This window comes from Heterodontus francisci, chromosome 6 (genome assembly GCF_036365525.1).
Source record: "Heterodontus francisci isolate sHetFra1 chromosome 6, sHetFra1.hap1, whole genome shotgun sequence".
Lineage (NCBI taxonomy): Eukaryota > Metazoa > Chordata > Chondrichthyes > Heterodontiformes > Heterodontidae > Heterodontus > Heterodontus francisci.
Genome location: NC_090376.1, coordinates 42,173,871 through 43,273,012, shown reverse-complemented (window position 1 = coordinate 43,273,012; position 1,099,142 = coordinate 42,173,871). Strand labels below are relative to the sequence as shown.

Here is a 1,099,142-nt window from a genome sequence, read left to right as displayed (position 1 = left end):
TTTAAATCTGTGCCCTCTCATTCTTGATCCTTTCACGAGTAGGAACAGTTTCTCTCTATCTACTCTGTCCAGACCCCTCATGATTTTGAATACCTGTCTCAAATCACCTCTCAGCCTTCTCTTCCCCAAGGAAAACAGTCCTATCTTCTCCTATCTATCTTCATAACTGAAGTTCCTCATCCCTGAAACCATTCTTGTGAATCTTTTCTGCACTCTCTCCAATGCCCTCACGTCTTTCCTAAAGTGCAACACCCAGAACTGGATACAATAGTCCAGCTGAGGCTGAACTATTGTCTTATACAAGTTCGACATAACTTCCTTGCTCTTGTACTTTATGACCCTATTAATAAAGCTCAGGATACTGTATGCTTTATTAACCACTCTCTCAACCTGTCCTGCCACCTTCAATGACTTATGCACATAAACACCCAGATCCCTCTGCTCCTGTACCCCCTTTAGAATTGTACCCTTTAGTCTATATTGTCTCTCCACATTCTTCCTACCAAAATGAATCACTTCATACTTCTCTGCATTAAATTTCATCTGCCACCTGTCTGCCCATTCCACCAACCTGTCTATGTCCTTTTGAAGTTCTACACAATCCTCCTCAGTTTACAATGCTTCCAAGTTTTGTATCACCACAAATTTTGAAATTGTACCCTGTACACCAAGGTCTAGGTCATCAATATATATCAGGAAGAGCTAGGGTCCCAACACTGACCCCTGCGGAACTCCACTACAAACCTTCCTCCAGTCTGAAAAACATTCATTAACCACAACTCTCTGTTTCCTGTCAGTCAGCCAATTTCGCATCCATGTTGCTACTGTCCCTTTTATTCCATGAGCTATAACTTTGCTCATGAATCTGTTGTGTGGCACTTTATCAAATGCTTTTAGGGAGTCCATGTACACCACATCAACAGCATTACCCTTATCAACCCTCTCTGTTAGCTCTTCAAAAAACTCCAGCAAATAACACAATTTTTCCTTAACAAATCCATGCTGACTTCCATAATTAACCCGCATTTGTCCAAGTGACTATTATAGAAGCTTCCCCACCACCAAGGTTAAACTGACTGGCGTGTAGTTGCCAGGTTTATCATTACACCCTTTTTTGAACAAGGGTGTAACATTTGCAATTCTCCAGTCCTCTGGCACAACCCCTGAGTCTAAGGAAGACTGGAAAATTATGGTCAGTGCCTCTGCAATTACCACTCCCACTTCCCTCAGTATCCCTGGATATATCTCATCCGGTCCTGGTGCTTTATCAACTGTAAGTACAGACAGCCTATCCAATACCACCTCCTTATCAATTTTAAACCCTTCAAGTGTCTGAATTACCTCCTCTTTCACCATGACCTACACAGTATTTTCTTCCTTGGTAAAGACAGATGCAAAGTATTCATTTCATACCTCATTTATGACCCTGCTCCATGTATAAATCTCCTTTTTGGTACATAATTGGCCCCTCTCCTCCTTTTACCAACTTTTTACTATATAGATGCCTACAGAAGACTTTTGGATTCCCTTTTATGTTAGCTGCCAGTCTCTTTTCACTAATTGAGGTGGGACAGCAGAAGCCAGGTCATTAATTCGATGCGCCACTGTGTTGTTTGATAATGGCACCAACTGAATTAATTTTTAGGCCTTCTCTCCAAGCATAGTGTTTACCATGTTATAGCCATAGGTACTATTAGTTCCTCTGCTATGGTGTGAGGTTTCCCTGACTTTGCAACTCTGTAATTCACTAAGTATGAGGCTCCAAAGGCCTTAATATTATCAGCAGCAGCAGAGCGCAGAAATGTCTTGCCTGCTTGAAAAATTTTATTAATGTTTTGTTTCCAAGTGTCTGCATAGAAGGGATGGTTTTAGGCTGTTATTTGACAGGATTTCACCACATAACACACACTGCAGCTGAGGGTATTCAACAGCTCCAGTCCAAGTAAATCCTATTTCAATACACTGTTTATCAGGTGTGGTTTGGTTAGTAACACTCTTGCCTCTGAGTCAAAAGGTTTTGGGTTCAAGTTCCACTCCACAGTTTCAGCACAAAAATTAAAGCTAACACTCCAGTGCAGTACTGAGGGAGTGCTACACTTTTGGAGATGCTGTCTTTTAGATGGGATAGAGTCATAGAGTCGTACAGCATAGAAACAGGCCCTTCGGCCCACCGCATCCATGCCGACCATAATGCCTATCTATACTAATCCCACCTGCCTGCATTAATTCCATATCCCTCTATGCCTTGCTCATTCAAGTACCTGTCCAGATGCCTCTTAAATGTTGCTACTGTTCCTGCCTCCACCACCTCCTCTGGCAGCTCATTCCAGATATTCCAGGGATATTAAACTGAGGCCCTATCTGCCCTCTCAGAGGGTGTAAAAGATCCTATGGTACTATTTTGAAGAAGAACACCAGTGTCCTGGCCAATATTTATCCCTCAATCAACATCAAAAAAACAGATTATCTAGTGATTAGCATATTGCTTTTTGTGGGAGTTTGCTGGGTGCATGCTGGCTGCCACCCTTCCTGCATTACAACAGTGAATACACTTCAAAAGTACTTAATTGACTGTAAAGCACTTTGTGATGGCTGGTGGTCATGAAAGGCGCTATATAAATGCAAGTCTTTCTTTTCATATTTACATTTCTTTGATATAGATCCTGTTCTGTGCCTGGTGTCAGCATTTTGCTTCACAGGCATGTTGAGTCAGTAGTTATTGTCTTAACTGCAATTTCAGCAAGTGCACTAGTATTGGCAAGTCAAATTTCATTACTTCACCTCTCATTACTGAAACTTTGTGTGTTCTTCTTAACACTCACTACCTGTCTTTAACCATTTGTCCATTTTCACTGTTAGTTCCTGGCAGATATAGTTATAGTGCGATGTATACACTGAAGAAAATCTGACTTAGTTCTAAACTCAGTTACACTGGACGGTTGCCGGGCAGATGAATCGACACTGTAGTATACGGTGATTGGGGGTGATGACGCTGTATGTCATCATCTCTGTTGTATCTGTCTTCTCATTGGTACACCTAGAAGAAAATTAACTCGTTTATATAATAAATCTTTACAGTTTTAAAGCTTCGACTGAGTAGCTTATTATAAAAATGCAATAAATAAAATAAACAAAGTCCACTTTAGACAATTTCTGGAGTATCCCCCAGCGATGTCTCACGTACATATAGTTTAGGAATTGCTCTTATAAGTATAAAAATAAATTATTGGCCTTTCATAGTTTTCAGAAGTGGTTCCTTCCTTAAGGTTCTCTACCTCTGTAGCTCTCCTCCCTTAAGGGTGCTACTTAAAAATCTACCTCTTCGAGCAAGCTTTTGATCACCTGTCCTAATATCTCCGTGTCTATTTTTGTCTGATTACACTTCTATGACACACCTTAGGACGTTTTAACTATGTTGCCTATGCTATATAAATGCAAAATGTTGTTGAGTTATCAAAATGGGTAATTTTGGAACCAAAATGAGTGACATCTCACTTGGCTGGTCTCATTTTTTATCAGGGGCTTTTTTTTGGGAATATTTTGGTTCTTGGAATGATACGTTTATGTTTAAACCGCACTGGATTTTGTACTTGAAAGTCATTCCGCCGCTTCTGTTCCTTTGCTTGACTCAGGGTGCCAGTCACCAATAACCAACCGCCGCCCGACCGGAAGTGGCGCGATGGGGCAGTCACGAGGCCGGAAGTTGTTGCTGAGCGGTGGCTGAGGGAGAAAATCCGGTGGTGGAGATGGTAAGAAGTAAAGTCAATGGCTGAGCTATACTGTAATTTAATGTGCTTGGGGGTGGAAGGGGAAAGGATCGTCTGCAGCTGGCGGAAGAGATGGCGCCTGATGGACGCGGGGTTCGTGTTGGGTTTAAGTTTGATTAGTCACCGGGCCGGATGCAGGCTTGGGGCCTGGTCACTGTCAGTGTTCCGGTAACCCAGGCACCGAGCCACAGGCAGACAAGGTTTCAGTGGCCTCGAGAAAGGTTCAAAGTTTAGGCGCTGGCTTCGGGATGGATTTCTGTGACTAGTCTGGAGTTTAGTTTACGATTCCTTCTGGAGCCGCGAGAGCGCCTCCGAAAGCGAGACATTTGTTCGCAGTCCTATGCCCCAGTTTTTATTAACTAGCACATTAAAGTGGTGTGTGTCTCGCGAGCAAAGCATTTTATTTTACTTCAGTAGTACTCCTCTGTAAAGGCCTGCTCAAGTCACAAAAAAACCCGACGGAACCACATCGGACCCGTGCCCGACTCGGCCTGGGTCCCTCCATTTCGCCCCAGCCCCACCACCGGAATGTTCCCTTTACTTAACTTGCGACTCCCAATCTTCCGGAAGCTGCGGCATGAGCGTGATGACATAATAGACGTTCACACGTTCACTGCGCAGACTCCGTTTCTCTGCTTGACGTCCAGGACTGGCAGCTCAGGTAAGTTTTTAACTTTTAACGCTTACCTGCAATTCTTGCTGTGTGTGTCCGACCCCCACTCGGACCCAGCCCGACCCGGAAGAGCGACCCGACCCAAACCCGACACATGCCGGGTACTCCGGTTTCCTCCCACCACCAAAAGACTTGCAGGTTGGTAGATAAATTGGCCATTATAAATTGCCCCTAGTATAGGTAGGTGGTAGGGGAATATAGGGACAGGTGGGGATGTGGTAGGAATATGGGATTAGTGTAGGGTTAGTGTAGATGGGTAGTTGATGGTCGGCACAGACTCGGTGGGTCGAAGGGCCTGTTTCAGTGCTGTAACTCTAAATAAATAAATAAATGTCAGGTTTCGTTGGATACGGGTCGAATAGTAGGTTTAGTTTAGAGATACAGCACTGAAACCTTTACTCCTCTGCCCTGTTCGCATTGGGTGTGAGATAGAAGCCCGACATGTTTTCTTTTCACTTATCTATTGTTGAGAGAAGCTAATGTTAGTAAAAGAAAAATACTTGCATTTACATAGCTCCTTTCAGGACTTTGGGATGATTCACATAGCTTTATAACCAATTAAGTACTTTTGAAGTGTAGGCACTATTGTAATGCAAGAAACGCAGTGTTATGCACAATCCCACAAACTGTAATAGGATAATGACCAGAATTTTCTTTTGTAGTGCTGTTGGTTGAGGAATAAATGTTGGCAAGGACTATTCTTAAAATTAGTGCCGTGGGATTTTTTTTTTTACATTCGTCTGAGAGGACAGAAGGGACCTTGGTTTAATGTCTCCTTGAAAAGATGGCACTTTTTTATTTGTTCATGGGCTTTGGGCATCACTGGCACATTTATTGCCCATCCTCATTGCCCTTGACAGTGTAGTATTCCTTCATTAGATTATCAGTCTAGATTTTTTGTGCTTACATTTTCTGCTTCAGAGGTGAGATTGCTCCCCAAAGCTAGAGATATATGATTCTACAGTACTTACAATATGACTTGGGATATCTGATGGACAAAGTGTCTGAAATTCTCTTTGGAGAATTAGACTCTGTTATTGGAGGGAGAAGGGAGGGGTGCTAAGTACAGTTATGAGAATTGTGATATAAAAGATTTACAATGGTATGACCTTCCCTCCATCATAAGGTCAGATCTGGGAATGTTTGCTACGGATGACTGCACAATGTTCACCATTCATGACCACTCCGATACTAAAGCAGTCCGTGTCCATATGCAGAAAGACCTGGACAACATTCAAGCTTGAGTTAATAAGTGGCAAGTTACATTCGTGCCACACAAGTGCCAGGCAATGAAGCACTGCAGCCTCACAGCTCCAGGGACCCGGGTTCAATTTTGGGTAATGCCTGTGTGGAGTTTGCAAGTTCTCCCTGTGACCGCGTGGGTTTTCGCCGGGTGCTCTGGTTTCCTCCCACAGCCAAAGACTTGCAGGTGATAGGTAAATTGGCCATTGTAAATTGCCCCTAGTGTAGGTAGGTGGTAGGGAATATGGGATTACTGTAGGGTTAGTATAAATGGGTGGTTGTTGATCGGCACAGACTCAGTGGACCGAAGGGCCTGTTTCAGTGCTGTATTTCTAAATAAAAAATAAATAAATAGAGAATCCAGCCATCTCCCCTTGATCAATGGCATTATCATCAACATTCTGGCAGATGCCATTGACCAGAAACTGAAATGCATCAGCCATATATGTACTGTGGCTACAAGAACCGGTCAGAGGCTGGAAATTCTGTGCCAAGTAACTCATCTCTTGACTCCGCAAAGCCTGTCCACCATCTACAAGGCACAAGTCAGGAGTGTGATGGAATACTCTCCACTTGCCTGGATGAGTACAGCTCCAACAACACTCAAGCGCGACACCATCCAGGACAAAGCAGCCCGCTTGATCGGCATCCCACCACCACCTTCCACATTCACTCCATCTGCCACTGACGCACAGTGGCAGCAGTGTGTACCATCTACAGGATGCACTGCAGCAACTCACCAAGGCTCCTTTGACCGCACCTTCCAAACCCACTACCTAGAAGGACAAGGGCAGCAGATGTATGGGAACGCCACCACCTGCAAGTTCCCCTCCAAGCCACCCACCATCCTGACTTGGAACTATATCACCGTTCCTTCACTGTCACTGGGTCAAAATCCTGGAGCTCCCTTCCTAACAGCACTGTTGGTGTACCTACCCATGGACTGCAGCAGTTCAAAAAGGTAGTTCACCACCACCTTCTCGAGGGCAATTAGGGATGGGTAATAAATGCTGGCCTAGCCAGCAATGCACAGATCCCGTGAAAGAATAAAAAAAATATGGATATGTCACTAACTGTTCTCAGTGTGTTCGTACGACAGCATCTCTAATGGCATTTATAATGAAGAAAATACATATTTTAAAAGGCCTCCTTTTAAGGTAAAAGAATCAAGTTTGTAAGTATATTTGAATTGTCAATCTACTGTCAGCCTGCTCAATCTTTCATGATCTACTGCCTATGACATTGGTGTCCCTTAAGACATCCCATGGGTTGCGGCACGAATAGATGTAATATGCTTTGCTTTGTGCCAAGTAATGGGTATTGCTGGCTGCACTTGGTACATCAAGGACCATGTTTGATTTATTTATGCCCTAAGATTAGTGCTTAGCAACACATTTAGTCTGTTAGAAATGGAGTGCTTCACTGGAAGACTGAACAGTATTTGTAGTCACATAGTATTTTATTGTTTCTGCTGTAAGCTTATATTTGCAAATATAGCCCACATTTTAGGCATTTATAATATTGTTTGTTACAGTATACCAGAGGACTTAAATTCCAGCTAAAGGACAGTGTTCCTGTTGGTGAACTTGCTCCTCATGCAGGACCCTATGGTGTGCATGATACATTGCGACGAGGGTAAGTACTGTATATCTTGTATAGATACTGATTTGCTGAAATTATTGCTCAATGATACTGAAGTTGCTCAGAATTGAATTATCACATAGTTGTGTTTTTGAGAGAAGTAAATTAGTGGGAATGTAGCCCATTTGTTAAATATCTAAACTAGTTTGTTTGTCTAGATAGTTTTTTTTTTCAAGTTGACATCATTACTGTATTGTTTGTGTTGCTGTTCTCTACTCTTCGGCTCTGTATTCTGTCTTTATTATTCTGTAAGAATCTAGCGACAAAGTGTTATTCTTTGTGATGAGCACAGAGTTCACTGATCATAACTGATTTGTGCTTTAGTTTATACTACTGTTATAAAATGTCTGAATTGATATGAGTACACTATTTGTATCGGGGAATGTTGCTGGAACTGGGGGATTCCACCTGCTTTGCAGTCCCAAACCAGTCTACTCCTTAGTGTTCGAAATGCAATTTATTTGCCCTCTAGGTTTATACTATCTTGATGTGATGTATTCTGGTGCACCTTTTTTCAGCAGTGGGTATCAGACTTTGAGAGAATTGTATTATATAGCAGGAGAAAAATTGGGATTTGATTAGCGTAACATTTTATGGGCAGTACTATCATTACTGTCGGTGTGTTGTGACTCGTCTGTCATTTCTTTGGTGGTCTTGTGCTTTTTCATGTGATTAATGCATTGTAAGTTTACTACCTTCCAGTAACTATAAACTGGTCTAGAAGTCACTCATGTTAGCCAAATGGGAAATATACACTCATACAAAGTGTTTATAGTTAAGACAATACATTAAGTCCTTTTTAAAAAATTAATCTATACAGCAAAAAATTGTTTTAAAACAATTTTGGCATTGGGTGCTGCTGGAAAGGTTGACTTTTTTTTTAATTCACTATTCCTAGTTGCCCTAGAAAATGGTGGTGATCCGCTGCCTTGAACCACTAGTCTGTGCTCCCATAATGCTGTTCAGTAGGATTTTGACCCAGTGATGAAGGAATGGCGATATATGCCCTAGTCAGGAGTGTGTGTAACTTGGAGGGATGCGGAACCTGGGGGCAGTGGTGTTCCCATGCACCTCCGCCCTTTTCCTTCTAGGTGTTGGAGGTCACAGGTTTGGAAGGTGTTGCAGAAGAAGTCTTGGCAAGTTGCTCTAGTACATCTTGTACATAGTAAACACTGCAGCAATGGTATGTTGATGGAGGGGTGAATATTTAGGCTAATGGATCAAGCAGATTGCTTTTTCCTGGATGGTGTCAAGCCTTTTGAGTACTGCAGCTGCACTGATCTGGGCAAGAATTCCATAGCACCCCTGACTTGTTCCATTCTCCTTTGAATGGCACTTTGATATCAAGGGCAGATGCTCTTTTCTCTCCTCTGGAATTTGAGTGTTGCGTCCATTTTTGGATGAATGCTATAATGAGTTCTAGATCTAAGTAGGATGACAGTGACTAGGTTATTGGTGAATAAGTGCTGCTTGCATGGAACTGTTGAGGACTCCTATCATCTTGCTTGTTTGGATGAGGCTAATATGCTGGTAATTTGCTGGGTTGAAGTTATCCTTTTTTTTGTGGACAGGACGTAACTGAGCAATTTTCCACATTATCACGTCTGTGTCACTGTTGTGGATGTAGTACAGCAGCTTAGCTACGGACATGGCAAGTTCTGGAGCACAGATCTTCACTACAGCCGGGAGGTTGTTGGGGCCTGTAGCCTTTGCTGAGTCCATTGCATTCATCTGCTTCTTGATGTGTAATAAGAGTGATTGAGCTGGCTGAAAATTAGCACCTGTGTTGGTGGGGATCTCAGGGAGGCCAAGAAGGATCATACGCTTAGCACTTCTGGCTGAAGATGGTTGCAAAGGCTGCAGCCTTGTCCTTTGCATATGTTGGTCTTTATCATGACTGAAAATTGGGATATTCATGAACCTCCTCCCACTAGTTCTATTCACAACTATAGGGGTGCAGACATTTGACCTGATCTTTGATTGTGATTGCTTAGCTCTGTCTATAGTATTTTCATTGTTTAGTTCTGAGTTGCAGCTTCACTGGGTTGTCATCTCATTTTCAGATAGGCCTGGTGCTGCTCCTAGAATGCTCTTCTACATTCATTAAACTGGATGGTCATTTGGCTTGATGTTGATGGAAGAGTGAGCAATCCTAACAGTTTAAACCTTTTAAGTCCTGATAACAACAACTTGTATTTATATAGCGCCTTTAATCTAATAAAATGACCCAGGACACTTCACGGGTGCATTATAAAACAAAATATGACACTAAGCCACATGAGATATTCAATTAAATGATTTGGTCAAAGAGGTAGGTTTTTAGGAGTGTCTTAAAGCAGGAAAGTGAGGTGCAGAGGTGTAGGGAGGGAATTCCAGAGCTTAGGTCCTAAGTAACTGAAGACATGGTCACTAGTGGTGGAGCAGTTAAAATTGGGGATGCACAAGAGGCCAGAATTAAACGAGCGCAGATATCTTGGAGGGTTATGGGGCTGCAGGAGATTACAAAGATATAGGGAGGGGTGAGGCAATGGAGGTATTTGAAATCAAGGATGAGAATCTTAAAATCAAGACATTGCTTAACTGGAGCCAGTGTAGGTCAGCAAGCACAGAGTGATAGGTGAACAGGACTTGGTACAAGTTAAATTATGGGCATCAGCGTTTTAGATGACCTCACGTTTACGAAGGGTTGAATATGGGAGAACAGCCAGGAGTGCATTGGAATAGTAAAGTCTAGAGATAACAAGGACATGAATGAGAGTTTCTGCAGAAGATGAGCTGACTTGGACAAACTGTCTCATTGATACGGAGGTGGAAATAGGCGGTCTTGGTGCGAATATGTGGACAGAAGCTCATTTTTGACATCAAGAATGCAAACGTACTGGCTTAATCTCAGACTGTTGCCAGGGAGAGGGATGGAGTTGGTAACTAAGGAATGGAGTTTGGAGCAGGTACAGAAAACCATCGCTTCAGTCTTCCCAGTACTTAATTGGAGAAAGTTTCGGCTCATCCAATCCTGGATGTCAGATAAGCAGTCTGATACTTTAGCAACAGTGAAGGAGTGAAGTTGAGAGAGGTGGTGGTGAGGTCGAGCTGAGTGTTGTTAGCGTACATGTGAAAACTCGTGCTGTGCTTTTGGATGGTGTCGCCAAGGGGTAGTATGTAGATGAGAAATAGGAGGAGCCAAGGATAGATCCTTGGGGGACATCAGAGGTAATGTGGGAGCAGGAAGAAAAGCCAGTGGAAGTGATACACTGGCTATGATTGGATATGTAAGAATGAAACGAGGTGAGAGCAGTCCCACCTAGCTGAACGACAGTGGAGGACCATGGTGTGGTCAGCTGTGTCAAAGGCTGCAGACAGGTCAAGAAGGGTGAGGAGGGATAGTTTACCCTTGTCACAGTCACGTAGGATGTCATTTGTGACTGCTGTTTCGGTGCTGTGGCAGGGGTGGAAACCTGATTTGGAGGGATTCAAACATGGAATTCTGGGAATGGAGGGCACCGATTTGGGAGGCGACAACATGTTCAGGGACTTTGGAGAGGGATGGGCAGGTTGGAGATGGGGCAGTAGTTTGCAAGGACGGTAGGCGCGAGGGTTGTTTTTTTTGGGGGGGGAGGGGTGGGGGGAGAGGGTTCGTGATGGCAGATTGAAATGAGAGAGGAACAGCACCTGAAGAGAGAGAACTGTGATGGAAAAGTGAGGAGTCCTAACAATTTAAACCTTTAAGTCCTGGTATCATACTCGCAAATCTGTGCTGTCCCTATACCAAGACCAGTATCTTTCCTGTGTTTTGGAGACCATTGGAATAGTCAAGTCTGGAAATGACAAAGGTATGGAATCAAGTTTCACGAGCAGGTGGGCTGAGACCAGGGCAGAGTTTGGCGATGTTAGTGATTATCAGTGCTCTTTGTGATGGTGGGGATATAGAGTCTGAAGCTGAGCTTGGGGTTGCATATCATACTGAGGTTGCAAACAATGTGATTCAACCGGAGTCAGTGACTAGGAGGGAAAAAGATTGAGTGGTAAGGATAGAGTTTGTGGCAAGAGCTGGGGACAATGGCTTTGGTCTTTCCAATATTTCACTAGTGAAGATTGTGGCCATCGAAGATTGAATGTCATACAAGTAGTCTGACAGCACAGAACCAGTGGTGGGGTTGGATTTCATTAATATAAATTGTGGAAGCTAACCTCATCTCTTCAGATGATGTCACCAAATGGCAGCATGTTGAGGAGGGGGCCAACAACAGATCCTTGTGGTAATGGTGTGGGGGCAGGAATGTGCTGTGGCTATAAAGTAGGTAAGAGTGGAACTAAACAAGCATTATCCTACTGAGTTTAACAGTGAAGAAAAGTTATCGGAAGAGGGTGGTGGGTCAAAGGCTGCAGAAAGGACAAGAGTGGAAAATGAACCACTGTCAGTCACAGAGGATGATTTTTGATTATAGCCATTTTAGTGGTGTGACACCAAAACCTGATTTGAGTTCAGTTGCTGCAAGTACTAAATTTAGAGTCTTTTTTTAAAACTTGCAGATCCATTCTCTAGCTGCGATATAATTCAAGCTGCTAGGAATTATTATATATTAATTTTAGTACTCATTAGAATTGTTGAAAGGTTTAATATTTAAACCTGCAAAGAATGATTTTTAAAAAAAATAGTGACTTAACTACCCATAGACATTTATTTGTTCTTGGGATATAGGTGATACCGGCAAAACCACATTTTTTTGCCCATCCTTGAGTTTGATTACACTGAATGCATGCAAGGAGCTCCATGTGACAATATGGAGTACTTTGTCAATTATGTATTTTTCTTTAGTATTTTAGGACTAAGATTCTTTTAAAATAATTCCACGTGCAGTCACATTTCATTAACCTAGTGTATTTGTTAATAGTCAAATCTACTGCAGACTGCAGTAAGTGATAGCTCTTAATCTGTTTTAATTGCAACCTAGTTCATCTAATTAGTTCTATGAATGATCAGTTGAGTCAAAACATTTTGAAACTTGGTGAAAAATAGATTTTTGCATACATAACAAATAGGTCATTCAGCCAATTTCGTCCAATTTTCTCTTCATTCTTCACATGAGCAGTAGTCCTAATCCTGTGTGTCTGCTAAGGATATCCAATCCACAAGCTACAAAAGAAGCTTTCATTTGGAGCAATTTAGGCCTGAATTACTGTTTATAAATAATTAAGGGAAAATTAGTTAATTTTTTTTGCTGCTTTTCAGGAAAATATAGGTAGATGGAGTATTAATATGGTTCTTAATGTTTGAAAAAATCTATTTGAAACAGTATGTTGGAATGAATATATAATGCACTAATCCTTAAGTTTATAATGTTATAGTTCTGTATGTAATTTATACCTTACAGATCTTGTGTAGGCCTAAAAAGCATTTTTGCTTTAAAGAAATGCATGTGTATATATAGCGCAAGTTTCAAATGCATCAGAAATGGGATCAGAAAGACAGTAATTTGGGATTTCTTTTAATATGTCACCATTGTTGTGTCTATGTAAAGCACTGTAATATTTTAATATCTTGCCTTAGTTTTACAAAAACACCAATTTGGTTAAATGTTTGTAATTCTGTAAAACAACTAAGTGGAAATAAAAAGCAGTATTTTCATTTTTGAATGTGAAACTACCTTGTTATTCAAAGAACTTGTCTTTCCTGGTTGTGGAGCCAAAAACGTCAGTTCTGTAGAAAAAAACAATGAAAGGTTATTCTGGAAAATTAATTAGTGGTTTCTGGAAATGGAATATGTCAATATCTATTTATAGTTGCATTTTAAGTGGTGAAGTACTGATTACTTGGAAATGTAGGTTTTAAACTTTTGACATGATAGCTTAAACAATTCTGCTGTTCTGGATTGCTAGTTTGTGCCTCCGGGGCCAGTATATCATTCCTGAGGTTCACTCTCCAAAACTGAACGTAGCACTCCAGGTGAAGTCTAATTAAGGCTCTGCACAACACTATTAATTAATAGTGATTCAGCTCTGTTTGACAAAGCCTACGGATTTTTGCATATTATGAACCATACAGACATTGTTCCTCCACTTAGGAGGCAGAACATAGATATAAAATTGATCAAGAACAGAGGTGAAAAATGTGAGCTACAGTTTCTTTCGGGCTGGATAAGCAGGAAATACTCTGAAGCACAAGAATATTTTTAATGTTCTCCTAATATTTTAATATGAAAACTGGTGACCTTTCTTGCACTAATATAGTATCGCATTCTACACTGGTTTTGGAGAGGCGGAAAAGTTTCTTGCACTTTGCAGTGTTGTCTTATGGGTGCAGTCAGTACAGCAGTCACTACAACTGCAATTGGCAGTTAGGAGCTGACTATTGGGTGATTTACAGTCCATTTTGTGTTCTCCTTGATAGCTATATTTAAAAGTATAGTTTGCATTCATTCTTTGGTTTGCTAAGATCAAAAGACTGGTTGTGTCGAATGGACTGTTTGCGTTATAATGTTTGTCTGTTGGGGCAGTGTAGAGAATCATTGGTTGCCTCATCTCTTATGTAGAGATGGGTGCCAGAAGGCTATCCTAGGTGCAATAGTATAGGGAGTTATGAAGGGTTGTGTTCAAGGGATTAAACAAATTAAATACTCCATCATAAAATAAAATATTTTATATTCTTTTGTCACTGTTCAATTTTTAACAAAGTCAGCGTAGTTAGTATCCCTAAATAGCATCATCTGTTCATTCTTCCATCTGAAAGAAAAACAGGAAGTACCTACCATGAATACCAGTAGGTAAAGGCTACAGTCAAATAGATGGTTTTAGATTGGTGGAATGTGAATAGTGCTGTCCTCCAGGGATCTATAATGGGATCTCTTTTTCATTTATATAAATAAGTTGGACATAGACACAAGAGGAAGATACTGAGGTTTGATAATGCCAAGCTAGGGAGCATGGCAGGCTGTAAAAAGAAAATGGCAAAAGACAGGAACAGATAGGTGGTAGATGTAGTTAAATAAAGTGAAACAGGAATAGACATTTGGGCAATGGAAACAAAACACCTCCAGGAGAGTGGGTTAGGAACCATATAAACAAGGGAAGTTTGGAGACTTAAAGATTTGGAACACAGCCTTCTACTAAGTCATAATAAAGTATTGAGTACCATGTAAATTGTAATGAATATTATTTTTGAAATAAGTTCCATATTTTCTTGTCTTTAAGATTCTCCAATGTAAAGTCTGAACTTATGCCAAGTCATCCGCTGGAAGTTTTGGAAAACAATGTAAGTCCAGAAACTGAGTTTTACTTAAACATATACTGCATTGAAATATATTTTATTTTCCTCAATGGTTTAGTAAGCAAAGGCTCAGTGCAGTGTGAGATAAGGCCACACTGATTACCAGCTCCATGTGTTGCTTTATATTGAGTTTGCTGATCAGTCGGGGCAGCAGTTGGGGTACTTTGTTTACCTTCGATGTATATGGGCTTGAAAGGAAAAAGGTCGCGATTCCTGTTCCTGCTTTTTATTGTTATGATTCGTGTTTGAAAGTGCATGCATAAGAATCTCATGAGGACAGGGTCAACAGTTCAATGAGAAGAAACGAGAACAATGATTTCCACTTGTTATTTAGGCATGTAAGACATTTAAATGTTACAGGGTCATAATTCCTCATGGTCAAATAACCCAAGGCCAAGGTTCACACATGTAGAATGGCCACCTATTGACTATTGGTCTTCACGTTCAAAGATGAAAGCAGAAAACAAGAAAATTCCAAAGATTCCCAAAGCTTTGGAGAAATTTCTCCTCATCACAGTCCTAAGTGGCCGATTCCTTATTTTGAAACTGCGACTTTGTATTCTAGATTCCTTTGCCACAAGAAACATTTTCCCAGCATCTACCCTGTCAAGCCCCTTAAGAATTTTATATGTTTCAATGAGACCACCTCTCATTGTTCTTAACTCCTAGGAATACAGGTCTAGTCTACTCGCTCTCACCTTATAGGACAATATCTTCATCTCAGGAACCAGTCTACTGAACCTTTGCACTCCCTCTAGGGCATGTATGTCTTTCCTTGAGGAGACCAAAACTGCACATGGTACTGCAGGTGTGGCTTCACCATTGCCCTGTATATTTGTAAGACGACTTTACTTGTAAGCTCCACTCCCTTTGTAGCAAAAGCCAACATACCACTGCTGTCGCAATGGCTTGCTGTACCTGCATGTTAACTTCCTGTGATTCATGTACAAGCACACCCAGGTTTCTCTGAATGCAAACATTTCTCAGTCTTTCACCGTTCAAAAAATATTTTTTATTTTTCCTACAAAAGTTGGCAAGTGAACTCTGGTAGAGGTGTTGCCATGGAGAATGCACCAGTTTACGGTGACTGACAGTTAACTGCCAAGCTTTGTTTGAAATTTAAACGGACCAGCGCAATGTTTGTACATTGTTTGTGCTTTCTGTCTGCAAAGAACAGGGCTCTGTGTATTAATATATTTAGCTTCAAGTACGCACAAATGCACCACACTACGAACCCTACTGACAATCTTAAATTGGTTGTCAGCTTAATTCTTAGCACACTGAGGATTATTTAGCAAACGTTGTCCAATCGCAGAATCACATCTAATGTTGGATACTGTGTTTTGAGTTTTGCAAGCACAGGCTGGTTGGGTACAGCCTGTACCTTCAGTTTTTCTGTTCTTTCTACCAAAGTGAATAACTTCATTTCCCCACATTATATCTGCCACCTTCCTGCCTACTCATTGAACATATCTATATCCCTTTGCAGACTCTATGTCCTCACAGTTCCCTTTTCCATCTAGCTTTGTATTGTCAGCACACTTGGAAACATTGCTCTCAGTCCCCTCATCTAACTTATTAAACGAGATTGTAAATAGTTGAGGCTATTTGGATTAGTTACCTCTACAGTATTGCCACAGAATCTGGTAGCTGTAAAAATTATCCAAGCATCTCCCCATCTTTTGAAAGCAGGTCTATGCCTGGCAGAGGATAACCGGTTATATTTCACCCAACTGAGCAAAAATGAAAAACTTATTGGGGCGCAAAGATAAGCTCCCTCTTCTCATCTCCTGTGTCTCTGCCTCCTCACCTTTGTGGCCTCCCCCCTGCCATTGCCCCCTCACACATTGGGGTTCTAACTTTCCTTAACCTGAATACCACACTTGATCTTCACTGCCCATGTACGATGGGATGGGAGATCGACCGGTGTGTATGTATGTTATATATGTGAATAACCCTAAACAAAATGTAGATATGATCAAGACAAAGTCATATTTGATGCAAACGGGAAGAAAATTAGATGAATGCCATGATTCAAGCGTTTTGATTTCACAACAGTTTCATAGAAATTAATATGCATTTTATGTATTCAGTTTCAGCTCAATCAAAATAAAATGAATTTTGCTACATTGAGAAATATTCAAGGACTGCATGCTCCACTAAAGTTGCAAATGGAATACAAAGCAGTAAAACAGGTAAAATAAAAGCAAAATGCTGCTGATGTTGGAAATCTGAAATAAAAACAAGAAATGCTGGAAATACTCAGCAGGTCTGGCAGCATCTGTGGAGAGAGAAACAGAGTTAACATTAATTCTGCTTCTCTCTCCACAGATGCTGCCAGACCTGCTGAATGTTTCCAGCATTTTCTTGTTTTTATTTCAGTAAAACAGGTAAGCTGGTTTATTTGGATACTTGCAGTAATAAAAATGCATTGAAAAATGTTTATAATGTATGTGAACAGTAGGTGGAGAGGCTAATACTTGTATACTTTCTGAAACCATGCACATTGAAAACTTACTATAATACTGGGCCTGTGCAAATTCAGCTGCATGTCCATTGCTAATTGTTGAGACAAGCTGCAGGCCTGTTTTTACTAACTCTTCATGTTTCTCTGCAAGGCTCCTATAACTGCCCATCTTAACAACAAATATTTGGTAACTGGTAGATCTTCTTGGCATTACCCTGGAAAATTGGCATAGAGTGAATTTCCAACCTTGCATTAATTAAGTTACGGGGATCTGTAGTTTCTGGAGCTTTTGAAACTTTGGCTGGTGCTCTGTGTGTGTGTGTGTCTCAAATGAGAAGTGTGAGATATACATAGCAAATTTAATTCACATTCATGTGGAACAAATAGAGAAAATACAGAAACACTCAGCAGGTTAGTCAGCATCTGTGAAGAGAACAGTAGAGTTGATGTTTTGGATGTGAAACCGTCGTCTAATCTGGTAGAAATACAGAAGAATACCACTTTAAGAAGGGTGGAAAAATAGTGTTTCTGTGGAAAATAACAGATGATTAAATGATTGAAATAATATTGACAAGACAATAAAAAGCATAATGAGAGAAATGAAAGACATTACAAGACCTGTGAATAGTTGACGGGGATGGGGTGGAGAAAGGAAGCTAGAAATAAAGTCATCAAAAACAGACTTCAATATATTCTTGAATATGTATTTCTCGTAGAAGACTGCAAATTATTGTTTTGAAGCTATTAATCGAGGGAAGAATATTTGGGGTTAAAAGTAGGACAACGGGCATTTTATACTTTGGCTGTATCCTCCATCTGGTTCTCTCAACAACTTTGCTAAAGGCAATGAACCCAGCAGCATGTGTTCCAATTTATTCTCATCAACTGCTGTCAGATACACAAACAAGAAATGCTGGAAATACTCAGCAGGTCTGGCAGCATCTGTGGAGAGAGAAGCAGAGTTAACGTGTCAGATGTTGCTCTTTTCTTTTCAGCACTGATTTTTAAATGGCACTTTTTTTTTCTCCTGACTTTAGTCCAGGTTCCCACTGCTGGTTTAAAATCAAACAGTTCACAGATAATATACGGGGTAATGTTTCTGATTTTTCTGGGGATGTAGGGCTGACCCATTCCTAGGTGCACTGTGGACATTGAGTCTACCATGTAGTGTGGACCTAGATTCCTATCTATGTCAGACTGGATAGGAGGTTCCCTTCATGAACCAGTTGAGTTTTTATGATACTGCCATCCTGTAAATCATCAGATTTTTTGAATTCAGTTTCATGATTTACTCTTGAGTTACTACGTTGCGGGTTTGCCATGGTAGAATTTGAACTTTCAAACTCTGGGTTGCTAGTTCAGTATCATAACCACCAAGATGCTGTACCCATGATCATAAGGGATTTAAATTAAGTCTGAAACCTAGGGAATAATTTTGAGTAATCTATGGATAGGAGATTGCAGACAATATGTCCATAATTTTCCAATATGTGCTGGTGTCAGGTGACGTTCGCTACTCAAGTAAATAATCAGAACGTCCTCCCAACTCCTTGTCAGCTTGGTTCAGTACTCTCACCACAATCAGAAGTTGTGGGTTTAAGCTTCACTCCAGTACTTGAGCACATGAAACTATGCTGATGTTCCACTGCAGTACTGGGAGCACACTGTGCTTTAGAAATATCATACTTTGGATGAATCATTAAACCAAAGCCCCTATTGCCTTCTCAGACATGAGCTAAAGATCGCATGGCACTACTTGTAAAAAAAAAAAAAATCAAGGGAGTTCTTCCAAACTTGGCCAACATTCTTTTCTCTATTAATAGCACCGAAACAACAAATGAACTGGTTGTTCACCTCATTGCTGTTTGCAGGACATTGCTTTGCACAAAATGGCTGCCATATTTGCTGACATAAGTGACAGTACGTCAAAGGCAATTGCATATGAAATGCCTTACGATGTTCTATGTGGCATGGTAACGTATTATATGAATGCAAGTTTTTTAGCCTTATTTCTGAATGGTTAACAGCTATCAGAATGATGTTTCAAAATATCATAAGATAACTCTGCTGTTTTAAATTAGGCACAGCGTTTACCCTTCCTCATGAGCTCGAACATTGCACTAGAAACTCTTCAAGGAAATGATGAATGTATTGGATTTGAAGACATATTGAATGGTAAATGGTTTGATCAAGCTTGGTATATTCTCTTGTATTACTTGGTATCCAAATTCATCGCTGTGCAGCAAATAAAATTATTTATCATTAAGTTTGAATTAATTTCCTGGATTTTATATTTAAAAAATTGGTGTAAAAATAGTCATGTTTTGAACAGAAAAGCAAATTGTATGTCTGAAAGTTGATACTGTTGTAGCTTGTGTAATAGTAAAATTAGTCTGACCAGTTTGTGCAGAACAGGGTTGTCCAACCTTTTCACGTGGGGGGCCACATTACAATTTTTGTCTCACATAAGGGTCCAATCAGACACTTTTCCCTTTTCTCCCTCCCCCCCCCTCCTCCTCCTCTTCCCTTCCTTCCCCCCCCACTCCTCCTCCTCTTCCCTTCCTTCCCCCCCCACTCCTCCTCCTCTTCCCTTCCTTCCCCCCCACTCCTCCTCCTCTTCCCTTCCTTCCCCCCCCCCCCTCCTCCTCTTCCCTTCCTTCCCCTCCTCCTCCTCTTCCCTTCCTTCTCTCCCCCCCCCCTCCTCTTCCCTTCCTTCTCCCTCCCCCTCCTCCTCTTCCCTTCCTTCTCTTCCCCCCCCCTTCCCTTCCTTCTCTTCCTCCCCCCCTCCTCCTCTTCCCTTCCTTCTCTTCCCCCCCCCCTCTTCTTCCTTCTCTTTCCCCCCCCCTCCTCTTCCCTTCCTTCTCTTCCCCCCCTCCTCTTCCCTTCCTTCTCTTCCCCCCCCCCCCCCCTCCTCTTCCCTTCCTTCTCTTCCCCCCCCCCCTCCTCTTCCCTTCCTTCTCTTCCCCCCCCCCCTCCTCTTCCCTTCCTTCTCTTCCCCCCCCCCCTCCTCTTCCCTTCCTTCTCCCCCCCCCTCCTCTTCCCTTCCTTCTCCCCCCCCCCCTCCTCTTCCCTTCCTTCTCTCCCCCCCCCTCCTCTTCCCTTCCTTCTCTCCCCCCCCCTCCTCTTCCCTTCCTTCTCTCCCCCCCCCCTTCCTCTTCCCTTCCTTCCCTCCCCCCCCCCTTCCCTTCCTTCTCTCCCCCCCCCCTTCCCTTCCTTCTCTCCCCCCCCCCTCTTCCCTTTCTCCTCCCCCCCCCCTCCTCTTCCCTTTCTCCTCCCCCCCCCCCTCCTCTTCCCTTTCTCCTCCCCCCCCCCTCCTCTTCCCTTTCTCCTCCCCCCCCCCTCCTCTTCCCTTTCTCCTCCCCCCCCCCTCCTCTTCCCTTTCTCCTCCCCCCCCCTCCTCTTCCCTTTCTCCTCCCCCCCCCCTCCTCTTCCCTTTCTCCTCCCCCCCCCCCTCCTCTTCCCTTTCTCCTCCCCCCCCCCTCCTCTTCCCTTTCTCCTCCCCCCCCCTCCTCTTCCCTTTCTCCTCCCCCCCCCCTCCTCTTCCCTTTCTCCTCCCCCCCCCCCTCCTCTTCCCTTTCTCCTCCCCCCCCCTCCTCTTCCCTTTCTCCTCCCCCCCCCCTCCTCTTCCCTTTCTCCTCCCCCCCCCCTCCTCTTCCCTTTCTCCTCCCCCCCCCTCCTCTTCCCTTTCTCCTCCCCCCCCCTCCTCTTCCCTTTCTCCTCCCCCCCCCCCTCCTCTTCCCTTTCTCCTCCCCCCCCCCCTCCTCTTCCCTTTCTCCTCCCCCCCCCCCCCTCTTCCCTTTCTCCTCCCCCCCCCCTCCTCTTCCCTTTCTCCTCCCCCCCCCCTCCTCTTCCCTTTCTCCTCCCCCCCCCCCCCCTCCTCTTCCCTTTCTCCTCCCCCCCCCCTCCTCTTCCCTTTCTCCTCCCCCCCCCCCTCCTCTTCCCTTCCTTCCCCCCCCCCCCCCCCCCAATCCTCATCCCTTCCTTCCCCCCCCTCCTCCTCTTCCCTTCCTTCCTCCTCCTCTTGGATCCTGGCCTGCGGGCCTTATGTTGGACAACCCTGGTATAGAAATATCCTTATTGTACTTTATCTTAATATGACAATCTTCCTTTTTTTAGATCCAACCCAGAGTGAAGTTATGGGAGAACCACATCTTATGATGGAGTACAAACTTGGCTTACTGTAATCAGCTGGCATTCATGGGAATTTTTAAGAGACAAGTATTGCTTCCTGTTGCTCTGCATGGGCTGTTCTGAATGTTTGGGGAACATCTAAAGTACAGACCCTTCTAGCAAGTCACTGGCCCAAATGGAGAGTAATTTAACACTTATGGGATTTCAACTTTAGAAGAAAGAGCAAATGTTAGTAGTTAAACAAAGATGATTGCCAACAAAGCCCAAGTTCTTCCAGTATAACTAGTCTGCTAAGTTCACTTAAACCCCAGTTGCATGTATAAGAACATAGCAATGTATTAAGTTGCCCACTCTTTAAAATGCCTTGCCATATATGATGTGAAAAATGCACAATTATGACCATCACTTATTTCAAATGTGGATTGATTTTGTCCATAAAGCATTTAATATCCATTAGGATTGCAGTACTATTATTCAGTCACTTTTACAGAAGATCAGAGATTTTTTACCAAAATAAGTGCGAAATGCTTTAGTCTTGGAATATGATGCAAATATTTCTTGAAAACTGAGGTAGCTGTGCATTTTAATCAATGTCAACATTATTGCCTATTGAACAGCAAAGGTTGTACCATTGTTAAGTGGTTTAATGTATCCAGATTTTTGGATACTTCATAATTGTTTACTTGGCACCGCTTATGAAGAAATATGTTGTGATTTCTCAGTTCAACCTTTTTCAGATTGAGAATATGTTGTCTCCTTAAAACTTAACTGTATTGAAAGTTCATCTGCAAAGGTTGTTTTTGACAAGTTTGAATAGTGAAAAACACAGTACCAGAATTTCGCTATGCATTTTGCTTTCTCTCCTTTCCCACTCTTTCCACCATTTCTAATTTTCTTAGATATACGAATGTTATGTATAGTCCAGAAGATAAACTGAAGCCTTTAGTTTGTTTCACAAATGACAGAATTTGTTAGGCTTGCAATCTTGTCACTTTGAGCGGTAATGTCGTTCATTCTGTATTTTAAAAAAATTCATATAATAAAAATGGGTATAATATTTGAGTTTGAATTTGACTTATTTGCTAGCTTATCACTGTTTAGATGGTTAATCATTATAAGGAATTATGGTACGAAGCAGTTAATAACCCAGCATATTTCACAAATGGAAGCTTGGGTTGTGAGATAATTTTGTTCAATGTTTTATTATACATTTTTATTAAAATTGGATACTTTAAATGTAAATATAATTGTCCTGTCATATAAGATGCTTTCTAGAGATGACAAATGTATGTTCTGGAAAAACCATAATGGTGACCATTTTAACTTGTAACTACTTGAGCTAATTTTTGCTTTGAAAATTCATTTTGTAGAGAAAGTTCAAAGATTAAAACATTCAATACAAGACATGGCACAACAATGCCCTGATTTGATTAAGCCCCATCTGGAAGAGATTTTTAAACTTTGTTTTTTGTTTCATGCAGTAAACCTGTTTTCATTCTGGGTCGTCTGTACTCATTTCTTAGACTGCAGCCACCACAGCATGCTACCTTCACACTTTGGGAATTCCATTTGTAGTGGTCATCATTGCTGATGGCAATGTCATCATCCTTGAATTTGGACTCCTATTGTGACTTTTTTTTAACCTTGGCCAATTGGCTTTAACTCCATTTCCCTGCATTCTGAAGGTCTATAATCGTGTTTTTATTCTCTGCCCCCACCCCCAGGATAGCAAATCCTTCAGATTAACTATCTGCACTTTGGTCACTAAAAGGAAACAAAATAGCATGGTGCCAAAAGCTTAAACTTATTAGATTGTGAAATTGTGCTCTACAATTGTCTCTGTACTTCTGTACTTAAATCATCAGTTATTGTTACAAATTTTTGACATTTAATGGCCCTGATGTATTTGAAATAGTTTATGGCTGGAGGTCAAAATGAATAAATACTGTTCTAATTACGTGGAATTGACTATACGGAAACGGTCCATTTGCCCAACTGTCATGGAATCATACAGCATTAAAGGAGGACCATTGTACCAATGTCAGCTCTTTGAAAGAGCAGTGATTCCCCTTCCCCTGCTGTCTCCCCATAGCCCTGCATTTTTCCCCCCTTCAATTATTTATCTGATTCCTTTTTGAAAAGTTACTATTGAATCTGATTCCACCACCCTTCCAGGCAGTGCATTCCAGACAATACCAATTTGCTGTATAAAAGGAAAGAAGATAATGACTCTGGTTCTTGCCAACTGTCTTAAATCTGTCCTTAAATTACCAATCCTAACATTGGAAACAGCTCCCTATTTACCAAAACCCTTAAAGATTTTGAATACCTACTAATTCTCCCCTTAACTTTCTCTGCTCTAAGAACAACTACTCCAGTTTCTCTAGTCTCTCCACAGAACTGAAGTCCCACATTCATGATATTCACCCTCCAAGTGAGAAGTCAACTGAACCTAGTGTATCTGCTCTATTCCTATATCTTTTTATTTCCTCTTTTTCAACAGCATTATCTAACCTATTCCTAAATGGGCCTGAATTTATTTTTGAGGCGGTAGGGGTGCAGCTGCCCCGGCCGAAAGCAGAGGGTGACCCTAATTAACAGGCGGCTGGACCTGGGATGTGCCGCCAGGGCTGCTGGCCAATTAAGGATGGCGGCCTGCCCCCAAGAGCTGCTGGCCCTATCATAGGGCCGGCAGCTCAGCAGCGATAGAAAGAGCAGTTGCCACTGCTGGGGCTGCACCTGGCAGATGAGGGCCATCAATGGACATGCACCCTCAAAGTAAGGTAAGTGAAGTCTGGAGGTGCTGGGGCTGGTCAGGCAGGACCCAGCGAGGGGTGTTCTTGAGGGCGGGTGGCGCCAATGCTGCTTGGGCCGCCACTGCAACCGGGGGACTCCTTTGTGGGCCAAAGAGTGCCCAAAAAGGAAGCCCTCACAGTTTGTGGGGAGGCCGCCAGAGTTTACTTGGTAGAGGAGCCCCCTGTTGCTGGTAAAAATGCCAGCAGAAGTGTAAAAGGCCTTTAATTGGCTACTTCAGTGGTTCAATTGGGCTCTGAGTGAGTGAACTGTCTGCCACCTTTCCCACCACTGGTAAAATTGCATGGCAGTGGGAAGGTGTTGGGCATTTCTCTGAGCCTGTCCCTTATGGCCATGTTAAATTCTGACCTTGGTCTCCTCTTCAGTCACAAATTTTGGTCCTCACCACAAACTGTTACTTAGCCACTGACTCCAGCCCTCTCCCTGGCAACTATCTAAAGCTGAACCAGACTGTTTGCAAACTTGGTGTTATATTTGACCTCAATGAGCTCTGGCAGCATTTCTGCACCATCAATGAGACCACCATTTCCACCTCCGTAACATCACCCGACTCAGCTTATCTGCTGTTGAAACCCTTGTCCATCCCTTTAACTTCTAAGTTTGAATATTCCAATGTACTCCTGCTGACCTCCCATGTTCTGCCTGCTATAAACTTATCATCCAAAACTCTCTTGCCCGTGTCCTAAGACTGATTAAGTCATGCTCATCTGCTGCCCCTGTGCTCACCTACATTGGCTCCTAGTTAAGCATTGCCTTGATTTTTAAATTTCATCCTTGTTTTTAAATCCCTCCATGCACTGCCCCTCATCTCTAATCTCCTGCAGCCCTAAAACGCTCCAAAATATCTGCGCTTCTCCAATTCTGGCCTGTTAAGCATCCTGATTTTAATTGTTCCACTGTTGGTGGCTATGCTTTCAACTGCCAAGGACCTAAGCTCTGGAATTCTCTCCCTAAATCTCTACCCCTCTCCTCTTTAAAACCTGCCTCTTTGACGAAGCTTAAGGTCACCTTCCCTAATATCTCATTTTGTAGTTCCTTATTGGATTTTATTTGATAAAGGCTTCTGTGAAGTGGCTTGGGATGTTTTGGTACATTAAAGGTGCTATAAAAATACTAGTTGCTGTAGGGCATTCCACAGCCTCATGGTTCACTATTTTTTCTAAAATAAAAGTTCTTCCTCTGTTCTAAATCTCCTGCATTTAATCATGTATCCATGTCCCCTTGTTCTAAACACCTCAATTACAGGACACAATCTGTCCTGTCCCTTTAATAAAAAAAAAAGCCTCATCAATTGCCCCTTAATCTGTTCTAACTTAAACAGCCCCAATTTTTTAAATCTTCCTTTGCATTTCTATATCTAATACCAGACAGCATCCCAACGAATCTGCTGTACCCTCTCTATTGCTGCAATATCTATAATGCTTTCCAAACCGTATACAGTAACTCAACTGGTTTTACCCCAGGTTTTACATAGATTCTTCATTACATCTTTGCTTTTATATTCTGTACTACTTGACATAAAACCCAGAATTCAATTAGATTTTTTTTTTATAGCCTTAACTACCTGAGGGCCTGCTTCTGTTGTGAGCCTGCACACCCAAATTCCTCTAGTCTTTCACATCACTTCCTTCCCCCGATGATTGCAAAAATAGTCAGGCATTCCAATCGTGGCAATTCTGCATTTTTCCTGAATTATTTCCTTGTAATAGGTCATCATTGTATCGAATTATGCAGGCAATGACTTGCATACGGTGATGTCAAAGGAAAGGTTTGCAATTGACAATCTTTATACATGATTTATTTGATGCAAAAGAATTGTGCTAACTAGAGGTCTTCATTTGGAGTTTTTTTGTCACAAAGAATGACTGGGATTTTGTGGTGATGATTGATAGTGAAATTATCACCATTCACCATCATTGTTGCTCTGTAGCAGCAACTTTTGGAGTACACACGTGCAGTTAAACGTGGAAATCCAGAAGCACAAAAGGAGGCTCTTTGCCCATTGAGTCAGCACTGGTTCTTTCAAAGAGCAATCCAGTTAGTCTTACTCCCACACACTTCCCCGTATCCGTACAATTTTTTCTCCAAGTATTTATCCAATTCCCTTTTGAAGGGAATCTACTATTGAATCTATATCCACGATCCTCTCAGACAGTGCTTTCCAAATCCTAGCCACTTGCCACGGTAATTATATCCCTCATTTTGCCTCTGCTTCCTTTGCCAATAACCTTAAGTTTGTGCCCTCAGGTTCTATTATCAATAACCAATCACTTCAGAAAGCTGTGCTTAACCAAACTAAACATGAAGACTAAAGTTATACTGTTAATCAATATTTTATTGATTACTGGAGCAGCAATGATTGCCCACAAAGTGGCTACCTTTCTCCCTTGAGCTATTCTCTATCCCTTGGCCAAAGGGCTGAAAAGGCAGTATGCTCCTAAACATCTATCAATACAGTAGAGTAACTGACCATAGAGATTGAGGTGAGAGTGATTTACCATGATAATACACTGTTTGGTACCATTCCTATGGCCCAGTGATCTCATTTTTTTTTATGTGCAATTAATTCAGAGTCATTCCTGGCTACTCTGGAAGATGGCACATTGCCAAATGTTAAAATCTAAAATCAAAACTGCACAATTTGGAGTTAAGATGTACAGATTAGGAAGACTCCATATTCAATCTCTAGTCTGAGCTGAGTTACCTAATTCTAGCCAGGATGTCAGTGGATTTAAGGAGGAGAAAAAAGCCAAGTTTTGCTTCTGAGTTATCCCATATCTCCTGCTGAAAACTGGCATACATCTGGATATTGATCAGAGGACCAAGCCCAACTCTGATTCCTCCTTTAAGGGGAGATGGTACATCGTGGTAATATCACTGACCTAGTAATCCTGAGGCCCAGGCTAATGCCCTTGGGCCACAGGTTCAAATCCCATCTCAGCAGCTGGTAGAAATTAAATTCATAAAAATCTGGAAATGAAAGCTATTCTCAGTAATAATGCCATGAAACTATCATCGATTGTCATAAAAACCCATCTGGTTCACTAATGTCCTTTAGGGAAGGAAATCTGCTGTCCTTACCTGGTCTGGCCTACAGCACAGCAATGTGGTTGACTCTTAACTGCCGTCTGAAATGGCCTAAGAAGCCACTCAGGTGTCAAGGGCAATTAGGGATGGGCAACAAATGCTGGCCTTGTCCGTAATGCCACATCCCATAAAATTAAAAAAAGTTGAATAATTTTGCTTTATCTGGAAAGATACAAGAAAAATAGTCACCTGGGTGAGGTAAGGGGATGATGTGCAACCTAACCCAGTGAGCAGTATCTCAGCATGTATCAAATGTCTCAGGAAAGAAAGTGGTGGAATATTGAAATTAAGGTTTGATGATCCAGCTGACAATGACTGATGCTTAAACTTCTATAGGCTTAGTGAGTCAGAGTGACGAGAAGACAAAGCCAACAAGTGCATCACAAATATAAAAATACTCAAAACCTACATGCATATTGGAATGTCACCACTGACTGCCTGTCCATTCTACAAAGTTACAACTACTGGCCACAGTACTGGCAAAGGCAGAAAAATGTCACATCAGTTCGGCTGCAACAAGCCCAAAAATTATGTGCCTGTGGCCTCTTTTACCTAGTTTCCAGTGGGTGGCACTATAAGTCAACCAATCTCACATGAAGTGGAATAAAAGTAATAATGCTGGAAACATTCACAGAGAAAGAGACAGACCCAACGCCCCAGGTCACGACCCACCAGAACCAGGAGCACACAGACATGCAACAACCCTCAAGCCAGTGTGGAGGTAAGGAAAGAACAAAAGAGAAGGTCTGCAACAGGGTGAAAGGCAGGAGAAACCAAATGACAAAAGGGATAAATCCAGAAGTTGCTGTCAGTTATTCTACTCTTCCGCACCGGGTGCACTGTTGAGGTCCCTGCAGATTGCAATCAATTAGAGATCACTGGACTGATGTAAACATACCATTTACACTATTAGTCTTGTTGTAAAAATCCTTGAATGAGGTGTAACTGGGTTTTCAATGGCATATTAATTTTATAATTACTGCTGAACAGCCGCACTGTCCCTGAAAAACTAATTTTATATTTGGAATGTCAAATTTCTCCATTATGATTACTAAAATTCTCATTTTTAAAATAACTATTTTAAAAGTCTATGATATTTCAGCTTCTACCTCAATCCCATATGCATGTTCCAATCATTTATTTCACTCTTTGTAAAATTTTATTTAAAAGTGATAATCTCAAGGTTTGCTGTCTGTGAGAATACTTGAAAGGCTTCGTTGGCTGTTTAATGGCATCACTGTTTGTTGGATACCTGGAGATACCCTTGACTTGACGCGAAATTCAAGCTGCTGTTGGGAAAGAGGAAATCCATGCCACAGAGTTCGCTGGTCTTTGTGGACAGTTTTCTTCAGGGTCAATGGCAAACGCCATCACTTGGCTCCTGATGGCAAAATCTGGACCAGTGACACAGCCTTATGTTTTGCATTACTTTTCATGAGATATTGGGGAAAAATACTCTATGTAACTAGCTTTGAGGAAAATTTGGGACAATACTGTATTCATTTTTTAAAAATTCTTTCATGGGATGTGAGCGTCACTGGCAAGGCCAGCATTTGTTGCCCATATCTAATTGCCCTTGAGAAAGTGGTGGTGAACCACCTTATTGAACTGCTGCTGTCCATCTGATGTGGGTACTATGCTATCAGGAAGGGAGTTTCAGGTTTTTGACCCAGCAACTGGAGCGGCAATATAGTTCCAAGTCAGGATTGTGTGTGACTTGAAGGGGAACTTGCAGGTGGTGGTGTTCCCATGCGTCAGCTGCCTTTGTTCCTCTAGGTGGTAGAGGTCGTGGTTTGGAAGGTGCTGTCGACGGGCCTTGGCGGGTTGCTGCAGTGCATCTTGTTGATGGTACACACTGCTGTCACTGTGTGCTGGTGGTGGAGGGAGTGAATATTTAAGGTAGTGGATGGGGTGCACTCATCCAGTTGTGTGGAGAGTATTCCACCACACTCCTGACTTGTACCTTGGAGATTGTGGACAGGCTTTGGGGAGTCCAGAGGTGAGTTACCAAAAAATATTCAGCCTCTGAGATACTCTTGTATGCATTGTATTTGTATGGCTGGTCCAGCTAAATTCCTGGTCAATGGTAACCCCCAGGATGTTGATAGAGGGGGATTCAGCGATGGTAATGTTGTTGATTTTTAAGGGGATATGGTTAGATTCTCTCTTGTTGGAGATGGTCATTTCTTGATACTTGTGTAGTGCGAATGTTACTTGGCACTTTATTAGCCCAAGGCTGAATGTTTTCCAGGTGTTGCTGCATATGGACACTGACTGCACCAATATCTGAGGAGTCGCGATTTATTGAACACAATGCAATCACCAGTGAACAACCCCACTTCTGCCCTTATGACGGAGGGTCAGTCATTGATGAAACTGATGAATATAATTGGGCCAAGGACACTGACCTGAGGAACTCCTGAAGCAATGTCCTACAGCTGAGATGATTGGCCTCCAACAATCACAACCATCATCATTTGTGCTAGGTATGACTCCAAACAGTGGAGAATTTTCCCCCAATTCCCATTGACTTCAATTTTGCCAGGTTTGCTTCATGCCACACTCGGTCAAATGCTGCCTTGATGTCAAGGGCAGTCACTGTCACCACACATCTTAAATTCAGCTCTTTTGTCCATGTCTGGACCAAGACTGTAATAAGGTCAGAAGCTTAGTGGCCCTAGCAGTACGCAAATAAAGTTTCAGTAAGCACCTTACTGCTGTGTATGTGCCGTTTGATAGCACTGTCAACAACACTTTCCATCACTTTACTGATGATTGAGAGTGGATTGTTGGGCATCAATTGGCCAGACTGGATTTGTCCTACTTTTTGTTCACACGATATACCTGGGCAATTTTCCACATTGTCATGTAGATGCCAGTGTTGTAGCTGTACTGGAACAGTTTGGCTAGGGGCGTGGCTAATTCTGGAGCACAAGTCTTCAGTACTACTGCCAGAATCATGTCAGGGCCCATAGCCTTTGCTGTATCCGGCGCCTTCAGCCATTTCTTGATATCATGTGGAGCGAATCGAATTTGCTGAAGACTGACATCTGTAATGCTGGGCACTTCAGGAGGAGGCCAAGCTGGATCATCCATTCAGCACTTCCGGCTGAAGATGGTTGCAAATGCCTCTGCCTTGTCTTTTGAACTGACGTGCTGGGCTCCCCAACATTGAGGATGGAGATGTTTGTGAAGCCTTCTCCTCCAGTTAGTTGTTTAATTGTCCACCACCATTTATGACTGGATGTGGCAGAACTGCAGAGCTTTGATCTGATCTATTGGCTGTAGGATCACTTATCTATCGCATGCTGCTTCTGCTGTTTAGCATGCATGTAGTCCTGTGTTGTGGCTTCACCAGGTTGGCACCACATTTTAGGTATGCCTGGTGCTGCTCCTGGCATTTCTCATTGAACCAGTGTTGGTCCCCTGGCTTGATTGTAATGGTAGAGCGGGGAATATGCCAGGCCATGGGGTTATAGATTGTGGTTGAATACAATTCTGCTGCTGCTAATGGCCCACAGTCCTTCATGGATGCCCAGTTTTGAGTTGCTAGATCTGTTCTGAATCTATCCTATTTAGCACATTGGTGGTGCCACACAACACAATGGATGGTATCCTCAGTGTGTAGATAGGACTTTGTCTCCACAAGGACAGTGCGGTAATCGCTCCTACCACACTGTCATGGACAGATGCATCTGCGACGGGTAGCTTGGTGAGGATGAGGTCAAGTAGGTTTTTCCCTCTAGTCGGTTCTCTCACCACCTACCGCAGACCCAGTTTGGCAGATTATGTCCTTCAGGACTCAACCAGATTGGTCAGTAGTGATGCTACCGAGCAACTCTTGGTGATGGACATTGAAGTCCCCCACCAGAGCACATTCTGTGTCATTGCCACCCTCACTGTTTCTTCCAAGTGGTGTTGAAAATGCAGGAGTAATGACTCATCAGCTGAGGGAGGGCGGTAAGTGTTAATCAGCAGGATGCCCATGTTTGACCTGATGCCATGAAACTTCATGGGGTTCAAAATCAATGTTGAGGACTCCCAGGGCAATCCTTCCCAACTGTATGTATACTACTATGCTGCCGCCTCTGGTGGGTCTGTCTTGCTGGTGGGACATGACATACTCAGAGATGGTAGTGGAGGAGTCTGGGACATTGGCTCTAGGTTTTATTCGGTGACTAGGACTATGTCAGGCTGTTGCTTGACCAGTCTATGGGACAGCTCTCCCAATTTTGCCACAAGCCCCAGATGTTAGTAAGTAGCACTTTGCTGGGTCCAATGGGCGGGGTGTGTCATTGTTGTTTCCAATGCCTCGGTCGATGCCGGATGGTTTGTCCAGTTTTATTCCTTTTTGACTTTTCTGTAGTACTTTACCATTATTGACACTAGCTTTTAATTCCAGATTTATTAATTAAATTTAAATTCCACCAGCTGCTGTGGTGCGATTTGAACTTGTGTCTCCAGAGCATTAACGGGCCTCTGGGTTACTAGTTCAGTAAAGTTTCCACTAATGCCATCTTCCTCATTAATATAATGCTATAACACGACCGTTCAAGACAAAGCCCCCAATCAAAATATATAATTCTGATTGTGGTGGGAGCAATGCACTGTCAATTCAGTCCTGTTACTCCACAGATTGCCTAACATATCACTTTAAACTTTCCAAATTAAAGAAAACCACAGCCGAATTGAACCATCTATTATCCCCTGAATGAGACAAACCAAACCAGGTGTCTTTAGGTCAACAAATTAATTGTTTATTAGAAAAACTAAATTCTTAAACACTACTAAGATAAAAACATTTAAAAATGGAAAAAATTAGAGTCCTTTCAGATTTACACTTCCCGAAGAACAATCCTCTGATTCAAAGTCCAGTCGCAATCTTTCAGGATCTGATGAGGAAATGAAAACTGTTCTAGTCCACTCGCAATCTTCCAGGGTCCGATGAGGAAAGGAAAACAGTCCCACATCCGAAGCTTTAAACTTCTCTTTCTTCCAGCGATGACCACAGCAGATAAACAACTTGCAGCCACTTTCAATAGAATCAATCTGGCTTTAGAATTTTGAGGGTCAAAAAAAATAGTCACAGTTTAAATTCTTCCTTCAGTTTAAATTAACAGAAATTTCTGTTCAGTTCATGCTGGTCCAGCTGTCTGTGTCTGTTGGAACAGTCTATCTCAACAAAAAGCCAGTTTAAAAGTTAATTGCAACATTGCATATCCTGTCCTTGGTCTCTGACTGGATGTATCCAAGGCAACCAGGATGCACCTTTTGAAGCTGGCTGGTTATCCCTCTCTGTATGGTTGTATCCAACGGCAACCCAAATGCATCTTCTCAGTAACTCCTGAGGCTTGCTTGTTCATAAAGCAGTACTGATCAAAGAACAGTACAGCACAGGAGCAGGCCATTCGGCCCTCCAAGCCTGTGCCGATCTTGATGCCTGCCTAAACTAACACCTTCTGCACTTCCGGGGCCCATATCCCTCTATTCCCTTCCTATTCAAGTATTTGTCAAGATGTCTCTTAAACATCGCTATCGTATCTGCTTCTACCACCTCCCCTGGCAGCAAGTTCCAAACACTCACCACCCTCTGTGTAAAAAACATGCCTCGCACATCCCCTCTAAACTTTTCCCCTCACACCTTAAACCTATGTCCCCTAGTAACTGACTCTTCCACCCTTGGAAAAAGCTTCTGACTATCCACTCTGTCCATGCCGCTCATAACTTTGTAAACCTCTATCATGTCGCCCCTCCACCTCCGTCGTTTCAGTGTAAACAATCCGAGTTTTTCCAACCTCTCCTCATAGCTAATGCCCTCCAGACCAGGCAACATCCTGGTAAACCTCCTCTGTACCATCTCCAAAGCCTCCACGTCCTTCTGGTAGTGTGGCGACCAGAATTGCACGCAATATTCTAAGTGTGGCCTGACTAAGGTTCTGTACAGCTGCAACATGACTTGCCAATTTTTATACTCTATGCCCCGACCAATGAAGGCAAGCATGCCGTATGCCTTCTTGACTACCTTATCCACCTGCGTTGCCACTTTCAGTGACCTGTGGACCTGTACGCCCAGATCTCTCTGCCTGCCAATACTCCTCAGGGTTCTGCCATTTACTGTATACCTCTCTCCTGCATTAGACCTTCCAAAATGCATTACCTCACATTTGTCCGGATTAAACTCCATCTGCCATTTCTCCACCCAAGTCTCCAACCGATCTATATCCTGCTGTATCCTCTGACAATCCTCATCACTGTCCGCAACTCCACCAACCTTTGTGTCGTCCGCAAACTTACTGATCAGACCAGCTACATTTTCCTCCAAATCATTTATATATACTACAAACAGCAAAGGTCCCAGCATTGATCCCTGCGGAACATCACTAGTCACATCCCTCCATTCAGAAAAACACCCATCCACTGATACCTTCTGTCTTCTATGACCGAGCCAGTTCTGTATCCATCTTGCCAGCTCACCTCTGATCCCGTGTGACTTCACCTTTGCTGTCTTAAAGACACACTGCATATTCCGCCCCCCACCTCCCCAAAAAAATAGTATCATGACAATGGTTATTAATGTTTGGAGAAACCTGGCGCAGTGGTTAGCACCGCAGCCTCACAGCTCCAGGGACCCGGGTTCAATTCTGGGTATTGTCTGTGTGGAGTTTGCAAGTTCTCCCTGTGTCTGTGTGGGTTTCCTCCGGGTGCTTCGGTTTCCTCCCACCGCCAAAAGACTTGCAGGTGATAGGTAAATTGGCTGTTACAAATTGCCCCTAGTGTAGATAGGTGGTAGGGCATATGGGATTACTGTAGGGTTAGTATAAATGGGTGGTTGTTGGTCGGCACAGACTCGGTGGGCTGAAGGGCCTGTTTCAGTGCTGTATCTCTAAATAAAAAAATAAATGGTATATCTGATGTGCTAATTCTTAATGAACTCACAATGTTTGATTTCTATCTTGCTGATCATTATGTAGGTCTAATGTTTATTGACATATTTTCTACTTGGAAATACACTTGGAATTCCATAAAACAGGCTACAGGTTATAGGTGTAATACTGTAAAGTGAGACAGAAAAGGCAGTCGGTTTGGATTTCTTTTCACATGAAACCATTTTGCTATTGTGTAAAGCACTATAATAATTTAGTGTCATGTCTTGGTTTTGCCAAAAAGCAATAAACATTTATTCTGGAAAGCAATTACAGTGGTTCCCAGAAGTGGAATTTGCAGTAAATATCTCTTCATAGTTTCATGTTAAGCGGTGAAGTACTGATTGCAAAATAAATCAATTAGAAATAGGCAATCTTAGCTGTGAATAATTTGCTGTAGCCAGACATTTTACAGCGTGCACCATTAGTTAGATGTTTTTCCTCACCCTGCAGCTCAAAAATGTTTTACCCCCTAAGTTGCTGCAAATGTGAACTAATATCAGCACAGCAAGCGCATTGGGGCATCTGGGACTTTGGCGAACAACAGGGCCAACAGTCTTAACCAATGAGATTTAAGGATTCAGAAAGAAATGGGAACAATAGAGAAGGATTTGGCATAGATTGAGAACTGGTTAACGGAAAGAAAACAGAGAGTAGGAATAAACGTTCATTCTCAGGTTGGCAGGCTGTGACTAGTGGGCTTGGGCCCCAGTTATTCACAATATATATCAATAATTTGGATGTGAGGACCATATGTAGTATATACTGGTTTGCTGATGACACAAAACTAGGTGGGATTGTGGATTGTGAGGAGGATGCAAAGAGGCTTCAGGGGAATTTAGACAGGTTAAGTGAGTGGGCAAGAACCATGGCAGATAGAATATAATGTGTAAAAATGCGAAGTTATCCACTTTAGGAGGAAAAACAGAAATGCAGGGTATTTCTTAAATGATTAGAGTTGGGAAGTGTTGATGTCCAAAAGGAACTGGGTGTCCTTGTTCGTAAATCACTGAAAGTTAACATGCAGGTGCAATAAGCAATTAGGAAGGCAAATGGTATGTTGGCCTTTATTGCAAGAGGATTTTAGTACAGGAGTAAAGAAGTCTTGCTGCAATTGTACAGAGCCATGGTGAGACAGCATCTGGAGTATTGTGTGCAGTTTTGATCTCCTTACCTAAAGAACGATATACTTGCCATCGAGGGAGTGGAACGAAGGTTCATCAAACTAATTCCTGGGATGGCAGGATTATCCTCTGAGGAGAGACTGAGGAGACTGGGCCTATATTCTCTAGAGTTTAGAAGAATGATAGGTGATCTCATTGAAGCATACAAAATTCTTACAGGGCTCGACAGGGTAGATGCAAGAAGGATGTTTCCCCTGGCTGGGGGTCTAGAACCAGGGGATACAGTGTCAGAATAAGAGATAGGCAATTTAGGACTAAGATGAGGAGAAATTTCTTCACTAAGAGGGTGGTAAATCTGTGGAATTCTCTACCCCAGAGGGCTATGGAGGCTCAGTCATTGAGTATGTTCAAGACAGAGATCGATAAATTTCTAGTTATTAAAGATATCAAGGGATATGGGGATAGTGTGGGAAAGTGGCATTGAGGTAGATGATCAGCCATGATCTAGCTGAATGGTAGAGCAGGCTCAAGGGGCCGAATGGCCTACTCCTGCTTCTATTTCCTATGTTCCTAAGGAGGGTGAATTAGAGTCCAATCAGGTACAGAAAGAAATAAAGGGAAAGAAAGATTGGATTAAGAGAGAGAATAGAGACAAAGGAATATTAAGAAAAAATGTAACATTTTAAAAAGCTGTTAATTTTACTACCTGTAGGAATGATACGCCACAGTTTAAACGGGGTATCTCTTCCTCACCATAATTTGCTGAACAACTTACTGTTATGACCTCAGTGAGACTGTTGACGTTAAAACACGAGATATGAACTCCCTACACCAATTTAAAAAGTTACATGACAAGATTTCACGTTTTAAGACTTTCATTATGACAACTAAACTAAAAGAAATCCCCATTAACTAAATAGTACTTTGTAAGTAGCTGAAACCCCAAATTACAAAGAAAGGTATTTTCTTATTAAAACACTTGAAAACCTCACACCACACTTATACGTTATACAGTCCTCCTTGATGGCAAAATCTTTGTGGTTAAAAGTCCCAATCCTCATTGCAATTGGTTGGATCTCTTTGTGAGTCCTCTTCGCTCAATTCTTCCCAGCACATTCAACCTGGACTTCCATGAATAAGGTGATCCCTGGTGATCCTGTTCGTATTTTCCTTCTCCACAAACTTCACCTTTCAAAACATGTTCAAGTCTTCATAGTCTTTTGCTGTATCAGTCTTCTGAAAGAAGGTGTTTCCTCTCTCTCTCCCTTCTGGTCTTCTTCCTTACAGCCTTCTCTGAGGCTGCCTACCTTCTGGAAATCTGTTGAATTTATCCAGAATCAAAAGTCAATAGCCAATTGTCTCTTCCAATATGCAAAGTCCACAAGTTTGGCTACAGCAGAGCCAGCTGGGCTTTCCATTGTTTCCAGGTGTTAGCAATGGCAATTCATATTTACATTCTAGAGTCACTGATTCCTTGTTTACGATCTGATAGTCTGGAGGGCGAAACCCATTATTCTTCAGGTGTTATACCCCTGCAGTCTCTGCTTTTCAAAAAGGTATTTGATCTGTGATCTTAGTTATCCTGGCAACCAAGATCCTTGTCTTGCCTTTCAGCAGAGTTGATGTGAGGTCACCTGACTTCTCTGACTCAATTTTAAACTACATTAAAAATTACAGTTTTTAGAACATAATAATGTTACAAAGTCCAACATTCATAGCACTCGCACATTAATAAAAGCGAGCACCATTAAACTGTCTGTTATTTTGGCAGCCAACTCTGTGTTGTAGTGTTTCTCTCAATGTATTTTTCTTGTGCTCTGTGAATGACAATTATTGCATAGGAATTCCAGATTGCTCCATTGTGCTATTTTACCCGACTGGAAAGCGTAAGAATGTGTTTTGTTGCTCATTGTTCCAAATTAGAACATTTTCTAGCAATTATATTTCTGTTATCATTCATTGGTTCTACTGAAATAAAAGTCGAAAATACTGAAGAACACTCAGCGAGTCTGACAGCATCTGTGGAGAGAGAAAAGCAGAGTTAATGTTTCAGGTCAATGAACTTTCATCAGAACGGTTCAGTTTTTTTCACCTCTGTTGAGGGTGATTGGCTATTGACATGACAGTTTAATTGGCTTTGCGATGGAAGTTTGTGTTTTAATTATTAGTAGTGATTCAGCTCCTTGCTGTTTGTTTGAAGAAGCCTATAGATTGTTGGATTATTACCAAACATACAGACATTACCTCCTCCAGTGTAACCTGCATTGAACAGAAGATGAGGGACAGAGCGAAAGAATGTGAGCCACTGTTTGCTTTTGGTCTGGATAAGAAGAAAATACTCCTAATAAGTCCAAAATTATTTTTATACTCCTGTATTGTTTTACTTATCTATTAGTATCAAATTCCACTCACTCACTGAGTCAGATACTTAACAGTTTGTATTCTACAGATCAGTACAACAGCCATTATAGCTGCAATTGGCCTTTGCATTGATAATTTTCTATTGGTGAAAGCAGCCACATGCTAAAAAATGATAAATTAAGCAAGAAAATTTTTAAAATGGAATGAATCTGAAAATATGTGAAGAAATAAGTGGTTATAATCACAAATATGATGCAGTTATCTGGTGACTATCTAGACTAATATACTGGTTTGGTAGTTTGTTTTAACATGCAAGTAGCTCAAAATCAAATATTATCCAAATAGTGTGCATTCTATTTCAGCCTAAATGGCATATCTTATTGTCTCCTCTCTATTTCCCTTTCATTAGTAGGACATGTCTATCCAAATCTTGTTATGCGACCACACCTATGTAATTTGATTTTCCCTCTGTCTGCATTTTGACTGCCACTCTGGATCCAAGCCTATCATTTCAATGCCACTCCCTCCAATTTCTCATCCTTTTTTATTTACCTCTTTTAGGCCGCTCTCTCCTGTTGTCATGCCTCATTGGATTTCCCCCCCTCACAATCCCTACTCCAACCCTTCCCACTCTTCAACCTTCCTACTCTCATGTTGCTGTCCCAGGCTTGATACCCTCTTAGACAAGGCAACATTCTTTCTCTTACTTCACATTTAAAATCCTCTTGAGATCGATTTTTTTTTTGCTTAATGCCTCGGCTCAGTGTTGGCATTCTCTCTCTGAATCTGAAGGTTGTAGCTTCAAGTCCCACTCCAGAGAGTTGAGCACAAAATCTAGGCTGTCACTCCATGTGGTAGTGAGGGAGTTCTGCACTGTCAAAGGTGGCATCTCGCAGATGAGACATTAAACTAAATCCGGTCTGCCCTCTCAGGTGGACATAAAAGATCCCATAACACTATTTCAAAGAGCAAAGGCATTCTCAGTATACTGGCCAACAATTATCCCTCAGCCAACATCACTAAAAACAGAGCATCTGGCCATTATCACATTGCTTTTTGTGGAGCTTGCTGTGCATAAATTGGCTGCCGCATTTCCTAAATTACAACATTGACTTCAGCTCAAAAAGTACTTTCTTGGCTTCAAAGTACTTTAGAAAGTCTCGAGGTTGTGAAAGCTGCCATATAAATGCAAGTCTTTCTTTCATTCACAGCAGTTCCCAAAGCATTAGGCAGAGGAAATATGAGCAACACCCAGAATGCATACAAACCAGACCAGATCCATCAGTAACAACTTGCACTTGTACAGCGTATTTAAAATAGTAAAATGTCCTGAGGTATATCATAGGGGGCCTTACCCTTCCCTTTTCAATCTACTGTCATCACACTCCTCCTCAAAAAATCTACTCCTGACTCTGCCCTATCTCCAACCTCCCTTTCCTCTCTAAAGTTCTTTGAAGTGTTGTCATCTTCTAACTTTGTACCCACCTTTTCCATTACTTCATGTTTGTACCTCTCCAATCAGATTTCTGCTTCTGCCAGAGCACTGAAATTTAATTATATCCTACGTGATTATGACCATGGTGCACAATCCTTTCTCATCCTTCTCGACCCATCTGCAGCCTTTGACATGGTTGACCACACCTTCCTCCTCTAATGCCTTTCTAACAGCTCCTGGGTGTGCTTGGCATATGTGAGAAATCACTGCTTGAAATAGTCTGGGGCATTTAAATTGTATATAAATGAAACTTGTAACATCATAATGGTTCCATGTCATTTTACAGTGATTCTACCCCAAAGACTATCCGAAGAAACTGGAAGGTTGATGACTGCTCCCTCTAGGATTGTCCAGGAATCAATATTAACCTCCTGGGCACAGATATAAGCAACTCAGGCTGAAAAAGCATATGTGCATTAAAAGAATATGTTATTATTTTCATTTCTTTGAACACTTTTGTTTATTAGGTCTAATAGTAATGGCCCAGATTTGGCAGTCAGTAATGAAGGAACAGTGCTTGCCATTTGGCTTGCTAACATAACGAATCTACAAAGGAATTTAGATAGGTTAAGTAAGTGGGCAAAAATTTGGCAGATGGAATATAATGTGGGAAAATATGAACTTGTTCAATTTGGCAGGAAGAATAGAAAAACAGTATATTATTTGAATGGAGAGACTGCAGAACTCTACGGTACAGAGGAATCTGGGTGTCCTCGTACATGAATCACAAAAAGGTAGCATGCAAGTACAACAAGTGACGAAGATAGCAAATGATATATTGGCATTTATTGCAAGGGGAACCGAGTATAAAAGTAGGGAAGTGGTACAGTTACAGTTGTACAGGACCTTAGTTAGACCACACCTGGGGTACTGTGTACAGTTTTGGTCTCCTTACTTAAGGAAGAATATAATTGCATTGGAAACAGCTCAGAGAAGGTTCACTTGACTGATTCCTGGAATGAAGGGGTTTTCTTATGAGGAAAGGTTGAGCAGATTAGGCCTGTACTCATTGGAGTTCAGAAGAAAGAGAGATGATTTTATTGAAACATGTAAGATCCTGAGGAGACTTGACAGGGTAGATGCTGAGAAGATGTTTCCCCTTGTGGGAGAATCTAGAACTAAGGGACACAGTTTTAAAAATAGGGGTCTCCCATTTAAGACTGAGATGAGAATTTTTTTCTCTCAGAGGGTTGTTAGTCTGTGGCATTCTCTTGCCCAGAGAACAGCAGAGGCTGCATCATTGAATATATTCAAGGCTGAGTTTGATAGATTTTTGATCGACAAGGGAGTCAAGGGTTATGGGGGGGCCGACAGGAAAGTGGAGTTGTGGCCACAATCAGAGCAGCTATGATCTTATTGAATGGCGGAGCAGGCTCGACGGGCCAAATGGCCTACTCCTGCTCCTAACTCTTGGTGTTCTTTGTGTTCTTGTGACAGGTGCCCACAAAGTTTTTGAGGGGACAGTTGATCTAATCCGGCGTCTGAACCAGTGTGTCAGCCTCTTTGGGGTAACAGTAGAATCTGTGAGCGGGGCAAGAAACAGCGAGGCTCTTCAACCAATCAAGTTGAAAAATCCTCCCTGAGCCACACAGGGGTGAATTTTAACTGTCACTTGTCACTGGAAGCACATTGGGAACCCCAAAGTTTCAGCAGCGTGTTTGTCAGTGGCTTTTTAACTCAACCATGACATTCGCATCTGACTTCCAGGTTTCCCAACCAATTAGAGAGGGCGGGCGTGATGATGACCCACAGCAGTCTCTTCAGTTCCACTATTTAAAGGGACCCTGCAAGGGTTAGAATAGAAGGATTGTCGAAGTGGTATAACAGAGCCAGGACAGATGAAGTCTCAATGTGGCAAGGCAGCAGCACGTTTCTCAGATGCATCCCTGGACATCACGCTGTGGCTGTAAAGGACGATAAGAAGGCAGCCTCACAGAACAAGCAAACGTGGTTGGAAGTGGCTGGGGAAGTCTGCCTGGGGTGCCTCGCTCCTGGTTAGAGTATCACAAGAGGTTTGATGACCAGATTAGGCCTCAAAAGGTGAGTGGCAGACCATTCAAATACAAACCCTTCTCACTCTGCCTTCCCCAGCCTTCTCCTGCACCTCGCTCCTCAGACCAACAAACCTTGCAGGTGCACCCATCCTTCTCTGTCAAGGGACCTCCTCATATCCCCATATGATCAGCCACCACAGATACTCACCCTCATCTTATGGCAATGTCACATCCATTCCTCACAGCAACCCTATACATATGTTGTCTTTCCAACCTCTCAAAGCATTCCACTTCTCACATTCATAGGTCTTTTTTATCTTTCCTTGAAAAAAGAGAGAACACAGAACAGCAGGGAGGGGCAGAGAAGCTGAGCTGACCCTGGAGTCAATGCCACCTTGGTAGCTGTGGATGAGGAGATGCTGGAGATTAGCTGAGTCTCAACATGTCTGGCCATTGACGATGGAGATATGGGGGTCTCCCAGCTATCTGGCGACAGAATTAAACATAACACACCACATGGCATCCAATATTTGCTGTCTGCAATCACTAAAACATGATAATGTGTTCAATGATGACTTAGAACCCTCTCACCTTGTCAGTTCTAATTCATCTCCCACAGGTCCTACAAGTGTCCCATGGAGGTGCCAGAGGAAGATGAAGATTCCTCAGAAGAGGTCACTCATTCTGAGGATGCACTGTAATATGACTCATGCTCACCCCCAGATAAACACATCTCCAAGACAGGTAGTTGGGTCATCACATGCTGAAGCACACATCACAAGTGAGAAGGAGCAGGTAGTGGAGACAGGGACAGCAGTGGAGAGTTCCCATTGCAGGGTGTAGGATCCTCCAAATTCTGCTCAGCTGAAAACAGATGCTGAAGTTCAGGGGTCATCAATTCTGGAGCAGCAGTAGAAATGTATGAGGTTCTGTCAGCATTTCCAGAAGCACTGTGGCACTATTGAAGGAGTCAATCTCTAGCTTGAGTATCATGATGTCTCAGGCTTTCATGCTAATGTCTATGTCCATGGAAAGAGTAACCACCTGTATGAAGCAGCAGATGCGACAGGCAACCAAGTGCATGCTAACATGTTTAGACTGCCACCTTTAGCAGGACTGAGGCAAATCAAGCCTTACCTGTTCAGCACCTCACTAAATACAACGAAGTGCTCTCCAGCTGTTGGCTAGCAGGGAACTGGGGGTGGACTATGAGAAGAAAGATGGAGAAAGGGCACATGGAAATGGGGACTCTGCTCAAAGCACTTCCACTCCTGACTTCTTACTTGCAGCCCCTCACCACCCCTGCTAGAGTCTTCAGTCTCAATGGCTGAGTCTGCCCCTGCACAGGTGCAGGCATGGCAGTTTTTGGTGGGGCCCTCACAGGCTCCAAAATCCAGAGGACGTTAGCCAAGATCATCTAAGCAGTCAGAGCAGGAATATGAGCATAAACAAGAAATGCTGGAATCACTCAGCAGGTCTGGCAGCATCTGTGGAAAGAGAAGCAGAGTTAACGTTTCGGGTCAGTGACCCTTCCTCGGAACTTCTTGTTTTTGTTTCAGATTTCCAGCATCTGCAGTATTTTGCTTTTATTATAGGAATATGAGCATCTAGCTCTGAAAAAGTCACCCTGTAGGAATACTAGTAAAAGGTAGAGAAAGGATTTGTAGTTGCACAAGGGTATTCACTAAGGTGTTTAACACTGTTAAATTGTCATATTTCTGTTTAATGTTTTTCAGCCATAAACTTTATTTCAAAGCTCCATTGTCCTGTCCGCCCCATTTTTACCTGATACCTGCCAAGTAGTCTTCTTGTGGTGGATTATAATCCCACCCACTTTTTGGGGCTATCCCAGATCAGGCATACTTCTCAGATGATCACTCTCAACTTAAGGTTGAGAAAGACAGATCCTAAAGACACTGAATGGGTCTGAAGGACTGATCTAACTCTCCCTAAAAGAAAGGAACCAGCTGACAATATTACTGTCCTCCAGATAGCCATTTTAACAAGTTTCAGCCAGATTATAATAACCCACATATTATGAAGGTCCAGGACTTTCTCCTCAGTAATGTACCTCCCTACCAAAGAGTTCATAAGTTAGTGATACAAAAGACTGTGAGACAATATAAATTCTAAATTATATAAAAGTTTATTGAAGAACCAAACATGCAATTCACAGTTGGTGAGACAGTCAATTGCAACGTTAATAGTTCTGGGGAAAGATAGAACATACAATCTTATTTCTAGTAGAAAATCCAATTTTTAAATCCAAATATTGTTACAGTAAAATATTTAAAGTAGGATATCCATCAATTATTACAGTAACATTTACGTTAAAAACCCGAGTAGAAGACTACAGAGTTAACAAGAATTATCATCGCCTTAGTCCAATAGTCGTACATTTACTGTGAGAGATGCTGGAGCGAGTCCAACGAATCTAAAATTCCAATGTGTGCTTCCAATTGTTAGACTGTTTTTCAAGTTGTGTAACTAATTTCTTACATGTGGGATGTTGCCTTAATTGTAAATAAGTTCATCCCCCTTTATTTCCCAAATAAGGCTGGATGACTGTCAATTTCTGGATAAGAGCTGTCCTCTTTGATTTCTAAGAAAGCCAAGCTTGAGATGATAAATTTTTTATTAGTTAACAGTGTTTCAAGATTATAATCCAGTTTTTTGGGTTTGGTTTGCTTTGACTGTGGTTTCGGGCTATCAGCACAAAACCATCTTATCAAATATTACACTGTGCTAACTTTTGTAACAGCACAGTGGCGCAATAGTTAGCACCACAGCTCCAGTGACTCGGGTTCAGTTCTGGGTACTGCCTGTGTGGAGTTTGCAAGTTCTCCCCGTGACTGTGTGGGTTTCTGCTGGGCGCTCCAGTTTCCTCCCACAGCCAAAGACTTGCAGGTTGATAGGTATATTGGCCATTGTAAATTGCCCCTAGGAGAATGGTGGGGATGTGGTAGGGAATATGGGATTAATGTAGGATTAGTATCAATGGGTGGTTGTTGGTTGGCACAGACTCAGTGGGCCGAAAGGCCTGTTTCAGTGCTGTATCTCTAAAAAAAAATAAAAACTACGTGATCTATGTTTTACTGTGTGGTGAGGTTTGTGACTTTGGGAGCGAATCCCTCTTGTCAGAAGTTGCCTCTCATGGTTTTAAGATGAGGCTCGTGTCCATTTAGTATTATAGAGATGAACTTTTTAAACCTTTTTGGAAGATTAACCCTTTTAAAATTTTTCAATTCCTCATTCATAGGAAAATAATTCTTTTAACTATAAAACCCCTCATTATGGCCTTATTGCTTCACATTCTGTCTTGTAAAGATTTTTTATTCTTTCGGGGTTAGGTCAACATTTATTGCCCATCCCTAATTGACCTTGAGAAGGTGGTGGTGAGCTGCCTTCTGGAACTGCTGCAGTCCATGTGGGGTAGGTACACCCACAGTGCTGTTAGGAAGGGAGTTTCATGATTTTGATCCAGCGACAGTGAAGTAACGGCAATATATTTCCAAGTCAGGATGGTGTGTAGCTTGGAGGGGAACTTGCAGGTGGCATCTGCTGCCCTTGTCCTTCTAGGTGGTAGAGGTCGCGGGTTTGGAAGGTGCTGTCTAAGGAGCCTTGGTGCATGGCTGCAGTGCATCTTGTAGATGGTACACACTGCTGTCACTGTACGTCGGTGGTGGAGGGAGTGAATGTTTGTGGATGGGGTGCCAATCAAGTGGGCTGCTTTGTCCTGGATGGTGCCGAGCTTCTTGAGTGTTGTTGGAGCAGCAATCATCCAGGCAAGTGGAGATTATTCCATCACACTCCTGACTTGTGTAGATAGTGGACAGGCTTTGGGGAGTCAGGTGGTGAGTTACTCCTCATAGGATTCCTAGCCTCTGACCTGCTGTTGTAGCCATGGTATTTATATGGCTACTCTAGTTCAGTTACTGGTCAATGGTAACCCCCAGGATGTTGACAGTGGGGGAATCAGTGATCATAATGCCATTGAATGTCAAGGGGAGATGGTTAGATTCTCTCTTGTTTGAGGTAGTCATTGCCTGGCACTTGTGTGGCGCGAATCTTACCTTGCCACTTATCATCCCATATTGTCCAATTTTTGCTGTATTTCTACATGGACTGCTCCAGTATCTGAGGAGTCGCAAATGGTGCTGAACATTGTGCAACCATCAGCGAGCATCCCCACTTCTGACTTTATGATTAAAGGAAGGTCATTGATGAAGCAGCTGAAGATGGTTGGGCCTAGGACACTACCCTGAGGAACTCCTGCAGTGATGACCTGAAGCTCAGATGATTCCTCTCCAACAACTACAACCATCTTCCATTGCTTGGTATAACTCCAACCAGCGGAGGGGTTTCCCCCTAATTCCCATTGATTCCAGTTTTGCTCGGGCTCCTTGATGCCATACCTGGTCAAATGTTGCCTTGATATCAAGGGAAGTCACTCTCACCTCACCTCAGTATGGTATGTCAGGAGTTAGAGATGAGCAATAAGTGTCTGTAAGAGGGGTGAATTGTTGACTGTGGAACTACTTTGTGCTGGAGGCTGGGGGTGGACACAATGGATTCAGCATTGGTGTGCAGATGGCTGCACTGCCTCAGATTAACCAAAATGCACCAAAATATAAGTCAGTCCTGGGGCATCACTGGCAGTTATGTGTGCAGCTGCAGGTGCCCTCGCCATATCAGGCTCCTCCATCTCCTCCTGTTGCTCCTCTTCCTCCGTCTCCTCTGAAGATGCAGTGAACTCATCACCTTCCTCCTCCTACAGCTCCAGTCCTCAATGCTGCATTATGTTGTGCAAGGCTCCTGAGGCACCCATATACCCTGAGTTGGGGGTATTGCCTTCTGCAAGATGGATATCTGTGCTCATCTCCTCTGTCCTGTGGAGTGAAAAGTGGCTGCTCCTGCTGGTAGTGCTGCTATTGCTGCTGCTGCTGAGATCTAAGATAGAGGGAAAGTGGCTCCCATACTGCTCATCAGATATACTCATCAGTAAATTCTGACAGTTGGAAAGCACAGATCAGAGGCAAAAAAACCCTCCAAGGTAGCAGAAATGACCAAAGTATTGGAAATCACCTCCAAAACAGTGAAAGCACATTCTCAGAACAAGTCCTTTGAGCAAAAGCCTTTCACTTAGGCAAGGAAACAGCTGTTTTAGTTCAGTATTTAAGGCCTTTCTTGCCGAAGAATTGCTCAATCCCATCAATCCCCACTGTCCTCTTGTCTCGTTTTATCTGATGAGCTCCAGGAAGCCCAGAAAACTTATGCACTCAGAATCCTGTGTTAAAACTGCACTTAATTGCCATTCTATATATTTAAATCTCAGACCCACCTGCCCCACATGGGTTTCCTGCATGCCAGCAAATATACTTGGTTAAATGTGAGTCACCTGCCAGCTTCCCGACATGCCGACAGTTTCTGGTCTTTTAACCTGCTGCCTGCACTGAAATTCGCCCACCCTGGCGAATTTCCCCCCACAGAATCTAAACCTGGAGGTATAAAGCAGGAAGTATAAATTAAATTTAAATCATTTAGGGGATGTATTTGGTGACACCTCAAGAAATACATTCAAGCAGAGTTAGCAAGACTCTAGAGCTCTTTGAAAGTATGAAGGGGTTCAATAGGATGGATGTGGAGAAACGGTTCCACTTGTATGAAAGTCCACAGAAAAGGGACATAAATATAAGATAGAATCCAGCTAGTTCTACTCTTTCCCCATTGCCCTGCAAATTTTTCCTTTCAAGTATTTATCCAATTCCCTTTTGAAAATTACTGTGGTATCTGTTTATACCACCCTTTCAGGCAGTACATTCCAGATCACAACAACTCACTGTTTAAAACAAGTTTCCTCGTGTCGCCTCTGGTTCTTTTACCAATCACCTTAAGTTTGTGTCCCCAGGTTACTGACTATTCTACCAGTTTCTCTGATTTTTTTCTTTGGCCTCCTTATCTCGAGAGACAATGGGTAAGCGCCTGGAGGTGGTCAGTGGTTTGTGAAGCAGCGCCTGGAGTGGCTATAAAGGCCAATTCTAGAGTGACAGGCTCTTCCACAGGTGCTGCAGAGAAATTTGTTTGTTGGGGCTGTTACACAGTTGGCTCTCCCCTTGTGCCTCTGTCTTTTTTCCTGCCAACTACTAAGTCTCTTCGAATCGCCACACTTTAGCCCCGTCTTTATGGCTGCCCGCCAGCTCTGGCGAACGCTGGCAACTGACTCCCACGACTTGTGATCAATGTCACAGGATTTCATGTCGCGTTTGCAGACGTCTTTAAAGCGGAGACATGGACGGCCGATGGGTCTGATACCAGTGGCGAGCTCGCTGTACAATGTGTCTTTGGGGATCCTGCCATCTTCCATGCGGCTCACATGGCCAAGCCATCTCAAGCGCCGCTGACGCAGTAGTGTGTATAAGCTGGGGATGTTGGCCGCCTCGAGGACTTCTGTGTTGGAGATACGGTCCTGCCACCTGATGCCAAGGATTCTCCGGAGGCAGCGAAGATGGAATGAATTGAGACGTCGCTCTTGGCTGACATACGTTGTCCAGGCCTCGCTGCCATAGAGCAAGGTACTGAGGACACAGGCCTGATACACTCGGACTTTTGTGTTCCGTGTCAGTGCGCCATTTTCCTACACTCTCTTGGCCAGTCTGGACATAGCAGTGGAAGCCTTTCCCATGCGCTTGTTGATTTCTGCATCAAGAGACAGGTTACTGGTGATAGTTGAGCCTAGGTAGGTGAACTCTTGAACCACTTCCAGAGCGTGGTTGCCAATATTGATGGATGGAGCATTTCTGACGTCCTGCCCCATGATGTTCGTTTTCTTGAGGCTGATGGTTAGGCCAAATTCATTGCAGGCAGCCGCAAACCTGTCGATGAGACTCTGCAGGCACTCTTCAGTGTGAGATGTTAAAGCAGCATCGTCAGCAAAGAGGAGTTCCCTGATGAGGACTTTCCGTACTTTGGACTTCGCTCTTAGACGAGCAAAGTTGAACAACCTGCCCCCTGATCTTGTGTGGAGGAAAATTCCTTCTTCAGAGGATTTGAATGCATGTGAAAGCAGCAGGGAGAAGAAAATCCCAAAGAGCGTGGGTGCGAGAACACAGCCCTGTTTCACGCCACTCAGGATAGGAAAGGGCTCTGATGAGGAGCCACCATGTTGAATTGTGCCTTTCATATTGTCATGGAATGAGGTGATGATACTTAGTAGCTTTGGTGGGCATCCAATCTTTTCTAGTAGTCTGAAGAGACCACGTCTGCTGACGAGGTCAAAGGCTTTGGGTGAGATCAATGAAAGCAATGTAGAGGGGCATCTGTTGTTCACGGCATTTCTCCTGTATCTAACGAAGGGAGAACAGTATGTCAACGGTTTCTCTGATTTACTCTATCGAAATCATTCATGATTTTGAACACCTCTATCAAATCTCTTCTTAACTTTCTCTGCTCTAAGGGGAACAAACCCAGCTTCTCCATTCTATCCATGTAATTGAAGTCCTTTACTGGTACCATTCTAGTAAATCTCCTTTGCATCCTCTCTAGATCTTGACATCCTTTCTGAAGTGTGATGCCCAGAATTCAACACAATGCCCCAATTGAGGTCTATTCAGTGTTTCATAAAGGTTGAGAAAACCTTGATGCTTTCGTACTCTATGCCGAAAACCAAGGATCCCAGATGCTTTTTTAACAACCTTCTCAATTTGTCCTGTCACCTTTAACGATTTGTGTATATACACCTCCAGGTGTCACTGTTCCTGCACCCCTTTTAGAATTGTATCATTTAGTTTATGTTGCCTCTCCTCATTCTTTCTCCCAAAATGTATCGCCTCACACTTCTTAAATTTCATCTGCCACATGTCCACCCATTTCACCAGTCTATGTCCTCCTGAAGATTGTTTTTTTATTCATTCTGGGGATGTGGGCATCGCTGGCTAGGTTAGTATTTATTGCCCATCCCTAATTGCCTTTGAGAAGATGGTGGTGAGCTGCCTTCTTGAACTGCTGCAGTCCCTGGGGTGTAGATACACCAACAGTGCTGTTAGGAAGGGAATTCCAGGATTTTGACCCCATGTTACTTTACTCTTTATTGTTTGCTACATTTCCAGGTTTTATGTCATCTAAAACCTTTGAAATTATGTTCTGTATATCGAAGACAAGTCATTAAATTAGCCATTAACAGATCAAATAAAGAATTTAGGAGGATTTTTTTGACAAATGAATGGGAAACTTGTTGCCACATGGGTAGGTTGGGCCAGATAGTGTTGATGCATTTATGGAGAGGCTTGATGCATACATGAAGAAGAAAGGAATAGAGGGATATGGGAACTGGGTTGGAAGAAGTTATTAGAGCTGGAGGAGGCTTGTGTGGAATATAGAAACCAGCAGAGTCCAGCTGGGTTGAATGGTTGCACAGTGGGGGATTTAGGAGATCGAAGGCCAGGATGGGAGTTGGAGGCCTGGGCTGGAGGAGGGGGGGGGGGGGTTAGAGATCGCAGTCGTGAGGGGGGGGGGGAGGAGGGAATGGGGGTGTCAGGGACTGGGGAAAGGGGGTCAGAGATCAGCCAGAGGGATTGGAAACCAGGGGGAGGGGTGGGAGGGGATATGGAGGCCAAGGAAAGGGGGCCGGAGATTGGAGACCAGAGGAGATGGAGACCGAGGGGAGGGTATCAGCAGTCAGAGGCTGGAGGGGAGGTCAGTTGGAGGCCAGGGGTGGAGGGTGGGAAATTAGATGCCTAAGGGGTGAGATCAGAGGCATGGGGAGTGTGATTTGAGGCCTCGTGGGGGAGGTCAGGAGTGGGGGAATCAGGAGGATCGGGGGTGGGGGGTAGGGAGGGGAGTCTGATTTTAGTAAGTTGGTGAGGCAGGCAAGCAGAATCCAGTAGGCAATTGGAAAGGCACTTAGTCATGGACCTAGCAGTCTTCACCTTCCTTTGGCCACTGGCTTTCTGGGAAGCCTGGCCTGCCAGAGTTAAATTTAAAACAGTGATCAATGCGCTGCCAACCTCATTATAATATTGGAATTCCTAAAATGCCTGGGAGCCGGTTGGCTGCCTGTCCCAGTCCTGCCTCCGTTAAAACCAGAAATGGGAGTTTTGGAGATGGATTGGGGTTTGGTTTCAGATTTTTAACACTTTAACCTTCTATCCTGACCCAAACCCACCTGATTTTTGGGTTAAAATTCCTCTTATGTAATTTCATGTAATAATGGCTGCTTTTCAATTAATATATCATGTTTTACTTACATAATGAGCTGTGGGAAATGATCTGCTGCAGGTGAGTAATGTTTGGGACTACAAATGGTATATAGATCTTACCCCACATAATCTGACCTCATATATTGTTTATGCCATGTTATGCAAATATGAACCTTAACTATGTCAGCAAACTATTCCACTATAGATGCATCACAGTTGAACCTGATCCCTTCCTTACCTATTTCAAGGCATGCAAGCTTTCAGCAGGGTTTTCTGGATCAAAAGTGTGAACTGTGTCCCAATTTTCATTCCTAACACAAAATCATTGAGGTGACCCCACTGTTGCCCATGTAAGATTCGCTAACTCAGCACAGGCTGGTGATCAGAAATGGATCTTCCATGTCTATATGGCAAGTCTACTTATTGAATAAACTCAGAGGTTGCTTTATGAAAATGCCTTCAATGCAGACAAGGCTTTCTAGTTCTTTTTTCTAATGGAATGTAGTTTATTTAAATTGGTTCTAATTACCCAACAAAGGACCAACTGTGGCTAAAGTGAATTGCAAGATTTTACGCTCAGCTTCTTCAAAACCAAGTATACAAAGTTTCTTACTTTAAAATTATTTGCTTGTCATGTGATCTCCACAGCTACACTCATCCTGAGGATAATACTGTAAAACCGCTTAAGTAATCAAGTTAAGGAAACCAATCCCACAGTGGTTTGCACCATTTCAGTGCACAAATTATTCCAAATAGCTTATGCCATCTGTTCATAAAGTGCAAATCATGCAGATGTAGACTCCCTTCATGCAGATAAATTGAGCTTGTTAATGCTGGCTGGAGTGAGTCTGTACTGCCCAAGATGACATAAAAATGGGAACTAAATAACAGAGCAAGCAGCTCAAATACGGGAGAGATGTGTTTAGATTTAGGGTGGGTGGGTGGGGGGGAGGGGGAGCTGAAAAGTGGCAAATACCACTTAATGGAACCAATGCAAGGTGATAAGATGGAGGAGGGAAATAACTGTCTATATATTCAATAACTAGTGGATAGCCATTACAAATATTGTGATAGCGTGCAACAGTCAGAAAGGGGACAAAGAAGTTCATAAGATCATTACAGATGAGGAAAACCATTCGGCCTGTTGGAATGCCAACAAAAAAGGTTTTAAATAAACCATTTTATGTTGAATACTCCATTTTGAAGATAAAAGACAGTTTTTGCAGAATCTGTTGAAACAGGCACCATCTGTAGAATATTGGCAAATCACCAAGTCTGTACTGTTGTCAAAAACAAAATCAACTTGTGTCATTCTAATCTAGATACATTTATCTGTTTGATAACTTTATGGTTTACCTTTCCTGTACAAGTAAGGACAGATTTTGTTGAGACGCACTTTTGGGAACCCTGAGTTGAAATAGGTTATTGCAAAGCCAAGAGTGAAAGTCATGGTGGTGTGATATATTAGCCTTTTAACTGAGTTTAAGCGTGATCATGATGAGGAAGTTAGGAAAGACCCAGAGGCAGCGGAAGGGTGATGATAGCCCTGTGCCCAATTCCGCAATGTGAGGTCTTTCATAGCCTGTTCATTAGCACGTGTCTTGTCTGTATTATTATCTCTAAAAAATGTGATAAACTAATACTCAGCATTTAGAACTTTACTTCCTGGCACAAAGCCAAAAGCTCCAAGCTGGTCTCTGTAGCAAAATCAATCAACACAGCCCATGCTAGTTTATCCAGATGTACCCTGCAGTCCCACTTGTTTCTTAACGACATCCAGGATTTTCACTTCCACCACTCTATCTGGAAGTCTATACCAAGTGTTGATCAATCTCAGCAGCAAAAACATCCAGATATCAGCCCTGAAGTTACCGTTTATCGGAATGAACACATGGTAGCGAATTTCTGCATGTCAACCTTCTTCCCAGGTTGGAAAATTACAGTTTATTTTATTTATTTAGAGATACAGCACTGAAACAGGCCCTTTGGCCCACCGAGTCTGTGCCGACCATCAACCACCCATTTATACTAATCCTACATTAATCCCATATTCCTACCACATCCCCACCTTCCTTCAATTCCCCTACCACCTACCTATACTAGGGGCAATTTATAATGGCCAATTTACCTATCAACCTGCAAGTCTTTGGCTGTGGGAGGAAACCGGAGCACCCGGCAAAAACCCACGCAATCACAGGGAGAACTTGCAAACTCCGCACAGGCAGTACCCAGAACTGAACCCGGGTCGCTGGAGCTGTGAGGCTACGGCTTCAAAATGGAGCAGTGAAGAAAAAAATTCTTTAAATTTAATCCTTCCACCTCAAAATTATGAAACCCATATGTAAAGTATGTCCTCTCTTCAAATTATTACAATCAAATCAATCCATCCCTGGTCAGTTTGAGAGAAAAAAGTAGTCTTAAGAGGCTTCAGACATGACCATCTGTATCTCAAACCTCTGACACCAGGGATCAGCATTGTGGCTCTCTGTGTCTCCCTTGTGTCTTGACAATCATAACTGGACTCAGTACTCAACAAGCAGTTTGACCAGAGCACTGTAGTTTGATCATGAATTCCTCTTAGTGATATTATAAATATTGGCCCAGAAGTTCCTGGAGACTTGCACCATTGTAATGGTGCATCTATGACCCAAATTTTGCCACCTACCTGCAAGTCTCTCCACCGGGGCCGACCCTTCTTCGGCCGGTGGTGGGACCTGGGTAGCCCATTGTTGCCAGAGCCAATTAAGAGGCCACTGCTGGGGCTGCCATCCAAGTAATTACTGTGGCCCGCTCCAAGAGCTGTCAGTCCAATCAGAGGGCTGACAGCTCAGCAGCGCCACCACTAGCCATGGCCATTACTGAAGCTGCAGCTCCAGGGAGAGGGCACCTCAATGGCAGGGCACCCTCAAACACAGGTGAGATGGGTTGGGGGAAGCTGGGGCCAGGCAGGCAGCCCCTGGTGATTGGTGGGGGGGGGGGGGGGGGGGTGAGAGGTCATGGTGCACTGGCAGTGCCATGACCACCAGGGCAGTCATTGCTGCTGGGGGAGGCGGGGGGCTCTCTGTGGGCCATGGGGGTTCCCATAGAGGGACACCCCGGAACCCACTGGGAGGCTGCCAGGTTTCACCTGGCAGGCTCCTCACGTCGTGGCAGGCCCTCCTGACATAGGCAGAAATGTCTGTTGCAGTGGAAAGTGGCCCTTAATTGGCCACTTAAGTGGCTCAATTAGCTGCCAGGTAGGCAGCTTAACCACCATGTTTCCTACTGCTGATAATATTGCATGACGATGGGAAGACGTTGGGCTCCCTTACCAATGCCTCCTCCCTATATTTTGCCAGTCCTCCCGCCTCCCAGCCTGCTGTCAATGGGCAAGAAAAATTCAGCCCTACATCACAGGATACATCTTATGGCGCAAAAGTCCTAGGAAATCAGTCACTTATGTCATTGCTGACTCCACACCAAAATTTCTTGGGGCTTTTGTGTTGTTTCCCTCACCAAAACAGTTAATTATCTTGGTCAGTCCCCCATAATATCAATGGCAATCAAGAATTTGCACTTCTTCCCACTACCCTCCTCCTGCCTTTATTCAAGCTGCTCCTGGTGACTCTTGCCTTCCTTGCTGCTACAACTCATCCTCCAACCCCAATGGCCGACCTACTGGACCATCCATCATGGCAAACCGTTTTGTAGGCAGACAAAAACAGTGCAGCACCAGCAAGATCTTCTTCTCAGCAGTCCAAATTGTTGCCCCAGTCAGAAAACAGACCAAAAATACACCCAAATATTAACCAGCAGTAAGTAGTGGATAAGCCCTCTAAAATGCACTGCTGAAAGGTTCTTCCTTACCATTAGCACAAGTTGTTGTGTTTATTTCGTGGCAAGTCCACTGCTGGGGCACCCCCATATCAGAAAAGGAGCCTACAAGCGTGAGACCCAAATCTGAATATTTTATTAATTGTTTTATATAGTTCTGATGTGCGTTGGAAGATGACAGAGCTACTCAATCCAACATGGTGAATAGCACACTTCCAGCTTAAAATTAGCATTATACCCTGCCCTTAGGATGCTTAGGCTCCGAATAAAAGTTGAGTATGTTCATCTTTAATTGCTGTCACCCACAAGGCAAGAAAACTTAACATGAGCATTGTTTAAAAATACTGCAGTCTAGCAATGTCTTAGCTTTCAGGAGGAAGGGGTGGGGATAAAAGATCCTCCTTGCACCATGACTTCATTGTTACAAAAAAAATGCAAAATATATTTTACATGGTTTTATTAATCTATAAGCAATTAACATAGCATTTTCTGCCCCAAATTGATACAGGGTTAAATAGGTAAAGAGTTCAATACACAAGTAACACACATCAATATCACATTCTCATGAGCATTGATTATAACAACACATTATCTTATTTTTGTAGGTCACACTTATTGAATATGCATTAATCATACAAAAGGCTTCTAAAGTTGAATTTATGATTATGAAGTAAAAATGTTTTTGAAGTTACCATTAGTTACTTGTTAAGGTGCCATACACTGTAAACTTGAAAATAAATGTTTTATGGTCTGAATAGTGTTTATGCTTGTACATGTCCAAAAATTATTCATGATTTTGTAGTTTAATTGTCCATATTATGAACAAGGAGTAATGTGAAAACAAGAAATGTTTTAAATTTGCAGAATAAGGTTCTTTCTTGTGAACTTCTTAAAAATGAGTAAAGCAGAAACATGATTTTACACGAGTTAATTGGTTTGAGGAAGTGGAAAGAGTTCAGCAAGTTTTGTGGAACTTAACAAAGAGGTTACATTTTATTACTTCAGAACTCTCGATTGAGAGACATTGGCCGGAATTTTACAGTGGGCAGACGGGAGCTGGACTCCGACGTAAATGTCGGTGACGAACCCGCTTCTGCCTAGCCCGGGAATCTGTCCCATATTTATCGGGTCCCCGGGCTTTAATTGTCCCGAGGCAGGACTTCCACCCACTTGAGGGAGGAGGTCCCGCCTCAGTGAGCTGCCAGCCAATCAGTGGGCCGGCAGCTCTTAGTCTCAGCAGCACCACCGGGAGCGGTGGCCACTGTTGGGGCTACGGCCCAACTGACGCCATGGACCCGAGAGAGTGGCTAAGTTTGGGTTGCCTCACCAGGGGGATTGGTCGTGCCCTGGTGAGGCTAGGGTGGTCGTTCGGGGGGAGGGGGCGTCTTGGATCCCAGGGGTGGCCCTCAGTCGGGCACCCTGTGCCTGACTACCATGCCCCCACCTCGGGGCGCGGAAAGGCCGGCAGCTATCACTGGCGGCCTTTCACGTCCCCAGCACATCCGCTTGCCATGGGTAAAATACCCGCGGAGACGGGCGAGGGCCCTTAAGTGGCCGTTAAGTGGCCACTTAAGGGTCTTGATTGGTCTCGGGAGGGCAGGCCATTTCCCACCCCCTGCCTGACCTCTGTAAACTTGTCCGGAGGCGGAATCGGGGCGGGTAGGCCTCCTGGAGCCTGCCACTCAATTTTACGCCACCCCCAAGCCACCATCTGATCCGCTGGGGCATCGTAAAATTCTGGCCATTACCTCAGTGCAGTGATAAAGGTTCTCTTATCTCAAAAAAAACCTCTTGAATTTTACATGTAGTATCAAAGGAACAGCACAGAACAGAACAGATGGGTTTATCCTGCAGTACACAAGTACTCAAGAGCAAATGGTGTGTTTATGCTAAAACTTTATAAAACAATAGCTCGGCCCCAGCGGAATATTGCATCCAATTCAGGGCACCACACTGTAGGAAGGAGGTGAAGACTTTGGAGTGGTTCAGAATTGATTTATTAGAATGGTTCCAGGAATGAAGGATTAGAGTTACATGGATAGACTGGAGAAGCTAGAACTAACCTTCTCAGAGCAGAGAAGGACAAGAGAAGATTTGATAGAGGTGTTTAAAATCATGAAGGGTTTAAATAGAGTACATAAAGAGAAACCATTTCCAATGGCCAGAGGGAAGAAGAGGCAACACAAGGGAAAACTATTTTATGCAACGAGTGGTTAGGATTTGGAATGCACAATCTGATAGTGGAAGCAGATTTCATAGTAGCCTTCAATTATTTATCCAATTCCCTTCTGAAGGAGAAAAAAATTGTAGGGATATGGCAGAAGAGCAGGGGAGTGGGACTAACCAGACTGCTGTTTGAAAGCACCAGCGCAGTCTTGATGAACCAAATGGCCTCCTTCTGTGTTGTACTATTCTATGATTCTCAGGTCTGAATAGTGCTGCGTTGGGGTCTGAAAGCATTTACATCTTTACAAAAATAAAAAGTATTGCACTAAAGTTTTAACTGTCTAAGCCAATGATAGCTGGACTGGCAGGTAAGCAGCCAAACACCTGACCAATGTTCCTTGTAAAATTTTGTTGTGCATAGCCAGTTTTTTCAATGAGTGGAACCTTTAATTTTTTTGCGCAGCATTTCACAGATGACAAGGCGCTCACGGTCTTCCAGGCTGCTGCACAGCCATACACATGAACAGCTTAGTAGAAACATTGCATCTGACACTGAAAGGCATCATAAGCATTCTTGTGAAAATTATTCTTTGTGACAACTGTCTTATCTAGAAATGAGTAGCCATATTGCAAATTCATAACTATATATTACTGTGGTTAGTGATATATATTCAAAAACGTGACACATTAAGCATTTTATGGTTGGAAATTATCTATAGAAATACTTGCCTGTACATAACACCTCAAAGAATGACCAATTAATCTATTTTTGTTGTATTGGTTGAGGGCAGAATGTGCGCCAGAAAACCAGAACCCAATCTTAAAGTGCTGTTGGATCTTTAATGTCCATCTAATTTGGCAGATAGTGGGCTGGATATTAGCCCAGAGGCACGTTCAGTATGGAGTGCAGCTGCTTTGAGTTCAGGAAACCCAGAAGTATGAGTTCCCCAAACATTCTAGTGTTTAACTGAAAGATGTCTTTAAATTCTTTTCTATCAGTTGCATTGGCTGGTTACATTGATACATGAAGGGGACTCCACTGTGTTAAGAGTTAAAGGACATGTGGAGACAGAGTAGACAGAGCTTTGCTCTGTATCTAACTGTATTACACACGACCAGAGAGTGGTTCATGTTGACAATGGCTGCCTGAAATGGGACTGTGTTCCTTTATTAACATGATGGGCAAGGAAATACATGTATATACTTGGATTTTCAGACTAAGGTCCAGTACTACGTGCTGAGGGACGCACTAAAGCTTGGGGCAGCCGCGGCAAAGGCTCAATGGGGAAAGACCACAGTGTAAGGTCCCCCCACCAAGCTGAACTGAGGGGCTGGATCCATGGGAAACCCCTCGAACTGCATCGGGAAAATTTTCATTTGCTGTAAAATGTAAAAATGTAATTGGCATGACAAATATGAAATGGAAGGGTTGTGAGGCAACTCATGATTGTAATGAAGCAAACGGACCTCCTTTGCACTGTTTGAATTTTTTGACTTGATGCTGTTTTAAACTGTTTGGGAATGTATTTTTTTTTTTTTTTACAGATTTTTATGAATAAAGTATATTTTGGAAATAAAAAAAAATACTTAGATTTTCAGAATTCTTTTGACGGATGCACATTGCTGATTAATGGGTGAGTTAAAGAGGAACAGGACAAGAATTAAGGGGTGGCATCAATTGGCTTATTGATTCAATTATTAATTGGCATTGGCTTAAAACAGAAAAGAGAGTAGGAATAAATAGGAACCTTTGAACTTGAAAGAGGTTACAAGTGTTGGGACTATTGCTATTTTTAACTATTTATTAATGACTTGACAAGGGTATAATACGTAAAACTTTGAGTTTGGAAACAATATCAAATAGGAGGCAGAACAAATAGCGAAGGACATTGCAACCAGATTATGAAGGATTTATCTTTTAGATTAATGGCCCAATTGATGGCAGATACAATTCAATGTTAACAAATCACACTTGCAAAGATGTGTGTGTGAAATTTTGGAGCAATTTGTTCATTTAAAATCTCATTCCATCGCAGAAAATTGAAATTTCAGCCCCTGGGCTTCAATTAATGCAGATGTGGATCGTTTTCTGCTGTAGGACTGAGTTAAAACTACAAAAATTAAGTTGACGTCGAACCCACCAGAGAGAGAGAGAGAGCGAGCTTTCAATCCTATCAGTCAGGACAGTGAAAGAGTAGTATTCTAAGATTCTGCACCACCCAGTCCTCCTAACAAGAACTTAATGCAGAAAATTTCTTCACACCTATATAAAAATGGGCAAAACAGTTCTGGTTTCAGATTTTCAGCATCTGCAGTGATTTGCTTGTTGCCCACATTTTATCATGGGCCGGGATTTTACGTTGGGGGGCTGGGATTTTACGTTGGGCGGACGGGAGCAGGCCACATAAAAGTCGGTGGTGGACCCACTTTCGCCGCGTCTGGGGACCGGTTCCGTATTTTACAGGTTCCCAGACTATAACTGTCCCTCAAGCAGGTGGAAGCCCTGCCTCATTGAGCTGCCAGCCAATCGGCGGGCTGGCAGCTCTTAGTCCCAGCAGCGCCAACGGGAGCGATGGCCATTGCTGGGACTGCAGCCCAGTGGAAGATCGAAGAGGACATGGAGCCGGGAGGAAAGGGAAGTTTTGGTTGCCTTGCTGCGGGACAGGCCCGGCGAAGCAAGGGTGGTCGGTTGGAAGGGGAAGGGGGGTTGTGTTGGGTGTTGGGCGTGATTGGCGTTGCGGGGGCGGCCCTCCATCGGATACCCTGTGCTCGGTGATCAGGGCACCCTCCGGGACAATCAACAGCCGCCTGGGTTTTCCACGCAGCTTCTCACAGGTCTTGGATGCCCGCTTGCCATGCGTAAAAATCCTTGAATGGCCTGGGGCGGGTGGGCCGTTTCTTGCCCCTGCTGCCCTACATAAAGCCCAACACCATCCCGCTCGCTGAAGTTGCGTAAAATTCCGGCCTTGGTGTCTCAGGAAGTTCATGAGCTCTGTGAAAGGGTTAATTACTTAATGAATCAGAAATGCCTATCTGATACTGATGGTATTGTTCCAACCATCAGTTTTTTTTAACTGCATATGGAACTGTGCAAACATCCGATACCATGAATAAACAGATACATTAGCTCATAATGAGGCTTTGAAAGTGGCCAAACAAGATAATTTCATTACAATCATAAGTGAAAGCTTGTGTTAAAAACTAACTGCACTCTTCATTGATGATCAGTCCAGCGTAATCTTCTTCTTGAGGTTTCCACCACAGCAAGAAGCTGAAAGAACAGATAACATAAGAACATACAGTTCGTCAGTAAAACAATTTCATAATATCACACAAAATGTGGAAATTAGAAATAATGGGGTAGAGTTTCTGCTTTGAGTACAATTGTTGTTCCAGCACAAATTGCATCCATTTTGTAAAGTGTTTTTTTCTCCCCGATTGTCCACTGCAGCTTATTTGCATATCAGCAAACCCAAAATCTGCATGAACTAGCATAATAGTGCAGCATTTTAAAATGTAATTTTTTTAAAAATGAGCATTTATCACAGTTCAATCCACCACCGAAGAGTAGCCCAATTTTAAATTACTGAAAATTACTTTTTCAAAAAATACAAATTATTTTCTAATTAAATTGGGGTAGTGAGTTCCTTAGTAAATTTTTAAGAATTATTCAAACAATTTTCAAAATGTACCTAGTAGTGTCCTTGGGCCTAAAAGTTCGAACTTATTTTTTGTAGCCTCCTTGAAGGCCTACAAACAGGCACAATTAGTGGATACTCCCAATGTTGATTAATTCAACCTAGGGTTATAGCCAGTTTTGGGATTGGGACTGACTTCTAGTGCAATGTTTTAAAAAACTAGCACAAAAGATCGCAGGACCTCAGGTTGCGTTGAATACAATTTGCGCTTAAAATTCCTTGAACTTTTGAACTGGTTACTCTGATATCAGAAGAATTTCACCAAAAAGAATAGTGCAATTAAAAAAAAACTCCAGGCTACTGTTTTTTAGAGGCACATACTTCAGCCAAGATGTTTTATATATGCATCTTTTGAAGAAGACTTTCTGCTTCAATCCTACCAACCAATCAATATCCTTGACATTCCCAGTACCAGTCTCTCAATCTGCAAGGCAGACCATTCTGCAAAGCACATGTTCCCTAGTCAACATAAATGAAATTGTAGAGAAAAACAGCAAATACAAAACAGACCTATCTTTTTGTTTGCAAGCACCTTTTTCATGTCAACGACTGCTTTAACATTCACTCCCTGGAGCGGCACACATGGCGACAGTGTGTACTATCCACAGGATGCATTGCAGCAACACTTTTTTTTCCCCAAAATTATAATTTATTCATAAAAATGCATTACAAAACAGTTCAAAACAGCACCAAGTTGACATTCCAAAAAGTGCAAAGGAAATCAGTTTTCTTTGATAGAGGAGTGAGTTGCCTCACAACCCTTCCATTCCACTTTACATGCCATGTACATTTTACTGTAAACCCATATTTGGTGTATACAGCCCGAGGAGTTTCCTATGGATCCAGCCCCTCAGTTCACTTTGGTGGGAGGACCTTACACAGTGGTCTTTCCCCATTGAGCCTTTGCAGCGGCTGCCCCAAGCTTTAGTGCATCCCTCAGCACTTAGTCCTGGACCTTGGAATGTGCCAGTCTGCAACACCCGGTTGTGGACAACTCTTTTCGCTGGAAGACCAGCAAGTTTCGGGCAGACCAAAGAGCATCTTTCACCGAATTGATGTCCTCCAGCAGCAGTTGATGTTTATCTCAGTGTGCATCCTTGGGAACAGCCCATAGAGCACAGACTCCTGTGTTACAGAGCTGCTTGGGATGAACCTCAACAAACACCACTGCAGCTCTTTCCACACCATCTGCAGCTCCTCCCAAGCCCCTGACTTCCACCACCTAGAAGGGCAAAGGCTGCAGGTGCATGGGAACACTACCACCTTTAAGTCACGTAGCACCTTGATTGGGACATATATCTCTGCTCCTTCATTGTCACTGGGTCAAAATCCTGGAACTCGGGCCCCCACCTTGAATAATTTCCATGTGGTAGAAAGTGGTCAAGGCCAGGTTGGAACTCAGGCATGGAACTGCAACAGCCTGAGGCAGGGCCATCTAGTGCCCATACTGATGAAGGTCCTGAGCCACTGTAATCCTAGAAATCCTTCACAGAAACTCAGGTGCTAGCTACCTCAAAGGGTGCAGATACAGGGATAGCAATTCATAAAAGCAGTAAAGCACTGCTACACTACAAAGACTATAATACAGAATAATTTTATTTTATACTCATTTTCGGGATGTGGATATTGCTGACAAAGCTGACATTTATTGCCCATTCCTAGATCCCCACGAAAAGATGATGGGTAATCCTTCTTTAACCAGTACACCAGCCACACTTAAAAATGAGATGCCAACCTGGTGAAGCGACAACACAGGACTACAACCATGTTATACAGTAGATCCCACAACCAACGATCAGATCAAAGCTCTGCAGTCATGCCACGTCCAGCCATGAATGATGAACAATTAAACAACTAATGGGAGGAGGAGGGTTAACGAACATTCCCATCCTCAATGATGGTGGAGCCCAGCACATCAGTGCAAAAGACAAGACTGAAGTCTCTGCAACCACATTCAGCCAAAAGTGCTGAATGGATGATCCATCTCAGCCTTCTCCTGATGTCACAGCATCACAGATGCCAGTCTTCAACCAATTCAATTCACTGTGATATCAAGAAATGGCAGAAGACACTGGATACAGCAAATGTCAAGGACCCTGACAACATCCCAGCAGTAGTACTGAAACTCCAGAACTTCACCCCCCAGCCAAGCTGTTCCAGAACAGCAGGAGGCAGTGGCGTAGTGGTATTGTCACTGGACTAGTAACCCAGAGACCCAGGGTATTGCTCTTGGGACATGGGTTCAAATCCCACCACAGCAGAAGGTGGAACTTGAATTCAATTAATAAATCTGGAATTAAAAAGCTAGTCTAATGATGGCCATGAAACCATTGTCGATTGTTGTAAAAACCCATCTGGTTCACTAATGTCCTTTAGGGAAGGAAATCTGCTGTCCTTACCTGGTCTGGCCTACATGTGACTGCAGATCCACAGCAATGTGGTTGACTCTTACATGCCCTCTGAAATGGCCTAGTAAGCCACTCAGTTAGGGCAATTAGGGATGGGCAATAAATGCTGGCCTGGCCAGCGACACCCACATCCCATGAATGAAATAAAAAAAAAAGAACAGCTATAACACTGGCAACTACCTGACAATGGGGAAAATTGCCCTTGGAATATCCTGTCAATAAAAAGCAGGACAAATCCAATCCAGCCAATTACTGCCACCTCAGATACTGAAGCAGCCCATGCCCATATGCAGCAAGACCTGGACAACATGCAGGCTTGGGCTGATAACTGGCAAGTAACATTCGCGTGTCACAAGTGCCAGGCAATGACCATCTCCAACAACAGAGAATCTAACCATCTCCCCTTGATGTTCAATGGCATTACCATTGCTGAATTCCCCACTATCAACATCCTGGGGGTCATCATTGACCAGAAACTGAACTGGACCAGGCACATAAATGCTGTGGCTACAAGAGCAGGTTAGAGGCTGGGAATTCTGCGGTAACTCACCTCCGGACTCCCCAATGCCTGTCTACCCACTGCAAGGTACAACTCAGCAGTGTGATGGAATACTCTCCACTTGCCTGGATGGGTGCAGCTCCAACAACACTCAAGAATCTCGACACCGTCCAGCAGAAAGCAGCCGGCTTGATCTGTTTCCCAATATTCACTCCCTTCACCACCAGTGGACAGCGGCAGCAGTGTATAACAACTACAAGATGCACTGCAGCAACTCACCAAGGCTCCTTTGACAGCACCTTCCAAACCTGTGACCTCTACCACCTAGAAGGACAAGGGCAGCTGATGCATAGGAACACCACCACCTGCAAGTTCCCCTCAAGTCACACACCATCCAGGCTTGGAACTATATCACTGTTCCTTCACTGTCACTCCATCTCTAACAGCACTATGGGTGTACCTACACTACATGGACTTCAGTGGGTCAAGGAGGCAGATCACCACTGTCACATCTCAGGCTGAAATGAATCACACTTGAAGTCACAGATCTAACTTTAACAAAGATTTAACAAGTGTTTAATAAAAAGACTTCTGTAGAGTTCTGTTCACTGTGCTGCATAGCCTATCTGAACTTACAACAACCCCCAGGTCAGGCACTTTCCTCAAAGAACAAAGTTACTTTCAGTTTCCCTTCCAAGTACCATATATCCTCTAATACTCAAGCCCTCATATACAAATCATGTCATTCCTCCCTTATCAGACTAAAACATGTCCATGATTTTTTTTAAACATAATCACAACGCAAAATCTTCATATCGCTTTGGTGGTCTCCTCTCGTACCATGGTCTTCCTGTTGTCTAAGGAACTCTGGTCACAACATTAGGATTAGGAAGTGTTGTTGGCCCCTCTGGAACTAATGTTTGTCCCTCTGGATAGCAAACTGTCCTCCTGCAACAGCATCACTGGCTTGCTCATCTGAATTGCTGAATGTTAGCTTCGCCTCAGCTCCTACATCTGGTTCATCTGCTGTTATGTCTTTGTCACCATGATACTTTTCAATGCATGAAGAATTTCTGTCATATAGTACTCCTTCTGGCGACTACACAGAATATTTCCCTAATATAATAATAAAAGCAACACAATTTCTCTTCTTGACAATAACAGTGTGCGGCTTGGGATAAAATGGTCTATCCATCTTACTCGGACTCTCCCGTACCAGCAATACCTCATCACCTCGCATCATATCAGACTGTCTAGCTCTCCTTCTGTGGTCTGCATAAAACTTTGCAGCACCCTTTTCTCACTGTCATGATCTCGAACCTCCTGATCTACTCTAATGTCCCTCAGCTCTGATATCTTGGTGCGTATTTTGCAAGTTACAACTCAGTTGGGCTCTTTCCCATCACTGTGCGTATAGTTGCTCTTTACATGGCCACATATGACACCAACACCTGCTTACAGTCTTTATCCTCAGCTTGAGCAATCCTCATCCGTTTCTCAAAGGATTGGTTTTGTCTTTCCACTTCCCCATTTGTCTGTGGCCATTTAGGTGTTACTCTGTGATACTGAATACCTGTGACTTGCATATCATCTGCAAAGGTCTGTGAAATGAATTGTGGTCCATTGTCTGAATACAAAGTGAATGGTAGACCAAGCCTTGCAAATATTTCAGTCAATGCAAACTCCGTTTTCTCTGCCACTGTAGACTTCATTACCACATACTCAGAATAACGGCTGTAATAGTCAAACACTAGTATGGACTCTCCTGATGGAAATGGGCCTAAGAAGTCAACTGCTACATCCTCCCATGGTCCAGTCGGTAACAGTGTGCTGCGTACTGGTTTAGTTTAGTTTAGAGATACTACCACATCCCCACCTGTCCCTATATTTCCCTACCACCTACCTATACTAGGGGCAATTTATAAAGGCCAATTAACCTATCAACCAGCAAGTCTTTGGCATGTGGGAGGAAACCGGAGCACCCGGAGGAAACCCACGCGGACACAGGGAGAACTTGCAAACTCCACACAGGCAGTACCCAGAATTGAACCCGGGTCGCTGGAGCTGTGAGGCTGTGATGCTAACCACTGCGCCGCCCCGTTCTGGTGGATTGGGTCTACTGACAAGTTGAAATCCATGATATGTTTTGACAAACTGCTCCACATCTTTCTCCATCCCCGGTCACCATACTTTGGTTCAGAGGTTTTGCTTAGTGCTAACCACTCCCAAGTGACCCTCATGAGCTAGCATCGCCAGTCTAGGCCTAAGCTTTTGTGGCACAATAAGTCTGTTACCTCTGAGAATATCCACTTCCCAATTGTGCACAGTTCATCTCGTATAACAATGTACTCTCTGAATGGGCAATTCTCCCAATTTCCAGCTTGGATTCTCTGATGTCATTCAATTCTGGATCTTGTGTTTGACTCTTTCAATCTCTCCAGTTGTCATTGCTCTGAGTGTAACATGAACTGCCACAAACCACACAAATAATTCAACTTCCTTTTCTAGTGAAGATCTGTGTGTTTGATCCTCCCTCAGTAGTTGTGACAGCAAGTAAGCAATGTTCATCTTTCCAGCAAGATGACTCATTCACGGTGTTGGTCCTTCAACTGGTTCTATGATGTCTTGGTCAACCAGTTCCTTGATCTTTGCCTCAACTTTCCCTCTCAGACCAAAAGATGCTCTGAGAACAGGCTGGGCTACAGGCTTCATGTTCTCATCAATTGTTAATCTCATTTGGTGGTTGTGCAACTTCCCAATTCCTTGAAACACTGGTCCAAACTCCTCTCGAAGCTCTGCATAGGATTTCACAGTATTCACTTTCAATCCAATGTGTAGCACCCCCCAAGGCTTGGCCAGTTTCTCTACTCAGAAGAGGCTCACCATCCTCCTCAACCACTACAAATTCTGCCTCCACACTCTGATCTCCAGCTCTCACACTTGCAGTGGAGCACCCAACAGTTTGAAGTGGGGTTTTAGATGAGTAAGGATAAAGCTTTTTGACACATTTGAGATGTGCACTTGATACTCTTTGTCTTCAGTTCCTCCCACAATGCTCTGCTGATGACATTATTGTCACTGCCTGAATCTACAATAATGTTCTCTTCAACACCAGCAACAATCACTGGAACTTCCTCTTCATTGCTTCCATTGACAGAAAACATGTGCCCACGATTGCTATTCATGTCCTCATTCACTGCATCTTCTTCAACTCATCCCACAGTTGTACAAATTTAATTTCTCTTTGCATGGTTTGCCAGGCTTCCCACTCTGTTCAACTTTGCTTCTGCACTTGTTGGAAAAATGGTTTGTGCCCCCAAATTTTCTGTATATCTTTCTCTTGGCAGGGCAAATCATCTTTTCCATAGTGCCCCAACTCGCCACAAATCTGTAACACTCTCTCACTGACACACTCGCATTGAACAGCAATAAGGCACTGTGTTTTCTGCACCTCCGTCGCCCCGTCCAAAAACAAACTGCGACTTAAAGGCCTGCTCAGGTCAGGAAAAAAAAACCCACAGCGAACTCGACAGAACCACATCAGACCCGGACCCCAGCCCAAGTCCCTCCATTTTTTTCCCGCGCCCGAGCCAACCACCAGAATATTCACTTTACCTACCTTCCGATTCCAAATCTGCAGGAAGCTGCAGCATGAACGCGATGACGTCATAGAGACGCTCACTCACTCACTGTGCAGACTCACAGTTTCCCTCCTTGATGTCCCGGACTCCCAACTCAGGTAGGCTTTTCAACTTTTGACTTACGAAACTCAACTTCCCAGCAGAGCAAAATGCAATACTTACTGCGTGTGCCCGACCCAGACCCGGAAGAGTGACCCAACCCGAACCCGACACACGTCGTCGGGTTCGGGTCGGGTAGTAGGCCTTTACCGCGACTGTCAGCATATACTTCGTACTCCTCTAGCCACACTTTCCATTTCACACTGATGGTACTGGCATCACCCATCGGATCAAACAGCACAATTCCCCGAACTGCAGACATATCAGCTCCAGCAAATGCCATGGCACAATCCTAAATAACTTCGAATTTACCTAGTTTTCAATGTCACATCTCAGGCTGAAATTAATCAAACTTGAAGTCACAGATCTAACTTTAACAAAGATTTCATAAGTGTTTAATAAAATGACTTCGGTAGAGTTCTGTTCATTGTGCTGCATAGCCTTACAATAACCCCCAGGTCAGGTGTTTTCCCCAAAGCTACTTTCAGTTTCCCTTCCAAGTACCATACATTCTTCAATACTCAAGCCCACTCATACAATCATGACAACCACCTTCTCAAGGACAATTAGAGATGGTCAATAAATGCTGGCCTTGCCAGCAATGCTCTAATCCCATGCATGAATAAAAAAGCCAATTTCCATTATAAATATTGACATAGGAATAATGGAATAAGTTGGCAAGAAATGCAGAAGTCATTTCTACTTGGGCTGTTTCCACTGGCAGGTAAGTAGGTAAACACAGGAGACAGATTTAAGATAATTGGTAAAGAGGGGAGATGAGGAGAACAAAAAAAAACACAGCAAGTTGTTATGATTTGGAATTTACAGCCTGAAAGGATGGTGGAAGCAGATACAATAGAAACTTTCAAAAGGGAATTCATTAGATACTTGAAGGGGAAACAGGAAAGGGGCAAGGGAATGGGACTAATTGGATAGCTCTTTTAAAGAGCTGGCAAAGGCATGATGGCCGAATGGCTTCCTTCTGTGCTATAAGATTCTGTAATTGAGACTTATCATACTACGACTTACCACAAAATACAAAATGGAATGAGGCATAAACATGCTGCTAGCAAAAAGCTGAAGCCTGTAAATTGATTGACGGTAGCAGCATAGACACTGTTGAAAATTGTAGAGGAAATGGTACCACTTAAATTTTCAAGACAGGCAACACAGGCAAAGAGAGCACCTGCAAAAGAACAAAGAACAATTAAATAATTTTACTTATGTACAGAGCAACAACCTCTTGAACATCATACTATCAAACAGATTACTTTTTCAACAAAAAACAACTTTAGTACAAGATGGAAAGAGGGAGGAGGTTCATGTGGAGTATAAAAACTGGCGTAGCCCATTTAAACTAGTTGGCTTGTTTCTGTGCTGTGGATTCTATGTGAAAAAAAAACTAAAAGTTTCTACACTGGATCATTGTGTAGATGGGGTAATATGAGATTCACCATGGATTCAATACCGTAATTAACCGACCGTTCCCCCAAAAAGGTGGTAATTTTACAAAATTGTGCTCCTAGCAAGGAGATTCACTTAGTGGGAAGGCACATTAGGAATGCCTGTGATTTTCTACTGATTAATGAATGAAAGATTGTAATCAGCACGTGCCTAAACCCCGAATATGCAATCCCAATGCTCAAAGATGTATGTTAGAATGAGGCTATCCTTCATGAAGCCTATCACCATTAGGTCAAAGAGGAAATCTTGTCAAACATGTAACAACTAAAGATAAAGGCACATACATATTTTTTTGATGAAACTGTAGCATATGTTCTTATAATATCATTTACAAAAGAGTACATTGATGGCATAGTTGAACATATTTGTACACAGATAGGTTATACAGACATACAGGAGCATCGTACCTCGTCTATAGGTTTTGTTAGGTTACATCACTTAGTGATCTAGGAAGGTGATGCTGTGTTCCCACTTTCCACCTGGCATCAATCTGTCCTTGCCTATAAAAAGCTGTATGATAGGGTTTTTGAGTGGGGATTTGTGTGCACCTCCCCGCAGAAGGCAGTTCACAGAATCGTTACAGTGCAGAAGAAGGCCATTCAGCCCATCATGTCTGCACTGGCTCTCCAAAAGAGCAATTCATTCAGTCCATTCCCCTGCCTTCTCCCCGTAACTCTGCAAATTCTTCCCTTTCGTATAACAGTCCAACTCCCTTTGAATGCTTCAATTGAATCTGCCTCCACCACACTCTCAGGCAGTGCTTTCCAGACCTTAACCACTCGCTGCGTGAAAAGGTTTTTCCTCATGTCACTTTTTCTTCTCTTCCCAAATACTTTAAATCTGTGCCCTCCTGTTCTCGATCCTTACACGAGTGGGAACAGTTTCTCTCTATCTACTGTGCCCAGACCCCTTATGATTTTGAATACCTCTATCAAATCACCTCTCAGCCTTCTCTTCTCCAAGGAAAACAATCCTAACTTCTCCAATCTATCTTCATAACTGAAGTTCCTAATTCCTGGAACCATCCTCATGAATCTTTTCTGCACTTTGTCCAATGCCCTCACATCTTTCCTAAAGTGCAGCGCCCAGAATTGGACGCACTACTCCATCTGAGGCCGAACTAGTGTCTTATACAAGTTTAACATAACTTCCTTGCTCTTGTACTCTATGCCCCTATTAATAAAGCCCAAGATACTGTATGCTTTACTAACTGTTCTCTCAACCTGTCCTGCCACCTTCAATGACTTATGCACATATAAACCCAGGTCCATCTGCTCCTGCATCCCCTTTAGAATTGTACCCTTAAATTGTATATTGTCTGTCCGTGTTCTTCCTACCAAAATGAACCACTTCACATTTCTCTCCATTGAACTTCATCTGCCACCTGTCTGCCCATTCCACCAATTTGTCTATGTCCTTTTGGAGTTCTACACTATCCTCCTCACAGTTCACAATGCTTCCAAATTTCATATCATCTGCAAACTTTGAAATTGTGCCCTGTACACCAAGGTCTAGGTCATTAATATATATCAGGAAAAGCAAAGATCCCAACACTGACCCCTGCAGAACTCCACTACTAACCTTCCTCCAGCCTGAAAAACATCCATTAACCACTACTCTTTGTTTCCTGTCACTCTGTCTCCATGTTGGTACCTTCCCTGTCATTCCATGAGTTATAACCTTGCTCACAAGTCTGTTGTGTGGCACTATATCAAATGCCTTTTGAAAGTCCATGTACACCACATCAACTGCATTGCCCTCATCAACCCTTTCTGTTACCTCCTCAAAAAACTTCAGCAAGTTAGTTAAACATGATTTTCCCTTAAGAAATCCATGCTGGCTTTCTTTAATTAACCGCATTTGTCCATGTGACAATTAATTTTGCCCCGAATTATTCTTTCTAGAAGTTGCCCCACCACCGAAGTTAAACTGGCTGTCCTGTAGTTGCTGCGTTTATCTTTACACCCTTTTTTGAACAAGGGTGTAAAATGTGTAGTTCTCCAATCCTCGGCACCACCCCCGAGTCTGAGGAAAAGTGAATAATTATGGCCAGTGCCTCTGCGATTTCCACCCTCACTTCCCTCAGTATCCTTGGATGCATCTCATCCGGTACTGATGCGTTATCCACTTTTAAGTACAGACAGCCTATCTAATACATCCTATGTAAAAATTTTAAACCCTTCCCATGTCTGAATTAGCTCCTCTTTCACCATTACGAAGGAAGATGATGCAACCCAGGCAAAGACAGATGCGAAGTAGTCATTTAATGCCTCAGCTATGCCCTCTGCCTCAATGTGTAATTCTACTTTATGGTCCCTAATCGGCCCCACTCCTCCTTTTACCATCCTTTTGCTACTTATAGATCTATAGAAAACTTTGGGATTCCTTTTATGGTTAGCTGTCAGTCTCTTTTCATGCTCTCTCTTCGCTTCTCTTATTTGCTTTTTCACTTCCCCTCTGGACCTTCTATATTCAGCCTGGTTCTCAATAGTATTTTCTACCTGGCATCTGTCATAAGCACACTTTTTTTTTGTTATCTTAATCTCTACCTCTTTTGTCATCCAGGGAGCTCTGGATTTGTTTACCCTACCTTTCCTCTTTGAGGGTACATTCTTGACTGTGCCCAATCTATCTCTTCTTTGAAGGTAGCCCATTGTTCAGCTACCATTTTTCCTGCTAACATTGGACGCCAATTTATTTGTTTCAGCTCCAATCTTACCCCATTGAAGTTAGCTTTCCTCTACTTAATTATTCTTACTCTGGATTGTTCTTTGTCCTTTTCCACAGTCAGCCTATACCTTATGATACAATGACCACTGTCCCTAAATACTCTTTTACTGGTACTTGATCCACTTGGCCTACCTCATTCCCAAGAACCAGGTCTAGCAGTGCCTCCTTTCTCGTGGGACTAGAAACATGCTGTAGAAAATTTTCCTGAACACACTCTAAGAACTTTTGCCCCTCACTGCCCTTTACACTACTACTAACCCAGACTATGTTTGATAATTAAAGTCCCCCATTATAACTACCCTATAATTTTTGCACCTCTCTGTAATTTCCTTGCAAATTTATTCCTCCATGTCCTTCCCACTAGTTGGTGCCCGATAGACAACACCGAGCAATGTAATTGTACCTCTGTTGTTCCTTAGCTCTAGCCAAATTGATTCTGTCCTTGACCCCTCTGGAACATCCTTTTTCTCCAGCACTGCAATGCTCTCCATAATCAATACTGTCACCCCATCCCCTTTTCTCCCTTTCCTAAACACCTTGTATCCAGGAATATTTAACACCCAGTCCTACCCTTCTTGGAACCTGGTCTCTGTTATAGCCACAACATCATATTTCCACATGGCAATCTGCACCTATGCCTCATTCATCGTATTAACGACACTCGGTGCATTCACATACATTCACATTAACCCGGATTTAGACTTTAGTACTTTCTCCCTTAATCTGACCCCACCTAATAACTTACTACTCCAGTGCTATCTATCCATCTCAGTATTCTGTGTATGTTGGTATTCCTCTCTGATATTTCCTCCTGGTTCCAACACCTCTGACAAGTTACCAGTTTTGTTTCCCTCGAATCTGAGCTCCCTCGCAGGTTCCCACCCCCCTGTCAATCTAGTCTAAACCTTCCCCAATAGCACGAGCAAATCTCCCTGCAAGGATATTAGTCCTAGTCCCGCTAAGATTCAATACAGGTCCCACCTGCCCCAGAACCAGTTCCAATGTCTCAGAAATCTGATGTCCTCCCTCCTACACCAGTTCTCCAGCCACGTGTTCAATCACTCATGGGACTGGGAGTAATCCTGAGATTACCACTTGGGGTACTGCTTTTTAATCTCCTTCCTGGCTCCCTAAAATCTGCTTTCAGGACCTCATTCCCCTTCCTACCTATGTCGTTGGTGCCAACATGGACCACGACCTCTGGCTGTTCACCCTCCCCCAGAAGAATGTCCTGTAGTCACTCTGTGACATCCTTGACCCTGGCACCAGGGAGGCAACATACCATCCTGGAGTCACGTCTACAGCCACAGAAACGCCTGTCTCTTCCCCTAACTAATGAATCCCCCATCACTACTGCTCTTTCACTCCTCTTCCTCCCCCTCCTGTGCAGCTCAGCCACCTGTGGTGCCACAAACTGCATTCCTCTGAGGAACCATTGCCCTCACCAGTATTCAAAATTGAAAACCGATTAGTGAGCGAGATCGTCTCAGGGGACTCCTGCACTACCTTCCCGGTTCTCTTAGACTGCCTGGTGGTCACCCATTCCCTATCTACCTACATGCTCCTAACCTGCTGTGTGACCATCTCCCTAAATGTGCTATCCACGTAGTTCTCTGCCTCGCGGATGCACCAGTGACTCCAGCCGCTGCTCGATTCCTAAACCCGGAGCTAAAGCTTGTGCAGCTGGTGACACTTCCTGCAGATGAGTTTGTCTAGGACGCATAGTGCATCCATGACTTCCCACATGTCACAGGCTGTACATTCCACTCGACCAAGATGCCCTGTCATGCCTTAACTTTACAAACTATTTATTTTAAGTAGACTAGCTTACCAGTTACTCACCAACCAGCTCCTTCCACTGCACCAAAGAAAGAACCCAATACTGGAGTGTTAAAAAAGTAGAGAAAAGGAGCATCTCCTTCCCCCTTCACCGAACACCAACTTGTATTTCCACACTCTGCTTACAATCGCAACTCCGTTTGCAAGCTGCACCCAGACCTCTGTATTTATACCATATCTGAAGCTGAAACTGCAGCAATCAGATTGGACTGGTTGGCTACGTAACTAATCAGCTACTCTGCAGTAGAACTTGTTCATCCCTGCCTATGACTGGAAGAAACGTACTTTACTTTGTTAACTTACTTTACTTTATTTAGAAAGTAAATACTGGTTAAATGCTAACTGCAGACCAGATTTTTAGAAAGATTTGACACTTTAAAATTCCCCACTCACCAAACTCATATCTCTACACTCTGCTTACAATCTGCACTCAATTTGCAAGCCGCACCCAGACCTCTATATTTATTCTACTAGTTGACGGCTTGGTATCTTCCCATATCTAGTAGGAGGCTGTAATTTAAACGATTCAACTGACATATGTGCTCGACCCAGATGTTATTGGTGGAGTGTGTATCACTTTGCTATAGTACAGGGTGCATTTGCTCGCTCTTAACTGAAAATGGCATTTATCTGAACAATTCAAGCAGCTATAGAGCCAGGGAACAGGCCCTGTGAGGAGAGTTTAGTTGAGCGAATGTCATGTATGCTCATGGCTTTTGTCATGTCAGGTCACGTCTGAGGGCGTGACCAGAAAAACTGGAACAATTCACTTGATCAGCACTTCTGCCAATGGACTCAATATCCACTCCCACCATGCTCAGTGACAACATGCTTTGTAAAGTGGAGGCATCGGAGAATTACTCCTCCAAAAATTCAGGTAGGAGCAGTGTTTCCTGAAGATCCACTGTGAGTATACCTCCTGTGCAGTGCCCTCCTCCTCCCTCATCTGTGAGCTGCTCCTGTTCTCTCCTGTCTTCCTTGATTCTCCTCCTCCTTCCAACCTTGTAGGTAGCTCTATGAGACCACCTATGACTGCAGTGCAACTGTTTAGAAGGCAACCAAAAGCAGTCCAATACCTGCAAAATCATCTTCGCAGCAGTCAGAATTACATTTTCACAGTCAGAAAACAGTTTAAAAAACAAACCTGGCAGTAACCTGCAAGTAGTGGAGGAGCTTGCTAAATAGTGCCATTTCCTGCCTATAGTGTGACAAGTTGCTGGTGACCTAATCTCGTTGCAAGTCTGGCACTGGGGCAGACCAATATCAGAAAAGGATTCTATTCATAATTTTAAATAGTTCTGGTGTACGACATGGATGCCTACAGAACAGCTCAATCCAATATAATGGGCAGTGCTCTTCTGACCATGCATATCGTTGAAATGGGCTGAACACCCATTTTGTGCCTGAGAAATTTATGTGGCAACATTGAATTTCTGGGTCTGTTTGACTCGGCATTACTTAAACATATCCCACTGGCTAACGTAGAATTGGTTTACTAGCTGCTGTAACATGAAGACCTCTTGATTTGAAAAAGCTGGCCCAACCTGGTGATGCTTTCCAAAACTATGCTCAGAAATCCACTTGTGCCATGTAAAGCTAGGAATCTTTGGTTGTGTCAGATTTGAAGAGGAGCTAACAGAGCACAGGCCACTTTTCAGATTTAAAATATTTGTGCATTCTGAAAGATGTTTTAACCATAGACCAGGTAACAGCAACCAAGTTTTTGACCACCTATAGCTGGGGCACTCCCGTGCTCTTCTTCGAAAGGTGCCATGGGATCTTTTACATAGATCAGAGAGTGGTCTCAGGCTAATATTACATCTGAAAGATGGCACCTCTGACAGTGTACCCTCAATGATGTATTGAAGTTTTAGCCTAGAATATGTTCTCATGTCTCTCGAGTGGAGCTTGAACCAATCACCTTCTGGCTTAGAAACAAGAGTGCTACCAATGAGCCACAGCTGACACAAAAAACACTGAAGGCAAATCTAAAAGTTTCATTAGAATGTTTAAGAAAATTAATATTTAACTATCCACTCAGCAAAGATATTTCACAACAGGAAAGAAAAACAACTGAAACAGGATTTCACCATTTGGTTAAAGATTTAAAACTTAAGTGTTTTGTGGGGGGGGGGGGGGGCGGGCGTGGAGGGAAAGGGAATATAGTTAATGTAATTGTTATGGGGTGGGTGGGAAAGGGGTGTTAGAAAATTATTAAATAAATTTGGGGGGGGGATGTCACTTTAAAAATTCATATTAATGGGCAGGGCTGGCTGCCGTTTAAAAATGGCACCAGCGCCTGTGCACAGGCAGCTAACGCCATTGCCAGGTACGGACAGCCCGCCCCTTCCACGTGATTGGGGGGAGGGGGGGGGGTGGGGGTGGCAGACGGCACCGGCTTTTTAAATGAGCCACCATGTGCAAAATCGCGGCGGCTCTTTGACATACAGTCCGCATGTGCTGGCTGCCATTTTTTTAGCGCGCCACCAAGATCGGCGGCAGCTCTTAAAATCCAGCCCATAGCTTTGGGATCTAGAGAAAAAGGGGCTGGATTTTCAAAACAGGGTCAGAACCCAAGCCTAGATGATTTCCGGGCCCTGACTCCATGCCACAGCTGTGTTGCCAATGCAACACAATCATCAAATGGTAATGCCCTAAATTGCACCTTGGAGTCACTAGCTGGTGAAAGAGGGAAATGGCAACACATCCTGTGGACTGGTGTTCACAACCACTATGATCAACTGCTACTGCAGCTTGGCAACAGGCACCAACATCAAAGACAACAACTCATAGCATCACTTGCCAGCTTCACGTGCAACACTTGTGGCAGAAACTCCCTCTCAAGGACTGGCCATCAGCAAAGGTGCATCTAAATGGACTGTTTGTTGCGTGTCCATCATCTTTCGTAGCTGGAAGGATGCTGACCACCAATTGTGCAGAAGGCAAGCTTGGTGCCCAATTAGTGGTGCCAAGCATCTGCAAGAGGCTGTAGCTGCCTAATGCCAGAGACAAAGGCAAGCGGCAGCCATGAGGGGCCTGCGGCTGCCTTGCCAAGGAGAGCCAAGTAAGAAGGACAGCAGAATGAATTAACAGGTGAGGCAACAGTTCCATAATGGAAAAAAAGTCCTGCACTGGGCCCGGCACAAGATCGCCATGGGCTGAAAAGATTTCTTGCTCAAGCAACAAGGTTAGCCCCCTGCCCGCTTCGAGCCCAACAGCTGTTCTCTTTGAAAATTACTGTGCAGACCGACCACTCCCCTCGCTCCATTAATGAGCTCCCAAAGGAAAATAATGGCCCCTTAATTGGAGGCAAGCGGCTCCCGCATTCCCTCCTCTCCGGCCTCGCATTAAAATTGCAGGCTGCCCCGGAGGTGTAGGTTTTGGAGACGACCTCCGGGACCGCGATTTTTTAATATCGCATTCACATCAGCTCCCAACCCCATGGCCCTTTCAAACTCTAGCCCAAGATTTCAAGTCAATTGAACCATATTGCCATTTAGAACCAGGTTCTACCTCTTTCTCATCAAAGCATGTTACTTCTATTGCGTCACTGCCCTGAAAAATACTTAGACTTTCTGCGCCTAATTTCTTTAGCTTTATGACTGAAGTAACAATATTTATTCTGTCCCAATGCTGTCGTCACCTTTCTACGCCTTACAGTACAAGCTGCCAATAATTATGTTCTGCTCTGAATATCAATTAGTGCTTCATGAAGTTCCTTGGTGCAATATAATTTTCTGGTCTTGTTGAACTGAGTAAGGCTGTGCAAGTGATTGTCACAGCTACTTAATGTGTCAGAAGCAACAATGAATGGTGTTTCTATCGCTCTTTCACCAGTGAGCTGCTTTATAATCATAATGGTTTGTGCTGACCTGAATTCAATTGCATGCATAAAAGAATGGAAGTTTACACTCCCTCAATAATGCACTGGAGTCTCAGCTGAGAATTTTGTGCTCAAGTCTCTGGAGTGAGACTTGAACACACAGCCTACTGACTCAGAGGCGAGAATGCTACGAACTGAGCCATGACGGAGACAAATAAAAACAAATATTGCGGATGCTGGAAATCTCAAATAAAAACAGAAAGTGCTCTTGAGATGGTGCAGGAGGGAGGGGTTCAGATTTTTGGGACATTGGGACCGGTTCTGGGGGAGGTGGGACTATTACAAATTGGACGGTCTACACCTGGGCCGGACTGCAACCAATGTCCTTGGGGGTGCTTTTGCTAACGCTGTTGGGGAGGGTTTAAACTAATGTGGCAGGGGGATGGGAACCAAATGAGGTCAGTAGAGAGTAAGGATGTAGCAACTAAAGCCTGTAAGGAACTAGATAATGAAGTCAGCATGACTAAGGGAAAGAGTAGGCAGGGAGCAGATGATGAAAGCAAAGGGACTGGTGGTCTGAGGTGTATTTGTTTTAATGCAAGAAGTGTAGTAGGTAAGTCAGATGAACTTAGGGCTTGGATTAGTACCTGGGAGTATGATGTTATTGCTATTACTGAGACTTGGTTAAGGGAAGGGCATGATTGGCAACTACATATCCCAGGATAGCGATGATTCAGGCGGGATAGAGAGGGAGGTAAAAGGGGTGGAGGAGTTGCATTACTGGTCAAAGAGGATATCACAGCTGTGCTGAAGGAAGGCACTATGGAGGACTCGATCTGTGAGGCAATATGGGCAGAACTCAGAAATAGGAAGGGTGCGGTAACAATGTTGGGGCTATACTACAGGCCTCCCAACAGCGAGCGTGAGATAGAGGTACAAATATGTAAACAGATTATGGAAAGCTGTGGGAGCAACAGGGTGGTGGTGATGGGAGATTTTAATTTTCCCAACATTGACTGGGATTCACTTAGTGTTAGAGGTCTAGATGGAGCGGAATTTGTAAGGAGCATACAGGAGGGTTTTCTAGAGCAGTATGTAAATAGTCCAACTCAGGAAGGGGCCATACTGGACCTGGTGTTGGGAAATGAGCCGGGCCAGGTGGTTGACGTTTCAGTAGGGAACTACTTTGGGAATAGTGATCACAATTCCGTAAGTTTTAGAATACTCGTGGACAAAGACGAGAGTGGTCCTAAAGGAAGAGTGCTAAATTGGGGGAAGGCCAACTATACCAAAATTCGGCAGGAGCTGGGGAATGTAGATTGGGAGCAGCTGTTTGAAGGTAAATCCACATTTGATATGTGGGAGGCTTTTAAAGAGAGGTTGATTAGCGTGCAGGAGAAACATGTTCCTGTGAAAATGAGGGGTAGAAATGGCAAGATTAGGGAACCATGGATGACAGGTGAAATTGTGAGACTAGCTAAGAGGAAAAAGGAAGCATACATAAGGTCTAGGCGGCTGCAGAAAGACGAAGCTTTGAAAGAATATCGGGATTGTAGGCACAATCTGAAATGAGGAATTAAGAGGGCTAAAAGGGGTCATGAAATACCTTTAGCAAACAGGGTTAAGGAAAATCCCAAAGCCTTTTATTCATATATAAGGAGCAAGAGAGTAACTAGAGAAAGGATTGGCCCACTCAAGGACAAAGGAGGAAAGTTATGCGTGGAGTCAGAGAAAATGGGTGAGATTCTAAACGAGTACTTTGCATTGGTATTCACCGAGGAGAGGGACATGACAGATGTTGAGGTTAGGGACAGATGTTTGATTACTCTAGGTCAAGTCGGCATAAGGAGGGAGGAAGTGTTGGGTATTCTAAAAGGCATTAAGGTGGACAAGTCCCCAGGTCCGGATGGAATCTATCCCAGGTTACTGTGGGAAGCGAGAGAGGAAATAGTTGGGGCCTTAACAGATATCTTTGCAACATCCTTAAACATGGGTGAGGTCCCGGAGGACTGGAGAATTGCTAATGTTGTCCCCTTGTTTAAGAAGGGTAGCAGGGATAATCCAGGTAATTATAGACCGGTGAGCCTGACGTCAGTGGTAGGGAAGCTGCTGGAGAAGATACTGAGGGATAGGATCTATTCCCATTTGGAAGAAAATGGGCTTATCAGTGATAGGCAACATGGTTTTGTGCAGGGAAGGCCATGTCTTACCAACTTAATAGAATTCTTTGAGGAAGTGACAAAGTTGATTGATGAGGGAAGGGCTGTAGATGTCATATACATGGACTTCAGTAAGGCATTTGATAAGGTTCCCCATGGTAGGCTGATGGAGAAAGTGAAGGCGCATGGGGTCCAAGGTGTACTAGCTAGATGGATAAAGAACTGGCTGGGCAACAGGAGACAGAGAGTAGCAGTGGAAGGGAGTTTCTCAAAATGGAGACGCGTGACCAGTGGTGTTCCACAGGGATCCGTGCTGGGACCACTGTTGTTTGTGATATACATAAATGATTTGGAGGAAAGTATAGGTAGTCTGATTAGCAAGTTTGCAGACGACACTAAGATTGGTGGAGTAGCAGATAGTGAAGGGGACTGTCAGAGAATACAGCAGAATATAGATAGACTGGAGAGTTGGGCAGAGAAATGGCAGATGGAGTTCAATCAGGGCAAATGCGAGGTGATGCATTTTGGAAGATCCAATTCAAGAGTGAACTATACAGTAAATGGAAAAGTCCTGGGGAAAATTGATGTACAGAGAGATTTGGGTGTTCAGGTCCATTGTTCCCTGAAGGTGGCAACGCAGGTCAATAGAGTGGTCAAGAAGGCATACGGCATGCTTTCCTTCATCGGACGGGGTATTGAGTACAAGAGTTGGCAGGTCATGTTACAGTTGTATAGGACTTTGGTTCGGCCACATTTGGAACACTGCGTGCAGTTCTGGTCGCCACATTACCAAAAGGATGTGGATGCTTTGGAGAGGGTGCAGAGGAGATTCACCAGGATGTTGCCTGGTATGGAGGGCGCTAGCTATGAAGAGAGGTTGAGTAGATTAGGATTATTTTCATTAGAAAGACGGAGGTTGAGGGGGGACCTGATTGAGGTGTACAAAATCATGAGAGGTATCGACAGGGTGGATAGCAAGAAGCTTTTTCCCCAGAGTGGGGGATTCAATTACAAGGGGACACGAGTTCAAAGTGAAAGGGGAAAAGTTTAGGGGGGATATGCGTGGAAATTTCTTTACGCAGAGGGTGGTGGGTGCATGGAACGCTTTGCCAGCGGAGGTGGTAGACGCGGGCACGATAGCGTCTTTTAAGATGTATCTAGACAGATACATGAATGGGCAGGAAGTAAAGAGATACAGACCCTTAGAAAATAGGCGACAGGTTTAGATAGAGGATTTGGATCGGCGTAGGCTTGGAGGGCCGAAGGGCCTGTTCCTGTGCTGTAATTTTCTTTGTTCTTTGAAATACTCAGCCGGTCTGTCAGCATTCGTGGAGAGAAAAACAGAGTTAACATTTCAGGTCTGTGACCTTTCATGACTGAGACAAATTTGCCTAGGGTTTAATAGAGAGTTTTGTTAATCTTCTATTGTTGACAGCAGGCAGATCAGCGTTGCTGTCTCCTTGCTGTACCTAGGTGTCGTCTTCTTCTGGGACTCATTGATAATGCCTCTTTACAAGGCGAAGTTAAACAGTACACAGCAGCAATTTCTAATAAGAACATAAGGAGCAGGAGTAGACAATTCAGCCCCTCAAGCCTGCTCCGCCATTCAATACGATCATGGCTGATCTTATCTTGGCCTCAACTCCACTTTCCTGTCCGTTCTCCATAACCCTTCAACCCATTACTAATTAAAAATCTGTCTATCCCCTCCTTAAATTTACTCAATGTCCTGGCATCCACCGCACTCTGGGGTAGTGAATTCCACAGACTCATGACCCTTTGAGAGAAGTAATTTCTCCTCACCTCTGTTTTAAATCTGCTACCCCTTATCCTAAAACTGTGACCTCTCGTTCTAGATTTCCCTAAAAGAGGAAACATCCTCTCTACGTCTACTTTGTCAATCCCCTTAATCACCTTAGAAACCTCAATTAGATCTCCTCTCATTCTTCTAAACTCCAGAGAGTAAAGGCCTAAACTGCTCAATCTCTCTTCATAAGACAAACCCTCCATCTCTGGAATCAATCTAACTGTAGCTAATACAGTTCTGCTGTGTACCATCATTACACTCAACTAACTCAAAGCAGTGTTCGATGCTAGATAGAACATCCGCAATTACATTATTCTTTCCCGCAACGTGGATAATCTTTAAGTGATAAGGTTGCAATAGTGAACTCCATCGGAATAGTCTGGCATTCTGGTTTTTAAATTTTTCCACAAAGGCTAGGGGGTTATGATCAGTATATAACAGTGTCTCTCTGTAGTTGTGGCAGATATAGAATTCAAAATGCTTAAGAGCTAGTAATAAGCCAAAGGTTTCGTTTTCCACTGTTGAATATCTTTTTTGGTATCAATTTAGCTTTTTGGAAAAGTATCCCACTGGTCTTTCTATCCCTGATTCATCGTCTTGTAACAGGACTGCACCGACCCCCAGGTCACTGACATCAATTGCTACCTTGAAGGGCTTAGTGAAATTTGGAGCAGCCAACATTGGTTCATTGATCAAAATGGCTTTCAGCCTCTCAAAAGATGCTTGGCACTCCCTTGACCACACTACCCTGGTTTACATTTTTGTAACAGATCTGTCAGCGGAGCAGCTATAGTACTAAAATTTGTTGCAAACTTGTGGTAGAAACCACACATCCCCAAAAACCTCAATTTCTCACTTAGTCTCAGGGGTAGGGAACTCCACCAATGCTTGTACTTTCACGGTTCTTGGCAACACTTGTCCTTACCCTACTATATGTCCGAGGTAGGTTGTCTTTGCTTTTGCAAATTCACTTTTGGCGTGGTATATCCACTAAATCAGTTGATTGTAATGTTCTAAACAGAGCTTCCAGTTGTTTCAAGTGGTCCTTCTAAATGTCACTGTATACTATCACATCATCAAGGTAAATGACAGAGTTAGGGACACTCTACCTCTTGTTTCAGCAGTCTCTGAAAAGCTGCCGCAGCATTTTTCTTTTAGTCCAAATGGCATCACTCAGCATTGGAAAAGACCATTTGGCGTGACAAAGGCCAATATTTCTTTAGTTCGGGGTGTCAAAGGAATCTGCCAGTATCCCTTTAACAAATCTATTTTTGTAAGAAACATGGCACTGCCCATTCTGTCAATACGGTCTTCCAAGCAAGGAATTGGGTAGGAGTCTGCTTTTGTTACTGCATTAACCTTTCTGTAGTCTATGCAGAATCCAGTTGAACAGTCAGGTTTAGACACGAACACTATTGGGGAACTCCAGCTGCTTTGACTGTTTTCAATTAGGTGGCTTTCCAGCATGCATTAGATTTCTGCTTTCACCTGGGCCTGTTTCTCTGGACCTAAGCAATAAGAATGCTATTTTATAGGAAAGGATTCCCCTACATCCACATCATGAGTGGCTGGCATGAGGAGCCTTGTTAGGTCTTCTCGTTGTTCTGCATCTCAATGTGAAAGCATAGTGTCCAATCTTCATAACAATTCAGTATTAGCGAACTGGATAGTAGGACGTTAAATTTGAGAATTGTCAAGGCCGCCATCTGCCTCATCCTCACTATCCCTTTCATCCTTCACTATCCCTGCTAACTGACATACTTGTGCTTGTTTATCCTCTTCCTGGTGATGATACTGTTTCAACATATTGATATGACACAGCCGATTCTTTTTCCTGCGATCTGGGGTTTCAATCAAAGAATTTACTTTAACAATTCTTTTGACCACTTTATATGGACCACTGAACCCGTGCTTTCAGCAGTTCATCCTGTAACTGCAGTAATACTAACACCTCATTCCCTGGTTGAAATGTTCGGGTCTTGGCATGCTTGACTGCTCATTTCTTCATGGTTGTTTGGGAAGCATTAAGGTGTTCCTGAGCCACTTTGCAGGCTCTCGTGAGCCACTCCCGGAACACAGACACATAACATAACACAGAAGATTCGTCCCTCTGTTCTAAAAACCTTTCTTTAATTAGTTTTAGAGACCACTTATCTCATGTCCATAAACAATTTCAAAAGGCCTAAAATCACAAGGTGATTAGGTGAACCCCTGGCGGCAAACAAAAGAAATTCGAGCCCTTTATCCCAATCATGGGAATATTCATGACAGTATGCCCTGATCATCGTTTTGAAGGTCTGATGGTACCTTTCTAAAGCCCCTTGTGTCAGTGGGTGGTATGCTGAAGACTTTAACTGTGTTACACCCAAATTACCCATAACTTCCTGAAAATTTTCAGGTGTAAAATTGGAACCTTGATCTGACTGAATCTCAATCGGTAATCCATATCTAGTGAAGAACTGGGTTAACTTCTCTACCACTACTTTGGCAGAAATTGTTTTCAAGGAATGGCCTCTGGGAACCGAGTAGCCATATCCACGATAGTGAGTATATATTGGTGTCCCACTTTTGTTTCAGGTAAAGGTCCTACACAGTCTACCAACACCCTGCTAAATAGTTTCCCCAAAACTGGCATGGGAATTAGAGGTGCCGGTTTTATGGCAGGTTGCAGTTTTCCCATAATCTGGCATGTTTTACAAAATTGTACCACGTCCTTGAAAAGACCTGGCCAGAAAAAATGTCGACCTATATGTGATCTGGTCTTCAGGATTCCCACATATCCCGCTATAGTAATTTCATGCACTATCCTTAATATTTCCCGGCAATACGTGGGCAGTCCCACTGTCTGGTGAACAACCATCCATTCTTCAGCCGCAGGTCTGTGACGAGATCTCCACTTCCTCATCAGAATCCCATTTTTAATATAGTAGCTTTCCACAACTCCCTTTGCTTCGGCTTCTGTCAGAGCCGATTGTGCCACTTTATTTGACTCTGGATTGGCTTGCTGAGCCTTGATCAAAGAAGATTTATTGAACATTCCCTTCGGATTATCCAAATCCCCAAAGAAAATTTCAGATATTCGACTATCTAACTGTAGTGCCAATTTTACCTCTAACAATGGAACTTGTTTAACCATTGCTCGGGTCACTACACATGAAGGAAAAGTTCCTGGAACTTTTTCCTGCAACTGTTCTGTCTCTTTGACGTCACATGGTCTTTCTTTGACTACTGGAAAAGCTACTACCTTCCCTCCGGCCAAATCATTCCCCAAGGTAGGTCAACTCCGTCTATAGGCAAACTATGTACAACTCCTATGGTTACCATTCTAGACATTAGGTCACACTCTAGGTACACCTGATACAAAGGTACGGGTATATACTTACTGCCAATACCATTCACTAAAACATTGGGATTTAGTGCACTCTCTGGTGGAAAAGTTATGCCTTTTCCCAGTAAAAGAGTTTGGGTGGCTCCTGTATCGTTAGTATAACTATAGGTTTACCTACCTCACTTGAGGGATAAGGAGTTACTTTTCCATGGAGCTATGGAGGGGCAAAGGGATTTGGATGCCCATGTACACAAATCACTAAAAGCTAGTACACAGGGACAAAAAATAATCAAAATGCAACAGAAATTTTCACCTTTATCTCAAAGGGATGGAATACAAAAGTAGGAACTGACCACAACTGGCAAGTGTGCCTATTAAAGCCACAATCACAAACTTGGAATGGATGCAAAATGTGAGGAGATATGACACAATGGCACTCGCCGCTGACCTTGAAGAAAGTTACCCAGAAGGATCTAGTGATTTCCATGGTGTGGATTTCCCCTTTCCTGACAGCAGTTTGGATCTGGCACCAAGTCAAGGAAATCTCCAGGCGCCCAGCAATAGTGATATCATCAAGCAGGGTAAGCAACCAATCATACTGGAATATTCTCACAGACAGCAAACCAGGAAGTAAAAACCACTGAAACTCCACTTTTAATTTTTAAATGTTATAAATTGTTAAATAAATGACTGAGACATGCACATGGAATTAAGATAGAAGCTAAAATATCACAAACAAACTTTAAAATAATTAAGAAATGCTGGAACCACTCAGCAGGTCTGGCAGCGTCTGTGGAAAGAGAAGCTGAGTTAACGTTTCGGGTCAGTGACCCTTCTTCGGAAGTAGCAAATTTGCTACTTCCGAAGAAGGGTCACTGACCCGAAACATTAATTTTGCTTCTCTTTCCACAGATGTTGCCAGACCTGCTGAGTGGTTCCAGCATTTCTTGTTTTTATTTCAGATTTCCAGAATCCGCAGTATTTTGCTTTTATTTAAAATAATTAAATTGGAGAATATCTTCTAGTGGAGAAATTTGACATTGAACAAATATAAAATTACTTGTTCAGGGTCAGCGAGGTTGTTTAGTATCAAGTATGAACTTAGTACACCTTTAAAAACCCAGATACATTTTTTTAAAAAGGTGTAACTTTTTCAAGGGTTTTTATAGTGAGACTAAGAGCTTTAAGAGTGGAAATTCTCATCAGTTCAATGGTTTCCCGTTGACTACAGTTTGGGGGGACTGCAATAGCCCACCCTCTGGAGAAGTGTATGGAATCACTGACAGCAACTTCCAGATTTCTGTGTTTAACTGCACATGTGCAGACTTCAGAAGTTGCTGCCAGTTTCAAAGACGTAATGATGGTGAACGCTGACAGTTTTGGCATCATTACTACTAGAATATCCAGGCTTTAAAGGATCTAACCCAACTTTCTGAATGGAAGCCAACATGTTACACAAATCTAGGAATAGAAAACACAAACACCTGATGCAAAAAGTATTTTAAATAACTGACCTTGATCCTTAGGCGAGACAGACTTTGACATCATTGATCGTAGGACAGGGAATGGCACGGCAGCAAAAAGAGAAACCAGTCTCACTGTTTAAAACAAGGGCAAAATTGATCAGTCATAAGTATAAAACAAAAGCCAGATTACATTCATTGTGGAGTCTCAAACACCACAATCTTACTTCTCCCCAATTATACACATCTGTTGTGATTTATTTGAAAATTTGAAGTTTATTTGACTATTCTAGACTTGACTATTCCATTGCATTCCTGGCTGGCCTCCCATGTTCTACTTTCCATAAACTTAAGGTCATCTAAAACTCTGCTGCCTGTTTCCTAATTTGAACCAAGTCCCATTGCTCCACCGCTCCTGTGCCATTACCGCCGGGGTGGGGGGGGGCCCTCCATGGCCCACAAAGTGCTCCAACAGGAGGGCTCCCCCCCCACCTCCCCCGAGCCTGCAGGGAGGCCGCCAAGGTTTACCTGCCGTTGTCCCCACATGGTGAAGGACCCACCCGTCGCTGGTAAAAATGCCAGTTGTGGCAGGAAGTGGCCTTTAATTGGCCACTTAAGGACTTCAATTAGCCTCTGAATGGGAGGGCTGTCCACCACCTTCCCCACTGCAGGCAAAATGCCATAGTGGTGGGAAGGCAATAGGCACGCCACCCTCCCCCAAACTGCACCCCCTCCTTGTTATTCACTCCCATTCCCTCCTCCCAGCCCATTCCTTGAGGCCCTGTAAAATCCCAGCCACTGTTTCTATTTCTGGTCCAGGCAGCATTCAGGCATATCTGTTCGTGTTAGGAATGATGAAGCTTATAAGATCATAGAAGAAGTAGTACATTTGGCACCTCATCTTTCAATTAGGGCCAATGAAGCATTGAGTGAAGGGGACTCACTTTTAATCAACAATAACTTTTAATTTATTTGCACATTATGTGTGTATCTGTCCATCTGTGCTAAAGCTAGCTTCTCTAATCCTACTTCCCTGGCCTTTCATCATATCCTTTTTTTTTCTTTTTACAAATGCTTCCCCAATTGCCTTTTAAATAATTTTGTTAGTCTCTGCATCAATAATCAAATATTTTTAAAATTCTATTTTCCAATAACCCTCTGTAAAAAAAAATCTAACTTGCCCCTTTATTCTTCTAGTGAAACTTGATGTTTATCACAATCTCTGTTCTCTACATCATTTAACAAATTTTCAAGTTGTGACTTCTACCTGTTCCAAAACCATTTGTTTTGAAATATATGGATACCATAATGCTGTAGCATTTACTTACTTAACATTCAATTTGCAATGAATAACACTCTAGAGCGTTGCAATAACACTTATACCATCATAGATTTGTTTAAAATCCAGATGTATAATTCACAAACAGTTACATTATAATGGGATGATGATAGAACTGGGACTATTTTAATTAAGTTTTGAAATTTGGCCCTTTTTGTCTGACCCCCAAGTTGAATTTAATTATGTAGATTCTTAAATCCAGAACATTTCATTCTATGACTAAAGTTTAACATACCCAAAAACATTAGCAGAGTAGTATTGGCAAAGACAGCCATGATCATTCCTCCAACAAAGGACAATATCCCAATAAGAACTATGAAAGGATCTTGAAGATAGTGGGAAAACAGAGTCACTCCCAGAAAACTCGTCAGAAATGTAACTAGTCCAGCTGCAGAGCCATATCCAATAAGGATTTCATTCCAACAAAGAGGTGTATTTAATTCATAAAGAGTAAAAAGTCCTGCAGCACCAAAATTAACAAGTCCAAAGATTGAAAAAGCAAGAAGCAACATACTGAGGTGGACACGTTTTCTAAAATTAGAATTAGTATAAAGAGTTAAAATTCCAGACAGTATTTCTCTGAATTTGTCACAGCCTGATTCTTGGTCTTGTTCATTTCTTGATCTCTGGACACTCTCTTCAAGGAAAAAGATGATATACACAACATTGGCAAAATTAATCAATGAGATGGTCAGGATTGGCCAATTAAAGCCTACTGCCCTTAAGAAGTATCCAGATGATAGCGCTCCTATGCCACCCATTATGCCAACAATCATGTCAAGCAACGCCATGCGCATATTTTTCTGCTTGCTAGAACTCACATCCGCTACATAAGCAAATGCTCCCCCAAATAAAGTTGTGAAGCCACCAAAACATGCACTAAATGTCATGGGTATAAAAATAACATAAATGGGCCACGAAAAATAGGTCACTGCTAAAATGGCCAGGCTGGTAATCAGAGCCCCTATAGTAGGAAGGAGAAGAGATAGTCTGCGTCCATAATGATCGCTGTATGCGCCCAATATGAAGGTAGCAATTAGGCTGGGAATGAATTGAATCAAAGTCAAGTACATAAAGAAGTGAGAAGATATTTCCTGGACCACCTAAAAAAAAAGTAAACAAAGAATTAAATAAAATCACAGCTTGAACCTTTTTAAAACAATGAGATATTTCAATAGAATTAAGCAACTGTCTCCAGTCACTGTTCTTGGTACTAATTTGTGAACTAAATATATAGTCATTGACACTCAACTTCAGTAATTGTTAAAATAACTCAAATATACAAATATAAAAATATTCCGAAATAAATGTTTCTCACATTAATTAATGCAAAGAACTGTTTCTCTTTGAAGGTCTAGCAACTTACATTTATATAATGTGGTTAATGTAGAAAGGTGCTATCTAAATGCAGTTCTTTTCTTATATAATAAACTGATCAAATCTGTTAGTTTGCTTTTGCTTCAGTTTAATTTTACTTCTTCCTAAGGTTGATATGTAATATGTATAATGAAATGTATAATTTATCACAGTGTTATCTGTTGATCAGTCAGAGTTATCAGGAACTTAGAGGCAATCCACATTATTTCTAGTGAGTATATCATCAGTAAAAGTATATATTGTTCACCCTGTGATTTCTATACTCAAGATAACTTTATCTATGAGGTCACGTTTTGGTTACGAGCTGGGACAACATCCAGGCTTGGGCTGATAAGTGACAAGTAACATTCACTCCACATAAGTGCCAGTCAATAATCAGTTCCAACAGAGATCTGGACCACCTACTCTTGCCATTCAATAGCAGTACTATCACTAATGGCCCTAACATCAACATCCTGGGAGTCACCATTGATCAGAGCCTCAACAGAACCAGCCACATAAATGCGGTGATTACTAGAACTGCTGAAAAGCTGTGAATGGCTCACCTCCCGATTCTCCCAAGCCTCTTCACCATTTACAAGGAACAAGTCAGGAGTGTGAGCTAATATTCTCCATTTGCCTGAATAGGTGCAGCTGATAACTCAAGAAACTGAACACCTTACGGGACAAAGCAGTATGATCGGCACTCCATCCACTCTCTCCACCACTGAGATACCGTGGCTACAATGTGTACTATCAACTGGGTGTGACACAGCCAATAGTCAAGGCTTGTCCTGCAGCACCACTGACGTCCCACTGCCACTCTGACCTCCGTCCTCCTACACTGTTCCAATGAAGCTCAATGGAAGCTTGAGGAGCAGCATCTCTTCCTTCGATTATGCATTTCATAATCCTCTGGACTCAAATCTGAGTTCAACAATTTCAGATCCTAAAATGTTGTTGTTATGCACAGCCAGTTTTTTCAATGCACAGTACCTTTAAATTTTCCTGTGCAGCCATGCAGGTACAGTAACAGAACAAAGTCTGTGTCGTACTTTCCAGGCTGCTGCATGGCTGTGCATGCATGCAGTTTAGTGGAAATTGTGAACTACTACCATTTTTTTGGGAAGGATATTCTGGTAACAATTCGGCTGTCAGTAAATTGCTCCTGTCTTTCACCCTATCAGAGAATTTCCCTTTGGTTCTTTCCTGCCCTCCCTTCCCTTTTCCTCCACCTGTAATTGCTTCAAACCGGTTATATCTGTAATGTTTTGCAGATCTGATGAAAGGTCACAGATGTGAAATATTGACTGGAATTTTACGCCCCCCCCCCCAAAGAGCAGGAAGGGGGGTGTAAAATGGAGCGGGAGGCACGGGGGGCCCTTCCCGACCTGCTCTGCCACCACTTTACGCAGGGCGGCGGCGGCGATAAAACGGCCCACTTGCCCCAGGCCAATCAAGGCCCGTAAGTGGCTATTTAATGGACACTTAAGGGACTCTGCCCACCGCACGGGGATTTTACCCATGGCAGGTTGGGCAGCCCAGGCCCGGGAGAAGCCGCCTGACAAAAGCAAGCTACTTTCTGATGGCCTTGGGGGGGCTCTCATGCTCAGGCACCCTGTGCCCAACAGAGGGCCGCCCCTGCTGCCCGAATCACCCCCAACACCAAACACACTCCCCCCATCCCCCAATCGACCACCCTTGCCTCGCAAGGGCCCAACTGATCACCCCCGGCGAGGCACCAAAAACGTACCTTCGTTCCGCGGCTCCCCAACATCATCTTTCCAATGGCTGGGTTGCAGTCTCAGCAGTGGCCACCGCTTCCGGTGGCGCTGCTGGGACTAAGAGCTGCCAGCCCGCTGATTGGCCGGCAGCTCTATTAGGCTGGATTACCTGCCTCAATGAGGTGGAAGTCCCGCCTCAGACAAATTAAAGGCCTAGAGATCGCAAAATGCGGTCCGGATCCCTAGGCCAGTTGGAGGCGAGTTCGCCACCGACTTTTCAGTCAGTGAATGGCTCCATCTGCCGAGGGAAAATTTCCGGCTATTATGTTTCTCTCTCTACACATGCTCACAAGCTGAGTGCTTCCAGTGTTTTCTGTTCATATTTCAGCATCTGTCGTATTTTGCCTTTTGTAATAGCTCTTTATTTGCTTGGTGTCAAATTTTGATTGATACCCCTTCTGTGAAGTGCCTTGGGACATTTTACTGCATTAAAAGCACTGTATAAATGCAAGCTGCTGTTATATGTTAGGTACCTGTTTGTGGCACAGGCTCAATTTGTTTTTATTTTACAAATTCCCCAGTTTGTAATCAAAGATAGATTGCTTAATCCAAACTAAAATAGTGATCGTTTTAAAAAAAATAATTAAAAGGCTGATGCCACTTATTGGAATGATAATTAAAACAGCTTTTATTACAGAAAGTGATTTACAATTGCACTTTAAAATGCAGTTTAGTAGGACATCAGCTGTGGATACTGACCTGTTGTTTCATGTACACAGGATTGCTGTGGTTCTGGAAGCACTGTGAACTATTATCATTATCAATGTAACTGCTGTTAGTCTCCCTCTCCCATATCCTGCGATAAATATACTGCTGAATTATGAGATAAACTACGATATTAGGCAAGGTGTAAAGGGCGACAACAGGTTCAACAAGAAATAGCCGTGCCATTGTTCTTGGGAAACAGGGCCCTGTGTATAAAACAAAAATCAAAGAAGACCATTGTTAGCAAAATAGTGTGGACTTGAAAGGAAAACTAAACCTAAATTAAGACTAATCAAGTGGAACACAAACAAAATCAGTGTGGCTAACTTCAGTTTTGTTTATAGCACGTCCAGTTAAATAATTACTGCTGACATAAGACAACATGTAATTTGCCTACATTTTGTATCCAATGGGATAATCATCCTCTTTCTTTCTGTCAGATAATGCCATCTTTCAATGCTGCATTGAGGGCCGTTATTCAACATTAAAATAGTTGAATCAATCACATTTTAATACTGCTAATGAATCTCTTGTGCTGCTGATGGACAGGCAGAGGATACAGTATTTTATAAAGAAGTGGAAATGGTATGATGTTGATGAATAAGAGGATATGAGAAGGAACGTTGATTGTATGATGAGTTGGAATGTGGCATGGGAGTAGTTTGTGGGTTGGGTAAGTGAGATGTATTGTGGAATAACAATCATTTTTGTATGACTAAAGAGAACTGCAACAAATTACAAGACGACACTAACAAACTAGCAGAAAGGTCATATAATTGGCAAATTAATTTCGATAGAGACAAGTGAGAGGTATTACATTCTGGTTAAGAAAAATAAGGAGGTCACATATACTTGGAAAATAAAAATCTAAGTGGGGTAGAACAGCAAAGGGATCTGGGAGTGCAAAAATACAAGTAACTAAAAGTAGCAGCACAACTTATTAAGAACATTAACAAAAGCAACCCAAGCACTCGGATTTATTTCTAGAGGGATACAATTGAACAGTATAGAGGTTATGCTAAGCTTATATCAAACCTTGAATAGACCGCACTTGGAGTACAACATACAGTTCCGGTTGCCGCACTATAAAAATGATAGAAGAGCTGAAGAAGGTGTAAAAAGATTTACAAGGATGATACCAGAAATGCATCAGGAAAGGATGAACAGGCTGGGTCTCTATTCTCTTGAAAAGAGAAGGCTGAGGAGTGACCTAATAGAAGTCTTTAAAATTATTAAAGGTTTTGATAGAGTAGACAGAGAGAGAATGTTTCCAGTCGTGGGAAAGAGCAAAACTAGAGGCCATCAATATAAGCTAGTCACCAAGAAATCAAATCGGGAATTCAGAAGAAACCTCTTTACCCAAAGAGTGATGAGAATGTGGAAGTTGCTACCAGTGGGAGTGGTTGAGGCAAATAGTATAGATGCATTTAAGGGGAGACTAGATACGCATATGAGGGAGAAGTGAATCAAGGGTTATGATGATAGATAAGGAAGGACGGAAGGAGGCTTGACTGGAGCATGGACTGATTGGGCTGAATGGCTGATTTCTGTGTTGTATATTCTATGTAATTCAATATAAGTTGGTTGAGGAAGGAAATGAGAAATAAAAGGAAACTTGAGATACAGCACTGAGCAGTAAGCAGTGGTTAGTAAGTAATAAAGCACAAGGCAGTATGTGAGTTGTGAGTTTTTTGGGGATTGGAGTAGGAAAAGGCATGCTTGCCTTCATCGGTCGGGGCATAGAGTATAAAAATTGGCAAGTCATGTTGCAGCTGTACAGAACCTTAGTCAGGCCACACTTAGAATATTGCGTGCAATTCTGGTCGCCACACTACCAGAAGGACATGCAGGCTTTGGAGAGGGTACAGAGGAGGTTTACCAGGATGTTGCCTGGTCTGGAGGGCATTAGCTATGAGGAGAGGTTGGAAAAACTCGGATTGTTTTCACTGGAACGACGGAGGTGGAGGGGCGACATGATAGAGGTTTACAAAGTTATGAGCGGCATGGACAGAGTGGATAGTCAGAAGCTTTTTCCCAGGGTGGAAGAGTCAGTTACTAGGGGACATAGGTTTAAGGTGCGAGGGGCAAAGTTTAGAGGTGATGTGCGAGGCAAGTTTTTTTTTTTTACACAGAGGGTGGTGAGTGCCTGGAACTTGCTGCCAGGGCAGGTGGTGGAAGCAGATACGATAGCGATGTTTAAGAGACATCTTGACAAATACATGAATAGGAAGGGAATAGAGGGATATGGGCCCCAGAAGTGCAGAAGGTGTTAGTTTAGGAAGGCATCAAGATCGGCGCAGGCTTGGAGGGCCGAATGGCCTGCTCCTGTGCTGTACTGTTCTTTGTTCTTGAAAATCTTGGATTTCATACACTCAGCCACATATAAAATGAATTTGCAAGATTTCATTAACTTTGTGACAATTATAAATGAAATGGATTCCACGGATTAACACAAAATAGAATTGACTGGTTTTCTCAATTCCAGTCACTCAGCCATATAGAATAATTTTGTACATTCCATTAACTTTGTTCATTTCACCCTGAGCTTCATAGCTGCATGTATTTGGTGTCCTTTCTATTCTACTGACCTTTCTTGCTTTGCTTCTCTATAGCGGACATCTAATCTGTGCCTCAGTGAATGGAATGAAATGAGATTTGGATTGCTGACTACATTCTCCCTAAATATTCATCACATCCACAATACACCATCTCCCTCAACTACTCACCACAACTCTGATACTCCTTCATTACTCAGCATCTCAAATATCTGTCCACTCTGATCCTCCATTTTCTCCTTTGTCAACTAATTTCTACTCTCCAAAAACCATTTACTAGCCAATAATACATCTCACTTCCTCAGTTATCTAAACTAATGCTACACACAAAATCCCATCCTGATCACCTTCCCATTATGATGCCTAGTTCTGAGAACTTTGGTCCTTCAGGTTCCTCCACCTTGGCCATAACAACTTTCAATTGGAGACTAAAGTACTGAACCAGACCAGCCACTTTTTCCAATACACATTTACAGTTAGCAGAGGAACCCACAAGAGTCAAGTGTCAACTAAACAGACCATGTTCTACCCTTCCAAAGAAATCTCGTCACCACAGCTGGTGAGTTCCACTTCCTTTATCGGCAAACTTCTTCTGTTTTCAACCGTCTTGCTCCAACTGCTAAACACAACACCAGAAGTGTGTCTAGTCTCAACATAAAGGATTCAAAATAGAATGTTGGAACTAGCCCACATATCAGTGGAAATGAAACTGCTCCAAGTCCGAGCCTAATCTAGCAAGAGATAACCCAGTTTGAACAAATATGCTGTGGGGAGCATTTAAATGATGGTGGCGGGTGGGGAAAGTCCAGCGAGATAGAGACAGGATCAATAAAGTTGTTGGAACAGAAGCAGATGATTTAGCTAAATTATGAGAAAATATTATCAGAGGAGAAAGGGAAAACAGAGAATAGAAAAAGAAAATGAGGAGTCAAAGAATTGTGAACTGGTGAAAGCAGATTTTGGTAAAATAAGGAGGAGTTTGGTCAGCATTCAAAATAGGTTGCAGGTTGGCAGTGGAAAACATTCAAATTTAAAATGTTCTTTTCCCCAGCACTAATATCCCTCACTTTAGAAAGAATCAACTTTCATTTAAATAGCACCTTTCATGATCTCAGGACATCCTAAAGTATTTCACAGCCAATTAAGTACTTTTATGGTGTAGTCACTACAGAAGTAAGAAAACATGCGAGCTAATTTGCACACAGCAAGGTCCCACAAATAGCAATGAGACAATTTACCAAATAATCTGTTTCTTTGGTGGTGCTAGTTGAGGGATAAATGTCGGTCAGAATACGGGGCTTCTTCAAATTATGCCATGGAATCTTTTACATTCACCTGAGATGGCAGATATGTTCTCATTTAATGTCTCAACTGAAAGATAGAACCTCGGACAGTGTTGCACACCCTCAGTACTGCAGTGAAGTGTCAGATTATATTATATGCTGAACCCTCTTAAAGGGGGTTGAACCCAGGGCTTCCTAATTCAGAGGAGAAAGTGCTACCACTGAGCTAAGTTAAATATAATCACCCTCTCACACACATTACTACATTTCAATATGTGGTTTATGTGGAAATTACTAGCTGGCGAAAGAGGGAAATGGCAACACAGCCTGTGGACTGGTGTGCACTACCAAGATGACCAGTTGCTACAGCAGTTTGGAAACTGGCACCAACGTCAAAAACAACAACTCACAGGCCGGGATTTCATGGTGCCCCAACGAGCGGGCTGGTGGCCAGGCGTAAAATTGAGTGGGAGGCGGAGGGGTCATTCCCAACTCCCTCCCACCCCCGCTGCAATTTTACGCGGGGTGGCAGGAAACGGCCCGCCCACCCCAGGTCAATCAAGTCCCTTAAATGGCCAATTAACTGCCACTTAAGGGCCTCTTCCCACCGCCATGGGTATTTCACCCTCGGCGGCCTAATGGCAAAGGCCCCAAGAACCCCGCCTGGTAAAACCAGGCAGCCTTCTTGCAGGCTGGGGGAGGGGCTCTCCTGATCAGGCACCCTGTGCCCCACGGAGCCCCAACCGCCCCCAACACACTACACTCCCCCCCCCCCCCATCTTGCGTCACCAAGGCCCGGTTGATTTTTTAGGGCCTCACCGGGAACATTTACCATCCTTCCTGTTGCCTTCGATGGCTGGGTGTAGTCCCAGCAGTGGCCACTGCTCCCAGTGGGGCTGCTGGGACTAAGAGATGCCGGCCGATTGGCAGCAGCTCCATTAGGCGGGACTTCCTGCCTCAAGGAGGTGGAGGTCCTGTCCAAGACCAATTAAGGGCCTGGGCAGCAAAAAATCCCGTCCTGGCTCCCCAGGCCCAGCGGATGCAGGCTCGCCGCTGACTTTACGGCCAGTGGGTGGGAGGACTTAAAATTCCGGCCACAGTGTTACTTGGCAGCTTCACATGTGGCACTCGTGTCAGAACCTGCCTTTCATAGATTCCCCTTCACAGCCATCAGCAAAGGTGCACCAAGAGAAGACACCCCACCTAAATGGATTGTTTGCTGCATGTCCATCATGTTTCATAGATGGAAGGATGCCAACCAACCATTTACTTCAGAAATCTCTAGAGATCAGCAGTTTGAATAAAACCACGAATGCAATTTTTTATACTGTATCGTTTTCTTTAATAAACTATTTAGTTCTTTGCCTCTGCACAATCCTTACAAGTTTATAATGTTCATAGAATGTTTGTAAATTTGTTCCCGCATGAAAACAGCAGTTACTCTGCACAATAACATGGTGTCAGAACAAATATAGCAAATTCCACTTAATAGTCAACTAATGTAAGACCTAAAAATGTGTCATATATTTTCCTGTCCATTAATCCTAAATAGGGAACACTAATAAAAACAGAAAATTTTGAAAATACATTGCAGGCCAATGAGAATCTGTAAAGAGAAAAGAAAGATCACGAGTTGTCAAGTACGTCCAATTCATCGGTGTTATGATGAAAAATACACTCCTGAAACATCATTAATTTATGGAACCATCAAAGTTTACAGGATTGAAATCAGGCCCTTCAGCCATCAGGGTGATTTTCAGCTGGTGGTTTCTTGCATGAAAACTAGCATCGGGCAGTGAAAAATCCTAGTGGAGACCTTAGACATATATTTTCCCACCTGATTCAATTTTCAGGCATGCCTTTAAATCCTGGACAAAAGAGACAGAAACTGGTTTAAAAATGAAAATCCTACTGTCCTACTCCCTCTCTATAGCGCTGTACCTTACTCTAGTTAAAATTCTTTCCCTTTACAGATGCTAATTGAACTGCTGTATATTTCCTATATTTTTAGTTTTTATTTCAGATTTACAATATTTGGAGTTGTTCCTCCTTTTGTTTATATAGGTACATGAAGTAATTAGAAGTTACGTAAAATCCATATGCGCTCATCATACAATCACGGAATGGGTATAGCACAGAAGAAAGGCCATTCAGCCTGTTGAGTCCATGCCTGCTCTATGTAAAAGCAATTTAGCATGTCCCACTCCCCCACCCTTTCCCCGTAGCCCTGCAATTTTTTTCTCTTCAGATAATTATCCAATGCCATTTTGAAAGCCACAATTGAATCTACCTCCACCACATTCCCAGGCAATGCATTCCAAATCCTAATCACTCGCTGCAAAAAAAAGTTTTTCCTTAGGTTGCCTTTGGTTCTTTTGCCAATCACCTTAAATCTGTGTTCTCTGGTTTTTGACACTTCCTCCAATGGGAACAATTTCTCTCTATCTACTCTGTCTAGACCTCTAATGATTTTGAGCACCTCTATCAAAGCTCCTCTCAACCCTTTTTTTCTCTAAGGAGAACAACCCCAGCTTCTTCAATCTGTCCACCTGACCAAAGTCCCTCATTTCTGGAATCATTCTCGTAAACCTTTTCTGCACCCTCTCTAAAGCCTTGACATCCTTCCTAACATCAGTGCCCAGAATTGGACACAATTCTCCAGATGAGGCCAAACCAGTGTGAAATAAAGATTCATCATAACTGCCTGGTTTTTACTCTATTCCTCTAATTATGAAGCTCAGGATCCCATTTGCCTTTTTAACCACTTTCTCAACCTGCCCTGCCACCTTCGACGATTTGTGTACATATACCCGCAGATCCCTCTGTTCGTGCACCTCCTTGACATTTGTAGCCTTTAGTTTATATTGCCTCTCCTTGTTCTTCCGACCAAAATGTCTCACTTCCCATTTATTTGCATCAAATTTTATCTGCCACGTCTTCTTGAAATCTATTACTATCTTCCTCACAGTTCGCTAAACTTTCAAATTTTGTGTCATCTGCAAATTTTGAAACACCCAAGTCTGAGTCATTAATATCTATCACGAAAAGCCATGGTACTGAAGCCCTGCCTCTTATTTTAAAAAAAATAAAATGCACTTGCATTGTGACCATTAAAATAATGCATAAAACCGAAATAAGTGACGTTTATTCTTCGCTTCGACGTTTCCTAATTTGTTTACCTCTAGATAATGGTGACAAGTAACCCACCTGCAGAGAACACAGCGCAACGTCTTCACAACAAAGCTTCACCACGGCTTGGAAATCATTCCATGTACAGGATCAGCGCTGCTCATTGGGCAAATGTTTGTACATTGCCTGAATGGCATCAACGTACAGGTTCTAACGCAGCTAACTGATACGACCGCCATTCTCATCCCGCCCCTCCTGCACCGTGTTCAATTGGTCCGTTTACACGTCAATCAACTGAGAGGGGTGGGGGTGGGCTCAGCTTAACGGCTGCGCACTTGGCTTTGTTTACTCAATTAATCAGGCCTGTAATCAGATATTTGTTTCAGCACGCCGGTGACCTCTACTGATAGAACATAAAAATAAGCCTGTAGAAATAAGGAACTTTTTAACACAGAAGATTGTGTCAGGCTGCCAACCTTCCGTGATGTCTTGGAGTGACAGGAATTAAATATTAATCTGTTGGACGCTCCTGTGAGCAACCCAGGAGAAATATTTTATATAGTCATATTTCTATCTCCCCTCACTCTGAAGCCCCCTGTGGTGAGTAAGATTTTAGAAACAATAATCAGTTTGAGTTAAATAGGGAAAACCAGCACAGATTTGTAAAAAGCAGATCATGATTGACTAATTGATTTTTTCGATGAAGTAACAGAGAAGATGGATGAAGGGTAAGCAATGGATGTGGTCTAAATTGATTTTAAGAAAGCAGTTGACAAAGTATCACATAAAGGCTGGTTAACAAAATTGAGGCTCATGGAATAGGAGGGTTAGTGTTAGCTTCGATAAAGAATTGGTTTAAGGACAGAAAGCACTGAGTCGTGGTAAGTGGTTGTTTCTCAGACTGGTAGATGGGGTGTTCCCCAAGATTCAGTGCTAGGACCATTGCTTTCTTGATATACGTACACGATTTGGATATTGGAATACAGAGCAACATTTCAAAATTTGCTGATGCTACCCAACTTGAAAGTGTGGCAGACAGTGAAGATGCCAATCAACTGCAACAGTGTATAGGTAGGCTAGCAGAATGGGCAGACAAATGACAGATGGAACCTGCGGGTTCTTGTGCATAGATTTTTGAAGGTAGCAGGATATGTTGAGAGAGTAGTTAGCAAACACATAGGGTTCTTGGGCTTCGCAAATAGACGAGTACAAAAGCAGGGAAGTTATACTGAACCTTTATATAAACATAGAAAATAGGAGCAGGAGTAGGCATTCGGCCCTTTGGGCCTGCTCCGCCATTCAAAAAAGATCATGGCTGATCGGTTAATTCAGTACCCTGTTCCCACTTTCTCCCCATATCCCTTGATCCCTTTGACATTAAGAAATATATCTATCTCCTTCTTGAATATATTTAATGACTTGGCCTCCACTGCCTTCTGCGGTAGAGAATTTCACTGGTTCTTTACCCTCTGAGTGAAGAACTTTCTCCTCATCTTGGTTCTAAATGGCATACCCCATATCCTGAGACTGTGACCCCTGGTTCTGATTTCCCCAGCCATCGGGAACATTCTTCCTGCATCTAGCCTGTCTAGTCCTGTTAGAATTTTATAGGCTACTAGGAGATCCCCTCTCATTCTTCTAAACTATAGTGAATATAGGCCTAGTCGACCCAATCTCTCCTCATACGTCAATCCTGCCATCCCAGCCTAGTAAATCTTCTTTGCAATCCCTCCATGGCAAGAACATCCTTCCTCAGATAAGGAGATCAAAACTGCACACAATATTCCAGATGTGATTTCACCAAGGCCCTGTATAACTGCTGTAAGACATCCTTGCTCCTGTACTCAAATCCTCTTGCAATGAAGGCCAACATACCATTTGCCTTCCTAATTGCTTGCTGCACCTGAATGCTTTCAGCAACTGGTGTACAGTTGGCACAGTGGCGCAGTGGTTAGCACCGCAGCCTCACAGCTCCAGGGACCCGGGTTCGATTCTGGGTACTGCCTGTGCGGAGTTTGCAAGTTCTCCCTGTGTCTGCGTGGGTTTCCTCCGGGTGCTCCGGTTTCCTCCCACATGCCAAAGACTTGCAGGTTGATAGGTTAATTGGCCATTATAAATTGCCCCAGTATAGGTAGGTGGTAGGGAAATATATAGGGACAGGTGGGGATGTGATAGGAATATGGGATTAGTGTAGGATTAGTATAAATGTGTGGTTGATGGTCGGCACAGACTCGGTGGGCCGAAGGGCCTGTTTCAGTGCTGTATCTCTAAACTAAACTAAACTAAACTACAAGGACGCCCAGGTCTTGTTGTACTTCCCCGTTTCCCAATCTATCACCATTCAGATAATAATCTGCCTTTCTCTTTTTGCAACCAAAGTGGATAACCTCACATTTTTCCACATTATACTGCATCTGCCAGACATTTGCCCACTCACCCAACTTATCCAAATCACATTGGAGCCTCTTTGCATCCTCCTCACAGCTCACAATCCCCCCAGCTTTGTGTCAGCTGCAAACTTGGAAATGTTACATTTAATTCCCTCACTCAAGTCATTATTACATATTGTGAATAGCTGGGGCCCTAGCACTGATCCCTGCAGTACTCCACTAGTCACTGCCTGCCACCCAGAAAAAGACCCGTTTATTCCTACACTCTGTTTCCTGTCTGTCAACCAATTCTCAATCCATGCCAGTATATTACCCCCAATCCCATGTGCTTTAATTTTGCACACTAACCTCTTGTATGGGACCTTATCAAACGCCTTCTGAAAATCCAAATACACCACATCCACTGGTTCTCCCTTACCTATTCTACTAGCTACGTCCTCAAAAAAACTCCAGTAGATTTGTTAAGCATGATTTCCCTTTCGTTAACCCATGCTGACTTTGCCCAATCCCGTTTATGCTTTCCAGGTGTTCTGCTATCACATCCTTTATAATAGACAATAGCATTTTCACCCGCTACTGATGTAAGGCTAACTGGTTTGTAATTCCCTGTTTCTTCTCTCCTTTTTTAAATAGTGGGGTTACATTTGCCACCCTCCAATCTGTAGGAACTGCTCCAGAGTCTATAGAATTTTGCAAGATGACCACCAATGCATCCACTATTTCCAGGGCCACTTCCTTTAGTACTCTGGGATGTAGATTATCAGGCCCTAAGGATTTGTCAGTCTTTAACCCCATTAATTTCCCTAGCCCTATTTTTTTACTAATACTGATTTCCTTCCGTTCCTCCCTCTCATTAGACCCTTGGTTCCCTGACATTTCTGGGAGGTTATTTGTGTCCTCCTTTTTGAAGACAGAACCAAAGTATGTGTTGAATTGTTCTGCCATTTCTTTCTTCCCCATTATAATTTCCTCTGTTTCTGACTGTAAGGGATCTACATTTGTCTGCACTAATCTTTTTCTCTTCACATATTTGAAGAAGCTTTTACAGTCAGTTTTTATGTTCCCCGCAAGTTTACTCTCATACTCAATTTTTCCCCGCTTAATCAACCTCTTTGTCCTCCTTGGCTGAATTCTAAACTGCTCCCAATCCTCAGACTTGCTGCTTTTTTCTGGCAATTTTATATGCCTCCTCTTTGGATCTAATACTATCCTTAATTTCTTTTGTAAGCCACAGTTGAGCCACCTTTCCGGTTTTATTTTTGTACCAGTCAGGAATGAACAATTGTTGTAATTCATGCACACGTTCTTTAAATATTATAAATTGCCTATCCACTGTCAACCCTTTTAGTAAAGTTCCCCAATCTACCATAGCCAACTCACACCTCATACCATCGTAGTTTCTTTTATTTAGATTCAGGACCCTAGTTTCATATTCAACTACTTCACTCTCCATCTTAATGAAGAATTCCATCATGTTATGGTCGCTCCTCCCCAAGGGACCCCACACAATTTGATTGTTAATTAATCCTTTCTCATTCCACAATACCCAGTCTAGGATAGCCTGTTCTCTAGTTGGTTCCCCAACGTATTGGTCTAAAAGACTGTCACATACTCACTCCAGGAAATCTTCCTCCACTGTATTATTGCTAACTTGGTTTGACCAATCTATATGTAGATGAAAGTCACCCATGATTACAGTTGTACTCTTATTGCGTGCATCTCTAATTTCCTGTCTAATGCCATCCCTTACATCTCCACTACTGTTTGGGGGCCGTTAGACAATCCTCACCAAAGTTTTCTGCCCCTTGGTGTTTCTTAGCTCCACCCATACAGATTCCACATCATGATTTTCCAAGCCAATATCCTTCCTCACTATTGTATTGATTTCCTCCTTTACTAATAATGCTACCCCACCTCCTTTCCCTTTTTGCCAGTCCTTCCTAAATTTTGAATACCCCTGGATGTTCAGTTCCCATCCTTGGTCACCCTGCAGACATGTCTCCGTAATCACAACGATATCATAATCATTTATATCTATTTGCATTGTTAATTCATCTACCTTATTGCGAATGTTCCGCACATTAAGACACAATGCCTTTAGAGTTGTCTTTTTAACATTGTTAGTCACCTTAGCTCTATTTTGAACGATGGCCCCATTTGTTCCTTGCACTTGTTTTCTCTGCCTTCTACTTTTGCTTCTTACCTTTCTGTCTTTCATTTCTATCCTTGTTTCCCCCTCCTCTGTCTCCCTGCTCAGATTCTCATTCCCCCTGCCATTCTAGTTTAAACCCTCCCCGACAGCACTGGCAAACACCACCCCCCCCTCCCCTGAGGAAATTGGTCCTGGTCCTGCTCAGATGCAACCCATCCAGCTTGTACTGGTCCTACTTTCCCCAGAACCGGTCCCAATGTCCCAGGAATCTGAATCCTTTGCCCCTACACCATTTCTCCAGCTACGTATTCATTTGATATATCCTGCTACTTCTGCTCTCGCTAGCACTTGGCACTGGTAGTAATCCTGAGATTACTATCTTTGAGGTCCTACTTTTTAATTCACATCCTAAATTTATATTCAGCTTGTAGGACCTCATCCCTTTTTTTACCTATGTCGTTGGTACCGATATGTACCACAACAACTGGCTGCTCACCCTCAGAGACACCCTTGACTTTATTAAGCTCTGGTTAGGTATTGCATCCAGTTCTGGTCACTGCATTTTGGAAGGATGTGAGAATCCTTGACAGGATGCAGAGGAAATTTACTAGAATGGTTCTAGGGATGAGGGATTTTAGCTACAAGGTTAGGTTAGAGAAGCTGGGGTTGTTCTCCTTGGAGCAAAGGAGATTGAGGGGAGATTTGATCATTACAGGTTTGGATAGGGTAGACAAAGAAAAGCTATTCCCATTTGCTGAAGGTACAAGGACTAGGGGACACAGATTTAAGGTTTTGGGTAAGAGATGCGGGGGGATGTGATGAAGAACTTTTTTACGCAGGGAGTGGTAATGACCTGGAACTCACTGCCCATGAAGTGGAGATGATGAATGATTTCAAAAGGAAATTGGATGGGCAATTCAGGGAAATAAACTTACGGGGATACGGGATATTGCCGGGAATGGGACTGATTGGATTGTTCTGCAGGGAACTGGCATGGATCTGATGGGCTGAATGGTCTCCTTCTGTGCCATTATTAATCTATGACATGCCCTTTTATCTCCTCCCTTCTCACTGTCCAAGGCCCCAAATACTCCTTCCAGTAAAACAGCGATTTACTTGTACTTCTTTCAATTTAATATACAGTATTCACTGCTCGATATGATCTCCTCTACATAGGGGAGATTAAACCAAGAATGGGTGACCGCTTTGTGGAGCGCCTCCATTCAGTTTGCAAGCATAACCCGAGCTTGCAGCCACCTGATGTTCTAATTCTCCACCCTGCTCCTGCTCTGACATCGGCCTCCTACTGTATTCCAATGAAGCTCAATGTAAGCTCAAGGAACAGCACGTCACCTTTTGATTAGGCACTTTACAGCTTTCTGGACTTAACACTGAATTCAACAATTTCACATCATAACCTCTGCTCCCTTTTTTTTGTTTGTTTATTTTTGGATGGCAGCTGTTGGTAATGTTCTGAATTTTCCCATTAACATCTCCTCGAGACACATCTTTTCTTGTCCCATTACCACCCCCGTTTTGCCTTGCACTCTTTTGTCATTTAATCTCTACTGTCTTCCACCCTGTCACCCCTTTGCTCCCCTGCCCCCGCTTTCGCTGCCTCTGTATTTTTTAAACTTGTTCTATCCCTAACTTTTTCCAGTTCTGAACAAAGGTCATTGACCTGAAACGGTGGGCTGAATTTTCAGATCTTGGAAGTGGGCATAGGTTGAAAATATCAGCACTGAAAGATGTCCTGGTTTCCCAATGCCGTTCCCAGCGCTAGTGAGTTTCACCAGAGTGGGAGAGGGCGGTCCCTTCCCCCCCCCCGCCCGCTCACTCTCTCCCCCCACTGCCCACTCGCTCTCTTCCCCCCCCCCCCCCCACCTGCTCGCTCTCTTCCCCTCAGTAATTCAGTAATATTTCAATATTTAAAGGTGCCGTTGAGCTTAGAAAATTAATAAACTTTTACTTTAACATTGAATTCCCCCTCCCAGCCCCCACTGAATCCTAAACACATAAATTGACCTATCCCCTCAAAAATACACTTTATGAAATTCTGAACTTTCCCCCCCGAACTTCAGTATCTTTGACCCCTCCCCACCATCTCCACAACCAATAGGAATAGTTTTTCCCACTTCCACCCCCCCTCCGCCCTGATAATTTGATTCCTCCCCTCTCCCCACCAGTGTCTTGCCTCGGAACTCCGATGGTGGGGGGGGGGCACACTAAGGCCTCGCTGCCACCGCTAATATCCAGCAGGGCCTTCTGGATGTCGTGGGCCAAGGCAGGCCGCTCCCACTAGCATTTTACGGGCCTCCCCGCCACGACCCACGGCGTCGAGGGGCTGATAAAATTCAGCCCTAGGGATCTACTGGTGACATCTGCAGGATATCGCAATCTGCTGCCTGTAAGTACATCTCCCAGGTGACTGGTGCCTTGTTTACCAAGGCCACCATTTATATTGACTTTGACACTAATGAAGCCAGTTAGACACAGAGGACTGTCGGTTTTGCTGCAATAACTGGATTCCCACAGGTATACAGATTCATTGACTGCAGACATGTAGCAATCAAGGGGCCCTCAGATCAGCCCAGAGTATTCATCAATTGGTAGGGATTCCACTCCTTCTATGTTCAGCTTATTTGTGATCACCAGAAAGTTATTGCATATCCACACAAGATATCCCGGAAGCTGCCATGATTCATTCATTCTGTGGCTGACACATCTCCCACAGGTTTTCGCATCTCCATGTGGTGTACACTCCTTGGAGACAAGGGCTACCCTCTGAGGACCTGGCTGATGATTCCTGTAAGGAATGCTACCACTGATGCAGAAGAGAGGTACAACAGGGTGCCATGACAGATTGGTTGTACCCTACAGTATCACCAATCAAGGGTCTCCAGAATGATTGTGGTCTGCTGTGCCTTGCACAACATTGTGTTGCAGAGAGAAGTGGAGCTGCTGGAAGAAGAAGGTGCAGACCGATTGGCATCCTCTGATGAGGAGGAGGAGGAGGAAGAGGAGCTAGATGTGGGCATGGTGCTTGCAGCCGCTCAGCTGCCTGCCACAGAAGTCTGTGGCAGCCTCATACAGCCATAGTTCAGCCAATCTTAGTGCATGAGGCCATATGACGGTGCAGTCAAAAACCCTGTGCCCCATCAGCCGCAAAACACAAATCATTCCCCCAATCCAAAATCCAAATGTTACATTCACACCCTTTTCAAGTCTTCTAACCTGGTCATACCACTTACCTGACGGCTACTCTCCAAGTGGAATTTGGGATGCAACAAACTAGAAGCCATTAGAATGAGTTCAAATAAAATGTTTCAGTCATTTAAATAAACATTAACATAACGCCATGAATGTTATACACGTCCAACTGAATCCCCTTGAGCAACTATTAAGTCTTTCTCATATGTTTCCTAATATTCTTATGTGGCGCAACCCCTAGCAGGCAAGCTGCTAGTTTCCCTGCTCTGACAGATAAGATGCCCATAGCAGATGTCCTCTGTGTTTTGGAGCCCTTGAGGGCCCTGCCAAAGAAAGCCCCATGTGCATCTGTGCAGGAGGTAGCATGTGGGGCTTTCTCAGAGGTGGTGGGAGGAAAGAGATGAGAAATGGGATTGCCTTGAGAAGAGTTCCCACTGCCATATGCCTTTTCTCCATCTTCCCTCTCATGGCCCACCTACACTTCCCTGCTAGCCAAGAGCTGGAGAGTACTTGGCTGCATTTCAGTGAGGTATTGAGCTACCAAAATGAGTCTTTCCTCCATCCTGTGTGAAGACTGAGTGTGCAGGCCATTGGACTGGGCCAGCATGCATTCGGTTGCCTGTCACCATGCAGGTGACCACTCTTTCCATGGAGGTGGACATCAGTGCAAATGCCTGGGACATCATGACTCCTATGCTAAAGATGAACACCTCCAATCTCTCTCCAAGGGTGCACACCTCCTCTGGAGATACTGACAGAACCACACACATTACCCATTGCTGCTCTAGAAGTTCCCTTTTCATGGGTAACCCCAAGGCACAGCATCTACATCCAGCTGAGCATTGCTTGGAGCGTTCTGCACTCTCTGATGGGAATTCTGCACTGCTGTCCTTATCTCCAGCGCCAGCTCCTGCTCAGGTGTGATGTGCGCCTCACCATGTGACAACCTGACTATCTCTAATGCAGTACGCACCAAGATATGTGTATCTACGTTGGTGGAGGATGTGCATGAGTCATGTGATGTTGCATCCTCTGAGATTTCCTTGGCCTCCTCCCATTGCTGCTCCTCCATCATCCTTGAAGGACCTGTGGGAGATGAAGGACATGATTTAGTGCTGACCTAGGGAAAAGGTTCAAACTCTGCATTGTGCATATCATGACATTTCAGTTAGTGTTGACATCAATTCAGTATGTGCTAAGTGGCAGTTTTATATCTAAAGGTGATCCCCATCTCTCCATCACCTAAGCCCAGGAACTGTGCCACCCTGCTGATATCCAGAGCTTGTTCCTCCACAACCTCTCCAACTAAGCAGGCATGGATGGAAGTGACTGAGGAAGTCAACAGCCCTCCAACCTGGAGACAGTGCACCAAGAGGATCCAGGATCTTAGTCGGGTGGGAAAGGTAAGTGGCATAACAATTTCAAGAGTCAAGCGCCACACTCTGACTTTCTCAGCATTTTCCAGAACAGCACTCGCCAGACCAACACACCTTGTAGCTCTGCTCATTTCTCTCTCTTCAGGAACCTTACATCTCTAGCTGAACAGCCAACACTTTCACTCATCTTATTGGCCTCTCACACCCATGCCTCACAGTCACCCTCCACCAATGTCCTTCCCTGCTCTCCACACAAGCCATTACTAACAATCATAACTCTGCTTTCTTTCCTTGCGCACAATCTTGGGAGAGGCAGAGTTGGATGCGTTGGTGGCAGTGGCCCTCCAGTTACAGGCACCTTGATAGCCACTGGCAATGCATGACTACCTGACCCATTGGGAAGGAGGTCATTCCAGTATGCTGCAGATGTCAACACCAAACTGCTGTGAAAACCTGAGCCTCCTGAGGCACTAGTACTCACCCATGTTGAGAGAGCTGATCCTCTGCCTGTAGAAGCTGTGTTGGGAATCTTGGCTCCTTGGAGCTGGATCTAGGTGTCCATTCCCTCTGCCCTCTGGAGCAGCCTGTGTCTGAGGAAAAGGCAGCCAGTGCTGGTGGTCATGCTGCTGTTGGTATTAGTGTTGCTAATCCTCTTGCTCTTAGAGGTGCAAAGAAGAACTGCATAAGCTGCTCCAATGCCATGCTAAAGGCTAGCAATTGGGAAGTGAAGCTGAAGGTGAGTGAAATGCAAGACAAGTGAACTGACTTCCAAGAAGTTGGCAATCACCTGACAAGCACTTAGCACTCTCTGAGAAGAGGTCCATGGAAGAGCAGCCTCTCACCTGGTCATGGATGATGCTCTTCAGTTTTACTAATCGAAGGCAATAGGTGCGCTGCTTGTTAAAGCCAGAATCCTTGGTTAAAACACAACTTAATGACACATTTGAATATTTAAATGGATTACCTGATAGCTGCAAGGGGGTTCCCTGGTCGCCTTCAAATCTGCCTGGGTGAAACCCAGAAGATGGCTGGATAATGTTGGGATCCTGACCCAACATCACTTGTAGGGGAATTAACTCCCTGCATGCACCAAACACATCTCCCCTTGCCTGTAAAGATTTTGCCCATGGTGTTGGATGTGTTTCTAGTGCTGTTCAGTATGTGGGAAGTTGTCACCCTAAATTGGACCTTTGTGCCATCATTTACTGCCTGGAAAATGTGCACAAAGATCAAAGGGACACAACATATAAAACAGCTATTAACAGATCAAATAAAGAATTTAGGAGAAATTTCTTTATACATTGAGTAGTGAGAATGTGCAACTCACTGTGACATGGAAAGATTGGAGTAGATAGCAGATAGCATTGATGCATTTAATGGAAGACTTGAGGGAGAAGGGAATAGAGATTTGGGGATGGTGTAGGAAGATTGGGCAGATGCTCCTGTGGAGTATAAACATCAGCATAGAATATTTAGGCTGAATGGTGTCTTTCTGTGCTTCAAATTCAGTGTAATTCTATGTAAAAGGTCTTCCAGCTCATAGCCAAGCAATATTTTTTGCTTATAATAAAAACAAGAAATGCTGGAACCACTCAGCAGGTCTGGCAGCATCGGAACGGTTCCGAAGAAGGGTCACCGACCCGAAATGTTAACTCTGCTTCTCTTTCCACAGATGCTGCCAGACCTGCTGAGTGGTTCCAGCATTTCTTGTTTTTATTTCAGATTTCCAGCATCCGCAGTATTTTGCTTTTATTTTAATATTTTTTGCTTTCTGGTTGGTGCAGAGTTTTAAGTACTATTCTTTTGATCTTATTACTAATTTTGTACATTATGCTGTACTTTGCTCCCCGTATCCTAACTTGCATCAAGTTCCATTTACCCATCACCCCTGTGCTTGCTGACTTACACTGGCTCTGGTCTGGCACTGCCTTGATTTTAAAATCCTTGTTTTCAAATCCCTCCATGGCCATGCCCTTTCCTATTTATGTAACCTTCTCCAGCTCTACAATCCTCCAAGAACTCTGCACTCCTTTAATTCTGGCCCATTGTGCATCCCCAATTTTTATCATTCCGCCATTTGTGGCCTTGCCTTCTGCTGCCTCAGCCTTAAGCTCTGGAATTCCCTCCCTAAACCTCTCTGTCTTGTTACCTCTCTCCTCCTATAAGACACTCCTTAAAATCTACATCTTTGACCAAGCTTTTGATCACCAGTCTGAATATTTCCTCATATGGCTTGGTGCCAAACTTTGTCTGATAATGCTTCTGTGAAATGCCTTGGGACATTTTACCACTCTAAAAGTGCTATATAAATGCAAGTTGTTATTGTGGAGCTCCAGGTTCTTCTTTCTACACACAGTTATTGATAATTATGTGAGAAACCAGTGATGTTTAATTAACACAGGTACATGGATCAAGTGGCTATTTAATGTTCACTGCATTAGAGATTGATATTGTAGTTTTAAAAAATTAATTAACTTGAAGCATGTTGCCTTTATCAGATCAGTAAAATGGTTATTTCCAGGATATGGCAAAACAAATGGATGCAGTTTAGTCGTGGGGGCTTTGCAGTATTAATAAATATTTGTAGATGGGATGGGCCAACAGATTGGCACGCTAACACTTTGTGCTATGGAGTAATGGGCTGTAGGCTTGCGATTTACTGTTTGCCAGCGCCATTATCATCAGTCTGTTAGAAGTCCAAAATAGAGCAGCATAAGCAAAGTTGATGGAGCAAAATACTTGCCTGTGTCTTAGTCAGATGTGAAGTGATAAAAATAAAATGCGTATGCTGCCAGGTGAGAAATGGTATAACCTCCTTTCTTCTGTCTAGGCAAACATTGTTACATGCTATCACTTAAAATTTGAGAATAACTGTGCAATTTGAATTTCAAAGATTAACATGCAACCTTTGAATTAAAACTAAGAATAAATTCACACCAATCTCATCGAATAAAATAGTTTTTTTGGCTAACTATTCATAAAGTGTTAGCTACTTAGTAAAACCAGATTTTTCTCTATTTGTTTCCTGCATTTTTTTTACAGTTTATATGTCCAGTATTGAAACTCTGACCTGGAATAGTTATTGAGGGTGTTCTGAGAACCTTATGATTCATTATGTTATGGCCAGGTGGTTAATGGCATGGCTTGTTCCCACTGTTCACCTCCCAACTGACCAATGTAAGTGTTTTTGTTACGAGTATTTTAACCCCTTGTGTTTTATTTGTCAAATAAATAGACAGGTTTTCTCATAGGTAAAAAAAAACTATTTTTTTTTTACAAATCCTGAAATGATCGCAACACCACTCAAGCCCACGTTCACTCTCACACACATTCCCAAGAGAAGTTTGATAGAAAAGTACAGGGTCAGAGGTTTTCAGAGTTCAGGTTGTAAAAGTCTGTTGTTTCAGGAATAACTTGTGGCATCCCCCTTGGAAGGTGAATTTTTAAAGTTGCAGGCCTGTTAGCTGTGTGATGGAATATAGGTATAATAGGGTTAATTAGGTAGAATTTAGATATAGTTAATATATTATACCTTTTAGAATTAAAGATTTAATAAATGGTCAGTTTTTAAGACTCACTGACCTTCCCCTTTAAGAATTAAAAATGTCAAGGTCTTTCAAGGTCCCTGTTACAATAGAATGTGTTGTAGGGTATTCCCAAGCGCAGAGGCACATGCAGTAAATATCATACTGTTTAAATGTTATTTGAGTAACCAGTAACGTATAATCTTAGTGAACAATGAAGAGGTTTCAAGGCATCATGGGGCTTAGCCAACTTAACCACATTCCACACAGGAGCTGAGTAATATAAATTCAAACAAAGACTCATTAAATGGAAAGCAGAGGTCCTTGTGGAATGCTGACAAAGGTACCAGCCTGTGACGAGGTCAAGATAAGATGGTACGCGTACATGAGAACGAAGGATAATGGATAAGAGGGAATGGAAAACATCATGAGTAATCCCCTATCTGTCTATGGGCCGGTTGTGCAGTCCCTCCATGCCTAGTAACCACTTCTATTGACTCTAATAATCAATGTATATGATCTATAATCGTTGTGATTGGACCATGTCCAGCCAGGATAGGCTGAGTAACTGTTTGAAAATGTATAAGTATTGATGATTTTCCTTTGTTCGGTGGAGAGGCATCTGGACAGCCCAGTGACCTGCTCCCTGCTGGCGTAACTAAATAAACTGTTTGACATTGGAGCAGACCTGAGTGTCGAGTGATTCTTCTAGATTCATTCCCGCTAACAATTGGCGTAGTCGGCAGGATCAGGTGTAAGTCAACTCTTCTGTGACCCCGATATTCCAATCACCCAGCCTGAGCCTGAATTAAGAGGACCTAGTCCCACGTGATGGCCTGGATCAAGTGGGCAAGGGGAACAAAGGGGCCAAGGGGGAGTTGGCTGGAGCCTGATCCCGAACTTGAGAACAGGATTCGGCGGTCGCTTGATGCCATCAGGAATACCGGGTGAGTATCTTTAAAGCTTATCCCGGGGCCGGGTGGTGTTTCGCAACCGACGAATGCCAAGTTTGTGACAGGATCTGACCAATGGACAAACGGTGGTAGGTAGTTCGTTAAGATACGTAGGTACTGTCGAGAAGGGTTTGGAATATATGTATGCGTATATATATCATAAGCTTGTTGTGTGAAATACTGACAGACTTGTGACCCGACAGTAGGCCAGGAGACGGTCTACTACAAGTTGCGCTAGGTTAAAAGCGGACCTCTGAGAGTAGATTCTAACGGTTCTAATCCTACCCAAGTATGGCCAGTGAAAAGATAGAGCTCGAGTGGGGACCAGAGGGGTCCATTACCTGCCAACTGGCAGAGAAACACAAAAAGTTAATAGGAAAGATGATTGACTCAGTTTGGAATGCCCACGACCCTGCCGCAACACAAAGGGAGTGGTGACAAAAAGAAGAAAAGCATTCACTAAGTTTATGGCAGAGTGACATAAATGACTATGTTTTAGAGTAAAAACAAGTTACTGTGTCTTTGATTCGAATGTGTGAATGTTGGAAGCGTCCACGAATGAATTGAATGTCTGGGATGTACAGCTTGTGTTCTGTAGTTGACTGTCGTTAACTCTTTGTTGTCTGGCTTTAATGTTGAAAGCATGAGTCTATTAAGTTGTTTGGAATTGAATGAGTGTGAAAAGTGATTGTTGAGTGTGTTCATTTCGATTTCAGATTGTGCGCCCAGGAATGGGATATAAACTTGAATTATATTTTAAGTTAAAGTTTTTTTTTAAGTTGGTTTTGCAACTGTGAAAAGGCAATGAACAATTTTCTAAGAGATAAACTTCAGATTCTGAAGATGTCTGGCAGAAATCCAATTTGAAGTTTAAAACATTGCTTTAACTGGAAATTCTGCTATCGCTTTATTTTGCAGTCTAAACTTGAAGACATGTTTTACTGACTGTTTTTAAGTAGCAAATGTCAAAAGATTGAATATTGTTTTAAGGGAGAGAAGGATAAGCAAAGGAGATAATGGGAAAGATTAAAGTTTGTGTAAGGAGCTGGTGTTAAGTCTTTTGTGAGAATGTTAAATAACTTTTTCTTTAGTTTTTGGTTTTATTACAGTCATTTGAAAAGGCGCCTGAAGAAAAGAAAAATGACGTAACTTACCTATCTTTAAAAAAAAGGACGTGCTATTCTGTTCTCTGTGTAGTTAATACGTATTATAAGTTAATAAGTCTGAATTAAATTAATACTGTTAAGGTTAACTAACCTGTTAAGTTGAGGAAAACTTCAAATGCTCATTGACGTGAACTGGAATTTGGAATCATCTTGGTCGTATAAAATCCTTGGACTAGAAATCTCTTACAAAAGATGCTAAAAGTTTGGAAACAATTGGAGTTTAATCTAAAGTGCTGTCTTTCCTGATGGAGATGGTTTCCTTTGAAGTTGATAATGTTACTAAAGATTTTGTTGTTTGAAAATCCTAAGGATACCAAAAAAACATTTAAAATGGAGTTTAGTTCTTTTCGATAAGGAAAAAAAGGGTTACGTAAAGCGACGCAGCGGAGAATGCTTTGCTCCGCCCCCTTGGAGACAAGCAAAGAAATTAACCTTGCTGCAGCTATCTTTATCAATGAGACAAAGTGCTTGAGAAGGAGAAATAGTTGCAAGCACTTCTATCTTTAAAAAAAAATGCAATATCACCAAGTCTGGGCATAAGAAATTGGAATCGATAAACAAACCAGAAACACCTTTCAAGTTGGGAAATCTATTTCAGTGTTTCTGTTGCCAGGGACTTAGAGGATAAACACACATTGAAATATCCTGTGTGACATCAGGAAGAGGTAAAAATAAACTTAATTAGTAGTGTTAGTTGGTGATGTAGACAGATTGGCTCAAAAGGTTGTTACAAGCTACCATAAAAGACAATTATAGATAACAAAATAATAAATTAGAAAAGTGCTTACAAAAACAGATGTCAAGTAATAAATAAAAACAAGAAATGCTGGAAATACTCAGCAGGTCTGACAGCATCTGTGGAGAGAGAAGCAGAGTTAATGTTTCAGGTCAGTGACGCTTCTTCAGAACTGGCAAATATAATGTCAAGTAAAGCCAATTATAAACATTTTGACCAGATAAATGCTCACAACTTCAAGAACAGGGGGTTTCCAGCAAAACATTAAGTGGAGATGTTAGTTAATGATATTCCCATATAGGGATCTTGAAAGCAAGAAAAACCCACACAGAAAGGTAACATCTAGATGCTAAAAGGTCAGATGATACCTTAGAAACAGTATAAACATGAGAGGTTCTGAAGCAAAAATTAGAAGTGTTAGAACCCTAACCCTAACCCTATGGCTTACTCAGGGAATTTAAGGTAAAGGTTTGCTTTAAATTTTGATGGATATTTTTTTGCTGTAACATTAGCAAGGTTAAACTTTTGGATTCTATTTTGGAAATAAGATTATGTATTACATCTCTTAGTAATATTTGATATTGTGATATACTTGTCTACTTAAAAGTGTATTGCATGTTAAATTCTTTAATAAATACATAGAAGTTAATAAATCGTCTCATGTAGCATTCTGTATACAACTACAAAAAACCCCTCTCTGTGACTCTTTAAGTGGAGAGATACGTATTGAAGAGAGTTTCCCAGACCTTTATAATATCTGGGATATTTATGACTTAGCCATAATTATTTTTAAAAATAGGCTATCCAAAAGATGGTAATATTCTTTGTTAGTTTTCTTTCTTTGAGGGAAAACTAGTTCAATTCTTTGGACACAAATAAGCGTCTATAAGAATTTGTCTGGTTTGAACTTAATTAAAAAAGATTCATAGGGATGCACTTCTGATTTGGTTTAGTCCCTATAAGGGGTTAAAGTCGTAAATCACTTCAGCTGGTGTTGTGGTATTTATTGGGCTGTTGCAGTCTCCTGGTGGCTCATCTTGGATTGAAGACAGTGCTGATGTATCACCGGTAGAAAAGTCATTTTTGCAAAGACACTCTCTTGTCTCTGCTGTAGCTAGCTTCCAACTTGTTTCAGCAGGAATCAACTGTATTAGCTGGAATCAATCTCTCTCTCTCTCTTAATCTTGCTGAAATTCAAAGGCTGGAATTTTACGCTGGACGGACAGGAGCCGGACTCCGACGTAAATGTCGGTGCTGAACCTGCTTCTGCCCGGCCTGGGGATCCGTCCCGTATTTTACGGATCCCCAGGCTTTAATTGGCCCGAGGTGGGACTTCCACGCACTTGAGGGAGGAGGTCCCGCCTCAGTGAGCTGCCGGCCAATCAGCGGGCCCTGTGCCCGATTGCCAGGCCCCCCGAGGTGCGGAAAGGCCGGCAGCTATAGCTGGGCGGCCTTTCGCGTCCCCGGCACACCCACTTCCCACGGGGAAAATACCCATGGAGGCAGGCAAGGGCCCTGAAGTGGCCGTTAAATGGCCACTTAAGGGTGTTGATTGGCCTCGGGCGGGCGGGCCGCTTCTCACCCCCCCCCCCCCCCCCCCCCCCCCCCGAACCTCCGTAAACTTGGTCGGAGGCGGAATTGGGGCGGTTAGGCCTCCCGGAGCCTGCCGCTCAATTTTACGCCACCCCCACGCCACCAGCTGACCCACTGGGGCGGCGTAAAATTCCGGCCAAAATGTTTTTTTTGTTGTTGTGCTGTGAGAGCTGAGGACAGACTGGACTGATGTTGTTGCCTCTAGTCCTGTCCTGAAAAGACTCCCACTTTGTTTCTCAAAACGATTATCTTTTAAGGTGAATTTTGCAAGGGTTGGCTTCGCCCATGTGACATCAGGTTTCAGTCCTAGCTGGGCTGTATAATGGCCCCACTCTGAGGATATGAGAGTAGTTCATACTCCATTGTAATGGAGGTTATTTGGAGCTGAGAAGTCTGAGAAAGGTCTTGTGTCTGAGCTCACATCCAGATGTTGCATTTCCATGCAGATGGGGCTTAATTGGTTTTCAGTCTTAGTAGACACGGATGTGGATTTAAGTGCAAGAGATGTTGAGGGTTATGTGTCTTGTCCTCCATTTTGTTGACCAGTCTCTTTAAAATTGTTGCAATTTTTTAAATAACGCTTCAGTTTGGTTCTGAATTTTCATCGCAGCACATAAGCGTGACAATTGCAAATGACCAAAACAGTACTCCAGAAAGGAACGGGATCATACAAAGCCCAAAAGTATAAGACTGCAACCCAAATGCTGAAAATTAGTGACTAGCAAAAAAAAGAAAGTGTTGGATTTATATTGCACCTCTCATTCCCATGGGACATCTCAAAGCGCTTTATAGCCAATGAAATACTTTTGAAGTGTAGTCACTATTGTAATGTAGGAAACGTGGCAGCCAGTTTGCACACAGCAAATTTCTACAAACAGCAATGTGATAATGACCAGAAAATCTGCTTTTGTGATGTTGATTGAGGAATAAATATTGACCAGGACACTGGGGAGAACTCCCCAGCTCTTCTTTAAATAGGGCCATGGAATCTTCTATGTCCAACTGAGAGGGCAGATGGGCCTCGGTTTAATGTCTCATCTAAAAGACAGCACCTCCAACAGTGCAGCACTCCCTCAATACCGCACTGGAGTGTCAGCCTTGATTTTTGTGCTCAAATCCTGGAGTGGGACTTGAAATCCACAACCTTCTGACTCAGAAGTGAGAGTGCTACAAACTGAGTCACAGCTGACACCATCAATGGAATCATCAATTATTAAAAGAATGAAACAATATTATTCATGTTTCAGAATCTTACCCCTAGCCACTGCAGTTTACAACTGTGATGCTACATCAAGTTAAATTTTAAATCAAAATAGTTAAACCCAAGGGTTCATTATAATGGTACTACTTCTAAGGCAAGATTTGAGCCTAAAAATGTTATTTTATATGAATTAATAATCCCATTAAAATAATGTTTTTATTTTAGAGATACAGCACTGAAACAGGCCCTTCAGCCCACTGAGTCTGTGCTGACCATTTATACTAATCCTAAATTAATCCCATATTCCTACCATATCCCCTCAATTCCCCTACCTATACTCGAGGCAATTTACAATGGCCAATTTACCTATCAGCCTGCAAGTCTTTGGCTGTGGGAGGAAACTGAGGCACCTGGTAGAAACCCATGCAGTCACAGGGAGAACTTGCAAACTCCACACAGGCAGTACCTAGAATTGAACCCGGGTCACTGGAGCTGTGAGGGTGCGGTGCTAACCACTGTGCTGCCCCTTGTTGATAGAGTAATGTCACACAAATGTTACTATTGTAAACAGTTATTACTAAGCTTTAACTTCTACAAGTAGAAGTAAAAAGAAAACCAGAACAGCTAGAAATCTAAAATAAAAGCAGAAAGTTCTGGACTTTTGCAGTATGTCGACCAATATCTCAAAGAGGAAAAGCAGATTATCTTTATCAAATCAGTGTTGTACATCGAAGTTTTTCCTATCTTTTCTCTTTCAGATGATGATTGACCTGATGTGCATTTCCAGCATATTCTGTTTTTATTTTTTAAATTCTCACAGTGCACATGAGCATTAACACTAACACTGAGAACTTTTTTCAGTCCCAGGGAGTATGCTTTACTTGGGTTTTAACATTCAGAAGTCTATAATTCTTCGTAATGTCCTAATGGCGGATTACCACCCATGATTCTGGATATAAAAACAGCTATCAACACCATTCACAATGCGACTTCAAGTGGTTTTCTCCATTTGCAATGATATATGGGCCTCTGGCTATTGTTGGATATTGAGGCTCGTGCTTTGTAGTTGTAAAAACTCACATTGTGTTAGTTCTTTCTGTGCATTTCTATTGGAGAAGCTGAATTTTTAATCTTTCAAAATAAAGTTCATTCAACAGTTTCCTTAACTTATCTGAGCTATACAAAAGTATTCATTTAAGTGCGATATTTATAGAACATGGAACATAGAATAGTACAGCACAGTACAGGCCCTTCGGCCCCTATGTTGTGCTGAACCTTTAACCTACTCTAGAATCAAACTACCGACATACCCTTCATTTTACTATCATCCATGTACCTATCCAAGAGTCACTTAAATGTCCCCAATGTATCTGCTTCTACTACCACCGCTGGCAGTGCATTCCACGCACCCACCACTCTCTGTGTAAAGAACCTACCTCTGACATCTCCCCGTAACCTTCCTCCAATCACCTTAAAATTATGCCCCCTGGTGATAGCCCTTTCCACCCTGGGAAAAAGTCTCTGGCTATCCACTCTATCTATGCTTCTCATCATCTTGTACCCCTCTATCAAGTCACCTCTCATCCTTCTTCACTCCAATGAGAAAAGCCCTAGCTCCCTCAACCCTTCTTCGTAAGACATGCCCTCCAGTCCAGGCAGCATCCTGGTAAATCTTCTCTGCACCCTCTCTAAAGCTTCCACATCCTTCCTATAATGAGGCGACCAGAACTGAACACAATATTCCAAGTGTGGTCTAACAAGGGCTTTATAGAGCTGCAGCATAACCTCGCGGCTCTTAAACTCAGTCCCCCTGTTAATGAAAGCCAACACACCATACGCTTTCTTAACAACCCTATCAACTTGGGTGGCAACTTTGAGCGATCTATGGACATGGACCCCAAGATCCCTCTGTTCCTCCACACTACCAAGAATCCTGTCTTTAAGCCTGTATTCTGCATTCAAATTCGACCTTCCAAAATGAATCACTTCACACTTTTCCAGGTTGAACTCCATCTGCCACTTCTCAGCCCAGCTCTGCATCCTGTCAATGTCCCATTACAACCTACAACAGCCTTCCACACTATCCACAACTCCAGCAACCTTCGTGTCATCGGCAAACTTGCTAACCCAGCCTTCCACTTCCTCATCCAAGTCATTTATAAAAATCACAAAGAGCAGAGGTCCCAGAACAGATCCTTGCGGAATGCCACTGGTCACCGAGCTCCAGGCTGAATACTTTCCATCTACTACCACCCTCTGTCTTTTATGGGCCAGCCAATTCTGTATCATTTATGATAAAGACAGTTGAAATGCAGAAGTTAAATATCACCAAAGCTGTTATCACATATCGCATATGATGAGAAGCATGGTATGTAAAGCATGAAGACAATTCAGCCAAATTGGATAAACATGCAACAATAACAGAGTTATTATAGTATTAGATTTTACTTTTCTAAGAACAGATTGTTAGGGAGAATGGTTATGCTGAGAAAGTGGCATTTTTTTACAAGAAAGAAAACACAAGGGAGCTAATTAGGAGCACCAGTGAGAGCGGACAGACCACGTTCAAATCAAGAGTTTGAAGAAACAGGAGGGGATCAAAGTGTGACATCACAGGAAAGCAGGCAAGTGAATATTTATTTTTTTCTCTATAAACTAGATCATTGGTTTAAACTAAGAGCTGGGAAATTAAAATTTTCAATCAGTGTAAGTAAAACAGTAAGTGAATTAATAATAAGGATACTAGTACAGAGCAGCTTCACCTGAGTGCAGATTTCACCAGCGTGCAAGGGAATTTGGTGAGTGTGGGAATTCGGTGAGGTAGGGGGTAAGAGGTGCTACTTGATGTATAAAAATAAATATTAGCAAATAGGGTTAAATGAGGACAGTAGGCTATGTTACAGTAAAGACCTAAAGCATATAACAAAATTTAATAAATTAAACAAGGTTATTACCTAGAATAAAAACTATAAACAAACAATTGAGTGATATTTCAAAACTTGAAAACCTAATTAGTCAAATAAAGTACAACAGCGATAGAAGGCAGGTGTTTTGTTACAGCTGTGGCATGTGGGAGCTGGTGGACACCAGTGTGTTCCACAACAACCACATCTGCAGTAAGTGTCTGCAGCTCGAGGAACATCGGCTTAGAGTTGTTGAGCTGGGATCTGAGCTTCGGACACTGTGGTGCATCAGGGAGGGAAAAAGTCACCTGGAGACTTTGTTCCAGGAGGCAGTCACACCCTTTAGGCTAAGTACTTCAGATTTGGTCTATGGTAAAGAACAGGAGGGTGTGACTACAAGTTAGGCAGGTATGGGGATCTCGAAGGCAGCATTGGAGGAGCCTCAGTCTTTGCACTTGTCCAACAGGTACAAGGTTCTTGCAGCCTGTGTGGATGAGAGCAGGGACTGCAGGGAGGATGAGCAAACTGACCACAGCACTGTGGTACAGGGGGCCATTCAAGTTGGGGGAGTAAAAAGGAATGTATTAGTGGTCGAAAACAGTATTCTTCTCTGCAGCCAAGAGCATGAATCCCGAAGGCTGTGTTGCCTGCCTGGTGCCAGGGTTAAAGGACATCTTCTTGGGCTGGAGAGGAACTTAGAGAGGGAGGGGAAAGATCCAGTTGTCCTGGTCCACATAGATATCAATGACATACATAGGACCAAGAAAGAGATACTGCTGAGGGAGTATGAGCAGCTAGGGGCTAAATTAAAAGCAGAACCATTAAGTAATAATCTCTGGATTACTACCTGAGCCACGAGCTAATTGGCATAGGGTCAATCAGATCAGAGAGTTTAATGCATGGTTCAAAGATTGGTGTGGGAGAAATGTGTTTCAATTCATGGGGCACTGGCACGAGTACTGGTCAAAAAGTGAACTGTTCTATTGGGATGGGCTTCACATGAACTGTAATGGGACCATTGTCCATGCGAATCAAATAACTAAGGCTGTAGATTGGGCTTTGAATTAAATAGTGAGGGGCCGGGGAAGTTCAAGTAAGAGGAAATTTAGTGAAATGACAAGGCAATAGTGCAGGGTAATGATGTGGATAATGATAACCAGCGTGTGACAGGAAGGGACAGAGTGTACTAACATCGGGGGGCTTGTGCCAAAGTTGGGAGGCTGTCCCACAGACTAGTCAGGCAGCAGCCTGACATAGTCATACTCACGGAATAATATCTTACTGACAATATCCCAAACCTTGCCATCACCATTCCCAGGTATGTCCTGTCCCACCGGCAAGACAGACCCAGCAGAGGTGGCGGCACAGCAATATACAGTCGAGAAGGAGTTGCCCTGGGAGTCCTCAACATCGACTCTGGACCCCATGAAGTCTCATGGCATCAGGTCAAACATGGGCAAGGAACCCCCCTGCTGATTACCACCTACCGTCCCACCTCAGCTGATGAATCAGTACTCCTCCATGTTGAACACCACTTGGAGGAAGCACTGAGGGTGGCATGGGCACAGAATGTACTCTGGGTAGGGGACTTCAATGTCCACCACCAAGAGTGGCTCGTTCGCACCATTACTGAATGAGCTGGCTGAGTCCTAAAGGACATAGCTGCTGGACTGGATCTGCGGCAGGTGGTGACGGAGCCAACAAGGGGGAAAAACATACTTGACCTTGTCTTCACTAATCTGCCTGTCGCAGATAGTATTGGTAGTAGTGACCACCGCACAGTCCTTGTGGAGACGAAGTCCTGCCTTCACATTGAGGATACCCTCCATCAGATTGTGTGGCACTACCACCATGCTATATGGGATAGATTTTGAACAGATCTAGCAACTCAAAACTGATCATCCATGAGGCACTGTGGGCCATCAGTAGCAGCAGAATTGTACTCAACCACAATCTGTAACCTCATGGCCTGGCATATCCCCCACTCTACCATTACCATCAAGCCGGGGGATTAACCCTGGTTCAATGAAGAGTGCAGGAGGGCATGCCAGGAGCAGCACCAGGCATACCTCAAAATGAGGTGTCAACCTGGTGAAGCTACAACCCAGGACTACTTGCGTGCCAGACAGCGTAAGCAGCATGCGATATACAGAGCTAAGCAATCCCAGAACCAACGGATCTGATCTATGCTCTGCAGTCCTGCCACAGCCAGTCGTGAATGGTGGTGGACAATTAAACAACTGACAAGGGGAGGTGACTCCACAAATATCCCCATCCTCAATGATGGGGGAGCCCAGAACATTAGTGCAAAAGATAAGGCTGAAGCATTTGCAACAATCTTCAGACAGAAGTGTCGAGTGGATGATCCATCTCAGCCTCCTCTTGAAGTCCCCAGCATCACAGATGCCAGTCTTCAGCCAATTCGATTCACTCCGCGTGATATCAAGAAACGACTGAAATCACTGTATACTGAAAAGGCTATGGGCCCTAACAACATTCCAGCAATAGTACTGAAGACCTGTGCTCCAGAACTTGCTGCGGCCCTAGCCAAGCTGTTCCAGTACAGCTACAACACTGGCATCTACCCTGCAATGTGGAAAATTGCCCCGGTATGTCAGTACAGAAAAAGCAGGACAAATCCAACCTGGCCAATTACTGCCCCATCAGTTTACTCTCCGTCATCAGCAAGTAGCACTTGCTTAGCAATAATCTGCTCAGTGATGCTCAGTTTGGGTTCCGCCAGGGCCACTCAGCTCCTGATCTCATTACAGCCTTGGTTCAAAAATGGACAAAAGAGCTGAACTTGAGAGGTGAGGTGAGAGTGACTGCCCTTGACATCAAGGCAGCATTTGACCGAGTATGGCATCAAGGAGCCCTCTCAAAACTGAGGTCAATGGGAATCAGGGGGAAAACCCTCCACTGGCTAGAGTCATACCTAGCACAAAGGAAGATGGTTGTGGTTGTTGGAGGTCAATCACCTGAGCTCCAGGACATCACTGCAGGAGTTCCTCAGGTTAGTGTCCTAGGCCCAACTATCTTCAGCTGCTTCATTAATGACCTTCCTTCAATCATAAGGTCAGAAGTGGGGATGTTCGCTGATGATTGCACAATGTTCAGCATCATTCGTGACTCCTCAGATACTGAAGCAGTCTATGTTGAAATGCAGCAGATCTGGACAATATCCAGGCTTGCACTGATAAGTGGCAAGTAGCATTCCTGTCACATAAGTGACAAGCAATGACTATCTCAAACAAAAGAGAATCTAACCATCTCCCCTTGACATTCAATGGCATTACGATCACTGAATCCCCCACTATCAACATCCTGGGGGTTACCATTGACCAGAAACTGAACTTGAGTAGCCATATAAATGCCATGGCTACAAGAGCAGGTCAGAGGCTGGGAATCCTTTTGTGGGTACCTCACCTCCTGACTCCCCAAAGCCTGTCCACCATCTACAAAGCACAAGTCAGGCGTGTGATAGAATACTCTCCACTTGCCTGGATGGGTGCAGCTCCAACAACACTCAAGAAGCTTGACACCATCCAGGACAAAGCAGCACACTCCATCCACAAACATTCACTCCCTCCACCACCGATGCACAGTGGCAGCAATGCGTACCATCTACAAGATGCACTGCAGCAATGCACCAAGGCTCCTTAAACAGCACATTCCAAACCCACGGCCTCTACCACCTAGAACGACAAGGGCAGCTGTTGCATGTGAACACCACCACCTGCAAGTTCCCCTTCAAGCCATACACCATCCTGACTTGGAACTATATTGGGGTGTACCTACCCCACATGGACTGCAGTGGTTCAAGAAGGCAGCTCACCACCACCTTCTGAAGGGCAATGAGGGATGGGCAATAAATGCTGGCATATCCAGCAATGCCCGCATCCCAAGAATGAATGAAAAAAACATAAGAATGCACCAGCAAATAGGGTCCAAGTAGGGAAAAATGGTAAAAAGATAAAGGCTCTTTATCTGAATGCACACATCATTCATAACAAGATAGATGAATTGATGTCACAAATAGAAATAAATGGGGAATGATCCGAAAGCCATTGCAGAGATATGGTTGCAAGGTGACCAAGGCTGGGAACTGAATTTTTGAAGTTACTTGATATTTTGGAAGGATGGGTAGAAACAAAAATGAGGTGGGGTAGCTCTGTTAATAAAGGATGAGATCAGTACAGTAGTGAGAAATGATCTTGGCTCGGAAGATCAAGTTGTAGAATCTGTTTGGGTGAAGATAAGAAATAGCAAGGAAAGGAAGTCAAAGGGAGTAGCCTTTAGGCCCCCTCGCAGTAGCTACACTGTAGGACAGGGTAAAAATCAAGAAATAATGGGGGCTTGTAAGAAAGGCACTGCAACAATTGTGGTGATTTTAATCTTCATATCAATTGGTGGAATCAAATTGGGAAAGGTAGCCTAGAGAATGGGTTTGTAGAGTGTATTCAGGAAGTTTCTTAGATCAATACATTGTAGAACCAACTGGGAACAGGCTATTTTAGATCTGGTAATGAGACAGGATTAATTTATGACCTCATACTAAAGGATCCTCTGGGGAAGAGTGATCATAACATGATAGAATTTCACATTTAGTTTGAGGGGGGGACACTTGGGTCTGAAACTTAAACAAAAAAAATTATAAAGATGTGAAGACAGAGTTGAAAATAGATTAAAAGGTAATAGTAGAAAAGCAATGGCAGACATTTCAGGAGATATTTCATAACTCTCAACAAGGGTTTCTGTAAGAAGGATGAACCATCTGTGGCTAACTAGGGAAGTTACAGATGGTATCAAATTGAAAGAAAAGGCATACAATGTTGTTAAGATTAGTGATTAGTCAGAAAGTTTTAGAAACAGCAAAAGATGACTTAAAAAAGGTGTAAAGTAGAATATGAGAGTAAATGAACAGGAAATATAAAAGCAGTAAGAGCTGCTACAAGTATATAAAAAGGAGGAGAATAGGTAAAGTAAATGTTGATTCCTTCGAGAATGAGATTGGGAAATTAATAATGGGAAACAAGGAATGGCTGAGACTTTGAAAACATATTTTGCATCTGTCTTCATGGTAGAATACGCTAAAAGCATCTCAGTAATCGTAGAAAATCAAAAGGCAAAAGGGAGAGAGAGGAACTTAAAACAATCACTATCACTGTAGAAAAAGCACTAGCAAACTAATGGTACTAAAGGCTGACAGGTTCCCTGGACCTGATGGTCTGCAATCTATGGCCTTAAAAGAAGTGGCTGTAGAAATAGTGGAAGCATTGGATGTAATTTTCCAAAATTCCCGAAATTCTGGACAAATCCTAGCAGATTGTAAATCTGCAAATATAACACCTCTATTCAAGAAAGGAGGGAAACAGAAAGCAGGAAGCTTTAGGCCAGTTAGCCTAATATCTGTAATTGGGAAAATGCTGGAATCCATTATTAAGGAAGTAGTAGCAGGACATTTAGTCAAAGGGAATAAAGTTCGGGGGGGAAAGTTCGGGATATGAATAACAGTTTTTTCTGGCAGCGAGCTTTCAAAATCCAGCCTGTAGTGTATTTGGATTTTTAAAAGGCATTCGAAAAGGTGATAAGAGCTCATGGTGTTGGGAATAATATATTAGCATGGATAGAGGATTGGCTAGTTACCAGAAACACTGAGCCAGGATAAATGGGTCATTTTCAGGTTGGCAAACTGTAAATAGTGGGGTGCCACAGGGATCAGTACTGGGACCTGAACTATTTACAATCTATATTAATGACTTGGATGAAAGGACCAAGTATATTGTAACCAAATTTGCTCAGTATACAAAAATAGGTGTGAATGCAATTTTAAGGAGATAAAGGAATATAGATATGTTAAGTGAGTGGGAAAAAAATTGGCAGATGGAGTATGATGTGAGAAAATGTGAATGACCACTTTGGTCAGAAGAACAGAAAAGCAAAATATGTGATGTGGTAATAACGGAAATGTGGCTTTAAAATGGTGAGGACTGGACACTTCATATACAAGGATATAAAGGGCTGGATTCTACAGCCCCCCTGACGTCAGGGGTCGTGGTGGGAGCGGGGGGGAGTGGAAAATGCCTCTGGCAAAGGCCCGCCATGGGACTCAACGCCGGGAAGGCCCAGCCCGATATTGCTGGTGGCAGCAAGGTCTCATGGCTGCCCCCCTCCCCACCACCGCTCGGTGACGGGAGCCCCATTTAAATATTTAAATTTAATTAAATAAACAAATTGATTCCCTTTCCATTCCCGCTGTCCATCCCGGAACTTATTGGTGCCGGTGACCGGCACTCCCATGCCTTCGGATCCCCGATTGGGGTTCCGAAGCAGAGCACTGGTGGGCAGGGAGGAGCAGGTAAGTTTAGCAGAGCTTTGCTGGGAGCAGCATCCGATTCATTTCATTGGTCTAGGGGATGGTGGGAAGGGGTAATGTTTGAAGTTCATGAACTTTGTGGGGGGGGGGTGCGAGAGGTCAGGTGCACAAGGTAGGTGTTTTGCGGGGGGAGAGGGCAGGTAATTAATTCTTTGGTTATTGGGGGGGGTAGTGGGAGGGAGTCAGGATCAACTTATTTTATTTGTTAAAAACACTGTCTCTTTAAATAATTAAATCGTATGTTAGGGCTCGAAGACCTTTAAAAATGGTGTCAGCGCCTGCGCAAAGCCTGTTGGCATCATTGCCGGGGACAGACGGCCCACCCCCTCCACATCATCTGGGGTGAAGCAGTCTACCCAGCTATTTAAATGAGCCGCCGCGCTTAATAGCACGGCGGCTCCACAAAGTGCAATCTGCGCGGGTGGATTGCCATTGTTTACGTCCGCCGCCAGTTTTGGCGGCAGGTATGTAAAATGCAGCCCAAAGTGTTCAGAAAATATAAAAGGAAGTTTGAGTGGCAGTACTGATTAGGGAAGACATTGTAGTGTTGGAAAGAGGGGGCAAGGACAGAATCCATTTGGTTAGAGTTGAATAGCAAAAAGGGTATGATCATGCTACTGGGGGTATTCTATAGGCCTCCAAATAGTGGGAGAGAGATAGAGGAGCAAATCTGTAGGGAACTCACAGAGATGTGCAAGAACTGTAGGGTGGTGATATTGAGGGACTTTAATTACCCAAATCGATTGGGATAATTTTAGAGTAAAAGGAAAGGAATTTCTGGATTGTGTTCAGGAGAGCTTCCTTGATCAATATGTTCTCAGCCCAACCGGAAAGGAGGCATTGCTGGATCTGGTGCTGGTAAATGAGTGGGGGGGGGGGGGGGGCAAGTGGATCAAGTATCTGTGGGGGAGCACTTGTGTAAGTGTGATAATCGTATCATAAGGTTTAGACTCGTAATGCAGAAAAACAAGGAACGATATGAGACAGAAGAGATAGATTGGAATAGGGCTAATTTCAATGTGATTAGAAGGCATCCAGCTAGGATAAAATCGAACCAAAGACTGACAGACAAACTGTAATGGAACACTGGGTTATATATAAGGAAGAGATGCTTCAGGTATGGGCTAGGTACATTCCAACAAGGACAGAAGGTAGGGGAACCAAAAACAGGGCTCCTTGGATGAGTAGGGAGATAGAGATTATGATGAAACAAAAAAAAGAGGGTGTATGATGCATGTCAGGTGAATTTTTCAAGTGAGAACCAAGCCAAATACAATAAGTTGAGAAGGGAGGTGAAGAGGAAAATAAGATTGGCAAAGAGAGAATATGAGAATAGAATGGCAGCCAACATAAAAGGAAATCCAAAAATCTTCTACCGGCATATAAATAGTAAGCAGGTAGTAAGAGGTGGGGTGAGGCTATTAGGGACAAAGAGGGTAATGTATGCTTCGAGGCACAGGGCAATACTTAATGAGTACTTTGTATCAATTTTTAATAAGGAAATGGAATCTGACAAAGTATCAGTAGAAGCGGAGAGAGTAGAGGCAATGGATAGGGTAAAAATTGAGACTGAGAAGGTACTGGAGAGGCTGGCTATGCTTAGGGTAGATAAGTCACCTAGTCCCAATGGCTTGCGTCCCAGATTGCTGAAGGAAGTGGGGGTGGAGATAGCGGAAAGGTTTGCCATAAACATCCAATCTTCCCTCGATACAGGAGATGTGCCAGAGGATTGGAGAGTGGCAAATGTGACACCCACTATTCAAGAAAGGGTGTAAGAGTCCTGGCAACTACAGTCCATTTAACATCAGTGATGGGTAAGGTTTTAGAAACAATAATCTTGGAAAAATCAACAGGCACTTGGAGAGGTTTGAGTTAATTAAGGATAGCCAGCATGCTTTGACTAATTTAATTTAATTTTTTGATGAAGCAACAAAGAAGGTTGATGAAGGGAATGCGGTGGATATTGTGTACATGGATTTTAAGAAAACATTTGATAAAGTACCACATAAAGGGCTGGTTAACAAAATTGAGGCTCATGGAATCGGAGGGCCAGTGTCCAATTGAATAAAAAATGGGCTCAAGGACAGAAAACAGTGAGTCATGGTAAATGGTTGTTTTCAGACTGGAGGATGGTAGACAGTGGTGTTCCCCAAGGGTCAGTGCTAGGACCACTGCTTTTTTTGCTATATATAAATGACTGAGATCTTGTAATACAGAGTACAATTTCAAAATTTGTTGATGATACCAAACGTGGAGGAGTGGCAAACAATGAGGATGATATGAATCAACTGCAATGGGATATAGATAGGCTAGCAGAATGGACAGACAAGTAGCAGATGGAATTTAATACAGACAAGTGTGAGGTGATGCATTTTGGCAAATGGGATAGGGTGAGGCAATATAGACTTAATGACATAGTTCTAAAGAGTGACCAGGAACAGAGGGACATGGGGTGAAATGTGCATCAATCTTGGGATTCATAAATAGAGGCATAGAGTACAAAAGCAGGGAAGTTATGCTGAACCTTTATAAAGCTTCGGTTAGGCCCCAACTAGAGTATTGCACCTGGCTTTGGTCACCACACTTTAGGAAAGATGTGAGGGTCCTTGAGAGGGTGCCGAAAGATTCACCAGAATGATTCCAGGGATGGGGGATTTTAGTTACAAGGTTATGTTGGAAAAGCTGGGTTTTTCATGCTGGAGCAAAGGCGATTGAGAGGAGATTTGATAGAGGTGTACCGATTATGACCGGCTGAGCTCACTTAGACAAGACAAAACTATTCCCATTAAGGAGGGATATGTTTGCATTGGAAGCTGTTCAGGGAAGATTTTCTGGGTTGATTACTGGTATGAAGGGATTATCTCATGAGCAAAGTTTGAACAAGTTTCCAAATGGAATTTGGAAGAATGAGAGGTGATCTTATTGAAACATATAAGATTCTGAGGAGACTTGACAGGGCATATACTGAGAGGATGTTCCCCTTGTGGGGAATCTAGAACTAGGGGGGGCATAGCTTCAGAATAAGGGGTCGCTCATTTAAGTGAGAGATGAGGAGGAAGTTCCTCGAGGGTTGTCAATCTTTGAATTTTCTACCTTAGAGAACTGTGCAGGCTAAGTCATTGAATTTATTCAAGGCTGAGGTCGACAGGTTGTTGAACTATAAGGGAATCAAGGTTTATGGGGACAGGGCAGGAAAGTGGAGCTGAGGGCAAGATCAGATCAGCCATGATCTTATTGAATGGTGGAGCAGGCTCGAGAGGCCATGTGGCTTACTCCTGGTCCTATTTCTTACGTTCTTATATTCACCACTTGACCTGACATTACTGGCAGGATTGCAGCCTGCATGTTTTTGAGGCTATGCTACTTTTTGTGTCAAAAATTACTTCATGAACTTTAAAAGTTGAAAATGCTAGAAACAGACAGGAAATCAATCAGCATCTGTGGAGAGTACAGACAATGCAAAGAACTGAAAAATGAAAAAGTGAGCGAGTATTTTGCTCTCCTTTGGTTTGATTCCATTTAATTGGTAACTCATTTATTTCTTCTGGTGAAGAGGTAAACCCGTAACATTAACTTGTCTATTCGCTCCTCAAATGCTGACTGACCTGCTGTGTATTTCCATCGTTTTCTGCAGTTGCTTCAGATTTTCAGAATTTGCAGTTTTTTACTTTTTATTAAGACTGATAATTGGCTCAGGAAGAAAGAAAGTCTTGCATTTATATATCACCTTTCACAACCTAATGACATCTCAAACTGCTTCCAGCCAATTAAGTGCTTTTGAAGTATAGTGACAGTAGTCAGAAGTCCTACTTCTGAGTCAGAAGGGTTGGGTTCAAGTGCCATTCCAAAGGTTATTAACAATCTATTCCTGTCCTGATTAAAGGGCTACAAAATTGCTTGGTTTCCATGTTTTTATGTTTGTTCAACTTTTCATTTGCTTGTGACTCATTTAATGATAACATCACTGATCTATTTCAAACTCTCCCTCCTCTCCCACACAGTATGCTATTTCACAAAAATATTCTTCTTTCTTCCTGCTTCCCTTCCTCCATGTTCACATTTTCACATCATTAATCTGCACATATGCTGTTAAAACTGGCATTGCCAGTTCTATGATTTTTTTTCACAGTTTTATTTTGTCCTTTCACATCAGCACTACTATAATCGAAAAAGTAAAGTCGGTCAGGAAGTAAAGTAAAGAGCCCTTTCCTATCCTGAGTGGTGTGAAACAGGGCTGTGTTCTCGCACCCACACTTTTTGGGATTTTCTTCTCCCTGCTGCTTTCACATGCGTTCAAATCCTCTGAAGAAGGAATTTTCCTCCACACAAGATCAGGGGGCAGGTTGTTCAACCTTGCCCGTCTAAGAGCGAAGTCCAAAGTACGGAAAGTCCTCATCAGAGAACTCCTCTTTGCTGACGATGCTGCTTTAACATCTCACACTGAAGAATGCCTGCAGAGTCTCATCGACAGGTTTGCGTCTGCCTGCAATGAATTTGGCCTAACCATCAGCCTCAAGAAAACGAACATCATGGGGCAGGATGTCAGAAATGCTCCATCCATCAATATTGGCGACCACGCTCTGGAAGTGGTTCAAGAGTTCACCTACCTAGGCTCAACTATCACCAGTAACCTGTCTCTAGATGCAGAAATCAACAAGCGCATGGGTAAGGCTTCCACTGCTATGTCCAGACTGGCCAAGAGAGTGTGGGAAAATGGCGCACTGACACGGAACACAAAAGTCCGAGTGTATCAGGCCTGTGTCCTCAGTACCTTGCTCTACGGCAGCGAGGCCTGGACAACGTATGCCAGCCAAGAGCGATGTCTCAATTCATTCCATCTTCGCTGCCTTCGGAGAATACTTGGCATCAGGTGGCAGGACTATATCTCCAACACAGAAGTCCTTGAAGCGGCCAACATCCCCAGCTTATACACACTACTGAGTCAGCGGCGCTTGAGATGGCTTGGCCATGTGAGCCGCATGGAAGATGGCAGGATCCCCAAAGACACATTGTACAGCGAGCTCGCCACTGGTATCAGACCCACCGGCCGTCCATGTCTCCGTTATAAAGACGTCTGCAAACGCGACATGAAATCGTGTGACATTGATCACAAGTCGTGGGAGTCAGTTGCCAGCATTCGCCAGAGCTGGTGGGCAGCCATAAAGACAGGGCTAAATTGTGGCGAGTCGAAGAGACTTAGTAGTTGGCAGGAAAAAAGACAGAGGCGCAAGGGGAGAGCCAACTGTGCAACAGCCCCAACAAACAAATTTCTCTGCAGCACCTGTGGAAGAGCCTGTCACTCCAGAATTGGCCTTTATAGCCACTCCAGGCGCTGCTTCACAAACCACTGACCACCTCCAGGCGCGTATCCATTGTCTCTCGAGATAAGGAGGCCCAAAAGAAAGAAAAAGAAAGAAAGTCGGTCAGTGAATGCTAATCAATAAACTCAGATAGTCTGGTAAAATTACTAGATTTTTTTAAAGCTCACCACAGGTCTTACAGTGTTGTTATTGTTGTTGCCTGCAGGAAAAGCATTCAATAGGGTTAATTGGGATTAAATCTTTACAAAGTCGAATATTTGGCTTTAGTCCAAATCTTATTAGCTGGATTATACAGATCATGTGTACCTCTCCTGATGCATTTATTGAGCAGCCCTGCTTCGATAGAGGTTTAAAGTGGTGCTTAGTAGAATTCCCAGTGTCTCCATTAATATTTATTTAAAGCTGGAACCATCGGTACTTTCAGGTGAATGTACAAGCCTATAAAGGGGTATTTCCATTGAGGCATTCTGTTCAGGAATGTTGTCAACTTCCTGTAAAAAAAATGTAAAAATTACAATTAGTGCTGCTTTCACATACATGCTTAGCAGGCTTTGATCAAATTCCTCTGTGTTTCATTAATGCTTACGTTGAAAGAAGGCTGAGAGAAATTATCCATCTCCATGTAATTAATCTACAGAAGAAAGACATTTCAGATACCTAAGAAAAAACAGTTTAGAGATTAGGCATTGCAGAAATAACTATTCAGTAGACCTGGGAGGATACTACCTTTAGGATTAACACTAATAGCAACTGAGAAAACTAAGGGGGTAGTGTATTGCGATGGATAGAAAATTGGTTGGCAGACAGGAAACAAAGAGTAGGAATAAACGGTGAAATAAAAGCAAAATACTACAGATGCTGGAAATCTGAAATAAAAACAAGAAATGCTGGAAATACTCAGCAGGTCTGGCAGCATCTGTGGAGAGAGAAGCAGGGTTAACGTTTCGGGTCTGTGACCCTTCTTCGGAACAGTTCTTGTTTTTATTATAGTAGGAATAAACGGGTCTTTTTCCAAATGGCAGGCAGTGACTGGTGGGGTACCGTAGGGATTGGTGCTAGGATCCCAGCTATTCACAATATATATTAATGATATAGATGAGGGAACTAAATGTAATATCTCCAAATTTGAAGATGACACAAAACTGGGTGGGAGGGTGAGATGTGAGGAGGAAGCAGAGAGGTTTCAGGGTGATTTGGACAAATTGAGTGAGCGGGCAAATGCATGGCAGATGCAGTATAATGTGGATAAATGTGAGGTTATCCACTTTGGTAGCAAAAACCAGAAGGCAGATTATTATCTGAATGGCTATAAACTGAGAGAGGGGAATATGCAACGTGACCTGGGTGTTCTCGTACACCAGTTACTGAAGGTAAGCATGCAGGTGCAACAGGTGGTAAAAAAGGCAAATGGTATGTTGGCCTTCATAGCGAGAGGATTCGAGTACAGAAGCAGGGATGTCTTGCTGCAATTATACAGGGTGAAGCCACACCTGGAATATTGTGTGCAGTTTTGGTCTCCTTATCTGAGGAAGGATGCTCTTGCTATAGAGGGAGTGCAGTGAAGGTTTACCAGACGGATTCCTGGGATGGCGGGACTAACGTATGAGGAGAGATTGAGTCGGTTAGGATTATATTCGCTGGAGTTCAGAAGAGTGAGAGGGGGATCTCATAGTAACCTATAAAATTCTAACAGGACTTGACAGGGTAGATGCAGGAAGGATGTTCCTGATGGTGGGGGAGTCCAGAACCAGGGATCATAGTCTAAAAATACGGGGTGAACCTTTCAAGACTGAGATGAGGAGAAATTACTTCACCCAGAGAGTGGTGAGCCTGTGGAATTCGTTACCACAGAAAGTAGTTGAGGCCAAAACATTGTATGTTTTCAAGAAGGAGTTAGATATAGCTCTTGGGGCGAAAGGGATCAAAGGATATAGGGGGAAAGCGGGAACAGGTTACTGAGTTGGATGATCAGCCATGATCATAATGAATGGCAGAGCAGGCTCGAAGGGCCAAATGGTCTACTCCTGCTCCTATTTTCTATGTTTCTATGTTTCTAAGCTCAGGTACGATAATAAGAATTGGCTGGATTGTTAAATACATCACTGTAACCATGAACTATTTTGTAAAATGTAATTGTTCTAGGAAGCATAAAGCAAAACATGATTTCACAGGAGCAACACCAGCCCAAGAGGAGGTAATCATAATATCTGTTAATCAAGAAAAAATAATAATGGATCTTCCAGAATGTCTTACGTTGGGCTGAGGATAAAAAGCTAATTAATGCACAAGGCATCTCATCTCATTTTAGGACTATACAGTTTAACCTGAAATACTGCCCTCTCTAAGCTGAACAGACAATTTGATTCAACTATTCTGTCGACGAATAGAGCTTTAGAAAGGTATGTAAAATATATTGTAGACATAGTTGGTTTATTTCTGTTCATCCTGAAACGTGTAATTGTCAGCTGGGTTATTACTCTGAAAATTGAAAATACTATGATTCAATGAGTGATACAATGTATTAACTTGTCACCAATTGTTTGGACGGTTCATGTAAATATCTAAAAAGTACATTTTGTATTTTTTAGCTCGGAAGTGGAAGGTAGTGGTGGGGAGGGTAAATTAGAGCACAGTGGAAGAGAGTAAAGTAGTAGAGCATAGTGGAGGATAGGAAGGGTGGGCAGCTGGAAGATTGACAAGCGCATGGTTACTGGTGAATTCTGGGAATTGTAATTCACCAGTGTGACATGCAAAGTGACACTGAGATATACTGAGGACCTATTTTGTTGATCTCCTTCACTGAGGCATCTGGGATTTCAGCAAATCAAAGCCCCATGCTTCTGAGAGAGGGACAGAACTCCAAATTAAAATGTTCATGGAGACATTTGAAACACACAAAAGGCAACTCTATAAACCTGCTGAGTATTTCCAGCATTTTATGTTTCTTTATCTATAGTCTGAATGTTATTCCTGGTGTGGAGCCTCACTCACCATGAAATGCATGTCAGGAAATCACAGTCATGTTCCCCACAGTTTTCCAACCGCTATTGATATATTTAATCATAGTGTTGTGAATTAGTGTGTTATATGTTTATTATGTGGGAAATGATAGGACTGATTTTATGAACGGGATGCAGTGATGGTGCACAGTGTGTGCACAATTTGTGTCAGATGTGTATGGTGCATACCTTGTGAGATTTGGCAAGGCCTGCTAATTTAAAGAATCATCCCACACTCCGGGCTGAATTTTATTGGGGCACTGCTCATGTCGGTTCCTATGGAGCAGACAGCATTTGTCTGATAAGCCACTTACGTACGACCCTACCTCACTGCTAACCCTGTGTGCAGAGCCTAGGTGCAATCTGCCCTCCCATGCGTCTTTCATATTGTAGGTCCTCAGCGTCCTCATAGCCCGAGGAGGAATCCTGTTGACATCTCTCCTCATCATGCCAGGTTTATTGGGTGCGTAGTTGTGCAGAGCAGCAAAGAAAGGAGCTGGTCTTTTCGGCCTGTAGTACAGGGCATCACCCTATCCATACAGGCATTGGAGGCGCTCTTTCAGCATGCCGATCTCCTGCTCAATGGTGACTCATGTAGCTCAGTGGCTGGCGTTGTATCTCTCCTCTGCAGCGGTGGTGGAGTCTCTCACCAGTGTCTGGAGACTTGTCTTCAAAGAATAGCCCTTCTCGCCAAGAAGCCACCCCTCCTTCTAAGCCAGTTCAGTGAACAGCGGTGGCAGCCGGGACAGGCATAAGACCCAGGTGTCATGGCAGCTGCCTGAGAAGCGGTCACAGATTTGCTGCAAGCATCTGCGATGTTCACATACCAGCTTCACCGAGATTGAAAGGGCTCCTTTAATGGTGACGTCTGCAGGTGGTAGCCAGGCAGTAGGCCTGATGGCCACATGAGTTCAGTCTAGGAACATTAAAACCTATGGTTCTCCGGCAATGGTGCCAGAACCAATGGCCCTCTAGGCCTGGCTGTGAGAGTCTGTCCTGAAGCGGACATCCTCACTGGCCCTCCAGTGCAGGGCATTGGTGACCTCCCTGATGCAGTGGTGCACTGCTGACAGTGTGACCCCACAAAGGTCCCTGGTGGGCCCCTAAAAGGCTGCAGAGGCGTCAGGCTTGAGAACCGCTGCCACTATGAGGAACAAAGATATGGGATGTCCAACGGAGCCAATGGGCTGCAGGTCATCCTTGAGCAGGGCACAGAGACGTGTCACCATCCTCCCTATATGTGCAGTCTCCTCTGACACTGGTGCTCTGAAATCCAATGGCATGTCATCTGGGGCCTGTAGATGCACAGCAACCGTAATGGCAGGCTCCCCTTGGGGGCTGCTACTCACGACTGGGGGCCTCTACATGGATCACACCTGCCTGTTGATCTTGCCTGTGACACATACAGATCCTCACGTGCTGAGGATCACACAATGAAGAATGAGCCATACTTATTTCCATGTGATAAAGTTGAACCCTGAATGTATTTGAAGGTCCTAATAGGGCATGAATTGGTGTTGACAGTTTACATCAGCTGCTTTCCTGGATCAACGATGTGGCATGCCATGGCATTGCCCATCTTGGCCAACACTCAGAGTGGCACAACATGACCACATCAAGATCCTACCAGCTGAATTGATTGCCCCCATCATCCATAAAACCTTAATGCTCCTGCTCTTTCTGGCACCCTCCCCACACACAGAGTGCCTAGTGTGCCATTGCCCCCTCACAAACACAGAGCGTACACTGTTAACAGAGGGATGGTACATGGTACCTCCCTTCAGTAGCCGACATTTTTGCTTTTACTTTATTCCTGTTATTGTTTCATACACTTGAACAATCGTTTACACTTGCTCACTGTCATGCATGGAAGGAGCCATGATAAAATAAACAATTAAATGGGTGAGTATGAAGTTAAGAAGTCAACTGTTAAAACTAAATCACAAGAACTGTGAAACGTGAAGCAGTCAAAATGGAGTAGCGGCCAAGTGACCACCTCCTGTACTGGAAATACACAAACCCATCTGAAAAGATGAGGCTCGTAAACCTCATCTGAAACAGCTCTAGGGAGAATCCCTTTGTAATTGAAAGGAGCTATTGCATATTAGTGACTCTGATCGTCCTGAATGACCTGACAGAGGATGCAGGAGACTCACAGGCAAACCAAGATGAATAAGGAGTGAAGCAACAACATCATAACAGAATGATTCCCATCCAAACATCAAACGATGGCCATGGTTATCATCCTGGCCCATTATGTGGTTACAACAGGGGACAGGGCCATGAATCTCCTCATGGGAACTCCAATGTGATAAATTTTGATCTTAAAAAGGTAGCTTTCAGGAGAGAGAGGGGGGAGATCAAGCCAACATCACAGAAAGCCTGTGAGAAGGATCCAGCAGGCAAGAGAAGAACCCTGTGTTAAATTCCAGAAAGTTTGTTGTGGAAGGATAGTGCTGGGCCTATCTTTACTCAGTTTCATATTTATTGTACAGAGTGAAAGGATTACAAACATGTAGCTCCTCACTCAAAACCCTCCACCAGTCTCAGAGTCTCCTTATAAGTGTTCATGTAAGACCCCAGTTAAACCCTCCACCTGCAAATAATTAAACAATTGATCCACAATTAACAGATTCCCTTCTTTCTTTTATAATAAAACTTAGATTAATATTCTCAAACAGCATTTCAAAATAAATTCCATGTTATGTATAACGTATTACATTGCGAGATACCCCTCCTCTACCCCTAACAATTTCTTTCCACTAGCATTTCATTTTGTGAAACAATTGGATAGCTGATGACTTGTATCTACCCATTTAGGTTTGGAGATTTCCTTTCCCTCCAGCATTTGTTTCAATCCAGAAAGGTCAATATGTAGTCTTTTCTCACTCATACCTTTTGAAGAGTGTACATTGTCCCACAAAGTACAATAATCCACATAACATTCAATGGGTAGCCTATCTTCTGTATGTCCCTTGTTCGGAAATTCACCAAAAATACTTGACAAATAGAACCCCATATCCACTGCTTCCACAAAACCATGTCTTTCCGCAGCTAAAGTGCTTTTATTGATCCGTTTTATTTTCTTAGCTTCCCAGCCAAAGGACAACACTTCCCATTTGCACCCATCAGAAATATTATGAAACCAGCTGCACTCGAATACCCATCAGGAATATTAGCATGTGAAGCGTCATTAAAAATGATTAGCTTCATGTTCTTTAGGTCACTTAAGGATGGAAACTTCAGTGCACATTTCTCCAGATTTAATTTTTGTTAATGTTTTACTTGGCCTTAAAGCGTTGCAACTTTTGAGTGTTTCATCATCGTACTTAGCTCCAGCACATCAAAACTAGCATCTGCTCTAGTCTGAGTGCACAACCAATTTAATTGACCAATCAAGCTTTGCAATTGTTCAGTCTCTGCTTTAGATCTGCGATGATCTAGCACAAGTAACCGGGGTGGGAGTAACACTGTCTAACTAGGATTGTTGAATAAAGCTATTGCATAATTAGTCTGCTTAATATCTAAACCAATATATTTAAAGGCCCCACAATCTTGACTCCCAATCTTAAATTCTGCCCTAATCTTATTAATAACATATTTCTCAAAATCCGCAGTATGACCGCATAAGAAATCATCAACGTGCATCATGAAGCTGCCTGCATGTTTCCCTTTATGATACCAATAAAACATGACAGGATCTGCTTTTAGTTGAACACAACCAATTTTCAACAAAATAGATCTTAAGGCTGCAGATGCATTTGTTCAGTTTCCGTAGTTTTCCTTCTCCATCTGCTGCCTCTTTAGGTGGTTTCAGAAACACTTCTCTCTTAAAAGCATCACCCTGCAGAAATGTGGCTTTTATGTCAATGGATCTACGCTCCCGTGAATATGTGTGGATGAGCAAACTGACCATGGCACTATGGTACAGGAAGCCATTCAAGTGGGGAGAGTAAAAAGGGTGGTAGTAGGGGACAGTATAGTGACGGGATTGACACTGTTCTCTACAGCAAAGAGCGAGAGTCCAGAAGGCTGTGTTGTCTGCCTGGTGCAGGGTTCAGGACATCTCCTCAGGGCTGGAAAGGAACTTACAGTGGGAGGGGGAGGATCCAGTCGTCATGGTCCATGTAGGCAGGACAAGAAAAGAGGTTCTGCATAGTCAGTATGAGGAGCTAGGCACCAAATTAAAAGAAGCAGAAGCTCAAAGGTAATAATCTCTGGATTATTACCTGAGCCACTTGCAAATTGGGGTAGGGCAAATAAGATTAGAGAAATTAATGCGTGGCTCAATGACTGGTATGGTACAAGTGGGTTCCGGCTCATGGGGCACTGGCATCAGTACTGGGAAAAGTGGGGGCTGTACCATTGGGACGGTCTACACCCCAACCCTGCTGGGACCAGTGTTCTAGTGAGCTCCATAACTTGTGAGGTAGAGAGGGTTTTAAACTAAATAGTGGGGCAAGGGATCAAATTTGGGAAGATATTGAAAATCAAAGAGTAGAGACAAGGTGAGAAAGGTATTAATATGAGAAAAGATAAACAGACTGTGACAGGAAAAGACAGTGAGTACAAATCTAAGAGTAAATCAGCAGACAAGGCTAGAGATTACAAAAATAATAAAAGGACAAAAACTTAAGGCGCTGTATCTGAATGCACATCGCATTCGAAACAAAACAGATTAACTGAAAGTGCAAATAGAAATAAATAAGTATGATCTAATAGCCATTACAGAGATGTGACTGCAGGATGACATAGATTAGGACCTGAATATTGAAGGGTACATGACATTTAGGAAGGACAGGAAGCTGAGAGGGGTGGCTCTGTTAATTAATGATAGTATTAGCACAATAGAGAGGGATGACCTAAGTTCAGGAAACCAGAATGTTGAAGCGGTTTGGGTCGAGATGAAAAATGCTAAAGGCAAGAAATCACTTGTGGAGTTGTGTACAGGCCCCTAACAGTAACCACACGGTAGGGTGAGGTATAAAGGAAGAAATAGTGGGTGCTTGTCAGAAAGGTACAGCGATAATCATGGGGGATTTTAATCTACATATAAACTGGAAAAATTAGATGGGCAAAGGTAGCCTAGATGAGGAGTTCATAGAACGTTTTCAGGATAGTTTCTTAGAACAGCACATTCTGGAGCCAACCAGGCTATACTAGACTAGTTATTGTGCAATGAGATAGGATTAATTCATGACCTCATAGTGAAGGCGCCCTTGGCAGCAGCAATCATAATATAATTGAATTTTACATTCTGTTTGAGGGAGGGAAGAATAGGTGGAAGACTGATATTTTAAAATTAAATAAGGGCAATTATGAGGGCATGAAAGCCGAGCTAGCAAAAGTGAACTGGCAAAGTAGGTTAAGGGATAGTTCAATAGAGACGTAGTAGCAGACATTTAAGGGGGTATTTCAGAATACACAGAATAGATACATTCCAATGAGAAAGAAAAATTCCAAGGAGAGGACCCACCATCTGTGGTTAACTAAAACAGTTAAAGATAGTATCAAACTTAAAGAAAAGGCATATAATTGCGCAAAGGTTGGTGACAGGTCAGAAGATTGGACAGAATATAAAAAACAGCAAAGAATGACTAAAAGATTAATAAGGAGGTAAAAATTAGAGTAGGAGAGAAAGCTGGCGAGAAATATAAAAACAGATAGTAAGAGTTTCTATTGATATTTAAAAGAAGAAAAGAGTTAACAAAGGGAGAGTTGGTTGTATAGTAAATGAATTCGGAAAATCAATAAGGGAAAATAAGGAGATGGCAAGTGAATTGAATAGGTATTTTGCATCGGTCTTCAACATAGAAGATACAAGTAACATCCCAGATATAGCTGTAAGTCACGAAATGAAAGGGAGGGAGGAACTCAAGAAAATTACAATTACCAGGGAAGTAGTACTGAGCAAATTGTTGGAGCTTCAGGCTGACAAATCCCTGGATCCTGATGGACTTCATCCTAGGGTCTTAAAAGAAGTGGCTAGTGAGATAGATGATGTGATACTTTTAATTTTCCAAAATTCTCTAGATTTCGGGAAAGTTCCATTAGATTGGAAAACAGACAGTGTAATTCCTTTATTCAAAAAGGGAGGGGGACAGAAAGTAGGAAATTACAGGCTTAACATCTGTCATAGGGAAAATGTTAGAAGCTATTATTACAGACGTTATAGCAGAGCACTTAGAAAATTTCAAGGTAATCAGGCAGAGTCAACATGGTTTTGTGAAAGGAAAATCATGTTTAACCAATTTATTGGAGTTCTTTGAAGAAGTAACGTGCTGTGGATAAAGGGGAACCGGTGGATGTACTGTACTTGAATGTCCAGAAGGCTTTTGATAAGGTGCCACATCAAAGGTTATTGCAGAAAATAAAAGCTCATGGTGTAGGGGTAACATTTTGGCATGGATAGAAGATAGGCTAGCTAGCAGGAAACAGAGAGTAGGCATAAATGGGTCATTTTCTGGTTGGCAAGATGGAACAAGTGGTGTGCCGCAGGGATCAGTGCTGCGGCCTCAACTTTCTACAATTTATATAAAGGAACTGGATGAAGGGACCGTAGGTCTGGTTGCTAAATTTGCTGATGACATAAAGATAAGTAGGAAAATAAGTTGTGAAGAGTACATAGGGATATAGATAGGTTAAGTGAGTGGGCAAAGATCTGGCAAATGGAGCATAATGTGGAAATGTGAGATTGCAGAGCATTGAGTGGCAGAGGGATCTGGGTGTCCTAGTGTATGAATCACAAAAGGTTCGTATGCAGGTATAGCATGAAATTAGGAAAGCTCAAAGAATGTTATTGTTTATTGCGAGGGGAATTTAATACAAAAGTAGGGAAGTTTTGCTTCAGTTATACAGGGCATTGGTGAGACCACATCTGGAGTACGGTGTATAGTATTGGTCTCCTTATTTAAGGAAGAATGTAAATGCGTTGGAAACAGTTCAGAGAAGGTTTACTAGACTCATACCTGGAATGGGTGGGTTCTCTTATGAGGAAAGTTTGGACAGACTAGGCATGTATCCGTTAAAGTTCAGAAGAGTAAGAGGATACTTGATTGTAACATATATGATTCTGAGAGGTCTTGACAGAGTGGATGTGGAAAGGATGTTTCCTCTTGTGGGAGAATCTAGAACTAGGGGTCACTGTTTAAAAATAAGGGGTTGCCCATTTAAGACAGAGATGAGGAGAAATTTTTTCTCTCAGAAGGTCGTGAGTCTTTGGAACTCTCTTTCTCAAAAGGTGGTGGAAGCAGAGTCTTTGAATATTTTTAAGACAGAGGTAGATAGATTCTTGATAAGCAAGTGGATGAAAGGTTATCGGGGGTAGGCAGGAATGTGGATTTGAGGTTACAATCAGATCAGCCATGATCTTGTTGTATGGCAGAGCAGGCTCGAGGGGCCGAGTGGCCTACTCCTGCTCCTAATTCATATGTTCGGATGCGGCCTAAAGGGCTAAACGGATTTTCAAGATTATATTTCCAGCTGTGGGAGAGTCCACTCTGACATTGGTATCACCCAATTGTTCTTCAAAACCCCTCACAACTAGCCTCACTTTACCCTTATAAGTCCCATCGGGAACAACTTTTTCAATACAAATCCATCTATGTGGCAAGGCTGGCTGTTACCTATCTGGTACCTCAGAATAAACACTAAACTCTCTCCAACTCTCTAATTCCTTGTATTTTGCTTCTGTTGTTAGTTTATCCTCAAGTTTATTGGCAGCCACTAAAACGTCACAGTCATGAGGACTTCTGCTTCTAGTTCTATTCCGAGACTGCTCTCTAGCCTTGGTTTCATTGTGGAATCTGTTGAAACTACAGCCTGTATTAGCACTGTGATGTCTTTTGGGACTACTGCTATAATATCTTCCTTGCACACTATGGTGGCTCTTTCTCCAGTATGGGATCATTTCCTGACACAAGAGTCACTTTCAGATCTACTATTCGAACTTGTGCTGCACTTTCTTACTCTTCACTCTTACATCTCATTCTGCCAGTCCATGGACCTTGCTTCTTGGCCATCATCTTGAACATTCAACCAATATTTAAACTTGCCTGTTGATTTTTCTGTTTGTCCACAATTGTTGCATCCCTCCATTTATTAGACCCCTCTGAAATATCTGTTACCCGAGTACCTGCTTGGGGCAATTGTCCTTTGGATGCAATAGCTCTTTCTTGAGCGTCATGATCACTCACATTGTTATACAACCCTTGATCTACCTCATTTTCTTCCTCAGAACCTTCATCACAAAACACATGATCATTTGAGGTACAAGGTGCCTCATTTCCCTCTATCAACTGCTCAGTTTCGGAAATTTTGTAATCAACCCTGATTACTCATGAGGAATGATTCTTAACAGTTTGATTTCCATGCTTGATAACTACTGTCTTACCATCAGAACCTATTACCTTACCAGGGCACTTCCATTCCCTCTTTTATAATACATCAAATCTCCTGAATTAAATTCCATCTCAGATGGCCTTATACGATGCTTCAGAGCTCTCTGAATTTTCTCAGAGACCTCAGCCTTGATGAAAGCCCATCTCCTTGCATGTAAAGCCTTCAAATATGTAGAAAAATTGAACTAATTGTTGTACCTTCTAGAGCAGGAGGACTGTCGCACAGTAAAGAAGGCAGTTTGGGATTCCGCCCATAGACCAATTGATAGGGACTATAATCCCCCAACTATCTGAAACAAATTCTTTGCGTGACCTGCCCATGCCAGGGTGGTTGTCAACTTGCAGTTTGGTTGGTTAGCTAAGATTTTATGCAGCATTTCATCAATCACTGCGTGATTCCTGTCGCAGAGCACATTGCTGAAAGGACTTTCAACTGCAGTATTCATAACCATAATGTTCATGTTTTCACACATGACTCTGAACTCGTCAATGACAAATTCCCCTCCATTATCAGCCAGAAACTTCGCTGGTGCCCAAGTCCAGTCCTTATCCATTTCTCCATGATTTTATCTATAATCACCCTTTTGTCCTTGTTATTTATTATTGCAGAAAGACTAAATATACTTGCTAGGTCTATAAAATGTAGAATGAAAATATTCTTGTCTTTGTTTCATAACTTTAAATCCATGGCAACTACCCCATAAAGTCATGTGCCAATGGAAGGCTTACAAAAGGACATGATGGTGTCCGATACTTGTTACAAATTTCATACTTTTCAATAATCTCTTCTATTATCCTCGTATACTCTTCATCAATCACACCTGCAACCTTTAGCAAGGTTTTAAATCTTTGACAAGAAGGCTGCACAAAAGGTCTGTGTAACTATAAGACATTTTCCTTTCTATCGCTCTGATTCTTATCACCTGATCCCATTAATACTTATTTAACACTCTGACGAGAAACATCAGGTTTTGTTAAGTTCATAATGCCCTGACTGGGTAAACTGACATTCACTGGGCTGGATTTTAAGAGCCCACCACCGATCTCAGTGGTGAGCTCAAAATGGTGGCCTGCACGTGCAGGCTGCACACCAAAAAGCCGCTGCGATCTCACATGTGGCGGCTCATTTAAATAGCCGGGGCGGCCTGCCCCTTCAATCACGTGGAGGGTGCGGGCTGTCCGCCCCCTGCAATGGCGTCAGCTGCCTGTGCACAGGTGCTGGTGCCATTTTTAAAGGGCAGCCAGCCCTGCCAGTCAATTTGAAATTTTAAAGATACACCCCCAAAAATGTCTAAGGCCCGTTTCCCACCCCCCAATAACAATTACATTAACTATTTGTCCTTTCCACCCCCCCCCCAAAACACTTACCTTTCAAATCTGACCTTCCCCCCCACCCCCATAGACTGCACAAAGTTTGGAGTTCACCCCTTCCCACCATCCCCTACACCCATTACGTTTATTTGACCTTATCCCCCCACCTCCCGCACTGAAAATATTAACTCCTCCACCCTCCCCACCAGTGTCACGCCGACTTTCCCCGGATGGGAATTGAAGGCGCGGAATTGCCGGCTGCCAGGCCGAAGATCATGGCAGGCCCGGAAGATGGAAGGTAAGTCCATTTAAATTTATGCATGTAATTAATTTAAGTATTGAAATCCAGGTCCCGTTGTCCAACGGCAGGGGGGCCTCCACAGAGCCTTGCTGCTGCCAGGAGGATAAGGCTGGGCCCTCTCGACATTGAGCTCCATGGCGGACCGCTGCTGGCCCCATCTTTTGGCCACCCCGCCAAGCAGCTCGAAGTCGAGGGCGTGGTAAAATCCAGCCCACTGACTTTCCAAAAACAATTGCCTTATCATGCTCCATATCAAGTTGCATTTGTGCCTTTTTCATTGAAAGTTTACTCAACAGTAAAGGTATCTCACTAGAGACTACATCAGTACTGATAAAGTGGTTTACTCCAGCTATTTTACGTGGAATTACAACTCTCTTCAGTGACTTCAATGAACATACGAACTTACATATGAAAATATGAATTAGGAGCAGAAGTAGGCCATTTGGCTCCTTGAGCCTGCTCTGGCATTCAATAAGCTCATGGCTGATCTGTTTGCATTTCAAATTGCACACTCCTATCTACCCCCAATAACCTTTGATTCCCTTGCCTAACAAGAATCTATCTACATCCGCCTTAAAAATATTCAATGACCCGCCTCCACTACCTTCTGAGGCAGAGAGTTCCAAAGTCGCACATCCCTGTGAGAGAAAAAATTTCTCCTCATCTCTGTCCTAAAAGGGTGACCACTAATTTTAAAACAGTGCCCCCCTATTTCTGGACTCACCCACAACAGGAAACATCCTTTCCACATCTTATATACTTCAATCAAGTCTCCCCTCACTCTTCTAAACTCCAGTGTAAACAAGCCCAGTCTGTCAAATCTTTTCTCATAAAACAATCCACTCAATCCAGGTATCAATTTAGTAAACCTCCTCTGAACCACCTCCAAAGCATTTACATCTAATTTACATTTAATGCGTTGTCATTGCCAAACCTAAAGCCAGTAGTACTTTTATATGCCTTAACATTGCGTCAATCCCCAATACTGAGTGAATCCAGGTAATGGTGTAACCAATCTGTTCTATATACTGTTGATGTGCAAGTACTACCTAGTCCAGCACAATTGAATGAAGCTGCAACTAACACATTCATCACAGGTCTAAAACCCCTTGTGACTAGTACAATTTGTTCAGATTCATCAGTATCTTCCTCTTCTGTCTCAGAATTCTCTGGTCTGAATCTTCTGTGCCCACCGCCGATGTCAGCGGCAGGCGAAGAAAACAGTGGCCTGCCTGCATGGGCTGCATGTTACGGAGCCGCCGCAATTTTCCGAGTGGCGGCTCATTTAAATAGCCGGGGTGGGCATCCCCCCACCAATTATGTAGAGGGGACAGGCTGTCTGTCCCCGGCAATGGCATCAACTGGCTGTGCGTAGGCGTTGATGCCATTTTTAGAGGGCTGTTAGCCCTACCGGGAAATTTAAATATTTAAAGATAAAGAAAATAAAACTAAAAAAGACATTTCTTCTGCCCCTCTCCCACAGGAAGAAAAGAGATACAGAACCTTAGAAAATAGGCGACATGTTTAGAGAGAGGATCTGGATCGGCGCAGGCTTGGAGGGCCGAAGGGCCTGTTCCTGTGCTGTAATTATCTTTGTTCTTTGTTCTTTGTTCACCCCCCCCCAATAACAATTAAGTTAATTAGTTACCCTCTCCCCGCAAAACACTTACCTTGTCCATATGACCTTCCTCCTGCCAAACTGCATAAACTTTAAACTCAAACCCTTCCCACCACTCCCTGCACCCATGATGTTACTTTGACCCCATTTTCCCCCCCTCCTCACTGATAAATTTATCTTCTTCCCCCCTCCCCACCAATGTGGCACCTTGTTTCCCTGGATGGGGATCCGAAGGCACAGGAGTGCCGGCCACTGGGCCGAAGATCGCAACGGGGCATGAGACGGTGGCATAAGTATCATTTATTCATTCATTTTAATTTACTTAAATATTCAAATGGGGGTCTTGTTACCAGCGGCGGGGGGAAGGCCGATAATATCGGGCCAGGTCCTCCTGGCGTCAGAGTGCGTGGCAGCCCTCTGCCGGAGGCATCAACAGGTCCCCTGCCACGGACCCCGACATCTGGGGGAGAACAAAATCCAGCCATCTGTGTCGTGTGTTATTTTGAGGACTCTAGCCCTCCACTTTAGGCAGTTCATTGCATAATGATACTTTGAGTCACACCTGCAGCACCTATTAACTGTTCCTTGGGCATTCCTGGGATTCATTCGCCTATGATTGCTGTTCCAATTCTGTCTTCCACTGTAATAGTCAGACCTGCGAAAGGTGCTTTCATCCTCATTCCTGCTGTCTTTAACTCTTCCATTGTACTTATGTATTTATCCAGTATCTGGACCATTGTGAAATCTAGTAAACATTGAGTCTTCCATTCTTTGTGTCATTGCAGAATGCCGTTTTTTCTAGCAGGGCTGTAGGAAATGACTGTTTCCTCAGGAATTTCTTTAAGGCAGCAGATATCTGATCTCACAGGGAGTCCAGATAGAACCCCAGATAGAACCAAGAGCCTATCCATATGCGCCACTCAAGCACAATCCAGCAATTTAGCACTGAGCAGGGATCTCCAAATTGAATTTCCTCAATCTTCTATACCGTCTGTTAAAGTCCATGATATATTCCTCCATTGAATAACCATCTGTTTTCCAAAATCTATCAAAGTCTGACCATGCCTCAATTGCGTTCAATAGGCCATCTTTCTTGTCAATTTCATCCAAAAATTCGAATAGAAGATCCAACCCTTCATCAGTATCCAACTGACAAGTATCCAGTTCACAAAACACGGCCAGGATTTTACCGAGCTCCCTACGTCGGGCTCTGTGGCGGGGGTGCGGGGACGTTTGGGGGGGTTAGTGGGGTCAGAAGATCGTTCCGGCAGCAGCCCGCCACGGAGCTCGGCGCTGGAAGGGTCGGGCCCAATCCTCCCGGCAACGGCAAGGCTCCGTGGCAGCCCCCCCCCACCGCTGCTGGGCGATGGGACCCGGATTTAAATATTCAAATTACCACAATGCACACATTAGAATAGAATTATAAAATTGACTCCAATCTTACCATTGGGCTGCAATCTTCTGAGCGGTGACCGGCACTCAGGCGCCTTGGCTTTCCTGTCCAGGGAAAGCCTGTGTCACAGTGGTGGGGAAGGGGGGAACTTATGATTTTTAGTGCTGGCGGAGGGGGAACAGGGTCAGATTTTCATCATTAATGTAGGGGATGTGGGAATGGGTGACCGGTACACTTTGTTTAGTTTGGGGGTGGGAGAAGGTCAAGTGTGGAAGTTAAGTGTTTTGGGGGGAGGGGGAGAGGGAAAAAAATGAACTTTATTGTTATTGGGGGTGGGAAAGGGACGGAAAATTTTTGATTGGAACAGCAGGGGCATAACCTTAAAAATATAAATCAGCCGCTGACCTTGAAATATGATGCCAGCACGTGCGCCCAGGCAGCTGACGCCATTGCTAGCATTGGAAAGCCCGCCCCCTCCACATGATTGGTTGGGGGAGGGCATGTGGGTGGCCCGACTGGGTCATTAGGATGGGCCACCACGAGGAAGATCGCGGTGGCATGGCGACACGGCCGCTAGTTTTTTCCACCCGCCGCCATTCCCTGGGCAGATGCTTAAAATCCAGCCCCACTTTACTTCTGATTTTACCTTTGGTAGGAAGTGACAACGCCAGGGCCATACCTTGTTTCCTTTTTGGTAGGGACGTAACCCTTGTACACAAAGAACAAAGAACAAAGAACAAAGATAATTACAGCACAGGAACAGGCCCTTCGGCCCTCCAAGCCTGCGCCGATCCAGATCCTCTCTCTAAACATGTCGCCTATTTTCTAAGGTTCTGTATCTCTTTTCTTCCTGCCCATTCATGTATCTGTCTAGATACATCTTGAAAGACGCCATCGTGCCCGCATCTACCACCTCCGCTGGCAACGCGTTCCAGGCACCCACCACCCTCTGCGTAAAGAACTTTCCACACATATCCACTTCATTCTTCCACTGGTCGTATGGTTTAGACTCAGAGAACATTGGAGGATAATCACACCGTGACAATTTACATTTGCTTTCTGCCATATTTTCCACAATAGCCAGTGAGATTTTAGTTTTCTATGTAAAAAAAAGTCCTAGGGCTGAATTTTACCAGTCCCTCGACGCCGCGGGTCACGCCGCGGGGACCAGTAAAATGCTGCGGGGAGAGGCCCGCAATGTTCAGAAGGGCCCACCGCATAGTACCAATGGCGGTGAGACCTAGGTGCAGTACCCCGCCACCAGGCGGTGGGCCCTTCATCTCCATAATAAAATGAGCCTTAATGACATTCAAATGAACTTACCTGCAGGTGGCGGCCATCCCACTCCGATATTATGGCCGCCGTCCATGCTTTGCGCACCTTCGGAACTCCGCACGGAGTTCCAGGTGAGAACCTGGTGGGGAGGGGGGAGCAATAGAATTTTGAGGGTGGGAGGGGTGGAGGAGTGGGGAAATCAATTTTAATTGGATGTGAGGATGGTGGGAAGGGGTTGAAGGGCAAAAGATTGAAGGTTGGGGGGAATGTTCAGGTCTTTGTAAAAATCAATGGATGGTCATTTCGGACAATGAAATGACCTTTTGGGGGGGGGGGTTGGGGAAGGGCCTCCATTTCCTAATTATTTATTAAAAGCATATTAAGTGCAATCCATCTTTAAACATTTAAATGTGTGTTAAGGATTTAAAGCCCTTTAAAAATGGCGCCGGCACCTGCACAGTGGGACCGGATGCTGTTGCTGGGGATGCGGCAGCTGCCCCCTTACGTCATTGGGGGCTGCCGTTCCGCCCCCTCTATTTAAATGAGCCCCTGTGCATAATATCGCGGGGTCTCAGGGACGGCGCATCCGCATGGGATGCACGCTGTTTTTAGAGTGCACACCATGAATTGCAGCACACTCATAAAATTCAGCCTCTAGTTTCCAACCTCCAGCTTTAGGCAACCATCCTCTGCCTCCATGTTAGATTCCAGAAAGTCCCAGATATACCCTGCTGACCAAGAAGAGCCACCACAGCAGAGACATCATAAAGTGACTTTGAGACGAACCATCTGTGGAGGTAACAAGCTACACACTACGAGCTTTGGGCTGTATTATAACCACTAGAGCTCTACAATATCTCCGCAATTCAAGACTGCGAATAATCAGGCCTGCAACTTTTCAAAAAAAAGACTCTTCATCCCAAGAAGACTCAATAATCTTCTGTAAATAAGAAACACTTACCTCACTAGTGACTTTAAACTACCTTTTACCCTTTCTCTCTATCTATTCTTGTGTATGTATATGTCGGTGAATGTGTGTGTGAGGTTGCGATCATTTTGGGAATTATTTAAAAATAAATAGCTCTTATTTAACCTACAGAAAAACCTGTTATTTCTCTGTTTATTTGACCTTAAAGACACTCAGGGGTTAAAGCATAATTTTAACAAAATATGATTGTGGTCAGTTGGGGGCAAATAGTGGGAACCACCCACACCCCTTTGCCACCTGTTCGTAACACTCACATTAAATTTCATCCAAAAGGTTATACGATGAGATCCAATAATTTAGTAAAACATTTCCCCCCTCTTCTGCCTGTGTTACTATTGCATTCAACAGCCCACCATGGGATAGTTAATGATAGGAGCCAGAATGCGACCATACTCTGGATGTAGAAGCAAGGGTTGGCAACATATCCATACACAATTGGTTAACAGTTTTGGGGCTCGTGACTGGTAATTTCAGGGATGAGAAATTTCCCATTGACTTCTTCTTTCTAACCAGATCAGCTTTAAAAAAAAAATCGCAGCCATTAGTTTCACAGCTGTCAGGCGCTTAGAGCAGAACTTCGACAAGTTTGTGGTTTTCTGGTGGATTCCGATGTTTTTTAAAAGCCCACTGGAAAACCACGAAACTCCTCCAAAGTTCAGAAGCGCTGTCTCTGCTCATAGCACCTGAATGCTGTGAAACTGATGGCTGTGAATTTTTTACAAAATGGACCAACCACAAAGCTGCTCAGTGGAGGGTTCCTGTTCGTTACAACTGTCAGAGCGAGATGGGGTTGGGGGCGGGTTGCAGAAAGAGAGAAGGGGGCAGAGAGAGAGGGGGAGAGATAGTAAGAGAGAGGGGACAGAGAGAGAGAGGTACAGAGAGAGAGGGAGAGAGAGAGGGAGGGAGAGAGGAGGACAGGGAAAGGGGGGGACAGAGAGAGAGAAAGAGGGGGAGAGAGAGAGAGAGAGGGGGACAGAGAAAGGGAGAGGGGGAGAGCACGAGAGAGAGAAGGGGACACAGAGAGAGAGAGGGGGACAGAAAGAGAGGGGGGGGGGGGACAGAGAGAGAGAGAGAGAAGAGGAGAGTACGAGAGAGAGGAGACAGAGAGAGAGGAGGGGACAGAGAGAGAGGGGAACAGAGAGAGACCGTGGGCAGAGTGAGAGAGAGAGGAGAGAGGGGTTATAGAGAGAGAGGGACAAACAGAGAGAAAGGTGGGAGAGAGAGAAGGAGAGAGAGAGAGGGTGGGCAGAGAGAGAGAGAGGTGAGAGAGAGGGGCTAATAGAGAGAGGGACAGAGAGAGAGAGGTGGGAGAGAGAAGGGGAAGAGAGAGAGGGGGACAGAAAGAGAGAGAGTGGGGGGACAGAGAGAGAGGTGGCAGGAGAGAGGGAGAGAGAGAGGAAGGGAGTGAGAGCGGTGAGAGAGAGACGGGGGACAAAGAGAGAAAGAGAGGGGGGACATAAAGAGAGAAAGGAGGACAGACAGAGAGGGACAGAAAGAGAGGGAGAGAGAGGGGAGGGAACAGAGGGGTAGAGAGAGGGGGGGGGCAGGAGAGAGTGGGCACAAAGGGAGAGAAGGTGTGAGAGAGAGATGGGACAAAGGGAGAGGGGGGAACAGAGAGAAAGAGGGGGGTAGAGAGAGTGAGAGGTGGGAGAGAGAGAGAGGGTGAGAGAGAGGGGGAGAGAGAAAGGGGGCAGAAAGAGAGAGAGCGGGGGACAGAGAGAGTGGGGCGACAGAGAGAAAGGGGCAGGAGAGAAGGGGGCAGAGAGGGAGAGAGAGAGAAGGGTGAGAGAGAGAAGGGGGACAAAGAGAGAGGAGGACAGAGGGGATGCAGACAGAGAGGGGGGAACAGAGAGAGAGATGGCCAGAGAGAGAGAGAGGGGACAGAGAGAGAGGGGATCAGAGAGAGGGGGGAGAGAGAGGTGGGGGGCAGAATGAGAGGGAGGGAGACAGTGAGAGTGGGAGAACAGAGAGAAGGGGGACAGAGAGAGAGAGGGGTGACATAAAGAGAGAAAGGGTCAGAGAGAGGGGGACAGAGAGAGAGAGGCAGGAGAGAGAGGAGAAAGACAGATGCAGAGAGGGAGAGAGGGGGACAGAGAGAGTTGGAGGACAGACAGAGAGAGAGGACAGAGAGAGAGAGAGAGAGAAAGAAAGAGCGCAGCGCAGCGCAGAGCGAGAGCGTGGGGACAGAGTGAGAGGGGGACAGAGAGAGAGGGGGTCAGAGAGAGGGAGGGGGGACAGAGAGAGAGGGAGAGAGAGGGGAGGACACAGAGAGAGAGAGGGGACAGAAAGAGGGGAGAGAGACAGGAGAGTGAGGGGCGACAGGAAGAGGGGGGACAGAGAGAGGGGGACAGAGAGAGAGGGCAGTGCGGGAGAGGGTGCACAGAAAAGGAGCGAGGGGGAAACAGAGAGAGGGGGACAGAGACGGGCACAGAGAAAGAGGGGGGACAGAGAGAGGGAGAGGAGGGGACAGAGAGAGAGCGAGGGGGACAGAGAGAGGGGGACAAAGAGAGGGAGGAAGGAGGACAGAGAGAGGGGAGAAACTGAGAGGGGGGAAGAGAGAGGGGGAGACAAAGGCGGGGGACATAGAGAGGGAGGTGATATGGGGAGAGAACAACACAAAGAGGAGGAACACAGAGAGGGGGCACAGAGACGGAGGGGGAGAGAGAGACAGAGAGAGAGAGACAGACAGATCGACAGAGGGGAGGGCGAGAGAGCAATCAAAATCACTCCTAACAGCTGGACGCCTATCCGGAATACTCTGCATCACTACAAGAAGTGTGTGGGCAAACATTGACTACTTGTGCAAGCAAAAAAGTGCCAGGTATCTCACTAAATCAGTGTCAAACATAGTGATGAGAAAGTAAGTCAATAAATTAGTCTTCTCATTTAAAGCTTCTTCACAAAAATGCACATTTGCTGTTGTTTTGATAAATAGGAAGATACATTTTTAAAGCCTTTATCTTTCTGAAATTGTTTCACTGGCCCCCTATGTAAGACAAAAATTGTAATGTGACCCCAAGTGAAAAGGTTGGACACCCCTCCTTCAAGCCTTTAATCTTGTGTTTTAAAATAATCTAGCAGCTATTTTAAACCACAAGTTTTTAAAGGTTTGTGTTAAAGCCTGACTCGGGTATAAAATTAAAACCCGACCCGGGCCCAACCCGACAACAGCCAACTCAAACCCGACCCAGGCCCGAGTCCTTTAATTTTTTTTAATTCCCGACCCAACCCGAACCTGACACATGTTTGGTTGGGTAGCCAGGCTATACTGCAGAGTGCGGATTCCAGACTGCATGTTTCCCACCTTGACATCCTGAATTTTCATTTGAAGTTTACTTCCCGGAGCAAGGCAGCAAAGTCCATGTCCAGTCCGACCCAACCTGAGCCCGAATACTGGACCCGGAAGAGAGACCCAACCGGACCCAAACCCGACACATGTTGTCGGCTCTGTTCAGGTTCAGGTCGGGTAGCCACGCTTTAGTTTGTGTTATGTAAACTCTTTTTAAAATGGCAAAAGTCACTTTGGGAATGTTTCAATTTCTACACTCTTGCATGCATTACTTTCACCTGGGACACAAGCTCAGTGACCTATTGAAAGTTGCTGGACGTTTACTTCCATATAAATGTTGCAATTCCACTGCTATCCGTTTGGAATCACATTGTTCCAGAACTTGTATTGAGGGGAAAACAGGCAAGAAAATCCAAGGAATCTCCATAAGCCAGCATTGTAATTCCTCATGAATACAACAGTATGGTGTAATGGGGCTGAGTAATATTGGCAAAAACAGGTTGATGCGGACCCATATACAATAGTTAGTAAAAACAATGTAATGCATAGTTTTAATAAACTTTAATCTATGATGAACGGTCTATGATTTCTTAATAAAATCTATGCTGCATTTGCAGTTTTAAAAGACATAGTAAAATTTTATTATGTTTCAATGAACATGTTAGTAAGTTATTAACTGATTTTTGTTTGTTGTGAATTGGATTAATGGACAAGTTTTACAAGTATGTCAAAGATCAGTAACTGCAATGTGCATCATTTACTATCCAGTTTGAAGGTAGATAACCTGAGTGGCCAATGTAATTTGAACGTTGTCTGTATCATATAATTACATTACCTTAAAAGTGCACCTTTGCTAACAGGTAATAGATTTGGCTTGGACATAAATTGGTTAGTCTGGAGTACAATCTTACCGTTAATCTCTTTGTCCCTTCCAGTCCCACTCTGCTTTTACTGTTTTGCATTACTCTTCTGAAGTACTATCTGCTTCACCTTATAAAATTCTCCTGATTTGGAGAACACTGCCCCTTTGTTGGCTGCCTTGTCTTCAGACACATATTACAAGCAGGTGAAGAAGTTGCACAAACAGAGGGTTTGATTGTAACATGGGTTAAATTGTCTTGTAACAACAGCAGTGTGAGAAATGGTCTGTCTTCCTATTGCTTATTTTTCTATTGCCTCACCTCAATAAGCATAATAACAATCCTCTCCTTGAGTTTCGTGGTTTATTGGATGAACTCCTGACACAGTGTGAATCCACAGAGGTTATCCGATAAGGTCCATCTATCACATTGTGTAGCTAGCTCTATTCTGTCAACAAAAGTAATTTGCATTGGCGTTGCATACTATTTTGCTTGCTAGCTCGCTAATCCAGTTGTGTTGCTCTCCATTGATGTTTGTATGCTTAGCCACTTTATTTATAGGGAGAAATGTGTTTGAAATCGGACGGTGTTTTGATGGCTTTAGATTGGCTATATACTTTATATACAGATTCATTGCTCCCATGTCCATGGCTGAGTCAATAATTTTGTCAAATGTCCATGGTGCAACATGTCGGTGCCTATCCCTGGGTAGAAGGCCAGGTAATAGTCTCATTTCTTTCAATCTGGTTCTTGATGTCTACTTGCTAAAGGCCCTGGTCTCAGTTGAAGCCATCAGTGGGACATTCTGACCTTTGGGCCTTTTCTTCCCTTTTCCATGTCCTACGTTGGCTCTTCTGATGCTACAGTGGTGTCCCCCTGTGGCATTGTCAAAATTCTCCTCTTTGTACTTGGCGGAGAAAAACTATGGGGAGCTCCCAGTATATCTTTGATGACCCCCCCAACCCATGAAGATGGGTTACAGTTAGGGTGGATTAAGAAATGAGTAGAAATTATCCCTCACCAGAAATCTGCTCAGAATTTCCAGCGCTAATTGGGAGACTGGATTAAAATTTTGTTTCAGACCTAGTTAATATTATTTGGGCAACCTGTCACGCCGACATAAGTAGCTCAAGGTACATCCTGGGGGTGGGTGGGGGTGGGGGGGGGGAATGAGAATGGAAGTGGCAATTGTGGGGAGTCAAGAGGAGCACTCCTGCTCTTCCTGGCTCCAGATCAAACCTAAAAAAAAGTCACCTTTTTTTGTGGCAGCTGCTTTCTGGACTGTATTCATGCCAGGATTCTGTACCTCTTGATCATTTCCCTTTTCCTAAGGAAAATAAGATCCTTCCTATCCACTGTATCTAGGCACCTCATAACTTTATACACCTCAAATAAAGTTCTTTTCGAAATCAGGTTCACTGCATCATAGGGTTTTCCAGTCCACTTGGTTTGTCAATTCCTCAGAGTCATAGAGTTATACAGCACAGAAACAGACCCTTTGGCCCATCGTGTGTGTCGGCCATCAAGCACCTAACTATTCTAATCCCATTTTCTAGCACTTGGCCCGTAGCCTTGTATGCTATGGCGTTTCAAGTGCTCATCTAAATGCTCCTAAAATGTTGTGAGGGTTCCTGCCTCTACCATCCCCTCTGGCAGTGCATTCTGGATTCCAACCACCCTCTAGGTGAAAAGGTTTTTCCTCAAATCCCCTCTAAACCTCCTGCCCCTTACTGTAGATCTATGCCCCCTGGTTATTGATACCTCTGCTAAGGGAAAAAGTCTCTTCCTATCTACCCTGTCTATGCCCCTCATAATTTTGTTTACTCCATTCAGGTCCCCCCTCAGTCTTCTCTGCTCTAAGGAAAACAACCCTAGCCTATCCAGTCTCTCTTCATAGCTGAAATGCTCCAGCCCAGGCAACATCCTGGTGAATCTCTTCTGCATCCTCTCCAGTGCAATTACATCCTTCCTATAGTGTGGTGACCAGAACTGTACACAGTACTCCGAAATAGCATTTTGTACAACTCCATCATAACTTCCCTGCTCTCATATTCTTTGCCTCAGCTAATAAAGGCAAGTATCCCATATGCCTTCCTAAGCACCTTATCTACCTGTGCTGCTGCCTTCAGTGATCTATGGACAAGTACACCAAGGTCCCTCTGACCCTCTGTACTTCCTAGGGTCCTACCATCCATTGTATATTCCCTTGCCTTGTTAGTCCTCCCAAAATGCATCATCTCATACTGCTCAGGATTAAATTCCATTTGCCACTGCTCTGCCCATCTTACCAGCCCATCTATATCGTCCTGCAATCTAAGGCTTTCCTCCTCACTATTTACGACATCACCAATTTTCATGTTGTCTGTGAACTTACTGATCATACCTCCTATATGCATGTCTAAATCATTAATGTACACTATAAACAGCAAGTGTCCCAGCACTGATCCCTGCGGTACAACACTGGTCACATGCTTCTAATCGCAAAAACAACACTCGACCATCACCCTCTGCCTCCTGCCACTAAGCCAATTTTGGATCCAATTTGCCAAATTGACTGGATCTCCCATGCGGAATCTTATCAAAAGTCTTACTGAAGTCCATTTGGACTACATCAACTGCTGCACCCTCATTTATGCACCTAGTCACTTCCTCAAAAAATTCAATCTAATTTGTTAGACATCATCTCCCCCTGAAAAGCCATGTTGACTATCCTTGATTAATCCCTGCCTCTCCAAGTGGAGATTAATCCTGTTCCTCAGAATTTTTTCCAATAGTTTCCCTGCCACTGATGTTAGACTCACTGGCCTGTAATTATCTGGTTTATCCCTACTACCCTTCTTGAATAATGGTACCATATTTGCTGTCCTCCAGTCCTCTGGCATTGGGGATGCTACTAATGATATTATGGAGTTCCTCGTAGAACTGGTCTTTAGCTTCATGTGGGGAGCAGAGTGTTGGAGCATAGATGCTGAGTAGGTGTACTGGACCAGAGGCGGTGAGCAGTCGGATGGACAGTATGCATTCCGAGCCATTTGAAGGGTGGCTCTATCATGCTGAGCAAAGAGTTTCTGATGGCGAAGCCCACTCCATGCTGTCTTGGTTCTTCAGGATCCCTACCCTGCCAGAAGAAGGTGTAGTCTTGCTCTCTTAGAGATCTGCTCTCAGGGAGGCATGTCTCCTGAAGTGCTGCAATGTCCACATTGAGTCTACTGAGCTCGTTGTTAATGATGGCGGTCTTCTGAGAATCGTTGATTTGTGTAAGGTCTTCCGACAGGCCAGGACACATAGTTCTCACGTTCCAGCTTGCAAAACGAAGGGCTGGTATATTCTTTCCTTTTTTTTGTCGTGCTGTTTGGTGCGGTGTTTCAGTCCACTTTTCGGGCAATGACCCTGAGCTCCAAGCACCCGTTGAAGCAGGTGGACTATGGCGGGACAGAACCTTACTGACCGGTGTCTGCCCGGTTTGAGGCGGGCAGTAGCTGTCCAGTGAGATGCGATGACCTCTCCCGCCGACAAAGGCAACCCGTGGCGCCCAATCTCTACGCCAATTGAGCTGGACTTATAACCCGTAACTGCTGCCTTCCGTGTTTTTTTGGTCTCTGTGAGGCGACTATGCAGTGACCTCTCCATGGCGCATGCCTGGGCGGATGTATGGAGGTTGTGAGTTGCCCAAGCATCAAAACCCCCCTCTCAGCCTTCCTGGTGGGGTCTAAAGGAGTGCAGAGCACGACGTCTGGCACCATTATGTCTGCAGGAACAGCCGGAAATATGCCAAAGGTGACACATGACTACCTTCGGGGTTCCGCTCCGGATTTTCTGTTAAGGTTTACTCCCTTAGCCTTGGTCTCTCCCGAGACGCCCACAAGGCAGTGGGGTTGTTAGGGCCCCTGCTCAGGGATAGGTGGATGCTGGTGGGAGGAGGTGGGGGGAAGGTGATGTGGGGGGGACGGGGGTGCGGGGGGGGACCTGCTGGGGGACTTTACTACCAGGGTTGGGGCCGACCATGACTCATGGCCCTCCTGCCTTGGGCGCTTTGGCATTGGAAGGATGAATGAGAATGGACAGAGACTGCGTGAGTTGTGTACCTATCATAAACTCTGCATCATCAACTCGTTCTTTCATACGAAACCCTGTCACCAGGATTGTTGGGGGCATCCAAGATCACGTCGTTGGCACCAGCTGGACCTCATCGTCACAAGGCGAGCCTCTTTAAACAGCGTTCAAATCACACGCAGCTTCCACAGTGCGGACTGCGACACCGACCACTTCCTGGTGTGCAGCAAGTTTAGACTCAAACCAAAGAAGCTGCATCACTCCAAGCAGAAGGGCTGCCCGCGTATCAACACTAGCAGAATTTCTTATCCACAGCTGCTACATAAGTTTCTAAATTCACTTGAAAAAGTCCTTCAAAACACTCCTACAGGGGATGCAGAGACCAAGTGGGCCCACATCAGAGACGCCATCTATGACTCAGCAATGACCACCTATGGAAAACGTGTGAAGCAGAATGCAGACTGGTTTCAATCTCACTTTGAAGAGCTGGAAACTGTCATAGCCACATTGCACTGTTGAACTACAAGAAAGCCCCCAGCGAGTTAACATCCGTAGCACTTAAAGCAGCCGGAAGCACTGCACAAAGAACAGCCAGGCGCTGTACAAATGACTACTGGCAACACCTATGCAGTCATTTTGAGCTGGCCTCCGACACCGGAAACATCAGAGCAATGTATGATGGCATTAAGAGAGCTTTTGGGCCAACCATCAAGAAGATCTCCCCCCTCAAATCTAAATCAGGGGACACAATCACTGACCAACGCAAGCAAATGGACCGCAGGGTGGAGCACTACCTAGAACTGTACTCCAGAGAAAATGTCCTCACTGAGACTGCCCTCAATGCAGCCCAGTATCTGCCAGTCATGATGAGCTGGACGTACAGCCAACAAAATCAGAACTCAGTCTTGCCATTGATTCTCTAGCCAGCGGAAAAGCCCCTGGGAAGGACGGCATTATCCCTGAAATAATCAAGTGCCAAGCCTGCTATACTTTCAGCACTCTACGAACTGCTTTGCCTGTGCTGGGACGAGGGAGCAGTGTAACAGGACAGGCACGATGCCAATATCATCACCCTCTAAAAGAACAAAGGTGACCGCGGTGACTGCAACAACTACCGTGGAATCTCCCTGCTCAGCATAGTGGGGAAACTCTTCGCTCGAGTCGCTTTAAACAGGCTCCAGAAGCTGGCTGAGCGTGTCTACCCTGAGGCACAGTGTGGCTTTCGAGCAGAGAGATCCACCATTGACATGTTGTTCTCCCTTCGCCAGCTACAGGAGAAATGCCGCAAACAACAGATGCCCCTCTACGTTGCTTTCATTGATCTCACCAAAGCCTTTGACCTCGTCAGTAGACGTGGTCTCTTCAGACTACTAGAAAAGATCGGATGTCCACCAAAGCTACTAAGTATCATCACCTCATTCCATGACAATATGATAGGCACAATTCAGCATAGCGGCGCCTCATCAAACCCCTTTCCTATCCTGAGTGGCGTGCAACAGGGCTGTGTTCTCACACCCACACTGTTTGGGATCTTCTTCTCCCTGCTGCTCTCACATGCGTTCAAGTCTTCAGAAGAAGGAATTTTCCTCCACACAAGATCAGGTGGCAGGTTATTCAACCTTGCCCGTCTTAGAGCGAAGACCAAAGTACGGAAAGTACTCATCAGGGAACTCCTCTTTGCTGACGATGCTGCTTTAACATCTCACACTGAAGAGTGCCTGCAGAGACTCATCGACAGGATTGCGGCTGCCTGCAACGAATTTGGCCTAACCATCAGCCTCAAGAAAACGAACATCATGGGACAGGACGTCAGAAATGCTCCATCCATTAATATCGGCGACCACGATGTGGAAGTGGTTCAAGAGTTCACCTACCTAGGCTCAACTATCACCAGTAACCTGTCTCTAGATGCAGAAATCAACAAGCACATGGGAAAGGCTTCCACTGCTATGTCCAGACTGGCCAAGAGAGTGTGGGAAAATGGCGCACTGACACGGAACACAAAAGTCCGAGTGTATCAAGCCTGTGTCCTCAGTACCTTGCTCTGCGGCAGCGAGGCCTGGACAACTTATGTCAGCCAAGAGCGACGTCTCAATTCATTCCATCTTCGCTGCCTCCGGAGAATCCTTGGCATCAGGTGGCAGGACTGTATCTCCAACACAGAAGTCCTCGAGGCGGCCAATGTCCCCAGCATATACACCCTACTGAGCCAGCGGCGCTTGAGATAACTTGGCCATGTGAGCCGCATGGAAGATGGCAGGATCCCCAAGGGCACATTGCACAGCGAACTCGTGACTGGTATCAGACCCACCGGCCGTCCAAGTCTCCGCTTTAAAGACATCTGCAAACGCGACATGAAGTCCTGTGACATTGATCACAAGTCGTGGGAGTCAGTTGCCAGTGATCGCCAGAGCAGGCGGGCAGCCATAAAGGCAGGGCTAAAGTGTGGCGAGTCGAAGAGACTTAGCAGTTGGCAGGAAAAAAGACAGAAGCGCAATTGGAGACCCAACTGTGTAACAGCCCCAACCAATTTTATCTGTAGTACCTGTGGAAGAGTCTGTCATTCTAGAATTGGCCAACCACTGACCACCTCCAGGCGCTTACCCATTGTCTCTCGAGACAAGGAGGCCAAAGAAGAAGAAGAAATCCTCTGGCACTTCCCCTGTGGCCAGACAGGATTTAAAAATTTATGTCAGAGCCCCTGCAATCTCCTCCCTTGCCTTACATAACAGCCTGGGATACATCTCATCTGGACCTGGGGATTTATCGACATCTAAGCCCGCTAAAACCGCTAATAACTCCTCCCTTTCAATGCAAATATGTTCAAGTATATCACAATCCCCCTCCCTGATCTATACACCTACATTGTCCTTCTCCATAGTGAAGACAGATGAAAAGTAATCATTTAATACCTCACCTACGTCCTCCTGCCCCACACACAGATTGCCACTTTGGTCCTTAATGGGCCCTACTCGTTCCCTGGTTATCCTTGCCCTTAATATACTTAAAATGCCTTGCAATTTTCCTTTATCTTGCCCACCAGTGTTTTATCATGCCCCCTCTTTGCCCTCCTAATTACTTTTTTAAGTACCCCCCTACACTTTCATCTTGGGCCTTCGCTGTTTTTATCCCTCTGAATCTGCCATAAGCCTCCTATTTTTTTCTTATCCAATCCTCTATAGCCCTTGACATCCAGGGTTCACTGGACTTATTGGTCCTACCCTTCACCTTTACAGGAACATGTTGGCCCTGAACTCTCACTATTTCCTTTTGAATGACTCCCACTGGTCCGATGTAGACTTTCCTACAAGTAGTTGCTCCCAGTCCACTTTGGCCAGATCCTGTTTTATCATATTGAAATCGGCCTTCCCCCAGTTCAGTACCTTTATTTCTGGTCCACCTTTGTCCTTTTCCATAACTACCTTACATCTTACAGAGTTGTGGTCACAGTCCCCGAAATGCTCCCCCATTGACACTTCTACCACTTGTCTGGCCTCATTTCCTAATATTAGGTCCCGTACAGCCCCTTCTCTTGTAGGACTTTCTACGAGCTGGCTCAAAAAGCTCTTCTGGATGCACTTTAAGAACTTAGCCCCATTTAAACCTTTTGCACTGAGACTATCCCAGTTAATATTGGGGAAGTTGAAATCCCCGACTATTATTACCCTATTATTTTTACACCTCTCTGAGATTTGCCTACATATCTGCTCCTCGATCTTTCCTTAACTGTTTGGAGGCCTGTACTACACTTCCAGCAAAGTGATTGCCCCCTTTTTGTTTTTAACTTCTACCCACATGGCCTCATTTGAGGAACCTTCTAAGATATCATCCCTCCTTACTGCAGTAATTGACTCTTTGATCAATTGTGCAATGTCACCTCCTCTTTCAGAACCCCCCACCACTCCCCCCTGCCCCCCCCCCTCCCCCACCGTCATGCCTGAAGATTCTATACCCTGGAATATTGAGTTGTCAGTCCTGCCCTTCCCTCAACCATGTCTCTGTGATAGCAATAATATCATATTCCCATGTGTTAATCAATGCCCTTAATTCATCTGCCTTACTTGTAAGACTCCTTGTGTTAAAATAGATGCAATCCAGACTTGCATTATTCGCTTGTGCTTTAACAGATCTATATTTGCTCTGCCTTCCAGAAGGTGACAAGGTTGGTCAGGTAAGATCTTCTTCTTCTGATTCTATGTTGACTACTGTTTACTCGATTGTTATTGTACAGATAACCCTCATGTTAAGACTTGATAATTGATTCTGTTATCCTTCATAGAATGGAAGTAAAACTGACTTTGTAGTTGCTTGTACCTGTTTTGTCACGAATTTTGAATATGGGCACCATGTTAATCTCTTTCAAGTCTACTGCGACCTCACCAGTTGTCCACTGACTCCCTCATAATGATTGTCATGACTTGTAAATCTCCCTTTCTCAGAATTCTTGGATGACTATCATTTTCCCCATGGATTCATTTATTTTGAAGCCTTTTAAGGATTTCTAACTTATTTATAACAAAGTAATTGATTTTATTTGGGATATCTTTAGTAGCGAATTCTTGCTTCAATTGTATAGAACCTTGGTTAGACCGCACCTGGAGTACTGTGTGCAGTTTTGGTCCCCTTACCTTAGTAAGGATATTATTGCCATAGAGGGAGTGCAACAAAGGTTCACCAGACTTGTTCCCTGGATGGCAGGACTGTCCTATGAAGGGAGATTGGGGAAACTGGGCCTGCATTATCTAGAGTTTCGGAAAATGAGAGGTGATCTCATTGAAATCTACAAAATACTTAAAGGGCTAGACAGGGTAGATGCAGGTAAGATGTTTCCCCTGGTTGGGGAGTCTAGAATGAGGAGACACCATTTCAAAACAAGGGGGAAGCCACTTAGGACCGAGATGAGGAGAAATTTCTTCACTCAGAGGGTTGTAAATCTTTGGAATTCTCTACCCCAGAGAGCTGTGGAAGCTGAGTCATTGAGTATGTTTAAAGCAGAGATTAGAACATAGAACAGTACAGTACAGTACAGGCCCTTCGGCCCACGATGTTGTGCCGAACCTTTAACCTACTCTAAGATCAAACTAACTACCTACCCTTCATTCTACTATCATCCATGTACCTATCCAAGAGTCGCTTAAAAATCCCTAATGTATCTGCTTCTACTACCACCGCTGGCAGCGCATTCCACGCACCCACCACTCTCTCTGTAAAGAACCTACCTCTGACATCTCCCCGAAACCTTCCTCCAATCACCTTAAAATTATGCCCCCTGGTGATAGTCCTTTCCACCCTGGGAAAAAGTCTCTGACTATCCACTCTATCTATGCCTCTCATCATCTTGTACCCCTCTATCAAGTCACCTCTCATCCTTCTTCGCTCCAATGAGAAAAGCCCTAGCTCCCACAATCTTTCTTCGTAGGACATGCCCTCCAGTCCAGGCAGCATCCTGGTAAATCTCCTCGGCACCCTCTCTAAAGCTTCCACATCCTTCCTATAATGAGGCGACCAGAACTGAACACAATATTCCAAGTGTGGTCGAACCAGGGCCTTTTCGAGCTGCAGCATAACCTCGCGGCTCTTAAACTCAATCCCCCTGTTAATGAAAGCCAACACACCATACGCCTTCTTAACGACCCTATCAACTTGGGTGGCAACTTTGAGCGATCTATGGACATGGACCCCAAGATCCCTCTGTTCCTCCACACTACCAAGAATCCTGTCTTTAAGCCTGTATTCCGCATTCAAATTCGACCTTCCAAAATGAATCACTTCACACTTTTCCAGGTTGAACTCCATCTGCCACTTCTCAGCCCAGCTCTGCATCCTGTCAATGTCCCGTTGCAACCTACAACAGCCTTCCACACTATCCACAACTCCAGCAACCTTCGTGTCATCAGCAAACTTGCTAACCCAGCCTTCCACTTCCTCATCCAAGTCATTTATAAAAATCACAAAGAGCAGAGGTCCCAGAACAGATCCTTGTGGAACACCACTGGTCACCGAGCTCCATGCTGAATACTTTCCATCTACTACCACCCTCTGACTTCTATGGGCCAGCCAATTTTGTATCCAGACAGCCAACTTTCCCTGAATCCCATGCCTCCTTACTTTCTGAATGAGCCTACCATGGGGAACCTTATCAAACGCCTTGCTAAAATCCATATACACCACATCCACTGCTCTTCCTTCATCAATGTGTTTTGTCACATCTTCAAAGAATTCAATAAGGCTTGTGAGGCATGACCTGCCCCTCACAAAGCCATGCTGACTGTCTCTAATCAAACCATGCTTTTCCAAATAATCATAAATCCTGTCTCTCAGAATCCTCTCCAATAATTTGCCCACTACCGACGTAAGACTGACTGGTCTACAATTCCCAGGGTTATCCTTATTCCCTTTCTTGAACAAGGGAACAACATTTGCCACCCTCCAATCATCCGGCACTATTCCAGTGGACAGTGAAGACGCAAAGATCATCGCCAAAGGCGCAGCAATCTCTTCCCTCGCTTCCCGTAATATCCTTGGGTATATCCCATCTGACCCCGGGGACTTATCTGTCCTCATATCATTCAAAATTTCCAGCACATCCTCCCTCTTAACCTCAACCTGTTCGAGCATATCAGCCTGTTCCACGCTGTCCTCACAAACGACCAGGTCCCTCTCACTAGTGAATACTGAAGCAAAGTATTCATTTAGGACCTCCCCTACCTCCTCCGACTCCAGGCACAAGTTTCCTCCACTATCCCTGATCGGCCCTACCCTCACTCTGGCCATCCTCTTGTTCCTCACATAAGTGTAGAACGCCTTGGGATTTTCCTTAATCCTACCCGCCAAGACTTTTTCATGTCCCTTTCTAGCTCTCCTAAGTCCATTCTTCAGTTCCTTCCTGGCTACCTTGTAACCCTCTAGAGCCCTGTCTGATCCTTGCTTCCTCAACCTTAAGTAAGCTTCCTTCTTCCTCTTGACTAGCTGTTCCACATCTCTTGTCATCCAAGGTTCCTTCACCCTACCATCCCTTCCCTGCCTCATCGGGACAAACCTATCCAGCAGTCGCAGCGTGCTCCCTAAACAACCTCCACATTTCTGTCATGCATTTCCCTGAGAACATCTGTTCCCAATTTATGCTCCCCAGTTCCTGCCTAATAGCATTGTAATTCCCCCTCCCCCAATTAAATATTTTCCCATCCCGTCTGCTCCTGTCACTCTCCAGGACTATAGTAAAGGTCAGGGAGTTGTGATCACCATCACCGAAATGCTCTCCCACCGAGAGATCTGCCACCTGGCCTGGTTTGTTGCCAAGCACCAAGTCCAACATAGTCTCCCCTCTAGTCGGCCTATCTACATATTGAGTCAGGAAACCTTCCTGGACACACCTGACAAAAACTGCTCCATCCAAACTATTTGCACTAAGGAGGTTCCAATCAATATTAGGGAAGTTGACAGATTTCTAAATACTAATGACATAAAGGGATATGGGGATAGTGTGAGAAAAGGGCTTTGAAGTGGATGATCAGCCATGATCATATTGAATGGTAGAGCAAGCTCGATGGGCTGAATGGCCTACTCCTGCTCCTATGTTCCTATCTTCAGAGAGGGCATGTTGCTCATGTTTTCCCTTGTGAATACTTGGAGGAAGTAATCATTCAGAATACTTACTATTCTGTGTCTATCCTCAGTTTCAAACTATTTTCATCTGTTATGCCTTTCACCTCTTGTCTGATTGCTCTCTTAGTTCTCCATTTAATACGTGTCTGCATACTCATCACAGTAAGCCCTTCTCCTTTATCTTAATGCGATTTGTCCGGGCCCTTTTCCCTCCTTATCCCACTTTTAATTTGTTTGTTAATCCATTTGGAATCGTGTTTATTTAGTCCGAGCTGTTTCCTTTTTTAAATAAGCGTGGAAGTATTTTTAGGCACTAAAAGTACCTCTATCTTTTTCAAATATTATTGATAGTTTTCCTGCCTTGTTGTAGCCATTCAGAAAAAAATCCTCTAATCGCTGGTCAAGCACGAGTCTTACCATTTTCCTCGCCATTTCCTTATTCTTTAATAATAACTGAAGTTGCAAACTAAATATCCTAATATCAATTTACATTCATGTTCAGCGGATTGTTAAAATGCAATGTTGCTGGCGCCCTGTGTGAGTCAGTAGGAGACGCTGTTGTTTGCAGCCAGCGTTGCTGTATTTGTTGGAAGGTGGGGGATTGGCGCGGACTGGGAGGATACGAACTGCTGCAGGCTTGTTGATTACACAAGGGGACGCCGATCCGATATAGTCCGGTCCGGTCTTTCCTGACTGGTCTTCTCAGTGCCAGTCAAGCAACCACTGTGATGTGAGTGTGGCTGCTCGGCACCGGAGCGCAGGTAGCGGCACTTCACACTGATCTCAGCTAATCTGCGAGGGAAGGTATGACCACGGTGTATTGTTGATGCACGAAAGGAAGCCAGAGTCGGGCAGCAAGCACTGATTTGCGGGAAAGGAATCAAAGGTTGCAGTCTGAGCAGGGGCAACATCTGCAGAAACACCACAGCTGTCAGCTGGAATGCTTTGTGGGCAGATGTGCGAAGTACAATAACTACGCTTTCCCTGTGTTATTTCTTGCGGAAAAGCGGCAATTTGCTTTCAGTTGTGTTTACATAGCTAAAAGAGGCGAATTGTGGCTGATCTTTAAATCTAAAATTTCCAGGAGGGAACCACATTCTCAAAATCGCAGTTGATTTTCTCCTAATATTGAAAAGTTGTGTGGGTTTCGAGAGGGAGAAACAATAGCACCGAGAAAAGCCTGAAGAAAAATCTATTTGAGATTATCATTTTGGTTGGATATTGGAGGGAAACTATCAGTAACAGGCTCGTTAATAAATACAGTTTATTTATTGTATAAATTCATCAATTTCATTGCACAACTTTTTGGAGTTTGACCAACAGCTTCCACTACAATAACATATTCTCTTTTGTTACAGGAGTATAACGTTGTTTTAAGATCTTGAGGGTGTTTTTCGCCAATAAACATCCTTTCTACTATTTATGGTAAGTTTCTTGTCGCTCAACTGTGGAACTATTTGTACATTAACTGCGTCTTGTAATTCACGTGAAACTAAGGTGTCGTATTTGAGATATAAAAGGGTCAAATTATTGAATGCTTTGATGGGCAACTCTTACCTGACGCTCCTGGTTTGGTACAGCTCCCAATTTCAGTATAGTATAGCTTTCATTCTGCTAAATGTCTGTCATGGTCTATTTGATGTATTCTGTAGCTTCGAACATAACGACCTAGTTATTTAATCTATTCGTTCTGCTCCAAGTAATGGTAAGATAAGTAATAAGGGAGTTATTTTGGCAAGGCAATGCTGTTACAGTTTTATCACTTGAGGGTGAGGGTAAATGTCAACATGCTTAATTTTAGTGTTTTAAGATGTTAAATATAGAAATGCTAAATCCTTAACTGTGTAGCTGTAGTGAAACAATGAAATGTTGAAATGAAATTTTCAAGTGAGATAATTTCCCAGGTACATTAAAGGGCTAGCCATTGTCTAGTTCAGGAGATGTGTATATTACAACATAAATATTTAACATGTGCTTTTCTGACTTGCTAATCTCTTTAGTTGAACACCAGTATTGATACAGCCTTAATTGAAGCTGTTGAATGTCATAGACAATACAATTGTGCATTTTTTCTTCCAGGAGAATTATTTTCCTAACATTCTCATACGTGGCCTCCACCTTTAGTGCCTGCATCCAATGATCAAAATTAATTTGATTTACCCTCTCAAATTCTATGTAAGTCTGCCCAGGCTGTCTCTGGAGGTTCCAAAATCACTGCCTGTGTGCTTCAGGGACAAACTCATAAGCAGCAAGAATAGCCTTTTTTACCATCTCATAATTTGCAGAAGCCTCCTCAGAAAGCATAGCATAAACTTCAGGAGCTCTGACAATAACTTGCTTTGCATAAGCAGTGTCCAGTTTTCTTTCAGCCACTTCATCGGTTTAGCTAGCTTTTCAAAAGAAATGAAAAATGCCTCTACGTCCCTTTCCTCGAACCCCAGGAGGGCTTGCACAACTTTAAACAGCTCTCCACTGGGTCCTGGGCTGGAGTCAGATCTTTCCTCCTCAGAACTTTCACTGGAATCAAAGCCAGCGTTTTGTTTTAGTTCCAACTTTTTAAATTTGAACTCCTTTTCTTCTCTTTCTCTTTGAAATACTCTCTCTTTTGCCCTTTCCTCTAAGTCAAGTTCAAGTTTTTTCATTGTCAAATCTCTTTCCTGTTCAAGCTTATGTTTTTCCAATTGCAACTGAATAATAGCTAATTCAACTGCACTACCATCTGGTTTGCCTTTTTCTTCTTCCAATTTCAAATGGTGTGCTATTACCTCAGTTATATCTGCTTTCTTAGCTCCTGGCTTTAACTGCAACACCAACTTTTATGCCAATTCCTTTAGCCTAACTATGGTTAAATTTCTCAAATCACTCAGGGATACATCCTCCTTCCCCAGAAAAGTTGTAACAACTGACAAAGACATTCCGGTAGAGTACTTTACTCTAATACACAAGAACCCTGTTTTTCTTTACTTTTCCTCTTTTCAATTAGCATTAACCCACTTACAATTACACGTCGTCAGCTTTGGGTATCCCAGAGGATGAACCCCCAGTTATATGTTACAACCGAGGCAGGAGGATTGCATTGTCTTTTCTAGTTCCACTTCTCCACAGGTCACAACATATATTTAAATGTTTACCCTGTTACTGATACAGCCAATCATATACTCTATTTTTTATCCCAGAATAAAATACACCAGCCAGGTTTCTTTAATAAACAACAAAATTATCAGTTTATTATGAAACAAGACTTAACCAATAACAAAGCAAAGCATTAACACACAGATTGAAATATGAAAGTTCCCTTTTTAAGTTCCCCAATTACACACTGGAAAAAATACAGAAATTCTCCCAGCAGCGATCTGTTACATGTCCCTTTTTTGGTCTGGCATCCGGGTATACGGAGACAGATCACTGGGATCGTTTCAGAAGCAGTCCGTTCTGGAGATGTCGAAAATTATTCTTGTAGGCTTTCTAGGAGAAATATGGCATCAGGGTTTTCCACCAGCATACACTTGAATCGCAGGATTTTTTTCCAGCTTCTCAGGAGCTAGGCAACAGTAGGGATTTTAGCTCTTCCACGCTGGATCTTTGCAGGATTTCTTCAAACAGGCAGAGAAAGAGGTGAGCTGGTGGGTTTCTTTTTCCTTAGCAAGTAAAAACACCAACTGTCTTCAAACAGGCCACAACCAACTAAACTGAAAACAATATCCAAACCACAGAGAGTCAACCTCCTGACCTCCATAAACCTTGGCATGTGGCTTCTTTGTAACTATTTTTCCCCCAGGTCACCAAGGGTTCTGTTGTTTACTGAGCCCAAAGCACATAACTTTCAGCACAGGTGGTTTCTAAACAACATCTCAAGTGTCCTTTCGGTGAATTTGGTAAAAAAAAACACATCCATGGAATCTTTTCGGTTTTAACAAAAGTCCTCAAAAAATAAAATATTTTTAAAAATGGAAGCACTTTCATAACACCTGTTATGTGAGATGTGACTAAATGACATATCTTTCTTTAAACTTCTGTCGAGATTCTGTTCACTAACACCAGCACATGAGCCAAGGTAAATGCAAATAAAAAGTAATTTATTTTATGAAACTATCTTATTGACTTCTGAGAGGAGCTTGCAGTGTCCTTTCAAAAGGATTTCAGATTCATTTATATGTGGGATGCACAGTGGCTCAAAATGTTGAAACTCCAATGGTCCATGCTACAGAGTGACACAATGCAGTTTATGCCTGTCTTTTTCCCACAGAAATGGCAAGAAATCAGCAGGTGAGTCACTCTGGGCACTCACATGCACACCTTAGCACTTAGATGCAAGAAAGCATTGACAAGGGCCAGGAGCAATTCATCTGCCCACCCACTTGGCTGGCTGATACATTGAATATAGTGGGAGATTCAGACAAGGAAGCAAATTCTTTTGAAAAGAAAGACTTACATTTCTATAGCACTTTTCATGACCACCGGACATCTCAAAGTGCTTTACAGCAAACAAAGTACTGTTGAGGTATAGTCACTGTTGCAAATTAGGAGTTGCGGCAGCCAATTTGCACATAGCAAACCCCACAAACAGCATTGTGATAATGACCAGATAATCTGTTTTTTGTGCTGTTGATTGAACGATAAGTATTGCCATGATACCTAGCCCCTGCTCTTTTTCAAGATACTGCCATGGGATCTTTTACATCTACCCAAGCAGGCCAACAGGGCCTCAGTTTAATGTCTCACCTGAAAGACAGCACCTCCAACTGTGCAGCACTCCCTCAGTGCTTCACTGGAGCACCAGCCTTGATTTTTGTACTCAAGCCCTGTGAACCCAGACCTTTATAACTCAGAGGTGAGAGTACTACCCACTGAGCCACAGCTGACACTAGGAATATCTAAAAATTATTTTTTGCACTGGTCAAGGCATGGCTCCTTCAATTCCACCACCATCACCTCTAACAAGTGTAAGGAACTCATACACTTCATTGTCAGCAAAGAACCATATGTTCAGCTGTTGATGCCCCCTTCCCCTCCCTACCAAGGCAAACCTCCCATGCGGCCTCTCAACCTAGCCTAAATCCCCTTTTCTCTCTAGTTTAACTCCCATCTCCAGATTTGCCTTCTTCGAGCTTATCTCATCCATGAGCCCCACCTCCTGCTCCTTCAATCCCATTCATATTCAACTGTTGACCACCCAGCTTTCTTTTCTAACCCCATGCTAGCTGAAATTATGAATAGGCCTCTCTCCTCAAGTATTGATTCCCTTCCTTTCAAAGCTGCTGTCATTATCCTGCTTCTTCAAAAAATCCACTCTCATCTCATCTGTCTTTGCAACTATCACCCCACCTGAAATCTGTATTTCCTTTCCAAAGACCTTAAACGTGCTGTTGCCTCTCAGATCCATGCCTATGTCTTCCGTAACTCTCTGTTTGAATCTCACAAACAAATTTATGCTTCCCTCCCACCGTCCCATAATGTGTCTGTTTTGTATGACATCTGCTAGTAATTAGACAGAAATTACTGACAAATAATTATGAAAGTTGCTTATTTTATGAGTTCTGGTATTCGTCATTAGTCAGGAATGCTGTTTAGTGATAACAGAGATTTCCAATGAAACCTGCACTTTTAAAAAATGAATGCACATTATGATGCTCTGGTATGGGCATTTTGTAAATAGATTTGATGGTGTGGTGAGAGCGTAATTTTTTGTTGCTTTTTTATTGGTTATTCATATAAGTTAGAAGGATATTAAAAAGTCAAACCAAAACACAGCTTACTCCAACTCATATTAATCAGAGCACAGTAAAACAAGAATATATCTTGTATTTTAACTAACCTGAAGCAATGGAGGGAAGACCTGTTAATTCTCTTTTTTTTTAAAAGGCCCGTTTTGAAAAAAATCATCTTCCGTTGAACTGGACCCCAACTGCACTCAATTAATAAATGAGAATCAGAGTCTGCAATCTTTTGAAATTCATATAACCTCAAACTAAACCTATGATTACTTGATTATTCTAGATGCAAAGTAAACATCGGAAGCACCTTTAAGTCTGTGCGTGCTGCCTCTCACCAGGCATCAATGAACTAAGCAGCCAGATTGGCTGTCAAGGAGAAATACCTTTCAGATGTGCTAGCTGTAGGAATACTCTTAGAACCTTCTCCTAGACTGACAGATTCCAATAATACAAGTTGAAATTCATTGAAGGATTGGTTCCTAAACTGTATTCAAATTGAGTCTTGGCCTCAGACATGGGTAGCTATCTCTGTTAACAAGCTAGCAGTTGTTAATGTACTTTGAACATAAATGTATTTTCATGTCATCATTTAGAACTGTCCCTCGTATGCAGAAGGTCAGATGAAGAATTAATCATTACTTGATGAACCAGCATTGTACCAGTATGCATTAGACTTTTGAAAACTTGTAATTTACCCACTGGTACTTTCAGTACAATGTCTCCAAATTAGTTTGGAACCGCTATTGTAAATTTGTGATTTATCTGTCTTTGTTGTCTCCATTGGCACACCATTTTTATATTATCTACATAATGTACTCAAAATTTAGTGCTGCATGTACTTTCTGTCTATGAAACCTTACTTCCTGTTGTTTTGTTTTGCATACTTGAGTGTAAACTTTTTCTGTTATAAATTTCTATGAGCATATTTGTGATGCAAACTGCCTATGTAAACTATTTGTGCTGTAATTGCACCCTCCCACCAGAGGTGATGCTGTAGTACCTTTTGCATCACCCAGTCCTCAACTAGTTCTGCAGAGCTATGCTGACCAACTCATTTTCTCCGCTTCCCAAAATTACAATTGTTTTTGCAATTTAACTCCAGATAATATACGGTCAATGTGCCATGTAAAAATAAGGATAGAATGTCCGGTTCCACGTATTCCCTGTCACAGCCTGTGATGCACATAATATTCCCTATTTTCTAATCATATCCTCTGGTTGCACATAGAAACATAGAAAATCGGAGCAGAGGTAGGCCATTCGGCGCTTTGGGACTGCTCCGCCATTCAAAAAAGATCATGGCTGATCATCTAATTCAGTACCCTGTTCCCACTTTCTCCCCATATCCCTTGATCCCTTTGGCATTAAGAAATATATCTATCTCCTTCTTGAATATATTTAATGACTTGGCCTCTACTGCCTTCTGCGGTAGAGAATTCCACAGGTTCACCACCCTCTGAGTGAAGAAATTTCTCCTCATCTCGGTTCTAAATGGCATACCCCATATCCTGAGACTGTGACCCCTGGTTCTGGACTCCCCAGCTATTGGGAACATCCTCCCTGCATCTAGCCTGTCTTGTCCTGTTAAAATTCTATAGGTTTCTATGAGATCCTCTCTCATTCTTTTAAACTCGAATGAATATAGGCCTAGTCAACCCAATCTCTCCTCATACGTCAATCCTGCCATCCCAGGAATCAGCCTATTAAATCTTCTTTGCAATCCATCCTTGATAAGAACATCCTTCCTCAGATAAGGAGACCAAAACTGCACACAATACTCCAGATGTGGTCTCACCAAGGCCCTGTATAACTGCAGTAAGACATCCTTGCTCCTGTACTCAAATCCTCTTGCAATGAAGGCCAACATACCATTCGCCTTCCTAACTGCTTGCTGCACCTGAATGCTTACTTTCAGCGACTGGTGTACAAGGACACCCAAGTCTTGTTTCACCACCCTTTTTCCAATCTTTCACCATTTAGATAATAATCTGCCTTTCTGTTTTTACAATCTAAGTGGATAACCCCATATTTATCCACATTATATTGCATCTGCCATGCATTTGCCCACTCACCCAACTTGTCCAAATCACATTGAAGCCTCTTTACATCCTCCTCACACCTCACATTCCCCCCCAGCTTTGTGTCGTCTGCAAACTTGGAAATGTCACATTTAGTTCCCTCATCCAAGTCATTACAATATATTGTGAATAGCTGGGGCCCAAGCACTGATCCCCGCAGTACCCCACTAGTCACCGCCTGCCACCTGAAAAAAGACCTGTTTATTCCTACTCTCTGTTTCCTGTCTGTCCGCCAATTCTCAATTCATGCCAGTATATTACCCCCAATCCCATGTTCTTTAATTTTGCACACTAACCTCTTATGTGGGACCTTATCAAAAGCCTTCTAAAAATCCAAATTCACCGCATCCACTGGTTCTCCCTTATCTATTCTACTAGTTACATCCTCAAAAAACTCCAGTAGATTTGTTAATGCATGATTTCCCTTTCGTAAACCCATGCTGACTTTGCCCAATCCCGTTTATGCTTTCCAGGTGTTCTGCTATCACATCCTTTATAATAGACTCTAGCATTTTCCCCACTACTGATGTAAGCCTAACTGGTCTGTAAATCCCTGTTTTTTCTCTCCCTCCTTTTTTAAATAGTGGGGTTAGATTTGCCACCCTCCAATCTGTCGGTACTGCTCCAGAGTCTATAGAATTTTGGAAGATGACCACCAATGCATCCACGATTTCATGTGCCACTTCCTTTAGTACTCTGGGATGTAGATTATCAGGCCCTGGGCATTTGTCAGCCTTTAACCCCATTAATTTCCCTAGCCCTATTTTTTTTACTAATTCTGATTTCCTTCAGTTCCTCCCTCTCATTAGACCCTTGGTTCCCTAACATTTCTGGGAGGTTATTTGTGTCGTCCTTTGTGGCCACTGGGTTCCAATTATTTTGTTTTCATTTGCCATTTTCTTCTGCTTTGTAACTAAAAGGTCTAATGTTCAGAATAAGCGTTTAAACTACACAGAAATTCACAGGCTCACGTAATTCAAAATAACAGTATTACATTTATCCACTGAATTGCCTTTTATGGCTTTTAGTGCCTTTACTTAAGTTTTTATTTGCAGGCCCTCAGACTCTCTTTTAAGTCTGGATTTGGAGGTGATTTTGTTGCCCAGAAATAGAACAAAGAACAAAGAAAATTACAACACAGGAACAGGCCCTTCGGCCCTCCAAGCCTGCGCCGATCCAGATCCTCTACCTAAACATGTCGCCTATTTTCTAAGGGTCTGTATCTCTTTGCTTCCTGCCCATTCATGTATCTGTCTAGATACATCTTAAAAGACGCTATCGTGTTTGCATCTACCACCTCCGCTGGCAACGCGTTCCAGGCACCCACCACCCTCTGCGTAAAGAACTTTCCACGCATATCCCCCCTAAACTTTTCTCCTCTCACTTTGAACTCGTGACCCCTAGTATTTGAATCCCCCACTCTGGGAAAAAGCTTCTTGCTATCCACCCTGTCTATACCTCTCATGATTTTGTACACCTCAATCAGGTCCCCCCTCAACCTCCACCTTTCTAATGAAAATAATCCTAATCTACTCAACCTCTCTTCCTAGCTAGCGCCCTCCATACCAGGCAACATCCTGGTCAACCTCCTCTGCACCCTCTCCAAAGCATCCACATCCTTTTGGTAATGTGGCGACCAGAACTGCACGCAGTATTCCAAATGTGGCCGAACCAAAGTCCTATACAACTGTAACATGACCTGCCAACTCTTGTACTCAATACCCCGTCCGATGAAGGAAAGCATGCCGTATGCCTTCTTGACCACTCTATTTACCTGCGTTGCCACCTTCAGGGAACAATGGACCTGAACACCCAAATCTCTCTGTACATCAATTTTCCCCAGGACTTTTCCATTTGTGATACTATTTTGCTGTCTGAACCTGTGCATTGTACCTAAATTCCTAGGATGCATAAATATGGTTCAGTCAGCTGAACTGATAGAATATTCTAGTAGCTTTTGCTCAAATGTTTCTCAAAATTATTTGAAGAAATGGTAGAGGATAAACTTCAAAATCTTTATCCAGGTAAATTTGCCTTTTTACCAGGTGCATGTGTCAGAAAAAGTATGCTGTACCAATTTAGACCTGTTATAGCTTTTGTTTTGTGTTCTATAAACTAGAGAGAATAGTTGAAACTGATAGATAAAGAGAGACAGAGAGACTAGGATGAGCGAGAGAGACTGGAGTTACAGAGAGTGCTGAAAGTAAGGGAGTAGAGATAGAAAGTGTGTCTTTCTTCACTCTAATGGTTCAATTATGAAAAACAAACTTGAGTTTTGGTCAATTTAATGATCTTATGTGTTTTGTCCACAGTTAGGAAATGTTATTGCTAATAGTTTATACCTCTAAGGCAGAGAGAGAGGCAGTCTTTCCTTTTTCTAATCTGAATTTTTTTCAAAATGCGGTTGAATTTTGTGAGCAAATTGAAGGAATTAGAAAGGGAGAGGAGGGAAATGGGTTAAAGGTGAGAGAGCCTTTGGCCTCACACCACCTGCATTTGATGGGAGTGAGTAGCAGTGGGAGGAATCAGTGGAGGGTTAAAAGCAAAATGAAAGACAGTAGAGCAAGTGTAAGGAACATACAGAGCAGTTTGAAGGGGAAGAAATGGGTGTCATGATGAGAGAGAGGGCTGGAGTAGTGGGAAGGTGAAATAATAGGAGACATGATGGGAGAGTGGTTTCACACCACAAGCTGTTGTGTGACAAGTTCCAAGAATCAGGAGGCCAATCACAAACAGGGAAAAAGGGGAAACCAAAGGCAGGGAAGTGGGGAAACTGAGGGTAGGGAAGAGGGGAAATCAAAGAACCTCCCCCATTTCAGAGACTCACCCATTTCATAGACCCTCCTCATTTCAGAGACTGACCTCAATAAGTAATTGAATGAGGGGTTGGGAAGGGAGCTTCTGATGGCTACATGTTTTTCACAACCTTCACTTCAACTGCAGCTTGCAGCTTATTAGTAGCTCATTTCTATGCCACCCAGGCAAAAGCAGAAAACAAGAAAAAGGCAGTCTGAAGCAAATAGAAGAGCTATGGAAGGAGAAGCAGAAATGAAGGTAAGGGGAGCAGAAGTGGAGAGTCAAAGAGAAACAGCAAAAAAAAAGGGTCAGATGAAAGAGCACCCATATTCCCAGATTTACCATGTGCAACACAGGGGAGATTGACTAGTATCTATGTATATAAATATTGAAGCTCTGATTTTTGGAGGCTTTTCCAAACAGCTTAGCGCTGCTCTGATATTGAGTGCAGATCATTATATCTGACCCATGACTAGCGTTGCCAACTCTGGTTGCAGGTATTCCTGGAGGTTTGATCATGTGACATTCTGGCCACATGACATAACCATGTGACACCTGATTCACATGATATATGACCATGTGAGGTCTAATCATGTGTTATCTGATCACATAACTTCTACAAATGTTATTGCATTTAAAGGTCAGGTACCCAGTCATTGTGTATTTTTACTTGTGTGACAGGTTCCAAGAAGTAGGAGGCCAGCCATGAACAGGGAAGAAGGGAAACTGAGGAACCCCTTCCTCATTTCAGAGAGCCCCATTTTACAGGATTCCCCTTTGATTTCCAAGAATCCCTAAATGCTGACAGCCCCCATTCCCGACTCTCCAGCCCCCTCGCAACTGCACGCCACGTGGTCGCAGCTCTCTCCAGGTGATGTCACCAAACAGTGGCGAAGGGGATGGGTTGTCGGGTGCTGCATTGTGGCAGGAAATTTAAATTGCTGATCTCCTGGGCTGCTAGGGGTATTGCGCAGGGGAGGAACACCTGATTCCAGGAATCTCCTGGTCATTCTGGGATGGATGGGAGGCCTGCTCCTGACCCCACATGCCCAATTCATGCCATGCCCAATTTTCATAACTGCCAATTTCAAATAAGAAAATGTGGCTATGTTATCAGCATGCATGTGTTGCCTTTCAGCTTTTAAGTGATTATTAAAAAAGGAAGCTACTCGTGAAATCTCCCAACTTGGGGCAAGGCTCTGTCAACAATATATATCATATCCATATAACATGGACATGTTGGGAGTCCTGGGACATGTCCTGCTCAAGTTAGGCTTCTTAAAGGGAAAGTGTGGTTTTTGTTGATGGTAAAAGTTTATATTTTCAACCTTTCAAATACAATTTGCTGCATTTTGCTCCATGGTTTTACTGAGTATTCTGCCTTTCTTTTGTTTTTATGATTGATTTTCCTGCTGATACTTTCATTAGTTGCTGCTGCCATTTAAATTGTACAGTAGAAAATGGAAAGGGAACCTGCCATCCCTAGCTGGTCTCGCCTACATGTGACCTTTGTCCCACGTTACGTGATTGATTCTTAATGTGCTCGGCAACCTAGGAGGGACAATAAATATTAGTCACAGGGCGTCACAGTGGCACAGTGGTTAGCACCGCAGCCTCACAGCTCCAGGCACCCGGGTTTGATTCCAGGTACTGCCTGTGTGGAGTTTGCAAGTTCTCCCTGTGTCTGTGTGGGTTTTCTCCGGGTGCTCCGGTTTCCTCCCACAAGCCAAAAGACTTGCAGGTTGATAGGTAAATTGACCATTATAAATTGTCACTAGTGTAGGTAGGTAGGTGGTAGGGAAATATAGGGACAGGTGGGGATGTTTGGTAGGAATATGGGATTAGTGTAGTATTAGTATAAATGGGTGGTTGATGTTCGGCACAGACTCGGTGGGCCGAAGGGCCTGTTTCAGTGCTGTATCTCTAATCTAAATCTAGTTTGCCAGTTTCACCCTCATCCCAAGTACAAATGGAATAAAAACATCACCATCTTGGGATCTGAATTTATAGATCCCGCCACTTCAATCTGTCATGTCAACAAAGTCTTATTTTCAGTCATATATAAAAAATAATTGTTTAGCATTCAACAAAAATGGTACAGTGGTTATTTAGTATACAGATGAGAGTTGTAGCATCTGCTAGTGGATAATTATCACAACATGAGAGTTACATGCCACAGTATCCTTCCAATCCACCAAGCAGTCTGCAGCACAGACCAGTATCAAACAAGTGGCAAATCTTATTTTGATAGGGTGTGATGCCGTCATCACTTCCCTTGCGAAAAGGAGGTATTAACCAATTAACCAATCAGTGGGTGTGACAGTTCCCTTGAGTGCAGGCTTCCTTATGGGCATCAGAGCTCTTTGTCTCAACTCCATTCACAACATAAAGAGACAATATTACTGTGCTGATGGTATTTGACCTCATAAAAATTATTATTCAGTAGCTATCATGAAGGGAGCATTCATGATGCCTTTGTTGTGTGGCAACCTACAGTGCCCATATTATTTGTAGGAGGGGTTCTTGGTTCTTTGGAGAACATGACTGTCTTTCATCCACTGTTGTTGGCCCCACTGCAAAATTTTTAGCGGCAGTGAACCATCTTAGTCCTTACATTTCAGTACGTGATTACTGTTCCTTAGCTGTACCTTCTATTTTCGAGAATACAGTGCCACGCAGCTTAGATCACGCTGAAAGAAAATGTGTAATGGGGCAATGGTCATGTACAGTAATTGAAATGGTACCCAGCCAAAGGGCATGGGAGGTCCGGAATTAGGTTTGTGCCATGGTTAATGAGCCCTGCAAAAAATGTGAACAAAATCATGGCGAACAGCTTTTCTTCTAATAATAGCAAATTTATTCTTCATTTGTAACCAGTTATGGGGGAATTAAGATTACTGCACTAACTCAGTAGCTGATCTCAATTCATGCAGCTTGCACCTGTGCTTCTTGACTGGATGGTAGTTTACATTGAAATGATTCATCACCACCAGCACATACCCCCATAAATTATAAAGCTCAAGTGTATAACATCAAACATATATTTTCTACAACCAGTCAAGTAATAGAACTCAATCAGATGACACAATGTTTTATATTGAGAGATTTAATAACATGACAATCCTCTCGTAAAACGCAAAAAAGTATATTTTCCAGACCTTGCAATCATAATGGCCACAATAGGTAGAATAGAATCTTCAGAGCACTGTAGAAAATTCAATACTTCTCCAGAATTCCTGCAGTGATGTCCTGGGACTGAGATGATTGACTTCCAATAACCACAACTGTCCTCCTTTGTGCTAGGTATGACTCCAACCAGCAGAGAGTTTTCCCCCTGATTCCCCTTGACTTCAGTTTTGCTAGGGCTCCTTGATGCCATACTCAGTCAAATACTGCCTTGATGTCAAGGGCAGTCACTCTCACCTCACTTGCTGGTCTAATTGTAACGGCGGTGACATGAAGACCTTAATTAGACATTAATTGCCCACTTAAAGGATTTAATTGGCAGCGGGGCAGGAAGGCCGTCCCTGCCTGGGAATTTTGGCAGAGGTGATTACATGCTCTCCCTGCCTCCAAACCCAGCATGGAGGAGAGCATAAAATTCGCCCCAATGGGCTGGATTTTGTTCCCAGCCCGCGTCGGGTTCTGTGGTGAGTGGGGGAAGGGGTTGCAGGGGTGTGGAGAATCGGAGCGGCAGCAGCCATCCTGGAACCCAGCGCCGGGATTGCCGGACCCAATCTCGCCGAGGGTGGAATAGGCCGAAGCCGGCCTTGCCACCCAGAGGCCAGTTGAAGCCCTAAAGTGGCTATTGATGGCCAATTAAGGGCCTCTTCCTGCTGCTGCTGGGATCTTACTAGTGGTGGGGGGTCTCCGCCGTGTGAGGAGGATGCTTTGGAAAACGAGATACCCTCCCTGTGGGCTTGGAGTGTCCCTCCTTCATGGGCAACTCGTGACCCATGGAGGACCCCTTCCAGGAACCACTGTACCCCCCCGGGGACTCCCCTGCCACGGGACCAAATGCCCCCCCCCACCCCACTCGTCGGGGCCTTCCGGACCGACCCCAGCGACCCTGCCTCACCTACCTCAGGCCTCTGTAGTACTGGCAGTGGCCATGGCTGCCAGTGCCACTGCCGATACTGTTGAGCTACTGGCCCTGTGATTAGCCAGCAGCTCTTGGGGGCGGGTTCCTAATCCCTGTTAAGTGTTTAAAGGGACAGGGATCCCGCCTTCTTCAACTTTGATGGCCAAAGATTGGAGGATTGCTCCGGGGGCCTGAAAAGTGCAGAGGCGGGGTTCCCCTGACTTTCGGTCCAGTGACGGGACTCCCACCTCCAATCCACCTCAATGTCTTTGCAAATCAGATGGGTTTTTTTGCAGCATGAAAATCACAGCAGATTTTTCTTTTGCCATTTTTGTTCTTAAGCTTCTGGGGAGATTATGCTGGCTGAATTTAGTGAGCCCTCTATGGATCCTGGCAACAAACCTGTAAATGGGTGCCATTCCCATTTGTCACATGGGCAACTGCCCCACTGCAATCATGTGGCTGGTGCCCATTTTGCATAATAGAGGCGTGGGGCCCATCCAATCATGTGGTGGGGGCGGGAGACGTGACACCAAATAGTAGGTCAGATGACTCCAGAGCAGGTGCTGGCGCCATATTTAAAGCCCTGCCCGTGATGCTTGCATTGCTTTCTGCATTTGTTTGTTGCTAGCTTCTCAAAACTGTGACCCATTTTGCACTGACTCTGAAGTCCCCAAGGCAGACCCCGCAAGATGGCAGAGCCAAGACACAAGGTGGCCCTCCCGGTTTAGTGATGTCTCCCTCCAGATTCTCCTCCAGGCTGCAAGGGAAAGACGGGAGGGCCTCTTCCCCAGTGATGGCCTGGATTGAAATCACTGAGCAGGTCAGTGGCCTTGGGGTCACCCCCGGACATGGGTACAATGCTGCAAGAGGATCAATGACCTCCAATGTTCTGTCAAAGTGAGTGCTGCTCACCTCTCCTTTTTAGTGATTGCAAGTGGCTACAGAGGAGGAAGTGGGACATGGAGAGGTTGGCATTACCACGGTGATGGCAGAGGGAGTTAGGCATCACCTCGTCCTAACAGATGCATGGCTGTATCTCAACCACAGGCCACCTTCTTTCATAGATCACCCCCCTTTAATTCCACTGAGAGTGGATGGCAACATGAGCTACATGTGAAAGCCTGGTAGAGGACGAGGGGATGACACTAGCAGAACTGTCATGTTGATCTTTCTGTGAAGTATGACTATCTTCACCTTTCCACTTGCAGGACATGAGGGCCCATAACAGGAGGGAGACAGCCTGAACAGGCGGAGGCATCCCAGACCTTTGGCCCTCACCACAGCCAAGGAAGAGGCATTAGAATTGGCATAGTCACAGGGTGGCCGCGCCATATTCGATGCTGAATATCCACGCAAGAGAGTGATGATTGGCTTCCATTGACATACAGTTCACTTCTGGAGACCCACGACACATGTGGTTGGTGTGATGAGATCTGTACAGCCTAACCCACACATGTTTGTGTTCTCTCATGCAGGTCGGTGTCCGCAGGAGACTACAGCCACAGAGGGACAGCCATTCACTTCAGAGGAGGAGGAGCACTCATAGGATGCATTGTCCCATGACTCTCCTGCACCTTCCACCAGCGCAGATACTTGCACCTTGGTGGGATTCCACTCGACTTTAGAATCAGGGTCATCAGCTGGTGAGAGCACCACACATGGGCCCGAGCAGCTGGCTGAGGCTGAGACAGCCAAGGCCTTTGACAGTCGGAGAAGTGTGGGTGGTCAGGCCCATGGTGAGCCCCAGGCTCATGATGAGCCTCTGATGTCAACAGCACAGGGCTTGCTGGAGTTACAGGTAAGGGAATATCTGGTGGAGAAGCCAGAGGCCAAGCGCAGCCATGAGCAGACATCATCCGTTCATGCCATGAGTGCTGCCATGTCTTAAGCATGTGAGTGCATAGCTTCCTCCATCGAGAGATTGGCGACTCTCATGGAGAGACTGATCCCACAGATGCACGCAGACCTGCACACCATTGCCTCGGCGCATGATTGGCAAGGCGAGAGAAGGACGAGACACCTGAAGTCTTCTCCAGCTCCTCGTCCTTCTCAGATGAGCAGAGAGGTTCAAGTGAGCCTTGAAAGGGAGGAGGAGAGGCTGACTTCCACAGCTGAGGGCTCCCCTCAGGACACTCCGAGTTGGACAGTAGCTCCTCAGCCCCTCTGCCAGCTCCAGCAGCTGCAATGCTTGTGGAGAGTGCTGCATCTGTGCAGGAAACCCTCAGACAGCCGGGATCCTCCAGACCTCAGGCAACCAGAGGACGGCTGCTGAAGTCATCACAGGCCAAGAGGCAGCCTGATCAGTAGCCTCCCTCCAGCCTAGCAGCAAGCCCAGGGGTTACACCGCATAGAAGCACTCGTAAACGTATAAAGAGAAGCACCGAGAGACACTTGCAGGTTCACGGGCATTTGAAATTTGACATGTGGTGCTTCATATAAAGTTCTTTTGTTCAAGCCATTAGCATTCATTGTGTAAAAGTGATTATTTTATCATTCCCTAATTGTGAACTGCTGACTTCCCCTTTCCCCTTTAGTGGATTGCCAATGTAAGCACAGCCCTCATTTGAATGTGATCTCCCGTGGGTAATAGCGCGTGTTTGAGCTGGGCACTAAGCACGGAAACATAAGTGGGAAGGAGTCGACAGACGACATGCATTGAGATGAGTCTTTATTGGTTTCTCTGCAAGTGGACATCAGAGTGGTTGGAAGTGGGTTATTATGAGATTGTATCTTTCCTCCTTGGCATGTCGCTCAATCTGCTTGGAAAGGGCTTCAATATCCAGTGCTGCCTGCTCATCTCCCTTTTCTGTAACCTCCCCGTCAGTGGAGGAGTGTCACTCAGGCATCTCATCATCATGCAAGGCGTCCCCCTTCTGCAGTCTTAGATTGTGAAGAGCGCAGCAGACCACCACGATGCACGAGACCTTCGCTGGGGCAAACTGCAGGGCTCCACTGGATCGATCAAGGCAGTGGAATCTCATCTTCAGCAGCCCAATGGCCTGCTCAATGGGTGATGCATGGGTGGAGCCATGGCAATTGTTGTAGCTCTCCTCGCTGTATTGCGAGGGTTCCTCACAGGCGTCAGTAGCCAAGTCTTCTTTTCTCTGGGAATCCAGCCCTGAAGGCGAGCGGGATGCCAGAAAAGCTGCAGTACCTGGGACTGTTGAACTATGTAGGTGTCATGGCTGCTTCCTGGGAAGCGGGCACATACCTGCAGGAAACACTTTCGGTGGTCGCAGTCCAGTTGAACGTTGATGGAATGGAAACCCTTCCTGTTGATGAATGCAGCTGGCTGGTCCGTTATAGCCTTGATGGCCACATGTGTGCAATCTATCACACCTTGGATCCAGGGAAATCCAGCGAAAGCCCCAAAAATGCGATGGCCTTCTCAGCCTAACTGTCATGGTCAGTCCTGTAGTGCACATAGTTGCTGGCCCTCTTGAACAGGGCATTGGACACCTCCTTAAAGCAGTGGTGGGCTTCTGCCTACGAAACCCCACACATTACCCCGGTGGATCCTTGGAATGATCCAGATGCATGAAGGTTTAGTGCCACGGTGATCTTCAGGGCCACTGGCAAAGAGTGACCCCCAAATCCCAGAGGTTGCAACTCATCCTGCAGCAGGGCGCACAAGTCAGTGACAGCCTCCCCAGAGAAGCATAGTCTTCAACCCAAGGTCCGCCTTGCAGATCCCCTAGACCCCAGCCCCCCCTTGCAGAGCCTCCAAAACCCTGCCTCCCCCCTTGCAAAGCCCCCGAGATCCTGACCCCCCCCACCCCCCTTGCAGAGTGTAGAGCACTACAGTCTAACAATGGCCTCTGAACCTCCCTCTTCCCTATGGAGCACTGTTCATGGCTGCTTATCCGTCGCAGCACTGAAGCCTCGTCTCGGTGCCATCAGCTTTTAACGGCTGTTGAGTACTGCCCACTGTCCACTTAATCCCAAGCCCTCATTGAATCGCAACGAATTAGATGGAAATGCATTGAAATTAACTGCTCAGCAAATTAAAATACATTCCCGTCACGTCGGGGTGGCGACTCCACCTTGGTGCTTTCCTGTCACTGACTAAATCCGAACCAACATCACAAAGGCAGATTTTGGGGCAGACACTTCAGACTTGAATCCTCGGCCCCCCACGCCATCATTCCCCCTTCAACCGGCCACACAATATTCTGCTCACAACATACAATGTCCAGAGGTTATCAAAGCTCTGATGCTATGTGTTTTTACTCCTTTCTGGAGAAGCAGAAACATTGTACTCATAACACAATACATGACACCTCTAAATGTTTTTGTGTGTGTGTGTTTGTCTGTGTGTATGTGTAAATGTTTCTACTCCCTTAACAGGTAGGTGATCAGTGATGCATACAATATTAATATGCTGATTATAGTAAATGCCATGGTATCATACATGGCCATTTAATGCATTGCTATGACGAGGTGAGAAAGAGATCTAGGGTTCCCTTTTAGCCTTCACCTGGTCTTACTGTAACAGGGTTTTATTTTTAAACACACTGTTTTTAGCTCCACCTTGGTGAATCCTTGTTCGCCGCTTTCCAATTATAAGGCAAAGGAACCAGCACAAACGCAGGTTTTCTTAGGTTTAAAGAAGGAAGATTGAAATTTATTAAACTTAAACTCTAATTCAGTTAACATCTACGGATACATGATGCGCTCACACTAGCATGCATACGTGATACACACATGCAGATAGGGACAGAAAAGAACAGAAGAAATAAAGTGGAAAAGTTTGAGGCAATAGCTGAAGACTTTTTGTTATAGGTCTTCAAACTCACTGTAGAGTCCTTGTTTGTAGGTAGAGCTTGTTTTTTGTTGGGGCCCACTATTCTTCTTAATCCTTGTTCACTGTAGGATACTTTTCTCCCTTGGGGTTCATGTGTCTTCAGTGGATTCAGAAGCTGGTGAGAAAGAGATGGGAACTGGCAGACAGACAGGAGGTCTTCTTCAGTCCAGGAGCATTCTGCTTTCTGCTAGTTCAAACACTGTCTCTCCAATTTAAAACTCTCAGTTCAAACTCTGCAACAGCCAGTTAGTCATGTGACTAACTGATCTGACCACTTCTGTTTGTGGATTGAATTGGAGCAGGGAATAACTCCTTTGCCTACAAGCACTGTCTGTTAATATGTAAATGTGCCTTTCCAGCCAGGGGCCTGGCAACCCCTTGTCACAGGCCTTCTCTTCTTCCCAGCAACAATTTGAAATGTAATGTCCATGTGGCGAAATTAATGTGCGTCATTCTTGGCAGGTGGGGGCCTGCATGACAGCATGTAGACATGAATAATTAATAATTAATCATAAACAACACATTTATATAGCGCCTTTAATGTAGTAAAAACACTCCAATGCAAGAGTGTTATCAAACAAAATTGACACCGAGGCAAATGAAGAGATGTTGGGATGAATTTTAAATTGCAGGAGCAGGTGGGCAGTTAAAAGCACTGAAATTGATAGCTGTCATACTCTCAGTTAGGGCCCCTTTCTCTGCATTGGCCTTATGTACCCCAGTAAGTACCATGGATTTACCCTGCAACGTCCAGCATTCTGCACGAAGGTGTCCCACCTTGTGGCAATGGAAACACTTAGGCTTTCGGACCTCACCTCCACCCTCAGCCTCTTCCTTTCTGGCCTGAGGAGGAAATCCTGGGATGTTCCCAGCTGTCCCTTCTTGTCCCCGGCTACCTGCCTTCCTTTCACCCTCCCACCTTCTATCTCTCTCAGGTTTGTGGGGATAATGGACAAAGGGTTTGGGCTTGTAAATAAGCTTGTAATCATCAGTGATGTCAGCTGCCTGTCTGACTGTTGAAACCTTCTGGTTCTCTACATGGGTTCTTACTAACGGAGGGAGTGAATTTTTAAAAATTCTTCCAGGAGAGTTATTTCCCTAAGGATCTCATACGTGGCCTCTGCCTTTAGTGCCCACATCCAATGATCAAAGATAATTTGCTTTACCCTCTCAAATTATATATATGTCTGCTCAGGCTGTTTCCAGAGGTTCTGAAATTTCTGCCTGTAAACTTCAGGGATTAACTCATAAGCAGCAAGAATAGCCTTTTTAACCATCTCATAATCTGCAGAAGCCTCCTCAGAAAGCATGGCAAAAACTTCATCAACCTGCTTTGCTTAAGCAGTGTCCAGCTTTCCTTCGACCACTTCATCTGTTTGGCTATCTTTTCAAAAGAAATTAAAAATGCCTCTACATCCCTTTCCTCAAACTTCGGAAAGGCTTGCACAAATTTAAACAGGTTTCCATTGGGTTCTGGGCTGAAGTCAGCTCTTTCCTCACCAGAATTTTCACTGGTGTCAAAGCCACCCTTTTGTTTTAGTTCCAGCTTTTTAAATTTGAATTCCCTTTCTTGCTCCCTTTCTCTATCCTGTCTGCCTTCTCTTTCCTTTTGAAATTGTAGTTCAAGTTTTTTCATTTCTTTGTCCTGTTCAAGCTGATTTGGAGGTTGTGAAAATTATCTCTCAAGTACTGTAAATGAAGCCTTTAACACAGGCAAGAAAACAGTTGTGAGGTTTCAGTATTTATTGGCATATTTCCCTGTCAAGTCTTCAGCCCCCTCAAATACTTTTGTGTTCTTATCTTGCTTTCACCAGCAAGTTCCAGGAAACCTGGGAAACCTGTAAACGCACAGTTAAATATCCAAAGCTATATTAATACTGCAGTAATTGAACAACTAACACATTGAATTTGCCAAAATGCCTCTCACAAGGGAGTTGCTTGCACGCAGTTTAACACACTGCTGTTAAATGTGGAAATCATTGGGTTGGACCCAGATTCCCGGTGCACTGTGTTATAAAAGTGCTTCTATTTTTTAATATTCTTTTGAGGACTCATGGTTGAAGATTGTGGAAATGGATTCATTTGGGACTGAAGTGATTCCTTAAATGCTGGACTATTTTTAAAAAGATAGGTCATTGGAAGGACTTGAGCTTTCTGTTTAAAACAACATTTACTGGATGTCACATGTCTTAAACTAAATAAACAACAGAAGCCTTGGTGACTAGGGGAAGTTGTTTACAGAGAAGTGACATGTCAAGATTTATGGTGGTCAAAAGTTGGTTTCATTTTTGAATAATGTTTTGAGTCAGTTGGGTTTGTAGCCTGCTGAGAGAAACACCCAGCTCATCTTTTCTCCACCTCACTGAGAAACCCTGCAAAATCCAGTGTGTGATAGCTGAAATGCCTGATGCTGCATTTCTCCTAGAAAGCCTGCCAGACTAATCCTCAACATCGCCTGAAGAGAACTGCTCCAAAAAGATCCCAGTGACAGACGTCTACTTTTATTTGGTACAACGGAATAAAGGAGCAACTGATATCATTCCATATCTTCTCCTTCAAGAATTAACAAATTTGGCCAAAGTTTTGTCTGTTTTATAAAAAGATCTCTGCAGAGAAAACTTCTTTATTTTGGCCAAAGCCATTTCCACCCATTCCCCCAACACAAACTGACCTGCAAACAACCAAGCATCCCTTTCACAGCCTGTCATCCCTCAGCATCAATTCTTGTCTTACCATTCATCACAAGTGAAAAGGCCACTTGCTAAGCAGAAACCAAAAATAGGCGGCACAAGGAAGTGGCGGAAACTAATTTTTGAACCACATAAATATTATTTAGCGGCAACTTACCAATCTAGCATTATGTAATATATCCTTGTGCAACTACAAATCTTTACTCTTCCTTTTCCTACCACTTCTACATTGTGCAACCCCTGTGGCTTCAGCAAAGGTCGAGTCAGGCTGCTCAGATCCTTGCTCTGACTGCTGAGATGCTCTTGGTTGATGGTCTCTTTGTTTTGGAGTCCATAGAGGCCCTGCCAAAAACTGCTTCATCCACGTCTGTTCCGGAGCAGACTGGGCCATGAGGACACAAGGCATCATGTGGGGTACTGAGGGCACTCGTTTGATTGTCACGTTTGATGCTCCATGCCGGTGGCCATCCATCCATCCATGAAGACATCATTAAAAAGGCCTGCGGCATCAGGCCACCCATGCTTGACATGAACTCTTCCAATTTCTCTGCAAACGTGCATAGTGCAGCTGGAAAGCCTGCCATGTATATCGCACATTCTTTGCTGTGCTCCAGAAGTATCCTCTTTGTTGACAGCCCCCAAGGCTCAGCATCTGCCTCCAGTTGAAAAGAGCATGGAGTGTCCTTTGGCCTCCGACACTGGACTCATTATTATTCTTGTCTCCACCATCTGCTGTTGCTCAATTGTGATTCACAAGGTGAAAACCCAACTACCTCTATTACTGCTCCCACCGAAGTGTGAGTATCTGAGCTGGTGCATGGTCTACTTGAGTCCTGTAATGGTGCACCCTCAGGGAGAGTGACCTCCTCTGAGGAGTTGTGTCAAGTGAGATGCTTAAAGGTCTTATGCTCCCCATTCTGTAACTTCATTCCTACCAACTCCAGAATCCATCAAATTTCATGTTTGCAACACCCATTTAAGAACTGGAGTTGAAATCAACTCATATGGGTCATTATCATGCCTGCTCAACCTAAATGGTCGGGAAACCTGTAAATAATATTTTAATGAAGTGACTGGGTTAAAAAGCCCCTGGCAAATGCGCTGAATTTACTTCTGGGTTTCCTGTGAACAGTCAGGCACTTGCAGTTCCCTTCCTCCACTCGCAGTTTGTTGGCAAATTAAAATCCATCCATTCGGACAGGTGACCAAAAGCTTGGTCAAAGAGGTAGGTTTTAAGGAGTGACTTAAGGAGAAGAAAGAGGTGGTGAAATTTAGGGAGGGAATTCTAGAACTTGGGGCCTAGACAACTAAAGGCTGGGTGCCAATGATGGAACTCTGAAAATCAGGGTTGTCCAATAGGCCAGAATTGGAGGAGGGCAGAGATTTCAGCAGGTGGTAGGGCTTGAGGAGGTTACAGAAATAGGAAGGGGTGAGGCCATGGAGGAATTTGAACACAAGGATGGGAATTTTAAAATTGAGTGTTGCCGGACAGGTGCCAATGTAGGTTAGTGAGCACAGGGACGGTGGGGGAATGAGGAGGATATCCAACTCTCAGAATGGCTGATGGGAGACCAAGGATCTGAAAACTGTATGGATTTCACAGAATACTGCTGAGCGTAATTCGAAGCATTGGATATAAAATCATAAAGCTGGCTGTTACATCTACTTTTAGAATGTTGAAACAGAAATGCAGATCTCTTGATCATTTTCCCTGCTGCTTATTTTATGGCCCAATAAAGTTCTGAAACATTTTTGTAGATTAATGAATGCTGCATAATCTTGCAACACAGAAGTGATCGCAGCTACAAATTAACAAGAGACATATGCATGTAGTGCAATTCAAGCCATAGAACTTCAGCAGCCTGCTCCAGAGGATAATATCATGGTACTAGCTAGGGAAATATGTAACCCAATTCCAGAAACCTACTTTAGTGGTGCATATTAATTCAATAAAGGCAATAAACTACCCTTTGCAAGCACATATTGTTACCGATATATGGTGATATTAGGTAAGTATTTCTTACAATATATTTATTTTGAATTATATGGAATAACCACATAATATGTCAATCATATCAACATCAGTACAATGTCCAAATAACCTGCATAACAAAGCAATTATTTCATTTATTTCATGTGGTATGCGTATTCTGTAGCGATGATGAAGAAAATATGAGAAATTAAGTGCTAAATCACATTTAGAGATATATAAAATGTATGTGTGCCTGTTCTTTGTATGAAACTATTTTCCCAGTAAACTTAGCACTATTATTAGCAAGTGCCCACAGTAAAGGATGTGATTCTGAATAACCCCTGTCATATCAGCACCACCTGAAGAATGAACAATGTTAACTGGTGGATGTCTAGTTTGTGAGCTGTGCATAATGGATACAACAGCAGCAATGGATTGATGTTTGGACATTAGGATAATGGATGTTTTCAACCGTCTGTATGGAGGCCTGAGTCTTTGATTTTATGCTTCCATGAATATAATGCATGAGTTAACCATTGCTGGCGACAAATGGTTCATGACAATTTCATCATTCTGCCTGTAAAATCCCACTATTTTTTTCATTTTTCCAAACTTCGTTTGAATGGCATCTTTAATTCCTGCAAAACCTTTCCTTATTGTTCACTGCCAGCAAAGCCTTCTAGAGTTGATGCTAAATCGCTCACTAGATGATGATGATGATGACAGAGAACTCTACAGAAGCTATTATGTTCCATGAATTATCATTTATAATGGATTTCACTAAGGCATTTTTGGAGGCTCATACTTCATTCAGACCTTCCAAACTTCTGCAAATATCTTAGTGGTGCAATATTAGTCTTGTTTTTGAAGAATACTTACCAACATCTGTATGCACATTCTCCTGATCTTGTACAGACTTTCTATGCTGCGGGTGATTGTAATTCACCTCCTCCAGCTGGTGGTGCCAATTCTTCTGTGTCAGTTAAATGCTCACATTTAGAAGCTCTAATCAGTATTTGTGGGGGAGGTGAAATTGTCTGGCTCACTTGAGCAATGCCATGTGAGATCTCATAGTATATAAATAAAAGTCTTGGCCCAGGAATTCAATATGGCGAATTACACCAGATTTGTACTAGTGAGTTGGGACTTGCACTTGCTAATGCCCTGCAGAGCTTAATTGCCAGGATTTGCAAGATAAGCTTGTTTAAATATCCACTGGCAATTCTCTAGTGAAAATTCAACATTAAATGGGAATGCTTTGCTCAGGGTTCTTGTAAATTCGTCTGCAGCCTTTAAGAAGCTAAGTCTGTTTGAAATTTGCAAAACTAAGCTGGGGGGCAGGAAAAGTAGGTAATTGGGGAAATATTTGGCTCAGTGAGCTGACTGTCAGGTGAGCGCACTGAATTTGGTCTCACTTTCCACAAACATTTTCCACTGGAGGGTCTGGCAGAAGCAGCCAAAGAAGGACCAGAGCCTTGCAGCAAATAGCATACAATTTAAGTGAGATGGACTTCCAAATGCTCTTGATGAGTTCAGCAAAAGAGACAATGAATGTTCATGGGAGGAAACCATAAAAATAAATGCCATGTATAGGAAGGTGGTACTGGCACTAAGTGCCAATTCTCCCAGCCCCAGAATTGTAGACTAATATGGGAAGAATTCAATGACCTGACAAGGTCAGTCAAGGATTACAGCAGCTACTCTCTCTTTTCTTCCATGCCACCCAGCATATTTCACCCTCAAAAATTAAGAACTGCACAAACAAACCTTCATACTGCAATCTGGATTAGGGAAACATACTTTGAAATCTTATGTATTACCATCTCCTGCATGCAGAACCCCAAAACCCTGTTTCTATTTGAATAAGCTGATCGTACCAGAGCTCTTACACCATATGTCCATTGCCACCTGGGAGACCATCTTAAATGCCACTCTTGACTTAACCTTCTTGTAAGAGAAATTCATGCACAATGCCTGTGCGAGGCAGGGAACTAGAGTGAGGCAATCAACCTCATGGACCATGATAATGATGATGCATGGAGTTTGATGATAATGCTGAGGGAGAGAATGTAAAGGTAAGTTCACCGAGACCCTGGACTTAGTTTAAGCCCCATGTTCCTCTGTCAGCATTAAAAACAACAACCTGCATTTATATAGCATCTTTAACGTAATGAAATATCCACAGGCACTTCAGACAAAATTTGACACTGAGCCACATATTAGGGCAGGTGACCAAAAGCTTAGTCAAAGAGATGGTTTTAAGGAGCTGCTTAAAAGAGAAGAGAGAGGTGTAGAGGTTTAGGGATGGAATTCAGAGCCTAGGGCTTAGGCAGCTGAAGGTACAGCTGCCAATGGTGGAGTGATGAAAATTGGAGATGCGCAAAGGCCAGAAAAAGTGCAGAGATCTTGGAAGGTTGCAGGTCTGGAGGAGCTACAGAGATAGGAAAGGACAAGGCCATGGAGCAATTTGACCAAAAGGATGAGCATTTTAAAATTGAGACTTTGCCGGACCGGGAATCGGTGTAGGTTAGCAAGCACAGGGTTGAAAGGATATGAGAGAGGATAGAAGTGGGAGGCTGGGCAGAAGAGCTTTGGAATAGTCAAGTCCTGAGGTAACAAAGGGCTGGATGAGGGTCTCAGCAACAGATGAAATAAGGCAGTCTTTCTCTTTTCCATGCGTCAGCTCGTAACATGGGTTGGGTAGAATTATGTAGTGCTAGTGAGGATGTGGCACCAGGTGAATCACAGAGCACAGTGTGAAAAGGCTGCCCACAGCTTCAGAGTTGTGAAAGCCATAACTCATGGTACTTGCCTGAAAAGAAGAATAGTTGAGAACTCACAGAGAGCCAGCACAGACACGCGGGGCCGAATGGCCTCCTTTTGTGCTGTAACCATTCTATGATTCTATAACATATCTGTGTTCAGGCTCTGATCTCAGTATTTGAGGACATGTAGCCTTTGTGGCTCTGAAACTTACAGCTCTTATTTGGAGCAACATCAATTTTTTGTTCCTAGCAGATATTAATGGAGCATATGACAGCTTAACTGGAATCCAGAACAGTCTCTGTCCTAAGAATCACACTGGGACCTGTCAGTGACATCTCTTCCACAGAACCACAGACTGCAATAGGAGATTGGTTTCTGCACCCTGGGAAGCAGGATGCAGCCTGTCATTTCTCAAGACTTTCAAGATCTGATTGCTTCCATTAGCTAAGTCATCCTGAAGATCAGTGGGGGCACAGATCCAGGGCCCAGTGGAACGGGGGTGGGGGGTGGGGGTGGGCTGGTGTGTGGGGGGGCTGAAAATGAGCTGTATGAGGCTGCACCTTTTCAGAACAGCAGCACATTTGTCCAGTGAAACATTGAAGACATTGGGCTGGATTTTAAGAAGTCCTCAATGTCATGATCCGTGGCAGGTGGGGTTGAAAATGGCTCTGGATGAGGCCCATCACGGCCCTTGACCTGGCAGGGCCCAGCCCAATCCTCCCCGCAGCGGTGAGGGTCTGTGGCAACCCCCCAGGCCACTGGGTGATGGGACCACAATTTGAATATTCAAATCAATAAAATAAATTAATTTACATAGACTTACCTTAGACCTTGAGGGCCCACCACAATTTTTGGCACGGCAGCCGGCACTCCCGTGCCTTCAGATCCCCGTCCGGGGAAACGAGGCGTGACACTTGTGGGGAGGTGGGGTGGGGCCAAATACATGTAATGGGTGAAAGGAATGGTGGAAAGGGTTGAACTTTAACCTTTATGTAGTTTGGTGGGGGGGGGGAGGTGTGGAAGATCAGATGTAAAAGGTAAGTGTTTTGGAGGGAAGGGCAAATAGTTATCGTAATTGTTATTGGGCGGGTGCGAAAGGGGCAAAAGAAATGTATTCATTTAATTCTGATGTATATTTCTTCAAATATTTAAATAAGCCAGCAGGGCTGACTGCCCTTTTAAAATGGTGCCTGCACACAAGCAGCTGATGCCACTGCTGGGGACGGACAATCCACCCCCTCCATGTGATTAGCGGGGGAGGGGTTGGGCCCGGGGCGGGGGTGGGGGTGGGGGTTGTGGGTGGGCATGCCCCAGCTATTTAAATGACCCACCATGCTAAGGTCACGGTGGCTGTTTGGTGTGTCGCCTGCACGGGCAGGCCACCATTTTTTGAGCTCGCCGCCGAAATCGGCGGGAGGTCATAGAATCCAGTCCATTATGTTTGGCCTACTGCCACAAGCTCCGTACCTTTGTATCTGATTCCGTCCAGACTACAGTCTAGGATGCTGTCACTGTCAATCTAGTACTTCTCCCAGGTGCAGCCTGAGGCATGAGATGAGCTTCCAATCCCATATTCTTTCTATTACAAAGACTGCCTACTTTCACCACTGTAACATTGCCTGCCTCCACCCAAACCTCAGCCCAGCTGCTGCTGAAAGTGTCATGCATGCTTTTGTCCGCTCCAGATATGACTGTTCCGATGCTCTTCTGGCTGGCCTCCCATCCTCCACCTGGAATAAACTTCAGCTTATCCAAAATTCTGCCTGTATCCTATCTCTTATCAAGTCCCTATCACCCCTGTCTATAATGATCTGTATTTGCTCCTGATTTCCCCACTGCCTCCAAATTAGAACTCTGATCTTTGTATTTAAATCCCTTCATGGCCTTGCCCCACTTATCTCTGTAAACTTTCAGCTCAACAACTTTCCCAGAACTCCTTCTTCTTCCAATTCTGACCTCGTGTGCATCCACTCAAGGATCCAAACCCTGGAATTTCCTCCCTAACCCTTTGGTCTCTACACCTACTTTTCCCTTGTTCAAATCCTCCTAAAACTCATGTCTTTGACCAACTTTTTCGTCACCCCTCCTAACATCTTACTTCTTGATGCAGTGTCCATTTTTGTTTGCACCTTTGTGAAAAGCCTTGTAAATTTTTTCTGCTATGTCAATGCAAGTTATTGTTGTTTTAGTAAGATCTTTCTTAAGTCACAGATGATCCCTATTTATTTAATTTATTAATTACCAGGATCCATCTCCGTACTATTTCATTTCAGCTAGTTCTCTGCTAATTTATAACTCTGACCTGTTTATTGTTTGTTGATTTCTGTACCCACTTTATTCAATTCACTTCACATGACTCAATCTTAATTCACAAAGTTCACATTAATTCATTTATTTCATATGTAGATACATAAATACAAAATAAAAAGGTAATTTGTCTGTGGTTTCAATGGAATAAGTCACAAAAGTCAATCCTCAAAATGCTACTAAAAGTCCTACCTTTCGGCTTAATTAAAAATGTGATTTCAGTTCTTCAGTACTATTAACCAGTGGTCTGAATATCACATTGTACATCACAAGGGAGCAGCAAGTTCGAGGACCATACTTGCTCTTAGAGGGAAATGGTAGGTTTTTAATAAAGTTCTATTTTTCTTTACATTTCTGTGCACTCCTTGCTGCACTTTTGTGCATGCCTTATTTTTGCTGGATAATCATATATTTTAAAATCTTTGGGTCTTTTACTTCTAGCATATCTTTCTCATACTCCTCAACCGCTTTCTGTTTATCTGTTCGCTCAGTAAAAGTACTGCCCCAAGAAAATATTGAAACATAATGTACGAAATTTGATATTTTTCTCTTGCCCCCCCCAAGCTTCCAGTTTCTTTCGCCTTGTCATTTAAATGAGGTTACTAGCCCTTAGGAAAGATTCCAACTTAATAGGAAATATAGGTTGTCATCTGTGGCTAGTCGATAGTCATGCAGCTTCATATAATGATTTAATTTAAAGTGCTTGTTAATGAGAATTTATTTAACTTGATTATGCAAATTAGGTGCTAGGCTTGAGGTAGCAGAAATATATTAGCTGTTGAAGGATTAACAACTGAACAATTTATCTACTTTCAACGAAACCGTTGTAGCATTTTACATCTATGATTTCCCACAATATCTGTGACCAGATAATTCCACTGTAACAAATGGTTAATGCAATGTGTGACATCAAACAGACTAAACAAAGAATTCAAATCTCACTCCTCTTTGATGTGGAATTGCACATTTCCCCTATAGTATAGCGGGGAAAATATTGCAAAGATAGCAAAAAGCTTAGTTTATGCATATTAATATTACACAAAAGCACAAGAGTAGTAATGGTATCACTTTAAGTAAAATCTTCTTGATTAAAAGAACAGACTACATTATCCACTTTAGAAAAAATGGCATTTTAAATTATTATTTTCATTTCACTCTTATTACAGATTGTTTTTAATTTAAAAAATATGCAACATTGCCATATTTAATTGCATCTATTTTCTGCTACTACAGTATAAAGGTTATGCTTGCTCGGGATCGTTTCTATTCTGCTCTGAGCAGTTCAATTTTTAATGAACAGTGCTGTTTAGTGCCTGTTTCTTGGTGGCCAGGATGCTAATTAGGAGGGGAGATGTTTGGTGGTTACACCACAGGGGACCTCTGTGCACCACTCCCCAATTTTAACAAACAATGGAAGCTAGTATAATTATTGTTGTCTGGGATTGCAATCTGTTTTCGTGTAATATTCAAGGATACAATCATTAGCATATTAGCACAGGCCCCCTGCTATAAATTAATGCTTACTTTGAGTGTTGGATGCTTAGGAAGGCTCTTTGCTGATCTAAAGGTATAGATCCTGTTTCAAATAATCCAGTGAAATAGGAAGCTTGGAGCTCATGGTTGACATGTATATTTTTTGCAGTTTATTGAACTCTATTGGTATGTTTTGTTAGAGTTTTTTTTCTTCAAAAATTATTTTTACTAGTCATATAGTAATGCGAATTAAATGTTAAAACAAGGTTATAGGAATTACTTTGGGACAGTGTTTAATGTTCTCAATTTTATTTGATATATCAGGGCAGTGAGATTTAAAAGGGATCATTTAAAAGGACCATATTGGTGATTCTTAGATGATTTTGGTCAGTAGCTTGTGCAATTTCTCATGCTATGTTGATGATTATTGGTGTAAAGGTAGGCATAATGCTCCCTGTTGTTCTTTTAGGATTTGATTTGTTTATCTAAAATGATATAATAATTCACTGTTCAGCTTGCTGAGTGAGGGATACAATAGGATTTGTGAAATGATTATGTTAAAGATGCTTCATATACTGTAGGAAGTATGTTAGCATTTGTTTGCTGTAAAACCCTTTCTTTTGCATGCCAGAACCCTGCCGAGATCATATTCAAGAGTTGATAAATTTTTAAAGAGGTAAGAAGCGTATGAGGATAGTTGAAAAAGTACAGTTTGTCAGGCTGGTCATATGACAACATGAATTGAGTGGAATCACTTTCATATTAAATCTCTCCAAATGCAGAACCTATATTACCATAAAATGATTATAGCAACTGTTTTGCAAATATATGTATTTCATTTTATATTTCTTTAATTTATGGATAGCTATGATTATTTATATACTGCCATATAGACAAAATAACAGAATTGGTGGATAGTTTATTTTACAGTTAGACAGCCTTGTCTCTGCCAAGGTTGCTGTATTGAACAATTGGTAGTTTCTGCATATTATATTTGACATGTATTGCCATTGCAATATTGCATGATGATTAATGCAAATTATAACTGGTTTAGCTAGCAGTCTCCTGGTACAATGCCAGCTCTAGCTACACAGCAGGTATAATAAAATATGGTGAATAGATTGAATCTAGAATTGCTGATTACTTGTGCAGGATAGTGCCAGTAAATTCAGCAATATATATCCAGTAGAAACCATTGCAACAGAGAAACTCCTGGTAATATTTGTTAACGTACATGCAGTTAGGTGTGGTGTAAAACACTAGTATTCAATGGAATGTGAAAAAGACTAATATAATGAAAGCCACTCATAAAACTGTGCTCTGAGTACAAGGCATGATATTTTCCCGTCAAATAATAGTCAAATAAAATTTTATAATTTTAAAAATTACTTGGGTTGATCATGAAGTCCAGTTGCAGTTGTGTTTTATCCATATGGTTTGAGACATCTGTGAAATTGACATTCAACGCTTTACTGCCTGAATTTCTTCATCAGGCAAGCATTTTTTTTACATGCTATAAAATTGCTTTCAAAGGAGTAACTCAGTTTTGGTCCATCTTGACAGATGCTGCCATTTATCAGTTATTCAACACAGCCCATCAGGATCCCAACTGTCCATACTCCAGTTAACACCTTCACTATTATCTGCCAGAGGCTCTAGCAGGGTGAAATATCATTTAACCCATGACAAAAGAGGTCCATCCTCCAAATTAGGCTTCTGGGTGAACTGTGTTTCGAGTTATTGTGAACTAGCTGTAGTTTATTCTGTTACTTTGACATTTTAACCAATGCATTTTGAGAAGTTGGGATCAGGACAATTGCTTGTCTTGAAATACATTTACCCTAACCTGGAAATCTGTTATTTTTGTTCTCCACTTTTTATTCTAGCAAACCCTATAACCAGGGAAGTAGAGAGGGCTTTAAACTAAACAAGGGGTGGGGGGTGGGTTGAGGAATCAAGCTTGAGTAGATGTAGCAAATCAAGGGGTAGAGTCAAGGCAGAAGAGCAGAATAGTAATATGGGAAATGAAGGTCAGAGAGTGGCAGGAAGGGACAGAGAGAAAAAAACCGAATAACACATAGTCGAGACTAGATGTTACAAAGATAACAAAAAGACAAAATTAAAGGCTCTGTATCTGAATGCACATAGCACATTGTTGGAGTTCTTTGATGGAGTGACATGTGCTGTGGATAAAGGGGAACCCGTTGATGTACTTCTTCTTGGATTTCCAGAAGATATTTGACAAGGTGCCACATAAAAGGTCATTGTGCAAAGTAGGAGCTCATGGTGTAGGGAGTAACATATTAGCATGGATAGGAGATTGGTTGGCTGGCAGAAAACAGAGAGTATGCATAATTGGGTCCTTTTCTGATTGGCAGGATGTGACGAGTGGAGTCGTACTGGGGCCTCAACTTTTTACAATTTATATCAATGACATAGATGAGGGGAGCAATGGCATAGTAGCTAAATTTGTAGATGGCACAAAGATAGGAAGGAAAGTATGTTATAAGGAGGTTGCAGACTGATATCGATAGGTTGAGTGATTGGGAAAAAATCTGGCAGATGGAGTATAATGTGGGAAAATGTGAAGTTGATCACTTTGGCAGGAAGAATAAAAAAGCAGAGTATTACTTAAACGGAGAACGGCTGCAGAATTCCGAGGTGCAGAGGGATCTAGGTGTTCTAGTACATGAGTCACAATAAGTTAATAAGCAGGTACAGCAGGTAATAAAGAAGGCTAATTGAATGCTATCATTTATTATGAGAGGAATTTTAAAAAAAATTAAGGATGTTATGCTTCACTTATACAGGGCATTGGTGAGACCACATCTCGAATACCGTGTGCAGTTTTGGTCTCCTTATTTAAGGAAGGATGTAAATGCATTGGAGGCGGTTTAGAGGAGGTTTACTAGATTGATACCTGGAATGAGTGGGTTATCATATGAGGAAGGGTTGGACAGACTGGGCTTGTTTTCACTGGAGCTTAGAAGAGTGAGGGGAGATTTGATTGGAGTTTATAAAATCCTGAACGATCTTGACAAGGTGAATGTGGAGAGGATGTTTCCTCTTGTGGGTGAGTCCAGAACTAGGGGGCACTGTTTTAAAATTAGGGGTCGCCCTTTTAGGGCAGAGATGAGGAGAAATTTTTTCTCTCAGCGGATTGTGTGACTTTGGAACTCTCTGCCTCAGAAGGTGGTGGAGGCGGGGTCATTGAATATTTTTAAGGCAGAGGTCGATAGATTCTTGTTAGACAAGGGGATCAAGGATTATCGGGGGTAGATGGGAGTGCGGAATTCGAAACAGAAACAGATCAGCCATAATCTTATTGAATGGCAGAGCAGGCTCGAGGGGCCGAATGGCCTACTTCTGCTCCTCGTTTGTATGTTTGTATGTTGGTATTTAAAGATACTCTGACAATTTATGTTATGGAAATGGCTTTTATGTGTCACATTCACTTACACAGAAGTTGATACTTTAGGAATGGAGCTGGGAAAAGTTGAGGAAGCTGGATGATGAAGTGTAGTCAGGCAACACCATGTGCTTGGTTTTATGCTTAATACTGACTTTTTCACCCCTCATGTTATTCTGACTTGGGCCCCTCCAGAATCACACTCAGCAAGTCCAAAAACTGACCTTGATGTAAATAAACAAAACAATTCCATAGGACATAGGGCTGAATTTTACCAGTCCCCCGACGTCGGGGCATGTGGTGGGAGGGCCCAGAAAATGGCTCCAGGAGAGGCCCACCATGGGCCACGACACTGGGAAGGCGCGCCCCATATTGCCGGCGGCGGCGAGGCCTCATGGCGACCCCTCCGTCACCAAGCAACGGGGCCAAAGTTTAAACATTTAAATGTATGAAAATGATTGAAGTAAATACTTAGCCGCTCCCGCCATCCGTTCCATTGCCATATTTGTGGCTCTGGCCATCACTCCCGCGCTGTCGGATCTCTGTTCGGAGATCTTATGCGGGACAGTGATAGGGAGGGGGGAGCCTGGTAATTATATCAGTGTGGGAGGGGGGAGCGGGGAAAACGATTGCAATTGGTGGAGGGGATGGTGGGAAGGGTTGAAGATAAAAGTTACTGAATTTTGGCGGGGGAAGGTCAGGTACTCAAGTTAAGTATTTTGGGGGGGTGGATGAGAGGGCAAGGAATGAAGCAAATGGATATTGGGGGAGTGGGAGAGGGGATGGAAACATTTCTTTCATTGTTCAAATAAATGTTAACATGCCTGTTCCTTTAAATATTGAAATTCAATGTTAGGGCTGGAAGCCCTTTAAAAATGGCGCCGGCACCTGCACGGTGGCACCAAATGTCATTGCCAGGGACGGATTTCCTGCCCCCTCCCACGTCATCGGGGGGGGGGTCTGGTCCGCCCCGGCCATGTAATGAGCTGCCATGTATAATGTCACAGTGCCTCCACGCAATAAATCCCGCAGATGCGCCCCGCCATCTTGAAGCCTATAGGGAGAATTGTATGCTAGCCCCCGTGGTGGATTTGGAGGCGGGAGAGCATATAATCGGGTGGGATGGTGACAGAGTACCCCCCCCCCCCCACCACCAACTCACCTCCATCAAAATTAAGTCCGGGGTGGGAACGCCTGTGAATGGCCTTCCTGCCCCTCCGACCCTGTCACCGCATGGGAAGCACAGCAGGAGAAGCCATGCGGGCTGCTTAATGGCCCCGTGGTGGGATGTGGGGGGTGGTTCCCTCATTAAAAGGCACAGTGCCTGAACAAGAGACCTGGCGTCAGGAAGTGGGGGGCCCGCTGAGAGCTACCCCGCTGTCCTTGCTACCGAACCCCCTGTACTCCCCTACGACCCCAACTCCATGAAACCCCTCCCGCCCTGACCTACATGTGGCCTGGGTCCAGCATCGCTTCTGGGCCTCGGGTGGGTGCGCCACTGGCAGCAGCTACTGTCTCTGTGGTGGCGCTGCTCACTTAAAGAGCTGCCAGCCTCTGATTGGCCAGCAGCTCTCAGAGGGCGGGTCTTCCATCGCCAGGGTCCTTGATCCCGTGGAAGGCCCACTGCTGTCCAGTTAAGTGCCTAATTGATTTGGCAGGCCTCCCACAGAAGAGACAGCGCGGGGTTCACGGCATCGCTTTTGCCAGAGTTCGAGACCCCCATCGCCTGGGTGAAATCCTGGCCGTATTGTTGATGTGTCTCCAGATATAAAATCTAAAAAGGTAGATCAATGGAGAGTGAATTATTTACAAAATTGGAGTTACTTCCACATTTTTATTTTTTTCAAATACTTGTGAGAATAGGGTGAATACCTTGAATTGAAACTACTAATTAAGGCATTCCTTTCTGTTTAACAGTAACTTAAATTAGAATTAAATCGTGCCCAGACACAGAATCAATTTACATTTTAAGAATGTTTGTTGATGAACATATACTCATTTTGGCAATTGTTGCTCTATAATAGTAGCAAAGTAACAGGAGAAAGGGATGGAGGATGAACAGTGTCTGCCTAAGAATATATCAGCAAAGCACCAATTATCTCACTTTTTCAGGTTTAGAGTCGGTGGAGATTTTAAGTCAGCAAATGAGTTCTCACTGACCTCTGTCAGGGACTGCAGAATGATTTAACCATCGTCAAATGCATTAGTCTTTCCAGTAGCATTGAAGGTCACAACTACCATGAACATCTTTCCAGGTTCTCAGTTGTGATTATTTAGGGATCTGTAGGTCAAACATGTCAAATTGCATACAAAATGTCACTGCTCAGGAGGGCATCCCAGTACAAATACTTTCCTAAAGCAATGAAAAGCTGCAAAACTTTACAGCTTTTCTGAGTTCCTATGTAGTAATCAGTTTATTAATATAACAGGTGTTGTGTACTGTTTCTAGTATTTGGCAATTTTCCCCATGATGACTATATACTTCTATGTGTGCTTGGTTCATTTGTCATCACTTTGGACATCTCCAAAGCCTTTGCTAGGGCCTGGCAAAGTACACTTCTGAATAAGTTACCATCATATGGCCCTATTTCAAAGCAATAGTTTCCTCTTTCAAGACAGTTCTTTTTCCCCTCAGGGAAGCACTTGCTTTTCGAGATTTGTGTTGAACACCCAAATCTCGTTGCTCCTCACAATTTATAATCTCTAGCCATTAAGGAAATAAAGTGATGATGTTTGCATGCAGTGTGCGTGATTATATCATGAGTGTGATATTCCAGGACTGACTTTCAATACCAGTTTCTGGAGGTGAAGCCATTTTAGATTTGTTCACTTGATTTTAATACTGTTATATTGCATTAAGGGATTGACTGGTCAGGGCAGAATATGCCCAAATACAAACTCATGTATGCCCTGAATTTTTGTTTAATTCAAAAGTTTTAATTTGATGCTCATTCCTAAATATCATAATCATTTATTACCTAGGACGTTCAAATACTTTTGTTTACGTTTGGAGTTTCTTAATTTGTGCGTGGGCAGAAGAGAGGTCTAAATTTTTCTGACAATGATTCCACTTCCTAATAAAATATGTGTGGTGTTTCTGGCTGTTGTGCACCTTTATCAGATTTTATGGTCGGGATTTTACGATCCCCGCCGAGGTGGGATCAGAGGCGGGGGTGGGGGGGGTTGGTGGTGGGGTGGTGTGTGGTGACATGGAGAATTGCAATGGGTGGCAGGGCGGAGGGCCTGTCGCCTCCCAGTCACCCAATGATCTTCCCAGGGGCAGGATAGGCCAACGACGGCCTCCCTGTCCAGAGGCAAATTGAGGCCCTTAAGTGGCCTATTAAGGGCCTCTTCCCGCTGCTGCTAGGATCTTACCAGTGGCACGGGGTGGGGGGGGGCGCTGCCACGTCGGGAGGACACCTTGTAAAATGAGGCACCCACCCTGCGGACTGTGGAGGGGGGGTCCCTCCTTTGTAGGCAATTTGTGGCGCACAGAGGACTCCCATTGGGAACATCTTTACCTACCCCACCCCCCCCCAAGGATCCCTCTCCCCCTGGACTGAACGACCACCTCCCTACCCCACCTCTGGTCTGGCCCCACAATCCCACTTCACCTAGCTCCGGTCCGGGGTTCCAATGTGCGCCTGGGTCCAAGGCCTCTGCAGTACTGGCAGTGGCCACCGCTCCAGGTGACGCTGCGATGCTCTGAGCTGCCAGCCCTGCGATTGACCGGCAGCTCTTGGAGGCGGGATCTCCGTCCCTTTATAGGGCTATATTTTACCAAGCCCACGATGTGGGGCTCCGTGGCGGAAGGGGGCCGTAAGATGGGTCTGGCGGAGGCCCACCATGCTGGGTGTTGGGACCTCAATTTCCATATTTAATTCAATGAAACAAAATCATTTAAATCTTCTGGACCATCACTCCCGCGCCTTCAATTCCCCATCTGGGGAAAGCAGGCATGACACTGGTGGAGAGGGGCACAAATAAGCATCATCAGTGTCAACTTTCAACTTTGTGCAGTCTGAGGGGCGGGGTGGGGGCAGGTCAGAATTCAAAGGGAAGTATTTTGAGGGGAGAAAGAGAAGAAACTTAGCGTAATTTTTTTGGGGGGGGGTTCGAAAAGGGCATTACAATTTTATTTTGTAAATTTTGGGGAGGGGGGTTCACTTTAAAAATTCAAGTTTGCTGGCAGGGCTGGCTGCTGTTTTTTGAGCTCACTGCCGGGAGCGACAGCGGACTCTTAAAATCCAGCCCCAAATTAATTTCATTAATTAGGTTGTTATGGTACTGATGGGATATCGTTCTAGAGGATAAAAGCTTAAATGACCAGATCATGTGGTATAGATCAAGGGTTAGAGATAAGATTCTTCGACAGTGTTCGTAGAAGTAGGGAGGGAGGAGCATAGAAGAATTTCATCTCAGAGCAGGTAAGAGACCAAGGGGTAGAAATTTGTCTTGGGCGGTGTGCAAAACAGGCTGTATCAGATCAGCTGCCTGTTATCTGTAGCACCTAATATTCAGTTCCATTGACTGCAATTTAATTTCTATCCCCAATTCCTTTAACTATCTTAAACTAATTTGCTGGATGGAGATATGGACCTCTCTAGGTCAGCATTATTCTTGGCAGGGGGCAGGTGAATATTGTTGTGGTATGTAAAAGTGATGTCTGTGAATTGTGTAAATTATTGGTCGCTGTCCTTTAGCTTAACTATAATTAGTTAGGCCCAGAAGAAACATAACAGGCAAATTGTTGTGTTGTGCTTGTCATTAGAAATTTTTTTTTAGGGCAATTAAAGAGTATTGAAGCTATAAAAATGTTCATTAGTTTTGAGTAACTGTTCTAATTTCCTCCCATACAACACTGAGCACAGTTTTATTGTTTTTCTTTTCAAAATCAAATCCTGCTTGAGTACTTAAACAGGGAAGAGTTGAAATTCTTGTGTTGGAGAAGACAGTAATAGGGAGTTACACTTGCCATGGTAGGGACAGGAATTTAAGATGCCCTAATCTGCTAGGTTCCACTCCAGGAGCACTAAATCGGGCAAGGGTGAGACATTGGTTGGGGTCCCCACATTTGTAGTAGATTTATAGATGTTCTTCAGATAACTAGTAATTCTCGTTAGACCTAGCAGAAGCTTAAACGCAGGCACAGGTTCTGTGTGGGTAAGAAGGCATCAAATATCAGAAGGAGGAAAGATTTTTTTAGAATCCAATCTTCAGCCTGTTAATGGTCACACACTCCTTTCAATGGAGCAGCAGGTTTGCACTCAGATTTTCCACTACTTCCAGCTGTTGCACCCCTATATGTGTAGCTTGTCCATCTCAAATATTAAAATGACCTTTTCTTGAGATTCAGAATGGAGTCAATGCCTTCAAGAGTTGACAATGGTACCTTGAAATTTAAGGCTAGGGGCTCATGGAAACTGGATGTTGGAGTACAGTAGAATATTGTTCTATCAACTCTGTGACCTAGACTGATAACCAATGTCCACGTTTCCCCTTCTTACAATTCAGGACTTATTACTTTTTTCATTGAGCACAAGTAAAAACTAATAAGGTCCTGTAGCTAAGCTTGCGCTTACTATCAACTGAAATTTGAATTATGCTTAAAGTATGTTGGAGATACATACCGGGTATTCAATAGCACAGCCTATTCACTGTGTCCCCTAGGTCTCTCTGTATAAGCATAAAATACCACAATGACACCATGCTTATGCCAAAAATTACTAATCCAGTATGAAAGAAGTAAATTACACAGAAGCAAGAATCTATCAGTGACTAAACAGACATAATACTTAATCCCATCTGTTCCAAAGTTCTGAAGTGTTATCAGTTCTCTCCAGTAACTTTGAACAGGAATCAGTGATGAGATAAATGAACCTCACAGAAGCTCTTGATGTGCCAACTTGTATAGTGGCAGAGAGAAATAAGAAATTGCTTCAATGTGGAGCATCAACCTGATTATATGTATCTTTTTGTTTGGATGCCTGAGATAGAACAAAGGAAGATAAGAACATTATCCTCCCCTGAACTGACCCCTTTAAATCATTTGCCAAGTGGCAGAGCAGAGACTAAGGAATCCACAGGTGTAAACAATTTCAACTAGCACTAAACCTCACCAAACAAAATTTGATTTAATTCATTTGTGTTTTAGAAGGTTTGTTTGTGCATTACCTCGAAGGACTGAGGCATCAACTTTTGTAAAAATAGTTATGAAGGACATTATATATATATATATATATATATAATCAATTTGTCTGCTAGCTTACAAGGTGATAAAAGCGTTCGTAATTACAGCAACAGTCACTTCCAGTTTAAATATTCTAGTACCTAGACCAACCTGCAAGTTCATAAAAAAAGGAAAGAAATTGGATAAGGCCCAGTAACATGCGAGGGGTTCGCAATGCCTGTTTGTTGTGATGCCGGCAGCACACATACTTTGCGCTGCCTGCTAATTTAAACGATAGTAGCGTGCAGCCTAGCACTAAATACACTGCTGAGTGACAACACGCTTCAGCAGGGAGCCCAAGTTTGTGCAAGGATAGCACCACTTAGAGGTAGCCTGCAATACTTAAAGCCAGCCTACACCATTTAAAGGAGGAGTGCAGCATGTGCTGGAAATGGTTGGGGAAGGCAGTCTGACCTGCAAGGAGATTGGAAATGGCACAGCAGGGCAGAGATTATGCTCCTCCTGGAATGTGTCTTTGCAAAGCAGGTGTGGAAAGAGATGCAGTGGTTTTTTGTCGAGGTTCATCCCAAGCAGCTCTGTAACATAGGAGTCTGTGCTCTACGGGCTGTTCCCAGGGACGCACACTGAGATAAACATCAACTGCTGCTGGAGGACAATCAATTTGGTGAAAAACACTCTTTGGTCTGCACAAAACTTGATGGTCTTCCAGCACAAAGTGTTGTCCATGACCGAGTGTTGCAGACTGGCACATTCCAAGGTCCAGGACTACGTGCGGAGGGACGCACTAAAGCTTGGGGCAGCCACTGCAAAGGCTCAATGGAGAAAGCCCACTGTGTAAGGTCCTCCTACCTTAGTGAACTGAGAGGCTGGACCCATGGGAAACCCCTCGGGCTGTATACACCAAATATGTGTTTGCTGTAAAATATACATGGCATGTAAAATGGAATGGAGAGTTGTGAGGCAACTCACTCCTGTATTGAAGAAAACGGATTTCCTTTGCACTTCTTGGAATGTCAGCTTGGTGCTGTTTTGAACTGTTTTGTAATGCATTTTTTATAGATTTTTATGAATAAAGTATATTTTTGGGAAAAAAATTATGCTCCAGGGTTCTCTGACACTCACTGGATGCCTTGTTATAGGAGGTGGACAGGAGCAAAGAGGTCCTCTATGCACAGGGTGCCAGGAGGCTTTGTTTTACTGTCAACCGCCTCACATGGCAGAGGCCCCTCCCGCCGCTGATTAAATCCCAGCGGTGGCAGGAAGAGACCCTTAATTGGTTGGTAATAGGCCACTTAAGGGCCTTAATTGGCCTCTGGGCAGGAAGGCCATTGTCAGCCTATCCTGCCCCAAACTAAATTCCAGTGCAACGGGAAGGCAGTGGGCCCTCCGCCTCCCACCTCCCATCACAATTCTATGGCTCCCGCACCTCCGACCCTGATATAAGCAGGTTTTGTCAGCAGAAAAATATTTCAGCACTAAAGACATCTTAAACTAATCTAAAGGCTAGTATCACATTTGATGTATCCGTTGATACTTTCAATCTTTTCAAAGGTCTCACTGTTCAAGATTGTGCCTCATTCATTGTAGGTATATGTGCAGATGGTCTGGATGATTAAATGATAATGCGGTAGTTTAATCAGTAAACATTTATTGTGACCCGTTCAGTCACATGTCACAGAAAGTAACAGTTCCACAGATAAAAATGATCAACATCTGCCACCACTGAATAAAATGTATCTGTGACGGCCATCAGTCTTACCCTGCCGCTGAGATTTGCAGCTTCAGATCTCTTTGCGTTTGGCCTTAAATTTGAGTTTAGTTCATATTTAGTGCCTTCTTTATTGTATATTTCACATTTACTTTGGAATAGAATCAAAAAAAAGTATAAACTGATTTGCCACCACAAGTTGGAAAATCCACTGAAATATAACAGTGAAAGAACTATCCATTGCTGAAACTTGTTAACCTTTGCCAGATGCGTAGTTAGTCAATACAGTCTGAGGCGTTTAAATGTACAACCCTATTTACAAAACTTGGCAATACCTTTCATGAAAAGTAACCACAATGAGGATCTTATTTTATTTAGGGCAGCTTATGAAACGACTGATAGTGCTGCTGTGTTTAAATATGTTTATTGTTCCTCCCAGAAGCTCGTTTAGCAGTACAACTAGAGTATGTTTTGTTAGGTTTTAACAAGTCTAAAAACTCTACAAAATCCTTCATAAATGTGTTCAGCTTATCTTTTTATATAATGACCAATAGAAGGAGTAGGGGAGGATTATCTAGTTTACAAAGAAGTGCTATTGGTGACTGTGTTTGCAATGGATGAAAGCTTATGTTCTATTTCAATTTTCTCCACCCCCTTCCCTACTTGATGAGAGCCCTGTTTTAACTCGACCAGATGAACATTCTAAATGTGCAATCCCAGGCAGCGATTATTGGTAGCCTTTGCAACACGTAGTTGGTGTGGGGGCACCAGAGTGGAGCCTGATCCTGGTCTCACGTGCCATTCAGTTTTGAGTTGGGATCACTGGAGTGATCACAAGAGGTTCTGACTGATCAAACTTACATCTCTTGATCTAATTTGGTTCAGTGCCACACCATTTAACCACTGAGGGAGTTTCAGTTGATAGAAACGACATATATTCACTGGAATGCAAAACACTGAATAATACGCACTAATATAAAAACAGAAAGTGCTGGAAATATTCAGCAGGTCAGGCAGCATCTGTGCAGAGAGAAGCAGAGTTAACATTTCAGGGCTGTGATCTTTCATCAGAACTTTTATTATATTACTTTTAATATTTAATATTATTATCATATTGCTTTTATTATATTAGAATAATGTGCACTGTTTGACCATTTACTTTCACGAGAAAATGGTTGTATTCTTGGCGAAAATATAATCATGAGGATGGGAAAGGAAAGGTCCAAAAAATGTATTATTAAAACCAGAGGATCTGTTTAATAAAAAATACCACATTGTGTTTTTCTATTCATAAAAACAAAAACTGCTGGAACTGCCACAGCAAATCTGTCAGCTTCTGCAAAGAAGATAGGCTAGTGTTTTGGGTGGAGACTTAAATCTATAAATTCCAGGGTTCTGGGGGTGGCTGGGATGGGTGGGGGAGAGGGGGTGGAGGCTGGTGGTGGCGTGCAGAGTAATCCAATGCAGTAGGAACAGAGACTTTTGTCTGGAGGTGGCCAGTAGAAGCGGAAGGGTAGGCAAGATTGGATAGAAATAAACGGGGTGGGTTGGGGGTTTAGTCTCCAGGCCTGCCTGTCAAAACTTCACTTCTGCACTGGCACAGACCATTAACTTTACATCCTGTTTCCCACGGTTGTTCGCAGCAGTGCCCAGGAGATCTATCCTCAATTCTGGATACTGCCAGAGAATAGTGAGAGTTGGAAACCCTAACCTGTCCTCTCTCATTGTTCACAATGAAGGAGTCATCGGATGTCAATCAGGAATGGGAACTCTGGTTCCTTTTTTTCCCTTCCTACCCTGCGGCACTGAGACTAAGTGTAACACTGGCCACCCATCCTGAAGTCATTAATGCAGGACAGACCAGGAATTAAATCTGGCATTTCTCATGGGATTTTTTTGCTCCAGTGGTATCCCAGTGTACATTTGGTGGGGCAGCTTTGTGCCTGCCTCATGTCAATGTTCCTGATCAGGAGAGTTTAAATTCTCACCCCCATGGTGGAGGCTGTCTCTGGAGAGGATGAAAAGTAACTGCAGCAGACCTCAGGATTTTGCTGTAGCATAGCATGGCCGGTTGGCCAAAATTTGTTTTTTAGGATTTTGGAGAGGTGGATGTTTATCTTGACCAATGCACTAGATTATTCGACTCATTCTATTTTAACCTCACCCCCATCCCCCATTGTCCCCTTAGCAACCCAGGATGCCAGAATGGAGTGATACCTAGCATTACTATAGCACCAATGCTGAAAGAACATTGTATAACATCTGCCCATCATTTGTGTAATTTTTTATTGCGCCAGCCATATTAGGGTGGACCTGCTCTTGCTTTCTCTGTCACCTGTGGAAAGTTCTGGAAGTGGTTGAATCCATGAGGAGAATGAAGGGTAGGTAGGTAGTTTGATCTTCGAGTAGGTTAAAGGTTCGGCACAACATCGTGGGCCGAAGAGTCTGTACTGTGCTGTACTGTTCTATGTTCTATGTTCAACTTTCCACCCTCCGCCCAGTGTGCCCAATTTCATGTTTGCACGGCTGAGTACAGTGAATGTGGTGCATTTTTCCTTTGGGCAATTGGATCCTCAAGTTATTCTAGTTACTCTGCTCAATAATTAACTGAAGTTCGGTGTCAGGATTTTGTTATTGTTCCTAATCTGATCATGCTTTGGTTGTCATCATCAGAGCCTGCACTGAATCACATTTTATCTCACTGTTTGATATCATCCATTATGTCGGGCATTAAAATGAACAGTAATGATAGTGAAAGAGAAAAAAAAGGGAGAAATGTATTTCCTTTTATTTGTTGCTGAACATTTGATCCAGGCTGTCTAGTTTATATTTTAATCCCTGCAGCAGCTCATACTTATTGTGCTTATATGGTGGTGTATGACTGGCAAATGGTCATTAATATGACTTGGCTAGCAGTGCCAATGGTGTTCTGTTTCTTCAGCTCACAAGCATCAGTCATGATGGTGCCATAAATATCACCTCTGAGATGATGTATCAATTTTCGTGTGTTACTGGCATATAGACAATTGAGGAATTAACGTTGGCCCTTGATGGGAAAAGCTTCAGAGTAGCCTGGTACTGTTATCTTCCATATAACCTTTCTCAATATTTTGTTACAACTCATTTAATCTGGAGGAGAGAAGATGAATGGCTGCCTTAACTGCTATCATTGGGTGCAGCTGCCTTTTCCTGGTGCTTCTGTGGCTTTCACATCAAATTAAGATTGCAAACCCTCCAAGGATGATCCTGGAGTCCCCAGGAATTAAAGATTAGTCACCAGGACACTGCTGCAAACAATGGCCAAAAAAATCACAGGGGCATTAAAATGTGCATTTTCTTTGAACTCTTGTTTATTAGTTATAAAAATAGTGGAGATGGGAAAAAGGCAGGAGCGTGCGAACACAAGCATTGGCAGGTGTGTGGGGGCAGGGCATTTGGAGTCGGGAGGTCATGTGATGAATCCTTCTGAAATTTGTCCAAGCTGAGTTGGCAACGCTACATCAAACATGTGAAAGAACATTTTAAAGCAGAATGTAAAAAGGCAGCCAACACTAAAATGCACATAGTGCTGCCATATCGAATGCATTGATAGCACAGCACTGCACAGTACCATGAACAATTGTGTTAACACTCCCAGTAATAATGAAATCTTATTCATTATACTGTAATGCCACAATTAAGTATTGTTTGTATCTACAAATACTACCTGAATCTACACCAAGGCGTCAGAAGAGGATTGGTGAAATAGCTAGAGTTAGCACAATGCTGATGGTCCTTAGATGTATTGTGATTCCTGTTAAACAGCTCTACACCTCACATATTGCTGATCATGATCCTTTCTACAACTGCATGTTGAAACCATCCATTTACTTGCATGTCAACTGTTTTGCAGGGAATGGTAAACGTTGAAAGAAATAATGTGGAAATAATACTGGTAATCCTGGTAATGCATTATGATAGATCCTTAATAGCACATTTAACAAGGAATAGCTAAGCTCTTTTCAAATACAAAATGCCAGTGCCTGGCTGTGCTGAAATAGTAATCCAAGCTTTTAAATATGATTGACTTAATAAGCACAGGGGTAGGTGCCAAATTGTCTGGCCTGTAGTACAGATATTTTCATTAGAAGTGGTACAGTTCTAAGCATTAAACTACATTTGAGTGTACAGTGATGGTGTAATTACAACAAGGAGTATCTATTTTGATTGAAAAGTATGATGTAATAGTTGAGTTTGCATGAGGAAAGAATGCAAAATAAGGTGATAGATATCAAGCAGTGGTTTGGTCCACATTTTATGAGTAGTGACACAATGGAGAGTGTTTTAAAGTAAAAACAATGGGGCTGCCATTCCTTAATGAAAAAGTAGACATGAGTGAAGGGTAGTGGAATGGTGAGAGAAAGCACCAAAAGGGACTTGGAGTTTCCGCAAATGTTGCTGTTTTTTCAGTGTACGTTAAATGCAAATAGAGTTTCTGCAATCTTCCTTGTTGTTTGTCAAAACATTGTTCTGGAAGCTGGCCCACCCACTAAACTGGCCACACCCACAGATCAGATTAATCACCATGGCGAATTTCTGTTAATTGCAATTGTGCCCATTTATGGGCCTTTGAGGAGCTTCTTAAAATTAAGTTTCTTTTTAGGCTCAAGGTCACAAATAGGCAAATTTTAAAAGCCTTTCAATAATAAAAAATATTTAATTTACTAAGAAACTGACTACTGTACTCCAATGAAATTAATAAATGGTTCTGTATAGTTTTTTAAAGACAATTTCAGTATTTAATCCACAGGTGGTGGATTATTTAGCTTGTTTTTTGTGATAAATCCAGTTTTAGGTGTATTAATAGAACTGCACCATGTTGCCACTCCTTAATATAAGGAGGAAGTTTATATTGCAAAAAAAACCAAACACAACTACATTCTAAAGTGCTGCCTCATGGCGCTGGTTCATGGATGATTTTGCATTTGGTGATATGCAAATGAGTTTGAGTGGAAACTTGAGCAAGAATTTCTCTTTGGAGAACTAGAGCAATTTTGGGCTGCATTTTACCAGGCCTATGACGTCAGGCTCTGTGGTGGGGGGTGGGGGGAGGGGGGTGGTGTTGGGGGCGGTGCCGGAATATGGGTCCAGCAGTGGGCTGCCACAGAGGCCGATGCTGGGAGGGCCCGGCCCGATCCACCTGGCGGTGGCAAGGCTCTATGGCGGCCTCCCCGCCGCTGGGTGACGGGACCAGAATTTCAATATTTAAATCAATAAAATTGTTACAACCAGGTGAGAAAGAGGTCTAGGGTTCCCTTTCAGCCTTCGTCTGGTCTTACTGTAACAAGGTTTAATTTTAAACACTCCGTGTTTTTAGCTCTCCTTTGGTGAATCCTTGTTCACCACTTTCCAATTATAAGGCAAAGAAACCAGCACCACAGGTTTTCTCAGGTTGAAAGAAGAAAAGTGAAATTTATTAAACTTAAACTTAATCTCAAATTCAGTTAACACCTACGGATACACGACGCACCCATACTAGCATGCACACGCAATACACACATGCAGATAGGAACAGAAAGAGCAGAAGAAAAATAAGGTGGAAAAATTCCGAAGCAATCTCTGAAGAGGGTTTTTTGGTGCTGTGCTTCGAGCTCACTGTAGAGTCCTTGATTGTAGGTAGATCTTGCTTTTCGTTGGGGCCCAGTATTCTTCTTAAACCTTGTTCACTGCAGGAAACCTTTCTCCCTTGGGGTTCATGTGTCTTCAGTGGGTTTTGGTGTTCCGTGAGAAAGAGATGGGAGCGGACAGGAGAGGAGGTCTGCTTTAGTCCAGGAGCATTCTGCTTTCTGCAGGCTCTCAGTTCAAACTCTACAATTCAGAAAAAACCCAGACTACCAAGCTGGTTCGTCATGTGACTAACTGTTTGACCATGTCTGTTTGTGGATTGTATCGGAGCAGGGGATAGCTCCTTTGTTCCGAATACTGTGCGTTAATATGCAAAAATGTCTTTGCAGCCAAGGGCCTGGCAAACCCCTTGTCACAGGCCTTCTCCTCTTCCCAGCAACAATTTTAAATTTAATGTCCATGTGGCGAAATTAATGCTCCTCAGTCTTGGCAGGTGGGGGGCTGCTTGACAAAATAAATACATTTAAATAAACTTACCTTCCATCTTCCAGGCCCGCATGATCCTCAGTGCGTTGGCCGTCACTCCTGCGCCTTCAATACCCGTCTAGGGAAAGCCGACGTGACACAGGTAGGGAGGGGGGGACGAGGTAAGATTTCAGAGCAGGGTGGGGGGGCAGGGTCAAATAAAGGTAATGGGTGTAGGGGATGTTTGGGAAGGGGTGAACATTGAACTGTGTGCAGTTTGTGGGGGAAGGTCAGATTTAAAAGGTAAGTGTTTCGGGGGGAAGGGCAAATAGTTCATGTAATTGTTATTGGGGGTGGTAAAGGGGCATTAGAAATTTATTGGATAAATTTTGGGGGGATACTGCTTTAAAATTCAAATTGACTGGCAGTGCTGGCTGTCCTTTATAAATGCGCACAGGCAGCTGACGCTATTGCCGGAGACGGACAGCCTGCCCCTTCTAAGTAATTGGGGGTGGGGGGGGCAGGTCGCCCCAGCTATTTAAATGAGCCGTTGCGCATGAGATTGTGACGGCTCTGTCGCGTGTGGCCCGCATGTGCTGGCTGCCATTTTTTGAGCTCACCACTGAGATGGCAGGCTCTTAAAATCCAGCCCATTGAGTGCAACTTGCGCCCAGATTGCCAATTGTGGCCAAAGCGGAAACTCTACCCCGAATTATTTGTGCTTAGGTCTACTGCTCAAAACAGGTGTTAAAAATGCACTGAAAAGGTTCAAAATGGCCAATTTAACTTTAAAGGCCTTTTAAAAAAATACATAAACTAGGAACTTGTGCAGCATTCAACAGCTGCAAGGCACATTGAAAATTGAATACATTAGAACAGTGATTACACTTCAAAAAGTACTTAGTTAACTGTAAAGTGTGATGGGATGTCCTGAGGTCATGAAAGGACCATATATATTCAAGTTCTAACACTCATTCAAGAAGCCTCAGATCATATCCCAGTTTCAGCTAAGTTTCAAGTCTCCCTCATCTTCTGTGAAGAAGTCTCACTGACCTATTGGTTCATTGTGTTGTAGTGGAAAGCTTCTATCGAGTGGAGCAAAACCTGACAGGGACAGTTTTGCAGCAGTGCACCTCTTATTGGTTCATAAAAGACAGCATGCAAATCCAGATCTCTGGTCATCCTTCCCCAAAATATCAAATGCCCTGGATTGTACAGGACATATAGGGCTGCATTTTACATTGCCGCCACCGATTAAACTATGGCAGCCCAACTTCACAGTAGTGCGGCAGCTCATTTAAATAGCCGGGGCAGACTGCCCACCCCGAAGACGTGGAGGGAGCGGGTAGTCTGTCCCCGGCAATGGCGTCAGCGGCCTTTCCATTTAATTTAAATATTTAAAGATAGATGTTGCAAAACATTTTAACAACATTTAATTTGCCCCTCTCCCACTCCCCAATAACCATGCAATGCATTACTTGCCCTCTCCCCACCCAAAACACTTCCCCTGACCTTCCCTCCCCCAAGGTTCATAAACTATAAACTTTACTCCTTCCCACCATCCCCTCCACCAATGAAATTACCTTAATGCCACTCACTGCCCCACCCCCACCCCAACCCCCAGCACTGAAAAACTTACCTGCTTCCCCCTCCGCACCAGTGTCCTGCCTCGAATCCCCGGACAGGTTTCCGAAGGAGCAGGAGTGCCGGCCACCGGCACCAATATTGCCCCGTAACAGATGGCGGGAGCGGGTAGGTCATTTATTCATTCGTTTAAATTAATTAACATATGTAAATTTGGCTTCCATCGCGAGCGGCAGGGGTCCGCCACAAGGCCTCAACACCACCGGCAATATTGGGCCATGCCTTCCCGGTGTCGAGGCCTATGGTGGGCCTCTGCCGGAGGAATTTTCTGGCCCCCCAAGCCGCGACGCCTGATGTCAGGGGGTCTGTAAAATTCAGCCCACAGTTTCAAAACTGAGAAAATAATTGCCACAGCAGTTGTCATAGGAGACCCCATCCTCTGTGCCTATATTCCTTAACCTATGTAATTAATGTTTCTCCTTTACCATTTTTACCTAAGAACTGCTGTTCTTTCTGACTCTCATACTCATACTTTTGGATTCAGGAAACTGTATTCATGATGAATACAAGACTGTCTCTCTTCTGATAAAGAACAAAGAACTTGCATTTATGTAACACCTTTCACAACCTCAGGATTTCCCAAAGTACTTCGAAGCACAGTCACTGTTATAATATAGGGAAAAGTGGCACACAGAGCAAGCACATACAAACAACAATGAAATAAATGAGCAGATAATCAGATTTGGTGGTGATGTTTGAGGGGTAAATATTATCCAGGATACCAGAAGAACTTTCCTGCTGTTCTTTGAATAGTGCTGTGTTCTTTTATATTTGCCTGAAAGGGTAGAGGGGACTTCGGTTTAACATCTCATCCAAAATAGCAGTCCTTCCTCAGTACTGCACTGAAGTGTTAGCCTAGATTGTGAGCTTAAGTTTCTGAAGTGGGGCTTAAGCCTTTTAACTCAGACAAGATTGCTACCACTGTGCAAAGCCAGGACCTTTTAATGAGAATGATCTTCCCTGAATTGTTTATTATGAAAGGGAGAACAAGATGCAATGGTGATACTTTACCCATTCACATTAAGCTACAGGGGCAGAAAGAAAAGTGAAAACTTGGATTTATATGGGAAAAGATTCTGAAGTAAATCTAGTAAATGGACAGAAGGGTTTGTGTGAGGTATACCAAGGAATGAGGTGCCTGTCCCAAGATGGAAGGGATGAAGGAAAAGGCACAGGAGCTATCTTTTTAGGTTGCCTAGTTTAAAAATGCAGCTTAAAACCATTGGTTTCTGATAACAACCAGTATTTAGGTCACTGAAGTCACATCAACGACATGAATGTATTTGCATTTAGTAAAAATAGTTCCAGAAAGTTGAATACTGCTATTGTAATCAAGTTAATTTATTCCTTAAATACATACAGAGCATGGTTATAATAAATGAAGGAAGCATTTGAACAACTGCTAAATGCAATTCCATTTCAGATTTACTGCCTCCGCTGAGAGACACCCAAAATAATGACTTGATGGCAACCACAACAATTCTATGGAAAAATATTCCAAAGCATTTCCCAGAGGTGAGAGTAGAAACAGATAAAAAGCCAAATAAGTAATGATTTGGAGGGGTGACCAAAAGCTTGGTCAAAGCAATATTTTGTAAGGAGGGCTTTAAGGGAAGAGAGGGAAGTGCAAAAGTGAAGGGGTTTAGGGATGAAATTGCAAATAAAGAAGCCAAGTTGACTGAAAGCAAGGTCACCAATTGAGTGGTAAAGATAGGTAGGAATGAATAAGAGACAAGAGTCAGAAGAATGGGGAATCTGTGGAGAGCATTGCACAGCTGGTAGAGATTTCAGGGATAGGGATGAGGCAAGGAAATAAATGTTTTTAAACACCAGGAACATAATTTTAAATTTGAGATATGGGGGGAGAGGATGCCTTGTGCAGTTTAGTGAGGAGGGATGTGATGGGTGAACAGGACTTGGAATAGAATATTGCAACAGCATTTTGGATGAAGTTTATGGATGATGGGAAATAGGTGGCCAGCCAAGGGAACAGATTGACTGAAGTTAGGAGCAGAGGAAGGCAATGCTGTTAAGATGGCCTTTATGATGTAGAGGAGGTGGGTTCTTAAGCTCAGCTGGGATTGAACAGGGTGGCAAGGTTGCAAACAGTCTAATAAAATAAAAGCAAAATACTGCGGCTGCTGGAAATGAAAAGTCACAGACCTGAAATGTTGGCCGGAATTTTATGCTCCCCCAAAGGAGTGGGCTGGTGGCGGGGGGAGGGCCGTAAAATTGAGTGTGAGGCGGGGGTGCCATTCCTGACGTCTTCCTGCACCCCCCCAACTGCAATTTTACAAGGGGCGGCGGCGACGTGAAATGGCCTGCCCACCCAAGGCCAATCAAAGCCCTTAAGTGGCCAATTAACTGCCACTTAAAGGCCTCCTCCAGCCGCCGCTGGCATTTTACCAGAGGCAGGCAACAAAGGCACCCAGAAAGCCGCCAGGTAAAACCTTGCAGCCTCCTTGCAGACTGTGGTGGGGGGGGGGGCCCTCCTGATCAAGCACCCTGTGCCCCATGGAGGGCCCCCGACTCCCCAACTGCCCCCACTGAAATAAAGCCGCCACCCCCCCCCTTCCCCCAGATCTTTCGGGGCCTTCGTCCCTCTTGCTACTATGGTTGGGCGTAGTCCCAACAATGGCCACAGCTCCCAGTGGTGATGCTGGGACTGAGAGCTGCTGGCCCGCTGATTAGCTGGCAACTCCATGAGGCGGACCTCCTGCCTCAGAGAGGTGGAAGTCCCGCCTAAGGCCAATTGAGTGCCTGGGGTGCTTTAAATCCCAGCCTCCCGCCCAGCATAAAATTACGGCCATCAACTCTGTTTCTCTCTCCACAGATGCTGCCATAACTGCAGAGTATTTCCAGTACTTTCTGTTTTTATTGCAAATAGTCTGGTTCAGCCTGAGACAGTGGGCAAGGAGGAGCATGGAGTTTATGACAAGGGTATAAAGAAAAGATCTTCTGTCTTTCCAATAGATAGCTGAATGGATTTATGACATGATCAAGACTGAATATAATTATGCAGTCTGAAAACACAGATGCAGTGGAGGGGGTTGAACCAGATGATGGAGAATTAAAGCTAGGTATCATCAGAATACATGTGGAAGCTAATTTGCATCTGTGTTGCCAAGGGGAATAAGAGGGCAAGGTGAGCTGAGATAGAGATTGAAGAAGAGGATAGGACTATGGGAACGGCAGTGTAGGGTGGGTACATAGCATCCACTAAGACTGTGACCATAGTGCACTTTCCATCTCCTTCTTCTTGACCTCTGCAGCCTTTGAAACAGTTGACTACATCACCTTCCTCCAACCTGTTTTCCATTGTCCAGCTCAGTGGCAATGCCTTTACTTGGTTCCATTTTACCTCTCCAATTGTAGCCAGAGTACCTCCAGCACTGTTACCTCGGGAGTTCGGCAAGCATCTATCTTTGTCTGTCTTTTTCTCATCTCAATGCTATACCTTGGTGATGTTATCTGCAGACATGGAGTCAGCTTCCAAATGTACACTGATAACATCCAGCTCCACCTCTCCACACCTCTGTTCACCCCACATATGCCCATGTTGTGAAAAGAGCTGCACCTTCCTTCAGCTAAAAACTGGGACGACTGAAGTCTTTATCTTCAGCCATTGCCACACATTTCATAGCCGTGTCACCAGTTTCATTCCTGTCCCTGGCCATTGGCTGTACCAGATTGTTCGCAGGATCATTGTCCTATTTGACCCCAAGCTGAGCTTCCAACCCCTTATCTTCTCCGTCACCTCCATAATATCGCCTGACTCGACTCCTGCCTCAGCCCTTCTGCTACTGAAACTCTCATCTAAGTATAAGTCCTGATGAAAGATCAGCAACATGAAATGTTAACTTATATATATTATATAGATATACACACAGTCAGTTGAAACAACTTCAGTCGCATTTACTTTTAAAAACATATCCAGGAATTTTTTTTGGTATGGCATTTTCTGCTTTGCATTTGCTCAACTTTTCCATTTTTGAACTTTCCTGCTGTGCTTTTTCTCTGTGGCATCAGGTGTGAGAAGCAGATGTCCTACATAGGAAAATAAATGTGAGAATGTATGTATAACCAACATGACTGAAGGGCCCAATTTACTAAAATAATGTGGTTTACCTGGATATTTATATCCTTTATATATTTAAAATAAGCCTTCACCTGTTTATTGACTGCTTTAGGCTGCATTAAAAACTATTATACCTTGGTAGCCTGCTGGTATAATGTGGTAGTTGTTTTTCTTGTCTGAGATAATTGTTGGCATGTGTTACAAATATAGCTTGTAAGCATAATTCATAATTGCGCATTTGGGAAATAGAGTGTGATTTTGCTGCACCCATGTGTTGACCATCAAAGTGACTTGGGTGTGGAAATAATTTTATGATTCAGTAATAATAATATTATGAAACATTTGTGCAACATTTAATCCATTGCTATTCCAACTGTAACACAAAACTATGATGCAAGTTTTTGGTTTGGCAAATTAGTAAGTTAAAAAGATCTTCACTATACAGACAAGACCAGTTTCATACTTAATGCATTTCAAGTTAGAATTTGCAATACTGTAAGCTCATCATCTGCTAGAGAGTGTATAGGGGACAGCTGACCCCTGCTACATTCCTGTCACTGATATGAATGTATCAATGAATTATCTACTTAATGCATCTACTGAAGGAGTTCTATAATGTGCTGAGGTTGTCAGTGCTGGAATCTGTCCCATTTATTCTGTAGGGTAGAGTTCATAGTGCTTGTGGCAAGAAGGAAGCAACTGCATGTACAGAAGTCTGCAAAGGTGCAGTTGTTCTGGCGGCCAACTTTCCCAATTGATGGTGGAATGGATTTCGCTGAGTGGCCATCCAAAAACATGCCATTCTTGGCCTGTACAGGGCTATGCACAGCCTGCAGTGCCTAGCTTCTTTGGCAGTATCATTTACTTCTGCCACCTATGGCACAGCAAAACTTAACCTCCATTGGTGGACCTTTGTTGTTGGAGGCAATAGCATTGCTCATTTGCATTAACTCCACAGCAGATTGCACTATTAGAAGAAAAAATAGAATGAGTTGCAGATAAACAAAGCTGCATTTATATTATAGCCCTGCCACTTGAGAGAGTCTTTATTCCTGTTATAGTGTTTTGAGATAAATACAATGTTGTTCATCCATATCAGAGCTCTCAATCGACTTGCCCTCAGACCTCTGATAATTGGGCTGTTCTCATAAAATGATTGTATTACCATACCTGTTAGTGATTTATTTATTCAGCACTTTTCAGTCAAAGTATTTCCTCAAACACTGCAATCTAGCATCCATAGCACCTATTCTGACATCTTTGGGGTGCTCTGAAATGCATGTTATTATTTGGCTATGCAGATGATCGGTTGACTAATTTTATTTTAAGTGACCTTCCCATTTATATCTGTATTTAAGGAGACTTTCTAATAGTGCCAATGAGAAAAAGATAAGGAATTTAATCTGTGCAGAATGCCAGGATTGCAAACCTACAAGTTGTTAATATATCCCGGTGTAATAGGGATCCAACACACAGGTTCACCTCCAATTTTCACCTTGTCTTTTAATTGGTGCTAAGGGTAGACTAAGTAAATGGAAGCAAAATCTGAGTGAACTAATCTCTTTCACCTGAATATTACATATTTTTAATAAAGTATGGACATTCTGCAGTTTCATTTCATTTATTTTGGGAAGGGAGGGAAACAGGAATTTGATCAGGAGACTAATTGGTTAGATAGATTCTAAGCTTGTATTTGGCTTGATGGGCCAATGGTCTTTTCTTGTAACTTATTTTCTAAAGAACAGTACTTACAATACTATTTATAGCTAACTAAATTCCCATGAGATACTGACTGAAAGAAAGTTGAATGCAGTTATTTAAAGCAGGTTACGTAGATGATATAGCTGTTCTGCAAGGAACTGATTTAGTAAAGTGCAGAGTATCTAACATTATAGGCACACAGTCACATGGCATTTTGAAGCTCATTCACTGGGGAATGTAAGAACATAAAATAAAGCAAGAGTTCATAGCTGTGTACTTGCAGCAGTAACAGTGAATTCCAGTTTTCTGGACAATGTTACAATTTGTACGTCAGTTATAACACGGACTCAGCTTCAACATTTGTTGAACAGTCAGATTAATTCTTGAAAGGTGTGATCTGCTGCCAAGTAGGCAATGATGACCAATTTCTAAGAATGTCCTTATGTGTAATTTATTTTCTTCTGCTATGTCATGTTTTTACCATTCTTGTCTTAAGACTTATCTTTCAATTGAATGTTTAAGTCTTTACATATTGTTAGTTTCCGTTTTTCTGTCATGAAATGGTTTGTGGATACATTTATTTAGAAAACCCAACCATTTGTTATCTTATTGCAACTGTCAAATGTTATCATATTTATACAGTGGCAGTGGCTTTCAGAGCACTGTGATAACCCATGTGATGTCATTTTCTCATAGGACTACTTATAGTTGTCTTAAGCTGTACTGTGTGACCAGGTTTCTCACTGCTGTTATCACTCTGCTGCAAAGTCTAAAAATTATACTTAGCATTTAAGGAGGCTGTCGATGCAGCCACATTGTCGCTACTATGAGAAACAGTGATATCTGTGACCACTCCTTGCAGCCACACATGCTGAGCACAGGCTAATCGTATCCATGAGAGCACCTCAATAGTCCTAATTAAGTCCTGAAAGTCCTGAGTTAGGGTTTCCTTCAGCCCATCTATGAAAATAGTCATGGTAACCACTCCAGAAGCAGTAACTGCCCTTAGGATCTCTTCCAAACATTCTGGTGCTACAGTAATCTTCTAGACTACCACACTCACCAGGGTGTTTCATGTCATGCCATACTTTGTGTATTGTATTGGATATGTGATTCCTTCAATTTGTTCACAAATTGCAACACGAATTGTCATGGTCCTGTAGTTTATTTTTCTCCTGGGAATATGGGGGGTGTCTTTAAGTCTGGAAAAGGAACCGTACTGCTTTAAGAACCAGCAAGCCTCAGGAGTTAGAGAAAATGCATTTTGGTTGCCGTTGGATACCACCATATGGAGAGGGAACCGACCAGCTTTAGAGAATGCATCCTGGTTACCCGGCAACAGCCATTCAGGGACCCAGGACTGGTTACAATTCAATTTTGAACTGACTTTTTAGTTGAAGACAGTCTGTTCTAACAGAAACACAGACATACAGCTGGTGTTAGCACCTGAAAGAAGAGCTCTCTGCCATTTAAATTGAAGGAAAAGAATCTTGTCTGTTTAATTATTATCTCTCAAAATTCTAAAAAAAAAAGTCAAGCCAAAACAGAGATCTCTGGTAATTTAAACTGAAGGAAGGGAAGTTAGACTGTGGCAATCTTTTATCCCTCAAAATCTCTAAAGTCAGATTGATTCTATTGAAAGTGTTTGCAAGTTGTTAATTGTTGAAATCCATCGCTGAAGGAAGGAAAGCATCACTTACTGCTGGAATTAGACTACGGACTGTTTTACTGTGGAAAAACCTTTTTCCCCCATCGGACGGCCGTGAGGACTTCAAGCAACATTGGACTGTAAATTTGCAAGGACTCTATTTTTTTCTATTTTAAATGTTGTTTATATCTTCATAGTGTTTAAGAATTTAGTTTTTCTAATTAAACAGTTAATTTGTTGATTTAAAAACACCTGGTTTGGTTAGCCTCATTCAGGGGTTAATAGATAGTACAATTTGGCTGGATCTTTCTTTAATTTGGAAAGTTTAAAATGATATGTTAGGCAATCTGTGGAGAGACAGGATTGAATTAACAGTGCGTTTCTCCCACCACAATCAGAATTGTATATTTTGATTGGGGGCTTTGACTGGAGCGTAACAGAGTGAAAACCGACCATCTCCACTGCTTGTACATGCGATCGATATTCTTGAATCCTTGGCCCCTGAAATATTGATCCTTGTGCTGCTCAGCTGAGGGAAGTTGTTTCTGCAGCCCCCACCCCAGAAAGAAACAGTTGTTTCTTCATCACTTCCTGCTCTATGATTCACATTCTGATATACCCACTGTCTCATTATTTACTTATTTCTGAGTGGATGTAGCTGGAACAAGTAAGGTGCCATGATAGAGTTAGTTGAATTGGTGGATCAGGTAAATGTGTCCTGTGAAGCTACCAGCTGTTTGTCAAATGTTTCTTTCTATATACGTTCAGCACCTGTGAGGGACACAGGAGACATTCCTTTTTGTAGGGTGCTCTCTGGATTGTGTGTCAGAAAATGTGATGAAGCAGTAATAGGAGGCCTTTCAAGTAATCAGAATGTCCGAAGCCTACAAAAATTCACAGTACCATAACCAACCTGAACCTGACAGCTTTCATCCAACTTTCCCATTTTCCATTCCCTCCCCAGTGTCTAAGTACCAAGGTTTAAAGAGCTTCCTCCTCATGCCTACTCAGGAATCTGATGCTTGCCGTTCCTCAAACCTTTGACACTCCTTTGCATCTGGTTGTGTGCATACTTCTCCTTTGCAAAGAAGATAACGTTTTAATCATGCTATAAACTAGTTAACACAAAGCTATAAATTATACCTCAAGCTTTTTCTCTTCCTCTCTCCCATCACTCCCTTCTCCTTCCCTCTCATCTTTGATCCCATTCATTCTCCTCTTCTATTTATCTTATTTTCTCTCACTCTCATGCATAGCTGGTTTAGCTATCCACCACCAGATCTGGTTGGATCAAATCAAGCACTATCAGGTCTCACTTCCACTGTCAAAACCACCCACTACTCTTGGATCATCCCAGAGAGCAAAGATAACCCACAACTTCTTTTCTCCACTGCCAACTGGCTCCATCACTAAGATTGAACCATTGATTAGCTGTTTCTATTGCATCCTCCCCATTCCCCTAGCCCTGAACTCATGTCTTTCTCTTGTTTCTCCCCCATTTCCTCATATGTCTTCTCTGAACTCACCTTGTCCATGGGACACCCCTCCACCCCTGCTCCCATCTCCAATTCCCGCTAAGCTGCAGATCACTCAACTTTCCTTCCGAGCCCCCATGCTAGCAGGCATTGTAAATGGCTTCTGTCAGAAACTGCTTCCTCCCATTCAAAAACCATCGTCATCACCTCCTCCCCAAAAAATTCACATTCAACTCTTCTGTTCATTCAAATTACTGTCCAATCTCTAATTTACTTTGCCATTCCAAAGTCCTTGAACGTGTAGTCACCTCTCAATCCTATGCCCAACTTTCCCACAACTCCGTGTGTGAATCTTTCCGATCGGGTTCCATCTGACCACAACATTGAAATGGCTCTTATCAAATGGCAGTAATCGAGATCTTCTGACTATATAATAAACTTCACTTCTCACTGTACTGTAATAATTGTGCTTGTCTCAATGTATTTCAGCATCAGTTGAGTAAACTATGTTTCCTCAGCAATGAAATTTAAATAAGCACCCCCGTCATATCCTTTTTTGTGAATTTCTCCCTGCCACACCTTTGCGCCTGATGTTCTTCACTGCTCATATGCACTTTTTATTTGTATTATAGCTATCTATAATAACCGCGTTAGGGAACTGGAGCTGGAGCTGGAGCTGGATGAACTTCGGATCATTCGGGAGGCGGAGGGGGTTATTGAGAGGAGTTATGGGGAGGTAGTCACACCTCAGGTAAAAGAAGTAGGTAGATGGGTTACCGTCAGGGGAAGGAGAGGGAACCAGCAGGCAGTGCAGGGATCCCCTGTGGTCGTTTCCCTCAACAACAGGTATACCGTTTTGGATACTGTTGCGGGGGACGACTTACCAGGGGTAAGCAATGGGGTACAGGTCTCTGGCACAGAGTCTGTCCCTGTTGCTCAGAAGGGAAGGGGGAAGAGGAGCAGAGCATTAGTCATTGGGGACTCCATAGTTAGGGGAACAGATAGGAGGTTCTGTGGGAACGAGAGAGACTCACGGTTGGTGTGTTGCCTCCCAGGTGCCGGGGTTCGTGATGTCTCGGATCGTGTTTTTGGGATCCTTAAGAGGGAGGGGGAGCAGCCCCAAGTCGTGGTCCACATAGGCACCAACGACATAGGTAGGAAGAGAGATGGGGATTTAAGGCAGAAATTCAGGGAGCTAGGGTGGAAGCTTAGAGCGAGAACAAACAGAGTTGTTATCTCTGGGTTGTTGCCCGTGCCACGTGCTAGCGAAGCAAGGAATAGGGAGAGAGAGGAGTTGAACACGTGGCTGCAGGGATGGTGTAGGAGGGAGGGTTTTGGTTTCCTGGATAATTGGGGCTCTTTCTGGGGTAGGTGGGACCTCTACAAACAGGATGGTCTTCACCTGAACCAGAGGGGTACCAATATCCTGGGGGGGAGATTTGCTAGTGCTCTTCGGGGGGGTTTAAACTAATTCAGCAGGGGAATGGGAACCTAAATTGTAGTTCCAGTGTAAAGGATGTTGAGAGTAGTGAGGTCAGGGATAAGGTTACAAGGACGCAAGAGGGCACTGGCAAGCAAGAACTTGGTTTAAAGTGTGTCTACTTCAACGCCAGGAGCATCCGGAATAAGGTGGGTGAGCTTGCAGCATGGGTTGGTACCTGGGATCTCGATGTTGTGGCCATTTCGGAGACATGGGTAGAGCAGGGGCAGGAATGGATGTTGCAGGTTCTGGGATTTAGATGTTTCAGTAAGAACAGAGAAGATGGTAAAAGAGGGGGTGGGTGTGGCATTGTTAATCAAGGAGAGTATTACGGTGGCAGAAAGGACGTTTGAGGACTCGTCTACTGAGGTAGTATGGGCCGAGGTTAGAAACAGGAGAGGAGAGGTCACCCTGTTGGGAGTTTTCTATAGACCTCCGAATAGTTCCAGAGATGTAGAGGAAAGGATAGCGAAGATGATTCTCGACAGGAGCGAGAGTAACAGGGTAGTTGTTATGGGGGACTTTAACTTTCCAAATATCGACTGGAAATACTATAGTTCGAGTACGTTAGATGGGTCAGTTTTTGTCCAGTGTGTGCAGGAGGGTTTTCTGACACAGTATGTAGACAGGCCAACCAGGGGCGATGCCACATTGGATTTGGTACTGGGTAATGAACACGGCCAGGTGTTGGATTTAGATGTAGGTGAGCACTTTGGTGATAGTGATCACAATTCGGTTAGGTTTACCTTAGCGATGGGCAGGGACAGGTATATACCGCAGGGCAAGAATTATAGCTGGGGGAAAGAAAATTATGATGCGATTAGGCAAGATTTAGGATGCGTAGGATGGGGAAGGAAACTGCAGGGGATGGGCACAATCGAAATGTGGAGCTTATTCAAGGAGCAGCTACTGCGTGTCCTTGATAAGTATGTACTTGTCAGGCAGGGAGGAAGTTGTCGAGCGAGGGAGTCGTGGTTTACTAAAGAAGTTGAAGCGCTTGTCAAGAGGAAGAAGAAGGCTTATGTTAGGATGAGACGTGAAGGCTCAGTTAGGGCGCTTGAGAGTTACAAGCTAGCCAGGAAGGATCTAAAGGGAGAGCTGAGAAGAGCAAGGAGAGGACACGAGAAGTCATTGGCGGATAGGATCAAGGAAAACCCTAAGGCTTTCTATAGGTATATCAGGAATAAAAGAATGATAAGAGTTAGATTAGGGCCAATCAAGGATAGTAGTGGGAAGTTGTGTGTGGAATCAGAGGAGATAGGGGAAGCGTTAAATGAATATTTTTCGTCAGTATTTACAGTAGAGAAAGAAAATGTTGTCGAGGAGAATACTGAGATTCAGACTACTAGGCTAGATGGGATTGAGGTTCACAAGGAGGAGGTGTTAGCAATTTTGGAAAGTGTGAAAATAGATAAGTCCCCTGGGCCAGATGGGATTTATCCTAGGATTCTCTGGGAAGCCAGGGAGGAGATTGCAGAGCCTTTGTCCTTGATCTTTATGTCGTCATTGTCGACAGGAATAGTGCCGGAAGACTGGAAGATAGCAAATGTTGTCCCCTTGTTCAAGAAGGGGAGTAGAGACAGCCCTGGTAATTATAGACCTGTGAGCCTTACTTCGGTTGTGGGTAAAATGTTGGAAAAGGTTATAAGAGATAGGATTTATAATCATCTTGAAAAGAATAAGTTCATTAGCGATAGTCAGCACGGTTTTGTGAAGGGTAGGTCGTGCCTCACAAACCTTATTGAGTTTTTCGAGAAGGTGACCAAACAGGTGGATGAGGGTAAAGCAGTGGATGTGGTGTATATGGATTTCAGTAAGGCGTTTGATAAGGTTCCCCATGGTAGGCTATTGCAGAAAATATGGAAGTATGGGGTTGAAGATGATTTAGAGCTTTGGATCAGAAATTGGCTAGCTGAAAGAAGACAGAGGGTGGTGGTTGATGGCAAATATTCATCCTGGAGTTTAGTTACTAGTGGTGTACCGCAAGGATCTGTTTTGGGGCCACTGCTGTTTGTCATTTTTATAAATGACCTGGAAGAGGGTGTAGAAGGGTGGGTTAGTAAATTTGCGGATGACACTAAGGTCGGTGGAGTTGTGGATAGTTCCGAAGGATGTTGTAGGGTACAGAGGGACATAGATAGGCTGCAGAGCTGGGCTGAGAGATGGCAAATGGAGTTTAATGCGGAAAAGTGTGAGGTGATTCACTTTGGAAGGAGTAACAGGAATGCAGAGTACTGGGCTAATGGGAAGATTCTTGGTAGTGTAGATGAGCAGAGAGATCTTGGTGTCCAGGTACATAAATCCCTGAAAGTTGCTACCCAGGTTAATAGGGCTGTTAAGAAGGCATAGGGTGTGTTAGCTTTTATTAGTAGGGGGATCGAGTTTCGGAGCCACAAGGTCATGCTGCAGCTGTGCAAAACTCTGGTGAGACCGCACCTGGAGTATTGCGTGCAGTTCTGGTCACCGCATTATAGGAAGGATGTGGAAGCTTTAGAAAGGGTGCAGAGGAGATTTACTAGGATGTTGCCTGGTATGGAGGGAAGGTCTTACAAGGAAAGGCTGAGGGACTTGAGGTTGTTTTCGTTGGAGAGAAGGAGGAGGAGAGGTGACTTAATAGAGACATATAAGATAATCAGAGGGTTAGATAGGGTGGATAGTGAGAGTCTTTTTCCTCGGATGGTGATGGCAAACACGAGGGGACATAGCTTTAAGTTGAGGGGTGATAGATATAGGACAGATGTTAGAGGTAGTTTCTTTACTCAGAGAGTAGTAGGGGCGTGGAACGCCCTGCCTGCAACAGTAGTAGACTCGCCAACTTTAAGGGCATTTAAGTGGTCATTGGATAGACATATGGATGAAAATGGAATAGTGTAGGTCAGATGGTTTCACAGGTGAGCAACATCGAGGGCCGAAGGGCCTGTACTGCGCTGTAATGTTCTAATTCTAATTCCTGTCCCAGCCACCAACCTACCTGTTTTCATGTACATATGATCACAAGTGTGGGCTTATGTTCAAATTATGCTCATGTTTTAACCTACAGTATTCCTGCTGTGGTTTCAACATAAAGGAACAATCCATAGTGAGCATTAGCATTTATTCTGACAGGATCCTAGGGTGAAAGTTAATTAGCTTGTGTCATAGCACAGACAGAAGAAATAGATTAGTTGAATGTTGTGATGACTTTACCCACCATACATGACTTCACACTTCGGAAATAAAACCAAGGGAGTCTCATATTTTAGAAGAAATGTCTTTCACTGCAAGTTTATTATCAACAGCAGGATCAAAATGACAGTTTTAATGTTATTCTGTTCTTTCCTTCTATTCTGACATTTAATGGTGCTTAATAAATTCAATCTTGGCAGTGAGGGAGAAGCTATCTGAAAGAAAGATTTATTAGTTTAGCAGCTTCTGCTCTGATTTGAAGTAGAGGGTTTCGAATCAAGTTTTTATGTTACCCTGGTGAGATCCCCATGGCTTTCAGTAGCAAGTTAGTCAATAAATGGCAAAGTGCATGTTACTAAATTCCAGTAAGCTTCAATCGACTTCAATGGATGTATGACTAATTACCATTTTAACTCTTTTTTTTAAGGAAACCTGAAGATATTATTCCTGTCTGAGTACGGCTAAACATTTTTACTGTTAAATAGTCAAATCTTTAATTTTAAAGTTTTTAATTTTCTGGCTAACTTTTATTCTGACAAATCTATTTTCTTTCAAATTAAGCTATTCAATTTAAAGCTACATAAAATTAACATTTGACAACTCGAGCAAAAAGGATAGAAATGAATCTGTTTTTACTGATGCATATGGTCTGTTTTTACAAGTCCTTTCAAGGCCCAGAGGCAGCATAGCTATTCACATAATAACCTGAGTTGATAGTAAATTGATGATGCACATTGAAATGTAATGAGTTCTAAGTTAACTCTGTTCCTATAAAGCACTATACTTCCCTGTTGGTGACCTATGAATGAGATAGTGGGTTAAAAGAATTTCCCGAGTTTAATGTTTTTTTACGGCACATCCAGCTTTTTTTCCAATGGTGGTGCTGTGAGTATGTTACATGGCGGACAGGGCCACCTAAAGAAAAAAGTTTTAGCTATGATGAGAAATGCAGTGGATGTGGTGTTTGTGGTTATTCAGAAAGTCTTTGTCAAGGTATTTTATTCAGAAACTATTGAAGACAATTAAACGCTATGGAATTAGGGGAAGGGAGCGAAGAGCAAATTGGATTAAAAATGGTTCAGAAGGGAGGAAACAGTAGAATTTAAGGGCAGTTGCTTTTAATAGTTGCAAGTGGGCAGTGGTGTCCCTCACAGTTCTGATCTGGGGTTGCTTCTGTTCACTGTATATATAAATTTGGATTTAGGGCGATAGGGAGTGGTGTTCAAATGTATAGATGATATTGAAATAGGACTGATAATAATTCTGAGGGCCAGAGGGAGATGCAAAGGGATAGTGATAAGATGGTGAACGAGGCAAAAAAGTGGCAGTGGAATTTAATATCAGTCAGTGTTTAGTGGTACATTGTAGTTGTGATCAATGTAATTATTATACTTTGAATGGGGGAAAACTGGATGACGTGGATAAGCAAAGAGATTTGGGTTTCATGTTCATAAGATATTAAAAACAGGATCTTGAGTGAATAAGGTCATAAAAATACCTCATGGAATACTGGATCTTCTGGCAAGAAATGTAGAACATAAAAATCAAGATCTACTGGTGAATCTTTGTAAAATCTTAGGAAGATTACAATGGTCACCACATTACAGGAAGGACATAAAATGCTCTGGAGAGAGTACAGCGGAGATTTACAAGAATGTTGCCAGGGCTTGAAAGTTGCAGTTATGAGAAAATATTGGATAGGCTAGGGTTGTTTTCCTTAAAACAGAAGAGGCTCAGGGGTGACTTAATTGAGGTGTACAAAGTTATGAGGGGCCTAGATAGAGTAGTCAGGAAGGACCCCTGGCGGAGAGGTCAATTACTGGGGGCACATTTAAGGTGATTGGCAGAAGGATTAGAGGGGACATGAGGAAAAACTTTTTCACCCAGCGGGTGGTGTGTGTCTGGAATTCACTGCCAGGAATGGTGGTGGAGACAGAAACCCTCAATTCTTTTAAAAGGTGCCTGGACAAGCACCTGAAGTGTTGTAACCTGCAAGGCAATGGACGAAGTGCTGGAAGGTGGGATTGGGCGGCTAGTTTTTTCGGCGGGCATGGACACGAGGGGCTGAATGACCTCCTTCTGTGGTGTTTGTGGTTCTATGGAGTACTATGTAATAAAAGCAAAATACTGCAGATGCTGGAAACATGAAATTCTGATGAAAGATCACAGACCTAAAACGTTAACTCTGCTTCTCTCTCTACAGATGCTGCCTAACCTGCTGAGTATTCCCTGCACTTTCTGTTTTTATTGGAGTACTATGTAGTTTTGGGCTCCACCGGTGCCCAAAAGGAATGTTGTTAAGGCAATAGAGAGAGTACAGCCAAGTTCACTAAGATACTGCCTGCTATGAGGAAATGGAAATACACAGAAAGACTTGATTTAATAAATTTTAAAATTATGAAGGGGTGGGACATAGTAAATAGAACCAGACTGTTTTCAGTCACTAAGGGGTCTGGAACAAGTGATTTTGAATGTAAATTTATAAGTTAGAGATTTAAAACAGAGAGTAGGAGGCAACTGTTTTGCAGATTAGGATTGTGAGGCCATGGAAGGCATAAACAGTAATTTGGCTTACACATAAATGGAGCAGTAAACTCTGGATGCTAGAAAGATAGAAAGAAGTTGCGCAAAAGAAGTTGCAGAAAATTGTAGGACCACACAAGATTGTGCAGCACCCTACTCGTAAGGTATGAAGCACCCAATGCATACAGGGCAGGTAAAAGATTTTAAAAAACTACACATACACAAGTACTGAAAATTCAGGAAATGAAGCAGAAGAGAATGGTGAAAGAAAAGTTGGAACTCAAGGCAGAATGCAGAAGTTCAACAAAACAGCAAATGTGAAGTATTTAGATGAACACTTGAAATGCCACAGCATATGAGGCTTCGGGTCAAGTGCTGGAAAATGGGATTAGAATAGATAGGCTTGATGGCAGGCGCGGACACGGTGGGCCAAAGGGTCTGTTTCTGTGCTGTATAACTCTATGACTCTATGACTACGTCCCCCATCCCCACTCGGAACATAGCTCCCTCCCATGCTCACAACTCAGACATAAATCTCACCAAAACCACCCCCCAAGATTAGGCATATATAAGAACATGACAACCTAAAGGGAAAATCAAGCAGCATCAAACCACATCACCCTCTGCTCACACACTGAAGCAAAAATTCATCAAGATAACCCCCGTCCTGGAGACAGAAATCTAAGAATGGCAACACCCCCATGGCTCTCTGCAGTGAGACCATCTGTTCAAAGAAAATTAATTCCTTTTATTCAGAGATTGTTCATACAGAAGATGAGATAGGAAAATAAAGGTAGAATTATATAGTCCTTTTCAAGTCCCACAAAATAAACAATGACATAGTTAACCAGATAATCTATTTTAGTGGGCTTAGTTGAGGGGCAAATAGTGACCAGGACACCGCCCCTGCTTCATTTAGTGTCATATCAACTTGAAAAGGCAGAGCTATCACTATTTTACCTGAGAGGTAGCACTTCTGACAATGCAGCACATCTTCAGTAATGCATTGAAGCATCAGTTTAAACTATATGCTTATTTTTTGTGTGGGTCTTTGGCTAATACAAAGGCAGAAATGCTGTCATTGAGCCAAAGCTGACACTAATCCTAGGGTAGCCTTTTTCTGGTTTACTAAATGGGTAAATCCGTAAAATAACTTCAAGTCCTGTCTCTTTGACCATAAATTCAATCCCCTAGTTCTCCTATTATTGCTTTGTGTCCGTTTTTCATCTATGAAGTTCCTTGGTATATAATACAATGTTTATGTGCTGTGCAATTACAAATTGTTGTCAATTCACTAATGAAACGCTCAATTTACAAAATTTATCTTAGTGGCAAGTCACTTGAGAAACGTAGAACTTAATTCCCCGTATGGATTGTGAACATTAAAAAACTTTGTAGAATGCAGTATTCATGACTAAATTGTGAATGTTGGTGATACAAATGACATTTCCATACTCCCACTAGCATAGGAACCATACAGTAATTGATCATTGAAGTATTTACTTACTCTATTAATTTTTAGTCTCATTCTTGCTCAGATATTCATCTAACTCACATTTTAAGGAATGAATCAATGTAATATTAACTGAGTGCAAATTCTCCCAGTCGCAGGTAGAATTAATCAAGATAAAAGGCCATTTCTTCCAACTTAGTTAAGCCATTCAAAAAAGCCTAAGGTCCTCCTGTCACAGCATCTAATTGTCTCAAGTTTCTTCAATGTTTTTGGCTCCAAGCAGTGACAATCCTTTACTATGCTGAAAGGAAAATGCAGATATTGGAGGCAGGATTACAGGTAGGCTGGCCCAGAAATACCCACCATTGGCTGGCATGCTGATTCCCTGGCATGGTCCAGACACCTGGCTATTTCCAGGAGGCCAGGTTGAGTCCAGAACAGCTAACTGCCTGCAATCAGTGAGTAGGCCCCTCTCCCGCAGCAACTGGAAGTTTCCAATCAGTACGTAGGCCTCCTGCAGTGGCCAAAAGACGGCCAGCGAAATGACCTGGTTTGGGGGTGAGGGGGCGGTAAAACCAATGCTCCAGATTGTCTCTATGTTAAGGCACCCTCTCTCTATCTGACCAACATTGGCAGGCTGCAACACTTTCACTGCTCGAGGGCCTCCTATTGGCCCTCCAGCATCAGGGAGCCTGCCCACCGTCCGTAATTGGATGGTGAGCATGTCCTCTGGCCATTACTTAGCCAATCCTACAAAAATCGTGTTGGCTGACTATTTCCAACACGTTGGGACAGTTGATCCTGTTGTCGGAGTCCTGACCCCAAAAAGAAAATCCAGTTCCTTGTTTCTCCACTGTTTATTGTGTTGTGTTGATGTATTGTACATTCAACAGGAATGTCTGACTCACCATGAATTGTAAAATATCTTTTCTTTGGCAAAATTCCCTTGTAATAAAACAGGTTCACAAATTAACCTGTTAATAAAGGTCATGTTCTGTAAAGTGGGATAATACTTGCTTGAAGGACGTATTGTATAATTGCTTCTGTTTACAGATACTCATTTTAGGACATCAATTAAAGTGCCACTTATTCTACTTGTTCCTAATTTTCATATCAATAGTTATACCAATTAGTATAGATGAACTGTGGTTGTGGGTGGAGGGGGAGAAAATAATTGCAGTAGAAATTTCAGTTCAGTTTATAGGTGAAAAAGCTCTTCAGATTTAAATGCTCCCAGCATCCATTGTTTGCAGCTGATAAAATAACTGGAAAGCCGACACGAGTGAAAACCTCCCACATGAGCATACTATTTCCATATTTACTTTTGTCTCCTCTGTACCTGATAAGGGAATTGCAGATTTTCCCACGGATGCAAGTTATACCTTTTCATCCATTGAGTGCAGGTGTTTTGAAAGCGTAAATGAAGGTTTGTTATTTTTAAATTTTGTAAAATATCTGTAAAGTTTGCATGAATCTTTGTGTGGTAGTGATCCCATACAACAGAGACACGTATATATTTTTTCTTTTTTTGGGCCTGTATTCTGGGCTTTTTATTCTGGAAGTATTCCATTGCAAATTAAATTAAGCTGTCAGAACTGCGACTACTAGGATGGTAGAAAGAAAACCAGATGGACCTTGGTCTTTTTTCAGCTAATTCCTATGTTCCTTTGTCCCTATGTTCCCCATTTATATTCTCTTTAGCCAACAGAAGATAGTCCAATTCACACATCTCCATGGAGTTAATATGCTTCTCAGACATCCTATCAGAAGGCAAGTTTGAGTGTTCTGAGAAGTAATTTCTTACTTGTTACAGCTCAGCATGTTGGGTAGTACTGCACTCTTGCTCTAAGAGTCATGGGTTCAAGTCCCAGACAGTGAAGGATAGAACACTGGAGCCTAGTCTTTATACCCTTATAAGCTTTTATTTACAGTGTGACAGAAACCACACCGGCCAAATGGAAACATATTAATTCTGTCATATGGAACGCAGCTTGAACCCTTTTTACTGGACATTGAACATAACTTGTTTAAAAGGACCACAGAGCTGAACAGCTAAAACATGTTGCTCATTTGCATTCCAAGAGACAGTTGCATCGGGAGACAATGGGAGTGCTCACTGATTCCATTAGTGAGATGAGTTTTGCCAATAGTTGTGATCAAAAGACATTGAGAGCCACTGACTTCATAAGAGACAAACCTCTACCCCCTCACTGAGTTTGACTGGAGAACTTTTGAAATCAACAATCCTCACAGACAATGCTATTTCAAACAAAAACCTGGTCACATGACTAATCAGCTAGCCAACCTGAGGACTTTTTGAATTGTTCTACACAGAAAGGGCAGACTGCAGTTTGAAGACAAAAGAGAAGGAAGCTATCTCCCTGTCTTTCTCTCTCTCTCAAGCAACATCCCAGGGACCCAAGGAAGCAGCTTAAGCCTCATGACAGAGGGCCTCTTTAGCTCCCTGGTACCAGTGAAACAAGTTTGAAAGTGTGCGCTGGACCCCAGCGAGAACAGCAGTGACTTAACTCCAATCAAGGACTTTACATCCAAACTAAAGACAGTAACTGAATTCCATCTACTACTCCAAACACTCCCCCTTTAACTCTTTCTCCTCTTCTATCTATTTGTGTGTGTGTTTATCTCGTATGCATGCTCGTGGGGTTGCATCGTGTATTTTTGGTAATTTTAACTGAGAGTGATAAGTTTAATAAACTTACACCTTTTTTGTTTAAACTTAAGAAAACCTGTCTGGTTGGTTCATTTACAATTACAATTAGAGAACGGTGAGCAAGGACTCACTGAGGTGAAGCTAAAAACACTGTGGTTTAAAAGTTAAACCCTGTTATGGCCAAACCAGGAAAGGGGCCAGAGGGGAGCCTGAGGCCCCTTCCTCACCCGGTCGTAACAATAGAGACACAAATTGCATATCTCCACCTTCAACCGACAACCGCTCTTTCAGTCGGCTCCTATATATACGAGTACAGGTGTGTCCCCAATTAATATCCACCACCTGAATACAATTAACACCCAATTGAGATATACAATTAACAATTAATGCTTGAATGCAGTACCAAAGGTCACGGACCTTAAACGTTAAAACTGTTTCTCTCTCCATAGATGCTGCCAGACTTGCTGTGTACTTCCAGCACTTTCTGTTTTTATTAACACCAAAGGAAAACATGGTCATTCATTTCACTTGATGTATGTGGGACCTAACTGTACATAACTGGCTGCTGTGTTTCTTGGTATAACAGTGACTGCACTTGTATTGCTTGTGCTTTGAGATTCCTTAGGATGTGATAAGGTGCTATATGAATGCCTTTTTCCTACTTCCCACAGATAACTCTGACATGATTTATTGTTTTTATTCAATGTTGCTGTAACCACCTGAGGAATAAAATGTGAAAAAAATTATAAGTCTTCTGGTTCATGCACTCTGTCAACATCAAACATTCCCTGGTTAGGAAAGGATGGGGGAGGTGGAGAGTTGGCGTTATGGATTAGCTCAGGTAAAGCTCTTGCTGTACAGTCACAACATTGATTCTTTCAACACTCACTGTATAAATGTATCATACTAGGATGCATGTAACTAGGGTATGTAAATGAGAGGGTTAACCCTGACTTCAGAAGAGCTCATTCCCTGCTTCAAAACTGTGAAGTTATCTATTTGCTACTCCACTCCAGGCAGAGACAGATTTTTGGCCTCTCTGAGTGAGCTTACCTAATTAGACCTGAATTATGGTCTGCTTTATATTGCGGACTTTTGTCCACTGGGAGCTGAATTGAAACTGCCCAGACTGATTTAAATTTAACTGATCAGATGTCAGAGCATGAAGACTTAACCCAGTCCATGTGAACTGGATTCACATCCAAGTCTATGAAGCTATAGAATGATATTCTAATGTGCAGTTGCACTTTGTCCATCAAGACTTATTTATTTGAGATTCTTTACATCTGTTATTGAAGGCAAGCTTCACCCATCACTAGTCTCAGAAGTACATTTGAATGGGGATAGATCATTAGGTGAAGGGTGGATTGTGATTTAAACCATAATACTATCAAAACACCCACACAAAAAAATTATGATTTTGACCATCTGTTGACGATGATTGTCATCAGTTTCTTTATTGTGTTTGTGCCCTTCTTACACTTCTAGATCCGGTGGAGCAAAAATACATTAATCAGTGCCACCACATTTAAGCAAGCCCATTACAATGTTGACTCATAGAGATATCATGTGAAAGTGCCTTTTTTTTTTGCACACTGGTGATTTGCAGGCAATCAGAGCAACTCATTTCATTCTGATATAAACGCCTTAAATAAACTATAGGAATAGGGTGGAGAGAAGAGGCCCATGGCCTAGTGAGTAGATAACGGGATCAGTGCAAATTGTGACATCACAATGTTCATTAACTCTTGAGCCGTTTTCTGCTCCATCTGTTACACTAAAATTGAACTTCATTGCTGTGTATTTTCTGCATAAAAATCCTAGTACAATGCAAAGCTAATTATGGAAATCTGAAAGTTGGTGATTTAAACCATAATAGCATTATGAATTAATAATTATACTAAACAGACAGTGAGGGTTGCTGTTTGACAGTTCAGGGACATGATAGCTTGTGCCTAATACTGTTCTCATTCAATATCCAGGGCTAAAACTTTGATAGGACCCAATAACGGGCACGAGGATTGCAATGTGTGATTAACCAGTGCCTGTTAAAGGTACTGCAGGCAGTGGGCAAACCTTGTGCTGCCCTCTCATTTCCATGATTGTGGCATGCTGCCCAGGGCTAAATGCGCTGTTGGGTGGCTGCACGCTCAGCAGGATGCTCATGTTCACTGTCCAGGAGCATGGAGGGGTTCGGCTCCAACTAGGCATAGGGCTTTGCACAGAGTCCATTCTTTCCAGCATGGAGGTGGTGGCGAACTCTGTGAGATCATTTGTGAGCCCAGCTGTGATGCAACATCCAACAGCAAATATCTCAGCTTCCATTACAACTCTGGCAGAAGCTGCGCAACGTCTGATGCTCCAAGCTCCTGAGATCTCTACTTGTTGCCATGCAAGCCCAGCTGGGAGCCCTGCAGTCTCAGACTGCTGCCAGGCTCCCACAGCAGTCCATCTGAAGTGATTTATGACTTGAACCCGTTATAGGGACTAAACCAAATCAGGAGTACGTCCCTATGAATCTCCTTTAATCAAGTTCAAACCAGACAAATTCTCAGACACTTATTTGGGTCCAAAGAATTGTACTAGCTTTCCCTCAAAGAAAGAAAACCAACAGAGAATATTACCATCTTTCAGAGAAACTATTTTTAATATTATGGCTAAGTCATAAATATCCCAGATATCAAAAGGGTCTGGGAAACTCTCTTCAATATGTATCTCTCCACTTAAAGAGACATAGAAAGGGGGTTCCTGCAGTTGTGTACAGAATGCTACATGAGACGATTTATTAACTTCTATAGATTTATTAAAGAATTTAACATGCAATAAACTTCTTAAGTGGATAAGTATATCACAGTATCAAATATCACTGAGAAATGTAACACATATTCTTATTTCTAACATGGAATCGAAAAGTTTAACCTTGCTAATGTTCCAGCAAAATTATCTTAGAATATCCAGAATATCCATCAAAATTTAAAGTAAACTTTTTACCTTAAATGCCCCTTAGTTGAGAAGCATTGTTTGAGGATTTAATGCCTCTAAGTGTTTGCTTCAGAACCTTTCATGTGTATACTATTTCTAAGGTGTGTGTGTTTTTATTGTTTTCAAACTCCATATTTGGTAGTATCATGAACTAACTTTCCATTTAATGTTTTACTGGAAACCCCCTGTTTTCTTTTGAAGTTGTGAGCATTTATCTGGTCAAAATGTTTATAATTGTGTTTACTTGACCTCTTGTTCCTGTAAATCCATTTTCATTTATTGTTAATTGCCCTTTCCATGGTACCCCACAACAACCTCCGGAGCCAACCTGTCTGCACAAGCCAATTAAATATGTTGCTACCTCTTACTGATGTCACACAGGATATTTCAATGTGTGTGTTTATCTTCCAATTCCCTGGCAACAGAAATTCTATTCTAACTGGGACCTTGAATCTTTCTAACTTCTTAAACGGGAATGTCAGTGAGTTCGAAAAACTGACCATTTATTCAATCTTTAAAGACTTAGTAGTTGGCAGGAAAAAAGACAGAGGCGCAAGGGGAGAGCCAACTGTGCAACAGCCCCAACAAACAAATTTCTCTGCAGCACCTGTGGAAGAGCCTGTCACTCCAGAATTGGCCTTTATAGCCACTCCAGGCACTGCTTCACAAACCACTGACCACCTCCAGGCGCGTATCCATTGTCTCTCGAGATAAGGAGGCCCAAAAGAAAGAAAGAAAGAAGAAAAATTCTAAAAGGTATATTATAGCCTATTATACCTATATTCCATCACACACTGCTCCAGCAGATTACTAGGATTGCTGAGGTGCCAATGCAAGACAGACACTAGGGGAATGCACAAGGGTTACAAGGGTAGGCAGTGGTGTAGTGGTATTATCACTGGACTAGTAACCCAGAGACCCAGGGTATTCCTCTGGGGACATGGGTTCGAATGCCACCACAGCAGAAGGTGGAATTTGAATTTAATTAATAAATCTGGAATTAAAAACTAGTCTAATGATGGCCATGAAACCATTGTCGATTGTTGTAAAAACCCATCTGGTTCAGTAATGTCCTTTAGGGAAGGAAATCTGCTGTCCTTACCTGGTCTGGCCTACATGTGACTCCAGGCCCACAGCAATGTGGTTAACTCTTACATGCCCTCTGAAATGGCCTAGCAAGCCACTCAGTTGTATCTAACCGCTACAAAGTCTATAAAAAGGAATGAAACCGGACGGACCACCCAGCATCGACCTAGGCACCGGAAACGACAATGGAAAACCAGCCCTGTCGACCCTGCAAAGTCCTCCTTACTAACGTCTGGGGGCTTGTGCCAAAGTTGGGAGAGCTGTCCCACAGACTAGTCAAGCAACAGCCTGACAGAGTCAATCTCACAGAATCATACCTGACAGACAATGTCCCAGACACTGCCATCACCATCCCTGGGTACGTCCTGTCCCACCGGCAGAACAGACCCAGCAGAGGTGGTGGCACAGTGGTATACAGTAGGGAGGGAGTTGCCCTGGGAGTCCTCAATATCAACTCCGGACCCCATGAAGTCTCATGGCATCAGGTCAAACATGGGCAAGGTAAACTCCTACTGATTACCACCTACCGCTCTCCCTCAGCTGATGACTCAGTACTCCTCCACGTTGAACACCACTTGGAGGAAGCTCTGAGGGTGGCAAGGGCACAAAATGTACTCTGGGCAGGGGACTTCAATGTCCATCACCAAGAGTGGCTCGGTAGCACCACTACTGACCGAGCTGGCCGAGTCCTTAAGGACATGGCTGCTAGACTGGATCTGCAGCAGGTGGTGGGGGAACCAACACGAGGGAAGAACATACTCGACCTCGTCCTCACCAATCTGCCTGCTGCAGATTCATCTGTCCATGACAGTATTGGTAGGAGTGAACACTGCACAGTCCTCGTGGAGACGAAGTCCCGCCTTCACATTGAGGATACCGTCCATCGTGTTGTGTGGCACTATCACCGTGCTGAATGGGATAGATTTCGAACAGATCTAGCAATGCAAAACTGGGCATCCATGAGGCGCAGTGGGCCATCAGCAGCAGCAGAATTGTACTCAACCACAATCTGTAACCTCATGGCCCGGCATATCCCCCACTCTACCATTACCATCAAGCCAGGAGACCAACCCTGGTTCAATGAAGAGTGTAGGAGGGCTTGCCAGGAACAGCACAGGCATACCTCAAAATGAGGTGTCAACCTAGTGAAGCAACAACCCAGGACTACTTGCATGCCAAACTGCTTAAGCAGCATGTGATAGACAGAGCTAAGCGATCCCATAACGAACGGATCAGATCTAAGCTCTGCAGTCCTGCCACATCCAGCCGAGAATGGTGGTGGACAATTAAACAACTAACTGGAGGAGATGGCTCCACAAATATTCCCATCCTCAATGATGGGGGAGCCCAGCACATCAGTGCGAAAGATAAGGCAGAAGCATTTGCAACAATCTTCAGACAGAAGTGCCGAGTTGATGATCCAACTCAGCCTCCTCCTGAAGTCCCCAGCATCACAGATGCCAGACTTCAGCCAAATCAATTCACTCCACGTGAAATGAAATGACTGAAGGCACTGGATAGTGCAAAAGCTACGGGCTCTGACAATATTCCGGCAATAGTACTGAAGACCTGTGCTCCAGTACTTGCTGCGCCCCTCGCCAAGCTGTTCCAGTACAGCTACAACACTGGCATCTACCCTGCAATGTGGAAAATTGCCCAGGTATGTCCTGTACACAAAAAGCAGGACAAATCCAACCGGGCCAACTACCGCCCCATTAGCCTACTCTCAATCATCAGTAAAGTGATGGAAGGTGTCATCAATAGTGCCATCAAGTGGCACTTGCTTAGCAACAACCTGCTCAGTGACGCTCAGTTTGGGTTCCACCAGGGCCACTCAGCTCCTGACCTCATTACAGCCTTGGTTCAAACATGGACAAAAGAGATGAACTCAAGAGGTGAGGTGAGAGTGACTGCCCTTGACATCAAGGCAGCATTTGACCGAGTATGGCATCAAGGAGCCCTCTCAAAACTGAGGTCAATGGGAATCAGGGGGAAAACCCTCCACTGGCTAGAGTCATACCTAGCACAAAGGAAGATGGTTGTGGTTGTTGGAGGTCAATCATCTGAGCTCCAGGACATCACTGCAGGAGTTCCTCAGGGTAGTGTCCTAGGCCCAACCATCTTCAGCTGCTTCATCAATGACCTTCCTTCAATCATAAGGTCAGAAGTGGGGATGTTCACTGATGATTGCACAATGTTCAGCACCATTCATGACTCCTCAGATACTGAAGCAGTCCATGTAGAAATGCAGCAAGACCTGGGCAATATCCAGGCTTGGGCTGATAAGTGGCAAGTAACATTCGCGCCACACAAGTGCCAGGCAATGACCATCTCCAACAAGAGAGAATCTAACCATCTCCTCTTGACATTCAACGGCATTACCATCGCTGAATCCCTCACTATCAAATTCCTAGGGGCTACCATTGACCAGAAACTGGAGTAGCCATATAAATACTGTGGCTACAAGAGCAGGTCAGAGGCTAGGAATCCTGCGGCGAGTAACTCACCTCCTGACTCCCCAAAGCCCGTCCACCATCTACAAGGCACAAGTCAGGAGTGTGATGGAATACTCTCCACTTGCCTGGATGGGTGCAGCTCCAACAACACTCAAGAAGCTCGACACCATTCAGGACAAAGCAGCCCGCTTGATTGGCACCCCATCTACAAACATACATTCACTCCCTCCAGCACCGACGCACAGTAGCAGCAGTGTGTACCATCTACAAGATGCACTGCAGCAATACACCAAGGCTCCTTAGACAGCACCTTCCAAACCCACGACCTCTACCAACTAGAAGGATAAGGGCAGCAAATACATGGGAACACCACCACCTGCAAGTTCCCCTGCAAGTCACACACCGGCCTGACTTGGAACTATATCGCCGTTCCTTCACTGTCGCTGGGTCAAAATCCTGGAACTCCCTTCCTAACAGCACTGTGGGTATACCTACACCACATGGACTGCAGCGGTTCAAGAAGGCATCTCACCACCACCTTCTCAAGGGCAATTAGGGATGGGCAATAAATGCTGGCCTAGCCAGTGACACCCACATCCCATGAATGAATAAAAAAAAAGTTGAGTATTGTGTTGTTGGATAAATTTGGTATGGAGCGGTGGCTTTCTAGTGTCTTTATTTGAGGATTGTGGTCAAGAGGATGCTGTGATGCCCGGTAACAGGGATGGTAAGGTGAGGAAGTGTTGAGCAACAGGGATCTGTAGATTTATTCAGGGGAATCCAAGTCTAATGAGGCACTCATGGACAGCCTGGCTGGACCGCTGATGTGGCGGCTACCTCCTCCCTTCCTCCTCCTCTTCCTCCTTGTCCTTCTCTTCCTGAGTCGGTTGGCAAAGCCCTGTGGCAAGGGCTGTGCTCTCATAAATTACCAGGTTGTGGAGGATGAATCGGGAGGCTCACTCCTGTGAGTATTGGAGGGCTCCCCCATGACCTGTCCAGGCAACAGATCCATTACTGCAGGACGCTGATGATTTTCTCCATGACGTTCCTGTTTGCAACATGGCTCTTATTATAGGAGCACTGGCCAAGTGTTGTGGGGTTGTGTAGGGGAGTCATTAGCCACTTGTACAGGGGGCAGTCCTTGTCGTCGAGTAGCCACCCTCTGGTTCAATGTGATGGTTTGAAGATGGCTGGAATGGCAGACTGGCATATGATGAAAGCATCATGACTGCTTCCAGGATAGAGGAAATTCATCAACATGATGGTCTGAGCGTTGTTGAGTTGGTGGTATCTCTTGAATTTTTGGTACATCTCCCCACTGTTTTGCAGCACCTGCATGGCCATGTGTGTAGTGCATAGTCAAAAGCACCTCTCCTGCAAGTTGAATGGTTATACATTTAAATATTGCTGTTGGTGGGGGGTGTGCAGCTGAACACATGTTCTGTGGGTATTTAAGAGAGGACATTAACAGGAGTGGTTACCAGGACTAACCACAATTTGCCCACACTGTATACTTCTGACAGATGTTTTTATTTTATTTATTTATTTAGAGATACAGCACTGAAACAGGCCCTTCGGCCCACCGAGTCTGTGCCGACCAACAACCACCCATTTATACTAATCCTACATTAATCCCATATTCCCTCCCACATCCCCACCATTCTCCTACCACCTACCTACACTAGGGGCAATTTACAACGGCCAATTTACCCATCAACCTGCAAATCTTTGGCTGTGGGAGGAAACTGGAGCACCCGGTGGAAACCCACGCGGTCACAGGGAGAACTTGCAAACACCGCACAGACAGTACGCAGAACTGAACCCAGGTCATTGGAGCTGTGAGGCTGTGGTGCTAACCACTGCGCTACAGTGTTGCACGATCACTTCAAGAGTGTTGTTCCTTTAAGAACTCAGCATGCTAATGACCTAAGTACCAGGATGTAGTCATGTGACTAGAGACCATAGTCACGCTGCAACTGTAACACCCTAGACAAGGATTCTGTATATAGTTTGCTGTGTATGATATATAATAATTTAGCGGTTAATAAATGTGTTAGAGATCTTCAAGGCACTGGAATCCACGTACTGTGTTGCTTAAGATAACACAAAGAACATGGTAGGATGCACTTAACACCCGCGCTAATACCCTTTGCACCCTGGCAATCAGCGTGAGCCATGCCTGAAGTTGTCAGGAGCAGATCCCCTGCTTGTTTTTCCTCAACCAGCTCCTGTAGCATTTGAATGATCAGAACTATGGAACCCAATTTTGTTTCCCCAGTTTCCAGCCATTCTGTCCACCTTAATATATCGACCTTGAGAAACTTAAGATCACATATCACAGCATCCAACCTGATCCGTGTTCATGAAACACTCCGTAGCTTCATTCCAGTCTATCCCAAAACTGATAGAGAGCTGGACATTATGGAGCTCTATATCCATTCTGAATACTCAGATTCTTCTGACTTCAACCTTTTGTCATCCGTCTTCACTTCCGATAATGATTGATAGTAGGACCTTCACTTGCACCCACTCTCCAAAACTCTCTCCTTAAACTTCTCTATCTCTCCACTTTTAAAATTTTTAATTCAGCATTCCTTTGGACTCCCAGATTCTTATTCTTGGCTTGAGATAATTTAAAATTTTTGCTGTTTTTCTTAACATTGTCATTTTAATTGTGTTGATTAATTTGAATTACTGAATATTTTGTGCAAAAACACCTTCAAGTTATCAGGATTAGCTTCTTCTCTTCTGTGCTTAGTGTCTTCTGTTGCTTTTATATTCAGCAGTTTATGCTGCGAGTTGTTTCTTATTATGTGGCGAGGTCATTAGCTTGACCAAGGGAATCAGCTAGATGTAATGGCAGAGTGTTGATCGCCACTCTCCATCAAACAGAAGAACCCTCCTAGATATGAACCCAGTACTCAAAGACCAAAATTTTTACCTCTACTTGGCAGGGCTTTCTGAGTTATCTGTATATTAACTGGGTGTTTAATTGTATTCAGGCGCTAGCATTAATTGGGGACTCATCTGTGCTCATATATATGGAGCAGGCTGAAACAGTTATTGTTGGGTTGGAGGAGTTGCATAATATGTAATGGTGTCTCTGTAAATAGAAGCTTGTAAGTTTACAAAGACTTGGTTTCAGTATTCTATCCTTCATTGCCTGGCTATCTGAGTTATCATAGTCCTGGGTGGGGCTTGAAACCATTATTTCCTGACTTAGAGGTGGGGAAGTATCACTGAACCAAGACTCACTCCACTATTAGGTGTAGTGTGTATATAAATATGTTGTTTATAATAATTGACTACAAAATTCTTTACCCTTGACCCACCTATAAAGAAATCCATTTAAAATTGTAATCACTCTTTACAAGAAGAACTTCCTGAAATTAATTCAAAATTTGTCTTTTTATCTGTGTCCTTTGTCCTACTTTCACTTTGAAGTGATGCTCCATGTTACCTTTTATACATTATTCAATACACTTTTCAAACAAATATTTTTTGTGACGTAGGTAAGGTGGTATTTATTTCCCATCCCTTGTTGTCCCAAGAATATTAGTCAACCGTATGGTGTGGGTCTGAACTCACACATATAGATCAGAAGGATATTAGTTAGGTTTTGTGACAATCTGGATGCTCGTCCAGAAATGATCAGCTTTTAATTATCAGTGCTGTACTGTATAAGGTACCCCTTCAGTTGCCATATTTCAAGCTGAATAGCAATGTTTATATCCAAGGATGTTATGGGAAGCAAGGGATGAAATTGCAGAGCCGCTGGCAATGATCTTTTCATCTTCTCTGCTGACGGGGGTGGTACCAGGTGATTGGAGGGTGGCAAATGTTGTGCCCCTGTTCAAGAAAGGGAATAGGAACAACCCTGGGAATTACAGGCCAGTTAGTCTTACTTCGGTGGTAGGCAAGTTGATGGAAAAGGTGCTGAGGGATAGGATTTCTGAGCATCTGGAAAGACACTGCTTGATTCGGGACAGTCAGCACGGTTTTGTGAGGGGTAGGTCTTGCCTCACAAGCCTGATTGAATTCTTTGAGCAGGTGACCAAGCAAGTGGATGAGGGTAAACCAGTGGATGTGGTGTACATGGATTTTAGTAAGGCATTTGATAAGGTCCCCCATGGTAGACTTATGGAGAAAGTCAGGAGGCATGGGATAGTGGGGAATGTGGCCAGTTGGATTAAGAATTGGCTAACTGATAGAAGGCAGAGAGTGGTCTTAGATGGTAAATACTCAGCCTGGAGCCCAGTTACCAGTGGCGTGCCGCAGGGATCAGTTCTGGGTCCTCTCCTGTTTGTGATTTTTATTAACGACTTGGATGAGGAAGTCGAAGGGTGGGTCAGTAAATTTGCAGATGATACAAAGGTTGGTGGAGTTGTGGATACCGAGGAGGGCTATTGTCGTCTGCAAAGGGACTTGGATAGGTTGCAGTGCTGGGCTGAAAAGTGGCAGATGGAGTTTAACCCTGAAAAGTGTGAGGTCGTCCATTTTGGAAGGACAAACATGAATGCAAAATACTGGGTTAACGGTAGGGTTCTTGGGCATGTGGAGGAGCAGAGAGACCTTGGGGTCTATGTGCATAGATCATTGAAAGTTGCAACTCAAGTGGATAGGGCTGTGAAGAAGGCATATGGGGTGTTAGCGTTCATTAGCAGAGGGATTGAATTTAAGAGCCGTGAGGTGATGATGCAGCTGTACAGGACCTTGGTAAGGCCTCATTTGGAGTACTGTGTGCAGTTCTGGTCGCCTCATTTTAGGAAGGATGTGGAAGCCTTGGAGAGGGTGCAGAGGAGATTTACCAGGATGTTGCCTGGAATGGAGAATAAGTCTTACGAGGAAAGACTGAACATTCTAGGCCTCTTCTCATTAGAAAGGAGAAGGATGAGGGGTGACATGATAGAGGTTTATAAGATGATCAGGGGAATAGATAGGGTAGACAGTCAGAAACTTTTTCCCCGGGTGGAGCAAAGCGTTACAAGGGGTCATAAATTTAAGGTGAAGGGTGGGAGATATAAGGGGGATGTCAGGGGAAGGTTCTTTACCCAGAGAGTGGTCGAGGCATGGAATGCCTTGCCCGGGGAAGTTGTTGAGTCAGAAACTTTAGGGACTTTCAAAAGGCTTTTGGATAGGTATATGGATAAAGGAGAATGATGGGGTATAGATTAAATTGTCCTTGACAGAGGACAAAGGATCGGCACAACATTGTGGGCCGAAGGGCCTGTTCTGTGCTGTATGTTCTATGTTCTATGTTCTATGTTCTATGTTTCTGCTGTCTTCCCTCGGGACCATTCTTGGGGGTCTCTGAACCACCAATAAAGTGGCACCATCTAAAGTTGTATTTTCTTTCATATGGTGGGTTATTATCATACAGATACTTCTAAAGTTTAATCGATTTCATTATTTTACCATTTATTGATGTAGACTAATTAATCTATATTTGTCTGGTCAGTTTTATTATCACTCCACTGGGAACTCCCCAGTGTTCCCTCAGCTCTTTGCAAATTCCATTTGTGTCTCTTAGAATCCTGGGATAAATATCATTTATCCCTTTGGATTTGATTCTTTCAAGCTATTTATACTGCCATCCTGTCGTCGTTGAAGTTACTAAGCCTATAGGTTATTCCTGATAGTGGAGAGTATGACTATTATTTTCTTTAGTGGATACTGCAGAAACATACTGAGTGAGTTTGTTAAACTTTTTTTTCTCAGTCACAGTTTCAGCCCCATTAGCATCCTTTAGGGTTCTTGCCTCTTGCCTGAAAGCCCTCCTACGGTTATAGTATTGAAGGAATTTCTTGCTTTCATGCTACTCTACAACTATACTTATTGTAGTTTCCCTCTTGTCTGTCGGACTATTTCCCCTTTGCTTGTCTGACTACTTCGAACATGTTCATGTATTCTTCCCAGTTGTTTCCCCTCACCTTTCACTATGCAGATCTTGTAAATGTATTTCCCTTTCTTATTTCATATCCCATTGCCCTGTTGAAGCATTTAAAATCCTGCTTGTGTATTCTTTGTTTGCTGATCCTTGCCGTATAGATATCCTGCATGGCCAGCAGTGTGCTCGTAAATGTATTCAATTTTTCTGCAACAATCAAGATATGGTTAAACATTTACCTCCAGTCTATATGTTTAAACTCTTTTCTCAATTGCTCAAATTTTGTCAAATTGTAAAGCTGGGCATTGGTCTTCAGCAGCATCCAATCTCAGATCATATCAAACTTAATTGTGTTATGATCATTCTCAGTCAAAGGTTAGATTAGTCTGATTGTCCCTTCTGGCTCTATATATCTCAGAGCATGGATTTATATGACCTGCTAATCTGCAGAGGTGACTTGTACACTGGTTAACTCACTATACTTCCAGATGAACAGCCATCCTTCACAACAACAGCTATACATGCAGGTAAAAAGCAAAATGCTGCAAATGCTAGAAATCTGAAACAAAAGCAGAAAAAGATGCAAGTCAGTCAGCAACTGTGGAGTGAACAGACAGTCAATATTTTGGATTTGTATCTTTGTTCGTTTTTGTTTCAGTTATATTATTCACTGTCCTAAGCATCATTTGGCAGTTGGTGTGCTAATGTTGATGTGTTGAACATACTTTTTAAACAGTTTATGCAATGGTGCAGAAATCTATTAAAGACATTTTTAACAAACCTAGGGGGTATAATTGGATTAGGCTGGAGAAAGGGCATAGAGATTGCGATGCGTGACGTTTGTAGCGATGCAGGCAGCATGCAAACTTCATGCTGCCTGCAAATTTAAATTATAGTGGTGTGCAGCCCAGCGCTAAGAACACTGCTGAATGGCTGCACACCACGCCAGGGGGCCCAAGTTCATGTGACCCACCGCTTAAAGCTAGCCTGCAATACTTAAAGTTATTCTGCACCTCTTAAAGGCAAGGTGAATTCTGGCTGCAGCAGGTGTTGGAACTGGTTACAGAAGCGTCCCTGTGCAAAAGGAAGAGTAGAAATGGCACAACAAGCCCAAAGGTGTGCTCCAAGGTTCTCTAATGTCGCGTGGGGCCTTGGTGCAGGAAGTAGACAGGAAGAGAGAGGTCCTCTTCCTTGAAGGGGCAAGGCAGCCCTCTGGACAGACATTGAGAAGGCAGTGGGAGCAAGTAGCCATCACAGTCAATGCCAGCAGTCCAACCCCGAGGGCCACATTACCACCACCTTCTCAAGGGTAATTACTATGAGAAATAAATGCTGGCTATGCCAGTGGCACTCACATCCCATGAACAAATTAAAAAAACAAAGAGGCTTGTAGGGTTTCACAGCAGTCCAGCAATCTGTGTTCCTAGTGCATGCATGACACAAATATACCCATAGTGTCAAAACGGAGCCTAATTTTGCAGTCATGTACTTCAGATTCTGATTGCTGTTCACACTTTGTTCAGAAGGAAAGTGAAAGGTTTACATCTTTAGGGCTTCTAGCACAGACCTCTGCTTGCCAGGAATTTGTCATACAAATTCTGGTGTGTGCCTGATTTGCAGACCACAATTTTGCATTTATTCATTTGAATGTGCTCTCCCAGTTCATGAAGATCTGGGCCAGGAGCGCTAAAGATCACAATTTACTTGACGTCCTTTTAAATAGTTGTGCTCAATTATTTCCTTGCTTGAATCTCAAACATGTCTGGGCTCAGGTACAAGGACTTCTTTGTTTCCTTTTTTTCAAAATCCACAGCCTGCAACTTGGAAATGTTTCTCAAGCCATCTGCAGCCACAGTGCTTTTTAAACTATGGTTGTTGTTGGTCCTAGACATGAGCGTAAACTGCTCACTCAATCCCCTTCATGGTAACAGGGAAGTGTGTTGTATGCAAAATAGTATGGCCATACTTATGAAGGCTAATTTGCACATGTATAAATGGATTTTCAGGCTTGGAGTTAAGAGGAGGCAGTCTACCTGTCATATCCAACTTTAGATCACAGCTGGTTCCAATTTTGATTCATTGCTCACCCTCAGTATAAACAGTCTGATTTCAATTCTGGCATTTCTTCACATCTGTGACATTAATCAGTGAATGCCTCAGATTGTAATTTGATATTATCCAATTTATGTTTGGTTTCCTGACTCTTTAACTTCCTAATCACCACTAAAGATAGTGGTGACAAAATTAGTTGATAGAAGTTAGAAATCCTACCTTCTATAATTCCTCAAATCAGCAATGTTGGCCTTCATTCCTGAGGTAACCTAGGATGTTCAGTCCTTGTTAATCTACTCTGAGGACAGAATTATTTTAAATCAGGAATTTATGCTTAGTGCGAAAATTGATTTTTTTGGTCTCGAAAGTAGGTTGACAGTTGTGGACAAAATAAGTTGTGTGTTGATTGATTATTTTTGAAGATTCATCTGTTGAGATGGGGGTCTTGTTTAAACATTCTCCTCCAATCAAAAATGTAAAAGGGCTTATGTTGTTCAAGCACACGCACTGTAGTTAATTGGCTTTTGCAACTTATATAAAGTAAAATTGGAAATGTTGAAAGCAAAAATAAAGTGATGAATTGCATTCCTACTATTAGTATCATCTTAATCTTAATATAGCACTACTTTAGTGATCTGCCACATGCCACTGCGGCTGGCACCAGGGAGGAATTAGTATAAAATTTGAACGTCATCTCTACTTAAAGCAATGATTTGCTCATTCTGTCTGGTAACTACATGACTATCACTGGGGTCGTGTTTCCTGATGCGTTTTATTTGTGGATGGCAAAACACTGAAAGGGCAACATAGCAGCACTGTTCCATCACTTCCAAGGTGACCCAAAGATTATTGCAGATCAGTCCTCTGTGGAAGGTCAAAAATATAAAATCCTGTTGGCAGCATTTGGCATGCTGCATCAAAGAGAATGTGTCTTCCCTACCATCTATTTTTATATGTTATAGAAAATCTATCCCACCGTTAAAGGGAGGAGGGAAATCTCTGTTTATATGCTGTTAAGCAACGCAAGACACTACATCTCATGGTACTAAATTATTTTAAGAGCATTGAAACTGAAGCAAAATTCTGCCCACTGTACCTAACTTATCTTGGTGATCACTGAGTGCTAACCCCTGCATTGGTTGCTGTCTATATATCTTTTGAATTGTTCTAGTTTGACAGATAAACTTTAGGATAAAACTGTTCCATGTCTCAGAAATCAGTGACTGAATTAATTGATGTGCTGTACTTCTGGGAAGTGTGGTAACATTAACTCTTCGTACACCAAGGGTCTTTCAGCTATGTACGTACATGCTGCTCCACGACAGCTGTAAACATAATTTTGTAAAGATTTCTCTTTGGGATATCTGACAAATTGAATTAGAGATCTACTAGTTATATTTTTTAGTTGAGTATCTAATACATGTCACTTATGATAACTGCAGCTGGATGGTTATATTCATGTGCTGTTGAATGCAGACACAGTGGAATTTATATTCATGTGCATAATAATAGTGCCACAAAAACCATAGGGCATGTCTTAATTCTTGGAATAAACTCCAGAATTATAATCTTGTTTTAATTTAACTGACTAAATGGTTGTCTTCAAAGTGCATACTTCTTTAAGAACAACTTCTGACCACCAGAGTCGCTCAGCATCAAACCTCATTAAAGCTTGGTCTGAACATGGACAAAAGAGCTGGATTCAAGAGGTGATGTGAGAGCAACTGCCCTTGACATCAAGGTAGCATTTGACTGAGTATGGCATCAAGGAGCCCTAGCAAAACTGAAGTCAATGGGAAATAGGGGGAAAACTCTCCACTCGTTGGGTTCATACCCAGCACTTGTGGTTGTGGGAGGCCAATTATCTCAGCCCCAGGACATCGCTGCAGGAGTTCCTCAGGGTAGCGCCCTATGTGCAATCAGCTTCACCTGCTTCATCAATGGCCTTACTTCCAACATAAGGTCAGAAGTCGGGATGTTTGCTGATGATTGCACTGTTTACAATATCACTCGCAACTCCTCAGATTTTGAAGCAGTCTATGCCCACATGCAGCAAGACCTGGACAACATTCAGGCTGGGGCTGATAAGTGGCAAGTAACATTTGTGCCACACAAGTGCCAGGCAATAACCATCTCTAATAAGAGAGAATCTAACCATCTCCCCTTGGCATTCAATGGCATTACCGTTGCTGAATGCCCCACCATCAACACCGTGGAGATTGCCATTGACCAGAAGCTTAACCAGACCGGCCATGTAAAAACTGTGGCTACCAGAGCGGTTTAGAGGCTGGGAATTCTTTGGCGAGTAACTTACCACCTGACTCCCCAAAGCCTGTCCACCAGCTACAAGGCACAAGTCAGGAGTGTGGATGGAATACTCTCCACTTGCCTAGATGAGTGCGGCTCCAACAACACTCAAGAAGCTTGACACCGTCCAGGTCAAAGCAGCCAGCTTGATTGGCACCCCATCCACAATTTTAAACATGCACTTCCTCCACCACTAACGCACAGTGGCAGCAGTGTGTACCATCTACAAGATGCACTGTAGCAACTCACCAAGCCTCCTTTGACAGCATCTTCCAAACTGCGACCTCTCTACTACCTGGAAGAACAAGGGCAGCAGATGCATGGGAACACCACCACCTGCAAGTTCCCCTCCAAGTCACACATCATTCTGACTTGGAACTGTATCGCCATTTCTTTACTGTCACTGGGTCAAAAACCTGGAACACCCTCCCTAACAGTACTGTGGATGTATCAAACCAGATGGACAGTAGCGGGTCAAGAAGGTGGCTCATCACCACTTTCTCAAGGGCAATTAGGGAAGGACAACAAGTGCTGGTCTTGCCAGTGACTCTCACACCCCCATGAATGAATTAGACAAACAATAATTTATTTATGTCTGTTTCCATTTGATTGTGTTATATTGTTATCCCAGGATACCCCTGTTTCCGATCACCATTTTTCCTTTATTAGCTGGGTAATGTAAGTTAATCTAATGAATGAGCGTCGTTAATAAGGAGTTTCACCTCCCAGGGAACATTTGTGAAAACTGAAAGATGTGTTTTAAAATTTAAAAAATGGTTGCTGATACAAAAAAAATAAGGTGCCAGCCTGGCTCTGCTGGCAGTATTCTTGCCCTTGAGGCAGAAGGTTACATCAGGACATAAGCATGTAATCTAGGCTGGTGTGCCAATGCAGTACTGAGGAAGTACTATCAGAAGTGTCACTTTTTGGGTGAGATTTTAAACTGAGACCCCACCTGCCAATGTGGGTGAAAGCAAACTATTCCAAGGCACTACTTGATGAAGGGCAGCAGAATTATCCGGGTGTTTTGGCCAATATTCCCCTCTTAGTCAACAGCATTAAAAAGCAGTTAACTGGAGATTTGTTTTGTTTGCTGTTTGTGGGCCATTTGCTGTCTAAAATTAGTTGCGACATTTGCCTACACACTTCTTTAAGATCTGGCAAAGTGATCCTTGTGAAGTGTTTTGTTTTGTTTTGAAGTTTGCTTAGAGTCCAGTTCCATACATGACAGGAAGGCACAGACAAATTGTTAAAATATCTTAGTGGCCAGTAGGAAAGTCATACTTTGAAAGATGGAAGGTGCACTGTGTGAAACTGGTCTACTTTTGCTTTCCATATTGTCTTTTATTTTCAAATTTAACCAGATACAGTCCAACCCTGTTACAACTGACTTTAAGCGATCATGCTGCAAAGTGTAACTGGATATGAACACATTGAAGGGGGCAATTGTGTTTGTGTGAATTCCACATGTGTTCCTAGTTGTGAGAATCTACACCAGGATGGTCTATTCATTAAATTTGTCTTTGCACTCACTGGTGGTGGACAGCCAACTATCGGCCAGAAAATAGCACCTTTATTATGAACTCGCTGGAGCTTTCAGACCTCACTATCCACTGATAGTGCTCTCTTTCACACAGAATGATGAAAAACAAAGAAGGGAGATAAGATGGCAGCAGAAGCAGACTGACTGCAGTAACCATATCAACAGGCCAAGTCACAACTACCTGGCAACAATGGAAGAGAACTGCCTCCACAGGCTCTGGTTCAGTAGGGAGGCAATAACAGAACACTGCCATCTGTTGTGTGGAGACCTGCAGCCAATCTCTATCACAAGGACAACAGTGCCAGTAAAAAGTGATTGTGGCCCTCTAATGTTATGCCTCTGCCATAAGGGGAGATTGAGATATCAGCCAATTTGCTGTCCAAAGATATATCAAACAGATGATAGCTGCATTATTCAATACTCTCATTTCCATTCCCACTGAACTTTGACAGCAGCATGATAGGGCTGCCCAATTTGACCATACTGCTGTACAGTTGTATTTCACAAGGGGCTGCAGTAAAAGACATAAGCTGCAAAATCAGGCTGTTTAGGACAAGTAATTTTGGTGCTACGTTTTGGTTCCAAAATGGTGTCCGCACCGTGCGCACATATTCTAGCATGGCCCGCGGTGGATGCCATTTTGGGGAGATCAGTAGCATGGGTGTTAGGAGCATATGCCAGATCATGATGCCAGTCAGTGTATAACACTGATTTGACACCAGAACTGCCATTTTTGACCACCCTGCTCCAGATAATGCCCACTCATAAACATCCACAGCAGACCTTGTGTTCAGCAGCAGGAAGAGCTCCCGCACCCCACTCCCCCATCAGAGCTATTTAAAGGAATCTTCTACCTCTCTCAGGTTAGTTGTTGATTAATTTTTACTGGCTCTGTTTGTGTTTGTAGAAGTGGTTTCCAGAGTTGTTTAAAGTCGGTGAAGTCGACAGGGAATGTTTCTGCATGTGGAAAAATCCTTGGTTTTGACTTCAAGCGTTCTGGTCAGACCACTTGCTCCCAGTTATGGCTGCTATAGTTACCATCCACCTTGGCCTGTGCATGAGAGGGATACGAACATATGAATTAAGAGCAGGAGTAAGCCACTCGGCCTCTTGAGCCTGCTCCGCCATTCAACAAGGTCATTGCTGATCTGATTGTAACCTCAAATCCACATTCCTGCCTACACCTGATGACCTTTTACCGCCTTGTTTATCACGAATTTATCTATCTCTTCCTTAGAAATATTCAAAGACTCTGCTTCCACCCCTTTTTGAGAAAGGGAGTTCCATTGACTCATGACCCTCTGAGAGAAAAAATTTCTCCTCATCTCTTTCTTAAATGGGCGACCCCTTGTTTTTAAACAGTGACCTCTAGTTCTAGATTTTCCCACAAGGGGAAACAACCTTTCCACATCCACCCTGCCAAGACCCCTCAGGATCTTATATGTTTCAATCAAGTCGCCTCTTGCTAGTCTAAACTCCAGACGATACAAGCCTAGCCTGGACAAACTTTCCTCATAAGACAACCCGCCCATTCCTGGTATTAGTCCAGCAAACCTTCTCATGAAAGGATCGAGAATGAGAAAGCACAGATTTAAAGTGATTGGCAAAAGAAACAAATGTGACATGAGGAAAAACTTCATGCAGCGAGTGGTTAGGATCTGGAATGCACTGCCTGAGAGTGTGATGGAGGCAGGTTCAATCGAGGCATTTGAAAGGGAATTAGACTGTTATCTAAAAAAGGAAGAATGTACAAGGTTATGGGGAGAAGGCGGAGGAATGGCATTGGATGAATTGCTCATTCGGAGAGCTGGTGCAGACACAATGGGCCGAATGGCCTCCTTCTGCACTCTAACAATTCTGTGATTCTGTGAGGCCTTGGACCCAGGTCCAGGGGAGACAGTGGGGCAGTGGTAATGTCATTGAACTAGTAATCCAGAGCCCTAGGCTAATGCCCTGGGGACATGGGTTCAAATCCCACCATGCCAGCTGGTGGAATTTCAATTCAATTAATTAATAAAAAGGAAAATCTGGAATTGAAAGCTGGTCTCAGTCATGGTAACTATCATCGATTGTTGTAAAAATCCATCTGGTTCACTAATGGAAGGAAATCTGCCATCATTACCTGATTTGACCTACATGTGACTCCAGACCCACGGCAAGGTGGTTATCACAGCGAGGGGCAAAATGGCCTACTTCTGCTCTTAATTTGTATGTTCGTATGTAATTTGTATGTTCGACTCTCAACTGCCCTCTGAAATGGCCTAGCAAGCCACTCGGTTGTCAAGGGTTATAAGGGATGGGTAACAAATGCTGGCCTTGCCAGCAATGCCCACATCCCATGAAAGAATAAATAAAAATCCCCAGACCTCAGTTAAGGCCCTGGTAAGAGCAGATGGGAGGGTGGGCGTGTAGTACGGGGGGATGGGGTTCCAGGGAGGTGGTTTGTTTGATGGCGGAGACACTCCATAGGCCACAGAAAGAATGCTGTCGCTGTCAAGGAGCATGGAAGGAGTTAGGACATAGGACATAGGAAGATAGGAACAGGAGTAGGCCATTCAGCCCCTCGAGCCTGTCCCACCATTCAATAAGATCATGGCTGATCCGCGGCATAACTCCATATACCTGCCTTTGGCCCATATCCCTTAATATCTTTGCTTAACAAAAATCTATCTATCTCAGATTTAAAATTAACAACTGTTCTAGCTTCAATTGCTGTTTGTGGGAGTGAGTTCCAAACCTCTACCACCCTTTGTGTGAAGAAGTGCTTCCTAACATCTCTCCTGAACGGTCTTCTCCTAATTTTTAGACTATGCCCCCTAGTTTTAGAATCTCCAACCAGTGGGAATAGTTTATCTTTATCTAGCCTGTCTTTTCCTGTTAATATCTTGAAGACTTCGATCAGATCACCCCTTAACCTTCTAAATTCTAGCGAAAACAGGCCTAATTTGTATAATCTCTCCTCGTAACTTAACCCCTGTAGTCCAGGTATCATTCTTGTAAACCTACGTTGCACTCCCTCCAAGGCCAATATATCCTTCCTAAGGTGTGGTGCCCAGAACTGCTCACAGTACTCCAAGTGGGGTCCAACCAGGGTTTTGTATAGCTGCAGCATAACCTCTGTGTCTTTATACTCCAAGCCTCTAGATATAAAGGCTAACATTCCATTAGCCTTTTTGATTATTTTCTGCACTTGCTTGTGGCATTTTAAAGATCTATGCACCTGAACCCCAAGTCTCTTTGAACATCCACTGTACTTAACCTCTTCCCATTTAGAAAATACCCTGCTCTATCCTTTTTTGGTCCAAAATGGATAATCTCACACTTTCCTGCATTGAAATCCATCTGCCAGTTTTGCCCACTCACCTAGTCTGTCAATATCTCTTTGCAATTTTTTGTTATCATCTAAACTGTCTACAATGCCACCTTTGTATCATCAGCAAATTTGGATATATGACTTACTATGCCATCATCCAAGTCGTTAATGAATAATGTGAATATTTGAGGCCCCAACACAGATCCCTGCGGGCCACCACTAGTCACATCCTGCCAATTGGAGTACTTACCCATTATCCCCACTCTCTGTTGCCTACCACTCAACCAACTTCCTAACCATGTCAATATTTGCCCTCAACTCCATGTGCTTCTACCTTAGTTAACAGTCTCTTATGTGGGACTTTATCAAATGCCTTCTGGAAGTCCATATAAATAACATCCATAGACATTCCCCTGTCCACTACCTTAGTCACCTCTTCAAAAAATTCAATGAGATTTGTCAGGCCAGAATTTCCCTTTATGTAACTATAAAATTTCTTCTTATTGATTTTGATGTCCCTTGCAAGTTTCCTTTCATAATCCCTTTTAGTAGCTCTTATAAGCTGCTTTGTGACCCTTTGCTGGTCTTTGTATCGATCCCATTCGGCCGGATCTGTGCTGCGTTTTGCATTTTTGTAAGCCATTTCTTTTTGTTTTATGTTATCCCTCATCTCTTTAGTTGTCCATGGCTGTTTTTTCTGTGAAGTGGAGCTTTTTCCTCTCAGGGGTATATATTCGCTCTGTATTTCGTTAAATGTTTCTTTAAATATTCTCCACTGTTCTTCAGTTGTTTGACCCATTAACAGATCTACCCAGTTTCCCGTGGACAGTCTCTGTCTCATCCCGATAAAGTCAGCCTTACCCAAGTCTAAAATTCCAGTCGCTGATTTGTGCTTTTCACTTTCAAACGCTACCTTGAATTCGATCATGTTGTGATCACTATTTGATAAATGTTCACACACAGTTAGGCTACTAATTAAATTTGGCTCATTACTCATAACTAAGTCTAATATTGCCTGTCCCCTTGTTACATCTAAGACATATTGCTGGAGGAAACTATCCCGGACACGTTCCAGAAATTCACTACCTTTCTGACAGGTGCTAGTCTGCCTCTCCCAATCTATGTGCAAGTTAAAATCCCCTATTAATACTACTCTGCCTTTGTTACACACTTGCCTAATTTGTGCATTTATACAATCTAACACCTCAGAACTGCTACCAGGGGGTCTATACACAACACCCATTATAGTTTTAGATCCTTTTCTGTTCCTCAATTCCACCCATAAGGTCTCCACTGGATGCTTTCCCCTCATTATATCCTCCCTCACCAATGAGGTGATATTATTTCTAATCAGTAAGGCTACTTCATCCCCTGTGCCATTTTTCCCGTCCCTCCTGTAAACTTTATAACCAGGTATATTTAGCTCCCAGTCCCGACCATCCTGCAGCCACGTCTCCGCAATGGCCACCACATCATAATCTTCCATTTGAATTTGCGCCTGCAGCTCATCTAGTTTATTGCTTACACTCCATGCATTTGTATATAGAACTCTTATTTGGGCTTCACCCCCTAAACTGTCCCTCAGCACTGATACTTTATTCACCTGTTTATTATTTCTCTCTTCTGGTTTAGCCAGTATACTTCTTACAATTTGGTAACAATCAGCCTCACCACTAACCTGCACTCCTACCTTCTCCTTTAACTTCCTGTTTTTCCATGCAACTGAACACTCTCCCCCACTATTTAGTTTAAAGCCCTATCTACAGCCCTAGTTATGTGATTCGCCAGGACTCTGGTCCCAGCATGATTCAGGTAGAGCCCGTCCCATCGGAACAGCTTCCTCCTTCCCCAGTACTGGTGCCAATGTCCCATGAATTCGAACCCATTTCTCCCACACCAATCTTTGAGCCACGCATTTACCTCTTTAATCTTATTGACCCTTTGCCAATTTGCTTGTGGCTCAGGTAGTAATCCGGAGATTATTACCTTTTTGGTTCTGCTTTTTAATTTATCCCTTAGCTGCTCATATTCCCTCAGCAGAACCTCTAATCCCATTCTACCTATATCGTTGGTACCTACGTGGACCACGACAACTGGATCTTTCCCCTCCCACTCCAAGTTCCTCTGCAGCCCAGATGAGATATCCTGAACCCTGGCACCAGTTGGGCAACAGAGCCTTCGGGACTCTTGATCCTGGCCACAGAGAACAGTGTCTATGCCCCTAACTATACTATCCCCGATTATGACTATTTTTCTCTTTTCTCCCCCCACTTGAATGGCTCCCTGTACCACGGTGCTGTGGTCAGTTTGCTCATCCTCCATACAGTCCCTGCTCTCGTCCACACAAGGAGCAAGAATCTCGAACCTGTTGGTAAAGTTCTTTGCCTAGAGCATGAAACACATTCTTTCCAGCGCAGAAGTGGTGGCAAACTCCATAATAGCATTTGCGGATCCGATCACAATGCAATGTCTGATGGCCAATGTCTCAGCTTGCATTGCAGCATAAGTAGAAGCCACCCAACGGTTGAGTGCTGCAGTGGAAGCTGAGAATAAGGTCATGAAATATCGGTTTGTTGCCATGCAGGCTCAGACTGCTGCCACCATGGCTGTGGATACCAGTGCTCAAAGGGGCTTGCAGGTTCTCGCACCTTTCTTTAACAGCACCTTCCAAACCTGCAACCTCTACTGCCTAAAAGAACAAGGACTGCAGACACATCCAAACACAACCACTTGCAAATTCCCCTCCCAGTCACACCATCCCAACTTGGAAATATATCGCCGTTCCTTCATTGTCGCTCGGTCAAAATCCTAGAACTCCCTACCTAACAGTACTGTGGGTGGACCTACACCACAAAGACTGCAGCAGTTCACAAAGATGGCTCACCATCACCTTCCCGGGGCAATTAGGGATGGGCAATAAATACTGACCTTGCCAATGACACCCATATCTCATGAATGAATAAAAATGCAGTCCAGCAATCTGTCCTCCAACAGATTACTAGGATTGCTGAGGCACTCCCCTGGGCCAGTGGCAGTGACTCTGTTGGGTATAAACCTGCTGTCCTCTCTCAGGAGGACAGTATACATCCTCCCACTATGGCCACTCCATCAATGCCTTTGCTGTTGCCCATGAGCCAGCCAGCACAGACTGCTGCCGCCCATGCTGAGATGTGTTGGTGGGTGTGCTGTAATGTGTTTGGGTGATATGCTTGTCATAGTTGAACAGCTGGTAGTGTGTGAAAGCTGCAGATGTGAGTGTGAGGCTTGCTAAGTGTGTGAAGGTGAGATGGGACTATGAATGTGAATTATGAGACGTGCTTGATAGAGAATGCCGGTAGGTGAGTGAAGAAAGTGTGGTGAATGTAGCAGTGTGTGAGGCTAGTTGTTCACTTGTAAAAGAATGGCATTCGAAGATACATTTGCTCACCATGACCACTTATATGAGGTCATTAAACCTCTGCCTACAGTTCATTCAGGTGGTTGGGGCTAGACTGCTTGCATTGACCGTGAGGACTATCTACTTTCACTGCCTTCTCAGTGTCTGTCTGGAGGACCTCCTGGCCCCCTGTGGATAGAAGACCTCTCTCCTCCTGTCCACCTCCTGCACCAGTGCTGCATTAGAGAACCTTGGACCACACTCTCTGTCCTGTTGTGCCATTTGTACTGTTCTTTCTGTTCAGAGACTCTTCCCCAGCCACTTGCAGCAGGTGCTGCAGCCAGAATGCACCTCCCCTTTAAAAAGGTGTAGGTTAGCTTTAAGTCGTGCAAGCTAGCTTTAAATGGTGCTAGCCTGGCATGAACTTAGGCCCCTGATGAGGCGTGCAGCCACTCAACAGCACATTGAAATTAGCAGGCAGTATGAAGTTTGCATGCTGGCTGCATCACAACAAACAGGCACAGGTTAATCACGCAATGCAATCCCTGTGCCCACTTTTGGGCCTTATCCAATCTTTTCCCCCAACTGGTTACGCAGAAACACTTGGTAGCTCGCATGCTTAAAGAAGAAGAGAGACAGAACTTGCATTTATACTGTGACAGAAACCACACTTGCCAGATGGAAATATATTAATTGTGTCATATGGAACATTATTTGAACGCTTACTGGACATTGAACATAACTTGACAGTGGCTGAAAACATGGCTGCACATTTGCATTCTAAAAGACAGTTGCATGGAGAGACAATGGGAGTGCTCCCGGATTCAATTAGCCAGATGGGTTTTGTCAATAGTGATGATCAAAAGACATTGAGAGTTATTGACTGTGTAAGAGCCAGTATTCCACCCCACCCCCACTTAGAGTGTTTGGTAAGATTGGAGGAATCCACAAACCTCGCAGGAGTGGCTGTTTCAAACAGGGAACTAGTCACATGACTAACCTGCTGTCCAACCTGGTGCTTTTTGAATTGTGCCACACAGAAAGAGACTGCAATTGAACTTCAAGGAGGAAGGTCTCCCTCTGTCTGTCTCTCTCCCTCTCATGCAAAGTTCCAGGGACCCACGGAAGTAACTAAAGCCTCAAGACAGAAGAACAGTAAAACAAGTTTGAAAGTGTGCACTGAGCCCCAACGAGAACTGCAAGACTTAACTTCAATCAAAGACTTTACATTCAACCCAAAACCAGTAACTGAGCTCCATCTATTACGTCAAACCTTTCCCCTTTAATTCTTTCTCCTCCTCTGTCTCTATTTGTGTGTGTGTTTATTGTGTATGCATGCTAGCGTGGTTGTGTTGCGTATTTCTTAGTAGTTTTAACTGAGTTAGAGTTTTAAGGTTACAATTTTCTTGTTTAAATCTGAGAAAACCTGTCTGGTTGATTTCTTTACAATTACAATTAGAGAGCAGAGAGCAAGGATTCACTGAGAGGAAGCTAAAAACACTGTATTTTAAAAGTTAAACCCTGTTACAGTCAAACCAGGAAAAGGCTGAGAGGGGAGCCCTAGACTCCTTCCTCACCTGGTCTCAACAATACAGTGCCTTTCATAATTTCAGGATGCCCAAAGTGTTTCATCATGAACAAAGTACTTTTGAAGTGTAGTCACTGTTGTAATGTAGGGACTGTTTATGTCTTGGCTAGTTACTTGGAGAAAAGTGTTGGTAACCTGAGTTAGGCAGCTTTCTTCAAATGTGCCATCTTCTTATTCACACTCTGCCCACTATTTTCATTGGAAAGGTCTCTTTGCCTCACTTCTCAAAACATGAGCTCAAATGCTTCTTCTGCGTGCTGTCTAGAACTCACCATTTCGTTGCAGTCATTTACCTGAGATGCAGGTCAGCAGAAAATGCAGCCCTATATGTGGCTGTTGCAGCCCTTTGCAATTTTCTGGCAACTTTGCGTCTGCTCAGACAAGCAGCTCATTGTGTGGGTAAAAGCTCATCTTGAATAAGTAATTAGGTTTAAACCTAGAAATTCTGGATCGCCTTGCCTGCAATTTGGCAGGACCTCCCACCATAGACAGCAGTGAACACAAAACAGGAATCTTCACGAAAATTGTATGTTAAACAGGGATACCACCGTTATTTGAATAATTGGTGTAATATGCTCTGAACTTCTGATTCACCATATTAAAAAAGTTTCAATTCATGAAAGAGTTGTGAACCAGCCATTAAAATTTTCACTTACAGATGTGTGGTGCTACTGACTGCACTTTTGCTTTTCATTTTTAGCTGAGTATCACAGCAGGAGAAAAGTGTAATGCTGACAGAGAAAACTGAACATGTGTAACTATATATAGCAATATCTGTGCTTAGCATAAAATGACAGCTTTTTTTATATAGTAAGTAGAGCAGTGTAAAATGATTAAAGAACCTCCCCGTGCTCAGTATTAAAGTGGTTTGATATATAAGAAATTAAAACCCAAGTAGTCCAAAGCTTATGCGCACGCAGGATAAACAGTCTGAAATCTCTTATAAGGCACGGGGGTTGATGTGATAATCCACAGTGTAAAGTGAGGGCAGTTTTGTAAACATCATCTCCTCACTGCTATCTTTATTTCACACTATGAGAATGATCTTAAACGATCTGAAAAAGTCATAACATAGGTTTTATCTGATCCTGTAAGCAGACATCTGTATGAAAGCTCATGCCACCTGATCTGTACTGAGCAGGGTGGGTGGGCGAGGGCGAAGTGGTGTTTCATTAAATTCCTCCTGCTTGGAGATAAGTGACGCTTCCCTGCTTTGTTTTCAGTTAGTCCTCATGGGCTGAATTTTGTTCTCAGCCCAACGTCGGGTTTCGTGGCGGGGGTAGGGGGGGGGGCCAAAGAATTGGAGCAGCGGCGGCCGCTACGGAGCCCAATGTTGGGATTGCTGGGCCCGATCTTCCCAATGGTGACGAGGCTCCGTGACGGCACCTCCTCCACTCTGCAACAGGACCCTACTTTAAATATTTAAAATATCTCTCTGCATAAACTTAAATTTAATTTGCCGCGATCTTACCTTCAGTTCCCAATCTTGAGCTCGTTGTGCAGCACTCACACGCCTTCCCGTCCAGAAGCTGGCACCACCGAGGTAGGGAAGGGGTCAACTCTGCATGATTTGTATGGGTAAGGGGGGCGGAGCGGGTGAACTCTGCATTATGTTGAACTGTTTGCAAGGCTGGCAGCCTTTTAAAAATGGCACCAGCACCTGCTCCTGCATCGCCACTGCTGCCATTGCCACATGATTGGTGGGGGTGGGGGGGGGAGGGGGAGGGGGAGGGGGGGGGTGGCGCCCCCGCCACCGTCATCAATATGTTAAGTGGCTGCCCGCCGCATAGTCGTGCAGGATGGCCACCATTTGCTGCACCCACCGGGAGCAACAGCGGGACAACAAAATCAAGCCCGTGGGCTGCCTAGTTTGAGATGCTGTGGTCAGAGCAGATTATATATTTGCTCCAGCTGAACCAGGAAAATCTCTGAAGATCTGCACCTTTTTTTTGGACATTGCTCATCAAGCTGAATTTATCCACAGGAGGCCAATACTCAACAACTTCTCGTGTATATTGCCATTAATGTTGCAAAAATATCCAAAGTTCTTCACACGAAGAACAGAGCAAGAATCAGGAGAACTGTTAAAGGAGGTGACCAAAAGTGAGGGTGAAGAAGTAGGTTCTGAAAAGGCTTTTAAAAATCTGGAGATATGGAGCAAGGCAGATGGGTTTAAGTCGTGAATTCAGCAATGTAGGGCCATGATAGCTAGAGGCTCTGTCGCAAGTGGTGAAACAGATGGAAGGGGATGCACAGTGGGCTAGACTCAGAACAGCAAGGGAGCAACAGAGATGTTGCACTGGAGGAGTTGGGGAATGAAGGTCTAACAAAGCCGTTTGTAGATGAAAACAGAAACTGAAATCCATTTTTTTGAGAAGGGGAACCAGTTAATGCTCAACCTTCACTATTTGTCTGAGATCCAATAGTCTGCTCCCTTAAGTTTTTGTAGCCAAGCGCATTTATTACAGTAGCTAATGACACTAATTATTATTGCTTTGAAAAATCTACCCTGATCAACATATTTAAATTCTGTTCTGAGTTTATTTTTTTCACGGTTGTTCAGTAGTGACAATATTTTACAAACTGTACGTCGTCTTTGCTTTCTGTGTTTCTAAGTAACCACAAAGCTGTCCAAAGTAATTTTAAACAAAAAGAAATTCAAACCATTTCTGATATTGTAAAGAAAGTGGACATGGGTGAGCGCGTATATGTATGATTAAATTTAACAAAAATTAAGGCTGGTAGGTGTGAATTGTATTAAAAATGTACTATGCCATGCTGCAATAGGACACAGATTTAAACCTGTGGTTTCCTGGATGGTGAATTCTTAATCTCAAGTTCATGCAGGGAAGAAAATTCAGAAGGCCATTCAGCCCAATGGATACTTGCTTGTGATCAACTGAAATGCAACATTGCCAGAGCCTGAAAGCAGGCTGGGAAAATCAACATAACAGAGACTTTGGAAAAGGAAAATAAAATAAATTGAATTTCAATAAAATTGGTTTTGTTAAGAAGTAAAACTCAGAGTGCAGCACAAATTGAGGCTAACTTGATGACCTTCAAACAGCATTTTCAGAGCAGTTTGAAGTCCAAAATCAGCTCATTTAAGAACTCATTCAAAATGAGGAGGTACTAAATGAAAAATACTGGGTCTCTAACCTCCCTATACCAAGTTATTTAATATTGACAAAATGTTCTAAAATCTTCATTCGGAAAGATGAACAGAGCTTAAAAATGTTCTAATTATGTTCAGGGCCCCTACACCATGTACCACTCTCTGCCTCAGACAAGCTAACAATATGCTCTAAGCCTCTGTCAATGCCCTTCTTGAAAAAAGCAAATCAGTACACTCGCTGGATACTAGGTGAATATGCAAGCTGATTCTGCATGCTTCGTTTGTTACTTCGATTTTTTTTCTTTCTTCCTGTGGGAAAACTCCTCGCAGGCGTGCTTCCTGATGATAAGATATGTGGCGAATAAGAGGAATGTGGAAGGATTAGATTGCAAGGGAAGAAGTGTTTTTAAAGAATCTTTCCTCTCTACAGTGCACTGCATCAGTGTAACACCATAACAGCTTACTTAAAATATATGACCAAGTGTAGAAACTGAGCTTAAAAACACTGATTTGCAAGCCCGTGTAATACATCTCCAAATGGTAAAATGTGCATAATGATAGTGTAGAGATGGTGTTAGACAGCTAGGGAACAGGTAAAATGGTTAGAAGAAGTGAGTGACAGGATGGAAAATAGAAATGCCATTTAGAGGTGTTCAGATCAAGGAAGGAATTTAAGTTATCACTCTTGTCTGGCAGCATCGTACAAGGCAATGAACCACTCCAGCACTGATTAAATCAAAGCAGCAGAACCATTTGTTACTGAGGAACTGCAGACACAGTGTGTTTGGGTCTCAGCCTGATGACACTAATAATGCCACCTCAGGAGGAATGCACTGGTCCATTTTTTTCAAAGCTGTCAAAGTAGCTGTATTATCCGAAGGACTCCAATCACTAACAGGGCAGTGATATATTTTTCATTTTGCAAAGATGTTTAAAATGATTTAATCTTTTGACTAATAAGGAGATGGAATATTGTTAGGTATATGATACTATGAGATGTACAATATATAGTTACGTAAAGGGAAATTTGTGTGCAAGATACCTTCAAAATTCCACCCCTAAATTCCACCTCAAACAATCCATTCGATGAAGGCTAATATTACAATAAAAAGATGTAAATAAAGACTTGGATTTATATAGCACCTTTCATGATCCTGGGATGTCACAATGTGCATAATAGCTAATGAAGTATTTTTGAAGTACAGTCGCTGTTGTAATGTAGGAAATACAGCAGGCAAAATGCGCACAGCACCACAAACAGCAATGCAATAATTACTAGATAATCTGTTTTTTAAGTATTGGTTCAGAGATAAATATTGACCAGGACACTGGGGAGAACTCCCCACCTCTTCTTTGAAATAGTGCTCTGGATCTTTTATCTTCACCTGAGACAGCAGATAGGGCCTCATTTTAACATCTCCTCTGAAAGACAGCACCTCCAGACAGTACAGCATTCCCTTACTACTGCACTGGAACATCAGCCTAAGTTTTGTGCTTCATTCTCTGGAGTGGGACACAAACCTACAACCATCTGACTTAGAGGCAAGAGTGCAATCCACTGAAGCACAACTGTACTCAGTTTGCTCATCAGTCTGAATTCAGTGCTGAAATCTATTGGAAGTCTTATAGGATTAGTTTATTAGCCTTGTTAAACTAATAAACAAGGGTGAGCCTTGGCTTAATCGTAGCACTCTCACCTCTGAGTCAGAAAGTTATGGGTTCAACCCCTTGTCCATAGATTTAGCCACATAATCTGGGCTGGCACTTCAATTCAGTACTGATGGCGTGCTGCACTGTCAGAGGTGTTGTCTTTTGGTGAGACATTAAACTGAAGCCCGATCTGCCCTCAGCTGCATGTAAAAGATCCTGTGGCAGTATGAGAGGAAGAGCAGGGGAGTTCTCCCGTTGTCCTAGTCTACATTTATTCTTCAACCAACAGCTAAAAACAAATGATCTGGTCATTTATTTCATTGCTGTTTGTGAGACCTTGCTCTGTGCAATTAGTAATGATTCCTACATTACAACAGGGGTGACACTTCAAAAGTATTTAGTTAGCTGTGAAGCACTTTGGGATGTGATTTCTTTTCTTTCTTTCTTTTTCTCTTCTTTTATTTCTTTTCCTCCATCACGGTTTCCCAACCTTGTTAGTTCAATTTGTATAGCAGCAGCAATTGCAAAGGCTTCAGGAAAGTGTGCTTTAATAGACAGAAAGCTTCAGTAAAAAGGCAGAAATATGCAAGATGTTCAATGTACAAGTGGAGAAATGTTCCCTGCAACAAAAATAACTATGACTTCAAGTTACTGAAAAATTAGCAACCTTGCTTTAAGAAGCACTGTAAATTAGGCCAGACCCATTTAGCTATTATCAGCAATTTTATCTGGGCAAAGTGCATGCTGGGAGCAGAGCTTCATCTGAATTCATAAATAGATTTGATTGGCTTACATTTTCAGTTTAAACAAGGCCCATGCACAGCTTCAGGATCACATCCTTGCACCAAACTTGGCTGTTGGAAAATTGAGTGATGTGTGAATCAGGCATGCAAGTTTGAAGGCCTGATTTTCTGACATCTGCCACCTGCACTCTTGGTGCAGTGTTGTAAAACTTATGTTAGTCTTTTTTCTGTCAGATTTCATTCCATAATTTGAAGCTGTTGCCTTGTGTTAAGGATTGTAAGTTGACTGCTGCCCTTGCTGACTGTCCTGATGTTGTGGCTGATGTTCTTTCTGTATTCACTACACAATCTGCACCTGAAACACATTAAGCAAGGAGCCACAAAATCACTAGAAGAGCTGAATTTTACCTTGGGCTTCAGGACCCCGACATGAGGACCAAATGGGGTCCTGAGCCCGCACGTGCCAGCAGTGGGTTTGGCTCCGCAGTTTTACTAAAGGAGGCCTCCTAATTGGCTGCCTCTGAGCCCGCAGTCCAATTCAGGATGAGGGCTGTCACCCGCTGTTGCCAGCCAAATCAGAGGACCTACATATCTGATGCCTCAGCAGCCTCACCGGGAGAGGTGGGCACTGCTGAGACAGGTCAGAGACTTCGAGGTTGTCTCAAAATGGAGGCACCCTTGGACAGATAAGTAGACATAATAAATTCAGCATGGCTGAGGGCTAAAGGCCCCACGATCAGAGAGGAAAGCCCTCCAGAGGGATCAGTGGGGTGGGGGGCTGCCCCACCACCAGTAAAGTTTTCACAGTCCTGCTTAATAGCCCCTAACAGGGGCCTTAATTCTTCAAATCGGCTGCACTTCTCCGTGGAGCGGGTAGCTGATCCACAGCCTGGCCTGCCACTGGGAATCTTCCAGGACAGCATTGGGGAGCTGTTCCGACACAGCTCCCCGCTATTTTACCAGCTACCCCACCTCTGTTCCCGCCACCCAGGGGCTAGTTAATTTCAAGCCAAAGAGTCAGCACAAAGAGTACTCAGCCTGCACAGGGGATACACTAAGTGAGTCTCTAACTGCAATAAAGAGAAATCAAATTTGCAACACCACTACTCTCTTGCCAAATGCAGGAATATGCAACACTGAATTTTGTGGATCTTTACTGCAATAATCGTTTGAAACCAACTTCTTTGTTTGGTTGTCATTGATTGCACTGCATTATTTCCATTAATAGTTAAAAGCAGAATCTGTACAAAAATGTTGACATACATCTGGGGAGCCACCTCGATGAACATTGTGACACATTCAAAGTACTTGAATTATTAGAGGAGCTTTTTTAAAAAGTTCATATAGTTATTTAAGGAGAGTGCAAAAAATATGTACTGTAATGTCAGTAAATTATCCTTTTGACTTCCCTTTCAATTACCTTTCCACTGATTATATGTACAGTAGTACCTGTGACGAGTATTCTATAATATAACTGTTGTATATTCACCAGATCAGTATAGTTTTTGTTGAGATCAGTATAAAGACGGTCTAATTTTGAAACTATTTTAGATCAAAGGTGCATAGTTGTGGTCATTACTCAAAACTTTCACAATTGCCTGCTTATTTCAATATGTATTGTTTTCAGTATTATCTATGTTTTAGTCCAATTTGGTGATCAGTAATCTTTGAATTATTTTTCTATATTAGTGGATCTTTTGTGGCTTTGCTCATTGCAAGTTACCAGTTATGCTGTTGTAAGCCCGTCTCCCTTTCTCACACATAATTAGGCAGCATTTGGGTATGATTAAACAACAGTTTTTATTTAGTCACAGAGATGTTTTCATTAAGGTTAGACCATCATTGCAAGGTACAATATTAAATCAAAAAATTAAAAAATATATATTTATCTTACCTATATTAATAAAAATAATGTGTACTTATTTACTGTCTTTAATGAGGAAAAACATCCCATGACATTTCACAGTAGCATAATCAAATAAATATTGACACATAGCCAAAGAAATATTTAGAAAGGAAGATTAACAGCTCCGTTAGAGATAGGTTAAGGTCGTAGACAGGTTGAGAGGCGGAGATGTTTAGGGAAGAAATTCCAGAGCTTAGGGCCTAGAAGGTTGAAGGCAAGGCTGCCAATAGTGGGGCAAAATGTGTGGGGATGCTTAAGAGGCCAATGATGGACGAATGCAGAGTTCTCAGAAGTTTGTAAGGCTAAAGGAGGTTATAGAGATAAGGAGGAGTGAAGCCATAGGGAGATTTGAACACAAGGATGATATTAAAATTGGAGGCATGGGTGAACTGGGTACTAATGTAGGTCAGCAAGGACAGGGGTGTGTGTGTGGATTAGGATCCAAGCAGCAGAGTTTTGGATGAGCTCAAGTTTGTAGACTGTGGAGGATGGGAGGCCAGCCAGGATAGAACCGGAATAGTTGAGTCTTTGTTTTGGTCTGAGACAAAAACAGAACCATAGAAAAGTTATGGCACCATCATGTCTGCGCTGGTTGAAAAATCTAGCTGCCCAATCTAATCCCACCTTCCAGTATCTGGTCCATAGCCTTGCAGGTTACAGCACTTCAGGTGCATGTCCAGGTACCTTTTAAATGAGTTGAGGGTTTCTGCCTCCACCACCGATCTGGGCAGCGAATTCCAGACACCCACCACTCTCTAGGTGAAAAAGTTTTTCCTCATGTCGCCTCTAATCCTTCTACCAATCACATTAAATCTGTGCCCCCTGGTAATTGACCTCTCCGCAAGGGGAAACAGGTCCTTCCTGTCTACTCTATCTAGGCCCCTCATAATTTTGTACACCTCAATTAAGTCACCCCTCAGCCTCCTCTGTTCTAAGGGAAAATTGGATGAGGGGTTCAGCAGCAGATGGGCTGAGGCAAGGGCAGAGATAGCCAATGTCATAGATGTGAAAGTAGGGGGCTTTGTGACAGCGAGGTTCCGATGTTTGTACCTCACTTCAGGTTAAAACAGGATGCAGAAGTCAATTTGTGGTCAATTTGGTTCTGCCTGAGACTGTGGTTGAAGAGGAGGTTGGAATCAGTAGCAAAGGAGTTTGTGGAGGATGAATGATGGTGGATGGACACAAAGACAATGGTTTGTTCTTCTCAGTGTTTGATTGTAGGAAATTTTGTCTCATCCAGAACTGTATGGTGGTCAAGCAATCTTGACATCACAGAGGCAATGGGTGGGGGGGGGGGGGGGTTCAAGGAGTGGTGCTGAGGTGGAGCTGGGTGTCGCCAGCGTACATTGGAACCTGACCCCATGTCTCGGAGGATGTCACCAAGCGGCAGCATGGAGATTAGAAATAGAAGAGATCCAAAGGTAATAGTGTGGGAGCGGCAAGAGAAACCATGGCAGGAGATTCTGTCTGTGATTAGATAGGTAAGATTGGAACCAAGTGAGGTCAGTCCTACTCAGCTAAGAACAGAGGACATCTGTAGCAAAAGGATGAGCTGGCTGACAGTGCTGCAGTGATTTCGAAAAGGATGAGGGTAGATAATGCCCCACAGTTGCAGAGGGTGTGATTTGTTAGTTTTATAAAGGCCATATTAATGCTGTGGCAGGGACAGAAATCTGATTGGAGATGTAGAAAAGATGGGCACGGATTTGGTAAGTTACAACACATTCAAGGACTTTGGAGAGGCAATGGAGGTTTGGATGTGATAGAAACATTCAAAATTGTGAGGTGTTTTTATATTGTAAATAGGGTAAAACTATTTCCATAGGTTAGTGAATTTACTTAGAATGCACCAACGCTTCTTCGACAGCATCTTCTAAATCCACGACCTCTATCACCTATAAGGACAAGGGCAGCAGATGCATGGTAACACCACCACCTGCAAGTTCCCCTCCATGCCACACATTATCCTGACTTGGAACTATATCGCCATTCCTTCACTGTTGCTGGGTCAAACTCCTTTCCTAACAGCACTGGAGGTGTACCTACCCCTCTGCAGTGGCTCAAGAAGGCAGCTCACCACCACCTAGAGGCCTGCTTTCGGTCGGGAAAAAGAACGCGACCCGAACCCAACTGAACTGCATCAGACTCGAGCCCGACCCGGCCCGAGTCCCTCCGATTTTGCCCCGAGCCCGACCCGACCCGAACCCGCCACTACTCGGCCCAACCTGAGCCCGACCCGACCATCCCTTTACTTACCTTCCAACTGGGAAGCTCCATGAAGCTGCAGCGCATGCGCGATGACGTCATAATGATGTCATTCACTCACTGCGCAGACTCAGTTTCGTCCCGGACTCCCAGCTCAGGTAAGTTTTCTATTTTTATTACTTACCAGCAGAGCACTTACCGTGTGTGTCCAGCCCGACCCGACCCAACGTGACCTGGACTCGGCTCGACCCGACCCAAGCCCGAAAGCCAGCCCCGGAAGATGGGCCCGACCCGACCCGAGTCCGACAAATGTCGTCGGGTCCCATCGGGTTCGGGTCGGGTAGCAGGCCTCTACCACCACCTTCTCAAGGGCAATTAGGGATGGGCAATAAATGCTGGCCTAGTCAGCGCCGCCCACATCCCATGAACGAATAAAAAAAATTAATATACTGCGTCACAAATTTAAGTTCCATCATCAAAAGAATGGAGGGAACAATCAAGAGAATTTCTTTTCAATATTTTAAGACATGAACTGTCCTACTAGAACCAGTGGTAGAACCAGGATCCACAATAATAGCTTTTAAAAGGGATGCTGATAAATATTTGAAGAAGAAAAACTGAAAAGGGTATGGAGAAAGGGCATGAATCATCGAAAGTTACAGCACAGAAGGAGGCCATTCAGTCCATTGTGTCCATGCTGGCTCTCAACAAGAGTAAGTCAGCAAATCCCACTTCCTCGCCCTTTCCTGTAACCCTGTAAATCTTTTCTCTTCAGGTGCTTATCCAATTCTCTTTTGAAAGGCCTGATTGTATCTGCCTCCACCACACACTCAGGCAGTGCATTCAGATCCTAACCACTTGCTACGTAAAAATGTTTTTCCTTATGTCGCCTTTGGTTCTTTGCCAACCACCTTAAATCGGTGTCCTTTGGTTTTCAACCCTTCTGCCAATGGAAACAGTTTCTCTCTAAGTATGCTGTCTAGACCCCTCATGATTTTAAACAGTTCTATCAAATCTCCTCTCAACCTGCTCTTCTCTAAGGAGAACACCTCCAGCTTCTCCAACCTATCCAATTGAAGTTCCTCATCCCAGGAATTTTTTTTTTTTGCATCCTCCCTAATCCTTTACATCCTTCCGAAAGTGCAGTTCCCGGAACTGGACACAATACGCCACTTGAGGCCAAACCAGAGAATGGAACAAAGTGGATAGCTTTTTCAGAGCGGGTGCAATGATTTCCCTGGGCTGTGAAATGTTTAAGATTCTTAATAAGTTTATATTGCGCTAATACTTTGACTGTTCATCAGTAATCAGAACCACATACATTTCCTTTTCTTCTTTGTCAAATAGGATCTTTAGTGCTCCAATTTGCATTTCTTCACATTTACCTAATTTAACACACAGCCTGAACTCACCTGCTAAACTGTTTTGGCTCCCTTTAAATACTGTCTTCCATCCACTTGTCACCTATTTACATAGATAGATGTCGTCAAATGATTATTAGTTTCTTGGAAACTCCCTCTTCAATATCATTATGTAATAGAGTGAACACAGGAGGCTTGAAATAAATCTTTACAGAATTTTATTCTCCATATCAAGAGCTATAATTCATTTACCATGACCTTCTGCTTTCTATTACTATGTTTCCAAATGTCAACTAATTTACCATTAATTCCATGAATCTTAATCGCCTCTAAAACTGCTAGCTTGGAGGGACTTTCAAATGCATGCAAATACATTGAACAAGTGCAAATTGCCTCATTATTGTGGGGAGTATTAAAGCAATCTCAAATGCTTAGAATTTTAACTCTAATTAAAGTATGCTGCTTTAATTGTTATAAAGTATGCTACTGGTAGTTGCAGCGTATATTTTAATCTCACTTGATGAAGACTTTCCTCTTTCATTCATCGATGTATTATTTCTTTTATCATCAAACTTCCAGTCACTTGGTCTTGGTGCTCCACAAATCCCTTATAGCCATGTTGATATTTAAGGTCACTTCTTCATCTATTTCACAAAAGCAGAGGGAAAAGTCATATCCAAAACTTTGAAAAAAGTCCAGTTGAAATTTCTACTTTCTTAATTTCAGTCAGTTGGAAGATAATCATAATTATAGCTGTTCTTTATAATTAGCTTAGTTTTCACGGGATGTGGGCGTTGCTAGTAAGGCTGCTATTTATTGCCCTGAGGAGGTGATAGTGGATTACCTTTGTGAACTGCTGCATTGTAATGGTTTGATACAAATGAGTGTCATGCTGGGCCACTCTAGCGAGCACTTAAGAGTCAAACATATTGGTCGAACTGGAGTCACATATAGGCCAGGCTGGGTAAGAATATGAGTTTCCTTCCCTAAAGGAGATTAGTGAACCAATTGGGTTTTTACAATAATATGACTGCTTCATGGTCTCTTTCACTGACACCACCTCTTTTTAAAAACTTTTTAAAAATTGAATTCAAATTCTCAAAGTCCCAAGGTAGGATTTAAGATTCTCTTCCCTGGCTTATTAGTCCAGGATTCTGGATTACTCATCCATTAAATAACCAGTACAATACATTATTAAATATATAATGATACAGGAGTATTTTTCTGTATGCTATTTCCTGGCACAAACACTATCAGATGACATGACACTATAGGAATTCAGTTCTCATGCCAGCACTCTGCCATGCAAACCAATGTGACTGCAGATGTCCAATGAGAACACAGACTGTGCAGATCCTTGGTCTGCCAGCATGGGGTGTTCTCGACCTGCCAGGCAGCTGTGAAGGAGAGAACTTTTTGTCCTTAGACTATGAAGGTGGTGTTATCTGTTTAGCAATAGTCTTCCCACAAAGCAGATGGCTATGATCTCTGACAGCTCACCTCACACATGAATGCTTATTGAGCCAGTGGACATTTGACTCATGACGATAAAAGTGAGATGCTATACTATTGAGTATTGAGCCATTATTTCAAGCTGTGTTATTTTCTTCCTCTGCTTTTTGCACTGAAAAACCAAAACAAAATTAGAAATTGTTACAGTGATGCAGGTTATAATATGGGAGTTTTTGTCTACACATTAGAATAGCCATGGCTAGAATTTTATGCCCCCTCCCCGCCCCAAAGAGCTGACCGGAGGTAGGGTAGGGGTGGGGGGCCTTTCCGTCAACTACCTGCCCCCATTGACATTTTACGAGCAGCGGGAGAGGTTGAAAACTGCCTATCCACCTCAGGCCAATTGAGGCCCTTAATAGGACAATTAATTGCCAATTAAGGGCCTCCTCCTGCCACCACTGGTATCTTACCAGCAGCCGCCGGACACTTTGCCACCTGGGGAGGCCGCCCAGTAAAACCTGGCAGCCTCCTTGCGGGCTGGGTGTGGCCCTCCTGATCATAGACCCTGTGCCCCACGGAGGGCCCCCCCCCCCACCATGGCACAAGCTGCCCCTGCTGAAGCACCTCCCCCTACCCTCCTAATCAAACCCCCCCTCCCCTCACCAGGACCCGGATGATTTTCCCCAGCGAGGCCTGAAACCCCACTCATCTTTTGGTGCCGCCATCCATGCTGCTCTTATGCCTGGGTGCAGTCCCAGCAGTGGTCACCATTCCCAGTGGCTTCCTGCATGGTTTCCAGGCCCAGCAGAGGCGGATTCGCCTCTGACTTTTCAGACGGTGGGCGGGGCCTCGTCTGCCATGTAACATTCCGGCCCATATTTCTTAAGAACTTCACATCATAAAAACATAGAAAATAGGAGCAGGAGTAGGCCATTTGGCCCTTCGAGCCTGCTCCGCCATTCGTTATAATCATGGCTGATCATCCAACTCAGTAACCAGTTCCCGCTTTCATCTCATATCCTTTGATCCCTTTAAACTCAACTCAACTCAACTCTGACTCCTTCTTGAAAACTCAACTCTGACTCCTTCTTGGCCTCAACTGCTTTCTGTGGTAGTGAATTCCACAGGTTCACCACTCTCTTGGTGAAGAAATTTCTCCTCATCTCAGTCCTGAATGGTTTACCCCGTATCCTTAGACTATTACCCCCGGTTCTGGACTCCCTCACCATCGGGAACATCCTTCCTGCCTCTACCCTGTTAAGTTCTGTTAGAATTTTGTAGGTTTCTATGAGATCCCCCCTCACTCTTTTGAACTCCAGCGAATATAATCCTAACCGACTCAATCTCTCCTCATACGTCAGTCCCGCCATCCCAGGAATCAGTCTGGTAAACCTTCCTCTATAGCAAGAACATCCTTCCTCAGATAAAGAGACTAAAACTGCACACAATATTCCAGGTGTGGCCTCACCAAGGCCCTGTATAATTGCAGCAAGACATCCCTGCTTCTGTACTTGAATCCTCTCGTTATGAAGACCAACATACCATTTGCCTTTTCAATCACCTGTTGGACCTGCATGTTTACCTTCAGTGACTGGTGTACGAGAACACCCAGGTCTGGTTGCATATTCCCCTCTCTCAGTTTATAGTCGTTCAGATAATAATCTGCCTTCCTGTTTTTGCTACCAAAGTGGATGACCTCCCATTTATCCACATTATACTGCATCTGCCATGCATTTGCCCACTCACTCAACTTGTCCAAATCACCCTGAAGCCTCTCTGCATCTTCCTCACAACTCACCCTCCCACTCAGTTTTGTATCATCAAAACAGAAAGGTCGAGAACCAGAGGACACAGATTGAAAGTGATTGGGAAAAGAACCAGAGGCGAATGGTTAGGATCTAGAATGCACTGCCTGAGAGCTTGGTGGAGGCAGATTCAATCGTGGCCTGCAAAAGGAAATTGGATAATTATCTGAAAAGATTTGCAGGGCTGCGGGGAAAAGGTGGGGGAGTGGTACTGGCTGAGTTGCCCTTGCAGAGAGTTGGCATAGACACAATGGACCAAATGGCCTCCTTCTGTGCTGTAACCATTCTATGATTCATGTAAACATTCTCTATTCGCTACTTGAATATCTCAGGATGTCCATGGGGTAGAATGAGACGTATGTGATGTCATGTCAGGGTTTTCTGGGTGTAACACCCCCTCTCCAGGATGTTGTTAGATCTTTTTCCAGTATGAAGTGTAGTAACTGAACAAAATAACAACTGATTTCCAAAATGTGGAGTCTTCAAGCAGGGCTAAGACCACTAGAAATATTGGGGTTGAATTTCCGGAGGGTTCCTCCCACTTGAGAGAGCTATACACCAACCGAGAGAGTTTTACATCAATTGGAAATTATAGAGCTACACACTGCCCAGGAGACAACTACATACTGAGAGAGAGTGCTATTTACAGATGGAGAGAGAGAGAGTGCCACAAACCAACACGTTGGGAGAGAACTACATACAAACTGTCCGAGACAGAGTGAGAGAGCTATACACCAACTGGGAGAGAGAGCTAAACATTAAGAATTAAATACCAACTGAGGTGCCATTACCTACTGAACCTATAGAAGGAGGCTCACTTGTGTTATGGACAGATAGGAAGTGGTGTGGGTGACTTCCACTTTTCACCTATCAACTGACTGCAGATAGTGTTTTTAAAGTAGCATTTTAGTCCCTGAGTGTTTTAAGGCTCAAATAAATAGACAAACAACATGTGTTCTCATAGTTAAAAAAAGAAAGATATATATTTACTTTTACACAATAACCGAAAAATATTTGCGACTTCACCCACTCACACATTCACACACACATGGCGCACACACACTCACAAGAAAAGATAGAGAGTAGAGTGTTAGATGTAATTAGAGTCCAATTGTTGTAAAAGAGTTTGTTGTTTTAAAAAAAAACTTTAGAAGCTTTTCGGGAGGAAATCTTTCAGCAGTGTAGGCCTGAATGTTTGTTGTCTTGAAAGGGATGATGTGTTGTAGGCTCCTTGTGGTTAAGCCTCAATCCAAAGTCGATGAAGGGAAGTTCAGGTTCACTTTCGCAGATGGTGACTTCCAAAGTCACCTTGCAATTTCTCTGCTGCAGTAGCTAAAAGATGTTGTCAGCAGGGCTCCTGCTTAGCTGCAACTGTCTCATAGCTGTTCTAGTTGGAAAAGATATTCTCTGGCTGTTCTGCCTGTGTTCTGCCTCTCTCTCTCCAGAGAGATACCTTTTTAAGGTCGAAATGTGTCTGGTTGGGGTTTCAGTCAGGTAATCAAGGGCTCTTTCCCCTGGGGTGATTCACACAATGTTTCAGGATATGGGAACCATTGTTACACGATGGCTTCTCAATGTGGTCTATTCTGATAGATAGGTGTTATTTCACCTATTATTTTGGCCTTGGCTTCGGAGTCAGTCTGTCTATAAAAGTCTTTGTTAGTTTCATTCCTGTGGATAGGAGATATTAGCATGGAATGGGCTGTTTTTCATTTTAATGTGGTTTCTGCAAAGCTAATTCAGACATGGATACTGGGTTTCATCTTCACAGACAAACATGTTTATTGACAGTACAGCAGTACTGACCTCTAACCATTTTGTCTGTGGCACAAATGTGTCCACTTTTTTGTCATTCAGTTCAACAGTTTACTTTTATTTCATAATTCTTCCAGTTCATTTCATATTTCGTCACTGTTCCCTCTGGGAGCGTGACACTTAACAAAGATAACTGTTGAATTTTATGTACCTTACTTGTTGCACAAGTGTTTAGTAAGGTTGTTGATTTCAGTAGGTTTTGAACATGTGGGCTAACAGTGAATTAGATATTGTAACTTTTTTTGTAATATTAAGGTACTGAGTGTACCAAAGGTAACTATTTCCAATTGATTCAATACAAGGCAGCTGAAGTAAGGGGGAAGGTACTCTGTTTACGACCATGGCATATTTCCCCTAGTCTGTGACATGCCTATGTAACCTTAATTCCTATGTGCCCATTCCGTCACCCAATCATGCAATGCTTAATTTCTGCTCTCTCGAGTACTTTGTTCCCCCCATGGCTACGCCAACCCTTCACTACTCCTCTGCCTTTCTACTCTCCTGCCACCATTGCCACTTTGAATAAACCCACAGCTACCCTCCGTGCCTCCATCAGTATTGTTCAAAGGGCCCATTGAGTCATTGCCTCCTTATGAACAGCAACCTAAACTGCTCCATTCTTCTCTCTTGCTGACGTTTTCACCTTGCATCCCACCTGGCTGCTAACTTTGCCAACCTTCTGACTGCTCTGCTCATCCCATCTACCACAGCCACCTTGGACTCTGCCAGTGTACCAACAATAACCACCCATCTTGACATAGGCCTCCAGAATGCTCATTTATTTGCAAACAAGACCTTTGTCATCCATAACCTTATTGTAGATGATAATATTGGCATCCTGGATTTGACGGAAACTTGGCTTATAGGTGATGACAACTTGTCCCTATTGAAACCTCCCTGTCTACTGTATTTTCCATCATCTAGCCCAACCAAGAAGCCATGGTGGTGGTGTATCCCTTATCACCAATTCATACATTGTACCCCTAGTCCTCTGATACTTTCACTTTATTTAACACCTCACCTTGTTTCACCATTCTTGTCTCGCCCTTGAAATATCCTCATTGTTTTCCGCCCTCCTCAGTCTCCTCCGAGTTTCTCACCTCCTTTTCCCTTCATCCCCTAAACTGAGTGACTCCTCATTCTGAATGATTTCAATCTTCATCACTTACCCTTTCTCCTCTTAATTCACAGGTCTCTTATGCTCCCAGGTCTCTCCCTCCATAAACTCTTCATTATAATAGTTCCCTAACTTCAGGTATTAGTGTTCATCCTTTCCAAGTCTGAAAGGAAGGTCCCTTCTCATAAAACTCATCTTTGACCCCTCTGCCTTCGAAAACTGCCATCCTATCTCCCAACCTCCTATTCTTCTACGAAATTCTTGAATGTGTTATCCCTTCCCAAATCAATGGCAATCTTGCCTGTAATTAAATGTTTGAATCTCTTCAACCAAGTTTCCAGTTCTGCCACTGTACCAAAATGGCTCGACTTAGAAAAACAAATTACTGTGGTATATTAGCTCTTGCCTTCTCTACAGCCTTTGGATGGTCCACCACACCATCCTCCTTCATTGCCTTTCCTCTATTGTCCAGTTGAGTGGAATTGGTTTCATATTTACAGATCCAATCACAGCCAGCAGTGGCTTCTTTACTGATCCCAATGTTGTTAGCAAGAGATCACCAAGGATATATCCTTGACCGTCTCCTCTTCCTCTACATGCTGCTGTTGGGTGACATCATTCACAGACATGGGATCAGTTTACACATGTACACTGGCAGCATCCACCTCTACCTGTCCACCACCTATGTCAGTCCCTTCATTGCTTCTGTGCTATCATACGGGTTGTCCAATATGCAGTCTTGGATGAGTGCTGATTTCTTCCAGGTAAGCATCGGAAAGGCAGAAGACATTGAATTTGGCCCTGCCATAAATTCTGTATGCTTGCAACTGATTTCATCCCCCTCCCTAGTCACTATCTCAGGCTGAACCAAACTGTTTGAAATCTCAGCATCCTAGTCAACGCCTCTTCCCATCTGCCGCTAAAACCCTCAAATGCCTTTTGTCAAATCCAGACTTGACTGTTCCAAAGCTCTCCTGGCCATCTTCTTCCCTCTGTGAACTTCAGCTCATCCAAAACTCTGCTGTGCTATCCTATCCCTCACCAGATCCTACTCACCTATCCTCCTTCTTAGGTAGTCCCGCGGGATTGAGGATGACTTGCTTCCACTCCGGATCAATGGGTTCTGAGATGGCTGATAAGTTCAATGCGTGATCTGTAGACACTGCCACATGAGGGACAGGTGGTGCTTGAAGGGTCAGGTGGATGAGTAGTTTGGAGGTTTGTGCGCTCTCTCCGACACCTCGATCTTGCCCCTGCATGTTCCTGATGACATTCCTTGAGATGTACGATGTCTTTCCAAATGAGTTTTCTGCATCTAGGATGGTCACAAGCCAGGGACTCTCACTAGTCGATGGGGATGTTTGATCTCTTCAGGGATGCTCTGAGGACAGCATTTCCGCTGTCCTCCTAGGAGTCTCCTGCCACAACCAAGTTCTGAGTAGAACAGCTGCTTTGGGAGTCTGGTGTGAGACATGTGAACAACATATCCCGCCCAACGGAGCTGGTTTTAGGTGATTAGTGCCCCGATACTGGGAAGGTAGGCTTGGGAAAGGACGCAGCTGTTGGATCACCTTTCTTGCCACCGGATTTGGAGGATTTTATAGAGGCACCTCTGATGGTACTTCTCCAGTGCTTTGAGGTGCCTGCTATAGGTTGGGGTAACCACCACAGACTCTATCTCAGTCAAGACAGGGGTAACCATCTTTCACCCATGTCCTTGCTGTGTTACATTGGGTTGCCGTCCCCTAATGCCTCCAATTTAAAATTCCTATTCTCATATTTAAATCCTTTCATGGTTTTGTAGCTCAATTTCTCTTGAACCTTCTGTAGTTCTATAACCTCTCCCCCTCCTTCACCTATGCCAAAATCTCTGTTGCTCTGACTCTGGTCTTTTGTCCTCAGTCCTGAGAAAGGGTCTTAGATCTGAAGTGCCAACTGACTGACTTCTATTTCTCCACACAAGCTGTCTGACATGCCTGAGTATTTCCAATTTTGTCTGAAAGCATGAATGCCATTAAAACAATTTGGGAACCAACTACAACAATTCACAGGAATCAAGAAATGAGTCTGACTTTGCTCACAAGAACATCGCAATGCCCGTGGTGTTGAGAGGTTCTCAGTGCAGGAAATAGGTAGATCCTGAATTAGTCAATCAGATGATAATGAAATGGACCACTCAGTGCACAGTGGTGCTACGAATTGTAACAACAATTTAGTTAAAGCTTTTGCTGCTGATAAGCATGATCTTGCTAGGGCTTTTTTGGCATTAGGTCATGTAACCTTGCAACATTTGTTTATTCCTCATTAGTGCTGAGTTCATTGATTGCAAACCATGATTGAGAGTTCTGCAATTCATTTAGTTCATGAATATTAGAACTGAATCCAGCTGACAGCTTTCTAGTGAAATGTTTGTGGACATCTCTATAAGCTCCTGGCTTACGTCAAATGTCTCATTGCTAATGTGATATCTGCCTGGGTTTAACCTTCTCACAACAGAAACAGAGTGGATGAACAGTTAAAATCAGGGAAATCCTTACTTCCCCATTCCCATTCTGAAGTTGCCAGTACTGATGTTAACAGCTGACTCAGTAGGAAATATATCAATGAGATTATAATGAGACTGTAATAGATAAAATACCCCAAGTCTGCTTTTGCTGAGTTTCAACTGAAATGAAAATCACTTCCCCAAACTGACCAAGAGTTAAAATTGAGGCCATATTCTTAACAAGAGGCTGTTGTCGCAGATGTGCAGTGACAGAAATGTGGAAACAAAGACATGAGGCATATCTATAGAGATCCGAAGTGGAACACTGGTGGGGAGGGCGAAGCAGGTAAATTTCTCTGTGCGGGAGTTGGGGGAGTGGCGTCAGAGTAATTTGATTGGTCTAGGAGATGGTGGGACGGGGTAACATTTAAAGTATATGAACTTTGGGGGTGGGGGGGGGGGAAGGTCAGGTGCACCAGGTAAGTGTTTTGGTCGGGGGGAGTGGGCAGGTACTTAATTCTATGGTTATTGGAGGGTGGTGGGATAGGGTCAGGATCAAGTTTTTTTTTAATTTTTAAAATTAGATTTTAAATTGCAATGTAGGGCTCGAAGCCCTTTAAAAATGGTGTCAGCACCTGCGCAGTGGCACCTGACGCCATTGCCGGGGATAGACTGCCTGCCATCTCCATGTCATCGTCGAGGCGGGCAGTCCACCCCGGCCATTTAAATGAGATACTGCTTTAATATTGCAGCGGCTCCGCAACATGCGGCCTGCACGGGCGGACCGCCATTGTTCATATTTGCCGTCGACATAAATTTCAACATTATGTCAGGTAACTGGTATGATCTAGAGAATACAGATTGTATAATGCAAGTTTTGTTTGACCCACTACTTCCACACACCATTTCCAGAGATCAGTCAGTCAATCTGTTCCCAGACACTAGTTTAGGCTGTTTTTAAAGTCAGCCACTAGGAATAGTGTAAAGGTAACTTTTGCGTTGAGTTTTCTCCCTTATGTGGAAATATCTTCTGTCAGATTGTCATAGCTGGCCTGTCTGAGATCAATAAAGAATGCCAGACTCACTCCATGAGAGAGCAAGATCTAATAACTTATGTGCAATAACGTTATGATAGTTATATATAGAACAATAGATATCTGAGAATGAGGGCATGGCTGTAACCTAATTGAGAGTCTCTTATGAGATCATAAACCATAAAAAGGGAGTTAAACTGTTTACAATTCTCATCTGAACCTTGAGATTACATTACACCCTTGTCATCACTCTGAGATACACAATATATATGGTTTTAATTGTCATGTGTGTAGTCTGCCTTGGTCAATTCTAATGCTATCAACATCTGATAGTGCGGGTACCAACTGGCTGTGTGTGTACCATATCCTTGATGTGGTGCTCAAAGACAAGTAAATGAGCTATTTATCAGGAAATAATCTACAGTTAATTACCTGGGAAATTCTACATTTGATTTATATGAAGGTTTTTCTCTCAACCAAAACAAACTGGGTATACCATCATTCTTGCTAAACATTTGGTTTATACAGAAGCAAAAATGCAGAACGTGTTTAAGATTCACTACATGGTCATCTTTAACAACTAAAAGTTAAAGTACCAAAGGCAACTCAGCTGCTTTTGATGTCATATGAAATGGTTTGATGTCAGAGTATTTAGTGTAACATCATAAACAATGTATCATAGTGTCAGAGAGTCATAGAGAGATACAGCACTGAAACAGGCCCTTCAGCCCACCGAGTCTGTGCCGACCATCAACCACCCATTTATACTAATCCTACATTAATCCCATATTACCTACCACATCCCCACAATTCTCCTACCACCTACCTACACTAGGGGCAATTTACAATGGCCAATTTACCTATCAACCTGCAAGTCTTTGGCTGTGGGAGGAAACCGGAGCACCCGGCGGAAACCCACGCGGTCACATGAGATCTTGCAAACTCCACACAGGCAGTGCCCAGAATTGAACCTGGGTCGCTGGAGCTGTGAGGCTGCGGTGCTATCAATTTATTTAGCATAAATGGCTTTTTTTAATACTAGGATAATCCAGTTTACTGAAGGGGGAATGACTGAAAGTGTCCCAATATGTTCCAATATACATCAGAACATTGGGAAAGGGGAAAGTTCTACACATGACTTTCCCTCCTGCGTCCTTTAGATATGGTGCCATCATGATTGTTCTCAGCTTTTTTCTGTTGCCTCTGTAGCTCATCCACACCGATCTCAATCATCAGGCTTTTTGAGTTCTACTTGATTTTCTTTCATTGAACTAGTACACAGTAGTGTAGAGTTTGGTACCAGACCAGTCGTCTTCTTTGGCCTCCCTGTCTCGAGAGACAATGGGTAAGCGCCTAGAGGTGGTCAGTGGTTTGTGAAGCAGCGCCTGGAGTGGCTATGAAGGCCAATTCTACCAGACCAATAATCCAGAGTGAAAACTGAAAATGCTGGAAATACTCACACATGCAAATTTCTGTCATACTTGAAAAGTATACATAAAAAGAAAGGTAGTAATTTTATGCTGATTTCTTCTGATCTTCAAATTTTGTCACCAAAAGTAATTATCTTCCAATTAACTTCAGATATGCCTACACATAACAATTTGATGGTGTGGCCTTAAGGGGACAGGCTAGATTAAAACACACTTGGACTTAATAACTGAATAATCTGTTGTGCATTACACATTATGAACTATTGTTAGTACAGAATAGGATAATCACCCTACTTACTCTGAGATTCATTAATTCAGTAAGATAATTGGCTGATATTTTCTTGATGGTGACCAAGTATCATTTTTAGTTGACTCCCTAGCATCGTCATCTGAATAAACTACATTTTCTTTTTCACCAAACACTTTTTTTATTACCAAAACTAACTAGTTCTCTGTGGCACTCAAATGGAGTTCATGTGGTGGAAAAAGATATTGAATATACTCTCTGCAGATCCTGAGATTTGGCCCATTGACAACCTGCAGCATCATTGCCATCTGTGGACAGAACTTCTGTACCAGCTGATGTTATTTTTTGTTGAATGTTAAAGAAAAAAAAACCCTTTCGAGCCAACAGTGCTTTCAAGTTGAAGAAGCAGGATTTTATTCAGAACTGAGTTTGATCTCTGCAGACTTTTATTCATCATGTGGATCGAGTGCCCAAGAAACCTTGACAAACATCTGTTATCACAAATTATTTTCAACATCAAATGGGAGTAAATTTCAATGAACCAGCAGCGACATATTTTTATAGGATTTGCAATATGGTGAAAATGAAAGATGACAAAAGCATCTTTTATGCTTAGTGCAATTTGTCAAGTCAGTTTCTTTCCAGAACCACTGTTATTGTTTGTTGACTTTGATTCTTAACATTGATCACTAGAGGCAAATGAATGAGAAAGTTTGCAATAATAATGGAAAAACCAATGATTTCACATCTACCAAGTTACAAGATTTCTATATGATTACAGTGATTAAAGTGATGTTGTGACAATGAGCAGAAATTGGTACTTCAAACATTTTTAAAATTGATAAATGAAGATGAATGCCGAAAGTCCATAGTGCAGGACAACACCAAGGCTGAAAACATAAATGATTAAATGACTTTGGGCTTTAAAAGCATGAAGGCTATTAACAATATGAACAACTGAGGAAGTTCAGGAGTGCCACAGTTTTGGGAACATTAGAAATAGGAGTAGGCCATTCAGCCCCTTGAGCCTGCTCCGCCATTCAGTTAGATCTTGTCTGATCTGCACCTCAACTCCATTTTCCAGTATTTTCTCCATATTCCTTGATAGCTTTACCAGACATAATCTCTCAGTCCTGAAAACTCCAATTATCCTAGTACAGGGGTGTCCAACCTTTTCGCATGCGGCGATGGGTGGGGGAGGGGGAGGCTACATTACAATTTTTGTCCTACACAGGGAGAAAATTTCAGAAAGATAAAGGCATTAAAATTTATTTTACTATCAAAACAACAAACATGCATTTTTATGAAGAAGCTTTGAATGAGAAAAATAATTTATTGACTTATTTCTTCGTCACTATGTTGAACACCGATTAAGTGACATACCTGGCATTGTTTTTCTTGCATAAGTAGTTAATCTCTGCCCGCACAGTTGATGTAGCGATGCAGAGTATTCCAGATAGATGTCCATCTGTCAGGAGAGATCTTGATCTCTTTCTCTTACCTCTCTCGCTCCCTCCCTCTCCTCTCTGTATCTCTTCACCCCCCCTCTCTCTCTCCCCCACCCTCCCCTCTCTCTCTCTTCCCCCTTTCTCCCCCTCCCTCCCTTTCTTTCTCCCCCTCCCTCTCTCTCTTCCCCTTCCCTCTCTGTCACTCTCTCCCCCCCTCTGTCATTCTCTCCCCTTCACTGTCACTCTCTCTGCCTCTTTCTGTCTGTCGTTACCCCTCTCTCTGTCTCTCTCTCCCCCCACTCTTTCCCTGTCTCTCTCTCCCGCCCTCTCTCTGTCTCTCTCTCTCTCACCCTCTCCTTCTCTGTCTGTCTCTTGCCCCCCTCTCTTTGTCTCTCTCTCCCTCTCTCCCCCCCCCTTTGTCTCTCTGTCTGTCTCTCTCTCCCCCCCCCACTTTGTCTCTCTCTGCCCCTCTCTTTCTCTTAACCCCCCCACCCCCACCTCTCTCTCTCTCCCTGATCGTTGAGAAAATCGGAACCCGCCGGAAAACCGCAAAGCTGTCCTGACAGGTGCTCCAAGTAGGAACAGCGGTTTCCGAACTTCAGACAGTTCCAATTTTTTTAAAAGCCCACCAGAAAATCACAAATCTGTCTGAAGTTCAGAAACTACTATTCCCGCTCTCAGCAACTGTCAGCTGTGAATATGGAAAGGAGTGTTAATGAGCAAAAGATCTGAGCTTAGAAATTCCAAATCAGCTGTGAAACGGACAGCACATTTTTTCTTAACACCAATCTGGTTAGAACAAAGAAGCCAATGGGAAATTTCTTATCCCTGAAATTATCAGTAACACACCTCAAAATTTGTTCCCATTACAGACACTTTGCCACCCCTTGGTGAGGATGACGACCGGCCAGGTACAGTTCACATCCACGGGCTGGATAGAAACCTTTAGCGGGCTGGATCCTGGCCCATAGGCCGTATGTTGGACAACCCTGTCCTCGCATCTACAGTTTTTAGTAGAGAGTTACGGATTTATACTGCCCTCTGTGTGAAAAGGTGCTTTCTGATTTTACTCCTGAATAGCCTAGCTCTAATTCTAACATTGGGGGGAGTTTTACGCTCTTGCCCCACCGCGAGTTTGGAAGTGGGGAGAGCATAAAATCGGGTGGGATGGTTGTAGGAGAGTTCCCGCCACCATTCCGCCTCCACCTGCGTGGTGGCACTGCAGCTGTCGGCCTCTGATTAGCCGGCAGCTCTTCAAGGGCGGGACTTCCGGCAACGGCATCCTAGATCCTATGGCAGGCCCTCTGCTGTCCACTTAAGTGCCTGTTTGGCACTAAATTCAGCGGGCCTTCCAGAAAAGAGGCGACACAGGGATCTTGGCATCGGTTTCTCCGGATGCCAAGATACCCAATGTCAGGATAAAATTCTCTCATTGTGTCCCCTTGTTTTTGATTCCCCCACTAAAGGAAGTACTTTTTCTTTACATTTTAAACACCTCAATCAGTTAACCCCCTCAATCCTCTATACTCAAACAAAAATAAGCATCGTTCACACAATCTGTCTTCGGTAGCATTCAGGTGAACGTGTGATGTCCCTCCTCCAATGCCAATATATCCTATTTGAAGTGCGATACTCAAAAATAGGTGCTGTGCTCCAGATGGGGTCTAACCAAGGCTCTATCCAACCGCAGCATAACTTTCTCTCCTATCCTTTATATTCCAGCCACCTTGAGATATCGCCCAACATTCCATTAGCCATTTTGATTGCTTTCTGTATCTGTCTACTAGCTTTTAATGAATTGTGTCCTTGGAATCCCATGACTTTGTGAAGTAATATTCAATGCAGTATTCAATTTTTATTTGTTTTCAAAAGCCATTGCTGCCACATGGCAACTTAAATTATTTTCATTTAGAATAATCATAAAAATTAAACAACCATAGGATGCAGGATTTTTAATAGATGAGCATTTTCATGTTGATGTTTGTACAAATATCGCTATGAACTGCCTTAATCTTGATGGGGGCATGCTGGAATAGCTATAAACTCTGCTAGGTTCCAGATACACCAAGTCTTGAAATTGCATGGGGTTTCTGCTTACAAGTGGACCGGTATCAGTAGAGGAAGGGCTGAGGGCATGGACTCCTTCACCTATGTTAGAAATTCTGTATTCTCAATCTCACAGGAACCTGGCATAAGAGATAAGAGAAGTGTACCAGCCTGCTGAAGGATACATGTAGACTCCACATGAGGGTCCAGGCTTCTATCATTGAAGAATCTTGAGGACATTTTTTTTATTAAATGGGGAGCTGTTGGGTTTTTTTCTGGAGTGGTGGGGGGGGGGGCGGTGGGCAGCCTGCCAACCCCATACAACTTAGGTTCCCCCTCCTTAGACCCCATATTTCCTGGCTGAGTCAGCATTGGAGGACAGCCCCCAGGTGCAATTCTACCATAAGTGACAGGATCGCAGCTCCTGAAACTTTGGGACTCAATCTCTCTGACAAATGCAATATGTGTTTTACTTCTGATATTGAGAGACCCAATCTGTTAATAAAAATTAAAACTAATTTTAGCTATTTAATTGAACTTCATTTACATGATTCACTGTAGATTGGCCTAAAATGTTTTCCCTAATGTATTATTTGTGGGATTTTAAAAAGTATTTCTTTACCTTTTGTGATCTTAAGAAAAGTTGTGTAACAAAGCTTTCTTTCTTTACCGTTTTAATTTTTCTTCAAGATCATAGTTCTGGCTGGATACTCAGTTGTATCAAACAGCTTCTATGGGCTGCAGGTTCAAGAAGAAGGTCCACCAGTACCTTCTCAGTGCTAGTAATGGGCAATAAATGTTGGCTCGCCAGTGACATCTACATCCCGAAAATGCAAAGAAAAATAATCTTTGATAATATCCCTTCTATCTCATTCTGCAACTGTGGCCTTAGTAACAATATCACTCCTTCCTTTTGCTCTATTTATTTAACTTGCATTACTGGCCCAGCTGAAGCCAAGGTTCTGCCAAAACTACATCACCATGCCACAATATAGTGGCACAAAACAATAATGAGGAATGCAGTCAAGCCAGCTGACAGTCGACTGACTGAGACAAGCACTGTTTCTTTTAAAAAAAAAAGCAAAATGCAGCGGATGCTGGAAATCTGAAATCAAAACAAGAAATGCTGGAAATACTCAGCAGGTCTGGCAGCATCTGTGGAGGGAGAAGCGGAGTTAATATTTCAGGTCAGTGACCCTTCTTCAGAACTGGCAAATATTAGAAATGTGAAACGTTATAAGCAAGTAAAGAGCGGGTGGGGAAAGAGATAACAAAGGAGAAGGTGTAGATAGGACAAGGTCACAGAATAGCTGACCAGAAGGTCATGGAGCAAAGGCAAACAATATGTTAATTGCATTTGTACAGATAAGGTGTTAACGGACTGAAAATTGAACAGCTGCAAGAACAAACATGAAAACAAACAGTGGGTAAGCAAACTGAACAAACTAAGATGAAATAAAATAAAATAAACACAAAAAAATAGAAAAAAGAAAAAATAACTAACAATAAAAGTAAAATGGGGGGCCTGTCATGCTCTGAAAGTATTGAACTCAATGTTTAGTCTGGCAGGCTCTTGTGTGCCTAATCGGTAAATGAGATGCTGTTCCTCAAGGTTGCGTTGATGTTCACTGGAACACTGCAGCAAGCCCAGGACAGCACTGTTTCTTACTTAGCTGCTGCTCTACCAACCCCCGCTGCAATCACATGATTCATGAAAAGCAAGACTGGCTTTTTAAAAGCTGCACTCTAATTTCTGTGCACCCAGGACAAACCTGTTTTACACACGTTTTATTGCAATCACTACTCCAATGAATATTCAAAATCATAGGAAATTCTCAAATAAATACCTCTCCACACCATCAGTAGGTGAAACTCTTCTTCAAAGCAGTGCAATTCACCACATGGAAATTCAGGGCATGTTATGTTTTAACAGGAGTGCACGTTTTACAGTTCTGTAGTCACTAGTGGTATAGTTCGTATGTTGGAAAATATGTTACTTGTCTTTAGTTATATTCTGCACCTTCACTAACAAATATATATAATGCAGATAATATATATCATTCACAGTGCAGCATGAATCAGACCTTGACATGAATACACAACTTGTGCTTTCTGAGAAACTGGACCTCCTTTGCTTCTTGTACTGAATTCAGGCAGAGTCTGCTTTACATGGAAACCTGATGGTGGTGTAATGAGTCTTAAAATGTTTACGGCGACTTAATATTTCAAAACCAATCCATTTTCCATGTTATGGTGGCAACCAGATGCTTATGACTTGGGAGAAATGCAAATAATGAAAGAATTGGACTGATCTATCATGCTGCCATGTGGGAACTATATAAGTTATATAATCACATTCAAGTCTACATAATGTTTTTTTGTGGAATGAGCAATGGCAATATTAATCTTGAAGGATTACTTTTCAACAAATTGCATTTTGATGTTGTTTAAAATAACTAGTTTAGAGTTGATTATTGGTCAAATGAAAGATAATTAGAAAGCCATCTTTACAAAACCTGTTTTGTATTTTTTTGATTTATTGTTTAGTGGTGGAATTTTTGCCACAACATCTGCAACACTCCTGAAAAGATGTCTAGCCAGTGCAATGGTACATATACATCAGAACAAAAAAGTGGCAAAATAGTGATGGTTCAGGTTATTCAAACAAGGATGTCACAAAGATGGATTTGGTGGCTTGGAATGTAACTGCACCAATTTATTTTGTCAAAGAATGGTGGGAAATTGGTTTGCACTCATCGTTTTCCCACGTGTTGTTGATGAAAGATGACAAACACAGGACTGGCATTTCATATAGGGAGAGACAGGACCTTGAAGGAGAGTGGCCCTAAGACATCCTCATGCACATCTTAAAGGCCAGATTATAAATGGATCAACAGAAAATGTGAAGGAACTGTCTGTTGATTTCTTTAAAGAATAGAGCACGTAACAGGGACAGTCATGGAATGGTTACAGCACAGGAGGAGGCTGTTCAGCCCATCTTGTTCATGCCACCGCTATGTAAGAATTATTCAGCTAGTCCCACTCCCCTGCCTTTTCCCCGTAGCCCTGCTATTTTTCTCTTTTGACAATTATCCAATTCCCTTTTGAAAGCCATTATTGTATCTGCCTCCACCACCCTCTCAGGCAGTGCATTCCGGATCCTAACCACTTGCTGCGTAAAATACTTTTCCCTCATGTCGCCTCTGGTTCATTTGCCATTTACCTTAAATCTGTGCCTCTGCTTCTCGACCCTTCTGCCAATATGAACAATTTCTCCTTATCTACACTGTCCAGACCCCCTCATGACTTTGAGTATCTCTATCAAATCTCCTTTCAGCCTCCTCTTTCCAAAGAGAGCAGCCCCAGCTTCGCTACTCTATCCTCGTAATTGAAGTCTCTCATCCCCAGAACTATTCTTGTAAATCTTTTCTGCACCCTCTCCAGTGCCTTCACCTGGGCTGGAATTTTACGTTGCAGTGGTGGCCCCATCCACTGGCTGAAAGGTCGGGGGCAGGCGCTCCTCCGCCGGGCCTGGAAGCCATGCAGCAATTTTATGTGGCCCAGGTCCTTAATTGGTCTCGGTCGGGATATCCACCCCTCTGAGGCAGGAAGTCCTGCCTCCAAGAGCTACTGGCCAATCAGAGGGCTGGCAGCTCCTCAGTCCCAGCAGTACCACTGGGAGCGGTGGCCACTGCTGGGACTGCACCCAGTGAGAGTTGCCACTATGGATGCTGGCCTGGAAACAGGTAAGTGGGGACCACAGCGATGTCAGACTTACCTCTGTTCTACTCTTCAGCTGCCTTTCCACCCAACACTCAACCGGATTGTCTATCTGGCTGGCTGGGAAACCTGTTGAAAAAATTTTAAAAGGATCCTGCTTCCCAGCCACAAACCCTTCACCTTGCTCTCTTCCTGCCTTGCAGTTATTATCAGGGCTAATTTTATGTTTTTCGTGCTTGTTTTTGATACCACAATCTAGTTTGTTCCTGTGACTTTAAGTTATAACCTCTGTCATATTTAGTAACACTTGCTTTTGTTATTTTTAATAGGTAACACTGTAATATTGCTTCAACATTGTTGGCATTGTGGTGTGAGTCACCCAGCTATTCCATTCCCCCGCCTCATCATATTTTCTATTTATCCCATTAAAAACCCAGCTAAGAGACATGCTAGGGCAGATATTCCTTTATTGTACTTGGGTGTATTGGATTGCCTGCGGACAGCACATGGACAGGGAGAAGCACACATCTGTGTGAACCCACTCAATTTTCTGACCATATTCCCTAATGTAATCACTAATCTACACGGGCTCCCTGTTCACCAATACATTGAGTATAAAATCCTTGATAAACCCCTTCCACCCATCCGCAACCTCTGCATTCTTTGACAGTCTTATTATACTCACTCCCATATTCTTCAGTTCTCTATGGCCTATTATGCATTCTCTCCTCCCTTGGCCCACGATTGGTGGCAGTGCCTTTAGCTGCCACAGCTCTACCCTGGGGAATTCCCTCTTAAACCCCTCCACTGATCTTCTACATCTGTAATGATCTTATAATCTTGTGATGTTAGGTGCTTTACCAATAATTATGTGCAGAGTTGATTGGCACTGCATTTATTATTCAATGAACCCATGTAAAAAGTAATATAGAGACACTGGTTACAAAAATAAACTTGGTAGTCAGCATAGATGCCAGCGAAAGATCTTTTTTTTATTGGTTTCATGGGATATGGGCGTCACTAGCAAGGCCAGCATTTGTTGCCTACTAATGGTAAAATATCATTCTTTTGCAATGTTTTGCAGCTGATGTAAAAATTAAAATCATCCAATTACATACCTGAAATTCCTTCTTGCACTATCAGTAAAGCCAAAAATTATTTTGAGCTTTTAGTTCACCAACCATATTGCAAAACATTACAGTGCAATTGAGAAGAAATGTTGAATCACAAAGTGATGATATTAATTCATGTTTCAAAATTTTACAGAAAATATTGCAGACACGCAGCATAATTGATTTTAGTGGAAGGTCTACATTTTGAAATAAAAGCTTTTGATCATCATTTTAAACACTCTAATTAATAAAAACCATTACTCAAAAGATGGAAAGAGTATACAATAAAGAATATGTGTTTCCAAAGCTGCAAAAGGACATTTGGGAACTCAGGAGTTAATATAAAAAATTATATAATATTGAATTTTTGTTGCAAGATGTAATGTACATTCATTACTCAAGGATTATAGCTACCCTCGGGGTAGAATAAGCAATTATTTCAGGCCTCAGCAATTATCAAAAATAGGATGCCAATCACAAGGTTATGAATGATATGACATGTTAACAAAAGATCAGGAGAACAGGTGGAATGAAAGGAATGCTGTGGATGTTCTGTAAGTTATTAGGAATAACTGCTGCATATGAAAAAACAGAAGTTATTCTTAGTCTTTCTTATTCCAAATATTTGACATTTTTCAAATACTGATTTTTTTTAACATATAGAAACAATTCTTTGCCCTCCTCATCTTTAATGTATATTTCTTCCCACAAGCGCAACCCAGGGTAAACCCCTACTCCTTTCACCCCCATCAAAGTTGACAGATGTCCGACGTTGGTGGCTGTGCTTTCAGCTGCCTTGGCCCTATGCTCAGGATGCCTCTCCCTAAACAACTTCACCTCTCTACCCCTCTCTCCTCCTTTAAGACGCTCCTTTAAACCTAACTCTTTGACCAAGCTTTTGGTCATCTTTCTTGATATCTCCTTCTGTGGCTCAGTGTCAAATTTTTATTGATACCGTTTTGGATAAACTGAAGTTTACGGAGGTTGGAGGACGGGAGGCTGACCAGGAGATCATTGAAATGGTCGAGTCCGGAGGTAACAATAGCATTGATGAAGGTTTCATCAGCAGATAAGCTGAGACAGGAGCAGAGACAAGTGATGGAATTGGCAGTCTTGGTGATGGAGAGGATGTAGGGTTGGAAGCTCATCTCAAGTCAAATAGGATGATGAGGTCACGAACAGTATGATTTAGCCTCAGGCGTTGGCTAAGAAGGTGAATAGAATCAGTGGCTAGGGAACTGAGTTCGAGGCATGATTTCTAGCAAATAATTTTCAACGTTCTGGACATTAAATGGCAGAATTTTAGCCACTTTGCACTTTCTGCCCAATATTAAAAACAGACAGTAATTGTTATGTCAGAATCATTTATTGAGACTTAATTAAAAAATCAAGAAAGTACTATATAATAGAAAAGAATTCAGTACTTCCAGAGATAATTTTCAAGGCCAAATGTTTGTGATGTGCATTAATGGCATCAACAGTTCTTAGGAACTGCACAGAGAAAGAGGGAACATTTATGTTCCTTTGACATATTCAAGTCTCCAATTACTTACACTGACGCTCCAAAGACAATGGAACAGGCCAAATAGCAAATGTGTAAAGCATACTCACAGTCCTATTACTTTCAAAGTTTATGCGATTTGTTTGATGAATGTTTAAAAAGACTTGTTCTTGTTAGGCATGATTTGATTGGATTAGATGTACATGGACTCATTGGCATCATTGAATATAACTGAATAGGTTTCCAGGTCTGATTTCTCGTAAATAATTTTCAACATTGTAGACCTAGATTTTCAATTAGCATCAACATGTTTAGTACATCTAATGGCAGGATATAGCCACTTTGCACTTCTTGCCCAGTGTTAAATAACAGACAGTATATATAACTTATAAATGTAAGTTGTAGTTGTTTCTGATTTATTTTGGTACCACAAGCAAGTCCTAACTGAGACAAGTTCAACATCACCACAAATATGATCAAGTTATTGGCCACCAAAGTTTTACTCACACAAAAATGCCAGTCCCAATTGCTGCCTGCCTGGAGTCCACCTCACTCTAATTCGTGCCCCTTATCTGACCACAGGAAACAATGCCACTGCTTAACTGGTGGCTTGAGCAACAGAGTGGTATCCTTGAGGTGGTTACCACATAGAGAAGGCCATTTTGCAAAAGTACTTCCATGTGTAATTTTTACTGGGACAGCAATTTTTGTCTCTGTGGAGATATGGGACGTGAAATTGCATTGTGTAGTGCCTTGCGCTGCTTGACCTGTCTGGCCCGTACCACCAACCATTTCCCACGTGGCCTGTGCGATGTTGCTGGATAAGAAGAGTGCATTCAAGGGTGTTTTATGTGCCGGAAGACCTTGAATGAACACTACCCTGACGTCAAACAACCCAACCAGCTGATGTGACACCAGAATTCCAAATTTAGTCAACGAAAGTGCAGGCAGCTTCTTCGTTGTTCATTCTGCAAATGACAAGTGTGTAGCTGTAAGATGGGTACTGAGCCAGCATTGTTCAAGAGTCAGGCACCCAACTTGCAAATACAGTAATTTTTTGGAACTTTTGCTTGTCCCCCATGAGTGCATGCAAGTACTCTGGAGTGTTTTTGCAGGAGTTTTGGTGAATTCCTGCATTTGCCTGAGAGTGTTGCCGTATCCTCTTGGGGGGTGCGGGTGTAGTGTGCTGGTCAGAGGAGTGGGTGACCTGTGCACACAAAGACTGCAACAGGTATGGGGCAGCAGTGGCAATGCCTCTGGGTCTGCAGGACCACAGTGAGGTGGAGTAGAGGCTCTGGAGAGGGTAAGCCAGACTCCTTCATGCTCCTTGACAGTGAAAGGAGACCGACTGGCAGGTCGGTCAACGCACCCACCATTTTGTGGTGTGCATGCCCATCGGCACCTTTCTGTATGCTGCCCCATCAAGGTCCTCATCTGAGTCCTCTGCAGCAGAACTTGTCTACAACCTCCCCCTCTGGTGAGCTAGCAAATGAACCATCCTTTACCTCCAGCCTGGCTGCAGGCCACCTGTGCCCGTTTGACTCAGCATATGCCAATGCCAGTTCCATACTAGCCTTCGAGGTATGCGCAGTGCCAGCATCTGAGCCGGTGGCTGCGAGTGACAGATCAAGTGACAAGGCCTCTTTATTTGTGCTGTGCTGTTGATCTCTTTCCTTCTACTGGGGCTGCTCTGGTTGTACAGGTGGCAGTTTCTGCTTTCAGACACCTCAGGTGGGGAAGGTTGGTGAGGGAAGTTGGGTAGGGTGAGAAGCAAGAGGTTCATGGTCACACCACCTGCAGCTTTCTCCTCATACCAGATAGTGAGCTGGGAGTTAAAAAGGGCGTAAGGCATAGTGTCATCCTCCATACTCTCAGTGATGCCAGATGCCACAGGCCTCATTGCAGCCAACCCCATGATGCAGGTAACTATCTCCTCCTTAGGGCTCAGGAGGTACAGGCGTCCTTGTCCCCCACGAATTCTGCTCTGCTTTGATTGTGTGCCACCTTATCCTGCAAAGAAGAGGGCAGAATGTCAGTGGTTGTGTAGCACTGTGTTTGGGTGATGTGCCTGCCATAGCTGAATAGCTGGAGGTATGTGGGGCCAGCGAGAGTTGGGTGTGATACTGGCAGCATTGATACGTGTACAAGGGTGTGGTGGAATATGTGAATGTTAGGCATGGGTGCCAGGGAGTGCTGCTAGATGATTGATGGGGATATGATGCATTGAGCAGCATGAGAGGTTAGTGGTGTGGTGGGTCAGAGATATCATGCGAAGATGCATTCACTAACGTTGACCACCCATATTGAGGTCATTAGACTTCTTGTGGCACTGCGACCAGGTCTTTAGTTCCAGACTCTGGGAGTTTACCTGCCTGGCCAGCTGCTGTTCTCCCTACTGAGGGTGGTCCTTGAGGGCCTGCTGGCCTCCCGCAGAACCATGGCATCTCTCCTCCTACCACATGCACTACTAATGCTTCCAGCACCATATCCACCACTATTGGACCCTCTCTCTGCCTTGGTGTTCACTTTGCAATAATTTACATTGCAGCAATATTGTTGTGCAGCTGTACCACATGGTCTTCAAACAATGCTGCTGGCACCCCTGCTGAGCGCACAGGTCACAGATGCTTGGAACTGCAGGCAGCAGCACAGGACCCCCTCGGTCCTCCACTGCAATCTTGCAAATTAGGTGCATACACCAAATCACAGAATCACAGAATTGTTACAGCGCAGAAGGAGGCCATTTGGCCCATCATGTCCACACCAGCTCTCTGAAAGGGCAACTCCCTCAGTTCCTTGTTGCCCAGCTCTATCTGCAGCAAACAGGGCTTTCCAATTTCTAGTCCATGGAGCTTCACTGTAGAATTCTGCCATTTGGGAGTACTGGACAAATTGGACAAGAGAGACTGAGTTCTCCGTGGGGATCCCTCTCTTTGTGTTATGAAGATATCAAAGAGGCTAGATTGGAGAAACTTAAAGTGAAGCATCACAGAAGATGTTTCCAGCATGTTGATACCCACTGCACGGAGGTCTTGCATAGATTTCTCAAGCTATCAATTATGCAGAAGGCTGCCCTTTCCTCCAGAGACTTATGGGGAGGTATCCCATCTGTTCACTGAAGACCTACAGCCCATCCCCAACAGGAGCACATCATTATGTGTAGTAATCAAAGTAAAGACTGCCTTGAATTATTTTGTCACAGGATTGTTCCTGGCAACCACAGATGATCTTTGTGACATTAGTCAGGCAGCCACTCACTACTATGTGAAGAAGTCATTGATGCTGTATTCATGCAGTCCTCTCAAAACAAAGAGTCAGTGATCTAGATTAGTAGGGTTCCCAGAGCTGCAGGGATCAACTGATGGCACACATGTGGCCTTGAACGTCTCTACGGCAAGCCCCTCAATTTCATTAATAGGAAGGGATTTAATTCCTTTAGCACACAGCTAATGTGTAATGTCAGTACCTTATCCTACACATTAATGCTCACTATCCAGGAAGCTGTCCTGATGCCATGATGTCACGATGCATCAAGATTATGTATCAGGATGATTTCTCCATAATCAGGGATATCCCCTAGTGTCAGCAATCTGAGATATGAGGAAAGGCTGGGAAGATTTGGGCTTTTCAGCTGCAAACAAGGGATCTGAGGTGATCTTATAGAGTTATATAAAATAGTAAATGGTATAGAAAAGGTTAATTCAGTATTCTATTTTAAAATAAATGGTGGGAGTAGGACATGAGGCAAAGGTTCATACTAGTAAATGTTAACTTTGGGACAGATATCTTAATATGCAGAGAGTGAGCAACACTTGAAATATACCTCTAGGCCCAGAGGTGTAGGCAAAACCCATGGAATCACTTAAGAAATAATTAGATGCTGCAACGAGTGGAAAGTAGGGTTGTTTTGGATGAATAAATGAAAATGTGGGGAACAGTCTTCCTGATCCAAAAGTATCTTGTGATCTTATGATCTTGTAAATGCAGACTAAATGCAGAGTCAAAGCCTGACCAGACACCAGGGGTTGAGTTTTCAGGCCCCACCGATGTCAGGAACGGAGGTGGGCGGGCTCCAAAAATACAAGGCCGGCTGGCGTGTCGGCTTCCCGATCCAGTTCCCAACGTCGGCCATTTTGGTCAACACGTCATGAGGTGGGCAGGCAGTTAGGTTCATTAAGAGCCTTGTTAACCAGGTATTAAGGAGGCTGACTGGGATTTTCCAGTCAGCTTCCAATTTCCTAACGTGACAGCAGGCAGATCAACTGCCTGCAGGCGGGCACCTAGTGGCAGGCTGGGGTGCCAGCACTCCAGGCAGAGCTACAGGCCCTCCCTGCCTGCCTGGATGGGGGTGCAGACAAAATCCACCCTGTAGAGGGCTACCCCACACCCACCTAGCATCCCCCCACCCCTGCTGCTAAACAGTGGTGGCCTGGCTGCTTTTTGTTTAATTTTATTAAAATTTTTATAAAGTGATTGCGAGGCCCCATTTTTGAAGCACCCTCCCAGTTACTTACCTTGTACTGCAGCCCATTGCTCCTCTGAAGCTGGAAGGCCTCTGATTGGCTTCCAGCCTCGACAGTCCACCCATTGCCCTTAATTGGACAGGGAACCTGTCTTCATGCTAGTTAAGGCAGCGTCCCAGTCAAAATTCCATGCCAGTGACTGTTTACCACCTCCACAGCCCCCCTTGGGGGCAGATTGGCTACCTGGAAACAGCCCTGGCTCCTATTTCTCGCCCCCAGTGCAAAAATTCAGCCACAGAGCTCTGGAGGAGGCAGTCTCACTCCACTTCATTCTGGGTTTGATACCTGATTTACATTCCAGAAATTTAGCTTTGCACCAACGCTAACCCTGCAGTGTGAATTCACCATAGTTCACCTTTCTCACAAGGTTTTGCACCAGTTGCTCTTATATCACAATCAATCCACATTTTTCCTATTCGTAAAACTACCTGTTCAAGGTGAACTCTGATGGTTGGGGGAAAACAATTATTGTGGCAACTATCAAGAAAGTGACTTGTTTGCTCAAATCATAACTGAAGAAAATCGGTGATTTGGCGCAGCCACAACAGCATGAGGAAACAAACTCAGAGTTATGCTTGGACAGGCTGCCTCCTGCAACCTGTGTGTTGAAGGGAGGCAGCTTTCCAATTAGGATATGCAGTTAAGTTGCAGGCAATGTCTAAAGCTTGCCCATTATTGATAGCTCTGGTGCAATGCAGCTCAAGGTATCCCTTGTTTGCTTGATTACTAATGAAATGACATCTGAAGCTTGTCCTATTTGACCAGCTGTATTGTAGATAGGAACTGATGCATTTTGTTTTCACCCATCATTGAGACCAATAAAAAATTGCAATTTTATTGTGCATCTACAGTGACCTATAAGAGCCGACATTTCTAGATGTTCAAGAAAGCTGAAGGTAATCGCTTGCCAATTGGGTTAATTAGACTCCATGCCATCCTTGGTAGGAGATAATAGGAATAGAACACAGTGCTTTGTGTAGCAGCAGTGACCATTAGAAGTTTTCACTTTAAATAAATGCCATAGATTAAGTACTATTAGTACAATCCATACTCATGAACTGACTGACAAAATAAATTCTACTCATTTATCTGGTAAAAAATGTACCTACCTTCTCGCCAGTATGCTGAGGAAGTAAAATATTTACTATTTGTCTAGTGACTATTTGAACAGTGAAGCTGAGAAACAGTGGCGATTTGTATACAGTAGCTCATTCACAGCAAAACTGGATGAATAGTTCCTTCGTTTCAGACTGTCAAATGCTGCTGAGAAATTTAATGTTCTATTGCGTGGTTCATGTTTTACATGTTCCAGGATTTTGGGTAGCCATTTGTTATCATTAAATTTATAGAACAATCTGCTGTAAATAATTTTTTTTTAAAATCGTGTACTTCTTATAATTGTTGTGCATGCACATGGTACTGTGCAATAAGCCATTAAGTAATAAATGAAAATATATAGTAGGAAATGTTCTAGACTCACCAATCTCTGTAAATTGTCTCTTTCTATCGACTCTGTCCCATCCCTTCATTATTTTAAAAACCTCTTTCCACTCACCCTGTCAGCTCCTCTGTTCTGATGAAAATAGTGACAGTTTTTCAAGTCTTTTTTGTATTTGTATTTTTTCATAAAAGGCAGCATTCTAGTGAATCTATGCTGTACTCTCCCTTTGCCTCAACATCCTTATTATAGTGTGCAACCCAAAACTGCACACAGTACTTATGGAATCATGCAGTATACAAAGATGCCATTGGGTATAGTCTGTGCCGGCTCTTTGAAAGAGCTATCCAATTAGTCTCACTTCCCTGCTTTATCCCTGTGACCCTGAAAAATTTTCTTTTTCATCTATACTCCAACAGTAGTCTCACTAAAGTTTTATATAGATTCAGTTATTTAACAGAACTGCAATCTCAGCATGGAGCATTTGACAACTACAGTGTCCACTGCTGCTGAGCCCCTAATGACAAAGGCCCTAAGTCCAGTCAGGGAATCTTTTACTAATGCGCAGCCCATTATAATAGTCTGATCATTTACTGTCTTTTTTGCTGCCCAAAGGTCAGTTCCTGTGCTTTTTAATGGACATTCTGAGACACTATCCAGCAATTAAGGCATAGCTAAAGCAGGCACAGCGAGGCTGCTGCCTCTCAGGGCATTACTAGAACTGGCCCTTTCAATTGCCCCCCAAAAAAACACATGTGGCATAAAACATACAGGACCAGACAGTCAACACTGCATTGCAAGTAGTGGAAGCAGCTGCAGAACCACCTGATGACCCAGCACAAGAACTGGAGAAATTGAGTATTGCTGAAAATAGAGACATATTGTCGAAGCCTTTCGTCTTGCACTCATCAGGACATTCCGCAAAAATAACCAATGTAAGGGAAAACAACAACATATACTGCATAATGGAGTGCTGATTGGTTGGCAAGTGAACCCTGATTGGTAGCGGTGTTGCCATGGAGAATGCACCAGTTTACGGTGGCTGACAGTTAACTGCCAAGCTTCGTTTGAAGTTTATACCAGGCAGCTTGACTCTGATTGGTCAAGGCATTGCCCTGAGGAATGAACCAGCGAATGGCTGTCACTTATTTTGTTCAGCTGAAACAGGTGCAATGATTGTACATATTCTTTCTGTCTACACAGGGCCCTGTTCTTTGCAAGCAGAAAGAATATGTACAAACATTACACCTGTCTCAGCTGAATGAAATAAGTGACGGCCATTTGCTGGTTCATTCCTCAGGGCAATGCCTTGACCAATCAGAGTCAAGCTGCCTAGTTTAAATTTTAAACAAAGCTTGGCAGTTAACTGTCAGTCACCATAAATGGTACATTCCCCATGGCAACGCCTATCCCAACCAAAGTTCACTTGCCAACCAATCAGCACTCTGCGATTATGCAGTATAAGTTGTTGTTTTCCCTTACATTGGTTATTCTTGCTGAATGTCCTGATGAGCGCAAGACGAAAAGCTTCAACAACATGTCTCTATTTTCAGCAATACTCACGTTCTGTACTACTAAACGACTAACTGGAGAAATGTTAGAATCTCAAGATGTTTCCACTGACACTCTCCAGCCAGTTACCTCACTCACTGCTACTTAGGGAGCTGCTAGAAGTTTTCTATCAATCAAAATAGACGCTGTGACCAAGAGAAATCATTGAAGCACCAAGCATTATACACATACAAATCATTAATTGGGTATTGAATTTGGTTGTACTTCATTTTAACTGTGCTTAGTGTTTTTTGGGGATGGGCTAGAATAAGGTAATAGCAAATTAAAAGAAGTGAAGGAGTGATGCTTTGTGGTTCATGAAGCACATAATATGGTGCGTAGGGCCCCAGTGTCCAGGTACGTGCCATCAGTGGTGTCCTTGAGAAATCTGATATTTGAAAAAATTGCAGAGCCTTCTTATTCCCATGAAGAAAGAGATGAACATATTTGCTTTGGTGAAATGCATTAAGTTGCCTGCTTGATACATCTGTAAACTGAAGATTAATTGATACTGCTGGTGTTCTCTGTGGGACCTTGGAATGAGCCATATGAGCATAAAAGTTCAGGGCTGCGGTGACCTTGACAGGTAGTGATGGAGGTGACTGGAGGTTGGATTCTAAAAGGCGGCACAACTTCTGTCAATGCCTCCCTAGTGAAATGGAGCCTCCAAATGCTGTTTTCCCTCCAGCATCCCAAAGATGGTGCATCTCTGCCTATTGATACAGCTTCATGGGCAAGAGCTGATGCATGGTTGCTGTGCTGGGATGCAGTTAAGTGCTGGTTGCTGTTCTTGTATGTTGCCATGGTGACATGGAACAGATTAGTGCAATTGCACTGGTATATTCTGAGCATGTGAAGTTTGAATGGCTTCCAGTGTTGGGGTAATTTATCATGGATGCTACATCAGCTGATTTATTGTGTGCTTTGATGTTGAAAAATTGTACCAATTTTTCAAAAACATTATTGCCTTATTGTCTACAGTTGTGAAAACATTCATAACGCAAATAATGCTTGCTGCTGTAGTATGATGCAGTTATTTAGTTTTGTGTTTTAATAGTTTGAATCAAACACTACAAAACATTGAGGTACTCTTGATAATCACAAACATTGATGGCTACTTTTTCCATCTTATTGATTCCTTAATCCCTCACAGATTCCAGGAATACTACTGGGCCAGAGTAAAAAAAACTCAAAAGATTAGTGTTTGTTTATTACAAAAAAAACTAAAAGTATTAATTAGAATATCTTACAGGCTAATTCCCTGATTAGGTGCTCCTGGCAAGGAGCGGCGATGTCAGGAAATCATTAATATTGAGTCCCTGATTTTGTCTCTGTTTATTTGAATGCATAAGGAATAATGGACTTCAGGCCAGTGATTTGGTCCTTATTGGGAGCGTCCAATTAGGGAATCAGCACTTATATCTGAACTATTACAAATTAACAGAAGGACAAAATTTGTAATATATATTTTAAAAAGGGAAGAGGTATTTGCCAACTGCTTGGACAAATACCATGGGCTGAATTTTATGGACACCCTCCACCCCCCCCCCCCCCCCACCACCACCCGCCTCTGAACCTGCCTCAAGGGGGCCCATAGGATTGCAATGGGAGGTGGGGGGGGCAGGGCGGTGGGCCCGTCATCGCCCTGTCGCTAAACGATTTTGCCAGAGGCATGATAGGCCACTTAAGGGTCTGTTGCCGCTGCTGCTGGGATCTAACCAGCAGTGAGGGGTGCCTCCGCAACACGGGGAGGATGCCTTGTAAAATGACGTGCCCTCCCTGCGGGCTTGTTGCGGGGGTGGGGAGGGGTCGCTCCTTCATGGGCAATCTGTGGCCCATGGAGGACCCCTGCCAGCAAAATCTACAACTCCATGGCCCCACCTTCACACCCACCCTCCCACTCCCCCCACGCCAAGGCCTTCCATACTTGCCTCGGCAACCCTGCCTCACTTACCTAAGGTCCAGGGTTCCAGCGCTGGGCCTGGGTCCAAGGCCTCTGCAGTCACGGCAATGGTCACCGTTAGCAGTGGCGCTGCTGATACTGCTGAGCTGCTGGCCCTATAATTGGTCAGCAGTTCCTGGAGGCGGAATCCCCATCTTTAAAGGGACAGGGATCCTGGCGCAGGACACTTAGGCAGCAAAGCAACGGAGGATCGCTCTGGGGGCTGGTTAGGGGGCCTGTAAAGGCCAATCTCCACCTTTTTGGCCTGGCCCCAGGAGCCCCGCTTCCTCCATAAAATCCAGTTCCATGTCTGATGAGTGCACTGATGCTTACCGCCCTATAGCATAAGGACTGGCAAGACTCTTTTACTCGCAAAGAAGCATCAGCAAGTAATTTCTAGAGTTTCTTTTGAAATTGTGCATTTAAGCAGTCTATCCTGATCATACCATTGGGAAAATGGTTTGGAGGAGTTATTGAGGCCAACTGTGGGAAATTAGGTAGCCTACACAGAGTCAAGCTGAACCACCCTTATGGCATTTTATGTCACAAAAGTGCTTCCAAGGTGAATGGCTTGTATAAAATCAATTGGTGCTATAGGGTCTAAGGGATAGAAGTAGGCCATTCAGTCCCTCGAGCCTGCTCTGCCATTCAGTTACACCTTGACTGACATGTACCTCAACTACATTTACCCACATCCCATAATACCTAGCTATCTATTTCCGTCTTGAGCAGTCCAATTATCCTAGCATCCACAGCCTTTTGGGTGAGAGTGTTCCAGATTTCTACTACCTTTTTTGTGAAAAAGTGCTTTCTGATTTTGCTCCTGAATGACCTAGCTCTAATTTTAAGATTATGTCCCCTTGTTCTTGACTCCCCCACTAGATGATGTACTTTCATTTTATCTACATTTTAAACACCTTGTTCAGATCACCCCTCAATCTTCAATATTCAAGCCAAGATTGTGCAACCTGTCCTCATAATTTAACCACAGTTTAAGAGATTTCCATATTACCTTAAAACAGGCGGGTGCTTTGAACACCAGGAACGTGCTGGGTCCCTTTCAAAATGGAGCTGGCTGCATTGCCAGTGTTACTGACCTTATTTTGAGGCCATTACCGCCCCATTCAGGCAAAGTCAGTCAAAATCATCTCCTGTGTTTTTGGACACAGACCATTCCTGCTGGATAGATTTACATACGATCATACGAACATACGAATTAGGAGCAGAAGTAGGCCATTCAGCCCCTCTAGCCTGCTCCGCCATTCAATAAGATCATGGCTGATCTGTTTGTGTCTCGAATTCCACACTCCCATCTACCCCCGATAACCTTTGATTCCCTTGCCTTAAAAATATTCAATGACCCCGCCTTCACCACCTTCTGAGGCAGAGAGTTCCAAAGTCGCACAACCCTCTGAGAGAAAAGATTTCTCCTCATCTCTGTCCTAAAAGGGTGACTCTTAATTTTAAAACCATGCCCCCTTGTTCTGGACTCCCCAACAAGAGGAAACATCCTTTCCAAATCCACCTTGTCAAGACCGTTCAGGATCTTATATACGTCAATCAAGTCTCCCCTCATTCTTCTAAACTCCAGTGAATACAAGCCCAGATTGTCCAACCTTTCCTCATAAGACAACCCACTCATTCCAGGTATCAATCTAGTAAATCTCCTCTGAACTACCTTCAACGCATTCACATCCTTCCTTAAATAAGGAGACCAAAACTACACACAATATTTGAGATGTGGTGTCACCAATGCCCTGCATAATTGCAGCATAACATCCTTACTTTTATTTTCAATTCCTCTTGTAATAAAGGACAGCATTCCATTAGCCTTCTTTATTACTTGCTGTACCTGCATACTAACTTATTGTGACTCATGCACTGGAACACCTAGATCCCTCTGCACCTCGGAGTTCTAGTCATTCTCCGTTTAAGTAATACCCTGCTTTTTTATTCTTCCTGCCAATGTGAACAGCTTCACATTTTCCCACATTATACTTCATCTGCCATATTTTTGCCCAATCACTCAACCTATCTATATTGGTCTGCAAGCTCCTTATGTCCTCCTCACAACATATTTTCCTACCTATCTTTGTGTCATCTGCAAATTTAGCTACCATGCTATTGCTCCCCTCATCAAAGTCATTGATATAAATTGTAAAAAGTTGAGGCCCCAGCACAGACCCCTATGGGACTCCACTTGTTACATCCTGCCAATCAGAAAAGGACCCATTTATGTGTACTCTCTGTTTTCTGCCAGCCAGCCAATCTATTAACCATGCTAATATGTTACCCCCTACACCATGAGCTCCTACTTTGCGCAATAACCTTTTATGTCGTACCTTGTCAAATGCCTTCTGGAAATCCAAGTACAGTATGTCAGCTGGCTCCCCTTTATCCACGGCGCATGTTAATCCTTCAAAGAACTCCAATAAATTGGTTAAACATGATCTTCCTTTCACAAAGGATTTACAAGCCAGCTATGCAGAAATGGCATTACTTGCCTGTATGGATGAACTTGGAGCTTGAACCTGTTACCAGAGCAAAATGACAACCAAAACCGTCCAACGTTTCCTCTGCAGCTGTTTGTTGTCTCTGGTGGTATTTTGTCTCCAGTTGTTCCATGGAAGCTCATCTGGAAGCAGTGCTTTAAATCAAAATAAAGTATTTATTATATCAACTGATATTTTAATGTTGGAATCATTAAATCTTCTCAGGCCATATCCTAATGGGTATCATCAGGGATTCTTGTTTAAACAGTATTATTAGAAAAAATAAAGAGATCAATAGAAAAAAGTCAACCAGATGTTAATTTTTAAGTTTGTTCTTGAAAACAAACACTGCAGCTGCAGTTGGTTTCAAACATGAAGTTTCAACGCCAATTGATTACAGCTTCTAGCTCTGCTATGCATCTAAAATGTATGACAGGATGCACACGGCATATTCTTGGATGTAGTATATAATTTGTGCCCACTCAGTAGTTTGCAAAAATTCTTCAGTATGTCTTTTCTGTGAAATAGCAAGCGCTAAATTTGTGCCTCAAAGAAATGTTTGATAATTTTTTAATACCTGGCAGATGGCCAAAAATGTTGAAGAAATGAAGGAGCCAGAATTATGAGCATTGAAAGGACCTCCAATTTGCAAAGGAAGCAGCCAATGAGTGATAAGCAAAGGAGGGATAGAAAAAGAAGTAAATTTTTCTGATGTGCTGTCTGGTTATAGAATTTTAATTAAATGTTTGTGGGCTTGTCTTATAAAAAAAAAATGCATTCCACTGGCAGTAGCTGATAATTCCCTTCCTCTGCCCCCCCCCCCCCCCACCGCCCCCCACCACTCCGGACGCATTCATGTAGACACCCACCCATGAACACAGACACTCTTTATTACCTTGAAACGTCCTCCCAAGAGATTGCTCGGCATTCAGTTAAAAGTCTTCACAATAGGAAAAGGGCAGAGCTGACCTGTTTTTTTCCTACTGAATTTTCTTCCGCCACTGAAATCATGGTAGATTTATTCTTAGAGTAAGGAAGTGACGTAAATTTGAAACAAAAAATATTTGCTCCATTGAGGAAGAATGCTTTCTTTTCTTAAAAGAAAATTATTCAAATCTGATCAGAAGCTTTCTTGCCAGTGTCTATTTTGAGTTGCATTCTTTCCTTGAATTGATTTTGAACTTTTAGAGAAGGCAATAAATATGTGTTGCAGTGCCAGTGTATCTTGTGATTTAGTAATCACCGTGGATGCAATGTGTCTTGCATTTACATTGCAGGTAAGTGGGTCTACATAAGAAACAAAGGAAAATAAATGTCCCTACTGTGAAATGTGATTCTTAGAAACATTTATTGATGAAAATGTTTAGAATGTTTTATTCATTTTGAAGGATAACTTAATTACCCTATTTTGTTGAAGGGAATTTGTCATTTTGTGCTTATAACTGGAAAATAAAGCATTTTGCCACAGTCTGTTATCCAGGCAAAAAGAAAATGGTAATTACACCTGATGACTGAGACGATTATAATGCTTTGATCTTATGCCAAATGTATCGTTATAACGATCGGTACATTAAGAGCAAATTCAAAAGTGTTTTTGCATTCAGTGCAGTTTCAGACGAAAATAATTCTTGCACTCAGATTATTAAATAAGTTTTGTTTAGTAATATTCAAAGGAGGGACACGCCTTATATGCCTAGGCAGAAGGGCTATAAACAAGTACTTGAAATGTGACAAGACCTTTACAAGTAATGTTTTGGTCCAGAGCATTATGTGGCCTAAAATGGTGATTACAGTGAATATTTTAGGACCAGGTTTGTGTTCCCACATTTCCATTGGGGAGTGACATTTATAGAGAGTGCACTGGCAGAAATCACAGGTATAGAGCCCATGTTTTTTGTCCATATGACAGTCATTAAAGGCCCTTTCACTGTTTAAAATGGTCATTGGATAGAGTAAGTCAGAACATTAGAAATAGGAGCAGGAGTAGACCATTCGGCTGCACAAGCCTGCTCCGCCATTCAATACGATCATGGCTAATCTTCTGCCTCAACTCCACTTTCCGGCCCGCTCCCCACATCTTTCGATTTCCTGAGAGATCAAAAATCTAATTATCTCAGCCTTGAAAATACTCAACGATGTAGCATCCACAACCCTCTGGGGGACAATATTCCATAGATTCACAACCCTCTGAGTGAAGAAATTTCTCAGCTCAGTGCTAAATGATCCACCCCCGTATCCTGAGACTGTGGGCTGAATTTTACAGACCCCCCCCTGATGCAGGGGTCGTGGCAGTAGGGTGCTGTAAAATGCTTCTGGGAGAGGTCCGCCACACACCCCGACGCCGTGAGGGCCCGGCCCGATATTGCCGGCAGCGGCAAGGCCTTGTGGCGGCCGCACCCCCCCCCTCCACCATTTGGCAATGGGTCCGCCATTCACATAGATAAATAAAGTGTAATTAATTAATTACTTAATTACATTTACGTTCCCACCATCTGTCCCGGTGTGATCTTCGTGCCGCTGGCCAGCACTCCCGCGCTTTCAGATCCCCGTCTGGGGAACCGAGGCAGAACGCTGGTGGGGAGGGAGAGGAGGTAAGTTTCTCAGTGCGGGTGGGGGGGGCAGTGGGGTGGTGGCAGGGAGGGGAGAGCAGGGTCAAAATCATATCATTAGTGTAGGGGATGGTGGGATGGGTTATAGTGCAAAGTTTATGCACTTTGGGGGGGAAGGTCTGGTGGACAAGGTAAGTGTTTTGGGGGGGTGAGGGAAGTAATTAATTCTATGGTTATTGGGATCATGGGAGAGGGGCAAGATAAATGTATTTAAATTTTTTAAATCAATGTATCTTTAAATATTTAAATTGAATGGTAAGGCTCAAAGCCCTTTAAAAATGGCATCAGCGCCTGCGCACAGGCAGCTGACACCATTGCCAGGGACAGACAGCCCACCCACTCCACATTATCAGGGGGGCAGTCCACCCTGGCTATTTGATGAGTCACTGCTCTTAATATCGCAGCAGCTCCACAACGTGTGGCCTGCGTGGGAGGGCCGCCATTGTTTTTGTCTGCCGCCGATTTCGGCAGTGGGAGTATAAATTTCAGCCCTGTACTCCTACGTTCTAGATTCCTCGGCCAGCAGAAACAACCTCTCAGTGTCTACCCTATCAAGCCCCTTCAGAATCTTGTATGTTTCAATGAGATCACGTCTCATTGTTCTACACTCCAGTGAGTATAGATACAATTTACTCAGCCTTTTTCTAATTCATTCATTGGATGTGGGCGTTGCTGGTTAGGCCAGCATTTGTTGCCCAAACCTAATTGCCCTTGAGAAGGTGGTGGTGAGCTGCCTTCTTGAACCACTGCTGTCCATGTGAGGTAGGTACACCCACAGTGCTGTTAGGGAGTTCTGGGATTTTGACCCAGCAACAGTGAAGGAACGGCGATATAGTTCCAAGTCAGGATGGTGTGTGACTTGCAGGGGAACTTGCAGGTGGTGGTGTTCCCATGCATTTGCTGCCCTTATCCTTCTAGTTGGTAGAGGTCGCGGGTTTGGAAGGTGCTGTCTAAGGAGCCTTAGTGCGTAGCTGCAGTGCATCTTGTTGATGGTACACACTGCTGCCACTGTGCGTCGGTAGTGGAGGGAGTGAATGTTTGTAGATGGGGTGCCAATCAAGCGGGCTGCTTTGTCCTGGATGGTGTCGAGCTTCTTGAGTGTTGTTGGAGCTGCATCCATCCAGGCAAGTGGAGAGTATTCCATCACATTCCTGACTTGTGCCTTGTAGATGGTGGACAGGCTTTGGGGAGTCAGGAGGTGAGTTACTTGCTGCAGGATTCCAAGCCTCTGACCTGCTCTTGTAGCCTTGGTATTTATATGGCTACTCCAATTCAGTTTCTGGTCAATGGTAGCCCCTCGGCTGTTGATAGTGGGGGATTCAGCGATGGTAATGCCATTGAATGTCATGGGGAGATGGTTAGATTCTCTCTTGTTGGTGATGGTCTTTGCCTGGCACTTGTGTGGCATGAATGTTACTTGCCACTTATCAGCCCAAGCCTAGATATTGTCCAAGTCTTGCTGCATTTCTACACGGACTGCTTCAGTATCTGAGGAGTCGCAAATGGTGCTGAACATTGTGCAATAATCAGCGAACATCCCACTTCTGACCTTATGATTGAAGGAAGGTCATTGATGAAGCAGCTGAAGATGGTTGGGCCTAGGACACTACCCTGAGGAAATCCTGCAGTGATGTCCTGGAGCTCAGATGATTGACCTCCAACAACCACAACCATCTTTCTTTGCGCTAGGTATGACTACAACCAACGGAGAGTTTTCCCCCTGATTCCCATTGACTTCAGTTTTGCTAGGGCTCCTTGATGCCATACTTGATCAAATGCTGCCTTGATGTCAAGGGCAGTCACTCTCACCTCACCTCTTGAGTTCAGCTCTTTCGTCCATTTTTGAACCTCTCATCATAGGGCAACCCTCTCATCCCAGGAACCAATCGAGTGAACTAGGCCAGGAGAGATCATTCCATTACAAGTGGATTACCTTTTATAAAGCTATTCCAGAATCAAGAGTAGCTTTATGACAGTTGTACTAGTCATAAATAACAAAAATATACACAAAAACAGACTCACTGGTGGATCGTGGCCTCTGAAGGCACCTAGCTAAGTACAGTAGTACCTTTCCAGGCTTAACAATGGGCCAGACATTAAGCAGGGACTAACTTCTCTCTGCCTATGATCTTGTCCCAAAAGTCAGGTTGGGAATTATTTAAATATTCAGGGAGCGCACCTTGTGTCTGTAGAGGTGCAACAGGAGCCTACTTCCCTGTATTGATGCTGCAAACCTGGCGTGGCACCATGCCATTTAGAAAGTGGAAGCATGAGGCACAGATTGGGCCACAAAGGAAGATACACAATTATTTTTATTTTTCCAGATGGCGTTGTAGGCTCTCCATCTGGAAAAATTGAAACACTTGTAATAGTCTGGGGTTGGTTCACTAGGCCTAGAATTGATCTAAGCAGGTATAGGTACCACTGGGCCTATCTGATGCTTCTGCCCAAATTCTTGGGGTAGCCCTGGAATGTTATCGGAATTGTCCCAAGTGCTGCCACAATAGCATGAAGGTGAGGTGAGCAGAAGAAGTGCTTATTCCCTCACTCCTCCCATTGGAACTTGCTTGATCCAGGCTCTGCCCCAAATTGCAACACTCCCAACACAACTGCACTGGGATTCCACAACACCTGGGGACAACATTTTCTCCCCGACTGAAAGGATCAGAGCAACAAGTTTTAAGAAAGAATTAAAACTAAGTTCTGATGGGATATTTTATTTTTTCACTACTGGCAGAATCTTTACTCTTGTTAAAATACTCAGCAGACTTTTATCACCTAGCATTTTCCAAAATATGGCCATTTTCTGCCCTTCAACTGGGAGAATGCAACTATAGATTTTCCAGTGTTGAATAAATTTATTGTTAGTTTTATCTGAGGCAGTGACATTTTCAGGGTTACAGTACAGCTCAAGAATTGTAGCTGCATTTAATTATTTATCCATTGTGGCACCTGCTATATATTTTTTATCAACAGAGTTGCTCTTTGACATTCTAGAGCTGTTTTTACTGTGTTCAGAAATGTCCTGCATTAAAAAACAACAGCAACTAAGGAAACAACCTAATGCCGCAACAAAAATGACTTAAAATAATTTGAATTCTAGTACTAAGTAAATGATAATTTCATTTTACTAATATTTTGTCAAAAATGCAGAAGGTTTAATCTTGCCGTGATCAGAGGTGAGTCAGTGATCCACAAATATCTGAGGAATGGTTTCTGTTATTGTACTAGGGTTTACATTAAATACTTGTTTTCTTGGCTGCTGTTGGCCTTTTAGGCTGGGTGTTGGAGCATGAAATTAAAGCTGGTCTGTACCTGTAGTGTTAAATTCCATAGGGTGTATCAGATATTTTGTTGCAAGCTGCTGGTCAAATATAGTTTGTGCATTTGGCTAATGCTCTGAATGTTTCTGTACATTATTTTTACAGGTTCAACAAACCATCTCTCCACTATTTAAAAGAATCCAAGAAAATCTGCAACTGCATCGAGGACTAAAGAACTGCAGGGACATGGATAAAGAAGCTGGTTTATTGGAGTACAAGATTAGGATTTAAGGGGTGATAAAGTGAATAAATGAATGTGAAAGAAAAGAATGATGCATGAGTGAAAAATTCTACAGTGAAAAAGAGTTAAACACTTGTAATCCTCTAAATTAGCCGAGGAAAGAACATTTTAGTACATTCTGTCTCAAGATGTTCTTTTACTAACAAGTCATCAAAGATATAAGAACATTGCTAAAGTGAAGCTTATGTTTCTTTCCATTTTAAAGCAAACAAAAACACATTTGACATTTATTCATCACTAACAATTCTTTAAATGACCTTCTATTGAAATAACCAATAATATAAAGGTAAAAGGGAAAGGACAGAAAATGACTTCTTCAGTTCAGAACAGCACATACTGCACTGACAAGGAGGGCAACAAAAAGGAAATAAAGAATAACAATGAACAACCAGTAGGAACAGATGGAGACACCAATGCAAATGAAATACTATCCCAGACTTGTATAGCAGAACAAAAGGAAGAAAGACATAAGCTAACAGCTGGCATTGTGAATGAGGATCTCCACCTGCCACAGAATGTAATGCTGCTGAAAGAAGTTCTGGATGATCCTGTGAACCAAGGTGGGGAGTCTCAACCAGGTGAGGTCAGAAATCAATTGTACAGAAGCAGAAATCTGGAGTTTTCAGACCATCACATGCCTAATAAAATTGAAACTATAGAACTGGAAACTGCAGAGTATACGAAACACCATGAAAAAGGTTGCAGTTTGCAGTATCCTGACAAGGAAGATCGGAAATTTGGTACAAGTAAAAATGTCAGTGTTCCTCAAATTCAAAAGGAATGGTACTCCCTAAAAAGGCATACTTATTCTGCTGAGGCTGCTGTGGAGCATCAATGGCCAAAAATTAATGTGACAGATGAAAAGGAAAAAATACATTTCATGCACTCATCGTACAAGGACTCTTCATCTTCCAATACATTGGAGAAAGGTGAGAAAAAAGATGTAGCAGTGGAGACCCCTGGTGCATCCAGAGAAGATGGTATTGGGTGTTTACCAGATAATATCTCGATGACTGACTGTTGTACCGGACTATTGGATTTTCAAGAATTCTGCATGGATGTCATTGGTAACACACATAATTCACAGAGGGCATTAGAAGATATGCCCAAAGTCATCTCTGCATCTGATCCATCCAACTTAACCTCAATTGAAATGATTGTATTTCATTCTAACTCATCTACCTCAGAAAATAAGAAATCAGTCCCAGAGCTACAAATGAATGTAGAAAGGCCACTTGACCTTGTCAATGTAAGCACATCACATTGTGAAAATAAAGTATCTACCTTGGGTTCAGATGGAGAACTACTGGTGGCTATCAATAAACCAGAAGCCCAGGTAAACCTGAATGCATTAACTGACCAATGTGAAGTAATTGATGCACACAATCGCCCCACTATGATTGACTGGCAGGGGACTGGTGAATCTTTGCCTGAAGTACCAAGAGTTCAAAGCAGGAGAAATATTTTTGAAATAAAGGAGGAAATGGAGCCTTGTGATGTTAGCCAACAATCACCCACCATACTTCGTGAAGAGACAGCTAAAACAGTACAGCATCTGCCAGATAGTATAAAAGAACAGCATCTTAAAAGCCTCAATTTTGAAGAAGACCGATTCTTAGGCCGACAAGTGGAAACTTATGCAGAAGGCAGTTCAGTATCTGAAAACACTTCTTCCGTATTAATGAGGCAGGATTGCAAAAATAGAATCTTCAGTCTGATACATACTGAATTTAGCACCCAGCATCCCATAGAACCAGCTGAACATCTTGGAAGCTCTTTTTCAAATGCTACTAATGAAGTGCCCAGTGTGGAATTTACTATTTCTGGAGTTCCAAACACTAGCCATGAGGCAGATAACTACACTGAAAATGATAAAGTGCCATGTACAGGAACTGATGAACTTTCTAAGCAAGAACCTGATGGCCTTCATGATGCCTTTGAAATCACTGGGGACAGAAAAGAAGACGCAAGGCAACCTTTTGTGAGTGACAGTAGTTTATTAGAAAATGAAGCAGATCAAGTGAAAAGCATTTCTAAAATGACAGAAAAGGAAGGTTCTGAAGTCCTTAGCATCACACACTCAGAGCTATCAAAGAAATATCTTTCTGAGCTAGGTGCAATTACAGGCAAGGATCCATTGCCAGGGCCAGGAGTTAGTCATGATCAGTACAGTGATGAATGTTCTGTCAAAAAGACAGAGAGCTTTTTACAAAAGGAAACAAATGAAATAAACAGTAATGTGATGATAATTGGAGAAAAACATCTCACAAAGGTTTCTGAAGAGCTTCAGCACTGCGAGAGCTCTGTAGTTTCACAGGTTGCAAATCCTGCATTTACTACTTGTGCAGAGGTTCAGAAGGTAAACAAGAAAATTATTGATAAGTTCTCAGATTCTGCTTTTAAGGAACCCACGCTGCTTCATACTGGGATATTGTCAAAATCATTGTTCCTACCTCCATTAGGGGACATGCAGACATTGAACTCATTCTCCAAAGCCCCTGATAAAGCTGTTTGTAACAGTGGAATCCCAAAACCGATACTGCAGCATCCAAGGACTGTTCTAACAGACAAAGGAGAAGCCGAAACAAATTACCAGCCCAAGCCTGATGGAAAGACAGAAGCTAAACCCATTCCTAAACCCAAGTATGTAAGACCGAAAATTATAACATACATTCGTAAACCACTTCAGGTAAAACCACTTGATGCTTTACACGATGCCCTGGGACTATCTCCAAAACTTTCAACGTGGACTGAGTCCATTTCTAAATCCTGTATTTCAAAAGAGCACAAGACCTCTACCTGTGAAAATAAACCCCTCTCTGTGCTCAGTGTTCCTGGTTCCGCCCATGACCGATATAGACCAGAATTGAAAAGAACCAAGATTTATACAACTGGACTGATGGTATCTGGAATCAAACCTCCTGCTCAGCAGACTTTTCCCAGGATGATGGGAAAACCATTTCCTTCTTCCAGTGATGTCACATCAAAGAAAGTTACTGAAGCGTTTAAACAGGAGAGCATTGCTGAGGTAAGATTTTAAGATTTTAAGATTTTAGATTATGGGTATTTGTGCTCTCATAAAGTCAAATTTGAATTGGTTCGCACACTATTTCACTATGTGCAGGTTGTCTTATTTCTGAGACGATGGATGTTATTTACCTGAATTTTTAAAAGTGTTTAGCCCTGCCCCATGTAGAAGACTACTGCACAAGCTTCAGTTGCATGAGATAGCCAGATGGAAATGTGTTGAAAAGCAAAATGCTGGAAATCTGAAATAAAAACAGAAAAAAGCGGCATCTGTGGAGAAAGAAACAGAGTAAATGTTTCAGAACAAAAGGTCATCGACCTGAAATGTTAACTTTGTAACTCACTCCACAGATGCTGCCTGACCTGCTGAGTATTTTCAGCCTTTTCTGGTTTTATTGGAAATGTATTAAAGTGAATTTTTAAAAAAATGGTTAGATGAAAGGAAGAAAGTAGCAAATGAAAAGCCATCTGGCTGCTCGTCAGTTGCTAGTGCTATACCAGAGGGATCGAATAGACCGGAATCAATTCAAAGGTGTCTTAAACTTTGCAGAAAATATCAAGATGGGAGAAATGACAAATAATGAGAACCAGTGTACACGAATTCAGGAGAAATTGGAGATGGTGAGTTTGTATGCAACAAATGGCAGATGAAATATAATGCAGGAAAATCTAAAATGATGAGATTAATCAAAAGAAGTGGTAATGTGGACTATGTACTTAATGACAATGTGTGAGAGCAGGAGAGAGGCCTTGGGAATATTATTGCTCAAGTTAACATGAGCTCAATGTTTCGAGAGAATAAAGAAGGCAAACAAACGTTTGGGTTTCATAGCAATTGTCTGGATATTTAAGCTGAAAGAGGTAATTTTAAGATTGCACAAGGCCTTAGCGAGACCAAGGGTAGAACTTCTGATCGATAAAGTTCATGGGCGAATGCTCATCACAGGTGCCAACATATTTATTTTGCTTTTATGGACTATGTAACAATATTGCATACAAAATTGCTGGTACAAGCATGTTAAACTTTTGTATGTGAACTTCATAAATCAGAAGTTCCTATCCTCCTATCCGGAATATTGCGTAGACTTAGCCCCCTACTAATAGCTTATATTTGTTTTTTTAAAGTCATTTTCAGTTATTTAAAATAAGGTTATTCACAGGTGGTGGACTCAGACACTTTGATTAAGAATACTTATAATTTGTGATGAACCATATTCAGCTGTATTATTAAAACTGCACCAGGTTACCACTCTGAAATATATCAAGAAAATATTTCTAAAGCAAGAAAACAAAAAACATAAGTTCTAAAACACTATCCAATTGCGCTGGTTGATGGCAGATTTTGGGTCGGATTTTTAAAGCCCACTGAGTGCGAGTATGAAGGCGAGCCCGATTTGAATATCGCATTCACGGAGGTCGGCACTGGGACCCTCTGCCTCTGGAACGTGATGCCGTTTTTAAAGGGACGCCAGCAGTAGGAAACAGGTCAGGTGCACACTTCCAATTAATCGTCCGTTGAGCCCATTGAAGAGTTCATTAACAGGCTTATCAGCAGCGGGTCTAATTTTTTAAAGGCTGGCAATGTGGAGGATGCCACGGGGGGAACACGACAGGGTGTTCACTGCGGGGGTTGGGGGGGCCCATGAGAGCTATGGGAAGGGCTGATTACAAGACTGCAGAGGCTCAAAAAAAAAAGCACAGTGGCCATTGCTGCAGTGTGCTTTTCTCAGTGGTGAGTGGCAGGAAACTGGAGAGGGATGTGAGGCTGTTGGCATCATTTGGGCAGCTGGGGTTGGCAGGGGAAGGCCTGGTGAATGCACAAAGCCCTCTGAGGGAGTTCAGATGGGAATAGACTACTCCGACATTGGACAGAGCAGCCAGGATGAGTTGCCACAGATGCAGTCTCCTGGACAGCAGGAGACCAGAAGAGCACAGCAGTGGGGGGGGGGTACAAGGGGAGGAGGGCGCTACCCAAGACATTGGGTGCACAGCCCAAGAGTCAGCTACCTGCAAATGACAGAGCGCTAGTGCTGTAGGAGGCTGCGCCTATCCAGGCAGATGGTCTCGGACCTGTGTGCTCTGCTCCACAGTGACCTGAGGCCTCAACGCCCCCATAGCAGTTCCCTGCCTGCATCTGTCAAGGTCTGATAGTATGATTAGAAACATAGAAAATAGGTGCAGGAGTAGGTCATTCAGCGCTTCAGGCCTGCTCCGCCATTTAAAAAAGATCATTGCTGATCGTCTAATTCAGTACCCTGTTCCTGGTTTTTCCCCATATCCCTTTGGCATTAAGAAATATATCGATCTCCTTCTTGAATATATTTAATGATTTGGCCTCCAAAGCCCTCTACAGTAGAGAATTCCACAGGTTCACCACCCTCTGAGTGAAGAAATTTCTCCTCATCTTGGTTCTAAATGGCATACCCCATATCCTGAGATTGTGACCACTGGTTCTGGACTCCCCAGTCATCGGAAACATCCTCCCTGCATTTAGCCTGTCTATTCCTGTTAGAATTTTATAGGTTTCTATGAGATCCCCTCTCATTCTTCTAAACTCTAGTGAATAAAGGTCTAGTCGACCCAATCTCTCCTCATACGTCAATCTTGCCATCCCAGGAATCAGCCGAGTCAATCTTCCTTGTAGTCCCTCCTTGGCAAGAACATCCTTCCTCAAATAAGGAGACCAAAACTGCACACAATACTCCAGATGCGGTCTCACCAAGGCCCTGTATAACTGCAGTAAGACATCCTTGCTCCTGTGCTCAATTCCTCTTGCAATGAAGGCCAACATACCATTCGCCTTCCTAACTGCTTGTTGCACCTTAATGCTTGCTTTCAGCGACAGGTGTACAAGAACACCCAGGTCTCGTTGCACCTCCCCCTTTTCCAATCTATTACCATTCAGATAATAATCTGCCTTTCTATTTTCGCAACCAAAGTGGATAACCTCACATTTATACACGTTATACTGCATCTGCCATACATTTGCCCACTCACCCAACTTGTCCAAATCACTTTGGAGCCTCTTTGCATCCTCCTCACAGCTCACATTATACCCCAGCTTTGTGTCGTCTGCAAACTTGGAACTGTTACATTTAGTTCCCTCATCCAAGTCATTAATATATATTGTGAATAGCTGGGGCCCAAGCACTGATCCCTGCGGTACCCCACTATACACTGCCTGCCACCCGGAAAAAGACCCGTTTATTCCTACTCTCTGTTTCCTGTCTGTCAACCAATTCTCAATCCATGCCAGTATATTACCCCAATCCCATTGTGCTTTAATTTTGCACACTAATCTCATGTTATGTAGAACAAGTCAGCATGGTTTTACTAAAGGGAGATCCTGTTTGACAAGTTTATTAGAGTTTTTTGAGGATGTAACTAGTAGGGTAGATAAAGGGGAACCAGTAGATGTAGTATACCTGGATTTTCAAAAGGCTTTTGATAAGGTGCCACATAAAAGATTAATAGGTAAGATAAGGCTCATGCTGTTGGTGGTAATATATTCACATCGCTAGAGGATTGGTTAACAGACAGGAAACAGAGAGTGGGCATAAATGGGGCATTTTCAAGTTGGCAGGCAGTGAATAGTGGAGTGCTGCAAGGATCAGTGCTGGGGCCTCAGCTATTTACACTCTATATTAATGACTTGGATAAAGAGACAGAGAGCAATGTATCTAAGTTTGCTGATGATACAAAACTCAGTGGAAAAGTAAACTGCAGGGAGGATGTAGAGAGGCTGCACAGAGATATAGACAGGTTAAGTGAGTGGGCAACAAGATGATAGATGGAGTATAATGCAGGGAAGTGTGAAGTTGTTCACTTTGGTCGTAAAAATAGAAAAGCAGAACATTTTTTAAAAGGTGTGAAACTGGTAAGTGTTGATGTTCAGAGAGACTTGGGGGTACTCGTACAAGGGACACACAAAATTAACATGCAGGTGCAGCAGACTATTGGGAAGGCAAATGGCATGTTGGATTTTATTGCAAGGGGATTGGAGTACACAAATAAAGAAGTCTTACTAAAATTGTACAGGGCTTTGGTGAGACTACACCTGGAGTACTGTATGCCGTTTTGGTCTCCGCATTTAAGAGAAAGGATATACTTGCACTGGAGGCAGTGCAGAGAAGATTTACAGATTTGGTCCCTGGGATGAGAGGCTGAGTACATTAGGCCTATATTCTCTGGAGTTTAGAACAATGAGAGGCGATCTAATTGAGACGTACAAGATTCTGAAAGGGCTTGATAGGGTAGAAGCTGAGAGATTGTTCCCACTGGCCAGGGAATCTAGAATGTGGGGACACAGACTCAGGATAAGGGGTCAAACATTCAGGACTGAGATGAGGAGAAATTACTTCACTCAAAGTGTTGTGAATCTTTGGAATTCTCGACCCCAGAGGGTTGAATACATTTAAGGCTGGGATAGATAGATTCTTGGCCTCGCAGGAAATCAAGGGATATGGGGAACGGGTAGGAAAATGGCATTGAAGTCCAAGATCAGCCATGATTGTATTGGATGGTGGAGCAGGCTCGATTGGTCATATGGTCTACTTCTGCTCCTAAATATTGTGTTCTTGTGTCTCCATTGCCTGAAATGTCTATGCAACTGGGTCATTCCAGGGACCAGCTGTGGACCTAGGTGGCATCTCACAGTTGGTAGCACATCAGGCCATCAGGCTGGTCATGGAAGCCTTTTTCAGGAGGGCAGGGCTACACCCACTTAGATACAGATGGGCCTGCGCAGGCACAGAGGACATTGGGTTCAGCCTCCATTGCTGGATTCCTCAAGGTGCAGGGCATCGTCACTTGCTCCCATGTTGTTGTGGGACGGCCTTAAGAGGACCACCTTAAGAAGCCGTAAGTGAAAGTCACTGGAAGAAGTGATGTCGCATCACACATGATCAGGGAGTTGTAGGTGTAGCCTGACAGAATGAGATCTGTGTTGGTGTGGCTTGTATAGTATATATTGTTACGGACAGATGGGAGGTATTGTGGGTGACTTCTACTTTTCACCTCTCAACTGGCCTCATATATTGTTTTTAAAAATAGTGTTTTAGTCCCTGAGTGTTTCAAGGGTAAAATAAATAGACAAAGGACAGGTTTTCCTCGTAGGCTAAAAAAGAAATATTTTTTCTACATAATCGAAAATTGTTTGTGACCTCACCCACTCACGCATTCATCCACACACACAGAAGAACTGGTAGAGAGAGTAGAGTGGTAGCATGCAGTTAGAGTCCAATTGTGGGAAGAGAGTTTGTAGTTTTAAGAACACCTTTAGAATCTTTTTGGGAGGAAATTATTTTTTTATTCATTCATGGGATGTGGGCGTCGCTGGCCAGGCCAGCATTTGTTGCCCATCCTTAATTGCCCTTGAGAAGGTGGTGGTGAGCTGCTTTCTTGAACCGCTGCAGTCCATTTGGGGTAGGTATACCCACAGTGCTGTTAGGAAGGGAGTTCCCGGATTTTGACCCAGCAACAGTGAAGGAACGGCGATATAGTTTCAAGTCAGGATGGTGTGTGACTTGGAGGGGAACTTGCAGGTGGTGGTGTTCCCATGCATTTGCTGCCCTTGTCCTTCTAGTTGGTAGAAGTTGCGGGTTTGGAAGGTGCTGTCTAAGGAGCCTTGGTGCGTTGCTGCAGTGCATCTTGTAGATGGTACACACTGCTGCTACAGTGCGTCGGTGGTGGAGGGAGTGAATGTTTGTTGATGGGGTGCCAATCAAGCAGGCTGCTTGGTCCTGGATGGTGTCGAGCTTCTGGAGTGTTGTTGGAGCTGCACCCATCCAGGCAAGTGGAGAGTATTCCATCACACTCCTAACTTGTGCCTTATAGATGGTGGACAGGCTTTGGGGAGTCACGAGGTGAGTTACTCTCCTCAGGATTCCAAGCCTCTGACCTGCTCTTGTAGCCTTGGTATTTATATGGCTACTCCAGTTCAGTTTCTGGTCAATGGTAGCCCCTAGGATGTTGATAGTGGGGGATTCAGCGATGGTAATGCCGTTGAATGTCAAGGGCAGATGGTTAGATTCTCTCTTGTTGGAGATGGTCATTGCCTGGCACTTGTGTGGTGCAAATGTTACTTGCCACTTATCAGCCCAAGCCTGGATATTGTCCAGGTCTTGTTGCATTTCTACACGGACTGCTTCAGTATTTGAGGAGTCACGAATGGTGCTGAACATTGTGCAATCATCAGTGAACATCCCCACTTCTGATCTTATGATTGAAGGAAGGTCATTGATGAAGCAGCTGAAGATGGTTGGGCCTAGGACACTACCCTGAGGAACTCCTGCAGTGATGTCCTGGAGCTCAGATGATTGACCTCCAACAACCACAACCATCTTCCTTTCCGCTAGGTATGACTCCAGCCAGCGGAGGGTTTTCCCCCTGATTCCCATTGACCTCAGTTTTGCTAGGGCTCCTTGATGCCATGCTCGGTCAAATGCTGCCATGATGTCAAGGGCAGTCACTCTCACCTCACCTCTTGATTTCAGCTCTTTTGTCCATGTTTGAACCAAGGCTGTAATGAGGTCAGGAACTGAGTGGCCCTGGTGGAACCCAAACTGAGCGTCACTGAGCAGGTTATTACTAAGCAAGTGCCGCTTGATGGCACTGTTGATGACACCTTCCATCACCTTACTGAGGATTGAGAGTAGGCTGATGGGGCGGTAATTGGCCGGGTTGGACTTGTCCTGCTTTTTGTGTACAGGACATACCTGGGCAATTTTCCACATTGCAGGGTAGATGCCAGTGTTGTAGCTGTACTGGAACAGCTTGGCTAGGGGCGCGGCAAGTTCTGGAGCACAGGTCTTCAGTACTATTGCCGGAATATTGTCCGGGCCCATAGCTTTTGCAGTATCCAGTGCCTTCTGTCGTTTCTTGATATAACGCGGAGTGAATCGAATTGGCTGAAGTCTGGCATCTGTGATGCTGGGGACTTCAGGAGGAGGCCGAGATGGATCATCAACTCGGCACTTCTGGCTGAAGATTGTTGCAAATGCTTCAGCCTTATCTTTCGCACTGATGTGCTGGGCTTCCCCATCATTGAGGATGGGGATATTTGTGGAGCCACCTCCTCCAGTTAGTTGTTTAATTGTCCACCACCATTCATGGCTGGATGTGGCAGGATTGCAGAGCTTAGTTCTGATCCGTTGGTTATGGGATCGCTTAGCTCTGTCTATCATGTGCTGCTTAAGCAGTTTGGCATGCAGATAGTCTTGTGTTGTAGCTTCACCAGGTTGACAGCTCAGTTTGAGGCATGCCCTCCTGCACTCTTCATTGAACCAGGGTTGGTCTGCTGGCTTGATGGTAATGGTAGAGTGGGGAATATGCCGGGCCATGAGGTTACAGATTGTGGTTGAGTACAATTCTGCTGCTGCTGATGGCCCACTGCGCCTCATGGATGCCCAGTTTTGCATTGCTAGATCTGTTCGAAATCTATCCCATTTAGCACAGTGGTCGTGCCACACAGCACGATGGACGGTATCCTGAATGTGAAGGCGGGACTTCGTCTCCACAAGGACTGTGCCGTGGTCACTCCTACCAATACAGCCATGGACAGAAGCATCTGCGGCAGGCAGATTGGTGAGGACGAGGTCAAGTATGTTTTCCCCTCTTGTTGGTTCCCTCACCACCTGCCGCATACCCAGTCTAGCAGCTATGTCCTTTACGACTCGGCCAGCTTGGTCAGTAGTGGTGCTACCGAGCCACTCTTGGTGATGGACATTGAAGTCCCCCACCCAGAGTACATTTTGTCCCCTCGCCACCCTCAGTGCTTCCTCCAAGTGCTGTTCAACATGGTGGAGTACTGAGTCATCAGCTGAGGGAGGGCGGTAGGTTGTAATCAGCAAGAGGTTTCCTTGTCCATGTTTGATCTGATGCCATGAGACTTCATGGGGTCCAGAGTCGATGTTGAGGACTCCCAGGGCAACTCCCTCCCTGCTGTATACCACTGTGCCACCACCTCTGGTGGGTCTGTCCTGCCGGTGGGATAGGACATACCCGGGGATGGTGATGGCAGTGTCTGGGACATTGTCTGTAAGGTATGATTCCGTGAGTATGACTATGTCAGGCTGTTGCTTGACTAGTCTGTGGGACAGCTCTCCCAACATTGGCACAAGGTCCCAGATGTTAGTAAGGAGGAATTTGCAGGGTCGACAGGGCTGGGTTTGCCGTTGTCATTTCTGGTGCCTAGGTTGATGCCGGGTGGGGTCCGTGCGGTTTCATTCCTTTTTATTGACTTTGTAGCGGTTAGATACAACTGAGTGGCTTGCTAGGCCATTTCAGAGGGCATGTAAGAGTTAACCACATTGCTGTGGGTCTGGAGTCACATGGAGGCCAGACCAGGTAAGGACAGCAGATTTCCTTCCCTGAAGGACATTAGTGAACCAGATGGGTTTTTACAACAATCGACAATGGTTTCATGGCCGTCATTAGACTAGCTTTTAATTCCAGATTTTTATTAATTGAATTCAAATTCCACCTTCTGCTGTGGTGGGATTTGAACCCATGTCCCCAGAGCAATACCCTGGGTCTCTGGGTTACTAGTCCAGTGACAATACCACAACACCACTGCCTCCCCTATTTCAACTGTTCCAAATATTCCTGCCCGTTCCCCATATCCCTTGAAAGTTCTTCATCTTGAAAAGGTGGTTAAACCTTAATCCAAAGTCAATGGTGGAAATCTTGGTTCACTTTCGCAGGTGGGGGAATTCCAAAGTCACCTTGCAATTTCTCTGCTGCAGTAGTTAAAAGATGCTGTCAGCAGGGCTCCTGCATAGCTGGAACTTTCTCACAGCTGTTCCAGCTGGAAAACACCTCTGGCTGTTCTGCTTTTCTCTCTCTCTCCAGAGTGATATCTTTCAAGGTAGAAACTTGTCAGGTTGGGGTATCGGTCAGGTGACTAAAGGTTCTCTCTCCCCTGGGGTGATTCATACAATGTTCCAGGATATGGGAATCATTATTCCATGATGGCATCTGAATGTGGTCCATTCTGATGAATAGGTGCTACTTCACACCAATTATTTTAGTCTTGGCTGTGGAGTCACTCTGTCTGCAACAGACTTTGTTCCTAAGGATAGGAGTTGTTTGCAAGGGATGGGCTGTTTTACATTTCATTGTCTTTTCCCCAAAGCTAATTCAGATGTGGATAATGTGTTTTGTCTTCGACAGACAGATCTATTTATTGACAGTACAGGATGGGTCACCTGACCTCTACTCCATTTTGCCTGTGGCACAAATGTGTCCATGTTTTTGTGTTTCAGATCAAGAGTTAACTTTTATTTCATAATTCCACCATTTCATTTAATATTTCCTCACTGTTCCTTTCATTAACTGGAACATCTCTCTCTCTCTCTCTCTCTCTCTCTCTCTCTCTATATATATATATATATATATATATATATATATATGATATATCTATGTATATATGGTCATGCTAAGTTATAATAAAAAAACACATATTCTTTGTTATTACTTGGAGTCCGGTGTGTTGCAATGGTTCACACACCAAAGGAAAAAGTAATATTACATGGTGGCAAACATTTGGGATTTATTTTTTCTGAAGACCACCAAATAGTACATCTTGGCAACATTTGATATTTTTCTGACGAACACATCAAGAGAGATTAAGGAACAGCTGATTGCCTTCCTGACTGGTTGAAGCTTCAGCAGAGAGCACAGACAGGACCTTGACAGGTGTTGAAACTCTCTTAGTACAGTTGGCAATTAGCCAAGAGATCAGAGAACGAAGAACAAAGGACAGTACAGCACAGGAACAGGCCATTCGGCCCTCCAAGCCTGCGCCGATCTTGATGCCTGCCGAAACTAAAACCTTCTGCATTTCCGGGGCCCATATCCCTCCATTCCCTTCCTATTCATATATTTATCAAGATGTCTCTTAAATGTCGCTATCGTATCTGCTTCCACCACCTCCCCTGGCAGCAAGTTCCAGGCACTCACCAACCTCTGTGTAAAAAACTTGCCTCGCACATCCCCTCTAAACTTTGCCCCTCTCACCTTAAACCTATGTACCCTAGTAACTGACTCTTCCACGCTGGGAAAAAGCTTCTGACTATCCACTCTGTCCATGCCGCTCATAACTTTGTAAACCTCTATCATGTCGCCCCTCCAACTCTGTCGTTCCAGTGAAAACAATCCGAGTCTATCCAACCTCTCCTCATAGCTCATACCCACTAGACCAGGCAACATCCTGGTAAACCTCCTCTGTACCCTCTCCAAAGCCTCCACGTCCTTCTGGTAGTGTGGCGACCAGAATTGCACGCAATATTCAAAGTGTGGCCTAACTAAGGTTCTGTACAGCTGCAACATGACTTGCCAATTTTTATACTCTATGTCCCGACCGATGAAGGCAAGCATGCCGTATGCCTTCTTGACTACCTTATCCACCTGCGTTGCCACTTTCAGTGACCTGTGGACCTGTACGCCCAGATCTCTCTGCCTGTCAATACTCCTAAGGGTTCTGCCATTTACTGTATACCTCCCACCTGCATTAGACCTTCCAAAATGCATTACCTCACATTTGTCCGGATTAAACTCCATCTGCCATTTCTCCGCCCAAGTCTCCAACCGATCTATATCCTGCTGTATCCTCTGACAATCCTCATCATTATCCGCAACTCCACCAACCTTTGTGTCGTCCGCAAACTTACTAATCAGACCAGCTACATTTTCCTCCAAATCATTTATATGTACTACAAACAGCAAAGGTCCCAGCACTGATCCCTGCAGAACACCACTAGTCACATCCCTCCATTCAGAAAAACACCCATCCACTGTTACCCTCTGTCTTCTGTGACTGAGCCAGTTCTGTATCCACCTTGCCAGCTCACCTCTGATCCCGTGTGACTTCACCTTTTGCACCAGTCTGCCATGCGGGACCTTGTCAAAGGCTTTACTAAAGTCCATATAGACAACATCCACCGCCCTTCCCTCATCAATCATCTTCGTCATTTCCTCAAAAAACTCAATCAAATTAGTAAGACATGACCTCCCCTTCACAAAACCATGCTGTCTCTCGCTAATAAGTTTGTTTGTTTCCAAATGGGAGTAAATCCTGTCCCGAATAATCCTCTAATAGTTTCCCTACCACTGACGTAAGGCTCACCGGCCTATAATTTCCTGGATTATCCTTACCACCCTTCTTAAACAAAGGAACAACATTGGCTATTCTCCAGTCCTCTGGGACCTCACCTGTAGCCAATGAGGATGCAAAGATTTCTGTCAAGGCCCCAGCAATTTCTTCCCTTGCCTCCCTCAGTATTCTAGGGTAGATCCCATCAGGCCCTAGGGACTTATCTACCTTAATGCTTTGCAAGACACCCAACACCTCCTCCTTTTTGATAATGAGATGACTGAGACTATCTGCACTCCCTTCCCTAGGCTCATCATCCACCAAGTCCTTCTCGTTGGTGAATACTGATGCAAAGTACTCATTTAGCACCTCACCCATTTCCTCTGGCTCCACGCATAGATTCCCATCTCTGTCCTTGAGTGGGCCAACCCTTTCCCTGGTTACCCTCTTGCTCTTTATAGACGTATAAAAAGCCTTGGGATTTTCCTTAATCCTGTTTGCCAATGACTTTTCATGACCCCTTTTAGCCCTCCTAACGCCTTGCTTAAGTTCCTTCTCACTGTCTTTATATTCCTCAAGTGCTTCTTCTGTTCCTAGCCTTCCAGCCCTTACAAATGCTTCCTTTCTCTTTTTCACTAGGCTCACAATATCCCGCGTTATCCAAGCTTCCCGAAACTTGCCAAACTTGTCTTTCTTCCTCACAGGAACATGCTGGTCCTGGATTCGAATCAGCTGACGTTTGAAAGACTCCCACATGTCAGATGTTGATTTACCCTCAAACAGCCGCCCCCAATCTAAATTCTTCAGTTCCTGCCTAATATTGTTATAATTAGCCTTCCCCCAATTTAGCACCTTCACCCGAGGACTACTCTTATCCTTATCCACAAGTACCTTAAAACTTATGGAATTATGGTCACTGCTCCCGAAATGATCCCCCACTGAAACTTAGACCACCTGCTCATTCCCCAATACCAGGTCCAGAATGGCCACATCCCTAGTTGGACTATCTACATACTGTTTCAAGAAGCCCTCCTGGATGTTCCTCACAAATTCTGCCCCATCCAAGCCCCTAGCACTAAGTGAGTCCCAGTCAATATTGGGGAAGTTAAAATCACCCACCACTACAACCCTGTTACCTTTACATCTTTCCAAAATCTGTCTACATATCTGCTCCTCTACCTCCCGCTGGCTGTTGGGAGGCCTGTAGTAAACCCCCAACATCATGACTGCACCCTTCCTATTCCTGATTTCCACCCATATTGCCTCGCTGCATGACCCCTCCGAGGTGTCCTCCCACAGTACAGCTGTGATATTCTCCTTAACCAGTAATGCAACTCCCCCACCCCTTTTACATCCCCCTCTATCCCACCTGAAGCTTCTAAAGCCTGGAACATTTAGCTGCCAATCCTGCCCTTCCCTCAACCAAGTCTCTGTAATAGCAACAACATCATATTTCCAAGTACTAATCCAAGCTCTAAGTTCATCTGCCTTACCTGTTATACTTCTCGCATTGAAACAAATGCACTTCAGACCACCAGTCCCACTGAGCTCAGCAACATCTCCCTGCCTGCTCTTCCTCTTAGTCCTACTGGCCTTATTTACTAGTTCCTCCTCATTTACTTCACTAGCTGTCCTACTGCTCTGGTTCCCACCCCTAGTTTAAACCCTCCCGAGTGACGCTAGCAAACCTTGCAAAAAGGATATTAGTGCCCTTCCAGTTTAGATGCAACCCGTCCTTCTTGGTCAGGTCCCATCTGTCCCTGAAGAGAGCCCAATGATCCAGATATCTGAAACCCTCCCTTCTACACCAGCTGCTCAGCCATGTATTTAGCTGCACTATCTTCCTATTTCTAGCCTCACTGGCACGTGGCACAGGGAGTAATCCAGAGATTACAACCCTAGAGGTCCTGTTTTTTAACTTACTACCTAACTCCCTAAACTCCCCCTGCAGGACCTCATCACTCTTCCTGCCTATGTCATTGGTACCGATGTGTACCACAACCTCTGGCTGTTCACCCTCCCCCTTCAGAATGCCCTCTGTCCGTTCAGAGACATACTTGACCCTGGCACCAGGGAGGCAACATACCTTCCTGGAGTCTCTTTCACGTCCACAGATGCGCCTATCTGTGCCCCTGACTATAGAGTCCCCTATAACTATTGCTGTTCTGCGCTTTGTCCCTCCCTGCTGAACAACAGTGCCAGCTGTGGTGCCACTGCTCTGGCTGCTGCTGTTTTCCCCTGATAGGCCATCCCCCCCCCCAACAGTATCCAAAACGGTATACTTGTTAGAGAGGGGGATAGCCACAGGGGATTCCTGCACTGACTGCCTGCCCCTTCTTGCGGTCACCCATCTATCTGCCTGCACCTTGGGTGTAACCACTTCTCTAAAACTCCTGTCTATGACGCTTTCCGCCACCTGCATGCTCCTAAGTGCATCCAGTTGCCACTCCAACCGATCCATGCGGTCTGTGAGGAGCTGCAACTGGGTACACTTCCTGCAGATGTAGTCGCTCGGAACGCTGGAAGCGTCACGGACTTCCCACATCTCACAGGTGAAGCACTTCACCCCTCTAACTGACATTTCTATCACTAATTAGTTAATTGATATAAAATAAATAAATGCTTATTAAATCCTTACTAAATTATGATACACTTCACTATGTGGTCTCTAGTGCTAGATTTCTGCAATAAATATTAAATGCTGTCTAAATACAGTAATCTCCTCCCTCTGGTTTAATTACTCTACTTATTAATTAGTTAATTAGTGTTTTAATCAATTTTTATCAGTTTTATTTTCAAATTCGGTACAGATTCCCTACCAGCCAATCAGGTCACAGCTTTCCTGTAACGTCACTTTTTCAGTTTTTTTTCCACCCGAGGTAACTTACTGTGTATACTCACCACTCCGGTGAGTACCAGCAAAGAGCTTTCAACTAATCTGGCAGTGGGTTGAAAAATTTGAAAATAAATAGTTCAGTCACGACTGCTTTAGTTTTCTCATTTTTTTTGCTTTGTGGGTGGGGCCTGAGGCAAAAAGAGTGGGAAGAGCACAACAGCGCCACTGGAAGTATAGCACAAATTAAAAGACTGTTTGGCAGCTGCTAGTACTGCAAGCTGCAACCCTCTTCAAAAAAGAAAACTACTCTCTTGAGTTTAAAATAATCAAATAAGCTGTGTCAACAAAGAGTTGCTCTCTTGGTTTTAAAAAATCCAAGCTGTGTAAACAAAAGCTGCTCTTGGCTCACTTTTAAAAGGGTAGACCTGCAAAAACGGACCTGTCTAAAAAGGAAACAGAAAGCTGTACCTGTAAAGCAGAGAGCCCATAAAAGGAGTGTGCCTGTGTAAAAGAAAACCTGTAAGAAGTCCTATATTTATAAAAAAAAAAGCAGGATCATCCAGAAAATGGCTTTCAGGTATCCAGTGATGGATTGGAAGGCGTCAGACATAGTACCTGAATTTATACTGTTTCGACAATAGTTGGAACTGTGTTTCCTGGATCAAGAAGTGAACGAACCAGCAAAACAAGCTGGGCAACGAGGGCCTGCAAAGGATCAATACATCAGTATTGTCAGCTGAGGATCAGTAAGGTCCTTGCAAGCTATGGGCATTTCTTGAAGAGCAACTGTAGGTCAATTTCTGAGTACATAGGCTTGAGCTTATGATCTACCAGCAAAGGCAAGATGAGTTCATTGACCAATTTGATGCAAGGTGCCAAGACAAAGCTCAAGAATGTGACTCCGCAGATATTGAATTGTCAGAACCAATTATAGAGCTAGTAATTGTGTTTAACCCACTAGAGGCCTTTCGAAAAGATCTGTTGGAAAAGAAGAAAGGGCACATCATCGATGCACTACTCAATGATGGAAAGAAATTTAAAGCCATCATGGCTTGGCGCCAACAGTTAGAGCATAGGGATGGCTGCAACAATTGGTATGGTAACCAAGGTTCAGAAGTCTTTTAAGCCTTGTGGCAAATGTGGCCTAACTCACCCAATTCTCAATTGTCTGTCGTACCAAGACCAGTGCAAAACTTGTGGCATGCAAGGACATTGGGCAAGGCAGTGCAGAAAGCTGAGCTCAGATACTGCACACAGGAATGGTGGCAGATCACATGCAAAAAGAATGTCTGCAAGACAGGATGGCAAATGCAACAACAGGTATGCCAACATACAACAAAAGCTCAAAGTTTTCTATATGTATCTTATAGTTAAATTATAATAAAAATCCACATATTCTTTGGATATTACTTGGAGTCCTTCGAATCTTACAATAGCTCGCATACCAAAGGAACATGTAACATTATATATGTGACCATCAAGGCATCCAGCGACTGGTCAGTGAGATCCATCAACAGGAAGGGCTTCCACTCCCTCAACATCCAACTGGTCCGCAGCCACAAGAAGAACTTCCTCCATGTGTGTGCTCACTTTCTTGGCAGCTGCCATGACTCTTTCTTCCTCCGCCAGTCCAGGCTGCCTCCATCCTTCTCTCCATCCCCCAAGATGCATGGATGGATCCAAAGGACAAGGGAAAGCCCTTGAAGAGATGGCTGCTGACCCATTGACAGGAGCCCGAGACAGAGGCACAGAGGTGAAACAACCAATGCCACCTGCTCAGCAGGCCAACAATTGAGCAGGCCATCAAGTTTCTGAAGATGCAATTCTGGTGCCTGGATTTGTTGGGTGGTGCCCTCCAATATCCTTCCGCAAGGATCTCGGTCATTGTGGTGGTCTGCTGTACTCTGCATAACATGACCCTCCAGAGGTGCAGACCTTGAGGACAGTGAGGCCCTGGAAGGAGACAGCTCATCGGGCGAGGAGCAGGAGGTAAGAGAGGAGGAGGGGGATAACACTGAACAGAGAGGAGCACCTGCTGCATGACGAAGTGGCCTTCTCCTGCCAACCTCAGGGAAGAGGACCTCCCTCCTTTCCCTGATGGCCTCTAGCATTAAGATCAGGTGGACATCGATGAAGTGAGGTTCTTCCCTGCCCCTAGTGCCAGGCCTGCAGCTCCCCTGTGACATCTCACTTCCCTCTGATGCTGTTGAAGGCAGATCTCTCGTTCAGGACAAAAGCAGCCTCAGCAGTGGCTGCCATAGGTGTCTACAAGAGCTCCACACTTGATCTGACCCACTGCCATTTTCAAATCCCACTGGCTCTAAGTGGACAGGAAACCTGTCTCCATAATAATTAAGGGCTTACCCATATGAAAATTGCAATCTGATTCAGCCTCACAGAGAAGGCAGGTTTCTAACTGAAAATCACACCTGGTTCCTGTTGCCCATCTCCATAGTGAAAGTCCAGCCCTTTATGTTAATAAGAGCAAAATACTGCGGAAACTGGAACTCTGAAATGAAAACAGAAAGTGCTGGACTGATATGTTAATGAGTTTTAGCAAGAACCGGAGAAAAAAATTCACTTCAGAAAACCAGCACAATTTTGAACACAACTTGTGCACAGTTTGCCAGTTGTGGCCAAAGTGGAACTTTACCCTATCTTTGACTTTACACTATCTTTGACTTTACACTATGGCTGGAATTTTACCTCCCCTCCCTTGCTGCTATTTTATCAATTGGCCCACCCCAGGCCAATTGAGGCCAGTTGAGGCCCTTAAGTGACCAATTTATTGCCACTCAAGGACCTCCTCCTGTTGCTGGATGGGCAGTTCAGCACCTGAGGAGACCGCCCAGTAATAGCTGGCAGCCTCCTTGTGGGCTGGAGGGGTGCCCTCCTTATCAGGCACCTTGTACCACACCAAAGGCCTCCCCCCATCGGCACAAGCCACCCTCGCTGGAACACCTCCCGTTCCCCTCTCAATCGATACCCCAGCCTTGCCGGGGCCCAGCTGATTGTCCCTCGCGAGGCCCGATTCCCACTTACCTTTTCCGGGGCCTCCTCCATTGTTGCTGCACCTGGTTTTGCAGTTCCAGTCATGGCCACTGCTGCCAGTGGCACTGCTGGGACTGAAGAGTTGCCGGCCCTCTGAATGGCTGGCAGCTCTTTTAGGCGAGACCTCTTGCCTCAGATGGGTGGAAGTCCTGGTCGAGGCCAATTAAAGGCCTGGGCCATCCAAAATTGCTTGCTTCTAGACCCCGTGGAAATGGGCTTGCTGCTGACTTTTTAGCTAGTGGGCGGGGCCACTGCCGCAATGTAAAATTCTGGCCTATGAATCTGGTATATTCTAATAGATATTCTGCGTTGTGTTTCAGCATCATATTCCCTTCTTGACCTGTTATCTCACTTTCTCACTTGCTGTTGCATGTTAGAGGAACAAAAGAGATGTTCTGAACAAATTTCATAGAAATTCTAATACATTTTTGTGGCACAACAATCAAACTTGAGCTTACTTACAAAAACTGAACAAAGGAACATTCTTTGGGCTAGAGATTGTTTTTTATATGAGCTATTAATGCCCCAAAACTCAAGAATATCCCAAATCTCAAAAATTGTCAAACTAACTGGCAGCTTCTAAACCACAGTTTCAGCAACAGGGCTTGCTGCTATTAGAGAGCACCCTGTTCATGCACCATATCTAAAAGGAGCACTTCTTGTACCAGGCCTCCCATTACTTCAATGATGGTACATTCCCTCCTTAACCGTTTGTCTGCTGCTCTTGTTTTTGTGCTTTTTTTTCTCAGATGCACGTGAATACTCATGAATGAAAGTGATTTAACCACTCCAAAAATAATATTACGAAGTGCGGAGTTTCACTTAACTTGTTAGTGTCTCATAAATAAGTTTAAGAAAGGTTGCTAATACTATCTTAGAGAGGAAACCACAGCCCCGTAATTATTATTATGTAAACAATTATAGCATGACACCAATTGCAATATAATAAAATACTGTAGATCCTGGAAATCTGAGGCTGAATTTTCAAAACGGGGTCAGGAACCCGAAGCCTGGGTGATTTCCGGGTCCTGACCTGTGCGTGACGCTATTTTTATATGTTAATGCCCTAATTAGTGGTGCTGAGCGTCTGCAGGAGGCAGGAGCTGCCTGCAGAGCATGAATGGCAAAGGCAGATGGCGGCCATGATGGGGCCTGCTGCTGCCTTGCGGAACAGAGCCTCCTGGGCCAGCAGCATAAAAGAGGAGGACGTTGTTGAAAGGTCCAAATCAAAGGTAATGCCCATGAGCCAGTGCAAAACCCCTGAGGACCCCATAATTTTAAATCTTATATAAAAAATTTTACCCTTCGCCCCGCGGTGAACCTGATAGCTGTGCACTTATGTGCACCAGACTATTTGGGTTCACCGAAATCCAGATTGCAATTGGCAGTCCTGACCTCCCCGGCCCCTTAACAAGCTCCTCTAGGAGCTTAATGGGCCGTTAATTAGAGGCGAGCAGCTTCCCCGTTCCCTCACCGCTCCACCCTCACTTTAAAAATTGGAGTGTGGGGAGGGAACGGGGAGTGGGGATCCAGAGACACCCTCCGGGACTGCAATTGTTAAATCGTGTCCACACCCGGTCCCAATCCTGCCGGCATTTGAAAATCCAGCCCCTGGAAACAGTCAGCAAGTCAAGCAGCATCGGAAGGAAAATAAAACATTTCACACATAGCTCTTATCAACTCCATCCTATTCTGGTGAAGGGCTTCGCCTGATGTGTTATATTTTCCTTTCTCATGCTGTCTGAATTCTGAATGTTTTTGGCATTTTCTGTGTTTTTTTTAACCAATTAGAAAGCCTTCAATTAAGAAAATGTAATTATTAATTTTTAAGTATGTCTACCTAACTATTTATTGGATAAAGTAAATTATTAATCCACTCTTTGTCAGATCTCTGCGGAATGGTTTTAAAGGAATGTTTTAATTTTTGGACCTGCTGAAGCCTGAACTCGGGCCAAATAGATTTTACTGATGCCTAACGAAAAAACTGTATGATGGAATAAAAAGAAAACAAAAACTACAAAAGCTGGAAATTAGAAATAAAAGCAGAAAGTTGTAGATATTCAGTTTTATCCTCATACATAAGGGGAGAGGATAGGTTTAACATTTTGAATATAAGACTCCCCCCGATGAACGCTGTCACTTTTGGAACTAGACTTCTCTTTTGGTAGAGTATGTGAAACACTCTGAGGTGGAAAGTGCATAGTGCTGGCCTGCTAGCGCAAGCTGGGTGCAAGGAACATTCCCTGCATCTGAAGTTGGAGGCCCGAGAATCGTAAGAAACTGGTCCTCGATCACTTACCTAAATATTCAGGGCGAGCTGCGTCTCGACGAGTAGTTCACCCAATGGAAGCTTGCAATTGTGAGCCAAACTGCCTCACCAGCAAATACCCTCAGATAAGTCTCGGAGGGTGAAAGAACAGCAGGAGGAAGACTGAGAATCCACAGAAATTTAAAAAGAAATGTTTTTACTTAACTTTATGGTAATTGCTGCTGGCTAGTATCCTTCCATATCGCAAGTATATAAACAGAGCAGGACCAAGACTCAAGGCAGCCTAATTTCTTCTAAAACTCTTTAATCAGGCTTTAGGTCCCTCACTATTATAAGCAAGTAATTAATTAATTCAGGGTATAAATCAATATTTCCTGTAATGTCATATAACAGATGCCAGAAGTCATTCCTGTCCTGTATGTGACAGAATGTTAATGCTGGCCCTTTGTATTGTTACAACCGAACGCTGCAGTCAAAACCCCCAATCAAAATATACGACTCTAATTGTGGTGGGAGAAATGCACTGTTAATTCAATCCCGTCCCTCCACAGATCGCCTATTATTTTAAACTTTCCAAATTAAAGAAAGACCCAGCCAAATTGTACCATCTATTAACGCCCGAATGAGGCTAACCAAACCAGGTGTCTTTAAATCAACAAATTAACTGTTTAATTAAAAAAACTAAATTCTTAAACACTATGAAGATATAAACAACATTTAAAATAGAAAAAAATTAGAGTCCTTGCAACTTTACAGTCCAATGTTGCTCGAAGTCCTCACAGCCGACCGATGGGGAAAATGGTTCTTCCACGGTAGAATGGTCCGTAGTCTAATTCCAGCAGTAAGTGATGCTTTCCTTCCTTCAGTGATGAATTTCAACAATTAACAACTTGCAAACACTTTCAATAGAATCAATCTGACTTTAGAGTTTTTGAGGCATAAAAGATTGTCGTAGTCTAACTTCCCTTCCTTCAGTTTAAATTATCAGATCTCTGTTTTGGCTTGACTTTTTTAGAATTTAGAGAGATAATAATAATTAAACAGACTAAATTCCTTCAGTTTAAATGGCAGAGAGCTCTTCTTTCAGGTGCTGACACCAGCTGTCTGTCTGTATTTCTGTTAGAACAGACTGTCTTCAACTAAAAAGCCAGTTCAAAATTGAACTGTAACAAATGTAACGCTTGATGCTCAGTCCAAGTGGCCGTATCCAAGGTAACGAGAATGCACCCTTTGAATCGCAGTCTCCAAATGACTGTATCCAACGGTAGCCAAAATGCATTTTCTCTTTAACTCCTGAGGCTTGCTGGTTCTTAAAGCAGTACTGATCCTTTGCAAGCCTTAAAGGCACACCGCATATTTCCGGGGAAAAAAAACTACAGGATCATAACAGTATTACTTTGAGGTTAAAATGAGAGCGATTTATTCAGGGTGAGGGTTAAATTATTATTTAATTCTCCAAGAAGGAGCAAGAGGCGTTTCGCTCTTAAAGATATGCTAAAGAAATCACGCAGCTGAGGACGGCATCAGGCAAATAAAGGCTTATATACACATGTACCTCCTCATGGTACTCACTGAGCTTAGTATTTGCTCAGAGATTAGAACGGTTGGATTCCTCTACATTGTTGGAAAATGTCTCTTCGGCTCCGAGTAGGAAGGCAAAATTTTAGGTCCAGATTTCTTGGAATTAACATCACTGCTTTTAAATGTAGCTCTAGCCATCCTTCTTACTGATCTTCTCTTCACATCTAATCGGATACTAAAGTCTCCTTTCTCTTTTAAAAAATAGGGTAGTGCACAAGAAATGCTGTACCTACACAGAAATGCTCTATGAGTTATCTGGTCTCCATGAAGCCATATATATTTTGCTACAAAACACTTAAAATCTTTGATAGGAATTTAACATGCAAACAGTAAGCCTTCAGCTTTAGTTATATGAAAAACTGGCAGAATTACGAATATTAAAATAATAAATATCTCAATTCTTTTCAAACCATCACACAAGAATTCAATTTTATTTGAACAAATGATTCTTTATGCATTGCTTGGTCCTAGGAGATGTACAGTCACTTACACCTAAAGATAACAAGCATGATTACAAAATGGAGGACGTCACTGTAATCTTTTTGAAGACTGGTCGAGAAAGCACTTAGTCACGTGAGCTCAGATACAAACCACATCAGCTGCTTTATTTCACACCAGGTGAACATACCGAACAAGTTATGATCCGTATTCTCACTTAGTACACACCACAGACTCACTTAGCACAACAGCTAAAACTTCTCTTTGTTTTTTATTAAATAAACATGCTATGTTACCACAGGTCAGTCTTGCATGTCTTAAAATAACCTTCAACTACCCTTATGCCTTATAACCTTCTGAACCTGGTGAAAACTTACCCTCATAACTTCTTGTTTTTCAAAAAATTGACCAACTGTCTCGTCTTTTATCTTCCTTGGTTCACAACCAAAGAGGGCCTATGTCAGAAAAACCTTGCTGAGTACCCGGGTCCAAGGATCTCCCAGCAGAATGGGTGTGAGATATTTATCAATTTACCAAGATGGGCAAAACAAATATTTCATTTTCTACAGATTTGGGGAACTGTGGGTTTCAAAGCCAAGTTCATTATGATTTTAGCTAGTTTTTATTTCAGTGGCTTTGTTTTTTTAACTTGTGTGAAAATAGCTTGCTTTAAAAGGGAACTCTTAAATGTAACTCTTCATTCCAAAATTTTTATTTGGAAAAGTGATCCAAAATCCCAAAACGTAACATTAAAGTTTTAGGCAAGAAATTTTGACTTATTGTAAAGTTCATAAATATGATTTCTGTGAGGCCTCGGCTTCAGGAAGTGCTGACTCAGTGAGTGCTGATTCAGTGAGTGCTGACTAGGCAAATTCTGATACAATGTATAATGTATGATAAGCGGTGATTAGATTAGATTAGATTAGAGATACAGCACTGAAACAGGCCCTTCGGCCCACCGAGTCTGTGCCGAACATCAACCACCCATTTATACTAATCCTACACTAATCCCATATTCCAACCAAACATCCCCACCTGTCCCTATATTTCCCTACCACCTACCTATACTAGTGACAATTTATCATGGCCAATTAACCTATCAACCTGCAAGTCTTTTGGCTTGTGGGAGGAAACCGGAGCACCCGGAGAAAACCCACGCAGACACAGGGAGAACTTGCAAACTCCACACAGGCAGTACCCGGAATCGAACCCGGGTCCCTGGAGCTGTGAGGCTGCGGTGCTAACCACTGCGCCACTGTGCTGGTGAATGAAGGCTCAATGAATGCTGGTTCTATGCATCTTTACTCCATGGATACTCATTCAGTGAATGCTGACTCAATAAACAATGAGTCAGTGAAATAGTATGATTGGCTGCTGACTCAGCTGAAGCTGACTTAGTGAATGATGATTCATTGCAAACTGTCCCAGTAGATGCTCAGTCAGTGAATACTGCCAGTGAACACTGACTCAGTAGATTCTGGCTCAGTGAATGATGACACAGTGGCACTATCCCTAGTTTATCTCCTGGCACAAGCACTCTGCATGCCCCAAGGAAAACTATAGAGAACTTGAAGCAATGTAAAGTGGGTGGAAACTTGATGCCATGTGTCTCTGCCCATGGGTAATAAGCAATCCCTGGGTGTAAAACACTGGAATTGTGAATGCTAACTCTCAATTATATCTCAATTGATGCTGACTCAATGAATAATGACACAGTCAATGCTAATTCTGTGAAACAAAAACAAGAAATGCTGGAATCACTCAGCAGGTCTGGCAGCATCTGTGGAAAGAGAAGCAGAGTTAACGTTTCGGGTCAGTGACCCTTCTTCGGAACTGACAAATATTAGAAAAGTCACAGATTATAAACAAGTGAGGTGGGGGTGGGGCAAGAGATAACAAAGGAGAAGGTGCAGATTGGACCAGGCCACATAGCTGACCAAAAGGTCACGGAGAAAAGGCAAACAATATGTTAATGGTGTGTTGAAAGACAAAGCATTAGCACAGATTAGGTGTGAATACACTGAATATTGAACAGCAGCAAGTGCAAACCTGAAGAAAAACAACCTGAAAAAAACAGTGGGTAAGCAAACTGAACAAACTAAGATGAAATGAAATAAATGCATGCCCCTAATTCTGTGGATGCTGACTCAGTCAAAACATTCAAAAAGGAACTGAAAAGTTTCCTAAGACCAAGGGAAGTAATGGAATATGGAAGAAAGGGGAGAAAGGATGGTTAGTGTCTCTCCTGATTGAGGACTCAGATGGATGGATTGATCACATCCTCTTTTCTCTTTATACCGCACTCCCCCGTTATTCTTGCAAGTATTTATACTAACTTGGCTAGAAAATAAAGTTTCAGTTTATTTCAGATGAACACTAAACGTTGCCAGCAACATTAATGCCTTGGAGCTGGGAGCTTTTTTTTCTACATGTCTTTCTTTTTGAGTTTCAAACACCTGTTATTAGTTGTATTTTATATTGCAATTGGGATCAAACTGCAGGAGCTGATAATAGTTCTGGGTTGAACCAGCAAGATTGATATTTTGTGATTTTATAAAACAAAGTTCATCATTTAAAAACATAGCCTCCATCAACTACATAATACTAAGCCTAACGATTGTCACACAGAAATATTTGCTGAGCCCGTAGTTTCAGAATCAGCTTTTGGATGCAAGAATAATGACACCATAATTCTCAACAATTATGAAACATTAATTTGACAGACTCCAACTAATAACCATCTAATTGGGGAAAGAAATTGGTTCATTAGCAACTGCTTTTTGGGAGTTATGAATGCCCTTAGAGCTCCAAAATGACTTCAGTGGTGCATGCCCGCACTTGTGAGGCCAATTGCACTAGGCACTACATTGATGAGGGCGTTAGCACATGTGCAGTGAACATCCACTGGAAGTAAGCAGAGCAGGAAGGTCATGACGTGAATGTGGATGCAATGCTAATTTGACGCCAGCAGTGCCTTTTTGGAGCTCACAACTCCAGTCAATGCCCTCCCTTAACCTTATACAGCTGCACATGCATTCAGCAACAGGAAGAACCCACACACTTGTCTGCACTTCAGTAAGGATGACTTCGCTGAGATCTGCCATCTGCTGCAGAGACAACTCCAACCACAGTGCAGAGCAGTGACTACAGTGCCACTGGCAGTCAAGGTGACCAGGGCAATGAACTATTAGCATCTGGCTCCCTCCAGGCTGGAGCTGGAGATATTTGCAACATTTCGCAGTTGCTGTTCACTGTGACATAAAGGAGGTGACTGAAACTCTTTTTTCCAATGAAACCTAACTATATTTTAGTCTTGCTTTCTAGAGACTTTCTAGAGAAAAAATTTGCAGAGCTATGGGGAAAGGCAGGGGAGTGGGACTAGGTGCATTGCTCTTGCAGAGAGCCGGCATGGACACAACAGGCCAAATGGCCTCCTTCTACGCTGTAACAATTTTATGATTCTATGAAAAGTCAACTAATTACCCTTGTGAATTCCCTTTGTACCTGTCCTCTGTGTGCTTTTGCCTGTCTTAGTGCTCCGATGCAGTGCTACCCCAGTGGCTGCAGCATAGCTGGAGGAAGGCTGCTGACTTTCAGTGGAGGAGACCGCAGATGGTCTTGGAGGACGACTTTGAGCAGCTCTGGGCCTAGAAGGCCCAGTTTTGGACTATACCAGCTCGGCATGGGTAGTAGCAGTCTGGACTGGCTGACTAACAGGCAAAGCAAGGACACTGGCAGGGTGGCAGTGGTGGGTGGACGAATGCTGTCTTCCTGAGATGTTTGTGCTTCATGGAGCCACTGCCTCTCTGCCTGGATGGAGCCGCAGAAATCCCAGTAATCTGTTGGAGAACATCTTGCTGTACTGCTTTAACACCCTGCAAGCCCCATTGCACACTAGAGTCATAGAGTTATACAGCACAGAAACAGGCCCTTCCGCCCATCGTTCTGTGCCGGCCATCAAACACCTATCTGTTCTAATCCCATTTTCCAGCACTTGGCCCATAGCCTTGTATGCTATGGCGTTTCAAGTGCTCATGTAAATATTTCTTAAATGTTGTGAGGGTTCCTGCCTCTACCACCCCTTCAGATAGTGTGTTCCAGATTCCAACCACCCTCTGGGTGAAACATTTTTTCCTCAAATCCCCTCGAAACCTCCTGCCCCTTCCTTACCTTAAATCTATGCCCCCTGGTTATTGATCCCTCTGCTAAGGGGTAATGGCAGCAGTCTGAGCTTAATTCCAGTGCAGTGCTCAGAAAGACTGATGTTGGGTGGATCCTGCTTGTGCTGCAGCAGAAGCTGCAACATTGGCGCTGCATCATGGTTAGGTCCATAAGTGTGTGAATGGAATTGGCCACCACTTCCATGCTGGAAAGGATGCACTTCAAGCTCTGTGCAAAGCCCTGTGCCAAGTTGATGCTGGACTCCTCTATGCTCCTTGACATTGACCGCAGGCCTTATGGCAGGCTTCCCAATGCAACAGGCATTTCGTTGTGCATACCTATCAGTATTCTTCTGTAGGCTGCCCCATTGAAGTGCTGATCTGAGCCCTCTGCAATGGATCTCCTCCTCTTACGAGCTGGTACCTATGCTATCCTTGCCCCTGCCCTGGCTGCAGCCCACTCATGCCCAGTATCTCACCACATGCAGATCCTGCCTCTGATCTATCCTGTAAGATACTTGCAGTGTCAGTATCTGAACTGATGCCTGCAGATTTGAGATCAAGTGTTGGTGCTGTGTATTTATTATCACTCTCTTCTTGATGGTCCTCCACTGCCTGGTCAAGTTGCTCCTCTTGGATATCTGAAAGGAAAAACATCCGAGGGTAAGGTTGTGGTGAGGTGGAGGGGGGGGAGGGGAGGTGTGGGGGGAGAAAGTAAGAGGTGAAAGGAAATAATCAAAAGAGAATGTGGGATGAGGGGTAAGTGTGATGTAAGAAGCAGGATTAGGTATGAGGATACTGTCATCTTTGATAGTATAATTTCTGCTGCTGGCCACAGCCTCAGCAATGGACATCCCAATAATGGCCTGCACCGTCTCCTCCTTGGGGGGGGGTTAGGACATGCAGCTGTACCTGTCCCCCTCCAGTTAGCTCCTGCTACCTCCGGTTGTGCATCACCTTGTCCGGCAGGGGAGAGGGAGGTGTTTGGCTGATATGACAATCATAGTTGAATAGCTTGCAGTGTGTGCAAGCTATGCGATATGGGTGTGAGGCTTGTAGCAGTGCAAAGTGTGTGAGGGTGAGGTGAGGCATGTGAATGTTAAGTATGAATCGTGATTGATAGAGAGTGACTGTAAGTGATGGGGATGTGGCGAATTGAGTCTGAATTGAGTGGGACAGTGGTAGGATATGGCATTTGCAGATGCAGTCACTGACCTTGACTACTTGTGTGAGATCATTGATTTCCTTGCGGCACTGCATCCAGGTCCTCATGGCTTGACTCCTGGCCCTGACCTCCACAGTTATCTGCCCCCACTGCCCTTTGGCTGTGTGTCTGGAGAGCCTCCAGGCCCCCTGTAGGTACAGGGCATCTCTCCTACTTTCAACCTCCTCCACCATGGCCTCCAGTGCAGCATCCAAAAACCTTGGAGCTGCGTTCTCCCATGTTGTGCCATTCTCCACTGTTTGCCAGGTCAGATTCAGTTCCTGGATGACTGCTTGTACTTGCTCCAGCTACAGTGTACTTCCCCTTTAAGAGCTGAAGGCCAGCTTTAAGTGGTGCTCACAATTTACAAATTTGGGCCCCTGCTGATGCGTGCAGCCAAAGTGCAGCGTGATTCGCTCTGGCTGCACGCATCAATCATTCAAATGAGCAGACAGCACAAAGTTGCCCTGTGTCCTATATTACATTGAACAGGCACGGGTTAATCGTGCATCGCGATCCCTGCATTCACTTTTGGGGGCTATCTAATTTACCCCCTGTCTATTTTTAACCCAAACTCAGACAAGCAATTTAATATATCAAAGGATTGACAACATTGTGCTTTATGTGTAGCTCGGTAGTATCCTGCTGTTGCAATTTTCTCCGTTTAAATTAGTTAAAATACTATTTAATGTTTTTAGTTACCCAAAAATGTATTGAATACTGAAGGTGAGTGTTGTGATATTGCCTTAACTGCTTGAGTATTAGTTAGCATATCTTTGAACATGTAAATAGTTCAGTATACATCATCACAGGAAGTGATGTAAGCCGACATGTGATATAGCAGTTAGAACAGTGTTAGTCAACAGTTAACACGTGTATCTTAGAGCTCTCCTGTAAGTCTGTTATTTTGTAATAAAGAACTTACCATTCAGCTTTGGATTGTTTGGTACGTTTGTGTTGAGAAATCAATAACACAACACTGAGTTGGTTACTCAAAAAAAATAAAAGCAGAAAATGCTAAAAATGAACAGAGAAACATTTTTTCTTTCAGATTTACAGCATGTACAGTTTTTTTAAGTCAGTCTCTACAGTTGAATGATATGATCTCATTTCAGTTCTAGATTTGAGTTTCAATCTAACTCAGGTTGATGGAATGAAAGTTTCTGTTCTCTAAGGATTCCAGGCGTAACGTGTTGTGAATCTCAAATTAAATCCTAGAGGATCCAGGTACATAGTGCATCGCTTCTCACTGTTTGTCAGAAATTCGTAATCTCACTAGTGACTGAGTATAAATTGGATCCAAAAATCAAAGTATGAAGTTGTGACTCCTCAGTGGCACTCACCTCAGGTGCTAGTCTGGCATTACCAGTACAACAGTTGTTTCGTTTCCGCTATAACAGCTTGAGCTGACAAAATACCCCAGATTCTAGTGTGTAAAGTAATGCCACACATTAAAATTCAGTACTTATCCTCATGAGCCCATACCCTCGGGCTGGATGACAGTGAAGATATAATGCATTTACAACCAAATTATATTTGCTGCATTCAGTGAGTACTTTTTTTTGCTGCAATTCAGAGAACCACAATGCATGAGCAGACACTCACACGGTGTGTTACAGTTTTTACAGCGTATTAGGAGTGGTGCTTTGTGTTTCAAAAGAAATCAGAGCCCACAATGTATAGCATAAGCTTGTGCAAATGTAGCTGGTTTATATAATGTTTGTCTCTATCAGGTCAGCCAGATAGATATAACAGCAGCACAAGGAGAGCCATAAGCAGCTATTGTTGGAAGGGCAAGAATTCAGGTTGGCACAGTAATGACTGTTTCTCTGTAATCGAGATTGTAACTTATTGATAGAAGGAGCATCATTTTGCAGTCTAACATGATTTTGAAGCTTCTATCAATATTCCTTAGCCTGAGTTCCAAAGAACCACTCATTACTGTACCAATATGATTTTTTTCTCACATCCCACACTAGCTTATGATCTCTCTTATGGAGTTGCTATATCTATCTGACAGACCAGACAGGGTCTCATTAAATAAGCAGTTTCTCTGCATCTGACTCCTTCCTCCCCTTACTTTCTGTTTGCTTTCCGAAATGAGGTTTTGTTTCCTGTCAATATTCATCTTTTTTTTAAAAAAAAGAAACCAAATTAGAATGAGGAAAGAAACTGTTTGACTTGTGTGGCTCAGTGGCTAGCAGTCGTGCCTGTAGGTTACAGAGCTCTGGGTTTAAGTCCCATTCCAGGATTTCAGCACAAAAATCAAGGCTGAAACCTCAGTGCTACATTGTCTGATGAGATGTTAAACTGATGCCCCATCTGCCTGCTTTGGTGGATGTAAAAGATCCCCTGGCATTATTTCAAAGAAGAGCAGAGAAATTATCCCTGGTGTCCTGGTTAATATTTGTCCATCATTCAACATCACAAAAATAGATTATTTGGTCATTATTACCTTGCTGTTTATGAGAGTTTCCTGGACACAAACTTGGCTGCCATGTTTCCTACACTGCAACAGTAATTGTTCTTTATTGGCTACAAAGCGCTTTGAGACATCCAGTGGACATGAAAAGCACTATGTAAATGCAGGTCTTTTTATTTGTGTCTTTCTTTCTCTCTGTTTCTCTTTGTCTGTCTTTTAGGTGTTAGCAATGAGAATATTGGTGTGAGCCTTGCCAACTGTTGACAAAACACAACTGGCTTCAAACTACAACCATTGTTATTCGTTTCAAAAATTAAGGAATTACACACTTATTCTCGTCATCATCCCTTTTTCTCACTCCCCCTTTTCTCTCTCTGTCCCGGGTCTCTGTCATTCTCACACTTCCCTCTCTTATTCTCTCTCCCTCTAATCCCAGTCTCTCTCTCTTTCCCTCTTTCAAATGCACACACAAACACACTCACACATACACACACTCACAGAGTGGGGATAGTTTTCCCAGCCAAGTGGGGGTGAGTTGCGTGCATGTGGGGCGTTAAATCCGCTGAAATTGATGATAGCTTGGAATCCTGATGTCTTCTGCCTGCTTTCAGGTTTCTGCGGGGCAGGATTGAAGGCGAGCAGGAAACCTCTTTGGATCTGTCGGATAAGTAATTAAGGTAGTTAAGAAGTCAATTAAGCACTATTTTAACCCTCAGTTCTGGATTTCCTAGCCAAGGTACCTGTTTCCCAAGCTGTCAGCAACTCGCCAGGGTCACTGAGTTCACAGTGGGAAGAGTTTCTTCATTGAAACTGACAAGCTGGGATGGCTTTGATCAGCGATACTGAAGAACAGCAGACTTGGCCAGGTGAAAGGCAGTGTTCAATACATTTTTTCTCTCAGAGGGTGTTCTCAATGATTGACAGGTGATTGCCAACTTCTTGGAAGCCACTTCACCTGTCTGGCACTTCACTCACCTGCAGCTGCACTTCCCTGCTACCAACTTTCACCATGGCATTGGACCAGCTTCTGCATCTGCATCTTCCACCTCTGATGAGGGGCAAGGGCATAAGAAACACAACCACCATGAGCACCAGGAGCAGACCAGCAGCAGCACCAGATGCCTTCTCCTCAGCCACATGTCCCTCCAAAGGGCAGATGGGATGGACACTGAGATCCAGCTGGAAAGAGATGAGACCCCAAACACAGGGACTACAGGCAGAGGATCAGCTCTCGCGACATGTCTGAGCACCAGTGCCTCAGGATGATCAGGCTCTCATGGAACATCGTTGCTAACATTTGCAGCCTCCGGGAACAAGACCTTGTGCAGTGGAGCAGATGAGAATGCATTGCCAGTGACTGATAAGCTGCCTGTCACTGAAGGGCCACCCATACCTCCACCCCCCTCCCCCCTGGATTTTTGCCTCTGTCCAAGTTATGTGCTCTCCTCCTGCAAGGAGAGAAAGCAGAGAGGTGTGAGTGTTCCTAATGGCTTGTGTGGAGAGGAGGAAAGGACTACATTTGTGGAGATGACGGTGAGACATGGATGTGACAGGGCAATGTAATGAGGGTACGTCTGAGTGTTGTCTGCTCAGCTGGAGATGTGAGGTGCCCTGGAGAGACAGGAATGAATGGAACTGCAAGGTTTGTTCTTCTGAGGAGTGCTGTGCAGGAGAAACCTTCTGGGAGAGCAGTGGAGAGAAGCGGATCTGCAGGAAGAAAACGGAGTGGGGAGTGGATAAATAGAGCCCGAGGATCGTGGCCTAGAGCACTTACTTTCTGGGAGAGAAGCGGATCTGCGGGAAGAACACAGAGTGGGGAGCTGATAATTAGAACCCAAGCATTGTGGCCTAGAGCACTTACCTTCTGGGAGAGAAGTGAACCTGCGGGAAGAACACGAAGTGGGGAGCCGATAAATAGAGCCCAAGGATTGTGACCTACAGCACTTACCTTCCGGGAGAGAAGCGGACCTGCGGGAAGAACACGGAGTGGGGAGCCAATAAATAGAGCCCAAGGACGGCGGCCTACAGCACTTACCTTCCAGGAGAGCAGCAGACCTGCGGGAAGAACACGGAGTGGGGAGCCAATAAATAGAGCCCAAGGACGGCGGCCTACAGCATTTACCTTCCGGGAGAGCAGCAAAGAGGAGTCCAGGCACACCGGAGTTTGAAAGCAAAGTGAGCAGTGACGTCACAGGAAAGCTGCAAGGTGATTGGTTGGTGAGTAACTGCTGTTAGGGAATAACTCTAAATAGCTGCGTTAGTACACTACTGTTAGGGTGCAGGTGTAAATAGCTGAATAATAAGGAACAATTGAGTAGCTAGTATTTCTTTTTAGTAAGGTATAACTAGTGAACTGTATTGATTTTTAGTAGGATTTATCAGTACTAGTAAGGTTTTATTCATAATTCTAAGGTGTTGTAGTATTGGTAAGGTTTTTTTTGGCAGAAGCAAAAGGTCAACTAATAAATAAAGGAATGGCAGGAGTGCTTCAACCTCAAGAGGGCACCTCCTGTGCTATGTTGGAGCTTCAGGATGCTTTCTCCATCCTGGAGCACCATTTGTGCAGGAAGTATTGTCAATTGAGGCAGCTTGAGCTCTGGGTTTTGGAGCTCCAGCGACAGCTGGCGACACTGCGGTGCATTCATGATGATGAGAGCTACATGGATAGCATGTTTATAGATGTGGTCACCCCACAGCTTAACAGTGTGCAGGGAGAGAGGGAATTGGTGACCACCAGGCAGTCAAAAAGAATCAGGCAGGTAGTGCAGGGGACCCCTGAGTGCATCTCACTCTCCAACAGGTATTCAGTTCTGCATACTGAGGAAAATGTTGCTTCACCTGGGAGTGCAGCCAGAGCCAAGTCCATGTCACCATGGATGGCTCAGCTGCACGGGGGGGCTGGGGGTTGGGGGATACAGGGAAGACTTGAAGAGCCATAGTGATAAGTGGTTCAATAGTCAGGGGAACACTCAGGCGTTTCTGTGGCCGTAGACGTGAATCCAGGATGGTGTGTTGCCTCTATGGTGCCAGGTTCAAGGATGTCACTGAGCGGCTGCAGAGCATCCTGAAGGGGGAGGGTGAACAACCACCAGTTGTGGTCCACATCGGAACCAACGACATAGGTAGAAAGAGGGATGCGGTCTACTCCCAGTGCCAGGCGCAAGTGAGTACAGAAATAGAAGGATGACAGATGAATGCGTGTCTGGCAAATGGTGCAGGAGGGAGGGCTTCAGATTCCTGGGACATTGGGACCAGCTCTGGGGGAGATGGGACCTGTAAAGGCCGGACGGGTTGCACCTGAACAGAGCCGGGACTGAGTTCTTTGCGGGATGTTTTGCTATTGCTGTTGGGGAGGGTTTTAAATAGTTTGGCAGGGGGATGGGGACCTGAGGGTAGACTCAGCTGGGACAAAATCAGAAATTAAAATGGAAGGTGTAAAATTAATGGATGAGTCTGGAAGACAGAAGAAACAAAGGTTAGAAAATAAAAGCTAGAGTTTGGCAGTGCTCAAGGGTATTTATTTCAATGCAAGGAGTATAGCAAATAAAGCAGATGAGCTGAGGGCACAGATAGACATGTGGCAGTATGATATCATAGCTATTATAGAAACATGGCTTAAGGAGGGACAGGAATGGCAGCTCAATGTTCCTGGTTACAGGGTTTTCAGACACAATAGGGAGGGGGAGTGGCAATTTTTGTCAAGGAAACTATTACAGCTGTGAGGAGGGATGATATAGAGAGATACAGCACTGAAACAGGCCCTTCAGCCCATCAAGTCTGTGCCAACTATCAACCACCCATTTATACTAATCCTACATTAATCCCATATTCGCTACCACATCCCCACCTTCCCTCAATTCTCCTACCACCTACCTACACCAGGGGCAATTTACAATGGCTAATTTACCTATCAACCAGCAAGTCTCTAGCTGTGGGAGGAAACTGGAGCACTTGGCAGAAACCCACGTGGTCACAGGGGAAACTTGCAAACTCCGCACAGTCAGTACCCAGAACTAAACCCGGGTCACTGGAGCTGTGAGGTGACAGTGCTAACCACTGTGCCACTGTGCCGCCCAATATGTTGGAAGGTTCATCAAATGAGGCCATATGGATTAAGCGTTGGAACAAAAAAAGGAGCAATCACACTGCTGGGAGTGTACTATAGACCCCCAAACAGTCAGAGGGAGATAGAAGAGCAGATACGTAGGCAAATCTCTGAGAAGTGCAAGAATAATAGGGCAGTAATAGTAGGGTATTTTAACCAACCCAATATTAACTGGGATAGTTTTAGTGTGAAAGGAATTGAGGGAGCAGAATTCATGAGGTGCATTCAGGAGAACTTTTTTGCCCAGTATGTAGCAAGGCCAACAGGAGAAGGTGCAGTTTTAGACTTAGTTTTAGGAAGTGAAGATGGGCAAATGGAAGGAGTGGCAGTGGGAGAGCATTTTGGTGGTAGTGATCATAATTCAGTCAGTTTTAACTTAATTGTGGAAAAGGACAGAGATAGAACAGGAGTTAGAGTTCTCAATTGGGGCAAGGCTAATTTTACTAAACTGGGAGTGATTTAGCAAAAGTGGACTGGAAATAGCTACTTGAAGGTAAATCACTGTCAGAGCAGTGGGAGGCATTCAAAAGGGAGAATCAAGGGGTTCAAAGTTGGGCGGCACAGTGGCATAGTAGTTAGCACGGCAGCCTCACAGCTCCAGCGACCCGGGTTCAGTTCTGGGTACTGCCTGTGTGGAGTTTGCAAGTTCTCCCTGTGACCGTGTGGGTTTCTGCCAGGTGCTCTGGTTTTCTCCCACAGCCAAAGACTTGCAGGTTGATAGATAAATTGGACATTGTAAATTGCTCCTAGTGTAGGTGGTAGGAGAATGGTAGGGAATATGGGGTTAATGTAGGATTAGTATAAATGGGTGGTTGTTGGTCGGGACAGACTTGGTGGGCTGAAGGGCCTGTTTCAGTGCTGTATCTCAAAATAAAAAAAAGTAAACATGTTCCCACAAAGAAAAAGGGTGAGGTGGCCAAATCAAGAGCCCCATGGATGTCAAGAAGCTTACAGGGTAAGAAAAGGAAAGCTTATGTCCAACACCGAGAACTCAATACTACAGAAAGCCAAGAGGAGAATAGAAAGTGGAGGGGTGAAAGGAAATTAGGAAAGCAAAGAGAGAGCATGAAAGAATTTTGGCAAGCAAAATCAAGGTGAACCCAAAGATGTTTCATCAATACTTTAAGAGTAAGAGGATAACTAAGGAGAGGGTAAGGCCCATAAAAGACCAAAAAGGTCACCGATGGGTAGGATGGAAGATATTGGTATGGTTCTGAATGAATACTTTGCGTCTGTCTTCACAAAAGAGGGGGATGATGCAGATATTGTAGTTAAAGAGGAAGAGTGTGAAGTATTGGAAGTGATAAACATAGGGAGAGAGGAAGTATTAATGGGATTAGCATCCTTGAAAGTTGATAAATCGCCAGGGCCAGATGAAATGTATTCCAGGTTGTTAAAAGAAGCAAGAGAGGAAATAGCCGAGGGTCTGACCATTATTTTCCAGTCCTCACTGGGTACAGGTGTGGTGCCGGAGGATTGGAGAATTGATAATGTTGTACCTCTGTTTAAAAAGGGAGCGAAGGATAGCCTGAATAATTACAGGCCAGTCAGTCTAATCTCAGTAATGGGCAAATTATTGGAATCAATTCTGAGAGACAGGTTAATCAAGGATAGTCAGCATAGATTTGTTAAGGGAAGATCTTGTTGACCAACTTGATCGAATTTTTTAAAATAAGTAACAAGGAAGATAGATGAGGGTAGTGCAATTGACGTGGGTCTACATGGATTTTAGCAAGGCTTTTGATAAGGTCCCACATGGCAGACTGGTTAAAAAAATAAAATCCCATGGGATCCCGGGAAATGCAGCAAGTGGATACAAAATTGGCTCAGTGGCAGGAAACAAAGTGTAATTGTTGGCGGCTGTTGTAGCGACTGGAGGGCTGTTTCCTGTGGCATTCTGCAGGGCTCAGTACTGGGTCCCCTGCTTTTTGTGGTGTATATTAACGATTTGGACATAAATGTAGGGGGCATGATCAAGAGGTTTGCGGACAACACGAAGATTGGCCCTGTGGTAGATAGTAAGGAGGATAGCTGTAGGCTGCAGGAAGATATTGATGGTCTGGCCAGATGGGCAGAAAAGTGGCAAATGAACTTCAACTTGGAGAAGTGTGAGGTGATGCATTTGGGGAGGTCAAACAAAGCAAAGGAATACACGATTAATGGGAAAACACTGAGAAGTGTAGAGGAAGTGAGGGACCTTGGAGTGAATGTCCACCGATCCCTGAAGTTAGCAGGACAGGTCGATAAGGTGGTTAAGAAGGCATATAGAATCCTTTCCTTTATTAGCCAAAGTATAGAATACAAGAACAGGGAGGTTATGCTGGATATGTATAACTCATTGGTTAGGCCACAACTTGAGTCCTGTGTGCAGTTCTGGTCACCTCATTACAGAAAGGATGTAATTGCACTAGAGAGGGTACAGAGGAGATTTGAAAGGATGTTTCCAGGACTGGATAGTGTGGAGGTGAAGGGTCTATTCACCTTAGCAGAGAGGTCAGTGACGAGGCGGCATAGATTTAAAGTGATTGGTAGAAAAATTAGAGGTGAGATGAGGAAAGGCTTTTTCATCCAGAGGGTGGTGATGGTCTGGAACTCACTGCCTGAAAGGGTAGTTGAGGCACAGACCCTCAACTCATTCAAAAGGAGTCTGGATACGCATCTCAAGTCCCGTAAGATGCAGGGCTACGGACCTAATGCTGGAAGGTGGGATTAAGAATAGGTGGATCATTTTTCAGCTGGCACAGACATGATGGGCCAAGTGGCCTCTTTCTGTGCCTTAAACTTTCTATGATTCTATGCTGCGAAAGTCAGAGTGTGGGGTTTAGCACCTGAAAGTGTTACGTCACTCACCTTTCCTGCCTTCCTGAGGTTCCGAATCCTCTTGATGCACTGTCTCCAGGTTGGAGTGACTACATTTCTGCTGCTGACTTCCTCAGTCACTTCTATCTATGCCTGCTTGGTTGGAGAGGTTGTCCTCTTCCTCCTTCCTTGGGAGAGCTCACTTCACTGCAGCCACTCAGATCCCACAGCAGGACCTCCAGGTAAGAGAGAGACTGGGGGAGCAGCCTTCCCAGGTCTCTTCCACATTCCTGTGGTTACTGCACTCTTAAAAGTCCATGTGCTGGTGAGCCAAGGTAATCCATGTCGTGGTCCCTTAATGACAGGGAACCCAGAGGCAGGATGCTATTCTGGTTCCTGACCTGCAAATGCTTCTGCCTTTCTGCAGGGACTAAGTGCAGAAGATTCTGCCCATCCTTGATGTTTTAAAAAAAAAAGCTCAATATGAATTTTACATTAGTAAAGCTTTTGAAATTTCTCCCTTTGATTTTCTTCAAATAATTTTGCAAAATCTTTGAGTGGAAACTACTAGAAAATATATTCCTCAGTATAACTGACTTAATGGTACTAATGTATCCTGAAACAGTAGGTGCAAGACGCACGTGCAGACTGCTCAATCCAAATATCAACTCCAAGCCCATGTTTTTGAGATAGGAGAAGGCCTTTAATTAAAAAGTTTAATGAAGACATTAAAAGATGCAACAAAAAAAAATCAAAATCAGTGAATAAATTTAATCTAATTACTGTGAAATATTTAACTTTTAGTTTGGTTACACTGTTACTTTTGAAGTGGAAATTTCAATTACTGAGGAAAGAGTGGCAGATAGAAAAAATTCCAAAAGGACTGCAGAGCTGGATAGCACAATTAGCTTGATGAGTTCACATAGTTGATGCAATGAGGGCAAAGAAGTTTATAATGGCAAAGTTGCCCTGGAAATTGTGACATTGTGACAACAGGCTTACGTTGTTTACTTTCCATCCTATCCCTGGTGATGGAGTTATTTTCAGAGTATTCTTTGCATTGTGTATGGGTCTTCCAACCATTTTGAGCAGTTTAAAATATGAGCAAAACCACTCTCCTGTTACTAAAAGCTTCAATACATAAAGTACACAACTTTAAAAACAAGTAGAAGAAAGATTTTTTTTTCCAGTGCCAATTTTATATTGTCTTCATCAATCACTGCTTCTGATATTGATGGAAAACTGAAGAGTAGTGTTGACTGCCCTTGCTGAGAAATGTTTTATCAATAGCAGAATGCTTGCTGTAACCAATGAAATACACTACTGAGTATCTTAAAACTTGAAAGGAATGATACTAATTCATGTGGAATGTCAGGACCTGGACATATATTAGCTCATTATCCAAACAATGGTTGTTGCCAGATACGTGAGTCATAAATCACTCAGCTTAACAAATGGTTACCAAATGCAGAAGAGTGTTTAAAAATAGGATATTTTGGAAAAACAGCGATATTTATTAATGCTGAGTTATTGACTGATCCCCTGCTTATTAAACAGAAACAAAGGCCTGGATTTTAACTATCAGCTGGTCACTTTCCTGTCTGCCTATGGCAGAACAAGACCAGGTCAATTTTATCGGCTGGGGCTTGTTTAAATCCCACCAGATAACTTCCCACATTCTGGATTAGGAAGTGGGAAAGAAGTGGTGAAAAATTGCATGCTCACTGAGAGCAGCTAAGTAGCAGGATTGGTTACTCGGGCCGTCCTGTTGGGATTTGGTGATAAGGAGGTTGGGGGTGGGGGGGATCGTGTGGGCGCAGGGGTGGTGCTAGCAGTGGAGGGGACATGAACCCATGGCAGGGGAGGCCTTGGGTTTCCTTGAGAGGCACGGAGCAGAATTCCTGCTCCACCTGGCCCCACAAGGCAAGGAAAAGAGAAAGGGCCTCAATCCTCTTCTTTTCACTTGGTCTGGCAAGAAACTCTCTCCGGCTTCCTGCTTAGGCCGCCAAGTTAAATTGCAGTCAGCTGCCAATGCTGTCATCTGGGCCCGATAAGCATATTTAAGAAAAGACCTGCTGACTTAGGGTGGATGTCCTTGCTGCCTGCTTGGTTGAACAGGTTAAAATCTCAAATAGTCAGCCCCGACATCTCTAATGCAGGTAAGTAACCTGGGCGTTTTAACTTCTCACCTGCTCAGATTCTGTAAACCTTCCACAAAGTGCTCATAAATATGGATACTGGTAGATGAAAAAATAAAATGTATGTAAAATTATGTGAAATGAAGTCACTTAGTATAAAAATATGTTATTTAAACAATTACTTTGTCTATGGTTTGTGTGTTTCAGGAGCATTATTTGATAGTCTGTTCATTCTGTTAAGTGGTGATATATTTGGATGTGTTTGTCACACAATATATTCCAAACCAATTTGCTTGTTTACTTAAACTGATATCATTATAGAAATTATGTGCCATTGGGTTAATTAAAACTTTATTTTTTGCTTGTTTTCAGACTGAGACCCCTGTTCCTGGTCTAATTGCTTCTGAACAGAATGTGGCTTCAGTTACTGAAGAGTGCTTGAATCCTGCACTGCATACTGGTGCTTCTAGGTTACCTAAGACTCTCAGGCCACCATTAGGTCTAGGTGCTATCTCGAGGCTTCCTGCTGCAAAAAGCAGGCTTGCATTCCAGAGCCAGAGGACATCGGTAAATTCCACTGCACATCAAATTCAAGGACAAGTTGGCCAAGAAATTGCAGGTAACTAACCAGTAATTGTAGCATTAGATCTGCAAAATAATTGGATATGAAGATCCATGCCTGCATCTATTTTTGTACACAAAGTTATTGCTGCACTTTATGCCTTAACACCCCAAGTTGGCAGCTGCATTACGTAGAATTTACAGTGCATAAATATGATTGAGTTCTTTGATGAAGTATTGGAGAGGGTTGATGAGATTAGAACAGTTAATATGCGTATCTGAACTTTCAAAATGTGTTTGATAAAGTACCACATAATAGACTTGTTTGCAAAATTGAAGCTCATTATATTAAAGGGGCAATGACTGTATAGATACAAAACCAGCTAACAGACAGAAAATAGAGTACTGGTGATTGCTTGTTTTTCAGACTCGAGGGAAGTATGCAGTGGTAACCCCCAGGGATCACTATTGTTTTTGATATGTATTTGCAAACTGGATGTGGGTGTACTGGGCGTAATTTCAAAGTTTACAGATGACATGAAACTCAGAAATGTAGTAAATGGTGAGGAGTGAAGTGGACAAGAGGATAGTAACAGACTTCAGGAGGATATAGAAAGACTGGTGAATAGAGCAGACACATGGCAGATGAAATTTAACACAGGGAAGCGTGAAATGATTCATTTTAGTAGGAAGAATGAGAAGAGGCAATATAAACTGAACATTTTAATGGGGTTACAGGAGCAGGGATACCTGGGGATTATACCTGGGGATTAAATCTTTGAAGGTGGCAGGACAAGTTGATGAATATAATAAAAAACACGTGGGATCCTTGGCTTTGTAAATAAAGGCATAGGCCACAAAATACATCTATGCAATGCCAAAACTAGTGCTACGGGTATTGTTTTGGTCTTAAAATCGCATCCACACTACGTGGCGTGGATCGCGCCAGACATCATTGTGGGGAAGTCAGTAACATGGAGTGTGTGCTGGAAGTATTTAGAGTAGGTAGATTGTGACATCAGTCGGCGTGTATTGCTTATTTAATGCCAGCACTGTCATTTTCGACCTTGCCACTCCAGCTAACACCGTCTCTTAATCACGTACAGCTGAACATCCGTTCAGCAGCAGGAAGGATCCCCCCTACCAGCGGTATTTAAAGAGATCATCAGTTAATGATTAATTTCTACTGGCTTTTCTGAGTTTGTAGAAGTGCTTTGTAGTTTGCAGAATTGTTTAAAGTTGGTGAAGTCGACAGGGAGTGGTGCTGCACATGGAAAAAGCCTTGGTTTTGACATCAAGGGTTCTGGCCAGATCACTTGCTCCCAGTCATGGGTGCTATAGTAACCATCATCCTTGAGCTGCAGCATGAGAGGGAGATGGAGCAGAGGCAGCTCAGAAGCGGACGAGCTGCTTGCAGAGGGAGAAGGAGGAGGGTTCTCATCAACAGCCCTTATCTACCCAGGGTCTTCCAGGAGCATTTCGCTTATCTCAACCTGAGCCAGGAGCAGTGTGTGTGTGTCGACTCTGTTTTACGAAGGAGGTGCTCACTGAAATCTGCCACTTCTTGCAGGCCGACCTGCAGCCTCAGAGCAGGGTAGGGACGGATCTGCCAGTGGCTGTGAAGGTGATCGTGGCCGTGAATTTCTTTGCGACACGATCTTCCAGGCGGGAGCAGGCGATATCTGTAACTTCTCCCAATTTACCGTCCACTACTGAAGAAGGGAGGTTACAGATGCTCTTCCTACCAGGAGAGGGAAATTCATTGTGTTTTCTCTGACAAGATAGAAGAAGGCAGAGTGTGCATGTGGCTTCACCAGGGTAGCGGGCTTCCCCCTGGTGCAGAGTGCCATTGAATGCAGGTGCTGCATCTAATTGCAGAGGTTTATCGCAACCGCACAGGGTTCCACTCCCTGAATGTGCAGTTGGTGTACAACCATGCTCAGCACATCATGCTGGTGAATGCCCCATATTCTGGCAGCAGTCACAATGCATTTATTTTAGTCCAACTGTTCCCTCAGAATTTGGGTCACCACATCAAACCAGAGGGTAGCTGCTGGGCAACAAAGGCTACCCACTTAACACCTGGCTCGTGACTGTGTGGTGCAATCCAACCAGACGTGGCCAGCATGCATGTAATGAGAGCTGTGCCGTCACACAAAGCTTAAGCACCCCAATGGTCTGCTCTTGATGCAACGGTTCCACCACCTGGACCTCTCTGGAAGAGCCTGAATAACTCACTGTGTCCTGATTCAGTGTTGTTTGCTGTGCCCTACATAACCTTGCCATCATGAAGGCACAGCCCTTGCCACTAGAGACATGCAGGCAGTACAGGAGAAAGAGGGGGACAAGCAGGAGGAGGGAGCAACAGTCTGACCAAAAATGGGCTGTCTAGGTCACCTCCTTCCTTCCTCCTATTCCTCCTGCTCCTCCCTCACCTCATGCTTCACCTCCTCCTCATTGTATGCATGCTATAACACCAACAGCAAAGACAACCTGTACTTAAATAGTGCCTTTAATGTCATAAAACGCCCCAAAGTGCTTCACGGGAGCATTATCAAATAAAATATGACACCGAGCCAAATAAGGAGATATTAGGGCAGATGACCAAAAGCTTAGTCAAAGAGGTAGGTTTTAAGGACGTCTGAAAGGAGGAAAGAGTGGAAGAGAGGCGGAGAGGTTTAGGTAGTGACTAGCCTAGGCAGCTGAAGGCATGGCTGCCAATGGTGGAGAAATTAAAATCGGAGATGCTCAGGAGCACAGATATCTCGGAGGGTGTGGGGCTAGAGGAGATTACAGAGATAGGGAGTGGTCATGGAGGGATTTGAAAACAAAGATGAACATTTTTTAATTGAGTTGTTTAACTGGGAACTAATGTTGGTCAGCGAGCACAGGGTTGATGGGTGAATGGGACTTGGTATAAGTTAGGACGCGGGCAGCAGAGTTTTGGATGACCTCAGGTTTACGGAGGGTAGAAGATGGGAGACCAGCTAGGAGTGCATTGGTACAGTCAAGTCTAGAAGCAACAAAGGCATGGATTTCAGCAGCAGATGAGCTGAGGCAGGGGCAGAGTCAGGCGACGATAGGGAGGTGGAAATAGATGGCCTTCGTGATGGTGTAGATATGTGGTCAAACTCATCTCGGGATCAAATATGACATCAAGGTTGCAAACAGTCTGGTTCAGGCTCAGAAAGTTACCAGGGAGAGGGATGGAGTTAGTGGTTGGGGAATGGAGTTTGTCATGGGACTAAAGACAGTGGCTTTGGTCTTCTCAATATTTAGTTGGAGGAAATTTCTGCTCATCTAATACTGGGCGTTGAACAAGTCGTCTGACAATTTAGAGACAGTGAAGGGTTTGAGAAAGGTGGGGATGAGGTCGAGTTGAATGTTATATAGAACAGACACTTTTTTCAGATGATGTTGCCAAGGGGCAGCATGTATATGAGAACTAGGCGGGGGCTAAGGAAACATCCTTGGGGGTCACCAGAGGCAATAGTGCAGGAGCGGGTAGTATAGCCATTGCAGGTTACGACTGGATAGATAAGAACAGAACCAGGTGAGTGTAGTCCTACCTAGCTGGACAGCAGTGGAGAGGCATTGGAGGAGGATGGTGTGGTAAATGGGGGGCAAATGGATAGATAGTTGGGACTCTGAAAGTGCAGTTGTCAATGAGTTGGGAGAGAGGTTTTTTCCGGAGCAGACGCAGAAGAAAGTAGGGTTTGGAGGAGAAAGGGCGCTCTGGGTGGAGAGCGATAGAAGGAAGTGATCAGAGATGGCCTTAACTGTGATTGACATGATGGGAATAGTGAGGCCACGTGAGCTGGCAAGGTCAAGGGGGTAATGGTGAATATGGGTTGGGGAGTTTACATGGAGGAAAAGATTAAGGGAGAGTAGGAGGGCAGTCAACTCAAGAGAAGAGAGAGGATGATGAATTGAGATGGAGATTTATGAGAAGTCACTCAGTGCAGAGGCTAAGGGAAGAAAGTTGTGTGTACCATGTACATGTAGATGGGTTGTGCACTGAAGTCATCAGCCATGTTGTCAGCGGATAGCACCTGTCGCTGAGTAGTCACCCGTTAGTTTGCTTCGGTGGCTCAAATACAGCTGTGGAGTGCCACAGAATTATGGCATCATTACTGCTGCCAGGACACCAAGCATCAACCTGCATAATTCGCTGCATATAGTCACACACCAGTTGGTTCTTGAGGGAGTGGAATCCAGTGTAGGGCAGAGTTGACATGCAGTGTCCACAAAGTGCTGTGTGTGCAGCCAATGGCACTTTGCACCTTGGGGAAGCCTGCTATCCTAGTGAAGCTGGATGCTGCCTCGTTTGTTTCTCTCTGGCAAGAGAGAGTGAAATACAGTTTGCTATCATTGAGTAGAGAGCCTCAGTGACCTCCCTTATGCAACAGTGGTCAGTAAATTGAGAGGTGTTGCAAATATCTCCAGCTTCTGCCTGGAAGGAACCAGATGCCTTGATCACCTTCACAACCATTGGAAATGCGATCCTTGCCCTGCTCTGAGGTTGCAGTTGTGACTACAGCAGGTGCCAGATTTCAGTGAGGATGTCTTTATTGAAGCATAGATGTCTCACACATTGTTTCTCACTGAGGTTTAGGTTAGAGAATAGCTCCCTAAACACCCTGGACAGATATGGCCTCCTGCTAAGAGCCCTTTACCCCCTCCTCCTGCTCCCTCTTCCAGTTGCTTGTCCTGATCTGCGTGGCCTCTGATCATTCTCCGAGTTATGCTGAATTTAAAGGGAAATGTCTACGAGTGCACCCATGTCTGGAAGTTACTGATTTGTGCAGAAGCCTTGAAGTCAGCAAACACTCCGTCAGTACCTGCCATACCACTCTGTGTGGACTTTTGCAACTTTAAGCAGCCATAGAAATCACCAAACACCTGTGGAATCAAAGTGAACAGCCAAAAGAAATCAATCAGCAACTCGCCTGTAGGTAGATGAAATAGCACTGGTGTGGGGCTCCTTCTTGCTGCTGAACACATGTTCAGCTGTGCGAGGTTAAGAGAGGGTGTTAGCTGAAGAGTTGAGCTGCAAAATGACACTGCTGGTGTCGAATCACATTGGCGTCATGATCTGTCTGCTCTGCACATTTCCACCAGACATTTAATCTGTATGTGTACTAACGCCCTCACCAATATGGCATCCACGCGATTCACCCCACAAGCGTGTGTGCCACGGCCACCACTTTAGACCTTTTAAGGGCACTCGAGGCACCCAGTACATAGCCGCAAACAATCCCAATTTCTTGCCGTATCAAATCCCTTGTAATTTAAAAACATGTATCCAGAGAAAAGAGACTCGGCTTGCTTAATCATTCCTGATTATTGCACCCTTCAATCCTGGTAACATCCTGATAATTATTTTCTATACTTTCTCCAATGCTTCAATATCCTTTTTGTACTATGGACACCAGAACTGCACATGGTACTCCAATTATGGTGTAACCAAGTTTCGATATAAATTTAACATTGCCTCCCTAGTTCCTTGAGGTATCCACAGGTGCAATTTATCTTGATCTGGGATCTTGTCCTCCTTAAGTATGTCTAGTTTGTCTAATATCTCTGTCCTTTTTTGTCTTAACTGCTGTAATATTTCCCTTCTTCCACTTTGGTATTTCCTACTTGTTAGTCTCTTCAGTGAAAGCAAAGGCAAAGGTTTAAAAGTTGACTCCCTGTACCTGCAGTTAAAATGACTTACCAACTCATTTCCTGCCCAGATCTGATCAACTGCAATTGCAGGTGGAAAGAACACCTGCCCCAAGGTGATTCCGTCTCCTTTAAGTTTGCACATTGGGCTCCAATGTCGTAATTGGGACTCGATCTGTGATTTTAACCCGAGTTGTGAGTGGGGTGCCGTGGTAGCTTCCCTGCCAGGCAAAATCTGTTCCCTGGCGGCTTCCTCTGACCAACACGATTTTAATGGTTGGGCAGCTGCTTCTTGTCAACTTCCCAGCCATTTTGGTCAGGAAGTCAGCAAGCAGTAAGCAATCGAGGACAAGCTGTTCAAATTGGTGGGACCTGCCTGTTGCTGGTTCTGATGGACATTACACTCGCTTTGCTGCATTCCTGCTTGGGAGTAAAGATTCTGGGCAAAGTATCTGTTCGGTATCCCTGCTATTTCAGTACCACTTCCTGTGAGATTATCTTGTTCATCCTTTAGTGGCCCGATCTCTTTTTTTTCTCCTTTTGTTAATTCTGTGCTTATGAAATATTTTACTTTCTTCTGTGTTCTTTGATATTTTCATTTCATATATCTCTATTTTTCATGTTAGTCTCTAACATCTCAATGTTCTTCACCTTTTTTCCTTTCTTTCCCCAGTTTTCTTTGTGCCTTCTCTCCTGAAGGATTTGGCTCTTTATTGGGGTAAGGTTCCATGGTACCAAGCACCCTCTAGTTTCTAGGTTTAATGACCATTACCAAGTGGTCATTGTTCATCTATGAGTCTTGGCATATTATTAGCAGAAGGTTCGTCTATCGGGGCATTACAATCAAGCTGTTCCTGCTGTTACATAATATTGTGAGACGAATACACAGATAAACAGACACATACACACTCACGGATACACACACACTCACAGATACACACACAAGGATGCACACACAGACAAAGATACGCATACACATACACACACACACAGAACAGACATAGATACACATACAAATAAACAGACACAATACACAGAGATACACATACGCGCACAGATACACACATACACACACTTGCAGATGCACACACACATGGATACACACAAACACAACTATATACACACAAGGATACACACCCACATACAGACAGACATGCGAAAATAAACACAGACACATACATACACAGGCACACAGACAGACACAATTGTTTAAAGTAAAGTAAATAGCTCCTGTTGAAGAGCTAGCACCAGCGCAGTGAGCTGAACAACCACTTTCTGTGCTGTAATTTCTATCAGTTTAACATATTCACACAGCTAAACTCAGCTAAATCAGCATAGACTGGAGGATTGAACCTAGAAACTTCCTGCTTGGTATTGCTAAGAAACACATTGGATTAACTTGCTTAGCTAACAGAGGTCTAATATCAAATAAAAACAGAAAATGCTGGAAATATTCAGCAGGTCTGGCAGCATCTGTGGAGAGAGAAACTGAGTTAATGAGTGCAATCTTACCACCTCTAAAAATTTCTCCGCTGTCGGGACAAAAAATGGGTGCCGACTGCGATGTTGTCAGCTGGACACATAGCGTTGCAATTATACGGGAGGTGGCCAATTAATAGGCCCCATTCACGTTTGCCGTCCAATTAAGGGTGGCAGGTAGGTTCCCGAAGTGGGAGGTGCAATCAGAAGGCCAAAAGCTGGGGATGGCCAGCAGCCCCACCGGGAGAGGTGGGCGCTGCTGATGCAGGCAGGAGACAAAATGGAGCCGCGTCTGAAGCCTTCTGCAATAATAATAAAAATGCTAATGGCCACAGTTGCCAGGTTATCATTGTGGAGGACGGAGGAGCCCTTCCACAATATTGCTTGTAGCCATGGCCCCTGGGCCTGCCACTGGGAGGCCACCTCCAGGTACCTGCTGGGCTTCAGTCTCAATGAGGGGGCCCATCCGACCTCGGGAAGACCCTTGCAGCAGCAGCATCTTGCCCCTCATTGGTCCCGTAAGTGGCCTAACTGGCTACTTGTCACTGCCAGGTGGATAGCCGCTGCTGCACTTATCCTGCCTCCAGCAAGATCACTCGGAGGTGGGAAGGCATGGGGATGCTGACTCCTGGTCCTGCCTCCAACCTCACCTCCGCAGGACCAGGTAGATTCCATACAATGTTTCAGGTCAGTGATCCTTCATCAGACCTGGGAATACAGAGTAAAGAAACAAAAGATGTGTCTAGAGGAGGTGTAAATGGGAAAGCAGTATCATTACCTATAGCTGCTGTCTGGAAAAAAAAAGTGGCAGAGGTTATAATCTGAAATTGTTAAACTCAGTGTTGAGTCCGGTAGGCTGTAAAGTGCCAAATTGAAAGATGAGGTGCTGTTCCTCAAGCTTATGTTGAGCTTCATTGGAACAGTGTAGGAGGCTGAGGACAGAGAGGTCAGAGCGGGAGTGGAGAAGAGAACTAAAATGGCAGGTGACCAGAAGATCACTGTCACGATTGTGAACTGAATGGAGGTGTTCTGCAAATCGATCACCTAACCTATATTTGGTCTCCCCAATGTAGAGGAGGCCACATTGTGAGCAATGAATACAGTATTCGAAATTGAAGGAAGTACAAGTAAATCACGTTGTAACCCAAAAGGAATGTTTGGGGCCTTGGACGGTGAGAAGGGAGGAGTTAGAAGGCAGGTATTACATCTCCTGAGCTTGCAAGGGAAGGTACATCGGGCTTCCAGTCACCTGCCATTTTAATTCTCCACACCACTCCCAACTGACCTCTCTGTCCTCAGCCTCCGACACTGTTCCAATGAAGATCAAGGAACAGCACCTCATCTTTCACCTAGGCACTTTACAGTCTTACACACTCAACATTGAGTTCAACAATTTCAGATCATAACCTCTCCTGATTTTTTTTCAGATAGCAGCTGTTGGTGGTGATTCTGCTTTCCCATTCACACCTCCTTTTGTTTCTTTACTTGTCCCATTGCCATCTCCTTTTGTCCTTCATTATTATCCCTTTTGTCATTTAATCTCTCCTGCCTTCCACCTTATCACAGACCTTCCTGTTTGCTCCTTCCTCCCCTCCTCCCTTTCCCTGCAGGCTTAAAAACTGTTCGATCTCTGAGCATTTCCAGGTCTGATGAAGGGTCATCAACCTGAAACGTTAACTCTGTTTCGTTCTCCACAGATGCTGCCAGACCTGCTGAATATTTCCAGCATTTTCTCTTTATTTTGGATTTCCAGCATCCGCACTACTTTGCTGTAGGGGTCTAATGTTTCTGTTTCTAACCCTGTTTGGCAAGATGATATTGTGCTGTTTCCTGTGAGCTGCCACAACTGCTTGGCATTGCTAAAGCAGGTGCATAACATTGGTTGCTGATTAAATAGTGTGACCACTTACACATAACAATACTTTCATTACACTTCCACCTGCAGGTACTATCATCCAAACACTCTTTGATTATGATAATGTGACTTTCCCTCTTTTTTGTTTAAAGATTCTGAACTGTGCACATAGTGCGGTATTTTGAATGCTCTTACTTTAGCTCTTTGCAACAACAATGACTTGTATTTATATAGTGCTTTTAATGTAATATAATATCCCAAGGTGCTTCACAGAAGCAGTATAAAGGAATATTTGACACTGAGCCACATAAGGAGATACTAGGGCAGATGGCCAAAAGTTTGGTCAAAGAGGTAGGTTTTAAGGAGCTTTTTATAAGACAGAAGAGAGGTGGCGAGGCAGAGAGGTTTAGGGCTCAGGCAGCTGAAGGCACGGCCACCAATAGCGGAGCAATTAAAATCAGGGATGCTGAAGAAGCCAGAAATAGATGAGTGCAGATATTGCAGTTGTTTGTGGGGCTGGAGGAGATTATAGAGATAGGGAGGGTCGAGGTCATGGAGGGATTTGAAAACAAGGTTAAGAACTTCAAAATTGAGGTGTTGCTTAACCAGAAGCCAATATAGGTCAGTGAGTATAGCGGGTGATAGGTGAAGGGGACTTGGTGCAAATTAGGACCTGGACAGCAGAGTTTTGAATGACCTCAAGTTTACAGAAGGTAGAATGTGGGAGCAGGGCCAGGAATGTATTGGAATAATCAAGTCTAGAGGTAACAAAAGCATGGATGAGGGTTTTAACAGCAGATGAGCTGAGCTGGGGCAGAGTCAGGTGATGTTATGGAGGGGGAAATCGGCGGTCTTAGTGATGGCGTGCTTATGTGGTCAGAAGCTCATCTTGACGCCAAATTTGACAGCAAGGTTGTGAACAGTCTAGTTCAACCTCAGACAGTTGCTGGGGAGAGGGATGGAGTCGGCAGCTAGGCAATGGAGTTTGTACTGGGGACCAAAGACAATTGCTTTGATCTTCCTAACATTTAATTGCAAGAAGTTTCTGCTCATCCAGTATTGGATGTTGTGCAAGCTGTCTGATATTTTAGCGACACCTTGCAAATCGCTTCCCGACTTAAAAACAGTGACTGCCCGTCAAAAATAGCGGTAACACACTTTGAAATCTTGAAAACATGAAATAATATAAATCCTTGTTCTTTCTTTAACATTGGCAAGGGCTGGTTTCAGAGACTGGAAGCAAATAAGGTCCAATTGTATGGTAACATGCTAAGCAACTTGATCAGCACAATCAGATAGCTCTGGGTCTATGGTGTGAAGTGGTGTGTGCTGGCTATATGATGCCAGAGAAGGGATATTCATGTGGATTTAATGCCGTTTCCAACAGCTTCTCTGCTGAAATTAAGACTGAGGCAATTAAAGCACAAGGTGATAGCTGAGGATTAATTTACTCAGATCCCACACATTCATGTATTATTACAGGCTAGTTTTTCAGATTGTATGTTTTATGGTAGTATTGATTTTGTAATTAGTATGATCCACTGGGCTGAGAGCCAACCTTAATAAAAATAATAGATTTCACTTTTGCTTATTAATCAATGGACAAAGATGTGAACAAAAGCCTTGCAAAATAAATCCTTTCCTTCAGTTTCTTCTTCTTGACCATTAACCATAAGATCAAGTCACTGTTGTGCAGAGGTTACAATATGTTTTCTTGTGGTTTAAAGAATATAACAAAGAAATTACATTCCTGTATCAGTTGAAGAGAAATTCAAAATTACATTTGTGTTAAGTTTTCATCTGATTACTTAAGAGTTTTTCTAATGTTATGTAGATGTGGAGAGGTAAGAAACTACCCTACAGATAATAGAATTGTGGGTTAAATCAACCAAATGGTGGTGGGGATCAGTGGTTCAAATGGCTTTATTCTGGCTGTAATTACTTTTGTTTCAATGGGACAGATACACTACTGTTTGCGATTTGTAGTGAAATTATAAATGTGTGTGCAAATAATGTGTTTATTATTTAGCTATAAATAATGAACAGTAGAAATATTCCTCCAAAATTATCTACAGCCACATCTTTCACAGGTTTCTGCACCAAATATGACCATAATATACTTTGATCTAGATTGCAGAGTGGGCTCTGGCACAAATGGTCATCATTAACAATTGTAATAGGCTGCACATTGACACGCAGCAAATTGACTGGGTTATCTATGAATTCAACTACTTTCAAACACAGAGAGTCTTCTATCATTCTCCTTTCAAACTACTGAATATGTGGCAAACTCTTAAACGTACCATAGTAAAAATCAGAAGATCATAGAATATGAGCATTGCTGAAGGCGGGTATTGTACTTTTGAGGACGATGGGGAGTCAGCCTTTGAAGATGCTAATATTGTAATACATGATTTATAGGCTTATGAAAATTGGAAGCATAAATGAAAGAAACATGGACATATTGCTATGTGACTTTCCTTTCTTGCTCATTACATTTCATGTCAAGTGTTGTGTGAGCCCTGGAGCTTTTTTCAAGACACAGGGTACAAGGGAGAGAATTCTGACTGGTGCTAAGCTGGTGGTATACTGTAGATTCTGCCTTGAAAAAATGACAGATACACAATAACAGATTACAAAATATTGTTATTTAACTTTCTTATACCACAGTGAGACTTTAAACTCAATATGTTGGTTGATGTTCCTTCCATTTTACAGACAGAAAACAGAGAATAGGGCTTCTAAATTGGCAGGCAGTGTGTGCATTCCAACCTGGCAGATAAAGAGGCATGCAAGGCCCGCACCTGTAACAGGCGTTAAGCCCTTTGTGTATGCAAGTAAGGGGCCTAAAGCCTGTTTGAGGCCTCCTTTGCAAAATTGATCTGCTCACCTGGCTCCTCCCACTTCCAAGTGGGATGTTGCACTGCAGTCTCTCAATGGGGACCCTATGACTTGGCTGCAACAAATGCCCAGTTTTTGCTTGATCTTTAGATGGCCTTGATGCCTGTACTGCTTACTTGCTGCTATCTCATACTCTCCCTTTCTACAATCCTCATTAAGGAGGCAGATGGGTTATTATCCCGTTAGGTGAAGTCCACATTTATTTCTGCTCCTGCCATACCTTAGTGACTAGCTATCCCTTGCAAATAACCAAGAACTTGTGTTGGGATAGATTTTTGGTTGGAACTAAAGAGCTCGAAGCCTACAATCAAAGTGTTCCCAAGGTGGACCAGGAATAAGAGCATTCTGTAAGTTGGAACACAGTAATGACAGAAATAGTCCTAGGGTGCAAAACTGCATTAGTACTTGGATCGTTGGTCTTTGGAAGCTCCCATGGTAGGACACCCGGAGTTGCCATTTGCTCCACGGAGCTGTGAAGGTTCCTGATTATCTATGTTGGAGCACAACTATTGTATGATGTCCAACTTTTCATCCAGGAAGCTCTGACGATTCTAAAAGACTAGACAAAGAGCTTCTTCTGATTAAAGAGTGCAGCTAGTTATGTTGTCCCATGAGTTCTGTATGGCTCTGACACTCCCTTTCTTTTGTTGCTGCTGATGGTTATGTGCAGCCTTCTCCTATGAAAGGATAACAAAGAAACCATTTGAGCATTAAAGAAAGAAAGACTTGTATTTTGGAGATAATATGGGAGGCACCCAAGGCATTTTGTACCTGATTGGTTTTATTCACTCATGGGATGTCAGTGTCCCTGGCAAGGACGGCATTTATTGCCCTTGAGAAGGTGCTGGTGAACCGTCTTCTTGAACCGCTGTAGCTCATGTTGGGTAGGTACACCCACAGTGCTGTTAGGGAGGGAGTTCCAGGATTTTGACCCAGCGCCAGTGAAGGAACAGCGATATAGTTCCAAGTCAGGATGGTGTGTGGCTTGGAGGGGAACTTGCAGGTGGTGGTGTTCCCATGCATCTGCTGCCCTTGTCCTTCTAGGTGGTAGAGATGGCGAGCTTGGAAGGTGTCAAAGGAGGCTTGGCGAGTTGCAGCAGTTTATCTTGTATATGGTAAACTTCTTGAATTCAACTTTTTTGTCCATGTTTGGACCAACGCTGTAATGAGGTGTGGAGCCCAGTGGCCCTGGCTGAACCCAAACTGAGTGTCGATGAACAGCTTATTACTGAGTAAGTGCCTCTTGATAGCACTGTCAACGATAACTTCCATCACTTTGCATATGATTGAGAGTAGAATGATGGGGTGGTAATTGGCCAGATTGGATTTGTCCTAGTTTTTATGAACAGGGCATACCCGGGCAATTTTCCACAGTATCTGGTAGATGCCAGTGTTGTAGCTGTACTGGAATAGCTTGGCTAGGGATACAGCTAGTTCTGGAACACAAGTCTTCAGTACTACTGCTGGAATGTTGTCAGGGCCCATGGCCTTTGCTGTATCCAGTGCATTCAGCTGTTTCTTGACATCACGTGGAATGAATCGAATCGGCTGAAGACTGGCATCTATGATGCTGGGGACTTCCGGAAGAGGCCGAGATGGATCATCGACTTGGCACGTCTGGCTGAAGATGGTTGCAAATGCTTCAGCCTTGTCTTTTGCACTGATGTGCTGGGCTCTGCCATAATTGTGGATGGAGATGTTTGTGGCTCTTCTTTCTCCTGTTATTGTTAAACTGTCCACCACCATTTATGACTGGCTGTGGCAGGAGTGCAAAGCTTTGATCTGATCCACTGATTCCAGGATCACTTAGCATGCTGCTTCCATTATAATAAAAGCAAAATACTGCGGATGCTGGAAATCTGAAATAAAAACAAGAAATACTGGAAATACTCAGCAGGTCTGGCAGCATCTGTGGAGAGAGAAGCAGAATTAACGTTTCAGGTCAGTGACCCTTCTTCAGAACTGGCAAATATTAGAAATGTAAAAGGTTATATGATCATAATTTGGGGCGGCACAGTGGCGCAGTGGTTAGCACCGCAGCCTCACAGCTCCAGGGACCCGGGTTCAATTCTGGGTCCTGCCTGTGTGGAGTTTGCAAGTTCTCCCTGTGTCTGCGTGGGTTTTCTCCGGGTGCTCCGGTTTCCTCCCACAAGCCAAAAGACTTGCAGGTTGATAGGTAAATTGGCCATTATAAATTGTCACTAGTATAGGTAGGTGGTAGGGAAATATAGGGACAGGTGGGGATGTTTGTTGGGAATATGGGATTAGTGTAGGATTAGTATAAAATGGGTGGTTGATGTTCGGCACAGACTCGGTGGGCCGAAGGGCCTGTTTCAGTGCTGTATCTCTAATCTAATCTAATCTAATCTAATCTAATCTTATAAGCAAGTAAAGTGGGGGTGGGGCAAGAGATAACAAAGGAGAAGGTGTAAATAGGACAAGGTTACAGAATAGCTGACCAGAAGGCTGTGGAGCAAAGGCAAACAATATGTTAATGGTGTGTTGAAAGACAAAGCATTATAACAGATAGGGTGTTAATGGACTGAAAATTGAACAGCCGTAAGTACAAACATGAAAAAAAAAACAGTGGGTAAGCAAACTGAACAAACTAAGATGAAATAAAATAAAATAAACAAAAAAAAAAAAATAAGAAAAAAAAACTAAAAATAAAAGTAAAATGGGGGCCCGTCATGGTCTGAAATTATTGAACTCAATGTTCAGTCCGGCAGGCTGTAGTGTGCCTAATCGGTAAATGAGATGCTGTTCCTCGAGCTTGCGTTGATGTTCACTGGAACACTGCAGCAATCCCAGGACAGAGATGTGAGCATGAGAGCAGGGAGGAGTGTTTAAATGGCAAGCAACCGGAAGCTCGGGGTCCTGCTTGCGGACTGAGCGGAGGTGTTCCGCAAAGTGGTCACCCAGTCTGCGTTTGGTCTCCCCAATGTAGAGGAGACCACATTGTGAGCAGTGAATACAGTATACTACATTGAAAGAAGTACAAGTAAATAGCTGCTTCACCTGAAAGGAGTGTTTGGGGCCTGTGTTAGTGAGGAGAGAGGAGGTAAATGGGCAGGTATTACACCTCCTGCGATTGCAGGGGAAGGTGCCATGGGAAGGGGACGAGGTGGTGGGGGTAATGGAGGAGTGGACCAGGGTGTCACGGAGGGCATGATCCCTTCAGAATGCTGACAGGGGAAGGGAGGGGAAGATGCGTTTGGTAGTGGCATCACGCTGGAGGTGGTGGAAATGGCGGAGGATGATCCTTTGGATATGGAGGCTGATGGGGTGGAAAGTGAGGACAAGGGGAACCCTGTCGAGGTTCTGGGAGGGAGGGGAAGGGGGTGAGGGTAGAGGTGCGGGAAATGGGCCGGACACGGTTGAGGGCCCTGTCAACCACAGTGGGGGGGAATCCGCGGTTGAGGAAAAAGGAAGAAATATTGTAGCATTGTCTAGCATGCAAGTAGTTCTGTGTTACAGTTTCACCAGGTTGGCCTTTCATTTTTAGATGTGCCTGGTGCTGCTCCTGGCATGCTCTCCTATACTCCTCATTAAACCAGGGTTGGTGCCCCAGCTTGATGGTAATGATAGAGTGAGGGGTATGCTGGGCCATGAGGTAACAGATTGTGTTTCTGCCTATGACCCACAGCACCGCATGGATGCCCAGTTTTGAGCTGCTAGATCTGTTCTGAATCTGTCCCATTTAGCACTGTGGTAGTGCCACACAGCACATGAAGGGTGCCCTCAGTGTGAAGACAGGACTTAGTCTGCAGAAGAACTGTGCGGTGGTCACTCCTACCAAAACGGTCATGGAAAGATGTGTCTGCAACAGGTAGATTGGTGAGGACGAGGTCAAGCAGGATTTTCCTTCTTGTTAGTTCTCTCACCACCTGCCGTAGGCCTAGTCTGACAGATATATCCTTCTGGACTCGGCCAGCAGTGATGCTACCAAGTCACTGTTGGTGATGGACATTGAAGTCCCCCACCCAGAGTACATTCTGCGCACTTGCAACCCTCAGTGCTTTATCGAAGTGGTGTTCAACATGGAGGAGTACTGATTCATCAGCTGAGGGAGGGCAATAAGTGGCAGTCAACAGGAGGTTTCCTTGCGCATGCTTGACCTGATGCCATGAGACTTCATGGTGTCTCGAGTCAATTTTGGGTTGCCCAGGGCTACTGCATCCCGCCAGTGTACCACTGTGTTGCCACCTCTGGTGGGGCTGTCCTGCCGGTGGGATGGGGACAGAGGAGTCTGGGACATTGGCTGTGAGGTATTATTTGGTGAGTATGACTATGTCAGACTGTTGCTTGACTAGTCTATGGTACAGAACTCTCAATTTTGGCACAAGTCCCCAGATGTTATTGAGCAGGACTTTGCAGGGTTGACTGGGCAGGGTATGCCTTTCCGTCCAGTTTTATTCTTCTTTGACTTTTCTGTCGAGGTTTGATGCAACTGAGTGGCTTGCTAGGCCATTTCAGAGGGCAGTTAAGAGTCAATTACATTGCTGGGGGCCTGGAGTCACATAGAAGCCAGACTAGGTAAGCAAGGCAGATATCCTTCCCTGCAGGGCATTCATGAACCAGATAGGTTTTTATGACAATCCAGTAGTTTTGTGTTCATTATTAATGAGACTAGCTTTCTAATTCCAGATTTATTAATTAATTGGATTGAAATTCCACCACCTGCTGTGGAGCATTAATCAGGCCTCTGGATTATTAGTCCAGTAACATTATCACTATACTACTGTTCCCAGTAATGCAACATGTTGAGCGGACAGCATGCCACAAGTTCTAGAAGCCATACAGTGCATTGCTGAGTAGAAGGAACGCCATCTCTGCGGCAGCCACCCACTTGGAGGTGCAACTTCACATAATCAGGAGATTAAAGCAGTTAGAGGTAGAGTCTCTGGTTTGCAGATTGCTTTATAGATGTCACAGCATATCGTGTGTTGCGTGCTTATTGCATGCATAGTAGAGTCATCTACTTGCTTTTAGTGGGCACCTGCCATTGTCCCTTACCTTGACACTCTTCCTTCATCTAGAGAATTCTTTCTCATTTGTTCCCATGAACAATGTGCTGAGGAGACAGCATTCACCCAGTTGGCTACCACCTGCCATGATTTCTGTACACTGGTTATCATTGGGCGATTTCCTTTGTGCATTCCTCAGGGCCACCCCCTCCAATAAAAGTATCAGGCTCTTTTTGCCAAAAGGAGCAGTTCTAGGAGCTGCTCAAGCCATTCTGTCCTGTTAGTCAGCTTCCAAAAAAATTCTACCTCCCTTTCAGAGTACAGCATCCCCAATTCCCCACTTGCAAATTCACGGAACTCTCCCTGCATATGGGAAAATCACACAGGCGGATTATTTATATTATCCTTATTAACCAACCCTGTGGAATTTGGTGGGGGTTGGTGTGCCACTCAATAGCATAGGTGTGTCTTATATTGCTGGAAATGTGGGACATTTTATGGCTTAACTGTAGAATTGTCCCTATGGTCCCAAGTCACTTTGAATATCCATTGCAGTTGGGAGAGGAGGGGGTGGGGTTTGTATTCAAGTAAACAATGTTATCGGATCTTAAATAGAAGTTTATTTTAGGACTCACTAAAACTGAAGGATTTTTAGAATGTTAACAGATAACACGAAGGATAAAAAGAGAAAGCTACAAGCTGTTTGACAGGAACTCCAGATAATGACATAAACTGTAAGAGCGCAGCTTGAACAGTTTAAAAGGTCAAATAACCATGAGATTATCATAACTCACTCCTAATGTTCTCTTTTTAAGCTGCTTCTATCTTTTGAAGATATTCTTTTTCTAGTTTCTCTCCTCATGTCTCTCTGGCTCATGCACCATTACGCCAGCTAGGAGAACAGGCAGGCCAAATGTTGCAGGTTTACTCTGTGCCAGTTGTGAGTTGACTGCAATGAGATTTAGTAGAACAGCCTTTGGTGACTCACCATCTTGTTTTTTACTTTATGTGGGAAAATGCCTGGTCTCTACTTCATGCCTCCTGCTGACAGCACAGCTTAAGTCAGGAATTTGCTACATGCGGATTTGTGGCTTGCGATACGTAACCTGTAAGTTCATAGCACAGTGTGTTAACATGTTGCACCCTGCATCTTTATTTTCTATAACATTTCAATTCTCACTTATAAATATTTATTATTTATAACTTACTGTATTGTTGAGAGTGACAATTGACTGTAGTCTAAATCTGTGTCAGCGTGAGTAGATGGTTTCTTCATGTATTGTGACGTTCTTACTGGAACAACACCTCCAGCTCACTGCTCTATCGGAATGGTGACCGTGACTCTGTACCCCAGGTGGAACAACTACTTTCCTTCTCCAATGAATAGAACAAAGCAGGACAAGAAAACATAGAGATTTGTCTGCATTGCAAGCTTTCCCACAGTGCAAGGTGTCATAGACTGCACCCACATTGCCTTGCATGCTCCCCAACACCATCCTGACATCTTTCTAAATAGAAAGGGATTCCAATCACTCAACGTCCAGCATGTTTGTGACCACAGATGAAGGAGTGCCTTTTACCTGAATCGTAAGGGATATATCTCAATATCCAGACAGTGTGCAGTCTATAACACAACGTAATGCAGGTCAATGACAGGTTCTCTGACAGCTTGCACTGAGCCATCATCCGATGCCAAACTCAGCATTCTCCCTTTGTTTGAGAAAAGGGTAGAATCTGACCTAGGCTACCGACTGTTGCTGTGGCTGATGACACCTCTGCATTAACCATCTAATGAAGCTGAACAAAGCTGCAATTGTGTTCATGTTTCTGCCAGAATAACTGGGGAGAAAGTGATAGACTAAAGCAGAGATTCCACTGCTTTGTTTACTCAAGTTCACACTAAAATGAGTGACTGGATGCACTAGGTTGTTGCCATATGGCTCACAACCAATTTTGTATCTTTGTAAATGTTCACACTTAATTGCCCCCTCCTGGTGAGGTCATTTAACTCTTTATGGCATTACATCCAGGTTCTTGGCATAGTGCTTTTTTGCTATGTTCTGCACTCCTCTGCCTTCGGGATCATCTTTCCATGAGTTGGAAACAGAATATTCCTCCTCTGTTGTACATCGTGCCACAGCTGTTCAATGACCTTGTCATCAAATCAGGGTGCCATTCTATGACCAGTCCTCCTTGCTGGCTTGCTAATGGATTGCAATGTGTTTTTAACTACTGCCATGAAATCGTACCCCTTGGTACTGCCATGTTAAAAATGATCTGCTGGCAGAAATAACTTCTTAGAAGTACTCAAGGATATTTGGCAGCAAGTCACAGACTTGTATACTTTTACTCAGGCTTCCCTGGTTCCTCCACAGGGTCTCTCTCCCAGCGCACCAAGATGCACAAACCCCTTTAAACAACCACAGGCCTTTTAAGGACTGCAGCAGCACTACATTTTCTCATGCTCTCATGACTGTGCCCAATAGCAGGTCTCAGCATCCACTGACATATGGCCCACGCAACACCCTGGCGTGCTAGTTAGTCCAGATAGGAAATCAGAGTGCAGAGAAGTTATGTCAGTTGTACTGCTATTCCAGTGTGGTGCCCACATACCACAAATTTTTATCGGCTCCCAGAAAATTTCTCTACTGTCTCTTGATTATGTAAGTTTATGTGAAGAGACCTGTGCTGTGCATTTTCCATGAAGTAATCATGGTGGGAAAGAAATCGGAAGACAGGGCTGTTGCAATCTTGGTGCTAACTTTACTCTGACACAGTGGTTGCTATTGCTGTGCATAAAACCATAAGGAAAAACAGGATGAACAAGCCCATTTGGTCCATTGAAGCTCATCCTCCTAGGACCTTATTCTCCCATAAGAACATCCAACTGTATTTTGAAGAACATGATATTTATGCCTTTACTGGTAGATGACTTTAGACATGTATCATGCTTTGCAAAATTAAATCCTCTGATAACTTATTTAAATTTGCCTTTTATATATTTCTATTTATGTCCGCTCAGTCGTTAAAGGAGGAAACCTTTAAACACCACTGACAGCGAAGAGAGACTACTTGAATCCAGTTTTCTTGTCACAAACAGTAAGAACAGTTTGTAGTCTAAATTCAATAGCACCTGAAAACAGATGAGGGGATTCTGACGCACCATTAATCCATGCCTGTTGATTATAATGCAGGCAGCATGACAACTTTGTGCTGCCTGCTCATTTCAATGATTTCAGCATTCAATAGCACTAACTCTCTTGTTGACTAGTTGGATGCTTGAGCGGGAGGCCAATATCGTGAATGAGGGACATCACTTAACACTAGCCTGCACTGCTTAAAGAGCAGGTGCATTATGGCTGAAACAGGTGCTGGGAGTCATACAGGAAGTCAGTCTGGCCTGGGTAACATTGAAGAATGGCACAACAGGGCGAGACTGGACTGTAAGATTTTCTGAGACTGCACTGGAGGCCTCAGTGGAGGAGGTGAAAAAGAGTAGAGATATTCTGTATCGGCAGGGGGGCCAGGAGGCCCTCCAGATGCATACTCAGTAGGCAGTGGGAACAGATAGCCGTGGAGGTCAATGCCAATCAAGTGTCAAATCCGAGGACCTAGATGTCGTATCGCAAGAAGATCAATGACCTCACATGAGTTGTCAAGGTCAGTGAATGTTTCTTCAAATACCTTTTCCTTTCCTTTTTGGCCTCCTTGTCTCGAGAGACAATGGGTAAGCACCTAGAGGTGGTCAGTGGTTTGAGGAGCAGTGCCTGGAGTGGCTACAAAGGCCAATTCTAGAGTGACAGACTCTTCCACAGGCGCTACAGGTAAAGCTGGTTGTCAGGGCTGTTACACAGTTGGCTCTCTCCTTACACTGCTGTCTCTTTTCCTGTCAACTGCTAAGTCTCTTCGACTCGCCTCTCTTCAGCCCTGCTTTTATGGCTGACGCCAGCTCTGGCGATCACTGGCAACTGACTCCCACGACTTGTGGTCTATGTCGCAAAACTTCATTTTGCGTATGCAAACGTCTTTAAAGCGGAGACATGGACAGCTGGTGGGTCTGATACCAGTGATGAGCTCACTGTACAATGTGTCCTTGGAGATCCTGCCATCTTCCATGCGGCTCACATGGCCAAGCCATTTCAAGCCGCTGGCTTAGTAGGGCATACATGCTGGGGATGTTGGCTGCCTCGAGGACTTCTGTGTTGGAGATACGGTCCTGCCACCTGATGCCAAGGATTCTCTGGAGACAATGACGATGGAATGTGTTGAGACGTCGCTCTTGGCTGACATACATTGTTCAGGCCTCGCTGCCATAGAGCAAGGTATTGAGGACACAGGCTTGAAATACTCAGAATTTTGTGTTCCGTGTCAGTGCGCCATTTTCCCACACCCTTTTGGCCAGTCAGGACATAGCAGCAGGCGCCTTTCCCATGCGCTTGTTGATTTCTGCATCGAGAGACAGGTTACTGGTAATGGTTGAGCCCAGGTAGGTGAACTCTTGACCCACTTCCAGAGCGTGGTCACCGATATTGATGGATTGAGTATTTCTGATGCCCTGTCCCATGATGTTTGTTTTCTTGAAACTGATGGTTAGGCCAAATTCCTTGCCGCAAGCCTGTCGATGAGTTCTGCAGGCACTTTTCCGTGTGGGATGTGAATGCGGCATTATCAGCAAATACCATATCTTACCAATTGCACCAGTAGTCTCAGCCACTGCTCAACTCACACCCCCCCCCACCCCGCCCCCGTAACTCTTCTACCAAAAAGCTCCATTAATCAGGCCTCCTATCAATATCAGTAGACTGGTCAGGTGGGCAGAAAAGTGGCACTTGGAATTCAATTCAGAGAAGTGTGAGGTAATGCATTTGGGGAGGGCAAACAAGGCAAGGGAATACACAATAAATGGTAGGATACTGAAAAATGTAGAGGAACAAAGGGACTTTGGAGTGCATGTTCACAGATCCCTGTAACAGGACAGGTAGATAAAGTGGTTAAGAAGTCATGCAGGATACTTTCCTTTATGGGCCAAGGCCGAGAGTATCAGAGCAGGGAGATTATGCTGGAACAGAATAAAACACTAGTTAGAACGCAGCTAGAGTACTGCGTACAGTTTTGGTCACCACATCACAGGAAGGATGTGATGGCGCTCAACAGAGTACAGAGGAAATTAACAAGGATGTTGCCAGGAACGGAGAATTTTAGCTATGAGGAATGATTGCATTCTGCAGCTAGGGCAAGCGACAAGGGTGTTGCAGGTGCCAGTTTGCCAGTGGGTTCCAGTGAGGATGCGATGAACACTTTGATGAGGTAGGATATAGAAAAAGGCTGTTGGGTAGGCACAACAAAATGCTTAGTGTATTGGGAAGCCTGACATAAAGTCTGTGGTCAATATCAAGGAGCAGGGAGGAGTCTGGCACTGCCTGGCACAGGGCTTTGTGCAGAGCTTGGAGCCCATCCTTGCTAGCATATAAATGGTGGCTAAATTTGTTCACACACTTGCAGACCCAACCATGATGCCGAGTTTGACAGTCAATGTCTCAGCTTCCATTGCAGCACAAGCAGCAGCCATCCAGCATCTGAGTGCTGCAGTGGAAGCTCAGACTGCTGTCATGTAAGGTCAGCTTGCTGGTATGCAAGCTCAGACTGCTGTCGTCATGGCAGTGGCTTACAGGGCTGAATCTAATGGATCCCCCGGAGATGGACTAGGAGGTGGGGGCGCCCAGAGGGAGACGAGGGGAGATGGACAGAGGACCCATCGCCTTCCCGTCGCACCGAAATTTATTCGGGGGCAGGATAGGCTGAATCTGGCCTTCCCATCCAGAGGCCAGTTAAGGCCCTTAAGAGGCTTTTTGTCAGCCACTTAAGGGACTCTTGCCACCACTGGTGGAATTAAGGGGGGAGAGCATCCTCCACGCAGGGAGGTTACCCATTAAAATGAGGTGACCTCTCTGCAGGCTTGGGAGGGCGCCCCTCCACTGTGGACAATCTGTGGCCCCTGCAGGGCCCCAGCAGAAAAACACCCACTTCCCTGAACGCCCCCCCCTCCCCCTGCACTTAATGCCCATCTTACCTCCCTTGATCACCAGGGCGGATTGGCCCCAGCGACCCCGCCTCACTTATCTCGGGTCTGGGTCACAGTGCTGGACCTGGGTCCAAGGCCTCTTGTAGTACCGGCAGTAGCCACTGCTCCCAGTGGCACTGCTGGCCCTCTGATTGGCTGGCAGCTCTTGGAGCCGGGATCCCTGTCTTCAAAGGGATGGGGATCCCAGTGCTGGGCACTTAAGTGCCTAAGCATCGTTAAATAGAGTCAAGGAGACTCCAAATAACCGAGGCGGGGTTCCCACCGCATTTTGGGTCAAGTGCCGGGAACTGCGTTGACTCCCTAAATCCTGTCCGTGGTAGTCCAGCAATCTGTCCTCTAAAGATTACTAGGATTGCTGAGGTGCCTCCCTGGGGCAGTGACAATGCCTCCATGGAGTATGAACCTGCTGCCCTCTCTGAGGATGACGGCATTCAGCCTCCCACCACTGCCACTCTGCCAGTGCCCTTGCTGTTGCTCATCAGCCAGGCAGCCTGGGCTGCTGCCGCCCATGCTGAGTAGGTGCAGCCTGCAGCCGGGTGTTCTAGGACCAGAGCTGCATGAGGTCGTTCTCCAAGGACATCTGCAGTCTCCTCCACTGAAAATCAGCAGCCTTCCTCCAGTCATGCAGCCACTGGGATAAGCACTGCAAAGGAGCAATAGGACCTGCAAAGGCACATGGAAGACAGGCAGTAAGGGAATGCATAAGGGTGGTTCTTGACTTTTTTTATGCAATATGACATGATTTCATTTTCAGATTTGGTTTGCAATGTTTATTTTGTGGTGACTTTTATTTTTGCGTTGTGGCCCAGAGGAATGTTGTCATGGTCAGTGACTGAGGGAAGGTAAGATATAGGACTGTTGCTGAATGCAGAATTGGGGTTGTCGATATTAGAACTGCACTCTGGTAAGTTCTACATGGACAGTTTGGGGCAGAACCTAGGTTTCCTCCTCTATCTTCTCCTCCTCATGCTCCTGCTCCTCAACGCCTCGTCATGTAGCTGGTGGCCTGGCCTGTCCCCTCATGATGACGAGGTTGTGCAGGGTGCTGTAGGCAACCTCAAATTTTGACATCTGCTCTGCCAAGTACTACAGGGCTCCTTCAGCGCAGTCCAGGCAGTGGAAGCGTTGTTTCAGTTGCCAGTGGTCTGCTCCAGCACCTTCTTTGCGGCAGCATAGCTTTGATTGTATGCATGCTGCACATGTGTGCCTGGTTATGCACCGAAGTCATCAGCCACGTAGTCAGTGGATAGCCCTCCTGCTGAGAACTCTTCTCCCCCCCTCCCCTCCACTCCTCCTCCTCACTGTTCCAGCATTTTGCCCTGCTCCGCATGGCCTCTGTTCATTCTCCAAGGCATACTGTTTTCCAAGGGGAATAGTGAACACATGTCTGGAAGCAACTGGTTTGTCCAGAAGCCTTGAAATCAACAAAAACTCCTTCAGCACCTGCCACACCACTCCCTGTGTACTTTAAGCAACTATAGAAAGCACCAAACACTTGTAGAATCATTGAAAAATCCAGAAGAAATCAACCAGAAAATAACTGTAAGTAGTTGATGACCCCTTTAAATAGTAGTAGGTTACTACTATTTAAGGAGGTTGGGGAGGTGGTCCTTTCTGTTCCTTTGTATTCAGTATTGCATGCTGATTGATGTCATGATTTGCCTGCTCTGCATAGTTCCAGTGGCTGTTTGCTGCATGAAGGTGCTGATCTCCTCACCAATATGGTGTCTCGCAAGACTCACCTAAAAGTTTGTGCCCATGTCACTGGCATCTGTTTGGAGGTCACAAACGGGCACAAACGATCTCGCGCACTGTGTCTGTGATGAGAAACTGATCGTAAATTTTGTTGTTCTGTCTGTACTGATTAAAGTCAAAGGTAGATGTTCAGCTCAATTATTTGTTGGTACACAACCTCTGTTCTTTTAGAATGATTGAGGAAATATTTTCTGTAAAGAATATTTAAAATGAAAGAATTCATAAATATTTCGAACACTGATCAATGTATTATGCACATTTTTTTCAGTGATGCGAGTCAGCAAGCTACGAGTTGAACACATGTTTACATAACATTTTAATCTCAAGAGATTTTTCTGTGTGTGTCACTGCTTGCTGTTAAAGAATACATTGATCTGTTTTTATTCCATGACTGAAATTCATGTTGAATTAAAGGGGGTGGGATTATCTTGCAGCAGTAACTTTTTTTTTATTCGGATGTAAAGTTGATGGAGGGATGGAGTTTGTGACAGGGGCCGAAGACAATGGACTTGGTCTCCCCAATGTTTAGCTGGAGAAAATTGCAGTTTGTTTGATGTTGGATAAGCAGCTTGATGAGGTTTCAGCTATGGCTCAATGGTGACACTCTCGCCTCTGAGTCAGAGGACTGGATTTTGCCAAATGAATGAAAATCCCAACACTGAGGTCATATGTGGGTTGCACGGCCTCACGGGCAGGTGGCGGGACTTCCTTGGCAACCTTCTCATCTGGCCAGCAGGGGAGCCAGACAATAATGGATGGTGGGAGGTAGTGCTAGCAGGTCGATGGAAGGTGCCATTTTTAAAGGCCAATCCAGAGCCTTTATACAAGCTACCCATTTGGAGGACATTAGAAGGGGTGCAGAATAAGGGAGGCTGTGGAGGAATGGCTGGAGTCAGAGGAAGTGATGCCACCTTGGAGGTGCTCCTGCAGGCAGTGAGGGAACGGAGAGTGGTGCTGTTCCCAGTGAATGGAAGGAGGAGACCAGCAAGCCTGACAAAGAAGGCATGGCTGGAAGTGGCCGAGGAAGTCAACAGCAGCAGAGTCGCACGAACACTGGTGCGGTGCTGGAAGCATTTCAATTGCGCACTGGCAAGGTGAGTGGCATTCATAACTGCAAGTTTGCATCCCTGCATGTCTTCAATGGCACCTATGAGATGTGAGACGAGGTGGCCGACCCATGCATCGGACATGACCAGGGATCATCATCCACATTGAGATGCAGAGTTGCTTCACACCGGAGGCCCATGGTCAGTCAGAGGTGTTTGCTGCATTGACAAGGCTGAATGGCTGCTTGTAGCGGGCCTCCCAGTCGCATGATGCTGGACATATGATGTGGCACAGACTGATGAGCACAACTGCACTATGAGACAAGAATGACACTGTGTATGCATGTGGTTACAGGAGAAACGTGCTCATAATTCGAGGAACGCAGAAGAACAGGAGGTGGTATGCCATTAATAGCTACAGTGACGCCGATGGAGCAGGAGGCAGTGGAGGTGGGATGGGTTGCAGCAGGGCAGCTTGTCGCTGAGGGTGAGGTGAGTGTGGAGCCCATAGTGAGTGAGTAACATGACGGTCTTGGGCATCAAACCTTCTGATGAGTATTAGCTGTGGTGTCTCTGTGGGCCATGAAGCTCCAGATTAAGGACAGGCTGCAGGAGTTGCTTGAAAGCTTAATTCATTAGTATCATTCTTGCCTCTCCCATGGGCGGATGATGGACCGACGATGGCTCTGGGACCACATGAGGCCTCATACAGGAGGATCTGCCACCTGAGGAGACAGCGCACATCAGTCCAGTGCACCCTCTACAGTGCAGATACTCTCACGTTGGTGGGCATTGATGCACGTTTAGAAAGGGTGGTACCAGCTGGTGAGCAGGGCACAGATGCACATGAGCAGGTAATGGAGGCAGTGATAGCAGTGGCCATTGCCTATTGGAGGATTGAGCAAAGGTGCAGCGATGCTCAGCTTCCTGCAGATGGTGAGCCTTGGAAGTTATCAGCAAAGTGGCAGATGCTGGAGCAGCAGTTTGATATGTGTAGATATCTGTCAGAGCTCCTAAAGGCTGTACACTCCCATGCGCATACGATGGAGCGGTTCATTCATACTATGAGTGACTCCATTTCTCTGGCGTGTGAGCTTACGGCCTCCTCCATTGAGAGAGAGATGTCCCTCATGGAGAGTCACACACAGCATACAACTGTGGATACAGGAGATGTACACTGAACTCCACAGTATGGCCTCATCCATGAGCTGTGATGTAATATGTAGGTGAGCGGGCCCTGAGATGCATGGACAAATGATCAATCACTCTAGGCAAGCAGGGAAGTGCAGGTGGGCCTTGAAAGGGTCAAGGAGAGGCTGCCTGAAACCTATGAGGGCTCTTCCCAAGGCTCTCCTGGTGTTTACTGCAGATCCTCGGGCCCTTTGACAGTGACACAAACACTGCATGAAGCACCGATGTCAAGGCGGCTACTACACAGATGCAGGTGACCTCGAATGTGCTGAGCCCTTTTCTGTCTCAGGCACCCAGAGGCCGTCCACTGCAGCCATCTCGTGCACTGGAGCAGAAAAGGTGACAGTCTGCCTCCACATCAACTGCAGGCGCTGGGAGAACACAACAGAGGAGCATCCGGAAGCATTTGCGTAAATGCATCTAGTAGCACTTGGAGTCTCATTGGATGATATTTATTTGCTGAATGTTGCAGTGTTAGAACTTTGTGAAACTTTAAAATACTTGTAATGCATACTTAACGGTTTGTCGGTTCATTTCTGTACCAGTGGCCTGTTGCCAGATGTTGAGCCGTAGAGATGGAAGGCATGAAAAGGTGTGCGCCATCAGCATCGTGGAGGTTACCATTGACCTGAAAACTAATTGGACCAGCCATATAAATACTGTGGCTACAAGAGCAGGTCAGAGGCTGGGAATTGTGCAGTGAGTAACTCACTCCTGACTCTCCAAAGCCTGTCCACTACCTTCAACGTACAAGCCATCAGTGTGGTGGAATACTCTCCACTTGCCTGGATGAGTGCAGCTCCAACAACACTGAAGAAGCTGAACATCATCTGGGACAAAACAGCCCGCTTGATCGGCACCCCATCCATCAGCTTCAACTTTCATTCCACCACCGACGCATAGTGGCAGCAGTGTGTACCATCTACAAGATGCACTGCAGCAACTCGCCAAGCCTCCTTCGACAGCATCTTCCAAACCTGTGACCTGTACCACCTAGAAGGACATGGACAACAGACGCATGGGAACACTACCACCTGCAAGTTCCCCTCCAAGCCACGCACCATCCTGACTTGGAACGATATCGCCATTCCTTCAATGTCACTGGATCAAAATCCTGGGACTCCCTTGCTAACAGCACTACATGAACTGCAGTGGTTCTAGAAGGCAGCTAACCACCACCTTCTCAAGGGCAATTAGGGATGGGCAACAAATGCTGGCCTTGCCAGCGACACTCACATCCCATGAACAAATGAAAAAAGAATGAGGGCCAATGGTGAATGTAGCCCCTGAAATGATATAATTATAGGGCCAGTGAGATGGTAAGGACATTTAATGAAAGGCCACGAAGGCTATCTCAGGGAGAAGACTGAACTGTTTCCAGGAAAGTTTAACGGAATCTCAGGGGAAACGTGTACTTAAGAGTGAGTCGCTGTGTCTCCTTGGCACACATGTCAAAGCCTGTTGACGTTGGATCCATGGGTGCATTTTCATTGGCCACCTGGTCTTGAAGTGCCTCTACCTCATCCTCCTCAGAGGTGGAGGCGGCGCGTGCTCACTGTGGTCACCTGAATCCAATGCATCTTCCTTCTGGAGTGCCAAGTTATGCAGAATGCAGCATACCAGCACAGTATGTGAGACCCTTGATGGGGCATATTGCAGGGCTCCCCCAGATCTATCTAGGTATCTGAGCCTCATTTTCAGAAGACCAATGGCCTGTTCAATAGCTACGCTTATAATGACATAGCAGCAGTTCTTGGTATCATCTGGCTCAGTGGTGGGGTTCCACACAGGTGTAAGCAGCTATGTCTTTCGTGCAATACCCCTTGTCACCCAATATCCATCTATGAAGACATTTTGGTGGCCTGAACAGCTGAGGTACCTGGGACTGTCTCAGGATGTATGAGTCATGACAGCTTCCCAGCAAGCTCGCACAGACTTGCACGATCCTTTTGTTGTAGTTGCAGACTATCGGAACATTCAATGAGTGGAACCCCTTCTTGTTCATGAAGGTGCTTGGCCGCTCTGAGGGAGCCTTGATGGCCACATGCATGCAGTTATTACCTCATGCACCTGAGGGAATGCAGGGATGGCCCCAAATTCTGTCGCCCTCTTGGCTTGACTGGTCTGAATAGTGCAATACCTGATGTATTGCCCTACCCTCTGGTTCATGGCATCCATCGCTTGATGCAGCGATGGACTGCGGAATGGGAGATCCCACAGTTGTCCGCAGAGAATCCCTGGAATGAGCCTGAGGTGAGAAAGTTGACCTCCACAGTCATTGTCACTGTCACAGACAATGGGTGGTAACCACATCCAAATGACCTCGGCTCCTCATCCAGCATTCCACACAGCTTCGCTACCACCTGCCTGGACAGACGCAGTCTTTGGAGACACTGGTGCTGTGACATTTCCATGAAGCTAAATCTTTGTAAATCCTTTCAGCTGGGTAACGCCTTCTGTGAACATTAGCCTGCATTATTGCCATAAGCACCCTCTTTGTCTGCATCCCATCGCACCCTTGTAACACTGGTGCTCCTCTGGCCGTTACGACCGTGCTCCATGTGGCTGAACCTGTCTCTCTCTCCCACTCTCCTCCTCATTAGAGGAGTCAAACTCAAAATATAGAGCACTCATTGAGGTTTGTAGCTCTCACAGCTCAGTGTCTCTCAGCCCCCTGCCTGCACTTGCTGCAGTGGACGTGGGAGCTGCCCTCCGATATGGGCTCATACACGGCAATCCCTCCCAATGTACAAACCTTTGCTTATCTGAACTTCAACCTGCCAGATTGACAATGTAGCTGTACACAATGGCTGCCTTTTCCGGCCAACGTTTACCTGCCCCTGAGCTCACACCTTCTTTGAACAGGAGAGCCGCTGACACTCTGTGGAACCTGTGCACCTCATGGAAAAGATAAAAAGCATTGCAAAATTGCCTGCTGGCTGCTGTCCTGCGCATTCCCGATCCTGCTGCCCGACCATCCCTGGGAAATTTGCCCGGTGGTGAAAATTGTCTCTGGGCTGACTGAGGGAGTGCTGCACTGTCTGAGGTGTCAACTTCTGAATGGGACTTTAAATCGAGATCCTGTCTGCTCTCTCAGATGGATGTAAAAGATTTCATGGCACTATTTTGAAGAAGAGCAGGGGTGTTTTCATTGGTGCCCTGCTGAACATTTATCCTTCAACCAATATCACTACAACAGATTATCTGGTCATTAACTCCTGGTGTTTGTGGAACTTTGCTGTGCACAAGTTGACAACCCCGTTTCCTACCTTACAACAGTGACTTCATTCCAAAAGTACTTAATTGGTTGTAAAGCAGTTTGGGATGACCTGAGGTCATGAAAGTTGCTGTATAAATGTAAATTCTTTCTTTGATAGTACAGCTTTAGCAGAGGAATCAAGAGAAGTGCTGGAGAGGCAGAACTGAACCTCATCAGTGTATATATGGAAGCTAACCCCTGTGTCTGATGATGAAGATGAAAAGGGGATGAGGAAGCGAAGGTAGCAAGGGTAGATACTAGAAAACTCTGGATGCTACGGTGCAGAGGTGGAAAGACAAATCATTACTAGAGATGCTCTGGTTATTATCGGATAGGTAGAATTAGAGCCAAGTGAAGGCAATTCCACAAACCTGAGTGATAGAATATGTAGTGATTATACAGGAGCAGTGACACTATTCAGCTCCTGGCATCCTATGGAAGACTGAATGAGCTGTGGGAACTAAGCCATTTTAATTTCTGCTACTCATTTCCATGCTGAACTTAATGAACTGATTTACTTTTATATAGCTAGGCATCCATGGTGAAAAGAAGATGATAGAACCTGTAGAATATGAAATTGTTGAAGCAACAGAGGGAATGTGAAGAATCCAAAATATCAGTGGGTAAGGAAAAGATGAGAATAGATAAGCCCTGGATTCTGGGGTAGAAAAGATGATTCCTATTGGGAAGGCTAAGAATTTGGGACAGGACCCAGTTTTGCCAAGATTCCACCACATTTACACTGTTTAAATTCAGTGGGGAGGGCAGCATGAGTGGTTTTACGCCTCCCCTGAATGTCAAATGGTTATGCCTAGCTGGATTCCCTGGCTATCCTAGGTCTCAGAAGGCCTCAGCTGACAGCTGACAGCGGCTGTGGACACTGTGGAGCATCTGCGAGGCGGAGAGTATCGTGGATAGTACGTATAGAGAGGTGGTCACACTGCAGGCTCAGACTCCACAGGCAGGACGGGAATGGGTGACCACCAGGCAGAGCAAGAGGACTAGGCAGGCAGTGCAGGAATCTCCTGTGGCTATTCCCTTGCAAAACAGATATACTGCTTTGGATACTGTTGGGGGGAGTGGCCTCTCAGGGGAAAGCAGCAACAGCCCAATTCATTGCACCACGGTTGGCTCTGCTGCACAGGGGAGGGGTAAAAAGTATGGGAATGCAATCGTTATAGCAGATTCAATTGTAAGGGGAATAGATAGGTGTTTCTGTGGCCGCAAACGAGACTCTAGGACGGTATGTTGCCTCCCTGGTGCTAGGGTCAAGGATGACTCAGAGCGGTTACAGGACATTCTGAAGGGGGAGGGTGAACAGCCGGTGGTCGTGGTACACATTGGTACAAACAACATAGGTGAAAAAAAGGATGAGGTCCTAAAAGCAGAATATAGGGAGTTGGGAAGTAAGTTGAAAAGTAGGACCTCAAAGGTAGTGATCTCAGGATTACTACCAGTGCCATGTACTAGTCAGAGTAGAAATAGCAGGATATATCGGATGAATACGTGGCTGAAGAGGTGGTGTAAGGGGGAGGGTTTTAGCTTCCTGGGACGTTGGGACCGGTTCTGGGAGAGGTGAGACCAGTACAAACTGGACGGGTTACACCTGGGTAGGACCAGGACTGATGTCCTAGGGGGAGTATTTACTAGAGTGGTTGGGGAGGGTTTAAACTAAAATGGCAGGAGGATGGGAACCTTTGCAAGGAGTCAGAGGAGGGGGGATCAAAGACAGGAACAAAAGACAATAAATGGAATAAGAAAAGCGATAGGCAGAGAAATCAAGGGCGAGAATCAAACAGGGCCAGAGTGAAAAATAGTGGGAAGGGAACAAGTAATGTTAAAAAGACAAGACTTTGTGCCTTAACGCGCGGAGCATTCGCAATAGAGTGGATGAATTAATCGCGCAAATCGATGTAAACGGGTATGATATAGTCGGGATTACGGAGACATGGCTGCAGGGATGGGAAATGAACATCCGGGGTATTCAGTATTTATGAAGGACAGACAAAAATTAAAAGGCAGTGGAGTTGCATTGCTGGTTAAAGAGGAAATTAACGCAATAGTGAGGAAGGATATTAGCTCTGACGATGTAGAATGTGTATGGGTAGAGCTGAGAAAAACTAAGGGGCAAAAAACATTAGTGGGGGTTGTATATAGACCCCCAAACTGTAGTGGTGATGTTGGAAATGGCATTAAACAGGAAATTAGAAACGCATGCGATAAAGGAACATCTGTAATTATGGGTGACATTAATCTGCATATAGATTGGGCAAATCAAATTAGTCACAATACTGTAGAGGAGGAATTCATGGAGTGTATACGGGATGGTTTTCTGGACCAATATGTTGAAGAACCAACTACAGAACAGACCATCCTAGACTGGGTATTGCATAATGAGAGACGAATAATTGACAATATAGTTGCGCGAGACCCCTTGGGGATGAGCGACCATAACATGATAGAATTCTTCATCAAGATGGAGAGTGACGTAGTTGATTGTGAGACTAGGGTCCTGAATCTTAATAAAGGAAACTACGAAGGTATGAGGCGTGAGTTGGCTATGATGGATTGGGGAACATTACTTAAAGGGTTGACCGTGGATAGGCAATGGCAGACATTCAAAGTGCGCGTGGATGAACTGCAACAATGGTTTATTCCTGTCTGGCGCAAAAGTAAAACGGGAAAGGTAGCCAAACCATGGCTTACAAGGGAAATTAGAGATAACATTGGATCCAAGGGAGAGGCATACAAATTCGCTGGAAAAAACAACAGACCTGAGGATTGGGAACAGTTTAGAATTCAGAAAAGGAGGACCAAGGGATTGGTTAAGAGGGGGAAAATGGAGTACATGAGTAAGCTTAAGGGGAACATGAAAGCTGACTGTAAAAGCTTCTATAGGTATGTGAAGAGAAAAAGATTGGCGAAGATAAATGTAGGTCCCTTACAGTCAGAAACAGGGGAATTTATTATGGGGAACAAAGAAATTGCTGACCAACTAAATGCTTACTTTGGTTCTGTCTTCACAAAGGAGACACAAATATCATACCAGAAATGTTGGGGAACACAGGGTTTAACGAGAGGGAGGAACTGAAGGAATCAGTATTAGTAGAGAAATGGTCTTAGGGAAATTGATGGAATTGAAGGCCAATAAATCCCCAGGGCCTGATGATATGCATCCCAGAGTTCTTAAGGAAGTGGCCCTAGAAATAGAGGATGCATTGGTGGTCATCTTCCAAGATTCTATAGATTCTGGAATAGTTCCTACAGATTGTAGGGTAGCTAATGTAACCTCACTATTTAAAAAGGGAAGTAGAGAGAAAGCAGGGAATTATAGATCAGTCAGCTTGACATTGGTAGTGGGGAAAATTCGTTGGCAGCGAGGAAACAAAGAGTAGGGATAAATGAGTCTTTTTCCGAATGGCAGGCAGTGACTAATTGGGTACCGCAGAGATTGGTACTAAGACCCCAGCTATTCACAATGTATATTAATGATTTAGATGAGGGAACTAAATGCAATATCTCCAAATTTGCAGATGACACAAAACTGGGTGGGAGGATGAGTTGTGAGGAGGATGCAGAGAGGCTTCAGGGTGATTTGGACAGGTTGAGTGAGTGGGCAATTGCATGGCAAATGCAGTATAATGTGGATAAATGCGAGGTTATCCACTTTGGTAGCAAAAACATGAAGGAGATTATTATCTGAAAGGCTATAAACTGAGAGAGGGGAATATGCAACCAGACCTGGCTGTTCTCGTACACCAGTCACTGAAGGTCAGCATGCAGGTGCAACAGGCGGTAAAAAAGGCAAATGGTATGTTGGCCTTCATAGCGAGAGGATTCGAGTACAGGAGCAGCGATATCTTGCTGCAATTATACAGGGCCTTGGTGAGGCCACACCTGGAATATCTTCTGCAGTGTTGGTCTCCTTATCTGAAGAAGGATTTTCTTGCTGTAGAGGGAGGGCAGCGAAGGTTTACCAGACTGATTTCTGGGATGGCGAGACTGATGTATGAGGAGAGATTGAGTCGGTTAGGATTATATTCGCTGGAGATCAGAAGAGTGAAGGGGGGATCTCATAGAAACCTATAAAATTCTAACAGAACTTGACAGGGTAGATGCAGGAAAGATATTCTCGATGGTGGGGGAGTCCAGAACCAGGGGCCATAGTCTAAAGATATGGGGTAAACCTTTCCGGACTGAGATGAGGAGAAATTTCTTCACCCAGAGAGTGGTGAGCCTGTGGAATTCACCACCACAGAAAGCAGTTGATGCCAAAACATTGTATGTTTTCAAGAAGGAGTTAGATATAGCTCTTGGGGCGAAAGGAATCAAAGGATATGCGGGAAAAGGTTACTGAGTTGGATGATCGGCCATGATCATAATGAATGGCGGAGCATGCTTGAAGAGCCGAATGGCCTACTCCTGCTCCTATTTTCTCTATTTCTATTATTACTGATGAGGCTTTTTGAAAGACCTACATCCACATAGCAGCCAAAGATAATTGATCCTGGAGGGCATTGAATACCTTTAAATGAAATGCTTGCTGGTTTCATTGGGAACTGAAGATGAAGAAAACCTACCAGTTCATGCGTTACCATATGTTCAATTTATTATTAAAAGCCAATTCATAATTACAACATCCTTTGTGATTGTGATCATGCTACATCATCCCTCCTTGTTCTTTTTGACTTCTCTGCAAAACTTGACACAGTGCGTCACAGCATCTTCCTCCAGAATCATTGCTCTGTTTCCCAGCTCTGTGGGACTGCCCTCACAAACGTAGCAAGTGCACCTCCAGAAATGGCCTCTCTTTACTCCCTCACACTGTTGTCTTTGGAATCCCCCAAGGATCGATGCTTGGCTCGCTCTTTTTCTTATTAAAATTCTAACTCTGTAGTAACACCATCCACAGGTACAGTGCCAACTTTTGGATGTTAACTGATGACACCCAGCTATTTCTCTCCACCATCTCTCTGAATTCCTCAACTGCCTCCGTGCTAGTGGAAAGCTTGTCTGACATCCAATCCTGATGAGTTATAACAACCTGCAGATCAACATTGGGAAGATCGAGGTTGTTTCAGCATCCGCCACAGACTCTGCTCCCTTGCCATTGTTTTGATCCCTCTCCCAGTCACTATCTTGGGTTGAACCAGATTGTTTGCACCTTCAACATTGCAGCACTCACTCAGGTGCTTCTACTGTGTCAACTGAGATGATATGCTCAGGTTCCTGGAGTTGAACTTGAACCCACAAATGTCTGATTCTGAAGCAAGTGTGCCACCAACTGAACCAAGCTGACACAACCTCTGTTCTGCAGTTTTTCTCCTGCAGCTGTGCATTGTGTGATAGGAAGCTTATAAAAAGAAGTTTAATTACACCATTCCAGAGTGTAATAGTATCAGTTGATGGGAGAAATGTTTCACTGAAAATGAGTGCACGTCCAAGTGAGGCTCTAATTCTGTAGATATTGTAGAATGCTGCACATGAGTTCATCTTGCTTATGGGACTAGCTTATATCTTTGTATTAATAATCATATAACCCTTGTTAATTTTGAGTTAATATTCAGTGTCTTATCATTATTGATAGAGAAATATTGAGCTCAAAATGAAATAATACCCTAGAATATTATATTTTGCAAATTCTGAATAAACGTGGATATGGGAACAGGGATGGATTCTAGCGATATAAGAGGCAGTAATTGAAATTTTTTTGAACTTGAAGAGCATTAAAGAATGCCCGAATAATCAAAAAAGCTGCCATGAGTGGTAAGTAAAATTTCATCATGACTTTAAGTAAGTGAGTAGCTTGCGCTTTATCTGGGTTCCCTTCGGGCCAGAGACTGCTCCATTTAAGATATCCTTTCATGTGCAGGCCAATTAACATTCTGAGGTGTCTGTGTAATTTTTTTTGACAGTAGAGCTGAAAGTGTAATATTAATAGGGATCACTGAGGCCTTTGAAAACATTATTATCGGCTTAACAGTTCTGTTGGCCATGAAAACAACAGGATTTACAGTAAGTAATGGCATAGACTTGCTCCTAGTAACTTATATTTTAATTATGTCAACATTAAACCTGTTATCACATAAGACTTGATATGAATAAGCTTAGATTTCCTCTTAACTTTCTATGTTCCAGTGAAAAAGCCTAATTATGGAGCCTTTCTTGGTAACGATAACATCTCATACCTGGGATCATTCTACTGAATCTTCACTATACGCTTCCCATGGCTGTAATACCTTTCAAAATAATGGGGTGTCCAGAACTATACACAATTTACAACTCTGGCCCAACCAGTATCTTGTAAAAAATTAACATTACTTCCTTGCTTTTATGTCTAATACGCCTTGTATAAAACCTTCTTTGCATCTTCTCAGTGGCATTTTCTACCTGTACTTCCAGTTTTAAAGATTTAAATATCTGCATGTCTAGCTTTCACTTTTTTAAGCATCTTTCAGTTTGAAGTATACAACATAATGGGGCTGATTCCCTGTTCCCCAATTGAACTTTGGGCAGTCAGCATTTTGCACAGACTCAATTTGAACTTCGATGAATCTGGCCTATTTCCGTGGTTAGCTGTTTTACATGTAATGGACGAGCCCCAGGTTGGACTACTGTCTTGCATTTGGTGCCTCCTCAAAAAAGGGAGTGGGATGTTGTGTGTTGCTGCAGGGTTAAGGGAATTTAGTAACAATGCTTGCTGTTTGCAGAAGCAGATAAATCCCCAAACCACTCAGTGCAGAATTATTGCAGCAAAGAATTTGTCCCTTGATGTCTGAACAGCTAAATAAAATTAAAGAAAAAGTTGCTGACTACCACTTTAAGGTTATTTCATCTGAAGACATAGATTAGTAATGCTTGGCCCTGATATTAATGCAGATGTGGGTTCTGAGTGGGTGGAGGAGAGAGAGGTGGAGAGTTTTAGGGAGGGAATTCCAGAGCGTAGGGACTAGACAGTTGGAGGCATGGCCGCCAATGGTGGCACAGTGAATATTGGGAATGCGCAAAAGGCCAGAATTGGAGGAGCACAGATATCTTGAAGGATTCTAGGGCTGGAGAAGTTTACGGAGGTGGGGAGGAAGTTGAAAACAAGGATGAAAATTTTAAAATTGAGGCATTGCTGGCCAGGGAGCCTTTGTAGGTCAGTGAGCACAGGGATGATGGGTAAATGGAATGTGGTGCGAGTTAGAATATGGCCAGCAGAGCTTTGAATGAACTCAAGTTTAAAGAGGTGCAGAGTGGGAGGCCAGTCAGGAGAATGTTGGAATAGTCAAGTCTAGTGTAGCAAATGCATGGATGAGAGTTTCAGCAGTTTGGGGGCATATCTGGGAATCCCTAGGCTAATGTGGAATTCCACCCAGCTCCCCCTGTTAGGCTAAGTAAATTCCATGCCTGCTGGGAACAGATATGTTGTGGGCCTTAAGTGTAACCGAGAGCGATGAAGGCATTGGTGAGAGAGAAGTTCATTTGCCTTGAGCAGTGCTACGCAGATGTACATTGATTCTCCAGGAGCAGGTAGCCCTGGAGTCTGCTGCCTGCATGGCAATGTTCATCATCGAAGAAACCTGTGTGGGCTGCGCAGCTAGCGGCTGGCATGCTGTCTGCCCTGAGGAATCGATGTAGCCTGTGTAGCACCACTTGAAGGGGCGCTACGCGGACAAATGTTTCCTCCTTGGTGTTTAATCTCAGAAGGATAAATTGCTTCCAAGACACCCTCTTCTGTACTCAGTGAAGGTTTTGACATTTTTTGGAGCCTTGTCATTAGCCTGACGAGGGCCTCTGTCTTCATCTTTCAGAGTGGCACGGTGTGGTCCATTTGTCTGTCAGTATCTTGGGGCTAGTGGCTCCAATGCACTTCTACAGATGTCATCTGAATATTACGTAGCAAACTGGTGGGATGAAGTGCTGTCTCGCCACACTTCTGCTCTCCGGATTTTGGACTCTTGGGGCTGGATTTTCAACGCCCACTGAGTGCGGATACAGCGGTGAGCGTGATATCAATATCGCATTCATGAAGGTCGGCACTGGAAGCTGTCACCTACGGAACACAACGCTATTTTCAAAGGGGCAATGGGAAGGAGGGAATAGGTCAGGTGCACACTACCATTTAATTGCCTGTTATTAACAGGCATGTCAGCAGCAGGGTGTTCAAGACGTGAACACTGTGGGGGGCCGTGAAGGCAATGTGAAGGGATGACTAAAAGACTGCAGAGGCCCCCCCTAAAAGAGCTCAGCTGCTTCAAAGAGTGCCACAGAGTGGCCACTGCTGCAGTAGCAAGATGTGCTTTCCTCAGTGGTGAGTGGCAGGAAACCGGAGAGGGACGTGAGACTGCTGGCATCAGTTGGGCACCTGGGGTTGGCAGGGGAAGGCCTGGTGAATGCACAAAGCCCTCTGAGGGAGTTCAGATGGAAATAGATTACTCTGAAATTGGACTGAGCAGCCAGGATGAGCTGCAGCAGATGCAACCTCCTAAGCAGCAGGAAGCTAGAGGTGCACAGCAGGGGGGTGGGGGGGGGCTCCAAGGGGAGGAAGGCGCTACCCACGACATTGGGTGCACAGCCCAAGAGTCAGCAACCTGCAAATGGCAGAGCGCTGGTGCTGTAGGAAGCTATGCCTATCTAGGCAGTTGGTCTCAGTCCTGTGCACTCTGATCCACATTGACCGGAGGCCTCACGGCCCCCATGGCAGTTGCTTACCTGCAGCCATCAAGGTCTCCATCGCCCTGAATTACTATGCTACCGGGTCTTCCCAGGAACCTCGGTGGCATCTTGCAGTCAGCAGCTCATCAGGCCATCAGGTAGGTCATAGATACCATTTTCAGGAGGGCAGATGACTACACCCACTTTGACACAGCTGGGCCTGCACAGGCACAGAGGGCATTGGGTTCAGCCTCCATCGCTGGAGTCCCCCAGCTGCAGGGCATCATCCCTTGTGCCCAAGTGGTCATCAAGGCACCCAGCAACCAGCCAGTGAGATCCATCAACATGAAGGGCTTGCGCTCCCTCAACATCCAAGCACAACAAGTGCTTCCTCCATGTATGCGCTTGCATCCCTGGCAACTGCCATGACTCCTTCATACTCTGCCAGTCCAGGCTCCCTTGATACTTCACTCCATCCCCCAAAGTGCATGGATGGATTCAAGGGGACAAGGGAAATCCCTTGAAGAGATGGCTACTGACCCCTCTATGAGAGCTCCAATGTCCCCTGCTCAGCAGATCAACCATTGAGCAGGCCATCGGGTTTCTGAAGAGGCGATTCCGGTGCCTGGATCGCTTGGGTGGCATCCTCCAATACCCTCCTGCAAGGATCTTGGTCATGTTAGTGGTCTCCTGCGCTCTCTTTAACATAGCCCTCCAGAGAGATGTGGACCTTGAGGACGGTGAGGCCTTGGAAGGAGCAGGAGTTAGGAGGAGGGGGCGGAGGGGCATAACACCGAACTGAGAAGTGCCCCTGCTGCACAACGAGGTTGGCCTCCTACTGCCACCCTTTGGGCAGAGGACCTCCCTCCTCTCTATCGAGGTCGGCATTGATGAAGTGACGGTCTGCCCTGCTCCTAGTGCCAGTCCTCGAGCTCCCCTGTGCTACTGTGGAAGCCAGATCTATCTCTCAGGATAACAAGCGGCCTCAGTGATGGTTGCCATAGGAGTCTACATTAGCCCCACACTTGATCTAATCCACTGTCATTTTTAATCCCACTGACTCTAAGAGGACAGGAAACCCATCTTCATACCAATTAAGGGCTTACCCATGTGAAAATTGCAATCTGTATCAGCTTCCCATAGGAGTCAGGTTTCTAACTGAAAACCAGACCTGGTTCCTGTTTCCCGCCTCCATAATGAAAATCCAGCCCTTGGCATTTAGGAATTTTTACGGGAAGACAGCATCTGTATATTTTCTTCTCCATTGAAGTGCTTGAAAAGTCACACAGAAAGCCACCATCAAGGCTGTATACTACATTTTGAAATCAGCCTTTACAATGTACTGTCCATGTAGTGTTTACAGGCAGTAGTTGATTTCCTCATATTACACATCAACATATGAAGAACCAGCGTGATTTGCTTTAATTAAAAATGTATTATCAAAGCACAACACACCATGCAGAGTATCACATTAGCCAGTGGACAGTCTTCTATAGAAACAATTATAATGCATTGAAATTATGGATGATATATAATGTATAAATAGATTGGCGATTTGATATGATACACTTGCACATGCCAAAACTAAAGCTGATATTTGGAATGCGTGATCTCAGTGGAACACTTAAGTCGGTTCTACATTATGAGAATTCTATTTAAAGAAAATTACTTTCATCTTAGTTTTTCCTGCCATCATCAACATAAACTGCATGGCAAATAGACAGAACATAGTCAACTCTTTATGAAACTACATAATACATCTTTTTAATTTCAAACATAGCCTTTTATTTGACTACAGAGTTGCTGTTCGTATGAAGCTTTTAACTGATGTTTTCTTTCACAATCAAAACATAATATTGGTTAGTAAGTGAGACACAGCAATAGTGCCCAATTACTGCTTGTATGCCACATGTCTTTATAGCACTTATTTAAATCAAAGAAGGTGATTGATATAATAAAGACAAATATTGATGTTCTTCCATTAGATGTCACTAGTGCAACCAACAAAAACTATCAGGTTTTTGATATATGAGATTTGTGATGTATTAACTGTCGGCCTTGGATCAGTAGTAGCCTTCTTGCCTCTGACTGAGAAAGTTGTTGGTTCAAGTACCACTCCAGAAACATGAACACATAATTTTAGGCATTTTCTTTCAGGTCTTTGATTCAGTTCTATTCCACTTTGAACTGAAGTGCCTGTGGCTAATTGTGAGCTATCCTCAATAATAGTCCAAGGTTTGATTCAGAGAAAATAGGAACTAGGAAAGTACTCAGGCGATAAGGACTCTGCCAACCATTTGTTCAGTTCCAAAAATTAATATCTATCAATAGCCCACTCCCTCAAATTCCATTCAGTTATCCAAAAACCGTTTCTGTCATATTCCCAAAGTAGTGGGGTCACTTACTGCTGCCTTGTGCCCAACCTGCAAACTCAGCAATGTGTGAAGCCTTTGTAAGATGCTAGTGTAGTAAGGCTTTCAGTTGTACCTTCTAACTTGTCTGTGTCCCTGCTGGAATAAGAGTATGTATAGTAAAATGGAGCAGCTATAAAGCTCTGTGAGGGCTTGGTATGGGCAAGCAGTAAATATACAAGAGATTGGTAAGCGACACTTTGTGGAATTCTGGGCCGTTAACCTGGTTATATAGTACTGTTAAGTAGTCTAACTTTTCTAGGTTTCTTAAAATGTGCCATCTTCTCCCACATTTGCTCCCATGTCCTACAGGTACTGTAGATAGTGTTCAGCCTGATTGCCATCGCATGCTAAGCATGGCACGCTTCATCCTCTGACATGCCAAATGGGACACCCTTCTCACACCCACCTCATGCAGCAGAATATCCGCTTCACCAGCAATCAAGTGGGGATTGGGGGCAGTATTTCCCTATTTTTTACCCTTTGTACCTCCATGTTGGGTAGTGCCAACTTGTGGCTTTACCATTAGATCTTCCACATAATACCGCCCTTGCAAACAGGATTTAGGTCTCATGCAACTGGGGTTTTTAGCCAATAAGACCTATCTTTTTTTAATGTGGATGAATTCTAATTGAGCTGAAACAAAAATTGCAGTGTAAGGTGTCAGTATGAGTAATTTGGTTAGCCCACTATGGAGAGCCAGAAATTCTTTACCCCAGCACTTAAGTCTTGTGCAGAATGCTTGATCTTGAGAGAGCAATAGATTACTTTAGGGTGAGAGGTTGAAAGGCCAGCCATTTGATGACGAAGGCCTGTATCTTGCTACAAATTGTTTTCTGCTGTAATCCGTCACCAGTATCTGGCATCTATTAAAGGAAAATTGTAGTAGGTTTTTCTATTTGTCTTTTCTGAGGTTTTGTGAAGAGAAGCAGCCAGCTGACCATTTTATCACCTTTTTCCTACTCCAACTCCATAAGTCCAATTCCATTTTTGTGAAATCATGAATCGATTTTTATGGTTGTTATTTTTATTGTCGATATGAGTTCTTACTTTCTGACAGCTCTAGAAATGGAAAAGTAATTCTTTAATTGGGGTTTTGCTTATGAATTCTGAGTTTATAATCATACCCTCTTGTACTCCTAATGGTTTTGGCGAGAATATCGCTCTACATCCAACTTATTGATTTCTTTCATTATTTTAAAAGTTGAATTGCCTCCTCCCAGAAAAATCCATTTTTCCACTGAGAACAGATTCAACATGCATAGCCATAGACATTCTTTCTAAACCTCTTAATTATTTTTGTTGTCCTTCTCGAAATCCTGTCCCCTGTCTCTATTGCTTCACAAGTGCAGTGAGCAGAGCAGGGGAATATAAACAGGTGTGGTACTCTCTGATGCTTATTGGGGATAATTTTAACCCTCCAAAAACAGGTAGATGTGGTCAGGTGGGATGTTAAAATTTAAAAGTCTCAAATCCAAACTCAAGCCACCCCCTTCTGGTTGTAAAGGAGGAGGCAGGTCGCTCATTTAAGTATTTTACTGAAGGCTGCGTGCCTCAGTTCTATCTTTCTTCCAGCTTGATGCTGGCCGGCTGGGTTTCCTGGGCCTTGGGAAACTGGTAGCTGAAGGGAGACATGGACTGCTGCATTGAAAAGCCTTTCCAACACTGCTTGTGAGCCAGGAGGAGCAAGAGTGCTTGCCCCGGCCCCCCAGAAAACCTGCTTTGCTTTGCCTGCAATCACACTCCCCACTGTGATTGGTCCCTCTCCCATGATTAGGCTGTTCCTGCAATCGGACTCTCCCTGCAATTGAATCCCTCCCTGCGATCAGAGCCACCCTGCGACTGGATCCCTCCTCAAGGATCGGATCCTCCCTGCGATCACCGACTTTCGCGCCGCCCCTCCCGCCACAATCACCAAACTGCTGACCCTCCATCTCTGCTGCGGACCTCTCTCCCACCCTCCGAACCATGCTGTATCCACCACCCCACTGAATTACACGATAGTCTGGAACTAGATCTGCAGCCAAGCAGCGGACACAGCACTCTGCTACAAATAGCAGTAAATATAGCAATGGCAATGAGCAGCTCCACCTCAGGGGTCCATTACTCTGGAGACTTGGCAAAGATCAGACAGTTTGTGATTCACCTCTGCATTATCAAGGTCATAGACGACCTGTTTCGAAATGCTGGTGACTATACTACAGAATTCCATACAGCATGAGATTCATATAGGTTTTTATGACGGACATTGCATTCCCCAGGGTACAGGGGCTTCATTAGTGACATTGGTGCTGGTTATTCAAGCATCTGTGTGGTATTCATCAACAGAAAAGGATATTACTCTATAAATGTCTAAATGTTTTGTGACACTGCCAAGGAATTTATTATGTCATTGCACTATTTCCAAGGAGTAATCATGATTTCCCAAGGTGACAGTCAATAGAATGGTTGGCCCCTCAAAGATATGGGTTACCTGCTTCACACTTGGCTTGTGATACTGCTACACAATGCTTGTAGCCCTCAGCAAAGAATTAACTGTGAAGCAAATAAGAGAGGCAGAAAGTCACCCAGCTGGAACTTCCAATGTTTGGGCCATAGCTAGAATGCTGTACAAAATATCCTGGTGAACATTGATACAATGGTAGTGGTGTGCTGCATGCTGCATAATAAAGCCATGGAAAAAGGTCTTCTAGTCCTGGATGAACTGAAATTTACTCCCATTAAACTTTGAGAACACTGTGGTGGGGCCATTGTTAATGGCTCCACCACAAATTTCATTCTGTAGCCACCGATTCCATCTCCTTCCTTGGCCACTGTCTGAGGCTGAACCAGACTATTCACATCTATATGTCCTATTTGACCCTGAGCTGAGCTTCCAACACCATATCCTCTCCATCATAAAGACTGCCTACTTCCACCTCCATAATATTGCTAGTCTCTGCATCAGACCATCTGCTGCTGCAATCCTCATCCAAGCTTTTGTTACCTTCAGACTTGACTATTCCAGTGCTCTCCCTGTGCATGCTCTCATCTTCCACCCTCTGTAAACTTCACTAATTGAAAACTCTGTTGTCCAAGTACAAGGCTGATGCCAGAGACTTGAGTATTTAATCTAGGACACTTCTATGTAGTACAGTGGGGGTGCTGTCTTTTGAATAAGATGTTAAACACATCCATCTTTTATGGATGTAAAAGGTCCCATGGCACAATTTAGAGATGAACAGGGGAGTTCTCTGGGTGTCCCAGCCAACATTTATCCCTCAATCAACCCCATCAAAACAAATTTGTCGTATTGCTTTTTGTGGGACATAGCACATAGGAACATAGGACTTAGTAGCAGGAGTAGACCATTTGGCCCTTCGAGCCTGCTCCGTCATTTGATAAGATCATGGCTGATCTGGTTGTGGTCTCAACTCCACTTTGCTGTCTGTCCCCGCATAGCCTTTGATTCCCTTGTCTATCAAAAATCTATCTAACTCAGCCTTGAATAAGAGGCTGCTTTCTGGGGAAGAGAATTCCACAGACTAACAACCCTTTGAGAAAAAAATTTCTCCTCATCTCCTGCTTAAAATGGAGACCTCTTATTCTTAAACTGTGTCTCCTAGTTCTAGCCTGCCCCACAAGAGGAAACATCCTCCCAGTATCCACCCCATCAAGCTCCCTCAGGATCTTATATATTTCAATAAGATCACCTCTCATTCTTCTTAACTCCATGGGGTATAGGGACCTTTGTGCAAATTGACTGCTGTATTTTCCTGCATTACAATAGTGACTACACTTCAAAAGTATTTATTGGCTGTGAAGTGCTTTGGGTTGGCCTGAGGACATGAAATACACTTTCCAGATTTTATGAAACCTACGGTGGATGTGGAATGCGATATGTCTGTATTCATAATGAAGATACATTGAGGCATATGGTGATTATTTATTTGCTTGGCTGTGCATGGGTTTTGTGAAAACCTGGGAATACCATTTAATTCCTAGTTACATACAATCATTCGTATTCAACTAGTGTTGAATTTTATTGGCATGTAATTACTAGCATTATAAAGTGATCATGGAACTGTTTCAGTTATGTCATGTTTTCATAAATTCATGGTTTATTTATTCAAGTGATTATGACAAGATTATGACAGGCTTAGATAAGTTAGACAAGGAAAAGTTGTTTCCATTAACAAATGGTACAAGAACTAGGGGACACAGATTGAAGGTTTTGGGCAAAAGATGCAGGGGGAATATGAGGAAGCATTTCTTTACGCAGTGGGTGGTAATGACCTGGAACCCGCTGCCCACAAGGGTGGTGGAAGCAGAGACAATCAATGACTTCAAGAGGAAGTTGGATGGCCACCTGAGAGAAATAGACTTTCAGGGCTATGGGGATTGAGTTTGGGAATGGGACAGACTGCATAGCTCCATGGAGAGCCAGCATGGACCCGATGGGCCGTAAATGACTCTATGACTCTACTCAAATAATGAATAGCTTTGAACAAAATGACTGACAAACTTCACGTGACTACAATAAGCAGTTACATTCTAGAAGTATCCAATGTATGGATTTCTGTTATTAGATACTTTTATTGATGAGTTAGTTATGTGGGTTCATAGTTCAAAAACATTATCGGTTTCTTTTTCCTACACTTTAGTGGAACAGAAGAAAAACACTATTCCAATTGTCCAAAGATCAAATCTACCCAAACCTGGACATTCTGGACTTCGTCCTCCTGGTTACTCTCGATTGCCAGCAGCTAAACTTGTGGCTTTTGGATTTGTCAGGAGTTCAAGTGTATCATCAGTCTCAAGTAACCAATCGAATGACAGCGTTCATAGTGACCACAGCAAGGCTGCAAATCGTAAGCCATAATTTATTGATTTCTTATTTGATGCAGGAAAGTTTCCCCTATTTCATTCGTCATCTTTTACTTAAAACCTTTAAGAAATCACAATAGCTAATATGAACTTTAGTGGGGAAATGTTATACATAGAGGTGATGACATTAAATTGAATTACTACAGGGTATACAACCCCAGTGTTTAACATTTTTATCACAACACATTTAAAAGAAAACATTCCCTATCCTCACTGTAACATAGCCTTTTGGAGACAATCATTTTAGATGAATGTTCAGGCTATACTAAGTATTTTAAAACATTTAAGGTGTTGAAGACAGCGTTCAATAGCTTTATAATAGACAGTATTAAAACTAGGACTCTTCGGCTGCAGTTACACTACATCTCCAGTCTCAGGCTAATATCTACCTGGTGCATGGTGTGGACACAAGAGTTAAATTATACTGCTGATTGTGCACTCCTGAATAACGTGCTGAATCTAGCCATGAAGGAACTCTGCTCCCAGGGTGAATAATCTTTAATGAGTCTAGGCAGGTAAAAATGTTTAAAATTAAATCAAATTTAAAAGTAAAATGCAACTTTACAATGGGCTGGTTTATATTTCACCTGCTGTGAATTCAAACCAATGTGAGACAGCTTCACAAATTAAGCTCCCATGGTTGCATGAATGCTCACTCAAAACTGCTTTGATGAAATTTAATAGCAATTTAACTGCATCTTCAGAATAAATACATACATGCCTGATGTAAACAAGAGAATAAATTGAGGAAAGATCATTTTTTTTCATTTCCTACATACCCTTGATCTATAAAAGCCGACTGTGAACTCCATATGTAAATGATTTTTAATCTCTAATTTATTATAGAAAAGTGTAATGTTTGGAGCTGGAGAACTGGTGCTGGTGATCAATGTACCTCTCTAGCCCTACCTTCAACCTTGCTCCCACCACTTTATTATAGAGTTGCAGTGCACAAAGTAGACTCACATAAATTAAGTTGTTTTTATTGGACAAAAGAAAGTTGGAAGGGGTGTGATGCAAGATTTTTAAAGAGCGAAGGGAATGGATAATTAGGATGCAGGAACTGTAAACACCAAATAAGAAATTAAAGTATAATTATGAGCTTTAAATTTAGGATTAGAAGGAATATTTTTCCCTACAGTATGGTAAAGGTGTGGAATAGATTACCAAAATACGCAGTTAATGCAATGTTCAATAAATCCTTAAAAAAGCTGATTGTATATTTGGTAATGATGGTATAGAGGGTTGGGAGGATAAGTATAGATATATAGGATGAATAATGTAAAATCTAAGGTTAAATATTCTGAATTTTGGGAAGAAAATGTGCTTCAGGAAAATAAGTGATTTAGGCCCCTCATAATTTTATACACCACAATTAAATCTTCCCTCATGCTCCTCTGTTCCACAAACAACAATGAGATGAAATGAACAACCAATTAATTTGTTCTTGGTGTTGGTCAAGGAAGAAATGCTGACTAGAGCACCAGCAGAACTTCCTTCCCTTTTGTTATTGATATTGATCTTTCACCTCCACCTGAATAGAGAGACAGCCTCATTTCTCAACTGGACACCAACATTCCCAGCAATGTGGCACTGTGTCAGTACTGCAGTAAAGTGCCAGCTTACATTATATGTAATAGCCTTAGTGTGAGGAATGAATCCATAACTTCTGCCCTCATAGGGAGAAGTGCTACCAGCTGAGCCAAACTGACTCTCTATTGGAAGCTCTATTAAAAATATTTCTTATTTATATTAATCCTCCTGTACTTGTGGTAAAAATCACTATAATGGTACTTTACATTGCAAGAGAGGCATGTTACAGGAGAGGACTCTTGTAATGGTTAATGTAAAAATAGGCATTTAAATGCAGTAACTTTTCTGGCTCTTAACAGGAAGAACTATATTACTTGTAAAGTGCACAAATGAGCTGCCGCATTTTCCTTAATATCAACCATGACTGTGATTCAGAAAATAATGAATCGGCCAAGAAGCATTTGGGACATCATGAGTATATGAAAGGTTCTAGATAAATGCAAGTTCTTTCTTGAAATACACAGCCCAGTTATTTCTGACTGTTCCCTTTCGTGAGCTGCTTTATTGTGTAGCATGGTGAGTATGTCATTGACTCTGCTAATGTAGAATGCCACCTAGTGGCAGCACAAACATTGAAGAAATTACAGCAAAGCGATCTTACAAGGACTTGCATGGTGCACCTGGGGTGTTATAAGTATTGGCAGTCTGATACTCAGCCCATGGACATGGGTGTGAGTTTTAGCATTGTCATCTTAGCTCTCAATCTGAGCTGCTTTAGCAGGAAGGTACCGCACGGAGGGCGTGGAGAATACCAGCAGAGGCTTTTGTGATTCTTGGCTACTGGGTGAGTGGGGAGGAAAGGATGTGGTGATTTAGATTTGGCAGTTTCTGGGGCCATCTGGCAACCATTTGAAAAGTGCATTGAAACAGCCTATGAGGGAATTTACACAGGTTCTGTTTCTAGCCTCATAGAAACCTAAGAACAGTAATAGGCCATTTGGTCCATTGAGTCTGTTCCATCATTTTGTTAGTCGTGATAGCTCTATCTTTTTGATACCAATTCCTTGCCTTTTCTCCAGCATTCTTAATATTTTTACCTATATCTCCCGTTTAAACACCTCAGTTGATTTTGCATCTAGGGTCTTCTGGGCAGTTTGTTCCACGTACTCAGAAGATGTTTTTTTTTCCTAGATTTAATTTCAATCAGTTTAGTTTTAGGGAAGAATTGTTCCTTATTTACTAATTCCCTTACTTTACCTGCCTATTATCATCAAGAGTTTAAATATCTTGATCAGCTCACTCCTTAACCACTCTGTGTCTGGGCAATATAATGCAAATTTTCCCAAGGCCTGTATAACTCTCCTAAGAGGGTCACCCAGGACTGAACACGATGCCAAATAAGACCTAATCATCGCCTGTTACAATTCTAGTAAAGTTTTTATATTCCTTTGAATTTCTGCTGGGATTCCATGATCTAGCACTGAATTTATTGCAGGAAATCGGGAACGCCTATATATCTCATTATGATGAAGCCAGCAACACATGAGCCTTTTTTGATCCTTTTTCTACCTACGAGTTAGCTTTGAATCCCTTATGTACCTAGACAATAAATCTTTGTTCATCAAGCCCCTCATGTTCCCCCATTTAGATTGTACTCCCATCTGCCATTCTTACATCCAAAGTGCACTACTTTATATTTTGTTACATTAAATTGCATTTGCCATTGCCTGTCCACTCACTTAATCTTTAATTTCCTTTTGCAGTTTTCTCTAGGCTTCCAGCATTAGGCAATTCAGGCAAAGAAAAAGAGATGAGAATATAAAACAATGTGAAATGTACCCAAAGTACCCTCAAAAAAGTTAAAATATAATGCACTATCCGTTTAAAGGAAGTATATCTTTTTAAGCTATAATTTTTCTCATGCTTTTTGAGGCTTTGTAAAGAAAACAGGGGATTTTGACCTTACACTCCTATCATAAACGGGGCTGGTATTAAAATCCACAAGCTCACTGATCTGCTAGAAAAATCTCCCTGGATCCCACAGTTTTCAATTTTAATGAATGCTTCTGGACAAGCAGCTATGCTACCCACTCAAAGCCACCAGGGTCCTAATTCACATATACAAATCAGGGTCCAAAAACGTCAAAAAGCCCTGACAGCAAGTTTAACTTGAACTGAGTGAGGAAGCCACTCACACGTAAAGGCTAGCATACGGAAGATTGGAAAACTGAAAAGGTGCTCCTTGGAAATGATTTTCTTTGCATTGTGGGGACTGGAGGAGGGCCTGGAAGGGCAGGGGTGTTCCTCCTGGCCTGATGAGAAAAGTTGGACCTGGACGTTTCTTCCCCCCTCTTTCCTGCTAATGCATAGCCTGGAATCCCCAGCAGCTTCGGGATGTGGGCCAACAGTATGTTAGTGAAGCCTGTTAGTTAAAATCAGCATGGCTTCATACACTTTTGTAGGAGGGCAGGAAACAAAATGAAACCAACAGTTTCCTGCCAGGAACCCGCTGGCAGTTAAAATCCTGACCAGAAAGTACAAGTCATGTATGTATTTGATTTTGTTGAAACCTTTGGATGTTTGAATTTGTACCGAGGTCTATCATTTATATATCTCTATTTGAGTGCAGTAAATATCAAAAAATACATTAAAATGTTTCAGTGAATGGTTAACATGAATTTATACATTCAAAGATCTCCTAGGCCCTCTTTCAGATGCTCAGCGTGAGGCCTGGAGATTCTTTTTGTGAAAGATCCTTCATGAGGCATTATTCTAAAAGGCTAAAAGATGGAATTGTAGAATATAGACACTGAGATTTTATGCTAATACACCATAACTTGTAAGGTCATAGTATTAGAACGTATATATTTTTAACCCACGTGTATCACTGACAATATTTTACCTCGTCCAAATTCATATCCTCTGATACTCAGGTTAAACGTTTTTTTATCTTTTTGTGTGAAATTGATGTAATTTTCGTTTTAATTTCAACACTTACACTGAGAATGGGTACCAGTGTATGTTTTTTGTCACATTTGATTGGTAACTGCTAGTTTATAATAGAACCCAGTGGGTTTACCACAAATGTAAGAACATAAAGTAAGGATGAATTTGTTATTTTACAGCATGCATTCAGCTGTGGGGACTGAGTTTATTTTGTACAGTTCCTGCAGTCCCTTAGCTTACATATTCATTGTTCCATAAACCATCTTGCATGATTTGACACAAAGCTAATTTAAATTTCAAACTCTGGAAGTCTGTGTATATTAAAACAATGCATTATGGTATCACAGTATTCCAAAATACACAGACATAACTTCTATGTCTCTATGTATGTACTCAGAGCTGGAAAGTGAGATTAGGTTGGATAGTTCTTTCTCGGCCAGCACAGACACATTGCTCCAAATGGCGTCCTTCTGTGCTGTAATTTTTCTATGTTTCTATGATTTGCACTTACAATGTCTGTAAGTCAGTAGTTTTAACATCTTGCATCGTTTTAAAATAGTTTCATGCTCAATGTATTATAGAGCTCTAAATAAAAGCTAGGGCTGCAAAATTTAGCTCCATAGCACTGGTAGATTGGGCGTCTGAGTGCCGGTTTGGAAGAAAAATGGCATGCGCGGGCTTCCATCCACATCCAGCAGAGCCCACGCCGAAAGCCATCTTAGTGAGGGCGTAAGAAGTATGTGCCAGAAATATGTAGAGTAGACAGATCATGTGTCAGTCCGCGCCTAATGCTGATTTGACACCAGCGCTACCACTTTTGGTCTTGCTGCTCGAGTTAGTGTATTCTCTTAAACAGAGCGGAACATGTGCTCAGCAGCATGAAGGATCCTCCAGCAGTGGTATTTAAAGACATTGTCAGCAACTTGCAGATTAGTTGCTTATTACTTTCTACTGGGTCTGTTTGAGTTTGTGGAAATCGTGGGTGTTTGGAGGAGTTGCTTAACATTGGTGAAGACTGCAGGGAGTGATGCTGTGTTTGGGAAAGGCATTGGTTTCTACTGCAAAGGCACTGGGTACAATTCTTGCTACCAGTCATTGGTGCCATAGTAGCAGTTCCCCTTGGGCTGCAGCATGGAGGGTTTTGGTTCAGAGGCAGCAAAGAAGACAAGCAGCCCACAGGGGAAGAGGAGAGGAGGGGGAGAAGGCCATGTCTTCCAGGAGCACTTTTCTTGCCTTCATCTAAGCCAGGGGCAATGTGTTCGGTGACTGTGATTCATGAAGGAGGTGCTTGCCGGACTCTGCCACCTCTTGAACTGGACCTGCACCCTCAGAACCATGCAAGGATGGTACTGTCAATGGATAGCCAAGGTGAGTATGGCTTTCAATTTCTATGCTTTAGGATCTTTTCAGGCTGGAATGGGCATCATAGCAATCATCGCACAGTTTGTCAACCATTGCTGCAGCTGGGAGGTGACAGACGCTCTGTACATCATGACAGTGGTGTTCATTGTGCTCTTCCTGAACAGAGAGAAGCAGACAGAACCTGCAAGAGGCTTTGCCAGGATAGTTGGATTCCCAATGGTGCAGGTTGCCATTGAATGCACACCCTTGGCTTTGTGGGAGCCACATCTCAATGCTGACATGTACTAGAGAAGCAAAGATTGCCATTCACTCAATGTACAGTTCGTGTATGACCCACACCCAGCACATCATGCTGCTAAGTGCCCATTAAGCTGGCAGCCCTCATCATGCATTTATCCTGCACCAGTACACTGTTCCGGCAATCTTTAGCCACCATACTGGACTACAATGACTACCCATTCTACACCTGGCTCATGACTCCCCTCTGCAACCTACCACTTGTGGCGGGCGCTCATATATTGCAACCCTTGCTGCCACAAGAAACATCATCAAGCAGACAATTGGGGGTCTGAAGCAAGGGTTCTGCTGCCTTTATCACTTTGGCGGAGCCCTCCAGTACTTGCTGGAGTGGGTGTCCCGAGTAGTGGTATTGTGCTGCATTCTCCAAAACCTGGCAATCATGAGGGCCCTTGCCACCAACTTAATTTAACAAAACATCCAATAGTCTATGGAAAACTGAACGAAACACACTTGTGCATTTGCCTCATGCCTGCATTGCGGCTGGCTTTGCCTTGCCTAGTATCACCTGCTGTGCTACTCCAGTGGCTCCAGAATGCCTGTTGGAAGGCTGTTGACTTTCAGTGGGGGAGACCATAGATGGCCTTGCAGGACGCCCTCGAGCTGCTCTGGGCCTAGAAGGCCCAATTTCGGACTACACCATCTCAGCATGCGTGGCAGCAGCCTGGGCTGGCTAGCTGACGGACAATAGCAAAGGCACTGGCTGAGTGGCAGTGGTGGAAGCACGAATGCTGTCATCCTGAGAGAGGACAACAGGTTCGGGCTCCACAGAGCCACCGTCACTAGCCCTGGGGTGGCATCTTAGCAATTCTAGTAATCTGTTGGAGGACAGATTGTTGGACTGCTGTGAGACCGTGCAAACTCCTTTGAACTCTGGCATCTGCAGCCACGATGGCAACAGTCTGAGGTTGCATGGCAGCAAGCTGACCCTGCATAATTTCAGCCTGAGCTTCCACTGCAGCACTCAGACATTGGGTGGCTCCTGTTTTGTACTGCAATGGAAGCTGAGACATTGGTCATCAGACGCTGCATCATGATTGGCTCCGCAAGTGCTGTCATGGAGCGGGCTGCCACTACCAGGCTGGAAAGAATCGGCTCTGAACTCTGTCCAAAGCCCTGTCCCAAGTTAGAGCGGTACTTCCTGCTCCTTGACAGTGACAGCAGCTTTCTGGTAGGCCTGCCAATGCACTAAGCACTAAGCATTTCATTTTGCATACCTCTATACACCAGCTCATCGAAGCCCTCATCTAAGTCCTCTGAAGCAGAGCGTGTGTGCAACCTTGTGCTCTGGGGAGCTGGTACACATGCTACCTTTTCCCTCTGCTCTGGCTGCAATCCACTCATGCTCAGTGACTCACTACATGCAGATCCCACCTCTATGATCTCTAAAGTATGTGCATTGCCAGTATCTGCACTGGTGACAGCGATTGTCAGATCAAGTGATGGTGATTCTTCCTCATCAGTCTGATTTCCCTCCAGGCCTTCAGCCTTCTGCACCACTGGCTGGCCAGGTGGCAGCTGTTGGATGTCTGTAAACATTAAGGCATAAGGGCAGGATTGGGATAAGGGAGGAGGGAGAAGCAAGAAGTGCATGGTCATACCATCTGCAGATTGTAAATCATAACAGATTGTGGGATGAGGGTGAAGTGGGATATTAGAAGGTGAAGGTAGGAAAATACCGTCATCCACAATGGTTTCAGCTGCAATCCTAGCCACTGCCCCAGTGATGGCCGTTCCAATGATTTCTAGCACCGTCTCCTCTATGGGGATGAACACATGCAGCTGTTAGCTGCTGCTGCTGCCTACTATGGGCCACCTTGTCCTGCAAGGTGACATTTGTCAGTGAGTTGTGGTGCAGTGTGATGTGCCTGCCACAGTCGAATAGCTGGCAGTGTGTGCAAGCTTTGAGATGCGAGTGTGTGGCTTGCAGCAGTCCTAAGTGTGTGATGGTGAGCTGAGGCTTTGAATGTGAGGTATCAGTCGAGGTTGACAGGGATTGTTGGTAGGTGAGTGAAGGGTATGTGATGAATGGAGCAGTCTGTGAGGCTAGTGGTGCAGTTACAGTAGGATATGGCATATGAAGATGCAATCACTGAACTAGACCACTCATGTGAGGTCATTAAATTTCTTTCAGCACTCCATCGGAGCTAGACCTAGACTGGTTCACTAATGTCCTTTAGGGGAGGAAATCTGCCGTCCTTACTTGGTCTGGCCTACATGTGACTCCAGACTCACAGCAATGTGTGACTCTTAAATGCCCCTGAAATAGCCTAGTGAGCCACTCAGTTGTACCAAACCACTAGAGAAAAGTCTAAAATGAAACCGGACGGACCACCCGGCATCGACCTAGGCACTGGAAACGACAATGGCAAACCCAGCCCTGTCAACCCTGCAAAGTCCTCTTTACTAACATCTGGGGGCTTGTGCCAAAATTGAGAGAGCTGTCCCACAGACTAGTCAAGCAACAGCCTGACATAGTCATACTCACCAAATCATATCTGACAGACTATGACCCAGACACCATCCCTGGGCATATTCTGTCCCACCGACAGGACAGACCCAGCAGAGGTGGTGGCACAGTGGTATACAGTCGGGAGGGATTTGCTCTGGGAGTCCTCAACATTGACTCCGGACCCCATGAAGTCTCATGGCATCAGGTCAAACGTGGGCACGGAAACCTCCTGCTGATTGCCATCTACCGCCCTTCCTTAGTTTATGAATCATTGGTTCTCCATGTTGATCACCACTTGGAGGAAGCACTGAGGGTAGCAAGGGCACAGAATTTACTCTGAGTGGGGGACTTCAATGTCCATCATCAAGAATAGCTCGGTATCACCACTACTGACCGAGCTGGCTGAGTCCTAAAGGACATCGCTCCTAGACTGGGTCTGCAGCAGGTAGTGAGGGAACCAACAAGAGGGGAAAACCTATTTGATCTCATCCTCTCAATCTGTCTGTCGCAGATGCTTCTGTCCATGACAGTATTGGTAGGAGTGACCACCGCACAGTCCTTGTGGAGATGAAGTCCCACCTTCACATTGAGGATACCCTGCATCGTGTTGTGCGACACTACCACTGTGCTAAATGGGATAGATTTCAAACAGATCTAGAAACTCAAAACTGGGCATCCATGAGGCGCTGTGGACCATCAGAAGCAGCAAAATTGTGTTCAACCACAATCTGTAACCTCATGGCCCGGCATATCCCCCACTTTACCATTACCATCAAGCCGGGAGATCAACCCTGGTTCAATGAAGAGTGCAGGAGGGCATGCCAGGAGCAGCACCAAGAATACCTAAAAATGAGGTGTCAACCTGGTGAAGCTACAAAACAGGACTACTTGCATGCCAAACAGTGGAAGCAGCATGCGATAGACAGAGCTAAGTGATCCCACAACCAACGGATCAGATGTAAACTCTGCAGTTCTGCCACATCCAGTCGTGAATGGTGGTGGACAATTAAACAACTAAGAGGAGGAGGAAGCTCCACAAATATCTCCATCCTCAATGATGGGGGAGCCCGGCACATCATGCAAAAGATTAGGCTGTGAGGTCCCCAGCATCACAGATGCCAGTCTTCAGCCAATTCGATTTATTTCACGTGATATCAAGAAACGACTGAATACACTGGATACTGCAATGAATATGGGCCCTGACAACATTCCGGCACTAATACTGAAGACTGTGCTCCAGAACTGACTGCGCCCCTAGCCAAGCTGTTCAAGTACAGCTACAACACTGGCATCTACCCGACAATTTGGTAAATTGCCCAGGTATACAAAAAGCAGGACAAATCCAACCCAGCCAATTAACGCCCCATCAGTCTATTTTCGATCATCAGCAAAGTGATGGAATGAGTCGTCGACAGTGCTATCAAGTGGCACCTACTCAGCAATAAACTGCTCAGTGACGCTCAGTTTGGGTTCCCCCAGGGCCACTCAGCTCCTGATCTCATTACAGCCTTGGTCCAAATATGGACAAAAGAGCTGAACTCAAGAGGTGAGGTGAGAGTGACTGCATTTAACATCAAGGCAGCATTTGACCGAGTGTGGCATCAAGGAGCCCTAGCAAAACGGAAGTCAATGGGAAGAGGAAAGTTCTCTACTGATTGGAGTCATATCTAACACAAAGGAAGATGGTTGTGGTTGTGGAGGTCAATCACCTTAGCGCCAGGACATCACTGCAGGAGTTCCTCAGGGTAGTGTTCTAGGCCCAGCCATCTTCAGCTGCTTCATCAATAACCTTCCCTCCATCATAAAATCAGAAGTGGGAATGTTCACTGATGATTGCACAATGTTCAGCACCATTCGTGACTCCTCAGTTACTGAGGCAGTCAGTGTCCATATGCAGCAAGACTTGGACGATATTCAGGCTTGGGCTGATAAGTGGCAAGTTAGATTTACGCCACACAAGTGCCAGGCAATGACCATCTCTGACAAGAGAGAATCTAACCATCTTGCCTTGACATTCAATGGCATTACCATCACTGAATCTCCCCACTATCAACATCCTGGGAGTTACTATTGACCAGAAGCTAAACTGGAACGGCCATAGAAGTACTGTGGCTGCAAAAGCAGATCAGAGGCTGGGGATTCTGTAGCGATTCTCACCTCCTGACTCCCCAATGCCTGTCCACCATCTACAAGGCACAAGTCAGGAGTATGATGGAATACTCTCCACTTTCCTGGTTGAGAGCTGGTCCAACAACACTCAAGAAGCTTGGCACCAGCCAGGACAAAGCAGCCCGCTTGATTGGCACCTGATCCATCACCTTCAACATTCACTCCCTCCACCACCAACACACAGTGGCAGCAGTGTGTACCATCGACAAGATGCACCGCAGCAACTCACCGCGCCTCCTTCGACAGCACCTTCCAAACCTGCGACCTCTACCACCTAGAAGGACAAGGTCAGCAGACGTATGGGAACGCCACCACATGCAGGTTCCCCTCCAAGCCACACACCATCCTGACTTGGAACTATTTCACCGTTCCTTCACCGTAACTGGGTCAAAATCCTGGAACTCCCTTCCTAACAGCACTTTGGCTGTACCTACCCCACATGGACTGCAGTGGTTCAAGAAGACAGCTCACCACCACCTTCTCGAGGGCAATTAGGGATGGGCAACAAATGCTAGCCTAGCCAGCGATGCCCACATCCCATGGAAGAATAAAAAATAAGACAGCTGGCATTGACCACAGCAGGTACCTGCTCCCACTGCCTTCTCCGTATCTGTCTAGAGGACCTTCTGGCCCACTGTGGGAAGAGGACCTCTCTCTTCCTTGGCACCTCCTGCACTAAGGCCTCCAGTGCAGTATCCGAGAACCGTATGGTCCGCTCTCTGGCCTGTTGCACCATTTCTGTATGTTCTTGTGGTCTTTAACTCTTCTGTCACCACTTCCAGCCCTGCTGCTGCCAGAATGCACTTTGCCTTTAAGAGGTGTCATGTGGCTTTAGCTAAAGCAGGCCAGCTAATTTCATTGGCTGTAAAGCACTTTGAGACGTCCGGTGGTTATGAAAAGTATCATATAAATGTAAGTCTTTCTTTCAAGTGGTGCTAGCTTTGCATGAGCTTGGATCCCCTGCTGAGGCATGCAGCCACTGAGCAGTGCATTCAGTGCTGGGCTGTATGCCGCAATCATTATAATTAACCGGCACAATGGGTTTGTGTGCTGCCTTCAATACTTTGAACAGACATAGAATGTCATGATCCCTGTGCATGATTTTGGGGGCATATCCAATTTAGCCTCCTAGGGAAGAAATACAAAAACAACTAGCATCTTTAATGTAGAAAAATATCTCAAGGTGCTTCCCAGAGGCAAAATCAGAAATAAATGGATACTGAGCCAAAGAAAGACAAATTAGCGGGGGTGGTCAGAGTGGTGAATTTTAAGGAGGGTCTTAAAGTAGGAGAGGGAGGTGTAGAGATTCAGGGCTTAGGGTGGAAACTCCAGAGCTTCGGGCCTATTTGGCTGAAGGCACAACTGCCAATATTGGGCTGGGTGGGTGTGTGGTGAATGGACAACGGCTTGTAGTCAGAGGAAGAGAGAATCATAAAAAAAATAAAAACAACACAAAAAATGTTTTAAAAATTATCTGTTTTAACTGCACTTTTACTCTAACTGTTACAACTGCACTTTGAAAATCCCAACAGTCTCGCCTTTGGCCCACTGTTCACCACATCATTTCTTCAGCAACTGATTTGCTTAGCGTCATCTTCACCTCCACCTTTGATGCCCTCATCCCATTAAAAAGATCAGTCTCTCTCCCCTGGCCATTCTCCCAGTACGGCCCTCATCTCTGCTCTCTTAAGTCCAAAGAACACAGACTTGAAAGGATATGGACAACTGGTTTAGCCATCCACTGCCAGATCTGGCTGGACTAGTTAAAATACTATCGGGTCCTGTTGTCGTCTGCTAAAACTGCTCACTATTTCAGGATCATCCTGGAATGCAAAGGTAACCCCCCACTTCTTTTCTCTATTGCAAACCATCTTCTTAAACCCATTTCTCCTGTTCTCTCCACTCTCACCTCCAACAATAAGTGCGAAGAGCTCATGGACCTCTTTGTCACTAAGATCAAGACCATCTGATCAGCTGCCTTTGCCACGTCCCTCCCTTCAACTTGCTCACTGGGCCAGACTGCCTCTAAAGTTTCCTGTTGTCCTAGCCCTGAACTTGCATCTTTCTGTAGTTTCTCTCCTACCTCCCCTCATGCCTTCTCTGAGCTCATCATATCCATTAGGCCCACCTCCTGCTCTCTCGATCCTATTCCCACTAAACTGTTGACTGCCCAACTTCCCTCCTGGTCCCCACATGAACTGATATTGTAACGGGTCCTCTCTCTTCAGGTGTTGTTCCTCTCTCCTTTATATTTGCTGTCATAACCCCCTCCTCAAAAAACAACTCTTGACCCCACCATCTTTGCAGACTACTGTTCCATCTCCAACCGCCCTTTCCTCGCCAAAGTCATTGAACATGTTATCAACTCCCAAAGCCATTTCCATCTTTATTGGAACTCCATGTTTGGATCCCTTCAATCAGGTTTCCGCTCCGCCACAGTACCGAAACAGCTCTCATCAAAGTCACAAACAGCATCCTATGTGACTGTGACAAAGGTGAATTTTCCCTCCTCATCCTTCTCGACTTGTCTGCTGCCGTTGACATAGTTGACCACACCATCCTCCTCCAATGCCTCTCCACTGTTGTCCAGCTGGGTGGGACTGCTCTCACCTGGTTCCATTCTTATTTATCTATAATCAGAGCCAGAGAATCACTTGCAATAGCTTCTTTTCCTCCTTCCGCATCATTATCTTTGGTGTCCTCAAAGGATCTGTCCTTGGCCCTCTCCTATTTCTCACCTGCATGCTGCCCCTTGGCGACATCATCCGAAAACACAGTGTTAGTTTTCACATTTGTGCTGATGACACTCAGCTGTACCTCACCACCACTTCTCTCAACTCCTTCACTGTTGCTAAATTTTCAGACGGCTTATCTGACATTCTGTACTGGATGAGCAGGAATTTCCTCCAATTAACTATTGGGAAGACTAAAGACATTATTTTCGGTCCCCACTGCAAACTCTGTTCCCTAGCTACCAATTCCATTCCTCTCCCTGGCAACTGTCTGAGATTAAGCCAGTCTGTTCATAATCTTGGTGTCACATTTGACCCCGAGATTAGCTTCCGGTGTCATATTTGTGCCATCACTAAGACCGCCTATTTCCACCTCTGTAACATCACCTGACTTCGCCCCTATTTCAGCTCATCTGCTGCTAAAACCCTCATTCTTGCCTTTGTTACTTCTGGACTTGACTATTCCAATGCAGCCCTGGCTGGTCTCTCATATTCTACTCTGCGTAAACTTGAGATCATCCAAAACTCTGCTGCCCATATCTTAACTCGCACCAAGTCCTGTTCCCCTATCACCCCTCTGCTCACTGACCTACATTGGCTCCTGGTCAAACAATGTCTTGATTTTAAAATTCTCATCCTTGTTTCCAAATCCCTCCATGGCCTTGCCCCTCCCTATCTCTGTAATCTCCACCAGCCCAACAACCCTCCAAGATATCGGCGCTCCTCTAATTCTGGCCTCTTGTGCATTCCTAATTTGAATTGCTCCACCATTGGTGGCCGTGCCTTCAATTGCCTCAGCCCCAAGTGCTGGAATTCCCTCCCTACACCTCTCCACCTCGCTTTCAGCCTTTAAGGCACTCCTTAAAACCTACCTCTTTGACCAAGCTTTTGGTCACCTGACCTAATATCTCCTTTTGTGGCTCTGTGTCATACTTTGTTTTATAATGCTTCTGCAAAGTGCCTTGAGACATTTTATTATGTTAAAGGTGCTATATAAATATAAGTTCTTGTTGGTTGAGGGATAAATATTGGCCAGGAAATCAGGAGAATCATAGAATCATGGACCTTGCAAAATCCTCCTCACTAGCATCTTAGGGGGTGGAAGGTTATCGGGGGTAGGTGGAAATGTGGAGTAATCAGCTCAGCCATGAACTTATTGAATGGCAGAGCAGGTTCGAAGGGCCGAGTGGCCTACTCCTGCTCCTAATTTGTATGTTTGTATGTTCGGAGGACTTCCAAAATTGGGAGAGCTGTCGCACAGACTAGTTAAGCAACAACCTGACATAGTCACGCTCACCAAATCATACCTTACAGCCAATGTCCCAAATTCCTCCATCACCATCCCTGGGTATGTCCTGTCCCACTGGCAGGACACACTCACCAGAAGTGGCAGCAGAGTGGTGGGAGTGGCCCTGCGAGTCCTCAACATTGACTCCGGACCCCATGAAATCTCATGGCATCAGGTCAAATAGGGACGAGGAAACCTCCTACCTACCGCCCTCCTTCAGCTGATGAGTCAGTACTCCTGCATGTTGAACACCACTTGGAAGAAGCACTGAGTGTAGCAAGGGCACAGAATTTACTCTGGGTGGGGGACCTCAATGTTCATCACCAAGAGTGGCTTAGTTGCACCACTACTGACTGAGCTGGTCGAGTCCTAAAGGACATTCCTGTCAGACTGGGCCTGCGGCAGGTGTTGAGGGAACCAGCAAGAGGGAAAAACCTACTTGACCTCTTCCTCACCAATCTGCCTGCCGCAGATGCATCTGCCCATGACAGTATTGGTAGGAGTGACCACCGCACAGTCCTTGTGGAGACGAAGTCCCACCTTCACATTGAGGATACCCTGCATTGTGTTGTGCGAAACTACTATCGTGCTCAATGTGATGGATTCAGAACAGATCTAGCAACTCAAAACTGGGCATCCATGAGGCGCTGTGGACCATCAGCAGCAGCAGAATTGTATTCAACCACAATCTGTAACCTCATGGCTTGGCATATCCCCCACTCTACCATTACCATGAAGCTGGGGCATTAACCATGGTTCAATGAAGAGTGCTGGAGGGCATGCCAGGAGCAGCACCAGGCATACCTCAAAATGAGATTCCAATCTGGTGAAGCTACAACACAGGACTGTTTGCATGCAGAACAGCAGAAGCAGCATGCAATAGACAGAGCTAAGCAATCCCACAACCAACGGATCACACCAAGGTCTGCAGTCCTGACCATCCAGTCATGAATGGTGGTGGACAATTAACAGGCTGCACAAATAGCCCCATCCTCAACGATGGGGGAGCCCAGTACATCAGTGCAAAAGACAAGGCTGAAGCATTTGTACCCATGTTCATCCAGAAGTGCCGAGTGGATGACCCATCTCTGCCTCCTCCTGAGATCCCCAGCACCACAGATGCCAGTCTTCAGCCAATGCAATTCACCCCACATGATATCAAGAAACATTATGGGGTTACCATTTACCAGAAACTTAACTGGACCAGCCCTATAAATACTGTGGTTACAAGAGCAGGTCAGAGGCTGGGAATTTTGCGACGTGTAACTCATCTCCTGACTCCCCAAAGCTTCTCTGCCATCTGCATTGCACAATTGGGAGTATGATGGAATACTCTGCTTACCTGGATGAGTGCAGCTCCAACAACACTCAGGAAGATTGACAGCATCCAGGACTAGGCAGCCAACTTGATCAGCATCCCATCCACCACCTTAAACATTCACTCTCTCCACCACTGCCGCACAGTGGCATAGGTGTGTACCCTACACAAGACGCCTGCAGCAATTCACCAATCCTCCTTCGACAGCACCTTCCAAACCCGCAACCTCCACCACCTTAAAGGACAAGGGCAGCAGACTCATGGGAGTTTCCTTGCAAGCCACTCACCATTCTGATGCGGAACTATATCGCCATTCCTTCACTGTCGCTGGGTCAAAATCCTGGAACTCCCTCCCTAACAGCACTGTGGGTGTACCTACACCACAAGGACTATGTGGTTCAAGAAGGTGGTTCACCACCACCTTCTGAAGGGCAATGTGGGATTGGCAATAAATCCTGGCCTAGCCAGTGATGCTCACATCCCATGAACGAATAAAAAAGAATGGTCTGTTGGCTCTCTGCAAAACCAACTCAACCACTCCCACTCCCCACTCTTTCCCCGTAGCCCTGCAAATTTTCTCTCTTCAGATGCTTATCCGATTCCCATTTGAAAGTCACAATTGAATCTGCTTCCATCAGACTCTTAGGCAGTGGATTCCAGATCCTAACCACTCACTGCATAAAATTCAGAACTCCCCTGCTTGACTTCAAATAGTGCTGTGGGATCTTTAACATCCACGTGAGTCAGCAGAGGAGGCATTGATTTAATATGTTATCAGAAAGACAGCACCTCCAACAGTGCAACACTCCCTGCACTGGAAATGTCAGCCTAGATTATGTGCTTAAATCTCTAGAGTAGGACAGACTCCTGACTCAGAGGTGATAATGCTACCATTTAGCCAGCAGGTGATTATACAACAAAAGCAATTCACTGTGAACAAAGGTTATCATTCAGTTATAGTCTGGATACCTGCTGTGCTGCAGATCAGTCAGGTGTACCATACCAGAAATATCAGAATAAAGCACACAATTAAGTCTATTTTAGTAGCTTGCACTTAGTAAAATTCAACAAGATTCAATTGAGTAAAATACTTTTCATCTCTTAAAGTGCCTCGAGTTACTGGTATTCATGTTTCTTTAGTATTAAAAAGATACATGTTTAGTTTCAATCTTTGTCTTTTGGGCCTCCTTATCTCGAGAGACAATGGATACGCGCCTGGAGGTGGCCAGTGGTTTGTGAAGCAGCGCCTGGAGTGGCTATAAAGGCCAATTCTGGAGTGACAGGCTCTTCCACAGGTGCTGCAGAGAAATTTGTTTGTTGGGGCTGTTGCACAGTTGGCTCTCCCCTTGCGCCTCTGTCTTTTTTCCTGCCAACTACTAAGTCTCTTCGACTCGCCACAATTTAGCCCTGTCTTTATGGCTGCCCGCCAGCTCTGGCGAATGCTGGCAACTGACTCCCACGACTTGTGATCAATGTCACACGATTTCATGTCGCGTTTGCAGACGTCTTTATAACGGAGACATGGACGGCCGGTGGGTCTGATACCAGTGGCGAGCTCGCTGTACAATGTGTCTTTGGGGATCCTGCCATCTTCCATGCGGCTCACATGGCCAAGCCATCTCAAGCGCCGCTGACTCAGTAGTGTGTATAAGCTGGGGATGTTGGCCGCTTCAAGGACTTCTGTGTTGGAGATATAGTCCTGCCACCTGATGCCAAGTATTCTCCGAAGGCAGCGAAGATGGAATGAATTGAGACGTCGCTCTTGGCTGGCATACGTTGTCCAGGCCTCGCTGCCGTAGAGCAAGGTACTGAGGACACAGGCCTGATACACTCGGACTTTTGTGTTCCGTGTCAGTGCGCCATTTTCCCACACTCTCTTGGCCAGTCTGAACATAGCAGTGGAAGCCTTACCCATGCGCTTGTTGATTTCTGCATCTAGAGACAGGTTACTGGTGATAGTTGAGCCTAGGTAGGTGAACTCTTGAACCACTTCCAGAGCGTGGTCGCCAATATTGATGGATGGAGCATTTCTGACATCCTGCCCCATGATGTTCGTTTTCTTGAGGCTGATGGTTAGGCCAAATTCATTGCAGGCAGACGCAAACCTGTCGATGAGACTCTGCAGGCATTCTTCAGTGTGAGATGTTAAAGCAGCATCGTCAGCAAAGAGGAGTTCTCTGATGAGGACTTTCCGTACTTTGGACTTCGCTGTTAGACGGGCAAGGTTGAACAACCTGCCCCCTGATCTTGTGTGGAGGAAAATTCCTTCTTCAGAGGATTTGAACGCATGTGAAAGCAGCAGGGAGAAGAAAATCCCAAAAAGTGTGGGTGCGAGAACACAGCCCTGTTTCACACCACTCAGGATAGGAAAGTTTCAATAGTTCAATACGCTTCCTGAAACTATATCCTCAAGCCACCAAGTTCTGTTTATAAAAGCAAAATACTGTGGATGCTGGAAATCTGAAACAAAAACAAGAAATGCTGGAATCACTCAGCAGGGTCTGGCAGCATCTGTGGAAAGAGAAGCAGAGTTAACGTTTCGGGTCAGCGACCCTTCTTCGGAACTTCGGATGCAGGGTGTGATAGACTACAGGCATATGGCATGAAGGTTCCTACAGGCCAGCCAGCGGCCTTTATTAACAGGAAGGGATTCCATTTCATCAGGGTGCAACTGGTCTGTGACCACCGCTAGTGGAACCTGCAGGCGTGTGCTCGGTACTCTGGGGGTAGCCAAGACTCCTACATACTCATGCACTCCCAGGTTTTCACTACGTGTGCTTTTCACTACCCTCCACCCCCCCATGTGCCTTCAAGGCTGGATTCTTGGTGACAAGGGCTATCCATTAAAGAGGTGGCTACTGACTTCAGTGAGGAACCCAAGGACTGAGGCAAAGGAGAGGTACAACACCAGCCACACAGTGACCCGAGCCACCATCGAGCAGACTATAAGTCTGTTGCAGATAAATTCAGGTGCCTGGATCTCTCTGGTGGAGCAATTCAGTATGTCCCAGCAAGGGACTCCCGGATCGTGGTGGTCTGCTGTGCTCTACACAACTGGGCGCTAGGGACGGGGAGGCCCTGGCCAATGAGGATTTGGTGGAGCACAAGGCATCCTCAGATGAGGAGAATGATGAGGAAGCTGCAGTACCCAGAAGACATGAGGGGCTGCATGGAGGACACATTGACTCTTCCCACATCATCCTTCCAGCCAAATAAAGTTCCACCTTCGACCTCCACTGTTGCCATTCGCCTCAGTTGCAAGCCTAGCCTTGGCTAGTGCCACCTGGTACTTCTGGATGGTTCAAAAGATGACCACACACGCCATGGCCCCTCCCAAACTGCCCTTGGGGCAAGCCATGGTACTCCTGCCCTTCTAGAGTGCCCCCTGCACAATAGATAGAAATGTAGAGAAAATAAATTACATCTTTATTGCAAACATTATCATACACAAGCAGTATCACCTTAAAGATCTATTCACCCGTGAAGCCCAAGTGCAGCTGGTGTGTTTTCTTAATTCTTTTACGTGTGCTCCTACATGGCGCACCCCCTTCATTGCCAGCTACATTGGAGGCAGGCTGCTGTCCTGCAGCTTGGGATGACCTTGGCGACCGTCCTCTGGTTGCCCAAGGCCTGGCAGGAGCCTTCTCTGTTGTCATGGTAATTTAAGGCAGTGCTGTCACTGGCAGAAGGGCTGAGGAGCTGCTGTCCACACTAGGAGCGCCCTGAGTGGATCCCCCAGATGGAGAAGGCAGCTGCTCCCCCTGCATCACAAGGCACACTCGTACCTTCCTGTTCACCTGAGATGGCCGAGGAGCGGGGGCAGACTCCAGGTGCCATGCCCTGCTCTCACCTTGCTAGATAGTACTCATGGACAAGCCAATGGCATGCAGGTCTGCGCACATCTCCGACAGCCACTGGTTGGTCTGCTGGATGTGGCTCTCCAATGTTCAGCACCATTCGCGACTCCTCAAATACTGAAGCTGTCCGTGTAGAAATGCAGCAAGACTTGGACAATATCCAGGCTTGGGCTGACAAGTGGCAAGTAACATTTGCGCCACGCAAGTGCCAGGCAATGACCATCTCCAACAAGAGAGAATCTAACCATCTCCCCTTGACATTCAACAGCATTACCATCGCTGAATCCCCCACTATCAACATCCTAGAGGCTACCATTGACCAGAAATTGAACTGGAGTAGCCATATAAATACCGTGGCTACAAGAGCAGGTCAGAGGCTAGGAATCCTGCGGCGAGTAACTCACCTCCTGACTCCCCAAAGCCTGTCCACCATCTACAAGGCACAAGTCAGGGGTGTGATGGAATACTCTCCACTTGCTTGGATGGGTGCAGCTCCAACAACACTTAAGAAGCTTGACACCATCCAGGACAAAGCAGCCCACTTGATTGGCACACCATCCACAAACATTCACTCCCTCCACCACCGACACACAGTGGCAGCAGTGTGTACCATCTACAAGATGCACTGCAGCAACGCACCAAGGCTCCTTAGACAGCACCTTCCAAACCCGCGACCTCTACCACCTCGAAGGACAAGAGCAGCAGATGCATGGGAACATCACCACCTGCAAGTTCCCGTCCAAGTCACACACTATCCTGACTTGGAACTATATCGCCGTTCCTTCACTGTCGCTGAGTCAAAATCCTGGAACTCCCTTCCTAACAGCACCTACTGTACCTACCTTATATGGACTGCAGCGGTTCAAGAAGGAGCTCACTACCACCTTCTCAAGGGCAATTAGGGATGGGCAATAAATGATGGCCTAGCCAGTGACGCCCACATCCCATGAAAGAATAATTAAAAAAAGAGAGTCACTAATCTCTCAATGGAGGCCATGCATGCAGATGAGAGGGAAATCGCAGCAATCATGGCCTGGATGGACTCCTCTACTCTCTGAGCCAGGGTGCGCTCACCCTCTGGAATCTCCACCTGCTCGTTGGGCACCTCACGTTGAACTTCCGTCACTTGCCATCTTATTGACAGCTCCAGAGGCACATCATCAGCCTGGGGTTCAGCATGGGTCTGGCCTTCCACGTTCCTCCGAGTGTCAGTGGCCTTGGCTGTCACAGTCTCTGACAGCTGGTGAGGCGTATGTGTGGTGCTGTCACCGGGTGGTGAACCCGAATCTACTTGCAAATGCATATCCACTGACGTGAACGTATTTGCACTGGTGGAGGGTATGGAGGAATGACGTGATGCTGCAATCTCTGAGGTCCCCATCTCCTCCTCAGAGGTGGATGACTGTCACCCGGAGACAGAAACTCTTTGTTCTTGTAGATGACCTGCTTGAGAGAACAGAAAGATCAAAGGGTTTTTCCCTTCAAAACACAAGCCTCCAGAATTGGCTGGTGTTCACATCGATGTGTGTAAAGTGGAGGACACAGGAGCACCATCCCTCATGTTCACCGAAGGTTACTCATCCTCCTGCGACTGCACTCATACGTCATGGTATGCGATGGAACAGCCGCCATGCTGCCCTGCCAATTCTAGAGCCCCCTCTTCCATGGATGCCAGAACAGCTAGCAGTGGGACCACGCCACCAGTCTGGACCCTTACCTTGGCATTGTGGGCCCTCTTCTTCTGTGGGAGCATGGAAGATGAATGTTAATCACCCCACAACAACAGGCACCCTGCCTAAATGGCTGGTACTGTAGCTGCTGACTTTGAGGCCACTGGCATGCATGTGAAATGGGACCACTCTGGAGCAACCTTGCGAGGGTTGCCACTGTCTGACTTGTGTCCCTTGACAGAGCCGCATCACAGGAGATGTGGCCTCACCCTATTGCTGCCGACATAGTGGGCTGTTCCTTCCCAGCAGCCGCAGCCTCACACTTACCCAGTTGCTAACCCCTAAGGGAACAGAGATGTGGTATTCACTTTTGTGGAGCTGAGAAGGTCATTGGCGTGCTTGCAGCACTACAGCCAGGTTCTCCGGATGACCCCATGGCTGCTGACCTCCTTTGCAATCTCCATCCAGTCTTGCTTAGTCAGGGAGGTTTCCTCATCCTGTCCCTGGGGAAGATGACCTCCCGCCTTGTCCGAGTAGTCTGAAGGAGAACCTGCAGGGTGTCTTCACTGAACGGTAGTGTGATGGTTCCTGCATGCTGACAAGCACCTAGTTCTTCAGGCCCTGACTCTGCCTGCCTTGCTGACCTCTTGGCCTTCTCCCAATGGCAGGACTGCACTGCTGTCTGGAGGTCTTTAAGGGGGAGGTCTGAGGCAGGTGTGGAAGCAAGTTTGAGGCAGGTGGGTAAGGAGGCCTGAAGCAACCTGGCAACCCTTTAAAAATGGCGCCATCACATCCAAACCCATCAGCTGACAACGCAGCCACCACCTCAGTTCATCGGCCGGTGAATGATCAGCACCCATGCCTGCCGGCTGTTAATTCGCCAGCCGGCATGAAATTCCAAAGTGATCAGGGATCAGAGCAGAAGCACCAGCACCATCTGCCTCTGGCCCCACCTTCCCCTCCACGCCGATTTACAGGGTATCCCAGCCATATAGATTTCGTATTTACATTCTATCTAGGCTATTCGATAGCAAATTATCTGTGGCCCTAGGTTCAAGTCCTGGGTCAGATATTACTAATTACTCTTATGTTATTAGGGATAACTGAACTGTAGGATTTAACAACACTGTAAAGTGCAGTCAACTTCCAGCACAGTACAGTTTTCCTCACATCTGAAAATGGCTAAAGCTCATTTATTAGATGTAGAATAACAGATTGTATGTGCAGACTTACAAGGCAGTAATCTGATCGAGGGACTTGGCTGATGGAATGAACCACAAGAAATAAACGTAAGTGAACATCATTTGAACTTCATAATGGAATTACTGCTTTAACTCACATCACACACACTTAATTTAATCACTTTACTTTCTTATCAGGAAGCAGGGTTGTTACTGGAGATTAATGTGTGGTAATTTTGGTAACCTCAAGATGAGAGCTGTGCAGACTTGACCTGGATTTAAACATATCTGATTTTCGAGCTGAAGAATCACAGCAAATGACAAGTTCTGAGTATAACGCATGTAGAGGGGAGAGGTTTTCTATATTAATGTTGCACAAAAGAAATCTTTGCCCATAATGGCTATGCTGAATTCCTTTAACAGCGAAATAAAATCTGATAACACAGCTGTTTAAAAAAGATGCCTTACAGAAAGGATAAAACCCACCAACACAAACTCTGCATGTCCATATAGTATAAATAAAAAATACAGTGACATGACATTTCAGGTTTCAAATGGTTTTGATAAACCAAGCTCTGGCAATTGCTAACATTATTTTGAACTCATTGACATACTGCTGTCACATTACACATCTCTAGGAAATAACATACAGTGTAGTATGTGTCTTACATTGATTGTCAATGCTTTATGTAAAATCAAGATTGAGCGTTTTTTTTAATTGAAAGTCACTTTTGGACACTTTGTGAGATGACTGATATAAAAACAAAGCATATGATATTCATCAAATAATCTTATTAATATACTGGGGAAGGCGAGCAACCTGTTGTATGGTACATTTTTCTGACATGGATGCTTGTACCTTGCATGGGATTGTTGAACTTCTTTGCAGAATTGAAAAAAGACAACTGTATGCATTTGAATAAATGTTTCAGAAAAATAATCTGAAAATAATAAGATGGTAAAGTGATTAACTGTGTCCTAGTGAGAAACCATGAAACAATAGATTACCAGCATTTGAGCAGGTTAGTAGCATTAATCAACATAAGTTACCATAGCAGATAGCAAATGACTGAAAAAGGAAAATACTAAAACTGATGAAGACTATGATGCAGGATGTGAGACGGGAATAGCCTGGGAAGAGCCATAAGAGTATATTCTGTAGTGGAGCCAAGGGTCAGCAACATGTCTGTACACAGACACCAGTGTCTGTGGTAAAAATTTTGAGGTCTGTGACTGATAATTTAAGGGATGAGAAATTTCACATTGGCTTCTTCTTCCAGACCGGTCCCACTTTAAAGAAATCGCAGCCATCAGTTTCACAGCTGTCTGGTACAAAAGCGGGAATAGCGGTTTCTGAACTTCGGACAAGCTCGTGGTTTCCCGGCGGGTTCTGATTTTTTTTTTTAAAAGCCTGCCGGAAATCCACGAACTTGTCCCAAGTTCAGAACCGCTGTTCCCGATGTCAGCACCTGTCAGCTGTGAAACAGACGGCTGCGATTTGTTTAAAAACTGAACTGACCAACCACAAAGCTGAGAGTTCCCGCTTTTTGCTACTGTCAGAGAGCGAGGTGGGGGAGAGAGAGAGAGGTGGGGAGAGAGAGAGGGGGGAAAGAGTGGGGAGAGAAAGAGGAAGAGAAAGAGGGGGGAGAGAGTGGAGAGAGAGAGGAGGGTGAGAGAGTGAGGGGGGGGGGGAGAGTGGGGGAGAGAGAGGGAGGGGTGAGAGAGAGAGAGGAGGGTTTGAGAGAGGAGGGTTTGAGAGAGAGGGTGGGAAAGAGAGAGGGGCTGTAAGAGAGAGTGGGGGAGAGAGAAAGGGGGAGAGAGGGGGAGAGAGAGGGGGAAGAGCAAGAGAGTGGGGGCAGAGTAAGAGAGGGGGGGTGTAAGAGAGTGGAGGGGAGAGAAAAAGGGGAAAGAGAGGGAGAAAGAGAGAGGGGGAGCAAGAGAGGGAGAGAGGAGGCGAGAGAGAGGGGGAGAGAGAGAGGGGTGAGAGAGAGGGGAAAGGGGGGGGTGAGAGAGAGGTGGGTGCGAGAGAGGAGGGGGGAGAGAGAGAAGTGGGGAGAGAGAGATGGGTTGAGAGAGAAAGAGGGGGAGAGAGATGAGGGAGAGTGAGGAGGGAGAGAGAGAAGGGGGATGAGAGAGAGGGAGAACAGAGAGAGAGGGATAGAGAGAGAGATGGAATAGAGGAGGTGAGAGAGAGAGGATAGAGAGAGGGAGAGGGGAGAGAGAGATGGGGGAAAAAAAGGGGGAGAGAGAGGGGGGTCTGGGAGAGAGAGGGCGGGAAAGAGAGAGGGTGGAAGTGAGAGAGGGGTGAGACAGAGAGGGGGAGAGAGAGAGGGGGAGAGAGAGAGAGAGGGGAGAAAGAGAGATGGAAGAGAGAGAGAGGAGAGGAGGGGGAGAGAGATGGGGAAGAGAGAAGGGGAGGGAGAGAGAGAGAGGGAAATTGAAAGGGGGAGAGGGAGGAGAGAAAGAGAGGGGAGAGAGAGAGTGGGGGGGCTGAGAGAGAGAGAGGTTGGAGAGAGAGAGGGTAGAGAGAGGGGGAGAGAGGGGAGGGGGAGAGAGAGGGCGGGAGAGAGAGAGGTGATAGAGAGAGGGAGAGAGAGAGAGATGGAAGAGAGGGAGTGGTGTGTGAGAGCGAGGGTGGAGAGAAAAGGGGAGAGAGAGTGAGGGGGTGAGAGAGAGCGGGGGTAGTGATAGAAGGGGGATAGAGAGAGAGAAGGAGAGAGAGGGGTGTGAGAGAGCGAGGGTGGAAAGAAAAGGGGAGAGAGAGTGAGGGTGGAGAGAGCGGGGTAGTGATAGAAGGGGGAGAGAGAGAGAGAAGGAGGAGAGAGAGCGTGAGAGGGATGGACACAGGAGAGAGGGAGAGAGGGAGATGGACATAGAGAGGGCATAAGGATAGAGTCAGCAAAGGAGAGAGCGAGAGGGGAGGGAAAGAGATCAAGATCACACCTGACAGATGGACATGTATCCGGATTCTCCACATGTCTACATCAAGTGTGCAGGCCAACATTGATTACTTGCGCAAGCAAAAACAATGCCAGGTATGTCATTAAATAGGGAGAAATGCGTTTTAAATCGGTGTGTGTTTTGATGCCATTCGATTGGCTATACATTTTATATACAGATTGAGTGCCCCCATGACCGTGGCTAAGTCAATAATTTTGTCAGATATCTGTGTTGCAACATGTTGGTGCCTATCCCTGATTGGAACGGGTGATATGGCCTCAAAAATCAGGCACAGATCAACTCCACTTTCATGCCAAATTTGATCTTCCGGTCAGCCTTCAGAACTGTCACCTAAAAGTGGGTGAGAAATTCATTTAATTACTATAATCAATTTAAATTAAGTGCAGCACAATTTGCCATCTGCTTAAGACAAGATTGTATTGTGCCGATTTGCATTGGGCATAAGGAACATCTTTTAGCCATTTACTTCTGTGCTAGTTTTACATTACACTTTTTTGTGCTTTTTGTATTAATTCTTTTTAGTATTTTTGGGCAACATTCTTTCATCTATGTTTTGTTGGGGCTCCATATCGGAAGAATCTTGAAACCATACAGAGAGTAATACGCAGATTGACTGGTATGAGGAAACATAACACAAAGAAAGACTTGGAAAATATGTTTTTTTTATTATTCATTCTTGGTATCTGGGTGTCCCTGGAGAATCCAGACAGATGTCCATCTGTCAGGAGTGATCTTGATCTCTTTCCCTCCCCTCTCGCTCTCTCTCCTTCTCTGTCTCAATCCTTATGCCTGCTCAATGTTCATCTCTCTTCCCTCTCTTCCCTCTGTGTCCATCTCTCTCTCTCTTCCCTCTGTGTCCATCCTTCTCTTTCTCTCCCCACTCACTCTTCCCTCTATGTCCATCCCCCTCCTGGCCAGCATTTATTGTCCCATTAAGAGTTGCCCTGAAGCTGGTTACAGCTGAATGGCTTGGTAGGCTACTTCAGAGGGCATTTAAGAGACAGTTGCATTGGTGTGGAATTAGAGTCACATGCAGGCTAGATTGGGTAAGGATGGCAGGGTCTTTCCATAAAGGACATTAATGAATTAGTTGGCTGCTTTCATTCACATGGAGGAGCTTATGGGATGATGAAATAGAAGTGTTTATAATTATGCAAGGATGGGGCAGAGTAGATTGAAACAGACTGTTTCCAGTTGTGGGATCGAGAATGAGGAGGCAAAGATATAAAACTAAACTGAAGAGATTTAGGACAAGGAGCAGGAGAAACATTTTAATACGGAGGGCTGTGAGGCTATGAAATGCGCTACTGGAGTTAATGATTGAAAAAGAATTCTTCTTCTTTGGCCTCCTTGTCTCGAGAGGTGGTCAGTGGTTTGTGGAGCAGCGCCTGGAGTGGCTATAAAGGCCAATATTAGAGTGAGAGACTCTTCCACAGGTGCTGCAGAAGAAATTGTTTGTCGGGGCTGTTACACAGTTGGCTCTCCCCTTGCGCCTCTGTCTTTTTTCCTGCCAACTGCTAAATCTCTTCGACTCGCCACACTTTAGCCCGGTCTTTATGGCTGCCCGCCAGCTCTGGCGAACGCTGGCAACTGACTCCCACGACTTGTGATCAGTGTCACAGGACTTCATGTCGCGTTTGCAGATGTCTTTAAAGCGGAGACATGGACGGCCAGTGGGTCTGATACCAGTGGCGAGCTCGCTGTACAATGTGTCTTTGGGGATCCTGCCATCTTCCATGCAGCTCACATGGCCAAGCCATCTCAAGCGCCGCTGACTCAGTAGTGTGTATAAGCTGGGGATGTTGGCCGCCTCGAGGACTTCTGTGTTGGAGATACGGTCCTGCCACCTGATGCCAAGTATTCTCCGGAGGCAGCGAAGATGGAATGAATTGAGACATCGCTCTTGGCTGACATACGTTGTCCAGGCCTCGCTGCCATAGAGCAAGATACTGAGGACACAGGCTTGATACACTCGGACTTTTGTGTTCCGTGTCAGTGCGCCATTTTCCCACACTCTCTTGGCCAATCTGGACATAGCAGTGGAAGCCTTTCCCATGCGCTTGTTGATTTCTGCATCGAGAGACAGGTTACTGGTGATAGTTGAGCCTAGGTAGGTGAACTCTTGAACCACTTCCACAGCATGGTCGCCGATATTGATGGATGGAGGATTTCTGACGTCCTGTCCCATGATGTTCGTTTTCTTGAGGCTGATGGTTAGGCCAAATTCATTGCAGGCAGCCGCAAACCTGTCGATGAGACTCTGCAGGCACTCTTCAGTGTGAGATGTTAAAGCAGCATCGTCAGCAAAGAGGAATTCCCTGATGAGGACTTTCCGTACTTTGGTCTTCGCTCTAAGACGGGCAAGGTTGAACAACCTGCCCCCTGATCTTGTGTGGAGGAAAATTCCTTCTTCTGAGGACTTGAATGCATGTGAGAGCAGCAGGGAGAAGAAGATCCCAAACAGTGTGGGTGCGAGAACACAGCCCTGTTCCACGCCACTCAGGATAGGAAAGGTGTCTGATGAGGTGCCGCTATGCTGAATTTTTCCTTTCATATTGTCATGGAATGAGGTGATGATACTTAGTAGCTTTGGTTGACATCCAATCTTTTCTAGTAGTCTGAAGAGACCACGTCTACTGACGAGGTCAAAGGCTTTGGTGAGATCAATGAAAGCAACGTAGAGGGGCATCTGTTGTTCGCGGCATTTCTCCTGTATCTGACGAAGGGAGAACAGCATGTCAATGGTCGATCTCTCTGCACGAAAGCCACACTGTGCCTCAGGGTATATGCGCTCGGCCAGCTTCTGGAGCCTGTTTAAAGCGACTTGAGCAAAGATTTTCCCCACTATGCTGAGCAGGGAGATTCCACGGTAGTTGTTGAAGTCACTGTGGTCACCTTTGTTTTTAAAGAGGGTGATGATATTGGCATCGCGCATGTCATGAGGTACTGCTCCCTCGTCCCAGCACAGGCAAAGCAGTTCTTGGAGTGCTGAAAGTATTGCAGGCTTGGCACTCTTGATTATTTCAGGGGTAATGCCGTCCTTTCCAGGGGCTTTTCTGCTGGTTAGAGAATCAATGGCATCACTGAGTTCCGGTTTTGTTGACTGTACGTCCAGCTCATCCATGACTGGTAGAGGCTGGGCTGCATTGAGGGCGGTCTCAATGACAACATTCTCCCTGGAGTACAGTTATAGGTAGTGCTCAACCCAGCGGTCCATTTGCTTGCGATGGTCAGTGATTGTGTCCCCTGATTTAGATTTTAGGAGGGCGATCTTCTTGATGGTTGTCCCAAAAGCTCTCTTAATGCCATCATACATTCCTGTGAAAAAGAAATCATGTCAACATTTAAGAATAGGTTAGATATAACAGTTTAGATAGATGAAGGAAGGAATAAGAAGATAAGGGAACAGAGTGGGCACATGGCATTAGGATGACTGCTTGTATGAGGGATAAACACCAACATAGGTTGGTCGGGCTGAACTGCTCATTTCTGCGTTGCAATTCTATGTAATTCTTTATGAACTGCTGCGTCCAATACCCTGCTTGTTGAGTCCTACTGCATCAGACGCTGTGTTAATATGTTAATAACCTGCCATTGCCTTATGAGATAAAACTACAGCACAGCATTTGAAGATCAATGATCCCAGCACCAATCCCCCCTGATATTTGGACCAAGTTGCAGAACCTCCACCATAACTTTCCCTTGCTGGTAGTATGAATGATTGTATTATTATGAATGTATTATTCCTTCTAAATATAAATAATAAATGCACCACACATCCAAAGCACAATTGTAGGTCTCTTTCTGAGAAGCAGACTACAAAATGTATAATTTTTGAGAAACTAGAATATTTATGTCTCGAACTTTAAATGATAAAAGAACAGAACTGTGCATACATTACCTTTTGATCTCAAACATATTGCTTCTTCATTGAGTATGACATGTGGATCATTAGCCTGGCAGAATAAATATCAAGCCTGAATATTCATACTGAAAGCTTATGAAATCCTTGATGCCAAGCTCAAGCTGTACTCAGACTTCCCTTCAGTTGATAATTGACACCTTCTGATCTGAGGTAGGAAAAAGAAAATATTTTGATTGGCTCATGCATATTCCTCTTCTAGTGCTGGTAGTCATAATGGGGCTTTAATAGTTCATAAGATGTTATTGGTTTGTGTGTCAGAGACTAAAAGGGGAGAAACAAGCAAAAGTTATAACGTAGGTTTTCTTCGTTGTCGTCTGCACATTAAGCATCAGCTGGGTGGAGCACAGAAAGGAAAATCTGTTGGGGAGGATTGCATGGCACATATAGAGCTGTTGGATTTTTGTGGCTCAGGTGGTAGCACTCTTGCTTTTCCAGCCAGGAAAGTTGTTGGTTCAAGTCTCACACTAAAAAGTTAAATGCAAAATTTAGGCTGACACTCCAGTGCAATATTGAGTGAGTGCTGCACTGTTAGAGGTGCCAGCTTTAGGACTGAGTGTTAAACTTGCCCTTTCAGGTAGACTTAAAAGACCTCTTAGCACTGTTTGAAGAAGAATATGGGAGTTCTCCCTGGTGTCCTGGCCAATATGTATCCCTCAACTAAAAACAAATTGTCTGATCGTTATCTCGTTGGTGTTTGTGGGTCCTTGTTGTGTGCAAATTTGCTGTTAAGTTTTCTACATTACAATAGTGACTATACTTCAAAAGTACTTGGCTGTAAAATGCTTTGAGAAATTCTGAGGTTGTGAAATGTGCTGTATAAATGCAAGACTTTCCAGTGGGATCTTTCATCGACATGCACTCTTCCCAACCAGATTTTTCTTTCTCTACAACACTCACATGAAATGGTGGAGATGAAATGGAAAATAATTATCAAAGACATCAAACTGAGTTCAGTAGCTGAATTAATTCTAAACTTCTTGGTCCATTTTACACTGTTTATTCCCAATGGGCTGGATTACTGCATGAGAATACTTTTAACAAATTGGAGTGTAGTTTTAACTCCACTTTTAGTAATGTACTAATTAGCAGGAGAAAAGAAGTACTGCACAGGAAGAACCCATTAGTGAATAACTACTAGTTGAAAATACACCCTATGGGAAAGTAAATCATAGAACGCCTGATTTTTCCTTGGCTGAATAAAAATTCTTTCAAAATTAAATTGGGAGAGTTGGGATGAACATTTGGGGAGTAGATTGGGGATGTTCATCTACCCTTGAAATTTCAACGTTTTTTTAATTGGTTACTTGATAGAATACAGAACAACAGTATTTCAGAGCTAATCAGTTCCACAGTTCAATGAGTGAAAGCTGATTAGTTGGTCTTGCACTTCTAAATGTTCACAGGATATTTTTGTGATTTTGTAGCAAAGTTATGATAACCTGGTGAATCATGACCAGCATTTGGACTTCAAATCTTCCCTGGCTTCAGTAGTGATTCCCTAATTTTAAGGCAATTCTCCGTGCCTGGATGATTTGAAGGAGAAGGCAGGCTGGAAGGGGAACTCCGAGCTGCCAAAAGCTGTTCTCTTTAGCTATGAGCCAGGATACTTCCGTGAGCACAACTGCATGCATTTATATAGTGCCTTTAACATAATAAAATATCCGATGGTGCTTCACAGCAAATTTTGACACCTAGCCGCATAAATAGATATTCAAGCAAATGACCAAAAACTTGGACAAAGAGGTAGATTTTAAGGAGCATCTTAAAGGAGGAAAGCAAGGCAGATAGGTGAAGAGGTTTGGGAAAGGAATTCCAGAGCATAGGGCCTAGGCAGCTGAAGGCACGGCAGCGAATGGTGGAGCAATTAAAATCAGGCTGCTCAAGAGGCCAGAATTGGAGGAGCAGAGATATCTCGGAGAGTTGTGGAGAAGGAGGAGATTACAGAGATAGGGAGGGATGAGGCCGTGGAGGGATTTGAAAACAAGGATGAGAATTTTAAAACCGAGGCATTGCATAACCAGGATCTATTGTAGGTCAGTGAGTACAGGGGTGATATAAAAAGACTTGCATTTACATAGCGCTTTTGTTGACCACTCAAAGTGCTTTACAGTCAATGAAGTACTTTTGAAGTGTAGTCATTGTTGTAATGTAGGAAACGCAGCAGCCAATTTTCACCCAGCAAACTCCCACAGACAGCAATATGATAATGACCAGATAATCTGTTTTTATGATGTTGATTGAGGGGTAAATATTGGCCAGGACATAACTCCCCTGCTCATCTTTGAATTGTGCCATCGGATCTTTTATATCCACCCAAGCAGGCAGATTAACATCTCATCTGAATGACAGCACAGTACTCCCTCAGTACTACACTGGAGCATCAGCCTTGATTTTTGTACTCAAGCCCAGAGTGAAACTTGAACCTAGAAACTAGTGATTTAGAGATAAGCATGCTATAGCCGAGCCACAGTTGAATAGGAACTACTGTGAGTTAGGACATGGGCAAGAGTTTTCAATGAACCCCAAGTTTTAAGAGGGTGAAATATGGGAGGCCACCAGGATTACAGTCAAGTCTAGAGATAACAAAGGTACAGAGGAGAGTTTCAGCAGCAGATGAGGCAAGGGCAGCGTCAGGCAATGTTGTGGAGGTGGAAATAGCTGGTCTTAGTGGTGGCGCGAACATGTAGTCAGAAGCACACAGAATCACAGAATTGTTATAGCACAGAAAGAGGCCATTTGACCCATCGTGTCTGCACCAAATCCCCAAATGAGTAATTCACTAGTGCCATTCCCCTGCCTTCTCCCCGTAACCCTGCACATTCTTCCTTTTCAGATAAGAATTCAATTCCCTTTTGAAGGCCTCGATTGAACCTGCCTCCACCACACTCTCTGTCAGTGCATTCCAGATCCTAACCACTCGCTGCGTGAAGACGTTTTTCCTCACGTCACCATTGTTTCTTTTTCCAATTACCTTAAATCTGTGCCCTCTCGTTCTTGATCCTTTCAAAAGTGAGAAGTTTTTCCCTATCCACTCTGTCAAGACCCCTCTTGATTTTGAATACCTCCATCAAATCTCCTCTCAGCCTTCTCTTCTCCAAGGAAAACAGTACCAACTTCTCCAATCTATCTTTGTAAATGAAGTTCTTCATCCCTGCAACCATTCTCATGAATCTTTTCTGCACTCTCTCCAATGCCTTCACATCACTGGGCGGCGCAGTGGCGCAGTGGTTAGCACTGCAGCCTCACAGCTCCAGTGACCCGGGTTCAGTTCTGGGTATTTCCTGTGTGGAGTTTGCAAGTTCTCCCTGGGGCCTGTGTGGGTTTCCTCTAGGTGCTCTGGTTTCCTCCCACATGCCGAAGACTTGCAGGTTGATAGGTAAATTGGCCATTGTAAGTTCCCCTAGTGTAGGTAGGTGGTAGGAGAATTGAGGGAAGTTAGGGATGTGAGAGGGAAATGGGATTAATGTAGGAATAGTATAAATGGGTGGTTGATGGTTGGCACAGACTTGATGGGCTGAAGGGCCTGTTTCAGTGCTGTATGACTCTATCTTTCCTAAAGTACAATGCCCAGAACTAAATGCAATACTCCAGTTGAGGCTGAACCAGTGTTTTATGCAAGTTTAACATAACCTCCTTCTCTTGTACTCTATGCCCTTATTAATAAAGCCTAGGATAACTAGTTTCCAGCCAGCGGAATGGAGTTGGTAGCTAGGGAATGGAATTTGCAGCAGGGACCAAAGACAACGGCTTTGGTTTTCCCAATATTAAACTGGAGGAAATTTCTGCTCATCCAGTACTGGATATTAAACAAGCAGTCTGTCAATTTAATGATGGTGGAGGGGTTGAGAGAGGTGATGGTTATGTAGAGCTGAGTATCGTCAACACACATGTGGAAACTGCGCTGTGTTTTCAGATAATGTTGCCAAAGGGCAGCATGTAGATAAGAAATAGGAGGGGGCTCAATGATAGATCCAGAGATAATGGGGTAGGAGCAGGAATAGGAAGAGGAACCATTGCAGGTGATTCTATAGCTATAGCTGGATTGATAAGAATAGAACCAGGTGAGTGCAATTCCACCTGGCTAGATGACAGTGGAGAGGCATTAGAGGAGGATGGTGTGGTAAACCATGCCAGTGGCTGCAGGCAGATCAAGAAGGACAAGGAGAAATAGATTATAACTGTCACAGTCACGTAGGATGTCATTTGTGACTTTGATAACAGCCATTTCAGAAACTTGATTGGAGGAATTCCAAAATGATGTTCCAGGAAAGATGGGCATGGATTTGGGAGGTGACAACACTTTGGAGAGGAAAGGGAGATTAGAGATGGGGCGGTAGCTTGCAAGAATGGAGTGCTCAAGGGTTGCTTTTTTGACAAGAGGGGAGATGATGGTAGATTTGAAGGAGGGGAGAACAGAGGCTGAAGAGATGAAACTGTTAACACTATCAGTTAACTTGGAGCCCAGGAAGGGAAGTTAGGTGGTCAACTGTTTAGTGGGAACAAAGGGAACAGGAGGTCTGCCTCATGGAGAAGATGAGCTCACAGAGGGCATGAGGGGAGATAAGAGAGAAACTAGAGAAAGATGCAAAGTTCAGGGCTAGGGCTGGCGGGGGGTGGGGTGGGGGGAGCCTTAGAAGAAGTTTGGCCCGGACGGCTAGCAGAAGGGAGGGAAATGGTTGACGCAGCTGATCAGATGGTCTCAATCTTAGTAACAAAGAAGCCCATGAGTTCCTGCACTTGGAGGTGAGGATGGAGGAGACGGGGAGGAGGTTTTAAGAAGATGGTTTCCAGTAGAAAAAAGAAGCCTGGGTCATCTTTGCATTCCAGGATGATGCTGGAATAGTGAGCAGTTTTGACAGGCGAGAACAGGACCTGATAGTGCTTTATATGGTCCAGCCAGATCTGGTGGTGAATGGCTAAACCAGTTGTCCACCATATCCATTCAAGTCTGTGTCCTTTGGATTTAAGGGAGCTGAGCTGAGGGCAGTACCAGGTTAAATGGCCTGGGTGAGAAGTTTTACTAGGGCCTAGGGCAACAAAGGTGGAGGTGAGGGTGTGGTTAAACAGATTGGTAACTGCAGAAATGTTGTGGTGAATGGAAAACCAAATGCCTGACAGATTTTGAAAGTGCAGTTGTAAATGAATTGGAAGAGAGCTTTCTCTGGGGAAGAAAATAAGGTTGGGAGAGGGAAGGGGTTTGTGAGTGCAGAGCAATACAAGGAAGTGATTTGTGATGACCTTATTGTGATTGACATGATGGGAGTAAAGAGGCCATGTGAGATGGCAAGGTCAAGGGGCTGACCATGAATATGGGTAAGAAAGTTTATTTGGAAGGAGAAATTAAGGGAGGATAGGAGGACAGTGAACTCAAAGGAGAGACAGCATAATGAATTGAGACAAAGGTTATTAAAATCACGCAGGATAAGAAGTCGTTTGGTGCAGAGGCTGAGGGAGGAAATCAATGAAGATATCTTAATGAGATAATTTTTATGGTACTTGGGTGGGTTGTAGAGAATGAAGATTTTAAATAGGAGGAGGAGAAGGTGCCGGAGGAGTAGCAGGACAGACCAAGGAGAGTCACACCATCATCAGGGCAGTATGGGTGGGGCAGTGGTGGAAGGTATAGCCAGGTGGGGAGGCTTCATTCAAGGGAAGTTGTTGTCATCCTTCAGCCAGGTTTCTGTCAAAACCATGATGCGCACAATCATCCACAAAGACTCATGGATTGCAAGGGCCTTGTTCACAAGTAAATGGACATTCTGGAGGGAGATTTGGAGAGATAGTGGCAGTGATAGTTTATCCAGTGGCAAAATTCACAGGGTCAGTATTGGGACGGGGTAAGTGAGACAGGAAGGGGATAGGAACGATTAGCTATCAGCCGGCATGCTACCAGTAATAGGATGGGGCAGTTGGGGTACATGCTTGTGAGGAGACAGCAACGAGTGCACCAGTTGGCCATTCAGAGGATTCCAGGAGAGGCACAGAGGAAGCTGTGCGATTATCTAAGAGGGAGTCAAGTCAGTCATGGCAGCAGGAGAGTAGGAAAGTTGAGCTGAATGGTTGGGATAGGAATTTGGGAAGGCAGAGTACCTGAGAGGGGAGAAAGGAAAGGAGGCATGACGACAGGAGAAAGAGCTCTAGGAGGGGTAAAGAGAAAAGAAGTAAAAAGGGTGGAGTGAAAAGATGAAATAGAGGGCTTGGGTCCAGAGCGGCAGCCAAAACGTGAAAGTGATTGGAAACAGGGAAAACATAAGGTAGATAGGCCTAGTTATGTAGCAACGTTAGGATACATACATCCTGGTAGCAAACAGGGAACACAGAGAATACGATAGGAGGAGTCCAGAGTTAAAATCAGAGGTCCCATGGTGAGGTAAAATTGACTTACGTAGGATACAGTTGGCTTGGAGCATTGGCAAACTGTTGGCCAACTTCGGAAACTGGTTTGATGGGCGAGTGAAGTCTGGAAGCTATTTGAAGGGTAGACTATTAGAGGACGCACTGCTGGAGGTATTTCCATGGGAATGACGATCCAAGAATGTGCAGAATAGGTTTCAGGGCAGAAAAAACAGAGGAAAAGTTGGAGGTCACCATTAGATCAGAAGTGGTGGAGAAATGTACTTTGGCCCATGAGAGTGAATCTCTGGCCAGGAGCCAGACAGTAGGTGAAGCTGAAAAACCAGTAGGCCAGTCACAGGCTCAGCAGGGAACAGCAGTGGTGGGCGAAGGGCTGTAAGCTGATCAGTTACTTGAAAATTTATGCAGTAGAGCAGCAGATCAGAGACACAGCAGCTGAGTCTTATGGGCTGACGTAATACATTGCAGAAGCGTAATCTTGATGTCCAGAAATGTTCAGGAATTTGAAAGCCAAATTTGAGAAAAGACCCAACACTTGCTGGGGAAAACAAAGAGCAGGCACAGTTAGGGATGGGCAGTTTAAACGAGCACTTAACTTGAACTTAGGGCTAAAATGCACCCACTATTAGAGCCAGAGGAACTTAAACAGTGGAAGAGAGGAAAATAGGTGGGGGGGCGGGGGTGGCAGGGGAAAAGCAAAGGATGGCAGTGGATGGCGAAGAATATCGTAATATGATAAAATTCTTCATCAAGATGGAGAGTGACGCAGTTGATTCTGAGACAAGGGTCCTGAATCTTAGTAAAGGAAACTACGAAGATATGAGGCGCGAGTTGGCCATGACCGATTGGGAAACGTTACTTAAAGGGATGACGGTGGATAGGCAATGGCAAACGTTTCGAGAGCGCATGGATGAACTGCAACAATTGTTTATCCCTGTCTGGCGCAAAAGTAAAACAGGAAAGGTAGCCAAACCATGGCTTACAAGTGAAATTAGAGTTAGCATTAGATCCAAGGAAGAGGCATACAAATTTGCCAGGATTGGGAGCAGTTTAGAATTCAGCAAAGGAGGACCAAGGGATTGATTAAGAAGGGGAAAATAGAGTACGAGAGCAAGCTTGCGGGGAACATAAAAACTGACTGTAAAAGTTTCTATAGGTATGTGAAGAGAAAAAGATAGGTGAAGACAAATGTAGTCAGTCAGAAACAGGGGAATTTATTATGGGGAATAAAGAAATGGCTGACCAACTAAATGCTTACTTTGGTTCTGTCTTCACAAAGGAGGACACAAATATACCAGAAATGTTGGGGAACACAGGGCTTAGTGACAGAGAGGAACGGAAAGAAATCGGTATTAGTAGAGAAATGGTGTGGGGGAAATTGATGGGATTGAAGGCCGATAATTCCCCAGGGCCTGATGGTATGCATCCCAGAGTACTTAAGGAAGTGGCCCTAGAAATAGTGGATGCATTGGTGGTCATCTTCCAAGATTCTATAGACTCTGGAACAGTTCCTACAGATTGGAGGGTAGCTGATGTAACCTCACTATTAAAAAAGGGCGGTAGAGAGAAAGCAGGGAATTATAGACCAGTCAGCCAGACGTCGGTTGTGGGGAAAATTCTAAAGTCCATTATCAAAGATTTTATAGCAGAGCAATTACAGAACAGTGGTAGAATCGGGCAGAGTCAGCATGGATTTACGAAAGGAAAATCATGCTTGACAAATCTACTAGAATTCTTTGAGGATGGAACTAGTAAAGTTGATGAGGTGGAGCCAGTGGATGCGGTTTATTTGGACTTTCAGAAGGCTTTCGACAAAGTCGAAGAGATTAGCATGTAAAATTAAAGCACATGGGATTGGGGGTAGTGTATTGCAATGGATAGAAAATTGGTTGGCGGACAGGAAACAAAGAGTAGGGATAAATGGGTCTTTTTCCGAATGGCAGGCAGTGACTAGTGGGGTACCGCAGGAATCTGTGCTAGGACCCCAGCTATTCACACAATATATATTAATGATTTAGATGAGGGAACTAAATGTAATATCTCCAAATTTGCAGACGACACAAAACTGGGTGGGAGGGTGAGTTGTGAGGAGAATGCAGCGAGTCTTCAGGGTGATTTGGACACGTTGAGTGAGTGAGCTAATGCATGGCAGATGCAGTATAATGTGGATAAATGTGAGGTTATCCACTTTGGTAGCAAAAACAGGAAGGCAGATTATTATCTGAATGGCTATAAACTGAGAGAGGGGAATATGCAGCAAGACCTGGGTGTTCTTGTACACCAGTCACTGAAGGTAAGCATGCAGGTGCAACAGGTGGTAAAAAAGGCAAATGGTATTTTGGCCTTCATAGTGAGAGGGTTAGAGTACAGGAGCAGCGATGTCTTGCTGCAATTATACAGGGCCTTTGTGAAGCCACACCTGGAATATTGTGTGCAGTTTTGTTCTCCTTATCTGAGGAAGGATGTTCTGCTATAGAGGGAGAGCAGCGAAGGTTTACCAGACTGATTCCTGGGATGGTGGAACTGACGTATGAGGAGAGATTGAGTCGGTTAGGATTATATTCGCTGGAGTTCAGAAGAGTGAAGGGGGATCTCATAGAAACCTATAAAATTCTAACAGGACTTGGCAGGGTAGATGCAGGAAGGATGTTCCCGATGGTGGGGGTGTCCAGAACCAGAGATCATAGTCTAAGGATACGGGGTAAACCTTTCAGGACTGAGACGTTTAAGAGACATCTTGACAAATATATGAATAGGAAGGGAATAGAGGGATGTGGGCCCCGGAAGTGCAGAAGGTGTTAGTTTCGGCAGGCATCAAGATCGGCGCAGGCTTGGAGGGCCGAATGGCCTGTTCCTGTGCTGTACTGTTCTTTGTTCTTTGTTCAGAGAGTGGTGAGTCTGTGGAATTCGCTACCACAGCAAGCAGTTGAGGCCAAAACATTGTATGTTTTCAAGAAGGAGTTAGATATAGCTCTTGGGTCTAAAGGAATCAAAGAGTATGGGGTGAAAGCAGGAACAGGCTTCTGAGTGGGATGATCAGCCATGATCATAATGAATGGCGGAGAAGGCTCGAAGAGCCGAATGGCCTACTCCTGCTCCTATTTTCTATGTTAATAGAGGTGCATAGTAAGGAGCTTCCTAGGGAGCTACTTGTCCAGGCGTCATCTTGAATTTTTGCAGATACAATGACATGCATGCAGCCATGTTACCGAGATTACTGCAGACATCTTGACGCAGTTTTCTCAATGCCTGGGCATATCAGAGGATGGCAGACCCATCAGGCTCTCCAAGATCATTATTGTTTAGGTACAGGGTACATTTGTGGGCCCTCAAATTGGGTGCATGCCTAAATTCACAAAATTTGCTGCACCCTGCATGTTATGGTGGTGTAGTGGTAATGTCACTGGGCTAGAAATCTAGGTGCCTAGGCTAATGCCATTGGGTCATTTGTTCAAATCCACAATAGCAGCTGTTAGAATCTAAATTCCGTTAGTTAATAAAAATCTAGCATTGAAAGTTAGTTTCAGTAATGGTGCTATAAAACTATCTTTGTTGTAAAAACCCATCTGCTTTGCTAATGTCCTTTAGGGAAGAAAATCTGCTGTTTTTACCTGGTCTGTCCTACATGTGACTCCAGACCACAGCAATGTGGTTGACTCTTAACTGTCCTCTGAAATGGCCCAGCAAGCCACTCACTTCAAGGGCAATTAGGGATGGGCAATAAATGTTGGCCTTGCCAGTGGCACCCATGTTGCAGAAAAGAATTTAATAAATCATTAACACTAATTACATTTATCCTAACTTTGCCATCATGGTAGAAAGCTGCTTAACTGAGGAACAGTATGCCAACAATGACCCTGAATGTATTCCTGCAGCAGTAAGAGTTATATGCCAGGCTCTCACAAGCAAGAGCTAAATAACTGAACTGTCCAGTACATTAATATTTATGTGCACATTAGGACTACGCAAAAGCCCAATACACCTTCATCTAATGAAGTGAGAACCCAGGTCCACTCACTTGATATCCTAAATCTAAGGAATCACAAGGTCACCTCGTCAAATATACTTAAGAGAGAAATGTTTTGAGGCCATCCTGTGCAGGATTGCTCTCTCCTTTTGGGTGCTGTTATCCTGCAAGCTGAGAAACAGTCTTGAGACATTTGAGAATATGAAGGCTTCAATAGCACAAATACAGTGATCCCCAAGTGCCCATCTTCCATCCCAATATGCCAGTGAATACATCATACAGTTAAGCTATATTAGAAGCTTGCTTTGTAGACGCAATTTACAGATCTTAGTGCGGTATTAGTTTAAATTTGAAGTTTCAGCATGGATGGGAGCTCTGCCATAATATGGACCAACATGTAAAACTCAGAAAGCTGTAAGTAAGGATGATTATTTTGCCCTTGGCTTCAGTCAAAATGGGACAAGTTGAAAGGAAACTCTTTCTCAAGTGCATACCTTACACATCAACTTTGCAGAAAAAGACTTGTGCCTTCACGTTATTGTTGTTTTGTCGGCAATTTTGCATATACAAGGTCCCACAAACTTCTTTGGCCTCCTTATCTCGAGAGACAATGGGTAAGCGCCTGGAGGTGGTCAGTAGTGTGTGAAGCAGCGCCTGGAGTGGTTATAAAGGCCAATTCTAGAGTGACAGGCTCTTCCACAGGTGCTGCAGAAAAATTTGTTTGTCGGGGCTGTTACATAGTTGGCTCTCCCCTTGCGCTTCTGTCTTTTTTCCTGCCAACTGCTAAGTCTCTTTGACTCGCCACACTTTAGCCCCGCCTTTATGGCTGCCCACCAGCTCTGGCAAACGCAGGCAACTGACTCCCATGACTTGTGATCAATGTCACAGGACTGCATGTCGCGTTTGCAGACGTCTTTAAAGCGGAGAAATGGACGGCCGATGGGTCTGATACCAGTGGCGAGCTCGCTGTACAATGTGTCTTTGGGGATCCTGCCATCTTCCATGCAGCTCACATGGCCATGCCATCTCAAGCGCTGCTGACTCAGTAGTGTGTATAAGCTGGGGATGTTGGCTGCCTCGAGGACTTCTGTGTTGGAGATACGGTCCTGCCACCTGATGCCAAGTATTCTCCGGAGGCAGTGAAGATGGAATGAATTGAGACGTCGCTCTTGGCTGACATACGTTGTCCAGGCCTCGCTGCCATAGAGCAAGGTACTGAGGACACAGGCTTGATACACTCGGACTTTTGTGTTCCGAGTCAGCGCGCCATTTTCCCACACTCTCTTGGCCAATCTGGACATAGCAGTGGAAGCCTTTCCCATGCGCTTGTTGATTTCTGCAACTAGAGACAGGTTACTGGTGATAGTTGAGCCTAGGTAGGTGAACTCTTGAACCACTTCCAGAGCGTGGTCGCCAGTATTGATGGATGGAGCATTTCTGACATCCTGCCCCATGATGTTCGTTTTCTTGAGGCTGATGGTTAGGCCAAATTCATTGCAGGCAGCCGCAAACCTGTCAATGAGACTCTGCAGGCACTCTTCAGTGTGAGATGTTAAAGCAGCATCGTCAGCAAAGAGGAGTTCCCTGATGAGGACTTTCCGTACTTTGGACTTCGCTCTTAGATGGGCAAGGTTGAACAACCTGCCCCCTGATCTTGTGTGGAGTAAAATTCCTTCTTCAGAGGACTTGAACTACACATGGGAAAATGATCAATTGATCTGTTTTTTGTTAGTGTTGTAAGGGATAAGTGCTGGCCATGGGATCCAGGGCAATTTGGCAAATTGGATCCAAAACTGGCTTGGTGGCAGGAAACAGAGGGTAATGGTCGAGGGTTGTTTTTGCGAATGGAAGCCTGTGACCAGTGGTGTACCACAGGGATCGGTGCTGGGACCCTTGCTGTTTGTTGCGTACATTAATGATTTAGACATGAATATAGGAGGTATGATAAGTAAGTTTGCAGATGAGATGAAAATTGGTGGTGTCGTAAATAGTGAGGAAGAAAGCCTTAGATTACAGGACGATATAGATGGGCTGGTAAGATGGGCGGAGCTGTGGCAAATGGAATTTAATCCTGAGAAGTGTGAGGTGATGCATTTTGGGAGGACTAACAAGTCAAGGGAATATACAATGGGTGGTAGGACCCTAGGAAGTACAGAAGGTCAGAGGGAACTTGGTGTACTTGTCCATAGATCACTGAAGGCAGCAACACAAGTCGATAAGGTGGTTAGGAAGGCATATGGGATACTTGCCTTTATTAGCCAAGGCATAGAATATAAGAGCAGGGAGGTTATGATGGAGCTGTATAAAGCGCTAGTTAGGCCACAGCTAGAATACTGTGTACAGTTCTGGACACCCCACTATAGGAAGGATGTGATTGCACTGGAGAGGGTGCAAAGGAGATTCACCAGGATGTTGCCTGGGCTGGAGCATTTCAGCTATGAAGAGAGACTGAAAGGCTAGGGTTGTTTTCCTTAGAACAGAGAAGGATGAGGGGGGACATGATTAAGGTATACAAAATTATGAGGGGCATTGATAGGTTAGATAGGAAGAGACTTTTTCACTTAGCAGAGGGGCCAATAACTGGGGGGGCATAGATTTAAGGTAAGGGGCAGGAGATTTAGAGAGGATTTGAGGAAAAATGTTTTCACCCAGAGGGTGGTTGGAATTTGGAATGCACTGCCTGAAGGGGTGGTAGAGGCAGGAGCTCCCACAACATTTAAGAAGTATTTAGATGAGCACTTGAAGCACCGTAGCATACAAGGCTACGGGCCAAGTGCTGGAAAAAGGGACTAGAATAGTTAGGTGCTTGATGGCTGGCACAGACGTGATGGGCCGAAGGGCCTGTTTCTGTGCTGTATAACTCTATAACTCTAAAGTATCAACTTAGATTATGCACTCAAATCTGTTGCAGGTCATAAACCCGCAAGTGTCTGACTCAGATGTGAGAGTGCTACCAGTTGATCGTTTGTAAAGGAAAATGGTGGTTAGTATTATTGTTGGTATCCTTCCATCTACAAAAGATGGTTTGAGACTTACTCAGTTGAGATGATATCAGTCATTGATACATAAATCAAAGCCTACATGATGCACAACATAAACCCAACAGCTAAGGCACTGCACGATCTGAAAGTAGCCAAGATCGCCATGCAAAAGACAGGGAGATACTGCATTAACAAACACTGGATCAACTTATGTCAAGAAATCCAAACTGCATGTGACAAAGGAAATCTACGAGCTATGTACGAAGGGAGCAAGAGGGAGCTTGGCCCTGCCATCACCAAAGTTGCTCCCTTGAAATCGGCAGATTGTGAAGTCCTCACCAGCAGAAGTAAACAGTTGTCCCACTGGACTGAACACTACTGTAAGCTGTACTCCTGAGAGTCAGACATTTCCCAGTCATGCTTGATGTTCTCCCACAACTTTTTGTCATGGATAAGTTAGATGAAGAACCGTCATCACTGGATGTCAAGAAGGCCATAGACCACCTAGCAAACAGAAGGGCACCTGCAAGGACTGAATCCCAGCCGAACTGCTGAATCATGGAACGTCCCATCTATTGCCACACCTTTATGACCTTCTTCTCTGCTGAAAGGTAGACTTTGTTCCACAGGAGATGCGTGATGCCAAAATCATCACACTGTACAAAAACAAAGGCCTTTGTTAGGGTCATACTTAAAAGACTCCATTTACTTGCAGACCAGATGCACCCGGAAACACAGTGCGGTTTCCGTGCCAGCAAATCTACTGTAGATATAATCTTTTCCATGCGTCAGCTACAAGAGAAATGTAGGGAACAGAATATGCCCCTTCACCTTACTTTCATAGATCTCACGAAGGCATTCGACACCATCAGCAGAGCAGGGCTCTACAAGATTTGGGGGAAAATTGGCTGTCCACCAAAGCTCCTCAGTCTCATCCACTTCTTCCATGACAACATGCACTGCACTGTACTGTTCGATGGCTCCACTTCCGATAGTTTCGGAGTGAAGAATGGAATGAAACAGATTTGTGTCCCAGTCTCCAATCTGTTTAGTACCTTCTTCTCCATGCTCCTGACCTTCACCTTCCCTGCTGATATGGAAGGAGTCGACTTGCACACTACGTCAGATAGCAAGCTCTACAATCTATTAAGGCTGAAAGGGAAGACAAAAACACATTGTGTCCTGATCAGAGAACTCCTCTACGCTGATGATGCTGCGCTAGTTGCTCAGACAGAAACTCAGCTACAAAGACTCATAGACAGTCTCTCCCATGTCTGACTTGTTCTCCTTCACTATAAGCTTCAAGAAAACTGTGGCCATGGGACATGGTGATGCACCTCCGCCCCGATCACACTAAATAACACCCCACTGGATGTGGTTAGCAAACTCTGCTACCTTGGGTCCACGGTGACAGACAATCTGTCCCTTGATGCAGAGCTTGATATGCGTATAGGGAAAGCAACTAGCACCTTTGGCCAACACGAAACGCACATGGGATAACACCAAGCTGACCCTTAGGATCAAGCTAACGGTTTATAAGGCCTGTGTTCTCAGTACCTTGCTGTATGGCTGTGAAACATAGGCGAATTACAGCTACCAGGAAAAGAAGTTCAATAATTTCCATCTTCGCTGGCTGCGGTGCATTATGGGTATATCCTGGCAGGACAAAATCACAAATGCGGCAGTCCTCTCAAAGCCAGAGATCCCAAGTGTGCTGGCGCTAATCAAACAGAGGCGGCTTCGGTGGATCGGACACGTCTGCAGGATGGAAGATGGTTGCATACCCAAGGACCTTCTGTACGTTGAGGTAGCTGGGGCCCGACAACTAGTGGGGCACCAAAGCTCCGCTTCAAGGATGCTTGCAAGTGTGACATGAAAGTGCTAAATGTCGACTATCGCACCTGTGAGTCACTAGCTGCCGAACAGAGGAAATGGCGACACATTCTGTGGACTGGTGTGCACTACCACGACAACCAGTTGCTACAGCAGCTTGGCAACAAGCGCCAACGCTGAAAACAACTCACAGCTTCACTTGGTAGCTTCACGTGCAGCACTTGTGGCAGAACCTGCCTCTCAAGGATTGGCCTTCACAGCCATCAGCAAAGGTGCACCAAGAGAAGACACCCCACCTAAATGGATTGTTTGCTGCCTGTCCATCATCTTTCATAGATGGGTAGTATTAGTTCGGCTGATTTTCTGAGGTGGGTATGTTTCTTTCACATCTACGATAGGTCCTTAAAGTGAGACACCACACTGATCTTTTGGGATACCTCCCCCAGTGCAGTCCATTTGGCTGTCCTTGGGGAGAGGGTCGTTCAGTGCCAGATATAGCAACACTGAAGGAGCAGCTGTGTTATTGAATCCTGGGTTTCATAGCCATGATTAGATGCATTATATGATGAATGACTGTCCTCCTTAGCCATATGTATCAAATGGGGTCATTTTAGTTTGAACTGGCTCCAAAGTGACAAGCATGGCAATGGAAAATCAGAACTGAACCAGTCTTCTGTGGCAAACCCATTTGCCAGAAAATGACTGATGATGTCCTATCTGCGCGGCTATATAGATATTTTGAAATGATATTCAAATGGTGGGACAATGTCACCTGATGTATTTTCTGCCAACAGATCTATAGCAATGCTGGACGCAGGAGGCATCAATTGATGCCTGGCATCTAACAATATGATGACAATGGAGGCAGATTTCAAATTTGAAATATAGAAAGCTTGTGCAGACTGAACAACTATGGCACCAGATTTAAAATCTTTAAAACTTTTTCTTTAGCTTCACAGGCAGCTTGGAGGCTGCAGGAAACAATACAAAGCCTGTGCAGTAAATCTCTACCCTCACTATTGGTGAAGTTCTTAGTGAAGCTGGAGAGCATGCCAAAAATATTTAAATAACCCCAAAGCTGCAAAATTGGCCAGGGCTAAGGGTGTGTTTTTATGGCGGGCTGATGTCCCACCACATTGAAGATGTGCCTCGATTCTGCAAAGTTGGATGATCTGGGCCATTATATCTGATTTTGAACTAAACAGGTCCACAACACTGCAATAAAAGCAAAATACTGCGGATGCTGGAAATCTGAAATAAAAAGAAGAAATGTTGGAACCACTCAGCAGGTCTGGCAACATCTGTGGAAAGAGAAACAGAGTTAACGTTTCGGGTCAGTGACCCTTCTTCGGAAATGGCAAATATTAGAAATGTCAAATGTTATAAGCAAGTGAGGCCGAAGAAGGGTCACTGACCCGAAACGTTAACTCTGTTTCTCTCCAGTTCCGAAGAAGGGTCACTGACCCGAAACGTTAACTCTGCTTCTCTCTCCACAGATGCTGCCAGACCTGCTGAGTGTTTCCAGCATTTCTTATAAATAAAGAGTAACTTGGTGTAGGTAGAGAATGGAAACATTGGCAATTATTTTGAAAAAGGACACCTTTAATTTTTTTATTCAAAAACTATTCAAGTCATGCTTGATCGTTAGACTGGCACTGTAGTTGGGTAGTACTATTTCTGGTTTAAGTTTTGGCAATTTTGTCATAGGAATACCTATCCAACTGAGGAAGATCTGTCATCAAATATGCTTCTCTTTATCACATAGCAAGTGATGCAACAAAATTATGGCTCTACTTTAAAATAGTTCAGAAAACAGGGTTATATAGAATCATAGAATGGTTACAACACAGAAGGAGGCCATTCGGCCCATTGTGTCCATGCTAGCTCACTGCAACCCTCGCCTTTTCCCCGTAGCTCTGCAAATGTTTTCTCTTCAGCTAAATGTCCAATTCTCTTTTGAAAGCCACGGTTGAATCTGCCAAAATATGCCGTGTATAAAAGTTACCAGGTGTTTAATGGTTAACACGGCAAAAACACATTTCTTTAGCACACTACCTTATTGTAGCATTTAGAACAAGTGAACTCTTAAAAAAGAGTTTATATTTAATGTTTTCCTTAACTTTCATTGTGGAAAAACTTGTCTGTGGGGGTTTCTTTAGATGACTATCGCTGCCTTCTTTACATAGCATACGTGTATACTAAGTATTTAAAACTAATTTAGATATGGGAAAACTTCTTCACGGATTATGTAACGTGGAATGCATCTTTAAAGCTTACATGTATAGTATCATTTATGCCAATCTACTGCACTGATTAACTGATTAACACAAATTCATTGGGGTTCATTTTACTTGAGCAGGCTTTGGATGGGCGGGAGTGAAGCAAGTGGAAAATCCCTCGCTCGCCCAAGTTTCTGTCCTCGGGTATTTTAACCTCATTCAAATGCCTCCAGCCCACTTCCTGCTCGGAACAGGCAGGGAGAAGATGCAGAGTGGCTGCTAATAGGGTGGCCCTTGGCCAGCTGCTGACTTGCAGGTAAGTGGCAAGTAGAGGTTTTTTAGGAGGGTCTTGCAGGAGGGAGGGTGGGTGTCCGGGGTAGGAGAAGCCAAGAATTTCCTTGTGGGGCAGGAGCACCCATGCTCTGCTCTTCCAGCATCCACAAAGGAAATTTTTTGACTATTCTGCAGCACCATTTCATCCTTCCCACCAACTGCCAAGCTGCTGCAACCTGACAGGACAGTTGTGGTGGTTTACCTACTTAGGCCCTAACTAAAATGCCATAGATGTAATAGGACCCCATTTTGCATAAAATCATTAAGTTCCCATCTACTTTAGGCAGGCACCTCATTTGCATATTAATATTTCAGATGGTGAGTAAATAATCTGCTTGTTTTCACTGCCCACAGAGTTAAAATTGGCCCCATTATTCTTGTTACCTATGAAAAATAATATTCTTTTCACTTCTATAACTGGACCTACATGTTGCACTGCCTGATAAAAATATAAATTGTAAAGTGGATAAATCCCCAGGCCCAGATGAGATATATCCCAGGCTGCTATGTGAGGCAAGGGGGGCGATTGCAGGGGGCTCTGACACAAATTTTCAAATCTTCTCTGGCCACAGGAGAAGTGCCAGAGGACTGGAGGACAGCAAATGTGGTACCATTATTCAGGAAGGGTAGCAGGGATAAACCAGGCAATTACAGGCCAGTGAGTCTAACATCAGTGGTAGGGAAACTATTGAAAAAATTTCTGAGGGACAGGATTAATCTCCACTTGGAGAGGCAGGGATTAAGCAAGGATAGTCAGGGGGAAATCATGTCTAACAAATTTGATTGAATTTTTCGAGGAGGTGACTAGATATGTAGATGAGGGTAAAGCAGTTGATGTAGTCTACATGGACTCCAGTAAGGCTTTTGATAAGGTCCCACATGGGAAATTGATTAAGAAGGTAAGAAGGGATCCAGGGCAATTTGGCAAATTGGATCCAAAATTGGCTTAGTGGCAGGAGGCAGAGGGTGATGGTCGAGGGTTATTTTTGTGATTGGACGCCTGTGAACAGTGGTGTAACATAGGGATCGGTGCTGGGACGCTTGATGTTTATAGTGTACATTAATGATTTAGATGTGAATATAGGAGGTATGATAAGTAAGTTTGCAGATGACACGAAAATAGGTGGTGTCGTAAATAGTGAGGAGGAAAGCCTTAGATTACAGGACGATATAGATGGGCTGGTAAGATGGGCGGAGCAGTGGCAAATGGAATTTAATCCTGAGAAGTGTGAGGTGATGCATTTTGGGAGGACTAACAAGGCAAGGGAATATACAATGGATGGTAGGACCCTAGGAAGTACAGAAGGTCAGAGGGACTTTGGTGTACTTGTCCATAGATCACTGAAGGCAGCAGCACAGGTAGATAAGGTGGTTAGGAAGGCATATGGGATACTTGCCTTTATAATCCGAGGCATAGAATATAAGAGCAGGGAGGTTATGGTGGAGCTTTATAAACTGCTAGCTAGGCCACAGCTGGAATACTGTGTACAGTTCTGGTCGCCACACTATAGGAAGGATGTGATTGCACTGGAGTGGGTGCAGAGGAGATTCACCAAGATGTTGCCTGGGCTGGAGCATTTCAGCTATGAAGAGAGACTGAATAGGCTAGGGTTGTTTTCCTTAGAGCAGAGAAGCCTGAGGGGGGACCTGATTGAGGTATACAAAATTATGAGGGGCATAGATAGGGTAGATAGGAAGAAACTTTTTCTCTTAGCGGAGGTGTCAATAACCATGGGACATAGATTTAAGGTAAGGAGCAGGAGGTTTAGAGGGGATTTGAGGAAAAAAATTTTCATCCAGAGGGTGGTTGGAATCTGGAACACGCTACCTAAAGGGGTGGTAGAGGCAGGAACCCTCACAACATTTAAGAAGTATTTAGATGAGCACTTGAAACGCCATAGCATACAAGGCTACAGGCCAAGTGCTGGAAAATGGGATAAGAATAGATAGACTTGATGGCCGGCGCGGACACGGTGGGCCAAAGGGCCTGTTTCTGTGCTGTATAACTCTATGACGCTATAATATGGATAGTTACAGCGCCTCTCAAGAAACAAAAACTTTCTAAATGTGGGAAGGCATTTTTATTGTGTACCATGGCAGTTTTCCAAGTAAACCTTTTTTGTCTCTTCAGTGGCTTATAATATTGCCTTGTAAAAGGTATACTACCAGCCCACAGTAATATTTGGTTCAGTTGTTCCTGATGTCTTTTTTAGAACTCAATGGCCTTCAAGCCCAAGCAAAGTCAAAAAGTAAATGAAAATTGCTGTTGCATGACGATCAAGTGGAATTACTAATGTAAGAATGCTACCATTAATAACCTGTAAATGGAACTATTAGGAATATTTATTAAAAGCTGAAATTTTGCATGTTAACAAAGCAAAGCAGCTTGACCTGTCCCCCTTCCAGTTTCATTATCTTGGTCCTAAGCTAGTGAAGTAAATACTAAGTCATACACACACTTTATCTGCAGTGAGACCCAGTTTCCCTGGCAACACAAGGTACAGGGATAGATTCACAGGCTCACAATAGCATCTGTTCCTTTACTTTCTCTCTTACTTTCATGAAGACATCAAGCTATATTTTCCATTTGGATTCATTTGATTTATGGGTGCAAATTGTGTGATCCCAGTCAAAAGATTGAAGCTTCTTAATGCCAGGACTTCATTCTCTTTGTGAACTGTGTACATTTTTTGCCTAAAACATTATAATATTTAAATAGATTTAGGCAGTGTATTTTTGCTATATATCTCATTTTCTAATGCTCCAGTGTGTATTACTCTGTTTTAGAATATTCTGTTTTAGGAAGCCGGTCCCTCATCTAAGTGCCTTTTAACGAGGGACCGCCCCGGAGTCGACAAACAACCCGGACGGTTTTTCTTGCCATGCTTCCTGTGCAGAGACAGGCCCACCTGCCACTGGGCTAATTGTGGCAGCGGCGGGAGGAGGCCCTTAATTGGGCATTAATTGCTCACTTAAGGGCCTCAATTGGCAGTGGGGTGGAAAGACCGTTCACAGACTTTCCCGCCCTGGACTTAATTTTGGTGGAGTCGGGAAGGTGCTGGGTCCGCCCCCCCCACCATCATCCCGATTATATGCTCTCCCTGCCTCCAAAGCTGCCACGGGGGAGAGCATAAAACTCCCCCATAGGTGCACATACCTCACTTTGTCACAAGAATAATGCATATGGAGACTCCGATTCCTAAAAGAAGCCGTGGCAGATCCGATTAACAAATACAATATTTGAAGCTCTGATTAACCTTAATTGTGGATGGTTAGTTGGAAACACCTCAATCACAGTATGCCATTCTTTATGTATTACAGCATTGCAGCCTGAGCAAGAGCCATCAGGTCTGACTGACATGGCCACCATGATGCCACCAACCACAGCTGGTACACATGTCTTGCATTGAGCTTTCACAGGTTCCTGGTCAACAGAGAACCAGATGTAGAATAGTGCCTTCTGCTGCAAGGACACTGTAGCAAGCATGCAGCTTAAACCTTGCATCGTTAATGGTAAAGGTCAGTTGTGGCCACAAACAGCCTCCACCTCATTGTGGGCATGCTGACCTATGGAGATGGTATCCTGGAGTGGCAAACAAGGCCATCCTTCTTGCAGCCACCTCATGTAATACCATCTTCACTTCAGCAGCTATCAAACAGGGGTTGGGTGCTGAGCTGCTCAGTTACTTGCCTACAGATTCCATTTTTGTCTGGCGCTTATTAACCCACTCTCCTTTTGACTTTAGCTAAAGACTGCCAATGGGTCGTAATGTCTTTTTAGCTGTTCTAAAAGCTGTAAGAATTTTAGACCACCTTTTCTGAACTCTCTTTAAGTGCCTGCATCCCTTTAAATCTTACCTGAATTTTAATTTTCCAGTCTCAACATTAGGCAACCTCCCTGCACATGACCAAAGTTATACCTGGAGCTATGAATAATTTTAAGAATGCACTGATCATGGAAAATTGTCTGCAATCAGTACAGTATACTTCAGGCGACCTCTGTACTCATTTCTAGCCATTCATGACCAAATGGCACCTGAACCAGAAAATCTAGGCTATTGACTTCTTGCTGGACATTACGTCTTGGATGCTGAGCATCCTCCACTCTCTTCCGAAGTGGCCAACCTTTAATTTTGAACATCACTATTGAGTATTGACTCTACCCATTATGATCAGGTGAGGAGCAGTCAAAGGGCACCCCTCTTTTTCCCTCTTCTTGTTTGACCGCAACAGGGTTTATTTCTTTTCAAAAGTGAATGTACTTACCGATTCAGTGAGTGTTTCACTATTTACGTGCTATGATCATAAAAGAACCAATCGGACAGGTTTTCTTGAGTTTAACAAAGAAGGAGGTTAGCTTTATTGTACCTAAACCAGTCTAAGTAAAATAATAGACTACGCTCCATCTTTCATACACACACACCCATGTACACACACACACACACACACACACACTCACTCGAGGGTCACACATACACAAATAAGTTACAGATTGGGGAAGGATAGATTGGTTGGATTAGAGTCTGCAGCAATAGAACGGGGTATACAGTCTGTGGAGTTTGGTAACTCAGTTGTCTTCCAGCTAAACACGGTGGTCCTGAGGTTACCTGGAAAATAGCGATGTGGATGAGTTCCTTCACGGGGTTTCTGTCTGCTGCAGTGATGCTTAAGCAGTTACGGCCAGCAGGCAGGGTTCAAAACTTGCCAGGTGGATTGGAGAGAGAGAGAGAGGCACCCCCACATGGGTCTTTTCTGATCAGTGTCAGTTGCTTGTCTGCTGTAGAGAGAGAAAAGCTAGCCTAGAACACACAGATGGTGAGCCTGTCACATGTTGGCTCAATGTATATTTCCTCTTGCAACTTAATTAGTTCATGTCTAGCATTTCCCTTCTCTCCATCAGGGTCCCATTGTTCAAATGATCACCTTTGAGTGGTCTGTCTCCACCAGTTTAATGTCCCAAGATTGCCTTTAATGTCTTGTTCATGGAGACTGGCCAGGTGAGGCACTCCAAACTTCCCAAGTCAATGTTCTGGAAGGGCTTTGGCCAGACAATTTGACTCCTACTCAATGCAGTGGAATACAAGGGATTTTGATGCAAATTTCAGTGGCCATTTTAGCTGCTAGCAGCCACCTGTTTTAAATATTTAATTCAGGTTTCCAGCCGATGGATTAAAAAAATCACAATTCGGCATTCCACGTGTTCGTGACAACCTATTAGGTGACATCACAGCAGGCTCAATCTTTACACACCTGATATCTCTGCCTATGTACTTTCCAGCTAGAATCAATGTATAGCATTTAGGTGCTGATTTTTGGGGTATTAAGATCAATAACAGTATTGCTATTATTTCCCTCGTTGAGATTTGCTAAGCCAGCACACACTAGGCATCAAACATGGGACCTTCCTGGCTGGTATTTATCAATTGCATACTCATTTACTGGATTCTGGACTACCATAGAAATGAAAAAACATTTGCCACTTGAGCTTGTACTCTGTTAAATAAATCTTTTAATTTAATCCCTTTTGCTCCCAAAAAGAAAACCGGCAGGTGTTGAAAGCAAGCCTTCAAATAATTTAAAGAGTTATGTAAGTAGCTCTTTATTTTTACAACATTATGGCACTTGAAAGGAACGGATCCCAGTTGGACTGAATGGTAAAGTGTCCATTAACTTTAACAAGAAATTTCCCAGTCCATGTAACTGCATGTTAGAATATAATGCATGTGAAATAGCTCCACGCTTTTTCCCTAGTCACATGTAATTATAAAAGCTTGTCCTTTTAGCCCTTGAAGTAAAGTAACATGCACTTTTCAGTTTTTTTTCTCAGGATAATACTGAATACAAAAGATGGCACTTAAAGGAGAAGGGAAGCACAGCTGCACGTTATTAGTTTAAAATTAGTACTTCATCCTCCCATATATAATTGTTTTTAAAATAAACAACATTTTCAGCGATATTGGAAAATTCTACCATTCCTTTAACTCTCTGTGGACATTCATCATTCCTCTCATAGCAGGAGCCACTTCAATGATGTCAGTTCTTTCTTGGAGTAGCCCACATGTTTTAGTTTAGTTTAGAGATACAGCACTGAAACAGGCCCTTCGGCCCACCGAGTCTGTGCCGACCATCAACCACCCATTTATACTAATCGTACACTCATTCCATATTCCTACCACATCCCCACCTGTCCCTATATTTCCCTACCACCTACCTATACTAAGGGCAATTTATAATGGCCAATCTACCTATCAACCTGCAAGTCTTTTGGTCATGTGGGAGGAAACCGGTGCACCCGGAGGAAACCCACGCAGACACAGGGAGAACTTGCAAACTCCACACATGTTGTTACTTGGGACTTGCCTAAATGTTGATCCAGGAAGGCAGGAAACTGTGTAAACAGATGTCCAATTTCTGTTGTTTATTTGTGGTACATGGCTAGTTGGATCCTTGTACAAGTATAGTTTGTTGCAAGAGCCTTGTGCACAACAATATTATAAGAGAGCTGTTTTGCTAAAAAGTACTTGCACCAAATCCAACTAGTTACATTATTTTTTTTAAATTTAATTTCTTTCTTTCTATACATTGTAACTATCCATTGAGGTTCCTGTGATTGCTGGGTTTTTCTATTTATTCTTTTATGCTGTAGGACGTACCTTCAGATTAAGCTGCTGAATGTATGGTTATAACTGTCCTTGGGACTTGCGTGTTTCTCTGAGTTGGACTTGCTTTTAGAATAGCTATAGTTTTTCCATGTTCGTATGTGTCCACTTGATACAGCTGAACAATCTGGCATCGTTTAGTGGCTGAAAGTAGTGATAAATGGGCTATTTTTGTGCATCTGTAATGTGGCCATGGAACAATTAAAATTCCTGAAATAGTTCTGCATGTGAGATCATCTAAAGAGTGTGAAGTAGTTACCCTGTTAAAACCTGTCACCTTGAACCATTTTTATTTATAAGTAATGTGAATGTATACATTGTGCAATAAAAGATCATTTATTGTCATTCAGGCCTGTGTACAGTACCAAGCATGAAATTCTTTCACAAAAGCATTACTGTAGGAAATCTTAAAATCTGAACAATGACTATGTGGATTTAAATTCTAATTCAATCCGAGTATATCATAGATCTATAGTATCATGAGTAGGATCAGCTGCATATGATCCTGTTTTCCAGTCACTGCAAAGTGTTTTACAGTGGAAGAAGAACTCTACTTCAGTAATCTTTTCTAGTTGGTATTAGTGGCATTAGACATCATTTTTAGGGATGCCATCCAGACAACCATTACAGCTAGTTTCTCACTAGAATACTGTAAGAGTAGACCTAATCACACTGATGCTTGGCACAGAGGACTTTCCTCTACAGTGAGACATCTTTGAGATGCAATGTACTTAGTAGTGGGCTAAAAATAGATCCATTTCTGTTACTTTCTCTGTGTGACACTGGCAAATCTCCATGTCAGTTACTGAACATGTAGGCTGGCGTGGGCTACTTCCTTCTCAGAGGAGTTGTGAATGGAGCTGAATATTATAGAATCAGCAGCACCTCTGGCCTTATAACAGAAGAAAAGCTAATGATAAAACAGATAAAGATGTTTGCAACAGTCTTCTTGGCCTGTGGTGATTGGCCACTGAGAACCATAGAACCAAGATTATCATCCTGTATGTTCAGGTATGATTTCAGTCACTGGCGGGGTTTTCCATTGACCTTAGTTTCACTAGGATTCCTTGATGCCGTCTGATGCCATCAAACTTCCTAGGGTCTGGAATCAATGTTGAGTGAATTCCTAGGGCCATGTCCATCCAACTGAAAAGCACTATGCCCTCTGTCTGTTGAGTCTATCTTATTGGTGGGACAGGATGTATCCAGGGTTGGTGGTAGAGAAATCTGAGATGTTAGATAAAAGATACGACTCTAAGAGTAGAACAATCCCAGCTTCTTGCTTGACTAATCTGTAGGACAGCTTTCTCAATTTGAGAACCAGTCCCCAGATGTTGCTGAGGAAAGCTTTGTAGGAATTGCCTGAGACTTGTCCTAATCTAATGCTAATATCAAATAAATATCTAATAAAGTAAGTCATTGCAGATATTTCTATCTGATACTTCTCTTTGTTTTTCTGTTTTGTAGCAGTTGTTTTATAATTGCCATGCCACTTCAGAGTGCATTATTGTGGGATAGAAGTTGAAAACCTCCCCCAAGATATTAGCATGAAATTTTATTGCATTTTAGCGAAGGTGTTAACCCGTTTTAAGTAACCCATTTAAGAAATGGAATAATGTCTAAATTAAAATAGCAAACAGAGGAATGTCATACAGGCATGCTGATAATTGTTTCCTAATATCAGCAACAGTTGTATCTGCTTAATAATTCTAGAGGTTAGTTAAGAACGCCACAGAAACCAAGAAACCTTTATGCTGATACAGTGGACTGAATTTTTCCACTAAAGAGGTCCTGCTGCCGGGACTGAAAGCAGAAGCGGGACACTGGGGTGGTATTTTACTGGTGGCGGCCTCTTAATTGGCTGCCATCAGGACCGCCATACAATTGAGGACAGTGGCCCGCCTCCCAGAGCTGCCGGCCTAATCAGAGGGCCGGCGGCTCAGCAGCCTCGACAGTGCCACCGCTGAGGCTACAAGATGATGGTGAGGCACCCTCGAAGACTAGGTAAGTTTTTTTTCAGCAAACCGGGGCCAGGCAGGCAGGCCCCCGGTGATTGGGGTGGTGGGGGGGGGCATTTTCAAGTGGTGGTGCCGTAGCTGCGGGGTTGGCCATTGCCACTGGGCGAGCGGGTGGGCCCCCTCTGTGGGCTATTGAATCGCCATAAAAGAGGCCCCCCTCCCCAGGAACCTACTGTCTCTCCACGTGGTGGGGGTCTCTCCCGACGCCGGTAAAATGTTGGCGGGGGCAGAAGGTGTCTCTTAATTGGGTAATTAATTGCCACAATTTGCTGCTCAGTGGGCAGCTGCGGCACTGCGGTTCCCACTGCTGGTAATACCTGGCTGTCTCCAGAGGGCTGGTAAAATTCAGCCCAGTGCCAAGTCTCAATTGTGATTTTATCCCAACATTTATTCCCATATTGCACACTTTCCAATAGGAACATAGGAACAGGAGTAGGCCATTCAGCCCATTGAGCCTGCCCTGCCATTCAATATGATCATGGCTGATCATCGACTTCAATGCCTTTTTCCCACACTATCCTCATATCTCCTTATGTCACTTGTATTTAGAAATCTGTCAATCTCTGCTTTAAACATACTCAATGAATGAGCTTCCACAGCCCTCTGGGGTAGAGAATTCCAAAGATTCACAACCCTCTGAGTAAAGAAATTTCTCCTCATCTCAGTCCTAAGTGGCTTCCCCCTTATTTTGAAATGGTGTCCCCTGGTTCTAGACTCCCCAACCAGGGGAAACATCTTAACTGCATCTACCCTGTCTATCCCTTTAAGTATTTTGTAGGTTTCAATGAGATCACCTCTCATTCTTCGAAACTCTAGATAATACAGGCCTAGTTTCCCCAATCTCTCTTCATAGGACAATTCCGCCATCCTGGAAACAAGTCTGGTGAACCTTCATTGCACTCCCTCTGTGGCAATAATATCCTTCCTAAGGTAAAGGGACCAAAACTGCACACAGTACTCCAGGTGCAGTCTAACCAAGATTATGTACAATTGAAGCAAGACTTCACTACTCCTGTACTCAAATCCTCTTGTGATAAAGGCTAACATACCATTAGCCTTCCTAATTGCTTGCTGCTCCTACATGTTTCCTTTCAGTGACTAATTGACAAGGACACCCAGGACCCATTGTACATCTGCACTTTATAATCTCTTACCATTTAAGAAATTCTCTGCACATCTGTTCCTCCTGCCAAAGTGGATAACCTCACATTTTTCCACATTATATTCCATCTGCCACATTCTCGCCCACTCACTGGCTGGAATTTTACACTGCCCCAGCGGGTCGGATGGTGGTGTGGGGCGGCATAAAATTGAACGGCAGGCTCCGGGAGGCCTACCCGCCCCAATTCCGCCTCCGGACAAGTTTACGGAGGTCAGGCAGAGGGGCGGGGGGTTGGAAATGGCCCAGCTGCCCGAGGCCAATCAAGACCCTTAAGTGGCCACTTAACGGTCACTTAAGGGCCGTCGCCTGCCTCCACGGGTATTTTACCCGTGGCAAGCGGGGGTGCTGGGGATGTGAAAGACCGCCCAGCGAAAGCCGCCGGCCTTTCCCTGACACGGGGCGGAGGTTGTGGGGGGGCATGGTAGTCGGGCACAGGGTGCCCGATTGAGGGCTGCCCCTGCCTCCCAATCCACCCCCGGGATCCAAGACGGCCCCCTCCCCCCAAATGACCACACTAGCCTCACCAGGGCATGACCAATCCCCCTGGTGAGGCAACCCAAACTTACTCACTCGGGTCCATGGTGTTGACTGGGCTGTAGTCCCAGCAGTGGCCACCGCACCCGGTGGTGCTGCTGAGACTAAGAGCTACTGGCCTACTGATTGGCCGGCAGCTTACTGAGGTGGGACCTCCTCCCTCAAGTGGGTGGAAATCCCGCCTCAGGCCAATTAAAGCCCGGGAATCCGTAGAATATGGGACGGATCCCCAGGCTAGGCGGAAGCGGGTTTGTCACCGACATTTACGTCGGAGTCTGGCTCCCGTCCGCCCACTGTAAAATTCCGGCCACTAAGTCTGTCCAAATCCCCTTCAAGCCTCTTTGCATCTTCCTCACAACACACATTCCCACCTAGTTTTATGTCATCCGGGAACCTGGAAATACTATATTTGGTCCCTACATCCAAATCATTGATATATATTGTGAACAGCTGGGGCCCAAATACTAATCCCTGCAGTACCCACTAGTCACAGCCTGTCAATGCGAGACTGACCTGTTTATTCCTACTCTCTGCTTTCTGCCTGTTAACCAATCCTTAATCCATACCAGTATATTACCTCCTATCCCATGTGCTTTAATTTTGCCAACCAACCTCCTGTGGGGGACTTTATCAAATGCCTTCCAAAAATCCAAGTATACCACGTCCACCTACTCCCCTTTATAAATTCTGTTAGTAACATTCTCAAAAATGCCAACAGGTTTGTCAAACATGATTTCCCATTCTTAAATCCATGTTGACTATGCCAATCAGATCATTATTTTCCAAGTGTCCATTTATCACATCCTTTAGAATAGATTCTAACTTTTTCCCTACTACTGATGTAACGCTAACAGGTCTGTAGTTCCCTGTTTTCTCTCTCCCTCTCTTAAATAGTGGGGTGACATTTGCGACCTTCCAATCTGCAGGAATCGCTCCAGAATCTATAGAATTTTGGAAGATGATCACCAATGCATCCCCTATCTCCATAGCTACCTCTTTCAACATTCTGGGATGTAGAATATCAGGTCCTGGGGACTTATCAACCTTCAGCCCCATTAATTTCTCCAATATGACCTTCTTAATAATACTAATTTCCTTCAATTCTTCATTCCCCCTAATCCCTTGGATCTCTGATTCTGAGAGACTTCTTTTTCTTCCTCAGTGAAGACAGACACAAAGTAATCATTTAGCTTCTCTGCCATTTCTCTACTCCCCATTATAAATTCTCCTGATTCGGCCTATTAATGGACCCACATTTGTCTTAATAAATGGCATAAATGGGTAATTTTCTGGTTGGCAAGATGCAACAAGTGGTGTGCCACAGGGATCTGTGCTGGTGCCTCAACGTTTTACAATTTACAGAAATGACAGATGAAGGGACCAAAGGTTTCGTTGCTAAATTTGCTGATGACACAAAGATAGGTAGGAAAGTAACTTGTGAAGAGGACATAAGGGGGCTACAAAGGGATATAGATAGGTTAAGTGAGTGGGCAAAGACCTGGCATGTGGGAAAGTGGGAAATTGTCCACTTTGGCAGGAAGAATAAAAAAGAAGCATTTTATCTGAATGGTGAGAGATTGCAGAGCTCTGAGATGCAGAGGGATCTGGGCGTCCAAGTGCATGAATTGCAAAAGGTTAGTATGCAGGTACAGCACGTAATTAGGAAAGCTAATAGAATGTTATCGTTTATCGTGAGGGGAATTGAATACAAAAGTAGGGAGGTTATGCTTCAGCTATAGAGGGCATTAGTGAGACCACATCTGGAGTACTGTGTACGGTATCGGTCTCTTTATTTAAGGAAGGATGTAAATGCATTGGAGGCAGTACAGAGAAGGTTTACTAGACTAATACCTGGAATGGGTAGGCTGCCTTACAAGGAAAGATTGGGCAGGCTAGGCTTTTATCCACTGGAATTTAGAAGAGTAAGAGGCAACTTGATTGAAACATATAAGATCCTGAGGGGCCTTGACAGGGTGGATGTGGAAAGGATGTTTCCTCTTGTGGGGGAATCTAGAACTAGGGGTCACTGTTTAAAAATAAGAGGTTGCCCATTTAAGACAGAGATGAAGAGAAATTTTTTCTCTCAGAGGGTCGTGAGTCTTTGGAATTCTCTTCCTCAAAGGCGGGGGAAGCAGAGTCTTTGAATATTTTTAAGGCAGAGGTAGATAGGTTCTTGCTATGAAGAGAGGTTGAGTAGATTAGGATTATTTTCATTAGAAAGACAGAGGTTGAGGGGGGACCTGATTGAGGTGTACAAAATCATGAGAGGTATAGACAGGGTGGATAGCAAGAAGCTTTTTCCCAGAGTGGGGGATTCAATTACTAGGGGTCACGAGTTCAAAGTGAGAGGGGAAAAGTTTAGGGGGGATATGCATGGAAAGTTCTTTACGCAGAGGGTGGTAGATGCCTGGAACGCGTTGCCAGCGGAGGTGGTAGACGCAGGCTCGATAGCATCTTTTAAGATGTATCTAGACAGATACATGAATGGGCAGGAAGCAAAGAGATACAGACCCTTAGAAAATAGGCGACAGGTTTAGATAGAGGATCTGGATCGGCGCAGGCTTGGAGGGCCAAAGGGCCTGTTCCTGTGCTGTAATTTTCTTTGTTCTTTGTTCTTTGATAAGCAAGGGGGTGAAAGGTTATTGGGGGTAGGTGGAAATGTGGAGTGATCAGTTCAGCCATGAACTTATTGAATGGCAAAGCAGGCTCGAAGGGCCGAGTGGCCTACTCCTGCTCCTAACTTGTATGTTCGTATGTTCACCAAACGTTTCCTTTTTACATACCTGTAGCAGCTTTTACAGCCCGTTTTCATATTTTTGCTAGCTTACATTCATATACTATTCTCCCTTTCTTTATCAGTTTCTTTGTCCTCCTTCTGAATTCTGAAATCCTCCCAAACCTCAGGTTTACTACTATTTCATGCAATTTTGTAGACCTTTTCTTTTAATCTTATACAATCCTTAACTTCCTTTGTTATCCACGGTTGACTGCCTTTACGTTTGGGTTTTTTGTGCCTTGAAGGAATGTATGGTTGCTGTAAACTATGTAATATTTCTTCAAAGATTATTCATTGCCTATGTACTGTCATACCTTATAATGTATTTTCCCAATCCACCTCAGCCAATTTGTCCCTCATACCTTCATAATTTCCTTTGTTCAAATTTAACACCCTGGCTTCAGATTGAACTACCTCACTTTCTAGCATAATGTAAAATTCTATCATATTATGGTCACTCATCCCGAAAGGTTCTTTTCCAACAAGATTATTAATTATCCCTTTTTCATTACAGAAAACTCTATCTAAAATAGCTAGTTCTCTAGTCGCTTCCTCAACATACTGCTCTAGAAAAGCATCCCTAACACACTCCAAAAACTCGTCCTCCACAGCATTAGTGCTCATTAGCTTTACCCAGTCTATATGCAGATTGAAGTCACCCATGATTATTGTATTACCCATGCCACATGCTTCTCTAATCTCCTGATTAATGCCATGCCCCACACTACCAATACTGTTTGGTGGCCTATAAACAACTCCTACCAATGTTTGCTGCCCCTTGCTGTTTCTTAGCTCTACCCAAACAGATTCCACATTTTGTTCTTCCGATCCGAGATCCTCCCTTACTAATGTACTGATCCCATCCCTTATTATCAAGCAACACCACCTCCTTTTCCTTTTGCCTGTCCTTCCTAAATGTCGAATATCCCTGAATATAAAGAAGTGATCTGTCATTTTACATATTAGTAGGATCTTAGACAATTTGATATATATGCATGAAACAGAACAACAGTTTTAGGGTCATATCTGTCTAGCATTCATTTGAAATTGTTTCTGCAAAATGAATGTTAATCATAAGATACTTACTAAATATCTGCTCATGAAACAAGTGTGAAAATAATGTGATATGGGAATTTGATACTTTTAGGATTTAGAAGCAGTAAATAAAAATGCACTTTCTGCACATATTTTCCGCCTGCTAATATTGCCCACAGCTGAGCCTCTGTTTGGATTTAAAATTCTAACTTGATTTTGTGTTTTTACATCTGGTAGGGTTATTCACTGTCGGCTGATACATGGCCTTTTCAGATATGACCTATGTGCCTTGCTCAATTCTACTTGATTCCCAGGGATCTTCATGACAAAACCAACTAAAGCACAATATTCCTAACCTGCCACAGATATGTTGTACAACAGCTGCCTTAAGAGCTTTAAGACTTGCCTTGTCATTAGCTCTCTGTGTTTCCCTATTTATAACTCCTGTATATGGAAAATACAGCGAACTTATTAGGTTACTAGAGGATCAGCCTCCTGCTGGAGAGTTTGTTTAGAAGCCTGTTATTTTCATTCGTCAACTTGAACTGGTTGTCATGCTGAACACTTCCTGGCTCCATGGTGTGCACACAAAAATGTAACCAACAGATGTGGCAGGTACCAAGCAATTGGCAGTCACTTCAGTGTTAACAGCTTATGAAGGAGTTCAGTAAGAAAGATTAGACTATAATGTTTGCCACTAATGCCTCCACCAATTCCTTTTTGCATGAAATACTAGGCATCCTGATTTATACAATATTTTGTTATGGTGTGTCCTTCCTTTCAATGGTTTATGGAAGAGTTTTTTCTGGAAGTGAAAAGCTTCAGATTGAAAAATGTAAGTGTCAAATGTTTCACTGTTGCTAGTAAGTGACTATTGTAGCTTCTTGTATAAGACTAAAGTTTTGTTCCCTTTGTATTATTGACCATAATGTGTTGGATACACTTTTGTGTTTGGTGGCTATTTTTTAATTAAACTGTTATGCTCTATGTCAGTACTTGTATAAATGGTGGCGAACAGGTTTAAAATGTAGCTTGTTCAGTTATAATGCTGACTACTGCTATAGATTGTTTTTGCTTGATTTTGTGAAATGTTTGTAGTGTAGAAAATCAGTTTAATGATTAAAGGTATGTGTAAAAACTTTTCCAGTATGCTGTTGCTTGAAAATAACACTGCTGCCCGTGACTTAAAATTGAACAGTCATAACTTTTAAAAGTACTACAATCTCCACCTCTTAAGAAGTCTCTGAATGAAAGTATCTAATTATTCTCCCCTCCAATGTACTTTTTAACATTTCAGTTTCCTCATCTCTCATGTTACAGCCACGTGGTGCGATGTGGGTGGTTCCCTCAGCTCGACTCCCCACCTGACTGCAACAAGTGTTATTAAGGTCTAACCACTTGGTGTTTTATTTATCAAATAAACGGACAGAGGCAGGTTTTCTTGTTTAAAAAAACAGAAAATCTATTGCTTATTATCAATACACCTTATCCCTGAAATATCACAGCTGGTTCTACTTATACATTTGCTCGCACACACACACAAGAGACAGATAGAGAGGGGAAAAAGGGAAAGTGATTTTTAGTTGTCGGGCGTGGGTGGGGGGGGGGAAGGTCACGATAAATCTGTTGAATTCTTTTGGAAATCACCTTCTTGATAGGTGCAGGCCTAAGATAATTGTGAGTTTCTCTCTTGATTAAAAGGTCAGTTGAAGACAGTGGATCACTTCTTGTTCACTGCCTTCTGTCTTGCTGGAAAACAAGCTGCTGGATGTTGCTTCTCCTCTCTTGCTCTCTCTCTCTCTCTCTCTGTGGAGTCTCTCTCTCTCTAGACTGTCTTTTTTAAAGTTACTTTGTTACTTCTCACCTCCCGGTAGGAGACACTCTGGTCTCTTTCCCACAGTGATCGTACGATGGCCCAAGACCTGGCTACTTCACACCTTCTTTGTTTCAGAAATTCTGGAATGTTTTAGCATGGGTGCAATTGACACCTCTTACCTTTGAAGATTTTTCTTTGTCCCTGTCAGACCGTTTGAATACACAAAGGCCAAGCTTTTTTCTTCAGCAGCCATTTTGGACCATTGCTCACTTTTTAAAATAAAGGTTCATTTTTAAAAGACAAAGTCTGTTTTTTATAACTCTGCTGAGTTAGTCCATGATTTGTAACAACACACTTTCTGCATGCGTGACACTCATTATGTAAGGTACTATTCTAGACCATATACCAAACTGGAGTCCCAGGATTCCAGGGGTCCAAAAGGTCAATTAGGTGTCTATCATTCTGTTTTGTTAACTTAATGGCACATTATTTCTGTTGCTGTATAGTAATCAACCACTTAGGCAACTGTAGCACAACTGTTCCTTTGGTAGGCAACACTGTATTTTGAAAGTTAGAGATATCCCAGGAGTGTGTCAATACTTGGAGCAATATCTCCACAGAAAAGTTTGAAAACCACAGTGAAGAAATTGGACCCCATTGTACAGCTTTTTCGGGCACAAAATAGGGGGAAAAAGCACCAATTTCCTGTGCTGTCTCCCATGCCTCAAGGGTACCTGGAATACATCCAAAGTTATGTTGGGTTGAGCAATATACAGGCAACACAGGCAGCCGCCTAAAACTAGCATTCGGCCTCTTATATATTTAATGAGGGGCCTAATGCTTGTTTTAGGGACTCTGCCAGAAATTTATTTGAACTGAGCATATAATCTACTCTGGTTTTTTTGGTCCTTTAGCAGCCAAACCAGTGGTCCTTAAAGGAATCGCTGGAGGCCACCATCAAAAGGTAAGTATTTTTGTTTAAATGTAGCTTCATGTAAAGCCAGGAGAGCAAGAGGGCTCCTCCTGGTTCCACAGCACTATTGCAGACTGCATTAGCACCGCCTACCCCATCCCCCGGAACGTAGCTGAGGATCGCTGCTGGCATAGCATCCAGCCCATATTGGGCCTCTTCAAGCTGGTAAGCTGGCACAGAATGCCCGATTGACATCCACAACGCACAAAAAATATACTAAAATGGACTGGGTCCTAATTACTTCTGGTACAGGATTCCAGAGCACTGACTTTACTGCACTCAAAAATGAGGCGAAACTAATTTCTTAGACCACTCTTCTAGACCACAGTTAGTGGGATACCAGTCACTAGGAAGTGCACGTGAGCAGCTAGACTTGATCTGCTCTCTTAAGTAAGAGGAACTACCTGGTCCCTCCATTTGCCAATACTACCAAAGCACAGTCAAAGTTGAGAGATTGTGTGCACAGAATCATGACACAAGGAATGTGACAAATGAGAAGTTTCCTCTCATTTTGAATCGTAACAAAGTGAATATATATTTTAATATCTATTCTGAGCAGAGTTGGCCACTTTACATTTATAGAACTGAAAGCTTTTGTTAGCTGACATAAGTATGGCTAGAAGTTGCAGGGCAAGGAAATTCAGGTCCATAGACAATCCACATACACAACTGCACAACACCAGTTGGCCTTGATATATTAATATCTTTTTAATTACAAAGCCATTAGTGTCAATCAGACCAGGAACACTTCTTACTACCTGTCTCCTTAATTGTCAAACTATTCAATATGGTTTATTGTTAGCTTGCTACCTTGGTTAGCTGGAAATAGACAAACTGACAAACTAGCTTTGCAGCTTTGAACCCCCAGGCTTTTTATTATTTTTTTCTTGGGATGTGAGCGTTTCTGGCAAGGCCAGCATTTATTGCCCATCCCTAATTGCCCATGAGAAGGTGGTGGTGAGCTGTCTTCTTTAACTACTGCAGTCTCTGTGGTGTAGGTACACCCACAGTGCTGTTAGAGAGGGAGTTCCAGAATTTTGACTGAGCGACAGTGAAGTATCGGATATAGTTCCAAGTCAGGGTTGTGTGGAGGGGACCTTGCAGCCAATGGTGTTCCCATGTGTCTACTGCCCTTGTCCTTCTGGGTGGTCGAGGTCACGGGTTTAGAAGATGCTATTGAAGGAGGCTTGGTGAGTTCCTGCCGTGCATCTTGTATATGGCACATTCTACTGCCACAGTGCACAGGTGCTGGAGGGAGTGGATGTTTATGGTGGTGGATGGTGTGCCATAGCAGCCTGCTTTATCCTGGATGGTTGAGCTTCTTGAGTGTTGTTGGAGCCATCCAGGCAAGTGGTGAGTATTCCATCATGCTCCTGACTTGTGCCTTGTAGATGGTGGACAGGCTTTGGGAAGTCAGGAGGTGAGTTATTTGCTGCAGAATTCCTAGCCTTTGACCTTTTCGTGTAGCCACAGTATTTATGTGGCTGGTTCTGTTCAGTTTCTGGTCAATGGTGACTCACCAGGATGTTGCTGGTGGGGGACTCAGTGATGGTAATGCCATTTAAATTAAATACACTATCAGGGATTTCTGCTTGACCTCTATGTAACATTACCAGATATTGTGCATGCATAGGGGTAGACATCTAACTTACCTCATTGTACTGCTATGTAGTCATGTCAAACACAGCCATTGAATGTCAAAGGGAGATGGTTAGATTCTGTCTTGTTGGAGTTGGCATTTGTATGACGTGCATGTTACTTACCACTTATCAGTCCAAGCCTGAATGTTGTCTAGGTCTTGCTACATACAGGCATGGACTGCTTCAGTATCTGTGGAGTTGCGAATGGTACTGTGCACAGTGTGATTATCAGCAAACATCCCCACTTTTAACCTTATGATGGAGGGAAGGTCGTTAATGAAACAGCTGAAGATGGTTGAGTCTAAGACACTACCCTGAGAAACTCCTGCAGGAATGTCCTGGGGATGAGATAATTGGCCTCCAACAACCACAACCATCTTCCTTTGTGCTAGGTATGACTCCAATCAATTGAGAGTTTTCCCTGATTCCCACTGACTTCAATTTTGCTGGAGCCCCTTGATGCCATACTCGGCCAAATGCTACCTCGATGTCAAGGGCAGTCACTCTCACCTCACCTCTGGAATTTAGCTCTTTTTTCCACATTTGGACCAAGGCTGTAAAGCTTATATGTTTGCATAAAGACAACTTTGATTCCTTTGTCCTGTGAATAGATGAAAGACTTGAACTCAAATTACCTAGTTATCACGGCAGGGGAATAATTGATGACTTCATGCCACCTCTCTTCGTTTCCTAGTTCCGTATCCTATCATATTGCAGCTCACATGGAGCTAATTCTCATGGAGCTAATTCTCATGGAGCTGATTCTCATGGAGCTCTTTAGGCCATTACAAATACAAAGATGTATGAGTGGTCACAATAGGGACATCATGGCAGGTTTAGTATTTTCAGTGCAGTGCCATATCTTTTGTTATTTTTGCAGAGGAAGGCTTATGAGTGAAAAGTTTTTTTTTAAAGTTCAAGTGACGTATTATCTATTGCTACTGCTAACTGGTTTTAATAAACTTGATTTGTAGTGTATAGCCTACTCCACTGTCTGAAAGAATGTTTATTCTTCCACTGTTCAAAGTCTAGATGATCACAAGAGAGCACATGGCAGAACCATTTAAATACAGGGATTTCTGCTTGACCTCTATGTAACATTACCAGATATTGTGCATGCATAGGGGTAGTCATCTAACTTACCTCACTGTACTGCTATGTAGTCATGTCAAACACAGCCAACCTGCATTTATTCCTCGGGTTGAACTTTTGTGTTCCCTGTTTACTTTTTCAAAGATCATCTAGCAAACATAAAACCTTATTTGGCTGAATAATGACTGGTGAATAATTTGTAGACTCCAGTAATACTTTCCCAGTCATTATTTTTATGGTGCAGCTTTCAGTGTTAAAATGTAAGACAATTAAGCTATGCTGAAAAGATTCCATTTCCAACAAGACCTTTGCTGTTAATAGAAGTTAAAATCTGTGCCAGAAAATAAACACATAGGAAATTGGCATTTATAATTTGTCAAAGTTCATAAAATGTCAGCATTACCAAGCTCTGCCAGTGTGTAAGCAACTTGTCTTCCTCCTCCCAGATTTTAAAATCACGGTATTGCTTATTTTATTTTTAAGATTTTTCCTATATTTGGAAGTATGAGGCATTTTTTGCTTAATTATCAGCATGAAGATGACCTGCTCTGAGGCCTCTGCTGATATCTTTCTGCAGCTAACCACTAAGGGGGCATCAGAACAGCCTGGGTTTCTCCCTTGCAAATATACTTCTCTAGCTGGGGAAAAGGGCTTAGTGCCTGCTGGACATCTCTCCATAGTGACACTGCTAATATTAACAAGCCAGTGTGTGAAGACTCATTGGCACAAACCCATCTGCCACCACTGCATTGTGCTGCTTGCTCATGTGCCTGCCAGGATTCTGAAATAAAGACACTAATAAGAATATTAAATCCTCAGAAAAAGCCATTTAAATCATCCATGTACAGGACACATTCAGACTATTTGTATCTGCCTAATATCTCATTAGACCTTGATGTTTCCATAATGTAGAGTCAGATACCTCACTATCCAGTGCCTATATAATTTTCTGCATTATCTGCTCATACTTGGCATGGTGGTGCTCCACATTTCGGGACATCAATAATGTCAAATTGCATCGTAAATATCTTTGGCATTTACAACATCTCCTCTATTTAATGAAATGAGTGCAGCTTTACTGATAAGCATAAATTCAGCAGTATGTTTTTGTATACCCTATAACTTTTTTTTATCAGCAGCCTGTGTTGTCCACATGCATGTATTCTGCTGGAGTCTTTTAATACCAGTTACAAAGTTTTTACTGATCTTTTTTCCCTTCAAACCTGCCTTTTTCCAAAGAATTTGGGACCTGACAATCCCTGGGCCACAATCCCAGCATAATCAGGCCGGTGCCCTTCAGAATGATCTCACTGTAGTTTGCGGGCTCAGTGGGAGGAGGCCTCATTTGAATGGAGCCAGAGGGCGCTGAACCATTATGTGAGAAAATCCAGTGCCCGCCTACCCGATATGACTGGAAGGTCTACTGACTGTCAATCAATGGGGGAGGGTGGTGTGTAGCTCCCCTCACTGAGTCCATGGGCTTGATTTTAAGGCCCTAACGGGGCTGGGATTGGAGTGGGCGGCTGCTAAAAATAGCGCTGTTGGCCTGCATACCGGTTCCCTGGCTCCATCCCGCTCTGGGCCATTTTTAGGAATGCGGGATTGGAGGGGTGGGCGGTGGCAGGTCCACCTGCCCACACGCGGTGAGTAGCCAACATGGCTCGTTAAGGACCATTTAAGGCCAATTAAAGGAAGCCGACTGGGATTCTCCAGTTGGCCTCCAGGTCCCCACAGGCAGCAGGTGTCAGTTTAACTGCTTGGAGGCAGCCTCCCGGTGGCAGACCTGGGGGCCAGCACTCCAGGAAGGCCTAGAGGTCCTGCAGGCTGCCCTGTAGAGGGGTTTCCCCCCACCTCTAGTGGTGACCCAGCTGAAAAAGTTATTTTTTAATTTAAATTTTAAAAAGTTGGAGAGACGGCATCTCCATTTTGAAGTGCCCTCTCCCTTATTTACCTTTCATTGCAGCCTGCTGCTGCTTTCAAGCTGGAAGGTCTCTGATTGGCCCTCCAGCTTTGAGAGCCCACCACGGTGAGCCCACCGTCTGGCCATTACCACAAATGAGTAACTGTTTCTCACAGTGGCTGGGATTTTACTGAGCTCCCGATGTCGGTCTCCGAGGATGGGCAGAGCAGAAGATCATTCTGGCAGCGGCTTGCCATGGAGCCCAACACCAGGAATGCCAGGCCCAATCTACCTGGCAGCGGTGAGGCTCTGTGGCGGCCCCCCCTGCCGCTGGGCGACAGGACCCAGATTAATATATTTAAATTAATGAAATGAATGCATTTAAATAAAATCAACAGTGATCTTACCTTTGGGCCGCGATCTTCCTAGCGGCGGCCGACACTCACGTGCCCTCACTTTCCCGTCCAGGGAAAGCAGATGCCACAGTGGTTGGGAAGGGGCAAAACTTATAATTTTTAGTGCAGTGGAGTGGGGGGGATACAGGCTCTAATGCAAATTGCTAGTGTAGGGGAGGATGGGAAGGGGCAACATTCGCACTTTGATCGGTTGGGGGGGGGAAGGATAAATATTGAAGGTAAGCGTTTTGGTGGGGGGGAGAGGGCAAATGTTGAATTTAATTGTTATTGGTGGGGGAAGGGGTGATAGTTTTATCAGTGGTACATTCGGGGTGAGGTAGCCCTTTAAAATGTTAAATGACCCGACAGGGCTGGCTGCTTTTTAAAAATGGTGCCAGTGCCTGCACGTGTTTGAGGTGATGAGGGTGGGGGGGGGGGGGGGGGTGGACCGAACCTGCTCATTATCCTGGGCCGCCATGAGGACGATCAGGGCAGCATGGCGGCACGCAGCCTACATATGCTGGCTGCCATTTTTTTTCACCCACTGCCGGTCCCAGAGGCGGGAGAAGAAAATCCAGCCCATTGTGGGCTTCTGTCCCACGTTTCAGCCTGACGGCAGGGTTCAGAAGCCCGCTGGGAAAACCCTGCCCCACATCGATTTCTTCTTCATTCCTCCGTGTAAGGGAGCCAATACAGATTTTGACATTTTTAAATCCAGGTTCCAGGCTGCTCATTTTGCATGGACCGCCTGGTGGGGCCTATTTACGTCCACCTGGAGATGATTTGCCTTACCTCTCTTGATGCACCGATCTCCAGTACCATACTGGGTCCCTTCAGAGCTCGGGAAGTGGGAATTCTTGGCATAGGGATTCTATACTCCTGGTTCAAACCCCTGGGTGTTATTGTGCTTATTACTTGGCGAGTCGAAGAGACTTAGCAGTTGGCAGGAAAAAAGACAGAAGCACAAGGAGAGAGCCAACTGTGTAACAGCCCCGACAACCAATTTTTTCTGCAGCACCTGTGGAAGAGTCTGTCACTCTAGTATTGGCCTTTATAGCCACTCCAGGCGCTGCTCCACAAACCACTGACCACCTCCAGGCGCTTACCCATTGTCTCCTGAGACAAGGAGGCCAAAGAAGAGGAGAAGACTTGTCTATGGAAGTTGCATTCTTTGCAGGGCTGACGGAAAACTCCTAGAGCTGGCGGGGGTCCCTGCTTCTTTCCGGTGGGTTCTGCTGAACCCCTACTTGAATTACAGTGGGAATCCAGGAGAACCCTTGAGTAAATTTGGGGACTTAATTTGTATGATCGTTAAAATCAAGATGATCTCTAATGCTTTTATTAATTTATAAATGAACTACATATTGACTAATGTATCTATAAATATGTGCACACATGCATCAGTCAGTTGCTCGAAAAGAAATATTTTTTATGACTCATTCAAATATAACTTGTGTTCTTTGTTTCCTCAGTTTAAACTGACTAGTTTTTTTTTCAATGCTGTCATGTTGCACTTTCTGCATTGGTGATAAACTAAGATTTTTACCATGCTGGTACCAAAATTACAGTATATTATTACCAGTACCAGATTATTTTGGCATAAGCTAGACTACCTCCAAGAAGCCGTATTCAATACTTTATGAGGAATCTGGAATTCCCTTCCTCAACCTTTCACCCTCTTTTCTCCTTTAAGACACACTGTCCTATGTTATTCTGAACCAATAAGACAAATAAAATCCCAAGTTTACACCTCAGTTTGTGCTTTGTTGGCTTCTCTCTGTAATTCTGACATTTTATGTACCTAATAAAAGCAGTACATTCACTGCTGTTGTTTCATCTAAATTATACCTCAACCCAAAATCAAGAAATATCTGTGTAAAATTTTCATGGCATTTTGGAGCACTTTTGTTTCAGATAACACACAGCAATATATTGTCACATATGTTATTGCTTGAGAGAGACATGCCAACAACTCATTTAATAAATGCAACCAGAAAAAACATGGTTATAATACGATATAAGAATGAAATATCACTGTAGATGGAAAAATTAATGAGTTGACTGACAAGATAGATTACCAAATATGCCATGCTGCAGCACTACGAATATTTTAATTGACATTCCCAGTGTAATACCAGCTAAGAGCATCTGTTAGTAACATACACATATTATGTATTTTCATTTTGATATTCGACATACTATGATATTGATCTGTTGGATGAGGTTATTATCTTGAGAAATGGGCTTGTTAATATGGGAGGATGCTCTGTAAGAAAAATCTGTTCCCGCATTTAAAGTAGAAATAAAGGTTTTGCTTAAATCTGGACATGACAGTATCTAATCTCACAATGCCCTCCTTCCTGTACAGATACAGAGGAGCTTTGTACTAATTTTCATCATCAATGCAGACCAGTAATCTTCCATTGTTTTCATTAACAGCACTTACACTTTTATAGAACTGACATTGAAGTTCAGCTGATGGGTTTTATCATGGGGCTCCAGGTAGGAGATTACTTTTGATTCTGATGTCCTGCCTCAGTGCTTAAAAACCAGGTGGGTGGCAGATAAAAATGCACAGAGGCCATATGTCTAGCCACAGAACACCAACTACTTTCTTAAATACAAAAGGTTAGAATTTTCCAGTTGACCATGAAGAGAGGTAAAATGCAGCCTTAATGAGACAGAGACATATGGTGCATTTATTAGTTTATAGAAAGAAAAAGAAATGACTAAGAGATTTGGTTGTTGAGGAAAACAATTTACAATTTTTCATAGTGAAATCAATTGTCAATTGAAAATGAACAGCTTACTTTACACAGTGTACAGTTCCATCTGTCCGTAGTGAAGTGTAAACCTGACCTCTGCACATTGTCTGATAATAAGTTAATGATTTTGTTTTGTAAAAACTGCAGGCAATTGAAAAAGTGTCTTGTATTTATGGACAGTAGAACCATTTTTAATGCTGCACGTTTCAGGATTTTGTCCTGCAGTGTGACAGTCCCGTATGTTTTGGAGATTGCAGGGTCGTATGTTATGAAAAAAACCCAGGGTACATTAAAAGGAAAGAATGGGAATCATCATGTAATGAAGTGCACCTATGTGTGGAATTCTCATTTTGGTCTTGTCTAACCAAGTGTGCACTATTAACGAGCCAATTTTAAATATTGAAGCCATTACTTTTATGATATGACTGCAGTAGTCTTTAATGTGATGCATGCTCAAGATGGATACAAACATCAGCCGGTTAGGCAAGATTGTCGCAGCTTGTTATAAAATTCTTGTTTTTAAGAATTGTTGTTGGGTTCAGTAATTGAGACTTTGTTTCACAGAAATTCAGCTGCAATTGCATTGTGCACAGTTTAAACCTACAACCAGGACTGGAGTTCAACAGAGTTAGTATTTCCTGACATCAAAGGGAGGATTTTCTGAGGTTGCTCTCATTGCATATGCACAGCATCCTTCTTTGTGCGCCCTGAAAAAAAATTCTCCAATTCACTTACAAGCACAACTTTCAAAATCCCAACTGTCTGGCCTTTGGCCATAATTTCTGCAGCGACTGGTTTGTTCACCCGCATCCTCCCCTCCATTTCTGATGCCATAGTGCCCACTAAAACCAGTGCTCACTTTCACCCTGGCTGTTCCCCCAGTCTGGCTCTCACCTCCACTCCCTTAAGTCCAAGGGACACAAACTTGAAAGGATATGGCCGACAACAGGTTGAGTCATTCACCACCAGATCTGGCTGGACCACCTAAAGTGCTTTCGCGGCCTGTTCTTGTCTGCTAAACGTTCTCATTATTGCAGAATCATTCTTGAGTTCAAAGATAACCTCCGGCTTCTTTTCTCTACCGCAAACCGTCTTCTTAAACCAATCTGTCCTGTTTCCACCACCCTCACCTCCAACAATTAGTGCAAGGAGCTCATGGACTTCTTTGTCACTAAGGTTGAGACCATCTGATCAACTGCCTCTGTCAGTTCCCTTCCTTCCCCAGCCCACTGGGCCAAACTTCCTCTGCAGCTCCTCGCAACCCTAGCCCTGAACTTGCACCTTTTTCCAGTTTCTCTCCTAACTCCCCTCATGCCCTCTCCGAGCTCATTTTCTTCATGAGCCCCACTTCCTGCTTCCTCGACCCTATTCCCAATAAACTGATCAACACCTAACTTCCCTCCCTGGTCCCCATGTTACCTGATATTGATAATGGTTCCCTCTTCAGGTACTGTCCCCCTCTCCTTCAAATCTGCCATCATCTCCCATCTCCTTCAAAAAACAAATCCTTGGCCTCATTGTCCTTGCAAATACTACCCCATCTCCCTTTCTTCTCCAAAGTTCTTGTACGTATCATAGAATTGTTACAACACAGAAAGAGCCCATTCGGTCCATTGTGTTCGTGCCGGCTCTCTGCGAAAGCAACTCAGCTAGCCCCATTCTCTGCCTTTTCCCCTCTGCCTTTTCCCTGTAGCCCTGCAAATCTTTTCTCTTCAGGTAAGTATCCAATAGCCTTTGAAAGCCACAACTGAATCTGCCTCCACCACACTCCCAGGCAATGATTTCCAGATCCTAACCACTCATTGCATAAAAAAAGTTTTCCCTCATGTTGCCTTTGGTTCTTTTGTCAATCACTTTAAATTGGTGTCCTCTGGTTCTCGACCCTTCCACCGATGGGAATAGTTTTTCCCTATCTACTCAGTCCAGACCCCTCAGGATTTTGAACACCTTTCTCAAATCTTCTCTCAACTTTCTCTTCTTTAAGAACAGTCCCAGGTTCTCCAGTCTATCTATGAAACTGAAATCCCTCATCCTCGAATCATTCTCGTAAATCTTTTCTGCACCCTTTCCAGTGCCTTCACATCCTTCCCAGAGTGTGGTGCCCTGAATTGGACACAATTCTCCAGTTGAGGCTAAACAAGTGTTTAATAAAGGCTCATATAAATTCCTTGCTTTTGTACTCTATGCCTCTATTTATAAAACCTGGGATCCCATATCCCTTGTTAACTGTTTTCTCAAACTGCCCAAGCCACCTTCTACGATTTGTGCACATACACCCACAGGTCCCTCTGCTCCTACTCCCCCTTTAGAATTGTATCCTTTATTTTATATCGCTTTTCCTCATACTTCCTACCAAAGTATATCACTTCACAGTTCTCTGCATTAAATTTCATTTGCCACATGTGCACCCACTCCACCAGCCTGTTTATGTCCTCTTGAAGTCTACGACTATTCTCCTCACAGTTCACAATACTTCCAAGTTGTCATCCTCAAATTTTGAAATTGTGCTTTGCATACCAAGTCTAGTTCATTAATATAGATCAAGAAAAGTCTAATACAAACACCAGGAAACCCCACTATATACCTTCCTCCATTCCAGAATACAACTATTTGCCACTACTCTCTGTTTCCTGTCACTCAGCCAACTTTGTATCTATGTCTTTTTTATACCATGGGCTTCAACTTTGCTGACAAGCCTGTTGTGTGGCACCTGATCAAACACCTTTTAGATGCCCATGTACACCACATCAACCGCATTACCCTCATCAACACTCTCTGTTACTTCAGCAAAAAACTCAATCAACTTAGTTCAACACGATTTCCCCTTAACAAATCCATGCTGGCATTCCTGAATTAATCCACATTTGTCAAAAGTGACTGTTAATTTTGTCCTGGATCATCGTTTCTCAAAGCTTTCCCACCACCATGGTCAAACTGACTGGCCTGGTAGTTGCTGGGCTTATCCTTACACCCTTTTTTAAACAAAGGTGTAACATTTGCAATTCTCCAGTCCTTTGGCACTACATACGAACATTCAAATTAGGAGGAGTAGGAGTAGGCCACTCAGCCCCTCAAGTGTGCTCCACCATTCAACAAGATTATGGCTGATCTGATTGTAACCTTAACTCCACGTTCCTGCTTATCCCCGATAACCTTTCACCCCTTTCTTATCAAGAATCTATCTATCTCTGCCTTAAAAATATTCAAAGGCTCTGCTTCCCCCGCCTTTGAGGAAGAGTGTTCCAAAGACACACGACCCTCTGAGAGAAAAAAATTTCTCCTCATCTCTGTCTTAAATGGGCGACCCCTTGTTTTTAAACAGTGACCCCTAGTTCTAGATTCCCCCACAAGGGGAAACATCCTTTCCACGTCCACCCTGTCAAGACCCCTCAGGATCTTATGTTTCAATCAAGTTGCCTCTTACTCTTCTAAACTCCAGCGGATACAAGCCTAGCCTGTCCAACCTTTCCTCATAAGACAACCCACCCATTCCAGGTATTAGTCTAGTAAACCTTCTCTGAACTGCTTCCAATGCATTTACATCCTTCCTTAAATAAGGAGACCAATACTGTACACAGTACTCCAGATATGGTCTCACCATATGGCTCCCTACTTTTGTATTCAATTCCCCTCGCAATAAACGATAACTTTCTATTAACTTTCCTAGTTATGTGCTGTACCTGTATACTAACCTTTTGCGATTCATGCACTAGGACACCCAGATCTCTCTGCATCTCAGAGCTCTGCAATCTCTCATCATTTAGATAATATGGGTCTTCTGTATTTAAGCATAATTGGAAGGTTATGGCCACTGCATCCGCAATTTCACCGTACTTCCCTCAGTATCCTCAAATGCATCTGATCCGGTCCTCGTAACTTATCAATTTTAAGTACAGCCAGTCTTTCTAACACCTCTTTATCAATTTTTAGCCCATCCAGTATCTCACCTACACTTCGCTATGTCTTTGGCAGCATCTTCTTCCTTGGTAAAGACCAGTGCAAAGTACTCATTTAGTACCTCAGCCATGCCCTCTGCCTCCTTGAGTAAATCTGCTTTTTGGTCCCTAATTGGTCCTACTCCTCCTTTTGCCACCCTTTTACTATTTATATGCCTACTGAAGACTTTGGGGTTCCTTTTTATGTGGGCTGCCAGTCTCTTCTCATACTCTCTCTTTGCTGCACTTCTTTTTTCATTTCCTCTCTGAATTTTCTATATTCCGCCGGGTTCTCACTTGTATTATTAACCTGACATCTGTCATATGCACCCTTTGTCTTCTTCATTTTACTGTCTATCTCATTCGTTATTCAGAATGTCGTGGTTGCTCCAATGTTGAATATATTTAAGGCTGAGATAGACAGATTTTTGGTCTCTCAGGGAATCAAGGGATATGGGGAGTGGTCAGGAAAGTGGAGTTGAGGCCGAGGATCACCCATAATCGTATTGAATGGTGGAACAGGCTCGAGGGGCCCTATGGTCTACTCCTGATCCTATTTCCTATGTTCTTAGTTTTCCATAGCTAATCTAAACCTTATGATACTATGATCATTGTCCCTTAAATGTTTCCCTACTGACACTTGATCCACTTGTCCCACCTCATTTCCCAGAACTAGATCCAGCAATGCCTCCTTCCTCATTGGACTGGAAACAAACTGATATAGAAAATTCTCCTCAACACACTTTAGAAACTTTCCCCCCTCTCTTCCCTTTACATTATTACTATCCCAGTCTATATTCGGATAACTAAAGTCCCCAACTACTCTATCGTTTTTGCACCTCTGTAATTTCCTTGCAAATTTGTTCCTCTGGGGCAGATCAGCCATGAATTTATTGAATGGCGGGGCAGGCTTGAGTGGCCGAATGGCCTACTCCTGCTCCTATTTCTTATGTTCTTAAATCTTTTCCACTAGTTGGTGGCCTATAGAATACACCAAGTAGTGTAATGGAGTAAGGTTTGATCAGGGGTAACGGATTAAAGAGTTGAGGAGCCACAAGTGGTTTAGTGTAAAGGTTTAAAGTGGTTTATTGAGAAGGGACAGTTCAAATGCAACACAGGATCAGAATAGACTGAGTAGGCATACGACCCGTGACAGGTGAGGAGGTTTACTGGTCCCGGATCAGATGGGTGAAATGGCCTGATTTCTGCTGCCTGCCATAACAATCTCTTCCAGGCCTTTGGGCTGATCAGGGTGTTAAGCTGAAGCTCAGAACCCTAAAGAACCTTCTCTCTTTGTCCGTGCTTTCTCCTTCTTGACTGCCCGTTTATATATCTTATTTCTAGGGAGCTTGTGGATGTCACATGCCAATCACTCATCCAGTCATATCTTCCCGTTCAAATGTCCAAACAACTAAAAGACTGATACCGAAAGGCGACCCCTCCTTTTCCAACCTCCTCTTGCCCTAGAGATCATCTTATTGCTAAACTCTTGTAAGAATATCTGATTCATCTAATGGGCACAAGGCTCCATCTTATCAGGCCCAGGAATGTCTACATTAAAGCTTGTGCCTGACGGAGCAATGTGACCTAGATAACACCCTTCTGGAGCACAATGGACAACTGACTGTGCTGTGTCTTTGTTATCTTCCAAACCTGGGACAGAGTGAGAAATTTTATTACAAAGAAACCACAACTTCAGTTTTTTTCTAAAAGTATTATTTCTAGCATTTTTATAATATTCTCAGAACTACTCTTTCTTATAACTATTATTAAACTACAATTTTCTTATAATGTTACCTCTATTGTTTCTTAACTGTAACCAAATAGATTCTAACCTTGACCCTTTAGGACATCTCTCTCCAGCACTGTATTATTATCCTTAATCAATACTGGCACCCCTCCTTCTACCCTATCTTTCCTGAACATCTTGTATCCAGGAATATTTAGTACCAGCCCTGTCCTCCTGTACTTTTTTTGAGCCAGGTCTATGTTATTGCCCCGATATATTCCCATGTGGCGACATGCGCCTGTCGCTCACCAACCTTATTTACCACAGACTGCGCATTTGTATACATACACAGTAAACCTAATTTAGACAGTATTGCATTCCCTCTTATTCTGATCTTACCTAATACCTTAATATTTCTTAATTTAATGCTATCTGTCTCTCCCAATTCTTTGTACACCCTGATTTTCCTCTCTAATGTTACCTCCTGGTTCCCAGCCTTCTGCCAAGTTAGTTTAAACCCTCTCCAATAGCACTAGCAAACTGCCCTGCAAGGACATTGGTCCCATCTGTGTTTAGGTGCAACCCGTCCAGCCGGTGTACATCCCATCTGCCCTAGAACTGATCCCAATCTTCCAGGAATCCAAAGCCCTCCCTCCTGCACCATCTCTCCAGGCATGCATTCATCTGCTCTATCCTCCTATTTGTATACTCGCTGGCGCGTGGCACCAGGAGTAATCTGGAGATTACTACCTTTGAGGTTCTGCTTGCTAGTTTCTTTCCTAGCTCTCTCAAATCTTCCTGCAGGACCTCATCCCTCTTTCTGCCTATGTTGTTGGTACCAACAATATGGACCATGACTGCTGGCTGTTTAACCTCTCCCCTCAGAGTGCTTTGCAGCTGCTCTGTGACATCCCTGACCCTAGCACCAGGGAGGCAACATTCTATCCTAGATTCATGTCCGCAGCCACACCACAGAAACGCCTGTCTGCTTCCCTAACTTTTGAATCCCCTACCACAATTGCTTTCCCAATCTTCCTCCTGCCCTCCTGTACAGCTGAGCCTGCTGTGTTGTCATCTCCAAAATCCATGTCCATCTTTCCCAGAACTCCATGTTTGAATCCCTCCAATCAGTCTCCGCTCCTGCCACACTACTGAAATGGCTCTTGTCAAAGTCAGAAATGACATCCAATGTGACTGTGTCAAAGGTAACCTATCTCTCCTCGTCCTTCTTAACCTGTCTGCAGCCTTCAATGTGGTTGACAACATCATCATCCTCCAAAGCCTCTCCACCATTGTCCAGCTGGGTGGGACTGCACTTGCCTGCTTCCATTCTTATCATCTAATCGTAGCCTGAGTATCACCTCTAATAGCTTCTCTTCCTGCTCCTGCATCATTCCCTCTGGTGTTCCCCAAGGATCTACAAATTGCAAGGAAATTACAGAGAGAGGGCAAGAACTATAGACTAGTCATAATAGGGGACATTAATTTTCCTAATATACACTGGGATATTAATAGTGTAAAGGGTAGCGAGGGAGAAGAGTTTCTAAAGTGCGTTCAGGAGAATTTTCAAGATCAGTATGTTTATGGCCCAATGAGGAAGAATCATTGCTGGATCTGGTTCAGGGTAATGAGGTGGGACAAGTGGATCAATTGTCATAGAGTCATAGAGTCGTACAGCATAGAAACAGGCCCTTCGGCCCACCGCGTCCATACTGAACAGAATGCCTATCTATACTAATCCCACCTGCCTGCATTAATTCCATATCCCTCTATGCCTTCCTCATTCAAGTACCTGTCCAGATGCCTCTTAAATGTCGCTACTGTTCCTGCCTCCACCACCTCCTCTGGCAGCTGATTCCAGATACCCACTATTCTTTGTGTGAAAAATTTACCCCTTTGATACCCTTTAAACCTCCTCCCTCTCACCTTAAATCTATGCCCTCTAGTTTTAGTCACCCCTACCATGGGAAACAGACTCTGGCTATCTACCCTATCTATACCTCTCATAATTTTATATACCTCTATCATGTTCCCTCTCAGCCTCCTTCGCTCCAGGGAAAACAGACCCAGCCTATCCAGTCTCTCTTTATAACTCAAGCTCTCCAAACCAGGCAACATCCTTGTGAATCAATTCTGCACCTTGTCTAGCTTAATCACACCCTTTCTGTGGTGCAGCGACCAGAACTGTACACAGTACTCCAAATGCGGCCTAACCAACCTTATGTACAACTGTAACATGACGTCCCAACCCTTGTACTCAATGCCTCGGCCGAGGAAGGCAAGCATGCCATATGCCTTCTTCACCACCCTGTCTACCTGTGTTGCCACTTTCAGGGAACTATGTACTTGCACCTCAAGGTCTCTCTGCTCAACAACACTCCCCAGGGCCCTGCCATTCACTGTATATGTCCTGCCCTTCACTGTATATGTCCTGCCCTGGTTTAACTTCCCAAAATGCATCACTTCACACTTATCTGCATTAAATTCCATTTGCCAATCCCTTGCCCACTTTCCCAGTTGACCTATATCCTGTTGTAACCTTAGACAACCTTCTTCACTGTCCACTATACCACCAATTTTGGTGTCATCTGCAAATTTATTAATCATGCCCCCTACATTCACATCCAAGTCATTAATATATATGACAAACAACGGAGGGCCCAGCACCGATCCCTGCGGCACACCACTGGTCACCGGCCTCCAATCTGAAAAACAACTCTCCACTACCACCCTTTGCCTCCTATCACCAAGCCAATTTTGTATCCAATTTGCTAGCTCACCCTGGATCCCATGTGTTCGAACCTTCTGGACGAGCCTACCATGCGGGACCTTGTCAAAGGCCTTGCTAAAGTCCATGTAGACAACGTCCATCGCCCTTCCCTCGTCAATCCTCTTGGTCACCTCCTCGAAAAACTCAATCAAATTCGTGAGACATGATTTCCCACGCACAAAGCCATGCTGACTATCCCTAATCAGACCATGCCTTTCCAAATGCATATAAATCCTGTCTCTCAGAATCCCTTCCAATAACTTTCCCACCACTGATGTAAGGCTCACCGACCTGTAGTTCCCTAGCTTATCCCTGCTGCCCTTCTTAAATAAAGGCACAACATTAGCTATCCTCCAGTCTTCCGGTACCTCACCCATGGCTAACGATGATACAAAAATCTCTGCCAGGGCTCCAGAAATCTCCTCCCTTGCTTCCCATAGCATCCTCGGATACACCTGATCAGGCCCTGGGGATTTATCCACCTTAATGCACTTCAAAACCTCCAACACCTCCTCCTTTGTAATCTTGATATGCTCCAGAATATCGCTGTTCCCTCCCTTGAACTCACTAGCTTCCATGACCTTCTACAAGGTAAGTACAGACGAGCAATATTCATTTAAGACCTCGCCCATTTCCCGTGGCTCCACACATAGATTGCCACACTGATCCTTAAGGGGACCAACTCTCTCCCTAGCTACCCTTTTACTCTTAATATACTTATAGAATCTTTTAGGATTCTCCTTTATCTTATCTGCCAGGGAAATCTCATGGCCCCTTTTTGCTCTCCAAATTTCCTTCTTAAGTGTAGTCCTACATCCCCTATACTCCTCGAGGGACTCGCTTGATTCCAGCTGCCTATATCTGACATATGCCTCCTCTTTGTCCTGACCAGACCCTCAATATCCCTCGTCAACCAAGGTTCCCTAAACTTGCCAGCCTTGCCCTTCCACCTAACAGGAACATGCTGGCCCTGAACTCTTCCTATCTAACTTTTAAAAGCCTCCCACTTGCCAGACGTCCCTTTACTTGTAAACAGTCTCTCCCATTCAACTTTTGAGAGTTCCTGTCTGATGCCATCGAAATTAGCCTTCCCCCAATTTAGGACTTCAACTTGAGGACCAGTCCTATCCTTTTCCATAACTATCTTGAAGCTAATAGAGTTATGGTCACTGGTCCCAAAGTGCTCCCCCACTGACACATCAACCACCTGCCCATCCTCATTTCCTAAGAGGAGGTTGAGTGTAGCCCCTTCTCTAGTACGGCCATCCACATACTGCTTCAGAAAACTATCCTGGACACACTTAACAAATTCTTCCCCATCTGATCCCTTAGCACTAAGGCAGTCCCAGTCAGCTTTAGGGAAGTTAAAATTACCTACTATTACAACCCTATAATTCCTACACCTATCTGTGATTTCCCTACATATATGCTCCTCCACTTCCCTCTGACTATTGGGGGGCCGATAGTATAATCCCATCAAAGTGATCACCCCTTTCTTATTTCTAAGTTCTACCCATATGGCCTCGCTGGACATTCTCCCTGGGATATCCTCTCTAGGTACTGCCGTGATGTCCTGCCTAATCAATAGTGCAATTCCTCCTCCTCTCTTACCTCCACCTCTGTCATGCCGGAAGAATCGGTACCCTGGAACATTGAGCTGCCAGTCCTGCCCATTCCTCAACCACGTTTCCGTAATAGCTATAATATCACAATCCCATGTACCGATCCATGCTCTGAGTTCATCTGCCTTACCTGTAAGGCTTCTTGCATTAAAGTAAATGCAGTTTAGCCTATCAGACCTTCCACGCTCCCTGTCCTGCCCCTGCCTGGCCTGCCTACTGGACTTGCTTCCTTTAACCTCTACATTTGCCTCAACTATCTCATCGGAGAGACTACAACTTTGGGTCCCACCCCCCTGCAAGACTAGTTTAAACCCTCCCGAGTAGTACCAGCAAACCTCCCTGCAAGGATATTGCTCCCCTTCCAGTTTAGATGCAACCCGTCCTTCTTGTACAGGTCACCTCTGCACCAGAAGAGATCCCAATGATGCAAGTAGCTGGAGCCCTCCCGCCTACACCAGCTCTTCAGCCACGCATTCATTTGCCTTATCCTCCTATTCCTACCCTCACTAGCATGTGGCACAGGGAGTAATCCTGAGATTACAACCCTAGAGATCCTGCTTTTTAACCTTCTGCCTAACTCCCTATATTCACTTTGCAGGATCTCATCTCTCTTCCTGCCTATGTCGTTAGTACCAATATGGACAGGACCTCTGGCTGCTCACCCTCCCCTTTCAGAATGTCCTGCAGCCGCTCTGAGACATTCTTTACCCTAGCACCAGGGAAGCAGCATACCATCCTGGAGTCTCGTTTGTGGCCACCGAAATGCCTATCTGCACCCCTTACGATAGAATCCCCTATCACTATAGCTGTTGCAACCCTTTTCCTCCCCTGCTGTGCAGCAGAGCCCTCAGTGGTGCCACAAACTTGGCTGTTGCTGCTTTCCCCTGGGAGGCCATCCCCCCCAACAGTATCCAAAGCGGTATATCTGTTTGAGAGGGGGATGGCCACTGCGGACTCCTGCACTACCTGCCTGCACCTACTACTCCATCTGGTGGTCACCCATCTCTTTTCTGCCTGTGCAGCCGTTACCTGCGGTGTGACCACCTCACTAAACGTGCTATCCACGACGTCCTCAGCATCGTGGATGCTCCACAGTGAATCCACCCGCAGCTCCAGCTCCGTAATGCGGGTAGCCAGTAGCGTCCCTGGAAGCGTCCCTGATTTCCCACATTGCACAGGAAGAGCATATCACGGGGCTGAGCTCTCCTGTCATGACTTACCCTTAGGTTAATTAGTTACTCCCTTAATTAAAAAATACTAATTACACGCAACAGCCCCAACAAACAAATTTCTCTGCAGCACCTGTGGAAGAGCCTGTCACTCCAGAATTGGCCTTTATAGCCACTCCAGGCGCTGCTTCACAAACCACTGACCACCTCCAGGCGCGTATCCATTGTCTCTCGAGATAAGGAGGCCCAAAAGAAGAAAAAGAATTACACGAGGGGCCTTGTTCTACCCAATCCAATCTAAAGTCCTTAAAAATAAAACACTTTAGTAGTACTCACCTTATTACCAGAGGTTTTACAAAAAAAACTTTCCCTTTTTTTAAAGATATTCTAACAGCTGCTACTCACCAACCCCCAATCACCTTGCAGCTCTCCTCTGACGTCACTGTTGGTTTTTTTTTCAAAACTCCGGCGCGCTGCAAGAGCTCCTCTCCGCTCCCGGAAGGTAAGAGGATAGTCAGTAGGGAAACATTTAGGGGGCACTGATCACAGTATCATAAGGTTTAGGTTAGCTATGGAAAAGGAAAAGGAGCAATCCAGAGTAATAATAATTAATTGGGGAGGGCCAATTTCAATGGCGTGAGAACAGATCTGGCCCAGGTAAGCTGGAAACAAAGATTTGCAGGCAAAACCGTAATGGAACAAGGGACTGCCTTTAACGAGGAGTTAGTTTGGGTACAGTTGAGGTACATTCCCATGAGCAGGAAAGGTAGGACAATCAAAGCCAGAGTTACCAGGATAAAGAAAGAGATGGAGAGTAAGATGAAACAGAAAAAGGGTACCTATAACAGATGTCAGGTTGATAATACAAGTGAGAACCAGGCTGAATACTGTAAGTTCAGAGGGGAACTGAAAAATGGAAATAAGAGACTGGCAGCTAATATGAACGGGAATCCAGAAGTCTTCTATCGGCAAATAAATAGGAAAAGGGTGGTAAAAGGAGGAGTGGGACCAAAAAAGGGATTTACGCATGGAGGCAAAGAGCAAGGCTGAGGTACTAAATGAGTACTTTGCATCTGTCAATCTCGGATCACTTTTGAGTTTACTGATCACAGCTGGAGTAGCAATGGGTGTGTGACAACATACCATCTAGGTTCACACCTGCCATCTTGCGCGGGTTACCAATAGGCAGCATTAAATAGTACCCAGCAACTCACCAATCATCTCAGTCCCAGGACATCACTGTAGGAGTTCCTGAAGGTAGTGTCCTAGGCCCAACCATCTTCAGCTGTTTCATCAATGACCTTCCCTCCATCATAAGGTCAGAAGTGGGGATGTTCGCTGATGATTGCGGACAATGTTCAGCACCATTCGTAACTCCTTAGATGTTGAAGCAGCTGATGTCCATATGCAGCAAGACTTGGACAACATTCAGGCTTGGGCTGATCAGTGGCAAGTAACATTCACACCACACAAGTGCCAGGCAATGACCATCTCCAGCAAGAGAGAATCTAACCGTCTCCCCTTGATGTTCAGTGGCATTACCATCACTGAATCCCCCACTATCAACATCCTGGGGGTTACCATTGACCAGAAGTGAACTGGACCAGCCATATAAATGCTATGGCTATAAGGGCAGGTCAGAGGCTGGGAATTCTGCGATGAATAACTCACCTCCTGACTCCCCAATATCTGTCTATCATCTACAAGGCACAAGTCAGGAGTGCGATGGAATACTCTCCACTTGCCTGGATGGGTGCAGCTCCAACAACACTCAAGAAGCTCAACTCCATACAGGACAAAGCAGCCCGCTTGATTGGCATCCACTACTTTCAACATTCACTCCCTCCACCACCGACGCACAGCGGCAGCAGTGTGTACCATCTACAAGATGCACTGCAGCAATGAACCAAGGCTCCTTCAACTGCACCTTTGAAACCTACGACCTCTACCATCTAGAAGGACAAGGGCAGCAGATGCATGGGAACACCACCACCTGCAAGTCCCCTCCAAGCCACACACCATCCTGACTTGGAACTATATCGCCGTTCCTTCACTGTCGCTGGGTCAAAATCCTGGAACTCCCGTCCTAACAACACTGTAGGTGTACCTACAACCCAAGGACTGCAGCAGTTCAAGAAGGCAGCTCACCACCACCTTCTCAAGGGCAATTAGGGATGGGCAATAAATGCTAGCCAGTGGCACCCACATCCCATGAACAAATAAAAAAAAGCCTTCAAGAAAGTCGAGCAACAAAGGGGAGGTAATTGGGAGACAGAAATCCTCAGCATTGTGCCATGATACAATGAACTAGTGTTTTTTTCTGTTTTAAGATATCATTTTAAAACTCTTTAGATGCTGTAAATCCTTTTACCAAGTGCAAGTCCAGTGAATTTCTGTTTTTTTGGGCACTCCAAGAGGATTTAGTAAAACCTTCTCATAGCCTCTGGGAAATGCAGTTTTCTGCTTTAAATCTTTCACCATCACTCGTGACTTCCCAGCTAAAGTTTCACTCATAGTATGTGCCTAATTAAACTACACCTAGCTACAGTATCCAGTAAATCTACTGCTAGCAGCAATGCAAGTCAGCGTACAATTTTAAATTTTTATCAGTTGCATTTGGATCTCCTATCACAGCATCACCAGCCATCATCCAAACAGAATTTTTTTTGTGGTAAATAAACAAGTGGATCGAAATTAATGAACAATGAAAGGGGAGATCAAAGTCCCCTCTGATCCTTTTTTAAAAGACATTTTATGTTCCCATATGTTTTTGAATATTAGTTTTAGAATGGCAGGTGACAATCATTCTGTGAATGACATAGTAAGTAGGTGAAGGGCATATTCCCAAGAAGATAGAAGTATAATCCTATAGCCAACCAATAGCAGATAAATCAATGAGTTGCTCCAGTTGTGAAATAAAAACAAAATCCCTCTCTATCGGCTCAACTGAAATTAAAACCCTGTCATCTGAAGAGTTTCATGCATGACTCTGTATCCTGTCACTGTGGCTCAGCACAATGGTATGCCACAATGTTCCATCAAAGACAGAATCGTTGATAATTACAGTTTTTTAGTTATGAAGTACAGATTTTGCAAATATAAAACACATACTGGGCTGGATTTTAAGAGCCTGCTGCCATTCTTGACAGCGGGTGAAAAGAATGGTGGCCCGCGCAGAGCCGCCGCGATCTCCTGTGTGGCGGCTCATTTAAATAGCCGGGGCGGCCCAGAACTCAGTTCTGAAGAAGGGTCACTGACCTGAAACGTTAACTCTGCTTCTCTCTCCACAGATGCTGCCAGACCTGCTGAGAATTTCCAGCATTTCTTGTTTTTATTTCAGATTTCCAGCATCTGCAGTATTTTGCTTTTATTTAAGTAGTTTTGAAGTGTAGTCAATGTTGCCAGTTGGAATAAAATCAAAATACTGTGGATGCTGAAAATCTGAAATAGAAACAGAAAGTGCTGGAAATATTCAGCAGGTCTGGCAGCATCTGTGGAGAGAGAAACAGAGTTAACGTTTCAGGTATGTGACCTTAAATGTAGAAAGCTTGGCAGCCAATTTGTGCACAGCATGCCGCTATAAACTGCAATGTGATCATCTGTTTTTGTGATGTTGATTGAGGGATAAATATTGGCCACGGCACTGATGATAACTCCCTCGCTTTTCTTAAAAGCATCACCATGAAGTCTACCTGAGAGGACAGGCAAGGCCTAAGTTTAACATCACATCCAAAAGACAATATTGCATTGGAATGTCAGCCTTAACTTTTATTGCAATCATTCTGGAGTGGGATTTGAACCCACAACTCTGACTCAGCAATAAGAATGCTACACACTGAGCAACAGCTGACACAAGTAACATGGTATGTGCATTGTATAGGCATTGCTTTCCTTGCACTCAGAGCATTTCTAAAGCCTGATTTGACACTCTTCTTCAGTTCCAAGAGCTATCTACACATTTGTTCCCAAGACACATGGACCTATGGGAGACTGTGTTCATTTACATGTTCAGCCATGCCTGATACACGGCATCAGAATTTTGAGGGTTCTCCCTGGCCACTTCCTGCAGCAAACCACTGACCTTTTTTAAGTGAAGGATGCATTTGGTGTACCTCCAATTATCTTTAGTAATAGCAGTCTGCCTCCCAAAAAAGTCGCTTTAATAGCAGCTGCACTCAGGATTACTCACATCCCCAGGTGTAACTGCACTCCCTGCGCTCATTAAAAATGCACATGAGATTAAACAACTTGCTTCAATGAGCCAACTCCCAAGGAGTCTAGCAGGGTCAACCCACTGTGCAACCAGGGTAGTGCACAGAGAAACATTGGGAGTGCACACCATCAGCCCTTTAGTATATTACGCTGCAGAAAAAATAATTGGTGGCTGAGATTTTGTTTACTCTCTGTCTGTTCCAGTAAATGATGTCCTGTATTTCATTTACTGGAACAGTATGAGTAACTAGTAGAGTGATTTGGCAGCTGGTGGTGAAGTATCAATCAAGAGCTGTCAAGAGTTCTTTAGTAAACAGTCTGTACTGATTGGATTTACTTGTAATTTCTTCTGAGTATTATTTAAAGTGACACAAAAGTTGGACATATTCCTTTCAGTGAATGCTTTCTGCTAACATATTTCCACATATTGGTTGTAGGCGATAATAAAAACTGGGAAATATATCCCTTGCTATGGCTCAGGTGGTTAATGAAGTGGCACTGAACAGAATAAATTATGGGTGTCCCAGCATTGATCTCTGGTCTAAGCTGAATTAGTCCGTAATGAGAGTGCCACAACAGGCCTCAAGGGGCCCAAAACCTGTGGGCTTGGCATCCCAGAGTAAGTCCCATGAATATGCCATCTGTCACCCCTCAGCCTAGTCCCCTCCTAAGTTCATGGGGTCATGGGGCGATTAATTCATTTAAATAAAGTAGCTGGGTCCCCTCATTGCTTGGGGTATATCTTGGGCATTGACCTGCAAGAGCAGGATGCAAACTGCAATGAGCATTGTTGGGGCGCTTATTTAAATTCAGGATTCTTCTTTCATTGGCATACCAGATTGCATCCCAGGTCATGACCTGTCCTATGCTACTGGGCTTATTTGGAACAATGGAAGCTCCAACATTATAAAGTCCCATGGAAGCTCCTTGGAAAAGCATATTTGGAGCCTAATTAGTGATCCTTTTGTGTTATGGGGGAGTTTGTATTGAGACAGCCACTGATTATCAGCTCCATGGTATCTCGGTTAATGCTGAAAAACAATGCTACTTATTCTCTGGCAATTCCTGCTTGCAGTGCAGGTATATAGTGCTGAATGAGGGTAGGGCCAGACTCTGCGTCAGTGCTTCCTTCCTGACAGTATGCATGGCCAGGCCCCATACATGAAGAATGGTCACTTGTGCAAAATAACCAAGAGCACCAATGGAACCATCCCCACCATCAGTTGTTGCCTTCAGGGCAAGAAATAGGGGAGAAAATTGGAAAGCAAAATTGCTGGGAAACAACGTCACAACAATTTATATTTACATAGTGCCTTTAACTTAATGAGATGTCCCAAGGTGCTTCACGGAGCATTATAAAGCAAAATTAGATACCTAGCCACATAAAGAGATACTAAGGCAGATGGTCAAAAACTTGTCAAAGAGGTCGGTTTTAAGGAGTATTTTGAAAGAAGAAAGAGAGACAGAGAGGCGGAGAGATTTCGGGAGGGAATTCCAAAGATTAGAGCCTAATCAGCTGAAGGCATGGACACCAACGGTGGAACAGTTAAAATCGGGGATGCTGAAGAGGACAGAATTAGGTATGAGCCAGAGATCTCGGAGGGTTGTGGGCCTGGAGGAGGTTTCAGAGATAGGGAGGTGCAAGGCCATGGTGGGCTTTGAAAACAAGTATGAGATTTTAAAATCAGGACATTTCCATGACTGGGAGCCAGTGTAGGTCAGCGAGCATAGGGGTGAAAGGTGAATGGCACTCGGTGCGAGTTAAGACAAGGGCAGCAGATGTTTGGATGTTGTCAAGTTTATGGAGGGTAGAATGTGGGAGGCCAGACAGGAGTGTGTTGGAATAAATACATTAATATTTTTAAACATTTATTTTACATACAATGAACTGGATTTTGTTCCCAGTCCAATGTCGGGGTGGGAGGAAGCTGGAGAATCAGAGTAGCAGCGGCCCGCCACGGAACCCGACGCCGGGATTGCCGGGCCTGATCTTCCTGGTGACGGGGGAGGGCCACTCTGCGACGGGACCCTGGTTTAAATATTTAAATTACATGTTTGCATTAATTAAAATCTAATCTGCAGCAGTCTTACCTTCAGTTCCGGATCTTCAGCGCCACATGCAGCACTCACACGCCTTCACTTTCCCGTCTGAGAAAGTTGGCGCCACTGAGGTGGGGAAGGGGTAACCCCTGATGGGTATGCGGGGAGGGAGGAAAGGGTGAACTCTGCACCTTATGTATAGGGAAAGTGGTCAACTCTGCACCTTGTTGAACTGTCTGCAGGGCATGCAGCCTTTTAGATTAGATTAGAGATACAGCACTGAAACAGGCCCTTCGGCCCACCGAGTCTGCGCCGAACATCAACCACCCATTTATACTAATCCTATACCAATCCCATATTCCTACCAAACATCCCCACCTGTCCCTATATTTCCCTACCACCTACCTATACGAGTGACAATTTATAATGGCCAATTTACCTATCAACCTGCAAGTCTTTTGGCTTGTGGGAGGAAACCGGAGTACCCGGAGGAAACCCACGCAGACACAGGGAGAACTTGCAAACTCCACACAGGCAGTACCCGGAATCGAACCCGGGTCCCTGGAGCTGTGAGGCTGCGGTGCTAACCACTGCGCCACTGTGCCGCCCAGCACAGTGGCACAGCCCAGCAAACTGGCGCCAGCACTTGCTTCTGCATTGGTGACGCCACGTGATTTGGGGGGGGGAGGACGCAGGTAGCTGGCGGCTGCCGTGAATATGTAAAATGGCCACCTGCTGCGTGTGAAAATGTTTTTAGCACGGTTATACAAGTGTCCATGAAACAATAGCATAAATAAATAAAAATGTAAGATCTGTATTCTATGGTAACTCACTGTGACCATGGACAATATTATACATGTTAAAGAGCTGGCACAGGCACAATGGTCTGAATGTCCTCCTTCTGTGCTGTAAGATTCTATGATTCTTCTTCTTTGGCCTCCTTATCTCGAGAGACAATGGATAAGCACCTGGAGGTGGTCAGTGGTTTGTGAAGCAGCGCCTGGAGTGGCTATAAAGGCCAATTCTTGAGTGACAGGCTCTTCCACAGGTGCTGCAGAGAAATTTGTTTGTCGGGGCTGTTACACAGTTGGCTCTCCCCTTGCGCCTCTGTCTTTTTTCCTGCCAACTACTAAGTCTCTTCGACTCGCCACACTTTAGCCCCGTCTTTATGGCTGCCCGCCAGCTCTGGCGAACGCTGGCAACTGACTCCCACGACTTGTGATCAATGTCACAGGATTTCATGTCGCGTTTGCAGACGTCTTTAAAGCGGAGACATGGACGGCCGGTGGGTCTGATACCAGTGACGAGCTCGCTGTACAATGTGTCTTTGGGGATCCTGCCATCTTCCATGCGGCTCACATGGCCAAGCCATCTCAAGCGCCGCTGACTCAGTAGTGTGTATAAGCTGGGGATGTTGGCCGCCTCGAGGACTTCTGTGTTGGAGATACGGTCCTGCCACCTGATGCCAAGTATTCTCCAGAGGCAGCGAAGATGGAATGAATTGAGACGTCGCTCTTGGCTGACATACGTTGTCCAGGCCTCGCTGCCAGAGAGCAAGGTACTGAGGACACAGGCCTGATACACTCGGACTTTTGTGTTCCGTGTCAGTGCGCCATTTTCCCACACTCTCTTGGCCAGTCTGGACATAGCAGTGGAAGCCTTTCCCATGCGCTTGTTGATTTCTGCATCAAGAGACAGATTACTGGTGATAGTTGAGCCTAGGTAGGTGAACTCTTGAACCACTTCCAGAGGGTGGTCGCCAATATTGATGGATGGAGCATTTCTGACGTCCTGCCCCATGATGTTCGTTTTTTGAGGCTGATGGTTAGGCCAAATTCATTGCAGGCAGCCGCAAACCTGTCGATGAGACTCTGCAGGCACTCTTCAGTGTGAGATGTTAAAGCAGCATCGTCAGCAAAGAGGAGTTCCCTGATGAGGACTTTCCGTACTTTGGACTTCGCTCTAAGACGGGCAAGGTTGAACAACCTGCCCCCTGATCTTGTGTGAAGGAAAATTCCTTCTTCAGAGGACTTGAACGCATGTGAAAGCAGCAGGGAGAAGAAAATCCCAAAAAGTGTGGGTGCGAGAACACAGCCCCGTTTCACGCCACTCAGGATAGGATTATGATTATATGTGATATATTGAACTAGTTATGCATCCAACATTTACTAGAATATGCTAGGAGGTTAACCAATTTGTTCATGTATAGCCAGATATAAGGTGGTTTAAAATAATAATTTAACAATGCTATGAAAAGCCAACCTATAGTAAAGAGTGGCTCACTGGGGTAGATGAATAGAGAGATATTTAGCCTAGTGAAAGGCTTGCATTTCTCACGGATTTTTTATTATTAGGGTCAATTCCTCAGGCCCTCTTGCCCACGTGGGAAGGCCACCAGCTTCATGGAGGTGGCCTCGCTGCGGCCGTCTGAGAGGCAATTGGAGCTGGAGGCTCCATGCCCCAAAGAGGGAGAGTGGGCAGGAAAGGCCGCTCCCACGGCCCCTGTGGGCCATCCTGAGGGCCCTGCCTACTTGTACCTTGTGATTTTTCGTTTTTCACTTACCTCTGCGAACGCTCAATCCCGAGCTGCCTCAACAGCGCCCACCTCTCCCGGTGGGGCTGTCGAGGCTCTAGAACTGCTGACCCTCTGTTTGGGCCGGCAGCATCAGGAGCCTGCCCACCGTCCTTAATTGGCCAGTGTGCTCAAAGGTGGCCAGTTAGGAGGCCATCTCCAGTAACATTGCTGATGCGGTCCACTGCCGGCAAGTGTGGGCTCGGGCCCCGCATTTGGTCTCGGTGTCAGGTCCTGAGGCCCGCGATAAATCCTGCCCTTGTGTTCTCTTAAGGGAGCTGAATAACCATAGGTGAAGGAGGCAGCACTGTGAAATTTCTCCCTAATCCATCAGTCTAATCAAGAAAACAACATGCAAAAATCAGTCAAACTTTACAGTCCTAGCCACAAGTGCTCCGTAAGTGATATTTCCGTCGTTACAGCAGCACCATAATATCCATAAGAATAGTTGGCCATCTGCAAACAATTTTACATTGAAGGAATGTTGTCTATGTCAGGCATGCAGTACTTGCACTGTCAGTGGCATTCTCTAATATAAAGCAGGGAACTTCCATAATCTCGCCATTGTGGCCATGCAGATTTTTTTGCAAGCTGCTGTCAGGTTTTGATTTAAAACCAAACATTTGGAGCTGGATTTCCTTCCATTTATTCATCAATCATATAGATCTCTGGTCTCTTGCTTTTGAGCAGCAGCAGGGAAGATAAATAAGAGTGGCACACAGGGTACATGGGTCTACATTTGAGCACTGCTCACCTGTGTTCCCAATTTAACTATAAAGTGCCTTACATTTATACTTATCCTAATAATTTTCAATTCAGTAACTACTTGTTCACATAATTCTTTTTTTTAGCACAGTTAATCAAAACAGCAATAACAATATTTTTAGGATATGTCCGTTGTGGGAAAAAGATCCAAGGCTGATTTTCCTCTTGTGGCCTGCTGTGGGGCCCCAGTTAAGCATGGCGTACTGAGGAGAGCAGTGGTCATGATTTTCCAGCCTGGGCCATTTGCATGGTCTGGGCACGCTCTTGGCATCAGCCTGCTCCTAGCAGGGATCGGGGGAGCATACCTACAGGCTTGACTGCTGGCGCTGATGACTTCTGGCTTGGAGTCTGAAGGTGCCGAAACTCCCAGGTTATCTGGTAGGCGGGAGGGGGATGTCTGATTCCTGTAGATCCTAGATTGCTGTAGATCCTACAAAAATTGAAATCACCTTTTTTGAGCCAGCTTCATGTTACCTTTGGGACCCCTGCTCACCAGTTAGTCTGTGATGGATCCCAATGCAATTCCCACTCCCAGATTTCTTTGGGATCCCTTCTCCTGCGTTGCACCATGGGCCAACAAACAGGAAAGTGAGACAGGAGGCCAGGAAAGTCCATTCCCAATGCATTACAATGCTCATGCTGGGTCTGGACCTACAGGAGCTGCAGGACCCTGTTGTGTGATTTTGGGATAGAACAATATTGTGGGAGCAAACACCTGACATTAATAGGTCTCCATTCTCATTTCCTCTTCACTGTGGCTGGGAACTGAGTGCTTTCTAGGTGCAATGAAAAGGATCTCCCCTCAAGTTTCTAGTCTCACTGAAGGGTTGCTAATTCCTACTATATCCTCTAACACTCCGAATAACTATTCAGTGCCTGAGTACATCTGTTCGGAGTAGGTTGTAGTTTTTTGACATCGCACTGCCAGCAAGGAACTTCATCCACCAGGATTGCAGAATGGAAATTTGGGGTACATAGCATGTGGTTTTCCAATTACTAATTAAATGATTGGAAAATCAATGGCAGAACAGGTTTTTTTTGGTTGTTATTTTGTATATTCTTCCCTTCATTTCTTTTCAAGTCACTTCTCAGGATATAACTGTTCCCATTTCTCCGCTGTGTTTTTCTATTAATGACCTCTGGGATTTACGTGTGAGTGTCTGGAAGTGATTGCCCCTGCAGTTTTTGCACCTGCCTCCCCGTCTTGGTACCTCTTTCAATGACACAGCTGAGATCAGCTGCAACCCTTTGTCTGGTATGTTTCGCTCTCTGCACAACAGTATGATGGGCCCCATTGTGCTAATTGACTCTATTATCACTCAGTCTGAAGGAGCGCCTTAATGGTGACCCAGTCTTTCTCTTAATAATATAAAACATGTCAAAAGAAAAATGTGAGAACTTATTCTGTCCCAAAAAGTAAAATGGAGACTAAAGATATTTAGAGCTGCTTAGGCTTCTTAGCTTCTGCTAATTTGTTCTATATATTGTTAACAAGTGGTGCAGCAACTGTCATATAGTAACATTACATCTCTTTGTTCATGTTATTTTGAATCATCTGCAATGCTAATTATGATTGTTCTTTAGCTAATTTCATTGCTGGGAGTTATAGAAAACATCACTTACAGTAATAGAAAAGCAAAATGAGTGTGAAATTGAGCTCTGTAGCACCGCTGGTGTTGGCGTTACAGAAGCCAAAAGCAAGAAAATGGCATTGCTCACGCTTCTGGCCATTTTTCTCGTATGGCCTGCGTAGGACTCTGTGAAGGGAAGGGTGTAGCGTGGGTTTGCTGTTCATGCGCTGGAAGTGTTTGGAATGGTGCTGTCATGTTCAGGGTGATTTGACATTACTTGAGAAACTTTGTTTGCGTGTGCTGTGAACGGCTGTGCTGATCACTCCAAGATGAACAAGTATTCTGCAGCATGAGGAACCCCCAAAAGCAATAATTAAAGGTCCAGACACCAACTTGCAGTTGAAATGCTTTTGGTTTATTTCTGCTTAGACTGAGTTTGTGGAACTACTGTGCTATATTTTTGGAGGGAGGACACAGGATTTGATGACTGTGAAACGGGGCTGGGGTTGCAGTGCCTCTTAATCTGCGACATGACCATGAAATGTCAGAAGCTGCAGAGAGGAGAAACTCTGTAAAGAGGGAAAGGAGGAGGACTCCCCACAGAAGGCCCTACCTACCAAGGGTTTTTGACAGTATATGCAAACATACGAATATACGAATTAGGAGCAGGAGTAGGCCACTCAGCCCCTTGAGCCTGTTCCGCCATTCAATAAGGTCATGGCTGATCTGATTGTAATTTCAACTCCACATTCCCACCTACCCCCAATAACCTTTCACCTCCTTGCTTATCAAGAATCTATCTACTTCTGCCTTAAACATATTCAAAGACTCTGCTTCCGCCGCCTTTTCAGAAAAAGAATTCCAAAGACTCACAACCCTCTGAGAGAAAAAAAATTCTCCTCATCTCTGTCTTAAATGGGCAACCCCTTATTTTTAAACAGTGACCCCTAGTTCTAGATTCTCCCACAAGAGGAAACATCCCTTCCACATCCACCCTATCAAGATACCTCAGGATCTTATATGTTTCAATCAAGTCGTCTCTCACTCTCCTAAACTACAGTGAATACAAGTCTAGCCTGTCCAACCTTTCCACATAAGACAACCCGCCCATTCCAGGTATTAAATTAGTATACCGTCTCTGAACTGTTTCCAATGCATTAACATCCTTCCTTCAATAAGGAGGCCAATACTGTACACAGTACTCCAGATGTGGTCTCACCAATGCCCTCTATAGTTGAAGCATAATCTCCCTACTTTTGTATTCAATTCCCCTCGCAATAAATGATAACTTTTTATTTTTTAGAGATACAGCACTGAAACAGGCCCTTCGGCCCACCGAGTCTGTGCCGACCATCAACCACCCATTTATACTAATCCTACACTAATTCCATATTCCTACCACATCCCCACCTGTCCCTATATTTCCCTACCACCTACCTATACTAGGGGCAATTTATAATGGCCAATTTACCTATCAACCTGCAAGTCTTTGGCATGTGGGAGGAAACCGGAGCACCCGGAGGAAACCCACGCAGACACAGGGAGAACTTGCAAACTCCACACAGGCAGTACCCAGAATTGAACCCGGGTCGCTGGAGCTGTGAGGCTGCGGTGCTAACCACTGCGCCACTGTGCCGCCCAAACTTTCCATTAGCTTTCCTAATTGCTTGCTGTACCTGCACACTAACCTTTTGTGATTCATGTACTAGGACACCCAGATCCCTCTGCATCTCAGAGCTCTGCAATTGTTCACCATTTAGATAATATGGACGGGTTGCATCTTAGCAGGACTGCGACTAATATGCTCGCAGGGAGATTTGCTAGTTCTGTTGGGGAGGGTTCAAATTAAATTGTTAGGGGGATGGGAACCTGAGAGGGAGCTCAGATTGGAGGGAAGCAAAACTGGTAACTTGTCAGGGTTGTGGAAACCAGGAGCAAGTATCAGAGAGGAATACCAAGGTGCACGGAATACTGGGGGAGATAGATAGCACAAGAGTAGGGAATAGTAAGTTATTAGGTGGGGTCAGAGTAAGGGAGAAAGTAATAAAGTCTGAATCATGGTTAATGTGCATGTATGTGAATCCACGGAGTGTGGTTAATAAGTTTGGCGAGGTACAGGCGCAGATTGCCATGTGGAAATATGATGTTTTGGCTATAACAGAGACCTGGCTCAAAGAAGTGCAGGATTGGGTGTTAAATATTTCTGGATACAAGGTGTTCAGGAAAGATAGGAAAGGGAAAAACGGGGGAGGGGTGGCGGTATTGATTAAAGAGAGTGTTGCGGTGCTGGAAAAAAAGGATGTCTGAGATGGGTCGAGGACAGAATCAATTTGGCTGGAGCTAAGGAACAAAAAAGGTGCAGTTACATTGCTTGGTGTTGTCTATAGGCCACCAGCTAGTGGAAAGGAAGTGGAGGAACAAATTTGCAAGGAAATTACAGAGAGGTGCAAAAATTATAGGGTAGTTATAATGGGGGACTTCAATTATGCAGACGTTGACTGGGATACTAGTGGTGTACAGGGCAGTGATGGGCAAGAGTTCCTAGAGTATGTTCAGGAAATTTTCTACAACAGTATGTTGCTAGTCCAATGAGAAAGGAGGCACTGCTAGACCCGGTTCTTGGGAATGAGGTGGGCCAAGTGGATCCATTATCAGTAGGAGAGCATTTAGGGGATAGTGATCATTGTATCATAAAGTTTAGGCTGACTACGGAAAAGGACATAGAGCAATCCAGGGTAAGATTAATTAACTGGCGGAAGGCCAATTTCAATGGGGTAGGAATGGAGCTGGGGCGAATAAATTGGAGCCAAAAGCTGGCAGGGAAACCAGTAGATAAACAATGGCTACCTTCAAAGAAGAGATAGTTCGGGCACAGTCAAGGTATGTTCCCTCGAAGGGGAAAAGTAGGGCAAACTAATTCAAAGCTCCCTGGATGGCAAAAGAGGTAGAGATTAAGATAAAGAAGAACAAGTATGCTTATGACAGATGCCAGGTGGAAAATACTATTGAGAACCAGGCTGAATATAGAAGATCCAGAGGGGAAGTGAAAAATCAAATAAGAGAAGCAAAGAGAGGGCATGAAAAGAGACTGGCAGCTAGCATTGAACGAAATCCCAAGGTTTTCTATAGGCATATAAATAGTAAAAGGGTTGTAAAAGGAGTAGTGGGGCCGATTAGGGACCATAAAGGGAATTTACACACGGAGGTGGAGGGCATAGCTGAGGTATTAAAAGAATACTTTGCATCTGTCTTTACCAAGGAAGAAGATGCAACCCAGGCAATGTTGAAAGAGGAGGTAAGTCAGACACTAGAGGGGTTTAAAATTGATAAAGAGGAAGTATTAGATAGGCTGTTTTTACTTAAAGTGGATAAAGCACCAGGACTGAATGAGATGCATCCAAGGATACTGAGGAAAGTGCGGGTGGAAATCGCAGAGACACTGGCCATAATTTTTCAGTCTTCCTTAGACTCGGGGGTAATGCCAGAGGACTGGAGAATTGCAAACGTTACACCCTTGTTGAAAAAAAGAGTGAAATTACAGGCCAGTCAGTTTAACTTTGGTGGTGGGAAAACTTCCAGAAAAAATAATTCGGGACAAAATTAATAGTCACATGGACAAATGCGAGTTAATTAAAGAAAGCCGGCATGGATTTCTTAAGCGAAAATCATGATAAACTAACTTGCTGGAGTTTTTTGAGGAGGTAACAGAGAGGGTTGATGAGGGCAATGCTGTTGATGTGGTGTACATGGACTTTCAAAAGGCATTTGATACAGTGCCACATAACAGACTTGTGAGCAAACTTGTAGCTCATGGAATAAAAGGGACGGTAGCAACATGGATATGAAATTGGCTGAGTGACAGGGAACAAAGAGTAGTGGTTAATGGATGTTTTTTGGGCTGGAGGAAGATTTGTAGTGAAGTTCCCCAGGGATCAGTGTTGGGACCCTTGCTTTTCCTGATATATATTAATGACTTAGACCTTGGTGTACAGGGCACAATTTCAAAGATTGCAAATGATACAAAACTTGGAAGCATTGTGAACTGTGAGAAGGATAGTGTAGAACTTCAAAAGGACATAGACAAGTTGGTGGAATGGGCAGACAGGTGACAGATGAAGTTCAATGCAGGGAAATGTGAAGTTATTCATTTAGGTAGGAAGAACATAGAGAGACAATATAAAATAAAGTATACAATTCTAAAGGGGGTGCAGGAGCAGAGGGACCTGGGTGTATATGTGCATAAGTCATTGAAGGTGGCAGGAGAGGTTGAGAGAGCAGTTAATAAAGCCTACAGTATCCTGGTCTTTATTAATAGGCCATAGAGTACAAGAGCAAGGAGTTACGTTAAACTTGTACAAGACACTAGTTTGGCCTCAGCTGGAGTATTGCATCCAGTTCTGGGTGCCACACTTTAGCAAAGAGGTGAGGGCATTTGAGAGAGTACAGAAAAGATTCATGAGAATGGTTCCAGGGATGAGGAATTTCAGTTATGAAGATAGACTGGAGAAGAGAAGTCTGAGAAGTGATTTGAGAGAGGTATTCAAAATCATGAGGGTCTGGACAGAGTAGATAGAGAGAAACAGTTCCCACTCGTGAAAGGATCGAGAACGAGAAGGCACAGATTTAAAGTATTTGGTACAAGAAGCAAAAGTGACATGAGGAAAAACTTTTTCATGAGCGAGTGGTTGAGGTCTGGAATGCACTGCCTGAGAACATAGTGGAGGCAGGTTCAATTGAAGCATTCAAAAGGGAATTAGACAGTTATATGAAAAGGAAGAATGTGCAGGGTTATGGGGAGAAGGCAGGGGAATGGAACTGAGGGAATTGCTCTTTCAGAGAGACAGTGTGGACACGATGGGCTGAATGGCCTCCTTCTGCACTGTAACGATTCTGTGATTCTTTGCTGCTCTTTATACTCTGCCCAATCTTCTGACCTGCCTCCCATCTTTGCGCAATTATATGCTTTTTCTTTAAGTTTGATACTATCTTTAACTTTTTTAGTCAACCACGGATGGTGGGTCCTCCCTATGTATTTTTTTTTTTCTCATTGGAATGTATCTATTCTGTGTATTCTGAAATATCCCCTTAAATGTCTGCCACTGCATCTCTATTGACCTATCCCTTAACCTACTTTACCAGTTCACTTTTGCTAACTCTGCTTTCATGCCTATATAATTGCCTATTTAAGTTTAAAATACTAGTGTTAGACCCATTGTTCTCTCCCTCAAACTGAATGTAAAATTCAATCATATTATGATCACTGCTGCCTAGGGGGCGCCTTCACTATGAGGTCATGAATTAATCCTATCTCATTGCACAATACCAGGTCTAGTGCAGTCCGCTCTCTGGTTGGCTCCAGAACGTGCTGTTCTTAGAAACTATCCTGAAAACATTCTATGAACTCGTCATCCAGGCTACCTTTGCCCATCTTATTTTTCCAATCCATATGTAGATTAAAATCCCCATGGTTATCGCCGTACCTTTCTGACAAGCTCCCATTATTTATTTCTTTATACCCCGTCCTACCATGTGGCTGCTGTTAGGGGGCCTGTACACCACTCCACAAGTGACTTCTTGCCTTTATCATTTCTGATCTCGACCCAAACCACACCTACATCCTGGTTTCCTGAACTTAGGTCATCCCTCTCTATTGTGCTAATACCATCATTAATTAACAGAGCCATCCCTCCACCTTTTCCCAGCTTCCTGTTCTTTCTAAATGTCATGTACCTTTCAATATTCGGGTCCCAATCTATGCCATCCCACAGCCATGTCTCTGTAATGGCTGTCAGATCGTACTTATTTATTTCTATTTGCGCTATCAGTTCATCTGTTTTGTTTCGAATGCTACGTGCATTCAGGTACAGAGCCTTTAGTTTTGTCCTTTTATTATTTTTGTAACCTCTAGCCTTGTCTGCTGATTTACTCTTAGATTGACACTAAGATGAGTGGCAGAGCAAAGTGTGCAGATGACTGTGAAACTTTGCAGAGGAACATAGATACATTGAGTGAGTGGGCAAAGGTCTGGCAGATGGAATACAGTGTTAATAAATGTGAAGTCATTCATTTCGGTAGGAGTAACAGTAAAAAGGAGTCCACAAAAAGATCAGCCATGATCTTATTGAATGGCGGAGCAGGCTCGAGGGGCCGGACGGCCTACTCCTGCTCCTAGTTCTTATTATGATCTTATTTGTAATCACTGTCCCTATCATGGTCTGTTTATCTTTTCTCATATTAATATCATTCTCTCTTGCCTTGTTTCTATGCTTTGATTTATCATATCTTCCCAAATTTGATCCCTTGCCCCCACTATTTAGTTTAAAACCCTCTCTACTTCCCTAGTTATGCGACTCGCTAGAACATCAGTCGCAGCACGGTTCAGGTGTAGACCGTCCCAACAGTACAGCCCCCACTTTCCCCAGTACTGGTGCCAGTGCCCCACGAACCGGAACCCACTTCTACTACACCAGTCTTTGAGCCACGTATTCATTTCTCTAATCTCTTTTGCCCTATGCCAATTTACATGTGTATCAGATAATAATCCAGAAATTATTACCTTTGAGGTTCTGCTTTTTAATTTGGTGCCTAGCTCCTCATACTGACTATGCAGAACCTCTTTCCTTGTCTTGCCTATGTCATTGGTGCCTACATGGACCACGAAGACTGGATCCTCGCCCTCCCACTGTAAGTTTCTCTCCAGCCCTGTGCAGATGTCCCAAACAGTGGCACCGGGCAGGCAACACAGCCTTCTGGACTCTCGCTCTTTGCTGCAGAGATCAGTGTCAATGCCCCTCACTATATTGTCCCCTACTACCACTACATTCCTTTTTGCTTCCCCCACTTGAATGACTTCCTGTACTACAGTGCCATGGTCAGTCTGCTCATCCACACTACAGCCCTCGCTCTTGGCCATACAAGCTGCAAGAACCTCGAACTTGTTGCTCAATTGCAAAGGCTGAGGCTCCTCCACTCCCGCCTTCTCGATCCCCTTTCCTGCCTGACTCTCAGTCACACCCTCCTGTCCCTGACCACTGACCAAAACAGATGACCTTGCCCTACATACCACAGCCATGCCACACCACCTGTCCTGCCATCTTTATTGTGTTAATTTAATTAAATTTATTTTCTCTTAATTCATTTATAGTTCCCCTCCTTACTGAACTCCCTCACTTACCAAACTCCCTTCTTCAAGCTCTGTGCCCTCCAGCAGCACTCATTGCAGATAAGTAGCACTGAGAGTCCCTTGAATTTATATTCTCTGAAAACAATGATGTGTCAGCTTTGCTAGAGCTCTGCTGGAGCTCAGAAACCAGTTTAAGCTAGCTGCCTCATTAACTAGCTACAGCTACTCTGAGAGAGCTTGTATACCCCTGTCTAAAACTAACTGTAAGAAACCTAACTTGCCTCTTAATATAAACATTAATTTCAGTTAATTGCTAAATGTAAACAAAACAAAAACTAGTCATTCGAGAGATTAACCCTTAAAATCCACTCACTTCCCAAACTCCCTTCTTCACACTCAGTGCAGACAGTGCAGTACTTCTCCAACCTCCACCTGACGCAAGAGCAATGCCTGAGGTGACTCAGTTTCAACAAGGAGGTGGTTACTGAACTGTGCTACCTCTTAAAACCCGACCTGGAGCCTGCGATGGACGGCACTGCGATGGCAATAAAGATCAATTGAATCCATAATTTCAAATTTCAGAGAACGTTGTCACGTTATGAAACCCTTGCCTACTTCTGATGATGGTACGGAACATGAAAGCAACATAAAAATAAACTGCTGGATTTCAAAAGGTTTTTATTTAATTCTGGATTCATATTTTCACTGGATGCAAGTGCATTATTTATCTGCATTGAAATGATTGACAACAACAACATAATATCTTTCTATCAGAAAAATAAAATTAAAAAACTCGGTGGGTCTATCCACGCAGTCTATATTACTATCATGTGGTTCAAATGTAGCAAAGAGTAGATAATACACATAAGCCTTTATTTTAACTTGGGGCATGAGTATGGCATATGGGGGCCAGGGCAGGGGGAAAAATGTCCTTGTTGGCAGCAGCATGAGCCCCAGGACCTTTTAACTCACAGGCCTCATAAAATTATCAAAAGTTGACTTCTGCCCAAACCCGGCAAGAATGATGAATAGGCCGGTAAGCCGAAGCTGGATTTTGGGTGGCAGAAGGCTACTGACAAAGACCTGAGGGAATGGTCCCCGACATCAGGTATGTTGATCAGGTGAAGTTGGGGGAGGGGGGTTAGTCTGGAGATTGGGGAGGGCAAAGTAAGCAAGAGGCAGGGGAGGAGCAATGCTCTCCTGTAGGATCCGGAGTAGCTCTCCTGATCCTCCTTTTCCACAGCAAACCTTCAAGAAATTAAGAAAAACTTAGCTGATTGGTGCCTCTTCTGGCTATGATCCTGCTTACCAGTAGCACTCATTGGCAACTTTGGCACTGGGCATCACTGCCACAATCGGCAGTAAAAATTGTGTTGGGGTCTGATTTACATCATTGGACCTGATATTTAAATATTGATGAGGCTCCTGCCTGCCTTCCCACATCCTGGGGTAGGGTTGAAATGGCATAGGCCCAAAACATCGACAGCACTGTGGGAAGTGCCTTTCTGCCATTTTAATAACTTGCCTGCACTGTTCCGCCAGTTGGGCACAGTTAAAATTGCCAGTCTATATAAAGAGAAAAATATTCATCTGATTTGATACACAATCCTGAACGATATGAAGCAAATTACACAATACTGTCCTTCAGTCCTTGCTTTCTTTCAGCGTGGTTATGCTTTCAGATGCAGATTGCAAGATCTTTTATGCCGAATCCTCCCCAATGATATCAGCAAATTACACTCTAGTGACTGCATACAAGATTCTTGTTAAGCATACTGAGATCTATCCCTCTACAAATTGCATTCCCTTTTAATTAAATTTATTGTATATACTGGGTGGCACAACAACAGGATGCAACCAGAGACCAATTGTAACAAAGACAGACAACTTATGAATTTGACCTTAGCAGTTGTTGATATTTTGTATAGAAGTTCCCAATTACAGGGAGACTGAAACTTTTTTGCTGGGATTCTCTATAGACATTTTGGATTCATATTGAATGTTGAGCATAACTGCAACAACACTTGGTTAAAAGATTGAAGACCTGACAAACAGAAGTAACTCCTCATTTTGAACAGGTTTGACTACTTAGCCATATTTTTCCAATTTTGTAAAGCATACACTCTGGAAAGGAGTGGACCATCGTCAGTTGCAAAATAGGTCTGTATAGTGTTAATTGTAGTGCATCCAGGAGCAGTCTGCCAGTCAGGGCTACAATATCCATTATTGGGTGGGTACAAATTTTATAGATAGGTAAACAGAGGAGATGACAGAAGACACAATCAAAGAGGTAAACATATGAGCCAAGTGTTGAAGGAGGGGAAAATGTAGCAAGGTGAAAAAGTTTAGGAAGAGAATTCCATAGTATAAATGTGTGGTATCTGAGGCTGTATACCAGTGATGGGGTGGAGCAATAGACAAGGTCAAAATAGGAAAGGGGAATAGAACCATAGAACAATTATGGCACAGAAGGAGGTCATTCAGCCCATCCCGTCCATGCTGGCCAAAAAAACTAGCAGCCCAATCTAATCCCACCTTCCAGCACCTGGTCCATAGCCTTATAGGTTACAGCACTTCAGGTACATGTACAGGTACCTTTTAAAAGCATTGAGGGTTTCTGCCTCCACCACCATTCCTGGCAATGAATTCCAGATATCCACCACCCTCTGGGTGAAAAAGTTTTTCCTCATGTCCCCTCTAATCCTTTTACCAATCACCTTAAACCTGTGACCCTGATAACTGACCTCCTAGCCAGGGGAACAGGTCCTTCCTATCTATCTAGGTCCCTCATAATTTGTATACCTCAATTAAGTCACCCTTCAGCCTCCTCAGTTCCAAGGACAACAACTCTAGCCTATCCAGCTTTCCTCATAGCTGCAACTTTCAAGCCCTGGCAACATTCTTGTAAATCTCGTCTGTACTCTCTCCAGAGCAATTATGTCCTTTCAGTAATGTGGTGACCAGAATTGTACGCAATACTCCAGCTGTGGCCTATCCAATGTTTTATACAGTTCCAGCATCACATCCCTGCTTTTGTATTTTATACCTCGGCTAATAAAGGAAAGCAATCCATATGCCTTCTTCACCACTTTATGTACCTATCCTGCCACCTTCAGGGACCTGTGGACATGCACTCCATGGTCTCTCACTTCTTCTATCCCTCTCAATATCCTCCTGTTTATTGTGTATTCCCTTGCTTTATTTGTCTTCCCCAAATGCATTACCCCACACTTCTCTGGATTTAGTTTAGTTTAGTTTAGAGATACAGCACTGAAACAGGCCCTTCGGCCCACCGAGTCTGTGCCGACCATCAACCACCCATTTATACTAATCCTACACTAATCCCATATTCCTACCACATCCCCACCTGTCCCTATATTTCCCTACCACCTACCTATACTAGGGGCAATTTATAATGGCCAATTAACCTATCAACCTGAATTCCATTTGCCATGTTCCTGCCCTCTCAACCAAACTATTGATATAATTCTGGAATCTATGGCTATCCTCTTCACAAATAACTACATGGCCAATTTTTGTGTCATCAGCAAATTTCCCAATCATGCCTCCCACATTTAAGCCCAAATCATTAATATATACCACAAAAAGCAAGGGACCCAACACTGAGCCATGTGGAATGCCACTGGAAACAGCTTTCAATTCGCAATAACATTCATCGACTACTACCCTTTGCTTCCTGTCCCTGAGCCAATTCTGGATCCAACCTGCCACATTTCCCTGTATCCCGTGGGCTTTCATTTTACTGACCAGTCTGCCATGCGGATCTTGTCAAATGCCTATCCCTTGTCAAATCCATGTAGACCACACTCACTGCACTACCCTCATCAATCCTCCCTGTCACTTCCTCAAAAAACTCAATCAAGTTAGTAAGACATGACCTTTCCCTAACAAATCCATGCTGACAATCCCTGATTGATCTGTGCCTCTCTAACTGGGATGTTAGTCTGGAAAAGGTTGCAGAGGTGGGTAGAGCAAGACCATAGAATAACAGAGGTATTGAAAGAGGCATTTAGCTGATTGTGCCTGTTCCGCTGCTAGTTCCTGTACTAAAATTGAGTACTCTACTCCCATTTCCCTACTCTTTCCCCATCATACATAACATTTTTAGGCTCTAAGTGTTTATCTGATTCCCTTAAAATGTTGTGATTGGCTCAATTATAATGGCCACTTGTGATAATGCATTCTATATCCTACTCTTTTCTTTTTTTTTTCTTTCTTTTGGGCCTCCTTATCTCGAGAGACAATGGATACACGCCTGGAGGTGGTCAGTGGTTTGTGAAGCAGCGCCTGGAGTGGCTATAAAGGCCAATTCTGGAGTGACAGGCTCTTCCACAGGTGCTGCAGAGAAATTTGTTTGTTGGGGCTGTTGCACAGTTGGCTCTCCCCTTGTGCCTCTGTCTTTTTTCCTGCCAACTACTAAGTCTCTTCGACTCGCCACAATTTAGCCCTGTCTTTATGGCTGCCCGCCAGCTCTGGCGAATGCTGGCAACTGACTCCCACGACTTGTGATCAATGTCACACGATTTCATGTCGCGTTTGCAGACGTCTTTATAACGGAGACATGGACGGCCGGTGGGTCTGATACCAGTGGCGAGCTCGCTGTACAATGTGTCTTTGGGGATCCTGCCATCTTCCATGCGGCTCACATGGCCGAGCCATCTCAAGCGCCGCTGACTCAGTAGTGTGTATAAGCTGGGGGTGTTGGCCGCTTCAAGGACTTCTGTGTTGGAGATATAGTCCTGCCACCTGATGCCAAGTATTCTCCGAAGGCAGCGAAGATGGAATGAATTGAGACGTCGCTCTTGGCTGGCATACGTTGTCCAGGCCTCGCTGCCGTAGAGCAAGGTACTGAGGACACAGGCCTGATACACTCGGACTTTTGTGTTCCGTGTCAGTGCGCCATTTTCCCACACTCTCTTGGCCAGTCTGGACATAGCAGTGGAAGCCTTACCCATGCGCTTGTTGATTTCTGCATCTAGAGACAGGTTACTGGTGATAGTTGAGCCTAGGTAGGTGAACTCTTGAACCACTTCCAGAGCGTGGTCGCCAATATTGATGGATGGAGCATTTCTGACATCCTGCCCCATGATGTTCGTTTTCTTGAGGCTGATGGTTAGGCCAAATTCATTGCAGGCAGACGCAAACCTGTCGATGAGACTCTGCAGGCATTCTTCAGTGTGAGATGTTAAAGCAGCATCGTCAGCAAAGAGGAGTTCTCTGATGAGGACTTTCCGTACTTTGGACTTCGCTCTTAGACGGGCAAGGTTGAACAACCTGCCCCCTGATCTTGTGTGGAGGAAAATTCCTTCTTCAGAGGATTTGAACGCATGTGAAAGCAGCAGGGAGAAGAAAATCCCAAAAAGTGTGGGTGCGAGAACACAGCCCTGTTTCACACCACTCAGGATAGGAAAGGGCTCTGATGAGGAGCCACCATGTTGAATTGTGCCTTTCATATTGTCATGGAATGAGGTGATGATACTTAGTAGCTTTGGTGGACATCCGATCTTTTCTAGTAGTCTGAAGAGACCACGTCTGCTGACGAGGTCAAAGGCTTTGGTGAGATCAATGAAAGCAATGTAGAGGGGCATCTGTTGTTCACGGCATTTCTCCTGTATCTGACGAAGGGAGAACAGCATGTCAATAGTCGATCTCTCTGCACGAAAGCCACACTGTGCCTCAGGGTAGACGCGCTCGGCCAGCTTCTGGAGCCTGTTCAGAGCGACTCGAGCAAAGACTTTCCCCACTATGCTGAGCAGGGAGATTCCACGGTTATATCCTAGGTTAGTATCCTACTAATACTTTACATAAATATTTCTTCAAAAAAAAAGGAAAATGCTTGTATTTATATCATGCCTTTCATGACCAAAGCATCGCACAGCCAATTTAGTAATTGAAGTGTTATAATGTAGGAAAATGCAGCAGCTTATTTTCACACAGCAAGGTCCCACAAACAGTAAGATGATGACTAGATAATCTGTTTTTGATGGTGTTAGTTGAGGGATACATATTGGCAAGGACATTGGGAGAAATCTGCTACTCTTTAAATCGTGCCACGGGATCTTGTATATCCACATAAGAAGGCAGACAGGACTTGAGTTTAACGTGCCATCTGAAAGACTGCACTTCCTATGTATTGCATTCAAGTTCGAGCCTAGATCATGTGCTCAAGTCTTTTGAAAGGGGCTGGAACCCATGACCTCCTGACCCAGAGCTGCAAATGCGACCACTGAGCCAAGGCTAATATTTCTAACCTCTCTTTATACTTTTAGTGGCAATTTTGAGCTTCTATCCCCTTGTTAACAATTCACCAACCAGTAGAAATAAACACTTCTATTAAAACACCCCTTAACCTTCGGTGCACCATTGGTCACAGCTATGCTTTTTCTCTCACTATAATTACATCCTCTGATCCTTGTCTTATCCAAATGAACTTATGTTATAATATTTCCATGATTTCAGGAACCTTGTCCTGTGCAGATTTATCATCAGCTCCTGACCACTGCCCTATGCATAAAACACAGAATTCCCTTTTACTGACTTTGAGAGATCTGTTTATCTGTGTCCCCAGAGCTTTCCATTCCTGTTCTCCATTGTGAATTTTACTTTTTTGGGTATATTTCCATTCTCATCCTTTTCCCCAAAATGTACAACTTTAAATTTATCTGTATTGAACTATAATTTAAGAGAAATAACGAGTTTTCCCAGTGCCATCGTCAACAATATTCACTCAACTAACACCACCAACAGGAGATTAATGGATCTTTCACATAATTGCTGGTTAAGGAAGCTTATGTGCCCAAAGTGGTTGCTGCATTTATCTGCATGCCAACAACACTGATTTGTACATTTATATATATATATATATATATATATATATATATATATATATATAGATCAAACTATCTTAGTTCCACAGTCACCAGTAGGATGTATCTGATACAGAGTAGGGAAAATCTTAACTATGGTGGAGGAGTTATGGAAATTTGCTGTGGTAGTTAATTGTTGCAATGTTATTAATATGTTCATGAAGATTCCTTCTGGTCTCTATTTCTCACAAAATTGTAATCCTGTTCAAAAAGAATGGGTTTATGATATTTCAAGATGATCTGACCAAAGGAAAGTGTCATGAATGATTTAATTTCGCTACACATAGCAACCTGAGCAATCCTTCCCCAAGAATGTCTTAAGTATATCTAGATTGTAGACACTGTGTATGTGTATGTGAAACAAACATTTTGTTTACTAGTGCTGTTACCAGTTGGCAGTGGTTGGTATTCCACTGTTGTAACATCGCCATAAAACCTACGCTAAGACAGATCTTGTTTGTGCTGTTGCTGATTTTGAACCAGTCACTTTGGTAATGTATGGTCTTAACATTACAAACTAAGTGCAGTTTTATACCAAATCCACCAGCATTTTACAGCATCTCCCCTACAGGAACTGAAAATTAGCACAACAGGCAATAGTAAATCTCTGTTTACTGTTAACAGATCATTTAGAACAAAAGTAAAATTATAGCGCAGAAGGAGGCCATTCAGCCCATCATGTCCGTGCCAGCTGAAAAAAAACAGCCGCCCAATCTAATTCCACCTCCCAGCACCTGGTCCATAGCCTTGCAGGTTACAGCACTTCAGGTTTTCTTATCCGGCATTTCTTTATCCAGCAGTTCTTATTCTTACAGTAGAAATTGAAAAAGGCCTGAAGAACTTTCTGTTAATTGAGTAATAACAGAGTCCAGTCATAGCCAGTTGGAGATAGAGAGCTCAATTTTGAAAAAAAATTGATGTGTCTCCCTAATAATTGAACAAACCATGACCTTTTCGAGACCTGCAAGTATGTTCATAATCACTGCTAGAAGAAATCTAAAATCAGATCTACTGCAAGCCATTGTAAAATTGCATTTCTCAGGTTTGCTATTGTTATGAGGGGTATGGTACTGTTGTTAAAAGAACATTGTTCAATTTGGGAACTCTAAGCAGGCTTGGTACACTGGATCAGCCCACTCAAGCTGAATTTATATTAGTGTTAGAGCACAGCTCAAGAGCTGTTTCTTTGCACCAACAGCAATGATGGGCAAACAGAAGCAGTTCTGATGAAGGGTCACTGACCTGAAACGTTAACTCTGCTTCTCTCTCCACAGATGCTGCCTGACCTGCTGAGTATTTCCAGCATTTCTTGTTTTTATTTCAGATGTCCAGCATCTGCAGTATTTTGCTTTTATTTTAGAAACAATTGGTTTAAGATTTCTGCTGCCGTACAGGCCAGCAATACGGTCTTTGCACTGATGATCTGGCGCCAACCTTCCCCTCAGATCAAAGAAACTCTGGAATCAGCAATGCAAAAATCATGACCTGAATTTTATTCGGGCGCCGCCACCGGCGTGCCCGCATTCAGCAGCCGCCAGACAGCCCCTGCATTTAAATAGAGAGGGTGGAGTGGCTGCCCCTGATAACATAGTGGGGCAGCCGCTGCATCCCCGACAACGGCGTCTGGCGCCACCGCTCAGGCGCCGGTGCCATGTTTAAAGGGCTTTAAGCCCTTACGATTAATTTTAATTTTTAAAGGTATATCATGTTAAAATTTTATTAAATAAAAACTTCTGTGATGGAAACCCTTCCCCAACACCCCCAGTGGTCATTTGGCCTGAAATGACCAACAATTGGCTTTTTCAAATACCCGAACTTTCTCCCCCAACCTTCAGTCTTTTGCCCTTCAACCCCTTCCCACCATCCCCACCTCCAATCAAAATTGTTTTGCCTGCTCCTCCGCCCTTCCTGCCCTGAAAATTTTATTCCTCCCCACTCCCCACCAGGTTCTCACCTCGGAACTCCGTGCGGAATTCCGAAAGTGCGCAAAGACCAAACAGAGGACTTAAAATCGGCGTGGGATGGCTGCTGCCAGCAGGTCAGTTTATTTGCATATCATTTAGGTTCATATTAATATGCTGATGAAGGGCCCGCTGCTGGTGGCGGTGGCGGGGGGGGGGAGCTGCACCAAGGTCTCCCTGCCGCTGGTAATATGCGGCAGGCCCTTCTTGACGTCATGGGTCAAGGCGGGCCTCTCCCCGCAGAATATTACCGGCCCCCGCACCGCGACCCATGGCATCAAGGGGCCAGTAAAATTGAGCCCCATGACTGAGAATTTTCAGCAACTGTATATATATGCAGTCTACCACATTCACGGTTGTTTTACTGGTGTTGTCAGTGTTTTGAAATCTGCTTTATAATGTAGACATGACAGATTCTGGAGTACCATAATCTAATTGGGCCTTGGGAAACTGTGGAGAAAGACAGAAGTAGGCGCCATTAAAAATTACTGTTGTGATATTAATATGTAAATGCTTAATTCATTTGTGTAACATTCCTCCCTCCACCGTTTTAATGGAAATATTAGCCTATTTATTTTGGCTAATTGTTCTATTAAAATAGTGGATGGAAGAATTCCATATGGATGTGATTAGCATTCATGCATTAATATTGCAAATGTTATTAATACTTTTATGTGTGATAATTGAAGTGAATTCTAACAGCTGACGAATATGCTGCCAGTTCAGGTATTATAAGAACTGTTAAATAACTGAGGAAAATTCTTTCCCTTATTTCAGTGAAAAGCAAAGGTGTTTAATCAGCTTTAAGCAGTTTTCTGTGAGAAAATTGGGTGTGTTTTAGTGCTGATTTATTTACAGAATGTCCATTCTAATTCAAAATATCGTTGAAGTGTGACATAGTTAGAACCGTCCAAATTTTGAAATGGAATGCAAATCCCAGAACATAAGTTATTAAAAACAAGTTCAGTGAAGTATCCCTGTGATTGTAATGTGAAATTTTGCTGGTGCATAGTGCTACGGACTGAATGGATACAGGTTTTAACGTACTGTCCCGTCTTGCCATCATCCAGGCAGATGACATGCAGAGGCAGTGCACTTTCTTGAAGGAACAGAGTGGATCAGTGGGAAGAATTTTATGCTCTTCCCCTGCAGCGAGTTTGGAGGTGGGGAGAGCCTTTAATCAGGCGGGATGGTGGCAGGGTGGGGTGGGGGGGGGGTGGAGCCCAACCACCTTCCTGCCTCCACCCCAATTAAGTCCGTGGCGGGAAGACCTGTGGACTGGCCCCGGCAACACCGTCTCACCTACCTCTGTTCCGGGGTTCCAGCTGAGTTCCCAGCGGTGCTGCCAATACTGCTGAACTGCCAGCCCTCTGATTGGCCGGCAGCTCTTGGAGGCAGGATCCCCATCCCTTTAAAGACTTTAAAGGGACGGGGATCCCGCCTCCTGAAACTTTGATTCAAAAATACCAGAGGATTGCTCCGGGGGCATGAAAAGGCAGAGATGGGTTTCCCCTGCCCGGCTTTGGGAGCCCCGCCTCCAGCACAAAATCCAGCCCCACATGGGGAAGTTTGGACTAGAGGGTGGAATGCACCATACCAGCTGGACAGGATAAAATCATGTAAAAGTGAAGGAGAGAATAATTGGGATTTCTAAAAATATAGTTGTACTGAAATGTCCAAGTCCAAATGGTTTTGTGTGAAGTGGTTCAATATAACAAGTCAGAACATCTTCAGAGTTCAAAAAACTGAGGCTTTCTCGTGAATTAGGTATGAGTACTATTTTAGGTGTTAAATATTCAAACTGGATTTGTGTCATCAGTTTTAACAAAGTGTAAAGTAAAATCCATTAGGACAGGCTAAGTGCGAGTGGCAGGGCTGTAACGTGAAACTATCTGCTCTGATAAAATGATATCAAACTAACCCTTTCATGTCATGCTTTTTTACAAAAAAAAATGTTTATTTTTGAGGTCAGTGTTTTATCCAGTGGGTATCATGACAGTGGAATTGTTTTTTTTTTTGCAATCTTGGTATCATTCTGACTTTCCTGAGTAGCATTTCTGTTACCAGTTTCTAAAATTAAAGTTTCAAAAATTCAAAATGTATGTAGTGAATTTGCTCCTCATTATTGCCATCTTATATTAAAGAGTTAACAGCTATGCTGCATTATTGATTTGAACTGCGCTGTATATAAATATCCTTCTTAAAAAACCAACAGCTGAACTAATGAAGCGCTCAACCACCACTTCTATGAAATATAAATGTCGGCACAGTTGGTTCAAATAGCTTTCAATATTTCAGACAAACTGAATTGCATATAATGAAAAATGTTTTTTCCCTGGAACTTGATTAGAGCTGCTAACATAAGTGGCTGTAAGAAAATGACATTGATCAGTAGAATGTAATGTGGAATCAAGTCATCTTCCTGTTATGTCAAAACGTTATTTTTCATCAAATAATAGCATTTATATTTTAGTTGGAATAACTATTTAGGAGACGAACAGTGAATGTTAAGGAACATATTTGAGATACATTCTAACACTGACAAATACATTTAATTATTTAAGTACATTGGGCTGGATTTGCATTCCACAGGCCGGACCCCAATGCCCGGATAATTTCCGGGTCCCAATCCCACTGACGCAACACTATCTTCAAATTTAAATGATCTGATCGTGCCGGGGGCAAGTGTGGTGCACAAATAGCGCCGTCAGGACCAGCGTGGAGGTGGGACGTGGCTCCAGACTACAATGATGTAAGGCAGGTGGCAACCATGAAAGGGCTTGCTGTTGCCTTGCAGAATGGTGTAGGCAGTAGATCAGAGGGCCAGCAGTGTTAAATTGCAAACAAGTGGCCAAACGGTGAACAGGAAAGCAGGTGAAGCACTATGTTGCAATCACGTGTTTTTTTTTTGGTTTCTTTGAATAATTATCAACATCAAACAATGTCAAACCACATTGCTCCCAACAGCTAATCACTTACATGCACTGGACTGTTTGCTCCTCCCACTCTACTCTTTGAAAATTCCCTTCTGGCCCACCCCAGCTCATTAACAAGCTCCTCAAGGAGCTTAACAGGCCGTTAACCGGAGGCGAGTGGGTTCCCGGCTCCCCATCCCCCACCCTCTGTTTGAAGATTGCAGTGCGTTCCAGAGGCATTGGGATCCAGAGATGGCTTCTAGGAATGCAATCTTCAATTTGCACCTGCACCCATGCTCGCCCCAAAACGCTTTGAAAATCCAGCCCATTACGTATATTATTCCCAGGAATAAACTCAGTAATCAGTTGATGTGCATGCTATACGGCACTTGTCTGGGAATAAATAAACAAAGGCTGGTGACCTAATGGATGTGATACATCTTCAGTCATTGGACCCAATGGAATAACATCTGAGGTTTAACTATTTGGGTACATTTGGGAAATTTCACATAGAATTGAATCAAAAGCAAGAAATTAACATACTGTTTTTGACACAACAAAAAAAATTGCATTTGATTTTCTTAAGATCTTTAAATCAGTGGGAGCTGTGAAGCGTACAGTGTGCACAATTTTTGTTGTACAGTATTTAAATTTAGATTTGTAATCAATAATGTCTTTCAATTAGACAGCAGAAGCTGCACACTGTACCGCAGCTGCCGAGTCAGTAATTACACTCCTTTCCACAACACTGATTCTGCTTAAACCTGGGTGCAACAGAGCTACAACTTCATTCCCTAGAACAACATTTTTCGGAAGTCTATCCAGGTCCATTTGATTCCTATTTTCATATTTTATCAGTATCATAAAATGTCAAAAGGGTGGGACGTTTGCCAAAGTAAAAACTTTTCTAGTTTTATAAACAAGAGTGGGAATTGATGCTCAGTTTTTTTATTTATGTTCCATTTCTGCTAAAGTCTGTCTGATACAAATCAGCATACTCAATTGGTTTATTTGGACAATCACTGCAAAACAGAAAGAATGTTAATTAAAATAAAATAGTAAAATTTCTCCTTATCTTGGAGTAATCCTAGGCCTCCTTGTTCTGTTGAGTGAAGTGTCTATGGTGGACACTCTGCACAGTATGGCATAAAATGGCTTTTGATTTAAATATATTCATGTATTCTAGGCATTTGTCAGGTAATTGACAACTTTTTAGGTAGTTGAAGAATTCTTCCAATTTGGCATGACAGCAAGGTACCAACCTATACAGCTTTATAATTTTTTCCCAAAAATATACTTTATTCATCAAATTTGTAAAAATACATTACATAACAATCCAAATTTGACATTGCATAAAATGTAATACAAATCAGTTTATTTCAATACAGTACATGTATAGCCTCACTACACTTCCCACTGCATGTTATTTTTACAATGTATATTTACATTCCATGTCAAACATTCTCTGGTGCATACAGCCCAAGGAGTTTTACACAGTTTCCAGCCCCTCAGTTCACTATGGTGGGAGAGCCTTACACAGTGGCCTTTCCCTATTGAGCCTTTGCAGTGGCTGCCCCAAGCTTTACTGCGCTTCTCAGCACGCAGTCCTGGACCTTCAAATATGCCAGTCTACAACACTCAGTCATCGACAGCTTTTTGCACTGCAAGACCAACAAGTTTTGGGTAGACCAAAGAGCTTCTTTCACTGAGTTGATGGTCCTCCAGCAGCAGTTGATGTTTATCTTGGTGTGCGTCCCTGGGAATAGCCCGTAGAGCACTGAGTCTTCCTTCAAGGAGCTGCTCGGGCTCGACCAAAAACCACTGCATCTCTTTCTAGACCCACTTTGTGAAGACACATTCCAGAAGGAGGTGGGCAACGGTCTATTCCCCACCGCAGTTGCCTAGAGGGCAGCGTGCGGAGGTGATGAGACTCTAGGTGTGCAGGAGAATCTGATGGGGAGGACTCTTCTAACCACGAGCCAAGCTATGTCTTGATGCCTGTTTGAAAGTTCTGGCGATGAGGCATTCTGCCAATGAGTTTGATAGTCTACTCAGGGAACCATCTGACAGGATCCATCATCTCCTTTTCCCACAAAGCCTTGTGAATGTTATATGCGGACTACTGCCTGATAGACTTGTGGTCAGAGGTGTTTTTCTGTACAAACCTTTCCATAAGGGACAGGTGGTACGGCATAGTCCAACTGAAGGGAGCGTTCCGCAGCAATGAGGCCAGACCCATCCTTCGCAACACCAAGGACCAATAGAACTTCAGCATGTAGTGACACTTGGGGCGGAATTTATGCTCTCCCACTGGCGAGTTTGGAGGCGGGGAGGGCATTTGATTGGATGGGATGCTGGTAGGTGGGGACATTGCCACTTTCCCATCTCAACCCCGATTAGGTCCACAGCGGGAAGGCCTGTAGACAGCCTTCCCGCCCTGCCGTCAATTGACACCCTTAAATGGGCAATTAATGCTCAATTAAGAGCACCTTCTGGTTGTCGCTGGTATTAACCCAGCGGCAGGTGGGCCTGTCACCATGCGGGGAGCATGACATGCAAGCCTGTGCGGGTTGCTTTTGGTCTCCTGGGAGGGGGAGGGGGGGTCCCTCATTCACAGGCATTCAGTACTTGATCGTGGCACCTGGCGTCAGGAAGGAGGGGGGCCCACTGAGAGCCACCCCCTGCCCTTGCTGCCAAACCCCCTACACCCCTTCCCCCGTGTCCGCACCATGTGAAACCCCTCTTTCCATCACTCGCCAGTGGCCTGGATCATTCTGCGATCCTGGGCCTCCAGTGGGAATATTTCCAGCAGCAGCCACTGCCTATCCAGTGGCGCTGCTGAGCAGATGAGCTGCTGGCCTCCAAATGGCTGACAGCTCTCGATGGACGGACTTCTTGCTTCCAGGGTCCTGATCCCGTGAATGCCTGCCGGTGGCATGTTAATTGCCTGATTGGCTCGTAATACAGTGGGCATTCCCAGAAGGAGGCAGCATGGATCTCTCGCTGGCTCTCCAGCCAGTGACCAAGATCCCCATCGCATCCATAAAATTTCCCCCTTGGTGTTTGTGTACTGAGGGGGAACACACAGCTTGATGCAGCTGCTCACAAAGGTGACCATCAGGATAAGGGCGAGGTTGGATACTTTTCCACTTTATCTAGAAGTTTGTACTTTGTTTCCGAGCGGACACGGTCCATTTTCAATCTTCATTTAAAGCTGAAGGTGGCGCGGGTGACTGCCACGACGCAGTAGCAGGGTGTGGGCTAGCCCTACGCCCCATGGAGCAACACTGACAGTGCCTCGCACCTGATGATTAGGTTCTTACTCGTAATGGAGAGGGAGTGCCGCTCCCACATGCCCAGTTTCTGTTTCACCATGGCTATGTGCTCCTTCCAGTTTTTAGTGCTGCCCCCACCCCTACGAACCATATCCCCAGCACCTTTAGATAGTTTTTTCTCCTGACAGTGAAGGGGGACAAAGGATTGGTCGGCTCAGTTCCCAAAGACCATGGCCTTGCTCTTACTGAGATTTACTTTGCCTCCCGAGGCCAATTTGAACTGGTTGCAGGTGCTCATCAGTCTGCAAACCAACAGCGGCTCCGAGCAGAGGACAGTGACATCGTCCATGTACAGGAGGCTTTGACCTGAGTGCCTCTGCTGCCTGGAATTGCAACTCCTCTTATGCCCGCATCTTTCCTGATGGATTCAACAAAATGTTCGATACAGCTGTCATGCAGGCCCCCACTTGCCAAGAATGAGGCACATTAATTTCGCCACATGGACATTAAATTTCAAATTGTTGCTGGGAAGAAGAGAAGGACTGTGACAAGAGGTTGCCAGGCCCCTGGCTGGAAAGACATTTTTGCATATTAACAGACTGCTTGGACTGAAGGAGCTATCCCCTGCTCCAGCACAATCCACAAACAGACGTGGTCAGACCAGTTAGTCACATGACTAACTGGCTGTTGCAGAGTTTGAAATGAGAGTTTTAAATTGGAGAGACAGTTTTTGAACTGGGAGAAAGCTTTTTGCTCCTGGACTGAGAAGAACTCTCCTGGCTGGCTCACCACAGCCTCTCCAGCCTGTCTGTCTGCTCCCATCTCTTTCTCATGGAATTTCAAAAACTCACTGAAGAAACATGAACTCCAAGAGAGAAAAGTCTCCTACAGTGAACAAGGTTTAAGAAGAATACTGGGCCCCAACGAAAAGCAAGATCGACCTACAAGCAAGGACTCTACAGTGAGGTCGAAGACCCATAACAACTCTTCAGATATTGCCTCAAACTTCTCCACTTTATTTCTTCTGCTCTTTTCTGTTCCTTTTTGCATGTGCGTATTGCATATGCATGCTAGTGTGGGTGTGCTGTGTATCTGTAGGTGTTAACCACCTTAGAGTTTATGTTTAAATTTAATAAAATTTCACCTTCGTTAAACCTAAGAAAGCCTATTTGTGCTTGTTTCTTTGCTTTATAAGCGGAAAGCAGTGAACAAGGATTCACCAAGGGGCAGCTAAAAATACAATATGTTTAAAAATAAAACCCTGTTACAGTAAGACCAGGTAAAGGCTGAAAGGGAATCCTAGACCTCTTTCTCACCTGTCATAACAGAAATTTGGGTCTAGCGTCCGGAATTAACCCACACACAAACGAGAGAAATTGGAAGTGGGAAGCCAAATTGTTCCCTATCAAAAAGAGCAAGATTTTAGTTTAGAGATACAGCACTGAAACAGGCCCTTCGGCCCACCGAGTCTGTGCCGACCATCAACCACCCATTTATACTAATCCTACACTAATTCCATATTCCTACCACATCCCCCACCTGTCCCTATATTTCCCTACCTATACTAGGGGCAATTTATAATGGCCAATTAACCTATCAACCAGCAAGTCTTTGGCATGTGGGAGGAAACCGGTGCACCCGGAGGAAACCCACGCAGACACAGGGAGAACTTGCAAACTCCACACAGGCAGTACCCAGAATTGAACCCAGGTCACTGGAGCTGTGAGGCTGTGGTGCTAACCACTGCGCCACATTTTAATACAGGTTTTCTTGTGGTTGTGTGTGATTGAATGCGAACATGTCTGCAACTGAAGCTAGTAGCTCTCCAAGCCAGGATGAAGTAACTTGGGATAAGTTAAAAGCACTGTCTATGGAGGAGTTGAGGAAAATGGCTGAACAGTGTGGGATCACTGTACATGGCAAGGCTAGGAAGTCTGAACTCCTAAGGCTAGTGGCCAACCATTTTTCCCTTGAATCTGAAGAAGCAGAAGCAGTGTTAGAAATAGACCCAGACAGGGTACTGCTATCAAAGATACAATTGGAACAAAGGAAACTTGAATTAGAAGAACAAGAAAGAGAGAGGCAGGAGAGGGAGAAAGAGAGAGCCTTCCAGAAGGAATGTGAAGAAAATGAAAGGCAGGAGAGGGGGAGAGAAAGAACATTCCAGAAAGAATGTGAAGAAAGAGAGTTGAAGTAGCTTGATTTAACTAGGGGGCGACAGAGTAATCCCAGTGAAAGCATGGTCAATATGGCGGAGCATAATTCAGGGCTGGGTACAAAATTGTTAAAACTAGCCCAACTAATCCCAAAATTCAATGAGGAAGATGTGGAGGCATTATTTGTGTCCTTTGAGAAACTGACAAGGCAGCTAAAATGACCAGCTGAGACCTGGCCTGTTTTACTACAAAGTAGGCTAACTGGAAAAGCCTATGAGGTTTATTCCCAGTTGCCGGATGAGAGTTCATCAAATTATGAACTCACCAAAAATGCTATCCTCGGGGTATATGAATTAGTACCCAAAGCCTATCGCCAAAAGACCCATGTAGAGGAGCAGCGGGTCTAGAGAGGCCGGCAATTGGCCATTTTAGCTGATGAGTTTGCTTTAATTTATAAGTCGGTTTCCCAGAGGAGAACCTTTCCTAATCACCCCCACAAATCCGAAAAGGACCGAGGATAGAAGGCTGATAGGAGCCCAGGCAGACCTGGGAGAGAAAGGAAAGCAGGTGACCCAGGGGCCCTCCTCCAACCAAAAGGAAGGTGCTGTGAGCAAGAGGGAGACCCAGAGACATGTGTGCTTCCATTGTAATAAAGCAAGACATTTAAAAGCTGACTGCTGGAAACTAAAGGGAAAACCGGTAGGGTTGATCAGGGCACACCCGCTCAGTGAAGAAGAGACTGTGATGGAAAGCACAGCAGAACAAGCTGTGGCTTTAACTGCAGTAAGAGTGACACCCAGGAAGCTTACTACTGCAAGTGCAGAAAAATTTACTAGGATTCCTGAAGGTGATCAGGGTTTTGTGTTTGAAGGGAAAGTAACTCCATACCCCTTGAGTGGGGCCAGCAAGCCCATAATGATTCTCAGGGACACAGGGGCCACTAGATCCTTTTTTCTGGGAAAAGGCCTGACCTTTCCCCCGGAGAGTGCAGTGAACACCAGAATGGTGGTGTATGGTATTGGAGGGCAGTGTAAGCCTGTACCTGTACCTGGAGCGCGACCTCGTTTCGGGATCAGTGACTGTAGGGATTGTCCCTAGTTTGTCTGTGGACGGGGTTGACCTGCTCCTAGGTAATGATCTGGCATGCATGAAGGTGGTAGCCCGCCCTAATGGTGAAATAAAGACCGCAGGAGGTCGGAGAGACAGAGCCATGGCAGGAGACAGACCCCTGCAGTTTCCCTGAATGTGTAGTGAATCAGGCCATGATCAAATCAGCTCCCCCAGAGGAGACTGAATTGGCACTGCAGGCAGATGGCCGTGAGGTCTGCCTGTCCGACAGGGAATAAATTAAATGGATTTTTCCTAGCTGAGGCTCAGCGAGCCGACCCAGTATTGTGAGAGTTAGCACAGGCTGCCCAGTCTGAAAGTGAAGCAGAGGGAGTTCCTGATTGCTACTATTTAAAGAATGAGGTACTGATGAGGAAATGGAGTTCTCCTCATAGACCTGAGAGCAAATGTGGGCAGTAGTTCACCAGTTAGTGGTGTCGCAGAGGTACCAGGGAGAAATATTAAGAAGGGCCCGCGAGAGTACAGTGGCTGTACATGCCGGTATATGAAAGACCAAAGCCCGCATAAGACAGTAGTTTGACTGGCCAAAACTCCACAAAGATGTGTGGAGTACTGCAGGCGTTGCCACATGTGCCAGGTTGAGGGAAAGCCCCAACCTAGAGTGAAACCTGCATCCCTAAATCCTGTACCCTCCAGCAGAGGGCTGGTGAACTGTAAGGTATACTCGCCGAGAACAAAAGGGGACAGGCAGGCACACGGCTGGCAAAAGGTTGGACAGGGAAGGGGAAAAAGTGACCAAGAGGGCAGGTTAAAGGAAGTCCGGGAGGAATCCCGGATGAAAACACCTACTGTCCAGTCAGCCAACCCCGAAAAATGTGAAAAGTTAGACCCACATCCTCCTTCAGTGCCCCCTTGATGGTTCTCTTTTTTTAAAGAAACTGGCCCAACATTTATTCAGTTTAACTATAAATTCCTTTAAAAATATTTTTAACAAAAACAGATTCACTTTCATAACACAAGGGGCATCAGTACTCAACTTATCAATAAAGTGTTCTCATCTGTTTAACACAATCTACCTTTGTCACCACACTCATTACTTCTCCTTGGCCTTCTAAAATGCAAAATTCTCAAAACCAGTACCCATCCGATAACATAATAATTATCTCTTTGGTTCTACATGATCATGCAAGTCTAAATAATGTGTTTAAGTAGTGAGCATGAAATAAGTGCACCGTTTTCTGTGTGATTAAACCCTCCGCCATGAATAACAAAGCACAAAAGAAGCCCAATTTCTCCTTCAGTAAACGGAACTCAAAATTGACCATAAACCACCCTACTCTTTCCTCTCACCCTGCTCACCCCAGTTATCTAAATATGCCTTTCTTTTTTCTGTTCTGGTGCTTCTTCTGGGTGCAGACTGAGAGTCAGTATCACAAGTGTTCTTAGCTACTCCTGTGGGATTAAACACTCAGGGAATTGAGGTGGTCCTCATCTCATGCTTGCTCCTAGGAATAAACCTCTGGCGGTTGCTTCTCTGGACTGTTTATCTGGGCTTCCAGAGTGCCAAATGCATCACTCTCAATGGGATCCACATGTCTGGATCAGTATTGCTGTCCTGAGAAATAGCAACATCATGCAGGTCCAATGCTGCTGTCTCCGTTCTACATTTTTTTCATTCTTTCATGGGATGTGGGCATCACTGGCAAGGCCAGCATTTGTTACCCATTCCTAATTGCCCTTGACAACTGAGTGACTTGCTAGGCCATTTCAAAGGGCAATTAAAAGTCAACCACATTGCTGTGGGTCAGGAGTCGCATGTAGGCTGGACCAGGTAGGGACAGCCAATTTCCTTCCCTAAAAGACATTAGTGAACCAGATGGGTTTTAACGACAGTCGATGATATTTTCATTTCACCATTACTGAGACGAGCTTTCAATTCCAGGGCATTAGCCTGGGCCTCTGGATTACTAGTCCAATGACATTACCACTATGCCACCTTCTCCCTACTGGATCCTGGATCTGTGTCCCCACTAACTAATGGGCTGGATTCTTTTTATTTTCTTGTTTGCAATGTTACCACCAGGTGAGAAAGGGATCTAGGGGTTCCCGCTCAGCCTTTGCCTGGTTTAAGCTTAACAGGGTTCAATTTTAAATCACCATGTTTTTAGCTCTCCCTCAGTGAATCCTTGTTCACTGCTTTCCAATTGTAAGGCAAAGCAATCTGACAGGTTTTCTTAGATTTAAACAAGAAAGGTGGAAGTTTATTAATCTTTAACTCTAATTCGGTTAACGACTACAAGTACGGGATGCAACCACGCTAGCATTCATACGTGAGGAACACACATGCAGATAGATAGAAGTAGAAAGGATAAAGGGGAAAAGTTTGAGGCAATAGCTGGGATTCTATTTACAGCCCTTTGAGTTCGATGTAGAGTCTTTGGTTGCTGGTAAGTCTTGCCATTTCGTTGGGGCCCAGTGCACGTTTTAAAACTTGTTTCGATGTAAGAGTCTTTTCTCTTTTGAGGTTTAAGTGATTTCAGTGGATCCGGAGATTAGTGAGAGCGAGAGAGAGAGAGCTAGCCAGGAGAAAGGCTCTCTTCTTCCAAGTTTGTAATGTTACGACCAGGTGAGAAAGGGTCTAGGGGTTCCCTCTCAGCCTTTGCCTGGTTTAACTGTAATGGGATTTAATTTTTAAAAATACCATATTTTTAGCTCCCCCTCAGTGAATCCTTGATCACTGCTTTCCATTTGTAAGGCAAGGAAATCAACAGTTGCAATCTGCAGTCTGATCCAAGCTGTCCTGTGAACAGTTCAAAACCAGATCTGGGCCAGCAGGTTAGTCATATGACTTGCTTTTTTAACAAACTCCTGTGTTTGTGGACTCCAAAGCTCTCGGTGTGGCGGGGGGTGGGGGGGTGGGGTGGTGTGGGGGAGGTGCTGTTGTGATGGTGCTGTGGTGGTGGGTGAAGTGCTGTCTCTTACACCGACAAGATGTGGATCACCATTGCCCACACCAATCTCTGTTAATTGAATCAGTGAGCAGTTCCCATTGTCTTTTCCAGGTGACTGTCTCTTAGAATGCAAATTTTTTGCCAGCCACTGCTGATCTCTTTAAACAAGTCATCTCTCCACTCCAGCAACAGTTTAAAATTAATATTCATGTGTCGAAATTAATATGCCTCATTCTTGGCAGGTGGGGGACTTCATGACAGTAATTGTAATGGAGGAGGAGATGTAGTACGGGTTGGATCTTGGCTGCAGATCTTCATGGAGTAGCTGTCATCACTCCACTATTGTTTTCTTGGTGAAACTCATTGTTCTCATGCAGAAAGTCCAGGAAAGACTTTTAAGGTTCTGCATGCAAATAATTGCTTTTAGGGTAGATGGTGATACTTTATAAGATACAGAGTTGGTAAACTTTTTAACCACAGTGTAGTGTAATGGATTAATTATGCAGCTATTAACTTTAAACGGTGCCCAGGAAGTAAAAAAAGAAAGACTTGCATTTATGTAGTGCCTTTCATGACTGCAGGACATCTGAAAGTGCTTTATAGCCAATGAAGTACTTTTGACGTGTTTCACTGTTGTAATGTAAGAAATGCAGTAGCTAATTTGCACACAGCAATCTTCAACAAACAGCAGTGTGATAATGACCAGATAATCTGTTTTTGTGATGTTGCTTGAGGGATAAATGTTGGCCAGGACTCTGGGGATAACTCCCATGCTCTTCTTCAAAATTGCCCCATGGGATTTTTTACACCCCGTTGAGGGCAAACGGTGCCTTGGCTTACATTCTCATCCAAAAGACAGCACCTCCAACAGTGCAGCACTCCCTTCCTGTACTGGAGATTTTTGTGCTCAAGTCCTGGAGCAGGACTTGACCCAACAACCTTTTGACTCAGAGGTGAGAGTGCTGACACCTGACACAAGAAAAGGCGATTGTGTTACCTTGCCTGCCTTTATTAAGTCATTAAACTTTTTCCTGGCACTGATCTATAGTTGTGGGGATGAGAGAGGTGGCACACTGCCAGCTCCTTCTACATGGAACACAAGACATTTTTCTGAGATTTCCTCCCACTGACTTCCAACAGTCTTTCTTTCCTTTGCTTTCATCCTGGTGTATTTGAAGGATGATTTCAAAAAATGATGTGCTCCTCTTTTCTTCCTCTTTCCAGTTCACTGCTCCTTTCTTTGGACATGTCAGCTGTTCTCCTACTTGTAGATATACATTATAAATGTCACAAAGTCTTACATTACCCATCTGTAATCTTCAGTTATCTTAGGCTATTCAAAAGCCTAAAACTGAAGTTTCCATTGTCACCAGTGCAGTATTCTTCTGTTATGTAGGAGTTGCTTTCAACGAATACCCAGTAAATATCTAAGTGAGCTATTCCAGCAGTTTATGACAGGATTAGCGATGCTTTCAATTGTCGGATGGAAGTGTTGCCTCCACATCAATGGCCTTGTGGAGTTTCAAGATCAATTTCTATTTTCCCTTATTGTCTGTGTTACTTCCATTGTTGTCCAAATTGTTTCCTTTCCCTTCAATTCCATCTCTTTCTTAAAGGTATGAATGTTTTCTGGATTGTATTTCTAAATGCTTTTTTTTCATATTTTACTTCTGTCAGAAGGCAGTGCACTCCATCTTCTTTGATTCATCTCTCATCTTTGATGTGACAAATACAGAGGTTTCCAGGGGCCAAATCACTGGCCCATTTGTTCATTTGTTTGCAAAACCCAGAATTGCAATCTTTCCAAAGTGCCCATAATACCATTGCAATAAGGGAAATGAGATTAGAGATGCAGAGCAACATGGAAAATCCAGTATAGTGCATCTGAAGGAATGATCCATGTGTGTATACTTCTAGAACACCTGCTGAGACTTTGTTAAGTGCTGTTGTAATCATTTAAAAAAAACTACTGTTCCTAAAGGTCAGAAAAATGCCTTATGAAGTCAGGCAGCTGGCAGCCAGTATTCCACTTGGTACTATTATATATAACAATTAATGAATGAGTAAGCACAGCTTACTGGTACCAGGAGGATACTTTTGGCACAGATCTCAAGAAGCTCATCAACAAAAAAGCAGTTTAAATCAGCATTTTCTGTAACATGAAGTTTCGTTAAAAAAAAAAATTCCCTAATTGTCACCTTTTTTCTGAACCCTTGCTTGGGTTTGATTCCACCATCAGCAGTCTCCCAACAATACCTCACCCAAGTGATTATTCTTTATGCCTAGATCCAGACAGTAGGTATTGGCTGGCTACCTCACCATGGTGGGAATCACAACTAAGCTTAAATTTGTCCCTACCTGATGTCCACACACATTCCAGCAGGGTCATTGGATAGCTATCAGAAACAAAACCCTGGCAGTTTCCCCTCAAAAGCCCAGGACACAGATAATTGCAATACTAGTGCTGCCATCCTAACTATGATTAGTTATCCTAGGACTGGGAATTGTACCTGAAATCTTGTGATATGGCTCAGATACAAATTGGTTAAATCCCATCACATCTTAGTTGAGACGAGAGTTCCACCTGTCTTGATCCCAGCCGATCTTTTTTTCCAAGGTCAGGGTCACTTGCAATTATTTTAGCAGCCTTCCAGCAGGATTCTTGTTTCTGTCAGAGATGCTGCTGGGTGAGGCAGGGGGTGGGCGGGGAGGTAAATGGCTGCAGCAAACCTCAGCTTAGAGTGACCAATGGCTTCTATGCTAGCCAACGTTTTTAATTTATTTTTCCAAAAGGGCCTTTGTCTGTCCAGTCAATCACCCTGAAATTGATGACATGGCTGAGGCGACCTTTTAATGGTTAAAACCTGACATTGCTATAGCTACCTGAATGTGAAGAAGGAACAAATGTTCCTAGAAGCCAGCATTGCTACGGTGAGAGTAATGGGAAATTTGTTGGATGACTTCTTCCTATCATTTACATGCAGTTACAATGCATGTGCCTATATTTGGGCAGACATATTGGCGGAAAATCCGAGAAGTGGTGCGGAAAAACAGGGAGCTGGCAGAGTGGCTCCTGGTCTGTTGGAGTTACGATGGAGAAACTCTGGCTATTGCCTTGATCCACTAAACCAAAGAGGCAGCTTTTGTAAACTTTGATTGTAAAGCAGTAATTGAGATATATTTAAAAATTATAGGGACTTGGGATGGGAGAGGGCACAACTCAGGCAATTCAGAAATGTGTAGGAATTTTGGGTGGTATTTAGATCTGCCTGGATTTCTACCACAGTAAGGCTCCTTCCTAAATTTGGATTGGACCACCTTCCCCACTACTTCGCAGTCAGCTTTGGGGGCAATTCTGGAGACTATTCCAGGCTTTATGGTACACCCTCCTTCGGCCCTGTGGAAACCACTTCTGCAACCCCAAGGCTTCAAATATTCTGAAACAGAGGGCTACCTGTTTTATTCCCTGCAAAAATAAAACCTTTTCTCACATCATCTTCAGTGCATTAAGAGCCTGTGACTTTCCCCCATGAAAGCAGCACAGTGTTGACCAAAATTATAGGCCAGATACTTGGGACAGGTGCCTCCAGGTTGCCCTGCTCATCCCTGGGATTTGAGACCACATCAACATCCTGTCCAGCAGAATGCCAAGAGTCCTGCACTGCCACATGTTTGGCGGTGGAGCAGGAACCCTGGAATTTTGGGCCCTATGTTACAATGAGGGGTTCATTCTAATTGACAGACACTAAAATCCGAGAATGTGAGGTGCAGTTCAGCATTTTTTGTTCCAAGTAATGCAGTTTCATGGGCCCAGGGATATTCAGTACGCTCCTTATTGTAGGGAAAAGCACTGCATTAGAAATGGTTTAATAGGCCTTTCATTATCATACATTTGTTTCAGGAAGTGGCTCCATTTATTCACTTTACTTTTTGAAGCTAAAATTAAGCCCGATACTATATTAAAGATTTATGCACAGAGGAAATGGAGTTGGTAGATCAATACACTTCATCTATGTTACAACTGAAATCTTGCAAGCCAAGTACTTTACAGACTGTATTCAAGAATGTGCACCAATGAATGTTCTACAGCTGGACATAAAATATAACTAGAAACGTCATTAACAGGTGCCCAGTAGCTTACAAGCAAATGGAACTGGGAATGTTACCACACGGTGATGAAACGGAGTTTTTTTTGTTGCTTTCAACTTTATGAACCACAACAATTGGAATTTAGTTTTTCAAAATGCAAATTGGGAAGCCTCTTTTATTTGTTAATATTTCACTTATATGTAAATTTATCTTTAACCAGCTATATTGTTTTGATTGAATGATAAAGTTCATGTTAAGTTGTTGTGAAATTATAGTGAAGTTATAATTATTATAATGGTGGAATGTTTGCAGGTTCCAACAATGGAAGTGAGGAGAAAATCAGTTCAAAAACAGGAGCCTCTGCTAATGATGTTTCCAAAAGGGTTGGCAAAATTGGACTGCAGCCTCCGAGCAGCACAGCAGCAAATTGCTGGAGTCTGCTTCCTGCACCTAAATCCACCATAGCAGGCAGTGAGTATTAACATAGTTAATATAAAATGTCTAAAATTGTCTACATGCAGTTTGTGTTCTTAAATATTCCAGGCCTGAAAATGACCCGTAAGAATCAAGTCCCACAGAATCTGCTTTGAGCACCAAGTGTTCAATAAATTAAATTGAAGTGACAGGAAGGTACATCAGATAGGGATGTATTTAGTAAATATGCACAGTCGTAAATATTTAGTAGTAAAAATGCTTCCCAAAATGTTGCATCATATACTGATGTAAAAAAATTTGAAGATTAGTTGATTTCAGTCCTAACAGCGTAAGTGGAGATACCTCTGTACAGCACTAGGTGTTCAAGACTTAAACTTCACTGTTAATGGCATTCTAGGATCAGCACAAAGGCCGAGACTTTTTCAAATTTCTTGTAGCGCTTCAAGATTTCATTGTCTGAAAGTGCTTCCCCAGTGCCCCAGTAGAGAAGTGAATCATCATAACTGTGAGTGTAGAGTCAATGCCCTGGAGCTTAAGGCTGGTATCTTCAATACATCTGATTCAGAAGCTGGTGATATGGCTAACAGACCAAATATTGTTGAGTTTAGCCTGTTATTAACTAATCAATTGTTTTCCATGCTAGTCCAATGTGTAAAGTTTTATTAACATACTGTTTTATCACTAGTATTCAATAAAATCTAATCAAAGCACTGGAAAAATAATCTATTTTTGTAAAAATAAATGTTGTGAATTCAGGTATCAATGACATTTATGAGATCCTGAGGTAAAAATGTGCAGAAAAAGTTCACAATCTGTGACAGTTAGAGGTGCTCACTGACTGGTGCTGTCGTCAATGCCAATTCTATTCCGGAGATCCAAAGTGATCTTTCTTCAACTAGAGAGGAAATTACTTTAAATTATAATTTCATACTCCAGGGAAACATGGATATTTTGAAAAGAAAATGCATGATGAGGTGGGACACTTTAATTTGAAAATACTTCCGCCAAACCTTATCTTCTACTATAAATCAATTCTTACATTATGAGCTTTCTTTACCTACTCACTTTTCTGCCAGATTACACAGTGAATGCATCCCAGCCTTGGGGCCATTGTCTTTTCTAAAAGTTTCATCGTTTAACTCATTTTTCTTCCATGTAAACTAAGGCCAGAAAACATGTGACTAACAAGTACTTTGGAATCTACCTATCTTTGTCACCAAAGTTCACCTAAAAGGATTAGGACAACAGGCATACTTATAGCATTGAGATAAGGTAGAAACTAGTTATCATTCAGAAAAGAACGATAAGAGAAGCAATAGCCAGTTTGGGGCTGAAAAGTGTTTCTTTTTTACCATTTGCTGTTAGTTATATTGTCAACTGACCTCCTGGCTGTAAAACTGAAAATTGAAATGTAAGTCAGGCCGTTTCTATAATGGGCAGCCAGTTCACAATGACAGGGAGTAAATTGAAAATGTACCCTATTTATTCCAAAAACAGTGTGCTGTACTGGTATTATCAATTAGAGGTCACAAGGGCTTTCTACATTTTTATGAAAAGAGTATCACACCCTAATATCTTCAAATTATTTTTGGTTCTGGATCCTCCTTCATCACCTCACTTTCATTGTCTAGCTCCTTGAGGCTATCCTTGCATGGTTCCACTCTGGTCCATTGGAACAAAATTAACACATCTTCAGCAATGGCTTCTCTTCCCTGACCCCCCTCCCCCCACAGGGTCTCCCAAGGTTCTATCTCTGATCCTCTAAACTTCTTTTTTTCATCTGCATACTTCCTTTTGATGACATTGTCCAAAGATATGAAATCAGCTTCTCTGTGTATGCTAATGTCATTCAGCTCTACCTGCCCATTACCTCTCTTAATTCCATGGTCCCTCAGTGATATCAGACTGCATGACAAACATCGAATCATGAATGAGCAACAGCTTCCTCCAACTTAACACCGGGAAACCAAAGCCATCGTTTTTGTCCCCCTCCATAAACTTGAGCCCCTTTTACTGATTCTATTCCCATCACCAGCCAGTGGTTCAAGTTGAATGAGACTGTGTGACGTCTTGACGTACTGTTTGACCCTGAGGTGAGCATCAAATGCCACATCCTGGTCATCCATACTACCATCACTGAATTCCCCAGCATCAAAATCCTGGGGGTTACCATTGGCCAGAAACTTAACTGGACCAGCCATATAAATCCTGTGGTTAAAAGAGCAAGTCAGAGACTGGGAACTCACCTCCTGACTCACCAAATCCTCTCTGCAAGGTACAAGTCAGGAGTGTGATGGAATACTCTCCACTTGCCTGAACGAGTGCAGCTCCAACAATACTGAAGAAGCTTGAAACCATCCAGGACAAAACAGCCCATTTGCTTGGCACCCTATCCACCATCTTCAACATTCACTCCCTCCATCACTGGTGCACAGTAGCAGCAGTGTATATCATTCACAAGATGCACCTTAGCAACTCACCAAGGCGCCTTTGAAAGTACCTTCCAACCCATGACTTCTACCACCTAGAAGGAAAAGTGCAGCAGTTGCATGGGAACACCACCACCTGCAAGTTCCCCTCCAAGCCACACACAATCCTGACTTGGAACTATATCGCTGCTGCTGCACTTTCACTGGGTTAAAATCCTGGAAATCCCTCCCCAACAACACTGTGGATGCACCTACACCACATGGACTGCAACGTTTCAAGAAGGCTGTTCACCACCACCTTCTCAAGGGCAATTCAGGATGGGCAATAAATTTTGGCAATGCTCACATCCCATGAACAAATGGAAAAAAATCAAGACCACCTATTTCCACCAGCACAACATTGCCATGTCTACCTCAGCCCCGGTGTTGCTGAATCCCATGCTTTCTCACTTTCAGTCTTGATTATTCCAATGTCTTCCTTCCTGGCATATCATCTTCCAAAAACCTCAATATGTTCAAAACGCAGCAACTCATCTCCAGTCTTGTATTAAGTGTTGCTCATTCATCACTTTTGTCATTACTGGTCCAAATTAGCTCACTGTTGTCAAAACACATTAAATTCAAAATCCTCATCTTCAAATCCTTTCTCAACCTTGCCTCACCCTAGCTCTGCAACATCCTCTAGTCATAAATCTATTCCCTCACCCTTCACCAACAAACAATATAACTTGTATATGAATAACACTCTTAATGGAGGAAAACACCTCTAGGTGCTTCACAGGAACTTAGTGTCCAGACAGCTGAAAGTATGGCCATGAATTGTAGGCTGAAGGGACTGAAAGATGCATAATTCTCTGACTTTGGCCACTGTGGATTGTTTAGGACTGCCCTTTCCTTGCTAGTTGATCTGCTGTGAGCTAAAAATAAAAGTTTAGCATAAAATTATTATGAAATAAAAGTAGATAAATTGTGTTGACATGAATAAGAAATGGTGTGGTGTTTGGGAATTCTATGATTGTAAACAGCCGATATAAAACAATTTTATTATACCTCTATTGATTTACATTTATAATTTGCCCCAATATGTTTATTATTATAAATATCTCATGTTATCAAGTCTGCTGTGAAATGTATCTCTTCATCCCACTGCACTGTCCAGAATCACATTAAAGCCAGCACTTCTATAGGAATTGCTAAAATCATTGCTGTTTGAAGTGCTAAATCAATTGTCCATGACGAGTGAAGGTAATTAGCTGCTTCACTATTGACTCTACTACCTTTACATCTGTTTGCACTAGAGAGATAGCTGCCACAATCATTATCTTTGTGTATCAACAGTATCAAAGGATACCTCAACAGTGAGAGCAAATCCTTTCCTTGTCATTTTAGTGCTGATAACATCATAATTCTGTAAATTACTTCAGAGGATAAGACTTTTTAGACCCTACCACTCCATTACGAATCAGAGCAGTCTCAACAAGACAACTTATTTCAAAAGTGCTAGCAGGTCATTTGATCATGGAATGTATGGCAGCTGAGCCTGCTTCTCCCTTTATGCAATATCCACACCAGCCAAGCCAACTCTTGTGAAATTATTGCAAAGAGACGTGATTTCTCAGTAAAATTAAGCTTCTCCTGTGGCCTCACAAGACAGCTCTGATATGCTGGAATTTTTCACAGGCATTCTAAAATTGGAGTGATTTCTTGTATCATTGCACCTAGATTTTTAAAGCATCATCGTTTCAACAGACAAGTTACTGGTAGAAAACAAAAGCAAGATACTGCGCATTATGTCAGAAAGGAGAACACAGCCCTGTAATACAGAAAGTAAATATGCCAGCCACCCACCCACCACACCCCCCCCCCCCCACTACCCCTGCCCACCCCCTGCCATTCTCTCTTTGCGTGTGTGTGTGTGTCTCTCTCTCTCTGTGTCTCTCTATCTCTGCGTCTCTCTTTCTGGGCCTGATTTTCCTTCTGGGGCTGGGAAATGGGCATTGGGACTGTTTCTGGGTCCCAATCCCAGTCCAGGGGGGAATGAGGCACCGGCCCCAATTTTCACGGGGGCAGCCTATTGATTGGCTGGAGTGCGGGTTGGACGGCCAATTAGCAGCAACAGGGTCAGGAACAGAGGCGGGTCTGAAAGAGTGCAGACCTGATTTAAACAGACCACAGCGGCCATTACCGTGGCTGCTTTTAGTGCATCAATTGTTGTATTACTAATGGAACAGGAAAGGCAGAGGGCTAGAATCTGGGGCAGCTCTGTCCCTCCATTTGCTAATGCAGACCTGGAGGTCTTCCTGGAGGCAGTGAGGGAGAGAAGGGATGTCCTCTTTCTGGAGGATGGCAGCAGAAGGCCACCCTCCCTGACTGTTCTATGTGGTGCATAAAATGGCCACTGCCAAAGCTTTTATTTACATATCATGATGTCAGAGGAAACGTGTACGCCAAGTCAAAGAGTACAAGAGTATTTATCCAAACATCCCCCTTTTCATTAAAAAAATCTGTTCTTACTTGTTCTTTTAAATTTGACTGTCCTGCCACATGCATTTCACACATAATCTTTAAAGCGTTCATGTCATTCTATGGTACATGTACAGGTTGTTGTTGGCTGTTGTTCTGGTGTCTGCTGGTTCCTTGGGTGATGTTGCTGTTGTTGTTCTCTGGGGAATGTTGTTGCTCTGGTGATTGTTGCTGCTCTGGTGATTGTTGTTGCTATGGTGAGTGTTGCTACTCATCTGTTGCGCTGGTTGGAGTACGGTTGATCTCTGGGACTGATGGTCAAACTCAGATCTGTCTCATCAGGCTTTTGTGGTTGAGTGTAGATGTCTGTGGTTGTGATGATAAATTTAGTTGTTCACTTTCACCTGGTATGATCGAGGTGACGACTTCTTCATGCAAGTCCCAAGTTGCCAAGTGGGTTCGTTTTTCTTGAGTGCATTGAATATTTGCACTCTGACTGGCTATCCAACTCTCAGCTCTGGCAGCGATTTTGCAGTTTTATCAAAGAGACATTTGATTTTCTATCGTTTCACTATGATCTTGTCTCTCACACTTGTTACTACTTCTGGTTTCAGTAGTTTCTTAGCTGTTGGAAGAGTCGTCTGGGTGCGGGTGACATCATTCGCTGGACTGGACTACATCACTTGTCTTCAGTAGGTGTGTTTCTCCACTCTAAGATTGCCTTGTACACATTTGTGCCGGATCTAGTAGATTTTTTAATGATCCTTTTGGCCATTTTCACCACTGCCTCAGCCTTTCCACTTGACTGGGAATAGTGTGGAGATGATGTGTAGTGCTGAATTTCCCAATCGTTCATGAAGCTTCTGAATTCTTCACTCATGAACTGAGGGGCATTGTCGCTCGTCATAATGTTGGGTAGGCCATGAGGTCCTTTGGATCTAAACACACTCTCAACTTTCCAGGTTATTTCACTGCTACCATGCTGCGAATACAGTCTGTAGGAGTTGTCACTTTCTTGATTACTCCCATCTTTTCAAGCTCCTCTATTTTGTCTTTCAGACTGAAGCTGAGGGCAACTGGAATCTCATCTCAAGATTTTGAGTTGGCCTCACACTCTGATCTACAACTCGAAATGATATTCAGCAGGAAGGCAAACAAGACCTGTGAAACATCTTTGTAATCTGTCAGGATTTGTTCAGCAGTCAATGGCTTGGTGTCATGCGAAACACTGCAAATCTCTTCTGGTACGTGGAGGGTTACCAGTCCAAGCTTTTAACTTGTTCGAGCCGAGATGAGGGGAGTTTGCTTGGTGTCCACTATCTGGAACTGAAGATCTTCTTTCTTCTCGTTGTATTGGACTCTCAGCTTGGTTTATCCTCTTGGGGTGAGCATCGTTCCATCATGGAGCCTCAACTTTACCTTCGATGGCTTCATACTTGGGTCACCATCTTGAGCAATTTTACACAATTCTGCAAAGCTCATGATGTTGCACATAGAACCAGTGTCTATCTGACACCTCACATCAGCTTGATGCCTTCCTTCTGCAGTCATAATTTCAACAGTCACAAACCACTTTCTACCTCGAGACTTGACAGCACCAACATGTTCTATGGTGTAGAGTTATTCATCAGAATCATCGCCCGACATCTCTCTGTCAACCATCTTTACAGGCTTGTTTTTCTTCTTTCCAGCAAAACATTTGTGTGCAAAGTGGTTCAGATTCCTGCAGTTAGAGCACTGCTTTCCCACTCCTTCTTATGGTGACCCACACAGTATTTACATCCAGTCCTCTGGCCTTGACCTTTCTGCTGGCCCTTCTGAAAGTTGACCTTCCTTTTCATCACTGACTTGTTCTTGGAAGACTTGGACTGTCCTCATCATAGTGCACAGCCTCATCGGTTCCCCCATCAATAATTTTCAGCCACCTCCGAGCTTCTGCACATGACAATAGTTTTCCTGAGAGTAAGCTTCTCCTCTCAGCAGACATGCTCTCAAAGCAGGGTCTCTCATTCCTAAGACAATCTTATCTCTGATGAGATCATCCTTCACTTGCTCAAACTCACAAGACTCAGCTAGACGTCTCAGTACAGTCACATATTGATCAATATTCTCCACTTCTTCCTGGATGTAGTGTTAAACACATAGCATTCATAAATAACATTACTAGAAGGTTCAGAGTGGGACTTCAAAACCTCCAAAATCGCTCAAGTCTTGCTTTTCCTTAGTATGATCTTGAGTGCAATACAACTTGTAACACTCCTTCCCCATCAATAACAACAGAGTTGCTATGCTTATCTGTCCGGTTTCTTGTCCAACTCAGTGGCAATCTCATAATTCAGCCATTGAGACTGGAAGAATTGCCAATTCCCTTTCAAATCTCCCTTCATGTCCATAGGAACAGGGACTAGAAAATTCGAAGCCATAATGACTTATCTAGCTATCGATGTCCTGTGCAATGTTGCAGACAGGAATTTTTGTTAAACTAAAACTTTCCCTGCTGGAACTCCACGGGACGTATTTATTCTCTGATGCTTTGCACATTTGCCGGCTGTCTTACAGCTAACAAAATTCTCTCGAATTCCGGCTACTCACCTCTGACACCATATTCCATGGGATGCATAAAATGGCTACTGTTCAAAACCTTTATTTACATATCATAATATCAGAGGTCACATGTATACACCAAACCAAAGTGTACAAAGGTATTTATCCAAACATAGACCGAGCAGGCCTGGATCGAGGTCGCCGAGATCATGAGCAGATGGAGTGTGGTCTGAAGGAGCTGGGTCTAGTGCAGGAAACGGTTCAATGGCCTTCTTCACTCTGCCAAGGTGAGTGCAATGCCAGACCTGCAAGACAGGCTTCTGTGTAGTCAACCTGCAGCAGATATTTCAGCTGAGGAGCTGAGGGTGCTCCTGAGCATGGGAACATTGTGTGCCCAGGGAACTTACTGACTCCTCAGCAAGGCTCAGAGCCATAGTGCTGTTGAGGACTTGCCAGCACTGATGCATGCAGCTTCCTATCTCACTAGACCACTGGCATTGTCCATAGAGGCCAGCAGAGCCATATCTCTCTCTATTTTGTCCACATAGGAGAAACAGACACATATTGCCCATGAAAAGGCACTGAAGGGAGGAGAGATTCCCACACTACACATTGTCACGGTGATGGAAAAGGGGACTGTGGAGATCGCCAAGGTCGCTGACCACAAGCATGTCAGGGAAGGCGAGATGGGAATTCATGGTGGAAAGGGTGAATAGAAACTGCAATGCATAAATGAAGGGGGTGCAGTGCATTAAACCCATCTGACAGTATGCCGAAGACTCAAGTGCATTGGGAAGCCTCAGCACTGCAAAGGTTTCTGCCCTCCAAGGCCAGTTCTCATGATCTCTTGTGTCTCCCACAGGTTCAGACATCGAGGCGCAAAGACAAATTCCTGTGTCTGCACCTGGCTAAGCGCTGCCAGAAGACATCTCAGAACAAGCAGTGTCACGCCTTTTAAGCGCACCCTCCATCAGCTCAGATACAGTCACCTCAGTGGGTCCTCACGCGTGCATAGATGGGGTGGCACTGGGTGAGGAGCACATCCTGAGGCAGTGCAGGGTTATGCGTTGAGAATGGAGGAGTCTATTCAGTTCATATGCACCACCATGGCTCAGGCTTTGAACACATGAGCTCTTCCATTGAGAGAGTAGCATTGAGAGTGGAGAGCCATATGTAGCAGCACTCGGAGTGCAAAAACTGTGCACTCAAAGAATGCATGCCATGCTATATAGCATTGACTAGTCAGTGACCTGTGGTGCAGATATGTTTGGAGAGGATGCCAGTTGCGCCCAGCTGGTGTTCCCCTCCAGCCATCCAGAGCACGAGTCAAGGGCTGAGACAGTCACCGAGGAAGATGAGTGTGCCAACCCTCATGGGGTACCATCGTCATCAGTGGCCTCCTTGGCTCCTCTGACTGAGGGAATATCTGTGCAGCAAGGTCCAATGATGGAGGCTGCCCCTACATTGACATCAGTGCGGCAGCCTCTGGAGGTACGCTTCCCCCAACCCTCTCAGCACTTCCACAGCATGGATGATTGCCATGTGCATCTCACACATGAGCAGAGACAAGTGAGCAGGCTGCCTCCACCTCCTCTGAAGCCACAAGTGGAGCAGTGCATAGAAGTGACCAAGAGCAGAGGCCACCATGTCAGGCAGAACTGAGTGTTTCACTGGGGTTTGTTTAACATTTAACTGAGTCCTTTTCCTATTGCAGAACTGATGAAAGGTCACACAGACCTGAAACGTTAACTCTGTTTTTCTCTTCATAGATGCTGCCTGACCTGCTAAGTACGTTCAAGGCCACAGTGACTTTGATGGCTACTGGCAGGGCATGGTGAGCAGTGCTGCAAGGTATGAGGTCTTCCACGAAGAGGACACAAATCTCTGTGACCATCTGCCTGGATAGTCACAGTCTCCTGCTGCTCTGGTTCTCTGGCATCTCCAGGTAGCTCTGTCTTCAAGATTACGGCTCCTTTTACTTCCTGCTCCTCGTCCATTTCCGCTGCCCTCCTCAGGCCTGGGACTCTGCCCTTCCTGCAGAGGATGTTGTTCCTCATCGCCACTGGACCCGAAATCTGAGTGTTGCATTCCTATTGCCAGCTGCTGCCTTCCTTAGGCTCAGGTGGCCTCCCAAATGTGTCTGGATGCCTTGCCCTCTCCTTATGCTCCCGCGATGCCAGGAAGATGACAACCTGCTGCCCGAGCGTGTGTAGAACAGTCTCCCTGCAACCTGTACAGACCTGATGTGTGCCAATGGATGAGTCACCCTTTGAGGCGTTCTCCCTTCTATGTGCCCACCTAATTCTCTGGGGTGGCCATGACTGGTTCCTCACTGTGTTGCCGCCTGGATGCAGCTGGTCTGCCTGTGACCCAGCGTGCAGCCTGTGCACTTCCACCAATATCTCAGCTTGTCACTCAACGAGCTCTCAATGAGCTCTTCGGCAACCTTAATTGGACTCATCAGCAAATCAGGTGGGTTCTTGGGGCCAGTCAGATGAAAGTTCTGATGAAAGGTCATCAACCTGAAAAATTAACTCTATTTCTCTCTCCACAGATGCTGCCTGACCTGCTGAGTATTTCCTGCACTTTCTGTTTTTATTTCAGATTTCCAGCATCTGCAGTATTTTGCTTTTATTTCAGTCTTTATAATAACTAAGCTAGTGGCCAAGAGTTTACTGTTTGGGTGCAATCGGTGATCCAGGGGCAAATTGTGGCTAAAATTTTGAGAAGTTTTTTTTCCTCAAGTTTTTGCTCAAACTAATTTGCATACTTGTCAAATAAACCAGTGCAATTGGGCAGTGTTTTAAGATAATTTTTGTTTTTCTAAATTGGCTTCAAAATATATTTCTCAATATGTTTAACTTGATGCAGCTGGTTTAATACAGCTGAAAATGGTGTATCGCAAAAAAAAGCATTCCCTGGTAGTGTCCTAGTGCCAGAAGAACCAGTTTAATTTTTAGAGTCTCCTTGATGGCTCGCAAACGAGCACAATTAACGGAAACTCCCAATGGTGATTGAGTCATCCTGGGCTCATGGCCAGATTTGTGACCTAGTCTGACTTGGAGTACAATGTTTATAAACTAGCACAACAGATCACAGAAAACAGATTTGCACTCGCCGCACTTAAAATTACACGACCTTTGACGCTGTTTGTGTTAATTTCAGATGAATTATGCCAAAAAAACAGCGGAACTGAGTGGAAACTGTACTCCAATATGTTTTGTAATGTTTCTTTATTAGGTAATGGCATTAGGCTGTCTTTTTAAACAATACTGAGAGCACAAAGGGGTCTTCTTTCCATTTGGCGACAAGAATAAACACAAACAAACCATTGGTGGCACATTTAGTGCACCCAAGCTTCACCTCAGGAATATTGCCTTCATGTATACACATACATATATAATTGGGACATATACAAGGACATGTTGTAAAGAGGGTGAATTATATGCATTCTGTAATAGTGAACAAGTCATAAACTGCATCGTATATTAAAGCAAAGCTATTTATTTAATTTATATGCATGTAATATTTTATATTTTATAATGTATCTATTTATATGTATATTTACAATGGAACTAACAGTGAAAGCCCTGGAATTTTGCACACCTCAAGGCCAATTTCTGTGGTAACGCCATCCAGATTCTGAGAGATTGGAATGTAGATTTTGCAACAATCTATCCACAATTTGGAGACATTTCAAATTGAACATTAAACATATTAACCCAGAAATTGTGCAATTTTGGGAGAGGAATTCTGAGGCATTTCGAGTGGGGGTGTTCTGGGTAGATTTGAAAATGGGGCAGAACTCAGATCTGCTATATTTCCTCCCCATTTGTAAGTGTATAAAAAATTGCGATCATTGGTGCTTGAAGCGTGATGTCTTCTGCCTACTCTCCACAACATTCTGGGCGTGACCGTGACTGGGGGTGTTCCTGGGCTACCACCAGATGCGCTTCTGATCAACCCAGCAGGATATTCATCTGCGGGGAGCAGGTAAAGGGTGCGTTCTGGACTTAGTGAAGGCCCCATCACTTGGTCCATTGGTGTTAGAGTGCCTCTTCTGTTCACACGAGAAAGGAAGTGAAAGTTTCTTACTTGGTCTGATCCAAGACTCTAAGCTCCCCACTCGGAGTGAGTGGATACTGTTCTGAGTTTCTTGTGGCAACCTGTGTGGGTGCCTCTGTTATGCTGCTGTCGGCATGGACAGCCGCCCCATTATTCAAGTGACTCTGTCCCTGGGTGAAAGCAAGGGGTGGAAGTTCTCCTTTAAATGTTGGATTTTTCTGGAGAAATAATGTGCATTTTAAACTGTTTAAAAACAGCATACTGTGCTTAGTTTCTGCAGTTTGCATGCAATGCTCAGTAGTTTAAAGGTGTAATGGCTACCACTTACTGCTTTGTGGTCTCCTGTGACTTTTCATGTAGTTAAGGAGAGCCAGCCAAGTGTTAAGTGGCAGATGAGTATTACATAGGTGGTGACCAATACCTGATGTTCTGAATGTAAGGGTGTCTGCTGATACCAATCTTCCAATTCCCAATTGATTTGCAGAATGTTTATCCACATGCCTTTCATAGTTTGTATACATAACTAATTAAGGAGCTGAGATCAGTGGGGTTACAAAATCATAATACATTTCACACTTTTGACACGTCATCTCCTCTCTGTAACCCTCCACGATGCTGCATGGTGTCTGCAGTGTGTAATATCGAAAGCAGGGGTGTCCAACCTTTTTGCATGACGGCCACATTTCAAATGTTGTCCAACATAGGGGCCAGTGAGCAAATTTCAGAAGGATAAAGACATTAAAAATTTTCTTTACTATTAATCAAAACAACAAAAAAATGTACATTTTTGTGAACAAGCTTTAAATGAGAAGACTAATTTATTAATTTACTATGTTAAACACTGATTTAGTGAGCTAACTGGCATTATTTTTTCTTGCACAAGTAGACAATGTCTGCCTGCACACTTGATGTAGCGATGCAGAGTATTCTAGATAGATCTCCATCTGTCAGGAGAGATTGTGCTTGCTCTCAATCTCCCCCGCTTTGTGTCCGTCTGTCTGTCGCTCTTTCTCTCTCGGTGTCTGTCTCCCTCTTTCCTTCCCTTCCACCCGGCCTAGGCCACAAGCCTCGGGCTCAGCTTCACTTTACTCAGCATGCTGTCGGTTCCTCAGGCTGACCACAACTACTGTCTATGTTGTGACCTGCTCCTCTCGTTAACATCCGGGGTCACGCCACTGGGCCACCGCCAATCGCCGTGCAGACACGCGGTGCTCTGGGAGTTGTAGTCCTGGTATACGGTTCTATTCATCGGGACCGAGGAGCAGGGGGACTATATTTCCCAGCAGGCGCTCACTCACCGAAAACAGCAGGGGCAGCTGATTGTAATAGAAATCTTTGGCGGTCTGGAAGAAATTTCACATCACTGAAACTGAGGTGCAAAACCACTACAAGGAGGAGGAATGGCCGAGTACGGTTTTCATCTGCGGGCCGGATAGAATACCTTGGTGGGCCAAACTCTGGTCCGCGGGCCATATGTTGGACAACCCTGATCTAAAGGTTGCCTGCAGCAAATTAGCATCCTGACTTGGAGATGTATTGGCATTACTTCATCATTGAAATCCTGGAACTCCCTTATTGTGTGAGCACCTGCACCACATGGACTGCAGCACTTCAAGAAGAAGGCCCACCAGCACCACCTTCTCCGATGAACTAAGAATGGAAATAATCCTTGCCTTGCCAGTGATATCTACAGCCACATTAAAAAGAAAATCCACAAGGTGCGAATGCATGAGATTTAGGCAGTTGCAGTGGAGATTATAAATAGTGTCAGATTCACACTCTTTGAATTCAGAACATCAAGTTTTGGTATTGGTGCATTCAGCTTTGGTTCCAATATAGTGACAATCAACAGAACTGCATAAGGAAAATAAAAGGAAAACATTTTTGTGGAGAAATTCTCCTGTGGGCACTAAATTCCATGGCAATTTCCATGGCCACGGAATTGCAGAGTATTAGGAGTCTTGTTTATAGCGAACTGTGATGTAGTTTGATTTTATAGGAAAAGGACGCTGTGTGTTGGTTCAATTACAATGCAAATGAATGAGAATCCTGTTTTAGGAAAATTACTTTGTGCTTATCGTAAATGTTGGTGCAACAATCCTTTATTGTCGGGCCTATAAGAATTAGTGAAGCATATCGCATAGATTAATGGAAATCAGCACTTCTGGTCATATATAATTAAAGGCAGAAAATTACGCTACACAATAATGAATCCCTTTTTCAGTTATTTTATTAAAGAGGGTAACACAATTATTTTAAATCTTCTAATGCCTCTGTTAAATTTATGGCAAAGAAATTTGAAACAGCAAGTTCCGCAATATTCCAAACTCTAATATCTAAATGTACGTTAGCTGATTATCACACTTTCACCTCAATTCAGACTTACTGTTGCTTTGTCTAGATTTCCCTGTGCTCTGTAGCATCCTCTGACCCAGCAGGTGACAGTGATCTGCTGCCAGGAACCTATGATAAGCTTGTTGGTATGAGGTGTATGAACATCCGAGAGTTGACTCTCACTGAGATTTGCATTTCATTTAGCAGTGATGAAGTACCCATTCAGTTTGCTTTGGGATAGTGTGACTTAAATCAGAAATGTGCCTCTATAGGAGATTGTGGATTTTAAACGCACTCATTTAAGTTTAGTTACTGCAAATAGTCCTTCTTGGAATCACAGTTATTTTCACAATGTACCATTAGTTTCAAGTCAGGACAACACCTCAATGAATTATAGCACTTTGTGTTAGTGAGTGTGAATCACTTTTTGAATCCATCTCAAGTGCCCTTGCAATAAAATGGAGACTCTAGTGTTCCCAATCCTGTGTCTGTCGGTGTCTCGATAAAAATATAACATATAAATTTTTATATATCAAGTAACTGTTTTCCTATTCTTCCTTAATTTTATGCTGCTACCTGCTTGTAAAAGGTGATACTTATCTACCAGCTCCATACTTTCTCTGTTGGAACTGACAAATTGGGGGAGATTTAACGTTCTTGATCTGGTGGGAGCTGGGTTGGGAGTTGACCCAGGTAGAGTACGAGAAACCAGGAAGTCGTTTTAACTCCATGGTGTGCATGTGACGTTACTGACAGGTTCCCTGCCCACAAGCCAGCCTGATTGATGGGTTTGACCTCCAGTCGGGCTGGGAGCAGTCCAAAGGAGGCCGCAGGACCAGGTAGGTCTGCACCTGGTCTGTAGATCAATATGGGGTGGGGAGGGGCAGGTTCTAACAGAGGCCTAAGGAATCAGAGGCATGGGGTGGGGTGATGGGAGTGTTGTTGGTGGTGATGGTGGGAGGCAGATCAAAGCCTTGGGAGATCAGAGGCCTGGGGGGGAGCTCGGTGACCTGTGGCAGAGGGAGATTGGAGGCCTTAGGGTGGGGAAAGAGGTCGGAGGCCTTGGTGGGGAGGGAGATGGGAGGTCTCTGGTGGGAGGAGCCATAGGTCAGTGGGCTGAGGGGAGGTCAGTGGGCTGAGGGGAGGTTGGAGGCCTGGAAGTGGAAGTCGGCCTAGATGTGGTGGAGGGGGGGGGGGGGGGGAAGATCAGTTTGGGAGGTCGGGGGGGGGGTGGGGGGAGATCAGACAGGTCAGGAAAGGGTGTCTGACAACAAAGGGTGTTGGCCAGGCAGGCACGCTGCATAATATTCAGCCTCAACATAATATTTAAAATGCCAACCTGCCTCCTGGGAGTGAGATGGCTGCCTGACACTGCCCCCTCGCCTCCTGCCCCATTCCGCCTCCTTCAAAACCAGAAGTGGCTGGGTTGGAAGCAGGTTGGGGTTGGAATTCAGGCTTTTAACACTCTAACCAACTCTTCCACCCGTTTTCTGGGGTTAAAAAATTCTCTCCATTGTGTCCAATGTGGCCAACCAACTTCAACTGACAAAGTTGAAAATAAGTCTTTCTGATCCTCCAGTAAGGAACTCCCTATTCTGCTACCACAGCTACAAGCCTATCCACTTATTAAGAAACCTTCAGCACTGTCTGCAGAACCTAACACTTCCAACGTTCAAATTTAATCGGGTTCCTCACATCTGGGACTGAGAAAGCTCGACAGACTTAAATTGTACTAATCAAAAGCTGTCTGAGCTTGTTTCGCCCTAATTTAATTTTCTGAAATCTAACATGGGATTCTAGAAGTAAACAGCAATGTCTGAAATCATTGTTTTAACTCTCTTCAAAGTACTGTAGATATAGTTCATCAGTTGCTACCACTATCAGGACTAGAGGCTGGACTTTCAAATGCCGGCAGGGTCAGGATTGGGTGTGGACACAATTTAAAAATCATGGTCCTGGAGGATGTCGCTGGTCCTGATAACTCCAGTTTTTAAAGTGAGGGATGGGGGTTGCGGGAACGGTAACCCATTCACCTCCAAGTAATGGCCCATTAAACCCCTAGAGGAGCATGTTACGGAGCTGGGGAGGTTGGGACTGTAAACTTCAAATGGGATTGCTTGAACCCGGACAGCCTGGTACACAGCTGTCGGGTTCACACCGGGACGAAGGGAAACTTTTTTTTTGAGGTTGAAAATTGTGAGGCCCTTGGGGATCTTGCGCCAAATCATGCACATTACCCTCAGTTTGGATGCTTGAAGACCCTGTTATTTTTTTATGCTGCTGGCCCTCTAAGAAGCTGCCTGCTCTGTTCAGCAAGGCAGCAGCAGGCCCCATCATAGCTGCCGTCTACCTTTGCCGCTCTTGCTCTGCATGCAGCTCCCACCTCCTGGAGACGCTCGGCACCGTTAATTGTGCGCTGAGCTCACCTTCTGCCCAATTAGGGCATTTACACTTCAAGATAGTGTTGTGTGAGCAATGCAGTTGAGATTTGGGGTCGGGACCCAGAAATTATCTGGGCGTCAGGTTCCCAACCCTGTTTTGAAAAACCGGCCCGAGGTATTTCTAATGATAACAACTTTGTTTCTTAACCATGCTTTTTTTAAAGGAACAAAAAGCTACAGACTTTTATTATCTTTAATTCTATGAAATGCAGTGTATGAATTTTATCCTGAAAGGAATCATATCATGTATTTCATATTCAAAATTTTCTATGAACTTTTAACATTATTCTGTGAATCTGGCTTGGCTGAGTGCTAAAATGCCTTCTGCAAAAGCAGAAGATTGGATGATTGCATCCAGTGGCTGTCTGTTACTGTGACTCGAAAGCAATGCCACCGCGAACTGCTCTATTTTGAGAATGAAAAGACTGTGATGATAACAATATCCATTTGATAGCTTATAATGGAGCAGAACTGGCCAAAAATATTACAAAGCCAATGGATTAGATCACCCTTCCTGTAGACTGGAAATAATGTTTTAAGTCTCTATGGCGAAAAATAAATCTTACAGACTGTGTAACCTTACAAAATGGTAATATTTGCATGAAAATATGGGTTTGGAAGTTCATCATAATTTCTCTGATAACTTATCATTTTTAATAATTTCAAAGTTACAGTACAATTTAGATCTCAGAAACTGTTGAAAACATTGCTTTGAGGCTTTGGAGACATGTCCATAAGTTGTCACCTTCAAATGGGACAAGTGTTTATTTAGCATGAATTACTGTCTTGCAAAGCTTTGCAATTCCATTAAACATATTGTTAACCACTCTTTGAGAAAATGAGTTGACATTGGCTTGTAAAAGATTTTTGCATATGATTGGCTTGAGTTACCAAATGTGTAGAAACAATATTATCTAATAAATTGTTAAACTTCCAAAACAGCAATGAAGAAGGAAGTACAAAAAGATCATGATATTCCAAAAGCTGTGACTTCATCACCCAAAAGGCTTGTCACTCCTGCAAGCAAACTTCACCCACCAGGTATGTGTTTGTAGTTTATGTTGTGCAACATATGAAACCATAACAGGAAATCTGGCAGACTTGCGGTACATGTTTAGCACTTGAGTTCAGCAAGTTTTTTGAGGTTTAAAATGTTTAGTTGTAAAAACTAAAACATTTTGTTAACAAAGGCACATGCCTAGCAGGTATAGTAATTTAATTTTCTTGAGTTTTGTTGTAGAAACATTGTAAGCATAGGTGAATTAAACACAATCACTGTAAGTTTCTCATGTAAATCTGTATGTTTACACTTGCCTGTTCATCAAATTAGCATTTTTAATTTCCCAACAGCTGTCCAATTATCTATATCATTGGCGCTGTTGATGTCTTCCCACCCGATACATCTCATATCTCATTAAAATACATCTAATTTCAAAAATGTGATTCTCTCCCAGCTGATTATCCAATTACACTTTTCATTTCATGGCTTCTCACTGTGGAGAATCAGAGACATATTTTGGTGGGTATCAGGTTACAACAGCCACTGAATATTCTGCCAGTTACTTGGATTGCCGCCAACTGAATGCAGAGCTCATTTGGGAAACAGAACTCAACCTCATCATTAGAAATAGTGGTAGATACTCAAGTGACCTGTTTGTGCACCAGAATTTTTGCCTTCTTATTCAGGGTCATGAATTCTTGATAAGGGAAGGATGAAACAACTAGGTCGTTTTATCTAGCTAAAGAACCACTGCAACTCTGCCAATGATACAAGCTATCCTCATAACTCAGCTGCATAATAAGGCACTGCAAGACGTCCTCATTGAAAGTATAATACAACTCAACAAATATCTTTTCACCACAAAGCTGATCTCATCTTCCAAAGAAACCCCTGTCAGACTATTTTGTCACAGCAAACCTGTTCATGTCGTCTGTTCAAAGCACAATAATAGCAGAACCATCTATTTCCACTTAGCTAGGGAGCTCCTTTGTACTTTTCCTTTGATCAGCCTCCAGGGAAAAGGGAGAATAAGTAGAGGTATTGACTGGAATTCTACGCCCCCCCAAAGAAAGGGCAGGTGGAGGGGGTGTAAAATGGAGTGGGAGGCTTGGGGGGCACTTCCTGACCTGCTTCCGCCTCTGCCGCTATTTTATGCGGGGCGGTGGCAGCGAGAAATGGCCCATCCGCCCTAGGTCAATTAATGACCACATAAGGGCCTCCCTCCGCTGCCACAGGGATTTTACGGTTGGCAGGCAGGCGGCCTAGGCCTCAGAAAAGCCGGCTGATAAAAATAGGCGGCCTTCTGACGGCCTGGGGGGGGTGTGGGGTGCGCCCTCCTGATTGATGGAGGGCCGCTCCTGATGCCAAAACCGCCCCCAACACCCAACAGGTCCCCCACCCCCTTTGTCTTGCTGGGGCCCAACTGATCCCGCCCAGCGAGGCCCCAAAAACTTACCCATTCTCCAGGGCTCCCAGACATCTTCAGTCGGGTTGCAGTCCCAGAAGTGGCCATTGCTGTTGGTGGCGCTGCTGGAACTAAGAACTGCCAGCCTGCTGATTGGCCAGCAATTCCATTAGGCGGGACTTCCTGCCTCAATAAGGGACTGTAAAATCCAGTCTGGATCCCCAGGCCTGGCGGAGGCAGGATCGCTACCGACTTTTCGGTTGGTGGACGGCTCGGCTCCCCTCTGGCCACCGTAAAATTCCAGCCATTATTGCTAAAGAGCACCTACCAACCAACTCAGTATCAACATTGGAAGAGGCCTGGACATTTGTTCAATTTCTTGACTGCAGCAGGTGTACACCATAATTGAGGGGAGGTGGTGACATAATTCAAAGTATTTCCAGCACTTCAGATTTCCAGCATCTGCAGTATTTTGCTTTTATTTTAGTGTTTAATTCACTGCCACTTCTCTTCCAGGAATGCCTACCTTGAAGAAGTTCTGCTCTTCTCTCCGATGGGATTTTTGTTTGTCTATTTTGCCTTGTTCACCTTCATTGCTTTCTATTTCCTTCCTGGTGTTTGATAAAGTGTCTACTAAAACTCGTTTTCACAGCCACATCTCCTTTCTCAGTGACTGTCTCCAGCTCCGACTTATTCTACCTGGATTCCAACTGAAGTTTCATCCTTCATGTTTTGAATCCACCCAGGATTACAGGTATCTCCGAGAAATACAACGTTCCCTGGACTGCTGCTCTCGCTGCATCCTGAGATCTACACTCAGTGCCATGCGTCGCCAAATGTACACACTGGACCTCTCTCTCCAGAAGCACCGCCTCACCTTATCTCAAAGCTGTTCTACTCTGCAGTTTCATTCCGTCCTTCATCTTATCCGACGCATTAACAAAAAACTTTTTTTCTTCCTTTCACGTGTTAAAGAACGCAAGCTCCAGCAGCTGATGGGGACTAATGCCTCTCCAGATCCTTCTCTTCCCCTTCACTTCCCTCTGAGCCCATCCCTTCTGAACTGACCACTTGCTGTGTATTCACTATACTCTCTGACGCTAAGGATTCAGTTTTATCCCCCTATGCCCCCACCTGAAGAATTTCATGCTTGGCATGACATTGAGCTCTTCTTCTGTCGCCTTCGCCTCCGGGCTCACTTCTTTGACCAGCAGTCTTCCCCCAACCAGCAGACCCCATTCACCCGCCTCCAGCATTCTCCCTCCACCTGGACCCTTCCCTCTGGGCTCTTACCCACTCTTGATCTTTTCATTGAGAACTGTCGACGAGATATCGGCCGTCTCAATTTCTCTGCTCCCCTCATTCTAACCTGTCTCCCTCTGAACTTGCTGCACTCCGTTCTCTCAGGTCTAACCCTGACATTGTGATCAAAGCTGCAGACAAGGGTGGTGCTGTTGTTGTCTGGCGTTCCGAACTCTACCTTGTAGAAGCTGAGCGCCAACTCACGGACACTTCTTCCTACTTCCCCCTGGACCATGACCTCACCACTGGATAACAAGCTACTGGCCACAGGACTGTCACTGACCTCATCTCCTCTGGAGATCTTTCCTCTACAGCTTCCAATCTCATAGTCCCGCAACCACAGCCAGCCCGCTTCTACCTCCTTTCTAGAATTCACAAACAGGACTGTCCTGGCAGACCCATCGTTTCCTGTTCCTGCCCCACTGAACTTATTTCTTCCTATCTTGACTCTATCTTTTCTCCGCTGGTCCAATCTCTTCCCACCTACATCCATGACTCTTTTGACACCCTACCTCGTTTTGACAAATTCCAGTTTCCTGGCTCTAACCGCCTCCTCTTCACAATGGACATCCAATCTCTCTACACCTCCATCCCCCACCAGGACGGTTTGAGGGCTCTCCGCTTCTTCCTTGAACAGAGGCCCAACTAGTCCCCATCCACCACCACCCTCCTCCATCTGGCTGAACTTGTTCTCACATTGAACAACTTCTCCTTCAACTCCACTCACTTCCTTCAAGCAAAAGGTGTAGCTATAGGTACCTTTTTGGGTCCTAGTTACGCCTGTCTTTTTGTGGGATTTGTCAAACATTCCTTGTTCCAATCCTACTCAGGCCCCTTCCCCCAACTCTTTTTCTGGTACATGGATGACTGTATCAGTGCCGTTTCTTGCTCCCACCCCGAACTGGAAAACTTTATATCGAACTGGAAAACGTTATATAAAACTTTATTTCCGAAGAAGGGTCACTGACCTGAAACGTTAACTCTGTTTCTCTTTCCACAGATGCTGCCAGACCTGCTGAGTGGTTCCAGCATTTCTTGTTTTTATTTCAGATTTCCAGCATCTGCAGTATTTTGCTTTTATTTTAAACTTTATATCAACTTTGCTTCCAATTTCCACCCTTCTCTCATCTTTACATGGTCCATCTCCGACACTTCCTTCCCTCCCTCGATTTCTCTGTCTCCATCTCTGGGAATAGGCTGTCTACTAATATTCATTATAAGCCCACCGTCTCCCACAGCTACCTGGACTACACTTCTGCACACCCTGCCTCCTGTAAGGACTCCATCCCATTCTCCCAGTTTCTCCGTCTCCAAGGCATCTGCTCTGATGTTGCACCCTTTCGTGAGAGCGCTTCTGATATGTCTTCCTTTTTCCTCAACCTAGGAGTTCCCCCCACTGTGGTTGACAGAGCCCTCAACCGTGTCCAGCCCATTTCCCGCACTTCTGCCCTCATCCCTTCCCCTCCTTCCCAGAACCGTGACAGGATTTTTCTTGTCCTCACTTTCCACCCCACCGGCCTCCACATCCAGGGGATCATCCTCCACCATTTCCGCCACCTCCAGCGGGATGCCACGACCAAATGCATCTTCCCCACCCCTTTCAGTATTTTGAAGGGATCGTTCCCTCCGCGACACCCTGGTCCACTCCTCCATTAACCCCCGACACCGCGTCCCCTTCCCATGACACCTTCCCGTGCAATCGCAGGAGGTGTAATACCTGCCCTTTTACCTCCTCTCTCCTCACAATCCAAAGTCCCAAAAACTCCATTCAGGTAAAGCAGTGATTTATTTGTACTTAGAACATAAGAACTAGGAGCAGGAGTAGGCAATTCAACCCCTCGAGCCTGCTCCGCCATTCAATACGATCATGGCTGATCTCATCTCGGCTTCACCTCCACTTTCCTGCCCGTTCTCCAGAACCCTTCAACCCATTACTAATTAAAAATCTGTCTATCTCCTCTTTAAATTTACTCAATGTCCCGGCATCCACCGCACTCTGGGGTAGTGAATTCCACAGACTCACGACCCTTTGAGAGAAGTAATTTCTCCTTACCTCTGTTTTACGTCTGCTGCCCCTTATCCTAAAACAATGACCTCACGTTCTAGATTGCCCCACAAGAGGAAACATCCTCTCTACATCTACTTTGTCAATCCCCTTAATCATCTTGCATATCTCAATTAGATCTCCTCTCATTCTTCTAAACTATAGAGAGTAAAGGCCTAAACTGCTCAATCTCTCTTCATAAGACAAACCCCTCATCTCTGGAATCAATCTAGTGATCCTCCTCTGAATTGCCTCCAATGCAACTACATCCCTCCTCAAATAAGAGGACCAAAACTGTACTCCATACTCCAGATGCGGTCTCACTAATGCCTTGTACAGTTGTAGCAACACTTCCCTACTTTTATACTCTATTCCTTTCACAATAAATGCGAAAATTCCATTTTCCTTCCTTATTACCTGTTGTACCTGCATAATAGTTTTCTGCGATTCATGCACGAGGACACCCAGATCCCTCTGCACCGAAGCACTCTGAAGTTTCTCTCCATTTAGATAATAATTTGCCTTTCTATTCTTCTGATCAAACCTCACACTTATCCACGTTAAACTCCATCTGCCAAATTTTGGCCCATTCACCTAACCTATCCATATCCATTTGTAAATTTCTTATTTCTTTATTGCAACTTACTATCCCACCTATTTTAGTGTCATCTGCAAATTTGGCTATAATACCTTCTATCGCTGCATCCAAGTCATTAATATAAATTATAAATAGTTGGGGCCCGAGGACCAAACCCTGCCAACCAGAAAAAGACCTATTTATCCCGACTCTCTGATTTCTGTTGGTTAACCAATCCTCTATCCAAGCTAATAAATTGCCCCTAACCCCATGTGATCTTACCTTGTGTGCGGCACCTTATCAAATGCCTTCTGGAATTCCAGATATACTACATCTACAGGATCCCCATTATCCACTTTACTTGTTACATCTTCGAAGAACTCTAGCAAATTAGTCAAACACGATTTACTCTTCATAAAACCATGCTGACTCTGGTGGAATGCATTTTGACTTTCTAAATGTCCTGTTATTACTTCCTTAATAATGTATTCTAACAATTTCCCAATGACAGATGTTAAACTAACTGGTCTATAGTTTCCTACTTTCTGCCTTCCTCCCTTTTTGAATAAGGGCATTAAGTTAGCATTTTTCCAATCCACTGGAACCTTTCCCGCATCCAGGGAACTTTGGAATATTATATCCAATGGATCCACTGTCTCCGCTGCCACTTCCTTTAAGACCCTAGGATGTAGGCCATCAGGCCCTGGGGACTTGTCTGCCTTCAATCCCAATAGTTTGCTCTGTACTTTTTTCCTAGTGATGATGATTGTTCTAAGTTCCTCCCTTTCTATAACCTCTGCATTACCTGTTACTATTGGGATGGTACTAGTGTCCTCCACCGTGAAGACTGAGGCAAAATACTGATTTAGTGTCTCCGCCATTTCTGTGTTCCCCACTATTAACTCCCCAGTCTCATCCTCCAAGGGACCAACATTCACTTTAGCTACTCTCTTCCATTTTATATGCTTATAGAAGCTTTTGCTATCTGATTTTATATTTTGCGCTAGGTTTCTGTCATAATTTACCTTTGCTCTTTTTATTACTTTTTTAGTAACCCTTTGTTGACCTTTAAAAATTTCCCAATCTTCCAGCTTGCCACAGTCCTTTGCGATATGGTATGCCTTAGTTTTTATCTTTATGTTATCCTTATCTTGCTTGCTTAGCCATGGATGTTTCCCCCACCCCCCCAATCTTTCTTCCTCTCTGGAATATATTTTAGTTGGGAGGAATTGAACATCTCCATAAACATCTGCCACTGCTCATCAACTGTCCTACCTTTTAGTCTTCCTGCCCAGTCCACTGGGGCCAAATCTGTCCTCATGCCTATGTAATTGCCATTGTTCAACTCCAGAACGCGAGAGTGGGACTCCAATTTCTCGCCCTCAAACTGAATTTGAAATTCTAGTATGCTATGATCAGTCTTCCCTAGAGGATCCTTAACTATGAGAGCATTAACTAATCCCACCTCATTACTTCTTTCAATTTAGTATACTGCATTCGCTGCTCACAATGTGGTCTCCTCTATATTAGGGAGACCAAACACAGATTGGGTGACCGCATTGCGGAACACTTCCACTCAGTCCGAAAGCATGACCCCGAGCTTCCGGTTGCTTGCCATTTCAAAACTACCCCCTGCTCTCATGCCAACATTTCTGTCTTTGGTCTGCTCCAGTGTTCCAGTGAACATCAACACAAGCTTGAGAAGCAGCAACTGATCTTTTGATTAGGCACTCTACAGCCTTGCGGACTGAACATTGAGTTCAATAACTTCAGAGCATGACTGGCCTTTTTTTAATATTTTATTTTTTAACTATGTGCTTGATTTTCATGTAGTCAGAGCTGCTCATTATTCAGCTCTCTCTGGACTAATGCTTTGTCTTTCACCACAAGCATTATCACACTCTTTGCCTTTGCCCAGGACAGCTTTGTTATTTAATCTCACCTGGCCTCTGCCCTATCAGACACCTTCCCCTTAGTTCTCTCCCCCACCCCTTCACCTGCTTAAAACTTAATACTTTTCTAACCTTTGCCCATTCTGATGAAAGGTCACAGACCTGAAAGATTAACTTTGCTTCTCTCTCCACAGATGCTGCCAGACCTGCTGCGTATTTCCAGCACTTTTTGTTTTTATTTTAGTAATCCAAAGGCCCTGCCAATGTCCTGCAACCATGGTTCAAATCCCACATGGCAGCTGGTGAAATTTAAATTCAATTGGTAAATAAAAAAATCTGCAGTTGAAAGCGAGTCTCAGTAATAGTGCCATGAATCTATCATTGATTGCCATAAAAACCCATCTGGTTCACTTTAGGGAAGAAAATTTGCTATCCTTACCTGGTCTGGCCTACATGTGACTCCAGACCCACACCAATGTGGCTGACTCTTACATGCCCTCTGAAATAGCCAAACAAAGTACTATGTTTCACCTCTAGACGGGCAGAATTGAAAAGCAGAGCAGTTCTGTTAAACTTGTACAGAACCTTGTTTAGACTGCACTTGGAGAACAGTGAACGGTTCTGGTCTCCGTATTCTAAAGAGGAGATAGAGGCAATGGAGAAGTTGCAAAAAAGATTTACGAGAATATTACCAGAACTGAAGGTTATACTTATCTGTAAAGATTGAACAGGCTAGGGCTCTTCAAGAAAAGAAGAGGCAGAGTCGTGACCGGATAGAGCTCTTTAAGATTATGAAAGGGTTTGACAGGGTAGACATTGAAAAGATATTTCCACTTACAGGAGAGACCAGAACTAGGGGCCATACATATAAGATAGTCACTAATAAATCCAATAGTGAATTCAAGAGAAACTTCTTTACCACAGAGTGATTAAAATGTGGAACTCACTACCACAGTTAGGGTGAATAGTATAGATGCATTTAAGGAAAAGCTAGATAAGCACATGAGGGAGAAAAGAATAGAAGGATATGTTGATGGAGTTAGATGAAGTAGGGTGGGTGGAGGCTCGTGTGGAGCATAACTACCAGCGTGAACTTATTGGACGAATAGCCTGTTTCTGCGCTGTAAATACTTTTTAACACTAGGATGAAACTACTAAATAATGGGCACACGGAATACTTAAAAACAGCTCTAATGTGTAATGCTAACTCTTCTTACAATATCTTTCTCAGCTACTTGCTGGTTGCTCACTGTCTGGACAATTATGTTTTTCATCTCTGCACCTTTCACAAAACTTTCATTGTACCTAAGCTACAGTGATATATGCTCAAGACACAAATTTGAGTGGAGTGAGCAGCTTTAAGTTGTATGTTTTAATGGTATAATATCAACTATGGCTCTGTTGGTAGTACTCTCACCTCTGAGTTACAATATTACAATATTTATCCCTCGATCAACATCACAAAAAGAATCTTCACATTACTGTTTGTGGGAGCTAGCTGTGCGCATACTGGCTGCCATGTTTCCTGCATTACAACAGTGACAACACTTCAAAAAGTACTTCATTGGCTGTAAAGCATTTTGAGATGTCTGGTGGTTGTGAAAGGCACTATATAAATGCAGGTCTTTTACCTTCTTTTGGTAATGAAAGAAAATGATTTTTAAAAAATACATTTCACAGGAATACTATTTATGGTATATACTGTTAAATGAGAACAACTATATTAGACAATTAGATTCAATGTTTAATCTAAAAGGTTGCTTTAAATTGGCAAGTTATGTTTCCTTCCAGGAATTTGATAAATGAGCATACCAGTTTCCCTTTGCAGTTTTGTAAAAACAAAAGGCTATTATGGACAATGAGTTGGTGCATTCATGCTCAACAATGAAAGTTTTGAATTCCTTGACTGTGTTGTGTAGAAATTAAAACCATTATCTATTGTTCTTGCGCCAAGGATGAAGTCATGATGCTCTGCGAAGTTTGTACTCCGCTGTATCCGAAATTAGGCCGTTACTTCTGGACAAGCTATGTGGGAGACAGTTCAACATGAGCTTTCACAGAAATACACATTACAAAGCTTGAATTCATAATAGAAACTACAAAAGATCATTGTAAAAGAAAACATTGATTTTGTTGTAAATGTGTCTGTTACCTAGAAAACCCCAACTTAGTTACAGATTACAGTAAGTGCTGCTAAGGTACTATTCTCAAGTACTCCTCTTGCTCTCACAAAGCACATTCATCTTTTGATGTGTATCTATTACTATGTGTAAGTAAGGAAGGTTTGAATTGATTGCAGTCATCTAAACAGTTTTTCACCATAATGCCAGTGACATTTCCACAGATTGCATGGAAAGAGAGGGAGAATCAAGTTTGGAGGCAAGAAAAGGAGAAACTGAAGAAAATTCCATTACTAATTTGCTTGTTTATTGCATCCAGTTAGAGTCCAGAATGAAACTGTCATTGCAAGGCTGGAATCAGGACTGATTTTTCAGAGTCTCATGGAGTAAAGATTGACAGTAAACAAGCAACAGGAAGAAACTGAGGCTTTTGAGTTGGGGATATCCAGAAGGACAGTTGTGTTTTGGGATCAAGCTTCCCACTTCTTGTTAACTAAATGTTCAGCTTTTTAGAGGTTCAGATTTCTGAAACATTGATGGCAGCTGTTTGGATCAACCACTTCAATTTAATTTTGAGATATAGCACTGAAACAGGCCCTCCGGCCCACTGAGTCTGTGCTGACCAACAACCACCCATTTATACTAATCCTATATTCCCTACCATTCTCCTACCACCTACCTACACTACAGGCAGTTTACAATGGCCAATTTACCTATCAACCTGCAAGTCTTTGGCTATGGGAGGAAACCAGAGCACCTGGTGGAAACCCATGCAGTCACAGGGAGAACTTGCAAACTCTGCACAGGCAGTACCCAGAACTGAACCTGATTGCTGGAGCTGTCAGGCTGCAGTGCTAACCACTGCGCCACTGTGCTGCCCAAGTTATAATGAAGTTCATTAGAAGATAATACGTCTGGTCAGAAAAGGATCAACTATTATTCTGCAGTTTAGCAACATGCCACAGATGTACAATCTGGCCCCACAGGAGGCCACTTGCACCATAATTATATTTTCATTAAACACCAACACTTGTACTGAGATTATTTAACCTTTGACAAAACACAAAAAAGTTAAATATGCACAGCATATTAAAATATTTTTACCCTCATGGAAAGGGCAACAGAAGTCAATGAAAAGAAGTAATGCAGTGTATGGGTCCTATGTCATAATCACTTATGATCATTGCCATGATAACTCAGGAACAACATGAATGGAGCATAAACCATGAATAAGAGGGGAAACCTAACTCCAGTCAGTGTAAGGGCATTAGGATAGATTTTTAATCTGTATGCAGTTTACACCACATTGGTTTGAAACGGGATTTACATTTCGCTGAAATGGCCTGTGTTTGCATACAATTTATGTGTCCAACATATAACTAAAGAAGGAACTTGCATTTATATAGAACCTTTCATATCCTCTGGACACGCTAAAGCAGTCCACAACCAATGAATTAGATCTTAAGTGTAGTAGCTGTTGTTACACAGACAGACATAGGAAAGAGTCAGTTTGGGCACAGTAGAATTTCACAAAATATAATATGATAAGTGACCAGTTAATCTATTTTTGATGGTGTTGGTCAAGGGATTAATGTAGGCCAGAACACCAATAGAAAGCTGTTTCTCTTCTTCAAATTGTGCCATGAGGTGGTTTACAGATGGGGTTTCGGTTTCACATTTTCATTCCGGGATCAGGAACCCAATGCCGGAATATTTCTGGGTCCCCACTCCGCTGCGTCAGCATTGCTGACGTGGTGCTATTTTTAAATGCAAATGTTCTAATTGGCCAGAGGGCGAGTGTGGCGCCCTGTTAGCGGTACTGGGACTTGGAAAGAAGGGTCCTTTGAAAATGGCAGCCATGGCTGGGCTTGCCATTTGCTGAAAAGATGGATCCACTAGGCACTGAAAGGGCCAGTGCTGTCATGAGCAGGCATCCTGCCTCCCTTGAGGCATTAACTGAGGCAGTTAGGGTTAGGCGACATGTTTTCCCAGCATCTGGGAAAAGAACCCCTCCAAGAGATACAAAGAGGACCTGGATGGAGGTGGCGACGGAGGTCCCCTGAGGGAATCCATCGATGGCAGCAAATCTGAATCACTTTGTGCCTTTGCCGGCCCATCTGTGTCAAGATGGATGTAGTCCCCCACCCTCCGGAATATTGCATCCATCACCTGCCTGATGACGTGATGAGCTGTCAACAGCGAGATGCCATCTAGGTCTGCTGCTGATTGCTGGAATGAGCAGTTGTGTAAAAATTCAGTGCCACGGTGACCTTGACAGCTGCAGTTAAGTGACTGCCAAGGGTGCCGTGAGGCCTCGGGTCATTGTGGATCAGAGCACAAATGTCCGATTCCATCTGCCTGGATAGGCGTAGCTTCCTACAGCATTGGCACTCTGTCATTTGCAGGTAGCTGATTCTTGGGCAGTAGACCCGATGTCTTGGGTAGCGCCTTCTTCCCTTTGCAGCTCCTTGCTGTGCTGCTCTGATCTCCAGCTGTCCAGGACGTTGCATCTGCTGCAGCTCATCCTGGCTGCTCTGTCCAATGTCAGAGTTGCCTGATCCCATCTCAGCTCCTTCAGCTGGTGCTTGTTCATTCACCAGGCCTTCCCCTGATAGCCCCAGCTGCCCAAGTGATGCCAGTGGCCTCACATTCCTCTCCAGATTCCTACCATTCACCACTAACAAATGCAGATCTTTCAGCTCCAGCGATGGCTTGTCTGTGGCACTGTTTGAGCAGCTGAGCTTTATTCTGTGCTTAGTACGTTAAACAGCCTTTCCAATAGCCTTCATGACCCCCCCCCCCCTCCCCCGCCCCCATAGTGTTCACGACGTCTATGTGCCATCTCCAGGAACGCGATTTTCAAATCACAGATTCACATGCTTCCACCCCCACCAGCATTTGAAAATTCAGCCCCTCACCTGAAAGATGGCACCTATAACAATGGAAAAATGCCTCTACTTCATTGAAACACCAGCCTAGATTATGAGGTCAAATCCTGTAATACATTTTTTACAAAACTTCAGGTGCAGATTAGGATATTTCCAAACTTCTCATTTCTTGGTATCATACTAGTGAAGCTAAGCTGTATCTAATATCCTTTCTAAAATGGGATGTGCGAAATTGCATTTTGGTACTCCAATAATGGCCTAATGCCATATACAAATTCAACATAATGTTCTTTGGTTTCATATTCAAAACCCAGAATTCCATTTATTTTTATTGCCTTTTCTAACTGCAATCCCATCATTAAAATTCTTTGTATAATCCTGTTGTTAGGCTATATTTCCTTTCACCGTTCTTTCCCAAAATATACTACTTTACACTACACTCCATTGAACTGCTTCTGTCACATTTCTGTCAACTCTGTTGACCTATTTAAGTCTTCCTGCAACCTCTGCATTCTCTTTCAGTCTACATGCTGCACCCATCCCTTCCCCACAGATACCTAGCATCATCAGTATCATCATTCCGTCGACATTGTATAACTTAATTGTCAAAAAAATTTTGACAAGTAACTAAACAGCAGACAACTTTAATAAGGATGAATCCTGTGTGATTGGAAGGAAGGTAATGGTTCTGCATGGGGATTGATCACTACTGAAGTTCTGTAGAGATTTGTGTTAAGGCTGTTGCTGCTCACCATATTTACCAATGACTTGAATGAAGGCATCAAGAAAACTGTCCATAAATTCTTGGTTGATAAAAATATATATGCAAGTGTTAGGCACTAAGATGAGAAAAACAAACTACAGGCAGATCTAAATGTGATAGGCCAATGGGCCCACATTTGATATCATTCTATGTGGAGTTACGCCCAAATTATTATATAAATTGAATTTAAGTCCTGCCGAAGATAATGCAGCCTACAAGAAAAAGTGAAAAGAAGAATGATGAGTTCTCAGCCTGGTCCCTAGGCTATCTTTGCAGCTTCATATAACATTTTAAATCAGTGGCCTTATGGGAGGCATAGTCATCTTGGTAACTGATCCTCTGAGCGGTAACAACAGGAATAGTCAAAGAAGCCTGCAGCCTATTCTTAGAGTTCATGGCAAGAAAGCTAAGTTAAGTTTCTATGAAATGAAGGGGAAAGATGTAGTTAACTGTACAACACAAAAATGATTATCATATTGAAGACTGGACTGTTGCCTTTTTTTGCTTGTTTTGTTTTTATGGTGGGAGCGGGGATAAGGTAACATAGGGAGCAATTAGTTGTGGCCTAGTTGTTCAATTAATTTTATGATTCAGATCATTAATCTCTCATGCCTAATTATGCATAGTCAGCTATAATCATTATAACATTTAAAGCACCCATGAGCTCATTCTATAAAGTACAGTAATTATGACAAGATCGCATATCTTTTTTTTTAATGTTAATGCCTAAGGCAGTTACTGCTTATTACCCAGGGAATACAGGTATTAGCCTATTAGCAAGGGGTGAAAAATAAATGACCAATATAGTTGAATGCAAAACCAGATGCAAATGTAGAGCTGTAACCTATTTGGGATAAAACTGAAGAGTTTTGCAGCAACCTAGCAAACCTAGCTTTTTCGCTCATGATTATTTAATTGTTATAAAGTCGTGGGAGTCAGTTGCCAGTGATCGCCAGAGCTGGCGGACAGCCATAAAGGCGGGGCTAAAGTGTGGCGAGTCGAAGAGACTTAGCAGTTGGCAGGAAAAAAGACAGAAGTGCAAGGGGAGAGCCAACTGTGTAACAGCCCCAACAACCAATTTTATCTGCAGCGCCTGTGGAAGAGTCTGTCACTCTAGAATTGGCCTTTATAGCCACTCCAGGCACTGCTTCACAAACCACTGACCACCTCCAGGCGCTTACCCATTGTCACTCGAGACAAGGAGGCCAAAGAAGAAGATAAGGTTTTAGATAAGTACCTGGTCAAGTTGACTGTAACACAAATTGAAAGAACCACATAATGATGTTTAGGCCAGATAAAACGCCAAAAGGTCCATTAGAAGAAGAACCTCACTTTTTGGCCTCAATTTATGTGAATATTTCCATTAATATTTTCATGTTAGAAGGGCAAATCACAAGCCACAGGAATCTCTAAATGTGACCACTTTACCAAAGGCATGTTTACGATCACACAAGATGCTTATGAATGAGGAATATTTGATCCATCCAGAACAGCCCTACCTTTGCTGCATCTAATTGTTTCTCAAATGATTCAGAGTTTGCACCATCACCCCTCTGCCCAGAAATCCATTCCAAATGTTGATCACTTTGTGTGGTAAAGAACCTCCTGATATCAATCCTAAAGTTACCTTTTCCCAGTTTGAACATGTGTTGCCTTGTCCTTCACGCACTATTTAAAGTAGCATTCCCGATTAACTTTGTCTATACCATTTATGACCTTCTATCTTTGCGATGTCAATTTTTCAGGCTGAAAAGCCCACTTCTTTCCAGCCTTTCCTCATAATTCAGCCCTCTGACACTGGGAATCAGCTACATGATACTTGGTTGCACTGCCTCCAGCTGTTGAATGTTTCCTTTCTCAGTGAGCAAATCTGGGCTTGGTACTCAAGATGTGCTATAAATGAGAGCACTAGACAACTAGACAACAGGTAGCTCACAGGTGAGGAGTGATGGAAAATGCAGCAATCATGCATTACATTTGCCAACTCTGACTCTAGGTCACCTAGGTGTTCTTAATCTATATTGGGTTGATTGAATAACTTTCCTATTCTCACACATCCTTCTTATCTCTTCATAGAGCAAACTGTTCTCAGTGTGTTGACCAGATGACCTATAGCAAACCCTGAGTGCTATTTTTATTAAGGATTTCTATCCAGAATAGTTCTTTCTGTAGCTTACCAACTTTTGCAGAAAATTCGATGCAGTCATTGGTGTAGGCAATTACAGTTATTGTTGGGAACCTTTTCTGCCTAATGGACTTTGAGCCTATGTAACCACATCATTTAATTCTAAGCTACAAGCAAGAAAAGAATTGATATGTATGTCTAAAAGCATTTTTTATCCCATCAGTCAGTGGCCATAATATGAGATAATGGAAGCACTTAAATCAACATGAGTCCAAATCAGAGAAACCCATTTTATACTTAAATTGACATTGAAAGAGGAGGTGCTTCTCTGAGTTTGGACCAACCTAAATAATATAGCACAGACTGAAGTATGTTATGAGGGTTATTATGTACAGTATATATTTTTGTTGGATTAACCATTCATTTCCAGAAGATAACATTTCTAATGTAAACTGACAATGCTGTGTATAGCATTCCCCATGCACTGTCAGAAGAGTGCAGGAATGAAGAATTATGCAGGAATCCTGCAAGGATGTGTGATGAATTAAAAACAAAGCACCTAGAACACATCCTATGTCTAAATGTTTTCAATTAAAACTATTTACCTGTACAGTGTAGGTGCTTTGCTATTGTTGAATGGGATTTTGTTTTATCCTTTCATGGGATGTGCATGACACTGGCATTTATTGCCCATCCCTAATTTCCATTGATAACTGGGTGGCTTCTAGGCCATTTCAGAGGGCAGTTCAGAGTCAACTACACTGTTGTGGGTCTGGAGTCATATGAAGGCCAGACCAGGTAAGGTCAGCAGATTTCCTTCCCTAAAAGGCATTAGTGAACCAGATGGGGTTTTTTTTACAACAATGATATTTTCATGGCACCATTACTGAGACTGGCTTTCTTCCAGATTTTTATTAATTCCACCAGCCGCCATGGTGAAATTTGAACCCATGTCCCCAGGGCAGTAGCCTGGGCCTCTGGATTACTAGTTCAGTGACATTACCACTACACCATCACCTCCCCCTTATGATGTTGTCTCCCAAGAAACAAAATTGGAACCATATTATTTTCAGCTATTTTAAAGTACTGTTGATAGTACAATAAGAAATTCATGTCCAATTAGTTTAGCATGCAGATTAGAGTAATGACTTAGTACTGATAATGTGGAAGTAAAGTAAAATTAATGTACCTTGAATAAAAACAAAACAGGGGGTCCTTTATGAATTGAATGAGAAATTGTCCAAACTGAACAAATCAAAACATAAAAATTGTTGGACATACTGACCTGCAATGGTTCAAAGTGGGAGAGTTGTGCAAGTTTTATACAAAAAAAAAACTACATGTTAAATATCACTTAGCTGGCTAGGCTGCTCAGCTAGGCAAAGCATGCATTATAAATGCTCCGCCATTTCTCATTTGAAGTCCCTCAACTGGTGTATGATCCTGATTTGCATATTTTTGCAAATACCGTGGACAACTAAAATATGCCTGAGCCAATGTGGCATCTAGCTCACTTTCGACCCAAATTGGGCAAGATGTGATCATAATGCAAATTTCAGAGACTTAACGCAACCACTGCAAAGGCTGAATGGGAAAGGCCACTGTTCAAGGCCCTCCCGCCATAGTATAGCAAGGGGCTGGAACCCGTGTCAAACCTCCCCGGGCTGTATGCACTGGAGAATGTTCAACATGAAATGTAAATTGTAAATATAACCTGTAATAGCATGTGTAGTGAGGCACCACATGCACTGTGTTGAAAGTAATGTTAAATTTGAACTATTTTTACAAATTTTGTGAATAAGGTATATTTTTGGGAAAGAAACATTTTATGGGCACAAAACAGCAGGCTGTAAGTTGAACTTCATCTTTGAAGAGTTGTGGGGCTGAATTTTCTGGGCCCTCTAGGGGCTGAAATGGAGGCGGGTGGGGGCCCATAAAATTGTGTGGAAGGTGGATTGCCCGTCACCTTCCTGAAGCCTTCGAATTTGGACCGGGTTGGGGAAAGCCATTTAAAGGCCTCTTCCCACCTCCAACTCAATTTTGTGGAGGATGGAGGGGCCTGCTGCCGTGGGGAGACACCGCCAGGTAAAACCTGGCGGCCTCCCTGCAGGGTCAGCGGTGGGGTCCCTCCTTTGAGGGCAATCCATGATCTCTGGAGGAACCCCCTGGTGACGATGGCTGCCCCTCCAGAAAGACCCGTCCCCCCCACCCATCACCTTCACTAGCACCCCCATCCCCCAAACCTGCACCCCATTGCTGGGGCCTGCCTGAATATCCCTGGTGACCCTGATCCCACTTACTTCTCTTGGAGTCTTCATGAATCTTCTACTCTGCAGGCCCTCCTGCAGTTCCAGCAGTGGCCACTGTTCCCGGCAGCGCTGCTGATATTGCAGAGAAGCCAGTGTTCCGATTGGCTGGCAGCTTGTGAGGCTAGCGCTCACCCCTTAAAGGGACGGTGTCCCTGACAGTGAGCGGGTAATTGCCTGCCCGCCATGAATTCACACCAGGGGGTCCAATGGAGGGCCGAGATGGGGTCTCCCCACTTTTTGGCCCGCCGCCAGGACCCCCGTCACCGGAAAAAAATCCAGCCCGTGATTTTCAACCGTTGGTATGATAACCCTCATTCAAAGAATGAGAAATAATGCACTTTAAGTTGAGTAATTTAGCTTTATCATATGCAAATAGATTCTAAGTAAGAAGCATTCACAGAGGATACAGTTTACACTGTCAGACATCTGAGGTACTGAAGGAATTGAAGTCATTGACTCTTCTTTCCCCTTTGTACTATTTGCTTTGATGATCAGTATATCTATTCATGAGCTCAATCTTCCCTGAATAACTAATCTTGTGGGTAATGCAATTAAATCACATTTTCACCTCAGCCAGTTTATTTGCTGTATCTTGCTCAGCTGGAGACCTGTGTCTTGTATAGTCTTAATAGACTGTGACCAATAAAATCAATTACATTCTCTGTTAAAATGACTTCAGTTTTAATGACCGCTGACATTTAATCTTACCTAATTGGATGTAATTATTAATGAAGCCTTGTCTATACAATGCTGGATGCTGCAGAATAAAGAAAGGTGATTATGCTTAAAAGCATTAGTTATGGGCTTGATTTTTAAACTTGATGAAAAGCTTTGTCTCTAATCTCTAATATTTACTTTACCTCTCCCCAAGGGCTAAGCAAGCTAAGGAGTACTGCAGGCGTTACGAGAAATGGATTTTCAGGAAAGCCTGACCTCCAGTCTCGAGAGACTGACCGCCAAACTGTCCAGAGACTCAAGGACAAATGTAAGAAGCAGGCCAAACAGCTACAATCTCTCCACGAACAATTGAAAAGAGCAAGTCTTGGCATTGAGGTTCTTGCTGTGACGACACAGCATTTCCATCTTAAAGTGAGTACATCATTTATATAAAGCACTCTTTATTTGGCTTCTGTATAAAATTGCCAAGCATCATTAATTTCTTTCATTAAAAGAACCCCGGTTCTTACAACCATTTTTATGTTTTAGTTACATAAGGTCACTAATTTAAGAACTGGGCTATGCCAAACACTTGTGCCAGTTTGGACTCAAAGTCATACTGGCAGAATTCATTTACTAGTATTCAATAGGCCATTAGTTAGACATAATGGTTATTATCCTCCATTGAATTCAATATTACCTCCATTCTACAGAGTTGAAAGAGTTCCATTAAAACTGGATTTGTTGTAAATTTGTAATTGAATTGCAATAAAATTGCCAGTGCAAAAATCTGTTTACACCTATGCTAGTTTCAAAGTGAAAAGACATGTTTGCAAACTGGCTGTGAATCCCAACTGAAGACTGAAGTCCTGCCACCAGGACCAAAAACATAAGGTGACCCCGCTTAGGCCGGCAGCGGGACCCAGGCTGGCAAATTGTTGGAGGCGACCAATTAAGTGGCCACCGCCAGGGCAGCCATCTTGAATAAGGATGGCACTCTGCCCCCAAGAACTGATGTCCCAATCAGAGGGATGGCACCTCAGCAGCCTCAGCAGCGCCACCACTAGTAGTGGCCAGTGCTGAGGCTGTAGCTGCAAGGAGAGAGCACCTTAATGGCTGAGGCACCCTCGAACAAGGATAAGTGGGGTAGGGGTAGCTGGGGCCTGTCAGGCAGGCCCTGGCGATCAGGAGGGGAGAAGGGTGGGGATTACCAAGGGGCCCCCTCCATGGGTCATGGTGTGTCCCTAAAAAGGGCCCCTCCCCCACCCCCCGAGTCTCCTGAAAGGCCACCATGTTTCACTGGGCAGTCTCCCCATGCAGCGGCAGTTCGCCACCCCCCCCCCCCACCACCACCACCACCGATGCAGGCAAAATGCCCACGGAGGTGGGAAGTGGGCCTTAATTGACCACCTTAGTGGCTCAATGGGTCTCCTGGTGGGTGGCCGATCTGCCACCTTTCCCGCCGCTGGCAAAATGCGTGGCGGTGGGAAGACGCCTTCCCGTGCCATTTTTCCAGCCTTCCAGCCTGTTGCCAAAAGCCTGGTAAAGTTCTGGCCAATGTATCCTTGTAAATCTATGTCCTGTTTTCTATGATTTGACTTATATTATTTTGTTTTGGTCCTGGATTGCCAAATCCAAAGCACAATAAAAGAAAAAATGGCCTAAAAATTGGATTGCAACCAAATTGGGGCACGATCCTGGTGCAGCACATGGGTCATAGCTGGAGGCAGGACCATGTGAAATTGATCAGTCTGCCAACCTCGCTTATTTAATACGGGCGACATGCAGGTGCCAGTTACAGCCCCACAGGCAGCTCGAAAGACCTAGGGAGAAAGGAAGATCGGTCAGCTCAGACACCAACCCAGATAAGAATGAGAGTCTGGCCATGTGTGGGAGAGGCGAGAGGCAACCAGGAGGGGGTGAGTGGTGAACAGCATTGGCTGGTTCCTTCCAACTCCACAATCAGGGAAGTATAACATACCTTTCGGGTAGCAACCTCTCTTTAAAGACCACTAGTTTGGTTGTCAAGCCCCAGAGAGGTCTGCCTTCAACCTGTGCCAATGTTCAATTGCTCCCAAATTTTAGAAAAGAGGTTTGAAGCAGGCATTATGTCCCTTATTTTAATGTACAAAGGGTCTCGTGCCTGTTTCAGGTGCATGCCCTGGATGCCTGTACAGAAGTCTTTATCATATGGCACACAGCACACTTCAGCTGCAGAGTATGTGCATGTGCACTGCCTATCAAATTGGAAGCTTAGGTGCCTGTTATACACAGGGGAAATGAGCATGGCACCAACCAATTTCTAGGCCAAGAGCCCTTCTTTAATTGAGGAGTTGAAGTTTTTGGACTTTGTGCTATGCTAGGGAACTTCGTTCACTGGCATGTCCTTCATCAGTTCTGATGAAAGGCCACAGACTTGAAACGTTAACTCTGTTTCTCCCTCCACAGATGCTGCCAGACCTGCTGAGTATTTCCAGCACTTTCTGTTTTTATTTCAGATTTCCAGCATCTGCAGTATTTTGCTTTTATCATTATGTCTTGCACACAGTTGTTTGAGCCCGTGGCTGGAAAATTGTGCAGAGCCTATAGCCAAATTTCTGATATTCAGTCCTGGTAGATGAGGCTGGCCTCAAAGTTCATAAAGTTGCTTACCTAGAGACTTTAAAAAAAAAAAAATGCATTCTGTCATTTTTAACCAAATAGTACTTTGCCAGTTCTGTTTCTTCCACACTCCTATTCTACTTATGTTTTAACTAACGTATTGTGGATTTCAACTTTAAAAAGAATGGGAGTCACAAAGGATATCCACTTCTAGGGGCTTCCCAAATAATTCCACTTCTGAGCAGGTTTTTATGTTAACATTGTTTTAAAAGATGTGCTTTGTCGAATGTCTTTTAATGTTCGTGCTGTCAGTTTATTTAAATGAGAAGCAACATTTTAAAAACTGAAACACTGTAGGTTAATTCCAGGACACAGAAGGTCTTATCCTGCAGTATTTCCTTAATAAATCTTGGCAGTTGATTCTGCCTCCCATAATTCCTCTTCACTTCTTGGCCTGGATTTTCAATCCGGGGTCAGGAACCCAGTGCCCAGATCATTTCCGGGCCCTGAATCCGTGTCACATCAGCGTCAGTGGCGCGACACAATTTTCATATGCAAAGGCCCGGGAGCAAGTTCAGTGCCCAATTAGCAGCTCTGGGAGCAGCCTGGAGACGGGACCCAGTAACCTGAGGGCCCTTTGAAAAGGCAAGCAGCAGCCATGGCTGGGCTTGGCGTTCATTGATGAGCTGGAGCAGCAGGGTACTCGGAGGGCGAGCGCTGGCATGGACAGAATCAATTTCTGCACTGTAATGTTAATGGCCTCCTACAATTTCCAGATGCAAAAGCATATCTCTGTACAAGTGATACAATTCACCCAACACTAGTCCTGTAATGGAGTTTATTGTGCAGCTTAGTAATCAATGTGTGCGATGATATTCTGTCATTACCTTTCTTTTTTAGCTTTAAAAGAACTGTATACACTTACAGAATGTTTAAAGTTCCATTAAACATAAGCGGAGTTGAGAGATAAGGTGACAAAACCATTTCCCTTCCCTTTTTTTTATTCATTTGTGGGATGTGGGCATCGTTGGCAAGGTCAGCATTTATTGCCCATCCCTAATTGCCCTTGAACTGAGTGACTTGCTAGGCCGTTTCAGAGGGCATTTAAGAGTCAATCACGTCGGTGTGGGTCTGGAGTCACATGTAGGCCAGACCAGGTAAGGACAGCAGATTTTCTTCCCTAAAGGACATTAATGAACCAAAAGGGTTTTTACAACAATTGACAATGGTTTCATGTTCACCATTAGACTAACTTTTAATTCCAGATTTATTAATTAAATTAAAATTTCACCTTCTGCTGTGGTGGGAGTTGAACCCATACCCCCAAAGTATTAGCCTGGGCTCTGGACTACGAGCCCAGTGACATTACCACTACACCACCGCTGTGGTGCCATGGTCTGTGATGTGGGAGAATGTTGGCCGTGGAGACCCTATTCTCAATACTTTTGGGTGACAATGGGATTCTTCAGATGTGTGTGCTTGCTGGATGATTTCTCTCTCTGATGGAAGGTGAGTTACAGAATCATCTGTCATAAGGACTGAGAAATGCTGAAGTGAAATGTTGCTGAATGAGCATGGCCCTTGTGGCCATGCCAGCCTGCCTTTCGCTGTGAGGCCTACGATGGCCTTCGCAGTCCTCCTCCAATGCCTGGGTGCTAGGCTCCTCTGGAGGTCCCCCTTCATCATCCTCTTCCTCTTCATCTTCCTCCTCTCCACCCTCCTCCAGGTCCTGCTTGTCATCCAGCTCTGGGCCTCTTTGTATAGTCATGTTGTGCAGCATACAGAAAATGACAACGATACTGGACACTATGGCTGGTTTGTACTGGAGGGCACCGCCCGAGTGGTCAAGGCACCGGAAGCGCTTCTTTAAGATGCCAACAGTCTGTTCAATACAGCTTCATGTTAGATGGCTCTGGTTGTAGTGCCTCTGTGCATCGTGTCTGTGTGCCGACGGCTGTCAAGAGTCACCTCCTTAGGGAATAACCCTTATTCCCCTGCAGCCACCCACAGAGTCTGGATATTGGCCTGAAGAGGTACAGCACCTGGGACTCTCGCAGGATGAAGGAATCATGACAGCTGCCCTGGAACTGAGCACAAACCTGCAAGATTTGCTTCTATGGTCACAGACCAGCTGGACATTCAATGAGTGGTAGCCCTTTCTGTTCAGGAATCTGACTGGCTGGTCTGTCGGTGCTTTGATGGCTTCGTGGGTGCAATCGATGACCCCCTGGACCTGAAGGAATCCATCGATGGTGGCAAAGTCCAAAACCCTCTGTGCCTGCACAGGCCCATCTGTGTCAAAGTGGATGTAGTCACCCACCCTCCGGAATGTGACAAGTGTGACCTGTCTGATGGTGTGATGAGCTACTGACTGAGATGCCACCTAGATCCGCAGCTGATCCCTGGAATGCTCTGGATGCATAAAAATTCAGGGCAACAGTGACCTTGACGGGTGCAGATAGGGGACTGCCATGGGGTCTTTGAGGCATCAAGTCATTCTGGATCAGAGCGCAGAGGTCCGAGACCATCTGCCAGGATACGCACTGTCTCCTATGGCACTAGTGCTCTGTCATTTGCAGGTTGCTGACTCTTGAGTGGTACACCTGACGTCTTGGGTAGCACCTTCTTCACCTTGCAGCGCCTCGCTGTGGTCCTCTGGCCTCCGTCTGATCAGGAGCATTCATCGGCTGAAGCTCCGCCTCACTAATCTATCCAATGTCAGAGTAACCTCCTTAGCTGGTGCTCGTATGTTCGCCAGAGCTTCCTCTGCTGCGCTACTGATGCCAGCAGCCTCACTTCCCTCTCAAGAATCCTACAACTCATTGTTCACAAATGCAAGCCTCTCAGCTACAGCGATGGTAACTCGTGCCACTGCTGGACAAGCTAATTGTTTACCAGTGCATCCATTAGCCCTCAAAACTCCCTGCTGTGTCCAACAGAGCGGCATCTGACATGTTTCAGACATTGTGTTTTCCCCGTGCCTCCTGACTGAAAATTTAAAACTGCTGCTCATCCACTATGTAATTGGAGGCGTGTGGATTTCTGGCTCCCCCCACCCCCTGCCCTTCTTTTAAAACCGCGTCGTGTTCTGGAGGCGTCAGGCTTGAGTGACGTCCTCCGGGAATGTGGTTTTCAATGCACGCCCGCACCCACACTCGCACCCATGGGCAATTGAAAATCCAGCCCCTTGAGTTTATCTTTGTAGTTGCAAGTCAGTATGTTATCAGCTGCAATTTTCAGAAATATTCATAATGTACAATTTCAGTTTGTGATATTCAATTAGTGTCACCACGGCCAGAATTTTACTCCTCCCCCCCCCCCCCCCACGCCCAACGAGTGGGCTGGTGGCGGTGGGGGTAGAATTGAGTGGGAAGTGGCAGGAAGTGGGGTGGGGGGAGCGTTCCTGACTCCCTCTGCCCCCACTGCAATTTTACGTGGGGCGGCGTCAGAGAAATGGCCTGCCCGCCCCAGGCCAATTAACACCTTTAGGTGGCCAATTAACTGCCACTTAAGGGCCTCCTCCCGCTGCCGTGGGTATTTTACCCTTGGCAGCCGGACGGCAAAGGTTCCAAGAACCCCACCTGGTAAAACCCGGCAGCCTTCTTGTGGGATGGGATTGGGCCCTCCTGATCGGGCACCCTGTGCCCCACGGAGGGCCGCCCCCGAAGCCCCAAATGCCCCAGTGCACAACACTCCCCCCCAATCCCCCCCACGACCCCCCTTGCCTTGCCGGGGCCTGGCCGATTGTCCCTGGTGAGACCCTAAAAACTTATCAGAGTTCTGGGCCTGTACTTCTTGTTGCCTCCAATGGCTGAGTGTAGTCCCAGAAGTGGCCACCGCTCCCGGTGGCACTGCTGGGGCTAAGAGCTGCCGGCCTGCTGATTGGCCGACAGCTCCATGAGGCAGCACTTCCTGCCTCAAGGAGGTGAAATTCCCGCCCACGACCAATTAAGGGCTTGGGGAGTGAGAAATTCCTGTTTGGCTGCCCAGGCCCAACAGTGTCGGGCTCGCCACCGACTTTTTGGCCGGTAGGCGAGTCTCCCGCCCAACGTAAAATTCTGGCCCATATCTCTGAATTCACTTGTAATTCTTTAATTCATGGGTGTTTCTTCTGAGGAGGATTGATGACTGTGTGTGACCCCGTCTTAATCTTACATTTGTTTTGGAAAGTTTCTAATTTGACTCTTTGCCATCCTAATCAGGATAGATCACTTCAGTATTCCAATAACTTGTTTGATTGAATTAACAAATTGGTATGATAAATTAAAAGGAATACATAACTGTCGTGATACCAAGGCTCAAGTGGTCATGAATTAGAATCTCAGCATACTCGTCAGAAAATTTGCTATTCAATCCAATACACAGGTCCTGCATTTGAACCAGCCTCTATGTGAAGCTCAGCAGAAAGAAGTATTCCAATCCTCCCTGAGGTGAATGTTTTCTGAGGGCTCCTGGGATGAGTTAACCAACTCTCTTGTTATTTCCGATTCCCATGGGTAACACTTTCAAAGGCTAGCTCAATAACATAATGGCTGAAAATTGCTGATAAAATAACAGTGTGTGAATGATGCATGGCATTCTTAATGTGCAAACCGAGTTTCAGATTGTTGACCTTTCATTAGAACTGGGAAAAGTTTGAAATGTAATAGATTTTAAGCAAGTGAAAGGGGGATGGTGGGAAAAAGAACAGAACGAAAGGTCTGTGATAGGGTGGAAGGCAGAAGAGATTAAATGAGATGTGGCTGTGAAAGCAAGTTTTGGTAGCTATCTGATCAAATATGAAAAGGAGAGTAATTGCAGAACTCTGCGGTACAGAGGGATCCGGGTGTCCTGGTACACGATCCACAAAAAGTTAGTATGCAGGTGCAGCAGGTGATTAAGAAGGCAAATGGAATGTTGTCATTTATTGCAAGGGGAATGGAATATAAAAGTAGGGAAATTTTGCTACAGTTGTACAGGGCATTGGTGAGACCACATCTGATTATTGCGTACAGTTTCGGTCTCCTTACTTAAGTAGATTAAAGAGAGTTACCATGGATTTGTGAAAGTACGATCTTGTCTGACTAATCTGGTTGCATTTTTTGAGGAGGTTACTAATGTGCTGGATATGGCAGTGTCTGGATGTTGGCTGTATGGAATTCCAAAAGGAATTTAATAAGGTTCTGCACAACAGATTATCAACACTGAAAGCTCACAGAATTGGAGATGGCCTTGTGATACGGGTTGGTAATTGGTTGGGATGTAAGAAGCAGAGACATTTTGGTTAAAGGGAATGTTTTCTGATTTGTAGGATGTAACATGGGCTGTTTGGATTTATACTGGGACTTCAGTTTTTCACCATATACATTAATGACTTGGATGAAGGAATAGAGAGTTGTTTATCCAAGTTTGCAAATGACACAAAGTTATGGGGTATAGTTTGTTGTGCAGATTCGAGTAGGAAGTTACAAAGGGACATAGTCAGTGCCTGCCCACTGCCTGCCTCCATGTCAAAGTCAACGCATTTATCTCCAGCTCACTACGAGCAATGCCACGAGAGATCCACTAGCATTGCATTATTTAAGGATCATTGCACCGGTTGTTCCATGAGAAAGTGATCACATAATTTGATTAGGAATCAGAATAATTGGCCATTTAAAACAAGGGTTAAGTCAGATTTCATGAATCAGTAATTACAGCATCTGGATCTTGGGGAGAAATCAAAAACATTGATTTCAGTTTTCAAATACATTTAATGGGACATAATAACTTAATCAGTATTCTGGATATGTCAGATAAACATGGTGTTCCATTATTTTAGAGGGGTCTTGTCCCTTGACAGGACCCAGCAATAATAATGCTCACCAGTTTAAGGTAAATGGCAAAAGGCAACATGAGGAAAAACTTTTTTCTACAGCAAGTGGTTAGGATATGAATGCACTGCCTAAAAGCGTGGTGGAGGCAGATTCAATCATGGCTTTCAAAAGGGTAATGGATAATTATATGACGAGAAAATATTTGCAGGTCTACGGGGAAAAGATGAGGGAGTGGGACTAGGTGAGTTGTTCTTGCAGAGAGCCGACATGGACATGATGGGCCGAAAGGCCTCCTTCTGTGTTGTAACCATTCTATGATTTCAACCTCTATCTCAGAACTAAAGGGTAGAAGTTTGTCTCGGATGGTGGCGTAAAACAGGTGGTATTGGATCGGCTGCCGGTTACACGCAGCGCCTGATATTTAATTCCATTGCAGTGAATGGATCTGAATGAAGAGTCACGATCTGAAATGTTAGCTGTTTCTCTCTCCACAGATGCTGCTAGACCTGCTGAGTATTTCCAGCATTTTCTGTTTATTTAGGAAAAAAAAGTTGACTGTAATATTACCTAAAATTGTCTAAGATTAAACATTGTATAGTTTGATGGATTTACAACAGACTAATTTTTTGTACTATGTTGAATTGTATGTAAAAAATTTTATTAGGAGGCTTGGTCTTCACTGAAAAAAACTTGCATTTCTATAGCGCCTTTCATGACCTCAGGACATCCCAAAGAGCTTTACAACTGATGAAGTATTTTTTGAAGTGTAGTCTCTGTTGTAATGTAGGAAACGGAGCAGCCAATTTGCACACAGCAAGCTCCCACAAACGGGAATATGATAATGACCAGATAATTTGATTGGCATGTTGGTTAAGCTTCTTCAAAATAGCACTGTGGGATCTCCTACATCCACCTGAGAGGGCAGACAGGGCCTCAGTTTAACATCTCATCCAAAGGACAGCACATCCCTCCCTCAGTACTACACTGAAGTGTCAGCCTGGATTTTGTGCTGAGGTCTCTGGAGTGGGACTTGAACTCATAACCTTTTGACTCCGAAATAAGAGTGCTACCACTGAACCAAGACTGGCACACAATGAAAACATAATACAATATGACATTATCCTTGTAAATAGTGAGTAATTCATTTTAGATTTTAACAGTGGCATGCATTGATCAGCTTCATCAATTTTTGTTTGACTAATGTGCCATCTACTGCCTTTTTATGTAATTACAAGCCACCTGTTTTTTGTTTTACTTTACTAAATGACAATCGATTTATGTATTGCTTTATAATTATAGCACAAGCTAATTGATGAGAAAATGTGATTGCACTGAACAGATTAACTCTGTTGATATACTAGTGGAAGAAAAAGCTAATGTTGTACAGTGGGGGTATTCACTAATATTTTGCAGGCATTTTGTTATATTATTCAATGGTAAATCTCCATTCATCTCTTTTTATTGCAGTTAGCATTTCCAAAAGTCTGTTGTTCCCTCTCAGAATTCCTTCATTCTTTACTAGATCCTGATTTAGATAATATGCACTTTGCTTGCTCTCTCCATGCTATTCCCAATCTGCCATTGTACACATTCTGGAGGTGAATTTCTAGATTGCTAGCAGCATAGTTTCAGTGCATAATTGGGGGAAAACGTTTCTGTGGCAGAAATATGAGGCCGAAGCCATTTACACGTGTTTCCTGCTCCAAAATCGGTCCCTACGAATTCCCTCTTGCTTTTTAGCCCTTCCCGCGATCTGCCTGCTGGGTTCTAAGTGCTTGTATTTAAACATATGATAATGAAGACCAGTGCCAATGCAGCTGTGATTCTCCTGCTTCTACACTTGCAAAGCACTTGAGGTAACTTAGACTGAGAATTATAAGGTGCAGATATTACCAGGATCAGCTGAAACAGGCGGGAATGAGGAGTTTCTGAGCCTGAAGTGCGTGGAGTTTCACTGAAAATTTTTGCATCTGGGATTTTCTGCCATTCTGTCTACACAGACCTGGAGTTGTTTTTCATTACTTCTGACACTGTAACACCGCTGGTAGATTTTACTCTCTCCCCAGCCCCCCCACCTCCGCATTGCCATCAGTGGTGGGGGCTTCGGAGGAGCAGGTATGTCATTTCCTATGGGCATGTCATTATCATGGAGATGGGACTGGAGTGGCAAAGGAGGTTGCAGCCCAACAGATATTACCCACTTCCTCCTAGACTATATAGGCAACACCAGACATATGGAGGACCTTAGTGAGGAACATGTATAAAAAGATTGCATTCGCCAAAAAGGCTTTGAAAATGACCACCACACTTAACATTTATGGCACTGGCTCATTGAAGGCAGCTATGGATGATCCCTGTAATATCAGCAAGGCTGCAGTAAGAATATCCGTTCATCGAGCCACTGATATACTTTACAGGAGAGCTAGAAAATTCATCACCTTTGGCATCCCAGCAAGACAGCAGCGAGATGGGACAGTCAAGTTTTACTTGTTTGGTGACTTTCCCAAAGGTCCAGGATGCAGTCTAGGACATCCATATTGCTTTGTGAGCTCCATGAGAAAACCCCTAAACTACCTCCACAGGAATGGCTTCTATTTCCTGAATGTACAACATACAAAGCATCCTATACATCAACACAAAATATGTTGGAAATTGTCACATTCATACCCAGAAATTTGTCTCTTCTTGAAAATCATGTCAACAGATGGCTTGTGGATGATAAAGCCTACCTCCTTCCTATAATAACGATCTGAACTACAGCAGAGGACTGCTACAATGCGGCAATGAAATGTATATGCCTCTACAAGTTGATCACCAACTGGACCATCAGATTCTTAAAGGTACGCTTTTACTTCCTAGTCATTTTGGAGGGGCTTGGCAGTAGGCTTCAGATTGTGTGCCATGCACAATTGTAGCCTGCATCACTTTTCCATACAGAAAAGGCATTGCTGAGGAGGCAGCTCTAGCTTTGTTGGAACAGAACAAAATGGAGGAAAACATCATGATGGCCTAGACTCAGAGGAATAATTTCTGCAAACACATTTTGTCACTGGAACCTTTTTTTGTGTGTCATGCCCAGTAAAGACATAACATAAAAGTTAAGAATACGAAACAAACTTTATTTAAAGTGGACTATTTGAAATTGACTTTTCCTTTAAAAAATATTGGACAGTGTGCTGCAAAGATGGCCAGCAAAGGTCAGATGACCTGGCCTGTGCATTCAAAAACTGCCTCACTGTCCCAAAAGGACAAAAGGATACATTCCAAACTAAAAGGTATGAACTACACTCATCCTGAAACCATCAAGAGACATTCCTGAATTTAATGGGTTTCTTCTGATACAAAGAAGGTGTGAAGTAGCCATATCATATAAGAATGGTACCCATCCAGACATCAAAAGATAGTCATGGATGCCACATCCTGGTCCATTGTGTTAGCACACCAGGGGAGAAGGCCATGTATCAACTAACAAAAATGATAATGTGTTGGATTTTGACTTTAAAAGGTAGCCCTCTGGAGAGAGAGATGGGAGATCACAACACCATCCCAGAATGCAGTCCAGCCAGCGGCTGTGGAAAGAAGTCCAGCCAGGCAAGCAAGGATCCTTGCTGCTAATTCTACACTTCAACTTGTTGCAGCAGAGAACTGAAAGTGACCACTTCCTCCAGTCTGAAGTTTTAACTACCAGAAATCTACAACACCTCAACAAGTTCAGGACTACAAACACCCAGGCCTGCACCTTTAAAAGAGACTATCCACCTTAGAAGATTCAACAGGTTTACCGTGAACCCCGAACACCTACCTCACTTTAAACCAATTACCCTTTTCCTCTCTGTCTATTCTTGTGTATGCGTTTATGAGTGAATGTGTGCGTGAGTGAGGTTGCGACCATTTCAGGAATCATGTAAAAATAGTTATCTTTTGTTTAACCTACAAGAAACCCTGTCATTTGTCCATTTATTTGATCCTAAAAAACACTCAGGGACTAACTCATCATTTTAAACAAAGCACAATTGTGGTCAGGGGTGGGAGGTGAACAGTGGGAATCACCCACACTTCTTATCACCTGTCCAATACACATGTAATATTATTGACAGCTGTACCTGACCTTCTGGTTGTCTACTTTCAAATAAAGTCACTTTTCCTCAATCTAGTACCTATCCTAATGCATGACAAAACATAAACCCTCTTTAACTCTGTAGTTTGTGTCAATAATTATCACCTGATTCAGTAAATGAACACTAAATTAGTGCACCCTTTCTTGTATGACGCTAACCTCCATGGGTAATAAAGCACAACGTCCATGCACATTTTTTATTATTTATTACGTTGAAAGTAAACACAAGCTAACCTACTCTCTCCTAACACATGCCTCCCCTGAATGGGTACACATGCTTTTCACCTATTCTAATACTTTTCCTGGGTGCAACTTGCAGGTTAGCATCGCGAGAGATGCTGGCTACTCGTGCTGTATAAAAGCCTCCTGGGACTGAGGTAGCCCTCCTCTCAGGGCAGTTTGCTTCTGGCACCACCTCTAGAACTTGTTCCTTCGCAGCCTGATGTTGCATCTCATGTTCCGTTGCCATGGGTCTCTGAGGGGTAAGACCAGAAGCCTTCACATAAAGGGGAGTGGAAATCTGGAACTCCATCCCCCAAAAGGCTATGGGTGCTAGGCCAATTAAAATGTTCAAGTCTGAGATTGATAGATTTTTGGTAGGCAAGGATATTTAGGGATATGGAACAAAGGGGGGTTAATGGAATGGAGGTACATATGGCAGAACAGGCTTGAGGATTTAAATGGCCTGCTACTGTCCTATGTACTGCTATCGAAGATGGCAGTATCAGGCAGTCACCATTCCATTAAGTCCTGGCTGTTTGTCTCACTAATCAGCAGGATAACTGATCCAATGGTACCTATTAGATCCTGCAAGGCCTGAGAGATAGCAGCACGTATTGCAGCTACTGTGGTCTGAAATCCGGTATGTAGGGTGCTTCTAAGGTGAGCGGTCTGCTGCAAATTCCAGTGAAGTGCCAGACGCTTCATTGCAGTTTGCAATGAAGAAAAATCTTTCATGATGTTACTGCAAATGAGATCTGTGGACTCAAGAGCTACACCCCAGTTGTCCAGATACACAGAGACTGGCCTCAGAGGTTACATGTAGATGTGATGTTCCTCGAACATTCTTCTTTTCAGGTTCAACATAAATTCCTACTGTTGCAATATATTCGAACTAATCCAATGGAACTTTGTAGCTCACTTTTGCAGCCTCTAATAACCTACTGCAGGCTTACTATAAAAGTTAATGACCCTAGTCACTTAACTAGTCCTCCAAGTGTCTCATCAAAATCACTAAAAGGGTTACAATCTGAAATCTCTCCCTGACTTTCCACGCCCTCCCAAGGCATTTAAACAAATCTCTAGCACAGGAATTTCCAAGTCTTTGCAACAGTGGCCCAGATCCATGTGCCACAGTGAATGACTGCTCCTCATATGATTAAAATGCTTTGGGATCAGACAGAATCCTGATTAAACACCACATCCAACACTATCACATTTTTTGTAACAGAACATTTTCAGTTCTGGGAGTGACATTCACACACACTTTCACAGTATTAGCATTGCCTACACTTGCAAGTCACATGTAAGTCCCATGAGGTAGGATTTTGTATTATTAATATTCATGATTCACATGAGAAAGGTAAATATTTAAAAAACTAAATTTTGAAGTTTCAAGGTGACTCACAACATTTAAATAAAATGCTTCCAAAAAAAGTCAGAGGATTTATGAGTTTTTGGCAACATCCAGTTCATTATTCCCATGACACTGACATAAAAACCCAAGCCATCTATGTACAAACAATTTAAACCCCCATACTCAAAAATCTGATTACCCACATCATGCAAAAATTGAAGCTCCTATAGAGAAAAGCCTCTGCTGCACAAATTGCCCCGTTACCTGTAACTCACTGATGTTTTTGCCTACCCTGGACTGCATGCCTGTTGTCCACTGTCCCCTTCTACTGCCAGACTTAGTTTGCTCTCCTTCAGCCAATCACCGTTAGTCATTCTCCGCTGTGATCTAGACCACTTCTGTGCATTGTCTCTCTCCAGCGTTTTCATCCATCTCCATTCCCACTGGGACTACTGCGGCTATCTCAGTGTCAGTTGCCTTTTCTATTGCTGTCTCTATTACCATTGCCATATCCGCTGCTGAAACCAACTCCAAATGCATTGCAGCTGCCACCTTTGACTTCCATATAAATGAGATAGAAGTCCTAGAGAGATTAACCTCCTTCCTGTTCTTTTCGCTCACCACTGCCCCCTTAATTCTGCCAGCTTATTCATAATCACCGCGTCTCTCCCCATTTCCATCCACGACATACATTGACGCACAAACAAAGCCCCTGCTGTCCACTGGCACACTGGGAAGGCAAATTGGCAAGAAAGGAAAATGGGGCACTTGGGTCTACTGTGCAGGTGCCTTGATGTGCCCTTCGATGAATGCCAAGAGATGGTAGCTGTGGACCTATTCAAGGGGGAATTCAATCCAGAGATAATGGGAAGATGGTAGGGAGGTAGAAGAGTAATGATGGGTTGGGGTAGGGATTGATGGGCTAAAGTACCCAGGAGGGGAGAAATGAGAAGTGCATAACTGGGGGACAGGAAAGGGCCTAAAAAGGAGACACGAGAGAAATAAAGGAGATAAAAGTAATGTGTTTGTGTTCAGTGGCAACTGCACTCATTTGGACACAGACAAATGTGATTTGAGTGAAGGAAATCGCTTTTACTTGAATTATGTAAGACTGTTAAACAGGGGATCTCATTTCCCTCTAAGGTCCTGACCCTATACTGAGTATCAATCGCATGAAACAAACTTTGCATACAATTTCCACTTTACGTGGAAAATCTTTAATAACCCACTAAGCAATAGTATATATTTACACCACCAGTTGCTTAGTTAGGCCCGCGGACAGGAACTCGTTCCCTGGTGGTCAGATCCGTTGAACGAGTTCTTCTGCATGACTTCCTGTGACTGGCCAAGTCACACTTCCCGGCTGCAGCTGCCCCTTTCTGACCCTGATCCCTCGACATATAAGGTAATGTCTTGAATTGGGGCATCTGTTTGGGTTTCAATGACTTATCAATCCCACCCTGGCTATGCATGTCGTCATATCCTGCTGTGGGGGTGAAGAGGGGGGGTTCTTAGGTGCATACCAGCAATGGATGTGATATCTGCATCTTGATAAGGCAAGAAGGAAACCATTCATACATATTCAAGAGGCCATTGTCCATGGGAGAGGTTGTAGACAGACTGTCTGATGATGTAATAGCCCAGGGCTACTAAAGACCTACTCAGGTCTGCAAATGAAACCCGACCCAAGCCCGACAGAGCCACATCTGACTCGAGCCTGACCTGTCCCGAATCCTTTGACTTTTTCCCGTGCCCAACCTGACCCGACCCAACTACTGGAATATAATCAACTTTATTGAAGAGGTTGTATTCTACCTTGGATGGAATTGCTCACTGCAGACTAGCGCAGAGTCCAAATGCACATTTCCTGCCTTGACGTCCTGGCTGTCACTGTGTCCGACCTGGCCCGGCACACATGAGCCCGAATGCTGGACCTGGAAGAGCGACCCGACCCGACCCGAACCCGACACATGTCGTTGGGCCCGGTCGGGTTTGGGTTGGGTAGCCATGCTCTAGGGGCTACCACATTAGTGGCATGTCCTGACTTGTCTGTGTGTGTGCGTGTGTGTTTGTGTCCTTGTACAGTTACACTGTCTTTATTTTTAAAAAGTCTAATATGAACCCCAGCGATGATGTCTTCGGTCAGTATTCTTCTCCCTTCGTCCCGATGTCCTCCACACTCCATGTTTTTACCACCCGATGAGCTCCACACGCTGGTCCACACCACAACTGGTTACATTTTGCTTATAAACAGAAATGCAACAGACATTGAAAATGCTTTACAGCATAACAGAAATACAAAAGATATCCAAATGCCTTACAATTGTTACTTTGTACATTCACTTACTGCCAATAAAATATAGCACCTTAATGATTTGCATCAGGCCTCCCGTCACTAGAGTCATCTCAATTAGTACATTAACACAGTTAGATTTTTAGATAACCAGAATGAAAAGACATGACCCATAATAAGCTGAATCATTGATAAAAAATATTTGCTGGTTTAAAAAATGTTTTTTCATTCTTCAGATGTGAGCATTGCTGGCAAGGCCAGCCTTTATTGCTCATCCCTGATTGCCCTTAAAAACATGGTAGCGAACCATCATCTTGAATTGCTGCAGTCCATGTAGTGTAGATACAATCCCAGTGCTGTTAGGTGGGGAGTTCCAGGATTTTGACCCAGCGACAGTGAAGGAATGGCAATATAATTCCAAGTCAGGATAGTGTGTGACTTGGAGGGGAACTTGCAGGTGGTGGTGTTCTCACGCATCTGCTGCCCACGTCCTAGGTGGTAGAGGTCGCAGATTGAGAGGTACTGTTGAAGAAGCCTTGGTGAGTTGCTGTAGTGCATATTGTAGATGGTACACACTGCTGCCATGGTATGTCAGTGGTGGAGGGAGTGAATGCTGAAGGTGCTGGATGGAGTGTCAATCAAGTGAGCTGCTTTGTCCTGGATGGTGTCGAGCGTCTTGAGTGTTGTTGGAGGTGCACTCATCCGGGCAAGTGGAGAGTATTCCATCACACTCCTGACTTGTGCCTTGTAGATGGTGGACAGGATTTGGGGAGACAGGAGATGAGTTCTCGCCGCAGGATTCCCAGCCTCTGACCTGCTCTTGTTGCCACAGTACATATATGGCTGATGCAGTTCAGTTTCTCATCAATAGTGACTCCCATGATGTTACTGGTGGGGGATTCAGCAATGGTAATGCCATTCAATGTCAAGGGGAGATGTTTAGATTCTCTCTTGTTGGAGATGGTCATTGCCTGGCAATTGTGTGGCACGAATGTTACTTGCCACTTATCAGCCCAAGCCTGGATGTTGTCCAGGTCTTGCTGCATGTGGGCACGACTGCTTTATTACCTTAGGGGTTGTGAATGGAACTGGACACTGTGCAATCATCAGCGAACATCCCTATCCGACCTTATGATGGTGTGAAGGTCATTGAGGAAGCGGCTGAAGATGGTTGGGCCTAGGACACTGCCCAAGGAACTCCTGCAGCAATGTCTTGGGACTGAGATGATTGGCCACCAAACACAACCATTTTCCTTTGTGATAGTTATGACTCCAGTCAGTGGAGAGATTTCCCCCTGATTTCTATTGACTTCAATTTTTCTAAGGCTCCTTGATGCCACCCTCAATCAAAGGTTGCCTCGATGTCAAGGACAGTCACTCTCCCCTCACCTCTTCAGCTCTTTTGTCCATATTTGGACCAAGGCTGTAATGAGGTCTGGAGCCTAGTGATCCTGAGAGGCACCATTCCCAATGGCTAGTGGGGGACGTCATTAAGTATATGCAAATAGGAGTCAATATCCCCCCAATGCCACTTTCGTTCCAACCCATGTTGCTATTATTAATCCTCAACCTGACCACAGCCATGGGTAACACAAGTTGGAAGGCAGATATTTCCAGCAGTATTAATGTGATCCTCAGCTCATCTGCTGCTGAAATCATTATCCAAGTCCTTATCACCTCGAGACTTGACTATTCACCACACTCTTGGCCAACTTTCCATCTCTGTAAACATGAGGTCATCCAAAACTCTGCTGTGTTATGGCCAGTTGAAGAGCGGGTTTCAGGCTCCCCTTTCATCCCTTCTATTGTTTGACCACAACAGGGTTTATCCTTTTTTACACACATTTGTTGAACGTACCACCTCAGTGAGTGTTTACTCTTGTTCTTCTAATGTGATTGCAAAGGACCCAATCAGAGAGGTTTTCTTGAGTTTAAACAAGAAAGAGGTAAGTTTATTACACTTAACACTAACTCGATTTAAAATACTAAAAATACGCTACACATTCATGCACACATTCACACGAGAGTCACACGAACACAAATGGATTACAGAGGGAAACGGATTTGGTGGTTGTATTAAAGTCCAGAATAAATGGAATTTAAATACAGTATGTGAGTACAGTAGTCCTCAGCTGAAATTGTAGTCTTGAAGTCTTCGCTGGACCAAAGCTGGCTTGCTTTGCTCAGGTCTCCTGAAGGCAGAAGGATGGTGATTGATTCTTGTCCCCTGATTGCTGGCTGTAACAGTCTGTAAGCTTGGGAGGGTTCCCAGTCGCAGCTGGATCTTCTTTTGATGTTTTCTGGGGGGAGAGAGGGAGCCTGCTTCGCTGATGGCGTTTCAGTTACTGCCTCTGCTGTCTGTGTGACAAAGCTTACAGTTTCTCCAGAGCTGCGCAGGCAGTCACATGGCTCTATCAAACCCCTTTGTTTTTAATTAGGTCTTTTTAGGTAACGTCTCTGAGATTCAAGATGCTACATGCCTCAGGAGGTCCAGTCACATTTGGACGGGGTTGGCTCTTTCAAAGTCATTGGGTGTAGATGGCCTTGACAACCGTGTTGATAGAGCCATTCTAGGTAATTCAATCACTGAAAGCAAGCCATTGTTCTAGCTGGGTTTGGTTAGACTTTTCATCTCCAGTTTAATCCCCTGGTGTTTCAAATGTAAATTGCAGTGGCCATCCTGACTGCCAGTTTTTTAAAAAGTTAACTTGTAGGATTTTTCCATTAAAAGTCTAACGTAAGGTTCCAACCAATGAAATTGATCTTTCCCGTATGACATATAGGGTTTTTCATGACAGCTGTAATGTCCTAAATCGTATCAGGTCCCATTCACTCAGCATCCCCGAGCTCGCTGACCATTACTGGCTCCTGATTAAACAACAGCTCAATTGTTTGAGGCACCTGTGAAGCACCTTGGAACCTTTTACTACTTTAAAGCTGCTGTATAAATACAAGTTGTTGTTTCAGGCAGGAGAAACTGGGAACAAATCTGGTACTCATTTTTTCTGCAGTCTCCTGTGTGTTTAAAGTTATAAAAACTTCCATTATGCCATCTCTTTGCTGCTTCAGGTGCTACAGAACTTTCCCTGCCAGTGAAATCTTGTTGCTCCATTTAACATCCGATGCTTCCACCCCTTCCCTTTAGGGGGTTATGCAGGTCCATGATGATAGGCTGCCCCACCCATTCCCCATCCTCCCAAATAGTGAGCTGCCTACAAACAGCGTGATTGGTGCCGTTGGCTCACCTGTTCAACACACATGAGGGATGATCACCTGCATTGATCGGGCCTCCCGTCAACATCGTCGAATGAATATATGAAAATTACCCCCATTAGTTTAGATCTGTCCGTATGAGAGTGTTTAATTATAAAATTCACCGACCAACACGTTTTAGGACTGCATGGAATCATAGACTGGTTACAGCAATGAAAGAGGTCATTTGCCTGTCATGTGTGTGCTGGCTCTCTGCAAGAGCAACTCACCTAGTCCCACTCCCCTGCCTTTTACCCATAGCCCTGCAAATTTTTTCTCTTCAGATAATTGTCCAATTTTCTTTTGAAGGCCTCAGTTGAATCTGCCTCCACCGCACTCTCAGGCAGTGCATTTCAGATCCTAACCACTCTCTGCGTAAAATAAATTTTCCTCATGTTGCCTCTGGTTCCTTTGCTAATCACCTTAAATCGGTGTCCTCTAGTTCTGGATCCTTCTGCCAACAAGAACATTTTCTCTCTATCTACTCTGTCCAGGTCCCTCATGATTTTGAACATCTCTATCAAATCCCTTCAGCTTCTCTTCTCCAAGGAAAGCAGGCCCAGTTTCTCCACCCTATCCACGAAACTGAAGTTCCTTGTCCCTGGAACTATTCTCATGAATGGACTTGGCATGGACTTGATGGGCCGAATGTCCTCCTTCTCTGCCATATTTGACTCTATGACTCTGAATCTTTTCTGCACCTTCTAATCCCCTAACATCCTTCCTGAAGAGTGGTGCCCAGAACTGAACACAATACTCCAGTTGAGGCTGAACCAGTGTTCTATACAGGTTTAACATAACTTCCTTTTCTTGAACTCTATGCCCCTATTTATAAATCCCAGGATCCCATATGCTTTATTTACCACTTTTTCAATCTGCCCTACAACTTTCAATGATTTGCGCACATCTACCCCCAGGTGCCTCTGCTCCTGCACCCGCTTTAGAATTGTACCCTTTAATTGATATTGCCCTTCCTCATTCTTCCTCCCAAAATGAATCACTTCACACTTTTCTGCATTACATTTCATCTGCCACTTGGCCGCCCATTCCACCAGCCTGTCTATGTTCTCTTGAATTTTATCTCTATGCAGTGTCTCAACTAACTCCTCCCACTGCAGCACAGTCTGTGATTAAGCTATAAGCATATTGTTTGTGAATAAATACACAACAGCAGGGATGGGAATACTGAATAAAACTTGGGGTGTACTAATGTTCAGTTGTGAGCGCAAGCAGTTTAGGCTGTATATATTATTCTGTAAATACTAAATTACTTTAGTATCTAATGTTTTCTGAAGGCTTTGTAACGTATAAAAATATCAGCTATGTTTTTCATTTTTAATGCAAATCTCTCAATTGTTCCTGGTAGATGTTGATTGGACATAAGTTTTGCATTGCTGACACCTTCTGGAATTCTTCTGAAAGTGCAACTAAGTATCTTCCTAAAATATTATTGTGGTCCAGTCTGTATTTGGGGTGCAAGAAAAGTTCCATTAATCTCATTAATGATTTTATTTAATTGATGATTGCATTGGGCAATCAAATTTGGTTTTTGCCAGCAAAATTCTTCTTTGAGTTTTTTTAATAACTTTTGACATTATTTATTTAAATTTGCTCACAATTAAACATAAATTGGAGTGTATAATAAGCATCAAGCTTATCAAGCTGTTATAACCTTAACGTGATATATATTATTTTTAGCAACTGTATAAATGTATTCTAGAATCTGTTGCCACTGCTTTCTATTGTATGGTCAGCTTAACAAGTAGTCAAAACAATTAAGAGCCTCATGAGGAAGATAAAACATGCTTAATGTGATTGGAAATAAGTTAATTTAATAAGGGTATTTAGGCTTCAGGCATAGCCAAGTGTATGCCTCCTTTAACCTGCAATGAGAGATTACAAAGAAGTATTCTGGTAAATTAAGTCCTGTTTGCATTCTACATATATGCACTAAAGACGAGTTGTGTTGAATTTTATAAAAGAAGGTGCAGCGCATGTGCGATTTGCACGCCTCTGAGCCCCCATGATATTTCGCATGGGGGCTTATTTAAATGGAGGGGGCGGAACAGCCGCCCCCGATGACGTTGAGGAGGCAGCCGCTCCATCCCCTGCAATGGTGTAAGGCGCACCATGCAGGCGCCAGCGCCATTTTTAAAGGGCTTCAGGTCCTTAGAAAAAAATTGAATTTTTAAAGTTATGTTATTGTGCATTTTCTTTAAAAAAAAAATTCAAAGCTGGAGGCCCTTTCCCAACCGCACCCCCCCACCCCAACAATATTTTTGTTTGGCTTATATCACGAAAATTAACTTTATTCCCAACCCGAAATTTCCCTCCCCAACCTCATCACTTTGCCCTTCAACCCCTTCCCACCATCTCCACAGCCAATAAAAAATGTTTTTCCTACTAATCCCCCTCCTGCCCTGATAATTTCACTCCTCCCCCCTCCCCTCAGTGTCTCGCCTTGGAACTCCGAACCGAGTTCCAAAGACGCAGGAGTTCCGGCCGGCAGCGTGGGATGGCCGCCGGGACAAGGTGAGTTCATTTGCATTCATTAATCTTTATTAACATATTGAAATGAAGGCCCCACCGGTAAAATGTGGCAGGGCCTTCTCGGCGTCGGAGGTCATGGTGGGCTTCTCCCAGAAGAATTTTCCGGGCCCCCCGTCACAATCCCCAACATCAGAGGTCTCATAAAATTCAGCCCGTTAAGTACATACACATAAATCATAAAATGGAACAGAGCATCAAAAATTGAGTAGCATGTTTATGCTAATGTTTTATTGAAGTGTACCAAAAAATAAATTTATCATGATATGTTTGATTTCCCAGTAGAGTCTGATGTTTGCCCTTATCAAAATAGTATATTCAAATTACTAAGTGATCATAAGGCTGCAAAAACCATAGAAACCTGTGCTATAAGGATCAATCAATTTTTTTTATACTTGTTTACTTTTAATAAGGTTGCAAGGCTGTTCAGAGTAGTTTTGTGGAGAAAATATAAATCGAATTGTCACAAAACCGATGAGCCAATTTGAAATAGGGAGGAGGGATTGAATTCTATTTCTCGAAATGCACTATAAAATTTATGAGATATTTACAAAACCAATATAAAAAATACATGCATTCAACTATTTAACAGTAATGATCCATATTCATGACATCAGTTTCAGTAGCAGTTCAGGAATGATGCTTTAATTATATTGAAGTATTCATTCTCGAAAGAAATGCTGAAGTGGTTAATGTTAACGAAATAATTGCCACACTAATATAAAAATTCTTCTGGACACTATGTCTAGCAACATAAATGCATTTGTAACGATTTTCTCCATTCATTATTCCTAACAAGTTGTAAGCATGCTCTTTTAAAATGTGTTTATGATTTGCTAGAAATGCTGACCAGAGGAAATCTTTGAAAAATATACTTACAATGCTGCCACACCTAAGCCTAGATTTCCCAATTGCTGTTACTTTAACACTGTCAAATTTATTTTAAGTGGGTTAACGATAGCCTTAAAATAACAGCCATAGGAAAATCAAGGCTACAGTGACCATTGGAATTCATGTCCCACTGTTACTGATAAATCTATGGTATCCCACCATCTCATTCTCACAAATTTTCAGAAATGAATTTATTGTCCCAGAATTGAAGAAATAGTTCTTTTCAAAAATCAAAATTTTTACTTAATTATACAGTTTTGAGTTTTAAAGTGTACATAGAAAAATATATATTTGGAATGTTAGGCTTTGTGTTACCGACCAGATCGTTTTTACTAATGCTTTGTTTGCAGTTGTCCAAAAACTGACAAAATAGTTTGTGTCAATATTATTTATCAGGCAGTAAGTCAAAAGACGTTGCACTCTATTTATTGCCATGTTGATCATTCAGCATTTAGTACGTGGTTCTGTATGCTATACAGTGAGTGCCCCTGCCATTTATCATAAACCAGCTTTGTTTTATATATCTCTGTATCATGTGATGCTCTAATGCCATGTAATGCTTAACCAACAATGAAAAAGAAGGCATGCATATATCAATTTGACATGAGGCCAGTGTGCCAAACTAATCGCTGGTACATTATAGACCCCAAGCTAGACATACATTTCCATCCTATCACAGATTCTTGCCAGCCTACTGTAACAAAAAAGGTATATATCTCACCATGTTCAGGTGCTACTTTATAATACAAAAACAAGAAATGCTGGATTCACTCAGCAGGTCTGGCAGCATCTGTGGAAAGAGAAGCAGAGTTAACGTTTCGGGTCAGTGACCCTTCTTCGGAACTGACAAATATTAGAAAAGTCACAGATTATAAACAAGTGAGGTGGGGGTTGGGCAAGAGATAACAAAGGAGAAGGTGCAGATTGGACCAGGCCACATAGCTGACCAAAAGGTCACGGAGCAAAGGCAAACAATATGTTAATGGTGTGTTGAAAAGACGCTACTTTATAATAGTTGCTTGTGGCTACACACTCAGATGAGGCACATAAATCTCTATGTACATTATAAAATGTCATTAACCAGCAGCTCAGAGAATGTTTCATACTTATTATTTCTGGTGGTGGCACTTCCACCACGAACAAGATTAAAATCTAGAAGGAAAATTGAATTTTCTGTGACAAAGATTCAGTACCAGAATATAATTGCACTGAATAAAAATGTTACCTCTCTTTACTATTGCTCCAATATAAGTGTCAAACATCACTTCTTTTATGGGAGTTGTTTTTGATTTTTTACATTTTTATATCAATTGAATTTATATGCTACCAATTTAATCAGTTTGTTTTTCTTGACCTGCTGTCGTTTTTGCTTTAAAATCCCTTTATTTTAAAATTTCTAGTGTCCGTTGCATGTCATGTATGCAACCAAAATCATGTTAACAAAGGTCTTAATCTTCATACTGAGAAGAGATTTCCTTGTGTTACAGCAAGGTGAAGAAGGGATCTCAGGCTCCCCCTTTCGCCCCTTCTCTGGTTTGACCACAACAGGGTTTATCCTTTTTACACAGTGATTGAACTTACCACCTCAGTGAGCACTTGCTCCTGTTCCTCTAATATAATTGCCTAAGAACCAATCAGACAGGTTTTCTTGAGGTTAAACAAAAAAGATATAAGTTTATTATCCTTAACACTCTAAACTGGTTAAAAGTACTAAAAATGCACTACGCATTTACGCACACATTCACACGAGAGTCACAAATAGATTACAGAGGGATAAACAGTTTTGGTGGTTGGAGTAGAGTCCGGAATAAATGGAATTTAAATACGGTATATCAGTCCCAGAGTTCTCAGTTGAAATTGTAATCCTGAAGTCCTCATTGGGTCACGTGCATGGTTGTGGGCTTGCTTCTCAGGGCTCCGGAAGGTAGAAGAGGGTGTTTGATCCTTGTCCGTTGGTTGTTGGCTATGGCGGTCTGACTGGAGAGAGAGAAAGAGAGCTGCTTCCTTGATGGTTTCCAGTACTATTCTGCTTTCTGTCTGAAAATGCTTACAGTCTCTCCCGAACTGCACAAGCAGTCACATGACATTACCAAACCTCTTTATGTTTTAATGAGGTCCTTTCGGAAGCTTCTCTGATATTCAAGGCTCTACTCCTCAAACTGTCCAGTCACACTTGGTGCGGATTGGCTCTTTCAAAGTCAATGAGTGTTGATGGCTCTTGACAACCACACTGATAAGGCCATTTCAGGTAATTTAATCAGAGAGCACCCCATTGTTCTGGTTAGGTTGAGTCAGTTATGTTGTCTCCAGTCTGGTCTTTTGGTGTTTCAAATGTAAATTGCAGTGGTCATCTTGGCTGCCAGTTTACTTTTTAAAAAAGTTATTTGTAAGAATTTCCAGCAAAAGTTTCAGGCAAGGTTCCAACTGATGAAATTAATATTTCCCATTTGGCATGTAGGGTTTTCATGACACTTGGTTCAAAAAAACTCAGGCTTTATGTTCAAAGTACTTGATTTGGGGGCCATCAGGAGTTTCCCTGTTATTTTGTTGCTAAAAAATCAGGGGATTATGTTCTGTTTTGCATCTAAGATTGATAAATAATTTCTGGAAATAAAAATTTAAAGAGATCACTGTCCCTTATACTTTAGCCAGCTGAGTGATCTCAAAGTTGCCTACTTCCATGTGACTATTTGACTTTGCCACTGCAAATACCTGATGTTTCATTTTTAAAATATTAGGATAAAACATAACCTTTCAGCCTTTTTTCTGTGAGATATGACTGATAGAATTTTTCTGGAAAAAATAATTTTGTTTAAAGCACTATGGTGCATAACAGCCTCAGCTTTTCATGTACCAGATGCCAAAGCTGCATTTTTTGCACTTCTACCATCAGTAAATTAAGAAACCATTTATACTTTGCTGCCTTTTGTAGATAAAATATATTTTAACATCGTGTCACTGGCTTCCAGATGGCTTTCAGTAAATCTGTGTGTGCTAATTAAACCATATAGATCTGAAAGATCCAAAGTTTGATCCCTTTACTATACTGGGTTAGCTGATCTCAGACATGGAAGCAGTAGGGTGCACTGCAATTGGTGTTAATAACCATGGGAAAGAGAGAGACAAGACAAATCAAACAGGGTTCCCACTCCAAATCATTGTGCAGTGATTCCTGTTGGAAAGTGTGAGCAAGAAATTGATCCCCAGTACGCTCAATTTCTGTGCTATGGGGGAACGCTGTTTTCTTGGAGGAAAATTTTTTAAAAGACAGCAGTAAGAATCTCCCGTGGCTGATCCCGTCTGGAATGTGTTACTTGGTGTAGAACGTACTTGTATGTTTGGATGTCAGGCAAGGACAAGGTTGGGCTCAGTGGCAATGTCTCTCATTACTAATAATCTGCTAAAGGTCACCAGGCTCACACATGAAGAATGGTAATTTGAACAAGTTACTGGAGGATGCCCAGCTCTGGCATGTCAGTTTCAGAACAGAAGGTAAAACAAGGGGCAGACAAAAATAAATCATGCACTTTTTATTTGGGAAAAATGGAAAAAAGAATAATTATTTAAAAGTTAATCCATTTTTCCAATAACAAAAAAATGAATTATGTATCAGTACTGAAGTTTAATCTATACTAATCAAAAAACAGTCATCAGGTTTCCAATGGCTTAGTGGTTAAATGTAGTAGCCAGTGTGGTGGAGCCATACAAATCAGCATGGTCCCAGGTTAAATCCCTGATTTGTGCTGCGTTATCCGATCTCAACCAAGACAACTGTTGGGGTGAGATAACTAGGGAGTGTGAATGCAGGCAGGATTCTCTCTATTCTTAATTGTTATACGGTGATCTGTGCTGGCAAGTGCAGGTATGTGGGCATCTAGCTCAGGCTCACAGCCAAAACTGTCTATGCTTTGCCAGCACCTTTCTGTCCCACAACTTCTTCCGCAGAGAAGGACGAGAGCAGCAATGTCGTGGGAGCACTATCACTTCCAGCTTTTCCTGACTGGAATGTGGTTCCCTCATCATTGCTGGGTCGAAATTCCTGTCATTGCCTATCCAGTACCATTGTAGGAGCAACATCAACATAAGGACTGTAGCTGTTCAATGTGAAGGCCCACCACTATCTTTTGGGTAATTAAAGATGGAGTAACAGCATTGTCCACATCCTGAGAATAACATTTTTTTTTAAAAACCTGTGGAAGGTACTGGAGGGCTGCAGTTACCCATAGTACAATACATCGAGGATGTGTCAGCATCTTCCAGAAGGAAGATGGAGAAGGGAATAAAACGGGGCAGAATCATTACCTCTTATGCATTTTGTGTTGTTACGGTATCAGATGAACTAGGCATATATTTTTATCTTTTATCTATATTTTATCTGCAGCACCTGTGGAAGAGTCTGTCACTCTAGAATTGGCCTTTATAGCCACTCTAGGCGCTGCTTCACAAACCACTGACCACCTCCAGGCACTTACCCATTGTCTCTCGAGACAAGGAGGCCAAAGAGAAAAGAGAAGAGGGGCATATAAATAAACTACTTATTTAATTCACCACTAACACAAAAGAAAAATACTGTAGTTGTTGGAAATCTGAGCTAAAAACATAAAATGCTACCTAACCTGCTAGTAAATTTCCAGCATTGTCTGTATTTAATTAACCAATTTATATGTAATAGAGCACTAAACAGATTTCTTGTCTTTTCAGTAGTTTTGCATTTCAAACTTATCTGTGCCTCTGAAAAGGGATAATTCCATTTAACCTAGCTTTTTCTACAAGAGGTATGGGATATAAAAGTCAGTAGGTAATGAACCTACATCAAAAAAATCACTGAATAAAACTTCAGACTTGTGTGTGCCTGTAGTTCCTGGGAGTTCCCCTGTTTATTTCTCTTATATTGCCAATCCTTCTATCTCTCACATTTTGCCTCCACACTGGCACGGCATTGTAGCTCAACGGCCTTCACCCTTCTCACTTGTGTACACACTTAAGACTGTCGGTGGCAAGGGTCTCCCAAGAGTCAAAATAAATTCCACAGCTTCAGAACTCTGTGGAAATAGGTTTTTCCTGCCTTCTATTCTAAACTTCTTACATGTTGCACTACGGGCCATAACCAATTTCTACCCCAGTATTTCCTTGTTCTAGTCACCTTTCCATCTCATCATTGCTTCAGAATATAACCTGAGTTTATCTGAGTTTCTCTCATTATATTCAGGTTCCTTCATCCTACCTATCAGTTTGATGAATTGTTACTAGACTCCCTTCAGGGCCAACAAATACTTCCAAAGGTGTTTAGTACTCCAAATCAGGTCTGGCCAGCACTTTTGTCTTGATGGTAGGGGGAAAAAATGATCGCCATATTATAAAAAGGATATAGAGACACTGGAGAGAATGCAAAAATGATTGACAAAGATAATACCAGAGCTGCAAGGTTATACCTATCAAGAAAGAAATAACAGGCTGGGTCTGTTTTCTGAGGAGGCTCAAGTGGAGCATAAACACTGCCATTGACTGGTTGAGCCAAATGACCTGCCTCTGTACTGTATATTCTGTAATTCTAAATGCTGCAGTACTTTCTTTGCTCTTATATTCTATATATTGCGTGATGAAGCCTGACATTCCACGAGTCTTTTTGTACCTGCAAGCCAGCTTTTAATGACAAAGTGCCTGGACTACTAAAGCCCCTTACATTGAATAAGAAAGAAAACAACTTGCATTTATATAGCACCTTTCACAACATCAGGATGTTCCAAAGTGCTCCACAGCAAATAAAGTACTTGACTACACTAAAGTGTAGTTAATGTTTAATGTAGGGAAACATCTCAGCCAATTTACAAATAGCAAGATATCATAAACAACACTGAGATAAATGACTAGATAATCTTTTTGTTAGTGAGATTGGGTGAGGCATAAATGTTTGCTTCTTTGCTGGAGAACTCATTGCTCTTCATAGAATCTTGGAATCATAGAAAGTTTAAGGCCCAGAAAGAGACCACTTGGCCCATCGTGTCTGTGTCAGCCGAAAAACGATCCACCCATTCTAATCCCACCTTCCAGCATTTGGTCTGTAGCCCTGCAGATTACGGCACTTGAAGTGCATATCCGGACTCCTTTTGAATGAGTTGAGGGTCTCTGCCTCAACTACCCTTTCAGGAAGATAGTTCCAGACCATCACCACCCTCTGGGTGAAAAATGTTTTCCTCATCTTCCCTCTAATCTTTCTACCAATCACTTTAAATCTATGTCCCCTAGTCACTGACCTCTCTGCTAAGGTAAATAGGCCCTTCACCTCCACTCTATCTAGGCCCCTCAAAATGTTGTACATTTCAGTCAGATCTCCCCTCAGCCTTCTCTGTTCCAAGCAGAACAACCCCAGCCTATCCAATCTTTCCTCATAGTTGCGTTTTCCAGTCCTGGCAACATCCTCGTAAATCTCCTCTGTACCCTCTCTAGTGCAATTACATCCTTTCTGTAATGAGGTGACCAGAACTGCACTTCTTCAAATTAATGCCATGGAAGTTTTTATATCTGCCTGAGAGGGGTAATATGTCCTCAGTTTAACTTCTGAAAAGCAGCACCTCTGACAGCTCTAGGACCATAGGAACAGGAGTAGAGTATTCAGGTCCTCAAATCTATTTTGCCATTCAATTAGATCATGGTTGATCTGTAGCTTATCTCCATCTACCCGCCATGTTTCTGTAACCCTTAATACCTTTGCCTAACAGAAACCTTATCAATCTCAGTTTTGAAATGTTTAACTGACCTAGCCTCAACAGCTTTTTTAAGGGAGAGATGCATTTTCTGACATCACCCCTGAAAGGGATAGCTCTAATTTTAAGGCTATGCCCCATTGTTTCGCATTACCCCACCAGAGGATATAATTTATCTACCCTATCAAATCCTTTAATCATCTTAAATGCCCCAGTTAAATCACCCCTTAATCTTCTATATTCAAGGGCATGCAAGCCTAATCTGTGCATCCTGTCCTCATAATTTAACTGTTTTAGCCCTAATATCATTCTGGTGAATCTGTGCTGCACCCCTTCCAAGCCCAGGATATCCTTCCGAAGGTGCAGTTCCCAGACTGAATACAGTACTCCAGCTGGGGTCTAACCAGAGCTCTGTACAGCTGTAACATAACTTTCACCCCTCTGTATTCCAGCACACTTGAGAGAAAGGTCAACATTCCATTAGCCTTTTAAATTTTTTTTGTCTCTGTTCACTAGCTTTTAGTGATTTTAGTTCTTGGACCCCTAAATCTCTGTGCTCGTCAACAGTTCCTAGTTTCTTGCCATTTATAAAATACTCAGATATATCTTTCTTAGATCCAAAGTGGATGACCTCACACGTTACCACATTGAACTCAATCTGCCACAGTTTTGCCCACTCGCTTAATCTATTAATGTATCTTTGCAACTTTCTGCTTCCATCTACACTATTTACTATGCCACCTAACTTAGTGTTGTTAGTAAACTTGGATATACAGCTCTCTATTACTTCATTCAAGTCATTTAGAAGTGTATTGAAAAGCTGAGGCACCAGTACAGATCCAAGGGGCGCCACTAGTTATATCCTGCCACTTTGAGTGCATACACATTGGGTGGAAATTTCTCAACTTAGCCTCTGCTGAAATGGCAGGACCTGTAACAGGTTGGTAACCTGTTGGACTCAGTAGCGAGCTTTGCCCAGGCTCTTTAACTGAGCCATGGCTTTATCGTCCCACTTCTGTGTTCTCCAACCACTTAGGGAGGGCAGGTAGTTGATGCGCTGGATCTGTCAAACGAAAGGTTTCTAATTAAAGAGACCACGACAAAGATTACATTGGCTCACCAGCACGTGGATATTTGAGGCTGCAGAAACCACAGAAAGGGAGAGGAGACCTAGGAAGGCTTCTCCCCGGGTCTCTCACTGTTACCTGGAGGTCCTGCTGCAACATCTGAGGAGCTGCAGTGAAGAGAGTACACAACATCAGGGAGAGGCAGAAGCCTGAGGTGGGCGGTGGCCCTCCAGTTACAGGCATCTTGATGGCCACAGTCAATATGTACGCAACTGCTCCACTGGAAAGGAGGTCTTTTTCCAGGAGGCAGCAGATGTCAGCAGCGACCTGCTGTGAACACCTGAGCCTCCTGTGACACTGATGCTCACACATGTCAAGGGAGCTGTCCCTCTGCCTGTGGACTCTGGGTTGGGAATCTCGCCCTCCTTCAAGCTGAATCTCTGTGTCCATTCCCTCTGCCCTATGGAGTGGCATATGGCAGTGGGGAAGTCTGCTGGTGCTGGTGCTGGTAGTGCTCCTGCTACTGCAGCTGCTGCTGTTGGTGTTGGTGTTGCTGCTCCTCCTGTTCTTCATCAGTGGTGCAAGGTGGAGCTGCATAAGCTGCTCCCATGTCATGGCGAAGCCTGGCAGCAGGGAAGTGCAGCTGAAGGTGTGTGAAGTGGTGGACAGGTGAACTGACTTCCAAGAAGTTAGCAATCACCTGTCAAGTAATGAAAGCCCTCTCTGAGAAGGAGTCCTGTGAGCAGCAGCCTGTCACCTGGCCATGGCTGGAGCTCAAAGGCTTCCCAGCCTGTCAGTTTCACTGATGTAGCACTCCCTGCTGTGCATTCACCTTGGTGGCCCTGACAAGTTCCACACAGCTCGGGAAATAGGCCCACTGCCTGTTAAATTCAGAATCCCTGTTTAAAACAGAATTTAATTGCTTATTAGAATATTTAAATAACTCATTCGAACCCACCCAGGTGAAACCTGGAAGAGGGCAGGATGATGTCACGATCTCAACCCAACATCACTTTTAAGGGATTTAATTCCCTGAATGCACCTAAACCCATCTCCCATTGCCTGTGAAAATTCCTCCCATTATCTCTGCACTCTGCCTTCTACCTCCTAACCGATTCCCTATCCAAGCCAATAGGTTGCCTCCAATTCCAAGCACTCTCATTTTTGTTAAGTCACTTATATGGAACTGTCTTGAATGCCTTCTGGAATTCCATTCAAATAACATTCACAGACACTCCTTTATCTACCACATTTGTTACTGCCTCAAAAAATTTAACTAGGTTCATTGGACTTATAGGGGGAAAAATTTGTTCACGTGGCACCACTGTGCCACTATGTCCACTCCCGAGGGCAGAGAGTGCCACTGCCCATGCGGGTTTTTTCAATGATATCAATGAGGAATGTCATGCATGCTGTGTAGCTAGCGGTGTGCAGTGCTGCCTGCCCCTGGGGAATTGATGTAATTCTGTGTAGCGGTGCTGTGCAATTGAATTTTTTCTGCATCGTGCCTTTCACACTCTCAGGATGTCCCAAAGCACTTTACAGCCAATGTAGTACTTTTGAAGTGTAGTCACTGTTGTAATATAGGAAGTGCAGCAGCCTATTTGCACACAACAAGCTCCCACAGCTGATAGCAATGTGATAATGACCAGATAATTTGTTTTTGTCATGTTGACTGAGGGATAAATATTGACCAGGACATCGGGGATAACTCCCCTGCTCTTCTGCAAAATAGTGCCATGGGATCTTTTCCGTCAACCTGAGAGGACAGACGGGGCCTCAATTTAACGACTCATCCAAAAGATGGCATCTCAGTGCTGCACTGGAGTGTCAGCCTTGACTGTTATACTGAAATCCTGGAGTGGGACTTGAACCCACAACCTTCTGACTCAGAAGCAAGAGTGCCACAGCTGACACGCTTTCTTTCGTTCATTCCTTCTTTCCATCTTTCTTTCTGACATGATTTATCCTTTACAGATTCATGTTGGCCCTCTCTGATCAGCTCAGATTTATCCAAAATGCTCAGTCACTGTGCTCCTAATAATAGATTCCAGTAACTTCCCCACAACTCACTTCAAATTCATAGACCTGTCATTTCCGACTTTATCTCTGCTACCCTTTTTAAATAATGGATTGACATTAGCAGTTTTCCAATCCATGGGGACAATTCCTGAATCAAGAGTTTTCAAAGATCATGACTAAAGCATCAACAATTTCCTCACCTGCTTCTTTCAATACCCAGCATTGGAAACCATTGGGTCCTGGAGATTTGTCTATCTTTAATCTCATTAGTTTCACCATCATTTTTTAATTTATATTTAATATAATTAGTTCCTCCCATGATTTACTTTTGATTTTCCTTGTATCTATGGTATTTTATCCTCATCTTCTACTGTACAAAATAGCTGTTTAGTAAGACTACCATTTTCGAATTTTCAGTATCACCTGTATCTGTTAATAAGGGGACCACATCATTCTTAGTCACCCTGTTTCTCTTAGAAAATTTGTAAAGGCTTTGCTATCCCTCACAAGCTTTTGCTCAAATTCCTCTTTGCAGCTCTTGCCAATTTCATAGTATCCCTTTGCCGTTTTTTTTACATCTCTCCCTCAATACAGCACTGGAGGGTCAGCTTTGGTTATGTGCTGAAGTCTCTGGCGTCGAGCTTGACCCCTCAACCACTCAGAGGCATGATTGCTACCACTGAGCCAAGCTTGACACTATATTGCACTGTAACAGTAGTACTGTGACTAATGTAGCATTTAACAAAAACTAGGACTATGATTTTTTATATCTTCACCTTGAGTTTCAAACCCATACTGTATTTGGAACAGACTTGTACCAGATTTGAAATCTTAGAAGTGAATTACTGTAGGGAGCCTCATCAATGTATTACTGTCTCCATACCTCCTGAACCTGGTTTCCCTGGTAACATGTCACAAAGGAAATGGAATGATAAGCTGCCTACATTGACAATTTATCACAAATGAGGAAAGAAGTCATCAGAATCAGCCATATAAATGTGGACTATGCTATATATTTTAAAGTAAACTAATTGAAGAAAGAGGCCGTTGGAGTTGTGAATGGCGATAGGGGTGAAGTGCATAAAATTGGGATGGGAGATGTTTGACCGGCAGTCCGATGTCATGATGTCCCATCTGGATTTTATTTTTGGTGCAAACATGGGGGACTAAGAGTTGACATTGACACGGTGGGCAGGCTATTAAGGTAGTTAAGAGGCCTGTTGGCAGCGATTTCATTCTCAGTTTTAAAGTTTAATAATGGCGCACGGGAATCACGGGGCTTCAGAGCCTCGCCTGGTTGAGGGAGGCAACATGGAGGCAGGAGTTCATTAATGCCTGCAAAGGGATGCTATCAGGATAAGCAGCATCAACTGCCAGGCAGGATGGAGAAGGGAGGGCATCGGGAATAGACTGAGAAGTGGGCGCAAAAGTGCCAGCACTGTGGGGGAGCCATAACGGGGGGGCGGGGGGTGGGGGAGGCAGCGGGCAAGTGCCACCTCGTTAGAGGTGAAAAATGAGGGAAAGGCCATTGGCAATGAGGGTCTTGCACTTAGGGAGAGGCCACCTATCATGGGCATCATTCATCCAGGCTTTGGAGACCCCCATGTGAAGGAAGTGCAGCCACGTGGGAGGGAGGTCCAGGAACCTGCAGTGATACAGAAGTAACCTGTGAGCCTACCGGAGGGTCAGCATCAGCCTCCAGAAGGGTGCAGAGGGGAAAGCCAGGTGCCGCCTCCACTCAGAAGAAGCTACCCTCCAGAGAGGGTTTACCGGTCGAGGCTCAACTACCCACAGATGTCTGAGAGGCAATGCCAACAAAGACTCCACCTCTCCAGGGAGGTCATCACTGACCTATGCACTATGATGCCGGATGAGCTGAGCCCCAGGGGACTTGGTGAAATCCAATGCCAATGGCACTGAAGGTCACTTTGGCACTGAACTTCTACAGCTCTGGATCATTCTAGGAATCCACTGAGGACATGTGTGGGATCTCACAGTCAGCGGCCTATTGGTGCATTAAGAAGGCCACCAATGCCCTTTTCAGGAGGGCCAGCGACTGTGTGCTCTTCTGCACAGATCCCAGCAGTCAAGCTGAGAGATCCTTCAGGTTCGAGGCCATTGCTGCATTCACCCAGGTGCATGGTGTCATTGACTGCACGCATGTGGCCATCAAGGCTTCTGCAGGCCAGCCAGCGGCCTTCATCAACTAGAAGGACTTCCAGTCTCTCAATGTACAACTTGTCTTTAACCCTATAAATAGATCCTGCAGGTCTGTGCGTACTTCCCAGGAAGTTGCCAGAGTGCCTACATTTTAAGGCAGTCCCAGGTGCCAGACCTTTTCCGAACTCCCTGCAGCCTTCAGGGATGGATCCTTGGAGACAAGGGCTACCCACTGAGGATGTGGCTACTGACATCTGTGAGGATCCCAGGCACAGATGCAGAGGAGAGGTACAATACCTGCCACGGGACAATGCAAGCGACCATTGAGCAGGTCTACTCAAGATGAGATCGAGGTGCCTAGATCAGTCTGATGGTGCCCTTCAGTATGCCTGGCGAGGGTCTCACGTATTGTGGTGGTCTATTGTGCATTGCACATCCTGGCGCTACAGAGGGGGATATGGCCTCCTCAGGCGGTGAAGATTTGGAGGAGGAAGCTGGCCAAGCATCGCCAAATGAAGGACTCCAGGGACAATAGAAAGACACCATGAGATACATACAAGGCAGTCTTGTAATGATCTTATACATTCACATTTCCTTTGATCCTATTAACAGTTGTAAGTTGACCAATGAAGCCTCACCTTTATGCAGCCCTGTTGCCACCTTCCTTTAGCAATCCATCGCCAAGTGCCCAGGTACACAGCACTCAGCTGGCAAGGCTCCAGACTTGACCCCTCGCAGCATGAATCATCGCCGCAGGCCCCTTGACAGGGGCAGGGTCAAAATGAAGCTCCGAAGATCATAAATAAGAGGAAGGAGATCTTGTGTGATAGAAGCCTAGCTTTATTATCCCTGACAACAAATGTTAGCCTTTCTATTTACATTAGACATTCACCTGTGTGCTTCTAGGTGCTCTTCTTTATTCTTTTGCATGTACTCCTACATGGTGCTCCCCCTGTGCTGTCAGCTGAAGTGGAGGCAGGCTGCTGACCTTGTTGCTTCTTGGCTAGGGATGACCATGGCAGTCATCCTCTGGATGCCTGAGTCTTGGAGAGCCCCAGCATACTAAGGGCCTCCTACGCAGAAGCAGTACCATGCTCTGTCATCTGGAATGAAAGGAGGATCTGGCGTCACTGTGACCAGTGGTGTACCACAGGGATCAGTGCTGGGACCCTTGCTGTTTTTAGTGTACATTAATGATTTAAACGTGAATATAGGAGGTATGATCAGTAAGTTCGCAGTGAGGAGGAAAGCCTTAGATTACAGGACGATATAGGTGGGCTGGTAAGGTGGGCGGAGCTGTGGCAAATGGAATTTAATCCTGAGAAGTGTGAGATGATGCATTTTGGGAGGACTAACAAGGCAAGGGAATATACAATAGATGGTAGGACCCTAGGAAGTACAGAGGGTCAGAGGGACCTTGGTATACTTGTCCATAGATCACTGAAGGCAGCAACACAAGTAGATAAGGTGGTTAGGAAGGCATATGGGATACTTGCCTTTATTTGCCGAGGCATAGAATATAAGAGCAGGGAGGTTATGATGGAGCTGTATAAAATGCTAGTTAGGCCACAGCTGGAATACTGTGCACAGTTCTGGTCGCCACACTATAGGAAGGATGTGTTTGCACTGGAGAGTGTGCAGAGGAGATTCACCAGGATGTTGTCTGGGCTGGAGCATTTCAGCTATGAAGAGAGACTGAGAAGGCTAAGGTTGTTTTCCTTAGAGCAGAGAAGGCTGAGGGGGGACATGATTGAGGTATACAAAATTATGAGGGGCATTGATAGGTTAGGTAGGAAGAAACCTTTTCCCTTAGCGGAGGGGTCAATAACCAGGGGGCACAGATTTAAGATTAGGGGAAGGAGGTTTAGAGGGGATTTGCGGAATAACGTTTTCACCCAGAGGGTGGTTGGAATCTGGAACACACTGCCGGAAGAGGTGGTAGAGGCAGGAACCCTCACAATATTTAAGAAGTATTTAGATGAGCACTTGAAACGCCATAGCATACAAGACTAAGGGCCAAGTGCTGGAAAATGGGATTAGAATAGTTAGGTGCTTAATGGTCAGTATTTAAATGGCTGGTCCAATTCAGTTTCTGGTCAATGGTAATCCCTAGGAGAATTCACCAATGGTAAGGCCATTGAATGTTAAAGGCAGATAGCTATGTTCTCTGTTGTTGGAGCCGGATATTGCCTGGCACTTGTGTGGCGCGAATGTTACTTGCCATGTATCAGCCCAAGCCTGAAAGTTGTCCAGGTTTTGCTGCATGCGGACGTGGAATGCTTCAGTATCTGAGGATTTGCGAATGGTACTGAATACTGTGCAATCATCAGCAAACCTCCCCATTGCTGACCCTATGACGGAGGGAAGGTCATTATGAAGCAGCTGAAGATGGTTGGGCCTAGGACATTACCCTGAGGAACTCCTGCAGTGATGTCCTGGGGCTGAGATGATTGACCTCCAACAACCACAACCATCTTCCTTTGTGCTAGGTATGATTCCAACCAGTGGAAATTTTTCCCCCTGATTTCCGTTGACTCCAGTTTTGCTAGGGCTCCTTGATGCCACACCCGGTCAAATGCTGTCTTGATGTCGAGGGCAGTCACTCTCACCTCACCTCTTGGATTCAGCTCTTTTGTCCTGTCCTTTTTTGAGCCAGGTCTCTATTATTGCCACAGCATCATATTCCCACATGGCCATCTGCACCTGCAGCTCACCAACCTTATTTACCTCACTCCATGCGTTCACATACATGCACAGTAAACCTAATTTTGACATTATTGTATTCTGTCTTATTCTGACCCCATCTAATACCTTACTATTTCTTACTCTAGTGTTGTCTGTCTCTCCCAATTCTTTGTGCACCTTGATTTTCCTCTCTAATGTTACCTCCTGGTTCTCACCCCACTGCTAAGTTAGTTTAAACGCTCCCCCATAGCACTAGCAAATTGCTCTGCATGGACATTGGTCCCAGCTCTGTTCAGGTCTAACCTGTCCGGCCTGTACATGTCCCATCTCCTCCAGAACCAGTCCCAATGTCCAAGTAGTCTAAAGCTCTCCCTGCTGCACCATCTCTCCAGCCACGCATTCATCTGCTTTATCCTCCTAATTCTGTACTCACTAGCATATGGCACCAGGAGTAATATAGAGCTTACTACTTTTGAGATCCTGCTTGCTAGTTTCTTCCCTAAAATCTGCCTGGAGGACCTCATCCCTATTTCTTTCTATGTTGATGGTACCAATATGGACCAGCACTGCTGGCTGTTCAGCCTCCCCCCTCAGTGTTCTGCAGCTGCTCAGTGACATCTTTGACCCTGGCACCAGGGAAGCAACATACCATCCTGAATTCTTGTCAACATTTTAGTGAGGGCATTAGTGGGAGCGTTACAAGCGTGCACCTTAGGTATGCAGAGTAGGCAGATCATGATGTCAGTCAGTGTCTAACACCATTTTGGACCTCGCCACTCTAGTTAACACCCTCTCTTAAACAGGCTCAACTAAACATGTGCTCAGCAGCACAAAGGACCCCCACCCACATCCCAACCAGCGTGATTTAAAGTGATCGTCAGCAACTTGTAGGTTAGTTGCTCATTACTTTCTACTGAGTCTGCTGCAGTTTGTGGAAGTCCTGGGTGTTTTGAGGAGTTGGTTACAGTTTGTGAAGACTGCAGGGATTGGTGCTGCACGTGAGAGATGTGTAACAGCCCCCTTTGTGCTACAACATGAGAGGGAGATGATACAGAGGGCTGGATTTTGTTTTCCCCCAGGCGTTGGGGTCTGTGGCGGGGAGGGCCTGAAGATGCCTCCAGGAGAGGGCTATCACGCACCCCAACGCTGAGAGGGCCTGGCCCGATATTACAGGCGGCGGCGAGGCCTGGTGGCGGCCACCCCCGCCGCTCAGCAACGGAACACCCATTTGAATATTTAAATAAATTAAAATGAATACATTAATGATACTCACGTTGCCGCCTGATGTCCTGCTGCGATCTTTGGCCCGGTGGCCGGCACTCCCATGCCTTTGGATACCCGTCCGGGGAAACAAGGCGCCACACTGGTGGGGAGGGGGAGGGAGATAAGTTTATCAGTGCGGGAGCGGGGGAGCGAGGTCAAAGTAACATCATAGGTGTAGGGGATGGTGGGAAGGGTTAGAGGTTAAAGTTCGTGCAGTTTGGAGGGGGAGGTAAGGTAAGTGTTCTGGGGGGAAGGGCTAATAATTAATTTTATTGTTATGGGGGGAGGGGGGGGCAAAAGAAATGTCTGCCTTTCTTTTCATTTATTTTAACTTTAAATATTTAAATTTCCCGGTAGGGCTCAAAGCCCTTTAAAAATGGCATCAGCGCCTGCACACAATCAGCTAATGCCATTGTCAGGGACGGACAGCCAGCCCTCTCCATGTGATTTGGGGGTCGTGGGTGGCGGCCTGCCCTGGCTATTTAGGTGAGCCGCTGGTCGGAAGATTGCGGAAGCTCCACGAGATGCGACCCGCATGGGCGGGCAGCCGTTCTTTTTGCCCGCCGCCACAGAAGATTCAGCCCAGAGGCTGCAAATAAGACAAGCTGCTCGCTAATTGAGGAGAAGGATGGGGTGAAGGGCCTTCAGCATGGATTGTGTAGTTGATGTGCCACCTAGGGTCATAGAGTCACGCTGCACAGAAGGAGGCCATTTGGCCCATTGAGTCCATGCTAGCTCTTCACAGAGCTGTGCTTTCAGTCCCACTCCCCAGCTCGATCCCCGTAGCCCTGCAAGTCTATTTCTCTCAGGTGGCCATCCAACTTCCTCTTGAAGTCATTGATCATCTCAGCCTCCACCACCCTTGTGGGCAGTGAGTTCCAGGTTGTTACCACCTGCTACATAAAACAGTGCTTCCTCATATTCCCCCTGCATCTTTTGCCCAAAACTTTCTATCTGTGTCTCCTATTCCTTATACCATTTGTTAATGGGAACAGTTTTTCTTGTCTAACTTATCTAAGCCTGTCATAATCTTGTACACTTCTGTTAAATCTCTCTCAAACTCCTTTGTTCCAAGGAGAACAAACTCAGTTTTTCCAACCTAACGTTGTAATTAAAATCCCCCATCCCTGGAACCATTCTGGTAATTCTCCACTGCACTCTCTCAAGGATCCTCACATCCTTCCTGAAGTGTGGTGACCAGAACTAAACACAATACTCCAATTGGGGCCTAACCAGAGCTTTATAAAGGTTCAGCATAACCTCCCTGCTTTTGTACTCGATGCTTCTAGTTATGAAGCACAAGATCCCATCTGGTTTACTAACTACTCTTTCAATATTGTCCTGCCACCTTCAAAGATCTATGCATATGCACCCCCAGTACCCTCTGTTCCTGCATACACTTTAGAACTATGCCATTAAGTATATATTGCCTCTCCCTATTCCTTCTGCCAAAATGCATCACCTCACACTTGTCAGTATTAAATTTCATCTGCCACCTGTCTGCCCATTCTGCTAGCCTATCTATGCCCTGTTGTAGGCAGTTCATATCATCCTGTTTGTTTGCCGCACCTCCGAGTTTGGTGTCGTCAGCAAAAGTTTTGAAATTCTACTCTGTATTCCAAGATCCAAGTCATTTATATAGAGCAAAAAAGTAGTGGTCCCAGCACTGATACTTGGGGAACACCACTGTCTACCATCCTCCAATCTGAAAAACAACCATTTACTACGATTCACTGTTTTCTGTCCTTAATCCAATTTTTTATCCAACTGGTCACTGACGCTCCTACTCTATTTTCTTCTGGGTCTTCTGGGACCATGTCTCCTACCTCCAGCAAAGCCAGGGGCAGTGTGTTCATCATCTGCAATTCACAAAGGAGATGCTCACAGAACTCTACCACCTCTTGAAACCAGACCCGCAGCCTCAGGTCTGTGCTGTCAGTGCCTGTGAAGGTGACCATGGCCCTGAATTTCTTAACATTGGGATCCTTCCAAGCTGGCACATCTAACATTTTCTGGTTTGCCAACCATTGTTGCATAAGAGGGGTGACAGAGGCTCTTTATGCGAGGAGAGAGGTCCTTGTTGTGTTCTCTCTGAATAGGGAGAAGCAGGCAGATCACACTCATGGGCTTTTCCAGGTTTGTGGATTCCCCCAGGGTGCAGGATGCCATTGACTGCACACACTTGGCTTTGTAGGTACCGCATCTCAATGCTGAGATGTACTGCAGCCATGAAGGTTACCACTCACTGTGTAGTTGGTGTGCTACTGTGCTCAGCACATTGTGCTCCTGAATGCCCGCTATCCTCGCAGCAGTCTGATGCAGTCATTCTGCCCCATTCTGCTGTTCCAAACAATCTTTCAGCCAGCATATCTAACCAGAGGGTGGCTGCAATCCTGGTTCCATACCTTGTTATTGACTTCCCTCTGCAAGCCAACCACACATGGCCAGCATGCACACAGTGAGAGCCATGCTGCCACGAGAAACTTCATCGAGAAGACAGTTGGGGTTCTGAAGAAACCCTGTACAACGGTCTCACACCTTACCTTCCCTCTGCCACTCACCATCAAGGCGTCCTCGTGGTCACAGTCATAAAGTAAAATCCACCACAAAACAACTATCCATACCAACATTCTCCAATAAAGCATTGAATACTCCAAAGACCATTGTGCATTCTCTTAGCGTCTGCCTTCCAGGTTCCTTTGCCTGGCCTAGTGCTCCCAAATAGTGCTACTCCAGTGGCTGCAGCATGGCTGGTGGAAGGCTGCTGACTTTCAGTGGGGCAAACCGCAGATGGCCTTGCAAGATGCCGTCAAGCAGCTCTGGGTCAAGAGGGCCCAACCCTGAGATTTGTCAGTTTTGTAGCATGCCAGAATCCTTTAGACACTTATGTATTTGCAGCCTCTATTGAAAATGCTTTACCAGCCTCCTGTTCTTTTGCAGTTATATTCAAAGTGAAAGGGACAAAATTACAATGTGCAATATCAGATTGTTCTTGTTTCCAAGTTGCTTGTGCATTCTCACAGCAATACTGTCCCAGGATAGACCAGCATCTTTACTCAAGGATGAATTTGCACAACTGTGCAGAAGCTTTGTCCTGGATGGTGTCGAGCTTCTTGAGTGTTGTTGGAGCTGCACTTATCCAGGCAAGTGGAGAGTATTCCATCACACTCCTGGCTTGTGCCTTGTAGATGATGGACAAGCTTTGACGAGTCAAGAGCTGAGTTACCCGCCTCAGAATTCCCAGCTTCTGACCTGCTCATGCAGCCACAGTATTTATATGGCTACTCCAGTTCAGTTTCTGCTCAATGGTAACCCCTAGGATGTTGATGGGGATTCAGCAATGGTAATGCTGTTGAAAGTCAAGGAGAGATGGTTAGATTCGCTCTTGTTGGAACTGGTCATTGCCTGACACTTGTGTGACACAAATGTTACTTACCACATATCAGCCCAAGCCTGAATGTTGTCCAGTTCCTGCTGCATGTGGGCACAAACTGCTTTAGTGGGCTGAATTTTATTGGGGCGCCACCATCCGCAGCAGTGCGCTTTGAACTCGGCGGGGCGCCCGCATTTGCTGGCCGCCGCAGAGCCCCCACGATATTAAGCACGGGGGCTCAATAGAATGAAGGCACCAAGCCACCCTCCCCATATTACGCGGGGTGAAGCAGGGCATTTGGCGCAGTGAGAGATTCTTTGACAGTTGTGCAGCAGGTGCTGAGGCCCTATTTTAAGCGCTCCAGCACCGGCTTCCTGACAGCTGTCAAAGAATACTTACCTGACTACTGAAGAGTGAGGCTGCTGTTAATCTGGCAGCAAGGCAGAAAGCCCTGAAGAAATCCAGCAGGTCAGGCAGCATCTGTGGAGAGAGAAGCAGAGTTAACTTGTCCAAGTTTACAGACCTGAAAGTTAATTCTGTTTCTCTCTTCACAGATGCTGTCTGACCTGCTGAGTTACCTCAGCACTTTCTGCTTTGCTGCCACATACTTACCCTGCTGTGTCCCAGTGTCCTGTGAAGTTACGATCCTCTTCTCCTACTCAAGTGTAACATTCCTTCTTGTAGGCGTGCCGCACCTGGGTGAATAATCTTAATTTTGCACATTCCAGGACGTGAGACTTAAATAGGCCATAAAAGGTATTACAGAGGTGTACAGAGAACACACAGGCACAAATGGAAATGCACAGGTGTCACAGCAATGTAAATATGTCTTTCACCAAATGTTCCTCACCGACATGTGTGTCCTTTTTTCCGTGTGAATGATGTGTGCCAGCATGTAGCGCCAATGTCACATCCCTTTGCACCATTGGCCCTTCAGGAGAGCCAACATATGCAATAACAGCATTGCCATGCCACCATTACTCATGAGCATCTCCACAGACTCAGTGACATGGACATTGGCTCAGTCAGCTGCTACCTGTAATGGTTTACACGGGGATGCTGCAGATGTGAACTGGTGCACAGCAGATGAGCGAGGGTGATGTGTGGCTTGCAGAGCTCATGTCGGTTCCTATGGAGCAGACTGCCTTTGTCTGATAAGCCACTTCCGTACATCCCTAGCTCACTGCTAGCCCTGCGTGCAGAGCCTGGGTGCCATCTGTCCTCCCATGCATCTTTCATGTTGTAGGTCTTCAGTGTCCTCATAGACCGAGGAGGAATCCTGTTGACTTCTCTCCTCATCATGCCAGGCCTGGCCCCTATTGGGTGCGTAGTTGTGCAGAGCAGCAAAGAAAGGAGCTGGCCTTTTCGGCCCACAGTACAGGGCATCACCCTATCCATCCAGACATTGGAGGCGCTCTTTCAGCATGCCGATCTCCTGCTCAGTGGTGGCTCGTGTAGCTCAGTGACTGGCGTTCTGTCTCTCCTCTGCAGCAGTGGTGGAGTCTCTCGCTGGTGTTGGGAGCCATGTCTGCAAAGGATAGCCCTTTTCTCCAAGAAGCCACCCCTCCATCTGAGCCAGTTCAGTGAACAGCCGTGGCAGCCAGAACTGGCACAAGACCCAGGTGTCATGGCAGCTGCCTGAGAAGCGGTCACACATTCGCTGCAAGCAGCCCAAGGTTTACATACCAGCTTCACCTAGATTGAGAGGGCTCCTTTAATGGTGACGTCTGCAGGTGGTAGCCTGCCAGTAGGCCTGATGGCCATATGAGTTCAGTCTATGAACATTATAACCTGTGGTTCTCCGGCAATGGTGCCTGAACCACTGGCCCTCTGGTACAGGGCATTGGTGACGTCCCTGATACAGCGGTGCACTGCTGACTGTGTGACCCCACAAAAGTCTCTGGTGGGCCCCTGAAAGGCTGCAGAGGCATCAGGCTTGAGAACCGCTGCCACTATGAGGAACAAAGGAATGGGATGTCCACTGGAGTCCATGGGCTGCAGGTCATCCTTGAGCAGGGCACAGAGACGTATCACCACCCTCTCTATACGCGCAATCTCCTCTGACACTGGTGCTCTGACATCCGATGGCATCTCATATGGGGCCTGTGGATGCATGGCAACCGTAATGGCGAGTTCCTCTTGGGGGCTGCTGCTCACGACCGGTGGACTCTACGTGGATCGCACCTGCCTGTTGGTATTGCCTCTGGCGCATACCGTTCCTCACGTGCAGAGGATCACACAATGTAGGACGAGCCATACCTATTTCCATGTGATAAATAAAGTTGAACCCTGCATGTATTTAAAGGTTCCTAACAGGGCAGGGATTGGTGTTGACAGGTACATCAGCTGCTTTCCTGGATCAACTATATGGCGTGCCATGGCATTGCCCATCTTGGCCAACACTCAGTGTGGCACAACATGACCACATCAAGATCCTTTCAGCTGAATCGATTGCCCCCACCATCCATAAAAGCTTAATGTTCCTGCCCTTTCTGGCACCCTCTCCACACACAGGGTGCCGAGTGTGCCATTGCCCCCTCACAAACACAGAGCATACACTGTTAACGGAGGGATGGTACACGGTACCTCCCATCAGGCCAGCATTGTTTTACCTCCAGTAATCCCAGACCCCCTTTCTTTCAGAATGCAGAGTTAGACCCCTGTGTATCTCCCCTCCCTCCTCCGTTCTGTCATGCAGAGTGAGTACCTGCTGGCTTTTCAGATCGTGAACGGGATGGCACATGACGGTCGCCCGTTCAACGAAAAATCCGGCAGTGTCGGTGGAGAGGCAGCAGGCTGCATAATCAGCATAGGTAAATAATCAGTACTATATGCTAATTGTGGTGCCTCCATCGTGCAGCGGGGGGCCGCACCGAGGTCCCACTGCCACCAGTAAAATGCGGCGGGCCCATCTGGACGTTGTAGGTCAAGGTGGGCCTCTCCCTGCAGCATTTTATTGGCCCTCGCGCTGCGACCCGCAGCGTCGAGGGGCTGGTAAAATTCAGCCTAGTATCTGAGGAGTTGCGAATGGTACTGAACACTGTGCAATCAGCAGTGAAGATGCCCACTTCTGACCTTATGATGGAGGGTAGCTGAAGATGATTGGGACTGGGACACTGCCCTGAGGAACTCCTACAGCGATGTCTTGGGGCTGAGATGATTGACCTCCAACAAACACAACCATCTTCATTTATGCTGCAGCCAGTGGAGAGCTTTCCCTCTGATTCCCATTAACTTCAATTTTGCTAGGGCTCCTTGATGTCAAGCTAAATCAAATGTTGCCTTGATGTCAAGGGCAGTCACTCGCATCTCACTTCTGGAACTTAGCTTTTGTCTATGTTTGAACCAAGGCTGTAATGAGATCTGGAACCAAGTGCTCCTAGAAGAACACAAACTGAGCATCGGTGAGCAGGCTGTAGCTGAAGAACTGGTGCTTGATAGCGCTGTCAAAGACACCTTCCATCACTTTGCTGATGATCAAAAGTACGCTGGTGGGCAGTAATTGACAGAATTGGCTTTGTCCTGCTTTATGTGGATAGGAAGTACCTGTGCAATTTTCCTTATTGCTGGGTAGATGCCAGTGTTGAAGCTGTATCTGAACAACTTGGCTAGGGGTGTGGCTAGTTCTGGAGCACAAGTCTTCAGTACTACAGCCAGGCTGTTTTCAGGGCCCATAGCCTTTGCTGTATTCAGTGCCTTCAGCCGTTTCTTGATATCATGCAGACTGAATTAAATTGGCTGAAGACTCGCATCTGCAATGCTGGGGACCTCAGGAGGAGGCTGAGATCATCCATTCAGCACTTCTGGCTGAAGATGGTTGCAAATGCTTCAGCCTTGTCTTTTGCACTGACCTGCTGGGTTCCCCCATAATTGAGGATGAGGATGTTTGTGGAGCCTTCTCAACCGGTTAATTGTTTAACTCTCCACCAACATTCACGACTGAATGTGGCAGGACTCCAGAGCTTTGATCTGATCTGTTAGTCGTGGAATTGTTTCGCAACCTGGCTCTGTCTATCGCATGCTGCTTCCTCTGATAAGCATGCCTGTTGTCCTGTGTTGTAGCTTCTTCACCAGGTTAACACCTCATTTTTAGGTATGCCTGGTGCTGTTCTTGGCATGTTCTCCTGCACTCTGCACACCTCATTGAACTGGGGTTAGTCCCCTGGCTTGATGGTAATGGTGGAGTGAGAGATTTGTCAGGCCATGAGATTACAGATTGTGGTTGAATATAATTCTGCTGCCGCTGAAGGTCCACGGCGCCTCATGGATGCCCAGTTTTGAGTTGCTAGATCTGTACTAAATCTATCCCATTTGGCACGGTGGTAGTGCTGCACATGTTGGGGCGTATCCTCATTGTGAAGATGGGGCTTCGTCTCCACAAGGATTGTGCATTGGTCACTCCTACAAATACTGTCATGGACAGATGCATCTGTGGCAGGTAGGTTGGTGAGGGTGAGGTCAAGTAGGTTTTTCTCTCTTAATAAAAGCAAAATACTGCGGATGCTGGAAATCTGAAACAAAAACAAGAAATGCTGGAATCACTCAGCAGGTCTGGCAGCATCTGTGGAAAGAGAAGCAGAGTTAACGTTTCGGGTCAGTGACCCTTCTTCGGTTTTTCTCTCTTGTTGTTTTCCAAACCACCTGCCGCAGGCTCAGTCTGGCAGATATGTCCTTCAGGACTTGGCTAGGTCGGTCAGTAATGCTGCTACCCAGCCACTCTTGGTGATAGACATTGAAGTCTCCCACCCAGAGGACATTCTGTACCCTTCCTACCTTCAACGCTTCTTCCGAGTAGTGTACTAATTCATCAGCTGAGGGAGGATGCTAAGTTGCAATCAGCAGGAGGATTCCTTGCCAATGTTTGACCTGATGCTATGAGACTTCATGGGGTTCAGGGTCAATGATGAGGATTCCCAGGGCCATTCCCTCCCAACTGCATATCACTGTATTGGCAATGGCTCCAGTACCATACCCAAGTTCCCATTCTTAATATGTGAGCCTACAAAGTAGCATTGCTTATGCCTGATATTTACACTCATCCCTGCAGGGGTCAGTGGATAGTGCTCAGGAGCTGGAGCCTTCCCTGATTTTTGCTTTCCTAGCCCAAGGGCGCTGAGGTCAACCAGAATGAGATCTAATAACTCAACACAGAGTGAGAATGATACCTGAGACTTTCTTGATTTGTATGGCTCAGTCTCACACAAGGCAGCACATTCTAAATAGAAATTTCGCCAAGGATTGCAAAAAAAAGGCCTGTCAGTTTCCTCAGGGTAAAACCATATTAACACCATAATCTTTGTAAAACAGTTACACCTTTAGATTGGTGCAGGCTTGGAGGGCCGAATGGCCTGTTCCTGTGCTGTACTGTTCTTTGTTCTTTAATTAGGGCTAGATTTTTAACTAGTTCAGTCAATGTGTAAAACAGGCGTGATGGGTCAAATGGTCTCCTATACTGTTTCTATTGTTCTATCATCTGGTAAAACATTTAACGAGATTTCATTGAATTGAAAACTTCTGCATTTCTTTGAAGGAAAACCAGATGATTAGGACTTGGACCTAATTAGCAGATTTGCAGGTCATTAGTTCCAACGAAGAATAGAAAAGCAGTATACTATTTAAATGGAGAGAGATTGCAGAACTCGGTGGTACAGAGGGATCTAAGTCTCCTGGTACATGAATCACAAAAAGTTAGTATGCAGATACAACGAATGATTAAGAAGGCAAATGGAATGTTGCCGTTTTATGGGAAGTTTTACTGCAGCTGTACAGGGCCTTGGTGAGACCACATCTGGAGTACTGTGTACAGTTTTGGTCTCCTTATTTGAAAAAGAATATAATTTCATTAGAGGCAGTTCAAAGAAGGTTCTCTCGACTCATCCCTGAAATGAAGAACTTATTTTGGGAAGAAAATTTGAATAGGTTGGGCCTTTACCTATTGGAGTTTAGATGAATGAGAGGTGATCTTGTTGAAACATATTGTGGGGAGACTAGAACTTGGAGACACAGTTTAAAAATAAGTGGCCTCTCTTTTAAGACTGTGATGAGGAGAATTTTTTTCTCTCAAAGGGTCGTCAATCTGTAGAATTCTCTTTCCCAGAAAACAATGGATGCAGGCTCATTGAATTTATTCAAGGCCGAGTTAATTGATTTTTGATATACAAGGGAGTCAAGGGTTAGGGGGAGCAGACAAGAAAGTGGAGTTGAGACCACAATCGATCAGCCATGAACTTATCGAATGGTGGAGCAGGCTTGAAGGGCCAAATGGCCTACTCCTGCTCCTATATTCTTCCGATGTTCTACAACATGTATAACAAGAAGATAGGGTCATCTTGGCTCAGTGATAGTACTCTCAGAAGGTGGTTCCAGGGGCTGGATTTTAAGATCCCGCCGCCGCCGATTTCGGCAGTGAGCTCAAAAAATGGCGGCCTGCCCGTGCGGGCGGCACACCAAAGAGCCACTGCGATCTTAAGCGCGGCGGCTCATTTAAATAGCCGGGCTGTCCCCCTCCACCCCCCACACAATCTTGTGGAGGGGCTAGATTGTCCGTCCCCAGCAATGTTGTCAGTTGCCTGTGTGCAGGCGCTGGTGCCATTTTTAAAGGGCAGTCAGCCCTGCCGCCTAATTAAAATTTTTAAAGACAGACCCCCTCAAAATTAAATAAATAAATTTCTAACGCCCCTTTCCCACCCACCCCCCCATAACAATTACATTAACTATTTGTTCTTCCCCCCCCCCCCCAAAACACTCACCTTTAACAGCAGCGGGGGCGGGATGAGGGGTTCTGCCACAGAGCCTCGCTGCCGCCGGGAGGATCGGGCTGGGTCCTCATGGTGTTGAGGTCCGTGGCGAGCCTCATCTGGAGCCATCTTCGGGCTTCCCCCGCCACGAAACCCAACGCCTGGGGGAGAACAAGATCCATACTCAGGATTTGAGCACATCACCTAGCATGAGCCTTTAGTGCAGTGCTGAGGGAATGCTGCATTTGCAGAGGTGTTGTTGTTCAGACAGGACTTTAAACTGTGTTGCTTGATGGATTTTAAAGATCCCATGGTACTACTTAAAAAGATTAAGGAATTCTCCTGGTAACGTGGCTAGCATACGGTCTTCATCAAAAATGCTAATTTTTTTTGTTTGCTCTTTGAGGGCCTTTACTGTACACAAATCAGCTATCACATTTGCCTACATAATTAGAGTTACTCCACTTCAAAATTATTCCATTGTCTATGAAATTCTTTTAATGGCCTGAAAATGGGAAGGCAATGGGCTGAATTTTACACCCCCCCCCCCCAAAGAGCAGGAAGGTGGGGGGGTTGGGGTGCATAAAATGGAGTAGGAGGCTCTTCCCGAACCACTCCCGCCTCTGCCGCCACTTTATGCAAGGTGGCAATTGCGAAAAACAGCCTGCCCGCCCAGGCCAAGCAAGGCCCTTAAGTGGCCAGTTAACGGCCATTTAAGGACCTCCGCCCACCGCTAACCCCTGGTCAGGCAGGCCAGGCCCGAAAAAAGCCTTCTTACAAAAGCCATCTTACAAAAACACCCACACGCCCCCTGTCCCCCCAATCGACCATCCTTGCCTTGCCAGGGCCCAACTGATCATCCCTGGCGAGGTCCCAAAACCTTCCCTTCGTTCTGGGCCCGTCCATCATCTTCCTTCCGATGGCTGGGTTGCAGTCCCAGCAGTGACCACCGCTTCCAGTGATGCTGCTGAGACTAAGAGCTGCTAGCCCGCTGATTGGCCGACAGCTCCATTAGGTTGGACGTACTGCCTCAATGAGGTGGAAGCCTCGCCCAAGACCAGTTAAAGGCCGGGATCGTAAAATGCAGGCCGGATCCCCAGGCCAGGCGGAGGCAGGTTTGCCACCGACTTTGCATTCTGTGGATGGCTCCCATCCGCCAAGGGTAAAATTCAGCCCCATGTATAAATGTAACCTCTTTCTTTCTTAGTAATGCACATTCTTTTTTCCCGATGGATAGAAGTGGTTATAACTTTAAATTGCTCTGAATTTTATGTTAACTTACTACTTTACCCATCATGTTTTAGTGTTGCTATGTTCAATTTAGGTGGAGGTAAAAAGAAAAAACTGAAAATATTGCAGACCTGAAATAAAAACAGAATATACATTTGCATCTGAAAAGAGAAAAGACAGGCTAATATTTCAGGTAGAGATCAGTTAGAACAAAAGGGTTCTGTGAAACATTAATCTATCTTTTTGCTTCTCAGATGTTGATGGGATCTGCTTTATATTTCAGCATTTGCTGTTTTAAAATTCAGGTTTTGTACACAATCTTAAACGGAACACTCAAAAATGAAGGAACAGGTCTGGATTGATTGATGTACGATGCAGTACCACTTTAGTTCTTATTTACAGTCTAAATAGAGGTATCTTGCACATATCTGGGTTTGAATTATTGTAACCCCACCCATTACCACAATAAAGCTAGTAGCTGAGTAACAAAACAGTGACTTATTAAAGGGACCTATTTTATATGGATGGTTAGTAGCTTCAAACAGCTGCCAGGAATGTAGATTTACCCCGATGCTATAACTGTTAACAGGAAACCATTTGCTTCATAAAATCAGTGATTTATATGTTTTTTGTAATGGAGTTTTTTCTTTTTCTACGCGTTAAATTTGCAAATCTCCATAGTGCCGTTATGCTGTCAGCTTGAAGAGTGATGAAATCAGTGACATATTCTTATTGATCAGCCTCACTCTGATGCTGCCTGAACCGGCACAGTAACCTCCCCCTGAGCAGGATGTCGATAATCTTCCTGTACCTTTCTTCCCCCTTTCTGTGTTTCGGGAAATATTAGGAGGAATAAGGTAGTTTGTAGTGCCACATGCAGGTAGGGGTTGCTGTTGCCAGTGTGCAGCATTTACTAAAAATCAATGCAGCAAAGGACTTGTGAGCAGACCGACTGAATGAAGCAGGCTTCTGTACCACCAAGCCTGCTAGGATGGGCCATTGCTGTTGCAAGCTGTATTACTGCTTTGGTTGTCTGGACAAGAGGGTAATTTAACTTCCATTGTTTCTTTTTGTTCCACTGACACAGGGTGGCGACTAAAGTCATGGGGCAGCTCGAGTTGAAATAATTTAGGGTTTGGTTTTATTGTCAAAGTGTTTTATGAGGAAAAAAATCCTATTTTGTTCATAATGACCATGTATGTTTACATTATTATATTGTGAATATTGAAGATCGAGGACATGGGTAAAGCTGCAGTTCAATTGACAACTCTATCCACGGTGATAACTTAAACTGACAATTTTCTGTCTTAAAGGGGTGACATTATGATTAGGGGCCAACCCCAAAGAGGTTTTCTTTTGTTCACTATTTTACCCTACATTTTTACAATGTTGCACAATCACGGCTTTTTTTTTATTTGAATGGGATGAGAGAATCACAGTGTGGTAGCTTTTCATTCTCTGTTGAAGTTAGTTTTTCACTCTCAGATTTCTGGCTTTCCAGCATTAACACAAGCTTGTTTTTGTTGGTTTAAGACTTGATTTCGCCATTATTGTGAAGTTTGTAAAACAGAGTTTGTACTTTACTAATCTCCTATAACTACTAAATGTTTCACAGCTCAGAGATAATTCTGGATGTACAGGTAATAGAAAAGGTACCTTCTAAGTTTAGTAGCTATTATGAAGGCCTCAGTGAGCTACTGTGACAAAGAATAAATTGAGACCTTTGTAAAATACATTAAATAAAATCTCCAAGGGAGCATGTTGATAATTAATTGTGTTTGTGAACACTTACCTCAGAACAGTTGTTTGTCAGAAAATACAGAATAGACAGTAATATAGGGGTAGATTTCCACTTTCATTGACTGGGCAATAATTAGGCAGAGCGGCTTGCCCGCTTGTTGTAGAACCCACCTTCTTTTCATTCCATTGATTTCACAGGTTGAGCAGGGTTCAAATCACCCTGTTGTTGCTATTCCCTACTTTTTGTATTCTAAATTCTTCTATCTTTATTTGCAGAATGAAAGTGTCCTTATCAAAGAGAAAGAACTCTCCATTGAGCTTGCTCATATCAGGGAGGAAGTAGGTAAGCTGAATAATGAAATGCACCACAAGTATTGCTGTCTGTGTATTTTGTCTCTGAAGTTCCTACAAAAGCAATGTACTGAAATATTATGGGTCCAGTGGCTGTTTTTGTGTCAGTGGGGAAATACAGAGCAATAATTCATCCTGTTGATATGGTGCTGAGGTCACAACTTGTTTCTGTCCTAGCCTGGGTGTCACCACACTTTTAAATCATGCATACACTCCTTATGCATCTCATAAATAGACTGTCTCATGAATATCTACGATTTTGTTCCAACTTTGCTTCATGTTATTGGATGTTTTCAGGTCTTGGTTATTGGTACAGTAATTGTTTAAATGTAGTAATACACATCACTATGAGTCATTTCCAAATAAGATGTGTCATTCTTTTAGGCTGAGGTACAGACAGGAGTTCAATAAATTGAATAAAATAAACATCCGAAAGTTCATGTGTGTAAATTTACCCTGCACTATAAAGTCAAATTGCTTTCACATTTTTCTATGTGTATTGGTAGCAAACAACAATATAAGTATTTACTGCGGAAAGATTTAAAACTGATCATTGTATGATCAAGTTTAAATCTGGGAACCAAGCAAAGGTTTAAAGTAATATAAAAGAATGGCAACCCACGTAATTTAGCAAATTTTCATCTATTTACCTTTGAACAATCAGGGCCCGATTTTAACTCTGGCTGGGATTTTATCCTGGCGCCGGGGACTCCATGGGCTGGATTTTACGTAAAATTCGGTGGTGAACCCGCTTCCGCCTAGTCTGGGGATCCATCCCTTATTTTACGGGTCCCCAGGCTTTAATTGTTCCGAGCTGCCTGCCAATCATCGGGCCAGCATTTCTTAGTCCCAGCAGCGCCACCAGGAGCGGTGGCCACTTCTGGGACTGCAGCCCAGCCAAGGACATGGAGCCAGGAATGACAAAGGGTCACTGACCTGAAACGTTAACTTTGCTTCTCTCTCCACAGATGCTGCCAGACCTGCTGAGTATTTCCAGCATTTCTTGTTTTTATTTGAGCCAGAACTGCAGGTAAGTTTGTGTTGCCTTGCCAAGGGTAATCAGTTGTGCCCCGGCAAGGCAAGGGTAGTCGTTTGGGGGGAAGGGGAGCGTTTTGGGTCCTGGGGGTGGTTGGGGAAGCGGGCGCGGCCCTCAGTCGGGCATCCTGTGCTTGATTGTCAGGGCCCCCACAGGACGTGGAGAGGTTGACAGCTTTCACTGGGCCGCCTTTCCCAGCTCCAGGACGCCCACTTGCCACGGATAAACTCCCTGTGGAGGCAGGCGAAGGCCCTTAAGTGGCCGTTAATTGGAAAACTAAGGGCATTGACTGGCCTGGGGCAGGTAGCCTGTTTTCCGCCACCCCCGCCCTACATAAAGTAGGGTGGCGGTGGGAGCGGGTCAGGAAGGCCTCCCGGAGCTTTGCGCACCATTTTACGCCACTCTCTCGCCACCATCCAGCTCGCTGGGATGGCATAAAATCCCAGCCTATGTCAGAAAAAAGCAATGCTGAGAACTCCATCTCATCTCTTCTGTGGGTGGCCCGCCAAATCTAGTGCCAATTAGGCACTTAAGTGGACAGCAGTGGGCCTTCCACAGGATCAAGGACCCGGGTGACAGAAGTCCTGCCCTCGGAGAGATGCCAGCCAATCAGAGGACGACAGCTCTTTCACTGAGCAGTACCACCACAGAAGCGGTGGCTACTGCTGGTGGAGGCCCAGGAGCGGTGCTGGACCCAGGCCACAGGTAGGTCAGGGCGGGAGGGGTCTTGTAGAGTGGGGGTCGTGAGGGAGGGGCGTGTAGGGGGGTCGGTAGCAAGGGCGGGAGGGCGGCTGTCAGTGGGCCCCCCCTCCCCTTCCCGATGCCGGGTGTCTTATTCAGGCACTAAGTGCCTTTTAACAAGGGACCCCCACCCTTCACCCCCACCCCCCCACCCCCGGAGCCAGGAAGCAGCCTGCACGTTTTTTTTTTGCTGTGCTTCCTGTGGGGCGACAGGGCCGCCCGCTGCACAGCTAATTGCGGCGGTGGGATGAGGCCCTTAATTGGGCATTAATTGCCCAGTTATAGGCCTCGGTTACCAACAGGGTGGGAAGGCCTTTCACAGGCCTTCCGGACCTGGACTTAATTTTGGTGGAGGCGGGAAGGTGGTGAGGTCCCAGCAGCCACCATCCCACCTGATTTTATGCTCTCCCCGCCTCCGAAAATGCCGTGGGGCAGAGCTTAAAATTTCCCTCTTTGTGTTAGTGGGTGGGTTTTCAATAAGTTAAAATCTCGCCCTCAGTTTCACTTCAGAAAGAGAGGACTTTAACTAAATATCCCAGGATACCGATGCTTCAGGCGGGATAGAGAGGGAGGTAAAAGGGGTGGAGGAGTTGCATTACTGGTCAAAGAGGATATCACAGCTGTACTGAAGGAAGGCACTATGGAGGACTCGAGCTGTGAGGCAATATGGGCAGAACTCAGAAATAGGAAGGGTGCGGTAACAATGTTGGGGCTGTACTACAGGCCTCCCAACAGCGAGCGTGAGATAGAGGTACAAATATGTAAACAGATTATGGAAAGCTGTAGGAGCAACAGGGTGGTGGTGATAGGAGATTTTAATTTTCCCAACATTGACTGGGTTTCCCTTAGTGTTAGAGGTCTAGATGGAGCAGAATTTGTAAGGAGCACCCAGGAGGGTTTTCTAGAGCAGTATGTAAATAGTCCAACTCGGGAAGGGGCCATACTGAACCTGGTGTTGGGGAATGAGCCTGGCCAGGTGGTTGATGTTTCAGTAGGGGACTACTTTGGGAATAGTGATCACAATTCCGTAAGTTTTAGAATACTCATGGAAAAAGACGAGAGTGGTCCTAAAGGAAGAGTGCTAAATTGGGGGAAGGCCAACTATACCAAAATTCGGCAGGAGCTGGGGAATGTAGATTGGGAGCAGCTGTTTGAAGGTAAATCCACATTTGATATGTGGGAGGCTTTTAAAGAGAGGTTGATTAGCGTGCAGGCGAGACATGTTCCTGTGAAAATGAGGGATAGAAATGGCAAGATTAGGGAACCATGGATGACAGGTGAAATTGTGAGACGAGCTAAGAGGAAAAAGGAAGCATACATAAGGTCTAGGCGGCTGAAGAAAGACGAAACTTTGAAAGAATATCGGGATTGTAGGCGCAATCTGAAACGAGGAATTAAGAGGGCTAAAAGGGGTCATGAAATATCTTTAGCAAACAGGGTTAAAGAAAATCCCAAAGCCTTTTATTCATATATAAGGAGCAAGAGGGTAACTAGAGAAAGGATCGGCCCACTCAAGGACAAAGGAGGAAAGTTATGCGTGGAGTCAGAGAAAATGGGTGAGATTCTAAATGAGTACTTTGCATCGGTATTCACCGAGGAGAGGGATATGACGGATGTTGAGGTTAGGGACAGATGTTTGATTACTCTAGGTCAAGTCGGCATAAGGAGGGAGGAAGTGTTGGGTATTCTAAAAGGCATTAAGGTGGACAAGTCCCCAGGTCCGGATGGGATCTATCCCAGGTTACTGTGGGAAGCGAGAGAGGAAATAGTTGGGGCCTTAACAGATATCTTTGCAACATCCTTAAACACGGGTGAGGTCCCGGAGGACTGGAGAATTGCTAATGTTGTCCCCTTGTTTAAGAAGGGTAGCAGGGATAATCCAGGCAATTATAGACCGGTGAGCCTGACGTCAGTGGTAGGGAAGCTGCTGGAGAAGATACTGAGGGATAGGATCTATTCCCATTTGGAAGAAAATGAGCTTATCAGTGATAGGCAACATGGTTTTGTGCAGGGAAGGTCATGTCTTACCAACTTAATAGAATTCTTTGAGGAAGTGACAAAGTTGATTGATGAGGCAAGGGCTGTAGATGTCGTATACATGGACTTCAGTAAGGCGTTTGATAAGGTTCCCCATGGTAGGCTGATGGAGAAAGTGAAGGCGCATGGGGTCCAAGGTGTACTAGCTAGATGGATAAAGAACTGGCTGGGCAACAGGAGACAGTGAGTAGCAGTGGAAGGGAGTTTCTCAAAATGGAGACGTGTGACCAGTGGTGTTCCACAGGGATCCGTGCTGGGACCGCTGTTGTTTGTGATATACATAAATGATTTGGAGGAAAGTATAGGTGGTCTGATTAGCAAGTTTGCAGACGACACTAAGATTGGTGGAGTAGCAGATACTGAAGGGGACTGTCAGAGAATACAGCAGAATATAGATAGACTGGAGAGTTGGGCAGAGAAATGGCAGATGGAGTTCAATCAGGGCAAATGCGAGGTGATGCATTTTGGAAGATCCAATTCAAGAGTGAACTATACAGTAAATGGAAAAGTCCTGGGGAAAATTGATGTACAGAGAGATTTGGGTGTTCAGGTCCATTGTTCCCTGAAGGTGGCAACGCAGGTCAATAGAGTGGTCAAGAAGGCATACGGCATGCTTTCCTTCATCGGACGGGGTATTGAGTACAAGAGTTGGCAGGTCATGTTACAGTTGTATAGGACTTTAGTTCGGCCACATTTGGAATACTGCGTGCAGTTCTGGTCGCCACATTACCAAAAGGATGTGGATGCTTTGGAGAGGGTGCAGAGGAGGTTCACCAGGATGTTGCCTGGTATGGAGGGCGCTAGCTATGAAGAGAGGTTGAGTAGATTAGGATTATTTTCATTAGAAAGACAGAGGTTGAGGGGGGACCTGATTGAGGTGTACAAAATCATGAGAGGTATAGACAGGTTGGATAACAAGAAGCTTTTTCCCAGAGTGGAGGATTCAATTACTAGGGGACACGAGTTCAAAGTGAAAGGGGAAAAGTTTAGGGGGGATATGCGTGGAAAGTTATTTACGCAGAGGGTGGTGGGTGCCTGGAACGCGTTGCCAGCGGAGGTGGTAGACGCAGGCACGATAGCGTCTTTTAAGATGTATCTAGACAGATACATGAATGGGCAGGAAGTAAAGAGATACAGACCCTTAGAAAATAGGCGACAGGTTTAGATAGAGGATTTGGATCGGCGTAGGCTTGGAGGGCCGAAGGGCCTGTTCCTGTGCTGTAATTGTCTTTGTTCTTTGACAACCTGCACTCTGTGAGACAGGCCCAGCCACTATATATTGCATCATATCATGTTTTGAGCTGGGGAGGGAGGGACTGAATAGCACAGTTGTAAAAACGCTTCTAATCAGCTGGCAATGGAACAACATTAAGAGTTTGTAGACTGGACCACAGACAGGATTGCTTTATCCTTTCAGTTGATGGAAACTGCCCAGTAGTAGTAATCATTAGAAACGTGGTTCAGGATTATATACGAGGACAAAATTATCTTCAAATAATCAGGTACTTTCCCTTGCGTAATCTTGAATGCCATTTTATTTCATCTCTATATAAAGCTTGCAGGATGCCGCTTAAAGATCAGTATAAAACCATTATCATAATTCTAGACACTGAACAGACATGAAATAATAGCAAAATACAAGAGCATTACAAAGGAAATACATAATGGTTAAGAAAAGAAGATCTCCATAGCTTCTTTGGGGGAACTTAAAAAGATAATCTCACCAGCCCTTTAAAAAACACCTGTTTCAAGTGAAATTGGTGTAGACAGCAGGGAATTCTTCAGAAGAAAGAAATGGCTGCATAAGCTGCAGATCGAGCCCCCAGTCTTTCCAGTGCTGCTTTGGAGTCCCTGCGGAGGGGTATTCTGTTCCCCTCGGGGCAAAAAGCACTCTAGGGAACCCTGCTGCCTTTGGGAAGAGGTTGCAGAGGAGATTAATGCCAGGAACTTAGCTCCCACGACAAGATTAAGTTAACCGACCTCATCAGAATTATCAAGGTAAGTATATTACTCTCTTCTCATGCCTTCACCACCACCAGCCTCAGTATTCACAACACTCCCCTCCATGCTTCCATTCACTCTTCTGCTATCACTGCACCATGCCACTCGACCTTCTCCCACCCACACACTCTGATCCTCCTATTGTCACTACAATTGCAGCCCTCACTTCCCCACACATTGCCTTTCCGCAGAATATACAAAGTATTTGACCATGACAGGCAAATTCTCTAAACACCTCAGAAAGACATAATCAACACAGCTCCTTCTTTCTTGGAAAAGGTCATGCATAACATGAGCCAGGAGGCAGTGACCAGAGAAGGCTGAGCCTGGCTGCACATCCCTCTGGATTAACACATACTGACCCTCACGGGCAGGTGGGAAGAGTCATGGCTGTGGTGAGAAGCATCACTAGAGGCGATGTCAGGTAGTGTTTCTTCACAAGTATTCACAACTTGTACTCTTTTTTTCCTTTAGCTGTGCACCCTGCAGCATCTGCAAAAACAACTGCAGTTTCTTTCACCAGCCACTCATCTCTCTCTGCTCTCCCTTCACACTAAAACTAACCCTTGTCAATCTCTTTCAATTCAGGTGCTGAAAATGTGGATGTTGTTGTGTCATTTTATAGGAAGAGGCCAGTCTTCCTGAAGATGCACAGTCAGTCAATCTAACCCCAGAGATTGGCGCCATGTATACTTTAGAGGAGGAGCTTTTACTTGGCGAATCATTAGCTACAAGTTGCAGGAGTTAAGGCAAGGCAATAGGGAAGCACAACTGCCAGCTCACCGGAGGGCGAGATCACATACCAGCTCTAGTGCAGAGGACGCAGATGCTGACTTCCAGGGTCCAGGCTACCAAAGAAAGCTATGGGCGTAATCCAGGAAATACTAGATGGTGCTAGTGAGCTTTGACACAATATTGTGGAGCACGGAGGAGTCCACCTCCAACCTGTTTCAGGACTTCACGCAGAACATGGAGACCATCCTGTCCAACATGGAGAGAGTGATCAGCTCCATCAACACCACAGTGGCCCCAACCATGATGAAGCCTGTGCTGACAGCTCTGACATTTGCCAATGGAAGTTCAAATGGCTGCTATCTTGGATTTGGGGGCCAATGTTGACAGGGGCTTTCAGTGTGTCACCTCACTCCTGTACTCTCTTCTTGCACAGACCCATAGGAATGCTAAAGCACAATTCCATGATAGTGGCCTTGGCTCCATGGGATAGGCAATAGCTCTACTCTCTCAGGATGACAGCATTGTCTGCTCCCACACCCATTCCTCCAATGCTCTTGTTAGTGCTGGACAGCTAGTTGGGCCAGACTTCTCCAGCCCATACCCAGGTGCTACAGTCTGCAGCCAGGCCCTCTAGGCCCACAGCTTCTCAGGGTTACCCACCAGGGTCATCTGAAGTGTCCTCAATGGAAGTTTATAAAATAGGCATGGTGCAATCTATTTTTAACCCTCTGTGTTACAAAGAATTCTGAATAAGTCAAACATGCTTTTGTTTTCTTCTGTTAACTTGTTGAATACTTTTTCTTTAAACAATAATTGTTTATGTCATCATTAGAAAGGTTGCTGACCCTAACACTGTAACAGAGTTGAATGAATTTAAACTGTTGATTTCGGGGCACACTTAGATTAGTGACTGCAGTTACTGATGTTCATTCAGCTTCCTCACTCTGCTGCCCCAAATAAATTATTTAGGACAGTTTCACTTCCGTTGTAATCAGCACCACCATTAAATTTTGTTTAAAAAGCACAAAAAAAAAACAATGTTGATGTCAGGCATGGTTCTTTGCATGTGATTTTCAAAATGGATCCTGTTGATAAGCCTTCTTCTGCTTCAGTGCCACATAATTATTCCGATTAAATGTAATATGCTTCATATCTGCTCACCCAGTATGATGTATTCCCAACATAATTTTTTAATAGAGGTGATATTTTAATAAAAATGAGTTAGGTTCATTTTTTCAGTTGCTATGGCTTGTGATGGGCAAGGCTCATTTTATAGTGATATTGCAACATCAAAATTTTATGATCTGGTTCTGGTTATTACTTTATTCTTAATGATGTTTAAGAAACATGAAACACTTAGCTGAGAATGTATCCCAAAGTCCATTCATTTAATATATAGATTTTAATTTGTCGTCAGACTTTTTTCTGAAGGCTTTTCTGAAACTCAAAGCATAATCCCTGAAATACATGATGATTTGTTCAGATTATTCAAATAATTATTTTTGGGTCTGCTTCCATCAAATATGGTGACTAGCAACTTGGCTTTAATTATTTATAACAGTTTTGAATGAAACTGTACCACCTTTTAGCCTAGAAATTATTGGAAGTAATTTTCAACTTCGGCAGAGGTGGAAAATTGCAGTAGCAGCTTTTTAAAAATTCTTTCTTGGGATGTGAGCATCACTGGCTAGGCCAGCATTTGTTGCGCATCCCTAATTGGCTTTGAGAAAGTGGTGGTGAGCTGCCTTCTTGAACCGCTGCAGTCCTTGTGCTGTCGGTACACCCACATTGCTGTTAGGAAGGAAGTTCCAGGATTTTTATCCCGCGACAGTGAAGAAATGGTGCTATAGTTCCAAGTCAGGATGGTGTGTGGCTTGGAGGGGATCTTGCAGATGATGATGTTCCCATGCGTCTGCTGTCCTTGTCCTTCCAGGTGGTAGAGGTCGCAGGTTTGGAAGGTGCTGTCGAAAGAGCCTTGGTGAGTTGCTGCTATGCCTCTTGTACACACTGCTGCCACTGTGTACGGTGATGGAGGGAGAATGTTTAAGGTAGTGGATGGGGTGCCAATCAAGTGGGCTGCTTTGTCCTGGATGGTGTCGAGCTTCTTAAGTGTTGTTGGAGCCGCACTCATCCAGGCAAGTGCAGAGTATTCCTTCACAATCCTCACTTGTGCCTTGTAGATGGTGGACAGACCTAGGGAGGCAGGAGGTGAGTTACTCATCTCAGAATCCCCAGCCTCTAACCTGCTCTTGTTGCCATAGCATTTATATGGCTGGTCCAATTCAGTTTCTGGCCAATGGTAACCTCCAGGATGTTGATAGTTGGGGATTCAGCAATGGTAATGGCATTGAATATTAATGGGAGATGGTTAGATTCTCTCTTGTTGGAGATGGTAATTGCCTGGCACTTGTGTGACACAAATGTTACTTGCCAAGCCTGAATGTTGTCCAGGTCTTGCTGCATATTGGCACAGACTGCTTCAGTATCTGAGGAATTTTGAATGGCACTAAACACTGTTCAATCATTAGCAAACATCCCCACTTCTGACCTACTGAGCCTAGGACATGACCCTGAGAGCGAAGTCCTGGGACAGGGATGATTGGCCTCAAACAACCACAGCCATCTTCCATGGCCTTGCCCTGCTCTATATCTGTGATCTCCTATAACCCTACAATGCTCTGAGATCTCTGCACTTCTCAATTCTGGCCTCTTGCCCTTCTCCGATTTTCTTTGCGCCATCATTAGCAGCTGTGCATTCTGGTCCTTAGGCTTTAATCTCTAGAATTCCCTCCCAAAAGCTCGCCACTTCTGTACCTTGATTTCCTCCTTTAAGATGCTCTTTATAACCTCCATCTTTGATCCATCTTTTGGTCACCCGTCTTAATATCTCCTTATGTGGCTCGGTCAAATTTTGTTTTATAAATTTTGTTTTATATTTGTTAGGGCGGCACAGTAGTGCAGTGGTTAGCACCGCAGCCTCACAGCTCCAGTGACCCGGGTTCAATTCCGGGTACTGCCTGTGTGGAGTTTGCAAGTTCTCCCTGTGTCTGCGTGGGTTTCCTCCAGGTGCTCCGGTTTCCTCCCACATGCCAAAGACTTGCAGGTTGATAGGTAAATTGGCCATTAGCAATTGCCCCTAGTGTAGGTAGGTGGTAGGGAAATATAGGGACAGGTGGGGATGTGGTAGGCATGTGGAATTAGTGTAGGATTAGTGTAAATGGGTGGTTGATGGTCGGCACAGACTCGGTGGGCCGAAGGGCCTGTTTCAGTGCTGTATCTCTAAACTAAACTAAACTAAATAACTGCTCCTTGTGAAGAACTGTGGGAAGTTGAATACATTAAAGGTGCTATATAAATGCAAGTTGTTGCTGTTGTTTTCCACCCCCACTGAAGTTGAAATTTATTCCTTATTATTTCCAATATTGTGTTCGGATGGAACTTCCTGCTCACTGTGTTAATTGGAAGATAACTCATAAAATAAGCAGAAAATAGCATACGATCACAGGAAATAGGGGCAGGAGTAGGCCATTTGGCCCATCGAGCCTGCTCCGCCATTCAAACAGATCATGGCTGATCATCTACCTCTATGCCATTTTGCCCACTATCCCCATATCCCTTGATGTCGTAAGTATTCAGAAATCTATTGATTTCTGTCTTGAACATGCTCAATGATTGAGCTTCCACAACCCTCTGGGGTAGAGAATCCCACAGATTCACCACCCTCTGAGGAAAGAAATTCCTCCCCATCTCAGTTTTAAATGGCCTGTCCCTTATTCTGAGACTGTGTCCCCTTGTTCTAGACTCACAAACCAGAGGAAACATCCTATCCATATCCACCCTGTCACACCCTGTAAGAATTTTGTAAGTTTCAATGAGATCATCTCTCATTCTTCGAAACTGTAGAGAATACAGGCCCAGTTTCGGTAATCTCTCCTCATAAGACAATCTCGCCATCTCAGGAATCAGTCTGGTGAACCCCCATTGCACTCACTCTATGGCAAGTATATCCTTCCTTAGATAAGGAAACCAAAACTGTACACAATACTCCAGGTGCGGTCTCACCAATGCTTTATACAATTGAAGCAATACATCTTTACTCCTGTACTCAAATCCCCCTGCAATGAAGGGCAACATACCATTTGCCTTCCTAATTGCTTGCTGCACCTGCATACTAGCTTTTAATGACTCATGAACAAGGACACCCAGGTCTCTTTGGACATCAACACTTCCCAACTTCTCACCATTTAAGAAATACTCTGCCTTTCTGTGTTTTCTACCAAATTGGATCATTTCACACTTATTCACATTATATTCCATCTTCCATGTTCTTGCCCGTTCACTTAGCCTGTCCAAATCCCCTTGAATCCTCCTTGCATCCTCCTCACAACTTACATTCCCTCCTAGTTTTGTGTCATCCGCAAATTTTTTTAAATTCATTCATGGGATGTGGGTGCCGCTGGCCAGGCCAGCATTTATTGCCCATCCCTAATTGCCCTTGAGAACGTGGTGGTGAGCTGCCTTCTTGAACCGCTGCAGTCTATGTGGGGTAGGTATACCCACAGTGCTGTTAGGAAGGGAGTTCTAGGATTTTGACCCAGCGACAGTGAAGGAACGGCAATATAGTTCCAGGTCAGCATGGTGTGTGACTTGGAGGGGAACTTGAAGGTGATGGTGTTCCCATGTATTTGCTGCCCATGTACTTCTAGTTGGTAGAGGTCGCAGGTTTGGAAGGTGCTGTCGAAGGAGCCTTGGTGCATTGCTGCAGTGCAATGTGCGGCGTGTGTGTGTATGCTTTGTATTTGTCGGTTACTGTTTTGTTGCACGAATAACAAAAAGTTGAACCCGGTGCCAACCTCTCTGTAATGGGGAGGCCATGTGCCCCAGCTTCTCAGACACAGCCCGCCCCCCCTTTCAACCAGTGTCGCGTGAAAATAAAAACAAAGGAGGGTCTTGGTGGCTTTACCCCGAACGTGTTCACGACTTCGTTGTGACCTCCTTGCAAGTGCTGTCGGCTCCGTGTTTTCTTTTGCAGCACTTTGGCACACACAAATATACAAACTGACCAAAGTAAAAGCAACACACTGAAATAATAGTGCAGGGTTAGGTGGAACCCACAAAACCAAGTCTTATCGGAACGGTGAGGCAGAAGTCATATTGCTACACAGTGCGCTTTGGGGAAAGCCAAGGAAGCAACCGAAAGGTGAAGGGGCACACCTTTATCAAATTTTTTTTTAAAATTGGAAATATTAAATTGATCCCCATATGCAAATCATTTATATAGATTGTAAACAGCTGTGGCTCAGGCACTGATCCTTGCGGTATCCCACTACTAACAGTCTGCAATCCTGAGAATGACCCATTTATTCCTACTCTCTGCTTTCTGTCTGTTAACCAATTCTCAATCCATTTCAGTATATTACCCCCAATCTCATGTGCTCTAATTTTGTTTACTAGCCTCCTGTGTGGGGCCTTATCAAAAGCCTTCTGAAAATCCAAATACACCACATCCATTGGTTCTCCTTTATCTAGGCTACAAGTAACATCCACAAAAAACTCCAACAGGTTGGTCAAAAATGATTTCCCTTTCACAAATCCATGTTGACTCTGCCCAATCAAATCATTATTTTCCAAGCGTCCAGTTATCTCGTCCTTTATAATAGATTCCAACATTTTCCCTACTACTGATGTCAAACCAACAGTTCTCCGTTTTCTCTCTCGCTCCCTTCTTAAATAGTGGGGTTACATTTGCTACTTCCCAGTCTGTAGGAACCCTTCCAGAATCTATAGAATTTTGAAAGATAACCAACAATGCATCTACTATCTCTATAGCCATCTCTTTCAATACTCTGGAATGTAGCTCATCTGGTCCAGGGGATTTATCAACTTTCAATCCAATTAATTTTTCAAGTACTACCTCTTTATTGATACTAATTACTTTCAGTTCCTCCTTTTTACAAGTCCCTTGGTGCCCTCGTATTTTTGGGAGATTTTCTGTATCTTCCTCTGTGAAGACAGACACAAAGTAATTGTTTAGTCTTTCTCTACCATTTCCTCATTCGCCACCACAAACTGTCCTGTCTCCACCTGCAATGGACCCACATTCATCCTTGCTAATTGTTTCCTTTCAACATATCTAAAGAAGCTTTCACAGTCCGCCTTTAAGTTTCTAGCTATCTTAGATTCATAATCTCTTTTCCCTTTTTTTTTCAGTTTCTTGGTCCTCCTTTGTTGGACTCTAAATTGCTCCCGATCCTCGGGCTTACCACTTTTTCTGGTGACCTTGTAAGCCACTTCCTTTGACCTATTGCAATCCTTAACTTCTTTTCTCACACAAATGTTAAGTACAGTAATGTACAGTAACAGTACATTAATTTCTACTTTAAAGTTTTGAAAAATACCAGCTATTACATCAAAGGAAAGCTTCAGGCTCCTAATGCTTTTCACTTAATATGTCTCTGAACCTAAATTTGTTTTTAGTTGAATGTGGAAAGTAAAAATACATTTCAAACTGTATCCTTTCCATTTATTATACTTAATATCAGCTACTGGCAGCTTTGGAGGTGTATTTCATCATTTTGATTCATGTTGGTGTTCCTCATTACTAAACAAAAAAAATAATTTTTTTAAATATTGTAATATTATTTAGCATAATCAAAATTAGTTCTTCTGGCCTGAGTCAAAAAAAATTTCGAATATAAAAGCAAAATACTGCAGATGCTGGAAATCTGAAATAAAAACAAGAAATGCCGGAAATACTCAGCAGGTCTGGCAGCATCTGTGCAGAGAGAAGCAGAGTTAACGTTTCAGGTCAGAGACCCTTCTTCAGAACTGATACTTCAGAATTTCTTTCTAAACCTTGTATAGATCATTGTGAAATCACACTTTGAATGTTGTGAGCAATTCTGGGCATCCAACCTTCAAAAGACGGTTAGATACATAGGAGAATGTTCAGACAAAAGCTAACAAGCTGATTCTAGGATTTAGAGATTTAAGTTAAGAGGCGGGACTTGAAGTTGGCTTTGCATGAGAAAAGAAGATTGAGAGCGGAAATGATCCAGATCTTTAAAATGTCATGATGAATTAATCACAAGATACTTACAAAGTCGATAGGGCTATTTTAATACACCCATCCAGAACAACCTTATAGTTCCTCATCTCTGCGTTTAATTCTTTCTTAAATGATTCAGAGGTTTCCCCATCACCACTTTATTCAGCAGCCCATTCAAAGTGTTGATCACTCCCTACATGTTAAAGAACCTCCTGATATCAGCCCTAAAGTTACCTTTCACTTGTGCGGACCACTGTCCATTTATCTTACACCTACTATTTAATTTAAAGAAGTGTTCCTGATTAATATTTTTCATACCATTTAATACCTTGTATATACCTTTATAAGATCACATCTTAGACAGGCTGAAAAACCCAAATTGTCTCCAGTCTTTCCTCATAACTCAGACCTCTGACTCTGGGGAGGGGGTGGAATCATTTGAAACTAACCTGCCTGGTGGGAAACTGCCAGGATCAGATTGGGTGCACATTTTACACTCCACTGGGTGGGTTAGGTTAAAATTGCCCATAAAGATCAACCTTATGGCTCTTCTTTGCACTACTTTCAATCCTTGAAAGTCTCTCTCAGCGACTATAATTGGCAGATATAGGCTCTACTACCAATGGTGGGGCAAAGGGAGAGAGGGATGCACAATGGACAAGAGTGAACAGAGTAAAGGGTAGTAGAGGGGTCATCTGACTGGAGGAGGTTATATAGATAGGGTCGAATGAGTCTGTGGGAAGAGTTGAAGATGATCATTTAAAATTTACTCTGTTGGATGCCAGGGAGCCAGTGATGGGTTAGTGAGGGACAGGATTGGGCAGCTGAGTTTTGCATTAGTTGGGGTTTATGAAGGATGGAAGCCCAGCAAAAAGGACATTGGAGAAATCAAATCTAGTGGTAGCAAGAGAATGCCTGGAAGCTTCTGTGACTGAGGTTGTGGTGGAGACAGGTAGTTTTATGGATGTGAGAGTTTTCTTGGTGATGTAAAGCTTTTTGGATTTGAAGCTCAGCTCTGGATTGAGTAGGACATCAAAGCTTTTCATGGTTTGATTTTACCTAAGTGAGTGGCCAGGGAGGGACGTGGTATCATAGAAACGTAGACATGGAAAAAGGAGCAGGAGTAAGCCATTCGGCCCTTCAGGCCTGGCCGCCATTCAAAAAAGATCATGGCTGATCGTCTAATTTAGTACCCTGTTCCCGCTTTCTCCCCATATCCCTTGATCCCTTTGGCATTAAGAAATATATCTATTTCCTTCTTGAATATATTCAATGACTTGGCCTCCACTGCCTTCTGTGGTAGAGAATACCACAGGTTCACCACCCTCTGAATGAAGAAATTTCTCCTTATCTCGGTTCTAAATGGCATACCCCATATCCTGAGACTGTGACCCCTGGTTCTGGACTCCCCAGCCATCGGGAACGTCCTCCCTGCATCTAGCCTGTCTGGTGCTGTTAGAATGTTATAGGTTTCTATGAGTTCCGTCTCATTCTTCTAAACTCTAGTGAGTCTAGGCCTAGTTGACCCAATCTCTCCTCATACGTCAATCCTGCCATCCCAGGAATCAGCCTAGTAAATCATCTTTGCACTCCGTCCGTGGCAAGAACATCTTTCCTCAAATAGGGAGACCAAAACTGCACACAATACTCCAGATGTGGTCTCACTAAGGCCCTGTATAACTGCAGTAAGACATCTTTGCTCCTGTACTCAAATCCTCTTGCAATGAAGGCCAACATACCATTCACCTTCCTAACTGCTTGCTGCACCTGAATGCTTGCTTTCAGCAACTGGTGTACAAGGACACCCAGGTCTTGTTGCGCCTCCCGCTTTCCCAATCTATCACCATTCAGATAATAATCTGCCTTTCTGTTTTTACAACCAAAGTGGATAACCTCACATTTATCTATGTTATACTGCATCATTTGCCCACTCGCCCAACTTGTCCAAATCACGTTGGAGCCTCTTTGCATCCTCCTCACAGCTCACTTTCCCCCCCCAAAGAGGGGGGGAAGAGGAGGTGACAAATGATGGTGTTAGTCACAGAGGAAGTCATTCATAATTTTAGACAGTCTTGTTGTTGTGACAAGGGTGGAAGGTAGACTGAAGAGATTCAAACAAAGGTTTTGAAATTCCACAGCTGTTCCAGTGTACCCTGCTACAGCTTTTATGAATATCAAATGTAGGGGAGTAGGTAATGCATGGCTTAAACACTGCCCTCTGATTATTAATCTAACCTGGCCTGATGAAATGGGATGAGAGCTTCTTCTATCAGTCGCACAAGTCCTAAGAAAAATAAGTTTAAATAATCCCAAACAGTCTTTGTAGTTTCCATTACCTAAGGTACAAAATTACCTACAATTCAGCAATTGGAATTCAAAATAAATTACAGAGAAGCCCAAGTAAAGCTCCTGCAGGAAATGGAAATGTCACCCTACTGCTTTGGGGATGAGGTACATTGTTGATGCAGAATAGAGGAAGCAGTTATTAACACCTGACCTATGCCTATCTGTCCTAGAGGTGCATAATGCTGACAATGGATACAAGAATACAAGTGTCTTCTTCCCTCACCTTTTTGAGTGAAAAATACAATTCTCAAACTATCTATTTCAACCATAGCAGTTGCATAAAATGTAAATCTTAAAAATCAGATTTTAAAAGCTTGCATATGCATAATATCAGTTTGAAAACATTACTGCAAATGAATGACATTACAGTCTGCTGGGAAAGCATCAGTGCTGCGTCAGCCAGGCTGAAGTAACCTTAAGCAGGATTTCAGACCACTAAAGAAGAACACAAAACTGTCCTAAACAAACATGTATGTACAAAATGAAGGAATATGTGGGAAATTATACTAATATAAAACTAATTTTTTGTTTGATGATTGTTTAAAAATTCAAGTTTATCCTGAGTTTGATAATTTTGCCAAGTTGCTTATTCCTACTGGGATCAAGATATGTAGTCACAACAGCCACTTGAAATAACCTACTTTGAAACCAGTCTCGATTAAGACATTAAGTCTTTAATGCATCGGTGCAGACTCGATGGGCCGAAGGGCCTCTTCTGCACTGTATTATTCTGTGATTACAAAAACACTCTAGATAATTATGTGGAAGCGTGTAGACTGCCTCCCGCGCTCTTTCCCATCCTTCTTAAATGTTCTAATATTATAGAGGACTCAGGATGCCTGAATGTTAATTTCCATTAGTCCTGTCAAATATCAAGAACCATTTGCCATAACTAAGCTGCATATCAGTTTGATCTGAGATGAAGATGCTGTCGGCTGATGGTATTTTATCAAAGAAACCATATGACCCATTCAACGTTTGATCATAGGCCATGAAGGTCAGTTAGTGAGTGAAAATCAAAGTTTTCTAATTTAAAATAATCTACCCTTTGACCTGCTAGAAAATGAAGCTTTGATGGAATAATTTGCATGCACAGCTACTAGTTTGGAGTTAGCCACTGCTGCAGCATTCTCCAGAATTACTGTAAGATATATAATGGACTATATCTTCAAAAGCAGGAGGTGCCCATTCTTCACCTGTTAGCGAAAACTTTGGCTTTGCGATAATGAATTCTACTCAAACAGCTACAGAATCACTTCACTGGTATGTTTAAAAAAAAAGTTTGTTAGTGAAGTTGTGCAGTGCACAATGTTCATAATTAATGGATGAATAAAAACTGACAAAAACCTGATTTAGCAATCAGGCCCCTGATACAATGGTAGCTCCTGTAATGGAATATCCCAATCAGATTTTGGTGGGAGAGGACAGCCCTGCTGGGAGGTTTGGAAGAAGATCCATGACATAAAGAAGAGAACAATGGCAAGATATGAATATTACTGTAAAGCAACAGATTATAGATCTATAGACGTGAGAAACACAGGCTTGTTAAAACTATGTACAAAAACACAAGGAAACTGCAGGGTTATTTAGAACATTCTTCCAGAAGGGAGACCCAATACACCCTTTCTCAGCTCTGGACTCCTCTGCCAGACATTCCGGCCTCTTCAGTGGCAAGACTTCCAAGATATGTCTGCAACTCACTAAAGCCATTTCAATCATGAGACCTCTCCTTGACCAAACAAACCTTGATAGTGTATTTTTTATTAACATCTCTACCATATATCTTCATCCTCCACACTAGTGGATGATATGAAAGGAAATTGTAAAGGTCTTTAGAAGCTCACCACCACCTTCTCAAGGGTAGTTAGGGATGGGCAACATATGCTGGCTTTGCCAGCGATGCTTGCTCACATCTCATAAAAGAATAAAAAAACATATAAAAAGTAAAGAAAATAGTTAGAGAGCATAGAACCACTCAGGCTTATAGGAGGTTATGGAGGATGACAATATGCTAGAGATATTAAATAAATATTTTGCATTGATGTTTACAAATGATGGTGAACCTGAGAATGTTGATGTATTAGAGAAGTATATGGAGTAATTTTTACACATAACTGCCAAACCCAAGGTGGATAAGTTGTGATGACAAGCACCCATGTTGCCAATTGGCCCACCATGAACAACAAGACCCAACAGGGGCCAAAGGTCCTGAAATTCCTCTGTGGTAATAGTGCTGATTTGAGAGCTGAGATTGGCACTCGCCAAGGCCAGATATTGACTACACAGAAGTCAGAGAGAAGAAAGCAGAGGGCCGGATTTTATTCCAGCGACAGGGTCCCGGCAGCAGGCCAAAGACGGGGGAGAACCCGTCTTGGCCCTCCATTGGATCCCCGTTGCTATTTAACAGCCGGCAGCCAATTAACTGCCTGCCGTCGGGGAGGCTGTCCCTTTAAGTGCATATATGGCACGCCCACACTAACACCTTCCCAGCATGGGGCAGTGCGTCAGAAGCACATTGCACACCATTTCCTTACTTCAGGGCCATGATCCACATCCTGATTCCACAGCCCTAATATTTTGAAGAGCTTTTAATGTCAGATATTGTTCCATTCAAATCCAGAGCCCAGGAGATTGAATATTTAGAATCATGGCAGTTTACAGCACTGCAGGAGGCTATTTGGCCCATCATGTCTCTGCAGCTCTTAGAGCAATCCAAAACTAATCCCACTGCCCCATTCTGTCCCAAAAGTCCTGTCTCTTCCTCTGGTTTCAAACATTTAACCAAACAACTTTCCATTACATGGTGCAATGCTCTCTGCTTCAGCCACTCCTTGTGGCCAAACATTCTATCCTTCATTAACCCTCTGCATAAATAAATTTCTCTTAACCTGATCTCACTGAGTGGCAATTTTAACTTGATGAACGACTCACCGACACCCCAACCAGAGAAAATCAGCTTGTCAATATGGAGTAGAAAGTGCTCAATTGGTCATTACACAGCCCATTCCAGGAGACCAAGATAGCCTCAATCTAGCTATGTCCCAAAATAATTAACTAGAACATTCTATAACTAAAGTGCTTAATTAACCTGGTCACATGTGATCTATCAAGATCCAGAGGGTAAAATTGCACTTTGGCAGGGAGAAAAAACAGGCGGTAATGAATCAGCCGCCCATTATACAACCCTTCCATTTTTCTACCCCACCGAAGTTGAATTTCATTCCCCTCCCTCACATAGTCCCCACTTGTTGTTCTATATATCATAATATTCAGCTCATTCCAATATTATTTCAGTAACTGGTGTCAGTTTGAATGTTCTACAGCCTAGCTATGCTAAAGTATATTTGTTAATTTTTTTTTATTCATTCATGGGATGTGGGCATCACTGGCTATGCCAACATTTATTGCCCATCCCTGATTGCCCTTAAGAAGGTGGTGGTGAGCTGCCTTCTTGAACCGCTGCAGTGCATGTGAGGTAGGTACACCCACAGTGCTGGTAAGAAGGGAGCCTTGGTATGTTGCTGCAGTGCATTTTGTAGATGGTACACACTGCTGCCACTGTGCTTCAGTTGTGGAGGGAGTGAATGTTTGTAGATGGTGTGCCAATCAACCGGGCTGCTTTGTCCTGGATGGTGTTGAGCTTCTTGAGTGTTGTTGGAGCTGCACCCATCTAGGCAAGTGGAGAGTATTCCATCACACTCCTGACTTGTGCCTTGTGGATGGTGGACAGGCTTTGGGGGGTCAGGAGGTGAGTTACTCACCACAGGATTCCTAGCCTCTGACCTGCTCTTGTAGCCACGGTATTTATATGGCTACTCCAGTTCAGTTTCTGGTCAATGGTAGCCCCTAGGATGTTGATAGTGGGGGATTCAGCGCCATTGAATGTCAAGGGGAGATGGTTAGATTCTCTCTTGTTGGAGATGGTCATTGCCTGGCACTTGTGTGGTGCGAATGTTACTTGCCACTTATCAGCCCAAGCCTGGATATTGTCCAGGTCTTGCTGCATTTCGACATGGACTGCTTCAGTATTTGAGGAGTCGCGAATGGTGCTGAACATTGAATAGAAATGATGGATAAAATACTGAAAAGAATGTCTGTAGTCTTTACTGCTGAACTAGTTAAACAGCACAGTTTATTATTTTTGATAATCAGGTGTATTTTAAGGCAGCTGGATATATAATTAAATTTTAAAATGGTTTTAAAAATCAATGTGTGTTGACAAAGCCAGTGATGCTTCTTCAATGATGAACAATTTATTTCAGCTGCATTGCAGCACAGTGATGTCTCCCAGATAGGTCAGTGATCTATTCAGAGAATTGTGACTAAGGGCTGGATTTTGTCCTCTGCCAGGTGTCGGGGTCTGTGGCGGGGGCGGGGGCGGGGGCGGGGGCCTGAAGATACCTCTGGGAGAGGGCCGCCACGCACCCTGATGCCACAAGGGCCCGCCCCGATATTAGCGGTGTTGACAAGGCGTCATGGCGGCTCCCCCACTGCTCAGCAACAAGACCTACTATGAATATTGAAATAAATTAAAATTAATGATTTAATGATACATCGCCGCCTGATGCCCCACTGCAATCTTTGGTTTGGTGGCCGGCGCTCCCATGCCTTCGGATCCCCATCCGGGGAAACAAGGCGCCAAACTGGAGGGGAGGGGGAGGAGGTATGTTTCTCAGTGCGGGACGGGGGAGGGGGCTGGGCATCGGGGTCAAAGTAACATCATTGGTGTCGGGGATGGTGGGAAGGGTTTGAGGTTAAAGTTTCTGCAGTTTTTGGGGGGGGAAGGTCAGATGGACAAGGTAAGTGTTTTGGTGAGGGAGAGGGCAAATAATTAAATTGTTATTGAGGGGATGGGAGAGGGGCAGAAGAAACATCTTTATTTTTATTTGTTTGCAGTTTAAATATTTAAATTTACCAGAAGGGCTCAAAGCCCTTTAAAAATGGCATCAGCGCATCATGATGTTCAAAATTAGTCAGTCCTGAAATTGTTCAGATATAGATTTAACCCTTTAAAGTCCAAAGTACTCACATAGTATCTGGTAACATCTTTGACCCTGAAATTAGGCCAGACGTACCTCTGTCCATTCCTTTAGGGCCTTTGATGTAGGAGGTGGGACCAGGAGCGAGGATCCCTAAGTCCAGAGTTACAACTCCTCCGCCCTCAGGAACTGATGTACTGTCAGCACAGGTGCACCTGGGTTCACTTGAATTCTGTAAACTTGGGCGGGGTCAGCAGCCAGGGTCGCACCCCATGGATTTTCTAGGCCCTTGTTTGCTGCAGTGATATTTTACATTACAACATACAATTTGGAAATGTGTCACTCTTGATCATATAACCTGAACAGAAGAGATATTTTGTCAATATATTGAAGTACTATTCACATTTTGATCAGTTTGTACAGTAGTATTAATGGCTGTCATATTCACACTGAATATTCCCTTTGAAATTTAACTTCTGTCCCTGGTGCTTCTGTATAAGGATTCTGTTGGCCTTTCCAGATATAGATTCAGTTTCGAAACTGTTACACGTAGGTATATGGAATTTCATACATATTTGATTTATATTTTCACTTTAGGACAATAGTTAACTTGTTCTTACAGATGTGTGAACAAGTACACCGATCCAATATGAGATCAAACATATTGGGTACATTAACCTCATGCTAAAACGGATGTGTTAATTCCCTCCACTGTTGCAGTATCTATTCTTTCATTATTGCCCAATTCTTACGTTTCTCTATTGTAGATTTATAAAACTGTATCCCACTCCTTCTCATAGTGATTATAGTGGTGGAAAGATCAGTTCCATTGGATTGAGGCCAGAGAACAAGCACAGCTCCAATCATTAAAATCAACAGGGAGTAAAGTCAGCAACAGCTGTATGAACATATTATTAATGGGGTTCTTCGCTTTTATGTATTTAAAACACATGATTCAGGTTAACTTTTACTGTTGCTGCAACCTCATAAGACCACTGGGTAACATTTAGATCTAGCAATCAGTGGCTGTTGCATGGAGTGTTTATTACTACACCTACTGAGCACATGAATGACAATAGTCTGGAGGAAGAAAAACCTTAAACGATATGTTTCAACATTGTGCTGATATGATTCTTCTGTGATACAGTTCATTACCTCAGAATTGCAATGGACACTACAAATAACAGACCTGCAACCATCACTACTTCACCCTAGTTGTTGTGCAGCTTAAAATATGCTCTCCAGACATAACCCATGTTTGGGAATAAATTAAAATTTCCTTTCACCATTGCACTGTATTGAGTGCTGTGATTGTGTCAGCTGTGGCTCAGTTGATAGCACTCTCGCCTCTGAGTCTCTGGGTTCAAGTCCTGCTTATGAGCACGAAACTCAAGGCTGACACTCCAATACAGTACTGAGGGAGTGCTGCACTGTTGGAGGTGCTGTCTTTTGGATGAGACATTAAACTGAGGTCTTCCCCCTCCGGTGGACGTAAATGAACCCATGGCATTATTTTTTTGAAGAGCAGGGGAGTTATCCTCGGTGTCCTGGCCAATATTTATCCCTCAGTCAACATCACAAAAAAGATTATCTGATTATTATCACATTTCTATATGTGGGAGCTTGTTGTGTGCAAATTGGCTGCTGGGTTTCCTACATTACAACAGTGACTACACTTCAAAAGTACTTCATTGGTTATAAAGCACTTTGAAATGTCCAATGGTCATGAAAAGCGCTATATAAATGCAAGTTTTTCTTTTTCTGATCGTTGTGTTCAGATTTTTTTATGTTTTGCAAATATACCACAGTGATAGTCAAAAGCTTAGAGATGTTTTAGTACACACTTCTTGCTATCATTTGTGGTCCCAATCTTATGACAATCTTCAGTAGTTTCATTTTAATGTAATGTTTGTTTCAGCCTTTAATACAACACGATGTGAAAAGCTGCAAAAAGCGAAGGAGGAGCTGGAGAGGAGATTTGAGATCGAAGTACATAGGCTCCATCTGCAACAACAAGACGAGATCCAGGTCCTTGAAGAGAGGCTGAAGGCTCATTATTCTGCAGAAAAAGAGCGTATCATACAGGAACATAGTGAACACCTCAAGAAAATCCAATCTCAGCACAAGGAACAGGTCTATGTCAATAACTTATAATCTATTTAACTTAAAAGATAATGGGACTGAAAATCCACAGCCTTTCCAGTGCACTTCCACCATAAATGTGGTAGGATGCAGCTGAAGAGCCACCTATTAGGCAAGGACCTGAGAATGCTGAGTCTGTCTTTTTTGATGTTTCCCACAGGGCTTTGTTGGCATCTGATATTCCACCCTCCCCAGACAAGAACAGTGGTATAAGAGGAGGCATGACATTGGGAGGGCAATCCAAGGCTGGGAGTATCTTTCTCCTCAGCCTGCTGGAATAGTGATGGGCCAATCTAGGGTTCCATGACTGGGTTCTAGCCTGGGCTTCAAAAGATTGGAAGATTGTCTAATTGTTTTCATTATATTTCAGTCCAAGTACAAACTTCAATTCATTTTTCAAGTAGGAACTCAACAACTGTTTTTCACCCCTCCTTCCCCCAACTCTGCCCACCCCACCCCTCCTTCCCACACCACCAAAATAGACAGCTCACCACCACCTTCTCAAAGTCAATTAGGGATGGGCAATAAATACTGGCCTGGCCAGCAACACCCAAATCCCACAAGCGAATCAAAAAAAAGCATTCCCTGCCTTCCTGCTCTGGGAGATGTTGGTTCCTATCCAGTTTATTTAAATTAGATGACCTACCCCTGACCTCACATACTTTGGCAGTGTCACTGGGGGGGCACATCCTGGCATTTAAACCTGGATGGATGGTTTGGCACATTTTGCAGCCTTTTGCCTTTAGAGGTAGTAATGAGCAAGATGGCTTACAGCACTCTGTTTTCATTGCAATAACCTGGATTTAATTTCAGTCTTTTCCTGATAACTGTTAACTTATATATGTATATGTATAATTACTTTGGATAGCCTGAACAAGGGTCCAAGGAGATATTAAGCTCATGTCTTAGTATTATCCACACTATGACATTAATTGGCCAGCCTCATTGGTGATAACTACTGTAAAAACATCAAACTGGTGCAGTAGGGTGGAACTAAAGCATAGTATTGCAAAGAGTAAAAGGAGATGGTGCATAATATGGAGCAATTTGTAACTTGTTTGAAGAAAACATAATAGCTCCAAGACGTGGATGAATTCTAAAGATATTCCTCACAAGTGAAATAAGTTGGGTCATTCACTATTCTTCTTGGTGTACTTAATTTATACAAAAATGATTTATTTATATTTTTAGTACTTTCCACTATTAAGTGCGGCTGTTTGGAGTGGGAATGGAGGCGTGGGGGGCTGGAGAATTGCGTCGGACGCATCCATCGTGACGGTTCCGGATTTAGTCAGTGGCTGTAAGGAACCATCACAGTGCAGCAGAGGAGAAATACAACACTTGCCACCGCTCCACCAGAGCGACCATCAAGCAGGCCATTGGACTGCTGAAGATGAGATTCCTTTACCTAGATTGATCCAGTGGAGCCCTGCAATATGTCACTGTGAGGGTTTTGCGTATCGTGGTGGTCTGGTGCTCTATATAATCTAGTACTGCAAAGGGGGGAGGCATTGCATGACGAGGACTTGATTGAGTAACACTCCTCCACGACGAGGAGGACAAGGAGGAGGGTGATGAGCAGGCAGCACTGGTTTTTGAAGCTCTTGCACTGAAGGCCAGGCAGATTGAGCGACGGGCCAAGGAGACAAGAGACAATCTCATAGTTACCCACTTCCAGCTACTATGATGGCCTCGCAGAGTAAAAACAGTAAAGACTCATCTTAGTGCATGCAGTCTGCAACCTCCTTTCTATTTGTGGTCCATGTCTAACACCGAGCTGAATCACATGCTATGGCCCATGGGTGACCATATTCAAACGAGGGCTGTGCCTACATTGGCAGCCACTAAGGGGAAGGGTGAAGTCAGCAGCTCACAAATAATGCATGGTAGAATAATAACTTTTCTACGATTAAAGTTAATTTCAAAAACAAAGGAAATGTATTGAGAAAACAAGTGTCACATTTCAAATACTACCCCTGAAACCTCAAATGTCTCTAGGTGGTTTTCTTTATATGTTTACTAGTGCTTCTACAAGGTGTAACCCCTGCGCTAGCAGCTGCTGATCAGGCTGCCCCTTGGCTCTGTGATGACTTCAGCAGCTGTCCTCTGACTGACTGAGGCCTGGAGGGCCCCGGCTGCCTGAGGGTTTCCTGCACTGGTGCAGGACTCTCCTTAGGTGTCGCAGCTGCTGGAGCTGGGCTCACTGGCGGAGGGGCTAGGGAGCCACTGTCCACACTCACAGCGCCCTGAGGGGAGCCTCCAGATGTGGAGGTCAGCCTCCCCTCCTCACTTTCAAGGCTCATTGAACCTCCCTGCTGACCAGAGAAGATGAAGACTTTCTCAAGTCCTTGCCTTGCCTTGCAACTGCTGCATCGAGCTCATGGCCAAGGCGATGGTGTGCAGGTTTGCACGCATCTGTGGGATCTGGTTCTCCATGAGGGTTGCCAACCTCTCGATGGAGGAAGGCATGCGCTCACATGCCTGAGACATGGCAACACTCATGGCATCGATGGACTCCTCTCATGGCTGCGCATGGCCTCTCTCTGCAACTCCAACATGCCCTCTGCTGTCGACACCAGAGACTCGTCATCAGCCTGGGGCTCAGCAAGGGCCTGGCCACCCACAGTCCTCTGACTGTCAGGGGCTTCAGCTGTCACAGCTTCAGCCAGCTGCTCAGGTGCGTGTGTGGTGCTCTCACCAGCTTGTGATCCTTAATCTACAGCCGAACGTAACCCAAGGAAGTGAAAGTCTCTGTCCTGGTGCAAGGTGCAGGAGAGTCATGAGACAGTACATCCTCTGACTGCAGTTCCTCCTCAGAGGTGGAATTATGTCCCCCTTCTGTTGGCATCTCCTGCAGACGCCGACATACATGAGAGAACACAAAATGTGTGGGTTAGGCTGTGCAGATCTCGTCATGCCAACCATGCGTGATGTGGGTCTCCGGAAATGAACTGTATGTTGATGGACGACAATCCTCACTCTCTTGTGCAGAGACTCTCGTCTTGCCAACAGCTATTGAACAGCCACGCTTGGTCCCCACTAATTCAAGTGCTTCCTCCTCCACTGTCAAGAGAGGCTGAAGATCTGGTATTCCTCCACCAGTCCGGGCTGTCTCCCTGCTGTTATGGGCCCTCTCATCCTGCAAGTGGAAAGAGGGAGGTGGTCATACTTCACAGAGACATCAACATGACAGTGGCAGCCCACTTGTCCCCTACTGGGTATCACATATAGCTCATGCTCCCATCCGCTCTGAGGGGAGTTAATGAGGGTGAGCTGTGAAAGAAGGTGGCCTGTGACTGAGATGCAGCCATGTATCTGTCAGGATGAAGTGATACCTAACCCCCTCTTCCATCGCCGTTGCAGTACCTCCCTCCCCATGTCCCACTTCCTCCTGCGTAGCCACTTGCAATCACTAAAAAGGAGAGAGGTGAGGAGCACTCACCTTGGCAGAATGAAGGAGACCGTTGACCCTCTTGTGGCACTGTACTCAGTTTCTGGGGGTGGCTTATGGCTGCTGACCTCCTCAGGCTTGCTTGGCCAGGCCAGAGGACCTCTTCTTGCCATCGCTGGGGTAAAGGATTTCCTGCCTTTCCCTTGCATCCTGGAGGAGAATCTCAAGGGAGACATTGCTAAACTGTGGGGCTACCCTGTGTCTTGCCTCTGTCATCCTGCAGCGTCCATCTCCAGGGCTGGGGGTGATCCAGGAGTCACAACTGCAAAGGCTTCATCAGAGAGCACTGCAAATGAGTCCAAGGCAGCAATGCAAGCAGGGCTGGCAGGGCTTTTAATATGGTGCCAGCACCTACACCGAAGTCATCCAATGCCGTATTTGGAGTCTCGCATCCCGCTCCCACCGTGTGATTGGCCGGGCCCCGTGCCTCCATTATTACAATTAGCCAACCGCCACATGATCACGGGGGGCCAGCTGTCCACGTGACTAGCGGCAATGTACCCATTTCTAAGTCCGCCACCAGGACCCAGAACGGGCTCACTAATGTTCAGTCCAACATCTGAGAGAAAGGTTCCCAAGTTGGTTATAACACAGATGTGGAGTAATTCTCCCTATATTCTGCCCCAACAATGTGCTTTAGCCATAACCTCAGATACATAAGCCCTTTGCATCACTATAAAATTTCAATTTCTCACATTCTTGTGGTCTCCATGACAGACATTACCATCTAGTTCCATTTAGTTTTGTGCAATGGCTTGTCATCTTTTGAAAAAGCCACAGAAGAAATGATACCATTGTTTCATCAGACTGGGCTGTATTGAAGCTCAAATGCTAAAGTTGAAGTGACAGTCTGCTAACCTACTATACCACATAGTCCCACCAACACATTTTTCAATATCTCTGTTGCTAACCTATCAAAACATTTGTGATAGAGTCGCAATCATAATATTTTTGTCACAATTGGTGTACAATTAAATTATCATGTTGGGACATCTCCAATTTTACATTTGCAGCTCAGACATTTAGCACATTATGTAGGAAATGTTGGCACTTTAATGTTCCAATATGAACTGTTATTATACTCATATTACAAATTAATGAAAAGTGTTCTACAGATAAAAGATTGTAAGGGTAGGGGGAACTGTTGTTGAGAAAAAACAGTTGAGATAGTCACAAATTGTGACTTCAGAGGGGAATTGTTCTACAGCTGTTTTATTCTTGTGTTTTATCAGATGGAAGATATGTCAGCTACCCATACCAGTACAATCTCAGAAATGGAGAACAATCACACTGTCACAATAACTATTCTTCAAGATGAGCATGAAAAGAAACTTGAAGGTACTACATAGGATTAATATAGAGAAAATTACTGTGTGACATGTTGCTGAACACACTGACAGAAGATTGTTTACAAGAGTACAGGAAAAAACTATGAGGATTTTACGTAAGCAATTGTTGAAGGAAGCTGTGATGAGACTAGTTGTAAAGAAGTCCAGCATTCAGCATCACTGTTACCTCTACTCTTTTACCTGATCTTTTTATGGTGCACTCCTTGATAATGTGCTGTATAGTTCATTTGATTTTGTTTTTATAATAGGTTTGATGGTTGATTCTGTGGATGACTGAAATATTTGCACTTACTGCTTGTTTATCTTCAAAGTCAATAAAGTGTATAATTTTTACTTCCAAAGATTTGACAGGTACCTTATTCCTAGCAGCCATTCTTGTGCAGACCATTTGGTTGGAGGGCATCACAGCTACACCTGATACTATCTAAGTTGTTTTATCCCTCGTTTGCCCAAGGGAATTAAGGCTAATTATAGGAGCACATCAACTACTGTCTTGACTGAGATCAGCATACTTGGTACAGACCTAGAATCAAACCAAAAATCTTCTAGTCTGAAAAGCTTAGTCCGACACCAGATGGTGTCATTACCCATTATGCTACGAGGAGAAATGAAAATTGTTAAAAGGGAGATATTGAGCAGCACTGTTAAGTATATAATGGGATATTAATGATTTATGTTGGAGAAGCATTAGTCATTCTGGGGTAGATAATGAATAATACACCAATAACTAGACAATTAAGAAATACCAGGCGAATTTGCTTATGTCAGTATCGATCAAAAAGGGATGTTATTTTCATTTATTAGGGACAGATTCTACCTATAGTGCAATTGGTGCAGATAGTGGTCAGTGGGAGTACCCCACCTGCTTGATGTCACCAACAAGAGCCAGTTTCATGATTGGGACTCATCTTAATTTGATTGATGAGATGCCAGCCTGATACAAACATGTTTAAAAGTCTCCCTTTTGTTTGGAGCTGGAGTCCCAAATGCCCATTTAATGGCCCACTTGAAAATGAAGTTGGGCGGGCCTTTCGTGGCTAGTATGTGGCAGGTTTTTTTACCAACCCCCTTTTCAGCATGAATAGTGCAGTAGACTGAAAGCATTCCTTTAGTATCAACAGTGAATTTTCTCCATTTTGATAGAATTTTCCAGCAATAATAATGTTTTGGGCATCATTTGAAATCTGATCTCCCATGGAAATGCACTGATAGAACTAGAAAATGGTATTACTGCCACTTGTAACAGTCCCACTTTACCATTGCAGTAGGGAACTATTTTTGGACAAAGGTATATTAACCCTCAAAAAGGCTTTGATGCATTGGAGAATGTTCAGAAAATAGCAGGAAAGATGATTCTGGAACTTAAACTTATAAGTTACAAGGAAAGTTCACCAACCGAACTTGTTCTCATTGGAGAACAGCAGATTGAGAAGAATCATGACGGTCAACTGTGGAAAGATGATTATGTCTTAATAGGCCTGTTAACTTTATCTCAAGCATGTGCAATTCGGCTTTAAGGGGATTTGACCTTTTCAAAAGCATTTGTTCAGTGAAATTTCACTTACACATTTTTTTCTTTCTTTCAGAGCTAAAAGCCATTCATGAATTTGAGAGGATAACATTAGAAGAAGATTTTGAAAAACTAAGACTTTCTCTTCAGGTTAGTACTATGTATGGACTATATATAGACACTATGGTTTAAGGTGTTACCTACTATTTAGGATCTGATTTTCCTAAAAAGCGTTTTGCAAATCTTTTCTCATGTTTGCAAACACACAACTCTGTGATGAAAATCGTTCTGTTGATTGTGTGTGATATCATGACAAATATGACACATGCTGCTTTTCCTACCTGAAACATTTTTTTCCAGAAGACAGGGACCCTTTGGAAGTATGAGATGAGTAGGGCAGATGGCTGTACTCCATTGTTTTTATTCTTACATGGAATGTGAGCATTGCTGACAGGGCCAGCATTTGTTGCCTATCCCTTATTGCCCTTGAGAGGTTGGTGGTGAGTTGCCTTCTTGACGACCGACAGTGCTGTTAGGGAGTTGCAGGTTTTTGACCTGGTGACAGTGAAGGAACGGCGCTATAGTTCCAAGTCAGGATGGTGTGTGTCTTGGAGGGGAACTTGCAGCAGTGTTCCCATGCGTCTGCTGCCCTTGTCCTAGGTGGTACAGATCGTGGGTTTGGAAGGTGTTGTCCATTGTGCTTTATTGCAGATTTGTAGAATACAGGCTTGTGCTCATGATTTCCCGCACAGTAACTTCCTTATCTTAACACTGCCATCAACAATGATATGTGGTGGGGCGAGTGGGATGAAGAGAGGGATGGGGGAAAGGGAGAAGAACAAAATTTAGAGAACGAGACATCGCAGGTCATACTTACATACGTGCTGGTGGTTGGTTCAAGAATTGCATTGCCAAAAGTGGAAGAGTGAATTATCACAAGCTCAACCAACAAAAACAACAACAACTTGTATTTTTATAGCCCTTTAAGGTAATAAAATGTCCCAAGGCGCTTCACAGGAGCACTATAAAGCACAATTTGAAACTGAGTCATGAAAGGCAATATTACGGCAGATGGCTAAAAGCTTGGTCAAAGAGGTAGGTTTTAAGGACTGTCATAAAGGAGGAAAGAGAGGTAGAGAGTCAGAGAGGTTTGGGGAGGGATTTCCAGAGCTTAGGGCCTGGGCAGCTGAAGGCGTGGCCACCAAAAATGGAACAATTTAAATCGTGGATGCTCAAGAGGCCAAAATTGGGGGAGCACAGATATCTCGGAGGGTTGTTGGGCTGGAGGAGATTACAGAGATGGGGAGGGGTGTGACCATGGAGAGATTTGAAATAAGATGAGAATCTTAAAATTGAGATGTTGCTTGACCGCGAACCAGTATAGGTCAGTGAGCACAGGGGAGATGGGTGAACGGGACTGGGTGCAAGTTAGGACACGGGCAGCAATGTTTTGGATGACCTCAAGTTATGGAGGGTAGAATGTGGGAGTCCAGCCAGCAGTGCATTAGAATAGTAAAGTCTTAGAGATAACAAAGGCATGAATGAGGGTTTTGGCAGCAGATGAGCTGAGGCAGGAGCCGAGGTGGGCAATGTTACAGAGGTGGAAATAGGCAGTCTTAGTGATAGCGTGAATATGCGGTTGGAATCTCATCTCAGGGTCAAATATGACACCAAGGTTACGACCAGTCTGGTTCACCCTCCGACAGTTGCCAAGAAAAAGGTTAGTCAGTAGCTAGGAAACTGAGTTTGTGGCTGGGACCAAAGTCAATGGGCAGAATTTTTGTTCTGGGATCGGGACCCCCAAGTCAAGTGCATTTTTGGGTCCCGACCCCGTGACAAGTTGATGTCAGATGCTTGATGCAAAAGGGATAACCAACTAGTGGCCAGCGAGCGTGCTCACCGTCCAATTAAGGATACAGGTGCCCTCTGAAGACTTTTAGAAAGGTGAGAATAAAACTAGCAACAGCTGCCAAACCGCAACCATGAAGGGGGAGCTCCTCCACAGGGCAGCCTGCAGCCACAGCTGAAGCAATCTCGTGGTCGCGGCCACGGGTGGCAGGGAGGTCAGAAATGTTAGATGGAGCGCTGGCCCCCCCAGTCTGCCACTGAGATGCCACCTTCACCCCTGGGCCGGGCTACGGCCACCACGGGGCGGGGGGGGTGTCTGCTGACCAACTGGAAAATTCCAGTCGGCCTCAGAACATTGGCCTTAATTGGCCCGTTAATTGTCTTAATAGGCTGCCAGCCACTTTTGGGTGGGTAGCCATCACCCCCTCCCGGAATCTGCCTGTACCAAAATGGCCCAGAAGCAGGAACATGCCAGCAAACCAGCATGCCGCTGTCCGATGCCAATTTTCAGGCCTTACTGCCTCAGGTCTCATCTCCAACGGGAATCGAAAATTCTGCCCAATTGCTTCGGTCTTCCCAATATTTAATATTCCCAAACAGATTACAATGCTCAGCAGGGGAAAAACTATCAGAAGGAAATGAAGTAAATAGATGAATTAATTACCTTACATCATGATGGTCTTGATAGCCCACTTTTTGTGAGAATGGCATAGTCACAGTTCAGCCTGCACATGGTCACACATGACAGCAATTCAAAAGGTTGGCCTACCTGAATTTTGCCTCTTTACTTTCTTCCCCACTTGTGAACAAACTCTTTGCACATGAAGAAATACCCAAAAGAGAACAAAATCCAGCAAGGCAGCCCGTCTACAGCACATTATTGAAGGGAAAATTGTGATGGTAAACCTCTCCACCACTCTCTCTCCCTTAAGACACTCCTTAAGACCTAGCTATTTGACTAAGCTTTTGATCACCCATCCTAATATTTCCTTATATGACTTGGTGTCAAATTTTGTTTGGTAATACCTTGGAACTTTTTAATATGTTAAAGGCGCTATATAAATGAGAGTTATTATTGTTGTTGGCAGTATTGACAGAAAAGCTGAGTAATTCTTAAAAATGGGACAAAGGGGAAATATTGACAAAAACATGTCCTCTGATTTTGAAGAGTTGGGGTTCATCCAGAGGTTCAGGCAAATGAGGACAGCCCTATGTGGGGCTGAATGCCACCCTTTAGTAAAAACTCTGGTAAATGGAATTGAAGCCCAAGATCAGCTATGATCGTATTGAATGGTGGAGCAGGCTGGATGGGCCATACGGTCTACTTCTGCTCCTATTTCTTGTGTTCTGGTCTAAAATCTGCATGGAAGGGGTTCTCCAACCAAGTTGATGCAGTCATCCAAGTGTCTGATATATGGCCCTAAATGAGAAAATGATTTTCTAGTATCAAGAGGAAGGTGAAGAAAAAGCATTCACTTCTGCACACACTTTATGAGCTCACTTCTTGCAGCATTTCCACTTTCCATGTTATGCAGTTCACTGAAGAAAAGAAAAAAGATTAGCTACTGGATCTTTTATGGCTAGGCCGTAAACTGATAATAGTCAGAGCCTACTTGGTACACACTCCAGCCAGTTCAGTCCAAAAATAGCAATCGGGGTCCTATACATTACATCATTGGCGACATTTCAAAAGTACTTCATTGGCTGTAAAGGGCCTTGAGACATCCGGTGGTCGTGAAAAGTGCTATATAAATGCAAGTCTTTTTTTATTGGCATCCTGGGGCCCAATTGCCATTTTAAAACAAAATAGCTTCCACAATTTATCAGACCAAATTTGCAAAGATAAAATTTTGATTTTTGTTTCTGCATTCAAGGATCAAGTTGACACGTTAACATTTCAGAATCGTTCACTGAAGGACAAAGCAAAACGATTTGAAGAGGCCTTAAGAAGAAGTACAGATGAGCAAGTTGAGGTAAATAATGCCTGAAATATGCATTCTTCATAACTGAGAAATGGATGAACAGATTAAGATTCTTTATTTAATTTTCCATTTTCCCCCTTTTTTGTCTCCGTTTCACACACCAATTGTAATCACGAGGGTAGATGTGTAATTTACTGTGTAGTGTTCACAGTTGTACTCATTTTACCTCCCTTTCTGCAGGCTAACACCTGGGCAAAAAACAGGCACTGCAGGGCCCAATATGGCACGCGCTCAGTTCATCGCACAACATACTGTTAGGTTGCCCTACAGTTGTTCAGGGTGTTTGCTAGAAATTGGCGTGAGGCTGTTTATTGTACAAATCGGGGCCTGTTGCCTGTTTCAGGCCATGTGAAATTGGATTGCTCAGGTGCATAGCAGCCAAACTAGCTGTCTTTAAAGGGACCGCTGTAAGACTTTTACTTACCTTAACACGGATCCAGAAAAAGCATTCATGCTCCTCATTAAAACTGCAGGCCACTTTTGACCCACACGCAACCCTCCCAAATGCCACTCCTTACTCTTGGATCCACCTTAGGGCCTCGGTTTCTGGCCCGCAACTGGAGAAGTGTGGGACTGTAATTGGCGCATCTCAGCTCACCAGTAACATAGAAATGAGACCGGTGGACCAATTTACCGTGGCTCCGCTGCCGGCCTCTTTAAATGTCTGCAGCATGCGTTGCCAATAAATTGCACCCCACTTTGTGTACGATCCAATTGCTAGGCCCTAGACTGCATACATTGGGCTGAATTTTATGTAAAAGATGGCAGCCCACATACGCAGGTTTTACTGCACGGAACTGCTGCAATATTATACGCGGCAGCTCATTTACATGGCCTCCCCAGACCTCTCCCCCCCACTGCACCCCCCCCCCTCCACCAATGTTCACAAACCTTTAACTTTACCCCTTCCCATCATCGCTTCCACCAATTGGAATAGTTTGACCCCGTTCCCCCCCGCCCCGCACTGAGAAACTTACCCCCTCCCACGTCCCCACGATGGGAATTCGAAGGTGCGGCAGTGCTGGCCGCCGGGAGGCAATGGGAACGCCATTAACTCAGGTAAGTTAATGAATTTGAATATTTAAATTACAGTCCTGTCGCTGAGCTGCGGGGTGGCTGCCACAAGGCCTCGCCGCCACCGGTGAGATGGGACAGGCCTGCCAGCGTCAAGGTCTGTGATGGCCCTCATCCGGGACAATCTTCATGCCCCTCCCCCCCGCCACGGATCCCGACGTCGAGGCGTCTATAAAATCCAACCCATTACTTCACTGCAGACATTGCGGACTCAGCAAATTGGAAAACTGAAGCTGTATCCCACTGCTTAGTGATACAGCACGTTCAAACACATCGCACCAATGCATCCCGCCCAACTGGTTGGGGTTAATATAAATAAACAAGGCTGTCAGTTCCAATCAACAGGAATTGTCCTGCTGGCATAAGCATGCCAGCGAGTACGAGAACATTATTTCTTCATGAAGTCCTCGGGCTGAGTTCAGTCAATATCTTGCGGGTCCCGGCAGCGGATCCACAAGTGGACGCTGTTGCCATTTATTACATGTGCGGCTGGCCACCGTGATCATGTGGTGGGTGGCCAATAGCCATAATGGAAACTTGGGACCCGTCTAATTATGTGACGGGGGCAGGCGGCGAGGTGCCAATGGCTTCGTCAGCAGAGACGACGCAGGTGCTGGTGCCATATTTAAAGCACTGCCAGCCCTGCTTAAACTGTAGCTTCACTTAATGACTTTGCTGCTGCTTTTCCTTTGATGACGTTTTGCTGTTGCTGTGCGGCTGATGCCCTGTCTGGAGTCCCTCTGCTACTGAACTGCTGTGCTGCTGATGCCCTGTCTGGAGTCCCTCTGCTGCTGAACTGATGTGTTGCTGATGCCCTGCCTGGAGTCCCTCTGCTACTGAACTGATGTGTTGCTGATGCCCTGCCTGGAGTCCCTCTGCTACTGAACTGCTGTGCTGCAGATGCCCTGCCTGGAGTCCCTCTGCTACTGAACTGCTGTGCTGCAGATGCCCTGCCTGGAGTCCCTCTGCTACTGAACTGATGTGTTGCTGATGCCCTGCCTGGAGTCCCTCTGCTACTGAACTGATGTGTTGCTGATGCCCTGCCTGGAGTCCCTCTGCTGCTGAACTGATGTGTTGCTGATGCCCTGCCTGGAGTCCCTCTGCTACTGAACTGATGTGTTGCTGATGCCCTGCCTGGAGTCCCTCTGCTACTGAACTGCTGTGCTGCTGATGCCCTGCCTGGAGTCCCTCTGCTACTGAACTGATGTGTTGCTGATGCCCTGCCTGGAGTCCCTCTGCTACTGAACTGCTGTGCTGCTGATGCCCTGCCTGGAGTCCCTCTGCTGCTGAACTGATGTGTTGCTGATGCCCTGCCTGGAGTCCCTCTGCTACTGAACTGATGTGCTGCTGATGCCCTGCCTGGAGTCCCTCTGCTACTGAACTGATGTGCAGCTGCCCAAGGCCTTGAAAGGCCAGAAGCTCTCCAGAAGCCAAGTAGGGTTATGTCAGGTGCAAGTTACCGGGTGGCCCTACGGTTCAATGATGCCTCCCTGCAGGTTCTCCTCCAGGCTACAAGGGAAAGGCAGGAGGTTCAGCGATGGCAAGAAGAGGCCTTCCCACCCAACCAAGCAAGCCTGGGAGATCACTGAGGAGGTCAGCAGCCGTGGGGTCACCCCCCCCAGACATAGGTACAGTGCTACAAGAGGGTCAATGATCTCCTTCGTTCTGCCAAGGTGAGTGCTCGTTACCTCTCTTTTTTAGTGATTGCAAGTGGCGACGCAGGAGGAAGTGGCACAGTTGAAGGGAAGGATGACAACTGCGCTGGCAGAGGGGGGTTAGGTCTCACCTCCTATTGACTGATGCATGGCTGCATCTTGGCCACAGGCCATCTTCTTTCACACCTTAACCCCATTAACTGCCTGAGAACGTGTGGCAGCATGATCTATATGTGATTCCCCAGTAGCAGACGACGGGCTGCCACTATCAGAACTGTCACGTTGTAGGGCCCATAACAGCAGGGAGACAGCCCAGACTGGTGGCAGCATCCCAGATCTTCAGCCTCTCTCCACAGCAGAGGAAGAGACATTAGAATTGACAGGGACTCGGGATAGCTGCTCCATATCAGATGGAGAGACTGGTGTCTCCACACAAGAGAGTGAGGATTGGCTTCCATCAACATACAGTTCACTTCTGAGACCCACATCACAGATGTTGGCATGAAGAAATCTGCACAGCCTGACCCACACGTCTTTGCACTCTCTCATGCATCCGTAAGAGACTCAACCAGAAGTGAGACAGCTGTCCACTTCTGAGGAGGAGGAGCATTCAGAGGATGCACAGTCACATCCTCCTGCACCTTCCACCAGCACAGATACTTTCACCTCGGTGAGTTTCTGCTTGGCTTTAGAATCAGGGTCACAAGCTGGTGAGAGCACCGCACAGGTGCCCGAGCAGCTGGTTGAAGCTAGGACAGCCAAGGCTTCTGTCAGTCGGAGGACTGTTGGTAACCAGGCCCATGCTGAGCCCCAGGCTGATGATGAGCCTCTGGTGTCGACAGCACAGGGCATGCTGAAGTTACAGAGAGAGGTAAGGAAACATATGGCGGAGATGCCAGAGGCCAGGTGCAGCCATGAGTGGACAATGGAGGAGTCCATTCATGCCATAAGTGCTACATTGTCTCAGGCATGTGAGTGCGTGGCTTCTTCTATCGAGAGGCTGGTGACCCTCATGGAGAGTCAGATCCCACAAATGCACGCAGACCTGCCCACCATCACCTTGGCCATGAGCTCGATGCAGCAGTGGCAAGGTGAGAGAAGGTCGAGGCACCTGGAGTCTTCTCCAGCTCCTCGTCCTTCTCTGGTGAGCAGGGAGGTTCAAGTGAACCTTTGAAGGAAGGAGGAGAGGCTGACCTCCACAGCTGGGAGATTCCCTCAGGATGCTCCAAGTGTGGACAGCGGCTCCTCAGCCCCTCCGCCAATGAGCCCTGCTCCAGCAGCCGCGATGCCTGAGGAGAGTCCTGCATCTATGCAGGAAACCCTCAGACAGCTGGGGTCCTCCAGGCCTCAGGCATCCCGAGGACGCCGTCAGTGTTATCATTGGCCAAGGGGCAGCCTGATAAGCAGCCTTCCTCCAGCCCAGCTGCTAGTGATGGGTTCATACCTCATAGAAGCATTTGTAAACATAGAAAGAAAGGCACTGAGAGACACTTGGAGTTTCACGGGTGTTTGAAATTTGACATTTGCTTCATCATATAAAGTTCTTTTGTTCTAGAGCTCCCTGGATGCCAAAAAAGAGTGATTAAGGTAAAGAAGACAAAGTGTGCTTATGACACATGCCAGGTGGAGAATACAATTGAGAACCAGGCTGAATATAGAACGTTCAGAGGGGAAGTGAAAAAGCAAATAAGAGAAGCAAAGAGAGAGTATGAGCAGAGATTGGCAACTAACATAAAAGGGAATCCCAAAGTTTTCTATAGATATATAAATGGTAAAAGGGTGGTAAAAGGAGGAGTGGGGCCAATTAGGGACCATAAAGGGGATTTGCACATGGAGGCAGAGGGCATAGCTGAAGTATTAAATGAATACTTTGCGTTGGTCTTTACTGAGGAAGAAGATGCAACCCAGGCAATGGTGAAAGAGGAGGTAATTCAGACATGAGAAGGGTTTAAAATTGATAAGGAGTAGGTATTTAATAGGCTGTCTGTACTTAAAGTGGATAAGGCACCAGGACCGAATGAGATGCATCCAAGGGTACTGAGGGAAGTGAGAGTGGAAATTACTGAGGCACTGGCCATAATTTTTCAGTCTTCCTTAGACTCAGGGGTGGTGCCAGAGGACTGGAGAATTGCAAACGTTACACCCTTATTCAAAAAAGGCTGTAAAGTTAAGCCCAGCAACTACAGGCCAGAGAGTGGTGGGGAAACTTCTAATAAGATTAATTCAAGACAAAATTAATTGTCACATGGACAAATGTGGGTTAATTAAGGAAAGCCAGCATGGATTTCTTAGGGGAAATCATGTTTAACTAACTTGCTGGAGTTTTTTGAAGAGGTAACAAAGAGGATTGGTGAGGGCAATACTGTTGATGTGGTGTACATGGTCTTTCAAAAGGTGTTTGACACAGTGCCACACAACAGATTTGTGAGCAAACGTGTAGCTCATGGAATAAAAGGGACGGTAGCAACATGGAAAAGAAATTGGCTGAGTGACAGGAAACAAAGAATAGTGCTTAATGGATGTTTTTCGGGCTGGAGGAAGGATTGTAGTGGAGTCCCCCAGGGGTCAGTGTTGGGACCCTTGCTTTTCCTGATATATATTAATGACCTAGACCTTGGTGTACAGGGGACAATTTCAAAGTTTGCAGATGATATGAAACTTGGAAGCATTGTGAACTGTGAGGAGGATAGTGTAGGACTTCAAAAGGACAAAGGCAAGTTGGTGGAATGGACAGACAGGTGACAGATAAAGTTCAATGCAGAGAAATGTGAAGTGATACATTTTGGTAGGAAGAACATGGAGAGACAATATAAAATAAAGGGTACATTTCTAAAGGGAGTGCAGGAGCAGAGGGACCTGGGTGTTTAGGTGCATAAGTCATTGAAGGTGGCAGGACAGGTTGAGCGAGTGGTTAATAAAACATACAGTATCCTGGGTTTTATTAACAGGGGCATAGAGTACAAGAGCAAGGAGGTTATGTTGAACTTGTATAAGACACTAGTTTGGCCTCAACTGGAGTTTTGCATCCAGTTCTGGGCATTGCACTTAGGAAAGACGTGAGGGCATTGGAGAGAGTACAGAAAAGATTCATGAGAATGGTTCCAGGGATGAGGAATTTCAGTTATGAAGATAGATTGGAGAAGTTAGGACTGTTTTCCTTGGAGAAGAGAAGGCTGAGAGGTGATTTGATAGAGGTGTTCAAAATCATGAGGGGTCTGGACAGAGTAGAAAAGGAGAAACTGTTCTCACTCATGAAAGGATCGAGAATGAGAGGGCATAGATTTAAAGTAAATGATAAAAGGAGCAAAATCGACATGAGAAAAATCTTTTTCAGTCAGCGAGTAGTTAAGGTCTGAAATGCGCTGCCTGAGAATGCAGTGGAGGCAGGTTCAATTGAAGCATTCAGAAGGGAATTAGACTGTTCTATGAAAAGGTAGAATGTGCAGGGTTACGGGGAGAAGGCGGGGGAGTGGCACGAGGTGAATTGCTCATTTGGAGAGTCGGTGCAGACATGATGGGCCGAATGGCCTCCTTCTGCACTGTAACAATTAGATTCTGTGAAAGTGAGGGGAGGATCTGAAAAGCTGTGGCACCTGGGACTGTCGAAGTATGTAGGCATCATGTCTGCTTCCTGGGAAACGGGCACACACCCGCAGGATGCGCTTTTCCTGGTCGCAGAGTAGAACATTGATTGAATGAAAGCACTTCCTGTTAATGAAGGCAGCTGGCTAGTCTGTTGGAGCCTTGATGGCCACATGTGTACAATCTCTCACACCTTGCACCTGAGGAAATCCAGCAATGGACCCGAATCCAATGGCCCTCTTGGCCTGACCGAAAGGGTCAGTCCGGTAGCGCTCATAGTCGCCGGCCCTCTTGAACAGGGCATTGGTCACCACCTTGATGCAGCGTTGGGCTGCTGCCTGGGAGACCCCACACATGTCCCCGATGGATCATTATATTGATCCAGAAGTGTAAAAGTTTAGTGTCACGGTGATCTTCAAGACCATTGACATCGGGTGACCCCGAAACGCATAGGTCGCAATTTGTCCTGCAGCGTGGCACATGAATAGGTGACGGCCTCCCTGGAGAGTCGTAGTTTTCGCTGACAATGCAGCAAGGACATTTGGAGGTAGCTGATTCGAATCTGGTACGCTCAGTGGCATAGGTGAGCCATTCTTGGCATGGCTGTTGCTGCTGTTATCGTCGTGGAGCTTCAGGGGCAGGCGTAGCTGCCTGCTGGACCACCATCCATCAGAGGCACTGCATCATGGCACAGGGGTCCAAAAAGACATGGGTCTGTAAGACCCATGCCAAGTAACCAGTGGGCTTCCAGATTGCTGTCAATGCAGAGACAACTCTGCCTTGGCACCTGTCTCTTCGCTACTTCTCATAGTAGAATCCTGATGGCCCTCAGTGCCCACCCTTGCTGATAGCTGGCCCTCTCATTTAACAATATGGGCACCCAACCCTCTGACCCAATAGTTTGGCCATCCAATACAGCCACCCAAACCCAATTAACAACACCACACCCCTTGCTGATCCGAGACCCTGCTCAATCAGTACTCCCACCTGAGACCTGACTCACCCGTGTTCCCACACAAGACCAAGCCCATCCATGCAGTGTGCACAGCACTGCAGGCCAACAATGGCCTCCGCTCCCCCCTCCTTCCTTCTACAGTGTTGGTCGTGGCTGCCTACATGTCCCCACACAGCTTGCCTCAGTGCCACCAGCTTTCAATGACCGGACATATGAAGGCATGTGAAGGCCACCTGTCATTCACATAATTCCAAGCCCCCTCGCCCCTTGAATTACAATGAATTAGATGCTGATGTGTTGAAACTAAGTGTTCAGCAATTTAAATTGCATTGCCATCGTGTCAGGGTGACGATGCTACCTTGGTGCTTTTCTGCCACTGACTAAATCCAGAAACAAAGTCACAACGTTGGATTTCCGGGCGTTTGTGTCAGATGCGATTCTCCGGCCCCCCATACCACCATTTCCATTCCACACGACAGCACTAAATTCAGCCCATTGTTTCCAGGCTCTGACTGTGCTATGCCATTTTCTGGTCTGCATTTTCCACCAGTTTAAATAAATCTTGCAATGGCAAAATGGATGCTAGTGGGTATTACTTTGCAATTGTCCATATTCTGAGTTTCAGGCTGAAGTCCTACCCAGTACTGAGTCATCCCATTCAAGGCGATGTTAAAGGTCAGCAGCAGCATTCCCTATGTTGGGAAAGGAGCTCCACAGATACAAGGCCACTTTTTTACAATGACAATTTTTAAAATATTCATTCATGGGATGTGGGCGTCACTGGTTAGGCTGATGGGGCGGTAATTGACCCGATTGGATTTGTCCTGCTTTTTGTGTACAGGACATACCTGGGCAATTTTCTACATTGGCGGGTAGATGCCAGTGTTGTAGCTGTGCTGGAACAGCTTGGCTAGGGGCATGGCAAGTTACGGAGCACAAGGCTTCAGTACTATTTCCGAAATGTTGTCAGGGCCCATAGCCTTTGCAGTATCCAGTGCATTCAGCCGTTTCTTGATATTACGTGGAATGAATCACATTGGCTGAATGCTGGCATCTATGATACTGGGAGCCTCAGGAGGAGGCTGAGATGGATCATCCACTCAGCACTTCTGGCTGAAGATTGTTGCAAATGTTTCAGCCTTGTCTTTTGCACTGATGTGCTGGTCTCCCCCATCATTCAGGATGGGATATTTGTGGAGCTTCCTCCTCCTCCTGTTAGTTATTTAATTGTCCACCACCATTCATGACTGGATGTGGCAGAACTGCAGAGCTTATATCTGATCCGTTGGTTGTGGGATTGCTGAGCTCCATCACATGCTGCTTCTGCTTTTTGCCATGTATTTAGTCCTGTGTTGTAACTTCAGCAGGTTGACATCTCATTTTATTCAGTATGTAATTTGCTTTAAATGCACTATTACCATTTGTTTCATTGGTTGAAGATAAACAGGATAAAATTAGGTACTTTATGAAGATCTGTTAGAATCAGAGTCATTAATGCTACCAAGCAGATTACAAGCTCTGTGACATGGACTTAGCAGTGATCAAAAGGATGAACTTCCACAATTGCTTAGCTATGTGATGTGCTGGAAGGCCAGCTGCACACAATCTCCTCTGCATACGCCACTGCCAGTAGCATTTAAAGTCACCTCCTCCTTCAACTGTTATGTCTCCACCTCTTCCCAGGCTACCACAGAAATCATCTGTAGTCATCAGTAAATTTCCTTTGCAAATAATGAATATGTATCAAATAGATGAAGCATTTTTTCTTCAAGGTCAAACCCTACAACTCTTTTCCTACTGAATAGCAACAGCAGCATAACACAGCAGCCAAATGTCATCACATTATGGTATGGGTATGCTTGGCTTATTTGGTAACACTTGCACCTCTGTCAGAAGATTGTGGGTTCCATCTCCAGTCCAAGACCTTGGCTGACGCTTCAGTATTGAGGGATTGCTACATTGTAGGAGGTGCTGATTTTTGGGTGAGATGTTAAATTCAGGCCCATCTGCCTATCCAGTGATTTACGTGAATGTTAAAGATTGCTTAGCATCATTTGAAGAAGAACAGGGAGTTCTCTTGTTTCCTTCCTCAAGTGACATCACTAACAATGATTAAAGGCTTATTTGCCTCATTACCATTTGTGGGATTTTACTATATGCAAATGAAAAATAATCTGTCTGATATACTTGCATAACAGTGACAAATACATTATGTATGAAGTGGATTTGAAATGTTTCTGAGAGGCTTGATTGGAAGGTATATTAAATATTGGGATTTAAATATTCTAAATTAAATTAAATATCCCAATTAAATATTGGGAAGACTGAAACAATTGTTTTCAGTCCCTGCTCCAAACTCTGTTCACCAGCTACTGACTCCATCTCTCTCCCTGGCAACTGTCTGAGACTAAACCAATTTGTTGGCAACCTTGGTGCCATATTTGATCTTGAGATGAGCTTCCCACCACATATTCGCACCATCACTGACACCACCTTTTTCCACCTCCATAACATCGCCTGACTTTCCCCTCCCTCAGCTCATCTGCTGAAACTCTCATTCATGCCTTTGTTACCTCTAGACTTGACTATCCCAATGCACTCCTGGACGGTCTCCCATATTCTACCCTCTGTAAACTTGAGGTCATCCAAAACATTGCTGCCCCTGTCCTTAGTTGCAACAGTCCTGTTCCCCTATCACCTCTGTGCTCACTGACTGACATTGACTCCTGGTCAAGCAACATCGTAAATTTAAAATTCTCGTCCATGTTATCAAATTCTTCCATGGCCTCACCCCTTTCTATCTTCGTAATCTCCTCCAGCCCCATAGCCGTTCGAGATATCTGCACTCATCTAATTCTGGCTTCTTGAGCATCTGTGATTTAAGTCGCTAAACCATTGGTGGCTGCATCTTCAGTTGCCTAGGCCAAGGGTCAGCAACCTTAATAACAAGAAGAACCATTTTCAAAATTTAGTCAAAAACACAATATCTCAAGAGCTGCAATGCTATTACTCAGATGCCAAGAATAATGAAAAACGAGAGACACATTGTAACAATATTTTAAAGGTGTTTACAAAAAAGTTATTAATTGAATGATACTTTCTCACAAGTACAATGTGAATAAAAGTTTTTTTTTAAATGAACCAAGCCATTTAATTACCATCAAAATGGGTTTGATCGATCAAGGCCGGGAACCACATATGAGTCCTTAATGAGCTACATCTGGCTCCAGAGCTATGTTGCAGACCCTTGGCCTAGGCCCTAAGCTCTGCAATTCCCTCAAGGCACTTCTCTGCCTCTCTACCTTGCTTTCCTCCTTTAAGACAGTCCTTAAAACCTATCTCTTTGACTAAGGTTTTAGTCATCCAACTTAATATCTCCTTATGTGGCTTGCTGTCTTATTTTGATTTTTAAAGGGACATTTTATTACTTTAAAGGTGTTATATAAATATAAGCTTTGTTGTATATATTTTCTTCTTAGTTAATGAATTTCCCAAAGTCCAGAGGACATTAATGGCACCTTCAGACACAACATCATGATTTACATGAAACAAAAGGAATTCTACTCTGACGTGGTGCAGCAGGACTGATGTCCTGGGGGTGTATTTGCTAGAGTGGTTGGGGAATGTTTAAACTAAAATGGCAGGGGGATGGGAACCTTTGCAAGGAGTCAGAGGAGGGGGGATCAAAGACAAGAACAAAAGACAGTAAGGGGAATAAGAAAAGTGATAGGCAGAGAAATCAAGAGCCAGAATCAAACAGGGCCACAGTGAAAAATAGTGGGAAGGGGCCAAGTAATGTTAAAAAGACAAGCCTTAAGGCTTTGTGGCTTAAAGCATGGAGCATTCGCAATAAAGTGGATGAATTAATCGCGCAAGTAGATGTAAAGGGTATGATATAGTCAGGATTACGGAGACATGGCTGCAAGGTGACTAGGGATGGGAAATGAACATCCGGGGTATTCAGTATTTAGGAAGGACAGACAAAAAGCAAAAGGCGGTGGAGTTGCATTGCCGGTTAAAGAGGAAATTAACGCAAAAGTGAGGAAAGATATTAGTTCTGACGATGTGGAATCTGTATTGGTAGAGCTGAGAAACACTGAGGGGCAAAAAACATTAGTTGGGGTTGTACATAGACTCCCAACTGTAGTGGTGATGTTGGGAATGGCATTAAACAGAAATTACAGACGCATGCGATAAAGGAACACCTGTAATTATGGGTGACTTTAATCTGCATATAGATTGGGCAAATAAAATGAGTCACAATACCATTGAGGAGGAATTCTTGGAGTGTATACGGGATGGTTTTCTGGACCAATACGTTGAGGAACCAACTAGAGAACAGGCCATTCTAGACTGGGTATTGTGTAATGAGAGAGGAATAATTGACAATTCTAGTTGTGCGAGACTCCTTGGGGCTGAGCGGCCATAATATGATAGAATTCTTCATCAAGATGGAGAGTGACATAATTGATTCTGAGACTAAGCTCCTGAATCTTGGTAAAGGAAACTACGAAGGTATGAGGCGCAAGTTGGCTATGATGGATTGGGAAACGTTACTTAAAGGGACGATGGTGGAAAGGCAATGGCAGACATTCAAAGAGTGCATGGATGAACTGCAACAATTGTTTATCCCTGTCTGGCGCAAAAGTAAAACGGGAAAGGTAGCCAAACCATGGCTTACAAGGGAAATTAGAAATAGCATTAGATCCAAGGAAGAGGCATATAAATTCGCCAGAAAAAACTACAGACCTGAGGATTGGGAACAGTTTAGAATTCAGCAAAGGAGGACCAAGGGATTGATTAAGAAGGGGAAAATAGAGTACAAGAGTAAGCTTGCGGGGAACATAAAAACTGACTGTAAAAGTTTCTATAGGTATGTGAAAAGAAAAAGATTAGTGAAGACAAATGTAGGTCCCTTACAGTCAGAAACAGGGGAATTTATTATGGGGAACAAAGAAATGCTTGACCCACTAAATGCATACTTTGGTTCTGTCTTCACAAAGGAGGTCACAAATATCATACCAGAAATATTGGGGAACACAAGGGTTTAGTGAGAGAGAAGAACTGAAGGAAATCAGTATTAGTAGAGAAATGGTGTTGGGGAAATTGATGGGATTGAAGGCTGATAAATCCCCAGGGCCTGATAATCTGCATCCCAGAGTACTTAAGGAAGTGGCCATATTCCAAGATTCTATAGACTCTGGAATAGTTTCTCCAAATTTGCACATGACACAATACTGGGTGGGAGGGTGAGTTGTGAGGAGGATGCAGAGAGGCTTCAGGGTAATTTGGACATGTTGAGTGAGTGGGCAAATGCATGGCAGATGCAGTATAATGTGGATAAATGGGAGGTTATCCACTTTGGTAGCAAAAACAGGAAGGCAGATTATTATCTGAACGGCAATAAACTGAGAGAAGGGAATATGCAACGAGACCTGGGTGTTCTCGTACACCAATCGCTGAAGGTAAGCATGCGGGTGCAACTGGCGGTAAAAAAGACAAATGGTATGTTAGCCTTCATAGCGAGAGGTTTCGAGTACAGGAGCAGGGATGTCTTGCTGCAATTATACAGGGCCTTGGTGAGGCCACACCTGGAATATCGTGTGCAGCTTTGGTCTCCTTATCTGAGGAAGGATGTTCTTGCTATAGAGGGAGTGCAGCGAAGGTTTACCAGACTGATTTCTGGGATGGCGGGACTGACGTATGAGGAGAGATTGAGATGGTTAGGATTATATTCGCTGGAGTTCAGAAGAGTGAAGGGGGATTTCATAAAAACCTATAAAATTCTAACAGGACTTGACAGTGTAGATGCAGGAAGGATGTTCCCGATGGTGGGGAAGTCCAGAATCAGGGGTCATAGTCTAAGGATACGGGGTAAACTATTCAGGACTGAGATGAGGAGAAACTTCTTCACCCAGAGAGCGGTGAACCTGTGGAATTCGCTACCACAGAAAGCAGTTGAGGCCAAAACATTGTATGTTTTCAAGAAGGAGTTAGATAAAGCTCTTGGGTTTAAAGGGATTTTCGGGACAGGATTTACTCCCATTTGGAAACAAACAAACTTATTAGTGAGAGGCAGCATGGTTTTGTGAAGGGGAGGTCGTGTCTCACCAACCTGATTGAGTTTTTTGAGGAAGTGACGAAGATGATTGATGAAGGAAGGGCAGTGGATGTTGTCTCTATGGACTTCAGTAAAGCCTTTGACAAGGCCCCTCATGGTAGACTGGTACAAAAGGTAAAGTCACACGGGATCAGAGGTGAGCTGGCAAGATGGATACAGAACTGGTTCAGTCATAGAAGACAGAGGGTAGCAGTGGAAGGGTGCTTTTCTGAATGGAGGGCTGTGACTAGTGGTGTTCCGCAGGGATCAGTGCTGGGACCTTTGCTCTTTGTAGTATATATAAATGATTTGGAGGAAAATGTAGCTGGTCTGATTAGTACGTTTGTGGACGACACAAAGGTTGGTGGAGTTGCTGATAGTGATGAGGATTGTCAGAGGATACAGCAGGATATAGATCGGTTGGAGACTTGGGCGGAGAAATGGCAGATGGAGTTTAATCCGGACAAATGTGAGGTAATGCATTTTGGAAGGTCTAATGCAGGTGGGAAGTGTACAGTAAATGGCAGAACCCTTAGGAGTATTAACAGGCAGAGAGATCTTGGCGTACAGGTCCACAGGTCACTGAAAGTGGCAACGCAGGTGGATAAGGTAGTCAAGAAGGCATACGGCATGCTTGCCTTCATCGGTCGGGACATAGAGTATAAAAATTGGCAAGTCATGCTGCAGCTGTACAGAACTTTAGTTAGGCCACACTTAGAATATTGTGTGCAATTCTGGTCGCCACACTACCAGAAGGACGTGGAGGCTTTGGAGAGGGTACAGAAGAGGTTTACCAGGATGTTGCCTGGTCTGGAGGGCATTAGCTATGAGGAGAGGTTGGATAAACTCGGATTGTTTTCACTGGAACAACGGAGGTGGAGGGGCGACATGATAGAGGTTTACAAAGTTATGAGTGGCATGGACAGAGTGGATAGTCAGAAGCTTTTTCCCAGGGTGGAAGAGTCAGTTACTAGGGGACATAGGTTTAAGGTGCGAGGGGCAAAGTTTAGAGGGGATGTGCGAGGCAAGTTCTTTACACAGAGGGTGGTGAGTGCCTGGAACTTGCTGCCAGGGGAGGTGGTGGAAGCAGGTACGATAGCGACTTTTGAGGGGCATCTTGACAAATACATGAATAGGATGGGCATAGAGGGATACGGTTCCCGGAAGTGCAGAAGGTTTTAGTTTAGGCAGGCATCAAGATCGGCGCAGGCTTGGAGGGCCGAATGGCCCGTTCCTGTGCTGTACTGTTCTTTGTTCTTCTTTTGTTCAGAGGATATGGGGTGAAAGCGAGAACAGGTTACTGAGTTGGATGATCAGCCATTATTATAATGAATGGCGGAACAGGCTCGAAGGGTCGAATGGCCTACTCCTGCTCCTATTTTCTATGTTTCTATGGTCAGTGATCAAGAGCTCTACATCATGCAGGTCGATAACTTCTTCCCATTCAGCAGTCATGGTGCTTTCATTAAAAGGCAGTTATTGTGACAACCTTATTTAAAGGCAGTGGCAGAATGTAAGGATGGCTCCCTGGAAGCCAAAGCCACTTCAGCTATGGTTAATGACTCCTTAGCACCAGACAAAGATTGATGTGTATTGGTAAAAGAGGGATTGCCTGTCAGGCAGTGTGAACAAGATGCTCGAAGAACCAGTCTAGATGTTTGGGCAAACTGGGATGGATTCTATCAGTCTTTCAGATACTGCAATCTTGCTTATAGCACTATTTGTTTTGCTGCTAAATACCTGGACATTAATGCTGCTATTGATTTTATTGCTTGTATTTTAAAAACCATGGTTATATTGTCCCCTTGCTGCAACAAGTTGTTTTTCAATTAGCACCCAGTTATTTCATTATAATGAGCTTCCACCATATGTGTGTTTGTGTGTGGGAGTGTATGTATATGTTTGAACCTCCCTGTGTACATAATACATCAGATGGGCTGGATTCATAAATAAACCCTCTCTAGATGCCTTGTACTTCTATAATGCGGGAAGCTGCTTCAGATGATGCTGAGGTCCAGATGTAATAGTATAATTCTATATTATCCAAAAGACTGAAATAAAACAGGAAGCTTCACTTTAAAATGAGGAGTTGCTTCATATGACATTAATTTTTATTATATTTTATAGATTGCCTTGGCACCATACCAGCACCTGGAGGAAGATATGAACAGTTTAAAACATGTTCTTGAATTGAAAAATCAACAAATCCATCACCAAGAAAAGAAAATTATGGAACTGGAAAAACTGGTTAGAAGAAAAACTGGGATTCTATTCATGAAACATCTGTGTATCAGATCTGATTTTTCAGCTTGCCAAATCTGTGAAGTTTTGATGGAAGTATCATATTGAGGAACAATACCTTGTGTTCCAGTATCGCATCCTATTGCTCAGATTTTGCTGAATTCTGACATTCTGCTTTAAAATGGAAGCATGCTGTTGAAATTGTACTGAATCTGCAAAATTAGAGCTTGTTGTAACTTTAAATTAGATTAGTTTAAAAAGTAAGGTCCTTTCAGCTTTTTTTCCCCTGATTTTGTTTTCACAAAGAGCTCTCCCATTGGTTTTGAATTAAAGTTATTGGAGTAACTTTTGACACTAATGCAGTTGAGACTTTTTCAGACATGTGCGCCACCCCCCCACTCCCCCTCACAATTTTCTGGCTGTAATGATGGAAAATCATATGGGAGGGAACTCAAATTCTGGCCCTTTTTTGGCATGTAATGCTCCATGCCCAGAGTAAAGCAGATAAAAATTTGCCTCATCAACTCTAAGCTAAACAGACCTAGAAGGCCCAGATTCAATCCCTATTCTGTACCTTGGGTTAGGGAGGAACAAATTGTATTGATTTCAATTGATTGATCTCTGCTAGAAGAGTATGTGTGCAGAAAAAGAGCAAAGACAAGATCAGGCTCAGATGTAGCTTGCCAACATTCAGGGATAATTTTAACCTAACTTGCCTGGCAGGAACCTGATGGGATGGGATTGGATTGGCCACCCCTTTTACAATTTTACTTTCCATTTTAAATGGCTGAGCCAATCCTGCCAGTTTCCCACCTGACAGGTTAGCTGATAAATGCACATTTCTCCCCCATACCTTCCACGATAAACCATATGTAGAATTATGAAGACTATGCAAATTATGGATTTTTTCCATATTCTCCTTACACCCGTAGATTAGATATTTCTCTCCAGTTGTCCCATGAAATGGAAAAATATGCACCACTCTTAATAAAGAGAGAAAAGGCATAATCAGAGAGGAAAGAGCAAGAATAAAGACTGAATGAGAGAAAAGACAAAAGCAAAAATGGAGGTAAAAAGGTGGAAGCTGCATTCCTTTCAACATAGTGCACTAACAGATCAGCATTTACAAGTTACATTTACATGCCCTTAAAGAACACTTACATTATACATTCCATATTTTTTTCTGTAACTTCAATGTATATTTGGACCCCACATGGCTAACTTTCAATTGTGTGCTCCCAGTGCAGAGGCTCACCTACTGCGAGCACATATCAGGATCCTGTAGGCACAATTCCCATGATTTTCCATCCATAATGAATGGAAAACTGTGGGGATCACATGCATGATTTCCAAGGGGAATGTCCATTTGAAAAATCAGCCCTCCAAGTCAGTGTTCTGAATGCCTATTATCATAATATAACATTAAAACTCAGGACTATTGTCTTCTGACTATGTTACCTATCAGTAAGACGTTCATAGTCATTAGATTTATAGAGTTATTAGAGTCATTACAGTACAGAGGGAGACCATTCGGCTCGTCAAGTCCATGCCATTTACATGGTAATATTCAGCATTGTGCATCTTTGGGAAACTAAGTCATTTTTATGTCACCTGTGCAGGCTGAGAAGAATGTGGTATTACAAGAAAAAGTCCAAGTGCTTCAACAACAGAATGAAGATCTAAAAGCCAGGATCGACAACAATGTTGCCTTAACAAGGTAAACAGTCACATGCAAAAAAAAAACAGCTTTACAGATTCTCTACACCAAGCAAACAGAAAAACCCTGACAGAATGTTCACTAACGTGTGACAGCTGATTTCATACTCCCAGTCAGGAGCAGTGCTCAGAGAAGAATACAATATGGGAAATTTCAGGTGCGCAGCCTATGATTTTCCATCTATTCATTTCAATGGGCAGAAAATCACAGGTTTTTTCTCAATAATTTCCCTTGATGAGATTCCCATGAACACTGCTTCCTGCTGCCCGTGTAGTTAATTTTCAAAATTTCTTATATTATTTTTATTTAGAGATACAGCACTGAAACAGGCCCTTCGGCCCACCAAGTCTGTGCCGAAAAACAGTCACCCATTTATACTAATCCTACATTAACCCCATATTCTCTACCACATCCCCACCATTCTCCTACCACCTACCTACACTAGGGGCAATTTACAATGGCCAATTTACCTATCAACCTGCAAGTCTTTGGCTGTGGGAGGAAACCAGAGCACCCGGCAGAAAACCACGCAGACACAGGGAGAACTTGCAAACTCCGCACAGGCAGTACCCAGAACTGAACCTGGGTCGCTGGAGCTGTGAGGCTGCAGTACTAACCACTGCGCCACTGTACTTTTCTTGCATTTATTATTATTTTACACTGAAAAATGGTCCATCAGGCAACTTTACTGACTCAGAGGCCAGTGTGCTAACACTGAGGAAATGCTCTTTAATTTTTAATGAAATTATTTTCAGGTGTTCAATTTTTTGGGCTACCGATGTGTTATGTGTGGAGGAGAGACAGTTAAAAGCATCTTGGCAATAAAAGTGTTCCCAGTTAATGACTATCTTTAATTGTTTTTTCACACATGATTGTCAGATTATTTAGGACAAAATGCTTTTTTATATTTGCTCTTGCAGACAACTGTCTGAGGAAAATGCAACGCTGCATGAATATGTTGAAAAGGAAAGCAAGGAAAAGAAAAGGCTCAGCAGAACAAACGAGGAGCTGGTCTGGAGACTCCAGACTGGAGAGCCTGTTAGCCCAGTCAAAATATCCTCATCATCTTCAAACTTCCAGTCTTCTCAGGGCACACTTGTTCCATCAGCAGTGAGTGCTAACCCAAGATGATGAAAAGGCTTCAGAATGAAGACACGTGGGCCATCTTAATGTTACTCATGTTATCTATGAAACTCAACTCTAACTGCTGAATATTATGCTTGGTTTTGCTCAAAGAAGAGCCACCATTTGTAAATGATACAGATTTACAAAAGTTGCTTTGAGCATGCTTATTAGCATACAGCAATAAGCAAACAGATTTGCTTTTAAATCCCCAGTAGGCCTTGCTATTGAAGTCACTGAGTAATGCATTTTCAGTGCATTATTTCTTACAAATGTGTACCCTGTACAATTTGGTGTCAGGAAACTCTTCCACAGTTGTATCAAGGCTTACTATTACCTATTATTGACCAGGTATGCAAAAATCAAGAAGCAAGATGTTCCTTGACAAGATGGGTTTTTAAAATATTTGAACATATGCCCAAATGTATCTTTTTGGGTTCCCTCCGGTTACAGTTTGAAGATAAGACTTTTAAGTGAGAGTTCAGGATTTTGCTTTTTGCCATTAGTGTTGGATGAAAGTGCAAAAGTATATATTTTTACACATTTGTGGAAATATCTTAGCCTGGTGCCTCTTAAAATATGTCTTGAACAGAGTGTAGTAATCACTCCCTTAAATAAATCTCCCCAGCACAAAATCACTGAATTGAGGGGAATAAAAATGGTCATCATGCAGTCTAATATCACTAGGTGGTGCTGCAGATCACTGGAGTGCACACCAGCCGCTTGAGATGGAACAACGCCACTGCCATTGACACAACAGCAGCTGTAAACTACACTCCAAAGCTGCCTATTCTTTTTGCAATATATTCGTAGTTTATCAGGTCACAAAAAATGTTATTCTGTAGCAGAAGGTCTGTATTAAGTAACCTGAGATCCATTTCTGCTGTCGGTATTTTCCCACTCCACCCAAACTATGGTTAAGGAGGTGAATGCACTGCTAGTTGTATAGCTCCAACTTGTACCTCATGCATTGAATATAAATAATTGCAAACTGTGCAGATATTGCAAGAAAAGACTCATAATAACTTTTCAGTATTTAGAACTATAGAAAAATTACAGCATAGAAGGAGGCCATTCAACCCATTGTGTCCGCGTCGGCCAAAAAAACTAGCCACCCAATCTGATCCCACCTTCCAGCACACAGTCTGCAGTCTTGCAGGTTACAGCGCGTAAGGTACATGTCCAGGCACCTTTTAAAAGAATTGAGGGTTTCTGCCTCCAACACCGACCGTTCCTGGCAGTGAATTCCAGACAACCACCACCCTCTGGGTGAAAAAGTTTTTCCTCATACCTCTACCAATCACCTTAGACCTGTGCCCTCTGGTAATTCACCTCTTCGCTAAGGGAAACAGGTCTTTCCTGTCTACTGTATCTAGGTCCTGCATAATTTTGCACACTTCAATCAAGTCAGCCCTCAGCCTCCTCTGTTCTAAGGAAAACAACCCTAGCCGATCCAATCTTTCCTCATAGCTGCAACTTTCAACCCCTGGCAAGATTCTTGCAAATCTCCTCTGTACTCTCTCCAGAGCAATTATGTCCTTTTTGTAACGTGGTGACCAGAACTGTATGCAATACTCACAAACAGGCACCCTACCTGCAGAACATAATAAATGATAAAACCTTTATAAACAGATTGCCAAGAGACAGTTCTCCCTCAAAGGATTACCAAGGTCAGAAAGTCAAATCCAGGGCTGCACGCTGAAATTTTTTGAGCTTATTTGTTCAGGTTGTACTGCATTCCTGAATCGAGGTAAGACTGCTCCCTGTGTGAACTGAAAGGTTCTAGCTTTTGGTTATGTTTAACAAAATGTCAGAATACTTCTAAAGGTCCAGATAGCATCAGAAACATTCAACACAACAGCTGGGACTGAACTGGAGTAAATTTGGTTAGTGATGTCAACAGATGCAATTATGGATGTGGAAATGATAGTGATAACATCTGAATAGTGGCCACAGGCACTGGAGAACAGCTGGAGTTCAATTTTTATTAAGCCTACATACCAAAATCTTAAAAAGCAGAATATAGTCACATTAGAAATTTGGAAATGATGACATATTAGAATGAAGGGAATACCCTTTTTTTTTACACAAAAGTTACATTTTACAGAATTGATGAAGATTAAGAAATAATATAGGTTTTCAGTGTCTCCTTGCGTTAAGTTTTGGGTAAACTCTGTCCACTTCTTACGAGACAGGAAACTATAGCACAAAAGCTGTCATAATTTGACATAGAAAATAAAGGAAGAAATGCATTTATAAAACACCTCATCACATCTTACAGAAATTTTCCAAAGTGTTTCACAACGAATTATTGTTGAAGTCAGTCACTGTTGTTATGCAGACAAACCAACAGTTTTATCATTATCTTATTTTGCTTTGCACAAGCATAAAATGGTATTGTAATGTTTTGCTAAGTTCAAAAACAAATTAGATTAGATTAGATTAGAACATTACAGCGCAATACAGGCCCTTCAGCCCTCGATGTTGCGCCGACCTGTGAAACCATCTGACCTACACTATTCCATTTTCATCCATATGTCTATCCAATGACCACTTAAATGCCCTTAAAGTTGGCGAGTCTACTACTGTTGCAGGCAGGGCGTTCCACGCCCCTACTACTCTCTGAGTAAAGAAACTACCTCTAACATCTGTCCTATATCTATCACCCCTCAACTTAAAGCTATGTCCCCTCATGTTTGCCATCACCATCCGAGGAAAAAGACTCTCACTATCCACCCTATCTAACCCTCTGATTATCTTATATGTCTCTATTAAGTCACCTCTCCTCCTCCTTCTCTCCAACGAAAACAACCTCAAGTCCCTCAGCCTTTCCTCGTAAGACCTTCCCTCCATACCAGGCAACATCCTAGTAAATCTCCTCTGCACCCTTTCCAAAGCTTCCACATCCTTCCTATAATGCGGTGACCAGAACTGTACGCAATTCTCCAGGTGCGGTCTCACCAGAGTTTTGTACAGCTGCAGCATGACCTCGTGGCTCCGAAACTCGATCCCCCTACTAATAAATGCTAACTCACCATATGCCTTCTTAACAGCCCTATTAACCTGGGTAGCAACTTCCAGGGATTTATGTACCTGGACACCAAGATCTCTCTGTTCATCTACACTACCAAGAATCTTCCCATTAGCCCAGTACTCTGCATTCCTGTTACTCCTTCCAAAGTGAATCACCTCACACTTTTCCGCATTAAACTCCATTTGATCATGGCTGATCTCATCTCGGCCTCAACTCCACTTTCAACAGTAAAGTGACGGAAGGGGTCATCGACAGTGCTTTCAAGCAGCACTTACTCAGCAATAACCTGCTCACTGACACTCAGTTTGGGTTCCGCCAGGGCCACTCAGCTCCTGACATCATTATAGCCTTGGTCCAAACATGGACAAAAGCTGAACTACAGAGGCGAGGTGAGAGTGACTGCCCTTGACATCAAGGCAGAATGTGACCGAGTAGGGTATCAAGGAGCCCAAGCAAAACTGGAGTCAACGGAATCGGGGCAAAACCCTCCGCTGGTTGGAGTCATACCTAGCACAGAGGAAGATGGTTGTGGTTGTTTGAGGCCAACCAACTCAGTCCCAGGACATCACTGCAGGAATTCCTCAGGGTAGTGTCCTAGGTCCAAACATTTTCAGCTGCTTCAATGACCTTCCTTCAATCATAAGGGCAGAAGTGGGGATGTTCACTGATGATTGCACAACGTTTAGCACCATTCGCGACTCCTCAAATACTGAAGCAGTCCGTGCAGAAATGCAGCAAGACCTGGACAATATCCAGGCTTGGGCTGATAAGTGGCAAGTAACATTCGCGCCACACAAGTGCCAGGCAATGACCATCTCCAACAAGAGAGAATCCCGCACCATAAAATCCTGGGGGTTACCATTGACCAGAAACTGAATTGGACCAGCCACATAAATACAGTGGCTACAAGAGACTTGAAATTCTGTGTCGAGTAACTCACCTCCTGACTCTCTAAAGTGTGTCCACCATCTCCAAAACACAATTCAGCAGAGTGATGGAGTACTCTCCACTTACCTGGATGGGTGCAGCCCCAACAACACCCAGGACGCTCAGCACCATCCAGGACAAAGCAGCCCTCCCGATTGGCACCCCATCCACCACCTTCAACATTTACTCCCTTCACCACCGACGCACAGCGGCAGCAGTGTGCACCATCCAAAAGCCGCACCGCAGCAACTCACCAAGGCTCCTTCGACAGAATCCTCCAAACCGGCGACCTCCACCGCATAGAAGGACAAGGGCAGCAAATGCATGGGAACACCATCACCCGCAAGCTCCCCTCCAAGTCACACACCATCCCGACCTGGAACTACATCGCCGCTCCCTCACTGTCGCTGGGTCAAAATCTTGCCTGCTATGTTCACATTCTATGAATGAATAAAACAAAACAATGGGCAGACACTTTAAACTAGTAAATGCAGTGGAATGTTCCTGCATCCTTCTTAATTCCAACCAAATAGATTCCATCTTTGAATCCTCGTCTATATCATCCCTTTCCAATGTTACAACAATTTGTTTGATCAATACAGCCACTACCCCCTTCTATTTTACCATCCCTGACTTTCCTGAATAACATTAAGTTCCCAGTCTTCCCCTTGCTTGAGTGAGGTCACTATTATTTCTGATTCTGATGAAAGGTCACAGACCTGAAACGTTAATTCTTTTCCTCTTCACGGATGTTGCCTGACCTGCTGAATATTTCCAGCATCCACAGTATTTTGCTTTTGCACTATTGCTGCTTTATCACAGTTCCATGAGGAGACTTACACCTACAGCGCAACACCAACTGAGGCTGATACATGGGATGAAGGGTTTGTCTTATGAGGAAAGGTTGAGCAGGTTGGGTCTATATTTATTGAAGATTAGAAAAATGAGAGGTGATCTTATTGAAACATACAAGATTCTGAGGGGCCTCGACAGGGTAGAAGCCAAGAGGATATTTCCTCTTGTGGGGGAATCTCGAACCAGGGGACACAGTTTCAATGCAAGGGGTCTCCCATTTAAGATGGATAGCAGCAGGAAGTTCTTCTCTCAGAGGGTTGTTAATCTTTGGAATTCTCTTCCCCAAACAGCAGTCAAGGCTGGGTCATTGAACACATTCAAGGCTGAGTTTGACAGATTTTTGATCTACGAGGCAGCCAAGGGTTATGGGAGAGGCGGGGATTGGGCAGACAGGAAAGTGGAGTTAAGGCCACAATCAGATCAGCCATTATCTTATTGAATGGCAGAGCAGGCTCGAGGGGCTGAATGGCCTACTTTTTAAAAAAGTATTCTTTCATGGGATGTTGGCATCATTTATTGCCCATCCCTAATTGCCCTTGAACTGAGTCTCTTGCTAGGCCATTTCAGAGGACAGTTAAGAGTCACCCACATTGCTGTGGGTCTGGAGTCACATGTAGGCCAGACCAGGTAAGAACAGCAGATTTCCTTCCCTTACATAAGGTCAGGGAGAGAGCAGTGCGTGAGATGATAGCTGCAATTCTCATGCCAGTTATGGACATTTATTGAAAACCTTAAATTTGTAGTCTCAGGCAACTGCAAGTTCAGGTGCATTGTCATTTATTTTTCCCATAAGATTCACATTTAGTAAATTAACGTGCAATCCATTGTCTTTTTGTAATTCTTAAACCCAGAAATCCTGAAAGAGAAAGTGGCTCCCTTTTCACTCATTTAATATCCATTTACTCTACTGGATGCAACCTTACCTGAATTCACCCAAAGACTTTGCCGGTGTCTTTCTCACTGTCATTACATTAGTGGTGCTGTGCATGGTACTTCACTAGGGTTCATCAGGCGGTCTCCCCATGCACCTGAGGGCCACCCCCCCACTGGTAAAATGCCAACAGCAGTGGGAAGACGCCCTTAACTGGCCACTTAAGTGGAGGGCTGCTCTCCACCTTCATCATTGCTGGTAAAATGGCATAGCGGTGGGAAGACGACGGGCACTCCACCCACCCACCTTCCCTCACCATTTTATGGGGGGCCCCCCACCTCCCAGTCCATCTCCAGAGGGCTGGTAAAAGCCAACCCAGTGTGAGACAATTAGGAGCTGTACATGCAGAATGTGTGATGGGAGGATCATGGTGCAAGACGCAGTTGGAGAAATGTGAAGTTATCCACTTTGGCAGGAAAAACAGAAAAGATGAATAATTTTAACCTTATGAAAGACTGGGAAATGTTAGTATTCATGGGGATCTTGTACATGAATCACAGAAAGTTAACGTGCGGGTACTGCAAGCAATTTGAAAAGAAAATGGTATGTTAGACTTTATTACAAAAGGATTGGAGGATAAGAGTAAAAAAAAAGTCTTACTGCAATTGTATAGGGCCTTGGTGAGACCACACCTGCAGTACGGTGTACAGCTTTGGTTTCCTTACCTAAGGAATGATATATTTACCTGAGAAGGAGTGCGACAAAGGATCACTAGACTGGTTCCTGGGTTTGGGGGCTTGTCCTATGAGGAGAGATTGAGTAGAACAGACTTTTATTCCCTCCAGTTTAGAAGAATGACAGGTAATCTCATTGAAACATAAAATTCTTAAGGGGCTTGGCAGGGTAAATGCTGGGAAGATGTTTCCCCTGACAGGGGAGTCTAGAAGTAAGGGTCACTATCTCAGAATAAGGGGTCGGCCATTTAGGACTGAGATGAGGAGACATTTCTTCACTCAGACTGTTAATCTTTGGAATTCTGTACCTCAGAAAGCTGTGGATAGTCAGTTACTGAATAGGTTGAAGACAGAGATCAATAGATTTTTGGACGCCAAGGGAATCGAGAGATGTGGAGATAGTTGGGGGTCGAAGATAAGCCATGATCTTTTTGAATGGCAGAGCAGCTTTAAAGGATCGAATCGTCTACTCAATCTCCTATTTCTTATGTTCTTATGTTACTATAGTAAGCTATGTACATATAATTTAGGCTTTCTTATGAGCAGTACCTTCCTGACACAAAAGTAGTTTAAATGTACCTCCTGAAAATATTGTTTTCTTTTCCTTACAATTTTCAAATGTTTCCCTTCCATTCCTGAAGGTACTGACTCTTGCTGAGGTACAGCTGTTTGGGTGTTGGTAGTCCTCCAATACCTCATCGAAGTAGCTATTCCAGATGGTGAACATTAACAGCAACTGTGTGAAGGCTATTTTTTCATAAGAGGACATCACAACTGAGTCCAATCCTACCATCACCGATGGCTATGTGTAAACTTCCAGCAGGGTTGACTGAATGGTGATCAGGAGTGGGAATCTGGACTGATTTTTCTCCCTTCCCTAACCCAAAGTTGCTAAGGCCAGTTGGAGGGCTACACCACCTGTTCCAATGGAGATCAGTTAACTCTAACCAGCCTGCTGATTGAACTTAGGAGTGTTTGTTCCTATTGTGTATGAGGCTGTACCACAATGGACAATGCAGTTATCCACCAAGTCATCAGGAGACCATTAAAGTGCTTTTATTACAAATTGTTTCTGTTCTGTAACAGGTTTTTTGGTGCTGCAAAGTGGAAGCAGCAGTGTATTGTGCACTTCTTAACCACTGTAGATCAGAAACTGGGTCATTGTTTATATGCAAATTATAACTGGTATTTCTGGGCGATTTCAGTACTGATTCCTTTGTATTTAACTCAAGCATTGATCTGATAAGTATCTGAAAGAATATGTATAAAGTAACACAAACATCAGATATTTAAAGTCCAGGCTAATTGGATGTGTCCTGTGGACACACAAAATATACATGAGTTTGTTTGATACGTAGAATAACACATGTGTTATTTAGTTCCAGTGTTTGATGAGCTGTGAAGAATTTGTATTTATTTCTGCTGGTTGTGTTGGATTCTGTGAGAGATGAGTATAATACTGCACTGCATTCTGTAAGTATAGCCATGCTCCTGCACAATTAAAGATGGAAGCATGCAAACCCCAGTCCTGAAGTGTTCTGTGTTGTTTATATTTCAAAACTTAGACAGGCAAAAATGGTTCTAATTTGGAATGATGGATAGATTCTTGTAAAAAGACAGGTCAAGGACTTTTGCAGCTTAGCTTACAATTCTGTCTCCTTAAAACAAAATTGGAGACCAAAATGATACCATATGTATCAGTTTAAAAAATGAATTCTTAATCAGTGATACTGATTCTGTGTGTTTGGTGACTTCATCAGAGAATAAGGAGTTACCAAGTCCAGTATGAGTAAGATTAGCTAGCGTCGGAAGAGGCACATGTGTTGAAACCATGCTGTATGTAGCCAGCCCCTTTGCCACCTTTATTCCAACCAGGCAGTCAAGTCATAGGCTGGCTACTTGGCAACAAAGGATATCTCCTCCGTACATGTTCCTGATTCCTGTCAGGAAGCCAGGCACAGTCGTAGAGCACACCTACAATGAAATCTATGCTGCTAACAGAAATATCATTGAGCTTGTTATGCTCAACAACATTTCCATTGAATGGGCCATTCAGGAGGAGCAGTGCTCTCTACTGCAACAGTGTTTCCAGATAGGAACAGGAGTAGGCTATTCAGCTGCTCCAGCCTGTTCTGCCATTCATTTGGTTTATTGCTCATTGGTACCTCAACTCCATTTATATGCGTTTGTTCATCATAAGAAGCATAGGAGCATGAGTAGGCCATACAGCCCCTCGAGCCTGCTCTGCCATTCAATAAGATCATGGCTGATCATCTGTCTCAACTCCACTTTCCCACCTGCTCCCATATCCCTTGATTCCCTGAAAGACCAAAAATCTATCTCAGCCTTGAAAATACTCAATGATGAAACATCCACAACCCTCTGGGGTGGAGAATTCCAAAGATTCACAACTCTCTGAAGCAATCTCTCCTCATCTCAGTCCTAAATGATCGATCCTTTATTCTGAGACTGTGCCCGGTGTTCTAGATCCCCAGCCAGAGGGAACAACCTCTCAGTGTCTACCCTGTCAAGCCCCTTCAGAATCTTGTATGTTTCAATGAGATCACGTCTCATTGTTCTAAACTCCAGAGAGTATAGGTGCAATTTGCTCAGCTTCTCATCATAGGACAACCCGATACCTTTACCTTTCTATCAATCTGTCTTGAAAATTTCAATTAACCTAGCCTTTTGGAAGGAGTGAGGCCCAGATTTCCACTTGCCTTTGCATGAAAAAAGTGCTTCCTGATTTCACTCCTAACTGTCCTAGCTCTAATTTTAAGATTATGCTTTCTTGTTCTGGACTCCTTTACCAGAGGAAATAGTTTCTCTGTATTTACCCTGTCAAATCCTTTTTGTCATTTTAAACATCTCAATTAGATCAACCCTCAACGTTCTAATTTTCTATGAAAATCCTACAAGTTAACTTTTAAAAAACAGCAACCAAGATGGCCACTGCAATTTACATTTGAAACACTAGAAGATTAAACTGGAGATGAAAAGTCTCACTGAGCCCAGCCAGAATAATGGCTTGCTCTGAGTGATTGAATTACTTAGAATGGCTTTATCAACATAGTTGTCAAGGCCATCTATACCCATTGACTTTGAAAGAGCCAACCCCCTCCAAATGCAACTGGACATCTTGAAGTATGTAGCACCTTGAATCTCAGAGAAGATTACAGAAAAAAACCTCATTGAAAACAAACGGGTTTGATACAGCCATGTTACTGTCTGCGCGGCTCTGAAGAAACTGTAAGCTTTGTTACACAGACAGCAGACAGCAGTAACTGAAAATCCATCAACAAAGCAGGCTCTCACTCACACTCTCCCTCCCCAGAAAACATAAAGAAAAGATCCAGCTGTGACTGGAAACCTACCCCCACCCACCCCACCACCCTCCCCAAAGCCCACAGACTGCTACAGCCAGGAACCAGGGAACGAGAATCAACCCCTTCTTCTGCATTCAGGAGCCCTGAGCAAAGCAAGCCAACCCCCAGAGAGGACATCAGGACAACAATCTCAGCTGAGGACTTATTGGACTCAAATGCTGTATTTAAATTCCATTTATTCCAGACAACCAGCAAATCTGCTTCCCTCGGTAATCTATTAGTGTGTGTGTGAGACTCTCGTGTGTATGTGTGCGTGAATGTGTAGCAGATTTTTAACTGGGTTAGAGTGTTAAATATAATAAACTTACCTCTAAACTCAAGCAAACCTGTCTAATTTGTTCTTTTGTAAACACATTAGAGGAACGGGAGCAAACACTCATTGAGGTGGTAAGCTCAATCACTGTGTTAAAAAAGGATAAACCTGTTGCGGTCAAACCAGAGAAGGAGTGAAAGGGGAGCCTGAGATCCCGTCCTCTCCTGGCCGTAACATAATCAATACAATTGAATTCTATGATAGGTTTGACAGTGACATATTTGAGTCCAAAACAAGAATCAAACTTAAAGCCAATTACATAGGTATGAGGGGTGAACTGGCTACGGTTGATTGGGTAAAGAGACTAAAAGGTATGGTGGTAAATTAACAGTGGGAAACATTTAAATACATGATTCCAAATTTTCAATAAAATACGTTCCATTAAAAAACAAAAAGCTGTGGCTTACTAGGGAAATTAAGGATAAGATTAGATTAAAAGAAGAGGATTATAATGTTGCAAAGAATAATAGTAAGCCTAAGGATTGGAAGTGCTTTGGAAACCAGCAAAGGGTGATAAAAAGTTGATAAAAAGGGAAAAAATAGAATGAGAATAAACTAGCCATAAATATAAAAGCAGATTGCGAGAGCTTTTACAAGTATATAAAAAGGAGAATAGTTAGAGTAAACATTGGTTCCTTAGAGGCAGAGACAGGAGAAATTATCATGGAGAATGAGGAAATGGCAGAGACATTGAACAAATAGTTTGTCTCTCTCTCCACAGGAGACAACACAAATTACATACCAGAAATAGAAGGTAACCAAAGGGCTAATAAGAGTGAGGAATTTAAAGTAATTATCCGCAGATAAAAAGTATTAGAGGAACTTCAGGGACTAAAAGCTAACAAATCCCCAAGACCTGATGGCTTACACATAGGATTCTAAAAGAGGTAGCTGCAGAGATAATGGATACACTAGTTAGAATTTTCCAAAATTCCCTAGATTCTAGAATGGTCTCAGAGGTTTGGAATTTTGCAAATGTAACAATGCTAATCAAGAAAGGAGGGAGAGATAAAACATACGAACATGTGAATTAGGAGCAGAAGTAGGACATTCGGCCCCTCGAGCCTGTTCTGCCATTCAATAGGTTCATGGCTGAACTGATTGATCCACATTCCCGCCTACCCCCGATAACCTTTCACCCCCTCGCTTATCAAGAATCTATCTACCTCTGTCTTAAAAATATTTAAGGACTCTGCTTCCATCGTCTTTTGAGGAAGAGAGTTCCAAAGACTCATGACCCTCTGACAGAAAAAAATTCTTTTTTTTATTCATTCATGGAATGTGGGCATCGCTGGCAGGGCCAGTATTTATTGCCCATCCTTAATTGCCCTTGAGAAGGTGGTGGTGAGCCTCCTTCTTGAACCGCTGCAGTCCATGTGGGGTAGGTACATCCACAATGCTGTTAAATGGGGGACCCCTTATTTTTAAACAGTGACCCCTAGTTCTAGATTCTCCCGCAAGAAGAAACATCCTTTCCACATCCACCATGTCAAGACCATCAGGTTCTTGTATGTTTCAATCAAGTCGCCTCTTACTCTTCTAAATTCCAGCAGCTACAAGCCTACCCTGTCCAATCTTTCCTCATAAAACAGCCTGCCCATTCAGTCTAGTAAACCTTCTCTGAACTGTTTCCAACGCATTTACATCCTTCCTTAAATAAAGAGACAGATACTGTAATAAAAGCAAAATACTGCGAATGCTGGAAATACACAGTACTCCAGATGTGGTCTCACCAATGTCCTCTATAGCTGAAGCATAACCTCCCTACTTTTGTATTCAATTCCCCTTGCAATAAACAATAACATTCTATTAGTTACGTGTTAGACCTTTTGTGATTCATGCGCTAGGACAGCCAGATCTCTCTGCCTCTCAGAGCGCTGCAATCTCTCACCATTTAGATAATACTTTTTTTTTATTCTTCCTGCCAAAATGGACAATTTCACATTTTTCCACATTATAGTCCATTTGTCAGATCTTTGCCCACTCACTTAACCTATCTATATCCCTTTGTAGCCTCCTTATGTCCTCTTCACAACTTACTTTCCTACCTCTCTTTGTGTCATCAGCAAATTTAGTAACCATACTTTCAGTCCCTTCATCTAAGTCATTTATATAAATTGTAAAAAGTTGAGGCCCCAGCACAGATCCCTGTGGCACAAGACTCATTACATCTTGCCAACCAGAAAATGAACCATTTATGCCTACTCTCTGTTTCCTGTTAGCGAGCCAATCTTCTATCCATGCCAATATGTTACCCCCATATCATGAGCTTTTATTTTTTGCAATAACCTTTAATGTGACACCTTATCAAATGCCTTCTGGAAATCTAAATAAAATAGATGCACCAGTTCCCCTTCATCCACAGCACCTGTAACTCCCTCAAAAAATCCAATAAATTGGCTAAACATAATTTTCCTTTCACAAAACCATGTTGACTCTGCCTAATTACCTTGAATTTTTTGAAGTGCCCTGCTATAGTGTCTTTAATAATAGCTTCTAACATTTTCCCTAAGACAGATGTTAAGCTAACTGGCCTGTAGTTTCCTGCTTTCTGTCTCCCTCCCATTTTGAATAAAGGAGTTACATTCACTATTTTCCAATCTAACAGAACCTTGCCCGAATCGAGGAAGTTTTGGAAAATTAAAACTAACGTATCAACTGTCTCACTAGCCACTTCTTTTAACACCCTAGGATGAAGTCCATCAGGACCCTGGAACTTGTCAGCCCAAAGCTCCAACAATTTGTTCAGTACCACTTGTCTGGTGATTGTAATTTTCTTGAGTTCCTCCTTCCCTTCCATTTCCTGACTTACAGCTAATTGTGGGATGTTCCTTGCATCCTCTTTAGTGAAGGCCGATGCAAAATATCTGTTCAATTCATCTGCCATCTCCTTAATATCCATAGTTAATTCCCAGACTCACTTTCTATAGGACCGATGCTCACTTTGTTAACTTTTCCTTTTTAAATGACTATAGAAACTCTTACTATCTGTCTTTATATTTCAAGCTAGCTTTCTCTCGTACTCTAATTTTACCTTCCTTATCAATCTTTTAGTCATTCTTTGCTGTTTTTTATATTCTGTCCAATGTTCTGACCTGCCACCCATCTTTGCCTAAATATATGGTTTTTCTTTAAGTTTGATACTATCTAACTTTTTTAATTAACCACAGATGGCGGGTCCCCCCCTTGGAATTTTTCTTTCTTGTTGGAATGTATCTATTCTGTATTCTGAAATATCCCCTTCAACGTCTGCCACTGCATCTCTATTGACCTATCCCTTAACCTAATTTGCCAGTTCACTTTAGCTAGCTCTACATTCATGCCCTCATAATTGCCCTTACTTAAGTTTAAAATACTAGTCTTGGACCCACTCTTCCTCAAACTAAATGTAAAATTCAATCATATTATGATCGCTGCTATCTAGGGACGCCTTCACTATGAGGTCGATAATTAATCCTATCTTGTCGCACAATACCATCTAGTATAGCCTGCTCTCTGATCGGCTGCAGAGCATACAGTTCCAAGAAATTATCCCAAAAACATTCTATGTACTCTTCATCTGGGCTGCCTCTGCCTATCTGATTTTTCTATATGTAGATTAAAATCCCCCATGAATATCGCCGTACCTTTCTGACAAGCTGCCACTATTTCTTCCTTTCTACCCTGTCCTACAGTGTGGTTAATGTTAGGTGGCCTGTACACCACTCCCACAAGTGACTTCTTGCCTTTATGATTTCTCATCTCTACCCAAACTGCCTCTACATCCTGGTTTCCTGAACTTAGGTCATCATTATTGCGCTAATAAAAACAGGGAACTACTGGCCCTTTAGCCTGACATCAGTCATCAGAAAAGTGCTGGAATCTGTTATCAAGGAAATCTTAACAATGCACTTAGAAAATCATTGTACTAATTAGAGTTAACATGGTTTTATCAACGGGAAATAGTGTTTGACAAATTGAGGTTTTTTTTGAGGATTTAACTAGATAACATGGAGTCAGTAGATGTAATGCACTTGGATTTCCAAAAGGCATTCAATAAAGATGCCCATAACAGGTGAATATACAAGGGCACACGGTAAAGGCCGGCTACCCAACACGAAGCCGAGGGGACCCGACAACATGCGTCAGGGTCGGGTCGCACTTCTGGTTCCGGCATTCGGGCTCGTGTTGGGTCAGGCCGGGTCGGACACGCTCTAACACAATCTCCAATAAGTAGCTCCAATGTTCACGTAATTTTTGGACTAGAAAGATGGTTTTGTTAGTTATTTTAAGCTTGTACAGATAAGCTACAAAGAGAAAAACGGAAGGTAGGTTAATCGATGGTCGGGTCGGGTGCGGGGAAAAATGGAAGGACACGGGCCGGGTTGAGGTTGGATGTGGTTCTGTCGGACTTGGGTTGGGTTTCATTTGCAGACCCGAGCCGGCCTTTAGCTCACGGAGTTGGGGGGTAACATATTAGCATGCATAGAGGATTGGTTAACGGGGAGGAAGCAGAGAGTAGGGATAAACCAGGCATTTTCAAGTTGGCAGGCTGTAACTTGTGGAGTGCTGCAAAGATCAGTGCTATATACAATCTATATTAACGACTTAAATAAAGAGACCAAGAATGATGTATCCAAGTTTGCTGACGATACAAAGCTAGGTGGATATGTAAGCTGTGAGGGGGATAGAGAGGCTGCAAAGAGATATAGACAGGTTTAGTGAGGAGGCAACTAGGCAGCAGATGGAGTGTAATGTAGGGAAGTGAGAGGTTATTTACTTTGGTAGTGAGAATAGAAATGAAGAATATTTGTTAAAAGGTGTGAACCTTCTAAATGTCGATATCCAGACACACTTGGGTGTACTCGTGCAATGAACACAAAGTTAGCAGGCACGTACAGCAAGCAATTAGGAAAATAAATGGCATGTTGGCCTATATTGCAAGGGGATTGGAGTACAAGAACAAGGAAGTCTTGCTACAATTCTATAGGACTTTGGTGAGACCACACCTGGGAGTACTCTGTGTAGTTTTAGTTTCTGTATCTAAGGAAGGATATACTTGCCTTGGAGGCGGTACAGCAAAGGTTCATTAAATTGACTACTGGAATGAGAGAGTCATCCTATGATGGGAGGCTGAGTAAATTGGGCATATACTCTGGAGTTTAGAACAATGAGAAGTAATCTAATTGAAACATAAAAGATTCTTAAGGGGCTTAACAGAGTAGAGAGGTCGTTTTCCCTGGCTGGGGAATCTACAACATGGGGGCACAGCCTCAGGATAAGGGGTCTAGACAGAGACGATGAGAAATTCCTTCACTGAGAGGGTTGTGAATCTTTGGAATTCTCTACCCCTGAGGGATGTAGACGCTCCATCGTTGAATATATTCAAGGCTGGGATAGATTTTTACTCGGTCAGGCAATTAATAAGGTGTGGGGAGCGGGCAGAAAGGTAGAGGCAGAGGATCGGCCATGATCATATTGAATGGCAGAGCAGGCTTGATATGGTCTACTCCTGCTATTTCTTATAGAGTTGACTGGCACAGGAGGCCATTCGGCCCATCATATCCATGCTAACTCTCCATGGAACTATCCCACTCCCCCGCTCAATCTCCATGGCCCTGCAAATTTATTTCATTCAAGTGGCCATCCAATTTCCTTTTGAAAAGTCATTGATTGACTCCGCTTCTTCCACCCTCGTAGGCAGAGTGTTCCAGGTCATTACCACCCACTGCGTAAAAAGGCTCTTCCTCATATTCCCCCTGCATCTCTTGCCCAAAACCTTCAATCCAAGAAGCAAACATGGCCATTTTTCATTTATGGGATAGCCTTGCAGTGATTCCAATGATTCTAATAACTTTTGCTCAGTGTCTAATCAAATGAGAAAGTAATCCTGTATCTGAAGCATTGGTCAGCAAGGAACCATGATGTTTGATGCAGATCTTGAAATGAGGTTCAAAAGGCTGGAAAGTGTATGCTGGGGTTGAAGTCTAATCCAGTAACTTCTAAAACCAAAACTGTGTTCAACTTAAAACATACTTTTGTTAAGCATTTTTTGAATGATATTACCAAAGCTGTGTATATATCAGTCTAGAGAAACACCTGCATGTAACAGCCTAGATTGCTGTTAACTAGAGGGGGAAAAAATGCATGCACTTCAGAACAACACCTATACACAGGTGCCCAGGAAAAGTACACCTGACCAAAATGGTATGCATCAAATCAAAGGGATACTATTATTCAGCAACATTTTTGCCTCATCAATGCCAGCAAATCCTAATTGTATGTAGTGGATCTAGAATAAGGGTGCTTTTCCTTTTGAAGATAGAAGATGGATACCAAAACAGTTTTGAAGTTCTTGTCCACTGGGCATTCCTGGGATATCTTTACTAGTTTTATGGGTACAGTATGTGAATAATGTATACATTACTTATGCCCGTCTAAGAGCGAAGTCCAAAGTACGGAAAGTCCTAATCAGGGAACTCCTCTTTGCTGACGATGCTGAAGAGTGTCTGCAGAGTCTCATCGACAGGTTTGCGGCTGCCTGCAACGAATTTGGCCTAACCAACAGCCTCAAGAAACGAACATCATGGGACAGGACGTCAGAAATGCTCCATCCATCAATGTTGGCGACCACGCTCTGGAAGTGGTTCAAGAGTTCACCTACCTAGGTTCAACTATCACCAGTAACCTGTCTCTAGATGCAGAAATCAACAAGCGCATGGGAAAGGCTTCTACTGCTATGTCCAGACTGGCCAAGAGTGTGGGAAAATGGCGCTCTGACACGGAACACAAAGGTCCGAGTGCATCAAGCCTGTGTCCTCAGTACCTTGCTCTATGGCAGCGAGGCCTGGACAACGTATGTCAGCCAAGAGCGACGTCTCAATTCATTCCATCTTCGCTGCCTCCAGAGAATACTTGGCATCAGGTGGCAGGACCATATCTCCAACACAGAAGTCCTCGTGGCGGCCAACATCCCCAGCTTATACACACTACTGAGTCAGCAGCGCTCGAGATGGCTTGGCCATGTGAGCCGCATGGAAGATGGCAGGATCCCCAAAGACACATTGTACAGCGAGCTCGCCACTGATATCAGACCCACCGGCCCTCCATGTCTCCGCTTTAAAGACGTCTGCAAACGCGACATGAAGTCCTGTGACATTGATCACAAGTCGTGGGAGTCAGTTGCCAGCGTTCTCCAGAGCTGGCGGGCAGCCATAAAGGCAGGGCTAAAGTGTGGCGAGTCGAAGAGACTTAGCAGTTGGCAGGAAAAAAGACAGATGCGCAAGGGGAGAGCCAACTGCGAAACAGCCCCGACAAACAAATTTCTCTGCAGCACCTGTGGAAGAGCCTGTCACTCTAGAATTGGCCTTTATAGCCACTCCAGACGCTGCTCCACACACCACTGACCACCTCCAGGCGCTTACCCATTGTCTCTCGAGATAAGGAGGCCAAAGAAGAAGACTTATAAAACAAAAGGGTCAAAGAAATTAAAATGCCATTAGAAAAGCTCTTTATTATTTACAATATGTAAGAACACAAAACTCAGCAACAGCAGGTAAAGGTACCAAAACAATCCATTTGTTATAGATAAGAAAGAGTAGGATACATGTTTTGTAAATGATAAAACAATGTTGTCAAAATCTTTTTTTAAATGATGAAAACATGCAATCAAAAATTAATGTTTTTTTTTTAAACACCCATGAACAAAAGCAAACTGCTCCAGCCAATAACTTACTGTAAGGAAAAACAAAATCACAAATGGATACTTTAGATTAACTTATTTTTACATAAATACAGATCCTCAACCACATGTCTATATACAGTAGATCATCCCATTTCTTTTTGTACTGCCATCACTAGGCTATTTATATGACATCACTAATCGATGTAATTTGAAAATAAAATAGTTCATGTTTATTGCTGAAAATAGAGACATGCTGTCGAAGCTTTTCGTCTTGCACTCATCAGGACAATCTGAAAGAATACCAATGTGAGGGAAAACAATAACTTTATACTGTAGAAGAGGCTGCTGATTGGTTGGCAAGTGAACTCTGGTAGAGGTTGCAACACCTCTACCAGAGTTCACTTGCCAACCAATCAGCACTCTCCTCTCCTACAGTACAAAGTTGTTGTTTTCCCTCACATTGGTATTCTTTCAGATTGTCCGGATGAGTGCAAGACGAAAATCTTCGACATGTCTGTATTTTCAGCAATTTTCAAGTTCATGTTTATTTCACTTTTGTATATGGCAAGCTTTTAAAAAAAGTACTTTTTTTGTCTCTTAGCAAATGCCAAGTTTACATACAAATGAAATATGGCAAACAAATCAATTTTGAAAACTTTATGCCATACTGTGAAAATACATGTAGCAATTTGGCCAGTGACATTTATTATACTGCAACATCCTGTAAATTGAACACATTTCCTTTCCATTGAAATGGTGAAGTATTAGTTTATGTTATGTGAATTATATCCTTGCCCCAGAATTATTATACATCAATGTCTCTTCAACATCCATCACTAATACTCCAACAAACATTTATGCACAGTGATTTCAGGTAAACAGCCTGATACAGCCACACATGGTGTTGAAAATATTCACAAGTCATTTAAAAAGAAATTATATCTTAAAAACACACTGGTCAAACCTTTATGGTCCGTGTAAAATTACTGTATTACTATGTTGTAGCAGCCAAGATAGACTGCTAGGAAGGTTCTATCTGATGTGCCAGCTATGCAATTACCCTGTGCCTTTTATGCTTATAGCACATGAGTGCAGCGCCTGAGACAGCAAAGACTTTTGTAAATAAGGGTGGATTTTAGTTCATCCCCAACTCTGGCTCCAAGTCAGTCGAAGTGTGCTGCACCTAAACTAAACCCAACTGTATCTGTGGGTTCAGGTCATTTTAATGGGCCAGATGTACCACCAGTGGAGGCATGCCACTTAGAAAGGGATCGTTCTTGGAAATGGGGAAGGAGAGTAAGCTGCTGCTTCATGTTTGAGCAGGCTGCGTGTAAGAAATAAGTCCACTGTCAGTGGATTCCACTACGTATCTTTGTGAAGTGGACACCCAGGTAAATGAGGAAGGATGGGTTATGACCTTGCTCCCGCCTCATTTACATGGGATTACCAACATACCTCCTCCCACGCTCCTCCAGAAATATCCCACAGCACTCAAGGAATGAAAAGGGGACAGAAACCCCACAACACAGATCCCCACCCCTTTTCCCTCTGTATATGAGAAATAAACTGAGTACAAAACATGAAAATTGGGCTCTTGAAGTCTTTGCGATAGAAAGAGACCCCATTTTCTCTTTTAAGTAATTGTTTTAATTAAACATCTTAAGGGAGAACCAGCGCCCCAGAGAATCCCTCTTGGGAAATCACAGGTCCACACAATCTGCGACTTCTGCCTATTCATTTTTTAATAGATGGAAAATGAAAGTTGCATGCCCACAATTTTCCAAGAAACACTCCCTATGAACATCACACTAAACTTCTCAAAATATGCTAACCTGGAACCCCTTTCATACATTTTACAGGTATTAAAAAGCCACCACATTTTATCTTAAGAGTAACGTTCTCAGTGGAAAAACAACAGCTACTTTCTTACTGACTCCCATGGTATGCATACAAGAAAACCTGAGACCAAGACTTTCTGTAGGTTATACTAGAGAAGTGTCTCTCTATATTTAATAGTTTCCAATAAATAACCATAAAGGTATGACCAAGTTATATTTTGTGCTACACAAATACTTTTAAGGCTGAAGGCATAGCACAGCAATAGCCAATTACACCTCTTCTAAAAACTGTTCCAGTCTGAATGCAGAGTTAAGCACCAAGCAAAGCACTCTACCAGCAGCTACTCAAATAAAAATGAGGGTGTATTGTTAAATAATATTTTTATATCACATTCAGTTTTCCTTCTCTCCCCTCACTGAAGAGTCAATTTTTTTGGCCCATTTAACTTTTCCCGTGGCAATTCCTGGAATCCTAACAGGGACACAAATGAAAAGCTGCTGCCCCTAATCATTACCATTATTGCAATATTTACTAATGTGACAAATTGATCTGTTTCTTAAAACAGGAAAACCAAATAAAAAGAAATGTAACTAACGGGTGTGGGTAAGGTCGTTTTTATCATGGTTCAAGCTCTCCTGAATCCAATGGCTCTTGGACTGGGATGAGGGAAGCATCTATCATATTATCTGCATTTTGTAACAACTGTTTTATAAGGCAAGTTGACTATACAATTATTGATTCAAGATTGTAATTCTCTGAAAAATCCATTACTAAATTTGCTTCTCAGAAAATGACAGAACTGCACATAAACACCAAATATATGCTATCCAATATGTGCTTTTTCATTTTTGAATGAGAAACCATCATTTTCCCAGTGAAAAATCAAGGGTAAATTCAGCGATCCTGGGCTTCCAATAGGGGCCAAGCACTCCGGGGATTCTATGTCAGAGAATCTGTGTTAAAACTGTAGGCATATCTCCAACCCACACTCCCTTTGAGTGCAGGGCCTGCTGCGAACACAGGATTGGTGAATTTACCTTCAAGCGTAAACCTGTATTCCACTCTTAAACCTCTATGATTACTTTGTTAGCAGTCCAACGACTACCTATCCTGTAAACTACCATATCCCACAGCGATCAATGTCTCAGTACCACTTCCTCACCCAATAAGCATCTACATAAAATTTCCACAAATTATAAAATGTAGTAACTAGATCAATTCTTATATAATTTACTGCTAGTTGTCAGCATTTTTATAGCATAAATCATATAGAACCCATATCTACCATCTGGTATATATTTATTACGACAGGAGAAAAACACTAGGGTCAATTTTGTGTGCGCACTACTGACTGGGAGTCATGCCTGCTGGAAGCACATATTGGAAGATCCCAGGACTGCTTCCCTGGATTTTCCAATACGCGTCCCCAATCGGCAAGACTCAGTCAGTAGCAAGCAATCATGAAGTTAGCCCTCCTTACTCACCTTTTTCCCCCAGATGCAATTGGACCTACTGCAGCGTTCCTACATTTTACATTTTTAGGGCAGATGCATAATTTTTCCATCAAAGGTGTGTTATCTGGTTAGATCAACTTGATAGCCATGGGTATCCTTTATATTTGATTTATTTCTCTTTCAAGAGTTAATCATACAGTATAGTCATTACTAGTTGGTTGAACATTGACAATAAATTCAGCTTTATACTAAAAGCAGACAAGCGGAACACTCATATTTGAGTGTATTTTCATCTTACTCGGGATTCACTCACTAATTTTTTTTTTATGAGCCCCTGACATCATGCACCATTTCCTGTCAGAAAGCCAAAGATTTGCAAGAGCAGTTGGGCAAATGTGTCCCTGATTGATTTGCCCTTGATCCTGTCAAAGTGCTTAGAGACTCTACTTATTGGTAGGAGAATTACAGTCCAGGGGCTGTAGTGCACCAAGCACTGGTCCACTGATGTGCGGCACCACTTATGCAGCCACATACAGCTTTAGGTTCTAATTTTTATATAAGTATTTCAAAAAGTACCATGACTTGAATAAATGAGTAATTAATACTATACTTCCTGATGATACTAAAGCAATATAAAATACAAGTGGATCACCACAAAACTTAATTTAATGAAGCACTGAACTATGACTACAAAGGAAGCTAGGGGTAGCCAAGCAATTTTTCAGATTTACATGATGTATCATTGCCAGCTCTTTCCAAAACAATCCAAAACTATTCCCACTGACCTCCTGTCTTCAGATGGCTGAGTATCTTCCTTTGCTTTAACTATGTATCCGTTATCCATTGGAAGTTGCAATAATATCTGCATCAAGTACTCCCTAATAGCAAAGCATTCCATGCTCCAATAACCCCCTCAATAAAGAAATTTCTCAACCATTCAGATCACCATGATTTTAAAGCCCCCTTGTCATTGACTCAGAGGAAATGCTCTTTATTTATTCATTCCATCAAAGCTCTTCATGTTTTTAAAAACCTCAAATAAATTTCCTCTTAGCCTTCTCTGCTGTAGTGGAAATAGTCCTAATATCTCAATTCTCGCAATTATAATTTCCTATTCTTTGGGTAATCCTAGTGAATCCACACCACTGTTTCAACAGTTTTAATGTCCTTTCTATAATATAGCACACCAACTTGCACACTGCTAGAACCAAGGCCTCAACATTGCCTTGTTTAAATTTATAATTTCTTATGTACTATATATACACCTCTATTTATAAAAGCCAAAATGATCTCACTTAGTCCCTACTGCTGTAACCCTTCTTCCAGCTCTACAAACACCCCCACCCCAAACTATCCATTCCTCTGACTAGTCTTGTGCTTCCTCCCTTTTCTTTGTCCCACTTTCAGCCGCCTGGTGCCAGTCTCTGAAATTAACTCCTTCAATCCCTCAGCCTCTCTGCCACTTTCTCTTCCTTTAGGGCCTTTAAAAACCACCTCTGACCAGACTGATCATTCTGATAATATCTCCTGTGAAGCACTGTGGGACTGTTTTTTTTTAAAAAAGAGATACAGCACTGAAACAGGCCCTTCGGCCCACCGAGTCTGTGCCGACCATCAACCATCCATTTATACTAATCCTACGTTAATCCCATTACCCTCTCACACCCCACCACCACCTACCTATACTAGGGGCAATTTATAATGGCCAATTTGCCTATCAATCTGCAAGTCTTTGGCTGTGGGAGGAAACCGGAGCACCCGATGAAAATCCACGCGGTCACAGGGAGAACTTGCAAACTCCGCACAGGCAGTACCCAGAATCGAATCCGGGTCGCTGGAGCTGTGAGGCTGCGGTGCTAACCACTGTGCCACTCCTAATGTTTTCTGCATTAAAATGCTATACAAATGCAATTATCATCTATCTACACTCAAGACTAGCTTTCTTGCCTATTTGGCAACAGTAAAAATCAATGACCTTGTAAAGCTTAGTTTGTTCTTCAGGCATTTTACAATAAAGGAAAATTGTTCAAAGGTCCAGCAATTTCATTCTTTACAAATGAGCTCCACATGCCTTAAGTTTTATTTTCACAATTGGTGAGGCCATGGCAGTGGGAAAAATGCACATCTGTAGCTATAAATTCACACTCGCAATCATCCCCATTTAAGAACTGTAGCTTAGTGGTCATTGTATTTGTAGCCAGCAAGCCAGAGACCACAAGTTCAAATCCCACAAGTGGGAAGTTAAATTCAATAAATCTCGTCATTTGCAGTCTGGCACCAGATACAATAACCATGAAAACAGATATAACCTAACTGGTTCACTAATGTCCTTCAGAGAAGGGAACCTGCCATCCCTACATGTCACTCCAGTCCCATACTATGGGGATGGTTTTTAATGTACTTAATAAATACTTGATAGTGCTGTCCATTTTCCAAGAATATGATACATCACCCATAGCTGCAGACATGATACCAGCTGTAGTTAAAGTCGGGTATTGCTCAAGGTGATTTATTATGAGTAATAGGCATTTTATCATGATCACAGTGTTCATCCCAACACAAAGAAAATTGCTCTTTTTGCAATTCCTGATAGCATAAGGCATGCAAAATCTCTCAGGATTTTGCTACCAAAAACTCCCTCTTTCTAAATTTGTTTCGGAGTACAGCTTGACCCCTCAAAGTCAGCTGACCGAGCGGAGTGATCAACAGTCTTTGATGAGAGTTTTGCAGAAGGCTAAACAATGTTGTCGTTAATACTTCTTTGGGCATTTATGTTAAAAGTCCGAGTGCCAAATTTTGTTGCTTTTGCTATAGAGCAATTGAGACAGTGACACTACTTGCTCTGCTAAAGTCTCAACAAAAAATGCTGCAATTCAAATAGATATAATACAGCATATAGTGTAACTGCTCCTCAGTACTTTCAGTGCTGGTTCTTTCTAGAGCCCAAATCTCTGCTACTGAGCAAATTAATATCAATGCGCATTACAGTCCAGTAACAGACTGAGATTCTACCACAAAGGATGTTGGAAATAAAGTTTTTTTTTAAGAAAAAATGAGGGGCTTCTATTTTTTTCTATCCTTAGAACTCTACACTACTCTAATTATAGATAAAAACTACGCCTCCTAGAATATCTATTTATTCATTAAAATACAGTGGCCTAGATTTTCCAACTGAATTGCTAAAAGTAGCCCCTTCATTGTAAAACCTCGGCTGACATCTCTTGAAATCATGGATTGCTGATTAATATTGATAACGTAGCTCCTTACAAAAGATGCCTAAGCCGCTACAGAGCTGTCTTGACAAGGAAAGTATGCCTCTGCTTTTCCAGATACTTTATTTTCATTTCAGCAGTGTATACAATTCCATTCCGCATTGCTTGTATCGAAGCAGTGCAAGCTGATTTAGAGTCATAGTCTTGGGGTGCTAAGTGCTTAAGAAAGCATGGAACACAAAAAGGCCATTCAACTGAATGTAAAGCATGTTCTTTCGCCAGCTTGCGTACAATCAATAGCCCTATCACAGACTCCATTTTAACTCCTGTGGAAAGCTCCAAGTTTTTACTGCCTTCCAAATGAAAATCAAGCAGAACTCCAGAATCCCATCTAATTTGAGATTATAAATAACTGGCCTTTCGTGGTTGGACCCAATATTTATCTAATAGTTTTTAAAGGAGTTAATTACTACAGCATAACTGCCTTCGCCAAAATCTATTTGACAGATCCACTGTCCTATGGAGGGGAATTGTACTTATGGCAGATTCGAGGCTCGGATTCCTTCCTCATTTTAGCCAATGGCAAAGCACTGTTTCCCTTTTAAAGCTATTAAGATTTACTACCACAAGTAATTGGTACAATTACACATTGAAGAACAGTGATGTGACCAATATAACAATGTAAATTTTGTTCCTGAAGAAGAATATTTAAAAAGGCAATATAGGTGAATAGGGACAATAGGAATCAGACCAACCATAAGGGAGATAAATTAACTTAGTAAAAGCCACTTAAAATCAACAAAAATAACTTCATCCAAAATATTATTTTTATTATAGTCTGCATGACAGAGATTCTTTTCTTGCTTTGATAATAAAATGTAAAGATTGTAACAATGTTTCATAAATCATCTCCAACTTTAAAAAAAGTCAAAGGAAATAACCTGCAATTAAAGCCAAAGGGCAGGAAGGTTAAAGTGTTCACTTTCAGACATTTAGTGTCCGGCACCGTAAGAACTGCAGCTAAGGAAGACAGTGCAATATACTGAGATTCCAGAGCCCAAATAACAATAGATACTATTGTACTAGCTAACAAAATTATTTCACAAGTGCTCACTGGACCAGGAAAATATTTTTGGAAAAATATATATCCAACTACATTTTCTGTGCGCATGATCACAAGCTGAGTATTTCTAGCATTTCAGCAGTTCTCATGTTTAAAACCCAATAAATACCTTAAACCCAACCAGCTCAACGCATTTTAAACATTTTATTTGAACTATTATTGAATATGGTGTAATCAATGCTACCATTATTTTAGAGGGTGTGTAAAAAAAAAGAGAAAATGAAATAACACAGCTGCAGTGTTGACCTTCAGGCACACAAATGCTCAGCAAAACAATTTAATTAAAACCCTCACCAGCATGTGTGGGGAGAAATGTTACTCCCTGTCCGATGTAACTAACATTCATTCAGCTGTGCTCCTTTTACAAATGTTCAAGATACATATTTGGAAGAAACTGGTTTAAACATCATCCTCTCCATTCCTACTATCTGCAACACATTCCTCAGCATCCTGCAGGAAAGCCTCCTTCTCAGGAGGTATTGTTTCACCATTTGATGTACCCGTGTCCTTAAAAACTCTTGCAGTTCTGTCAGCTAGACACCTAGGATTAGACTCTGAGCTGTTCCATATTCCATAGGCAAAGTAAATAATGCACCCTGTTAGAAAAAACAAACAAAAGGTGTTTATTTAAAAACCAGAATCACTTTGAAAACTGAAGAAACACATCATAAATATCTCTCCCAATGTGATAAATTTAAATAAAAGCAAAATACTGCGGATGCTGGAAATCTGAAACAAAAACAAGAAATGCTGGATTCACTCAGCAGGTCTGGCAGCATCTGTGGAAAGGGAAGCAGAGTTAACGTTTCGGGTCAGTGACCCTTCTTCGGAACCAGTTCCGAAGAAGGGTCACTGACCCGAAACGTTAACTCTGCTTCCCTTTCCACAGATGCTGCCAGACCTGCTGAGTGAATCCAGCATTTCTTGTGATAAATTTAAAAACTGTTGAGACAATAGCTTCCTTATCCAAGTAATTTTCTTCCTTAGTGGAGCACAATTATAAAAAGTACCATCAAAATTACCGTTTTTGATTAATTGGTTCTAATTGGTTGCTGAGAGTGACTGCCCTTGACATCAAGGCAGCATTTGACCGAGTATGGCATCAAGGAGCCTGAGCAAAACTGAGGTCAATGGGAATCGGGGGGAAAACCCTCCGCTGGCTGGAGTCATACCTAGCGCAAACATTGTTGTGGTTGTTGGAGGTCAATCATCTCAATCTCAGGACATTACTGCAGGAATTGCTCAGGGTAGTGTCCAAGGCCCAACTATCTTCAGCTGCTTCATCAATGACCTTCCTTCAATCATAAGGTCAGAAGTGGGGATGTTCGCTGATGATTGCACAATGTTCAGCACCATTCGTGACTCCTCAGATACTGAAGCAATCCGTGTAGAAATGCAGCAAGACTTGGACAATATCCAGGCTTGGGCTGATAAGTGGCAAGTAACATTTGCGCCACACAAGTGCCAGACAATGACCATCTCCAACAAGAGAGAATCTAATCATCTCCCCTTGACGTTCAATGGCATTACCATCGCTGAATCCCCCACTATCAACATCCTAGGGGCTACCATTGACCAGAAACTGAACTGGAGTAGCCATATAAATATCGTGGCTACAAGAGCAGGTCAGAGGCTAGGAATCCTGCGGCGAGTAACTCACCTCCTGACTCCCCAAAGCCTGTCCACCATCTACAAGGCACAAGTCAGGAGTGTGATGGAATACTCTCCGCTTGCCTGGATGTGTGCAGCTCCAACAACACTCAAGAAGCTCCACATCATCCAGGACAAAGCCACCCGCTTGATTGGCACCCCATCTACAAACATTCACTCCCTCCATCACCGACGCACAGTGGCAGCGGTGTGTACCATCTACAAGATGCACTGCAGCAACGCACCAAGGCTCCTTAGACAGCACCTTCCAAACCCACGACTTCTACCAACTCGAAGGACATGGGCAGCAAATGCATGGGAACACCACCACCTGCAAGTTCCCCTCCAAGTCACACACCATCCTGACTTGGAACTATATCGCCGTTCCTTCATTGTCGCTGGGTCAAAATCCTGGAACTCCCTTCCTAACAGCAGTGTGGGTGTACCTACTCCACATAGACTGCAGTGGTTCAAGGCAGCAGCTCATCACCACCTTCTCAAGGGAAATTAGGGATGGGCAATAAATGTTGGCCTGGCCAGCGATGCCCACATCCCATGAATGAATTAAAAAAAAGATCTATTTCCCTTATTGGGTGGAATAGTGCCTCATGCTGCAGTCTGAGACAATGAATGAATTCCACTGAAGGTATCATTACTCACATTCATTTTGGTTTCTATACATCTGAAATTAATTTTCCCCAATACAGGATAACTAGCAAATCTCCAATGCTTGCAAGAACTTAGAGATTAGGAATTTCTCTTGGAATTGCTAAGTACATATTTCTGCCTTGTGCCAACTGGATTCAATTTTATCTGGCAATGTTCTGTTGCATGTTTTTTCAATTTTATAGCTAGCTTTTAAGGTGAATTTAGAACACAATAAATAAAGCAATTTATATTTTCTACTGATGTTTGACAGTTTTAATTCTACTGAATGAGGAACTTGCTACCACATGGAATGGTTGAGGTGAACAGCATTGATGCTTTTAAAGGGAGCAAGGAATAGAAGGATATGTTGATAAGGCTAGATGAAGTAGGGTGGGAGCATAAACACCAGCATGGCCTGTTTCTGTGCTGTAAATTCGATGTAAATCTATGAATATAGTACCATAAAATTTTTTCTACACATCATTGTAATTCATAATTTTTACACATTGAAACCATAACCCTTGGTGTAATTACACTTCAAAGACAGAGGCTCGAAAATCCATAGGGCCATTATAGGTAATATATTCATAGAATTACCTAGAATATAGCGTTATGCCCTGTAGCTGGGACTTCTGCCTGCCAATCGTCTTCAGTGTTAACCTGGCTATAGATTGTGGGAGTACTGTACCAGTGGAGGGGGCCACTTGGAAATTAGGACTGCAGCCTTTAAAAAGCCAAGAATGGCTGGATTATTACAGAACCAGCTAAGTATGAAGTGTTTGGAACACACACAGTTGATTGTCAGGTAGCTGCAATGGATGGCTCATATGAGGCTTTGTGGCACCTTTAAAGCATGTATTCAAATGCAAGGCCTGGCAGAGGCTTCCTAAAGCAATGACCAAGTCTTTGTAAGGACTCAAAAAAAGCACAAAATGAGAATGACCTTCTGACACTTCTGGATGAAATGCAGCAAAGAGAGAAAAACTGTTGTGTAGCCATTTCCAGTACAGTACTCCCACAAATCTATAGCCAGCTCAACACTGAAAATGACTGGCAGGCAGAAGTCCCATCTCCAGGGCATAACGCTATATTCTAGGTATTCTCTGTGCAGCCATGAGAGGAAACCTCAAATGACTCATGTAGCACATGGAGGGAGATGGCAGTGGCAGAAGGTGACTTTTCTCAACCAGAGAAATATAGATTAGTGCTAAAAAAAAAATCATTCAATGACCTGATAAGGGCAGGTGAGGAAACACACTGACCATTTTCTCTCTTGGGCACCACGGGCACTAACATACTGTTCATCCCTCAAACTAATTGCACAAGTAATCCTTCACTACACTGTGGTCAAGGGGGTCACTAACACGGCATCTGACAAAACCCCTTTCTTACAATGTAACAGGAGATCTATTACATCAGTTACCTGATACCACCTGGGAGATATCCCTCAAATTCCCTTAATCTGGTTGCTCAAGAAATCATTGCATAATGTCTGTGAAAGATAAGTTACCAGAGGCAGGACCGTGAGCATCGGAGAAAAGAGAAGGCCCTGGAACTGCTGGGGAACAACTCCAATCAAGCCCTGGCCGATGGCAAAATTGGTGGTAAGGTGCAGGTGTCAGGTTAATGGGTACATACCTAGTCAGTTGCTATAGCTTTTTCACAAAGCAGCAGACAGCCAAGAATTTTAAACCCCATCGCTGTCTCCTTAGTCCCAAGGGGTTTATGCTCATCCATTTTTAGCTAACGTTCTCCTTTTCTGCAGATGTATCACAGGATGAGGAGTAGCATCAGAGGGAAGAAAATGTTCTCAGGGCACTATGAGGATTTGGATAAGTATGTCGAGGACAAGGTCACTTAAGACTCCCAAGTTTCTTTTTTTTATTTTAGAGATACAGCACTGAAACAGGCCCTTCAGCCCACTGAGTCTGTGCCAACCAACAACCACCCATTTATACTAATCCTACATTAATCCCATATTCCCTACCACATCCCCACCATTCTCCTACCACCTACCTACACTAGGGGCAATTTACAATGGCCAATTTACCTATCAACCTTGGCTGTGGGAGGAAACTGGAGCACCCGGCGAAAACCCACGCAGTCACAGGGAGAACTTGCAAACTCCACACAGGCAGTACCCAGAACTGAACCCAGGTTGCTGGAGCTGTGAGGCTGCGGTGCTAACCACTACACCACTGTGCCACCCTGTTCCAACATCTTCCATATTAACCCATGTCACCTGCTTTCTTATGCCCACTCCAACTCAAGCATGCAAATAATGAACAATTAATTGGACTGAAATATGAGCAATGTCAGTCTGACTCAAAGATAGCACCCTCCACTGAGTCAGCAGGTTACATGTTCAAGCCTCACTCTAGGATTTAACGATATAATCTCAAGTTTTGGAAACTTTCACTGGACACGAACAAGATTGTACGATCCCTAGCGGTGTGCAGCTTTTCAGATGCTATGCTAACTCAGGTTAGGTGGACATAAACAATTCAATTGCACTATTCATTTGCATTTATCCCTGAAACAATGCCATTAAAACAGCTTAACCAGTTATTTAGCTCACTGCCATTTATGGGACATACTGTGCACTATTTAGTTGCAAAGCAACAATGACAAAACTTCAAACAAAATAACTGGCTGTGAAGTGCTTTTAGATGGTCTGGGGATCTATAAATGCAAATAGTTTCTTTCTTACCTATCACCATCCAGATAGCAAAGCGGATCCAAGTACCTCTATCCAACTGCATCATTAGGTACATATTCACAAGGATGCTGATGATAGGTAAACAGGGCAAGAGAGGTACCTGAAAATCAGGACAAGAAATACACATACAATGAATAAGGGTAAAGTTTAAATCAAAAGAGTCGAGCAAACCTGAGCAAAAAAAAAAAAAAAACTTACCTTAAATGACAATTTTGTTTTGCTTTCTGGCTGTCTCCAGATTATAGCAGTGAAGAACACACACACAAGAATCACTAGAATAAGTAAGCATATGCACCATGCTTTCCCCTCCAACAAAGGATCTTTTGCATAGACAGCCAGCAGACAAAAAATTACGATAAAAATCCCTGCAACAGAAAACTGCATATTACTACTTTATAACTGGGAAGTTGGCCGAGCGAAACCTGCTTAAACATTCTTTGTTGGTTCTGCACTTTACTTACAGGAACATAAAGACATTAGGAGGTCATTTCACCAGTTGAGCTTGCTGGTTTGATATCCATGGCCACAGTTTTTAAAAATCCTATTTCCCTATCCATTATTCGTTATATTGTATGTTAATATCTTTAATTTCCAAGTATCGATCTTTTAAAAATATTTTGACTGATTTTGCATTTATTGCCATCTGAAGCAGTGCATTCCACGTTCTCACAATCTTTTGTTTGTAAACAATTTCCTGCAATCACATTTAGTTCCAATGTTATGATTATATCCCCTTGTCCCAGATTTCGCTATGATGAGAGTTGGGCCCCATCATCCTTCAATTCTTTATTGTTTTAAACGCTTTGATCTCGTCATTTCTAGCAAATATAAACCCAACCTTCACCACTCTCTGATCACAGCCTTTCATCTCAAATGGGATCCTGGTGAATTCTTGCTCGATTTCCTACAAAGCCAAAAATCCTTTTCAAGGTGGGGACCCATGCCCAGCACTCCAAATGAGGTGAGACCAGCTCTTTTATAGCTGAAGTTGTACTTCCTTACTGTTATATTCTGTACCTCATATGAAGTCCAGCAATGTATCAACTAGTTTGATAACTTTTTGTATCTGTGAGCTAATGACTTACATATTCAAAACCTCAAACCCATTTAACTAGTCCATCCACCTTTACCACCACCACCCAATTTGGACTGTATTCCCATATGCAGCTCGCATAGCTGGAACTTTAAAGTCATGATTTTACCAATCAATTTACACTATAAATTCCAGGGCTTTTCCAGATTCCTCCCCACCACCTGCCTCTATTTCAGGTGACACTTTCCACCTCCTGCAAAATAAAAATTAAAGGGTACAATTTTAAAGGGGTTGCAAGAGTAGAGGAACCTGGGGTATAAGTGCACGAATCATTGAAGGTTGCAGGGCAGGTTGAGAAAGCAGTTAATAAAGCATATGGGATCCTGGGCTTTACAAATAGAGGCATACAGTGCAAATACAAGGAACTTGTGATAAACCTGTATAAAACATTGGTTCAGCATCAACTGGTGTATTGTGTCCAGTTCTGGGTACCACATTTTAGGAAGGACGTTAAGGAATTAGAGAGGATGCAGAAAAGATTCACAAAAATGGTTCCAGGGATGAGGGATTTCCTGTTAGGTGGATAGGCTGGAGAAGCTGGGGCTGTTCTCCTTGGAGAAGAGAAGATTGGATTGAGGTGTTCAAAATCATGAGGGGTCTGGACAGAGTAGATAAGGAGAAACTGCTCCCACTGATGCGCAGAAGGGTCACGAACCCAATGAAACCGATTTAAGATGACTGGCAAAAGAAGCAACGGCTACATGAAGAAAAGCTTTTATTTTTAAACACAGCGGGTGTTTAGGATCTGGAAATGCACTGCCGAGAGTGTGGTGGAGGCAGATTCAATCAAGGTCTTCAAAAGAGAACTGGATAATTATCTGAAGAGAAAAAATTTGCAGGGCTATGGGTAAAGGTGGGGGGTGTGGGGTTTGGTGAGTTGCTCTCACAGAGAGCTAGCACAGACTCAATGGGCAGAATGGCCTCCTTCTATGTTGTAACCATTCCATGATAAAGATCTATTCTTGTCCTTTTGTTTTTAAATAAATACCATGAACTCACTCTGGTTCTTTCACTAAAAAATCATATCATATCATCATATACATTATGTGATGTTTGATATTCATGCAATTCATGCAAATTTAAAAAAAACATTTGCATGAATCTCAAGAACCAATTTCCAATGGCAAATTAAAGCAAATTAACTAATAGCATAAGTAACAATAGCAGGACAGGTGTTATGATGCAGCTGTGGTATTTGGGAGCTCCTGGATGCCAAGGCGATCTGGAGAAAGGTCTGCAGAAAGTGTAAGCAGCTAGAGGAATTCCGGATCAGGATCATTGATCTGGAAGACAAACTGCAAACACTGCGCAACATAAGGGAGGACGAGGAATACCTAAACACTTTGTTCCGGAAGACGGTCACATCGCTTCGAACAAGGTCTGTTTTGGTCTGCAGTGAGGGACAGGAGGATATGACCGTGAGTGAGGAAGATAAAGGAGACAGTAGTGGAGGAGCCTCAGACTTTGCAGACATGTCAATTGGCAGAGGGCACATAAGATTAGTGAATGAATACATGGCTCAAAGACTGGTGTGGGAGAAATGGGTTTCGGTTTTTCGGGCACTGGCACCAGTACTGGGGAAAGTGGGGGCTGTACCGTTGGGATGGTCTGCACTTGAACCGTGCCGAGACCAGTGTTCTAGCAAACCATATAACTAGGGAAGTAGAGAGGGCTTTAAAGTAAACGGGGGGGGGGGGGGGGGGGGGGAGGGGGGGAAAGAGGGATCAAGCTGCAGCAAATCAAGGGGTACAGTCAAGGCAGACGAGCAAAATGGTAATATGGGTAATGAAGGTCAGAGAATGGCAGGAAGGGACAGGGAGAAAAAACCTAAGACCATAGCAACAGTCAAAACTAGATGTTACAAAGATAACAAAAAGACAAAACTAAAGGCTCTGTATCTGAATGCATGTAGCATTTGTAACAAAGTAGACAAACTGATGGCACACATTGAAGTAAACAAATATGATGTGACAGCCATTATGGAGATGTGGCTGCAGGATGACAAGGATTGGGTCCTGAATATTGAGGGGTATATAACATTCAAGAATAGGAAGCAAGCTAGAGATGTAAAAACAGATAGCAAGAGTTTCTACAGGTATTTAAAAAGGAAAAGAGTAAGTAAAGAGAGCGTTAGTCCTCTAGAGAGTGAGAATGGTGAGTTAATAATAGATAATAAGGAAATGGCAGATGAAAGGAACAAATATTTTGCATGTCTTCACTATAGAGGATATAAAAAACATTCCAGTAATAGCTGTAAATCAGAAGGTGGAAGGAAGAGAGGAACTTGGTGAAATTGCAATCACCAGGGAAGCAGGACTGAGCAAACTGATGGAGCTGTGAGCTGACAAGTCCCCGGGTCCTGATGGGCTTCATCTTAAGGTCTTAAAAGAGGTGGCCAATGAGGTAGTATATGCGTTGGTGCTAGTTTTTCAAAATTCGCTAGTTTCTGGAAAGGTTCCATCAGAATGGAAAGTAGCAAGTATAACCCCTCTATTCAAGAAGGTTGGGGGGGGGTGGGGGCGGGGGGGTGGAAAGAGGCAGGAAACAGGTCACAATAGGCCAGTTAACTTGACGTCTGTTGTGGGGAAGGTGTCAGAATCGATTATTAAGGAGGCTATAGCTGGGCACTTAGAAAAACTCACAGTAAATCGGGAATAATTAGCATGGTTTTATGAAATCATGTTTAACCAATTTACTGGAGTTCTGTGAAGGAATAACATAGGCTGTGGATAAAGCGGAGCCTGCTGACGTATTGTACTTGGATTTCCAGAAGGCATTTGACAAGGTGCCACATAAATGGTTATTTTTTTTAATTCATTAATGGGATGTGACTAGGCCAGCATTTATTGCCCACACCTAATTGCCCTTGAGAAGGTGGTGGTGAACTGCCTTCTTGAACCGCTGCAGTCCATGTGAGGTAGGTACATCAACAGTGCTGTTGAGAAGGGAGTTCCAGGATTTTGACCCAGCGACAGTGAAGGAACGGCGATACAATTCCAAGTCAGGATGGTGTGTGACTTGGAGGGGAACTTGCAGGTGGTGGTGTTCTCATGCATTTGCTGCCCTTGTCCTTCTAGTTGGTAGAGGTCGCAGGTTTGGAAGGTGCTGTCTAAGGAGCCTTGATGCGTTGCCACAGTGCATCTTGCAGAAGGTACACACTGCTGCCACTGTGCATCAGTGGTGGAGGGAGTGAATGTTTGTGGATGGGGTGCCAATCAAGCGGGCTGCTTTGTCCTGGATGGTGTCGAGCTTCTTGAGTGTTGCAGGAGCTGCACCCATCCAGGCAAGTGGAGAGTATTCCATCACACTCCTGACTTGTGCCTTGTAGATGGAGGACAGGCTTTGGGGAGTCAGGAGGTGAGTTACGCGCCACAGAATTCCCAGCCTCTGACCTGCTCTTGTAGCCACAGTATTTATGTGGCGACTCCAGTTCAGTTTCTGGTCAATGGTAGCCCCTAGGATGTTGATAGTGGGGGATTCAGCGATGGTAATGCTGTTGAATGTCAAGGGGAGATGGTTAGATTCTGTCTTGTTGGAGATGGTCATTGTCTGGCACTTGTGTGGCGCAAATGTTACTTGCCACTTATCAGCCCAAGCCTGGATATTGTCCAGGTCTTGCTGCATTTCTACACGGACTGCTTCAGTATCTGAGGAGTCACGAATGGTGCTGAACATTGTGTAATCATCAGCGAACATCCCCACTTCTGACCTTATGATTGAAGGAAGGTCATTGATGAAGCAGCTGAAGATAGTTGAGCCTAGGACACTACCCGGAGGAACTCTAGCAGTGATGCCCTGGAGCTCAGATGATTGACCTCCAACAACCACAACCATCTTCCTTTGTGCTAGGTATGACTCCAGCCAGCGGAGGTTTTTCCCCGATTCCCATTGACTCCAGTTTTACAAGGGCTCCTTGATGCCATACTCAGTCAAATGCTGCCTTGATGTCAAGGGCAGTCACTCTCACCTCACCTCGAGTTCAGCTCTTTTGTCCAAATTTGAAACAAGGCTGTAATGAGGTCAGGAGCTGAGTGGCTGTGGCGGAACCCAAACTGAGCGCCACTGAGCAGGTTATTGCTAAACAAATGCCGCTTGATGTCACTGTTGATGACGCCTTCCATTACTTAACTGATGATTGAGAGTAGGCTGATGGGGCGGTAATTGGCTGGCTTGGACCTGTCCTGCTTTTTGTGTACAGGACATACCTGGGCAATTTTCCACATTGCAGGGTAGATGAGAATGTTGTAGTTGTACTGGAACAGCTTGGCTAGGGGCGCGCCAAGTTCTGGAGCACAGGTCTTCAGTACTATTGCCAGAATATTGTCAGGGCCCATAGCTTTTGCAGTATCCAGTGCCTTCAGTCGTTTCTTGATATCACGCGGAGTGAATCGAATTGGCTGAAGTCTGGCATCTGTGATGCTGCGGACATCAGGAGGAAGCCGAGATGGATCATCAACTCGGCACTTCTGGCTGAAGATTGTTGCAAATGCTTCAGCCTCATCTTTCGCACTGATGAGCTGGGCTCCTCCATCATTGAGGATGGGGATATTTGTGGAGCCACGTCCTCCAGTTAGTTGTTTAATTGTCCACCACCATTCACGGCTGGATGTGGCAGGACTGCAGAGCTTAAATCTGATCCGTTCGTTATGGGATCGCTTAGCTCTGTCTATCGCATGCTGCTTACGCAGTTTGGCACGCAAATAGTCCTGTGTTGTAGCTTCACCAGGTTGACACCTCATTTTGAGATATGCCTGGTGCTGCTCCTGGCATGTCCTCCTGCACTCTTCATTGAACCAGGGTTGGTCTCCTGGCTTGATGGTAATGGTAGAGTGAGGGATATGCCGGGCCATGAGGTTACAGATTGTGGTCGAGTACAATTCTGCTGCTGCTGATGACCCACAGTGCCTCATGGATGCCCAGTTTTGCATTGCTAGATCTGTTCGAAATCTATCCCATTTAGCACGGTGATAGTGTGACACAACACGATGGACGGCATCCTCAATGTGAAGGCGGGACTTCGTCTCCACAAGGACTGTGCGGTGGTCACTCCTACCAATACAGCCATGGACAGAAGCATCTGCAGCAGGCAGATTGGTGAGGACGAGGTCAAGTATGTTTCTCCCTCGTGTTGGTTCCCCCACCACCTGCCGCCGACCCAGTCTAGCAGCTAAGTCCTTTAGGAGTTGGCCAGCTCAGTCAGTAGTGGTACTACCAAGCCACTCTTGGTGATGGACATTGAAGTACCCCACCCAGAGTACATTTTGCGCCCTTGCCACCCTCAGTGCTTCCTCCAAGTGGTGTTCAACATGGTGGAGTACTGAGTCATCAGCTGAGGGAGGGCGGTAGGTGGTAATCAGTAGGAGGTTACCTTGCCCATGTTTGACCTGATGCCATGAGACTTCATGGCTCCGTTGTCGATGTTAAGAACTCCCAGGGCAACTCCCTCCCGAATGTATACCACTGTACCGCCACCTCTGGCGGGTCTGTCCTGCCGTTGGGCCAGGACATACCCGGGGATGGTGATGGCAGTGTCTGGGACATTGTCTGTAAGGTATGATTCCGTGAGTATGATTCCGTCAGGCTGTTGCTTGATTAGTCTGTGGGACAGCTCTCCCAACTTTGGCACAAACCCCCAGATGTTAGTAAGGAGGACTTTGCAGGGTTGACAAGGCTGGGTTTGCCGTTGTCATTTCCGCTGCCTAGGTCGATGCTGGGTGGTCCGTCCAGTTTCATTCCTTTTTATTGACTTCGTAGCGGTTAGGTACAACTGAGTGGCTTGCTAGGCCATTTCAGAGGGCATGTAAGAGTTAACCACATTGCTGTGGGTCTGGAGTCACATGTAGGCCAGACCAGGTAAGGACAGCAGATTTCCTTCCCTAAAGGACATTAGTGAACCAGATGGGTTTTTACAACAATCGACAATGGTTTCATGACCATCATTAGACTAGCTTTTTAATTCCAGATTTTTATTAAATTCAAATTCCACCTTCTGCTGTGGTGGGATTCGAACCCATGTCCCCAGAGAAATACCCTGGGTCTCTGGGTTACTAGTCCAGTGATAATACCACTACACCACCGCCTACCCTCAAGTGCCGCTTGATTGCACTGTCGATGACAGGTTCCATCACTTTACTGATGATTGAGAGTAGACTGATGTGGCGGTAATTGGCCAGGTTGGACTTGTCCTGCTTTTTGTGTTTTGTGCAGAGTATGAGCTCGTGGTGTATGGGGTAATACATTACCATGCACAGAAGATTGGCTGGCTAGCAGAAAACAGGGAGTATGCACAATTGGGGCCTTTTCTGATTGGCAAGATGCGACGAGTAGAGGCTTGCAAGGGTCTGTGCTGGGGCCTCAACTTTTTACAATTTATATCAATGACTTAGATGAGGGGAGCAATAGCATGGTAGCTAAATTTGCAGATAACACAAAGATAGGTAGGAAAATATGTTGTGACGAGAACATAAGGAGGTTGCAGAGCGATATAGATAGGTTGAGTGAGTGGGCAGAAATCTGGCAGAAGGAGTATAATGTGGGAAAATGTGAAGTTGTTCATTTTGGCAGAAAGAATAAAAAAGCAGAGTATTACTTAAACGGAGAACGACTGCAGAATTCCGAGGCACAGAGGGATCTCAGTGTTCTAGTGCATGGGTCACAAAAGCTTAGTATGCAGGTACAGCAAGTAATAAAGAAGGCTAATGGAATGCTATCCTTTATTACGAGAGGAATTGAAAATAAAATGTTTTGCTTCAGTTATACAGGGCACTGGGGAGACCATATCTCGAATACTGTATACAGTTTTGGTCTCCTTTAAGGAAGGATGGAGGTTTACTAGATTGATACCTGGTATGAGCGGGTTGTCTTATGAGGAAAGGTTGGACAGACTGGGCTTGTTTTCACTGGAGTTTAGAAGAGTGAGGAGAGATTTGATTGAAGTTTATAAGATCCTGAACGGTCTTGACAGGGTGAATGTGGAGAGGATGTTTCCTCCTGTGGGCGAGTCCAGAACTAGGGGGCACTGTTTTAAAATTAGGAGTTACCCTTTAAGGACAGAGATGAGGAGAAATTTTTTCTCTGAGGGTTGAGAGACTTTGGAACTCTCTGCCTCAGATGGTGGTGGAGGCGGGGTCATTGAATATTTTTAAGGTGGAGGTTGATAGATTCTTGTTAGGCAAGGGAATCTAAGGTATCGGGGTAGATGGGTATGTGGCATTTGAGACACAAACAGATCAGCCATTATCTTATTGAATGGGGGAGCAGGCTGGAGGGGCCAAATGTCCTACTTCTGTTCCTAATTCGTATGTTTGTATGTATGTTTGTAAATTCTTCCAATGGATACCTTGAAGAGAGTTCAGATTTCAGAGTTATACAGTCAGTTAGATAATGGGAAATAAGGAAATGGCAGAGGCATTAAATGAACACTTTGAATCGGTCTTCACAGTAGAAGACACATTCCGGAAGTAACGGGGAACCAAGGTAATAGTGAAAATGAGGAACTCAAGGAAATTAGTATTAGTAATGGGAAATTAACGGAACTAAAAGCTACCCTCGACCTGATGGCCTACACTCTAGGATTTTAAAGAGGTGACCACAGAGACAGTGGATGCATTGATTTTGATCTTCCAGAATTCCCTAGATTTTAGAATATTCCCTGTGGATTGGATGGTAGCAAACATAACCCTGCAATTCAATAAGAGGAAAAGAGAAAATGGAGCGCTACAGGTCAAATAGCCGGATATCAGCAATAGGGAAATGCTAGAATCTATTATTAGGGATGTGATAACAGGGCATTTAGAAAATCATCATATGATTAAGCAGTGTTAACACAGATTTATCAAAGCGAAATTGTGTGTGACAAACTTGTTTGAATTTTTTTTTTTGAGGTTGTAACTGATGGAATGGATAAAGGAAAACCAATGGATGTAGTATATTTGGATTTTCAAAAAGCATTTGTTAAGGTGCTGCACAAGACGTTATTACACAAAATTAGGGCTCATGGGATTGGGGTAATGTATTAGTATGGATGGAGGATTGGTTAACAGACCGAAAACAGAGTAGGGACAAATGGGTCATTTTCAGCTTGGCAGGCTGTAGCTAGTGGAGTACGCAAGGACCAATGCTTAGACCTCAGGTACTTACAATCTATATAAATGGATTAGATGAGGGGACAGAGTGTAATGCATCCATGTTTGCTGCTGATATAATGTTAGGTGAGAAAGTAAGCTGTTCGGAGGATGCAAAGACAGACTAAGCGAGTGGGCAAAGTGGCAGATGGAATATAATGTGGAGAAATGTGAAGTTATCCTCTTTAGTAGGAAAAATAGAAAAGCAGGATACGTATTAAAATAATAAAAGACCGGGAAATGTTAGTATTCAGGGGGCCTGAATCACCTTGTACATGGATCACAAAGTTAACATGCAGGTAGAGCAAGCTATTATATAGGGCCTTGGTGAGTCCCACCTGGAGTACAGTGTACCTAGGGCAGGATATACTTGCCTTAGAGGGAATGCAATAAAGGTTCGCTGGTGATTCCTGGGACACAGGGATTGTCTAATGAGATTGAGTAGACTAGGCCTATATTTCCTCGAGTTTAGAAGAATGAGAGGTAATCTCATTTGAACATAAAACTGTTAAGAGGTTTGACAGGGAGAATGTTTCCCCCGACTGGCGAGTCGGGAACATGGGGACAGAGTCTCAGAATAAGGGGTCTGCCATTTCGGATTGATGAGAAGCAATTTCATCAACCTTTGGAATTCTCTACTCCAGAGGGCTGCGGATGCTCAGTTGTTGAGTATATTCAAGTCAGAGATCGATAGATTTTGGGCTCCTAAAGAAATCACAGGATATGGGGATAGTGCAGGAAGGTGCAGCAGAGATAGAAGATCAGTCACGATCTTGTTGAATGGTACAGCAAGCTTGAAGAACCAAATGGCCTACTTGATTTCTTCCATTCAGCCTGGAATTCTTTCCCTTGCTTCACTGTTAATTGTGTGCACTAAAATGAATTAAAAGTTTTGAATGAAAAAAAAACTTACTGTCCATTAGATCATTTTCTACTTCTTTTATTGGTGCTTTTCCCCTACACATGGTGAAATTATTTGAACATTTTGTTTCACTCCAATGCAAGCCGCAACGTCATTTAAATAACTGTGGAGATGTTCTTACATGTTACAAATCTTTTTTTTTTTACTGATTTCTCCTGAAATTACCAATTTTATCCCCCAATTTTCAATGCTAAAAATGGAATGTGAAAAACATGACTTTTTAAAGATCTGCAATAAAAGTCAACATTAGTGACCCTTAATGGCATTGTATGACCCTGTGCAATTTTCCTGTTCTCTTCCTAATGCATAAGGCTGATCTTCCTCTGTATCTGAACCAATTCATTGGGAGCATTCAGCATTTTTGAAGGGTTAGCTTACATGATTCTGTAAGGTCAGCTCAGTTAAATATGAACATGTAGTGAAATTATTTAAACATTATGATCTCCCTGCGTGGATTGGGATTTCCTGCACAACAACTTTTAAAGTTCTGATGAAAGGTCACAGACCTGAAACGTTAACTTCGCTTCTCTCTCCACAGATGCTGCCAGACCTGCTGAGTATTTCCAGCCCTTTGTGTTTTTATTTCAGATTTTCAGCATCTGCAGCATTTTGCTTTTATTTTATTAACTATTAAACAGTTGTCGCTGTTTAAAAGGAAGGCTGCATGTGATTTTACATAGCATCAACTGTTATCAGTGACTGCTTTTGTTCGCTTATTGATCATGAAATAAATGAAACAGCAAAACAAAGCAGTCACACTGCCCCGCTTCCGAGGTTGCACTACAAGTGTTTGCAGAAAATGCAACAAAGCAGGGTTGCCTTCTTTAGGGCAGAGGGCACCCTCTCACCAAACAGCTGTCCATATGGTGCAAGGAGCAGGGAGGTGAAAGATTAGATGCCAGTTCTGAAATGTAAAGGTCATGGAGCAAAGGTGCTGAAGTTGGCAGGTGAAGAAGATTGGCAGAGTACCCAGTATTTACCTGCCTGAAGTATATGGACAGAATATGCAGGCCACAAAGAAGTTATTCTCATTGGTCAACGGCCAATGCTGCATTAAAAAGCCCCAAGGTAACCTTTCACCTGTTTCAAAGATATTTTACAGGTCACGTAGAAAATCATCATGAAGTAAGCTTCCAACAAAAAACAAGCATATGATGTATATTCATTATCTGACTCAGAAGTTGCAATGCAGGGTGGGCACTTGGGTGCAATCTATAATGCCCTGCACTTCAAGTGGAACTAGCACCTGGAAAAAGTGTTATGTGCTCTGTTTCTGATGGCGTTCTGTGATGGAAGGGTTTACGAACATACGAATTCGGAGCAGAATTAAGCCAGTCGGCCCCTCTAGCCTGCTCCGCCATTCAATAAAATCATGGCTGATCTGTGTGTCTCGAATTCCACACTCCCAACTACCCCCAATAACCTTTGATTCCCTCTGGAACAAGAATCTATCAACCTCTGCCTTAAAAATATTCAATGACCCCACCTCCACCACCTTCTGAGGCAGAGAGTTCCAAAGTCGCACAACCCTCAGAAAAAATTTACTCTGAGAAACAATGCATGTGCCACTTGCTGGAAGCATTGATGCATGGCAGACTAACAAATTTGGCAAATAGCATCCAGTGACATAGAAGCTGATGACTGCCAGCACCTTTGCAGTTACTGGCAGTACATCCCTATTGTAGGTATTGTCTGGAGGAAAAGGTATAACTCTGTCATTGCCTCCTTGGAAAAGTATATGCAGCAAGGGCAGATCTCCTCCAAAATACCCAGAATAGCTATGCCCTGTTTCTACAGACAGAGTTCTTTGGGTAAGGGAAAATAAAGGCAGTCTGCTTGGACTAAGCCGGTCTGCCCATAATTGCTGCACAGCTACATTTTTTTTTATCAAAAGCAACGCTGCTGCTAATTAAAATCAAGAAAATAAGTGAACTTTGATTCTAAAAAAAGTATGATGTTTAAGTCAATGAGAGAAATTCACAACTTGGTAACTTACCAATAAAACACACACACGTTTTAACGATAAAGCCTGATTGCTCAGAAGGGAGACTATTTTCAGGGAATAACATGGCATTCAATGAGAATTCTTCTTCGCTCTCTGGTAAAACTGCTGCTTGGGATTCACTAGTACTGACCGACTCAGTCACATCTGCATCATCAGATGTGTTTGCCATTTGATAGGTTGCTTTACAAAACTGGTCAGGCTGATATCTGCAAAGAGACATATTAGTTATCCAGATGTCTTACCAGGACAATGTGTTAACCATATACAAAAAGATTTCATTTTTAAAATCAACTGACTGAACTCAAATTGAAAAGCTATACAAGTGGCTCCTTCAGCAACATGCACTGTGTACCACTGAGTCATTCATATCAGGAAGGTGCCAAGTTTGGTTCCTGGTCTGTGCTGGGTCAGATTCTCTTGGTCAGGGTAGTAGCGAGAGCAGTGCAATGATCCTAATATCTCCATGCTAAGGAGGAGAAAAAAGGTTGGGGTTCTTCTCCTATTTGCTATCTGGTGATGCCAGCTAGAAAGTGCGCAATCCTGGGCATCAGGTGAGATCAGAATCAAACTCAGCTGCAACATTTCCTCCCCATCCCAAAAGCCGAATATCTTGCCAAAACTCACCATCTGCTCTTGCATATGAAGAACAAAGTGTCAGAGGGTTTTGCCAGCCATGGATCCATACCCCAATATGAACCAGTCTCCAGGACAGCACAGAGGCATGAAAATTGAAGGGGTGGTGGGGGAAATGAAAGCTCATATGAAGGACAACAAATTACTGATTTCTGAAGAAACATACACAAAGTTACCTGAGCACCAAAACACACGCAGCCACCAATGAGTAGGCAAGAAGGGTCCCAATTGACATCAGATCCACAAGGTCCTTGAGGTCGAACAAGAAGGCCATGATAGCTGCAATGAGACAGTAATGTGATTCCAAGTTTCTACTTAAAGATCAACAGTTTAAACAAAATATAAACACTGTTGTACTGCACTAATTTTCTTCAAAGTCGTGGTTTTCCCACTGTCTGCCAGCTAATTTTACCCTTTGAATGGAAGTAGAACAGCAGCAATAGTACTACTACAAGCTGACTTTATCTTAGACACATCGCTATGCCCAGCTCTTTGGGAATAAGGATTCGGGTAATCAACAGTCAGAGTCATTGGCTTTCGTCAGTGCCATATTCAGCCCATCAAGTCCATGCTGGCTTTCTGTAGCAATCTAGTCAGTCCCATTCCCCTGCTCTAGCGTTTAGCTCTGCAAGTTTATTTCCCTCAAGTGCCCAACCAATTTCCTTCTGAATCATTCATCGTCTTCCACCACCCTCATAGGCAGCGAGTTCCAGGTCATTGTCACTTGCTGCATAAAAAAGTTCTCTCTCACATTGCCCCTGCATCTCTTGCCCAAAACCTTAAATATCTGAGTCCCCTAGTCCTTGTAGCATCAGCTAAAGGAAACAGTTTTTCTTTGTCTACCTTATCCAAACCTGCCATAATCATGTACACCTCTATGAAATCGCCCTCAATCTCCTTTGCTCCAAGGAGAACAACCCCAGCTTCTCTAACCTAACCTTGTACCTAAAAACCCTCATCTCTGGAACCATTCTGGTAAATATCCTCTGCACCCTGTCAAGGACCCTCACATCCTTCCTTAAGTGTGGTGACCAGGGCCCAACCAGTCCTTTATACAGGTTCAGCAAGTTACATTATACACTAGCAAAATAAAAAAGTCTGAATTACCATAATGAATAAAATTTACAGAGTATGTTATTAAACGCAAGTAATAAATCTGCTTTACCAACATAAAACAATCAACCAAGTTCAACAATATCTGCAGCAAGAACTCCTCTGTTATCCACCATTAGGAAATCTGTGCTCAACAATTCTATTTTCCTTTTAATTACATCACAGCAATTACTGTAGCAGAAATTCAACAGCACCAAACATAGCAACAATAAATATATACTTGTGTTTATATAGAACCTTACATCACTGGAACATCTCAAAGCTTCACACAATTACTTTTTTGGAGTGCAGTGATGTGTTAAGTTGCAAACCAAAGCAGCCATTCTGCATTAGCGACATCCCATAAACAGCAATGAGAAAAATAATCAGGTAATTTTTTTTCAGCGGAGTTGGTTGAAGGAGCAATGCTGGTCAGACAGCCAGAACAGTTCTCTGCTCTTCACTGAACAGTGCCCTTAGATACTTAACATCCACCTGAAGAGGCAGCTGCGACCTTCATTTAACTCTCACCTGAAGAATGCAGTCCAATTCTCAATAAAAACATGTAAGTATTGATTTTAAAACAAAAATATCAATTAGTACTACATTTGAAAAACTGCAGCATATTCAGATGTGCATCAAAAAACTTGTGTCTTAAAGACACAAGCACATCCCGATTGGTTGAGCATTTTAGAACATTACAGCGCAGTACAGGCCCTTCGGCCCTCGATGTTGCGCCGACCTGTGAAACCATCTGACCTACACTATTCCATTTTCATCCATATGTCTATCCAATGACCACTTAAATGCCCTTAAAGTTGGCGAGTCTACTACTGTTGCAGGCAGGGCGTTCCACGCCCCTACTACTCTCTGAGTAAAGAAACTACCTCTAACATCTGTCCTATATCTATCACCCCTCAACTTAAAGCTATGTCCCCTCGTGTTTGCCATAACCATCCGAGGAAAAAGACTCTCACTATCCACCCTATCTAACCCTCTGATTATCTTATATGTCTCTATTAAGTCACCTCTCCTCCTCCTTCTCTCCAACGAAAACAACCTCAAGTCCCTCAGCCTTTCCTCGCAAGACCTTCCCTCCATACCAGGCAACATCGTAGTAAATCTCCTCTGCACCCTTTCCAAAGCTTCCACATCCTTCCTATAATGCGGTGACCAGAACTGCACGCAATACTCCAGGTGCGGTCTCACCAGAGTTTTGTACAGCTGCAGCATGACCTCGTGGCTCCGAAACTCGATCCCCCTACTAATAAAAGCTAACACACCATATGCCTTCTTAACAATCCTATCAACCTGGGTAGCAACTTTCAGGGATTTATGTACCTGGACACCAAGATCTCTCTGTTCATCTACACTACCAAGAATCTTCCCATTAGCCCAGTACTCTGCATTCCTGTTACTCCTTCCAAAGTGAATCACCTCACACTTTTCCACATTAAACTCCATTTGCCATCTCTCAGCCCAGCTCTGCAACCTATCTATGTCCCTCTGTACCCTACAACATCCTTCGGCACTATCCACAACTCCACCGACCTTCGTGTCATCCGCAAATTTACTAACCCACCCTTCTACACCCTCTTCCAGGTCATTTATAAAAATGACAAACAGCAGTGGCCCCAAAACAGATCCTTGCGGTACAACGCTAGTAACTAAACTCCAGGATGAACATTTGCCATCAACCACCACCCTCTGTCTTCTTTCAGCTAGCCAATTTCTGATCCAAAGCTCTAAATCACCTTCAACCCCATACTTCCGTATTTTCTGCAATAGCCTACCGTGGGGAACCTTATCAAACGCCTTACTGAAATCCATATACACCACATCCACTGCTTTACCCTCATCCACCTGTTTGGTCACCTTCTCGAAAAACTCAATCAGGTTTGTGAGGCACGACCTACCCTTCACAAAACCGTGCTGACTATCGCTAATGAACTTATTCTTTTCAAGATGATTATAAATCCTGTCTCTTATAACCTTTTCCAACATTTTACCCACAGCCGAAGTAAGGCTCACAGGTCTATAATTACCAGGGCTGTCTCTACTCCCCTTCTTGAACAAGGGGACAACATTTGCTATCCTCCAGTCTTCCGGCACTATTCCTGTCAACAATGACGACATAAAGATCAAGGACAAAGGCTCTGCAATCTCCTCCCTGGCTTCCCAGAGAATCCTAGGATAAATCCCATCTGGCCCAGGGGACTTATCGATTTTCACACTTTCCAAAATTGCTAACACCTCCTCCTTGTGAACCTCAATCCCATCTAGCCTAGTAGTCTGAATCTCAGTATTCTCATCACACAAACTGAGCCACAAAGGTTTTGATATGCAAACTGTACAAAGGAAAGAGAATGCTCATTATTAATATGCATGAAAGATCACTGTATTTTTAAAGTTAAATCTGTTGTTAGATGGGCCAGAGGCATAGCCAGTTCAGCACTTGCCTCCCAAACAAATGACTTGTAACTAATCCCAGTCCCTTGGGCCTATCACAGTTTGGGAGCAAATTTCAGCTGGTCAGACTGGTTCCCGTAACCAGCTCAGCAATTCTAATTGTTCCTATTGATTATTAGAAAAACAGATATATCAACCATAATTGCGGGATCATCCATAGTGCACACTGTGCTGCCTTCCCTACTAAAGGATGCTGCCTGGTAGCGAGCAGTTCATGTGCAAAGATGGAACTGGGAAAATGCAAATATTAATGCAATGGAACAAACATACATCATTAGAAAATACCTGTTTATAAATTTTATTTAGTTGGTACTCACACAGGTTAGATATGCAGTATGCAGTCAGAGTGCAAGGTTATTAGCTCAAGAGGTAGGTAGCACACTGCAGCCCACGACTTAAAGCTTGCAATAAGAGCTTACCAGCAAGAACCCCAGCTGTAATAGTTGAAACTATTGGGGCTTTTCTCTCACTCACTCCGGAAAGAAATCTGAATAGCAGACCATCCCGTGCCATTGCAAACAGGATTCTTGGCAATGGAAACATTGAACCCAATAGGCTGCAAGGGAGAAATCAATTATATAACTCAAGTGATTATGATCAGTCAGGGAAAGTAAACGTATTGATGCCAAAAGGTGACCATCAGGCCTATAACATAACAGAACCATGACTGAAGTTGGAAAAAAAACTAATAGCATTTCCTCTACCCGATGCAATAATTCCAATATTAGACTTCTTTTTTAAATTTATATTTTAGCTCATCCAAAAGATAATCCAAATTAGGAAGAGCTTTTGTGACTGGCACAATGAGTTGGGCGAGTGCTGTAATGTGAGCTCACGCATACAGTTAGCCACTTTGCAACACTGCTGAGCTCAGATGTGCTGCTGTGGAAAGATGCCAAATAGCATAAGGCATTTCTTCAGAGTGGGCAGAGGGAGGAATGTGGAAGGCAAATGGCCAACGGTGGCTTCATGCAACACTAATAATGTGCTCCATAGCTGCGTTGGAGGACGTCAGTTTAGAACAGTCTCCTCGCTCCAGCTAAAGGCTTGCTACTCGATCTGAACCCGATGGGACCCGACGACATGTGTCGAGTTTGGGTCGGGTCGGATCGCTCTTCCGGGTCCGGCTTTCGGGCTCAGGTCGGGTCGGGCCAGGCACACACAGTAAGTATTACATTTTGCTCTGCTGGGAAGTTGAGTTTAACAAGTGTCAAGAGTTGAAAAGCCTATCTTAGCTAGGAGTCCGGGATGTCAAGGAGGGAAACTCTGAGTCTGCACAGTGAGCGACTCTATGACGTCATCACGCGCATGCTGCGGCTTCCTGCAGATTCAGAATGGGAAGGTAGGTAAAGTGAACATTCCGGTGGTCGGGTCGGGTCAGGTTGGGCATGAGAAAAAAAATGGAGGGACTCGGACTCAGGTCCGATGTGGTTCTGTCAGGTTTTTTTTCCTGACCTGAGCAGGCCTTTAGCTCAAGCTGACAATGAAAGGAAAGGAGATAAACGTGTATATAATTATGAGGGGTCTAGATAGAGTGGATAGGAAGGCCCTATTCCCCTTGGTTCAGGGGTCCATAGCTGGAGGCATAGATTTAGGGCAAGAGTTAGGAAGTTTATAGGGGATTCAAGGGGACATTTTTCTCCCACAGGGTGATGGGGATCTGGAATTCACTGCCTGAAAGGATGCTAGTGGCAGAAACCCTCATATCATTTAAAAAGTACTTGAATGTGCACTTGAAGTGCCCTAAACTACAAGGCTACAGACCAAGAGCTGGAAAGTGAGATTAGGCTAGATGACTACTTGTCAGTTAGCACAGACATGATGGGCCAAGTGACCTCCTTCCACCCTGCAAATTACCATGATTCTAAATGACCAGGCAACACATATTAAACAACCAAGTTGGAACTTTGCATTAAAAATATTTTGAAAAGTTATCAGACAGTTTCAGCATGTGACAATACTGAGAAACTGCATTTTCAGTACTCAGAGAACTGAAGGAAAGAAAAAAATTGCAAATAGAAATGTAAAACTTTGGGGGAAAAAGCTCCAAGATCTTAGTGTAAATCAGAGGCTACAAGACCACACATTTGGCAGAATACATTTACCTTCCCTGCTGTTTCTTTTTGTGACAGTCCCTTACCTGCTACAACCCCCGAGACTACTGTAGCAATAAGTGGCGTTTTAGTCTTTTCGTTGATTCTGGCCAACACTCTAAATAGCAGTCCGTCCTCTGCCATAGCATAAATTACTCTCGGCATTGGAAACATGGAACCAAGAAGACTAATAGAAAAAGACAGTCCATCCTAGGTTAGTATTATACAATCAGACCCACAGTTAATTGTAAAAACAAATCCTTGAAACAACCAACTTCTTTATCAAAGGCAATCAGAAATGTTACAATGTATGTTTCTTTAAATTTTCATATTGTCAAACATGCTGAGAAATACCATCTTGCTGGACAGAAACCATGGAGAAGTGTGGTCATTTTTAAAAGGATCATGCAGCGATGCAAGATTGTTGCAAATTATAAAACTGTTAGAATTAAACGAGCACTATCCTTTATGCAAACAAAATGTGATGTTTAGAGGCTGGAAACTACGTACCCTCTATTTTTTTTTTTGGAGTGCATAAGCGATTTGTTTAAATGCATAGCCCCTTTCAGATTTCCTGCATGCGCGGTCACTTAAAGGGGCCGACTTGTGTGTGGAAACTGTCGGGCTGCTGTGCAGCTTAGAGGGAACAATGGCTGGAAATACTGGAGATTCCTTCACTTTTCTAAAAATCAATAACCATTCACAAGCCAAACAGTGGTCTGAAACTTGTGTCAGGAAAACCCCACCTGCCAAGACTGAGGCACACATTATTTCGCCACATGAACATTAAAACTTAAAAAAGACATTTCCATAGTAACAGTCACTGCTGAAACAATGGGGATCCAGCATTTGCTTCTCCAATACACAGATGTGGTCAGACCATTTTTAGTCACATGGCGAACTGGCTGTGGCAGAGAAATTTGAACCTCCAACAAAGGATGTGAAAAGACTGCTCCATATAAGGAACTAGTCACATGACTAACCTGGGAGTCTTTTTTGAATTTGAACTCCCATCAAAGGAATTTGAATGGAGACAAAGCCATGTACTCATGGAGTAAACACTTCTCCGGGAACTGAAGCAAGAATTACAGCCTCTCCTGTCTACCTTCATCTCTTCCCACAGAACTGAATCTTGTGAAAACACGTGAAACTAAAAGAGAGAAAGATTTCCTACATGAACAAGGTTTAAGACTGATACTGGGCCCCAACGCAACGCCAGACCATACCTTCAATCAAGGAATACAGCGAGCTTCAGATACCAGTAACAAGTGATTGCCTCAAACTGTTCTCCTTATCTTTTCTTCTGCTCTTTTCTGTCCATATCTTTGCATGTTTATATCGTGTGTACATGCTAGTGTGAGCGCGTCGTATATGCATAGGCGTGAATCGTACTGTAGTTAAGTTTAAGGTTTAATAAATTTAATCTTTCTGCTTTAAACCAAAGAAAGCCTGTTTGTGCTCAGTTCTTTGCCTTATAATTGGAAACTGTGAACAAGGATTCACGAAAAGGGGAGCTCAAAACAGTGTTTAAAAAATAAAAACATGTTACAATAACATGAGGTAAAGATAGAAAAAGACCCCTAGACATTGCTCACTTGGTCGAAACACTTGAATCAAGTCTTTTGGTGATCTCCAATCCAGTATGTGGGATCAGAAGACTGGTTCCCAATTTTAATATTGTTGGTGAAGCTACTTGGGGGTATCTCGGGTGCCCACCTGCCTTATGCTGCAGCCTTGCTGATTGGGTGGGGGAACTAAAGTGTGCCCCCTTTTTAAGAGGGCTTCATGTAACAATTTTAAAAAAAAATCTTGTCCCATTTCTGGGGAGGGGGGAAAGTGGTGATGTGGCCACTGTCCTTGACTTGATCCTCCTCATGTGCACCACAACCATCACAGACATGGAACAGGCAGAGAGGTTCAGCCTGAAAGGCTACAAGATCCCCAGTATAAGGGTGGCATCTGGCATAGCTGGGTCCCAGCCTAGTTTCTGGTCCTTCTCCCACTCTCACTGGACTATTGGCAAAACTGAAGGGTCAAGGATTTACGGTCCCAGTGAAAAGCATATATTATCAGTCATCAAAATATCACAAACATCTCGTCAACTGGCAGGATGTGGTAATGTTGTGAATCCAATTCCCTACAATAATGACTGCAATGAAGTCTGCTGGAAAGATCTCATTCTTGATTTTCAAGAGGTGAATAATTTGTGAAAACTGTAGTGAATGGAATAGCCTTTGAAAATTAATTGTAATAACTGAACTTATTTGCAATATTTCTAAATATTATGACTGACTATTTGTTTTTTTAGATGGGATAACCTGAAGAAAGACTTCAAAAAGATTAGTAGACTGGGCAGACTGGTGGCAGATACAATTTAATAAGTGTTAAATAATAGATTTTCAGAGATAAAAAAAAACAAGGGTCAGGAATTTCCTTAGAGCTGCTTCTGGCCAAGCTATAGAAAGCAGAGAAATCAGAGAAAATTTACAACACAGGTCATTCGTCCCGTGCTGGTTAATGAAGAGATACCCAGCCTAATCCCACCTTCCTGCAGGAAATTCATGACTGAAGAGTAGAAGCATGGATTTCATGGCAAGATACTGAAGGATTATGGATGAAGAGGAAGGCCGAGGTGTTCAAATACATAATTCTCTCAAGCTGCAAGTGCAGGCAGATTAAGCCATAAAAATGTTCTATAATAAGGATATCCAGTACAAAAGTAAAGAAGGAATGATGAATTTATACACAACATTAGTTAGACCAGTTAGAATACTGTGTGCAGTATTGGGCACCCTATTATAGAAAGGACATTACAGCCAGAGTACAACATGGATTGACCAGAATGAAGCCAGGGAAGACAAACTATTGTTATAAGCAAAGACTTGAGATACTGGGACTATTTTCACAGAAGCAGAAAAGCCAAGGAGATTTAATATAGTTTTTTTTTTAAATGATGGAAAGTTTTGCTAAAGTGAATAGGGAAAACTATTTCCACTGGGATGGGAGAGCGAGGAGAGGGAAGGAAAGAAAGAAGAGTGAAAGGATTTCTTCCTTGTTCCCAGGAAAGAAAACAGCATCAAAGAGGGAAAGAACTATGGCTCCATGCAGGACGTTTCTGACAAGTGATTTCTAACTGGAGGGAAGGTGGAAAGTTTGGCTGGTGTCCAACTTTCATCTGGACAGCCTCAGGCTTATTAATACATGAGACATCTTTTTTTGTTCGGTTCATAAAGAGTGAAAGCTTTTGGCTGTTTTTCTGACAACTTTCATGTCTCAGCAATGTGTGATTTTACTGCTTTCAGGTATGGTTGTGCATTATCTCCTTAGAATTCTTTTCAAATCTGACACGTGCTCATTTTCCCTGAATATTTTGCTCATTAGTTCATGTCTCCATCTTTTCAAATGCTATGTTTGCACCTGGGTGCCTTCAGCTCGTTTGCTTTTCACGTCAAAGATCCTGAAGACTTTTCTTTGTGCTCCTCACCTGGCTTTCATACACTTTATATAAAAAAAATTCTTGTGTGGTTCCAAAGGTGGGTTTCTATCTTTTGCTTCAAAGAGTCCTCACATAACGTTAGGTCACAAAACACACTCACAAAGCCACTTACGGGTATACTGAACACAGCAATTAGTGAAGAAATTCAGGCCTTCAACAGAATAGCAGAGCTGCACTTAGAATTTATATGCCAAGAGAAGATTTGAGATAGTAAAACACATTTTTGTTCCTTACACCTTCTGAATTTATATCTACATTTCTCGATCATTAACAGCTGATCCGCTGAACAACAATTAAACTATTAGAAATCTGAAGGGCTCAATTTAATTGTTTGCGTTGCAATTCAGTGAACCACTACAAATTCTTTCCATGTGAATCTTTCCAAAGCAGTTTAAAAGGCAACTATTTTATGATATATGGTGCATAGCATAGCACAACCTTAACAGTTGGAGGTATATAGTGGTCTGAGCACAGGAACTTCATAAGCATCACTCTTCACCTGTGCTCCACTGAATTGACTGTGCAACATAATGCATTACAGTGAAAGGTCAGCTCAAACAAATAAAATATTTGATGGTTCCAACGCACAATGCCTGGCACAGAGTGTACTGGGGTCAGAGGAAGGTTAAATACCAAAGCATATCTTCAAGTGTTGCTACCCATACTTAAAAGGGGAATTATCTACAAATGTAACAAAATGGGAGAAGCAAGACACAGAGGCAGGAGAAAAGAGTGAGGTTTTTTTGGAGGAAGAGGGCACTCTGCAATAAAGAATACTATCGAAGTAGAACAGTAAGGATGAGAGAGAGAATTATTGCTCACTCAGCTGTGGCCCATTGCCAGGAACAGTTGGGCGAGGAATTTACAGTGCAATGCAAGAGTGTTAAGGTGTTTTTACTATGTATAATGTAGCAGCATTGACTTACAAGGCATTTTAATGGAACTCTAATGTAACCAAAGCAACATCCTGAATATTGTTCTCCTGCCTCTATGTCTTGCTTCTCCCATTTTGTTACTCTAATGTAACCATGAAACAGAGTGTCCAGCTCTCTAGCACAACTGGACTGCTCACAGAAAGATCTTTGGAGCAAGTGACCAGCAGAAAGGCAATTGCTGGAGTTGGCATGGATGATCAAGATGTCTCTCAGGGTGCCACCAAACATGGTAACATCCAGCCATTCCATTCAAATGAGCACAGACAAGTCACACTCTGTATAGGAGCAGACAACTACCACATCTACACCTATGACAACATTGCAGGGCCATTTCCAGACCCAGCACAAGGAGATGCTGGATAATCTCCATCTAGGAGGCAGCCAGTGACATGCAGCAACTGGCCACCTCATTTGGGGAAACAATTAAAAGGAGCGCTCCCTACACAGAGACGAGTGCTTTTAATCTGCCACTTGCGTGGCATTCCATCCATTAAAACGAACGTTGAAAATCATACCAGCCGCATGTCAAACAAGCCGACCTCCTTGCTGAAATTCCTGATATTCACTCTAGTCGTGCAAAGACGCACACCAGAAACTCTAGATAAATCTGTAAAATTTACCTTAAATGATTATTCCTAATGTTTCGTGCTGGAATGTGGAGCTGGGGGCGCAAGGAGAGGGAGGCTCAATCCAATTAAGATCTTTACTGTGCTTTGTGCATTTATCACCTTTTTTTAATTCATTCCTGGGTTGTGGGCATCACGCTAGGTATGACTCCAACCAGCAGAGGACAGGGCTTCAGTACTATTGCCGGAGTATTGTCAGCGCCCATAGCCTTTAGTCATTTCTTGATATCACGCGGAGTGAATCGAATTGGCTGAAATCTGGCGTCAGTGATGCTGGGGACTTCAGGAGGAGGCAGAGATGGATCATCAACTCGGCACTTCTGGCTGAAGATTGTTGCAAATAATTCAGCCTTATCTTTCGCACTGATGTGCTTGACTCCCCCTTCATTGAGGATGGGGATATTTGTGGAGCCACCTCCTTCAGTTAGTTGTTTAATTGTCCATCATTTACGGCTGGATGTGGCAGGACTGCAGAGCTTAGATCTGATCCGTTAGTTATGAGATTGCTTCGCTCTTTCGCATGCTGCTTACGCAGTTTGGCACACAAGTGGTCCTGTGTTGTAGCTTCACCAGGTTGACACCTCAATTTGAAGTATACCTGGTGCTGTTCCTGGCATGTCCTCCTGCACTCTTCATTGAACCAGGGTTGGTCTCCTGGCTTGATGGTAATGGTAGAGTGGGGGATATGCCAGGCCGTGAGGTTACAGATTGTGGCCGAGTAAAATTCTGCTGCTGATGGCCCAAAGCGCCTCATGGATGCCCAGTATTTCTGTTCGAAATCTATCCCATTTAGCACAGTGGTAGTGCCACACAACATGATGGAGGGTATCCTCAATGTAAAGCCGGGACTTTGTCTCCACAAGGACTGTGCGGTGCTCACTCCTACCAATACTGTCATAGACAGATGCATCTGCGGCAGGCAGATTGGTGAGGACGAGGTCAAGTAGGTTTTTCTCTCTTGTTGGTTCCCTCACCACCTGCCGCCGACTCAGTCTAGCAGCTATGTCCTTTAGGAGTCGGCCAGCTCGGTCAGTAGTGGTGCTACCAAGCCACTCTTGGTGATGGACACTGAAGTCCCCCACCCAGAGTACATTCTGCGTCCTTGCCACCCTCAGTGCTTCCTCCAAGTGGTGTTCAACATGGAGGAGTACTGACTTATCAGCTGAGGGAGGGCGGTAGGTGGCAATCAGCAGGAGGTTTCCTTGCCCATGTTTGACCTGATGCCATGAGACTTCATAGGACTCCCAGGACAACACCCACCCGACTGTATACCATTGAGCTGCCACCTTTGCGGGATCTGTCCTGTCGGTGGGACTGGACATACCGGGCATGGTGATCGCAGTGTCTGGGACATTATCTGTCAGGTATGATTCCGTGAGTATGACCATATCAGGCTGTTGCTTGACTAGTCTGTGGGACAGCTCTCCCAACTTTGGCACAATCCCCCAGATGTTAGTAAGGAGGACTTTGCAGGGTCGACAGGGCTGGGTTTGCCGTTGTCATTTCCGCTGCCTAGGTCAATGCTGGCTGGTCCGTCCGGTTTCATTCCTTTTTATTGACTTCGTATCGGTTAGATACGACTGAATGGCTTGCTAGGCCATTTCAGAGGGCATTTAAGAGTCAACCACATTGCTGAGAGTCTGGAGTCATATGTCGGCCAGACCAGGTAAGGATGGCAGATTTCCTTCCCTAAAAGGACATTAGTGAACTCGATGGGTTTTTACAACAATCAACAACGGTTTCATGGCCTTCATTTGACTAACTTTTAATTCCAGATTTTTATTAGTTGAATTCAAATTCAACCTTCTGTTGTGGTGGGAATCGAACCCATGTCCCCAGAGCAATACCCTGGGTTACAAGGTTACTAGTCCAGTGACAACACCACTACGCCACTACTACCTCTGCATCCTTTATTCCAGCATTAAACACACTGGAGCATTTATTAACCATACAATTGTATTGCATATCCTAAATTCCAAGAAAATTATTTTTAACACAACAGATACTGAAGGCATTCCAAACAGTTTGCCGGATTTCAGAGTTTATCCGCCACAAAATTAATCCATCTAAATAAGGCTATAGAATCTATAATGGATAACAAAAGAGTGGCAGTGAAAGTATGAGATTTCTTATACTTCTCATACATAAATTTACTATTCTGCTGCTCCCTTTTGCAAACCACCCACATATATAATGTTTGGTTATTCTTTCATGTTCAACTTAAGGATGTTACATGCATTCTCAATAAAATTACTTTTGCAGCCATGCAAGTTAATGACTGCGTTGAAAGAACAGAGTTGCATAATACCTGGTGGAAAGGGCACAAAGTGATCCAACTGCCACAGCATATTTTGCCCCATCCCATCCAACATACTTGAAGGCAACTGGCAATGGGCTGTTCCTGTCCAGTAAATAATATGGCATCATCAACGTAAGGGCAGCAGACACTCCAAAATAGGCAACAAAACAGATCAAAAGGGAAGCAACAATTCCAAATGGAATGGCTCGCTGGGGATTTTTCACTTCCTCTCCTGAAAAAAAATGAACAGTAAAGAGTGGAAGACCATTAGAATTCAAAACGTAATGATACATTACTCATTTTTGATGCAGTGCGCCTTAAAGGCCCGCTTCCTGACCCGAACCCGACAGGACCCGACAACATGTGTCGGGTCCTTTCGGGCAGAGTCCAAGTCGGGCCAGGTCAGGTCAGGCCGGACACACACGGTAAGTGCTCTGCTGGAAAGTATCAAAAATTAAAAAAAAAAAAAAAAAACTTACCTGAGCCGGGGGTCCGAGACAAAACTGAGTCTGCGCAGTCAGCAAGTGACGTCACTATGACGTCATCACACATGCGCTGCAGCATCCTGGAGGTTCCAAGTTGGAAGGTAAGAAAAGGGATGGTCGGGTCGGATCGAGTCGAGTCAGGGTTGGGGCAAAATTGGAGGGACTCGGGCCGGGTCGGGCTCGGGGCTGCAGTGGATTGGTCGGGTTTGGGTCGGGTTCTTTTTCCCAACCTGCGTAGGCCTTTAGTGTGCCTTACTAAAAACTCTGTATTCCAATGAAAAAGTAGTCCAGCTTAATGGCATAAATACTTTTGAGATACTACCTTGTTTCCCCTTCCTTCCAGATTTAGCTTACTCTGGGGTAAATTCAGCTGCATCAGGTGCTGACAACATCTTATACGCTATCCAAATAGTTATTCTTCATGTGTGGCCTCGGTTTGCAAATGTTGACAGGCTAGTCGATAATGGTGGGTGGGAGGGGAACATTGTAGCAAATCCTGATTCTATTCTGACTTGACATCCATAAATGTGCACTTTCCAACAGGCATTACTTGACAGTCAAATCAAAAGCAAGATCTTATCTAACATGATATCTGAAAGTATCCTACGGGATATCAACATTCATCTAGAGAGCGTCGAGTCTGCAAGGAGTAGCCAGCATAGTTGTAAAAGAAAAGGACATGCTTCGTGAACTGATTTCTATAAAGGAGACTGCTAAATTACAGAACTGGGCTATTCATCCGATAGAACTCTATTTTTGATATGGTGCAAATATGCTACTGAAGAACATAAGAAACCACTGATTAAAAAATAGCTTAATAAACTTTTCTCAAACAAGTGTGTGCAATCTACCCAATCATGAATTCTGCCCAGCCAATGAGAAAAGCTTCTACAAAGTTTCTCTCGTCCTCCAAGAAATATGGGCTAAATACGTATGAATTTTCAAATAATTTCACCTCATCTTTTTGAACGTTCACCATTCTTGTAAGCATCACTGTCATTAGGCAGTCACAAAGCTAATTAGGTTCAATTTGCTATTGCAAACATGCTAGGTGGCCAATACTCTTTAAATATGGCTCCCTTTTGGGCTTTTGCTTGTAGCACATTACCTCCGGGAAGTACTCAGATTGCTGGATATTTCACTGGTTAGTTTTGAAACAGCAGCATGCTCATTGGCTCAGTCAGCTACTTAATACAGTTGCAGAGCCTCTATTGAAATGGAGCTTGTATTGCCAGCCCACTCAAAAAGAGAGGTTCTCCCAGATGCAACTTGTTTCTTCACCAGACAACATCCACCCAAGGGATGAGGAAACCCATCATTGTACCTTACTGACAACAATGCTCATAAGCATCATACATAATTAGATGCTTCTATAACAAAACAGCTGCACAGAATACACAAGAACAGCTTTTGTTCCCATGGTAACCAGATTTGCAGCTAGTTAAAATAATACGCAGCATATTGACTTGGATTCCAACATGTGGAGCCTGCAGACAAACCTTTCCCTCACCTGTGGTGGCAATGCAGTCAAATCCGACAAAGGCATAGAAGCACGTGGCTGCACCTGAAAGCACTCCTGTGAAACCATAGGGCATGAATCCCCCAGAGCCATAATTCCAGCTACTGTGTTGTTCAGTGTAACTGCAAAAAGACAAGAAATTTATTTTAAATGTGAATGAACAATCTGGAATCCTAGTTAACACAACTGCTGTGTCTGGCATTTTAAAGCTGAATGTAAACAAATTAAGCTGGCACCATTCAATCCAAAATACCTGACTTTTGTCATCAATTTAACAAAAAGTAGAGTGCCACACAACACACACATATTATATAAAAAGCATACAAAATTTGTGTAGGTTTCATATTTGCCTGAAATACAACACTAATCAATTATAAAATCACTCAAATTATCAAATTAGATGACTGAACACTTACGAACATACAAATCAGGAGCAGGAGTAGGCCACTCTGTCCCTCGAATCTACTTCGCCATTCAATAAGTTAATGGCTGAACTGACTACTCCACATTTCCACTTATCCCCGATAACCTTTTACCCCCTTGCTCATCAAGAATCTATCTAACTCTGTCTTAAAAATATTCAAAGAATCTGCTTCCACCGCCTTATGAGGAAGAGAATCCCTAAGAGTCACGACCCTCTGAGAAAAGATTTCTCCTCACCTCTGTCTCAAATGGACGACCCCTTATTTTTAAGCAGTGACCCTAGTTCTAGATTCTCCCACAAGGGGAAACATCCTTTTCACATCCACCCCGTCAAGACCCTTAGGATCTTATACGTTTCAATCAAGTCGCCTCTTACTCTTCTAAACTCCAGCGGATGCAAGTCTAGCCTGTCCAATCTTTCCTGGTCAGACAGGCCACCCATTCCAGCTACTAGTCTAGTAAAGCCTCCAACTTTACAGTACATGTTACACATTTTCAAGACAAGTGATCGCATAAACTTGGTTAACTACAAACCCAATTGTCTTATGCCACTAACTGTTAACATAAGTGAACCAAGTTGAAGAGTATTTATGAAAATAACTGACTAACTGGCAGCCAAAACTGTTATAGAGGGGAAGAATAAAAGCAAAATACTGCATATGCTGGAAACCTGAAATAAAAACAAGAAATGCTGGTAATACTCAACAGGTCTGGCAGCATCTGTGGAGAGAGAAGCAGAGGTAATGTTTCAGGTCACTGCAGTATTTTGCTTTTATTCTTCCCCTCGATAACAGTTTTGGCTGCCAGTTAGTCAGTTATTTTCAGGTCAGTGACGTGAAACGTTAACTCTGCTTCTCTCTCCATAGAGGGGAAGAACCTGCCTGACCAACTGCCTTGACCGTTCTCGAGGAGATCATATCCCAATTGCAAACCATTAGGATACAGTGGCCCTGAAAATCTGTGATGGGAATCTTGGCCAGTGATCCCAGTGAGTTTTCCAGGGCTAGGAAGAAATTCTCAATTCTGCCTGCCAATAATGCACCAGCACAGATAAAGCGCAGAGCCAGGGGAGGAGGCAGTCGCTTTTTATCTTTAATCTCAGCCACACTTTTCCCTTTGGTGGGTAGGTACTCCTGGTCTGATCAGGTCCATCTCCGTTGACCTTACACCAGGTCTTCAGAGAACATCCGATGTGTAGTGTCCCATGCCCTGCTCTTGTAAAGGGCAGGCGGAAGATCTACCCCCAACAAGGCTAATAGTAATCTGATTACAGGTCAGAATGCAGCATATTCAGGTGCTAGCCTAGTGCCTGCCACTTCTGGCACACTCCCTTTGAGGTTAGGGGTAGTATGTTCACTTGGCTGATTCATGGGATGAAGGGGTTATCTTATGAGGAAAGGTTGGACAGGTTGGGCCTGTATCCATTAGAGTTTAGGAGAATGAGAGATGGTCTTATTGGAACATATAAAGATCCTGAGGGAACTTGTCAGGGCAGATGCCGAGAGGATGCTTCCTCTTGTGGGAGAGACTGGAACTAGGGGACCCTGTTTAAAAATATGGGGTCTTCCATTTAAGACGGCAATAAGAAGAAATTTTCACTCAGAGGGTCATTAGTCTGTGGAATTCTCTTCCCCAGAGAGCAGTGGAGGCTGGGTCATTGACTATTTTTAAGGCTGAGTTAGACAGGTTCTTGATTGCCAGGGGAGTCAAAAGGTATGAAGGTAGACAGGAAATTTGACTTGAGGCCACAATCTGATCAACTATGATCTTATCAAATGGCAGAGCAGGCGAGGGCCCAAATGGCCTACTTCTGCTCCTAATATGTATGTTCGTATACTGAAAAATCAGCAGATGTTTGAGGCCAGTTTAAGACTGTTCATATCATGTGCAAAAACTGGAGGTGAAGAATGGATTGATTAAAAGAGTGGGAGCACTAGGTACTAGTTATGGGAGGGAAATCAACCTTAGAAGGGAATGGTAAGTACTAAGCCAACTGCTGGAGGGGTAAGTGCCTCAATGCTGACTGTTTTTGATCTACATTAATGACCAGAATTAAAAACACAGGTGACACCGAACCGGGGAATCAAATCTCATGAAGAAATCAATGAGTTAAAAAGGGCCTGATGTGCAGAACAAAAGTGGATGAAATTTAAGGTCTTACATATTCCAAGAAATATGAGGGTCATGCTCAATGAATGATTTTAGGGGCAGGTTGAATGAGATTTGGCAGTGATGGACTCATGTCGAGCCACTGCAGAGCAACAAAGCAAACAAAATACTGAACTCTACTGCCAGATCAGTTGAGTGCAAGTCTGAGGTCATCTTGTTGAAATTTTTACAGTGCTCCGGTCAAGTTACATCTTGAGGGCTGCACTCCATTCAGGTCACGAAGGAAAACAAATTCAAAAGTTGAAGTACAATGAAAACATGCAAACCCTGGAAACAGTGCAGAGAAGGGCCATATGGTTGATTCCATTTTGGTTGATTGAGTTGTGAGCAAAGGTTAGGAATCTGGGATTCTGCACTCTTGAAAGGAGGCAAAAGAAGTGGCAACTGAGATCTATAAAATACTGAGTGGAATAGAAAAAAATAATCCTGAACACTATAGAAAATTAAATTGTGGACAAATATATTAGTAAAAGCAGAATCGTCTTCCGCATAAGGTGGAGGAGGAAAAAACTGCAGTCAGTCATGAGGCAGGTAGATGCTATGAACGGCGGGGTTGCTGGGGAGGCCAGTTTAGTGCTATATGGAAGGATGAACTAGGTAGGCTTAATAACTCTTTGAGCTCCAACAGAGATGTACTTGATAATTTTCAATAATAGTGGCACACTTCTCATTTTATTAACATAAATTATATTGAACAATTTTACTGCTTGCAAAATCAAGCATAACAAGCCCTAAACATGAACAGAGTTGAAAAATTATCTAAGCTCTTATTTATTGATATCCCACTTAAATTCCCATTGTATTTCAACTACAGCACAGTCACTGGTCAGGGAACTAATGAAGTATGACTCGGCTAAACTGTACTAGCCATTTTTACCCAATGAGTTGCAAGAACAGCAATCTGCATGTTCAAATAAGTGCACACACTAAAGAAAGAATTTTAGCTATGTTATTTTTCTGTTGGACTGTACAGATCTATCTTGTACATTTACAAAGCTATAGCCAGTAAACAGACTGTTCTGGTATTCTCATGGTAAACTGAATAATACACCGTTTTAGAAGGTGGGCCCAGTAAGTCTCCGCAACTGTCCCATGCAACAGGATCACACTCTCTCTTTCAGTTCCCAAGAGGATCTCTCATTCTCTCTATCCCTCAACAGATTCTGTTTCCCCACGCTCCCCAATCGTCAGCTGCCAATTTTCAGGATGTTTGAACCCAAAATGGTCATCCCAAATGTAGCCAACATTTTCATTTAAGCCAGCCCATGAGTTGGCCAAAAAGTCTGAATTGTATTAATGCTTGCCATTTTATGCAACACAACATTAGCATCTACTGTTCTGTTCAAACAGCAGCAAATTATTTATGTAGTTTCTCTCAGTTTACTCTAGAGGTGTCTCTCTCTAGTTTTTTGTAATATCCTCACTTGTATTTCTGTATTCTACAAAATACTGAGTGGAATACAAAAGAACATACCTGAACACTTTGGAAAGTTAAATTACAACTGTGGACAAATATATAAGCTAGTAAAAGCAAAATGGTCTTCTGCATAAGGTGGTGGAGGAAAAAACTGCAGTCATGAGGCAGGTGGATGCTATGAATGGCAGGGTTGCTGAGGAGGGCAATTTAGTGCTATATGGAAGGATGAACTAGGTAGGCTTAATGACCTCAGTCATTTATACATTATACGATTTATACATTTTTTTCTTTTTTTCCACATTCTACAGTTTGTCGTTTCCGTAATATTTTCTCTTCCCCTCTGCAGTTTTGTAATGTTTTCTCCCTCTTTGTCTCTCTTGGAAGTTTCTACATTACTTTCTCTCTCTTACTTGCAAGACAGACAAGAAGTCAGAATTTCTGCACTCACTTCTCTGAGGCAGTACGGTTTGTCCCATTAATCAAGACATCCTCACTCAGCTGCCAGTTCTTGAGCGACCCTTTCACAAAGCCGGAGACCATGACAAAACACAGCACGAGGATATTGATGCAAGTGAAGACTTTGTTCACCATTGCCGACTCCTTCACACCGAAAGATAATAACCCTGAACAAATGAGAAGAGACTTATCAGAAACAGGTCTCCCATTTTTAAACAAATCTATGGTTACATTGTCACAAAGAATATTGAGTTCATAAAGATTTTTAAGTAGCACGATCCAGCCAGATAAAGAACTCAAACAGGGATGGGGAATAACATATTAGCATGGATAAAGGAAAGGTTAGCTAACAGGAAGCAGACAGTAGGGGTAAATGGATCTTTTTCAGGCTGGCAAGTTGTAACTAGTGGAGCACCACAGGGAATCAGTGCTGGGGCTTCAACTATTTACAATCTATATCGATGACTTGGATGAAAGAACTGCTAAATTATGGTAGCTAAATTTGCTGATGACACCAAGATAGGAAGGAAAGTAAGTTGTCAAGAGGAGGTAAAAAGTCTACAAAGGGATATCGATAGGTTAAGTGAGTGGGCAAGAAATTGGCAGATGGAGTAAAATGTGGGAAAATGTGAACTTGTCCACTTTGGAAGGTAGAATAGCAAAGTGGTATATTATTTAAATGGTGAGAGATTGCAGAACCCCATGGTACAGAGGAATCTGGGTGTCCTGGTACATGAATCACAAAAGGTTAGTATGCAGGCACATCAAGTGATTAGGAAGGTGAATGGAATATTGGCATTTATTGCAAGGAGAATCGACGATAAAAGTAAGGAAGTTTTACTGCAGCTGTACAGGACCTTGGTGAGACCACATCTGGAGCACTGTGCAGAGTTTTGGTCTCCTTATTAGAAAAAGCATATAATTGCATTAGCAGTTCAGAGAAGGTTCACTTGACCAATTCCAGGGACGAAGGGCTTATCTTACGAAGAAATGTGGAACAGGTTGGGCCTTTACCAATTGAAGTTTAGAAGAACGAGAGGTGATCTCATTCTTCTAAACTTCAATTGGTAAAAGCCCAACCTGTTCAATCTTTAGTTTAGTTTAGAGATACAGCACTGAAACAGGTCCTTCGGCCCACCGAGTCTGTGCCGACCATCAACCACCCATTTATACCAATCCTACATTCCTACCATATCCCCACCTGTCCCTATATATTTCCCTACCACCTACCTATACTAGGGGCAATTTATAATGGCCAATTAACCTATCAACTTGCAAGTCTTTGGCATGTGGGAGGAAACCGGAGCACCCGGAGGAAACCCACGCAGACACAGGGAGAACTTGCAAACTCCGCACAGGCAGTACCCAGAATCGAACCCGGGTCCCTGGAGCTGTGAGGCTGCGGTACTAACCACTGCGCCACTGTGCCGTAAGATAAGTAGGACCTCAGAGGTAGTAATCTCAGGATTGCTACCAGTGCCACGTGCTAGTCAGAGTAGAAATGAAAGAATAGTCAGGATGAATGCGTGGCTTGAGAGATGGTGCAGGAGGGAGGGGTTCAGATTTTTGGGACACTGGGACCGGTTCTGGGGGAGGTGGGACTATTACAAATTGGATGGTCAACACCTGGGCCGGACTGGAACCAATGTCCTTGGGGGTGCTTTTGCTAACGCTGTTGGGGAGGGTTTAAACTAATGTGGTCAGTGGACAGTAAGGAGGTAGTAACTAAAGCCTGTAAGGAACCAGATAATGAAGTCAGCGTGACTAAGGGAAAGAGTAGGCAGCGAGCAGATGATGAACGCAAAGGGACTGGTGGGCTGAGGTGCATTTGTTTTAATGCAAGAAATGTAGTAGGTAAGGCAGATGAACTCAGGGCTTGGATTAGTACATGGGAGTATGATGTTATTGCTATTACTGAGACTTGGTTGAGGGAAGGGCATGATTGGCAACTAAATATCCCAGGATATCGATGTTTCAGGCGGGATAGAGAGGGAGGTAAAAGAGGTGGAGGAGTTGCATTACTGGACAAAGAGGATATCACAGCTGTGCTGAAGGAGGGCACTATGGACGACTCGAGCAGTGAGGCAATATGGGCAGAACTCAAATAGGAAGGGTGCGATAACAATGTTGGGGCTGTACTACAGGCCTCCCAACAGCGAGCGTGAGATAGAGGTACAAATGTGTAAACAGATTCTGGAAAGATGTAGGAGCAACAGAGTGGTGGTGATGGGAGATTTTAATTTTCCCAACATTGACTGGGATTCACTTAGTGTTAGAGGTCGAGATGGAGCAGAATTTGTAAGGAGCATCCAGGAGGGTTTTCTAGAGCAGTATGTAAATAGTCCAACTCGGGAAGGAGCCATACTGACCTGGTGTTGGGGAATGAGCCCGGCCAGGTGGTTGAAGTTTCAGTAGGGGACTACTTTGGGAATAGTGATCACAATTCCGTAAGTTTTAGAATACTCATGGAAAAAGACGAGAGTGGTCCTAAAGGAAGAGTGCTAAATTGGGGGAAGGCCAACTATACCAAAATTCGGCAGGAGCTGGGGAATGTAGATTGGGAGCAGCAGTTTGAAGGTAAATCCACATTTGATATGTGGGAGGCTTTTAAAGAGAGGTTGATTAGCGTGCAGGAGAGACATGTTCCTGTGAAAATGAGGGATAGAAATGGCAAGATTAGGGAAGCATGGATGACAGGTGAAATTGTGAGACTAGCTAAGAGGAAAAAGGAAGCATACATAAGGTCTAGGAGGCTGAAGAAAGACGAAGCTTTGGAAGAATATCGGGAATGTAGGACCAATCTGAAACGAGGAATTAAGAGGGCTAAAAGGGGTCATGAAATATCTTTAGCAAACAGGGTTAAGGAAAATCCCAAAGCCTTTTATTCATATATAAGGAGCAAGAGGGTAACTAGAGAAAGGATTGGCCCACTCAAGGACAAAGGAGGAAAGTTATGCGTGGAGTCAGAGAAAATGGGCGAGATTCTAAACGAGTACTTTGCATTGGTATTCACCGAGGAGAGGGACATGACGGATGTTGAGGTTAAGGATAGATGTCTGATTACTCCAGGTCAAGTCGGCATAAGGAGGGAGGAAGTGTTGGGTGTTCTAAAAGGTATTAAGGTGGACAAGTCCCCAGGTCCGGATGGGATCTATCCCAGGTTACTGAGGGAAGCGAGAGGGGAAATAGCTGGGGCCTTAACAGATATCTTTGCAGCATCCTTAAACACGGGTGAGGTCCCGGAGGACTGGAGAATTGCTAATGTTGTCCCCTTGTTTAAGAAGGGTAGCAGGGATAATCCAGGTAATTATAGACCGGTGAGCCTGACAACAGTGGTAGGGAAGCTGCTGGAGAAGATACTGAGGGATAGGATCTATTCCCATTTGGAAGAAAATGGGCTTATCAGTGATAGGCAACATGGTTTTGTGCAGGGAAGGTCATGTCTTACCAATTTAATAAAATTCTTTGAGGAAGTGACGAAGTTGATTGATGAGGGAAGGGCTGTAGATGTCATATACATGGACTTCAGTAAGGCGTTTGATAAGGTTCCCCATGGTAGGCTGATGGAGAAAGTGAATGCGCATGGGGTCCAGGGTGCACTAGCTAGATGGATAAAGAACTGGCTGGGCAACAGGAGACAGAGAGTAGCAGTGGAAGGGAGTTTCTCAAAATGGAGACGTGTGACCAGTGGTGTTCCACAGGGATCCGTGCTGGGACCACTGTTATTTGTGATATACATAAATGATTTGGAGGAAAATATAGGTGGTCTGATTAGCAATTTTGCAGACGACACTAAGATTGGTGGAGTAGCAGATAGTGAAGGGGACTGTCAGAGAATACAGCAGAATAGAGAGAGATTGGAGAGTTGGGCAGAGAAATGGCAGATGGAGTTCAATCAGGGTAAATGCGAGGTGATGCATTTTGGAAGATCCAATTCAAGAGTGAACTACACAGTAAATGGAAAAGTTCTGGGGAAATTTGATGTACAGAGAGATTTGGGTGTTCAGGTCCATTGTTCCCTGAAGGTGGCAACGCAGGTCAATAGAGTGGTCAAGAAGGCATACGGCATGCTTTCCTTCATCGGACGGGATATTGAGTACAAGAGTTGGCAGGTCATGTTACAGTTGTATAAGACTTTGGTTCGGCCACATTTGGAATACTGCGTGCAGTTCTGGTCGCCACATTACCAAAAGGATGTAGATGCTTTGGAGAGGGTGCAGAGGAGGTTCACCAGGATGTTGCCTGGTATGGAGGGCGCTAGCTATGAAGAGAGGTTGAGTAGATTAGGATTATTTTCATTAGAAAGACGGAGGTTGAGGGGGGATCTGATTGAGGTGTATAAAATCATGAGAGGTATAGACAGGGTGGATAGCAAGAAGCTTTTTCCCCAGAGTGGGGGATTCAATTACTAGGGGTCACGAGTTCAAAGTGAGAGGGGAAAAATTTAGGGGGGATATGCGTGGCAAGTTCTTTACGCAGAGGGTGGTGGGTGCCTGGAATGCATTGCCAGCGGAGGTGGTAGACGCAGGCACGATAACGTCTTTTAAGATGTATCTAGACAGATACATGAATGGGCATGAAGCAAAGAGATACAGACCCTTAGAAAATAGGCGACAGGTTTAGATTTAGGATCTGGATCGGCGCAGGCTTGGAGGGCCGAAGGGCCTGTTCCTGTGCTGTAATTTTCTTTGTTCTTTGTTCTTATTAAAACATATGAGATCCTGAGGGGAATTGAGTGAGTGGATACCAGGAGGATATTTCCTATGGCAGGGGAGACTAGAACTAGGGGACACCGTTTAAAAATAAAAGGTCTCCCTTTTAAGACGGAGATGGGGATAAATTTTTTCTCTTGAGGCTCGTTAGTCTGTGGAATTCTCTTCCCCAGAAATCGGCGAAAGCACTAGAGGCTGGGTCATTAAATTTATTCAAGGCTGAGTTAGTTAGATTTTGATAGACAAGCGAGTCGAGGGTTACTGGGGGTGGGGGGGGGGGGGGGGTGGGGGTGGGTGCGCAGACAGGAAAGTGGATTTGAGACCACAGCCAGATCAGCCATGACCTTATCAATTGGTGGAGCAAGCTCGAAGGGCCAAATGGCCTACTCCTGCGCCCAAGTCCGATGTTCAAACAATCTAATAGCAAGCAGTTTTGGCACAGAATGGATGCAAGTATGATATATCTTCAAATAGTGTAACTTGAACATGGTCTGCAGAAGTTGCTCTGAGCTTTCCTATAAAAAGAACACTACCTCATCCAGTAACATGCCTTCAGTTCTCAAATCCTACACAGTCCCTCCACACATAAAATCTAGCAAATGTATCTAAAAAAAATGTACACAAAATACTGCAATCTCTAAAAGACTGATCCATAATAATCTGGAATCTAGGGAAATTGTCAGATACACAAAGCACTGTAAATAAGAGCCATTCCTCATCTTGGCTCCAGTCTAACAGCTGGTCAGAGGGGAAGTAAACGTGTAATATGCAGAGGGAAAATAACATGGCAGTGACAGTGCAACAGCACCTTATTCCTGATGCTTCTTGGCAGATTTCAATTTATGTAATTGGAGGAAGGAGGTTGATGCCCAAGAGGAAACATTTCAAAGACTAAAGTTTGACAAAGATTGCTGCTTGAAGCATCTTTTCTTTAATCACCGTCCTAAGTTTTTGAGTCATTTCCCCCCTCAATCTGCTTGAAAATGTGTTGCAAAACTTTCAGCTACAAAGCTGTAAAAACGTGAGAAAGTAAATGTTCAAACAGAGACTCGGCATGAGTCAGAAGTCAAAACTTGGCTTGGTCTCAAGCCGATGCTTAGAATTTGAAAGCAGACTCAACACCATCATCACTGTTAAGTAATAGCAACAGAATACACAACCAAGGTTGATACAAGCAGAAAAAGAACTGAGAAACAGCTGACAAGATGCTATATATAGCAGAAGGGAGAAATCATTAGATGGGATGATAGAAAAGCAGTGATAGACACCAATGGTGTGCAAACAAAAATGAACATAAATAGTCATCTGTTACATTTACAAACTTTATCTGCCTCCTAGTTATCTCCCAATTATATTGCTGGCACTACGCATAAAACAATCTATCCTTCAACAATGTGTACATAAAAATAAATGCAACCATATCAATATAGAAAAATTTCACACACACATACATATATACACCTACACACAGACAGACACACACTCGGAGCCAGTTTGAAGCAGAGCCAATTTTCCCAAAGTTATACCCATCTCCAGGAGCACAGAATAAAAACATATTGACAAGCTAGAATAGCTAATAGTTAATGTAACAAAAATATTCAAATGGAAAAGAGCGAAAGGCAGAAGAGGAGAATATAGAGGAAAAGGACAAGCAGAAATGTTTACATTATTTTAATTAAAATGTTATTCCCATTATTCCTGTTATATGTAGGATACAGGTATAAGCTTATTCCTGATGATTAGTTCCTTTAATATCAGCGTTTTAGTGGCATGCATGAACTAAATTTAGAAAAATCCCAAGCCTAAGATGCCAAGAATTTTCTTGCCAGCAGTCTAAGGATTAAAACCTTCCCAAACTAATAGAAAGCACTAGCATTTCTATAGCATTTTATCACCTCTCTCAGTTCAATGAATTGCTCAGACGTCACTGTCCTGGAAGCTCAAGTCTGCCTTGGCTCCTAATCTGCACATCTCTATTTAGTGTATAACCCACCAGTTAAATCTATGACTCTTGCAGTATTGTGTACTGCACCAATTATGCGGTTTTCTTCTTGCAGCTTTTAGGATTGATGTGGCATCTTCTCACATACAGACGCAAGACCAGAAGTGAAGTATAAAACAGGCAAATATAGATCAGTGCACTTTGAATGACGTCACCTGGAAGGCATCATCTCACTGGAGGCCAAAAGCAGCTACAGTACAAAAGCAATTAATGCAAAGCGCCATCAAAAAAAAAATTCTTAAAAACCAACTTCAGATGCTCAGTATTCAATGATTCACCAATTAATGTGCTTCCATGACGAGTCGGTGAGCAGCCTCCTTGCATGTGCTCCAATAAGTATATTAAATGTCTGCTTCTCTCAGCACAATTATGTGAGCAACAATTAAAACATTATTTTCACAGCAACGTATTAAAGGAAGCAAAGAAAATATTCCATCTTTCAGTGTAGTCTAAATTAAGTTCATTTTCCTCTGGTTTGTCTGTCTGTCTAGCTGTCTACACATCTATTCATTCCCCTCCCCCTCCTTGCTTTCAAAATCCTTCTATATTCATGCCTTCCACCCCGTTCATTCCCTTTTTTCTCTCTCCTTTTCCTTGTAAAGCATATACAAATCAGTACTGAGAAAGGGTGCAGTTCCAGGCTGGTTGGCAATTGCCTTTTTAAAAATCTTTTCATGAGCTGTGAGCATCACTGGCAAGGCAAGCATTTATTGCCCATCTCTATTGCCCTTGAGAAGCTTGTAGTGAGCCGCCTTCCTGAACCGCTGCAGTCCATCTGGTATGCGTATTCCCCTAGTGTTGTCAGGAAGGGAGTTCCAGGATTTTGCATCTTTCATACGGTACACCCTGGTGCCACTGTGCATCGGTGGTGCAGGGAGTGAATGTTGAAGGTGATGGATGGGGTGCCAAACAAGCAGACTGCTTTGTCCTGGATGGTGTCGAGCTTCTTTGGTGTTGTTGGGAGCTGCACTCATCCAGGCAAGTGCAGAGTATTCCTTCACACTCCTGATTTGTGCCCTTATAGATGGGGAGTCAGGACGCGAGTTACTCGCTGCAGAATTCCCAGCCTCTGACCTGCTCTTGTAGCCACAGTATTCATATGGCTGGTCCAGTTCAGTTTCTGATCAATGATAACCCCCAGGATGCTGATTGTGGGGGGAATCAGCAATGATTTTGCCATTGAATGTCAAGGGGAGATGGTTAGCTTCTCTATTGTTGGACATGGTCATTGCCTGGCACTTGTGTGGCAAGTAACATTTGTGCCACACATCAGCCCAAGCCAGAATGTTGTCTGGGTCTGGCTGCACATGGACACGGACTGCTTCAGTATCTGAAGAGTTACGAATGGTACTGAACATAGTACAACTATCAGCGAACATCCCCACTTCTGATCTTCTGATGTGGGGATGTTTGCTGATTGCAGAGTGTTTAGTACCATTTGTGCAGGAGTTTCTGGGAACTATTATTGTCGTCATAATATTCAGAAGCCTTCTTGGTTTTTCCTAGACTTGAAAATTAGGAATTCTGAATGCAGTCTGTCTCTACTGCAAAGTGACTTATCTGTTGCTGCAAGTTGTGTGTTTTTGGACACCTATGTGGAGAAGTTTGATGTGTGTGTCAAGGAGCAGTCATGCTTTAGAATAAGACAAATGTAACAGTATGTGTTGATATATAATATATACAGGAAAACAGCTTATTTTACACTTAAAAGATTCTTGAACAAGTTGTTGGTTTGGTTCTCTACCTCTAGCAATTTGGGATATAATCGAAATAGATCAAAGATGAATGCAACATGCTAAGCTAGCATGGTCACATACACAGTGAAGCGGTGTTCTGGCTCACCAATGTGAAAACAACCCACAACATTAGTTGAAGTCTTTTAAAGGCACCATAATCCCTATTCTAAATCCAAAATTAAACAAGGAAGGCATATAATACCCTATAGTAACTGAGCAAATGATTCTAAATTCCCACATGCCACAGTAGACTCCACTAGATTATCATTGCTGTAGGCTATGATCAAACCCAAGGGGCCAAATTTACTTGACCATCCAGCAGGCTCCCAATGTAATTCCACCAGACCGTTCCAAGGCCAGTGACACCAACTCCCTAGGCTGAGATTTATTGCTTCCACATAGTGAGGCTCAGTATGAGGTTGGAGGTTGAGGACACTCAGTGAGATGACACAGACCAACGTCCAGGATGGGCCGGGCCATGGAAATGGCCCAGATCACTGAAAGTGAGGCAAGTTTTTTTGTTTTTAGTATTGTCCTTTATAAAAGAGTCAAATGAGAGCAGAAATCTTTTCTCTGGGGGCCAGTAGGACTGGGCATTCTCTTCATCCCCAACTCATCAGCCCAAGCAGCAGGAGTTACCAGCAACATGGGGTTGGTGAGAACTCAAGATGCACCTGTGATGACACAGGCGCCTATGCTGTTGAGGGACTCTGCTATTGATCCCACATACTCCAGCAGGATCAACACTGAAGGACACTAGCAGGTACAAACCTGGCTTACCTGCTGATATTGCAGCTTGAGAATTTTTAGGAACTGTTGATGCAACAGATAAACAGTTAGATTCCAATTTAAGATTAAATCGCCAAACCCCTGGAGCAGATTATTGAGGCCATGCTTATTTCAATAATACCAAACACTGAAAATAAGGAAAATAGGTTAAAAACAGTTGTATATTGCCTGTTATGTTTGTGTCTTGAGTGTTAAGTTTGTAGAAATTATTTCTCAAATAAAGATGCTGGCCTCAAGACCAATACAAAGGAAGAGATCAATTGTCAAATAGCAGAACGGAGAAAGCAATAATGAAAAATAGTATTCTAGATTGGGATCTTTTCCTGCCAAACAGAAAGTGCCAATAAAGCTTGAATTTAGTGAAACAGAACACCGATCGTACTTGTACTGACTGAAGTCCATACTACGCTTCCATGGTACCGAAGCTCCGTTAAGCCGCAATTAACTCAACTAAATCCATATAATAGGTTTGTAAAAGAATACGTGCCTGTTAGCAGCAAGATTATAAATACAGCAAATATATCTGGATATTCTGCTAATACTCCAGCAGCCTTCATTGCCATATGTTGACGACAGAACACTTCGATGTGTTTACCGATGAGTTCATCAAACGTCGCACTCCATGCTCTTGCAACACTTGAAGTTCCTGTTGAGAGACAGAAAATATCTATCTAAATAGCACCAAACATCACTGTAGAAATTTGAATTAACACCCTCTTATGATGGAAATGGGCAATTAAACAAAAGGACTAAGTGTTCGTAGGTTCAGATATCCAAGCTGCACATTCTGTGTAGTATTAGTGTTCAACAAATCCACTTGTATTCTTCGATCTGGAGCCAAGTTTTAACCAACATTTCAGAAAACAGTATTTTGCACTGCAAACAAGTTGACTTACAAAAAATATTATTTCCTCTTCAGGTGGTCTTTTTCTAACTGCACTGCTAGTTGCAACATTTACGAATAGAAAAATTTTCTAACATTAGATTAGTACCAACAACACTGAGAATGAATTTGCTCTGAAATCATATGGTATTTGAATAGGACAAACCACACCATTGTAATGGAGCACTAACTGTATTACACAGCAGACAGATGTAGACTCTGAACAAGTCATATCCGACTCGAAATGTTAACTTTGTTTCCCTCTCCACAGATGCTGCTAGACCTGCTGAGTATTTCCAGCACTTTGTTTATATTTCAGATTTCCAGCATCCGCAGCATTTTGCTTCTGTTTTACAAGCAAATAGCTTTAGTTTCCTGTTATATTGAGTTATGCAAATGTGCTAAAACGTTCATGTACTGATAAAAGCCTCAATTTTGAAAACCAAAATTGGCAGAAGTAAAACCTGATTTTATACAGTTGACAAAATGAGACTGAAAACAGGAATCATTAATGCTTGGAAAAACTTCTCTCGAGAACGTTCCGATCTAAACAATGCTGACTAGGCTATAACAGATCAGTGTGTGTAATTCAGAATACAAGAGTTATATTAACCTCAATAAACAATTTCCTAATCTATTATATATTACAAACTGTGGGTGGTCCCACATTCTAATGGTATTGCACCAGTAGGCAACACTGTCATAATAATGTTATGTGACTCATTAACTTGAGTGGCACCCTACCTGCTGTTACAAGGTCAATCAACTGATCTCAAGCCTCTCTTGTGAAATCTGGTTGTGATTCCTAACTTTTCACATGCAGATGCACTGCAGCAATCCACTCATTCAAGAGCAGCGGGCATCTTGCTAAAGACTAAAGGTAAGTTCTCCAAGATTCCACAAAACAGAAATAGGGCAATATGATTAATGAATGCTGAAGCAGCCGATTGTTGGCCTGATAGGTCAGTAAGCACGAAAAAAAAAAATTCCAAACTTATAAAGAAACTAACTGTCCACTATCATAGGGGTCAGTCTGCTACTTCGTATGAAACACATCCTCGATGCTCCAATCCGATAATTCAACTGCACCAGCAGCTGAACATCTGATGTATTTGATGTTTCCCTCTCACACAATGCTTGGATTTTCTGAGATTACATTTGGATAAAGTCCTACAATACACCCAACCCACCCAATTAAGCAGGTATTCAGGCACAGAATCACAAACCCACACATAACTTTAATCCCCCTCACCCCAAGAAATATTGGGATCAGACCAAAACTCTCAAGGTTTTTTTTCTTAAACAGATAAGCAAATACATAGAATTCAACCATTTTAACAGATTCCTTTCTTTAAACTATTTGATTTCCTGTGGTACTGCACATTTGTAGAGAAGATCAAATGCTGCTTTCAGCAGGTCAAGTCAGGTTAAAGGATGGGGAAAACCACTGAAACGAAAGAAGGGTGAGGAAGGAGATGAAATGGGGAAGAAAAGAAGGGAGATTGTAAGACAGGGGGAGAGGAATCGCAAGTGAGAAAAGGATGGGGCGGAGACGGGCGAGCAAAGGAAGGGGAGAAAAGTAGAGGAGAAAGGAAAGACAGAAGGTGAGATGATAACTTATATATTTATATAGCGTCTTTAACATAATGAAACGTCCCAAGGCATTTCACAGCAGCAATATAAAACAAAGTATGACACCAAGCCATAAAAGGAGATATTAGGTCAAATGATCAAAAGCTTGGTCAAAGAGGTAGGCTTTAAGGAGTATCTTAAAAGGAGGAAAGCGAGGTGGAGGGGCGGAGGAGAGGTTTAGGGAGGAAATTCCAGAGTTTGGGTCCTAGGCAACTGAATGGTGGAGCAATTAAAATCAGGGATGCACAAGAGGCCAGAATTAGAGGAGCACAGCTATCGCGGAGGGTTGTGGAGCTGGAGGAGACTACAGAGATAGGGAGGGGAGAGACCATGGAGTGATTTTAAAACAAGGATGAGGATTTTAAAATCAAGACATTGCTTCACCAGGAGCTAGTGCAGATCAGCAAGTGCAGGGTTGGGGGAAAACGGGACTTGGCGCGAGTTAAGACACAGGCAGCAGAGTTTTGGAAGACCTCAAGTTTACAGAGAGTAGAATGTGGGAGACCAGCTAAGAGTGCATTGGAATAGTCAAGTCTAGAGGGAACAAAGGCATGAATGAGGGTTCCAGCAGCTGATGAGCTGAGACAGGGGTGAAGATGGGTGATGTTACGGGGGTGAAAACAGGCAGTTTTAGTGATGGCACGAATAGGCTGTGAACAGACTGGCTTAATCTCAGACTGTTGCCAGGGAGAGAAATGGAGTCAGTCGCTACGGAATGGAGTTTGGAGCAGGGACTGAAAACAATGATGGAGGAAAAGGGTCTAGGGAATGCAGAAGGGGCAATTACTCTTGTGTGTACCTTAACAGTTAGTGTTGGCCTACAGGCCCTCCTTGCCTACTTGGGTATGGGTGCAGCCAAAGGCTGCTGTAGACGGATTTCCCCCGCCCCAAAGTGATACCAATCTTTTTTTTTTAAATCAAATTTTTAAAAAAGTCCGAGAGGTCACCTTCATGTTCAAGCGGCCCCTCAGTTACTTACCCTTTACTACAGCTGGCTGCTCCTCTGACAGTGGGAGGCCTGCAATTGGCCCTCCAGCGGCCCTTAATTGGACTGGGAACCTGTCTCCATGCCAATTAAGTGGGTGCCCCAGTTAAAATGCCGAATGACTGTTTCCCACCCCCGGGGGCGGGTTCGGGACCCGGAAGCTGTCCCGGCTCCTATTGCCTGCCCCCATAGCGAAAATTCAGCCCCAACTCCCTAATCCTCACAATGCTCAATATAACACCAACACCAGTTAAATGCTCAGTGTGTAAATTTCTATCGCAATGCTGCACTTACCAATTATGTAAGAAAGTATTAGATTCCAGCCAGTGATGAAGGCCCACAGTTCCCCAACTGTAACATAGCTGTAGAGATAAGCAGAACCTGTCTTAGGGACTCTAGCACCAAACTCTGCATAACAGAGGCCTGCAAGCACAGAGGCCAAAGCAGCAATCAAGAATGAGATAACGATGGCAGGCCCAGCATTCTCCCTGGCCACTGCTCCCGCCAGCACATAGACACCTGCTCCAAGGGTGCTGCCGACACCAAGGGCAACCAAGTCCACTGTAGTCAAACATCTAGCAAGTCTGGTTTCATCATTACTGCAGTCCACATATTTACGGCGAACCAGCTGTCGTCCAAAATAAATAAGCGGTTTACAATCCATCTCGTTAGACCGAATTTGCTGAACGACAGAAACCTAAAATAAAAAGAAATATATTGATGAGAAGAAGGAAACATACTTTGCAAAGTATGTTTTGTTTTGATAGATTTTGTTTAGAAAAATAAACTAAGTTACACTTGTTATCTATAAACAAGATGTAAGGCAGCACTTAAGGCAACAAAATAAGGCCATACAATGAGCTGCAATAATGTTATCTGTATTTTTAGGAACAGTCATAATGCATCACAATGTTGTTAAGTTGTCACAAGTCCCCGCTCCACAGATCTTATTATAAATCATTTTACTACCAGCTCACAGGACAACAGTCTTGCTTGTACTGTGTCTTTATTGAACTGCCTGCAGTGAGTGCCTCATGGTAGAGGTCACATGACTACAGCAAGCCAGGAGGCACATTAGTACAGTATTCAATTTCTATCCCAAACTTACCCCTTTTCATACATAAATCACCAAAAAAAATTTGCATGCATTATCATTTACACTGCGAGTTGCCCAAGTTACGCACTATGCACACAACTGTTCTCATGTATTAGCAGTTCGTTATTCTTGTCCGTCTCTGCACATGCAGTGCACACATAGGGCTGAATTTTACGAGTGTGGCGCAGATGGCGAGATGCATCCCGCGCGGATGCACCGTCCCTGGGACCCCGCGACATTATGCGCAGGGGTTCATTTAAATAGAGGGGGCAGAGCAGCCACCCCCAATGATGTAGAGGGGGCGGCCATCGCATCCCCGAAAACAGCGCCCGGCACCACGCGCAGGCGTCATCTTTAAAGGGCTTTAAGCCCTTAGAAATAAGTTTAATTTTGAAAGGAAAAGTATTAGGATTTTTAAATTCTCAAATAATAAAGATATGGAGGCCCTTCCCCAACCCCCCCCACAATGGTCATTTCAATGCCCGAAATGACCAACGTTTGTTTTGCCTACCTGAACTTTACCCACCCCCCCTCAACCTTCAAACTTTTGCCCTTCAACCCCTTCCGACCAACCCCATATCCAACCAAAAGTGGTTTCCCCGCTCCCCAACCCCTCCCGCCCTGAAAATTTTATTCCTCCCCCCTCCCCACCAGGTTCCCAGCTCGGAACACCCTCAATGTTGCAGGTCAAGGCGGGCCTCTCCCCGCAGAATTTTACAAGCTGCCCCGCCGTGACCCACGCATCGAGGGGCTGACAAAATTCAGCCCATAGTGTTTAAATTGAGCCGGTCTCTTAATGGTGCGCGTGCACGCTGTCGTTAGCTGTTCATCTGGGTGATTTTCCTTCTCCGGGGAGTGTCATTTCCGTGTCACTTGTTGCCGCGGTTAACTGTTGTTGTTCCAATTCCGTTGTTGGGGTGCTGTGAACCTCTGGGACTGCTCTATGCAAATGGTGAGTTCACACCTTCCTGATTGACCGCCTGCAGTGCAGTAACAGCTTCTCCACCACATACTATTGAGGTGAGAACTGCTCTACACAGGTCCCAAGTTGCCACTTGGGCAAACTCTTGTTGACAGCATTGAAGGTCTGTACCCTGACTGGCTCTTCAATGCTCAATTCTGGCAATGGTTTGGCAGTTTTGTCAAAATGAAATTTGGCTTTCTGCCGTTTCACCTTGATTCATCACTCACACCTGCTACTAATTCTGGCTTAAGTAGCTTTGTTGCTATTGGAAGAATAGTTTGGGTGCGGCGTGACATTAGTCTTTGTACTGGACTACTGTCCATGCCTTCAATAGGTGTGCTCTCTCCACTCTGACACCATGTTACAAGCTGACAGGACAACAATCTTGCTTGCACAGTGTCTTTATTTAGCTGAACTTGTTTTGGCTGCCTGCAGTGAGGGCTGAATGGTGAGGTCACATGACTACAGCAAGCCAGGAGGCACATTAGTGCAGTATTGCATTTCAATCCCAAACACATTTCTGCCCAAAATATCTTTGTAATTGTTTTTCTAACATTATCTGCAACATAATTCAGAAAGCATTTCTAACAATTCAGTTAACACTTTAACCTTGTTACCTTCATTAGTAGAGACCTTATCATTCAAACGTATGCATATATTTTAAATAGCAGAATGAAAATGTTTATTCTCGATTTTAAAACAGATGGACATTTGAAATTCAATATGTAGCTTTTTGATCATCAATGGATCTCTACAATATGTACTTAACTAAATAACTCAGCTTCAAATTGATTGAACAGCAAGAAAACAATTGATCAGTGATACAACATCAGCCAAAGTGACAACATTCATCTTTCAACTTCCTATCTCACAGAGACCTGCATATCTTCAAACAGAAATGTTGCCAGTATTACTACAAAATAACTGTTTGGCCAGCCTAAAATGTTCTACATACTAACATGATATGGCGTGGAACGATAGGATGTGAGCTCACACATGCGATACTCCTCCAAACAGCAAGATCTACATCTCCATCAAAACAGAGGAGAAATGGCCAGCATATCAGTGCTGACACTTTTCTGCTCGCAGGATGGGTAAATCAAAATGGTGAACCTGCATAAGCAGAAACTTAAAGGCAGGTCATCTCTCCACTTGAACAGCTATGAAAAAGAGGGAAGTAGAGCAGAGAAGGAGACCACAAGAAGAGATGGGTATATTTGTGGAGAACATGTAGCAGTAAATAATAATCCAGACCCATTCTTTCTCACTGGGACAAATGCCTCATCTGGATAGTCAGGCAGAGAGCAGAAAAGCATAAATCTGAATCTAACCATTCCATTGTGAGGCATAGCTCACTGATTGGTGATTGACCAGACACCATGGGCTGGGTTTTACTGGTCATTTAAATGAGCCGCTTCGCTAAATATCGCGGTGGCCCCACAGAGCACTTCTCCTGCATGCACCACGCTGTTTTTTGAAGCTCGCCACTGGAAAGATTCAGCCCCATGTGCGGATTTAAAAGGAGCTGTGCCATGTCAATTAAGGTTGAAGCGAGAAAACAGTGAGAACTAGTGCTTTGGTCTCAATAAAATTGATGTCAACAACAACTTGCAATTATTTAGCACCTTTATCATACAAAAATGTTCAAAGAGTCTTCACAGAGATGTGAGGGAAAGAGGTAGGATTAGAGAAGGGATGGTGTACGCTTTCAAGAGAATTCAAAAGGAAAGAAGGTGAAAAGGCATAGGGATTTATGGAGGAATTCCAGAGACTGGAACCTGGGCAGCTGAAAGCACAGCAGCCAAATGTTGGGGTGAAGACAGCACACTGATGTTAGGTTAGAAAAGAGTTTTACTCTTCATCTCTTAAGCTCTAAGTGATTGGCAGTGCTTAACCATCCAATCCTGAAAGGAAAAATGCACAGATATACATAAAGACTGACAAGTTACAATGGAGAAACAGGCCATTTGGAACAATCAGCCCATTTCAGCCTTGAGCCTTCACATTGGTAAATAGTCTTAATCACATAGTCTCATCTCACTATTGCCTTTTCCATCATCCTTTATCCAATCTAATTTTAACTGCTGACTTTGTTTCTACCTCAACCACTAACACTGGAAGGGAATGCCATAGGCACACTATTTTTTTTATAAAAAGGCCCCCAGTTTGTTACAAATATCTCGGCCTGGAGTTTCTGCTTGGTCGCGCTGACCTTTTGAACACAATGGACCCACAAAAAATGTATTTCTTTTTAAATCGGTGAAGCCAGCGCAAAATATCGCACAATTTTAAACACAAATTACATTCACTGCAACATGAGTTTTCTGTGATCTCTTCTGCGTGTTTAAATATCACTAGAAGCAGGCTCCAACCACAAAACTGGTCACACCCCCAGGGTGAATTAATTACTGTTAGGAATTTCTGGTAATTGCATTCATTTGCAGGCCTTTGTGGAGACTCCAAAAATTAAGCTGGAACTTCTGGGTGCAAGGACACTAATAGGTATGTTTTGAAAAAAATTAAATGGTTCTGAACCGATCTTAAAAAGTCATTTTCAGTTATTTAAAATTGGATTACTCACAGATGGTGAATTATCATACTGATTAAAAATGAGTATTGTGTGATAAATCCATTTTCATCTGTGTTTATCAAACTGCACTTTATCACTCTTAAGTATATCCAGAACTTATTTTTATAAAGCAAAATTTTTAAAATAATGTTTTGAAATACTGTCCAATTGCGCTGAATCATGGCAGATTTCACATTCAGCCATATGCGAACGAGTGAGTGGAAATTTGAGGAAAAAGGAACTTCTCAAAATGAGCACAATTTTAGGCGATGTTTGCACCCAAAGCAGAAACTCTACCCCCTTATGATATTTAATCTTGTATCCATGGATGTTCATTCTAGATTCCTCAATTACATATAAGAACATAAAAAACAGGAGCAGGAATAGACCATTCAGCCTCTCCAGCCTGCTCTGCCATTCAATATTATTGTGGCGGATCTTCTACCTCAGTTCCACTTCCCCGGCCACTCCCCATTTCCCTTGATTCCTTGAGAGATCAATAATCTACCTATTCCAGACTTAAATACATTCAATGATGGAGCATCCACAACCCTCTGGGGTTCACTCCGAGTGAAGAAATTTCTCCTCATCTCAGTCCTAAATGATGGGCCCATTATCCTGAGACTGTGCCCTTGTGTCTTAGATCTCTCAGCCAGGGGAAACAACATCTCAGTATCTACCCTGTCAAGCCCCTTCAGAATTTTGTATGTTTCAGTGAGATCACTTCTCATTCTTCTAAATTCCAGAGAGTATAGGCCCAATTTACTCAGCCTCCCATCATAGGACAACCCTCTCATTCCAGTAACCAATCTAGTGAATCTTCACTGTACAGCCTCCAAGGCAAGTATATCCTTCCTTTGAGATGGAAACTTAAGCTGCGCACAGTACTCCAGGTGAGGTCGTACCAAAGCTCTGTGCAGAAAGACTTCCTTGTTCTTGTACTCCAGTGTCCTTGCAATAAAAGCCAACATGCCATTTGTCTTGCTAATTGCTTGCTGTACTTGCATGCCAACTTTGTGTTCCGTGCACGAGTGCACCCAAGTCCCTCTGATCATCAACATTTAGAAGTTCTATGCCTGTTAAAAAATATTCGGCCTTGCTAACATGAGAACAGGCAGCTTTGATCTACCCTGCACCATTCTGTCACAATGTCATGTACCCCTAATCTGCATTGTTCTAATGCAAAAAGCTCACCTTGCTCAGCTCAGTATAAACATTTGCCAAAAAATTAAATTAGCATAATTTTTAAAAAAGAGTTCAAACCAAACTATAGGCCATTAAACCCCAAACTTGGCAATACCCAATCATTACTACTTAAAATACAATAGGCCCAATGCTAGAAAGAACCAGCATGTGTCAGCAGTTGCAAGAGAAAAGGGCTGCATTTCTTTCTATCTCAATTTCTTGATTCACCACGTCTTCTTCTCAATTCTGGTACACTGTACACCCCTTCCATTCATTTTCAAAAAAACCAACTGCATGTCAGTCACATTAAAAGCAAGTTCCTGTTAGAAGATCATCCAAAAGTTCCCGAATGCGAGCTGCAGTTTCAGCCAACTGGATGTGTCGTGGAATTAGAAACAGAGGTGTGGAATTACTCGGGAAGGAGTGAAAAAAAAATCAGGAGAATCATCCCAAACACCTCCAAGTAGCAAGTAAATAATAAAAAGTTATATGGCTGAAGAAGTGAGGTTATCATTTAGAAAGATTAAAACATTGAGAGTTATGCTGAACTGTTCTCAGACACCATTTAGAAGGTCTTATCTGCATAGCCTTGAGGCAAACTGTGAGAAACCTACACCCACCAGTGTATACGATGCGCTTTCAGAATGGATAAGGACAAGGGCAACAAACTTGAGAAACAGATGTTACTTCTACACATTATCCTCATGATTCGAATAGCTCTTTCCCAGAAGGAACAATCGGGGGTACGCATCACAGGTACTGTATTTACCCAGAGATCTTCCACTGTTGGAAAATAATTTTGGAAGATTTTGTTTTCTGTAACTTTTATTTACCGGGTTCCTCCATGTCAGGGAGTTTGCTTGTAGTAAATGTGGATCCCGTTCAGCACATACTCCACTGAGCAGGATTTGTTTTGCCAGTTTTGGCATAATTGTCCAATCAGATTCAGCTACTGTCGAAAATGAACTTGGCCAACCACAGCAAGATAACTAACATAGAAACATAGAAAATAGGAGCAGGAGTAGGCCATTTTGCCCTTCGGGCTTGCTCCGCCATTCAAAAAAGATCATGGCTGATCATCTAATTTAGTACCCTGTTCCCGCTTTCTCCCATATCCCTTGATCCCTTTGGCATTAAGAAATATATCTATCTCCTTCTTGAATTTATTTAATGACTTGGCCTCCACTGCCTTCTGCAGTAGAGAATTCCACAGGTTTACCACCTCATCTCGGTTCTGAATGGCATACCCCGTGTCCTGAGACTGTGAGCCCTGGTTCTGGACTCCCCAGCCATGGGGCACATCCTCCCTGCATCTAGCCTGTCTAGTCCTGTTAGAATTTTGTAGATTTCTAGGAGATCCCCTCTCATTCTTCTAAACTCTAGTGAATATAAGCCTAGTCGACCCAACCCCTCCTTATGTGTCAATCCTGCCATCCCAGGAATCAGCCTAGTAAATCTTCTTTGCAATCCCTCCATGGCAAGAACATCCTTCCTCAGATAAGGAGACCAAAACTGCACACAATACTCCAGATGTGGTCTCACCAAGGCCCTGTATAACTGCAGAAAGACATCCTTGCTCCTGTACTAAAATCCTCTTGCAATGAAGGCCAACATACCATTCGCCTTCCTAACTGCTTGCTGCACCTGATTGCTTGCTTTCAGCGACTGGTGTACAAGGACACCCAGGTCTCATTGCACCTCCCCCTTTCCCAATCGATTACCATTCAGATAATAATCTGCCTTTCTGTTTTTACAACCAAAGTGGATAACCTCACATTTATCCGCATTATGCTGCATCTGCCATGCATTTGCCCACTCACCCAACTTGTCCAAATCACATTGGAGCCTCTTCGCATCCTCCTCACAGCTCACATTCTCTTCCCCGCCCCCCCACCGCTAACGCTGAGCAGTACATGCTTTGTACTACTGTGTTCAATGGGATGCACACATACCATCAAGAACTTGCACTTATTTAGCAGCTTTAACACTGAAGGAGTTCTTAAAGTGGGGCTAAGGACTCAGCAAGGCTCATCTAGGAACCGACCTATCAGTCCTGTGGTCAGAGAAGAGATCAGTCTAACAACACAGGCACTGCCTGGATGTTCTGAACATGGTGATGGCAAGCTTGTGCCCCACAATAATGACAGATCAGTTATGTAAACCTTTAGCTTAATTTAAAATCTGTTTGCCTAGTCAGCAATGTACTAACCTCGGCAAGTAGTGAACCTCCACTACAACCAAATCCACCCAATTTGCAATGCATTCGTACTCTTTTTCTTTATTTTGTTTTCTTTTTGCCCTTTCTCCTTCGTCTTTCCTCTTCCCCCACCCCTCTTCAATGCTTCTGAATTCAGACTTTTCAACTGGAATGTAGTATGATAGGATGCTAAACCTAGACCATTCCCTCAGATGAGATCAGCGAGTCCCATATGTTTGTTCCAGTGGCTTATTTAAGGTGCGGGGAGTTTACCATGTCCTGTCCAACAAGCTTTCCTCAAATCAGTATCGCCCAAAAACAGACTAATTGACAGTATTTCCATGTTGTTTGGGGAAAACTGCTAGTGGAGAATAGGCAGTCACATTTACCTGCATAATACTCCCCACATTAAAAGTAATAGCAACACACTGTATGAATCAGAAACATTTCAATGTGACAAGTGCTAATTAAATTCAAATACTGATATAGGTGCATTAGATTCTATATTGCACATTAGAAACTGTACTCCTCTGAAAACAGGAGAAACAAAAACATTTCTTTAAAAAAGTTAACTTTCTTTTGAGGATAGGACACACATTTATTTTTAAAGATATTTTGACCATTTCCCCCATTTTGCATCTTGGTGCATCTCATCCCTGGCTGCGCATGAGGTCACCTACTTCCACCCACACACACTTCTTCTGAAGCCAGTCACTGTGAAATGCAAAAGAGCAAATCAGCACATAAGTTTACACAGTTTTTTTACCTCCCGCTGTCAGGAAATGGTTGTCTTCATCTACTCAGTGACTTGCTACTATAGAACACCCTGGCCCTGATTTTGAAGCAGGAACTGGGTGAGCAGGTGCCAAGGCATGCATTAAACAGGCCTGAACTTGGCCACGTGAGATTTTAAATCCTGCGTCTCATCTGCACGTCCCCAGCCAGTTTCCTCCCTGAAACTGGTTGGATGCAGCAGTTGGGTGGCAGGCTGGGAAACATCGCTGGGAATCGAAGGAGCAGTTACTGGCTGATCACCAACATTGCTGCCATTCATTGCAATGGTGAATGTTAGAAGTGGAAGGCCAGTTAATTGGTAGAACTGCAGAACTGGCATATGCGTTTGTGTTCCATCGCGTTACCCAAGGCAGAGTCTTGTGAAAGAAGGGGTGTGACAAAAAGAGACAGAAACTTTGGAGGTGGAGGGTAGGAGGGACACAGTGGTGTTTGAAGACCCTGAACACCACACCAGCTGAAACAAAAACAAGAAATGCTGGAATCAGTCAGCAGGTCTGGCAGCATCTGTGGAAAAATAAGCAGAGTTAACGTTTCGGGTCAGTGACCCTTCTTCGGAACTGACAAATATTAGAAAAGTCACAGGTTATAAACAAGTGAGGTGGGGGTGGGGCAAGAGATAACAAAGGAGAAGGTGCAGATTGGACCAGGCCACATAGCTGACCAAAAGGTCACGGAGAAAAGGCAAAGAATATGTTAATGGTGTGTTGAAAGACAAAGCATTAGTACAGATTAGGTATGAATGCACTGAATATTGAACAGCAGCAAGTGCAAACCTGAAGAAAAACAACCTGAAAAAAAACAGTGGGTAAGCAAACTGAACAAACTAAGATGAAATGAAATAAATGCAAAAAAAAGATTGTAAAAAATGTAAAAAGGAATGTAAAAAAAAGGAAGAAAAAATAACTAAAAATGAAAGTAAAATGGGGGGCTGTCATGCTCTGAAATTATTGAACTCAATGTTCAGTCCGGCAGGCTGTAGTGTGCCTAATCGGTAGATGAGATGCTGTTCCTCGAGCTTGCGTTGATGTTCACTGGAACACTGCAGCAATCCCAGGACAGAGATGTGAGCATGAGAGCAGGCGGGAGTGTTGAAATGGCAAGGAACCGGAAGCTCAGGGTCCTGCTTGCGGACTGAGCGGAGATGTTCCGCAAAGCGGTCATCCAGTCACCACACCAGCTGCCCCGCCCATGAGGGACACTTGTGTGTTATGGACCTATAACCATTAGGAACAGAGTTGGAACTTCCCAAACTTATTCCACATGGGATTTCTGGGATAAACTCAAACTCAATTCCTGTAGTTAAAGGGACAGAATGCAGACTCACAGCACCACTGCAAGTGGGCAACCGCATGTATTTTATTTTTAAACCACTGAATTTTGGAATTAACTAGCTCTAGTTGAGAACCAATAAAAAGAATACCCAACTGCATTGCTTGCCATTCCAGTGTTAGAAATGATAACATTACAGGGTAAACTTTACGAGCTCCTGCACTAACATTGGGATCTCATACAGCTATCGCATTTTAAAATGAGACATCGCTGGCACGACTCGTAGTTATTCCCCATCTCTACTTTCCCTGTGGCGGTGAGCCACCATCTTGAACCACAGCAGTTTGCGTGGTGAAGGTGCACCCATAATGCTGTTAGGTAGGGAGTTCCAGGATTTTGACCTAATAACAATTAAGGAATGGTGTGCAACATGAAGGAGAACTCAGGTGATGGTATTCCCATACATCTGCCGCCCATCTCTCTCTGGGCAGTGGGAGATGCTGCCAAAAAGGCTTTGATAGGTTGCTGCAATGCATACAGGAGACAGTACACACTGCAGCCACAGTATGTTGCTGGTGACAAGGGAGAGGTTTTAGACTAAATCATATGAAGCTATTGTATATTGGAAAATGGCAACCGGTATGTGTCGAGGTCTCGCAAAATTTACTCTTCGATTTTCAAAAGTGGAAAAATAAAGGATGGGGAATTAAAGGTGCAACTTTGAAAACGTATTTTTAAGATGAATTCTTCTGAGTGTATTGGTGTAGATGAAGAGATAAATAGCTTTTCAATGTACTAGTTCTGGCAGCAATCAAGGTAGATGATGGATACTTAGATTCTATTTATTCGGCTTGCATTACAGCGAGAAAAGGAAAACGCCAATCTGTGTTTGTCTTACACCTGTACACACACACACAAACAATTTAAATATCATGGGACTATAACCAGAATTAGCCAGTCCCTACCGGTTAAGCAAGTGTCATACTTTAATCCCATTAACTGAACAATACATCACAGAATTAAACCGCATGAAAAAAAATACTGCAGCTATTGGAATTTTAAAATAAAAGCAGGAAACAATGGAAGGACCAGGCCAGGCAGCATCTGCTCAGAAAATATGTCAACATTACTGATGTTGAAATTGTCAGGCAAGCTCCCACCTGCCAAGAATGAGGTAAGTTAATTTTGCCACATGAACATTGATTTTAAACTGCTGATGGTGAAGAAAGAACTTGCTTTAAAAAACAACTGGAGACTTTGGCTAGAGAGACATTAGCATATCAACAGACAAGTACTTCGAAGGACAGAGGAGCTATTCCCTGCTCCAATTTAATCCACAATTGACTTTTGATTACCAGACATTGAAGCATTCCAGGTTAACTACTAAAATGGCTGAAGACACAAACAGACGTAGTCGGGCCAGTTTGGTCACATGACTGACTGTTGGAGCTTTTTGAATTTGAGCTTCCAACAGAATTTTAAACTCAGAAGGCTGTTAGCTCCTGGACTGAGAACACCTCTCTCCTGACTGCTCTCATCTCGCTCTCACCAGCTTCGGAAAACCATTGAAGGTATATGAACCCCAAGAGAGAAAAGTCTCCTACAGTGAACAAGGTTTAAGAAGAATACTGGCCTCAACGAAACACAAGACCATATCTTCAATCAAAGACTACAGCGAGCTCGAAACACAGTAACAAGATATTGCCTCAAACTGTTCTATTCATCTTTTCCTCTGCTCTTTTCTGTCTCTATTTACATAAGCGTATCACATTTGCATGCTAGCGTGGGTGCCGCGTGTATCTGTAGGCATTAACCAAATTAGAGGTTTTAGTTTAAGTTTTAATAAATTAAACATTTCTTCACAGTGGCGCAGTGGTTAGCACTGCAGCCTCACAGCTCCAGCGACCCGGGTTCAATTCTGGGTACTGCCTGTGTGGAGTTTGCAAGTTCTCCCTGTGTCTGCGTGGGTTTCCTCCGGGTGCTCCGGTTTCCTCCCACAAGCCAAAAGACTTGCAGGTTGGTCGGTAAATTGGCCATTGTAAATTGCCCCTAGTATAGGTAGGTGGTAGGGAAATATAGGGACAGGTGGGGATGTGGTAGGAATATGGGATTAGTGTAGGATTAGTATAAATGGGTGGTTGATGGTCGGCACAGACTCGGTGGGCCGAAGGGCCTGTTTCAGTGCTGTATCTCTAAACTAAACAAAATTCTTTAAACCTAAGAAAGCCTGTTTGTGATCATTTCTTTGCCTTATAATTGGAAAGTAGTGAACAAGGCTTCACCAACGGGGAGCTCAAAACACTGTTTAAAATTAAATCCTGTTACAATAAGACCAGATGAAGGCAGCAAAAGACCCCAGACACCTTTCTCACCTGGTTGCAACAAAATAAAAACAAAGTACTGGAAGTACTCTGTAGGTCAGGCAGCTTCTGTGGAGAGAGAAACAGTTACCGTTTCAGGGCTGTGACCTTTCATCAGAACTGGGAAAAGTTAGAAAAGTAATAGGTTTTAAGCAGGTGCAAGTGGGTATGATGGAAAAAGAACGATAGGGTGGAAGATAGGAGAGATTAAATGACAAAAGAGTTGGTGGTGCAAGGCCAAAGGGAGTGGTAATGGGACAAGTAAAGAAACAAAAGATTGTCCTGAGGTGTGAATGGCAGAATGAAGAACAGCTGCTGTCTGAAAGCAAAAACAAGGGAGAAACAAGACTAAAACAGAAACCTACAAAGAAACAAAATGCAGCCAGAGGTTACGGTCTGAAATTGTTGAGTTCAAAAGGCTGAAGGGTACCTGATCAAAAGATGAAGTCTTGTTCCTCGAACTTATGTCTAAAAAGCCAGGCAGTGAACGACTGAACTGGAGCCAAACACACTATAAGCTATTATTTGCAGAGATACATAATACAAGCATGCACCTCCAAGCCCAACAATTACAGTCATAATCTGTTCCTATTTATAGAAGCACAAATGAATCCCTAGTTAATGTCCACCACCTGCATATAGTTTAGTTTAGTTTAGTTTAGAGATACAGCACTGAAACAGGCCCTTCAGCCCACCAAGTCTGTGCCGACCATCAACCACCCATTTATACTAATCCTACATTCCTACCACATCCCCACCTGTCCCTATATTGCCCTACCACCGACCTATACTAGGGGCAATTTATAATGGCCAATTTACGTACCAACCTGCAAGTCTTTTGGCTTGTGGGAGGAAACCGGATCACCCGGAGAAAACCCACACAGACACAGGGAGAACTTGCAAACTCCACACAGGCAGTACCCAGAATTGAACCCGGGTCGCTGGAGCTGTGAGGCTGCGGTGCTAACCACTGCGCCGCCCAATAAAGATAATTAATGGAGCTTCCAGCAAGGATTGGCATTTCACAAGTGGTAAGGAGAGGGGGACTTGCAGATAAAAAGACATTAGGATTATGATCCATTGGAAGCTGCAATCTGTAGTACAATATAAACAGGAGTTAACATTTGTCTGAAAGAGGAGAAATGTGTCGTTCAGATAATTGGAAGATTACCATGTTCTCATATTTTATAGTTTACCTGCAGAATTTCCATCAGCATGACTTGGAAATGGCAGGCAGTCATTAAATCTGCTGAGCAGTCAGTCACTCTACAGCACTCAGATGGTGGGTCACTAGTTACTAAAGTCAGAAATGCTGAGATTTAGTAAATTATCAAACCCACCACCAGTTCTCACTGCTCTGGGCTATTTTGGGAACCTGCTGTATGGGAAAGATAAACTGAGGTGTTTTTTTTAAAAAAAAAACAATCACAAAAACATCACCGCAGAAAAGAGGCCATACTGTTGAATTAACTGGCACTGAAAGAATAAATACACTGCCAATTTTGCTTTCATGTTGTCCTCAGGTAGGGTTTCATGGGTGCTAGTAATAACTTTGGTACCAGGCCCAACTATCTATTATTCATACCAACAGTGAATGCAAAATACCACAGATGCTGGAAATCTGAAATAAAAATAGCAAATGCTAGAAATACTCAGAAGGTCAGGCAGCATCTGTGTTCAAGTGCCGGCTGCCACCACCTCATCTTAAGGAGACCCAAAAGGAAGAAAAAAAAGTCACTACGGTTTCTAGGATGGAACAGCTTTTATGAGGCAAGATGTCAATACATTACGTGCCATGTTCCAGTTGTGCAAAGTACACCACTATGCTACTGAGCCTTAGTAAAAGTAACAAGCAAAAGAAACCGGGAAAAAGGATACCTGCTGAGTGGCGGCAGCAAGCCTCTGGATTCTGCCTCAACAGGCTACCGGACATTGATGCGTAGATCCAGCCTCTCAAATCCATACTGCTCCCTCAGGCTGGGAGATCCCCTTGCAATGCATATCAGTTCAGTGCTTCTGAGCTGCCTTCTCCATGAAGCTCACACAAGGCAGCCAAATGTCACAGACGCTGCCAGAGTACACTTTATTGCCAGTCCACATTCTTCCATGCGTGAGTGAATTCCAATGCAGCTTGCATGTAGGTTCTTACAGCAGTACTGGTTCTCAGCACATCTTTCAACATTTATGTATCACTGAGAAAACTCATTGCGTGGCCCCAAAAAAAATGCCGTACAGCTTAACTGCAATAAAAGTAGATTGAAAGACTGTCTCCATGCCTCAGTGGGTGTAGCTCTTAAATGACACTAATTATAACACAGTATAACGTATTCAAGGATGAATACTCTTATCTTGGGATTCTTCCAGATCCAACAAAGCTTCTTTCTCATTCAATCCAAGATTCTAAGGAACTGGAATCTCCATTTATTCTCTCTGCCGACTCCATCCAGACAGCTTGGATGTTTACTCTAAAAGGAGAGTATCCTTTTCCAAAATGGCCACCTCCCACAACAGGAACATCCGCAATAAACTCAGGAAAGCTTTCCCACATTTGCACATGCTTGCTGCACACAATTCTCAACTTCAATAACAAATAGCTGCCTTTAAGAGCTGCTCCTGTACCAGATTATCAGTCATTCAAGCAGCTGCTGAGGTTCCTGAAGCACATTTCACACGTGCAGAGAACCTGTTCAGCGGAGAAGGATGGACTAACCTAACAACGTGAAAGCCAGCTTTCCTAACCCATGCCATGGCCAGCTGCAGTCCTTCGTGCATGTGAGGGATAAGAGGGCATGGGCTTTGAGTTTCTCTGTTCTATGGGCTGTCTTCACTTTGAATAAGGATGCACAGGGTGAGAATTCCCTATGATTAGTATGAAATGGGATACAATGGACATGATGAGAAGCGCAACTGGTTTCTTCATTAGGGTTTTAGTTGAGTTACTGAAAGTCAGGGTATTCGAGAGAGAGTTGGAGCGGGTGTAAAAGACATTATGCTGCCTCCTGAGTTTTGGTGCTAAACAATTCACGTACTCCAACAAGGTAATGTAACAGGGTGATTGTTAAGTCCAAGACTTGCTTAGGACGAAAGGAATGAAAGAACAAACTTGTACCTTTCATAACCCAAGGACATCTCAGGGCACTTCACAGCCAATTAAAGTACTTACCTTTGGAACTGTAGTCACCGTTGTAATGTCAGGAACATGGCAGCCAATTTGCACACACCAAAGTCCCACAAACAGCACTGAGAAATTGACCAGGACACTGGGAAAACTCCTCTGCTCTTCTTTGAAAAGTGCCATGGGATCTTTTATGTCCACCTGAGGCGCAAGACGGGCCTCAGTTGATGTCTCATCAGACAGAAGACACCTTCAACAGTGTAGCAATCCCTCTGCACTGCAGTGAGGTGTCAGCCTGGATTGGGTACTCAGGTCTCTGGAGTGGAGGTTAAACCCATGTCCCTCTGATTCAGAGGTGAAAGGGCTGCCACTGAGCCAAGCTGCATCTTCATTCTTGGAAAGTTTGACTTATTATTATTACCTAGTGCTGAGTTCCCTCGTATGGGGTATTCTTGTTGACACTGATCTCATTTCCTTCTCTCCTTGGGGGAGGCAAGGACCCAAAGAAGCAAGAATCCATCATACTACAGTCGGAATTTCAAATATAAAAAGGTGAAAACAGGAACTATTCAACAGAAAATCAGAAACAGTGGCCCTTATATAAAGCATTTCAATATTCAATTACAAAGATACAGGCCATATAATCAAACAACATCTGCTCTTACTGAGTGCTAATCTAGACAGCTGGCAATTCAGATGGAGTAAATTTAAAAATCAGTCAAAAACAAAAACTCAATTAGTTGACAGGGTTCCCTCTTGTCCTCACTTTCCAGCCCACCAGCCCCCGCATCCAAAGGATCATCCTCTGCCATTTCCGCCACATCCAGCGTGATTCCATTACCAAAGGCATCTTCCACTCTCTTCCCGTCAGCATTCCGAAGGGATCATTCCCTTCGCAACACCCTGGTCCACTCCACCATGACCCCCAACACATCATCCCCTTCCCATGGCACCTTCCAATGCAATCACAGGAGGTATAATACCTGCCCTTTTACCTCCTCTCTCCTCACTATCCAAACCCCAAACACCCCTTTCAGGTGAAGCAGCGATTTAGCTGTACTTCTTTCAATTTAGTACATTGTATTCACTGCTCACAATGTGGTCTCCTCTACAATGGGGAGACCAAACACAGATTGGGTGACCGCTTTGTGGAACACCTTCGCTCCGTCTGAAAGCATGACCTTGAGCTTCCGGTTGCTTGCCATTTCAACACCCCCACCCCTGCTCTCATGCCCACATATCTGTCCTGGTCTTGCTGCAGTGTTCCAGTAAATATCAACACAAGCTCGAGGAACAGCATCTCATTTACCAATTAGGCACACTACAGCGTGCCGGACTGAACATGGATTTCAATACTATCAGAGCATGACAGGCCCCTTTTTTTGTTTTTAGTTATTTTTTCTTTTTTATTTGTGTATTTTATTTTGGTTTGTTTCATAGTTCATTTTTTTAACCAGTTTTTTTTCATGCTTGTGCTTTGGACCAGGGCTGTTCATTTTTCTGTCAATTAACACCCTCGCTGCACTAGTGCTTTGTCTTTCAGCACACCATTAACATACCATTTGCCTTTGCTCCATGATCTTCTGGTCAGTTTTTCTCTGTGACCTTGTCCTTTCAAGACCTTCCCTTTTGTTATCTCTTGCTCCACCCCTGCTTTATTTGCTTAAAACCTTTTACATTTCTAACCTTTGCCAGTTCTGATGAAAGGTCACTGACCTGAAATGTTAACTCTGCTTCTCTCTCCATCGATGCTGCCAGACCTGCTGAGTATATCCAGCATTTCTTGTTTTTAACTCAATTAGTTGGTTGTTCTTCACTGTCAGATTAAAATATCAAAAGCTACCAACATTTCACAATTATGCAGCTTCATTGCTGGGAGTTTTCTCAGTGGATCTCCCAATCAATCAGCCACCATAACTTTGATGGAAACCCCAGATATCCCATGTAACCAGCTTTATACCAAAGTCACAGTGCCCAATCAAAAGAACTCCTGAGGAAAGTCAAAATGAGATTTCACAATCTTGTTAAAAGCCAAATGCTGCAACTATAGGTATAATTCAGTATAATTTATAAGACTGAGTTCACTAACCCTCATGGAAGAGAGTTCAAATTAAGTCTTTATGCGTGTTTCAAGAATAGAAAGTTCCCTCAAGTCCAAAGTGCTGGTTCATGATTCATTCACTACTGCAGTAGTGCCTTTACAAACTTTAGTAGCAAGGGATATGCCCACATAACACAACAACTTATGAAAGTTGCTGGAATCAAATGTGGAAAATCTATAAATAACACTGCATTTCAAACAGATTTACTACTGACATTACAACAACCTTTGAAGCTCAAGGGATTTAAAATAGCCAGGAATTTCATCCGATCTTGCCTAACCAGCACTGCGTACCTAGAGGATTCCAGAATACAGCTGCTTGATTTATTTGTTCACTTGTGACACAGAATCAACCAGATTTAAAAAGTGGGTACGGTAGGGGTGTAGCAAGTTTAAACCAATCAGAACAGAGTTTATTATAGACACTGCCACGAGACTACAAAATAAGAGCACGTCGAGTGATCATTACAAATAGCAGCACTGAGATAGAAGCATGGAAAAAAGAATGATTCAAATTCTCCCATCATGTGGTCATAAAAGCTCTTACATAATTTATTTGGACAATGAAATTAACTTGCAATGCTGTGTCAAATCTTACCACCCATTGATACCAGAGAAAACAGGGAGTCTTTCTAAATGGATTTTACTTCCATGGATGGATCAAGTCTGTGAGGGTCCAAGACAGGTGGTGCACCTGAAAGATGAATTTAGAGTGAGGCGTGCCAATTTTAACAGCTGGATCTCCTATGATTGGTAAACTAGCTGGGTAATCCCATTGGTAGCAGGTCACCCGCTCACCTCTTCTGAGCAATTCCTGGCAGCAGCCCCAAGGAAACACAACTAAAGGGTCAGTGCAATCCTTAAAAGGGAGACTGGATTTCCTGAAGTTCAACACCCTGATTTCTTATCGTGCTGGGCATTGGACGTAGCTGGAAGGAGAGGAAAGGTATTCCCCCATGTTCCTGGCCGTCTCACTGGAGATGTGGCTAGCAACCACGAGGGAAGTGCTTTTCCCACAAAATGAGAAGATGACACCCAGTTTATTGATGGAAGTGTGGTTAGAGTTGGTACAAGGAGGGAGTAGCTGAAGCATTCCCCTTCCACCCACCCCACACACAGATCCGGTCCAGTGCAAGAGAGATTCAATTACCTCACCGAGTGACTACAGCTCCTCTTTTCCCCATCCCTTAAACTGAACCTGATCACTGTCCCTCCCCTCCATCCTTTAGCATTAAGAGCAATGATTAGCCGTACATCATGAGGATACAATGTATTACCTCTCATACACACTTCATGACACAATATTCATGTCGATAAGAGTAAAACCCCTTAAGTCGATTAAACCTCCTGGCTGGTCCTGAGCTACCCTCACGGCAACACAAATGCAGTTAATAGCACAACAGAAGGCAAGCATTGCTGCAAACCCCAAGGCTCATTCATTTGGACAGCTGTCATTAATACTTGTCTACTGGCTCAGCCTGCCTAATACAGCATTGGTCACCTGCTGGATGCACGTCTGGACCGCCACCGACTGTGATCTGTCCCCAGGGTGGTTGTCACCTTTTCCAGTCAGTATCAATGGCATGGTCCCTGGTGCAGCAGGCAACAAGTCTTCATGCAGGAGGCTGCAACGGTCAGAAACAACTTGCCTCAAGTGCAACCACCTCAGACATATATAGAAAGGTCACCCTTGGCTTATAGGCCTCGTTAGGTCCTGGAAGCCAGTCCTCGCCTGCTATATTCTCAGAGATCGACCAGCAGCTCCTTCTGCATCTTGATAACTCTGCTGCTGCTGCTGTTGCTCTTTTTCTTCCTCCTCCATCTAGTAAGATGCAGCAAGGAAACCATTCATCATAAAGCTTTCACTATTTATTCAGGTAGACTAATCAAAGAGAGCATCAGAAATAAGCAACTCCATCAACAACATGCATAGTAACACACAGATGGCACTGATTTGGGTGCCTACAGCTCCTCGCCTCTAAATCCTGCTTCTGGAACCAATTTCTCAAGGTTTTACTTAGTGGGCTAGGCGATGAGTGAGATGTCTGTTTTTTTAACAGTTAAAATTGTATTGGGGTTCGAATTGCAACCGATGTCCAGATTTTTATGAGATTCCCACCTACGACCAACTGAGAAGTCTCCAAGATGAAAATGACATGAAAAGGGAAGTAAACTGCTTAAGCCTGCTAAGTACACTCATCAGATTTCAACCCTCTCACACCCAGTTCCTGCCTGGCGTGGAAGGGCCAGCTTTCACATGCCTACTGGAAAACGTTAACCTTCTAACGCACATGTTGTCCAATTGCTTGTCCGACATTCTGAGCTGAATGACCCACAATTTCCTCCAGTTAAACATCAGGAAGATCCCCATCCACAAACTCTACACCTCTCTCCAGTCAGTGTCTTAGCTTAAATCAGGCGGTTCACAATCTTGGTATCATATTTGACCCCGGACTTAGCTTCCGACCTAATGTCCGCTGCATCACTAAGACTGTCAACTTCCACATCCGTAACATCACCCACAGCCCTCATCCATGCCTCGGTCACTTCCACACTCAACATTCCATCCGGCCTCTGCTCAATAAACTTCACCTCATCCAAAAATCTGCCCATCGCCTATCCTGCACCACTTACCCTACACTCGCTGATGTAAACTGGCTCCCGGTCCCTCAATGTCCCAAATTTCAAATCCCCTTCAGTGTTTACATTCACTTATAGCCTCATTAATTTCTGTACCTTTTTCAGCCCTACAAACCACCATGAAGGCTGCGTTCCTCAGACTCTGGTGTTTTGTCCATCCCCACTTAACTCGTCATATCACTGATGATCATGTCTCCAGCTGTCTAGGCCTAGCAAATGGGAATTCTGCCCTAAACCTCTCTACCACCCACTGCTCCTGTTCCTTTAAAACTCCCCTTAAAAACCACTTCTGAACAGTTTTTGCTCACCCCCTATATTAGTCATAAAGCACCGAAACAGGCCCTTTGGCCCACTGAGTCTGTGCCAACCATCAACCAACCCTTTATACTAATCCTACATTAATCCCATATTACCTACCACATCCCCACCTTCCCTCAATTCTCCTACCACCTACCTACACGAGGGGCAATTTTATAATGGCCAATTTATCTATCAACCGGCAAGTTTTTGGCTGTGGGAGGAAACCGGAGCACCCACGCGGTCACAGGGAGAACTTGCAAACTCCGCACAGGCAGTACTCAGAACCGGACACGGGGTTGCTGGAGCTGTGAGGCTGTGGCGCTAACCACTGCGCCGGTCTTGGACTCTGTGTCAATTTACGTCTGATAATGTTTCTGTTCAGCACATCAGAACATTTTTTAAAACATTAAAGACAACATATAAATGTAATCTGTAGTTCCTGAATGCAGTAACTTGATATTATTCCTAGAAAGACTTCTCTGTTAATGTGCCCCAACAACTTAGCCAATTACTCACAAATTCATAGAAACTGCATGTGAACAGATTAATCTGCAGTTTAATGTACTTAGTTGCTGATTGTATTTGTATCGGTTGTAACTGACAACATACTTGCTTATAACCTGTGACATTTTTAATATTTGTCAGTTCCGAAGAAGGGTCACTGACCCGAAACGTTAACTCTGCTTCTCTTTCCACAGATGCTGCCAGACCTGCTGAGTGGTTCCAGCATTTCTTGTTTTTATTTCAGATTTCCAGCATCCGCAGTATTTTGCGTTCATACTTGAAAGTAAAACTCCTTGCATCATACTTTGAATTTAAATCTAATGGTAGCAAACTGAATTTGAGAGAGATAGTCAACAGCAAGGAAGACTGCAACAAATAACAAGACAGCATCAATAAACTTGCAGAATGGGCACATAATTGGCAAATGAATTTCAACACATAAGTTCGAGGTATTATCTTTTAGTAAGAGAAACAGAAGTCAATTATTGCTTGCAAAGTAAGAATCTAAATAGAGTAGAGGAACAAAGGGATCAGGAGTAAAAACATGTAAATTACAAGTAGCCACATAGATTAACAAGGCCATAAGAAAGCAAACCAAGCACTTGGGTTCTGGGGGTGGGGGATGGTGGGGAGTGTGGAAAGAATTGAAAAGTACAGAAGCTATGCTAAGCTTCTCTTGAACCATGATTACACCACATTTGGAACACTGTGAATAATTCTGGTCAGGCACTGGAGTGTGTGCAAAAAATACTTACAATGATGGTACCAGAAATGCAAGGCTACATACCCATCAGGAAAGGATGAGCATTTGAACTATTTTGTATTGTATTTTTGCAAATTTTTATGAATAAAGTATATTTTTGGGAAAAACAATGATGAGCAGGCTGGAAGGACCATCAACTCGGTGAAAGATGCTCTTGTCCACGACCAAGTGTTGCAGACTGGCACAGTCCAAGGTCCAAGACTACATGCTGAGAGACACACTAAAGCTTGGGGCAGCTGCAGCAAAGGCTGAATGGGGAAAGGCCACTGTGTAAGGTCATCCCCCATAGTATACAGAGGGGCTGGAACCAGTGTAAAACCCCTCACGCTGTATGCACCAAAAATGTTTTTGCTATGTAATACAAATGTGCATTATACAAAATGGAATGGCAAGAGTTGTGAGGCACCTCATGTTCTGTACGGAAGGAATCTGATCTCCATTGCACTTTCCAAAATGCCAAATTTGAACTGCTTTGTAATTTTTTCTTTACAAATTTTTAGGAATAAAGTATATTTTGGAGGGAAAAAATGAGCAGGCTGGGTCTCTTTTCTCCAAGAGAGAAGAGTGAGCTAACCGAGGTTTTTAAAATGCTGTGGCTACGTTATCAAAGCTTTACAGTGATGGGATTTCCACTTGTGGGAATGAGCAAAACTCGAGGCCATCCATATAAGATAGCCAGCAAGAAATCAGACAGGGAATTGAGAAGAAACTTCATTACCCAGAGAGCCAAGAGAATGTGGAACTCACTACAACAGAGAATGGTTGAGGTGAATAGTACAGATGCATTTAAGGGGAGGAGAGACAGGCATAGAAGAGAATAGAGGGTTATGCTGGTAGAGTTAGATGAGGAAGAATGGAAGGTGGCTCGAGTGGAGCATGAATGCAGCATGGACTGGTTGGGCCAAATGACCTGTTTCTGTGCTGTATATCCTATGTAATTTCTATGATTAGCTGATTCAATTTCTGTCCTCATATTCAATCCTTTGCTTTAAATCTAGAAATTACTACTTTCACTCCTTATATAGGAGCAAACAATATTTTTAGCATTCTTTCTCCCTTTAGGGATAATTCTTACGTCACCCAGCGGGGAGCCTCACCCGCCAGAAATTCATGTGTGTGCCTGAATTTCCAGGCTCCCTGTTAAAAGTACAAAGCCAGAAAATTCCTCATCATCTCAACCTTCGACCATCCTTTCTACACAAGGAGAGAAATTACAGCTGCAGTGAATAATTTTCAATTAAAGGCACAGAATGCCATAGTTTTCAATCAAAATAATAATACTGTAGATTTTTAGAGAACCAACAATCTTATTTTCCCAATGAAAGTTCATTTCTGAAGCTTTCTTCATTGAGGTGTCAGCTTTGGCTCAGTGGTAGCTTTCACTCCTGAGACTTGAGCACGTGATCAGACACCTCAGTGCAGAACTGAAGGAGTGAAGCACTGCAAAAGGTGCCATCCTTTGCAAGAGATGTTAAACTGAGTTCCATCTGCCCTCTGAACCAAGCACAAAAGATCTGGTAGCTCTAACCTTCAACAACCATCACTAAAACAGATTATCTGTTCATGTATTTCACTGTTCGTGGGACTTTGCTGTGAGCAAATTGGCTGCCATATTTCTCTACTTTTTTTTTATTCATTCGAGGAATATGGGCATCGCTGGCTATGCCAGCATTTATTGCCCATCCCTAATTGCCTTTGAGTTGAGGTGTTGAGTTGACTTCTTGAACTACTGCAGTCCTTGTGGTGTAGATACACTCAGAGTGCAGTTAGGAAGGGAGTTCCAGGAATTTGACCCAGCAACAGTGAAGGAACAGCGATATAGTTCCAAGTCAGGATGGTGTGCATCTTGGAGGGGAACTTGCAGGTGGTGGTGTTCCCATGCATTTGCTGCCCTTGTCCTTCTAGTTGGTAGAGGTCACGGGTTTGAAACGTGCTGTCGAAGGAGCCTTGGTGAGGTGCTGCAGTGCATCTTGTAGATGGTACACACTACTGCCACTGTACATCAGTGATGGAGGGAGTGAATGTTGAAGGTGGTGGATGGGGTGCCAATCTAGCAGGGTGCTTTGTCCTCGATGGTATCGAGCTTCTTAAGTGTTGTTGAGTTGCACCCATTCAGGCAAGTGGAGAGTATTCCATCACACTCCTGACTTGTGCCTTGTAGATGGTGGACAGGCTTTGGGGAGTCAGGAGGTGAGTTACTCGCCACAGAATTCCCAGCCTCTGACCTGCTCTTGTAGCCACAGCATTTATGTGGCTAATCCAGTTCAGATTCTGGTCAATGGTGACCCCCAGAATGTTGATAGTGGGGGATTCAGTGATGGTAATGCCATTGAACGTTAAAGGGGAGATGGTTAGATTCTCTCTTGTTTGAGATGGTCATTGCTTGGCACTTGTGTGGCGGAGGTATTACTTGCCACTTATCAGTCCAAGCCTGGATGTTGTCCAGGTCTTGTGCATCTGGACACTGACTGCTTCAGTATCTGAGGAGTCGCGAATGGTGCTGAACATTGTGTAATCAGCAGCAAACATCCCCACTTCTGACCTTATGATGGAGGGAAGGTCATTGATGAAGCAACTGAAGATGGTTGGGCCTAGGTCACTAGGGCCGATTCCCATTGACTCCAGTTTTGCTAGGGCTCCTTGATGCCATACTTGGTCAAATGCTGCCTTGATGTCAAGCCATTTTTGGACCACGGGTATAATGAGGTGAGGAGCTAAGTGGCCCTGGCGGAACCCAAACTGAGCATCAGTGAGTGGGTTATTGCTGAGCAAGTGCCACCTCCTAGCACTGTCGACGACCCCTTCTATCACAGCAGTGACTACACCTCTAAAGTCAGTCATCGGCTGTAAAGCATTTGGGACATCCTAAGATCATGAAAGATACTATTATGGAGATGATGCCCCGGAATAAATATTCCTCAACTACCCACTTCCTGATTCTCAAATGTTTGGGTATCACAGGGCGGCACAGTGGCGCAGTGGTTAGCACCACAGCCTCACAGCTCCAGCGACCCGGGTTCAATTCTGGGTACTGCCTGTGTGGAGTTTGCAAGTTCTCCCTGTGTCTGCGTGGGTTTTCTCCGGGTGCTCCGGTTTCCTCCCACATGCCAAAGACTTGCAGGTTGATAGGTAAATTGGCCATTAGCAATTGCCCCTAGTATAGGTAGGTGGTAGGGTAATAAAGGGGGACAGGTGGGGATGTGGTAGGAATATGGAATTAGTGTAGGATTAGTATAAATGGGTGGTTGATGGTCGGCACAGACTCGGTGGGCCGAAGGGCCTGTTTCAGTGCTGTATCTCTAAATAAACTAAATAGATCACCTGTCTCTTCTCTCAGCCACTCCCTGTTTCCGTCCTCTCTTAGGAGATGCATTAGTCACTCTTTAGGTATGAACAGAAAAAAGCCCAGAATAAAAATATGCAAAATTATCCTCATCACTATACAGAATTTTTATTTTTCCATCATGTTGTCAAGCCTATTTTACAAGCGCATTTAAGTTTTCATGTACCGCTCATACAACGGGTGTTCTGAAGGTGGTTTCCAGAAGATGCCAACATACATTATAATGCTTTATCAAGATTTCTAATGTCAATCCTAATCATAACCCAACTTCAAAGCTGTGGAATATCCTTGTTTCACCTCTCTGTACCTGCTCTGAGCCACTAATGTACTTTTGATGGTAGAATGTGAAGAACTGCATATAATACTCAAAGTATACTTTTATCAGTGAGTAATTCCAGGTTAACAACTTGTTTTGACAGGTAAACCCTCAAGGTACATTCTAGGTACTTGCTTTATTGCTGATGAACTCAATTTGCCTGAATATTTTCACTACCTGATTATCAAGTTGTGAAAGCAATTACAACCAATAATGTTATTTTAAACTAACCTGCCAATGGGAAACTTGATAGAAGCTGATTAGTGTGAAATATGCAACCACTGACAATTTTACTTCCCACAGAAAATGATCTTCTGCATTTAGCAGTCAACAGCTGTCCAAATGTTTCATGGTCCCCATTCCAATGTACAAAGTTTTGCAATTCCTGTCATTAAAATTCTTTAGCCGAATTTTCTTTATTTATTCAGAACCCCATCAATATCATTAATCTCCACTGACCGTACAGTTTGCTGCCATAGCAAATCTGATATCAAAAGTACATATTCTCCATTTGGTTGAAGACAATAAGCAACAGAAGAATCAGAACAACCCTTGTAGAGCATGAGTCAATAACCCCAGAGAGAATTTTTAAAATTCTCATTGCTTCCTATTTCCAAGCATCTTTTCAATCCAGCAAGCTGATATATTAATTCCACGCAACTTAATATTCTTCAAAAATGCAAGCATTAAACTTTAATATGGGGACTTCTGGGAAAAAAAACAAGGTAAATCAAATTACTAGATCAAGCTTCATTTCCCACCTCTCAGAATTCCAGAAGATTCATGAGACATGATCTAATGCTTCCAAGCTAATCGACAAACCATTATGACCTCTATAGTCTTCAGATAAACACGGACAAATTTCCCTTAAATTGTTTGAATGTTTTCCCCATTACTAAAGCTAGATGGTTTATATCTTCCAGATTCATGTCTTGCTTTTCCTTCTAATTTACTATGAAGCTGTTGTGCAGTAACAAGATAATGTCCAGAACTGTCTATGAAAGGCACATTCTGGGATTTGATTAAGGATAGAACTCAGCCTCTCAAAGGACACTCAAAACTTGAGAGCTTTTTTTTAAATAACCCATCCACTAAGGACAGGGATGAAAGTGCTGCAGTCAGGTTATACTGCCCTGACTGGCAAGTGTCATTTGTGACACTCTAGAAACTGAATCTGAATGGTGGAACTTTATAATGATAGATTACTCCCTCTAAACTGATTTTCAAGTTTGTTTTGTGAAAATATCTTAACCCCATGTGAAAGAGTACCGTATTGAAGTCTATCCTAGTCAATCTTTTGATCACCTAAACAATGGGCAGTAACATTACCACCTTCAGCTTAATATTCACCACAACACTGTATTCAGTGCTGCTCTGGCAGTGCATTAGCCAAAAACAAATGATGAGGTCCCACTGAAGGACTGCCAATCTCAGCACCTGTGATGCAGCAGTTGGTTCTCCACATCATGAGCTATCATGAATGTCTTAGTGTAAGAGCTAAAGCAGCTCATGTGAGTCACAAAGAACCCTTTTGGCTTCTCCCTGGTCTACAGTCAAAATCAGAACATAACTCAACCAAGGAACTTAATGAAGAGCAGTCCTTAGATAGGTTCAGTTGTTCCATGGTTAATCCTCTGTCAGATCTGGAGTGAAAGCTCTTACATTTAATAATCAAACTAGACTTCAAAGTCATTAGTGTGCAAGTGATCAAAAATACCATCTTTCTCTCAAGATCACTCTTTAGCAATTGAGGCTCTCACAATTAGCCGTTTTTGACGATTTGAAACATGTTTTGCATTGCAGGAAGCAACATAGGCAGATCTTGTATTCTCTCCCTATGAATATCTGTCACCAAAAATGACCCATGACAAAATTGTAAATAGTGTATTGTGCTACAGCCAGTGACCAGCAGAAAAGACAGCGATTGGAAAAGCTTTTAAATCAAAGAATTTACCTGAAAAATAACAATTCCAAATCTGGAAACTGACAAAGATAACTGCACAGATTGCAAACATTTTTTTCAAATGCTTTGCACAGATTCTTTTAACATTTGTATAATTTCGAGGAACTAAACAAGAATGTTGGTGAATGTTTTTACTGTGTCATATGAACAGGATGAACTACTCCAATGATGAGAAGGAATGTGGTCGGTCCACCAGGAGAACTTGACATAACAGATAGCAGTAACTGAAGAAGAAAATACATGCTCCCAAGACCACATGTTACAAGTTTCAGTTCTGCCTTAGATACTCAATCTACGGTCGAGCAGTATTGGTCATTTCTGTGAACAGCATGAGCGCCTTACATTCAGAGCTATGCACATGATGTCCAATAATAAAGTGTAATCCAGGGATGTAACAATAGGACTCCCTTGTGATTGAAAGCAAACATTGTGGGTCAGATTTTATTCTGAAGCTGCAGGTGCAAACACTGGGATCGGAAACGGGTGCAGCTTCTGTCAGGTCCATGAGTGGCCGGCCGAATGCAGTCACTCGGCAGCTGGTCAATTAAGCTTCATGAGGCATTGGGGCTGTTCAAAAATGTGGACTGTGGTGGGGGAGGGTGGAGGCACCAGCATCAGATGGCACCACAATAGGTGCTGGCGCCATAATTAAAAGGCAGCCAGCATTCAATGTTTGCTGGCCAAGTGGGAAGAATTCTTCAGGGGAGAGAAGCAGCAGAACAACGTCAGAAGGAAGTCTCCAGCTGGCCCCATACTTCAGTGATGCCTCCCTGCACGTTCGCCTTCAGGTTGCCAAAGAAAGGCGGGAGGTCCTCTTCCCCCAGGATGGGAGAAGCATGGCTGGGCACATGACAAATCAAGCCTGACGTCAGATATCAGGAGGTCAACAGACGTGGGGTCACCCCAATGACCAAGATCCAGTGCCGCAAGCAGCTCAATGGATGTCAAAGCAAGTACCTCATAAATCCTTGACCTTTTGTGCCTTGCATGTGTTAGAGGAGGAGGGTGTGCCCACACAGTCATGGGCAAAGGCTCAGAGAGGGAAAACATTGCCTGAAGCATGACTAAATGGCGTTGAAAGGCACACATCTGTCACTGAAAACCCCCACAAAGTCCCCCACATGCAGGAGGCTATCTGCAGTAGATGATAGCACACAATCACAGAGAACGGGCCATGTCCTAATGGAGAAAGTGGCCATGGAGCTGGCTGGACTGCAAGATGGAAGAAGTGTTGCAGACGGAGAGACAGGGCACCTTCCCAAGACAGTAAGGTTGTCATGGGGCACAAGGGTGCATTTGCAGTGATGGAGCTATGCTGTTCATCAGGCACCCGGTGCCTATAGGGATCTCCAACATAGGGGTGTGTGCTATGTTGGGAGGGGAGGCCCCTGACTCTTCAATGTCTCTGTTCTCTCATGCAGAACATCAGCACAGGGCCTCCAGGACTGTGGGAGCCTGAGGAGGAAATGATGGAGCTTCAGAGGGTCCATCGTCACCTCCTACCCCTGTACCCTCCACTAGCGCAGATACGCGCACATTGGTGGGTATGTGTTCGCAGTTAGATTTGGAAACACACCCTTGTGAGCACATCACACACGCACCTGACAAAGGCTGTGACAGTCCAGGCCTCTGAACTGAGCCCCTGGTTTCACCAGCATCATGGGAAATGATGCAGCTGCAGCAAGAGGCCAGGCAACATCTGGCAGAGAGATGACAGAGGCTATGAGTGCCCAACTGTGGACAATGGAGGAGTCCATCCAGGCCTCGAGGGCTGCACTGTCTCTGACTGATGCACTTGTGTCCTCCATTGGAGAGACTGGCGGTGCTTCTGGAGAGCCACATCCAGCAGAGCACTGTGTCTGCAGGATATTCGTGCAGACCTACATACCCTCGTCTTGACCATGAGCTCATGGCAGCAGTGGCAAAGCGAGTGAAAGACAAGGCACCAGGCATCACTACCAGGTCCTCTACCTTCTCTGGTCAGCAGGGAGGCACAAGTGTGCCTTGCAAAGGAGGAGAAACAACTGGCAGCTGCTCTCCGGGTGCTCATGCGGGCAGCAGTTCAGCCCCTCTGCCAATGACGCCAGATCCTCCTTTATCCCTGACGCCAGAGGGTGGTACTTCTCCCATGCAGGTGGCCCTCAGCACACCAGGGCCCTCCAGGTCAAATGCATCCAGAGCATTACCACCAAGGTTATCCTTAGCCTAGGGACAACAAAGTCAGCAGCCTGCCTCCACTTCAGCTGACAGCACAGGGGGAGCACCACGTAGGAACAGACGCAAAAGAATAAAGAGCACCTAGAAGCACACAGGGTTTACAGCTGAAGGTGTAATGTGAAAGGAAAGCATTTTTTGTAACAGTGAAAAAAAGGTGAGCTTCCATCTCACAAGATCCCTTTCCTCTTACTTATGGCCTTTGGTGCTTCATTTCAACCCTGGCTCTGTCAGGTGACTAGAGCCTTGCCAGCTGAGCGCTGTGCACCTGGGCGCTGGCTTGCTAAAGGAAGGAAGGCAACAACAGGGCTGCCTGAAGTCAGGCTTTATTGTCCAACCTACAACTGGTAGTTATGATCAAAGGTAACACGATTTTATAAGATCATCGCAAGCCTCACTTGCATACATCTCATGGCATTTCTCCTGCAGTCCCTGGGGTCCTTCATCTGGTGATGCTCGGCCACCTTCGTCCTCCACATCCTCATCGTCCACGGAGGCATCGTACTCCTCAAAATCCTCATTGTTCACTGCTTCCCTCTCTGGGAGTGATAGGCTAGCAGTGCACAGCAGACCACCACTATACACGAGACCCTCGCAGGGGCATACTAAAGGGACCTTTGCCCCCACCTCCTCAGACTATTTCTGATGCCCTCCCTTCTCCACCCTGCCTCACAATCAATACTGCCTCTCCCAATGGCCTCCCTTTGCAGCCAGCAATGAGCTCCTGCCTCCATGTCGCCTCCCTCAATCAGGGAAGGCTCTGAAGCCCCATGATTCCCAAGTGTAGTGAATAACATTTAAAAATGAGAATAAAATCTCTGTCAATAGGCCTCTTAATTGTATTAATTGCCTACCCGCCATGTCGATGTCAGATCTCCACCCTCCACATTTGACGCCATCAACAAAAATCGAGAAGGGGCATCACGACACTAGGCTGCCTTTCCAACGTCTCCTGTCCCAATTGAATGCACCCCCCCCCACCTCAGTTCCCATCTCCAATTGCCACATAAAATTCAGTCTTAGGTCTTTCGCATGTACCCCCGCTTTTGCTATCAATCTTTTTGAAGGCAGACTAAAACAATTGGTGAACCAAGGCCAGATAATTATTTAAAACTATTTTATTTCACAGACATCAAGTAATCAGGATATCAATCAAAGCATACTGCACTTACTTAACTCAATTTCACCCCAAAAAACGGGTGGGAATAAAAAACAAATCATGGATTCTGTCCCTTCCGTGGGCTGACTTACCTGTTTGTAATATATGTTTCTTTCCAGAGAATTTTTAAACTGCAAAAAAAGCTGGCCTCTTGCATTTTAACTCCAGCTCTGGGCCAAGGACTGTAACTCAAAATTTCTTGTTTTAAGAAGTTAAATGTCTGTCCATATATCCTCTAAGACTCTGTCCCATAGCCAGGGGAGGGTGCTGATGCTGACTTTCTGCCTGTTTAGTGATTCACCAGTATGCCTGTTAATAAACCCAGCTAATTCTCTTACCCCATTAGCATGTTGGTTTAAAAGGAAAAATCTACTCTTGTTGTCAAAGTGAATGGGAATGATCCTGACCAATAGGCATCACTGTGTCTGTTTAAAACTTAACTACCCCATCTGGCTTTAATACTCATCTTCAAAGCCTGCACCCTATTGCTTTTATGAAAAAAAAAGCATATGATATAAAATAAAATGCATTCATACAATATTTATACACAACTCAGCCCAGAGATCCTCTCTGTGAAGAAAAATAAAAATAGCAAAAAATCTCAATGTGAAAGCGCTGGACTGTTAAAAGGACAGTTCCCCTGATGTTCTCCTGGACGAAAGCATCATTCATTTACATGCAGAGGCCAGAATAATGAGGAAAAATGTCCACTAATGAAAAACATTGACTAAATGATCGTAAAGTTTCCTTTTTTATTTAATAAGCTGCATTTGCATCAGAAGAAGAGCATATGGTAAATGAAATAATGACTAAAATTTCAAAACATATTTCAGACTATTTGACCGCCATTAAAACCAACTTATTGCACTTAACCTTTCAGATCCAGTGTGTGTTCGCTGTCAGGACTTACTACAACTTTTATACATGGAGTTTTTACTTCTGACAATGGTAAATAAAACAATTGTAGCTAGCGGAAAGTCCCCATTAATACTCTTAAACTATCCTCAAGTGTGCTGCAGTGTGATTGCGAATCGCTGGCGAGTACAACAGAGGGAGGGAATAAACAGAAAAAACATACGTAATGAGAAAGCTATGATTTACAGACGATAAAATATCCTAAAAAATTATTGCTGAGGAGGACACTTGCACAAAGGAAAAAAGGCTGGAAACAAAATACAGCAACTTGCAGTAACATAGCACCTTTTAATATAGAAAAACTGCCCTTGACATCAAGGCAGCATTTGACCGAGTATGGCATCAAGGAGCCCTAGCAAAACTGAGGTCAATGGGAATCAGGGGGAAAAACCTCCGCTGTTTGGAGTCATACCTAGCACAAAGGAAGATGGTTGTGGTTGTTGGAGGTCAATCATCTGAGCTCCAGGACATCACTGCAGGAGTTCCTCAGGGTAGTGCCCTGTGTCCAACCATCTTCAGCTGCTTCATCAATGACCTTCCTTCAATCATAAACTCAGAAGTGGGGATGTTCGCTGATGATTGCACAATGTTCAGCACCATTCATGACTCCTCATGTAGAAATGCAGCAATACCTGGACAATATCCAGGCTTGGGCTGATAAGTGGCAAGTAACATTCGTGCCACACAAGTGCCAGGCAATGACCATCTCCAACAAGAGAGAATCTAACTATCGCCCCTTGACATTCAACGGCATTACCATCACTGAATGCCCCACAATCAACATCCTAGGGGCTACCATTGACCAGAACTGAACTGGAGTAGCCATATAAGTTCCGTGGCTACAAGAGCAGGCCAGAGGCTAGGAATCCTGAGTCGAGTAACTCACCTCCTGACTCCCCAAAGTCTGTCCACCATCTACAAGGCACAAGTCAGGAGTGTGATGGAATACTCTCCACTTGCCTGGATAGGTGCAGCTCCAACAACACTCAAGAAGCTCGACACCATCGAGGACAAAGCAGCCCGCTTGATTGGCACCCCGTCTACAAACAGTCACTCCCTCCACCACTGACGCACCGCAGCCTCACAGCTCCAGCGACCTGGGTTCAATTTTGGGTACTGCCTGTGTGCAGTTTGAAAGTTCTCCCTGTGTCTGCGTGGGTTTTCGCCGCGTGCTCCGGTTTCCTCCCACCACCAAAGACTTGCAGGTTGATAGGTAAATTGGCCATTATAAATTGCCCCTAGGATAGGTAGGTAGTAGGGGAATATAGGGACAGGTGGGAATATGGGATAAATGGGTGGTTGATGGTCGGCACAGACTCGGTGGGCCGAAGGGCCTGTTTCAGTGCTGTATCTCTAAATAAAATAAAAAATTAAAAGATGCATTGCAGCAATGCACCAACAAGGCTCCTTAGACAGCACCTTCCAAACCCGCGACCTCTACCAACTAGAAGGACAAGGACAGCAAATGCATGGGAACACCACCACCTGCAAGTTCCCCTCCAAGTCACACACCATCCTGACTTGGAACTATATTGCCGTTCCTTCACTGTCGCTGGGTCAAAATCCTGGAACTCCCTTCCTAACAGCACTGTGGGTGTACCTAACCCACATGGACTGCAGCGGTTCAAGAAGGCAGCTCACCACCACCTTCGCAAGGGCAGTTAGAGATGGGTAATAAATGCCGGCCTGGCCAGCCACGCCCTCAACCCATGAATGAATATTTTTTTTTAAATCCCAAAGAGCTTCAGAGGAGCAATTAGAAAAGAAATGGGTTTAAGGATGGTCCCCAGAGGAAGAGGGGAAAAGCCACAGCATAGGGCTCAGGCTACTGCAGGCAATGCCACCATAGGTAGACCAAACCTATGTACAATTTGACCCCAAGGTGAGCTTCTAACTACATATCTGCTCCATCACCAAGACTACCGACTTCCACCTGTGTAAACTCACCTGTCTTCACCCATACCCAGCTCATCTGCTGCTAAAACCCTCACCCATGACTATCACAGAATTGTTACAGTGCAGAAGGAGGCCATTCGGCCCACTGTGTTTGCACCAGCTCTCCGAATGAGCAATTCACTTTGTGCCGCTCCCCTACCTTCTCCCTAGAACCCTGCACATTCTTCCTTTTCATATAACAGTGAACCATTTTGAATGCTTCAATTGAACCTGCCTCCACCACACTCTCAGGCAGTGTATCCGAGACCTTAACCACTCGCTGCGTGAAAGATTTTCCTCATGTCGCTTTTGCTTCTTTACCAATTAATTTAAATCTGTGCCCTCTCATTCTCGATCTTTTCATGGGTGGGAACAATTTCTCTCTATCAACTCTGTCCAGACCCCTCATGATTTTGAATACCTCTATCAAATCTCCTCTCAGCCTTCTCTTCTCCAAGGAAAACAGTCCCAACTTCTTCAATCTATCTTCATAACTGAAATTCCTCATCCCTGGATCCATCCTCATGAATCTTTTCTGTACTCTCTCCAATGCCCTCACATTTTTCCTAAGTGCAGCGCCCAGAACTGGATGCAATACTCCAGCTGAGGCCAAACTAGTATCTTACACAAATTCAACGTAACCTCCCTGCTCTTGTACTCTATGCTCCTGTTAATAAAGCCCAGGATAGGGTCTGCTTTATTAATTGCACTCCCAACCTGTCCTGACACCTTCAATGACTTCTGCACATATACACCTGGGTTCCTCTACCCCTGCACCCACTTTAGAATTGTACCCTTTATTTTATATTGTCTCTCCATGTTCTTGTCACCAAAATGTATCACTTCACATTTCTCTGCATTGAACTTTATCTGTCACCTGTCCATTCCACCAACTTGTCTATGTCCTTTTGGAGTTCTACACTATCTTCCTCACAGTTCACAAGGCTTCCAAGTTTCATATCATCTACAAACTTTGAAATTGTGCCCTGTACACCAAGGTCTAGGTCATTAATATATATCAGGAAAAGCAAGAGTCCCAACACTAATCCCTGGGGAACTCCACTACAAACCTTCCTCCAGCCTGAAAAACATCCATTAAGCACTATTCTTTGTTTTCTGTCATTCAGCCATTCCGTTTCCATGTTGCTACTGCCCTGTTTATTCCACGAGCTATAACACTGCTCATAAGTCTGTTGTGTGGCACTGTATCAAACGCCTTTTGGAAGTCCATGTCCACATCAACAGCATTGCCCTCATCAACCCTCGCTGTTACCTCTTTAAAAAACTCCAGCAAGTTAGTGAAACGTGATTTTCCCTTAAGAAATCCATGTTGGCTTTAATTAACCCGCATTTGTCCATGTGACTTAATTTTTTCCCAAATTAATCTTTCTAGAAGTTTCTGCATCACCGAAGTTAAACTGAATGGCCTGTAGTTGCTGGGCTTATATTTACACCCATTTTTGAATCATTTGACTACGTTAGCTCTAAACTCTCCTGCCCAGCCTGTTACATTTCATAAATTAAACTCATCCAAAACCCTGCTACCCATATCCTAACTCACACCATGTCCCATTCACCCGTCACCCCTATGCTCAATGACCTGCATTAGCTCCCTCAATTTTAAAACTCTCCACTGCTTTCAAATTTCTCCATGGCCTTGCCCCCTCCCTACCTCTGTAACCTCCTCCAGCTGTACAACCCTCCAAGATCTCTGCACTCCTCTAATTCTGGCCTCTCGAACACCCTCAATTTCATCTCTCCAACATTGGCAGCCGTGCCTTCACCTGCCTAGGCCCTAAGCTCTGGAATTCTCTGCACAAGCCTCTCACCCCTCCTTAAAGAGACAGCTCAAAACATATCTCTTTACCAAGCTTTTCTGTCCTAATATTTTCTTATGTGGCTTGATGTCAGCTTGATAACACTCCTGTGAAGTGCCTGGGGATGTGTTACTATGTTAACGGTAGTTGCACAGCCGTATGGGGATGTAGAGATAGGAACAGGCAAGTCCATGAAGGAAATTAAATACAAGGAAGATTTTAAATTGGAAGCTGGAGTCAACGTAGGGCAGCAAGGCCAGGGGGGATGGAGGAGTGGGAGGTGGTGCAGGATAGGTCATGGGCAACCTGTGTTTTTGATGAGCCAACCAGGAGAGGGTTGGAATAATCAAGGCTGAAAGTGAGGAAGGCATGGATGAGGACTTCCAAAGATAACAAAGAAAGACAGAACAACCTCCAACAAACAAATCCTTCAACTTATAAAAGATAATGGAAGAAATGAAGCATAGAAACAAAGGAAGAATGAAGAGGAAAAAAAAGACTGCTTTATACGTTACATGCAAAATCCACTAGTGATTTTATCAAATGGCAGCAATTCTTTTTAGTCTAATCAGTTACTCAAACACGTACATGTGCTTGTACAGTGCATAAATATCGGCAGAGACTTGTTGAGCTAAATGGCCTTTTTTCCCCTGTAAGTTCTACATTTTGTTTTTGAAGATATGAGTACTGAAATAGATCAGATTGATAAGCTAACTGTGGGTAAATACCTTACAGCAGTGACCACATTAGGATATGGTTTAAGACACTCGAAAAAGTCAGTACAAAGATTATACCACCACATTGGATTAAGGCAGAACTCAAAGATATGGAGTAAGCTAACTCAGGAAGTGGATGGAGATGTAGAGCAACAGCAAAAAAAAATTGCAAAGGTTCAGTTTAAGCATATTCTATTTAAAAAAAAAGGAAATTTACTACTAGTATCAGAACACCATGGATAAATAAAGTTAGAAAGGAATTAAAGTTGAAATGGAGGGACTGTAAGAACTGTAGACTCAAAAAAACTAGAATATGAAATACGACAAAGCTAAGAAGGAAAGAGGAAATAGTTATCATTCCTTCTAATTTTTTGAAAAATATTTTTACAAGTGTATCTGTAAAAACAGAATTGCTGAAAGTATTGTGGAAAATAATCAAAAAATAGACAACATATTTATTAAGTATTTTGCATTGATCGTTACCAAAGAGCAGGATATCGGAGAGATCCTGTAGTGGTTGAAAGCGAGATGAGCAATTACGATGAATGCAATGAATATTTTAGACAAATTATTTAGATAAATAATGCTTTGCTACGTTAAAAGCACTATGCGTGCAAGTCGATGTTGAAAACTGTGTGCAGTTTTGGGCTTCTCAACATTGGAAAGCTGCTGAGGTAATAGAGAGGGTACAACAGATTCCAACTAATGCTGCCAAGTGTGAGGAAATATAAATTCAAAGACAGACTTGAAAAATTGGGTTTATTTACATTAAAGGAGATTCAAGGGTGGTTTAAAAAAAAATGAAGGGATGAGATTCAGTAGGTTGAAACTGTTTCTAGCAGTTGAGGGGTCTAGAACAAGGGAGATGGATATAAAATTAAACGCAAGAGATTCAGAACAAGGAGGCTCTGAAATGCAATATCAGAGTTAGCGATTGAAACAGAGACCATGTCTAAAATGTCCACATTTAAGACTAGGTTAGATGTGTGGTTGAAATAAAGGAATATGGGAACAGAGCGAGCTCATGGGATTAGGATTACTCCTCACGTGGAGGATAAACACCAACATGGACTGTCTGGGCTGAACAGTGTTTCTGCGCTGTAATTTTTATATCATTTCATATTGGAAAATACTAACTGCTATTTCTGATAAACAGATCATAGCATATAAAGTCCTGTATGGCTTTCCATTCTCTCCGATTTAGTTGAAATGATGATGAGAGACTTAAAAGTCAATGATTCTAAGGTAGGTTTACTTCTATGGGTGTCCAATGGGCATGATGCACTCGAGATGCAGGGCAGAATCACAGAAATGTTAGTGCAGAAGGAGGCCATTTGGTCCATCGTGTCTGCACCGGCTCTCCGAAAGAGCAATTCTTCACCTAGTGCCATTCCCCCCACCTTCTCCCCATAACCCTGCACATTCTTCTTCTTCGTATATTAGTCTAATTCCCTATTGAATGCTTCAATTGAACCTGCCTCCACCACACTCTCAGGCAGCGCATTCTTGGCTGGGCCACACTGTGGAAAGGAAAAGAATAGAACAGAAGGCCACAATTGCTTCTAATTATCCTGACAGAAGGAAGTTCAAAATAACATTTTACATTTGCCTTAAAATCATCAGCTACAGGAGTCCTGAAGTAAATCATCATGCCAGGCACCCAATAAGCGCCGAGAGGAAGCTTGAGGGAGAAGGCCAGGAACACCCCCTCTCATCTCATCGAAATAGGCACACGAGTCCTGCCCTTATTAAAGACACAGGCACAGATCCCAGTTCTGGGAAGCCCAAAGAAAGCACTATAGCGATGGAGATCTGATCTACTCCATTCCCCAGAAACAGGGACGAGGAAAATCTATCCTTACATGACCACCAGATAGATGAGGAATCAAGAGACTTCTGAACTTTAGAAGTGGGAAGCTCAGAGATACTTAGTAACTAGAAGGGAAGATTCATTTCTGTTTGGAAACACTACGTACACAAATGGAAAGCTGTAGAGATACATGGGTGAGGTTTTGTATCCCTATCGTAGTTGGTGCCCATTTATTATCAAAATAGCACATATAATTGAAACACCAACTTAGTACCAAGGTCCAGCCCATTTGTGTTTTTGAACAAAGCTCGATTCCGACGGCCAGACTTCACGCTTGTATCTGCTTCACAAATAAATGTTAAATCTGGGTCAAATAATGTACTTACAGCTCCCGAAACTATTTTCGTCTCTGATGCAGGATTGCCGCCAGTGTCTTCTTCCCTCCCATCAAATATGGGAACTCTGGAGGCGGCCATTTTGAGTGTATGTTAACTGTAACCAGGGAAAGCTAAAAGAAAGTTTGGCACACATTCTTACTGTATTTGTGTGTACGTTTTGAGTCTTAAAGGCTTCTATATTTAATCTCCTTGCTACTATAGACGCAGCAAAAATTTTTTGCTTGCTGTTCGTAACAACTGTCTTTCACTCGCTGACGTTTCCACCCTTCCCCTTTAAGATGCTGCTTCAGGCTCCTCACAGTTGATAAGCCCAACAGATTCCCACCTCCAGATCAGCGTGCCAGCTCACTGAATTAATATTAATGAGTCCCAACCATGAAAATGGCTCAGATCATACACCTATTCCTTTGGGTGGGGACAACACTTGCTCCACCATCCCACTCACCCGAATTACACTGGAAACAAAAGTCATCTCCACAGTAAATTGTGCAGAAAAGAACCTATTTCTATACTTTTTGGAACTGGCAAGTGATTACAACATGGTTTGATCAGTCTTGCCAAATGCACCAACTAAATGTCACAGCCACATGAGCAGGATTGGCCCAAGGAGCACATGTAAAAAGCATCAAATTCATTCTACAAATATTAAGACGACGAGACTTGTTGGAAGCGCTGACGCAGACACTTGGCACACAGGTTATCCTAAGAAATTAGTTATCTCCACAAAGTGAAATAGCACTTCTTTCTGGTTGCCTCTTTTGATCGCCCTCTCTGCACGTGAATGTTAGAGCCATATGCGGGCTCAACATTCAATACCCGGCTTACAATTTCTCCAGCTTTGCTCACTCTGTACCTCTCACTGAGCTGTTTAAATACAGTATCCCCCACCATAAGCATTTAGTATGAAAACACAAATGGCAGCAATTACACTTGCTAGCTGCTCCCCACTTTTGCTTACTTCACGGAAACCATGCCACCACGTTCAAACTACATTTGAAGGTCAACAGCAAATGATGCAGAGTATTGAGCTCTCACTTCCCTTGTGACATCCTTCACATTGACGTTTTTCAGAGTTCCTGTTGCAAAATCCCAAATAGGAAAACACAGCACTGTATTGATGAAACCTGCACACATTGCTTCAAGCATTTTTATTTGGAATTTGCTGTCTTGCTAAAACTGTATGGAAGCTGTCAGTACACCTAATCAGATTGAATTCCAATCCAAGAAAACAGAGTGCATAAGAGTTTAGATACTTGATTTTCACAAGATAATTACAACTTAAGGGAGACCACTTGGTCCATCCTAATTCATCCATTCAGAAATCAACTTTCTCTACTCTTTCTGTTAATTCTTCAAAGAAATCACGAAGGTTGATCAAGCATGACCTCTTTTGAAATCCATGCTGATTATTCTTCATTATATCTTCAGTTTCTAGATGTTTTTCTATTACATCTTTGAGTAAGATTCCATTACCTTTCCCACTACTGGCATTAAGCCTGCATTTATTTCCCTGGAATAAAAACAGAAAGTGCTGGAAATACAAAGCAGGTCTGGCAGCATCTGTGGAGAGAGAAACAGGGTTAACATTTCAGGTCTGTGACCTTTCATCAGAAACTGATTTCCAGCATCCGCAGTATTTTGCTTTATTTCCCTGCACTTTTTAAATACAGGAACAATATTAGCTGTCCAGCAGTCTATTCCCTTTTCTAATGAATTGTTATATACATATAAAAGTACCTCAGTTATCTTTTCCCTAACTTCCTTTAATGTGTATGCAATTCAACTGGACCTTCTAATCCTCTTTAAAAACAAAAAAAGACAGACTTGTATATACAGAGCAGCAGACCTATGGGCAACAAAGTATTTTTGAAGTATAGTCACTGTTGTAGGAAACGCGGCAGCCAATTTGCACGCAGCAAACTGCCACAAACAGCCATGTGATAATGACCAAGTAATGTTTTTTGATGTTTATTAAGGGATAAATATTGGCCAGGACACCAGGAATAACTCACCTGCTCTGCTTTGAAAAAGTGCCACGGGTACCACACACCGTCCTGACTTGGAACTATATCACCATTCCTTCACCATCGCTAGGTCAAAATCCTGGAACTCCCTTCCTCATAGTACTGTTAGTGTACCTACATCCCAAGGACTGCAGCGATTCAAGAAGGCAGCTCACCACCACCTTCTCAAGGGCAATTAGGAATGGGCAATAAATGCTAGCCTAGCCAGCGACGCGCACATCCCATGAACGAATAGAAAAAGGGATCTTTTACATTCACCCAAGCAAGCTGATGGGGCCTCGGTTTAATGTCTCACCAAAAAGACAGCACCCCCGAGAGTGCAGCACTGGAATGTCAGCCTTGATTATTATGCTTAAGTTTGATTAGTTTATCAATTATCTCCACCCTTTCCCTCTTAAATGTCTTTATAACATTTTTGATTTCCTGCTCCAATGTCATTTCCACATTGTTAGTTTCCCTGGTAAATACTGAGGCAAAGTAGCTATTCAATATTTCTGCCATTTCACTGTCATCACCTGAGAGTTTATCTTAAGCATCCTTTAGCGGTCCTATCCCTATCCTGATTTTTCTTGCCATTTATGTGTCTGTAAAATATGTATTTCTTTTTATGAATCCTCAATAATTTAACTTCATAGTTCCTTTTTGCTTTCATAATTGTATGGTTTCAAACTTCTTTCCTAACCTCTTCATATTCCCTTTTGTCATTATCTCCTTTATTGTCTATAGACTTAGCGTATGCCTTTTTCCTTGGTTTCAATTTTAGCCTTATCTCTATTCATCCATGGTGTTTTGTTATTGGCTAGTTTCTCTAAAAAAAGACAAACATATGTCTCCTGAACTCTACTGATAACTATTTTAATTATTTTCTACAGCTGTTTTATCTTTTGTCTATATTGTCAATTTTTTCCCCAGTTTACCATCCCATTTCCATTTTCATCCCTTCAAACTAGCATTTTTCCAATTTATTACCTTAGTCTTTGTCTTATTTATGTCTTTCTCAATCATTATTTTAAACCTTAAGTTATGATCGCTATTGCCTAGAATGATCCCCATGCTTCCTCATCTTATCTGCTCTGCTTCAGTTCCCATTACCTGATCAGTAGCGATGGTAGGCTTCTTACATACTGGGTCATACTGTAAAAACTTCATTCCTTTTCTCCCCCCATCCCTTCTTACCAGTTTATTTAGGGGTAGATGAAATCTCCCATGGTTATTTTTCATGTCTTTTACTCATATTGATTTGCCTACTTATTTCTTCCTCCAGTTCTCTTCCACTAATAGGCGGCCTGAAGATTATCTCCATTTAAATGATCGGTCCCTTATGCGTTGTCTTGATCCATATCTGGATTCTGTTTCAATATTATGTCCTTTTCTCTACTGTCATTATGTTGTCTCTAATTAGTACAGCCACCCAACACTCCATTCTTCCTTAATAAAAAGAAATGCTAGAAATACTCAGCAGGTCTGGCAGCATCTGTGGAGACAGAAGCAGAGTTAACGTTTCAGGTCAGTGACCCTTCTTCCTTCCCTATCCTTTCTAAATATATTTTGCAATATTTAACGGCCAGTCTTGTTCCTAATGTAGCCACATTTCAGTTATCCCCATCACATCTGGTTCCTCACTATGAAATATTGCCTCCAAATTCCCCATTTTGTTTTGAATTCTGTATACATTGCTGTACAAGCAATTTGATTTCTTTATATTAACTGTTCCCCTCATTATTTTTAAACCGATGTTCTGTAACTGTACCTGTTCCTTGACAGTTTATTATTTTTTTAAAATCTTTATCTGACTTTTACTCTCATTTCCTATTGCTTTTATCTTCAGGTTTATGTTATTTCCACTACAGCCCTTGCTCCGTCTTACTAGTTTAAAGTCCTACGCACAGCTCTACTTTTCCTTTCCGCGAGGGCACTGGGCCCATTCCAGTTCAGGTCTCAGTGCTACAGCTCCTTCCTGTCCCAATACTAGTGCCAGTGGCCCATGAAATGGAACCCCTCCTTCCCACACTAGTTTTTCAGCCACGCATTCATCTTCCTGATCTGCCTCTTCCTATGTCACTCAGCAAATGGCACAGGTAGTAATCCCGAGATTAGCACCGGTGAGATCCCTTTCTTTTTAAATTTAAATTCCTAACTTCTGCTTGTCCCTTAACAGGATCTCCTCCCTTTTCTTCCCTATGCCATTGGCCCCAACATGATCTATGACAACTCAACCTTCACCCTCCATTTCCAAGTTCCTCTCTAGCTGCTTCGAGATAGCCTTTACCCTTGCACCAGGTAGACAGCACACCCTCCTGGATTCAGTTATGACCAGACGACTATCTAGCCCCCTAATTATCGAATCCCCTAACTACAACCTTTCTATTCTGCTCCTCCCCTCACCATCTTGTACTGCCTCCTGCTCCATGGCCATCCTCCCTACAGCCTTCATCCTCATCCGGTGGCAAGTATAATGTACTTGTTGGATAGGACTAGATTCTGCGGAACCTCCTTCTCAATCGCCCCTTGGTTCCCCATACCCTGCTGATTGACAGTCAAAGTCTCCCCTTCCTATACTGTTCCCTGGAGGTGTGACCGCGTTCTGGGTGGAACCATCCAGAAATTCCTCCCCCTTCCCGAATATGATCATAGAATTATAGATTAGCACAGCACAGGAGGCCATTCAGCCTATCGAATCTGCACCGATTCTTTCAAAGAGCAATCCAGTTAGTCCCACTCCCCTGCTCTTTCCCCATACCCCTGCATTTTTTCTTCTTCCAAGTATTTACCCAATTCCCTTTTCAAAATAACTATTAAACCTGTTTCCACCACCCTAACCACTGGTTACATAAAAGGGTTTTCCCATGTTACCTGTTTCTTTTTGCAATCGCCTTAAATCTATACCTTCTAGTTATCAACCAGTGGAAGCAGTTTCTCTTTATTTACTCTATCTAAACCCTTCATTTTAAACACCTCTATGAAATCCCCTCTGTTCTTCTCTGCTCTAAGGAGAACAAACTCCAGATTCTCCAGTCTATCCACATAGCTGTAATCTCTCATCCCTGGAATGTGCCGGAATGACTCAAGGCAGAGACATTTCCTGCAAGTGTAGAAATTCGTGACAGTTTGCTGTTCAGAAACTCCTACATATCACAGTCCCAATACATTGCTTGCACAACTATCTCCAGCCATTATTTATTTAATTTATTTATTAATCAGTATTTATATCTAGAGCTAATAGAATCAATCAAGGTCTAGTATTTAATGGGCTGATAGATTGGTTTGATTTGAAGTTAATTGATAATTACTCTTGATTTATTATGTATAGCAGATACCTGTTTAATGCAAATTGTTTATGTTTAATGTTGGCGTCCTCCACTTAGTTTATTTTGACCCCACACCCCTCAAGATCAATTTATGTTATTTAGCTTCATTGGTCTATTTGTTTAACTTGAGGACATTATACGCTTAATACTTAAGATAAATTATAAATTAAACACTTAATTCTAATTCCTCAGCGCCACCACTCTTCACTCTGATGTCACTTTTTTTTTTTGAGTTTTTCCCTCTGTCTGGTGGTATGAGCTGCTGTTCCTTTTAAACTGTTAATGCTCAGGGATGCCACTCTTTTTAAATCAGCTGCTCATTGCCTAGGTTTCTTTTTAACTGTTTATCTAGTCTTTCCTCATAACGCAAACCTTTGACACTCGGGATTAATCTTGTGACTCTTCTTCGCTATTGCTCCATCACTCGAATGCTTCCTTTACATCTTGGCAACCAGAATGTCATTGCATTCTGGGTGGTCTAATCAGAGTACTGCATAGTTTGATCGCTACTTTCCCTGACTTGTATTCTATTCTTTTGGCTAGATAATACAGCATCACATTTGATTTGTTGATTATTGCTTTGCATTTGTTAGTACGACTTGATACTCAACATGTCTAAGAGTCAGAGGTCTCTAACTTCATAAGCTATTTCAACACTGTATATGGATAGCATTCGTCACCCATTTTTCCTTTACATGTAGTTCTTTACACTTGTCTGCATTAAATTTCATCTATCACTGTTTTGCCCCCCACACATATATTTCATAATTTGTCGGCTGCATCCTAGTTTGGCATTTCCTCCAAGTTTAACAAACTGTATTGATTTCTTTTAATCTAAGGCATTGCTTGTAAATTAGAAACAGTTGTCGTCCCAGGGCCAAATCTGGAGTCATTGAGTTATACAGCACAGAACAGGCCCTTCGGCCCATCATGTCCATGCCGGCCATCGAGCACCTGCCTACTCTAATCCCATTTTACAGCACTTGGCCAGTAGCCTTGTAAACTATGGCATTTCAAGTGCTCATCTAAATACTTCTTAAATGTTGTGAGGGTACCTGCCTCTACCACCATTCAGGTAGTGTGTTCCAGATTAAAGGCCTGCTACCCGACCCGAACCCGATGGAACCCGACGACATGTGTCGAATTCAGATCGGGCCGGGCCGGACAGACACAGTAAGTATTACTTTGCTCTGCTGGGAAATTGAGTTTAGTAAGTGTCAAAAGTTGAAAAGCTTACCTGAGCTGGGAGTCCGGGACGTCAAGGAGGGAAACTGAGTCTGTGCAGTGAGCGTCTCTATGACGTCATCGCGCTCGTGCTGCAGCTTCCTGCAGATTTGGAATCGGAAAGTAGGTAAAGTGAACATTCCAGTGGTCGGGTCGGGCTCGGGTAAAAATGGAGGGACTCAGGCCGGGTCGGGCTCGGGTCCGATGTGCTTCTGTCGGGTTTGGGTCAGGTTTTGTTTTCCTGACCTGAGCAGATCCCAGATTCCAACCACATGCTGGGTGAAATGTTTTTTTTCCTCAAATCCCCTCTAAACTGGCCTGTAATTACCTGGTTTATCCCTGATACCCTTCTTGAATAATAGTACCACATTCGCTGTCCTCCGGCACCTCTCCTGTGGCCAGAGAGGCATTGAAAATTTGTGTCAGAGTTCCTGCTATCTCCTCTCTTGCCTCACATAACAGCCTGGGATACATCTCATCTGGGTCTGGGGATTTATCCACTTTTAAACCTGCTAATACAGCTAATACTTCCTCCCTTCTAATTTGTTCAAGTATATCACAATCCCCCTCCCTAATCTCTACACCTACATCGTCCTTCTCCATAGTGAACACAGATGAAAAGTAATCATTTAAAACTTCACCGATGTCCTCCGGCTCCACACACAGATTACTGCTTTGGGCCCTAATGGGCCCTACTCTTTCCCTGGTTATCCTTTTGCCCTTAATGTACTTGGAAACTGCCTTGGGATTTTCCTTTATCTTGCCCGCCAGTGTTTTTTCATGCCCCTTCTTTGCTCTCCTAATTACTTTTTTTAAGTACCCCCTACACTTTCTACACTACTCTAGGGCCTCCGCTGTTTTCAGCCCGCTGAATCTGCCATAAAGCCTCTTTTTTTTCCCCTTATCCAATCCTCTATACCCCTTGAGATCCAGGGTTCCCTGGACTTGTTGGTCCTACCCTTCAACTTTACGGGAACATGATGGCCCTGAACTCTCACTGAGGCACCCATTCAGGACTTCCTCCGACCCCAACATAATTCCTTTAGCACCTATAAGTTGTTTTCTACCCATCAGCCATTTTTTTTCTCCATGCCTTATACCCACACAGCTTTGAACTCAGCAAATCACCTTTTGTGTGTAATTTTACTAACTTCTGTGACCCAAGCTCAAAACCAGCCTGGATCAACAGGATGAAAATGTCCTCTAATTACTGCCTGTGAGGGTCATATGTGAAATTGGTTTTGACAGTTTCCATCGAGTTCCGAAAGAGCATGGATCTACAACACAAAATTGTCCCGAATTCAGTACTCTCACTAGTGGAAGTTTGTGAAGGAAATGGAAAAATTGCCAGTTTGGTATAATACAGGGGTGATGAACGGAGTAGAGGAAGCAATACTTTGCATCTGATTGTACCTGACCTTGGAGTACTGGGTACTGGCACTGTGTGCCTGAAATGGGAAGATTTCCATTGCCGAGAACTATCAGCCCTCATGTTGGTAAGCACAAAAAATGCAAAGAATAAAAAACTCCCAGATGGCATTTTTTGTGATGCAATATGAGGTAGATTTTCAAATTAGAAGATTCCCTGGATGGGGTATCCCTAAAGTAACCATAATTCTGATTTTTTTTTGTCGTCATTGCCTTTCTGGTGTTATTTTTGCAATATGCTAGGTTTTCTGCAATTAGACCACTATTTCATTTGGGCAGCTGGCACTATCTTTCAGAAGTTCGGACAGGGCTCTCCTGGGACTGCTTCCATTTGTGAGTAGTTTGCCATACCAGAGATTTTGCTTTCTGGTTATCAATATTAGATAAGGCAACATGCAGACGAAGCCGCATCTATCTGCTGCCAAATGACCCTCAACTTGCTGTTTTAGGGTGGTTAGTTTATCATTAGCAGAAAATTGCTGCTGCAGTTTGATATACACTTAGACTAAGAAAGAAATGTCATGATACATAATACACACACAGACACAAACCCTGCTGGAAAGGAAAAGTGAAATCTGATCTGTATCCAACAATGAATCTAGTTCCATGTTTAAAATATAATATATAATAAATGTAAACCACTGGCAATGTGAGATTATCATACAATCCATTTGTTACTTGCTTTGCAGGCCTTAAGTTACACTTGGATAACTGGTATTTGGAATCGAACGGAAAGAATTAAATTACATTTAACAGTAACAGAGCGAACCTCGATTGCAACAATTAAGTTTGTTGATTTTTTTTTAAAGTAACTACATAAAAGGTGATACCAAGTATTTTAGTTCATTTTCCAGCGTTAGCACATGAAAGTTCTGCATCCAACAATTAGATTTCTGTGCTGAGACCCTGATTTTCAGCACAGGCCAATATTCAGAATACATTCGTTGAAAAGTTCCAGAATACATTCGTTGAAAAGTTCCTTCATTGTCATACGTCCAAACAGAAACACCCCAAAGGCATCTCGCACATAGTATGTATGTCCCACTCCATCTGGAATGTGAGTCATCATAGCAAGGCTGTCGTGCCAAAAAAGAAACAGCGAGGGTCCAAATGACTTTTTAAAAATAAATCCCATTATAACTCGATCAAAAAGGGAGGTTGGGTACATGAAAGAACAACATCGCGCGTTTACCTGAAATGTTGGCGAAGTTTCCATGTCTGTTTACATTTAGTCATTCTTGCATCATCCTTCTCACTGGAGCACATTATCAGCCATGTGGCCATTGCAACTTCTCGACTGAAACGTCCCCAAAACATCCATTCGCAGGCAAACGCGGCTCAATAAAACCGAATCGGGAAATAAGAGTTTACTAAATAAACCCCAAATGCCCCGTTTAACGCCGATTATTAAACGACCCTGACCCGCCTGCAGGTTACAACAAAACACATATAAAAAGGTCGAATTAAAACGTGGCGCTTACCTTGGGAGGAAAGGCGTCTGGGCACCAATGAGCAGCAGCTTCCCCCGGCTCAGGGAAAGAAGCGGCTGCAGCGCAATGGCGAGCAGGGCTCACACTGCTGAAGGAGAGACTCACACAGGGTTAGACATTATATTAAACGTTGCATTGCCGATTTCTTCCTGCCTATACTGGAGAGAGGCGGTTCCCAAGGGCTCTGCATGACATGAATGGCAGCGTGACCTCGCCTTGCGTGCAGCGCTTAACGTATAGTATCAGCATTCCGTCAATGTTACCATTTCATACTTGCCTGTGTCTGGACACCTGACCTTTCTTGCTGCTGTCTGCATTGCGAACCCAGGCAGGATGAGGAGAGCCAGATGCATAATCAGGTTTTCAGTTCTGATAGAGAAGAATAAATGACTGGAACCTATGCATTTTAGATCCGCAGGACGTTACGTGGGCTTCACAGAATATTTTAGCGTAGTGCAGGGCGACAGGGATAGAGCGGGGTAATGGGACTGATTGCCTGCTCTCCAGAGAGTCATGAACTCAATGGGCCGAATAGCTGCCTTCATTGCAGTAATGAATCTAAGACTGTAGTTCCTATTCTGAGCAAACAACAGCCAGTTGACACACACAAAGCTCCCACAAACAACAATGAGATGGATAACTAGGTAATCCAGATATTCAGCCACCAGGTAATCTAGTGATGTTAGTTGAGGGACTAATGGTCAAATAGTGCCATGGCATCTTTTACCTGTGAGGCCTCAGTTTAACATCTCACCTGAAAGGCGGCACCTCTGACAATGCATTTCCCCACTCAGTACTGCACAGAATTATGAACCACAACAACATGTACTAATATAGTGTTTTTAAGATAGTAAAATGTCTCAAGCCACATCACGAGTATTATCATCACAAAATTTGACACTGAGCCACTTAAGGAGACATTAGCGCAGATGACCAAAAGCTTGATTAAAGACATAGGTCTTTACAGAGCATTTTAATGGAGGAGAGAGAGAGGAAGCGAGGTGAACAAGTTTCAGGATAGAATTCCAGATCTTAGGGCTTCAACAGCTGAAGGCACGGCTACTGATGGTGGACTGATTAAGAGGTCAGAATTAGAGGGGCGCAGATATCTCAGAGGGTTGTAGGACTGGTTGAGATAACAGAGATAAGGAGGGGCGAGGCCATGGAGGTGTTGCTTAAATGGGAACTAGTGTCGGTCAGCGAACACGGGGTGATGGGTGAACAGGACCTGGTACAAATTAGGACACAGGCAGCAGAATTTTGGATGACCTCAAGTTTACGGAGGGTAGAATTTGGGAGGCTGGCCAGGAGTACATTGGAATAGTCAAGTCTGAAGGTTAACAAAGGCATGAATGAAGGTTTCAGCTGCAGATGAGCTGAGGCACAGGTGACATCGGGTGACGTTACCAAGATGGAAATAGGCAATCTTAGTAATGCTTTAATGGTTTAAAATTCATCTCAGGGTCGAATATGACACCAAGGTTGCAAACAGTATGAGACAGTTGCCAAAAAGAGGAATAGAGTAGGTGGCCAGGGAATAGAGTTTGTGGTGAGGGCTGAAGACAATGGCTTCAGTCTTCCAATATTCACTTGGAGAAAATTTCTGCTCGTCCAGGACTGGATGATGGAAAAGCAGTCTGACAATTTTGTCACACTCACGCAAGGAGAAATTATGAACTATAAAATGAACTGATGAATTGAACTCAAAACAGACACATTTTTGCTGCAAAACAAGATGGAGTAAGAGGTCAGGTGACCTCTCCTGTACTGCAAATACATATGGAAACTGCTGGAACCCTCAACCAATCACTATGTTTGGTTAAGTGTTGAAGAAAGCATTAGAAATGTAAATGGCCTATTCAATGTTAATGACTGTCCCTCTTCAACAAGTTGGGCCAGCAATGACTTTGCAGAGATGGAGACTGCAGATTCAACCTCAGGATAAAGGGTGTAACCTTCCAAAGCCTGATTTCAGTGAACCAGGAAAAAGGAAAAACAGGCCTGCACCGCTTTTAAATCTTCCTCCTGGGGAAACAAGCATGGTTTCACAACAAACTGTTTAAAACCATCAGACCTAAATGCATGCTATCTTTTAATCTCTGTCTTTCTTGTGTGTGTGTTTATGTGTGTGTGAAGTTGCAAATATTTTTTGGGTATTGTTTCATAAACATTTAGCTTCCTTTAAATATATGAGAAAACCTGTCATTTGTCTGTTTATTGATCATTAAAATGCTCAAAAACTTAAAACACATTTCGAATGAAAACACACTGTCTTCGGTCATTTGAGGGGTGAAAAGTAGAAATCATCCCTATCATTTCCCACCTGTCCATAACAGTTTAGAGACAGTGAAGGGGTCGAGAGAGGTGGTGGTGGTGAGGTACAGCAGGGTGTCATCAGTGTACATGTGGAAATTGACACTGTGTTCTCAGATAATGTTGCTGAGGGGTAGCATGTAGATGAGAAACGGTTGGTGAGGGGGGCAAGGATAGATCCTTGGGGAACACCAAATGTAATGGTGTGTGAATAGGAAGAGAAGCCATTGCAGATGATTCTCTTGCTACGACTGGATAGATAAGAGTAGAACCAGGTAAGTGCCGTCCCACCCAGCTGAACAACAGTATTGGAGGAGGATGGTGTCAACAACTGCATCAAAGGCTGTAGACAGGTGAAGAAGGACAAAGAAGGGCAGTGTACACCTTAGTTCCTGTAAGATTATGGACTCAAGTCTCTAGAGTGGGCCTTAAATTGCTGAACTGCTGACTCAGCATTATCATATCTCTTATATTCATGCCAAGGGATGCTGGGTGGTGTCATGCATTAGACACTGCCTTTTCATCGCTGAGTCTTGGATTCAAATTCCCTGCTGATGGAATGAAAATTTATAAACCTGTCAAAACAAATTTCATATTGACCATCACCATTTTAACTTTAAATTTCAGCCTAGGTGTTGTCATTGTTTCGTTGCAAAATCAACTATTTTCTCTAGGATTGTTCCTAGTATCAATCAATCAAATCAGTTGGACTGATGGTGGTTGGAACTCATCAATCAGGTCTTACCTATCCCATTGGGGTAACACATGAGCTTGAGATAGAAAATTAAGATGAACTGATGGTTCCTGAGAATTGGACTTACAGGCATGCTTATCCATTATGTTGTTTGAGGGATACCTCCATTGCTGTTCTTTGAAATAGTGCCATGGGTTTTTTTTATATCCAACCAAGAGGGTAGACAGGGCTTGGTTTAACATCTCATCTGAAAGATAGCACCCCTTCAGGACTGTACTGGAATGTCAGTCTTGATTTTCAGCTCAATTCCTGGAGTGGAACTTGAACCTACAACCTTCTAACTTAGAGGCAAGTGTGCTACCAACTGAGCCTTGGTTACCACCGTAGACTAGCAATTATGGATTTCAATAATATTGACTTGACATTATCTCTAGTTAAAAAATGTTTATCATAATTACATCAGTATATTCTTAATACAAGTAATCCCCACCAATTTCTGAGCTCCTGTAAAAACCAGGGCAGAAATAGATGCAACAGTAAGCCAGCTTTGTTTTGTGAATGTGGAATCTTAACACTGGTTGACATCCATTGTAGGTGTGCCCTGTAAAAAGTTTCAGCTCACAAACTAACTAAAATGTATCTGGAAGTAAAATACTGCGGATGCTGGAAATCTGAAATAAAAATAGAAAATACTGGAAGTACTCAGCAGGTCTGGCAACACCTGTGGAAAGAGAAACAGAGTTAATGTTTCAGGTCGATGACCTATTGTCAGTTCATGTATCCCACAAAAAAGCAGACATAACTCGGACCCAAACAGGTTTCCATAGCAACACCTTAAACTTGGAGGAAGTGAGAGGAGTCAAAGGAATGTCGAACATTCCTTGTTCCAGTCCTACTCTGGCCCCCTCCCCCAACTCTTTTTCTGGTACATTGATCACTGTATCGGTGCCGTTTCCTGCTCTTGCTCTGAACTGGAAAACGTTATCAACTTTGCTTCTAATTTCCACCCTTCTCTCACCTTTACATGGTCCATCTCCGACACTTCCCTTCCCTTCCTCGAATTCTCTGTCTCCATCTCTGGGGATAGGCTGTCTACTAATATCCATTATAAACCCACCGACTCCCACAGCTACCTCGACTACACTTCCTCACACCCTGCCTCCTGTAAGGACTCCATCCCATTCTCCCAGTTTCTCCATCTCTGACGCATCTGCTCTGATGATGCTACCTTCCATGACAGCGCTTCTGATATGTCTTCCTTTTTCCTCAACCGAGGATTCCCGCCCACTATGGTTGACAGGGCCCTCAACCATGTCCGGCCCATTTCCCGCACCTCTACCCTCACCCCCTTCCCCTCCCTCTTAGAACCGCGACAGGGTTCCCCTTGTCCTCACTTTCCACCCCATCAGCCTCCATATCCAAAGGATCATCCTCCGCCATTTCCACCACCTCCAGCGTGATGCCACTACCAAACGCATCTTCCCCTCCCTTCCCCTGTCAGGGTTCCAAAGGGATCGTTCCCTCTGTGACACCCTGGTCCACTCCTCCATTATCCCCACCACCTCATCCCCTTCCCACGGCACCTTCCCCTGCAATCGCAGGAGGTGTAATGCCTGCCCATTTACCTCGTCTCTCCCCACTATCCCAGGCCCCAAATACTCCTTTCAGGTGAAGCAGCGATTTACTTGTACTTCTTTCAATTTAGTATACTATATTCGCTGCTCACAATGTGGTCTCCTCTACATTGGGGAGACCAAACGCAGACTGGGTGACCGCTTTGCGGAACACCTCCGCTCAGTCTGCAAGCAGGACCCCGAGCTTCCGGTTGCTTGCCATTTCAACACTCCCCCCTGCTCTCATGCTCACATCTCTGTCCTTGTCTCGCTGCAGTGTTCCAGTGAACATCAACGCAAGCTCGAGGAACAGCATCTCATTTACCAATTAGGCACACTACAGCCTGCCGGACTGAACATTGAGTTCAATAATTTCAGAGCATGACGGGCCCCCCATTTTATTTTTATTTTTAGTTATTTTTTTCTTTTTCCTTTTTTAAAATTTTTTTTGAGTTTATTTTATTTTATTTCATCTTAGTTTGTTCAGTTTGCTTACCCACTGTTTTTTCATGTTTGTACTTGCGGCTGTTCGATTTTCAGTCCTTTAACACCCTTTCTGTACTCATGCTTTGTCTTTCAACACACCATTGACATATCTTTGCTCCATGACCTTCTGGTCACCTATTCTGTGACCTTGTCCTATCTACACCTTCTCTTTTGTTATCTCTTGCCCCACCCCCTACTTTACTTGCTTATAACCTTTTACATTTCTAATATTTGCCTGTTCTGAAGAAGGGTCACTGACCTGAAATGTTAACACTGCTTCTCTCTCCACAGATGCTGCCAGACCAGCTGAGTGTTTCCAGCATTTCTTGTTTTTATTTCAGATTTCCAGCATCCTCAGTATTTTTCTTTTAATTGAGTCAAAGGAAAAGTTGTTCAAAGTAAGAACAGGCTCAGAAGGATGATTGTGGTGGTGGATGGGGAATTGCATTCAAGGAAGAAGTGGAGGGTCCTCAAGATGTCCTGGTGGGGGGGTGGGACTGGACATCCATGGTGAAAAGGAGCCAGTTAGGGCCAAGAAACTGGAAACTGTTAAGGTGCCGGAGGGCGTTGTAAGAGGTCGCATATGCAGGTGGGAAGTGACTGGAAGAGGGGAGAAAAGATAGTCAAGATAGGAAGAAATAAGTACCACGGGACAAGAACAAGCTGGAATGATGGGACTAAAAGGGCAGTCATTGTTTGTGGATCTTGGGAAGGAGGTAGAAGTGGGCTGTGAGGTTCCTCATAATTTAATGCTTTAAGCCTTGGTATCATGCTGATGAACCTATGCTGCACACCTCCAAGGCCAATATATCTTCTGAGCTTCAGTGATCAAAACTGAATGCAGTACTCCAGATGAGGTCTGTGCAACTGAAGCATCACTTCCTCATTGTTTTGTTCCAGTCCCCTTGTGATAAAGGTCTGTTAACCTTTTTGATTTTTTTGTACCTGTGCACTTGTATTTAGTGATTTTTCTACAAGGACACCTAAATCCTTTTGCTCCTCCAAAGCTTCTCACTATTAAGAAAATACTCTGTTTTGCTTTTCTCAGTTCCAAAGTGATGACCACACATGTTCCCATGTAGAACTTCATCTTTATAGTGAAACATTGTGAATCCAGCACAGATCATCTTCTGCCAATCAGAGAATCTTCCCTCTATCCTTACTCTTTATCTCCTATCTCCCAACCAAATACCAACCCATGTGACAAGGTTACTTCCATTTCTGTGTAATCCAATTTTTGCCAATAATCTCTTCTTAAGAACCTTATTAACTACCTTCTGGAAGTCCACATAGACAACATGAGATATTCCCATATCCACTGGGCTAGTGATCTCCTCAAAAAATTCAACTCGATTAGTCAGATATAATCTACCCTCGACAAATGCATGCTGACTTTATTTGATGAGGTCATACTTGCCCCAGTGCTCAGTCACTCTGTCTCTGATGATAGATTCTGGTGAATTCTATACAGCTACTGTTAAATGAACAGTTATTAGGTTTCTGCCTCCCTCTCTTATTAAATAATGGAGCGACACTTGCAGTTTTTCAATTCATGGGCACAATTCTGGAATCTAGAGAGCTTTGGAAAATTATGTCTAACACATCTGCCATTTCCTCATTTATTTATTTTAATAGCTAGAGATGGAAACCATCACGTCATGTAGATTTGTCTATCTTAAGTCCCATCATTTTCTCCATTATCATTTTCCTTTATATTAAATCCATCAAAGTTGCTCCCCTTAATTCATTTCTAGATTCCCTTGCATAGTGGGTATTTTGCCCCCTTTCTCTGATGAGACAACAGAGATAAAGTACTCATTTAACAAGTTTGCCAGTTCCTTATTTCCCAGAATAGTCTTGACTGCATTTATCTTTAATGGGCTACTTTCCCCATACCATTCTCTTTCTCAATATATGTTTAAGAAGGCTTGCAGTCAGCTTTAATATTCATTGTTTAAATTGCACTTCCAGTCTAATTCCCTCATAGATGCCTTTGCTACCTCCAGACTTACTTACTCAATACTCTCCTTGGGGGCTTCTCATCTGTCAACACATCAAAAACTATTTTGATTGTATCCTACTCCACAGCAGGTCCTTGCTGACTTATATTGGCTCCAGGTGTCCTTGTCATTAAATCTTTCTAGGGCTTTGCTCTTTCCTTTCACTGAATCTCCTCCAGACCTTCAAAAAAAGAGTGCAAGGATAAATCCAGCAATTACAAGCCAGTCAGTTTAACCTCTGTGGTGGAAAAGCTTTGAGGGATAATGATCCAGGACAAAATTAACTCACTTGGACAAATGCAGATTAATTAGAGAAAGTTAGCATAGATTTGTTGAAGGCAAATCATGTTTAACTAACTTGATTGAGTTTTTTGATGAGGTAACAGAGAGAGTTGATGAAGGTGTTTATGGACTTCCAAAAGGTGTTTGATAAAGTGCCACGTAATAGACTTGCCAGTAAAGTTGGAGCCAATGGAATAAAAGGGACAGTAGCAGCGTTGATACAAAGTTGGCTGAGTGACAGGAAACAAAGAGTGGTGAACAGTTGTTTTTTGGACTGGAGGAAGGTATGTATACAGTGGGGTTCCCCAGGGGGGTCGGTACCAAGACCATTGTTTTTCTTGATCTATGTTAATGACCTAGACATAGATGTACAAGGCACAATTCCAAAATTTGATGACACAAAATTTGGAAGTATTGTGAACTGTGAGAAGGATAGTGATAGACTTCAAGAGAATTTAGACAGGCTGGTGGAATGGGCGGACATGTGGAAATTTAATGCATGGAAGTGTGGAATGGTACATTTTGGTAGAAAGAAGGAAGCGAGGCATTATAAAATAAAAGGCACAATTCTAAAAGGGGTGCAGGAACTGAGAGACCTGGGAGTTTATGTGAGCAAATCGTTGAAGGTGACAGGGTAGGTTGCGAATGTGGTTAAAAAGGCATATGGGATCCTGGGCTTTATAAATAGAGACATGGAGTACAAAAGCAAGGAAATTATGATTAACTTTTATCAAATACTGCTTTTGCCTCAACTGGAGTATTGTGTCCAATTCTGGGCACCACACCTGAGGAAGGATGTGAAGGCTTTAGAGAGGATGCAGAAAAGATTTACACAAATGGTTCCAGGTATGAGGGACTTCAGTTACATGTATAGATTGGAGAAGGTAGTGTTGTTCTTCTTAGGGAAGAGAAAGTTGAGATGAGATTTGATAGAAGTGTTAAAAATCATGAGGGATCTAGAGAGAGTAGATAGAGAGAAACCATTCCCATTGGCGGAAGGGTTGAGAACCAGAGGACACCGATTTAAGATGATTGGCAAAAGAAGCAACGGCAAAATCAGGAAATTGTTTTTTACACAGTGAGTGGTTAGGATCTGGAATGTATTACCTGAGAGTGTGGTGGAAGCAGATACAACCGGTGCTTTCAAAATGGAATTGGATAAGCATCTGAAGAGAAATAAATTGTTGGGCCACAGGGAAAGGGTGGCGGGGTGGAACTAGTAGAGAGCTGACATGAACAAGATGGGCTGAGTGGCCTCCTGTCACCATTTTATGTCCCCCTCTCTCCCAAACTCTCCAAGCCTCTGACTTTAGCATCTTGTGCAATTCCCTCCTTCACCTTACTATTAGCAGCCATGACTACTCTCTGGATTTCCCTCCCTAAATAAGAAATTCAGAAGAAACTGCTCTACACTGAAAGTGGTTAGAATGTGGAACGTATTCCCACATGGAGTAATTGAAGTGAGTAGCATTTATACATTTAAGAGGAAGCACATGAGGAAGAATGTAATAGAAAGATACATTGATAGCGTTAGGTGAAGCAGGTGGGAAGAGGTTTGTGTGGTGCGTTCAGGCTGGCATAGACCAGTTGGGCCGAATGGCCTATTTCTGTGCTGTAAATTCTAAGTAATTCTACATGTAAAGCCATCTGCCTCGCCATCCCTTTTTCTTCCCATAGGACTTAGTTTAAAACCCACCGAGTTTTTGGTAATCGTCTTCTTTATATAATGCAATCTTTACAACAAATATGTGGATATTTCCCATTAGATGTGGGAATCATTTTTCTTCAGGTATAGTATTAAACCCAGTTTCAAATGGTTATCTTGGGCTAGAAAAATATTCGTCAAAAATCTTTCTCACGGATGTTATAAATCGGGTATGTGTAGCAACAAGGGTTTGTGAAAATAGATGCAATGTCATGATAACTGTAAGTCATATAGTAAACTATCTCCACTTGGCAGGCAATTATGGTTCATTTTGAAGTTATAGAGTCATAGAGTGATACAGCACTGAAACAGGCCCTTCGGCCCACCCCGACCATCAACCACCCATTTATACTAATCCTACATTAATCCCATTTCCCTTTCCCATCTGCACCTTCCCTCAATTCTCCTACCACCTACCTGCACTAGGGACAATTTACAATGGCCAATTTACCTCTCAACCCGCAAGTCTTTGGCATGCGGGAGGAAACCGGAGCACCCGGAGGCGCCACTGTGCCGCCCAAAACTATTCTAAATCATTTACTAGTTTAATTGGTACACACGAGCCAGTTATTAATTACATTTAAATTCCACCAGCTGGCTCAGTTGGATTTGAACCCATGTCCCCAGACAATTTGAGTGGGCTGCTGGTTTGCTATGCTAGTGATAATACCACTACACCGCTACTTCCCTATTCTGGTCAATTTGTTTTATATCATGTGTCGAATGGCGACATATGTTCTCATTTTGCAATAATAGTGTTTTGTTATCTCACACAATTTAAAATTAGGATTGTGCTACAATATCCAAATAGTGACAAATCATTCCTAGTGGGTCTAATATTCAAATGACCTAATGTAATCTGCCTATATCTATAGGAACAATACTTCTCACCTTCTACCTATTTTAAAATGCTTTTATAATAATATATTTTGATATTTATCTCCGTATAGATGGTCTCCTCAAGACTTGTGTTTCTACACTCATTGTAAATATTTTGTAAACCATTCATAAAGCTTTTCTATTATATAATCTGAGATATCTGAAAGTATTTTAAAATTAAATCAGTACGTAATTGGTGATACAATCATTTGATTCAAAATGATTGCATTTATCCTAGTTCCCCGGCTAATTGTAGAATTGAGATACAACAAGGGCTATATTGGATAGCTGCCAAAAATGGGCGCAGGGGTCATGATATGCGATTAACCTGTGCCTGTTGACCGCAACGCAGGCAGTCGGCCAACTTTGTGCTACCTGCTCATTTGAATGATTGATCTCAGCATCCAGCCAGCATTAACCACGCTGTTCATTGGCCAGACACATCAGCAGCGGGCCAATATAATGAATGGCTAGCACCACAAAGCTAGCCTGAACCTCTTAAATGGGAGGTGCATTGTAGCTGGAGCAGGTGCTGGAGGTCGTGGTTGAAGAAAATCTGAGCAGGGAAAGAGTGAGGAATGGAACATCAGGGAGGGAGCAGGCTCCAAGGTTTTCTGACGTAGCAGTGGAGGTCCTGGTGGAGGAGATGGAAAGGAGGAAAAATCTGCAGAAGGAAAGGGGATCCTCCATACACATGGTCAAAAGGCAGAGGGAGCAGATAGCCATGGAATGCAAGGCCAGGAGGCCAGCCTCAAGGTCATAGATGCAGTACCGCAAGAAATTACTTGCATCGCTGGTGGCTTCTCTTACTCAATAATCAAAAGGCTGCTGCCTTGGTGGGGGTTGGTTTATGGACTTCATGAAATAATCTTTCCATATAACCAGCCATAGTAATCTGGTTATCTTTACACTAGATTTAATTTTTGTTTTAATATAACCAGGTTGAAATCTGGGTGTCAAATTATGTAGTACAATAATAAGCAGTGCAAACTGTCATTAGTATAGAGGTGCAGCACTTAGCACACCTGCAAGATGTGCTACAACTTATTAAACAGAAGTTTTTTTTATTATTCATTCATGGGATGTATTGCTTATCCATAATTGCCGTTGAGAAAATGGTGGTGAGTTATCCCATTGGACTGCTGCAGTCTGTGTGGTGTTGGCTTACCCACAGGGTTAGGTAGGGAGTTCCATGGTTTTGCCACACTAATGATGAAGAAACAGCAATATACTTCCAAATCAGGATGGTATGTGATTTGGAGGGGAAATTGCAGGTGATGGTGTGTGATGGAATATAGATATAATAGGCTTAATTGAGTAGAATTTGGAAATAGTTAGTGTATTACGCCTTTTAGAATTAGAGATTGAATAAATTGTCAGTTTTTAGAACTCACTGAAATTCCCCTTTAAGAAGGTAGAGTTAAAGGCTTTCAAAGTCCCTGTTATGAACCAGAAACAAGCTGGGAAATCCATTTGTGTCTCTGTTGTCAAGGGCTTGGAAGATAAACACAAATATTGAAATATCCTGTCAGTAAGAGGTTGCAATAAACGTCATTGGTTTGTGCAGACAGGTCGGCTCTGGAGGTTGCTTTGGGGTGCCATGGAAAGGGCAATTAACAATAAATGGAATGGACTAACAGGAACAAAAAAGGTTAAGTAAACATAATTATAAACATTTTGACCAGATAAATGCTCATAACTTCAACAGCAAAGGAATTTCAGTAAAACATGAAGTGGAAATGGTAATTAAAGATATGGATTTTAAAAGGAACTCAGGAAGGTCATATCTAAATGCTGGAAGTCAGATGACACTTCAGAAACAGTATAAACAGGAGAGTTTTGAAGCAATGCTTAGAAGAGTTGAATCCTCAAACAATGCTTTTCAACTAAGGGAAATTTAAGATAAAAAGTTTACTTTAAATTTTGATGGATATTCTGGATATTCTAAGATATTTTTGCTGTAACATTAGCAAGGTTAAACGTTTGGATTCTATGTGAGATATAAGAATATGTGTTACATCTTTTAATTTTCTTTCTTTCTTTTGGGCCTCCTTATCTCGAGAGACAATGGATACGCGCCTGGAGGTGGTCAGTGGTTTGTGAAGCAGCGCCTGGAGTGGCTATAAAGGCCAATTCTGGAGTGACAGGCTCTTCCACAGGTGCTGCAGAGAAATTTGTTTGTCGGGGCTGTTGCACAGTTGGCTCTCCCCTTGCGCCTCTGTCTTTTTTCCTGCCAACTACTAAGTCTCTTCGACTCGCCACAATTTAGCCCTGTCTTTATGGCTGCCCGCCAGCTCTGGCGAATGCTGGCAACTGACTCCCACGACTTGTGATCAATGTCACACGATTTCATGTCGCGTTTGCAGACGTCTTTGTAGCGGAAACATGGACGGCCAGTGGGTCTGATACCAGTGGCGAGCTCGCTGTACAATGTGTCTTTGGGGATCCTGCCATCTTCCATGCGGCTCACATGGCCAAGCCATCTCAAGCGCCGCTGACTCAGTAGTGTGTATAAGCTGGGGGTGTTGGCCACTTCAAGGACTTCTGTGTTGGAGATATAGTCCTGCCACCTGATGCCAAGTATTCTCCGAAGGCAGCGAAGATGGAATGAATTGAGACGTCGCTCTTGGCTGGCATACGTTGTCCAGGCCTCGCTGCCGTAGAGCAAGGTACTGAGGACACAGGCCTGATACACTCGGACTTTTGTGTTCCGTGTCAGTGCGCCATTTTCCCACACTCTCTTGGCCAGTCTGGACATAGCAGTGGAAGCCTTATCCATGTGCTTGTTGATTTCTGCACCTAGAGACAGGTTACTGGTGATAGTTGAGCCTAGGTAGGTGAACTCTTGAACCACTTCCAGAGCGTGGTCGCCAATATTGATGGATGGAGCATTTCTGACTTCCTGCCCCATGATGTTCGTTTTCTTGAGGCTGATGGTTAGACCAAATTCATTGCAGGCAGACGCAAACCTATCGATGAGACTCTGCAGGCACTCTTCAGTGTGAGATGTTAAAGCAGCATCGTCAGCAAAGAGGAGTTCTCTGATGAGGACTTTCCATACTTTGGACTTCGCTCTTAGACGGGCAAGGTTGAACAACCTGCCCCCTGATCTTGTGTGGAGGAAAATTCCATCTTCAGAGGATTTGAACGCATGTGAAAGCAGCAGGGAGAAGAAAATCCCAAAAAGTGTGGGTGCGAGAACACAGCCCTGTTTCACACCACTCAGGATAGGAAAGGGATAGGATAGGAAACATCTTTTAATAATATTTTATATTGTGATATACTTATCCACTTAGAAGTGTATTGCATGTTAAATTCTTTAACAAATCTATAAAAGTTAATAAATTGTCTCATGTAGCATTCTGTATACAACTACAAAGAACCCCTTCTTTGTGTCTCTTTAAGTGGAGAGATATATATTGAAGAGAGTTCCCAGACCTATATAATATCTGGGATATTTATGACTTAGCCATAATTATAAAAATAGGCTATCCGAAAGATGGTAATATTCTCTGTTGGTTTTCTTTCTTTGAGGGAAAACTAGTCAATTCTTTGGACCCAATTAAGTGTCTATGAGAATTTGTCTGGTTTGAACTTAATTAAAGGAAATTCATAGGGATGTACTCCTGATTTGGTTAAGTCCCTATAAGGAGTTAAAGTCAATAATCACTTCAGTTGACGCCCAAACACGTGGTCTTGTTGTTAACAAAATCCTGTACTTATATGTTTGTCTTTAATGTATATTTTGGATTTGTAAGTACGGAAGAAATGTTTTCTGTCCGTGGTATTAAGACCCTGATTTAAGAATTGAGAGACAGAAAACTCTTGGTCATGATTTGTGGATCTTAAATCAGAATTCCCTCATTCTACTTTTGAGGTTTGGAAATTTCCTTTAAAGTTCCCTTTAAATCCTAATTGAGATTAGGTATTTTAATTCCTATTTCAAGTTCTGTTCAGATATAATGGCTAATGAAGAAGGGATTGGCTTAATTTTGCTGTTGGGTGATCCAACAACTTGTTTTAGTAGATTCCAGAATCCCAATCCACTGCCTCAGGCAGATCAGGTGGTAGTCTTTGAGATAGATAATTTGATGCCGATGGTTCAGTTAGAGCTCATGGTATTATTGTGGCTGACCCCCAGGAGGAAGGGTTACAACGTATCCAGTGGGATAATCAGACTGATACCCCAGACCCACAACATTCTTTAATGATAAAGTGCACACCTGCACAATTGGGTGGCCTGACAAGGTGGGGGTATCCATGGTAGAATTGTAGCTCCTGGGTCTCCCTACGTATGTGGTGGCCAGGGGTCTCAGATTAGATGGCTTCCTCACAATGAGGTTCATGATCAGAATTTGGGGGAGGATTATTAGCAGCTACTGGTACATCACCTTCAAATGAAACAGGCACTTCCCCAGGCTTTTGCTAATGCTGGTGCTTCAGGCATTCCTCTGTCTATGGGACAGCCAGTGCAGTCTCAAATTACACCCTTAGGCAATGTGAATCTTAACTCTATATATGCCATGTGTGGCAAGCCCGGTCCAAGCAACCAAGATAAAACAAGACGGATTTTAAACAACCTTGATAGACTTGACACTTGTTGTCAAGGCTGGAGTGCTGCATATTTACATCAGCTCCTCTCCATGATGCTAAACTCTGATCCCGTCCCCCTAATTAATAAGTGCAACAGCTGGATACAAATATATTCCAACCTCCTGACCACAACTCAGGGAGGGCATGTAATGGGCTCAATTAAAGAAATCCTTCAAAGTACTGTTAGGCCGAATGGTTTGATAACCATCTATCGATTAAGTAAAGACCTTACACATGGCAACTGGGAAATTGTCCACAGTTATCTGGCTAACCAGTATCAGAATTCTGCCTGTGAAGGGGCTTTGTCTGCTGATCCTGATGACAGCAGAGGTGGGATCATGTTGAACCCATTATCTGCTCGAACCATGCCTTGCTGGGTCTGCCCTATACTTAGCCAGTGGTCCAACCAGATCCTAATGTTAAAAATAATACAGATAATATCTCTGCTTTATACAGACAGGGACAGAATAGAACATGGGCTCATTTTCATTCCAGTTGCTTGCAGACTGGTTCCTTTGTGCCCCCGGACGGGCGCTCTGGTCAGTCTATACCGCCATCTCGCCAGGAGCGCGAGTGGTATGTTTCCCCGTAAGGGTGGGACCGGTCTAGCACCACACCTCGTAGAGATAGCAGGGTCAGCTGGGATCGCTATTGGGATTAATTTTACACTTGCTGTTCCTATCACAGAGTAATGGGAGGTTCCAGGACTGACAAAGGCAGAGATCAGAAAGACTCCCAACAGGATCAGCATGCACCCCAAGGGGGCAATAGTCATGACTGTAAGCCTTCTGATAGACCACCTAAGGGAGCAGGAAAGCATGAAACTCTTAAGAGGGAGGGGCAGACTTAAGTTAAAGTCATCAGAAATCAGGGCAAGGCTGATAGTTAGGACTCAGAAGTATCTGATGCTCCACAGTGAAGGACTGGCACCCAGCCAGGGTCTCTCAAATTCCCCTATGCCCTGGCAACACTGCCCACTGCTGAACAGGTACAGTCACTCTTTGATACAGGAGCTGATTACTCAGTCATGGATCCTGTACTTATAAAACCTCAGTGGTCAGATTTGGGAAGCCCGCTTTATCAATTATCATTAGGGGGATTTATACAGTGTAAGACACAATAGATATACTTTCATACCATTCCTGTTTCATTTATGGTATTACAGCCACCCTGGGGGTTGGTTTCGTACCTGATTTGGTTTACCCTCTTCTTATAGGACAGCCTGATATTAAATACTGCCTCAGGATCATGTCCAGGCCTGTGGAGGCGTCCATGGACTAGGATGACCGACAGAGATATATTCAGCCACAGCTAGACCACACCTGTCTAGAGTGGGGTGATGAGGGTTTTTTGGAACAGCTCCTAAATAAGTTCTACCCTTATTTATAGCATCATCCGGCTCAATGTGGCAAGGTAGATATAGAACCCCATTCTCTTGATGCAGGCTGACACAAGCTCAGGAAACAGTAGCCTATTAAGAATCATAAAGGGAAATTAGATTTACTTGAAACTATTAAGGATTTAGAGGAACAAGGTGTCCTAATAAAAATGTCCTCTAGAACTAATTCACCATTGTTTGGCGTCCCTAAACCTGATGGCAGGTGGTCATTAGTGGTTGATTACATGTCCCTTAATAAAGTTTCAGTACCAAACACTGCTCAACAGCAGAATTCCACTGTCCTTCTTTCTGGAATAAAAAAAGAAAAATGTAAATCTTGTATTGATTTGGCTAACAGTTTTTGGTCACATCCACTTAAACAATCCGATTGGCAAAAAACTGCAATGACTGCCCCTGACGGTTTTCAATACTGTTGGACTAGATTATCCCAGGGATTTCGAAACAGTCCCTTTCTTTTTTCTGTACATGTTATCAATCTTTTAAAAGACCTGCCCAATGTTAACTCTTACGTAGATGACATTTATGTTTTACATAATGATCCCCTGGAACATTTGCAAGCTGTTGTCACAGTTTTATCCCGGCTCACTGCTGTTGGATACCTGATCGACATTAGAGTCATAGTCATAGAGAGATACGTCACCGAAACAGGCCCTTCGGCCCACCGAGTCCGCGCCGACCATCTACTACCCATTTATGCTAATCCTACATTAATCCCATTTTCCCTCTCACATCCCCACCTTCCCTCAATTCTCCTCCCATCTACCTACACTAGGGGCAATTAAAAAGAGTCAGTTCATTTGAGAGCAATAAGATTTCTTAGGTCTCCGTATAACTGGGAATGGTAGGCTGTATAACTCTATGACTCTATTAACTCAGTCCTATAAAGAGAAATTAGACACAATTCAATATCCCTGAACTTTGAAAAATCTGCAGGCAAGTTTAGGACTCTTGAACTTTGCTAGATCATGTACACCGACCTTTGTTGAGCTCGCAGCACCTCTGTATGCTAGAGTAGGCGAGACAGTAAACGGCCCATTCATTTTTTCCCCAGATGATTACTTGAAATTGCAACAACTGTGCCGTGATGTACAGAAGGCTATAGATTTGGAGCAAAGGGACATCGATTTAGAACACCTCCCTGTTATGGAAGTTGATGATACTGAGGAGGAACTTAAACAAGTACCTCTGAAACCACTTACAGATTATCATCAAGTTATTTACTATGATGGGTCATCAATGATGATTAAAAAAGGGTTATCCCAACAAGCCTCAGCTGGGATGGGGATAGTAATAGGTAACGTTCGGGATTCTTATTCTTTCTATCCAGAAGAATTACTGTCTATAGCCCTTGGCCAACAGACAGCACAGTATGCTGAAGTTGCAACATTACGGTATGCTTTAGAAAAGGCAGACCCTATTAAGCCCACATTAATTTGTACATATAGTGATTATTGTAAACGGGCTTACAATCAAGACCTTGTGTTCTGGGAGCAAACAGGCTTTACCAATCATAAAGGTAAACCCATAAAACACAAGTCATTGTGGGAAGATATTCTCCATTTGCGAAAGGAGAAATGTAAAAATTGTCAGGTAATTCATGTACCCGGGCATACCTCTGGTTCAGTACATTCAAAGGGCAACAGTCTTGCAGATAGACAAGCAAAGCATTCAGTCTGTATGACAGCCCCTCGAGAGGGGCCTGCCATAGTTAATGTAATCACTAGGGCAGAACAGGCAGCTAATCAAGATGAGGAATTGATTCAGCTATTAGACCCGACGAAAGAGAATCCAAAACAATATTCATCAAAGTACTTCTATTCGGAGACCCCGTACTGGTTAAGTTACCCAAGGATGTCTGGGAGGTACCCCCGAATCACAAACGAGAACAGCTTGTAAAGAAAGCTCACGAGGATATAGGTCAGGCACATAGAGGTGCCCAAACAACATTCTGAAAATTGACTCCTTTATTCTGGTGGCCAGGCATGCTTAAAGCCTGTAAAACATACGTGGCAAATTGAGAGCCATGTAATTTGAGCAACATATCATCACTTATTAAACCGCCACCATTGATTCCTGTGAAGCCTAATAAATCAATGGAGAAATTTTTTGTTGATTTCATTGGACCACTTCCCCCATCAATGAGGTATAAATATGTTCTCATTTGTGCTGGTGGTTGCACTTCTTTCTGCTGGCTGGTCCCCACAAAAACTGTTTCAGAAACCGCATTCGTCAATGCTATTACTGACATTATTACTATAGCTGGTGCACCCAAAATCCTACGCTCTGATCAAGGCGAAACCTTTGTTTCCAAGGTTTTCAAAGACTATTATGTGCAAAGGGGGATTGGGTTAGAGCACAGCACACCACGTCATCCGTAGTCAGCGGGACTGGCGGAACGTAAAAACCAGGAAGTAAAAAAGCTATTGACCAAACTGTTGAGAATCAGAGGGAATACGTGGGCCACCATCATTGCAGAAGTACAGTTATCACTAAATAATGTGTCCATGTGTGCATCAGGGACAGTGTGCCCTAGAACACCGTATTATTTAATGTATGGTGTTGAAATGCATACACCACTTACTCATGGTTCTTTTATTGCCTCTACGCTTTCTGACTCCTTGATCCGACAACAGCAATTAGATTTGAAACAAGAAATGACAGATAAAATTCATAAAATTAATCAGAAGATCAGAGCGAAGAATAGACAAAAACGGGTAAATGACAAAGCTTGCAACCTGTAACCGGGGAGTGGGTTCAAGCGAGAACGTTTGAACAGAAACCTGGTTTGAGACCTAAGTGGAAGAAACCTGTTCAAATACATTCTGTTATTAATGAAAGAACTGTCAAAATATTTGCTAACCAGCCGAATGGCAAGCACTCTTTTAAAATTGTCTCTGTAGACATTCTGAAGAGGTGTTCTGAAGGGTCCAGGAATGGAGGAACAGTACAAGGTGCAGTCGTACACTATCTTTCAGGACCCAGCCTGGAGGATGGCATCGGAAACGGTACTAATCAAAATGAAACCAACTGCATCAATAAATGCTCCTCACCCATGCAGGACCTCGCAGTGCCTCAGAAGTAAGTTTCACAGGGAACCAAACTTGACGCAATGAGCGATAGTCAAGTCACAATGACAGAAGAAGGAAACACTGTGGGTAAGGAATGAAGTACTGCAGACTCTCAGTGATGGGACGTGCTCTTGCATAAAGTAAGGATTAAGGTACTGCTAGATTATTTTGTTAAAGATCTTCTGGATGCAAGCAGTGCATGTAACATGCCAGGGATGGCTTACTGCTTGAACACCTTACCCGATACGATTTCTTGCAGAGAAGCAGAAATAGAACATTTTACTGCATTTGCCCTGAGTGTCTTTGGAAGAGAGGTAATGCAAGTGATGTTCTTATTCATCATAACATTGGAAGAGTTCGATGGTACTAAGGACAACATGGCGGAATGGTTTTTCTTTGTATCGCCATGTTAGCTTCTGATTGACTGTACACCTTTTACAAAGATAATCAGGTTCTGCATAGCACTTTTATCCAGTTGATCTCAGATTTCCCTGATGTTCAGCTCTATTCATTTTATTCCTGGTATGAGAGCGTTGGCTGGAATGTGACTGAAAATAGACTAAAACACATTTTAGTTTATCTCAACAGGACTTTATTGGTTTAAGAGCAAGTGGCAGCTATGGAATCTTACTTCACTACCTCATCACATGGTTTTATCGATTTATCATTGATATAAAAGTTAATAAATCATCTCATGTAGCATTCTGCAAAGAACTCCCTCTCTGTGTCTCTTTAAGTGGAGAGATACATATTGAAGAGAGTTCCCAAACCCTTATAATATCTGGGATATTTATGACATAGCCATAATTATAAAAATAGGCTATCCGAAAGATGGTAATATTTTCTGTTGGTTTTCTTTCTTTGAGGGAATGCTAGTACAATTCTTTGTCTGGTTTGTACTTAATTAAAGGAGATTCATCGGGATGTACTCCTGATTTGGTTTAATCCCTACAAGGGACTAAAGTCATAAATCACTTCAGATGTTCCCCATGCGTCTGTTGCTCTTGACCTTTTAGGTGGTAGAGGTCGTGGGTATGGCAGATGCTGTTGAAGGAGCCTTGGTGAGTTACTGCATTGTAACTTGTTGATGGTACACACAAGAGCCACAGTGCAGCAGTGTTGGATGGAGTGAATGTTTAAGGTGGTAGACGGCGTGCCAATCAAGCAGGCTGCTTTGTCTTGGATGGCATCAAGCTTCTTGAGTGTTCTTGGAGCTGCACTCATCCAATGAAGTGGAAAGTATTCCATCACATTCCTGACTTGCCGATGGTAGAATGGCTTTGGTGATTCAGGAGATGAGTCTTCCACATTCTGACTTGAACCAGGGTTGGTCTCCTGGCTTGATAGCATAAAGTTCTTAGACCTGGCACCATTTTCTGGTTAGAAATCATCTTTAGCAAGTGCAACCAAAGCTTGACAGAATCAATGTTTTAAGCAATAGGTATATGGAGAAATAAAGAATATAACCCATTTTTGCTCTGGACATTGATGCAACTTTCATCAATTCTTTCATTCTCTCTCTCGCTCTACAAATTGTGGAGGAAAGATTACGACCTTTAAAAAGCTCTGGTTAGGCCATAACTAAAGTATTCCATTCAGTTCAGGGCACTACACTTTAGGAAGGATATGAAGGTCTTTGAGAGCGTACAGAGAAGATTTAACAGAATGGTTCCAGGGATGAGGGATTTTAGTTACAAGACTAGGTTGGAAAAGCTGGGGTTGTTCTCCTCGGAATAAAGGAGATTGAGGGGAGATTTGACCGAAGTGTACAAGATTATGACAGGCGTAGAAAAGGTAGACAAGAAAAGTTGTTCCCATTGCCTGATGATACAAGGACTAGAGGACACAGGTTTAAGGTTTTGAGCATGACACACTGTTGTCGACAGTGCAATCAAGTGACACTTGCTCAGCAATAAGCTGCTCAGTTTGGGTTCCGCCAGGGCCACTCAGCTCCTGACCTCATTACAACCTTAGTCCAAACATGGAGAAAAGAGCTGAACTCCAGAGGTGAGGTATAGGTCACTGTCCTTGACATCAAGGCAGCATTTGACCAAGTATGACATCAAGGAGCCCTAGCAAAATTGGAGTCAATGGGAATCAGGGGGAAATTTCTCTGCTGGTTGCAGTCATGCCTAGCACAAATTAAGATGGTTGTGGTTGTTGAAGATCAATCATCTCAGTCCCAGGACATCACTGCAGGAGTTCCTCAAGATAGTGACCTAGGCCCAACCATCTCTTCAAATGCTTCATCAATGTCCTTCCCTCCATCATAAGGTCAGAAGCGGGGATGTTTGCTGATGATTGCACAATGTTCAGCACCAGTCGTGACTTCTCAGATGCTGAAGCAGTCCGTGTCCAGATGCAGCAAGACCTGGATAACATCCAGGCTTGGACTGATGAGTGGCGAGTAACATTCACACCACATATGTGTCAGGCAATGACCATTTAAAACAAGAGAGAATCTAACCAAATAAAAGCAAAATACTGTAGATGCTGGAAATTTGAAATAATAAAAGAAAGTGCTGGAAATACTCAGCAGGTCAAGCAGTAGCTGTGGAGTGAGAAGCAGAGTTAATGTTTCAGGTCTGTGACCTTTCCTCAGAATCTAACCATCTCCGCTTGATGTTCAATGGCGTTACTTTCGCTGAATCCCCCACCTTTAACATCCTGGGGGTTACCATTGACCAAAAACTGAACTGGACTAGCCACATAAATACTGTGGCTGCAACAGTAGTTCAGAGGCTGGGAATTCTGCAGAGAGTAACTCACTTCCTGACTCGCCAATGCCTGCCCACCATTTACAAGGTACAAGTCAGGAGTGTGATGGATGGGCCTGGATGGGTACAACTCCAACAACAACACTCAAGAAGCTCGACACCATCCATGACAAAGAGCCCGCTTGATTGGCACCCCATCCACCACCTTCAACATTTATTCCTATCACTACTGATGCACAGTGGCAGCAGTGTGTACAATATACAAGATGCACTGCAGCAACTCATCAAAGTTCCTTTGACAGGCACCTCTACCGCCTGCAAGTTCCCCTCCAAACCAGACACCAACCTAACTTGGAATTATATCATTGTTCCTTCACTGCTGCTGGGTCAAAATCCTGGAACTCCCTTCCTAACAGCACTGTGAGTGCAATTACACCTGAAGCACTGCTGCTGTTCATGAAGACAGCTCACCACCACCTTCTCAAGGGAAATTAGGGATGGGCAATAAATGCTGACCTAGCCAGCGGCACCCACATCCTGTGAACAAATGAAAAAAAAAATATACAGGGTGATGTGAGGAAGAACTTTTGTACACAGCGAGTGGTGATGACCTGGAACTCGCTGCATACAAGGGTGTTGGAAGTGAAGACAATCAATAATTTCCAAAGGAAATTGGATGGGCACTTGAGGGAAATAAACTTGCAGGGCGACGAAGTCAGAACGGGGGAATGGGACTGACTGGATTGCTCTATAGAGAGCCAGCATGGAGACGATGGGCTGAATGGCCTCCTTCTGTGTCATAATGCCTCTATGGCCAGGATTTTGTCAGCGCTCTGGAGATGAGCAGGGAGGCGGTAGGGGCGGGAAATGACGTGGAATGGCGTCAGGAGAACACTGTCCCCGACACAGGCGCACTGCCAGGCGATTTTCCCAGTAGCAGGAATGACAGCAGCTCGTTCGCCCACCAACCAAAGGTGTGCAGCCAATTTAAATAATTAAAAGGCCAATTGACAGCCATTTTTCTGGGCCATAGGCATTTTGCTAGTGGCAGTGCAGCTCCCCACCACATGGCGAGGCTGCCAGCTGCACGGAGATGGCTTCCTAGCAGCTTCCCAGGGTGGGCCTTTGTTTCTGGAGACCCGGAAGAAGGTGCCCCCGACAGCAATGGCTACCCTCATGACCCTGACACTGCCACCGGAGGCCAGCCTGTCCCTGGCACAGAAGTACATTTTTCACCTTCCTTTCAAGGGCATCTCAAAATGGAGGCACCCACTTGATCTCCTTGCAACCTCAGCGGTGGCCACCTCTCTCAGTGGCGCTGCTGAGGCTGCAGAGCTGCCGGCTTTCTTTTTGGGCTAGCAGCCTGGAGAGGCAGACCACCATCCTTAATTGGATGACAGGCCCAGCAATGGCCTCTCAATTGATCGCTGCCGGGAAGACTGCCGCCAGCGCGGGCTCGAGACCCATATTTGGTCCCAACATTTGGACTTACCTCATGCCGGGAAAATCCCAGCCTATGATTCTATGACTCTCTTCTAAATCCTTCTAAATCCCAGGACTCACCTTCCCCAACGACCATCATGCAATTCCAGAACCTGGGATTTCTGCTGGGCATTCACAAACCTCTAAATCCTACTTCTTAGTGCTCCCTGACTCCCAACATTGTGATTTACTGAAATCTCGTGTGATAACAATACTGGAGCTGTGAGTCCAGAAACACTTGAATTTGTGCTAGTTACCGACAGGAAAGTTACACAATCCCAACAGCTGAATGCATTGTCTAGTAACTCTGATTCAGTTAGTGATGGGTGACCACGGATCTGAACTTCCCTGTTTAAAGTTCAGAGATCCATCTGATGTTACATCCAGAGAAAGAGTTCAACAGGCAACAATTTTGTATGATGCTTCGTTGCCAATGTTTGTATAAACTGATAAGTCCCCCAATACTTGAAAGTAGGTTTTGCAATAATTTTGTTTTCAGGCTATGTTACTGCCTTTAAAGTGATCTGTAGCTTAGTGTCTGAAATGCTTCTGTTGGAAAAGTCAGAGCAATTTCAGGAAATAATATACACCGTACTGACAAGATGCAGGTCATCTTTCCTCAAGTCACTTAAGCAAAGCTAGCTTTTTTGAAAATCTGGGAATTAATATTGAAAGAATGCTCTGAATAATATTCACAGAAATCATAAGGTGTCGGGAATCAGAGCTAAACACCTGGTATATCTGGCCTCACCTGCACCTTTTTTGTTGATCTGTGTTGAATGGTGCTGGAAAATGCCCCTCCCCCACTTTCTGAACCATAGGACGGTGATGTAACTTGCGCCTGCCTATATGTGACTGGCTGAATGCAAACAACATTAATATCAGAGAAACACAGCTTCTGCCATGTTGTCTTCAATTTATCTCCATTGATCACTGAAATCCTAACAATACTAGATATTGCTGTGAGCACAGCAAGACTTGAACTTGTGCTGGTTATCATTGTGCTAGCACCATTGTTAGGCCCTGGCGTTCAGTATTTAAAGGTCAGTGGTAGGACAGAAAAGTTGCTGCTGGGAGCAAGGGCCTGAGCGATGGTTTTGCAAGCACTGTCATGCATGTACCCAGAAAACAGGAGGGCATTTTTGATTCTTTTCGTACCGCTAAAATCTACTCGCATGCAATTGCAGCCCATATAACCTGCCGCTACTGACTTCCTCCATCATTCTAGCAGAGCTCCCTTGAGGAATTTGGGACACCTGCCTGTGCGATGCAAATGTCCTTCAGGCTGGAATGTTGGCTGGAGATGAGGCTGAACAGTCTCAATTTACTGCCTCGTGGAAATCCAATTCAATCATGAATTATTTTATTATTGAGGCTCAAAGCTGAAGTCAAACAATTTTGAGTTGAACATTAAGCACTTCTATGCCATTGTCTCTGGTCTACAAATAAATGAGTACTGGGGAATGGCCATGATTGCTTCTACATGTGGCTTATTTGTGAGAATACCAAACGTTATAGGCTCCAAAAGCCTGAGTCCAAGATCCGCTCCTGCAATTGCGAGAGGCCAGGACATCCACCCACCCTGTGACCTCGACACTAACTACCTCAGAAATCCTGCGGTCAGCTCATTTTAATATGGCTGGGTGGGAAAGTGAAAAATCTTTTGCCAGCAGTTGGTGAGTTATGCGAAGGAGGAAAGCAAACAGAGAAAGGCATTACTCGAGTACAGCTTCAACATTCAAAGCTGATTACCCTTAAGTGGCATGCTGCAGGCATGAGAACCAGGTAAAGGACCCAAAAGAAGAGTTGCAAATATCATTGATAGCGATGTTCAACATCTATTAACTGAAATTAGGCAAAGGGCTGATAGCATTGTGACAGTGGATGGCAAAAGACCAGCAAATACAGCACAAAGAATCATGTGGAAGGAAGTTTTACAGGTAGAGTGGTGACTCTCTAAATCCCAGATTGGTCACCAATGTAGGAAAATGGTTATTGATCTCCTAAGTTCAGTAAAGGTAAGTGCTATGGCTGCAACTGGATATTTCAGGCAGCAGATTAATATTTACTTTAAAACAACATTTACAAATCTAAGAGTTTTGTCCTGAGCGGCAAATGAACTTGTAGTGACAGCTGCACATGGAAGAGTTAATTGGCTATAGAACGTTGTAATGCATACAGTGCACATCAAAGCCTCCCTAATTCTGTCAGAATTCTATCAGAGAAGTGAGGAGAATTATCAAATAAAAGAGTCTATGACTGACAGCAATAAAAATTATTTTCTCATAAAGGGAGATTCCTGATTCCTGAGAAAGACAGGGCACAAAAGAAGGAACTGTAGAAATCCATATCTTATCACCACAGGAGGAGGAGGAGGCAATGAAGATCTTGGAAACTCACTTGGCTAATGCTGTAGGGGATGGTGATGTGTGAGGGCCTGCACCCACACTGACCAAGTGATAACGGTCACAATCAGCAACATTTTCTCTCATACGCTGAAGCGCTGAGGAGATCCTTACATGAGCCCAACAGGAAGGAAAGGTGAACAGCAGACTTATGACCTTTTTTCTTCTATCCTAAGAACTAAGAAACAAGAAAAATGCTACAGTGAAATGGTCATGAGGTGGGCAGGAGAGAAAAATAGTGAGAGAAAGATACGGTGAAAAAAAAAAGCAATTCTGGGATCTTCAACATTGGGAGCTGCCAGCATAAATTTGCCATTCATTATGCACCCTAACATTTTCCCAGATAGATTCACTTGTAGTGACACAGATACTCTGCCGTGAGTTAATCCCAAGACTCAATGGCCTTGAGAGAAGGGCCATTTTTATCTCAAGAGGCTCATATAGAGTAAGTGTCCTCATCTGAAAGCACAAGCTGACTTCCAAGAAATGTTATAATTGGGCTGGTGAAAAGCAAAATTCATAAGGGGTGTTCACAGTGATGAACCTAATTGATGTCTTAGTTATAAAGTTCCAGAAATCTTGTAGGTTTTTTGTTGTCAGAAATATTGTTACAAAGTTTGCTATTTCTTTTTATGAAAACATAAAGTTATGTTAGAACTGAAGAAAGATATTTTGGACTTGGAACTCTATTTTTAATGATGAATGGAATGTTCTGAAGGTTTGTCGGTTTAAAATATGTGCAACATCCTAGTTATCACAAATGTTATATAAACAAAGTGATTACTGACAACGCAGCCGGCAGCTTACGTCATCCGACTACACCAATCTGCGCACATTGGTTCCTACCTGCTGCACATGCGCTGCATTCCACAGTGCCAGGACTGGTCAGCACATGCGCAGATGATGTCATCGCGTAATGCGGGCAGATGGGTTTGGCGCATGCACAGATGACGTCATCACGTAATGCGGGCAGATGGTGGGGGGATCGGGCCGTAGAGAGCAGGGGTGGGGGGAGAGGGTGTCTGGGAAGCGGGTAAAGAGCGGGTGCGAGGAGAGCACGGCCGAAGACCTTGCTGGTGGTGGGTGCGCTTTCCTCCTTCCCCCCGCCGCCCGCTCCTGACCCCTGCCACCTGCCTGCTTGCTCACTCCCCCGCCCGCTTGCTCATAACCCCCGGCCTGCTCGCTCACAGCCCCCGGCCCGCTTGCCACACCCCCAACTGCTGGCTCACTCCCGACTGCTGGCTCACCCACCCGCCCGTTCATTCACTGCCTGCCTGCCCGCTCCCTCCTCTCCCTGGCCTGCTCCCTCCCCTCCCCTCCCCAGCCCGCTCGCTCCCTCCCCTCCCCAGCCCGCTCGCCCCCTCCCCTCCCCTCCCTCCCCGGCCCGCTCCCTCCCCTCCCCTCCCCTGCCCGCTCCCTCCCTCCTCTCCCCGATCCGCTCCCTCCCTCCCCTCCCCGGCCTGCTCCCTCCCCTCCCCTCCCTGGCCTGCCCACTCGCTCCCTCCTCTCCCCTCCCAGCCCGCTCGCTCGCTCCCCTCCCCGGCCCGCTCACTCGCTCCCCTCCCCGGCCTGCTCGCTCCCTCCCCTCCCCGGCCCGCTTGCTTTCTCCTCTCCCCAGCCCGCTCCCTCCCTCCCCTTCCCGGCCCGCTTCCTCCCTCCCCTCCCCTCCCCGGCCCGCTCGCTCCCTCCCCTTCCTGGCCCACTCACTCCCTCCCCTCCCGGGCCTGCTCGCTTGCTCCCCTCCAGCAATTGTGTGCTGCCATGTGTTTAGGTTAGATTGCCATCGTGTGATTATTTGAGCAGCACCATATTTAATCCTGGCAGCTGCCTGATGTCGCAGATTGTGATGTTTTAGTGGCACAGGCTGCATTTGCACATGTGCCATTACAGCTCCAGCTAGTGGTGGCGTTGTCAGCAAACGCAGCCTTATATAAATAGTCACTTGGTAGTACAGAACTTCAGTATTGCTAAAAACATAAGACATGCTGTTAAAGCTTTTCGTCTTACTCTCATCAGGACAGACGCAAGAATGCCAAATTTCAAAGGGAGCAACAATTTATACTGCATGAGACAAGGGTGCTGATTGATTGGTTGGCAAGTTGATTCTGATTGGTAGAGATGTTGCCATGGAAAATGTTTGAGGTAACTACTGCCCCCTAAGCTTTTGTTAAATTTAAAAAAGGCACAATGCCTGGACATGTTCCTTTTCCCTGCAGAGGACAGTTCCCTGCATATGAATAAATGTAGTGTCTAGCAAGTGTAAGTAAGCCACATTGCGAGCCTGACTGATAATATTAAATTGATTGTTAGTATAATTCTTAGCACACTGGGGATTGTTCAGTAAGTGCTGTCCAATTGCGGAATGACATCTAACATTAAACATTCTGAGCTTTGCAAGTACTAGCTGGTTGAGTACAGTAAGGGGAGGTGGTGGCGTAGTGGTAATGTCACTGGACTAGTAATCCAGAGGCCCAGGATAGTGCTCTGGGGCATGGGTTCGAATTCCACCACGGCAGATGGTGAAATTTGAATTAAAAAGCTAGTCTAATGGTGACCACGAAACCATTGTCAATTGTTGGAAAAGCCCATCTGGTTCACTAACCAGGAAATCTTCTGTCTTACCTGGTCGGGCCTACATGTGACTGACAACCACAGCATTGTGGTTGACTCTTAAATGACATCTGAAATGTTCAAGGATAACTAGGGATGGGCAATAAATGCTGGCCTCGTCGCCCACATCCCACAAACAAATAAAAAAAAGTCAGTACTCTGCCTACTGCGAACAGCCGAAAGATTGTGCTGTTTTATATGATCTGCCAGTCGTTGAGACGTGCAGCCTATCTGAATCTGCAGCTGCATGTAAGAATTTCCTTACGCACCTTAATGCGTCCAACTCAAACTCAAATTCACCTTTGAAGTGAGCTCACTTTCCTCGACGTATTAGTTACGGAATCCGACAAGGGGTTCTCCACTACTGTCTATTGCAAGCCTACCTTCACTGTTCAATATACATGTTGGGATTCCTACAGCTCCATATAAGATTGGCCTTATCTGCAACCTCATAAATAGGGCCCGAGCTATTTGCTCACCATGCAAGCTTGACACCAAAATAGGGTGTATGAAAGCTATCTTGCAGGAGAATGGCTACCCCAATCAGATCATTGCTCATTGTGCATCATGCATACTCACGAATGGCCTAAGGCTGCCACTTTCAGACCTGAAAAGTGCCCAGTCGACCTCAAATTTGAGCAACAGGTGAAGCTAGCCATATCACACTGCGATTATGCAGTAGCAACACAAATGATATTTTCCACGATTTGGATGCTGCCGTCAAGCCACAAAAATGTTCTGCCTACCATGCAAATGAGTAATGTCTGCTTTGTATTCACTGAGTAAATCTAAAATGAGTTGGCAGCCATTGTGGAACTTTTTCTTTACACCTCCCCACCAGAGAGGACAGCAGAGAGGCAGTATAGCAGTATACAAATGCTTAGCTATTACATATATTACACTCCTTCACCACTTAAAATCTTATACATTCAGTATAAAATAGAACATGAACATAATTTCCCAGAATACAATAATACCCTGACATTCAAAAGTTTGGGTTGCATGTATGTTACTGTAATCACAATTAAAACATATCTAACCAATAGTTCCAGAGTAATTTACATTAATGAAAATACTTTTCCTTAACACCAGTATGCCTTTAACCAAAATATCATCATCTGACAAAAATAATGCAAAGAACAACTTATTTCTTTTTCCTTCCTGTATACTTTCAATTAACCTAAATGGCTTCTTTCTCTTTCTGTCTGGGTATCTTCTTCCATTTCCATTAGCTTGACTCTGATCTCCCAACATCTCAGACTGTGTCGACCCTGAACTTTGATTTTGACTACCACCTCCATTTAATGGTTGGGAATATAAAATTGACCCTGACTCAATTTGCTCTACTGGTGGATTATGTGATACTGGCAAGCTTTCAGTTTCTTTCTGACTTTCACTTGGGATGGCGCAGTGGTTAGCATCACAGCTCCAGGGACCCGGGTTCAATTCTGGGTACTGCCTGTGTGGAGTCTGCAAGTTCTCCCTGTGACTGCATGGGTTTTTGCCGGGTGCTCCGGTGTCCTCCCACAGCCAAAGACTTGCAGGTGATTTGTAAATTGCCCCTAGTGTAGGTAGGTGGTAGGGAATATGGGATTACTGTAGGGTTAGTATAAATGGGTGGTTGTTGGTTGGCACAGACTCGGTGGGCCGAAAGGGCCTGTTTCAGTGCTGTATCTCTAAATAAATAAATGTAGGAACCTGGACAATAGGAGGTTTCTCATGCTCTCCCTTTGTCAAATTTCCTCTTTCAAGCAAATGATCTGCATGACACTGATGGAGTCTCTCTCCAATCTTCACTAGATATGTGAATACACCTAGTCTTGTTATAGCAACTCCTAAACACCAACCTGTAAGGTGAGAAACCTGTTGTAGACTGTGGGGTTATTTTGTAAAAGAACAGAAAATTGTCTAGCCTGTGTTGAGGAGAAACATGGAAGTTACTGCCTAGCAAAAATTTCTGCAAAGATCTCTTCGCAATTTGTAGACTTTCTGCAGCACCATTTGATGCTGGGTGATATGTGGTAATAGAGAGTGTTTGACTCCATCTTACTCAGAAATATTTCAAACTCTTTTGACATAAATTGTGGACCATTATCTGAAACTAACAGCTCTGGCAACCCATAAGTTATAAACCAACAGCTCAAAACCCAATAGTTTTGGCTCTCATGGTAATGGGCATAAACTCAACATATATCCACTTTCTACAGCTATCGAAGAAAACAAAAAACTTTTTACCTTCCGCTTCAAAGAAATCGATATGTATTCATTGCCAAAGATTTCTTGTGTTTGATCATGGAATGAAAGGAGCCTTGGTTGGATCATTTCTCATTCTGAGACCCACTTCACAACTTTTCACCAATATCTCTACCTACCTTTGGATACAAAAATAGCTTCTTGCTCTGCTCTCGTACTAATTATCCCTTTGAGTTGTTGACAAAGTTTCTGGAACAATCACTTCCTAAACCTTGACAGAATAATAACTCTTAAACTCCATAGGCGACAGCCTTGATCTACACTCAGTTCATTCTACATGTGAAATACTCCCGCAATTTCTCATCATCACACTCTTTAGACCAGCCATTCAAGACGCAATTGAGTACTTTATTGAGCACCACATCCTTACAAGTTTCTTCAGAAATTTCTCTGGCAGACACAGGCATGCCATTTCTCTATGTAAAGTAATTCACAAGTAACTCATTGGCTAAAATTGAATCAGTTCCTCAAAGTCAGACATAGTCTTACTAATCCCTACTGTAAATAACTCAGCCCAGTTTAACTATATTTTGTTAAGCCTGTTTCTTCCCATCAGAGAGACTTTGTTCCCTCCTACTATTACTAATGGCAAGTAATAGGATGCATCATTGTATTCCACCCGAACACTTAGTTCACCTCATACTGGAAAACAGTTATTGGAATAACCAGTCAGTTTCGCACCAGTTTTTTTGTAAGAAAGTGCAACTTAGAGACTTCTTGTACTCTCCTTCCAAGATAACAGACACTGCTGCAACTGTATCAAAGTTGGAGGTAAGTTGACTCTGGCTTTCCAATTACCACGGGTGCTGGAATTATATCTTCAGCCCCTTTTCTCTCATCTTCCATGTGCTAGTTGTCTTGCTCTCTGACTGAGTACAATTCATGATCTTCCTGCATGATAACATCAACTTCTGTTTCCATATCTATCATGTATGCATTCAAGGACTTCCAGGCTCCTGAACTAGCTTTAGGTCGATCACAAACTCAACCAGGTGCATTGCTGTGACCTGGTGCATTACTGTTTCCTCTACTCCTGCATGCCATCTGGATATGACCGACTTTCCCACAGTAATAGTGCTTCGACTGGAAATGGGTGCATTTAGATGGTTGGTGGCTACCATGGCAATGGTAGCATCTAAATTTCTAACTCAGAGTCAGTGAACTTGGCTGCCATAGCCTGGTTCCCCCCTGAAATCTGGTGGACCTCCCCTGCTGGTTCAGGAAAAGAACTTCCTTGCAATCTGCAACTACCTCATCCTTTTATTTCCATTGCTGTGGCCTCATCACAGGCCTCCTTCCATATCAGTTTATTTCCTTTACTCAAAAGCTTAGCCTAGATTTTGCTGTTCCTCAGACCTCCAACAAACATGACTCTAAGGTTGACTTCTAAGTTCACACCATAACCGCAGTGATGAGAGAGTTTCTTTAATTCAACAATATAATCTGCTATAGGCTCACTTGGCAACTGCTTCCTTCCATGAAATGCAACTCGGAGTGCAATTTCATTCTTAGTCATGCCATAATATGAGTTCAGAATCTCATTACGTTCTGAATAGTCCAAAGTACTGGGGTGTCGTGGGCACCATTGGTTACACACCACATCAAAAGCATCTGGCCCCATCACGGTAAGGAAAAATATTCACTTTATCCTTATCCCCTATTTTATTAGCTTGTGGCCAAATGTGTAACCTGCATTTATAATTACACCTGTCCTCTTTGTTAGAGTTGAACTCCCCCATTGTCCCAAAATATGTCTTCAATGCCATTTTTTTCAATTATGTGCTGTGCTGCAGACACAACCAGAGAAATCGCCCAACCCTCCTGAAAATCGACCTTGGGAGTTCCAAAAGGTGTGTCACTATGTTCTTCAAACTGTAATCTCTTTAATGAATGTAAAACAAGATCTATCCCATCTCTGTCAACATCTTTCTGTTGTATATTCACTGAGTAAATCTAAAATGAGTCTTACTGTAGGCAGCCATTGTGGAACTTTTTATTTATGCCTCCCAGCAGAGAAGGCAGCAGAGAGGCAGTACAGCAGTATACAAAACTCAGCTATCACATGTGTTACACTGTGGTATATGAATTCCAGTGCCAGTGCGATGCCAGGTACATAGGCCATACACCCCAACGACTAGCAGATCATATCAAACGGCATGTCCCTTTGGCTGTTTTGCAGTAGGCAGAATACTGACTGTACTCAACCAGACTGTACTTGCAAAACTCAGAACACAATGTCTAACATTAGATGTGATTCCGTGATTGGACAACACTTACTGAACAATCCTGAATGTGCTAAGAATTACACTAACAATAAATTTAATATGATCAGTCAAGCTCACTTATGCTTGCTAGAAGCTACATATATTCATACGCAGGGACCTGTCTTCCGCAGGCAAAAGGAAGCTGTCCAGGTGTTGCGCCTTTTTTGACTTTAACAAAAGCTTGGGGGACAGTTGTTTCCTGGTGCATTTTCCATGGCAATACCTTGACCAATCAGAGTCGACTTGCCAACAAATCAGTACCCTTTTCTCATGCAGTAAAATTGTTGCTCCCTTTGAAATTTAGCATTCTTGCATCTGTCCTGATGAGTGCAAGGCAAAAAGTTTCAACAGATATTCTAAAGATGTAACATGATCAGACATTACTGAAAGTCTCTCTGATGAGTTTATCTCGCAGATATCGAATGTTGGTAGTTTTTGAATTTAATCTCTGACTATAAACATATTTACTTTGTCTTGCAACGTTTAAATTCTGTGGCAACTATTTGAATACTGTCAAGTTTATCTTGCAGATTCAAACATGGCTAGTTTTTTTCTTTTCATCTCTGACTATAAACATATTTGCTTTGTCTTGCAACATGTTTAAATTCTGTGGCAACTATTTGAATACTGTCAAGTTTATCTCAGATATCAAACATTGGTAGTTTTTTCTTTTCATCTCTGACTACAAACATATTTGCTTTGTCTTGTAACATGTTTAAAATCTGTGGCAACTTTGAATACTGTCGAGTTTGTCTCACAAATATTGAACATTGGTAGTTTTTTTCTTTTAATCTTTGACTATAATCATATTTGCTTTGTCTTGCAATAATTCTGCGGCAACTATTTGAATACAGTCTACAGACTACATTGTTACAATCAAATGAAGCAGAATAGTTTTGTTTTCAGAACAGGTTTCTAGTTTTCTCTACTCAGTCTACTGTGATTTCTTCCAGCAACTAACAGTCTCTGAATTGCCCACCAGGTGGTGTGAGAAAGTAGTCTGGAGAAGTTGATCCTCTGATTTTCTCTGTGTTCCTGTATGAAGGTGCCTGACATCAGCTTCGCACTTCCGCATAGCAATGGGACTAAGACTAAAATCCCAGCAGCAGCAAGTCTCTGGATCTCTACATCATGACACATAGTAGAAACATTTTTGCAGAACACTGCTGTGTTGCACTATTGCCATTTGAAGCTTTAATAATGTTGAAAATAGATAAAGAGGGACAAGATGAGCACAGACGTGTCGTAAACAGGGAAAGATAAATGGGAACAAAGAGGGATCTTAAACAGAAAAGGAAGATGGGGATAATTAATCATCACGAGCACAGATAAGAGACAGGGGGAAGAGAATGTGAGTGAGACAGGGAATTTAACACTGCCGACACCCAGTTTATTACATTCATTTTTGTGGTTTTCAGCATCAGACAGGATGTGATGCAGGTACAAAAATGTAATTTTGTTGCACAGTAATGCGATCCTTGATGGGCAGTGTGTTACAATGTGAATTGTATATCTAACAGAGTTACTATTGCCAAGGGTAAAGTTATTGCTTACTATTTCCCTCCTGGTGTTTGTTAAAGTGTCTACCAAAACTCGTTTTCACAGCCACATCTTCCTCAGTGACTGTCTCCGACAACAACTTATTCCATGTGGATTCCAACTGAAGTTTCATCCTTCATGTTTTGAATCCACCTAGGATTACAGGTATCTCCGAGAAATACAACGTTCCTCGGACTGCTGTTCTCGCCGCATCCTGAGATCTACACTCAGTGCCATGCCCCGCCAAATGTACACACTGAACCTCTCTCTGCAGAGGCACTGCCTCACCTTATCTCAAAGCTATTCTACTCCACAGTTTAATTTCATCCTTCGTCTTATCCGACGCATTAACGAAAAACTTTTTTTCTTTCTTTCAGGTGTTAAGGAACGCAAGCTCCAGCAGCTGATGGTGACTAATGCCCCAGATCTTTCTTCCCCTTCACTTCCCTCTGACCCCACTTCTTCCTATCTGACCCCTTGCTATATATTCACTAAACCCTCTGACCTTCCCCTCTCTGACGCTGTACTCAGCAAAGGATTCAGTTTTATCCCCTTATGCCCCCTGCTCAATGAATTTCATGCTCAGCATGATGTTGAGCTCTTCTTCCGTCGCCTCCGCCTCCGGGCTCACTTCTTTGACCAGGAGTCCTTCCCCCCGACCAGCAGACCCATTCACCCGCCTCCAGCATTCTCCCTCTACCTGGATCTCTCCCTCTGGCCTCTTACCCGCTCTTGATCTTTTCATTGAAAACTGTCGGCGAGACATCGGACGTCTCAATTTCTCTGCCTCCCTCACTCACTCTAACCTGTACCCCTCTGAACTTGCCGCACTCCGTTCTCTCAGGTCTAATGCTGACATTGTAATCAAATCTGCAGACAGGGTGGTGCTGTTGTTATCTTGCGTACCGACCTCTACCTTGCAGAGGCTCAGCGCCAACTCGCAGACACTTCTTCCTACTTCCCCCTGGACCATGACCCCACCACCAAACAACAAACTACTGTCCACAGGACTGTGACTGACCTCATCCCCTCTGGAGGTCTTCCCTCTACTGCTTCCAACTTCATAGTCCTGCAGCCCCAGACAGCCGCTTCTACCTCCTTCCTAAAATCCACAAACAGGACTGTTGTGGCAGACCCATTGTATCAGCCTGTTCCTGCCCCACTGAACTTATTTCTTCCTATCTTGACTCTATTTTTTCTTCCCTGATCCAGTCTCTTTCGACCTACATCTGTGACTCTTCTAACAATTTCCAGTTTCCTGGCCCCAACCGCCTCCTCTTCACTATGGACGTCCAATCGCTCTACACCTCCATCCCCCACCAGGACGGTTTGAGGGCTCTCCGCTTCTTCCTTGAACAGAGGCCCAACCAGTCCCCATCCACCACCACCCTGCTCCGCCTGGCTGAACTTGTTCTCACATTGAACAACTTCTCCTTCAACTCCACGCACTTCCTTCAAGTAAAAGGTGTTGCTATGGGTACCCGAATGAGTCCTAGTTATACCTGTCTTTTTGTGGGATATGTCGAACATTCCCCTCCTCCAACTCTTTTTCCGGTACATTGTTGACTGTATCGGTGCCATTTCTGGACTGGAAAACTTTATCAACTTTGCTTCCAATTTCCACCCTTCTCTCACCTTTACATGGTCCATCTCCGACATTTACCTTCCCTTCCTCGAGTTCTCTGTCTCCATCTCTGGGGATAGGCTGGCTACTAATATTCATTATAAGCCCACCAACTCCCACAGCTACCTCGACTACACTTCTTCACACCCTGCCTTCTGTAAGGACTCCGTTTCATTCTCCCTGTTTCTCTGTCTCCGATGCATCTTCTCAGATGATGCAACCTTCCATGACAGCGCTTCTGATATGTCTTCCTTTTTCCTCAACCGAGGATTCCCCCCCACTGTGGTTGACAGGGCCCTCAACCGTGTCCGGCCCATTTCCTGTACCTCTACCCTCACCCCTTCCCCTCCCTCCCGGAACCAACACTCCCACCTGCTCTCATCCCCACATCTCTGTCCTGGGATTGCTGCAGTGTTTCAGTGAACATCAACGCAAGTTCGAGGAACAGCATCTCATTTATCGATCAGGCACGCTACAACCTGCTGGACTGAACATTGAGTTCAATAATTTCAGAGCATGACGGGCCCCCCATTTTATTTTTATTTTTAGTTTTTTTTTCTTTTTTCTTTCTTATTTGTTTATTTTATTTTAGTTTGTTTAGTTTGTTTCTACTGTGCCTACCCACTTTTTTTTTAAGTTTGTGCTTGGGGCCAGGCTTTTCAATTTTCTATCAATTAACATCCTCTCTGTACTAATGCTTTGTCTTTCACCACACCATGAACATACCAGTTGCCTTTGCTCCATGTCCTTCTGGTCAGTTATTCTCTGTGACCTTGTCCTATCATACACCTTCTCTTTGGTTATCTCTTACCCCACCCCCGTTTTATTTGCTTAAAATCCTGTTACATTTCTAATATTTGCCAGTTCTGATGAAGGGTCACTCACTGACCTGAAACGTTAACTCTGCTTCTCTCTCCACAGATGCTGCCAGACCTGCTGAGTATTTCCAGCATTTCTTGTTTTTATTTCAGATTTCCAGCATCTGCAGTATTTTGCTTTTATTATTAAAGTTATTTATATTGGCTGAAGCTGAATTGAACTCTTGAGTGGATCAGGGATGTGAGTTTCTTCCAATTCACAACCAATCTGAGCATCTTCTTACCCTTTAATGCCATTGTTAACCCCGACCTCATTGCTACAAAGTTGCTGGGTCCAATGAATAATATTTTCCATTTTGGAAGCATTATGAAGACTGCAAGGTATTAAAGGAACAAAAATACACACTTCTGTTAGGTTCTAAATAACAGTGTATTTGGGTATGTATATAATTGTCTCTAAAAGGAAGTTCTACTTCAACAGAGCCATTGACAAGCTTGACTATTTTTTCTTGGACTCCCACATCAATCAACAGTCCTTTCTGGAAAGATGAATTAAGATAGATTCAATGGCCTTCCTCATCCATAATTATCTTGTGAATGCTGGGAAATCCAGCCCTGAAATGGAGAGTCAGTTGTGGTGCCAAAACTGCAACACTGGCTAAGTTGAATTAACTCAACACATCCAGTGACTTTACTTATCTAAAATAAAAACAAGAAATGCTGGAAATACTCAACAGGTCAGGCAGCATCTGTGGAGAGAGAAACACAGAGCTAATGTTTCAGGTCGATGACATTTCATTAGACCTCTGATCTAGAGTGCTCAGTATCATACTGTGCAGCATGTTTACCACTGAGCTATGGGACTATTATAAAAGGGAAATCTTTTAATTCAAAAACATTCCCCTTCTATAATGCCCCAATAGCTCAGATATGCAGAGAGCCGACATGGGCTTGATGGATCGAAAAGCCCCCTTTTGTGCTGTAACCATTCTATGATTCTATGTAGTTCAACATTTTTAATTGACTTTGTTGATTGATCCTCTGCATTAATCAGATATATTTATTGTTTTGTTTTCAAAGACTCCGAATTCTCTTCCAGCTTCATTCTGTCTTAACTATTTCAATCCCATTCATGGAATAACTCTGTTGCCTATTTTTCCTTTCAATATGTAGCACTTTACTCTCCTCTGCATTAAATTTCATCTGCCATTGTTCTGTCCACTTACATATTTTGTCCAACTGATTCTGTAATTTCTGAGCTGTCCCTTTCAATTTCACTGCCTCCTAATTTGGTATAATCTGTGAATTTGATCTTTTTGCATTAAGTTTCTGAATCTAGGTCTTTTATATAAATCAGACACAATGGTGGTCCTAACGCTAAGACCTGAGGGAAATAGGAAGTTCTGAGCAGAATAGCTGAGTACTTCCTACCCCTCATTCAGGGACAATTTCGCTAAAGAGTACTCATTCTTATCTACCCTTCAACCAGTTCCTTATCCATTCCATAAGAACATAAGGAATAGGAGCACGAGTAGGCCATTCAGCCCTTCGAGCATGCTCTGCCATTCAATTAAATCGTGGCTGATCTTCTACTTCAGCACTATTTTCCTGCACGATCCCCATATCCCTTGATGTTTTTGATATGTAGAAATCTATTGACAGTCTTGAATACAATCAACAACTGAGCCTCCACAGCCCTCTGGGCAGAGAATTCCAAAGATTCACTACCATCTCAGTGAAGAAATTCCTCTTCATCTCAGTCCTAAGTGGCCTGCCCCTTATTCTGAGACTGTGTCCCCTGGTTCTAGACTCCTCAGCCAGGGGAATCATCCTTCCTGCATCTACCCTGTAAGAATTTTGTATGTTTGAATGAGATCACCTCTCATTCTTCTAAACTCCGGAGAATAAAGGCCCAGTCTACTTAATCTAGCCTCATAGACAATCCCTCCCTCCCAGGAATTAGTTTGGTGAATCTTTGTTGCACTCCCTCTATGGCAAGTACATCTTTCCTTAGGTATGGAGACCTAAACTGCACACAATACTCCAGGTGCAGTCTCACCAAGGCTGTATATAATTGAAGTAAGACATCTTTGCTCCTATACTCAAATCCCCTTGTAATAAAGTCAGACATACCATTTGCCTTTTTAATTGCTTGCTGTACCTGCATGTTAGCTTTCAGTGATGCATGAACAAGGACACCCAAGTCCCTTTGAAATTCAACACTTCCCAGCCTGTCATCATTTAAGAAATATTCTGTATGCCTGTTTTTCCTACCAAAGTGGAGAACCTCACATTTCTTCACATTGTATTCCATCTGCCAAATTTTTGCCCACTCGCTTGTTCTTTGGCCTCCTTATCTCGAGAGACAATGGGTAAGCGCCTGGAGGTGGTCAGTGGTGTGTGGAGCAGCGCCTGGAGTGGCTATAAAGGCCAATTCTAGAGTGACAGGCTCTTCCACAGGTGCTGCAGAAAAATTTGTTTGTCGGGGCTGTTTCGCAGTTGGCTCTCCCCTTGTGCTTATGTCTTTTTTCCTGCCAACTGCTAAGTCTCTTCAACTCGCCACACTTTAGCCCCGTCTTTATGGCTGCCCGCCAGCTCTGGGGAACGCTGGCAACTGACTCCCACGACTTGTGATCAATGTCACAGGACTTCATGTCACGTTTGCAGATGTCTTTAAAGCGGAGACATGGACGGCCGGTGGGTCTGACACCAGTGGCGAGCTCGCTGTACAATGTGTCTTTGGGGATCCTGCCATCTTCCATGCGGCTCACATGGCCAAGCCATCTCAAGTGCTGCTGACTCAGTAGTGTGTATAAGCTGGGGATGTTGGCTGCCTCGAGGACTTCTGTGTTGGAGATACGGTCCTGCCACCTGATGCCAAGTGGCATCGCTGCCATAGAGCAAGGTACTGAGGACACAGGCTTGATACACTCGGACTTTTGTGTTCCGTGTCAGTGCGCCATTTTCCCACACTCTCTTGGCCAGTCTGGCAAGCCTCTCCAAATCCCCTTGAAGTGACTTTGCATCCTCCTCACAACTCACACTTCCATTCCGTTAACACCTAATCTGTACTAATGCTTTGTCTTTCAACGCACCATTAACATATTGTTTGCCTCTGCTCCTTGACCTTTTGGTCAGCTATGTGGCCTTGTCCAATTCTCCTTTGTTATCTCTTGCCCCACCCCCACCTCACTTGCTTATAACCTGTGACTTTTCTAATATTTGTCAGTTCCGAAGAAGGGTCACTGACCCAAAACGTTAACTCTGCTTCTCTTTTCACAGATGCTGCCAGACCTGCTGAGTGGTTCCAGCATTTCTTGTTTTTATTTCACACTTCCACCTAGTTTTGATCATCTACAAACTTGGAAATATTACATTTAATCCCCGCATCCAGATCATTGATATAGATTGTGAATAGCTGGAGTCCAAGCACTGATCCTTGCGGTACCCCATTAGTCACAGACTGTCAACCTGAAAATGACCCATTTATTCCTACTCCCTGTTTTCTGTCCATTAACAAGTTCTCAATCCATGTCAGTATATTTCCCCAATCCCGTGGGCTCTAATTTTGTTTACTAACCTCTTGTGTGGGACCTTGTCAAAAGCTTTTTGAAAATCTAAATATACCACATTCACTTGTTCCCCCTAATCTATTCTGTGAGTTACATCCTCAAAAAAATCCAACAGGTTTGTTAAACATGAAATCCCTTTCATAAATCCATGTTGACTCTGCCCAATCCTACCATTATTTTCGACGTCTCGAGTTATCACATCCTTTATTATAGATTCTAGCATTTTCCCTACGACTGAGGTTAGACTAGCAGGTCTGTAGTTCTCCATTTTCTCTCTCCCTCCTTTCTTAAATAGTGAGGTTACATTTGCTACCTTCCATTCTGCAGGAACCATTCCAGAGTCTATAGAATTTTGAAAGATGATCGCCAATGTATATACTCTTTACGGCCACCACTTTCAACGCTCTAGGATGTAGACCATCAGGTCCAGGGGATTTACCTACTTTGACCCCATCAATTTCTCTAGTACTTATTTTTCACTAATATTAATATCTTGCAGTTCCCAGTTTACACTACTTCTTTGATTCGCCATTGTTTCTGGGAGGTTTTTTAGTATTTTCCTCTGTGAAGACAGACATGAAGTATTTGTTTAGTTTGTTTAGAGTCAACATGCCATTTCTTTATTCCCCATTATAAATTCTCCTGACTCCGCTTGTAATGGACCCACATTTATTTTTGCCAGTCTTTTCCTTTTTACATATCTATCAAAGCTTTTACAGTCTGTTTTTATAATTCTCACTAAATTACTCTCATATTCTATTTTCTCTTTCTTAATCTTTCTCTTGGTCCTCCTTTGCAGAATTCTAAAATGCTCCCAATCCTCAGGCTTACCATTTTTTGGCAACTTTATACGTCTCTTCCTTTGCTCTAATACAATCATTCTTTTGTTAGCCACAGTTCGAACACTTTCATTGTTTGATTTTTATGCATTAAAGGAATGTATTTTTGTTGTAAGTTATGTATTAGTTCTTTAAATGATAGTCATTACCTGCCTACCATCATACCTTTTAATATAGTTTCCCAATCCACCATAGCCAATTTGCCCTTCATACTTTATAGTTTCCTTTGGTTAGATTTAAGACCCAAGTTTCTGATTGAACTACATCACTTTCAAACTTAATGTTAATATTATGGTCACTTTTTCCTATACAACAAGGTTCTAAATTAGCCCTTTTCCATTGCACAATACTAGATCTAAAATAGCCCATTCCCTAGTTGGTTCCTCAATGTACTGCTCTAGAAAACATTTTGCATACATTCCAAGAATTCATCCTCCACAACATTTGTACTAATAAAGTTTACATAATTTATATGTAGATTGAAATCCCCCCATAACTACTGTATTGCCCTTGTTACACGCACCTCTAATTTCCTGATTTATACTGTGATTTACATTACCACTGCTGCTTGGTGGCCGATAAACAACTCGGACCAATGCTTTCTGCCCCTTGCTGTTTCTTAGTTCCACCCAAACTGATTCTATGTCTTTATCTTTAGAACTAAGGTCATTTCTCAATACAGTACTAATGCCATCTTTAAGTAACTAATAGAGCTAGCCCACCACCTTTTCCCAGCTTCCTGTCCTTCCTGAATGTCACATACCCTTGGATATTCAGGTCCCAGCTTTGGTTTCCTTGTAGCCATGTTTCTGTAATGGCTATCAGGCCATACATATGAATTTCTATTTGAGCTGACAATTCATCTGTTTTATTGCAAATGCTGCAGACATTCAGATACAGAGCCTTTAGTTCAGTTTTTTTCTTATTGTTTTTGTAAACTCTGGCCCTATTTGCTGGCACACTCTTAAATTTGCAATCACTGTCCCTTCCTGCTGTACCCTGATTATCATTACCTTTATTGCTACCTTGATCTATTGCCTTGTCATTTTCCTTTAATTTACTCAGTCTTTCCCTCCATGATCCCTTCCCCCCTCTATTTAGTTTAAAGCCCTCTCTACTTCCCTAGTTATATAACTCACTAGAACACTGGTTCCAGCACAGTTCAGGTGAAGTCTATACCAAAAGTTCGGAGTTCCGAAGAAGGGTCACTGACCCGAAACGTTAACTCTGCTTCTCTTTCCACAGATGCTGCCAGACCTGCTGAGAAAATCCAGCATTTCTTGTTTTTGTTTCAGATTTCCAGCATCCGCAGTATTTTGCTTTTATCTATACCAAAAGTACCGCCCCCACTTTCTCTAGGACTGGTGCCAGTGTCCCACGAACCGGAACCCACTTCTCCCACACCTGTCTTTGGGCCATGCATTTATCTCTCTAATCTTATTTACCCTATGCCAATTGGCATTTGGCTCAGGTAATAATCCAGAGATTATTACCTTTGAGGTTCTGCTTTTTAATTTAGTACCTAGCTCCTCATGCTCACTATGCAGAACCTCTTTCCTAGTCCTATCTATGTCATTGGTACCTATATGGACCATGACCACTGGATCCTCCCCCTCCCACTGCAAGTTCCTCTCCATCCCTGATCAGATGTCCTGAACCTTGGCACCGGGCTAACAACACAGCCTTCTGGACTCTTGCTCTTGGCTACAGAGAACTGTGTCTATCCCCCTGACTGTACTGTCCCCTACAACCACTACATTCCGTTTAACTCCCCCCACCCCTCCCCCCCCCCCCCCCCCCCCACTTGAATGGCTTCCCTTACCATGGTGCCATGGTCAGTTTGCTCGTCTACACGATAGCCCTCGCTTTTGTCCATACAAGCTGCAAGAACCTTGAACTTGTTTCTGGGGTTTAATTAATTTTTTAATGTAGAATTTAAGGAATTATGCAGAATAATGTAGAATTTTCAGAAACTTTAAGGTATGCCATAACGCTTACCACTGTTCACATGAGCTCCTTAAAGCTTCCTTAAAGGATTTGAGGCATTGAGTCAAGTTTCAGATAGTGGATGGGGTGCCAATCAAACAGACTGCTTTGTTGTGGATGGTGTCATGCTTCTTGAGTATTGTTGGAGCTACATTGAGACATTTTGGATTGCTAGATAAATTTGTCGCTTGGACAAATGTGGATTAATTAAAGAAAACCAGCATGCATTTGTTAAAGGCAAATCGTGTTTAACTAACTTGGTTGAGTTTTTGGATGAGGTAACAGAGAAGGTTAATAAGGGTTATGTGGTTGATGAGATGTACACGGACTTCCTAAAGGCATTTGATAAAGTGCCTCAAGACAGACATGTCAGCAACGTTATAGCCCATGGATTAAAAGGGAGAGTGGTAGCATGGATATGAAGTTGGGAGTGACAGGGAACAGAGAGTAATGGTGAATAATCATTTTTTGGATAGGAGGAAGGTACACAGTGGGGTTCCCCAGGAGTCGGTACTAGGAGCAACTCTTTTCTTGATCTGTGTTAATGTATTATACTTGGGTGTCCAGGGCACAATTTCAAAATTTGCAGATGACACAAAACTTGAAAATATTGTGAACTGTGAGGCTAGTGATAGAACATAGGCAGGCTGGTAGAATGGGCAGACACAGGCAGATGAAATTTAATGCAGAGAAGTGTGAAGTTATACATTTTGGTAGGCAGAACAAGGAGAGGCAATACAAAATAAAGTATACCATTCTAAAAGGGTTCCAGATGCAGAGGCAGCTTGGGGTATATATGCACAAGTAGTTGGAGGTGACAGGGTAGGTTGCGAAAGGGGTTAATAAGGCATACGGGATCCTGGGCTTTATAAAGAGAGGCACAGAGTACAAAAGCAAGTAAGTTATGCTGAACCTTTATAAAACACTGGTTCAGCCTCAACTGGAGTATTGTGTCCAATTCTGAGTATCACACGTTAAGAAGGATGTGAAGGCATTAGCAGAAAAGATTTGTGAGAATGATTCCAGGAATGAGGAGGGAGTTCAGTTATATGGATAGATTGGAGAAGCTGGGGCTGTTCTTGTTTGAGAGGATATTTGATGAATATTGAAAGGAGATTTGATGGAAGTACTCAAAATCATTAGTGATCTGGACAGAGTAGATAGGGAGAAACTTTTTTCATTGGCAGAAGTGTCGAGAACCAGAGGACACCGATTTAAGATGATTGGCAAAAGGACCAAAGATGACACGAGGAAATAAAGACAGTAAGTGTTTGAAATACACAGCATATCTGGCAGCATCTGTGGAGAGAGGAACAGAGTTAAAGGTTCAGGTCTGTGACCTTTCATCAGAACTAGTAAAGGTTAGAAATGTAATAGATTTTGAGCAAGTGAAAGCAGGGGGGAGAGGGTGAAGAAGAACAAAAGGGAAGGTGTGTGATAGGACGGAGGGCAGGAAAGATTAAATGACAAAGATATCATGGAATAAAAGAGAGTGGTAATAGCCATAGTAAAAGACAAAGGATTTGTATAGAGAGAGTGTTAATGGCAGAATAATAAACAGCTCTGTCCGAAAGCAAAAACGTGAAAAACAAGTTTGAGACTGGTACATGGGTAAAAAAAAATCAAAATGACAGTCATGGTCTGAAGTTGTTGAATCCAATATTGAGTCCAGAGGGCTGTAGAGTGCCTAATCAGAAGATGAGTTGCTGCTCCTCGAGGATTGTCATGTAATCTCTCCTGCTCTCTGCCCTATCATACACCTTCTCTTTTGTTCTTCTTCCTCACCCCCCTTCACTTCCTCAAAACCGATTATATTTCTAACCTTTGCTAGTTCTGATGAAAGGTCACAGACCTGAAACATTAACTCTGCTTCTCTCTCCACAGATGCTGCCAACCCTGCTGAGTATTTTCAGCACTTACTGTTTTAATTCAGACTTCCAGCATCCGCAGTATTTTGCTTTTATTTTAGTGGCATTAGGAAAACTTTTTTATGTAGCTAGTGGTTAGGATTTGGAATGCAGTGTGTGGACGCAGATTTAATTGTGGCTTTCAAAAGGGAATTGGATAATTATCTGAAGAGAAAAATATTGCAGGGCTATGGGGCGGGGAGTGGGACTAGCGGAGGTGCTCTTGCAGAGAGCCGGCATGGACAAGATGGGCCAATGGTCTCTTTCTGTGCTGTAACCATTCCAAGAATCTATGACTCTTAATACCATTTGCGAGTTGCCAGAAATGGAAAAATATCTGTGCCTGTCTATCAATTTTGTTGATGTTGCAGCATTACTGAATTGCATATTTTGTCTCTCCTGAACTACCACTGTCACTTCAGCAGAGGATTGACAGAAACCCTGGAGAAATTATGTAAATAGCTGTTTCTCCTGGGTTTCTGCTAATTTTCTGCTGCATGGGGATCCTCTGTGGAAAATCTAAACACACTGGGGTTTAAATTGGATAGCCCCTGAAAACGGGTGCAGGAATCATGATGCTCGATTACCTCATGCCCATTCAATGTAATGCAGGCAGCAAGCCATCCTTGTGCTTCTCATCATTAATATAATGCACTCTTTATTGGCTGCACGCACCAGCAAGGGGCCCAATATTGTCAGTTGGTAGCACTACTTAAAGCTAGCCTGCACACCTTAAAGCTAGCTTGCACAAATTAAAACTAGCCTGCACTACTTAAAGCTAGCCTGCATATCTTAAAAGGAAGGTGCATTCTGTCTGCAGGAAGTGCTGACATCATTTAGAACAACTGTGCAAAAATAACAGTGGCTGACTGTGGGACCAAGGTTTTCAATGCACTTGGTGGAGGAGGTGGAAAGTAGATGGGAAGGAGGAGAGATGTTCTGTATATGCAGGGGGACAACAGCACCTCAAGACTCACAATGAGAGGACAGTAGGAGCAGACAGCTGTGGAGGTAAATGCCAGGAACTTAGCTCTGAGGACCTAGATGCAATACCACTAGAAGTGACATCATATGAGTGAGTGTTCAAAGTCAGTGAATACACCTTCAAATGCCATATCCTTACAACTGCATCACCAGCCTCAGCCACTGATAATTCGCTACTCACCTACCACAATCTCTATCAATCAGGACACATACTGAACATTATATGCTTCACCTCACCCTCACACGCTTAGCACTGTTGCAAGCATCATGCCCACATCTCACAGCTTGAACACACTGCCAAATATTCAACCATGATAGCTTCATCATCCAAACAGATTGCACATCATTCATTGACACACTTCCCTCTCTCTTGTTGAAGAAGATGGCACCTAACCAGAGTGGAAAAGATGCATGCTCTACTAACCATGGAGGAGATGGTGCTGACCATGATCGGAACAGCCATTGCTGAGCCTGAATCCATTGAAGATGATGGCATTCTCATATTTAATCCTCCCCACATCCCACCTCCTCCTCATCCCACTATCTGTTCTGGTTTATAATCTGCAGGTAGTGTAACCATGTACTTTCCCCTGTCCCTCTCCACAACCTTACCCTTGTGCCTTTCTCCTTTCAGATAACCAAGAATTGCAATCTGGAAAGGCGGTGGAGGAAGACCAAGAAAAAAATGAAGACACACCGTCACGTGATTTTACACTTGCAGCCACCAGCTCAGATATTGACACTGCAAGTATCTTAGAGGATAGCATAGAAATGAGATCTGCACAGGGTGAGACAACAGGCACAAGTGCACTGCAGGCAAGGCAGGAGGCAAGGATAGTACAGGTTCCAGCTCACCAGAAGGTGAGGCCACACATGAGGTTTGCTGCAAAGGACTCCGATTAGAACTTTGAATGCCCAGGTGTTATGAAAGTGATTCTATTTTTTGTTAAAAATATTTTAAAAGGAATTTATAGTTAAACTGAATAAATGTTGCACCAGATTTTTTTTTAAAAGGAAGCCATCAAGGTGGCACTGAAGGAGCCAGTTTGGGAACAATGTTACTGATTGTCACATGACTCAAGTTAAAGATAGAACAGAAACCCAGGTAACCGGGGCAGAGAAGTGTCCCCTTGATTGGACAAGTTCAGTAGCAACAGAGCGCCTGGGAGTGCAGAAAAATGCACAGGCTTTTTGGTTGTGGTCAGTGTGTGTGTGTTTTACCTTCCGGAGTGAGATAAAGTCAAGTCTGCTGCAGAAGAAGGAGAGAATTCCAAGGCAGAAGAGAAGACCACAACCCAGCTTCATTTTCCAGCAAAACTCTAAAGTCGCTGAGAAGTCCACTGTGTCAGTTCATCTTGTTTCCTGTATTTGAAGAAATCTGTCTAAAAGTAATTCTCAACACCAGCTGAAAAGAACTGTTCTAAAGATCTTAGTGACCTGTCTGCGTGTATTCAGAAGTTAGACTGTGTACCCATTTTGGAACAATATATTTCATCTGCTGTTTTCTTCAAAAACAAGCAAGTAATCAATCCAAGTGCTTTTTGTCTGAAACAGAGCTCTGATCCAAAAATCCCTTCTTATTTTTTCAGTTAACCGGTGTATATATATGTGAGTGTGAGATGCTAAGATAAAGAAAGGGACTGTAAAATTTAATTTTGGTACTTTAAAAGTTTTAATCTGTGTGTTTATGTTTTAATTCATTACCAGTAAAGATTTGTTCTATAATGAACTAATAATTTTTTTGTTCAGTAAAGAAACCTGATTAGTGTGTTCTTTTCTGGGAAAAATTGTCTATCTGATTGACTGTTTTGGTAATTGGGAAAATTTCAAAATATGTAGTGACCTGTGGAGAAGTGGGACTGAACTAACAGTGCACTCCTCCTGCCTCGGTCGTAACACAGGCTACAGAAAAGGGTTGATGAGTGCACACACAGAAATGCTTTGTGCATTGGGAAACCTGCCAGAAAGCCTGCGTTCAATGTTAAGGAGCATGGAGGTGTCTGGCACCAACTTGACACAGGGCTCTGCTCAGAGCATGGAGCCCATCCTTTGCAGCATGGAATAAGTGGCTGACTCCATCAACACAGTTGTGGACCCAACCATTGTGCAGCATCTGATGAATGATGTCTCAAGCTTCCATTGCAGCACAAGCAGCTTCCACCAGAAATCTGAATGCTGCAGTCCTCCAACAGATTACTAGGTGTGTTGAGGTGCTTCCCCAGGGGAGTGACAGTGGCTCCATGGAGCATGAACCTGCTGTCTTCTCTCAGGATGACGGCATTCCTCCTGCCTCCACTGCTACTCCGCCAGTGCCCTTGCTGTTGCATGTCAGGCAGCCAGGCCAGACTACTGCCCTCATATCGAGATGTTGCAGTCTGAGGTCAGGCTTCCTAGACCCAGAGCTGCTCGCAGCCGTCCTCCAAGATCATCTGCAATCTCCTCTACTGAAAGCCAGCAGCCTTCCACCAGCCATGCTGCAGCCACTGAGGTAACATTGCACAGGATCACTAGGACAGGAAAAGGCAAACAGGCAGTGAGGGAATGCACTTGGCTGATTAATTTCCTTTTGTATGCAATATGGCATGATTTAATTTACAAATTTGGTTGGGATTGTGTACTTTGTGTTGACTTTTATTTTTGTATTGTGGCGAACTGGATGCTATGATGGTCAGTGACAGGGAAGGTCAGCAGGTGAGACTGTTATTGAATGGGGAATTGGGGTCGAGGTTACTGGTATCGAACTTGAATTTGTTCTTCATGTACAGCCCAGGCAGAAAGGGGCTATCTAGGTTCAGTCTCCCTTCCTCTTCCTCCTCTTTCTCCACCTCCTCCTCCTCTGCTGTTCAGCTTCTCACTTGGTAGATGGTGGCACAGGATTTTCCCTCATGATGGCCAGATTGTGCAGCATTCTTTCACAAATCTTGAGGTTCGCTTAGCTGAATACAACAGGGCACCTTCAGAGCAGTCCAGGCAGTGGAATCATTATTTCAGCATGCCAATGGTCTGCTCTGTCGCATTTCCAGTGACAGCATGGCTCTCATTGTTTACATGTTTCACACGTGTGCATGGGTAGTGAACAGGAATCATGAGCCATGTTATTAGTAGATAGCCCCTGTTGTCCAATAGCCTTGGTGGCTGAAGTACAGCTGGCACAGTGGACTGTCACAGGATGAAGACATCATGTCTGCTGCCAGGATACTGGGCATTGACCTGCACGATGCACTGTCTATGGCCACACACCAACTGGATGTTGAGCGAGTGCAATCCCTTTCAGTTCTGGTACATGGCAGACTTGACATGCGGTGCCGACAAAACAGTGTGTATGCACTCAATGGCATCCTGTACCTTGGAGATCCAGCAAATCTTGCAAACCCTTGTGCTCACACTGCCTGCTGTTCTCTGGCAAAAGGAAATGAAATGAAATTATCTCTTATTGAATAGAGAGCTGCAGTGACCTCGCTTATGGAACAGTGGACTACAAACTGCGAGATGTCACTAATATCGCCAGCACCAGCCTAGAATGGGCCAGATGCATAAACGTTCATAACTACGGTGACCTTCACATCCACTGACACAATCTTGCTGTGCTCTGAGGTTGGAGTTGTGGTTGCAGCAGGTGACAAAATTCAGTGATAACCTCTTCAATGAAGTGCAGACATTTCAAATATTGGTCATTGCTGAGAGTCAAGTAGCAGAACTGCTCCCTGAATACCCTGAGAGCCCTTCTCCCCGTCCTCTTCCTCTCACTTCTAGCAGCTTGTCCTGCTCTGCGTGGCATCTGTTCATTCTTCCAGTCATGCTGGATTCCAAGAGGAAGGCTTACTAGTGCACTCATGTCTGAGAGCAACTGATTTGTGCAGAGGCCTTGCAGTCAACAAAAACTACTTCAGCACCTGCTACATGACTCGCTGTAGACTTTTGGTACTTGAACCAATGATGGAAAGCATCAAAAACGGTCGAATCATAGTAATAGGCAGAAGGCATAAACCAGCAACGAACCTGTAAGCAGTTGATGATCCCTGTAAATAGCGCTGATGTTGGAGAGGGGCTTCCTTCAAGCTGCTTAACATATGTTCAGCTGCGTGAGGTTAAGACAGGATGTCGGCAGGAGCATAAAGCTCCAAAATAGCAACACTGCCAAATCAACATTGCACACTATTGACGTCATGACCTGCCTGCTCTGCATACCAAGCTGTTCCAGCACAGCTGCAACACTGGCACCTACCCGACAATGTGGAAAATTGCCCAGGTATGTCTTGTCCAAAAAAGGCAGGATAAATCCAATCTCTGGCCAGTTACTGCCCCATCAGTCTACTCTCAATCATCAGCAAAGTGATGAAATGTGTCAATGACAGTGCTATCAAGCAGCACTTACACAGCAATAACCTGCTCACTGATGCTCAGTTTGGGTTCCACCAGGGGTGCAGCTGCAGACCTCATTACAGCCTTGGTCCAAACATGGACAAAAGAGCTGAATTCCAGAGGTGAGGCGAAAGTGACTGCCCTTGACATCAAGGCAGCATTTGACCGAGTGTGGCATCAATAAGCCCTCGCAAAATTGAATTCAATGGGAATCGAGGGAAAATGGTTTGAGTCATATCGAGCACAAAGGAAGATGGTTGTGATTGTTGGAGGTCAATCATCTCAGCCCACGACATCACTGCAGGAGTTCCTTAGGGTAGTGTCCTAGGCCCAACCATCTTCAGCTGCTTCATCAATGACCTTCCCCCCATCATAAGGTCAGAAGTGGGGATGTTTGCTGATGATTGCATAATATTCACAACCATTCGCAACTCCTCAAATACTGCATCGTGTCCAGATGCAGTAAAACCATGGACAACATTCAGGCTTGGGCTGATAAGCAGCAAGTAACATTCGCACCACACAAGTGTAACATTTGTGCCAATAGAGTGCCAGGAAATGATTATCTCCAAGAAGAGAGAATCTAACCATCTCCCCTTGACATTCATTGGCATTACCATCGCTGAACCCCCCACTATCAACACCTGGCGGTTACCATTGACTAGAAAGTGAACTGGACCAGCCATATAAATACTGTGGCTACAAGAGCAGGTCAAAGACTGGGAATTCTTCAACAAGTAACTCACCTGCTTTCACTATTTACAAGGCACAGGTCAGGAATGTGATGGAATACTCTCCACTTGCCTGGATGGGTGCAGCTCCAATAACACTCAAGAAGCTCAACACCATCCAGGACAAAGCAGCCTGTCTTATTGGCACCCCATTGACCACCTTAAACATTCACTCCCTCCACCACCAGTGTGTAGTGGCAGCAGTGTGTACCAGCGACTCGCCAAGCCTCCTTCGATAACACCTGCCAACCTGTGACCTCTACTACTTAGAAGGACAAGGGCAGCAGACACATGGGAACACCACCACCTGCAAGTTTCTTTCCAAGCCACACACAATCCTGACTTGGAACCATATTGCCATTCCTTCACTGTCACTTGGTCACAAATCTTGAACTCTCTTTCTAGCAGCACTGTGGGTGTACCTGCAACAGATGGACTGCAGCAGTTCAAGAAGTTGGCTCTTTACCACCTTCTCAAGGGCAATTAGAGATGGCCAATAAATGCTGGCCTTGCCAATGATGCTCACATCCCATGAAAGAATATAAAAAAAAGAGAATCATACAGCAAAGGTTAAGTAGACATGCAATCCTTTTAGCAAGATGGTGTCTGGCGCACTTTGTGTCAGAAGTGTGCGCTTGCATCCTGGATGCCATTTTGGAACCCTAAGAGCGCTTGTAGTGCCACGCTACCAAGTCCAATTTTGCCCTTATATATTTTCACATCAATTCATTTTATATACAGACTAGTACAAACGGGTTAATGTCTATTGTTATGAAAGTGCTTCTATATTTTCTGTTAAGTATATGTTTGTGTGAACTTATATTTAAATTGTGGCGATGGATTCATTAGAAGGCTGAAGATTTTGTAGAAACTGGACTTTGCTTTGTTGTTGACAGTAAATTGAAAGGACTCTGAGATGTTGTTTAAAAACAGCCTTTCTGGAAGTCATGTGCTTTCAGCAATAAACAACAGAAACCTTGGTGACCTGGGGAAGATGTTTACAGAGAAGTGACAGGTCGAGATTTATGGAGGTCAGGTGGCTTGACTCTTGAGATATTGTTTTTGATTTCACTTTAGACAGTGTGTTGGGTGTGAACTGTTTTTAAGACTGTTTGAGAAAGCCATCCAAGAGAGCAGCGACCAACAGCTCACCCTCTTCCATCTCTTTGAGAGCTTCCTGAGAATCAAGTGTAAGAAATAGAGAAATTGATGCTGCATTTCTCCTGAAAAGTCTGCCAGAAATGCTACTGTGGCCGTCAATGTGACTCCAGGATGGTGTGTTGCCTCCCTGGTGCCAGGGCCCGGGATGTCACTGAACGGCTGCAGGGCATCCTGAACGGGGAGGGTGATGAAGCAGAGGTCATGGTACATGTTGGTACCAATGACAGAGGTAGAAAGAGGGATGAGGTCTTGCATCAAGAATTCAGGGAGTTAGGCAGCAGACTAAAAAGTAGGACCTCTCGGGTTGTAATCTCTGGATTACTCCCAGTGCCACGTGCTAGCGAGTATAGAAATAGGAGCACAGATGAATGCGTGGCTTAAGAGTTGGTGCAGGAGGGAGGGTTTTAGATTCCTGGACCACTGGGACTGTTTCTGGGGAAGGTGGGACCTGTACAAGCGGGACGGTCTACATCTGAACCAGAGGGGGACTAACATCGTTGCTGGTGGGTTTGCTAGTGCTGTTGGGAAGAGTTTAAACTAATGTGGCAGGGGGAAGGGATGCAGACTCCGAGCAGAATAGGGACACAGCTAAACCCAGGAAAGCGAACAAGTCAGAGGGAATACAGCGGAAGCAAGTTTCAAGGGAGTAGGACCAGGATGGAAGGCCTCTACTTTAATGCCAGAAGTATTGCAGGTAAAACGGATGAGTTAAGGGCAAGGATTGACACGTGGAATTGTGATATAGTAGCCATCACGGAGACATGGTTGAGGGAGGGGCAGGATTGGCAGCACAATATCCAGGGATATAGAATCTTCAGGTGAGACAGAGGAGGGGGTAAAAGAGGAGGGGGCATTGCAATATTGGTTAAGGAGTCAGTTACTGCAGTAAGGAGAGATGATATCTTGGAGGGGGCATCCAATGAAGCTTTATGGGTAGAGTTTAGGAGTAAAAAAGGGACAGCCACATTGCTAGGTGTTTATTATAGACCCTCAGATAGTCAGCGGGAAATTGAGGAGCAAATATGTGTGCAATTTGCAGAGGTGTGTAAAAATAATAGGGTAATTATGTTAGGTGATTTCAACTTTCCCAACATTAATTGGGATAGTCATCGTGTTAAGGGCTTAGATGGAGTGGAGTTCTTAAAAAGTATACAGGAGAACTTTTTAGCTCAATATGAAGAGGATGCAACAAGGGAGGGTGCAGTGCTGGACCTAATTCTGGGGAATGAAGCCGGACAGGTGGTTGATGTGTTGGTGGGGGGGGCATTTTGGTGATAGCGACCATAACATGGTACAATTTAAGCTTGTTATGGAGAAAGAAATAGACAAGTTGCAAAAGAAGGTTTTGGATTGGGGGAGAGTGAATTTTAGTAAAATAAGGCAGGATCTGGCCAAGGTAGACTGGAAAGAGTTACTTGTCGGGAAATCTACAGAAGAGCAGTGGGAAGCATTCAAAAAGGAAATGGGGAGGGTACAGGCCCAACATGTTCCCTCTAGGGTAACAGGTAGGAGCGACAAGCCCAGAGAACCATGGATGACCAGAAACACTCAGGGTACGATGAGAAGGAAAAGAGAGGCTTTTAGCAAATACAAGGAGAGCAAATCAACGGAAGCATTAGTGGACTACAGAAAGTGTAGGATGGAGCTTAAGAAAGCAATTAGGAGAGCAAAGAGGGGATATGATAAAGCTCTGGCTGGTAAAAGTAAGGAAAATCCCAAGATATTCCATAAGTATATCAATGGGAAGAGGATAACCAGGGAAAGAGTAGGACCCATTAGGGACCAAGGGAGAAATCTGTGGGTGGAGCCAGAGGACATTGGTAGGGTGTTGAATGAATACTTCACATCTGTCTTCACCCAAGAGAATGAGGATGTAGATATGGAACTTAGAGAGAGAGACTGTGAGGTTCTTGAGCACATTGTCATAGGGAGTGACAAGGTATTAGCGGTTTTGGAAGGCTTAAAAGTGGACAAATCTCCAGGTCTGGACGATTTGTGTCCCAGGATGCTGTGGGAGGCGAGGGTGAAGATTGCAGGGGCTCTGACCCTAATTTTTAATTCCTCTCTGGCCATGGGGGAGGTGCCAGAGGACTGGAGAACAGCTAATGTGGTCCCACTATTTAAGAAAGGTTGTAGAGATAAGCCAGGGAACTACAGACCAGTGAGTCTCACGTCAGTGGTAGGGAAACTATTGGAGAAAATTCTGAAGGAGAGAATCTATCTCCACTTGGAGAGGCAAAATTTGATCAGGAATAGTCAACATGGCTTTGTCAGAGGGAGGTCATGCCTAACAAATTTGATTGAATTTTTTGAGCATGTGACCAGGTGTGTAGATGAGGGTAGTGCAGTTGATGTACTTTACATGGATTTCAGCAAAGCCTTTGACAAGGTCTCACATGGGAGACTTATCAAGAAAGCAAATGCAAATGGGATACAAGGTAACTTGATAAGGTGGATTCAAAATTGGCTTAGCTGTAGGAGACAGAGAGTGATGACAGACGCCTGTTTTAGTGACTGGAAACCAGTGTCCAGTGGCGTACCACAAGGATCTGTGCTGGGTCCCCTATTGTTTGTCATTTATATCAACGACATAGATGACCGTGTGGGGGGTCGGATCAGTAAGTTCGCAAATGACACAAAGATTGGCCGAGTGGTTAACAGTGAGGTGGAGTGTCTTAGGTTACAGGAAAATACAGACGGGATGGTCAAATGGGCAGAAAAGTGGCAGATGGAATTTAACGCTGAAAAGTGTGAGGTGATACACTTTGGAAGGAGTAATGTGACACGGAAGTACTTAATGAATGACCTGACACTGGGAAGTTCCGAGGAACAAAGGGACCTTGGCGTGTTTGTCCATAGATCTCTGAAGGCAGAAGGTCAGGTTAATAGGGTGGTGAAAAAGGCATATGGGACACTTGCCTTTATCAATCGAGGCATAGATTACAAAAGCAGGGAGGTCATGTTGGAGTTGTACAGAACTTTGGTCAGGCCACAGCTGGAGTACTGTGTGCAATTCTGGTCGCCACATCATAGGAAGGATGTGATTGCATTGGAGGGGGTGCAGAGGCGATTCACCAGGACGTTGCCTGGGATGGAACATTTAAGCTATGAAGAGAGGTTGGATAGGCTTGGGTTGTTTTCACTGGAGCAGAAATGACTGAGGGGTGACCTGATCGAGTTGTACAAGATTATGAGGGGCATGGACAGGGTGGATAGGGAGCATCTGTTCCCCTTAATTGAAGGGTCAGTTATGAGGGATCACAAGTTTAAGGTGAGGGGTGGGAGGTTTAAGGGGGTTTTGAGGAAGAACTTTTTTACCCAGAGGGTGGTGACGGTCTGGAATGCCCTGCCTGAGAGGGTGGTAGAGGCGGGTTGCCTCACATCCTTTAAAAAGTACCTGGATGAGCACTTGGCATGTCATAACATTCAAGGCTATGGGCCAAGTGCTGGCAAATGGAATTAGGTGGACAGGTCAGGTGTCTTTAATGCATCGGTGCAGACTTGATGGCTGAAGGGCCTCTTCTGCATTGTATTATTCTGTGATTCTGTGATTCTGTGAAACCCCCGATACCACATTTCTCCTGGAAAGCCTGCCAAACTGATCCTCGATGCCGCCTGAAAAGAACTGTTCTAGAAAGATCCCAGTGACAACTATCTATGCGTATTTGGGACCGCAGACCAAAAAGGGACAACTAACATCTTTCCATATCTTTTTTTTTCCTTCAAGAATTATTTAGTATTTGGCCAAAGTATTCTTTTTTGTCTTTTTTTGTAATAGATCTCTGCAGAGAGAATGTCTGTATTTTTTCAATATGTGTATATGTGAGTTATTGTGTGGGGAATTTAAAAAGGGAACTTGCATATTTCAATCTGTGTGTTTACTGCTTTGCTTCAGTACTGGTTAAGTCTTGTTTTATAATAAACTGATAATTTTTTAATGAAAGAAACCTGGTTGGTGTATTTTATTCAGGGATAAAGAGTAGAGTATATGATTGACTGCATCGGTAACTGGGTAAACATTTAAAAAAATATATGTTGCGACCTGTGGAGAAGTGGAACTTGAAAAGACAGTGCACTGCTCCTGCCTCAGTCAGAACATTATATTAAAATAACACCAAGGGTCATTTAATGTATGTGTTAACAGGTGTGCTAACAATAGCGCATAACGAGAATTAAACCCTTGATTTCATACACAGCTACTCCTTCCAGTGATCATTGGATAACCATTATATGAAATTAGAGATCATGTAAAAGAAATCCTAGTTACTTAAGATTCCTTTCTACATTATAATTTTGTATTTAACTCAACATCAATTAAATGGCATACTGAACAAGGCAACATTCCATTCTTTATTTAATTATAGTCCACATTCCATAGTTATCTAAAATATGCACTTTGGGAAGTTGCCTGTTGTTATGAAAATTACTTTTAGTACAAAAATGATTATGTGAAGGTAAATTCACTGATCTACACTCTCAGCAGGAGGCCTCACACAAAGGGAGTAATAGTCAAAAGAATCAGATCTATTGTGCTGTAGCCTTGTCTCTGGGCTGCGCTCCCTTTAAACTGAGAGTGTAGGATCAGTGAATTTACTCTATTATTTAGGCTGAGGCCCAGACCCATAACCTCGGTTCAATGTTGAGACTTACCATTTTACTACCTTACTTAGAAAAGCAGAGCTTTTACAAACCAAAGAGTGGGATATGGTTTGACTGCTATCGCCCATCCATAGCTGCTTCACTTAACCTGGCAGCGGTCCTTCATCTGTTTACTCGGGAAGAGGGAGCTGTTCCATTAGGATGGTCTCCACTTAAATCAGGCTGGGATCAGAGTCCTGGTGCATCGTGTAACTAGAACTTTAAACTAAAAAAGGTAGTGGAAGGTTCAGATGAAGGGAGATTTAGAAATCTCAAGAGAAAAGTCGAGATAATAGAACAGAGAACACTGTACCAATTTGGGTAAAGACAAGCAGAGTGGGACAGGAAGGGACAGAGAGTTTAATATTAAAAGTGCATCAGCAAATAATCTCCATGCAAATAATAGCAGGAAAAAAAACCTGAAAGCTCTTTATCTGAGTGCACAAAGCATTCAAAATAAGATAGATGAACTCGTGGCACAAATAGAGATAAATGGTTTAGATCTAATGGCCATTACAGAGATTTGGCACTGGACTTTATGCATCTGCCGCCAGGAGTGGCGGAGAGCGAAGAAAATGGCGGCTCAAACCCATGCGTTGCGCACTGCCATGTTACCACGATCTTCCTTGCGGCAACCCACAATAATATGCCAGTTGGGCTGCCCCCCCAACCCCCCCCCTACCCCACCACAAGCACGTGGAGAAGGCGTGCTCTTCGAGCCGGCAAAGGCATCAGCTGCTTGTGCACAGGCGCTCGTGCATTTTTAAAGGGCAGCCAACCCTGCTGGCTAATTTACATTTTGAAAGTTATATTCCTCCCACTGTTCTGATCAAACATTTGTCTCCCCTTTCCCACCTACTAATAACAATTAAATTCAATATTTGCCCTATTCACATCCCCCCCCCCCCCCCCCCCCCATAAGACCCTTAGCTTCAACTCTTTACATTTCCCCCCAAACTGGACAAAGTGCAGAGGTTACCCATTCCCACCATCCCCTACACAATACTGTAAATGTGACCCCATTCCCCCCCCCCCCCACACACACACACTGCACTAACAATCAAAAGATCCCCCCTTCCCCACCACTGTGGCACCTGATTTCCTTGGACGAGAAGTGAAGACACCTGAGTGCTGGCCACTGCTCAGAAGATCACGACCCAAAGGTAAGATTGGAGTGAATTTTATTGTAATCTATTCATGTGCTGGAACTCCTGGCATCAGACTCCGTGGCGGGCCGCTACCAGAACGATCTTCCACGCCTCCCACCACCACCCTCCCCACCAACCCTCCCACCCCCTGCTACATAGCCCGACTTCGGGAGCTCAGTCAAATCGCGGCCTTGATTATAAGGTGAACATAGTTGGGAAATAAATATTCCAGGGTACACAACATTTTGTAAAAACAGACACAATGGAAAAGGAGGAGTAGCCCTGTTAGTAAAGAATGACATAAGGACAGTAGCATGAAAGAATCTTGGCTTAAAAGATCAGGATATAGAATCAGTACGAGTGGAGATTAGGAATAACAAAGTCAGAAAACACTGGTGGGAGTACTTTATAGGTCCTCGAACAGCAGTTATACCATTGGACAGAGCATTAAGCAAGAAATAATTGGAGCTTGTAACAAAGGAAATGTAATAATTATGGGGAGTTTAATCTTCATATAGACTGGACCAATCAAATTGGCAAAGGTGGTCTGGAAGGTAAGTTTGTAGAATGCTTTCGCAACAGTTTCCTGGAACAGTACATTGTGGAACCAATTGGGATAAAGTTAGATTAGATCTATTATTGTGCAATGAGGCAGGTTTAATTTGTAATCTCATAGTAAAAGATCTGCTGGGAAATAGTGATCACAATTCAATTGAATTCCATATTAGGTTTGAAATGACATACCCAGTCCCAATCAAAAATCTTAAACTTAAACAAAGCCAATTACACAGATACGAGGGGTGAGCCGGCTAAGGTTCATTGGGTATATACACTAAAAGGTATGGTGGTAAATAAACATTGGGAAACATTTAAAGAAGCAGTTTAAAATGTTCAACAAAACTACATTCCAGTAAAAAACAAAAACCCAGCAAGGAAGATCCATTTGTGGCTTTGGAAGGAAGTTAATGATAGTATTAGATTAAAAGAAAAGGCTTACAATGTAGCAAAGGACACTAGTAAGCCTGAGGATTGGGAGTGTTTTAGAAACCAGCAAAGGGCCACCAAAAAGTTGATAAAAGGTGAAAAAATAGGACATAAGAGTAAACTAGCCATGATTATAAACACAGATTGTAAGGAGGAGAGTAGCTAAAGTAAACTTTGGTCTCTTAGGGGAACAGACAGGCAAAATTATAATGGGGAATGAGGCAATGGAAGAGACATTGAAAAAATATTTTGTGTCTGTCTTCACAGTAGAAGACACAAATTACATACCAGAAATAAAGGGTAAGCAAGGGGCTAATAAGAGTGAGGAAATTAAAGTAATTAGTATCAATATTATATCGGAGAAACTTAAGGGATGAAAATCTGACAAATCCCCAGGACCTGATGGCTTACATCCTAGGTGGCTTCAGAGAAAGTGGATGCACTAGTTATCATTTTCCAAAATTCCCTAGATTCTAGAACAGTCCCAGTAGATTGGAAGTTAGCAAATGTAACACGACTTTTCAAGAAAGTAGGGAAAGAGAAAGCAGGGAACTACAGGCCAGTTAGCCTGACATCAGTTGTCGGGAAAATGCTGGAATCTATTATTAAGGAAATCTTAACAATGCACATAGAAAATCACAGTATGATCAGACAAAGTCAACATGGTTTTATGGAAGGAGAACCATGTTTGAGTTTTCTGAGGATGTAACGAGTAGGGTAGATAAAGGGAACCAGTAGATATGGTATACTTGGATTTCCACAAGGCATTTGATAAGGTGCCATACAAAAGATTAATACACAAAATAGTGCAGTTGCGGGTAATATCTTAGCATGAATAGAGTATTGGTTAACGGACAGGAAGCAGGAAGTAAACGGATAAAGAGAATATTTTCAAGTTGGCAGGCTGTGACTAACAGAGTGCCCCAAGGATCAGTGCAAGGGCCTCAGCTATTTACAATCTATATTAATGACTTAGATGAAGAGACCAAGAGTAATGTATCTAAGTTCGCTGATAATACAAAGCTAGCTGAGAATGTAAACTGTGAGGAGCAAGGCTGCAAAGAGATATAGACAGGCTAAGTGAGTGGGCAACAATGGAGTAAAACGGGGGGAATTGTGAGGTTATACATTTTGGTAGTAAGAATAGAAAAACAGAATATATTTTAAAAGGCGTGAAACTTGTAAATGTTGATGTTCAGTGGGACTTGGATGTGCTTGTACAAGGGACACAGAAAGTTATCAAGCAGGTGCACCAAACAATTAGAAAGGCAAATGGCATGTTGGCCTTTATTGCAATGGGATTGGAGTACAAGAATGAAGAAGTTTTACTTGGAGTACTGTGCATAGTTTGGTCCCCATATTTAAGGAAGGATATACTTGCCTTGGAGGCAGTACAACGAAGGTTTACTAAATAAGTTCTAGGGATGAGAGGGCTGTCCTATGATGAGATGCTAAGTAAATTGGGCCTATACTCTCTGAAATTTAGAAGATTGAGAGGTGATCTCATTGAAACATACAAGATTCTGAAGGGGCTTGACAGGGTAGACACTGAGAGGTTGTTTACCCTGGCTGGGGTATCTAGAACATAGGGGCACAGTATCAGGATAAATGACTGATCATTTGGGACTGAGATAAGGAGACATTTCTTCACTCAAAGGGTTGTGAATCTTTGGAATTCTATACCCCAGAGGGTTGTGGATGCTCCATCGTTATATATATTTAAGGCTGAGATTGATAGATCTTTGGTCTCTCAGTGAATCAAGGGATATGGGGAACGGGTGGGAAAGTGGAGTTGTGGCTGAGGATCCACCATGATCATTTTGAATGGCAGAGCAGGCTCGAGGGACCGTATGGTCTATTCCTGCTCCTATTTCTTATGTTCTTATGCTTATTTGATTTGCTACTACATTTCTCAGTGTGGTACATTATCAGCTAAAAATATTTTTCAAAGAAATTTATGTACATATTAGCATGTTCCCAGAACATTCTCGATGATAGAAACTCATTATAAATTCACAGATCAGCAGAGAGACATCAGAAACATTGCGTTTATGATGTCAAGGCAGAGAAAGAACTGAAAACAGAAAGGGGACGAAGCTGGGAAGAGAGTATGGTTGTCACCCAAGAGGAAGAAAAGTTGGGAACAGAGAGACATCGCGTACATAGAGAAAGAAAAGGACTGGAAAAAGAAAGAATACCCTTTTTTAAAATGCTGACCCTCAAATTGGCAGGAAAAATACAGCAGACTGCCAGTTGATGCTTTGCGAAACAACTTGTTGGTGCAATACATTCACTAGTTGCTGCTTTCAATGTAAATCAGGGTCTTGGGCACTTACACAACACTATTTTACTGATTAACTTAGTAATGTAATTCTTGTGAGGCACTGCATACCTAACTAACAATAGAAGAGGTGTTAAATCAGCTCTTGGTTAACTGAAACTTTTTCTTTTAATGCTATTTTCCAGTATTAGCTCATTACTGCAAATGTGCTGGAGTTAGTGAAAAGTAGCTGCTTATCAGAAGTTGTGGCGAAAATGTAACATGACAAATTAGTGAGTAGTGCAACCATACAGGTTAGGAGGAACCCATGCTTGGTCCCTTACTTATGTTAAGTTTACTAATTACAACTAGAGTGACAATAAATGTAGTATAATTGGCTTCATCATCTCTGGATGAGGGAGAGAAAAATCAATCAGGGTTTCTGTTCCTGATTGCTATCAAGCAATCCCTGCTGGAAGTCTATATACATATATATAGGATCAGGCTCAGCTATGATGCCCCATGGTGGAATAAATTTCTAACACTCACTGTCAAGGCTTGCACCAAGAATAATGGCCACTTGGGGAAAGTACTGCAAAAGGATTGATGGGGATGCCTGTGGAATAATAACACAGCAAGGAATCAATGCCTTCAGGGCAAGGGAAAAATTAGGTACAAAAAGAATCAAGAAGAAAATACAAATTAAACTCACGTGAAACACAGGATTACTCCCTGTGCCATGTGCTAGTGAGGGTAGGAATAGGAGGATAAGGCAAATAAATGTGTGGCTGAACAGCTGGTGTAGGCGGGAGGGCTTCAGCGACTTGAATCATTGACCTGTACAAGAAGGATGGGTTGCATCTAAACTGGAGGGGGACCAATATCCTTGCAGGGAGGTTTGCTGGTACTACTCGGGAGGGTTTAACTAGTCTTGCAGGGGGGTGGGACGCAAAATAGTAGTCTCTCCGATGAGATAGTTGAGGCAAATGTAGAGGTTAAAGCAAGCAAGTCCAGTAGGCAGGACGGGCGGGGGCAGGACAGGGAGCATGGAAGGTCTGGTAGGCTAAACTGCATTTACTTTAATGCAAGAAGCCTTACAGGTAAGGCAGATGAACTCAGCGCATGGATCGGTACATGGGATTGTGATATTATAGCTATTACGGAAACATGGTTGAGGGATGGGCAGGACTGGCAGCTCAATGTTCCGGGGTACCGATCCTTCTGGCATGACAGAGGTGGAGATAAGAGAGGAGGAGGAATTGCACTATTGATTAGGCAGGACATCACGGCAGTACTTAGAGAGGATATCCCAGGGGGAATGTCCAGCGAGGCCATATGTGTAGAACTTAGAAATAAGAACGGGGTGATCACTTTGATGGGATTATACTATAGGCCCCCTCAATAGTCAGAGGGAAGTGGAGGAGCATATATGTAGGGAAATCAGAGATAGGTGTAGGAATTATAGGGTTTTAATAGTCGATGATTTTAACTTCCCTAATATTGACTGGGACTGCCTTAGTGCTGGGATCAGATGGGGAAGAATTTGTTAAATGTGTCCAGGATAGTTTTTTGAAGCAGTATATGGATGGCCCTACTAGAGAAGGGGCGACACTCGACCTCCTCTTAGGAAATGAGGATGGGCAAGTGGTTGATGTGTCAGTGGGGGAGCACTTTGGGACCAGTGACCATAACTCTATTAGCTTCAAGATAGTTATGGAAAAGGATAGGACTGGTCCTCAGGTTGAAGTCCTAAATTGAGGGAAGGCTAATTTCGATGGCATCAGACAAGAACTCTCAAAAGTTGAATGGGAGAGGCTGTTTACAGGTAAAGGGACGCCTGGCAAGTGGGAGGCTTTTAAAAGTGAGATAGGAAGAGTTCAGGGCTGGCATGCTCCTGTTAGATGGAAGGGCAAGACGGGCACGTTTAGGGAACCTTGGTTGATGAGGGTCTGGTCAGGACAAAGAAAGAGGCATATGTCAGGTACAGGTACAGGGGGCGGCACAGTGGCACAGTGCTTAGCACCGCAGCCTCACAGCTCCAGGGACCCGGGTTCGATTCCGGGTACTGCCTGTGTGGAGTTTGCAAGTTCTCCCTGTGTCTGCGTGGGTTTTCTCCGGGTGCTCTGGTTTCCTCCCACAAGCCAAATGACTTGCAGGTTGATAGGTAAATTGGCCATTATAAATTGTCACTAGTATAGGTAGGTGGTAGGGAAATATAGGGACAGGTGGGGATGTTTGGTAGGAATATGGGATTAGTGTAGGATTAGTATAAATGGGTGGTTGATGTTCGGCACAGACTCGGCGGGCCGAAGGGCCTGTTTCAGTGCTGTATCTCTAATCTAATCTAAGCTGGGATCAAGCGAGTCCCTCGAGGAGTATAGGGGATGTAGGACTACACTTAAGAAGGAAATTAGGAGGGCGAAAAGGGGCCATGAGATTTCCCTGGCAGATAAGAAAAAGGAGAATCCTAAAAGATTCTACAAGTAAATTAAGAGTAAAAGGGTAGCTAGGGAGTGATTTGGTCCCCTTAAGGATCAGTGTGGCAATCTATTTGTGGAGCCACGGGAAATGGGTGAGGTCTTAAATTAATATTTCTCATCCGTATTTACCATGTAGAAGGTCATGAAAGCTACTGAGTTCAAGGGAGGGAACACCGATATCCTGGAGCATATCAACATTACAAAGGAGGAGGTATTGGAGGTTTTGAAGCGCATTAAGGTGGATAAATCCCCAGGGCCTGACCAGGTGTATCCTAGGATGCTATGAGAAGCAAGGGAGGAGATTGCTGGAGCCCTGGCAGAGATTTTTGTATCATCGTTAGCCACGGGTGAGGTACCGGGAGACTGGAGGATAGCTATTGTTGTGCCTTTATTTAAGAAGGGCAGCAGGGATAAGCCAGGGAACTACAGGCCGGTGAGCCTTACGTCAGTGGTGGGAAAGTTATTGGAAGGGATTCTGAGACACAGGATTTATATGCATTTGGAAAGGCATGGTCTGATTAGGGATAGTCAGCATGGCTTTGTGTGTGGGAAATCATGTCCCACGAATTTGATTTGAGTTTTTTGAGGAGGTGACCAAAAGGATTGACGAGGGCAGAGCGATGGATGTTGTCTACATGGACTTTAGCAAGCCTTTTGACAAGGTCCCGCATGGTAGGCTGGTCCAGAAGGTTTGATCACATGGGATCCAGGATGAGCTAGCCAATTGGATACAAGATTGGCTTGGTGATAGGAGGAAGAGGGTGGTAGTGGAGGGTTGTCTTTCAGATTGGAGGCCGGTGACCAGTGGTGTCCCGCAGGGATCGGTGCTGGGCCCTCTGTTGTTTGTCATATATATTAATGACTTGGATGTGAATGTAAAGGGCATGATTAGTAAGTTTCCAGATGACACCAAAATTGGTGGTATAGTGGATAGTGAAGAAGGTTGTCTAAGGTTACAACAGGATATAGATCAACTAGGAAAGTGGGCAAGGGAGTGGCAAATAGAATTTAATGTAGACAAGTGTGAAGTGATGCATTTTGGGAAGTTAAACCAGGGCAGGACATATACAGTGAATGGCAGGGCCCTGGGGAGTGTTGTTGAGCAGAGAGACCTTGGGGTGCAAGTACATAGTTCCCTGAAAGTGGCAACACAGGTAGACAGGGTGGTGAAGAAGGCATATGGCATGCTTGCCTTCATCGGCCAAGGCATTGAGACAAGAGTTGGGACGTCATGTTACTGTTGTACATGACGTTGGTTAGGCCGCATTTGGAGTACTGTGGGCAGTTCTGGTCGCCGCACTACAGGAAAGATGTGATTAAGCTCGAGAGGGTGCAGAAAAGATTCACAAGGATGTTGCCTGGTTTGGAGGGCTTGAGTTATAAAGAGAGATTGGATAGGCTGGATCTGTTTTCCCTGGAGCGAAGGAGGCTGAAAGGGGACGTGATAGAGGTATATAAAATTATGAGAGGCATAGACAGGGTAGATAGCCAGAGTCTGTTTCCCATGGTAGGGGTGACTAAAACTAGAGGGCATAGATTTAAGGTGAGAGGGAGGAGGTTTAAAGGGGATCAAAGGGGTAAATTTTTCACACAAAGAATAGTGGGTATCTGGAATGAGCTGCCAGAGGAGGTGGTGGAGGCAGGAACAGTAGCGACATTTAAGAGGCATCTGGAGTGAGGAAGGCATAGAGGGATATGGAATTAATGCAGGCAGGTGGGATTAGTATAGATAGGCATTATGGTCGGCATGGACGCGGTGGGCGAAGGGCCTGTTTCTATGCTGTACGACTCTATGACTCTATGAAATATTAAAATCATTTTGGTCCTGTGTATATATATTTCTCCAAATTAATAATTTTAAATTTTTTTAAATTGTGTTATTGGTAAAGCTTACTTTTTTGGTTTCCTGCATCAATATGTCAGCCATGGCTCAGTGATAGCACTCTCATCTCTGAGTCAGAAGGTTGTCAGTTCAGGTTCTATTCCTAGACTTGAGTGCAAAAATCTAGGCTGACAGTATTGCATTGCCAGAAGTGCTACCTTTCAGAATGGACATTAAACTGAGACAAAAACAAGAAATGCCGGATTCACTCAGCAGGTCTGGCAGCATCTGTGGAAAGAGAAGCAGAGTTAACGTTTCGGGTCAGTGACCCTTCTTCGGAACTGACAAATATTAGAAAAGTCACAGATTATAAACAAGTGAGGTGGGGGTTGGGCAAGAGATAACAAAGGAGAAGGTGCAGATTGGACCAGGCCACATAGCTGACCAAAAGGTCACGGAGCAAAGGCAAACAATATGTTAATGGTGTGTTGAAAGACAAAGTATTAGTACAGATTAGGTGTGAATATACTGAATATTGAACATCAGCAAGTGCAAACCTGAAGAAGAACAACCTGAAAAAAACAGTGGGTAAGCAAACTGAACAAACTAAGATGAAATGAAATAAATGCAAAAAAAGATTGTAAAAAATGTAAAAAGGAATGCAAAAAAAAGGAAGAAAAAATAACTAAAAATGACTAAAAATGAAAGTAAAGTGGGGGGCTGTCATGCTCTGAAATTGAGGTCTCATTAAACTGAGACCTTGTCTGCCCTCTCAGGTACATGTAAAAGATCCCCCCATGACACTACTTTGAAAAAAGGCAGGGGAATTATCTTCAGTGTTCTGGTCAATATCTATCTCTCAATAATCACAAAAAAACAGATTAGCTGGTCATTGTCACATTGCTGTTTGGGGGAATGTGCTGTTTGCAAATTTTCAGCTGCATTTCTTATGTTACAACAGTGACTACAGTTCAGAAGTATTTCATTGTCTGTAAAGTGCTTTGGGACCTCATATAACTGCAAGTGCTTCTTTTTGGCAGAAGTTACAAAAATATCCATTCTTTAAATACATTATTAGAATTCCACAATATGTAGTTCCATGTTTAACAAACTTATTTATTATAGCATTTAAACCATGTTTTAATAAAGACCTCAGTTTCTGGTGAACATTCATTCTGGAGCTCTGAAAGTTAAATATTTTGTAGCAGGCAATTGTAGCAGGGTTCCGAAGAAGGGTCACTGACCCGAAACGTTAACTCTGCTTCTCTTTCCACAGATGCTGTCAATGGCTGAGTGGTTCCAGCATTTCTTGTTTTTATTTCAGATTTCCAGCATCCGCAGTATTTTGCTTTTATTCAATTAATGTACAGTTTTGGCACCTTTAACACATTGCACAATTTCTCAAAATGTGTATAAAATTTCTGATTTCCACTGATACCTTCTTCTGGATTGAAGGCCATTGTGTTCAAGTGTAACAGTGCATTCTAATGCTGGTATAAAATAAATGGATTATTGCTACTGGAATGAATTGAAACCGAATGAATTGGTTTACTATGAATTCTAGAAAAACATTGTTGTACTCTAAAACATGAAACAAAATTAAGATTTTTTTCCAGCAATCTCCACACATACCTGTCATTCATGGGAGGAACAATTAGCAGAATATATATTTAATTTCACCATTGGGCATAATGGAAGCTTAATCGTAGCTGCATCAAACATTGAGTTAAAGCAATACATGTCAGTGGGTGGTGTGGGGTAAAATTGCTCTTCTCATGAAAAATAAAAGAATTATGATTTTTCTACATAATTAACACTATCCTAACAAAACTGTAGAACGTGTAGCTTTGAAACACAAAATTTCTGAAAACGAAATTTCATTAGCTGGTCTAATTATAGAGAAAAATGGACTTTCTCCAGTTATTTTGGTCAAAAAAGGAACTTCAACGACACTCCCTGGGTTCCATATAAAATCTCTTCATAGTGGCATAGCTAGCTGACACTGTAAATCTTTGCTGTGGGTTATGCACCAGTGAAACAAGACAGGTAATAATTTGTAGAAAGCCTAGGTTTTCAGTATGCATATTTAATTTTAGATTAAAACATGAATAAGGAAATCTCCACAAATATGCAGCCATAGGCAACGAGATGCAGAAACTAGAAAATATGGAATGGAATTGTAGCTTAAATTATCACTTTAATTGCTGTTGTAATTTTGTAGCTAAACAGGAATATATCAAACATCAATCCAAGTTTCATCATGGAATGTGACCTAGACAGAATTTCTGCATTCCCAGAGTTCCTATTTTAGTCACATTTTAATATTGTAATTTATTGTTAGCAGTAAAATCTGAAACACAAAATAGACATGCTAGGTAAATAATTTTTTTATGTAATTTCTGCATTTTGATATCTGTTAAAAATGCAAGCATTAAACACTCCAGAATGTCAATTGGATTTTGTATTTTGGTTAAATGGAGTCCATTTAACTGGTCTATGAACCAGCCACATAAATACTGTGGCTACAAGAGCAGGTCAGAGGCTAGGAATTCTGCAGTGAGTAACTCACGTCATGTCTCCCCAATCCAGTCAACCATCTACAAGGCACAAGTCAGGATTGTAATGGAATACTCTCCACTTGCCTGGATGAATGCGGTTCCAACAACACAACAACAATTCTTTCATGAGATGTGGGCATCGCTGGCTAGGTCAGCATTTATTGGCCATCCCTAATTGCCCTTGAGAAGGTGGTGGTGAGCTGACTTCTTGAACCACTACAGTCCATGTAGATACACCTACAGTCCTTTTAGGAAGGGAGATCCATGATTTTGACCCAGCGACAGTGAGGGAACAGTGATACAGTTCCAAGTCAGGATGGTGTGTGGCTTGCAGGGGAATTTACAGGTGGTGGTGTTCCCATGCATCTGCTGCTCTTGTCCTTCTAGGTGGTAGAGACACAGCTTTGGAAGGTGCTATTGAAGGAGCCTTGGTGAGTTGCTGCAGTGCATCTTGTAGATGGTACACACAGCTGCCACTGTGCATCAGTGGTGAAAGGAGTGAATGTTGAAAGTGGTAGATGGAGTGTCAATCAAGCAGGCTGTTTTGTCCTGGATGGTGCCGTGCTTCTTGAGTGTTATTGGAGCTGCAATCAGCCAGGCAAGCGGAGCATGTTCCACCACACTCCTGCGCCAAAAACCTGTGTGGGTGAGAGACAGAGAGCAGCAGAGCCCGAGGAACAGCAGGACCGGAGGAAAAACCGAAAAGTGACATCAGAGTGACGTCGCATTGAACAGTGAGAGCAGAGAAACAGAGAGCAGCTGGGGTTAGTATTCAAGTAAGTTTTTAATTTAATTTAATTGAATCAACATAGAGTAAGACTTATCAATTGATAAGTATATAAACTAAAGACTAAAGTGGTTTAAAAAAAACTAAAGACCAGTCCGGAAATTTAAATAACAAATTAAAAATCTAATTATATAAAATAGAGATGCAGGCCAGGCGATGTGTTGTACCTGCATGATGTGGAAGCTGGTGGACCCCATTGTGGTTCCTGGTGAACACATCTGTAGCAAGTATTGGTTGCTCGAGGAACTCCGGCTCAGAGTTGATGAGCTTGAGTCTGAGCTTCAGACACTGCGACACATCAGGGAGGGGGAGAGTTACCTGGACGCAGTGTTTCAGGAGGCAGTCACACCCCTTAGATTAACTATCTTGAATTCGGCCAGTGGTCAGCCACAGGAGGGTGTGACTATGAGTGAGGCAGGTAGAGGGATCCAGGAGGTAGTGCTGCAGGAGCCTCAGTCATTGTCCATGTCTAACAGGTTTGAGATTCTTGCTCCCTGTGTGGACGAGAGCAGGGACTGTAGGGAGGATGAGCAAACTGACTGAGCACCATGGTACCGGGAGCCATTCAAGTGGGGGGAGAAAAGAGAAAAATAGTCATAATCGGGGATAGTATAGTTAGGGGCATAGACACTGTTCTCTGTGGCCAGGAGTGAGAGTCCCGAAAGCTCTGTTGCCTACCTGGTACCAGGGTTCAGGATATCTCATCTGGGCTGCAGAGGAACTTGGAGTGGGAGGGGATAGATCCAATTGTCGTGGTCCACGTAGGTACCATAATATAGGTAGAACGAGGTTGGAGGTTCTGCTGAGGGAATATGAGCAGCTAGGGGCTAAATTAAAAAGCAGAAACAAAAAGATAATAATCTCTGGATTACTAACTGAACCACGAGCAAATTAGCAAAGGATCAATAAGATTAAAGAGGTAAATGCATAGCTCAAAGACGGGTGTGGGAGAAATGGGTTCGAATTCATGGGACATTGGCACCAGTACTGGGGAAGGAGGAAGCTGTTCCGATGGGACGGGCTCCACCTGAATCATGCTGGGACCAGAGTCCAGGCGAATCGCATAACTAGGGCTGTAGATAGGGCTTTAAACTAAATAGTGGGGGGAGGGTTCAGCTGCATGGAAAAACAGGATGCTAAAGGAGAAGGTAGGAGTGCAGGTTAGTGGTGAGGTTGATTGTTACCAAACAATCTGGTTAAACCAGAAGAGAGAAATAATAAACAGGCGAATGAAGCATCAGTGCTGAGGGACAGGTTAGGGGGTGTAGCCCAAATAAGAGTTCTGTATACAAATGCACGGAGTGTAAGGAATGAACTAGATGAGCTGCAGGCGCAAATTCAAATGGAAGATTATGATGTGGTGGCCATTGCGGAGACGTGGCTGCAGGATGGTCGGGACTGGGAACTAAATATACCTGGTTATAAAGTTTACAGGAGGGACAGGGAAAATTAGCAGAGGGGGTGGAGTAGCCTTACTGATTAGAAATAATATCACCTCATTGGTGAGGGAGGATCTAATGAGGGGAAAGCATCCAGTGGAGACCTTATGGGTGGAATTGAGGAACAGAAAAGGATCTAAAACTGTAATGGGTGTTGTGTATAGACCCCCTGGTAGCAGTTCTGAGGTGTTAGATTGTATAAATGCACAAATTAGGCAAGTGTGTAACAAAGGCAGAATAGTATTAATGGGGGATTTTAACTTACACATAGATTGGGAGAGGAAGACTAGCACCTGTCAGAAAGGTAGTGAATTTCTGGAATGTGTCCGGGATAGTTTCCTACAGCAATATGTCTTAGATGTAAGAAGGGGACAGGCAATATTAGATTTAGTTGTGAGTAATGAGCCAAATTTAATTAGTAGCCCAACTGTGTGTGAACATTTATCAAATAGTGATCACAACATGATCGAATTCAAGGTAGCGTTTGAAAGTGAAAAGCACGAATCAGCTACTGGAATTTTAGACTTGGGTAAGGCTGACTTTACCAGGATGAGACAGAGACTGTCCACGGTAAACTGGGTAGATCTGTTAATGGGTCAAACGACTGAAGAACAGTGGAGAATATTTAAAGAAACATTTAACGAAATACAGAGCGAATATATACCCCTGAGAGGATAAAGCTCCACTTCACAGAAAAAACAGACATGGACAACTAAAGAGATGAGGGATAACATAAAACAAAAAGAAAGGGCTTACAAGAATGCAAAACGCAGCACAGATCCGGCCGAATGGGATCGATACAAAGACCAGCAAAGGGTCACAAAGCAGCTTATATGAGCTACTAAAAGAGATTATGAAAGGAAACTTGCAAGGGACATCAAAATCAATAAGAAGAAATTTTATAGTTACATAAAGGGAAAGCGGGTGGTCAAGAGCAATGTCGGCTGAAAATGGAGATATTGTCATTGATAATGGGGAAATGGCAGACATTTTGAACAATTACTTTGCCTCAGTACAAACAGTTGAAAAGGAGGATAACTTGCCGGAAGTCCCGAAAAAATTAAAAGCTGATAGGGGACAGGGACTTAATACAATTAACGTTAAGTAAAACATCAGTAACAAGGAAATTAATGGAACTAAAAAGTGAGAAATCCCCAGGACCTGACGGTTTCCATCCGAGGGTGTTAAAGGAAGTAGGCGAGCACATTGTAGATGCCCTAACTATAATCTTTCAGAGTTCCCTAGATTCGGGAGTGGTCCCTCTGGATTGGAAAGTTGCACATGTCACTCCACTTTTTAAGAAGGGTGAAAGGGGGAACCAAGGAAATTACAGACCAGTTAGCCTGACATCTGTGGTGGGCAAGTTGCTGGAGTCTATAATCAAGGATAGGGTGACTGAACACCTAGAAAAATTTCAGTTAATCTGGGACAGCCAGCATGGATTCATGACAGGAAGGTCATGCCTGACAAATCTCATTGAATTTTTTGAAGAGGTGACTAAGGTAGTGGACAGGGGAATGTCTATGCATGTTATTTATATGGACTTCCAGAAGGCATTTGATAAAGTCCCACATAAGAGACTGTTAACTAAGGTAGAAGCCCATGGAGTTGAGGGCAAATTATTGACATGGTTAGGAAGTTGTTTGAGTGGTAGGCAACAGAGAGTGGGGATAATGGGTAAGTACTCCAATTGGCAGGATGTGACTAGTGGTGTCCTGCAGAGATCTGCGTTGGGGCCTCAATTATTCACATTATTCATTAACGACTTGGATGATGGCATAGTAAGTCATATATCCAAATTTTCTGATGATACAAAGTTAGGCAGCAATGTAGATAGTCTAGATGATAGCATAAAATTGCAAAGAGATATTGACAGACTAGGTGAGTGGGCAAAAGTGTGGCAGATGGATTTCAATGTGGGCAAGTGTGAGATTATCCATTTTGGACCAAAAAAGGATAGAGCATGGTACTTTCTAAATGGTTAGAGGTTACCTACAGTGGATGTCCAAAGAGACTTGGGGTTCAGGTGCATAGATCTTTAAAATGCCACGAGCAAGTGCAGAAAATAATCAAAAAGGCTAATGGAATGTTAGCCTTTATATCTAGAGGCTTGGAGTATAAAGACACAGAGGTTATGCTGCAGCTGTACAAAAACCTGGTTAGACCCCACTTGGAGTACTGTGAGCAGTTCTGGGCACCACACCTTAGGAAGGGTATATTGACCTTGGAGGGAGTGCAACGTAGGTTTACAAGAATGATACCTAGACAACAGGGGTTAAGTTATGAGGAGAGATTATACAAATTAGGCCTGTTTTCACTAGAATTTAGAAGGTTAAGGGGTGATCTGATTGAAGTCTTCAAGATATTAACAGGAAAGGACAGGCTAGATAAAGATAAACTATTTCCACTGGTTGGATTCTAAAACTCGGGGGCATAGTCTAAAAATTAGGACCAGACCATTCAGGAGAGATGTTGGGAAGCAATTCTTCACTCAAAGGGTGGTAGAGGTTTGGAACTCTCTCCCACAAACAGCAGTTGAAGCTAGAACAGTTGTTAATTTTAAATCTGCGATAGATAGATTTTTGTTAAGCAAAGATATTGAGGGATATAGGCCAAAGGCAGGTATATGGAGTTAGGCCGCGAATCAGCCATGATCTCATTGAATGTTGGGACAGGCTCGAGGGGCTGAATGGCCTACTCCTGTTCCTATCTTCCTATGTTCCTATGTGCCTATAGATGGTGGACAGGCATTGGGGAGTCAGGAGGTAAGTTACTCGCTGTAGAATTCCCAGCCTCTGACCTGCTATGGTAGCCACAGTATTTATGTGGCTGGTCCAGTTCAGTTTCTGGTCAATGGTAACCCCCAGGATGTTGATAGTGGGGGTTTCAGCAATCGTAATGCCATTGAACACCAAGGGGAGATGGTTGGATTCTCTCTTGTTTGAGATGGTCATTGCCTGGCACTTGTGTGGTGTGAATGTAACTTGCCACTTATCAGCCCAAGCCTGGATGTATCTGAGCAATTTTCCACATTTGTGGGTGGATACAAGTGTTGTAGCTGTACTGGAACAGCTTGGCTAGGGGCGCGGCAAGTTCTGGAGCACAAGTCTTCGGTACTATTGCTGGAGTGTTGTAAAGGTCCATAGCCTTTGCAGTATCCAGTGCCATCAGCATTTTCTTGATATCACGTGGACTGAATCGAATTGGCATCTGTGATTCTGGGGACCTCAGGAGGAGGCCAAGATGGATCATCCACTCAACACTTCTGGCTGAAGATTGATGCAAATGCTTCAGCCTTGTCTTTTGCACTGATGTGCTGGGCTCCCCCAGTTATTGAGGATGAGGATATGTGCGGAGTCTCCTCCACCTGTTAGTTGTTTAATTGTCCACCATCATTCACAACTGGACATCAGGACTGCAGAGCTTATATCTGATCCGTTGGTTGTGAGATCTCTTAGCTCTGTCTATTGCATGCTGCTTCCGCTGTTTGGCATGCATGTAGTCCTGTGTTGTAGCTTCACCAGGCTAATAGCACATTTTAAAATATGCCTGGTGCTGCTAATGGAATGCCCTCTTGCACTCTTCATTGAACCAGGGTTGATCCCCGGCTTGATGGTAATGGTAGAGTGGGAAATATGCCAGGCCATGAGTTTACAGATTGTGGCTGAATACAATTCTGCTGCTGCTGATGGCCTACAGCGCCTCATGGATGCCCAGTTTTGAGTTACTAGATCTGTTTGGAATCTATCTTATTTAGCACAGTGGTAGTGTCACACAGCATGATGGAAGGTATCCTAGAGAAGCTGAACCCATGTTCTTTGTGGTGCAGCATGTATATAAGGACTAGGGGCTCAGGCTGGAATCTTGATATATGCTGGAAGTGGCCATGCAGGTGCTCAAGGAGAAGCCGTTACACAAGCTGTGATACCTACGCTGGGACAAAGAGGAATGGAACGATGAAAGGGTGGTGCCATAAAGTGGACTACAGTGAATAGGTGATGGAGGAGGAAAGAGTGGTCAACTGCATCAGAGGCTGTGGCAAGGTGAAGCAGAGAACTGGATCTTATGGTCAGAACCATACAGATCTAATTGGTGACTTTGACTAAAGTAGTATTGGTACAAAGGGCCAGATGAAAACCAAATTCAAATTGGGAGTGGTGGGAGAGGTGGACTTGGTGACATTGGTGTGTTCAAGGATCTTGGAGAGGCCGGGAACGTTAGTCCTGGAGTGGAATTGGAAGGGTTGTTTTTTTTTAAGGAAGTTGCAATGACAGCAGAATATCTTTCTAATAATGCTGTGAGATCTTTAAGATTAATCTGAATTGATGGATAGACAAAAACAAGGCAATGTAAAGTCTCTGCTACAAGACAGTCTACTTGTACATGTGAAAACATGGCTTCCCATAATTCTAATTGATCCGTTCTTCCTTGAACTTCCTTTGCAGAAATGGGACATGCAAATTTTATCTGCGCTCAAGAATAATTTAAAAAGGGAGCTTTGTGCGAGGAACTTTAAAAGGCAAAGATGGACAGTACACATTATTCTCTCCAAATAGATTATTTCCAGAACATTTGGATCCTTGTGGATCTCAAAGGCAATGCTGCCTGGCACAATTGGAAGCAGTTTGTAGCAGGGACTACTGCAATCTCTGAGTGGAGTTCCAAAATATATTTCAGCGGGTTTGATTCAGTGTATTTCATAAATAAACCTGTCTTCCAATGTGACTACTCCAGTAGAAGTCTCCCCTCAATCTTCTCATCATATGTATGTCATGGATCTTACAGTTCCAGTGTTGGAGGTTTATTTATGTATGGTAGGAATGTTATAACATTTTCAACTGAATCTCTTGCAAGTAATTGCTAATTGAAATCCTGTGCGAAACTGAACAGTTATTTCCCGCACCTCCTAGGAAAGGTGTTTACTCGTGTCAGTCCTACATTCTGCTCTGAACAATGTTGTTATCGTACAAATTACTAATACACACATTTACAGGTAAAAACATCTGCATACAGCAATATCATGTGATTAGCCTGACTGCTGCAGGAAGAAGTGAACCTTCCATTATCACGGTCCAATTAACTGCTTTCTGATTATTTGCCACAATTTTCATAACACAAATCCTTGTAGAAGTTGTACTGCGTTCCTCAGTCTGTTTTCTTTGTTCTAAATCTGCTCCCTCTAATCTTGAGGCTATGCCCTCTTGTCCTATGCCAGTGGAAACATCCTCTCTACTTGTATCTTATCTATTCCCTTCATAATTTTATATGTTTCTGTAAGATCCCCCCTCATTCTTCTGAATTCCAATGAATATAATCCCAATCTACTCAGTCTCTCCTCATAAGCCAACCCCCTCAACTCCGGAATCAACCTAGTGAACCTCCTCTGCACCCTCTCCAGTGCCAGTATATCCTTTCTCAAGTAAGGAGACCAAAACTGCACACAGTACTCCAGGTGCGGCCTCACCAGTACCTGATATAGCTGCAACATAACCTCTCTGCTTTTAAACTCAATCCCTTTAGCAATGAAGGACAAAATTCCATTTGCCTTCCTAATTACTTGCTGGACCTGCAGACCAACCTTCTGCGATTCATGCACAAGACACCCAGGTCCCTCTGCATAGCAGCATGCTGTAACTTTTTGCCATTCAAGTAATAATCCTTTTTACTGTTACTCCTACCGAAATGAATGACTTCACATTTATTAACATTGTATTCCATCTGCCAGACCTTTGCCCACTCACTCAATGTATCTATGTTCCTCTGCAAAGTTTCACAGTCATCTGCACACTTTGCTCTGCCACTCATCTTAGTGATGTGTACATAATCTCAGCTGACACTTCAGTGTATAAATGAGAGTTCTCCTGCTGTCTTGGCTAATATTTATTTTTCAACCAGCACCTCTTAAAAAAACAATTCAAGGTAATTAATCTCATTGCTGCATGGAAATTGGCTGTTGCATTGCTATGCATTACAACGGTTGTTATGGCAAGTTTGGTAATGGTGTGGTTTGTTCCCACAGTTCACCTCTCAACTGACCACAACAAGTGTTTTGCTACTAGGGTTTTAAGCCCTTGTGTTTTATTTGTCAAATAAACAGAATGTGACAGATTCTTTGTAGGTTTAAAACAGAAGATTTACTATTTATTGAACAATATTCATTTGCAAAATGGTTGCAATCGCACCCATGCACGCATTCACTCCACCGCGCCCCCCCCCCCCCACCACCGCCACACAAACAAGAATAGATAGATAGAGAGGAAAAAGGCAAGTGGTTCGAAGTGAGGTAGGTGCTTGGGGTTCAGGGAAAACCTGTTGAATCTTCTCGGCGGACAGTTTCTTTTTAAAGTTGCAGGCCTGGGTGTTTGTAGTTTTCTGATGGTTAAGACTTAAGACTGGAGGGGGTGGTCACTTTCAGTTCTCAGCTACACCAAGTTGAAGTGTAGAATTCACACCAGGCTCCTTTCTTGTTTTTTGCTTGACTTCTCACAGCCACTGGCTGGACTGCTTTTATGTGATGCTCTTGTGATCTCGCTCTCTCTCTTCAGAGTCAGGTTGTGGTTTTTGGAGGTCAATCATCTGAGCTCCAGGACATCACTGCAGGAGTTCCTCAGGGTAGTGTCCTAGGCCCAACCATCTTCAGCTGCTTCATCAATGACCTTCCTTCAATCATAAGGTCAGAAGTAGGGATGTTCGTTGATGATTGCACAATGTTCAGCACCATTCGTGACTCCTCACATACTGAAGCAGTCCGTGTAGAAATGCAGCAAGACCTGTACAATATCCAGGCCTGGGCTGATAAGTGGCAAGTAACATATGCGCCACACAAGTGCCAGGCAATGACCATCTCCAACAAGAGAGAATCTAACCATCTCCCCTAGACATTCAACAGCATTACCATCGCTGAATCCCCCACTATCAACATCCTAGGGGCTACCATTGACCAGCAACTGAGCTGGAGTAGCCATATAAATACCGTGGCTACAAGAGCAGGTCAGAGGCTAGGAATCCTGCAGCAAGTAACTCACCTCCTGACTCTTCAAAGCCTGTCCACCATCTACAAGTCACAAGTCAGGAGTGTGATGGAATATTCTCCTCTTGCCCGGATGGGTGCAGCCCCAACAACACTCAAGAAGCTCCACACCATCCAGGACAATGCAGCCCGCTTAATTGGCACCCCATCTACAAACATTCACTCCCTCCACCACCGATGCACAGTGGCAGCAGTGTGTACCATCTACAAGATGCACTGCAGCAATGCACCAAGGCTCCTTAGACAGCACCTTCCAAACCCGCGACCTCTACCAACTAGAAGGACAAGGACAGCAAATACATGGGAACACCACCACCTGCAAGTTCCCCTCCAAGTCACACACCATCCTGACTTGGAACTATTTCGCTGTTTCTTCACTGTCGCTGGGTCAAAATCCTGGAACTCCCTTCCTAACAGCACTATGGGTGTACCTACCCCAAATGGACTGCAGGGTTCAAGAAGGCAGCTCACCACCACCTTCTCAAGGGCAACTAGGGATGGGCAATAAATGCTGACCTGGCCAGTGACACCCACATCCCATGAATGAATGAAAAAAAAAGAGAGCCACCTTTTAAGGTAAAAATCTCTCACATTAACCTCTGTTAGGAGATGCATGACCCTACTCCCTGTTTTGACCACACAATGGACCAGGACGTGGCTACTTCACATCTTCTTTGTTTCAGAAGACATCATTTAATTCAGGAATGTCTATTGATGGTTTCAGGATGGGTGTAATTGACACCTTTAGCCCGGAATGTATCTATTTGTCCTTAACAGGCCATGTCAACCTTCAGCCGTCATTTTGCAACACATTGCCCACTTTTTTAAAGGAAAAGTCAATTTTTTATAACTCTTCAGTTTGGTTCTGTATTTTCATTGTTGTACTTCTCATGAGCGTGACACAGTGACTACACTTCAAAAGTAATTCATTGGTTGGGATGTGATGAGTTCATGAAAGGTGCTATATAAATGCAAATTCTTTCTTTTTCTTTACATTTTGCTTATAGACGAGTCATTTAGAGGCAAGGTGAACAGAAGCCTTAATTTATTATGTTGACCTGTTCTTTCTTTCTTTAACAGTAATTTCTAGTCTTTATTTATTCACGTTTCTTCTTGCCATATGTTACTGAACTCCACAGGTAATATAGAGTTACTGGTTGTAAAGGCTTCTGTGAAGGTCTAACACATAGAGTGATACAGCACTGAAACAGGCCCTTCAGCCCACCGAGTCTGTGCCGACCAACAACCACCCATTTATACTAATCCTATATTAATCCCATATTCCCTACCACATCCCCAACCACCTACCTACACCAGGAGCAATTTATAATGGCCAATTTGCCTATCAACCTGCAAGTCTTTGACTGTGGGAGGAAACCAGAGCACCCGGCAGAAACCCATGCGGTCATAGGGAGAACTTACAAACTCCACTCAGGCAGTACCCAGAACTGAACCCAGGTCGCTGGAGCTGTGAGGCTACAGTGCTAACCACTGCGCCGCCCAAATATCTGCCATTTCCTCAAGACTGGCTGACAGGCAACAGCTAGGGCACTGGCGGAGTAGCAGGGGGTGGAAGCATGAATGCTGTCATCCTCAGAGAGGACAGCAGGTTTGTGTTCTATGGAGCCACTGCCACTCCCCTGGGAGAGAGCCTCAGCAATCCTACAATCTGTTGGAGGACAGATTACTGGATGCTTAGGACACCCTGAAAGCTTCTTTGAACACTAGTACTTGCAGCCATGATGGCAACAGTCTGAGCTTGCATGGCAGCAAGCTGACATTGCATGACTTCAGTCTGATCTTCCACTGCAGCACTTAGATATTGGGTGGAAGCTGCTTGTGCTGCTATGGAAGCTGAGACATCAGTTATCAGACACTGCATCATGCTTGGGTCCGTGTGTGCTCATGGAGGTGGCCACCACCTCCATGCTGGAAAGGATGGGCTCCAAGATATGTGCAAAACCCTGTGCCAAGTTAGTGCCGGACTCCTCCATGCTCCTTGACATTGAATGCAGGCTTCTCAATGCACCAAGCATTTTGTTGTGCATATCCATCAGCCTTCTCCTGTAGCCTGGGCCATCAAAGCCCTCATCTGAGCCCTCTGCAGCATAACTTGCATTCAACCTCATTCTCTGGCAAGCTGAAACCTTTGCTATCCTTGCCCCCTGCCCTGGCTATGGTTCACTTGTGCCTGATGTCTCATCACATGCAGATCAAGCCTTAATCTACGATACGCACAGTGTCAGTATCGGAGCTGGTGGCCGCGCATGTGAATTCAAGTGATGATGTGTCCTCGTCATTACTCTCATCTTGGTGTCTAGCTGGCCTAGTTAAGGCTGAGCAGGTAGTGAGTGGCGGGGAAAGGAAGATGTGCATGCTTATGCCAACTGCAGCTTGTAAATCAGAAGAGATAGTGGGATGAGGATGAATTGGGATGTGAGAAGGAGGATTAGGTATGAGGATAACATCATCTTCTATGGTTTCAGCCCCACCACTGGCCACAACCTCAGCAAAGGACAACCCAATAATGGCCAGCACTGTCTCCTCCATGGGACTGAAGACATCTAGGCATGCTTGTCCCCCTCCAGTTATCACCTGCTGTCTCCGTCATCTTGTCCTGCAAGGGAGAGGGAAGCATGTCAGTGAGTGTTGTTCAATCTGTTTGGGTGATGTGGCTGTCATGGTTGAACAACTGGCAGTGTATGAGATGTGTGTGCGAGGCTTGCAACAGCGTTAGGTGTGTGAGGGTGCAGTGGACCATATCATTGTTAGGTTATGAGTCCTGATTGATAGAGATTGTTGGTAGCTGAGTAAGGGGCTGGGGGGCGGTGGTGGTAACTGTTTTCCAGGTCAGATTCACCTCCTGAATGAATCCCTGTACCTGTTCCAGCCACAATACACCTCCCCTTTAAAAGGTGCAGCTAGCTTTAAGCTTTATGTGCATGTCATTGAGGGCGACAGGACAGCTTGAGAGCGCATTTAATAAAGCATTCAGTATCCTGGGCTTTTTTAATAGGGGCATAGAGTACAAGAGCCAGGAGGTTATGTTAAACTTTTATAAGACATTAGTTCAGCTTCATCTGGATTATTGTGTCCAGTTCTGGGTGCCACACTTTCGGAAAGATGTGAAGGCATTCGAGAGAGTACAGAAATGATTCATGAGCATGGTTCCAGGTATAAGGAGCTTCAGGTATGAAGACAGATTGGAGATCTTGGAGAAGTTGGGACTGTTTTCCTTGGAGAAGAGAAGGCTGAGAGGAGATTTGATAGAGGTATCCAAAGTCATGAGGGGTCTTGACCCACTCGAGAAAGTATCGAGAACGAGAGGGCACAGATTTAAAGTGATTGGCAAAAGGAGAAAAAGTGACATGAGGAAAAACTTCTTCATGCAGTGAGTGGTTAGGATCTGGAATGCATTGCTTGAGAGTGCGGTGGAGGCAGATTCAATCGAGGCTTTCAAAAGAGATTCGACTGTTACCTGAAAAGGAAGAATACGCTGGGTTATGGGGAGAAAGCGGGGGAATGGCACTAAGTGAAATGCGCATTCGGACAGCTGGTACAGACATGATGGGCCGAATGGCCTCCTTGTGTGCTGTAGCAACTCTGTGATAGTGCTAAGAAGTTATAATTATGGACCTCCTGCTGACACGTGTAGCCAATGAACAGTGCGGTTAGTGGTGGTTCCATGCACAAATTATGTTAATGAGCTGGCAGCAGGAAGCTGGAGTGCTGGCTGCATTTCAAACAACAGGTGGGTTTATTGCGCATTGCAATCCCTTCGCCCATTTTCAGGTGAATTTAGCCCCCGAGGACTATTCAAAATATAATTAGATGCCCTAGAGCGATATTAGATGCCTTAGAGTGGCATAGACCTTGGTATAGTGGTAATGTCACTGGGCTAATAATCTAGAGGTCCAGGCTAATGCCTGGGGCATGGGTTCAAATACCACCTTGGTAGCTGGTGGAATTAAAATTCAATTAATTAATAAAAATCTGGAATTGATAGCTAATCTCAGTAATGCTGCCATGAAACTATCATTGATTGTTGTAAAAACCTAACTGGTCCTTTGGAGAAGGAAATCTGCCGTCCTTACCTAGTCTGGCCAACATGTGACTCCAGACCCACAGCAATGTGGTTGACTCTTAACTGCCCTCTCAAGCAAATCACTCAATTCAAGGACAACTCGGGATGGGCAACAAATGCTGGCCTTGTCAGTGCCACCCACATGCCATGAAAGAATGTAAAAATAATAATAATTTGATGTACTGGTGGGATGAAGTTCAACAGACCGAATGGCTTTTCCTCATCCTGACTTGCATTATGTTCTAATGGGGTTAATTTCAGGAATGTAATTATTTTGTCATAAAAACAAGAAATGCTGGAACCACTCAGCAGGTCTGGCAGCATCTGTGAAAAGAGAAGCGGAGTTAACGTTTCGGGTCAGTGACCCTTCTTTGGAACTGACAAATATTAGAAAAGTCACAGGTTATAAGCAAGTGAGGTGGGGGTGGGGCAAGAGATAACAGAGGAGAAGGTGTAGATTGGACAAGGCCACATAGCTGACCAAAAGGTCATGGAGCAAAGGCAAACAATATGTTAATGGTGTGTTGAAAACAAAGCATTAGTACAGATTAGGTGTTAACGGACTGAATATTGAACAGCAGCAAGTGCAAACCTGAAAAAAACAGCGGGTAAGCAAACTGAACAAACTAAGATGAAATGAAACAAATGCAAAAAAAGATTGTAAAAAATGTAAAAAAGAAAAAAAGAAAAAATAACTAAAAATGAAAGTAAAATGGGGGGCTGTCATGCTCTGAAATTATTGAACTCAATGTTCAGTCCGGCAGGCTGTAGTGTGCCTAATCGGTAGATGAGATGCTGTTCCTCGAGCTTGCGTTGATGTTCACCGGAACACTGCAGCAATCCCAGGACAGAGATGTGAGCATGAGAGCAGGGGGGAGTGTTGAAATGGCAAACAACCGGAAGCTCAGGGTCCTGCTTGCGGACTGAGCGGAGATGTTCCGCAAAGCGATCACCCAGTCTGCGCTTGGCCTCCCCAATGTAGAGGAGACCACATTGTGAGCAGCGAATACTGTATACTACATTGAAAGAAGTACAAGTAAATCGCTACTTCACCTGAAAGGAGTGTTTGGGGCCTGGGATAGTGAGGAGAGAGGAGGTAAATGGGCAGGTATTACACCTCCTGCGATTGCAGGGGTAGGTACCATGGGACGGGGACGAGGTGGTGGGGGTAATGGAGGAGTGGACCAGGGTGTCGCGGAGGGAATGATCCCTTCGGAATGCTGACGGGGGAAGGGAGGGGAAGATGCGACTGGTAGTGGCATCACGCTGGAGGTGGCGGAAATGGCGGAGGATGATCCTTTGGATATGGAGGCTGATGGGGTGGAAAGTGAGGACAAGGGGAACCCTGTCACGGTTCTGGGAGGGAGTGGGGGGGAGATTATTTTGTCAATTGTTTTTCACTGTAGAAACATCACTGCTGTACTTCGCTGCATTATAAACTGGGTCCATTTCAAGAATGACAAATGGTACAAGGACAGATAAGACAAATTGCATCCAGCAAGATGTTTGCATTCTTTCAGGCATCAGTTCTGATTCCAATTTGAATTCGTGAGCACTGTCTTTGTGAAATCGGTACATGACAAACTTTCATATTTTTGACAAGGGTAAAGTGCCTGAAAATGAATCCAATGTTTTTGCCGCAATGGGTATTACATATAAATCATTTTTTTCTTTACTTCCAAATAAATTGATATTTTCAATAAAGGCATAGCAGTTCTGTAGTAACCAAGGTCTGAGAAAAGCTAGGGAGCTTTTGTGATCTGCCATGGTATGTTGCACATCTCTGTTCAAGTGCAAATGCTTTAATATTGATGCTCAGGCAATGGACACCAGGGGCTGAATTTTTGTTATGGGGTTGGGAACACGTTGCCCAGAACATTTCCAGGTTCTGACCCCGCAGTGTGCCAGCATCGCTGACGCGGAGCTATTTTTAAATGCAAAGCCTCTAATTGGCTTGGGTGCAAGTCTGATGTTGGTTAGAGGTGCTGGAGGCGTCTTGGGGACAGGAACACGTCACTGAGGGCAATTTTAAAAGGCAAATGGCAGCCATACTATATTCAGTAAAGCAGCACTAAGGAGATCAGAGGGCCTGTGTTGGAGTGAGCATGCGTTTCCGGGCGAAACCTTGTTTCTCTGTTGCCTCCTTGGAGGAACTAATTGATGCAGTGCCTGAGAGGAGAAAGCTGTTCTTCCCAGCCTCAGGAAGGAGAAATCTGGCCAGTGAGACCAAGAGGGAATGGAGAGAGCTGGACACAGCTGTCAACAGTCGGGGACCCATGAGAAGGACCTGCGCCCGTGTAGAAGAATGTTCAATGTCCTCTTGCGATTTGGTAAGGTGCGTGGCCAGCGGCACCTGGTTCATTGGCAATCAACTCTCTAAGCACCAGAATGCAAGCCAATGTCCATAGTTCTCCCTCACATTGTCAGGGTAAGTGAACAGCTGTAACACTGAGATTCAGCCACCCTCACATATGGGGTGACGTTCAGATGGGGACATCACTCTGGGGAACATCAGCCACATGTATGTCATGCTGGAATAAATGAGGGCGGGCAGCCTACTCACGAATCTTTCTCCTCTCATTCTGCAGAAGAGAGCTCATAACACGCGAGAGATGGTCGGAACAGGAGGTGGAGTGGCCCAACTCCACACGTTGACAGCAGTGGAGGAGCTGGCACTGGAGATCGCCAGGGTGCTCTCAAGGCACTCAGTGGGGGATGGCGAGACGGGAGGCTGTGAGCAACAAGGTCATTGAATAGCTCTTTCTTGAGGTGAAAGGCATGAAGGAGACTCCTGCCCAATGCATGCAATGGATCTTAGATCGCTGTTATCCGAGGGGATGATTGTGCTGCGGCACTTGTTGAGGAGGACCAGTTCTCATTACCATTTTCTTGTATCTCCCACAGGATCAGTTGCGGGGCGTAAGCAAAGTGGACCCATTGTACTGGTTACGACATTCTCGGCGGTGGCAGGGGAGTCCATGGAACCTGCACCAGCACATCATACCTCAGCACCTTCCACCAGTGCAGAGACACTCACCTCAGTTGGCCCACAGATTAGTGTAGATAGGGAAGCACTGGGTGAATCTCACAACATGCATGAGCAGGAGGAGGAAGGTGAGGCAGAGTCCGCTGTGGGCAGTCCCTGACGGAGGATGGAGGAAAGACACAGCGATGCTCTGCTAGGCAAAGATGCTGGGCCTCGGGTGTCATAGATAAAGAGGGCCTTCCTGGAGAACCAGAGGCAGATAAGTTCCCATTTGTTGGAGTTCCCTGAGGCCTTGAGGAGTGATGGGCAGGCAAGGCAGGAGTCCATGCAGCGTTTGTGCGCTGTCATGACCCAGGGCTTCAATCATATGAGCTCCTCTATTGAGAGATTGGGCATAAAAACAGAAAGTACCAGAACTACTCAGTAGGTCTGGCAGCATCCAGTGAACATGAACGCAAGCTCGAGGAACAGCACCTCATTTTCCGATTAGGCACTCTACAGCCTTTCAGACTGAACATTGAGTTCAATAATTTCAGAGCATGACTAGCCTCTTTTTAATTATATTTTATTTTATTATTTTTTAACCAAGTACCTGCCTTAAATTTGTTTTTTCATGTTTGTGCTTTTGGACAGAGCTGTTCATTATTCTGTCATTAACACTCTCTCTGGACTAATGCTTTGTCCTTCACCACACCATTCGCACCTCCTTTGCCTTTGTCCCATGTGTCATTTAATCTATCACACACTTCCTTTTTTGTCTCTGCACGCACCCCCCCCCCCACCCCTGCTGCACAACGCAGCAAAGTTCCAACATCATCAGAGCGCTCCCAGCTTTGCACATGTGCAGAACGGACCCTTTCTGTCAGTATGGTGCTGCACATGCGCAGCCTACGTCAGCATCTGGCTTGCCAGGACTAATTCGTGCATGTGTGCGAAAGCGTCATCGTGTACTGCAATGTCTGCTCGCCACTTGCTCCCCGCCTCGCCACTTCTTTCCCCTCGGCTGCTCGCTCCCCACTTCAGCACCACCCCCCCACACCTCCCACCTGTGGGCCACTCGCTCCCGGCCTCGCTGCTTCCTCCCCTCTGCTCTATCTCTGCTTCCCCGCTCCCACCTGCTTCTGGTCCCCGCTCCCTCCTGTGATCGCAGCCTTTCTTCCCCGCACCGAGGCTGCATTTGTGTATGTGCAAGTACTGCGCCACCTAGTGGTTGCAGTGTCAGCAAATGCAGCATAAAATCTATTACATTTCTAACCTTTGCCAGTTCTGATGAAAGGTCATAGACCTGAACCATTAACTCTGCTTCTCTCTCCACAGATGCAGCCTCTCCGACAAGAGATTGGGCAACCTCTTGGAGAGCCAAATTCAGCGACGCTCTGAGTGGGTGCAGCAGCAACAAGCTGATATTCTCAGGAGGAGTGAAAGTTTCTGTAACATTGACCATTAGTGTCGCTGATGGCATGAAGGTGATCAGAGTGGATGCCATCTGCTCCCAGCTGGTGTCTGCTTCCAGCATCCACGGGTGCCAGGAAAGGGCTGATGGTCCTAGCGACAGATGAAAGGCCTGCCCCACAGTCAGCACCAGCGTCACACTTCGGTCCCTTGCCCCCTCTGACTCTGGAGCCATCGGTGTGCCAGGGCCCTGTGACAGAGCTGCCCCTGCCATAATGCAGTTACAACAGCCTGTGAAGGAGCCAGCATGGGCACCTCCTAGATGAAAGCGGCAGCCATGGGCATCTCAGCCTCTTGTGGCACTGGCACTCTGTCATTTGCAGGTAACTGACTCTTGGGTGGTAGGTCCAACATCTTGGGTAGCGCCTTCTTCCCCTGGCAGCCCCCACTGTGCTCCTCTGGCCTCCTGCTTTCCAGGAGGTTGCATCTGCTGAAGCTCATCCTGGCTGCTCTGTCCAATGTTGGAGCAGCCTGTTCCCATCTGAACTCCCTCAGCTGGGCTTTGTGCATTCACCAGGCCTTCCCCTGCCAACCCCAGCTGCCCAAGTGATGCCAAAGGCCTCACATCCCTCTCCAGATTCCTACCACTCACCACTGAGTAAAACAAGTCTTTCAGCTCCAGCAATGGCTACTCTGGGGCACTTTTGCAGCAGCTGAGCTTTATTTTGTGCTCTGCATTATTTTAATCAGCGCTTCCCATAGCCCTCATGAACCCCCACGGTGTTCACGACTTGTACATCCTGCTGTGTTCCAGACAAGGCATTTTCCCTGTTCCCTTCCTTTAAAAATTGTAAACCGCTGCTGACAAACCTGTCAATGAGCTCAACAGGCTCTTAATTGGTGATGTGCGGGGTTGCCATTCTCTCCCTCCTGGCATCCTTTTAAAAATGGCTTCGCGTTCTGGAGGTGGCAGGAACCAATGCCGACCTCCAAGAATGCAATCTTTAAATCATGCGCACACCCTTTCCTGCCCCTTGTGGGCTTTAAAAATCTAGCCCCAGCTCTCAAGAGGAAAACCATGACTTATGACTCTCTTGATCACAAAGACTTACCAACTGCCAAATACCTACCCTACCCTATCTCAACATATCTTCCATGGAAATTTTCACATTCCATTTGATTCAATTATACCAATGCTCTGCTCGCCTGCTTCCTGTCCACTCCCCTCCACAAATCCAACTTGCCAAGGTTCTGCTGCCCACATTGTAGCCCACTCACAAGTCTCACTCGCCCATTACCATTGTTCTCATTGACGTACACTATCTCCCAATCCACCAATGCCTCAGATTTAAAACTTGTTCTAAATTCACTGGCCTCCTGTCCTCCCTAAGCCTCTCCCTCCATATAAACACTTTTTTAATTCTTTCATGAGATGTGGGCGTCATGGCAAGGCCAGCATTTGTTGCCCATCACCTTGAGAAGGTGGTGGTGAGCCATCTTCTTGAATCGCTGCAGTCCATCTGGTGCGGGTACTGGCACAGTGCTCTGAGGGAGGGACTTCCAGGATTTTGATCCAGCGACACAGCAATATAGTTCCAAGTCAGGATGGTGTGTGGCTTGGAGGGGAACTTCCAGGTGGTGGTGTTCCCATGCATCTGCTGTCATAGAAACATAGAAACATAGACAATAGGAGCAGGAGTAGGCCATTCGGCCCTTCGAGCCTGCTCTGCCATTCATTATGATCATGGCTGATCATCCAACTCAGTAACCTGTTCCCACTTTGGCCCCATATCCTTTGATCCCTTTAAACCCAAGAGCTATATCTAACTCCTTCTTGAAAACATACAATGTTTTGGCCTCAACTGCTTTCTGTGGTAATGAATTGCACAGGCTCACCACTCTCTGGGTGAAAAACTTTCTCCTCATTTCAGTCCTGAATGGTTTACCCCGTATCCTTAGACTATGACCCCTGGTTCTGGACTCTCCCACCATCGGGAACATCCATCCTGCATCTACCCTGTCAAGTCCTGTTAGAATTTTATAGGTTTCTGTGAGATCCCCCCTCACTCTTCTGAACTCCAGCGAATATACTCCTAACCGACTCAAACTCTCCTCATACATCAGTCCTACCATCCCAGGAATCAGTCTGGTAAACTTTTGCTGGACTTCTTCTTTAGCAAGAACATCCTTTCTCAGATGAGGAGACCAAAACTGCACACAATATTCCAGGTGTGGCCTCACCAAGGTCCTGTATAATTGGAGCAAGACATCCCTGTTCCTGTACTTGAATCCTCTCGCTATGAAGGCCAACATACCATTTGCCTTTTTTACTGTTTGTTGGACCTGTATGCTTACTTTAAACAACTCGTGTACGAGAACACCCAGGTCTGGTTGCATATTCCCTTCTCTCAGTTTATAGCCGTTCAGATAATAATCTGCCTTCCTGTTTTTGCTACCAAAGTGGATAACCTCTAGGTGGTAGAGGTCGCGGGTTTGGAAGATGCTGTCGAAGAAGCCTTGGTGAGTTGCTGCAGTGCTGCAGTGCATCTTGTAGATGGTACACACTGCTGCCACTGTGCATCAATGGTGGAGAGAGTGAATGTTTAAGTTGGTGGATGGGGTGCTGAACAAGCGGCTGTTTTGTCCTGGATGGTGTTGAGCATCTTGAGTGTTGTTGGAGCTGCACCCATCCAGGCAACTGGAGGGTATTCCATCACACTGCTGACTTGTGCCTTGTAGATGGTAGAGAGGCTTGGGGAATCAGAAGGTGAGTTACTCACCAGAATTCCCAGCCTCTGATCTGCTCTTGTAGCCACAGTATTTATGTGGCTGGTCCAGGTCAGTTTTTGGTCAAAGGTAACCCCTGCAGAATGTTGACAGTGGGGGATTCAGAATGATAATGCCATTAAATGTCAATGGGTGATGGTTAGATTCTCTTTTGTTTGAGATGGTCATTGCCTGGCAATTTTTTGGCACAAGTGTTACTTACACTTATCAGCCCAAGCTTGAATGTTGTCCAGGTCTTGCTGCATATGGACATGGACTGCTTCAGTTTCTGAGGAGCTACGAATGATACTGAACATTGTGCAATCATTGGCGAACATCCCCACTTCTGACATTATGATGGAGGGAATGGCATTGATGAAGAGCTGAAGATAGTTGGGCCTAGCACACTACCCTGAAGAACTCCTGCAGTGATGTCTTGGGATTGAGATGATTGGCCTCCAACAACCACAACCATCTTCCTTTGTGCTTGGTATGACTCCAACCAGTGAAGAGTTTTCCTCCTGATTCCCATTGACTCCAATTTGGCGAGGGCTTCTTGATGCCACACTTGGTCAAATGCTGCCTTGATGTCAAGCACAGTCACTCTCATCTCCCCTTTTGAGTTGAACTCTCTTGTCCATGTTTGGACCAATTCTGTCATGAGGTCAGCAGCTGAATAGCCCTGGCGGAACTGAGCGTTCAGTGCCTTTAGCCGTTTCTTGATATCACGTGGAGTGAATTAAAATGGCAGAAGACTTGCATCTGTGATGCTGGGGTCCTGAGGAGGAGGCCAAGATGGATCATCCACTTGGTACTTCCGGCTGAAGATGGATGCAAATGCTTCAGCCTTCTCTTTTGCACTGAAGTGCTGGGCTCCCCCATTGTTGAGGATGAGAATATTTGTGGAGCCTCCTCCTCCTGTAGTTGTTTAATTGTCCACCACCATTCACAGCAGGAATGCAGGGCTTTGATCTAATCTGTTGGTTGTGAGATCACTTAGCTCTGTCTATTGCACATACTTCTACCCATGTTCATGACCACTCCCTCAAACTTTTAATCTCCCATGGCTTCTCTTGGTCTTGATCACATACACAACAATCTCTGACCATTTCCTTATATCACTCACCGTCTAGATCCTCCTTCACACTTTCAAACCTCACTTTCTCTATATGTTCGCCCCTGCAAAAAACTCTCTCCCAAGTGGCTTACAGCTACGCTTTCAAACTCCATTCACCAAAACACTTCTGCAGCTTTTCATTTGTTCAGCCATTCCTTCAATTCAACCATTGATGTCTTTGTCACCAGCAAAACTCTTCCTCTCGTCTTGGTTATTCCCCTTGTATGGGCCCCATTTCCACTCAATCAACATCCCAAAAACAGATTATCTGGTCATTATCAAATTGCTGTATTTGTCAGTTCCGAAGAAGGGTCACTGACCTGAAACGTTAACTCTGCTTCTCTTTTCACAGATGCTGCCAGACCTGCTGAGTGGTTCCAGCATTTCTTGTTTTTATTTCAAATTGCTGTATGTGGGAGCTTGCTATGCACATACGGCATGCCACATTTCCTGCATTGCAACAGTGACTACACTTCAAAAAAAAGTACTTCATTGACTGTAAAGTGCTTTGAGACATCCGATCGTCATGAAAGGCACTATATAAATTCAAGCCTTTCTTCTTTCTTTCTCAAGTCAAAGGGCGTAGACTTGAGCTTCTCTGGTATACCACCTGGTTTAGCCATCAATTACCAGATCTGGCTGTACCACATCTTACCTTCCGGGAGCGGAGTGGAGCTCTTCCAGCGTGCCAGAGTTTTGGGAAAAAAAAGAAAAAAAAAGAAAAAAAAAGCCAACAGTGGCATCAGAGGAGAGCTGCAAGGTGATTGGTTGGTGAGTCACTGCTGTTAGTGCATTTAAATATCTTTAAAAAAGGGGAAAGTTTTTTTGTTGAAAAAAAACTCTGGTGATAAGGTGAATACTACTAAAGTGTTTTTTTCTTAATTCAGTGTAGCTTATTAAGGACTTTAGATTGTAGTGGGTAGAACAAGGCCCCTAGTATTTAGTATTTTTTAATTAAGGGAGTAACTAATTAATCTAAGGGTAAGTCATGGCAGGAGAGCTCGCACCGGTGATATGCTCCTCCTGCGCTATGTGGGAAATCAGGGACGCTTCCAGTGTCCCTGATGACCATGTGTGCAGGAAGTGTATCCATCTGCAGCTACCGGCTACCCACATTACAGAGCTGGAGCTGCAGGTGGATTCACGGTGGAGCATCCGCGATGCTGAGGACGTTGTGGATAGCACATTTAGTGAGGTGGTCACACCGCAGGTAATGGCTGCACAGGCAGAAAAGGGATGGGTGACCACCAGACAGAGTAGTAGGTGCAGGCAGGTAGTGCAGGAGTGGCCATCCCCCTCTCAGATATACTGCTTTGGATACTGTTGTGGGGGCTGACCTCCCAGGGGAAAGCAGCAACAGCCAAGTTCATGGCACCACAGAGGGCTCTGCTGCACACCAGGGGAGGAAAAGGGGTGGAAGAGCTATAGTGATAGGGGATTCTATCGTAAGGGGTGAAGATAGACGTTTCTGTGGCCGCAAACGAGGCTCCAGGATGGTATGTTGCCTCCCTGGTGCTAAGGTCAAGAATGTCTCGGAGCAGATGCAGGACATTCTGAAAGGGGAGGGTGAGCAACCAGAGGTCGTGGTCCATATTGGTACTAACGACATAGGCAGGAAGAGAGATGAGGTCTTACAAAGTGAATATAGGGAGTGAGGCAGAAGGTTAAAAAGCAGGACCTCTCAGGTTGTAATCTCAGGATTACTCCCTGTGCCACGTGCTAGTGAGGGTAGGAATAGGAGGATAAGGCAAATGAATGTGTGGCTGAAGAGCTGGTGTAGGTGGGAGGGCTTCAGCTACTTGGATCATTGGGATCTCTTCTGGTGCAGAAGTGACCTGTACAAGAATGACAGGTTGCATCTAAACTGGAAGGGGACCAATATCCTTGTGGGGAGGTTTGCTAGTACTACTCGGGAGGGTTTAAACTAGTCTTGTAGGGGGGTGGGATGCAAAGTAGTAGTCTCTCCAATGAGATAATTGAGGCAAATGTAAAGGTTAAAGCAAGCAAGTCCAGTAGGCAGGCCGGGCAGGGGCAGGACAGGGAGCGTGGAAGGTCTGGTAGGCTAAACTGCATTTACTTTAATGCAAGAAGACTTACAGGCAAGGCAGATGAACTCAGAGCATGGATCAGTACGTGGGATTGTGATATTATAGCTATTATGGGAAACGTGGTTGAGGGATGGGCAGGACTGTTTCGGGGTACCGATTCTTCTGGCATGACAGAGGTGGAGGTAAGAGAGGAGGGGGAGTTGCAATGTTGATTAGGCAGGACATCATGGCAGTACTTAGAGAGAGGATATCCCAGGGGGAATGTCCAGTGAGACATATGGGTAGAACTTAGAAATAAGAAAGGGGTGATCACTTTGATGGGATTATACTATAGGCCCCCCAATAGTCAGAGGGAATTGGAGGAGCATATATGTAGGGAAATCAGAGATAGGTGTAGGAATTATAGGGTTGTAATAGCAGATGATTTTAAATTCCCTAATATTGACCGGGACTGCCTTTGTTCAGTGTATCCAGGATAGTTTTCTGAAGCAGTATGTGGATGGCCCTACTAGAGAAGGGGTTACACTCGACCTCCTCTTAGGAAATGAGGCTGGGCAGGTGGTTGATGTGTCAGTGGGGGAGCACTTTGGGACCAATGACCATAACTCTATTAGCTTCAAGATCGTTATGGAAAAGGATAGGACTGGTCCTCAAGTTGAAGTCCTAAATTGGGGGAGGGCTAATTTCGATGGCATCAGACAGGAACTCTCAAAAGTTGAATGTAAGAGGCTGTTTGCAGGTAAAGGGACGTCTGGCAAGTGGGAGGCTTTTAAAAGTGAGATAGGAAGAGTTCAGGGCTGGCATGCTCCTGTTAGATGGAAGGGCAAGGGAACCTTGGTTGACGAGGGATATTGAGGGTCTGGTCAGGACAAAGAAGGAGGCATATGTCAGGTATAGGCAGCTGGGATTAAGCGATTCCCTCGAGGAGTATAAGGAATGTAGGAGTACACTTAAGAAGAAAATTAGGAAGGTGAAAAGGGGCCATGAGATTTCCCTGGCAGATAAGATAAAGGAGAATCCTAAAAGATTCTATAAGTATATTAAGAGTATAAGGGAAGCTAGGGAGAGAGTAGGTCCCCTGAAGGATCAGTGTGGTAATATATGTGTGGAGCCACGGGAAATGGGCGAGGTCTTAAATGAATACTTCTCATCTGTATTTACCGTGGAGAAGATCATGGAAGCTAGTGAGTTCAAGGGAGGGAACACCGATATCCTGGAGCATATCAACATTACAAAGGAGGAGGTATTGGAGGTTTTGAAGCGCATTAAGGTGGATAAATCCCCAGGGCCTGACCAGGTGTATCCTAGGATGCTATGAGAAGCAAGGGAGGAGATTGCTGGGGCCCTGGCAGAGATTTTTGTATCATCGTTAGCCACGGGTGAGGTACCGGAAGACTGGAGGATAGCGAATGTTGTGCCTTTATTTAAGAAGGGCAGCAGGGATAAGCCAGGGAACTACAGGCCGGTGAGCCTTACATCAATGGTGGGAAAGTTATTGGAAGGGATTCTGAGAGACAGGATTTATATGCATTTGGAAAGGCAAGGTCTGATTAGGAATAGTCAGCATGGCTTTGTGCGTGGGAAATCATGTCTCACGAATTTGATTTGAGTTTTTCGAGGAGGTGACCAAGAGGATTGACGAGAGCAGGGCGATGGACGTTGTCTACATGGACTTTAGCAAGGCCTTTGACAAGGTCCCGCATGGTAGGCTGGTCCGGAAGTTTCAAACACATGGGATCCAGGGTGAGCTAGCCAATTGGATACAAAATTGGCTTGGTAATAGGAGGCAGAGGGTGGTAGTGGAGGGTTGTTTTTCGGATTGGAGGCCGGTGACCAGTGGTGTGCCGCAGGGATCGGTGCTGTTTCCTCTGTTGTTTGTCGTATATATTAATGACATGGATGTGAATGTAGGGGGCATGATTAATAAGTTTCCAGATGACACCAAAATTGGTGGTATAGTGGCCAGTGAAGAAAGTTATCTAAGGTTACAACAGGATATAGATCAACTGGGAAAGTGGGCAAGGGATTGGCAAATGGAATTTAACGCAGACAAGTGCAAAGTGATGCATTTTGGGAAGTTAAACCAGGGCAGGACATATACAGTGAATGGCAGGGCCCTGGGGAGTGTTGTTGAGCAGAGAAACCTTGGGATGCAAGTACATAGTTCCCTGAAAGTGGCAACACAGGTAGACAGGGTGGTGAAGAAGGCGTATGGCATGCTTGCCTTCATCGGCCAAGGCATTGAGTACAAGAGTTGGGACGTCATGTTACAGTTGTACATAACGTTAGTTAGGGCGCATTTGGAGTACTGTGTGCAATTCTGGTCGCCACACTACAGGAAAGGTGTGATTTAACTAGACAGGGTGCAGAAAAGATTCACAAGGATGTTGCCTGGTTTGGAGGGCTTGAGTTATAAAGAGAGATTGGATAGGCTGGGTCTGTTTTCCCTGGAACGAAGGAGGTTGAGAGGGGACATGATAGAGGTATCTAAAATTATGAGAGGCACAGATAGGGTAGATAGCCAGAGTCTGTTTCTCATGGTAGGCGTGACTAAAACTAGAGGGCATAGATTTAAGGTGAGAGGGAGGAGGTTTAAGGGGCATCAAAGGGGTAAATTTTTCACACAAGGAATAGTGGGTGTCTGGAATGAGCTGCCAGAGGAGGTGGTGGAGGCAGGAACGGTAGCAACATTTAAGAGGCATCTGGACAGGTACTTGAATGAGCAAGGCATAGAGGGATATGGAATTAATGCAGGCAAGTTGGATTAGTATAGATAGGCATTATGGTCGGCATGGACGCAGTGGGCTGTAGGGCCTGTTTCTATGCTGTACGACTTTATGACTCTGTGACTCTGTGACCTTTGGGTCTTGCTTTCCTCTGCCAAAAACCGCTAATGACTCCAAGATCAAACTAGAGCAACAATAGCCTTCAGCTTCTTTCCTGCATTGTTAACCAGTCTCTTTCACCCTGCACCCTCATGGACATCTTTGACACTATGTTTAAGACCATCGATTGAGTTGCACATGCTGCATCACACTTCTTTTTGCCCACCAAGTCAATCTGTTGTAGCTTCACTAGTTTGACACCTTATTTTCTGCTACGATCGTTCTTTGAAGGCGTAACATGCGCTGTGGATAAAGGGGAGCCCATTGATGTACTGTACTTGGATTTCCAGAAGGCATTTGGCAAGATGCCACATAAAAGGTTATTGCACAAAGTAGGAGCTCATGGTGTAGGGGGTAACATAATAGCATGGATAGAAGATTGACTGGCTGGCAGAAAACAGAGAGTATGCATCAACAGGTCCTTTTCTGATTGGCAGGATGTGACAAGTGGACTCCCGCAGGGGTCTGTGCTGGGGCCTCAACTTTTTACAATTTATATCAATGATTTAGACGAGGGGAGTGATGGCATGGTAGCTAAATTTGCAGATGACGCAAAGATAGATCGGAAAGTATATTGTGAAGAAGACAGAAGGAGCTTGCAGACCGATATAGATAGGTTGAGTGAGTGGTCAAAAATCTGGCCGATGGAGTATAATGTGGGAAAATGTGAAGTTGTTCACCTTGGTGGGAAGAATAAAAAGCAGAGTATTACTTAAACGGAGAATGACTGCAGAATTCCGAGGTGCAGAGGGATCTAAGTGTTCTACTGCATGAGTCACAAGAAGTTAGTTTGCAGGTACAGCAAGTAATAAAGAAGGCTAATGGAATGCTATCCTTTATTACAAGAGGAATTGAAAATAAAAGTAATGTTTCAGTTATACAGGGCATTGGTGAGACCACATCTCAAATACTGTGTGCAGGTTTGGTTTCCTTATTTAAGGAAGGATGTGAATGCGTTGGAGGCGGTTCAGAGGAGGTTTACTAGATTGATACCCTGAATGAGTGGGTTGTCTTATGAGGAAAGGTTGGACAGACTGGGCTTGTTTTCACTAGAGTTTAGAAGAGTGAGGGGAAGTATATAAGATCCTGAACGGTATTGACAAGGCACGAACAAACATACGAATTAGGAGCAGGAGTAGGTTACTCGGCCCTCGAGCCTGCTCCGCCATTCAATAAGTTCATGGCTGAACTGATTACTCCACTTTACCACCTACCCCCGATAACCTTTCACCCCTGAGTCCAGAACTAGGGGGCACTATTTTAAAATTAGTGGTCGCCCTTTTCGGACAAGATGAGGAGAATTTTTTTCTCTCAGAGGGTTGTATGACTTTGGAACTCACTGCCTCAGAAGGTGATGGAGGCGGGGTCATTGAATAATTTTAAGGCGGGGTAGATAGATTCTTGTTAGGCAAGAGGAATCATCGGTTATCGGGGTAGATGGGAGTGTGGAATTCGAGACACAGATCAGCCATGGTCTTATTGAATGGTGGAGCAGGCTAGAGGGGCTGAATGGCCTACTTCTGCTCCTGGTTCATATGTTCATATGGTGCTGTTCCCAAGATGCTCTTCTGGAGTAGGATTGTGGTAGCCTGAGATTATGGCATGCACCTGCCCTCTTGGCTGCAGATGGTGCACAGAACAAAGGCGAGGAAAGAGAAGAGATTCCTTAAAATAAATTTTACAAGGTAATTATAATTTTTCAATTAATATTATTGCATTCAGTTTTATAAGCTCAGTAAAGTTTGTGCCATGTTAAAAAAAACCATGCGAAAGGTTTCCTTGCCTTAGGCCACATGGTAGCGCTGTCTCCTCAGGTGTACTGTGGTGCAGGATCACAAAAATGCTCCTGGTGTAGAGAATTATCACAGAGCATTTTATAGGTCAGTGAGGGGCCAAGGAGGATGCAAGAATGGTTAAAGAGAAGGGTCCTTGGGACAGTCTTGAAGATAGGGAGGGAGATTTTAAAGCAGTCGAGGGAAGGAGTTCCAGCAGGAGGAGGATTGGCAGCTGAAGGAGCTGCTGGTGATGATGAAATAGGGAAAGAGAGGTAGGCAATAAAAACAAAAAATGCTGGACACACTCAGCAGGTCTGGCAACTCAGCTGACTGAGTTCTGATAAAAGGTCACAGAAACGTTAACTCTGTTTCTCTCTCCACAGATGTCGTCAGACCTGCTGAGTACTTCCAGCACTTTCTGTTTCTTTTTCAGATTTCCAGCATCCACAGTACTTCCCTTTTGTGTTAGAGAGAAGTCGGGAATGTGTCGACAGGTGCATGCAGACACAAAGAATAGGGCGAGCTGAGACAACCAAGGGTTTGATGGTGTGGACAAGAGTTCTAAAGATGTTTTTCTTTGCTAACGGGAGCCACTGAAGTTTTCAAAGGACAGGGTGATAGAGATACCAGCCTTAGTGCTTGAGACAAGATGCCACATTCTGGCTGATTTATAAGGCCAGATTTTATTCAGAAGTTGCAGGTCCCAACATCAGGACCGGAAGCGGGTGCAGCTTCCATTTGGACCATGAGCGGCCGGACATATGAGATCAAGTGGCAGCCGGCTGATTAGGAGTAATGAGGTGCAGGGCCCATCTAATAAAGTGAATGGTGTAAGAGGTGGAAGCGGGGAAGGCGGCATCAGCTGATGCCACAGTGGGTGCTGGTGCCATATTTGAAGGGCTGTCAGCCCTCCATTCAATGTTTAATTGGCAACTGTAAGCATCTCTTCAGAGGAGAGAGGCAACACAACCATAGCAGCAGGAAGACCCTGGATGGCCCCATGCTTTAGTGATGCCTCCCTCCAGGTTCTCCTCCATGCTGCAAGGGAAAGGGGGGAGGTCCTCTTCCCAAGGGACGGAAGGAGGAGATCTGCCCGTCTGACCAAGCAAGCCTGGCTGCAGATAGCAGAGGAAGTCAGCAGCCATGGGGTCACCCCAAAGACCTGGATCCAGTGCTGCAAGCGGCTCAATGACCTCGCCCAGGCCGCGAAAGTGCATACCTCATAAAGCCTTCACCTCTTGGGCCTTGCATGTGTCAGAGCATTGGGTGGAGAGGGAGTGCCCACCCAGTTGTGGGTGAAGGGTCAGGGCATAAAGACACACTGCCTGAGGCATGGCTAAATGGCGAGGAAAGGCGTCCGTTTGTCATTGAAGACCTCCACAAAGTCCCTGGAAAGGGGCCGCAGGCAGGAGGCATCTGTGTGCCCACATTAGGACAACCACCAGCATATGTCTTGGGCTTGTCCCTCTGGGAGACCGACAACATTCATCTTTGTGTCTGCAGAAGAAGATAACACAATCGCAGAAAGCAGGCCAAGACCGGCAGTGGACTGGCAAATCTCCATGTCCCGGGCCTGATGGAAGAGGAGGACATGGAGCTAGCTGGACCACAGGATGGACGCTCTGTAGTGGATAGAGAGACAGGGGCACCTTCCCAAGAGACTGAGTAAGGTCGACATGGGGCACAAGGGTGTTTCTGCAGTGATGAAGCCATGCTGTTCATGAGGCATCCGGTGCCTACAGGGATCTGCAACGTAAGGGTGTCAGAAGGGGAGGCTCCTGACGCTTCAATATCATTGTTTTATCATGCAGGTCACATGGAACATAAACAAAGAGCCAGAGGGACTATGGGAGAGCCTGCCACCTCCAAGGATGGAGCCTCAGGGGGTTCATTGTCACCTCAAACCCTGTACTCTCCACCAGTGCAGATACTCTCATGCTAGTGCGTATGCTCTTGCGATTAGATGGGCCCTGCACCTCATTACTCCTAATTAGCCGGCTGCCACTTGATCTCATATGTCCGGCCGCTCATGGTCCAAATGGAAGCTGCACCCACTTCCGGTCCTGATGTTGGGACCTGCAACTTCTGAATAAAATCTGGCCTTATAAATCAGCCAGAATGTGGCATCTTGTCTCAAGCACTAAGGCTGGTATCTCTATCACCCTGTCCTTTGAAAACTTCAGTGGCTCCCGTTAGCAAAGAAAAACATCTTTAGAACTCTTGTCCACACCATCAAACCCTTGGTTGTCTCAGCTCGCCCTATTCTTTGTGTCTGCATGCACCTGTTGACACATTCCCGACTTCTCTCTAACACAAAAGGGAAATACTGTGGATGCTGGAAATCTGAAGAAGAAACAGAAAGCGCTGGAAATACTCATCACAGATGTGCCTGAGCAGCTGACAGAGGCTGTGACAGACCAGGCCACTGACAGTCGGAGGACTGTGGGAGGCCATGCCCATGCTGAGCCCCAGGCTCATGATGTGCCTCTGGTGTTGGCAGCATGGGAAATGCTGCAGCTGTAGCGAGAGATCAGGCAACATCTGTTAGGGATGTCAGAGGCTCTGCGTACACACGCGCAGACGATGTAGGAGTCTATCCAGGCCTCAAGGGCTGCAATGTCTCTGACTGGTGCACATGTGGTGTCCTCCATTGAGAGATTGGTGGTGCTCCTGGAGAGTTAGATCCAGCAGAGCACTCAGTGTCTGCAGGATATTTGTGCAGACCTACATACCCTTGTCTTGACCATGAGCTCAAGGCAGCAGTGGTAAGGCAAGTGAGGGATAAGGCACCTGGCGTCACCACCAGGTCCTCTACCGTCTCTGGTCAGCAAAGAGGCACAAGTGTGCATGCAAGAGAGGAGCAGCGGCTGCCTCCCACAGCAGTGCGGGGGTTCCTCTCAAGGTACTTCCGGTGCGAGCAGCAGTTCCTCAGCCCCTCTGCCAGATCCTCCTTTATCCCTGACGACAGAGGGTGGTACTGCTTCTGTGCAGGAGGCCCTCATGTACGCTGGGGCCCTCCAGGCCTCAGGCATCCAGAGGACGACAGCCATCGTCATCTCTAGGCAAGTGGCAGCAAGGTCAGCAGCCCATTGTTTATAGATGGTTGGGGCAGCAGCAAGGGAGATTCGGAAAAGTCCGGGTTCAAGGTAATAAAGATCCGGATTAGAGTTTTGATGGCAGTGAAGGGGAGGTAGAGGTAGAGGTAAACAATGTTCTGGGTGGAGGTGAAAGAAAGTGGTCTTGGTGACAGATTAGATGTGGGGAAGATGTGTTCAAAGTTCAGCATAGTGACAATTTTTTGCACTGCTCTAGTTGTTTTAAGTGGCAGTTGGGGAAACAGGTAAGAATCACGGTGAGGAGAAAATAGCTGTTTGTGGCAGCCAAAATAGATGGTTTCAGTTTTGTTGAGGTTTAGTCCACAACCTGTTTATTTGTATATACTTATATTTATATATTTGTATTTATTGCCAAATTCAAAGTTTTGACTCAATTACAAGAAAAAAAAATTGCACAGGATTGAAATTCCTAAAAACATACTTAACTCCATAATCAATAATGTGCATAAAATTATAGTTTTTATATGGCTGGAACAGTTAAGTTTTGGGTCAATGATGAGCCCCCAGGATGTTGATGATGGGGAATTCAGCAATGGTAATGTCGTTGAATGTCAGGTGGAGGTGGTTAGACTTTCTCTGATTGGAGATGGTAATTGTGGGCAGCACAGTGGTTAGCACCGCAGCTTCACAGCTCTAACGACCCAGGTTCAATTCTGGGTACTGCCTGTGTGGAGTTTGCAAGTTCTCCCTGTGACCGCATGGGTTTTCGCCGGGTGCTCCGGTTTCCTCCCACAGCCAAAGACTTGCAGTTTGATAGGTAAATTGGCCATTATAAATTGCCCCTAGTATAGGTAGGGGAAGTTGGGGATGTGGTAGAAATATGGGATTAATGTAGGATTAGTATAAATGGGTGGTTGATGGTCAGCACAGACTCGGTGGGCCGAAGGACCTGTTTCAGTGCTGTATCTCTAAATAAAAAAAAAATTGCCTGGCAGTGTGTGGTACTTAGAAATTTTACTTGCCACATATAAGCCCAGACCTGAATGCTGTCCAGGTCTTGCTGCATGTGGGCATGGACTGTTTCATCATCTGAAGATGATTATGATATTATGACTGGGATGCATAGCAGAGAGGCAGTTAAAGGGGCAGGCCACACCGTTAACCCAGTATGCACATTATCAAACACATTTTGGTATAAAGGAGGCTCTACTGCTCATGCAATGAGGCCCATGACCTCAAATGAGAAGAAGACTACTTTGGACAATGTCAAAGGATATGGAATTATCAGACTCATCAGCCATTACATCTCTAACAACCATAATATGCTCAATCTTTGAAAATTACGAAGTTAAATATGCTCTGTATATGACTACAAGCTGTGGTGGTCTCCTCTCACTACTGGAGGATGCTATGAATGCATTGAGACTTATGGTATGTCAATTAAAAATCAAGAAATATATCCCTTTTCCAGCATTGCTACACCAGGGCTACAAAATCATTGTCCATATTGTCCATGATGTCCTAAATGTACAAAACAAAATAAGTCTTCAGAATCTCTTGATAAAGAAAATTAAGTTAGATGTGCTCTGTGACAACAACCCTGAAGAACTAGCTTAGAATTGAGGTCTGTAATTGTAGCTTGGTAAACAAGTGGCTTTGTCCACTGCTGTAGTGTTACACTGTTCTCCAGTGGAAGGATGGTTTTTCATTACAAATTCAGAAGACTTATCTTGTTTTGCACATTTAGAACATCAACATATAAGTTGCATATTCAAACCTCACATACTGCTGATGTCATTGGTGCATCTTTAGAGAGACACTCCTTTAATCAAGAAGAATTTTGGGACTACAGGTCTACATTGACACTTTTGGTAGTTCAGGAGGATATCGATGTACTAATAGCGATAAGATAACCACCCCCCCCCTCCCCCCACCCCTCACCACTGGTGCATTGTAGCTGCAGTGTGTACCACTGCAGCAACTTGCCAAACTTCGACAGCACCTTCCAAGCCCATGACCTCTACCACCTAGGGGGACAAGGACAGCAGGCACATGGGAACACCTCCACCTGCAAGTTCCTCTCCAAGTCACACACCATCCTGACTTGGAAATACATTGCTGTTTCTTTATCATCACTGGGTCAAAATTCTATGCTATTTAAGCAGGACTGTGAGCATACCTCTCCATGGCACATCACTCTAGAATTGGCCTTTATAGCCATTCCAGGCGCTGCTGCACTGACCACCTCCAGGCGCTTACCCATTGTCTCTCAAGACAAGGAGGCCGAAGAAGAAGAAGAAGAAGAAGAGCATACCTACATCACACAGACTGCAGCGGTAAAATAAGGTGGCTCATCTCCACCTTGTCAAGTGCAATTGGGGATGGGAAATAAATGCTGGTCTCGCTAGTGACGCCCACATCCCATGAACAAATAAAAAAGATACCAGCAGTGAAGTGCCTAATTCTGGGGAAATCCAAACTACCTTTGTGCAGTTACACCCTAAAGGATCATGTTGATTTGTGGCAGATGGTGTACAAGTGCGGAAAGAAATCAGATTCATTTCATAGTGTCTAAGAAGATGGAACCAAAGCTTGCATAGACACTGATTTGGATCCTTCCAGAAGATTCTCTGGGAAATTTGGCTGCTGTCTTTGTGTTGGGAATTCCTGAAGTGTGATGGGATGATCACCATTAACGGTAGACATGTTGCCATTTCCCTTCTTTATTGGTTTGCATTGTAGTTGTCACAGTGATAAAGTGCAAATTTTATGACTAGCATTTATTGCCTGTTTCATCAGGCTACAGTTCCATTATGACTTATTTTCCAAACAGGTCGCACACTTCCCAATATAGAAAACTAAACAAAAGCCGACAGCCCACAAAAAAGCTGACAATTTAACAGCAGTTATGAATATAGACCCATGGCATGTAGAAACTAATAATTACATTGAAAAAGCAGTGTGACATGGGCTTATAAATTAAATTGCGACATTTGATAATATTTATTTCATGGGAATTAAAAATCCTGAAATACACAAAACTGCAGTTTGCAGCAGTGAGAAACTTTAGAATTTGTGAAGGAGATGAAAATGTTAAAGGCATGAGATTTATTACCAGAGAGGTCTGGGAGCAGGTATGTATCCTCACACCCCCAGAAAATTAAGCTTTTTGATGTTTTATTTGTTGTGTTTTACAATATTTTGAAGTCTGCTGTATCTCTGTCTTTGCAGCCAGACATAATTTATCCTGCTACAGTTGAATACTTTTATGGAAATAATTGCCCAGCCTTGAGTACAGGATTCAGTTATTTCCACTGGGAATTTAACTCCAGCTACACCATGTTGGTTAGTGAAGTGAAACATTTTTACAATATACAACAACAATAAAACCTTGGTCGTGCATCCCACATGAACAAGACATATTTAGCTCACTATAGCATACAGAAAGAACTCTGTAAATTTAGAGCTGGCAAGTGGCAAAAGAGTGGGCTAACTGATTTAAGGGTGAGAACTGAGTTAAGGGTATGAACATACAAACATACGAACATACGAATTAGGAGCAGGAGTAGGCCACTCAGCCCCTCGAGCCTGCTCTGCCATTCAACAAGATCATAGCTGAACTCATTGTAACCTCAACTCCACATTTCCACTTACCCCCAATGACCTTTCACCAACATGCTTATCAAGAATCTATCTAACTCTGCCTTAAAAATATTTAAAGACTCTGCTTCCACTGCCTTTTGAGGAAGAGAATTCCAAAGACTCACGACCCTCTGAGAGAAATGCTAAGGCTGATTTAAATATTCTAAACTGAAGTTGTAATGAGTTTTTTTACACTGTCTGATGCAACATAAATGAGATGTGTGGAGTCTGGTTGGTTGAAGATCTCAAGAACAGGTTTATTACGGCTAACTATTATATCCAGTACAGAGCTAACTATTTACAGAACCTTACTCTGGGTGTACAGTTGCAGAGTGGCTCTGAGTCACATGACTGCATCCTGGTACTTGGCTCATTGGCATACTAAGATCTTAAAGGGACATCACTCTTAAAGGCAATCATACAACAGAAATAATTAAGAGAAGTCAATTAAATCAACAACAAACCTTCACACTTGAATTTTGATGGAGGGCCTCCTTTAGATGTTGTTCAAACTGTTGTGCGTTTCAAAGAGTTACTGTTTTTAAAACTGTTAGAACATTCACTGCTTTTTTTGATCCAATCATATAAGGATTTTTTTTGCATTGGAAATAAAGACCACCTGTAAATTCCAATTTATTTTTGAAAAAACTAAAGGATACTAAAGTGCAATTTTCAGGAACAGGCAAGGAAAGCTGGGTTTTAAGCTCTCAGATAAATCTGACCAGCAGTCTCCACTCTCGGGTTTGAAATCTATTCCACTCTTACTAATCACTTCATATCAATCCTGATATTTCCCATGGCTGATATGGATGGTGTCAGTACTCTCCCTGGTCACTTCACAACTACAAAGTCCAGAAACAGCCCAGTGATCTACATCATGGATCACAGCAGTAAGCTGAAATGGAATCCTTATTTATATATAAAAATCAACAATGTATGTATTGTGAAATAGAGATGCAGCACAGATATGATATTGCTTGTTATTGCGGGAACATCAGTCAGATGCTTTATAAAAAATTGCAGCATACCGTGCTGCCCTTATTCTTTATCAACAAAGCAGATCATTCAGGTAATCAATTTGAGGTTTATCATTTTAAAATATGTTTATTTTCCTTTCCCAGTCCTTTTCTTTCCCTATGTATGATGCCGCTCTGTTCCCAACTTTTCTTCCTTTTAGACGCCAATCCTACTCTCTTTACAGCTTGTCCCTATTTCTGTTCTCAGTTCTTCGCTGTCTTGACATCGTAAATTCAAAGTTTCTGATGTTTTTCTGTTGATCTCTCAAATTGTAATGAGTCCCTGTCATTGAGAATGTTCTGGGAACATGTACATAAATTTCTTTAAAAATGTTTGTTTTTAGTTGATAATGTACCACACTGGGAAATGCAGTAACAAATCAACTGAACAGATGAAGGACCGCTGCCAGGATAAGTGAAGCAGCTATGGATGGGCGATAGCAGTCAAACCATATCCCACTCTTTGGTTTGTAAAAGTTCTGCTTTTCTAAGTAAGGTAGTAAAATGGTAAGTCTCAACATTGAACCGAGGTTATGGGTCTGGGCCTCAGCCTAAACAATAGAGAGTAAATTCACTGATCTTACACTCTCAGTTTAAAGGGAGCGCAGCCCAGAGACAAGGCGACAGCACAATAGATCTGATTCTTTTGACTTTTACTCCCTTTGTGTGCGGCCTCCTGCTGAGAGTGTAGATCAGTGAATTTACCTTCACATAATCATTTTTGTACTATAGGTAACTCTCATAAAGACGGCAACTTCCTGAAGTGCATATTTTGGATTAACTATGGAATGTGGAGTATAACTAAATAAAGAATGGAATGTTGCCTTGTTCAGTATGTCATTTAGTTGATGTTGAGTTAAATACAAAATTATAATGTAGAAAGGAATCTTAAGTAACTAGGATTTCTTTTGCATGATCTCTAATTTCATTTAATGGTTATCCAATGATCACTGGAAGGAGTAGCTGTGTATGAAATCATGGGTTTAATTCTCTTTATGTGCGATGAACACATACATTAAATGCCTCTTGGTGCTATTTTAATATGGAGATTAACCTATTTGTACTAGAGTCATTTATGGTTTAGGAGGCCATTCAGCTCATCGAGCCCATGCTGGCTCTCCGCAGGGCAATCCAGTCAGTCCCACTCCCCCGCTTGATCCACATAGCCCTGCAAGTTTATTTCCTTTGCCATTCAAGGCCCCCACCTGCCAAGAATGAGGCACATTAATTTTGTTATGAACATTGATTTTAAGCTGTAGCTGGAGCGAGGAAATAACTTGTTAAACATATCAGCCGTGGCTGAAAAGACATTTGCATATTAACAGACAGCGCTTGGAAGGACAAAGGACCATTCCCTGACACATTCAATGCACAATGGACCTTGATCATCAGGTATTGTGTGTAAGAGGAGCATTCCAGAGACTGCTAAGTGATACAATCCAGGACTGGTTACACTAGCTGGTCACATGACTAACTGGCTGTTCTAGGGTTTTTTGAACTAGCCACAGAGAGTTGGAAAAGAAAGACTGTTTGCTCTTGGATTGAAAAGTTCTTTCTGAATCTACTGAAGACACATGAACCCCAAGAGAGAAAAGTCTCCTACAGCGAACAAGGTTTAAGAAGAATATTGGGCCCCAATGAAAAGCAAGATCTACCTACAATCAAGGACTCTACAGTGAGATCGAAAAACCATAACAACCCTTCAGATATTGCCTCAAACATGTCACTTTATTTTTCTTCTGCTCTTGTATGTATGTATGCTAGCGTGGGCATGTCGTGTATCTGTAGGCGTTAACTGAATTAGAGTTTAAGTTCAAGTTTAATAAATTTAAACTTTTATTCTTTAAACCTAAGAAAACCTGTTTGTGTTGGTTTCTCTGCCTTATAATTGAAAAGCAGTGAACAAGGATTCACCAAAGGGGAGCTAAAAACAGTGTGTTTAAAAATAAAACCCTGTTACGGTAAGACCAGGTGAAGGCTGGGAGGGACTCCTAGCCACCTTTCGCACCTGGTCATTATACCTTCAAGTAGTCTGAATATAAAATTAGGTGATTTGTGAAGATATTGGGTCAAAATTAGGCTTGGTAGGGCGGCACTGTAAGTGCTCTAATGGTTCCAAAATGGCATCCAGGATGCACAGGCACATTTCTGACACAAAGTACCCCAGGCACCATCTTGGTAAAGGGGATACCACGCCCACTTAACATCTGCCATAAATATGCAGAGCAGGCAGGTCATGATGTCCATGCGTGTGCAACATTGATTTGGCGCCAGTGCTGCTATTTTGGAGCTCCATGATCCAGCTGACCTCCTTCCTTAACCTCACACAGCTGAGCACAGCTTTAAGGAAACCCCTCCCCTCCCCACCACTCTGCCAACATCAGTACAATTTAAAGGGATCATCAATTGCTTACAGGTTAGTTGCTGGTTTAATTCTTCTGTCTGTTGCTATGATTCTACAAGTTTTGATGCTTTCCATCATTGTTTCAATTTTCAAAAGTCTACAGGGAGTGGTGTAGCAGGTGCTGAAGTATTTTTTGTTGACTGCAAGGCCTCTGCACAAATCAGTTGCTCTCAGACATGAGTGCACTAGTAAGCCTTCCTCTTGGAATCCAGCATGACTGGGAGAATGAACAGATGCCACGCAGAGCAGGACAAGCTGCTAGAAGAGAGGAAGAGGACAGGGAGAAGGGCTCTCAGCACAAGGTCATGTCCACCCAGGGTATTCAGGGAGCAGTTCTGCTACTTGACTCTCAGCAATGACCAGTATTTGAAATGTCTGCACTTCATTGAAGAGGTTATCACTGAATTTTGTCACCTGCTGCAACCACAACTCCAACCTCAGAGCACAGCAAGATTGTATCAGTGGATGTGAAGGTCACCATAGTTATGTAAGTTTATGCATCTGGCCCATTCTAGGCTGGTGCTGGCGATATTAGTGACATCTCGCAGTTTGTAGTCCACTGTTCCATAAGCGAGGTCACTGCAGCTCTCTATTCAATAAGAGATAATTTCATTTCATTTCCTTTTGCCAGAGAACAGCAAGCAGTGTGAGCACAAGGGTTTGCAAGATTTGCTGGATCTCCAAGGTACAGGATGCCATTGACTGCATACACATTGTTTTGTCGGCACCGCATGTCAAGTCTGCCATGTACCAGAACTGAAAGGGATTGCACTCGCTCAACATCCAGTTGGTGTGTGGCCATAGACAGTGCATCGTGCAGGTCAATGCCCAGTATCCTGGCAGCAGACATGATGTCTTCATCCTGTGACAGTCCACTGTGCCAGCTGTACTTCAGCCACCAAGGCTATTGGACAACAGGGGCTATCTACTAATAACATGGCTCATGATTCCTGTTCACTACCCGTGCACACGTGTGAAACATGTAAACAATGAGAGCCATGCTGTCACTGGAAATGCGACAGAGCAGACCATTGGCATGCTGAAATAATGATTCCACTGCCTGGACTGCTCTGAAGGTGCCCTGTTGTATTCAGCTAAGCGAACCTCAAGATTTGTGATAGAATGCTGCACAATCTGGCCATCATGAGGGAAAATCCTGTGCCACCATCTACCAAGTGAGAAGCTGAACAGCAGAGGAGGAGGAGGTGGAGAAAGAGGAGGAAGAGGAAGGGAGACTGAACCTAGATAGCCCCTTTCTGCCTGGGCTGTACATGAAGAACAAATTCAAGTTCGATACCAGTAACCTCGACCCCAATTCTCCATTCAATAACAGTCTCACCTGCTGACCTTCCCTGTCACTGACCATCATAGCATCCAGTTCACCACAATACAAAAATAAAAGTCAACACGAAGTACACAATCCCAACAATGGAGCCACTGCCACTCCCCTAGGGCGGCGCCTCAACACACCTACCAAACTGTTGGAAGACGGGATGTGATACCCTTTAAGCCCCTTTGTGCAGCGGTCTGAGCTTCCATGAAATCTGTTCAAGCTTCCACCGCAGCACTCAGATTTCTGGTGGAAGCTGCTTGTGCTGCAATGGAAGCTGAAACATCATTCATCAGATGCTGCACAATGGTTGGGTCCACAAGCGTGTTGATGGAGTCAGCCACTTGTTCCATGCTGCAAAGGATGGGCTCCAAGCTCTGAGCAAAGCCCTGTGTCAAGTTGGTGCCAGACACCTCCATGCTCCTTACCATTGAACACAGGCTTTCTGACAGGTTTCCCAATGCACAAAGCATTTCTGTGTGTACACTCATCAACCCTTTTCTGTAGCCTGGCCCATCAAAGTGCTCATCTGAGTCCTTTGCAGCAGACCTCGTGTGTGGCCTCACCATCTGGTGAGCTGGAACCTGTGCTGTCCTTTCCCTGCCCTGGCTGCAGTGCACTTGTGCCTGTTGTCTCACCATGTGCAAATCTCGCCTCTATGCAATCCTCTAAGATACTTACAGTGTCAGGATCTGAGCTGGTGGCTGCGAGTGTGAAATCACGTGACGGTGTGTCTTCATCATCACTATTTTCTTGGTCTTCCTCCACTGCCTGGCCAGATTGCAATTCTTGGTTATCTGAAAGGAGAAAGGCACAAGGGTAAGGTTGTGGAGAGGGACAGAGGAAGGTACACGGTTAACCCACCTGCAGATTATAGGCCAGAACAGATAGTGGGATGAGGAGGAGGTGGAATCTGAGAGGGAGGATTAGATATGAGGATGCCATCATCTTCAATGGATTCAGCCCCCCGCGGGGCTCAGCAATGGCCGTTTCGATCATGGTCAGCACCATCTCCTCCATGGGTAGTAGAGCATGCATGCACATCTTTTCCACTCTGGTTAGAACAAAGAACAAAGAACAGTACAGCACAGGAACAGGCCATTCGGCCCTCCAAGCCTGCGCCGATCTTGATGCCTGCCTAAACTAAAACCTTATGCACTTCTGGGGACCGTATCCCTCTATTCCCATCCTATTCATATATTTGTCAAGATGCCTCTTAAACGTCGTTATCGTACCTGCTTCCACCACCTCCCCGGGCAGCAAGTTCCAGGCACTCACCACCCTCTGTGTAAAGAACTTGCCTCACACATCCCCTCTAAACTTTGCCCCTCGCACCTTAAACCTACGTCCCCTAGTAACTGACTCTTCCACCCTGGGAAAAAGCTTCTGACTAGCCACTCTGTCCATGCCGCTCATAACTTTGTAAACCTCTATCATGTCACCCCTCCACCTCCATCGTTCCAGTGAAAACAATCCGAGTTTATCAAACCTCTCCTCATAGCTAATGCCCTCCAGACCAGGCAACATCCTGGTAAACCTCCTCTGTACCCTCTCCAAAGCTTCCACGTCCTTCTGGTAGTGTGGCGACCAGAACTGCACGCAATATTCTAAGTGTGGCCTAACTAAAGTTCTGTACAGCTGCAGCATGACTTGCCAATTTTTATACTCTATGCCCCGACCGATGAAGGCAAGCATGCCGTATGCCTTCTTGACTACCTTATCCAACTGCGTTGCCACTTTCAGTGACCTGTGGCCCTGTACGCCCGGATCTCTCTGCCTGTCAATACTCCTAAGGGTTCTGCCATTTACTGTATACTTCCCACCTGCATTAGATCTTCCAAAATGCATTACCTCACATTTGTCCGGTTTAAACTCCATCTGCCATTTCTCCGCCCAAGTCTCCAACCGATCTATATCCTGCTGTATCCTCTGACACTCCTCATCACTATCCGCAACTCCACCAGCCTTTGTGTTGTCCGCAAACTTACTAATCAGACCACCTACATTTTCCTCCAAATCATTTATATATACTACAAAGAGCAAAGGTCCCAGCACTGATCCCTGCGGAACACCACTAGTCACATCCCTCCATTCAGAAAAGCACCCTTTCACTGTTACCCTCTGTCTTCTATGACAGAGCCAGTTCTGTAGCCATCTTGCCAGCCCACCTCTGATCCTGTGTGACTTCACCTTTTGCACCAGTCTGCCATGAGGGACCTTGTCAAAGGCTTTACTGAAGTCCATATAAATAACATCTACTGCCCTTCCTTCATCAATCATCTTCGTCACTTCCTCAAAAAACGCAATCAAATTAGTGAGACATGACCTCCCCTTCACAAAACCATGCTGCCTCTCGCTAATAAGTTTGTTTGTTTTCAAATGGGAGTAAATCCTGTCCCGAATAATCCTCTCTAATAATTTCCCTACCACTGACATAAGGCTCACCGGCCTATAATGTCCTGGATTATCCTTGCTACCCTTCTTAAACAAAGGAACAACATTGGCTATTCTCCAGTCTTCTGGGACCTCACCTGTAGCCAATGAGGATGCAAAGATTTCTGTCAAGGTCCCAGCAATTTCTTCCCTTGCCTCCCTCAGTATTCTGGGTTAGATCCCATCAGGTTCTGGGGACTTATCTACCTTAATGCTTTGCAAGACACCCAACACCTCCTCCTTTTTGATAATGAGATGACTGAGACTATCTACACTCCCTTCCCTAGGCTCATCATCCACCAAGTCCTTCTCTTTGGTGAATACTGATGCAAAGTACTCATTTAGTACCTCACCCATTTCCTCTGGCTCCACACATAGATTCCCTTCTCTGTCCTTGATCGGACCAACCCTTTCCCTAGTTACCCTCTTGCTCTTTATATATGAATAAAAAGCATTGGGATTATCCTTAATCCTGTTTGCCAATGACTTTTCATGACCCCTTTTAGCCCTCCTGACTCCTTGCTTAAGTTCTTTTCTACTGTCTTTATATTCCTCAAGGGATTCGTCTGTTCCTAGCCTTCCAGCCCTTACGAATGCTTCCTTTTCCTTTGTGACTAGGCGCACCATATCCCGCGTTATCCAAGCTTCCCGAAACTTGCCAAACTTATCCTTCTTCCTCACAGGAATATGCTGGTCCTGGATTCTAATCAATTGACATTTGAAAGACTCCCACATGTCAGATGTTGATTTACCCTCAAACAGCCGCCCCCAATCTAAATTCTTCAGTTCCTGCCTAATATTGTTATAATTAGCCTTCCCCTAATTTAGCACCTTCACCCGAGGACTATTCTTATCCTTATCCTTATATGGCAGTCTCGGAGGGCGGAGTTCAGGAGCGGTGAGTATAAAAAACTTACCTCGGGGATTCTCGGAGCAGACTCGGAGGGCGGAGTTCCAGAGCGGTGAGTATAAAAAACTTACCTCGGGGATTCTCGGAGCAGACTCAGAGGGCGGAGTTCCGGAGCGGTGAGTATATAAAAAAACTTACCTCGGGGATTCTCAGAGCAGACTCGGAGGGCGGAGTTCTGGAGCGGTGAGTATATAAAAAAACTTACCTCGGGGATTCTCGGAGCAGACTCGGAGGGCGGAGTTCCGGAGCGGTGAGCATATAAAAAAACCTACCTCGGGGATTCTCGGAGAAGACTCGGAGGGCGGAATTCCAGAGCGGTAAGTTACCTCGGGTGGGAAAAAAAACTGAAAAAGTGATGTCTCAGGAAAGCTGTGACCTGATTGGCTGGTAGGGAATCTGTATCAAATTTGAAAATAAAACTGATAAAAATTGATTAAAACACTAATTAACTATTTAATAAGTAGAGTAACTAAACCAGAGGGAGGAGATTACTGTATTTAGACAGCATTTAATATTTATAGTAGAAATTTAGCACTGGGGACCACATAGTGAACTGTATCATAATTTAGTAAGGATTTAATAAGTATTTATTTATTTTATATCAATTAACTAATTAGTGATAGAAATGTCAGTTAGAGGGGTGAAGTGCTTCACCTGTGAGATGTGGGAAATCTGTGACGCTTCCAGCATTCCGGGCGACTACATCTGCAGGAAGTGTACCCAGTTGCAGCTCCTCACAGACCGCATGGATCGGTTGGAGCGGCAACTGGATGCACTTAGGAGCATGCAGGTGGTGGAAAGCGTCATAGACAGGAGTTTTAGAGAAGTGGTCACACCCAAAGTGCAGGCAGATAGATGGGTGACCGCTAGAAGGGGCAGGCAGTTAGTGCAGGAATCCCCTGTGGCTATCCCCCTCTCTAACAAGTATACCGTTTTAGATACTGTTGGGGGGGATGGCCTATCAGGGGAAAACAGCAGCAGCCAGAGCAGTGGCACCACGGCTGGCACTGTTGTTCAGCAGGGAGGGACAAAGCGCAGAAGAGCAATAGTTATAGGGGACTCTATAGTCAGGGGCACAGATAGGCGCTTCTGTGGACGTGAAAGAGACTCCAGGAAGGTATGTTGCCTCCCTAGTGCCAGGGTCAAGGATGTCTCTGAACGGACAGAGGGCATTCTGAAGGGGGAGGGTGAACAGCCAGAGGTTGTGGTACACATCGGTACCAATGACATAGGCAGGAAGAGTGATGAGGTCCTGCAGGGGGAGTTTAGGGAGTTAGGTAGTAAGTTAAAAAACAGGACCTCTAGGGCTGTAATCTCTGGATTACTCCCTGTGCCACGTGCCAGTGAGGCTAGAAATAGGAAGATAGTGCAGCTAAATACATGGCTGAGCAGCTGGTGTAGAAGGGAGGGTTTCAGATATCTGGACCATTGGGCTCTCTTCAGGGACAGATGGGACCTGCACAAGAAGGATGGGTTGCATCTAAACTGGAAGGGCACTAATATCCTAGCTGCAAGATTTGCTAGCGTCATTCGGGAGGGTTTAAACTAGTGTGGCAGGGGGGTGGGAACCAGAGCAGTAGGACAGCTAGTGAAGTAAATGAGGAGGACATAGTAAATAAGGCCAGTAGGACTAAGAGGAAGAGCAGGCAGGGAGATGTTGCTGAGCACAGCGGGACTGGTGGTCTGAAGTGCATTTGTTTCAATGCGAGAAGTATAACAGGTAAGGCAGATGAACTTAGAGCTTGGATTAGTACTTGGAAATATGATGTTGTTGCTATTACAGAGACTTGGTTGAGGGAAGGGCAGGATTGGCAGCTAAATGTTCCAGGCTTTAGAAGCTTCAGGTTGGATAGAGGAGGATGTAAAAGGGGTGGGGGAGTTGCATTACTGGTTAAGGAGAATATCACAGCTGTACTGCGGGAGGACACCTCAGAGGGGTCGTGCAGCGAGGCAATGTGTGTGGAGCTCAGGAATAGGAGGGGTGCAGTCACGATGTTGGGGGTTTTCTACAGGCCTCCCAACAGCCAGCGGGAAATAGAGGAGCAGATATTAAGACAGATTTTGGAAAGATGTAAAGGTAACAGGGTTGTAGTGGTGGGTGATTTTAACTTCCCCAATATTGACTGGGATTCACTTAGTGCTAGGGGCTTGGATGGGGCAGAATTTGTGAGGAGCATCCAGGAGGGCTTCTTGAAACAGTATGTAGATAGTCCAACTAGGGATGGGGCCATTCTGGACCTGGTATTAGGGAATGAGCCCGGCCAGGTGGTCGAAGTTTCAGTGGGGGAGCATTTCGGGAGCAGTGACCATAATTCCATACGTTTTAAGGTACGTGTGGATAAGGATAAGAGTAGTCCTCGGGTGAAGGTGCTAAATTGGGGGAAGGCTAATTATAACAATATTAGGCAGGAACTGAAGAATTTAGATTGGGGGCGGCTGTTTGAGGGTAAATCAACATCTGACATGTGGGAGTCTTTCAAACGTCAGCTGATTAGAATCCAGGACCAGCATGTTCCTGTGAGGAAGAAATACAAGTTTGGCAAGTTTCGGGAAGCTTGGATAACACGGGATATTGAGAGCCTAGTCAAAAAGAAAAAGGAAGCATTTGTAAGGGCTGGAAGGCTAGGAACAGATGAAGCACTTGAGGAATATAAAGACAGTAGGAAGGAACTTAAGCAAGGAGTCAGGAGGGCTAAAAGGGGTCATGAAAAGTCATTGGCAAACAGGATTAAGGAAAATCCCAAGGCTTTTTATACATATATAAAGAGCAAGAGGGTAACCAGGGAAAGGGTTGGCCCACTCAAGGACAGAGATGGGAATCTATGCGTGGAACCAGAGGAAATGGGTGAGGTGCTAAATGAATACTTTGCATCAGTATTCACCAAGGAGAAGGACTTGTTGGATGATGAGCCTAGGGGAGGGTGTGCAGATAGTCTCAGTCATCTCATTATCAAAAAGGAGGAGGTGTTGGGTGTCTTGCAAAGCATTAAGGTAGATAAGTCCCCAGGGCCTGATGGGATCTACCCTAGAATACTGAGGGAGGCAAGGGAAGAAATTGCTATGGCCTTGACAGAAATCTTTGCATCCTCATTGGCTACAGGTGAGGTCCCAGAGGGCTGGAGAATAGCCAATGTTGTTCCTTTGTTTAAGAAGGGTGGTATGGATAATCCAGGAAATTATAGGCCGGTGAGCCTTACGTCAGTGGTAGGGAAACTATTAGAGAGGATTCTTCGGGACAGGACTTACTCCCATTTGGAAACAAACAAACTTATTAGCGAGAGACAGCATGGTTTTGTGTAGGGGAGGTCGTGTCTTACTAATTTGATTGAGTTTTTTGAGGAAGTGACGAAGATGATTGATGAGGGATGGGCGGTGGATGTTATCTATATGGACTTTAGTAAAGCCTTTGATGAGGTCCCGCATGGCAGACTGGTGCAAAAGGTGAAGTCACACAGGATCAGAGGTGGGCTGGCAAGATGGCTACAGAACTGGCTCTGTCATAGAAGACAGAGGGTAACAGTGAAAGGGTGCTTTTCTGAATGGAGGGATGTGACTAGTGGTGTTCCGCAGGGATCAGTGCTGGGACCTTTGCTCTTTGTAGTATATATAAATGATTTGGAGGAAAATGTAGCTGGTCTGTTTAGTAAGTTTGCAGACGACACAAAGGTTGGTGGAGTTGCTGATAATGATGAGGATTGTCAGAGGATACAGCAGGATATAGATCGGTTGGAGACTTGGGCGGAAAAATGGCAGATGCTTGCCTTCATTGGTCGGGGCATAGAGTATAAAAATTGGCAAGTCATGTTGCAGCTGTACAGAACCTTAGTTAGGCCAAACTTAGAATATTGCGTGCAATTCTGGTCGCCACACTACCAGAAGGACGTGGAGGCTTTGGAGAGGGTACAGAGGAGGTTTACCAGGATGTTGCCTGGTCTAGAGGGCATTAGCTATGAGGAGAGGTTGGAAAAACTCGGATTGTTTTCACTGGAACGACGGAGGTGGAGGGGCGGCATGACGGAGGTTTACAAAGTTATGAGCGGCATGGACAGAGTGGATAGTCAGAAGCTTTTTCCCAGGGTGGAAGAGTCAGTTACTAGGGGACATAGATTTAAGGTGCGAGGGGCAAAGTTTAGAGGGGATGTGCGAGGCAAGTTTTTTACACAGAGGGTGGTGAGTGCCTGGAACTTGCTGCCAGGGGAGGTGGTGGAAGCAGATACGATAGCGACGTTTAAGAGACATCTTGACAAGTATATGAATAGGAAGGGAATAGAGGGATATGGGCCCCACAAGTGCAGAAGGTGTTAGTTTCGGCAGGCATCAAGATCGGCGCAGGCTTGGAGGGCCGAATGGCCTGTTCCTGTGCTGTACTGTTCTTTGTTCTTTGTTCTTATCCACAAGTACCTTAAAACTTATGGAATTATGGTCACTGTTCCCGAAATGCTCCCCTACTGAAACTTCGACCACCTGGCCGGGCTCATTCCCCAATACCAGGTCCAGTATGGCCCCATCCCTAGTTAGACTATCTACATATTGTTTCAAGAAGCCCTCCTGGATGCTCCTTACAAATTCTGCCCCATCTAAGCCCCTAGCACTAAGTGAGTCCCAGTCAATATTGGGGAAGTTAAAATCACCCACCACTACAACCCTGTTAGCTTTACATCTTTCCAAAATCTGTCTCCATATCTGCTCCTCTACCTCCCGCTGGCTGTTGGGAGGCCTATAGAAAACCCCCAACATCGTGACTGCAGCCTTCCTATTCCTGATCTCCACCCATATTGCCTCGCTGCACGACCCCTCCGAGGTGTCCTCCCTCAGTACAGCTGTGATATTCTCCTTAACAAGTAATGCAACTCCCCCACCCCATCATCTCCAAGAGAGAGGTAAGTGTGTCAATGAGTGTTGTGCAAGCTGCTTGGGTGATGAGGCTGTCATGGCTGAATAGTTGGCAGTGTGTTCAAGCTGTGAGATGTGGGTATGAGGCTTGCAACAATGCTAAGTGTGTGGGGGTGAGGTGAAGCATATGATGTTAGGTATGTGTCCTGATTGATAGAGATTGTTGTCGGTGAGTTGTGAATTATCAGTGGCTGAGGCTGGAGATGCAGTTGTAAGGATATGGCATTTGAAGGTAGTAGACTCGCCAACTTTAAGGGCATTTAAGTGGTCATTGGATAGACATATGGATGAAAATGGAATAGTGTAGGTCAGATGGTTTCACAGGTCGGCGCAACATCGAGGTCCGAAGGGCCTGTACTGCGCTGTAATGTTCTAATTCTAATTCTAAAAAAAAAAGGTGTATTCACTGACTTTGACCACTCACTCGTATGATGTCACTGAACTTCTAATGGTTTTGCATCTAGGTCCTCAGAGCAAAAGTCCTGGCATTTACCTCCACAACTATCTGCTCCTACTGTCCTCTCATTGTGAGCCTGGAGGGCCTGTTGCCCCCCTGCGTATACAGAACATCTCTCCTCCTTCCCACCTCCTCCACGAAGGCCTTCATCAGAAAACCTTGGTCCCATGATCAGCCACCGTGGCTTGTTGTGCAGCACTGTTCTGAATGATGTCAGCTCCACCTGCAGATACAACGCACCTTCCCTTTATGTAGTGCAGGCTAGCTTTAAGTAGTGCTACCAACTGACAATATTGTGTCCCCTGCTGGTACATGCAGCCATTGAACAGTGCATTATGATAATGATGAGGTGCACAAGGATGGTGTGCTACCTGCATTACATTGAATGGGCATGAGGTAATTGTGCATCGTGATCCCTGCACCCGTTTTCAGGGGCTATCTAATTTGGACCCCAGTGTGTCTAGAATTTCCACAGGGGATCTCCACTCTCCCACCTTTAATTTCAGCAGAAAATTGGCAGAAACCCAGAAGAAAGAGCTATTTACATCATTTCTCCAGGGTTTCTGTCAATCCTCTGCTGAAATTACAGTAGTACTTCAGGAGAACCCCCATGGATTTACTGGAGAGTCAAAAAATATAGTTCAGTAATGCTGACTGGATCATCAAAATTGATAGACGGACACAGATATTCCAGTTGTGGCGAAGTGTTACAGCACAGAAGGAGTTCCTGTGGCCTGTCCTGTCCATGTCGGCTCTCAGAATCACAGAATCACAGAATAATACAGTGCAGAAGAGGCCCTTCGGCCCATCGAGTCTGCACAGATGCATTAAAGACACCTGACCTGTCTACCTAATCCCATTTGCCAGCACTTGGCCCATAGCCTTGAATGTTATGATGTACCAAGTGCTTATCCAGGTACTTTTTAAAGGATGTGAGGCAACCCGCCTCTACCACCCTCCCAGGCAGTGCATTCCAGACTGTTACCACCCTCTGGGTAAAAAGGTACTTCCTCAAATCCCCCTTAAACCTCCTGCTCCTCACCTTAAACTTGTGTCCCCTCGTAACTGACCCTTCAGCTAAGGGGAACAGCTGCTCCCTATCCACCCTGTCCATACCCTCATAATCTTGTACAACTCGATCAGGTCACCCCTCAGTCATCTCTGCTCCAGCGAAAACAACCCAAGCCTATCCAGCCTCTCTTTATAGCTTAAATGTTCCATCCCAGGCACCATCCTGGTGAATCGCCTCTGCACCCCCTCCAGTGCAATCACATCCTTCCGATAATGTGGTGACCAGAATTGCACACAGTACTCCAGCTGTGGCCTTACCAAAGTTCTATACAGCTCCAACATGACCTCCCTGCTTTTGTAATCTATGCCTCGATTGATAAAGGCAAGTGTCCCATATGCCTTTTTCACCACCCGGTTAACCTGCCCTTCTGCCTTCAGAGATCTATGGACAAACACGCCAAGGTCCCTTTGTTCCTCGGAACTTCCCAGTGTCAGGCCATTCATTTGAAGACTTCCGTGTCACATTACTCCTTCCAAAGTGTATCACCTCACACTTTCCAGGGTTAAATTCCATCTGCCACTTTTCTGCCCATTTGACCATCCCGTCCATATCTTCCTGTAACCCAAACACTTAACCTCACTGTTAACCACTCGGCCAATCTTTGTGTCATCCGCGAACTTACGTATCCTACCCCCCACATAGTCATCTATATCGTTTATATAAATGACAAACAATAGGGGACCCAGCACAGATCCCTGTGGTACGCCACTGGACACTGGCTTCCAGTCACTAAAACAGCCGTCTGTCATCACTCTCTGTTTCCTACAGCTAAGCCAAATTTGAATCCACCTTATCAAGTTACCCTGTATCCCAGGTGCATTTGCTTTCTTGTTAAGTCTCCCATTTGGGACCTTGTCAAAGGTTTTGCTGAAATCCATGTAAACTACATCAACGGCACAGTGGCGCAGTGGTTAGCACCGCAGCCTCACGGCTCCAGGGACCTGGGTTTGATTCTGGGTACTGCCTGTGCGGAGTTTGCAAGTTCTCCCTGTGACCGTGTGGGTTTTCGCCGGGTGCTCCGGTTTCCTCCCACAGCCAAAGACTTGCAGCTGATGGGTAAAGTGGCTGTTGTAAATTACCCCTAGTGTAGGTAGGTGGTAGGGAATATGGGATTACTGTAGGGTTAGTATAAATGGGTGGTTGTTGGTCGGCACAGACTCGGTGGGCCGAAGGGCCTGTTTCAGTGCTGTATCTCTAAAAATAAAAAAAACTGCACTACCCTCATCTACACACCTGGTCACATGCTCAAAAAAATCAATTAAATTTGTTAGGCATGACCTCCCTCTGACAAAGCCATGCTGACTATTCCTGATCGAATTTTGCCTCTCCAAGTGGAGATAGATTCTCTCCTTCAGAATTTTCTCCAATAGTTTCCCTACCATTGACGTGAGACTCACTGGTCTATAGTTCCCTGGTTTATCTCTACAACCTTTCTTAAATAGTGGGACCACATTAGCTGTTCTCTATTCCTCTGGCACCTCCCCCGTGGCCAGAGAGGAATTAAAAATTAGGGTCAGAGCCCCTGCAATCTTCACCCTCGCCTCCCACAGCATCCTGGGACACAAATCATCCGGACCTGGAGATTTGTCTACTTTTAAGCCTGCCAAAACCTCCAATACCTTGTCACTCCCTATGACAATTTGCTCAAGAACCTCACAGTCTCTCTCTCTAAGTTCCATATCTACATCCTCATTCTCTTGGGTGAAGACAGATGTGAAGTATTCATTCAACACCCTACCAATGTCCTCTGGCTCCACCCACAGATTTCTCCCTTGGTCCCTAATGGGTCCTACTCTTTCCCTGGTTATCCTCTTCCCATTGATATACTTATGGAATATCTTGGGATTTTTCCTACTTTTACCAGCCAGAGCTTTCTCATATCCCCTCTTTGCTCTCCTATTTGCTTTCTTAAGCTCCATCCTACACTTTCTGTAGTCCACTAATGCTTCCGTTGATTTGCTCTCCTTGTATTTGCTAAAAGCCTCTCTTTTCCTTCTCATCGTACCCTGAGTGTTTCTGGTCATCCATGGTTCTCTGGGCTTGTTGCTCCTACCTGTTACCCTAGAGGGAACATGTTGGGCCTGTACCCTCCCCATTTCCTTTTTAAATGCTTCCCACTGCTCTTCTGTAGATTTCCCGACAAGTAACTCTTTCCAGTCTACCTTGGCCAGATCCTGCCTTATTTTACTAAAATTCACTCTCCCCCAATCCAAAACCTTCTTTTGCAACTTGTCTATTTCTTTCTCCATAACAAGCTTAAATTGTACCATGTTATGGTCGCTATCACCAAAATGCCCCCCCACCAACACATCAACCACCTGTCCAGCTTCATTCCCCAGAATTAGGTCCAGCACTGCACCCTCCCTAGTTGGATCCTCTACATATTGAGCTAAAAGGTTCTCCTGTATACATTTTAAGAACTCCACTCCACCTAAGCCCTTAACACGATGACTATCCCAATTAATGTTGGGAATGTTGAAATCACCTAATATTATTATTTTTACACACCTCTGCAAATTGCGCACATATTTGCTGCTCAATTTCCCGCTGACTATCTGGGGGTCTATAATAAACACCCAGCAATGTGGCTGTCCTTTTTTTATTCCTAAACTCTACCCATAAAGCTTCATTTGATGCCCCCTCCAAGATACCATCTCTCCTTACTGCAGTAACTGATTCCTTAACTAATATTGCAATGCCCCCTCCTCTTTTACCCCCTCCTCTGTCTCACCTGAAGATTCTATATCCCGGGATATTGAGCTGCCACTCCTGCCTCTCCCTCAACCATGTCTCTGTGATGGCTACTATATCACAATTCCACGTGTCAATCCTTGCCCTTAACTCATCTGTTTTACCTGTAATATTCCTGTCATTAAAGTAGAGGCCATCCATCCTGGTCTTACTCCCTTGAAACTTACTTCCGCTGTATTCCCTCTGACTTGTTTGTTTTCCTGTGTTTAGCTGTATCCCTATTCTGCTAGGAGTCTGCGTCCCCTGTAAGAGTTATTCAGCTCGTCTCACTCCCCTGTCTTTTCCCCGTAGCCCCGCAAATTATTCCCTTCAGGTGCTTATCCAATTCCATTTTGAAAGCCACAATTCAATCTGCCTCATCACACTCGCAGGCAGTGCATTCCAGATCCTAACAACTTGCTTCGTAAAAAGTTTTTTCCTCAGGCCACCATTGCTTCTATTGCCAACCACCCTAAATCAGTGTCCTCTGGTTATCAACCCTTCCACACGCCAATGGCAACAGTTTCTCCCATCTACTCCGTCCATGCCCCTCATGATTTTGAACACCTCCATCAAATATCCTGTCAACCTTCTCTTCTTTAAAGAGAGCAGCCCCGGCTTAGCCAATCTACCCTTGTAACTGAAGTCCCTCATTCCCAGAACCATTCTTGTAAATCATTTCTGCACCCTCTCCAATACCTTCATATCCTTCCTTCCTAAAGTGTGGTGCCCAGAACTAAACACAATATTCCAGTTGAGGCCGAACCAGTGTTTTATGAAGGCTCACCATAACTTACTTGCTTTTGTACCCTATGCCTCTATTTATAAAGCCTAGGATCTCGTATGCCTTATTAACCACTTACTCAACCTGCCCTGCCACATTCAATGATTTGTGCACAAATATCCCCAGGCCCCTCTGCTCCTGCACCTCCTTTAGAATAGTATCCTTTATTTTATATTGCCTCTCCTCATTCCTCCTACCAAAATGAATCACTTCATCCCTCTCTGCATGAAGTTTCATCTGCCATGTGTCCGCCCATTCCACCAGCCTCTCTATGCCCTGTTGATGCCTACCACTATCCTCCTCACAGTTCACAATACTTCCAAATTTTGTGTCATCTGCAAATTTTGAAATTGTGCCCCGCACACCCAAGTCTAGATCATTAATATCGATCAAGAAAAGCAGTGGTCCTAGTACTGACTCCTGGGGAACTCCACTATATACCTTCCTCCAGTCCAATAAACAACTGTTCACCATTACTCTTTGATTCCTGTCACTCATCCATGCTGCCACTGTCCTTTCTATTCCATGTCTTCAACTTTGCTGACAAGCCTGTTATGTGGCACTTTATCAGATGCCTTTTGGAAGTCCAAATACACCTCATCAACCGCATTACCCTCAGTAACTCTCTCTGTTACTTCATCGAAAACTCAATCAAGTTAGTTAAGCACAATTTGCCCTTAACAAATCTGTGCTGGCTTTCCTTAATTAATCCACATTTGTCCGAGTGACTGTTAATTTTGTCTTGGATTATCATTTCTAAAAGCTTTCCCACCACTGAGGTTAAGCTGACTGGCCTGTAGTTGTTGGGTTTATCCTTACACCCTTTTTTGAACAAGCATGTAATATTTGCAATTCTCCAGTCCTCTGGCATTACCTGTGTACCTAAGGAGGATTGGAAGATTATGGCCAGTGCCTCCGCAATTTCCACTCTTACTTCGCTTAGTATCCTCGGATGCATCTCATCCGGTCCTGGTGACTTATCAACTTTAAGTACAGCCGGCCTTTCTAATACCTCCTCTTCATCAATTTTTAACCTGTCCAATGTCTCAACTACCTCCTTTTTCACTATGACTTGGGCATCATCTATTTCCTTGATAAAGACAGATGCAAAGTACTCATTTAGTACCTCAGCATGCCCTCTGCCTCCATGCATAAATCCCCTTTTTGGTCCCTCATTGACCCTACACCTCCTTTTACTACCCTTTTACTATTTATATGCCTATAGAAGACTTTTGCGTTCCCTTTTGTGTTGGCTGCCAGTCTCTTCTTATACTCTTTCTTTGCTTCTCTTATTTTTCTCATTTCCCCTCTCAACTTTCTATATTTGGCCTGGTTCTCACTTGTGTTATCAATCTGAAATCTTTCAAATGCATCTTTTCTCTGCTTCATCTTACTCTCTATCTCTTTCACCATCCTGGCTTTGTTTGTCCCACCTTTCCCCGTGGTGTGAATGTACCTCAACTCTACCTGAACTATCTCTTTTTTAAAGGTCACCCATTGCTCAATTACAGTTTTGCTTGCCAATTTTTGATTCCAGTTTCCCTGGGCCGGAATCATTCTCACCCTACTGAAACTGGCCCTCCCGCAATTCATTATTTTTACTCTGGATTGCTCTTTGTCCTTTTCCATAGCTAACCTAAACGTTATGATACTATGATCACTGTCCCCTATATGTTACCTTACTGACACTTGATCAACTTGTCTCACCTCATTCCCTAAAAGGTGACACAGAACTGCTGTAATTTCATCAGCGGCATGTGGCATGACCATCTACTTTTCAGGGCATGTCCTTCTGAACGTGTTTCAAAGCGCGCTTCATCCAGCTCTCCACACTGAAGTTATCATCCAAGAATCTTATATATTCATTCACAGATTTGATCGAAAAATAATCAAAATCCTTTCAGTGCAGAATCATATAATCATTGCAGTTTAGAAGGAGGCCATTCAGCCCATCGTGTCCGCACTGCCTCTGTAAAAGAGCAATTTCCTCAGTTCTGTTCCCCTGCCTTCTCTCCGTAACCCTGCACATTCTTCCTTTTCATATAGCAGACTAATTTCCTTTTGAATGCTTCAATTGAACCTGCCTCCACCACGATCTCAGGCGGTGCATTCCAAACCTTAACCACTCGCTCATGAAAAAGTTATTCCTCATGTGACTTTTGCTTCTCTTACCAAATACTTCAAACCTGTGCCCTCTCTTTCTCGATCCTTTCACGAGTGGGAACAGTTTCTCTCTATCTACTCTGTCCAGATCCCTCATGATTTTGAATACCTCTATCAAATCACCTCTCAGCCTTCTCTTCTCCAAGGGAAACAGTCCTAACTTTTCCAGTTTATCGTCTTAAATGAAGTTCCTCATCCCTGGAACCATTCTCATGAATCTTTTCTGTACTCTCTCCAATGCCCTCACGTCTTTCCTCAAGTGCGGCATCCAGAACTGGACACAATACTCCAGCTGAGGCCGAACTATTGTCTTATACAAGTTCAACATAATTTCCTTGCTGTTGTACTCTATGCCCCTATTAATAAAGCCCAGGGTTCTGTATGCTTTATTAACCACTCTCTCAACTTGTCCTGCCATCTTCAATGACTTACGCACATATACACCTAGGTCCCTCTGCTCCTACAGCCCCTTTAGAATTGTACCCTTTATTCTATATTGTCTCTCCATATTCTTCCTACCAAAATGAATCACTTCACATTTCTCTGCATTGAATTTCATCTGCCACCTGTCTGCCCATTCCACCAACTTGTCTATGTCCTTTTGAAGTTCTACACTATCCTCCTCACAGTTCACAATGCTTTCAAGTTTCGTATCGTCTGCAAACTTTGAAATTGTGCCCTGTACACCAAGGTCTAGGTCATTAATATATATCAGGAAAAGCAAGGGTCCCAACACTGACCCCTGGGGAACTCCACTACAAACCTTCCTCCAGCCCGAAAAATATCCATTAACCATTCCTCTTTGTTTCCTGTCACTCAGCTAATTTCGTATCCATGTTGCTACCGTCCCTTTTATTCCATGGGCTATAAGTTTGCTCACAAGTCTGTTGTGTGCACTGTATCAAATGCCTTTTGAAAGTCCATGTACACCACATCAACAGCATTGCCCTCATCAACCCTCTCTGTTATGTCCTCAAAAAACTCCAGCAAGTTAGTTAAACATGATTTTCCCTTAAGAAATCCGTGCTGTCTTTCCTTAATTAACTCGCATTTGTCCATGTGATTATTGATTTTGTCCCGTATTATTTTTTCTAGAAGCTTTCTCACCACTGAAGTTAAACTGACTGGCCTGTAGTTGCTGGGCTTATCTTTACACCCATTTTTGAACAAGAATGTAACTTTTGCAATTCTCCAGTCCTCTGGCACCATCCCCGAGTCTGTACCTCTGTGCAATGACATCTTTTCTATAGTGCGGTGACCAGAATTGCACACAGTGCTCCAACTGTGGCCTAACTAGAGTTTTATACATTTCCAGCATGATCTCCCAGCTCTTATATTCTATGCATTGGCTAATAAAGGCAAGTATTTTGTATGCCTTCTTGTCCACCTTATCTACCTGTCCAGCCACCTTCAGGAATCTGTGGACATGCACTCCAAAATCCCTCTGTTCCTCTACACTTCTCAGTATCCTATTATTTATTGGGTATTCCCTTGCCTTGATAGCCTTCCCCAAAGGCATTACCTTACACTTCTCCAGCTTGAACTCCCTTTACCACAGTTCCGTCCACCTGACTAGTCCATTGATACCTTACTGCAGACTACAGCTTCTTCATTATCAAGCAGACGGCCAATTTTTGTATCATCTGCAAACTTCTTAATCATACCCCCTACATTGAAGTCCAGATCATTAATATATACCACAAAAAGCAAGGGACCTAGTACTGAGCCACTGGAAACAGCCTTCCAGTCACAAAAACACCCATCAACCAATACCCTTTGCTTCCTGCCTCTGAGTCAATTTTGAATACAACTTGCTACTTTGCTGGATCCTATGGGCTTTTACTGGCACATTTCCCTCTCTCTTGCAGGTCAAGATGGCGCCCAACCACAGGCAGCAGCAGCTAACCGGTGGGGGACAGGTACAGCTGCATGGCCTTACCCCGATGGAAGAGATGGTGCTTGCTATTATTGGAGTGGCCATGCATGAGGCTGTGACCAGCGCCAGGGCTAAAATCAAAAAGATAATAGTATGCTCCTTTCTCAAAATCCTTCTTATCACATCCTGCTCCTCTCTCATTCTACAATCTCTCCTGCTTTACAAGTTGCAGATGGTCGAAGCATACATCTCTTACTTTACATCCCCTTCCTGCAACCCTCCCCATGGGCGGCACAGTGGTTAGCACCGCAGCCTCACAGCTCCAGCGACACGGGTTCAATTCTGGGTACTGCCTGTGTGGAATTTGAAAGTTCTCCCTGTGTCTGCGTGTGTTTTCACCGGGTACTCCTGTTTCCTCTCACCACCAAAAGACTTGCAGGTTGATAGGTAAATTGGCCATTATAAATTGCCCCAAGTATAGGTAGGTGGTAGGAAAATATAGGAACAGGTGGGGATGTGGTAGGAATATGGGATTAGTGTTCTTCTTTTGGGCCTCCTTATCTCGAGAGACAATGGATATGCGCCTGGAGGTGGTCAGTGGTTTGTGAAGCAGCGCCTGGAGTGGCTATAAAGGCTAATTCTGGAGTGACAGGCTCTTCCACAGGTTCTGCAGAAAAATTTGTTTGTCGGGGCTGTTGCACAGTTGGCTCTCCCCTTGCGCCTCTGTCTTTTTTCCTGCCAACTACTAAGTCTCATCGACTCGCCACAATTTAGCCCTGTCTTTATGGCTGCCTGCCAGCTCTGGCGAATGCTGGCAACTGACTCCCACGACTTGTGATCAATGTCACATGATTTCATGTCGCGTTTGCAGACGTCTTTAAAGCGGAGACATGGACGGCCGGTGGGTCTGATACCAGTGGCGAGCTCGCTGTACAATGTGTCTTTGGGGATCCTGCCATCTTCCATGCGGCTCACATGGCCAAGCCATCTCAAGCGCCGCTGACTCAGTAGTGTGTATAAGCTGGGGATGTTGGCCGCTTCAAGGACTTCTGTGTTGGAGATATAGTCCTGCCACCTGATGCCAAGTATTCTCCGAAGGCAGCCAAGATGGAATGAATTGAGACGTCGCTCTTGGCTGGCATACGTTGTCCAGGCCTCGCTGCCGTAGAGCAAGGTACTGAGGACACAGGCCTGATACACTCGGACTTTTGTGTTCCGTGTCAGTGCGCCATTTTCCCACACTCTCTTGGCCAGTCTGGACATAGCAGTGGAAGCCTTACCCATGCGCTTGTTGATTTCTGCATCTAGAGACAGGTTACTGGTGATAGTTGAGCCTAGGTAGGTGAACTCTTGAACCACTTCCAGAGCGTGGTCGCCAATATTGATGGATGGAGCATTTCTGGCGTCCTGCCCCATGATGTTCGTTTTCTTGAGGCTGATGGTTAGGCCAAATTCATTGCAGGCAGACGCAAACCTGTCGATGAGACTCTGCAGGCACTCTTCAGTGTGAGATGTTAAAGCAGCATCGTCAGCAAAGAGGAGTTCTCTGATGAGGACTTTCCGTACTTTGGACTTCGCTCTTAGACGGGCAAGGTTGAACAACCTGCCCCCTGATCTTGTGTGGAGGAAAATTCCTTCTTCAGAGGATTTGAACGCATGTGAAAGCAGCAGGGAGAAGAAAATCCCAAAAAGTGTGGGTGCGAGAACACAGCCCTGTTTCACGCCACTCAGGATAGGAAAGGGCTCTGATGAGGAGCCACCATGTTGAATTGTGCCTTTCATATTGTCATGGAATGAGGTGATGATACTTAGTAGCTTTGGTGGACATCCGATCTTTTCTAGTAGTCTGAAGAGACCACGTCTGCTGACGAGTTCAAAGGCTTTGGTGAGATCAATGAAAGCAATGTAGAGGGGCATCTGTTGTTCACGGCATTTCTCCTGTATCTGACGAAGGGAGAACAGCATGTCAATGGTCGATCTCTCTGCACGAAAGCTACACTGTGCCTCAGGGTAGGCGCGCTCGGCCAGCTTCTGGAGCCTGTTCAGAGCGACTCGAGCAAAGACTTTCCCCACTATGCTGAGCAGGGAGATTCCACGGTAGTTGTTGCAGTCACCGCGGTCACCTTTGTTTTTATAGAGGGTGATGATGTTGGCATCGCGCATGTCCTGGGGTACTGCTCCCTCGTCCCAGCACAGGCATAGCAGTTCATGTCGTGCTGACAGTATAGCAGGCTTGGCACTCTTGATTATTTCAGGGGTAATGCTGTCCTTCCCAGGGGCTTTTCCGCTGGCTAGAGAATCAATGGCATCACTGAGTTCCGATTTGGTTGGCTGTATGTCCAGCTCATCCATGACTGGTAGAGGCTGGGCTGCATTGAGGGCAGTCTCAGTGACAGCATTCTCCCTGGAGTACAGTTCTAGGTAGTGCTCAACCCAGCGGTCCATCTGTTTGCGTTGGTCAGTGATTATGTCCCCCGATTTAGATTTGAGGGGGGTGATCTTCTTGATGGTTGGCCCAAGAGCTCTCTTCATGCCATCATACATTCCTCTGATGTTTCCAGTGTCTGAGGCCAGCTGAATATGACTGCATAGGTGTTGCCAGTAGTTGTTTGCGCAACGCCTAGCTGTTCTTTGTGCAGTACTTCTGGCTGCTTTAAGTGCTGCGGATGTTAAATCGCTGGGGGCTTTCTTGTAGTTCAACAGTGCAATGCGCTTAGCGGCTATGACAGGTTCCAGCTCTTCATTATGAGATTGAAACCAGTCTGCATTTCTCTTCGCACTTTTGCCGTAGGTGGTCAAAGCTGACTCATAGATGGCGTCTCTGATGTGGGCCCACTTGGTCTCAGCATCCACTGTGGGAGTGTTTTGAAGGGCTGTTACAAGTGAATTTAGAAATTTTTGTAACAGCTGTGGGTGAGAAATAGGATTGGTATAAATGGGTGGTTGATGGTCGGCACAGACTCGGTGGGCCGAAGGGCCTGTTTCAGTGCTGTATCTCTAAATAAAAAAAAAATTAAAAAAATAAATAAATGGTGCAATCTGAAGCCGGGCCTTCAAGGCCTAGAGCTTGTCAAGGGGGTTCTGCAGTCTCCTTCACTGAAAGTCAGAAGCCTTCCATCAACCATGCTGCAGCCACTGGTGTAGCACTGAGTAGGAGCACTAGGACAGGTGAAGACACAGAAGACGGGCACTTCGGGATTGAACGAGGATGATTAGTTGTTGGTTTGGAATGCATGTTATTTCAGCATTGTGGCAAAAGGACACTGTGATGATCAGTAACAGAGGCAGTAAGTTGGTTAATGGAGAATAGGGGTTGCATTCGGATGCAGTTGGGAGGAATTGATCATGGTCAGCCTGGCCAGAAAGGGGATGTGTTGGTTGCTTTCTCCCTTCCTCCTCCTCCTCTGTTGCTTACTATATATCTGGTGGAAACAGATGTGCCCTAATGATGGCGAGGTTGTGCAGACCATGGTGAATCATGACGTAGGCTCTGCCGAGTACTGCAGGGCTCCTTCAGAGCAGTCCAGGCAGCCAAAGTGCTGCTTAAGCATTCCAGTGGTCTACTTGATGAAATTCTTTTGGAAGCATGGCACTCATTAGATGCATGCTGCTTATGCATGTGTGGGTTGTGCACCGGAGTCATGAACGAGGTAGCCAACAGATAGCTTTTGTCATCCAGTAGTCACCCTCTGATTTTTTGTGGTGGCTCAAATGATGACAGTACAGTGGATTGCTGTTAGGATACTGACTTGCATGATGCACTGAGTGTGGTCGCACACCAGCTGGACATTGAGGGAGTGGAACCCCTTCCTGTTGTGGTACATCTCTGAATTTGCATGCAGCACCTGCCAAGTGACTTGTGTGCAGTCAATTGCTCCCTGCATCATGGGGAAGCCTGCAATCCTGGTGAAGCCACTCACTTGCTCCCCCTATTCCTCTCTAGCAATGGAGAATGGAATGTATTCAGTTCTCTTGCATAGAGTCTCAGTGACCTCCCTTATTCAACAGTGGATGGCAAAGTGATGTTGAAAATGCCACCTGCTCCAGCCTGGAAGGAGCCAGACGGAAAAATTCATGGCCAAGGTCACCTTTACAGCTGTTGGCAATGCCATCCTCACCCTACTCTGAGGCCGCAGGTCTGCCTGCAAATGGTGGCTGATTTCAGTGAGCACCTCCTTAGTAAAATGGAGACGTCGTGCACAGTTCATTTCTGAGGCTAAGCTAGGAAAATTGCTTCCTGATGACCCTGGCTAGATATGGCTTCCTGTTAAGAGCCCTTCTCTCTCTTTGAAGGTTGATGAGAGTAGTGTGGTTGATGTGTGTGTGGGCTTTCAAAGGGCATTTGATAAAGTACCATATAAAAACTTTTTTTTAAGCAAGATTGAAGCCCATGGGGTTAAAGGGGCACTGGCAGCACAGATACAAAATTGTCTGAGACAGAAAGCTGACAGTAGTGGGGTATGGTTGCTTTTTAACTGGAGTGAAGTATACCATGATGCCCACCAGGGGTCAGTATTAGCACTTTTTTATATTAATGACCTTTCTTTTCTTTTGGGCCTCCTTATCTCGAGAGACAATGGATACGCGCCTGGAGGTGGTCAGTGGTTTGTGAAGCAGCGCCTGGAGTGGCTATAAAGGCCAATTCTGGAGTGACAGGCTCTTCCACAGGTGCTGCAGAGAAATTTGTTTGTCATATTAATGACCTAGGCTTGGATATACAGGGCATAATTTCAGTTTGCAGACGATACACAGAAATATAGCAAACAATAAGAAACAAACTTCAGTATAACAGAAGACCTGTGAAATGGGCAGGCAGATGAGAGATTAAATTTAACAGAGAATGTGAAGTGATGCATTTTGGTAGGAAGAATGAGGACAGGCAATTTAAACTGTGGTACAGAGATGCAGGAATAATGAGACACAGGGGTGTAAGTATACAAATCTTTGAAGGTGGCAGGGCAAGTTGAGAAGGTTGTTTAAAAAAAAAAGCATATGGGATCCTTGGCTAATAAACAGCGGCATACAATACAAAAGCAAGGAATTTATGTTAAACCTTTATAAATCACTGCTTAGGTCCCACCTAGAGTATTGTATCTAATTCTAGGCATCACATTTTAGGAAGAATATGAAGGGACTAGACTAAAGGCACAGCCGTCAATGGTAGGGTCAAGGGAAGGGGACTGCATGAGAGGCCAGAGTAAAAGAAAAGACAGATTTGGAGAGGGGAAGGGGTGCTTGGTTGTCAGGATGGAGGTTACAGAGATAGGGAGGTATAGAGACTTAAATACAAGGATGAGAATTTTAAATCAGAGCCATTAGGGATCTGGGAGTCAATGTAGATCAGCGAGGACAGGAGCGATTGGTAAATGGAACGTGGTGTGGTATATTATGCAATCAGCAGACTTTTGGATTAGTTGAATTTTATGGATGATGGGAAGCTGGCCAGAAAAGCACTGCAATATTCTAGTTTGGAGATGACAAATGCATGCGATGAGTTTCACCAGCAGATTGGCTGAGGCAAGGGTGGGGGCAGGTGATGCTACAAAAGTGGAAATAGGTTCTTCTTGTGACGGAGAGAACGTGCAGTTAGAAGCTCAGCTCAGGGACAATCAGGATACTGAGGTTGTGAACAATCTAGTGCAACCTGATGCAGTGGCCAGGAGGGTACTGAAATTGGTGTCAAGAATATTGGGACTCATCCAAGAATGGATAACAGTGGAGAGGTTGAGAGAAATGGTGGAAAGATAGAGCTGGGTGTCATCACTATACAAGTAGAAGCTGATCCTGATGTCATGAATGGCAGCATGCAGATGAGGGAGAGAAGGAGATCAATAATAAATCCTGGGGGACTCTAGGGATAATGACGTTGGGACTAGAAGCCATTGCTGGAAATACTCTGGCTGCTATTGGATAGGTAAGAATGGATTACTCATTCCTACTAAGGCAACAAAGAGGGGTTAGCGAACGAAGGCGTGGTCAACTATGCTGAAGGCTGTTCAGAGGTTGGGAAGAATGAGGAGTCTTCGTGTTCCATGGATATCATCCAAAGACTTGACATGAGATTTCACATGTATGCTGATGACACATAGCTCCACTTAACTACCACCCCTCTCAACCCCATTCCAACTGCCTCTGTTTTCAGACTGCTTGCCTGACATCCAATCCTGGATGAGCCAAAACTACTTCCAATTAAACACTGGGAAGACTGAAGCCATCATCTTTAACCCTTGCCACCAATGCCAACGCCTAGGGGGCATGAATAGAGAAAGTAGGTAGGATGTGGGTGATAATGTCTCTAAGGAATTGGTTGGGGATGTCCTCATCAGTGATCAAGACCCTGGATTAGCTAGGCCACAGGAGATGGTAAGGTCGGAGGAGAGGTTGTCGAAATGGGTAAGGGAGTTTATACGGAGAGAGAGGTTTAAGAAGTTCAGGAGGGTGGAGAAATTAGGGGAAGACAAGGTAAGTTGAGGTGGAGATTGAAATAACCGAAGTGCTGAAGCAGAGGTTGAGAGAGCGGAAACTGGCGTGGTATGGAATAAGGATTCTAAAGGAGAGGCAAGAGGTTTAGAATAAGAAGTGGTTGAAGAATAGTTGGTAGAATCAGGAGTCATATTTTGGAAACCCAGTTGCCAATGATCTATGGACAGATAAGTAGTCTGGCTTCAGCAAGGAAAATGGGGAGAAATAAAATTTAAATTGATCGAAAAGTACCATTTAAAAGTGAAACACAAGCATCTGTTCTGAGAATGATCAAGATGAAGTGTGCTCAAATTCTTACCTCATTGAATAAGCAGTTAAAACTCTTTATAAAAAGTCAACAATATTTTGATGTTGATAAGTGAGGTTAGATTGCTTTGTGTAGCTAAAGCAGGCAGCAGAGACATTACGTCATGAATAACCAAACCTTGGCTATGCCACATTTGAGTACTGTGCACAGTTCTGGTCTCCATATTACAAAAAAGATATGAAAGCACTGGCAAAAGGGCAAACAGATTTGCAAGGATGATACCAGATAAAGAGGTATTAGGACAAATGACCAAAAACTTGGTCAAAGGTAGTTTTTAAGTGTCTTGGAGGAGAGAAATAGAAAGGCTCAGACAGGGAATTCCAGAGTCTGGGGCTCAGGGAGATGAAGGCAGGGTTGCCAATGGTGGAGCAATTAAAATTGTAATGTGCAGTGGCCAGAATTGGAGGAGCACAAAGATCTCAAAGGGATGTAGGGCTACAGGAAGTTGGAGAAAGGGAGAGATGAGTTCATGGCGGGATTTGAAAACAAAAATGACAATTTTCAAAGTGAGGCATTGCCAGACTGGTAGCCAGTGCAGGTGAGCGAGCACAGGGGTGATGAGTAAACGGGACTTGATGCGAGTGAAGATACAGGCAACAGAGTTTTGAATGAGTTCAAGTTTATAGAGAGTAGAAGGTGGGAGGCCAGCCAAGAGAGCATTGAAATAGTGAAGGCTAGAGGTAAAGAAAGTGATGGAGCAGATATGTGGTTGGAAGCTCATTTCAAGGTCAAATAAGATACCAACATTGCAAATAGTCTGATGCAGCCTCAGGCAGTGACCACGAAGAGGGATGGAGTCAGTGGCTACGTAACAGGAGTTTGCGGCAGGGACCAAAGTCTATGGCTTTGGCCTTCCCAATATTTAGTTGGAGGATTTAGTTCTGCTCATAGAGGACTGGATGTCAGACAAGCAACATAACAATTCAGGGTCAGTGGAAGGGTCAAGAGAGATGGTGGCGAGGTAGAGTTGGGCATCGCCAGTGTACATGTGGAATCAGACAGTGTTTCCGGACGAATCAATGAAGGGAAGCATGCATGAGTAATAGGAGGGGGTCAAGGAGAGAGAAAAAGGGTACTATAGGTTGGTTAGCTTGACAGTAGTAGGACAAGAGGAAACCAGTGGCTGTTGTGTATTTGAATTTTCTGAAGGCATTTGATAATGTGCCATGCAAGATTACTAAAACAAGATTAGGGCTCATGGGATGGGGGTAATATATCATATAGAGCTAGGTTTCGCCAGCCTACATGTGGAACCTGACTTGTCTTAGAGGGGGGGGTTGATGAAAGGTTACATTAACTGTTTCTCTCTCCACAGACACTGCCAGACCTGCTGAGTATTTCCAGCATTTTTTATTTTTATTTCAGATCTCCAGCATTCCATAGTATTTAGCTTTTGGAATATATCCAAGTTTGCTGTCAATACAAAGGTTGGTGGTGGGCAGTGAGCTAAGGAAGATGCAAAGAGGTTGCAAAGCGATATAGACTAGTTATGTGAGTGGACAAGGAATGCCAGAGTATAATGCGGAGAAGTATGAAATTACCCACTTTGGTAGAAAGAATAGAAAAGCAGATTTTTAAAAAAAAATGAGACACTAGTAATTGTTGTTTTTGAGGGGATTGGGATTGCACATGAATCAGAAAGTTAACATGCAAGCAATTAGGAAGGCAAATGGTATGTTGGCCTTTATTACAAGTGTGGTCAACCCCTGTGTCTGCGGAGAGCTCAAGAAGGATGAGGAGAGATTGTTTACCATGGTGTCAATCACATAGCATGTCATTAGCAGTCTTATCAAAAAATTACACTCTGTTGCTACTGTCAAATAGCTGAGATTGTTAGGATGGAAACAGCTATGGACATTCTGCTATTAACAGCCTAATGGGAGAGTGTGCTCATAAGCATTATGATTCTGGAAGAACGTGAAATAAACCAGAATAATCTATATATATTTATGGGCAAGACACGGACACCAATGGACAGTCAAAGGATAGCTGATATAAGAAATGAAAAGACCACACTAGTGGAATGGGGGAATTCAGAAGTTGAGGATAAGGCATATTACAGTGGCATAGCAGGGGTGGTATGTGGGCCTTTACTGTGTATGTTTGTAGTTGCTACCGTGACATGGAGCAAAACCTTTCATTTCACAGTGACATCCTGAGCATAAAAATTCTCAAAAAATGTGAACTAGTTAATAAGCTGCAAAGAAATCAGGTTAAACTCCTCGTTGAACATTTTGAAAACAGCTTATCCAAAATATATCTGGTTGCATATCCACAGAAATAATACCCAGTAAGATTCACTGCATGAACTGCAATAATTCTTTTATTTAGTTTACAGAAGTAATCTATCAGTACAGGTTGAAGAAAATGTTCAGTGATATTTACAATCATTGCAAAACTCAGCTCTATACAAATTTGATCCTGATCAATATGAACAATATTTTGTAAGAACTATAGCATGTAAAGCATTTTAAAAGCAACAAACATAGGTAAAAGGAAAAAAAAACATTATATCATGTCTACCAAACGATGACACATACCATGGAGATCAATCTGGGCAGATGCTTTTATTTGATACAGAACACAATATCAACCTGTGACTTTTTAAAAGTTGCTAATGTTACTTACATGGTATATCCTATTATACTACAAGCAAATCTATACTTGTTAATAAGTTCCATACTCATGTACTGTATAAGATTCTTATTAAATATATTCTACACATCTGTATTTCAGCTGGGAAGATACACCCCCCACTGAAAAATATAAAAACTTTATTTTTTTTTACAGGTTCAGATGAAAGTAGCTCATGCTTCAGTGCTGTGCAAAATTCTCGGTTTTAATTAGCATAGCATTTGTAATTTATACAAAAGGCAAGGGAAGGCCAACTTACACAACAAATTAGATCCTTCTGATAATTTAGTTTCCCTATCTTTTGTACAACTGCAAGCACTAAATACAGAAATCCAAATTATTACAAGTACTAAAATAGTTAATTGTGGTACAGAAAAAGAACAATGTGCTAATGCTTAATGATTGACTTGCTCACATTATATTTTAAAATTTGTAATAGGTTAGGAATAAGCCCGATAGTCAACAGTAAGGTTATAAGATAAAAACATTAATACAGGCAAGATGATCAATGGGATTTTCTACCGCAAATACAGTAAATGGTACACAGCGGAGAGAAAGAAAACGCTTCAAAGCTTCCCCCTCTCTCATTAAGGCTACAAATGCACTCAATGCACTGGTGTATGCTGCAGGATTCACTTGGTGCAACAAATTAAGCTGATGCAGGTAATGCCACATTAAAACTGTGCATAAAGAACGAGAGAATCTTTGAAATTAAATCTACAAACCATCAAAACACAGGCACATCTACTTTTTAAAATCTTATCAGTAGACATACTCGCACTTTAATGCCTGAAAGCTGCAAGAGATCATAGAGGGTTAGAGGAACAAAAATCATTTCACAATTATCTGCTAAGTCTTTAATGTAATTTCATCTCTTAGTAAATCTGGCTTCATCATCCAGTTGAACAGGGCAACACTGACACTGCAATCAACAGTGTAAATTTCCTCCAGGAACTGGCTGGGTTTAAAAAAAACTTTTAAAAAAGCACAATATACACTTTTCAACTCTACAAAGCACGGTGATAACAGAGTGGATTCAGTGGTGTAAAAATTCTTCAGTTTAATTTTGCCTGTCTGTATATAGAAATAAATACAGAAACTGTAGAAGGCATACATATAGAAAATGAAAAAACAAAAAATGAACACTACAGAGAACAGCTTTAAAGCAAATCAAACAGTAATGCTCCAGTTTAATATTGTTTTCATGGACGATCAGATTTGTTTTTAAAAAGGGTCCTTGAAGCAACGTTACTTCTCTTCTATACCAGCAGCATGAACGACAAGGACTATATTACATCACGGTTAGCAGTTAGTGGAAGTATTTACAGAATCTCACAACAATTGCTCTCTCCAGTCTTTTCACGGTTCCTTTGACCTACAGACATTAAATAAAAGTTTTGGTGAGAAACAAAATTATGAAAAATGCCTTCTTCGCTCCCTATTCTCTCCTGGAAAGGCTTTCACTTCTATACGATCCTCACTAGTAATAAAACAGGTAAACGATCCTCAGACTTTTTTATTTTTGAGAACAGGCTGGGCAACAGCTTTTGAGTGGCTGACTCTAACTTCTCTCTCTTCAACTTCACAATACTTCTCACAAAGTTGAAGATAAAACTATCTGGAAAGACATGGGTTGGAATTCATGCCTTACTGCTCTGTAATGCAGATGACAGGATCCGCACTAATCACTACTATTACTATGAAATATCAACTAAAATAATGCCATGTCTTATATGTAGAATTTTAGGTAGTAAGAACTTTCAACAAAAAATGCTACACTTTTCTCAAGTGTCAGTAATGAAATGCGGCAGTCAATTTGCGCACCGCAAGGTAGATGGCCACAAAAATAGCATAAAGTTAAAATGACCAGATAATCAGTGAGAGATGCTGGCTGAGGGATAAATGTTGACCAAAACCGTGGGACAACTCCCTGCTCTTTTTCAAAAAAAAAAAGTGTCATGGGATCTTTTATGCCCATCGAAAAGGGCAGAAAGGGTTTATATATCTCACTCTTTATATCCACATAAAAAGTTAAATTCTGAACATTTCTCTTAAAAACAAAATGAAAAGTCCAGCTTAATAGTTACTTACCTTGGGAATTTGGCTCTGGCAATGTCTCTCTTGCAACTAAATGCATCACAGTAGTTTTACCAAGAGGAAGCTTTAACGCTGTAAGGAAAACATTACATACGATAATCAACCTGTATGAAATGAGTTATTCACCTCAGACCGACGACAACTGGTTTAATAAAAAAAAGCGAGTCAAACTTTTCAAACAATACAAACTAATTTCCAGGAATTTTTATTACACACCAAGATTACCTTCTTCCACTTCCACATCATCTCACCCCAGCGTTCCGCACTATGGCTAATTCATGCTTTGATAATTAAGCAGTGCCTGCCTACAATTGACCTGGATAACATATGCTGACAAGTGGTAGATTAACATTCGTGCCACATAAAAGCCAGGTTATTGACTATCTCAAACAAGAGAATCCCAGTCAACTCCCAATGTCCTTCAGGCAGCACCATTGCTGAGTTTCCCATCACCAGCATCCTGAGTGTCATTAACCAGAAGCTGAAGTGTATCAGCCATAGCTACAATGAGTGGCTCACCTCCCTTTTCCTCATCGCCTTTTTACCATCTGCAAGGCTCAAGCCAGGAAAGGAATATCACCACTTGCCTGGATGGGTGCAGTTGTATTAGCACTCAAATGAGTCTATTTTTCCAACCTTTCCTTCATAACTCAGTCTCGGACACCAGGCCTTGTGGGTTTTCTTTGTACCTTTTCAGAATTGGACATTTCTCTTGTGTCGCATCATCCAGAACTGAACACAGTATTAAAAGTTAGGCCTGACATAAGACTATACAACTTTAGCATGATAGCTGCACATTTATATTACTGATTTGACATGCTGTATAGTTAGTGGCTTTTCTAGTGAATAATTCTAGTAAGGAATGTTAACTATTTTCAGTTCATCCTCAGTTTCAACTTTGTCTGCATCCTTAAGGGATTTTTAATTTCAATTCTTTTGAGGACCCTCCTGCCAATATATTACTGGAAAAATTTCCTTAAGTATGGCAGAAAGACCAGTAAAGCAAAATTACTTTTTTTTTTCCCCCGTAAGGCAAGCTTGAACTTTGCTATTGCTTTTCCACAAAGGCACATTTGAGATCAGGAACTCCATACTGGAAAGTACAGACGTTGATCCATGTTCTGTAAATCCACCATACTGTAGGCTGCAGCTGACACGGTGGCACCCTGGTAAAATTCTAGGGTTTCTAGCAATGCTGTATCAGACAGTAAAGGAGTGAGAGCGCGAATGGAGTGAGGGGAAGAGAGTGCATGAGAGAGAGAGAAAGAGGGAAATTAAAAAGCATTGATGAAATTCCATTGGCTCATACAATTCTTCTGCATCCTCTCCTTTATTGGCGGTGAGCGTGTCTAACCAGCGGACATCAAATTTATAGTTCATACTGTCCTTTGGTTGATACACTTGAAGGTGCTCCCTAAACTGATTGAAATTCAGTTCAGCAGTCATCGGCTGTCCCTCAATTTGAGGATGACTTCTACTCAAGGTCACGAGTTTCTGCCATGGGTCTTCAGGTGACTGAACAAGCCGATTCTCAACCAGCAGATCTTTGGGCACATGGGACAGAACATCCCATGAGATAGTGGGATCTGGAGCACAGGACTTGGTTTCTTTTCTTTCCTTCTCTGCCACTGCTCTGCCTCATTATTAAGGCGTTTGGACTCAAAGCATGATGCAGCTTGATGGACAGGTTGTCGCCATTTTGAGCGACTGGTAGCAAGCTCCTCCCAGTCATCAATGTCAATGCTGCCGTGCTTCAAAGAGTTCTTCAGAGTGTCTTTGAAGCATTTTCTTTGTCCTCCCCTGGAACGCTGAGAGTTTTGAGAGTTGAGAAAACTGGACCTGGTGGAGGAGAGAGTTTTCGGCATTCCAGACAGTGTCCAGTCCATCAAAGTTGGTTTTGCAGGAGCTTTACCTGAATGCTTATGGAGCTGGCTTCAAGAAGGACACTAGCGTTTGCTCGGCGGTCCTCCCATTGAACCTGGAGGATGCGGCAGAGGTAATGTTGATGGAATTTCTCCAGCGTTCTTATCTGTCGCTAATGCACAGTCCAGGTCTCCCTGCAGTACAGGAGTGCGCTGACAACAACTGCTCTGTACACTAAGACTTTTGGTGACAAAGACCTCCGCAAGTCAAACACTCGCTGAGAAGCTGATCTGGGGTTGGATCGCCTTTGCAATGGTGGCCTTTTGAGAGAAGTGGCTGCCAAGGTATAACATATTCCAAAGAATCTCCTTCAACATATTTGGGAGGGGGAATATTTGGCGGACCAGGTGTGGGTTCATGAGAGATTTGCTTTGTCAACATTCAAGGATAGGCTGAGTCTCTTGTATGCGGAGTTGAAGAGATCAAGAATGGCTTGCAAATCTGGTGCAGAGTGGGTAATGACACTGCACTCAACTGCAAACTGTAGATCACGTATGTCTGTGGTGGTCAGTTTAGTTTTGGCACGGAGGCGGAGGTTAAAGAGTTTTTCATCTAGGCAGTATTTAACGCTCATATCAGAGGGCAGCTGATTTTTCACGAGGTGAACAGCCACTGTCAGGTAGATTATAAATAGTATGGGGGATATCACAGCCTTCCTTGACCCCTGTCCAGATTTTGAAGTGAAAAGTTAACGAAAGTATGAAATTAAAAGTATTTAAAGTAAATAATTTTAATGGATTAACTTCAAGACTGGACAACTTGATGCTGATGGTAGGTTTTTATAGTATTGAAGAATTTATCAATTCCAACTGATCTTCATTAATCTTTAACCTTCCCAAATGCTATATACAGATTAAATTTCTTACCTCCTAAAGTTACATTTCCATGTAGAAATCTCCCTTGGTAGATGAGCCTAAGAATGCTTGGACTGCTGACCAATTCATCTTCCCAATCTGACGGACAAGTAAAAGGTGGTATTTTAAAATTCAGAACAAAAAAAAAAAGAGACAAGAGGAACTTTTTGTTAAACTGAAAAGGTGGCGAATATACTGGCATGTGTAATGAAACAAGAAACCTAAATGGGTTTCGAGAAGGAACAAGAAAGGTTGTCAACAAATGGAATTTAGAATTATTAGAAATCCACTAAGGGAGTATTGTCCACAGGTTGACTAGATGGATTGAAGGTCTTCTCCTGCCTGAAACAATTAGATAATTATACAATTATATCCATAACATTATTAGATGACTATTTTATTCCAATGTAAAAGAATGCAACAGGCATAGCGTAACTAATTCTACATTCTAAACAATTACTGTAGTCAGTAAAAAAAAAAATACAGAAAATGCTCAACAGTAAGTCTCTGGCATTTGAAAGAGAATGGTAAATTAATATTCACTATTCTGGGTGATTTGGGTTTCAAAACCCAACTGAAAATCTTACTGGCTTCTTGGCGAGCCATATAAATCTCATTTGGCTAAGAATAGAAAAGTAGGCCTACTAGTTTTGTGCCAAAGAGGCAACACTGCTGCTGCTGCAGAAAAATGCCACCTGGACCGAAAGGCACTTGAGGAAAATAACTTTGGCATTAATGTCTGAAACTGAACTAGATCATGACTGTCCACCAGCACTTTGAAATCAGTTTTCTCCTTCTTAGTTATTAGTACAATGCGGACTTATGTAGAAAACCTAACATTTTGATAATACAAACCACTATAAATATAGTATCCATCATTGTTATACACTGGTGACTATACTGCCCAATGTATCAATTTGTAAAAGAATAGGAGCAGGAGTAGGCCATACTGTCCCTTGACCCTGCTCCACCAATTATGTTCATGGCTGAACTTTTACATTAACTCCAACTTCCTGCTCCATCGTCATACCCCTCGATTCCCTCAATGCCCCAAAAAATCTAGATATCAGCATTGAATATACTCGTTGACTGAGAATCCACAGCCCTTTGGGGTAGACTAATCCAGAAATTCACAACCCTCTGAGTGAAGACATTTCTGCTCATCTCAACCCCTTATCCTGAGATTATGAACCCGCTAATTCTAGACTCCAGCTAGGGAATAGACTCTTAGCAACTACTCATTCCAGCCCTCTAAAACAATTTATAGATTTCAATGAGATCGTCTCTCATTCTTCTAAACCCCAGAGAGTAAGCTCATTCTATTCAATTGTTCTGCATAGGACAGTCTTCTCATTCCTGGAATCAATCTAGTAAACCTTTGCTACACCTCCTTTAAGACAAGTATATTATATTCCTTAGGTAAGAGACCAAAACACTATACAGTACTCTTGGTATTATCTCAAAGCCCTAAATAATTGCAGCAAGACTTTCTTACACTTGCACTGTAAACCTCCCTCCCACGTCCCCCACTTGCATAAAGACAACATATCATTTGCCTTCCTAATTACTTGCTATACCTGCATGTTAACTTCCTGCGATTCGGGTACAAGAACCAAATCCCTCTGAACACCAACAGTTCCTAGTCTCTCTTTTTAAAAACTATTCTGCTTTTGCATTGTTACTACTGAAGTGGATAATATGCTTCCCCACATTATACTCCATCTGCCACCTTCTTGCTCACTCACTTAACTAGTCTATGTTAGTATCTAATAAGTTTTGTTGATGGAAGTTAAATACCTCGTAGTTGAAGGTAATAGGGCGAACGGGTGTTTTTGTTAATTATATATACATTTGAGTACAATTAACTAAAGAGCCAGCCATCTGGCCGGAGATTGTTAGCAGTGGTCGTAAGCTCTGTAGCAAGCAAACAGTCTCCACCAAAGCATCCTAGTGTCAGTGTATTCTTCACAAACAGGCTTGGAAGTTTCTTTAACATTGATAGCAGAGGATGGCTGCCCAAGAATGAAGATTGGAGATCAAGAGTTATTTTCAGACAGAAGATTAGAATTGGAGTTAATTTTTTTGTTTGAGAAGACTAATTGGAGTTTTCTTTGAAGAAAGCTGACTGAAACCAGGCGTAAGGCGTCGGGATATGATTTTCCACTGCTATGTTGTGAAACCGAACCTTATTACCAATGGAAGAATAAAGGTGATCTATGGACATGGGTTACGTCTTTACCAAAGAGGAAGCAAGGAACAGCCCTGGGACTTTCGCTTCCCGCCAGAAGCAAAATCAGGTGCAAAGTGTTCTCGGAGCTAGAGGCTCATCATTTAAACTGAGGAAGGTTTGGATAATCATTTAAAATTTATGAATAAAATTTATATGAAAGGTGACCTATTGAGTGCCTATGACGCATGGTCGGACTTTGATAAATTTAGAAAAATGGATGGTCCTTCCATAGGAGAATATATCATGGAGTTTAACCGACTATATGCAAGATTGCAGCGATTTTACTTGGAAATTCCGAAATCAGTACATGCCTTCAAATTGGATATCAAACATGGATAGGCTCTTAGTCTTGACTGGAGTTAGATTCAAGGACATATGCTTTCTGATCAGCTGTTTGAAGCCTTAACATTTTTTTTAATGGAAAACATTCATTTCCAGCAGCTTTCATGGCACAGATGGGCTCTTCAGCGATGACACCAAAGATGGAGGATACAATGCTAGCAGCATTGAGGTCATTCCAATGTGGGGCCCAGACATTAGTACGACAGAAGAATCACAAAAAGACTGAGGAATTGGGCAGTTATGGCAGAAGGATGAACCCTAGGAATAACCAAGGGATGGTCAATAGGTGTTTCAGATGTGACTTAGCCTATCATTATGTGTTGAATTGTCCAAGAAGGAATAATAGGGCTTTTGAGATGACACGTGACATTGAAGGTTTGGAAGGCGAGGATGACGATACTGATCGATCGGAAGGAATTGTACTGCTCACAAAACGCTTCAGTCCAGTATTGACTGTCCCAGTTGCAGACTCATTCAATTGCGCAGTGCTAGACAGTGGGTGTATGTCCATGGTATGCGGAGTGGACTGGTTACAGTGTTACATGGATTCTTTAAGTAAGGAAGAACAAAGTAAGGCCAAAGAATATGAAAGTTCTAGTTTGGGGATGACAACACGTTGATCACTAAAGAGAGTGGTAATTCCATGTAAAATAGCAGGGATAAACCACTTTATTAGTACAGATGTAGCATCCAGTGAAAGACCTTTGTTAAGTAATCCATCTATGAAGACGGTTCAGATGAAATTGGATATGCAACACAAGTCTTTGAGAAATCTGCAGATTTGCAGTTTACAGAGTCGGGACATTATTGTATTCCTTTAACAAGACCTAACATTTCTAAGCAGAATGTTAGAGGTATTAATGGCATCCAGGGGTAGGGACTTAAAAGGAGAAAAGGCAGATTATTTCAAAACTATATCGACAGTTTGCACATCCATCTCATCATAGGTTGAAGGTTCTGTTAAAAGATGCAGGGGTAATAAATGATGACGATACTAAACTTAGAGGATGCCAGTGAAAAATGTGATATCTGTAAAACAAAAAATACAGGAGGACACCATCGTGACCCGTAGTGAGTATCCCCTTAGTGAGAAACTTTAAATGAAATTGTAGCGATGGACTTGAATGTATCGGATAAAGTCAAAAACACTTTTCTTCTACACTTCATAGACATAGCGACTAGTTTCAGTCTGTCAATAGTAATTTATAGTAAAGACAAAAAAAGTAATAGTAGACAAGATAATGGAAAGGTGGGTAGGAACAGGACTGGGAGCACCGGCTAGATTTCTAACAGACCATGGAGTAGAATTCGCAAATGATGAGTTCAGAAGCACGTGTGAAAATATGAATATTGTCATAATGCACACGGCAGTAGAAAGTCTTTAGTAATGGGATTTGAGAGAGAAATCACACCATGATTGATGAAATGCTCTGAACAATTTTAGCTGACCAACCAAATTGTAAATTGATAACTGCTCTGGCATGGGCAGTACATGTGAAAAACATGCTTCAAATGGTTGGAGGCTATAACCCCCATCAATTAGTTAATGGCAGGAACCCAAAAATACCTTTGGTAATGTGGGATCATCCGCTGGCTTTAGAGGGGACTACAATTAGTTCCATTTTTGCTGAACATCTGAATGCCATGCACGCAGGGAGAAGAGCATTTATTAAGGCGGAGGTTTCAGAAAAAAATCGGGAGAGCTTTGAGGCCATCGGAATTTTTTTTACACTGGGGACCTGATATATTACAAGAGAGAAGGGTAGAAAGAATGGAGGCCCAGGAAAAGTTATAGGCGTGATGGAAAAATGGTAATTTTGCAACATGGCAAGTACAAGTACATTAAGTACGTTCCTCGTGGCTTATTGGCATTGTCTATACACTTGACAGAATCTGAACAAATGATGGAAACTGATGATGATGCACAACATACTTCGCATACACATATGTCAGAACTTTGCAAGCTACAGGTTGTGGCAAATAACGGGCTAACGAAGAGTGGACAAAGTGATAGTGAAGATCGAGACCAGGCCATTTATCTCAAAGGTCAACTACTGAAAGGTGGGACTAGAGTGATGTATATGCCAGAAGGGGATAGTGAATGGAGGGAAGCCACCATTATAGGAAGGGCAGGAAAAGCCACAGGGAAATACAAACATCGGCTGAATGTGCAAGACAAAAGGACAGGATATCAGACCTATGGATTGACAGAAGGAAGTAAAACTGTGGAAGGCCAGAAAACGTAGTATAAGTTCAGACAGTTGGTCCGATGATTGTAGTCCAAGCAAAAAGTCAAGAACTTGAGGAAGTCTGGTCGTAGGAAAGACAGGTCGAGTAATAACAGTCCAGAAAGGTTAGGAAATCTAGTAGGTGACACAGTTTAACAAGAGAGAGGACCAAAGAGCAGGCGAGGAGTGCCACAAGAAGTAGGAGCCCTTATGATAGCGAAGCTCTAGTGGCTACTAACAGGCTGGATATTAAGTTGGTAAAGGATGCAAGACAAAAAGAGCTCGACAGTCGAAGAGAGTTTGCTATATACACGGAAGTGCCTGAGGACAACCAGCACTGTCCCATAGATGACTATGTACAGAGAAAGTACTTCCCAATGGTACGTATAAAGCTAAGGCCAGACTCTTAGCTCAGGGATCTGAGGAACGACTAGGCGACCAAGAAGTTACAGTAGACACCCCAATGGCAGGAAAAGTGAGTTTGAGGATTTTTCTAGCCCCTTTTGCAACACACTCATGGGAATGTAAATTAACTGATATCAAAGCAGCATTTGTGCGAGGGGAGAAATTTCAGAAAGTAGTATTTTTAAAGCCACCAAAAGAAGCTGGAGATATTGTGTGGAAATTATGGAAACTAAACAAGTGGGTTTATGGGCTAAACGATGCATCCAGGGCGTGGTATTTTTCAGTTAGGTCTGTCCTACTAAAAGCTGGTTGTATTCAGCTAAAAGTGGATCCAGCAATGTTTTATTGGTACCATGAAGAAAAACTAGCAGGCATTTTCTTGATGCTTGTAGACAATTTTCTGTGGGGAGGATCTATGGCATTTGAGAAATTTGTGGTGGATAAAGTTATAAATGAATTTAAAATTGAAAGTGGGCCTTCGGAGCTTTTAAATATATAGAGTTGGACGTTAGGCAGATTAAGTTGAGAGTAACCCTAAATCAAGAGTCTTACCTAGAGAATGTTAAAGGATCCCGATAAATCGGGCCAGATCTTCACACAAGACCCTGCAAGCAAGGAAGCAGCAGACCAGTTAAGGAGCTTAATCGGACAATTAAACTGGTTGTGCACGCAAACTAGACTGGACGATGTATTCGAATTGAGCACCATGCTGAAACATGCTACTGTTGGGGAAGTGCTGAAAGCAAGTAAGACATTGAAGAAATTGAGCTTAGACAAATGTACACTCAAGTTTCCAGAAGATGTTAGGTATTTTTTAGTGATGCCTCACATGCTAATCTTCCCAATAGTTTTGCGAGCACAGCGTGGCTCATTATATTTTTGGTGGGAAGAAATTATAAATGTTGCCCATTAGTCTGAGAATCAAAGAAAATAGCGAGGATAGTTAAAAGCACCTTAGCTGCTGAGACACTTGCACAGGTAGAAGTGATAGATATGGGTATGTATTTATAGAGAATTTTAAAGGAACTCATATGGGGCAATCGAAGAAAAATGTTCCTACAGAATGCTGTATAGATAACCATTCTCTCTGGGACAATGTCCATTCGACACAAAATGTCACGGAAAAGAGTTTAAGGATTGATCGCGTGAGTATAAAAGAAACGTTGGGACGAAACAAAATTTCCAAAATAAAATGGGTCGAGGCGAGTCATCAGTTGTCTGACTGAACAAGCACTTTTTGTAAAAGAAATGGCTGTATTTCCTCAAAGAGGGCCATCTTGTGTTATGATGAGTTGACAGACCATAGAAATTTTTTAAGATCGCTTTATAATTCTTTTTTAAACAAAAAATTTGTTTAAAGGGGGAGTATACAATATGTTAATAGCTGGTGTTGTTGAAGGTTGATGGCAGAATAATGTAAGATAAAAACAAATGCATCATTTTGTGTCTCCTTTTTAGTTTTATATACATGTATTTAATTTAAAGAAAAGAGAGGAATCTGTTGGTGTCTAATAAGTTCAGTTGATGAATGTTAAATACCTAGTAGTTGAAGGTAATAGGGTGAACGGGTGTTGGGTGTTATTAGTTCATTGTACACAAATGTATATATAAAGAGCAAGCCAGCATTGATTGGAGATTGTTAGGAGTGGAGTTGTAAGCTCTGTGGCAAGTAATAAACAAGTCTCTACCAAAGCATCCTTGTCTCAGTCACAAACAGGCTTGGGAAATTTCTCTAACAGTCTATATCTCTTTGTACCCCCTCATTGCTTACTTTCCCACTTAGCTCTATATAGTCAGCAAGCTTGGATATATTACACTCTGTCCCCTCATCTAAGTCATTGATACAGATTGTAAACAGCTGAGGCCCAAGCACTGATCCTAATGGCATTCTGCCATCCCAAAAATTACCTGTTTATTCCTTCTGTTTTCTGTCCTTTAACTGACCTTTAATTCATGCTAATATATTTCTTAGAGGCAAGATGGCTCCTGGGCTGTAAGCTCCCTAGGAAGTTCCCTTGCTGTTCAACTCTATCCATGGCCATCTGCTCCCATTCTTAGTGTTTTCTCCCCCAATCTACCCTCTTAAACTGTTTAAACTCCCCTGGCTCTTTAAATCAGTTCATTTTAGCTCTAACTAAAAGCTAACAGTTAGTTTAGTTTATGTTACCTGGGCCCACTGCCCTCCCCCAGCCACACCTGCTCTTTGTTTTCTCAACGAAATTGATCCGGACGAAACTGAAAAGTACAGCTGGTGATACTTTGATCTCCGATCCTGCTGTCTTCACCGTCCAGAGTGTCCGCGGCCATGGCGTGCGGTAAGTCCATTGAAGAGAAGAAGGAGCAGCGGGACCCTAGGGAAGCCTTGCGAAAAGGTGCCCCGAACACCCAAAAATCCACGAACGGATCCTCGGCCGCAACTTCAAAGTGCCCGCAGGAGATGGCTCAGAGAGCATCTGCAGCGCACTGTCGGCAATGCTGTATGCCTTTATATAAACCACATCAAAAAACCCTTAGTGAATATAATCACCTTTGTAAGTCTGCCAAAAGATGCTTCACCTCCCGAAGGACGCGGATGAGCTTTCCGGGTGTCGATGGCGGGAACCTGCACCCGCATTCCCCCCCCTTCCCCTCCCCCCCGCTTCCACCTCCCCTTCCCCGCTCCACACTCTCAGCTCACCCCCTCACAACCCCGTCCCAGCAGCCCCCTCGCACCATCTTCCCCCTGCACCCCCCCCCCCACCCCTTACAGCCCCCTTCCCAGCTCCCCCTCGCACCCCCTTCCCTCCACCCCTCCCCCTCGCACCCCCTTCTCCCACCGGCAGCATCCTACACCTGTGTAGGGGCCCTAACAACCCCACTGCCTTGTGGGCATCTCGGGAGAGACCAAGGCTAAGGGAGTAAACCCTAACAGAAAATCCGGAGCGGAACCCGGTAGGCGGTCATGTGTCTCCTTTGGCATGTTTCCGGCAGTTCCTGCAGCCATACCGGTGCCAAACGTCGTGCTCTGCACTCCTTTGGACCCCACCAGAAAGGCCGAGGGGGGTTTTGACGACTGGGCAACTCTCAACCTCCATAAATTCGCCCAGGCATGCACCATGGAGAGGTCACTCCATAGTCACCTCACAGCGACTGAAACAACACGGAAGGCAGCAGTTACGGGTTATAAGTCCAGCTAAATTGGCATAGAATCTGGGCGCCACGGGTTGCCTTTGTCGGTGGGAGGGGTCATCGCACCTCACTGGACAGCTACCGACCGCCTTAAACCGGGCAGCCCCCGGTCAATAAGGTTCTGTCCCGCCACAGTCTACCTGCTTCAATGGGTGCTTGGAGCTCAGGGTCATTGCCCGAAAGGTGGACTGAAACACCGCACCAAACAACACAAAAAAAGGAAAGAATGTACCAGCCCTTCGCTTTGCAAGCTGGAACGTGAGAACTGTGTGTCCTGGCCTGTCGGAAGACCTTACACAAATCAACGATTCTCGGAAGACCGTCATCATTACCAACGAGCTCAGTAGACTCAATGTAGACATTGCAGCACTTCAGGAGACACGCCTCCCCGCGAGTGGATCTCTAACAGAGCAAGACTACACCTTCTTCTGGCAGGGCAGGGATCCTGAAGAACCAAGACAGCATGGAGTGGGCTTTGCCATCAGAAACTCCTTGCTCAGCATGATAGAGCCTCCCTCAAATGGCTCGGAACGCATACTGTCCATCCGACTGCTCACGACCTCTGGTCCAGTACACCAACTCAGCATCTATGCTCCAATCCTCGGCTCCCCACCTGAAGCTAAAGATCAGTTCTACGAGGAACTCCATATCATTAGCAGCATCCCCAACACCGAACACCTATTCCTGCTGGGAGACTTTAATGCCAGGGTTGGGGCCGACCATGACTCATGGCCATCCTGCCTTGGGTGCTATGGCGTTGGAAGGATGAATGAGAACGGGCAGACACTGCTTGAGTTGTGTACCTATCATAACCTCTGCATCACCAACTCGTTCTTTCACACTAAACCCTGTCACCAGGTTTCATGGAGGCACCCAAGATCGCGTCGTTGGCACCAGCTAGACATCATTGTCACAAGGCGAGCCACCTTAAACAGTGTTCAAATCACACACAGCGTCCACAGTGCAGAGTGCCCTGGTGTGCAGCAAGGTTGGACTCAGACCAAAGAAGTTGCATCATTCCAAGCAGAAGGGCCACCCGCGCATTAACACGAGCAGAATTTCTCACCCACAGCTGTTACAAAAATTTCTAAATTCACTTGTAACAGCCCTTCAAAACACTCCCACAGGGGATGCTGAGACCAAGTAGGCCCACATCAGAGACGCCATCTATGAGTCAGCTTTGACCACCTACGGCAAAAGTGTGAAGAGAAATGCAGACTGGTTTCAATCTCATAATGAAAAGCTGGAACTTGTCATAGCCGCTAAGCGCATTGCACTGTTGAACTACAAGAAAGCCCCCAGCGAGTTAACATCCATAGCACTTAAAGCAGCCAGAAGCACTGCACAAAGAACAGCCAGGCGCTGCGCAAACGACTACGGGCAACACCTATGCAGTCATATTCAGCTGGCCTCAGACACCGGAAACATCAGAGGAATGTATGATGGCATTAAGAGCGCTCTTGGGCCAACCATCAAGAAGATCGCCCCCCTCAAATTTAAATCAGGGGACATAATCACTGACCAACGCAAACAAATGGACCGCTGGGTTGAGCACTACCTAGAACTGTACTCCAGGGAGAATGTTGTCACTGAGACTGCCCTCAATGCAGCACAGCCTCTACAAGTCATGGATGAGCTGGACATACAGCCAACAAAATCGGAACTCAGTGATGCCATTGATTCTCTAGCCAGCGGAAAAGCCCTTGGAAAGGACAGCATTACCCCTGAAATAATCAAGAGTACCAAGCTTGCTATACTCTCAGCACTACATAAACTATGAACTGCTATGCCTGTGCTGGGACGAGGGAGCAGTACCTCAGGACATGCGCGATGCCAATATCATCACCCTCTATAAAAACAAAAGGTGACCGCGGTGACTGCAACAACTACCGTGGAATCTCCCTGCTCAGCATAGTGGGGAAAGTCTTTGCTCGAGTCGCTCTAAACAGGCTCCAGAAGCTGGCCGAGCACGTCTACCCTGAGGCACAGTGTGGCTTTCGTGCAGAGAGATCGACCGTTGACATGCTGTTCTCCCTTCGTCAGATACAGGAGAAATGCCGTGAACAACAGATGCCCCTCTACATTGCTTTCATTGATCTCACCAAAGCCTTTGACCTCGTCAGCAGACATGGTCTCTTCAGACTACTAGAAAAGATTGGATGTCCACCAAAGCTACTAAGTATCATCACCTCATTCCATGACAATATGAAAGGCACAATTCAACATGGTGGCTCCTCATCAGAGCCCTTTTCTATCCTGAGTGGCGTGAAACAGGGCTGTGTTCTCGCACCCACACTTTTTGGGATTTTCTTCTCCCTGCTGTTTTCACATGCGTTCAAATCCTCTGAAGAAGGAATTTTCCTCCACACAAGATCAGGGGCAGGTTGTTTAACCTTGCCCGTCTAAGATCGAAGTCCAAAGTATGGAAAGTTCTCATCAGGGAACTCCTCTTTGCTGACGATGCTGCTTTAACATCTCACACTGAAGAGTGCCTGCAGAGTCTCATCGACAGGTTTGTGGCTGCCTGCAATGAATTGGCCTAACCATCAGCCTCAAGAAAACGAACATCATGGGGCAGGACGTCAGAAATGTTCCATCCATCAACATTGGCGACCACGCTCTGGAAGTGGTTCAAGAGTTCACCTACCTAGGCTCAACTATCACCAGTAACTTGTCTCTAGATGCAGAAATCAACAAGTGCATGGGAAAGGCTTCCACTGCTATGTCCAGACTGGCCAAGAGAGTGTGGGAAAATGGCGCACTGACACGGAACACAAAAGTCCGAGTGCATCAAGCCTGTGTCCTCAGTACCTTGCTCTATGGAAGCGAGGCCTGGACAACGTATGTCAGCCAAGAGCGACGTCTCAATTCATTCCGTCTTCGCTGCCTCCGGAGAATCCTTGGCATCAGGTGGCAGGACCGTATCTCCAACACAGAAGTCCTCGAGGCGGCCAACATCCCCAGCTTATACACACTGAGTCAGCGGCGCTTGAGATGGCTTGGCCATGTGAGCCGCATGGAAGATGGCAGGATCCCCAAAGACACATTGTACAGCGAGCTCGCCACTGGTATCAGACCCACCGGCCGTCCATGTCTCCGCTTTAAAGACGTCTGCAAACGCGACATGAAGTCCTGTGACATTGATCACAAGTCGTGGGAGTCAGTTGCCAGCGTTCGCCAGAGCTGGCAGGCCGCCATAAAGGCGGGGCTAAAGTGTGGCGAGTCGAAGAGACTTAGCAGCTGGCAGGAAAAAAAGACAGAGGCGCAAGGGGGGAGCCAACTGTGTAACAGCCCCGACAAACAAATTTTTCTGCAGCACCCGTGGAAGAGCCTGTCACTCTAGAATTGGCCTTTAGAGCCACTCCAGGCGCTGCTTCACACACCACTGACCACCTCCAGGCGCTTACCCATTGTCTCTCGAGGTAAGGAGGCCAAAGATTATATTACCCCCAATCCCATGAGCCCTAATCTTGTGTAACACCTTACCGAATGCCTTCTAAAAATTCATATCTGCAGGTTCCCCTTTATCTACTCTATGTATACCCTCAAAAAAAGAAATTTGGCAGGCACCATTTCCCTTTCATAAAACCATGCTGACTCTGCCTAATCATTGTAAGATTCCAAGTGCTCTGTCACCACCTCCTTGATAATTGGGAAAATGCTAGAACCTACTACTGATGTCAGGTTAACTTGCCTATTGTTTTTTTTTCTCTCTCCTATTTGACAAGAGGATTACATTTGCTACCTTCTGATCCACAGGGACTGTTCTAGAATTTAGGAAATTCTGGAAAATCAAAACCAATACATCCACTATCTCTGCACCCAGCTCTTCTAAAACCCTCACATGTAGGCAATCAAGTCTAGGGTATTTGCTGGCATTTAACCTAATTAATTTTTCCAGAACTTTACAAAATATTTGAATGTCTCCACCATTTCCTTATGTCATATTACAATTTTCCTGCTTCTGCCTCTCAGGGATTCACTTTCACTTATCTCTTCCTTTGTACATTGTTCTAAAAGCACTTACAATTGGTGTTTTGCATTTGCTGCTAGTTTACTCATGTTCTACTTTATCAACTTCTTGGCCACTTATGGCTTTTGTTTTTAAAACCCTTCCAATCTCAGACTTACTTTTTTTGGCAACATTTCGAGCCTCTTAATCTAATACTACAATCATTCATTAGCCACGGATGAATCACTTTTTCAGCAGAGTTTGTTCCTCAAGGGAATGCATATTTCTTGAAGATTATGAATTATTTCTTAAAAAATTTAGCATTGTCCATCGACTGCCATTTCTTTTAATCCAATTTCCCAATCTACCTCAGCCATTGTGCTCCACATACTTCTGTAATTGGCTTTATTAAAATTTAAGACCACAGTTTCAGTCTTAACTACATCACACATAATAGGATAGACTCTCAGAATAAGTTTTATGTTCACACTTCCAGAGGATCCTTCGCTATAAGATTTCCGAACACAATACTAAATCTAAAATAGCCTGTTCCCTCATTGGCTCCTTGGCATATTGTTCTGGAAAGCTGTCTTTAATGTATTCCATGAACCATCCTCCAAGCTACTTTTGTCAATTTGCTTTGCCCAGTCTATGTGAAGGTTAAAGTCCAGAGGATTATTGCATTAGCCTGGTTACATGCTCCTCTAATTTACTCATTATACTCTGTCCCATACTGACTACTGTTAGGGGACCAATAAACTGCTGCAACTAGCGTTTTCAGCCATTTTGATATTTCATAGCTTAATGCATACTGATCCTATATCATGATTTTCTGGGCTAAGGCCCTTTCTCACTCCTGTCTTTATCTCATCTATTATCAAGGCTACCCCATCTCCTTTTCCATTTTGTCTTTTTTTAAAAAAAAAGTCAAGTACCTTGGAATATTTAGTTCCCAATCTTGGTCATCCTGCAACCATGTCTCAGTAATGGCTACTAGATCAAACCCATTTATCTTTATTTGTGCCATTCATTCATCTATCTTGTTACAATTGCTTTGTACATCAAGATATAACATGTTTAATTTTAACTTATTGCTCTTTTTCATTTTAGTGGCCTTAGTCACTAATGCTCTATTACCATTAAATTCTCTATCCCCTCCTGACAAAATCTGCTTCATTTTATCCAAATCGTCAGTTGGCTCTAAAGCCTTGACTTTTCACTCCAAACCTAGATTTATCCTTACCTGAACCCTCCCTCCCCATGATTAGAAATAAATTGTCTCTGAAGAGAGAATTCACAGATGAGGTTTAAAACAGATAATATATTTATAAGTAACTCATGTAACAGCTCTTCATTCACAACAGATAATACTATAAAATATATACGGTGTACTGAAGTGCAGACTTCTCTTTATAGCACCATCATTTGTGAATGTAGAGTTGTCAAGCTGATAAGCAATGGGGAAAACCCTCCGTTCTTTATGGCTTCTGCAGTAAAATAAAGGTTATAATTCCATTACTATATAGCAAGGAGAGGACCAACTGCGTAACAGCCCCTACAACCAATTTTATCTGCAGCACCTGTGGAAGAATCTGTCACTCTAGAATTGGCCTTTATAGCCACTCCAGGCGTTGCTGCACAAACCACTGACCACCTCCAGGCGCTTACCCATTGTCTCTTGAGACAAGGAGGCTAAAGAACTATATACATGTCTACTACAAACTCAACTCCCATAGCTACCTTGATTATACTTCATGTTAGGACTCCCAGTTTCTCAGTCCCCATCGCATCAGTTCTGACAACGCCACCTTCCACGCCACCGCTTCAGATACATCTCCATTTTCCCCCAAAGATTCCCCTCCACCATCGACATGTCCCTTGATCTTGTCGATCTGATTTCCTGTACTTCTGCTCTCACCTTTTCCCCTCCCTCCCAGAACTGCACAGGGTTCCCCACCAGCCTCCACATTTAACAGATCACCCTCTGTCATCTGCAGCACGATGCCACCACCAAATACATCTTTGCCTTCCCTCCCCTTTCAGTATTCAAAAGGGACCAATCCCTCTGTGCCACCCTGGCCCACTCTTCCATCACCTGCTCCCCTTCCCATGGCACATTTCCATGTAGTGCAGCAGATGCAATATATGCCCTTTCATTTCCTCCCTTCCCACTGTTGAGGGCCTCAAACACTCCTAGGTATAAGAGTGATTTGTGTGTCTTTCAATTTTATATGGTTTTTGTTGCTCACGATACACAGTCTCCTCTACATTGGGGGGAACCAAATAAAGATTGGGGAATCATTTTGCACTCTACACTGTTCCAATTGAAGCTCAATGGAAACTCAAGGAACAGAACCTCATCTTTCGATTAAGCACTTTGAAACCTTTGGGACATAGCATTCAACAATTTCAGATCAAAACCATTATATCCACTTGTTTGGGCAGCAGCTCCTTGTAATGGATGTCATTTTTATCGCTCCTGTCTTCCATCTCATCACAAACTCTCCCTTTAGTTCTTTCCTCCCCTTCCCCTGCCTCTGTGCTTTGCTTAAAACTGGTTATATGAGTAACATTTTCCAATTCAGATAAATCCCTGAAAGTTGCTACCCAGGTTAATAGGGCTGTTAAGAAGGTTTATGGTGTGTTAGCTTTTATTAGTAGGGGGACCGAGTTTCGGAGCCACGAGGTCATGCTGCAGCTGTACAAAACTCTGGTGAGGCCGCACCTGGAGTATTGCGTGCAGTTCTGGTCACCGCATTATAGGAAGGATGTGGAAGCTTTGGAAAGGGTGCAGAGGAAATTTACTACGATGTTGCCTGGTATGGAGGGAAGGTCTTACGAGGAAAGGCTGAGGGACTTGGTTGTTTTTGTTGGAGAGAAGGAGGAGAAGAGGTGACTTAATAGAGACATAAGATAATCAGAGGGCTAGATAGGGTGGATAGTGAGAGTCTTTTTCCTCGGATGGTGATGGCAAACACGAGGGGACATAGCTTCAAGTTGAGGGGTGATAGATATAGGACAGATGTGAGAGGTAGTTTCTTTACTCAGAGAGTAGTAGGGGCGTGGAACGCCCTGCCTGCAACAGTAGTAGACTCGCCAACTTTAAGGGCATTTAAGTGGTCATTGGATAGACATATGGATGAAAATGGAATAGTGTAGGTCAGATGGTTTCACAGGTCGGCGCAACATCGAGGGCCAAAGGGCCTGTACTGCGCTGTAATGTTCTAATTCTAAAAAAAAAGTTAATGTTTCAGGCCAGTGACCCATGTTTCTCTCCCCACAGATGTTGCCTGACCTGAGTATTTCCAGCATTTTCTATTTATATTTACAATTTGTTCATTTGTTCAGGATGTACAGCAATGAAAAATATGTTGCCACTACAATTCTCATCTGACATAATCCAATGCCACAAGATTGTGTACAGTTATGACTTTTTACTTTTCTGTTTAGCAGATTTCTCTTATAAAAGAGACAGCACAATGCCAGATCGTGCTGGAGAACTGGAATTTGACAGATAATAGCAAAATAAATTTACATGCAAGTGCAAGACACACTTAAAATATAGGTCTGCCAAAAAGGGCCAAAAAAAGTTGTCAAATCTGCTAGAAAATATTGCCTCTAGCTAAAGCAGTATGATGCGACAGATATGCAGTCACAGAAAAAAGACATGGGATAAAAAGGAGAGCGATTTCATAATGTTTCTACTGGTTGCACAATCATCAACTTTCTTGCAGCTCTTCAAACGACACCAGGCGTGATTTCTTATTACTATGTTCCGTAAGTTTCCATTTTTTGTTAAAATTTGAGAATCTATATTTTAAAAACTGAAAAGGATTTCATGAACATTGAATCGGCTGGAGATTGCTGAACTTTTTGGGTGATTTTTTTTAAAAAAGGAAGGTTAGCAGAAGGTTGACCAGTAAACAAGTTTTTACTGGAAGGCACATGATTTCAAGTAAACATAGCAGGGGGTTGTGTTTTGACTGGAGAGCTATTTTGCTTATTGACAAGACAGGATTTATAATCATCAGAAGACTTGGCTGGAAAGAGTTGGTTTCATTTTGAACTGTTAAAAAACCAGCTGGTTTTGGATGAAGAGGCAGTTGGAGTTTTGCATATTGACTGCCAGGAGAACAGAACAAAATCCAGACAACTGTTAACTCTCTTTGAAGAATCTCTGCTCTTGAAAAGCAAATCCTGTATGAAGTTGTACTGTTGTCTCCTCTATTTTGTAAGAAATCCTGAATGTTTGCAGAAACCTTGCATCTTTAAAAGAACTTTGCATCAAAAGGTACGAGAACTGAAACCTTTATAATAAAGTTAATTTTGTTGCATATTTAAAAAACCTGGTTGGTGTGCTTTATTCTGGGGAAAAATAGAGTATCTGATTGACTGTTTGAGTAAGTGGGAAAACATATGTTGTGACCTGTCGAGAAGTGACACTGAATTAACAGTGTACTCCTCCTGCCTCGGTCGTAACAACTACCGAGATAGTTTGAACATTACTTTTCATTTCATTAGGGGCAGTCACAAGCCCATTATAGATATTTTATTTTATGTGATGACATGGCTTCTGTAACTGGTCATCCTGTCTGTACTAAGATTTGGTTAAGACAAAACTGTCACAAATTGACCTGCTAGTCACAGATTCTCTCTAAACTGTATATCCACATTTCTATGCTTGAACGTGATGCCAAAGAATTGTTGGGCTCTGTAGGAGTTAGTGGCAGTATTTGAGATTAGGGCACTTTGAAGCACACTGTCAATATGGAAAATTCAAAAAATAAATTGTTCCTACCAAGAACATAGTACAGATGTAGTTATTTGTCGCAGTTATGGTTTGTTACTTGTTGCAGTTGTTACAGTTTGTAGCCTAAGCATGTCCTTTGAGCCTTTCACTGGCCATATCTTCCTATAATAGTTTGAAATTCTCATTGTTGTGCAATTTATACAATATACATCAAACGTTTTACTGAGAGATTAACATTTAAAAAATAATTGTACCCAATTGATCACATCCCAGATCTGTAACTAATAAAATTCCTATAAAAAGTCTAATGCCATGCTGCATGCAGTTTGTTCAGATTTACTTGCAATCTTCAGTTGTGAAGTACAAGGACCAGGCTATTGACTTCCATAACATATCAAAGTTGTTGAGAGAAAGATTCTATCTGAAAATATAGCAGCTAAAAATATTTCTGCTAAAAGGTGCTCTGCAGGAGCAATTTTTCCATGCACAAATTGGTGTCAGTAATGAAATTTAATAAAAAGGTTTTGAAATCTGTTTAAATAGGTGACGTACATAAAATACACATCAAAAATCATATTCAAGGGAGATTCACTCCGACCTACAGATAAAGAGAGAGAAAGCTCTTGATGTTACTAGGTGAGGCTTTGAAGCATTTTTATAGTTTTACAGCACTATGATATGGTCAACATTCTTTTGACCATTCCACATTACGTTTTCATGTTTTATTATGTTTTTGATGCACTGTTAAACTGAACCATTAGAAATACCTGGTTGCCTTTTCAGGACTCTTAATTTGCCTATTACATTATTAAATAACATCTGCAAGTTATAAATAACCAATATAATTCTACCATCACCCACAGAAGTAGTAAAATATACAGAACGGAAAGAGTCGCTTTCACGGCTTTTCTTTGAAAAAAATATGCCTTAAAAATAGAATTGATACCTTAATTTTCAGATTTTTAAAATGCGCTCTGATATGATAAAGATATACATCAGTGTTAAATAAATGCAAGGCGGCTTTGCATGAACATAGAAGAAAATTGGGTTTCCATTCCTTACCTCCTTAGGTGTTCACAACCCTTATTTTCACATCCCTAAAGGCACTGTAGATGCATGAAAATATGGGTCTAGAATACTGCTGATGGAATAAGAAAGCCAATGCATGAGTTTGCCATCTGCAGTTTCCATATAAAAGCAGAGCCCAAAGTACCTAGAGAAAAATAATGGTTCGCATCCCAAATATATAAGTGATGGGAAGATGCACAGATATTACTCTCCTGAAACTAGATCCAGCTGAAGGTTGGAGATCGAAGTGTTTACAGAAGAACCTGGAATATCTATGGGGGATGGAGCTGCAGAGTTATAAAATGGGACCAGCTTTGATTCCAAGGCTACAAAACACATAAAAGTAATGAGTCAGAAAACTACTCACCCATTGGCCAGTTTTCATACACATGTTTGGCAATGTCTGCTGCTGAATCATTGGGTGAAAACAGAAATTCTTTTGTTTTTCCACTCACCAAAATGAGGCGCAAATTAATCTGTTTAGAAAGAAAGGACAACACTTCAATATAGTACTGAGAAGCAAACTGAGTATATAATTTGTCTATAAGTGATCAAAATGAATGCTACTGAACCATTTGATATCAGGTACACCAGTTGATAAGTCACTGGTCCACACTACCAAAGAAATGTAATGAATATTCCAAATTTGCAACAAAAAAAAACTATAAATTAACATACTACAGCGGACAAGATGCTTCCAGCTATGAATACAAAATACTAGTCTGGCCACTGGAACACTTCAAAAAGCTGGGGAGGGAGGGGAAATAGCTACAATTATATAGTGCCTTTAATGACCTCAGGACTCCCCAAAGCACTCTAGAGAGCCAATGAAATACTTCTGAAGCATAGTCACTGCTGTAATGTGAACACGGCAGGCAAAATGGGCACACGAAGGCCCCACAGACAGCAATGAGATACTGACCTGATAATCTGTTCTTAACAATGTTGGTTAGGGAAATAAATATTGGCCAGGACACCAGGGAGAACTCTTCTGCTTTTTTTCAGAAAATGCAATGAGAATTTTTTTTTTTTTTAACATCAACCTGAGGGGGCAGACAGTGCCTCGAATTAAGGCCTCATGCAAAAGATGGCATCTTTGACAGTGCAGAACTCCCTCAGTACTGCACAGAAGTGCCAGCCTGGATTATATTATAGAATTGTTACAGCTCAGGAGGTGGCCATTCAGCCCATCTTGTCTGCACCGGTTCTCTGAATGAGCAATGCACTTAATGCCATTCCCCCGCCTTCTTCCCATAACCCTGAACATTCTTCCTTTTCAAATAACAGTCTAATTCCCTTTTGAATGACTCAATTGAATCTGCCTCCACCACACTCTCAGGCAGTGCATTCCAGTTCCCAAACAAGCACTGCATGAGGAGGTTTTTCATGTCGCTTTTGTTTCTTTTGCAATCATTTTAAACCTGTGCCCTCTTGTTCTCTATCCTTTCAGGAGTGGCAAAAGCTTTTCCTTAACCACTCTGTTCAGACCCCTCATGATTTTGAATACCTCTGTCAAATCTCCTCTCAGCCTTCTCTTCTCCAAGGAAAATAGCCCCAACTTCTCCAATCTATCTTCACACCTGAAGTTCCTCATCCCTGGAACCATTCTCATGAATCTTTTCTGTACTCTCCAATGCATTCACATTTTTCTGAAGTGTGTTCCCAGAACTGGACGCAATACTCCAGCTGAGGCCAAACTATTGTCTTATACAAGTTCAACATAACCTCCTTGCTCCTATACTCTATGCCCCTACTAATAAAGCCCAGGATACTGTATGTTTTATTAACTGCTCTCAACCTGTTCTGCCACCTTCAACGATTTATGCACATATACCCCCAGGTTCCTCTGCTCCAGCACTCCCTTTCGACTTGTAACCTTTATTTTATATTGTCTCTCCATGTTCTTATCAAAATGAATGACTTCACATTTCTCCACTGAACTTCATCTGCCACTTGCCCACCCATTCCACCAAATTGTCTATGTCTTTTAGAAGTTCAACACTATCCACCTCACAGGTCACATTAGTTCCAAGTTTGGTATCATCTGCATACATGACATCTTTAGAGCAGGGCTTGAACCCACAATCTACTGACTTACATGCAGGAGGGCCACCACTGAGCCAAAACTGCCACCTTAGCTGAGTCGTCTACAGCTAGAAAGTTACAGCTCTAACCCAAAAGCATACAACTTCTAGAAACTGTTCATGATTTTTTTTAAAAGTTCGTTCCTTGGATGTGGGTGTCACTGGCTAGGCCAGCAATTTTTGCCCATCCCTAATTGCCCATGAGATGGTGGTGGCAAATTGCCTTCTTGAATCGCTGCAGTCCATGTGGTGCAGGTACACCTACAGTGCTGTTGGGAAGGGAGTTCCAGAATTTTGACGTAGCAAGAGTGAAGGAACGGCGATATAATTCCAAGTCAGGATGGTGTGTGGCTTGGAGGGGAACTTGCAGGTAGTGGTGATCCTATGCAACTGCTTCCCTTGTCCTTCTAGGTGGTAGAAGTCAGGGGTTAGCTGGCTTAGGAGAAGTCAGCTGGCTAAGGAGCCTTGGTGCATTGCTGCAGTGCATCTTGTAGATAGTACACACTGCTGCCACTGTGCAACGGTGGTGGAGGGAGTGAATGTTTGTGGATGGGGTGCCAATAAAGTGGGCTGCTTTGTCCTGAATGGTGTCGAGCTTCTGGAGTGTTGTTGGAGCTGCATCCATCCAGGCAAGTGGAGAGTATTCCATCACACTCCTGACTTGTGCCTTGCAGATGGTGGACAGGCTTTGGGGAGTCAGGTGGGGTGTTACTCGCTGCAGGATTCCCAGCCTCAGACTTGCTCTTGTAGCCACGGTACTTATATGGCTACTCCAGTTGAGTTTCTGGTCAATGGTAACCCCTAGGATGTTGTTAGTGGGGGATTCAGCGATCGTAACGCCATTTAATGTCAAAGGGAGATGGTTAGATTCTCTCTTGTTGGAGATTGTCATTGCCTGGCACTTGTGTTGCATGAATATTACTTGCCACTTACCAGCGCAAGCCTGGATATTGTTCAGGTCTTGCTGCATTGCTACATGGACTGCTTCAGCATCTGAGGAGTTACGAATCGTGAACATTGTGTAATCCGCAAACATCCCCACTTCTGACCTCATGACTGAAGGGAGGTCATTGATGAAGCAGCTGAAGATGGTTGGACCTAGGACACTAATCTGAGGAACTCCTGCAGTGATGTCCTGGAGCTGAAATGATTGACCTCCAACAACCACAAGCATCTTCCTTTGCGCTAGGTATGACTCCAACCAGTGGAGAGTTTTCCCCGATTCCCATTCACTTCAATTTTGCTAGGGCTCCTTGATGCCTAACTCAGTCAAATGCTGCCTTGATGCCAAGGGCAGTTACTCTCACCTCACCTCGAGTTCAGCTCTTTTGTCCATGTTTGAACGAAGGCTGTAATGAGGTCAGGAGCTGAGTGGCCCTGGCGGAGCCCAAACTGAGCGTCACTGAGCAGGTTATTGCTAAGCAAGTGCCGCTTGATAACAATGTCGACAACACCTTCTGTCACTTTACTGATTATCGAGAGTAGACTGATGGGGCTGTAATTGGCCGGGTTGGACTTGTCCTGCTTTTTGTGTACAGGACATAACCTGGGCAATTTTCCACATTGCCGGGGAGATGCCAGTGTTGCAGCTGTACTGGAACAGCTTGGCTAGGGGCGTGACAAGTTCTGGAGCACAGGTCTTCAGTACTATTGCTGGAATGTCAGGGCCCATAGCCTTTGCAGTATCCAGTGCCTTCAGTCGTTTCTTGATATTATGCGGAGTGAATCGAATTGGCTGAAGACTGCCATCTCTGATGGGGGCTTCAGGAGGAGGTCCAAATGGAACATCAACTCAGCACTTCTGGCTGAAGATTGTTGCAAATGCTTCAGCCTGATCTTTTGCACTGATGTGCTGGGCTCCCCCATCATTGAGGATGGGGATATTTGTGCAGCCACCTTCTCCAGTTATTTGTTTAATTGTCCACCACCATTCATGACTGGATGTGGCAGGACTGCAGAGCTTGGCACTGTCTATCGCATGCTGCTTACGCTGTTTGGCAAGCAAGTTGTCCTGGGTTGTAGCTTCACCACGTTGACATCTCGTTTTCAGGTATGCCTGGTGCTGCGACAGGCATGCCCTCCTGCACTCTTCATTGAACCAGGGTTGGTCGCCTGGCTTGATGGCAATGGTAGAGTGGGGGATATGCTGGGCCATGAGGTTACAGATTGTGATTGAGTACAATTCTGCTGCTGTTCATGGCCCACAGTGCCTCATATGTCCAGTTTTGCATTGCTAGATCTGTTTGAAATCTATCCCATTTAGCACGGTGGTAATGCTACACAACAAAATGGAAGGCATCCTCAACGTGAAGACGGGACTTTGTCTCCACAAGGACTGTGCGATGGTCACTCCTACCAACACTATCACGGACAGATGCATGTACAGCAGGCAGATTGGGGAGAACGAGGTCAAGCACATTTGTCCCTCTTGTTGGTTCCCTCACCATCTGCCGCAGACCCAATCTAGCAGTTAAGTCTTTTAGGACTTGGCCAGCTTGGTCAGTAGTGGTGCTACCGAGCCACTGTTGGCAATGGACATTAAAGTCCCCCACCCAGAGTACATTCTGGGCCTTTGCCACCCTCAGTGCTTCCTCCATGCGGTGTTCAACATGGAAGAGTACTGACTTCATCAGCAAACCAGGAGGTTTCCTTGCCCATGTCTGACCTGATGCCATGAGACTTCATAGGGCCTGGAGTCGATATTGAGGACTTTTAGGACAATCCCTCCCGACTGTATACACTGTGCCGCCAGCCACCTCGGCTGGTATGTCCTGCCGGTGGGACAGGCCATACCCGGGGATGGTGATGGCAGTGTCTGGAACACTGTCTGTAAGGTAAGATTCGGTGAGTATAACTATATCAGGCTGTCGCTTGAGTAGTCTGTGCAATAGCTCTCCCAACTTTGGCACAAGCCCCAGATGTTAGTAAGGAGGACTTTGCAGCATTGACAGGGCTGGGTTTGCCGTTGTCATTTCTGGTGCCTCGGTCAATGTCGGGTGATCCATTCGGTTTCATTCCTTATTGACGTCGTAGTTTAGATACACGGTTAGATACAACTGAGTGGCTTGCTAGGCCATTTCGGAGGGAACGCAAGAGTCAACCACATTGTTGTGGGTCTGGAGTCACATGTAGGCCAGACCAGGTAGGGACAGCAGATTTCCTTCCCTAAAAGGACATGAGTGAACGAGATGGGTTTTAACAACAACCGACAATGGCTTCATGGCCACCATTCGACTAGCTTAATTCCAGATTTTTATTAATTGAATTCAACTTCCACCTTCTGCCGTGGTGGGATTCAAACCCATGTTGCCAGAGCAATACCCTGGGTCTCTGGGTTACTAGTCTAGTGACAATGCCACTGCCTCCCTGACAGCAAGACTGACAATTCAGAGTTTCAAATTAAAGTTTTGATTTAAAGATATATGTTTAAGTAGAATCTTTTGTGAATAAGTACTGCTGGAAAAATTTAGTAAAGAGAAATGACGACATAGGGAAACATTTTCCAGGAACCACCTTTCTGTCTTGCAAAGGTGATCTCTTACAAATATATTTCCAAATTATCTGTGTCGTTGCATACTCCTCCCTCACTTCCACACCCAGTGCCCACCAGCAAGAGCATAAGCACTTACTCACAATGAGGAGTGTCACAAAAGATCTGCCAATATAAGAAAGTCTGACACCTAAATTCAGCCAACACAAACCAGATATCAGCAGCTTTTTCGGAAGCAGAGATAGTGCGAGCGAGTTATCAGCTGGGAAGGTCAGTTTCAGCTTAAAGTATATTACCTTTTGTTTCGGCGGACCAGGGGACTGCTGGGTAAGTAAAAATCTATATATTTAGGCAGTGGCTGAACCCGAGACACTACACGTGTAGTGTCTCCCACCCACCCTCCTCCTCTAACCAAAAAAAAGGACTCTGGTGTGTTGATAAGGTAAGCTTTTTTATTTCTTCTGTATCGTGTGATTGGTTAAAAATTTACTTTCTTTTTTTTTTTACTTTCTTTTTTTGATTTATCTATTAATTGGTTATTTGAAAAAGACCATAGCAGAGAAGTATCAGAAAGTATTTAACTCAAATTTATATAAAGTAATAAAGTAATTAACTAAGTAGAGATGGCTGGGCAGGTGATATGCTGTAGCTGTATGATGTGGGAGCTGGCTGACCCCATTGTGAACGGCAGGGACCACATCTGCAGCAAGTGTTGGTTGCTGGAAGAACTCCGGCTCAGAGTTGATGATCTGGAATCTGAACTTCAAACACTGCGGCACATCCGGGAGGGGGAAGAGTTACCTGGACGTTTTGTTTCAGGAGGCAGTCACACCTGGTAGATTAAGTAATTCAAATTCAGTTATTGATCAGGGACAACAGGGTGTGATTGCAAGTGAGGCAGGTAGGGGGATCCTGAGTTCAGGAGTGGAGGAGCCTCAGCCTTTGACTTTATCCAACAGGTACGAGATACTTGCTCCCTGTGTGATGAGGAAAAGGGCTGCGGGCAGGATGAGCCAACTGACCATGGCACCATGGTGCAAAAGGTCATTCAAGAGGGGGGGGCAAAAAGACAAGTGGTAGTTATAGGGGATTCTATAATTAGGTGGATAGATAGTATCCTTTGCAAGTCGGATCGGGAGTCCCGCATGGTGTGTTGCCTGCCCGGTGCCAGGGTGCAGGACATCTCTGACCGGCTTGAAAGGATATTGGAGCGGGAGGGGGAGGATCCAGTTGTTGTGGTCCACGTTGGGACTAACAACATAGGCAAGACTAGGATGGAGGACCTGTTTGGGGATTATAAAGCACTAAGAACGAAATTAAGGAACAGGTCCTCGAGGGTCATAATCTCCGGATTACAGTCCGAGTCCCGTGCAAATTGGCTTAGGGATAAGAATATTAGGGAAGTAAACACGTGGCTAAGGGAGTGGTGTGGGAAAGAGGGGTTCCATTTCATGGGGCATGGCATCAGTTTTGGAACCGGGGGGATCTGTACCAATGGGACGGTCTCCACCTGAACCAGTGTTCTAGCCAAACGGATAAATAGCTTGGTCTCTAGGACTTTAAACTAGTGACTCGGGAGGAAGGGAAAGGGAAAACGACAGGGAGTATGATGGTAAATAAAAAGGTAAGCAGCAGGTTAACGTGTGCAGGAGGGTTTAATTTCAAGGCAGACTATGAAAGAAGCAGAAAGGAAGGATAACTCAGGAGTTATTATTAGAGAGGTTGGAAATCATGAGGGTAAGAAAGCTAGCATAAAGGCACTTTACCTGAATGCTCGTAACATTCGTAACAAGGTTGATGAGTTAACGGCACAAATCATCGCGAATGAATATGATTTGGTAGCCATTACGGAGACATGGTTACAGGTTGGTCACGACTGGGAATTAAATATCCAGGGGTACCAGACTATTTGGAAGGACAGACAGGAAGGTAAGGGAGGTGGTGTAGCTCTGATATTCAAGGACGACATCAGGGCGGTGCTGAGAGATGATATAGGTTCTATGGAGAATGAGGTTGAATCCATTTGGGTGGAAGTTAGAAACTCTAAGAAGAAAAATTCATTGATAGGCGCAGTCTATAGGCCACCAAATAATATCACATTGGGGCGGGCAATAAACAAAGAAATAACTAATGCCTGTAAAAATGGTACGGCAATTATCATGGGGGATTTTAATCTACATGTAGATTGGTCGAACCAGCTCAGTCAGGGTAGCCTTGAGGAGGAGTTCGTTGAGTGTATCCGTGATAGTTTTCTTGAACAGTATGCAATGGAACCGACGAGGGAGCAAGCTATCCTAGATCGAGTCCGGTGTAATGAGACAGGAATAATTAATGACCTCATAGTTAGGGATCCTCTTGGAAGGAGTGATCACAGTATGGTTGAATTTAGAATACAGATGGAGAGTGTGAAGATAAAATCCAATACCAGGGTCCTGTGCTTGAACAAAGGGGACTACAATAGAATGAGGGAGGACTTGGCTAAAGTAGACTGGAAACAAAGATTTTATGGTGGGACAGTTGACGAGCAGTGGAGGATTTTCAAAGCAATTTTTCAAAGTGCTCAGCAAAAGTATATTCCAGTGAAAAGGAAGGACTGGAAGAAAAGGGGTAATCTGCCATGGGTGTCTAAGGAAATAAGGGAGGCTATCAAATTGAAAGAGAAGGCATACAAAGTGGCCAAAAACAGCATGAAACTAGAAGATTGGGAAAACTTTAAAGGTCAACAGAAAGCCACAAAAAGAGCTATAAAGAAAAGTAAGATAGAACATGAGAAAAAACTAGCACAGAATATAAAGACAGATAGCAAAAGTTTCTATAAATATATAAAACGAAAAAGAGTGGCTAAAGTAAACGTTGGTCCTTTAGAGGATGAGAAGGGGAATTTAGTTATGGGATATGATGAAATGGCCGAGGCATTGAACAGGTATTTTGTATCGGTCTTCACAGTGGAGGACATTAATAACATGCCAGTAATTGACAAAGTGACGAACGTAGGTGAGGACCTGGAAACAATTATTACGGAAGAGGTAGTGTTGGGCAAGCTAATGGAGCTAAGGATTGATAAGTCTCCTGGCCCTGATGGAATGCATCCCAGGGTACTAAAAGAGATGGCAGGAGAAATAGCAGGTGCACTGGCGGTAATTTTCCAAAATTTGCTGGACTCTGGGGTAGTCCCAGCAGATTGGAAAACAGCAGATGTGACGCCACTGTTTAAAAAGGGAGGTAGACAAAAGATGGGGAATTATAGACCGGTTAGCATAACCTCTGTAGTGGGGAAGATGCTTGAGTCTATTATCAAGGAAGAAATAGCAGGGCATCTCGATAGAAATTGTCCCGTTGGGCAGACGCAGCATGGGTTCATGAAGGGCAGGTCATGCTTGACAAATCTTTTGGAATTCTATGATGACATTACGAGCAAGGTGGACAATGGGGACCCAGTGGATGTGGTGGACCTAGATTTCCCAAAGGCCTTCGACAAGGTGCCGCACAAGAGGCTGCTGCATAAGATAAGGATGCATGGCGTTAGGGGTAAAGTATTAGCATGGATAGAGGATTGGTTGACTAACAGGAAGCAGAGAGTGGGGATAAATGAGTGCTATTCTGGTTGGCAACCAGTCACTAGTGGTGTGCCTCAGGGATCGGTGTTGGGACCGCAATTATTTACAATTTATATAGACGATTTGGAGTTGGGGACCACATGCAGGGTGTCAAAGTTTGCAGATGACACCAAGATGAGTGGCAGAGCAAAGTGTGCAGACGACTGTGAAACTTTGCAGAGGAACATAGATACATTGAGTGAGTGGGCAAAGGTCTGGCAGATGGAATACAATGTTAATAAATGTGAAGTCATTCATTTCGGTAGGAGTAACAGTAAAAAGGATTACTTGAATGGGAAAAAGTTACAGCATGCTGCTATGCAGAGGGACCTGGGTGTCCTTGTGCATGAATCGCAGAAGGTTGGTCTGCAGGTACAGCAAGTAATTAGGAAGGCAAATGGAATTTTGTCCTTCATTGCTAAAGGGATTGAGTTTAAAAGCAGAGAGGTTATGTTGCAGCTGTATAAGGTACTGGTGAGGCCGCACCTGGAGTACTGTGTGCAGTTTTGGTCTCCTTACTTGAGAAAGGATGTACTGGCACTGGAGAGGGTGCAGAGGAGGTTCAGTAGGTTGATTCCGGAGTTGAGGGGGTTGGCTTAGGAGGAGAGACTGAGTAGATTGGGATTATATTCATTGGAATTCAGAAGAATGAGGGGGGATCTTACAGAAACATATAAAATTATGAAGGGAATAGATAAGATACAAGTGGAGAGGATGTTTCCACTGGCAGGTGAAGCTAGGACAAGAGGGCATAGCCTCAAGATTAGAGGGAGCAGATTTAGGACTGAATTAAGAAGGAACTTCTTCACCCAGAGGGTTGTTAATCTATGGAATTCCTTGCCCAGTGAAGTAGTTGACGCTTCTTCAGTAAACGTTTTTAAAGCTAAGGTAGATATCTTTTTGAACAATAAAGGAATGAAGGGATACGGTGAGAGCACGGGTAAGTGGATCCGAGTCCACGAAAAGATTAGCCATGAAATTTCCAGGCACCTCTCAATTTGCATTTAGAGATTAATCTGTCAGTATTTAGTTAACAATTCAATTATCTGGCCTCCCTGCTCCACCGTAACAGAACTGTGCCATACATAACACATTAAATATAGAGACCATCCAACTGTAGTATTTAAATAATGTTGGTTACTCAAGAGGGTAAGAAACATAATGCTGGAACTACCCTCAAAAAGCTGTATTAAATATTCTCAATACCATTAGGACCAGAAAGTCCCCTCTGTTTGAGCTTCTGACAAAGTGTTTTTTAAACAAGCTCATTATAGAAACATAAGGAGGCCAATCAGCATATTGCGCTAGCACAGATTCTCAAAGAGCTAATTACTAAGTCTAATTTCTTACCTTTATATCCATTTAAATCTATTATTTATCCACTTCCCATTTAAAAGCCATTATGGGGATTCTGCTTCCATCACTGTTTCTGGTAGGGCATTCATTGTCCTAACAATCCTCTACGTAAAAATAATCTCACCTTTTTCATGATTCTTCCGGTAATTATCTTAAATATTTGCCCTAGTTACTGATCAAGGAAAATACCTCTTCCTGATTTACTTAATCACAACCTCACAATTTTGAACATCTCTTTTCGATCACCTCTTAATCCTCTGGGTTCCAATTAAAAGAGTCACACTTTCTCTAGTCCCTCTTAGTGAATCTCTCCTGCACACTATCCATTGCCTTGATATACTTCCTAAGGCGTTCAAAATTAGACATGATAATGGACTGTCTAACAATAATTTGTATAGGTTTCGCATTACTTTAGGACTCAATATTCCTGTCTGGGATCCTATATGCTTTTTCTAAAGAGTTTTATCAACTTATCCTCCCAATTTTAAAAACTACATTTGTACCCCTCCTAAGGTTTTACTATTCAGTATGTATGCAATATATATATTGTCATGACGATTCCACCTGCCAAGAATGAGGTTATATTAATTTCATCACATGAACATTAATTTTAAACTGCTGCTGGAGTGAAGGGATCAGCAGTGGCTGGAAAAGCATTTGCATACTAAGCAACAGTGCTTGGAGAGACAAAAGAATTGCTCACTGATTCAAATAACAGAGATTGGTCTGGGCAATGGTGATCCACATCTTGTCGGCATAAGTGACAGCACTACAAACCCCCCCACCTCTCCCCCACAGGGAGTTTTGAAATCCACAAACCACAGGAGCGGCTGTTCCCAAATAAGGGGTTAGTCACATGACAAACCTGCTGGCCAACTTGGAGTTTTGAATTGTGCTCACAGGACAGTTTGAAGACAGACGGCAGATTGCAACTGAACTTGGAACAACAGCCTCTCTCCTGTCCAGCTCTCTCTCTCTACTAATTTCTGGATCCACTGAAATTACTTAAACCTCAAGAGAAAAGACTCCTACATCGAAACAAGTTTTAAAGTGGCACTGGACCCCAACAAAATGGCAAGACTTACCAGCAACCAAAGACTCTACATCGAACTCAGAAGGACCGTAACTAGAAACCCAGCTGTTGCCTCAAGCCTTTCCCCTTTAATCTTTCTACTTTTTCTGTTTCCTGGAATTTGGTCATCCAGTCTGGTGCGTAGTGTCAGCCAAAGGTTAAAAGGTAAGAAATAATCCAAAACTAAGCCGTAATGGTAGCAAATCACTTCCCATCCTTTATCTGTTCCACCTAAATATACAAAATTTATGGACTTCAAACAACTATTGGGACTCTGATGGAAATACACAGGAACATCTAATCCATTGTCACCATCCGTAGAGGAAGAGGAACAGAACCCACATTTGCAACACAGCACTATCTAGCTGTGAGCCTATAGTGAACAGCAGATCTGAGCAACTTTCAATCTCAGAGGCTCATGATCCAGAGGACAACTGAAAGACGCCAAAATTCACACGTCAGAATTGACAATCACAGATTAGATATTTAAAAAAAAGGTTGTGAAGAGAATAATTATTCCTGGGCCATCCTTAGGAAGCTCATAATGTAACTAGCAGGATTCAAAAGGAATTGGTAAAATTAGCAATTTATTTGGATCTTTATTTTCCTAAAGAAAGCAAAAACGTCAAAAGACGACATTGGTGCAGTTAGCAGTGTTCATAAGGCTGGCAATAGTGTAGGGTTCTGCTGATGTGCTATCACAAATGATCATATACTGATTGCAGCACTCTGCTTATGGGAGGGAACTGCCTGTCACATTAAAAATCTGCAAACAAAATGTCTGTTTTATGCTGACCAGCAACTGTAAAGTGAAAGACAAGGAGCACCAACTAATAAATGCTTTTATAATGCATAGTAAGTAATATGCCACAATTCAGCACAAACACTTTAGTACAGCTTAAAAAAAAACTTTGCTACTTTAATTCTATGACTCAGCATTCACTGTTTAAAAGGTAGTCAAAATGGGCCAAATTAGAAAAATGCATCATTCAAGTTAAAGCTCTATCACTATTTAATTTTTGTGAACATTACACATGTATTTTGCAAAATCACTGTAGTTTATGTAGCACTTGTAGAATATACTGGTACGTTTCTTTCCTTGCGCACTTGTGCTGCTTCGCCTGACCTCCCCACAACTTGAAAATGAGCCAGGCCAATTATTCAAACTCCACTGCAGTGCCATTGAGGACCTACCACCATGAAGCATCCATAGTTTTTCTCTTAACTCCACCTCTTGAAAATACTTCTCAGTACGAAGTCACCAAAAAAACTGCTAGTCTCTCTATGGGCAGGTGACTCCAAATGAAGTGAAGTAAAAAAAAATAAGCAGCACTTGTAAAAGCCTCGCATCACATTTATATGCTCAAAGTGCTCTACTTTGAAAACACATGGCCTCTACCATCTAAAAGTACAAGGGCACACAGGATCACCACCACCTGCAGGTTCCCCTCCAAGTCACACACCATTCTAACTTGATAATATATTACACTCCTTCACTGCTGCTGGGTCAAAATCCTGGAACTCCCTCCTTAACAGTACTGTGGGTGTACCTATACCACAAGGACTGCAGTGATTCAAGGTAGAGGCTCACCACCACCTTCTCAAGGGCAATTACAAATGGGCAATAAATACTGGCCTTGCCGACGATACTCACATCCCATGAACAATTTTTTTAAAATGAACCGTTTTTTGACTGCAGTGATGTAGAAAGTCAAACACAGTCATTCTGTGTAACATTCCCAACAGAAAGGAATCACATATTTGCAACACAGGGAGCCAATTGGCCCAACATGGCTATGGTACCTCTTTGTTAGAGCAGGCCAAAACTAATTTCACTGGTTCTTTCCCAACAGCTTTCTCTAATTCAAATACATATCCAAATTTCCCTTAAAAGATATAACAAGTCTCTACTTCAATAGCTCCCTGTGGCAAAGAATTCTACACTGCAACAACCCTCTGCATAAAGATATTTCCCTGAACCTTTCTCCTTGGTCACAATTTAAAATTGTTGACCTCTCATCACAAATTTCCAAACCAGAGTGAAGAATCCTTCCCTGTTCACCATATGAAAACCCTTCATAATTTAAAAAACCTTTCCTTACAGCCTTCTCTATTCCAAGATAAATAATCTTAGCATCTCAAGTTTTTCCTCATAACTACAAATCTTGTATCCTAATGGAATCTAATCAGATGAATGCTACCGAGTGAGCACGGAACTCGTTTTTATTAACTTGAAGTACTGGAGAACACAGACAAGATTTATTTTTAACATTTCAACAAAGTCCAACGTGCAACCCACCACACAGTTCACCATGATTTGGTGCTCCAGCCTGGTTAGTGAATCATCCTGCACTTGTTCAAAGAAAACAAAAATCAAAGATATTAATTAAATCTTTACCTTCTACCACATTTCTAATTTGGGCCGCATACTCATTACTTGCTACTCCATTACTTGCTACTCAAACTCAGTACAGTTTAAAAAAATCATTCTTGGGATATTGGTGTCATTACTAATCTTTGGGCTCCTTGTCTCGGGAGACAATGGGTAAGAGCCTGGAGGTGGTCAGTGGTTTGTGAAGCAGCGCCTGGAGTGGCTATAAAGGCCAATTCTAGAGTGACAGACTCTTCCACAGGTGCTGCAGACAAAATTGATTGTTGGGGCTGTTACACAGTTGGCGCTCTCCTTGCGCTTCTGTCTTTTTTCCTGCAAACTAAGTCTCTTCGACTTGCCACGCTTTAGCCCCGCCTTTATGGTTGCCTGCCAGCTCTGGCGATCGCTGGCAACCGACTCCCACGACTTGTGATCAATGTCACAGGACTTCATGTCGCGTTTGCAGACGTCTTTAAAGCGGAGACAAGGACGGCCGGTGGGTCTGACACCAATGACGAGCTCGCTGTACAATGTGTCCTTGGGGATCCTGCCATCTTCCATACGGCTCACATGGCCAAGCCATCTCAGGCATATGCTGGGGATGTTGGCCGCCTCGAGGACTTCTGTGTTGGAGATACGGTCCTGCCACCTGATGCCAAGGATTCTCCGGAGGCAGCGAAGATGGAATGAATTGAGACGTCGATCTTGGCTGACGTACGTTGTCCAGGCCTCGCTGCCGTAGAGCAAGGTACTGAGAACACAGGCTTGATACACTTGGACTTTTGTGTTCTGTGTTAGTGCACCATTTTCCCACACTCTCTTGACCAGTCTGGACATAGCAGAGGAAGCCTTTCCCATGCGCTTGTTGAATTCTGCATCGAAAGACAGGTTACTGGTGATAGTTGAGCCTAGGTAGGTGAACTCTTGAACCACTTCCAGAGTGTGGTCGCCGATATTTATGGATGGGGCATTTCTGACGTCCTGTCCCATGACGTTCGTTTTCTTGAGGCTGATGGTTAGGCCAAATTCGGTGCAGGCAGCCACAATCCTGTTGATGAGTCTCTGCAGACACTCTTCAGTGTGAGATGTTAATGCAGCATCGTCGGCAGAGGAGTTCCCTGATGAGGACTTTCTGTACTTTGGTCTTCGCTCTTAGATGGGCAAGGTTGAACAACCTGCCACCTGATCTTGTGCGGAGGAAAATTCCTTCTTCTGAAGACTTGAACGCATGTGAGAGCAGCAGGGAGAAGATGATCCCAAACAGTGTAGGTGTGAGAACGCAGCCCTGTTTCACGCCACTCAGGATAGGAAAGGGGTCTGATGAGGCGCCGCTATGCTGAATTGGGCCTTTCATATTGTCATGGAATGAGGTGATGATACTTAGTAGCTTTGGTGGGCATCCAATCTTTTCTAGTAGCCTGAAGAGACCACGTCTGCTGACGAGGTCAAAGGCTTTGGTGAGATCAATGAAAGCAACGTAGAGAGGCATCTGTTGTTCACGGCATTTCTCCTGTAGCTGGCGAAGGGAGAACAGCACGTCAGTGGTGGATCTCTCTGCTCGAAAGCCACACTGTGCCTCAGGGTAGACACGCTCAGCCAGCTTCCTGTTTAAAGCGACTCGAGCGAAGACTTCCCCCACTATGCTGAGCAGGGAGATTCCACGGTAGTTGTTGCAGTCACCGCGGTCACCCTTGTTCTTATAGAGGGTGATGATATTGGCATCGCGCATGTCCTGTGGTACTGCTCCCTCGTTCCCGCACAGGCAAAGCAGTTCGTACAGTGCTGAAAGTATAGCAGGCTTGGCATTACTTGTCATTACTAAGGCCAACATTAATTGCCATTCCTTGGCTGCCTTGACAAGATGATGGTGAGCCTTCTTGAACTGCTGCAGTCCACGTGGTGAAGTTGATCTGACAATACCGTTATGTCGAGTTTTCCAGGATTTTGACCTAGCAACGATGAAAAAATGGCAATACATCACCTAAGTCCTAATAGCGAGACATTTGGAGGTAAGTTTGGAAGCAATGGTGTACCCATGTACCTGCTGCCCATGTCATTCTACATAGTGGAAGTCATGGGTTGGGAGGTTGCGCTGTAGGAGCCCTCGAGATGCAGCAACGCATCCTATAGACAGGACGCACTGCAGCCATGGTATGGTGGCGATGAAAGGCATGGATGTTTAGGCTAATGGATCAGTTGCCAATCAAAAGGACTACTTTATCCTGGATGGTGTCAAACTGCTTGCATTGTTGCAGCTGTATCCATCCAAGGGGCTTTGGGGGACCAGGAAGTGAGCTAGCTGTAGCAGAATACCTGGCCTTTGACCTACTCTAGTAGCCATATCATTTGAGGCTGGTTCTGTTGAGTTTCTGGTCAATGGTGATCTCAGGAAGTCGATGCTGTGAGACTCGACAATGATAATGCCATACAATGAAAAGAGAAGGTGGTTCAGCTCTTTCTAGTTGGAGATGAACATTGCCTGGCAATTGTGACTCAAATGTTGCTTGCCACTTTTGGATCCAAGCCTGGATGTTGTGCAGGTCTAGCTACATATAGGCATGGACTGCTTCACTATTTGGATAATTTCAAATGGAGCTGAACTCTGTGCAATTGTTAGCAAAGGGTCACAATTATGACTTGAAGATTGTTTAAGCAGCTGGTCTTGTGACACTGCCCTGTGGAACTCCTGCAGCGATGTCCAAGGGCAAGGTTAGCTTCCAAAAATCATAACCATCATCCCTTGCATCAAATATGACTCCAGCAACTAGAGGGTATTCCCCCAATCCAAATTAACTTAATTTTACTAGGGCTCCTTGGTGCTACATTTGGTCAAATTCTGCCTTAATGTCAAGGTCAGTCATGGTCATCACTTCTGAATGATGTATGAACCAAGGTCTGCAGCTGACTGCTCCTGGAAGAACCCGAACTTAGCATCGGTGAGCAGGCTATTGGTGAGTAAGTGTTCCTGCCAGCACGGCTGAGGACTCCATCCATCACACTGATGATTGGGAGTAGGCTAAGGGTGGTAATTGATTGTATTGGATCTGTCCTAGTTTTTTTGAGCAATTTTTCACCTTGTTGGCCACATGCCATTATTGTAACTGTACTAGAACTTAGCTCGGAAAATAGCTCATTCTGGGCCGCAGGCCTTCAGCGCTACAGCCAGAATGTCGTCAGGACCCGGAGCCTTTTATTTTTCTTACTCTTTGTAGTAGCTTGCTAGGCCACTTGGGATGGCAGTTGAAAGTCAACTATGTTGGTGTCAGACTGGAGTCAGATGAAGTTCTGATGAAGGGTCACTGACCTGAAACGTTTACTTTGCTTCTTTCTCCACAGATGCTGCCAGACCTGAATATTTCCAGCATTTCTTGTTTTTATTTCAGATTTCCAGCATCTGCAGTATTTTGCTTTTATTTCAGATGTATGCCAGATCAGGTCAGGGCTGCAGGTTTCCTTCCCTAAAAGGAAGTTAGTGAATCAGTTGGGTTATGAAATTCAGTAGCTTTGTGGTCACTTTTACTGATTCCAGTTCTTTATTCCAGATTTTTTTTTTTAATAAACCCAATTCAAATTCTAAACCTGCCATGGTGGGAATTGAACACGTGATCTTGGTGACTGAGAAAAAAAAGTGAAATTATGTCAGACCACTAGAAAGACTGTAATGATCTCAGCCACGCATACTGCCACTGTATGGTTAAGCTTTACTCTGAAATTGAATCCACTAATGAATTTTTTTATATGTTGGAAATGCATTGGAATGAACTGCGTAAATAAAACTTAGCTTGTTTCTGCATATTGTCAAAACACTAACATCTAAAGACATGAAATCAATGCTGGTCTGAAACACTAGAGCCAGTGGAGAAAAACAGACCTCTTTGTAATGCGTGCTGACTTTTACAAGTTTGATTCAGGAAATATAAAGCAAAACAAAAAAGACCACAGCCTCCAATACCAAAGCCTTTATAATCTGTTGTGGTGGTGTTTGTTGAGGGATAATTGCTGACAAGGTGAACCTCCTCCCCACCTCCACCCTATTCTTCAAAAAGTGCAATGATATTTTTCCAGTCCACATGAACAGACCTTGGTTTAACATCTTAACCCAAAGATAGAAACAATATTGCAGTCCCTTCGTACAGCATTGGTCAAGTCTGTAATCAGGAGGGGAGAGCCAAGCCCAGCTTCAATCAGAAATCTTCTGACTTAGAAGGCAACAGTTCTATTACTAAGTCAAGCTGATACTCCAGATAAGGAACACAATCAAACCAGCAACATTACAGAATAATGATAAAATCACTGTAAAGTTACAACCCCAAAAATAACTTGTAATAATTGTGTTGGGTTTACATATCCAAACTTAGAGTCATAGAGTTATACAGCACAGTAACAGGCCCTTTGGCCCATCATACGCACGCTGGCCATCAAGCACCTATCTATTCTAATCCCACTTTCCAGCACTTGGCCCGCAGTCTAGTATGCTATTGCATTTCAAGTGTTCATCTAAATACTTAAATGTTGTGAGGGTTCCTGCCTCTACCATCTCTTCAGGCAGTGTGTTCCAGATTCCAAACACCCTCTGGGTGAAAACCTTTTCCTCTAAATCTCCTACCGCTTACCTTAAATTTAAGCGTCCTGGTTATAGACACCTCTGCTAAAGGGAAAATGGTTCTTCCTATCTATGCCCCTCATAATTTTGTATACCCCCCTCAGCCTCTCTGCTTGAAGGAAAACAACCCAAGACTATCCAGTCTCCCTTCATAGCTGAAATGCTCCAACCCAGGCAACATTCTGGTAAATCTCCTCTGCACCCTCTCCAGTGCAATCACATCCTTCCTGTAGTGTGGCGACCAGAACTGGACACAGTACTCCAGCTGTGGCCTAACTAGCATGTTATACAGCTCCATCATAACCTCCCGGCTCTTATATTCTATGCCTCGGCTAATAGAGGCAAGTATCCCATATGCCTTCCTAACCAACTTATCTACCTGTGCTGCTGCCTTCAGTGATCTTTGGACAAGTACACCAAGGTCCCTCTGTACTTCCTAGGGTCCTACCATCCATTGTATATTCCCTTGCTTTGTTAGACCTCCCAAAATGCATCACCTTACACTTCATGATTAAATTCCATTTGCCACTGCTCCGCCCATCTTACCAGTCCATCTATATCATCCTGTAATCTAAGGCTTTCCTCCTCACTATTTACGACACCACCAATTTTCATGTCATCTGTGAACTTAGTGATCATACCCCCTACATTCATGTCTAAATCATTAATGTACACTACAACAGCAAGGGTCCCAGCACCGAGCCCTGTGGTACACCACTGGTTACAGGCTTCCAATCGCAAAAACAACCCTCCATCACCCTCTGCCTCCTGCCACTAAGCCAATTTTGGATCCAATTTGCCAAATTGCCCTGAATCCCATGGGCTCTTACCTTCTTGACTAATCTCCCATGTGGGACCTTATCAAAAGCCTTACTGAAGTCCATGTAGACTACATCAACTGCTTTACCCTCATCTACACATCTAGTCACCCCCTCAAAAAATTCAAACAAATTTGTTAGACATGATCTTCTCCTGACAAAGCCATGCTGACTATCCTTGATTAATCTCTGCCTCTCCAAGTGCAGATTAACCCCGTCCCTCAGAAATTTTTCCAATAGATTCCCTACCACTGATGTTAGACTCACTGGCCTGTAATTACCTGGTTTATCCCTATTACCCTTCTTGAATAATGGTACCACATTCACTGCCCTCCAGTCCTCTGGCACATCTCCTGTGGCTAGAGAGGATTTGACAATTAGTGTCAGAGCCCCTACAATCTCCTCCCTTGCCTCACATAACAGCCTGGGAAACATCTCATCTGGGCCTGGGGATTTATCCACTTTTAAACCCGCTAACACCTCCTCCCTTTCAATGCTTATTTGTTCGAGTATATCACAATCCCCCGCCCTGATCTCTACACCTACATCATCCTTCTCCATAGCGGACACAGATGAAAAGTAATCATTTAAAACCTCACCTACGTCCTCTGGCTCCACACGCAAATTGCTACTTTGGTCCATAATGGGCTCTACTCTTTCCCTGGTTATCCTCTTGCCCTTAATACACTTATAAAACGCCTTGGGATTTTCCTTCATCTTGCCTGCCAGTGTTTTTTCATGTCCGCTCTCCTAATTACTTTTTTTTTAAATTACAAGTACCCCTCTACACTTTCTATACTCCTCTAATGCCTCTGCTGTTTTCAGTCCTCTGAATCTGCCATAAGCCTCTTTCTCCTTAACCAATCCTCAACATCCCTTGACAGCCAGGGTTCCCTGGACTTATTGGTCCTACACTTCACCTTAATGGGTTCATGTTGGCCCTGAACTCTAATTTTTATCATATTGAAATTGGCCTTTCCCCAATTCAGTACTTTTATTTCAGGTCCATCTTTGTCCTTTTCCATAACTACCTTAAATCTTGCAGAGTTATGGTCACTATCCCCAAAATGCTCCCCCACTGACACTACTACCACTTGTCCGGCTTCATTCCCTAAGATTAGGTCCAGTACCACCCCTTCTCTTGTAGGACTTCCTACGTGCTGGCTCAAAAAGCTCTCCTGGATGCATTTTAAGAATTCCGCCCCCTTTAAACCTTTTGCACGAAGACTATCCTACTTAATACCGGGCAAGTTGAAATCCCCTATTATTTTTACATCTGAGATTTGCCTACATATCTGCTCCTCTATCCCTCCGTGACTATTTGTAGGCCTGTAGTAAATTCCCAGCTAAGTGATTGCCCCCTTTTTGTTTTGAAGTTCTACCCATATGGCCACATTTGAGGAACCTCAAATATCAAACCTTCTTACTGCAGTAATTGACTCCTTGATCAATAGTGCAATGCCACCTCCTCTTTTACACCCCCCCCCATCATGCCTGCAGATTCTATACCCTGGAATACTGAGCTGCCAGTCCTGCCCTTCCCTCAACTATATCTCTGTGATAGCAATATCATATTTCCATGTGTTAATCAACGCCATCAATTCATCTGCCTTACTTGTAAGATTCCTTGCGTTACAATAATAGATGCAATCCAGCCTTGTATTATTCACTTGCACCTTAATATGTCTATATTTACTCTGTCTTCCAGACTGACTTAGTTTCTCTTCTATATTTGGCTGTGCATCACCCCCTATTGTACCTCAACTCTGTATCCCATCCCCCTGCCAAATTAGTTTAAACACCACTCCCCCAACAGCACTAGCAAACCTCCCTGCAAAGATGTTGGTCCCGTTCCGGTTCAGGTGCAACCCGTGGGACTTCTATGAGTCCCACCGTCGCCAGAAACAGACCCAGTGATCCAGGAAACTAAAGCCCTCCCTCCTGCACCATCTCTTCAGCCACACATTCATCTGCTCTATCCTCCTATTCCTATACTCACTAGCACATAGCACCGGGAGAAATCCAGAGATTACAACCTTTGACATCCTGCTTTTCAATCTGCTCCCTAAATGCTTGTTGCAGGACCTCATCCAGATTTCTAACTATGGCATTGGTACCAATGTGAACCATGACCTCTGATTGTTTACCCTCCCCCTTCATAATGTCCTGCAGGCGCTCAGTGACATCCTTGACTCTAGCACAAGGGAGGCAACATACTGTCCTGGAGTCAAGTTTGCAGCCACAGAAATGCCCATCTGTACCCCTTACAATAGAATTCCCTATCACTATAGCTCGCCCATTCTCTTTCCTCCCCTCCAGTGCAGCTGAGCCACCCGTGGTGCCACAGACTTGGGTCGCTGCATTCTCCTGAGAAGCTCTCTCCCCTAACAGTATCCACAGCAGAAAATCTGTTATGGAAGGAGATGGACCGAGGGGACTCCAGCACTACCTGCCTAGTTGTTCTACTCTACTGGGCGGTCACCCATTCTCTTTCTGCCTGAACAGTCTTTACCTGCGGTGTGACCACCTCCCTGTACGTGATTTCCACGATGATCTCAGTCGCACGGATGCTTCAGTGTCCCCAGCCACCGCTCCAGATCCGAAACGCGGATTTCGAGTAGCTGCAGCTGGAGGCACTTCCTGCACACATGTTCGCCCTGGACACTGGAAGTGTCCCTGACTTCCCACATTGCACAGGAGGAGCACTACACACTAAAGCACTGCAATGCCCTGTTGGATAGCCTTATATGTTTTTTTTATTTCCAAAATATACTTTATTCATAAAATTCTGTAAAAAATACATTACCAGTTTCAAACAGCACCAAGTCAAAAAATACAAACAGTGAAAAGGAGATCAGTTTCCTTCAATACAATCATGAGTTGCCTCACAACCCTTCCATTTCATTTGTCATGCCATAGATATTTTTACATTTTACAGTAAATGAAAATTTTCCCGATACAGTTCGAGGGGTTTCCCATGGATCCAGCCCCTCAGTTCAGCTTGGTGGGGGGACCTTACACAGTGGTCTTTCCCCATTGAGCCTTTGCTGCGGCTGCCCCAAGCTTTAGTGTGTCCCTCAGCACGTAGCTGTAAAATATGTTAACAAAAACTATAAAACTCAATTAGCTAAATGCGAACAGCCAACCATCGAGTTCACTGTTGGAGTTAAGGGAACTAAGAATTGTTTACATTTTTGGTCTGTTGATCCTTTCAGGAAATAAGTGAGAAATAGTGTTACTGGCGTCATTTCAGGAACTGGTATAGGGTTCTTGTCATTCTGCATGATGGAGTGTTACCACTGAATTGACATGTTTACTGAAGCAACCTGGGATAATGATTGTATATTAATCATTTTCCTTGGTCCAAGAACTCAGCATCTCACACCATCCAATTTCCTAAATTAGTGGTGTCATTAGCACTTACTATTTAACCAAAAATGTGTTGAAAATTTAGAACAAAAAACACAAATACAGATAGCACGACAATCTGGCAGTTTGCATTTCAAAAGATGAAATGCAAATGACATACCAGGAATGGCAACAGAAATACAATTCATCACTGAGCTCATATCAGAGATTAAGTCGCTGAAACTCAAGCCTCAACTCAAAATACATAAAATCAAAGCTCGTTTGCTGATGGCAACAGTTGAAGTTGAAATCAGAAATCACATTCAACAGCTCATAGCTCTGAACTGCTTGCTTGACCATAACCTAGTCCAATCAGTGCACAAATCATTACATTTGCAAGTGAACAATCCCATTATGCTTTTTAATGGTATACTAAATTAACCTTTAGCTTCCTGTCAAAGTGATTTCACCACAGCAATAATGAAGGATCATGTAAGTAAAGGAAACCAAACCTGCATCTGAACAAAGGAGGAATCCATGGAGTAAATATCTAATCAGTTAAAAAAAATCAACATACAAATGAGATATATTTTGCTAATCAGTATGTTTTTAAATAAGCTCAGCAAAGCCACAAAATTAGTCTTATGCTATATTAATGATTACTTTGCGTCTCAAGTAAACTAGGAAAATTAAAAATATATGGCTTTTGCCCGATTATGCTTTTGTGAAGTGCACTGGTATGTTTTTCTACATTAAAGATGCTATATAAATGGAAGGTGTTGTTTATGTAGCAACCTAAAATAAATATTTTAATCGAAAACAAGAAATGCTGTATTCACTCAGCAGGTCTGGCAGCATCTGTGGAAAGAGAAGCAGAGTTAACGTTTCAGGTCAGTTACCCTTCTTCGAAACCGAAGAAGGGTCACTGACCCGAAACGTTAACTCTGCTTCTCTTTCCACAGATGCTGCCAGACCTGCTGAGTGAATACAGCATTTCTTGTTTTTGATTCAGATTTCCAGCATCCGCAGTATTTTGCTTTTATATAAATATTTTAATGTTTTTTGTGCCCACGCACATATTGCCTGCTTTAAAAAAAAAAGCTGATCTGCAACACTATTTCAATTATTTCTCCTCCAACCACCAACTAGGTAACTGAAGCCAGTTAAAAAGTTAACACGAGGATTGGTGAGAAGGGAGTGGAGAGAAAAAGAGGAGGAGGAGGAACTGGCATGCGCCCTGGCATCTATTTGATCCTTTCAGATTATTTGCATACCTGTAAAAACATATGCAATAGGAAGAGTAGATCATTTGGCCCTTCAAGCCTGCTCTGCCTTTCAGAAAGATCATGGCTGATCTTCTACATCAACTCCACCTTCCAGAGTCTTTGGGAACAATGGAAATACACACAAAGTATCTAAACAGATCTATAAACAGACAAAAACGCAACAGAAACAAATTCACAGTGGAAATACTAGATATAGCAGAAAATGCAGTATTTGAATTTGCCCAATTAACAAAGTGCATTTCTCCATTCTGTTCTAATAAATTGCACCTGAATTTGATTTGAAACTCTAATCTCTCATATCTATCAAGCTTTATGCTTACTAAAGCAAACAGATGAATTTTTAAGCCCTACCCCATGCCGGTTCACCTGAAGATTGAAACGTTACCCATTTTGCACCTAATGAACATACTATAGCTCAGCAGGAGATTAAACACAAATCTTCTCAAATGAAGTAACAGCTGCTTGAAAACATTAGTCTGGTAAGAAAGCTGTAATAAAAGAAATCTGGGTGCCATGGGAATCCAACACACCAATTTTTAATTAGGCAATAAAAATGCATTCTATGGTTGACCATACAGGCAATAAATGCTGCCCATCCTAGATAAGATACAAAATATAGTAGTTGGAATTTTCACTCAAGTGTTATATTGCATCTATGCCGTACATTTTCTTGAGGCTGATGGTTAGGCCAAATTCGTTGCAGGCAGCCGCAAACCTGTCGCTGAGATTCTGCAGACACTCTTCAGACTGAGATGTTAATGCAGCATCGTCAGCAAAGAGAAATTCCCTGATGAGGACTTTCCGTACTTTGGTCTTCGCTCTAAGACGGGCAAGGTTGAACAACCTGCCACCTGATTTTGCGTGGAGGAAAAGTCCTTCTTCTGAAGACTTGAACGCATGTGAGAGCAGCAGGGAGAAGAAAATCCCAAACACTGCAGGTGCGAGAACACAGCCCTGTTTCATGCCACTCAGGATAGGAAAAGGGTCTGATCAGGTGCCGCTATGCTGAATTGTGCCTTTCATATTGTCATGGAATGAGGTGATACTTTGGTGGACATCCAATCTTTTCTAGCAGTCTGAAGAGACCACATCTGCTGACCAAGTCAAAGGCTTTGGTGAGATCAATGAAAGCAACGTAGAGGGGCATCTGTTGTTCGTGGCATTTCTCCTGTAGCTGATGAAAGGAGAACAGGAGGTCAATGGTCGATCTCTCTGCTCGAAAACCACACTGTGCCGGAGGGTAGACATGCTCGGCCAGCTACTGGAGCCTGTTTAAAGCGACTCGAGCGAAGACTTTCCCCACTATGCTGAGCAGGGAGATTCCACGGTAGTTGTTGCAGTCACCGCGGTCACCTTTGTTTTTATAGAGGGTGATGATATTGGCATCGCGCATGTCCTGTGGTACTGCTCCCTCCTCCCAGCACAGTCAAAGCAGTTCGTAGAGTGCTGAGAGTATAGGTTAGCACTCAATTATTTCAGGGGTAATGCCGTCCTTTCCAGGGGCTTTTCCGCTGGCTAGAGAATCAATGGCATTACTGAGTTCCGATTTTGTTGGCTGTACGTCCAGCTCATCCATGACTGGCAGAGGCTGGGCTGCATTGAGGGCGGTCTCAGTGACAACATTCTCCCTAGAGTATAGTTCTAGGTAGTGCTCCACCCAGCAGTCCATTTGCTTGCGTTGGTCAGTGATTGTGTCCCCTGATTTAGATTTGAAGGGGGAGATCTTCTTGATGGTTGGCCCAAAAGCTCTCTTAATGCCATCATACATTCCTCTGATGTTTCCAGTGTCTCAGACCAACTGTATATGACTGCATAGGTGTTGCCAGTAGTCATGGGACAGGACGTCAGAAATGCTCCATCCATCAATATCGGTGACCACGCTCTGGAAGTGGTTCAAGCGTTCACCTACCTAGGCTCAACTATCACCAGTAACCTGTCTCTCGATGCAGAAATCAACAAGCGCATGGGAAAGGCGTCCACTGCTATGTCCAGACTGGCCAAGAGAGTGTGGGAAAATGGGGCACTGACACGGAACACAGAAGTCCGCGTGTATCATGCCTGTGTCCTCAGTACCTTGCTCTACGGCAGCGAGGCCTGGACAACGTATGTCAGCCAAGAGCGACATCTCAATTCATTCCGTCTTCACTGCCCCCGGAGAATCCTTGGCATCAGGTGGCAGGACCGTATCTCCAACACAGAAGTCCTCGAGGCGGCCAACATCCCCAGGTTATACACACTACTGAGTCAGCGGCGCTTGAGATGGCTTGGCCATGTGAGCCGCATGGAAGATGGCAGGATCCCCAAGGACACATTGTACAGCGAGCTCGCCACTGGTATCAGACCCACCGGCCGTCCATGTCTCCACTTTAAAGACATCTGCAAACGAGACATGAAGTCCTGTGACATTGATCACAAGTCGTGGGAGTCAGTTGCCAGCTATCGTCAGAGCTGGCGGGCAGCCATCAAGGCAGTGCTAAAGTGTGGCGAGTCGAAGAGACTTAGCAGTTGGCAGGAAAAAAGACAGAAGCGCAAGGGGAGAGCCAACTGCGAAACAGCCCCGACAACCAATTTTATCTGCAGCACCTGTGGAAGAGTCTGTCGCTCTAGTATTGGCCTTTATAGCCACTCCAGGTGCTGCTCCACAAACCACTGACCACCTGCAGGCGCTTACCCATTGTCTCCCGAGACAAGGAGGCCAAAGAAGAAGAATGCCGTACATTAAATTTCTACAATATTTTCACATTTATTTTTCCCTTTATTCATTTGGACGTGACAATAATTAAACCATGTACTACGATGCAAATTTTCTGAATCTGCAAAGGTTTTTTTTTTTATTTGCCCGACCCAATACATTGATGATACGAACTCAATGGTTTCATAATTAACAAATCAACTTGGGTCATTATAGTACATCTCATAGTTATGATCTATGCTCACAGAGTTATTACTGCACAGAAAGATGCTAGTTGGCCCCTCAACTGCATGCCGCTCTGTGTAGACAAGTCCAGTCAGTCCACTCCCCCGCTCTATCTCTGTAGCCCTACAAGTTTATTTCCTCAAGTGCCCATTTATTTACTATTCAAATCATTCACTGTCTCCGCTTCCATCATGCTCAGAGGCAGCGCGTTCCAGGTCATTACCGCTTATTGCACAAGAATTCTTCCTTACATCACTCCTGCATCTCTTGTCCAAAATCTTAAATCTGCATCCCCTAATCATCTAATAGGAACAGCTTTTGTCTACCTTATCTAAACCCATCAGAATCGTGTCCACCTCGCTCAAAATTTTCTTTGCTCCAAGGAGAAAAATCTCCTCTGCACCCTCTCAAGAACCTTCACATCCTTCCTGAAGTGTGGTGACCAGATCAGTTAGTTGTGGCTGAACCAGAGCTTTACAAAGATTCAGCCTAACCTCCCTGCTTTTGTACTCAATACGTCGAATTACAAAGCCAAGAATCCATACACTTTGCGAATTACTCTCAATATGTCCTGCCACCTTCAAGGATTTGGGCACATGAACCCCAAGGTCCCTCTGCCCTTAGGTATTCTTTAGAACTGTGCCATTAAGTCTTTACTATCTCGTCCCAGCTCTTCTGCCAAAATGCATCACTTCATACTTTTATGTATTATATTCCACCTGCCAAATGTGTGCCCATTCTGCTAGCCTATCTATATCCTGTTGTAGTCAATTGGTGTCATCCTCACTGTGTCACACCATGTTTGGCAACAGCAAATTTTGAAATTTTACTCTATTCCAATACAAAAATGTGGCCCTAACACTGAACCTTGAGGAACACCACTCTCTACCATCCTCCAGTCTGAAAAACAACCATTTACCACATGATGCTGTTTTCTGACCTTAAGCCAAGATTTTATCCAAGCTGACACTCACCTATTCCATGAGCTTCGATTTTGTTAATTAGACTTTTATGTAGTACTTTCTCAAACGCTTCCTTAGAATCCATTGCTTTCCCTTCATCAACTGGACCAGAAACTTAACTGGACTAGCCATACAAATATAGTGACTACAAGAGCACATCAGAGGCTGGGAATTCTGTGGGGAGTAACTCACCACCTGACTCACCAAAACCAAAAGACACAAGTCAGGAGAGTCATGTAATACTCTCCATTTGCCCGGATAGGTGCAGCTCCAACAATATTCAAGAAGCACGACACCATCCAGGACTTGATGGGCACCCGATCCACCACTGGCACACAATGGCAGTGGTGTGTACCATATACAAGATGTACTGCAGCAACACATCAAACCTCCTTTGACAGCACCTTCCAACTCTTAACTATGGAATCTCCTCGAACAGCTGCATTTCTATTCTTTGCTGTTCCCTTCTGTGCAGTCCCTTGCTCATTAATTTAGACCCTGAAAAAAATTTGGTACTCCATTCATTTAAGGTTAGTAGTTAAAAGTTGTTACTGTGCCACATTACAATGCTTTGTCCAAATAGTATTCCACAACGCAGTTCAATTCCCTCTGGCTTATACTGACATTATACTAACATACGAATTAGCAGCAGGAGGAGGCTACTCGGCCCTTCGAGCCTGCTTCGCCATTTAATAAGTTCATGGCTGAACTGATACTCCATATTTCCACATATCCCCGATAACCGTCCACCACCGCCACCCCCCCAAGATAACCATCCACCCCCTTATCAAGAATCTATCTACCTCGGCCTTAAAATATTCAAAGACTCTGCTTCCACTGCCTTTTGAGGAAGAGAATTCCAAAGACTCACGACCCTCTGAGAAGAAATTTCTCACCTGTGTCTTAAATAGGCGACCCCTTATTTTTAAAAACGATTTTTAAAACGAAGTTCTAGATTCTACCACAAGGGGAAATATCCTTTCCATATCCACCTTGTCAAGACCCCTCAGGATCTTATGTTTCAATCAAGTCACCTTTCACTCTTCCAAATTCCAGTGGATACAAAGTCTAGCCTGTCCAATCTTTCCTTGTAAGACAGCTTGCCCATTCCAGGTATTAGTCTAGACCATTAGTCATGACCTCATCACAGCCTTGGTTCAAACATGGACAAAAGCGCTAAACTCAAGAGGTGAGGCGAGAGTGACTGCCCTTGACATCAAGGCAGCATTTGACAGAGTATGGCATCAAGGAGCCCTAGCAAAACTGAGGTCAATGGGAATCGGGGGTAAACCTCCGCTGGTTGGAGTCATACCTAGCGCAAAGGAAGATGGTTGTGGTTGTTGGAAGTCAATCATCTGAGCTTCAGGACACCACTGCAGGAGTTCCTCAGGGTGGTGTCCTAGGCCCAAACATCTTCAGCTGCTTCATCAATGACCTTCCTTCAATCATAAGGTCAGAAGTGGGGATGTTCACTGATAATTGCACAATGTTCAGCACCATTCGCGACTCCTCAAATACTGAAGCAGTCCATGTCGAAATGCGGCAAGAATTGGATAATATCCAGGCTTGGGCTGATAAGTGGCAAGTAACATTTGCGCCACACAAGTGCCGGGCAATGACCATCTCCAACAAGAGAGAATCTAACCATCTCCCTTTGATATTCAATGGCATTACCATCGCTGAATCCCCCACTATCAACATCCTTGGGTGGTGGGGGGTACCATTGACCAGAAACTGAACTGGAGCAGTCATATAAATACCATGGCTACAAGAGCAGGTCAGAGGCTAGGAATCCTGCAGCGACTAACTCACCTCCTGACTCCCCAAAGCCTGTCCACCATCTACAAGGCACAAGTCAGGAATGTGGTGGAACACTCTCCACTTGCCTGAATGGGTGCACCTCCAACAAAACTCAAGATGCTCTACACCATCCAGGACAAAGCAGCCCGCTTGATTGGCGCACCATCCACAAACATTCACTCCCTCCACCACCAACGCACAGTGGCAGCAGTGTGTACCATCTACAAGATGCACTGCAGCAATGCACCAAGGCTCCTCAGACAGCACCTTCCAAACCCGCGACCTCTACCACCTAGAAGGACAAGAGCAGTAGATGCAAGTTCCCGTCCAAGTCACACACCATCCTGACTTGGAACTATATCGCCGTTCCTCCACTGTCGCTGGGTCAAAATCCTGGAACTCCCTTCCTAACAGCACCGTGGGTGTACCTACCTTACATGGACTGCAGCAGTTCAAGGCAGCAGCTCACCACCACCTTCTCAAGGGCAATTAGGGATGGGCAATAAATGCTGGCATAGCCAGTGACACCCACATCCCATGAATGAATAAAAAAAAGTAAACCTTCTCTGTACTACCAACACATTAACATCCTTCCTTAAATAAGGAGACCACTACTGTACACAGTACTCCAGATGTGGTCTCACCAATGCCCTATACAGCTGAAGCATTATCTCCCTACTTTTGTATTCAATTCCCCTCGCAATAAACAATAACATTCTATTAGCTTTCCTGTATACTAACCTTTTGCGATTCATGCACTAGGACAGTCAGATCCCTCTACATCTCAGAGCTCTGCAATCTCTCACTACTTAGATAAAATGCTTTTTTATTCTTCCTGCCAAAGTGGACAATTTCACACATTATACTCCATTTGCAAGGTCTTTGCCCACTCACTTAACCTATCTATATACCTTTGTAGCCTCATGTTCTCTTCACAACTTACTTTCCTACCTTTGTCTCATCAGAAAATTGAGCAAATTCAGTCCCTTCATCCAAGTCATTTATAGAAATTGTAAAAAGTTGAGGCCCTAGCACAGTTCCTTGTGGTACACCAACCAGAAAATTACCCATTTATGCCTACTGTATCCTGTTAGCTAGCCAATCTTCTATCCATGCCAATGTGTTACCCCCTACACTATGAGCTTTTATTTTTTGCAATAACTTTGATTTGGCACCTTATCAAATGCCTTCTAGAAATCTAAGTACAATACATCCACTGGTCCCCCTTTATCCACAGCACATGCAACTCCCTCAAAGAACTCCAATAAATTAGTTAAATATGATTTGTCATTCACAAAACCGTGTTGACTCTGCCGGATTACTTTGAATTTTCTAAATGCCCTGCTATAGTGTCTTTAATAATAGCTTCTAACATTTTCAATATGACAAATGTTAAGCTAACTAGCCTGTAGTTTTCTGCTTTCTGTTTCCCTCCTTTTTTAAATAAAAGGAGTTACATTGGCTATGTTCCAATCTAACGGATCCTTCCCCAACCCTAGGGAATTTTGGAAAATTAAAACTAATACATCAACTATCTCAATAAAAGCAAAATACTGCGGATGCTGGAAATCTGAAATAAAAACAAGAAATGCTGGAAATACTCAGCAGGTCTGGCAGCATCTGTGGGGAGAGAAGCAGAGTAAACGTTTCAGGTCAGTGACCCTTCTTCATAACTGGCAGATATTAGAAATGTGAAAGGTTTTAAGCAAGAAAAGCAGGGGTGGGGCAAGTGATAACAAAGAAGGTGGTGCAGATAGGACAAGGTCACAGAGAATAACCGACCAGAAGGTCATGGACCAAAGGCAAACAATATGTTAATGGTGTGTTGAAAGACAAAGCATTCGAACAGATAGTGTGTTAACGGACTAAAAATTGAACAGCTGCAAGTACAAACATGAAAAAAAACAGTAGGTAAGCAAAACAAGATAAAATAAATCCAAAAAAAAAAAGACTAAAAATAAAAGTAAAATGGGGGGGGGCCAGTCATGCTTTGAAATTATTGAACTCAATGTTCAATCCGGCAGGCTGTAGTGCGCCGAATCGGTAAATGAGATGCTGTTCCTCGAGCTTGCCTTGATGTTCACTGGAACACTGCAGCAATACCAAGGCAGAGATGTGAGCATGAGCGCAGAGGGGAGTGTTGAAATGGCAAGCAACCGGAAGCTCGGGGTCATGCTTTTGGTCTGAGCGGAGATATTCCGCAAAGCGGTCGCCCAGTCTGCGTTTGGTCTCCCCAATGTAGAGGAGATCACATTGTGAGCAGCGAATACAGTATACTACATTGAAAGAAGTACAAGTAAATCGCTGCTTCACCTCAAAGGAGCGTTTGGAGCTTGGGATTGTGAGAAGAGAGGAGGTAAATGGGCAGGTATTACAGCTCCTGTGATTGCAGGGGAAGGTGCCATGGGAAGGGGTACGAGGTGGTGGGGGTAATGGAGGAGTGGACCAGGGCGTCGCGGAGGGAATGATCCCTTCGGAATGCTGACAGGAGAAGGGAGGAGAAGATGCATTTGGTAGTGGCATCAGGCTGGAGGTGGCGGAAATGGCAGAGGATGATCCTTTGGATATGGAGGCTGATGGGGTGGAAAGTGAGGACAAGAGGAGCCCTGTCACGGTTTTGGGAGGGAGGTGAAGGGGTGAGGGTAGAGGTGCGGGAAATGGGCCGGACACGGTTGAGGGCCCTGTCAACCACAGTGTGGGGGGGAACCTCGGTTGAGGAAAAAGGAAGACATATCAGAAGCGCTGTCATGGAAGGTAGCATCAACAGAGCAGATGCGTCAGAGTCGGAGAAACTGGGAGAATGGAATGGAGTCCTTACAGGAGGCAGGGTGTGAAGTGTAGTCGAGGTAGCTGTGGGAGTTGTTGGGCTTATAATGGATATTAGTAGACAGCCTATCCCCAAAGATGGAGACAGAGAAGTCGAGGAAGGGAAGTGTCGGAGATGGACCATGTGAAGGTGAGAGAAGGGTGGAAATTAGAAGCAAAGTTGTAAGTTTTCCATTTCAGGGCGGGAGCAGGAAACGGCACCGACTATCTCACTAGTCACTTCTTTTAACACCCTAGGTTGAAGTCCATCAGGACTCGGGGATTTGTCAACCCGAGCTCCAACAATTTCTTCAGTACCACTTTCCTGGTGATTGTAATTTTCTTGAGTTCCTCCCTCCCTTCCAGACAGCTAATACTAGGATGTTACTTGGATCCTCAATAGTGAAGACCGATTGCAAAATATCTGTTCAATAAAAACATACTACGGTCTTGAAGCGAGCTCCTGCGAACTTACATGCACTATGCAATTTGGAGCACACCACTTAAAGTTGATCTTCCTGAGGTTGCACGGCATTAATACTTATACAGCAGCACCTTTCACGATCTCAAGAGTTTTCAAAGCACTTCACAGTCAATGAAGTACTTCTGAAGTGTGGTCACTATTATAAATGTAGGGAAATATGGCAACTAATTTGCACACAGAAAACTCCCATGAACAACAAAGACCAGAATATCTCTTTTTTGATGGTGTTGGTTGAGGAACAAAATATTGGCCAGGAAACAAGGAAAATTCTTCTGCTCTTCAAATAGCGCCTTGGGATCTTTTATGCCGTGGCTTAGTGGGTAGCACTCTCCTCTGAGTGAGAAGGTGTGGGTTCAAGTCCCAGTCCAGGTCTTGAGCACTAAAATAAAGGCTGATACTCCACTATCGACAAAGGTGCTGTCTTTCGGATGAGACATTAAACAGAGGCCCATGTGCCTTCTCATGTGGACACAAAAGACCCCGATGGCACTATTTTGAAGAGCAGTGGAGATACCTTCTGTGTTCAGGCCAATATTTATGCCTCAATTGACAAAAGAGCTGAACTCAAGAGGTGAGATGAGAGTGACTGCCCTTGACATCAAGGCAGCATCTGACAGAGTATGGCATCAAGGAGCCCGAGCAAAACTGGAGTCAATGGGAATCAGCGGGAAAACTCTCCACTGGTTGGAGTCATACCTAGCACAAAGGAAGAGGGTTGTGGCTGTTGGAGGTCAATCATCTCAGCTCCAGGACATCACTGCAGGAGTTCCTCAGGCCCAACCATCTTCAGCTGCTTCATCAATGACCTTCCTTCAATCATAAAGTCAGAAGTGGGGATGTTCGCTGATGACTGAACAATGTTCGGCACCATTCGCAACTCCTCAGATACTGAAGCAGGCAATGCAGAAATGCAGCAAGACATGGACAATATCCAGGCTTGGGCTGATAAGTGGCAAGTAACATTCGCACTATACAAGTGCCAGGCAATGACCATCTCCAACAAGACAGAATCTAACCATCTCCCCTTGACATTCAATAGCATTATGATCGCTGAATCCCCCCACTATCAAAATCCTAAGGGCTACCATTGACCAGAAACTGAACTGCAGTAGCCAGATAAATACCGTGGCTACAAGAGCAGATCAGAGGCTAGGAATCCTGTGGCGAGTAACTCACTTCCTGACTCCCCAAAGCCTGCCCACCATCTACAAGGCACAAGTCAGGAGTGTGATGGAATACTTTTCACTTGCCTGAATGGGTGCACCTCCAACAACATTCAAGAAGCTCGACACCATCCAGGACAAAGCAGCCCGCTTGATTGGCACACCATCCACAAACATTCACTCCCTCCACCACTGACGCACAGTGGCAGCAGTGTGTACCATCTGCAAGATACACTGCAGCAACGCACCAAAGCTCCTTAGACAGCACCTTCCAAACCCGCGACCTCTACCAACTAGAAAGACATGGGCAGCAAATGCATGGCATCACCACCACCTGCAAGTTCCCCTCCAAGCCACACACCATCCTGACTTGGAACTTATATCGCCGTTCCTCCACTGTCGCTGGGTCAAAATCCTGGAACTCCCTTCTTAACAGATGTGCCTATCTTATATGGACTGCAGTGGTTCCAGAAGGCAGCTCATCACCACCTTCTCAAGGGCAATTAGGGATGGGCAATAAATGCTGGCCTGGCCAGCACTGCCCACATCCCATGAATGAATGAAAAGAAAAAAAAAAAAATCACAAATAAATTATCTGGCCATTATCACCTTGCTGTTTCTGGGAACTTGCTGTGTGCAAAGTGGATGCTGCATTTCCTACATAAGTGGCTGCACTTCAAAAGTACTCCATTGTCTGTAAAGTGCTTTAGTAAGTTCTGTGGTTGTGAAAGGCGCTACATAAATGAAAGTCTTTCTATGAGAATGTAGACAGCATCTCGGTTTAACATCTCATCCAAAAGATAGAACTGACAAAGCAGCATTCCCTCAACTGGGCACTCAAGCGTTGGCCTAATTTATGTGCTCAAGTCTCTGCAATGGGACTTAAACGCACAACCTCCAACTCAGGGCAAGAGTGCTACCAGTGAGCTAGGACTGCCATTCTGTGAAAGCTGTATCAAGTGGTTTGACAAGAAAGTGTTGAGCACAACACTCCCACTTACTGGCATGTGAGGCTGCCATACAAGAGATAGAATGGATTGTAGTTCCTGGTCAGACATAGCGACAACAATTTAGAACTGGTTTGCTATTTAGTGTTGCATTTGCTCAGTTTTATTGCCTGGAGCAGCAAATAGGTTGAAATGGCTGCATGATACACTAGGGTAACTAGAGACAGACCTTGAAGGGCACAGTATCAGTATGGGGAACATGAAGACTGGAACCCTCTCAGGTGGATATAACAGATCCCACTGTTCTTTTTGAAAAAGGGCTGGGCAGTTCTCATATCCTGGGCAATATTTATTCTTCAACAAACACCTGAAACTGATGATCTGATCACTAATTTCATTACTGTTTGATAGCTTGCTGTGCAGAAATTGGTTGCTTAATTTCCTACATTACAACAGTGACAACACTTCAAAAGTATTTAATTGGTTCTAAAGCACCTTGACACACCTTTAAGTAGTGAAAAGTGCTCTACAAACACCAGCCTATTTTCTTATGTTTGGATTAATTCAACTCACTTCAAGCAAAGATTTATTTGAACATTTTTTTAAAAAGTTCAATTCAAACCCTATGTTCAAAAAAAGAAAATTGAATTAAAAATCACTAAAAATAGAAATGTCAAATTGATTGTGGTTTATAGGCTGCTTATCTTAGATGCATTACATTAACCTACTGGAGTGGCAGCTATCCCACACTGGTTACACAACTCATACTATGCAAAATTTGCTATAGCAATTTCATTGTTAATCATGTTGAAGCAGCACTTATTTAAAAATGTATTAAAAACCTGATAACTGTGGAATGCCTACGTCAGGTTATCAAAAATAACTTCAATTTAAAATCTAGTTATTAATGTAAATTAAATTTTCCATCAAATCTACCCAGCAATCACTTTATTTCATGAGTTTCACTTAATAGATTTGCTCAAATTGAATGTCATAAAAGCAGAATAAAGTCATATTACTGCACCAATAGCCTGGAGATAAATCAAGGGGAGAATATCACACCAGATTAGTAGTGAGGCTGAAGATCAGAAACCCTGGAATTGGGATATTTACCTCATTAATGAGTCAGAAATTCATTGCTTCTCTACTACTTCCCAGGGTTTGTTAAGGAGAGGTGCAAAGAAGGGAAGTAGAGTGCCTACAGCACATTCTCTGTAAAACTTCATTCACATAGTCATTAGAATTCAAATCTTAAAAAGATTTCCAACCTAAATCAAATATCCAGATACAACTGTAAACATTAAAAAAAAATTATACACATTTTTAAACCGTCAGGAGTTTGGGAGGGGAAAAAAACTAGACAAGTATCATTTAACTAAGCTATGCTAGTGGGGCATTATAGGGACAAGTCACATGGTTTAATTGGTATTACATACCATTATTGCTATCACAGAGACATGGTTGAGGGAGGGGCAGGACTGGCAGTTCAACATTCCAGGGTGTAGAATCTTCAGGTATGACAGGGGAGGGGATAAAAGAGGTGGCATTACACTGTTGATCAAGGAGTCAATTACTGCAGTAAGGAGGGATGATATACAAAGAACAAAGAACAGTACAGCACAGCACAAGAACAGGCCATTCGGCCCTCCAAGCCTGCGCCGATCTTGATGCCTGCCGAAATTAAAACCTTCTGCACTTCCGGGGTCCGTATCCCTCTATTCCCATCCTATTCATGTATTTGTCAAGATGCCTCTTAAACGTCATTATCGTACCTGCTTCCACCACCTCCCCCGGCAACAAGTTCCAGGCACTCACCACCCTCTGTGTAAAGAACTTGCCTCGCACATCCCCTCTAAACTTTGCCCCTCTCACCTTAAACCTATGCCCCCTAGTAACTGACTCTTCCACCCTGGGAAAAAACTTCTGACTATCCACTCTGTCCATGCCACTTATAACTTTGTAAACCTCTATAATGTCGCCCCTCCACCTCCATCGTTCCAGTGAAAACAATCCGAGTTTATCCAACCTCTCCTCATAGCTAATGCCCTCCAGACCAGGCAACATCCTGGTAAACCTCTTCTGTACCCTCTCCAAAGCCTCCACGTCCTTCTGGTAGTGTGGCGACCAGAATTGCACGCAATATTCTAAGTGTGGCCTAACTAAAGTTCTGTACAGCTGCAGCATAACTTGCCTATTTTTATACTCTATGCCCGACCGATGAAGGCAAGCATGCCGTATGCCTTCTTGACTACCTTATCCACCTGCGTTGCCACTTTGTGACCTGTGGACCTGTACGCCCAGATCTCTCTGCCTGTCAATACTCCTAAGGGTTCTGCCATTTACTGTACACTTCCCACCTGCATTAGACCTTCCAAAATGCATTACCTCACATTTGTCTGAATTAAACTCCATCTGCCATTTCTCCGCCCAAGTCTCCAACCGATCCATATCCTGCTGTATCCTCTGACAATCCTCATCACTGTCCGCAACTCCACCAACCTTTGTGTCGTCCGCAAACTTACTAATCAGACCAGCTACATTTTCCTCCAAATCATTTATATATACTACAAAGAGCAAAGGTCCCAGCACTGATCCCTGCAGAACACCACTAGTCACATCACTCCATTCAGAAAAGCACCCTTCCACTGCTACCCTCTGTCTTCTGTGACCGAGCCAGTTCTGTATCCATCTTGCCAGCTCCCCTCCAATCCCGTGTGACTTCACCTTTTGTATCAGTCTGCCATGAGGGACCTTGTCAAAGGCTTTACTGAAGTCCATATAGATAACATCCACTGCCCTTCCTTCATCAATCATCTTTGTCACTTCCTCAAAAAACTCAATCAAATTAGTGATATCTTAGAAGGTTCCTCAAATGAGGCCATGTGGGTAGAACTTAAAAACAGAAAGGGGGCAATCACTTGGCTGGGAGTATACTACAGGCCGCCAAACAGGCAGGGAGAGATAGAGGAGCAGATATGTAGGCAAATCTCAGAGGTGTAAAAATAATAGGGTAATAGTAGGGGATTTCAACTTCCCCAATACCAACTGGGATAGTCTTGGTGCAAAAGGCTTAAAGGGGGTGGAATTCTTAAAAATGCATACAGGAGAGCTTCGAGTCAGTACGTAAATAGTCCTACAAGAGAAGGGGCAGTACTGGAACTAATCCTAGGGAATGAAGCCAGACAAGTGGTAGTAGTGTCAATGGGGTAACATTTCGGGGATAGTGACCATAACTCTGCAAGATTTAAGGTAGTTATGGAAAAGGACAAAGGTGGACCGAAAATAAAAAGGTACTGAATTGGGGGAAGGCCAATTTTATGATAAAACAGGATCTGGCCAAAGTGGACTGGGAGCAGTTACTTGTAGGAAAGTCGACATCAGACCAGTGGAAGTCATTCAACGAGGAAATAGTGAGTGTTCAGGGCCAACATGAACCCATTAAGGTGAAGGGTAGGACCAACAAGTCCAAGGAACCCTGGATGTCAAGGGATATAGAGGATTGGATCAGTAAGAACAAAAGGAGGCTTATGGCAGATTCAGAGTGCTGAAAACAGCAGAGGCACTAGAGGAGTATAGAAAGTGCAGAGGGGTACTTAAAGAAATTAGGAGACTGAAGAGGGGACATGAAAAAACACTGGCAGGCTAGATAAAGGGAAATCCTAAGGCGTTTTATAAGTATATTAAGGGCAAGAGGATAACCAGGGAAAGATAAGTGCCCATTAGGGACCAAAGTGGCAATGTGCGTGTGGAGCCGGAGGACATAGGTGAGGTTTTAAATGATTACTTTTCATCTGTCTTCACTATGGAGAAGGACGATGTAGGTGTAGAGATCAGGGAAGGGGATTGTGATATACTCGAACATATTACATTGAAAGGGAGGAAGTATTAGCTATTTTAGCAAGCTTAAAAGTGGATAATCCCCAGGCCCAGATGAGATGTATCCCAGGCTGTTATGATTAGATTAGATTAGAGATACAGCACTGAAACAGGCCCTTCGGCCCACCGAGTCTGTGCCGACCATCAACCACCCATTTATACTAATCCTACACTAATCCCATATTCCTACCAAACATCCCCATCTGTCCCTATATTTCCCTACCACCTACCTATACTAGTGACAATTTATAATGGCCAATTTACCTACCAACCTGCAAGTCTTTTGGCTTGTGGGAGGAAACCGGAGCACCCGGAGGAAACCCACGCAGACACAGGGAGAACTTGCAAACTCCACACAGACAGTACCCAGAATCGAACCCGGGTCCCTGGAGCTGTGAGGCTGCAGTGCTAACCACTGCGCCACTGTGTGAGGCAAGAGAGGAGATTGCAGGGGCTCTGACACAAATTTTCAAATCCTCTCTGGCCACAGGAGAGTTACCAGAGGATTGGAGGACAGCAAATGTGGTACCATTATTTAAGAAGGGTAGCAGGGATAAACCAGGTAATTACAGGCCAGTGAGTCTATCAGCAATTGGGAAACTATTGGAAAAAAATTGAGGGTCAGGATTAATCTGCACTTGGAGAGGCAGGGATAGTCAGCATGGCTTTGTCATGGGAAAATGTGTCTGACTAACTTGATTGTATTTTTTGAGGGGGTGACGAAATGTGTAGATGAGGGTAAAGCAGTTGAGGTAGTCTATATGGACTTCAGTAAGGATTTTGATAAGGTCCTGTATGGAAAATTGGTTCAGGTGGTAAGAGCCCATGAGATCCAAGGCAATTTGGAAAATTGGATCCAAAATTGGCTTAGTGGCAAGAGACAGAGGGTAATGGTTGAGGGTTGTTTTTGCGAGTGGAAGCCTGTGATCAGTGGTGTACTGCAGGGATCGGTGCTGGGACCCTTGCTGTTGTAGTGTACATTAATGATTTAGACATGAATATAGGAGGTATGATCAGTAAGTTCGCAGATGACACGAAAATTTGAGTCGTAAATAATGAGGAAAGCCTTAGATTACAGGACGATATAGATGGGCAGGAAAGATGGGCGGAGCAGTGGCAAATGGAATTTAATCCTGAGAAGTGAGAGGTGATGCATTTTGGGAGGACCAACAAGGCAAGGGAATATACAATGGGTGGTAGGACCCTAGGAAGTACAGAGGGTCAAAGGGACCTTGGTGTACCTGTCCAAAGATCACTGAAGGCAGCAGCACAGGTAGATAATGTGGTTAGGAAAGCATATGGGATACTTGCCTTTATTAGGCGAGGCATAGAATAAAAGAGCAGGGAGGTAATGATGGAGCTTATAAAACGCTAGTTAGGCCACAGCTGGAGTACTATGTACTGTTCTGGGCACCACACTATAGGAAGGATGTGATTGCACTGGAGAGGGTGCAGAGGAGATTGACCAGGATGTTGCCTGGGCTGAAGCATTTCGGCTATGAAGAGAGACTGAAAAGGCTAGGGTTGTTTTCCTTAGAGCAGAGAAGGCTGGGTGGGGGGAGGGGGGGGGGGGGGGGGGAGATACGATTGAGGTATACAAAATTATGAGGGGCATTGATAGGTTAGTTAGGAAGAAATTTTTTCCCTTAGCGGAGGGGACAATAACCAGGGGGTATAGATTTAAGGTAAGATGCAGGGGATTCAGAGGGAATTTGAGGAAAAAAAATTTCCACCCAGAGTGTGGTTGGAATCTGGAACACACTGCCTGAAGAGGCGGTAGAGGCAGGAACCCTCAACATTTAAGAAACATTTAGATGAGCACTTGAAACGCCATAGCATACAAGGCTACGGGCCAAGTGCTGGAAAATGGGATTAGAATAGTTAGGTGCTTGATGGCCGTCACAGACACGATGGGCCGAAGGGCCTGTTTCTGTGCTGTATAACTCTATGACATACATAATGAAAGGAGTAATTAAATGGAGAAAAATTAAATGCAAGGCAAATCCAAAATCACAAATTGGTTGCTGCGTTTCTTGCGTTACAACAGATGAACTGAGGCCAGGGTGGAGCTTAGTGTTATTCCAAGGGCAGAAATAGGCAGTCTTAGGCTTGGTAATGTGGTCGGAAGCTCATCCCATAGTCAAGTAAAACGACAAGGTTGCGAACAGTCTGGTTCAGCCTCAGACAGTGATCAGGGAAAGGGATGAAGCCAGTGGCTAGGGAAGAGAGTTCATGGTAGGGACCAAAGACAATGGCTTCGGTTTTCTAAATATTTAGTTTGATGACATCTCAGCTCGCCCAGTACTGGATGTCAGACAAGCAGTCTGACAATTTAGAGACAGTGGATGGGTCAAGATGAGAGTTTAAGCTAGTGATATTTATAAACATAACTGAATATTAGGGAATGCGTGTTTTAAAACATCAAATTAATTATTTTTATTTATTCAGTCACCAGATGCAGGTGTTACTGGCACATCCTTAGTAGCGGTACACCGCCTTCTTTCACCACTGCAGTCCACATGGTGAAGGTACTCCCACAATGTTGTCAGGTCAGGAGTTCCAAGATTTTGACCCAGCAATGAAGGAACAGCATAATATGTCCAAGTCAGGATGATGTGTGAATTGGAGGGGAGGTTGCACCTATCGCACTTGTCCTTCTAGTTAGTAGATGTCACAGAATACACACACACACACACACACACACACACACACACACACACACACACACACACACACACACACACACACACACACACACGTACTGTTTTGGGGCCGTGCTCTCAATGTCCACTGTTTTTCACTTGCTTGACTTTGTTAGGAAGCTTGAACAAATGTGGTGTTTTGGACCATTAAATTTCTAAGCATTACCACACTTCAATGTGTGCCACAAAGAATGCTGAATCCTATCTCCTAGCAGTAATGACAAGGATGCACCTGACTTCATGCCCCTTCTCATTGTTTATTGTTTCTACAAATTGATCCTGATCTGCTTTCCATCCCAGCCAGATCTTGAGAAAGTGAGTTAACCACACTATTGTCCCATATTCTCTTTCACACATTGAACTAGTCTTCCTGCAAACTTGCTACATCCCGTGGATCAGCCATTCCATGCATGCACAGACCATCCATGGCATTTTAGTCAATGAACAGGTGTACAGTAGTGATACCACAATACCACTACAGACAGAATAGTGCTGTATCTGTGAGAGGAGAAAAGCAATCCCCTGCAGCATTGCTCGTGAATAAAAGGTTTTAAGGGACGAATTTCCTGCAATCAGAGAACTCTCTCATGCGGACATAAAAATCTCCACGACACCATTTGAAGAACAAGGGAGTTCTCCCTGGCCAACATTAATCCCTTTATCTGTTTTTAGTGATATTGATTATCTGGTCATTGTAACATGGCTGTTTCTAAGATCTTGCGGTGTGCAAATTGGCTGCTGGCTTTCCTACATTACATCACTGACTACACTTCAAAAGTACTTCATTGGTTGCAAGTGTCCTGAATGGTCTGTGTATGCACGGAATGGCTATTCCACAGGATGCAGCTGGTTTACAGGAAGACTAATCCAATATTGGAAAGAGAATATGGGAGAACAATGCCGTTCACTCACTTTCTAATGTCTTGAGGTTGCAAAAAAACACTACATAAGTGCAAGTCCTTTCTTTTCTATCACTCAGGTCACTTTTCCTGTCCACATTGTTGAGCCTGAGTATCTTTCTTTCTAGCCGTTATAATGCAATCTGGATGTCAGGAGAGTGTTAGCTAACTCACTTTACTCCCACATTATATTGAATTATAACACTACTATTAATGTACATTGCTGCTGTCAGAGCAGCAGTAAAAAAAAAAAAAATTTCCTGGATGCCAAGATAAAAAAAATCCAATAGCATTTTAAAAGGCTCACCTGCTGCACGGTCATGAAACAAAAAGGTTATTTTTTCTTCTAAGGATATCAATCTTTGTAAATTTTCCTTTGGTGTCTCCAATTCTTAAGTATTTTGAACTCTAGCCCTAACCCCAGAGTATATTCCAAAATAACATATGTTGGAAGTGGATTCTGGGACAGGATGGTACGGTAAGGAGAAATGATATTCAGGAGCTGCAATAACATATGAATGAGAAAAAAAAATAAGATATGGGATGAGCTTGAAAAAGCTGGAGAGGATGTGTATTATGGATAGAAGAAAAAGGTTCTCCTCGGAGAGTATAAGGTAGGTGTGTGCTAGGAAGGAACAAGTTTGGGCAAGAATTGGCAGCAGCAAGAGGGCTCGCACAAGAACACAAGAAATAGGAGTAGACCACATGGCCGATCGAGCCTGCTCCGCCATTCAAAATGATCATGGCTGATCTTCGGATTCAACTCCACTTTCCCACCCGCTCACCATATCCCTTGATTCCGAGACACCAAAGATTTGTCTATCCCAGCCTTAAATGTATTCAACAATGCAGCATCCACAACCCTCTGAGGTAGAGAATTCCAAAGATTCACAACCCTTTGAGCGAAGTAATTTGTCCTCATCTCAGTCCTAAATGATAGGCCTCTTATCCTGAGACTGTGCCCCCGTGTTTCAGATTCCCCGACCAGCGAAAATAATCTCAGTGTCTTATCCTATCCAGCCCCTTTCGAATCTTATATATTTCAATGAGACCACCTCATTCTTCTAAACTCCAGAGATTACTTAGCCTCTCATCATAGAACAACCCCCTCATCCCAGGGACCAATCTAGTGAACTTTGCTACACTGTCTCCAATGCAAGTATATGCTTTCTTAAATGTGGAGACCAAAACTGCACACAGTATTCCAGATGTGGTGTCACCAAAACTCTGATACAATTGTAGCAATATTTATTTATTTCTATACTCCAATCCCCTTGTAATAAAGGCCAACATGCCATTTGCCTTCCTAATTGCTTGTTGTACCGACATGTTAACTTTCTGCATTCCTTGTACAAGTGCACCCAAGTCCCTCAGAACATTGACACTTACAAGTTTCACACCTTTTAAAAAAATTCTGCTTTTCTGTTGCCTCCCAGGTGCACGGGTCAGGGACGTCTCAGATCGGCTGCAGAACATTCTAAAGGGGGAGGGTGAACAGCCAGTTGTCATTGTGCACATAGGCACTAATGATATAGGTAAAAAACGGGATGAGGTCCTACATGCAGAGTTTAGGGAGTTAGGAGCCAAGTTAAAAAGTAGGACCTCAAAGGTAGTAATCTCAGGATTACTACCAGTGCCACGTGATAGTCAGAGTGAAAATGAAAGAATAGTCAGGATGAATGCGTGGCTTGAGATGGTGCAGGAAGGAGGGGTTCAGATTTTTGGGACATTGGGACCGGTTCTGGGGGAGGTGGGACTATTACAAATTGGACGGTCTACACCTGGGCCGGACTGGAACCAATGTCCTTGGAGGTGCTTTTGCTAACGCTGTTGGGGAGGGTTTAAACTAATGTGGCAGGGGGATGGGAACCAATTGAGGTCAGTTGACAGTAAGGAGGTAGTAACAAAAGCCTGTAAGGAACTAGATAATGAAGTCAGTGTGACTAAGGGGAAGAGCAGGCAGGGAGCAGATGATGAATATAAAGGGACTGGTGGTCTGAGGTGCATTTGTTTTAATGCAAGAAGTGTAGTAGGTAAGGCAGATGAACTTAGGGCTTGGATTAGTACCTGGGAGTATGATGTTATTGCTATTACTGAGACTTGGTTGAGGGAAGGGCATGATTGGCAACTAAATATCCCAGGATATCGATGCTTCAGGCGGGATAGAGAGGGAGGTAAAAGGGGTGGAGGAGTTGCATTACTGGTCAAAGAGGATATCACAGCTGTGCTGAAGGAGGGCACTATGGAGGACTCGAGCAGTGAGGCAATATGGACAGAACTCAGAAATAGGAAGGGTGCGGTAACAATGTTGGGGCTGTACTACAGGCCTCCCAACAGCGAGCGTGAGATAGAGGTACAAATATGTAAACAGATTATGGAAAGATGTAGGAGCAACAGGGTGGTGGTGATAGGAGATTTTAATTTTCCCAACATTGACTGGGATTCGCTTAGTGTTAGAGGTCCAGATGGAGCAGAATTTGTAAGGAGCATCCAGGAGGGTTTTCTAGAGCAGTATGTAAATAGTCCAACTCGGGAAGGGGCCATACTGGACCTGGTGTTGGGGAATGAGCCCGGCCAGGTTGTTGAAGTTTCAGTAGGGGACTACTTTGGGAATAGTGATCACAATTCCGTAAGCTTTAAAATACTCATGGACAAAGACGAGAGTGGTCCAAAAGGGAGAGTGCTAAATTGGGGGAAGGCCAACTACACCAAAATTCGGCAGGAGCTGGGAAATGTAGATTGGGAGCAGCTGTTTGAAGGTAAATCCACATGTGATATGTGGGAGGCTTTTAAAGAGAGGTTGATTAGCGTGCAGGAGAGACATGTTCCTGTGAAAATGAGGGATAGAAATGGCAAGATTAGGGAACCATGGATGACAGGTGAAATTGTGAGACTAGCTAAGAGGAAAAAGGAAGCATACATAAGGTCTAGGCGGCTGAAGAAAGACGAAGCTTTGAAAGAATATCGGGAATGTAGGACCAATCTGAAACGAGGAATTAAGAGGGCTAAAAGGGGTCATGAAATATCTTTAGCAAACAGGGTTAAGGAAAATCCCAAAGCCTTTTATTCATATATAAGGAGAAAGAGGGTAACTAGAGAAAGGATTGGCCCACTAAAGGACAAAGGAGGAATGTTATGCTTGGACTCAGAGAAAATGGGTGAGATTCTAAACGAGTACTTTGCATCGGTATTCACCGAGGAGAGGGACATGACGGATGTTGAGGTTAGGAACAGATGTTTGATTACTCTAGGTCAAGTCGGCATAAGGAGGGAGGAAGTGTTGGGTATTCTAAAGGGCATTAAGGTGGACAAGTCCCCAGGTCCGGATGGGATCTATCCCAGGTTACTGAGGGAAGCGAGAGAGGAAATAGCTGGGGCCTTAACAGATATCTTTGCAGCATCCTTAAACACGGGTGAGGTCCCGGAGGACTGGAGAATTGCTAATGTTGTCCCCTTGTTTAAGAAGGGTAGCAGGGATAATCCAGGTAATTATAGACCGGTGAGCCTGACGTCAGTGGTAGGGAAGCTGCTGGAGAAGATACTGAGGGATAGGATCTATTCCCATTTGGAAGAAAATGGGCTCATCAGTGATAGGCAACATGGTTTTGTGCAGGGAAGGTCATGTCTTACCAACTTAATAGAATTCTTTGAGGAAGTGACAAAGTTGATTGATGAGGGAAGGGCTGTCGATGTCATATACATGGACTTCAGTAAGGCATTTGATAAGGTTCCCCATGGCAGGCTGATGGAGAAAGTGAAGGCGCTTGGGGTCCAAGGTGTACTAGCTAGATGGATAAAGAACTGGCTGGGCAACAGGAGACAGAGAGTAGCAGTAGAAGGGAGTTTCTCAAAATGGAGACGTGTGACCAGTGGTGTTCCACAGGGATCCGTGCTGGGACCACTGTTGTTTGTGATATACATTAATGATTTGGAGGAAAGTATAGGTGGACTGATTAGCAAATTTGCAGACGACACTAAGATTGGTGGAGTAGCAGGTAGTGAAGGGGACTGTCAGAGAATACAGCAGAATATAGATAGATTGGAGAGTTGGGCAGAGAAATGGCAGATGGAGTTCAATCAGGGCAAATGCGAGGTGATGCATTTTGGAAGATCCAATTCAAGAGTGAACTATACAGTAAATGGAAAAGTCCTGGGGAAAATTGATGTCCAGAGAGATTTGGGTGTTCAGGTCCACTGTTCCCTGAAGGTGGCAACGCAGGTAAATAGAGTGGTCAAGAAGGCATACGGCATGCTTTCCTTCATCGGACGGGGCATTGAGTACAAGAGTTGGCAGGTCATGTTACAGTTGTATAGGACTTTGGTTCGGCCACATTTGGAATACTGCGTACAGTTCTGGTCGCCACATTATCAAAAGGATGTGGATGCTTTGGAGAGGGTGCAGAGGAGATTCACCAGGATGTTGCCTGGTATGGAGGGCGCTAGCTATGAAGAGAGGTTGAGCAGATTAGGATTATTTTCATTAGAAAGACGGAGGTTGAGGGGGGACCTGATTGAGGTGTACAAAATCATGAGAGGTATAGACAGGGTGGATAGCAAGAGGCTTTTTCCCAGAGTGGGGGTTTCAATTACTAGAGGACACGAGTTCAAAGTGAAAGGGGAAAAGTTTAGGGGGGATATGCGTGGAAAGTTCTTTACGCAGAGGGTGGTGGGCACCTGGAACGCATTGCCAGCGGAGGTGGTAGATGCGGGCACGATGGAGTCTTTTAAGATGTATCTAGACAGATACATGAATGGGCAGGAAGAAAAGAGATACAGAACCTTGGAAAATAGGCGACATGTTTAGAGAGAGGATCTGGATCGGCGCAGGCTTGGAGGGCCGAAGGGCCTGTTCCTGTGCTGTAATTATCTTTGTTCTTGTTCTTTGTTCTTTGTTCTATTCTTATGACCAAAGTGCATAATTTCACACTTCCCTACATTATACGCCATCTGCCATCTTGTTGCCCACTCACTTAACCGGTTTATATCTCTTTGCAGCCTCTATGTCCTCCCCACAGCTTGCATCAGAAAATTTAGATACTATACTCAGTTTCTTCATCTAAGTCATTAATATAGATTGTAAATACCTGAGGCCCCAGCACTGATCCTTGCGGCACTCCACTTTTCACTACCTGCCAATTTGAAAATGCCCCGTTAATGTCCACTCGTTACTTCCCGTCTATTAACCAATCTATCCACGCTAATATACTACCCCCAAATCCATGAGCCCTTATCTTGCCTATTAACCTTTTGTGTGGCACCTTATCGAACGCCTTTTGGAAATCCAGGTATACTACATCTACTGGCTCCTCTTTATCTACCTTACCAGTTACAACCTCAAAAAACTTTAATAAACTTGTCAAACAGGATTTCCCTTAAGTAAAGACCTGTTCTAATCATACTGCGCTTTTCTAAATGCACTGTTAAAGACTTCCTGAATAAGATTCCAGCATTTTCCCAACGACGATGTTAGGCTCTCTCCCTTCTTTCTTGAAAAGCGGTGTAATATTTGCCAACTTTCAATCTGACAGGACCATTCCTGAATCTAAGGAATTTTGGAAAATCTTAGCTAGCACATTCACCATCTCTTTTAGAACACTAGGGTGTAGGCCATCAGGTCCTGGAGAATAGCCAGATTTTAGTCCCTTAAGTTTCGCCAATACTTTTTCTCTGCTGATATGAATTTCCTTAATTTCCTCACTTTTTAGTCCCTGGGTTACTGTATTTCTGGTATGGAACTTGCGCCTTCTACTGTGAAGACAGACAAAAAATATTTGTTCAATGCCTCTGCCGTTTCCTCATTCCCCATAATAATTTCTCCTGTCTCTGCCACTAAGGGGCCAATGTTTACTTTAGCTACTCTCTTCCTTTTGATATACCTATAAAAGCTCTTACAATCTGTTTTTATATTACAGGCTAGTTCACTCTCATTCTATTTTTTCCTTTAGCAACTTTTTGGTGGCCCTTTGCTGGTTTCTAAAACACTCCCAACTCTCAGATTTGTTACTTTTTTTTGCAACATTACAAGCCCTTTATTTTAATCTAATACTATCCCTAGCTTCCTGAGTGAGCCACAGATGGGTCTTCCTCGCCGTGTTTTTGTTTTTCAAAGGAATGTATTTATGTTGATAACTTGAATTTTTGTTTAAAAGGTTTCTTATTGTTCAATCAGCTGCATTTGCTGACAACACGACCACTAGATGGTGCAGTAACTTGCTGCATTTGCGCATGTGTCTCATGTACTGAAACGTCACTGCGACATTTTGGTAGCTGCCAGCGCTGCTCAATTTATCACAAAAGCAGAAACAAATGAGACTTCAATCCCCAGTGGCTACAATGGCGGCTCCATCCTGCCATCGCGCTTCTCTTCGGCCGAGGGAGAAGTGGCGAGGTGCAGCGGGAAGGCGGGAAGCAAGCGGCCCAGAGGTAGGTTGGGGGGTGAAGCGGGGAGCAGGCAGCCGAGGGAGGAGAAGTGGCAAAGCGAGGCGGGGAGTGAGCGGCGAGCAGACCTTGCAGTACACTGTGACTTTGTCGCGCAAATTAGTCCTGGCAAGCTGGGTGCTGAATTAGGCTGCACAAGCACAGCACCATACTGACAGCAAGAGCCCGTCTGGGCATGTGCAAAACTCTGAGCGCTCTGATGACGCTGGCACTGGGCTGTGTTGTCAGGAGTCACTGTATTCATTTATGTCATACCTTTTAGTCTATTTCACCAATTTACCTTAGCCAGTTCTCCTCTTATACCTACATAATTGGCTTTAAGTTTAAGGTTGTTGTTTATGATTGGAGCATTTCATTTTCAAACTTAACATGGAATTCAATGGTATTATGATCACTGTTTCCCACTGGATCTTTTACTATGACATTGCTAATTAAAACCCTGCTGCATTACACAACACTAGATCGAAGATAGCTTTATCCCTAGTTGGCTTCACAAGGTATTGCTCCAAGAAACCGTCACGAAAACATTCTACAAACTCATCTAGACCACAGCTGCCCAATTCATTGTCCCAGTCTATAAAGATGATTAAAGTCCCCCACAATTATTACATTGCCTTTGTTACAAGCTCCAATAATTTCTTGTTTAGTGCTTTGTCCAACAGTATAAATACTGTTAGGGGGCCTGCAAACTACCCCACCAGTGTTTTCCGATTCTTGCTATTCTTTGCTTCCACCCATCCCGATTCTACTTAATGATCTTATGAGGCCAGATCCTTCCTCACTAATGCCCTTGGGTCATCCTTCACCTTCAGTGCAACCCCTCCTCCTTTGCTATTCTGTCTTTCTGAAATATTGTGTACCCTGGAATATTTCTCAACCTTGAATACCAGGTAACCATGTCTCTGTTTGTGCCACTAGTTCATCTTGCCAATGGTTGCCAAGCTTGGCCAACTGGACAGGAAGGCCACTTGGCTGTGTTCGGGGAGCCCGTCCACGGTGGTGATCAGGAGGAACAGCGGCCACATGGTCCCAACAGCGGCTCCCGCTCAATCGGCGACTCCGCGCTGTTTCCACACAAACCTTCCCCACAACTTCGGCTCGGCTCCCGATCCCAGTAGTAGTACACCATTGTAACAGAGGCAATGGTGGGAGCTGAAGCAATGTTTTACTACCTGCACCCCCTCCCCCGACCCCCACTCCCAGCTCACCCCCCTCTCCCCCCCACCCCTGCACCCCCTTTCCCTCTACCCCTTCCTACCGCACTCCTCCTCCTCGCACCCCCTCCCCCCCACCTCCTCCCAATGGAATCCACCTACTCTCGTGTAGGGGCCCCAACAACCCCACTGCCTTGCGGGCGTCACAGGAGAGACCAAGGTTAAGGGAGTAAACCCTAACAGAAAATCCGGAGCGGAACCCCGAAAGCGGTCATGTGTCACCTTTGGCATGTTTCCGGCAGTTCCTGCAGCCATATCGGTGCCAAATGACGTGCTCTGCACTCCTTTGGACCCCACCAGGAAGGCAGAGAGGGGGGTTTTGGCGCTTGGGTAACTCACAACCTCCATAGATACGCCCAGGCATGCGCCATGGAGAGGTCACTCCATAGTCACCTCACAGCGACCAAATCAACACGGACGGCAGCAGTTACAGGTTATTAGTCCAGCTCAATTGGAGTAGAGATTGGGCGCCACGGGTTGCCTTTGTCGTTGGGAGAGGTCATCGCATCTCACTGGACAGCTACCGCCTGCCTCAAACCGGGCAGCCCACGGTCAGTAAGGTTCTGTCCCGCCACAACCCACCTGTTTCAATGGGTGCTTGGACCTCAGGGTCATTGCCCGAAAAGTGGACTGTAACACTGCACCAAACAGCACGACCAAAAAAGGAATGAAGGTACCAGCCCTTCGTTTTACAAGCTAGAACGTCAGAACTGTGTGTCCTGGCCTGTCAGAAGACCTTACACAAATCAACGATTCTCGGAAGACCGCCATCAACAACGAGCTCAGTAGACTCAATGTGGACATTGCAGCACTTCAGGAGACACGCCTCCCTGAGAGCGGATCTCTAAGAGAGCAAGACTACACCTTCTTCTGGCAGGGTAGGGACCCTGAAGAACCAAGACAGCACGGAGTGGGCTTCACCATCAGAAACTCTTTGCTCAGTATGATAGAGCCACCTTCAAATGGCTCGGAATGCATACTGTCTATCCGACTGTTCACCGCCTCTGGTCTAGTACACCTACTCAGCATCTATGCTCCAACATTCTGCTCCCCACCTGAAGCTAAAGACCAGTTCTACGAGTAACTGCATAATATTAGTAGCATCCCCAACACCGAACACCTATTCCTGCTGGGGGACTTCAATGCCAGGGTTGGGACCGACCATGACTCATGGCCCTCCTGCCTTGGGCGCTTTGGCATTGGAAGGATAAATGAGAATGGACAGAGGCTGCTTGGGTTGTACAACTATCATAACCTCTGCATCACCAACTTGTTCTTTCACACTAAACCCTGTTACCAGGTTTCTTGGAGGCGCCCAAGATCACGTCGTTGGCACCAGCTGGACCTCATCATCACAAGGCGAGCCTCTTTAAACAGCGTTCAAATCACACGCAGCTTCCACAGTGTGGACTGCGACACCGACCACTCCCTGGTGTGCAGCAAGGTTAGCCTTAAACCAAAGAAGCTGCATCACTCCAAGCAGAAGGGCCGCCCGCGCCCTAGCAGAATTTCTCATCCACAACTGTTACTTAAGTTTCTAAACTCACTTGAAAAAGCCCTCCAAAATACTCCCACAGGGAATGCAGGGACCAAGTGGGCCCACATCAGAGATGGCATCTATGACTCAGCAATGACCACCTATGGCAATCGTGTGAAGCGGAATGCAGATTGCTTTCAACCTCACATTGAAGAGCTGGAACCTGTCATAGCCGCTAAGCGCATCGCACTGCTGAACTACAAGAAAGCTCCCAGCAAGTTTCCTCCTCGCAAGATCAGGTGGCAGGTTGTTCAACCACGCCCGTCTAAAAGTAAAGACCAAAGTACGGAAAGTCCTCACCAGGGAACTCCTCTTTGCTGACTATGCTGCATTAACATCTCACACTGAAGAGTGTCTGCAGAGTATCAGCGACAGGTTTGCGGCTGCCTGCAATGAATTTGGCCTAACCATCAGCCTCAAGAAAACGAACATCATGGGACAGGACGTCAGAAATGCCCCATCCATCAATATCGGCGACCACACTCTGGAAGTGGTTCAAGAGTTCACCTACCTTGGCTCAACCGTCAGCAGTAACCTGTCTCTCGATGCAGAATTAAACAAGCGCATGGGAAAGGCTTCCTCTGCTATGTCCAGACTGGCCAAGAGAGTGTGGGAAAATGGTGCACCGACACAGAACACAAAAGTCCAAGTGTATCAAGCCTGTGTCCTCAGTACCTTGCTCTACGGCTGCGAGGCCTGGACAATGTATGTCAGCCAAGATCGACGTCTCAATTCATTCCATCTTCGCTGCCTCCGGAGAATCCTTGGCATCAGGTGGCAGGACCGTATCTCCAAAACAGAAGTCCTCGAGGCGGCCAACATCCCCAGCATATGCACCCTACTAAGCCAGCGGTGCCCGAGATGGCTTGGCCATGTGAGCTGCATGGAAGATGGCAGGATCCCCAAGGACACATTGTACAACGACCTCGTCAGTGGTACCCGAGCCAACGGGCGTCCATGTCTCCACTTTAAAGACGTCTGCATACGCGACATGAAGTCCTGTGACATTGATCACAAGTCGTGGGAGTCAGTTGCCAGTGATCGCTAGAGCTGACGGGCAACCGTAAAGGTGGGGTTAAAGCGTGGCGAGTCGAAGAGACTTAGCAGCTGGCAGGAAAAAAGACAGAAGCGCAAGGGGAGAGCCAACCGTGTAACAGCCCCGACAACCAATTTTATCTGCAGCACCTGTGGAAGAGTTTGTCACTCTAGAATTGGCCTTTATAGCCACTCCAGGCGCTGCTTCACAAACCACTGACCACCTCCAGTCGCTTACCCATTGTCTCTCGAAACAAGGAGGCCAAAGAAGTTCATCTATCTTATTGCAGATGCTTTGCGTAGATATGGAACCTTCAATTCATTTTTTGCTTCTATTCCCTATGATCTTATTTGATGTGCAATTTCTGTTCCATTCTGTCCCTTCCTGTTCCATTGTGCTCGTCTTTACCCACAACACTATACTGCTCCGATGCCTGGGCCTTTCTCTTTGGATTTCTAAATCCCACATCTCCCGAACCCTCCCCCCACTCTGTTCGTTCACAACATCTCGTTTTATCTTCTGGCTCACTCTTGAGTTTGTACGCACTGTCCCTTCCTGTCACACTCTGATTATCCACTATTTAGTTTAAAGCCCTCTCTACTGCCCTAGTTACATGACTCGCCAGAACACTGGTCCCAGCACGGTTCAAGTGTAGACCGTCCCAGTGATACAGCTTCCACTTTCCCCAGTACTGGTGCTAGTGCCCTATGAATCAAAACCCAATTCTCCCACACCAATTTTCAGCCACACATTTAACTGTCTAATCTTATTTACCCTATGCCAATATGCTCACGGCTCAGGTAATAACCCAGAGATTACCACCTTTGAGGTTTAGCTTTATAATTTAGCGCCTAACTGCTCATACTCCCTATGCAGAACCTCTTTCCTAGTCTTATCTATATCATTGGTACCCCTGTGAACCATGATCACTGGATCCTCCCCCTCCCTGCAAGTTTCTCTTCAGATCCGAGCAGATGTCCCGAGCCCTGGCACGGGGCAGGCAACTCAGCCATCTGGACTCTCGCTCTTGGCTGCGTCTAGAAGGAATTTGGATGGAGGCAAAGGTAGGGGGTGCAGAACAAACATTGTAGCTGGGTAAAGTAAGGTCAGATTCAGGAAAAAGCACCAACTTCAGAATCTGAACTTTGACAGAAACTACCACATATAAAAAGATCCGGAGACTCACTCACTCCCTTGTGAAAACAAAATAGTTTTGTTCAAAGATTTAAGAACGAGACTGGCATTTATTGCCTACGCCTAGTTTTCCTGGTTGAGGGACTTGAGGTCACTGAAGAGTGAATCATGACGTGGTTTGGAGTCACATATAGGCAAGACTACAGGCTTTCTTCCCTACAAGACATTAGTGAACCAGCTGGGTTTGTACAACAATCTGACAGCTTCATGGTCATTTTTACTGGAGTTTTTATATCCAGATTACTTTTTAAATTTAATTCAAATTCTCAAACTGCCAAATGGGTCTGAATTCATGTTCTCTTGAGTATTAATCCAGGCCTCTGAAGTATTGAGGTAAACCAGAAGAGTAGCCATCATTATTGCAGCTCAGCCTGTTCTCATTCGTGCTGAATTTCTTTAGATCAATCAGATCTAATAAAGCAACAGCTTTGGAAGTGATGCAAGCAATTTGTCATAGGCTTCTCAGACCAGATTAGAAGATTGGTCCATGTCTATCATGTGGTGAAGCAATCATAAGAATTCAATGGTTGCAGAATAGATTTCAAGCAATATAATTGGAGCAAATGCACTGCATGATACAGTACAAAGCTATACAGGAGAGGAAGAGAAGCTTTAATTCTGGTAGCAGCAAGAGCTTGGAAATTGGATGTTGGAAGATTACAGGTTTAGCTCAACTGCGATGTCTCCCATGGGGAGTCACTTAACATACACTACCTAAACTCAAGAATCGTTACTTGGCTGAGCCATCTTCAAGTGTTGGCAACAATGAGCCTATACCCAAATGTGGACTACCTTCAAAGCAAAAACATTTTCAACTAAACCTGTTATTTAAAAATAAGTTTGTCATAAATCTGCTGCAGTCAGAAAAATCATCATGGTTACAGATAATGAGATGACAGTAAAGAAGGCTTCAATAAAGTTGTGCCTCAACATTAAACTAATCAAACAATGCGGCAGCTGGTTGTATTTAAATGTATTTTAAATCCATGTTGTGCAAATCAAAAAATGATTTGGCAATTTCTTGCTCCATATCACAAATGCATAACTAAGAAGGATTTAAAAAAGCTGATTTCAGCAAGCCACAACTAACAAACCAGAAACTACCAAAATACAGGCAGGAAAGTTCCAGTTATCAATCAGAATAGTTGCATTGTGACACTTTTAACTTGCGCATTATTAAGCAAAGAACCTTACTGTTCAGCATGTCATACATCAACGTGACAATTTACACAACTCAAATTCAAGGGCAACTATCCATCTCTCTCTCTCTGCTGGCATCTGTGCCATAGGGGAAAGGGATGTGACATTGACATTACTGCTGAAATTGTGCTAATTCAGCTGGGAGCAGGTTTTCCACCTTCCAACAGCTGGAGCTGCATGGCTCAAGGCCAGTTAGAAATTAGGACATTTTTGTAATTCTACCCTATCCACAAAATAATGAGATGAACAAGAAAATCATAACCTGAGCAAGCTTACCCAATAGTGTCACGCCAACTTGCTTTGTTTAATGATAATTTTCTTCAATCCACCAACTAAGAGATCTGAATTGATTTTTGAAGAACAGATAAAAGATGACTTTGCTAGCAGCTTAATATGGCCAACTAATTTGCAACACTGTATCCGACATTGCAAGGCCTGGGGGGGGGGGGGGGGGGGGGGGAGATGAAATGTCTGCTCACCCCAGCAAGAACCAAGGCCTAGGAAGTTTAAGGGAACTGCTTGTTCTTTTAGCAAGAATACTACTAGTGACAATGCTTGAATCACAGTGTCACGCGACAAGCCCCTCCTCATCTGTGGTTTTAAGCTCGTGTTTCTCTACAGTAGCAATGAGAAGCATCTGGACTGACACTTGCAGACCCAAGTGGGGGTCTCTCTCTCTCTCTATTCCAGCTTGCAAGCTTCAAATCCTACCTGTTGACTGACCACCTTTTCAGCTCCAATCAGAAACCCCGTTGGAGTAAATCCTCTGCATCGCTGTCTCCAAGAGACTCACCAAACCAGTCATCTACCTCTTCAAAATAAAAGCCTCAGGGCCACCAAATTCAGCGAGAAGCCAATAGAATCACCAAACCCCCGAGACTCTATACCCCTTTTTTTCTATGGACTCTAACTCAACCAATCTACCTTTCCCCACTCTGTAACCTGTGTGTGTAAACCCCTAGCATGTATGTGTGTGCGGGCGTATGCACGCGAGTGTGTGAGAAAGTTGGTGTGTAGTTTATTATTTTAATTAGTTCGGTTCAAGTACAAAAAAAAGTTAACCTTTTTCTTTTTTAAACTCGAGAAAACCTGCCTGATTGATTACTCGCTACGATAACAAGAACCAAACATCTACTGAATTGGCCAGTACATCCACTTAAAAAAAATTAAACCTGTTGTGGTCAAACGAGGGAAAAGACCCCTCCTCACTTGACTGTAATAATAGCATAACGTATAAAAGCAATAAGATTATATGAGCTCCCCATCTTTGACCAATGTTTGTGCCACAGAATTCCAGTAAACTTGGCAATACTCAGTTGGAACACAGGATTATCTCATGATCCTTAAAGAAATTGTAATAAAGTTACTTTTAACTGAGGTCATTGCTTAAGTTTTGTACAACTACATGGTTGCCAGGATTTAGAAACAGAATTTCAGAAACAATGGTCCTCCAATAATAAAGTGTTTTCCAAATAATGAGCACTTGATATTTTCAATTACCTGAAGATTCCAAAACCAAAGCATTTTAATACCAACAACTGCACCAATTTCACAGGGCAGAGCAACTCTAGAAGTACAAAATGTTGCAAGAACATTTTACTGCTTTAATACTATAAAAGCAACGTATAGTCAGTACCCAATAAATAAATAACCTGCCAAATTTTATTCAACAGGAATTCACTGAAATATTTTGCACTAATCTTCCCAACTTGACTGATTTTTCTGAACAAAGTGTTTCATATTAAATTCATAAAGCACATTATATAGATGAGTTGCTCACAATCACCATCTATGAACATAGTAATGTGTGTAATTCAGACTGAGATGTAAGACCTCAAGAAATTGCAGCTAAAACTGTTCTAGTTTTATTTAGTGTATTACACAAATTAAGTTCTATTTATATTCTCTGACTCATTTATTTAACCGTGAAATAACAATTCTTCTGAAAGCACAAATCATATCCTTCTTCTTAGGCAGTCCCTCGGGAAAGAGGATGACTTTCTCCCACTCCAGGGTTGTGGATCCTTAGGTGACTGAATAATCCAATTCTGGATCCACACACACAGCCACAGGTGGGGCAGGTGGTGTTTGATGAGGCAAGTGGATGGGATGCTCGATTTTCCGAATGCTCCTTCCGCTGTTCGTGCTTGATCACTGCCTGGGCATTCCACCTCATCTCCATGAAGCTCCCTGCCGGGGTAGATCTACTCTATAGGACGAGCAGGAAACTATTTAACCTACGTTGCCTCCAGTTCAGAACCAAGGTCACTCCCAACCTCTTATCAGGCTGCAATACACCGAGCTTCAAACCCACGTCGATGCATTCATGGAGGCGTATGAAATAATGGGCCTTAAGCTAAAACATCTGGAAGACAAAGGTCCTCTACCAGCCTGCTCCTGCAGCGCAACACTGCCCACCGACTATCAAGATCCACGACAAGCCACTGGACAATGTGCATCACTTCTCATACCTTGGCAGCCTCCTCTCAGCAAGGGCAGACATCAACGATGAAACTCAGCATCGCCTCCAGTGTGCCAGCACAGCCTTCAGTTGCTGGATGAAGACTGATTGATGACAAAGACCTCAAATCTGGCTCAAGGTCTACAGGGCCACAGTTTTACCTGCCCTCCTGTATGTGTCAGAAACATGGACACTGTACAGCAGGCATCTCAAAGCCCTGGAGAGATATCACCAGCAGTGCCTCTGCAAGATCCTGTAGATTTAGCTGCAGGACAGGTGCTCCAATATCAGTGTCCTCTCTCAGGCCGACACTCCCAGTGTAGAGACACTGGTCATGGCTAGTCAGTTACAAGTCATATTAGGAACAAAGGCTTAAAATGTTTCACTTGTAATGATGGTCCAATATCACTTTCCATAAAAGATGGAAACTGGCAAATACTGCCTCAGTTTCAGCTGGATCCCAGTGGAAGAAAGGAATGAAAAATTGTATTCAGCTACAAGCCCAGTGACTTATGAGGGAGCATAATCAGAAGCTTGGAAGTCGGTCAGCAGTCGTTTATGGGGAGGCGGTGGCGTAGTGGTATTGTCACTGGACTAGCAACCCAGGGTATTGATCTGGGGACATGGGTGCAAATCCCACCACAGCAGAAGGTGGAATTTGAATTCAATTAATAAATCTGGAATTAAAAAGCTAGTCTAATGATGGCCATGAAACCATTGTTGATTGTTGTAAAAACCCATCTGGTTCACTAATGTCCTTTAGGGAAGGAAATCTGCTGTCTTTACCTGGTCCGGCCTACATGAGACTCCAGGCCCACAGCAATGTGGTTGACTCTTAAATGCCCTCTGAAATGGCTGGCAAGCCACTCAGTTGTATCTAACCGCCAGCACTGTGGGTGTACCTACCCCAACTGGACTGCAGCGGTTCAAGAAGGAAGCTCACTACCACCTTCTCAAGGGCAATTAGGGATGGGCAATAAATGCTGGCCTGGCCAGCGATGCCCACTTCCCATGAACAAATAAAATAAAAAGCTTCACCTCTCTGGAAGGAAGAGGGAATGGAGGGTAACCAGGCGAAAGAAATGAAGTTAGAAATACTCTACTAGTTTCTCTTATACATCTACCTGAGCTCACAAAAGGTTAAAAATTTGACGCAGCCTTCGGCAAGCCTTGGATGAGCTGGATCAGTTCTTGATTATAGCCCTAGATGAGCACAGCAGTCCAGTAGAAGTAAAATTGAAAGGACCACAAAGTAACATGGACAGAAGTTCACAACCGAGAGTTTGGTGCTTAAAATGACAAAACACTCAATTAACCCATTTAATTAGCAGAATATATGTGCAACATTCTTGTTGGCTGTGCATTGTTATGGCCAGGTGAACAGGGGTCTGAGGTTGCCCTCTTATTTGACCGCAACAGGGTTTATTCCTTTTAAAGGGTGATTGTGCTCGCCCCCGTGAGTGCTTTATCTTTACTGTGATTGGTTCTTTCACAGACAGTTTTCTTGAGTTTAAACAAGTAAGAGGTAAGTTTATTATACTTAACACTCTAACCTCAATTTAAAAATACGCTACACATTCACATGAGAATCGCACACAGACAAATAGATTAGAGAGGGAAAAATAGATTTGGTGTTTGGATTAAAGTCCAGAAAAAATGGAACTCAAATACACAGTCTGTGAAGTGGATGATCTAAGAGTACTCGGCTGAAACTGTATTCTTAAAGTCCTCGCTGGTCAAATTGCACTTTGGCTGGCTTGCTTTGTGCAGGGTTTTCCTGAAGGCAGAATTGTATTTGGCTCTCTTCCCCCTGGTCACTGGCTGTAGCAGTCTGTAGACTTGGAGGGTCCCCCAGTCACAGACGGTTTTCAAACTTGATGTTTTCTGGGGAGAGAGAAAAAGGGAGGCCTGCAGCCTTCTCTGTTGCTGCCCACGCAGTTACTGCTAGTCTCTGTCTGTGTAACAACTCCCCTGAGATGGACTGATCTCACCTGATTATCTCAATCCCCTATCTTTTTAATAAGCTCCCAAGACTAAAAACCTACAGCTTTCTCAGGTAGGGTGGTCAGGGTTTATCCCCTGGAGGAATGTCTCCATTTATGAATGCCTAGAGATGATTTGGAATGTCCCACTAACGAAAGTGATCTGCTAACCTACTCAGGTAGCCAAAGCATTGTTCTGGCTGGGCTTCTTGTTAAGACTTTGACTCCAGCTCAGTCTCCTGGTATTTCAAATGCAAACTGCAGTGGCATCTTGGCTGCTAGTTTCTTTTTTTAAAGTTACTGTAGAATTTTTCCATTACAAGTCGAATTTAAGTTTCCAACTGAAGAAATTAACATTTCTCATTTGGCATATAGGGTTTTCTTGACAATTATCTTGCTATTAATACTAACAGTGGGAACTGTCTCAGTTTCTGTAATTTGTTCAAACAATACTGACAGATGCCCGAGATCGTATCAGGTTTACAATGGCAGAAACACATTAGCTTCCTGATCTTAATCAAAATTTTAGAAACTGACACAGAATGGAGGAAAATTACTTCCTGTAATGTGTAAAAATAGCAGGGATATTCATCCTAGGGAGTCTTGCTAAATTCCATTCACCTATCAACGCTGTCTGCACTGTTCTCCATCAGCTCCACCTCTCCCGAAGGTATGACATCAAAATAAATTCCTCCAAAGCCAGGCTCCACCCCATTCCTACAATCTCCTCCAACCTAAAGTCCCATTTCATAGTCTCTACTCCATCTCCGGCCTGCTGTGCACCCCACCTCCTTCGGCTCTTCCATTGATGGTACAACAATCATAGCTCAGTGCCTTGTCTGCCCTTTGAAGTTCTTGGGGTTGTTTTGCTACATTAAAATTAACTAAGTGTAATTTTTTTTAATTCATTTGTGGGATGTGGGAGTTGCTAACTAGGCCTGCGTTTATTGCCCAGCCCCAATTGTCCATGAGAAGGTTGTGGTGAGCTGCCTTCTTGAACTCTGCAGTCTATGTGGGGTAGGTACACCCACAGTGCTGTTAGGAAGAGAGTTCCAGGATTTTGACTCAGCGACAGCAAAGGAACGGCGATAGCATTCCAAGTCAGGGTGGTGTGTGGCTTGGAGGGGGAACTTGCAGGTGGTGGTGTTCCCATGCATTTACTGCCCTTGTCCTTCCAGGTGGTAGAGGTTGCGGGTTTGGGAGTTGCTGTCAAAGAAGCCTTGGTGAGTTGCCGCAGTGCATCTTGTATATGGTACACAGTGTGCTGCTGGTGGAGGAAGTGAATGTTTGAGATGGATGGGGTGCTGGTCAAGTGAGCTGATTTATCCTGGAAGCATCGAGCTTCTCGAGTGTCGAAGCTGCACCCACCCAGGCAAGTGGAGAGCATTCCATCACACTCCTGACTTGTGCCTTGTAGATGGTGGACAGGAGAGTTACTCGTCGCAGAATTCCCAGCCTCTGATCTGCTCTTATAGCCACATCATTTATGTGGCTGGTCCAGTTCGGTTCCTGGTTAATGGTGACCCCCATGATGTTGATGGTAGGGGATTCAGTGATGGTAATGCCATTGAACATCAAGAGGAGATGGTTAGATTCTCTCTTGTTTGAGATGGTCATTGCCTAACATTTGTACCACACAAGTGCTATTTGCCACTCATCAGCCCAAGCCTGAATGTTATCCAGGTCTTGCTGCATATGGACATGGGTATCTGAGGAGTCGCAAATGGTGCTGAACATTGTTTGCTGCTGATTGCACAAACTCACTTCTGACCTTATGATTGAAGGGAAGTCATTGATGAAGTAGCTGAAAATGGTTGGGCCTAGGACACTACCCTGAGGAACTCCTGCAGTGGCATCCTGGGACTGAGATGATTGACCTCCAAAAACCACAACCATCTTCCTTTGTGCTAGGTATGACTCCAACCAGTGGAGAGTTTTGCAACGGATTCCCATTGACTCCAATTTTGCTAAAGATCCTGGATGTCATACTTGGTCAAATGCTGCCTTGATGTCAAGGGCAGTCACTCTCACCTCACCTCTGGAGTTCAGCTGTTTTGTCCATGTTTGGACCAAGGCTGCAATGAAGTCAGGAGCTGAGTGGCCCTGGTGGAACCCAAACCGAGCATCATTAAGCAGGTTATTGCTGAGCAAGAGCCACTTGATAGCACTGTTGACCGCCCCTTCCATCCCTTTGCTAATGATCAGGAGTAGACTGATAGGGCGGTAATTGGCTTTGTTGGATTTGTCCTGCTTTTTGCGTATAGGACATACTTGAGCAATTTTCTACATTATCGGGTAGATGCCAGTGTTGTAGCTGTAATCGAACAGCTTAGCTAGAGGCGCGGATTGTTCTGTAACACAAGTCTTCAATACTATTGATGGAATGTTGTCAGGGCCCATAACCTTCGCAGTACCCAGTGCCTTCAGCTATTTCGTGATATCATGTGGAGTGAATCAGATTGGCTGAAGACTGGCATCTGTGATGCTGGGGACCTCAGGATGAGGCAGAGATGGATCAGCCAGTCAGCACTTCAGCCTTGTCTTTTGCATGATGTGCTGGGCTCCCCCATTGTTGAGGATGGGGATATTTGTGGATCTGCCTTCTCCTCAGTTGTTTAATCGTCCACCCCCATTCACAACTGAATGTGGCAGGACTGCAGAGCTTAGATCTGATCCGGTGGTTGTGGGATTGCTTAGGCCTGTCTATTGAATACTGCTTCCGCTGTTTGACATTCAAGTAGTCCTGTGTTGTAGCTTCATCAGGCTGACACCTCATTGTTATTGTGGAAGAATCAAACAAGTATTGGCAAAGGGCTGAAAGTAGACTGTGTGAAAGAGGAAGCAGTGAGAAAGGAAAAATATGCACAAGTGTAAAATATTTCAAGACACTGTCCAATTTGTTTTATCAGAGGATGAAAAAGTTCATGAATGTGTGTCAACAGATGTTCTGTACCTGATGAAAATACATCAAAAGGCTTCCACAAGGTTATATATTCAGTCTAGTACTGATATCAAAGCCAAAACTAAAAACATGGTCTTGCAACAGAACAAAAAGCTTACAAAAGCAAGCTGCGATATACTCAGTATTTTTAAAGCAATTTGAGGTATGTCTTTGTTGCAATCTTTATCTACAATGTGTACACACAGGCACATCATAACGCAGTACAAAATAGTGACTTCCTCAAACACCTTTTTCCTGTCAAGTAATAAAATCAACATGTCCCAGTAAAACCCTCTACCCTCTTAGAAGAACTTAGTTTAATTACATAAATACTGATTGAATATTAGCAACAAAATTGCCAAGTAGCCAGAAACTATGGAAGAAAGTGAAGAAAAGCACTTCAAATATAAATCAAGACCAACAGAAACATGCATATGTATCTCCCTAAAACATTTTAAAGGGCTAAAGACACAGTGCATTAACTGATGTAGAAAATCAGCCATTTTGTACACAGTACAATCCCAGTATTTTTAGCAATTTGCACTGAGGGAGGAATGTTGGCTAGTACACAGGAAAAACTCCTTGCTCTTCAATAAGGCCATGGTATCATTATCTTTAATATCCACTTGAATATCTCATCTAAAACTTGGCATACCAACAATATACCTCTTCCTCAGTGCTGCACTTGAGCATATTACAAATTCAGTCCCCTAGTATGGAGCTCAGTGACACAATCCCCAAAGGCAAAACTAACATCACAGACATTAATATGTTGCTTTGTCACCCATGTAAGTTATAGATTTATAATACACTGCCAGAATGTTAAATAGTATATAGAAGGCACTGAAATTTAAAGCAATCTTATTCACTGTTACAATGTGGAACAAAATAATGGAAGCACATATAGGGTGAGACGCAAAACAATATTTGCAATCTTTACAAACTGGTTGAAACTACTTTTAACTTTAAAAGCAACCAGCTAATCTTATGCAGGCACACATTTTCTTCTAATTTGGATAGCCAGGCAGTGAAGGATAGAAAACTGCAGTCCAGTCTTTACATGCTTACAAATTTTTATTGGCAGAGAAACGCATTGCATATCATGCACCTCCAACCAACAAAACTCTGAGCCTGCTTTTTAGTTCCCAATTCATGCCCACCACCTGAAAACAATTAAACACCCAGTTGATATACAATTAACACATTTTTTTAGTACAGTTCAGACAAATTCAATTCCCACAATCCCTTCTCCATTTAAACCCTGTTCTGAGAATGCTGTCACAGTTGTTACAGGGAACCAGACTTTGGAATGTACTTTCATCAATTGGCTGAGTAAATGACATATATGCGCTCAGAAAATGATAATTTCAAACGATTACTAAAAGCTGTTATTTTAAGTCTCAAACTCAGCAGACAGCTATGCAGCTTACAACGAGCTGCTCCATAGGATACAATGTACATAACAATAAATTAAATTACTAAAACTGCAACCACCTATTCAAATTAACCCTGTTACTGCTTTTCAAACTGGGCAAATGTGACATTAAGTGAGAATCTGAGAAACATTAAAGAGGCTTTTTTTTTTAAAACAATGCAACTCCTCAGTTTCATCTCCTCCATCTTTATATCAAAAACTGAAGTAAAGACTTTCTGTTTACTGTTGAATTCGACCCTCACTTTGTACAAGACAGACCAGCTTCGCCTTATCCTCATATTAGAAACAGAAAGTTTCCAATTACCAGCGCTAAAAGGGGAGGGGCCCCAAAGATCAACCATTGAGACTGGTCTGGAAACATATTAGTATCAGCTAAGTTACAGAGCAAAACTCAATTAAGGTTGGAGAATTGAAGTTAAGACAGGATCTTTACAGGCATCAGAAAGACACTTGAATCTCTTCTGCACAGATTGCATTCAACCTCAGCTCCAAAAGAACAATGTTCTAATTCATACCAAGTTCTCTGCCGCCTTGTTGAAATAAATTTTGCCGTTGATAAATTTTTCTCTCCTCTCCAGCCCTACTGTGCCAAAAGAGAACTTTAATAAATGATCTCAGAAAATCAAAACATTTTAAATAAATTTGCATATTGAAAATAACCACTGTTCCAATCTCTCATTTGTCTCAAAAATCAAGAACAAACTGTATTTTCATAAACATTAGATTTCACTACCTTTAAAGTTCAATTCTTGATTTAAAAGTTGTTTACTACACCACTGAAACAGAACTGAGTTTTTATGTCATGTCTCTTGGGAAATTGCTACAAACAGTAACTTGAAAAATCTGCATAATCTGCTATAGAAACCACCCTACAATATAATGGGGCCAATTTCTACATACACAACAGTAGAATAATGTAAAAATACTACAGGTCACTCTTGAAACCCCGGTAGCACTCTTGCCTGAGTGAGAAGGTTATAAGTTCAAGTCTCACTCCAGAGACTTGAACACAAACCACTTCAGTTTACTACTGAGAGCGTGCTCTATCAGAGGTGCAGACTTTCAGATCAGGAATTAAACCGAGGCCCTGTCCGCCCTCTCAAGTGGACTTTAAAAACACCCAAGGCACTATTCTGAGCAGAGGAGTTGTACCTGGTTTGCTAGCCATTATTTAATTGCTAAAACAGATTATCTTGGCATTATCTTATTTCCGTTTGAGAGATCTTGCTGTGTGTGAATTGGCTGCCGCATTTCCTACACGGTAACACCTACGTTTCAAAAAGTACTTAACTGGCTGTAAAGCACTTGGGACGTCCTGAGGTACTGGAAGGCACCATTCAAATGCAAGATTTTCGCCCCACAGGAAATATAAATGTTACATACGCATTTTGTCAATTTACAAATTGTACACGGTCCCTTCAAAAATGTAACACTTTTAGTTCATTACCCTCTTCAGCCACTTTCACTTAAAATACCACAAACTGCATTTTCTGTCAGCAATGAAAAGGTCAAACCATGTGTAATGACAATGACTAAATTATGAAATATCTCCCTACTAAGATAATATATAATATTCACATATAAATGAAAATACCCTATGTATCTTTTAACAGGTTGTTCTTCAGAGCACAGGGGGCTTGTAGTAACTTAAAGGAAGTCATTGTGGAAAAACTGTAAGCAAAAAAATGCTTAACTTACAGCAAAGAGTTAATCACACCCAAACATCACAAGCGGCACAAATCACATGCAAGATTGTTACAAAAAAGTGTCAGTATACGTTTCTTGTGCTTTTCAAACAAAAAGGGGTGTCAAGGATTTATTCATGAGAACAGCGATCCTTTACCAAACAATCACTTTGCTTGTACATCTTTAAGATACCTTCCTTTATCTGCACTGCTGACCAGGTCTTTCCCTATCTCACTACTCACAAATAACTTGTCAAGAGTTTCAAGGCTTACAGTTGCTATTTCTATTGTAAATGCAAGTAAGTGTTCCAATAAATATGAACATTGCCAAGCATGTATCCTTGTGACTCTATACTTGGCATTCATGATAGTGCATTGTTATGGATTAATAGCACATTAATGGCTATCTAATCTAATCAAATCAAAGCTATGAAGAACAGAATACAGCAAAGGAAGCAGCTTAGGGAAGGAGTTACTAGTTAACCAAATTAATGAAATAGCATAAAACCGAATGAAAACTGTTGGTTATTTATTGTCATCACCTATAATTCTTTATAGATTTAAAAAATATATGTTGGATGATGATAGTTCTACATCCTAATTTAATTCCGACAGAAATCAAAATAAGCCAACTGAGTCTGGTTCATGTCTGCAGCTACAGATATTATTCAGAAACTACACTCTCAACAACGAATCATTTCTCCCTAGCAGTGTCACACATTGAAAAACGGGATCAACCAGTGACCAAAATATTGCTTCAGCATAAAAGGAACTCCCTATTTGATAATTTTCATCGTTTCAACAGTGGATCATCATTGTATGGACAACTGCAATTTTAGTATGGGCCATGATATACATATGCAGTCAATTTTTTTTTTATGGTTGAAAAAATTACACTGAACTTGCGTATCAAAGGCAAGAACCACACGAAAACCGGTTCTGTTACATTTTACCTCAACCCTTGCTGAACATACATACATTACAGGAGCCACCCCGATACCACACGTACATAAGATCTATTAATGTATTCCTAATGCACAATGAATTTCAGAAAACACATCACATAAAACCCACTGATTATCCGACACCATCAAAAACACTGCAAATAAAATGTGCATTAAGCAAATAACTGCAACCTCGTGCCTCCCTGGTTAATGTTTAGTCTCCAGTTCGATAAGATCGGTCGGTCATAGCAGCATTTGAAATAAGAGTGCCCCTTGATAAACATAGCTCTTTAAAATATACAGTGAATTTGTAATTAAATTAGCTCTTTTACTAGTTGAAAAATAACGATGGCCAAACTGAAGCTACAAATAGTTTGTGTTTAAGTTCAGCTAAACCTCATACTCTCACTTTGGAAGGTAGACATTTCCTGGACGCCTTTGCGACCACCATTGACGTTTAGTAATGCCTCCACTATTGAGGAGGTGGGATGTAAAGATGCGGTAAATGAACTAGCAGTGGAACTGACAGTAGCGGAGTATATAACCTATGTAATGTTTCTTACCATGTCCGCCGGTATACAGCTTGACATCTTTAATTGTATCCGTCTATTAGACAACTACTGCCAGGGAAATTCGCAGATCCCTCCGCTCAGTCTCCAAACTCCTTTAGAACAACGGGGCGGAATTCAATCCAGAAAAGAAAAACAAATAGAAACTCAGAACCAACTACAGGAGTTCCGTCTTCAAACAAACACAAGCCTTCCTTAATGTGGCTGTTCAGTTCACAGTTAAAGGCAAGAAAGTGTCAATATTTTTCCTTGCCCGTCGACGGTCTCTGAAAAGCCAGCTGAGGAAAAGGAGAGACTCGTCGTTAAGTTCAAAAATGTGCGAATTGTCTCATCTGCAGGCACAGCCGATCTAAGCACAGCACAAACTTGCTTCCACCGTAAGTTAGAGGAGTGAAGACTGAAAAGAAATATCCTTTAAAATAGACGGCTCACACAGTCAACACTTTAAAATACTGACACAATCAGAACCTCTGCGTTGTCCCTTTCATATTCTGGAAGGACAGCTTGCTAAGTTCTCATTTTGTATCTCTTCAGGACAATCCCAGTCCAGCCGTTCATCCTGTCATTTTTTTCTCTCTGTCCCTCAAACAAATATGGCGCACGGGGAGAAGGCTGATCGCACAGCGACGGGGCGTTGCGTTATTTCCGGTCTGATCTGCCACGGCAGCATCTTGGGAATTGTGGTGTGCACCCGGAACGGATTCCGTATCATCACGCGCAAAGTACGGAAGATATGACTACAACTCCCACAAGGCAGGGCGAACACCATGCCGCATTGGCGATGCGCTCCAAACGTCACCCACACGTTGGCCCGTATTCTGCGCATGTGAGTGGGCATTTAAAGGAGGAGGGCCTTTGGGATCAATCTATTAGGATAATGATAGTGGATTTTATGGCTTTAATATCTTTGTTTTGTATCAGTTACATCAACGAATTACGTATATCTATATTCATTAATATGGTGTTAGTGATGAAAAACAGGACACGTTTTCATTTTGTGGCACCTAGTGTTACCATCATCAAGCATTGCCAGGTTGGCACACAAGACCAGTTGCTGATTAATGCCACCTTTATTCTGCAGGTCAGGTTACTATTGGGTACACACCAGGACCTGTTCTAAGCAATGAGCCAACTTCTTAGTTGTACTGCCGGCTCCTCACTATTACGTAAAGTGAAACTAAGTCAACGTCTACAGTAACCCAATGTGAAGCGAATCAAGAGCTATGGTCAGCGGGCGGGAAAGTGCAGTTGAAGCCAAAGGAGCACGCTCGAAACCACCATCCAAAAATGCTGCAAAAAATTAAATGTCAGCTGGCTATCTCTGCTAACGTTATACTTTCAAAACAATCCAGTAGAACACCAGGAAACATTTTAAACTTTAAAATTAAATGTTTTGGCTTTGTACCAACTGAAGTCATCTGTGGTTGTTTATTTTCCCTGAATAGTTGGGTTTCACCCTTTGGAATTTGACACAATTTATTCATGGGGAAAATTGATGTACAGAGAGATTTGGGTGTTCAGGTCCATTGTTCCCTGAAGGTGGCAACGCAGGTCAATAGAGTGGTCAAGAAGGCATACGGCATGCTTTCCTTCGTCGGACGGGGTATTGAGTATAAGAGTTGGCAGGTCATGTTACAGTTGTATAAGACTTTGGTTCGGCCACATTTGGAATACTGCGTGCAGTTCTGGTCGCCACATTACCAAAAGGATGTGGATGCTTTGGAGAGGGTGCAGAGGAGGTTCACCAGGATGTTGCCTGGTATGGAGGGCGCTAGCTATGAAGAGATGTTGAGTAGATTAGGATTATTTTCATTAGAAAGACGGAGGTTGAGGGGGCACCTAATTGAGGTGTACAAAATCATGAGAGGTATAGACAGGGTGGATAGCAAGAAGCTTTTTCCCAGAGTGGGGGATTCAATTACTAGGGGTCACAAGTTCAAAGTGAGAGGGGAAAAGTTTAGGGGGGATATGCGTGGAAAGTTCTTTACGCAGAGGGTGGTGGGTGCCTGGAACGCGTTGCCAGCGGAGGTGGTAGACGCGGGCACGATAGTGTCTTTTAAGATGTATCTAGACAGATACATGAATGGGCAGGAAGCAAAGAGATACAGACCCTTAGAAAATAGGCGACAGGTTTAGATAGAGGATCTGGATCGGTGCAGGCTTGGAGGGCCGAAGGGCCTGTTCCTGTGCTGTAATTTTCTTTGTTCTTTGTTTGCTGTCGCTTGTGTAGAACATAGAACAGTACAGCACAGTACAGGCCCTTCAGCCCACGATGTTGTGCCGAACCTTTAACCTACTCTAAGATCAAACTAACTACCTACCCTTCATTCTACTATCATGTTAATACAGTTGTGTCAGATAGCTAATTTCTGCTCACTATAACAGTAAATTTGAACAGTATTAACGAACATCCAGTTGGATATCTTTACTGCTGGCATTAAGTTGATACTGTCGATCACCACAATCAGATCACCATAATGGCCTGTAGGGAACTACATGTGATTATTTCCAGAGAACTGTTTAATATGACTTTTTGTCCTTTCTAATCTCTACTTTCCTACAATTTTCTTCCCCTGGAATATTTCAGCTGAGTGTATCTGAGCATTGTGTTTTTAAAGACCTATGGGGGTATAACTGCGTCTCAGACCGCGGCGCAAAAGAGGCCATATCAGATTGGATGCTTGTTATACATAGAGCCTGATATCTATTTCTATTGACTGCAATGGAACTGAACAGACATAGGATATATGGCACCGAAACAGGCCATTCTACTCAATTCATCCATGCCAGCATTTATGCTCTACTTGAGCCTCCTCCCATCTTTCCTCATCTAAATCTATCATGATAACCCTCTATTCCCTTCACCCTCATATGTGAGTCTTCCCTACCCTTAATTGCATCTATACTATTTGCTTCAATCATTCCCTGTGGCAGTGAGTTCCACATTCTCACTACACTTTGTGCAAAGATATTTCTTCTGAATTTCCTATTGGATTTCTTGGTGACTATCTTACATTGATGGCCTCTAGTTATGCTCTTCCCCATAAGTGGAAACATTCTGTACACACTCAATCAAAATCTTTCATAATTTTAAAGACCTCTATTAGGTCACCCCTCAGCCTTTTTGCAAGAGAAAAAGAAACCCAGTCTGTCAATCCATTCCTATGTATACCCCCACATTTCTGGTATCATCCTTGTAAATCTTCTTGGTACATTGTTTGGTGCCTCTATATCCTTTCTATAATATGGCAACCAGAACTGCACACAGTACTCTTAGTGTGGTCTAACCAAGTTTCAATACAGGTTTAGCATAACCTCCCTACTTTTCAATTCTATCCCTCTGAAGATAAAGCCTAGTGCTTGGTTTGCTTTTTTAATGGCCTTGCTAACCTCTGGCTCAACTTTTAGTGATTGATGTAATTGTACTCCGAAATCCCTTTGTTCTTCTACCCCACCTAGACTTGCACCTTCCAAGTAATAAGTGACCTCCCTATTCTTCCTACCAAAATGCACTAACTCACATTTATCTGTGTTGACTGTCATTTGCCAATTATTTGGCCATTCTGCAAGTTTATTAATGTCCTTCTGTAATTTGTTGCAGTCCTCCTCAGTATTGATTACCCCCCCCCCCCCCCCAATTTAGTGTCATCCGCAAATTTAGAAATTGTGTTTTTGATTCTAAAGCCCAAATCTTTGATATAAATTGTGAACAGCAGTGGTCCCAGCACTTATCTTTGTGGAACACCACTTCCCACCTTCTCCCACTCTGAATAACTACCCTTTACTTCCACTCTCTGCTTTCTGTCTAGAAGCCAGCTGGCAATCCATTCTGCCACTTGTCCCCTGACTCTGCATTCTCAGACTTTATTCATTAGTTTATTATGGGACACCTTATCAGGCGTTAGATATAACGGGCAACTGATCTGATATCGGCTGTTTTGCGGCTCGCCTGAGACAAATTTCTACCCTTATATATTTTAATATCCATACAAAAGAAAGAAAGCAAGCATTTATATAATTTCTTACCATTTCCTCAGCACTTAACAAATTACTTTTGAGTGCAGATTCTTTTGTTATGTAGGCAGATCATTATGCAGAGCAAGATCCCACAAACAGTAGATGAGATGACCGGTTAATCTTTTTTGCTGATGTTGGTTGGCGCAGAAATTTTACAAGAAGACTCCAGGAGAGTTTTCTGCAGTTCTTTGAATAATGCTATGGTGGTATTTATGACTACCTGAACAGGTAGACAGGTTAATGTGTCATTTAAAAGCACAGAATGATTCAGCACAAAAAGAGGCCATTTGCCTATGCCAGCTCTTTGGTAGTGCTACCAAATTAGTCCTACTCCCCTGCTCTTTCAACTTAGCTCTGTTATTTCTTTCCCTTCAAGTATTTATCCAATTCCCTTTTGAAAGTTGCTATTGAATCTGCTTGCACCACCCTTTCAAGCAGTACATTCCAAATCACAACAACTCGCTGTGTAAAAATGTTTCCTCATGTTGGCTCTGGTTCTTTTGCCAGTCACCTTAAATCTGTGAATTCTGGTTACTGACCCTTCTGCCACTGGAATCAGATTCTCCTTATTTGCTCCATCAAAACCATTCACGATTTTGGACATCTCTAATAAATCTCCTCTTAACCTTCTCTGTTCTAAGAAGCGCAATCCCAGCTTCACCGGTCTCTTTACATAACTGTGGTTCCTCATCCCTGGCATCATTCCAGTAAATTTCTTCTGCACCCTCTGTAGGTCTTAACATCATTCCTAAAGTGTGTTGCCCAGAAAAGGCGGCACTTCTAACAATCCGGTACTCCTTTAGTACTGCACTGGAGTGCCAACCTAGTTTATGAGCTTTAGTCTTGGATTGGTTCTTGAATCCATGCATGACCTTCTGACTCAGGTGTGAAGATACTACTAACTGGGCCAAGTTGATGAACTTGCTTTCGGTTGCCATCTATTTTAGAAAAAATAGGTGTTAGCTTTGTTTGCTTTCTGTTCTGGGAAGAATATTCATGGCTTGGTTACTTTCATCCTAGTGTTTACTAATGGTCTTATGGTAGTAATATCATATTATGATCAATATTTCCTTGTGCTACATTTGCCTTTGATATTGTTCATTTTGCCTCTTGTTACCACATTGTTTGCTCCCTTTGGCCTGTACATTTGGGCATCCTGCAATTTGGCTTATGGAACATTATTTTCTTATTCCTGGTAGATCAATGTCATGAATTTTGAATTTTGCTTTGTACCATTTTTAATTAAGGAAGTAAACCTTTGAGCCTATTTAGTTTGCTGATTTAAATTTCCATGCTCCGTCAAGATAAATATTAGGGGTTTCATGCAATCTGAACAGGTATTTGTGTGTTCATTTTGGTGCCTGATTACATCTTAGCTAACAAGTCAATTTGTCTGGAAATTTGTGAACCGAATGAAGCTTCGTAGATACAAATGTATATTTCTTGCTGATGTGAGTCGTGTGAGTTCCATCTGGTTTCATTCTCCAACAAAGTATTTTATTTGAATATTGCATTGGTTTTGGTGCAGCAAAAGAAGAAAATCTGAGCAAATAAGCACCAGTTCAAATAATCAGTTTTAATGGCTTATAAGTAACTTCATGTCATTTCCCAGCGAACTGTTCAATAATTTCCATCTTCACTGTCTGCGGCACATTTTGGGTATATCCTGGTAGGACAAAATCACAAATGCGGCAGTCCTCTCAAAAGCAGAGCTCCCAGATGTGTTGGCAGTAATCAAACAGAGGTGGCTTCAGTGGATCGGACACGACTGCAGGATGGAAGATGATCGCACACCTAAGGACCTACTGTATGGTGAGGTACCCGGGGCCAGGTAACCAAGGGGGCGCTTATAGCTCCATTTCAAGGATACCCTAAATGTCAACTATCACATCTGGGAGTCACTAGTTGGCGAAAGAGGGAAATGGCGACACATCCTGTGGACTTCTGTGCACTACCATGATGTCCATTGGCTACAGTAGCTTGGCAACAGTTGCCAACACTGAAAACAACTCACAGCGTCACTTCGGAGAGAAGAGCAGAACTTCTTCAAGGTAGGCATTCCTGGAAGAGAAGTGGCAGTGAATTAAACACTAAAATAAAAGCAAAATACTGCGGATGCTGGAAATCTGAAACAAAAACAAGAAATGCTGGAATCACTCAGCATCACCTCGTCCCCGTCCCAGGGCACCTTCCCTTGCAATCGCAGGAGGTGTAATACCTGCCCATTTACCTCCTCTCTCCTCACTATCCCAGGCCCCAAACACTCCTTTCAGGTGAAGCAGCGATTTACTTGTACTTCTTTCAATGTAGTATACTGTATTCGCTGCTCACAGTGTGGTCTCCTCTACATTGGGGAGACCAAGCGCAGACTGGGTGACCGCTTTGCGGAACATCTCCGCTCAGTCCGCAAGCAGGACCCTGAGCTTCCGGTTGCTTGCCATTTCAACACTCCCCCCTGCTCTCATGCTCACATCTCTGTCCTGGGATTGCTGCAGTGTTCCAGTGAACATCAACGCAAGCTCGAGGAACAGCATCTCATCTACCGATTGGGCACACTACAGCCTGCCGGACTGAACATTGAGTTCAATAATTTCAGAGCATGACAGCCCCCCATTTTACTTTAATTTTTAGTTATTTTTTCTTCCTTTTTTTTACATTCCTTTTTACATTTTTTACAATCTTTTTTTGCATTTATTTCATTTCATCTTAGTTTGTTCAGTTTGCTTACCCACTGTTTTTTTCAGGTTGTTTTTCTTCAGGTTTGCACTTGCTGCTGTTCAATATTCAGTATATTCACACCTAATCTGTACTAATGCTTTGTCTTTCAACACACCATTAACATATTGTTTGCCTTTGCTCCGTGACCTTTTGGTCAGCTATGTGGCCTGGTCCAATCTGCACCTTCTCCTTTGTTATCTCTTGCCCAACCCCCACCTCACTTGTTTATAATCTGTGACTTTTCTAATATTTGTCAGTTCCAAAGAAGGGTCACTGACCCGAAACGTTAACTCTGCTTCTCTTTCCACAGATGCTGCCAGACCTGCTGAGTGATTCCAGCATTTCTTGTTTTTGTCACAGCGTCACTTGGCAGCTTCATGTGGTGCACTTAAGGCAGAACCTGCCTCTCAAGGATGGCCTTCACAGCCATCAGCAAAGGTGCACCAAGAGAAGACACCCCAGCTAAATGGATTGTTTGCTACATGTCCATCATCTTTCATAGATGGAAGGATGCCAACCAACCTGTTCAATGTGCATTACATTGTTATGGTAAATGCAAAGTTTTAAATGGTAGTTTCCATTGTAACTGATATCAGGAACACCTCAGCTTTGACAGAGCTGCCATGAAAATAAATTGGCACTTTTCATAAAGGGATGCTCAAGATCACCTGGGAGAGTGGGAGGGATTGGGTGAAGTTGGGGGGGTATATGGACAAAACTTCCAAGTGTGTTGGGAATCCAGCTCCAACCCACTGCCTACTGTGTTTTACTGAGGTGGAACAAGGGGAGGAAGCAAATCCTCTTCGAGGAGGCGGGTTGGCATTTTAAATATGTCAATGTGTTAGAACGCCTCAGATTTAACCTGTTTTACAGGTTTAACTGTGGCCAGCCAGGTTTCCCGGGCCAAGAAGCCGAGGACAGGCTTGGAGTGCATTCCTTGTGGGCCAGGAGGAGCAGGAATGCTTCCTCATGGCCCTGCCCCCCAAGTTCCCCAAGCATTAGATCCCACCCCCTACAAAATTCCCCCACCATTAGACTCTCCCTGGGATCAGACCCTCACACCCTTCAGGATTGGACCACCCCGCTGGGATTGGGAATCAGCATCCTCTTCAGGATTGGACCCCTCCTGTGGTTGGGCATGAACCCCCCCCCCCCCACCCCCTCAACCTCATCGCCCCCCAACCCCAGGGTAAGGGATTGGACTTACCTGGTCCTGTGATTTCCTCCTGAGTGCTCCCCTGCCAACCAGAATTCAAGCCTGACAATCAGGCTGACTTCCAGGTGGGGATCCTCTCATGACCAAAAGCTGCATGTTACATAGTGGTTTCCTGCACGCTACCCGACTCCCCACCAGCACCACCATGCCCTGCGCTCCCAGCGGGTTTGTAAGTAAAAATTCCCCCATATGTCAATCAAGTTTCAACAGGGAGGGAATTCCAGAGTTTAGGGCTTTGACAGCTGAAGGCATGGCTACCAATAGTGTAGCGATTAAAATCGAGGATGCTCATAAGACCAAAATTGGAGCAATGCAAATATCTTGGAAGGTTTTAGGACTAGAGGAGATAAGGAGGGATGATGCCATGGATCGATTTGTAAACAAGGATAAGAATTCTAAAATCAAGGTGTTGCTGGACTGAGAGCCAATGCGGGTCAGCAGGAACAGCAGTGATGGGCGAATGGGACTTGGTGCAAGTTAGGACATGGGCAGCAGAGTTTTGGACAACCTCAACTTTACAGAGGGTAGAACGTGGGAGGCCAGCCAGGAGTGCATTGGAATAGTCAAGTCTAGATGTAATAAAGGCATCCTCTGTTAGAACTGAGGCAGGATCAGTGTCAGATGCAATGCAAGCTGCTGCTTAAATACTGATAGGTTATTCAATTTAAACAAAAGGTTTGTGTGAACATTGTGCTTATTAGAGTGTAGAGTGATGTGATGAGAAATGGAACATTTTCTAAGTTTTCCACCTGCAATAGATGTAAAGCATTCCCATGTAAGGCATGATGCAGGGTGAAGCTTTGTTTACCTTATCCAAAAATGCATTTCAAATTTTTAATCTCTGAAGAGTGCTTCCTCTACTAGTATGACATTTATATTTACGATATCAGTCACCTTTTGGTCTTTAAGCATTAAAGAACCGATGGGATAGTGCCACTAGCCATGTAGGCCTGAGGCCTGCAGCCACTATTATTTGTACTTTGTATGTTTTTGCATTTTACCAGCCTTGCTTTTTCTTTGCTTTTGAATCTTTTAAAAAAACCTATATTAAACCTGTAGTGAATTTTTAAAGGTTATTTTGTAGACATTGATTTAAAACTAAGTGTGATTGTGCTCTGATTAAGTCAAGTAATTCATCAATTATGTAATCAATGGCAATCAGTATTAACTATGAAGTTGTTTTTCCCAATAACTTTTTTCTTTTGTTTTCATGCTGGTCAGGGCTGGCCATGCACAGCTGTTGTTTTGTCTAAACTACTAATTTTCTCTCCTTAAAAATAATGGTTGTTTCCTATTGTTTAAACAGAAGTCAGTTCTTGTGGTATTCAATGACCCTTGAACTACAAACTAGGACAATGGCTAACCTTGCACATGGGGTGGTCCACTCTGATGTGGTGTCAGAAGATGGAGTTTAATTGATGGACAGTATAACCTAATTGATGGCAGGTGAGAGGCCTTGTAGTGCCTGTGCGAAGAATTTGATGAGGACTCACTGTTGTTGGACTCTTGTTTTGAGAAAGTTTGGATGGAAACCTCAGAAAGTTGGAATGGAGCCAGAAATTGGACTTAAAGGGGCACAGCATCCAACGTTTGGGGCTGCAGCCAGAGTGGACTAGTCAACCACTGAAGACTACAGAGGAAGGGACGTCAATGGAGTGACTGACCGGAGAGTCCACCCCTGTGCAAGGTTCTCCGGAGACTTGGTGGTGTATGTACCAAGGGGGAACGGTACCATTTTAGGGAGCTGTCGTGAACAGACTAATTTGGGGTTATAGCAATATGCTATAAGTTTTTATGACTAGCTATACTCTTTTCCTTCCTTTCTTTCTAATAAAGTTATTTTTCTTTCCTTTTTATCAATAATTGTTTAATAATTAATAGTAAATTATTATTTTACTATTATTTGGTGTTGAGTCACTCATTCCTGTTACGTCTAGAGTACGGCTCCAAACCTAAGTGAGACTCCGCAGGGGTCTCTCACGCACTACAGCCATGAAATGTGTTTTGTACCAAAAGCAGTAACATACTGTTTCTGTAACTGGTAGGATTAAGCCCCTATTTGTGTTATCATGCTTTCACAAGTATGCATGATTTCAATCTATACCTTTGCATTTCTTCTATCAAATTATCCAGATGTAGAGAAAGTAAGGGACCTTGGAGTGAATGTCCACAGATCCCTGAAGGTAGCAGGACAGGTTGATAAGGTGGTTAAGAAGGCATACGGAATCTTTTCCTTTATTAGCCAAGGTATAGAATACAAGGCAGGGAGGTTAGGCTGGAACTGTATAACTCATTGGTTAGGTCACAACTTGAGTACTGTGCATAGTTCTGGTCACCTCATTACAGAAAGGATGTAATTGCAGTAAAGACGGTACAGAGGAGATTTACGAGGATATTGCCAGGACTGGAAAAATGCAATTATGAGGAATGGTTGGATTGGCTGGGGTTGTTCTCCTTGGAACAGAGAAGGCTGAGGGGAGATCTGATTGAAATGTACAAAAGTTTGAAGGGCCTGGATAGAGTGAAGGTGAAGGGTGTATTCAACTTAGCAGTGAGGTCAGTGATGAGGAGGCATAGATTTAAAGTGATTGGTAGAAACATTAGAGGGGAGATGAAAAACTTTTTCACCCAGAGGATTGTTGGGGTCTGGAACTCACTGCCTGAAAGGGTAGTTGAGGCAGAGACCCTCAACTCATTCAAAAGGACTCTGGATATGCACCTCAAGTGCCATAAGCTGCAGGGTGACAGATGAAATGCTGGAAGATGGAATTAGAATAGGTGGATCGTTTTTTGGCCGGCATAGACACGATGGGCCAAGTGGCTTCTTTCTGTGCCTTAAACTTTCTATGATTCTGTGAGAGTGAGATGGCCAACTTCATTCTAATTAATTATGACCTGTATTGTGGATTTGTGATCATTAGCAATTGGGTCTGGGCCAGCGCTAGGGGAAATAGCATCCTAGGCAAGCTTGTATTTTGGTGCTCCTTCTTTGAATTTATGCATGTAGTAGCATTACCATTGGAAGCTGACATTGAAGATAGTTGAAGCCATTACTGTCAGAGATGTCTCCATATATCAGCACAAAATTAAAGTCCTTACAATGCCTTGTTAAAGTTTCTTGGTGAGGGAGTTGCAGCATGTTGTATAGAGAGCCCGAAAGGTTCGCAGTTTGATTCATTTATTCAGATCATTCTTTCACATGTGCTACGGCCACGTGGTGAGGGGTGTGGGCAGTTCCCACTGTTCAACTGTGGTCCCCCCGCAGTAAGAATCTTAGCTCCTCCCCCCCTCCCCACCAGTGTCACGCCTGCTTTCCCCCGACGGGTGCTGGCCACTCAGGCCATTTAAATAAGCCGTTGCACGGGAGATCATGGTGGCTTTTTTGACCTCGACAGCGATGACAGGCTCTTAAAATCCAGCCCCCCCAATCCCATGGAGGGCGTGTCCGACACCAGCTGTCGGTGCGCAAGCGCTGACGCCAATTTTAAAGGGCAGCCAGCCGTGCCGGCAAATTTGAATTTTTACAGTGAACCAAGCCAACACTTACAAAATAAAATTGTAACGCCCCTTTCCAAACCACCAATAAAAATTACAGTAAATTCTGCCCTTCCTCCCCCACAAAACACTTACCTTTGAACTCTGACCTTCCGTCTCCCCCAGACTGCACAAAGTTGAAAGTGCATCCCTTCCCACCATCCCCTACACTGATGATGCTTATTTGACCCTATTCCCTCCCCCCGCAGTAAGAAGCTTAGCCCCTCCCCCCCTCCCCACCAGTGTCACGCCTGCTTTCCCCCGACGGGGAATTGAAGGCATGGGAGTGCTGAATGTTGTGCCAAAGATTGCAGTGGGCCCGGAAGATTCAAGGTAGGTTGATTTAAATTTGTTCATCTCATTAATTTAAATATTTAAATCCAAGTCCGGTCACCTAGCAGTGGAGGGGCCACCACGGAGCCTTGGCGCCGCCGGGTGGATCAGTCTGGGCCCTCCTGGCATCGGCCTCCATGGCGGGCCTCTGCTGCAATCATCGTCCGGCACCCCCGCCACGGAGCCGACGTCGTGGGCTTGGTAAAATTCAGCCCTATGACTCTATAACATCTTTTCAGAATGGTTCACATCTGTAGTACAGTCCAATATCACGGAGTAGCACATGCTCAACCTTTTAAGAATGTCTTACTGCAGTTCCTTTGCCACTAATTCAATTATCTCATTCTGGATTGTTTTCCACAGTAGTGATCCATCACCTCTCTGGGAAGTATGGATGGCAAACCTTCCTTCATTGCTTTGTCATACTTTGCTAATACCTTCACAAAACCAGGAGGTTCCCATTGTTTGCCATGAAGAGCCTGTCAAAAGAGCCTGGGAAAGTCATGTTATTTTTAGAAAGATAAATTTTTATTGTTGTGAGCTACAGAATGTTCTCCCATTGTTCGTTTCTTGTTCTATCACACGTTGAAACTCCATGTTGATGCAATTATCATGTTTCATCTTTTGCTCTGTTCTGACCCACATTCAGTAGGAATAGAAATGACTCAGCAACTTTTCATGATGCACAAGAATCTGAGATATGTGCTTTCAATCATTTGACTGCTCACATGCTAGGGATGATTTTGGAATCAAGTCAGAATCAGCAGAGTACATTGTCATTGCACTCCAAGTAAAGGAGCCAGCACCACTTCAGAACTTTGTCATTTCAAGCTTTTTGTATAAAAGTGTCATAGAAAAATAGTGATTCTGTTCACCCAGAGGAAATTCCATGTCTTTTACTTTTGGTAGTCTATTGGTCACTAACAGGTCTCAAATTTTGGCCATTAGATTGGGCCATAAAACTGGATCAGAAATGGCATCAACAACGCCTATAATAAGAATCGTTTCATTTCTATCACTCGTGGCATCGACATTATTCCAGTATAGATAAAGAATTTCTGTTTTGTTTGGGTCTCTTTGTTTCTCTTGAGATGATTCTTGGAAGTTGAATTGTAGATTATCTATGCATTTTTCCTTTCATATCTCTGTCTCACTACTACTGCACAGGTTGTTGTTAACAGATTTCAAGTATTTTTCTATCGGGTCTGCATCTTTCTTCATTGTAGTCATTAACTGAGCTTTTTGTTTCCTGTTCTGCACCCTTGACATCATCTTCTTATGTACTTTCAACATTTTGTTTCCTTCCAAGTCTCATGAAATAACAGAAAACCAAAGAACCACTAAGTTAGAAGAAATCCGTCGCGCTATGTCACATCGTGTGATTTGGGGAAAAAAATTCAACTTCAAAACACTATCTCCTAAACAGAGCATTTCCATTTCAAATTTTTTTTCAAGTTTACCCTCCTCTCAACCAGCCCTTTCATTTGAGATATTAAACGACGTTATCGAAGATGAACATGCAATCTTAACCAATATAAAAGCAAAATACTGTGGATGCTGGAAATCTGAAATAAAAACAAAAAATCCTGGAAACACTCAGTGGGTCTGGCAGCACCTGTGGAGAGAGAAGCAGAGTTAACGTTTCAGATCAATGACCTTTCATCAGAACTGCCAGATACATTTCTGTCCGAACTATTTTCATTAAAATCGTTATTTTTAATTTTAATTTTTTTCATTTAACACCCTCTGGACCACGCGCCCCTGACCATGGTGTTCTGTGCAGTCGCTCATTTCGTCCACTTGTAAGGCCAACCCTGGTTGAGGCTCTCCAAATTCATTTCATTTCGACTGTTAAAACTGTTGGAGAAAAAAAAGGAAGGTAAGAACATATAGCAAATTTAATGACCTCAGGCCATCCCAAAGTACTTTGCAGCCAGTGCGGTGCTCCTGAAGTGTAAAGAAGTACAGCATCCAATTTTTATAATGCAAGGTCCTGTATGCAATCAAATCATTTACTTTGTTTAGTGGTGTTGGTTAAGGAATAAAGATTGGCCAGGGCATCAGAAAAATTCTGATGAAAGGTCAGTTAACTCTGTTTTTATCTCCACAGATGCTGCCAGACCTGCTGAATATTTCCAGCATTTTCTGTTTTTATTTCAGATTTCTAGCATCTGCAATATTTTGCTTTTGTGCTGTTGTAGTTGAATTCCTCTGCTGTAATAGTGTCATGGTATCAATTACATTCACCTGAGAGGGAACACAGGGCTTCAGTTTAATGTCCCAGCTGAAAGATGGCACCTTCTATAATGCACCACTCCTTCAGTCCTGGAGTGAAGTGTCAGTCTGTATGTGCTCAACTCTCTGGAGTGGGGCTTGAACACAACCTTCTGAGAGACGAGAGTGCTATAACAAAGCCAAGACCATGCCTAGACAGAAAAGGCAAAAAAAACTTGCATTTATAAAGTGCCTTTCAAAACCTTCGGATGACCCAATGTGCTTTGGAGCTAATGAAGCATTTTTGAAATGCAGGAAATGCAGCAGCCAGGTTGCACACAGCAAGGCCCAACAAAGAACGATACAATAATGACCAGATGATCTGTTTTTCAGTAATGTTGAATGAGGGATAAATTTTGGCCTTTGACCTACTACACATTGATTTCTATTGTGTATTTTTATGTTTTAACTGGATTATTTTATGAACATACTCACACTTTCACTTAAATACAATAATGAGTCACCATTCCCATCCATCTCCAAAGATTTATTTCTTGACCAAAAATATTAGTGACATGTCTTGTCTGGTATGAGCTTAACTTTATTAGGATCTTGGGCGGGGATGTGTTAATATTTCCACCTAAGTGAATTAGTAGATAGAACTTGGGCTCCTTTAACATACTGGAGAGCATTATTGCTGCTACAGAATCATACATCTGCTACTGTTGGCTCAGGCTTGCATGCAGCACTGTTTTGTATGCTTGTGGTCCATATTATCCTCGACATTTGTCTGCTTCTGTTGCCATTTTCAGCCTTTGACGGACTCTTTAGAGTTAATAGTTTTGTTTTACACAGTTATCTTGTTGTTTGATTTGCACGGGCACATTCTGCATATTCTGGTTTGCCTCTTTATTGTCTGTAGAGCTGACTGTCTATTGAGCATTCATTTTTAAGTGTTGTCAGTGCCATGCAGGTGTGATTGCCACATAGCCAGGAGGTGTTTCTTTTGCTTTTTAAAATTCACCTTAATTTCAATCCCATCTCTATATATTTCTGGCCAATGAGAGAGTGAATAGGCAACATGTTTTTGAAATAGCCACTACAGCAGAATGACTTTGTTGTAACCGAATGGCAAATTTTCCCTCCTTAAGCACCAGCTTTCTGCTCGGATCCTCTTCCTAACACCACAAGTTTAATTAGGAAATCAACAAGACAGGAATACTGGGTAGAATCCATGTCCTACTACTCCATGGCACAATATTTTGAAGTATCCATGTAATGTAGCATTGTGTAGACCAAAGACTATCCGACGTTACTGATGCACTTAAATATATCTCTTATAATATTTGTATGCAATTACTGGGCTAAGGCCCTTGTTTTTGTTATTTGGAACTTTATAGATTAAGTAAATGCATTTTTCAAGTATGCGTGGTGCAGTATTCATTTTGTCTAAACCTCCACTGACATGTTGATCTCTCATGTCAAGAACCAAAAAATTGTAACATTTTTTTTACTATTTCTCTGACTTGCTTCTTCAAATTGGAAGTTAAACATCATTGCAATATGTGTATTTTTCAGTTAGGATGATAACACAACTTAAAATGTACATTTAACTGGGCTTTACTAAAGTGTGAAAGAAGAGAAAAACTTATAAATTAATAGGAAAATTAATTTTGTTGTTCTCATATGGTGTATTTATGGTATTCATGTCTAGTTCCAAATACAAATCTATTTTTTGCAACATTTTAAAGTGTCTTTTGCTTTATCTTTTTAGGTATCTGTTAAGGACAGTCCTCTGTTCATGAAACCCAGCAACCTGCTCACATACCTCTACCAATAGCACTGACGCGAACGACTAAGAATTTCATAAGGGCAACCCAGGACAGCTTGGCCTCCAATTTTCCTTCTGCTAGTGTGATGTTCTGTTCCTGTCCGGCATATAATTTATTCTCTTCTGAATGATTGGGTCATTCTAATTGAAACATGTGTTGTGTTCTAAATTTGTTCTTATCAGGTTACTTGTACAATTGTTTCACTCCAGTATTATTTTATAATGTGTTTAGAAAGATACTTATTTAAGATAAATAGTTCAATCATCTAATCTCAGGGTTCAGATATAGCAGCTCCTAATCTCAGAAATCCCCCCCCACAGCTCCATCTCAATTTAGGGTCTGGAAGAAGTAGTTTTTTATTTGAAAGCCCTGATCTTGGAGTCCTTGTTTTTTTTTGCATTTGACCAGGACAGATATGATTAATTGATCCATAAATGAAATATAATTACATTTTATTATTTTAAGTCTTAAAAGATTTTCAAAAGAAAACTGATTTATTTTCTTTGTTTTTTTGTTCATTCCACATTTTATTTTAATTTGCTAAATGCCATAAGTTAGTTAGCTTATTGTTTCTTTCAGCCTGTTCAATTATGTCAAATCCACTATAGTAATAAATTATATTCACTTACAACCCACGAATTGGAATATTTTTTCAAGATAATTGATAGCGGCATTTAAATAAAAGCTGACTGAGAAGGACTGGAGGTGTTTTGGGGACAAGAAGATTGAGCATGATGATAGAGCACTGAAACTAAGAGGAATTGCAGTGACTTTGTGTAAAAAGAAACTGAACAGAACTATGCCACATGTTGGCAAGATTTTGAGAAATGTCATCACCGACACTAATTATTGTTTTATTTGTACAAATCCATAATTTACTGAATTAAACCACTGCCAAAACTTTTACAGCAAGTAGCACTTTTACAAACAATAAAACAGTTTTCCATGTGACGAATACCTTCTTTCATGCATTTAATGAAACAGCTAACGGTCTAGGTGCTAAGACTGCAAGCAAAATCTATAACAGACTCTGCACCAGCTAGCTTACACTGCAGTTTTGATTATGGCCTATTTATGTTATTTAATAGTTATTTCAAGATGATCAGTTAGATTGTTTGAAACAAAAATCCCCCACTCTTTCGTGCATGTTCTTTTTTATTCCTACAGGGGAATTTACAAACAATAAGAAAAAATAATTTAAAACTAAGAAACTTTGAAATTTTCTGTCACAAAAATGCTGCCTATTCCTCTTCTAATATCAATTAATTGATCATATAAATAGCTCCATTCCTGGCTTGATGGTTTGTATATTATTACTATTGCTTTAAAAATGTTCTGTGATCATTGCATCTGGTAAAACTACTATATAGATAATCAGCATTCCTTGATTAAATAAATAATTAAGTGTAAAACATATAGAATAAGATTCAAGCTTTACAATTTAAAGCTTCTATATTATTTCTTTACTGATAATATAGTGATATGTCACAGTAAAAACATCCTGGAGGATATGACATAGGTAAATGTGTGACACAGTACAGGCAGGAAACCAGGGTTGCCCTGACTGTGCTGAGATGGAGCAGCAGTGGACCACTGTAAATTAAGTCAGTGCCCCTGGAGGAAAGTCAGTCAGGGTTCTCTTTTCATAACAATTTCTTACAGTTCTATGTGCTTCTCATATACAGAAAACACTTTGCCAGAATAGAGGAAACAAGTGTCTACTTGATCACTATCCAATTGAAAGGTTAGGATTGATATAGGCTGTGATGCCCCCCACAAACTAATACATCTAAGATCACTTATGAAAAAGAACTACTTGCAGGAAGTACTAATTGGTGCCCTTTGTATTGTATGTCATTAGTTAAAGGAATGGAGTGGGAAAAAACAAACTGTTCGAACAAAACTGTATTTATAAATTCCCCATCCATTGGTAATCTAGAATTGGAGATGCTGTAGTGATTATTTGAATCATACCTATGTAATCTATGTGCCATTTAAAACAAAATAACCCTTTGCATTATTTCTTGGTTTAGTATTCTCAAGCCAATATGCTGGGACATTTTAAGGAGTGGGATAGACATTTGTCAACTGTTGCAGAAATATTGGGAACTTTTAAAGGAGATGAACAGTTAAGGTCTAAATCAAGAGTCTAAGACCATACAATTAACATCAACATTTTTATATGCTACTCTATACACGTTCAAGCTAAATTTAGTTGTGTCTAAAATTGGTGCTATGTTTGTAACAGCTTCAGCCTCCATCTTCACTTCATCTACTCCCCTGACCACCCTAGCCCCGACTCCTTGGGCAGAATTTTAACTACCAAGAGAGGTGGGGGTGGGGGAGGGGAGCGTGTTCGGGTGCAGGTGGGTGGGTGGGGGGGGGGGGGGCGTGGGGGGGAGGTGATGGTTATAGCTCTCAAAAGTGACATTGAGTCCCCAACATGATCCTGACCACTTCCTGGTTTAACTGGGGCACATTTGCAGGCGACTGGGAAACCCTTGTGGAGTTGTCGGGTTAAGTAATTTCTATATTTAAATAGGCAATTAATTGTGAATTTAACCCAGCATCCTGGCTTTAACAGTGCACTGGTTTCCCAAGTTGTGTGGAACTTGCCAGGGTCAATAAGGTGAGATCACAGCAGGCAGTGATTGTTCATTGAAAATGACAGGCTGGAAATTCACTTTAAATAGTGAAACTAGATAGCTGCTGGGCTGCCTATGTGATAGGCTTGTGCTCACAGCACTTGTTCTGAGAGCCTGATTTCATTTTTCACATATGGCTTCCAACTTTCTGGAAGTCATTGCACCTACCTTGGACTTTCCTCACCTTAATCTGATCTTCCCTGCTGTCAGCCTTCACTGCAGCATGGGAGCAGCTTATGCAGATCTACTTGGACCTCTGATGAGGAACAAGAGGAGTAGCAACACCAACAGCACCAGGAACAGCTATAGCAACACCAGCAGCAGCATCAGCATTAGCTGCCTTCTCCTCAGCCACATGCCCCTTCACAGGACAGAGGGGATGGACACACATTCAGTTCAAAGGAGGTGAGAACACCAAAACAGGGTCTACAGGCATAGGATCAGCTTTCTCGACATGTCTGAGCACCAGTGCCTCAGGAGGCTCAGGTTTTCACAACAGGTCATTGCTGACATCTGCAGCCTCCTGGAGTGAGACATCTTTCACTGTGGACCTGGTGGGCATGCTTAGCCAGTAGCTGTTGTGGTGTCTATCACTGAAGGAACACCCCTTATTCTCTGCCTCTTTCTGCAGTTATGTGCTCTCTTCTTCAAGGACAGAAAGCAGAGAGGTGTGAGTGTGAGAAATGGATTGTGTGGAGAGGAGGGAATGACCAATTGTGGAGGGTGACTGTGAGGCATGGGTGTGAGATGTCAATAAGATGAGGGTGCTTGTTACTGTTGGCTGTTCAGATGGGGATGTGAGGAGGTGGCTGGAGAGAAAGGAATGACTAGAACTGCAAGGTGTGTTGGGCTGAGGAGTACTGTGCAGAAGAATGCTGGGAAATTCAGTAGGAGCTTTCACACTTCTCCATTTCTATGGTTGCTGGTGTTCCAGGAAGCCATGTACAGTTCAGCCATTCTGACCCCTGAAATTCTTCTTTTGACAGATGTAGGTCATAATGATGCCCACCCTTTGTGATTGGTCAGGAAAGCCAGGAGAGGGTTGCTAATGCCATGGCTGTCTCCTATTCTGCAAGTTTCTGGTCACTTAATGAACTTTCCTAGTTCCTATGCTGTAGATGCTCCTTTCGCTCAGGTACTGTCCCTATTATGTTATAGTCACTGTTACCTATATTTTCCCCTTGCCATATGTTATCTACTTGCCTCACTTAATTTCCCAGAACTGTACATATATATATATATATATATGCACATAATGTTGTTGCAGTCATTTCCTCCTCTGAAATTATTTGTCTTGTTCCACCTAATTACGTTATAACCTCATTTTTCTATCTCCCTGCATCTCATTTTGTTGAATTTAAGGCTCATTCCAATGTCTCCTACTCATTCTTTCAGAGAGCCTGAAAATTCGAGAACTGTTTATAATTAACACAAGAATTTTTCCGCAGGTAATATCCTGATTGGCCGCTGTAGCTTCAGTAGAAGATTAACGGCAATCTCATTTATGTAGTTTATCTGGGGATTCCACCAATCTTCCACTGAAGTTACAGTAGGCAAAAGGGAGAAAACCTGAGGAAGTTTCCGGTATTTGTCTTTATTTTATGGGGCTTTTTGTAAATAACTGGAGTTAATAATAAGTCAACTCTCTCTCTCTAAGTTTCAAAAATGGGAGACTGGAAATGGTCACTGTGCTAATAATGGGGTAGTTTCAGAAATAAACATTGAATGTTTCTTTGATAACCAGAATAGCCTAAATGAAATGTTGATGTGTGCAGTTTGACAGACAGATTTGATATGAAGCTCAAACTGGTGAAGGAGGCCAGCAATTGCAAATCATTACCACTTTGTTTGCCAGGGCACAAAGACCATTAACATCATTGTTAGCATCATTGCTTGTTTACTTCAAAATAAATGACTATACATGAAAGAAGTTCCATGGATAAAATCATAGTTCTGATTGCTAGATTTTAGTTCTGGCAAAATATTTCCAGCTTCCATGAATACATGCAAGTGTGACACTTGCAAAGACAGGGAAAAGACCCATCTGTATAAGAACATAAGAAATAGGCGCAGAAGTAGGCCATACGGCCCCTCGAGTCTGCTCTGCCATTCAATAAGATCATGGCTGATCTGATCTTGGCCTCAATTCCACTTTCCTGCCTGTTCCCCATAATCCTTGACTCCCCTATAGTTCAAAAATCTGTCTGTCTCAGCCTTGAATATATTCAATGACTCAGCAGCTCTCTGGGGTAGAGAATTCAAAGCAGCCATTGCTTGCCAGAGACTATAAAAATAGCTGCCAGAAGAAGGGTATAGTAACTTATGGACTGGTTTTCATTTATTCATTAAGTATTGTAGTATGTTGTTGATTGTGTATATTTTACTGGTAAATAAATCTTGACAACAAGAAAGAATCTAACCATCTCCCCTTGACATTCAATGGCATGACAATTGCTGAATCCCCCACTATCAACATCCTGGGGGTTACCATTGACCAGAAACTGAACTGAAGTAGCCGTATAAATACCGTGGCTACAAGAGCAGGTCAGAGGCTAGGAATCCTGCAGTGAGTAACTCACCTCCACTATCTACAAGGCACAAGTCAGGAATGTGATGGAATACTCTCCACTTACCTGGATGGATGCAGCTCCAACAACACTCAAGAAGCTCGACATCATCCAGGTCAACGCAGCCCACTTGATTGGCACCCCATCCACAAACATTCACTCCCTCCACCACCGACGCACAATGGCAACAGTGTGTACCATCTACAAGTTGCACTGGAACAACACACCAAGGCTCCTTAGACAGCACCTTCCAAACCCGCGACCTCTACCAATTAGAAGGACAAGGGCAGCAGATGCGTGGGAACACCATCAACTGCAAGTTCCCCTCCAAGTCACACACCATCCTGACTTGGAACTGTTGCTTCACTGTTGCTGGACCAAAATCCTGGAACTCCCTTCCTAACAGCACTGTGGGTGTACCTACTCCACATGGACTGCAGCAATTCAAGAAGGCTGCTCACCACCACCTTCTCAAGGGCAATTAGGGATGGGCAATAAATGCTGGCCTAGCCAGCGGCACCCACATCCCAGGAACGAATAAAAAAAGTCTTGACCAATAGTTGTAACCGATACACACTAGTATAGCTGTGTGGTGTTTTTCTGCCTTCACAGTTGACGGGATAAGATGGAGGGCATCCCATGTAATTTCCTGAAGTGACTTACCATGATACTGGGTTAATTGTTAGACCTGGGCTATGCTCGCCCATACACAGCAGGGAACAATAAATGGCAGAGAATAAAGATATAGCTTTCATAAGAGGCACTGTCTGTTTTGCTGCTCTCTGCATCTCATTTTGTTGAAATTAAGATAAATTCTGCTTTTACCTACTCTAACTCATTCTTTCCCAGAAACTAAAAATTGTGGAATTCTATGTAATGAACACAAAAATATCCTCCTGATAATTTTCTTGGAGTTTGTCCTGATTGGTCACAGTCTAGTTATGAACGAGAAAGCTCAAATTGGAATGCAACTTTCCTGAACGCATCTTTTTTCCCCATCCCAACAATCTACAGACTTTTACACATATGCTGGGCATCAACCTAATCATTATAGATGATTAGTCTCATCTTTTCTCCCATGGGTTTTCAACCTGGATGATCGTCGGAACTCAAGAACATGGCCCTTCACCTAGGTTTCTCAATAGAAAAGAATTTTTCCAATTGACAGGACCAGTGTATGCCAGGAGTAGTCAGCCTTGTTGCTTACAAAAAGATGTCCATTTATGCTTAGGCTAAATTAAGGACAAATCAAAGTGCTGTGTTACTCCTGTTGCTATGAAAGTTAATTTAGATATTAGGATAAAACATGTCACCACAGCACAGTGGAAGTGTGGAACAGATTCTGATCGGTAATTCGGGGCATTGGCACCTTTATAAAGTTAGCTGGATTAATAGCTGTAAAGAAGGAGGATTGGGGATTTTTTCTTTTTTTCTTTGGCCTCCTTGTCTCAGGAGACAATGGGTAAGCACCTGGAGGTGGTCAGTGGTTTGTGGAGCAGCGCCTGGAGTGGCTATAAAGGCCAATTCTAGAGTGACAGACTCTTCCACGGGTGCTGCAGAAAAATTTGTTTGTCGGGGCTGTTACACAGTTGGCTCTCCCCTTGCGCTTTTGTCTTTTTTCCTGCCAACTGCTAAGTCTCTTCGACTCGCCACACTTTAGCCCCGCCTTAATGACTGCCCGCCAGCTCTGGCGAACGCTGGCAACTGACTCCCACGACTTGTGATCAATGTCACAGGACTTCATGTCGCGTTTGCAGACATCTTTGAAGCGGCGACATGGACGGCCGGTGGGTCTGATACCAGTGGCGAGCTCGCTGTACAATATATCTTTGGGGATCCTGCCATCTTCCATGCGGCTCACATGGCCAAGCCATCTCAAGCGCCGCTGACTCAGTAGTGTGTATAAGCTGGGGATGTTGGTCGCCTCGAGGACTTCTGTGTTGGAGATACGGTCCTGCCACCTGATGCCAAGTATTCTCCGGAGGCAGCGAAGATGGAATGAATTGAGACGTCGCTCTTGGCTGACATACGTTGTCCAGGCCTCGCTGCCATAGAGCAAGGTACTGAGGATGCAGGCTTGACACACTCGGACCTTTGTGCTCCGTGTCAGTGCGCCATTTTCCCATGCTCTCTTGGCCAGTCTGGACATAGCAGTGGAAGCCTTTCCCATGCGCTTGTTGATTTCTGTATCTAGAGACAGGTTACTGGTGATAGTTGAGCCTAGGTAGGTGAACGCTTGAACCACTTCCAGAGCGTGGTCGCCAATATTGATGGATGGAGCATTTCTGACGTCCTGCCCCATGATGTTCGTTTTCTTGAGGCTGATGGTTAGGCCAAATTCATTGCAAGCAGCCGCAAACCTGTCGATGAGACTCTGCTGGCACTCTTCAGTGTGAGATGTTAATGCAGCATCGTCAGCAAAGAGGAGTTCCCTGATGAGGACTTTCCGTACTTTGGACTTCGCTCTTAGACGTGCAAGGTTGAACAATCTGCCCCCAGATCTTGTTTGGAGGAAGACTCCTTCTTTATAGAAATGTTAAAAATCTGTTTTTTATTCAGATGATAGGTGAAGGAAATTACTTTTTCCTAAATTAAAGGATGAATATGGGCTCTGGATGAAGTACCCATGTTTACAATGTTGTCAGTGCACTCCCAGGAAAAGCATAGGAATTTGTGTGCCTCTCACATGCTTTGTGCAAGAGCATACTTCACATATCTGTAAAACCCAACAGAAAAGATCTCATAATTGGACATGGAATTGGACGATAGTCAGGCTTGCAGCCTGCATGCCTAATTTCTCTTTCACTTGTTGTGTATTTGCATAATGTGCAATTATTATCAGAAATTGTAGCCTCTAATTTTTGTATGTTTAATAGAAAATCATTTTGAGTAAAAATGATATAAAGAACAGAGAGTACATTGGAAATGCACAGCAGACCATCAGCATCTGAGAAAAAAGAAAAGAAAAGCTCGTATTTTGGATGCTGGCCATTTGTCAACTCAGCTTTTTCAAAGAAACAAAAGCCAAAATGTTAGATATATTTCTTCTCTTTTTCGATGGTGTTGGTCTTACAGATACTTGAAACATTTTCTGTTTTTATTTTAGCTGCATGCAGTATTTGCAGCTTTTTCTATCTCTGGACTAAAAAATATATATGCTGTAAAAGTTACAGTTATGGGTAGTGTAGTGTTACGAATACTCCAGAGAGCATAAATTCAAATAATACTAAGGTAGTTTGAGAATTTGATTTCAGTTTTAAAAAACTAAATAAATCTGGAAATAAAAAGCAGATGCTGGTGATTGACCATAAAGCTGTCAGATTGTCATAAAAATCCAACTGGTTCATTCATGCTCTTTAAGGAAGGAAACCTGCCTCCTTACCTGGTCCGGCCAAGATAGGACTCAAGTTCCACAACTACATGGCTGACTCTTAACTGCCCTGTGAAGTGTATCAAACAGAAAAGAGAAGCAAGAATGAAACTGGATGGACTGTGACCTAGGCATTGAATCAGGACATGACAAAGACACACCCGGCCCAGCTGGCCCTGCAAAGTCCTGCTCACTATCATCTGGGTACTGGTGCTAAAATTAGGAGAGCTGTCCAACAGACTAGTCATACAACAGACTAGTCATAAAACAGCCTAACACAGTCACAGAATCATACCCATTAGCCAACAGCCTCCATCATCGTCTCTGGGTATGTCCTCTTTCATGGGAAGGATGCACCTTCCCAGAATGGGGGCACAGTGGTATACACTCGGGAGGCAGTGGCCCTGGGAGTCCACAACATTCACTCCAAACTCCATGAAGTCTCATAGCATCAGATAAAACATGGGCAAGGAAACCGCCTGCTGATTACCACCTATCTCTTTCCCACAGCTAACAAATCAGTATTCCTCCATATTGAACACCAATTTTAGGAAGCAAGGGTACAGAATGGACTCTGGATAAGGGACTAAAATGTCCGGCATCAAGAGATCTCGGTACCAATGCCACTAAATCATGAAGGGCATAGCTGCCAGACTGGGCTTGCAGCAGGTGGTGAGAGAACCAAAGAAGGAATAACTTGCTTGAGCTCATTTACATCAATCTGTCACACATGTGTCTCTCCATGACAACATTGGCAGGAGAGACCAAGTCCTGTCTTCACACTGAGGATATCCTCAATTGTGTCATGTGGCATTACCACTTTGCTAAGTGAAATAGAAAACTGGCCATCCATGAGGCACTGTGGAACAGCATCAGCAGCAGAATTGTATATCGCCAACATCTGTAACCTCATGACCTGGTATAACCTTCACTCTATCATTACCATCAACCCTGGTTCAATGAAAAGTGCCAGAGAACATGCCAGGAGCAGAACCAGAAGAACCTAAAAATTAGAATTAGAATTAGAACATTACAGCGCAGTACAGGCCCTTCGGCCCTCGATGTTGCGCCGACCTGTGAAACCATCTGACCTACACTATTCCATTTTCATCCATATGTCTATCCAATGACCACTTAAATGCCCTTAAAGTTGGCGAGTCTACTACTGTTGCAGGCAGGGCGTTCCACGCCCCTACTACTCTCTGAGTAAAGAAACTACCTCTAACATCTGTCCTATATCTATCACCCCTCAACTTAAAGCTATGTCCCCTCGTGTTTGCCATCACCATCCGAGGAAAAAGACGCTCACTATCCACCCTATCTAACCCTCTGATTATCTTATATGTCTCTATTAAGTCACCTCTCCTCCTCCTTCTCTCCAACGAAAACAACCTCAAGTCCCTCAGCCTATACTCGTAAGACCTTCCCTCCATACCAGGCAACATCCTAGTAAATCTCCTCTGCACCCTTTCCAAAGCTTCCACATCCTTCCTATAATGCGGTGACCAGAACTGCACGCAATACTCCAGGTGCGGTCTCACCAGAGTTTTGAACAGCTGCAGCATGACTTCGTGGCTCCGAAACTCGATCCCCCTACTAATAAAAGCTAACACACCCTATGCCTTCTTAACAGCCCTATTAACCTGGATAGCAACTTTCAGGGATTTATGTACCTGGACACCAAGATCTCTCTGTTCATCTTCACTACCAAGAATCTTCCCATTAGCCCAGTACTCTGCATTCCTGTTACTCCTTCCAAAGTGAATCACCTCTCACTTTTCCGCATTAAACTCCATTTGCCATCTCTCAGCCCAGCTCTGCAGCCTATCTATGTCCCTCTGTACCCTACAACATCCTTCGGCACTATCCACAACTCCACCAACCTTCGTGTCATCCGCAAATTTACTAACCCACCCTTTAACACCCTCTTCCAGGTCATTTATAAAAATGACAAACAGCAGTGGCCCCAAAACAGATCCTTGCGGTACACCACTAGTAACTAAACTCCAGGATGAACATTTGCCATCAACCACCACCCTCTGTCTTCTTTCAGCTAGCCAATTTCTGATCCAAAGCTCTAAATCACCTTCAACCCCATACTTCCGTATTTTCTGCAATAGCCTACCGTGGGGAACCTTATCAAATGCCTTACTGAAATCCATATACACCACATCCACTGCTTTACCCTCATCCACCTGTTTGGTCACCTTCTCGAAAAACTCAATAAGGTTTGTGAGGCACGACCTACCCTTCACAAAACCGTGCTGACTATCGCTAATGAACTTATTCTTTTCAAGATGATTATAAATCCTGTCTCTTATAACCTTTTCCAACATTTTACCCACAACCGAAGTCAGGCTCACAGGTCTATAATTACCAGGGCTGTCTCTACTCCCCTTCTTAAACAAGGGGACAACATTTGCTATCCTCCAGTCTTCCGGCACTATTCCTGTCGACAATGATGACATAAAGATCAAGGACAAAGGCTCTGCAATCTCCTCCCTGGCTTCCCAGAGAATCCTAGGATAAATCCCATCTGGCCCTGGGGACTTATCTATTTTCACACTTTCCAAAATTGCTAACACCTCCTCCTTGTGAACCTCAATCCCATCTAGCCTAGTAGTCTGAATCTCAGTATTCTCCTCGACAACATTTTCTTTCTCTACTGTAAATACTGACGAAAAATATTCATTTAACGCTTCCCCTATCTCCTCTGATTCCACACACAACTTCCCACTACTATCCTTGATTGGCCCTAATCTAACTCTAGTCATTCTTTTATTCCTGATATACCTATAGAAAGCCTTAGGGTTTTCCTTGATCCTATCCGCCAATGACTTCTCGTGTCCTCTCCTTGCTCTTCTCAGCTCTCCCTTTAGATCCTTCCTGGCTAGCTTGTAACTCTCAAGCGCCCTAACTGAGCCTTCACATCTCATCCTAACATAAGCCTTCTTCTTCCTCTTGACAAGCGCTTCAACTTCTTTAGTAAACCACGGCTCCCTCGCTCGACAACTTCCTCCCTGCCTGACAGGTACATACTTATCAAGGACACGCAGTAGCTGCTCCTTGAATAAACTCCACATTTCGATTGTTCCCATCCCCTGCAGTTTCTTTCCCCATCCTACGCATCCTAAATCTTGCCTAATCGCATCATAATTTCCTTTCCCCCAGCTATAATTCTTGCCCTGCCGTATATACCTGTTCCTGCCCATCGCTAAGGTAAACCTAACCGAATTGTGATCACTATCACCAAAGTGCTCACCTACATCTAAATCTAACACCTGGCCGTGTTCATTACCCAGTACCAAATCCAATGTGGCATCGCCCCTGGTTGGCCTGTCTACATACTGTGTCAGAAAACCCTCCTGCACACACTGGACAAAAACTGACCCATCTAAAGTACTCGAACTATAGTATTTCCAGTCGATATTTGGAAAGTTAAAGTCCCCCATAACAACTACCCTGTTACTCTCGCCCCTGTCGAGAATCATCTTCGCTATCCTTTCCTCTACATCTCTGGAACTATTCGGAGGTCTATAGAAGACTTTCAACAGGGTGACCTCTCCTCTCCTGTTTCTAACCTCGGCCCATACTACCTCAGTAGATGAGTCCTCAAACGTCCTTTCTGCCGCTGTAATACTCTCCTTGATTAACAATGCCACACTCCCTCCTCTTTTACCATCTTCTCTGTTCTTACTGAAACATCTAAATCCCGGAACCTGCAACATCCATTCCTGCCCCTGCTCTACCCATGTCTCCGAAATGGCCACTACATCGAGATCCCAGGTACCAACCCATGCTGCAAGCTCACCCACCTTATTCCGGATGCTCCTGGCGTTGAAGTAGACACACTTTAAACCAAGTTCTTGCTTGCCAGTGCCCTCTTGCGTCCTTGTAACCTTATCCCTGACCTCACTACTCTCAACATCCTGTACACTGGCACTACAATTTAGGTTCCCATTCCCCTGCTGAATTAGTTTAAACTCCCCCGAAGAGCACTAGCAAATCTCCCCCCCAGGATATTGGTACCCCTCTGGTTCAGGTGAAGACCATCCTGTTTGTAGAGGTCCCACCTACCCCAGAAAGAGCCCCAATTATCCAGGAAACCAAAACCCTCCCTCCTACACCATCCCTGCAGCCACGTGTTCAACTCCTCTCTCTCCCTATTCCTCGCTTCGCTATCACGTGGCACGGGCAACAACCCAGAGATAACAACTCTGTTTGTTCTCGCTCTAAGCTTCCACCCTAGCTCCCTGAATTTCTGCCTTAAATCCCCATCTCTCTTTCTACCTATGTCGTTGGTGCCTATGTGGACCACGACTTGGGGCTGCTCCCCCTCCCCCTTAAGGATCCCAAAAACACGATCCGAGACATCACGAACCCTGGCACCTGGGAGGCAACACACCAACCGTGAGTCTCTCTCGTTCCCACTGAACCTCCTATCTGTTCCCCTAACTATGGAGTCCCCAATGACTAATGCTCTGCTCCTCTTCCCCCTTCCCTTCTGAGCAACAGGGACAGACTCTGTGCCAGAGATCTGTACCCCATTGCTTACCCCTGGTAAGTCGTCCCCCGCAACAGTATCCAAAACGGTATACCTGTTGTTGAGGGAAACGGCCACAGGGGATCCCTGCACTGCCTGCTGGTTCCCTCTCCTTCCCCTGACGGTAACCCATCTACCTACTGCTTTTACCTGAGGTGTGACTACCTCCCCATAACTCCTCTCAATAACCCCCTCCGCCTCCCGAATGATCCGAAGTTCATCCAGCTCCAGCTCCAGTTCCCTAACGCGGTTCTCGAGGAGCTGGAGTTGGGTGCACTTCCCGCAGATGCAGTCAGCAGGGACACTCTTGGTGACCCTTACCTCCCACATTCTGCAGCAGGAACATACAACTGCCTTAACCTCCATTCCCACTATTCTAAATTCCTAACAAATCTACTGAAAAACCCCCAAAAAAAGTCAAAACTTGTTAGCTTAGCAATCCGACGGACAGAACTTTTAAAATAAAAAGCTTACCTTATGAGGTGCCAACTTGGTGAAGCTACAACACAGGACGATATGCATGCTAAACAGCAGATGCAGCATGCAATCGACAGAGCTACATGATCACACCTCCAAGGGATCAGATCAAAACACTGCAGTCTGCCACATCCAGAAGCAAATGCTGCTGGACAATTAAGCAACAATGGGCAGAGGAGGCTCTATGAACATCCCTATCCTCAGCAATGGGGTGGTGGTGGTGGGGGGGGGGGCAACATGTGAGTGCAAAAGACAAGGCTGAAGTGTTTGCAACCATCTTCAGGTAGAAGTGCGATGTAGACGATCCTTCTCAGCCTCCTCATCAGAGATAGAAAGTTTAAGGCACAGAAAGAGGCCACTTGGCCCATCATGTCACACTTCACCTCTACTCTATTCATGTCTGTGCCAGCCGAAAAACGTTCCACCTATTCTAATCCCACCTTCCAGCATTTGGTCCGTAGCCTTGTAGATTACGGCACTTGAGGTGCATATCCAGACTCCTTTTGAATGAATTGAGGGTCTCTACCTCAACTACCCTTTTAGGCAGTGAGATCCAGACCCCCCCACCTCCCACCACTCTCTGGGTGAAAAAGTCTTTCCTCATCTCCCCTCTAATTTTTCTACCAATCACTTTAAATCTATGCCCCCTTGTCACTGACCTCTCTGCTAAGTTGAATAAACCCTTCACCTCCACTCTGTCCAGGCCCCTCAAAATTTTGTACATTTCAATCAGATCTCCCCTCAGCCTTCTCTGGTCCAAGGAGAACAACCCCAGCCTATCCAATCTTTCCTCATTGCTGCATTTTTCCAGTCCTGGCAACATCCTCATAAATCTTCTCTATACCCTCTCGAGTGCAGTTACATCCTTTCTGTAATGAGGTGACCAGAACTGCACACAGTACTCAAGTTTTGGCCTAACCAATGAGTTATACAGTTCCAGCATAACCTCCATGCTCTTGTATTCTATACCTCGGCTAATAAAGGCAAGGATTCCATATGCCTTCTTAATCACCTTATTGACCTGTCCTGCTACCTTCAGGGATCGGTGGACATTCACTCCAAGGTCCCTCACTCCCTCTACACTTCTCAGTATTTTCCCATTAATCATGTATTTCTTTGCCTTATTTGACCTCCTTCACACTTCTCCAGGTTGAATTCCATCTGCCACTTTTCTTTCCATCTGACCAGACCATCAATATCTTCCTGCAGCCTACAGCTATCCTCCTCGCTATCTACCGCACAGCCAATCTTTGTGTCGTCTGCAAACTTCTTGATCATGCCCCCTACATTTACGTCCAAATCGTTAATATATACCACAAAAAGCAGGGGACCCAGTACTGAGCCCTGCGGAACACCACTGGAAACAACCCTTCAGTCGTTAAAATACCCGTCAACAATTATCCTTTTTTTCCTGTCACTGAGCCAATTTTGTATCCACCTTGTTGCATTTCCCTGGATCCCATGGAATTGTTTTTTTTAACCAGTCTGCCATGTGGCACCTTGTCAAAAGCCTTGCTAAAATCCATGTGGACCACATCAATTGCACTACCCTCATCTATCTTCCTTGTTACTTCTTCAAAAAATTCCATCAAGTTGGTCAAACAAGATCTTCCTTTAACAAATCCATGCTGACTATCCTTGATTAACCTGTGCCTTTCTAAGTGACAGTTTATCCTGTCTCTCAGGATAGATTCCAATGATTCACCCACTACAAAGGTTAGACTGACTGGCCTGTAATGATTTGGTCTATCCCTCACTCCCTTTTTTAACAGAGGTACAATATTAGCAGTTCTCCAATCCTCTGGCACCGCACCTGTATCCAGTGAGGACTGGAAAATGATGGTCAGACCTTCTACTATTTCCTCTCTTGCTTCTTTTAACAGCCTAGAGTATATTTCATCTGGCCCTGGTGATTTATCAAATTTCAAGGATGCTAATCCCATTAATACTTCCTCTCTCCCTATGTATATCACATCCAATACTTCACACTCTTCCTCCTTAACTACAATGTCTGCATCGTCCCTCTCTTTTGTGAAGACAGACATAAAGTATTCATTAAGAACCATACGAACATCTTCCGCCCCTACACATAGGTTATCTTTTTGGTCTTTATGGACCCTACTCTCTCCTTAGTTATCCTCTTACTCTTAATTTATTGATAAAACATCTTTGGTTTCACCATTAATTTTGCTTGCCAATAGTCTTTCATGCTCTCTCTTTGCTTTCCTAATTTCCTTTTTGATTTCACCCCTCCACTTTCTATACTCCTCTTGGTTTTCTGTAGTATTGAGTTCTCGGTGTTGGACATAAGCTTTCCTTTTCTGCCTTATCTTACCCTGTAAGTTCCTTGACATCCATGGAACTCTCGATTTGGCCGCCACACCCTTTTTCTTTGTGGAAGCAAGTTTACTCTGAACCCTTTGAATCTCCCCTTTGAATGTTTCCCACTGCTCTGACACTGATTTACCTTCAACTAGCTGTTTCCAGTCCACTTTCGCTAAATCACTCCTCAGTTTAGTAAAATTGGCCTTGCCCCAACTGAGAACTCTAACTCCTGTTCTATCTCTGTCCTTTTCCATAATTATGTTAAAACTGACTGAATTATGATCACTACCACCAAAACGCTCTCCCACTGCCTCCCCTTCCACCTGCCCATCTTCATTTCCTAAAACTAAGTCTAAAATTGTGCCCTCTCTTGTTGGACTTGCTACATACTGGGCAAAAAAGTTCTCCTGAATGCACCTCAAGAATTCTGCTCCCTCTATTCCTTACAGACTAAAACTATCACAGTTACTATTGGAGTAGTTAAAATCCCGTACTATTACTGCCCTATTGCACATCTCAGAGATTTGCCTACATATCTGCTCTTCTATCTCCCTCTGACTATTTGGGTGTCTATAGTACACTCCCAGCAGTGTGATTGCTCCTTTTTAATTCCTTAGCTCAATCTATATGGCCTTATTTGATGAACCTTCCATCATATCATCCCCCCTCATAGTTGTAATAGTTGCCTTGACCAAAATTGCCACTCCCCCTCCTTTCTTATCCTCCTCCCTATCGTGTCTGAAAACCCGAGAAACAGAAACATTGAGCTGCCATTCTTGGGGGATGGGAATCTGAGCAGGGAGACAGAGGAGGGGGAAACAAGAATAGAAATGAAAGACAGAAAGGTAAGAAGCAAAAGTTGAAGGCAGAGAAAACAATGGCGAGAAACAATGGGTAAGTCAAGAGACAATGGGTAAGTGCCTAGAGGTGGTCAGTGGTTTGTGGAGCAGCGCCTGGAGTGGCTGTAAAGGCCAATTCTAGAGTGACAGACTTGTCCACAGGCGCTGCCGATAAAATTGGTTGTCGGGGCTGTTACACAGTTGGCTCTCTCCTTGCACTTCTGTCCTTTCTCCTGCCAGCTGCTCAGTCTCTTCAACTCGCCACTCTTTAGCCCCGCCTTTATGGCTGTCTGCCAGCTCTGGCGATCACTGACAACTGACTCCCACGACTTGTGGTTAATGTCACAGGACTTCATGTTGCTTTTGCAGACATCTTTAAAGCGGAGACATGGATGGCCGGTGGGTCTGATACCAGTGACGAGCTCACTGTACAATGCAGCCTTGGGGATCCTGCCATCTTCCATGTGGCGCACATGGCCAAGCCATCTCAAGTGCCGCTGGCTCAGTAGTGTGTAGATGCTGGGGATGTTGGCCGCCTCGAGGACTTCTGCACTGGAGATATGGTCCTGCCACCTGATTCCAAGGATTCTTCGGAGGCAGCGAAGATGGAATGAATTGAGACGTCGCTCTTGGCTGACATACGTTGTCCAGGCCTCGCTGCTGTAGAGCAAGGTACTGAGGACACAGGCTTGAAACACTCGGACTTTTGTGTTCTGTGTCAGTGTGCCATTTTCCCACACCCTCTTTGCCAATCTGGACATAGCAGTGGATGCCTTTCCCATGCGCTTGTTTATTTCTGCATCAAGAGACAGGTTACTGGTGATAGTTGCGCCGAGGTAGGTGAACTCTTGAACCACTTCCAGAGCGTGGTCGCCGATATTGATGGATGGAGAATTTCTGACGTCCTGTCCCATGATGTTCGTTTTCTTGAGGCTGATGGTTAGGCCAAATTTGTTACAGGCAGCCGCAGTCCTGAAGATGAGTCTCTGCAGACACTCTTCTGTGTGTGATGTTAATGCAGCAACGTCAGCAAAGAGGAGTTCCTTGATGAGGACTTTCTGTACTTTGGTCTTCGCTCTTAGACAGGCAAGGTTGAACAACCTGCTATCTGATCTTGTGTGGAGGAAAATTCATTCTTCTGAAGACTTGAACTCATGTGACAGCAGCAGTGAGAAGAAGATTCCAAACAGTGTAAGTGTGAGAACACAGCTGTGTTACACGCCACTCAGCATAGGTAAGGGGTCTGATGACGCACCGCTATGCTGAATTGTGCCTTTCATATTGTCATGGAATGAGGTGATGATACTTCGTAGCTTTGGTGGACATCCAATCTTTGCTAGTAGTCTGAAGAGACCACGTCTGCTGATGAGGTCAAAGGCTTTGGTGAGATCTATGAAAGCAATATAGAGGGGCATCTGTCATTCGCGGCATTTCTCCTGTAGCTGGCGAAGGGAGAACAGCATGTCAATGGTGGATCTCTCTGCTCGAAAGCCGCACTGTGCCTCAGGATAGACACGCTCAGCCAGCTTCTGGAGTCTGTTTAAAATGACTCGAGCGAAGACTTTCCCCACTATGCTGAGCAGGGAGATTCCACCATAGTTGTTGCAGTCACCGCGGCCACCCTTGTTCTTATAAAGGGTGATGATATTGGCATCGCGCATGTCCTATGGTACTGCTCCCTCATCGCAGCACAGGCAAAGCAGTTCATGGAGTGCTGAGAGTATAGCAGGCTTGGCACTCTTGTTTATTTCAGGGGTAATGCCATCCTTTCCAGGGGCTTTTCCACTGGCTAGAGAATCAATGGCATCACTGAGTTCCGATTTTGTTGGCTGTACGTCCAGCTCATCCATGAATGGCAGAGACTGGGCTGCATTGCGGGCGATATCAGTGACAACATTTTCCCTGGAGTACAGTTCTAGGTAGTGCTCCACCCAGCGGTCCATTTGCTTATGTTGGTCAGTGATTGTTTCCCCTGATTTAGACTTGAGGGGGGCGATCCTTTTGATGGTTGGCCCAAAAGCTCTCTTAATGCCATCATACATCCCTCTGATGTTTCCGGTGTCAGAGGCCAGCTGAATACGACTGCATAGGTGTTGCCAGTAGTCATTTGCACAGTGCCTGGCTGTTCTTTGTGCAGCGCTTCTGGCTACTTTAAGTGCTATGGATGTTAACTCGCTGGGGGCTTTCTTGTAGTTCAACAGTGCAGTGCACTTAGTTGCTATGACAGGTTCCAGCTCTTCAAATTGAGATTGAAACCAGTCTGCATTCTGCTTCTCACGTTTGCCAAAGGTGGTCATTGCTGAGTCATAGATGGCATCTCTGATGTGTGCCCACTTCATCTCTGCATCCCCTGCAGGAGTGTTTTGAAGGGCTTTTTCAAGTGAATTTAGAAACTTATGTAACAGCTGTGGATAAGAAATTCTGTTAGTGTTGATGCGCGGGCGGCCCTTCTGCTTGGAGTGATGTAGCTTCTTTGGTTTGAGTCTAACTTTGCTGCACACCAGGGAGTGGGCGGTGTTGCAGTCCGCACTGTGGAAGCTGTGTGTGATTTGGATACTGTTTATAGAGGCTCGCCTTGTGACAATGAGGTCCAAATGGTGCCAACGACGTGATCTTGGGAGTCTCCATGGAACCTGGTGAGGTATGAAAGAATGAGTTGGTGATGCAGAGGTTGTGATAGGTACAGAACTCCAGCAGTCTCTGTCCATTCTCATTCATCCTTCCAATGCCATAGCGCCCAAGGCATGAGTCGTGGTCGGCCCCAACCCTGGCCATAGTGCAAAATAAAGCTACGATGACTAACAATGTTAAAAAGACAAGTCTAAAGGCATTGTGTCCTAATGCGCGGAGCATTCGCAATAAGGTAGATGAATTTACAGCGCAAATAGATATAAATGGTTATGATATAGTTCTGATTACAGAGACATGGCTACAGGGTGACCATGGATGGGAACTGAACATCCAGGGGTATTCAATATTTAGGAAGGGCTGGCAAAAAGGGAAAGGAGGTGGGTTAGCATTGTTAGTAAATGAGGAAATCAGTGCAATAGTGAGGAAGGATATTGGCTCGGAAAATCATGATGTGGAATCTGTATGGGTGGAGCTAAGAAACACCAAGGGGAAGAAAATGTTGGTGGGGGTTGTCTATAGACCCCCAAACAGTAGTGGAGATGTAAGGGATGGCATTAAACAGGAAATTAGAGATGCATGCAATAAAGGTACAACAGTAATCATGGGTGACTTTAATCTACATATAGATTGGTCAAACCAAATTAGCAATAATACTGTGGAGGAGGATTTCCTGGAGTGTGTACATGATGGATTTTTAGACCAATATGTTGAGGAACCAACTAGAGAACAGGCTATCCTAGATTAGGTATTGTGCAATGAGAAAGGATTAATTAGCAATCTCATGTGCGGGGTCCCTTGGAGAGGAGTGACCACAACATAATAGAATTCATCATTAAGATGGAGAGTGAAGTTGTTGAATCCGAAACTAGGGCCCTGAATCTAAATAAAGGAAACTACGAAGGTATGAGGCGCGAGTTGGCTATGGTAGATTGGGGAACTTTACTAAAAGGGTTGATGGTGGATAGGCAATGGTGGATAGACATATTTAAAGAATGTGCGCATGATTTACTACAATTATTCATTCCTGTCTGGCCCAAAAATAAAACCAGAAAGGTGGCTCAACTGTGGCTTACAAAAGAAATTAGGGATAGTATTAGATCCAAAGAGGAGGCATATAAAATTGCCAGAAAAAGCAGCAATACTGAGGATTGGGAGCAGTTGAGAATTCAGCAAAGGAGGTCAAAGAGGTTGATTAAGTGTGGGGAAAAGTATGAGAGTAAACTTGCGGGGAAAATAAAAACTGACGGTAAAAGCTTCTATAAATATGTGAAGAGAAAAAGATTAGTGAAGACAATGTCCCCTTACAGTCAAAAACAGGGGAAATTATAATGGGGAACAAAGAAATGGCAGAACAATTAAACACATACTTTGGTTCTGTCTTCACAAAGGAGGACACAAATAACCTCCCAGAAATGTTAAGGAACCAAGGGTCTAATGAGAGGGAGGAACTGAAGGAAATCAGTATTAGTAAAAAAAATAGGGCTAGGGAGATTAATGGGTTTAAAGCCTGACAAATCCTTAGGGCCTGATAATCTACATCCCAGTGTACTAAAGGAAGTGGCCCTGGAAATAGTGGATGCATTGGTGGTCATCTTCCAAAATTCTATAGACTCTGGAGCAGTTCCTACAGATTGGAGGGTGGCAAATGTAACCCCACTATTTTCAAAAGGAAGGAGAGAAAAAACAGGGAATTATAGACCAGTTCGCTTTATTTCAGTAGTGGGGAAAATGCTATTTTATAATATTATAAAGTCTATTATAAAGGACGTGATAGCAGAACACATGAAAGCATAAACGGGATTGGACAAAGTCAGCATGACTTTACGAAAGGGAAATCATGCTTAACAAATCTATTGGAGATTTTTGAGGATGTAACTAGTAGAATAGATAAGGGAGAACCAGTGGATGTGGTGTATTTGGATTTTCAGAAGGCTTTTAATAACATCCCACATAAGAGGTTAGTGTGCAAAATTAAAGCACATGGGATTGGGGGTAATATACTGGCATGGATTGAGAATTGGTTGACAGACAGGAAACAGAAAGTAGGAATAAACAGGTCTTTTTCTGGCTGGCAGGCAGTGACTGGTGGGGTACTGCAGGGATCAGTGCTTGAGCCCCAGCTATTCACAATATATATTAATGACTTAGGCAAGGGAACTAAATGTAACATTTCCAAATTTGCAGTGACACAAAGCTGACGGGGAAAATGAGCTGTGAGGAGGATGCAAAGAGGCTCCAATATGATTTGGACAAGTTGGGTTAGTGGGCAAATGCATGGCAGATGCAATATAATGTGGATAAATGTGAGGTTATCCACTTTGGTTGTAAAAACTGAAAGGCAGATTATGATCTGAATGGTGATAGATTGGGAAAGGGGGAGGTGCAATGAGACCTGGGTGTCCTTGTACACCAGTCGCTGAAAGCAAGCATTCAGGTGCAGCAAGCAGTTAGGAAGACGAATAGTATGTTGGCCTTCATTGCAAGAGGATTTGAATTTAGGAGCAAGGATGTCTTACTGCAGTTATACAGGGCCTTGATGAGACCACATCTGGCGTATTGTGTGCAGTTTTGGTCTCCTTATCTGAGGAAGGATGTTCGTGCCATGGAGGGAGTGCAAAGAAGGTTTACTAGGCTGATTCCTTGGATGGCAGGATTGACGTATGAGGAGACATTGGGTCGACTAGGCCTATATTCTCTAGAGTTTCGAAGAATGACAGGGGATCTCTTAGAAACCTATAAAATTCTAAAAGGACTAGATAGGCTAGATGCAGGGAGAATGTTCCAGATAGCTGGGGAGTTCAGAACCAGGGGTCACAGTCTCAGGATACGGGGTATGCCATTTAGAACCGAGATGAGGAGAAATTTCTTCATTTAGAGGGTGATGAACCTGTGAAATTCTCTACCGCAGAAGGCAGCGGAGGCCAAGTCATTAAATATATTCAAGAAAGAGATAGATATATTTCTTAATGCCAAAGGGATCAAGGGATATTTTTTATTTATTTATCTATTTTTATTTAGAGATACAGCACTGAAACAGGCCCTTCAGCCCACCAAGTCTTTGCCGACCATTGAACACCCATTTATACTAATCCTACACTAATCCCATATTCCTACCACATCCTCACCTGTCCCTATATTCCCCTACCACCTACCTATACTAGGGGCAATTTATAATGGCCAATTTACCTACCAACCTGCAAGTCTTTTGGCTGTGGGAGGAAACCGGAGCACCCGGAGGAAACCCACGCAGACACAGGGAGAACTTGCAAACTCCACACAGGCAATACTCAGAATTGAACCCGGATCGCTGGAGCTGTGAGGCTGCGGTGCTAACCACTATGGGGATATGGGGAGAAAGCAGGAACAGGGTACTGAATTAGACGATCAGCCATGATCTTAGTTGAATGGCGGAGCAGGCCCGAAGGGCCGAATGGCCTATTCCTGCTCCTATTTTCTATGTTTCCAAGTTCCTCTGTAAGCTATGTTTCTATAATATCTTTGATATCATACTGTCACGTGTCTATCTTTGCCCTCAGCTCATCTTCTTTATTTGCTATAATTCTTGCATTGAATTTGAGCACTGCCAAACTCTTCTTTTTATTTTCTAATCTTTGTTTCCTTGTCTTCCAGATTCATCCATTAATTTTCTGCCTTCCATTTTAATTTCTGATTTTGTCCCACCTGCGTCTACCCTCAGGTCCCCTTCCCCTGCCAAACTAGTTTAAACCCTCCCCAACAGCACTAACAAAACGTCCCGCAAGGAACTCAGTCCCAGCTCTGTTCAGGTGCAACCCGTTAGGTCTGCACAGGTCCCATCTCCTCCAGAGCCGGTCCCAATGTCCCGGGAATCTAAAGCCTTCTCTCCTGCACCATCTTTCTAGCCACACATTCATTTGTCTTATTCTTCTATTTCTATACTTACTTATGCATGGCACTGGGAGTAATCCGAAGATAAATACTTCTGAGGTCCTGCTTGCTAACTTCTTACCTAGCTCCCTAAATTCTGACTGCAGGACTACATCCCACTTTCTACATATATTGTTGGTTCTGATGTGGACCACGACTGCTGGCTGTTCACCTTCCCCTTCAGGATGCTTTGCAGCCGCCCAGTGACATCCTTGACCCTGGCGCTATAGAGGCAACACACCATCCTGGATTCACGTCTGCGGCCACAGAAATGCCTGTCTGTTCCCTGACTATTGAATCACCTATCTCTATGGCTCTTCCAGTCTTCCCTGTACCCCCCTGTGCAGCTGTGCCACCTGTGGTGCCATGGACTTGGCTCTGGCTACACTCCCCATGTGAAGCATCACTTTCCTCAGTATTCAGAACTGAATACCTGTTGGAGAGTGAGATGCACTTAGGGGTCTCCTGCACTACCCGCCCGATTCTTTTTGACTGCCTGGTGGTCACCCAATCCTCTCTCCCTGCATTCTCTTAAGCTGTGGGGTGACCACATCTATAAACGTGCTATCCACTTAGCTCTCATCCTCAGGAAAGCACCGCAGTGTCGCTAGCTGCCGCTCAAGTTCCAAAACTCGGAGCTCAAGCTGCCACAATTGACAACACTTCCAGCACAAATGGTTCTCCAGGATACAGGAAGCATCCTGGATCTCCCACATAGCACAGGAGGTGCACTCTGGAGGTTGAAGCACCCCTGCCATGCCTTTATTTATTAGTTGACCCTTTGCTACTGCTAAAAAAAACCTTACCAATAATACATCACCTTAGAATTATTAATAAAACATTGCTAGTACACTGATAAATCCTACTAAAAATCAATACCATTCACGAGTTAAAATAAGCCTTACTCAACAAAAATTACTCACCAGCTACTCATTTCTTCCTTATTATTAATACTTAATTTTTTACTCTTTATTCGTCTGCCAGTTGTTGAGATGCTATAACCAAGCTATTTACACACCCAACCTAACAGGGTGTACTAACCCAGCTATTTACTGATAATCCCAGTTACTCACCAACCAATCACCTTACAGCTTTCCTGTGATGGCACTGTTCACTTTTGTTTCAAACTCCGGCGTGCCTGGACTCCTCTCCCGGAAGGTAAGTGCTCTAGGCCGCAATCCTCGGACTTTATTTATCGACTCCCGCTCCGTGTTCTTCCCGCAGGTCTGCTCCTCTCCGCTGCTCTCCCAGAAGGTAAGTGCCTGTCTTCAGCCATTTTGATTCACTCAATGTGACTTAAAGAAATGGCTGAACATATTGGACACAGCAAAGGCGATGGGTCCTTACACATCCTGGTTGTAGTGTGGTTGAGCTTTCATCAGAACTCAATGTTCTAATGAATTGAGTTCTAATGAAAGATTATCAACCTGAAACGTTAACTCTATTTCTCTCTCTCCACAGAAGCTGCCAGACCTGCTGTGTAATTCCAACATTTTATGTTTTAATGAAGTGTACTTTACCTCTTACCCTTTACAGGTCATCAAACTTCTTTTGGAAAAGTGTTAGGTTTGTCTTAGTAGTACCACTCTTGGCTCTGAGTAAGGAATTTGTTAGTTCAAGTCCCACTACAGAGACTTAAACACAAAATCTTAATTGCAACTTCAGTACAGTAGAGAGGGACTGTTGTACTGTCGGGCGTACTGTCTTTTGGGTGAGACGTTAAACTGTGGCCTAGTCTGCCCTTTAAGATTGTCATAAAAGATCCTCTAGCACTATTTGAGGAAGAGCAGGGCAGTTTTCCCAGTTTCCTGGTCAAGATTTATCCCATAACCAACATCACTAAAAAACAGATTATCTGTCCATTATCATAATGCAGTTTATGTCTTCTTGCTGTGCGCAAATTGGCTGCCATGTTTCCTACATTACAACAGTGAATACATTTCAAAACCATTTAACTGGCTGTAAAATGCTTTGGTATGCCCTGAGGTCATGAGAGGCACTAAAAGAATGGAAGTCTTTCTTTCATTGGTCTACTGTTCTGGGATGGAGTTAGCACACAGCACCACTATCACTTCGCTCCACATGGCATGCATAACTGGTACCTCCCATGAGCACACAACAATCTGTCTCGCCTTGGCTGCATCTCATCTAAGTTAGGCACTGTGAAATTTTTGGCTCTTCTTCTGTGTCTCTTTACAACACCCTGCTCTCCATTGTGTTTCTGTGCCAGGTTCTACACTTGAAAACAGACATATGTTCACATGAGCCTTTTATGACATATACCTGACAGTTACCTCAGTTTGACAAATACTTTACTACATAACTGTAGCTCCTCCAGGCTGCTGCTGCAATATTCAGCTGTTCCTGGCTTTTTAAAGGCTGCATTACTAATTTCCAAACTCCCCAAAACATTACTGTCATGTTACGCAGGATTTTCAGTAATGCATCATTAAGGAACATGCAAATGAGCTGACCCTGCAAATTACAGCAGGCCAGTAATGGACATCACTTATGGCATTTTGGTCATATAAAGATGTCTACAGCTTCGTGACAGCTGTGTATTTTGCTGTCTATACTGATTCTATGCCGTCTGGTAGTGTGCCAAGTGCATCAAACTTGTTTTGAACTGTGACAGAGTACTTGTTGACGAATGTCAAATTGTCCAGTGCACATTGTACATTTTATGTCATGTTAGGTATTTTGAAATCAAGGGATAATGGTTATTTTTGTGATGAGGAGGTGATGATCAGTATAGGCTGGTGCCTCTGCATCTCTGTCAGTCTGGTATGATTTATCTATGCTGTGTTTGCAGACCAATTTGTGCTCCAGCTCCTTCCTCATCATATCTTCATTGTGTATCCAGGTTGCAATGTCTGAATGAATATCTGTGACAGTAATGTTTATTGCTGCACAGAAGGAGTTATTGTTTATTGTTCTGAAGCCAAATGGGCTATGAGTAATTTCAAAGCCATTTCTGAGGTAGTCTGGTGTGACATTTATGTCTCCAAGTAGGATAAATTCATCATGGGTGGAACGGATTGTGTCACTCCTGTTAACTGCAGATAGGATTTGTCTTTGTTGGTGTTTGTGACTTCCTCTGCTGTCTAAGCAAAATTGTTTCCTTATTGGCTTGCAGTATTGGAAAGCATCAGCAAGCGAACATTTCAGCTGAATGGTGTAACAACAATGTAAATGACCCTGTGGAATCGAGGCCCTGTATCTTTAAAAAGACAATTTTCAAAGGTATCAGCAATTAAGTAAAAGAAAATTATAGATGTTACTGCTGGAAACGATCTTAGTTGAGCAAAGTTAGAACACTTTTAAACCAGTAGAGTGAATATACAAGATAAATACATACCCAAGAAAAACTAAACAACAGGCCTTGAAATTCTGTGGGGTTCTCCCAGGTTCCCATCATAACTCTGGCCGAACCCAGAGAGAAACGGTCTAAATGGCAGGTATTAGCTGTTTATTTATTTCTTTGGGGGTTCCATAGGTCTCCTGCCAGAGTTACAGTGGGAAACCAGGGGAACATGAGATGAATGTTAGGGCACAGTTCACAAAATGGATCAATAGGACGTTAAAATGGGGCCAAAAAAGAGAAACAAACTAGAAAGAGCTTGCATTTATGTAGCACCTTTCACAACCTCAGGACATTCCAAGGCACTTTACAGCCAATGAAATACTTTTGAAGTGTAGTCACTGTTATAATGTAGGAAAGGTTCTAACTAACAGTTATGTGACAAAGACCAGTTAAAATGTTTTAATGATGTTGGTTGACACCGTGGAGGAATCCCTTGCTTTTCTTTGAAATAGTGCCATGGGATTTTTTATGTCCCTTTGCCTGAGAGGGCAGTTGGGACCTTGGTTTAATGTCTTATCTAACAAAGTTTCTGAGTAACTCTGGGAAGACTACAGGAGTTCTCTAAAACAGCTTAAAAGAGATATTAAATGTATAAAAAAAGGCCCAAGAGATAAGATTAGCAAAATGTATTCGGTATACGACGTACGCTTTCTTTCGTTATTACCTCAGTAAATTAAATTTTGCACCTGGTACATGTCTGTTAGATACAGAAATGTTTAACTTATCTGTAGGGCGCAATAAAGCAACCAATTAGAAAGATACATTTTTAATTTGTTCTCAGGATTTGGTTGTATACTAGGCTGTATTTATTGCCCTCTCTAATTGCCCTGAGAACATGGGGCTGGATTTTGTGGCGCTGGCGGGGCTCCCGACACTGGGCTGAAAAGGCAGGGGGAGCTCTGTCTCGGCCTTTCCGAGCACCCCCCCACCACCGGCGTGATCTTGCATTGTTCCAGCACTTCAGTGGCCGGCGCCATGATCCCCATCCCTTTAAAGACAGGGATCCGCCCCCAGGAGTTACCAGCCAATCACAGGGTAAGTTCGCAGATGACACGAGATGACACGTAAATTGGTGGTGTCGTAAATAGTGAGGCTTTAAATTACAGGATGTTATAAATGGGCTGGTAAGATGGCTGGAGCAGTGACAAATGGAATTTAATCCTGAAAAGTGTGAGGTGATGTATTTTGGGAGGATTAACAAGGCAAGGGAATATACAATGGATGGCAGGACCCTAGGAAGTACAGAAGGTGAGAGGAACCTTGGTGTATTTGTCCATAGATCATTGAAGGCAGCAGTACAGGTAGATAAGGTGGTTAGGAAGGCATATGGGATACTTGCCTTTATTAGCCGAGGCATAGAATATGAGAGCAGGGAGGTTATGGTGGAGCTGTATAAAATGTTAGTTAGGCCACAGCTGGAGTACTGTTTACAGTTCTGGGCACCACACTACAGGAAGGATGTGATTGCACTTGGAGAGAGTGCAGAGGAGATTCACCAGGATGTTGCCTGGGCTGGAGCATTTCAGCTATGAAGAGAGGCTGAAAAGGCTAGGGTTGTTTTCCTTGGAGCACAGAAGGCTGAGGGGGGACATGATTGAGGTATACAAAATTATGAGGGGCATTGATAGGTTAGATAGGAAGAGACTTTTTCCCCTTAGCGGAGGGGTCAATAACCAGGGGGTATAGGTTTAAGGTAAGGGGCAGGAGGTTTAGAGGGGATTTGAGGAAAAAAAATTTCACCCAGAGGGTGGTTGGAATCTGGAATGTACTGCCTGAAGGGGTGGTAGAGGCAGGAACCCTCACAACATTTAAGAAGTATTTAGATGAGCACTTGAAACATCATAGCATACAAGGCTATGGGCCAAGTGCTGGAAAATGGGATTAGAATAATTAGGTGCTTGATGGCTGGCACATACACAATGGGCCAAAGGGCCTGTTGCTGTGCTGTATAACTCTATGACTCTATGGCTGGCAGCTCAGCAGTATCAGCAGTACCACCGGGAGCAGTGGCCACTGCCAGTACTGCAGAAGCCTTGGACCCAGGCCCAGCTCTGGAGACCGGGCCCTCAGGTAAGAGAGACAGGGTCACCGGGACCAGTCCGGAAGACTCTGGTGAGGGGAGGTGGGCATGTAGTGCAGGGGCAGGAGTGTCCACAGAGGGGGAGTTTTTCCTGGTGGACATCCTCCATGGGCCACAGATGACCCATGGAGGAGGGACCCCACCCCCAAGCCCACAGGGAGGGCACCTCGTATTTCTGGGCGATCTCCCCATGTGGGGCAGGTTAATTGCCAGCGTCGGGAGATGTGGTCCTTAAGTGGCCACATCCTGTTGGCCTCTGGACGGGAATACCATCATCAGCCTGTCCCGCCCTGACAAAATTGCTTGGCAATGGGCCCTCCACACCCCCGCCTCCCGCCGCAATTCTATGGTGAGTGCTGCACACCATGGGCAGAATTTAGTGCAGCCATTTGAAGTGGGAATGGTGGCATGGGGGGATGGAGAATAGCTTTGAAAGTGTCCATCCGGAAATCTGGTGTTGGAACTTTGGTTCTGGATTTAGTCAGTAGTGGGAAATCACCAAGGCAGCAGGAATCTATTTTAAACTGCTGAGCAGTTAATTGTAATACATTTGCATCTAATTCACATCGATTTAATGGCGGGCTTGTGACTTAGTGGATGGCGGGTGGCAAGGGCCTTTGAGTTCACCACCATTAAACTGGTGGCATCGAGGTGAAGCTTCAGTGTCATGATGGTTAGGCAGCCACGAACAGTGCTGCATAGAGGAAGAGGGGGTTGCGGAAGCCATTGTCGGACTGCAGGTCTGTCGGACTCTGCAAGGGGGGGTCAGGGTCTGTTGGGCTCTGCAAGGGGGGGTGTTCAGGGTCTGGGGGGCTCTGCAAGGGGGGTTGGGATCTGGAGGTGTCTGCAAGTGGGGCTGTTAGGTTTTGCTTGCCTTTATTGGGTGACCAAACTGTTGGGCGAGATTTGTGATTGCCAATACTGCTGAATGATAGAGATGGTCAATAGCAAGGCTGGGCAGTGAGGGCCATCAGGGTGTGTGCCAGGAGAAGTTGCAACAGTTCAGTTGCCAAGGCAGGGTCGTCTCTGCATTGACAGCGTTCTGCAGGCTCACTGGGCACCTGGCATGGGTCTCATACATCCTGTCCTTTTGGACCCTTGTGGCATGATGCGGCGCCTCTGATGGAGGGAGGGTCAAGAGGAGCTGTGCCTGCCTATGAAGCTCCAAGGCCAGACAGCAACAGCCGGCCATGCCAAGACAGTGTACTGGACTTGAATCAGCTACCTCCATATGACCGAGCGGCATTGTCCGTGAAGACTACAGCTCTCCAGGGAGGTCATCACTGACTTATGCAACCTTCTGCAGGACGAGTTGTGACCTATTAGATTTGGGGGTCAAGTTATGCCAGTGGCCCTGAAGATCACCATGGCACTAAACTTTTATGCCCTTGGTTCATTCCAAGGATCCACCGGGGACATGTGTGGGGTTTCCCAGGCAGCAGCCCACCGCTGCATCAAGGAGGTGAACAATGCCCTGTTCAAGAGGGCTGGCAACTATATGCGCTACCGGACCAACCTTGACAGTCAGACCGAGAGGGCCATCAGGTTCGGAACCATTGCTGGATTTCCCCCGGTGCAAGGTGATAGATTGCATGCATGTGGCCATCAAGGTTCCAAAGGACCAACCAGCCGCCTTCATCAATAGGAAGGGCTTCCATTCAATCAATGTTCAACTGGTCTGTGACCACCGAAAGCATTTCCTGTAGGCATGTCCCGTCTTCGCAGGAAGCAGCCACGACACCTACATACTTCGACAGTCTCAGATGCCACAGCTTTTCAGGCCCCCTGCTCACCTTCAGGGATAGATTCTTGAGGACAAAGGCTACGTTGAGTCTGCTGTGCTCTGCACAATCTAGCACTGCAGAGCGTGCAGGCCATGCATGAAGAGGACATGATTGATTGCCAGTCCTCCAATCAACAAGGTGGACGTGGAGGGTGGTGATGAGCAGACAGCACTGGATGTTGAACCCTTTGCACTGGAGGCCAGGCACATTGAGCAACAGAGGTTGACGGTTGTTCCCCCTTCAGTTGGAGCCTCATGGGACACTGTCCTGTGTGCTGCTTGGACATTTGGAGGTAGCTGAGTTAAGTTCAGTACATTCTATGGCACAGGTGGGCCATTCTTGGCATGACCAGCTGCTGTTGTTCTCGTCGTGGAGCTTCACAGGCTGCCTTCTGGCCCTCCCTCTGTTGGAGGCACTGCATCACACCATGGAGGTCCAAAAAGGCAGGGTGTATGAGACCCACACCAGCTGATCAGTTGACTTCCACAGCGCTGTCCTTTTGGAGACGAAGTTGCCTTGGCATCTTTGCCTTTGCTACTTCTCCCAGCTTATGCACTAATGCCCCTCAGTGCCCACCCTTGCTGAGAGCCAATCCTCTCACCCTATAGGTTGGCCATCTGTGCAGATCACCCAGCAGAATGGCCAACCAAGACCAAGCCCACCTGGTTCTACCACCGTAGAGCAAGCCCAGCTGCTACTACCACCCTAGAATAAGCCCACCTGGTTCTGTCACCCGAGAGCAAGCCCACCTGGGACTGCCACCCAAGACCAAGCCTACACAGTAATGCCACCCGAGACCAGGCCCACCCGTACAAACTGCACAGCACTGCAGGCTGACTATAGCCTCCACTTCCCCCCTCTTCCCCTATCCAGTGCTGGTCATGGCTGCCTTCCCATCATGGCACTGAGGCCTAACTTCGGTGCTGCCACCTGTCAACCACTAGGGATCTGAAGGCACGTGAGGGCCGCCCATTATCCACTTAATTCCAAGCCCCGCATTGGATCGATATGAATTACATACAAAGGTATTATAACTATCTGTTCAACAATTTAAATTGCAGTCCTGTCAAATTGGGGTGGCAACACCGCCTTGGAGCTTTCCTGCCACTGCCTAAATCCGGAACCAACGTCACGACGTCGGATTTCTGGGCGCACACGCCCAACGCTATTCTCCGGCTCCCTATGCCTCCATTCCTGCTGCAAATGGCCTCACTAGATTCAGCCCACAGTGCAGTTGAGGGGATGGATATTGAGTCCAATGAGAGGGGAATTAATCAGATAGACAGCTTTGTCCTAGAAGGTGTTGAGGTTTGTCAGTGTTGTTGCGGCTGCACCCATCCATGTGATGTAATGAGTGTTTCAAAATGTTCCTGACTTGTGCTTTGTAGATACCTTTGAATGGTCAGGAGGTGAGCCACTCGTTGTTTAGTACTCAGTCTGTGCTGTGCTCTTATAGCCACAGGGCTGATATAGCTCCTTCAGTTAGGCTTCTGTTTAGTAATGGTCTTCAAGATGTTGATGGTGGGGAACCTGGCAATGCTGGTGCTGTTGAAGCTCAAGGGACAATGGTTGGGCTTTTTCTTGTTGGAAATGATCATTGCCTGACACTTATGTGGCATGAATGTTACCTGCCACTTGTCAGCTCAAGCATGAATCTTGCCCTAGTTCTTCTGGCATGGGCTGCTTCATTATCAACTAAACACACAGGAGTAATTTGAACCTAACCTAACAGCACCCAGCAGGAAACTGGCAGCATTGGATCCGCTGTTGTTTTACAGACTGCCCGATTTTACTTTGCATTGTAAAGTAAAATCAGACCGACTGTAAAACAGGCCATCTCTCAATCCTGTCAGTGGCTGGCTGGAGAACGTTAAAATTACCTCCATACTTTATACAATGTGGAAAATTGCCCAGGTACGTCCTGTACACAAAAAGCAGGACAAGTCCAACCCGGCCAATTACCGCCCCATCAGTCTTTATTTTTTTTATTTTTTGTTTATTTAGAGATACAGCACTGAAACAGGCCCTTCGGCCCACCGAGTCTGTGCCAACCATCAACCATCCATTTATACTAATCCCACATTAATCCCATATTCCTACCACATCCCCACCTTCCCTTAATTCACCTACCACCTACCTATACTAGGGACAATTTATAATGGCCAATTTACCTATCAACCTGCAAGTCTTTGGCTGGTCTTTGGCAAGTCTACTCCCAATCATCAGTAAAGTGATAGAAGGTGTCATCAACAGTGTCATCAAGCAGCATTTGCTTAGCAATAACCTGCTCAGTGACGCTCAGTTTGGATTACGCCAAGGCCACTCAGCTCCAGACCTCATCACAGCCTTGGTTCAAACATGAACAAAAGAGCTGAACTCAAGAGGTGAGGTGAGAGTGACTGCCATTGACATCAAGTCAGCATTTGACCAAGTATGGCATCAAGGAGCTCCAGCAAAACTGGAGTCAATGGGAATCAGGGGGAAAACTCTCCGCTGGTTGGAACCATACCAAACGCAAAGGACGATGGTTGTGGTTGTTGGGGGTCAATTATCTGAGCTCCAGGACATCACTGCAGGAGTTCCTCAGGGTAGTGTCCTGGGCCCAACCATCTTCAGCTGCTTCATCAATGACCTTCCTTCAATCATAAGGTCAGAAGTAGGGATGTTCGCTGATGATTGCACAATGTTCAGCACCATTCGCGACCCCTCAGATACTGAAGCAGTCCGTGTAGAAATGCAGCAAGCCTGGACAATATCCAGGCTTGGGCTGATAAGTGGCAGATAACATTCGCGTCACACAAGTGCCTGGCAATAACCATCTCCAACAAGAGAGAATCTCTCCCTCTCCCCTTGACATTCAATGGCATTACCGTCGCTGAATCCCCCACTATCAACATCCTAGGGGCTACCATTGACCAGAAACTGAACTGGAGTAGCCATATAAATACTGTGGCTAAAGAGCAGATCAAAGGCTAGGAATCCTGCGGCGAGTAACTCATCTCCTGACTCCCCAAAGCCTGTCCACCATCTACAAGGCACAAGTCAAGAGTGTGATGGAATACTCTCCACTTGCCTGGATGGGTGCAGCTCCAACAACACTCAAGAAGTTCAACACTATCCAGGACAAGCAACCCGCTTGATTGGCACCCTGTCCACAAACATTCACTCCCTCCACCGCTGACGCACAGTGGCAGCAGTATGTACCGTCTATAAGATGCACTGCAGCAATGCACCAAGGCTCCTTAGACAGCACCTTTCAAACCCGCGACCTCTACCAACTAGAAGGACAAGGGCAGCAAATGCATGGGAACACCACCACCTGCAAGTTCCCCTCCAAGTCACACACCATCCTGACTTGGAACTATATCGCCATTCCTTCACTGTCGCTGGGTCAAAATCCTGGAACTCCCTTCCTAATAGCACTCTGGGTATACCTACCCCAAATGGACTGCAGCGGTTCAAGAAGGCAGCTCACCACCGCCTTCTCAAGGGCAATTAGGGATGGGCAGTAAATGCTGGCCTGGCCAGCAACACCCACATCCCATGAATGAATTTTTAAAAAACTTCACTAATTCCCAGAAAATTCCAATTCTCAGTAAAGAAATAATTACATCCTTAAAAATAATTTTTCAAAGTCGTGAAGTATTGTGTTGCTTTCTTACCCACTCTATGTACCTCATCAATAACATTTCGAGTCACTATAGAGTCGTTCTGGTACGTTATTTATATAATAAAATGTAAAACAAATCAGTAATTCTGGAAAAGAATCTCAAATGCATTCAGAAACATAGCCTTCCTAATTTTCAATATCTCCCTTGCGCAGTAGGGGATTCAGGCTTGTCATCTGCTTCATTGCCAGTGTTTTGAACCTTGAACTGGACATGAGCTCGCAATGTGCCTTCATGCATATGAAACCTGAGAGCTTAGTGCCCTTCACTGCTCCTCAGTGGTACATGAATATGTGATTGTGATGTTTTCCTGGCATTTATACTTACATAGTTAAGTAAAAATTAAAGAGTAAAGGAAAGACTAAATAATGACAGATACAGAAAAAGAAAAAGGATAAAAACCAGAAGAGGCAGAAGAATGGAAGGGAAATTAAGAAAACTAGGAAGAAAAAAACGTTTATATAGCAACTTTAACATAATAAAACAATCCAAGGTGCTTCACAGAGGCATTATAAAATGAAATATGACACTGAGCCACATAAGGAGATATTCGGACAGATAACCAAAAGCTTGGTCAAAGATGTAGGTTTTAAGGAGTGTATTAAAGGGGGAAAGTGAAGCAGAGAGGCAGAGAGATTTAGGGAGGGAATTCCAGAGCTTAGGGCCTAGGCAGCTGGAGGCACGGCCACCAATGCTGGAACGATTAAAATTGGGGATGCTCAAGAGGCTGGAATTAGAGGAGCACAAATGTCTTGGAGGTTGAGGGGCCAGTCCACGGAGGGATATAAAAACAAGGATGAGAATTTTAAAATCAAAACGTTGCTTAACCGGGACCAGTGTAGGTCAATGAACACAGGGTGATTGGCGAACGGGATTTGGTGCGAGTTAGGACATGGTCAGCAGTGTTTTGGATGACCTCAAGTTTACAGAGGATAGAATGTGGGAAGCTAGCCAGGAGTGTGTTAGAATAGTCAAGTCTGGAGGTAACACAGGCATGGATGAGGGTTTCAGCAGTAGAAGAGCTGAGGAAGGGGCAACGTTGGGCAATGTTACAGACGTGGAAATAGGTGGCCTTAGTGACGGTGCTAAGATGTGGTTGAAAACTCATCTCGGGGTCAAATATGACACTGAGGTTGTGAATAGTCTGGTTCAGCCTCAGATACTTGCAAGGGAGAGGGAAGGAATCGATGGCGAGAGAGTGAAGTTTGTGGCGGGGACCAAAGACAATGGTTTCAGTCTTTCCAATAGTTAATTAGAGGAAATTTCTGCTCATCCAGGACTGGATATCAGACAAGCAGTGTGACAATTTAGAGATAGTGGAGGGGTCGAGAGAGGTAGTGAACTTGAGGTAAAGCTGGGTGTCATCAGTGTACATATGGAAACGGATGTGTTTTCCGATGATGTCGCGGAAGGACAGAATGTAGATGAGAAATAGGAGCGGGCCAAGTAAAAGTAAGAGAGATAAGAAAGGGAAAGAAAAATAAGAAACAATTTGAAGTATCCTTGGCCTGTGCTGATCTCAGCTGCACCATCTGTGAGGTTGCTAAGATCAGCTTGTGTCCCTGGGCTAGGGAGAGGAAAATTTGACACTGATCAGTGACCCCTGCTGGGAAAGGGCATTGCTCAGGACCAAACAGCTTACTGGCATTCATTGTCTAGGATTATGCACATGATAAATAGCTGCTTGAATGAGGTATTGGAGGACTGCCAGTGTCCTCTAGTATGAGTCATCGCTTTAGAGATGAGGGAGGAGAGAAGAAAATCAGACTAAAAAATTGCTCCCAAACAAGGAAATTTCCAGAAAAGAGGCTCCTGACCTAAAATTGCTGCACAAAGCTCTGGGAAAATTACATTCTAAAATTTGTTCAGTTATATTATACAGAACTATACAGTTGAGGTGTGCATTGGTATTGATACACTTACTGTACTTCAGACAATATTTTACTTATTCTATTCATCAGACAGAGGTGTGTTTCATGGCCATGCATGAATTTTAATTACTGAAATGTTAATCCACTGCTACTTTTCTATCAGCTTTACAGAATTATATAGGAATTCTGGGGAGGAAATGGCTTCATACAGTTCATCATCAAAGTCTGAAGTAATTTCATTTATGTAATAAATAAATCCAATGTGAGCACTTTTGGTATTAAAAAAGAAAAAGATTCTTAATAGTACACTGTTTGGGATGAATATGGGCCCTCCAAATGAGATATGTCATATCAAATGGATTAAGGGGCCACAATAACTCAATTACTTTACATTATGGTGAAATACATTTGTAATTTGAAATTTGAAGCAAACAAATCTGTGATGTAATTCTAATGAATAGGAACATTCCCATCAACCTGCTACTTGCTATTGAACTTGATATAATGAAATGATGCATTAATTCTAGTTCACCCCGTGTCCGTGAACAAAATGCTTTTATTTTCTCACCACATATGGTACGTAATGAAATCAGAATATTAAAATTTAAGGCTATGAGATGACACAGCATGTTGGTGTAGCAATATAATGCTGCGAAGCTTAGGTTGGAGTTGGGACTGTATTTATAATTTGGTATATGGTTTCTCAGTTTGCCTTCAGCGCCAGGCTGAACTGCCAAACAGAGGGGAGGGACTTCCTTGCAGAGAAGGAGGGACCAATAATTGGCAAGTGACTCAGCAGAGACTGGTTTTAAATATCTCCTTAAGGTTAATAACAGATGGGTAACCTTTGAGACTTTAGTGATTCTGGCACAAAACTTCGTATGATGGGAGCACAAATTGGAAAAGTGGGCCCATGCCGCCCATGATTTTTCTTCCATTAAAATGAATCGATGAAAATCTGTGCCAGCGCACACTCGATTTTCTGATATACACTTGCCAGAAGCACTAAAGAAGAAACCCTGCCTCAGAAACACACAGGCAATGACTCGGCAGGTGTATAAGATACATTAGCAGGTGTATAAAATCTATAAGATGTATTTTGCAAGACCACATGTTTCAGAAAATTGCCGTCAGGCTGCTTGCAATTTTCAGATAATTGAAACGCTGAATAAGCACGATAAACACTTCAAAACCTTACAGGAGGCTTAAGGCCTTAGGGGTGGGGAGAAAGGAACGGGGTAGGGGTAGCAGAGGCTATGGGGTAATGATGGGAACAGGAAATTGAGAGTGGGAGGGGAAGGTGAGAAGAGGGAAAGAGAGAAGGGAATGGCGAAGGAAGAGAGGGGGCATGGGGTGAGGGGATGTGGTGACTGGGAGGAAATATTGGTGGAAAAAGAGGTAACAGAAACATGCATGGTGTGTTAGTTGGGGCAAGTGTTGGGGATCTGGTAAAAAGGGAGAGGTGGAGATGGGATCTGGGGCTGGGAAACATGCAAGAACCATCCCCTTTATATGAACATGTAATCAATGTTGAACAGGAAAAGGCCCCTTGGTCCATCCAGCCTGTCATTAACAACTATGATACCTTTAGTGCCGCCATATGCACTCCCCACCTCATCCGAAAAACCATGCAATCCCCATATTGCTTTCCACTACTGCTGTGTAATTCTGTAACCCCCAAACCCCTCATCCCAAGACCAGCCTGTGGCCTTGGTCAGATTCCTCTCCTGTACTGCCTGCACCTCCCACGGAATGGCATTTATACCTCACATCAAAAAAGAACAAAGGGTGAGTAAAAGAACCAGAAAGAAAACAAAGAAAGAAATAAGAGGACAAATAGACAAAGCAGATAAGAATGAGAGGTGACCCAGAAAAGGAGAGAAAAATTACCAGCAATACAAAAACAATAAAGACAGAAAACACATCCTGCAACTTACTGTGAGCAACTCTAGGAGATCCACTAGTATTTAAATAAATATTCTAATAGTTGTGTGTTGAACTTGCAAGAAATTTATTTTCTTTTCCCCCCCCCCCCCAAATTGTTGATTCACAAATTTTGGAAATTGACAAGAAAGGGTAGACGTATCTATAGCTAAAATTGAATTTCTCTTCTGCGCATGTTCAGGTCTAGACTTAGAATAGTGTTAATTTTCAATTTAGCTCATGATTTATGACTCCACTTAATTTATTTAAGAGTACAATGCAGAATGAAGCTCATGTGATTGATTAGAAAGGATTCTGTTTGCTGAGCTATGTAAGTGGAGTTAAAGGTCAGATATCAGAGTGAGGAACAAAGCTAAGAGAATTATCCATAATTATATATTTGACATTGTGTCTCTCCATATCATTAACATGTAATCTGGACCAAAGTATCCACTAACTGATTCACTTTTAGCTGTGCATTTCTGCTAACAGAAATGAATAAAATAATTGGTATAGCTGGACAATAATAACAGCATGGTTCATTCATAATTTTTTTGTGGAAGTGGAAATCACTCTATAGTTTCTACATTTTTACATTTATTTTCTGCTGCAATAATCGTATCACTTAAAAGCATGTAAGGGTAGAGACAGAATTTTGGGAATGAGCAAAGATAGTTCAGAGCCCAGATTATGAGATGTTATTCCTCAAAATGTGAACAGATTCTTAGCTGTGTAAAAATAATAGTCATCATTTCCTGGAAACAGTGCAGGCTCAGTCTGCTCTTCAGACTTCTGCTTCATATCTCGCCATTTAGTTGTTTCCTGTTTTCAATCTATTAATTCTCAAAGGATGGCCTTGCTAGGTTCTTTTCATGGACTGAGCTCCCAATGCAATCATTTTGCCACTAAGATCAGCACTACTAAGGAAGCAGCATATTTAAACTGTTTAATGGAACTCCTTTGGGGATATTTCTCTGCACTCTGTTTCTGCATAACAGCTCGGAATTTCTTTATTGCTATGAGGTAATCTCTAAATCATTGAAAAGGATAACATTTCATATTACTCTGACAGCTATTTTATAGACTCAAATACTGTCCTATAGAGATTCTAATGGCCTGGAAAACGTGATTAGCTTGGAAAATGTAAAACTTTTTGTGGACTTTGGTGTTATAAGCTGCTTAGACTAGAACTGGAAAATTTCCCTCATGCATAATATAAGCACTATTTCGAATGCAATTGTCGACATGAGAATTCACTTTTCTAAAGTCCAAAATAATTAAATTTTCTAAGTATTTGGATTTCAAAAGGAACATAGGAAAAGTATGGAGAGAAACATTGGGGAGAATTTTAACTTGTGGACAGGTTGAAAGTGGGGGCATGGAAAACCCAGAAATCAGTGCAGCATGTCCGCCAGTGGCTTTTTAACCCAGTCACTGCATTTGCGTCTGACTTCCGAGTTTCCCGACCAATTAGGTTGAACGAGCACGATGACGACGCGCATAGGCCTATTTATTGTTCCATTAGGCTGCAATTGTCTGCCACAACCCGACATAGGATCCTGAGCTTCCTGAGACACTGATGTTCTGACATGTCCAAGAAGCTAACCTAAGCCTGTACACCCTATGTTGCAGGTATCACCTCCTGCATGCTGAACCTCTCTGCTCATCCCCTCACTCCTTTGGAATGGCAAAGAGAAGGCTGCTGGTGCTCATGCTGCTCTGGCTGCTGGTGCTCCTGCTGGTGCTGGTGCTGTTGATACTGCTGGCCATCTTGCTCTGCATCTGAGGTCCAAGCTAATACAACACAAGCGGCACCTACGCTGATCTGATTGATCACAGCTACAATGTGGAGATCAGATGCACAAACCTCCAAAGTAGTGAAACTAACCTCTCAAAACAAGTCGTGTAAGCAAAAGCCTTTTACACACTTTGGCAAGAAATTAACTGTGAGGTTTCCGTACTTATGGAAATTTTTAACTGTCATTTGTTCAGCTGCTCAAGTGCTGCTGTGTTCTTGCTTTGCTTTTACAGGTGAGGCCCAGAAGCCTGGGAAACCTGTAAACCCACTGCTAAATCCCCAAATCTATGTTAAAGTCACTCGCAATGAGCTAATAAGATATTGAAATTAACAACACTCTTCTCCCGACGCGGTTCCTTTAACACGTCGCAGTTAAACGTGGAAGTTAGCGAGTTGCAGCCGATTTCCTGATGTGCTGTCAATTTCAGGTCCTTTAACCACCACCCCCACCCCGCCCCCCCCGCACCCCCAGCCACTCCCAAAGCTTACACTCCTGTAAGTAAATGTTCCCTTCTTTATCAGGGTTCAATTGTTTTTTTGCCTTGGAAATAATGTACAAATGTTTAATAATTTCCATCAAATTCCTTTGGTAATTTCAGTGTTAGACTTCATATAAATTAATGTTCACACAGCATAACTTCAAACTTTTACATATTAGCTCATTTCCATACAAAAATGGAACGAGCTTCAAGGAATTTGGGAAAAAGATTTTTTTCCAATGGCAATTAGAAATCATTTTTTTCTTTTTTCATGTCAAAGATCCGAGTACTTCAATTTTTCTGTCTTCTTTCCTCCCTTTCTTTATTAGCCTATCTCTACACTGTTGTCTTTAATCAGAGTGTCAATATCTGGGTAAAAAGCAGCTACAGTTAAATCCAGATATCACTTGACAGCTGACTTAGCATCTTATCCAACAGCTATTGTATCTTCCTGGCTGTACGATAACCGCAGAACTTGTCACTGAAGGCACTATGTTAGTAGGTTAGAATTGAAACTTGGGCAATCTCAAAAGAGGAGGTGAGAACTCACTACATAACAAAAATCAATGGTGTAGACAGAATGATGAAAATAAAAGGAACAACATATCCTTTAAATGAGCACATGAAACTATGGGAAATTTCCAGATCAAAGTGTAGAAGAAAAGTAGGAAGAATGATTTGTAGAAGATAATTTAATTCAGAGAATGATGATGATTACAACTAAGACATTTAATGTAATTTTATTTTTCACTCAGTACCTACCAGGGGTAACTCTTTCGAACTACTGCTGTTCACAGGGCAGGATGGATCAGGTCCAGTACTTAACCAAGTATAGGTCTGCTGAAGTGTATACGACTGCAGACTAATTTAGGCAGCCACTTGATGTACACGTGAAGGTTCCTTCCCTGTGACTGCTTTTCAGATATTATCTAGAGCAATGGTCTGTGAAATAATGTGAAAAGTAATAATGAGGTAGGCTTGGTGCGAGCTGGGAGGCGGGAGTGAAGTGCAGCAAATACCACACCAACAATAGATGGACTCTGCAGTGAGAAGTAGGTAAGTAAACACCTGTTTTCTTAAAAGCATTATTAAAACACTCTTTCCATGTAGTACTTTTGTATTACGAATATTATGTATTATCATAATTTATCTGGAGGTTTCGTGAGTACTAATTCATTTGAAAAGGGGCCTTCAACCAAAAAAACTTGAGAACCACTGATCTAGAGCTCTGTTTGAAATCAGTGCGAGTTTTTGTGTTTATTGTGGAACAGTCATTTTTCTTGCCAGTGGGATTCAGTCCATGTAGGTGGTAGCAAAGTATAGCACTGTCTACTAACTAGTACTGCATATTTTGCATGGTATATGGTTATCCTGATTCGTATGGGATACAGAAGTAAAACCAGATGCCTTATTTGCTTACTAATGAGTAGTAGAAATCTGTCATGACATCCATGCAACAGAATCTACATTACATTTCAGCATCATGTGTAACTCTGCAGAAGAATAGAACCAAGGTTCCCTCAGTCAAATGAAATCTAGATGCATTTCTGGTACAAACTTAAATATGACTGAAAGGTCACTTTGTCTTTAGCTCAAGTTGGTCAGTAACCTGGGCAGCAAGTCAATTACTTCCTTGGCAGTAGCCAAAACCATGATTCAGTATCGTCGTTTCAAATCAATAGATGCCATGGGTTTGAAGGAAGGCTGCACAACTTGTACAGAATCAAATTTAGATTTCTTGCTTCGGTTAGAGTTGAGCAATGACCTAATCTTCTAGGCCTGATTCATGAATATGGATATGATGATAAGTTTGCTTATTGAACTCTTTCCTCCCATTAAATATCTGCACATACCCTACTATATAATTGTTAAAAATATAATGATATATAATAAATATGTTATAACTTATAAATATAGGCTTGAACAGACCAAAGTATGAAGGAAACCTTATCTAATGGCAAATCACATTTAAACTAACCTGTTTGAGTTTTTTAATGAGGTAACAGAGAGGGTTGATGAGGTTAATGCGGTTGATGTGATATACATGGACTTCCAAAGGGTGTTTAATAAAATGCTACAAAATAGGCTTTTCAGTAACATTAAAGCCCATAGAATAAAAGGCACAGTGGTAACATGGATACGAAGTTGGCTGAGTGACAGGAAACAGCATAGTGCTGAACAGTTGTTTTTTACACTGAAGGAATATACAGTGAGGTTCCCTAGGGTCAATACTGGGACCATTGTGTTTCTTGATACACATTAATGACCTAGACTTGGGTGGACAGGGCAAAATTTCAAAGTTTTGATGACAGAAAACTTGGAAGTATTGTGAACAATAAGGAGGATAATGATAGACCTCAAGAGGACATAGACAGGCTGGTAGAATCGCCGGATATGTGGCAGATAAAATTTAATGCAGATAGATTGAAGAAGCTGGAGCTGTTCTCCTTAGAGAAGAAAAGGTTAGAAGAGATTTGATAGAGGTGTTCAAAATCATGAGGGGTCTGGACAGAGTAAATAGGGAGAAACTGTTCCCATTAGCAGAAGAGTCGAGAACCAGAGAACACCAATTTAAGGTGGATGGCAAAAGAACCAAAGGCAACATGAGGAATATCTTTTTCATGCAGCATGTGGTTAGGAACTGGAATTCACTGCCTAAGAACGTGGTGGAGGCAGATTCAATCATGGCTTTCAAAAGGGAATTGGATAGTAATCTAAAGAGATAAAATTTGCCAGACTATCGGGTGGGGACTAGCTGAGTCGCTGTAACCATTCTATGTTCTATGCTGTAACCATTCTATGATTCTATGATGCCTTTCTTGACTGGCATAACGGAGGAGCTAGTTGAGTAGTAACAATCGTATGGGGGGAATGCACGAGTGAAATTATGGTCATGCTTCATTTGATTAAGATTTTCGAGCTTCCAGCAATACTTGTGCTGTAAATTTGGGGGTTGAGCATCAATGGCATAATTTTATGACAGCCTGCACCTTTAAAACTTTGGTGGCATTGACCTGAATTAAAGTTGTGCAGAAGAAATGGCAGGCAGAGATGCACCACGGCTCTTTAGACAGCACCTTCCAAACCCACGACCTCTACCAACTAGAAGGACAAGGGCAGCAAATAAATGGGAACACCACCACCTGCAAAGTTCCCCTTCAAGTCACACACCATCCTGACTTGGAACTATATCGCCGTTCCTTCACTGTCGCTGGGTCAAAATCCTGGAGCTCTCTTCCTATCAGCACTGTGGGTATAGCTACCCCACATGGACTGCAGTGGTTCAAGAAGGCAGCTCACCACCACCTTCTCAAGAGCAATTAGGGATGGGCAGTAAATGCTGGCCTGGCCAGTGACGCCCACATCCCATGAATGAATACAAAAAAAATTGCTGCTTTGGAGGTGCTAGTAGACAGGAGGTGGCCAGCAAGAGGGCATTGCTGTTTCTTTCAGATGGCAGGAGGGGACTGCCCAGGCAAGTTGCCTGGCACCAATCGATAGAGGTGGTAGAGCATGTCAATTCAAGCAGCATTGAATCCTGGACCAGACTGCAAGATATTCCATGATCTGATCTAAGATGTTAAGGTAAGAATCTTACTCACATCTCTCTTAACCCTCCCTGTAATCCTGCACCAACTGTAGATCCAGCACACACAAGCCTTCCCTGGCCTGCTTCCCTTCACTGTCCTCCAATTATAGCAACACACTTCACTGAAGCTCTTTCTGCAGCTACTGGCACTCTCTGTGCCTGTTATTGAACTCAGAATCACTCCCCTTACCCTTCATTTCCTCACCCCTGTGCCATCTTTCCTGCACCGGCAACACTACTCCATCCTGACAGCTTTTCACCATCCCACGCACAAACGTACTTCTTTTCTTCTTGCAGGAGAAACTGGCACAGAACAACAGTGAGCAGGCATGGGCAGGAGGAGGGCCATCATCCAATCACATTCCGCACCACCACCCCCCCCCCCCCATTCGGAAGTGACCAGGACATTGTGGGCAGGGGGCATGTCAGGAGAGTTGCTCACATTTCTCTTTCTCTCTCTAAAGCCCTGCACCAACTGTCGCCCAAACACTCATAAGACTTCTGTCCCCCAATTCTCATTACTTTCCACCAATCACAGCAATTCAGTTCTCTGGAACTTTCCTTTCTGCCACTGTCACACTGCACCTGCTACTATCCTCATGACTGGCAAGGCTGGAGGATTCACCGTGAAGTGTTTTTAGCTACCTTATCCTCTTTTTCTCTTGTCACCAAAATCTCTCCCTAAACACAAGCGGCATGACAAAGTGATATCTCTTCTTACTGTTAAGACTCACTGCTAACCCTTATTCCCCTCTTCCATTTATAGGTCAAGCAGAAGTAGAGGATCTTGTTGGTGCACACCGGACAATGAGTGTGCAATCAATGATTCCTGGACGTATAGAAAGCTAGTTGTTCTGGCAAAGCCCAGAGCTCCCGCTTCCTGCTTTTTTCTTCCATAGGAAAGGTGATAAAATGGCTCTACTTGTCGAAGAGTGCATTTGTGACCTGCTAATGCAAATTGAGTTATTTGGCTTATGTCTCCTGTTGCAACTTGAAATGACCCTGTGGCATAGCTATGCAATCTCTGGTACTGAAGTGCAGCTTTTGCTGCAGCAGGTGATGCAGCTCAAAAACAACTTCCTTAGTAAAGTGGAGCCGTTGGACACACTGCTTCTCGTTGAACTTGGCATTGGACATTCTGTTGCATAAGACCTGTGTGCTGTAAGGCCTCCTGCATTTTCTTCTTCACCCCTATGTCAGCAGCTGCATGTATCTGCTGTCTTTCTTGCTTCTCTTCCTCCAGCCCCATGATAGACTGAGCAACAGACCCACTTTCTAACAATAAACAACTGAAGCCCTTGCACAGAACAAGTGCTTAAGCTCCTAATAGTACTTTCCACCTGTTTTGCAAACAGCTATCTCATCCATGACAGCCAACAAAGGGCTTCCAGACCCATGTGCAGGCCTAAAACAATCATGGATTTACATAAATGCAACTCAGGAGCTTTTCAAGTATCCTTGCTTGAAGACTATTGGCGCCATGAATTATTGGGTAGGATTAAGAATCTACAAACACAACATTCCCATAGTTCAATTTGGGGAAAGATCTTTTCAACAGATGAAGGGTTCTTACTTAAATATTTTAATAAGGCCAGGTGGTCGCCTGAAACAATACAGAAGCTGCTGAAATTCTGTGAGAGATTCAGTACGAAAGGTTTCATTTATTTCTCCATGGCTCATTTTCCGCCCATATAACAGGTCCAATGATGTCCAATTTTGCCCCCAATACTCCAATTTGCTTTTGAGAGGAAGGTTTTCTGGGGTCAAAATGGTTTCAATATCCTGACATTAATACATTTGAACATTTCGCCTGTCTCTATCAAGAATCAGGTACTTTACAGATGAACTGTACAAAGTTAATTACAAATGAGGGAAGTTACACAGCTCATCCAGCTCATCCTTCCTTAGAAAGCTATTCTGCTCCATTACAGCATCTAATTGCCTTTTGAATAAATCCAGACTTTTTGCTTCTACCATATCCAGAGGCACTGATCATTCTTTGTAAGAAGAAGTGCTTCCTGAAATGTCCTGCACTTGCTTTTTTAACAGTACATAGCTGTTTCCACTTGTGCTGTAGCTGAGATTTAACTTGGGATAGCACTCAGCATTAAACGTTTATATTCCACTTAGTATTTTTATAACTCTATAGATCTCCTCACATACACTACTGAAGAGTCCAAATTTTTTCACCTTTCCTCATAAGACAGTCCTCTGATATTAGGATTGTCCCTTCTCTGTACTACTTCCATGGCTTATAGGTTGCTCTTATGCTCTCAGTGGTTCAATTGGTAGTCAGAGGTTGTAGGTTTAAGGATTTAAGCACAACATTCTAGGCTGACACTCCAGTGCAGTAATGAGGGAGTGCTGCACTGTTGGAGGTGTGTCTTTTGGATGAGATGTCAAACTGATGCCCCATCTGCTCTCTCAGGTGGATGTAAACGATTCCTTGGCATTACTTTAAAGAAGAAGGGAGTTATCCCTGGTGTCCTAGCTAATATCTATCCTCCAATCAACGTCACATTGCCGTTTGTGGGAGCTCACTGTGTGCAAACTGGCTGCTGTGTTTTCCACATTACATCAGTGACTACACTTCAAAAGTGCTTCATTGGCTACAAAATGGTTTTGTGGTCATGAAAAGTGCTATACAAATGTAAGTCTTACTTTTTTTTAATGCTTTATTGATAAGAACTGAATACAATATTCAAGAGCTGCCCAAACACTGGCCAGTGTGAGTGAGGTGGGGGGTGGTAGAGACCGAGAATGGTTGGTTAATTTTAGCTTTAAATATATATTTACCACAATGGGCTACAGAGCAGCTGAGCAACAGTCACAGGAGTGCAATATAAAAAAATAAAAAATATGAAGTGTAGACTGAGCATGGGGGCCCAGAGCCAGCAGCCACAAATAAACCATCAAAGAACTACCAGTGGAGAAGGAGACCCGTGGAAGCCATAAAAGGCTGCCAACTCTAAAAATATTAAATCTAATTAACATTACCCTCCGCAAAGCAGCTGAGAATGGGCTTCTCACAGTCGCTAAACAGTTCAGCTGAAACTCTGGGGAAAAATAAGAGCCTGAGAACATAAGAACATAAGAAATAAGAGCAGGAGTAGGCCATTCAGCCCCTCGAGCCTCTTCTGCCATTCAATAAGAGCATGGTTAATCTGATTTTAGCCACTTTCCTGCCTGTTCTCTGTTGCCCTTGACTTCTCTGTTGTTCAGAAATCTGTCTAACTCAGCCTTGAATATATTCAATGACCCAGTCTCCACTGCTGTCTGGGGTAGAGAATGCCAAAGACTAATGACCCTCTGAGAAAAGAAATTCCTCCTCATTTCCTTCTTAAATGGGTGACCCCTTATTCTGAAATTATGCCCCATAGTTCTAGGTACCCTCACGGGGGGAAACATCCTCTCGGCATCTACCCTTATCAAGCCGCCTCAGCATGTTATATGTTTCAATAAGGTAACCGCTCATTCTTCTAAACTCCAATGAACATAGGCCCAACCTGCTCATTAGACAATCACAGGAATCAAACTAGTGAAACTTCTCTGAACTACCTCCAAGGCAAGTATATCTCTCCTTAAATAAGGAGACCAAAACTGTACACAGTATTCTAGGTGCGGTCTCACCAACACCCTGAACAGTTGCAGCAAGACTTCCCTACTTTTATACTCCACCCACCCCCTCTCCCCTTGCAATAAAGGGCAGCATTTCAATTGCCTTCCTAATTACTTGTTGTACTGGCATGGTAACTTTTCATGTTTCATGTACAAGGACACCCAGATTCCTTTGTACCACAACATTCTGTAGTCTCTCTCCATTTAAATAATATTTTGCTTGTCTATTCTCACCAAAGTGGATCACCTCACATTTTCCCATATTATACTTCATCTTCCAAATTTTTGCAGAACTCACCTAACCTATCTATATCCCTTTGCAGAGTCTTTGGGCTGGATTTTGTTCTCCCCCAGGCGTCGGGATCTGTGGCAGGGAGGCCTGAAGATGCCTCTGGGAGAGGGCTACCATGCGCCCTGACACCGGGAGGGCCCGGCCTGATATTACTGGCGGCGTTGAGGCCTCGTGGGAGGCCCGCCGCCACTCGACGACAGGACCCCAATTTGAATATTTAAATACATTGAAATAAATTAATTAATGAAATTCACATCGCCGCCTGATGTCCCGCTGCAATCCCGGTGGCCAGCACTCCCGTGCCTTCGGATCCCCATCCGGGGAAACAAAGCTGACACTGGTGGGGAGGGGGGAGGAGGTAAGTTTATCAGTGTGGTGAGGCGGGAATGGCAACGGGGTCAAATTAACGTCATGGGTGTAGGGGGTGGTGGGAAGGGTTGGATTTTAAAGTTTGTGCAGTTTGGGGGGCGTGGGGGAAGGTCAGATGGTGAAGGTTTTGGGGGGGGAGGAAAAATAATTAATTTAATTGTTAGTGGTGGGGGTGGGAGAGGAGCAGAAGAAATGTATTTATTTATTTTTATTCACTTCACCTTTAAATATTTAGATTTCCCAGTCGGGCTGACAGCCCTTTAAAAATGGCATCAGCGCCTGCACATAAGCAGCTGATGCCATTGCTGGGGATGGACAGCCCATCCGCTCCATGAGATTGGGGGGCTGGGGGGGAGCGGCCCACCCCAGCTATTTAAATGAGCCGCTGCACGGAAGATTGCGGTGGCTCCGCAACATGCGGCCCTTTGAGTCCTCCTCACAACTTGCTTTCCCACCTATCTTTGTATCCTCAGCAAATTTGGCTACAATACAGTCAGTCCCTTCATCCAAGTCATTAATATGGATTATAAATAGTTGAGGCCCTCGCACTGATCCCTGTTGAACCCCACTAGCTACACTTTGCCAACCTGAAAATGATTCATTTATCCCAACTCTCTCTTCTGTTAGTTCGCCAATCCTCTCTTCGTGCTCATATATTACCCCCAACACTGTGAGCTCTTATCTTGTGCAGTAACCTTTTATGTGGCAGGTTATCAAAAGCCCTTTGGAAATTCAAATACACTATATCTACTGGTTATCATTTATTCACCCTGCTTGTTACATCCTCAAAGAACTCTAATAAATTTCCCTTTCATAAAACAATGTCGATGCTGCTTGATTACATTATGATTTTCTAAATGTCCTGCTCTCACTTTCTTAATAATGGATTCTAGCATTTTCCCAATGACAGATGTTAGGCTAACTGGCCTATAATTTCCTGCTTTCCATCTCCCTCCTTTCTCAGTTACATTTGCGGTTTTCCAAACTGCTGGGACCTTTCCAGAATCTAGGGAATTTTGGAAGATTACAACCAATGCATCCACTTCTTTTAAGACCCTAGAATGTAGGCCATCAGGTCCAGGGTACTTGTCAGCCTTTTCTGCCATTAGTTTGCCTAGTACTTTTTCTCTCGTGTTAGTGATTGTTTTAAGTTCCTTCCTCCCTTTTGCCCCTTGATTTTATATTATTCTTGGGATTTTTTAGTGTCTTCTACAGTGAAGAAAGAAAATACTTGTCAACATCTCTGCCATTTTCTATTTCCCATTATTAATTCCCCCGTATCACCCTTGAAGGGACCAACATTTACTTTAGCTACTCGCTTCCTTTATATATACTTGTAGAAGCTCTTCCTGTCAGTTTTTATTATTTCTTGTCAGGTTATTCTCATATTCTATTTCTTCCCTCTTTATTTTTTTGACTCATCCTTTGCTGATTTTAAAGTTTTCCCAATCATCTGGCCTACCACGAATCTTTGCAGCATTGTATGCCTTTTCTTTCAATTTGATACCATCCTTAACTTCCTTAGTTAGCTACAGATGGCTCATCATCTGGTGGAGTCTTTCTTTCTCAATGGGATATATCGTGGTTGGGAGTTATGAAATATCTCCTTAAATGTCTATCACTGCTTCTCTACCATCTTACCTTGTAATCTATTTTCCCAGTCCACTTTATCCAACTCTGTCTTCACACCTTTTTAATTTCCTTTATTTAATTTTAAGACATAATTTCTCACCATCAAATTGAATGTGAAATTCTATCATGTTATGATCACTCTGCCTCGATGATATTTTACTATGAGTTCATTCATCCTGTCTCATTACACATTACCAGATCTAAAATAGCCATTCCCGGTTGGTTCCACAACTTATTGTTCTAAGAATTTGTCCCAAATACATTCTATGAACTCGTCCTCAATGCTACCTCTGCCAATTTGATTTGCCCAATCAATATGAAGATTAAATCACCGATGATAATTGCAGTGCCTTTTTTACAAGCCCCCATTATTTCTTGATTTATACTCTGTCCTACAGTGTAGCTGCTGTTCGGAGGCCAAAAACTACTCCCACCAGTAACTTCTTTCCCTTAATATTTCTTATCTCCACCCAAACTGATTCTACATCTTGATCTTTGAAGCCAAGTTCATTTCTCATTACTGTACTGATCTCATCCATTATTAATAGGGCTACCCCACCTCCTTTTCCTTTCTGCCTATCCTTCCAAAATGTCAAATAATGAATATTCAGTTCCCAGCCTTGGTCACCTTGCAACCACGACTCTGAAATGGGTATCAGATCATACCCATTTATTTCTATTTGTGCTATCAGTTCATCCATCTTGTTATGAATACTGTGCGAATTCAGATAAAGAACATTTAATGCATTCTTTTTAGCATTTTTCCCTACTCTGACCCTATTTGCTGGTGCACTCTTATGTTTGTATGCTTTGTCCCTTCCTGTGACACTCTGGTTATCATTACTCATATTGCTACGCTGCATTATTGCCTTCTCTTTCCTCTTAAACCTTCTAAATTTCCCCTTACATGAATCCTCCTTGCCAATGGTTTAAAGCCCTCTCTACAGACCTAGTTATACGATTCACTAGGACTCTGGTCCCAGCACAGTTCAAGTGACGCCTGTCCCAATGGAACAGCTCGCTCTTTCCCCGGTACTGGTGCTGATGCCCCATGAACCAAAACCCATTTCTCCCATATTAATCTTTGAGCCATGCATTCAACTGACTGATCTTATTGACCCCATGCCAATTGGCTCGTGTCTCAGGGTAGTAATCCAGAGATTATTATCTTTGTGGTTCTGCTTTTTAATTTAGACCATACCTGCTCATACTCCCCGAGCAGAACCTCTTTCTTAGTCCTACATATGTTGTTGGTAACAACATGGACCATGACAACTGGATCCTTCCCCTCCCACCCCAGCCCTGAGAAGATGTCCTTAATTTTGGCACCGGGCAGACAACACAGCCTTCGGGACTCATGCTCTTCACTGCAGAGAACAGTATCTATCCCCCTAGCTGTACTGTCCACTACCACTACTACATTCCTTTTAACTCCCCCAACTTGAATGGCCCCCTGTATCATGGTGCTGTGGTCAGTTTGCTCATCCTCCCTGCAGTCCCTGCTCTCATCCACACAGGCTGTAAGAGTCTTGTACCAGTTGGACAAGTGCAAGGGCTGAGGCTCCTCTAATGCTACCTTTTAGATACCCATACCTGCCTCACACATAGTCATAGTTGTGTGGCACTACCGCCGTGCTAAATGGGATTGATTCAGAACAGACCTAGCAGCTCAAAACTGGGTATCCATGTGGCACTGTGGGCCATCAGCAAAGGCTAAATGGTATTTAACCACAATTTGTAAGATCAAGGCCTGGCATATCCCTCACTCTTGCCAGGGGATCAACCCTGGTTCAGTGAGGAGTTCAGTAGAGCATACCAGGAGCAGCACCAGGCATACCTAAAAATGAGGTTCAAACATGGGACTACATGCATGCCAAACAGCGGAAGCAGCATGTAATAGACAGAGCTAAGCAATCCCACAACCAACAGATCAGATCTAAGCTTTGCAGTCCTGCCACATCCAATCCGAATTGTGGTGCACAATTCAACAACTAACCGGAGGAGGAGGCTCCACAAGCATCCCCACCCTCAATTATCGGGAAGCTCATAACGTCAGTGCAAAAGACAAGGCTAATGCACTGCAACAATCTTCAGCCAGAAGTGCTGAGTAGATGATTGACCTCGGCCTCCTCCTGAGTCCCCACCATCACAGATGCCAGTCTTCAGTCAATTTGATTAACTCCATATGACATCAAGAAATTGCTGAAAGCACTTGATACAGCAAAGGCTATGGGTCCTGACAACATCCCGGCTCTAGTACTGAAGACTTGTGCTCCAGAACTAGCCACACCCGTATCCAAGCTGTTCCAGTTTAGATACAACACTGGCATCTACCCAACTAGGCGGTGGCATAGTGGTATTATCACTGGACTATTAACCCAGAGACCCAGGGTATTTCTCTGGGGACATGGGTTCGAATCCCACCACAGCAGAAGATGGAATTTGAATTTAATTAATAAATCTGGAATTAAAAAGCTAGTCTAATGATGGCCATGAAACCATTGTTGATTGTTGTAAAAACCCATCTGGTTCACTAATGTCCTTTAGGAAAGGAAATCTGCTGTCCTTATCTGGTCTGGCCTACACGTGACTCCAGACTCACAGCAATGTGGTTAACTCTTAAATGCCCTCTGAAATGGCCTAGCAAGCCACTCAGTTGTATCTAACCGCTACAAAGTCTATAAAAAGGAATGAAACCGGACGGACCACCCGGTATCGACCGAGGCACCGGAAACGACAACGGCAAACCCAGCTCTGTCGACCCTGCAAAGTTGTCCTTACTAACATCTGGGGGCTTGTGCCAAAGTTGGGAGAGCTGTCCCACAGACTAGTCAAGCAACAGCCTGACATAGTCATACTCACAGAAACATACCTTACAGACAATGTCCCAGACACTGCCATCACCATCCCCGGGTATGTCCTGTCCCACCGGCAGGACAGACCCACCAGAGGTGGTGGCACAGTGGTATACAGTAGAGAGGGAGTTGCCCTGGGAGTCCTCAACATTGACGCCGGACCCCATGAAGTCTCAAGGCATCAGGTCAAACATGGGCATGGTAACCTCCTACTGATTACCACCTACCGCCCTCCCTCAGCTGATGACTCAGTACTCCACCATGTTGAACACCACTTGGAGGAAACACTGAGGGTGGCAAGGGCACAAAATGTACTCTGGGTGGGGGACTTCAATGTCCATCACCAAGAGTGGCTCGGTAGCACCACTACTCACCGAGCTGGCCGAGTCCAAAAGGACATGGCTGCTAGACTGGGTCTGCGGCAGGTGGTGGGGGAACCAACACGAGGGAAAAACATACTTGATCTCGTCCTCACCAATCTGCCTGCCGCAGATGCTTCTGTCCATGACAGTATTGGTAGGAGTGACCACCGCACAGTACTTGTGGAGACGAAGTCCCGCCTTCACATTGAGGATACCGTCCATCGTGTTGTGTGGCACTATCACCATGCTAAATGGGATAGATTTCGAACAGATCTAGCAATGCAAAACTGGGCATCCATGAGGCGCTGTGGGCCATCAGCAGCAGCAGAATTGTACTCATCCGCAATCTGTAACCTCATAGCCCGGCATATCCCCCACTCTACCATTACCATCAAGCCAGGAGACCAACCCTGGTTCAATGAAGAGTGCAGGAGGGCATGCCGGGAGCAGCACCAGGCATACCTCAAAATCAGATGTCAACCTGGTGAAGATACAACCCAGGACTACTTGCATGCCAAACTGCGTAAGCAGCATGCGATAGACAGAGCTAAGCGATCCCATAACCAACGGATCAGATCTAAGCTCTGCAGTCCTGCCACATCCAGTGGTGAATGGTGGTGGACAATTAAACAACTAACTGGAGCAGGTGGCTCCGCAAATATCCCCATCCTCAATGATGGGGGAGCCCAGCACATCAGTGCGAAAGATAAGGCTGAAGCATTTGCAACAATCTTCAGCCAGAAGTGCCGAGTTGATGATCCATCTCGGCCTCCTCCTGAAGTCCCCAGCATCACAGATGCCAGACTTCAGCCAATTCGATTCACTCCACCTGATATCAAGAAATGACTGAAGGCACTGGATACTGCAAAAGCTATGGGCCCTGACTATATTCCAGCAATAGTACTGAAGACCTGTGCTCCAGAACTTGCCTCGCCCCTTGCCAAGCTGTTCCAGTACAGCTACAACACTGGCATCTACCCTGCAATGTGGAAAATTGCCCGGGTATGTCCTGTACACAAAAAGAAGGACAAGTCCAACCCGGCCAATTACCGTCCCATCAGCCTACTCTCAATCATCAGTAAAGTGATGGAAGGTGCCATCAACAGTGCTATCAAGCGGCACTTGCTCAGCAATAACCTGCTCAGTGACGCTCAGTTTGGGTTCCGCCAGGGGCACTCAGCTCCTGACCTCATTACAGCCTTGGTTCAAACATGGACAAAAGAGCTGAACTCAAGAGGTGAGGTGAGAGTCACTGCCCTTGACATAAAGGCAGCAATAGACCGAGTACGGCATCAAGGAGCCCGAGCAAAACTGAGGTCAATGGGAATCAGGGGGAAAACCCTCCGCTGGTTGGAGTCATACCTAGCACAAAGGAAGATGGTTGTGGTTGTTGGAGGTCAATCATCTGAGCTCCAGGACATCACTGCAGGAGTTCCTCAGGGTAGTGTCCTAGGCCCAACCATCTTCAGCTGCTTCATCAATGACCTTCCTTCAATCATAAGGTCAGAAGTGGGGATGTTCGCTGATGATTGCACAATGTTCAGCACCATTTGTGACTCATCAGATACTGAAGCAGTCCGTGTAGAAATGAAGCAAGACCTGGACAATATCCAGGCTTGGGCTGATAAGTGGCAAGTAACATTCGCGCCACACAAGTGCCAGGCAATGACCATCTCCAACAAGAGAGAATCTAGCCATCTCCCCTTGACATTCAACAGCATTACCATCACTGAATCCCCAACTATCAACATCCTAGGGGCTACTATTGACCAGAAACTGAACTGGAGTAGCCATATAAATACTGTGGCTACAAGAGCAGGTCAGAGGCTAGGAATCCTGCGGCGAGTAACTCACCTCCTGACTCCCCAAACCCTGTCCACCACAAGTCAGGAGTGTGATGGAATACTCTCCATTTGCCTGGATGGGTGCAGCTCCAACATCACTCAAGAAGCTTGACACCATCCAGGACAAAGCAGCCCGCTTGATTGGCACACCATCTACAAACATTCACTCCCTCCACCATCGACGCACAGTAAGCAGCAGTGTGTACCATCTACAAGATGCACTGCAGCAATGCACCAAAGCTCCTTAGACAGCACCTTCCAAACCTGCGACCTCTACCAACTAGAAGGACAAGGGCAAAAAATACATGGGAACACCACCACCTGCAAAGTTCCCCTCCAAGTCACACACCATCCTGACTTGGAACTGTATCGCCGTTCCTTCACTGTCGCTGGGTCAAAATCCTGGAACTCCCTTCCTAACAGCACTGTGGGTCTACCTACCCCAAATGGACTGCAGTGGTTCAAGAAGGCAGCTCACCACCACCTTCTCAAGGGCAATTAGGGATGGGCAATAAATGCTGGCATAGCCAGTGACACCCACATCCATTGGTGAGAGTGGTATCAAGGAGCTCTAGCAAAATTGAAGTCAATGGGAATCGGGGAAAATTGTCCACTCTTTGGAGTCATACCTAGCACAAAGGAATATGGTTGTGGTTGTTGGTCCTAGGCCCAACCATTTTCACCTGCTTCATCAATGACCTTCCCTCCATCAGAAGGTCAGAAATGGGGATGATTGCTGATAATTCGATAGTGTTCATACAGTTTACATTTGCAACTCCTCAGATACTGAAACAGTCTGTGTCCATATGCAGCAAGACCTGGACAACATTCAGGCTTGGGCTGATAAGCGGCAAGTAACATTTGCACTACATAAGTGCCAGACAATGACTATCTCCAACAAGAGAGAATCTAACCATCTCCCCTTGACATTCAACGACATTTCCATCATTGAATCCCCCACTATCAACATCCTGGGGGTGACCATTGACGGTAACTGACCTGCAGCACTCACATAAATACTATAGCTACAAAAGCAGTCAGAGACTGGGAATTCTGCTGCAAGTAACCCACTTCCGAACTTCCCAAAGACTATCCACCATCTACAAGGCACAAGTCATGAGAGTGATGGAATACTCTCTACTTGCCTGGATGAGTGCAGCTCCAACAAGACTCAAGAAGCTTCACACCATCCAGGACAAAGCAACCTGCTTGATCAGCACCCCCATCCACCACCTTAAACATTCACTTCCTCCACCACTGACGCACAGTGGCAGCAGTGTGTACCATATACAAGATGTACAGCAGCAACTCATCACGCCTCCTTAGACAGCACCTTCCAAACCCACACCCTCTTCCACCTAAAAGGACAAGGGCAGCAGATGCGTGGGAACATCACCATCTGCAAGTTCCCCTCCAAGCACACACCTTCCTGACTTGGAATTATATCGGCGTTCCTTTGCTGTCGCTGGATCAAAATCCTAGAACTCCGTCCCTAACAGCACTGTGGGTGTACCCGCACCAGATGGACTGCACCATTTCGAGAAGACAAATCACCACCACCTTCTCAAGGGATTGGCAACAAATGCTGGACTAGCCAGCAACACCCACATCACATGGATATCACAGCTGTGCTGAAGGAGGGCACTATGGAGGACTCGAGCAGTGAAGCAATATGGGCAGAACTCAGAAATAGGAAGGGTGCGGTAACAATGTTGGGGCTGTACTACAGGCCTCCCAACAGCGAGCGTGAGATAGAGGTACAAATATGTAAACAGATTATGGAAAGATGTAGGAGCAACAGGGTGGTGGTGATAGGAGATTTTAATTTTCCCAACATTGACTGGGATTCACTTAGTGTCTAGATGGAGCAGAATTTGTCAGGAGCATCCAGGAGGGTTTTCTAGAGCAGTATGTAAATAGTCCAACTCGGGAAGTGGCCATACTGGACCTGGTGTTGGGGAATGAGCCCGGCCAGGTGGTTGAAGTTTCAGTCGGGGACTACTTTGGGAATAGTGATCACAATTCCGTAAGTTTTAGAATACTCATGGACAAAGACGAGAGTGGTCCTAAAGGAAGAGTGCTAAATTGGGGGAAGGCCAACTATACCAAAATTCGGCAGGAGCTGGGGAATGTAGATTGGGAGCAGCTGTTTGAAGGTAAATCCACATTTGATATGTGGGAGGCTTTTAAAGAGAGGTTGATTAGCGTGCAGGAGAGACATGTTCCTGTGAAAATGAGGGGTAGAAATGGCAAGATTAGGGAACCATGGATGACAGGTGAAATTGTGAGACTAGCTAAGAGGAAAAAGGAAGCATACATAAGGTCTAGGAGGCTGAAGAAAGACGAAGCTTTGAAAGAATATCGGGATTGTAGGCGCAATCTGAAACGAGGAATTAAGAGGGCTAAAAGGGGTCATGAAATATCTTTAGCGAACAGGGTTAAGGAAAATCCCAAAGCCTTTTATTCATATATAAGGAGAAAGAGGGTAACTAGAGAAAGGATTGGCCCACTCAAGGACAAAGGAGGAAAGTTATGCGTGGAGTCAGAGAAAATGGGTGAGATTCTAAACGAGTACTTTGCATCGGTATTCACCGAGGAGAGGGACATGATGGATGTTGAGGTTAGGGACAGATGTTTGATTACTCTAGGTCAAGTCGGCATAAGGAGGGAGGAAGTGTTGGGTATTCTAAAAGGCATTAAGGTGGACAAGTCCCCAGGTCCGGATGGGATCTATCCCAGGTTACTGAGGGAAGTGAGAGAGGAAATAGCTGGGGCCTTAACAGATATCTTTGCAGCATCCTTAAACACGGGTGAGGTCCGGAGGACTGAAGAATTGCTAATGTTGTCCCCTTGTTTAAGAAGGGTAGCAGGGATAATCCAGGTAATTATAGACCGGTGAGCCTGATGTCAGTGGTAGGGAAGCTGCTGGAGAAGATACTGAGGGATAGGATCTATTCCCATTTGGAAGAAAATGGGCTTATCAGTGATAGGCAACATGGTTTTGTGCAGGGAAGGTCATGTCTTACCAACTTAATAGAATTCTTTGAGGAAGTGACAAAGTTGATTGATGAGGGAAGGGCTGTAGATGTCAATTACATGGACTTCAGTAAGGCATTTGATAAGGTTCCCCATGGTAGGCTGATGGAGAAAGTGAAGTCGCATGGGGTCCAGGGTGTACTAGCTAGATGGATAAAGAACTGGCTGGGCAACAGAAGACAGAGAGTAGCAGTGGAAGGGAGTTTCTCAAAATGGAGACGTGTGACCAGTGGTGTTCCACAGGGATCCGTGCTGGGACCACTGTTGTTTGTGATATACATAAATGATTTGGAGGAAAGTATAGGTGATCTGATTAGCAAGTTTGCAGACGACACTAAGATTGGTGGAGTAGCAGATAGTGAAGGGGACTGTCAGAGAATACAGCAGAATATAGATAGATTGGAGAGTTGGGCAGAGAAATGGCAGATGGAGTTCAATCAGGGCAAATGCGAGGTGATGCATTTTGGAAGCTCCAATTCAAGAGTGAACTATACAGTAAATGGAAAAGTCCTGGGGAAAATTGATGTACAGAGAGATTTGGGTGTTCAGGTCCATTGTTCCCTGAAGGTGGCAACGCAGGTCAATAGAGTGGTCAAGAAGGCATACGGCATGCTTTCCTTCATCGGACGGGGTATTGAGTACAAGGGTTGGCAGGTCATGTTACAGTTGTATAAGACTTTGGTTCGGCCACATTTGTAATACAGCGTGCAATTCTGGTCGCCACATTACCAAAAGGATGTAGATGCTTTGGAGAGGGTGCAGAGGAGGTTCACAGGATGTTGCCTGGTATGGAGGGCGCTAGCTATGAAGAGAGGTTGAGTAGATTAGGATTATTTTCATTAGAAAGACGGAGCTTGAGGGGGGACCTGATTGAGGTGTACAAAATCATGAGAGGTATAGACAGGGTGGACAGCAAGAAGCTTTTTCCCAGAGTGGGGGATTCAATTACTAGGGGTCACGAGTTCAAAGTGAGAGGGGAAAAGTTTAGGGGGGATATGCGTGGAAAGTTCTTTACGCAGAGGGTGGTGGGTGCCTGGAACGCGTTGCCAGCGGAGGTGGTAGACGCGGGCACGATAGCGTCTTTTAAGATGTATCTAGACAGATACATAAATGGGCAGGAAGCAAAGAGATACAGACCCTTAGAAAATAGGCGACATGTTTCGATAGAGGATCTGGATCGGCGCAGGCTTGGAGGGCCAAAGGGCCTGTTCCTGTGCTGTAATTTTCTTTGTTCTTTGTTCACATGAAACGAATAAAAAAAAAGATGCACATCCCATGAACGAATAAAAAGTGTCAAGTTGAGCAGAAAAGAGATACATGCACATGTAAGATTTTTAATATATTATATTAAAGTCTAGCATAGAATGTGCATTCATACTTCAGGTATCACACCTTTAACTCTTCAAAACAGAACATTGGAAAATAAGATGACTATTTGTAGTTGATGTTTCTGGGTTAGGGAGGAGTCCATGAGTTACAAGTAAATTACTGCCAGTTACTCTTAGCTAACCTCAGGATATGCCAGCCGGAATTAAATAATGTGGCTTAAAGGAACAGATCAGGAAATGCACAGAACCTGCTTAGAAACAAAGTAATATTTATGGACTCCATGATATAACTGTCCTTATAAAACACTGTGTCCTTCAGCTTACCTTGATCAATGCCACAGGAGACTCATGAGCAAATCTAAAATAACTGTAAATTAGAAATATGAATCAATAAAATGTAAATTGCTTCTGCAGTTTTAGTTCTGATGCTCATGTCACCTCAGTCCCCAGTTTTCCATTATATGCATGTAGAAATTGGTTTGTCTTGTGCATATGTTAAAATATTTACTGTGTTGCATCAATTATTGTCAAACCTTTAAAGAAATGTTATAATCCATTCCATTTTTTTTAAAAAGATGAGTGGGCTGCAATATTTGGTCTCAAGCTAAATTGAAAAATACCTATTTTAGATTTGTCCATGGGAAAAACTATCTTAAATGTGCCGACATTTACATGTGGTAGCTGTTAGGGATTAAGGGATGTTGGTGGCACTGTGATTGGTAGTTACAGTATGAAATATCTGTCAAAGTAATGTCAGGAAAATGTGAGGGTTTTGCACAGGATTACAGTATGTTGATTCAGCAGCAACTTGTGACCACCACCTCGGAATTTAGACTATGATGTGCCATGTCCAATCTTTTATCGTTGCAAGTATAATTGTTGTAAATAACTTCATCACTGACTGCAGAAACTTGAACTGAAGACAGAATTTATCATAAAATACATTCTCTTCTATCAGCCTAGGCTATCACTATTGTCGAGTCTACCATTTAATGCAGCAAATTGTTTCTCCCAGACAGAAAGCAATCACATGCCACAAAGCCCAGGCAATTTCCCCTTAACCACCCTGAAACATAAGAACATACGAACTAGGAGCAGGAGTAGGCAATTCAGCCCCTCGAGCCTGCTCCGCCATTCAATACGATCATGGCTGATTTCATCTTGGCCTCAACTCCACTTTCCTGCCCGTTCTCCATAACCCTTCAACCCATTTCTAATTAAAAATCTGTCTATTTCCTCCTTAAATTTACCCAATGTCCCGGCTTCCACCGCACTTTGGGGTAGTGAATTCCACAGATTCACGACCCTTTGAGAGAAGTAATTTCTCCTCATCTCTGTTTTAAATCTGCTACCCCTTATCCTAAAACTATGATCTCTCGTTCTAGATTGCCCCACAAGAGGAAACATCCTCTCTACGTCTACTTTGTCAATCCCCTTAATCATCTTATATACCTCAGTTAGATCTCCTCTCATTCTTCTAAACTCTGGAGAGTAAAGGCCTAAACTGCTCAATCTCTCCTCATAAGACAAGCCCCCATCTCCAGAATCAATCTAGTGAACCTCCTCTGAACTGCCTCCAATGCAACTACATCCTTTCTCAAGTAAGGGGACCAAAACTGTACGCAATACTCTTTTGTCTTTATGTTATCCTTAACTTCCTTGCTTAGCCATGGATGTTTCTCCCCCCTCCTAGAATCTTTCTTCCTCTCTGGAATATATTTTAGTTGGGATAAATTGAATATCTCCTTAAACATCTGCCACTGCTCGTCAACTGTCCTACCTTGTAGTCTTCCTGCCCAGTCCACTAGGGCCAAATCTGTCCTCATGCCTATATAATTACCTTTGTTTAACTCCAGAACACTTGCATGGGACTCCAGCTTCTCGCCCTCAAACTGAATTTGAAATTCTAGCATGCTATGATAACTTTTCCCTAGAGGATCCTTAACAATGAGATCATTTATTAATCCCACCTCATTACACAACACCAAATCTAGAATAGCCTGCTCCCTGGTTGGTTCCATAACATACTGCTGCAAAAAACAATCTCTAATACATTCAATGAACTCTCCCTCGAGGCTACCCTTGCCAATTCGACTAATCCAGTCTATATGCATATTAAAATTACCCATGATTATTGCCGTACCTTTCTTACGAGCCCCCAGTATTTCCTGGTATATATTGTGCCCCACTGTGGAACTACTGTTTGGGGACCTATAGATTACTCCCACCAGTGACTTCTTTCCCTTGCTATTTCTTATTTCTACCCAGACTGAATCTACGCCTTCATCTCCAGTGCCTATATCGTTTCTCACTATAGCACTGATCTCTTCCTTCACTAACAAAGCTACACCACCTCCTTTTCCATCCTGTCTATCCTTCCGAAATACTGATACTTGGATATTCAATTCCCAAACCTGGTTTCCCTGCAACCACGTATCAGTAATCGTCACTAAATCATACTCATTTGTCTCTATTTGAGCTGTTAACTCATTTATTTCATTCTGAATGCTTTGTGCATTCAGATACAAAGCCTTTAAGTTTGTTCTATTATTAAATTTCCCTACTCTTGTACGATTCCTTGATGCAATATGACATTCACACGTTGTGTTCCTTCCTTTTATTTTCAGGTAACAATCAGCCTCACCACTAGCCTGCACTCCTACCTTCTCCTTTAACTTCCTGTTTTTCCATGCAACTGAACCCTCCCCCCCCCCCCCCCACCCCCCACCAACTATTGAGTTTAAAGCCCTGTCTACAGCACTAGTATGCGATTCGCCAGGACTCTGGTCCCAGCATGATTCAGGTGGAGCCCGTCCCATCGGAACAGCTCCCTCCTTCCCCAGTACTCATGCCAATGCCCCATGAATTCAAACCCATTTCTCCCACACCAGTCTTTGAGCCATGCATTGACCTCCTTAATCTTATTGATCCTTTGCCAATTTGCTCGTGGCTCAGGTGGTAATCTGGAGATTATTATCTTTTTGGTTCTGCTTTTTAATTTAGCCCCTAGCTGCTCATATTCCCTTAGCAGAACCTCTAACCTCATTCTACCTATATCGTTGATACCTACGTGGACCATGACAACTGGATCTTTCCCCTCCCATTCCAAGTTCCTCTGCAGCCCAGATGAGATATCCTGAACCCTGGCACCAGGTAGGCAACAGAGCCTTCGGGACTCTCGATCCTGGCCACAGAGAACAGTGTCTGAGCCCCTAACTATACTATCCCCAATTACGACTACAGTTCTCTTTTCTCCCCTCACTTGAATGGCTCCCTGTACCACGGTGCTATGGTCAGTTTGCTCATCCTCCCTACAGTCCCTGCTCTCATCCACACAGGGAACAAGAATCTCGAACCTGTTGGACAAGAGCAATGGCTGAGGCTCCTGCAGCACTACCTCCTGGATCCCTCTACCTGCCTCACTCATAGTGACACCCTCCTGTCCCTGACCACTGGCCGAATTCAAGGTAGTTTCTCTAAGGGGTGTGACTGCCTCCTGAAACACAACGTCCAGGTAACTCTCCCCCTCCCTGATGTGTCACAGTGTCCAAAGCTCAGACTCCAGCTCATGAACTCTGAGCCAGAGTTCCTTGAGCAACAAACACTTGCTACAGATGTGTTTACCAGGAATCACAATGGGGTCCACCAGCTCCCACATCATGCAGGTACAACACATCGCCTGGTCCTGCATTTCTATTTTATATAATTAGATTTTAATTTGTTATTTAAATTTCCGACTGGTCTTTAGTTTTTTTTAAATCCGCTTTAGTCTTTAGTTTATATACTTATGACTCAATCAAGTCTTACTCCATGTTGATTCAATTAAATTAAATTAAAAACTTGCCTGAATACTGACTGACCCCAGCTGCTCTCTGTTTCCCTGCTCTCACTGTTCAATGTGATGTCACTCTGATGTCACTTTTCGATTTTTCCTAGACTCCTCGGGCTGTTCCGGCTCCGCTCCTCTCTGTCTCTCTCCCGCACAGGTTTTTCAAACCTCCAGTCCTGCTGCTCCTCGGGCTCCGCTCCTCTCTGCCTCTCTCCAATCCAAAACTTTATTAACCTTTTCATGCTGACAATCTCCAAAAATCATTTCATGCTGTTCCAATCGTGCAATATGCATTCAGCAATTGATCATCAACAATAGAGGCTGTCCATTTCCACTGAGCAGGATAATGGAGTAAGCAATCCCAACCCATTTCCCCTTCCCCAATGAAAATATAGGGCTGAATTTTACAGACCCCCTGACGTCAGGGGTCGTGGTGGGGGGGTGGGGGGGGGGGCAGAAAATGCCTCCAGGAGAGGCCCGCCATGGACCTCGATGCAGGGAAGGCTCGGCCCCATATTGCCGGTGGTGTCAGCGAGGCCTCGTGGCAGCCCCCCTGCCGCTTGGCGATGGGAGACGAATTTCAATATGTAAATTCATGTAAATACCTGAATTAATGACCGTCGCGCTCCCGCCTTCCATCCCAGAGCAATATTGGTGTCAGTGGTCGGCTGTCCGGCGCCTTTGGATCCCCATTCGGGGATCTGAGGCGGATTACTGATGGGGAGGGGGGAGCAAGTAAGTTTTCCAGTGCGGTGCGGTGGGGCAGGTGGGGGGGGGGGTGGGGGGGGGGTGGTGGGTAGGGTGGTGGGTAGCAGGGTCAAACTCATCTGATTGGTGTCGGGGATGGTGAGAAGGGTTACAGTGCACAGATTATGAACTTTGGCGGGGGGAAATGTCAGGTGGGCAGGGGAAGTGTTTTGGGGGGAAAGGGGAAGTTATGCATTGCATGGGGTGGGAGAGGAGCAAATTAAATGTTTTAAAAAATTTTTGTAACTTCTTTCTCTAAATATTTAAATTAAATGGAACGGCTCGAAGCCCTTTATAAATGGTGTCAGCACCTGCCAAAGGCTGCTGACGCCATTGCCTGGGACGGACGGCCCGTCCCCTCCACATCATTGGGCTGGGTGGTCCGCCCCGACCATTTAAATGAACCGCTGTGCTGAATATCGCGGTGGCTCCGCCAAGTGTGGTCTGTCCTGTTTACGCCGATTATGGCAGTGGCCCCATAGATTTCAGCCCATAATCGGACCTGGGAGAATGGAGGATCCCCGCTCTCACACAGCGAACCATTGGATCTGGGGAAGTATAGTTTGCTAACCTCCATTGAGAAGGTAATTAAGCTGTGAAGAATGTAACCAGGTCAACATAAACACCCACCACTGAACTCTTTTTGAGACCTGTAGAGAGGTAGCATGATAATCTCCTCCTACACACTGAGATAATAATCACACCTCTGGGCATGCAATCTTTCCTGCACTCATCAAAAACTTAGGGCTCAGAGGAAGTTAATATACTCTCTACCGTCCTCACTGAGCATATGATCAGACACTGTGCATATGTGTATTACAATCACCCCTGCTAAGGCAGTTTGACCTTTTGCCTCTTTTCCACTTTCCCTTTTCCACTCATCCTCAAACCCTGCACTCATCCCTTCCCCCATTTCATCTCTCTCCCTCTCTCATTTGCCACCTCCCACCCTCTGTTGAAGTTCAACTATCCACAGCAATCTAACCCTGCTTGACCTAAATATTTTATTTGGTCTTAATTCACTGTGTGCAAAACCATGGGAAATCAATCAGTTAATAGGTGGGTCACAACACTGCATTTCAAAATGCATTGAAATCCCTTGTGCTAGCTGGTCTTCAGATTGAAAGTGTTCAATTTACCTGTAATACACATTAAAGAAGTTTTATTACAATTATACAGGGCACACCTGGAGTACTGTGTGAAGTTTTGGTCTCCTTTCCTAAGGAAGGACACACTTGCCCTAGAATGAGTGCAACTAAGGTTCAATAGACTGGTTCCTGGGATGAGTGGATTGTCCTATGAGGAAAGATTGTGTAGACTAGACCAACATTTGCTGGAGTTTAGAAAAATGAGAAGTGATCTAATTGAAACGTATAAAATGCTTAAGGGGCTTTACAGGGTAGATGCTGAGAAAAATGAAGTCAGTCTCAGAACAAGGCGTTGGCCATTTAGGATTGTGATGAGGAGAAATTTCTTCACACAAAGGTTTGTGAATCTTTGGAATTCACTACCCTTGAGAGTGATGGATGTTCAGTCATTGAGCATATCCAAGAAAGAGGTCGAAAGATTTTTGGGTACTAGAAGAATTAGGAAATATGGGGATAGTGCAAGAAGGAGCAGTTGTGGTAAAAGATCAGCTGTGATCTTGCAGTATAGTGGAGCAGGCTCGAAGGGCCAAATGCTTTTTTCAATACAAAACTTCCTTAAAATGGAATAGAGCTAAAGGCTGCAAAATTTGGATACATAGCGTCTGTTTTTCCACCATAATGACAGCCATAATGTGCGTACATACTACTGATGCTGACCACACCAGATGGTGAGAGCATTAGCATGCACATGAAGCATCCACTGGAAGTACTCGAGTGTAGGCAGATCATGATGTCAATCAGGGTGTAATACTGATTTGAGACCAGTGGTTCCATTTTGGATCTCAACCCTCCAGCTAATACCCTCTCTTAACCTCGCACAACTGAACATGCATTCAGCAGTATGGAAGAACCACACGCCAACCCCCAAACCCCCAACCCCCCCCACTTCCACCAGCACTATTTAAAAGGATTATCAACTGCTTTCAGGTTAATTGCTGATTGATTTCTACTTGCTCTTGGCTGGGCTGTCCATGATCGGCTCATCCAACTGCATATATGTGATGCATATTCCCATTCACAAACAGGCCCACACCGTTACTTCCCTCTGTTACCGATCATCACATTGACCTCTTGGCCACAATGCTGAAATAAAAGCAACCACAAAACAAACATTTCAAACCAAATTTATAAATCAGACTTTGCCATATTGCATACAAAAGTCAACCAATCACCCTTGTGCCATTTTTGAGTCTTTCCTTGGTGAGATTCACTTTTAGAATGATTTCTGGCACCTGCTTCAGCCACAGTGCACCTGCCCTTTAAGAAATGCAGACAGGCTTTAAGTACGCAGACTAGCTTGAACTTGTGATAGCCTCTCATGATTTTGTGTCCCCTGGTCAGGTGTGCAGCCACTCAACAGCACTCTTAGCGCTGACTGCATGTTATAATCACTTAGAGAGCAGGCAGCATGAAGTTTGCATGCTGCCTGCATCAGAAGCAACTGGCCCGGGGTAATCTTGCATTGCAATCACTGCACCCATTTTTGGATTTTATCGAATTTTGCAGCAATTGATGTGTTGAAAGACCTGAGCATTTTTGAGGCAGAGTTTTTACTTGAAACATAAACCTATCTTTTCACTTTTGAGATGTTGCTGGACCTGCTGTGCATTTTTTTTGACATTTTTTTAATTTTAAATTTCCAGTAGCAATATTTTTTTAAATCAGCCACATTTTCCACTGATAATGATAAGCAACTGTGGAGGACAGACCAAATACTACTGAATCTCTATCCAAAAATCTGTTTTTAGTTGCAATTTAAAAAGACATTAAGACAGAAGTCCAGAATGAAAAATCTGGGCCTGTAAAAATTTTGAGAAACATCTAAATGAAAACTAAAGTTGGTGACTCCAATAACCCCACAGATCAATTTGCAAATGAACAAAATGGCCACAAGTCAGGAACATACACAAAATGGTCATTTATAATTCATCTAAACATTAATGTTTAATTATGTAGCGTCTGAAGGAAATGAACTGTTTTTATGCACTAATAGAAGTCATATCCTTTAAGTTAAGAATTACCACCCGTGGCAAGAAGGAATCATTTTATTCATTTGTGTCTGGAATGTGGCCAACACTGGCAAGGCCACATTTACTGCCCATCCCGAGTTGCCCTGAGAAGCTTGTGTTAGACCTTTTCTTGATTTGCTTCAGTCCTTGTGGTGATGGCACTGTCACAGTTGTATTCGGCAGTTTTCGGTAGCAAATTGGATTTTACGACGTCTATCAGCATAGCCAAAAAGGCAGACAGTTGCACATGAGCACATGCTGTTTTCTGTGATGAAAATGAGTTACCAGGGTAGGCTTTGAAATTAAGACAATTAAGAGGTTCTTGTCACCAAACTGGGAGGTTTTAGGCATGTGGCTCTTGGATCACCCTGTAGTAAGTATCCTGCTCCAATTATTTAGCTGAAAGTCAGCCGATCATATTGTTTAGTTTAGTTTAGAGATACAGCACTGAAACAGGCCCTTCGGCCCACCGAGTCTGTGCCGACCATCAACCACCCATTTATACTAATCCTACACTAATTCCATATTCCTACCACATCCCCACCTGTCCCTATATTTCCCTACCACCTACCTATACTAGGGGCAATTGCTAATGGACAATTTACCTATCAACCTGCAAGTCTTTGGCTGTGGGAGGAAACCGGAGCAACCGGAGGAAACCCACGCAGACACAGGGAGAACTTGCAAACTCCACACAGGCAGTACCCAGAATTGAACCCGGGTCGCTGGAGCTGTGAGGCTGCGGTGCTAACCACTGCGCCACTGTGCCGCCCATAAACTACAAAACTACAAAAAATGCTACCGATTGTAGTTCAGGCAGCTGGAAACTATTTTGTGCGTAACTACCTTTAATTAAAGTTGTCAGCTGGTATGACTGGTAATACAACATTTTATTTATATTTGTTTTTATTTTATTTTCTGTACAAAAGTCTGCCAGATGACAATGCTGTTCCTTCAAAATACTTCAGGCAGCTCAGTAATATCTATATTTAACTGCCTACAACAACAACTTATATTTATGTAGTGCCTTTAACATAATGAAATGTCTCAAGGTGCTTCACAGGAGCATTATAAAACAAAATATCAACACTGAGATACAAAAGGAAATATTAGGACAGTTGTCCAAAATCTTCGTCAAAGAGGTAGCTTTTAAGGAGTGACTTTAAGGAGGAAAGTGAGGTAGAGAGGTGGAGAGGTGTATGGAGTGCATTCCAGACCTTAGGGCCTAGGCAACTGAAGGTGCAGCCACCAATGGTGGAGTGATTAATATTGGGGTTGCTCAAGAGGCCAGATTTAAAGGAGTGCACATATCTCGGAGGGTGATGGGGCTGGAGGATGTTATTGAGCTCGGGAGGGGCAAGGCCATAGAGGGATTTGAAACCTATTTCAAAATGTTGTTATCCTCCATTGCAGTTGATTATAACATAGAAGTTTAAGAGAATAATTTAAAATGAAAATTCATTTTCATGAAAATGAATAGGTTTATTTATAAAATGAAGACAAAACATTATGCTATTAAAACCTGTACGCAATGAAAATGCATCAATGTTTACAATAACAAGGAAGTAGCCTCTTAGCCTCAGCCTCCTTTATCCAGTTAATACTGGTTTTTCATTACAAAGGCAGCCTTATAATTGTGAGCATAATGTACAAAAAGACAGTTACAGGAGAATGCCTTCAAATTAACTTCATGAAAACATGATTCTTTCTAATGGTAAACAATTTTCTTTCCTTCTTCCCAAGATTCAATAAACCCTTTGAAAATGACTCCTGAAGATGCTAACTCATGCTGGGCTACTGGCAACTGTCTGTTATTTCAGTAATGTAGCCATTCTTTTCATATGATTTTTGGCAGACTACTTGACCATGGGTCATATCTTACCTGATATCTGCATGCATTCATATTTTAGCAAGGATTACCAATAGCAATCAGGAGTAGGATCCCTGGCTGACTTTTTCTCTCCCTTCATCAGGGGCATTGTAGCACCCCAAACTACCACTACAGCTGAGATCAATTCACTTAGTATAGGCTGGGATATGAACCTGTAACCTGCTTGGCCCTTGTGGGCGAGGAGCACACTGGAGACAGTAAGCCATTGGGGAGCTCCTGAGTGAATATTTCTCGAAATGCAGCTGTTTTGGGGCACTGTGGCTAAAATGTTTCATGCTGTGTTTTGTGCTGGATTTGTGCCAATGTTTCAGGATTGTACCCACTGAACCCGGCAGAGTTGAATCTGCCAGAACTTTGTGGATCAGCTTATTTGCATATCTGTTGGAGGATCTCTAGCACACATTCCATTTAAAGTGGAGCAACATGCTGGGAATGTTTGAAAATTAGAGTGCAGCTTCTAAAAAGCCAGGTCTGGGTGAAAATTCCAGCTGGAGGAGCAGGTATATGGGAAAATTCAATGTTAGAAAGCTGCACTAGATAGCTCATGTCATCT

At 43.8% G+C, this 1,099,142-nt stretch overlaps 5 protein-coding genes across 13 annotated transcripts; 2 read left to right on the top strand and 3 right to left on the bottom strand.

Annotated features, from left to right (window-relative positions):
* The first annotated feature begins 3,643 nt into the window (after positions 1–3,643).
* pomp (proteasome maturation protein) lies at positions 3,644–22,242 on the top strand. The gene is made up of 6 exons (XM_068033544.1): positions 3,644–3,749; positions 7,217–7,317; positions 14,512–14,572; positions 16,681–16,782; positions 19,136–19,229; positions 21,171–22,242. Exons 1-6 carry the CDS (start codon positions 3,747–3,749, stop codon positions 21,236–21,238), a joined length of 429 nt encoding a protein of 142 aa, XP_067889645.1. The 5' UTR covers positions 3,644–3,746; the 3' UTR covers positions 21,239–22,242.
* A 32,190-nt stretch (positions 22,243–54,432) lies between these two features.
* On the bottom strand, positions 54,433–97,451 carry LOC137371270 (lysosomal proton-coupled steroid conjugate and bile acid symporter SLC46A3-like). 2 transcript variants are annotated; one of them, XM_068033543.1, is made up of 6 exons: positions 97,316–97,451; positions 90,293–90,504; positions 86,689–87,556; positions 85,166–85,249; positions 67,531–67,687; positions 54,433–59,427 (listed from the first exon to the last, which is right to left on the bottom strand). In XM_068033543.1, the coding sequence occupies exons 2-6, from the start codon at positions 90,482–90,484 to the stop codon at positions 59,358–59,360; spliced, it is 1,371 nt and encodes a 456-aa protein (XP_067889644.1). In that variant the 5' UTR covers positions 90,485–90,504; positions 97,316–97,451; the 3' UTR covers positions 54,433–59,357. The 2 variants fall into 2 exon arrangements, with proteins under 2 accessions (XP_067889644.1, XP_067889642.1); XM_068033541.1 differs by having other exon boundaries at positions 97,344–97,451.
* A 67,472-nt stretch (positions 97,452–164,923) lies between these two features.
* Positions 164,924–673,599, top strand: LOC137371268 (microtubule-associated tumor suppressor candidate 2-like). Of its 4 annotated transcripts, none has more exons than XM_068033538.1 (17): positions 164,924–165,018; positions 165,616–165,682; positions 310,921–314,084; positions 352,551–352,797; positions 398,636–398,842; positions 526,124–526,282; positions 543,465–543,563; positions 561,819–562,036; positions 613,934–614,000; positions 636,850–637,064; positions 641,757–641,862; positions 643,460–643,533; positions 647,106–647,204; positions 662,707–662,826; positions 664,440–664,537; positions 665,458–665,647; positions 672,722–673,599. In XM_068033538.1, the coding sequence occupies exons 3-17, from the start codon at positions 311,364–311,366 to the stop codon at positions 672,761–672,763; spliced, it is 4,662 nt and encodes a 1,553-aa protein (XP_067889639.1). In that variant the 5' UTR covers positions 164,924–165,018; positions 165,616–165,682; positions 310,921–311,363; the 3' UTR covers positions 672,764–673,599. The 4 variants fall into 4 exon arrangements, with proteins under 4 accessions (XP_067889639.1, XP_067889638.1, XP_067889640.1 ...); XM_068033537.1 differs by having other exon boundaries at positions 164,924–165,061; XM_068033539.1 differs by having other exon boundaries at positions 164,924–165,061; positions 665,458–665,693.
* A 13,256-nt stretch (positions 673,600–686,855) lies between these two features.
* On the bottom strand, positions 686,856–789,415 carry LOC137371266 (high affinity cationic amino acid transporter 1-like). 5 transcript variants are annotated; one of them, XM_068033536.1, is made up of 13 exons: positions 788,991–789,226; positions 786,095–786,183; positions 741,376–741,778; positions 738,069–738,227; positions 728,335–728,509; positions 723,869–723,999; positions 721,883–722,105; positions 714,565–714,704; positions 709,040–709,142; positions 708,222–708,436; positions 696,286–696,452; positions 696,079–696,187; positions 686,856–691,666 (listed from the first exon to the last, which is right to left on the bottom strand). In XM_068033536.1, exons 3-13 carry the CDS (start codon positions 741,743–741,745, stop codon positions 691,470–691,472), a joined length of 1,989 nt encoding a protein of 662 aa, XP_067889637.1. In that variant the 5' UTR covers positions 741,746–741,778; positions 786,095–786,183; positions 788,991–789,226; the 3' UTR covers positions 686,856–691,469. The 5 variants fall into 5 exon arrangements, with proteins under 5 accessions (XP_067889637.1, XP_067889636.1, XP_067889635.1 ...); XM_068033535.1 differs by lacking the exons at positions 786,095–786,183; positions 788,991–789,226 and adding an exon at positions 789,277–789,415; XM_068033534.1 differs by lacking the exon at positions 786,095–786,183.
* Positions 789,416–923,345: 133,930 nt separating this feature from the next.
* On the bottom strand, positions 923,346–1,014,521 carry ubl3a (ubiquitin-like 3a). Its single transcript, XM_068033531.1, has 5 exons — positions 1,013,901–1,014,521; positions 947,059–947,167; positions 928,561–928,647; positions 925,766–925,843; positions 923,346–925,049 (listed from the first exon to the last, which is right to left on the bottom strand). Exons 1-5 carry the CDS (start codon positions 1,013,925–1,013,927, stop codon positions 924,997–924,999), a joined length of 354 nt encoding a protein of 117 aa, XP_067889632.1. The 5' UTR covers positions 1,013,928–1,014,521; the 3' UTR covers positions 923,346–924,996.
* Between the last annotated feature and the right edge of the window lie 84,621 nt (positions 1,014,522–1,099,142).

What these genes read in the sequence shown, in the direction of transcription:
- pomp (XM_068033544.1), top strand. An exon ending in TGGAAGTTTTGGAAAACAAT is followed by an intron (nt 14,573 to 16,680) that starts GTAAGTCCAGAA and finishes TTATGTATTCAG; the next exon opens with TTTCAGCTCAATCAAAATAA. An exon ending in AATACAAAGCAGTAAAACAG is followed by an intron (nt 16,783 to 19,135) that starts GTAAAATAAAAG and finishes GTTTTAAATTAG; the next exon opens with GCACAGCGTTTACCCTTCCT.
- LOC137371270 (XM_068033543.1), bottom strand. Translation starts at nt 90,484, where the DNA reads ATGGCACGGCTATTTCTTGTTGAACCTGTTGTCGCCCTTTACACCTTG. An exon ending in CTGTGTACATGAAACAACAG is followed by an intron (nt 87,557 to 90,292) that starts GTCAGTATCCAC and finishes CTTTTTTTTTAG; the next exon opens with GTGGTCCAGGAAATATCTTC. An exon ending in TGTCTCGCCTAAGGATCAAG is followed by an intron (nt 67,688 to 85,165) that starts GTCAGTTATTTA and finishes GTTCTTTTGCAG; the next exon opens with GTGCTCTCTTTGCCTGTGTT.
- LOC137371268 (XM_068033538.1), top strand. Translation starts at nt 311,364, where the DNA reads ATGACTTCTTCAGTTCAGAACAGCACATACTGCACTGACAAGGAGGGC. An exon ending in GCATGAAAAGAAACTTGAAG is followed by an intron (nt 641,863 to 643,459) that starts GTACTACATAGG and finishes TCTTTCTTTCAG; the next exon opens with AGCTAAAAGCCATTCATGAA. An exon ending in AACAATGTTGCCTTAACAAG is followed by an intron (nt 664,538 to 665,457) that starts GTAAACAGTCAC and finishes TTGCTCTTGCAG; the next exon opens with ACAACTGTCTGAGGAAAATG.
- LOC137371266 (XM_068033532.1), bottom strand. Translation starts at nt 788,474, where the DNA reads ATGTATTCTGGAACTTTTCAACGAATGTATTCTGAATATTGGCCTGTG. An exon ending in TATAATCTTGCTGCTAACAG is followed by an intron (nt 728,510 to 738,068) that starts GCACGTATTCTT and finishes TCATTTGTTCAG; the next exon opens with GGTTATTATCTTTCGGTGTG. An exon ending in TGACTGCATTGCCACCACAG is followed by an intron (nt 722,106 to 723,868) that starts GTGAGGGAAAGG and finishes ATTTTTTTTCAG; the next exon opens with GAGAGGAAGTGAAAAATCCC.
- ubl3a (XM_068033531.1), bottom strand. Translation starts at nt 1,013,927, where the DNA reads ATGTCAAGCTGTATACCGGCGGACATG. An exon ending in GCTGTATACCGGCGGACATG is followed by an intron (nt 947,168 to 1,013,900) that starts GTAAGAAACATT and finishes CTTTCTAAACAG; the next exon opens with ATTAATTTGCGCCTCATTTT. An exon ending in GTATGAAAACTGGCCAATGG is followed by an intron (nt 928,648 to 947,058) that starts GTGAGTAGTTTT and finishes CTTGTCCGTCAG; the next exon opens with ATTGGGAAGATGAATTGGTC.